This window comes from Giraffa tippelskirchi, chromosome 8 (assembly GCF_054371585.1).
Source record: "Giraffa tippelskirchi isolate mGirTip1 chromosome 8, T2T-mGirTip1v1.2.pri, whole genome shotgun sequence".
Taxonomy (NCBI): domain Eukaryota; kingdom Metazoa; phylum Chordata; class Mammalia; order Artiodactyla; family Giraffidae; genus Giraffa; species Giraffa tippelskirchi.
The window spans coordinates 34,682,734-35,726,787 of NC_137282.1; the positions used below are offsets into that span (position 1 = coordinate 34,682,734).

A 1,044,054-nucleotide genomic window follows, 5' to 3' on the forward strand; every position below is an offset into this window, starting at 1 on the left:
GCAGTGCTCATGAGTGGGTACAGGGAATATAAATTGGTTCAAACATCTGGAAAGCATTCAACAGTCTGCATCAAGAGACTAAAAATGTGCATACAATTTGAATTAATTATTCTAACTCTGATATCTTTCCTAATTACATCATCACATATTTGGATATAAAAATAGGTAAAAATATCTCCATTACAATCTTGTTACAATGATAACAACCTTGTTATAATGTATAGATAGGTCATATCTTCAACAGTTAGAAAATAGTTCACTTAATTAGGACAGATCTATATAAAAGACTACTTCATATAATAAAAATAGGTGTTTGAAAATTTTTAACATCATGAGGAAATTTTCACAATATAATACTTAGTGAGAAAAACACTACATATCCTGTACTTAGAGTCTGATTACAATTTTGAAGTAGAAAAAATATTGAACAGAAATATACAAAATGCAAATATGCTACTGATATGAATCTACCTCGAAGAGTGTGAAGTGGTTTTTATTTCTCTTAATTTGTTCTCTATTTGCTAAAACTGTCATCTATTCCTGAGATAATCACCAATGTCACAGAAGAAAGTAGCTTTTCTGAGTATCCATTGTGCTTTTGCTTGAATCATTTTTCTTATATTCAGATAGTTTGCAGTTATTAAAATGTGACTAAGATGCAGAATTATATTGAATTTCATTTAAATGATAAAGCAAGTATTTTGCCACTACCAACTTTACAAAACAATTGATACTTTATGCTATATTCTCTATTATCAACATAAATGAGTTTTATGAATCATAAGTAATCATTGTAAAGGCTATTAATACATTCACATCTTTAAATATGTCCCTATGCATGCTTAGCCGCTTCAGTCGGGTCCAACTCTTTCCAACCCCATGGACTGTAGACCACCAGTCTCCTCTGTTCATGGGATTTCCCAGGCAAGAATACTGGAGTGGGTTGCCATTTCCTTCTCCATGAAATATGTTCCTAGTTTATATATTCTCCCATTTCTGTCAAATATTAAGTTCAAACAAAATATTATTTATACTTTTTTAATCTTTACATCTCTAAATGTTACCACTTTGCAGGCAACATAGTCAATAAGTTTACGAAGAAACAAATTGTAAGTGAAATTTTTGAGTTTAAAGTACAGGTCTTTATTACAGGCACATAAATCAATATAGGACAAAACCACTTTGTAAGTAGCAATGAGGCGGAACTTGATATTAATTAATTTGCATTTGCTTAAGTTCAAATGCAAATTAAAAGTAAAGGATTTCTTCAGATCATTGTTTCCATTCCATGTAACAAAGCTCACATTGATATGAAATAGGCATCATTTTCCTGGTACGTGATACTACTTACACAGAAACAAATACTGAATGGATAAATTATATAGAACACTTTTTGGTTAAATCATTTAAATGAGGTTATTACCACTCCTGTTCCTATACCATTCCCCTACACCTCCTAAAACATCCAAATATTTTAACCATCTGGCAAGTTCACATATGAAAATGAGGGTAATATTTCATTCAAATCCCCTCCTTTGCCTCATCCGTGAACAGCCTTTTAAACTTTACAGTAGCAAAAGGCATTAAAAGATCATGCATGCTCAGTCTCTCGGTCATGTCTGACTCTGTGACCCCATGGACTATAACCCACCAGGCTCCTCTGTCGATGGAATTTTCCAGGCAAGAACACTAGAGCAGATTGCTATTTCCTACCCCAAGGGATCTTCCCTCTCCAGGGACTGAACCTACATATCTTCAATTGGCACATTGGCAGGCGGATTCTTTACCACTGAGCCACCTGGGAAGCCCCATTCCTTAGGTACTTTGTAAGAATTTGTATTTATGAAACACAATTTTTTAAATGGCATTGACGTATTACAGCCTATGAATGATTGAATCAGCCAACCTTCAAACCCTTTCATTCTCATCTAAGCTATTTTAAAATTGACTCTTGGGGGTTTGTTTATAAATATAAATATAAATATATATATATATACACATAATTTACAGTGTATATTGGTACAAGTTAGATTGTTTTGCACCTTGGTTTTATTCCATATCTATTTTTCCTGAGCAGTCAAAACTGCTACAATATCACATTTATTACTATCTATTTTTTTTATTATTCCTCAACCTTGCAGCTATGCATCACCTCTTTTAATTTCTTTCATTAAAGGTAATATACCTGTATGTTTTCATTTTGTAAATGTTTCATGACATATCCTATTGAACTGACAAAAAATGATATTAATAAATCGATTCATATTTGCAAGACTTCTTTGCACCTCTTTTCTCCCTCTCTCTCTTTGTTTCTCTCACTTAACTCAGCACCAAAGTGTAGAAATGATTGGATTTTCATTAAGTCAGTGAAATAAGTCTTTACACATTACAATGAGCAGCTATCACTTAGGAAATGCCAATAACCTTAGATGTCACCCCGTGCTGATTCGATTCCACTGAAGCATAGAAAAAACTATTCCTCTGGATTTATTAGCTATTCATATGGGAACATTCAAATACAATTAAACTTTTGAATATGAACAAGGGCTATGCTGACCAGCTCTGAGAGCCTTGGCAGACCAGTTATGATTGTACCTCCTGGATCTTAGTTCCATCTCTAAAAGTGGTATTTGGTCATGATTTCAAAATTGTTATTCAGCTATTGTTGGGAGAATACAATTAAAAACAAAATGTATGTATATTTAGAGATAGAGGTAGAGAGAAAGAAAGAGCGATTTATTCTAGGAGTTGACTCACATGATCATGGAAGTTGGCAAGTCCCACCATCCACCAGTTGGGAAGTCCCACCGTCCACCATCTGCAAGATGAACAATGAAGCAAGCTGGCTGCACTGGACTTTAACTGGTGTCATTCAGTCCAAATCTAAAGGCCTGAGAACCAGGAACGCTGATGTCCAAGGGCAGCATAAGACAGATGTTCCAACTCAAACCCAAGAACAAATTCACCCTTCCTCTGACTTTCTGATCTATGCAAACGCTCTCTCAGTGAATTGGATGGTGCCCATCTGTGTTGATGGCAACATCTTTGTTACTCAGCTTACAGATACAAATGATAATCTCTTCCATAAACACCCTCACAGTCACACTCAGAAATGTTTCACCCGATAACTAGAAATTATCTATACCAACTGTATTATACTAGTCAATATGACACATAAAATTAACCATCACATAGTACCCCCCAAAAAAAGTTCTTGCCATGATCTATGATGTTTTAAGAGATGTCTATATGTGTGTCTAAGAGAGAAATTTGTAGAATAGTGATGGGATTTTAAAAAAAAAGTAGGAATCTATCAATGGTGGGCGTATCAAGAAACGTCCACTGTGATGAGGAGACAATCAGGAAGTAAGTGAAAGGGAGGTTAGAAAGAATAAGAGTGTGAGAAGCCACTCCAATCCTAGAAAATTCAGTAATAATTTTAAGGCTCAATAGGACATGAAATTAGAAAATAATATCTTCTTGGTAGGAAAGCTATGACAAAACTAGACAGTGTATTAAAAGGCAAAGACATCATTTTGCCAACAAAGGTCCTTATAGTCAAAGCTATGGTCTTTGCAGTAGTCATGTATGAATGTGAGAGTTGGATCAGAAAGAAGGCTGAGTATCAAAGAATTGATGCTTTTGAACTGTGGTGTTGGGAAAGACTCTTGAGAGTCCCTTGAACATCAAGGAGATCAAACCAGTCAACCCTAAAGGAAATCAACCCTGAATATTCACTGGAAGGGCTGATGCTGAGGGTGGAGCTCTAATAATTTGGCCACCTGATGGGAAAAGCTGACTCATTGGAAAAGACCCTGATGCTAGGAAAGGTTGAGGGCAGGAGGAGAAGGGGTCAGAAGGAGATGTTTGGAAGGCATCACTGATTCAATGGACATGAACTCGGGCAAACTCTGGGAGATGGTGAGGGACAGGGAAGCCTGCCATGCTGCAGTGCATGGGGTCACGAAGAGTCAGACACGACTTGGAGACTGTGCAACAACAACAAGAGCCTTTTAATTAATCCCAGGTCTTCACTGATGTTCCTGGTACTATAATATATTCACTTAAATCTATGTTCCTTCTAAAATCATAGATTCAATAAAAATATTTTTTAACCTGTTACTCATCTTTCTTCGATGAAGTTCAGTTCAGTTCAGTTCAGTCACTCAGTCGTGTCCGACTCTTTACGACCCCATGAGCTGCAGCACACCAGGCCTCCCTGTCCATCACCAACTCCAAGAGTTTACCCAAATTCATGTCCATTGAGTCAGTGATGCCATCCAGCCATCTCATCCTCTGTCGTCCCCTTCTCCTCTGCCCTCAATTTTTCCCAGCATCAGGGTCTTTTCAAATGAGTCAGCTCTTCCCATCAGGTGACTGAAGTATTGGAGTTCCAGCTTCAACATCAGTCCTTCCAATGAACACCCAGGATTGATCACCTTTAGGATGGACTGGTTGGATCTCCTTGCAGTCCAAGGGACTCTCAAGAGTCTTCTCCAACACCACAGTTCAAAAGCATCAATTCTTTGGCGCTCAGCTTTCTTTATAGTCCAGCTCTCACATCCATACATGACTATTGGAAAAACCATAGACTTGACTAGATGGACCTTTGTTGGCAAAGTAATGTTTCTGCTTTTTAATATGCTGTCTAGGTTGGTCATAACTTTCCTTCCAAGGAGTAAGCGTCTTTTAATTTCATGGCTGCAATCACCATCCTCAGTGATTTTGGAGCCCCCAAAAATAAAATCTCTCACTGTTTCCACTGTTTCCCCATCTATTTGCCATGAAGTGTTGGGATCAGATGCCATGATCTTAGTTTTCTGAATGTTGAGGTTTAAGCCAACTTTTTCATTCTCCTCTTTCACTTTCATCAAGAGGCTCTTTAGTTCTTCTTCACTTTCTGCCATAAGAGTGGTGTCATCTGCATATCTGAGGTGATATCATTGGTGAAAGCATTGATGAATGCATATTATTGATGAAAGCATATATTTATTCAGAAGGACAACATGCCAGGGCAGAGAATTAGTATGTAATTTAGACAGAAAATGCTACACAGCCCCTGAACAAGTGTACAGCAACTTCTTTCTAAGATTTGTTTCCCTTTTTTTTTTTTTTTGGCATTACTCTGGGGCCTTCTTTTCAAAATAAAAAGATGGGCTTCTTGCTCAGTCAATAAAGTATACAGCCATGCACTCAATAAATGTTGATTTCTTATAAACTTTTTAAAGTACAGGTATTTTTTATATGTCTTTGCATGTGTGTGTAATTTTACACAATGGAATTCATGTGTCTGTTCTCTACTGTCGTATCTAGTAGTGTCATTTTTACTCCTGTCAAGAGCTGCTTGCAACCTTTGAGAAAGAGAGAAATCATTCAGAGTAGACTGCTTAACATATGTAAAGAAACTTACTTAGTGTAGATTGAGACAGGTTTGATTTAAGCCACATCACTACAACCACAACATCAATATGCACAGTACACAAGCATGCCTGCAACAAGGAAGAAGAAAAAAAGTTGTCAAAGGAAATGCTTTATGACCAGTTTTACCTACTTTATGGTGCTGACTACTAAATAATTCTGCTGCCTTGGAACTAGGTTAAAAACATAAAGTTGTGTAAGTATTACTGATTATTTCTGTTGCTTTTTCATACAATTAACATAAAGATGATCTATGTTGGTAATTTTTAAAAACACACACACTAAGGATCTTAGGCAGCATTAAAAATGCTGATCTGCAACTCACTACCAGGAAAGCAGAAGCTCATTCTTACGTACCCTGAGGGTGAGCACCGTTAGGATATTTTAGTAAACTTACAAGTTATATTCTATAAAAGAGAACCATAACCAGGTTTGATTGTACCACACTAGATCTTAAATGACACGCAAAGGTTTCTTTTTAGGGGAAAAAAGTAGCATAATTTGTGAAACCACTTTCAAATTATAGGCATAGAAAAGAACTACTCACCAAAGAACCCTCTAATTTCAGTTGACCTGCAAACAAAACACAAGGGATTTCTAAAAGACATATCTAAGTAGTGGTTCTCACAATCTATTGCATATAAGATTGTCTAGCTTCTAGAAACTAGTGATGATTATGACTGACTCCCAGAAATTCTAATTTATTGAATGTTATTCTGAGACAGAATAATTCTGTCTGGTCTAAGTAATGATTGGATTATGAGCATCATTGTAAGCCTAGAATATTCAGGCAGGATTATATAGATCCTTCCCATATATCCATACACAAAATAGACCAAGGACAGAGGATAACAGGAAACCAACATTTTCCCAAAGTCTGGTAATAGTATTGTCTAGCCAGAGCCATGGTAGTACAGGCACCTTCATACTAAAATCAAACACTTCTGCTGCTGACCATGTCAGATTCCTAAAACTGAAATAGCCTCTCTGCTATTAATAAACAGAAAATCTAACAAAACATATAAGGAAACTGTTTTCAGATGCTGGGCAGCAAACAGCACTTGACTATAATCCCTAAAAAAAAAAAAAAGAAAATAAACATGATGAGTCCTATACCACCCCCAGGGTTCTACCTAAAGCAAATCAGTGTCCCTTCCTTGAAAAGGAAGAGATCAGAGTTCAGGGAGGCTGAGACAGAACACAGGGCTGAAGAGAGAAAGCTATGCAGAGAGAGAGTTCCAGAAATCGTTCAACGTTCCCCTTAAGTTTGCTGCTGAAAACTAAGATGCACAGGCAAAGAGTGAAATTCCATGAGGCCAGGGGAGAATCTTAGGAAGTTACAAACTAAACTATCCTCAGAGCTCACCAGGGAGACGGAACACTCCGATTCCACACCTCCAGAATAGAAAATCCTCTCTGAAAACAGAGAGTTCGGTAGAGACCACAGACAGCCTCAGGAACCCAGTGCAAAAAGCCCTCAGTGAGGATCACTCTACATTCTTCTATGTAGAAATACTTCTAAGCTGGTCTCTAAGATTCCTGTGTCGTCCATGCTTGGTATAAATCCTTAACTGTGGGCGAAACACACTATCTAAGTAACAAATAAGCTACATTTACTAATAATTTTAAAACACTCAGCAAACTAGGACTAAAAATAAACTTCCACAAAACACAAGAGTAAAACTCAATGAAATAGACAATGAAAAAATAATGAAATGAAGAAAAATGATACCAAAAGGAAATTCTTTGAAAAAAATTGGTAAAATTGATAAAACTCAAACTAGACTGATGAAGAAAAAAAGGGAATATAAAGGATCAAAATAGAGTTTTGCCAAGAGAACACACTGGTCATAGCAAACACACTCTTCCAACAACACAAGAGACAACTCTACACGTGGACATCACCAGAAGGTCAAAACTGAAATCAGATTGATTATGGTCTTTGTGGCTGAAGATGGAGAAACACTATACACTCGGCAAAAACAAAACCTCAGCAAAACTCAGAGCTGACTGTGGCTCAGACCATGAACTCCTTATTGCAAACTTCAGGCTTAAATGAAGACAGTAGGGAAAACCACTAGACCATTCAGGTATGACTTAGATCAAATCCCTTATGGTTATACAGGGGAGGTGATGAATAGATTCAAGGGATTAGGTCTGATAGACAGAGTGCCTGAAGAACTATGGACAAGCTTCATAACATTGTACAGGAAGCAGTGACCAAAACCATCCCAAAGAAAAAGAAATGCAAGAAGGCAAAGTAGTTGTCTGAAGAGGCCTTACAAATAACTTAGAAAAGAAGAGATGTGAAAGCTAAAGGAGAAAGGGAAAGATATATCGAACTGAATGCAGAGTTCCAGCGAATAGCAAGGAGAGATTTGGGGGAAAAAAAAAAAAAAAACTCCTTAAAGTGAACAATGCAAAGACATAGAGGAAAACAGTAGAATGGGAAAGACTAGAGGTCTCTTCAAGAAAATTGAAGATACCAAAGGAATATTTCATGCAAAGATGGGCAAAATAAAGGACAGAAACATCAAGGACCTAACAGAAGCAGATAAGATTGAGAAGACATGGCAAGAATACACGGAATAACTATATATAAGAAACCACTTAATGACCCAGATAACCATGACGGTGTGGTCACTCACCTAGAATCAGACATCTTGGAATGTGAAGTAAGAGGGCCTTAGGAAGCATTACTATGTACAAAGCTAGCGGAGGTTATGGAATTCCAGCTGAGCTATTTCAAATCCTAAAAGATGATGCTGTTAAAGTGTTGCACTCAATATGTCAACAAATTTGTAAAACTCAGCAGTGGCCACAGGACTGGAAAAGGTCAGTTCATTCCAATCCCAAAGAAAGGCAAAGCCAAATCATGTTCAAACTAATGTATAATTGTGCTCATTTCACATGCTAGAAAGGTAATGCTCATATTCCTTTCAAGTTAGGCTTCAACAGTATGTGAATCAAGAACTTCCACAAGTACAAGCTGGATTTAGAAAAGGCAGAGGAACCAGAGATCAAATTTCCAACATCCATTGGATCATAGAGAAACCAAGGGAATTCTAGAAAAACATCTACTTCTGCTTCATTGACAGCCTTTGACTGTGTGGATCACAACAAACTCTAGAAAATTCTTCAAGAAATGGGCTTTCCTGGTAACTCAGTCAGTAAAGAATCCTCCCGCAATGTGGGAGACCTGGGTTTGATCCCTGGGTTGGGAAGATCCCCTGGAGAAGGAAGTGGGAACCCACTCCAGTATTCTTCTGGAGAATCCCATGGACAGAGGAGCCTGGCAGGCTATAAATCATGGGATCACAGAGTCAGGCGTGACTGTGTGACTTTCACTTACCTACTCCTGAGAAATCTGTATGCAGGTCAAAAAAAACTTTTCAAGTCCCAGACAAGCCCCCACAAAACTAAGCAAGTAAACAAAAAAATTTAATAATTTCTCATAAGAGAATAAAATTTAAAACCTCTAGGTTCATATGACTTTATTGATTAAAATAAAAGGAAAACTATCCAACTACCATTCATAATAATAACTCCCAGAAAATTAGGGATAGAAGGGAACTTTTTTAGCTTCATAAGTAATATCTACCAATAACATAGAGCTCACATCACACTAAAAATAGGAAGACTAAGATCAAAAATAAAACAAAAATAACCACTCTAATTTCTTCTACTTGATTGTATTAGAGTGTATAAGGGTGGGGGAGGAGAAATGAAACAAAATTCAGACTGGTTGGGAATAGATTTCATGATCCTGCATAGAGAAAGCCCAAAGAAATATGCAAGAAAGTTACCAGAATTAATAAAAAATTTAGCAAGATGTAGAATGTATAGTTGATATAAAAACATTTATATGTCTATATAAAAGCAGTAACACAAAGCCAGAAACTCAAATTTAAAAACCGATTTATCTCATAATAACATCCAGAAACAAGACAGTCAGAATAAATTTAACAACTTTGAGCAAGACACATACGGTTAAAACTACAAAATACCACCAAAATTAGAGATTTAAATCAATGAAAGAAATATATCATGTTCAAAGATCAAAGAATGAAAATTGGTAAGATGTCAGTTTCTCAAAATTGGTCTTCAGAATCAATGCAATCTCAATCAAGCGCATTATTTCTTCCCATTGTTATTACCATTCATTTGCTTTCACTGTTCCATGGGAAAACCAAGGTTACTGAAGAGTGTTTCTGAGTCTATGGGTCTGGGAAAAAAATTTTTAAAAGGTAAAACAGAAAGAAAACTAGTGATTTACTCCCAAGAAGCATCACTGTTTAGGACATGGGCAAAAAGGAGTGAACAGTGAGTGAGACTGAGGGTAAATTATAAAGGCGTTTGGAGAACAACAAATACGGAGCATTTCAAGAACAAAAGTAAGGACAACTGCCATTTCTGCAAAGAAATCCAGTAGAATGAAGAAGTGAAGAGAGACCATTGAGTTTATTAAGGGGGTTTCACAGTATCCGTAACAGACACCTTCAGAAATATGTGTCCTTTTCCTTTGAGAGTAATTGCTAATCCATCTAACAAGGATGTTTGCTTTCTGTCATATTCATTGTTGGTATTTTTCACCCACTAAGTCGTGCCCAACACTTTGCAACCCCATGAGCTGCAGCATGGACTGTCATCTTCACACAGTATGAATACTCATTTAGCATAATTTGATGTCAGATTGGTGCTGTTTCAATAAGGTTCTCTCCAGACAAGCTGGAGTTGCAGTGCATCAAGTTCAGATACCCAGTGTAGGATTATTTAGAGGATTTAAAATTTTTCACCTAAAAATTGAGCCTGTCAGCAAGTGGGTCAGAAAATAAATAATCAATATCAAAATGTCTCAAACCAGACTTCTAAAACTGACCATAACCTCAAATTTTCTATCTCAGTGAAGATCATTCTATACCCTATAGATTCATTTACCTCTTTCATTTAGCCTCTTTAAAAATGTGTACTATATTTGTAGGGCACAAGATATGGTATATATTAGTTTAACTGCATTGATGATGGTGCTCAAACCTCCAATTTCTTCTTTATTTTTATGTATTTGATAATATTTTAATGAAGACAGTTTGTTAATGATTCTTCCAGTAATTGTGTGGTTATCAATTTACCTTGGGTTTTCGATGGCTTTTGTCATAGATATTTTACTGTTCAATTATTTATCACATAGTTTTATGACTAGATTGTCTTTAACAGGAATTATGGCTGAAGGAGTTATTGCAACTAATGAGACTTCATTCGTGCATACTACACATAGGCAAAAGTGGTGATTACTATCTTAGCAGTAAAACATTACCCTCTTTGTCTCATATTATGGAGAAAGTTTTTCTTAAAGGAACACTGTGCACTTGTCACCGTGTCTGGCCTTGGTGGTAGTCTCTTTCTCCAAAGATTTCACACTTTAGGGAAATAATACACAGCCTTCTAACAGCATGTAATAATTTTTATCAATATAAAATTAATAATTCTATTCTGTTAAATTTTGTCTATCATTAATACTTAAACTCCTGTGTCTTTCCTCTTATTTGCCTAAGAAATATATGCTTATTCTGTCAAAATATTCAGTGTAACTCTGCTTTAGGTTTTTTCCCATTATGGGCAGCACATAATTGAATTTACTTTTGTTTTGTTTTTTGACACAATCTGAGAGCATTTTTGTTTCTGTAGGGGACTTTGTCCTACAATCATTTATAGCAATGACTGATGTTCTTGGTTATATTTCTGTTTTCTTGGTTTATGTTTTGGTTTATTAGATTTCCTTGTTGTTTCATTTATTTCATGCCAGTTTATTATATTTACAGAGCTCTTACACTCTATTCAATGATTTGAAAGTCAAACTTTTAAAAAAATTCCAGTGCTATCTGTCTCTAAGTTTTCCCAAACCTACATGAATCTACATCTTCTAATATAACAGTCCAAAAAGTATACAAAAATATGACACTCTCTCTTGTTGGAGGGAAAAAATGTCTTTGATTTTTCTATCTTCCATCAATTTCTATCTTGTGAATTCAATCTTGAAATTCCAATCCAAATAATTATTTCATTTTTAAGAAATCACAGGTATTTCCCTTTTGTTTTATTTATTCCAATGGGAACTAATTTAAATTTTTCATTTCATATTACTATTTCAGTGATCATGAGTAGTACTTATATATTTTAAACTACGTATTCTTAAATTCTTCATTTGCATTTATCTCAAGGTCAGGTGTTCAGTAGGAGTAAGTCTTTAAGACATTCCCTCTAATCTTTACTTTTCTGAGAAAATCTCCTTTGTTGCATTTACAGGTATTGGATGTTGATATTCTGTTTCAAAACTGTTTTCTCTCAAAATTTTATGGCTGGCTATAAAATTTCCATTGCCTTCTGGAAATTCACATTGTAGATAACTGTTACTGTAAGATTTTTGCAAATAATCCAGGTTTTGTTATTGTTGTTCTGCTTGAAAGCCAGCAGGATTGTTTTTCTTGGGGTTGAAGATATTGCTAATACTTCTCTAGGAAAGTGTCTCTTCTTCAGCCTTGAAAATAGCAATCTCTTTCAGAGTTGAGATTTTATTTTTTCTTCATTAAAGCTATCTTCTTTCATTCTATTTTTTTAATTGCTCTGTTCCATTTTGGTTTCTGATTCAGGGTTTTATTTTCTTATAAGTTTATAGAAAATTTTTCTACTTATTAGCTTTCCTGTCATTATTTTCTCTTTTATCATTTCCTTTGTCTTCTGCAGAAACTTGTGTACCACGACTCACTCAGTCTTCTGTCGATAGCTCTCCACTGTTGACCTGTAGTTCTCACGTACCGTGTTGTATCTTTAAGATGTCTTTCTGCTGCTTCTTATCTCACCCCACGGCTCACCATCTTCCTCCTCTGCTCTGGCCCCAGCGTCATACCAAGCACCGCACGTTTAAAGATAAACACGGCGTAGCTCCTGACCTCAACGAGTTCACGTTCCAAAGAATGAGACAAACACACGACAGCTAACTGAATCACACTCTGACGATAAAGTAACAGAGACGTGTAAAGAACATGACGAGTCCATCAAAACTAGGCCCGGCGGTGACACGAACACTCCTCGGAGACGGGGTGCAAATGGGGTTTCATCACGTGATGTGGAAAGCAGAAGGCTCTCTAGACTCACTGGCATCTGGACAGGTGTCAGTAGTATTTGTGTGAAACACTGTCGATGAAGTACTTGTGAGCCTCAGGGGCCTTGTCGGAAGTAATAAGAAATGAGGCAGGAGACCCACCGAGATGTCCATTCCTGGAGACGCCCGTGGCAGGTAGATTGGATTTCCCTTGCGGGCGGTGGGGAACCTTGTGCGTGGTGGGCAATCATTGTATAATGTTATAAAGTTTTATGCAGGAGATGATTTCAGAGAAATAAAACTAGAATCAGAGAGATGAATTGAGAATCAAATAAGTGTCTCTTTACAGTCCCTGCTCTTGTACTTGGAATCATTTTATAAATACAAACGGGATTATTTATTTTTATTATATCTGATTTCTTATTGGATTTTCACAAATACTTTACTCTGAGATTTCAGAGTAATGGTCCTCATAGAGCAGATTTTCATGGATTTCACATTCATCTGACATATCTTTGCTCGTTTTTGAATGAGATTATTTCTTTTTAGGTTGATTTTTGCTGACAAAGTAATGTTAAAATTTCCCTAATCACTGCACTTCATTTCTAACTCCATTCATATAATAGACAGGAATATTTTTCTCTCAAATCTAAACCAGAAGTGAATTATTGTACTATTATCTTTGGACACAACTTGGTGACTGAGCAACAGCAACAAATCTTCACCCTTATTTCCAATAACTAGTTTAGGATTATTCTAGAGTGACTTTACTATTGATTTATAATTCTAAGAGTCTGAAAAGAAAAACAACACCCCATAATACATGATACATGTGAGAGATGACATATTAATAATTTACTGTCCCATGTGGGGGTTCCTGTTGAGTCATGGAATAAGTTCACATTTTCTAGATTAAACGTCCCCTATGAGCCAAGCTAGAACACAGATAAATAAGAGCCTTCTGTTGCTTATCTTAGTTCCCTACATGTGTGCACAGGCATGGATTATGTTTAGCATTCCAGCCCATCAGTCTTTCCGTTAATTCTTGCATAGGGTGACTACTATTTTTAGGCTTCATTGTCATGGTGTGTAGGGAACCAGGAGATTTTCATGAGCATTTTAGTTTGAATGTGGTGTATGACATATCATATATGGCCAAGCAACAATTCACCCAAGAAGATCTGAAAGATCAATATTCTAAAATAAAATTTTTCATGTCACTTGCCTTGTTAAAATCTTTCAGCAACCCCCAATCACCTACAGAATATAATTAAGACTCCTCAGTGGGGCAAATATGGTCATTCGTGACTGGCTTCTGCATTCTATGCTATTATCACCCGTGCCCACTGCCCCAGACGTACCCTGGCCTCTTACACTTTGGAATGACTATTTCCAAACATCATTTACACTTCTGTGCCATGTGTCTTGGCATCTACTGCCTTTGCTGTTGGAAATAAGGATTATCTACCACTCTCCTCTCCTGTCTGTTCAGCCAACAGGTCATCTTTCCAGAGAGCTAATTTGTAAATCACCAAAAGAAATGGACATTCCAGCTAATATCCATGATTTTATACATGTGTATGATGCTGTGTATACACAGATATCTACACATACATATATACACATGTAATTATATTAGACAAAGTATAACAGAGCTTGAAAAGCATGAAAACATCTTCTTCAAGCAGTTTCTCTTTCTGTCTGTTTCGTATCATGGTACTGTACAGTCCTTAGTCGCTCAGTTGTGTCTGACTTTTTGTGACCCCATGGACTGCAGCCCACCAGGCTCTTCTGTCCATGGGATTCTCCAGGCAAGAATACTGGAGTGGGTTTCCATGCCCTCCTCCAGGTTACTATTTTACGTATTTATTTCCATCCATCTACCTTCTTTTTTTTGTAGACTAGCTTCTTTACTTACCATCTACATTATATATTATCCCAATTTGCAGCTCACACTCTCTGTATCCAGATAATTTGTAAATCTGGAACAGATGATTTGATTTATATTTGTTCATATGCATGACCCAGTAAACTTCAGCAGAAGTAGAGATGGTGAATTTAAGAAAAATACCACCTACCAGACCTTAGTCCATGTACCTTCTCTAAGGTATAAAAAGGGCAGTCAAGGAGGAGAGAAAAGAACTGAGATGTCTGGTGCAGGTGGTAGGTTTAATATTTCTATTCCCTACATTATGTCTTCTCTACTAGACCGATTTTATTGTGATAGAGTTTTTGTCTTTGTCATTTTTATATTGTCAGAGTCTACTATATATCTGAAACCTGCTTCATTATTTGATGAGTTAATGAAGAAATGAAAGGTAAGGTGGCAAACTAAAAGGGAGTAACTGTACATGGAAAATATTTTTAATATGGAAGAGGTAAATATATCTGTAGGCTGAGAGGTTGGCCAATCTACAGATTCAGTGCAGTTCCTTTCAAAATATCAATGGCATTTTTCAAAGAACTAGAACAAAGAACTTTAAAATTTGTATGGAAACACAATAGACCCTGAATAGCCAAAACAATCTTGAGAAAGGAGAGCAAAGCTTGAGGTTTCACACTCCCTGGCTTCAGACTATACTAAAAAGCTATAGTAATCAAAACAGAATGTTGCTGGCACAAAAACAGACACATAGATCAATGGAAAAGAATAGATAGCCCAGTAATAAATTCACACAGTTATGGTCAATTAATTTATGATGAAGGAGGAAAGAGTATACAATGGAGAAAAGACAGTCTTTTCAATAAATGATGCTGGGAAAACTGGACAGCTAAATGTAAAAGAATGAAACTAGGGCGTCTTCTAATACCATATACAAAAATAAACTCAGAATGGATTAATGGCCTAAACATAAGGCCAGAAACCATTAAACTAGAAGAAAACATAAACACTCTTTGACATAAATTGTAGTAATATTTTGGGGGGACCTGTCTCCAAGGAAACAAAAGCAAAATAAATAGATGGGACCTGATTAAACTTAAAAGCTTTTGCACAAAAAGGAAATAATCAACAAAACAAAAAGATAGCCTACTGGAAGGGAGAAAATATTTGCAAGGCATACAAATTTTAAATTTAAATGGCTAAAGACTTTGAAGTACTTTTAGTAATTGAATAGGGTGGGTGGGAAGCAGAAAATAAGATTTTTATATTGTGACTATGTAAGGCATAGTATGTAGATTTTAATACCATCTATGAACTCACTTTAATGATGCTGTATATATATTTAAAAAATAGTTATCAAAGAAAAAAGCACCAAGCCACGGATATAGCTGCTGCTGCTGCTGCTGCTAAGCCGCTTCAGTCGTGTCCGACTCTGTGCGACCCCATAGATGGCAGCCCACCAGGCTCCGCCGTCCCTAGGATTCTCCAGGCAAGAACACTGGAGTGGGTTGCCATTTCCTTCTCCAGAGCATGCAAGGGAAAAGTGAAAGTGAAGTCTCTCAGTCATGTCCGACTCTCAGCGGATATAGCTAATGTACTCCAAATACCATATTATTTACATGTATTAATTAATATTCTGCTTATCCCTCAATGAACTTGTAGTCATAGTAGTAAAATCTGATAAATTAATATTTGAGATAACCTAATCTAAAATGTTTTAAAAATGAGAATCCAAATGATTCCTGATTACTCCAGAAGGACTCCGTGTTATGAAATGCACAGTTTATTTCTATGAAGAAATACGCTAACCCAGTGAATTACAACTCAGTCCTCTCTAACTCTTGAGCTAAAACTCTGTATTCTGTTGCTTTTTCTAAATTGGTTTTTTACAGAATTCCCAGAATCCAAGCCTGTAAACTAGGACTTACCTCTATTTCTTTTTACAATGTAGAAATGGCAGCGTTTTTGTCTATTTTAGCAAAAGCATTAAATCTCTTTGGGGGATTTTTTAAACCACTGCTAACCCAGGGTGTTATTTTAATGTTGAAACTGTTGCTTTGCTATTTTGTAATTAAACAGATTTTTCTTGATGCAAATATTCAGCAACATTCTTCAGGGACATTTTAAAGCAAATGTTCCCACTTTGTGTGGTGCAGCAAATGAAGTCATCTTTGTGTTTTTCCTATTATATTTTGTAAGATTGTAAAAGCACTTTGCTCCTAGAAAGCCCTGTAATGGCCATAAGCACAGCAGTCTGAAGGAAAGCTTGAAGAATACAGAAACACAATTGGAAACAACGTGGAGTTAACTCTCGGCTTCTGGGAAATAACAACAGTCGACAGACCAACCTGGCACAGCAATCAGAAATGAGGTCATTCACATTTCACAAACGCCTTGGGCATTTTAAGGGAAAGGAATAAGCCAAAGACAACCATTTTCCCAAGCCCAAAGATTCTTCTAGTTAAAAAAAAAAACAAAACCTGATTTCATATGGGTTCATGCAAGTACCTTTATGCCCACAGCTAACAACAATGAAATAAGCTTGTCATATTAAGTTCAGATATGGAGTCCACCAATGTGAGTGCAGATTCAATAGATTTCTTTGACCAAGCAATTCAACATTACTCTCTCCATTTTCAGCTGCTGACTTTAGCATTCTTATTTTCTATAGTTATTTCTTCAAGTAATTTTCTATATATTCAGAAAACTGGGGGAAAAAGATTTATTGGAGAATTGTGAATCATATTCAGCTAGCTGGTAATTGAAATGTTTTCTAAGCGCACACTTTTCAGTAGGTTGTTGCTATGGGGGAAATTTACCTCCCATGGATTGTCTTCAAAGCTATAAGAACTCATTTTATTTTCTTTTGCTTGAGGTTGGGGGTGGGGGGTTGATGTTGCATCCTCATTCAGATGAATTGACTTTTATTCCATATGTTCTGTTTGAAGGCCTGTAATTTCACCACTGTTGATGGTGGGAATGAAGTTTTGTGGAGGAAATGATGTGGAAAACCGCATTTGATATTTCTGGGCTGTCCTAGCAAGTTGGAGAGTTAGCAAGCAAACAGATTTTACACACAGCATCTTCCAGGACATTAGAAAGCTAAATGTCCTTTCCTTTTCAAAGAATAATTATTGCAGTTTGATTTATCAATAATGTTTTCAGTGTAATTATAATAGAAATAATGAATGGATCTTCTGTCTACTAAGAGTGATGCTCTCCTCTATGGAGCTTGTTTGGTCGGCTCTACCGATAAGTCAAACAAATTTCACATATTAAGGCTGTTATACACAGTAATTTTCAGCAGAGCAACACAACAGCTCTATTTCCAGGCAGTAGTTTCTTGTAATAAATTGACATCAAAACAAATGAAAAGTTGGAAAGTTATTTCTGCTAATGTAAAAATATGTATTATATAATGAACCTGTTTCCATGTAGGCTTATGGTGAAATCAACGCTTCATCTTGATGCATCATAGTATCAAAATACAGAAACAAACTGGCCTCAAGTAGAATAAACGTGGAAAGTTCTGAGATTTAGGGTAGAACAAAGTATAGGTTTGAAAACCATCCCACCATCTGGGTGGCTTTTCTCTTTTTTCCTTCCTCCCCGCCTCGCTCCCCTCTTTCCTTCCCTCCTTCCTTCCTTTGAGAGACCTTACTGCACAAACAATTTGATGCTTTGGATGAAATAATGTCACATGATTTCTCAATCACTTAGCCTTGTGCTTGGCCATTTGGGGCGGTCACGCCTGTCACCTCCCAGCTATGGGCAATAATGAAAATGGACCTTTTCATTAGTTACATACAACACATAATGGCTGTGAGATTCTAACATCCTTTATGCAAATGATTCTTTAGAGATTATTAATTAGTTTTTGAGGAATATTAATTTCTCCAGCCCTCCAAAATTATTGCTACTGGGAAATAGGCCTGAATTCATTTTAACTATGATAAAATTGCACTCAGTGACAATTAATGGAGCAAAGAGAAAGAGACCTCCATGTCAAATGAGCAGCCTGCTCTTGTGATGGATTCTCGTGGAGACTTTTAGTTTGTATGCACAGACATGATTTTAAGCACAGTGAGTACCACCTCTGGTCAGATAAATGTTTGGGGCACTAGATCTGAAAATAATTTAAATGCAGCCACATTAAGTTAAATTCAGAGGTGTTTTAATAATCGACATGCCTGTATTTCTGTATATTAAAAAATGAAAAGTAAAAAATTCAAAACTTGTTCAAGGGAGCATCTAGCAGGGTTTGCTGGACCACTACTGAGCTATCTACGCTCAACCAATAGGATGCCAGGTAATGCCAGGCATACATCCTTTGACTACAAATGAGGCCCTTGGTTTTAATTAGAAATACCTGGGGGCAAATATAAAAAGAAATATAAAACACTGACAAAGCACAAAGTTAATTTTGTTAAAATTAACAACACGTTTTATTCTACCAGTTTACTGATAGATACCGTACCATAGGCAATCTTAGGAGCAAACCTGTATTCATATTTGTGGGTTAGGAAAGTTGTTCAGTTCCACTTCGTTTTCTACCTTAGGAGTAAATGAATATAGTGTCAGAACTTAAAAATATGTTTTAAAATATTTTCTTGAAAGACTGAAGTTGAAAACTCCATCAAAAATGTTGAAAAAGATAAGTGAAATGAAGCAAACCAAAGTACTGTGAGCAAGCCACAGTTTGTGATTTTGTTTTCTTCCTGCATTAAATGCTAGTTAGAAAGACTAGTGTCTGTGGCCTATTAAGAGGAAAAAACTGATGAGAGAACAACTAAGTTTGGGAAGAAAAACAACTCATGAAATTTTTTGAGATTCTCAAATTAGTGAAAGACAAGATCCTTTCATGAGCAGCAAATGCTTCAAGTCTTCACAAACTATTTATGTAGAGGCACACTGTACTGTTATACAATCTACATCAAGCAGTATAGAGAGTGATTATATCTAGGGTGAGAAAACAACAGCTAACATTGAAATGTGTCTCTTTTGTATTGCAAGCATATTTGTTACCTGTATTCAAAAGTGTTTTTGAAGTTACCAAAAACAGATACAAGTTTTTAATAAGTTGTGAGGTCTCAGACCCCATTGTACTCTCTTTCTAGGAAAAAACAATTAAATATGCGTATACAAATTGTTGCAAGCTCTTTTATTGTTTCAAACTTCACAAACACCTGGTATCCTGAAAGCAATCTTTGAAGCCTCTTATGATTCAAAAATCTAGTCTGAGAAACTATTATTTAACTATGAAAAGCTCTGAAAGTTGCTGAAAAACTAACATGTCTAAAAACATTACTCTTATAAGTCTGCTTTCATGCCTAAAGTGATCTATTATTATTATTAAAATGGTATATCTTGGAAACCACTTGCTAAGCATTGCTAAAGTGTGTTAATCTCCCAGTCATATCCAACTCTTTGCAACTCCATGGACTGTAGCCTGCCAGGCTCCTCTGTCCATGGAAGTTTCCAGGAAACAGTACTGCAGTGAGTTGCTATTTCCTTCTCCAGGGGATCTTCCCAATCTATGGATAGAACTTCAGTCTCCCACATGGCTTGCAGATTCTTTACTATCTAAGCCATGTTGTAAAAACTTACATAATACTGTATCAGCGTATATTCTTGTCAAGTTCATTTTCAGAAAATTGTCTACTCTGGGGTTTAAAACAAAGCAAACAAAAACCCATACCCTTCAGGCCCAGGTAAAGTGCTGCGGGTCCCAAGTGGAGGACTGGTTTCCCGTTCCTCCCAGCGAGGACTGTGGAGCCCCATCACTGGCTGAGATGCAGGATGACCAAGCAGAGGAAGCTGACAGCCAACACTTTCTGTTTCACAGTTTTCTGTACTGAATGTTACTAGCTTGTGATGGAGCAAGTATATTGCATCGTATGCCTAAGAATGATGACCATACAAAACTAGACAAAACCCAAATCTCTAAAATATGCTGGTTTCTGGCTTCCTTTGTGGCTCAGACGGTAAAGCATCTGCCTGCAATCGGGGAGACCTGGGTTCGATCCCTGGGTCGGGAAGACCCTCTGGAGAAGGAAATGGCAACTCACTCCAGTACTCTTGCCTGGAAAATCCCATGGATGGAGGAGCCTGGTCGGCTACAGTCCATGGGGTCGCAAAGAGTCGGACATGACTGAGTGACTTCACTTTCACTTATGAAAAATAACAGACTGTTCATTTTCACCTCGAGAATATAGTATTGGTATTGCAATTTCACAGGAAAGTAACTTTGCTCTTTTTGTTAAGAAGTTATCTCAAAAAAAAAAAAAACAAGAAAAGAAGAAATCTCAGAACATTTCAAGTAATCAGAATGTGGTCTACTGGTGAAACAAGGGTAGAAATCTCAGCCTCATGAAGCACCTGAGTCCATCATGTGTCATTAAACATTTCTTTTCTCATCTTCTACCTAAAAAAAAAAAAAAAGTATTCTGCCCAAATAAGATTTGATCCCTGGGTGGGAAAGATCCCTGGAGGAGGGCATGGCAACCCACTCTAGTATTCTTGCCCGGGAAAACCCATGCACAGAGAAGCCTGGAGGGGTCACAAAGAGTTGGACTTTACTGAAGCGACTTAGCATGCATGCAAGCATTATATAAATATACAGTTATAATATGTAATATTATATATCATAATAACATATTAATAATTATCATATTACAATATAACTATAATACATTGTAGTGAATATGTATATTCACTAGAATTGTTCTGGGAAGAAAAATTTTTGAAAGACATGTGGCTAAGCTACGTCAAGTTGCAAGCTTAACCAAATCTACCACATTCATCCACCAAGGATGTGATCTTGTAACAGGATAGTTTCAAAACCAAATGGCACTTTGAATGCTGAGCTGTAAGAATATTTGCAGGCAGAAAAGCCCGGGACGAGGCGGGGAATCCCACGGTAAAGTCTCTCCTGTCTTTACAGCACAAAGTGCCAAGGAGGGAAGAGAGGGACATAGAACACCCCTGGTCCTTGAAGCCCTGTGAGGAAGCGAGTTCTCTTCCAGAAGCATCCGGAGGATGCCAGAGGTCTCAGCGGGAGTTTCTGAATTGGGGGAGGTCTCCTTGTGCGGCAGCCTGCGTTGGGTGGAGGACAAATCAGGCAGACAAATGTGCATTTCTGCCAGGTTTGGGGCTTTACCAAATGAAACGGAGAGTGATGCTTACCACACAGGAAAGAGAATGTCTGCGCTGATGACCTTAGAATCTTAAGTACACGTGGAAGAACGCTAATGACAGAAGGGGCCATTACAGCGCACAAACATGAAGCGGACAAGAGGTTGACATTTCAAACACAACCAGAAAAGGGACATACTGAGGATAAGAGAGTGAAGAATTGGAAGGATGTTCTTGGACTTTTCTTTCAACGTTAAGTTCTAGAGACTCTTCCATCTCCAACCCCACTTCACCCCCAAATGTTTTGTACATCACACTGTGGATGCTGCTTGTATGCAAATGACATTAAGCATTAAGGTTTTTTTTTTTTCCTTTTCCAGCTGGACTCAGAATCCTTAAAAAATGCCCACTCTTGGTCTCAGTTTCATAGCATCAAGATGCCTGCAAATGTATTTGCTCATAAAATGACTTTAAAGCAAGCCTTATCATACAATATGATTGAAATTCTAGTAGTATATTCTACACAGGAGGCGCAGGCTTCTGTTTATAGTGAAGTGTGAGAGTTTGAGCAATTAACTCTGAATTTGTCAAAAGAATGGGGGGGGATCTCTTTTCAAGTTTTTAATTCTTTTATTAAAGACCTGTTATGTTATACATGATCTATGATGTTAAAGACCTGTTTTGTTGTACATGATCTATGATGAATTAAAAGCAAAGGGCTACTAAAACCCAAGGAGGGCGTGACCTCACCACTGCAGGAATTGCTGTCAAGACACTTGTGGGAGCAAACACTGGAATTAGAGTCTTACTCACTGGACCCTGGAGTGTCTCCATGCCATTTTCATTATTTATGCAAGAAAAAGAAATCCCATCATGTACCTGGACTTTTTTTTCTTTTAGTCTCAATTCACTTTTAGAAAGAATGAAACTTTGGGTTTATATAGTGCATTTTGTCTGAGGAATACAAAGTGCTTTGAAAACACTATTGTAGGTTTTCCAATAGAGTAAGATTAGATGCCTATTTTTATTCTCCTGCTCCGAATAGAAAAATGACTTGGACCAAGTTAGCCAAGTTAGTGACAGAATTCAGAATTCAACTCAGGACTCTACATTCTAAAACAATGCGGTGTCAACAAGGATAAATACTCCAAGATAAAAAGACTCATTCAAAGGAAAGTAGCACATTATTTTTGGCATTAAAATATATGTGCTAGCAGATGTATCTTAAAAAGTTCTTGAAAACAAGAATTAAAGACAGACTAATAATGGAACTCTCACATAGACTACCTAATGAATGACCCAACCATTTCTAATTACATACATAATGCTGAACAAATATAAATTAGCCCGTTTTAATTTTTTTTCTCAGAAATTAAGCTCAGTGAGTTAGGAACCATGAATGCAATACTCTGTTAGATAAGAATACAATATTTTGTTTGTTTTTTGCTTGTCATTGTTTTGAGACTGAAATTGAGAATATTTTGCTTATTGGGTAATTGGAACCTTAATAAAAACAAAAGGTTATGCCTTTGACACTTTTCTTCTAAATAACACACAGTTATTTAGAAGAAAATACACACAAACAACACACAGTAATTCAGTTATTCTAAGCCTAGTCTGGGTCCACATTCTCCCAGATATGCATCCTCTATCACAAATACAGCTTCCAGAAACAAAACTTCTCCCAGCATTCAGCAATGGCATGCTTCTGTCCTTCTATTCCTATTATCTTTTTACATCCTGGTCCTTTCTTTACAATTTCGGAAATATTTCTGTTGCATTATTTTAGCTCAACAGATATATTTAAGCGTCTACTATGTGTTGGGTTCTAAGGACATAAAAATGAGTGAGGAAATGGTCCCTACAGTTAAGCCTAGGGAAGAGGGCAATCATATAAACAAGAAACTATAATAGCATGTAAGAGGTATAATGACAGAAATATTTGTGGAGCCCGCAGAAGTGAGCAGGACAACAGTGAGGGGAGGGGTTACTGCAGGGAACGCATTGCCTCTGTCCTGGGGTCGTGGTGGGAGGGTGGACGCAGTGGGAAGGAGCGTTAGCTGTCTCAAGCAACAAAGAAGTGACGTGGCGCTGATGGGAGGAGTGGAGACCCTGGTTCTCCATAGTAAGGCTTTCCAGCTGGGGTAGCAGACAGAAAAGGAGCATCGGTTAGGAGCAAGCACAGGAGACAGACGAAGGAGACGAAGACAGAGTCCATGAAAAGTCTCTCCTGATTGCTTCATTTTTGTAATGCAGTAGAAAACAAGTCCAGAGGAAGGATTGGGGGAGAGGCATTGGCATATGGAAACAGAAGATATGAAATGATCTTCGTAGAACAGCATGCGGTTACACAGTTGGATCCGGGCAGCCCTCTTGAGGTTCATGGTCGTGAATTCAACGAGGCCTGTCAGCATGATTGTGCTTTCTTCAGCCCCATTATAATGCCGGCATGGCACTGGGTGGAGAATTGGATTCAATCAGGTTATAGGTTTTCCAGGCTAGCACCAAGCAAGGAAGTTACCCCAAAAATCTGAAATTATTTGCAAAGGACTTATAATAGTTATTGACAATGAAATTCGTAGTGGGTATGGAGCAATCACATGAAGCAGGTGAGGGACAGTTGAATGATAGTAACACCAGTGGATTCAGGGATCTTGGTGTTTCTGAAAGGTTTCTGGACTAGAGTGAGCTATCATGATAGGAAGAATAGTAAGAATAGGCTGCAGGAAATTTAGGTTTTAGAAGGGATACAATTATTGACAAAGTCTAGTACCATCCATGGAAGTACGAAAGGCAAGTCTAATACATTCAAGTATAAGGTCTTTCTCTTTAAACTTACAGAGTAGCTTTCTATTATTGGCAATATTAAAGTCACAGCTCCAGGCCTTTGACTGTTTACCTCGCTCTACGTCCCATTCTAATTTGACCTCTCACTCCTCTCTCTAATGCACCTCATACTTCAGAAATTCCAAACTATCCCAGTTTCTCTTAATAATACTTTTACTTTAGTTCATCTTTATATATAAATATTGTTCCTCCTGCCTGCAGTGTTTTTTTCCCTTCCTTGCCTGATTGATAAATTCCATTATGCTGAATCATCTGTGAACTTTTTCTTGATAACTTTCTTTATTTATATACATATATGTATACATACATAGTGTTTATTGTCTTAGGAAAATAGGATTTCCTTGAGAAAAAAAGGTCAGCTTACTCATGTTTGTACATATTGTGCCTAATAGAAATGCCTGATACATAGATATATTTGAGATGAATAAACGGAGAGATGAATATTAATCATTTCAATTCTTGACAAAGTGTCAAGACTTCACATCGCTACACAGTTTAACTCTCATTTATGGCTATTTCCTTATGAAATCAAAGGCTACTAAGTTGATTGAAAGGTACCTGCTACTATTACAGAGAAAAAAATAAGTTTCTATTCTTCATATTCCCCCATGAGCCAAGTATCTTCAGGTTGTCATAACCCAGAAGGTCCAACATTCCTATAGCTTCCCTCCTACATGTGTTAAGGCACACACTTAGAACTCATCTGTACAATATGTTTCAAAAAGCCCTATTTCACAGAAGTCTAAACATACCTTGTTATAATAGAAAGGCTTATATTGAATAGCATTATTAGATTCTTCAACTGAAAAATAGTATTGTTAACCAAATGCTGTAACTTAATTTAAAAATAACCTGGGGATGCAAGAGATTCCTAATGACTTCTGAACTCAGCAATTAATGTGCATCTTGACTTAGTGCAAAGGGAGTATGACTTGTAAGAAATATTACTCTGTCCATTAGCATTAAGTGGGAAAAAATAACTAAAAGTATCTGATACAGGACATGTGAATCAGGTAACATGCTAAGTAATGTAATGGAAGTCTCCCCCAAGCCACTAGAGGCACCTCCAAAGAAGGAATTGTAGCAGAATGGTTATACTGTGGTTCAGGTCTTTTTTCTTACTGAAAAGATAGGAGTGGTGGCTGGTATGTGTCTTATTTGCTGTATTAGTTCTTCCCATGAGTCATTGCAGTGACAGTATGTGACTAGGACATTTACAAGCTGCCCAGAGAATCCAAAGCTTATTTTTTAAAGAATATAGCAACTGTTGCTCCTCTGTCTACAGACTGTGGGCAAAACACTATTTCAGATTTTGTCTTTGAGGGTCCTGGGAACCATAAAAAAGCCACAAGGTGCTCTTGTCTTAAACCACTAGTCCTGGGAGATGACTGCTCCAAACAGAATGGTGAAATCTCATTCACCTATCCTGTGGGGACTACTAGAATCTCTTGACCAAGCAAATAAGCTTCATTCTTTCAATTCTTTTCCCCACTCAAGAGGCAAAAACTTTGGGTAAACCCATGAAGAATTTCCCAACAGAAAACTTTTAGAAATGCATAAAAATAGTAATGTGTGTGTGTGTGTGTGTGAGAGAGAGAGAGAGAGAGAACCGTAAGTAAGGAAAAAACTGATTAGAAAATATGAAGAAAATCCTCAGAGAAAATTTGTGGAGATGCCCATGAACTGAAGCTCTGACTGACTGAGGGATTCAGCTGATCTTAGTTAAGCTCAGGCTTAAGTCAAAACACACATGAAGACGGGCAAAGAGGTCTTGAGAAATTGTTACTGAGAACTCCACTCCGTATATACTTTGGATGAAGACACGATCAAAACATAAAACGGGAAAAAATTCCCCCTGATGGAGGAACACCAAAAATACATTTTGCCTGTCTTAGCGTGGGCTTTGCTCAGAAAACTTTAAAATCTCCTGGAAATTTATTAGCACAATAGGCTGGAGGCCTGAAGTGCAAGTATTAATATAGTCCAGAAATTCCTACTTCAAGAAAACAACATTTAATACAGTCTGAGCTGCTGAGAAACCAGCAGAACCTGGAAAACGCAGATAAAAACAACACGTCTCTTGAGGGCTGTACCCATATGGCCCTAAAGTTTTACTGCAAATAAACTCTCACTAAAGCTTTTCTCCCAAATTCCCAAATCTTACAAATATACTAGAAACCAACCCAATATTAGTGTAAGCCAGCAAACACAACAGGAAGCAGGAGGAAATACTCAAGAACTACAAACTTTATCATAGAACTATCAGATATGAACAATACAGTGAGTTCAAATGACTAAGAAATAAAAGTATTCATCAGAAACATAGAAAGTCCAGATCAACAGACTATAAAAAGGCATATTTAAAGAAAACAGAAGCTTGAGTATTGAAAAATAGTAATTGTAGTCAAAAATTAGTTGAGGCTTGACAGAATACAACAAAATTCTGTAAAGCAATTATCCTTTAACTAAAAAATAAGTAAAATTTAAAAATGCTTATAGAAGAAATGAAAAAAATTAATTAAACAGCTAAGGAGTCAATTAGAGCTAAAAAAAATTGATGTTTGCATATTAATCTGAAAAAATTGCTGAGAATTTAACAGAAAGTTAAAACAGATATGGAAATATGAGAGTGTAATAAGTACAGAAGTTAAAATAAGAAAATCTAATGAAAGGCTAAGATAGTTTTTTTTTTTTAATTGGGGTAGAGTTGCTTTATAATGCTGTGTTAGTTTCTGCCCTACAACAAAGTGAATCAGCTATGTGCATACATATATCCCCTCCCTCTTGGACCTTTCTCCCACAGCCCCCCCATCCCATCCATCTAGGTCTCTTTCTGACTTACTTCACTCTGTATGACAAACTCTAGGTCCACCCACATCTCTACAAATGACCTAACTTCATTTCTTTTTAGGGCCGAGTGATATTCTAGTTCAGGAGCCTCCTGTGATACCATGTTGAACCAGAACCATTCTCCTTCCATTTTAAAACTTTATCTTATTCCATGGCAGGTAAGATAAAATTTTTTAAAATGGAAAGGGAATGGTTCTTGTTCAAGATGGCAACTCAGGAGTTCTCTGAACTCACTTCCTCCCACAGATATATTGAATCCACACCTACACACATAACAATTCCTCTGAAAGAAATCTGGGAGCTAGCTGAGCAATTCCCACACACCAGGTGAGCAAGGAAAAACCCACATTGGGTAAGGAAGGTGAGACACACTCTCGCCCCCAGCATATCCCCAGCGCAGGAGCAAACCATCAGGAGGGAACCCATAAATCCCAGCTTCTCCCTGAGGAATGAAGGGTTTAGACCCCGAATTTTAAGACTTCCGCCTGAAGAATGGGCCCCCAAAGCACCTAGATCGGAAACCCCACAGGGCTTTTGTCCATTAGACCCATGAGACAACAGCCAGCAAAGGAAGAGTCCCCAGAGTCCCCAGGCCTGATGCAGCTGTCCCTGGGGGCCCAGCGCAGCGGTCACAGACAGCAGCGCGCACCTCCTAGTCTTTACCTGAAAGAGGTTACAGTAAGTTCCCTACATAAGAACCTGTAAGCTGTGAACTTTCAAAGATGCAAAGGTACCCAGACATCCCAGGACGGTTTTTCCAGGAGAATAGATGGAACTGAATCCAGCAAGGGACCTGACCCTGTGCCATCAACATCAGGCATGAGTGACATGGCAGCTTGGCCATCTGCAAGCCAAGGAAACAGGCCTCGGAGAAACCACCCCAGCCAACATCCTAGACTTCCAGCCTCCTGGACTATCAGAAAAATAAAAAAAAGAATTATATTGTTTAAGCCACTGAGTTAGTGGTATTTCTTAAAATGACTTCCCTGGTGGTTCAGATGGTAAAGCGTCTGCCTGCAATGCGGGAGACCCGGGTTCGATCCCTGGGTCAGGAAGATCCCCTGGAGAAGGAAATGGCAACCCACTATAGTACTCTTGTCTGGAAAATTCCATGGACAGAGGAGCCTGGTAGGCTACAGTGCATGGGGTCCCAAAGAGTTGGACACGACTGAGCAACTTCACTTTTAAATGACAGCCAGCACAAACCAATATAACCGCATATTGAAGTGTATAAATATTTCACATAAATATTTTATACATTTTATGTAAATATACATAAATATAAACATATAAGTGGATACATAAAAATCTACAAAAGCTGATAAAAGAATCAGTAGATTCTTAAAAATAAAAATCTAGGATAAAATTCAAACTCTCTAAACAACTTTAAAAAGAAAATTATTAGCATAATAGAAACAGATGGATAGTACCTAAAGTGATGATGGTAACTTTCTAAAACCTTGATCAAGCGTGACACATACTGGCAAAACATTAGAGACCTTTCCTTTAAAAGTCAGGGACATCTGAGAGTGCTTACTACTGTAGTTTATAAACAGTGACATAAAAACAGGAAAAGAAATAAAACCATAAATGTTGGAAATGAAAAAGGAAACTCACTATTTACACGTGTTATAATTGTGTAAATGGAAAATCTAAACATATTTACAAGCATTTAGAACAAAAAGGCAAATTCAGCAAGTCTGATGACAAGAACACTGTAAAAAAATCTATATTGCTTCCCTGCAAAATAGCAACAACAGCAATAATAAATCCTTAAAAACTCAACTTTACAATGACAAATAAAACTATAATTTATCTAGCAAAGAAAAACTCTAGCAAAGATATGCAGTCTCTTCATGGAATTTTTAAAACAAGAGTAGGTACATGAATTGAAGACTCAATATTGGAAAAATGTCAATTATGCCAAAATCTCTATAGCCAAAATAATTCCTGTCAATGCTAAAACAAGCAATTTGTATTTTTCTACTATTACTTAGGAGAAACTTAACAAATGGATTCTAAAGTGTATATAAAAATTTTAGTGTCCAAAAATGACCAAAATACTTAAAGAAAAACAACAGTGATACCTAAGAATGTTATTATAAAATAACAATAAATAAAATAGTGTGAATTTGTGCAAGAACAGACAAGCAGAGTAGTGGAATTCAAGAATTCTTGGGCCTGGAGTCCCACATTTTTGGAAACTTGATATAAGATATAATTATCATAGCAGATCAGTGGGAAAGAAAGCCTTTTCTATAATTTGTTCTGGCCAGTTGACTTTTCATGTGGAAAATGAACAAAATGATATTAGATCCTTACTTCAAACCACATACAAAAATAAATGGATAGATTTTTTTGGAATAAAATATGTAAGAGTGTTTTATAATTTCAAGATTAAAAAGGAATTTTTATATAAAACAAAATTGAAAAAATTTAATATAAAAGATTGTCACTTCTGTACAACAAAATTCAATGAAAGAAAGCACAAATCATAAGAACATACATGTAATCTATGTCAACAAAAAAAAAACGGTAAGCATTTAATATATTTAAAGAATCTCTTTAAACTGACAAGAAAAAGAAAAAGAACCCAATAAAAAAATAAGCCAAAGAAAATGACCAATTTGCAGAAAAGCCATATAGATGAAGGACAGGGTTGTCCAATGTGTTGGGAAACCATCTCTGCCTCTAGCTACTTTCTCACTTTACATGTCAAGTTAGGACACTTATAACCTGGTTTTCAGTTCAGACTTTCCAGTTTTTTGGGTGTATCTGTTCGCTCTCCCATGTTTTAGGTAATCTTCTTTCTCCATTGAGAATCAGAGTGATACCTATTGTTTGTGTTGAAGAAATAGAACTAAAACACAAAATCTTCCCGCAACTCAGAAAATTTTCCACTAAAGTAGAAGAGAAAGAAACCAATTTTATTATTGAGTAAGCAATAAACCAGAATGTGATGTGTCTGGCACACAATCCAGCAAAAGAGTGACAAAAACAAAAGGAAATCTTACCTTTCACAGAGCCAAGCAGATAGAGCCCATGGCATACATGTTCTTAAGATCAACAACTAGTCCTCATGTAAGAGGACTTGACAGCATCATATGCCACATACAGTTCACACACGGAGTTCACCCACCCACAAATAGTTGGGGTAGCCATCTGTGTTCACTTTGCTGACAAACATCCGCACAGTCAAAGCTATGGTTTTTCCCATAGTCATGTATGATGCAAGCATTGGACCATAAGGAAAGCTGAGGGTAGAAGAATTGATGCTTTCAACTTGTGGCGCTAGAGAAGACTCTTGAGAGTCCCTTGGACTGCAAGGAGATCAAAGCAGTCTATTCTGGAAGGAAATCAACCCTGAATATTCTTTGGAAGGACTGATGCTGAAGGTGAAGCTCCAATACTTTGGCCACCTGATGCGAAGAGCTGACTCATTTGAAAAGACCCTGATGCTGGGAAAGATTGAAGGTGGGAGGAGAAGGGGACGACAGAGGATGAGCTGGTTGGATGGCATCACTGACTCAATGGATATGAGTTTGGGTAAACTCTGGAAGATAGTGAAGGACAGGGAGGCCTGGTGTGCTGCAGTTCATGGGGTCTGCACGGACTAATGTTGGACACAACTGAGTGACTGAACAATAATAAAAAGAAAAAATAAATAATATCTTTATGAAAGGGAGAACTTTGTGGTTTAGAGGGAGGAAACTGCCAAAGCAGACTTTCACCTTCCCATAGATACTGGGAATTAGAGGTGCTGTCTGATAATTACATTTTAAAGAGATAGTGAAAGAGGAGAGTGAAGAAGTTAGCTTCAAGCTCAACATTCAGAAAACAAAGATCATAGCATCCGGTCCCATCACTTCATGGCAAATAGATGGGGAAACAGTGGAAACAGTGGGAAACATTTTTTTGGGCTACAAAATCACTGCAGATGGTGAATGCAGTCATGAAATTAAAATATGCTTACTCCTTGAAACGTAAGTTATGACCAATCTAGACAGCATATTAAAAAACAGTGACATTACTTTGCCAACAAAAGTCTGTCTAGTCAAAGCTGTGGTTTTCCCAGTAGTCATGTATGGATGTGAGAGTTGGACCATAAAGAAAGCTGCGTGCTGAAGAACTGCTACTTTTGAACTGTGGTGTTGGAGAAGACTCTTGAGAGTCCCTTGAACTGCAAGGAGATCCAACCAGTCCATCCTAAAGGAGATCAGTCCTGGGTGTTCATTGGAAGGAGTGATGTTGAAGCTGAAACTCCAATACTTTGGCCACCTGATGCTAAGAGCTGACTCATTTGAAAAGACCCAGATGCTGGAGAAGATTGAAGGCAGGAGGAGAAGGGGACGACAGAGGATGAGATGGTTGGATGGCATCACCAACTCAATGGACATGGGTTTGGGTGGACTTGGGGAGTTGGTGATGGACAGGGAGGCCTGGTGTGCTGCAATCCATGGGGTCGCAAAGAGTCAGACACGACTGAGTGACTGAACAGAACTGAACTGAAAGAGATAGTCCGAGGGACCTTGAGAAAGATAAACCTGGGTGATAAATGTAGCCAGAGGCTAATTTAACTTTTAAAAATATTTACATACATCTTAAAGAGATAGAGAAAAAACTGAATTACAAGTTTCCTAAAGTAAATGCTTTAAGAAAACAGAAGGGAGAAAGTCTTTTACTTTCAGCAGAGAGAATGAAGTCTCTTATTTAATTTGTATTTGCCCTTACTCTTGCCACTTACAAACCTAATGAATGGACTTCCCTGGTGGCACAGTGGGTAAGAATTCATCTGCCAAAGCAGGGGACACGGGTTCGATCCCTGGTCCAAGAAGATGCCACATGCCACGGAGCAACAATGCCCGTGGCCACAACTATCGGGCCTGTGCTCTGAGCTCGCAAGACGTAACTACTGAGCCTGTCTGCCATAGCTACTGAAGCCTGCAGCCCTCGAGCCACAACTACTGGAGCCTGTGCTCCACAACAAGAGAAGTCACCTCAGTGAGAAGCCTGTGGACCACAACTAGAAGGTAGACCCCTCTCTCTGCAACTAGAGAAGGCCTGCATGCAGCAGTGAAGACCCAGGGCAGCCAAAAATTAATTCAAAATAAACAAGTCAAGCAGTGTGTGCATATAAAAAAAACAAACCTTAATGAATGAAGAGAGAAGCTATCTTTAATAATATATTTGATAGATTTTGAATTTTTTTGTTGTTCCTATAGTATTCATCATGAATATAGGTATTTCAACTTACACATTTATATACATATACATGTAAATTATGGGGCTTCTCCTGTCGCTCAGCAGTAAAGAATCCATCTGCAATGTAGGAGATAGAGACATGAGTTCGATTCCTCGGTTGAGAAGGTCTCCTGGAGGAGGGCATGACAAGCCACTCCAGTATTCTTGCCTGGAGAATCCCACAGACAGAGGAGCCTGGCCGGCTTTAGTCCATAGGGTCGCAAAGAGTCAAACATGACTTACGTGACTGAGTGTGCACGCATACACATGTAAATTATACACTTTTTACAAGAGAGAACTGAAAGAAAAATGACAATCCAGTTCAGACATATGGAAAGTTAAAAAACTGAGTTTAACTGCTCTCCGTGTAATAACTATATAAGTAATCCCAACTAGCTTTCCCATTCACATGGTTATACGGAATCAGACTAAATTCCAAGAGACAATTTAGAGGCAGATTAATCCTTGTTAATTCAACAACGCACTGTAATGAGCTATGAGGATGGGGTCAGATACAGATTCTGATTTGTGGTCACAACAGCACCTCTGACTTGGTCATCACCGTGTTGAAATAGCATTTTAACATTTTGAAACTCAGCAACTCAGTTTAAAAAATACAGTAAGTCTAATTGCCAGCCTCATCAGGGTCTTACTTGGTTGATTAAGCCTTATTGAAAGGTCTAGTGGGGAACCTCCAAGCCGCTCGGTTGTCTAATAAGCTTGTATTAAAGGATTCCCCTCACTCATAGTACAAGCAATTCCGAGACACGAGGGACCTAGTTAGGGGATGGTTTTTAAAAGTGTCTGGTGAGCTCTTTAATTAAAAGAAAGAATCTCTGCTACAATCAGGATATGAATTTTTTTTTTTAAAGGCTGCCATCCTTATTTCACTCCAGAAACCAATAATGTATACCTGAAACATGAATGTTTTATAGCTATGCATCTTGTTAAAAATTATTTTCAAACAAACATAAAATACTCCGTGAAACACAGTTTTTGACTTAATCAAGGGTAGCGTCATATTGTTCTATAATTGTCTTATATTCCAGAATAAATTCCTTGAAGCCTTTTCTTAAACATCTCTTCACAGGTAAACGATTTCAAATTGATGCAGTCCTTTAAACATCACTATGATATTCTTGGTAAACTTATTAAATCCTTACCATTCCTTTCAGGTTTGACTCCCACTGTTCTCAGAAATGCTTCTCTCCTGAATATCAATGGCAATTTCACACATTTTCAAAGTAGGCCCAAACACTAGAGTCATATCTAGCTTTTGAATTTCATCCTGGTTTTACTTGCATTGTTACGTAGCCGTTTATTTTGTTTTCTCCAGGTTTCTATTTGTTCGCTTGCTTTCCTGGTGCAGTTTGTTTTTCTTTCCCAAGAACTCTTGTTCTCAGTGAGCTTCACTCACTTCCTTTACGGTTGTGGTTCCAATTTTCGAGGGTCATTTTATAATCATTCTGTCACTAAAACTGACCATTCACAGTGGCAGAGGGAAGAGTTCAAACTGGTAAACTGGATGAAAGACAAGTCACCGGTATTGGATTAAACACCTTGAAGTCTAAAAGAATTCAAGGGAAAAACAGGGGAAGTGCGAGCAAAATCATAAGCCTTGTCACTGTGAAAGGTGATTGTCGAAGAGTCCTGACCTGCAGGAGAATTGTCAGTCAGGGCCTCACACAGACGGCCACCCCTACAGCAACCGGTAGGATCTGGCCAAGAAGCAGGTCTGTATTCCCTGGCCCTGTGAACTTCAAGGATTTGAATAAAGACTTTTTTTTTTTTCAGGGAACATGTCTTTTGTTAGCTTTAAAATTTCCTGGTGAATTAATCAACAACATGTTTCCCCTTGAATAATTCACTGTGTGTGTGCGAGCTAATTCGCTTCTGTCGTGTCGGACTCTTTGCAACCCCGTGGCCTGGAGCCCACCAGGCTCCACTGTCCATCCAATTCTCCAGGCAAGACTACTGGAGTGGGTTGCCATTTCCTCCTCCAGGGCATCTTTCCCGACACAGGAATCCAATCCACATCCTTTACGGCTCCTTTACTGGCAGGCAGGTTCCTTAATGCTAAGCGCCACTGGGAAGCTCTAATTATTCACTAAGGTATAGGAATTTTTTGAAAAAAATTTTACTGAAGTATAGTTGTTTCACAGTATTGTGTTAGTTTCTTCTGTACAGCAGAGTGAATCAGCTATACGTACACTTATATCCCCTCTTTTCTGGATTCCCTTCCCATTTAAGTCACCACAGAGCGCTGAGTAGAATTCCCTGTGCTATCAAATAGGCCCTCATTGTCATCTGTTATATACCCAGTAGGGTATGGCGTGCCAATGGCACAGACATGGATGGACCTAGAGACTGTCATGCAGAGTGAAATGAGACAGAGAGAAAAACAAACATCATGTATTAATGCACATATGGAGAATCTAGAAAAATGGTACAGATGAACCCATGTGTCTTGCTTCCCTGAGCTCCGTGCCTGAATCTGTCCATCCCTTCACCCCTTGCTCTAAGCGACCCCAGAAAACCAGGTGCCCCTCAGGCTCTCTCTGTGAAGGACTTACACAGACCTTCTCTCGGAAACGTGATACTTCAAGTGGAAAAGTGAGCTCTCCATCAGACCATCATCAGGAGACCACATTCTGCCTCCAAGTTTCCCCCCGCCAGCGCCACCACGCTGCTCGCTACCGGAAAGTGGCTTACACAGGGGCGGTGCAAGCCATCACTGAGATGCTGTTGGTGTCATCTCTTCATAGAGCCCCTGCTACATAAATTTTACTTTAAAAACAGAAATAGAGTCACAGATGTAGAAAACAAACTTACAGTTACTGGGGAAAAAAAAGTGGGGAGAGGTAAGTTGGGTGATTGAGATTGACATATACACACAACTGTATATAAAATAGACAACTAAAAAGGACCTCCTGTATAGCACAGGGAACTTTACTCACTACTCTGTTGTGACCTCTGTGAGATGGTTGGATGGCAGCACCAACTCAATGGATATGAGTTTGAGTAAACTCTGGGAGATAGTGAAGGACAGGGAAGGCTGGCATGTTTCAGTCCATGGGATTGCAGAGAGTCGGACGTGACTGAGCAACTGAACAACCAGATGACCTATATAGGAAAGGAATCTAAAAAAAGTGGATATATGTATAACTGACTCACTTTGCTGTACGGCAGAAACTAACACATTTTAAATCAACCATACTCCAATAAAAATTTTAAAAACATAATGTATCACATCTTTAAACTTCTAGCCACAAATACCCATCAAATCTGTAATAGTTCACACAGAATTTAGCAAATTCATTTACTGTAATTATTCTTGCCTGTCTCTTCTTTGTTTGTTTCATGTGTACTGTTACTTTTTTCTTGTTCTCTTTTGTTTTCTGTGTTGCATAAGACCTATGAGCTTGTTAAAACTCTTCATCACATAGCCAATACTATTTTGGTTTGATGTTTGCTTTTGCTGATGTTATTTTGAGCAAAATAATACTAAGGGCAGTGTCAGTCAGCAAGCATGCAGGTGCAACCAAGAATGATCCTGCCTACAAAGCACTTCACAACCCAGCACAGCCCAGCTGACCAATCCATAGACAAGTCAGTCTAGGTTCCGGGGGCAATGACAATCCCAGCATGGGCAGGGTGATGTGAACAGAGGGGTCTGCCAAACCAAACAGAGAGAGTTAGAGTTTCCTGCAGAAGGTGACAGTTCAGTTGCTCCAAAAACAACAAAATGTAAATAGGGGATGTTGGCTATTTCAGGAAGAAAGGAAAGTGTAAATAAGAGTAGTAATAAGCAGCTCTAAGAATGTTTTGTATCACTGATTAATGCACTGCAGATATATCATGCTTCTCTCTGAACTGTTTTTGTTTACCATCCAATTTCAGTATGAGACACTCCCCCTGCAAAAGGAAACCCACTTATTTAGTAGCCACAAGTAAAGGTATAATTGGTTACAAGACAGATATGTAAATAAGTAGAAAAGATAAAACTTTATGTGTTAACTGTGGAAACATTCTCCACTTAGCACACAGTTAAATTCTACCAGGAAATAACAAAAAAATTATTTGAAAGGTGAATTACATTGTGTCTAAAAACTGGGACCTCATTCAATTTCTTGTCCTACAAAGTTAGTTAAGGATACGTGCTTTGTTGCTTTCTCCTTGTAAGGACATCTTGCTTGAATTTGATTTGTATTTGGATGAGACATTCAACATGCTAATTTACTGGTTAATATTCCCCTTCGGCACGTACAGGCAAAAGATAATTGGCAGTAATGTGATTTAAACTTACTTGAATTTGTAGCTGTAAATTGAACCTTCATTTTTAGTAACTCAGCACCACAGCATAGAAATAACTGTATTCACAAAAGATGTTCCCAAATCTCCTTCTGAAGAGATAACCCTCAGTCTGGGAAAGTTTCTGAATCCACCCTTCCATCTGGAACACAGGGGATCAATTCTAAATAACCTCCAGCATTATCATCTATACTCATGATTTGGTGATAATGGAATGGGCTACTTATCTATTTATCTCTCAAAAAAAGGAGAGCATAGCGCAGGGTGAGGAGGAGTCATTAATCCAAGGAGGGGACTTTGAGCTAATTTCAGTGAGGGATGAATGTAGTCAAGAGGGATTCTAAATTGCAGTGATGAAGAAAGCAATCAGCTGATGCAGATTTTAGATGCTGTACCAGGAACAATAATGAGAAAAGAAGATACTTAATCATATTCACAAAAGAATTATAGGAATACATAATTAAAGCAATGATAATGAGCAATAAAACTCGTGGTGAGATAGCTTTCAAATATCACTAGAAAAGGAGAGTAAGAAGCAAAAGAGACACCTTTGTCTCTATTAGTGATAGAGATTTTGCATAGAGATTCAAGAAGACAGTGGGTAAAGAGAAAATTCTAAAGCCAAGTGGAAATAGCCATTGGGTTTGTGATGAAGGGGTTTATTTGACAAATTTGTAGGGTGTACTCTGTACGCAAACCAAAAGACAAACTACAAGAAGACATTTAGTATTTGGATATATTCTAAGAGTACAGGAGTAGCAACAAGGATTTTATACGTGAAATTTAGGAAAAATTGCAGAAAAAGTAAATGTCTTTCAAAAACACCAATCTTAGCACAGAGAAACAAAACAAAAAATCTTAAAGATTAGAGGAAAAAAATGGAGAGCAGGTAATTTTGTAGATAGAAGTATTAGTACATGGCTAGACAGAATATGACAGTGATTGAAACAGATTCACTGCAGGAAATAAACTTGGCAGTGCATATGTTTTGAATCCTCCTTTGAATTAGTTTTAACATCTTGGTCCCTCACTAATTGATATATCAGATAAAATATCTGACATGTATTCTCTTTTTATATTTGTGTGAGTCATACTCATAACTCTAAAATATTTTATCGTTTAAACATCTACTTGCATGTGTGTATGTATAGAATAAGCATAAACATACAAGGAAAATAACATGCCATGTTTGTATGTATATATGCATGCATGTGGGCTTCCCCAATGGCTCAGCAGGTAAAGAATCGGCCTGTAATGCAGGAGACACTATTTTTGCCTGGAGAATCCCATGGATAAAGGAGCCTGGCGGGGTACAGTCCAAAGAGCCACAGAGAGTCGGACATGACTGAGCGCGTACAAGCGCACGCGCACACACGTACACACACACACACACACACATGCGTGTATACAGAAAATATAATGGTGTATGTGGCAAGATAGATAGCCTGATACACGATACATATAAATATTACATATATAAATGAGAATTAATACTTCTTGTGACCATCAGGTGCCATGTACAGTTTTAAGTGATCTATACATTAACCCCTTTAATCCTTGTAATTACCCTATGAAGTGGATATGAGGTAGTTCCCACTGTGGCTCCATTTTACAGAAACATAACATTCTTGAAAAAACAGTAAGTACATGGTGGATTCATGTCAATGTATGGCAAAACAAATACAATATTGTAAAGTTAAAAAATAGATAAATAAACTAACTTTAAAAAAAAAAGAAAAAAGAAAAAACAGTAAGTAGCAAAGCTGAGGTTCTGAACCCAGGACCCTTAGCTTCACGGTCTTGCACTTAGTTTTACTACTCTCCACCGCTTCCCATGGTACAGAGCTGGCCAGGCATAGGCAGACAAAATTTCCTTCAAAGGAAATTAGCAACATTTTTCAAGAACTGAAAGAGGCAATCCAAAATATCAGACTTTAAACTGTATTTTCTTTCCTCTTCCCAAAAGGCATTAAGTGTGATCACAGCTCTCACATAAATTTCCACGTCGACGGCACAGCAACTGTAAACCGCAGTTCACCAGGTGAGAGACTGCTCAGTCAAGCCACACGTGTTCAAGTGTCCAAGACCTGATGAAACTGACCCTGGGGCACTCAGGAGCTACTGACAGAATCTCAGTGTCTTTACCTATTATATTTAAAGACTCACTGAGGAACGGTGAGATCCTGTATGTCTGAGCAAATGCAGGCATATTGCCCACCTTACAAAAACACATTAAGTACCTAATGTTATCCTCAGGAATTGCAAACTAGTAAACCCAAGGAAGGATCTGAAAAGATTCTGCCACAATAAATGAAGGAATCAATGCACAAGACTCCCACAGTTATGGGGGTGATGGGTGGGAATGAATATAGACTCATCAAGATGGATAACAGCTCCCAACTGTGCTAGCTACCTCCTTCTTTGAAGCAAAAAATTGAGTTTGTGAATGTATTGTGGGGTGTTAAGGAGGATGGGTGGAGAAAATACGAGTGCAGTTTTCAGCTTTATTAAAGTACGTTTTAAACATTTTCCACAAGTCAGTTTCTCTGGCAAGTGTTCTATTTTTACCTTACTGGTCCTTGTATGATAACATAACTGACCCTGAATTTAAGCAACCTACAAGTGTCAGGACCATGCCAATATACACTTCGTGTTCCTGCCATGTCCCATAATCAACATGCGGCTCCTGAGAACAGTACCCAACTGGGCACAGAAGCAGAAAACTGATCTAATAAGCTCCAGCTCCAAGTCCTTCGTGGTGATAACCCCACTCATCCAACATGGACTTCCTTATCTAACTAAACAGTAGAAGTCTTTGCTCATTATTTCATTATTTCAAATAGAACAGTTCTAATTGTTCAGAACCACCTTTTGAACAGCTTAATTGTTCAAAACCACCTTTTTTTCAGTTTACCTCCCAGTTTCTTTTGCCCAAAAATCTCTATTTAACGCCTTATTTTTCTATTGAGAAATAAAGTATGCCCTTGTTAAACAAGATGGTGCAGTTGTGCATTAACTGAAACATCTCAGCAAGTCGTGAAGAGGAAATAGGTCCCAGGAAACTGCCTTTGGGGCAATGTCCAGAGCCGTTTTTGTGTGTGGAGAAGTTGGAGCATGTGGAGAGTGCATGGTCTGAAATGTTTTGAAAGGTTTTGAATGAAAACTCTCTCCATTCTGGGCAAGTGTATTAGAATGAGAGTAACATGGTTTCAGGGCTTCCCAGGCGGTTCAGCGGTAAAGAATCTGCCTGCCAATGCAGAAGACACAAGGGACCCATGTTTGATCGCTGGGTTGGGAAGATCCCTTGGAGTAGGAAATGGCAACCCGCTCCGGTGTTCTTGCCTGCAGCATCCCATGGACAGAGGAGCCTGGCGGGCTGCAGTCCAGGGGGTCACAGAGAGCTGGACATGGCTGAGAATCTGAGCACACAATATGGCTTCCGCATTGGGTGCAGAGAATCGAGGTACTCTTGAGATAGGCATGCGCGTAATTGAACAAGTCAGCCTACTTGTAACTTTATACTGATTATTTGTAATTATAATTTGGAGATCATCTGTAAAAAATAAAACAGCCCATTTAACACTTATACTTAATAATATTCTATTCTTTATGATTTTTATTAGATAATATAGTCACTTGAGTCTTGATGATCCTCCTCCAGAAAAGATGAGAATAAAGTCTTAGCATCGAGTATATGGGATTTCACTATCTGCACAGGGCTTTTCACGTTTTACTTAATTATTCAACAGAATTGTTTACCTGTGATCAGACACCATCCTGCCACAAGCTTGTTGAGAGAAAAGAAGAGAACCCAATTGAATATCCAGTAGGAATGATAATCTGCTAGAACTTTTAGGATCTATATCATGCAACAAAGTTCAAAGAAAAGAGAATTATAGTAAAGTATTTCACTGTCTTCAAAAATAATCATACTTGGATAAAAAAGCTAAGCTAGCTCTCCCTAATTGACAAGACAGCATAATAAAATTCAGGGGCAGAGGAGGGTGATAGTCCATACTTCTGTAACATTCTTATCTTTAGGAGAACTGTTCACTTATTTTTGTCATTCAAAGTTTCTCTGTTTATTAAGGAGGCAGAGTGGTAGGGGTGTGGTGGAGTGGCTTGGAGTAGATCCAAAGAGAGGATAACAAAACATTTGGGAGTTTTGTGAGGTTTAACACCGCTGACAGTCTAACCGTGGCCACAGTGGGAGTGTTTACATCACAGAAAAGCACAGAGGGGGGTTGTCTTTTTTTTTTTTTTAACTTTTTTACTTTTTTACCCTAGTTTACTAGGACATCAGTGTTGCATACTTGACAGCACAAGAATTGGAAGTTTGGTGGATGTAAGCTTGAATCTTTGCTCTGCAACCACTCCCTCTGCGAATTTCAGTACCTCTTTGAACTTCAGTTTAACTTCTCCATAACAAGGATAATGAGCTTCCCACATGGCTCAACAGTAAAGAATCCACCTGCCAATACATGGGAGACACGGGTTTGATCCCTGGATCGGGAAGATCCTCTGGAGGAGGAAATGGCAACCCACTCCAGTATTCTGGCCTGGAGAATCTCATGGCCAAGGAGGCGGGTTGGCCACAGTCCATAGGGTTGCAAGGAGTTGGAAACAACTTAATGACTAAACAACAACAACAACAGGGATAAAGTCACTTATTTTGATAGAATTAACTTTATATAAAACAACTTTTGGTTAAAGCATCTGATCATTTTTAAATGACACCTACTATACCTCGCTGGCCTTGTAAATTTTGCCTCTTGTGTTTTAATATAATTAATATTCTATTGCTTGAAATTTCCATGGTCTTCGTCACCAAGAATTTTTCAGATTTGTAAAAGATAATTCCTTCAAGGCATTGTTCAGAATGTCAGAAATCTGGTAAAATTACAAAGCAAAACATTCTGAAGAAAAATTACTCAAAGAGAAAAGTTTCAATAGAGGCAACACATTTTTTAAATTTGTCTTGAAATACATCAAGGTAAATGATTTTTAAAAAAAATCTAATTCCAGAACTGAGTAACCAAACATAAATACTTACTCTTCATTTCCTCTAAGAAAATGTACTTCTTTTGCTCTATAGTGGGATTGGTGAGCAAGCTGTCCAGTTATTTCACAGGTGACATTACTTTGCCAACAAAGGTCCACCTAGTCAAAGCTATGGTTTTGCCAGTAGTTATACATGGATGTGAGAGTTGGACCATAAAGAAAGCTGAGTGCTGAAAATTGATGCTTTTGAACTGTGGTGTTGGAGAAGACTCTTGAGAGTCCCTTGGACAGCAAGGAGATCCAACCAGTCCATCCTAAAGGAAATCAGTCCTGAATATTCATTGGAAGGACTGATGCTGAAGCTGAAACTCCAATACTTTGGCCACTTGATGTGAAGAACTGACTCACTGGAAAAGACTCTGATGCTGGGAAAGACTGAAGGTGAGAGGAGAAGGGGATGACAGAGGATGAGATGGTTAGATGGCATCACTGACTTTATGGACATGAGTTTGGGTAAACTCTGGGAGTTGGTGATGGACAGGGAGGCCTGGCATGCTGCAGTCCATGGGGTCGCAAGGAGTTGGACTCGACTGAGCGACTGAACTGAACTGAACACTGTAAAAGACAAACTTGATAGCAAGCAGTGGTGAGGATGTTTTTAAATTTGAAGTTTGTGAAAAGGACGCACGTCACAGCTCGCTGCAAGTGGAGCAAAATGCATGATACTAAAAGACTGAGTGCATTCGATACTAGATCACATCATGAAAGAATCAAAGGTATTCAAGACCCCTCCTTCCACACTGGGAAACCAATTAGCAGCAGTTCCCAAGGGAATGCTCTGCAACGATGGGAATGTTTCCAACCTGTGCTGTTCACCCTGGTAGCCAACAGCCACAGACAGCTTCAGAGCACTTGAAAACGTAAACAGTGCAAACCTGGAAGTGAACTTTTTATCAACATTAGATTAAATGTAAGCCTAGATATCTCCATGTGGCTTGTGGCTATCATTGACACAAGTGCAGGACAGATCTTTTAAACGTGTTCATGCGCATGTGTGTGTGTGCATGTATGTGTGTGTCTGTATGTGTGTACAAATGATAGTAAGGATAGACTACTGTAATTGTAGATGTGTATAGTAGGCTAAAAACCTCAAACCTCATGTTTCTTCCTCGTTTTAAAGTTATATGAGAGTCACGTCACTTCTCTTAAAGTGCCTTATTTCATATCCTGTCTGCTGTAAAGCTATGAAAAGAAATGTGTTTTCAGGCTTGGTAAGTGGCTTAATAAGTTTAGCTTCTGCTGTATAATGAATGGCCTTAGGTAAACAGTAAACAAGTAATATAATGTATTTTATCAACAAATATTAAAGAATATTTGTGTTTCCAAAGCATCATTGTGTGTGGTCTATTGAAGGAGCCAGTAATATTTAAAAATTATTTTTAGAAATATCCTTTTTATAATTTCCTTTAATCTAAAAGATATTTCTTTTGCTAGCTCCGTTAGTCTTTTCTCTCCTTCAAGGTTTTCACAACAGACCATATTTACAGCTAAAAATGAATAAAAGTCTGTCATAGAATTTTTAGTCTAGAGATCCCAAGTTTTATTCTTTAAACCTAATGTTGCATCTACGACCTTGAAGAAATGAGTAAAGATGAATGAATAACTTTAAAGGACTTCCCAGATGGCACAGTGTTAAGAATCCACCTGCCAATGCAGGAGATGTAGAAGACACGGGTTCACTTCCTGGGTGGAGAAGATCCCTTGGAGTAGGAAATGGCAATGTGCCCCAGAATTATTGCCTGGAAAATTCCATGGGCAGAGGAGCCTGGCAGGCTACAGACAATGGGGTCACAAAGAGTCGAACACGACTGAGCATGCAAGCACAGCTAGGACCTCAGTTAAATGACTAAAGATGAGTGAATAACTGTAAAGTTGATGACTTACTTCATATTTAAAAATAAAAATATGTTGCCATTACACTATATGCTTTATATCAACATACCCATCTAGTCAAGGCTATGGTTTTTCCAGTAGTCATGTATGGATATGAGAGTTGGACTATAAAGAAAGCTGAGCGCCAAAGAACTGATGCTTTTGAGCTGTGGTGTTGGAGAAGACTCTTGAGAGTCCCTTGGACAGCAAGCAGATCCAACCAGTCCATCCTAAAGGAGATCAGTCCTGGGTGTTCATTGGAAGGACTGATATTGAAGCTGAAATTCCAATACTTTGGCCACCTGATGCGAAGAGCTGACTCATTGGAAAAGACCCTGATGCTGGGAAAGATTGAAGGCAGGAGGAGAAGGGGACGACAGAGGATGAGATGGTTGGATGGCATCACCGACTCAGTGGACATGAGTTTGGGTAAACTCTGAGAGTTGGTGATGGACAGGGAGGCCTGGTGTGTTGCAGTCCATGGGGTCGCAAAGAGTCTGACATGACTGAGCAACTGAACTGAACTGACAAGATACCCAAATAAATGCTTTCTTTTGAAAAAAATCTTTATCTCTGTTAAAAAAACAAAACCTTATTTTAAAGAAATCAAATCTCAATATGTCATTAATATTAAGAAAAATGAGGTTAGGTTCAATATAGGATGAGAGTTTTTTCCTTGACATTTAACCCATCATATTAAAAGCTTGTTCAAAGGAAAGAAATATCAGCTTGTCACCTGGAGATCAAAATTGAGCTGTTCTAAGACAAACTGCTGTTTCTTCCCTATGATGAAATTCATAGGATGGACAAAAATGTCAGGATAAAAATAGACCGCCTGGGAAAAAAAAGTCATCAGGAGAAGAAGGATATTGTTATAATTACAACTAAAAATCTTTTAAAAACCAGTTATGTTTTCCTAGTAACACAGGAAAGAATATCTGTTAAATACTTAGGTGAGAATAAGATGTGATTTGATTTTAGTAAAAGATGGATCATGGATAACATGGCATTTTAAAGGATGAAAAATATTTTAATTTATAGTATGTGAAGAACATACCACAGGCTAGCATTCTAAAACTCCAGTGTAACAAAAAGGAAGATACATATGAATATTAAATACCATGCAAGATATTGGAAGGTTAGAAACAAAATATACATATGTTATAAGGAAAATTTCTGAAAATTCAAGAGTGACAGACAGTAAATAAATCTACTGATAAAGATCAATAACTTGCATTTTCTGGCAATTTAAAATTTATCGTGGATAAATGTCATAGAACAGAAGCAGAGAGCTCAAGATGAAATCTATTACTCCTAAACACATTTCCCCAAAGAGGAGACTGAATGCAATAAAATAACAGGCTTTTCTGTGTGTGTGAAGTGGAAGAATATGAATTTGTGCAGATTTTATGAAAATCAAATACTGTTCGCCACTGGCCACCCCATACTGCTAATTGCTCAGTTTTCTATGTTATATTCTGAGAAAACTATTAGCTACTTTATGAAGAACTTTATCCTGTAGGTTATACTCCATTGTTATCTAATGAGATTTTAATCCTTGGCAAATGAATACAGTTATCAATCATATTTAGATTTTACTTAAGAACTATAATATCACTTTTTGATAACTCATAACTCATTTTCAATTACTTAGGGAAGCATTTTCTAACCTTCTTATCTTTATTTTACACTGCTTTTCTAATCCATATTTCTCCTATACAAGGAATAATGCAAAGAGAAAAGCTCAAGTCAGGTATGGACCAATATTCAGTGTGACTTTAAAGAAAATAAATATCATAGTATGTGATAAATCTGGTACATCAGGTTGGCAAAATATTAATTTTGTAAAAGCATTGGATTTAAAGTTTAACAGTAAGAGAAAAAGGACAGAATGCTTAATGGATTATTTCGGGCTGTGCATAATATATGTTACAAAAGGAATAACTAGTCACCACACCATCAGAACTAAACCTTCAGAACTAAAGAGCCTCTTGATGAAGGTAAAAGAAGAGAGTGAAAAAGCTGGCTTAGAGCACAACATTCAAAAAACAAAGATCATGGCATCTGGTCCTATCATTTCATGGTAAATACATGGGAAAAAAATGTAAACAGTGGCAGATTTTATTTTCCTGGGCTCCAAAACCACTGCGGACAGTGATTGCAGCCAGGAAATTAAAAGATGCTTGCTCTTGGAAGAAAAGCTATGACAAACCTAGACAGTGTTTTAAAAAGCAGAGACATCACTTTGCTGACAAAGGTCCATCTAGTCAAAGCTATGGTTTTTCCAGTAGTCATATATGGATGTGAGAGCTTGACCATAAAGAAGGCTGAGTGCCAAAGAATTGATGCTGTTGAACTCTGATGCTGGAGAAGACTCTTTTTTTTTTTTTTAATTTATTTTTTTTATTAGTTTATTTTCTATTTTTTAACTTTACAATATTGTATTTGTTTTGCCATACATTGACATGAATCCATCATGGGTATACATGTTTTCCCCTTCCAGAACCCCCCTTCTACCTCCCTCCGCATCCCATCCCTCCAGGTCATCCCAGTGCACCAGCCCCAAGCACCCTGTATCATGCATTGAACCTGGACCGGTGGTGATTCGTTTCACATATGATAATTTACATGCTTCCATGCCATTCTCCCAAATCATCCCACCCTTGCCCTCTCCCGTAGAGTCCATAATACTGTTCTATTTACCTGTGTCTCTTTTGATGCTGGAGAAGACTCTTGAGAGTCTACCTTGGACTGCAAGGAAATCAAACCCGTCAATCCCAAATGAAATCAACCCTGAATATTCATTGGAAGGACTGATGCTGAACCTGAGGCTCCAATACTTTGGCCAACTGATGCAAAGAGCCAACGACTCATTGGAAAAGACCCTGATGCTGGGAAAGATTGAAGGCAGGAGGAGCAGGGGGTGACAGAGGATAAGATGGTTGGATAGCATCACCGAATCAATCAATGGACATGAGTTTGAGCAAATTCCAGAAGGGCAGGGAAGCCTGGCACGCTCCAGCTCATGGGTCGCAAAGAGTCAAACATGTCTTAGCGACTGAACAACAACAACAACACCTTCAGAAACAACAACAAAAAAAATAAAGTGTAATCCTGTTAGACCTAAGACTTGGTATGTTTTAGTTTCCCAGAGTGAACATACTGCCTCGTATTAGCAGAGTAGAATGGTAGACGGTGTCAATTCTCCAGTTTATAATGACAGAAGTGTTTTCCGTATCTGTTGTGTGTTTATGGCATCGTGAAGACGTACAAGAAAACTGCCTTAAACAGAAATAATCCACACTAAATTCCAAAATGCATAACAGTTAAAAACTTAATATGCAGCAAGCTCTAAGGTATAATGCTAACTATTCTACTCAGTTTTGTAAAGGGATTCCAAAGAGATTCATAATAGAATAAAATAGGTCTTTATGGACTCGTTTAGTCAGGTCCAGCTCTTTGCAACCCTGTGGACTGCAGCATGCCAGGCTTCCCTCTCCTTCACTACCTACGTTCACTGTCTACATTAAAGTGAAAGTGAAAGTCACTCAGTCGTGTCCAACTCTTTGGGACCCCAAAGACTACACAGTGCATGGAATTCTCCAGGCCAGAATACTGGAGTGGGGGGCCTATCCCTTCTCCAGTGGATTTTCCCAACCCAGGAATCGAACCAGGGTCTCCTGAATTGCAGGTGGATTCTTTACTAACTGAGCTATCAGGGAAAGCCCTTTAAAATATAATTTAACATGGTATTTGATTTTCACCACAGGCGAAAATAACAGAATTAAACATCTACACCAGTTGTTTTTTTCACTTTTTCCAGTTAAAGTTAAATTTTCAAGATCAGCCATGTTAGTTAACTATTCTATAGTATAGGATCAACATGTTTTGCTTTTTTTCACTTTCCTAATAAAAAATACCTAACTTGCCCCCAGTACTCTACTTACACAAACATACTTCAGTCATGTCTCTGCTTGGAACTGAGGGCTAGATTTTCAGGAGTATAATAACAAATATTGAATTGTTGAATAAGACATAAGCATTTGCAAATTCACTACTCTGTATTTCCCTCCAAAAAGGCTGCACCAGACTAAGATCCTACGAAATGTAGATGACAAGTATCATTCCTCCATGCTCTGGTCATCAGTAGGTTGTATCTTTTTGTGAATCCAGTGGGCATGAATTAATATTTTATTTTTGTTTTAATTCTTGTTTATCTGATTATTAAGCGGTTTTACATCTTTAATTAATTTTATGGGCTTCCCTGATGGCTCAGATGGTAAAGAATCCACCTGCAGTGCAGGAGACCTGGGTTCGATCCCTGGGTTGGGAAGATCCCCTGGAGGAGTGCATGGCAACCCACTCCAGTATTCTTACCTGGAGAATCCCCACGGGCTGAGGAGCCTGGCAGACTACCATCCATAGGGTCGCAAAGAGTCGGACATGGCTGAGCGACTAATCACAAGTCATTTTATGGCCAATTTCCTTACTAATTTCTCCACCATTTTTGGTTGGTTAGAAGACACTTTTACAGTTTCATTATTAAGTCCTTTGCAAAATCTCCCAGTCTGTTATTCATCTGTGAATATTTTCTGCAATATTGTCCACTGAACAAAATTCCTGAATTTTTATGTAGATAAATCCATTGAGTTAAAATCATACACATTATGTTTCTAGGATTCTGAAAGGAACTTTCTCCCCATCCCCATATGTAATAGCTTTTCTATTTAAATTAACACAATTAACCTGTAGTTCACCATTACATGTGGTAGGAAATAGGAAGCCAACCATATTTCTTTATTGTGGATTAAATAATGAAATGTAAGACTGGATACTATAAAACTCTAACAGGAAAAGACAGACAGAACACTCTTGACATAAATCACAGCAATATCTCCTAAAGTAAGGAAAATAAAAACAAAAATAAACAAATGGGACCTAATCAGACTCTAAGGCTTTTGCACAGCAAAGGAAGTCATAAACAAAATGAAAAGACAACCCACAGAATGGGAGAAAATATTTGCAAACAGTAGTGTCAACAAGGGATTAATCTCCAAAGTTGATAAACTGTTCATGAAGCTCAGTATCAAAAAACAAACAGAAAACCCAACCCAATCAAAAAATGGACAGAAGACCTAAAAAGACATTTCTCCAAAGAAGACATACAGATGGCCATAAGCACATGAACAAATTTTCAACATCACTAATTATTAGAGAAATACAAATCAAAACTACAATGAGATATCACCTCACACCAGTCAAAATGATTATCATCAAAAAAACCCACAAACAAAAATAAATGCTGGAGAGGGCATAGAGAGAAGGGAACCTTTCTACACTGTTGATGGAAATGTAAATTGGTACAACCATTATGGAGAAAAGTATGTAGGTTCCTTAAAAATCTAATAATAGAACTAGCATATGACCCTGCAATTCCACTTCTGGGCATATATCCAGAGAAAAACATGATCTGAAAGGGTATATGCACCCCAGTATTCACTGGAGCACTGTTTATAATAGCCAAGACATGGAAGTAACCTAAATGTCCATCAGCAGAGGACTGGATAAAGACGTGGTACATATATACAATGGAATACTACTCAACCATTAAAAAGAATGAAATAATGCCATTTGCAGCAACGTGAATGGACCTAGAGATTTCATACTGAGTGAAGTGAGTCAGACAGAGAAGGAGAAATATCCTATGACATCCTTCATATGCAGAATCTAAAAAATGATACAAATGAATTTATATACAAAATGGGAACAGATTCACAGACTTAGAGAATGAAATTATGATTGCTGAGGGAAGATTAGAGGGAAGGGATAATTAGGGAGTTTGGGATGGACATGTATACATTGCTATACGTAAAACTGATAACCAACAAGGACCTACTGCAGAGCACAGGGTACTCTTATCAAGATCATGTAGCAGCCTGGATGGGAGGGGAGAGTGTAAATATGTATGAGAAGATCCCTGGAGAAGGAAATGGCAACACACTCCAGCATTCTTGCCTGGAGAATCCCACAGAGGAGACTGGTGGGCTACAGTCCATGGGGTCACAAGGAGTCGGACACGACTGAAGTAACTTAGCACATGGTTGAATTCCTTTGCTGTCTACCTGAAACATAACATTGTTAATCAGCTTTTTTTTGTTTGTTTGTTGTTTAAGGGATTGAACCTGCATCTCCTGCACTGCAGGTGGATTCTTTATTGCTGAGCCACCAGGGAAGCCCTGTTAATCAGCTATACTCTGATATAAAATAAAAAGTTAAGAAAAGTAAATAAATAAATTTTCAAAAAAAAAAATGAGTAAAGAATAGGCCTTCTTCTGGCCGTGAGGAAATAAAGAAAATTTAAATCAAGAAAATGGGGGAAAAAAATCTGTGTTAACATTTAGATATAGATGTATTAACATCCATTTTCTTTTTCTATGTATACCAGTGTGTGTGTGTGTCTTTATACATTATATATGTGTATATGTATACATACATATGTGAAATAAAGATGAGCTTATATTGTTCATAAAGTGTAAGACATTGGGCTTTTTACTCAAAACTACACCATAAATGTTTTACTAGTTAATAGTATTTGCTAAACTGTATATAACCTTGAAATTGACTGAGCCAGGGTTGGAAGGTTAAAAATAGAAAATAGCTGCATTTATTTTTTAGCTGTTCTTTCCAGTTCTGAATTGTTCTTATTCATTCCTGGATAAAATACTCTTTATCACTCCTAGGTATTAACAAGAACTCCCACTTTCAGGGGCGGGGTGGAGTTATCAAGTCATTTGCAACCTAACATCTAAGCATGAATCTCTCAACCAATTCCCTTTTCTTATTCTTTCCTCCCTAACCCCAATTAGTAACAGACATTATTATGTTCTCTCCCATGGAAGAGGAAATGTTTGTGGATTCCTTGGTGGTCTTCCTCCCTGTCAATCCAGTCAGGGACACATGTTGTCCCCACAATTAGCACATCCCTGCTTAGCCTGCTATTCACTCCTCCAGGAGTGAATTCTAGGCGGTTCCTTTCAAAATCATTGAGCCCCTCAAATCCAGGTCCTTTCTAAGGGCTCTGTGTCTGGCTCCCCCTAGAAATGTGCATTTTTTTTTTTAACTGAAGCATAGTTGACTTACAATATTATATTCTCTTCAGGTATATAACATAGTGATTCCATATTTTTGTAGATTATACACCACACAAATATTATAAATATTGACTGTGTTCCCTGTGCTGTACATTACATCCCTGTGACACATATTTTATCTCGTAACTACTAGTTTGTACCTCTTAATCTCCTTCACCTATTTCACCCTTACCCTATCCCACCCCCGTGGTAACCACTAATTTGCTGTCTCTGTGAGTCTGCTTCTGTTTTGTTTTATTGGTTCCTTCTGTTTTTGAGATTCCACGTTTGAGTGAAAGCACACAGTATCTGACTTTCTCAGTCTGACCTATCTCACTAAGCACAGCACCCGCCAGGTCCATCTGTGGAAAAGTGCCTCTTTGCACCAACATCAGGGGGCGTGCACCATGCTCCCGCTCCAGCTTTCCTCCTGCTCCGCCGGCAATTATAAAGCTTTTCAATTTTTCCTCACACCTGCGCCAGGTAACAACCCCTGTGTCTACAGCATGGAGCATACATGTCAAGATCCCTAAGTGTTTTCCCCAAAGTTCTTCTCACCTGGTTTAGACAGAAAATGTACCTCGCCTCCCTAAAATTTTTTGTCCAAGGAAATTCCCATTGAAAAACATCCCTGTAATGAATTCCCAGGTCTTTTTTTATATACCTGGAGGGTCTAACGATGCAGAAAAAGTTTCAGGCCACCTCCTTTGTAATTCACAGATGACCTAAAACAGCATCTCAGAATATGGGAGGGGGTGGCTTCTATTTTATGTCTGGTTTTGGTGCTTCAGCTAGAGTAAAAAAAAAAAAAAAAAGTACCATTGATCATGCCCCTTAGATGTGATATTCAAAGTTGTATAATGTTAAAGACTTACATGTATCAAGACCTAATTACCTTCTAAGCTCTTGCACAAGGAAGGCTGTCTTCACATTCTTTGTCTTCATTCTCCCATATAACAAATGTGTACAGTAATTGCTTACTATGAGCCAGACACTGCTCTAAGAACTGGAACTGTATTAGAAAATAAATCTATTCTCACGGAATTTACACTGCGAGGAAGACAGCAAGGAAGACAGACATAAATACATAGTTTTATAATAGGTAAATGCCACAGCAAAAATATAGAGTGTAACTAATAGGACCGGGGGCTGCATTCAGTGGTTAGGAAAGTTAATGAGTAGATAATTAAGTAGAAGTTGTGAAGTAGCGGCAGAGGGAGGCACACTTATGCTACAGAACAGCATCCAGGCAGGAAGGAGGGCCCTGAAAAGAGTGAGTACTGTCCTTAGAGGAAAAGCAAGAAGACCATGAGAACTCTGAATATAAGTGGCAACCCTAGATGTAAAGTTCCAGAGTCACAGTCTCCTTTTTCTCATGACCTACTACCCTGATGCTAAATTCACGTTTCAATCTACACTCGGAAAGCAAGTTGACATACATTTTATGGCCTTTCTGTTGTTGTCTACCAGACATTGGCTCAGTGGTAAAGAATCCATCTACCAGTGAAGGAGACCTGGATTCGATCCCTGGGTGGGGAAGATCCTTTGGAGAAGGAAATGGCAACCCATTCCAGTATTCTTGCCTGGAGAATACTATGGACAGAGGAGCCTGGTGGGCTACAGTCCATGGAGTCACAAAGAGTCAGACATGACTGAGTGACTAAATAACAACAGCCAGACATTTATTTGACAGAGCTTTCCTAGAGACCAGTAGGACTGTCCCCTTCCTAAAAGCTCAAGAAAACTCTGAAACAATGTAATACACCAAAAAAAAAAAAAAATACAGACTGTATTCAGGTCAGTTCAGTCACTCAGTTGTGTCCGACTCTTTGCGACCCCATGAATCGCAGCACGCCAGGCCTCCCTGTCCATCACCAATTCCCGGAGTCCACCCAAACCCATGTCCATGGAGTCAGTGATGCCATCCAACCATCTCATCCTCTGTCGTCCCCTTCTCCTCCTGCCCTCAATCTTTCCCAGCATCAGGGTCTTTTCCAATGAGTCAGCTCTTCACATCAGGTGGCCAAAGTATTGGAGTTTCAGCTTCAACATCAGTCCTTCCAATGAACACCCAGGACTTATCTCCTTTAGGACTGTATAACTGATCTGTTTAAGGCTGAAATTTTACTGGACTCATGCCTATCAAGTATTCAAATACAAATGGCCACATTTAAATAAGGGATAAACCATGTATATTTGGTTATCTCCAATTACATAACCCTTTAATTTTCTCTAGGTGAGTTTGTAAACATCAGTCTTGTTTCATTCAATATTTTTAGTAAATTTCAGTTGATATTTTTTTAGAATCTAAAAAGTGTTTCTTTTAATATTAAAAATGCTTGTATTGCATAAACTCATAGCCATCTAGGGGAAAGAGAACAAATAACATGGACCAGAGTCGCAGACAGGCTTTGCAAAAAGTACAGAGAAAGTACTATGGGTATAATGTGCTGGCCTTAAAAGATGGCCCTAGGTTCTTTGACGTGCCTAGTCTTTTAAATCTGGGCATGACTGTGACTGCCTTGACCTACAGATTACAGAGGCAGTGATGCTATGTGACTTTCAAGGTGAGGTCCCAAAAAGTATACAGCTTCCATGAGCTCTGTTGGAAAGCTTGCTCTCTGCAAGAGAGGGCTGGGAAGGGAGAGCTTCCTTCACAGAATACAGCCCTCCTAGCAGCTTGCCTTGCTGGGAAAACCCTGAGCTGCATGGAGTCAGCACATGTAAGTGCCTGATTGACAGTCAACGGAGTCTTCTGGTCAACCCAGCTCAGGAACCCTGACTTGCAGGTGAAGAAAGCTCCAGATGGCTCCAGCCTCAGAAGTGTGTCACCTCCGCCTCCCGAGTCTTCCCAGGAGCAGCCCCAGACATGGAACTGAGACAACCATTCCCGAGATGCTGTTTCTAATCCTGATCCACAGAAAATCAGAGCATAAAGAAATGGCTGACATTTGACAGCCCTAAGTTTGGGGTCGCTTATTATGCTGCAGTAGATAAATGGGATCATCTATTTCAGAATTTTGGATGGCTTTTAGTTCAAACATTCAGTAACTTCAATCCTTCACGATTCTTCAGATTGCCAGATATTGGGCTAGAGTTCTCTTTTGAGAACAGCACACCCTGTATCACTTATTCTGCTTGGGAAAGTTGGGGAAGGCTTCAGAGCACATATACATTTGTCAATATTATCGGAAAATAGCTCGATCTATTTAATGTGTTCTCTGCACCCCTGGTCAGGGCCAGCACCCAAAAGACTTTCATGTTTTGAAAAGCACCTCCAAATCATTTCTCTATTGCATATTACTTGATCCTTGGTTTTGTCATCTGCCTGAACTTGGTACAAACTCTGTGTCACTCTAGAGGTGATTTCCCAAGGCAGGCCAGTCAGTATTGTGACAGAGATGATGGAAAAAAGAAAACTGCCTTCTTTTGTCCCTAAAAGAATAAGAAGGAAGGTGAGAGGGGGAAACATGCAAGGATTCTATTGCCTTTTCATCTTTATATATTATCACTGTCTGTGTCAGCATTGCAATGTAGAGGCATCATTTAATCTTTGCAACTGCAATAAAAACAGGGGCATTTTTCTTCTTTTTTGCTAACCTAATTTTTAAAAATCACTTAATTAGGCCCAGAGGCTGTGCAAAGGGAGTATACAGAGTTTAGAGAAAATAAAACCAAGGAGTGAATCGGGACATTTTGTAGGCTTGAAGCTTTTAGGAGGGTAAGCGCTAATGGAGGACATGTACATTGTTATGATGACTGATTAGTCCTGAACAGCATGATTTCAGAAAGAAAAGGAAGAATCCACTGCAAGCAGCTTACTGTCAGGTCTCCACAAAAAGAATTTGAGACAGAAGACAATGAATGGTACATTCAGGCATTATTAATCTATTGTTCCTCTATATAGACTTCCTATTCATCTGTTCGTTATAAATCTATTCCGCATGTCAGTCTCCTTCTGAGTATTCCTACTTGATTTTGTTCCCCTGCCTTCAGCTCTCTCTCAGCCCCAAAGTCTTGTTCTGATGAATTCAATTCCACAAGGTATCCCTTGCCACAATATCACAACTAATTTTCTCCTTTCAATTAAAGGTCATCGTTTGTTTGAGAAGAGCAAAAAGAACTGCAAGAAGCATATTGACATTGTGTAAATGAGAGTAGAACATCAAGGGGTGTGTGGTTAATGAACAAACGATCACTGCTTAGTGTCTAACTGCAGCAGTAAGTCTTCTGGTTTAACTTCGTGCAAAGGAGATGTGCCAGAGGACAGTCCGCCAGGCCCAAGGGCGCCCCTCCAGGCAGTGGGCGCTCTGGCTTCTTCCTATATATAGTCTGATTCTTCCGACTTAAGCGTCTTTTTTAATTAAGTTTTTTTATGTGGACCATTTTTAAAGTCTGTTTTGAATTTGTTACAATATTGCCTTTGTTTTATGTTTTGGTTTTTTGGCCTCCAGACATGTGGGATCTTGGCTGTCCTACCAGGGATCCAACCTGTAACCCCTGCATCGGAAGGTGAAGTCTTAACCACTGGACCACCAGGGAAATCCCTTAAATGTCTATTAAAGAGAACAAAGTGCATTTTTTTTCTCTTGTGCAGAACTATATAGTGTAGTACTTATAACACATGTGCTGGTTTATATTATTCAGCACAACACCCTGTGTAATGAAATTGCCTCTGTTTTCCTGTGGGCCAGGAAAAAAAACTCAAGGAGGAAAGATCTGAAGCACATATTAGATATTAGGCCTATGATTCAAAGACCAGATAACTGCAAATAACAAATGCAGCTAGAACTGCAGCTTATGATTTAGTCACTAAATAAAGCAAAATGATGAACACTTATTTAAGAGGAAAAGTACAACAGATAAGTTGCTGGAATATATTTTTATATTACATAAGGGTGTCTGTAGTTAGAGTCATACTTTTAAATCACTTATGTTATTCTGAAGTAGTGTGTGCATGCGTGCATGTGTGTGTTCATAAAGAGAATATAAAATATATTTTGACATTTTAAATTTCAGTGTCAACTTTTCATTGGAATGTAACTCCAGTGTTTGCTGATAACTCACTAATACATGATTGTAGAAAAAGAAACATGAGAAGACTAGCAATTTGTTATAAAATTATCTGATGTGAAAGATTTATAATACAAACAGAAATCTTACCTTTAATACAAATTTTGTTTTAATTCCTCATTAAATGTGACTGCCAACTGTCAGTTGTACATTATTACCATCACTATCGTAATTAATTAACACATTTGGAGTTAGTTGAGAAGTAAATCATTCATTTCATATTTTAGATAGCCTAAATTGTCTGTTTTAAGCTTATGTTTAGTCACTCATCTAAAATAAAAAAGGAAATACTATCTCTACATATCCACCAATAAAGATGCTAATAGACAATACGTAAAGTGCACACTGTAGAAAATTGGGACCATTTCAAAAAGGCTAAGAGAACAATTTTTCTATATTATCTTTCAATGCTCATTTCATTTCTATGGATAATTTTCCTTACCTATAAAAATTAAGGTTTAAATTACCATGCCCACCTCTCTAGGGTGCTATTGTTAAAAGTTAATCACTTGCATAAGTATTTTTGCTAAAAATTAGAGATAATCTGTTTAGTAACAAACTCAGTTTCTTCACTACACTGTAATCTTTGGAATGATAGAAGTATAGAAAATATACAAATATAAGATATATCCTCCAGGCAAGAATATAGGAATGGGTAGCCATTCCCTTCTCCAGGGGATCTTCCAGACCCGGGGATCAAACCCAGATCTCCAGCATTGCAAGCAGATTCTTTACCAAGTGTAAGACATACACTCTATTCTAAAAGGATGAGATGATTAAATGGCATCTCCAACCTAATGGACATGAGTCTGAGCAAACTCTAGGAGATAGGGAAGCCTGGCATGCTGCAGTCCACCATGTCACAAAGAGTCAGACAGGACTGAACAACAACTATGCTAAAAAAGTTTATGAATTCAGGAAGCAATCTAACACACATGATATGATCCAAGACAACATAAAATTAGGACAACAGTGTATTATACAAGCTGCAAGAGCTGGGAAAGTTCACAGGCAAAGAGATCAACAAAGCTAGAATACCTGGTCTGCTTTCATGAGGGAAGTTTCCCATTTGACAATACAGGATATCGGATGCTTTCAGCTACCCCAGCCCTTGGTCACTGTGCACCTAAACTTTTACTATAAAAGTGTAACAATATTTAGAAATGGAAGTAAAGGAAATTATTCTTTTTTCATTTTAGGAAATGTTCATTGACACAAATTCAAAAGATTCTCTATGAAATATATGATTTCACTTACAAATTTTTAAAATTTACAATTCACAAAATATAGTAGAATCAGTAAAGAAGGAAACATTAAAAAGAACAATTTTTGGTAGTCTAACAATCACCTAAAAGAAGCTAAGTCTTACTTATTAGTTTTGTATTCAGAAGTTTAGAAAGTAAATTATTCTGGAGAAAGAGGTTCTCCCTGGAAGAATGAAAAGAAAAGTCAAGTCAGAACAATGCACACTGACTGAAGAATAAAAAAATGTTTCTCTCAGCAGAATTCATAAATTAGGTATGGGCCAGCAGTCCTATAATTTGAGTCTGAGTTTAACTGGAAGAAAATTTAAATAATAACTCATTATGCTATCACTAGGAGCAAACACTCAAAAATATTGTTCTTAATTTACCAATGCTAATAATATAAAAAATATATATACAATATTATATTATATATTATAATATAATATTATATATAATTATATTATATTGTATATAATATGTTATAATATATAATATATACAATTATATATTTATATACAATTATATATAATATATATCACATATATTATATAATTATATATAAATATAATCATATATATTATATATTATTATAATTATATATTATATAATAATATATTATATATTATATAATATATGTATAATATAATAATATATAATAATATATAGCAAGCATCTAAGAACCTATAGGATGAGAGTAAATGGGGAATGTAATGGCCACCCTCAAGATCAGAGAGGAGAGATCGCACACTGGAAAAGAGACATTGGGATAAAGAAGATAAGTGAATAGGGAAAGATTTAAGGCATGTAGAGGTAGGGATAAGGCAGATAAACCCACAACAGCTAGAAAGACAACAGGAGAAACTTGCATGGGTGGTTACCCAGTGGCCAGAGATGTTGAATGTACAGTACACGCTTCATAAATAAATCCTCCTTAGTTAATTTCACCTTGCAACACGAGGAAAGTGAATGCATGGTCATGAACACAAAATAAAGAAATACTAGTTGTATCCCACTAGAGTAAACAGTTACATTTTTAAATATATGTTGAAAATATATGAATATTAATAATCATTTATAGATTCACCTTCAAAGAAAAAGATGAAAATGCTTAAGAGTTACATATATTTATATAATCAGATACTTTAAAATGTTCAGATTTTTTCAGTGCCTTTTTCAACCAGAATAGAAGAAACCACCTTGTACAAAATGCTACATCAAATTATATTCTCTTCGTCATTCCCCAAAATGATCTCGGGAATACCAGGAGGGTAAATTTAGCAGTCATGAGTAAGTAAGAATCAGATTAAAGTTGGAAAAGATAAGTCCAGTGAACTATTTATGACTTCAAAGCTGTGAGACATTGAGAAATTTCGGAAAATGAAGGAGGAACATGTACACATAAATTCAATACATTATTTCACTGATAGCGTATGAAACATGAATATTTTGCCTTATTTGAGAAGAAATTTTTATTCCACAAGGAAAAAGACAAAATTGAGCACACCTCTGAAAGAAATGGGCTTCCCAGGTGGCTTAATGGTAAAGAAACTGCCTGCTAATGCAGGAGACATAAGAGATGCAGGTTCAATGCCTGGGTGTGGAGGATCCCCTGGAGAAGGGCATGGCAGCCCACTCCAGTATTGCTGCCTGGAGAATCCCATGGACAGAGGAGCCTGGCGGGCTACAGCCCGTGGGGTCACAGAGTCGGACATGACTGAAGCACTTAGCGCATGTGTCAATTTGAATCTTGAATCTAAAAGAAATAGTAAACTTTCTCTGCATTAATAAAATGGGATTTCTGCTTTGTTTAGTTTTTGCTCTTGTGGGCTGACCAAACATGGCAGGAAGCGACTGTCTTCTGAGCACTGACTGCAGCTGGTGACCGCAATGTACTAGAGCCATCACTGGGAGTGAACACTTAATCTCACTGTTCTTATTAATCCAGCCAGGAGAAAGGACGGAGAGCAAAAAGTCAAAGGAGCGCTGGGAGTGGCTTTAGTAACAGTGAGGACCCTTTAGGCAAAAGAGCCTCAGAAGAGTATTTTAGTCAAAAAAACCATTAGACACTAACTTTTCTACCTTATGACACAGAACGTGGCAGAGGGAGCAGGAGCGCTTCTTGGAACACAAAGCCCCAGGAGCACATTCTCAAGCAGAAGACAAGTGGTTTGTTATCCGTTACCCAACTGCCTTGTCTCCGAGGAGAAAAAAATAACAATCTCTCTGGCTTTCTGTGTTCACATTAAAATAAAGCATACATAGACATCAAACATACTAGACTTCCTAAAAAAAACATGAATATGTATTTATTTTATATCTAAAATTTATTCAAATATAAATAATACAAAACACATTTTAAAAAAGAATTTTAAATAGTCGTATTTGTATAAAGAGGGTAGTAATAACCATGCAATTCATATTTTTGTTCTATCAATACACCTTTGAGTACAATTTTCAAAAAAATACCAAACTGAGTACAATTTGCATAAATTCAATATACTATGTTATCATAAACAATGCAGTAAAAGTCATGTAATACTGACTTTAGAGATAAGGACTAAGATTTATAAAGAATTAATCCTGTTTTTCAGTATGTCTCTAACATGCTGGTGTTCACCCTGGCCTGGATGGCTCCCTGATTTTCCAGTGTGTCTGGATATCTTCCTAATTTGCTGAAGTTTCTACTCTAGGTTGTTTGTTTTACTTATTCCCCAGAATGTGTTTACTTATGTGTCTAGACTCACTGAAGTGGTCACCCTAATTCCCCAAGTATTTTTACACTGACAAGTGATTTTTCCTTAACTTTCCAGGTTTGCCTTCTATAACCCAGGGTGTCTCTCTAACTCGTTTAGGAGTTTCTAAACTATCCTTGGATGTTGCCCTAATTTTGCAGGTTGCAAACACTAACCAAAAAAAAAAAAAAATTGTTTCTAAACCCCTGGGTGTGTCTCCACTGACCTGGGCCGACTCTATAATTCCTAAATTCAATCACGGCCTTTGGAGCTCTGCTCAGTTCTCAGGAGTGTTTTCTAATTTGGGATGCTTCTTGAATTAATCAATGTTTTTACACTAGTCTTGAATATCTCCCCATTTCCTTATTGTTGTCCGTATTAAACTGAGATGGTTCCCTCATTTTCCAAATGTCGTCCACTCTAATCTTGTATGTGTGCAGAATTCCCCTGATGTGTCTACACTGAATTGGGATGGACTCCCAAATTGCCTAGGAATTTCTACACTGACCTTGCATGTATGTACGAGCTCATTTAATTTTATTTTAGGAAATATGATCTAAGTTGGAAGAAGAATCATTGGAAATATTAGAAATACACAATCTTCATAAAATACTTATAAATCTTCTTTATGAAATTGTTTGAATAAAAAAATCATCTTTTGAAAGAAGAGAACTATTAAATTTACAGAATATAACGAAACTTGAAAAGTGAAAGTGTTAGTCATTCAGTCATGTCCAATTCTTTGAGATCCCCTGGACTATAACCCACCAGGCTCCTATGCCCATGGAATTCTCCAGGCAAGAATACTGGGTTGCCATTCCCTTCTCCAGGGGATCTTCCCAACCCAGGGATCAAACCCAGGTCTCCTCCACTGCAAGCATATTCTGAGCCACCAGGGAAGCCCCCAACAAAGCTTCAGGATATCAAAATAAGCATTTTATATATTGATCTACTAAAAAGATAATGTGTGGTAGGCATAATGTACAGTTGGCTAACAGAAGCCTTTTGTTTTAATTATTCAAGAAAAGTTGTTAACATTTTTATTGTCAAAACATGATAATGTTAACATTAGTGATTACATCCCAATGAAATGCCAGATACAAAGTAGAGCTATATATATGTATTGATAGGAATGGTGTTACCATAATAAATTAATTCTGCTGGTGCTGATACCCTTATATCATGCAAATAAATATTCATTTCTTTAAAAGAAGAGTACAGAAAATTGCACTTTAATATTTTTTTCAAATAATTCACTTGACTTTGTAAGAAAAGGAATGTCCTCAGGGAAATTTTCAAGTAAGGATTAAACTCAGACAGATTGCCTCAAAACAGAGATCATCAACTGTACTTGCAAATGAGGCATCAATGCAGAGCATTTGTTAACGTTTCCATTTTAATGACTAGTTAAATTGTACTTATTTGTAATTGTGAAAATCAACACTCTGAAAGCTATTTTTAAAGGTTGCACTGCATAAACCTTATTGTTACCGTGTAACTAAAACCTCATGTACATAAGCAACACCTAGGATTTAGGTTTTGTCTTCTCAATTTGAGGTTACAGGAACTTGAAGTAATCCAATAATTAAATCATCTACCTTCTCGATATTTCAATACTGACAATTATAGACCAGACACAGGGAACTGAGTCAATTATCTGGATATTACTAAATATTTTCCCATTTCCTATCACACAGGGGACACTTCAGCTATTTAGGACAATTTAACTTATTCATAAATTCAGTGTCATATGGATAATTTTATACATGTATTTGTTGGGATTTCTAGACACCTGTTTAAAAATACCTAAATATCTTCCATGATGAGTACAGCATCTAAAAATATTTTATTGATATTTTAACTTTATTCTAATTAAAATGCAAATGGTATTCAAGGCCATTTTTTTAATATAGAATTTTATTTTGAATATATTTTGTATATCCTCCTAACTTTTTGACCTTCAGCAATTGGTAAATTACTGTAATATTTCTAGAGCAGGGATTATGTAAAATCATAATGTCTATTTATATTTTATGTAGTAGTGAAAATATGTACATGTAATATTTTATACATATAAGCCTGATTTGTTTGAGGTTTTGATTCTAAAATACAGAGTTGACTGTTACTCTAAGACGTTGAATATATGTTGCTAAAAATACAGCTATCAGATAATTAAACATTCAAGTACATAAGATATAACTTACAGTTTGAGAGACAATAATATATTATTTTCCCAACACAGAAACCTAACAGTAATAATATTTGTCAAATGCTATTTGAACATACCAATTTTTTAAAAATAATATTAAGAAACTTATTTCACTCTTAAAATTATATTAATGAAATTCTTATATCCATAGTTAAAGAAAAATCTCCAAATTCATACATACATATATACACATGCATAGAGTCAAAACATGCATTTTATTGTAGTAAATGGACTTTGTAATGATCCATTCAGCAAGGAAAAATCGTTTCCCAGCAGGAATTCCAGAGATTTCAAAACTGTCTGAATGCACAATAATGAAGTTACTGGAGCTCAGGTATTGCCTTTTTTATTATTTGTGGCATCTGCCATTCTTCCATGAAAGCACATTCATTCATTTTGTCATCCAATTAGCATCACAGCAAGTTACAACAAATCAAATAGCATGGGTAGGGAATCAAAGATTACATATTTTGTCCAGAGAAATAATTTTATCTGTTTGCCTTCTTTTTCAGACACATCTCAGGCATCTTATTAACTCAGTCTTTCAAAATCAGGCTAAAATCCAGTCACATTGCTGTGGATCATTCTGAATAAAATGTGCATTCTATGGAAAAGCCAGTGATCTGAATATTTGATTATGCTAATAGAAATGGCTTTCTAAATTGGGAGATTTTCAAAACTTTTTTTCTGTATTGTGAAAATACTTCTGAAGTTTAATTTTAATTCTCTTTGTATTTGACTTGTTATTTTTAAAGTAGAGAAGTGCTTTGCAAGAGAGCAGACTTACTTGCTTTAGTAAATGTGACCAGGATTGTGTTTTTGTTAACTTTAAGCTATTACCATGACAAATGAGAAGCCCACACCCCAGCACCACACCCGGAGAGTAGCCCCCACCGGCTGCAACTGGAGAAATGCCTGCACAGCAACAAAGACTCTCTCGCTAGTCCTCAGTCGCTTAATTGCGTCCGAATCTTTGTGACCCTATGGACTGTAGCCTGCCAGGCTCCTCTGTCCATGGAATTCTCCAGCAAGAATACCAGAGCGGGTTGCCATTTCCTACTTCCAGGGGTCTTCCCATCCCGGGGATTGAACCTGTGTCTCCTGCAGCTCCTGAATGGGCAGACAGATTCTTTACCCCTGAGCCACCTGGGAGGCCCACTATGACAAATGTCTTTCATTAATTCATAATTAGTGAATAACCTCATCAAGCAAATTTGTGAAACATTGCTGTGACTTGAGTTGAGAAGTCTACTAGCAGGCACTGTATCATTTACAACGAATTCTAAAACAGTGGGAATTTTTGTTAACATTTCTACTTTTGAAAGCTTAAATCTGTTTATTGAGGTTAACCACAGGCTCAAATTTATCACTGGAAAATACATTCAAATGTCTAAAAAAAAGTCCTTTAGTCATATAATTATGTAAATCATCTTTGACCAGCAGGAGCTGATGTATAATGCTTTTACATAGGGCTTCCGGACTACTTAGAAACAAAATTCCAGAAATTTAGAATAAAATCACATTAGGAGTTGAACTTGCCTCAGGGGAGTTCTGCAGTTTGTGTACACACTTGTCATGAGTCATGGTAAGCATTTTTCAACAACAAACATTTATTGACTGGCGTTTACGTGCCCATCGTTGTGCAGAATGTTAAGAATATGGGGATGAAGTATGTTTAATACCTCAAAGAACTAGCGTTACAATCTATCAGGGAACAAAGACAAGAAAATGAATAACATTTGAATATGATTATAGAGGAACACAGCAGATACAATAGCAGTGAAAGAACATAGAACCAGACTTGAAGGAAATCAAAAGGGGTCCTCTGGCTAAGATGAAGTATGTTAGCCCAAGAAGAAGAAAAGTGATTTCTGTTACTGTTTTTGTGTGTTATGAAGTAACAACAGCAAATACTTTTACAGAAAGACAATATGATATAAGTTCAATGGAACTGGAGCAGAATTTGGTGATGTCTATTGACCAAAATAGCTGATGCTTATTTTAATGGTTTAATAGTTTCTATATGTTCTTCTATATTTTTCACTCCTACATAAAGAAACTCCTTATTATAGAAAAATATAAATTTTTAATAACCTCTAACAACTCCACAATAAAAACATAACCAATATTACTCTTCCTGTGTATTTCTTTTCATTGCTTTTTCAAAAGAACTATATAATTTTTATTAAATTGGAGTAATTGTAGTTTACACTTGTTTTTCTCTTAATGCTGCAAATATTTTCCCATGTTGCTAAATATTTGAAATTCTTTTTTAAAATATTTTTAGCGACTGTAAATACATCATCACCAAAATGTGCCAAAATATACTTACCCAAGCCCCTGGTTTTTGCACTTACGTGTTTGCTATGGTCTAAATTGTGTCTGCCCTTCCTAACCCCCAATGTCATGGTATTTAGAAGCAACACCTTTGGGAGGTAACTAGGCTTAGATAAAATAATGAGGATGGGACCCCTATAAAAGGACTAGTTTCCTTGTGAGAAGAACAGATACAGCTAGAAACCCTTCTGCAAACTAGGGAAATGACCCTCACTGAGAACCAAACTGGTCAGTACCTTGATCTTGAACTTTCCAGACTCCAGAGCTATGAAAAATACATGTCTGTTGTTTAAGCCACCCAGGCTTTGGTATTTTATTATAGCAACCCAAACTGACTAAGACAGTATTTATTTTAACAATAATAATAAAATTAATTTATTAATTAAATTTTTAAAACCAGCATTAAATTTTTAAAAACTGGAAAAAATATCAGTATACAACTACTTGTGATGTTATCCCTGATTATTTCTTTAGGATAGATTTGAGAAGTGGGATCTCTAGAGAAGAGTACACAAACATTTTTAGGGATCTTGATGTGAATTTCTAAACTACTATCCAAAAAGAATGCATTCCTACCAATGAAATATGAGAAATTTTACCTTCTAAGCGTCTCTTATCATATTTTTTTAATCTTTTATTTATCTAGATATTTTTATCTGAGTCTTTTATTATGAATGTGCAAAATAAATTTGAAGGTCCTCTGTCACATTACGTGTACTGATAATTATTAAGCCACTCTGATACTCACTAGAGAAGGGAATGGCAATCCACTCCAGTATTCTTGCCTGGAGAATTCCATGGACAGAGAAGCCTGGCGGGGTGCAGTTCGTGGGATCACAAAGAGTTGGACACAACTGAGCAACTAACACACACACATGATACTCATGGTTAAGTTAAAATTTTAAAAACTTGAGACTTAAAACTTCATTTTTCTCAAATGAGAATATTTTGAAAAGTATACCTTTCCTCGACAGTTGAGGTTTTCGAACACTCCTTATCAGTGACTACCCATGGGCCCTATTAATAAGAGGATATGATGAAGGAATGAAGATGAAACATCAGATTCACCTTCTCTCCTCGACTTTCTCCTCCACAGCTTTTTTCATTATGTTACATATTCAGTCAGTTCAGTTCAGTCTTGTTCGACTCTTTGCGACCCCATGAACCGCAGCACGCCACGCCTCCCTGTCCATCACTAACTCCCTAAGTTCACCCAAACCCATGTCCATCGAGTCAGTGACGCCATCCAAACATCTCATCCTCTGTCATCCCCTTCTCCTCCTGCCCTCAATCTTTCTCAGCATCAGGATCTTTTCCAATGAGTCAGCTCTTCACATCAGGTGGCCAAAGGATTGGAGTTTCAGCTTCAACATCAGCTTTCAATGAACACCCAGGACTGATCTCCTTTAGGATGGACTGGTTGGATCTCCTTGCAGTCCAAGGGACTCTCAAGAGTCTTCTCCAGCACCACAGTTCCAAAGCATCAATTCTTTGGCACTCAGCTTTCTTTATAGTCCAAGTCTTACATCCATACACGACCACAGGAAAAACCATAGCCTTGACTAGACAGACCTTTGTTGGCAAAGTAATGTCTCTGCTTTTTAATATGCTGTCTAGGTTGGTCATAACTTTCCTTCCAAGGAGTAAGCGTCTTTTAATTTCATGGCTGCAATCACCATCAGCAGTGATTTTAGAGCCCAAAAAAATAAGTCTGACACTGTTTCCACTGTTTCCCCATCTATTTGCCATGAAGTGATGGGACCGGATGCCATGATCTTAGTTTTCTGAATGTTGAGCTTTAAACTAACTTTTTCACTCTCCTCTTTCACTTTCTTCAAGAGGCTCTTTAGGTCTTCTTCACTTTCTGCCATTACGGTGGTATCATCTGCATATCGGAGGTTATTGATATTTCTCCCGGCAATCTTGATTCGAGCTTGTGCTTCCTCCAGCCCAGCGTTTCTCATGATGTACTCTGCATATAAGTTAAATAAGCAGGGTGCCAATATACAGCCTTGAAGTATTCCTTTTCCTATTCGGAACCAGTCTGATTCATGTCCAGTTCTAACTGTTGCTTCCTGACCTGCATATAGGTTTCTCAAGAGGCAGGTCAGGTGGTCTGGTATGCCCATCTCTTCCAGAATTTTCCACAGTTTATTGTGATCCACACAGTCAAAGGCTTTGCTGTAGTCAATAAAGCAGAAATAGATGTTTTTCTGGAACTCGCTTGCTTTTTCGATGATCCATCGGATGTTGGCAATTTGATCTCTGGTACCTCTGCCTTTTCTAAAACCAGCTTGAACATCTGGAAGTTCACATTTCACATATTGCTGAAGCAATACATTACATATTGAGACTACATAATGTGGCTCTTGCCCTAGAATTTAGAACGTTTCTGTACATTTTGTCATGCTCCAACATAACCTACAATGGGACAATTTCTTTTTGTTGAATGTATTCTTTTTAAGATCAAAAAAAGAAAATTGAGTAAAATTTCAAACTCACAATTTCTAATCCCCTTGACCAATCACTAGCCAATAGTATTTCCAACTAAGATTACAACCTTTCAGAAGATTCAGAGATGACTGTCAACAATGTTTGATGCCCAGATGAAATCAGAGTCAACATTCACTGTCGCTAAAGAAATCACGAAATGCATACCTCTGTTTCCCATAGGCAGAACAATTTTAGTTCACTTAGAAATAGTTCCTGAGTATGACTCAATGTAGTTCTAGATTGATGTAGGTCTCTGGACTAATATTTAAAATTCTTACAAAACATATATACATATAATTGAAGATTCTGTAGAGCTTATGTACAGTTACTTGTAATCTTGTAGTCCAGAGGATAAAATTAAATTAGCTACTGCAAGAGCTAATTTCAACTAATTTCAACTTCAAAAAGTCTCGAGAGCTTACTACACATATATTTCTTGTCCACCTGAACTTCGACAACCTGAGATCCAATGGTGCCGTCTGGAACAGACACCTCCGACATCAGAAGAGAAGACAGAGAGATTAGGGGAGACCCACCTGCCTTATCTGCCTCAGTTCCTAGTGACCTACCATCTTTGCTCCAGCTCATCAGTCAGAACAGGCTAGGGAATGGAGAGGAGCAGAGGGAGGGTGGATGTTACTGCCTGTTTTTACCTTGTATCCTAACTAATCAATTCTGCTTCTGCTGCTGCTAAGTCGCTCCAGTCGTGTCCGACTCTGTGCAACCCCACGGACAGCAGCTCACCAGGTTCCTCTGTCCACGGGATTCTCTAGGCAAGAATACTGGAGCGGGTTTCCATTTCCTTCTCCAATGCATGCATGCATGCTAAGTCACTTCAGTCGTGTCCAACTCTGTGTGACCCCATGGACAGCAGCCCACCAGGTTCCTCTGTCCACGGGATTCTCTAGGCAAGAATACTGGAGCGGGTTGCCATTTCCTTAACTAATCAATTCTATAGGTCTGTAATATATGGAAGAGTTAACAGACCTCAGATCTCTACTACAAAATGTTTACTGGGTCACAGAGCTTTTCAGGTGTACAATATCCTTCTACTTTTCTGTCTGTTCATTCTGTTCAATTTTCAGAGTTTGATATTGAAACTCCCAACTAAAAACTTAATGTATCTACTTACAAACAATAGTAATATGTAGTGGAACTATATGTAACTTTGTTCTGTATTTTCCAAGTCTACTATAAATGTGTTATCATAATTTCATAATTTAAAAAATAAAAAAAGAAAGAGGATTCCCTAAAATACAGATAAGAAATCAGGATACACTGTATACCACAGGGAATTACAGTCATTATCTTATTGTAACTTTTAATGGAGTATAATCTGCAAAAATACTGAATCACTAAGCTATATACCTAGAACTAATATAATACTGTAAATCACCTATAAATAAATAACAAAAAATGTTTATTGAATGAGTCCTCAACCTTATTTTAGACACTATCAGAAAACATAAGAAATTTTTATGTTTCTCTACCCACAAAAATCTGACATTAAAGAGTTGACAAAAATGTAAAAATAATTTAGGGGCTCTTTTTTGCAGCACAGAAACTGAAAATTTCAATATGAAAGGGGGAGACCCATGAATAATTAGAGTAGGCTTCATAAAGAAGTTAGGGTATTGTCCCCAAAGGACACAATAGTGGGATTTATACAGGAGGGAGGAAAAGGAAAGGGCAATGGAGGCCTGATGGCGGGCTTCAGGGAAGGCAAAGGTGAGAACAAGCATGACAGCCTCAGAGAACCTGGAGGAAATGGATCTAATTAGAGTAGCGAGGGCCTTTTGAGAAATGGTGGGAAATAAAATCAAACAGATGGAGCAGAAACTCTTATAAACCACACAGAGGAACTTAGAATTGATACAGTAGAAAAGTGGAAGACATTTAAAGTTCTTGAGTAAAAGATTGAGATCTATTTGCTTAAGAATTACACTTCACCTATTTCCATGGGGACACGAAGTAGCTTACACAATCAGGCATCACAGGATAAAATCAAAGTCTGCTTGATGAATTTAATGGACTTAATCAATTTAATGCAATAGAAGGAAGAGATGCTGAGCTATATGGCACTTGAAACCTCAGCTGGGCAGTGATTGCTCAGCTGTATCCAGTATAGCTCTTCATTTTCTTCCTTAAAACAAAAAAGGAAAGAGATTAGGTTGTGTATTTTTCACTGGCTGGGCCAAAAGAAAATGACCTTCATTCATATGTTATGGTACCAGCAGTGTTTGAGAAGGGTTTGATTGGTAATGGTCTCCGGGGTGAGTTGGAGTGACTCCTCAACGTGAGAAGGAACAAAACCACCATCCCTAGGGCCCTTCACCATTCTTGGCAATGAATACCCAAAGGACCAAAGTAATATGTTGGTGGCAGTGACTCAGTGGTAGGACAAACTGCCTGGTGTGAGTTTGTCACTGGCATCCCTAAATACTCTCTGAGAAGTAAGTTCTCCTAAAGGAAGGTGTGGGCGTTCTAGAGTTTTCTCATATTAAGACATCAGTGAATCTGAACCCAGGAGCCATGCACTGAGGCTGCCACAAATGCAGCTAGAGCCCCTTTTCTTTCAACTCATCCCTTTTATCTCTGTCAACAGGTGTAATATTGATGCTGCTAAAGCTTCACACATGTTGGCATTGATTATTTAGATGAGATAAGGAGATGGCTTATATGAATACTCTAACTCACCATGACTAATGGTATTGCTTGGGGAACAACCAAACTCCATTCAGAAAAATCACACAGTCTTAAAGCTGTTAAGAAAGCTTTGGCGATCACTCAAAGCACCTTCTCTTTTTCACATAATGCTCCATCTAAATCATTATAATGACTACTATTTTAAGTCTTTTGGAACAGAAGATGGCATACCCTCTAATTGATAGTAGCCTAGACACCATAAAATATATCCAGTTTACAGACTGCTGTTTTTATGGAGAAAGATGACTAACGCTAGACTCTCCATAATACAGAATGAAGAAGCTAATGTAAAAAAAATATGTTTAAAAGTGCAATTATTTTTGTTTTAAAATAAATTAAGTGAAAAAAGTTAAGATAAAATAGTAAATCTTCTAACACCGTTCCTTGAAGTTTTCTATGTTCCTTTTTCAAATGACAAAAACATAGTGATACATCCTGTGTGACCATTTAGAAAAGATTTTTTTATAAAAGTATGTGGTTAAAAATTAATAAAAAATTAAATCAAAAATGTTTTAAAAGCAAGTTTTTAAGAAATATACATGATTTTTACAAGAGGTAATGACAACCGGCTTCATCTCATTTAGCACTATCTACTCCAGTGTTCTTGCCTGGAGAATCCCAGGGATGGGGGAGCCTGGTGGGCTGCCGTCTGTGGGGTCGCACAGAGTCTGACACAACTGAAGCGACTTAGCAGCAGCAGCAGCTATGTAATACAGAAAAAAATAAATTTTAAAATCTGTTCAAGAAAATATGAACAATTACATAATTACAATGATATATCACCATAGTAAATCATCACACTTTCAGTGGCTTCCACCAGTTGTTATGAGTTCTGAGTAATAATTCAATCAGCATCAGTCATGCACAGATATCTGTTGATTTTCTCATCATACCATAGATGATACAGTTTTGCTCCCTGGGTTAACATGTGACAATCCACTAAGTTACTGGTCCTAGACTGTGGATCTCAGAACTTACTGGAGACATTATGACATGCTGGGGCTCCTTTGAAAGAAAAGATACCAGTCTATTCATTCTGCATTCACAGGCTGTGCTATAGTACCAACAGAGAAGGTTTTACAAGCCTGACAACTGCACCAAAGGCCATTCTATAAAAAAAAAAAAAGCTGAATTCAAACAAATATGAACATTATGACTAAAAGCCATGTTTCCTTTCAATCAAATAATAAAATCTAACAATCTTTTGAGACTCTGCAAACAATGAACTAATTCTTTGATTCTGTCAGATTAAATTAAAGATAAATTACAAAGTAAGATTCTCGTTTTAACTTTCTCTTTTTAATGCTTTTTGTTAGCTTGTTTCCTTTGTTTATCAGCTTTGCTCATTTCTTTAGAATGGAGAAACCAGTGGAAAATGCATTAGAAAAGGTAACTTAGATAAATGTATAAATGGATAATTTTGAAATCATTGTTACAGTAGCAATATAGTATATTTAAGAACTTCCCGAAGCCTCCCTGGTAAAATAATTCACCTACAATGCAGGAGACAAGAGTTCAATCCCTGGTTTGGGAAGATCCCCTGAAGAAGAAAATGGCAACCCACTCCAATATTCTTGCCTGGGAAATCCCATGGACAGAGGAGCCTGGCGGGCTACAGTCCCTGGGGTTGCAAAAGAGTCAGACATGACTGCAACTAAACAACAAATAGTATTTATGAATATGTAGCTTGACATCTTTAAAAGCATTTTGTCAAACGTTTTGACCCTATCTGAGTCAAACTGGGACATTACTGACATTCAAGTTAACAAGCATTTAGACATTTTTGAACCATCTTTTGATAACTTATGACTGCTTCTTTGTAAACATCATGATCTAGAATTTTCTAAAAGTATACAGCTATTTTCATTATCTAAAGATTATGAACATAAAAAGCCTAAAATACTTTAAATAAACAAATAATTTATTCCAAAAGAAAGTGCAAGAAGAAAATTTCAAGACTGATGGTAAGACTTTCAATTCCTAATTTTATAAACTGAAGAAATTTCAAACGCTCTAACTTCAGGCCAGTTTAATTTTTTAACAATCCATCTTAACTGAGAGGATTGTATTGACTTTTCTATGATTTACAAATGCTAAAAATGCATCACTTTTGATTTCCAAAACCTCCAGGCTTCTTGGATATTGATGTGGAACAAAGTAAGTTTATAACTAGATTCATGGTGTCAGAATGACTAACATCATTCTCGCATCTCAATGCTGTCCGAATGGCATAAGAAATCATTAATTCTAATCTTATCAAATGGCAGTTTTGTGGGGACTAAAGTTCAGTTCTCAAAACCTTAAGCCAAGAAATTTCCTTCCAGTGAGAGACATAAAACACCAATTCTTCCCTCCAACCAATCAGAAATCTTTACTTGTAAAGATAAGATTTCATTTGCATATTTACTCTACATGCTGTAAGAAAGTGCCTATGGATTTATATTCACAACAAATATATTTGCAACTCTGATTATCCCTGTCATTCATATGTAAATGTATATAAATATACTATTGGTCATATTTAGATTTTAAGTCCTTAATAGGTAAAGAGTCTATACGATACACACTGTAAGTATTTCATGTGTGACATGTAAAAACAGGCAAGTCTCAGAGATGGCTGAGAACAAATAACCTCTGACAATCAATACAGCAGACCTACTGTCACAGTTATGTATTTCATTGGGCACACATATTGATTCTACTTCCGCGTGGTAGACCATAAAGGGGCATCAGGTAGATACATATTTTTAGAACTTACAAGTATTACAATCTCACAGAAATAATGCAACCTGTCAATATTTTTTCTAAGAATAGGCCCCACTGTATTTTATATTTTAATAAACCAGATATTTTTCAACTCATCTCATCTCTCTGCCAGCCCTTATCCTCATAATGTTTCTAATAAAAACTGGCATTTAGGTGCAGACTGTAATTATGCAGAAGATGCCAGATGAGTGCATCAGCTGTTTTACAATTCCAAGGGTAAATTTATTGATAAAACTGTAGGACACGAACTAACCTGACTTCCGTCAGTAACAGCAGATTCTATCAGTTTTCCGCCGAGTTACCTCTTCCTCCTTAAGGCTCAAACAAATGACTTTTGTAACGATAAAACAATGGGCCTTGGTTAAACAGCTCAGAAATTTTCTTTTCCACAAACTTAGAAAAGATTTGTTTAGATTGAGTGTTTTAACCTCATATATATGTTTCTTAAAGCCTTGTCCTTAATAACGTTTGCATCAAAGTGTACTTACTATGCCATCTTCAGGACATTTTTAGATAACAGTTCTAGGCAGCGAGTTAGATTTTAATATCCTTGATGGATATTTTTTGAGAATTATTTTAAAGACATAAAAATTTTTGTACATATACTAACATTTTTAATTAAAAATGTGTTGATTAAAATTCTATTGTAAAGCAAAGTAAATGTAAACTCTCTGTGGCAATAAAAAATTACAAAAAATTTTATATGTACATTCATATTATATTATATTATAACATTTATATTACATATACATACATCTTTAAAGTACTTTACAGTTTCCAAAGCACTTACATATCACCTTATTTCATATTTACAGCATTTCTGTGAGGCAGTTAGAGCAGACACCAGTATAATCCTTTTTCAAATGAGAAAGCTCAGGTAATGGCTCAGCAAGTAAAGAATCTGCCTGCAATACAGGAGCTCCAGGAGACATGGGTTCAATCCCTGGGCTGGGAAGACCCCCTAGAGGAGGAAATGGCAACCTACTCAAGTATTCTTGTCTGAAAAATTCCATGGACAGAGAAGCCTGGGGGGCTACAGTCCATGGGGTTGCAAAAAATCGGACATGACTAGACACACACACATAAATGCTAAAAAACACACAAAAGGCATAAATTAACTTGTCCAAAGTTTAAAATTTTTTGAACCATGTAGCTAAGATTTCAAGCCTACATCATTGTACTTTAAGAAAATTGTTTCCAAAAGCATAGTGATTATAATCTTTACAATCAATGAAAAAAACAGTTGTGCCACCTAATTATTCTTATTCAGTAAGTTCTTAAAATATCTATAATAAAAGTTGGTATAATTCTTACATAGGATGGTCATGTATCACCAATAATCAGACATTAATATTCAGGTCAATTCTTTCATCATTCCTGAACTTTAACAGACATATAGGAAAACAAGGACATATGTGACTAATAGAAAGTTTTAGAAGAATTATACAAATAATTTCACATATTGCTTTTATGATACACCAGAATATAGAAATACAAATTTGCTCTTCTCTCATCTCTAAGATATCCTCAAGAGAACCAACACAATGCATTAATGTCATTTTGGGTAACCATACATCCCAGTTTACCTGGGAGAGTAGTGATTACTAACAGAGTATCTTTTTCATACAAACTCGGACAATATATTAAACCATTAGCTGAAGATGGTTTATGAAGTAGAGCACCACAGCTGATCTGAGGGTTCTAGTTACAACCTAACCTGCCTTGTTAGGAATCCAACCTTCCACAGGCACCCTGGAAGGAGACCTAGACCCAGAAGACATACCTTCTGATTCCAGCATGGAGTGTCATGAAGTTGGTGACTCTGCATGTCTCTGCAATTCTCTAAGCCTCTATTTTCTCGTACTTGGCTAATAATATCTCCTCACAAGGTTTGTGTAAGGATTAAATAAAACAACCATGTGAAAACAACTAGAAATCTGCCCCACACCAGGATGGTAGGAACGGATGTTCGTCGTACATCCGCAGGTCTCTGAGGATGAGAGAGATGACCTGGAAGTGAACAGATGGCTCTATTGGATGGATTTTAAGAGACGGGGAAGCCATTATCTTTACAAGTGGAGATTATTTTTATATTAATATAACCTAATCAAACTCACCTATGTTTTAAATTTTATTGTATATTGGCTCACAGTTGATTAACTATGTTGTGTTGGTTTTGAGTGTGCAGCAAAGTGGTTTACTGATAGATATAAATGCATCCATTCTTTCAAATGAGATGGTTGGATGGAATCACCAATTCCAAAGAACATGATTTTGAGCAAACTCCAGGAGACAGTGAAGGACAGGGAAGCCTGGCATGCTGCCATCCATGGGGCTGCAAAGAGTTGGACATGACTGAGCAACTGAACAACAACAACGAAGCCAACTAAATTGATTTCAGATTTCATAGTCAAATGTAAAGCTATTGCTTGTGGATGTGACTGCAGTGGGCTTAGTACCATGAAGGCAAGATGATGTTAGCTGCTGGTGAGGGACATAAGGAGGACAGACTTTGGAGGGAAAGGGGTAGATGGATGGCACGAAAGAATGAGAAGGAAGTACAGCCGCAGGTGTCTCCCTGCCCGTGAAGAGACCGTCCCTACAAAGTTGCTCTCAGCGTTCATGTGAAGGAGACTATTTAATTTGCATTTGCACAAAAAATGAATGGTGGATGAGGGAAACATGAGCCCTGGACAGTGCTATATGTCCTTGAAATAAAGCAATCTTGACACACTGTATCAAAGGAAACATCTTTTCTTAGCAAAAATCCCAAACAAAATGAATGGGAAATGAAAGCATTTTCAACAGGAAGTGTATACATTTATTTAGATTGACCTTGTTTCCAAAAGAATTTGAGAGGACTTCAAAGGGAGTGGAGGATTTGTTTTTTCATATTAATTTGGAATTCAGTGCATTAATAATGAAACACTGAGAAAGGCAGAAGAGTTGGTTCAATCAGAATACTCTGATATGCACAACAATAATGGATTGCTGAGCTCAAGGTCCTTAGACACAGACAAGCCAGTTCTTGCTGAACACAACCTGTATCAGAGCTATTAACCATTCGAAAGAAAGCCACACTCGGGGTGATCTTTGCTGTTGTTGGTTGTTTTCAGCAAAGACTAATCCCATTAAAATAATACTTGCAGTTAGATTCACATTTCAATTTAGAAACAGACTGGTGAAAACATTAATTGATTCTTGAGTGTGCAGGTTAGAAGGGAAAACAGAATAAACAATTCACATGTAAAATAAGCAATCTGGACCATCTCTTAAAAGGTAATTGGTGCTGCAAGAAAAAACAGACCAGTGAAAGGAAGAGGAGGAAGCAGGGTTGGGGAGAATACAGGTAACACTGTGCACAGGGACACAATAATGATGCAAAACAGATGCAGAGGAAACAGGCTTCTCAAAGGTATGGCCAGCTAGATAATTCAGATCTTTCTGTGTACCTATGTCACCAATTCAGCTGCCTGGTTTTTCTGGCAAATTGTAGTGTGTGATGAGTTTTAAATAAGTGAGCTTACTTTGTTTTAAAAACAACTGTGACGTCTCCATTTCTGTCAAAAAAACCCAAAACCCCCCGGTGAGTATTTTAATGTATCAAAGAATTTGTTGTTGTTGTAAATCACTCAGTTGTGTCTGACTCTTTTACAACCCCATGGACTGTAGCCCACCAGGTTCCGCTGTCCATGGGATTCTCCAAGCAAGAGTACTGGAGTAGGTAGCCATCTACTCTTCCAGGGGATCTTCCCCACCCAGGGATCGAACCCATATCTCCTGCATTGGCAGGTGGATTCTTTACAGCTGAGCCCCCAGGGAAGCCTGTATAAAAGAATTGGCTGTGTTAAAAGCAATTTGAGAGAGTTTATGAATGTTATTTTTGAGAGACCATTAATACCATTTTCTGATAACCTATGATACCAAATGGCTCAGACGGTAAAGCATCTGCCTGCAATGTAGGAGACCCGGGTTCAATCCCTGGGTTGGGAAGATCCCCTGGAGAAGGAAATGGCAACCCACTCCAGTACTCTTGCCTGGAAAATCCCATGGACAGAGGAGCCTGGTAGGTTACAGTCCATGGAGTCGCAAAGAGTCAGACATGACTGAGCAGCTTCACATGGTCATGATACCAAAACATTATGACACAGATGATGGTTTACTAAAAATTGCATAATGCTTAACTTGATTTATCTTAAGCTCCATGCAGCTCTGTGGAAGTATCTAGTCACTAGAAAATGGCTTAAATACATGTCTACAGATATAACAAATGAGTTTGTATCCTGTACTTTAGATTAGGAAATTTAGTAAGTTTTGACTGCCACGTATACTACATATAAAATACTTCTCAACAAAAAGCAGTCCATCATTCTTTCAAAATTAAATAATTTGGATGACTAACCTATCTTGATTGTAAATATTTGGTCCTAATCTTTTTATTTGTTTTGTATAAGCAAATAGGACTATTTGAAGTAGCCCACCAGTTGTAACCTTAAAGGTAGAGAGGACAGTCTCTTTCATTGCTTATATCCATAATTCTCAAAAATGCTCCAATAAGCGCTATATTAAAAGAGGCTAGGATATCATATATATCATAAATACTACAGTTTTGGGGAAAGACATAAAGAATTTTTCATGCAAGTGTTGATTTTGAAAGCAGGAGAGAAGAGGAGAACACAGGATTTGCTGGGCATGTGTACATATGGGTGCACCTAGAACACGGACCTCTTCATCCAATAGATACGAATTTACCATTAGGTTCTTTTTTAAACCATTTTCATTTCATCTATCATAGAAGACTGGTTTCTATCACTTAGCATTCCAGCAGTTTGCATGACTATATGCCTGTAAAATCTCTACAACTAAACACGGTGTTATCTGCAGCATGTCCTTCGCTTGGCTGCTGACCTTGAGTCCTTTTGTTGTTCAGCAGTGTCCAACTCTTTGAGACCCCAGGACTGCAGCACACCAGGCTTCCCTGACCTTCACTGTCTCCCAGAGTCTGCTCAGACTCACATCCATTGAGTCAGCGATGCCATCCAACCACCTTATCTTCTGACCACCTGATACAAAGAGCTGACTCATTGGAAAAGACCCTGGTGCTGGGAAAGACTGAGGGCAGGAAGAGAAGGGGGCGACAGGCTGAGAGTCCTTGTTATCCTTAAGCTCAGCGGTCATCTCCAGACCTAGGCTCAGCCCCAGTCCCACTGTGGGCATCTTGGCTCCCTCAGAGTGTCAGGATCCCAGCCCCTGCCATTGACTCTAAGGTTTACTTCTGTGCTTCTCCTCAATTACAACAAGGTCTGGCACATGGCACATGTCAAGCAGGAAGTGCATACCAACATTCACTCCATGGAAAACCTGTTTCGGGGACTGTGGCAGAGAAAATGCTATTTATTCCCCAAATCGAATTTCCTTTTCCTCTAGGCAAGCAGCTAGATTTTATTTCCAAGCCTCGTTGACAGTTACCTACAGCCATGTGACTGAGCACCAGCCAAAGGAATGTGGGCAGAGATGGTATATGTCATATCCAGGTCACCCAGTTTGCTCCCTGTTCCTTTACCCATGGAAAACTTCAGGCTTTGAGAACCATTAGCTAGACGTACCTGGTCTCTGAATGCTTACACAGAGTAAGGCACTTCTGACACACTCCACTGTGACCTAAATCAACAGCCACAAAGTTCGTGAGAAGCTCACCCTTACTTGACGAGCCCCTGGAACACTGGGTTGTTTGTTTCAGTGTACTTTACCGTGATTAAGACAGTTTCTGAGGCTTGATGGGTTGGGATGCTACTGTACAATGTTTCCACATATTTTAATGAGCCCACTGTCCTCAACAAGAGGGTGAGAGCATGGATATGAGAATTTTATAAACAAGGAACAGCTCATGAGAGAAAAGGGCTCAGAGGACAGGAAAAGATCCTCAGATTATAAAATGTGGGGTATCATACATAAATGCTAGTCCTGAACAAGACCTTTGACTCCTTTCCAAAAATGGATGTCCCATAGCTCCTGTTCATTTTCTTTTTTTGCTTGAAGTATAGTTGATTTACAATATTATATTAGTTTCAGATGTACAGTGTAGTGAGTCAGTATTTTTGCAGATTATATATACTCCATTACAGATTTTTACAAAATAATGGCTACAATTCCCTGTGTGATACACTGTATCCTTGTTGCTTATCTACTTTATACATAGTAATTTCTGTTAACCCCATACCCCTTATTTGTCTCTCCCCTCTTCTCTCTCCCCCTTGGTAATTACTAGTTTGTTTCCTATGTCTCTAAGTCTGTTTCTGCTTTGCATATCCATTCCAAGGTTTTAAATGAATGCCCTAAAGTCACATAAACAGTTGGAGGTGGAGCTAGAATGATAACTTCAATTGATCGTTACACAGTGTTATCCTAGAAGACTACAGAAACTCCTGAACACTTTTGTGCCATTTATTCCTTGAGAAATTTAATGGAACTCAAGCCTGCAAAGAATTGGGGAGGAAGTGAGAATCCAGTAAGAATTCTTAGAGTTTAAAGGACAGACTCAAAACTGCCAGATACAGTTTTGATCTTCTCCTTCAAAAATTCCCCAATGACACCATGTAGGGCAAATCCTGTCAGCAGTGTGTCCATCCTAGGGATGGCGGGAGGGACCTGGACACTTAGAGAATTACACTGCATTGCATCATCCATGAGCAGCTTCATCCACTTATCCAAGCGTGTGATATAAATATCATTCTTTTCTGTGCCTGACACAACAAGCAAAGGAATTGGCGTAGGCACCGCTCTAGGGAAACCCTGATGCCTTGGCAGAACAGCATTTGGAAATGTGAGCTCTGCAAGAACCCTTTCTGATCGGGAGAAAGGAGACGGAAGTAAAGTCAATTTCCTTCGATGGATTCAGTAACCAGCAGCTTGTGTCTCACTAACCAGTGAGGAACCTCAGCCTTGCAAGCAATGACTTATCAACCCAGCGCACTAACATTCATAGCTACTATAAGTGCCAATTCACCCCACGTATACTTTAATCCAAGGTTTGGCAAACTGCACCCCACAAACCAAAGCCAGCTCACTTCTTGTTTGCATAAACAAAATGTTGTTAGGACACACACAGGTCTGTTCATTTATGCGTTGCTGGTGGCAGGTTTCTCACCACTACAGCACAGTTAAGTACTTGGAACACAGACCATATGGCCTGTAAAGCCTGAAGTATATATCAGCTGGCTCTTTATACAAGAAATTTGCCAGCCTCTGTTTTAATCCATTGATATCTAAGTTCTCAATTGTATATTTTTAGGTCATTCCAAATCTAACAGTCTATGTTTGGGGCTTTAGTCTCAACAACAGCACAGGATTAAAATAGAGACAGTATTTTCTAAAGAACAAAACATTTTCCTAGGATGTGGCATGGCATTCTGATCCTTACATTTCAGGACACGTCACTGCTACTGTATTGAACTGGCGGAAACTGATGAAGAGAAGGATATATTAGTTGGAGATTATGAAGAAAGTGACAAATTGGGGCGGGGGAGCGGGCAGGGTTTAACTGCTAGAAATGAATGTCAGTTGAGTCACTGATCTCAACCGACCGAACACTACTTTTTGAAACCCATGTTTGAGGGCTTCCTTGGGGGCCCAATGGTAAAGAATCCACCTGCTAATGCAGGAGACAAGGGTTTGATCCCTGATTCAGGAAGATCCCACATCCTGTGGGGTAATTAAGCCCACGCACCACAGCTATTGAGCCTGTGCTCTAGAGCCCATGAGCCACAACTACTGAAGCCTGAGCACCCGGAGCTCATGCTCCCCAAAGAAAGAAGCCTCTTCAGTGAGAAGGTAGCGCACGGCAACTAGAGAGGAGTCCCCGCTCTCCACAACTAGAAAAAAGCCCGATCAGTGACAAAGACCCAGAGCAGCCAAGAGTAAATAAATACAAGAAAAATTAAAAATAGTATGAACTAAACATATTTAAAAAAAATAAAACTTGCTTTAATGTCTTTTAATGAAAACTAAGGGAAAGGGATTTTTACCCCCTTTTAGACTAAATAATACACTTTCTGAAAGTATTGCCTCAGTTTAATCCCATAAAACAAGATGGAAAACCTACAAAAGTCCAGTTAACTTTCAAAGCAAACCACAGCACATCTTCACATCTTTTTATCTATTGGTGCTAACATCTCAATTAATTTTGTTAGTTTTTTGGTTTTTTTGCTTTTGTTTGTTTGATTCTCAGTTTTACTTGGATGAAGACAATTATGTATTTTTTGCATTTAGAAGTGTTTTAACTCTCTCAGATCACTGGAGTCAGGGAAAGTACAAATCTTTTGTATCACTTGTATTGAATATACTCCTTGGTGTAAAAACAAATGCAATAGAGAACAGAGTTTTGTTGATTGAATGGTTCAATGAATAAATGATTCAAATAATGAGTAAACAGTTATTTTGTACTTTGACCCATAGTTTTTCTGAACTTGCTAATGTTCCATTTTTAAGTTTGTAATTTTTAATGCTGAATTTTTTTGAAAATATTTTTTGATAATGTACAGTAGAGTGTGTTAATAATAGCTTGCTATTCAAAATTGTCAAGTTAGTTATACCAACTTGTATTTTTGTATTGAACTGATTTTCAGATTTTACTAGACTCATATATCTAGTACTGGCACATGAATTTCACTTCAGATATTCTCCTACACATTTAAATATAATATATTCACATATCACTTTTGATTATGAAAAAAAAAAACAAAACCCTGATGAACTACATTTGATACTTTACTAGGATCCAAACAAAACAAAGCAAAACAACCAGATCATCGTATGGAATGGAAGAAAATATCTGCAAATCATATCTGATAAGAGGTTAATATTTAAATATATATAAGAAGCTACAACTCAAAAACCAAAAGAAAAACAAATCTAAAAATGGGCTAAGGAGTTGAAATGACATTTCTCTGGATGCTCAACTTCCAAATCAGCAGAGAAACACAAAACCAAACCACGAAGTATCACCTCATACCTGTAAGGATGGCTGTTATCAAAAAGCAGAAGACAAGAAGGGCCGGCAAAGTTGTGGAGAAATTGTAATCCTTGCACACTGTTGGTAGGAATGCAAACAGGTACACTGCTATTGAAAACAGTATGGAAGCTTCTCAAAAAAATTAGAAATAGAACTACCATATGATGCAACAGTTCTGCTTCTGAGTATTTATCCCAAAGAACTGAAATTAGAATCTCAGAGAGACATTTGCACTTCCATGTTTACTGCCATTATTCACAAAAACCAAGGTTTGGAAACAAACTAAAAGTCCATCAGCAGATGAATGGATAAAGAAAGTGTGGTATGAAAAACAATAGAACACTATTCAGTCTTTAAAAAAAACAAATTATGCAACAGCATGGATGAAACTCGGGGACATAACACTAAGAGAAATGAGCAAATCACAGAAGGACAAAGACTGCATGATTCCACTTTCATGAGACATCTAAAATAGGTAAATTCATAGAATCAGAGTGGGATGGAGGTTATCAGGTACTGGGGGTCGGGGGCAGGGGAGGAGGAAAATGGAAATTACTAGTCAATGGGCATAAAGCTTCAGTTATTTAAGACAACTAAGTTCCATGAATTTTATTCAGTTGAACTGAGGTGGATGAAACTAGAGCCTGTTATACTGAGTGAAGTCAGTCAGAAAGAGAAAAGCAAATACTGTACAATAACACACACACACACACATATATATATATATATATGGAATCTAGAAAAATGGTACTGATGAACCTATTTACGGTCAGGAATAGAGACACAGACATAGAGAACAGACTTGTGGACACAGTGTGGGAAGGAGCTGCTGCTGCTGCTAAGTTGCTTCAGTCGTGTCCGACTCTGTGCGACCCCATAGACGGCAGCCCACCAGGCTCCCCCGTCCCTGGGATTCTCCAGGCAAGAACACTGGAGTGGGTTGCCATTTCCTTCTCCAATGCATAAAGGTGAAAAGTGAAAGTGAAGTCGCTCAGTCGTGTCCGACTCTTAGCGACCCCGTGGACTGCAGCCCACCAGGCTCCTCTGTCCATGGGATTTTCCAGGCAAGATTACTGGAGGGGGTGCCATTGCCTTCTCTGGAGGGTGGGACATATTTAAAGAGTAGCACTGAAACATATACACTATCATGTGCAAAATAGATAGCTAGTGGGAAGTTCGCTCAGCCTGGTGCTCTGTGAGGGCCCTGTGCGAGGTGGGATGGGGGGGGTGGGTGTGGGAGGGAGACTCAAGTGGGAGAGGACATATGTATATACTTATGGTGGATTCATATTGTTGTAGAGCAGAAACCAATGCAACATTGTAAAGCAATTATCCTCCAATTAAAAAAAAAAAAAAGACAACAAAGTTCCAGAGACCACATTGTACCTCAAGTCAACAGTGTATTATACACTTAAAAAGCTAAGGGGGCAGCTCTCATGGGAAACATTTTACCATAATAAAATAAAAATTTTTTTAAAAACTAGACCACTTATTATAATCTACTCCTGAAAGATGAACTCCCCAGGTCAGTAGGTGCTCAATATGCTACTGGAGAAGGCTGGAGAAATAACTTCAGAAAGAATGAAGAAGCTAAGCCAAAGCAAAAACAGTGTCCAGTTGTGGATGTGACTGGTGACAGAAGTAAAGTCTGATGCTGTAAAGAGCAATCTTGCATAGGAACCTGGAATGTTAGGTCCATGAATCAAGGTAAATTGGAAGCAGTCAGACAGGAGAGAGCAAGAGTGAACATCAACACTTTAGGAATCGGTGAACCAGAATGGACTGAAATGGGTGAATTTAATTCAGATGACCACTATATCTACTACTGTGGGTAAGAATCCCTTAGAAGAAATGGAGTAGCCCTCATAGTCAACGAGAGAGTCCAAAATGCAGTGAAAATGAAAGTTGCTCAATCATGTCCAACTCTTTGTGACCCCATGGACTATACAGTCCATGGAATTCTCCAGGCCAGAATACTGGAATGGGTAACTATTTCCTTCTCTGGGGGATCTCACCAACCCAGGGATTGAACCCAGGTCTCTTGCATTGCAGGTGGATTCTTTAACAGCTGAGCTACCTGGGAAGCCCCCAAAATACAGTACTTGGGTGCAATTTCAAAAATGACAGAATGATCTCTGTCTTTTTACAGAGCAAACCATTCATATCACAGTAATCCAAGTCTATGCCCCAATCGCGAATGCCAAAGAAGCTGAAGTTGAACAGTTCTGTGAAGACCTATAAGATTTTCTAGAACTAACACCCCAGAAAGATGTCCTTTTCATTACAGGGAACTAGAATGCACAAGTAGGAAGTCAAGAGATACCTGGAGTAACAAGCAAGTTTGACCTTGGAGTACAAAATGAAGCAGGACAAAGGCTAATAGAGTTTTGTCAAGAGAACGCACTGGTCATAGCAAGCGCCCTCTTCCAACAACACAAGAGAAGACTCTACACATGGACACCACCAGATGATCAACACCAAGATCAGATTGATTATATTCTTTGCAGCCAAAGATGGAGAAGCTCTATACAGTCAGCAAAAATAAGACCAAATTGAAACATGTATATTACCGTATGTGAAACAGATGACCTGTCCAAGTTCAATGCATGAAGCAGGGCACTCAAACCAGTGCGATGGGACAACCCTGAGGGAAGGGATGGAGAGAGAGGTGGGAGGGTGGTTCAGGACAGGGGGAAACATGTACACCTGTGGCTGATCCATGACAATGTATGGTGAAAACCACCACAATATTTTAAAGTAATTAGCCTCCAATTAAAATAAATAAATTAATTTAAAAACTTGAAAGAAAAAAAAAAAAAAACCAACAGTTGACCATGGCTCAGATAATGAACTCCTTACTGACAAAATCAGACTTAAATTGAAGAAAGTAGGGAAAATAACTAGACCATTCAGCTATGACCAAAATCAAATCCCTTATGATTATACAGTGGAAGTAACAAATAGATTCAAGGGACTAGATCTGGTAGACAGAGTGCCTAGAGAACTATGGATGGAGGTTCATAACATTGAACAGAAGGCAGTGATTAAGACCATCCCCAAGAAAAATAAAGGCAAAATGGTTGTCTGAGGAGGACTTACAAATAGCTGTGAAAAGAAGAGGAGTGAAACGCAAAGGAGGTGAGGAAAAATACACTCATCTGAATGCAGAGCTCCAAAGAATAGCAAGCAGAGATAAGAAGGCCTTACTATGTGATCAATGCAAAGAAATAGAGGAAAACAATAGAATGGACAAGACTAGAGATCTCGTCAAGAAAATCAGAGATACCAAGGGAACATTTAATGCAAAGAATGGCACAATAAAGGACAGAAATGGTATGGACCTAATAGAAGCAGAAAATATTAAGAAGAGGTAGCAAGAACACACAGAATAACTGAACAAAACAGATCTTCATGACCCAGATGACCACAATGGTGTGATCACTCACCTAGAGCCAGACATCCTGTAGTGTGAAGTCAAGTAAGCCTTAGGAAGTATCGCTATGAATAAAGCTAGTGGAGGTGATGGGATTCCAGAAGAGTTATTTCAAATCCTAAAAGATGATACTGTGAAAGTGCAGCACTCAATATGCCAGCAAATTTGGAAAATTCAGCAGTGGCCACAGGATTGGAAAAAGTCAGTTTTCATTCCAGCCCAAAAGAAAGGCAATGCCAAAAATGCACAACCTACCACACAATTGCACTCATTTCACATGCTAGCAAAGTAATGCTCAAAACTGTCCAAGCTAGGCTTCAATAAACCATGAACAGAGAACTTCCAGATGTTCTAGCTGGACTTAGAAAAGGCTGAGGAACCAGAGATCAAATTGCCAACATCCACTGGATCATAGAAAAAGAAACAGAATTCCAGAAAAAACATCTGCTTCGTTGACTACGCTACGGCAATTGACTGTGTGGATCACAACAAACTGTGGAAAATTCTTCAAGAGATGGGAATACCAGACCACCTTACCTGCTTCCTGAGAAACCTGTATGCAAGTCAAGAAGAAACAGAACTGGACACAGATCAAAGGACTGGTTCCAAATTGGGAAAGGAGTATGTCAAGGATGTATATTGTTACCCTGTTTATTTAATGTATATGCAGAGCACATCATGCAGAATGCCAAGCTGGATAAATCTCAAGCTGGAATCAAGATTTCCAAGAGAAATATCAATAACCTCAGATATACAGATGACACCACCCTTATGGCAGAAAGCAAAGAACTAAAGAGCCTCTTGATGAAGGTGAAAGAGGAGAGTGAAAAAGCTAGCTTAAAACTCAACATTCAGAAAACTAAGATCATGGCATCTGGTCCCATCACTTCATGGCAAATAGATGGGGAAACAGTGGAAACAGTGGCTGACTTTATTTTGGGGGGCTCCAAAATCACTGCAGACAGTGACTGCAGCCATGAAATCAAAAGATGCTTGCTTCTTGAAAGAAAAGTTATGACAAACCTAGACAGCATATTAAAAGTTAGAGTCATTACTTTGCCTTAAAAGGTCCATCTAGTCAAAGCTATGGTTTTTCCAGTAGTCATGTACGGATGTGGGAGTTAGACTATAAAGAAAACTGAGCGTCGAAGAACTGATGTTTTTGAGCTGTGGTGTTGGAGAAGACTCTTGAGAGTCCCTTGGACTGCAAGGAGATCCAACCAGTCCATCCTAATGGAAATCAGTCCCAAATATTCATTGGAAGAACTGATGCTGAAGCTGAAGCTCCAATATGTTGGCCACCTGATGCGAAGAGCTGACTCATTTGAAAAGACCCTGATGCTGGGAAAGATTGAAGGCGAGAGGAGAAGGGGACGACAGAGGATGAGATGGTTGGATGGCATCACAGACTCAATGGATGTGAGTTTGGGTGGGCTCTGGGAGTTGGTGTTGGACAGGGAGGCCTGGCGTGCTGTAGCTCATGGTGTCACAAAGAGTCAGACACGACTGACTGACTGAACACACTCTTGTTTTTAAAAATTATCTACACCTTTTAAAAAAAGACAAAACTCCTACTAAGTACGATAGTAGATAGATTTGTATAAAGAAGCTAGATTTTTATCTTTTCCCATATTGTTAAAATACTTGATAAGAAAACACCAGCAGTGTTTAGCTTCAGAATTTCTCTAGAAAAATCTTAAAGTCACCAAATATATTTCAATTAGGTTTTACATTTATGTGGGTGACTTGTGGGTAGTTGACAGATATTGCAGAGCAAGAGGAAATGAGCCCCTGGCCTCCATACTCCCCTGGGTATTGCCCTATCGGTAATGAATTATATTTATCCTGTTTCTCCCACTGGAAAAGAATACAAGTGTTTTAGCAATTATAAGTAGACAATAAACACAATTCTTATGTAATAATCATGGTAGAATTCAGATACTGAGAAACTAATTTTGGTGAGTCCTCAGTGACTGGTGAGCACACCCAGCTTTACTGGGCTGAGAGTAGGAATTTTATTTCCAAGGACTGTGATCTCTTTCTTCATCTCTCTCTCTCATTCTCTAAGAAAATTCTATTTGTAAAAGCTAAAGGAGCCCTCTTTTAGTTTTATTGATATCACACCTAAATTATCACAGAGTCACTTTCTTAATTGTGATATTTGATAAATAGGCTGTTTTCCTCCCAGAGAGTCGTCAATAATGTGATGAAAAATGTTTACCCAGCACTGAAGTGTAATATTAAAGGTTGCTTAAAGACAACAGAGAAATATATTCCTTAAATATATATCATAAAGATGCTGATGCAATCAAATTGGAACCTAATTTAATTGAGTTATTGATTGGAAAAGCAATTTTCTATCAGAAACTGCCATTATTCAAAAACAAATTGTATGCCTTTAAGGACCTTCTACCATTTTCTTTCCTAAGATGTTTATGCTTAGGAAAAGCAGAAATGAACTGTCACTACTACTGAGAGTGTATTTGTTCAAACAATGTTTTGTTACATCTGATAAAAGGCTGTAGCTGAAAAGATTTTTATTAACTTCAAAAAGTGTCACTTTTTCCTAACAAAGAGACCAGAACCACCAATTAGTTCTTCCAAATATAGTCAGTGTGCTACAAGGGAGTTCTCTGAGTGTGTAAACAGTGGCAATGGTAACCAGTGGGGGGGCGGTTACAGAAACTACCTGGGAATACTTAGCAGGCAGGTTTCCGACGTCGGGGGGGTTTAGAGTGTGGATAGCAAGCCTGATAGGACAGCGGATCATGGTTTGTAGATGATGTACTCAGCGTGTGATCACTGGCTTTAGCAAAAGAGGGAAAAAAAAGCAGAAGTTTGAAGTTTAGCTGAAGTTTAGAAGAGAAAGTAAGCCAAAGAACTATTCCTGCTGTCAAAAAAGCAAAGCATGCAGCTACCAGGGCGGCAGAGGCTTAGAATCCGTGGGGCCGGATGGAAGATCTGAAGTCTTTTGAACAGCAAATGGCCTTGAGCACATTTGTCTCCCAATGGAAGGTTGGAGAACAATTAATATTGGGCATTTTTCCAAAGATGTGATGAGTTTGCAAAGTTAAAGCTATTTGGCAGGCATAACGATTTGGGGAAGGAATTTGGGGCAACCCTAGGTGCTGTTTTTACCTTGTAAATCCTATTATGAACCACGGAGGCAAGCAAGGAAAGAAAAATGGTCATTTTTCTGATCACAGCTTTTTAAAGAAAAGGGGGATGGGGGCAACTCATTCTTCCAAAGTCCTTTGTCAGAGGAGCAAAGAAAATTTCTGTTGCAATACATTTAGTACAAAAGAATTAGTCCCGGTTGTTTCTGCAGCACAGATCGTGAGTTTGTAACAAAGTCTAAGAAAACTGACCAGTACATTAATATGCTGTTAGTGGAACTTGAGAGTTTAAAAAACATTTTAAATTATGGCCATCCCAAATAGTAAATAACCACTGTTTACTCTGTCCTTGTTATGAAAAACCATGCCAAGACTTAAATAATCCCCAACTAGGCCAAGACCAAACATTGTCCAGAACAGTTAAAGTAGAATTTCAAATGCCATGTATTCTTCAACTTTTGTGTTTTTGAACTTTTCAACCATGGTCCCAATGCGATATTTTCATAGTACAGAAGCATGGAAATATTCACTAAGTCACGGTAGTGGTGTTATTAAATGTTCACAGCATATATTTCCCCAGATCCCTTTGATGCTACTGTTTTAAAGGTCATGGCAGTCCCCCAGATGGATAATGCTAGGATTTTCTGCATTCATTTCATATGCTAAAATAAAAGAATGAAAAAAAAGGAGGAGTGAGATGTTTAAAAAAAAAAAAACCTTAAGTCTAACCTTAGGACCCTTTAAGTGTGTACCAATCATTAAGCACTTTTTTTTTTTTTTACCAACTAAACAGAAAATGACTACTTTATATTCAGCAGCCAAAATTGCAATGCCCTTCCAAGTACAGTATAAATCACACCAGTTACATCCAACTGGTGACTTACATACACACACACACATTTTAAAAATATCTGTGCACATTCTCTAGAAATATTAGGCTCTGTCTTAAATAGCACTTATAAAAGATGAAGAATAAGTATCAAAGTGTAAGTACCCCAGATATGAAATGTATCTAGTGCACCTATGCAGGAGAAAATGTTACTAACTGAAACAGTCCCACTAATAACAGTACACTGTCAGTCTGTCTTGCATAAGAAATGAACAAACAGGGGGATTGCTAAATTAAAAACAAGGCGCCATCAGACTGCGGTAACGCTCCTGCCATGGCAGCCTGTATGAACAAGCCAAAATCTAAACCAGCAAAGGCCTCGAGGTCAGGAAATCAAATCACTAAGGAAAACCAACCACAGACAGCCAACCAGACTTCACACGACAGTCGATCAGCCATTTCTTTGCGTCACCCTTTCTCTGTAGAAGGGTCTCCCAGAGCTCTTGGTGGTGGAGTGCTCCTAACCACTTCTGGTTTGTCTTTGCCTGATCTGAAATAATTTTTTGGCTCAAATAAACTCCTCAAAATTTTAACATGCCTCAGTTTATTTATTTATTTTTTCATGCCTCGGTTTATTAACAGTACATGGTACATCCAGTAATTCTCCAACTTTCTGGAATACATAATGCAGTTTCCAGCCAACTTTTTCTCTCATCTGATTTGCAAGTCCACTAATTTGTTCAGAAAATATTTGATCAGCTAAGCATAGTCCAGGAATCACCAAGATCCTTTTAAAGCAATTTGATTAAAATTCTAGCGGAAAATGAATGACTTAAAACAAATAAAAATGAAGGATCATAAGAAGTGAAACAAGTTTGGGGCAGGTCTTACTTCACATAAGATTCTGGACATGGAGCATTACTTCAATGGAAAAATACTCAACTTTAACTCTTTGTGAACCTGATCTGTACCTATTTTCTTCAGAAATAAAAAGTTATTTCCATTCTCAAACCATACCTCTCCTCTGTTCAAACTCTATTGTTGCTTCATTGCATTTTACATTACATCAAGCCATCATTTTCTGGAGCTTTTTCACTTGCTCCTGTTTTTCAGTTGGTGTTTTTAGATTACTTTATAATTCTTCATTTCCCAGACTTTACTTGATAAATCCAACAAAATTTGCTCCAAGTCCTGTTAGCATGTTTTTATTCCAGAATCTCTCTTTACTTCTTCCATAGTAGTAAAAGATTTAGCTGCACATAGGGACACCACAGAGAATAAAAGCTGTATTTACTAGGTTCCCTTGCATTTATGTATAGTTACATGACTGTGTTCTGGACAAAAAAAAATGTAAGTAAAATTGTTATTTAACATTTTTCTAGATACTTCTGAAAAGAGAAGTGAGGTACAGGTCCTTCTTAATTTCTCCCTCCATACTACTGCCTGGAACCGTCTTAAATCACAAGTCACAGAGAGGTGAGCAACAAGATAAGATCAACTTCAGTCCCTGGCAGTGTGGACTGCTATAGGGACCTTGGGACAGCTACTTGAACTTGTATCTGTGAGGGAGAAATAAACCTCTACCTTGTTTTGAGCCACTTTGTTTTTCCTTTAAGGTTTTTCTGGCAGATGCAGTTCAATGTCATCCAAAGTATTTAGGCAACATTTGAGGGATTTGGCTAATCATTTCTCACTCCCTCTCATCTGTTTCTACAGCTTTGCCCATTTTCACGTAACTTGCCCTGTGCCTCCTGAGGATATAGCTTTATCGGACTCATTGACTTTGAACCTTGAGAGCCTACGGGACACTTTCTATGTCTGAGCAGGAGCTTTCGATGTGAAGACAGTGAGCTCAACCTGGCTTTATTCTTGCTCTCAGCCATGAGACCAGCGTTACACACAAGAAGGCCACTCCACCATCCCAGGTCTCAGACCAGAGAACACATGGACCCAAGCCCAGCAGAAGCAAGTGTTTACTGAAGAAAGCCACTCAGACTTTGATTTTTTTGAAATCTTAGTAAAAACTAATACAGAAATTCTATACCATCTCAAACAGCCATAAAGAATCTTGTAAGAAGCAAAGCTCATAGATGAGTTTTAAAAAAGGATTTTGAAAAAAATGAGGCATAACTGTTAAACTTTGGTGGCAGTAACACTGTATAGCAGTCTTCAAAACTGCACACTTGGTACAACATGAGTAAGTGAATGAATCTTTCTTTGGTGAAAAGACTCAAAATAATCACAATGGTCTTTATGATTTGTTTATTTTAAATGCTTTACTAATCCTTGCACTTCACCTCACAGGTTAAGTGAATTTCCCTTTTTTTTGCTTCTATAAAAATCAGTACAAACCTATTACCCTTTGTATTTGAATGACCATTATCTCTAATAGATCTGTCTGGTTGAAAAATATAAAGTCATGATTTAAAACAAAAATGGGCAAATAGTCACTATATCCTTTCTATATACAAGGCTGGGATAGAGTAGGGGTTATAACTAGTGTATCATTACCAGCCTAGTTAAAGATGTGAACATATGGTAGTGTCGGTAGCCTCTTTGAGACTAACTTACAGGCTAAAATCACAGGAAAACAAGGATCAGAAAAGTACATGATATATTCTCTGTCAGCTGTGATCACTACAACGGTGGTTTTATACAGTAGGAAGAATGTTGGGCATCCAGATCTTGGTTTTCAATATGATTCTGAAATAGGAGCAATGAGGAAGCTTAGGGAAAATGGCTGATTCTAGATTTAGGGCAGGAAACATAAAGAGAGTAAGAGGGACCTGGAGCATCCAATTATTCCAAAAAGTAAGGAAGAACTCAAAAAATTAAAACAAACACACCGCAAGGACGTCAAAGGTATATGGGGGCCAACTGAAAGAGCTCCCAATGGCAATAAAATACAAAGTGATATTGGATTACATACCAAAATAAATATGACTATGCATGCATATTTGGTTCCTTCAGCCTATGCAATTATAAGTGATTAAATAATGAATAAAGGAAGAAATGAGAGGGAGGAAGAGAAGGAAGTAAAGAAGGAAGAGAGAGACGGAAGAGAAAGGACAAGCCTTCTATGCAAAGAACTTCGAAAAATTTACATCCATTCCCCACCTTCAAGGAGGTGTAACACAACCCCCATACCTTAAGTGTGGGCTGCACACAGTGACTTATTTCCAAAGCTTACAGTGTGGAAAGAGGAGGAGAAAAATAACTTTATAGCAGAAAAACCTGTCCCGTACTATTCTCCATCGTGTATTTCTTTGTTGACATCAATTGTTACTTAGCTAGGATGCACTTAGATGTGATAAAACGGCACACAACTTCTGTGGTTTTCCTCCCCAAAACACAGAGTCCAGTTCTAATCATGAGGAGAATGTGAGATAGTCCCAGATGAGGGACAATCTACAAAATGCCTGAATGGTAATTGTCAAAACCATCAGAGGTCATGAAAAGCAAGGCAAGTCTGAGAAACTGTCACAGCCAAGAAAAGCCTAAGAGGATATGATGGTTAAATTTAACACAACATCCTGCATGAGACCTTGGAACAGAAAAAAGACCTTGGGCTTCCCCGGTGGCTCAGCAGTAGAGAATCTTCCTGCAAAGCAGGAGATGCAGGAGATGGAGTTTCGATCCCTGGGTCGGGAAGGTCCCCTGGAGAAGGAAATGGCCCCACTCTTGTATTCTTGCCTTGGAAATCCCATGGACAGAGGAGCCTGGAGGGCTATAGTCCATGGGGTCACAGAGTCAGACACGCTGAGTGACTGGGCACACAAGCACAGGGAAATAGGAATAAAGAATAGACTTCTAAAATAATAAGATATCAATACGGGTTCATTAATTGTAGCAAGTCTACCATATTCATTTAATATATTAATAATAGATAAAACTGTTGGGTACCTGGTAACTCTGTATTATCTTCACAGTTTCACCATAAATGTTCTAAAATGAAAAGTTTATTTTGAAAAGTTAATGTACCTTTAACATTTATTTTTAATAGGCATCTAATCATCTTAATACTTCACATTTTATTGATTAAAATGGAAATTTAAAAAAATTTTTGAGATACATTTATTTTATTGCCCATCCTATAGTATCAAAGTAACTAAAATATTATCTATATTAAACTTCTAAGTTTATGTAATTTCATAATTTGAAGGCTTTACCATTTAAAAATATCTAGAGGTGATTTAAAAGTCATTAAAATTATACAGATTAAAAGCTATTTCAAATGAATTAGAATCTTATTCATATGTTAAGCCTTATTCTATAAATACATAAAGTCTTCTAGGAAATTTAACATTATGCCTTTTAAACATAAAATAGTGGTAAGAGTTATACTGTGACTCAACAAAGAAGAAAAATCCAAATGTAACATTTGGTCAGAATAGTATGAAGACTAGAAAGATGGATGAGAACGAGGTTTCTAGATTTTGCCATCTTTGTTGTTCTTGTTGTATAGTCATTAAGTCTTGATAGCCAACTCTTTGTGACCCCATGGACTGTAGCCTGCCAGGCCCTTCTGTCCATGGAATTTCCCAGGCAAGAATACTAGAGTGGGTTGCCATTTCCTCCTGCAGGGGATCTTCCAAACCCAGGGATTGTACCCATGTCTCCTGCGTTGGCAGGTGGAGCTGAGCCACCAGAGAAGCTCTTTGGCATCTTACAACCATTTTATATCAAAATTGAATTCAAGTAATATAAAATGAGATGAAGCAGTAAGTATGACTACGACCTAAAATACAATCATATATCTAATAAGTATTTGTACTGTGATGCATTCATGTTAATTCCAACTCTGCTTCCAATACAAAGAGAAGCATATAGATGTGTGTGTATATATTAATTTCCCCTGACATATATTAATTTTCTTTACAAATATTACCATAACTTACTTTCCTGGGTAATTATTGATTATTGATTTTCTATTTCCTCTTTGAAGCACCTGGCTTACTTTTCTTGTTGATGTTTTCATTGATTTTCTATTTCCTTTTGGAAATGAGATGAGAGCTTTTAAAGAGGACTTGTTACTTGGCAAGAATAAGATGTTATGCTGTGTGGTGTTTCTAGGGAATTCCACCATTACACTACTACTTTTATTTCCATAGAAAGTAGTGGTTTTTTTTACTCTCGATTGTACACCATTGTGCTCTTTATTTTACACTTAAATGTGTTATTCTACAGTTTAACTTCACAAGAAAAAAATGTGATTTTTAAAAAATGTATCACCATGCCAATTTCTATTACAGTGAATTCTCAAAGGGAATAACCTAAATTTTGAGTCTTTTTCAAGTCTTTAGATAAATAGATATAATCTTGAAAGTTGTGACAATTTAAATTATGACAGAAGGATTAAGTGCTTAAATATCACTTCTGAAACTAAACAGTTATTGGGATAATTCACGTAACTATCATCTTCTTTACCCTAATTGGAGAGAAAAACGTCTCATAATTTACCAGGATATGGATTTTAGCCTTAATGAAATGACTATCTGAGTGAGAAGACAAATTTGGCTTTTAAATTTTCTAAGAGAGTACAATTTTGCTACCTACACAGAGTCAACCATCCAGATGTCATCCAGCACTAGTCAAACATACTGAAGAGATGTGATTTTTTTTAAAAAAGGATCTGTGTAAGGGACATAATACCCAATCATTCCTTTAGAACTGCCCTGTGCAATTCAGTAGCTACTAGTTATCTGCAGCTACTGGACACTTAACATGTTATTAGCATTAATGGAGATGTTCTACAAGTGTAAAACACACTGGGTTATCAAGGAAAAATGTAATATGTCTCACATTCATAATTATATACTTACTTACACTGAAATAATATTTTTAATATATTAGGTCTTCATGGAGAGAGGAGCCTGGTGGGCTACAGTCCATGGAGTCACAAAGGGTCAGACACAACTGAGCGACTAACACTCATTTTCAAACAAAATAAATTATTAAAATTAATTTTACCTGTTTCTTTTTTACTTTTTTTTTTTAGTGCAACCACTAGAAAATCCAGAATTACTTAAGTGGTTTGCATCCTGTTCCTACTGAACTGAGTTGTTCTAGAGTCTCTCAGCTCCGTTTCTATGATACATCTTATGAATGCACCATGTCTGGATATTTTATCTCAGATCCCTATATAAATGATATGATCAAATTAAAATGTAGTGCTCTGTCTTTGATTCTTATGAGATACGATATGAAAAAAAAGTAGATCTTTCAATAGAAAATTATGGGCTTGTGCTATCAAACACTACTACTGAGAGCTGATCCCCAAAAATGTGAGACCCACAGGGATTCTGGCAAAGAAGAGAGGGCTTTTATGAACGAGCCTTTCTAACCTTGCCTCTGATTAGACTGCCTCAGGAGACCTGTCCAGCGATGCTCCTTAAATACCCACAAAGATTTCCCATGCTCTATTGCTTCTCTAGCTGACTTTTTTCTTCCTAATGCTCTTAATGTAATAGAAACATCAAGTCCAAATTTTGTATATGTAATATAAATCACAAAATTTAAAAATCAAATTAAAATAACATTCACATCCTCCACAGAAAAAATTACTATTTATGCCATATGACTTCATGTGGTATATACTGCAAGCTTACTTTGTTAGTTTTCAAACATTTCTCTGAAGACCTTTGCGCTATCACAGAAAAAGTATTACTTTGGAAAATAAAATTTTGTGTGCCATGCATGTCTGAAAAGTAAGAAATGAGAGCTGCGTCTTAAAAGAATATTCAGAATGAACGATTCCAAACAGAGACCTGTTTTGTCAGCTTTTCAGCAGGTGGTAAAAGCAACAGATAGCACTAGTTAGCCATTTAGAAGCGGGACAGAAAGAAAGAAGCATAATTCAGAAGAGGCAGCTGTGACCTAGCAGATGTCAACCTGCCTACAGTCTCCTTAAGGATGAAGCAGCAGGAACCAAGCCAAGGGAAGCCAGCAAAGGACACACCCAACAGGGAGCCATGCTGCCATGTTGTGGGGTTTAACTTGTTTGTTTTTTTGTTTGTTTTATAGGAGGAAGGAGATTATTTGTTTAATTGTGACGGAGAATCTCAAGCTATGTCCCACAAGCCCAGTCACTGCAGTGGTGGAGGGAACTTTGCAACAAGGACACTGAATAAAACCTGCAGAATCATACCAATAAAAGCATGTTTGTTTAAGAGGGAAAAAAATGTTGGTTAACTTCACAGTAGTATAAACCTGTTGTTGTTTAGTCACCAAGTTATGACTCTTTGCAACCCTATGGACTGTAGCCCATCAGGCTCCTCTGTCCATGGGATTTCCCAGGCAAAAACACTAGAATGGGTTGCCATTTCCTCCTCCAGGGGATCTTCCTGACCCAGGGATCAAACCTGTGTCTCCTGCACTGCAGGCAGATTCTTTACCGCTGAGCCACCTGGGAAGCCCCTTTATATACCTGTTACCTGTGGCAAATTCTGAAATCTAAATTCAATCTTGAAATTCTTGCCATTAAAAGGGAAATAGGAAGAAGATGTACTCAAATTTGCATGCCAGTAGCAACATTTGCTGCAAATCTCAAGATTAAGAACCAAGACGTGCTCTTCACCTGGCTGCATACTAAAATCAGCACAACATGGTCTGCAGTATCTCCTGCCAATGACACAATTTGTAGTACAGCTATTAAGGAACAATGCTGCTAAGAGGAGTCTTAGTGGACTGAGGTGCTGAACAATTTTAAAAGGGCTAGAAATAGTGCATGTTGGAAGTCTCATACCAAAGGAAAAAGCAGAAATGTGCCCTCTCTGGATTCCCTCTTAACTGTCAACCCATCCTTGCACTACCATTAGCCTCACATGTCCGTGTCTGATCATTTTGGGGGTATTTCTCTGCCCCACTGATCTCTTATCATTTCTTACAACTTTAGTTGATTCTCTAAAAAGAATTATATGACCCTGTCAGAAAAGCTCTATGATTCTCTGCTGGCAGCAATCTGGTCAACTGGTCAACCAGGGAGTCTTGGTTTGGAAAGACTGACAAGGAAATCAGAGCCAATGGTATCAAGGGGGTTCTTACTGCCATTTGTAAAGATAAATGTTTTGGAGTCTTAATAACCATGAAGAAAAAATTCTACTATATAACCACTTCCACTTTTACACATTGAAAAACTGATACGAAAAAGAATTATATTTTGGCAAAAGTTACAGGCTTCCAAGGTCCAAATGAAAGTTTTATGTTTTGGCTAAAGTTGAAGATACTGCCTTTCCTCAATGGAAGATGTCTTAACAGAATCCGAGGATTCTCTAATGGAAATAGAAGCATTTATTTTTTGGTCCTCCAACCTTTCACATATTCTCTACCTCAAAAATAAGTCTTGAAAATATTCAGAAATGTGAATTATGCCTGAGAGGTAGTGCATAGTGAAAGTGAAGTCACTCAGTTGTGTCCAACTCTTTGCGACCCTGTAGACTGTAGCACACCAGGCTCCTCTGTCCATGGGATTCTCCAGACAAGAATACTGGAGTGGGTTGCCATTTCCTTCTCCAGGGGATCTTCCTGACCCAGGGATTGAACCCAGGTCTCCCGCATTGCAGGCAGACACTTTAACCTCTGAGTTACCAGGGAAGCCCTGGTAGTGCATAGACTTAAGTAAAATCAAAATATCACATATTTACATTTTGTTTCAAATCTTTAATATCCCTACACCTCAGTTCTCCTTACTGAAAATTATCAATCATGGTCATCATCAACATCATTACTGTTAGTAAACCTCCATGCACATAAATGCTAAAGAGGATTGGTTTAAAACACACCATACCTTCACTTCATGTGAGTGATATGAACAAAGAAACCGTATGCTGACTTAAATGAATCAGTCTTAAAACACTGATAACAAAGGAAACATTCAACAGCAGTTTGCTTACCGCTGAACTAACATACACTCAGTTTAAAGGGCCTCTTATTTAATTCCCAAGTCTCTTTTGTATGTAAAAAAAAACTTTCACTTAGACTGTTATAAACGATATTTAGCCAATTTGCTTTACAAATGATTCCTTTAAGATCTTTAGAGATCACACAGGTAGAAAAACTCCCTCCTTTCCTTTTGTTCCATAGCACTCAGCAACTCGTTTTGATATGTCCTCACACCTAACCAAAGCCGTGAAAGTATGTATCTGAAACCAGCTGTCAATCAGAGCAGCTCCAAGTCTCCAAGAGGCAGTCTGTTAGGTCTATATCAGCAATAATCTTCCACCAAAGTGCCTCAAAGTCTAGAGATAGCAAGTGTGCTTGGGAGATGCTAAAACCTACTGTGAAGAGCCAAGACTGAGTTTGTACTCTGACTGGGTCATCCCAGGTTTAAGAGTGGATGTGTTTTGACTCAGCCCATGACTCTCCTGATATTTAAGTTAACTGTTCAGAAACAGAAGGTTTCCTGCCAGTCTCAGTGCTGGAGGAAATGTCACATTTTTTCTTGGCCCTTCCCTCTTAGAAGCATAATATTGTTACACAACCCCAGAAAAGACATTATTGGAAGAAAACCTCCTTTAACACATCTCCCCATTTTCTATATTAGAAAATAAAGGCCAAGAGGCCAAGACATCACAGTTGATGGAAAAGCCAAGATTTCTCATGCGAAATTCATAATATTTTGTCTAAACCATAATGCCACCTGAAGAGAGATTTATTGCAGATTTATTGCTGCATGGCCTAGTTGAAATGGAGACGCAGAAGATTATATGCTTCTTTCACCTTGACTCATGGGTGGTCACGAGGCAAGTCATCCAGATACGGACTCCCTGTTTTTTCCTACCTGAAGCTCTGTTCCTGCACCACTTAAGTCATCATAGTTTTAGCCCACACCACAAAAGACCTGAGAGGTGACATAATTTGAGGTTATATCAATCCATTCGATATTATACTCTTCTCTTTGGCAGGTTTGTTACACATCAAATGAAAAAGATTGGACCGCTTGGTTGTGCTGCCGCTTGGTGGTAGTTGTGTGGCATTTATCAACTGAAGAGCATTTTTTTTTTTTTGTAATATAATTGCTTTACTATGTTGTGTTAGTTTCTGATGTACAACATCATGAATCATCCGCACTTATACATATATTCCCCCCTTTTAAGCCTCCCTCTCCTCCCATTCCACCCCTCTAGGTCATCACAGAGTGCCGAGCTAACAAACTGAGAGGGTAGCATTGACTGTATATACTACCGTGTGTAAAACAGATAGCTAGTGGGAAGCTGTTGTATAGCATTTTGTTTTAAGCACCACCTGGATTAAGATTAGTGATCAGCTGTCTCATGAAACTTGGTTCATTATTCCAAAAATAAGGGGTACAAGTTTGCCTGAGTAAAGGTTATGAAAAATGGCACCACCTACCCTCAGGGATCTTTTAACTGCATAAAGACTAAACAGCTAAATTCACTTTATATTTTCCATGTATTCCTCAAAAATACTGTGTTTAGTAAAATGTAAAGAAGTCTCACAATTATACTCCTTTCTTCAGATCATTATTAGAGATGGTGTAATTAAAAACCAAAATTAAGACTGGACTTAAAGTCAAACAAATTGGCTTCTAGATTTGACTCAGTCATGGTCCATGGTCGTTCAACTTCTTTGACCCTGATTAACTTATATGCAAAGCAACGATGCAAAGTTAGATGATCTCACAGATCACCTCTGCTGCTACAGTATGTAATTGTAAAGTAGTGATGAGTATAATACGTGTATTCATTTATTCGACAATTACAAGTTAAAAAAATCTATTATGTCCTTGGCACCGTCATGGTAGATTAATAAATGAGGGTTTTCAGGGGAAATTCTCCCATGCTGTGGGGAGAGCAAACATCACATCCTGAAATTAAAATGCACTCTATTTATCGTCTCTCTGGGTTTTGATCTCCAAATCAAATAGCAAAGAGCCCTGGTCCATTAAGAAATAACTACCTACAGAATTTGCTCCTATGGCCCTTATTAATGCATCACTACAGGGGATATATTAAGATCTGAATTCTTTTGACATTTACAATAAGGTTTGTGGTTATAAACACAAGACTGAACCATATTAAAACTTATTAGCATATTATAACAGATTAGATGCTCGAAATGTGCAAAGGCAGTTTGGTCTTGCAACCCCCTTGGGGGGGAAAAAAATCTAAGGGTAGTAACAGCAATAATCTCAAATCACACAAATGCCTTTGAAAGTTGGTTTTACAGCACTAATTTGGGAGGAAAACAGATAATAAAAAGAAAACTATTCAATGGAAGGCATTCTTTAGGACATTCATCAGCCCTGGACTACATAGCCCAGTTTGCCTCATTAACTCAACAGGATAGTTCATGACTCACTGACCCAGGTACCCAAACAAAAGGAACACAAGAGCCCCAGGGAACTTGACAATGCCTATGAACGTGTGCTTTCTCTTTGACAACAGAAGTGCTAATAGGTTACTTCTTCTTGGATTAATAAAACTATATATACGTGTGTGTACATAAACACAATAAAGAGATGAATAATTTAGCTTTCTAGTATATTAAGAGTAGGTTTTAAAAGCGATGGGACCTTAAATTTCAGGGCTTAAAATTTGTTTAAAGGTGCTAGAGTTCTATTTAGCAAAGGTAAGTAACTTCAAATAATGTACTAAATGTAAATATCTTCAAACAATTGCTAGAGTTTATTCATTCCTGTGTGCTAAGGACTGTTCTAAGCACTGATATGTTTTTTAAAAGTCATTATTTTTCACAACATCCTTATGAAAAGATCCAATGACTGTCTCCATTTCTCAGGTGAAGAAACTGAGACAAAAGTCAGTCAAGGAACTTGTCCAGGGATATCTAGATAAGAGGAAATAAAACAGGTTGTGGCGGTTGTTTTAGTCACTAAGTCATGTCCAACTCTTTGCGACCCCAGGCACTGTAGCCCGGCAGGACTCTCTGTCTGTGGGATTTCCCAGGCAAGAATCCTGGAGTGGGTTGCCAAAACTGATGGCCACAGCCAGAAAGTCTGGCTGCGGAGCAGTAAATCTGCTCTTAGGCCCTATACACTACCTCTCTGCACTCCCTCAGACAGACTACCAAGCAAATGAGCTCACTGGCTCCTCCCAGAACCCAAATGTAAGGGCAGTTCTGAAGGGAAATAAGTCATGCCATGAGCAGCTGCAGCCAAACCCACCCTTCCATCCCAAACAGATCTTAACTGCCAGGGCTGCTGTGAAATACCACAGATGGGACTTACACAAAAATGTATTTTCTCACAGCTCCAGAGGTTCCGAAGTCAAGGTGTCGGCAGATTTGGTTGCTCAATGGCCTCTCTCCTAGGCTTGTAGATGGTGGTCTTCTTCTGAGTCTTCGCTGTGTTGACCCTCTGTATGTCTGTCTGCTCATCCCTTTTTATAAGGATGCTAGTCCTATCAGATCGGCATCTTACCCTAATAACCTCACTTAATTGCAATTACCTCTTCAAAGACCCCATCTCCAAACACAGGCATGTTCCTGAGATGCCAGGAATTAAGACTGCAACATATTCATTTGGAGAGAATACAGTTCAGCCCATAATGACTGTTTTTGTTCCTTTTTATGAGCATTCACGCAGGTCAGGAAGCTGAGCAAAGCTGCTGCAAAGGTTGGGTTTTTTGAACACACTGCAGTTAGAACAGAAGTAATGTGAGTAATTACCCTAGTACTTATTAAACGTTCACACTGTGCACAGCTCTGTACCAAACACTCATGAAAGGACTGCGAAGTTTAGTGTATGTGAATGTGCTTGTTCCTTGAGAACCTCCGGGTGTGTAACACTCCGCTTGGGGTGATGAGAAATGTGAAGAAATGTAACAGTTCCCTCCTCTGGGTATTGAAACTCTTGTTGGAAAGAAAAGGAAAAGATACATGTAAAACACTAACACAAAAACATAGAAGCAGTATCACATCAGATGCCAAAAAGACTTTATAATCACAATTAGATGGGGGAGGGGAAAATAAAGTCTAAACTCGGAAGAGACAATGTCAGTTCTAAGAAGATATCATGGACTAGAAAGGCTTTGGGGTGAGGGCATGGGGGAATCAAACTTGACTTAGACCTTCAAGATGGACAAGACTGAAGGGACAAAGTGAAAAGAAGGCATTTCAGAGAAGCAAAGCCCAGAGGACTGATCAAAAAATAGCCAGAAGGTAAGTTATACTAAAATGAAGGGACAGACTGAAAGAACTGACAGAGATTGGCTAGAAAGGTAATGTCTGGAAGACATTGGCTAGGAAGGTAATTGGCTAGAAAGGTAGATTGGAAAGATTACAGGCAGACCTCCAAGATATATCAGGTTCAGTTCCAGAACACCACAATACAGCAAATATCATGGTGAAGAGACACACAAAAGTCTGGATTCCCCAACACATTTAAAGGTAGCTCAGATGGTAAAGCGTCTGCCGACAATGCGGGAGACCCAGGTTCAATCCCTGGGTCAGAAAGAACCCCTGGAGAAGGCAATGGCACCCCACTCCAGTACTCTTGCCTGGAAAATCCCATGGATGGAGGAGCCTGGTAGGCTACAGTCCATGGGGTCGCAAAGAGTCAGACATGACTGAGCGACTTCACTTTCACTTTTCACTTTACACAATACTGTAGTCTACATGTGCAACAGCATTGTTGTTGTTCAGTTACTAAATTGTGTTTGACTCTTTGCGACTCCATGAACTGCAGCACACCAGGCTTCCCTGTCCTTCACCATCACCTGGAGTTTGCTCAAACTCATGTCCATTTGAGTCAGTGATGCCATTATAGAACAAAGAAAATGTACCTAAAACTTTCTTTATTGTTAAAAAATGCTAACCATCATCTGAGCCTTCAGCAAATCCCAGTAGTAACATCAAAGATTATTGATTACAAGTCACCACAGCAAATATAGTAATCAGTTCAGTTCAGTTGCTCAGTGGTGTCTGACTCTTTGCGACCCCATGGACTGCAGGGTTCCTTGTCCATCACAAACTCACAGAGCTTACTCAAACTCATGTCCATCAAATTGGTGATGCCATCCAACCATCTCATCCTTTGTCGTCCCCTTCTCCTCCCACCTTCAATCTTTCCAGCATAATAGTAATACAGTAATAATCAAAAAGTTTGAAATATTGTAAGAATTACCAAAATGTGACACAGAAAACACAAAGTGAATAAATGCAGTTGGAAAAATAGCTCTGAAAGAAGCTCAACACAGGGTTGCCACAGACTTTCAATTTGTTAAAAAAAAAAAAAAAAAAAGGTATCTGAATTGCAGTAAAGTTACGCACAGTGTAAAATGAGGCATGTCTGTATATACATCATCTACAATTACCCAATCTTGGAAGGTGAGTATTATAATCATGAAGCTACAGAAGAGGAAAGCAGATGCAAACAGTCTCCTGAATTAGCAACAGTTATGGTGTGATCAGCAGGTTATAAACAGCAGGGTTGGAATTTGGGAGACCTGCATCTTCAAGTTTCAACACGTCTACAGCAAAATTTGGTTATTAGGGAAGATACCCTTGACACATCTTCATGTTTATTTCTGCCCGAATCAAAACCAAAATTTAGTAATAATTTTGTTAAAAGACACCAATTTTTTGGCTCTAGTATACAAAGACTCCACTCAAATGGCAGGAAGAGGTCTTGAGAGCAGGTTCTAAGCACTGCCTTCAGGCTCAGCTTTAACTGGAACAGGAGCGTGGGAGAGTTGATGGGGTGCCAAGAAGTCTATACTTGCCTCCCCTGAAAAGCTTTTCGATACTTCTGAACAGGGACCAATGCCTTCCATCCCCTGGACCGGGTGGCTCTCTTTCATTACCATCCGTGGCATTCACTGTGCCTCTCACTGTCAGGCAGGGACCCAGTTACTTCTCCTTTAGCACTTACAGAATCAATAAATGAAAAAGCAATTATGTTAATCACTTACTAAAGCATTTCAAAACTAGTAATAGATCTAAATAGGTAACTTCCCAATTCCACTCAGCCAGATTCAGTGGGAGACCAGGGAAAGACAGTGGGCTTTGAAATCATGTGTTCCTCGCAGAGAAATTCAACTTCAATTCTCACTATCTGGTTGACATTGTTGGAGAAGTAACTTAACTTTTCTGAGCCAGTTTTCTAATCAATCTTAGGTGGTAAGTAAATACCTAACTCACTGAGTTGTCACAAATATCAAATAACATGCAGAATAAGCATCATGCATGATATAAAGCAGCTGCTCAAGAGATAGCAACTACCTTTCTTTTTCATTTTACTGAGTGCTCTTTGATAAGAAAAAATGAAAACAACAAGTGCACTCGCCACTGAAAAGAGTGAAGATGGAACATGAGATCTCCTCAAGCAGAAGTAGGGCAGTGGTGTACTGGTAAGTCAGATTTTTTATAAAAGCTCCGTTTGCAATGTTTGCCCATTTTTGTAATGTAGATCCACCCTTCTATGGCTAATTCCAAGCTACCAGTAATATAATCACCAGCTCTCAAACTTCCTGAGTTTTTAACAGTCTGTCCTTAGAAGCCATACTAGCTCCATATCAGAGGAAACTGTTAATTGTTAGTTTCCTCACGCAGTATTGGGCTGTTTTGCCCGTTTCCTGTCTTGTCTTCAAAGCATGGGTGTAAGGAGTGGTTAGGCTGAATTCAGAATAAGCCAAAGTAAACACTGATTGCTGGGAGGAAATACTAGTTGCCGAGTAACTATAAGAAGCATACAGGTAAAGGCAGAGACTTCTATTAAAATATTTAGGTAATTGCCTAGTCCCAGAGTTACATCCTCAGCACTTCTGATAGTGCCCAGCACATAGTATTGTCATCTATCATTATTGGTGGAATGTAGTGATTAGATATTTTCTTTTCATCACAACTGAAATCTGAATCAATGTTATATTGCATTTTCAGGTAAGTAGACGTTTCAGCTGTAACTAACTTAGTTAGAGCTTGTGGACACAACATACCAGTCTGAAAATTGGGATAATGATACCTGTTTCCCAGAGTTAAATGCCTCCAGCCTCCTGAATGGCAAAGGTTTTAAGAGTATAGGCTAAAAAGATGTAGAAGCATCTTGGTTCTTCTACCTAGGACCTGTGTAAAATAGTCTAGTGAATTATTCTCTGTGTGCCTCAGTTTTCATGTCTTTAAAATAACTCACAAGATTGGTCTGAGGATTACATAAGCTATATACGCTTCTTAGAATGGTACTTGGTACCTAAGGTAATGTTAAGTGTGACCTGTTACTGTTTGTAATGTATGACCATTAAGTGGATTTATTTTCCTGCCCATCCCTGTTTCTTCTTTCTTATCTTGGTCTTCATGGCCTTCAATGTTTTTGATAACTTGACCCTAGTGGCCAATCTGACCTTTGCTCCTGTACTTCATCACGTACCAAGAGCCTCCTCAAGGACTCACATTTCAAAACCAAGCTTCTAGACCCACCAGAAATAGCTCTCCTTCCTGCTTTCTCCCACTGGTCCACATCTGCCCTAACCCATCTGGACCATATCTTCATCCAGCCTTCAGGTTCTTCCTGCTCTGAAACCCTCGAGCAAGTACACTTCTGCCACAGAGTTAATCAATTAATCATATAGCCCCTTGTATTTTTATTTTTGCTTGAGAAAGGGAATTATGCTATTTATCCTAGCTGTAGAATTGTACAGGAAATGTAGTACCTCTCCCAATAACTATGCGTGGATTTTCTCTTTAGAATTTACTAGACTATGGTATCAATAGCATGCATGCTCAGTCACTTAATGTGTCCGACTCTGCAACCCTACGGACTGTAGTCTGCTGGGCTCCTCTATCCATGGAATTTTCCAGGCAAGAATACTGGAGTGTGTTGGCATCTCCTCCTCCACTGGACTTTTCCCACCGTGGAATCAAACACACGGTGCCTGTAGCCCCTGCATTCTCAGGGGGATTCTTCACCACTGAGCCACCTGGGAAGCCATGGTATTAATTGAGTCTTTAACAAAAGAAGTTTGGTTTGCAGCTGATACCATCTGCTTTAAAATGTCAGCCACATAAAAAAGAACAAAATAATGCCATTTGCAGCATGGATGAACCTAGAGATTATCACACTAAGTGAAGTAAGACAAAGACAAATATCATATGACATATATGTGGAATCCAAAAAGCTGATACAAATGAACTTATTTACAAAGCAGAAATAGACACACAGAAAACAACCTCACATTTACCAAAGGGAAGAGTTGGTGGGGGGAGGGGAGAGTGGGGTGAAAAGGGATAAATTAGGAGCTTAAAAGAGTACATATAAATACTACAATATATAAAATAAACAAGGACCTACTGTATGGCATAGGGAACTATATTCAATCTTATAATAACTTATAATGGAAAAGAATTTGAAAAAGAATATATGTATAACTGAATCACTCCACTGTACACCTGAAACTAACAACACTGTAAATTATCCTTCAATTTAAAAAAGTGTTTTGAAAGCACATCAACCATGTAAGAGAATATAGTTAGGAGATCATATTTAATTGCTTAAAATTATTAATCATTCACTGTTAACAGCATGCCATTTGAATGGTAGCTATTTCTGAAGTCTTAAGTCTGTTGTCATGGAACTGAACTCATTAGATTATGATGAAAAATGTTTATTTTAGTGGAAATTTTACATATCAAAATGCAGTGAAAATATTTACTCTGATCAAAATTGAAATCGCAACGTGAAAAAGAAACAAAGACAGACCCTTAACGGGATGTAACGTGTAGATTTCCCTTCACTATGATGATGATAAATGGAGTGTGGCTGCCGAGGCCTCTAAAGTAGTCAGAACATCGCGTGGGATATCCTGAAATAGCAGAAAAAACAATTAAGACCTCATAACGCCTTCCCAAGGAGCTCCACTCTGCTCTTGAAAGTGAGAGCTTGCGGATGTCAGAGAACCAGAGAAATCCGCCGCCGCACGGTGGGCGCAGGCGCAGTTGCTATGTGCGCCTCACAGTCCTCTCAGGTTATTTGCACTCTAAAAGTTGTTTGTGAATATTTTCTAATTCTACTTGATCCTATGAGACTAGGCTACTGTCTGCATTTGCCCTTCCAAAGAAAGTTTATGACTGCAAAATTAAAGCTATCTGGATCTGCAAATGTCACACGTAATATACAAAAAGTCAATGATTTCAACATTTGAAAAGTTAAACTAAGATCCACCACCACCAAGGCTCCCTGACCAACGATTTCCTGAATTAATTATCTAGGATACAGGATTTTTCTTTTTTCTTTTAATGCCTCTTTGGAATGTATTGCATGTCTTGTTTATACAATCCTACTTTTCCGGGAACTCACTGACAGAAAGCAGGCACTTAAGAAATGTTTTTCTATAAACTGACCTTTAAAACAGAACAATAAAGACTGAAAACAATCACAGTAAACCAGATGTAATGGTATTTATTGGTATGCATGCATGCTCCGTCGCATCCAACTCTGTGATCCCATGGACTGCAGCCTGCCAGGCTCCTCTGTCCATGGGATTCTCCAGTTAAGAATAATGGAGTGGGTTGTCATTTCCTTCTCCAGGGGATCTTCCTGACCTAGGAACTGAACCCGAACCTCCTGCCTTAGCAGGCGGATTCTTTACCATTGAGCCACCTGGGAAGCTCAAAAGGTATATATTGGTATACCTGCAAACTAAACTCTAAATATATACATTTATAAAATGAAACACCCAAACACAAAGAGAAGTTGGAACGGTTGGGCTTAGTTGTAGAACCTCATTAATTTTCATAGGTAATACTTAGCCAATGGGATGATCCTGAGAGGAGAACAGGATCCTGACTGCAGCATGAGGGGTCAGGGTAATTGAAGCCACAGGTCACCCAGAGCGGACCTTGAGTGTTCAATTTCCCTGATAGCCTCAGAGCCAAGTGGGCTCCTGGCTCTCAATAAATGTTCATGAAAAGAATTAGAGTAGTTTAAAAGAAACGAAAAAAAAAAAAAAAAACAGGATTTCCTGAGTGAGTGATGTAGAGAAGATATCCGTTAGCACCAGGCCAATTTTCAAACTAAGTCCAGGAAAGGGACACTCTGGTGGGACGACAGCGGGTAGGGGTGGGAGGGAGAGGGGAAGGAGAGCGTGTTCAGGTTTTGCCTCTTTTCATACCGTTGTCTTTACGCCCCTTCATTTCTCGTTTCCTCCTCAGTTCTTTTTCTTTTCTGCTTTCTTCTTTATTTCAATGTGCTTTGCTTCTTCTATTGTGTCTCATGGCTTCTCTCTATTGATGTTTTTTCCACCTCTAGTCACCGGCACTACTGACTCCCTCCCCTTTAAGTCACTATTAATTATGGTTTGGGCCAACGTCTTCAAGCAAAGTGGCAATGAATTGTTTTTAATGGGCACATTCTGCCACTTTCAACAGATTTCAATAGAGATATACGAAAACAGCAGGCAAGGCCTAAAGCCAATAGAATAAAGAAATAGAGCACGGGTTGTGCGAAAAAGTGCTGTTCTTCATGGTATGAAGGAGCAGTGAAGGGAGGGTGAAGAGGTCTCACTCCTCAGTCAGAACCGATTTTCAAAGGCAATCCTGCTTCCATTTGGCACCGTCCTACTTGAAAACTCCCACAGAAGGGACATTTGTAACTGATGCAATACTTCAGCAGTGGCGAAACCATAGTAATTCCACAATGCTTCTCTAGTTCAGTTCAGTCACTGAGTCGTGCCCGACTCTTTGCGACCCCATGGACTGCAGCACACCAGGCATCCCTGTCCATCACCAATTCCAAGAGCTTGCTCAAACTCACATCTGTTGGGTCAGTGATGCCATCCAACCATCTCATCCTCTGTTGTCCCCTTCTCCTCCTGCTTTCAATCTTTCCCAGCATCAGGGTCTTTTCCAGTGAGTCAGTTCTTCACATCAGGTGGCCAAAAGATTGTAGTTTCAGCTTCAACATCAGTTCTTCCAATGAATATTCAGGACTGATCTCCTTTAGGAGGGACTGGTTGAATCTCCTTGCAGTCCAAGGGACTCTCAAGAGTCTTCTCCAACACCACAGTTCAAAAGCATCAATTCTTTGGTGCTCAGCTTTCTTTATAGTTCAACTCTCACATCCGTACATGACTACTGGAAAAACCATAGCTTTGACCAGACGGACCTTTGTTGGCAAAGTAATGTCTCTGCTTTTTAATATGCTCTCTAGGTTTAATATAGTTTGATATGCTCTATGGTTTAAAGCATGGTTTAAAATACAGTTTAATATGGTTTAATATGCTTCTCTAAAACATAACCAAAATAAGGACAACACTGTCAATGAAATAATCTTTCATTAAACTGTGAAAATAGTTTTACCTTTAAAACAGTTTGCTGAATGGATTTAATAGTCTAGAGAAATACGATTATAATTCCCCATAAGAAAACGTTCAACATGTTCAACGTAAACTTTCTATTGAAACATAAGATACACACAAAAAAGAGTACCCGTCACAGGTATACCTGGCCTCCCTGGTGGCTCAAGTGGTAAAGAACCTGCCTGCAATGCAGAAGACCTGGGCTCAGTCCCTGGGTTGGGAAGATCCCCTGGAGAAGAGAATGGCAACCCACTCCAGTATTCTTGCCTAGAGAATTCCATGGAGACAGGAGCCTGGGGGCTACAATCCATGGGTTGCAAAAAGTTGGACACGACTGTGTGGCTATCATCATACATGACTGTGTATCATAGGTACACAGGTGGATGACTTTTCACCAATCATAAATCTAGTTCCTAAATTTAAAAAAAAGCTTTATCAGATTCCTAGAAACAACCTCTACCCACTTATACCATCACAACCCATGGGTAATCACTGTCCTAATGACAGATATGATAGTTTATTTTTGCCTGATTTTGTTCTTCATACAATATGTAATGTAATATTTCATTTGATATTTATTTTACTATTGATAATGCTTAATATTTTTAAATAATTTCATTTGAGTTAGGTTATTTTTCTTGGAAGTAACATGCATGGAATGGAAAACCTCTATGAATGAAAAATTCACACAAATATTTACCAATGATATAATTAACTTTGATAGATTTAAAACATGTCAAGCATTATGCAGCATAGTTAGGAAACTGTAGCAATGTGTAATTCAAGAAATGTAAGAAACTAAGGAAAAAAAGAAACATTTCTCTAATAAAAATATTAATTTATACATATATACACAAACTTAAGTGTTTAATAAGTTGCCTTACTATGGAATTAATATAAGTAATGTTTACTTGGGCTTCCCTGGTAGCATAGCTGTAAAGAAACTGCCTGCAGTACAGGAAACCCCAGTTCAATTCCTGGGTCAGGAAGATCCCCTGGAGAAGGAACAGGCTACCCACTCCAGTATTCTTGGGCTTCCCTGGTGGCTCAGCTGGTAAAGAACCTGCCTGCAATGCGGGAGACCTGGGTTCAATCCCTGGGTTGGGAAGATCCCCTGGAGAAGGGAACAGCTACCCACTCCAGTGTTCTGGCCTGGAGAATCCCCATAGACAGAGGAGCCTGGCGGGCTACAATCCATGGGGTCCAAAAAAGTCAAACACAACTGAGCACCTTTCACTCAGTTTACTTTACTTTATGTTTACTTTAAAATAATCTAAAATGGTTATTTTAAATAATTTAAATGTTCATTTTTCAAAAATCTGAAAGTATTTTACAAATAAATATAGAGTTCTATGTTATTTTCCAAAATTCCATTATATAATAAAAGGGTAGATGATACTTCAGTTTTATAACAGATCGTAAGGAAAACATTCTGGGAGATTTAGATGATCCAATTCGATGGTTCAACTACTTAAAAAAAAAAAAAAAAATTAATTCAATCCCAGGCTGTAGTAACAGGAGTGTAATACCCAAGAAGAATAATGATTGAATTCTCTGAAATCGCCACACTCTTTCTGGCATGTCACATGTTCTTGCTGTACCTTAAAAGAGACGTTTGTAAACTAGGTTGTCTGGCAGAGAGAGCTCAGTTTCTTCAGAAGGTGTGGTAAGGGTTTCCTGTAATGAGTGGCTGAAGAAACAGAACATTCAGGGCTACAGAACAGAGTTTGGGGGACATGATAGCTGCCTCCAGATATTTTAAGAATTGCCACATGAACAGCAGAATGGATTTAACTGAAACTTTTCTTTAGGGTAGAACTGGCAAAAAATAAGTAGCAAGGAAAAGATTTTGCTAAATATATGTAAAAAATTCTACCTAATGATTATAGTTGTCCAGCAGCAGAATTGGCTGAGTCAGAAGACTATTCCCCATTAGAGAAGAACTTAACCTTCAGGAAAATAATTTTGTCCAAATTTAAGAAAGTTCTGCCTAATGGTTTATAATTCTTAGCAATACGATTTGCTGACTCAAAAAGGCAGTGAGTTCCATAGTCTCCAAATGCCTGCAAAGGGAAGACCACATTTAGGGATGTTTCTACCTACACATGGCTGTCATTACAGAACCCTGTAGTCTCCCTGAATGTTAAACTTCAATGATTTTATATTGCATAATCACTGAATAAGTTTTTACATTATCTATTTTTCTTTCAAAAGGTTTATATTATGTAACTGAATTTTGCAGTATGGTTTTTCTTTTTTTTTGAAGGATAGTTGATATACAAACTTCTGTTTGTCTCAGGTGTACAACAAAGTGATTCAAATATATGTATATGGATTCATTTTCATATTCCTTTCCATTATAGATTATTATAAGATATTGAATATAGTCCCCTGTGCTATGTCCCTGTCCTTGTTGTTTATCCATTTTATATACAGTAGTGTGTACATGTTAATCCCATACTCCAAATTTATCCTCCTCCCCAAATTTTGCAATATGTTTTAAAACTTGGGCACAATATATTTGCTTAAATAACTACATGTATTGAAACTTTCTGCACTAGCAACTAGTGAATTGCCAAACCCTTTTATCAATCCCATACCCCTGTATCAATCAGGATGATCAAAGTAGCGATGTAGAAACCAAAGCCCCCAGTTTCAGTGGCTTTGGAGAACAAAGTTAATTGCTTGCCCTGACTCCGTGCCCACCACAAGCTCCTGGATCTAAGCCCCTGGACCCAAGCAAGTTGCAGAGCAGTCAGTCACTCCCTGCAGCATGGCTGTTACTAAGGCAGAGGAAAAAACAGTGGAGGTCACACAGGCTGTTAAAGCGTCCACTCTGTGGGCATATACATCACATCTGCTCAGATTTCATCAGTTAAAGGAGATTTAATAATTAGGAATTTTAACAGTGGGTGGGAGACCTCTCAATTACACTTCCTCTACTTTGCTCTTTTGCCTAATGTCAGGACTACTACCCAGTGAGAGAAAGCCCATCACAGATGCCTCCAGGAAACACGGCCTTGTTGCAATGGTTTCTCTGTATCCTTAAAAAACAGCACATTTCTGACACTAGTGTAAACTAGATCTGAAGTTGGGGTGAAAGATACTAGAACTTGAAATTGATCTTTGTTTTCTTTCAATGTACTAATGAGAGTTCTCAGTTATTGATTTGGTGTTATTTGGTGATTAGAAGTGATCTTTTTCCTGAGAAAACTGTGAGGCTCATGCACTAATTTCATACTAATACATATGAAAATGTATGAAAAATATTCATTTCACCAAATTCCATTTTTGTGGGGCTTCCCTGATAGCTCAGTGGAATGTGCCTGCAGGGTAGGAGACTCCGGTTCAATTCCTGGGTCAGGAAGATCCCCTGGAGAAGGGATAGGCTATCCACTGCAATATTCTTTGGCTTCCCTTGTGGCTCAGCTGGTACAGAATCCGCCTGCAATGCAGGAGACCTGGGTTCAATCCCTGGGTTGGGAAGATCCCCTGGAGAAGGGAAAGGCTACCCACTCCAGTATTCTGACCTGGAGAATTCCATGGACTGGATGGTACATGGGGTCACAAAGAGTCGGATACAACTGAGCGACTTTCACTTTCACTTTTGTGGGCAAAAGACAAGCTGATGTAACTGTGGGTAGCACTCGCCTATGACAACAGTGAAATATTTATCACACTGAGATATTCTGATCAGTGACCTTAGAAGGAAGTTGCCTGTTATAGGTCAACTTTTCATTCTTCTAAAGTCATTCTTGTATGCCTCCAGCATCTGCCTAGCCCCCTCCTTATTACTTCTGTCATATGTCCGTTTCACTCCCTCCTGCTTGCCTAGAAAAGGGGTCTCTCTTGTTTTAATAATTTAGCATTTTCAGTGGAACTTGCCTTCAGATCTGTCTTGACAGATTCTCTCAAAACCTCATGCCTTGATGAGCGGTAGTTCAGACAGTTCCTATATTAAACAAATCGGTGCCGAGTGTCTCCACGTGTCAGGATGGAGACCAGGTACAGAATTTCAGGGATGAGCAGGGGCCAGCCCCCGACCTCAGAGAAATGACAGTCCCGCAGGAAAGGCTGAAAACCAGATATCAGCTCACGATGGGGTATCTCATAAACAAAAGCGTATTTCTCACCTTCATGCTTTCCTTTCGCTCAGGTATTTAAACCCAAATGGAAAACCACTTAGAAATTATCCCTGAACGCTTGTCTCAGGACTAAGACTGACTAAGCCATCTGAGACTCTCAGTGGGGCTTGTTACAAATGCAGGGATCTTTCCTATAGATCCTTGGATCTTTACCAGGAAATTAGGGTCTGTAAGTCTGGAATGGGTCTCCGGGAATACAGCTTTCCAAAGATTTTGGGTAATGCTTGTATGCAACCAAGTTTTGGAAATTCTGAATCAAAACAAATAATGAGACTGCCTTTCCTCATATATATATACAAATATACACAAAGACAAAAAATATGCAATGAAAAACATTTTAATGACATTTCTAAGAGCATATTGATGTATGCCTACAAACCAGAATACCAAAGGCAATCTAGGTCTATTTTTTTCAAAACAGAAATTGTACGAGTATGTTGTGAGTATGGAGAAAAGCTTGTTTCTAAACATGAAATGGTACAAAACAGAGCATCACTCAGTTTATATTGTAATAATATGAATGACAGATTAGGAATATATAGTAAGAGAGCTAAACTACTGACTCCAACAACTTATTATCAAAGTAACATTAAATGGGTCAAGAATTTACATAAAATAATTTTTGAAAGACTGCAAAGTAGGTGGAATGAAATATATGAAATCAATTAATCAATACAAAACCAAAGGAAATGGGGAATGTTAAAAAGACAATTTACTTGCCTCAGGAAGGAAAACACCCTGAATAAAATGGACCAAAATGGAAAAAGAAGAAATCAAGAAGTAATCAAGTTTGAGAAAGAGGCATTTGGGAGAGCTAAAGATTGCAAGATGAAGTTAAGGAAGTGCAAACAAATCAATACGCATCAGCGATGGGTAAGGAAAGGGAGAGATGCGAGAGTATAAAGTTCGTGCTAACGCACTTTTCAAGCAGCAGAGGAACTGATATGAAAATTTATTGAGCAAAAAGACAGAATGTATACCTCATACATAACCACACAGCTAAGTGCCCTGGCTTATTCCCAGATCTGAGTATGGGAGCTCAACTAGCAAAGTGGGGTTTGGGAGAGGATAGTTTAAATTCTGTTGTATGTCCAGATACCAAGCCCTGGGAATAGAGCATCCATCCACAAAGAAAGGAGTTGCAAATATTCTATACAAATGAGCTGATGGTGCAGAACCAGAAGGCATCAGGCAAAGAAGAGATACAATAAAATCCAGCGACTCATAAATAAACTAGTAAGTGAGGGAAGCCTATATGGTACCAATAAATCTGGAAAGCCACAGAGTTAATACTTAGGTTGGAATCAGCTGAGCTATCTGATAGTTCATGAGGCTATTACATGAAAAAAAATGTGCACATTAATTCATCCACAATCAGAAACACAGTTGGATTCAAAAGAAAGAAATAATATTATGCGCTTTATAAAATTCAATGCAGCCAAAATAATTTAGGGTTTCTTGAGAAATCTGATTGCAATTTCTGGCCTACTTCTCGAAGTAGAACATAATCTTCCAGAAGATATCAAATGCTCTACAAGTCTAAAGACACAGATTAACACCGTGAGCAAGTTTGAGAATGAAGTCTAGCTTTGGACGGTTATGGACCGTTTGGGTCACCTCATTAGGGGATTGGTCACAGTCCATTGCGTGACATCTGACACAAGCTGTTGTGAAGCACAGGTCTGCTTCTTCTATTATTAATTTCTACCCGAGGGCAAATGCCAAGAGAACTTACTTTAGTTTCTGCCTCCTGCTGCCATTTCAACTGTCAGGAACAGCAGGAGTCAAAAATGAAAGCGCCGCCTTAAAGAAAGGCTGCGCCACGGTGTCATTTTGAAAACTGACAGCTTGTCCCGTCCCCAGTCTTAAGGAGAGGGACTGTCATTTGTGCCTCCTGTTGCCATTTTGACAAAGGAAGACATTCTCCCACCTCCAAAGGCAACAGTAATTTTAAAATGGCAAGTGGAAACAGGTTTGCAAGTTGCAAGGGGGAACTCCTTTCCCCCAAAGACTGTAAACTATTATGGGACACGGAATAGCTTAAGAGTCTATTTGTTCAAAAAAAGAAAAATGCAGAAATGGATTTTTCTGTCTGGGCTTTAATAAAGAGGGTAATTTTCAATGTGAGAGAGCCTGCAACAAGCCAAGATGATAAAGCAATGCCAAGATTAGTTAATTTTTTAAAAGATAAAGAGAAACTGTATTAGCTTTGTATTCTGTAGAAAAGGTCATTCAGTGACGGTAGCTCCGAAGGAGACAGGAGACTGGAAAGAACAGAGTGGACAGCTACTTCAAGCCTAATTGTTAAAATCCAGGAGAGGTTTCTGGCTCAGATGGTATGGAATCCTCCTGCAATGCAGGAGACATAGGTTCGATCCTTGGGTCAGGAAGACCCCGTGGAGGAGGGCATGGCAACCCACTCCAGTGTTCTTGCCTGGAGAATCCCTTGGACAGAGGAGCCTCGTGGGCTACAGTCCATGGAGTTGGAAAAGAGATGTGACTGAGTGCCTGTGACTAACTAGGAGAGTTTTTTAAAAAGAAAATTATTTTCAAACATCAAAATTCAATGTTAAGAAAGCAGAACAGTTGTGATAAAGAGGCAAGTTTTTGAAGGTTCAAGAGGGAGGGGACATACATATATCTAGCTAATTCATTGGAAAAGACCCTGATGCTGGGAAAGATTGAAGGCAGAACCTTGAGAGCTAAATGAACTCTCCTTTGCCAAGATGCTTTGAAGGCAGACTGCTAAATCTGAAATTATTTGTGGCCTTTCAAGTGAGACATATCAGAAACAGGTTCTTTTAAAAATCTACCATTTACTAGTAGAATAACCTTGAAAAAAATCTCTGAATATATTTATCGTAACATGAAGATGAGCCAGACCACAAAAAAATGGGAAAAATAAGATCTCGTTAGTATGTGACCCTTCATCACATGATGGTTACTTTACCTAACATGCCTTCACTTAAAATAGCTGATAGGAGAAAACATAATTAATTAGGCTTGAGGAAAGTGAATCTCTTCATATGGGACATTGCTATAAAAATTCCCTGGAAGTAGAGGTCGGGAAGATCCCCTGGAGGAGGGCATGGCAATCTACTCCAGTATCCTTGCCAGAGAAGCCTGGTGGGCTACAGTCCATGGGGTCGCAGAAGAGTCGGACTCGACTTTGTGATTCAGCAACAACAGAGGCTAATTAATGCTTATATTGGAAATCATTTCTGTACCGAGCGCTTGTAGGTGAATCAGGTATCACGTCTCTGTGTCTCTCCTTCACCGGCGTGCATGCCGTCGCTTCAGTCCTGTCTGACTCTTTGTGACCCCATGGGCTATAGCCCACCAGGCTCCTCTGTCCATGGGATTTCCCAGGCAAGAATACTGGAGCGGGTTGCCATGCCCCGCTCCAGGGGAATCTTCCCAACCCAGGGATCAAAACTGTGTCTCTTCTGACTCCTGCATCAGCAGGTGGGTTCTTTACCACTAGTGCCACCTGGGAAGACCTCCACTGGAGACTGAAGTAAATAAAACTGATGAAGATAAAACTCCCTCATGCCCACTCTGAGTCTCCAAGTTTGAGGCCATCCTCTATCAGGTATCAAGTGTTGGCTGTTGCCAGAGTAAGAAACGAATGAGGATTTCTGACCCACAAACTGCACATGGTCTTGGGCTTTTGAGAAATTACGTAGCTTTGGCTTTTCTACAGCTCTGGACCTCTGACTTTCTGATCCACCCTCTTTTCAACCCAGCCCCAAGTTTAAATCTCAACTCACCAGATCGTGCTCTCTGAGTCCCGGTTTCCAGGTCAACTGTTGCCCGTGGAGAAGCCTCCCAGCTGCACTGAATGCTCCTGTAGGATGACAATGTAACGCTGGGGATGAGTGTATTTGTATTCTGATTCCCAGAAGATTTAAATATCCATCACACAGCATGTGTGGTCGGCTTTACAATGAGGGCAGCTTGTTCAATCATGACCACACCATGTATTATGTGTCTCTCATGTGACAAGTTGCAATAAATTCTTTTTTCCACTTTTGCTGGCTGCTATACCCACCCTCTACTTTGGAGATTCTGGGGGAAAAAATATTTATTACATACTTTTTTATTCTGACTATAAATGTAGCAAATCACCCTGTTACTTCTTGCTATTTTTCTGTAACGAAAAATATACAGTATCACTTTCTATTCCTTTTCTAATCTTTGTATTTAGATGACCTATAATGTGATACAAATCAAGAGTTTTTCAGTGTTTCTAATCCCTCCACTCTCCTAAAATTATATTATTCATGATCACCAATGACATTTTAACAGTCCTTTTTATTCCTTATTCATTGCATTCCATGCCAGGCCATAAACGTTGAACAAATCTAAGAGGTAAAGAAAGCACCCAAGACTGGAGCAAACATAGCAAAATTTTAAGGAGCACCAAAGCCTCTGACTGTGTGGATCACAACAAACTGGACAATTCTGAAAGAGATGGGAATACCAGACCACCTGACCTGCCTCCCGAGAAACCTGTATGCAGGTAAGGAAGCAACAGTTACAACTGGACATGGAACAACAGACTGGTTACAAATCGGGAAAGGAGTCAAGGCTGTATATTGTCACCCTGCTTATTTAACTTATATGCAGAGTACATCATGCTAACTGCCAGGCTGGATGAAGCACAAGCTGGAATCAAGATTGCTGGGAGAAATATCAATAACCTCAGATATGCAGATGACACCACCCTTATAGCAGAAAGTTAAGAAGAACTCAAGAGTCTCTTGAAGAAAGTGAAAGAGGAGAGTGAAAAATTTGGCTTAAAACACAACATTCAGAAAACTAAGATCATGGCATCCGATCCCATCACTTCATGGCAAATAGATGGGAAAACCCTGGAAACAGTGAGAGACTTTATTTTGGCGGCTCCAAAATCACTGCAGATGGTGACTGCAGCCATGAAATTAAAAGATGCTTTCTCCTTGGAAGAAAAGCTATGACCAACCTAGGCAGCATATTAAAAAGCAGAGACATTACTTTGCTGACAAATGTCTGTCTAGACAAACCTATGGTTTTTCCAGTAGTCATATATGGATCTGAGAATTGGACTATAAATAAAGCTGAGCACCAAAGAATTGATGCTTTAGAACTGTGCTGTTGGAGAAGACTCTTGAGAGTCCCTTGAACTGCAAGGAGATCCAACCAGTCCATCCTAAAGGAGATCAGTCCTGGGTGTTCATTTGAAGGACTGATGTTGAAGCTGAAACTCCAATACTTTGGCCACTTGATGCAAAAAAATTGACTCCTTGGAAAAGACCCTGATGCTGGGAAAGATTGAAGGCAGGAGGAGAAGGGGTCAACAGAGGATGAAATGGTTAGATGGCATCACAGAATCGATGGACATGAGTTTGAGTAAGCTCCGGGAGCTGGTGAAGGACAGGGAAGCCTGGCGTGCAAAGTCAGACACGACTGAGCAACTGAACTGAACTGAGAGGCTGGATGATGTCAGTTTCAAAGACAGTCCATTCTGAGGGTCAGGCAAACCTACCTGCCTATCAAAAACCATTGGAAGACTTGGCTCCCTGGTTTAGAAACTGCACTGGCTGAGACTTGCTTCTTTGGAAACAGACTAAGTCCCATTCCAGGAGGATTTTCATGCAGAAGGTGCTGCTGCTGCTGCTGCTGCTGCTGCTGCGTCGCTTCAGTCATGTCCGACTCTGTGCGACCCCATAGACGGCAGTCCACCAGGCTCCCCTGTCCCTGGGATTCTCCAAGCAAGAACACTGGAGTGGGTTGCCATTTCCTTCTCCAATGCATGAAAGTGAAAAGTGAAAGTGAAATGTCTCAGTCGTGTCCGACTCTTAGCGACCCCATGGACTGCAGCCTACCAGGCTCCTCCATCCATGGGATTCTCCAGGCAAGAGTACTGGAATGGGGTGCCATTGCCTTCTCGATGCAGAAGGTGAATGGACACCAACTAGAGACTAGAGACACAGAGAACAAGGACCCCTGCCTTGCCCTGTCTCCTGAGTGTGAGAGCAAGTGTGCTTTTGTGGTCAAGTATGGGATATTTGAGTTTTGCTGTGTGAGGTTTCTTTGAAATTGTGCATTTCCACTCAGGAGACAAACAGTTCCATAGGATGCCCAGCACCAAGGTATGTAAATGACTTATGGAAAAATTCTTGACCTTTGTTCTGTCTTATAACATATATAGCTCAAGGCAATACTAGAGCATTGTAATAAAGTGGACTTTTGATGACAAAAAAAAAATTGTAGGTAGGTCACATGTTTAAGTGTCACATTGGCACCAAAGCAAAAGACCACATTTGATTTAGAAAATAATGGCAGTTGAGTCAGAAAAACAGTAGATGGTTGAGTGGATACAAAGTTAAGAATGGGATTGTGAAACAGAGCATCGCTCCCAAGTCCTCACCTTCCTTTTGTCTGTGGAAAAACTACCCAAAGAATAAATTTAATCAGAGAAGTGAGAAAATGCAGAAATAAAGGAAAACAGTCAAAGGAGACCAAATAATAATAACAGTATAGTCATTAAGCATAGTCAAGACCTTTAGTTCCTTCTCACGGGCTATAGCTAATATTTTGAGCCAAGTCTTTCGAGTTGTCTTATAGACACTGAAAGCACACCAGGTGGAGAATTAACTACATGATGAGCAGTTTGTAGCCATCACATGCTAAGCCGCTTCAGTCGTGGCCAACTCTTTGTGACCTTATGCTGCCTCGATTCTGAGAACTGGCCTCAAAGAAATGAGAACAAACTGACCCTGGACCTGAAGACTATTGTACTGAGAGTTTCTCAGTCGTGTCCAACTCTCTGTGACCCCATGGAATAGTCCATGGAATTCTCCAGGCCAGAGTACTGCAATGGGTAGCCTTTCCCTTCTCTAGGGGATCTTCCCAACCCAGAGATCGAACCCAGGTCTCTTGCATTGCGGGCGGATTCTTTACCAGCTGAGCTACAGGGGAAACCCAAGGAACTGAAGACTAGCTGTACCTAAAACAATCAGGAGGATGCTGATTAGACCACCGATGACCGAGTTCAAGATGACTGTCAGAGCTGACTGTGCTGTTTCTGCACGGAGCCCCCTCCCTCTGTCTATAAAAGTTCTTGCCTGCTCGTTGTCAGCCCGGGAAGTCGGCCTTTGACCAGGAGTCAGCTCAGCCCACCCCCTCTTTTCTGAGCCTACTGGCAGGGGCAGGGGTGAGGAGCTAACTAGCATGGAGAGTTAGAGGCTGGGAAATAATGGCCATCCCATCCTGACACCAGCATGGAGGCTGCTAAAGAACTTGACCATCAATTCTATTTTAAAATCTTTCCTTTCTTTTTTTCTAAGACATTCTAGTTTTCCTCTAACCTCTTTCAGTCTCTACTTTCCTTGAAAACTTTCTTCCTCCTCTGAACACTAAATTTACATCATGACTGGGTTCTCTCCATAGATACAGCATTTGTGCTAAGACGCTTCAGTCATGTCTGACTCTTTGCAATCCTTTGAACTAAATACGCTGAACAACACATTGCTACAAGATTGGGGGGCTTCCCAGGTCACTCAGTGGCAAAGAATCCGCCTGTCAAGCAGAAACATGGGTTTGATCCCTGGTTCAGGAAGATTCCCCTGGGAAAAGAAATGGCAACTCGCTCCAGTATTCTTGCCTGGAAAATTCCATAAACAGAGGAGCCTGGAGGGCTACAGTCCAATGGGGTTGCAAAGAGTTGGACACGACTGAGTGACTAAACAGCAGCAACAGCTAAAAGATTGCCTCAGCAACTCAGGCACCGTAATTTTTCCTGCAGCTGTCCTTACCTGCCTTAAATTGTCCCTTTCCAGTTGAATCAAAGTGTCAAGTGTTCGTGGTCTATCTCTTTTGACAATATTTGTCTCTTCCCAGAAAGGCTGCATAAGGCTGAGGAAATGGAATAGACTTTGGCCCTTTAGATGCATTACCTTTAATCAAAAACTACATCATCCGATGTCCAGCCAATGACCAGGTCACAGGACAGACAAACTCCTGGGAATGCAAAGCATGAGTGATTCTCAACCTACGTGCTATGCTTTGGGCTCACAAGGAATAGTCCAGTCCCCAAACACCTTCCCCATTCTCTCTGTTAATCTCCCTCATGCTTAATTCCATTGCCTGAAATACAGAAAGTAGAAACTTATTCATGGTAGTCAGGACCTGGAGACATAAAGAGGCTATTATAATTGAGTATCCTAGAGAGGAGAAGAGAGGGAGAATGCTACTCATGAGCAAGTAATCCTAGCAGGAAAACTTTCTAGTGCTCCCCCACGAGTAACAGGAAGGAGACATCTTGTGTCCACTGAGCAGAGATGAACTAGTAAAGGATGTACCTTCTGTTTCAGGAGCCTCCATGAAAACTGAGCAAGGCAGAGGAATAGGCTTCACCAGAACCCTCCTATGAGAAAAGCATAGAGTAAGAAGGGGCTTCCCTGGTGGCTCCGTGGAAAAGAGCCTGCCTGCAATGCAAAAGATGTGGGTTCAGTCCCTGCGTTGGGAAGATACCCCAGAGAAGGAAATGGCTATCCACTCCAGCATTCTTCCCTAGAGAATTCCATGGACAGAAGAGCCTGACGGGCTATAGTCCATGGGAATCGCAAAGAGCCAGACGCTGCTTGGAGACTAAACAACAGCAATGACATTTAGTAAGAAAGACATTGATCACTGCATTAGAGTTTTCCTCCATTTTACTAGATTTTAGTTTTACTACATTTACTAGATCCATGAATGATGATAAACTCCTTTGAGTCTCAATTTTCTCAAAAGATGACAATCATAATGACAATGTGATGAGATTATGAATATAAAATGAGGTGATATATCATAAGAGGTTAGTACCATGCCCAGTAGAAGCTAAATAGAGGTTAATTCCTCCAACTATTTCTGAAATGGGTTCATAGAAATATTTTGCCAGAGGTTATTGGGGGGATTGAATGAACTAGTAGACACAAAAAAGAGCTTTTCAAAAATGTAAAGTACCCTACTGATATTAATTACTATGACTACTAACGTGAGAATTATGTCTAATCAATTGACAAGGATCTGTGTCTCCAGACTGAGCAATGAAGAAGCTGTAGTTGGTGTCAGGTCCGGGTGGCTGCAGAGTGAAGTAGAAAAATCCCCATCCTAGGAATCCAGAAACCCGGGTTCGACTTATGTCTGGCACCTGCTACCACTTTGAGGAGGTTACCCATCCCCAAGCCTTGGTTTTCCTCTTATAAAATGATTATAATACCTACTCAGCGGTTCTTATGAAATTTAAACAAATTTGGGGGCTTCTCAGGTGGCTCAGAATCTGCTCCCAATGCAGGAGATGTGGGTTCAATCCCTTGGTCGGGAAGATCCCCTGGAGAAGGAAACGGCAACCACTCCAGTAATACCTACTCAGCCATCCTTAGGAGATTTAAACAAATCCAGGGAGGTGGAAGAAGTGGAGAAGGAGAAGAGAAGAGGGCTGCAGAGGATGAGATGATTGATGGCATCACCGACTCAATAGACATGAACCTGGGCAAACTCCAGGAGATGATGAAGAACAGGGAAGACTGGCGTGCTGCAGTCCATGGGGTCACAAAGAGTCAGACACGACCGAGAGACTGAACAACAGCAACAACAATAAGGAGATGACATTCCTTCTCAGATTGCAGGTCAGAGCAGGAGCTGGAGCTGAACTAGATTATCCAAAGCCCACAGATTGCTAGAATTCTCTGAGTCTCCGTTGGTCAGCCCTGCTGGATCAATGTCTCGGGGCCCCTGTGGAGCTATGGGATCCTGAGCTTCTCAAATGTCTCAGCCAGGTCCCTTTAGGAGCAGAAGAGACTGATCTGCCTGCCCATAGGAATCAAGTGGAAGAGTAGAAAGCGCCCCTCTAAGCACAAAATTTCTTTGAGGTCTTTAAACTGATTATTGTATTGGGTCAGCCAAAAGTTCATTTAGGTTTTCCGTAACATCTTACGGATTTTTGCTTTGTTTTAAGCAGCCCTCCAGAAATTTCTGGGAAAAAAAAATTGATATCCTTGAGTATCCCTCTTGCCTTTATGATGCTTCTCATCTCAAGTGTCCTGACAGTTAACTCAGAATGTCAGTGGCAGGAGCTACTTACACAATAATTAATGTTATTCATAATAATTCAGATGTCAGTGTCTTTGGTTTTCTTCACATCTGCCCGGCACACAGCCCTCCGTTAATGCAAAGTCTCTCCCCACTTCCGGGGTCTTGGAGGACATCTTGTGTTAGCGCCTGAGACCCACCCTGACAGTTTCTGCTCTGACTCCCTTTGCTGACGTCCTGGGAGCCGCACTAGGCTGGAGAACTTCTGGATCGCAGGGCGGGTCGAGGGGCGGCAGGCTTACTGGGAAAGAGGCTAGGGGATTTGCCTTGAGGTTAAAATTAGAAGCAGACACACTGTTTCTATGTTGTTCACATGTTACACATCAAAAGCAAGGGCCAAGCCCAAAGATGCCTGCAGGCACATTTTACCTTATGCTCTAAAAGTGTCAATTTCCTTCATCATTTTGCAGGTGCCTTGAGAGCTGATAGGGACATGAGGGAGGGGACTGGGGAGCTCCCTGCCCTGTTCCCAGTCAACAGTGATCTGCCAGGAAATGTAGGAGCTGAGTTGGAAGTCACATGAGTTAGGGTGCACCATATAAAAAAGGTTTATAAAAGTTAGTGAAGAAATGAGGAAAGCAATCACTGGAGTTGACAAATCTAGTGACATTGCTGAAGGGGAGAAATTGAGGGGTGCGGTGAGCATCTACCAGGAGATAAAAGGTCGTTGAGAATTAAGCTAACTTCCGAGGCCATACGAGCAACTATAAAAGTCCAAGCAATATTCTGATTTCAACGGAAGACAATGAAAAGAATTGATGGGTCCGTTCAGCAACATGATTAATCTTTTCACCTTTTTGTAGAGTAATATGCCAGCTTTCTCAAATGTGAGCTTTCCTTTGGAGTTGAGGAGGCTGAGATACTGAGGTGAAAATCAAATTGTATGTACTTCAACACCACTGCCAAATGCATTGCTTTCTCATCATGAAAATTTTAAACTATGGCTTCAGCTGTAGTAGAGTACACCTGTCTTGGATGTATTTATTCATATTATAGGGATTATGGTAGAACACCATAATAATTTATTCTAAAGCTGTACATGCTAAGTTGCTTCAGTTGTGTCTGACTCTTTGCAACCTATGGAGTGTAGCCTGCCAGGCTCCTCTGTCCATGGGATTCTCCAGTATTCAGTGGGTTGCCATGCCCTCCTCCAGGGATCGAACCTGCGTCTCTTATGTCTCCTGCATTGGTAGGCGGGTTCTCTACCACTAGCATCCCCTGGACTAATCAAAACCATTTACACAGAAACTGATGTGGTAACAGTTCCAAACATTCAGAAACGTTAAAGAAATGAAATGTAACAGGTGCTCAGTGTCATTCAGCAGACTATGACATTTACATGAATAAAGAGAACGATCATATCCACAAAAAATTAAGTAGGCAACAGGTGATGAACCCAGTTGAAATGTAGCCAGATTCATACAGTCCATCCCAGGAACCTTCTGGCAGCATCTTTTCAGTGCCAACACGGAGGAATTTTTTTTTAATTAAATCTCAAAGAGGCAATTCAATAGCAAAGCTGCTACTCAATGAATATCTAGGAGAACTAATTTCAACTTTTATTAGCTTGCAATAGAACACAAGGGCTTCCCTGGTGGCTCAGACAGTAAAGAACCTGCCTGCAATGCAGGAGACCAGGGTTCAATCCTTGGGTCTGGAAGATACCCTGGAAAAGCACACGTTAACCCACCCCAGTATTCTTGCCTGGGAAATCCCATGGACAGAGGAGACTGGAGGGCTACAGTCCAATGGGGCCGCAAAGAGTCAGACACAACTGAGCAGTAAAACACACACACACACACACATAATACAAGACTTGTAGTTTGGTGAAGCAGCTACAATGTTGATTCTAAGAAAGCATCTCAACTCAAAACTGTACTTGGCATTTTGAGGACAATGGTCCCTTGACACAAGTGGGCAAGGAGGGCGTCGTTCACTTGCATGTGGCAGGCTCCAGAGCAAACATCAGCACGAGGTCACAGATGTGCAACATCCTGGAAATAAGAACATGCAGCCTCCTTCACTGCTACAACTGCTGATCGTTAAATAAGCTGTCATCACTGTCATAATATATACACACATTTAAAAACATCAAATCCTGGGCATCTGATGAAAAGGTATTAGTAAACACTATTTTTTTCAGTCACAAGTTAATATTTATTTTTAAAATTACGATGAACTCCTTTTTCTGTGTTTCAGCAGGTTTTGTCCTTGAGTAAGTCCATGGCACATTCACACCAGAATTCATAAAATACAAACACTCTTAGAATAAAGTTGTATTTTTCTCGCCGATAACAAAAAACAAAGCCACGTTTTGCTTGAACTGTGGCTATTACCAGGTACCTCAAGGTAAGAGGTGTTTCCCGCCCCCCCTCAAACACCAAAAGGGGAAGAAAGTAAGTTGATACACAGTTCAGTTGCTGTCTTTCCTGTGTGAAGGCTCAGGGAAACAAAGAGAACAATGTCATTGTTTTATGATTTTAACTCTGCTGGGAAGCTGCTCTGGTAAGTTTCTACTGCAGGGGATGTATTTGATGAAAATCTTAAAAGCGATCAGGTGGTATAAACTGTTGACTTTTATCCTTCCCTATCATGAGTCCCCTATTCTTTGAAGGATCTTTACCTGGGAAGCTTTCAACTTCCATTGTCATGCGAACCCTCTTGGATCCAGAGATAAAAACAAAATTAACTTTTCAAGGACACGGTGGTCTGGAAAAAGGAAAGTTGTTTGAGAACTAAACATAAATTCAAAAACTGAATTGGTTCCTCCACTGAATTTAAGTTTCATGAACAACCTATTTTCTCCCTTGCATCTGTAGAGACTGTGGGTAAAACTCTACCCACAAAATTCTGACAATCAGTTTCTGCATCATTTCTTTCTTGGATGACGCCTCTATTCATTTTTACTTTGGTTAACGTGCCACTGAATGAATTCTGAAAGCCAGTTACAGGAGCCACGAATTTTCAAGAAATGTCTTCATGGTAACTGTTTTATGCTGTGCCAATACAGTAGTATAACTACTGTTTTCATCTTGGTGAATATAAACTTCCTCTAGAAAGAGTGGATTTCCTCTTTTCAAAAACTTTTAAGTCTAGTACCACTCAACATTCCCATGTAGTGTAAAATCAACTGAAAATTATTCTCTTCAATCAACAGTTTGAGCTTCTTAGAAACAGGTAAAAACTGAACACCACCAGCCTCTCCATGCACCTATAATCACACAAACACACACACACGTATAATTCTTTGCATGTCAATTACAGATGAGGCTCAGCAAAAGTAGATTGCTCTACTGTAAAAGCAGATACTATTCACATGTGAAGAACATTGATAATAATATAAAACTTTAATACTAATTTAGAGCAAAAAGTAAGCCAAGACCTCAGGCTCTTTCATATACTTATTCAACTTACAAAATGCCTACTCTGTGAAATGCTGTCTAATTACAGTAACCTAGTAACCTGTTTCCATTTCATTTCCTTCTGTCCCTTGAACCCGACTGCTGCATTTTTTTTAACAAGTCTTAACCCTTTAACCTGCTAATGAGATGCCTTAATGGACTGTTAATTGAGTGATAGCCATTCTTTATCCCTATAATCGCTTCAGTGTGAGCAGAGATGGAAATGAAAATCATTCACGCCAGAGCCTTAATTCGTATTATTACATCATTTTATATCAGTCTTGATTGATCAGAGTGTTTTGTGGGCAGTCAGGCCTGAGTCCAGTCCCCAGGTGCTGCTTGTCTTTTCACAGGCATTTTTGAAGAAGACATCAAATATTTTTGAGCCACAGTAAATTATGTCACAAGCCCCATCAGATTATACAAGCCAAAAGATTTCAGCAGGAGGATAACTTTTCTGAAGAGGTTAAAGAGCCCCCATCTCTTATCCAGCCAAGTTTAGGAGAAGATAGAGCCGGGACCCAGGTTTCTGTGTTCCCAGCCCAGTGTGTCTCCTGTCTTCACTCTGACTCTAACGTTTCCACTTAGAACATTTACTGTACCAAATATTTACATACATACTTAAAAAAAAAAAAGGATGAGGGTAGAGATTAGCAGATTTTAAATAAAAAGAAATTTTTCATTATCTAATTAGTTATCTGCTCATCTGTGATCATATTTACCAGTTTCAATTTCTTATCAAATTCTACATTCAAATACATTCAGTTGCCACATGGATGTTTTATTTTCCTTTTCCTTTCACTCATTCTTTCTTTTTCCTTTTATTCCCTTGCCTCTCTGGGTGTGAGATTGTGGACTTTTTTCTACCTTAGCAATTTTCGCCATCAACAGTAAATCAGATGATGTGAATCACTGGTAGGCGTACAGACAAAGGCTTTGTGGGACATGATTATACAAAGTTTAGTCTCCTTTGTCTTTCATATTCAAGTTTCCACCGCAGAGAGTGATATCTCTGTGAATCAGCAGATCTGAAAAAGCCAGGAGAGCATCCACAGTATGCACTAGGTAGATATACTGCTCTTTTGTCCTTCACACTATGAGTTTCAGATTTAGTTGACATAATTTAGCATCACCAACCTCCCTGTTATCCCTATTAAAACCTAAAAGATATATGTATCACCTCCTTCCACTTCCTCATCTCCCAGAATTAACTGATGGTAAAATCCTTCGAATTTTTCGCAAGGAATAATTTTCAAGTTATTCCATCTTTTCCATGTGGTCCTACTATTCCTGCCCGTCTTGTCTCTCACCTAGATGATGGCAATACAATTTAACTGGTCTTTTTTGGCCCCGAAGCCCCACCTCCATACTACTGCTAAGATGAATTCTCTAAATTTGAAATCTGCTGAAAAGCCTTCAATGGCGCTGAAAAATATGTCCTAACTCCTTACTACATACATGATCCTTTGGGATGGTACCTTTTCAATGTCTGCCTTTCTGGTATTTCCATACTGTAGCCCCATGTGAACTTTATAACGGTTTTTAAAACTTTTCTCCAACTGAATTCTGGCATCACGTCCTCTAGGAAGCCTTCCTTTCCTCCAGGAAGCCTTCACTGCTTCCCAGTTTGGAGCTAAGTAACCTGTCTTCTGAATGCTAAGGGACCTCGAACCATGACTCTTATTAACATACAACCAACCACTATATTGGAATTATCTATTTATATGTCTGTTTCTCCTAGAAATTTGCAAGTTCTTCTCACAGAGTGAAAAAGTCTCCTTAAACATGGGTATCACTTAAGAAGTGTCTAATCAGTTAATTAATGAGGTGTCCTGGAAAAAAAAAAAACTGACCCACAATGAAGATGTATGTTTGTGAGGAAAGCTTATCTTCAGACAGAAAAATAGCAAGAAAGATTTCACAGTGGCAGCGGCACGCTATGTGAGCATCACAAGTATGTGAAATCCAATAAGCAGAGTTTCCTGAAAGGACTTGTCAGGAAACAATGTCAAAAACAGAAGTGAGAGACTCGTCAAGAAACAGGATTTAGTCCAGCTTCATAAAAATGGAACGCATGGTTGGTGTAAAATAACGAGTAAAGATTATAACAAAAAGAGAAGGGACTTTTACTGGCAAACTAGGAATACTGACCTACGTTCAATGAAAAAAAAAAAAGAGCTATTATTGATTCAACATACACTTTGTTTCATAGACACACACACATGTATGCTGTATATATACAACCACTTTAAATGCATTCACAATTAACCCATGAGCATGTACTATATCTCCTTTACAAATAGGGAAACCAAGGTAGGTGGAGGTGAGCAGCTTATCCGAGATCACACAGCTGGTCAGTCTAAAACCGGGATTCGATACTAGACACTCTGGCTGGGAAACACACACTCTTGAAAATTGTGAGGGTTTTAAATCAGAGAAAGAGAAACCAAATCTCAGGATTGGTTTAGCTCATCAAGCACCTGCTGAAGTTCTAATTGTCGACTTGATCAGTTGGTTGAAATCTGGATTCAGTCATGGCCCAGGAGGGTGAACTTAAGAGGCCAGCACTTTTTTTTCTGAGTAATGTAAAAAGAATAACAAGAATAGGGAGAATAAATATTAATAATTCTGCTAGATTTTTTAATGAGTGGCCACTTAGCCATCTATTAACTCTGCCCTCTAAGAGTCCCTTTATCAAACACCAAGAAATACATTAGTGAGATGAAGTGTTACCTCTATTCTTGAAAAGTGCTATTATCTGTGGATAAGAGTAAGCCGGCGTGAGCAGAAAAATTCTCACCATTTCTACACGTGTTCTACTGTCTCCTCTCCTTCAAAGAATCTTATGAGAAGTACAATGTCAGATGGGCTTCCCAGGTAGCGCTAGTGGTAAAGAGCCTGCCTGCCAATGTAGGAGACCTAAGAGACACAGATTGGATCCCTGTGTTGGGAAGATCCCCTGGAGGAGGGCATGGCAACCCACTCCAGTATTCTTGCCCGGAGAATCCCATGGACAGAAAAGCCTGGCAGGCGACAGTTCATAGCGTCACAAAGAGTTGGACAGGACTGAAGTGACTTAGCATGCACGTATGCACTCTGCCAGGTGAAGGGGAAGAAAACTTTTGACCTTGGTTTCCTAAAGCAATGCATTACAACTATGCAGACTGATGTAGCATTTCAGGACCACCAGGGGAGCCGTGATGGACAGTAGGAAAGATTCATCCTTCCAGGGGCACCAATTTTGGTGTGGTTGGGAAACTGTCCTTCAGGATGTGATATATGCCTCATTTCATCATCTGATATTTGATGTCAGGTGCCACAGACAAAATACACAGGCCTGGAACTGAAGAGGAAAGTAGCATCTCTCACTGGTATACCTAGTATCCCTCTCAGAATATTTTTGCCTCCCATCCCTGAAACTTTGGTATCTTGATTTTTAGAGGTTTTAGTACCATAGCATAGACTGATAACTTTCCCACCACCAATGATCTCCTTTTGCATGTTAATAAGAGAACACCCTGAATATTTGTTCAGCGAATATCTTCCTAGTTAAACAAGCTCCAGCTTTCTACTGCTTCTATATAGAGTTTTGTGCCATAGTTCTAGCTCATGGGAGGCAAGCAAAAGGATGCATGCAACTTCAAGGTCAAATCCTTTAATGAGGAAAATGCTAGAACTTCCCTTTCTTTGTTCCCACACGTGTGTGGGCTAGAATCCACATGTGTGATGCAGATGAGCCAGTGTTCACTATGCAGATGAGACCCTGAGGTAATTACAGAGCAACAAGACAGAACAAGACTGATAATCTTATTACGCAAAGGTACTTCTGTGCCTAAAATCACTGGCCAACTCATTTGAAAGGGAAATAATCATCTTGTTTGAGCCACTCTGTTTGGGGCTTTCTTCATTACAGCAGGTTAGCCTGCATGGTACCTTAAACGGTACCCAAGGGACGGATGCTCTCAGTGGAGAAAATGAATATGGTCCCTCTGCACTAGCAGGTGGGGTCTGGTCACTTGAGGGTCCACACATCACTAGACTCACCAAGAAAAAAGCAGGAGTTTCTGCATTTACTACGGTGATTCACACAGGTAAAGGGGAAATAGAGTAATCGCTCTATTGGGAAGATAAAAAGCAAATCTCTAGAAAACTGGGGCTCCTCTGGGTTGCCTCCCAAATTCTACTATGACCAGGAAGGGCTGAGTTACCCACAGAGAATAAACCCTGATTCATTTACGTGTCAGGTGGAGTCAACAAACGGGTGTCCTCCTGGACAACTCCCTGATTTGGGCAGATGTGACTTGGTTTTGAAGCCGGAAGGAAGTGGCAGCTTCCTGGCCGTGGCCAAGGCCACCAGCTTTCTCTGATAGCCACTTTGATGGTGAAAGCTTAACTCAAAACTTCAGTTTTCTTGATGCCATAAGAACTGAGGATTTATTTCCCCTTTTAAACAGCCCATTTGGTGGAGTACTCAAGTATAGACAAGCAAGTGGCTTCATAATAGTACTGTGACTTTCCATTACCATCTCCTCTTTTGGACAATTTACTTGAATAAGTAATCAAGATGATAAAGACATTTTTAATGAAAAAAATTCTCTAAAACAAAAGCATAGGGTGTAGAATTCAGGAGAGAGATTTGTTCAGTCACTAAGTCACATCTGACACTTTACCCCACGGGCTGTATCATGCCAGACTCCTCTGTCCTCTACTGTCTCCCAGGGTTTGCTCAAATTCATGTCCATTGCGTCAGTGATGCCATCCAACCATCTCATCCCCCATTACCCTCTTCTCCTCTTACCTTCAACCGGAAATGATTAAAGTTAGGAGAGTGGCGAGAAGACCCAAGAGAAGGCATCAGAAATAGAAAAGATGGCTCAGGGTGGAATTTTTGGAATAACAGAAGGAGGAAAATTAATAGTCACAGATAAAGCAGTCAGCGATAGAAAGAAGACTATCAAATTCTGTTTCAGGAAAGGTAGGGTAACAGTTTTCTGCAAAAGGGATAAGGGGCATTGATTTCAATGTCAGGGGCTTATCAAGAAGGATGGCAACTGGAAAAGAACCATTGTTTATGTCATTATAGAACCACATGTGACCTTCAAGTGTGTTGTTATGGACTCACAGTGGAAAGCAGATTGCTGAGGTTTAACAAAGGAGAGGCTATAGCAGAAGCTGAATGTTTGAGAGTAGAAAAATGTTCTCTTTCCAAAAGTTTTATTTATTTAAAAGGCACATCAGAAGTTAATTCCCCAAGGAAATAGCATGACCAAAGGAAAACTTCTACTCTGTCTTATAGACAAAGGAAAGAGGCCAGTGGGGAGGGAGGAATTGAAGATGAAGTTGAAAAAGAGGATCATTAATCAAGAAGGGTTCAGAACTAATAGGGAAAAACTAGGATGAAAAGTTGAGGTTATGCAGATGGTATGATAAGAGACCAGAGAAATAATTATTTTTTCCAATAATTATTCTTCCTGTATAGGCTTAAAACATTAATTTAACCAAGAAATCTCTAACGACTGAGTTTCTCTACTCTCTCTGTTCATCAGAATAAGTACAGAAGCATAATTTTGTTGTTACAAGGATGTCAGGAGATTGTGCCTTACCATCCACATTCTGGGAGAACAAGAGTTCACTGTCACTAATCACAATTCAGAGCAACTCTGCACCTTTTGGAAACACAAAATTGAAGAATGCTGCAGCTAGAATGGACCTTGCAAGAGAATACTGAATTCTTTGCTCCTCATTTAAATTAAGGTTTTCAAAGAGGTCAGATGCAACATAAGCACAGGAATTCTAACTGAAATACAACCATAAAGAAAAAATTGTCTCTTCCAAATACACTTCAGCAAGAGTTCACACGAAGCCTATGGTTCAAGAAGAATTTTCTAAGTCCACACAACTTGAGCTAATTGGCAACAGAATCTCAATTATGTATGTTTGATGGAGATGATTGGGGTGACAAAGAATATACCTGTATATTTCAGGACCAAATAAAATTGCAGCACCCCTTGTTTTAGAACATTATTTCTCTCTTTTGCCTTGAGTGGTACAGGTTGATTATCTATATTGAATTCAACAAGCAGTTTTCTTACCAACACTTTGTTGTTCATCTTCATGGTTTAATTCTAAGTGAATGATTTAAAACATAATGTAGTTTCTCATAAGGGTAAAAATACTCTATGAATCATCCTTTCGGGGCCTTGAGGACAAGGAAGCCATTATGTTTTGAATGATTTGAATCCAGGCACTATTCTAAGTGCTGTGTGAATACTAACTCACTTAAGCCTTACAAGGATCTATGAGTTAGATTCTGTTGTTATTTATTTATTTCTAGATGAAGAAACAAACCTCAGAGAGATTAAACGCACCTTTCCGACGTTTGGCATTTCGAAAGGCAACATGAGAGTCCACATTTTAACTGCGATGATCTGCCACCTCTGCAAGACAGTGAACGTTTGTCACTTTTGTCACTATTTAAATAGAACCCCCCCCCAATAAAATCCTTGCAACTGAAATATTCTAGTCAAATAAGTAGTTCATGAGTTCCTCAAGCCAAGAATCCTATGTCTATGTCCAGCTTCTACCAAAGTACCAATCACATAGCATATGTTCAGAAAATGTTGGTTGGAAAATGTTGACTTAGGGGATGGGATCGCAGTAGGGTTGTGCAGAGAAGAATTCATCCTATGTGAAATGACACATCCCAGAGCTACATTTACTGCTAATTATATATTCCCTGTAATTATTTCAACCCAGTCTGTAAAAGGAAGTCCAACCATGCATTTGCATAGATGCATTCTTCTAGAAGTTTCTCTTTACTTTCATCTTGTACCAGTTGGAAGTAAAGGTTTATCAGCTGGTCAATGACTAACTAATTTATGAACATTGGAAACTGTGTGGAGACACTGGATGCTCTCCTGGGCATTGGGAGACCTTACTGTGCTGTTAGTGGTCCTGCATTCACATTTAAAGCTAAGTGAATTGGTCCTTGATAAAGCCTTATGAGATTGTTTTATGGTTAATACATAGAATTACTGACAAGTAGAGTGAGCACTGGGGCTTCTCTGGTGGCTCAGATGGTAAAGAATCTGCCTGCAATGCAGGAGACCCAGGTTCAATCCCTGGTTCGGGAAGATCCCCTGGAGGAAGAAATGACAATGCACTCCAGTATTCTTGCCTGGAGAATCCCCACAGACAGGAGAGTGGTGGGCTACAGTCCTTGGGTCACAGAGTCAGACATGACTGAGTGACTAAGCACGCGTGAGAGTGAGCATTACATGGACATGAATAAATTACTGGTTCATTTCTGAGACAAGTCTCCCCACTTATAAATATTTCTTTTTAAAAGAATTAATATATGTAAGTTTGGCTAGAATGGAATACAAAAGTAGGAAGAAAAAATTCAGTAGTGATTAGTTCAGGGAGAAAACACAATGAAACACGAAGCCAAGAAGCCTATGAGCTTAAAACAGTTGAAAAGATGGCCTATTGTTTGGATCTGGGTCTCTATGGTAACTGCAAAGGGACTTGGTCCACAGAATTAAAGGAGCTCATTTGTGATTCCCTACGAAAAGCTGCAGATATGAATTCTTCCCGTCTCAGAGAAAAGAGGGCAATTTCATAGAAACAGAGGAGGGACGAGAGGACCAAGAGCAGAATGAGATCAGATTCCCCATCCCAACCACTTGGTACTATTTGCACACACTGGCATTTGAACTTCAAGTTCCCTTTACCAGAAAAAGCTGAGAGATAAGTTCAGAAATGATTCTTTAATGAACTGAAAAAGAACAATCCAACATTTAGTTAACACTAAAGAAACACTGGAGAAAAATATAGAAATGGAGTGTGTGTTAATGCCAACATAATTACCAGTATATTTTGTGGCTGAAAACACAACAACTATTTTTATTATTGTGAAGTTAAACAGAGTGAAATATTCAAAAGGGCCTTATTAGAGTATATTTTCACTTTCCATATTTACTGGTATATTTTTGCACATATTCAAAACCTTTGTTTATTATCTGATTTTTACTAAAATATAACATAGATTTACTAAAAGACAAATGCATAACACATATGCACTGTTTTATACTAGTAAAAAAAAAAAAACCCAAAGAGGTAGACAATATACAGCAAAAAAGCAGCAGGGAGAGGTTTAGCTGTTAATAGAAGAAATTCTGTGCTTCAAAATTAAATACTGAATTTAGCTGCTAAATACTTTGCTTCTTGTCCATAAAAGCTTTCCTCCACTAGAGCAATATTAAAAAGAACTAATATTTGCAAATAGTCTCATACGTTTTGAAGTGCTTTCATATTTCTTTCATTCCTTACAAAAGCCGTGTGAGGTGTGAACTATAACTATCCCTTTGATGAGGAAAGAAGCTCAAAAGGAAAAGTGCTTTGTCTGTGAATATCAGATTTTTCACTATCAAATCTCATTTGTGTTTCTCAATGCCTCTGTCTATAATTATAGCACTGAGGAATATGCCATGCTCGGGAAGAATCAAATCAAGGTAGCTAGTAGCTAGTCACTAATAGTATATCCTTTCCTTAGAGCAGGTACTCCTGGCATCTAATTCCCACAAAGAAAGTGAAAGTGAAAGTCACTCAGTCGAATCCAACTCCTTGCAACCCCATGGACCATACAGTCCATGAAATTCTCCAGCCCAGAATACTGGAGTTGGTAACCTATCCCTTCTCCAGAGGATCTTCCCGACCCAGAAATTGAACCAGGGTTCTCCTGCATTGCAGGTGGATTCTTTACCAAGTGAGCTATCAGGGAAGCCCAATTCCCATAAAACTGCTATCATATCAAAATATGACCAATAGGTTGAAAAGGAGAGTAATTACACCGACTTCAATACATATGACAAATGTGCGTCTAGATAGCAGAAGAAATATGTTTAAAAGAAATGGGGAAATGTCAGTAGATAAAGAAACCTAATTATGCAATTTCATTCAGAAATAAAAGCACTTATGGCCATTTCCATTTTCAGATAGCAAAAAAAAAAAATGGAAATGCATTTTAATGATTCACTTTCAATTAAGGTTGACACAAATAAGATGACTCGGGAAATCAGGGTAAAAATAATACCTGGGAAAAATGATAGAATATGTTTATAAAATATCCTATACAATAGAATTATAGGAAAATACAGAATGTTTGATTTTTCTCTGTCATCAACAAGGAAGTGGCAGGGGTCACGGCGATGGTGTCATCATGCAGAGCAGACCATGCCTATACATGAGCATACTTTGTTTTTTAACTTTTAATTTTTTTTATTTTTATTTTTTTATTTTTTAATTGATTTATTTATTTTAAATTGGAGCAGAGTCGATTAACAATGTTGTGTTAGTCTCAGGTATTCAGCAAAGTGATTCAATTGTACATATACATGTATCTATTCTGTCTTTTCCCATTTAGGTTGTTATATACCATTTAGCAGAGTTCACTCTACTATACAGTAGGTTCTTATTGGTTACTCATTTTAAATACAGCAGTGTGCACATGTCCATCACAAATTATCCTGTCCCCCAGCCCTTCCCCTCTGGTAACCATAAGTTTGTTCTATATGATCATACTTTTAAACAAGATTTCAACTGTGTTTATTTTAAACATGGTAAATATTACAATGCTAAGATCTTAAAGGAATTTTTAAAAATTATGGCAAATCTACATGGAAGGCACAGAAAGAATACCGTACTGTTGAAAAAAAAAGAAAAGAAAAAAAGCGAATTAAGCAAGTCACTTTAGCCTTGACCTAAATTCAATGACAGGCCTGATATTCTGAACCTGTCTGGGAAAAATATATTCCACAACTGCTTGTAAAAGCTATGGGGCATCATGATTTATAATAGCACTTCTGAAGAAATGAAAACCCCATGTTTTCACAGTTGAACAAAATTGGGCTTGGACAATAGGGAACCTGAAACTCATTTGGATTCACGCGGTGTTTAAAAACACATCCCCAGGACCTCTTCCCATCAACCCGGCCCTAAGCAGCAGCCAGAACCCAGTTCTCCAAGCAGACAGATACACTGACCAGGCTTGCATGATTACACTCTCTGGGGCCGCATACTGTACAAGCTGTCTTGTCTTTGTCCAGTGGGACACCTGCAGGAGACCTGGAGGCAGAGAATGACTGTAATCCAAGCTGGAGATCATAAAAGCATAAATTAAAGTTTCACTGCCCATCTGTGACATTACATTTAAACTCATTCTATTTCTAAACTGATTACGTATGGGTTTTCCCCAACAGACCAAATGTAATTCAGGAAGAACCGCCATCAATTAACGTTCATGCCTGGCACACAGATCAGAGAACAGTGATGGTTTTCGCTTTGTAACAGGAAGAGATGAAAATTTGCAGGCGCTGAGTTTCAGGAGCTTTCGTCTGTATCTTTTTCATATTATCAGAATAATATTTCAGGATGTCTGAGGACCCCAAAGCTCAGCCTCCAACATCCTATGAGATGGAAGCAGGTGTTCAATAGGGAAGATATTCTCTAATAGCTTGGTCAACTTCACCACTGCTCTTATTCTTTTCTTGGTTCATAATATCTATTTATTCCTGAAAAGCTCAGGCACAGATTGAGTCACATTGCTGTAAAAAAAAAGAGAAAGAAAAGAATGGCCAACTTCTGCCCCTGGACCAGGAGGGGTTACAAGAGAACTTAACAGGAACATGACTGGATCAGGGGCAGACAGTCTGATAAAAGACAGTCTGATCCTCCATAGGCAGAGGCTTCTAAGCCCCACGTGGTCCAGAGGATATCAAAGTTTCCAGGCTGGATTTGGGAAATCCAGTTAACGTTACCTTTTAGCCTGAACACACGGTTTGAATACAATAGATGCTTTTCATTTTTGTGTTACAAAGTCGTATGGTATTTTGGGATTTGACCCAACTACTCAGAAAATTTAAATTTTTCCCATAAAAGTAAACTGATAGGCACTTTTTGTTTTCAAGCTTTGCTTTTCTAAAATCGATTAAACATGTCATTTCCTAAATGATGCTGCATAGGTGATGGTTCTTTCCAAATTACCACAAAAAATCTAATTTTATCATCATATCAGAGCAAAAGAAGTTACTATTTCATAAAGGTACAGGCTATCTTGGTGATTGCAGACTGAGCCTTGAAGAATTCTATGTACAAAAAAGATTATTTTATAATACTACAAAAATAAATTTGATAATGATGGATAATGAGTGTGATATAACGCTGATATCTAAGTCTTTGCTCCAAAGTTTTTGCTCTTCTGGCCTCTTTATCAGAAATCCTCAAATTAAAGTTGTGTATATGTATTATTTTTATGTTTCTGTTTTATTAACTCAAATCTTATTTATGAAGTTTTTGAGACATATAAATCTAGTCTAATTTAAACTAGCTACAGTTCTCCATTATATGACTAAATCTAATGTTTCTTTCCAAAATCCCTATTTTTTTAATTGGTGTATTTTTTTAATTGGTGTAACATAACATTTACAAAGTTGTGTTAGTTTCTGCTGTAGAGCAAAGTGAGTCACCTATACATGTACCTATATCCTCTCTTTTTAGGTTTCCTTCTCAATTTAGGTCACCACAGAGCAGAGGAGAGCTCCCTGTACTCTACAGTAGACTCTCATTGTATGCGTGCTCAGTCACCTTCAACTCTTTGCAACTGCATGGGTTGTAGCCCACCAGACTCCTCTGTCCATGGAATTTTCCAGGCAAGAATATTGGAGTGGGTTGCTGTGTCCTACTCCAAGGTTCTCATTCGTTATCCATTTTATACATAGCAGTTGGAAGATGGTGCTTGGGAGTTTTCTGGGATTTGCATTAGGTAAAATGCTGTTTTTACAATGGGGTTTAGTGAGGGATTCAGAGTTGATGGCAGTCAGGACCCTTGGAGCCACTACTACAGATAGTATTTAATGTATGTAATATAGATAACAGTGCTTTTCTTTGGCACCAAATCATATTCGTCTCCTGTCTCTCACATTCTCTCATTGCAGACTGTGGAAAGAACAAGGCTATAATATTTATTTGCTAAAATTTCAAGTCAGAGAGATCTTGAAGCAGACTCTCTAAAATGACATTGGGGATTTTACTACAGCTACTGATATAGATGGGGCTTCCTTGAGTCACATGGGTTCAATCCCTGGGTTGGGAAGATCTCTTGGAGAAGGAAATGGCAACCCACTCCAGTATTCTTGCCTGGAAAATCCCATGGACGGAGGAGCTTTGAGGCTAGAGTCCATGGGGTCAAAGAGAGTCGGACACGACTGAGGGACTTCACTTCACAGTGCAATACATGAGACCTGGGTTTGATTCTTGGGCTGGGAAGATGCCCTGGAGGTCATGGCAATTCACTCCAGTATCCTTGCCTGGAGAATCCTCATGGACAGGGGCGCCTGGTGGGCTACAGTCCATGGGGTCACAAAGAGTCAGACACCACTGAGCGACTAAGCACAGCACAGCACAGTGTATATATGCCAATTAATCCATGACTAGAAAATGGGAATTGTAATCAATGACCAAATTGGGCGAGTGATAACAAGCCTTAGAGATGGATGCTTTGCTCCCTCTGTAATGGGACATTTCCTTCTAACCACCCAGATGAAGGTCTGGACTCCTCACGTTCCCGTTCTTTGGCCAAGACACGGAGAACAGCGCAGCACCACGATGATACACGCTGGCTAACAGAACGTCTCCCCAGCCCAGGAAATTCCGCCAACAGGTCTATGGAGAATGTGCAGCTCACCGCACTTTAAGTACTGATGCTTAATGGGGTTTGGGTGTATTTCATGTGAGAATTGCTGTGAAATTTTATTTTAGTGCTTTACGTTCACTCCACATTGAATCTGAACAGATTTCAAACAACAAAATACACCATGTGAACTTTATTTCAGGCTATCTGCAGTACAGTCTTATTTTAACTTGGGGACTTCCTCCCTTTACTCCCCTATATAATTTTTTCTTTGATACAATGTATCATTCTCTAAAAACATCTCCTATTTGCTGCTTTTGTGGACTGAGTCCTGTCATTCTTTCTACGTAAATTGCTTATCCTCAATCTTTACCCATCACAAGTCTTCCAAGAACCCACTTATCTGCTGACTCCCCAATGATTACCCCACACAGACAGAAATTCCCTTCCGCTCTGGACTCTTAGAGCATCTGGGGCCACGCTTGCAGCACGATTGATTTCCTGTATATGTTTAGAGGGTTCTTCTCAAGCTACTTACAGTAGGTGTGGTGAGAGGAAGCAGAGGGGTGAAAGCAGATTTTCTCATCACCAGTAGGCCCTCAACACACACCTACTAGATAAAATCATTTCCTGACAATCAAGAGCAAGTCTCAGTGTTCACATGTTTTTCTTACCAAATGCCATTTATTAACAATTGCAAATTTTTTCAGGAAAAATTCTAACGGTGACATTTTTATGAAATTATTGTTAAGCGCAAAAGTGGTGTACTGCCTTTAAAATCACTGTTAAACATCTAAAGTTCTGTTAAAACTCTATGAGTACCAGAAACGACTGGCCAAATATGAACATAAAAGGAGAAAAGGCCATGACAAAGAAGAGGAGGAAGCAGATGGAGTAGGACACCAAAGGAAATCCACACCATCACAGGAAATGATGCCTGAGTCCACTGCTCTCAGCAAGCAGTGAGTATTACAACAGTATTGAAGTAACTGATGTTGGCAAAATGAAAGGCAAACCAGTGGAAAAACATTCACACTCAAATGAATGGACTGACTCTCAGTGGTACTTATAAATGGTTTCGTAACTTATAAACCATCAGGACGCACCTATACCCTCCACCAAATACCAAACGTGGCAGGTTTAAGCAAAAAAATTCAGTCATACAAAAATGCACAAGACAGGAGCCAGGTCAGACAGCACAGAGGGAGCTGGATGGCTAATGCTGACCAGAGGAATCCTGCAGAAGAGAATGGATTTGAATTCTTCAAGATAACAGCTAAGTCAAATGTCAGTCTACCCACAGTTTTCTTTCTGAAACATACCTATTTCTGCTGATACTCAGCTGTGCTGTGCAGACATGAATAATGAGTAGTTTTTTCAGATGGATTATTTGCTCTATTAGAATATCCCTATTTAGGACTAATCCAAGATGATTTTCACTTATAAATTTTGCCATTTTGTGATTTCGAACACTTCAAGTGTGTGGTTGCATAGAATAATTATAAAGGGTTTTGTGCTGTGCTTAGTTGCTCAGTCTTGTCTGACTCTTTGTGACCCCATGAACCGTAGCCCACCAGGCTCCTCTGTCCATTGGGATTCTCCAGGCAAGAATAGTGGAGTGGGTTGCCATGCCCTTCTGCAAGGGATCGAACCAGGAATCGAACCGGGGTCTCCTGCATTGCAGGCGGATTCTTTACCAGCTGAGCTACCAGGGAAGCTCATACAGGGCTTTACCTTAGTGCAAATTAAAACCAGACTTTTTATATTCTAGTATTTTGATTTCCTCTCCATTTAAGTTGGGTTTTCTTTCTTTTAATTTTCCTCTCCCCAAATCCGCACCCAGCAGCACCAAGGCTGGAAATTCTCCTCTATGTCAATGAAGAAATTTTATCTGGACATTTGTGAATCTATACCTTCAAGTTTAGCCTACTTGGCTGAGAAAGCTAGTTCTTGGTTCCCTTCTCCATTTCTCAAACTTGTGAGGCCTCCCAGCTGCACTCTAGGGTAGCTGCCTTATTCTTCTTGAGTTGGGATAAACTTCTACATAATAAGACCAAAAAGATCTAACAAAGAAACAGAGCTGTCCAACTAGATGTTATCAAAGTCCAATCAAGAGGAACAGAGTATACCCAGTGACCTAATTCTCAAGGGACCAACTGGCAGAAAAACATCATGTTTTCTGCTAAATACAACCACTTGTAAAATCTTGTATGTTAGCTTTTCAGATGTATTTCCTTCTAAAATAGCTCTCTGTAGAATTTAGCAGCTAAAAAACATATAAATCAAGTCAATATCTCACTTTAGGTTCTGTATATCACCCATTATTTTGCTCCATTTTATGATTATAAAAATTGGGGTTAGGTATCAATGGCAGTAAAGTCTTGCATTTTACAGATCCTTCCAGGAGAAAGTAGACCGTGACTATAAATACTTATTTACAGAACATAGTTCCTAAAGGGAGTTTTGCCCAAGTTCCTAGTACATACTAAATAAATTTTACACTAAACCTCTGGGGTCAAAAGTGGGGCAAGAGACAGTATTTATTGAGTTGTTACAGGAGCTGGGCCTAGAACTTGGGTGCACCATGTATGTTTCAGCACTTGATTCCTTCTGCCCGGAAGGACGAGGTCATGGTCATTGTACAGACACTCAGCCATAGATTTTCCCAGGTCATCCAGCTACGCAGGGACACCACTGAACCCGACGGCTCCAAAGTCGCATGCTTCTCTCCACAAAACACTCTTCTATTCATTAAAGTGGAGGATGAAAAAAATATAAGCTTTGGGAACAAAAGGGCAAGAACAGGTTTTCTCTGCAACATGTATTTTGGCTTAACAGCCCAGGTATCTTCCCAGACCTGAATCAAATACCTCCTCCTCCATCCTCTCCCCTTTCTGTGAGTCACTAACCAGAACTGACCTGTCCCTCCCAACACTCTGCAAATACGCTTTCATCTGACAAACTGTTACTGTACCAAACTGTGACTGTACAAACTCCCTTCTTAGAGTCACTGCTTTTTACACTGGCTTCTCTAGTTTAATGGTCAGAATGTCAACTGATCAAGAGTCCAGGGGAGTCCCCTGGCCAGAGCTTGGTGGGAGTGAGAGCCCAGAATCCTTGGTAATGTCTCTGCACATTCTAACTACTGTCTCTAATCCTCTTCCTCCCTTCAAAAGGAAAAAGAAAAATGGAACTTGGAAGAGTTTGATCAAAACACTAAGAATGATAATTTGATAAATCTCATAGACACTTATGTTTCTGTGCTTCTAAGTTTGTCCCAGAGTTCATCTTAGCTACACATGCAAATTGTCAGATAGCTCTGTGGAGCCAGAGAATGCAGGAAGCCTGGGGTCCACACCCTGGGGAGAGTCCAGGGGGCCAGCAGGGTCAGGAACCAAGGCACAGAGAGTCTGGGCAGACACAGCTGAGACAGCGCTGCAGTTTCTCTGTGACCAGGGCCAAGTGGGAAGTGGGCATATCGGACGTGGATCAGAAGTGAGCTGAATGGGGAAGGCCACGCAGGGGGACGACAGATCTTCTCGGCAGACAAGGGTGTGAGCAAAGACCGAGGGCCAGATTTTTGTCCCCAGCGCCCCTTCCAAAGCCCTGTTATTCTCCAAGTTCCCGGAATATACACTCCACCCTTGGGTACAAGGAGGGAGGAGTTTCTGGTGTGATTGAATATGTCTGCTCGGGAAAGGGATTGGCTCAAAGTATGTATCACTTCTATTGAACAGAAAAATAAAAACCCTGTGTTACATGTGTTGAGTTAAAAATGCTGTATAGGAGTTAACTCAGTCCTCAGAAAAAGTTGTTATTTTAATTGCCAATTTAGTGTAAACAGAGACACTTTACAGAAAGGAAAGAAAAGTCAAATAATTTGCCTAAAGTCACACATTAAATAAGTGGCAACGTTAGGACTTGACTCAGGCAGAGTCACTATTTATTATTAGCATCATTAATAATATAAACTACTTAACTGTCATCTCTTGCAAGTGTTAATTCATGGTGCTATTTACCAAACACTGACCATAAATTCCTAGTTCATAAAACTAAAAACAAAAAAAGAAAGAAAGAAAGAAGAAATGTCACGGAAACATTAGAAAAATTGGCTGATGAGGTCCATTTCCCCCTAAATAAATTAATCTAATTAGAAGCATGCTATATGTCATGCAGCATTCACTAGAAAGCAGCCAATAAAAATGTATATTATGATATATTTAGTAGTATTTTACAATAACTACAATCCATCAGTTTTACTTTTTTAATGAATACAAAAAGGAAGTGTTAGTAATATGCCAATCTTTATTACAGCCTCTCAACCCATTCATGTAAGACAGTATTTAAAGATATGGTTTTATTTTCTTCCAGGACAAGAAAGTAATGTTCTTTAACTGAAGCTCTATTTTTCAGATCAAGATAATTTAGCTCTTTCTTGTCACTGACCAACTGTCTTTTAGAAAGCAACAGAAGAAGTAAGATCCAGAGATTTCAATCTTACATATTTTTTAACTCTCACTTCCCAGTTTTTCTTCCCTAATCTTTCCATAGTTAACGATGCACGAGAATCCTATTCCTTCAGTTCAGTCACTCAGTTGTGTCTGACTCTTTGCGACCCCATAGACTGCAGCACGCCAGGCCTCCCTGTCCATCACCAACTCCTGGAGCTTGATCAAAGTTATATCCATCAAGTCCATGATGCCATCCAACCATCTCATCCTCTGTCATCCCCTTCTCCTCCCACCTTCAATCTTTCCCAGCATTAGGGTCTTTTCAAATGAGTCAGCTCTTCGCATTAGGTGGCCAAAGTATTGGAGTTTCAGCTTCAACATCAGTCCTTCCAATGATCCTATTCCTTACACAAACCAAAATATAAATATGCAAGAATCTCAGTAAAAGCCAATTGGTTGAGCTGTGGATTTGGTTATTATTTAAGTCATATGCTCCATATTGAGTGGGGTGGATACCCCATCCCATTAACTATATCCCAACCCTCTCATATAGGGCCTTGATTTTCTGATGAACACAAGGAGTAAGGTTCTCCAAGGAGGGAAGAAAAGAGAGCAAGAAGGAGGAAGCCAGCTAATAAAAAAACAGCTACACGCTAATGAAAACTATCATATAAAAGGAATATTGGAGGTTAGCAAAGCACGTTTTAAAAACTATTCAATCATCACAAAATAAAACAAAGAGAAAATATATTAAGCTCCTAAATACATAGGGTTTTTCCTAAATGGTGCTATAGTCATAATTAAATGAAGCAAATTAATAAATTGAACATAAACATTTTATGTGTTATTTGAATGATTGTAGTAAAGAAAATGATTATTATATTGGGTAAAATGAGAACTCTGTTGGTATTATGAAAAAGAGGCCTCACATTTTTAAAGAGTTGTATGTTCTTTTTCCTATTTTAACACTTAGAAAACGTTCACCACATGTGAGGTTCTTTGCCGGGTTTTGTGATAATACTAATCCTTAAGGAGCTCACAGTCTTGCCTAATAAGCATTTTTTCTCCAGAATAATACCAATAAGAATTTAGTTTTAGAATTAACTAACAAAATATCAAAAAGGTAACTTGGTTGCTCCAAATTCTTTTGTTCGCAACTCCATAAAGGATTTAAGCTTACTGTCTTTGTATTTCCCCCAATAATCCTCTGAAATGACCTTCTTTTGAAAGCATGCTATTCTACTTCAGTTTCTACTTCATAACTTTTCCCCCACATAAACAAATATTATCTGAATTTAAAGTGTGTTGATTGACATAAGCAGTGCCATTAACATTGGTTAACAGAGTTAGGGAAATTAAGTTGGGTGCATTTCTCAACTTTATACCATTCTGTTGTTTGATGTGATATCATGTGTATATTTTACTTTTGTGATTTTTTAAGTATCTAATGGAGGAAAAACAAAGAGAATCTGTTGAGGCAGGCACAACCAACCTTAACACCTTTCAGATGTACTCAAAATCACCGCACCAAATATGAATTCTGGTAACCTCCACGCTCAGCTGCCTTGTCACTGGCTTTGACAGTGGAAGAACAGAATGTCTTTTGACAGTGAGCTCCCTGCAACTTGCAACATAAATTTTGTTACTCGGCACCTTCAGCATGATGGACAGTCTTTGGTTTGTCTGAGCTAGTACTTACTGACCGCTCCCTCCGTGCAGAAGTTGTTCTAAGAGCTTTATATGCCAGACCTCATTTCATGCTGAGTTTCTACACATGATACATGGCCAAGGTGTTCTTCTGCTGTCTTTGGTGTTTTCCTTTTCCTTTCTCGATCGTTTTCCTGTTCACTGTTGTTCATATGTCACTGAATTCACATTTTGTGTCTTAGAATCATTCTTACCAGAAAAGGATGTTACCAACATATGCTCAGTACATCTCTGTTTTTTCTTACCACTTTCAATTTTTTAAAAAAATTATTGTCCCTGCTTTCTTTGTCATCATACCCATGCTCTTGTGGTGGAGATGGTGGTTTAGTTGCCCAGTCATGTCTGACTCTTTGTGACCCCATGGATTGCAGCCCACCAGGTTCCTCTGTCCATGGAGTTTTCCAGAGAAAAATACTGGAGTGGGTTGCCATTTCCTTCTCCAGGGGATTTTCCTGACCCAGGGATCAAGCCTGCATCTTCTGCATTGATAGGCAAGTTCTTTATCACTGAGCCACCAGGGAAGCCTGATCTATGCTCTTACTAGCACTTAATTTACTATATTAAATACCCTTCTGCTTAAAATAGACAGATTGGGTTCTCTTCACCAACCCAAAAGAAAATCTCTCCTCTCTCTCTGCTTTTTATACATTTTTCATCTTGGTTTTAGAGTTTCTTCAAGTTCCTCTCAGCCTCCTAGCATATTCTATCTCAGCCTTAGAAAAACAAGGTAAAATACAGAGTGCACTGCTCTGTGGTCAAATAACAAGTACAACCTTCAGGCTTCTCTTGACAAGCATCCCTGAAGGCTCTCATTCAAGTTCCAACTCGGAACAGAGACTGGAAGCGTCTGCCTTCGGGCCAGGATGCAGCCAACCTGAGACTCTTTGTGAGCGATCAGTACCCCAGACCCAGGTCAGGGGCTACAGACGCAAGGAAGTTTCCGGCCCCTGTCTGGAGATGCATCCCACTGCGTCGAGGAGGGGACTCTTTCGTCAAAAGGTGAAAAGGGGACACGTGAATAATGACAAAGCGTGGTGATGCCTTCAGCGTAAGAGCAAGGCTTCCCCCCCATAGCATCTCCTAAGAGGAGACGTGGATCCCATGCCTTCAACCGAGGGGAATGGAGCCAAGACTCCCAATCCGCGAGCATCCAACTCACTGCAGAATCCAACCATACAGTCTGTATGTCAGGAAGGAAGTGGAACATAAAAACCAAGCAACACAGTCAGGCAAATATGAGCAATGATCTCCTTGACTATTTCCAGAAGGAAGGTCTAAGGCTGCAAATAGAACAACAGTATAAGCCTTCTGAATAAAGAATTCCACGAGCCACCATTGCCTAGTTGTAGTAACTCTTGATCCCAGAATCCTGATTAATCCTTTTCTTCACTCAAAATGGAGGAATTGGAGAATTACTACCAGGCATAATATATACTAAGGCTTCCCAGGTGGCTCAATAGTAAAAGACTCTGCCTGCAAATGCAACCCACTCCAGACACTTCGGACAGTATTCTTGCCCAAAAAATTCCATGGACAGAGGAGGCAGGCGGGCTACAGTCCATGGGGTCACAAAGGGTCAGACACAATTAAGCATGCATGCATAATATATACCAGGCTTAAGAGATTTTAGTAAATAAGACAGAGTGGCCCTCTTCCTGGAACCTCTTCTCATGAGGAATGTCAGTCATAAACAGGAAAGGAAGAAAACAGCAATTTCCCATAAATGCTGAAAACACACAGGGTAAAGAAATAAGGATGGTTAAGTAGGTTTGTCAAGGAAAACATTTTTGTAAAGTTAACGATGTGAACAGAGATGGAAATCTGTGGAAGAACAGATTAGCTGAAGATCTGAGGGAAGAGCAAACCACGCTTGGAGATAGAAATGAGCTGAAAATGGTTAAAAAAAAAAAACTGCAAGAAGGCACTTGGGGTTGAAGTGCAGAGACAGGGAAAGAGGACCGGGAGGAGGGACCGTAGAGAAGTAGGGTGAACCTGGCACCGCCCAGAGGCTGTCAGACACCACGGACCCAGCTCAGTCAGTATTCTGAACCTTTCCAGGTGGATCTCAACGTGCGGCCAAGTTTGAGATTCCAGAGCTTTCTTGGCCAAAAAGGATTTTGGTCCAAGCCTGATGGGAAGTCAGAGGAAGTTCTTGTTTTGTTTCTGTTCTTTTAACAGTGGAATGTCATTATCTAGTTTATATTTGTAAACAAACAAAAACAAAAACCCAAACAAACAAAAATGCTATTTGCAGCAGGGACAGGAGACTGTAGGAACAGGTCAAAAGCAGCAAAGCCCATGTGGACGCAGAGGTGCCTGAGGGCGGGCTGCTGTGGCCCAGCTGAGGGAGGGGGGCGCTGGGAAGCAGAGAAGTGTTTGCACTTGGACAGCTTTATTAAGACTCAGTAGGATTTGCTGATGATGGATTGGAGATGGACTTGAGGAAAGAAAATCAAGGATGAATTCTAGGTTTCTAGTCTGAGCAGCTGGAGAAAGGTGGTGTCACAGAGTCGGGGTTCAGGGTCTTCTAAATGTTGACCTAGATTAATTCTGAGCCTGAGACCAAACAACAACAAATGTTTCTACCTCATTATGCTCCCAGTGCAATTCCTGAGCTTATGGAGACGTAAGACACTGTGTTTGCTTCCTCTGCCTGCAGATAAAGATCCTGAGACTCAGAACAGAGCTGGGGTCTCTCTCAGTGATCAGGGCTGTTGTACGACAAAGAAGATTTGCACACTGCTTAGGATTTTTTTTGCAGGGAAGGGCTGCAAAAAATTTGCTGCAGGTTATGTCAGAGAGATTCTGAACTGTTTGTATTACATTTTTTGGAGCAGAGTATTTGGGCTGAGCTGGGAGCTTTGTGATTTTTTTTTTTTTTTCATAATCTCTGTCAATGGCATAATACTGATAGTCCTCTTGAGTAAGTCTCATTGGAGACCAGCTCATGGGCCATCTCTACAACTTGGTTTTGCTTTTTTGGTAAGATGGAGGCTTTATTGCGGAGATAAAGTAACATATCAGATGAATGAGGAAATAGAATTCCTACACAAAGAAACTTGAAGTGGATGATTTTCTAATGCTAGTTAATCTCCCTTCAGGCAGATGTCTGTACTGAGAAAGCTACTTCTTTGGCATGCCTTGCTTAAGAGCAATAAAGTCACACTACAGAAATAAGTGCTGAAGTTTACCCGAGAACATATATAAGCATATAGGTTCCAAACTGGGCACAATGTGATCAATTAATGCTACAGTGGGTAAATAAATTGTAGAACAGTATGTTATACACCAGTGGCAAAGAAAGAACCATGGTTCTATGCAATGATGTAAATGAATGTCAAACACATAGCGTTGGGGGAAAAAACAAGCTGGACATAAAAGATACAAACTATATGGTTTCATTTATATAAAGTTCAAGAACAGGCAAACTATTCTACAGTGATAAAGGTCACATTAGGGCTTATTTTTGGAATGGGATGGAAAACAGCTAAGTACAGCTGTTGGAGAAGTTCTGACTCTTGCTCTATGGGTGGTGGTGCTGTGCAAATATTCCTATATGTATAAATCCATCAAGTTATTTAACTAATATTTGTGCACTGACACATATACATGCAAGATATACTTAAATATCTTCACCAGAAATAGCTGTAGATATGGATAGAGTGCATATTATATACCTCAATAAGAGTAAGTAAACTGAAAATAATTATAATGGTCATGAGGAACCAAGTTCTTATTAGAAGAAAAGCTACTTATAAAGCCAGGGCCAGGAAGTTCTGGCTCCATGTACATTTTCCTGATAATATCTCCTCATAGATATATATGAACCAAATCCAAATGCCTACACAATCATCTTCAGCCCCAGGAGTTATACTCAAGCTATTTAATTTTGACGCATCAGCACTTGTTAATCAGAATGGATACCAGGACTATTCAGAAGGGACAGCAGCTATTAACAAGAACTGCCCGCCCCAAGCATCTACTCTGCCTTTCATGAAGATGATAAAAGGATCTGCTAAAAAAGATGGAGCTCATCCCCAGAAGTGCAAACTATCTACAATCAGTAACATGTAGTTTTACATAACAAACCACACAACTTGTATAATGGGTTCGCGCACATGTAGGCTGACTCCACAATGTGAAATCTTGTCCACTCTGCTGTGCTTCTGATGCATCAAGACACCAGGAATAAGAATCTGGGTCACCCTTAGCCTCAGCTGGCACTTGCTCAAAATGGACTTTTTAAGCATGAATCTAAGTCAACAAATATGCACAAAGGCTTTGCGTTTCTAATAGGCCTCGGGTGTGAGCATAGGGTTCTTCAGCTCTGTGTTTCCAGCCTGAGTACTGCATGCCTTCAATTTCTCAAGTGAAAAAGTGTTAGTCGCTCAGTCATGTCCAACTCTTTTGTGACCCGATGGACTGTAGCCCGCCAGGTTCATCTGTTCACGGGATTTTCCAGGCAAAAACACTGGAGTGTAATAAAAGTTAGTTGTTTAATATATTGCTATACTTTATAAAGAAGTTATTCAGCCCTTAATGTCCCTCTCTGATCAAAATGCATATGAAATATCAAACCGCAAATCACTAGTTATATACCTTTTAGCTTGACTTATAATAGTTATATAGAATTTTTTCTATTAAGATTGCTCCTATATTGTGGTATTAACACTTAGTAGAAGCAGCCACATAGTCTTGAAATATAAGAAATCTAAACTAGATTATCACTATTATTATTGAATCAAATTTAGTTTATGAAGTGTGAATTCCCACATAAATATTTAAAAATTATTTTAAAGAACTTTAAAATTCTCTATTCGCTATTCTCTAGTTGTGGTGCACAGGCTTCTCACTGCAGTGGCTTCTCTTGTTACGGAGCACGGGCTCCAGGCATGCAAGTCAGTAGTTGCAGCATGGAGGCTCAGTAGTTGTGGCTCACAGGCCTAGTAGTTTTGTGGCATGTAGTATCCTCCCGGACCAGGGATTAAACCTGTGTCCTCTGCATTGCAGGGTGAGCTTTCAACCACTGGACCACCAGAGAAGCCCTAATTTCCTGAATCTTAAGCTAGAAGAGGCATAGCTATGTCCCACAATGGTTGCTTTGGTTCTGTCATCTGTTGCAGAGATTTTGAGACTGTGTCTGTTCAAGGGCTGGATGCATTTCATTTATTGAACATCTATTACGGATTATTCATTGAGAAAACAAAGATGCACAAAACACATTCTCTGCCCTCAAAGAGGGCATTAACAAATACCCACTTGAAAGATCAGGCTTCCCAGGGGGTGCTAGTTGTCCACCTGCCAATGCAGGAGATAGAAGAAACACTGCTTTGACCTCTGGGTTGGGAAGATCCCCTGGGATAGGAAACGTCAACCTACTCGAGCACTCTCGCCTAGAGAATCCCATGGACAGAGGAGCCTGGCACGTTACAGTCTGTAAGGTTGCAAAGAGTCAAACAGGACTGAAGCAACTTAACTAGCACACAATTGAAAAATCAGGTGATTACCATAAGATTAAACTCCAGAGATCATAGCAATGAGGTATATGTTCTAGTTCTGTTAAGTGTAGGGCCTTTACAAAAAATGAATTATTTTATTTTATTCCCAATTTTTATTTTAATAAATTCTAGCTATTTTCAATAGAACCTTTATACAGTAGCTTTGAAGTTTAGAATTTGGAAGACCTAAGAGGGTTTTCATAGATCTCCTTTAAATTGTATCAGTTAGTTAATAAAATCAAAGCATTTACCATTCAAATATTGGTATTCAGAATCCATATCACTTTAATTACTGTATCCTTGAAAGAGATATGTCTTCTAGAAGAGAAGTAACTTAAAACTTTCTAATAGAAGCAAAATGTATCTGTATAAATTTATATTGTGGTTTCAGAGATTTGTCTTCTATTATTATATAATACGATTGTCTGTTTTCCAGGGTAGATAAACTAATGTAGAATATTTTGTAATCAGGCATAATTAAATGTGTTATTAAGAGAACATCTATCTAAAAAGACTCTGTTTTGAATCTTTCTATTTATTACCTCCATGCTATCCAGTTACTGTATTTTCACTGGGAATTGTATCAATTATTTCTAATAAACTGAATTGATACATTCTCCACAATCAAGATTAAATCTTTTTCACTTTTCCCAAGTTCTTAACTCCTCTCCAGTTCCTTGCAATATTTTTGAAAACTTAAAAAGTTTTTAAACATTGCAAACATACAGACTATAAAATGATACAATGAAAATGTATGTACTGTACATACTATCTTATTTTAATAAAAGTTAGCCTTTTACCAGAGAAGGCAATGGCACCCCACTCCAGTACTCTTGCCTGGAAAATCCCATGGACAGAGGAGCCTGGTAGGCTGCAGTCCATGGAGTCACGAAGAATCAGACATGACTAGTAACTTCACTTTCACTTTTCACTTTCATGCATTGGAGAAGGAAATGGAAACCCACTCCAGTGTTCTTGCCTGGAGAATCCCAGGGACAGTGGAGCCTGGTGGGCTGCCGTCTATGGGATCGCACAGAGTCGGACACAACCGAAGCCACTTAGCAGCAGCAGCAGCAGCAGCCATTTCCTTCTCCAGGGGATCTTCCAGATTCAGGGATTGAACCTGGTCTGCTACACTGCAGGCAGATTCTTCACCATCTGAGCCACCAGGGAAGTCAATTTCTCAAAGGCACTGCACTTTTCTGGGTAGAATGATGGGATATTTAGGCTGTTAAAATCACTGATAGGAAGCGTCACCTACAACTCTTCCCCTGGACAGACTCGGCACGTCATGACACTTCCTATTTGTCATCATTACACAGTCTCTTCCACCCTGGGAATAGATGCCATTTAATTACGTCATGCCCAATATCATACATGTCACCCCTATATTCACGGAATGAGTTTTTAAGGTCATCTTTTCTGTCCCCAAGACTTCTGAAATTATTGCATTTACTTCCTGTCAGATAAATGAGAATGTTTATAGCCAACAGACCAAAGAGGGTAATTTCTATTTTAATATCTAATAACCCTCATTGTCAAGAAATGTCTTATGTTTAAATAACCTAATCCTTAAGGCCTCATCGTAACTGAATTTTCTTTCAATTTATCCTCAATAGTTACTGACCTTGAAATGTCACCAAACCTGTTTAAAGGGTTTCACCCTTTAATGATGGGATGAAATTTACTCGTGACCTAGAATAAATCAGTGAAATAATGAGAACTTTTAAAAAAAATTTGTTAAGACTGAACAAGTTGTATACATGTAAGATCATAACCTGACAGAACATAGATCACAGTGTTGCAAATCCGGATCTTTATATTTTTAAAAAATAAGCAAAATGGGGAACAAAAGTCCTTTATGCTCCTCAGAGCCTTAGTTAACCAATAGTGGAGGTCTCACAACTAGTAGTGGCCTAGAAAATGTGGCTAGTTCTGATAACAGTATTACGATAATTGTTGTTGTGCAGTCACTAAGTCATGCCCAACTCTTATGCAACCCCATGGACTGTAGCCCCCCAGACTTCTCTGTCCATGGGATTTCCCAGGCAAGAATACTAGAGTGGGTAGCCATTTTCTTCTCCAGGGGATCTTCCCAACCCTGGCATCAAATCTGTGTCTCCTGAGTTGCAGGCAGACTTTTCTACCAGTGAGCAACCTGGGAAGCCCAATTATGATGATTATAAGGTTAGTAAAACATATATTGTCACTTCTAAGTTTAATGAATGCTCCCTGAAACTTATTATTGATAGTAAGGTCAAATAACTGTTTAAGATAATTTAGTATTTGCTCCCATAGAAAATTTTCTGTTGTTCTCTTTCCAAAAAACTAAGTCTAATGAAATGATTGCGTGTATTTTGTGTTAAAAATTCTTAGCTTAAAATCTTTCCTTCACAGGAGATTATGTCTTTTCTTGGATTATAATCTTGGTGATTACAACCTTTCCTGGGAAGAATAAGTGTTTTTACTTAACCTAAATGACAAACTTGGCTAGAGGTTTCTAACTCATGAATAACTTAGGCCATAATTAATTAACCCATGTTTGGTTAGCATTTATTGAGTTCACCCCAGATATTAAGTAATTCAAAATGTTTAAAATGTTTAAAAAACACCACCATTGAGCTCTTATAGTTTGGTAATAATACTGTTATTCTTGCATTTTCCCAATAACTATGCAGTAACCTTTAGTTTCTGTTTATATGTATCACAGCCCTTTTCATACTGTTCATGGAGCTCTCGAGGCAAGAATACTGGAGTGGGTTGCCATTTCCTCCTTCAGTGGACCATATTTTGTCAGAATTCTTCACTATGACCCAGCCATTTTGAGTGGCCCTGAACAGTATGTCTCATAGCTTCACTGAGTTACAAAAGCCCCTTTGCCACAACAAGGCTATGCCCTGATGCTGGGAAAGATTAAAAGCAAAAGGAGAAGATGGGGGCAGAGGATGAGACAGTTGGATGGCATCACCAACTCAATGGACATGAGTTTGAGCAAACTCTGGGAGATAGTGAAGGACAGGGGAGCCTGGCATGCTACAGCCCATGGGGTCAGAAAGAGTCAGACACAGCTTCGCAACTGAACAACAGTCACAACCCTTATAACCAAGTTTGGGAGGTGGGAGAGAAATATGGCACTATCCTTGGTCAAGCTCCCAGTTTCCCTCTCAGTCGCTCTCTCCCATTAGGAAGCTTCTTATCTTTATCCATCAGAGGGCCAGCAGAATGAAAAACCACAATCACAGAAAACTAATCAAACTCATCGCACAGATGACAGCCTTGTCTAACTCAATGAAACTATGAGCCATGCCATGTACGGTCACCCCAGACAGACGGGTCATGGTGGACAGTTCTGACAAAATGTGGTCCACTGGAGAAGGGAACGGCAAATCACTTCAGCATTCTTGTCTTGAGAACCCCATGAACAGTACAAAAAGGCAAAAAGATAGGACACTGTAAGATGAAACCCCCTGGTCGGTAGGTGCCCAATATGCTACTGGAGATCAGTGGAGAAATAACTCCAGAAAGAATGAAAAGATGGAGCCAAAGCAAAAACAACACCCAGTTGTGGATGTGACTGGTGATGGAAGTAAAGTCCAATGCTGTAAAAAACAATATTGCATAGGAACCTGGAATGTTAGGTCCATGAATCAAGGCAAATTGGAAGTGGTCAAAAAGGAGATGGCAAAAGTGAATCTCGACATTTTAGGAATCAGTGACTAAAATGGACTGGAATGGGTGAATTTAATTCAGATGACCATTATATCTACTACTGTGGGCAAGAATCCCTTAGAAGAAATGGAGTGGCCATCAAAATCAATAAAAGAGTCCAAAATGTGGTACTTGGGTGCAATCTCAAAAATGACAGAATGATCCCTGTTCATATCCAAGGCAAACCATTCAATATTACAGTAATCCAAGTCTATGCTACAACCAGTAATACTGAAGAAGCTGAAGCTGAACAGTTCTGTGAAGACCTACAAAACCTTCTAGAACTAACATCCAGAAAATATATCCTTTTCATTATAGGGGACTGGAATTCAAAAGTGGGAAGTCAGGAAATACCTGGAGTAACAAGCAAATTTGGCCTTGGAGTACAAAACAAAGCAGGTCACATGCTAACAGAGGTATGCCAAGAGAATGCACTGGTCATAGCAAACACCCTCTTCCAACAACACAAGAGAAGACTCTACACATGGACATTACCAGGTGGTCAGTACAAAATCAGATTGCTTCTATTCTTTGCAGCCAAAGATAGAGAAGCTCTATACAGTTAGCAAAAACAAGACCGTGAGCTGACTGTGGCTCAGATCATGAACTCCTTATTGCCAAATTCAGACTTAAATTGAAGAAAGAAGGGAAAATCACTAGACCATTCAGGTATGTCCTAAATCAAATCCCTTATGATTATACAGTGGAAGTGACAAGTAGATTCAAGGGATTAGATCTGATAGACAGAGTGTCTTTAGAACTATAGATGGAGGTTCATGACACTGTACAGGAGGCAAGGATCAGGACCATCCCCAAGAGAAAGAAATGCAAAAAGGCAAAATGGTTGTCTGAGGAGGCCTTACAAATAGATGAGAAAAGAAGAGAAGCAAAAGGCAAAGGAGAAAAGGAAAGATACACCCATTTGAATGCAGTGTTGCAAAAAATAGCAAGGAGAGATAAGATAGCCTTCCTAAATATCAATGCAAAGAAATAAAGGAAAACAATAGAATGGGAAAGACTAGAGATCTCTTCAAGAAAATTATAGATACCAAGGGAACAATTCATGCAAAGATGGGCACAATTAAGGACAGAAATGGTATTGACCTAACAGAAAGAGAAGATATTAAGAAGAGGTGGCAAGTATACACAGAAGAACTGTACAAAAAAGCTTTTCATGACCCAGATAACCATGATGGTGTGATCACTCACTTAGAGCCAGACATTCTGGAATGTGAAGTCAAGTGGGCCTTAGGAAGAATCACTATGGACAAAGCTAGTGGAAGTGATGGAATTCCAGTTGAGCTGTTTCAAATCCTTAAAGATGATGCTGTGAAAGTGCTGCACTCAATATATCAGCATATTTGGAAAACTCAGCAGTGGCCACAGGATTGGAAAAGGTCAGTTTTCATTCCAATCCCAAAGAAAGGCAACACCAAAGAATGTTCAAACTACCGCACAATTGCACTCATCTCACACGCTAGTAAAGGAGGCTTCCCTGGTGGCTCAGATGGTAAAGCATCTGCCTGCAATGTGGGAGACACGAGTTCCATCCCTGGGTTGGGAAGATCATCTGGAGAAGGAAATGGCAACCCACTCCAGTACCCTTGCATGGAAAATCCCATGGACAGAGGAGCCTCATATGCTACAGTCCATGGGGTCGCAAAAAGTGGAACATGACTGAGCGACTTCACTTCACATGCTAGTAAAGTAGTGCTCAAAATTCTCCAAGTCAGGCTTCATCAATACGTGAACCGTGAAGTTCCAGTTGTTCAAGCTGGTTTTAGAAAAGGCAGAGGAACCAGAGGTTAAATTGCCAACATCCATTGGATCATCAAAAAAGGACGAGAGTTTCAGAAAAACATCTACGTCTGCGTTATTGACTACGCCAAACCTTTGACTGTGTGGATCACAACAAACTATGGAAAATTCTTAAAGAGATGGGAATACCAGACCACCTGACCTGCCTCCTGAGAAATCTGTATCAGGTCAAGAAACAACAGTTAGAACTGGACATGGAACAACACACTGGTTCCATATCGGGAAAAGAGTACGTCAAGGCTGTATATTGTCACCCTGCTTATTTAACTTATATGAAAAGTACATCATGGAAACTGCCAGGCTGGAAGAAGCACAAGCTGGAATCAAGATTGCCGGGAGAAATATCAAAAACCTCAGATATGCAGATGACACCACCCTTATGGCAGAAAGTGAAGAAGAACTAAAGAGCCTCTTGATGAAAGTGAAAGAGGAGAGTGAATAAGCTCGTTTAAAACTCAGCATTGAGAAAACTAAGATCATGGTATCCGGTCCCATCACTTCATGGTAAATAGATGGGGAAACAATGGAAACAGTAAGAGACTTTATTTTGGGGGCTCCAAAATCATTGCAGATGGTGACTGCAGCCATGAAATTGAAAGACACTTGCTCCTTGGAAGAAAAGCTATGACAAACCTAGACTGCATATTAAAAAGCAGAGACATTACTTTGCCAACAAAAGTCTGTCTAGTCAAAGCTATGGTTTTTCCAGTAGTCATGTATGGATGTGCGAGTTGGACTATAAAGAAAGCTTAGCACCAAAGAATTGATGCTTTTGAACTGTGGTGTTAGAGAAGACTCTTGAGAGTCCCTTGGACTGCAAGGAGATCCAACCATTCAATCCTAAAGGAAATCAGTCCTGGATGTTCATTGGAAGAACTGATGCTGTAGCTGAAACTCCAATACACTGGCCACCTGATGCAAAGAACTGACTCCTCGGAAAAGATCCTGATGCTGAGAAAGATTGAAGGCAGGAGGAGAAGAGGACAACAGAGGATAAAATGAGAGGATGAGATGGCATCACTGTCTTGATGGACATGAGTTTGAGTAAGCTCCAGGAGTTGGTGATGGACAGAGAAGACTGCCATGCTGCAGTTCATGGGGTCGCAAAGAGTCAGACACATCTGAAAGACTGAACTGAACTGAACTTGGTCAAGTGCAACAGATCCATTCACAGAGGTGTAAGGAATTTTAGTAATCCAGTAACATATGTACATGAGTCATGATGAGCAGAACCAAGTTAGTCCCTATGGCTTCAGTTTTTTTCAAATCATCTCGGAAAGGTTTATTCATGTCTAATCCAGACCTGCCTCTCTGTGAGCAAAATCCATTTCCTTTTATCCTGTCTTCAGGGTATATAAAGATGTGGAGACTGTCCTTCTTTGTTCAGGAATTGTTTTTAATGTATTTGAGTTTCATTTAGGTTACCTTCCTCCAATCAAAGCCACGTCTGTACTCTGACCTCCATTGCCCATGTTAGTAGCTGAGTGATTGTTATCTTTTTCTTCCAAATTGCTCTCCTCAAATTATTTGCAAAATGTGACAGGGTTTGACTTGAAAGCAACTAGAGAATTCATTAATTTAGCATATTTAACATATTCTAAACAAACATTTCTTTGGTTGGTTGTTTGAGAGGAAAAGTGTGCACACATGTACGTGTTATGCGTGTTGGTACATTGAGTCCTGGTTGTTTACATGATCAAAATCAGATATTATTATATAAAATGCCCTAACACAAGGTTATACTTTGGAGGCAGTATCATCTACCATAAAAGGATGTGGTTTCTGTATGGTTAAGTATGAATTTGGATTCTGGCTTTAGCTTTTACAAGCTTTAAGGATTTAGACAAGTTATTTAACCTCTCTGGTTAAACTCAGAGCTTACCTATACAGTGAGTGGATAATAACAGTGTTGAGAAGATTCAATAAATTAGCACATGAAATATTTAGAACAGTGCTAGGCTAATAGGAAGTGTATAACAAACGGTAGCTGTTGATCATCATGGTGATTTTTGTGTTAATAACGTAACATATCGATATATTTGGGCACCACTGTTATCACAGCTCCTAGTCATTTCCTAACTGGAAACCATTCCTGGTGGCACTTGTGGTAAAGAATCCACCTGCAAATGCAGTAGATGTAAGAGACTTGGGTTCAGTCCCTGGGTTGGGGAGATACCCTGGGGGAGGGCATGAAAACCCACCCCAGTATTCTTGCCTGAAGAATCCCTTGGACAGAGGAAATTGGTGGGCTCCACAGTCCATAGGGTTGCAAAGAGTCGGACACAACTGAGCGACGTAGCACGCAAACACAGGAAAAACTGAAACCACCAGAAATCCCTTCTTTGGTAGAAGATCCGACTTTACAACCCTTCCCTTCATAGAAACATCAGATTTACTTGGGTCATTTTACCAATCCCTATGTTTCACAATATAGCAGAGGGATTATATAAATATCCATTATTATTTCAAGTATTTTTAAAATTCACTGATTAGGAGAAGCCTACCCATCTCTCATTTTCAAAATAAATAATTCACATAAGGTAAAGAGGCAAAGTCACTGACACTGAGTTTCCCTTACACTCTTCCCACCTGTCCGTCATCTTCTTGTTGTAAAGAGAGGACGCTTGCCACCATGGACGGGCAGCCTGGTGACTTTGGTAAAATCAATTTTCTAAGTCAAATAATGGAACTGCTAACACCAAACAGCAGTAATTTTCAGTTTTTTGCTTGTCTACACTTTGAGGTACAAAAGCATGTAATAAAGCTTTTAAGGTATTCAAAATGAAAGGAACAAAAAATGAAATAGTCTAAAATTTAACAACAGTCTGAAGTTTAAATCTGAAAATAAGAGGTGCAGTGCATGTTTCAAACCTGCATAAGTTTTAAAATTTTGTTAACTTCTTTCGTTTTTCCTTGCTGTTTCTTAGTTTTGTCTCGTGACTTCTATGACCTCAGGGCCTGCCCCTTCGTGCTCTATGGAGTTACTCCAACTGTGACCAGAGTCCTGGGACTCGGGTGTAGAATATGGGCACCTATAAAGCATAAGGGATGGACTTCTTTATTTTGTATTCAAAGTATTAGTGGGGTTCTAAAATACATATTTTGGAGAAGTTACAATGCACATATAATGCTGGTATCAACTCTAAAACTCTTTTGTGTTTAAATTCTCTTTCAAACATATGCAGAGAGACTATAAATTGCAATAATACACTCACGAGTTTATTTTAGGCCTCTCAGAAGCTGAGAAACAAGCCCTGAACTTAAACTCATATTAATAAAAGGGAAAGTGTTCCTTAAGAATTTCTGCATTTAGACTCAAAAGGAAAGTAAACCACCCAACTTGAATGCCCTCTGTGGTGGTGAATTCCCTGTGTCACCTTGCCTGGCCTCAGGGATGCCCACATGCTGGTAAAACATCACTTCTGGGCCTTCTGTGCAGGCGTGTCTGGAAGAGACCCACATTTGATTCAGGAGACCCTCACCTATGTGGGCGGTACTGTCCCATCCCTTGAAGGCCCAGATGGAACATAAAGGAGGGGAAGGGCAAATTCTCTCTCTTCTTCAGCTGGGATGTCCAACTTCTCCCGCCTCTGACCTCAGAGCTCCTGGCTTTCACACCTTCAGATGCAGACTGAATTACACCACTGGCCTGTCTCATTCTCCAGCTTTCAGACAACAGACTGTGGGACTTCTCAGCCCCCACAGCCTCATGAGACAATTCCTCCGAAAAGATAATAAAGAAAAGTGTCTTTACTGAATAATTTGTCTGCACATATATTCACTTTTGTGTGTTTAAATTAGCAATTGCAGCTCCCAAAAGAAAGTTCCATCCAGGGATAAAAGGTTAGCTTTTCCAATCAGAAATCACAGAACAAAGTAAATTAATTTTAAAGAAAAAGAAAACTATTTCAATCAGTCAGTGTACTTGACAGCTAACATACACTAATACATAGCATAGCTCTATTCTCAGTAGTTAATACATCCTAGGGCTGTTTGCTGAAGATAAAATTATCTACAGAGTATTACTAAGTGCAACATTGTAATAAGTTACAAAAGTCAGTTCCTTTGAAGATGTTAAAACGTAATAAAGATTAAGTCCATAGTTCCCTATCAGCACAACCTTTGAAAGAATGACACAGCCTGAGGATATGACCTATCCTCCTGATTCGAACCAAACAGATTCAGGTTGACTTCCGCTAGAACTTGAGCCTCAGCCTTCTCTCCCAACACATCAGCACACTAAATGACACACCCATGGTCGCCAGGACAGTTCCGAGGCCAAAAAGTGGGCTGTGGCCCAATTCCAGGAAATCCCCACCCCTTCCCCAAAATAGCTGGACTACTCCTCCCACACATTAGCCTATGAAATGATCTATCCCTAGAAAAACTCACCACCTCATACACTGGGGTCACTCTCGCCTCCTCAGATGGTCCACACTCTGTCTGTGGAGTGTGTTTCTAAATAAAAATCCACTTCTTACCTATCACTTTGTCTCTCACTGAATTTTTTTCTGCAATGAGACATCAAGCGCTTGAGCCTCACTAAGTCCTGAGACCAGGTGTGTGATCTCAGTGAAAAGACTGTGGGTTCAAGTCCAAATCTGAGGTGCATGGTTTCAGTTATGCAACAGAAATGACTGAAAATGCTGAAACTTCAAGCCTAATTTTTCAAGGTCTTTTTCTTCCCGAGGACACCACGATTAGTCACACGTATAAAACCTTAAGGCAGCATTTTCAGATCCTTCCCTTGAAAACATTTGGTATTGAGTGAGAGGCGAGTCTGCTGTCTCACATACCTGCAGACAGAATGATTCTGGAAATCAGGCTAATTACCGCCTTTGCTATTTGAGCCTTTATGGAGCAACTGACTTTTCCTCTCAGAGAGACGAGGGAAGCCAGGCAGTTATACTGCATGTTGCCCCTGTACACAAATAATCTGCAGAAGGACCAAAAAACTTCATTCTCTTTAACTGTTTTGTTTCACACAAAGAAAACAAAATGACCGAACAATTCTCTGTTTGGTTTTATTTTGGCAAATGCTGTCATGTATAGAACCAATCAATGACACCTCTGGTGGAAATTTATTTCTGAGGAATGTCCCTGAGGAGTGATTTCTGAGGAATAATATGCAGTCTTCAATTGACTTTATCACAGCTGGATATGGAGTGAAATGCCCGGCTGGAATTTAACCACCCAGAACCAAGCACCAGATGGCTCATCGGTACCTCAGCCCAGCAGCTGGGCCCTGATGTGCACAGCTGGTCTTCACACTGGAATGACAGTGTTTAAATGATAGTGTTATGTAATGTAGAAAAATGTGTTTGGGTGGCTCAGGTCTTGGAAATGAGATGGCACACTTGCTCTTAGAAGTAAATGCATGGCCTCGATGGCCGATTCCCACATTCCTCCTATTTGTGCTGATGAGTCTTGGCTGCAGATAAGAGTTACTGCCACGTGGAAACCGTCCAGTGCCGTTCCATCGTGCTTTATCTGCCATCATGACTCTCCTGGGAACACACCACGATAGATTTTCTTTCCCATAAAAATAAATGCAACATAGTTTCCATTTTGAAGCTGGAGACTTTTAAGATTTTGCGATAATTAATAGATATTGCATTCTGCCGAGACGGTGGAATTCAGAGGTCCTCGGGAGAAAGCAGCTGCTACAGAAATTCTTCGACAGTTTGGGGATGTTATTATCCATTTCCCAACAGAGTCACAAATACCATCCGACCAAAAACCTAACAAAATTTATACCAAAATTCAGCACTTAAAAAAAAAAAAAAAAAAAACTATGAAAGGCAACTCTCAAAGAAAATATATTTGTATACATTTCAGGCCCGAATGAAAAATTTGACATATTTCAAATGAGAGATGGATGAACGAATGTACAGGGTTTTGACTAATAAAATATATAGTGGAAAGTTTTCTATTTTCATGCTTTTTACAGAGGTTCCCCATGCTGCTGCTCAGACTTTGATGAATGGTGTACATTACCCCCAAGGACTCAAAGAAAACTCACCCTTAATATATGTCCAAAGTCATCATGGATATAAGGGGAAAAAACATTATGTTTAGCAGTGAGGAGACCTAGATACAGCATCTTGCTGCTACTCATAGTAACAGTGAGTTTGGTTGTGTCAATTACCTGCTATAAACTCCAGTCCCTCCACCTGCTCAGCGGGAGCCACGGATGCGCTAACGCGCGTGCAACTGTCTGTAAATCGCGGTGAAAATGGAAGGCGATGTGACCAACGCTGCTGTGTGGTTCCCCAAGGGACTCCACCCTCAGGACTCCTTTCCTCAGCCAGAGTTCTGAGTAAACTGCAAGACAGAATCCAGGAGGGACAAACCGAGGTCTGATGAGCATTTTCAGAATAAACCAAGGTAGAGTCAGCTCTTCACCACCAAGCAGCAGGTCTTTGCCCTGCGAGACCCAGAACTGGCCAGCTCCGCTGGGTCAGGAACACAAGGCGCAGGGCAGGGTGGCGAGCCCGTCCTTGCGGGCAGCTTCGGCTCCAGACGTCAAGGTGAGTCCGCTCAGCTTCATCCTCCCTGACTTATCACACAGAGCCCAGACTGGAAAGGCCAGTTCACTACCAGCCTCAAAGGGAGAAGGAGTCAAAACAGGAGAGAGCCTCTCCCTGCCTTTCGGAGCGGACTCCCCCTTTGAGAAAAAGGCGCTGCAGTCAGCAGGCCAGCAGGCGAGTCTTGTGATGATAAAGGGCGGGGAGGCAGTGCCTCCCTCAAGCCTGGTGACCACTCCTGTGAGCGCCTGGCTGAGGCCACTGCAAGAAACACAGACTCTGCCCTTCTAAGACGCAGGAACCTGTCAGCAGGACACTACTGACGTCAACTACCAGGTCACTCCGTTCCCGAAGCCGAAAATATAGTCTTTGTCCCACGGCTCGTCCTGAGCTGTGTCTGCTCACGTTGTCCCGAGTTGTCACCTACACCTGGGCCTCTTGCCATCTGCGAGTCCACAGGCCTTTCCTTTAAAACCCAGCTAGAATCTGGCCATCTCTCATCACCGTCACCAGAAGCAGCCGCGGCAGGCAGCCCCATCCCGCCGTCTCACTTTCCTCCGTGGCTCCCACTGCTCGTTAATATACTACGTATGTCAGTGGTTTAGATCAGTTCCATCAGGGTAGGAATTTCTCTGATTTGGTCACTGCTGTATCTATACCACATAAAAATACCCCTGACACATAACGAGCAACCAATAAATTACTTTTGAAAAGAAAAAAGGGAAGAAGGAGAGGAGAGGAACAGGAGAGAAGACGGAGGGAAGGAATGAAGAGAAGAAGGGAGGGCGGGAGGAAGGTGGAGGAGGAAGGGACACAGAGAAGAGGTAAAGGGTGAAGAAAGCAAAACGGCTCCGGTGGTTTCTAAGGCGAAGGCCAGCCCACACGGCAAGATGCGTCCTCCTCAATTTGAGGATGGACCCCGAAGCCTAGGAAGCAGCAGTCTTCGTATGTGAGGAGGGCTGTTGCTGTTTATTACAACCTCCTCGCTCTCCGGCGCTCTGTTCACCCGGCCTGTCGACTCTTCATTAAACACACACAGCCTTCAGTCCGGATGTTGCCATTATCAGCAATACCAACATGCTTCCCATCAACCGAGTATAGGATGGTTCTCACTTTTTACATTATAAGTCAGGTCATTTAAAATGATACTGGAGAAAAGCAAAGACTGTGATTATTTAGGATTTGGCAACATCAGGCAACTTGATGTCAAATGGGGATCTGACTTCCTGCTCCACCATCTGTTCTGTTCACTTACTGCCCACCTTTATGATACTTGAAATAATGAATCTTCTAAAATCCCTCACCAGTTTCTAGTCACTGTTTCAAACTCGCTAAAATCTTGGCAGGTGATTTTTATGACTCCCAGAGAAGATCAAGATTATCAGGCACAAAGTCCCCTGTTTTCCTTTAATCTCTTATTCTGAAAAATAATCATCTTTCTATTGCAGAGGGGGAATGGCCCTGTTCCTTTCAACATGAGCACCACAGTCATCACTCTGATTTTGAATCATGTTCTTTTGATCCCTGAGATCTAAATAAGAGGGACTCAGACTCCAAGTTGGAGAAGGCAATGGCATCCCACTCCAGTACTCTTGGCTGGAAAATCCCATGGACGGAGGAGCCTGGTAGGCTGCAGTCCATGGGGTCGCTAAGAGTCGGACATGACTGAGCGACTTCACTTTCACTTTTCCCTTTCATGCACTGGAGAAGGAAATGGCAACCCACTCCAGTATTCTTGCCTGGAGAATCCTGGGGACGGCGGAGCCTGGTGGGCTGCCGTCTATGGGGTTGCACAGAGTCGGACACGACTGAAGCGACTTAGCAGCAGCAGCAGCAGACTCCAAGTTTACACCCTGATGAAGTCCAAAATCTTTCCAACAGACTTCAGAAACTTACAAAAGTCTTGCATTCTCAAGGTCCCCCAGTATCTGACCTCTTCCTGTATGTGTTCTTTCTATTATGCACTACACTGACACAGAAGTGACATCCAGACCCTTCCTTAAAAAGAAGGAAAGAAAAAGAAAATGTTGTGAGGATGGAATGAAGGTTTTTACTGAAAAGGCCAAGTGACACCATTCTGACCAATGAGAATGAAAGTGGTTTTCTGCTGGGTGCGTCCGGGAATGCTTTTGCTTTCCTGATACAAAGGCAAAGACAGCGTGGTTAATACCAGATCTTTCTTCCACCCCGTTATTTGAATGCAGATGCAATATCTCTCTTGTTTGGATGAATGCAGATGCAAGAGAGCAACAGTAGCTCTCTTGTGACTATAAGACAACAAGTAAAGTGCAAGTGAAGTCGCTCAGTCATGTCCGACTCTTTGTGACCCCATGGACTGTAGCTTACCAGGCTCCTCTGCCCATGGGATTTTCCAGGCAAGAGTATTGGAGTCGGTTGCCATTACCTTCTACAGAGGATCTTCCCAACCCAGGGATCGAACCCAGGTCTCCCACACTATAAGCAGATGCTTTACCATTTTCCAGCTACTGAGCCAAGGTCAGCACCTTTTTATTTCTTGTTTTGTGCAAAAAAGTAAATTCCTTTTGCTTTAAATCACCACTGAGTTTTCTGTTATTTGATACTGAGAGCACTTAAAGCCAATACAAAATTTCAAAATCACAGTCATCATAATCCTAAACCTGTGAAATTCAAAGAGTTTAAAGATGTGTGACCTAAACGTTTACTGTTAAGGCTCCCTGGTAATTAGGGCACCTAAACTACTGAATGCCATCAGGGCCTTGGGATATAATTAAAATTATCCAGTTCACAGCTCCCTAAGATGGTGATGAGAGAGATGAGAAAATGATAAAGATGGTAGGTGGGTAGAAAAGCCCTTTCCTCAGAATGAGAGCTCATTTCCTCTAGCCACCTGACTATCTGAATCTGCCCTGAATTTGGAGAGCTGCCTAGTCTCTGAATCTGTCCTGACTCTTCAGAAATCCATTAATAATAAGCGATGCCCACCCACCTGAGCCATGTAAGGGCCCTGAATTCCTGGTGTTGACCTTCACCTATGAGCTAGCATGATACTATTTTAACTGCTACAGTCTATCATATAAATTCAATGTACTACTGGACAGGCTAATTCTGAAAAATGATTTATATACAAATACCTATTAGGTTGAGTTTCCCTGATATCTCAGTTGGTAAAGAATCCACCTGCAACACAGGAGACCCCGGTTCCATTTCTGGGTCAGGGAAATCTACTGGAAAAGGGATAGGCTACCCACTCCAGTATTCTTGGGCTTCCCTGGTGACTCAGCTGGTAAAGTATCTGCCCGCAATGCAGGAGACCTGGGTTTGATTCCTGGGTTGGGAAGACCCCCCCTGGAGAAGGCAATGGCTAGTGACTCCAGGATTCTGGCCTGGAGAATTCCATGGACTGTACAGTCCATGGGGTCGCAAAGAGTCAGACACAACTGAGCGACTTTCACTTTCACCTATTAGGTTGGTCAAAAAGTTTGTTCAGGGTTTTTGCGTGTAGAAAAACCATGAACAAACTTCTTGGCCAAATCTATATATGTAAAAGACAGTAAATTTCTGTTCAGACATAAATGAATGTCATACCTCCAGTAAAAATTACGTTGTATGAATGGTTAAGGGTTTTCTGGGCTGCTCAAAATATTCTGTTTGTTGACATGGGTGGTGATTACATGGGTGTTCATTTTAGGCAAAATTCTTTGTATCTTTTTGCTTTATGTACTCTTCTATATTTGCATTATATTTCACAATAAAAAAGACTAAAATGGTGTAAAGAATATTAGTGACATGCAAAGAAGCTAAAGATATCTCTAAAAGGTAGGTTACACAACAGTGTGTATATTGTCAAGATTTTTCACCAGATATGTACCGAAATGTTTATGCCTTATCTTCAATAAGGGCTACAGTACCGATAACTGACAGATTATTGACCACATATGTGTTTCTAAAAAGTGAACACTAAGTCACATGTATAATAACCATTCCTTTTAAAAGTTTATATGAACCATTGGGAAAGAACAGACTATTTGGATACATTTGTTCATATTAGACTATTTTTCCACTTAAATCATGATCATTGGATGAGTGTTATTTTAAATGGTGAGCATAATCCTGTGAATCACTGATTTTTTTTTATGATTTTGCTTTTATTGTTAAATTTCTTCATTAAAACAAATTGTGACACCAGTTAGTCATGTCAGGTGATGTCTAAACTGATAGGAAGACACCATGAAGTTTGCTCTGCTGTGCCCTTTATTCCTGTAAAGAATCACGTTCATTAAGACATCACAACATTGTAAACAACTGTCATAAAAGTAGATTCCACCATGTCAAGTGGTCTGCTATATCCTTATTATAACTTTATTGTAGCACATTCACATAACTTACCTTGAAATCACTTAATGGGCCATCTTCTACTACACAATCTTGGTCCTGTAAGTCACCAAGATGATTTTTAAAGGTTAAAAAGTTAAAAAAAAAAAAAAAAAAGTTTGGGATTTGAATCTCCTGTGATTTGACAAATGGGTTCAAGGGCATGAACCAGAAAAAATATTTCAGAAAGGAAGAATTCTTTGTTTTCTCATTTAGAGATAATAAGGTAACACATTTCTATATAATAACTAATTACAGCTAGAATATTCAGTCAGGTAGAACCATCAAGTGTCCCAGGATGAGTGTAAAATTGCACAGAAATGAGAAACGTGGTACCACAATGTTCTAACATTAGCAACCGTCATTACTTACAGTCTGCAAAACTGACAAGAGCATATGCCAATCAAATAAATAACCTGTATTTAGATAACCCAGGTAGTAGTTCAGTGGGGAGCTTTTGAAAAACGAAATTATTATTTCAATGCCAAGTCACGCTTACAGCTTTGAACGAGTAGCAAAACACAAGCATGTTTCTCAAATGGATTTCACAGCATCAGTGCAAAAGCCGGAGGGGATGGCTTAGTTTTTTAAGCCTCAGATTTGAAATACCCAGACTCCCTGCAACTACAGCGTTAAATCCTCTGTGGAACCACAGCTTCAAATGCTATCAGGAGAGACTCAAGTCTTCATCCTTCTGAGACTGATAAATTGAAAGCCACAAAGTTTAGAGGAGGTGCCTACAGCCACCTGCACCCCCCTCCTCACCCAACACAGGAAGGCTCTATTTGTAACATCGTTTAAGTTTCCATTTGGGAAGGCTGGAGGATGCTGTTTTTAAGACATTCCAGAAATCTCACAACCCTGCCATGGACCATCTTTTTAAGCATGTAAACCAAATTTTAGAGAATGGAAAACAATCTTTTTAATTCTCATTTAAGACAGTCGAGAAAATCAAAGTGCTTACTTTACAAAATGCCTTATAGGCATCCAGCCACCTCTATTAGTCCCATGGACCATCCCGAATGGTGACATTCCCTTTGCCACTTTGTGTATTTCTGGGCTGCCTCCTCGCTGACATCAATTGCTTGGCAAATGCCAAGTAAACAACTGAATTCTCATAGTACTTTACCATTCTCTCACATCTCCTAACTTATTCCCCAAACTTTCTAAGATAAAGAATAACACTCTTTTTTCTCCATCTTACAGATGAAAACAGTGCCGAGCAAAGATTATATGAATTAATCATGCCGATAGGTTGCCGCCCCATGGTTTAAAAGGGGCTTCCCTGGTTGCTCAGTGGTAAAGAATCCGCCTGTCAATGCAGGAGACGAGGGTTCGATCCCTGGGTCTGAAAGATTCCCCTGGAGGAAGAAACTGGCCACCCACTCCAGGATTCCTGCCTGGGAAATCCTGTAGACAGAGGAGCCTGGTGGGCTATAGCCCATGGGGGTTGCAAAAGAGTCACACAACTGATCAACTAAACAACAACGTTTTAAAATCCAGAACTTGAGAACTCTCCCACAGTATTGCTAGTCACAAGTAAGTTCCATTTAGGAAAATAAGCTTTTGACCAAAGAAAATTGTGTAATGCATTCTAAATTTAAATAAAAATAACGTATAACTGTCTTGACTTATCATAATATTACATAGGGAGATGTGGGTTTGATTCCTGGGTCAGGAAGATTCCGTGGAGGAGGAAATGGCAACCCACTCTAGTATTCTCGACTGGAGAATTCCATGGACAGAGGAGCCTGGTGGGCTACAGTCCATGGGGTTGCAAAGAGCTGGACATGACTGAAGCAACTGAGCATACACAACAAAGCTCAGTTCTTTTAGACAGAAGAACCAGAGATAGCTATAGAGGGCAGTGAGCAGAGAGACATTTTTTCATGTACTGTATCATACAACTTTTTATTTTCCTGAAGGCTTGGCCTGGCCCCCAAGGGTGTATCAAGAACACCAAGGTTCAGTGCAGGTGCTAACAAAAATTAATTGAGAAGAGTGCACGTTTACCTTGCTTTCTCAACCTGTTTCGCCTCTTCTAAATTTCAGCTGGCATTAATTTATCCTGATTACCCCAGCACAAATGACTCATTCCTCCTCCGAAAACCCTGAGCAGAAATTTGTAACACCTCTCTTCAATTACACCTAACTTTTTAATAGTATTTCTTTATCTTAGGATAATTCTTCCAGGCTATCTTAGGCTGTTTAAACTACATTTAATTTCATAGCAGTAAGAGCCGTGAAGTTTCTGTAAACCTTACAACTCCTACCAAGTTAATATTTTTAAAGTCTGGACAGATTTATAGACACCCCTCAAAATCATTTGGTGACATGGCTTCCCTTCGCAATCAGGCAGGCATTCCAGCCCCTGAAGGTTCATGCTCTACCATCTCTCCAGACAACTGAGCTAAACAAGTGAGCCACGCATGTGGTTGAAAATAAGAGGACAGCCCCCAAAATGGAATCGCTAAGCTCCACATCATCAAACTAAGACTTACAAGAATAGTTTTGGTTCCTACAGAAATGGAAAGGTAAACCAGTCAATCAGGAACCATCTGATCAGTACTAGTTAGGTAATCTGCTCACGAAGCCCTCTGTCCTACCCTAAAGCAGGGGTCTCCAAGCTGTGAGTCGCAGACTGCTATCCCCTGCCAGATCAGCGGTGGCATCAGATTAGAAATAAACTGCACAGTAAATCAGAGAAGGCAATGGCAACCCACTCCAGTACTCTTGCCTGGAGAATCCCAGGGACGGCGGAGCCTAGTGGGCTGCCGTCTATGGGGTCGCACAGAGTCAGACACGATTGAAGCGACTTAGCAGCAGCAGCAGCACAGTAAATATAATGCACTTGAGTCATCCCGAAACCACTCCCACCCCTGGTCCGTGGAAAGATTGTCTTGCACAAAAATGGTCCCTGCTGCCCTAAAGGAAAGTAATCTTGAACCAACCAATCTGCTTTTTTATTTGGGGGGGGTGGCTAGTGTAACCACCTTGTTTGCATTCCCTTCTGCCTGTCAAAGTCTCTCATTTTGTACAGCTCTTCCAAGCTGCTACTTTCTAGATTGGCTACTACCTGATTCAAACTGATTTTTGCTCAAATAAATACAATAAATTAATATGACTCAGTTTATCCTTTAACAGTGCCAGCGTCAGAAGAGAGAGTGAAATAAACCCCCATCCCCCACACACAACAGCAAAGAGCAGGCAAACGCAGCAGGTACCTGCTGAGCCCCAAGCTCACGGTTTCTTGCCCGGCTCTGGAGGTCGTGGGTGAGTCCCTCTGGAACCTAGTCTGAGCTTTTAGACTTCAACTGAGCATTCCTTTGTCTGTGCTGGGTCCTGAAACTGGTTGGAGTTGCGCTGGGTCTGGCACAGAAGCCAGACTGGGTCTCGGGTGGATGGGGACGGCTGTGAGCTGGACCGGGCTCTGCCTGGCACCGCAGGTGAATTAAGTTTTGTTATTAGGCTGAACAAGCAGGCTCAACTCACAAAGGAAACCTGAACTACAGAGGCCACGGTGGAGGGCTTTTCACCTCCACTCAGGAGGTGCCCTAGAGAAAAGGGGTCTCAGTCAAGCACTCACCAGAAAGGGTAGAGGGAACATTATCTTTCCTCCTCTACAGTCTCTGGGGACCTGGATGAGACCCACTGGGACAACCCACCTGCTCCAGGGCCTGCAGCCGGGATCCTGGGGAAACTGGCGAAGCTGGCAAAGGTGGGGGTTTTGACCAAAGTCAGCTCTCCCAGATCTCTACTGTGGGGCTTGGCCAAGAGGAAGGAATAGTTTCCAAATCCACCTTGGCAGGAAAAAAACATTTGTGAGAATTAGATCTTCGGGTTGTGACTTGTGACTTAGATTTTTAGATGCTCACTGATGGTGACTATCTCTCCCAGGAACAGCTATGCCTGCTGGTTTGTCTGATTTGTGGACTGAGAACTTGGCTTGACAGTTCTCAGGTTGGGAGTCCACAAATACAGCCTGGAAGACACGTGGGTTGCAACCCACTGAGACTGCCAGATCTCGGGAGAACTCCAAGTCTTTCCTTTGTCTGTCTTGTGGGTGATGCCAGATCTTGGGGGAGTAGGATCTTTTGTAACCTCCTGGGGGAATGCCCCTTGCATCCAAAGTCGCTCAGTCGTGTCCGACTCTTTGCAACCCCATGGACTATACAGTATACGGAATTCTCCAGGCAAGCATACTGGAGTAGGTAGCCTTTCCCTTCTCCGGGAGAGCTTCCCAACCCAGGGATCAAACCCAGGTCTCCCACACTGCAGGCAGATTCTTTACCAGCTGAGCCACCAGGGAAGCCCTTGCATCCACGGGGTTGTTTAATACAGTCAGGAATATTTACTGTCTGTTCCAACTGAAACCTGACAAAGTATTTGAGAGGATTTTTTAAAACTTTATATTAAAGTAGCTCTATTATCAGAAGTTGGCCAAATTGGAAGCTGATTTTAAGAGGCTAAGAGCAATGTTTGTTTAGGTTTTGTCCTCTAAACTAAAAATAAAACTGTACCCAGAAGGAAACAAACACATTATAAAGCCTTTGTGGAAGGATATACTAAAACATGCCAAAGACACAGAACTCTCAATCTGAAACAATGAAATCTTCTGATTTTTACCTTAGTGGAAGATCTTCTCCCTGGCATAAAGAAACAAATTGAGGATAAGCGGTTGGATGGGTGGGTCAGTCTCCTAATATTCAGGTTGCAGTCCAATTATTTGAGGAATTAAAAACATTTGACTTGTATTACAGATGGAGTCTTTACAAGAACAGAAATGTGGCTCCAGAAACAATTCACAGCACACTCATTCCTTTGCTTTTCTTCCTTTTTCTTTTTTTAACCAATCCCCCAACCTCCCCAATTCATCTCAAAATGCTTTCAGATTTCGTAAATTATTTGGACTTACAAACAGGAGTCCTTCTTGGTGGAACTTGCACTCTTTCACTGTCTTTTGAGATGTAACTGTTCTACTTGGTCTTCTCTAGAAACCAAGGTAATTCTTATCAGAAGGAGAGAGAGACAGAGAGAGAAAAGGCTATTTTGCAATCTAGGCCTATGAAAAGTCTCTTGCATAAGTATTAGTAAAAAGCTATCTGAAGAGGTAACCTTAACTTGTTCCATCTGCCAGAAACACAATGATCTTTTATAATCTTTTTATAAGGGTTTTGCATTATCATACCCATCTAATGGCTAAAATTTTAAAACAAAAGCTATAACAACTCTGTTTGCATCTGTCTGTACGTTTATAGTATCTATGTGTGTTATAGTTGTATGATTTTTTAAGCTTCCCAGTAGTATTGGCACTATTAATTTGTAAAGAGCTCTATTTTAATTGGTTTAGGGCAAACAGTAAATAAAGTATATTCACAGAAATATAGAAACTAACCTGTTTTTCAAGTTCATGTGATCTAGGATAATCTTCATAAATAAAACCTAATTTAAGTTTGTTTACTTAATTAGAACAGGTCAATCTTTGAAGCCAATAGCATTAAACAGAGTATTTTTAATTCTACCTCGGTTTACAAAGTCAAAGAAGCTCCTTCTCTCAGAGTTGCAGCATTTGTCAGCAAGAAACATAACTTAAAATGATTAGCTGTTTAATGTTTCATGAAATTTCCAAAAGCAAATCTAATTGTTAAGAACAAGTAAATTAGATACACATAAACAAAAAGTTTTAAATGAACGCTCAACGAGAATTATGTTTTACGGTATGTCTACTTAGAGATAGTTCCCAGAATCTTTAATGCGCTTCAGCTCATCTTTCAACAAGGTAAAGTCTCCATTCTGCCTGCATTCAAACATTTATTAAGCACTTAATGTTGCCAGGCACAAGTGAAAGACACTCAAATGAACAGAGGTAGCTTCTCGCCCTAGAGGTACACCAAAGCACACCTCAGCGGGCTGTGTAGACGGTTCATTTCCGCTTCTCCAGTTTCTCCCATTTCTTTCAGCTCAGGGATTTATAACCAGAGGACGTCCTACAAAAACTGCAGCGGAGAGACGACTGCAGGTAGGGTGGGAGAAATCTAAAATAAACCTGGTTTATAGGCTAGCACGGCTCACCTAACACTCAATAACCACCCCCGCATATGCGTCCAGGAACCGCACCGAGCACACTGTAAATTTCACAAACTGACCAACTTCGACTAACGAAATCAAATTTAAAAGTTCCCAGGATCGTGTAAGCCAAAGCCGAACAATTTCATACTAATTTTTGGTTGAAACAGACCTCAGAAGGACGCTAGCACCAACCCACAGCAGTGTGGTGACCTGTAAACTCCCAGGGGGCCACGGAAACCACGTCTCGCGAGAATTGAAGATCTGGGGGGGGGGGCCCTCGCCCCATGGGAGTGGGCGGGGCGGGCGATGGGCGGGGCGCCGGGACCACGAGTTCCGGGTTCACGGGCCGCGGGTCCGTGGCGGCCGTGACCTTTGGCGGCGGTCTGGGCGCCCAGCCATGGCGCGGAAGCCGGGCCTCCTTCTGCCGTTGCTGCTGTTGCTGCTCGGCCCACCCCCGGCGCGCAGCTTCGGCCAGCTGCCCTTGATCCTCAACACTTGGCCTTTCAGGAATGCAACCGTGGCAGGTGCGGGGCCGGGCCGGGGGCTGCGCTGCGCGAGCTCGCTGGGCGGGCGGGCCGCCGCTGGCCCGGGGTCGGGAGGCGGGGAACGAGCCGACCTTCCGCAGCGCCCGCTCCGGTCTCTCCCGCACCCCTTCGCGCCGCGGCGTCTCCCGCGCCGCACCCTCCTCCCCGCCACAGCTGCATGTTAGGTCTTCAGCGGCGGGGTGACTTCTGTTCGGACGCCAGTCACTATTTTCCACCCTGACCTGCGGCACGGACGGCCTCTCTGCTCAGACTTCAGGGGCCCCTGCACCTTCTTTTGCCTTTTATTGTCTTTTCGGGGCTCGTGTCTCCGGTCTTCTTCACCACCTCTGCTTTCTAAACCCTGACGTATCCGCAATAACTCTCTACTTAAGCTTGGCAAACGACCAAGTTCCCAAATAAAGCATTGTCTGTTCACCTTTACTTTCTGTGCTACATGCTGACATTGCCATATTTGTCACCAGAAATATGAGGTTCCAGTCTTGGTTATACATTATCATCCTCAGAGCGTCTCAAGAAAATATACATGCCTGGGCCCCACTCCTGAGGTTTTCATTCCACTGCTTGAACCGAAACCTTTTTTTTTCAAGCTGCTTAAGTGATGTTGATTTGCAGCCAGCTGGGACTGAGAACGACTGAACTAAGATATCACCTCCTCTAGGAAGCCTTCCCTCATTTAGCACCCTCAGACCCAGTCTGAGTCAGGTGCCTGTCTTATGTGCTTTGGTAACATCCTGTACATATCATGGTTCTGTCATTTTCTTACTATGTTCCATTCATTTCAACTCGTACTGCCTCAGGAGTTTCTTCTACTCCTACTCCTCTCCCCGATTTGAGGCTACTAATAGAATTTTCTGGTGCTGAACTGGCTTTAGCATTTGATGGAGTTAAGTTTGTATGTTACAGGCAGTGCGTATGATTCAGAGAATGCCTAAACAGTCTGCAAGAATTTCCTAGCACAAGGAGACAGAAAAGAAAGTTCAGGGCCCCAGGCAGGAGACAGTTCTCTATGTTGCCTGAATTCAAGGGGGAAGCTTCTCTAAATGTACTTTGAAGCCTGTTCTTTCAGTAGTAATACTTAAATTATTTACAAATAGTAGCACCAACCCGTCAAGGAATTCTGTTTTTATTAGTAAAGAAATTGACTACTGAAGACCTTTTTTCTTCCTCCCCTTTTCCATGTGTGGGGCTCTGGAGAACATAGTTTAGTGTTAAAAGCATGACCACTGGAGCCGAAATAAATATTTAATATGGTATTTCTCCCCTTCGGTTTTAAAACTTACAACTGAAGCTACTAAAAGGCAAATTGAAAATTCATGAAATCATAGCATCATAAGGTTTTTTCTGCATCAGATTATTTAAAATGTACCTGATATTTTAAATAAAAATATACCTACTGAAGTAGCCTCTACCACATCAAGTATTCGTAACAGTACCATAACAGCAGATAATTCCAATGTGGGTTCAGGTGGATTAATTGATTAATTCAGGTACTGTGTAATTAGTATTGCCATTTTAAATAGCAGGAAACAGATCCGGAGAAGGTTAAGTTATTAGCTCAGGGTCACACAGCCCAGAATTATATATATAAGTTTTCTTTTTTCACACACGTAGTAGAAATGAGTACTAATAAGGGAAAAAACCCTCACTTTGTATCGATAGCCAAAGCCTTTGGATTCTTCATGGTTAAGTAGTTGTCTTATATAATTCTGTCTATATCATTCTGACTTCTTTGTAGCACTTGATAAACGAAAATTTCAACTTAACTGGAATAAATGTGCAAACAATTTTTAAAATAGGCGTTTTCGTGCCATTTTTGGTCTGTTGCGTTTGGCACGGAAAAGGAAATCGGTATCGGTATCTACACAAGCACTATTGGATTTGATTCCCAGCGTGGAAGACGTTGGCGGCCGGAGGTTCGGCCCTGGACGCGGTTGAGAGTGGCTGCGCGACCTGTGAGCAGCAGCAGTGCGACGGCAGCGTGGGCTTCGGCGGCAGCCCGGACGAGTCCGCGGAGACCACGCTGGACGCCATGATCATGGACGGGTAGGGACGCCCCGTGCGCGGCCCTGCTGCTGTGGCTGTGCTGCAGGTTGAGTTACGTGGGCAGTTGGTTAGTCCTATACCCAGAGCAAGATGCACAAATATATAAGGCGTTTTTTCTTTTTTTTTAATTGGAGTGTAGTTGATGTGCAATGCAGTGTTAGTTTCAGGTGTGCCGCAAAGCAAATCAGTTACACACATACCCATCCCTCTGTATTTTCCCATTTAGGCCATTGCTGACTACTGAGTAGAGTCCCCTGTGCTATACAGTAGGTCCTTGCTGTTTATTTTATATGTAGTAGTGTGTATATGTCAGTCTCAATCTCCCAATTTATCCCTCCCCCCACAATGTATAAGTTTTGATAGATTTTGATATAACCTATACTTAGTATCTGGTGGGCTGCCGTCCATGGGGTCGCACAGAGTCGGACACGACTGAAGCGACTTAGCAGCAGCAGCAGCATACTTAGTATCTTGTAATAACCTATAATGGAAAAGAATCCAAATCACTTTGCTGTACACCTGAAACTAACACAACATTGTAAATTAACTACACGTCAATTTAAAGTTTTTTTGAAAAGAAAAATCATTATCGTAATAGAAATATCACATGGAGGTAGGTGGTCTCCTTAGAATAGAGAGTACCTTAAAGTATAAAAACACGTACCTGGGAAACCATTGTTTACCTGCCAGCCACGAACCCTGTGGTCTGCCTGACCTGAAGCCTTAAAGGCCCTTTCAAAAGCCAGAGCCCTGGGAAACGGAGAAGGCCAGTGCTTTGGGAGTATATGGCTGATTGATTTTCTGTTTTTTTTCCTTAAATGTCTGAATGTGGGAGTTTGTATGAACTTTGTGAATGTGTTGCCGCTTCTATGGTAAGACTGTGGAGTTTAATCCTACAAAACACTATAGGTTGAAGTAAAAACCTTGTGAACATATAAAAAGACCTGAGTTGATCTTACCACCCTTGTTTCTGGCAGCACTACCATGAACGTGGGAGCAGTAGGAGATCTTAGACGCATTAAAAACGCCATTGGTGTGGCGCGCAAGGTCCTGGAGCACACGACTCACACGCTGTTAGCAGGAGAGGCAGGTATGTTTCAGCTCTGCTCCATGATGATGTCTTGGCTCTAGTCTTCACTCTGAAAAAAGGGCTCAGTATAAGATACTGCATAAAAGCAGACCTAAGTTCAAATTCCAGCTGTTTTACATAACATCTATTTAACTTCGGATAAGTTACTTAACTTCTAAATCGAACTTTCTTCATCTTTAACAGAGGATGTTTAGAAATCAGTTTATTATCAATGAAAGTAATTACTGGAGGGGGACAAGGATTCAGCATCATTTCCCTTCTTGTGTTACGTTTTTATGGGTATAAGACCTGAGAGACATACGATGACAGAAGGTAGGAACAGTTTTGCTACAACAGTGGTACTTCCTTGAACACCTTCCAAGGTATATACTAAAAATCGTACGGTGATCTATAACCAAAAATCACATTTGCTATATCGTTTAATGATGTAGTAAACAACTCCAGGAGGCATCCTTCAGTTTTGTTGACGTTCAGAACGGAAAGCTACCCAACACAGCCAGGAGCTGTTACTCCTCCATGGAATCGGTGGTGCCTTTGTTGAGTGTCCCAGATTTTCTTTACACGCCAGGCATTGCACCCTAGTTAGAGCCACAGAGGCACTGTAGTTTCAGGGTGTCCCTTTCCTTTTGTAAAGCAGAAGGAGCGAGATCTGGAGGGAAAGGACAACTGTCGTCACACACATCACCAGGGTGTCAGTAGATGAGCATCAGGAAGGACGTAGGGAAATGGAGACCTGGAAACCGATGCCCACAGCACTCTTTGAGTCTGAGTACTCCCTGGATGGTCTGTGTTTCCCCCTAGGATCGTTGTGCTCCACAAAGGAGACAGCTGACCCACAGCACTTCCTGTGCATACATTTTATTTAAAAGAAGACATTTAACTCATTTACATTTTTGGTCCGAATCTCCAGCCACCAAGTTTGCTGAAAGCATGGGCTTTATCAATGAGGATTTATCCACCAACGTTTCTCATGCTCTTCATTCAGATTGGCTTGCTCGGAATTGCCAACCAAATTACTGGAAGGTACGTATGCATGATTTTTTAAAGTAAGTTATTTGAAAATATTGAGTGACTCCTTCCGCTCTCAGTCATCCACCTGTTGCCTGCAGTGTGAGTTAGCACCCCTGGTTGCTCGTTGGAACCAGTGATTGAAGCCAGCTGTGGGCACAGGTGGTCTCGAAAGCTCCCTAGCTGCATCCGATCCCCATCCCCATTGGGGAGCTCCTGTCCCCCTGGCAGTGGCTTCAGACTTACAAGGTCTCTGCTGTGGGGTAAGAGGCTGCCTCTGTTTCTCTGTAACTGAAGGTTCCATGTGTTAAAAACCCAAAGTTTGGAAACCATTAATCTAAAGTATTTCTTACAGTTTATCTGTGTGAAGGATACTCAATATTTTGCCCTTATTCACCTTGAGGATTTATGCTATTAGGTGTCTATTACTAGAAAGATAATTTGTCTTTAAATCAATGGGAAAGCAAACAAAGTGTTCATCCTCAGTCGTGTCCGACTCCTACTGACCCCATGGATTGTAGCCCGCCGGGCTCCTCTGTCCATGCAGTTCTCCAGGCAGAATTACTGGAGTGGGGAGCCATTCCCTTCTGTAGGGGATCTTCCCAACCTAGTGATTGAACCTGGGTCTCCTGCATTGCAGGCGGATTCTTTACAGTCTGCAGGACTTTAGCCTAAATCAGTTTTTCTTTCCCAGCAGACTCCTTCACTGGAGTACCTTGATCTCTCATCCGCTTCTTCACCAAATCCTAATTACCTTTGAGTAACCAGGGAGTCTCTTGAAAGAGACCACTGCTTGACACCAGGTCATGGGAGGCACCCTGTGCGCAAATGGATAAGACCTGAGTTGTAGGCTTGCTTTAATACTAATCCAGGTCCACAAGCTGAATTTATGAATTTGGATTATTTTCTTGAGCCTCTAAGATTCATAAAAGAATCTGAGATTACAATTTAGAATATGCTCACATGAACCTAGCTTTGAAAATTGGAAGGTTTTAAAATAGATTTTGCTTTAAATCTCAGAAAAACTCTTCTTTGGCCAGGGAACAGATTCTAAAATTGAAAAAATCAGGTTGTATATCTGATTTCTTTGAGGAATCCAAAAAAAAAAAGAAAATCTAATCTTAAAAATCATATCTAATCTAAGAAAGAAAATCTTTATTTATATTTTCCATTGTGCTGAGAAATTTTGGCATATACAGAGAAAAAGTGGGGATCTCTTCCACTAGCCGTCTAGTCCATATCGGGTAATTCTGAGATTTGAGTAGGTATTTAGCAAATTTATATCCATCTTTTCACATAAGACTTAGCTAACCTTTAGCTTTTAATTCTTCCCCTTCAGTTACCAGATGTCTTTTTGGTTTCTTGCTAATGTTTAGTGATTGTACATAACCACTTGCTGATTTCTAAAGTTACCCTATCTAAAAAAATAAAACTTAAATATTATTTACAGAATGTTATACCAGATTCTTCAAAATACTGTGGACCCTACAAACCACCTACTATCTTAAAACGAGATGGTATCACCTACGAAGATACAGCACACAGTTACAGTCATGATACTATTGGTAATTTGTCTTCTCTACAGTTTTTGTGGTTATAGTCAGCCATTTTTAATTGCTTCCTTGTAGTTTTAAATTTATTTATTCTTATTCATGAACCAGAAGGTGATTTTGATTAACTGCCAATTAAGGAAAAAAAAACATACATATACACATATGCATACACACACATTCTTTTCATATCATCTGTATACATTTTGGTCAATTACCTTGTACAAAAATCTGATGATCATTCACTTGATGACTTTTAAATCTTTGTTTGATAATTAGTTCTTTAATAATTTTATGTTTGCCACATTCAAATGATCTCTCCAGTCATTTCCAGTAATGTTGGAAGTTTCCATTAGTCTCCAGCAGTGATTCTCTTTGGCATAACCGTTGAAGAGGCACTGAAGAGTGAGCAGTCTGAAGTGAGGAAATGGGATGCCTACAAAATGATGCCGTGAAACCAGGCCATTAAAACACACTGATTATATACTACTGGTGTAATTTTCAGAATCCGCAAGATTCTTGTTGTCCTCTACCTGAAATTAATGGAAGAGGATGTTTATATTGCCAATTGCTCAATCATTTGGTTTTCTTTGAAGTAAACTATAGAGCTGATACCTACAATGATAGATTCTTTTTTAAATTTCTAGGCATGGTCGTCATCCATAAGATGGGAAATATTGCTGCTGGTACATCTACAAATGGTATAAAATTCAAAATACCTGGGTTAGTGTTTCTAAAAGAACAGATCTCGAAAATATGTATTGAGGGTCAGCCAATATGTCCTAGGTGCCTTGGGGGTTGAAGAGTGTTAAGAGCACAGCCCCGCCCTCACAGCTGAGTTTACTGTGAAAAAAGATAAATGAGTAGCTGCTAAGTGCAAAGGAGAAGGGGTCTCAGCCAGGGCTGCAGAGTTCAGGGGTGACCAGATTAGGCCGGGATAGTCAGGGGGCCAGAGAGAGAGGCTGGGCACTAACCCTGAGCCTGAACCAGGGAACGGGGACATCCAGGCCAAGGCCAGAGACGACCTGAAGCAGACCTGAACGCTCAGGTTCAGGGCTCAGGATGGCCGGAAGCAAAACTGCACATCTATCAAGTGCAGGGAAGACCAGGGCCAGACTTGAGGCGGTCTTTAAGGATTTCTGGACTTTTACTTCAAAGTAGCAGAAAAGCATGGAAGGTTTATTATTAACACAAGGAAAAGCTTGCTGAAATGTTGGCATGGGAGCTGGAAAACAGGAAAAGATTGTAGATGAGGAAAAGCAGTTGGGACCTGTTGAGACGATCCAGCTGTGAGAGGCCGCAGGGTGGGGCTGGTGGGACAGTCACCCTGAACCTGGGCGGTACCCCTGCATGTGACGGCCTCTGTCTCATCCCCATGTGAGGAGTGCAGGATTGTGAAAACCCAAGTGGAAAAACTAAGGAAAATCTTGATTGTCTGTATTCCAATGAAGAATTTACTTGAAATGATAGTCAGTTACTAAGCAGAAACATCTAAGACAGTTTTCTGCACTTGCCTTCGCGTCCTGAACGACCATGCTGTGCCCTCCCAAAGCCGAATAGGAGACTCCCCGATACCTGGATCCGGGGCCTACGCTGACGACACGGTGGGGGCCGCGGCAGCCACGGGGGACGGTGATATCCTGATGCGCTTCGCCCCCAGGTGTGTCCTCCCCCATCTGTGACTCCAGAGGGTCGGGGGGCAATGCCATCCGTCAGGAGAGAACGTAATCATCTGTGCCACGTGACCCGAACCTGTGTGTGGCAGAACTTTTTAGAAACCCTGCTTGCCAGCTCTTCACACTCTCACTTTAACAGTCATAATCATTCAAATGAAGTAATCATAATCCTCTGAAATGGAATAATACTGCTCATTGTGCTACACAATTGAGAATACTTAGGATCTATTTAAGTAAAGTGTAAGGCCACTGAGAAAACGGGAAAACCGACAACAAAAGTAGAAAATGGAGTCACTACATACAATTAATGACCGAAAGATAACCCTTAAGTCAGGTGTTTTGTTCATGCCTCGTGTTCCTCTCCATTGACGGTAGCCCTGTTTCTTATTTAAAGATCACCTCTATACTTTCTGACTTTAGGCTGTTATTACTAAATAACAGTTACTCAGCCAAAGCCAAATACCTTACTTCTTTTCTGAAATGAGTGGGTGGGTGAGCTGAAAAGACAGAAATGGTATCAAGATTACTTCCTTTTCTGTTGATATTGCCACAGAAGTTAGGGGCCTCTATTCACCTATCTGCACTGTATTATATCAAATGTGACAACTCTGTTAGCTTTACACGTGGAACTTCAAGTAACCAAACTTTGGAGTTTGTTTATTCTGTGATACTAAATAAAACTAAAGCTTTGCCTCTGTTTAAATCAGCTATCAAGCTGTAGAATATATGAGAAGAGGAGAAGATCCAACCACAGCGTGTGAAAAAGTGATCTCAAGAATCCAAAAGTATTTTCCCAACTTCTTTGGGGCTGTGATATGTGCCAACGTGACTGGAAGTTATGGTAGGTTTTATTTGAAATTCATATTTCTGTGGACCTGCAAATGTTGATGAGGACAGAGACTTTTAAATGCTGTGAGGAATTTTATTCCTCTGCAGCAGAAACCGGGGCTATACTGAGTAGATGTTCACTGCTGATGTGTCAAGACCCCCAAAGGGTTAAAAATGCACCTGAAACCCTCCTCGGTTGACTGGCAGTGGTTAGGATCCAGTCTTGGGCTTTTAGCTCTTAGCCTTGACATCTGTCCAAAGGAAAGTTTAGCTTCAGCTCAAGTGCATGCTGAGATGGGCTAATCTAGTCAAATGCCTTTATTCGTTAGAAGTAGGTAGGGATAAATGATCTTCCCCGCTTCTTTTCCATTCATTATTTAAAGGCCTCAGTCATTTAGATCTCAGGGTTCCCAGGTACAAAATGTATTACCAATTAGTAAACTAAAGGCGTTAGCAGAATTAGTTTTGCACTGTATTTGAGGCATATCGTTTTCTTCATTTACTTTCCATGTGAACCTATCACAGTTTCAAAGCACTTCAAGATCAACCACAGGCACTCCTCATTAGTGAGATTTCAGATGGGGAAGATACACAGCCTACTGATCAATACAATTTATTAGGTTAGACTGCTTATTATTGTGCTTTGATCTCTTACTTCCCACAGGTCGGTATTTGAAAACTTGTTGGAGGAATTCCTTACGCTTTTTTAAGTACTAAAATGCAAAAGTCAATATAAGTTACAGGGGAAAAGACTTTATGTCTAAAATAAGTCCATTTCATCGATTCCCTCTTAGGAAATAAACCTTAGAAAGCTCAAAGTTGCATTTAACAGGATGTAAAAATGATAATTATATAATTGTAGATGAATTTAAAATTGACCAGCTCCTTATGCTGAAAGTAATGGCATTAAAAGGATTCCCTCCAGGTGTTTGAGCCAGAGAAGAAGTCACTGTTGTCTGACAGAGACCATCTTGACAAGTTAGCCTCCCCACCTACGGGCATAGACGAGTAGGAACAAACAGGGAGCCTGGGGAGGGGAGGATTATGGATGGATACAGGGAGTGGCCCAGTGACTAGGAAATGCACCTGAAAATTTTCTTCTGCTACGAAAAGGGTATGAAAACTAAAATAATGGTAGCAGTGACCACACATGTATAGGAGCAGAGCATCAGCCTATCTTGTGAGGTCTCGTGGCTGTCAGCTGATGGGCACTAAGGTGGACACGTGTACACTGGCATGGCTGACTGGACAGCAGGTGCACAGTGGCCAGTGGCCGAAGGGGTGTCTGTACTGGTTGTGAGTGCGTGCATTCTCCCTTTAACCAAACGGCTTTCTCTCTCCTTGGCCTCAGGTGCTGCTTGCAACAAACTTTCAACATTTAGTCAGTTTCATTTCATGGTTTATAATCCTCTAAAAAGTGAGCCAACTGAGGAAAAAGTAGACTGCATCTAATCCATCTTTTCTGTCAGCATCTGTATTTAAAGAAGGAACAGAAGCTGAAAAGGCTACTCACTGTCATCGAATAATGTGCCCCGTGTATCCTAAACTCTGTCAAATAAGCACAAAAATAAATTTTATGCTGAAACAGCATTTTCACTTTCTATATATGAAAAAAAAATTTGTTTTTACTTAAGCTTTATATATCCCCTGAAAATGAATATGTGTATATTTTGTATATATTTAATTTTAAGTGATCTCTTGATTTCTGCTCAGTGTTTCAAGAAATTTCTACTTTGGGGATTTATTTCCATAGTAATATAGTAAAGGCACAAAACGTAATTTGTATTTGGATACTTAAATAGGTAGAATAGCCAAGATATTTAGACCCAAAGGAAAAGTAATGATGAGTCCCACCATGATATGCTCTATCTGAATTTTGGTACCTTTACAGTAGTATGTCTCTTAATGACTTATTATCAGTTTTACATAATATGGCCTTCTAGCCTGAAGAGGAAAGCATGCTGTTACTATTAAAGGTGCATTGTGTTTTGCACGTATTAGAAACTGTGGGCACCTTCTGGTGAGCAGCCATGTTGCTTTGCTTGGACTTTTTCCTCGAATGGAGCTCTCAACCTGTGAAGGTTTGTTAGCCACAAAACTCTCTAAAGTTTCAGCTACAAGTATTTAGTACTGATAATTTTTTCTGCAAGTTGATGTAGGGAACTTGATCTGTACTGTGGTTTTATGAATCTCCTGTGCAGAGGCTAGCAGTGAGTCAGTGGCTCTTGTCTGCCTTGTTCTGAGCGCTCGGTCAGCGGCCTGTGGACAGCCATCCTGAGCTGTACATGTGTGTGCTCATTACCATCTTTGCCGTCATGACCTTGCACATCAGGAGTCATTAATAAAACTGTATGTACAATATTGTTCCCCACCTTCAGTGTATCTGCTCTGTTGTTTTCCTACACATCTTAATATTTCGTGGTCTTTGTAAGTTAGGGCTGGAAAGCTACAGTTTTGAGAATGCTGTCAGGTCACCCATGCTCAGACCTCACCACGTATCATGACTGGGGTGCCTCCTCTCAGATGCCCTCCTCTGGCCCATCCAGTCGGTCTTCACAGAGAGGAACTTGAAAGCGGGACTCAGCAGCTGCTGATGCAGGCCTGAAAACCAGTAAGGAAATAATCCTGCAGCCTCACACTCAGAGCAGCAGGGAAAAACTTACTTTTGTGGGTTCCCATGAGGTGTGATGACTTGCTGAAATCTCATACTGGGCCTTGGAACAGGGAGAAAGAAGACAGATTGAAACTCGGAGTATATTTATTTATATCAAGGTGAAATGCCTGTTTTGTGTGTTTGCCATCCATTTTAATATGTTAGGCAACCATATACCACCAGAAAAATAAAATTGAAAATCTTCACAGCCTGTCACTCCCTAGCAAATTAGTTGATCCTGATTTACTCTTTTAGAACTCTGACCTGAAGTTGTTAGACATGTACATGTACACTATATGCACATAAAAAGGGTCTATTTCTAATACCAGCACTCAAATGATTCTTTTTGGTTTCAAAAGGCAAATAATAAGCATAAGACATTTTTAATTGAGATATCATACATAAACTGTAACATATTTTTAAAGCGCATAATTTTTAATTGTTGAAGTTCTTTTTATTAAAGTGTCATTACATCTGATACTTGGTGACTGAATTTGGAGCTGAGGACATAATTGAACTCAGTATCTTAATAGTTTAATTAACTTCATTTGAATAAAAACTGATGACATACCTTAATCAGATGCTAATTATGAAAATAGATTAAGACCTATTTATGTCATTTTATTGGTCTTTTTAAAAATGATTCCTAGACCTTTAAAAGTGCTTCTAAAAAGACACTTAAAAGTTTTGTTTGTTTTCTTGAGGATTATGCTATTTATGTGTATCTATTTGACCCTTAGGAAGTTAAAAAGCTGACAAGGCCCATGAAAATTGCGTGTCTATGAATTGCCTATGCCCCATAGGTGCTCTAAGATAAATCTTTTCTTACACAATCCAGGGTCAGCCAGTAAAGAAGTGCCATATTTCAGTATTTGAAAAAGCATAGCCACTTGAAGGATAAAATCACTGCCACATTCAACTTGGATAGAATGGGGAAAGTTGAAGCTGCCATTATCAACCTATTTGCGTCTGAGTTAAAGGGACAGGAAGTCATACAATTCTAATGCCTGGACAGTGCACTAAAGCATTGGTCAGCTGATTTAAACTTGTGACCTTTCTATGCTGTGCATTAGATGTGGTTGTTCATGTATTCTCTTTAATTAAAATTTGGTTTCTAGAATGTGGATTGCGACATATGATATTATGAGAAAATCAGATATTACAGTAGATGTGGAAAATCAAAGTTCCTTTCAATTGCTAGCAATCTGTCTCCATTTCTTTCTAACTTGTTCAAAATCCTTAAACACCATAAACGTCAAAAGGCTTCTTTCCATTCCTAAATAAAACCATTGTCACTTGTCTTGCTCTCTTGTTCCATTTATTCGAATAAAAGCTGATTCAAAATTAAACCAGAGTTCAGAATAAAAGCAATGTCAAACAATGATTCTAATGATGCTAAAGCAGTGTTGTATTGGAGACCCTTCTACCAGGAAGCCGAACCAATGCCATCAGCAGTATCTGGGAGCTAATTAAAAATGCAGGTTCTCAGACCCCACCCCAGGCCTACTGATTCCGTCAAGACCTTCACTGACTCATATCAATTTAGAATTTAGCAGCACTGAGCCAGAGGATGCCAAGTTTCCTCCTGGAGGAGTTAGCCTCGTGAATCAGAAAATACGACACTGGGATTTGATAGCCCTAAATGTGACTGAACAACAACAAAACTGGAATTGTTTTTCTGCCACCACATTATCTATTGGAGAAATTCCTTGACGAGTCTTTTTCCACATCTGTCAAATTACATCTATCAATACAAGTGCTGTTCATAAATTCCTACCACGGTGTCTGGCATACAACAGAAACGGAACATCTTTTAATTCCTGGCCCTTGCCCACTCTCCAGCAGCACCAATATCCTGTGATTCTATGGATCTCAATTCCTGTCACAGACCTCATTTCTTACTGCCACTGCCCCAAACTGAAGAAAAGAAACATAAATGATCAAATCCTGCAAAGGTAACATCATATACTAGAACTAAATAGTTATCAGTGGCAGCAAATGGAGTTACTCCAAGCTTTGATATGCAATATCCCTCAGAAATAAATAAACTGGAGTCCTCCTCTACTAGAGTCAGTTAGGCTAGAAACAATCAAGCTAACGTTTCTGTTTTTCAAATTATCAAAATGTTGCTGTTGCTTGGGGGCAAGACGTACAGGTCCTTGGGGTGTTGTCTCAAAACAGGGCAACTGTCGACCCAATTACCTATTAAGTGCTTTCCGTCTTTCAAAGTAACCCTGAAGAAATCTGTTTATTCTAAAGAGTTGTTAGGGGAGAGAAATGTCTCCCAAGATATCTTTTTAAATGCTGTTCCATTGTATTTTGAAGTGATATGTTTTGTCTTTTACTGAGTAGGTTATTATTCAGAAATGCTCACTTATCTTTACACTCTTCATTTTGAATTCAACTACACTGTGACTTTGCGGTAAATCTTTTGTGAACAAGGTCTCTGGTGGGTCCTCTTTAATTGGTTAAGGATTATCAGCTGAGAACACTGTCAAAACTCTAGACGGTATTTCTTTTAAAAAATCATGCACAAAACTTTTGCCGGGAAAAGTTGTCTGGATGCAGATAAAAACAAACCATGCTCTTGTGCCCACAAATGCTATTTGAACCAGGCTTGTCAAAACAAGGAGGGCTTTCAAGTGCTCCATTAGCAGTCGTATTCTTGAACAGCTTTGCTTTTTAAAACTGAATAATTTGTGTTATGATTCTGACAAAACTGGTTGAAAGAAGGAAGGAGATTGGAGGACTTTGCTTGTAAAATATTCTTGTAGCTATTCTTTCATGGTAGACCAACAGAAGGCATCAAACACAAAAGCCCCTGGAGGGTTTCCTTCTGTCGTCTTACAGATCTAGACAATTCATTATCATTTCATCAGCCAGTGAGAATGAATAAACATAAACACACACAGATACCCTCTGCCACACAGATACCATCTCCTCCTCCTCTCCCTGTTGGGTTACTGTCTACCCCTAAAGAATCCATGCTTGAGTATGTATTGGCCCAGTTCAAAATCTTCCCTCACCTTCCTTTCTTACTCAAACCTTGTGAAAATCTTCCCAATCCTTTCCCTGTTCATATCACAACATACACAAATGTCTCACAGGCTTTCCTGTGTACATCTTTGCAAAGCCTGACTGGCTAAGATGACTATTACTATATTTGCAATTAAATGTATCAATATTTCTAAATACTATATTCAACTTAAAAGTGGTACTACAGTCAATGTTAGAAAGTTTAATTTTCTACGCATTAGATGAGTTATTCACATCGCTTTGTTAAATCCCTTTAAAATAAAACTAACATTCAAAACCAAGATTAAACTAAAAATTAAAATGGGCAGTTTTCTGCCTGACACCGTAAGCTGAATTCAGGGAAACAAGCTGATTCTAACGTCACTATACGTTGAACATCATTAAGAAGATATAGTTTCTGCCAAGGTGAATCTAATATACTACATGAGCAAATTTTTATTTGATTAAAATTTTATTTGGTTATTATTTTTGGTTTACATTCTATTGGGTATCACTTCCATCTGCTATTAGGAGACATGTAAAATTTTTACCAGCTTTGAGAAGTTGTTTTGCGTTGGCATAATTGACTATTAAAACTAAATTATATTCGTCTTAAAGCCATATTATACCTTATCTTGGCTTTGCAATGAATTTCAAGATGTCCTACTGTCCACTGTTCTTAGATTTTAGAAAACCCTTCCACAGCCATTTGTATATTCAGGAAGTTCATTAATTCCAGCACATCCAGATTTGAGTTTTCCCAAAACCTGCTTTTACTCGAGCTACTCCCAGCCAGCAGTTAATAGGAAGGGCTTTCCCACACTCATGTGGCATCAGAGAGAACTCTTCTGTGGGGCCGGGACCGGAGCTGTCCACCCCAGACACACAGGCCTTCCCAGGGGCCCTTCTCCTCTTCTGAGATTCTGATCTACTTTGGGAGAAGGGCTCAAAGGGTCAGGGGTAGTTGAAAGTACTCATACAGGGCACAATTTTTATATTCTCTCTTTCACCTGGGAGATTTTTCATAAGCCTGCTCAGATCCTCTCTGCTTGGTATGCAATACAGAAATAACAGGGTAAGTCTCTCATAAATTGAATTGAACTGACCATGGATTTGAAGTGACTGCCTTTACCACTGAGTTGAAGCCAAACAGAGTTGCCTCCCCTGGCTAAGCTTTGATCAGCAGTTCAGCACTTCCCTCTCCCTGACTAAAATGAAACCAGTCTCCAGCCCTGGTCTTATTAAATGTTCTTGTTCACTTCCCTGGAAATGCTTTAACCTTGGCACCTGCTGGCTGGAAGAGTGATTGGGATTTCACAGGGCCAGAGCATTTCATTTCTGGTGAGCCACACCACAGCCCATAAATTAATACAGGATTATGCTTCAGCATCGACTCTGCAGGTTTGTTTGAACTGAAAAGGCAATTGAAGGATGGAGAAAAATAGCAAATGATCAGATGAAAAATGAACAGTTGTACAAAACCCAACAGTGTGTGTTAGCATAAGCGCTTTCTTAGGAGGAAACTAAGAAGTGGACACCGTGCTACTCTCTTCCTGCTGATAAGCGTCATCCATCCTCTCAAAGCCTGACTCTCTCCACACATGGAACATGGCTTACCCTCCGCCAGGATGCATACGGCTCGTCTTGAAGCTCTCTGGAAGCCAGTTCAACGATTGCAGTCGCTTTCACAGCTGAGCCCAGGTCTCCCCAGGCATTCCCACCAAGGTGCCAGGTGTCTGAATAAAGCTAAGATCCTCCAGGCCAGCACAGCCAAAGCCAAGTGCTACCAAGCAGCCTTCCTCAACACTGAGAGGGGCAGGAGAATCACCCTGCTGAGGTCTGTCTTAATTCTTTCCTTCTGCAAGTGGAAAAATCAAAGAGGAGCCAGTAGTGCTTAGAGAGCTCTCTGGAATGGAGCTGGGAGCTCCCCGAGAGACTGTGACTCACGCCTCTCAGCCTGGAGGGAATCTGACCTTCTGACCATTTATTATCCTAACGAAGTCATCTAGAACATCTGCCAGGAACTCAAGATACTTAGCGGACCCCTACCCTAAAGTGCCTGCTGATTCCTTAAGGACAAATGTTTCCTGACATGTCAATCATGATTTTTGCCAGGCATCTTTAACAACCCTATGACTTTTGTCTTTATAAGCCCCTGACTCTTCCCTCCCCTGGAAGCCTCTCTTGGTTTTTCCTGAATCAGCGTCTCCTGAACTGCACTTCTTAAGACCCCAACTAAAGCTCCTTGTTCTTGCAGCCTGGCTCCTATTTTTCCACTTCCCCAGAGAAAGATAATATAAATGTTGCTGTTGGCCCTTGGGCCAAATCTAGCCCACTGTCTGTCTTTGTACGGTCTGTGAGCTAAGAAGGGATCTTGCATTATTAAGTTGTGGAAGAAACTTAAAATTACTGTAATATTTTTTGACACAAGAAAATTCTATAATGTTCAGCTGTTGGTGTCCATCAAAAGAGTTGTATGGGGGCACAAATACACTCCCCTGCTTGTGTGCTGTCGATAGCTGCTTTTCTTATCTATTTTCAAGGGCAGAGTGGGGTGATTGCAACAGAGATTTCTAAATTATTTATTACATGACCCTTTACAGAAAAAATTTAACTTCTGTTTTAAGCAGCTAAGTTTTGCGTGGATTCCTTATACAGCAATAGATAAGCAACTGTCACGTAAGTTGAAAGATTCTGCAAATGCAAACTTAAGAAGACACCTTAATGCAATAGTTGATTTCTTAGCCTCATACCATCAGAGTTAAAATCCAAGAGGAAGCTAACAACTGAAGAAAACGAACGTCGAACTTGCTAAATGTTTTGTCACTTACTGCATACAAATGGCAGCATTTTATTCCCACAGGGAATAGGATGAATGAACATGTCTTGAGTTCCTACCATCTACCAGGCACTGTGCTAGGTCAGGGGCATGTGATGGTAAGTCAGAACAGATGAAGGTCCTGCCCTCCCAGAACTTACTGTCAAATGGAGAAGAAAGACAAAGAATCAAAGAACTCCACAACATGACCTGCAATAGGTGTGTCACAGTGATTACATATTGTATTCTGCTAACCATAGCAGGAAGATCTGACGTGCCTCCTGGGAAGCTCCGCTGGGAGGCCCCACAGTCACCTCAGACTCTTCAGGTACAAACAGAACTCACTTTTCCCACTGAACATGTCCCTTCTACCATGTTTCCTGTCTCAAGGGCTGACAACACCATCCACCCAGTTGCTCAAGACCTCGACACTTGTCTGTCATCACACAGAGCCAATCACATTTACCTCTTAAATATTTCCAATCTGTGTATTTCTCTCCATCTGCAGCAGCAGTTCCTTAGCTTGGCCATCACTTTCTTCCACAGAGATTATTCTAACAGGCACTGAACTGATATTCTAAACTGGATTCCAGGCTCTTCTCTAATCCAGTCTCCAAACTCCAGAGCAAACTTTCACAAACCCAAATGGACAGCACGTGTAATTCTCAAGTGATTACTTCAGTGCTAGGATAGAGGGCTAATCTGTACCACGGTCCCTGCTCACACCACCAAGCCCAGGATTCACAAGTCCCCGCTCCTCACATTCTGTCTCCAACCAGACCTTCTTCACCAGGATCCCTCCTCTGCCTCACCTCCTCCTACAGTAAAGGCTGTCACTTCTTACAGGGTGCTTTCCCTCATTGTTGTTGTTCAGTCGCTAAGTCGTGTCTGACTCTGCAATCCCATGGACTGCAGCATGCCAAGCTTCCCTGTCCTTCACTATCACGGAGTTTGCGCAAACTCATGTCCACTGGCTCAGTAACGCTATCTAACCATCTAATCATCTGTCACCTCCTCCTCCTGTCCTCAGTCTTTCTCAGCATCAGGGTCTTTTCCAATGAGTCGGCTCTTCACATCAGGTGGTCAAATTATTGGAGCTTCAGCATCAGTCCTTCCAATGAATATTTAGGACTGATTTCCTTTAGGATGGACTGGTTGGATCTCCTTGCAGTCCAAGGGACTCTCAAGGGTCTTCCCCAGCACTACAGTTCGAAAGCATCAGTTCTTTGGCGCTCAGCCTTCTTTATGGTCCAACTCTCACATCCATACAGGACTGCTGGAAAAACCACAGCTTTGACTGTGTGGACCTTTGTCGGCAAAGGGGTGTTTTTGCTTTTTAATATGCTGTCTAGGTCTGTAGGTTTGTCATAGCTTTCCCTCGCTACTGTAGTCCAGTTATGTGTCCCTCCTAAGGGTTCCTAAACAATCACGCTAACACAAATAATTTCCCTAAATTATTATTGCCTATAATTGTCCCTCCCAGATGATAAGATGGAGAACTATTTCTGTCTTAAGTATTCTCCCCGGTTTCAAGTGTAATGCTTTAATGTTAGTAGGAAATCAATAGATATCTTCATATAAAAGAAAGAAGGTAGGAAGCAATAAAACTCTTCCATGGAACAACTTTAGAATTGATCATAAGAGAATTTTGCAAACATGTAGGATATTCCATTAGCTAAGGTGGCTGATGAGGGCGGTTTAACGTGTAAAGGGCAGGGGAGGGCAGGCTTCTTAGCAGTCTCTGTAGGCACAAAGACCTTGCTCTCTTAAGCCTGAAGTTAGAGCAAAGAATTAATTACACTAAAACCTGCACAATAAAAACATTTTTTAGTAGCAAAAACTGGTTTCTGTTGATATCGGTACATGACAGTTAAATAGTAAGACATGACAGGTTGTGAATGAGTCTGCAATAATCTGTGTTTGGGTGTTTTGCACAAGTGTGATAACAGGGTGTCATCTTGACAGTAGGCAGGATCCTGAACCCAGTCTTCAAAATGTTCAATTTCAAAATTTCATTTAAAAATCTTTTTTTCCTAGATTCTTTCCCTTTTAAGTGCTTCAGAATCAAAGTAGAAAACTAAAATAAAGATATTTGAACATTAAAAAAATTTCAACTTCTGGACTTTGATGAGCCAATTTTAGAATCTAACTACATCCACCCACTTACTTAGCCAGGTCAGAGGCAATTACAGTGGGTGGGACTGACCGAAAGCTCCCAGCAGCTGTTAGTCAGCCCCCACTGTGGCTTTCTGCTGCCTTTCAAGAAGGGCATTGCTTCATACAGTGGCTGCTAGCTAGTGGATATCTGGATATTCTCTTCCCCATGAAAAAATACTCATCAGCTTTTGGGACAGCATGTCAAGCATCTTGGTAAGGTGGGCAGATGTGCCTAAGTCAGAGACTCCTTATCCAGAAAGAGACAGACAGAAGGAGGAAGAAAAAACATCTTGTGAGAACTGTCCTTAGAATAATAATTATACCTTCAAAGATTCACTTTTTTGATATGATATAAACAGGAACAATATATTCATCATCAGGTTTTTCTTTTTTTGTCTTCCACTCAGAGAGGTTTCTGTAATCAGCATGCTTGTTTCTGTGTGATGCTTAGGAATCCTTGCCTTGCCGCATAAGGAGGATGAGGCTGTGTGAATATCACGGGGTTAAGATCTTGACTGCACCCACTTGGCTCCCTGATTAACTCTGTGGCCAAGCAACACAGCTTTCAACTAGATTTATTTGGAAGTCACTGTCCCTTTTTTACACTTGAGATCACTTTCCTGAAACTTTTGCTCTATTAGACCAGAGTACTAGATTTATGCTTTAACTCGGCTGGATTTATTAGATGCTAGACGCGCGTGCAGTGCCTTGCAGCCTTACTTGGAGGTTGGGGCGAGGGGTCTGTCACATCGCTCTTTCCTATGACTTCCATTCAAGTTAGCTGTAAAAGCACATTATGCCACTGAACACCAGCTGTGGCAGGTTCTTACCGCTCTGTGAATAGATTTGCCATTTTTGTTTGGGTTGCTGAGTCAGGGAATTGACATTCCACTGTTGTGCTTTTAAAAGCATTTCCTGTGACTTCATTTTTTTCCCCTCTCTGACAGTTGAAGCAGAAAGGTGGATTAGCTTTCTTGATTCCAATTATCTTCCCTGTAGTATATTGCTGATACACTAGTGTGTCAGATAAGTTATGAGAAGAAAGTGGCACCTGGTAAATGTGACAGTGTTTGAGGGAGGCCTTGAAAGATATTTCCTGTCATTGATGGGTCTCCAAGAACTGTTTTTTTAAGAGAGGTAGAATTCTTCTGAAATAACTAAGTTGGATTTTTTTCTGCCAAATTTGCTGAAAGACTACCATGCAAATGTCAACTTTTGTTTTTAAAAGAGACATAAATTCAGAAAGTCAACGTGATGTCCTACCCAATTTCATTCCACACTTGCGTTATTGGAAGGTTTGCTTCATGACACTTGAACCCTTCTGTTCTTTCTTACTATCAGGCAGTCGATCATGTCTCAGAAAGACCAGGGTCTCTGCCACATTGAGAGAGATTTGAGATAATGACTGGATAATATCTGCAGAAAATGCATGACTTCATGTTTTATTTTTTTGTGTTGTAAATTACTGGATGAAGTCTTAATACCCATGAATCTTTTAGAGTCATCTGGTGAAGTTGAGTTCAGTATTTATTTCATAATAGCTTATTATTTTTAAACATAAAGGTTTCCTGTGTTTCCTGGTAAATCACCTTTATCTTTTTACGACACTGAGAGAATTTGAATCACAGTTAAAATGTAAAATGTTCAAATCTAGTTCAAAGAACAAAAAGTTTTTAAAAGTGTAAAATGCTATCTCTATTTTTGAGGCAAGGATACATCCCTCTAAATTTTGTGAGATAAAGGACCTACTTATGGAGGTAAGATTTAACAGGAAACTTGATGATTATTATAAGGACCAGGCAGAAACGGATGGCTGGGTGTTAAATTTGAGTTCTTTGCCTAATGGATTATATCACCATATCTTTGTATGATGTTGGAATATCATGGTGATATAAAGCCGTGAGACAGGGTGTTGTGGTTTAAGTTGGGCCCTTCCAATTCTTCACAGAATGGAAACTAAAGACAGCAAATGTTTCTGACCTGCTATAGTGGATCCTGAGTTTTCCTAGATAGGACTGCTGGTTGCTAGATTTGTTCATTTTTTTTTTTCATCAGAAATTAAAATTTCTGAATTATTTCCAGCACCATATTGAATGTATTTTTTGCTTTGTTTACAGAGTAATTCCCACAAATATAAATAGTCTTAGGGCCTATTTAGTTGATTACTGGCATTTCAATACAAATGCAACCTTCTCAGCTGAGAATTCCTGTCTTGCCTTCCTCTTGGCATTCACTTGCTCTATAACAATTACCTCCAGGCCTCAATTCCTCGATTTCCTTCAGCACACACCACCCTCCCCCCACCCCACAGTCATTCTCAAGAAGTCTGCCTATTGGCAACCAAGTAGTCTCTTCAATTTAATGAGGCTTTATGAGAGCCAAGAAGAGACCAGACAGTAATCTTACTGCCTTAGGTTTAGTGAACAGAAACAGGGGATGAAACTGATGAGAAGGAAAAGGAAAACAGAGCAGGAAACCACTGGTAACTTCTTTGAGTGTTAGAAACATACCTGTGGGAAAAAACAGCACAGATAAATAAGGAAAAGGAGGAAAGCTCACTGAGCAGTGAAGAAAACTTGCCAGTGCTAAGTAACTGTTTCTGTATGTGGGGCTGACACCTCCCCTAAACACATCCTTCTCTGTCCTTCACAACACACCTCCGGATGTGCAAGATGAATCAGGAAAACCCTGGGGACACAGAGGGAAGCAGACCGTGATCCACAGGGAGATGGGTTCCAGATCCAGTCGCAAAATGCACGACTCCGTCATAGGTCAACTCCTGTGCTAACAGCACTTGCTTGCCCCGTTTTTCCTTCAGGAAATCCACTTCTGCAGAAAATGTGAAAGGAGCAGGAATTTAGCAAGAGTGGAGGGAGACGGATGACCGGGAGTACGATCTGTGCTAGAAATAATACCAGAAACAAACAAAACACATGCATTCTCTGGAGTTCACCATGAGAGGGATGCATATGTATTTTTCCTGACTAGAATTCTGCCCAGGTTCACAAAGACTGACCAATCCAAAACTTGATGTGGCTCAAATAATCTGAGATTCGATACAGCTCAAATTTTATGGGACCTAACCCAAACACTGAATAGAAAAATTTATTTTCTGAAATTGCCCTTATAAATTAATATTTTGCTTTCGAAAAGTGAGAACCCATAGTCCTGCAATCTCTCCATGCCCTTATCACTGTTTTCTATGTACATATCAGATAACAATACGTACAACACATGTTACAGACACAGCATATGAGGGCATGTGTGGAACATGTCTGGGAGCAAACACCACACACAAGTTGCTGGGGGCTGAATGATGGCGGCGGGAGGCGAGGCCGACAGGAAGGCGGTTTGTGAACTGGGTGAACTGCCAAGGTGTCCGAGAGCAGCCAGGAGTGACGCGCTCTACACTCAGGAAAAAGTGAAAACCAAGGAACAAATGAAGAAAAGGAAAATCACGAGAAAGAGGAAACTCCAGTCATTGTGACTGCAAGCGTGAAAGGGCCTTCTTCCCGTTTGGCCAAACCAAGATGTCGCCTGTGGTCTATGGGTTTAGAGAAAATGCCTTCTGCCAGCACACTGCTGAGAAGACTTGACAGCTGCCAAGAATCCTATGGACAGAAAGAGATCTGAAAGCGGAGCCCTAAAGAGTAAAACGAGGGACCCACTCGTCCTTTGGTTATTTCTTTATCTTCCTGTCTGAGACACTAATCCTATGCCCAGGAGATGGAGCTATGAAGGAACCGACATGGCTCCACCCCAGCGACGCTCACGCAGCGTGGGAGGGAGGAGTTATCAATAAACAAACATGTTGGTGAGATCCCTTAGACTGATTGGTAGTGTCTAGTGGCAGGGTTAGGTTGGGGAATCACAGGTCTTCCCCAAGGTGGTAACTTTGAAATGATCTGAATGTTGAGTGAAGCTGGGCATGGAAACTTCAGGGTTTGATATTTTGCAGTGAATATTAATTACTAAAACTGGCCAATAATTATTATAATCATCTCTATACATATAGAGCTGCAAAATGACATGCTATTGAAAGCATTTCTGGGAGTTCTGGCAAGTTCCATGCAAATGTTATATTAAATATAATGCAGTATATGTCCTAGGCATTCTTTGATGGTTTTTAAAAAAAAAAAAAAAATCCATCTAGTTACCTCTCATACTCAGGCATATTTCTCCTGTTAAAAGATAATCATCTTCCTTTTTGGTCTCTACGTAATAATTATGCTTCCTTTCAAACTCTCTTGGCACTCTCAATGTTCATTTGAAAAAAAAAATGTTTGGGGCTATGCAGAAAGTTGTCCTTAGAAAAAGATTATACTAAATGTTTGTCTTGGCAGGAACAAGTATTTTTTTCTTGTCTGTGATTCAAAACTATTTGGTGTTACTTTATACCTGCTTTCAAGTGGAAGAGCTATGGCTTATGTGATGGGCAAAGTGCTGTATTTCTGCTCTTGACTATTTAAATATTAACTAATGTCCCTGTATTATTGGGACTCATTTCCCAAGCTTACTCCTACACACAGGAAGGGCAGATGTTCATCAGTGTAGTGTGAATGTACGATTTCAGGAACAACAGTCAAAATTTCTGTTAATTAGGGTAGCTAGCAATTGCTCACATTTACCCAACTTGTATTTCCTTCTTGTTTAGCTGTCAGTCTCCGATGGGGAACACTAAAGCTGTCATCAGTATTTACACCCTGGTGAAATGAACCTTCTTTGCCTGGGCTCTGGTCTTGATGAAGCTGGGAATAAGAAAGTAGGAGGCACTTTGCTTGTGGCAAGGATTGGATGAAATAGAATTTGGAAGCCCTAAGAGTTAATTATCCCCAAAGAGAAAGCCTAAGTATAATAGGGAGGCTGTATGCTCAACACTGAAATACATACTTGCTGGTTTCCATTCTGCTATCAGCAAGGTAGATTGTTTAAAAATCTAGGGTGTAGACAGAGGAGATTCTTAACACCCTTGCTCTATCACTCCATTTACTCAGAAGGCTGGATGAACTTTCCTCAAGAAACAATGTTTATTCTATTAGAAATATGAATAAGACATTCTTCCTAGGTTATAAGGCCATAATGAACAGACAGAAAGACTTATGAGCAAAATGGAGGAAACTAACATTGGGAGACTATTCCATGAATCAGCCACATTTCTTGGTGTCTGGAGAGCTGAGGTGCTGGCTGCCTTTCCTGGGAGGTTTGCACAGTGAACGGTCTTGGAAGACAGCAGAGAGAGCTGTCTCTGCAGCAAGGGCATATCTGTGTACCGTCCAGTATAATAAAGATAATGTGTTCTTCTGGGCAAACATCAGGCGGGCTTACTGCTCATTATAAAGGATGTGGGTTAGTTTCCATTATGCAACCTATTACCTATGCAGACAACACCTGCCTTCTTCAAGGCACCTGGTGGGATTCAGGGTTCAGAGAAATGATGCACATACAGATAACTCTGGCTACTGCTATATCTGTGGGTAATGAAGCCCTTTGTTTCTGACCCAGGAGCTTCATGTCTTCCAGCAAGTCATGAAACTGCTCAGGCAAACTTGTTAGACTGTATTCAGATAAAATCTCAGATCTTTTACAATTCATGGCAACCAACATATTAAGCATCTTTAATTTCAAACACAGAATATAATGAATGATAAAATACAGTTGACAACAAACCACTGATAAGAAGTATAAACAGATTCCCCTGGAGGTATGTCTGAGGGACATAGAATTCTGGCTGGAGAACATTATGGAAAATTTGGAAATTAGAGTTCAGTGGAGCACTTAGAGAAGTTAGGGCTTTCTCAACTGTTGGAATGTCAGGAAAGTGCATTCCTAGCAGTGGCAATAGTTTGTGTTAAGTCTCAGAGTGTGTTTGGCAGTGAGAGACTGGTTACAGTGGGGGAAGGACCAGCAGGAGAGAAGAAGGAGAAATAAGCCTGGGATATAACAAGCATCCAAATTAGGGGGCCTCTTAATTCCTGTAATTTCGCTTTTCTTCTTCATCAGAATCATGGAGGATTTTATTTTTACAAGAAAGTTTCACACTTTGTACTTTGCATTGAAGAACTAGCTTTGGTACTGGAAAACAGTAACACTTAATAAGATAATTTCTACTCTTCCAAAATGAGAGTTGGCATTGTCTTAAAGATTCTAGACAAAGGGTGATTTTGGCTTTTTTTTCTCTATTGCTTTCAGGAAAAAGGTGGCGAGCACACAAGCAGTATAGATAAACTGCATGATTCACCACTCACACAAATGTAAGACAGCATCACCGCCAGGATGATGAGAAACCGGTGTCTCCTCTTTATCCTGTGTAATCTATGACTCTAGGAAATGGTAAATACCTATAAGGACAGAGAAGCCCAACTTCCCTTGTGACCAGCAGGACTCTGGAGGGTCTTCCTGGGATAGACCATGGCCCCGTATCCTCTGCTGTAGTTCTCTGAAGTACCCAGGTCATAGTATCTCATGTGTATTTCCTGAGTTTTTCAGTTGCTAAAACCTCCATCAAATGGAAGACATTACCTACCTGATGGTCATGAGTACATAGCCCCTAGTCCTTCTGGTACCTAAGGACTGATAATGTTAACCGCCCTGTGACTTCAACATCAGCCAGAGAACTGTGCGTGAGTTGATCACAAACCCTGGGACACCCTTCCTTCACCTGGCCTTTAAAAAGGCTTTGCTGAAGCCCCTTGGGGAGTTCAGGGTTTTGGGGGTGGGGAGTGGAAGGGTGGACACAGGCTCCTTGCTCCATTCTCCCTGCTCAGCCCTGCTGTAAACCTTTTTCTCCTCCAAGCTCTGATGTTCGGGTCTGTTTGGCCTTACTATGTGTTGGACACCCTTTTGAAGCAGCCTTCAGATCCACGAGGCTCATTCCAGGGGGCAACTCAGTGTCTTCACACAGCAAGTCTCCTCCTTATACAGAAAAGGAAGTCTGGCTTGCTCTCTCTACATACATAATTCCCAGAAACCCAGTCTGAAGATTGCAGCTTTTTGTCTCTTGAAAGACCTCAGCAAACGAAAGTACACTCCAATGTCACATCAAGGACCCTGCTTGCGAGAAACAGCTCATTTACATTCCAAGGGAAATAGTCAGAAATAAAGTGTGGGAATGGAGCTTTTCAGATGTCGTAGGAGTTGATTCTCGATAGGATTGATGTTAAAAAGTTCTAGCGTTGATGATATTTATCACAATAGCATGACATGCTAGCATCAAGGTCACTTCCTTCCCGAATGTTGTTTCACTATGTTGTTTTCCAGAAGTGTAAATATGACAGTGGCTGGGAGCTGCCTAACTGTGGTTTTATCATACATTCTGAATGACGAATGACTTTCAGACAGATCCTAAGCATCAGATTCTAAGCATCCCACAATGGGCTCTAATAATACTGAAGGGAATTTTTATGATGAATACAAATCACCCCTAAAACCCATAATACATCATGCAGAGTAATATCACAATAAGAAGAGAGAAGAAATGAAACTCTAAGTAGGCACATGCTTTCATGTACTTTGATTGAGTTTGTATTCGTTCACTCCCTCAATACAACAATAAATATCATTACGGAAAATAGGCAATAGCTTAAATATCTCTCTGAAAATTTGATCTGTAAGAAAAACTAATATCACATCTCTATTATAAGATATTTGCATTATAATTTCCACTTATCGGTTACGTCTAATAGGAGGATAATGCTTCTCATGCCCCCTTCTATAACAATTTCTACATGGATTCTCACTTAAACTTTAGAGCAACTGTAAAGAGATGGACATTTTATAGACAAAGGAACCAAGGCATTAAATGACACTTTGGCTAGATCACAAGTTTAATGAATGATGATATCAACAGCAGGAATTTTTGTAGCTTGAGAATTAGCCTTACCATCTGCTTAAGAGTCACATAAATTAACTTCAGGACTACTACTCCAGCAAATAGTACTGTGTGGAAAATGATCCCAAAGCTTAGTGGCACTTCACTTTCCTTTGCTCAAGGTTATGTGTCAGGGGTCTGGGAAGGGCTTGGCTGGCTGGGCAGGTCTCACCTGGGACTCGGATGCAGCTGCAGTGCAGATGTCATGTGGGACTAGCTGGCCGAGGTGCCACAGAGGGTCGCTCACGTGGCTGCGCTGGAGACGGGCTTTGGCACGGTGTTGCCTCTCCAGTGTGTGTTCTCTCAGGGTAGCAGGACCTCTTCCTTGATGTCTGACTTCCTCCAGAAAGAAAGGGACAGAAAGTATAACCTTTCCTGATGTAGGTAGGAAACCAAAGCATCTTGTCTACTATACTCTATTCATTAGAGCAGTCCCAAGCTCTTTTCAACGTCAGGAATGTCAAGTAATTTGTGGCCTTTTATTGTTAACTACCACTGTCTCTAAGGTCACTTTCCTCCTCTGATTTCATTAAAGGAAAAATTTTTAAAGTTTTTATTGAACTATGATTGACGTGCAACCCTCTGATTTCACTTGAGCCAAATATCACTCATGTATAAGTTTGTGATAAATTTTCTTATAAAACAATCAAAGAACCTCCCGCCCCTCCACTAAACCAATTCATTCCTTTGGAGATAAGATAAATTCTAGATGATTCCATCAAGTAATTTTAAGATGAGACGCCCGCTTAATTTGCTTTTATGTTCAATGTTTATGTCCTTAATTTTGATTAAGAAGAGGCCATTCTAGAAGCAGTCAGGTTCACAACGACTAATAACAGAAGACTGTGATAATTTCTTTAAAACAAGAAAAAAAAAAAATCAGGATCACAAAGCTTGCTCTTAGTAACTCCTGTTGCTCTGTGGTCAACTTAGTGCTGTTTTGTAAGTGAAACATGATTTCTGCATAAATAACAAAAAAGATAATGGAGTAAACATCTGTGAAATTTATACAATAGCTATCAATTTTTTCTTAATGACAGTTCAATACCTTTTTCTAAAATTGAGTAGATAGAAAGTAGTCCATCTACTTGGATTTAAAGCATTCCTTCTACCTACTGGTGCTATGCCATGAATGATGATGTTGCCTATCTCAGGATGGTCTGTAGCTGATTCAACATCTTCCAGACAATGGTACCCACACTTGACAGGTTGCTGCATGTATCAATTATTTCTTAAATTCAGTTGAGCTACTTAGAAATGATAGGTGGGAAAAGCCAAAGCAATTACATTAAAGATAAATAATTTTACCTATGCAACAGTTTTATACCTATGTTCTGTATAAATGTTTTGAAAAGTTTTTGATCAGATTTTGATAATATGATTCTGACAGTTTTGTAAAGTACATAGGATCACCACTTGCAGTCACATTTTGATGCCAACTATTAATTTAAAAGGTTTGTAAATCTGCACACAAACTCCTAAAAGTGGGTGAAGAGAGGATTTGAACTGAGGCCTTATTCACTCTGTACTCTTTCCATCAGGTTCCTAGCAGAGGAGTAACAACCGTGACAACGTGAAAGGGGGATTTGCTGCTTTTATTATTTAGCCAGAATAAGTGTGAACTATTTCAAAAGCCCAGGTCATTTGGAAAACTCAAGGCATTTCAGGGGGGAAAAAAAGACATATGGTGGTAAAATAAATAAATAAACAAGAGTGGAGCGGGCATCAGTCCAATAATTGATGAGCATTTGAATAGTATCATTTCTGTTATTCTCTAGTTTAGAAGATAATCTGCTGCATTAGCATTCATGGGCTCAGAAAAAAAATGGAACAGTCAACAAGGTATGACTGCAAATGCATGAAATTATGCAAGTGAAAGATAGTATGTAAAAATAGATATCGTTGTGGTAGTTAGTACCTGGAAGAAAAGTTATGACCAACGTAGACAGCGTATTAAAAAGCAGAGACATTACTTTGCCAAAAAAAGTCTGTCTAGTCAAGGCTATGGTTTTTCCAGTAGTCATGTATGGATGTGAGAGTTGGACTATGAAGAAAGCTGAGCACCGAAGAACTGATGCTTTTGAGCTATGGAGTTGGAGGAGACTCTTGAGAGTCCCTTGGACTGCAAGGAGATGCAACCAATCCATCCTAAAGGAAATCAGTCCTGAATATTCATCGGAAGGACTGATGCTGAAGCCGAAGCTCCAATACTTTGGCCACCTGCTGCAAAGAACTGACTCATTTGAAAAGATCCTGATGCTGGGAAGGATTGAAGGTGGGAGGAGAAGGGGATGACAGAGGATGAGATGGTTGGATGGCATCACCAACTCAATGGACATGAGTTTGAGTAAACTCAGGGCATTGGTGATGGACAGGGAGGCCAGGCGTGCTGCAGTCTATGGGGTTGCAAAGAGTCGGACACGACTGAGTGACTGAATTGAACTTAACTGAGCTGGTACCCTTGGGAGATATACTGTTGCTTTTTCATGTTGTTAACTTATGGTGTTTTCTATTTAAAAATAAACCCAGTTGATTCTTGAAAGCTTAGCTTTTGAGGGAAATGACGATGTGGAGAAGCTGGGAAGGCATAATACATGCACTGCTTCCCAAATATTTTTACGTTTGGCTGTGCCAGCTCTTAGTTGTGCCCCAGGGATCTTTAGCTGTGGCGTGTGGGATCTAGTTCCCTGACCAGGGATTGAACCTGGGGCCCCTGGTTTGGAGTCTTAGCCACTGGACCACTAGGGAAGTCCCCTAAAGAACTATTTGTGATTTTTTGCTCTACCTGATACTGTTGATGACCTTTTACCAGCAATTGGTGGAGAAGTGAATTGTTTGTGGCTCTAAAGGTGATTCTACTCAAATGAGGATAAGTCTGAATCCACAGACCCCTGCAGGCTAAAAAGTGTTGCTTACTTGAAGATTAGTTAAGTCGCTGAGCCTCATTCTGACCACCTGGTGGCAAATTCCACCTCAAGAACCATTGATGGACTTCTGCTCCAAGGTCCTCAAAATTCCTCAGTATGTGGAGACTCACCCAAAGCTGATCCATGGGGAGGCTCCACCAGTTACCGATCCTGGAGGCCTCTGTTCCTGTCCTACATCCACGTGGTCCCTTAGGGATCAGCTTTGTTGCTTCTGAAGCCCTCAGAGCCTTTGACAGGGCTGTGGACTCTGTGATCATAGCTGGGTCTCTCTACAGCTCTTTCTTTCCCACTCAGAGGCACTGGTCTCCTACCCTGGTACGAATCTCTCAAGGAGCTCAGGATTCTTGAAAACAAATGCCAGCCTTTTAACAATCTTGCTTCTGTCACTTCCCTTAGAACGTTACTTCACTTCTACAAGCTTCAGTTCCTCATCTGGAAAATGGGGATAATAAAATGAGGTTATTGTGAGGCTTAAAGGAGTTAATATGTTAAAAATATTTAGAATGGTCCCTGGTACATAGGAAGTGTATGTGAGTGTTAACTACTTTCAATATTCAAATAAGATAGTTCCTTGCATCTGAAGGCAGTGAAGCAGATCTGTAAGTTTTGAAATCTCTTTGTACAGCATGTGTGTCTGTAATATGTTCAGTGCCTAAATGCATACTTTGTTCCATTAAGCTTAGATGAGTGAATGGAACGAAGCGGCAGTGTTTGAAGCAGCTCTGCACTCATGCCTGGTTTGGGGAGAACCGGCAGAGAAGTGTTTCATCATGTCCTCCTCACTGTCGGTGGAGATGGTAGCAATGAATCTAGGGATATCATTACGTTTCCAGCCTATATTTAAATTGACAGGAAATAATAAGACAGCAAGCAGGTGGCTATTAACCCCTCTTACCCAGTGAGGTATGTATCTGATAATGAGTAACAGGAAATATTTTAGAGAAAAAAGATATTTTTCTCTATAAAAGTGCAGTCTTTTGGGCAGCAAGATAATTCCTCTTTCAGTCAAGATTCTATCTGAAACCCCTTCTCTCCCCAGGAGCAGTAGAGTCACAGAGGTCTTTGTTAGAAAGTCAGTCACAGAAAATGTTATGGAAAAGGGAATCAGATCCATGTTCTTACATTAGAAGGGAAAAATTGGAAAATTAGGACTTTGTCCTAAACTAATGCAGCAAAAGTGAAACAGAATACTGCTTTTGTGTTTCATTGGAATAAAAAAAAATTAATAGAATTAATGAACTAACACTAAGGACATTTGAAATCCCATTTGTAGAAGTTTTTGTGTTTTGTCTTTAATATACAAATCACAAAAAGTGCTACTCAATGTATAAGTAAACAGGATCATTGACTACGTTTTACAGCTTAGGTCTTGAGTTACAGAATCAAAACAGATCCATATTTAAAAGTATTGACCCTTTCTTTAATCACATTCAATTCTCCAGGAAGATCTAGTACAATTTTTTTTCATTTGATTGTTTACCCCAACTATAACATTTCTAATGAAAATGAAGGAAAATTTGTATTAAACAGGATATTGTGAACTCTCTTATTTCCTTACCATTTTCTCGTCCCAAACTTCTTGGCTCCCCTGCAGACTCCAAGCACAGTTAGCTTTTCCCCTTACAATGTGCTTCACATCTCTTTATTTTTATAAATAAAAGTAGAATAGTTGCACTAGTCTAGACCTTTACCATCAACCTCATGACAAAATCATCATTTTTTTCCTGTTTCAATCTGTACAGTACTTTGCTCATAGACTAACCTTTATAAGACACATCTCTCTCTTAAAACTCTTTGGTACTGCTCTGTAGGATTAGATCTAGTTCCCTGAATGACTGGATCTCAACTCACCTCATTTCATAATCAATATCTTACATCAATCTGCTTTCCACTATACAACGTCTTACCATTCTCAAATTATGGCCTCCATCCAATCATGTGGGCTTGCTTCCCACCCTCTGAATATGTGACCTGGAGGCCCCAACTCTGCCTTAGCTTGAGTGGTCCCCCTTGCCTAGAACAACTGCCTCCCCCAAATCTCATTTCTTTGTGTCTCACTAGTATCCTATCCATTGTATGAAAATCATTTGGAAAATTCTAACTAATAGCAATCAATGTCTTCTCTTCTGAATTCCCACAGCATTTTTGGTAATGGATTGTGTTAATACTGGATAATTCTTTACACTGATTTTCTAGTTGCTTCATTAAAAAAAAATATTCTGTATATTGTGAAATATGAGTAATTCTTCCCAGGATGTATCTATACAGTGAAAGCGAGAAGATGATTAGTTCAAATACCCAATGAATTTTAATATACCCCCACAGCCAATCCAGATCTTTTAGAACAAACTGTCTGAGTAGATCAGAGGAGTGGCTGGAGAGGAAAGGAGAAACAAGCTGAAAAGCACATCCTCGTGTCTACCCACCTGTTCTTAACCAGATCTCTGCAGGCAGCTCCCCGTGGATGTAGTTTGGGGCATGTCCGTCTCTCTGAGGTCTTCTGTTGCTGTTCTTGTCTCTTTCCCTATTTTCAACAGTCACGAATGGTCACCAAAGGTACATTTACTCTGACAGTAGCCAAAATAACTTCAGTTATAAAAATCAAGTTTATGTTCGCTACGGTCTATGGTCTTAAACTTGGAAATTCCTGAGTAGTTTTTCATTATAAAAATTTGTACATTTATACCAGAATGACATGATACGCCTTTTTTAAAAATCTGAGATCGATTGATTGATTGATTGAGAGAATCAGAATCACAAGAAATAATCTCTCAGGGTTGCAGGGTAAACAAGAGAGTGAGGTGACCTCCCAATGACAGGAAGAACACAGGTATTCTGGATGCAGCTCACCTTCTAGCTAATGTTTCAGTGTTAGTTAAGGAAGGGAATTCTGAAACAGACGTATGTAATAGAAGGATGACTGGAATTAACAATCATTGTGAAATCTTCAGGATGTGATTTCCCTACCAAAACAAATGTATCAGATGATTATAGAGCAGACACAGGGAACTGTAGCCATTTGGCTGGAAGGATTTCAGTGGCACAGAAAAAAAAAGTACCCCATCGCTGGAGAGGCTAATGGTCCATTCTGGTTAATAGACTGAAGAATCAAATCCAAGACTTCTGACTGGTATTTCTTGAGACAATACTTAATAAATGCAACCCAAGTAAATGCAACCAAAACTTTCAAGGCCTGAATGGCAGAGTAAGTCAGGAAATAAATACATGTGCTCAGTGTACTAATTAAGGAAAGGTCAGGGAGATCCCCTGGGGGAGGGCATGGCAACCCGCTCCAGTATTCCTGCCTGGAGAACTCCATGGACAGAGGAGCCTGGTGGGCTGCAGTGCATGGGGTTGCCGAGTTGGATACAACTAAAGCAACTTGCCACGCACACACATGAACTTCACCCGAAACAAGATTCAAATTAGCTCTGATAAAGTCAACTAAAAATGGACAAGAATTCTTGAATTAAAAATTCTGGGAAGCCAACTTTTTAAAACAAAAAGTAAGACTTTTAGATTCCAAGGCTCAGTTAAGAGTACTGAGGGAACTTTATAGAGTGTTTAAGGAAAATAGGAAGGACTAGATTGTGTAATGTAGTGGTCAGTTGAACTGTGGGAGGAAACAGAACAGTGAAGTCAGGTTGTGTAAATTTTTCAGAATACATGTTAAAAGCCCTGATGAAAACACACAGAAGGATGTTCTACACCAGCAAGTGAACCCTGGGTATAATTTCAATGTCAGATACTTGGAAGATGAAAGAGAATACGGAGCATGTAGGTTACAAAATCTACAGGAAGGATACAGAAGGTGGGAGGAGGCAAGAACGGAAAGCATCCAGGTATTGAAATCTTACTGTAGAAAGTACATACTTGGTGTTAGTTCTTCTAATATATTTTTTTAAGTGGCAATAGAATGTATTACAGAAATTTGACAAGGTACATCACTGTAAGCTGGAAGCATGAGTACTGACAGGGAGAAATGCAAATTTTAAATCATATTGTTGTTTATAATGTAAGACTTTACCCTGCTGCTCTATTGGCAAAGTCTCTCCTTAGGGCAAGAATAATCTAGGGAAGGATAAATGGCTGGGACCTTGAACCTGAGCAATGAGCAGAGGTCCTCCCTGAAGCATCTGTGAATTAAGCCACAATATAATAGGAATCAATGGAGAGCAAACACTTTAAAGAAATCTGTCACTTACTTACTCAACTTTAGGCAACAAACTATGATAAAATATAGGTATTATAAAGCAAAATCAATAATCAGCAGGAAATCTGTACACTACTTAAAAACACCCCAGAGCAAACCCAAGTGTAAGCTATGAATCAAAACAAAATCAAAAACAAACAAACAAACAAAAAAACCCAACTCCCCCTTTACTCCTGCCTGTCTTCCTCCTACCCCTCTGCCAAACTCTCAATTTCTCCAGTAACTACCCCCCTTTACTATCTTCTTACACATAGAAATGTGTACATAGCATAGTTACCTGACAAATAATAGGCCAGTGTTATCAAAACTATATCTTTAAAAAAAACAGTAGTTTTTCCAAATGATAATCAAAATCCCATATATTGTGGCAGGTTAGGAACAAGCCAGAAATCTCAAAGGCCAGAAATAACTCAAGGTATATTAATCTTATCCCAGTCTCTGAGGATGAACATCTTGGAGGTCTTTTCATTCTTATCTCCTTTTTTAACATAATTGCTCCTAATCTAGATTGTAATAATTACAACTTTTGGAGTACTTCCTTTAAATCTAAATGAATGTATTTCCTCTAATGCTCCAAACAATAAGGAAAGGTAATCATTACAGCTTTCCTCTTGGAAGTAAAAGGATTAAGACCCAAAGACCTTCAGTGTTTGCCAAGGCCACAGAGAGGGCTAATGCCAAGAGGGTTCCTTTACTAATCACCTCCACCCCACCCCCGCCCCCTGCCTCCCCCACCCCTGAGCAAGGCCTCATCACCTCTTAATTACGGCAAGAGCTTTGAGACTTTTAGATGTAACTCCCTTTTTAATCCATCTTTCACAGTAGTTCCCAAACAAAGCTTTCATATCAGAAATAATTTGTGAAATCTGTTTGATCTGTACTTTCAGAAGAATACAGTTGATGGGGAAAGAATCCAAAGGAGGGCAATTAGAGACATCAAGAAGAAGTGGAGACAACAGTGCTGACTGAATTACAACTCCGAAAGTCAAAGCTGAGATGAGATATGACAGATGCCAATAATGCAAGAAGAGGGGCAGGGAGTGAACCCAGACGAAGGCAGCAACTTGGAGAGCCGTCGTTAAGCTGAAAGGAGTGATGAACGCAGAACTTTTAGAGGTCTAAAAGGAGGAGCACTTAACGGAGTGAACAACAAACTTCTGAAAATTCTGCTCTGTGAGATGCAAAGTGTAAAAAACACAAATGACTTCAAGATGGCTTTGGATAAATCTACAGATCACAGCCTTGTACAGGACCATTAAGGGACGCTTCTGCTATTTGGAATACATTGTAATTCTTTCGAGGTTAACATCTATGTTAGTTAATAACTAATATTAACTTCCTTTTTTAAAGGACATTCTGTGGCAATGGTTAGAGATAAATTCACAGGTAGAGTGGTTAAGAATCTCATTCTGCAGGGAAAGGCAGCGTAGCTTGAGTACACCCATGACTCTGACACCTACCAAACTCATCAATTCAGGTGTTCTTTCTAAGCTTGAGTTTCAATATCAGCAAACTGGGGGAAGCGATAATTCCTATCTCAGAGTAAGATTGCAAAGAAGACCTGAGACATCGTGTACAGTGAATAATGGTTAGAGATCTATGACCCTTTCCTATAATTTTGAAATAAGGATGAGAATCAAGGAACAGGAAAAGAAGTGGCAGAGAGGGGGAAAAGGGATTATAAAAATGGAAATAAGCCAAGATATTTCAAATAAGACATCTGTAGCATAAGGGAAGTCAAATAAAGTAAACATCAAAATTTCTCAGTTAACACTGAAAGTAGAGGTGAAAAATTAAATTAGTAGAAATGATTGAAACAGATAGTAACCAAAAAATCTGAGAAGTTAATGAATCATTGGGTAATACTCTGCAAGGAAGAAAAGACAACAAGATACAAAATTATATGCAGATAATGGTACTAGGCACTTGGCAGATAAAAGTGTAGGGAGCTCACACTCACCCTGCGTGCAGTCCCATCTCAGAGGTCCCGCAGGAGAACAGAGAGCCTGGGACCACAATCCAAGGTAAACGTGGTCCATGAAGGGAGCATAGGATTTCATATTCCTTCCGTGTTTCATACAAGTTTGATGTACTGATAGTTTCAATAAATAACTTAAATAATTTATTTGAAATAGTGATCATTTAAAGGAGAGTGAAACTAATAATAATAAATAAAAGAAGAGCGAATATTGTTAGGTCAGTGAAACCTCAGGCCTGACCATTTGCTCTTTGTCCACAAGCATCCAGAGAGTTAATTTAGCAAATTTTAATGGAAATGTTACTGGCTTCATGGTCAATAAGGCTGTGAAGCTGTTCCCTGTGGCAGCTCTGAAAGCAACGGTGGAAAACTAGCACAGCTCGAGACATTTATTTCCAGCCATTTCCTTTGCCTGCCTGAAAGTCCTCTCTATGTCATCAATCTCCTGATATACTCTTAAAAAATCATTATCCTCTTCTCCTGACTTGGAGGAATTCTCTCCTTCTCGTTCGGACTCTGACTATCAGTCACTCTTTGGTGGAATATGAGACAGCTTGATAACAGCTCAGAACTACAGTCCATATGAAGGGAGAAAAATAATTTTTCCCCTCCTAGTCTCATCTTAAGTTCCATCTAGTAAAGTGTTCAAATGACATTTTGTGAATAGTTTTACCAACCAGGCTAGAGGGCTAGTGCCCACAGACTGCATCCATGGATTTTTGCCATTAGCTCCCTTGGTGTCACTGGTCAGCTAAGACTTTCTTGGTTTGTTTTATTTTTGAAAGAAAGAAAAAGAAAAGTGTGCTCAGGTGTGGGAGGGTTAGCATAAAAAATGATAAGTTATCTTTAAAAGGATTTTGTATTTTTTCATAGGAAAAAATGTCATAAGCAGAAAACTTATTTTTATACTTCTGCTACCCTTTGCTTTATGGTCTAATATTTATCAGGAAATCGTCTCTTATAGAGAGCTATCACATAATTTATATCAACAGGCTTAATTCTGTCCACTGATGCCAGAATAGTCTATCCAGTGAAATTCAAAATCGAGAAAAGTTCTGTGTATAAGAAGGAATTTAATACATCGCAATATGATTTTCTTGGCTTATCAGTAAATGTAAAAAAAAAACACACCATGTGGATTCTTTACCAAAAACAAGTTCATATAGCAATCAATACTCATTTTAAAATACAAAGAATAGAATTAATTCTCAATAAACCAAATGGCTTCAAGATAAAGTACTGTGATGAACCAAGAAGGAACATTTAAAAATGTATGCATTGTTAGACATGTTTTAAAATTGCACTGATACTTCTCTAGGTCTAGTACAGGGAGGGGATTGCAATCTTTGTGATTCAAATACTTTTACTCTGAGAGAACAGCGTTTTGATCACCATTCCCATTATGGGAGTAATTACAAGAGAATGATTTAAAACTATACCTACTCTAACCTAGTCCCCTGATTATTTTTTAAGAAAAAATGGGAGGTAAGCTTTTTATTTTGATATTTGTCTTTTAATAAAAAGCAATGGAATACAGTAAAAAGAAAAAAAAGGCCAATTAATTGCACAAACTAGGTGATAGTTCATTAATGCTTTATCGTCTTCTTTGTTTAAAGTCTAAAAAGTTGTCTTACAGACTTTAAGATTTGAATGAGATGGAAGAATGGTAAGTATTCTTAGCACATCAAAGAACTTGGGAAAAGCCAGAATAATAAAATTTAAAATAGGAACAAACACTTGAAAACAGGTTCAAATACCACTGAGACCAAAGTTTCTCAACTTTACTGACAGTAGAAACACCTTGAGCCCCACTCTCAAGAGCTGTGATTTAAACGGCCTGACTTGGAACCTGAGCACAAGTATTTAAAAAATCTTTCCATTCTTTTAATGTGCAACCAGCACTGGGCATGCCCTGTATCAGGCCAGCACTTCAGGCATGGCACATGGGCCCTGAGGGTTCCTGAGACAGTCCCACATGGTCCATGAAGTCTTAGCACTTGCCTTTTCCGCTGTGCTGACGCTGGCAATGATGGGTAAAATGGCTCTCATATTAGCATAAACACAGTGGTGCCAAACCACGCAGGTTGTCAACCTATTTTTCACCATCACACACTTGTGGCTAAAGAAAAAAAAAATGCCAGTTTCTCCTAAGAATGCCCTTGATGAGGCAAAAAATAGTATTAATTTTTATTAAATGTCAACCCTTGAATATATGTCGTTTTTTTAACCTAGTCTGACAAAACAGGAATTACCCATAGAGTATGTCAGCTCAATAGTGAAGTGCAATGTTATCATGGGGGAAATACTGTGATTGAGTTTTGAGCTAAAACTGGCCAATGTTTTTGCAATACACCAGTTTTTCCAGTAGTCATGTATGGATGTGAGAGTTGGACTATAAAGAAGGCTGAGCACCGAAGTATTGATGCTTTTGAACTGTGGTGTTGGAGAAGACTCTTGAGAGTCCCCTGGACTGCAAGGAGATCCAACTAGTCAATCCTAAAGGAAATCAGTCCTGAAATTCATTGAAAGGACTGATGCTGAAGCTCCAATACTTTGGCCACCTGATGCAAAGAGCTGACTCATTGGAAAAGATCTCGATGCTGGGAAAGATTGAAGGCAGGAGGAGAAGGGGACGACAGAGGATGAGATGGTTGGATGGCATCACTGACTCAATGAACTTCAGTTTAAGCAAGCTCTGGGAGATAGTGAATGACAAAGAAGCCTGGTGTACTGCAGTCCATGGGGTCGCAAAGAGTTGGACATGACTTAACAACTGAACAGCAACAACAAAAGTTTTATTTCAACAGATGATTAGTAGATAAACTATAGTTACACAGATCTGGGTATTTGGCAGATATTACATTGAAAATGAGTAAAGTAAAAAAAAAAAAACAATTGTCAGTATGAGTTATCAGTGATAACATTTGAGTTTTTACATGAAAATTAAATTTTGGAATACTTACCTTCACAACTATGAGCTTTAACAGCTTCTCACTACTTGACTTTTCTTGTGAAATAAGTAGTTATAACAATAAATATTATTTTTGATATCATTAATGAAATCATCAATATTTGTAAGAGCTGCATAAATCAGTTATTCAGTATTTTCCAGATGACTAACACATAATTTTACAATACTATGCATGGGTAAAAGATTCATCCAACAACGAGATAAGCCAACGGATTTCAGGGTAATAGAGTAAAAGAAGTTCATTGATATGGTTTTAGTTTCTCCATTGCATGCAGCATTTAAGAAATTACCACTTGTCAAGATTTGGTGTTTTATCAAAGAAGAAAATTCATGTCAATGTATGGCAAAACAAATACAATATTGTAAAGTTAAAAAATAGAAAATAAACTATTTAAAAAAAATAAACACCATCAAAAATAAAAAAAAAAAAGAAAATTCAAAATTAGCTGAAGCAAAGCAATTAAAATACTCTTCCCTTTTCCAAGGACATAGCTGTGTGAGGCCACAGTTTCTCTTGGAACATCAATTAAAAGAACATATTGCAACGTGAATTCAGAAGCAGAAATGAGAATCCAACACCCTTTCTCTAAGCCAATAAAGAGCTTTGCAAAAATGTAAAGTGATATATCACTTTTCTCATTATATGCATTTCTGTTTTGAAAAATCTAGTTATTTTTCACAAAATATTTTGTTAGCATGTGATGGCGTAAATATTTTTCACTTAACAAATAGATGGTTGCAATGTCTCCATTTTAAGTTTCAATATGGTAAATATTAATAGATATAACAAACATCTACATTGTGATTCTCAGAAATGTTTAAGAGTGTTTGGGGGTCCTGAGAACAACATATATGAAAACTGCTGCCGTAAACCCCAGAGGCAGCTAACAGAGCGTGGTCAGATGACTGCTCTGACTAAGCAAGGAAGCTGAGCAAACTGCCATGGAACCTGATACAAGTTCGCAGGGAAGCCAGAAGGCTGTTGAGGAACCACGCAACACTGACAGACCAGAGAGATGGTTTTCATGGTGGAGAAAACTGACAGCGATTCAAGCATGAGAAGACTCATATCTGGACCTGAGCTTTGATTAGGATCTGTGGAAAGGAAGATGCAAGCATCTGACTGATCCAGAGGAGATTATTCTGATTTTTAAGGCAAGGAGTCAGAATTTACTCAAAGAGTTGGTCTTGGAGTGACAGCTACTGATCTACACGCCTCATGGTGGTTTATGGAGTAGGGGAAGAAGGACTCCTTAATTAGAAATTAAGTCCTGCTTTGCTCTGGTAGGGTTCTTTCTTGCCTCCAGATTCTGTGTGATAATTCAAAATAGCCTGTCTCATTTTTAGTATTTTACAGCCTGTACGGGGAACTCTGATACCTCCACACAGTTCTGTTTATTGTCTCGGTCTTGAATGTGGTGTATGATGTATGTTCACCGGTTTGACATCTCTGGGAATGGGAAAAAGAAGCCGGTCATGGAGCTCTTGAGTGGAGTTCGAGGGCCCTCAGCATGTCTAAGAGCGTCCAATCATGCTCAGAGAAGGCAAAGACTGCCACTTACGAGCTAAAGATCACAAATAACGAGACAGTTTCCATCTTTGGGGTATGATCGGTTTTGCAGAAAGTTGAGAGGGTTCCCTTACTCTGGGATTCTTCACTGGGTTGGATAAAACACATTTTTGAGAGCTGACTGGTTTGCTGCTTGCTTAGCCATGCTTCCTATGAAGTGCTCCTTGAAAATCAAATTGCCACGTTACATTTGCATCGTGTGGTATGCCTGGAGTGCTGTCCTTTGAAATAGATTGGTCAGGGTTGCTATTCATAGAAGAGCAAAAAGCAATCAGCTTGATATTGCCACTGAAATTTTGCTCTCGTGGAAAGAATGCCAAAGTAATTATCAGAGACGACTCTTGAAGAATGAAGGAGCTGAGTAGGGCATGAAGCGTGCACACACACACACACACACACCTCTCTCCTTGACTACACAATTATTCAGTGTAGTACGCACATTCTCGGGTACAGCTGAAGAGTTCTCCTACAGTCTCAGAATAAAGGCAGAGTCTCCCTGAAACTCATTTATCGTTTTGCTTCCGACCCTTTCGTGCACCAGGTTCATCCATCAGAGTCACCTGTTGTTGGATGAGTACAGGCTGTCCTTGTGGCCTCTACAGAAAGGAGACACACTCTATTTCCAGAGGGTCAGATATAAAAAGTCAGCTTTCAAGACATTTGCTGAGACTTATGGAATTCTTCATATTGGGCTCATTTTGTAATTCCATTAGGGGGAAAATAATTGTAAATTGGCTTCATAGATGCTTCTAGGAAATCACATTGGAAATATATCAACATCTAAGAGGTCAATATTGTCCCTCAAATATTTTTCTGAGGAAGGTAATGCTGAAGGCAATACGTGGACCCAAAAAGCTACTAACAGTTTAACTTTGTGTTCATACAGCATGATGTCTAATGAATTAATCTACCAGAGGTCTCGAGTATCTGAATTAATTGTGCTTATAGTGAAATAATAAAATTTTAGAAAAGGTCTGATCAAAATAAAGGTTTCTCTCCCGACTTACTGGTTATAAGGGATTTTCCGATCATCAGACTTCTCTACAAAATGGAAACATACTGTTAATTAACTGGCATAGAAGAAGAATTTCTCTGGAAGAGGCAAGCTAATAAGACTTAAGCTGCTCAATGAAGGTAGGTGGTCTGATGTGGCAAAGGAAGCTTGTGGAAGTTCTCTTCTGTTTTTCTTTCTTCAGTGCCAAGGGAATAAAGTAATTAGATGACAGGTAGGCTGTGGAAGGAGATGGTCAGAGGTTTGATGTTTGAGGAGAAAAGAGGAGACATCCCGGTTGGAAGAGAAGGGACCATGACTGCTGGAAGGCGTTCAGAGCCCACTTGTTATTAAAGTTAGTTACTGCAGGCTGAAAGTGAGACTTGCAGTGTGACTGAAATCCCATCATATTTAGATTCAGAGAGACTGATGCCTGACAGACAGATGAATTTAACCAGGATTATAATTTAACCAAGCAGGCAAAATGATTATCAGGATTGACCATGAACTCAGTTGGATAAGAACAGCGATATGGGTGCATGAGTGAGCAAAGTGAGAAAGTAGTAAGTTAATTTTAGGTCTTGGTTGACTAGAAACGTTGTCGGAATTGAACTAAAGACTGAGATCTCTACAGATAGGGAGGACCATTTGTCTTCAGCCTTTCTTTCTCAAGACATACTTTTATAAAGAATAGATATGTATTTATGTAAATTTTTCCTTGCTTTTCTTTGTTTATCATGATTAGAAAGATCTTTCCATGACAAGTTTATAAAAATAATTGGGCAAACTTTTAAAATTTAGCTTTAATATATTTATTTTTCAATATTTAAAATCTTTGATCAGTCTGGAATTTAGTTTGGTATGAGGAGTGAAGGAGTTGTGATTTTTTTATCCAAATGGATAATTCCTCCCTTAATTCTTCTTTTTTCCATTCAAAGATATCCTAACTATTCTCATAAGATAAAAAAAAAATGACATATATGTTCAGAATAGGAGAGAATGGCTTGACCCTTTTTATGCAGTCAAAAGCATCCATGGTTAGCTTAGCAAATTTTATTAATGGGTACTTTTGAATAAAACTATAAAATGCAACTGAAGAAAAAAAAATGTAAACTTGATTAAATAGAGAGACATAACAAATACCAAGTTCTTGGAAAGGAAATTTCCCTGTTGTAAATATGTCAATTATTTCTAAATTAAACTAGAATGTCATTTGATACAATCAAAATCTGAAAAGGTTTCTTTGGAGAAAAATCTTAATAAGATAATTCTATAATTTATCTGGGAGAAACAAAATGTAATAACTGTAAGAGATTCAGATTTTTCAATAATAAGTATTTACTACACTCACAAAAAACAAGCTTTAGAACTAACAAATTAAATTCAAAATTTTATTGGAAAAATAAGAACATGTCAATGGTAAAATCATTAACTTTTCTATATTAAAGCATGAATAAATATTAACATCATGAAAATAGAATAAAAACTCCAGAAATATTCTAAAATATGTGGAAATGTATTATGTGGTCACAGTATTTCAATTAAAAAAATGATGAATAAGTGATGCTATGAAAGATCATTATATCAACTGACCTACATAGGAACAGATTCTAAATTGATAAAATACTGGCGTAAGTAATAAAACTGTATTATCTAAAAGGTAAAGCCTTTCTAAATATGACACAAAAGCAAAGGTCATAAAATTTTTTTAAGTATTATATTTAAATATACTAAAATTTCCTGCATGTATAAAAGCATTATATACAATGAAAAAAGAGACATAAAATATTGAAGAATCTTTTTCCAACCCATAACAACACCATGGGCTAACTGAGTTTAGATAAAGCCTGCCCTTAAATCAAAAGTAAATTTCCAAAATTACAAATATAGAAGATGGGTATAAAAACTCACCTAAAAGAAAATATAAATTTCAAACATGAAAATGTGCTGGGCATTACAGATCATAAAAGAAATGCAAATTAAAAGTAAACTCTTCTATCAGTTTGGCAACGATCAACCTGTTTGAAAACTATTTTGATGGGGATGCAGAAGCAGTTGTCATTTTATTTTTTCCAGTAGAGAGGTAAACAGATGTAAGATAGGCTGCATTGGAATACACTTTAGATCTAATAATTCTACCTAAAGAAATTTGTCTTACATGTATTTCCACTTGTATTTATGTGAAAGGTGACTTATTGCAGCCTTCATGTATATTAGTAATAAATGGACTGTACAAAACCCTATCATGGAATATTACGGGCTTCCCAGGTGGCTCGTGGTAAAGAATCCACCTGCCAATGAAGGAGATGCAAGAGACTCAAGTTCGATCCATGGGTTGGGATGATCCTCTGAAGGAGGAAATGGCAACCCACTCCAGTATTCTTGCTTGGAGAATTCCATGGATAGAGAAACAGTCCATGGGGCCACAAAAAGTTGGACACAACTGAGCATCTTCCAATCCTCATCTATCATGAAATATTACAGAGTCTCATCAAAATGTAGGAGCAGAAATAATGCATGTACATTTGCTTATATATTTATAATGTATCTTTTTAAAGATACACACACACAGAACATACACATTCCAAATACATGATGACTGTCCTTGGGAGAAATGATTTGCTGAGAATCAGCAGATTCTAATGCTATATCCTTTTGAATTTGGAATTTTAAACCACATTATTGTACTACATATTTTAAAAAATGAGAAATGGATAAAGGGAAAGGAAAAGAAACCCCTTTGATGAAGATGTATGCTGAATTATCTCCCTCAAATTATGTCTGAAAATGTTTTTAATTTCATTCTCATTATTGAATTTTGCTAGGTACTCAATTGTTAATTGATAGCTATTTCCTCTTGGAAGAATTAATTATACTGTGTCTAGCTTCAATAGTTGCTGTTGAGAGTTAATTCTGTTGTCTAATTTTCCTGACTTTGTGTGCAATTTATTTTCTCAGGAAAGTTTTTGGAACTCTTTATCTTTGGTGTCATTAATTATCCAAATAATGTGTCTATGTGTGGATTTATTTTTACTTATTTGTTCTGCTTGAAATTCACTGTACTTCTAAATCTGACGATTCATAAAGATATGATAAAGATCACCATATATTTAAAATCTTCATCACTATTAAAAATATCTCTTCTCTCTCATTCTCTGTCTTTATCTGTATTAACTTTATTTTGTTAATTGTAAGTTAAAATTTTTTAACATCTAAGCATTTATTAATTTGAAGACTTAAATTGAAGAAAGTGGGGAAAAACACTAGACCATTCAGGTATGACCTAAATCAAGTCCCTTATGATTATACAGTGGAAGTGAGAAATAGATTTAAGAGACTAAATTTGATAGAGTGCCTGATGAACTATGGATGGAGGTTCATGACATTGTACAGGAGACAGGGATCAAGACCATTCCCAAGAAAAAGAAATGCAAAAAAGCAAAATAGCTGTCTGAGGAGGTCTTACAAACAGCTCTGAAAAGAAAGAAGCAAGAAGCAAAGGAGAAAAAGAAAGATATACCCATTTGAATGTGGAGTTCCAGAGAATAGCAAGGAGAGATAAGAAAGCCTTCCTCAGTGATCAGTGCAAAGAAATAGAGGAAAAAATAGAATGGGAAAGACTAGTGATCTCTTCAAGAAAATTAGAGATACCAAGGGAACATTTCATGCAAAGATGGGCTCAATAAAGGACAGAAATGGTATGGACCTAACAGAAGCAGAAGATATTAAGAAGAGGTGGCGAGAATACACAGAAGAATTGTACAAAAAAGATCTTCATGACCCAGATAATCACGATGGTGTGATCACTCACCTACAGCCAGACATCCTGGAATGTGAAGTCAAGTAGGCCTTAGGAAGCATCACTACAAACAAAGCTAGTGGAGATGATGGAATTCCAGTTGAGCTATTTCAAATCTTCAAAGATGATGCTGTGAAAGTGCTGCACTCAATATGCCAGCAAATTTGGAAAACTCAGAAGTGGCCACAGGACTGGAAAAGGTCAGTTTTCATTCCAATCCCAAAGAAAGGCAATGCCAAAGAATGCTCAAACTACCGCACAGTTGCACTCATCTCACACGCTACTAAAGTAATTCTCAAAATTCTCCAAGCCAGGCTTCAGCAATACGTGCACCGTGAACTTCCAGATGTTCAAGCTGGTTTTAGAAAAGGCAGAGGAAGCAGAGATGAAATTGCCAACCTCTGCTGGATCATCGAAAAAGCAAGAGAGTTCCAGAAAAACCTCTATTTCAGCTTTATCACAATAAACTGTGGAAAATTCTTCAAGAGATGGGCATACCAGACCACCTGACCTGCCTCTTGAGAAACCTATATGCAGGTCAGGAAGCAACAGTTAGAACTGGACATGGAACAACAGACTGGTTCCAAATAGGAAAAGGAGTACATCAAGGCTGTACATTGTCACCCTGCTTATTTAACTTTTATGCAGAGTGCATCATGAGAAACGCTAGCTGATGAAGCACAAGCTGGAATCAAGATTGCTGGGAGAAATATCACTAACCTCAGATATGCAGATGACACCACCCTTATGGCAGAAAGTGAAGAAGAACTAAAGAGCCTCTTGATGAAAGTGAAAGAGGAGAGTGAAAAAGTTGGCTTAAAGCTCAACATTCAGAAAACTAAGATCATGGCAAATGGTCCCATCTCTTCATGGCAAATAGATGGGGAAACAGTGGAAACAGTGGCTGACTTTATTTTTGGGGGCTCCAAAAGCACTGCAGATGGTGACTGCAGCCATAAAATTAAAAGACACTTACTCCTTGGAAGGAAAGTTATGACCAACCTAGACAGCATATTAAAAAGCAGAGACATTACTTTGTCAACAAAAGTCTGTCTAGTCAAAGCTATGGTTTTTCCAGTAGTCATGTATGGATGTGAGAGCTGGACTATAAAGAAAGCTGAGTGCCAAACAATTGATGCTTTTGAACTGTGGTGTTGGAGAAGACTCGAGAGTCCCTTGGACTGCAAGGAGATCCAACCAGTCCATTCTAAAGGAGATCAGTTCTGAGTGTTCACTGGAAGGACTAATGTTGAAGCTGAAACTCTGATACTTTGGCCACCTGATGCAAAGGGCTGACTCATTTGAAAAGACCCTGATGTTGGGAAAGATTGAGGTCGGGAGGAGAAGGGGACAATGGAGGATGAGATGGTTGGATGGCATCCACCAACTTGATGGACATGAGTTTGGGTACACTCCAGGAGTTGGTGATGGACAGGGAGGCCTGGTGTTCTGCGATTCATGGGGTCGCAATGAGTCGGACACGACTGAGCGACTGAACTGAAGTATTTCTTAATTGGATTGCAAATTACTGTCAACGGCAAAGCAATAATTTATTGGGCAATATTTTTCACACTTTATCTATATTAAATGTCTCATACTTCATTTCATATTATCCATATATTGTGCTGCACATGTGCTTTCTGTGTTGTATTTGAGTGATTTCTTTTGCTCTGTCTTCCCATTTGTCATCTTCCCTTCTGTCCTGTTAGGCTGTTGAATTTATTCACTCTTTTTTAACTTCATTGATTATATAAATTCTAACGTAGAATTTAGTATTTAAAGACTCTACCCTCAACAGAGCTTCCCAGGTGGTGCTAGCGGTAAAGAAGCCTCTGGTCATTGCAGAAGATGTATGGGACATGGGTTTGATCCCTGTGTTGAGAAGATCCCTTGGATAAGGAAATGGCAACCCAATCCAGTAACCTTGCCTGGAGAATCCCATGGACAGAGGAGCCTGGTGGGCTATAGTCCACAGCGTCGCAGAGTCCGGCATGACTGAAGCAACTTAGCATTCACGCACACCCTCAACAGCCTCCATAGCCATCCTGCAGGCAGACCAGGTAGGCAAGATAACACGTGAAGAGGGAGTCAGCCAGGCTGCACACAGTGGAGATGAATGCAGAACCCAACCTCCTGCCTGGATGATTCACCGAGACTCCCAACCCCTCAACCCCCACCTTCCCTTTAAACACTGTCATGGCTGAGCAGAATCTTTGGAGTTGGTCTCTAGACTTGAGTCTACCTCCTACCCAGATTGCTGGCTTTTCTGATGAAAACACCTTTCATTTCTACTGACACTTGCCTCTTGAATTACTGGCTTTTGAGTGTTCAGCAGCTGAACCTGAGTTTGGTAACATTTTGATGTTTGTGTGAAGGAGAGAAAGAGATGAATTCACACTTCTCAATGATAAGTGCTTTGGTTTTCTTTAGTCTAAAGACACCTTCATTTGTTTAAATATTTTACTTGGAATATTTCAAGTTTTCTGTTAATAAGAATGTCTCAAGCATTATGCTGCATAATGAATCACTTAAATTGCCAGGTTATATTTTAAAACTTTGGTTGCTTGAATATTTATTGTAAAACAACAAGGACAATGATTTCTATTTTTATAATTAATGAGAAGATCTGGAAAAATGATTCCAGTTGGTAAAAGTGACTGCAGTACATCCTCAAAATTTTGTCAAAGTGAATATGGAGTAATTAGAAGGGCAGTAGAAGTGCCCTTATTAAAAGCTGAGTCACCCACACCTGAAGGCTGAGCTGAGCCACCAATAACAAGACGCCGCTTGGGCCATCTTAAAATTACCCTTCTTCTCAATGCACAGCTCCCTTTCTTAATACATTTCTCCGCAATTTTCAAAATATTTCTCACTCTTAAGTCATTAAATACTTAATTCCTTCATTGGAGCAATTAAGCCTGAATTTGGATCTCCCAGTGTAATTGTGATGACAGTATTTACATGATTAATTACATTTAATTATAGCAAATATATATATATATATGTATATAAATATATATGGTCTTAAACCTAGCCTATCAACTTCTTTTATTCTTTAGGTTGAATCTGTCATCTTCTTGAACTTTTATGTCAATTCATTTTTCATTCTTTAAAGAATGCAGTCTCCTTTCTAGTTATGCTAGACAGAAGTTTGGCTTTGCTCTTTTTTCCTCCAAAATTCCTACTTTTATTTTGCTCCCAAGGACCCCCGTAGTTAAGATATCCTTGACTCAAAGCTACCATTTCCTCCTCTGCCTTTCCATCTGTCATGCACCCTTGAACATGTCTAATATACGCCCTTACCAGAGTCCTGCCTACGCTGAGATTCTTATTTATATCTTAATCATTTTCTATATCAAATACTACCTCTGTCTCCTTTACAGCCTTCTTAAATCTTTAATCTGTGGTTTCAGATGATCTAGGATTTTGCTGCTACACTATGTTACCTCTGCATTTTTTAAAGCTCTGTATTCTCAACCTTTTCCTATAAATCTTTAATGGCTTTTCATCCCTTTTTAAACTCAGTTACCAGCTCCCTTGCTTTATCCTTGATATCTCTAAAGTTTCTTATGCTACTCTCTTGAAATGGTCCCATAAAAAATATCACAATACAATATACCTAATCTCCATTGTGTTTCCGTGTTTATTTTCACAGTATTATTCAACATACAGTAGCTGAACTCCTACACTCTATGCTAAAAAATGTGGCGGGCACTGAATATAAAGTATGCTGTGTACATGTCATCTGTTGTTACATGTTTACTGAATTGATTACTCAGTGTCATCATTATGAACCTAGATTCCTATTCTAGGCTATAATAAAGAGATGACTTAAAAATTGAGTGAGACAGGAAGCTCCTTACATTTTGAATTCTTGACCTCTGCTGTTTGTGGTTTCCTGTATGTCTTTGTGTTGTCTTGCTTTTATCAGTGTGGATACCAAGAACCTCTCTCCCTACCTCTTATTTCTGCTTTTTCCTCCCAAAGTCTGGAGCAACACAGTTATAATGAAAACAGCACATAAAGAGTAAATAGGCTGATAATTTTATCCTTTTGTATTAAGGTGGTAGGAGTTCACCCCAAAAATAAGATGTGGAAATTTAGTAGCTGTACTTGGGAAGCTGTATTTTATCTTCCCACATGCATGTTTTGCTTATGCCATGGTGTTCTATACTTCTGCATGGCTGTTGGATACAGAGGTTCAAAATAAAGATGTTTTTAAGTCTATCAGTGAGGTAGCTGGGGCTGTGCTAAGAATTTACTCGTCTCCAAAATGTACATGCCATGGTCACTCATTTAGATGGAGAGAATAATGTGAAGCCTTTTAAGAATGATGATGTTTTGTCAGAAAAGCTACTTTTGAATTTTAAAAATGTGTAGTAATTTGTAGTCCTGTTTTTCCTTTTCAAGTAAATTTTTTTAGGTTATGTGTCAAGAGACTGCATTTTCTGTAGATGAGTGCAGCATGAAGAAATAAAGTTAAAATGAATTTTGTGTACATTTAACCTTATAAACTTGTGACTCTCATTTGTCTTTGCAAGCAATTAGATGTAGACCTGAAGACAGAGCATGGGAAGGAACCTGACTGTATGAATGGAAGAGATATCTGAAATGCTGAAGAACAAGGACTTCCAGGCTATGAAATAATTTAGCAAATCATGCGAGAAATATAAGTCCATTATAACCATCACACACAGACTAAAATAACTTCAGACCCTAAGTAATATTTACAATGAGATTCTTCATACTATATTGAATCTTTTGGAAAAAAATTTTTTTTTTAGACAATACCTTTCTAAACTATATATAATATTTCTGGAGGAATCATAGGGAAGTCTCTGGTTTCTGTGAATACCAAGAGAAATCTCTCCACTGCTCATACAAAGGAAACATTTCTATAAAGTCAAATACACAAATAAACATACCCTACTCCACTGTGTATTGACTTTCTAAAAGAACAAGTCTGCTGAGCCAGATGGCCTCAAACTGTGACATTGCTAAGCCTCTGCCTTTGACCTGGGGTCACCATAGCCAGAAAGCTGGAGGGAGGTGTGTTTGCAACTATTTCCTGATCCCGCTTCACCCTGGAAAAAGTGAGCTTGAATGTAAGTGGTTGGATATAAACTGTGTTGTTGTTTTAAATATGTAACACTGAGCAGTGAGGAACTTCCTGTCATTATTTTTAACAAACTCTCCTCTGCCTGCTCTGCCCCTCCAATATATGCAAGGCAGTGACAGAAAGTTCCATCCAAGGCCTTTGGGTGAAAACTTCATGAAAAGCCCTCTCATGTTTGTTGGGAACTATTTGTAACTCTCCGCCACCACTCGTCTGAGACGAGGAACAGACAGCAGAGGAAGAAAGAGGAGAGTGGTTTGTGGCCTCCACAAGCGCCAAGTTATTTGCCAGGGGTGGCTAGTCCTGGAGAGGGCAGGAGGGTCACCCGGAGGAGTGAGATAAAGTCTTCCACCAAGAATAAACTCAGGAAGATTTAAAATGTAATGGATGAGATTAGTTATCTGTGGAAATGACATACCCTAAGGAACAGCCAAAAAGATTATGTGGTGACACCCTGAGGAATCTGACTGTGGTGGCAGCTTGATAGTATCCCTGTATTTCCAGTAACAATCTAATCAGGGTAAATGGATGAAGCTGTAACACAATCAAGCAAGAACTTAATCTGTGATAGTGAATAGATTAAGTACTCTAATCACAATCAATTGTACTGTAACCCACCTGAAGAGAGAACGTCCCAGCAGATGGTGGGCATGGTGGGGGCGTCTGTGAGAAAGTGGGGAGACCAGGGAGCCAGGATTCGCTTGTGACTCCTGCTCCCTCCAGCGTGAGAAGGGCAGCCTCAGCACTCCACGTCCAAACCCAAACCTCAGGCTGTTTCCATAGTAATTTGTATTTCAAAGGCTTTATTCACATGTCGATTTGCCTACGGGGAGAGAGCACGCTTATTAGCAAGCAGCCTTCCCTGTCAGTTTGGAGGCCAAAGGACTGCATTTTAGAATTAAAATAACAGCCAAAGAGCAGTCAGCAAAATTAATAAAGTAATAGGATCCTGTTAATTCAACAGCTTCTATGGAACAACTACTATATTCAAGCTGCTGGCCTAGGAGGTGGGGATCCTGTGATGAGTAAGAGAAAAGCTGTGCCCAGGTGGAGTGTTCATTTTAAAAAGGAAGACAGACATTAAACAATTAGGTACCCAATATATTATTTTGTTGCAATTGTGATTATTCATAGGAAGAAAATACACAGGATTTACCTGAACAGAAACAAACAAGCAAACAAAAAAACTGCCCCTGAATTGATCTGAGCTTTAAAGAAAGCTCTTAGGAGAGGATCCCTTTGGTTGATCTATGCTTACCTTACAAAAGGGACACTCGTAAAGAGTCGGAAACAACTGAGCAACCATCACTTGCAGTTATAAAGGGGAAAGGGATGGAGGAAAATGAGAATAAATACAAGTGATAGGAACAGAAGGGACAAAGCAGGTGTTTAAATAGGGGATTGTAAGTACAAAAAATATGGGAGTCCCCTGTAAGTTAATGATCACTCGAGATAACCACAAAACCGTGAAACAGGCACGAGACATGCCTCAAGACAGTAAAACAGTGGTGGCATGAGACCCACATCTGCCCAGTGAGCTCAGTTAAGTTAATGACCCCTAGGACATGATCTCTGCACACATGATAAACAATAATTTGTGGACCTAGCTTGACCGTGGAGGGACAAAGATACTCCCCTGCTCAACCTGAAGGAGGAGCTGATGATGGAAGCATTTCTACTTAAGAAAGACAAAGAATATCTTCTTCCCCTCCCCACTTTTCCTTTGATTATAAAACTGTAGCCAGTAAGTTCTCAGGGCATGGCATTTCTCACCCACCTCACAAGAGTTCTATTCTAATAAATCACCACTTTGCTCTCGCTGCATTCTTGTCTGCACTGAGACATAAAGGACTATGGTACCAGAGCTCTTCGGAGTCCCTTTAACGACTCAGAACTATTTCACAAGTTGAGGGAGTAAAATTAGATGAATACTGTGTATATAATGATGACAGTAAGTAGCTCAAAAATGACCCATAACAAAACAATTATCCACAGAGAAACGATTCAGAAAGACTTGGCTAATATTTAAGATTGGCTCCAAGAGAGACTTAGATAGTGACCCACATTCCAGAGATAATGTGCTCTCCCGAAATGAATAACTTCCAGTATTTTTAGAACAGATAGCCTTCACAATTTTATATCCCTGGAGTTGACCAGGGATCAGAATTATCTATGCTCACTCCCAAAACAAAAATGAAGAGTTCTGGAGACAGCTTCTTTTTGTGTTATTGATGCAGTCCCTCTTAAAAGCCGGACAATCAGCAAACAGGAGGTAAGACCCATCTGGGGATTCAAGACTGGCCGGCATAAAGGTGAGAAGACTGCCTGGCGGGCTATAGTCCATAGGGTCACAAAGAGTCAGACACGACTGAAGTGACTTAGCACGCACACTCGACTGCAAAGTGATGCTGAAAAGAGCATTCTGCTCTAATTCCTGTTCGAGACAGAGAAGGGTTATTGAAGTTTTAGAGCAAGCAAGTGCATGCTTTGAGTGGGTCTCAAGGGCGCTTGAGTAGAAGCTGCATCACCCAGACACATGTTAGGAGTGGGGTGATTGCCAAACCCTGCACCATGGAAAAGAAGAGAGAGCCACCATGTCAGCTCCCCAGTCAGAGATCACGTCAGAAAGGGAGTGGGAGCAGGTAAAGCAGCAAATCAAAACGTGAATCAGAAGCTGCACCTCCTTCTGTGTAGTTGCTAAGTCATGTCTGACTCTTTGCGACCCCATGTACTGTAGCCCACCAGGCTCCCCTGTCCAGGATCCCCTGTGGGATCCTCCAGGCAAGAATACTGGAGTGGGTTGCCATTTCTTCCTCCAGGCACCTCCTTACAGAAATACAGAGAAAATATTTTGGAGAGAAGTTCCAAAGACTGTAAAGAAAACCAGTTTACTGTGACTGGTGCTAAGATTATACTGAGACAGAATTTAAAATTGTATACCTTAAGCTTTTATTGAGAAATTATTCGTTTGGAGTGTTATGCTAAACATTATGGGGGCTTAACAAATTCTGGTTTTTAGAAGTCTGCACTTTCATATATGCAAGATTTGGTGCCAAAGCTGCTCAGCAGAAAGAAAATCAGCACAAGAGAAGATGGATGGATGGATGGATGGAAGGAAAGAAAGAAGGAAGGAAAGGTTATTCTAAAGCACCATATACAAAGGGAAGGGTTAAACTTTTTCCCCGGGTCTCCAGCTTGTGAAATCTTAAGTGAAACATTATTTTCTTCTTATTTTCTACCCTCTGTGAATTGTTTGCTTGACATTCAAGACAGAATATTTCACACTCTAAGATGAAGGATATTTGTTTTGTTTTCTTCTGAAAGTCTATTGGGTAGTTTTCATCAAGGAGTCTTCATGGAAGTTTTAATATGTATAAAAGAGGATCTTACTTTAAATAACTGTGGAGTGAACCGACCACTGACCCAAAAGCAGGAAAGAAGAAAGAAAAGGTTTAAAAATGATGGACCAGAAATAGCAGACAGCAAGGGCTGCACTACTTTCAAAAGACACAAGAGGAGAAAACAATTTAAAATCATCTGCAAAGAGATTGACATGATTAAACTTTTTAATAATCCAAATTTGTTGTTGTTTACTCACTGGGTCATGTCCAACTCTTTGCAACCCCATGGACTATAGTCCACAAGGCTCCTCTGTCCATGGGATTCTCCAGGCAAGAGTATTGGAGTGGGTTGCCGTTTCCTTCTGGGGATCTTCCAATCCAGGGATTGTACCCGAATCTCCTGCATTGGCAGGCAGATTCTTTACCTCTAAAGTCACCAGAGAAGCCCAATAACGCAAATAACAAATGCTAAAACTCCTTCAGAACCACATTTTAGACTTGGAAAGGGGTTTTAGAAATCTTCCTATATAACCTCCTTGTTTTTATGGCTGAAAAACCCTGAGGTTCAAGGTAAGTCCAGAATCTTGGCACAGTTGGACATTACTTGGTGGAGATTATTGTTACCATTTAGTGGCAGGGCTGGAATTAGTAAACAGGTGGCCTGACTCCCAGTCCATTAGTCCATTCACTGTTTTTTTCAACCTTACATCCTCATTCCACTTCAAATTAATTTACCTGTTACAACACACTTCAAAAAAAGAGTTTTACGTTTATTCTAATACATTAAGATTAATAAATTTTTCTAAAACATATGCAGATACTCTGCTCAACAGTGGTTCCCAAACTTAACCTTATAGACAGGTTACCTGGAGCACTGTTAAAGCAGACCTAGCTGGGCCTCCATCCAGGAGTGTTGACTAAGTTCTAAGGTGATGGTGATGTTGCAGTCCATTTTTGTTTTAAATAAAGTTTTAAAAATTATTTATTTATTTGGCTACACTGGGTATCAGCTGCAGCACACATCCGTATTTTTATTAGCACTTTTCTGAGCACTGGTCCTAGAAGACAGACAGTAGTTATAGCAAACCATTTGGGAAAGTTGGATGAAAACAACTGACAATTTTCAATGAGAGAACAACATGGGACTAATTGCCAGTTAGTAAAGAATCTGCCTGCAATGCAGGAGGCCTGGGTTTGATCTCTGGGTTGGGAAGATCCCCTGGAGAAGGGAATAGCTACGCACTCCAGTCTTCTTGCCTGGAGAATCCCATGGACAGAGGAGCCTGGTGGATACAGTCCATGGGGTTGCAAAGAGTTGGACGCAACTGAGCAACTACAACTAAGCACAGCACAGCTTAGTGGGTGTTAGTTCTAGTTATCATTCAGATATATAATCAATAGCCTCTTTCCAGGCCAAATAGGCCTTTACAAACACTTCTCTCCACCCACAGCCTCCTCCTACGCCCTGCCCGGCACACTCCCCATCCCCAGCCTTACTCCTGGTGTCTTTCAGATTGTCATGGGAATTGCTTCCCCATCTTCTCCTTGTATCCTGTATCTCTGTCTCACTGAACTGTAACTGTGAGTGATGCTTTGAAGGCTCACTTCCCTTCAAAGACTTTAAACATCTTGAGGCAATATTCTTCATCTACATTTTCAGCACTTTGAGCCTAGCACAGCAACAGGTACAGAAATAACATCTGTTGAATGAATGCTTTTATCGATGAGGATAACTCGAGAGAAAATAAATGTAATATCCATATGATAGAACTAATTCTCTGTGAGTGAAATGCATGGTTCTCAGTTATATGTTAATTATCTATCTATCCATCTATACATCCATTTTATCCTTAGTAGGCCTATAAATACAATGAAAACTTGTGTCAAAAAACAAAAAGCATGTGAACATGTGTAAATGTAATTTCACATGATACAAAACCTTTCATGCAAGTATTCATCAAGTACTACTCAAAAGTTTAGCGCCACTGATGATAATACATTTACTTACTGCTGTATGATCTCCTCTAGAGATGGGATTTTACAATGTACCATCTCCTCTAGTGTCTAGGATTTTACAGTGGGGGGGGACCTTTGATAAAACCTGAGGTCCTTCTAACCACATCCACTCTGGTAGGAATCAGACGCTGAATTTATTTGATGATGCTCCTGGCTAGACCTAAGAACCTAACAGTGTACTCACTTCCATTTTAAGAACTCTAATTTTTGAAATTTTGTCTTTATTAAACATAAGTCTCTTAGTTACGTTTTCTGGACTTGTATGGAATAAACATGATTCTTTTTCATATCAGTACCTCAGATTCCTAAAGATAATCATCATGGTCCATCTAGGATGTTTTCTTTAGTCAAAAAAGGGATAGAAAAAAAAAGAAACTGTGTTTTTTGCATTTTTAAAGAAAGAAATACTTAGCCAGTACATTTACTAATTCAAATGCAACTATATGTTTACTGTATATATCACCATTTAGATACATATCAAAATATAATCTCATCCAGAAGGGATATATGGGAATATGCAAATCAACTCGGAACTAAAAATACAAACAAGTACGAATGATATACACTCATTAAGAGAACTTAACAACTTGATTTCTGTGTTCTCCTATTTCAATTTCCAATTTCACAAGAGCTTTTTGGTTACTGGTAGTGTCCCTGCTTCCACACTTCTCACTTACAGACTATATTCACTTGAACATTAGGAGTAGCAGCAGAAGACAATCTGAAGTGGCCATCTGCCATCCAGCCCTAGAGTCGTCCTTAATTTTGTTTCATGGTGACACTCCTGCCTGGTTCAAGACATAGCTGACAGACCTCCCTTCCACTTGAAGTCTCCATGTCTGATAAAAAATGGGATACTTGAGTTTATGCAGCTGTTCACCAGCTAATTATCTGCAATCATTTCTGATTGCTTAATAGGCCATGGTGGGATGTGTGTTTGCTGCTATGCAGAGTCTACACATTAGGTTTTAATGCGCTGATAGAGTTAATTGTTTTGCTCACTGCTGCCTGTTAATAGACCATTCCTGAAAATGAGACCATATCTCAGTGGAATTTGGTTGTTTATTTTAAATAAGTAATAACTACAAACTCAGATCCTAGATCCAGTGTTTACCATTTTAAGAACACACATTTTAAAAATGCTGTATCATTCCTAATGTGTTCAAATTATTCAAGTTTGGAGAAAACGAGTTATTAAACTAATGAGTCCATAACTGACTCCAATACTTAGATTTAACATTTTTCCTGCTCTGTTCAGTTTCCTAAATTGTTTTCTGCCATTGATAGCAAAATAAATTCTTTTTAAATGGAGCCAAAAACTTAGCGTAATAATATGAGAAAGATATATGCATATTAAAAGCAGATGAATATTTATTAATATGTAAATGAAGATGCCAAGGCTAAGGATTGGAATGAGAGAGATGTGCATTAGGTGTGGAATTGTTCTAATGAGACTGCTCCTTTGTTTTGCAGTTTTGCATTTTATGATAGCATTTAGTACAAAAAGCTAGTGCTCAGTTTTAAAAATTTACAAGGCTCTTCTTTTGTTAACTGTCTATATATTCGTGTTTCTGAAAGCTAAAAATGGAGGCTTAGTGTCCACATAGGTGCTTTGGGCCTTTCTCTTTGTCTTTTCCTTTCTGTTGACAAGATTTTTTCCTACCATTATTGTTTCATTTCATCTCTTTAAACTTCTTGTTATTTTTTTCCCTCCTTCAGCCAACAGTATTTGAATAATAAAAATAAAAATTTTCAATCCTAAAACTCTTGGACTCTTGGAGTTTTTCAACCCTAAAACTCTTGGAGGAGGTCGTTATTAGCCCCTCCATCGAGCCACCAAGCAGATGACCCACAAACTGGAAAACAATTAAACCAAAGAAGTTTTCCCACTGTTACGAAAGTTCTAGGACCAATAACAGATTTCCCAACTTGGGGATCCAGCAAAGGGACTGAGAACACACAGGGAATGTGACTTTGAAGTCCAGTGGGACTTGATTAGAGAACTTGCACAGGACTGGGGAAACAGACTCTTGGCGGGCACAAACTAAACTTTGAGTGCACCAGGACCCAGGAGAAAGGAAGAGTGATCCCACAAGGGACGGAGCCAGACCTGCCTGTGACTGTCCAGGGGTCTCCAATGGCCCACTGTGCAGTTGGGGCACTGAGTACATCAGTCCTGGGAGCAATGGAGTGCTGGCATAAGTCCTTTTCAGGGAGGTTGCCATTACCCCTACCGTCCTTTGGCCTGAGGCCAAACTACAGGGAGGGAACACAGCTCTACCCATCAACAGAAACTTGGATTAAAGATTTACTGAGTAAATTTAAAAATACCTGGAGTAACAGGCAAATTTAGCCTTGGAGTACAGAATGAAGCAGGGCAAAGGCTAATAGAGTTTTGGAAAGAGAATGCACTGGTCATAGCAAACACCTTCTTGCAACAACACAAGAGAAGACTCTACACATGGACATCACCGAATGGTCAATACTGAAATCAGATTGATTATATTCTCTGCAGCCAAAGATGGAGAAGCTCTATACAATCAGCAACAATAAGACTGGGAGCTGACTGTAGCTCAGATTATGAACCCCTTATTGCCAAATTCAGACTGATATTGAAGAAAGTAGGGAAAACCACTAGACCATTCATTTATGACCTAAATCAAATCCCTTATGATTATACAGTGGAAGTGACAAATAGATTCAAGGGATTAGATCTGATAGAGTGCCTGAAGAACTATGGAGGAGGCTTGTAACATTGTATAGGAGGCTGTGATCAAAAATATCCCCAAGAAAAAAAAGGCAAAATGGTTGTCTGAGGAGGTCTTACAAATAGCTGAGAAAAGAAGAGAAGTGAAAGGCAAAGGAGAAAAGGAAAGATATATCCATCTGAATTCAGAGTTCCAAAGAATAGCAAGGAGAGATAAGAAAGCCTTCCTAAGAAATCAATGCAAAGAAATAGAGGAAAACAATAGAATGGGAAAGACTAGAGATCTCTTCAAGAAAATTAGAGATACCAAGGGAAAATTTCATGCAAAGATGGGCACAATAAAGGACAGAAACTGTATGGACCTAACAGAAGCAGAAGCTATTAAGAAGAGGTGGCAAGAATACACAACAGAACTTTACAAAAGACATCTTAGTGACCCAGATAACCATAACAGTGTGATCACTCACCTAGAGCCAGACATGCTGGTGTACGAAGTCAAGTGGGCCTTAGGAAAGCATCACTACAAACAAAGCTAGTGGAGGTGATGGAATTCCAATTGAGCTATTTCAAATCCTGAAAGATGATGCTGTGAAAGTGCTGCACTCAATATGCCAGCAAATTTGGAAAACTCAGCAGTGGCCACAGGACTGGAAAAGGCCAGTTTTCATTCCAGTTCCAAAGTAGGGCAATGCCAAAGAATGTTCAAACTACTGCACAATTGCACTCATCTCACACATTAGCAAAGGAATGCTAAAAATTCTCCAAGCAAGGCTTCAATAGTACAGGAACTGAGAACTTCAGATGTTCAAGCAGGATTTAGAAAAGGCAGAGCAACCAGAGATCAAACTTCCAACATCAACTGCATCACAGAAAAAGCAAGAGAATTCCAGAAAACCATGTATTTCTGCTTCATTGACTATGCTAAAGCCTTTGATGGGATGGATCACAACAAACTGTGGAAAATTCTTAAAGAGATTGGAATACCAGACAACCTTACTTGCCTCCTGAAAAATCTGTATGCAGGTCAAGATACAACAGTTAGAACCAGACACGGAACAATGGACTGGTTCCAAATCAGGAAAGGAGTACATCAAAGCTGTATATTGTTACCCTGCTTATTTAACTTATATGTAGAGTACATTGTGCAAAATGCTGGCTTGACGAGGCGCAAGCTGGAATCAAGATTGCTGGGAGAAATACCAATAACCTCAGATACACAGATGACACCACCCTTATGGCAGAAAGCAAAGAGGAACTAAAGAGCCTCTTGATAAAAGTGAAAGAGGAGAGTGAAAAAGCTGGCTTAAAACTCAACATTCGAAAAACCAGTACCATGGAATCTGATCCCACCACTTCATGGCAAATAGATGGGGAAACAATTGAAACATTGAGAGACTTTATTTTCTTGGACCCCAAAATCACTGCACATGGTGACTGTAGCCATGAAATTCAAAAATGCTTGCTCCTTGGAAGAAAAGCTATGACCAACCTAGACAGCATATTAAAAAGCAGACACATACTTTGCCGACAAAGGTCATCTAGTCAAAGCTATGGTTTTTCCAGTAGTCATGTATGGATGTGAGACTTGAACCATAAAGAAAGCTGTGCACCAAAGAACTGATGCTTTTGAACTGTGGTGTTGGAGAAGACTTTTGAGAATCCTTTGGCGAGCAAGGACATCGAGCCAGTCAACCCTAAAGGAAATCAGTCCTGAATATTCATTGGAAGGACTGATGCTGAAGCTGAAGCTCCAATACTTTGGTCACCTGATGCAAAGAACTGCCTCATTTGAAAAGACCCTGATGCTGAGAAAGATTGAGGGCAGGAGGAGAAGGGACAACAGAGGATAAGATGGTTGGATGGCATCACCAACTCAATGAACTTGAGTTTGAGCAAGCTCCGGGAGTTGGTGATGGAAAGGAAGCCTGGGGTGCTGCAGTCCATGGGGTCGCAAAGCATCAGACACGATTGAGCGACTGAAATGCACTGAACTGAAAACTCTTGGCTTTTATTCTGTGACTTCCAAGGACAATAGGGTTCACCCACTTTCTGTGTTTGGAGGCCTTGTTCTGCCTTGTGAAGCATTGGATTCACCCGTTTAAAAATGGATTTCTGCAACTGGGACCCTCTGTACTGCTTGGACCCATCACTCTGACCTGATTACCTGCTTTTCTAGTGTTTCCATGCACTCAAGGCCATTATCTCTTTGTAGTCAAAGAAAAAGGGAGTGAAGGTGCTGTGAGCTATTTTAATTGATAAGATTTAGACTCACTGCCAGGATATATGACTTCTGTCTAGAATAAAGGATGCCTGCATTACTGAGAACCCTTGGCTCTCTCGATTCTTCATGAATGATGGCTTTTCACAGTTCTTTCACACATTTTAATCCTAAATTTCTGATGTGTCATTGAAAACATAAAACTCAGCCCAGCACCTTCTTCCTGAAACCTTATGAGGTTCCAGACTCCATTTCCAGCACAGCACACCTCCTCCTGATCCCACACTTCCCTTACCCATCTCCCCTCCATCCCGAGTCCTGCTCTGCCAGTGAAACCCACGTCCTTCTCTGAGGCTATTACCCCTGCTACATCCTTCCTCTCTGGGACCTCCCACAATAATAGCTGTGATGGGAGCAGGAGGGGGAAGATTAATGAAGATAGTAAAATGAACTCTCCTGTTCTGATGGCCAGGGACTGTGCTCAACTGTTAACAGGGATATAGCACTTTATCCTTAAAACAGCGTTGGAGACAGCACTGTCATCACCACCACCACCTAACAGGCGAGGTAAGTTAAGAAGACTCAGTACAGTATCCCAATCCTAATCTTACCAGTTCAGTTCAGTCACTCAGTCATTTCCGACTCTTTGTGACCCCATGGACTGCAGCACGCTAGACCTCCCTGTCCATCACCAATTCCCTGAGCTTGCTCAAACTCATGTTCATGGAGTCAGTGATGCCATCCAACCATCTCATCCTCTGTCATCCCCTTCTCCTCCCACCTTCAATCTTTTCCAGCATCAGGGTCTTTTCCAACAAGTCAGCTCTTTGCATCAGGTGGCCAAAGTATTGGAGTTTCAGCTTCAGCCATCAGTCCTTCCAAAGAATATTCTGGACTGATTTCCTTTAGGATTGACTTGTCTGATCTCCTTGCAGTCCAAGGGACTTTCAAGAGTCTTCTCCAACACCATAGTTCAAAAGCATCAATTCTTTAGCACTCAGCTTTCTTTACGGTCCAACTCTGACATCCGTAAGTGACTAATGGAAAAACCATAGCTTTGACCATACAGACCTTTGTCGGCAAAGTAATGTCTCTGCTTTTTAATATGCTGCTTAGGTTTGTCATAGCTCTTCTTCCAAGGAGCAAGGGTCAGCAGTGCGACAGGCCTTTGAACTAGCAGTCTGACTTAAGAACTCAATTGTTTTCTGGCATCTAGCAATTTAAACACTGTACCTACCATATTGCACAATACTGGCAGAATAGACTCCTTTTCTCCTTTGCTCAAAAGGCCCTCTGATTGGATCATTAACCCAGCTGGGTCCTGATGTGCACAGGCTTGCTCCTCTGCTATGGGCTCCCTAAGGGGAAAGAGTGACTTTTTTTTATATCTTTGGAACAAAGAGCTGGCCTATCTTAGGAACTCCATTTGTAGCAGTGAAATGGAGTGAATTCATCTTTTACAGATTTTCCCTGTTTTTGCCTTCATATTCCCTACAATCTAGCCAAACGGGATTCTTTGCTATTCCCCACACTTTCCCTGTGCTCTGGGCTATGTTTACTGAGACGCCTTTGTACATATGCAGATCTGCACCGAAGTGAAATTCCAGCAGCCATCTTCCCTGAAGCTTGTCCACTCCTCAATCAGGTGTGGGCTCCCTGCCTGCTCCCGTCTGTCCACACTTTGCTTGAAGAACTACATCCCTGATCATCTCTACTTCACTTAGGCGTTAGCGAGATCTACTTTAAAAATACATATCATTGAAGTTTTCACATAGTGGGTGCTCAATAGGGATTAACTTAATTAAAAGCTAAGAAATAATTTAAACTGGTTGACTTAGTTTCCTGTAAAAGGAAGAGGTTCAAACTCATGGACACTGTGAGGGGCACTGACATTTTTTTTCATCTCTCTATGTTATGAAGCATGGGATAGCAATAATGCAGCCTTATTTTGATGGCTTCTTTAGTTTTCAACGAATACATGCTCTTTGATCTGATTAGTTTTCACCTGTAAGAAAATTTCTATAAAATGCCAAATTTTTTTCATTTAAATTACTAGAAAGATTTAACAGCTTTTACACACCAAGGAATTTCTCTTTTATAATAAACCAGTGATACTCTTTTCAATGACATTTAAGTGCATTCATGTTTGAACAGTGGTGACAAGGTTAAAAATGTTCCAACAGAGTGACATGATATTAAACCTTCATCTATTAGGTTCAACAAATGTTTACCAAGTTTCTACTGTGTACAGGCACAATCCTTGGTAAGATTCTGTGAAGAACAAAGAAGGATTACACGCAGTCCTTCAGGTGAATATCAGGAAATGCAGACAGGAAAAGTTATACATTCAGTTCAGTTCAGTCGCTCAGTCGTGTCCGACTCTTTGCGACCCCATGAATTGCAGCACAAGGCAAACCCTAGCCTACACTCCAGAAGAAATGTAAAGTGCTGAGAAGATATACAAAGAAAAAGGAGGTTAAATTTTTTGGAAACTCATTAGAACATTTGTTCCTTCATTCCACACACCAACTTGCTAATAATGGTAGTCTACAATATGTGATTGTGTGTACAAATAATGGATTAAAAAATTAATAGAAATTAAATTTTAAAAGTAATGGAAAGTAACAGGTTTAAAATAAATTTATAGAAATTTTTAACATTGCAAATATTAGAGGGAAAAAATGACCATAATTTTATTATCATCCCACAATTATTTTCATTTGTATATGTTAGATATTTGTGTATATCAATGACACACAATTCTGGATACAGCCACTTTAATTCGTGGAGAAGAAAGAAACATATCCATGTGTTTTAGCACTAGGCAAACTTCAAATCACAGCCTGTGTGACGCACATTTCTGAGTTAACCTATAGCAAGCCAGCTTTCTTAAACTGGAAAATTAGAAATAATAGGAACAGATTTCATGGGGCAGTTAAGAGGATTAGATGAAATAATCTATGGAAAGTGACAACAGCTGTCACCACATAAAAGTTCAGAAACAGCAGCTCTTAAAATCATCATTTTACCTTCTATCTCATTTTTGGCTTTCCCTGAATTATGAGAAGCATTTATATTCACAGGATAGTGGTTTGAAATATCAAGAAAAAGGCAGATAAACTCCAAAGAGATTAACAGTAGCAGAGCACACAGCAACTTCCAAAGGCTCAGCACAACGATACATCAATGCAGGATCTGAAGGCTGACTGTCTGGTCCTGGTTCGGGTGCTGTGGGAACCCACGCTACTGATGTGGACAACAAAAATACCAGTTCCCTTCACCCGGTGACATAAGGAGATGCAGGTGCAGTGGCTCCTGCCCTCTCCTCTCTGAACAAGATGTCCTAGAAACACCAGGCAGCCCAGCGGATCACCTTCTGTGCCTGCAGACAGCACCGGGGGGCCCGATGAGGACTCACAGCAAATCCAAATAAAGCAGGCCAGAACTGGACTGCAAGGGCTCTAGAAATTAATCTGCCTCTGGGAATAAAGCCCAAAACGTAAGTCAGAAACTACACACTGAGCTAAGCAAAATGACTGCATGTCCTATTTACAGACGACCGAGTCTCCTAACATAATAACCAAACATTAAAAGAGTCTCCAAACATTAATAACCAAATACTTTTTATACAATTGAAAAATCATCTGTCCTGTTCTGAACTGGAAAACACACATCTGAAGCAGAAAAGACACTCAGCTGATGGAGATATTAGGATAAATCAAGTATTGGAATTATCCAACAAAGATTTGAGTGGACGCCATAAATGTGCTTCTGGAATCAATTATAAATTATCTTGAAACCAATGGAAAAAAAGCTCAAAAAAGAATCAGAAATCATAAAAAGAGAACCAGGCAGAAATTACAAGAATAAAAAAAGATAATTGAAATAAAAATTTTAGCTGAATGATCTCAACAATAAGAGTGAAGATCACAAATAGTCAGTGAACTTGAAGACAGATCAGTAGCATTTACCCAGTTTGAATGACAGTGGGAAAAATAAACAGAGCCCAGGAGTCTGTGGGATAATAATAACCTAATGATCGAATATTTGAATCATCAGAATCTCAGAAATAAGAGTGTGAACTAAAAAAGTACTCAGAGAAACAGTGGTTGAAAATTTCCTAAGTCTGATAATAGATATCACACACACACAAACATACACTTTTCATAATTAGAGTTACTATGGAACCATTTCACACAAAATGTAGAAAACTTGCAACTGAATAGCTCCTTTGATTTTTCTCTTTAGGCTATAGTTGTCATGTCTACATACATTATAAATCTTACAAGATTATATTTTTGCTTTAAAAAATCCCATGTATTATAATGAAACTAAGAGACAAACTAATACTTTTTTATTTAGATATTTGCCATTTCAGAGTTTCTCTATTGCTTCTTGAAGATTTGAATTTCTACTTGGCCTCATATCCATTTAACATTTATTTCACTGAGCCGAGTTATAATAGATCTTGGTGGGTCTAAGATCCTTGGTGGGTAATTCCAACATCTTGGTCATCTTGGAGTAGGTGTTGGGTGCTAAGTCTTTTCTCTGAATCTGGGTCACATCATTCTAGATCTTCTTATGCTGTATAATTCCTGATGGAATAGTGAATGTGAATAAGAGGTGGTGGACTCTGGATTTGGTATATTCCTCTGAAGAGTGTTGACTCTTGTCTAAGGCAATTTATTTCATTGGATTCAAATTGCAAATTCTCGTGGGCGGTAGATAAAATCTTGGTTCAGTTGGTGTATCTTTAGCTGCCCTATACATGAATGTTGTTCACAGTCATTCAAGGTCATGAGCAGTTTAAACACAGAACTTAGGGCTCCTCATCTCAAAACGTCTTCTGAGATTTCCCCTTCTCAGGAGTTGTGGTTGCCCAGACTGCCTGCTGGTTCTTCAAGACAGAAAGATAGTGGGTTGAAACTGACTTTGTCCCACTCTCAGGATAAAAACTGTAAAAAAATGGGAAGTTACCTCCAGCTGGTCTCTTCCTCCAAATTTCACAGCCTTCTAGAAGCTGTCTGCTTTTGTTCTCTCCAGAATGGTTTTTTCCAGAATCTAGAGGTGGGTTCAGTTGGAGCTTACTCCTCAGTGGAAGCAGAAACCTCCTTGAGATTTTGATGGGAAATTTCCTTAAAACTCAAAATAAAGTTTGGAAGAATGATATTTTTTAAACATCCATCCTTTTCAATCAAGATGCTGCTTTGTCTAGACATGTTTCTTTGATGTGTCAGTAAAATTTTCTTCATATAAATCTTGCACATTTCTTAGTAGATAATCTCTAAATTTATTTCATTTGCCTATATTTCCTTATAATTAATTTGCTGATTTTTAAGACTAGAATTTATGGAATCCTGGTTTCCAATAGGCCTTTCCCCTTGTTGTTGTACAATTAACACATAGTTAACTTTCTGAATGCACACCTTGTGTACTTCATATCAGTCACTAACACCATCAATGGCCCAGTTGAGCTCTTTAATTACCCTGTTGAGCGATTAAGATGAAGATCACTGATCTTAGGTTGGTTCTGTGTCTCTTCAGTGTAAAGTTTCAAGCATATGGTGATGAAATATGTTCTTTCCTTGTTGGTAATTTTGTATGCTGTTAACTTCCAGAGTGCTGCAGGGGCTACTTGGTTTTACAAGGGTGGTGAGGTTCCAGCCATCTCCCATGCTATCCTTTAAAATAGATTGAACCAGCTCTGAATGGAATTTTCCATAAACATGCAGGAATGCACTGAGATTAATATTTTTCTTCTTTTGGGAAATAATCACACCTAGACTAAATTTTTTAAAAAGCGGGGAGTTAAAATTAAACTAGAAATTAAAAAATAGTAGCACATAAAGCTTTTGAAATGAACTTAAGCAATTAATTAATAGGTATTAAATCCAAGAGCAGAAAAGTTTAAACCAATTTCTCTTTTAAAGATATACAGATGACTTCTTCTTTTCTTAAATGTTACTTTTATATTCTGAATCCCCATAGCTTTTCACGAAAATGCGTTTGAAGTTATACATGTGTTCGGCATGTCTCTAGCATCTTGAGGAACTTGATGTTTGTTGAATAGAATAAAAAGAAAGAAAATATTTCCTATAAAGAAGATCCCATTTCTTACATTTCACTTAGGAAAACAAGAAGTTCCTTTAATCATATATTATGAGTAGTGGTGATACATGAGAAATTATTCATCATAGACAGAATACTGCATTATTTTGTTGAACTGCACACTCTTCTTCTGAAAGAAAAAATTACTGCTTCCCTGAAGAAGTTAAAACAGACCAAGAGCACATTAAAAATACTTTATTGTCATAACTAAATGGGTTAAACATACATTATAAATGGAATATATTGTATATTTGATGAAACATATAGGATTCATCAAGCAAAAAAAGAAATATACACAGCCATTGAATAGAAAGATGACACATTTAAATGAATAGCTCTCAAATACTACAGAAACTTAGCATCCTGGAATAATGTTTATTCCTGGCCCATTTTGTGCCCACTGGAAAAAATTGCACTGTTTTTCCTTCCCAAGAGGGCACACAAAAAAATTCTTTCCATTATTTGGTCCAATCTTCAACACTGTTCTCATGATGGAGCGTTTGCCATGGTTGCAGAATGGGAAGGACAAATCTGCCCACTGGAGAGAAACAGATTGTAAAGTTTAGATGGAGGTAGACTGATGAGATGTATTTGATTAGCACCTTGTTGTTTCCACTCCTTTTCCTACTAATCTGACATTGTAAGATACATGTAAGTCATTAGTTATTGCCCTTAAAAAACCTTATATCCTATAAGTAGCTTCTCTAACAAATTTGCCTGAACCACACGAGAAACTGTCATAATTCCAAGCGTCCTTCTTCCAAAGGCTTACTTACAGAAGTTCCTTCACTTTACTGAAAATCTCACTGTAAAGCAAGTCAGCAATGTTCCTGCTATAGATCTGTTTCAGTTAAAGCTATTAAGATCAAAGATTTGTTATGACTTTAATACTAAACTTTCTTACTCTCCTAGGAAAAGAATCCAATACAGAATTACCCAGACTAATTATTACCAGATTCCACTGTATTATTCTTATCCTTATTAATTTTGGCCTCAAGAGAGTTACCAAGAAGGCTGTGATATTAATATTGTTAATAATATTTTCTCCAATAAGTCTATACACGCTTCTAGGGGAGATGTGTAAGTTGTGTAGGATGAAGTCACATCTCGGGCAGGGGCTAGGCTCTGAAATCATGATCACATCTTTCCTGGGGAATTCCTTAGGAAAGTACCACATTGAAGACAGATAATTTCTTTCTCAGTAAGCCCAACTAGCAAACTTTTGCTCCAGCACTGAAACATATCCGTACTTTCTTTTCCCAGTTTTTCATCAGGTAAAGCAGTTGGGGAGACTATGTATCTTTAAACCTTAGGATGACAGTCAGCAGTGTGAGGCTCACAATGAGGAAGTAAGGAAGACTGACCTAAAGGACCCAGGTTCCTGTCTTCTGTCTCAGAGTCATTCAGAGGGACAAACTCATAGACTGAAAAGCTGGGGAATCACCTACATCTAAACTGTTACTGTGTCATCACATTTTTTGGCTAAGCCTGTGTAGCAGGATTCGCCAAGCTTTTTGTAAATCCAGGGCATGTAAATTATTTTCCCAGGTACCTCTACTCAATGCATAAACCAAAGGTCTGGATGTCACTCTGAAGTCAGGAAGAGCAAATATCTATCTTGGATTATCAGTCCCTGGTAAGTGACTCCATTACTTTTTTCTCTGTAAACCAAGGGACACTTCTACCCGTACTGGTGGTTACAAATATACTCTAATAATGGAACAGCTGTCATTCGATTAATTTTTCTTTTTGGGATGAGCACCTTTGAATTTTAACAATGAGAGTATAGCTTTTAAATTTAAAGATAAAGCCAGAAACGGACGGATATTTGCTACATTTTAGTGGCCTAAGTATTCAATGACACAATCATTAAGCTTGATGACTCATACACATACTTCAAAAAACCCACACTGTGCTTCTCTCGGTAGAGGACAAGCATAGAAGTGCCTGCCCTTGTTTTCTCCACCCTTCCTCACCACTCTGAGAGCGCAGGGGCGGCCGTGTTTACTGCAGCGGGGACTGCTGGCATTTAACGAACGAGGACCATCTGTCATATTCCTTTGAAGTTCACTGTAATGACAAGTTACAAAATAACTGCAGCACGACAGTGCTAAAAGGGATCATTTACACCACCTCACCTCCACATTAGAATCCCGCCTGTACAGAGAAATGGTGCCAAAAAGGGACCGTGGTCAACTTCATGTAATTACATACACTCCTACGGCTTTCTAATTCTTGGTTTTCCCAGGTAATTCTAATTTACTTCCAAAGGTACCTATTTATGCAAATTTAATTTTAATTTGACATGTAATTCAAATTTCTCAAGAATAAAAATAGCTGACTTGCACATCCAATCTTCTTAGTTTTCATTTGTGACATTTGGTTCTTTTCTTACCCAACATGACTGGGTGGCCACTTTTATTTCCCCTAAAATATTCTCAAGTCCAACAGCCCCCTGACCCCCAAATGAACAAGAGTCACAATCTTCTCTAATTATTTTCTCATGGGTAGCAGACTGTCATCAGTGGCTCTGACAAGGCCAAAGAGATCACTCTTTCTACTGCCCACTCTAAAGATAATTTTCTTTGCTTTGCTTTGATCAAGGCTACATAATAGTTGCAATCATATTTCAGCAGGCTGCCGCCCGAGCAGAAACATGCATTCTGTAAAGCTAGCAAGGAAGCTTTCTTCTTCCCCGTGACTAGATCAAGAGCGGCTGGGGGGTCATCCCTGCACACGGTGCATAAAGCTCAGAAGCTGGCCTTCCACTGTATGCGGAATTTTCTCTTCAAAAAGGGGCTTCATGATTTAATTTTTTATACTTTGCATATTTTTAATAATGCCTTTATAATAGTCTTTTTAATAAACCAATTGAAGAGAAAAAGAGCCCTTATTAAAACCAGAAGCCCTTCCCCTAATAGCCCAATTTTTAATTTTTAAATGATAAAGTTCTTCCTTTCTTTTGTTAATGTCTGAAGAACAAAATACCATTCTCAAGTGATTTTTTAAAAAATACTTATAAATCCTAAACTATATGCTTCACATACTTGTTCCTATAATATCTCAAGGAATCATATCTATTAAAAATGTTCAGAGTGTGAGATATTTTTTCCAGTCTCAATTGAGATATAATTGACATACAAGGGATCTTTTATTTGTGATGAAGTTGGTCTACACTTGTTTATAAAAGACATTTAACTATATTGCTTTAAATGGACTCAGACATCCTGAGGGTTGTTTCTGAAGCTGTTTGTGCAGCGGCATCTATAAGATGAAAGCAGCTGTGGGCATTGTGAAGAAACTGTTATTATTAAATATTCCTCCAGCAGGTATTTTGTTGGCAGCACTTTCAGTGTGGGGGATGGTGGCTTATAATTTAGAATCACAGGGAACACTAACCAGAAATAGAGACGGTAAAGGGCGAAAAACTTTTCTTTTCCATCTCCTTTGGTTTCATCAGTGCCTCCCAAAGAGTAAATATTAAAATGTTAACTCCAAGAGAAGCTAAACCTTCGGATAGTTGTAGAGAAGTTGAGTGATTTCAAAATCAAAGCAAGAGGGTAATAAACAATGCTTACAAAAAATTTAGAGGAGAAAATAAAGTTAAAAATCTTAAGAGAAGGAAATAAACTGATGCTTTCTTTAAAAAAGTACACACGTGCAAACATAATTTTATTATTTGGAAGGCTGGGGTTAACAATCAAACATTTTTGAACCCACTTGCTTCAACCTAGAAATCTCCAGCTTCGCAAATTCAGGGAGAGGTTTAGATTCCCTTATTAGTAAAGCTTTTTTGGAGAGGAGCACCGTGGAAGATAGGATCAAGGTAGGAAGGAAAGACTCCAGTGTCTCCTGTAAGTTCCTCATTTCTGTCTTCCATTCCCTTTCTTCCTTAGTATAAAGATAAATTAAAAAACACCGTATGCTATCTTATCCTGGCCCTCTGAGTGTGGCCCATTGACCAGAAGCATCAGGATTACTGAGCAGCTCCTCAAAATCATCTGCCTCTACTCCAGATTGCTGGCAGAATCAGAACCCCAGAGACTGAATATACACACAGTACGTGTCAAGAGTACCACGTTACTGTGACCAAGCCACTGATGTCACCTATGAACACACAGGCTCCAAAGACAAACAACAAACCTTCATTTCATGATAACAACAATTACCCAGAATAATTAAATGTTCTGATTACTATGGAGAACAGTGTGGAGATTCCTTAAAAAACTGGGAATAGAACTGCTACTTGAGGGCATTTCAGTCTTATGAGACAATTAAATGTTCTGATTAACTGAGGACATTCTAGTTCCTCTTTATTTCCATCATTACTTTAAAAACTTTCAATAATGTAGCAAAGTGTTTTCTTGGGTAAACTTAGCATATGGAAGGAGAAGGCAATGGCACCCCACTCCAGTACTCTTGCTTGGAAAATCCCATGGATGGAGGAGCCTGGTAGGCTACAGTCCATGGGGTCGCTAAGAGTCGGACACGACTGAGCGACTTCACTTTCACTTTTCCCTTTCATGCACTAGAGAAGGAAATGGCAACCCACTCCAGTGTTCTTGCCTGGAGAATCCCAGGGACGGGGGAGCCTGGTGGGCTGCCGTCTGTGGGGTCGCACTGAGTCGGACACGACTGAAGCGACTTAGCAGCAGCAGCAGCATATGGAATAGTTTAACTTATTTTGATAACTAGGACTGTTATACTGAATATTAATATTGGATTACAAATGGTCAGCGGAGGAGGGCATGGCAACCCACTCCATTATTCTTACCTTGAGAATCCCCAAGGAGAGAGGAACCTAGCTAGCCACAGCCCATGTGGTCACAAAGAGTCAGACATAACTCTATGACTAAGCACGGCATAAATGGTCAATATAATAGATCGAGGTTGGTGAATTTTTTCAGAAGGGACATACCTTCAGGCTCATGGGTTTTTTAGTTTCTGTTGCAAAATACTCAAGTCTGCTATTTTATCATGAAAAGTAGCCAGAGAGAATATGTAAACCAACCGGAACGGGATTGTCTCCGTAAAACTTTAGTTATTAAAATTGGGAGTGGGCTGACTTTAGCCCTGCTTGCTGTAGTTTGCTGAGGTAAAAGTCATTAGAATCAAGAGTAATGCTTATAATGCACAATAGGTTCTCAATAAATACTTAATAATAAACACTGAACATGTTCAATAAGCATTGTTCAAATAATATTAAACAGAGATCAGACAAAAGCTATTATCGAGGAGGACATTACCAAGCACAGGTTTTTAATTTTAAAGTGGGTATTTTTTTAATGACCAACTTATCATGATTTAACTTATTATACAGATCAGGTGATTATAATAAAAATATCATCTAATTTTTAAAAATTAATCAGTCTCACTGAATCTATATTTTATAGTTCAGCAGTATTTCAAGGATCACAACAAACAAACAAACAGGTTAAATGACTCATCCTGGATGGTTCCAGGTGGTTCTGACATTCTTGGGGACTGAAAACCCCAAAAGGTGACCCAGAAGCATGTACAAGATGTCAGTGCTTCACTGGTGATTAGAGGTAGAATTTGGCAACCCTGATGGTAGCAGACGTGAGAAAATGTTACTGATTTTACTTCATTTCTCTCATGTACATGAGCCTTTGTATCAGCTCAGGAAAAACTTCAACCTAAAACACATGTACGATTTCTCTGAAGTGGTATCACTGTGTTTTGCTCTGTATTTACAATAATTGGATCAAAGACTTAAAACTGTCTAACAGTCATTCTTAACTGCTTAAAAATTGGTTCAACTATCTAATTTATAATCTAGTAGCTGGATTCAATTCAAGTCTGTCTTAAGACCAATCTGAAAATATGCCCTGTCAACATAGCATGTATCATGTGGTGATGAGATCAGTAATTAAGAGAACAAAAGGCAAATTAATTACCATATAATTATTAAAGAAAAAATGAACTGGCTATCACTTCTCCGAGTGGACCACCTGCTTTAATCCTATTATGTTGTGAGTTTCTGCTCAGCATCTTGTCCACAAGATGAACACTGTAGCTGTCAGACAAGGAGAAAAATGAAATAAATGACAGTAATTTGCAATTTATTCCTTGTAAAGTAGCTGGGTGCAGAAGGGCTGCTGGGTGAATGTATTTCATCACTTGACATTTATTCTGCTAGTTGATCTTGATTGATTTTAGAGTCGCATTCCTGGGGTTCTTATATTCAACACATTCGCATGCAGCAGTGTTTCTAAGTAATGCTGTGTGCTGTGATTAATCATATGACCCTATTACTAATGGCTTATGAAGAAATCATTTAAATTTAAGGTTACATTAATGTTTTTTTAAATCCCTAATTCATTAGTTAAATTGTCTGAGATTTTCTGCAAAGCACTAAAGAAATAAAAATATGCCAAGATACTTCATCTGAGTACAAAAAAAGCCACAATATTTTTAAACAATCACATCTGCTTCTTTCCACTTATGAGACACAACAGAAAAGGCTGTTCAAAAATGATTTTCGTTCAATAAAGCCTCCCAACTCGGACCCTCTTAACTAGCTACTTCATGAACTTTCATAATGAAACATTAATTAGCATTAAGTGAAGAGATGGTGTACTGATCCAGTAGTTAAGTTTCCCCTCCAGAGCTTAACTCAAATGTCTCTATTTTATGAGTACTACAGACAAAAGTCAAATAAGTTATAATAAGCGATTAGGAAGAACAACAAAAAATTAGCCAAGAATAAATTATCAAGATGAACTGATGGTAAATTTAGAATCAGTATGGGGAACTTGAGATTAAAGCATCTATTGACCAGAAATCACCCCAGAATTCTATTATGAAGTAAATTACGAGGATTCCCAGAGGTTGCTCTAGGCGTGTGCACTGGTGGTCCTTCGCCTCACTACCCAGAGGAAGAATCTTTCATCAGCAAAGACACAGCTCATCAGAGGAGAGGGTGGAAACCAGAACCCCTCCTAGGTTATTTCAGGGCCCACCCACAGCAGCTCTTCCCCTGCTCATCTCCCACTGGCAAGAAGACCCACCTTCACTTCATTTAGAATAGTCTTCCTTTCATGTAAAGATGCTGGATACAAAATGTCTGCCTTCTGAAGGAAAAGAAAATTGTGGAGAGAAGTCTCTCTCTGATGGAGATATTACAGTCAGGAGCCCCACATAAAATATTCAATAAGGCTAGAGAAAAACAGTAGGAGGAGCTGCCAATAATCATTAAGAAACAAGGTTGACACCCTGTTTACTAAAGTCTCTGTATCTCTGATGACAGCAATTGGTGTCTTCTCCTGAATGTATAGCTAGTTGTCTCTTAAAAACATATGTGGTCTGGTAGTATTCATTAATTGGAATTACAACCTTTTAATTTCATGTCCAAAAGTAGTACACATGCTCTTCAAGCCTTTTTGGTTGAAACAAGGACCACCACTCTCCCTGGCTGTTTGAAACACAGCCACTTTCTTTAGCAGAAACATCACTAAAATGTCTCAGATCCCTCTCCTTCAGAACAGAGGACATTTACTAAATGAACGGTTTTCCTTTTAGAAGAATTATCTTTCATTGGAAGAAAAGTAAAAAAAATAAAATGTAACAGTGGAGACTGATAAGCAGTATGATTGGGGGGGATTTAATTATTTGTATTCATACTTTCCAATATTTCCAAACATTCTGTACTAAGCATGCATATAGTTAAGTCAGAAAAACCAAAACCAAACTTTCTACAGATGGAGGAAATTCTGTTTTTCATTCCCTTCCCTTCTGTAGAGGAAGAAAGGGATGCAAATTATTGAATACTGTAAAAGTCTTTCTGGGTTTGATTTACATTTTCAAGATCAATTAGGCTTCCTTAGCAATGGATGATTCTTCTGCATCCTTAACACTTAATGCAAATACCTTAAAGACCAAGGTGAGAAGCACCATACCTGTTAGAAGATCCAGGGTTGCAACTTTTAAGATCTGGTGATGAGTAGTGGGTTGTTTTTAATTTTTTATGTGCTGGACTAAATAATTTATACTGAGAGCAGACTATTGGTGATATATTTACTTTGTTAGATGGTTGACTTCTACAGTTTGTTCTCTCCTTGGAGGTGTTCAGTGTATCACTACCACACACGTTAGGAGGAGGACTTGGAAACTCCCCATCTGGTATGTGATTTTGGCTTTCTTCTCTTTCCAAAGCACTGGATTTATTGCTGAGATCCATCAAAACAAGAGTTGTAGTTCCAAATGCAGTCTTCCTGTTGATCTTCACTTTTGCCTTCGGTTTTCCAAAGCTGTTACAAGGGTATTTCACTAAGTTGTTAAAGATAATAGGATTTCCTTCATTCCTGAGTACTGAATCTGGAAGAAGAGACAAGTAATTCTATAGTATTCCTTTAAATATACTGACTATTTGAAACATCTTTTCATTTGATTAAAACATTCAGTTCATTTATGACAGTGACTTACTGTATAGAACTAATAATACAAAGTTAGCTTGAGCAATCCAGAATTAGCCACCTTCTGATTAGGAAATAAAGTATTACATGAAGTGCAAAATTTCAACAACTTCCAGGGACTCAGAGGTGGGTTTAATAAAGATTTATATTTATTATGCCTTATATTGTGTTTTAGCATTTAAAGGTTATTGAGCTATCAATTTTGCAACTATCAGACCAAATATTAATGCAGTATAATTAAGAGGGGACATCCCACAAAGCTTTAGATCAGCAGTTAGAGCCTATATCTAGATCATCAGGAATGTGTCTGTGAATGACAACACCAAGTGAAAGGCTTATTACAAAAAAGTAAAGATGAATTACAAAGATTTACATTTATTAAATATGTTTCAAGAAAGCATCTTAGGATTTTAGAATACGTACTGTAATTTATTCTAAATTGCTCTTGAGATATATGCCTTTCATATTCAGAAAAAATAACAAGAAAATAATTAAGATGTGTAAAGGCATTTCAGAATGTTAAAATAAATGTGGAATCTAAGACTGTGGTTTTCTGAGGGCTCTCTGTTGAATGACACTGAAGAAGGGAGGGCCAGGAATAGGAGACACAGTTCCTTCTGCTCCCAGTGAAGCTGTGGAAGGGGTGATGCTGCCTCTCTGGCCCAGAGAACAAAACACAGTATGACAGCTCACACAATGCGGGGTCCAGAAGTCAAGAATGAACTTTCTCCTCTCTAATTGAAGAGAGAAAGAACACTCTGAGAACACAATAGAAGCCGTCTCAATGAGATGGTGCTTAATCACAGGTTTCCTCTGAGGTTTTACATTCTCTGAACGTATGAAATTGTGAGCTATAAAGAGTTATTTTGAAGGATTTGAATGAAATCAGTACAATTGTCTGGGTAAAGATTTTAATAACAAGGGGTAGGAAGGATAAAGAAAGTAGAAAAAATTCAGCATTTTTCTATTCCACCTGCAAAGATATTCTTACAGAAATCCTCCCTTTCAATTTATGAAACACTTGGACTGAATAACAAACTCAAAAGTTGCTGAAATCTGCATAAAACAAAGCTTTATTGAATAATTCATTAGAAACAGTAGAGAACAGATGTGATCATCTCAGTTTTTTGAGATACAAAGGCACATACCATGCCTTCCCTCCCTGTTTAAAAAAAAATGCTCAACAGAATATTAGCATGGTTTACATGCAAAGGCTGGCAATTCTTTTAAACCTTTCAGAAAGAAGGCATTTTAGTTAGTTGTGAAATATCAAAATGGAATAAGATATATGCTTGACTTTGTATAATTTATCCTCTTTGAAATGGCAGGAACTCAGAATCAAAATTCAGTCTTACCTGCAGGCCTTGAAGTCAGGCAAGCATCACATGTCTTAGAAGACGGCTTATTTATTAGAGTACAGACCTCACATGTCCACTGCTCCTCAGATTTCTGGGCCACACAGTCCATAAGATGACCCTCTCTGCTAGAAGGCCAACTGACTATAGTGTTTCTAACTGGCAGCGTGCTAGAAGAGAATTTTTTCTAAAGTTAATCATTAACACTGTCATTACTGTCTTGTTCTTATACATTCTGAGTACCCCCAGAAACAATGACAGAACCACCAATACTCAAATGCTCCATGCTTACTATTGGTTAGAAGTTCTATGTCTCAGAATGTTTTCACTTGGGTCCTGCAGATTGCTGTTAAAGACAGAACTAACAAAAGACTTACAGTCAAAGAACCGTGTATGTGTGCTTTTAAACCAACTAAAAGCAGTTGATCCAACCACTAGGGAGCATTTCTGAACTAATTTTTAAAGTAAGTGGGACTCTTTCTGAAGCAAAACTATCTTTATTCAACCAAATTAGGGAGGAAAAAAGTTATGTAGAAATTAGAGCAATGATCGTTAAGATGAGAAAAGCTTCACATTTACTTTGTGTGCCTCTGGAATTTCTCAACAATGTCTACTCAGCACTGTGGCAATTACTTGATCTACACTCTATTATGATGAAAAAGGTATCGATACTTAACGTTATTTCCCTTCAGGTAAAACTCTCTCATGCTGATATCTAATTAATAGATTAGTAAGCAAACAGTAAAACCAACCCCGATTTTTGGCCACAGACGTCAACTATAATTCTCTACCCAAAATTCCTAATTGACTCTGCGTTGTTAGAGGAAGTGCCTTTCTAAGCTCTGATATAGTCCTGCTCTGTAGCACGTCTCTGCGTCTACAGAGCACATCACATGGCTTAGCAACCAAGGCATGATTCCAAACATTAATATTGAAAAAAACTCTTTTGGTAAAAGCTTTGTACCTTACATTTCAGAACATGACTTCTTTGACTTTCAAACGTAGTCTTGTCTTCTGTAATATTTTGCTCCCTACATATAACAGGTTTTAAATTCAGACTTGTCTGGTAAAATCATAAATAGCATAAGAAAATCTGAAAGTAAGACACATCTCATTATGGTTCTTTTATCTTTACTTACCTTGACTTTTAATGCTATCCAATATTTCTTATCCCTGTAAATCAACTGTACTTTAATAAATTTTAAAAAATATTTCTTATTCCTATGCAATACCAGACCTAAAGAATTTACTTGACCTAATCCTTGCCCTCTACTGACTTACTATGAGAGGCAGCAGCATCATGCATTTATTCATAATTAAGTAAAGCACAATTTCAATAACCTTCAGATTTTTAATGTGCTCCAACTTTTCACCATTTTCATTTTCTATCCTATAAATTTATGTAAGAGGATATTTATTGTTACATACAGAGCTTTGGAAGCATCTTCTCCTAACTGCTCCACGTCTTAATCCAGTAATAAATACTTTTCAGTCTCCACTTGGACAGTTAACCAGAATTTCAACCTTAACATGTCTGTAGTAGGCTGAATAATGACCTCCAAAAGAAAGCAGGTCACAATACCAGGAACCTGTAAGTGTTACTTTATAAAGAGGATCTTTGCAGATGTAATTAAGGATCTTGACATGGGGAGCTGATTCTGGATTATCAGGGTGATCTCTTAATCCAAACACAAGAATTCTTAAGAGAGAGTGAGACAGAGGGAGATTCGATACATGCAGAAGGGAAAGGCAGAGACTGGGATCATGTAGCTACAAGTGAAGGACATCAGAATCACCAGAAGCTGGAAAAGGCAAGGAGTGGATTCCCTGCTAGAGCCGCTGGGTTAGGGGCGCACAGCCTGCCCACACTGTGACTCCGGCCCAGTGAGAATAATGCTGAACTGCTGGCACTCAGAACCATGAGAGAATAAACTGCTGTTGCTTTAAGCTATCCGGTTGCTGGTAACCTGTTACAGCAGCCACAGGAAACTCGTACGGATAAAAGTCAGGACCCCTGCCCCCAATCTGCAATCCTGCTCGTTTGTCACGTCTCAGTAAATGGCATCACCATGCACTCAGCTGATGAGGCCAGAAACCTGGGAGCTGTCTTTAAAACTTTTCCCTCATGCCCAGTCTGTCAACACATCCTGTAGGCCCTGCTGCAGAGGCAAATCTGCCAGACACTCCTGAAGCTTCCGTGGCTTGCTGTGGTCCTCTGTGGATGGGGATGGGGAGCATGGAGGATGGAGGCAGTCACTCCAGCAGCACAAGGTGAAGGGCACTGTCTGTGGCGTCAGGCCTGGGGTTCTTCCTGGGCAAGGCCCACATGCTGCCAGCACCACCTTGCACCTGCTCAGTGCCCAGGGACCACGTGCCCTGGTGATGTCAGGGAGCAGGTGGACTGTCTCAAATGTCCAATTCAAGAGATGCCGCTCCATTCCTTGCTTAGGGGATGTCATGATCGGGGCCCAACGTCCATTCAAACATGCCCCACCCACCAGCGACCCAGGAACAGCCTGGTAGATGGATAGCTGAGGGAGACCTAAGGGCTGGTGGTCCTCAGAGAAAGGACTGAGCAGCAGCACCATGTGGGACTTGCTAGTCACCCAGTCTCTACTCTATTTCCTCTGTGCTGTCCCAGTACCTGATGTACTGCAGACCCTAATATAGTCAACAGCAAAAAAAATGAAAAAGTGGGAAAGAAATTATAAAGACTCCAGTAAAGTCAAAGAATAACACAGTTTCTCTTCATGGAAACAATACTCACACACACAGATTTTGCTAGTTAGAATATAAAGAAGAGCCAGCAACACACAGTACAGGTATGCAAAGTATGGTGTCACCAACTGACTGGAAAATCTGGGTAGGACCTCAGGAAGGACTGAAGTAAATTTCTAGTGACCGAAGGAACACAAGAGTTTAGATCATTATGATTTGGATTTTTAATATTTCACTTGAATTTGAAATGACTTTAAAATGAAAAAAGTTTAGTCAATATACAAAGTGCTCAAATGCTCATCAGACAATGACTAGAATGTACTTACTTGTAGAAATCTCTAAGAGTGGGGCAAATATTACTTGTTTTCAAATGCTTTATTATGTACACACTTATTCTGCAATAAGTCTTCAGCTGGGTGCCAACATATACAGCAGACCCAAGTAAGGAGGGAGGGGCTGAGGGCCCAGGACGTGTCCAGTGCAGCACGCCTCTACAGCTCACAGGTGACTCCCAAGACTCTTTCAGGGAACCCTTGAGGCTTTGAATCCTACTTTCAAAAGACCTTTGCTTATCTGACAATCTGGAAGAATGTGAATTTTTAAAAATTTCAAAAGCTATCAATTCATAGAAAACAAATACATATGGAATATTAATCACTTATTCAGTAGATGAATATATATTGAATGTCTTCTGCCAGAAACTGTTATACGTTTTTGATCAAATAAATGTAATATTAAAAATAAGAAACCCCAAAATTCGTGTAATATAACATTATCTAAACATATTTCAGATCTCTGATGGTAAAATGGGGTGAGGAAGCTGAAAAAAGGGGGATATGGCGTGGTTTAGAGAAAAGTAATTGTTAACAAAAGGTGATGAAGAAAATAAAACATAGGAACAAGGAAGAAAAAACAAAAGACAGCTGCAGACATATGGAGACGTAATGGGGATCTGGACCACATCACCCCGCCCCAGGGCCCTGAGCTCCCCAGACAAGACGGTGCCTCCGCCCTCCCAGGCCTCCTCACAGACGTGTACTTCCCTGCTTGCCCTCCTGTCTCCAACCACGGCATCCTGTTCCCTCTCTGCCTCTTTCCCTCCTACTGTGTAGTTAGGGATACTCTCCAAAGCTCAGACCTTGCTTCTTTCCTCTATACTTTTCCAGTGAATCAATCCTGTGTTAATACTTCCACCAACAACACAGGTGTAACCATCAAGCCTTCATCATCCACCATACATGATCTGGTCCACATATCCAAAACTTGATTTATCCCTTTCATTCCACCCATCTTTCCCAGTCCTGTAAAGTGAAAACTTCTGTTTTGGGGCTTGGAACTTTTTGCATTACCCTACATATCAAATCTGTCATAATTCTTGCTGGCTTTAGGTGACTATTTTTTCTTCCATTTCCAGTGTCTTGACCTCAGGCCTAGTAACCGTCTCTTGCTCATTATACTACACAAGCTTCATGTGTATTTCTTCATTTTCTATCCTAACATTGCTATAATCAATTAAAAAGTCTTTAATCTATTGATTTAGGTTAGACATGAACCATTCCTAGTACTACTGATTCCAACCAGTTAACCCCACTCTAACTGTAAAACTAGCTTTTCCTATTTAACAGCTTGCAGTCTTCACGTGGCTTGGCCAGTGTTACCATCAATGATTTGAGGTTTGTGGCAATGCTTTTCCAATTAAGTAATGTCTGCTTGCTCATATACTTAGCCAAAATTATATCTCTAAAAGAAACATCAAATTACACTTTTTCTATGAGATTTTCCCAAGCTTTTGTGTACCTATAAAGAGCTAATGCCCCTGCACTCTTGTAGCCTTTGATGTGCTTTATGTCTGTACTGATTATTCTGACTTAAAATCACAAATCCCACAGCTCCTTTATATGGTTAATATTTCACCCAGCCTTCCCCAAAGAGACCTAAGGTGTCTTACCAGGGTAAGCGTACACTGGGGAAGGAGAAATCAGCAAACGTTCTGCAGACTGCAGGACGCTAGTTCTGAACTGACACCTATTTCAAGAGGCCCAAAGTGCCACTGTGCTCCTCGGGTCAGAGCAGGGGCTTGTGCAGGTCAGGAGATCAACACGGTTTTAGCTCAATTCGCGCAGTGGAGCCAGTGGGTCCTTGAACCCACCCAGTGGTGAGTTCCCTGCTCGGGAACACAGAATGGGAACAGACTTATTCAGCCACTGGCTGAATCACCACGTCTATGTTTACTAAGTAGTTGGTTGCTTCACCAGGAAGACAGCAATTCTGTAAAGAGAGTTTGCTAATGTTTTCTACTATTAATTAAGAACTTTGGAAAGTAGTTGCATTTTTCCAATTATTGACAAAACTACACTTCCTGGTAATCATTTTATAAATGAGACAAAAGCCAAAGCCTGGATATTAACATCAAACTTAGAGATTTTCTGCAGAATCAGAAGAGGCTCATAAATCATCTCCAGCTCATTCTGGTTTTTGGATGATATTATTTATTATTTTCTTCCAAGCCTTCAAGTACTTGTGAGTTATGTTCTGTTCTTAATAGCCTGATAGCTCTTCAGCTATGTTCTCTTATTAATAGCCCTTTTGTTAAGAGAATTGGGGCAAACAGTACACTTTAAATTAGATTTCTCACCATATGTCAACATGCTGAGGATTTTCCTTCTGACAGTGAGGACAGAAATATGTCATTCTGTTATTCTCCCCTAAGCGACACGCAGTTATTTTGCAGCAACACTGACCACAATTAGGACGGCTGTAAACCTTATAGTGTTTAGAGAGAGCAGATCTCACTTTGCAGCACTAAAAACAAACAAACAAACATTATGTTATATACAAAATAGTGTTGATATATTCTTGAAAGTCATTTCTAAAAATGACTTGCTAAAAATGTACATATGTTTACACATATGTCCTCATAATCTTTCTTTCATCTGAGAAAAAGGTATTGACAAGATTCAGCAACATTTGTCAAATAAGATTTGTGTGAAGTAATTAAGCCATTAATTTATAACTTATTAGTATTTAAAATTGCTCTTTGCATGGCTTTTTAACCTCTTATCTAAATAGGATACAAAAGTACTATAATTTAAAATGTCTTTCATGCTTTTAAGGTTTTTATAATTAAACATAATTATGCGGTTATAAGAAAAAGACTAGATTAGCTTTAAATCTGATTATTTTTAGAACACTGAAGCCGCTCACTTTGTTTCAATAGCCAAAAAATTTATTTCTACAGGGTAAAGCTTAATAAGATCATCTTCTTTGCTGACCTGAAAAGGGACAATTGTTTTTAATATTACAAGGTCACTGAAAAAGAAAAATTCAAATGCCATCCTAGCAGCAAACATGTTCCATTTGGCATAAGTTCTATTTCAAAAGACATTGATTATTCTCTGTCACAGTTTTATTCTACTCACATACACGTAAAGCTCTTCCAAAGACAATGTTTGGGATTTATACCAGCAGTGTGAAAATTTAAAAACTCAGAAATACAGCGAATAATAGTATAAGCTGCAAATTAAAAAAACAACCCATACTAATGTAAGCCAAGTATTGAAATACACATCTTAATCTGGGCAGGAAATGGGTAGTTATTTGGAATCATCTTTCCCTAAAAGCACAAGTGGGCATATATAATATTAAAGCAGCCACAGATACTTAGGACAGGTATGTAAAGCTAAAGACTCGTGAACACTTTAGGCCAACTAATGAAGAATCCTACAATACCTGACTTTCTAACAATAGCAAAAATAAACATTTTGAATATAGAAAATGGAATGTAGAGAAAAAAAGACATATTTATGATAATTTGTTTAAAGATAAAATATGTTTCTGCTTAGTTGCTCAGTCATGTCTGACTCTTTGCAACCCCCTGGACTGCAGCCCTCCTGGCTCCTCTGTTCATGCGATTTCCCAGGCATTGGGATTGCCATTGCAAAGGGTTGCCATTTCCTTCTCCAGGGGATCTTCCTGACCCAGGAATTGAACCCATGTCTTCTGCATTGTCAGGCAAAGTCTTGACAGGTGAGCTACCATGGAAGCCCATGCCTATATACACAACTTTCAAAATTTACAGTTTAGTTAGGACTTATTCTCAAAACAGCCTCTGTGTTAAGACAAATATTATCCTATTTTATAGATAAACTAAACCTAAATTAAATAACCTAAATAATATTAACCACACAAATGGTAATTGGCAAAATGTGATTGAACCAAAGTCTATATTTACCCCAAAGTACTGACTCTCTCTCTAGGCTACCTATCTTTTACTTTTATATGCCCCAAATTAGAACACGGGTCTAAGTAACATGCCAACATACCTGTCACCCAACTTAGTATAAAGATAATTTAACATAATTATAGTTAGCTTGAACTGACCTTTGATCTAAAGTTTTAAGATGTTAATTATGCCCACAACATGTCACTTCTCTATGCATCTCTATGCCCTTACCCTTAGATGGCTACATAGAGCCTTAACATTTTTGGTGCAATTAAAGGGAAATAAGCAACATTTTGCATAGTTGAAAAATGTTTGCTCTTACCCTGTAAAAAAGAATGCTGAAATCATGTATCATTTTCACAAGGTGATGGATCTGTTCATCTGTTAACTGACAAACCTTAAAATAGAAAAACTACTCAGGACAGTTTCATAATTTGTTCATTACTGTAGACAGTAATACCACTTGCCATTTCTAAGAGTACTATAAATAAATTTGAAATATATGCGTCTCTTCTAAAACTCATATATCTATTTAGTGTTCTTAACAGCGATGACCATTTCAAGCGCAGATAAATAAATACCATTCTTGAACTTATTTACAAAACAGAAATGAACTCACAGACATAGAAAACAAACGAAAGGGGTATAGCAGCAGGGGTGAAAGTGAAAGTGTTAGTCACTCAGTTGTGTCTGACTCTCTGCGATCCCATGGACTGTATCCTGCCAGGCTCCTCTGTCTGTGGGATTTCCCAAGCAGGATACTGGAGTGGGTTGCCATTACTTTCTCCAGGGGATGTTCCTGACCCAGGGATCGAACTGGGGTCTCTTGCACTGCAGGCACTAAGGAAGCCACCAGTGGTAGGGTGGGGGAGATAAATTAGGAGTTTAGGATTAACAGATACACAGTACCATATGTACAACAGACAATAAGGTCCTACTCTACAGCACAGAACTATATTCAGTATCCTGAAATAATCTATTATGCAAAAGATGTTGAAAAAGAATATGTACATATATGTGTGTATAACTGGACGTGGTCAAGCAGGAGATGGTAAGAATAAACATGGACATCCTAGGAATCAGCAAACTAAAATGGACAGGAATGGGCGAATTTAATTCAGATGACCATTATATCTACAACTGTGGGCAAGAATCCCATAGAAGAAACGGAGTAACCATCATAATCAACAAAAGAGTCCGAAACATAGTACTTGGGTGCAACCTCAAAAATGACAGAATGATCTCGGTTCATTTCCAAGGCAAACCATTCAATATCACAGTAATCCAAGTCTATGCTCCAACCACAGATGCCAAAGAAGCTGAAGTTGATCACTGCTATGAAGACATAGAAGATCTCCTAGAACTAAAGCCTATGAAAGATGTTTTATTCATCATCAGGGATTGGAATCCAAAAGTAGGAAGTCAAGATATACCTAGAGTAACAGGCAAATTTGGACTTGGAAAACAAAATGAAACAGAGCAAAGGCTAACTGAATTTTGCCAAGAGAATGCATCAGTCATAGCAAATACCCTTTTTTGACAACACAAGAGACAACTTTACACATGGACATCACCAAATGGTCAATACCGAAATCGGATTGATTACATTCTTTGCAGCTGAAGATGGAGAAACTGTATACAGTCAGCAAAACACGACCTGGAGTTGACTGTGGCTCAGATCATCAGCTTCTCATAGCAAAATTCAGGCTTAAACTAAAGAAAACCAGGAAGAACACTAGGTCAGCCAGGTATGACTTAAATCAAATTCCATATGCATTCACAGTAGAGGTAACGAATACATTTAAGGGACTAGATCTAGAAGAACTAGGGACACATTTCTGTAATATTGTGCAGGAGACGGCAAACAAAACCATCCCAAAGAAAAAGAAAAGCAAGATGGCAAAGTGGTTATCTGAGGAGACTTTACAAATAGCAAAAGAACAAAGAGACATGAAAAGCAAGGGAGAGAGGGACAGGTACATCCAATTAAATGCAGAGTTTCAAAGAATAGCTAGCAGAGACAAGAAGGCCTTCTTCAAGGAACAGTGCTCAATAACAGAACAAAGCAACAAAAGGGGAAAGACTAGAGATCTTTTTAGGAAAACTGGAAACATCAAGGGAACATTCCACCCAAAGACAGGCACAATAAAGGAAAAAAATGGTAAAGACATAGTAGATGCTGAAGAGATCAAGAAGAGATGGAAAGAATACATGGAAGAACTGTATAAAAAAGATCTTAATGAACCAGATTACTGCAATGATGCAGTTAGTCACCCAAAGTCAGATGGTCTAGAGTGTGAAGTGGAATATTACTCAGCCATTAAAAAGAAAACATTCGAATCAGTTCTAATGAGGTGGATGAAACTGGAGCCTATTATACAGAGTGAAGTAAGCCAGAAAGAAAAACACCAATACAGTATACTAACACACATATATGGTATTTAGTTAATCGGTAAAGATAACCCTGTATGCGAGACATCGAAAGAGACACAGATAAATAGAACAGTATTATGGACTCTATGGGAGAGGGCGAGGGCAGGAGGATATGGGAGAATGGCATTGAAGCATGTAAATTATCATACGTGAAATGAATTGCCAGTCCAGGTTCGATGCAAGATACAGGGTGCTCAGGGCTGGTACACCCGGATGACCCAGAGGGATGGGATGGGGAGGGAGGTGGGAGCGGGGTCCTGGAAGGGGAAAACATGTACACCCATGGTGGATTCATGTCAATGTATGGCAAAACAAATACAATATTGTAAAGTTAAAAAACAGATAAATAAACTAATAAAAAAAAAAGAAGCACTGGTGCAATAAAGCTACTAAATGCAATGAAATTCTAGCAGAACTATTCAAATCTCTAAAGGAAGATGCTATCAAGGTTTTGCATTCATTATGTCAGCACATCTGGAAGACCCAGCAGTGGCCACAGGACTGGAAAAGGTCAATCCTCATCTCAATTCCTAAGAAGGGTAGTAACAAAGAATGTGCCAGCCATCGGACAACTGCACTCATCTCCCATGATAGTAAGGTCATGCTTAAAATCTTGCATGCTGGGCTTCAGCATTATGTGAACCAAGAGCTTCCAGATGTCCAAGCTGGGTTTAGAAAAGGAAGAGGAACTAGAGACCAAATTGCCAACATACGCTGGATTATAGAGAAAGCAAGGGAATTTCAGAAAAACATCTATCTTTGTATCATTGACTACGCTAAAGCCTTTGACTGTGTGGATCATGACAAACCATGGAAAGCTCTTAAACAGATGGTAATACCAGACCATCTTACCTGTCTCCTGAGAAACTTGTATGTGGGTCAAGAAGCAATGGTTAGAACCTGTATGGAACAATTGATTGGTTCAAGATCAAGAAAGGACTACGCCAGGGCTGTCTGCTCTCACCCTGCTTGTTTAATCTGTATGCTGAGAACATCATGAGACATGCCAGGCTGGATGAGTTACAAGCTGGAATCAAGATAGGCGGGAGAAACATCAACAACCTCAGATGTGCAGATGACACCATTCTAATGGTAGAAAGCAAAGAGGAACTAAAGAGCCTCTTGATGAGGGTGAAGGAGGAGAGTGAAAGAGCCAGCTTAAGACTAAATACTAAAAAAAACAAGATCATGGCATCCAGCCCCATTACTGCATGGCAAATAGAAAGGGAAAAGGTGGAAATAGTGACAGATTTCCTCTTCTTGGGCTCCAAAATCACTGTGGATGGTGACTGCAGCCATGAAATCAGAAGATGACTGCTTCTTGGCAGGAAAGTGATGACAAACCTAGACAGTATATTGAAAAGCAGAGACATTACTCTGCCGACAAAGGTCTGTAGAGTCAAGGCCATGGTCTTCCCAGTGGTCACGTACTGTTGTGAAATCTGGACCGTAAAGAAAGCAGAATGCCAAAGAATTGATGCCTTCGAACTGTGGTGCTGGAGAAGACTCCTGAAAGTCCCCTGGACAGCAAGGAAATCACACCAGTCAATACTAAAGGAAATCAACCCTGAATATTCACTGGAAGGACTAATGCTGAAGCTGAAGCTTCAGTATTTTGGTCATCTGATGTGAACTGATGACTCATTGGAAAAATCCCTGATGCTGGGAAAGATCGAGGGTAGAAGGAGAAGAGGGTATCAGAGGATGAGATGGCTGAACGGCATCACCGATGCAATGGATATGAACTTGGGCAAACTCCAGGAGGTGGTGAGGGACAGGGAGATTTGGTATGCTGCAGTCCATGGGGTTGCAAAGAGTCAGAAATGACTGGGTGACTGAATAACAACATAACTGAATCACTTTGCTGTACATGTGAGACTAACACAACATTGTAAATTAACTATACCTCAACTCTAGAAAAAGTGAAAATTAAAAGAAAAAAGAAAAAATACCATTCTTATTTATAAACTTTAATCCTAAGTTCAAGTATTTATTGAATATCTACTCTGTACTGGACATCTTCAAAGCCCCAACACTGCCTAGCACAGCCACCTTGAAAAGTTCTGCAGGGTAAAAAGAGGAAAAGAAAAAAAAAAACAAACACCAGAAAGAAAGAGAGGAGGAAAAACAGGCACAGGAGTAGATGACCCCCAAGGTCACTGTCAAGTTCAAAAGATATGAATTCATAGACAGGCATTAATACTACGGTAGTTGTTAATACATGGAAGAACTCAGAAACAGACTTTACTGAGATTTGTTTTGTGCACAGCCTAGTATAAATCTCCAGGTTCCCCTTGTAGAATTAGTTATCATTTGGCACATGTAGTTTCAACAGCAATTCTAGAACAAACTCTTCCTGATAACTTACTTTTGTTGTGTGTAATGAATACATGTTTACACAATGGAAATAAATTTATCAGTGCCTAAAATCTAAAACTGTTTAATCAACAATCCTTCTAAAAGTAAATATTATCTATTTTTTCATTTATTTAAAGTTTAAAACATATGTATTATACTTCTCAAACTCATTTATTTTTTACCACATCTTACATACTATGTTCAGTCATATCTTAAAATGCTAAACTATACTTTTTCAATCATTGTACATTTGCTTTTAGGGGGCTAATAGCTTACCATTAATTTTTAACCTGCAGGCATTATGGGCAAATGATCTCCTACTAGATGAATGGCTGGCTAGACATAGTGCTAAAAAGTAAATTGCCAGTTTATCAAAGGTAATAACAATGCTCTGGGTAATAACACTCAGGTCTTTTTTCAAAAATATTTTCCATAGAGGTCGAGGTGATTTTAAAAAGCTCATAATGTCATTCCTGTTATAATTCTGTTTTGTTATTCTGTATTACAGACAAACTTCCAAGGGTCAAAAAACAAACTGAATCTATAACAATTATTAACTAGTTTCTTTGAAAACTTATTTCCTACTGATTTGGATTGCATAAAACCTACCTGGGAAGAAATCACATAAAATAAATAGTTATCTTGGGAAGTATGTATAAGATAGTTTATACTTGGGTCTGGATAAAAGCCCTAATGTAACTTTCTTCCCTGGAAACTAAAATGTATGTATCCTTCCACCTGGATTTGAGTTCTAACCTCTCTGACCTTCTTACAACTTGGCCCTATTAATCACCATTTTCTTTTTTTTTTTAACCTCTCCCTCTCTGCCAGTTCCTAACCCCCACTCCCCAACATATAAATAAGTTCACATCACTTCAGTTGAAGAACAAGGGAAAAAACACCTAAAGACCCAGCTCTTATCCCAACATCTCCCTCTGGCAGTCGAATATTTTCCCTTTGCTCCAATCTAAGCTAACTTAACAATTACTCTAAATTTTGCTTCCATTTCCTCACCAATCACTTATTCTTAGTCTTTGTATCCTGACTTCTGGTCTTACCATTCCATCAAAACAGCATTTTCTAATGTCACAAATAGCTATACTGAGTGAGTGCAGAGTATGAATTTAATATGCCAGATACTAAGAGAAATTGGTGAGCTTAGTTCCTTTCTACACTCACCAGATATTTCTTTAATGCCTTCCATGTGCCAAACACTGTATCAAGATACTCAGATATATCACTGAACCAGACAGACACTTTCCTCCTAAGAGGCTGTATTCTAGCAGAGGACAGATCTTACATACTATATACGTAACAAGTAAACATCAGGCTGTATTTGAAAGTGATCAGTTGTACGGAGAAACAGAAAAGCAGAGCAAGTTATAGGAGACTCAGGGGATAAAGTGGGCACACCCAGCTTTAAAAAGAGTGGCCCGGGTAGCCTCACAGAGAAGCTGACATGAGCAAAGACCCCCTGAAGTCTGCTGGGAAGAGTTTGCTGCTGCCATTCTCTCCAAATATGTCAGGCCAAATTTAAGTGTTCCTCGTTGAGCCCTTCACAATATTTAAAAATATAGAAATCATTTAAAAAAATATTTAAAACCTACTTTGACAGAGGGATGGAGACCACTGTCAAAGAGAGCTTCATTTTTGATGATGTTTCCCACCCCAGGCAACACTTTCTGATCCATTAACACATCACATAGCATCCGTCCTTTCTGCTTTTTCACTTCACTTTCTGCTCTGGAGAAACTAAATCTAGGTGAACATACATCTAATTCTTCCATCACTCTTATTCTCTGTTGGCTTTCCGCTGAATTTCTAAAGAAAGGAATAGACAACACATTAATCATGTGCCTGGTTACAATCTACAGAGTGTCATTTTAAATGAGCTTTGATATAAACCCTTTATGTTAACCAGCATATAAAAGTTATATAGCCAAACAAAGAAGATCCTATCAAACTATGTTATTTGAAGACTCTTTTAAATAAATTTTTATCAATTATAAACCACTTTTAAAAAATTTGTGTTTATTTTTTCATATCCACATGTGACATCCCAAACCCAACTGTAGAGCCAACTTTGCAGTTTTGCAGCAGAAGCATTTTCTAACTTAAATTTTTACCTGATTTCTACTGATGAGTCAAAGAAACAAATCAGATCTTTGGTGAGCTGTACTTCAAAAACAGGAGAAACTCCATTCTTATTTTTAGACTCAAGTGGATTAATCACGAGGGAGCCTTTCATTCCAAAATGAATCCTGGAACAAAATCAAACCCATCTTTGAGCAGCAGAAAGTACATTGTGCATTAAATTTTTGTTTATTCATTTACTGGAATATAAGCAAACAAACACCAGTCACAATAAATACTCAAGGGCACAAAATGATAGCTAATATCACATTTTTTTTTTTTTTTTTTTGGTTAATGGCTTTGCATCCTTATAAGACAAGATATGGCAATCATTTTTTCAACCCACAAATAAAATAAGTTCCTAGAGAAATAATAAGGCCCTGACAATAATCCCAAGAAAACATCCCCCTGTTCTTTTTTCTTGTCAGATGAAGTATCTTTTATTCACACAACAGTCTACTGTCTTCTCAGCCTTTTCTCAGATTCAAAGGCTTGGGGTGAGATAAGGCTAAATTTAAATTGCCTATAGTTGGTGTTTTTATGAATTCTACAAAGCCACGAACACTCACATTTCTTAGTTCTAGCCACAGTGGATTGGAAATGTACCCATTCCAAAATGAGATCTATAGCTTAAGACACTTATTCTTTTTTACCCCCTCCCCTGCTTTGGGATAACACAATGAAACAATTTTTTACAAAATCTTTCAGATCAAAAGAAAAGAGAACAAGTCAAAATACCATCGTCTTCAATTCTTTTAGTTTCCTTCTACCTTCATATGTATTGGGAAGAGGGGATTTATAAATATTTACAGTTAACTTGAAAGCCACAGTGCAGTGATGAAAAATTCATAGCCTTTCAGTTTTTATAGGATTGATTAGCATGTCCAGTTAAAAAATAAAGAAAAAAAGTGGTTCTATGAGACTTCTGAAGATGAAGATCAGAAATGATTCTCAAGATGAAATATTGTGTTCTGCCTTTCAAATCCTTCTCCTTATAGCTTTGTTGAGTTAATAAATATGGCTTTTTTGGCAGCAAATGTTACTGCTCTATGCTTCTAATTCCAAAGCACCATGTTATAGTATTGTACAAGGTTAACCAGTCTAACTTTAAAAATGTGGGTTTTAAACTCTGGGTGCCCTATTATCAATCATATATGCATTTTACATGCCCCGTAGTTCTTGACAGGAAAAATGTGTGCCTGTAAGTACTCTATAATTTAGCTTATGGAGGTTCAACCCCAGTGAAAGGTGTACAACTGTCATGCCCAGAAGCCATCATACCTAAAATCTTTTCAGCTGCATGGCTCATAAAGTGGATTCTAAATCATTTTCTATAATGAAACTGCATCCACATATAAAATCTCAAAGGTTAAGACCCAACTCAAAGGCAGTAGTAGTCCCAGTAAGAACCCCGGATCAAATCCACATACATAGACCTTTTTTTGGTCTTACGAATCTATTTAGGGAGAAATATGCATAAAAATAACTTCTTATAATTAACAAATTTTAGTTAATTTTTATGAAATAGCAAAATATTGTGATAACCACGCCCCAACAAAACAACAAATTTTGTGTTTATTGTTACATACCCTTTGTCTAAAACTAAGAAAAACATAACAGTATCATGAAAATTTTCAAGGCAGAGTAAATACCTGTACTGTTACTACAATTGTCATACTGATGTCTTATAAACTAGGACATATATCCTTATCGTATTTGCATTTAAGAGTCAGATTTGTTTTCAAGATTCCTCATTGTTATCGACCCAGTTTAGGAAAATTTTGATTAGATCCTTATTTCTTGATATCTCAAGTTCCCTCCGCCCCTAATCCAACTGGTTTCTCGAGCTCATTCACTGTGCATAACATGACTGCCTGCCCATGGTGGGCTTCAGGCCCCACCAGGGGCGGTCTCTGTCCCCTCCTCTGATCCCACACTTTTGACACCGTTGATTCAGGAACGGACACCTGAGTCAAACTGTATTCATCCAAGTTCTCCTGACAATCTTATTTGGGACAGAGAGAGATCAGTTTCTTGTTAGGATTTGGGAGGCCTGGGAGCTGGGAGCTGTCTATGATATTACCGACAGCGCACCGGGCACCAGAAAAGCCAAAGGAGGCCTGTCTGCAGAGACACAGACTGTAGAGGATTTCAGGGGAACAGAATCACGGAATGCAGAGTCCTCATAGCATTTAGTCTTTGCTTCCAGTTCTATCTGAAGGCTGACTCCATTATCTTCAGGTATTAAAAGACACTCATATTCTTATAACAGATAATTATTAAAATTGTTTAAGTTGAGATTCTGCAACTTACAACCAAAATTTTAATATGAAAATTGTGTCTAAACTAAAAGTTGAAGTGATAGTAAGAAAACTGTATATTTTCTCCAGTTACACATAAAACCATTATGGTAACTAAAATAGAAAATAAGTTACTGCTTCAAAACCTTATTTTTCGTGAATTAAGAACTTGCAGATGTACAAGGTGGATTTAGAAAAGGCAGAAGAACTAGAGATCATATTGCCAACATTCGTTGGATCATAGAAAAAGAAAGATAATTTCATAAAATATCTACTTCTGCTTCATTGACTATGCTAAAGCCTCTGACTGTGTGGATCACAACAAACTATGGAAAATTCTTAAAGAGATAAGAATACAAGACCACCTGATCTGCATTCTGAGAAACCTGTATGCAGGTCAAGAAGCAACAGTTAGAACCAGACATGGAACAACAGAATGGTTCAAAATGGGGAAAGGGGTACATGAAGGCTGTATACTGTCATCCTGCTTATTTAACTTACATTCAGAATACATCATGCGAAATGCCAGGCTGTATGACTCACAGGCTGGAATCAAGATTGCTGGGAGAAATATCAACAACTTCAGATATGCAGATGATACCACCCTAACGGCAGAAAGTGAAGAGGAACTAAGAGGCTCTTGATGAAGGTTAAAGAGGAGAGTGAAAAGGCTGGCTTAAAACTAGACAATCAAAAAACTAAGATCATGGAATCTGGTTCTATCACTTCATGGCAAATAGAAAGGGGAATAATGGAAACAGTGGAAAATTTTATTTTTGGGGGGTTCTTAAATCACTCTGGGCAGTGATTTAAGCCCACAGTGATTTAAGAACCCACCTAAAAATAAAATTTTCCACTGTTTCCACTATTCCCCTTTCTATTTGCCATGAAGTGATATCACTGCAGACAGTGACTGCACCATGAAATCAAAAGATGCTTGCTCCTTGGAAGAAAAGCTATGACAAACCTACGCAGCATATTAAAAAGCAGAGACATCACTTTGCCGACTAAGGTCCGTATAGTCAAAGCTATGGTTTTTCCAGTAATTATGTGTATAGACGTGAGAGCTGGACCATAAAGAAGGCTGAGCACCAAAGAATTAATGCTTTCGAATTGCGGTGTTGGAGAAGACTCTTGAGAGTCCCTTGGACTGCAAGGAGATCAAACCAGTCCATCCTAAAGGAAATCAACCCTGAATATTCACTGGAAGGATTGATGCTGAAGCTGAAGCTCCAATACTTTGGCCACCTGATGTGAAGAGCTGATTCACTGGAAAAGACCTTGATGCTGGGGAATACTGAGGGCAGGAGGAGAAGGGGATTAACAGAGGATGAAATGGTTGGATGGCATCACTGACTCAATGCACATGAGTATGAGCAAACTCTGGGAGATAGTGAAGGACAGGGAAGCTTGGCTTGCTGTAAGTCCATGGAATCGCAGAGCTGGACACAACTTGGAAACTGAACAACAACCCATAGATACTTTAATGATCAGGTTTCTTAGATTGCAAGTGACATATACTCAATTCAAAAAGTTTAGGCATTAAGGGATATTTGGTAGCTCATGGGTCTTCCCTGGTGGCTCAGACAGTAAAGCGTATGCCTACAATACGGGAGACCTGGGTTCAATCCCTGGGTCGGGAATATCTCCTAGAGAAGGAAATGGCAACCCACTCTAGTATTCTTGCCTGGAAAATCCCACGGATGGAGGAGCCTGGTAGGCTACAGTCCATGCGGTCACAGAGTCGGACATGACTGAACAACTTTCTTTCACTTTTTACTTTCATGGCTCTTAGGAAGGCTGAAGAATCAAAGTGCAGGAAAGCTGGATCACAGGGACAGAGGGAATAAGGGTCAAAGATGCCTTGGGGACTCTCCCTGTTTTATGGAGACTGGCTGTATTTTCCATCACTTTGTCTTTCTGGACAAGCTAGTGGCCACATACAAGTCCTAAGACCTTGCATCCAAGCTTCCCTCCATCAGAGAGGCTAATTCTCCTCAGCTCCAGCTGAGAAAGTTCACAAAAGTACTCAGACTGAGCCAATCGATTGTGTTAGGAAAAAAATGCTAAATTCAACTTGAACTCTCCAGTTATTGTGACCAGATAACCAGTTTCCAGAAGAAATGCTGTCCCCAAAAGTTAAGAGGGCAGACTGGACAAACAGTAGGTATTTACTACACTAAAGTGTAAAATTTGGAGTCCTTATCACACTCCAACTTTTCCTAACATGTTACATGACAGATTACAAAGCTACGTTTAAGCTGTAAAACCCTCTTATATGCAGCGTATCATGGATTCCTTAAAGATTTTCCAGCAACCTAAAAAAACTGTCACATTATCTTTTGCATTTCTCCAATAAATTACTAAATTACAAAACTGATAAGCGTAATGCTTCACTAAAATGGCAAAACCTCCAAAGTATTTCAGATACAGCTTTTGGTCTCTGAGTATGTATGTAACTGCAAATAATTAGTTATATAAACCACAAGTTAGAAATAGTAAATTCTTTTTGGAAAAGATACTCATTTAAAATTATATTTACATACAGGTTAATCCACAACATAAGCTGTGTCATTTTGATTGAAAATAGCGGCTTGAAGGGTGGGTGTATCTGAGTGAATAGATTTACAGATATACACACACATAGCATCAGCAATATATGTACCCACAGTTAGTAGATATTCTATTCAGTAGTGGGATTGTGAAAGTATACATTTATGCTTATTTGTTCATTATCCTCAGTTTGCTTTAATGAGTATTTGATACATATTTAACAAAAAGTTAAACATGACTTTTTTTGTTACATATTAAAAGCTTCTGTAAAGTGTTTAGAAATAGTATAGGGTATTAATCATACATAACACCACAACTGTGCTCCTAAAATAAATGTATGTTAAATCATTTTTACTATTTTCTGGTACTGTTCCAAGTGCTTGAGCACTTAGATACATCTTTTAGCAATAGAAATAGTCAGTATCTAATTTGTACCTTTCTGAAGCTTGGATATTACATGGCAGGTTCTCCTCCAGAGGGCTAGGCCTGTACTTCACTTTAATAACAAATGAATCCCAGGAAGACTCACAGCCTGACCTATAAGATGCACCAAAATCCAACGGCAATTTTAATTGTGAGATGCTGCCTATGGAGGGAATACTGTAGATGATCATTAAGCACGTTTTCTGACTATGGGCTTTCAAAAGAGCAGGCCAGACCAGTGAGGAGAAAACAGGTCAGAAGTGAAGACAACGTTCCTGTCTCACACTCACAGACCTGCAGCCTCAAACAGGATCCCATTTCTCTGACACAGTCATCCATCCTCCTGAGCAGCTTAGCTCAGGAGAGCATTTTTATAACTTGTATTAAACTGTGAAAGGGAATACAGCTGATTTTAGGTTGTTCACTTCATATTCAAACAGCTGAGCTGCCAATAACCTTGAACTGTTACATCAAATAGTATGTGAGGCTGCAGAAACTGGAAAGAAATAAGGACTATGCTGCTCCTCATCCATACCCTGAGACGCATACCTGCCAGGGGTGGGTGGTACTACGCCACTGAGTTTGAGGAAATAACTGCGCTTGTTGAGAACTTCAGCAAACACCTACTGACAGCCTTTCACTGAGAAATGATTCCCCTTATCAGTTGGTGGAGAAGACATGACAAAAACCTCCCTCTCATTCTTCAGAAATAAATCTGCACCTCACACCAGAGAATCAATAACATATCAATGTTTTCAACTATCTCACATGGATCCCATTGCGTCCTTCTCTGCAAAGAATTTTCGATCACATCAATCAGTCTACTACCACAACAGTGCAGCCTGCTCCTACATGAACCAGGAGGGTATGTGATGTTATCAATTCTAGACTAAGAAAAACCATGAAGGGACAGTGCTCTCCAAGGACAGCAGCTGCTGACAATGAGAGAACACGTCAGAGGAAAAGCAACCAGGTAAACTCTCAAGTACTCGAAACAAGCAAACGATGAGATGTGATAAATAACAGTCACGTAGTCATATTATCTATGACCACTATGCATCTTCACGGGGTCCAATAGCAGAACTTTCAAGAAGGTGAAAACTGTTTAACATCTAAAGGAAAAATCACTATGCATCTTCACGGGGTCCAATAGCAGAACTTTCAAGAAGGTGAAAACTGTTTAACATCTAAAGGAAAAATTTAAAAAGGTTCAAAGTTTACAGTTTGCGATAGCTTAGGCTAAACTCCAAGAAGAAAAAATTGACAGACATGTTATTTCACAGGACTTTTTCATATTTTTGCAAAAAATCAGATAGGTGACTACATACATTTCAACATCTTTATCACTAAGTCAACCTGTAAGTTAGCAACTAATTTCCATAAGCACTGTGAAGCAGCAGAGAACCAGTTACTTACGTGGGAAGTTTTGAAACGTACAGGTAAGCTTCCGTTTCTGCACAAGGCTTTGGAGAAAGAAGGAAGAGAGAAAAATATACAAATCTGGAGAGACATTCAAATCAAACTAGGAGGTGTCATAAAGAAAATGACATCACTAATGCAATAAACATTTGGTAAAAACAAGAGAGGGAAAGGGCACCGCAGGGAGTCTGGAGATGAGCGAAACAGAGATGCGCTGTTCCAACAACCTTTGGGACACCTTACCAGACTATCTGTTTTTTTTTTTTTCCAAGAAATAAACTGACTAGCTCTCCAAGTAATGATGACATCACAATTTATTCTTCTACTTGCTGCTTCCCATGATAATTTCAAAAATTTCAACCTCTTGTAATAGAGCTCTCTTAAAAATGGAGTACTTTCTCTGTGATGAAATGTGACATGCAGCAAACTGCAAGAAAAGCCTTCTGCAGATCTTTAAAGACAGAGACATCAGATGTACTGTACAGGTTTCTCTTACCGTAAAGCCTTAGGCCCAAAGTACATGAAGAGCTCCTTCCCCAAAGTTTCCACACCACTGTAAACATGTCCACTAAACAGTCTCAAGAAATCCTGACTGGAATTTTTATTATGATTCAGTGCAGCAGCCTAGGAGAAAATACACACGTGTCAATACACAAACTTGAAACAAAATCATAATTTAAATCTTAACATTTTTACATTACTCCATGCTCAGGTGCATCACAGTGAGAAGAATCTTCACCAACAAATCGAGTAATGTAAACAGCTGTTTACATACATTTTGTTAAATTACTAGGCAGTTCTTTAAAAAGAGAGAGGCCAAAAGAAAAAAACAATAAGTGGAAAAACAGTCGTTGGCACAGAATCAAAATGAATTTCTCCCAGGACTATACTGCTCTGTGCACGTGAAAAGAAAGCACAGGGAAATGACATGAACGTTTCAAAGTTAAAAACTAGGGCACAGAGTCTTCCGCTTCCAAAGTACAGCCAAGGTCCTTGGAAGAGCATTCAGATAAAAACATCTAAACATGGTAAAGAATAAAACAGGTAAAGAATATACGCAAATAATATATTTTGGTAAAGAATAAATTCTGACCTGTGATGATGAACTTATAAACCAGTAAGGAAGAAAAAGAGGCCAAAAGCCAAGTAAAAGTGAGAGAGAACCCCAAAGGTAAGGAGCCAGATTTTATCAGAAAGGCATTTACTGGACATTAAGACATGAGACCTCTGGTTTTCATGGCTCTGTGGGATACAGGGTCAGAGGCAGAGCCGGGGGTCCCCCTGGGGAGGGGAATCTGGCGGCAGGGCTGCTCCCCTCCCGCTCCCCAACTGTAACGTTCAGAATAAAGGAAAAAGAGACCCAGTACACCTCCCACATCAGCATGGAAAACCAAACAACACATTGGCAGAATTACAACACACATACTGAACATTATAAAAAAGACCAAGATAATTACAGATGTAAAATATCAGGACTTCTGTGGGTGAAGGGAAGGAATGCATTGAGTTTACATACACCTGAGAAACCATGCCAACTAATCATTTTCTTTTTTAAAGAAATAAACTGACTGGCCTTCGAAGTAAAAATGCATAATGACAGAGAATATGATGACAGAGATAAAGCTTTTTTCTGAAGCTGAGCAGTATGTATGCTGTGATAATAAAACTATAAAACTGTTTAGCTATTGTCTAGGAGCAAAAGGAGACAGTATGCCACTAGAGAAGAGTGGAGAAATAACTCCAGAAACAATGAAGAGACAGAGCCAAAGAAAAATAACGCCCAGTTGTGGATGTGACCGGCGACGGAAGTCAAGTCCGATGCTATAAAGAACAATGTTGCATAGGAACCTGGAATGTTAGGTCCATGAATCAAGGTAAATAGAAGTGATCAAACAGAAGATGGCAAGAGTGAACCTGGACATTTTAGGAATTAGTGAACTAAAATGGACTTGAATGGGTGAATTTAATTCAGATGACCAATATATCTACTACGGTAGGCAAGAATCCCTCAGAAGAAATAGAGTAGCCCTCATAGTCAACAAAAGAGTCCAAAATGAAGTACTTGGGTGCAACCTCAAAAAACAACAAAATGATCTGTTTGTTTTCCAAGGCAAACCATTCAATATCACAGGAATCCAAGTCTATGCCCCGATCAGTAACGCTGAAGAAGTTGAAGTTGAACAGTTCTATGATGATCGACAAGGCCTTCTAGAACTAACACCAAAAAAGATGTCCTTTTCATCATAGGGGACTGGAATGTAAAAGTAGGAAGTCAAGAAACACCTGGAGTAACAGGTAAGTTTGGCCTTGGAGTACAGAACGAAGCAGGGCAAAGGCTAATAGAGTTTTGCCAAGAGAACTCAATGGTCATAGCAAACACCCTCTTCCAACAAAACAAGAGACAACTCTACACATGGACATCACCAGATGGTCAATACCAAAATCAGATTGATGATATTCTTTGCAGCCAAAGATGGAGAAGCTCTATACAGTCAGTAAAAATAAGACTGGGAGCTGACTGTGGTTCAGTTCATGAACTCCTTATTGCCAAATTCAGACTGAAATTGAAGAAAGTACGGGAAACCACTAGACCATTCAGGTATGACCTAAATCAAATCCCTTACAATTATACAGTGCAAGTGACAAATAGATTCAAGAGATTAGATCTGATAGACAGAGTGCCTGAAGAACTATGGATGGAGGTTCATGACATTGTACAGAAGGCAGGGATCAAGACCATCCTCAAGAAAAATGAAAAAAGGCAAAATGGTTGACTGAGGAAGCCTTACAAAAATCTGAGAAAAGAAGAGAAGGTAAAGGCAAAGGAGCAAAGGAAAGATACACCCATCTGAATGCAGAGTTCCAAAGAATAGCAGAGCGAGATAAGAAAGCCTTCCTCAGTGATCAATGCAAAGAACTAGAGGAAAACAATAGAATGGGAAAGACTAGAGATCTTTTCAAGAAAATTAGAGATATCAAGGGAACACTTTAAAGGACAGAAACAGTATGGACCTAACAGAAGCACACGATATTAAGAAAAGGTAGAAAGAATACACGGAAGAACTATACAAAAAAGATCTTAATGACCTATATAACCACAATGGTGTGATCACTCACCTAGAGCCAGACATCCCGGAGTCTCACGTCAAGTGGCCTTTAGGAAGCGTCACTATAAACAAAGCTAGTGGAGGTGATGGAATTCCAGCTGAGCTATTTCAACTCCTAAAAGATGGTGCTGTTAAAGTGTTGCACTCAATAATGCCAGCAAATTTGGAAAACTCAGCAGTGGCCACAGGACTGGAAAAGCTCAGTTCTCATTCCAATCCCAAAGAAAGGCAATGCCAAAGAATGCTCAAACTACCCCACAACTGCACTCATCTCATGCGCTAGCAAAGTAATGCTCAAAATTCTCCAAGCCAGGCTTCAGCAATATATGAACCGAGAATTTCCAGATATTCAAACTTCCTTAGAAAAGGAAGAGGAACCAGAGATCAAATTGCCTGCCAACATCCTTTGGATCATAGAAAAAGCAAGAGAGTTCCAGAAAAACATCTATTTCTGCTTTATTGACTATGCCAAGGCCTCTGACTGTGTGGATCATGACAAATTGTGGAAATTCTTAGAGATGGGAATACCAGATCACCTTACCTGACTCCTGAGAAATCTGTAGTAGGTCAAGAAACAACAGTTAGAACCGGACATGGAACAACAGACTGGTTCCAAATTGGGAAATGAGTACGTCAAGGCTGTATATTGTCACCCTGCTTATTTAACTTATATGTAGTGTCCAACTCTGTACGACCCCATAGACGACAGCCCACCAGGCTCCCCCATCCCTGGGATTCTCCAGCAAGAATACTGGAGTGGGTTGCCATTTCCTTCTCCAATGCATGAAAGTGAAAAGTGAAAGTGAAGTCACTCAGTTGTGTCCGACTTTTCGAGACCCCATGGACTGCAGCCTAGCAGGCTCCTCCGTCCATGGGATTTTCCAGGCAAGAGTACCGGAGTGGGGTGCCATTGCCTTCTCCATATATGCAGAGTACATCATGAGAAACGCTGGGCTGGAAGAAGTATAAGCTGGAATCAAGACTGCGGGATAAATATCAATAACCTCAGATATGCAGATGATACCACTCTAGTGGTAGAAAGGGAAGAGGAACTGAAGACCCTCTTGATGAAAGTGAAAGAGGAGAGTGAAAAAGCTGGCTTAAAGCTCAATATTCAGAAAATAAAGATCATGGCATCAGGTTTCATCACTTCATGGAAAATAGACAGGGAAACAGTGACAGAGTTTATTTTCTTGGGCTCCAAAATCACTGCAGACGGTGACTGCGCAATGAAATTAAAAGACACCTGCTCCTTGGAAGAAAAGTTATGAGCAACCTAGACAACATATTTAAAAGCAGAGACATTACTTTGCAACAAAGGTCATCTAGTCAAACCTATCGTTTTTCCAGTAGTCATGTATGGATGTGCGAGTTGGACCAAAAAGAAAGCTGGGGGCTGAAGAATTGATGCTTTTGAACTGTGGTGTAGAAGACTCTTGAGAGTCCCTTGGACTGCAAGGAGATCCAACCAGTCCATCCTAAAGGAGATCAGTCCTGAATATTCATTGGAAGGACTGATGTTAAGCTGAAACTCCAATACTTTGGCCACCTGATGGGAAGAACTGACTCATTTGAAAAGACCCTGATGCTGGCAAAGATTGAGGGCAGGAGGAGAAGGGGACGACAGAGGATGGGATGGTTGGATGGCATCACCGACTCAACAGACGTGAGTCTGAACAAGCTCCAAGAGTTGGTGATGCACAGGGAAGCCTGGGGTGCATCCATGGGCTCGCAAAGAGTTGGATGAACTCTCGCACCAATCAGTGGTCATCAAGCACTGGCAGAGCAAGCCTGAGTACTCAGTGAGGGAAAAACATTCTTTCACATTTGCCGTATTTTTATAAATGAATCAGTCAGAACCCTAAACTGAGAAGCACCAAGAATTTGGTGTTTTTCTACTGAGCAAGACTTTTTGCTGTCTCTTGCATACACTTCAAACCAAGTGTAGATTAAGACAGCAGTTTTGAGATGGGTTTCCATGACAACCAATTAGTAGTTAAAAATTCTCATAAATTAGCCTGGAGACTTTGAAGATGATGATTAATAGAGTAGATATAGATCAGTTCTGAATAACCTTTGCCTCAACATAGACTAGGTTTTATATTTTTTAGGATTTTGGCCATAACGTCTTATGACCTTTAAACCTTCCTTTTCTATATTCCTGGTTCGGGGCCTGTGTCTGTCCCTCTAGTGCCAACAGCCTCTTGTCTCTCCCAGTATTCTTTACCAGCAACTGGTTTTCACCGTGTCCTCTGAGATCCTCTGACTTATGCTAGGGTTCCTAGTGAAGGCTGGGTGGAATCTGGCCCCGTTTCATATGCACAGCCCTGAACACCACAGCAGCATCCCCCACTTCTTGGTTAGGAGGAAACATGCTATGACTGTCACCCCAGCTTTACAAGTTAAATCTAAACCCATCATCTATCCAATATGCAGGAAAAGGTCACCATGCCAGTCTGCACACCCTTCACCCTGGCTTGAACCTAGGACACTTCCTTTCTGGGACAATCAGAACCCTCACAGCCTGTGCTCGATTCCCTTGTGAGGAAGTCTCTCCCTGTTCCAGGTCGAGCACACATCCCTGTTTCCTAAGCACGGGTGTGCACCGCGGCCCCAGGGTTCAGACCTCCTTTTCTCTCCTTGATCTGGCTTTACCAAGTTCTGTAATGGCTCCTGGCAGAGACAGAGAAGATAACCTTGAAATAGACAGTGGTGTCATCATATCTAATAAAATAGTAAATGGGTCCTTAATGTCTCCCAGGAAGTCTGCTCACAGCACTAAATTAACCATTTTGGAAGAACTTAACACCATTTAGTTTAAAATTCTCAGCCAACAGCTACCACAGTTCATGCCACTCACTAGGCTGTGTCTACAACTTTGACATCCTCTAAGGATAAAGCTGGCAGGTGGCATCTGAACACACACCCTCCACATAAAAAGTGTACCATTCAGGGCTATTGAACTGTATTCATTCATTTTAGAAAAGCTTATTGACTTTCTACTATGTGTGAGGCCTTGCTCGGCCTTATCCTAGATGTCTGAAAACCAGATCATTTTCTGGGGAAGTTTCCCACCCTGTAAGGATAACTTCTCACTGTTCAATGACTAGACTGGACCATCTAAAACTGCCCCATTATCAAAATATCCAGATGTAATTCAACAGTAACACATCATTGGGTATTGTTATAATTAGCTAAACAAAATCTCTGAGTACAATTCATATCAACGATTTTTGTGCCACTTATTCTTAAATCACTGTAACATCCATTTCAGAAGGTGTAAATTAAAAGAAACTGTAAAACCCTAGGGGGGAAAAAGTATGAGTTCTTAATGAAAACCTCTACTTTTTCTTGCTCAAAGTTAAATGCCAGGGCTCCTAATAATGTCTATTAGGAAGAAATCCAAACCTAGCTTATCCTGATTTTTATCCTAGATTTTCCCTGTGAAATTTCTAACTCTGTGCTAAATATTCCTATTAGTTCCTTCGGTCCTGAGGAAGTTTGGTTCCATGTGTAGCTAACGGAGAGGACAGCTGAAATGCCCTCTAGACCAAGATTGAGGGGCAGGTTAAAAAAAAAAAAGCTTTTCCATACAGTATTATGTTAAGACACCACAGGCTGTCCTGGAATATGCATCTACATGCTGTCCCATTACTGCCAACCATCAGAGGTTTTAGGAACTCTAATGGATCTGACCATGGGAAATGTCTCTCCAGCCAAAGGAGGATTCAGCAGAAGGCCCTCCCAAACGTTAGGGTTCCTGGACCACTTATTAACAAGACAAAGAGGAGTATGTGCCCTTAGAAATAAATTGCTTGTACATAGGAGGATGAGTCAAAAAACACAAATGCCAATATACTTAAAATGCATGACACCAGTAAGTCTCTTCACACAGCTGTCCACGAGAAGTGAACCATGGTGTCCTGATGGACAGAGCCGCAAAGAACCAGAAGCCAAATCTCCACAGGTGTGCTGGTTCTGTACTCTAGTCTCTATAATCAAAGATAACACAGAATAGGACATCAAAAACAGAATGTGGAAAGGGATGATATTACAGTCTCTACCAATACTGAAAAAGGATGTTTTGGGCCTGATGAAGGTGAAGGTGACTATTACAATACAGACGTCAGCAGAGGGCAGGTGGGGAACAATCACAGGTGGAGAGGCCGGAGCTGTGGAAACACACCGACCTGACACCATCCGATGGCTTCTGTGTGGCACAGCCTGCTCCAGCTACAGATGCCGCGAGCCCTTGCCTCAACTGTGTGTCGGAAGTAGTTTTTTAATCCTTGATGAGGTGCTTGGGAATTAAAACGACATGTTAGCATAGCCCCTTCCTGCTCACATACACGGTTTGTCACTCGCTGTACACTCCAGTACACTCGCTGGGGCTAGAATGTCCCTGCCTGGGAGCAGAATCATCTTGAGGCTTTCTACCTGCCAAACCCAGCACAGGGCTTTCTGCAACCCCTGTGCTGGCACTTACCAACTGAACAAGTGTCTGTGACTCGCGTTTCTCCCTTATTCGTCTGTGAGCTCCTTGTGGACAGCAACTGTGGTGTTTCATTTTCCCTGGGCACTTCACACGATGCCTGGAGCTCAGGAAACATCTGTGGGATGAACTAGATCCCTCCCTCCTGCCCTCTCTGTATTCCCCACCCATCATCCCCATCTTGCTATACCTTTCCCAAGGTTTCTTGGCAAAAACTTCTGGTCCACCAACTGTTTTAGCTCCTTTGAGAATTATTAACATCCTAGTCTCTTATTTCCTAATTATCTGCAAAGAAATGAGGCTTAAATATAGGAGAACCAAGTTCTCCTGACTACCAAAAGCTAGACGGATGTAAAATATTATAGTTAATCAGAATTTCCCATTAAGTAAAAAGAACATTACGAGAAGGTTTAGGATTTCAGCAACCAGTCCCAGCCTGCCCTGGTTTTTATTTGAGATGTTTATTTAGCATTTAAATGGCTGCTTTAAAAACATCTATTCTAATACCTTATTTGGATTTTGAGGGAGATGATACAAAAAGATCTTTTATCGAATTGTCTATCATGTGCGCACTTGACCAAAATCACCTGACCCCCAGTACACTATCATTTCTAAAATAATCTGCTCTAGAGAATATACTCCAGGCAAAATAAAAATTTCAACTTATAATTGACCATCTCAAGCACCTGCATATATTTTTAACTGCTTTTTTCTTTTAAAATGCCATTTGAGGGGAAAATTCTTATATCCCAGTGATGGTTTGTTCCATTTATTTCGAGAGCTCTTATGTACAAACTGGGCAAGGCTTTTGCAATAAACCTAAGAATTACAAGAGATTCACTTGTCCTACTGTAGAACCTGGGGTTATCACCTCTTCATACAAGATTCAGCAGCCCATGCAAGTTCAAAAATTAATTTCCACAAGCCTATTATCTTTGCTGTAACTATACACAATTGTCCAATATATACCTGACTTTCTCATTTTGACCCTTATAAACTTGTTACTGTATTATCTGAACATTTCATTCTTTTTTTTCCCCCCGAAATAAGAGATGAAAATCTCCTTTGACACAATTTTAAGTATGATTGAGCAGGGTTCACCTTCCCATTTTCAAGTGCCTTAATAATAGGAAATCGTCAAAACAACATATATCTTTGGAGACAGCACATGATTTATTGTGCTGATTATCATTTATCCTGCCTATCCATGGGTGAACAAGGAAGATGAACTTTTCAGAACAGAATAAGACTTTTCCACAGATAAATGGTTCAACTCTAGTGCAGTTACATATTTCCCCTAGAGAGGAAAAATATACTGTATTTATATTCACAGTCTCTCCTTTTTGTCCCCCACATGCTTTTTATCCCCCATACAACAGCACTTTTAGTAATCACAAGCCACTTATCTATCAATTTAAACCATCAAAAAAATCCCTAATTTTAAAATGGTCTCTAAGCCCCCAAATGGAGGACTTTACATAAAAATCTGTTCTACAATTTTTTAAGAGCAGAGGCTGTAAGCACTTACTCAGAAGCTAAATGTTTTACACACAACATGATTACACCAAAAGATTACATCCCTTCATAAGGTCATCATCAGATAGGTGGGTCTGGTGAGAAAGCCCTCATCTGGGAGAAAGAGGAACAAACAATTACCAGGACGTTTACTGTAGCTCAGCGAGTCAAGAATCTGCATGTAATGCAGGAGTCTTGGGTTTGATCCCTGGGTTGGGAAGATCCCTGGAGAAGGGAATGGCAACCCACTCCAGTACTCCTGCCTGGAGAATCCCATGGACAGAGGAGCCTGGTGGGCTACAGTCCATGGGGTTGCAAAGAGTTGGACACAACTGAATGACTAACACTATTACAACTTATTTTGCTAGGCACTAAGCTAAGAGTTTTATGTGTCCTGTAATCTAATTCTGACCCAATAGGCAAAGATGTGAGTATGAGCAACAAAGGAGCTGGAATTCAAAATCAAGATGATCAGATGTTTTCTCTACATCATCCCCAACACTTTAGGGTTCATTAAAAGCTGCAATGGCCATGGAGAATCATCTCTCTGAGTTTTCTTAACTGTTCTCTTCTTTCTCCATGACTGCGTGTAATGATGAATGATGGTAGTAATGATCCTGAGTCATTAAGATGAAACCATTACCCATATTCATGGAAGAACATAAGCAAATACTATTATGCATGTTCTATACAAGTTAAAAAACTTTTTAGATTTAAACAAATAAGCTTCATTTAGGTAGAAAATGAATCTCTGTGGATTAGCTCATTCCTTCATATAAAGGCAATAAAATGAATTATGATTTCTACCTCCTCCACTATAAAGAGAAAGGAGGGAGGAAAACTTTTATTATGTGGCTTCATTATTTTAATAGTAATTTCCATTTAATATGCACAACAAAATACACACTCAGAGAAAGATTCCAAACTGAATTTATTTCTAAAACCTTCATCCAAACAATTTTTGCACTATTCAAAACTTTGCTCTTCTCCATCCATTCAAATCTTTACTAAATAACTCTGAGACATCGTGAAGGGCATACCAAGATAAGTAAGAATAACTAGCATATTACATACATATATTAAATCTTAAGGAGAGATAGAGTAGTCAGAGGATCATGTTTCAAATGAAATGAATACTTATAAACCCTGTTTCATATTCTGTTTTGTGAAAGGAAACTGAAAACATATGCAGATCACACATCGATTTCACCAAAATATTGTATCCAACCAACAATTAAAATCGAAGGATTGACTCTTCACAGCTCATTAAGCAGACATGTTCATTTATATTCCAATGTTGTTTCTTACCATAAGGTTCCAAAAGCTCCAGCAGAGTTTTATGCAATGTGCTTACAGAGTTGCATAATTTTATGCTAACAAGACAGTGGATCAAAACTCAGAAGTAATATAGTGCATGCACGACTAGCAAATGCTGGGCTTCTAAGGCCAGGCTTTCTTCTTCAAAATGGGGGTCACTTGTCACAAGGAGACATGCCTTAAAACACGTTCTCCATGAACTTCAAACTTGAGCCAAGAGGAGGACTACAGGCCACAGCAGCTGATTCATTACAACAGTAGTTACACAGGTGGGGTTCTTTTTTTTGGTATGATGATTATCTTGAGTTTAAATCATTTATTTTAAATGCCCACTTAGTATTTATTTAACTCTCCTTTGTACTTTTTCATATTTATTGCAATATAAAGAAGATCATATGCATTTTTCAACTGCTGCCTTATGAAAACTAATGATTTCAAGTCAGTAGCAGAAACCTTTAAATAGCTTTAATGCTCAGGCATAAAGGTCTAGGAAACATGGGATCACCTACTAAAGTAGTGATCATGCCAGAGATCTGTGACAACCTACCATGTTTTGATGAAATTTACTATAGGGCTTCCCTGGTGATTCAGTCAGTAAAGAATCTGCCCACAGTGTGGGGGACCCGGGTTCAATCCCTGGGTCGGGAAGATCCCCTGGAGAAGGGAATGGCTACCCATTCTAGTATTCTCGCCTGGAGAATTCCACAGACAGAGGAGCCTGGCAGGATCTCAAAAGAGTCAGACACGATTGAGCAACTAACACTATGGATTCAATGCCCCTCTAAAATGCAAAGACCCTTCACATTTACAAAGATTATTATTTCTTTAGATCAAGGACCCATAAAGGAAAGCTATGGCAAAATATTTAGAATATTCCCAATGATAAAGAGATTATTAATTCTATATTGATTTTCACAAAGGGTTATTCATTTCATATTGATTTTCAAAGCCAGTTCCCACAGAACAAGATTCTTGATTCCAAATCATAAAGACCTATACCACCTTTTAACACCTCTTTATGTCAAAGTATTAAATATAGTAATGTTCAGGGATTGCTTTGAAGTGATATTATTCATTGCCCAACCACTGATGAAGCATCTACATTATATTATCAGGCTGCACTGTGAATATGGGAATGGAAGCCATTAGCATTACCAAAGTAGTTAAGCCAACTGGTAAACTGAACAAAAGTAAAAATGGTGGCAGATACAGCCAAAAACTTAAGGTCTCACTTCTCTGATTAATAAGTAGTCACTACTATATGCTGAGCAGTATGGTATTCTTTCCAAAATGAATCAGTCATTTTCCTACTGAACCTTTTATAACTGAGGGGAACTATGGTTAAAAGTGTAGGCTTTGGAGTTTGAAAAAAGGGAGATTAAACCTGGTTCAGACCTTCCTAGTCATGTGACACTGCTGCTGCTACTGCTGCTGCTAAGTCGCTTCAGTCGTGTCCGACTCTGTGCGACCCCACAGACGGCAGCCCACCAGGCTCCCCCGTCCCTGGGATTCTCCAGGCAAGAACACTGGAGTGGGTTGCCATTTCCTTCTCCAATGCATGAAACGAAAAGTGAGAGTGAAGTTGCTCAGCTGTGTCTGACTCGTAGCGACCCCATGGACTGCAGCCTACCAGGCTCCTCAGTCCATGGGATTCTCCAGGCAAGAGTACCAGAGTGGGGTGCCATTGCCTTCTCCGCATGTGATATTGGGCAACTTAATTATTTAAACTCACTTCGAGCTTCACATTCCTTATCTGTAGAATCAGGTTAATCCTTTATCATGAGGTTATTATTTTTTATAATGAAATGAAATATAACAGTTCTTCAAAAGCACTTTATGCCTTGGAACTGAAGATAACCATAAATGGAGAGGAAATGTTCATGCTGGTCTGGCCTAAAGACCAATGAGGTAATGTCTATTTAAAACATTAAATGGGATTCTCAAGGAAGTAAGTTTATCTGACTCATCTTGTATCCTTGGGAGCTAGTAATAGCTTAAAACTTAATACAGAATATATTATTGTTTAGTGATGTAAATTATGATATCCATAACATATTCATGCCATATCCATTACCACACCCTATTCCCTTTATTTCCAAAATAGCAATTCTGTTCTCTTCTCTTCATTTTTGTCACCAGCCCCCTCCTCTGTGCTCCAGGCAGCCTTCTTGGATTCCTGCAATCCTCACCTGAGAAGGCAGCATGTACCCTGGCTTTCCGCCAGTCTTATAATTTTCCATTGCAAGGAGAATGATCTTTCAAAGTGTCACTGGATCTTAATACCCTTCAAAGACACCCATTATTCCAGAATGAGTAGAGTCCCTACAAAGTTCTGCAAAGATCCCCAGGATCTGACTCCGACTAGCAATCTCAATTTTGTCTTATTTCAAACCACCTTCCCTGTATCTCATCATCCCCTTTGCAGACACACCAGATTTCTTTCAATCTCTCTTCCTTTGCTATCATTCTGCCTCCAGTGTTCTGCCTGCTAACCTTCAGTTCAGATCTAGGTATCTCCTCACCCTTCACACCTCAGCTTAATTGTTACTTTCTCAGCAAAGCTATCCCTGAACTTCCTGTAAGTTCTCATGGACCCATGTATCTTTACTTAGGGAATTTATCAACTTATATTTTTTTCTGTTCTTACCTAATGAATGTCTTTGTATCTTCCCAACTAAAGAATAGACTCCACAAGGGGAAGTGTTAGTTTCTGTTACCCAGGTTCCTTGAGTATTCGGAATTCTGTTGAATGAGTGATTTTTCTAAACATTAATACTCTTAAGAGACTACTCAGGATTCATCTCTGTGGTATCCTGAAATGATTTTGAAAGAAACACTATAAAAGAACAGGTACAGAGTACTAACTGACTTACAGTCAAAATAAATAAAACATAAGGGCAGTTGGAAGGACATGCAGAAATTACTCTTTGTCCAAGTTTGAAAATGTATTTACTCAGACTTAGAACTTCATTTCTTTCAAGTTGTAAGCATATGCTAATTTCATAGCAGGCAACTTTTTCTTCCAGGACCAAAGGCTATGATGAAGCTTTGCAGGAGAAATTGAAGTACAGCGCAATAATGCATGCATTCATGAAATACAATCATCCGTACATCTGAAGGGCTTTTAAGGCACGAGATTTAATCAGAATATTTTCAGTACAAGTTCTAAGTTCTTACTAAATGAAAATCACACCATCTGCAATGCATGCCTGAGTGGCAAGAAGCTGTGCTACAACTTCCTTTAAAAAGAAAGAAATTCACTTAAGGGAACCAAAATGGTTCTGCCCCTTCATTAGATGGCAATATTAAGTTGAGTGGGCAGGGTGGTGGTAAATCTTCTGTGTGAAATTTTAGGATTATATGTTAGTTGTAATACATTTTCAGTTGCAGAATATTAGGCAGGCGAGAAGCTAGACAAGCTTACTGTCTTTAAAATGAGAAAAACAGAAAAAAAAAAAAACACGTCAAAGGTTGCAGACATCTGATAATATTAACAGCAGAAAATGCGGCTATAGACAGAAGGAAACCATCTCTTGCTAGGTTGTAAAGAGGCTAAGCAAGGCGACATGGACTAAAACACCTTCCATCACTTCCCACCTGGGCATCTCCAAGGCGGCCTCAACCCAGCGGTCCAGCAACCAACCCTCAACCGCGCAGGCGCACTAGTAGGGCAAGGGCATTCTCAGGGGAGGTCACGGTACGTGTTAGGAAATGCGAGGCCCCAGGAAACCTTGACTAGTGGTAAAGCACTTTGGACCCTGGAAACCCGATGGGCTTTTTGTCCTATCTTCCACTGCTGGTCCCCTAACGAGACACGGAAGCTGCTCACCTGTGAGGAGCCTACAGGCCCGGAGGCGGCGGGCGGCGAGCCGGGCCCCCCCAGGCCCTGCAGCGCGCGGCCCCGCATGTCAGTCACCGCCTGGCCCGGGCGCACACGCGCCCGAATCTTCTCTCCATTTAGAGTACAACCCGGGCCTTCCACCATCGCCCCGTCCCGCACTACGCCCCACTAAGCTGCAAATCCAACCGAGAAAACTGCCGCGTAACTTCACCTCAGCGGAGGTACTTAGCTCCTCCGAGAAGTTCAAATCTCGCGCGCTCCTGGCCCCGCGCCGGCCCCGCCCCCGGACTCCGCCCCGCCCCCCACCCGCTCGCGGGCCCGGCTCCTCGGCGCAGGCGCAGTGGCCCAGCCTCCGGGCCCGGACGCAGGGCTGCAATAGAAAGGCGTGAATTGGTGCTGCTCACTCACCACCCTCCCCGGCGGCCGAACTGTATATCTTCAGAAGCTCCAATTTTGTTTTCTTTGCTTTGAGGTTTTGCCCTTGTCCTTGAGCTGCACGGTACACGCACATTTTGTGACCTGATCCTCTTATTCGTCCCAAAGTCCGAGGTGGCCCGGCAGGCCTCGGGTTTCTGCAGGCCCTCCTCGGGCTTGAGTGGGCGCAGAGGGACTCGGGAAGGTTTTTATAGCAAGCAGCTTTTACTTTTCTCCTATAGGTTTAGCATGTCTTAGAAAACGTGGCCTAATATGACAAGTATATCTTAGTGTCTATGTTAAAATCCTCTTCATTTTTTGATACCTGAGCTAAGCAAGAGTCTACAAAAATTCATGCAAATATTCTGTTTTGGGATGTTCGAGATGAGCAGCATTTGAAATTGCTTTGTAAAAAGGCAGGGCTCTATATAAATTTGGGCAATGCATGGTTTTTCGAATTTACACAATGTTGCACGCATGAAAATATATAATGACTCCATACAACTTTTTAAATAATGAAAAATCTATAATCCTCTTTGAAAATTAAAATATAGCATATTGAAATGCAATGTCAATTTATCAATAACTTAGTAAGCATATCATGGCTGTCGTTAAACCAGAAGAATATATACACTAAAGTCTTAAAAAATTGGAAAAGTCATGTCTTTCTCTCTGTAGGGAGAGATCAGTCATCAAAAGTTAGCTGGATCAGGTTCAGGATTCTTTGTACTTCCTTGTTTAATTATTGTTTACGCTTTTAGGTCAAGTTACTAAATAGTCAAGGAAGAATCCTTTTCCCTAAAAATCCAAATTCAGTCATGATTTCTGCCCTGTGATGGAAGACAGTCTTTATACACCTTATTCATGTGTACCTTACTAGTAATTATTATTTTTTTGCTACCTAAAAAATTATTTTGTTTGGTATTTCAAACTTTCTGCAGGTCAAGAATTTGCAGGGTTAGGCTGAGTGGTTCTAGATGAGTGCTTGTCAAGCAGTTTCAGTCTAAAGGCTTGATTGTAGCTAGAAGACCCATATCAGAGATGACTCTCTTGCATAGCTATTGGCAGGAGGCCTTGGTTTCTCACTTTATGGGTCTCTCCATAGGGGTGCTCAGCTGTTTTCCTGACATGGCAGGTGACATCCCAGAGTGTGTGATCCAAGCGAGAAGGCAAGAAGAAAGTTGTAATGGCCTTTACTTCTTGTCTCTGCAGTGGCACACCCATACCCTCAATACTTCTGTTCATTAGAATCCAGTCATTCTGAACAGCCCACAGAGGGTAAGAGGGGAATTAAGCTTTATCCCTAGAAGCGAGGAGAATCAAATAACTTGTGAACATATTTTATAATCGTCACAATTTTCAGTCATCTGACTGATTCATCATGGACTTATTCTCTTTAGCTGTTGTGTACTGGTGCACATTTGGATCAAATAAAATCTTCAATTAGAATTAGGTTTACTGTCCTCCAGAGAGCTGAGTTAAGAGCTGGGGAGTAACACTGAAGACATTGCGAGATGTCACTAATGTGCCCCTCAAGGCCAAGACAGATTTTGTTTCGCGTGACTAGCCTTTGAGTCTTTGGATATTTCTCTGTTATCCCTCCTGACATGCAATTAGGAGCAAACTTGCATGCACTGTGCATCTGCAGTGTTTATAGAGTCATGTCACCATTGCAAGTAAACCTACACTGCTTTAGACTCTATTTCTTCTTAAGCATTATTTATTACTTGATGACTTTATAAAAGTCATTCATTTTCTCTAGAATGCACTTTTTTCTTATGTAAAATAAAACATACTTTTCTTATAAACCTCCACATGATGTTTTTTTACTTTAATTCACAAATAAGGTAAGATATAGGACAGCACTTCAAAACCGTAAAACACTACAAATTCAAGGAATTAGGGTAAATTCTATTTGCTGTCCTCTGTACTTTCTGTTTCTTGGCTCCTGCTGCAATTCTCACATTTTCTTAACCTTGTCTTCATCCCAGTTTCCTGAAATTCTCTTCATCTCAAGTCCTAGCTGAATGCGTATCCTCTAAGAAACTTTACAGATACATTTTACAAATGTAGGAACTGGGGCTCAGAGGGGTTATGTGACATGCTCAAGGTTACAGACTTGGGATCCAACCAGGCCAGCCAAGATCTTAGCCAAATGTTTTCAGCAACACCACTTATATGACACTACCCACAATCAAATATATCTAGCAACAACTTATGAAATGGTGGTTTGGAGGAAAAATACATCTTAGCCTCATATGGGCATTAAAGACAGTCTCAAAAGCTTCCTTTAGCTTATCTGCTGTTGTTGTTTAGTCACTAACTGGTGCCCAACTCTTCCATGACCCAGTGGACTGTAGCCCACCAGGCTCCTCTGTCCATGGGATTTCCCAGGCAAGAATACTGGAATGGGTTGCCATTTCCTTCTCCAGGGGATCTTCCTGACCCAAGGATTGAAGCCACATCTCTTATGGCTCCTGCATTGGCAGGTGGATTCTTTACCACTGAGCCACCTTTAGCATATTAAGCTTTTGACACATTTTGTGTAATGAAACTTTGTTTTTACTCTTCTCCTTACAAGGTCTGTGGGCAGATTTTTAGCTTGAATGATAAAAATATAGTATGGGGGAAATGTCTTTTAATTTCTGTTTTACATAAGTTACCTGAATATATTTAACAGGTCGAGAGAGAACACCCATCCTCTCTGAACACCCTCTTAATTTGAGCTCTGAATAGAGGAAATAGTCATTAGTGAACATTACATGCAGGTGTTTTCAGTGATATTTACTAAAAAGTCTCCAGTTTCTACCCATTAAGAGAAACTTTTAATGTTAGGCTATGAGAAGAAGCATAAAATGCATAGCAACAGAAACCATTTTTGACACGTCTATTATTTGAAGCAAATGCCAAATGCTGAGACTTTGCAAAGCAGCAGATTTCATTTCATTGTGAAGGCTGGAAGTGCCAGGTGACAGTTTTCTTCTTGCAAAGTCAAAATCTAAATTGCAGAACCAACCATAGGCTCCGAGGTGGCCCACGAAACTGCTCTGACACATCTGACCTTTTCACAATGATGTGAAGTCTAGGATTGGGCACTTTAATTTTGCCAGACTCTCCATGAGAAGGATTTTTCTAATTTATTTCTTAATTTAAGCATATTTAGTAAGCAAGGGTAGTTTCTGAGCATGAACTTAATTTGGGACAAACAATAACTAAGCAGTTCATAAACACAAAACAGCACAGATCATCTCTTTGTAAGGGGTTCTTTCTATGAGAAAGGGTAGGATTTATTTTCTGTTCTGGAATAGAAAAGTGTATTATTTTTGTAAATATCTTGAAGCAACATTACTCATCTGTTTCAGATACTGGAAAGCATGCTCAAGTTGAGGCATGAAAGCCACCATTTCCTCATTCATTCGAAAAGCAGTGAAATTATTGGGCCCCTAATTTGTTGCAGGAAGACGGCTAGATCCATGGAAACAGATAAAAGTCAGAGATCTAGACAGCTCACAAACTAGTGCAGAGGAAAGAGGAAATAAACACCAGCATGCAGACGAAGGTAACCTCAGGTACTCCCAGCAGACGCAGGGAGGAGACCTCGGTCCCAGACATCTCAGCTAAATTCTGAGGACACGTAAGTATGAGTTCATTGCATAAAGAAAAAGGAAACGGGGAATTTTAGGCAGATGGGGGAAGCATATTTACAATGCCAGGAGGTATGAGAGAATCTTATATCTGGGGAACTACAAGAATATCTGGAGGACAAGAGGACAGGGAGTGGGAGCAGACGGGGCCAGGAGAAGTCAGAGAAGCCAGGTTACAGAAAATTGAATGGTATGCTAAGTGTGAGGGGTTCTTTCTATGAGAGAGGGTAGGAGATTCTGTTGAAAGGAATAGGGGGACAAACAGGATTCTGTGCAGCAGATTAACATGTTTAGATGTGCTTTATTAAGTGATTCTCAGAAGAGCATGAAGCAGCGCGTCTTGATCCAGAACATTTGGTCACAAGCAGGGGGAAGAGACAGTTCTAGGATCTAATGGGTCCAGGGAAAAGATGCTACTAAATATCCTATAGGGCTCAGGACAAGCCACCACAACAAATAATTAATTATCCATTCGAAAGCGTTAATTGTGCCAAGGTTGAGAAGGCCTGGGGTGCAGGGAGAGGGCTGAATAATGCTCCCCCCACCAATACGTTCATGATCTAATCCATGGAATTTGTGAACGTTTCCTTAAATGGCAAAAGGGATTTGACAGCTGTGATTAAATTGAAGAGTGTGAAATAAGGAGATGATCCTGAATTATCTGAGAGCACCCAAGGTAATCATGAGGGTCTGATAAGAGGAGGCATGAGGGTCCAAGACAAAAAAGGTAGTGTGAGGACAGAGGCAGTCAGTGAAGGGGGCCTGATGGCACCTTTGAAGATGGAGGAGGCAGCCAAGCGCCAGGAACGCGGGTGAACCTGCAGAAGGAGCCAGCCCTGCTGACGCCCTGACTCCTGGCCAGGGAGGCTGATTCTGAGTTCTAACCTTCAGAACAGTTAGAGAATAAACATGTGTCATCTTAAGCCCCTAAACATGTACTACTTACAGCAGCAACAGGAGATTAATATGTCTGTCTTGGAGACTAGGACAGATGGGACGTGAATCCTGAGGCAGAAGAAACGCTAAGGAGGAGGGGTCAGTATTGCCAGGCGCTTATCTGAGCTCTGGGGATACAACAGTGATCAGTGCAGAGAAAAATTTCTGTTCTCTTCAAACATAAAGTGTTTTCCTTTCTTTTATGGATGTATGAGTTCTTATTGTATTCCAGGAAGTAATGACCTTATCATGCTAACCGCCTTGCCCAATTCATCTTACATCGACTAACTTTTCTATCTTCAGTCTTATTTTTTATTTATTTGAACTTATCAGTATTTTACATGATAATTTATACCCCCAAGTCCAACGTATTTTAATGTCATAAAAATATCTCCCCATATTTTTTCTATTAACCTTGTTTATAGTTTTATTGTGATAGATTGGTTGTTATTCACAGTTACCCATTCACTCCTTCACATTATTATTCACATTATTCACTGTTATTAACCCATCCCTGCCACGTGTCCCTATAAGGAATAGACGTCACCACACCATTGACAGGCCCAACCATTGGTCTACCTTTGGCTGACTGAATGCATTCTCTTATCTGATCCTAAACTTGCAAGTAAGAAATAAAATGTCTGTTGTCAGAAGCCAGTGAGACTTTAGGTTGGTTTGTCATGCAGCATACCCTGGATAAATTTATGTTTATATTTAGGCCTCTTAACTGTGATGCCATTGGGCTTTCCCCATGGCTTATCAGTAAAGAATGCCCCTGCAATGCAGGAGCCACAGGAGACGAGGGTTTGGTCCCTGGGTTGGGAAGACCCCTGGAGAAGGGCATGGCAACCCACTCCAGTATTCTTGCCTGGAGAATCCCATGGACAGAGGAGTCTGGTGGGCTTTAGTCCACAGGGTCGCAAACAGTTGCATATGACTGAAGCGACTTAGCACATGCACATCTGTGATGCCATTATTGTTATATGCAGTTATCCTTCATATATAATTCTGCTTGGTCTCTTTATTCTGTTTTGTTGATCTATCTGTTCCTATACCAATTCTATACTGTTTCTTAGTACTGTGATATTATTATGTCTTAATATCTCATGAGTTCCTACTTAAGTCTTCCTTCTCAAAATTATATTAGCTTTGTATGAATTTGTAAATTTTATTATATTTAAAATCAATTTCATCTTCTCCTGAAAATTCTGAGATATTGATTATATATATATATATATATACACACACACACTGAGTTTTAATAAACTTGGGAAACCATCAATAGCTTTAAAAATGTCAACATGCCTTATTTTGTTAAGGTCTCATTTGATTAATTTTAGAAATGTTGTAAATTTCTCTGCGAAGATGTGCTTTCTTTATTGGTCTAATTCCTAGGATTTCATATTTTGGATTGATATTTTAAGTGGAATATTATCTTCTATTTTTAGTTAGTTTTTACTGTTAAAGTGATAGAACCCAATGTAAATTATGTACACTCAATTGAGGAAGAGAAGTAAATATTAGCACATCTGTAAATGCTTATTTTTATTTTATTTTAACATTTTAATTTTAAGGTAAATAGTAACCAATGTATTAATATATTAGTTCTATAATAATAATAGCTAATTTTTATAAGACACCAACTTTGTGCTATCCAAATGCTTTCCAAGTATTAATTCACTTAATCCTCACAATACCCTAAGTGGAAATTTTTTCTTCTCATTTTATAGGCAAGAAAAATGAGGCAGCGTGGTTATATAACTTGCTTAAGTTCACACAGGAGTGTGACCCCAAGGCCATCTTGCTTTTAATCTCTACACTATGTTGTTTGTAAAGTACATAACTGCAGTTTATAAATAAATATTGGGGTCATATCAGGCTCATAAAATTGGTTGGTTTGCTTTTTAAAGATAAGAATTATATGTTTTTTTAAATTTTTATTTATCAACTTTTAGAGAACCAATATTTTGACACTAGAAGTATAGAAAAATGCTATTAATCTTTAATGTGTACCTTATACCTGGCAATTTCATTTATCTCTTTTATAAGATACACTAATTTGTTCATTCTGTTGGGCTTTCTACGTAATCTTATCAGTTACAAATAATGACAGTTTTATCTCTTCCTTTCCAATTCTTATCATTGTTAATTATTTTCCTTGTTTTATTGTGTTAGCTAGGACCTTCAGTACTATACTGAATGGTAGTGGTGATAAAAGATATCTTTGCTTTATTGGATTCAAAATTTCTTCAATAAACACTATCTAACGGAACCTTTTAAATGAATACTTTTATTAAGTTAAAGACATCATATTTGCTCCCAGTTTTCTTAGTTTCTTTAGTTTTACCATTAAATAAGCATAAAATTTATTAAATATTTTTTCTTTATCTACTGAAATTATACTATTTTTTTAGTCCACAGTCTTGATGAATTACACTGATAGAGTTTTGATCAGAAAACCACTATACCATTCCTGAGATGATACCTACAAATTCACACTGTATTGTTCTTAATAGACAGTATTTATTTGGCTAACATTTTATTTAGTATTTTCTTATCTGTGTTCAGAAGTGGACTATTTATTTCCCTGTTTCTTTTGTATTATCCTTATATAATTTTAATATCAAAATATTAAGCTCATAAAATGACTTGTGCAGTCTTTGTTTTTTCTGGAAAAGCTTTTATATGATAAAATGATCTGCTTTTTAAAGTTTCACTTAACCTCTAAAGGACCTTATTTCAGCTAACTTCAAAGTACTTGGTTACCTAAGAAAAAAAAGGATACCAAAACTGTACTATGGCATTTTCTAGAGAAATTTTATTTAGTCAGGTAAATATTTTCTGCAATTCATCATAAGTGAGCTTTAAACTTTCATAGTACAATTTTGAAATAGGTGGTATTTTGCAATTTTGGAAAGGATTAAGAACTTATAGCTCAGTTGGTAAAGAATCTGCCTGCAGTGCAGGAGACCCGGTTCAATCCCTGGGTCTGGAAGATCCCCTGGAGAAGGGATAGGCTACCCACTCCGGTATTCTTGCGGCTTCCCTTTTGGCTCAGCTGGTAAAGAATCTACCTGCAATATGGGAGACCTGGGTTCAACCCCTGGGTTCAACCCCTGGGTTGGGAAGATCCCCTGGATAAGGGAAAGGCTACCCATGTATTCTGGCCTAGAGAAGTCCATGGACTGTATAGTCCATGGGGTTGCAAAGAGTTGGACACGACTGAGCGACTAACTTTCCCTTTTCCCTTTTCAGGAGCCTCAGCACTTTTGTATATTTGCTTCATGGCATTGTCATTCAGTTACCAACCATTTTCCAAGATAGTTTTCCCACAATTCCTGTCAAATTACTTAATGAAAAGAATTAAAATAATTATTTCAACGTAAACAAAGTTTTACTGGGCAAACTGAAAGACAAAAAGGAATCAGTTCTCGGAAGGTAATTGATATAAACATTAGATTTCTGGTAAAGACCATGTTTGTTCTAGTGAGAAATTATATCGAGGATATCCTTCTTCAAAAATGTGGCATTGCACAGTGAGTTGCACTCAATATGTTGTAATCACCTATAAGGTAAAAGAATCTGAAAAAAACATATGTATGAGTATGTGTGTGTGTATGTATATATGATTGACTTTGCTGTACACCTGCAACTAACACGACATTGTAAATCAACAACATTTCAGTTTTAAAAAGGAAAAGAATCGTCACATTGTACGCGTGAAATATTAAAAATGTGGCATTGCCACTTGAGGTACATGGATGGGCAACACTATATTACCTGCCTGACTGGGTCAGAATGTGGGGAAGGGTTTAGTGAGGGACTCTTCTTAAGAAACGAAAGTTGAGAACAGAAATCTTAATAGCTTTCAGGTAGCAACCCAGGCAGGCACTTGGTCATTTTAGACGAAAGATCAAAATTATAAGAGGTTTGAAATCTTCCTACTTGCAGATTCATTGTTTTTATTTTAAATCGCTGCCAGTTTGACATAATGAGTTACTGGAAAATTCTTAGGGCGTCAGCAGCCTGTGTGTTGGGACAGCAGACAACAGGAGCAGAGACTAAGCAAAGGATCTCTGTCCATGACAGAGAGGAAAAGAACACCGGAGATCGTCCTGAAGCTGAGCAGGGACCTGGAGCTGAAAGCAGAGGTGCCTGGATCCTGTCATTATGCCGTGCTGTCTACTTTGTGCACATTCTGAATTTGGCTGGACAGCGCTGAGGCATGATTTGAAGTGAGGTAACATTGAAACTGATGGCTGTGAAATGACAGCAACAGATGGACCTCGCTAGCATGAAGCGACCAAAGGTGTGCACAGTTTACAGAAAAATACTCAATCCTGAGCTTGACAGACCATACAGAAGCAGGTTACATCATCAACTAAAGGTCAGATATAAATATAGTGAGCGTGTTTAAGATAGTTCGGCATGCTCTAGCCTTCTTAATCATATTTATCTACCTGGAGATAACTCATCAGCTCTACGTGTAACCACCTCTGCCTATGTAATAGAACAAACAAAAGTCCCAAGAAGATGGTTTAGTCCAATCTATTGTATTTTGATGTTCTAATAAGAACACAATGGTCATAATAAAGTAAAATAGATTTATATTTCTAGCAGAACAAAGTTCCAGTTCAGCAGACAAATATAAGATCACTTTTGGTCAAACATTTAGCACATATAATTTTAATCAGCTGCCCAAGTCAACAACAACAAAAAACTCAGTCTTAAGTAATTTGTAACTGTCTTGAAACTTACACAAAAAACTAAGAACAATATTTTCACATTGTTCATATCATGCAGACAGGGTTCAGAGTTTATTTGTTAAGCTTCAAGAAGGATTCTTTGACATTTCTGATCTCATTGTTATTGGCTTGGACCCAATTTGGACTAGTGATTAATTCACAATAGGCTCTATTTTCCATCATTAATCTCTTAGTCTTGAAAAGTTTATCAGACTCAAAGCTGTTAGATATCTAGAATTTTGCACTTTTTGCTTATTTGTTAAATATTGACTCCAGGTTTTTTTTTTTTCTGTTCCACTATTTTCATTCATGAAGCAATTGGAAAATTCTAGGGTGTGTGTGTGTGTGTGTGTGTGTGTGTGTGTGTGTGTGTGCATGCACAGATACAAGTTTCACAGTCTTTCAGGAATAAGCACTCAACTTCACAAAATATTCAAATTTAGGTTAGCAGAGCTGAGAAGCACTGCATTCTACTTATGTACTAACTCTCAACCTGGGCCTTCAGAGCCCTATTCTAAATGTCGACTGGAATTGGTATCTTTTTCAGATGTAGAAGTTTGCATCAGTAGATAGTCATGTGACAGCTTGATTGTAAACAGGTCGATTAATTCCCCAGCACAAGCATATAGGAAATTTCATCTGAGGTTCCGTGCTCATGTGAAAGGGATTTGCACTGCACACTGAGAATTCAGCACTCCCAAAAAGAAAAGGATTAAACGTGATGTCAATTCAAGAGAGAAAAGGCCAAGGCAGTTAGAGAAACACATTTGCTGAGGTCCCAGATAAGAAAATAATTTTGTACAAATTTCACCATGTAATGTCTTTCAAACTGTGTAAGAAGTCAAATTGTTCTACAGAAGGGCAGTCAACAATCTTCCTCGGTATGGCCTGGGCTTAATATTTCATTTCAGAAAAAGAAGTGATATTTCAAAGAGAGAGAAAACCACTGTTTGGAGGACTTATGATTACCAAAATGATCCAAAATGGGTGAAAGCCTGCACTGAGTTCTTTGCATAATAACATAGAAAGTTTTGAAATTTACTTTTTATAGAAATTTTTCAAGAAGAGTAGAAAATGTGGAAGGCCAAAGTTTGAACTTGGCTTCTGATAGAGCCACATGTCTCTTAATAAATTTCTCTTTTGGGGTTAGTTAAGGATTAGGTTCAGCTGCATATAAACACAACTATGTTAACCAAATTAGGCTGTTCTTTCCTGTTCTTATATATTAAGTCTGGACATAGGCAGGTGACATTGGTGCAGTAGCCTCATGATAGCATCAACACCCTAGATTTATTTTGTCTTTTCGTTCCTTCATCCTCATGGTTACTGCATGGTCGCAAGATACCACTAGTCTCCCTTCTGCATTCCAAGTAGGAAGAATAAGATATGAGGAGGAAGGGCTGATACCCATGCCAGAAAAATGAAACTACATAGGAATTCCTGGTTAGGTTTCATGTCATCTCAGCGACAAAGCCATGTGCTGTGGGCAGCCTTGGCTGTCATAGAATCTGAAAAATGGTAGGGCTTGTTTGTTTTTGGTTTTTGTTTGTTTTTTGGCTGCATTGCCAATAAAAGCTGAAAACAAGGGTTCTTTTAATAAAAACAAAGGAGAGAATGGATTTTGGCTAGGCGAGCAGCAAGCTGAGACACATGTTGCTTCAAGATATTGACCAGGATCCTTTCGGAGCTGGCACTGCCATGCCATTCTAACTGCTGTTGTGTAGACTGTGCCCTCTTGCCCTTATTTTGCTGGATTAGAAGTAAGTTTTGTTCAACATAGCTTTGGTGCAGAGTGGATGCTCTCAGGGAAGAGTGACATTCTACGAGTTTGTTGTTCGAGTACCTTCCTCCACAGGGCTCCCAAACAACCACAACAACAACCACAACCACCCAACCACCCATCCATGCAGAAAAGCTATGGAGGTATGTTAGACTGTCAACCTGGATATGAAACCAAAAGCAAGCCTGACAGCATTCTTCATGTGGGGCGGCCCTGAGATAAACTATGGGATAAACTATGGGATAAACTAAGGGATAAACTATGTTGATAACAAAACACCCAAAGTAAACACTGGAAGAACAATAGGGCAAATCCAGTGGAGATTTTAGCACCCCTTATCAAGTGCATAGAGTAAAATCTCCAAGATAAACTGTATGTTGGGAAGAAAACATGTTCAATAAACTTAAAAGGCTCGACTTGTAAGGAAGTTAGCTGACAGTAACAGACTTAAATTAGAAATCAGTAACATATCTAGATAAACCCAGACATTTGGAAACTAAAGAACTCCCTTCTAAATATCAAAGAGGTCATAAAAATGTGTGAAAAAAATCACACAAGAAAATGAAAACTTGATTTGAAAAAAATTATAATGAAAATATAGCCTATGAAATTTTATGGGATTTGCTAAAGCAGTACTTAAAGAAAAATTCTTAAATTAGGAAAGAAAAAAGACTTAAGATCACTCTAAATTTCCACCATAAGAACCTAGCAAGACACAAGAAATTTAAACCCAAAATACAAAAGGATAAAAAACAATAGACATAAGAGTAGAGATCAATAAATATAAAACAAACAATAAAGGAAATTAACAAAACTGAAAGTAAGTCCTCTAAAGATTAACAAACTATTTCTTTTGATAAAGACAAGAAAGTTAAAAAGAAAACCAAAACTATTTCTTTCAGGAATAAATGAGAGTTTGGCTTTTCCCATATATTATAGATATTGAAGGAATAATAAGGAAATATTATGAACAAGTATGTGTGTGCGCTCAGTTGTGTCCAACTCTTTGTGACCTCATGGACTGTAGCTTCCAGGCTCCTCTGCCCATGGGATTTTTCAGGCAAGATTACTAGAGTGGGTTGCCATTTCCTCTCTCAGGGGCTCTTCCCGACCCAGGGATCAAACCTGTGTCTCTTGCATCTCCAGCACTGACAGGCGGATTCTTTACCACTGTGTCTCCTGAGAAGCCCATATGAACAAGTATATGGCAACGTACTGACAATTTAGATGAGGTGAACAAATCCCTTATAAAACAAGTTACCAAAACTGACAAAATAAAAAAAAATGTGTAGTCACTTAAAAATGGAATTGAATCTATCATCAGGATCTCCCCACAAGTAAAACTTGAGTCTCAAATGGCTTTAGTGGTGACTTCTATCAAGCTTTTAAAAAGGAAATAACACAAATCCTACAGATAATTTCACATAAAACAGAAAAGGAGTTAACAATTTCCAAGTTTTTTATGAGGCTGTTATCCAGCCTGGCAGTTGATCTAATCTGACTTACAGGCTGATAAATTAACCTGTTTCTGTTTCATAGGTCCTGGCAGAAGACATGAGACTCTTGGGTCAGAGACAAAGGACTTTGCTACTCACAGGCAGCAAAGCAACACAAGAGCTACCATGCTTGCATCTGCTCCTCTTGTTCTCCAGTCCCATGGAGCTGGCACAAAGGGCCCAAATAGACGCTGACACGTGCAGGGAACCTGCGACACGGGAGAGGAGTCCTGAGTCTGGAGAACCCACTGACTTACGTGTCTGCTGACACAGAGCCTGAATGAAAATCAGGAGAGAGGGTTTGGCTGTTAGCTCAGCTACCAACACATTCCCAGCACAGGGCAAATCATCTGTGTTTGGGAGCTCAGCTTCACTATCCATAAAATCATAAGATTCGGACAAAGCGACTTCTCGAGTCCTTCCAACATCATGATTTTAAGTGTTTATGTCCATGAACTAAAGAGGTTTGGAAAACAGAGCCTGAAATTATTCTATGTAATGGAATTAAGAGCATGAAGTTAAAAATACATGGGGAGCTTCTTTGGTCAACTTTTGGCCTGAAAATGTCCATCTCCCTCACCCTACAATTCATTTGTTACCCAGGGATCTATAGTTTCCTAACATTTATATTTAAGATTTCAGATTTGTACTACTCATAATACAGTATTCTTTTCATATCCATTTAAAAATATCTCTTGATTGTTAGAACAAATTAAATAAATATACCAAGCTATTTTATGTAAGTACCTACAAAACATCCAGCTGTATGAATACATAACTATATATACATATGTACATGGGTATATATATGTGTGCAGATATGTATATATGCATGCATGCTTAGTTGCTCAGTCATGTCTGACTCTATGTGACCCTTTGGACTATAGCTCATCAGGCTCCTCCATCCATGGGATTTTTCAGGCAAGACTGCTGGAGTGAGTTGCCATGCCCTCCTCTACGTGATCTTCCCAACCCAGGGATCAAACTCATATCTCCTGTATCCTCTGCACTACTGGTGGATTCTTTACCACTGAGCCATGGGGGAAGCCCAGGTATAACTATATAAAATATATAAATGTGTGTGCATGTGTACACATTGATAAATACAGGCATATCTGAGAGATATTGCCACTTGGTTCCAGACCATAGTAAAAAGGTGAATATCACAATAAAGTGAGTCACACCAGTTTTTTGGTTTCCCCGTCCACATAAAAGTTATATATTTAAAAGCAATTCCACCAATAACACATGCTCTACATAACATTATGTTTGGCTTTGAGCCAGAGAAAACTTGAAACACAATGGCTTAAACACAGAAAGGGCTCATATACAAGACCTTGTGTAGATAGGGAGTCCAAGGCTGCTATGGTTGAAGCCCTGCAAGACCATCAAGGATTCAAACTCCTATTTCCTATTCTGCCCTCCTCAGCATGTGGCCTTCACCCTCATGATTGCATAATGGCTGCTGTCCTTCCAGGCATCACATTCTGATCTCCTGCGGGAAGAAATGGAAAGATCCAGAAGTCTTTCTCATAAGGCTTTGTCTTATCTTGAGAAGGGATGCTATCCCCAGACACGTCTGCCTATATCTTATTGGCCAGAACTAGGTAACAGAGCTTTCCCAAGATGCAAAGTTATTTGGAGGAAGTGAAGATATTTACATATTAAGCAGGAAACACTGATGATCATCTCCAGCAAAACTGGAGTTCTGTCAGCAAGGAGGACGGGAGACCAGACCGTGGCAAGTGATAAGCAGTTTCTGCCATATGCCTACTGTAGAAAAATCAGAAAAAACAAGATGCATTTGTGCATTCTTTTTGTTCCATTTATTTATTCCTTTATTTAGTCTTTCGGCTTCTGTCTCCTGATAAATACCTTATTTGAAAGTAGAGACCGTCATGGTGGCCTTACCTCAGAGAGTTAAAGCACCTTTGAAGCTCTGTCCTTAAATGGACAGCTTTCTGGTACAAGTAACATCCTACCCCCACCCTCCCCACTCCACCTCCCCACCACTGAGATTTAGTATCAGGAAGATAGAACCTTTGGAGAAGGAAATGGCAACCCACTCCAGTGTTCTTGCCTTGGAGAATCCCAGGGACAGAGGAGCCTGGTGGGCTGCTGTCTGTGGGGTCACTCAGAGTTGGACACGACTGACGCGACTTAGCAGCAGCAGCAGCAGCAGCAGATAAAACCTTCAAGGGAAAAAACATGTAAATAAGGTTTCAGGGCAGAAAATAGTTTTGTGACAGACTGTCAGCATTTTATTTGGGTCAGAAAACAGGCCATTTCCTGTCCTTTCAAAGCCCCGCGCCTCTGCAGTCACTGCCCTGTAACCCGGGCAGGCATGTGGAGATGGACTCAATCGAGGCCACAGAGGCAGCAGCCTCCTTTCCTGAGCGGTCAGCGTCTTGCTAATGGCTCTAGAAGCTGACTGCAGGGCCCGGTCCTGTTCATCATTGTCATAATCACCGTGGATTATATTTTTGCGCGCCCACAGGGGGCATGGCCCCACACTGTGCCAAGTGTTTACTGTCCTATTTCTGCTTCCAAATCGTTACATGTTGTGCTCGCAGTGAGCTGAGCTCTGATTGCCAGCAATACTGTCCACTGCTGTCAGCTACCTAAAGTTGAAGCTTTTCATGCTGTGGACGTACCCCAGAGGAATCTGATCAAACAGTCACACTACCAGCTTTTTGGCTAAGTTTCTTCATCATTAACAGATTTTCTCAACAAGTCAATCGGCAGGTACTACTTTCTTTGTTACAGAGCTCAGCGATGGCATTGCTGACTTCAAGGTTGGCCAGAACCTTTGGGATTTGGCAGTAAAAGAGCTAATATTGATCAGTTCTGGGGACAGTCTTACACACTACTACCATACATAGAACAGGTAACTAATAGGGGGGACCTACTGTGTAGCACAAGGAACTCTATTCAGTACTCTGTAACAGCCTAGATGGGACAAGAATCTAAAACAGATTGGATACAGACATAATGTAGAACTGATTTACTTTGCTGTACATCTGAATCTAATACAACATTGTAAATCAACTATACTCTAATAGATTAAAAAAAATAAATACTTTATATTTCATTCTCCAGTTATTCCTCTGAAGGCATAATCAGTACACATTTTGTAGATGAAGCAGGTGACTCTAAGAGTTTAGATGAGTTGTCCAAGGTCATGTAAACTGGTAAAAGATCAAAATGGAACTTGAACCTGGGTCCTAATTTAATTACCTTTCAACTCCAGTATATTGTCCTTTAAGAAGAGTCATAATATTTCACCAAGAGGTCATAAACCCAACCTTCATTAGTGAAGCGCGTTTAACCTAAACTGAAGGGTCCTCATTCGCCCCTTGCTGACGTCAGTGGTTACCCTGCGTGAGGAGGAACAGGTGCTTTTACAAGGTAAGTGAAGCGACTTTAGAAGTCTAAGAGAATTCAGGAATAAGGTATATTCTTTTCTTCAAGGTATATTAGGTACTGTGCACATTTAATGTCGGAGAGGGCAATGGCACCCCACTCCAGTACTCTTGCCTGGAAAATCCCATGGACGGAGGAGCCTGGTAGGCTACAGTCCATGGGGTCGCTAAGAGTCGGACACGACTGAGCGACTTCACTTTCACCTTTCCCTTTCATGCACTGGAGAAGGAAATGGCAACCCACTCCAGTATTCTTGCCTGGAGAATCCTAGGGACGGCGGAGCCTGGTGAGCTGCCGTCTATGGGGTCGCACAGAGTCGGACACGACTGAAGTGACTTAGCATAACATAGCATACATTTAATGTAGCAGAACTAGAATTACTCTCTGTTCCTGTTTATTGTGCATTATTTCCCCTGTACATATTTCAATTTATTCTGCTTCCTGACTTGATGAGCTCTCCATCACAGTGATAGTTTTCCTCATAGTTTATCCTTGCTCTTAACTCTTCTTTCCTTAAGCAGCAGTTTCTGGTGATGCTATATTTGACTCGCGCTTTCTTACTTTTGTTGGAGCACTTTCATAATTTTCATCCTCATTCACATCAGCCTCATTCTCCTCCTGCATTATCTCTGAGTGGTACTAACTGCACATTTATTTCCCGCGTATGTGTTAGAACCTCCCTCTCCCCTCGGTATTTGACAATTGCAGATGGCTTTTCGGTAGCATCCTTCTTTTCCCGGAGTCTGCACTTGTTAGAGCTCGAGGGTCCTGCTCACTTAAATAACGATTCAGTAAGAGCCTGCATCTGCACATTGTGGTTGCTACTGAGTCTAATCATGCCTTCCATTTCAGAGGTATCACGGTTTTCCCTCTATCTAATCATTTCATCTGGGATGATTTTAAGCTGTGTCATAACTTTAAAAGGAATCTTGAAGACCTTTTTTTTGCATGTCTCCTTCTTGACAGATTTTGCTATAAAGATACTGTTCTTTCCTGCAGTTGTTCTCAGTAATGGAAGCTGGTTGTGGTGGTGGTTTAGTTGCTAAGTTGTGTCTGACTCTTTGCAACCCTAGGTAGTATAACCCGCCAGGCTCCTCTGTCCATGGGAGTTTCCAGGCAAGGATACTGGAGTGGGTTGCCATTTCCTTCTCCAGAGGATCTTCCCAACCCAGGGACTGAGGCCAGGTCTCCTGTGTTGTGGGCAGATTCTCTACCATCTGAGCTACTAGGGAAGCCCTAAAGTGTTTGTATCAGAGACCAAACCCGAAAGGTGTAGCATTCAGCTCTCCTGTTTCTTACCGCACACTCTCTGACCTTGAACCCACATCTCTCATCTGACAACATGAGATACACCATGTTTGCAGCTTTTCAGAGCATTTTCGTTAGCCTCATACTGTCTTGATATTCACGCATTGACTTTAACAAACACGATTATATAATAATGTAATATTCTGCCCCATGTACTTTCCTACGATTATATGGTTAGTAGAAGAAAATGATCAGCTATACAATATAAGCCGATAGAGACTAAAATAAAATATAATAGCAGATCTAAATATACTTTTGAAATAAATAGACCAATTACAGGAATGAAGGCTTGCATAAAAACAAACATATACAAAGAACTTTGGAACTAAATGTAAAGGAAATAGTAAAATAGTAACAGCTGTCTACAAAATACTTGAAAATTAAACATCAGGTTTTTGGCATACTTTTAACTCACAGAATCCTAACACAATTTTTAACCCATTTGAAAGAAAATGAGCAGCCATTAGAATTACCCATGGTAATTGAGCAAAATATGAAATTGTTAACATTTTGCTCAATTGAGGTTCAAGCTTAGTTTTCACTATGGTCTGAAATTCTAAGATTTAATTTTGAAAATAGATTCTGTATTATTTATATTCTTTGAAATATAATCTATAAGATTTAAATTAGGTAGAGATATGCAAATCCAAACTGTAATGAGCTACCCACACCAGACAGAATGGCCATCATTAAAAAGTCTACAAACAACAAATGCTGGAGAGGGTGTGGAGAAAAGGGAACCTTGGTAATGTAAATTGGTGCAGCCACTCAGAAAACTAAAAAGAGAATTACCATATAATCCAGCAATCCCTCCCACCCTGGGCAGAGATCAAATGAAAGTATAATTCAAAAAATGATACACGCACCTCTGTATTCATAGCAGCAATATTCACAATAGCCAAGGCATAGTAATAACCTAAATATCTACTGATAAAGGAATGGATAAAGAAGATGTGGTATATATACACAAAGGTATACTACTCAGCCATTAAAAAGAATGAAATAATGCCATTTGCAGCAACATATCATACTAAGTAAGTCAGAAAGAGAAAGACAAATACCATACAATATAACTTGTATGTGGAATCTAAAATATGGCACAAGTGAACCTATCTATGAAACAGAAATGGACTCAGACGTAGAGAACAGATTTGTGATTGCCAAGGGGGAGGGTGTTGGCGAGAGATGGACTTGGAGTTTGGGGTTAGTAGATGCCTACTACATACAGAATGGATAAACAGCAAGGTCTTGTATAGCAGGGGAAGTGTGTTCGGTATCCTGGGATAAACCATAATGGAAAAGACTGTAAAAAAGAATGTGTATATGTGTGTAACTGAGTCTCTCTGCTGTACAGCAGAAATTAACACACTGTAAATCAACCATACTTTAATTAAAATAAAAGATTTAAATTAAGACAAAAATAGCTCTACATGGCTTTAGGAGAGAAACTGTCCTTTTACTGTTTGGTAGAAATATGTAAAATAACATATTTGGTATATCAATACTAAGTTCTGTTAAACTATTTCCTTGAGTTTTTTTTTTTTTAATATAGCATCAGCACTCTAATTTGATGCATACTTGAAATTCAGCACTGGGCTCTTTAAATCACATTTGAATTTCACTGACCGTAAGACCAGGGTCTGGACTGTGGCTTTACAACTGTGTAGTCAGGAGCCCAAACTGAAAGGACCAATCAGACTCTGACAGGAAGAACCAAGTTAATTTCTTTATCATTTCCTAGAAATGTGCTTTACCTGAGGGACCTCATACAATGAAAGAAAACTCTAATCTGGCTGTGCATGTGTTTCTCCTTTAATCAGCCCAGCGTTGAATCAAGATTTTTGTTACAGATTACCAGAAAAGGAATTGGGTATTGCTCTCCACCTCCAATACACTGCATCTTTCTTCTTAGGAGAGTCACTAGCTTGTGTGGATTGCTTTTCAATGTTCAAGATCTTCTCCCGCCCTACAGCAGGACTGGATCCTATGTGTTCCTAGACTCTAGCATAGAGCCTGGCACGTAGTCCCCGACTCAAATAAACATCCACCAAAGGAGAGAAGGAACGAAAGGATGGTCATGTTAGACGCTCACTATCCCCACTAGACAGATGGGGAAAGAAAGGACCAGGCAGCTTAATTAAGGGGCATTTCACAAGGTCACAGGGTGGCCGCACTAAGCCCTAAACCAGACCTAGAGCCAGGATATTTTCAATGGCTCCAGGCTGCTGCTTCTGGCAAATTATTAAAGCTACAAGATTTTAAACCTGACCTATCAAGTCACATTATTTTCAGCAGACTGTATCATGAATATTTCATACTTTGGTCTCTAGCACTCTTGGGGGGTTTGGAATCATGAAACAGCATTACATTTTCTCAGCACAAAAGCACCAGGAAGGCCGGTTGAGAAACTTCGCCACAAACTTTTCATGCGTGTCTGTAGAGGATTAGGTTCCCCATAAACATTCTGGGGCACTCCCCAGGAGTTTTGGGGCGTACTGTTTCCCAAAGCTGTTCACAAGGTCCATGAGGTTAGGAGCATTTTTGCGCCGCTTGGGCAAGTGTGGTGGCTGCAGACTCTGATTTTCTAGGTCCAAGCCAAGAAAGTGTTGGTGATGGAAACTGTCTTTGGGGGCTTTGTCTATAGAAAGCAAGCTCACTTATCACAAACAAACCATTTCTAAGAGATCAACAATTTTGTTGACTGCATTTAAACATAGAACATGCAGTTCCCGAGTGCAATTTCAGTTTTTCAAAGGACAGTTTTATTCTTTTTCAGAAATGCCAGGGTGATTATTTTTTGTTGTTTTGTTTTGCTTAGAAGGGCCGCTTAGCGTGCCTCTTTAGTCAACATGTAAAGGAAAAGAACAAGCAACCGAATGATCCCCTGTCAGCCTCAAGGCAGCAGATTGAGGACTTAAACACAAACAGGTCCTCTAGGTGATGCTGGTAAAGACTTTCAAATCAGGCGAAAATACGCATCGAACTCTGACCCAGTCAAATTGATTCAGATTAAATGTTTTCTTTTTTCCTTGAGAATGTCTGTTTTCTGCAATGTTTTTAAGAAATCTCTTAAAAAATACCGAGATCTCAGTAATATGATGTTAATCTCTTACATTAAGAATTGGATTAAATTTACTTACAGCAGCCAGTCTTGGCTTTTATTACATTTGGTATATGATTTTTTTTTCTTCTGACAACTACTGTTATAAAAATTGCTGATTCTTTTCTAAATTTGTGCTATTAGGTGTTAGTATCTGTATATACAGGTTTCCCAGGCGGGAAAGTGGTAAAGAATACGCCTGCCAATGCAGGAGACACAGGAGGAATGGGTTCAAACCCTGGGTTGAGAAGATACTCTGGGGTAGGAAATGGCAACCCACTCCGGTATTTTTTGCCTTGAAAATTCCATGAACAGAGTAACCTGGTGGGCCACAGTCCCTAGGGTCACAGAGTCAGACACGACTGAGTGGCTGGGCACGCACACACATATGTATATACGTGTAGTGTACTTATTTATTTTTAGGCAAGGAATTTATAAAGGGGCTTCCCAGGTGGTGCTAATGGTAAAGAACCTGTCTGCCAATGCAGGAGACATAAGAGATGTGGGTTTGATCCCTGGGTCGGGAAGATCCCCTGGAGAAGGGCATGGCAACCCATTTGGCACTGGAATCAGCAAAGGCATCAGTATTTGAGGACATCTGTATACAGTTTGGCTATGTAGGGGAGAAACATAGTTTACTTTACCCTTCTGAGCTCTTAGCTGAGACCCCTTTAATAAAAGACAGGCTAATAGAAATAAAACACACAGGCCTTTGATTAATGGGTAGACCTCAGTGTATACACGGGAGATGGCCAGGGGAAAATGAGTGACTCTCAAGGTGGCTTACAGCTCAGGCTTCAATTCCATCTTAATAGGGAGAGAGGATGTACAGACCTCCTAGGGGAGAGGAAGTGATTCTTAGAAAAACGAAGGGTCCTTAGGAGAGTCCACAGGGGGTGTGCTAGTTTGTGGCAAACTGCGTCTGGGTGTGGTGACTACTTCTAGTCCCCTCTCTGGTGACAGAGTCCACTTCCCTGCTTGATGAAACTCCTGGGAGGGGATTTATGATAACTGGTTGCTTTTGGAGCATCTGTCTGGAGGCAGATAAGGGAGTTCAGAGGAAGTCTTTCCTTGCACTGCTGTTTAAGTGCCTACAGCTCCCAGTAACCAACACACCAAAGTGGTGGCCTTTGGGGTGGCCTGTTCTGCAGCTCTCCATCTGCTATGCATCTCTCCTGTATTCCTCATAGGTAAGATATCAATGGTCAAATACGTGTAATCCCTTAGAAACGATACAATTTTCCAAGTTTAGTTAAAAGCTTATAAGTAATGTTGTGATTATTTTTATCTGTCACAGATAAAATTTATACTATATAAAGTTTCAAAAAAATCTTTTCAGGATGATTTTGGTAATATGAAGGATGGGCTTAAATCCAGGTTTACTTCATGTGAGCATCCCACCAGATTAGGAGCTTTGCTAGGGAATACACTCTCTATCGTCATGGCTATATCCTCCACACTTCATCAGATTACCTGTTATATTAAAGATCCAATAAGGTTTTGTTGAAAGGAAGATCATTAAATTATATACTTTATGTGTCCATCCAGGGGTCAGCACACTGGGGTCCAATTTCGCCCATGGCCTGTTTTCATATGTCCTCTAAGCTAAGAATGTTTCTATATTTTTCAGTTCCGTTCAGTCGCTCAGTTGTGTCTGACTCTTTGCGACCCCTTGAACCGCAGCATGCCAGGCCTCCCTGTCTAACACCAACTCCCGGAGTCCACCCAAACTCACGTCCATTGAGTCAGTGATGCCATCCAGCCATCTCATCCTCTGTTGTCCCCTTCTCCTCCTGCCCTCAATCTTTCCCAGCATCAGGGTCTTTTCAAACGAGTCAGCTCTTCGCATCAGGTGGCCAAAGTATTGGAGTTTCAGCTTCAACATCAGACTCTCCAATGAACACCCAGGACTGATCTCCTTTGGGATGGACTGGTTGGATCTCCTTGCAGTCCAAGGGACTCTCAAGAGTCTTCTCCAACACCACAGTTCAAAAGCATCAATTCATCTGCACTCAGCTTTCTTTATAGTCCAACTCTCACATCCATACATGACCACTGGAAAAACCATAGGCTTGACTAGACGGACCTTTGTTGGCAAAGTAATGTCTCTGCTTTTTAATATGCTGTCTAGGTTGGTATAACTTTACTTCCAAGGAGTAAGCGTCTTTTAATTTCATGGCTGCAATCACCATCTGCAGTGATTTTGGAGCCCCCAAAAATAAAGTCTCTCACTGTTTGCACTGTTTCCCCATCTATTTGCCATGAAGTGATGGGACCAGATGCCATGATCTTATTTTTCTGAATGTTGGGCTTTAAGCCAACTTTTTCACTTTCATCAAGAGGCTCTTTAGTTCTTCTTCACTTTTTGCCATAAGGGTGGTGTCATCTGCATATCTGAGGTTATTGATATTTCTCCCAGCAATCTTGATTCCAGCTTGTGCTTCCTCCAGCCTAGCTTTTCTCATGATGTACTCTGCATATAAGTTAAATAAGTAGGGTGACAATATACAGCCTTGACGTACTCCTTTTCCTATTTGGAACCAGTCTGTTGTTCCATGTCCAGTTCTAACTGTTGCTTCCTGACCTGCATACAGGTTTTTCAAGAGGCAGGTCAGGTGGTCTATATTTTTAATGGGTTTTAAAAATAACAAGGAAGAATATGCAATGGAAACTATATGACCCACAAACTCTAAAATATTTATCGCACCTGTCCCTTTACAGAAAAATGTCAGCAGATGAGTCTTTATTCTTAAATATACACCTGGTTTTTAGACATGCTTTGGTGAGGACTCAGACCACTTTGCAGAGTGACATTATCCAGGGAGGGAGACCCTGGTCACTGCCTACTCAAAGTCATTCTCCTTCCTTCTTAGTAACAGAACTCCTATTTTGTACCCACCTCTAGGGACGAAATGCCGCACGTCAAAGCCAGTCTGGGCAATCCCACTCGACTCTACTAGGAACCTGTCTGGGGCAGACGTGTGATTCAGTCCTGGAAGATGAAACAGAAATGGAAATGTTCAGGGAGATATCTGGGAAGGATCTCACTGTGAAAGCAAACATAAAGGAATATACCTGCTTGCTTTCACTCTTTCTTCCTTGGGACACAGTTATGTGCTAATGACACGCTTTGAGTCCTTAGCTGTCTCTTTTTAACCATGACTGGAAGAGCAGACAGCTCACAGTGATGCTGGCCCAACCTTCTCTCACTGCTGGGCTGGCACCTTGACCTCAGAAGTACCCACCTGCAGTTTCCTTGCTCTGTGATAAAACACATTATGGTCCAGGCCATTAACTGTGTGTTCTGATACTTGCTGCCAAAATATCCAGATTCATTCAGGTTGTAAATCTGTTCTATTAATGAGCTAGATTGCATTATTAAAAGGTTGTATGGAATGAGGAGTTTTCTCAAACGACCTTGGAAGTCTTGAATGAAATTATAGGATAACCCAGATAGGGATTAACATAACTTGGTGTTAACATCATCTTGGAAATAACTGTTTGGGCTTGAACTTGGATGAGAAGAAACCTCTTGGACAGCAGAGTGAATTCAACCATGAAGTCAATTTAACTTTCCTATCTGATAAAGAAGCAAGTGTGGTGTGTATTTATGTGTTCTGTGTGAACATAGAAGGTATGGATTACATTTAACTAGATATCGTTCAGAACATATCAGACTAGGAATAAGGAGAGAAACACCTCTGACCTCAGTAAAGACATTACAGATTCATTCTCTAAAGTTCGGGCTTCTGAATTTCATTAAGAACCTCAAGGTCCTCCCTCAATGCTTGTTTCAAAATGGATAAAAATGCAAGGTTATCTTGCAGCTATTTTACCCTATTTCTTTATTTTGACATCCCAGTTTGTGAACCGCATTTTCACTGCCACACAGGAAACTTCTCAGGGCTCCCACGTGCAGAGTGACACTCTTCAGGCTCCCACTGATGTTACATTAGCTTCGTTAACAACTGCAAAGCCTGCCACAAACTAATGTCCTTTAGTTGGACTGTTTATTTTCTGAAAGCTTTCAAGTAATTTTGTGATTGGCATGAACTGAATAACACTTTGGATAGACATTCTACACCCTCATCCATCTCTGACTCGTTATTACTTTCTATTATTAGTTAATCTATGAAATTTCATGCATTATTTTATTTCTGTCCATTCTTGTGAGCTTTTAACTTCCTGGCAGGGGTCTGAACGTCCTGAATTTGTGAGGAGAAAACTCCCTATCCTCCACCAAACTGTTCTCATGTAATGAACTAAGCATAGAAATCTTCTTTGGCTAAAGGGAAAAGGGGGCACTGCCCGAGTGGCACAGTGTATAGGAATCTGCCAGTCAATGTAGAGAACACAGGTTCGATTCCTGGTCCGGGAAGGTTCCACACATGGTGAAGCTGCGCACCACAGCTTCTGAGCCCGTGTGTCTAAAGCCCGTGCTCCTCGACAAGAGAAGCCTGCTCACCGCAACAAAGATCAGCCCCAGCTCGCTGCAACTAGAGTAAGCCCAGGTGCAGCAAGGAGATCTAGCGCTGCTGTTGCTGCTAAGTCGCTTCAGTCATGTCCGACCCTGTGCGACCCCAGAGACGGCAGCCCACCAGGCTCCGCCGTCCCTGGGATTCTCCAGGCAAGAACACTGGAGTGGGTTGCCATTTCCTCCTCCAATGCATGGAAGTGAAAAGTGAAAGTGAAGTCGCTCAGTCGTGTCCGACTCTTTGCGATCCCATGGACTGTAGCCGACCAGGCTCCTCCGTCCACGGGATTGTCCAGACGAGAGTACTGAGTGGGGTGCCATTTCCTTCTCCAAGATGATAAGATAAAATAATAATTTTTTAAAAACATATAAAGGAAACCAGGGGCACATTCCTATAATGACATTCTAGCATGTATGTCATGCTTTACAGTAAAAAGTGCTTTCCTATTTCTTATTTCGTCCTCATAAGAACTTCATAAAGTCAACAAGGTATGGCTTGTTGTATTTGTTTCATATTGAAAAAGCCAATCTCAGAAAGTCTGAGAGCTGCCGAAGTCAATGTCCTTTGAAGAAACGGATTCTGGCTCTAAACCTAGGTCTTCTAATTCTAACCTCTCACAGAACTAGGCCACTTGAACTGATTTTTTTGGTACTGCCACCATCTTTTTGAATGACTTTTGGAAATTATTAATTTTTGAAACAGAATTTTTGTTGGAGGTGCCTAATTAATTAGGTTGACCGACATCTGACTTTTTCACTGAAATCAGGGAGCCTATTTAAAAATGTCTCCATCCATTTGTCTTTTAGAAACATATAGAAGAAATGTTCATTCTTCAATAAAAACACAAAGAAATATTTTGGAAACGTCTGGACACTGTGTGTCAAATCAACTGTAAATTCTGTGCTTGTCATGTGTCAGATGTCAATGTCAATGGAAGATTGTAATGAACGGCGTAAACATGAAGGTCCCCGGTTAATTTACTGTCCTATCTTTCGTCACTTGTATTCTCAGCAGATGACACAATCCTGTGGACCTGCTGCTCAGGTTTTCCTGGCGGTCCACATGTCTGTAGTGTACGTTCCATTTTAATTAACCTCAAGACTCTAGTTCATGTGGCAAAGCTGGCTTCTCTAATTATTTTCATAAAACTTGTGATCTTCTCAGAAACAATGGGTAAGAGATGCAGTAAGCCATCAGAGCCACTGCTAAACCTCACACAAATAGGCAAGGGTACTAGAACACATAAGAAATTACTGCTGTTTTTTAAAGACTCTTATGGTATTTAATTTTTGTTGAATGGTGTTATAGTTAACTCCAGAAATGATTCAGGGGCTAATTCTTTCTCTTTCTGGACATCTGTCTATTTATCTATCTATATATACTTAGAGTATATTAAAGAACATATGCCCAACAGTAATAGTTTTCATCTTCATAACATGTGGAAAATTATTCTTGTTTTATCCTCTCAGGATGGCTGAAATGGAGTTGAATTTACTGTTGCTCACATGCTGGCCTTGACAAAGAAAGGCCAGGATTATCTTCAGAATCAAAGCTTCATTACTGAGATAAAATGAAAAGAGACCTTACTGCTCTTTATGTAATTAAATGCAATCATTATTATGAAAATTTTTCGGCACAGCTGCTATGTTGAAAAAAATCTGCATTAACAGTAATCCCTTTATATCTTTGACATGATTCATAGCTCCTCACGTATTCCCTGGTCTGAAAATGAAAGAGAATTTGAAACCTTCCATAGGTGTATTGCTTATTTGTAGCCTGAATAGCAATTCTATACCTTGTTTTCATTAATTCAGGGAATCATTCAAATGGTTAAGATGCCATGTTCTTACAATTCACCCACTTAGTGGCTTGTAGATAAAGGATCAAGTGGCCAAGCAGGTCATAAAATAGTCAGTTCAGTTTAGCCTCAAACACTGACAACTGAAGTAGTAGCCTCCAATGAGGCTGTTTATTAGGCAACTCTAATGTCATAACATATGTGTGCGGGCAGAGGTCATGTTCTGTTCCAACATAAAGGTCTGGGTAGGTCCATGGTTGGGGGCCTGGGGTGACTGATGTATTACCTAACCTACTTGACCACATCTGAAAAACTTTTTTAGTATATTTATTAGTATTAAAAATATATTTAGATCTCCTTTGACTGTCTAAATCTTGAATGATTCTGAACTCAGGTAGGGAAGATAGAGGTAAAATATACCGGGCTCCTTAAAAACCTATGTATTAATCCAAGCTCCATAATGAGTCTGAAAGGTTTGGGAATTTCCCAGTCCAGTCCCATGATAAATGGTCCTATGTCCTTTTGGGAAAGACCAGAAAGTAAATCAGCAGTCACAGGTCCTTCCTTAAGGGAATCTATCTTACTTATTTCCTCTCACTCCTGGTTTTGAGAAGTGATTTATGCCTAAGAATTAGATGAGGTGGCTTTCTACTCCTTTATGGTCTCAAAGTCAGGCTTTTGATTATGACACTCGAGATTTGTAAGCTGACTCAGACCAAGCTGGACTCTACTTGTCTGCCCAACCATTTCAGGCCAAGGGGGCCCCTGGTACGTCAGAAGCTATAGAGACCTCTCTGGCACAGATTACCCTGATTATCTTTCTGTCCCCGCTGCCTATTTTTGTGATCATGAGCAACTTGTTTCTAGCAGTTCATTGCTGCCACTTGGTCTTTTCCTCTCTGGGATCCAATCCTCCTCATGGAAATCAGTGAGCCTATATCAATGGCTGCATTTCCACCTTCTTATATAAGGCCTGTGGGGGATATCTTTCGAAGTGCTGGATGTGTTTTTAAACTAAAATATATATGAATTTTTAAATTTGGAAATAATTTCAAACTTACAGCAAAGGTGCAAAAATAAGCCTAAATGAAGAACAATACATGCCCCTTTACTGGGTTCACTTATTGTTTATGGTTTGTGCTATTTGCTTTATCAATGGATTCTCCCCTGCAACACTGGGAAGTAAGCTGCCTACCTCTGGATCTTTTGCCACTAAAATCTTATATCCTATACAAAAAGATATATTCTCATGCAACAATTGTTATGTTATCATCTTCAGTAAGTTTAACATAAATTTCATACTTTTGTTTTATCTATCATCCATTTTTCAATTTGGTCTGTTGACCCAGTAATGTCCTGTTGAATCTGTTTGTATAAAATGCAGTCAAGGACTAGATATTACATTCAGGTGTCATGTTTTTTGAGACTCATTTAATTTGGAACATGTCTAAAGCCCTTCTTGTCTTAATATTTCTACCATTTACTACTATCAGCATTCATGCAGAATACAAACCTCCCCTACCTCTCATAAAACAGGAGGAAATGTTCCTGTTTTGTGTTCGTTTGATGTTTCCTCATGATTAAATTTAGGGCATGTATTCCTAGCCAGAACACTGCATAAAGGACACTGTGATTTGACATCCTTCTCAGGGTATCAACTCAAGAGACATACAGTGTCAAGTTACATCTTTATCACCCTGAGAGCGTGTTGACTGATTTCTTCACCATATGTTGCAGTGACTGAACAATCTACAGGGACAATTTAATATCAGACAAATATTTTGCTTCTTATCAAAATCTGTCCCTCTGGTTTCCAGCATCAATTGATGATTCTTGCCTGTATCAATATTTACTATAACCAATATTTACTATAATTCCAGCACTCCCTCACACTTACCGATCAACACTTGGTATTCTCCTAAAGCAAGAGCCCTTGTCCCTTTTTCTTTCTTTCCTTCTTTCTTTTGTATATATTAATATAAATATTTAAGTTTCATAGGTAACAATGCATATTTTCTGTATAAGTCTATACCAAAATATATACATATACATATATATGAAGGTGTATATATATATATATATACACACACACACTTCATTAATTTGGTCTTCCCTGTTGGCTCAGATGGTAAAGAATCCTCCTGCAATGTGGGAGGCCGGGATTTGATCTCTAGGTTGGGAAGATCCCCTGGAGGAGGGCATGGCAACCCACTCCAGTATTCTTGCTTAGAGAATCCCCATAGACAGAGGAGCCTGGTGGGCTTCAGTCCACGGGGTCGCAAAGAGTTGGACACAACTGAACAACTAAGCACATATGCTTAATTTATACATTTAATGTATTTAGGTGTGGACTCATATTTTCCCATTGTTTCCTCCAGTGGTTTATAACCAATTTATTCCTAAATGCTAGGTACGAGGAGACTCCTTTAGGCAACCTCAAGAGAAACTCTTGTAGACTGAGTCACTTGGGGGCACATGTAAGTTTTAGAATCCCTTCTTTTATATCACCCTAATAATTTTAGGCATCTCACCTTCATTTAGTGCAGGCCACCGACCAACCAAGCCAATGCTTAATACCATATTGGGAAATTTGCGTTTGGAACCTTGAGCATATAGCCTCTGGTAGATACACCCATGTTGATATATTGGCCTAATCAATAGTTATATTTCTTTTTCCCATGTTTAGCCCTCTGAGTACCTGTTCTCACGTATAGTCTTTAGATTTCCCTCAATAAATATTAGCAGAGTCATGGATCCATCTGGATGGATCTTGCTGGGACAGCCTGGGAGCCCACTCTTGTCACAGGTGTAGTGTCTACGAGGTACAGGAGAGGCAGAGGTGAAGACAAGGTGCTGCCCTCCCTTTGAGCGGTGAAGTATCAGAGGATCCACACGGTCAGGGCTGTTTTCACTGGGGGCTGCTGCTGGCAGAGGCGTTTCCACTGGTCTTTGGGAACACGGAGTGGTCAAGTGCATCTGGATCCACCCAAATGTCCTTTAGGATTCTACTTTCTCTTAATAAATGTGCCTGCTTTGATGTATGAGCCATAGCAAGGCTTTGCATTCACTTTATGTTGCAGTTTAGCAAATTATTGGAACTGATTCTGTGTCTGATCTCTAGTTATGTCAGTTCTGTGGCTGCAAGAGATTGTGCTAAATGTTCCTTAATTTTCTAACCATGTCTTGGGCTGAGAATTTAAAACTCAGAGAGTGTGTCCTTTTTCTTCTCCGTCTTCTTCTTCTTTAAACTCTCCAGTGTAATGAGAGGTAGCTGGGGTTCTGTGCTCTTTACCCCTCTAAGTGGTCTATCCCAACAGGCATCTGGTCTCTCAAAGCTCTCCCTCCAGTCGGCACTTCATCTCAAGTGACCCAATGTGATAATATGAGTAACTGGGTGCTGTGAGCACGCACGTGTTTTCCATTCGTTAACGGTTTGGGGCATCAACTTTGCTTCACATCCAGACAGGTCTCACAGTTACTCCCGACTGACCACCCTTGAGGACTTCTGCTTGCAACTGCTCCCACTACTAGACACTGGATCAGTCAGAACCCAATGTAAAAACGATCCACCCCAAATATTTCGGTGAGGAAAAGATGAACACAGAGGACCACAGGCTCACCTTAAGGAGGACTGGAGGGACAGATTCAAGTTGAGGCACCAGAAATACTTCCACAATCGAGGGCAGATCCCTGGGGACCAGTTCTCCGGGACAAGCTCTGGATCTGAGGGTGGTCGTGGTGCAGGGACCAGCAATGCCGTCCCTTGAGGCTGACTCCGCACGGCCTCTGATGCAACCTCTGTGCAGACAAAAGAAGCAGGAAAAGGGGCAGTTACCAAGGCAGAAAATCTTCAATTTCCATGACATTGTTTTGTCAGGAAAACACGGTTTTGACCTCATTTTCACTTGACAAATCTCACTCGAGTACATTTAATCTGAGGAACCTGATATGCAGCCAGAACCCTAGATAACATGGATCAATGCTGTTTCCAGTTTTCCCAAATCTCAATCAGAGATAGGGTGGGCTCTAGGCTGAACAAGCCAACCACAGTGTTCATTTAGCGGGGACCACCATCGATTGAGAACCGCCACACTTAGATTTGCAATCAAAACCCATTTATCTATTTTTAATGAGAGTCGTAAACAGGAGATACTTGATTCAATTCTGAGTGTGTACGTATAAACCATATGTCATGAGACTCACAAAACAGATGATGCCAACTCCCCCAGACTGATGTCTATGACACCTCTTTTCCTTGTTTAATATTCCTAAATTATGAAAATAAATGGCACTCAGCTCATGGATAGAGGGATTTTGATTTTGTTTTATCCTTAATGGTAATGCATTTGTATTTTCTAATAAAGCCTTGATTATATTGAAGTCAATCAACCAATAATTGCATTTATTGAAATTAATATATTTGCAATTAATTAACATAAACTGCAATGAATAAATTTGCACTTCCGGCTAAGCAAGACCCACCTTATCTTTCAACAGCATGGTATGGAAGGTCCAGTCCACCCCGAGGTAAGAAGAGTCTTATCCCCTCACAGGGGCAGCTGGGCCAGCCTGGGTGTGCTGACCATGCGATGTCCTCTTGATGCTAACTAAAGGCTCTCCTCACTAAGATGTGTGTGTTGATATAGGTCCGATGTAAACATATCCTGTATGTCATTTTTGCTGTTTTTATCAGTAACTGTATTTTAAACTAAAGTAGAAATTCATAGGGAAAAAAGGAAAAATACAACTGTATGTTAATTGGCTTTGAAGCTCTGGAGGATTCATTTTATTATGGAAGATTCAGCTGAGAGATAAATGCACATACACAGCACGAACAGTATCGACCCCATGGAAACCACAGGAGAAAGCTCAGTTGGCTCCCGAAGCTATCTGATGCAGAGGTGCAGAGACATAAACCAACTTTCATTGTGTTTGTTTTATTTACACTTGTTTATCTCTTTGAAGCAAGGACTTATTATTTGAAAAAGAATTCATTGAAAGGGGAAAAAAAAGACTAAGAGAAGAAACTTTTTAAAAAGTGTCTTTCTGATATCTTGTTTGAAGGTTTTCACTTTGTGGTAAATTATTTTGTTGCATTTTACATTGAACTTGTGCTTGCAAACTTTTACTAGTTAATACATTAACCTTTGTCATTTTTGCCTAAACATATTTATTCCCCAAGCTCTGTTATGAAAAGAATCTACTTTAATACGGTAAGGTGGCTACATATTAGAGTCCAGTTTCATTTATTATCTGGCCTCTTGTGTAGGAGTAGTTGACACTTAAGAACACCTTTCCAAGGCAAAGCCCTCTGACTGCTTTGAAGCAGTCTGTCCACGCTGGGGTTGCAAATACCAGTGGTGTCACAGGGAAAAAACACAATTTTACTTCTGACTGAGTGTCTAGAAGATTCCGTCTGCTCTCCAAACCCCTCTGAGCTATGCAGATGGATCTTTGGAAGAGATAATCTTAAAGCTATATGGTGCAAAATTTTAAACATTCCTTCACATGGTATTGAAAATCAGTATTTTCAGTTGTATCACAAAAATCAAAATTCTGACCCCAACTACAGATACAGAAGATGACATGTACCAAATATCATTCTGCTGAAACAGAAGAGGTAGCTGGGTTTGTCACAGCAGAATTTAGATCCATGTGGCGTGTAAGTATAAATGGCATTCCTAATGGATGGGGCTGGAGGACCATCATATCTCACCCTCGAAATGAGCCATGAGAAGAAATGCTTTGGCTGAGTCAGTGCAGTGATGACACTGGGCTGCATATTTCAAAGGGTGACGTGTACCCAGCAGATGCACGTGTGTGAGGCTTTAATATGTGTAAAGGGTGTGGCAGACAGAAGACTTCACAGGCAACCGCCAATCATGGAGACGCCCTCAGCATCCCTCCTCAGTCCCACAGGATGCGCCACATCTCTGGATGTGAATCACCAAGACACATCTGAGCTATCTCAGCATCAGGGGACTTTGATAACCACACCTCATGCAGAAAAATGGGAGGGATAACGAGCTGAACCAGCTGTGCCCACTTTACAAACCCTGTGAGCACACGTAACCAAGCCCCGCCTCCACCATTCTGGAATTTTCACTTCTCTTGTCTTGTTCCCTAATACACCGGTATCCAAATTCCTGATCGCTCATCTGACTTCTGTTCTTCAAATCACTGACTTCCCTTGACCCCTTTTCCCCATCAGCATTGCTCATCAGCCTGGTGAAGGGCTTGGTAGAGAAAATAAGATCAAGGACATCAAACTTGACAATTTTTCTGTCTGCAAGACTTTTTTATATTAATGATATTTGCTGGTTCATTTGGCGGGTTAAGTTGATAGGAAGGGGATTTGTGGCTGAAGAATTTTAAATGACTTGTTTGGGAGGAAGGCATGAGCCTAATTGTCTTCCATGATATTTAACTACAGGGCATTCAGTGTAAAGTTATCAACTGTATACGGAAAAGGGCTTTCGGTTAGATGGCGTACACTGTGTGATAAGATTCTATCTGCATTTCTCATTTTTATATTAACAATTTTGTGTGTTGGGGGAGACCTAAGAGATCTTCTTAGTAATATGAGAGCTTTTAACTTTAAGTACAGCCAGGCTGAGCCACCATTCACCACACCGAACATGCGCATCCCATTTTCCCATAACGTTGGCGAGGCGGTCTCAGTTGAAACAGGATTCTCCTGTCCCTGTACTGACCCTCAGTGCTCCTGTGGCATGAATGACTGGTTTTTATCTCCTTGTCTTTCTTATGAAGGCTGATTTGACTGTGCCTGCTGACCCACAGCTCCTTTTGAAGTTGCCAGAGTGAACTTAATTGGCATTTGTCAGCATGTTCAATGTCTTGAAGAAGTTTAATATCTCCCCAGTGCATTGTACAGAAATCAATTCCTGGAATAAAGACTCTCTTGGTTCATCAGGAGCCATATCACAATAATAAGAAGAAAACTAACATTAATTCAGAACTATACAAGTTACAATGTATTGACTCATTAATCCTCAGTAATTTTATGAAGCAATAATTGTTATTATCCCCGCTTTACAGATGTGGAAACTGACATACAGATTTGCCCAAGTCTGCCAAGTAGGGAAAGTCTGATCTGGTATTAAACAGATACGTTAGTAAGAAGGTCCCATAGTCAACACAAGATGAAACAGAACAAAGCAAGAAAAGCTACAGTAATGATAATTTTAAAAGTTTTTCAAAAACTACTCTTCTTCATACAAATCTGTCCAAGGATTATGTGTTTGAGTAACAATCATTTCTACAGTGTACACTGAGAAATGCTTCATTAATTTACTTAGAGTTTCCTATGGCCTTTTCTAGAAAAGCCCCAGATCAGCTCTGAGATTCCACAGCTGCTCAAGGAAACCTAAGTAGATAGATCTGGAATTCTCGAGGGTGGGCAAAGAGAGAGAGTACCAAATATTTCATCATATTACTTTAGAAATCCACAGAGAGTTGGAGCTAAACCAGAAGGTTTCCTATGGTGACAGAAGGCATGTTCCATAAAGGAGGAGTTTTTTGTTTCTGTGCTTCTCTTCTATATCCCTGACCGAATAATGCCTACAGCGTAGTAGGTGCTCAAAAAAATACTTTATGAATTAAACAGCTACCATGGATCATAGCCTTTCTATACACCACGTGTGCTTGAAAGCCTGGAGTGTCAAGCAACGGTGAAGTAGAATGGAAAGCGATCTTAATGTCGGTCACACACGTCCTCGCTCCTCTTAGTTCTCATCCTCATTTTTTTCCCCCAAAACACTGAAGAAAATTAAGATCCATGTCCCCGTGAACTGGAAGAGTTCCTTCCTTTGATATATAGTTTTCTACGAGGACAAGAAAAAGATTTTCATTCACTAATTCAGATGGGGAATACTTTTCAACATTATATGTTAGCCATTGGATATAAAGTGAAAAAGAAAGTACTGCATAAGTACTTATATAGTAATTACTATGGGCCTTTAGGGTTCCCAGGTGGTGCTAATGGTAAAAAAAAACCTCCTTGCCAAAGCAGGGGACACAAGAGACATGGGTTTGATCCATGGGTCAGGAAGATCCCCTGGAGGAGGGCATGGCAACCCACTCCAGTATTCTTGCCTGGAGAATCCATGGACAAGGCCTGGCGGTCTACAGTCCAAAGGGCTGCAAAGAGCTGGACGTGACTGAAGTGACTTAACCCGCACACATGCATGGGCCTTTTACTTAATGAATCCTCACCACATTTTACATATGAGAGATGTGGATCACAAAGGTTGTACATGGCAAAGCTGGGATCACAACTGGCTAGCCATGTTGTTAACCAGTAAGTGAAGACCCCTACTCCAACTGTAGCTAAATCTAAAGACACATAATCACACAAAGCCTATCAAAAATTACAAATCTAACAAGTGCCAGGAAGATCGCAGCAGAGGGTGTTGTGGGAGAGCGTGATGGAGCGAGAGGCAGGGTTGGGCTCAGAAAATGACATTCAAGCTGATGTTGGACAGGAGAGTAGCAGTGAGTCAGGCAACGAGCAGGAGGCTTTCTCAATAAGGGGAATTCTAAGTGAGGGGTAAGGCCAAGTGGGCACGCTTGCTGTTCAAAGAAGCGAGAGAAGGGGACAGTGATGTGAGCTTAGGATCTGGGAGCAGGGCAGGTAAGAGGAAGGAGATCGTGTCAGGATTTGGAGCCTAACTTCTGCATTTTTATTTCAACAGGAAGTAACTCTAAGATTTTAGCAGAGATGCGACATGATCCTATTTATGTTTTATAAATATCACTCATTCTTCTTTTATACTTTTATGGCAAAAAGTGTCATGATGATTAATAGAGCATTTATGACACAGTATTTATTCCTTTTAACAGATGTTTTCTCCATGATTTCAGCTAGTTCACTTGTGTCACAGACACCATGTAGAAGATGCTTTTGAAACTGTGTTTAAAACTGTTTCTGAATGAAGATGTGTTTTAACACGATAAATGAGATATATATAAAAAGCAAATTTAGAACATCTCTACATGTTATTATGAAACAGAAGCGATGTAACAGAAATATTAAGTGCTTTATAGATTGTTGATTAAAGTTACAATGAGCTATAGTGCTCCTTGTAGGTTAAGCACATGTTAACATTAATTTATTTAAATATTTAGACAATATTCTCTATACAGAATACTGATGCAATATATAATTATAACGCAATTACAATAATATCATTATAAACCATTATAGTTATTAATACATCATTCTATAATAGGATTAACAGACTCAGGTTTATTATTTAATTCATGGTTTAAATATAACTAATTAAAAGGCAAAAAAATGCCAGCATTTTCTTGGAATTCAGTAAGCAGAATGCCTATACTGGCCTGTATAATGAACTACTAAGACTTTGCAGAGACAATGCAAGTTTTTTTGCAAAACCACCACCTAGAAGAAGAACCTAGCTACCTTTAGGGTGTTGGGTGTTTGTATCTCATGCGTATCAACAAACCGTCTTTCGGAATCAGACGTCAAGACCGCGGCTTACAGCAGTGGTCTTACAGAGCCTTTCCGTTTGTGGCAGGAGACGGGCAGGAACCAGCGCGGCACGAGAGAGCAGGCTCACGGTCCAGCAGCGCCCCCTGGAGGACAATGGCAAAGTAGCAGCCTGTCCGGCCGCCGAAGGAAAGCGAGGAGCCAGGGTCCCCGAGGGGCGGCAGAGAACGGGGCGGCAGAGAACGGGGCGGACGGGCCAGCACGACGGCGGGCGCTGGCGCGTGACTCCGCGGCAAGAGGAGCGCCACGGCCGCATGGAATGGGTCTAGCAGCCCTCCGTCGCCGAGAGTGTCACAGTCGGTAAGGGAAGGTGGCACGTGTGACTTCTCGGTAACAGGGAAGTCCTTCTAAGATTTGAATGCTCTTGCCTATCAGGACATGTGGAAACACTTCGATGGTGATAGCAAAGCATTAAGGCCAGTTTTTTTTTTTTTTTTTTTAAAGGCTGTATTATTGAATCTGCCCCTTGTCAACTTTGAAAATGCCAATGAAAAGAAACCTAGCGATATAGCTCAGGATGTGTGCTGGTGATTCTGCTGTTGTGATGGAAGGTGGGCCTGGTGGTTAATTGACAGTTGATACATTTTTGATACAGCTCAGTGATCACTGGGCTCTCACCAGACTGTACACTTCATATTTTAAGGTGACCTAAAAACGCATAGTACTCAAAAGACAAGAGGGGGAATATTATTAGCCAGAACCTTCTTCTTTCTAGTGATGCATAGATGGAATTATTCTTTTAAGTGGGGTTGGATAAGAGATGCTCCTGAAATACAGCAAATGGGGATTTGAGATGCTGGGGACAACTGTGGTTTATCATCAAGAGGCACGGATAAACAACATTTTCAGGCCATGACAAGGGGATGTAAGGAAGTGTATGGACCCCTCTTGGCCTCAGGACTGCTGAGGGTTTTTGGCTTCCTGCCAATCACTGTGCCAGGGCAGCTTGCTCAGTGCGCCTTGATAACACCACGGCATGTCTTTCAGTTTGAGCTTAAAGCCTCTTGTTTAAAATGTGAGTTAATACTGGTTCAAATACTAGATTCATGTGGTCATAAAAGAATACCAGACCAAGGCCATCTTTTTCACCTACCGACCACATCAGACGTTGAATCCACAGCCTCAGAAGTGTTTTCACTTAGGTAGTTGTACAATTGGACATAAGATCATAACTTCTTAACAGCTCTGAAGACTAGTATTTTATGCAGCACATACCTCTGCATAGTCCAGGACTATGTTGAGAGAAAGCACTGACATACATACATTACCACGGGTAAATAGACAGCTCATGGGAAGCTGCTGTATGACACGGGAGCTCCGCTCAGCGCTCTATGATGACCTGGAGGGGTGTGTGGGGGGTGAGAGGGAGGCTCAAGAGAGAGGGGATGTGTGTACACTTACGGCTGATTCATGACACTGTACAGCAGAAACTGACATAACATTGTGAAGCAATTATCCTCCAATTACAAAAATAAAATAAAATAGACATAAACGTCCCCCTTCATGGAACCCTAGAAGATAATTATTAATCTTATAGTTGTTGATTTGGTTAATTTGTTGCTTGCATTTAAATTTTTTAAAGTTTGGGGTAGGAAGTTAGAGCCCTACAGGTTATTTCAAGCAAGTGCAGAGTGAGGCCCGTATGGCAGTGAGTAGGCTGGAGGCATTCTAGGTAAGGCATTCTAGGTCTGGGTGTGATGTTCAGCCCCCATGGGAATTATCCAATTTGATCCTCATGTTGTTTGATGAAGTAAATATTCTTTCTACCCACCCGATATTCAGGGAATCTGGTGGAGCTACAGTTAATTAACTGCCCAATGTCATACAACTATCAAGTGTGTATTTGGTATTTCTCACCCAATTAAAAATTTAGAAAATGGAAGATTTTTAGAAGAAATAATTAAGATAATTATGCCTCAGTACACACAGATAACTATTAGTAAAACCACAGATTTGCCAGTGACAGACATCGTAATGGACTTAGCAATTGTGAGGCACCACTGTCTCCTACAGACTGCCAACTATTTCCTGCTAATGCTCATTCCAGAAGCAAGACTTCAGAATATTAGAATGATTAGCCAGGAACCTGAATGGTGGAACCGTCTGTCAGGAACCGTCTCCTGGTTTTCAAAAACGAGCTCTTTTAAGCTGTTTGTACACAAATCATTCAGCCAAGAGCAAGACATCAGAAACTCTTAGCAGGAGGCAGATGGGAGGTCAGAGCAGATTATTGCAGCGATGAAAGAAAGCTTATAAAATGAAAAAAACAAAACAAAAAGGCTTTGCCTCCTTTTGTGCATAATAAAATGCTGACACAACTTTAATTATAGTGTTATGAACAGTGCTGTTGGACTCCACCATATGGGACTGAGTACCATAAATATGTTATAGGTTGGTTCTTAGGAAAGGAAAATTTAGAATATACTCTGTAAGAATCATATTTTTATGAGCCTGCTGAAGAGTAGCTGCATGTTGAATCGAGTCAGGAATTCTCAAGACCGTCATAATCAGAGCAGGCAAAGTATATATTTGCTCAGGGAAACATCTGTTGAGGAATTTCTCCCGAGTCTCATCAGTAGTTGGCAAGCTTTACTGCCTTAACTATGTTCTCATTATTGGCCTGTCGGCAGAATAGTTTACACGAGTTGTCCTTCTATCATTAATTCACTGGTAGAGAGACAGCCTTTTTAATGGCTTGTCTTTGTTGAAAATGCTTACAACAAAATTTAAACTAAAAATTCACTTGCTGATTTGTATTTTATTAAATTGTATTCTCAAATTTTATATACATGCAAAGAGCTCTAAAAAGGATATAAATAGCAAGCTATGAAATGAGTGTGAATCAACTGTGGTGTTAAAATCGACAACTCAGCTACTTTTAGAATATTACAGAAGCTGTGTCTTTACCTCTTTACCTGTGGCTTTGTTCATGGAGGTCACACCATCATTTCTGAGGTTCTCAGTGAAATGATCGAAGTTGGCTAAATTACATACATAGAAAAATCTTATTTGCTCCAAATTGAGGTACTTTCCGGCAAAATATACTTTCATCAGACTCTCAAATCAACAACAGGAAGTAAAGCATCTTCTGGAAAAAAAAGAAGAAAGCCAAAAAATCATCATCTTTGATTCATTTATCTCATAGATGTATGCTGCAGGTGGCAATACGTGAACTGCAGGATGGGCTTTGGGGATATGTCTAACATTAGACACATGTGTGACCAGGATGACGGTATTTTCTTTCTGGTTTCCATTTGGTGTTTCTCAAGTGACATCTCGTCAGTAAAAGGCTGTCTTGATAAACTCATTTATATTTTGTTGCATGATGTTACAGTTACTTAAAACCTGTTAAGAACGCTTGGGGGCTTCCCTGGTGGCTCAGTCAGGAAAGAATCTGCCTGCCGTGCAGGAGACCCAGGTTTGATCCCTGGATCGGGAAGATTCCCTGGAGAAGGGAATGGCAACCCACTCCAGTATTCTGACTTGGAAAATTCCACGGACAGGGGAACCTGGTGGGCTACAGTCCATGGGTTCATGGGTTTGCAAAGAGTCAGATACGACTGACTAATACACAAGAACACTTAATATGAAATCTACCTACCCCCTTAAGAAGACACAGTCCAGTGTTGCCACTTACAGGCACCATGTTGTATGGCAGATCTCTGGCTGGCTTAGATGCCCAGTCATGTCCAACTCTTTGCGACTCTATGGACTGTAACCTGCCAGGCTCCTCTGTCTGTGGGATTCTCCAGGCAAGAACACTGGAGTGGGTTGCCATGCCCTCCTCCAGGGAATCTTCCCAATCCAGGGAATCTTCCCAACCCAGGGATCAAACCCACATCTTTTGCTACTCCTGCATTGGCAAGTGGATTCTTTACCACTGCTCCACCTGGGAAGCCCAATCTCTAGAACTTATTTATTTTGTATACATGACACTTCGTATCTGTAGAACAGCAATTCCCCGTGTCCCCTACCCCCAGCCCCTGCTAACCACCATTCTACTCTCTGCTTCCAGGAAAGTGAAAGTGCTAGTCACTCAGTCAAGTCCAGCTCTTTGTGACCCCATGGACTGTAGCCCACCAGGCTCCTCTGTCTGTGGATTTCTCCAGGCAAGAATAGTGGGGTGGGCTGCTATGAGTTTGACTATTTTAGATTCTTTATAGATTCAGAATCACGCAGTCTTTGTCCTTCTGTGACTGGCTTATTTCACTTGGCTTCATGTTCTCCAGGCTCATACATGTTGCATACAGGAGGCTTTCCTTCTTTTTGAAAACTAAATAATATCCCATTGTACAGATCTACCATATTTTCTTTATCCATTCATCTGTCGATGGATATATAGGTTGTTTCCAAGTCTTGGATACTGTAAATAATGCTGCTATGAACATGGAGATGCAGATGTTTCTTCAAGATCTTGATTTTAATTTTAGGATGTGGAGAGACTGCAACCCTTGCACACTCTTGGTGGGAATATAAAGTGGTGCAGTTGCTATGGAAAAAAGTATTGCAGTTCCTCAAAAAATTAAAAATGGCAGTGCCATATGATCCAGCAATCTCACTTCTGGGCATATATGCAAGGGAATTATTTTTGATATGGTACTAGTATCATATCAAAATGTCATATAACTACTAATATAGAATAAGATTCCAATTTCGTTTAACGTTTTCTCTGGTCATAATATTAATATAACCTGGCCAACAATAAGCACAGATGACATTGAATGTACTATTTCTGTTGTAAGTAGTATTAACCTGCAGTTGCTGATGCTATTATTAAGTCTCAGTAAAATAATCGCTTAGGTCATCAATCTCTGCAAGCACCTTTCAGAGTGCTTGATGACAGTGCAAACATCAAGCTGTGCCACATTAAAAAATGATGAATCTCTGTCCAGGTAAAGTTCTGCCCTTTGGCTATCATAATGTATCACCATTTTGTTTACAAATGGGTATTCACTGTGCTAAATGGCAACAGGGTACATGGGATTTTATAAATAGATGGAATGTTGGCACTTGATAATATCAGAACTTATGTGGCTAACAGTGAAACTGGAAATCTAGGGAAAATAAACAATTCCCTGTGAAATAAAAGATTTGTTAAATTAAAATCATGGTGATCATCTGTTTAAGTCCTTAGAGATTATTTGTTTAAAGTATTACGCTCTTCATAGGATAACTCAATTTTTAACTTTAGATTTTCACTCTTAAAAAATGAAGTCCACGTTTCCTACTTAAACATAACTTTACATCACAGACATAATTTTGGTCATTCATAAATTTCAGAGGAATGTGTTTCTGATCTTTGCTGTCAGCCATTAGCCATATTATTTTATTATTTTAGTTTTGGACAAGTGGATTCTATTTTTGACAGGAAATTTATTTCCTGAGCACACAGTGGAAATGGCTGTCTTCGTCTTCTATTTACTGGTCAGTTTATCAGGCGGCTGTGCTTCACTCCTGTGCAACTTTCCCTGTCAGTCAAAGGTGGCGTTTTACAGACACACAAGAGGAAAGGTGTACGGTGCTTGATGTAACTCCTTTCCTTTTCTTTTCTTTCCTCTTCTTTTCTTTTTTAAACTCAAGTATTTTGTCCTGTATCTGTACTTACTATGATAACTATTCTAGTTTTGGCTATATTATCATTCTTTATTCAATGAACATGGTAAAAACTCTATTTTTCAGCATTTTTTTTAAGCACACAGAGAAGTATGGAGACACTACAGTCATCACACAGGAAGACACCACTTAGTTTTATCTAATGTTTACCAATTTGATAAATTCAGATTTTTTAAAGAAATGAGAGATTACAGAAAGAACTGCAGTACTTGGCTACCTTTCCCAGACTGCCTCCCTCCCTCCATTCATATCCTGTTTACTAGGCTGCTTGTCAATTTTGAGTATTCATTTATACTATTACTGCACAAGCATCTATCCTCACACACTATGTCATGTTTTGTACATGTTCTGTCTTTATACAAATAGTTTGAGACTATCATTATTTCAGTTTAGTTCAGTTCAGTCACTCAGTCGTGTCCGACTCTTTGCGACCCCATGAATCGCAGCACGCCAGGCCTCCCTGTCCATCACCAACTCCTGGAGTTTATCCAAACTCATGTCCATTGAGTCGGTGATGCCATCCAGTCATCTGATCCTCTGTCGTCCCCTTCTCCTCCTGCCCCCAATCCTTCCAAAGCATCAGAGTCTTTTCCAATGAGTCAACTCTTTGCATGAGGTGGCCAAAGTATTGGAGTTTCAGCTTCAACATCAGTCCTTCCAATGAACACCCAGGACTGATCTCTTTTAGGATGGACTGGTTGGATCTCCTTGCTGTCTAAGGGACTCTCAAGAGTCTTCTCCAACACCACACTTCAAAAGCATCAATTCTTCAGCACTCAGCTTTCTTTATTGTCCAACTCTCACATCCATACATGACTACTGGAAAAACTGTAGCCTTGACTAGACGGACAACTTGCCTTTATTTTTCAGTATTCTGTTTTTGAATTTTAACCACATTAATACATACATCCCTGAATGATTCATTTTTAGGTCCTGTATGTTATGCTTTTGATGGGGTGCATCACAATTTATCCAATGAGCAGCTAGGCCTGTGCCCAGTCTTTCACTGTGATAAACAGAAATGTGCCACCATATGTATGCTTGACACATGTCCTAGGATTTCTCTGGAAGAGCATCTACTTAAACTTTCAAATGTTTGTATTATATCTACAACTTTACCAGGTCGATGTCCTATTGCCCTCCAGGGTATCTGTATAACTTTACACTTCTGGCAGTACATGAAAGGTCCCTATTTTTCCACAACCTTACCAATGGTTAATATCATCACACAGTTGCAATTTTGTCAGTCTGATGAGTATGAACTCATGTTTTGTGATCTTTTTCATTTCCCTACTTAGAAATGAATTTGAGTATCTTTTCATATATTTATTGGACATCAGATTATCATTGGATTACCTATTAATTTTTTTCTCACTGTTTTGTTGTTGGCCTGTTCTGACTTTCAAAAAGTTAATTTCAATATATTTTCATAATACAACCACAGTAAGTATTATCCATAATAACTATGTTGATTAAGGATTAGAAATACTCTTTTTTGTATTGAGAATTCTTTGATTGTGTGTTATTCCATAAATCTGACAGGAAGTGCTCAATTGCACCATTTATTAATGGTGGTAATATAGTAATCCTCATTTGAGAATATCAAAATAGCAAAGTAAATGGATATTATTCTCCACATAAGTTTGAAACAAAAAATTCAATAAAGTCTTGCAGTTTTGTCCAAAAAAAAAAAAAAAAAAAAAAAAAATGATCTTATAAATACAAGATGCTAGTAGCTATTACATACCTGCATTTACATTGCTTAGTTTGATATAATCTGTCATAAAATATTATAACATCCAATGTAAGTGGAAAAAACCGGGAAAATACATATGGACTCTAAAAATTTAGTTTATTTTATTACTAGACCCACTAAAATTAATAACATAGTATTTATGAAGTCTAAAAACATTAAGGTGACTGAAAAATTAGCATGTTTTGGTGTTAGAGTATATAAAGGTTTATGTCTAAGCATCCTAAAATGCTGACAAAGAAACTTTTTTTCTTTTATGTCAAGGAAAAGTGCTGCATGGTAACTTTTACGTTTAAAAAATGGTGAGTAAGAAGTAAGACCTTTAAAAATTTAAATCTCATTAGACTCGGATAGAAATTTCAACCTCAAAGAGACCTTAGAAATAATCGACTCCAATCCCTTCACTCATAATGACATTGAATTTTAAGGAAGTTGACTAACTTCTCTTAGAAAACACAGCATATTAGCCAGAACCAGAGCTACAGCTGAGGTCTGCTATTCCCTATCAGGTGTGCTTTCCACGGAACCAGGCTGTGTCTTTAGATATTGTGTTCATTGAGAATGCATTTTAAAGAATTTGAGATTGTACTTTTACTACAAATTCATTCCATAGCAAAGTTCATGAATCTTTCGCTTAATTGCAGGACAGAATGGAGTGTATAGTATTTCTACATTACTCTATGAGATAAATGAACTCTTTGCTGCCACTTACCCAAGAGAAAAAGAAGTATTTTCATTAATCTAAATACCTTGTTCTCAACATTTCCCCCACTTCCTACTTTAATGATAATAACCCATTATTAGGACTTACCATGACTGTCATCATCAACTAGTATAGAATTTTTCTTCATGAGAGGGCTTATTCATTCGATGAGATTTTATTAAAGCATCTACTTACTACTAACCATAAACTTGGCTAGGCATGGGAGTGCTCCGTGAAATAAAATGAAGACCCATGACCTGTATGCAAGATACATCCTGTAGTATAAGCAACCCTTCATGTTCTTTTTGTTTGAGTGCTCATATGAGAACTGAAATGAAGCTAAGAGGCAGTTGATGGTTTGAAAGAATCAAGTGACCCAGGGATGGAAGTCTCCCTGTAGATGAAGGCTAGCTGAAGCCACAGTTAGAAAGAGTGTGATCTAGAAATATGACTGGGTCAGAGGGAGGGAGCTATTTGGAGCTTAGATGTTCCAGGAATGATAAGATGTACTAGTGAGATGTATTAGTGAGAGAATAGAGGATATATATATATATATATATATATATATATATATATATATATATATATATATATCTGTATGTATCTGACCGATAGATAAGAAGAGAGTGAACACTATGGACTGAATTGAATTGTGTTCCCCTCCATGCCCCAATTCATATGTTGAAGCCCTAAGCCCCAGTGAAATGATATTTGGAGATGGGGCTTTTGGGAGGTAATTAAGTTTAAATGAGGTCTTAAGGGTAGGACCCTCATGGTGGGATTAGTGCTCTTATAAGAATAAACTCCAGAGAGCTTGCTCTCTCTTCCTTCCCATCATGGGAGTAGTAGATGCCATCACAGCAAGTAGGTGCCATCTGCAACCCAGGAAGAGAGTCTTCACCAGGAATCAACCCTGTTAGGACCTGGATCTTGGACTTCCAGCCTTTAAAACTATGAGAAATAAATTTTTGTTGTTGAAGCCATAGCCTGTGGTATTTTGTTATAGGTGCCTGAGTAGACAGAGAAAGGGTAAGAGAGAGAAAGACAGTGAGAGAGAGAGAAGTAAAGGAATTGACTCAAGCAATTATAAGTCTTGCAAGGCTCAAGTATGTAGTTCAGGCCAGCAGGCTGGACACTAACGTGAGAGGTGGTATCACAGGGTTGAGTTTGAAATTCACAGGGCAGGGAGGCGGGCTAGAAACACAAGCAGGATTTGGATGCTCAGTCTTAAAGTGGGATCAAGGGGTGGGTTGTAGAAGTGAAAACAAAACATCTGCCTTTGGAGTTGACGATAAGCACGTGGACAGCTACACTATTAGGTAATTCATCCACAGAAGTCATCCACTTGATGGTGACATTAGGTGCATGATGCAGTTAATGTACCTTTCTTATTCCCAGAACACATTCAGAGTCTTTCCTGCAGTTAATATCTTCAATGGTCCAAAATGCAACCTGAAGCCTGCATGTGTATGTATGTGCGTGCTCAGTCGCTTTAGTCGTGTCCGATTCTGTGTGACCCACTGGACTGCAGCTCTCCTGGTTCCTCTGTCCATGAGATCCTCCAGGCAAGAATACTAGAGTGGGATGTCATGCCCTCCTCCAGAGGATCTTCCCAACCTAGGGACAGAACCTGTGTCTCTTATGTCTCCTGCATTGGGAGGCAGGTTCTTTACCATTAGCGCCACACAGGAAGCCCCGAAGATTGCATAGCTGGTGATATTTCCAGTGTATCTTCAGCTTAGTCACTTTGGGCTATATTTTTTTCATTCACACTTACAATATTTAATATTTTCATATATCCTTTTCATTGTGGCCTAAACAGTAGATTATTTTCTCAAAAATACATTTACTACTGCGACCACTGTCATTTCGATTTTACTAAGTGGTTAAGAATTATCAAGGTATTAATCAGCCTCATGTTCCAATGACCAACTTCTGATTTTAAAGAGAATTTGGCCTTATTATTTCTATTATTATAAAAACTGAAAGACAAAAGCAATGCACAGATGGTTATGCAGAGGGAGCCCCTGCTTCGTATTTGCAAATCCATAGATGCAGTATACGAATTGATTTTGCAGCTGGAACATCATTAAGCCAGGTGGAAGCCATTTATTTGTACCACAGTAATACTGTTCTACATTTAAATACAGAAAGACTCTGGGCTCTCATTCCAGGTTGCCAGTAGCTTTACTTGTGAAAAATATAATAGTTAATCCAAGGGAACTAAGTGTGTAAATCTTGTCCATCATAAAAATAGAAAGTTAAACTGTTTGCAGAGCAATTGAAGAAATACAGAAGGACTACCAAGATACTGACTCTTTTCCATTGTACATATGTTTTCATAAAAACATGGTGATCCAAGCATACCTTCCCAACAGCTCTATACCCGGAACAATCCAGTTAACCTTCATGCTGCTGCTGCTGCTAAGTTGCTTCAGTCGTCTCCGACTCTGTGCGCCCCCATAGACGGCAGCCCACCGGGCTCCCTCATCCCTGGGATTCTCCAGGCAAGAACACTGGAGTGGGTTTCCATTTCCTTCTCCAATGCATGAAAGGAAAAAGTGAAAGTGAAGTCACTCAGTTGTGTCTGACTCCTAGCGACCCCATGGCCTGCAGCCTACCAGGCTCCTCCGGCTGTGGGATTTTCCAGGCAAGAGTACTGGAGTGGGTTGCCATTGCCTTCTCTGTAACCTTCATGCAGCAGGGACATTTTTACTTTACATATTATCTTATAAAGGCTTCCTTGGTGGCTTAGACGGTAAAGAATCTGCCTGCAATGCAAGAGACCCTATTTTCGATCCCTGGGTTGGGAAGATCGCCTGGAGATAAGAATGGCTACCCACTCTAGTATTTTTGCCTGGAGAATTCCATGGACAGAGGAGCCTGATAGGCTACAGTCCATGGGGTCACAAAGGGTCGAACATGACTGAGCAACTAACACACACACACAGCATCTTATAAATACCCATGTAAAGTTCATGAAACCAGAGGATTTTCTAAAACATGCCTACTAGATATAACACCACAGATTCATACTTTAGCTCAAAGCAAAAGAAAAAGAGAACTTGTGTGTTCTGTGAAGCTCCCATTCTGGAAAGGAAAAAAAAAATTCACAGATTGCTTGATTGTAAATGGATTTTGCAGGGTATAAGGAATTCCTTTCCATCACAACTCTTCAACCTCATCCTGTTTAACCTCTACCTTCTGGGGCTCAGATGCACAAAGTGAAAGAAATGAAGATATGATTCAAGATTCCAACAACAGAAGTCCATTCTGAATATTTCAATGTCATCTCCTTTTTACTGTGGCTCTTTGGATGACCTTACACATGCTGCCTGCACCTTCACACAGTGTGTTAAAGAAAGTACACTCCTCTTCTGCTTGATACACTTTTATAGTGTTATTAATGAGTTAGTCTGCTGGTACTTTAATTGTATTTTAAAAGTTTTAGATGCTTTGCTTATTACAAATCTACTGGTACACTGGAAATGTACATGCCAGGATCGTTATAACCTTCCTTTGAAGTTCCCTCATATCCATCAAGTAAATGACTAAATTAGCAGATAAATACATTATACACGTCGTTACTGCCTCTAAACCTGGAGTCACCAGAGGCGAATGGTCAGGAATGACTGATTCGTGCCCTGGGGCTTCTAATCACCCCGTGATGGATAATCTGAGTCTCTAAATCCAAATTAATCTCAATTGCTTTCTGATAGCATACTTTCTTTCACATTTATGAAATATATTTGTGATAAACAAATGCAGATTAGGAGGATGTATGAAGAAACAACTGGAAACCTGGCTTCATTTTTTCCCCCCACGTACGATTTTGCATTTTGAAAGTATTTGTCTCCTTTACCTCTGTGACCCTTGTCAACATTTGCTGACAGTCGGTGTGCACCGTCATTTCTTCTACTTAATAAGTGTGCTTGTGAGTATTTCAACATTTTCTCATCAAGCAAGTGTAAATGTTAACAGCAGTTCCGCTGCTTCAAATCACTGCTGAGTGGCTATGAGCTGCAGTCTTTATCTGGATGGAAATATCAAAGAGTGTGTAAATGTTGTTGATATTTCCTGCAATGTTTTCCTTGAGAAAACATAAGAAGCTACAGGCACGAGTTCTAATATTTGATTTACTTATGTTTCCAAGTTATTTGCCCAGTAATAGTCATCACATTTATTTGGTCTCACTTTTACATATCTTTCTTTATGAACTGAAAGTGCCACCCCAAATTAATTTCTAATGTCATACCTTTAAGATGAGGTTTCTTTAAAAGGTTTTCTAATATTTGTTCACATTATAAATAGACTGAGATCTACTAATGGACTCAGGATTGATCAAATCAGTTTCTGCCTTATATAGAATTGTGCCATGATAATGATCACCCTTCATTTCTTTTTCATTGTGTTCTTGTTTTTGTGCATATAGTCATTGAAGATTGTTCTTGCATCATAGTGGAAGTGCTGACTGATCTCACATAATAGTAACACTGCAGGAAGAGCTATCCAAGAAGGTAACTTTGAAAGGGAGCCGTGGTTTGGTTTGGGTCATGAGTGAGGACATTGCCAAGTTCTAAAATACTGTCAGAGGTAACACTGTGAGGTGGTTCTTACCAAAACCATTCAGTACAGTAGTACAGGCACTAATTCAAACTAGTTTATATATCAATCAGAACTATTAAGACTATAAGTGTCAAAATTCAACTCAAATCTCCTTAATCAAAAATGGAAAAGGAGTGATTCACATGCCTGGAAAGGCCAGCGGTAGAGAGACATCAGGTGTGACTGGATGCAAGTCAGGCAAGATCAGCAGAATATTTATTCCTATTTCTGACTATTTCTAGACCCTGCTTTGTCTGTGCTGGCTTCATTCCCCGGCTCTGCGTTGGGGTTCCTGGACCACCTGGCTCCCACCGCAATCGGGGCTAGCAGTCGCATTCAAAAACAGCACATTTCTTTCCCCATAGTCCCAGTAAAAACTCCTTAGCTTGACTTTTCATTGGTCCAAGCTAGGTGATCATCTCATTCCTGAATTAGTCTCTGGGGATGGGGACTGTGATAAATTTAATGTTGGTCACATGCTTTGTCTGGTGCTGGTGGTTGGATAGGCCTTGCCTGAAGTATGTGTGGATGGAGGGGGTGAGGTGCCAGGGCTAAATTCTACCCAATGTGACGTGCTGCCCATACGTCTGGAACCAGATGGCCTTGAGTCACCAGATTGCAAGATCCCACCCGCATTCTGCTCTGCAGGGAAGGTCACCTAGTCAAATAGCCCTCCTCCAGGGAGGACTGCCTGCAGTTCCTGCTTATCCCTGAGTCCTGGAGTTCAGTTCCCTACCCGCCTGTGGAATTATTCAAGCTCATCACCTCCTTCCTTGGGAATGAGAGGCACTCCACTGCCTCATTACGACAAAGCCACAAAGCCTGCCTCACACAGTCCCGCTGTTCACTCAGCTCCCAGGCGCAGCCTCCGTGGCCTGCACATCCTCCCCCTGCTGACTGTGTGCACACATGACTAGAATCTGTTCTAAACCTCCTCGGGGAAGTATCCTGTATTTGGCCGTCCCCATAAGGCGAGTGGGGATCCTCCCTCACGAATGTGAATGACAGGTGATTAAAGAAAGACAAGTCCCACAAAAATCAGGGGTTAATTGAATATAAGGATGAATGAATGCTGAGGGTAGGTCCACAAGCCACTAAAGTTAAGTTCGGTTTTGATTCCCAAGTCAACACACCCAGAACTCCTGGTAGGAAGACAGACTAAAACCAACAGATCTCCTGAGGGAACTTGAAACTTTAGAACCTCTTACCTGATGAGGGTCAGGATTATAGCATGAAGGAAACCAAGGCTGATTTTCTCAGCTGATGAAGCACTGCATGTTATCATCTCTTCTATTTCTTTGTTTTTGGAAATTCATTGCATTTAGTAACATGTCAAGGCTCTGATAAGTCCTGTAGTAAAAGCATCTAATCAATATTTTATATCAAGAATTTCCCAGACATATTTGACACAATACATTTGAATATCATCTACTAATACTGAATGAAGATATTTAATAAGATATAACACTTTTAGGGAAAGCTGACATACTCTTCGTCTCTGGAATGTTACATCTTTTAACACTTTGTTTAGAATACCATGGGAATATCTTAAATCTTATAATTCTACTGAATACAGTCATTGCAAAAGAATATTGTGAAAATTATTTATGTGGTCCGATCATCAAAAAAGCAAGAGAGTTCCAGAAAAACATCTATTTCTGCTTTATTGACTGTGCCAAAGCCTTTGACTGTGTGGATCACAATAAACTGTGGAAAATTCTGAAAGAGATGGGAATACCAAACCACCTGAGAAACCTGCCTCTTGAGAAACCTATATGCAGGTCAGGCAGCAACAGTTAGAACTGGACATGGAACAAAAGACTGGTTCCAAATAGGAAAACGAGTATGTCAAGGCTGTATATTGTCACCCTGCTTATTTAACTTATATGCAGAGTACATCATGAGAAACGCTGGGCTGGAGGAAGCACAAGCTGGAATCAAGATTGCCGGGAGAAATATCAATAACCTCAGATATGGAGATAACACCACCCTTATGGCAGAAAGTGAAGAAGAACTAAAGAGCCTCTTGATAAAAGTGAAAGAGGAAAGTGAAAAAGTTGGCTTAAAGTTCAACATTCAGAAAACTAAGATCATGGCATCTGGTCCCATCACCTCATGGCAAATAGATGGGGAAACAGTGGAAACAGTGGCTGACTTTATTTTTTTGGGCTCCAAAATCACTGCTGATGGTGATTTCAGCCATGAAATTAACAGACGCTTACTCCTTGGAAGGAAAGTTATGACTAACCTAGACAGCATATTAAAAAGCAGAGACATTACTTTGCCAACAAAGGTCCGTCTAGTCAAGGCTGTGGTTTTTCCAGTGGTCATGTATGGATGTGAGAGTTGGACTATAAAGAAAGCTGAGCACCAAAGAATTGATGCTTTTGAACTGTGGTGTTGGAGAAGACTCTTGAGAGTCCCTTGGACTGCAAGGAGATCCAACCAGTCCATCCTAAAGGAGATCAGTCCTGAGTGTTCATTGAAGGACTGATGTTGAAGCTGAAACTCCAATATTTTGGCCACCTGATGCAAAGAGCTAACTCATTTGAAAAGACCCCGATGCTGGGAAAGATTGGGGGCAGGAGGAGAAGGGGACAACAGAGGATGAAATGGTTAGATGGCATCACCGACTCAATGGACATGAGTTTGGGTAGACTCTGGGAGTTGGTGATGGACAGGGAGGCCTGGCGTGCTGTGGTTCATGGGGTTGCAAAGAGTCGGCCACGACTGAACGACTGAACTGACTGATCCTTGAGAGCCCTAGTGATTAATAGAAGGAGAATTAGATACTCAACTATTTAAGCTGAATTTCAGTTCTTTAATTCATTTCTCTAGATTAAATCCCCTTAAAAGCTGTTCCCCCCTTAATGTAATTTTAGAATATATATCCAATTGTTATAAAACCAAAAATATTAGCAAAATAGTTATCTCTCTTTTTATCATAAACCCATGGGGGGAAAAGAAGATTAACTTCAGACTTTCTGACCTAAAATACCAGCATATTTTAAAAGGCTAATATTTCAAATACTAATTTCTTTTTTGAGAAAACTATGAAAAAAACCCTGTTTCTAGTATGTGTCTTCTGTGGCCTTCACCACACTCCTGAAAGAATATATTAAAAATAACATGAGATGCAAGTTATGATAAATTGTTCACACAAATTTTCTGCACATATCTTGTTACACAAGGAATCAGTTATGCCAATAAAAACAACAATAACCCACAACCCACAATCAAGTAGTACAGATTGGTTGTGATTTTAAGTGTATTTCATTTTTTATTTGTGCAATCAACTAACAGCTATGTAAATATACTTATCTTTGTTATCTTTAGGGCTTCCGGGATAGCTCAGTTGGTAAAGAATCTGCCTGCAATGCCGGAGACCCTGGTTCGATTCCTGGGTCGGGAAGAACCCCTGGAGAAAGGATAGGCTATCCACTCCAGTATTGTTGGGCTTCCGTTGTGGCTCAGCAAGTAAAGAATCCACCCACAATGCGGGATTTGATCCCTGAGTTGAAAAGGCCCTGGTGGCTCAGACAATAAAGCGTCTGCCTGCAACGCGGGAGACCCAGGTTCAATCCCTGGGTCAGGAAGATCCCCTGGAGAAGGGAATGGCAACCCACTCCAGTACTCTTGCCTGGAAAATTCCATGGACTGAGGAGCCTGGTAGGCTACAGTCCATGGAGTTGCAAAGAGTCAGACACGACTGAGCAACTTCACTTTCACTTTGTTATCTTTAATCTGCACCATATAATTATGCAGAACTTAGGGTAATCTTTTTTTCTGGAAAAATGTGACTGGCTGTCAGTGAGGAAGGTGGTTTTCTTTCTTACAATATAAGCAATCGTGACAGTTCAGATATAACAGGAAAATACCAAGGTAGCTCTTGCTTTTGAAACATTATCTTAAAATAAGAAGGTAAAGAAATGTATTTTCAACTCTTATGGAAGACATAATCATAAATGTTTTGATGATTTAAGAATAAAATATTTTAGATGGGAAGGAGATTAACTGTGTTCATTAGCAAAGTATTCTGACATGGTGGCCAATATTTATGATTTGGGGGATGTTTCAGGTTAAATATGAAAATAGTCCAGCTTTCTAAAATCTCAGATGATTCTACTTGGTCCAGAAAATTTATTTTTGAAATCTCTGTTAGTAATTTCTTTTTTTAGAAAATATGCTTGGATCCTCTCTGGTTCTACCTGGACAATACAGACAGGAACAGGTACAAGTGAAGACTAAGTGGTTTATGCAGATATTCCCATCTTCTTCCATCTCTTCTTGACAATTATTTGTTGGGTTTATAGACATGACACAAAATCAAATCTTGAAGTCTAAACAGATGACCCACTCTGTATCTATAACCTTGGACCACTGGGAAAACTGTATGTGTGTGTGTAAATTTAGTCCCAGGTCTCTTGACAAGGGAAGGCTGGGTGTTAAAGCACAGAAGGCTCTACATCTCAGCACCTACCAGTTATAAATATGTGATGATTTGTGTATGTTTATAATTGTCTCTCTCCTCTAGAGTCTTACTCAAAGGACAGGCAACAGTGTTGGAGGGCTGGCAAATACAATATAGACAAGAATGTGTATCATATACATTTAATGCTTTTTATTGCTGCAGTGACAAATTATCAAAAATGTACTCCTTAAGACAACACAAACTTATAGCTCTATAGGTCAGAAGTGTCACTGGGCTGAAATGAAGGCAGGCTGTGCTCTCTCTGCAGGCTCTCAGGAGGACTTACTTCCCTGTGTTTTTATAGAGGCCTCTTGCTCCCCGGGTTCCTGGCCCTTCCTCCATCTTCAAAATCAGCTGTGTAGCCTCTTCCCATCACCCCTGACTCTGACACTCTTGATTCCCTTCCATAAGGATTCTTGTGATTTCACTGGGTCTGCCCAGATAATTCAGATTATCTCCTGTTTCAAGATCCTTACCTTAACCACATCTGCAAAATCCCTTTTGCTGTAACAGTACCATATTCACTGGGGGTTAGGTTGTCAGCACCATTGGAAGACCACTATTCCATCTGCCACAGGTATAGTATATACCTAAACACCTATGTCTGTATCTAATGGATAGACTTCTCAGCCTACACATTTAGAATGAAAATAAAGATAACTTTTTATTCTTCATAACTCAGTTCAAATTATCTTTTGATCACTGATTTTTTAAGGGTCTCAAACACAATTTCAGCCAGATTGGAACTGCATCCATAAAATGTCAAGGTCTAGGGTGTGGGTATGTGAGGAGTGCCCACGAGGACCCAAGTTCTCTAGTCCACACAGCTTTGCCACTGAGGAGTCCTGCATCCCCATTACAGAAGACGTATTACTTAGAAGCAAGAGGTTGTCTAATTCTCGTTTGCTGTGTATTCATCCATCTGCTCATTCAATAAATGGTCACTGAGTGTGTGTGTGTTGGTCCCTGGTAACCTTGGAATATAAAACATGAATAAGGCATCAAAGCCACTCCCAGATAAACTACTGTCTAATAAGATGAATCCATAAATAAATAGCCATAATACATCTTAGTAAGTGCACTGATGGAAATGTTCATGATATGTTATGAGAGTACTGAGAACAGGGATCCAATCTTGCTGAGAGTGGTGTAAATTTTGATTAGCAAGGGCTCCTTGAGTTGCTGACAGTTGAAACTTAAAAATGAGAAAGAATTAGCTAGGGGTATACAGGAACTGCCAGAGCTGAACCTCCACATTCCGTGAGGACTGAAGATACATTTTCAATTCAGCTCAACAGATACTTATGAACTGGGATGCATGCTAAGGAGAAGCGTGACGACCTAGGAGAACGTTTAATACCGATACTTCCCTTGTCAGGAGGATTAGGGAGAGCCTCTCTGAGGAAGTTACAGACATTAAACACATAATTACAAGTGTGATGAGTGCTATGGAGAAACACTATGGTGATGCAGGGAAAAATAATTTAACCCCGTCAAGAGGGTCAGGGACTGCTGCACGAAGAAATTAATGTTAAAACTGAGACCTGAGTGGTCGGTAGCATTTAACAAAGGAAAGTAGGAAGAGCTGGGAGTTGGAAGAAGAGGAAGCTGCTACAGCATCCAGACAGGGTCCTGAGTTGGGCTGAATGGTGGCAGTGGTCCATCTATTCAAGAAATATTTAGGACACACAATATTTATTAAGATCCTTTTACATTGAAGGCACTGTGCTAAATGCTGGAGCTACTATAATGAATGGCACAATGCTAAATATTTTCAAATTGATTCATGTTTGAGACACAGAGTGAGCAAGACACAAAGACATGGGCTAGATCACAGAAGTTTTATCCCCAAGTGTCATTTTGGTATTTCAAACAAGGGTACTTTGACACTGGAGCATTTGTATTTAGTCATTTAGTGTCTGTTTGGAAGATGAATTTGAGGAGGATGAGGTTCTAGAAGCCAACAGATGTAAAGAGACCACTGAAGTACTTCAAGTAAGTGATGATGGAACCTGAACTAGGAGATAAAAGGAGAAATACTGGTGAAAAGTAGTTGGGAGGTGAAATCAGAACTGATGGTTGAATGAAGTACAGAGAAAGAAAATCAAGAGCCAAATACGAACCACAGCTTCTAATACCAAGGGCAGAGAATGACACGTGAATCCAGGGGCAAACAAGGTTGAGGTGGCAGGCACAGAGTGAGCATCTGGGACTACTTGTCAATGACATGTGATTACATCCTGGATTATCCTGCCGACTTAAACCCAAGTAAAAGTCCTGCTTTAATCTTCACCTGATTTTTCCACATGATGAACCCAGGTTTTTAACTTTTATTTATATCACTGGTGACAGTTGTTGCACTGTCAGTCTTGTTTTGATGCTTTACTGTGATGCAGGGGGAATCCCAGAAAGACAGTGTATTGGGAGACAATTTCTTACTAGTCTACACATTTTTTGGTAGTCAATACACTTTCTCCCTTGAGTATACATGTTCACTTGTCTGAGCACTGGAAGAAGAGCTACTGAAGAGTTGTTTATTTTTACAGGAATAGCTTTCAGACAAACTGTTTGCTGATATTGATCAAATTGCAAAGAAGACCATCCAAGCAAGAACTGCCCCCACAGAGCCACTCTTCTCTGCTGGTCACCACCCAAGCAAAACTATATTCTGGGTAAAAAGGAGGAAATACATGAAACATAACCTCCAGAGACCAACAACAACAAAATAACTTTCAAATCCCAGACTTGGTGCCATGCAACACAGTTCAAGCCCCTTGGGGCTCCAGCACTTGACTAGCTATCGCTGAATGCACTTTGTCACATAGCTTGTGACTCATCAAATGACCTTATTTTATAAAAGAGGTGACTTTAATTTTGCAATAATATATTAAGTATTGCTGTTATTCATATAGAGAAAGAACTGCAAATATGAGTATCAATAATGAAAAAGGAAATGCCCTTCATAGATGTGCATTCTTGTTTCTGAGGCCATTTCTTCTAAAAAATTGTATTTTGTTTGGCTGTAGTTCACTCTTGTCATAACTTTTATAAAACTTGACTTTCTATTCCTCCTACATATTGTATTGACTTCAATTTGATTAACGTATACAATAAATTAGTTATAATTTTTTATAAAGACAGAATTTAAGGCATATACATGTTTATCATAAATGGCTGAGAGACCTAGAGACTGTCCTACAGAGGGGAGTAAGTCAGAAAGACAAAAACAAATAGCATATATTAACGCATGCGTGTGGAATCTAATGAAAATGGTAGAGATGGTCTTATTTGCAAAGCAGAGACAGAAACACAGATGTAGTGAAGACGCATATGGACACCAAGGAGGGCTATGAGATGAACTGGAAGATTGGGATTAGCATATACACACTACTGATACTGTGTGTGCAATAGAGAACTCACGAGAAGTGCTCTGTGGGGATTTAAATGGCAAGAAAATACAAAAAAGGGGACACACACACAAACATATAACTGATTCACTTCACTGTGCACTAGAGACTAACAAAACATTGAGGAGTGACCCCATGGTCCATAGCCCTCCAGGCTCCTCTGACCACGGAATTCTCCAGGCAAGAATACTGGAGTGAGTTGCGATGCCCTTCTCCAGGGGATCTTCCTGACCCAGGGATAGAACCCAGGTCTCAAAGCAACTAACTTCCAATAAAATTTAATTTAAAAAAATGGCTAGGAGAGAATGACAAGCAAAACCTTTTTTATGCAGACCTTTTTAGACCACAAAAAGATAGATATTTTCAGCTTGCCAGCATTGCTAGCCAAGTTAATAACTCATCCTGACCTGTGGGCCCGGCAGACTAATCACACCAGCCTCTGAATTTGGTTAAACAATAGCAACAGAGGCCCACACTGCTCCAGCAAGTCTGAATGGAGCTGTCTTGCTCTTTAACATGAATTTAAAACTGATATGTAAGAAATAATTATGCTCAACTGAAGCCATTTGTTCAAGTAAACTTCTGGGAGTATCTTGTTTCTTTGGAGGTTTTCTGAAAATATCTATGTCTTCTTGATCAGGCAGATACAAAAAAAAAAAACAAAAAACCCCCAGAAAGTCTGGTTTATCATCTGGTAATGACTTAAAAAAAAAAAAAAGAGCCCAGGTTAGTGTCCCTCCCTTTCAGACACAAACCTTCAGGCCACTCATTAGAGTTTTCAAAGTCAAGAGGAGACTCAGGTCCTCCAACTTGAACATTTTTCCACAGCTCTGAAAAGTCAGGGGATTTGCAAAGTGCCCATTGTTTCAGGAAACAGTTTTCCCAGCTGGATTTTAGCATTTTCTTTGCAAGTAAACTGGTTTATTTTAAAGGCTGGGTAGGAAGTGGTCGGAGAAGGAAATGGCAACCCACTCCAGTACTCTTGCCTGGAAAATCCTATGGACAGAGGAGCCTGGTAGGCTGCAGTCCATGGGTTCGCTAAGGGTCGGACACGACTGAGCGACTTCACTTTCACGTTTCACTTTCATGCATTGGAGAAGGAAATGGCAACCCACTCCAGTGTTCTTGCCTGGAGAATCCCAGGGACGGGGGAGCCTGGTGGGCTGCCGTCTGTGGGGTCGCACAGAGTCGGACACGACTGAAGTGACTTAGCAGCAGGAAGTGGTCACATGGTAAAAAAAATCCGCCTGCACTGCAGGAGACCTGGGTTTGATCCTTGGGTTGGGAAGATCCCCTGGAGAAGGGAATGGCTATCTCCTCCAGTATTCTTGCTTGGAGAATCCCATGGACAGAGGAGCCTGGCAGGCTACAGTCCATGGGGTCACACAGAGTTGGACACAACAGAAGCGACTTAGCACGCACGCAGGAACTGAAATACAGTTGAGGTTCTCTAAGACCTATTCTATGAGCAAACAGTCTGTGAACTTACTAACCTAAAGCTTCCTCTGATCTCTCCAGGCAGTAGTCCTGATTACTATTGTTTTATACAATTAGGAACTTCGCTGGTGGCTCAGTGGTAAAGAATCCACCTGCCAATGTAGGAGTCTCAGGTTTGATCCCTGGGGTGGGAAGATCTCCTGAAGGAGGAAATGGCTTCCCACTCCAGTATTCTCACTGGGAGAATCCCATGGACAGAGGAGCCTGGCGGGCTACAGTCCATGGGGTTGCAAAAGAGAGGGACGTGACTTAGAGACTAAACAACATCATACAGTTAGGAAGGCAGGCAGAAAGAGAGGGAGGCAGGGAGAGGAAGACAGAAAAGAAGGAACCTTCCCACTGAGCGGGCTGCTGGTGAGGTGGCTCCTGCCCCCGCGGTGAGGGCTCGCAGGCCTGCAGGACCCTGCGGCAGGGGAGGCAGGGCGGCCCTGGCCTTGTTCTGCAGACTGGTGGGGAGCCGCCTTCCATTGAAGGCCTGGCTGTGGCTCTCAGCAGGGAAGAAGAATGCCTCTTTCCTGGTGTTAGACTGACCATACTGACCCTCCAGGCCAAAAAGACTGGGCTTCCCAGGACTCACTTTTTATGACACCGTGGTTTGAGCTGCTCACAACCATTTCCTATGGTTCAAAATCTGCAGCTCATAGACACGAGTTGGAGCCACAGTCAAGTATGCCACTAACCCAGAAACAGCATCTGTCAGCACCTCAGTCTGGGATTAGGGGCCATCACTCCCACCCTGACTCTGACTTTCACAGGCCTTTATCTTCATCTCGGGAATCTGCTGTCCTTCACTGTCCTTCTCGCCGCCTCCCACCGGGTCCTGGAGAGGCCCTTCTCCATCCATCCAGCTGACCTGAAAACTGGGAGAAGGGAGTTTTGATCCTTTTCAAACCTGTTCCTTCTTCAGTCACCTTTGAGCTCTCATTATTGATGCTTTCTTGGAAAGAATAAAGATCTCTCTTACCAGTGAGAAATGGAGTATTTCCTGCCACATCAGTAAACAAAGAGGCCATAGCTATCAGTGATTCTGGCTTCTAAACATGAGTTTCTGCGCCTGCAGGCTCCCAGGAAGAAGAACAATATCTGCAATCAGGCAGCCGTCAGATTGAGCCACTCCCTACAATGAGCTGCGAGGAGCTCAGACAGTGAAAAACACAGGACACTGCACCCCAGACAGCTGAGGGGCCTTCAAAGAATGATTTCTGTGAGCCCAGACTCTTGCATCTTCCCATATATAGAAAAGCACTAAATTCTTAACTTGAGATATCTGGCTTTCTTTAACTTACAAAAATACTGTGGATGTTCAGACCACCTGCCCTCTGTTGCAAACTTCTATATAACCCGACTCCTCCCCCTGCCTCCTTGGAGCAGTTCTGTCAGGGTTCCTTGAGATGCTGTCTCCCAGGCTTAAGTCCTAAAAATTTCTGCTGAATAAAACATAACCCTCAACTTTTAGGTTGCAACTATTTTTAAAGTTGACATCAGCTATATTTGCTACAACTTTGCTGTTGAAAAACCTTCTACTCAATCTGTATCTGTACCATAGCTGTGTCCCAATCTACTCCATCTCTATTTTTATTTCTCTTTCCATCCTTCATTATATCTCCATCTTTCCCCTTTTCTCTTTATATTTCTTTAACTAACCTGTTAATTTAATTTACCTGTTCCTCTGCTTAGTTCTGTTAAATTTTACTAGCAATAATTCATCGATCGATGAATAAACTGGTGTGTCAGGACCTTGAATAAACCAGTTCTCGGGTTTGAGCTCACATGGTGGCTGGAAAAAGGAATCTGGAGAAGACATGCGGGCATCCTGAGGAGAGGTGTGAGGGCTTGATGAGCGGTGGTGTGAACAATGGAGGAGAGACAGACATTCAAGACGACTCCATGCATAACCACCTGGCTGATTTAAAGAGTGCCGGTGGAATCAACACCATTAGGAAAGTAAAAAGACATGAATCATTCTGTAGGGAAGGCACAGCTTCAATCTGGGAACACACTTAGATATCTAAGAGTGAAAGGCCATCACACTGATGGAACTTCCATGACCAAAGAGGACCACAGTGAAGCATCCTGGTAATATCTTTGTCATTGTTCACAGAGGGTGAAATTAACCCTTGAGTCTCATTTAAAAACAAAAGAGTCACCATCAGTAAAAGTAAATTTTTGCTCTCTTTCAAAATAGAAAACTCTAAGGAATATTAAGGTTCTCATATATTTTACATGAAGCAACCGGACGAGTGTATACTGAGTTTTAGTGGGCTTCTGTGATTCTACTGTTCAGGAGACTCTGCCTGTGAAATATTTTCAGGACCAAGGAAATCTTAGAAGCATACAGAAGGTCTTGGACACATCTCATCAGGCTGGAAAATCTAAACCTGTTGTAAAACACACTGGAAATAACATTTACCAAAGAACTTCATAATTCTGGCCCAAGCCCTAACACTGAAAAAAGGAGGAGAAGGAAAACCTTTTGCAAAAACAAACCCAACACTCTTTCCATCAACCTCCATTGTCTCTTAATGCCTCTGCTTTTTACCTTTGAATTTATGTCCAGTCACATGATTATATTTTTAAGCCAATTAGGATGAAGGACTATAAAAATGGAGAGGGGGAAAGGACAAAGAGTCTTGTATAAAGCCTAGTTTGATGAAATGTTATGAGCCATTAGAAAAAAAGAAAGAAAGTGAAGCTGCTCAGTCATGTCTGACTCTTTGCAACCCCATGGACTGTAGCCTACCAGGCTCCTCTGTCCGTGGAATTTTCCAGGCAAGAGTACTGGAGTGGGTTGCCATTTCCTTCTCTAGGGGATCTCCCCAACCCAGGGATCAAACCCGGGTCTCCCCCACTACAGGCAGACGCTTTACCCTCTGAGCCACCAGGGAAGCCCCATTAGAAAGGCTTTACCAGCTGAGCCATTAGAAGACACAGCTAATGAATAAACTTTTGTGATTCAATTATAAACGAAATACTTCCTCTACTTCTTTTTTCTTGTCTTCTGACGAAACTTCATTAATTACATGTTTAATGCTCATCAAAGAGCTTTAGGACATGTCTTTCTAAACATACAAGATGGTACAAAACTGGGCAGCTAAACACACTGAAGTAGTTAATATAACCTGGCACTTCCAATTTTTGGCTTGAGAGTCAAACTTCTTTTTCTTTCTGCAGTTCTTGATGTGGGTAAACTGGTTAACACCACTCTCTTGTATTTGTAGAATTATTTTTTAACCATTTCAGATAAAGGAAATATAAAGCCAAGGTTCAGAACTTATAAAACATTGTAAGGGAATATATTCCCACAAAACTAAAATGTCAGTTCCTATTGTCTGTAAATAAGCAATTTAAATACAGTCATTTTTTAAAAAACTGAACTGTACATTAGAATGGAGAGTATTCTTGAGAGTCCCTTGGACTGCAAGGAGATCCGATCAATCCATCCTAAAGGAGATCAATCCTGGGTGTTCATTGGAAGGACTGATGCTGAAGCTGAAACTCCAATACTTTGGCCACCTCATGCGAAGAGTTGACTCATTGGAAAAGACCCTAATGCTGGGTAGGACTGGGGGCAGGAGGAGAAGGGGATGACAGAGGATGAGATGGTTGGATGGCATCACTGACTCGATGGACATGGGTTTGGGTGGACTCTGGGAGTTGGTGATGGACAGAGAGGCCTGGCGTGCTGCAGTTCATGGGGTCGCAAAGAGTCAGACATGACTGAGCGACTGAACTGAACTGACTCACAAATTCTAATTTTACAGATAACAAATCAGAGGCCAAAGATGTTAAGACACTTGCCCACTAGCATTGGAAATAATTAGTATTGAATCAGAGATGCCAAAGTCACTAGCTTGGGGGTGTGGATGGGGTGGGGGTGGGATGGAAGTGGGGACGCGATCTTCACAAATGATTTAGTAAAAGCCAAAGAAGATAGGCTATGATCATTTTAACTGAGCTTCACAGTTCTTCAAATATCCTATTTTTTATAAAAGCAAATGAAAAGATGAGCACCGTGTATTTCCATAAGCTTTAAAATATTTTCTTATTTAAAAATCACTTTCAGTAATATCACAACTGAAGTACACTTGGCAATGTTTTTTTTTTTCAGGTTCACACAAGTTCATTATGTTGACCAGAAATCATGTGACAGTTAGTACAAGTTTTGGCAGAAGCTGCTAGGGAAAAAAGTCCCTTTATAGTCAGAAATGACCCTTTCACTCCCTCAATCAGAGACTTAAAGAGCGGGAATATTGGGGAATTAACATTTGGCTCAGAACTCTTATGACTTCTCCAGGCTGGCCGTCACCACAAGGCACTGCTTATCTTCACTCTCGTAAGATTTTCTAGCTCAGTGGGTCAGGAATGCTCAGCACTTTGGCTAAGTACCCACACTAATTTCTTCCTTCCCCATCATTTATAGACTGGAAACTCCCTCTTACTTTTCAATTTATGAATATGAAACAAATGTCAACATTTTAGTTTGAAAAAGATACTATGATTCAACACTCAGAACATATTCAGCAATGACTCAACACTCAGGGCATATTCAGCAAATTTTACCTGTAAAAAAAGCTAATGTTGCTAATAGTGGAAGAAGATACAGTTATTTCATATTCAGCTTTGCTTCTTTTTTCCTCTATTTTTATATGTTGTTTGCTGTAGTGATGGGGACCAAGTATTTTTCCCCTCAGATTCCTCCTTAATGTGTAATGAATAATTGTGTTGAAGCACAACACTAATATAGCAATTATAGGCTGCTTGTATAGAAACCTTCACATGCTACTTCAGAAATTACAGGGACAGGAAATTTAGGATTATTGAGGTTTCTATATACATGGAACAAACCTCCAAATAACACAGTGATGAAACACAAAACATGGTCCGCTAAATGGCCGCCGCTCTGTTGGCATTAATGTTTTCGGCATGGCGCCTCTAGTACTTGATGGGGTTTATAACTGCTAGAGAGGGCCCCAGTGCCCAGACGGGTTGAGGTGTTGTCTCAGCACACCTATGGTATCAGAGTCCTCTGACCAACTCAGCTGAGCGGGCTAATGTGTAGTTCAGTTCAGTTCAGTTCAGTCGCTCAGTCGTGTCCAACTCTTTGCGACCGCATGAACTGCAGCACGCCAGGCCTCCATGTCCATCACCAACTCCCAGAGTTTATTCAAACCCATGTCCATCGAGTCAGTGATGCCATCCAACCATCTCATCCTCTGTCATCCCCTTCTCCTCCTGCCCCCAATCCTTCCCAGCATCAGGGTCTTTTCCAATGAGTCAGCTCTTTGCATGAGGTGGCCAAAGTATTGGAGTTTCAGCTTCAACATCAGTCCTTCCAATGAACACTCAGGACTGATCTCCTTTATGATGGACTGGTTGGATCTCCTTGCAGTCCAAGGGACTCTCAAGAGTCTTCTCCAACACCACAGCTCAAAAGCATCAATTCTTCAGCACTCAGCTTTCTTCACTGTCCAACTCTCACATCTATACATGACCACTGGAAAAACCATAGCCTTGACTAGATGGACCTTTGTTGGCAAAGTAATGTCTCTGCTTTTAAATATGAGCTAAAGGTTGTGACCATTCCCTGCTTCTCAAAGAGAAAAACTACTCTACAACCATAAACCGGAGGCCATTCTCTGTTCATGGATGCCTGCAGCTCTCCATTCCTGGCCGTAGAAAGGGATAAAATGCAAAACCTAGCAATTCCGCTATAGATAAACTTAGAGCTCAGAGATTAAAATATCACATTGCCTCGTGGCCAAGGGCACCGTTTGGAGTTTCATCAGCTTGTGCTGAAGTCACAGTTCAGGATTTAAAAAAAAAAAAAAAATCCCAGTTCAACCTCTGAGTCATGTAATCTTGTGGAAATGATTTGACTGTTTGCAGAGGTCAAATATGGTATTTAACTCATCAGCTTTCTGGGAGATTTAATGTACCTGGCAAATGGGAGTCAATAAACATTAGCTATCTCTATTAATTATTTCATTTTTATGTACACATGGCTGGTTTCATGTCTGTTTCAGTAAAGTGGTTAACATTTATTCGTCTGTTGAGATCATTCTAGAAGCACTTCAGCTGTTGACACCCAAACACAGTTTGCATTATTCAGTGCATTGCTAAATCACTTTTTGAAATGCTCTTCATTAACCTATTCTCTCCACAGTTCTTAACAAAATCGATTTTCCTTGTGATAAATTTTCTTCATATAGATTGGCTAAAAATGCTAAACAAGTGATGAGCACCCTTAAAAAAACTCGTAAACTTACAGAGAAACTGCATATTGTGCAGAGTTTTCATACTCCTCCCTCACCTTCCCCTGAAGCTTACAAACTACATAATCATGGGGTAAAAGTCGTGATATATTATTTTCAACAAAAAGGAATACTTAATGATTGAACTTTAAAAAATAACATTCTAAAAACAATCATTTATCAATAGAGTCACATTTGTAGAGAACAAACTTACGGTTGGTTACCAAGGTGGGGGGAGAGGGGATGGGGTGGGCTGGGAGATTGGGATTGACATATATACTCACTACTATATAAAACAGATAACTGGGCGACCTTACTGTACACAGCACAGAGGACTCAGTGCTCTTTGGTGACCTAAACAGGAAGGAAATCCAAACAAGAGAGGATATATGTATACATACAGCTGATTCAGTTTGCTGTACAGCAGAAACTAACACCACATTGAAAAGCAACTATACTCCAGTAATAGTTACTTTAAAAATAATCAAGTATAGCCTCACTTATTGTGAAGTGTCATATTTTTCCCTGAAAAGTTTGCGTGTGTGCTCAGTCGTCTCTGACTCTGTGCGACCCCATGGACTGTAGCTGCCAGGCTCCTCTGTCCCTGGGATTCTCCAGGCAACAATCCTGGAGTGGGTTGCCATGCCCTCCTCCTCCAGGGGGTCTTCCTGACCCAGGGATCAAATTCACATCTGTGGCTCCTGAATTGCAGGAGGATTCTTTACCACTGAGCCATCCGGAAGCCCTTGAAAAGTTTAATTGAGTGAAAAAGGTGCAGATTAGTCTCTTACTATTGGTAGTTAATATTAACAAAATTGTTACAGACTTGGAACAGTAACTTTCTATAAATATATGAAGAATCCACTCATTAATGGGATCATTCATTCTTCTAGTATATATTTATTGAATTCATAGCATTTGAAGAACTAAAATTAAGTTGCATGTTTTGTATTTACAGAAAAGTAATGTTCCAATTTTTGTTGTGCAAAATAGTTTCATGGTTCCTCTCCATATTATTACAAAGTTTTGTGATCCATTTACAAGTTACAAAAAAAAACTCTACATGAAAGATATCCTGGAATTTTCAGCTTTTAATTAGTTGATTGGAATTTCTTTTATTAATTGGGCCTTGAATGAATTTCCTCTGTGGTACTTTTTCTGTATACCTACCTGGAATCCTGTTAAAATTCCAGGTAAAGAAATAAGCTCATTTGTAGTCACACTTACATTTTTTACCACTAAGATATTAGTTGCTAAATAAATCATTACCAGTGAAATATATTTTTTCTGGTGCATATTCTTTATATTCCTCCCAAAATATTTATTCATGCATTTCAAGATTAATATACATTATATGTTAGCTTAGAAATATTTGGTCTGATTTCCATATTATGAAAAACATTATAAAATTTTGCTTTGGTCCAATTTTGATCCAATTTCCACATTATGAAAAATGTTCTAAAATTTGCTTTTGTCAAATTCCTGACACACTTTCTCTATGCTTTCCACTGGTATTTGAAATGCATTTGAGTTCACTCATATACAGCTATTTTACTGTCGTGGAAACATGTTTCCTCAGCTCTGATAATAAAATGATAAGATGGAGAGTGACCGATACAAGGATGAAAAATAGATTTCAATTCCAGTGCTAACTCTGGTCAGATAGTGCCAACGGGGATTTCTTTGCTGAAGACAGTTTAGAAGGCACACCCAGGACTAGCGGGAGGGTGCTCTGCAGACATGGTGTCATGTCGTGCAGTTTAACTGGAAACAACCAGTGAATAATCAGTATTTTATTAAATAACAGCAGTTAAAATCTACTAATTTCAAGGCTGGGGATTAGAATTGTAAACAATTCATATTTCTTAGCATGTATACAATTTGATGATAAAATAAACCATGTGGCCATAGTCTGGTTGTAATCTAGTTATTATTCCTCATTTTACTGTTTGTATTCTTGCAGCATCTCCAGCTCCACATATTTCTGGGAATATGTGAAAACGGTAGAGGTAGTGATCAGTGCTTGGGAGGAAGTGTGGGAGTAGCGTAGTGCAATCACCACACAACAAACCCCAGTCCTTTGTTTTCTCCTACATTTTCTCTCGTGGTATATTTCAGAGATGTCATTCTAATAGGGTAGCTGCACAACTGACTTAACGAGAAACGTGTCCGACAAACACCTGATCCTTTTTATTATTCATTCAAAAGGCATAAATGGGAACCCAGCCTGTGTCAGCTACCCTGTGACACCATGAGCCACAACAGGGGAGGAACATCAATGTGATCTCATGGAGCTAATAGTCCAATGAGAGACAAGCAACCACTATAAATACAGAAACAAGATACAAGCAACTTGTGATGTGTTATAAAGAAGACATAGAGAAAGGCATAAAGCCTCATATTAGTGATCAGCATTTTAACACATGTACCTGGGCTTTATATTTCATATGCTCCATGAGTATCTTGTGTGTGCTTTATTGCACAGGTGACAGACATCTCTTAAAGAGAAATTTGTAATGGTATTCAATGCACAGAACCATCAGAAAGAGGTTCTAGAACACTGTTCTAGTGAATATCTAACAAGGAATGTATGGGTAAAGAAAAATAATTATTTTTGAAGTCATATTTATTATTATATTGCAAGGCCTGTGTTGTCACTGATTTCTATCTTTATCTAATTTACGTGGATGGGAAAGTAGATAAGGGCTAATCTTTGGGTGGGATCCACTGACATTAAGTTATATCTTGATAATAGTTTTTTACCTCCTAGGAGAAATGGAGTACAATTAGCTTTCATTTGTTGCTTTTCTAGAAATGAAATAGCTTATTCAAACTCAGTTCACTTTTTTTATCTGAAGCCAAATTCAGTGTTAATTAGCTACTGAGATTTTAGAAAAATTTGATTTTAGAAAAACCTCAGTGAAATTTCTCATTGACTCAATGTTTGATAGAAAATTTATGTCACTTAGTTAAAATCAAGAATAAAAGAAATAATTATACTTCTGTACACAATGTGTCTCTCTTCCCCTTTTTATTTATTTATTTGCTTTGTAGCTTTGACAGAACATGTCTGAAATGATGAAATAAGTGAAGATGCTAAGTAAAAATGGAAAATAAAATTGTCAAACTTCAGAAGAATATAGGTTACTACAGACAATGCGCCCATAACTGGGAAATATACATTAGAGCTATCCAACAGGCGCTGTAGATCAATAAACCATTTTAAAAGCTTTCAAAGCTTAAACTCTTTGGAAGCTTTTAAGATGCTGTGAATCTGAAAATGCATGCTTTACAATGACCTGAGAGCACAGGTGGAGATTTAGGAGAATGATTCTTGCAGATGGATGGTGTTTTAAAATCTGTGACAATACTACATGAGTAGATTCTCATACATTTTTAAAAGCACCTGTATAAAATATTGGTTGTCTTTGGTGAGCTGTTTTAAATAACAAAACATAATAGACAAGATAAGCCTTGGGCTGAACTTATGACTTTTTTCTTTTCTTTTTTTTATTCTGAGATGGGTAAAAAAATAACTCATTTCTCAATGGTAATTTAGTCAAAAAATGAAATGCTTGAAATCTTTTTAAAAAATGAAATGCTTGAAATCTTTTTAACATGGACAAAAAAGGAGCTGTAAAAATGGTTTTCATTTAGCATTCAGAGTTGGACAGTTGAATGGAAGAAGTCTTATTTGGGGACCTGAGAATTTATATTATCAGTTTATTTTCACTGAAAGACTGAATCAACAGATTATTTGCTGCTGCTGCTGCTAAGTCACTTCAGTTGTGTCCGACTCTGTGAGACCCCATAGACAGCAGCCCACCAGGCTCTGCTGTCCCTGGGATTCTCCAGGCAAGAACACTGGAGTGGGTAAATTTCAAGACTATTTAAGCAAATAGTCAAAATATCATGAATTTTCAGTAAATTTCAACAAAACTCTTAGGGGATCTTACTTCTTTATTCTGTTGTTGCAATTCATTTTCCCCCAGCTTCACTGAGGTATTAATGATGTACAGCATTGTGTAAGCTTAAGTATAAAACAATGATTTGATATATGTATATGTTGCTAAATGATGATCACAATAAGGTTTGTTAACATCCAACACCTAATAAAGTTACTTTTTTTGTTGCTGTGGTAAAAAAATTAAGGTCTACTACCTTAGCAAATATACGATACAGTATTGGTAATTGTAGTCCCTATTCTGTACATTACATCCCCAGAACTTATTCATCTTATAATTGACTGTTTGTACCCCTGGGCTGGGAAGATCCCTTGGAAAAGGGAATGACAACCCACTCTAGTATTCTTGCCTGGGAAATCCCATGGACTGAGGAGCCTGGCGGGCTACAGTCCATAGGGTCACAACGAGTCAGACGTGACTGAAGCGACTTAGCACACACTTTTGATGACCTTCAACCTATTCCCTTTCACCCTCCCTCCTGCTCCTGGCAACCACCAGTCTGCCCTCTGCTTCTATGAGGGCATTTATTTTTTAGATTCCACATATAAATGAGATCATATGGTATTTATCTTTCTCTAATTTATTTCACTTAGCATAATACCCTGGAGGTATGTTCATGGCAATATTTCTATATTTTTTATATTTAAATAATATTTCATTGTATATATACCACATTATCTAATTCATCATCAGTGATGAAGGATCACTTACGTTATTCCCATGTCTTAGCAGTAACTAACATATACATACTGTGTATGTTGTTAGGAACATGAGGGTGGAAATATATCTTTGAGATACTGATATCATTTCCTTCAGATACATAACCAGAAGCAGGATTGCTGGATCTTGTGGTAGCTTCATTTTTAATTTTTTGAGGAAACTCCATTCTGTTTTCCATAGTGTTTGTACTAGTTTACATTCCCATCAACAACATACAAGAGTTCCCTTCTCTCTACACCCTCATCAGCTGTTATCCTTTGTCTACTTGATGACAATCATTCTGACATATGTGAGGTGATAGCTCACTGTGATTCTGATCTGCATTTCCCTGATGACTATGCTAAGCACCTTTTCATGGACCTACTGGACATCTGGACATCTTCTCTGGAAAAAAAGTCTATCAGGTCCTCTGCCCATTTTTAAATTGGAATATTTGCTTTTTTTGTTGTTGAGTTGTAAGAGTTCCTTACTTTTTTTATATTAACCCGTTATCAGATACGTGGTTTACAAATATTTTCCCCCATCCTATAGGTTACCTTTCTATTTTGTTATCTTGTCTCCTGCACTACAGAAGATTTTCAGTTTGATGAAGTCTAACTTTTTTAATTTTTGCTTTTGTTGCTTGTACTTTTGATGTCATATCTGTAAAACCATGCTATGACCTATGTCAAAGGACTTTTTTCCTGATTGAGGAATTTTAAAACACACTTCTAAGAGGAATTTGAGGCATTGGTACTATACACGGTATGAAATGGTCTCAAATTTTACAAACACTGATTGAGATTCATGGAAACTACAAAATTCACTTTGTTTCCCTTTATAAGTGTGAAAGTTGCTCAGTCATGTTCAACTCTTTGCATCTCCATGGACTGGAGCCCACCAGGCTCCTCTGTCCATGGAATTCTCCAGGCAAGACTACTGGAGTGGGTAGCTGTTCCCTTCTCCAGGGATCTTCCCGACCCAGGGACTGAACCCAGGTCTCCCTCACTGCAGGCAGATTCTTTACTGTCTGAGCCACCAGAGAAGCCCTTTGCTTTAAAACCTCTTGCCTAATAGTTATGGTCCACGGCTCTAGGCTTGGCCGTTCATCTCCGGAGTTTCCATTGCAGCTGTCTAATCACTCTCAGCGCATTAGTTGAATTCTGTGTACACACATGATGTGCTTCCAGGAACAGACACAAGCTTAGCTGGAATATCTGCCATGGACTAGCTCCTTTATCCACTCATGTGAACTGAAGTTCCTTTCTCTATTTGTGGCTCTCTGAAAACCTTCAGCTGTGCTCCTTCTCCCCAGATTTCCCCTCAGATCATTCTTGCCTCAGAGAAGGCGATGGCACCCCACTCCAGTACTCTTGCCTGGCAAATCCCATGGACGGAGGAGCCTGGTAGGCTGCAGTCCATGGGGTCGCTACGAGTCGGACTCGACTGAGGGACTTCACTTTCACTTTTCACTTTCATGCATTGGAGAAGGAAATGGCAACCCATTCCAGTGTTCTTCCCTGAAGAATCCCAGGGACGGGGGAGCCTGGTGGGCTGCCATCTATGAGGTCGCACAGAGTCGGATACGACTGAAGCAACTTAGCTGCAGCAGCTGCATTCTTGCCTTATAATTGACTACGGGAGTCCTCCTGGGTTCTAACCATGGACATTCAGACATGATTTTATAGTTTACCCCTGGCTACTTATGCTTTCAGAAGGAATTCAGAGATGATCTCTCCATCTGATCTTCCTACATTTTTTAAAAATAAAGTTTTGCTCTTGGAATTTCCTGGTACTTTCTACAATTTGGTAAATTTCCAACACTTGGGTGATGTGCAAATTATAAATTCTGAAACTTTCAACAGTCATTTTTTTTTGACAGTTATAATGCCTGATATTTCTTCTACACTAGTCTGTTTGTATTCATTTCCATGGTGGAAAAGTTCAGAGGAAGGCAAGGCTGAGTGGACAGCAATGTTGGGAAATGGATAGTTTTTCCCCAAAGAGGCAACACTGGTGGACTTTTATTGAATTCACCAAAATCCTTTTTCTCTGACCCTTGGGCAGACGAGCTGTTAGCACATCAGAGTGAATCTAGCTTTCAAAAGCAGAGTCACACTAGCCAAACTGCCAGCACTGTCAGAAAACCAGGAGGTCAATGTGTTCACACGAGAAGCAGAACCGTGCTGGTGAATGACAACCCTCACGTCCGCACAACTAGTTCAGCGCTTTTCAATTGACTGAAACTGAATCATGATCAAAAGTTGGCTTGGTGAGAAGAACAAAGGGTGGGAATTATAAGACTAAGTTTTTAGTGAATCAGGCAAAAACAGCTGGACGATACCCACAGAGATTCCTGGAGTTCTTTTGACTATGATGCTCTGTAGGTCAGTGTTATGACAGAAGGATCAGAATTTATGGACAGGCTGTTGGTTAGCTCACAGGGTTATGAGAAGGATGGGGAGTGACGATCAGAGGTGAGCGGGAATGAAGTAAAGCTTGTTGAAGCCACGCTAACAAACTCGGGGAGCAGCATCACGCTGCCCAGGGCTCCAGGTGGCCCTGGTCACGGGGGCCCGCCATGCACCTCCGACGCTGAGGTCCCTCCAGACTCCAGGAGCTGTAGCGGCTCTGTGCCTGGAGCTGTGTCCCCACTGGTTCTGCTTCTCTGTTTCCTCACCTTTGCATTCCAGGCCTGGTGGGTGCCTCAGCTGGTCTGGGCCTCCTGCTAGGACACACACTGCATGAATGTCCCAAGCATAGAGACAGAGTGAGGTAGCGGGCAGACAAAAAAAGAAAAAGGTGGTAAATATTCATCAGAACTCCTCACGGCCACAGTAGGCACCCCATCCATGTAGACAGTGGTAGGATGGGAACTGGGATTCCACTTGTATAGACATTGGGGTCATGCAGGCTTGGTATCGAGTTCCAAGTCTGCCCCTTCCTTACAGTGTTGGAAACCAAAAGAAAAGTGCTTAGTATGCTGCTTGGCACAGGGGATGTGCTCATTAAGGAGAAGTTACTACTGTCACTTCCAGTTCTGCAGAACCCTGAGCTCATTCACGCATCCTCTCTGCACCGGGCTAGTCCTAGGGGCCTGGCAGGTGACTGTGAGTGGTTCTCTACTGTCATCCTTTATGTGCTGGTTTCACAGCAGACTCGTCAAGGGCAATGCAGTCTGCCTTATTTTCAAATTCTAGGAAAAGCTTGACTTAGTATCCATGGACAACATTCATTAGGGTTGTTATAGAAAGAAGAAATAACATGACATATGAGAGAATGCCTCGCCTGTTACACAGCACATGTTAGGAATTCAAAGGTATAAACCTTATATACTTTTCTCTAGAATTTTTTTTAAGCCTTTGCATCTCAAAACAAAAATTACAAATAAAATCAATTAATAAAATTATTGGTTGAGTTATAAGTTTGTTCAGTACCACAACTGTATGTCTTGCCTTCTTGTACCCAGTGGTGTACAATGATCTAGACACTGCCTTCTGACTGGGGGCAGAACGTAAACAAGAGACATGCTTTCTTAGCTTGGTCACAGGTAAGTTTCAGTTTAAATAGATTTAACAAATTATTTCAAATTTACAGCATGAGATTTATTTTCTCCCTCATTTTTGGAAGATATGAACATGTCTTTCCTAACAAGAAAGGTAAAAAAAAGTCTCTGTAGTTTTCTTTTTATAAAGCACATAATATTTACTAAGCATCTATTCTGTTCTAATAAAGCCATTATAAGGTTATACTATCTAATGTGATTCTCAAAACAGCTCTGCAAAGTCAGAGTTATTGTTATCACTGTGAATTTTTTTAAGTAGGCAAATTTATTTCACTTTAAACCTGGTTAAAGAGAAAGATGACTTTTCCTGTGTGTTTTCTTTGACTAACACATAAGACATTTCACCTGTTTTTTTAAGCATGACACCAACAACTCCAAGACTCACTAATAGAGTAACGAGAGCTGGTACCCCGTATGCATCAGAACTAAAAACAGCCAGGGTCACCCCACTTCGCAGGGTGGTGTGTACAGATGTTCATGCAGGCAGCTCAACATTGTGGCTGAGAACCCACAGCAAAGCCAGACTGCCTGAGCTCAAACCTCAGTTCTACCACTGCTCAGCTGTACAGCCTTGGAAAGTCACCTAACTTCTCCGTGCCTTAGTTTTCTCATTAGTAAAAGGGGGGATAATAATAATCACTACCTGGAAAAAAGTAAATGAGGCAAGTACCTCAAGTTTACTCTTTTAACAGGTGAGGAAACAAATTATCAGTTGAGGGGAGAGGCAAAGGAAAACAATATTTTCAAGTCAGAGCCCATATTTCATCCTTACATTTCATCAGCATCTCACAAGGTGTTATTAGCAGGTAAATGTCAGAAAAATGCTTCTCAGATCAACAAATAAGTAAATCACTATAAGTTTATTATGTTGGCTTTTGGGGGGAGGGGAGAAGAAAATAGTGTAAGAGAAAATGGAAGCAATATTCATTTAGAAGTCCCCAAACTTTATAATAAATAAGGCATTGAAACCTTTCTCCTAAATGCTTATAACAGAGGTGAGGAAGTATCTTTCTCTTTAAGGAGACAGAGACCTCTTAGAAACAGTGTGGGATTTTATTTTATTTATTTTTTAAAGTCTATTGAATTTGTTAAAATAATGCTTCTGTTTTACGTTTTGGTTTTTTGGCCACAAGGCACATGGAATCTTAGTTCTTCAACCAGGGACTGGACCCGCATCCTTGCCCTGGGAAGTCTTAACCACTGGACCCCCGGGAAGCCTCGGGATACAGTGTGGTGTTTTAAAGGCAGATCTGCTGCTGCTGCTGCTGCTAAGTCGCTTCAGTCGTGTCCGACTCTGTGCGACCCCATGGACTGCAGCCTACCAGGCTCCTCTGTCCATGGGATTTTCCAGACAAGAGTACTGGAGTGGGGTGCCATAAAGGCAGATCTAGAAGGGCTTAAATAATAGATCCGCTACTTACTCTACTTATGACCTTGGGGAAATAACTACTCAGCCTCGAGTACCACTCTTATCTGTAACACGGAGAAAGGAACACAGAAACAGAAAATCAGACTGTGCATGAAATCACCCGATGCATCTGTGGCACGCAGACATGCGTTCTCTTCCCGTTTTGGTAGATAAGCTCTTTTAAAAGAAGAAGGTAGAAGTGGAATGAAATTTGTGGTGTGACTCTTTGCCACCTTTTAAACAATTAATAGAAGAACTGAAAGAACAGAATAGAAAAAAAAAAAAAACAGAACTTTAATCTTCTGTTCCACTGTGATGACTATGTAGAGGTCAAATCACTTTTTAAAACTGAAGTACGGTTGCTTTAGGATACTGTGTTAAGTTTTGAGTGTACAGCACAGTAATGAGGTATTTTGCACCTTTCATATGTAAGGGCATTGCCACTGACTGTTACCTTGAGTGTCTAGATATACGTTGTCATATTGTGACATGGACAAATGTGAAGCAACCCAAATTTGAAACAGATGGGCCAATCAGATACCAACAGTCAGTAAGAAGTAATTTTTAGTAGAAGATAGAGAAAATGCTAATCTCAGAAACCTAGTAATGAGCTTTCACAGATCAGAGAAAAAGGAAATGTTGAACTAGCTAAACCTAAAATGGAAGAAGAAATATGAGGATCATTTACAAAATAGATAATAAAGCAAAGAGAAAAAAAAATTGGAGGACAATAAATTTCTCTACTAGCTGCCTGGGTTTTTGTTTATGTTCTATTTGTAATCAATACTGCAGACAGAAACAGAGGTGCAAAATGTAACAAAAAGAAACATAAAAATCCAAAACTTGAAAATAACAGGAAGAGAGATAACATCATAAAATTTAGGGCTTTGGGCAAAGATGCTAAAGAAATCAGTTTAAATTCTTGCAGGTAGAAAAGGAAAAAGGTTAGTGGAAAGTACTGAGCCGATTTGTGAGATCTGGAAAAATAATACTGAGAATAAAATTCCTACAGACCGAGAGTATATTTTCTCAGCCAAGATGCTTTACATAACATTATTTACACTGTTACTACAAAAAACTGTATATAAGAAAAGGAAGGTTGAAGGTTTAAGCTTTCCTTGGCAGTAACTAGAACTGAGTTTCAATTAGCATTCAAACTCTTTATCTCAGTATAAAGTATGAAATAAAAAGAATTAATTGACATTATAAAAGTACTATATAAAAAGAACATCAGTTCGTCAACCCCAAGAAATCATTCTTGGATTTTTCATGAACCGGAATAGAGTGTTAAATCTGTGAAATCCCCTGAAAACTGAAATAACCTGATTTATGTTGTTATTCATCTTTGCTCTCAAAAGAATGCAGTGTTTCTTAAGGACAGAACTGTGAAAAATTAAGCTTGTATACACAGTGGGGAGATGTGTGACTACACTGCCTTATTAAAAATAAGGCAGAGAAACAGGAGAAGTAGCTTCCTGGATTGATGCTACAGGCTCCAATGCAGGTACAGTGATAACTGGCAAGATTTTTAATGGTGTGTGTTTAAAATATTGATTCCATTTATTATCTATCTTTTATCCAAGGAAAATATTTCAAAGATAAAAAGGTTACCTGAATGATTATTTTCTCCTCTAAGCTGCTGAAAGTCCCCTTGACACTTTAAAGGCCTAAGCAGTAGAATAGACCTCGTAACTACTCTTATGTCTGGCTGTAAAATCTGCAGTGACTACCCATTTTTTTAAATTATGAATTTAGATGAACCAAATTGACAGCACTGTCTTGAAGTAAAGGTCTGTTCTAACATATCTTCTTTCTTTCTTTTTTACATTTTAGAACTTTTTTTTTATAGGAGTCTAGTTGCTTTATAATGTTGTGTTAGTTTCTGCTATACAGCAAAGTGAATCAGTTACACATATACATCTGACACACTTTCATGAAGCAAAGAATAAATAAAATTTGGATGCAATCTTAAATCTAAATAATTTGGATTCAACTATTAAATTCTTTGAATCTGTAGTTCTAACATATATAACAAGTACCATATATTTTTAAATAAAAAGGCATTCTTTTGGCCGTTATTCTCAACTATACACTTGCATAGTGAAATAAGGAATTTAAACTGTAGATATTGTTAGATCTCCATATTAGGAGAAAAATAAATTAGACTATTAGTATTGTTGTACCTCAATTTCATGGTGAAGTATTAAAAAGAATGTTAAGAAGAATTGTATCAGAAGTTTAAAAATAACCTTGACCACCAAAAATCAGACCAGTAGGAACCTCCCCACTAGTCCAGTGGCTAATACTCTGTGCTACCAGTGCAGGAGACCCAGGTTCGATCCCTGGTCAGGAACTAAATCTCACATGCCACAGCTAACGATCCCTGTGCATCAACTAAGGCCTGGTGCAGCCAAATCAGTAAAAAATACAAATAGAAACAGACCAGTCATCTATGGGCCACCCCTTCCCCATTGTGTGTTTCTGTAAAGAAATTTTATTGGGACTTAGTCACGCTCACGTGTTTACATACTGTATATGGCTGTTCTCATCCTACCATGGCAGAGCTGAGTAGCGGCACCAAAGATTATATGACTTGGAAAACCGAAAATATTTACATCTGTAGAAAAAGATCACTGACTCCTGATCTAAAAGATCATGGGAAACAAATCTTAAAATAATTCTTAGGCCACAGTCAGTTCAGTCGCTCAGTCGTGTCTGACTCTTTGCAACCCCAAGAACCATAGCACGCCAGGCCTCCCTGTCCATCACCAACTCCCAGAGTTTACCCAAACCCATTTCCATTGAGTCGGTGATGCCATCCAACCATCTCATCCTCTGTCGTCCCCTTCTCCTGCCCACAGTCTTTCCCAGCATCAGGGTCTTTTCAAATGAGTCAGCTCTTCGCATCAAGCAGCCAAAGTAGTGGAGTTTCAGCTTCAACATCAGTCCTTCCATTGAACACTCAGGACTGATTTCCTTTAGGATGGACTGTTTGGATCTCCTTGCAGTCCAAGGGACTCTCAAGAGTCTTCTCCAACACCACAGTTCAAAAGCATCAATTCTTCTGTGCTCAGCTTTCTTTAAAGTCCAACTCTCACATCCATACATGACCACTGGAAAAACCATAGCCTTGACTACATGGACCTTTGTTGGCAAAGTAATGTCTCTGCTTTTTAATATGCTGTCTAGGTTGGTCATATCTTTCCTTCCAAGGAGTAAGCGTCTTTTAATTTCATGGCTGCAATCACCATCTACAGTGGTTTTGGAGCCCAGAAAAATAAAGTCACCCACTGTTTCCACTGTTTCCCCCTCCATTTCCCATGAAGTGATGGGACTGGATGCCATGATCTTAGTTTTCTGAATGTTGAGCTTTAAGCCAACTTTTTCACTCTCCTCTTTCACTTTCATCAAGAGGCTCTTTAGTTCTTCTTCACTTTCTGCCATAAGGGTGGTGTCATCTGCATATCTGAGGTTATTGATATTTCTCCCGGCAATCTTGATTCCAGCTTGTGCTCCATCCAGCCCAGCGTTTCTCATGATGTATTCTGCATATAAGTTAAATAAGCAGGGTGACAATATACAGCCTTGACGGACTCCTTTTCCTATTTGGAACCAGTCTGTTGTTCCATGTCCAGTTCTAACTGTTGCTTCCTGACCTGCTTACAGATGTCTCAAGAGGCAAGTCAGGTAGTATGGTATTCCCATCTCTTGAAGAATTTTCCACACTTTATTGTGATCCACACAGTCAAAGGCTTTGGCATAGTCGAGAAAGCAGAAATAGATGTTTTTCTGGAACTCTCTTGCTTTTTCTATGATCCAGCTGATGCTGGCAATTTGATCTCTGGTTCCTCTGCCTTTTCTAAAACCAGCTTGAACATCTGGAAGTTCACGGTTCACATATTGCCGAAGCCTGGCTTGGAGAATCTTGAGCATTACTTTACTAGAGTGTGAGATGAGTCCAATTGTGCGGTAGTTTGAGCATTCTTTGGCATTGCCTTTCTTTGGGATTGGAATGAACACTGACCTTTTCCAGTCCTGTGGCCACTGCTGAGTTTTCCAAAATTGCTGGCATATTGAGTGCAGCACTTTCACAGCATCATCTTTCAGGATTTGAAATAGCTCAACTGGAATTCCATCACCTCCACTAGCTTTGTTCGTCGTGATGCTTTCTAAGGCCCACTTGACTTCACATTCCAGGATATCCGGCTCTAGGTGAGTGATCACAAGCCACAGAAACCTCAAAACTCAAGATTAGGGATGACCGTATGCTTTTATTCAATGATTTATTATTGAATTTCTTCATTATATGGAAAATTTTTTCTCTAATAAACCTCTCTGATTCATTCAAAAGTTAAAAATTTTGTGCAGAATTGGAGATGAGAAAAACTAGCATATTGTCTAAGGACTCTCAATCTAATCAGCTTCAGAGAGTCCATAACCTGTTCAAATACATAGTTTTTTTGTTTGTTATGTCTGAGCATAATTGTGTGAATGTTTGCAGTTTTCCAAGAATGTAATGATAAAGGTTAAAAACTATTTTCATTGCAGTTCAGACTCAAAATATTTAAGAATAACAGATTTAGACAAATCTTACTATTTAAAAATATTGATTATGAGGCCAAGAAAGGTAAATTACGTTTTTCCCCTAAACTATATGACCAGAATTAAAAGCTAGAATATTTTGCTCCCCGATTAGAGGTTTTTATTCATGTTGCTGCCAATTTTCTGGAACAAAAATTACTGTGACAGAAAAATCAGAGAAGTTCAATTTTTTTTTGGAATAAAATACAATAAGCAATCAGACTTTGTATCCTCTCTTAAGATGAATGACTTGTACTTTCATGATTTAAAGACAAAGATGGGGAGGTGAGATTGAGGTATTGGGCCTGGGTCTCTTCAGGTCCTGGTGGTTTATGTGTGCAGCTGATCCAGTTTGCTGTGAAGCAGTTGAGTTTATCGGTCTGAAGCCAAAGATAAAATATAAAATGCAGAGATCACCAGGCAGATCAGTTGACCCCAATACTATAGCCTTCCTAAGATGCCAGAGTTGGAGGCATTGTGGTTTGAACCTTGGACGGTGTTTCCACTTTTCCTGTGTGCTAGCTCTTGCGGTTTTGAGTGGGGAGAAGAAAAAGGGCAACAAGCAAACACCTCTTTATTAATGATCGTCGGCACCTGCAGTTCTCTTGTTGGTGGGCTGCACTGCTTCACAGTCTTGAACATGGATGTCCTACTGGCATCATGCTCCCAAGAGGTCTTACCTCAGTGCAGCTCCTCTGGGTACTGGTGTTTGCATGCGAGATCTGCTCACCACTTCCCACCTGTCCTGCGGGTTGCCTCTTCCCCTCATGCCGTGCCAGTCCTGGAAGAGCCCTCACCCCCCACCCCATCACCAGCTCCAGGTATTGTGCCCGTGCACCCTTCTCTGCATCCCTCAGAACTGGGAATGCCGGGACACTGTCTGGGCTTCCTCTGTCCTCACCGGTGTTTTACCAGGCCACTTCTCTCCAGTTCTCCTTTCCTTTCTTCAAAGTTTAAGGGTAGTTTCACATATGTTGTGGAGGAGAGCATGGCAACCCACTCCAGTATTCTTGCCTGGAGAATCCCAGGGACAGCGGAGCCTGGTGGGCTGCTGTCTATGGGGTCGCACAGAGTCAGACACGACTGGGGCGACTTAGCAGCAGCAGCAGCAGCTAGAGCACAACATTCCAGTTCTCTCTCTTAATAAACATGTTCTATCTTTAAATATGATTCTTCTGGAATCCCCAGAATGAAAAAGTTGGCTTAAAACTCAACATTCAGAAAACTAAGATCATGGCATCCGGTCCCATCACTTCATGGCAAATAGATGGGGAAACAATGGAAACAGTGAGAGATTTTATTTTGGGGGCTCCAAAATCACTGCAGATAGTGACTGCAGCCATGAAATTAAAAGATGCTTGCTCCTTGGAAGGAAAGTTATGACCAATCTAGACAGCATATTAAAAAGCAGAGACATTACTTTGTCCACAAAGGTCCATCTAGTCAAGGTTATGGTTTTTCCAGTAGTCATGTATAGATGTGACAGCTGGACCATAAAGAAAGCTGAGCGCTGAAGAATTGATGCTTTTGAACTGTGGTGTTGGAGAAGACTCTTGGGCGTCTCTTGGACTGCAAGGAGATCCAACAAGTCCATCCTAAAGGAGATCGGTCCTGAGTGTTCATTGGAAGGACTGATGCTGAAGCTGAAACTCCAATATTTTGGCCACCTGATGCAAAGAACTGACTCAGCTGGGTGAGGATATTGATTCCAAAGTGTGATTCCAAAGTGAAGGGAATGATCTTTCTCAAAGGAAAGCAGGGTGTTTGCTTTGATATCCCTACTGCATCAGTAACAAAAGTACAGGAAAAGTAGCATGATTCACGGCGTTGGCAGCTTTCTGTGGCCACGGAGCAACCAGAGCTAGAAGGTTCACGGGAAGGATATCGCAGCTTCCGAGGACAGTGGCCAGGCAATCGAGGCTTCAGGGGACAGCGGGGAAGAAGCAGGAGCTTCAGAGGACAGCGAGCAGGAGGCAACAACAAAAGTAACAGATTCCAAAACAGAGGCCAGAGCGGAGTTTTAATAAAGCATTTGGACAGTAATTTGAAGTAGAGGATTTATTTGGCAAAAACAGAACCATGTTCAGCTATTTGGAACTGAACATTATTTTTCATACAAAATTAAAAGCACATTGTATTTCCTTCCTGACCACTTGCCCAGTCCCCATCTCTTCGAGAGAGAAAAGCTTCATCTAAATTATTTCATCTGATTGATGACTGTCATTTATAACTTTATTGTTACTTCTGTCTTGGGTATTCCTTTGGAAAAGGTGTATGGATTCATTACATATTCTAATGTATTGTCTATAGATTATAAGATAAAGTCAAGCATGTCTCTGCTGATACTTTTTGAGTTGACCTGTCTTTATTCTTAGAAATGTCTCTTCATAGTAGGCTTCCCTTGTGGCTCAGGTGGTAAAGACTCTCTGCAATGCAGGATCCCTGGGTCGGGAAGATCCCCTGGAGAAGGAAATGGCAACCCACTCCAGTAATCTTGCCTGGAGAATCCCATGAACAGAGGAGCCTGGCGGGCTACAGTCCATGGGGTCGCAAAGAGTCAGGCATGACTGAGCACCTATCACTCATCATGCCATTATTGATGGAAATAATAGTAGCTCTGATTTTCTTCTCTTGCAAACAATACACCTAGGTTCATACCTTTATGTGGACATGAATTAATTTTTTACCTAGGGTAAATACTGAGAGGGGAGATTGCTCAGTTATATGAAAATTTGAAATTTTAATATATAATTGACAAGTTATTCTCAAAAGTGAATGACTATTCTAATTTATTTCCCTAAATCTTTAAGAAACATAAACATATGCTCAAACACATTGTGAGTACAAATATGCAATCACAGCCACAATGAGGTATCTCTCAACACCCATTATATTGACAAATGTGAACATTCATACACTGCGAGTAGGAAAGAAAGACAACAGGATTCAGGCAGTGTTCACATCTGTCATTTTTCTCCAAACCTCCATTATTAAAATATGAAACTACTGAAAAGTTGATACTACTATAACAAACACTTGTATCCTCACAATTAACACACAAACGTGCAAACAGATATCTGAACCATTTGCAGACATCATGTCTATATTTCTAAACACATACCTCTTAGCATGCATTATTTTTCTATTAAGTGAAGATAACTATTCATTATATACTATGCTTGTGAAGAAAGAGCAAAATAATATATGTAAAACATCCAACACAGTATCCAGATCATCATGAGAATGTGAGTATGCAAAAATGACACCCTTATTTTCATAACAGAGAAGTATGGAATGAGTATAGTCTGTGCATGTATTTTTAAATGAATATTTATATTTGTTTATACATTGTGTAAATAATCAATTTCTTCCCTGACTGCTGCTTTCTCCTTAAAGAAATAAAATGAGGACTATGGTATGCTGGATGTCTCAGTGCAGATATCTAGTTTAGTTTAGTCAGAATATTAACTGATAGTGGAATAGCAACTTTAGCTTACATGGTCTTTTCCCATTTAAATTTTTTAAAAATTAAAACCCACATGTGAAAGTCACTCAGTCGTGTCTGCCTCTTTGCAACCCCATAGACTATACAGTCCATGGAATTCTCCAGGCCACAATAGTGGAGTGGGTAGCCTTTTCCTTCTCCAGGGGATCTTCCCAACCCAGGGATCGAACCAAGGTCTCCCCCATGGCAGGCAGATTCTTTACCAGCTGAGCCACAAGGGAAGACCAAGAATACTGGAGGGGGTAGCCTATCCCGTCTCCAGTGGGTCTTCCCAACCCAGGAATCGAACTGTGGTCTCCAGCATTGCAGGCAGATTCTTTACCAACTGAGCTATCAGGGAAGCCTAAAACCCACATATGGAATGCTGCTTCATAAAATAGAGACTAGAGAATTTTCAAATGCAGAAAGTTAAACTAATATCTTCCTTTAAAAAATTAAAGAAACAGTTTTCATATTTATTATTAATTTTTACATTTAAATATTTTGTTTCTTCATTTAATCTAATCATAGCATTACTATTTAAAGGTAAGGATGCTGTCCTGAGTATTTTCAAGTAATATTCTTACATGAATACATTTTAGTAATTTAAGTCCGTCTACTCAAGGCTATGGTTTTTCCAGTAGTCATGTATGAATATGAGAGTTGGACTATAAAGAAAGCTGAGCGCCGAAGAAGTGATGTTTTTGAACTGCAGTGCTGGAGAAGACCCTTGAGAAGTCCAGATCCAAGGGATCTTGGACTGCAAGGAGATCCAACCAGTCCATCCTAAAGGAAATCAGTCCTGGGTGTTCATTGGAAGGACTGATGTTGAAGCTGAAACTCCAATACTTTGGCCACCTGATGGGAAGAGCTGACTCATTTGAAAAGACCCTGATGTTGGGAAAGATTGAAGGCAGGAGAAGGGGATGACAGAGGATGAGATGGTTAGATGGCATCACCGACTCAATGGACATGAGTTTGGGTAAACTCCGGGAGTTGGTGATGGACAGGGAGGCCTGGTGTGCTGCGGTTCATGGGGTCGCAAAGAGTCGGACGTGACTGAACTGAACTGAACTGAAAACAAATTAAAAAACCTTATATAGAGTATGTGTTTAGTATATATTAGTTAATTTCAGCTGACTGCAAGTATACATTTTTAAAAATGAATTCATAAGGTTCTTTGTCAGAAAGATAAAGTCTGAATGCAACTCTTCCATAAAAAATGAAACTTTTATTGCAATTATTATAATTTATAAATTTTAGTCTGTCAAAAACCTTCAAACATGCTAACCTTCTGTATTCATTACACAAACAAATCTATTTTTTATGAAGTAGTATACTTCTCATAGTTACAAAACACAAGTTGAATCTAGGTACTTGTTAGAAACAGTTTGCAGGAACTATCTTTTCACCTAAGCTTTGCTGCTAAAGGCTGGAATATGCACAGTGTTGGTTACATACAATAAAGCCTGATTAATTAAACTTTATTTTTAAATAATTCATATGTCATAGAATGCAATTCAATCAGCAAATTATCTTCAATAAAATTTCACTACCATATAATATTATGAAGTCATGAAGAATCCCTACGACAGACACCAAATAACAATCAAGAAACCAATTTTCTTTGCTAACTTGGACTTAAATAAAATCTTCACTTAATCTTTGGAAGAGTAGCTCTTTGTTATTAATTAAATCTACAATTTCTGCTGTTGAAATCACACACTAGTTTAGTTTTATTTTTGCAAAGCTATGGGAAATGTTTTTGCTGCTTCAACACATATAGTACACAGTGCATAAAAGTGTATCTCATGCTTTGTGAATAGAAACAAAAATTCTCAAGCATTAACAATTATATCAGTGGGAGTTTTGCATTAAATTAAGCTTGGGGGGAAGGAAGAAATGCAGGCTGTAAACAAGAAAAATATTTCTCTTAAGACACTTAAATGTTAACTAGGTGTATTAATCACATTGTGATGTAATGCTCTGCAGAGTCAGCTATAAAAATGTTTCCCATTACTTTTCTACCTTCACATTATTTTTTTTGCAGTAAAAACTAACTGCCATATAGAGCAAAAGAAAAGTACCTAACTTGATGTGTAATTTCCTTTTGAACCAAAGAACCTATGAGATTTCTGTGTACTACTACTACTAAGTCACTTCAGTCATGTCCGACTCTGTGCGACCCCATAGACGGCAGCCCACTAGGCTCCGCCGTCCCTGGGATTCTCCAGGCAAGAACACTGTAGTGCGTTGCCATTTCCTTCTCCAATACATGAAAGTGAAAAGTGAAAGTGAGGTGTCCTACTCTTAGCAACCCCATGGACTGCAGCCTACCAGGCTTCGCCGTCCATGGGATTTTCCAGGCAAGAGTACTGGAGTGGGGTGCCATTGCCTTCTATGTAAGGGAATACTAATTGCAACTTCACCTTTTACGGCATAAAACCTTAGCACTTTGGATATCTGCCTGATCTTTTTGAAGGAAAAATTATTTCTCATTCTTTTTTCTTTTGGCAAATTTCTAGTGACAAATGCAGTGCCTGGAACATTTTTATAGGTCACTGTTTGTAGAAGCAAGGAAGGAAGGAACAAAGGAAGGAAGGAAAGAAGGAAGGAATAAATTAATGTTAGATAGTCAATTAGTAAATTCTAGAAATTCTACATATAAAGGTAGAAAGTGTCAAGGCAATGTACTTTGAAGTTCACTATACTTTAGGTTAATATACCCCATGCCCTTTATATAATTAATTTAACAAATGCATTTAATCCATAGAAGTAACTTCTAGTTTTAATCTTGGATAAGTTATGACATTTGCTAGGATAAATTTCCTTATGTGAATGAAAATGGAGTAGTCCAGTTCAGCTCAGTTGGTCAGTTGTGTCTGACTCTTTGCAACTCTATGGACTGCAGCACGCCAGGCTTTCCTGTCCACTACCAGCTCTCGGAGCTTACTCAAACTCATGTCTATCGAGTCAGTGATGCCATCCAACCATCTCATCCTCTGTCATCCCCGTCTCCTCCCACCTTCAATCTTTCCCAGCATCAGGGTCTTTTCAAATGAGTCAGCTCTTCGCATGAGGTGGCCAACGAGTTGGAGTTTCAGCTTCAGCATCAGTCCTTCCAAAGAATATTCAGGACTGATTTCCTTTACGATTGACTGGTTTGATCTCCTTGCAGTCCAACAGACTCTCGCGAGTCTTCTCCAATACCATAGTTTAAAAGCAACAATTTTTCAGTGCTTAGCTTTCTTTATAGTCCAACTCTCAGATCCATACATGACTACTAGAAAAATCATAGCTTTGACTAGATGGATCTTTGTCAGCAAAGTAATATCTTTGCTTTTTAATATGCGGTCTAGGTTTGTCATAGCTTTTCTTCCAAAGAGCAAGTGTCTTTTAATTTCACGGCTGCAATCACCACCTGCAGTGATTTTGGAGAAGTAAGTCAGACAGAGAAGGACAAATACTGTATGATATCACTTATAGGTGTAATCTAAAATATGACAAAAATGAATATATCAGTGAAACAGATTCACAGAGAGAACTGATTGATTGTTGCCAAGGGAGAGAGGTGGGTGGTAAGGGAGGGATGGGCTGGGAGTTTGGGATTAGCAGATGCAATCTGTTATATACAGGCTGGATAAACAACAAGGTCCTACTCTACAGCACAGGGAACTAAATTCAACATCCTGTGATAAACCAGAATGGAAAATAATATGAAAAAAAATAAATAGATGCAAAAAAAAAATGGAATCAGACAATAAAAACATATCACCAAGGAGAAGCTAAAAAAAACAGAAACTTGCATTGTTCTTTTTAAGAAGCTCTGTGTGAACAATAGTTAATTTGTCCACTTTCTTTCCTTTAATGTAAGATCAAGAAAGCTTTGGGAAAAATATTTCATTTCTATGGCTCATGAAAATTAAAAACAAAAAACAACTAACTTGTGCAAAGGATCTAGAGGTTGGAGAAATTAAAAATAGAAACATACATACTGGTCAGTGTTCTTTGGTCAGGAGGCTTTTCAAGGCAGGAGAGAGTAAGTTTCAATTTTACATCAGTGCAATGTATGCTAATTTAAAGATGACAAGAAAGCCCAAACAGTTCTGGATTTCATAGGGACTTGAATTAAAACTCAAGTGAAGAAAGATCATGTACTTATAACTGATTTCAGAAGTGTAATGAAGAACCAGAGTTCGGGTTTACCATTAAATTAGGTAGGAATTCAATAAAATTCTTAAATAATTCTAGGGGGTAACTTACTCACTTATTTTGAAACATCTGATTTGTGAGTTTACTGGATGATTTTGCCTTTTTAAAGAAAGAATATAATCTACAATCAGTGTAAACCTTCTTTTGGAAGAGGTAGATTTTCTAATCAAATGGTTTCAGGGGGCAGATATGGGAGGGCGTGGGGGGTATCAGGGGAAGACTTCCAAGTTAAGTCCCTTGAAGGCAGGCAGATACATCTGAATTTCCCATATGCCCACTAATCAGCCCAGAAATGCTCTCTAAAATTTTTTTGTATTGATTTGCTTAGGAATTTATATGTATAATCTGCAATGATTGCTATTGATACAGAATAAAATGTCCTACATTTTTTCAAAATGAAATTAATTCTCCTTTAAATGAATTCAGAATTCTAGGGCTTCATTTGGAATTTATGTGTTCATGTATCTTTAAAAGACCCTTTTTGAAAAAATATTATAAATATTTTCAGAAGGTCTGTAGTCAATCTCAGATGGAAGTGTGATAGCTCCCAGGAGTTGTAATTTGTTAAATGCCAAAACCTATACAGTGGAATGGAATTCTGCTTTCTGACAGCCTGATGTTTAGAGCATATGGGTCTCATGTCAGAGCATTCAAATATGCATTGAATACGACCCAGGACTTCCTGAAAGCCTATTTGAGATACATGATATTAGGAAACTATCTAGGATCTCTCGATTGTGTGTTTCCTTTGATTTTCTAATATTTGTCACTGGAAAGCATTGTAGCTGGAACTTACTTTCCATGACCTCACAGCTATGTGTAAACTATCTTAAGTTAGCCATGCTGCATAAATTAGCTAAGGGTATGATAAAAAGTTTGTTTCAGTGAACATATTTATCTTCATGGAATTTCCCAAGTCTTCTATTTTAGCTTTTACAGAACCAAGCGAAAAAGATAAAAGAGCTGTCCTTTAAAATAATTCATTCCTTCTCTATACTTCACTTTTCATCAGAAAGGTTAAGCTGATGTAAGATAAGTTTTTCTCCTATTCCACAGGCTCATGCAGAAGACTTGATAACCAAGAACAAAGCTACAGTTTCTGGACATATCTCTCTACTGTCAGCTGATGTTGCCTCAGTGAGCCATCTGGGGTGGGGAACATACTAGCATTTCACTAACCCCATCACGCTCCAACTGCCAAGACATCTTCAACTTCTCTACAGTATCACATGCAGAAATAGCACAACCCAGTTCAAGTAACCTCAGAGTTCTTTCATTGAATCCCTACTGTGTGGAATGCATGAAGTACCTTCTCTTTCTTTTTGAGCCTTCTCTTGACTTTCTTAAGCTAACTGGAAATGGTTTCAACTGTTTTTGGACATTTCTCAAGCCACCAAGACTGGCAAATGTTACAAATGTCAACATTTTTTTTTTCTTACAATAATAATTCATACACAGTTGAGAAAAGTTGAAAAACTTTCCAGGAAAAGGCACTTTGAGGTTGAAACCAAACATGGAACTATAAATCTTTTGGTTAATTTTCAGTTAGTGAAAAAGTATTCAAGTTAAATTTTCCCTCAGGCCACTGTAATAGATACTTCTGTTCACAGAAGTTGAGATTATTCACCAGATAAAATCCTACTTCTAAAAGTCTGTGCACCAATGTGGCACAAGTGAACTTCTGTCATTTATATAATTATTACTTATTATTGCTTTTTATATGATGTCCTCTGAAGTAATAAGCCACACTCTGGAAACATAATTTCATAGAATTCTTTCCTGGTCCTCACCTGCCATAATGCAGATGAGATATTTAAATCAAAGTGACTTTGCATAGAGTTGTTTCTCAATAAATAAGTCAATCTAGAGTCATAGTTAATCACCAAGGTAGGTGATTTATGGAACCTAAAAATTGATATTTAATACGTGTTGAAAAATTGTAGTGTTTCTTATGTTGTCATTTAAAACACGTTTGAAATTATATTCTGAATTCACAGAATTTCAATACTTGTTAAAACTTTGGTTGCGATCAAAATAGTTTCCAAAGATTGGCTTGCCTTTCCTATCAGTATTCAAATCAATCCTTAGGTTGAAACATCACTGAAGGTCAAAACACTCATTCTGTGTTTGCTCATTCATTCATTTATCCATCTACTGAACTTCAAATTTTTATTGAGACAGAAGTATGATTAGCATAGGGAAGATAACCAAACTAAGGCACCCAGTCTCCTGAAGCCCACAGTGTAGAGACAGACATTAATCAAGTCATCACATAAATAAAGTAGAGTTAAGTACAGAGATGACTGTTCTGGAGTAAAAATGTCTGGTTCTCTGACGTCTCATCCAAAACACCCATGACTTTAATGCAGGACTCAGGTGAGATGCAGGAGAGAGAGGCAGGCAGAGCCAGAAAACCTAAGACCTTGAACTGGACCATTAAGGATTTTGATTTTTTTCCCCCAGAAGCAATGGAAAGGTTTTTAAGGAATTTAAGCATCAGGACTAAGATCATGGCATCTGGCCCCACCACTTCCATGGCAAATAGATGAAGAAACAATGGAAACAGTGACAGACTTTATCTTCTTGGGCTCTAAAATCACTGCAGATGGTGACTGAAGCCACAGAATTAATAAAGACACTTGCTCCTTGGAAGAAAAGCTATGACAAACCTAGACAGCATATTAAAAAGCAGAGACATTACTTTGCCAGCAAAGGTCCATCTAGTCAAGGCTATGGTTTTTCCGGTAGTCATGTATGGGTGTGAGAGTTGGACTATAAAGAAAGCTGAGTGCCAAAGAATTGATGCTTTTGAACTGCAGTGTTGGAGAAGACTCTTGAGAGTCCCTTGGACTGCAAGGAGATCAAACCAGTCAATCCTAAAGGAAATCAACCCTGAATATTCATTGGAAGGAGTGATGCTAATGCTGAAGCTCCAATACTTTGGCCACCTGATGCGAAGAACTGACTCATCGGAAAAGACCCTGATGCTGGGAAAGACTGAAGGCGGGAGGAGAAGGGGATGACAGAGGATGAGATGATTGGATGGCATCACTAACTCAATGGACGTGAGTTTGAGTTGGCTCCGGGAGTTAGTGATGGATAGGGAAGTCTGGCGTGCTACTGTCTATGGGGTCACAAAGAGTCGGACACGACTGAGTGACTGGACTGAACTGAACTGAAGCATCAGAACATCATTAGATTTTAGTTTTAAGCTGTGGGTTTTTGCCTGAGGGATGGAGAAGAGATTGGAATGGGCCTAGGTGGAGAGAGACTAGGTCATAGGCTTGTGAATATGGTCCTCGTGAGGATATTGTTAAGCAGCTTGTTTGCTGCAGTAGGCAGCACCCTATCTATGAGGATGGAAAGAAAAGCTGTCCCTCCTGACTCATTCAGTAGTGGAATAGCTGGGCCTAACCTGAGTTACTATTTGTTTTTATCTTATAGACACTTAATAGATATTTATCTTAGGAGTATTTGTTTTATAAACACTAAGGAGATATTTAGAAATAACACAACTTGTTACGCTCTCATTTTCTCACTGGCTTCCAGAAAAGCTAATGCCAAACCTGTGGTTTGGAGAGCACTGGGCTCTAGGGTATTGAATTCTATGTGTCCCTCATTCCTAGTTTTATCTTAATCCTTTAATTTATATTCCTTTGCCTTAATTTTAATATTATTCTGTATCCTTGGAACAAAAAAAATCTTATAATTAAGCAAAACCATGGATGTTTTATGTTAAAAATTTATTTTTATTATATTAAAAATGAAAATTATTACTTTTATTATATTAAAATATATGTGTTGCTACCTTAGAAGAAATGTCTGAAAACAGGAAAATGTATTGACAATATTTCTAGCATACTATTAATGTATAAGGGCAAGACACTAAGGATAGAAATAGGTATGTGTGAAAACAACATTCTTGTGTGTACCGAATTGCCACTTGAAGATTATGAGTGCTAATCTCTCTCCACATTGCTATGAACTGTATTATTTCAAGATGTGTAAAACTGGCAGGACCCTAAATTCCACACATCATTTGCTCTTGGCTTTGGAGCTCACTCATGGTATCTGGTATTGTGCAATGTTCTTTGGAATTCATAGAAGAATTTGACTACTTCTAGCTTGAGATACCAAAAATAAATAAATAAATAAATCTTATCTAATTTAGCAGAATGATAATGCAGTGGTTAAATACATCACAGCTGATGTGAGACACGATACTTCCTTAAACAGTACTATCATGCCGTAGATATGGTGATTTAATAGCAGGCAAAGTCAATAAGAAATAGATATTTAGAATTTGAAATAAAAACTTACAACTTTGCTCTTCTTTCTCAGTAGGAAGGTTTTTTTACATTTATATCAATTTCTAACTAATGACTCTGTTAAGGCTTGAATATAGCAGTCAGTCTTTCAGATGACTTTACGATTAAAGGTAAGAAAGGAGCAAAGAGAGTTACCTATTCATTTGTGGAGTCTTAAAACTCTAAAAGACAGTGATAAGTTCATCAGTCTTTGGGTTGTCAAGCTTAATAATAGAACATGGGCAACAGAAAGCTACTCAACCGAGCAGGTACAAGTGAGGGCTCACCAAAGGAACTTTCTCGGCTGTAATCAGCAGTCTGTATCTCCCATTGCCTCTGGCTTAAGGTGGCTTCCTCTGGTCCACACCTGTCACTTCTCCCACAATAGCGCAGGAAGGGAACTGAAAACTGGGTAGATGGATTTGCTCTGTAACGATGCTCTCGTTCATTATACAGACCTCTTCACAATGCTGATTTCCCAAAGTGCATGTTCTTCTCAACCCATTTTTCCAAAACTGGCTTAAAGATGGTAACTTTTATCTGAACGCTTCACCATCACCACTGCCTGTGGCTTTTCTATTTTGTGTGTACCTTTCATAGCTATATACCTGCACTGTGTTTCTGACTGGGTCAGCTGTTAGGTTTGAATCTTTATAATGCCTTCTCCTGCTGTATATCCAGGCTTGCCGTTTTGACAATTCATCTACATTGACACTTTGCTCTTGGTTTTGTTCTCTTAGGACTCAGGGTAACTGCATTTCTTCCCAGGCATTGCTTTAGGCCAAATCCTTGTTCCTCACCTGATCTCACCTGCTCTACCCAAGCCCCAGGAACATCACAACTAACTGTCAAATAAAGGAAAGAGAAGCAGACTGAGATATTTCCCAAATGGGATCCTGGATATGAGAATTGAGGAACAAGACTGACTCTGCACATTCATTGGTCTAAAGACAAAAGAGTTGATATTCAGCACTATGCACATTACACGTCACCTGATACTTTTTTTTGTGCACAAAATATCCAGCCTGTTGTTCATTCTGTGAAAAACTGTGGGACTAAGGCATTCTTCCAGAGGCTTCTGGTACAATGCAAGACAAAATATATAGACTATAGGATGATCATAAAATTGAACCCTAGTAAATTTGAATAATGAGCCTAATTTCTTTCTACCACCTGCTTCCTGATCCCAGTGTCCCTGCAAAGGCAGTCAGTGGTTCATTGTTTTATTATCTGTTTCTTATCTTAGCATTCACATCTACTTGCATCCATTTATTTGCTTATGATAGTAACCAGGAAGTCCATATCTGTTTCTATATCTAATCCATCACATTCTAATAAAAATATACTTTGTATCCACCTCATTATTTCTTTCTCAACAGTCAGCACCCAGGTCACATTTGTATGTCACACTGTCTTCTCTTACTGGTACTAATATCATTGAATCCTGGCTGACCTTTCTGCTTCCACTTCTATCTATATTAAGTCATCCTGAAACACACAATAGGCAGGATGATAGTGCAAATTACAAAATTTCACTACATTGTTACCCTGCTTAATTCTCTTCAAAGTCTTCTCCTTGCACCTAGGATAAAATCAAGCTTCTCTCACAGTCAGCTCAGCCTGGCATGTGTGGTCCCTGGTGACTACACTAGCTACAGCCTGTGTTCTTCTTCTGTTAATTATGTTCCAATAGCCCTGACTATCTTTCACCCTTTCTCAGCTTTTGAACTTTGCACATGTATTTCTTTCATGGATATATTTTTAACACCTGAATTGCTATTTAGCCTTTCATCTATGTTACTTCTTTAATGAGGTTTTTCTCTGAATCTTGGATTTAAGGTAGTTCTATTACTCTATTTTATGGTATATTGTAACTTTCCCCCCCACAAAGCACTTTTCTCAGTTTCTATTTAGACACTTGTTGTTTCTATGGCTATTTCTATAATGGCAGTTTTCTCAATAGGCTGTGAGCCCCATAAGGGAGGGCACCATGTACCCTTGGCTTCCTACTGTATCCTAAGAGCTAGTAAAGGGACTGGCAGATAGCAGTCATCAATATACTCTAGTGAATGAATGGAAATACCATATCTCATATCTTCTCTGTTCAGTTATCCAATAAGATATGTATCTTGCATAAAGCACTGTCTTCAGCTCACTGGATACAGAAAAGACAAAGAGACAAAAAGAAGAAAAAAGTCCTGCTTGTATGAAGCTTTCTTTCCAGTGTGGGACAACCAGCAATAAACCAGAAATATAATAAATTACATAGTGTTTTAGAAGGCGATATGTGTTAAAGAAAAACAATGGAGCAGGAAAACAGAAATGAAGTGTGCCAGGGGAATGTGATTTGCAATTTTAATAAATGATCACTTTAGACCTTATTTAATAGGCTATATTCAGGGAGAGAATTGAAGCTAGTGATGGTGTTAGTTATTCAGATATATAGAGAAAGAATTTTTCTGCCAAAGAAACAGCAAGAACAAGTCCGATAATATAGGATTTTTTGACCATGGTTATTACTTTGGTTTTTAAAATGACTGAGCTGGGTGATCCATCAAATGGTTTCAGAAGAAGTGTGACAACACCTTACTTTTGCCTTCAGTGGATCAAGGTGGCTACTCCATGTAGAATGGATTGTAGTGAGTCATGGGCAGAAGCAGAGAGATCAGACAAGACTTCTGAAGAATTCAGGCAACAGAAGATTGAATCAGAATACAGCAATGAAGGTAGAAAAAACTGTTGGATTCTGGATGTATTTTGAAAGTAGAACCAAGAGGTTTTGCTGATGCATTGGATGGGAATTGGAAAGGAAGTAAGGAGTTAAAGGTAACTCCAAGGATTCTGGCTTGATTAACTGGAAGATGGAGTTGCAATCAAGTCAGAGAGGGAAGAGGACAGATGAATCTGCTTGGGTGGAGCTGGTGAGATCATGTTTATTTGTAGATGCTGGCAGAGAGGTTAAATGAGGGGGAGCATATAGGACTCAGCAAGGCTATAGGAAGGGGTAAACCTATGGATGGTACTTAAAGGCAAGAGAACAGGTGAAACCACCATGGAGGAGGTAGAGACAGAGAAAAGGACCAAGGTCTGAACCACTGGGCACTTAAGCCTTAAAAGATCTGAAGGAAGAATTTTCTGCATAGCCAATGCTGGATTCATATTACTAAATCTGTTTTAAAACTGTTGCTTTTTTTAAACTTTAATATCAGCCAGAATTTTTCTGATAGGACAATGATTTTTCCCTGTAGAAATATTTTAAAAAGTCCACAAAATCCTCATATCTTACTATTTTTAATAGAAAAGTATTGTCTGATAACAGAGGCCTAAATTCTTTTGTTAAATCTCAATTAATGATACTTAAAATTAATGACAGACAATATATGTTCTTCATGGAATATGACTTTATTGTTAAATAGATTCTAGCATTATTTCTTCAGTGAGATAATCAGATTACTTATGAAATCTTTGCATTTAGAATATGGCAGTAGAATTGGGACAACAAAAGTTATATGTATCTTCTTAATAGTAACCAAAATGCTAGATGTTAGATTTAAAAAAAAATAGCAAAAAGGTAAGACTAAAATTAAACAAACCTTAATTTTAGATTCCAGTTTGTTCCAAACAACTTTAAAGGTCAAACTTCATTCTAGATCATTCACTGATCTGAAGGCATTTGAGGAAGTTGGAGTGGTTTCAGGGTTAACAAAGGAATTCAGGCCTTGGGTTTAGTTCAGTATGTGACCCCACAGAGCCCCTGCAGAATAACTCAGAATCGACTGGGGCTGAGCTGCTGAGGCCGACCTGGTTCACGGCAGTTCAGACTAAAGTCCCCAAACCAAGAGAGCATCTGAGGCACGGCTGCCATCCAACAGCACTCTTTTCTCTCCCACTGTGGACAGCGTTCTGGGCTATGTGGTAAGTCACTTTCCTGTGACACCCCGAGGTCTGGAATTTGTACTACAGCACTTCTTTGTGTTGTGTATTTCTCATGTTTGTGTCAGTTAGGACAGAGCACAAATGTTTAGCAAAGGATTCCAAACTCTTAGCAATACTTAAGCAATACTAAAAGTATGTGGAATGTAATCTTAGTTTCTCAATTGCACACTTATTTCTAAATATAAAATCCTTCTAAGGTTCTTTTTTGTCGAGGGTTCGATTCCTGTCATGAAGGCTGTAGTTTAGAGTCACACTGCTGCAGTGAAGGCTGGGCGCTGCCACACTGCTGGGTGGAATAACAGGCCTGGTGTCTGGCAGCAAAAACTGTCCAGGTATTAGTTTCCTTACCTGCAAAGTGGTATTAATAGTAATACCCTTTGGGTTAATTTAAAAACGTAAAGTAAAATAATGCGTTCCAGGGCTTAGCAGAATGCATGTAGTAAGTCCTAATAAATTGTAGGCATTTTTCTTTGTTACCAATCACTCTTTGTCTCCAGGTCTTGTTTTCATTTGAAACAATTTGATATTTTTATCAGCCTTAAATTGTGACAGTTTTTGTGCTTTCTATTTATCTTAAATCAACTTTAGTGGAATATAATTTACATACAATAAAATGTATCTATTTTGGCATACATTTTGACAGATTTATATACACCTTGGTAACCATTACAACCATTCAGACACAGAACACTTCCATGCCTCCAATCATGGAAGTTTCCCTGAGAATTTTCCAAATAATTTTCCCACTTTAGCCCCAAGCAAAGGCAACCATTGCTACTTTCTGTCACTATAGATCATATTTGCCTTTCTAGAGATTCACACAAATGGAATTCTACAGTGTATACTCTCATGCAACTGGCGTTTTTCACTCAATATGATATTGTTAATATTCATTGTGTTTCTCTGGAGACCTCTGACTAATAAAGTAAGTTTTATTACTTTTAACTGTTCTGGTGTTAGGGTTTTGGGTATCACATGATGGGTTACTTTGCATTTCCCTCACAACTAAAGATACTAAACATCTTTGCATGTGGTTACTGACCATTCGCCTATCTTTTTGGTATATTCAACTATAAGATTATTCACAGATTCTTTCCTCCATATGCTGATGTGTAAAACTTCATTCAGTTTCATTCCTTTGTCAAACATATGTTTGGCAAACATTTTCTTGCTTGTATGTGGCACGAACTTTCTTCATTTTGTCAATACCATATTGACAAACAGAAAATTTTAACTTACCAAGTCCAATTTATCATTTTTTTCCCTTTTATTTTAGACTTTTGGTGTCTCATCTAAGAAACAATAGATACTGAAGAAGTTCCCTATGCTTTGTTATGTAAGTTTTAATATTTTAGATTTTATATTAATGTCTATGGTTAATTTAAAAGGAATTTTGTGTTACAGTATGAGACAATAGTCAAAGTTCATTTCATTTTCCCAAATGGTAACTTAGTTGTTGTAGCTCCATTTGTTAAAAAGTACTTCCTCCTGAAGAACCTTAGCATTTTTGTCGAAAATAAACTGCTACTTACGAGTATATCATCTGTTCCATTAATTTGTATTTCTATCCATATAAAAGTATGATGCTGTCTATACTGCAATAGCTTTACAGTAAGTGCTAGCGTATTAGAACACAATCAATTTTTGTATTAACCTTATCTTCTGCAAACTTGCTAAATTTAGTTTTTATATTCTAGTAGCTTTTTCTAAACTTGCTAGATAATAAAGGATTATTTTCAGCCTTATAATTTTCTGCTTTCTGTATTTTGAAGCTCTGATATTGGATGCATACACATTTAGAATTGGTGCATCTTCTGGGTAAATTGTGCCCTTTATCATTAGGAAGTGTCCTGCCTTTGATTTTAGTACAGCCACTCTTTCTTATGCTTACATTTGTGTGCTACAGTTTTTTCATTGAATTTACTTTACTGTATCTGTAGATTCTAATTAACATAGATTTCTGGTAGACAGCCTATAGCTGCATTTTGCTTTTTTTATATTTTTTAAAAAATTGGTATCTATTTAGACACCAATAATTCCATTTAGACAATGGAATTAGACAATTACATGTTGAAATTTGCTTTATATTTAGCCCAATTTGTTCCTTTTTCTTCCTTTTAAACCTTCTTTTAGAATGACTGATTATTTTGTTTCAGTTCAGTCACTCAGTCATGTCTGAATCTGTGCAACCCCATGGACTGCAGCACACCAGGCCTCCCTGTCCATCACCAACTCCCGGAGTTTACTCAAACTCATGTCCACTGAGTCGGTGATGCCACCCAACCATCTCATCCTCTGTCGTCCCCTTCTCCTCCTGCCTTCAATCTTTCCCAGCATCAGGGTCTTTTCCAGTGAGTCAGTTCTTCACATCAGGTGGCCAAAGTATTGGAGTTTCAGCTTCAGCACCGGTCCTTCCAATGAATATTCAGGACTGACTTCCTTTAGGATGGACTGGTTCGATCTCCTTGCAGTCCAAGGGACTCTCGAGAGTCTTCTCCAACACCACAGTTCAAAAGCATCAATTCTTCAGCACTCAGCTTTCTTTATGGTCCAACTCTCACAGCCATACATGACCACCAGAAAAACCAGAGCTTTGACTAGACAGACCTTTGTTGGCAAAGTAATGGCTCTGCTTTTTAATATACTGTCTAGGTTGGTCATAGCTTTTCTTCCAACGAGCAGTCACCAAGGAGCCATAATTTTATGGCTGCAGTTACCATCTGCCGTGATTTTGGAAGCCCAAAACGTTTTGTTTCGGACCCCGTTCTGTTTGCACTGCTGGCTTGAGCGCCCTCTGTGATTTTCTAAGGGACACCCAGCGGCTCTGGTTCCCGGTCACCTTTTCAGAGATATCCGGAAAGTGAGCAGCCGGCGAGGATTGAGGTGGTGTCTTCCTCTCAAACAGGCTGATTTGTTTGCAAATTAGTATTATTATAATAAAGATAACATCTCCTTCCAGTGCAAATGTTGGGCCCAGTTGCTTGCATTTCATTAAAAAGGGCTGTGGTTTCCTAATCTCATCTGTGATGCAAACCTACTGTATGTACAGCTTCCACCTAGATTTACCTCTGTTTTGCCCCCATGGGATTTGGTGGGCAAAGAAAAATGGATGCAAATGTGAAATCCCATGCAAAGACCAGTCTCAGTCTTTTAAAGTCTCTGTTAGTCCTGTAAAAGAGAGCTAACAAGAGAAAAATCAGGAGACCCTATGAAACTACTGTGACCTTATTTGAAGCTGGGATACCAAACTGATTTTCTACCTTTGTCCACCAACTCTCAATCTACAGAATGCATAAGGTTGGCTTCAACAATAAGAACTTTCTAGGTGCAGAGGAAGGAGACTTATTGTTATCTGAATGTCATGGTGCAATTTCCACAGGATGTAATACAAGAAATGATGAGCATGGGACAAGGAAATCATATGGAGACCGCTAGATGAAGAGAGTCTGGTTTTCAAAAATGTGGAAGACCAGCAGCAGAGCGGTTGGAAAGGTAATTTGGTAGTAAGGCTGGACGAATGTATTCACTTTAAGTGCATTCAGGTGCTAAGTGAAGTGGTTGCTATTATTGATATTTCAGGAGAAAAAAGGAAGGAGAATTTGACTGGAAGGGGTGGGATGGTCCTTCACCATGGTTCTTGATTAGAGTAGGACAAAAGTGGGATGGTAGTGGAGAGGGCTGACAAAACGTGGTCCACTGGAGAAGGGAATGGCAAACCACCTCAGAATTCTTGCCTTGAGAACCCCATGAACAGCACAAAAAGGCAAAAAGATGCGGCACTGAAAGATGAACTCCCCAGGTTGATAGGTGCCCAATAAGCTTCTGGAGAACAGCACAGAAATAGGTCCAGAAGGAATGAAGAGGCTGAGTCAAAGGGGAAACAATGCCCATGTGGATGTGTCTGGTGGTGAAAGAAAAAGTCAGATGCTATAAGAACAACATTGCATAGGAACCTGGAATGTTAGCTCCATGAATCAAGGTAAATTGGAAGTGGTCAAACAGAAGATGGCAAGAGTGAACGTTGACATTTTAGGAATCAGAAAACTAAAATGGACTGGAATGGGCAAACTTCATTCAGATGACCATTATATCTACTACTGTGGGCAAAAATTCTTCAAAGGCAAACCATTTAGTATCACGGTAATCCAAGTCTATGGCCCAACCATTAATGTTGAAGAAGCTGAAATTGAACTGTTCTATGAAGACCTACAAGACTTTCTAGAACTAATACCAAAAAGATGTCCTTTTCATTATAGAGGACTGGATGCAAAGTAGGAAGTCAAGAGATACATGGAGTAACAGGCAAGTTTAGCCTTGGAGTACAAAATGAAGCAGTGCAAAGGCTAACAGAGTTTTGCCAAGAGAACATACTGGTCATAGCAAACACCATCTTCCAACAACATAAGAAATGACTCTACACATGGACATCACTAGATCGTCAATACTGAAATCAGATTGATTATAGTATTTGCAGCTGGAGATGGAGAAGCTCTATACAGTCAGCAAAAACTACACCAGGGCAGACTATGGCTCAGATCCTGAACTACTTATTGCCAAATTCAGACTTAAATTGAAGAAAGTAGGGAAAACCATTAAGCCTTTCAGTTATGACCTAAATCAAATCCCTTATTTTGATACAGTGGAAGTGACAAATAGATTTAAGGGATTAGATCTGATAGAGTGCCTGATGAACTATGGACAGAGGTTCATAACACTGCATAGGAGGCAAGGATCAAAACCATTCTAAAGAAAAAGAAATGCAAAAAGGCAAAATGGTTGTCTGAGGAGACCTTACAAATAGCTAAGTAAAGAAGAGAAGCTAAAGGCAAAGGAGAAAAGGAAAAATATACTCATTTAATGCAGAGCTCCAAAGTATAGCAAGGAGAGATAAGAAAGCCTTCCTAAGTGATAATGCAAAGAAATAGAGGAAAACAACAGAATGTGAAAGACTAGAGATCTCTTTAAGAAAATTAGAGATACCAAGGGAACATTTCATGCAAAGATGGGCAAAATTAAGGACAGAAATGGTATGGACCTAACAGCAGCAGAAGATATTAAGTAGAGGTGGAAAGAATTCACAGAAGAACTATACAAAAAAGATCTTAATGACTTAGATAACCATGATGGTGTGATCACTCATCTAGAGCCAGACATCCTGGAATGTAAAGTCAAGTGGGCCTTAGAAACCATCACTAAGAACAAAGCTAGTGGAGGTGATAGAATTCCAGCTGAGCTATCTCAAATCCTAAAAGATGATGCTGTGAAAGTGCTGCACTCAATATGCCAGCAAATTTGGAAAACTCAGCAGTGGCCACAGGACTGGAAAAGGTCAGTTTTCATTCCAGTCCCAAAGGAGGGCAATGCCAAAGAATGTTCCAACTACCACATAATTGTACTCATTTCACATGCTAGCAAAGTAATGCTCAAAATTCTCCTTGCCAGGCTTCATCAGTACACGAACCAAGAACTTCCAGATGTACAAGCTGGATTTAGAAAGGCAGAGGAACCAGAGATCAAATTTGTAACATCCAATGGATCATAGAAAAAGAAAGAGAATTCCAGAAAAACATCTATTTCTGCTTTCTCGACTATGCCAAAGCCTTTGACTGTGTGGATCACAACAAACTGTGGAATATTCTTAAAAAGATGGGAATACCAGACCACCTTACCTGCCTCCTGTGAAACCTGTATTCAGGTCAAGAAACAAAAGTTAGAATAGGACATGGAACAATGGACTGATTCAAAACTGGTAAAGGAGCAAGTCAAGGCTATATATTATCACACTGCTTATTTACCTTCTATGCAGAGTACATCATGTGAAATGGTGGGCTGGATGAAGCACTAGCTGGAATCAACATTGCTGGGAGAAATATCAATAATCTCAGATATGCAGATGATACCACCCTAATGACAGAAAATGAAGAGAAACTAAAGATCCTCCTAATGAAGGTGAAAGAGGAGAGTGAAAAAGTTGGCTTAAAACTCAACATTCAAAAAACAAAGATCATGGCATCCAGTCCCATCACTTCATGGCAAATAGATGGGGAAACAGTGGAAACAGTGGGTGACTTTATTTTTCTGGGCTCCAAAACCACTGCAGATGGTGACTGCAGCCATGGTATTAAAAGATGCTTGCTCCTTGGAAGAAAAGCTATGACAAACCTAGACAGCTTATTGAAAAGCAGAGACATTACTTGGCTGACAAAGGTCCATCTAGTCAAACCTATGGTTTTTTCAGTAGTCATGAATGGATGTGAGAGTAGGACCATAATGAAGGCTGAGTGCCAAAGAATTGATTCTTCTGAACTGTGGTGTTGGAGAAGACTCTTGAGAGTCCCCTGGACTGCAAGGAGATCAAACCAGTCCATCCTAAAGGAGATCAGTCCTACCTCCCTCTGGGCTTACATCGTCCTCACTCCCAAATGATAGCGTGTACTCTGACTCCTCATGTCACTGGCGGGTGACTGCATGCTTGATCCTTCCATCCCCCTGACTGCTCCTCCTTCCTCAGTTTCTCCTGCAGTTGTGTGAGGACTAATGCTTATAGTTGATCCCTAACCCGGGTCTCACAGAGGTTCTGCTTTGGCAACTGACTTTGAACCCTGACTGATACTTGCTTTTTGAAAGCCCACATTTTATTTAAAATATTGTGCATATTCAAACCAAAGTTATTTGTTTACTTCATGGTGGGAATAACAACTCCTTAAAAATAAGAGTAAACAAAGTTTGATATATTTGTCACATATAAGACATATAGTTTACTAACTGTATTTTTGAACCAAACTGTGTTTAATTGTTGAGAAAAGAGTCATTATCATGCACATTCTTTTTAAAAAAGTGATGCTTACAGTCTAACAAAATGCATTTTTTCAACATGTTTGTCACATGTGTGGCTTAAATGCACTGTGGAATGACATGATACTATGTTTAAAATAAACACTTTTTAAAAGCAATGCAAACATTGTGGTTTACTGGATATGTGAGACTTGAGTACCTCAAGCAGTATTTACTTTATATTGAACTTATCAAAATGGACTTTTAAAATAGACTTTAAAAAACATCCTTTCTTCAGGGATTTTTGCGTCAAGTTGATGCTGTTTTCTTGGTGCTGTTTTTAAACTTGGAAAATGAAGTATTTTATGCAGGATTTCCTTTAAGATGTTTATTTTAAACTCTTGGAATCTAGACCAGGCTTTCCACTGAGAATGAAACTTAACCAAGGGCTTTCCAGACAGGCTCAAAAAGATGCCTCCGGTCATGTGCTCCTTGGCTTCATGGCAGATGTCACTCAGTGTAGATCTGCTGGTTTATGAAAACTCTATCACAGGAATGAAATGCAAGCATGTCACAGAATGACAGCCAGAGAAGGAACACGATCCATCATTAAACACTGTCACTAAAATAATTAGTCTGCCTTTCATGCATATTAACTAACTCACCAATGAAGTTTAAGGACAGTGTCTCAAAGCAGCTTTTCTTATTTGCTTAGCTCCAGGCATTTCTTAAAACCTGGGCCCATCCTCAGTGTCTTGGGAATGTTTAATACACCATCTACAGATGGCACTTCTTATAGTCCAAAGCTACTTGATCTTCATAGACCACCATGAGCACCAGGTTCTGTGGACCAACGACCGCCCCCAGAAATGGACCCAAGAAACTCTCAGCTGAAGGTCATGCTTGAGCGTGGCCATAATTTCAGGACACTGGTCCTTGATGTGCTGAGTGTGACCTCCAGAAAGCTAGGCTCTTTCTTTTAGAGGTTGATGGGAGGCAGGGGCAGAATCCCCAAGTTATAAGCTGAGTCTGAATGTGACTCAGTTTTCTTCTCTCTCCCAGCACTTTATTCAATGAATTCCTAGTTCAATGAACATTTAAGTAATATCTATATTGTTTTAAGTCTGGCTATTCAAAGATGCATAAGACATGGACTCTGTTCTCTAGGATCTCATGATCTTGAGGATACCTGTTTAAATAGAAGTATCCTACAGACAGGCATTTAAACAGAACATAAAGATAAAATCCATTAAGCTCTCTTAAAATACATACAGCTTACAGTGTTACTAGAGAAGAAACAGCAATTTCATCTCTCTGGACGCCTGAAAAGCCTCAAATAAAAGGTAGTACTTGGCCTGTGTCTGAAGGATTTTATGTGTGCAGTGTATTCATGGATTTGCATCATGGTGAGGTGTCTGAGGGGTGAAAGGTTGAGAAGAGGTCAACCCACGAGATGTGGGGGAGTTTTCATGATACAGAAGACTCACTTTCATTTATAAAAAGAGTACTTGAGGTGACTTTCAAGTTACATGTATATTCAGTATTTAATAAATAGCTATTGGGCTCCTAATATATGCTGGGCATTATTATGAAAACTTCTTCACCAGTTTACCTCAGTCAACAAAACAAAGTCCTATTCTTAATGAATCTTAATTTCTAGTTGGAGAGATGCTCAACGGGAATAAACCCAACAAATAAGTCAGTTGTATAGTTTGTTGCCAAGCGACAGGTGCCCTGGAAAATAGTGTAGTGGGTAGGTAGACACCCAGGATGGGAGCAGATGGAAATACGGTGATATTAAATGGGACAGTCAAGGTTGGCTTCGCTGATGAGATACGATTTGACCAAAGACCTGAAGGCATAGTAGGGATGCAGTGGAGGCCGTAAGCAGGTGTAGAGGGCTAAGTCTTCCAGGCTCAGGGGAGAGAATTCAGGTGTGGGGTGCAGAATGAGCCCTGGAGAGCACAGTATGATGACAGGGCAAAGGTGAGGAGAGAGGCTGGCTTGGGGCCTGTGGACGGAAGATCACAAAGGGCACTGTAGAGCTGGAGGGCCATTAGGAGGGTTTCAGCTTTTCATCTAAGTGAAAGCAGCAACGACTGCTGATTTCTTGAGCAAACAGTGACCTTACAGACAGATTTAGAAAGGGTAATTCAGCTGAAAAAACTGCAGAAAGGCAAAGTTGGAAGCAGGGAGACCTGTGAAAAGCTTACTATTACTGAAGTAATTAACCCTCAGGTGGAAATTGCCACTTGAACTAGGGTCCTAGCAGTGGCGATGTTGAGAAAGTGGCCAAATTCTGGACTTAATTTGAAGATAGACCCGGCAATAATTCCTGATGTGTTGGATGGGGGTGTGAGAGAAAGAGAGGAGTCCATCATGACTCCAGGATTCCTGCATGGAACAAATTAGAAGGCGGCGCTGCCATCAACTGAGATGGGTGAGGCTGTATTGGAGAAGAGCACGGAGGCTTCTCAGGAGATTGGTTATGCAGAGATTAGGTATAACACATCTATTAGTCATGCAAGTGAAAATGGCAAGTAGATGGCAGATGCATCACTGATGTTCAGGGGAGAATTCTGGGTTGGAAACACACATTAGGAAGTCATAAGCATAGAAATGGCATTTATAGCCATAGGACAGGTTGAGACTTCCAGGGGAGTGAGTGGCATGAAGAAGAGCTTGGGGCATTTCAGCATCTCTCACACACACACAGACACACACACATGTATATATGTTTACATCCTAAATACTTACACATCATATAGATATCATAAAATACATAGATTCATACACAATAGAAATACATGTATTTATATTTTAAGATTACTATATATTATCAAGGACAAAATGAGATATTATGAAGACATTATGAGATAAAGACATTAGGAAGAAGAAAATTCATGCTTTGAAATGCATGCCTGGCTATGCCATGTAATTACCCAAGTTGGGCCATAAGATGAGCTATGAAGCTCTGTACTTTCCAGGGACCAAAACAAGACTTACTGCACAGTGCTGGAGCACAAGGTGGGTCTGCGGAAGCAGCCCTGCCCCGGGTGGAGGGGAGGCAGGAGTGAGATCGCGCAGCACCTCGTATTCAGGGTGTGTGAGGCTGCCTCATGTCATTACGCTGCACTGGCTGTTTAGAGGCAGCCTGTTTTCTGAATCGACTTGCAATCTGCGGATGGCTCTGTGTCCATCTTGTGCTGTGTGTGTGTTAGTTGCTCAGTCATGTCCAGCTCCGTGCAATCCCACAGACTGTAGCCCGCCAGGTTTCTCTGTCCATGGAATTCTCCAGGCAAGAATACTGGAGTGGGGTGCCATTTCCTTCTCCACCCATTGGGCACTAGGTAAGTTTTCTATCACCCTCTTGTGAGATAGGAAAAATGCATGCATTTTGCCCTTTAGATTCAAGAGACTTGAAGGACTTGAAGAATGACATGAAAGAATTGTTTAACCTCAAACTTTTGTTTATTTACCTATTTACTCAATTGTTTACTTATTTTTTATTTTTAAAATTATAGGGCAGCAGGGTGTAGCATAAACTACAAATGGGAAGTATTAGAAGCAGAAACATCAGCTAGAGGTCAGTTGAAGGACGAAGCCTTGACCTACAGCAGTACAGTGGAAATGCGGACCACAGCAGCCAGACACCAGAGGGATTCAAAAGGCAGAATAAGCAAACTGGACACGCATTAGATGTGGAGTGAGGCATCTATGGCAATGTGCATGGTAGTGTCACTAAGAAGAATAGAAAGTATGGTTAGAAGAAGAGGTTGAGTTTAAAATTTGTGTTTTGTATACTTTGAACTTAAGAGTCTTGTCAGATAACCATTCGATTGTATTTTTATTTTTGCATAGTTAGTGAGTATTAAAGGATTAGCAATAAACATTTGGGAATGATCAGAGTGTGCAGAGTGGTAATTAAAACTGGGAATTCAGAAAACCCTTCTATTGCTACAATTTCAAATACTTTACCAGATTAAATTTTCCTAAAGTACTGCTTCTATCTGTCAGTCCTCTCCTGATCCTGGGTAATACCCATTTCTAGGAAAGTAAACTTGCCTGAATGTATCATAAAAGTCTCTTTCGATCTCATCAAACTCTGTCTTTTCAGCTTTACCTCCCATTATCTGTATCTCTTAGTCTGTTTTAATGAAATTTGACTTTATCTTTTGGAGTCCCTGTGATTTTGTGTTTATTATTTGATTTGCTTAGAATTCTTTGTCCTCCTCTCTCTAAAACTACATATTCCCCTTGCTTAAATTCATGCTACGTCTGACAGCGACATGTTTTGTTGATTTATGTCAAACTGTAATCTGAGAATAACTCTAAAAGAGATCTGAAATATATAGTGAAAATCATTCAAATACTATAAACCAAAATAATTTGCCTTTTCAAATGAAGGTTTTTAAGCTTTACTTAATAAAATATGGTCAAAGCACAAGTCCTGCTAGATTATACAATAGTATTAGGTCCACACTTTCCTGTAAATCTAACAAGTGGATTTTAGGCTTAATTAACTCTTCATCTCACATGCTAGTAAAGTAATGCTTAAAATTCTCCAAGCCAGGCTTCAGCAATACATGAACTGTGAACTTCCAGATGTTCAAGCTGGTTTTAGAAAAGACGGAGGAATCAGAGATCAAATTGCCAACATCCAATGGATCATCGAAAAAGCAAGAGAGTTCCAGAAAAACATCTATTTCTGCTTTATTGACTATGCCAAAGCCTTTAACTGTGTCGATCACAATAAACTGTGGAAAATTCTGAAAGAGATGGGAATACCAGACCACCTGACCTGCCTCTTGAGAAATCTGTATGCAGGTCAGGAAGCAACAGTTAGAACTGGACATGGAACAACAGACTGGTTCCAAATAGGGAAAGGAGTACATCAAGGCTGTATATTGTCACCCTGCTTATTTAACTTATATGCAGAGTACATCATGAGAAACGCTGGGTTGGAGGAAGCACAAGCTGGAATCAAGATTGCCGGGAGAAATATCAATAACCTCAGATATGCAGATGACACCACCCTTATGGCAGAAAGGGAAGGGAACTAAAGAGCCTCTTGATGAAAGTGAAAGAGGAGAGTGAAAAAGTTGGTTTAAAGCTCAGCATTCAGAAAACTAAGATCATGGCATCCAGTCCCATCACTTCATGGCAGATAGATAGCAAAACAGTGGACACAGTGGCTGACTTTATTTTTCTGGGCTCCAAAATCACTGAAGATGGTGACTGCAGCCACAAAATTAAAAGATGCTTACACTTTTGAAGGAAAGTTATGACCAACCTAGACAGCATATTAAAAAGCAGAGACATTACTTTGCCAACAAAGGTCCATCTAGACCAGCCTATGGTTTTTCAAGTAGTCATGTATGGATGTGAGAGTTGGACTATAAAGAAAGCTGAGCACCAAAGAATTGATGCTTTTGAACTGTGGTGTTGGAAAAGACTCTTGAGAGTCCCTTGGACTACAAGGAGATCCAACCAGTCCATCCTAAAGCAGATCAGTCCTGGGTGTTCACTGGAAGGACTGATGTTGAAGCTGAAACTCCAATACTTTGGCCACCTCATGCAAAGAGCTGACTCATTTGAAAAGACCCTGATGCTGGGAAAGATTGAGGGCAGGAGGAGAAGGGGACGACAGAAGATGAGATGGTTAGATGGCATCACCGACTCGATGGACATGGGTTTGGGTGGACTCCAGGAGTTGGTGATGGACAGGGAGGCCTGGCGTGCTGCAGTTCATGGGGTCACAAAGGGTCGGACATGACTGAGCAACTGAACTGAACTCTTCTATTTACAGCTATCCTTTACAAAACAGTATCCCTTTAGGCAGCAAACATCTGCCATGCGATTAATATGTCTGGGAAAATTTGAGTCATAGCTTATTAATTACGGCTTAGCGAGAACTAAGTAGAACTTAACCAAACAAAGGAAAGTCAATACATTTGATTCTGGGAAAGCCAGAAATAGTCATCTGTTTTCAATTAATTCATAATTTGATCACTCAAGCAAATTATGGAAGAATTGAGGCATTTCTTATATCTGACTGGTTGTAAAAAAAAGACTGGTTGAGATACCTTCTTTTGGGGAATCCTATTAAATTGTATTCATAGTGTGTTAGATTTAGAATAAACCTCAAGGAACCATCTATGGTAGCCTGTAGATTATTAATGGTTCACCTATGACTGACTGGTCCAAGCTTAGATCACTGTTATATCTGCCACCTACTGAGAGTAAAGATTTATTCAGTTAAACAGCTGTTTAGTGATGAAAATGGAAATTTTCATTAATTTATTCTCACTGATTCTAATTTTCAAAGTTATCAAACTTCTGGATTCTATTGGGTGTTAATGCATATATTGATGAATATAATGTGTCCATATGAGTATGTTCACAGTATGGACATGAGAGGCCTAATAAAAGTCAATAAAACAATAAATTTTAATTATGAACATTACTTAATAAAAGTTAACCATGATAATGCTGTATTTTTTCAAATTAATGAGATACAGCATAGAATGTGTTGTGTTGTATCTTATTAACTTGAAAAATACAGCTGAAGTTCCAATACTTTGGCCACCTGATTCGAAGAACTGACTTATTTGAAATGACCCTGATGCTAGGAAAGACTGAAGGCAGGAGGAGAAGGGGATGACAGAGGATGAGATGGTTGGATGGCATCACCAACTCGATGGACATGGGTTTGAGCAAGCTCCGGGAGTTGGTAATGGACAGGGAAATCTGGTGTACTGCAGTCCATGGGGTCCCAAAGAGTCAGACATGACTGCAGCTAAGTCACTTCAGTCATGTCCGACTCTGTGTGACCCCACAGACAGCAGCCCCACCAGGCTCCCCCGTCCCTGGGATTCTCCAGGCAAGAATACTGGAGTGGGTTGCCATTTCTTTCTCCAATGCATGAAAGTGAAAAGTGAAAGTGAAGTCGCTCAGTCGTGTCCAACTCTTAGTGACCCCATTGACTGCAGCCTACCAGGCTCCACCGTCCATGGGATCTTCCAAGCAAGAGTACTGGAGTGGGGTGCCATTGCCTTCCCACAGACATGACTAAGTGACTGAATTGAACTGAACTGAACACAGAATGATTAAACTGCTTCTCAAAAATATTCACTGGAATTTATCTAATTTACTAATTAGTTTATAAACTATTTTCAAACTTAGATCTCTTTCATGTGCAGCCACATAGGGCTTATGGTTCAGATTGGGTTGGGTTCTAAATTAAATACTGGTAAGTTAAAATGTAATTCTTTGAGGACAGTTATAAGCTGTCTCATTTTTTTTGAGCCAAATTTTATTACTGAAGTATAAGTGCATAACATGCCTAGATCTAAAAGAAATTAAGTAAATGTACTGCATAACCATCACTCAGCACAACATATAGAAAGTTATCAGCACCACAGAAACTTTCCTTAGGCCCCTTCTTATCATTTCCTTCCTCTCTAAAGTAATCACTATTCTGATTTCCATTGCCCAAGAATATTTTTCTAGGTTTGACATTTATTCAAATGGCTATCATAAATAAAGCTGCCATCAGGATATATACACATCTTTTGGGAGCATTACCAAGAGTAAAATTGTTGCATCATAGTTTAGGGCTACTAGATAACCAAAATCATTTTCTAAGATATTTTATCGACTCAGATTCTCAATAGCAATGCACATTATTTTAGTTGCTCCAAACCCTCACTCTTACTTGTGATTAATCACTTGTATGCTTCATATTAGTGTCCTCAGGAGCTCATTTGCATTTCCTTGATGATTAATGATATCAAGAATACTGGGCCACTTGAGTATATTCTTTTGTGAGTATATTCTTCTGTTCATATATTTTGTCCATTTGTCTATTAGACAATCTTTGTAGATTTTTGTTATATATAATGGATATGCATATATGTAAATGGAACCCACTCCAGTACTCTTGCCTGGAAAATCCCACAGACAGAGGAGCCTGGTGGGCTACAGTCCATGGGGTTGCAAAGAGTCGGACACGACTGAGTGACTTCACTTTCACTTTCATGTATATGCATACTATGTATAAATAAAACGTGTATTTTCCTTTATATCTTTCCACTCTCTTAATGACGTCTTTTGGTGAACCTGGAGGGTCATAATTTTAATAAAATCCAATAGGTAATTTTTTAAATTTATGGTTAGTAGTTTTTGTGTCCTATTTAAAAATCTCCCCGAGTCCAAATTCCAAGCCTCCACAATTCACCTGTTTAATCTTCAGTGCACTCATGTGGTTGTTCTTTGGTTTTTGTCTGGTGCTTTGCTTGTGTGTAGCAGGAGAGATGGACTGTTGTGACCTGACACTTTGTGCTATAACCTCAAATTCCACGTATATAGTATTTTGAAATGGTCAACTGGATGTCATTGCTATCTTGGTGCTCAAACCTATTTTATGGTCTTAAAAATAGCATGAAATATTTGGCTTTGTGTATATTACCAAGTCAATTAAAATATATCCCCACCATCTCATTAAGTAATTCCACATTGTTTTTGAAACTAAACTTATCCTTCCCTTGATCTGAAATATTTTTTTCATGGTGCCCTTTAAATAATTTTATTGTTATTCATTAATTTCTTATCTAAGAGTCATTTAGTTCAGTTCAGTTCAGTCCCTCAGTCGTGTCCGACTCTTTGCGACCCCATGGACTGCAGCACGCCAGGCTTCCCTGTCCATCACCTGGAGCTTGCTCAAACTCACGTCCATCGAGTTGGTGAGGCCATCCAACTTATCTTTCCCTTGATCTGAAATATTTTTGCATGGTGCCTTTAAATAATTTTATTGTTATTCATTAATATCTGATCTAAGAGTCATTTAGTTAGGTGAGGTATTTAGAGGAGACAGGCAGTGTAGATTGTTCTTCAGATTATTCGCTGGCTATGTAAGTCTTCCTAAAATTCCATTTTTAGAAATAAAGAGAAAGAATGGTTCCTATGGACAGATTTAAAGAAACTGCTTCAGGACATCCATTCAGCGATTCTGGGTATAAGGAATACACGATAAGCTGAACAGTCCAGCATTTTCTTCTGTATTAAACTCTGCCCTCATGCCATGGCTGGTTAGTGAGGATTGTGTTCCTTGCTCTGCATTTGGTGATCAGCATTTTTCTTCCCTCTTCTCCTCACTCATATTTTTAGCTCTTTTGCTTCCTGGGATTAAGCAAGTACTCTTGCTGCCTCAAAAGCAAGTGCTAACGTGATAAAAAAAAATGTCTTTCCAGATTTTTGCCGGATATGCATGGCAGAAGGTAGGTTGGTGCTGCATAACAAGCTTCCAGTCAGACACTGCTTTACACAAAAAGCAGATTTTTTCTTTCACAAGGAGTATATATTTCAAAGAAATGCTAGATTTTTTGGAAGAGGAAATCTGGAGATGTTAATACTTGACAACTCTTAAAACCCGGAGTGAGAACTATTTTTCTATTTGGCATAGAAGTTGATGAGTGTAATAAAGAAAGGAATCACTGAAACCATATTTAACATGACATACGCTTTAAATATGTAAGTTTTGTTCATATTTTGTCGATATTTTCTGTAAACTTAATCATTAGTGTAAACTAATCAGAGTAATAAGATAGGTTTAAGAAACATTCAACGGTTCAAGCCAGTAATTTCTGCTGAAGATGAACTTTCTTTGCTAAGCTATAACTTTAATTTTGCCATATTTTGAGAGAAAAGGAAAATTAATCTAGTGCAAAAAAATGCAAGACAATTAACATTAGGATCGTATTCTAAGGAAGATTAAGAAGCAAAGCTGTAGTCTTTTTAATTAATGGTAGTTACTACAGATCAATGACCTATGGTGGACAAGAGGTTATAGAAGCTACCTGGTGAGAAAGAGTGCAAGAAAGCAGAGGTGATGCTAATGTTACTACTACTGATGCCACTATAATTAGATATTAGCCAGTCAGCTTTTCTTCCAGTAAGCTAATTTATAACACTGAAAGTCCATAGTGGGCTGTTTACATTAACAAAATCATTATTATGGAAAAGATTAGGAAGTGTTTTCTCTCTCTCTCATTATTTGGAGGCACAAATTTAGGGATTAGAATGACATTTACACTGCAAATTCAGACAAGGCAATATAAATGTTCAGATAATAAGATGGTATATCAGCAAACATGTTTCAGCTACTAGGTTTTAATTCAGAAATAAAAAATGAATAGAAGTATAGAGGAAAAGCATGCAGAAGAAGAAATACACAATTTACTTCATCTTTAACAAAGGCTCATGCAATTTTGTAATCACAATGGGATCCCAATCTCTATTCTTGCTGGAACCAAGGAATTTAATTCTCTCCCTTCAAATTAAGGGCTATTTTCTCCTTGTCCTCTGGATAATGCTCCTGCTATCCCCACAGATCTTTTGAGGTCAACTAGCAGATTTACTACAAAATATTCACTGTTAAATACTATCCTTTTTTGACACTTGCTCTTATAAATAATGCTGTCAATAGATACCTGCAATAGTTTTTTCAAATTTTATCCAAATAAATGAGATTTTAGTAGTGATTTCTAAATGAGTATAAAACAATAATTTTAAATTATTATTTAAAATTTTGTAAGCATTTACTATGGAAAGGTATGATGTTAAGTACTTTACATATATTTAGTGGTTCACGGCTCAGTTCAGTTCAGTTCAGTTGCTCAGTCGTGTCCGACTCTTTGCGACCCCATGAACCACACAGCATGCCAGGCCTCCCTGTCCATCACCAGCTCCCAGAGTCCACCCAAACCCATGTCCATCGAGTCAGTGATGCCATCCAGCCATCTCATCCTCTCTCGTTCCCTTCTTCTCCTGCCTCCAATCTTTCCCAGCATCAGGGTCTTTTCCAGTGAGTCAACTCTTCGCATGAGGTGGCCAAAGTATTGGAGTTTCAGCTTCAACATTAGTCCTTCCAATGAACACCCAGGACTGATCTCCTCTAGAATGGACTGGTTGGATCTCCTTGCAGTCCAAGGGACTCTCAAGAGTCTTCTCCAACACCACAGTTCAAAAGCATCAATTCTTCAGTGCTCAGCTTTCTTTATAGTCCAACTCTCACATCCATAAATGACCACTGGAAAAACCATAGCCTTGACTAGACAGACCTTTGTTGGCAAAGTAATGTCTCTGCTTTTTAATATGCTGTCTAGGTTGGTCATAACTTTCCTTCCAAGGAGTAAGCGTCTTTTAATTTCATGACTGCAATCACCATTTGCAGTGATTTTGGAGCCCAGAAAAATAAAGTCTGACACTGTTTCCCCATCTATTTGCCATGAAATGATGAGACCAGATGCCATGATCTTAGTTTTCTGAATGTTGAGCTTTAAACCAACTTTTTCACTCTCCTCTTTCACTTTCATCAAGAGGCTATTTAGTTCCTCTTCCCTTTCTGCCATAAGGGTGGTGTCATCTGCATATCTGAGTTTACTGATATTTCTCCTGGCAATCTTGATTCCAGCTTGTGCTTCCTCCAGCCCAGCATTTCTCATGATGTACTCTGCATAGAAGTTAAATAAGCAGGGTGACAATATACAGCCTTGACGGACTCCTTTCCCTATTTGGAACCAGTCTGTTGTTCCATGTCCAGTTCTAACTGTTGCTTCCTGACCTGCATACAGATTTCTCAAGAGGAAGGTCAGGTGGTCTGGTATTCCCATCTCTTTCAGAATTTTCCACAGTTTATTGTGATCGACACAGTTAAAGGCTTTGGCATAGTCAATAAAGCAGAAATAGATGTTTTTCTGGAACTCTCTTGCTTTTTCGATGATCCATTGGATGTTGGCAATTTGATCTCTGGTTCCTCTGCCTTTTCTAAAACCAGCTTGAACATCTGGAAGTTCATGGTTCACGTATTGCTGAAGCCTGGCTTGGAAAATTTTGAGCATTACTTTACTAGCGTGTGAGATGAGTGCAATTGTGACGTAGTTCAAGCATTCTTTGGCATTTCCTTTCTTTGGGATTGGAATGAAAACTGACCTTTTCCAGTCCTGTGGCCTCTGCTGAGTTTCCCAAATTTGCTGGCATATTGTGTGCAGCACTTTCACAGCATCATCTTTCAGGATTTGAAATAGCTCAACTGGAATTCCATCACCTCCACCAGCTTTGTTCGTAGTGATGCTTTCTAAGGCCCCCTTGACTTCACATTCCGGATGTCTGGCTCTAGGTGACTGATCACACCATTGTGATTATCTGGGTCATGAAGATCTTTTTTGACAGTTCTGTGTATTCTTGCCACCTCTTCTTAATATCTTCTGCTTCTGTTAGGTCCCTACCATTTCTGTCCTTTATTGAGCCCATCTTGCATGAAATGTTCCCTTGGTATCTCTAATTTTCTTGAAGAGATCTCTAGTCTTTCCCATTCTGTTGTTTTCCTCTATTTCTTTGCACTGATCACTGAGGAAGGCTTTCTTATCTCTCCTTGCTATTCTTTGCAACTCTGCATTCAGATGGGAATATCTTTCCTTTTCTCCTTTGCTTTTCGCTTCTCTTCTTTTCACAGCTATTTGTAAGGCCTCCTCAGACAGCTATTTTGCTTTTTTCATTTGTTTTCCATGGGGATGGCCTTGATCCCTGTTTCCTGTACAATGTCAGGAACCTCCGTCCATAGATCATCAGGCACTCTGTCTATCAGATCTAGTCCCTTAAATCTATTTCTCACTTCCACTGTATAATCATAAGGGATTTGACTTAGGTCATACCTGAATGGTCTAATGTTTTTCCCTACTTTCTTCAATTTAAGTCTGAATTTGGTAATAAGGAGTTCATGATCTGAGCCACAGTCTGCTCCCAGTCTTGCTTTTTCTGACTTTATAGAGCTTCTCCATCTTTGGCTGCAAAGAATATAATCAATCTGATTTTGGTGTTGACCATCTGGTGATGTCCATGTGCAGAGTCTTCTCGTGTTTTGGAAGAAAGTGTTTGCTATAACCAGTGCGTTCTCTTGGCAAAACTCTATTAGCCTTTGCCCTGCTTCATTCTGTACTCCAAGGCCAACTTTGCCTGTTACTCCAGATGTTTCTTGACCTCCCACTTTTGCATTCCATTCCTCTATAAAGAAACAGACATCTTTTTTGGGTGTTAGTTCTAAAAGGTCTTGTAGGTTCATGGCTCTATTTCTGCTAATTGCCTGACCTTGGATAAGACTCTTCACACTCTATTTTCTCATAAATAAAATGAATATAACAAAATATTATTTTGATATTTTGTTATTCTAATATGTAAGCATTTTAGCCAACTGAATATTATTTAGTTTTTTAGATGTATTCAACTCTTATGATTCATTATGAAAAATAATGTTGAGCACCTTTCCATGTACTTATTTGACATTCAAATGTCATTTGTGAAGTATAATATCTGTCAAATCATCTGCCCATTTTAAAAAATTGGGTTGTTTTCATATTACTGACTTTTGAAAGTTTTTATATATTCTGAATTGGCCCCTTTACCATTATATATAGATCTTATTTTTGTCTTCTACCACATTTTTGACTCAAAGATATTTTTTGTTTGATAAAGGTGTAGCTAACTCTGATTTTCTTCGGTTTTCGTGTGCACAAGGCACCTTTTGCCCATCTTTGCTCTAAGCCTATATGTGTCCTTTAAGCGGAAGTGAGCCTCTTGTTGGCAGCATATAGTTGGCTCTTGGTTTTTTTTATTTGCTTTGTTTTTGTTATTTAATCCATCAATCCACTGTGTCTTTTACTTGGAGAATTCAATTCATTTCTACTAAGAGTAATTATTGAAACATAAGGACTTACTAATGCCATGTTGCTAATTACTTGCTGGATGCTTTGAGGCTCTCTTGTTCTTTTCTTCCTCTCTTGCTGCCTTCCTTTGTGAATTGATTCATTTTTTTATAGTGCTATGCTTTGACTCCCTTCTCTATTTATGTTGTTTTTCCTATGGCTCATTGAATTTCCTTAAAACAGATCTTCTGAAATCCTATCTGGTTAATCACAGATCACCATGTGTTTGGGTTTGGTTACTAGAAGATTATCGTGATCCTTTGTGGTGTCATGTTATCTTGATCATTTTCTTTAAAGTTTTGTGCTGTTGTCTTTGTATTTGAAGTAACAAACTTCAAATATAAATACAAACTTGTATCATTTTTACTAAAAATGTTATTGTATCCAAACTCCTATTTTTTGCTCCAGTGAAACGCTGGCACTCGTTCTGTGGAAACTGGACTCCCATCCAGGCTCTCTCATCCATGAGGAGCTGTCTAATGCGGTGTTCTCCATGGAACACTGCAGAATCCAAAGCCAGGGAAGAGTGCAGACTTGCCACGTAAGCAGTCAGTCTCTCATTTTCCCAAACGCAGGTCTACACTCTTCCCTTTAATGCTGTTCCACTGCTATTCCACTTTGCTGATGCCTCCATTCTACTCTCCCTTTGCTTTCAGTGACCTTTCTCTACTGAGTGACTTTCTTCTCTCCTGTTCATTGTTTCTGTTTAATTTCATGATATATGGATATGCATACTGTTTGCTGTGGATTCTACTATCTCAAGACACCTTCTTATAGCCTCCGCTTCCTGGGTCCTTTGGCTCGGCTCTGATCCCAGTTATAGACTCATTCTTTGATGCATGCAATAAAATTAACTCTCTAGTCTATTTTATTCTGCAGCTATTCAACCCCAGTCAGTTGTTGTTGAATGTTACACAAACCCTTTTTCATAAGAAATATATGTTTTTCAGGAATACTTTTAATTATACAGAAGAATATAATTTTGAAGACCTAATTTCATACACTGGTCTTCCCTTGTGGCTCAGATGGTAAAGAATCCACTCGTAATTTCATACATGAGTTTGTCCAATGCTATAAAATGATTTTATTGAGGAAACAAAAATCCCCACTTTAACATATATGCCAGGACATAAGACACCAAGACACGAGGAAGAAGAAAATGTGAATTTACAGTTGGTGAGACAAGTAAGATATGTAAGGAATTATCATACAGTAATCTAAATGCTAAAATCAATGCACAAACTAACCTCTCAGGGAATAGAAAAGGAGGAGTGATTATGTGTAAAGACGGGGAAAGGATGATTACAAGAGGCAGTGCTTGAGTTTCTGACAATGAATAGAAGGGACAAGGGACATTAGAGGCAGAGACAGTATCTGTTCCTGTAGATTTAGGGACAGTCTCTTTTGTTTTTGCTCCTGCTGGTATAAATCATTACTTCTTTAGGGAATCAACTATCCTTTCACATGATATAAAATGTAAACTATTATGAGGACATACAACGTGGGAAAATAACAGAGAATGGGTAACCTTGTATGCCACCATTTAAAATATTCATTCTTATTTTTCTGAAAAGGCTACAATTATTTTAGGTGACAAAAATATACACTGTCTCCAGATGGAGATGTCAATTAAGAATATCATTTTAACATCCTCATAACCAGCTGGTCATTGAAGCCGCTTGACCATTTCCTAGTTTTATACTAGCACATATGAAGGAAATAATTGTACTTCACAGATGGTTTTATTCTAGGGTATGTGAATTTATGACTTTGTAGAGGGAGGGTCATATGTTTAAAACTTTTCTAAAGCTTCTGATGAGCCAGACTTATTAATGTATTATTGCTGCAATCTACTATTTTCAAAATCTCCTTGTACTAAATGAAGACTTGTTAGTCATTTGTCTTGTTAAAACTTACTGTAATTGAAAAAACAATCATTGAGGGCTTCTCTATGTAGTTGATTTATATAATGATTAGAAGCTTAAATTCTAGAGGTTGGGCTTAGGCACACAATTCCTAAAAATCAAATCTGATTGAAGAAGAAACTTTCCAAAAAACCCCCATAGAATCTTAAAAAAATAGTCCCATGAAGGTACAACAAGTATGTTTGCAATTACCCAACCAGCTTCCTGTCTCATCCTTTTTGGAGGTAAGTTTTTCAAACAATCCAGCTGCTGTCTGTACTATCACAAAAATGTTGGCTGAGTTCTGAAGATGAGAGGAGGCCTTCACCAGATGTGATCTTGCATTGCAAGCAACTCTTAGGTCTTCTGGGTTCTCAGACCTACATCTGGATGCTGCATGTTTAATTGTGCTAGAATTTTAGTCTCTGAAAGGAAAAATGTCCTATTTAGCACAGTGGGAACATTCTTGTATTATTTCAATTAATGTTAACTATCATACTACTTGAACCACTAATTCTCAGTAATTTAAAATGAGATGCACGTGAACTTCATGTTGATGGAATGTCCAAGTGGGCATTCATTTGGATGTTCCATCAACATGAACAGTTGATGGCAGGTGCCTCTTTCCAAGCAGCAATTCTAGGGCCCAGGCTTCCTTCAGTGAGTAGACCCACACTGTTGGGCAGGTGGCTTCCTGGGTTCCCACGCTTTTCTGCATCAAGCCCATGAAGGAGAGAGGACATAGAAATTACAGGGAAGGAGATTTAAGGACTAGTTCTGGAAGCAATGCGCTTTGGTTTCTCCCACATTCTACTGGCTGGGACTCAGTAACATGATCACCATAACAGGCTAGTTCTTAGGAAAAAAATAAGTAAATGGATCTGATAAGTGGTTTGCTAGTATCCTCTATAGCTTCCTTCTAGGATCTTTCCTATGCCAGGGGTCTATTTAACCTGAAGTAATTTGGAAACTTTCTATATTCCCATGTACTTCTTTAGGCTGTCTTCTAAAGTGGTTTTTTTTTTTTTTTAATATTCTTTTTGTGTGTCTCCTGCATTGGTTGGAGCTTTTAAAAAATATTCTTCAGTTTTATTCAAAATAATAAATTGGAATAACTTCAATTCCAAAGGATTTGTTGCCCATTGAGGGTCATTTCCCCTTTTATTGGTAGAGACCAATAGTTTGAGTAAGACTCAGGATGAGTGAGAAATTCACGCATCATTCACTCAGTCATCGACTCAGCACATCTTTATGGTGCCTGTTCTGAAGCAGGAGTTTCTGGAACCCTGAGATATATTGGTGCATAAAAGAGATAAAGACCCTTTAATGTGGAGTTTCCAACTGGAGGAAATGAAAAGCAGGTGAAAAAGATGAAGAACAGATCTAATGAATGAGTTCATTGTAAGGTATGTGAATAAATGACACTGAGATGGAAAAAGGAAAGAGGCCAAAGACCCGTGTGGTGTTGGTGGAGGATGGCCGCACTGTTAAATAAGGTGACAGGCACACTTTACTGAGCGTGACATGTGAACAGATACTTAACAGGGATGCTTCCTAGGGAAGAGCGTTTTAAGCAGAGGAAACAGGCTATGTAAAGACCCTAAGGTATGATCATGTTTAACATGTTGGAGAAACAACCAGAGAGGCAGTGTGGCTGGAGTGAGGAAAATGGAGATGGTAAAAGAAGAGATCGGAGAGTCATCGGGGCAGAATTCAAAGCACACACATTTTGAAAGAGGCTGAGAAATGTAAATTGATCTCTTTAAAAGTGTGTCTTTCAGTTTCAGCTGTGCCTAGTTGAAGAAACCTTATGCTCTACAGAGATAATTCAAATAAAAAAAACTGAGTAATACTTTGTAATATTTTGCTGGCAAAGGTCTGTCTAGTCAAAGCTATGGTTTTTCCAGTAGTCATGTATGGAGGTGAGAGTTGGACTATAAAGAAAGCTGAGCACCGAAGAATTGATACTTTTGAACTGTGGTTTTGGAGAAGACTCTTGAGAGTCCCTTGGACTGCAAGGAGACCCAACCAGTCCATCCTAAAGGAGATCAGGCCTGGGTGTTCACTGGAAGGACGGATGCTGAAGCTGAAACTCCAATACTTTGGCCACCTGATGTGAACAACTGACTCAGTGGAAAAGACCCTGATGCTGGGAAAGACTGAAGGCAGGAGAAGAGGATGACAGAGGATGAGATAGTTGGATGGCATCACTGACTTGATGGACATGAGTTTGAGTAGGCTCCAGGAGTTGGTGATAGAAAGGGAAGCCTGGTATGCTGCAGTCCGTAGGGTCACAAAGAGTCTGACACGACTGAGTGACTGAACTGAACTGACTATGTTCTACACAGAAAATTTGAAAAAGAACTGAGTAATATTTTGTAGCTATATTATCTACGTGTTCAGGATGTGTTGCAAGTAACCAATATTTTAGTGAACTTAGGATATGGTCACATAATTCAATATATATAGAGAAAACTATTCATCTGGAGGATATAGGTGGTATAAAGTTCAGGGAAATTCTATTGATTCTTCAATTATCTGTATTTCTTTCCTTTGTTAATCAGGTAACCAGGTATTTGGCAATTGGTATGTAGAAACAAGATTCCTACTCATCTTTGTATCTTCAATATATTTGCCTTGCACATAGCAACTGTGTATGCGAATTTAAACTTCTAGTTAATATCATGTTGTTTAGACTCCAGACTGTATTGTTTTGTTTTGATGGGGGAGTTTGTAATAGGAAAGATTGATGTGTTTTTATGTTCTAAAATACCATTAAAAAAAAACATATTGTGTAGATAATTTTTCCATATTGAATTCACCCCTCTTTTTTGACAGAGGAATATCCATTTTAATAGTGATGACTAACCAAATAAATTTCCATGAGTACTGTGCCCCAATCTGTCTTCATTTATTTTTATTAAGATGGTGCTCGGTTTCCCATTCCTCTGCATTTTTCCTTCACGACTGTATCTGTTTCCATAATTCAGTTAACTCTACTCTCATTGTTGAAAGATTTGTACTATTCAGGTGAGATATATTTTCAAGGTTTGTTTTTTTCCTGAATGTAATAATATTTCAGATTAGTCAAATTACTTCCAATTACCTTCAAATTACCTTCAATATTTAGGGGCAAAGAGACTTTCCAAGCAATCCGAGAGACAATACATCATTCCCAAAATTTAAAATTAATCCCATTTATCTTTACTGACAGAACAGTTGTGGAAAAACTTAAAATGAGAGAACAGCATTTTGGGATGACTGTGTTAGAAACTTCCCTTTTGTTACTAAAGTTGGAGACATGATGAGTGATATATGGATTCCCATTCAGAGGATCTGGGGTCATCCCCGCAAAGTTACATTTCAGTGGACTTCTGACAAAAAATGATGATGCCATATGAGAAAGGTTAGGGGCTTTGGAGCTTTAGTTTTTAAAGAATTTAATCTTGTCTTTGGTAGGGAGTTAATTATAGAACAAATTGTGGAATTGGTTTTCTTGAAGTCAGAGTTTGACATGTTAGAATTATGACTAACAATTTATCCTAATTTTCTTCTCTCAACCAATAGCTTGACTCTGTTAGATGCTGGCATGCATCTCTGTGTACTTCTCAAATAAAGTAAATTTTTGATTAACATAATTATTCTGATAACACTTTTGCTTTGTATTTTCTCAGTGTTAACTTATTTCTCTACAGGCCACATATGCATTAATTTGTATATATGAGTGGGCATATACACATATATTTATGTGTGTGTGTGCATACATTATCATTGGTTAATATACATGTATATAGAAGATATATATGTAGGAAAAATTTAATGTTAAAATATTAAAGGTATTAAAATGTATTTAACTAATATAGTTCCTTTTAAATAATTTTATTGAGGCAATACTTTAAAGGGGCTAGTGGCTTAGTACTGTTAGAAAAATTGATCCCAGAAGAATTGATTCTGTTCTGTATTAACTTAAATGCTGGAAAAATGCACATTTTATGCTAGACGACAGAAATGAGCAGAATGTTCATCTAAGACAATGAAAAGTTAGAGGAAAAAAACCTTTATTGCAGATATCGTAAAGCAGCAAAAAGAAGACTAAATTACATCAAGAAGCAGTTTGGGGAGAAATAGGATCACTGTGAAAGGTACTAAGCATATAGAAGAAATATAACCAGATGTTTATGAGTTCTTACTCTGAGATAAAGTTTAATAAGTTGCCATAATGAACCCTCCTTTTGAATCCTTTAATCAGATTTTTAATTTGAAATAATTATAAATTCATAGAAAGGTGCAAGGATAGTACCGAGAGGGTACATTTTTATGGAATCACAGTACAACATAAAAACAAGGAGACTGATATTGGACCACTGTGTGTGTTTAGGTCTATTCTGTTGTGTCATATGTAGGTGTGTGTAACCACTGATTTTTGTCTCCCATTGATCAAGATAGCCTGCTTGGTTCCCAACTTGTTCATTCTTTCATAACTGTACATACATGAGTGCCAACATGGTCCATGCCCCAGAGCAAAGAGCAGCAGGTGCCCAGTGGAACCAAAGTGAAGTGCTAGATACTATGTCTGCAATAAGGACTGGAGTGCTGTATGGAGTACATCAAGGCTGTATATTGAGATCCTGCTTATTTAACTTACATGCAGAATACATCATGTAAAACTCTGGGCTGGATGAAGCTCTGCTGGAATTAAGATTGCTGGGAGAAATATCAATAACTTCAGATATGTAGATGATACCACCCTAAATGGCAGAAAGCAAAGAGGAACCAAAGAGCCTCTTGATGAAGTTGAAAGAGAAGAATGAAAAAGCCGGCTTAAAACTCAACATTCAAAAAACTAAGATCGTGGCATCTGGCCCCATCCCTTCATGGCAAATAGATGGGGGAAAAATGGAAACAGTAACAGATTTTATTTTCTTGGGCTCCAAAATCACTGCAGATGGTGGCTGCAGCCATGAAGTTAAAAGACACTTGCTCCTTGGAAGTAAAGCTCTGACAAACCTAGACAGTGTAATAAGAAGCAGAGACATCCCTTTACCGACAAAGGTCCATATAGTCAAAGCTATGGTTTGTCCAATAGTCATGTATGGGTGTGAGAGTTGGACCATAAGGAAGGCTGAGCACCAAAGAATTGATGCTTTCAAACTGTGCCTTTGGAGAAGACTCTTGAGAGTCCCTTGGAAAGTAAGAAGATCAAACCAGTCAATCCTAAAGGAAATCAATCCGGAATATTCATTAGAAGGACTGATGCTGATGCTGAAGCTCCAATACTTTAGCCACCTGATGCAAAGAGCTGACTCACTGGAAAAGACCCTGATGCTGGGAAGATTGAATTGTAGGAGGAAAAGGGGATGACAGAGGATGAGATGGTTGAATGCCATCACTGACTCAATGGACATGAGCTTGAGCAAATTCTGGGAGACAGTGAAGGACGGGGAAGTATGGTGTACTGTAGTCCATGGGGTCACAGAGAGTCAGACCCAAGTGAGCTACTGAACAACAAGCAACACAGAGTGAGAAGTATGTGTTTGGACACAACATATCCCAGCCTAGACACTCTGTTCTCCTAAGGAAAGCTATGGTTTCCAATCCCTCCATGTTAACCTGGCCACTGAGAATTTCTCCAAGGGTTGTAATCTCATAGTAATTATCCTTTAGATCTCAGACATTATTGCTTCCCTGTCCTTTCAAGGAAGTTTATTCTTCTGATCATGATCTGGAAGAGGGCACCTGAGGTCTGCACCCTTGGGTCCTGTCGTCCTCCTCTCTCTCTCTGAGGGTTTACTCCCTCTCTGCTCAGCCCTCTTCCACAGTCTGCACAAAGCCAAGAGCCCATCTCACTCCCTTCCTGGACAGTTTCAGCTTCCTTCTCGTGCGGATTTTTTCGGTGGAAGACTGGGAAATCATTTTTGTATTCCTCCAAGTTTTCTATAGCACTGAGACCAAATTCCAAATCAGTAATAATGTTTTTGAAAGATTTCTCAGGATTAATTTGTTCCCTTGAATGTTGAGTTTTAAAAAGTTTTCAACCTTGTGGAGATAATACTTCACTTGTGAAAACATGGCGCAGGAGTTGCACTGGTGACTGATCGGCAAGGATTTTTCCGACCACATCAAGCAGGGTCCAGAAAAATCTCCTGGCAAGTAACTTTTTTCATGAGGCCGTTTTCAGGTTTGGAAAATTGGTCAAAATTTATAATAGATGAAATTATGAGATCAGAGTTATAGTGAGCATGGAATGCGCTATTTTTAGAGGTAATATAAAAATGTCACTATGACTGAATTCATTCGTCAGCCATCAATACATTTTATCTTTTCATGGATTTATTTACAAAGGGAACATCATCCAGTTCTCTTTTCATTATCTTTAGGGTCAGGGATTTTTCTGGTTTACAGTGCCGCCAGTATAATAATTAAGAGCACTTCCTTTCACACTTAAAAAAGATGCCCTGATTAGAACAATAAATTATATGGTCACTCAAATCATCATTCTTAATTGTCAAATCCAAAGGCTCCGATTGGAATTTTAAAGTGTGCATGTGTGCCCGCATGTGTGAGAGTGCGAATGTATGCGTGTGCTTGTGTGTATGTGAGTGTGTGTGCATGTGCAAAGTCCACATTGTTCATAAAATGTTTGAATGTAACATCTTTGAGAATATTTCTGAGTTCCATTGGAGCTATGTTCTTTTATTTGCCAAGATTTTTCTGGCCCCCTTAAAGTTTTTTTTAATCAAACCAAGAGTGCAGATGGTCAGTTCTTTGCTCAGTGACAAGGGAGTTAAAGCTTGTTTCTACATGACTACAATCTGCTGAAACTTAACTTTGACAGGAAGCTTACCCAAAAGATTGCATTAACAAAATGTTACAGATTCTGAAACTCTCCAAAGATTACAGATGAACTAGGAGAGAATCCTGTTTTATTTATATTTAATTTCTGTGGTATCACTGTTCTACTCATGTACAGGTCAGATTTTTTAATATGGTGAGAAAACATAAAAAAATTATCACTTTCAGCTGACTCCAAAATACTTATCTCAAAGATAGAAATATGCTGATTTGTTTGTATTTAATCAAGAAAGTGGGCTTCTTGTTTAGAGGTATAATTAGAATTTTGTTTAGATATTAATCAAAATTTACTACCTAAATATTTTTTCATGATATGAAGCTTGCCTATATAGTCTAGAAGTTGGTAAATGTGATTAGATGGGGTTTGGAGTAGAAAGTAATGGAGTAAAGTAATTAGTTCTGAAGTTTCTTAAACCCACTATTTCCTTTTAATTAATAAGAAAAATATTTCTAAATAAAATTAAAATCCAATAATACATAACAGCACACTTATTATGTATTATGTAAAAATAAAATAAAAATTAAAAAGTAGCCAATAAAAATTCCCAATGGTTTTATGAATCCAAGAAATATTTACCCTGAAATTTAGAAACTTACAGATTTCTGTTTTGGACTTGTGTGATACGAGAACATAAGTTATGTTGGATAAAATGGATTTTAACTCATGGATGTGTTAGAGAGGACATTTCACAATGAAAGAAAACAACGTTTTTACCCTCTAACTCTCCTGAACTTCTTTGGGAACTTTGAGAGCTGTCGTTATGGAAGAAATCCTAATGTCTAGTTTCTGAAGCAATGATTCTGCCTGGGGCCTCCATTTCCGCAGAGAGTGTGACCGGAAGGAATATATGCTTTGGAGAGAGCGCCACGGGGACAGAGCGGAGGCAGTGAGACAGAGAAGGGGGCTGTCTGCCCTCAGGGGACCTCACCCCCTGCTTCACATGCCGTCCTTTCTGCTGGGCATCATGTCGCTTCAGACAACTGTCAGACTGTAATTTCTCTTACTCCACTGAGCACAGGAGTTCATTGCTGATGCCTAGAGGCTGCACTGTGCCAATCTTTACAGAGTGCTAGGTAAATATGGAGAACGTGTGGGTCTACAGGGATGGAGAATGACTTTTACTCCTTGTCTTTAACACGTCACTTTATTTGTATCTCATTGTTTTAACATTTTAGAGAAATGACTCAGTTTTTAAACAAATCTCTTTCTTCCTCTCCCTTCCTTCCTGACACATACCTGCATCCAGAGGGCGAGTCAAGCTGGTTGACATCACTACAGTTGTAGCCATGGCACAGACAACTGCCCTCCATACATTTACTTTGTTCCTAAGTTAAACTCATAAAACCTCATTCCTTCTCTGGTATGATAATAACTAACTAATCATGCTTATTATGTATCAAGACATCTTTGAGTGATTTCGTGCTAACTAATTATTTTCAGTTCAGTTCAGTTGCTCAGTCGTGTCCAACTCTTTGCAACCCCATGAACTGCAGCACGCCAGGCCTCCCTGTCCATCACCAACTCCCGGAGTCCACCCAAACCCATGTCCATCGAGTCGGTGATGCCATCCAACCATCTCATCCTCTGTCGTCCCCTTCTCCTCCCGCCCCCAATCTTACCCAGCATCAGGGTCTTTTCCAATGAGTCAACTCTTTGCATGAGGTGGCCAAAGTATTGGAATTTCAGCTTCAACATCAGACCTTCCAATGAACACCCAGGATTGATCACTTTTAGGATGGATTGATTGGATCTCCTTGCAGTCCAAGGGACTCTCAAGAGTCTTCTCCAACACTACAGTTCAAAAGCATCAATTCTTCGGCGCTCAGGTTTCTTCACCATCCAACTCTCACATCCATACATGACCACTGGAAAAACCATAGCCTTGACTAGACGGACTTTTGTTGGCAAAGTAATGTCTCTGCTTTTAAATATGCTATCTAGATTGGTCATAACCTTCCTTCCAAGGAGTAAGCGTCTTTTAATTTTATGGCTACAATCACCATCAGCAGTGATTTTGAAGCCCCAAAAAATAAAGTCTGACACTGTTTCCACTGTTTCCTCATCTATTTCCCATGAAGTGATGGGACTGGATGCCATGATCTTAGTTTTCTGAACGTTGAGCTTTAAGCCAACTTTTTCACTCTCCTCTTTCACTTTCATCAAGAGGCTCTTTAGTTCTTCTTCACTTTCTGCCATAAGGGTGGTGTCATCTGCATATCTGAGCTTATTGATATTTCTCCCGGCAATCTTGATTCCAGCTTGTGTTTCTTCCAGCCCAGCGTTTCTCATGATGTACTCTGCATAGAAGTTAAATAAGCAGGGTGACAATATACAGCCTTGACGGACTCCTTTTCCTATTTGGAACCAGTCTGTTGTTCCATGTCCAGTTCTAATTGTTGCTTCCTGACCTGCATACAGGTTTCTCAAGAGACAGGTCAGATGGTCTGGTATTCCCATCTCTTTCAGAATTTTCCACAGTTTATTGTGATCCACACAGTCAAAGGCTTTGGCATAGTCAATAAAGCAGAAATAGATGTTTTTCTGGAACTCTCTTGCTTTTTCGATGATCCAGTGGATATTGGCAATTTGATCTCTGGTTCCTCTGCCTTTTCTAAAACCAGCTTGAACATCTGGAAGTTCATGGTTCACGTATTGCTGAAGCCTGGCTTGGAGAATTTTGAGCATTACTTTACTAGCGTGTGAGATGAGTGCAATTGTGTGGTAGTTTGAGCATTCTTTGGCATTGCCTTTCTTTGGGATTGGAATGAAAACTGACCTTTTCCAGTCCTGTGGCCACTTCTGAGTTTTCCAAATTTGCTGGCATATTGAGTGCAGCACTTTCACAGCATCACCTTTGAGGATTTGAAATAGCTCAACTGGAATTCCGTCACCTCCACTAGCTTTGTTCGTAGTGATGCTTTCTAAGGCCCACTTGACTTCACATTCCAGGATGTCTGGCTCTAGGTGAGTGATCACACCATCGTGATTATCTGGGTCATGAAGATCGTTTTTGTACAGTTCTTCTGTGTATTCTTGCCACCTCTTCTTAATATCTTCTGCTTCTGTTAGGTCCATACCATTTCTGTCCTTTATCGAGCCTATCTTTGCATGAAATGTTCCTTTGGTATCTCTAATTTTCTTGAAGAGATCTCTAGTCTTTCCCAATCTGTTGTTTTCCTCTATTTCTTTGCACTGATTGCTGAGAAAGGCTTTCTTATCTCTCCTTGCTGTTCTTTGGAACTCTGCATTCAGATGGGAATATCTTTCCTTTTTGCCTTTGCTTTTCGCTTCTCTTCTCTTCCCAGCTATCTGTAAGGCCTCCTCAGACAGCCATTTTGCTTTTTTGCATTTCTTTTCCATGGGGATTTTCTTGATCCCTGTCTCCTGTACAATGTCACGAACCTCTGTCCATAATTCATCAGGTACTCTGTCTATCAGGTCTAGTCCCTTAAATCTATTTGTCACTTTCACTGTATACTCATAAAGGATTTGACCTAGGTCATACCTGGACGGTCTAGTGGTTTTCCCTACTTTCTTCAATTTAAGTCTGAATTTGGCAATAAGCAGTTCATGATCTGAGCCACAGTCTGCTCCTGGTCTTGTTTTTGCTGACTGTATAGAGCTTCTCCATCTTTGGCTGCAAAGAATATAATCAATCTGATTTCGGTGTTGACGATCTGGTGATGTCCACATGTAGTCTTCTCTTGTGTTGTTGGAATAGGGTATTTACTATTACCAGAGCGTTCTCATGGCAAAACTCTATTAGCCTTTGCCCTGCTTCATTCTGTACTCCAAGGCCAAACTTGTCTGTTACGCCAGGTGTTTCTTGACTTCCTACTTTTGCATTCCAGTCCCCTATAATGAAAAGGACATCTTTTTTGGGTGTTAGTTCTAGAAGGTCTTGTAGGTCTTCATAGAACCATTCAACTTCAGCTTCTTTGGCGTTACTGGTCGGGGCATAGACTTGGATTACGGTGATATTGAATGGTTTGCCTTAGAAACGAACAGAGATCATTCTATCGTTTTTGAGATTGCATCCAAGTACTGCATTTTGGACTCTTTTGTTGACCATGATGGCTACTCCATTTCTTCTAAGGGATTCTTGCCCACAGTAGAAGATATAATGGTCATGTGAGTTAAATTCACCCATTCCAGTCCATCTTAGTTCGCTGATTCCTAGAATGTCGACGTTCACTCTTGCCAGCTCCTGTTTGACCACTTCCAATTTGCCTTGATTCATGGACCTAACATTCCAGGTTCCTATGCAATATTGCTCTTTACAGCATCGGAGTTTGCGTCTATCACCAGTCATATACACAGTTGGGTATCGTTTTTGCCACACAACAATTAGGTAAGAGCTGATATTATTCTGTTTTTACAGGTGAGGAAACTGAGATAAAACGTTAAGTACAAGATCATGAAATTGGTAAGGGACAGAGCCAGGATACAACCTCAAAGAACCACTCAACTCTGCTTTGAACAGACTTCTGGCTATCCATGTATCACATCAACCCACAGGATGACTTCTAATCTCCTTGATCCCAAGATGCGTGTGTGCTGAGTTGCTTCAGTTGTGTCTGACTCTCTGCGACCCGATATACTATAGCCTGCTAGGCTCCTCTGTCCATGGGATTCTCCAGGTAAGAATACTGGAGTGGGTTGCCATGCCCTCCTCAAAGGGATCTTCCTGATCCAGGGGTCAAACCTGCTTCTCTTACGTCTCCCTCACTGGCAGGAAGGTTCTTTACCACTAGCGCCACCTGGGAAGCCCAAGGTAGGATTTTAAAAATGTAAGCTATGGGTCAGATGACACCTACAGTAGTTTCCATCTCCTCCCTAAGAATATTCATGCTTTCATCACAGTTATTAACGTAATTGACAACACATATTTTGGTAATTTAAAATATTTTATGCAATCACAAAATAATCATTCTTTTTCTTGCAACTTGAACTGTGTCTCAATCTGACATCTACAAGTGTAATTAATTATCTGTATTCAGAATGTTCGCTCAGACCTGTTGATACCATTAAAATATTTTAAACACAAGCAGTTACAAGTTCTTTAAAGAATTTTATATAACTACTTAAAAATTCCAAGAATGAGTTTACGGGGTCATTTAATGCTCATGCACTTTCCAAGACATTTGATTCCCTGCTCCAGGAAAGAAGGATCTGTTCCATTTCATACCCCCATCATTTCCCTTCACCTTCCTGTAGCTATATTTGATAGTTATTATTTGTACTTTGTTTACAGGATAATTTTAAAAAATACATTTAAACCTCTAAATTTTATTTCAATTGATTTAAGTCATGTCTCCCTGTTTCCCCATTCCAGCCATACCCTTCTAACCTCCTCTCTTCTTCCAAAAATACTTACTAGATTCTGTCAGTTATTCCTTTATTTTTACATTACCAACTTGCTGGTATTGTTTGTAGCTATACTTTCTTCGTGTTTTATCTATAGATTGATCTTAACAGTGGAAAATGAATAAAAAACCATTGAAATGGTTGTGGCTGAGTGAATGTTGCTCTCTTGAGAGCTAAGGAACGGCCAGGACTACATTTTCTTTATTTGAATCCAACATGAACATTCCTGGATTGCCTCAAAGAATCTGTCCCGAGATCATGGTCAAAATAATTTTTAATTACAGTCCTTCAATTATTACTGAAATTATGACATGTTTTAATCAGCTTTATATTTGCACCCTGATGTTCTTACATGGCTTTTGATTTCTCTGTTGTTTCTAAGTGTGTGTTGCTGGGGAAGCTGAGGACTCACCCACTGGCTCCGTAGCTCTAAGCTGTGGGGGGCAGGGGTGAAGCTGGCCAAGTTCCTCTTACTCTCTCCAACACATCCAGACTTGTATTTTTTCCTCCGGTGTCATGCCGGAGCCTCTCCTCTGACATCTGGACCTCTCCAGCGGCTCTCTGGTCCACGGGGGTCTGCCCGAGTCAGCCTTCTGCCGGCCCCTGCCGGCTGGCCCAGCGGCCCACACCAGGTCTGTCTGCCTATCCGCCAGGCACACGTGGGCTAGCCTCCTCCCTGTCCCTTGGCATCTGGGGCTCCATCTCTCAACTCCCTCAGAGGCACTTTGGTTAGTGAATGGATGTTGTTAAAGGGGAGGGTGAAAAGAAGGGGCGCCCAGTGCTGCCATGATGCTGACGTCACGTGGCGGCCACGCTTTTCTGCTGAAAACGGACCTGGCAGGCCAGCAGGTTTAGGGGCATTCGAGTTCCAAGTTTCAGACTGCTTCTACTAAGACATTCACATCTCAGTTCTCAGAGTCCCATTCTTTCTCTACGAAGAATCGACTTCGGTGTTAGGAGACTTGCTGGAGTGAAGTACTGAATATTTTGTAAGACCATCATTTTACAGATGGACTGTGTCAGTTCCGTGCTTATCTCTGGGGACATGAGGAAGTAGGGCACTGACTCTTGGCCAGATAAGGTAGTAGGCTAACTCATGATTTATGACGGACTGTTTAAAGTTTGGAACTCCCTGGAGGGACCCGGGCTGGTTTGTTTATTGATGGCTCGCATCTGGCATAACTGGTTATGCAGCTGATTTGGCTAGGTGACTATGCGGGAGTGGTGACTGCTGAACACTTCTAGGAACCAAGCCTGCACAAATCTTGGAGGCTCAGGCCAGAGACAAAGCCAGCCCTGTGTGAATAAGAAGAACCCTCAGTAGCTGAGCTTGGAAGTCTCTTGGGCCCTGATGCTCCTTATACCCTCTCATTCCTTCTGCACTGTGTTTTTTGCCATTATTTAAAATTCATATTACTGAATATGCTCCGCAGAATTTTGTTAGTCCTTTTCCTTCTCTGACCCTGTTGTATATACTGCAGTATCTAAATCTTCTCTGAAACTTCTCTACACCTGTGAGTTAATCTTGAGCCCAGTCCTCCATTCAGTTGGCCCTCCTTTTGCAGGAGACAGGGCTTCCTTAAAATCTGGCAAGGCAGCCCTCTGGCATTCAGATCTTGTCCTTAATTGGTGATTAATCATCTTGGGCTTGTGGTTATCTCCCGACATTGGGTGAATGGCGCTCGGTCACAGACATGCGATTCAACAATCTATTCCCTTCTGCTTCTCAAGTGTAGAAATATTATCCTGCTGATGTAATCCATCCCATCATCACTGCATCCCAGTTCACTAATGATAAACGTTTTAACAACTGCGTTATTATAGCAGTCATGGGCTATCTGTTCTCCATCTACCATTGGTAATGGAGTCCTTCATAATGCCAGATTTCTGGGGACTGATTCATATCCAAAATCTCATTTTAGAATCTGTTTCCTTGTGAGAAACAGCTGTGAGCCAATCAGCAGCAGGTACTTGTGGCAGCTTGAGGATGAAGGGGATTGGCTGTGAAAAAGGAAATCACTACATTTGCTCTTTTTTCTTAACAAATTGTACTTTTTTTTTTCCCCCATTGTACTCTTTTTTTCCCCACACCATGCAGCTTGTGGGATCTTAGTTCCCTGACCAGAGCTCAAACCTTTGTCCCTTTCAGTGGAAGGGCAGAGTCGTAACCACTGGACCACTAGGGAAGTCCCCCAAATTTGCACATTTTTCATAGTCAATTTAATATGTTTTCAGAAGGAAGGTAAGGCAAATGTATGTGTTTATTCTATTATCTAGAAGTGGAAGTGGTTTTTTTTAAATTTAATTTAATACTGACTTGCTAAGGTAAACCGTTATTCTATATTCTAATTAATTTCTCAATTTACCCATGGAAAGGAATTTTTCAGACACAGTAGGCAAAACCGCAATCTAATCAAATAGTCTCACATTCATTCAAATGGAAATCAACATTACTACTCAGGATGTGAAAACACAAATTGCTAAATAAATAATTCAATGTACTTCCTCAAGAATATGAAATTATTCTACCTAGTATACATAAATTCAAATAAGACTTTAAGGCTTCACAAGGTCAGAATTTTTCCTTTTTGAAGCAAGTAGAAAATACTTAAATTAGTTATTTTTAATTTTAACTAATAATCTATTTATTGAATAAGCTGGCAGAGTGGGTCAACTACTAAAAGATATGTTTGATTAGGAAGCTCTATAAAATCAGTCTGGGCTCAGAGAAGGTTGAGTTGTAATCAACATCTGGTTGACCTCAGTGGAGAGCTTACACAATGTCACCTTTAGGTGGCAGGGTGGTCCTATTTGGGACTGAGGGGAATTACAATGTGGAACCTGCTCCCAAGATTCCAAATGACATGGACCCTGCAATTACAACTCAATGAATGTACTCTCTGGGGATAATTAGAAATGCATGCAAAAATGTGTGATTCATGGTCAGAGAGAACACTGAGATCAACAAAATGCCAGATGATTAGATAAATATGTTACATTTCATAATTATGGTAGAATAATGTGGAGGTATTAAATACATTGTAGAAAAGAAAATATTTAACCTATGACTAATTAATAGAAATCAGTTCTGAAAAAACTTATTGACATCTTTGAACCATTTTCTTTGAAAACCCATATTTAGTCTTAACATTCATTTTTGTTTTCTTAACTTCCTTACTAGTTTGTTACTGTTGCCATCACTCCCATTACCATTTCACTCAGCATTTACCAAAAATATTGTTTTTCTGTCTTCGATAATATCAGGAATAGTGCTGGTATACAAAAATGCCTGATAAAAGGCTCAGTTATCTGAAGTCATTGCTAAACAAATCCAGTTATGTTAATTCAGCTAATTTGAAACATGTGAAAATGAGCAGACTTTGCCAATGGCAAGGAACAGGATGAAAAAGGAAATATATTTTGTTTTCGAGATTCTCTCAGTATTTGACAGGTCATGGAAAGTGAAGAAAACAACAAAAATCCACACTTAGGGAAAAATTTATCTGAACATTTTCAAAGTTTTATTTCTTCCAAAGCCAAGCAACTGCTAGGTGTCACATATCTTCCAAACCATAACTGTTAAACATTCCATTTCTCCTTGAATGGAAAATAATGAGAATGTCTTAGTTTTACTAAAATGACTTAATGTTAATTTAGCATTTTGAAAACAAGCATGAGGTAATTATGACTCTTATGTTTTATATAACTAATATATAAAACTGTATGTGATCCTATATTGTAATAGATAATAATTCTTCATATTAGATCCTTCATATCTAGTGAATTCCATAAAAATGAGGTAGAAAAATTTGAGTGTCATTGGCCCTTCCAGTTCTTTCTCAGATTACAAAGACATATTTTCTATTACTTCCAGTCTTTAGTTGAAACTTTGATTACAGCTAGAGAAAATTATGTCAGCATTTGTTTTGGGGTCACCTTACCCTAATTATTTATTCTGGATTCTGTGTAACATATGGATTCTTGGCTTACGTAAGGAAAATAGCAAGTGAATCTTAGTGTTCTTTTCAGTGACCAGGTTTATAATACTGTGTTCCACTGGTCATCAGCCAAATGCTGGAGGTTCCAGCAATGTTAAATTAAGGTAGTTCCTCCCTTGGGTCTCTCCACTAAGAAATTTTATATTCTAATTATACAAGACAGAAGTTTCTAGATATTAAATTCTTTTCATCATGTAGGATATTTATAGTTCACTTTAAATATGTGCTGGATTTATTTTTAAGATTACATGGATTCTATTTTTTAAATTAAATCATCAGATGTAATATGTACAAAACATTATCACTGTGTTGTTTATTGGACATATGGCATAGTGTCCAGAGTGCCAATAAATATTCATTAAATTAATAAATGAAGGGAATAATATACTTAGATAGCAGTATTTTTAAATGTTTTTCAGGAGTTATTACCTTTAATTTCTGTAAGTATATAGGGGATTAATAAACTTCTTTTCCTATTGAGGAGATGGATGTTAATTAACTTGATTGTAGAAATCATTTCACTATGTACATGAGCATCAAATCATCATGCTATATAGCTTAAATATACAATAGAAATAAACTGAAAAAAGTAAGCAATGATACTATTTATGAATTAGTGAGTGAAAAATAGGATATGTGTTCCTTGATGTTGTCAACAGAAAGCAGGATAAAAGAATTTAAACTATGGTTTGAGACTGTTCGTAAACTATTAATCAAAGGGAAATAAAGTCTTTGAGTATTCATTCTTTTCTAGATAGATCAGAAAATTTGTACAGTCAGGAATGGATAGATAGATATGGAGGAAGGGGGAAGGGCAATGGACTGAAGTCCTGAAATTTTTTAAGAAGTAAGTTCATTGGGAATTCCCTGGCGGTCAAGTGGTTAGGACTCTGCACTTTTACTGCAGGGGGCATGGGTTCGATCCTTGGTTGGGGAACTAAGATCTCACATGCTCGGCAGCATGGCCAATAAAAAGAAAAAGGACCTCACTGAGAATGATAAAGCCAGTGATATTTAAAGATTGAAGTTAATGATCAGGTAATAGGAAGTTTGGAGTTTTATTTCACAGGTGGTACATTTCTAAATGATAAGACATTCTGGGATGTACCCATGAGAGGAATAGCTGGAACAGATCATATATTGATATATTGATACAATAACTGACAAGTAACAAAGAAACCAGGATGCTGGAAGAACTGTCTTCATACATCCTGGTGCAGACTTATGGTGGGGGTTGGTATAGAGGGAGATTCTGAACCAAGTGTGAGTATTTTCAATACTGAGGGAGCAGGACCAGAGAGCGGGCTGAGGGCAGAGACAATGGAAAAGAAAGTGGTACAGTCAGCACGCAGAAACCACAAGAAGCAGCTGCTTTTACAATGCGGACACTTGACGATCTGAAAGTAGTGTGAATCCTAGGGATCCGTCTACCTTTTGTTGGAGGCGAGGAGGACAGGGTGGAGGGAGGGAAAGATCATCTTTCCCTGGGTGCTGCAGCAGAAGCAATGGTGCCTCAAGGAAAGTCATGCTTCAATTAAAGCCAAAAGGCATGTGAATGTCTGAAGAAAACGGGAGAGTCTTCATTAGAGATGAGTGAAAAGGAAAGGAGGAGTGAAATGCAGGTTCAGGAAAGAGTGCTGTACTTCCCCAGTGTTTTAAAGGTGGCTATTATTTCATAATTTGAAGAGAGATCATTTGTTTCTAAATGTGCCAAATTAACTCAATCCAGAACTTTAGCTTTGAGACGATCTGGCAAAATGAATGCCACTTTTTTTTTTTTTATAACCTTCCTAATATGGATTTACCCACACTGTCAAATCACAATCATGTGGGGAAGTACTAAGCACATTTGCAATTTTGCCTTTGAACATCCAAGTTCTGGGAGTGCTGCTCTCCAGTCTTGCTTCACACGTTCACGGAAATGCTGCTAAAAAATGATGTGTAAGAAAGATGTTGATACCATCTCCTGTTTAGCAGTATGAATGTATGTCGCCAGGTGAGTTTGCCATGGGTTATTTCACTTTTAATTATTAAAATATTAGATTTTGATCTCTACCAGAAGAAGTTGCCTCTATTATTCTCCTTTGCAAAAATATATAATCAAGAACAAAGATTAGTATTAAAAATTCACTCTTTAGATATGTTCTGTATTGACAAACATTGTGTTGTTATATTTAACTTTATTCATTCCATCTTATTTGTTTTCTATTTAATTTCCTTTTCCCTTTTCATCTCTCCCCACCCCCCAGATTTACCACTTTCTTTTAATTATCTAGGTAATGGCAAGTTCTGCAGCATATTTCTATTCTTATGGTCTCCATTATGTTTTTCAGTTCAGTTCAGTCGCTCAGTCGTGTCCGACTCTTTGCAACCCCATGAATCGTAGCACACCAGGCCTCCCTGTCCATCACCAGCTCCTGGAGTTTACCCAAACCCATGTCCATCGAGTCGGTGATGGCATCCAGCCATCTCATCCTCTGTCGTCCCCTTCTCCTCCTGCCCCCAATCCTTCCCAGCATCAGGGTCTTTTCCAATGAGTCAACTCTTCGCATGAGGTGGCCAAAGTATTGGAGTTTCAGCTTCAACATCAGTCCTTTCAATGAACAGCCAGGACTGATCTCATTTAGGATGGACTGGATGGATCTTCTTGCAGTCCAAGGGACTCTCAAGAGTCTTCTCAAACACCACAGTTCAAAAGCATCAAATCTTCGGCACTCAGGTTTCTTAACCATCCAACTCTCACATCCATACATGACCACTGGAAAAACCATAGCCTTGACTAGATGGACCTTTGTTGGCAAAGTAATGTCTCTGCTTTTAAATATGCTATCTAGGTTGGTCATAACCTTCCTTCCAAAGAGTAAGCGTCTTTTAATTTCATGGCTGCAATCACCATCAGCAGTGATTTTGGAGCCCCAAAAAATAAAGTCTGACACTGTTTGCACTGTTTCCTCATCTATTTTCCAAGAAGTGATGGGACCAGATGCCATGATCTTAGTTTTCTGAACGTTGAGCTTTAAGCCAACTTTTTCACTCTCCTCTTTCACTTTCATCAAGAGGCTCTTTAGTTCTTCTTCACTTTCTGTCATAAGGGTGGTGTCATCTGCATATCTGAGCTTATTGATATTTTGCCCAGCAATCTTGATTCCAGCTTGTGTTTCTTCCAGCCCAGCATTTCTCATGATGTACTCTGCATAGAAGTTAAATAAGCAGGGTGACAATATGCAGCCTTGACGTACTCCTTTTCCTATTTGGAACCAGTCTGTTGTTCCATATCCAGTTTTAACTGTTGCTTCCTGACCTGCATACAGGTTTCTCAAGAGACAGGTCAGATGGTCTGGTATTCCCATCTCTTTCAGAATTTTCCACAGTTTATTGTGATCCACACAGTCAAAGGCTTTGGCATAGTCAATAAAGCAGAAATAGATGTTTTTCTGGAACTCTCTTGCTTTTTCGATGATCCATTGGATGTTGGCAATTTGATCTCTGGTTCCTCTGCCTTTTCTCAAACCAGCTTGAACATCTGGAAGTTCATGGTTCCTGTGTTAGTGAAGCCTGGCTTGGAGAATTTTGAGCATTACTTTACTAGCGTGTGAGAGGACTGCAATTGTGTGGTAGTTCGAGCATTCTTTGGCATTGCCTCTCTTTGGGATTGGAATGAAAACTGAGCTTTTCAAGTCCTGTAGCCACTGCTGAGTTTTCCAAATTTGCTGGCATATCGAGTGCAGCACTTTCACAGCATCACCAAGTATATTTAATCTGCATTTTCTGTCACTGTAGAGAATTATTAAACTCTGTGAATTCTTCTCTAAATAAAATTAGACTCTGCACAGTTTTGCTGCTCTGGATTGATTTCTCCTCTAACTCTAGTGCTTGTTGATATCTTCCAGGATTTTAAATTCAAGATTCTTTTTAAGATTCTTATTTTTATATCATTTCTATTTTCTTAAAATTGTTATTCTTTATAGATGTGTATTCCAGTTAAGTTTAACTTTAAAAAATTATCTCTCACCTAAGAGTGAAATATTCATAATCTCTTGTATCTTAGTTTTCTTGGTGCCTGATCCTGTTTGCATCTCTCTCTTGGTGACCAAACATGTAACTATTCTGTGGTAATCATTCCATTGATTTTTTAAAATGCTTCAGTCAATGAATGCATTATTAAATGATACAGTGTTTAGTTTTGCCTGATTTTCAATATTATATAAAATGTATATTAACTGGCACCTGCTTCTTTCATTAAACGTTCATCACTGTTCATACTGTGGTTCTTTCACTTTTCCTGCCCCAGAGTAATTCATGTTATAAATATGGCACAGGCATTTATCATTCTATTGTGGTATTACTTCTGGTTTAGGGCAATTAGGGCAATTATGAATAATTTTTCTTAAACATATTTGTAACTTTGGCCACCTGATGCAAAGAGCTGACTCATTTGAAAAGACCCTGATGCTGGGAAAGATTGAGGGCAGGAGGAGAAGGGGATGACTGAGGATGAGATGGCTGGATAGCATCACTGACTCAATGGACACGAGTTTGGGTAAACTCTGGGAGTTGGTGATGGACAGAGAGGCCTGGAGTGCTGCAGCCCATGGAGTCGCAAAGAGTTGGACATGACTGAGTGACTGAACTGAACTAATGTTCCTGATGTAATATGTCTATATAGAGAAGCAGAACTGTTTTGACATTCAGTTTGCACTTGTTCAATTTAAGTAGGTAAATACTAAGTATTTTGCTATTGAATTGTACCAGTTTACATCTGGCCACCTCATGCGAAGAGTTGACTCATTGGAAAAGACCTTAAGCCTGGGAAGGATTGGGGGCAGGAGGAGAAGGGGACGACAGAGGATGAGATGGCTGGATGCCATCACCGACTCGATGGACATGGGTTTGGGTGGACTCCGGGAGTTGGTGATGGACAGGGAGGCCTGGCGTGCTGTGATTCATGGGGTTGCAAAGATTCGGACACGACTGAGCAACTGAACTGAACTGAAAATCATTGAGACTGGGTTTGATTCCTGATTCGGGAAATGCCCTGGAAAAGGAAATGGCAACCAACTCCAATATTCTTGCCTAGAGAAACCCATAGACAGAGGAGCCTGGCGGGCTACAGTCCATGGAGTCTCAAGCATTGGACATGACTTAGTGACTAAACCACCACCACCACCAGAAGTCACTGAATGTTTCTTCTGTTCCACATCATCTACAGAATTTTATATTTCCCACTAATTTTTTTCCAAACTGATGGGCATAAGAAGCTATCTGGTTGAAATCTGCATTTCCCTGACTCCTTATAAGGTTCCACATTTTTCAAATACTCTCCTACTGGTTGTTTTTCTTATTGATTCATAGAGTTTAAAATGAATATATTTATCAGTTATATATTTTCCAAACACATTTGAATAATTTATGTTTTATTTTTTCACTTTATGGTGTCATTTAATGAACATAAGTTCTTAATGTTACTGTAGTCAAATTCTTTCCTTTATGGTTTGTACTTTTTATATTTTGTTTAAGAAATTACTCCCTACTTAACCTGTAAGATTACAAAATAATTTTCTTCTAGACAATATTTTGCAGATCTTTCCTTTTACATTTAGGCTTTTAATCTACTTAAAGTTAAATTTGTCATTTTATTTGTTTTTCATGTTATCCAAATGCCCCCACCAGAATTTATTGTCTCATGTCTACCATGCCTGCTCAGTAATATATCAAATGCATGCATATCTGCACGAGTCTATTTCTCAGCTTTTCATCCTGTTTTATTAGTTTTCTGCCTCAGCAAAATGCCAGACCATTTATTTACTATAGATTCATAATACATTTTTGTATCTGTTTAGGCAAATATCCTCATCTTAATATTTGCTTTCACTCATTTCTTTGATATTTTTGGATTTTTTTTATGATTTCACAAAAATTTAAGAATAAGGTTGTTAAGTTTCCTAAGGAAAATTCTATTGCAATTTTGATTGGCTTACATTGTATCAAGAATTCAATTTGGAGAGAAATGTTATCTTTAGAATATATAGTCTCCCATCCAAAATGAGGTATTTTTCCATTTATCTAGGACATCTCCAATTTCTTTCAATAAAGTTTTGTAATTATTTCATTGATGGTTATACACACTATTTTGTTTTTGATACGTTTGCAAACATCTGTTTGAAAATGTTATTTAAAAATGTTATGGTTATATTCAATTTTATTGATATATTTGATTTACTTTGCCATATTGATTTTATTCAGCATAAATAAAATTTACTTGCTAAACTTTTGCTAAGCTGAACATACAGAATATAATTTCTATATTTATTTGTAGGTTCTGGGCTTCCCTAGTAGTGTCTCAGATAGTAAAGAAACTGCCCGCAGGGCAGGAGATCAGGGTGCAATCCCTGGGTCAGGAAGATCCCCTGGAGAAGGAAATGGCTACTTGCTCCAGTATTCTTGCCTGGAGAATTTCATGGACAGAGAAGCCTGGCGAGCTACGTCTGTGGGGTCACAAAGAGTCAGACATGACTGAGCGGCTTTTACTTACAAACATTTTGAATGAATATAACCATGTCATGAAGATGATGGAAGATGAAATTTGCTTTCACATTATATCTTCATATTGCTCTACTCTAGAGGACAGATCCTGAAGTATAATGTGTGAATACAATTGGAGGTAGGGGTCATCCTTGTCTTGTTTCAGATTTTAAAAGAAGTATTTAAATGTTTCACAATGAAATAAGGTGTCTACTATATAAGGATTTTTGTAGATACTTTTAATTAAACTAAAAAGGGTCTTTCTATTGCTAGTTTTGAAACATTAAACAAATCATGATTTGATATTTGATTTTATAACATTCTATTTTAAAATTTAATGCAATAATAATATATATGCTTTAAAAAATCTGTGTGACAAAGCACATACACTTATCTTCCAAAATTATAGGATGTTTGTTTCTATGTTCACGAGATGAGATCAATCTATAGTTTTCCTTCTTCATTTATCCATGTGAAATTTTGTATCAAGGTTACACTTGCCTTATAAAGTGAGGTGAAGATTGTTCTTCATTTTTTGTGCTTTGGAAGAGTTTGTGAAGCATCATGATTATGTATTTCTCATTTGCTAGAATTTGCTAAATAAGTTGCTATGCCTGTTGAAAAGATGCTCCACATTACAAATCATAGGGAAATGCAAATCTGAGTCACAATGAGATGGCTCCTCACACTGTCAGAATGGCTGTCACCAAAAAGACCCCCAACAACAAATGTGAGTGTTGGTGGGAATATAAATTGGCACAGCCATGGTGGAAAACAGCATGGTGTTCCTCAAAAAAACTAAAAATAGAACTACCTTATGATCCAGCAATTTCACTCCCAAGTATATATCCAAACAAAATGAAAACACTAATTCAGAGAGATAAAATATCAATACATGTAGCCCAGTGTTCACAGCAGCATTATTTACAATAGCCGAAATATGGAAACCAACTAAGTGTCCATCAACAGATGAATAGACAAAGAAGATGTGATAGATATGCACAATGCAAATACTACTCAGCCATATAAAAAGGAATGAAATATTGTCATTTGCAACAACATGGATGGAGGTGGAGGGTATTATGCTTAGTGAGAGAAGTCAAAGAAAGACAAATACTGTATGGTATCATTTATATGTGCGATCTAAGAAAAAAAAAAATGAATGAATATAACAAAACATAGACAGGCCTCCAGATAGAGAGAACAAATTAGTGATTACTGGTGGGGAGACAGCAGGAGAAGGGGTAAAATGGAGTAAGGGATTAGATAGTATGGTCTATTATGTATAAAATGAATAAGATACAAAGATATATTGTACAGCACAGGGAATAGAGCCAATATTTTAAAATGACTTTAAATGGACTATAACCTATACAAATATTAAATCACTATTTTGTACATCTGAAACTAATATAATATTGTGAGTCAATTATACTTCAATTTCAAAAAAAGCTGTTTGTGCCTGGAGCTTTAATTGTATGAAGATTGTAAATTACTGTTTCAAATTCCTTGACAATGTAAAAATAGCTTCTTCTTTTTAATAAGTTATATAATTTAAGAAGTCTGTCCATTTCATTGAAATTTTCAATATTATCAACAAAAAGCTATTCCATAATACCCTTTTATCATCCATTTAACGTCTGTAGCACCAGTAGTTGTGTCCTCATTTCTTCATGTCATTTGTGCCTTCTTTCATTTTTAAATTAATGAGTCAAGCCAGAGTTTTGTCAATTTAACTTTTCAAAGAATCAACCTTGTCTTTGTATCCTTCCTAATATATATTTATTTTCTATGTCATTAGTTTTTCTCTTATCTTTATTATTTCCTTGTTTCTTCTTTATTTGAGCTTTTCCTGCTTTTGTTCTCATAACGCCTTTAGATGGTAATTGGCTAATTAGCTTTCAGCCTTCCTTCTCTTCTAATATAAACATTTTGGAAATGAATTTGTCTGTGTGTTCTGCTTTATCTGTATTCCACAAGTTTTTATGTATTTCATCTTTGTTGCTGTTGTTATCATTTCTAAATTCAATCATAAGTTTTTCTTGATTCATATTTTCTTTAGAAATAAATCTCTTAATTACCAAATATTTAGAACTTTCCTAGGGATAATCTTTGGTATTGATTTCTACATTATTTGTATTGTGAGAAAGTATATTAATTCTTCATAATTTTATAAGTCTTGTCTTATATCCCATTTGAAACATATCTAGAAGGACTTGATGTTTCATCACTTGGTCAACTTTTGTTAACATTCTACATGGGCTTAAAAAGAATGTATATATGTGAGTTCTTCAATTGTTGGGTGCAATAGCTGTAAGTTTTATAATTCCTTTATTTTTTTGATCTTTACTGTTTTATTCTATCTCCATGCTTTTCTCTCTTTTAATTATTATGATTGTTTCCCTCTGGAATGTACTAGATTGGCTATCTAACCTAGCTAAGATTGGCTAGGCATTACAGTAGTTTAATCCCTACATGCAAATTTTCATTTCTATTATCTTTTTGTTTCCTTCTTCTTTTATTTTCTTATTAACACTGGAAAATGTGCCCTCTTGAGATCAAACATTGGATATGCCTGTGTCCTACTCAGAGATGGTTAGGATCCCAAAGACAATTTTAGGTCTTAAAAAGTAATAGTCTCTTTTGTTCCAGGATGGTGGTGGTTTTGACAAGAAAATATCCTCAAAAACTTGATTGGCTTCTTAAGTATTTGATTATAGACAGCTTTATGCTTCAAAAAGAATAGTCAATTATTTCCTGGCCATAAATTTGTTAAGACTGACCATAGTCCTTTGTTCTCTTGCCCCCATGGCTTCTCTTGCTCTGAGTCCACCTCTTTCTCTCTATTTGGTTGTTCTTTCTTTGGTTCAACTGGGCTTCAGTGAGAGTCCATGTGTGAATTCTCTGTTCCCTGATCTGTTTTACCCTGCTGAGAACATCTGCTGGCTACCAAACCAGTAGGGGGACTTCTACTCTGAACACCATAAATAATTAATTCTAAGAGGATTATCTTATGAGGGGCCTTATCCTTACCACTTAAGAAACAGATGAAGTCTAACTTAGAGGGTTGTTGTTGTTGCTGTTGTTTATTTGCTCAGTTGTGTCTGACTCTTGGCGATTCCTCAGATGATGCTTCTGTCCATGGGATTTCCCAGGCAAGAATATTGGAGTGAGTTGCCATTTCCTTCTCCAGGGGATCTTCTCAACTCAAGGATGGAACCTGCATCTCCTGCATTAGCAGGTGGATTCTTTACTGCTGAGCCACTAGGGAAACCAATTTAGAGGGTAACATAAAACAAAATAATGGTCTATGATATTTTTCATAATTCAAGGTAGCAAATACAAAAGTTCAATGAACAATTAACAGATCACCAAATGCTTAGCCATCTACTTATAATTTCCTTTCCAATAAAATTTTAAAAGATGTCCATATTTTACTATTTTTTAAAAAAATTTGGAGTATTGAGAAACAATGTAGTTGTAACCATCACAAAATTTTGAAGAACTTTAAATTTTTATGGAAGAAATACTATGAAATTTATTTGGTTCAAATTCACTTGAGATGACTTATATATGTATTAAGAATATTATGAAAAAGTGTTTTATTTGCTGTGTACCAGAGTGAATACTCTGTCATTCTAGTTACTGATATTTTGATGTACTTAATAGGATTCCAAAGGACATCACCCTCTGTGAAAAAAAGCCAAATAATGCTTCAATGTTGTTCTCTTCTAGGTAATATGAAATGAGAACGTACTTGATTTTCCTCAGGCATTTACAAAGTGAAATTAATTAGGAAAGTGTCTGAATAACACAAAGATGAGGATTTTCCTCTGCCCTTTGTGGGCAGGCTCAGTCACTAAATCGTGTCTGACTCTTTGCGACGTCATGGACTGTAGCCCACCAGGCTCCTCTGTCCATGGAATTTTCTAGGCAAGAATACTGGAGCAGGTTGCCATTTCCTGCTCTAGGGGATCTGTCCAACCCAGGGATGACCCGTGTCTCTTGCATTTCCTGTACTGGCAGGTGGATTCTTTACCACTGAGCCACTGCAGAAGCCCCTCTGCCCTTTAACGTCATGCTTTTATCTTTGGTTGTATTTGGGCTATGGATGTTATAACGAAATCTGCTAACACAATGCATACAAATGATGGGTTAAAGGCTTATCGTATGAGACTAAAATTCCTTCAACAAGTCAGCTAGATTTGATACCATACTGTAGAATTTTAATATTCAGAAAACAGAAAAAGACAAATAGTTATGTATATGAGGGGGAAATGTTTTTGCTCAGCTTGAGGAATTCCACGTAGGAAAGTTAGTTCTGTGTAGCTAGGAGTTTATTTCCTGATTCATCCTCGGGCTCACTAGATGCAGTAATTAGAGGTACATTTTCTGAGCTTAAAACTTCCAGCAATTTTCCACACTCTTGCTAAGAATCATTAATATACTATACACATATGATGAGAGAGTGGTATGGCAGGAGGAAGTTGGACATAGCCAGACTCAGACTAGACACCTGCTTTAGCTGTGGAAACAAGAGCAACCAAACCAATTTCTAGGCTAAAATCACCATTTCCTAAAATACCATATTAGTGACAGTAAATAGACATTTAAAAAGAAAATAACATTGTGCTATTAAACTGTTTATGGAATAATTTGGGCTGTGCATTCTCATAAACATCAATTTCATATCTGGCTGAGGAAGCCTGAGTTCCAGCCAAAAAAAATGTTCCTCCAATTTGGCAGAAGTTTCTTTAGAAGACCCAGGGAAGATGAGCACTAAATAAATATTTAGAAGCTGGGCTGAATCAACTTTTCTTGTATCTTGTTTCTGGTGAAGTGCATGAAGAAAATGTTCATGGTCACTTATTTGTGAAGGAAGAGAATTTCCTTTCATTTATCTTCGTGTAGAAATAGTTTAGAGGAATATGTAACAAATTTCAATCACAGCATCATGAGCCCATTTTTTTCTCCTACTTAAATTTATTTTAATCTCTTCTGTAAAGCAGAGATTGAGAATTATTAAAACAGCAAAGCAGGATATCAAATGAGACTTTTTCCCTTATGTGTGCACACGTGCATGTGTGTTTTGCATGTACCAGGACCCAGGATCTTTTCTCAGTTACATATTTCAAGTGATTTTGAGATTCATTAATAGGAACATTTGCACTAAATACAAAGGTGTTGACCTTCTATAAGATCACATCATTAGTCTCAAAAGTCTTTCTATTTCCTGGGATGACTTTTACTCTACATAACATCACTGATAAAAACTGTCTTTCAGTGAACAGCATGTATAATTATCTGAAGTCCAGGTAGCAGCATAGTTTTCCCATACTATTATAGCTGTCTACTATAATAATGGGCAACAGACTACACACTAACAATTGTTTTATTTTTCCTAAAATTGCAAATGAACAACTCAGCGGTTGTCAGTTTGACATTTAGTGCCAGATAGTTTACATTTCTATGACATCTAAGTCTATTCTAACTTTTCACTCCTTGGTTGTATACTCCAACAAAACCAATTTTTCATTGCTCTCCGTAAGATGTAGAATCATTACTGTTGAAGACTTTCCTGTAGTTTATTTTGAAGCAAAACAATCTAATTAAATCTGCTTCATCGACATAATGTTGACAGAAAGTGCTGGAAAAGGCCACAGCTGACTGTGTTGATTTATTTTTAAACTCTAGCAAGTGGTTGCTTTGTGTTCCAAATAGATATCTGGGAGGAAAATGAACTCATTCCGCTCATTTATAAAATTCTTGGGCTTGAGGTGAAACTATCTGAGACAAATTAATAGGTCCCTTCACGGATGTTGTTCTTCATTTCCCTAAAGAAAAACACTGAACATTCCAGAATTGTTAGAAATCTTAAAAATAACACCAGTGAGTTCAAGGCTGTTGGCTCATTCCCTTTACATGTTTCAGTTCAGTTCAGTTCATTTGCTCAGTCATGTCCAAATCTTTGAGACCCCATGAATTGCAGCACGCCAGGCCTCCCTGTCCATCACCAACTCCCGGAGTTTACCCAAACCCATGTCCATCGAGTCGGTGATGTCATCCAACCATCTCATCCTCTGTCGTCCCCTTCTTCTCCTGCCCCCAATCCTTCCCAGCATCAGGGTCTTTTCCAATGAGTCAACTCTTCGCATGAGGTGGCCAAAGTATTGGAGTTCCAGCTTCAACATCAGTCCTTCCAATGAACAACCAGGACTGATCTCCTTTAGGATGGACTGGTTGGATCTTCTTGCAGTCCAAGGGACTCTCAAGAGTCTTCTCAAACACCACAGTTCAAAAGCATCAATTCTTCTGTGCTCAGCTTTCTTCACAGTCCAACTCTCACATCCATACATGACCACTGGAAAAACCATAGCCTTGACTAGATGGACTTTTGTTGGCAAAGTAATGTCTCTGCTTTTAAATATGTTATCTAGGTTGGTCATAACTTTCCTTCCAAGGGGTAAGCATCTTTTAATTTCATGGCTGCAAGCACCATCTGCAGTGGTTTTGGAGCCCCCCAAAATGAAGTCTGACACCGTTTCTACTGTTTCCCCATCTATTTCCCATGAAGTGATGGGACCGGATGCCATGATCTTAGTTTTCTGAGTGTTGAGCTTTAAGCCAAATTTTTCACTCTCCTCTTTCACTTTCTTCAAGAGGCTCTTTGGTTCTTCTTCACTTTCTGGCATAAGGGTGGTGTCATCTGCATATCTGAGGTTATTGATATTTCTCCCAGCAATCTTGATTCCAGCTTGTGTTTCTTCCAGCCCAGCGTTTCTCATGATGTACTCTGCATAGAAGTTAAATAAGCAGGGTGACAATATGCAGCCTTGACATACTCCTTTTCCTATTTGGAACCAGTCTGTTGTTCCATGTCCAGTTTTAACTGTTGCTTCCTGACCTGCATACAGGTTTCTCAAGAGGCAGGTCAGATGGTCTGGTATTCCCATCTCTTTAAGAGTTTTCCACAGTTTATTGTGATCCACACAGTCAAAGGCTTTGTCGTAGTCAATAAAGCAGAAATAGATGTTTTTCTGGTACTCTCTTGCTTTTTCGATGATCCATTGGATGTTGGCAATTTGATCTCTGGTTCCTCTGCCTTTTCTAAAACCAGCTTGAACATCTGGAAGTTCACGGTTCAGGTATTGCTGAAGCCTGGCTTGGAGAATTTTGAGCATTACTTTACTAGCGTGTGAGATGAGTGCAATTGTGTGGTTGTTTGAGCATTCTTTGGCATTGCCTTTCTTTGGGATTGGAATGAAAACTGACCTTTTCCAGTCCTGTGGCCATTGCTGAGTTTTCCAAATTTGCTGGTATATTGAGTGCAGCACTTTCACAGCATCATCTTTCAGGATTTAAAATAGCTCAATTGGAATTAATTTTTTTTTTGGATTTCATGATCATGGACTATCCCCTAGGCCAGCTAGCCATCCCGGAAGGGTGCCTACTACTCAGGTTTAACAACAACAACAACAGTTTTGACAGATAAGTACAGACAGGTTGATCATGGCGGAGTTACATCACTTTTTTCAAGCCTTTAAGAGTGTCCATTATGCTATGGATTATATGCTAGTGTCGGGAGAAGAAAAAAGATAAATCCTAGTCATTGATCAGTAAACTCTAGTTGGTTTATTCGGTCTCATGCACCATAATGCATAGACAGGCTTCACTAAATGCCAAATGAGTAAAGGAGGTAGCGATTACTTCAAGTAGGATCTGCGGCAGTCATCCAAATGTCCAGACAGTAGGAACAGAACGGAAAGTGTCTGGGGAAGAAGATACGAGAGATGAAGTGGTGGTGAGGAGGGGGCAAGGGGCAGGGTTGTGAAGATTAGAAAGGAAATAACACATTTTGGAAGATCCTGACCAGAGAGCTGGAATGAGGCACCAAGGGCGTGGAGGAAGGCTGTGCGTGGTAAGATCTGAGGCGTTCCACAAATCGGACACGGCAGAAGGTGGAGAATGCCGTTTATGAAAATTGTCATTTTATTCTGACGGAACTGAAGAGACATGTAAGCCTTCTGAGTAGGCACTGTGATGCTTGGAAGAGTTGTGAGGGAACACAGAAGAGCCTGCAAGGTGGGTTACCAAGCGACTGCTCACAGTTACATCAGAACATGTTCCTCTGTGATCAGAAATCCTCCAACACTTTGCATTTCAACTGAAGTTCAGCGTGAATTCCTACAAGCCCGACACAGCTGGTCCCCAGCCGCCTTCACACTCGTGTCTTGCTCTGTGCCCTTGTCATCATGCTCCAGCTCCACTGCCCTCCTCCCACCTCCAGACAGGCCGACCTCGGTCTTCCCTCTCATTCTTTGTCCGCATTTCCCAGCCAGGAAGACCTTTCTCCATGTTTGAACTTGTCCCATCATTCAGTGTTCATCTCAACTTGACCTCTGTTCAGAGACTTTCCACAACCCGATTATCTAATTTTGTTTGACAACCTCCTCTCCGCCAACAAGCCACTCTCTGCACACCACCCTGTGTGCATTTGTGAAGACCTAAGATTTTATATTTATTTACTTGTTTACTGTTAGTCCATTGCTTCCTGATAGATTGAAAGCTCCATAAGAAATGGAGCATCTGCCTTTGTTCACTGCTTTATACTTAGCACCTAGGAGAGTGCCTGGAAGACCTCCTGTAGGTATGGGTTAAGTGAATGAATGAATTGGAAGGGTGAGATTATAACTCAAGGTTGAAAGGTCTGTGGTAGATAACGCAGCACCTAAATACACAGTCTTAGTACTGGAGCTTCTCATAGCCCACACTTTCGGTGCCCACATGCTGATAATATACTATGTGATGATTCAGATTCTGTGATCTAACTTCATAGTCAGACGTGAACAATACCTTATTGTTCACAATCCCCTTCAAGAGAAAATGGGATGAATTTGGAAGGCAGAGGAGCCTGGCGGGCTATAGTCCATGGGATCGCAAAGAGTCAGACATGACTAAACAACTAACACGTGCACACAAGCACACACACACACACACACACACAGACACACCCCTTTTGTCATAGAAGTCAAGGCCATGGAAACATGTCTTATACTTGGTTCAAACTATAAAATTAATACTCTAGCTGTAACTTATAGATGGAAAACTTTAGGAAATTCTCTGGTTTCTTAAAATTGGTTATAATCGTTGATTGTCTTCCAATAACACCCTGTTTTATGTTTTAAATATTAATGATACCACACTGGGACTATTTCATGAAACATTTTCCAAAATGTTTGAAGTAGTACTTAGAGTTCTCCCAAACCACCAGCATCCCCACATAAGATAATCAGAAAACAAAATAAAACAAAAATAAACTTGAGAATGCTGACTGAAATTATGTGAACTCAAACCCCATATACTCCCTCAAACTCTTTTTAGGTACATGGAGCCATTAAGACCAATTAAAAATCAACTATGAACAAATGAAGGTTTAGCTTTTCAAAAATTTAATGGAAGTATTTATAAACTTATTTTCAAACATTCTAAGTTAGATAATAAACTGTCTTAACAGACATTCCTGGCTCTTTATAACCCGGGTAACTAAATGTTTATAAAAACAAAGAACGCTTTTGAATATAATGAAGGAAGGTAAGTTTTGGAGAAAATTGTGTAACATTTTAAAGGAATTGGAGGACATTAAAATCACAACTTTCATTGAATTATGTTTGTGTGCAACGCCAACACGTTTCTGTATCGAGACAGGCATTAGTCTTCTCCTCTACATACTAACACAGCTCACTGAGCATGTTTTGTTGTGAGCAGATGAGTCTCAAATTGCCAGTGATAACTGGTTTTACCAAACTTTCCGTAACAGAATTACTACAGCCCAGATTAGTGGTTTGCAAGCTGTATGATAAAATCCCTTAAAAACCCTTAAAAGGTAGTGCAGAAATTGATCCAAAATCTAAAGTGAGAAAGTCTGACTTTTTGTGAGATTTCCAGGCAGCAGAGCAGGAAAAATAGAGTTGTTTATTTTGAGTGACTAATCTCTGGAAACTCACTAATAATAGCTTGTGGGCAGCTGAATGAACAGAGAATGTTACTGCTGCCACAAATGCCAACTCGAATAAGACGTGACACAGTTGGATTCCACCATCCTTTTAGATTTCAACCACAGAAAGAAAGGCCACCCACACTCACAAGCCAGATAGAAAGGGAAGAAAAATCCCAGAAATTCTTACTTAAAAAAAAAAAAAGCTGCATCTGATACCCTGGCTTTGTCTCCAGGTCTCACAATCCTTACCAACAGTGTTCACTTCAACCCGCCGGGTCTTTCTTGGGCTGTGGGACTAAAGGCAAGGATTGGGTAGGGCAAGGACTGGGTGTCTGGTGCAGGGTCAATGGGCAGCGCTCTGGAGAAGTTCTATAGAGACAGATAGGAGCAGTTATGGGCAGTGGTTTTAGTCACAAAGCAACAGATTTGATCTGTGTTAGGAATCTGCCGTGTGCGTAAGTCAGCCTTCCATGCTACAGAGTGGAGCTGCTGCTCTCAGCAGAGGCCCTCCCGGGAGTCAAGGATGCTGAGTAATGACCTCTGTGTGTCCTGTGGGCAGCGGCTGCAGACGGCCAGCTGCCTTTGTCCAATCCTGCAGAGGACAGCATCAACCAGCGACCCCCACGTGTGTCTCCGGGCATCCAGGGAGTCAGGGAAGTTACAGGGTGAAGAACCCGGAGGGTCTGGAGCTTCTGTCATGCACTGAGGTGTTTGTGGCCAGTTGGGTTTTGTCTTGACTTCCATTGACTATCAGCTCTGGACGGGAAAGGCCCACACCTCTCAGCAGTGTATTTCAACTACTTATTGGTAAATAATTCTGCAAAGGAGAATCTTATCTGTGTAACCCTACCTGCCACAGGTTTTAGACAATGTTTCCCCTTTTTCCACCATCAGGAGCACAAACTTCCTCATGATGTCTCACCATTTCAGTGACTGGCACTGAAGTGTCAGCCCATTTGTCATGGTACGTTTGTCCTCAGAATACTAGGCGGCCTGAAATTTAAAATAACTTTTTGCAAGAGACCTGAAGTAATTCTATACAAGATACACTTAAGGAGAGACTTCAAACAAGACAGTGTAGTTTTGGGCATCCTTCAATACTCTATTGGTAAAAATATATACAATTTAGAATTTTATTTAAAACTATTTCTTGCCTGACAGCACGTAGAATGTTCCAGTGAATCCAAAGAAGGTTGGAAAGAAGGAAAATGCTTATATTGTGCTATGCACACCATTTCCACTATTTATGATGACCAGCCCAATTTTGTCATCAAATTCCACACATCCAATAAGATACACCAAAAACCTCAGGGTGCCACCAAATGCTTCACCAGCTTCTCAGTCTCACCCCAAATTGCTGCTCTGTGTCATGAAGCAATAACTGCCCAGAAGATCATTAGTTCAAAACCAACCATACTAAGACTGGAAAATATGGCGCAGAGAAAAAGAGAGGATATAAGCTCAGAAACCCTGAGAAAAACAGTTCTGCCAAAGGGATATACAGATTTGCACAGTCTGCAATCTGCACTTGGGCCCCAGGCTGAACTGGAGATAAGACCACCAGAAAGTCTAACCTATTGCATCTCTCCTTCCCAACATGGATGTACAATAATTTGCTGTGGACAAGCCTAAACATGCCCAAGAGCTAATGCACTCTCTAAAAATGAGCAAATACCTGAAACACCTTGCCCTGCAATTGAGACGATTCTATGTCACAGAACCTATAGCCTCCTGGAAGACCACAGAGGACCTGTGCTCCAGTTATGGTACCAACATAAGAAATCCTCCCTTCTTAGCATCACTTCCTCACTCCCTTACTTATGTTTCTAAAAATCAGCTTCCAAATAAATTACTTGCAATCAAATTTTGTCTTTGAGACTTCTGAGAGAAACCAACCTAAGTTACCAAGCCCAGATCCTGATCGTACAATATTACCGTTCCATATGATGATTCCTGACATTCACCAAAGCAAGTTTGTAGTTTATTTGCAATCCTTTCTTGGAAGCAGAGAGATTTTTATTATATCCATTCTTACTGTCAAAAGGATCACAATTTTAATTATAAATATTATTTAGTAGATATTGCTGTTGTCTGCACAAGTAATAAATAAAATAATACCCTCCATGGTTAAAGTGCATTTTCCATAGAAGCAAAGGTAATGAGTAAGTGCCTCACAGAGGTAGGAGAATTTTGTTTAGTTAGGAAGATAATCAATCTGACCTATCTTAAAGGACATATAGTTTTAGAGATCCAAAGGAAAAAATCTAACAAATCTTTAAATATAGCTTTGAGTTTGCACTTGCAAAGGAAAAGCTAAAAAACTTTGTATATATAGAATTCCTATATACATAAATCATAATTCCTTTATATAGTTTTATGAGATTAATTTTGTAGTAGAAGAGTTGTGGATATTTCAAAAACTCCTGATTATCAAAGCAATTATAAAAATATTTTCCAATATGCTAAATAATTTCCAATCATCCTAAATTCCAAATAGGCATCTTATTATATAGGAAACAACCCTCTAAAAATAGTCAATGCATTTTTTAAAAAGTAAAGGATATTTCTGTATTAAAAGAATCCTGTCATAAAATTTAGCAGCCAGACAAACCTTTGGCAGGGTTGACCATAGAATGGCATTGTGGGGAAACTGAACTGACACTACAAATATGTTTGAATATTGTTTCATTCCAATATTATGTAAATGCTGCAAATCTAAAACAGAAAGTTTATGTAAAAGACGCCAAGTGGGTCTCTGTATGTGCTTCATTCCTTGTTACTTAGGAAATGATGTGCTTTCTGCTTAATGATGCTGAAAATCACTCCAAGGACACAGAGCCAAATATGCAGGGGACCCATTGCCTGGTGTAATTTGCAAACCATCAGTTATTTCTGTCACAGGCATGAACTTTGTTTAAAGTGCTAGTAGCAGAGTGTGAGTGGTGGAGTAACTCTTAAAAATTGTAACACAGGACTCAGAGGGCAAGCAGCTTTTTAACAAACTCCAGTTGGTATGATTGGTGAAACAAGAACCACTTAGATAGTAACCACAACAGTAAGTCTTTGATATAGAGATAACAGGGCCATTTAGACCAATAAACAAGCCAGTGATATTTTCAATCTGTGTGCTGGAAGCCTTTCAGTACAGTCTAAAACAGACTACAAGAACTAATTGGCTAACCAACAAATGTAGTAGTAAGTTAGGGGTGTTCTTTCAAATTTGATCTTACCTTCATTTTATGAATGTTAACATAATCTTTAAGTTACATTTAGGAAAATCATTTTTTTGAAATTTTTAATTGGAGGATAATTGCTTTACAGAATTTTGTGGTTTTCTGTCATATATCAACAAGAATCAGTCACAGGTACACCCACATCCCCTCCCTCCAGTTTACAGTAGCAAAGCTGATTTGACATGTTGGCCATATTCATAATCAATATGTATAAAGACTAAGTCAGAAGTCACTCAGATGATCAGATTTTTTTTTAAAGGAGTATTTTTTTTTCCTTTTTCTCTCCAGAAAGATGCAAAACTAAATATCACCCAATATTCGTTTGGTAATCTAAGCAAATTCCAATGGCTTAGCTATCACTATGTTGGTTTTTATAACAAAATTTATGCAAGTAAATTTATTGATGGTGCTTCAAATTTATTGATGGCTTGGTAGCAATGCATTAATTTTGCGGTTAACTGTCTATTAAGAAGACAGAAACAGCTTTTTTTTTTTGCAAATCATAGAATATTAAGTTTAATCTTTGTGATAATTTCATTTCTGGTATGAATATAGTAAATTTGACCACCTATTGTGGTAAAGTCAATATATTTCTCTTTGGGGGAAATACAAGAGAGAAAAGACAAGGCATAAGCAAGATGTGTCGAATTTTCAAAGTTTTGAAGGAAAGAAAATACGTCTACAGAAAGATAGGAAATTGATTGAGCATATAAATTTTAGATTTTTCATGCTTAAATCACTATTATAGTTATCATGTTATTCTATTTATACATTTCTTGTTTCCATTATTCACATCTTGTATATTATGGCCTAAGTAATTTACATATTTGCTTACCAGTTAGGATGTTGTAATAATGTCAAACTGTTTTCTCAGGGAAATATTGAGCTTGGCTTCAGGTACTCACTTTGACAAATTCTGTAGGGAATTAAAAAGTAATCTGTTCAGATACAAGTCAATCTGTCTTCTTAAATTAAAATAATATATATATATATATGAACTCAAGTCTTTTAAAATCTTACCACTTTTCAAGTTCCATACCAAGGACAATAAATTTGTCCTTAATTAAAACCATAAAAAAGAACTCTATTGTAGGCACTTGTTAAAAAAATATATCCTGAAATTTGCTGCTGCCTAAGTCTTAATAGAAGTTTGATAATACTCATAGAATATCAGTTGCAGAGTATATAAACTATCTTATAGGGTATTTCGTAAATATTAAATTTATCCCTGGATGAAACTGATTCACTTGAGAACCAAGTAGACTACTGCCTTGACTCAACTTGTAATCAATTTTTACTAGAGAATTTCACCTTGACATAATGCCATAAAAAATGACTACATTCGATCATGAAGCTGTGTCTGAGGACACTACTATACAATATAACTTTGGTTGTTTGAGGATCCACAGGAGAAATTTCTCTTAAGATGTAGTGTCACAAGTACCTATTTTCTTCTATGAGAAAAAAGTCTTACAAAAAAGTGCTCAATCTTATATACAATATTCTTTTTTGTGTTACGTGGTAGCTCAGGGCCAGATCTGAATCCTATCTCTAAACACGTATAAATTCATTTTACCTCTTACATTATCAGATTTTCTATTCAAATTTTACTTGTAACATGATAATACCTATTTGTCTTCCCTGACAATATTTATTTTTGTAAACCACTTTTAATTAGACTTTTAATTTTTCTTATGGGTTACTGAGAACTCTTTAAGGGTATTAACTGCTACCTGTTGGGGGTGATATGATAATGTTATAATTCTATTTTTTATCTTTAAAAAATTTTTGTAAATAAAAAAATCTTTAATTTTTATTTTTTTTAGGTGCCCTGTGCTGCATGTGGGATCCTAGTTCCCTGATCTGGGATGGAAATGATGTCCCCCACACTGGAAGTGCAAAGTCTTAACCACTGAACTGCCAGGGAAGTCCAATCATGTTAGAATTTTAGACCAATTACTGGTAGCCCATGGGGTCACAAAGAATTGGACACGACTGAGCGACTGAACTGAAGTGAACTGTTGGGGTAACAAGAGAAATAGGTTGGGGATAAAGGTACTAGAGAAAAGAAGACTGAAGAGAAAATGATAACAAAAGCCAGTGAATTAGAAAATGAATTCAGAGTAAGTGCTGGTAGACAGAGAGAGGAGAAGACAGAAGTTAGAAATGTTCATGGTATAGCAATCAGATGGTTTGGTTGCCAGTTGGATGTGTTTATTCAAGATAGAAGAAATGAAGGAAGGCAACTCTAGTGTCTGCCTTGGAAAATCAAGTGGCTGGCAGATCAGGGACAGAGAGGGATCAGCGTGGGGAGAGCACCTGCAGCTTGAGATGCTCTGAAACAAGTCAGTAAATACATTCATTGGGAAGCCGGATACACAGAATGGGAGGGGGGCGAGGCATCCTGGAGATACAGTCACCGTCCTATGATTAAGAGTCAAAGTTATAACAGTGGATGAGGTTGTCCAGGGAAACAAGTGGAATTAGAATTAGTGGAGGACCGTGTTTAGGGGGAAATTGATATTTAAGGGATTGGCAGACAGAGCTGACTTCATAATGTAACTTAAAAAAAAAAAAAAGACCAAAGAAGGAAAGTCTAGAGAAAATCAAGTTTCAAGAAGAAAAGGGCTCTGAAAAATATCACCCAGTAGACAAAAGTTCAAGCAGGAGGAAAGGTTAATGGGGTCTATTTGATGATTAGAAGGCTGTGCATAACTTAGACCACAGTTGTTCCATGGACTGGTGACAAAAAAAGACTGAATACATGAATGTGAAGATAAATTAGGTACTCAGTGCATTTATTTTCAGACAATTACAAAACTAGACCAAGATCAACTTAAAAAAGAAAACTTTTGACCACTATAACATGAAATCGATACAAAATGCTCCTAATAAGATATTATTTAAGGTCCTTTAAAAGTATAATCTTAAGGTATCTATTACTCAAATACTGCATATAGTGGGCCAAAGGAGAAATATCATAACCACTTTAGTTTCAAGAAGACATTAATGTCACTAAGTTTCTCTCATAAAAATTCTGAGTAAATCTGAATGAACTTAGATTTTAAGGAAAATTCCTTAACATCAAAAGAATAATTCAATCCCAAAGCCCGATAATTCAATATCATATTTAATAGCAAATATAACCTGGTTTTATAATATTAAATCACTGAAATAAAGGAATACATATTAACAGAAAGAAAGCTGAATATAATTCCACTTTCTGGAAACACAACTACTTTCTCAAATAAAGAAGACTGAGCGTTTATTGTCCATGGAGGCTTCATTTGGTTACCATTTGATGTTGGCGTAGATAGTTCTGTTCATGTTTTTCTGGCCAGGGCTGAAAGACTTAATATCATCTCTTCTATTATCATGCCAGCTTTAAGACTCTTTTTCACAAAGAACTTATTTTAATCATTTAACATGTAAATGTTAACTATCTTGGAGAAACTCTCATACTGTAACTTACTCTCACAATATTGAAAATTTTAGGGCCATATTTTGTAATATCTTTTCATGCAAGCAATATACGTACGTGTCGATGAATGGGGCTACCATGTAATTTTAATTTCTGAAATAAAGTTGTCATGCAGAATAACCCTTTCCAATATTGTTTTCATTTCCTTGGTTTTAGCCATATAAGAAAATATCTAAATTTACCCTTTCCTCTTCAACTACTATTTAGTGCACTGCAAATCTATTTAGAGATAATTTGTTTTAGTTATTCTCCCACTTCCTTATATAAAGATTTTCTGATCTCCAGGGGCACACAGTACATAACAAATGACTCTATGAAGTCAGGATATTTTAAAATTAATTTTACTAATTAAGGCCAATATATAATTTGTAGAACAGAAGATAGGATCGATCAGACTGTTATTAATAGCACACTAATGTATTTAAACTTTGTTTACTGACTGAGAAAGTAAAATACATATACATTGTGGTGAGGGGGGTCATTCTGGAAATGCAGACTTGGGTGCTGCCAGGACGTCACTATGAAGTCTGAGAGGCATTTGTTTTGAATTCTGTCACAGTCAATTGAAAGGCCAGATAGAAGGGAGATTTTTGATATAATACTCTTTGCCCTTTGTACAGTATACGTTTTTGAAGACTTTAATACAGCAGAATGTGAGAAAAATACAAGAAATGTGTCTTCTGGGCCCCTAGGTCTAGGAATGTTTTAACAAATGCATACACTTGAATTAGTTAAGATTTTTCTCACTTTCTCAGTGTTAACATTTTTCTATTTGTAAGCTGCTCTGAAGATTCAAGACATGAGGATTTTTGCAAGAACACTGAGACAGGAAGCCAGGTATTTCTGCTGCCTGGATGGAGTGAGAGACACTGCTGAGCTGCATGCCCGAGTACAGCTGCTGAGAGTCTGTGGTCTGGGTGTGCAAATGCCGGTGTCCGGCTGTGTCAGCTGTGAGGGGTCTGACTTTGAGCAAGTTGCTGCAACTTCCTCATCCATAAAATCGGGTGGCAGTATCTATGTTTCAGTATTGCTGTGAAATATGATTTATATATGCATGCTCAGTCGCTTCAGTCATGTCTCTTTCTTTGCGACCCTATGGACTATAGCCCGCCTGGCTCCTGTGTCCATGGGATTCTCCAGGCAAGAATACTAGAGTGAGTTCCATTTTCTTCTCCAGGGAATCTTCCCGAACGAGAGATCAAACCTGTGTCTCCTGCGTCTCCTGCAGGCAGGTGGATTCTTTACCCACTGAGGCACCTGGGAAGCTTCTTGAAACATATAAAGTAATCTACATATTACGTACATAAAATTAATTGATATATATAAGATTAATGTATATGTGTGTGTATACACACACACACACACACACACACACACACATATATAGCTTTAAATATAGTCTTACAATTGTTGTTGTTCAGTCACTAAGTTGTGTCCAACTCTTTGCAACCCCATGGACTGCAGCACCTCAGGCTTCCCTGTGCTTCTCTATCTCCTGGAGTTTGCTCAGATTAATGTTCATTGAGTTGGTGATTCTATCTAACCATTTCATCCTCTGTTGTCCCCTTCTCCTCCTGCCATCAATCTTTCCCAGCGTCAGGGTCTTTTCCAATGAGTCAGTCTTTGCATCAGGTGGCCAAAGTATAGGAACTTCAACTTTAGCATCAGTCCTTCCAATGAATATTCAGGGTTGATTTCCTTTAGGAAGACTGATTGGATCTCCTTGCAGTCCAATGGACTCTCAAGAGTCTTCTCCAGCACCACAATGTGTAAACATCAGTTCTTCAGTGCTCAACCTTCTTTATGGCCTTATAATAAGCACTAATAAATTATCTGTTCTAAATGGTGCTGATTCAGTCTAACTTCAGATATTGGTAAGTGATGGAAAGAAAAAGAGTGAGTAAAATTTCTGGCAATCTAATAAGATAATCTGAATAGTCTAGTGGTTTTCCCCACTTTCTTCAATTTCAGTCTGAATTTGGCAATAAGCAGTTCATGATCTGAGCCACAGTCAGCTCCTGATCTTGTTTTTGCTGACTGCATAGAGCTTCTCCATCTTTGGCTGCAAAGAATATAATCAGTCTGATTTCGGTGTTGACCATCTGGTGATATCATGTGTCGACTCTTCTCTTGTGTTGTTTGAAGAGGGTGTTTGCTATGACCAAACAAAACTTGGCAAAACTCTACTAGCCTTTGTGCTGCTTCATTCTGTACTCCAAGGCCAAATTTGCCTGTTACTCCAGATATCTCTTGACTTCCTACTTTGCATTCCAGTCCCCTACAATGAAAAGGACATCTTTTTTGGGTGTTAGTTCTAGAAGGTTGTAGGTCTTCACAGAATCGTTCAACTTCAGCTTCTTCAGCGTTAATGGTTGGGGCATAGACTTGGATTACTGTGATATTGAATGATTTGCCTTGGAAATGAACAGAGATCATTCTGTCTTTGAGATTGCATCCAAGTACCACATTTCGGACTCTTGTTGACTATGATGGCTACTACACTTCTTCTAAGGGGTTCTTGCCCACAGTAGTAGATATAATGATCATCTGAGTTAAATTCACCCACTCCAGTCCATTTTGGTTCACTGATTCCTAAAATGTTCACGTTCACTCTTGCCATCTCCTGTTTGACCACATCCGATTTGCCTTGATTCATAGACCTAACATTCCAGGTTTTATGCAATGTTGCTCTTTACAGCATCAGACTTTACTTCCATCACCAGTCACATCCACAGCTGGGCATTGTTTTTGCTTTGGCTCTGTCTCTTCATTCTTTCTGGAGTTATTTCTCCACTGATTTCCAGTAGCATATTGGGCACCTACCGACCTGGGGAGTTCATCTTTCAGTGTCCTATCATTTTGCCTTTTCATACAGTTCAAGGGGTTCTCATGGCAAGAATACTGAAGTGGTTTGCCATTCCCTTCTCCAGTGGACCACATTTTGTCAAAACTCTCCACCATGACTCGTCTGTCTTGGGTGGCCCTACACAACATGTCTCATAGTTTCATTGAGTTAGACAAGGCTGTGGTCCATGTGATCAGACTGGTTAGTTTTCTGTGACGGTGGTTTTCATTTTTTTGCCCTCTGATGGAGAAGGATAAGACGCTTATGGAAGCCTCCTGATGGGAGCTTCCTAATGGAAGCTTTCTGATGGGAGAGACTGACTGAGGGGGAAACTGGGTCTTGTTCTGATGGGTGGGGACATGCTCAGTAAATCTTTAATCCAGTTTTCTGTTGATGGGTGGGGCTGTCTTCCCTCCCTGTTATTTACCTGGGGCCAAACTATGGTGGAGGTAATGAAGATAATGGTGACCTCTTTCAAAAGATCCCATGCATGTACTGTTATACTCAGTGCCCCCAGCCCTGCAGCAGGCCACCACCAACCCATGCCTCCACCAGAGACTCCTGAACTCTCAGGCAAGTCTGGGTCAGTCTCTTGTCGGGTCACTGCTCCATTCTCCTGGGTCCTGGTGCATACAAGTTTCTGTTTGTGCCCGCCAAAAGTCTATTTCCCAGTCCCGAGTAAGTTCTGGCAGCTCTATGGTGGGGTTAATGGTGACCTCCTCCAAGAGGGCTTATGCCATATCCAAGTCTGCTGCACCCAAGGCCCCTTCCTCTGCAGCAGTCCACTGCTGACCCACACCTCCACAGGAGATGCTCAAACACAGTTCTGTCTCAGTCTCTGTGGGGAATTATATAGTGGAATTATACAAGCTTATACAGTGGAAGTGACAAATAGATTCAAGGGATTAGATTTGATAGACAGAGTGTCTGAAGAACTAGGGGCAGAAGTTCATGACATTATAAAGGAGACAGGGAGCAAGACCATCTCCAAGAAAAATAAATGCAAAAAAACAAAATGGTTGTCTGAGTAGGCCTTACAAATAGTTGTGAAAAGAAGAGAAGTGAGAAGCAAAGGAGAAAAGGAAATATATTCCCATTTGAATGCAGAGTTCCAAAGAATAGCAAGGAGAGATAAGAAAGCCTTCCTCAGTGATCAATGCAAAGAAATAGAGGAAAACAACAGAATAGTAAAGACTAAAGATTTCTTCAAGAAAATTAGAGATACCAAGGGAACATTTCATGCAAAGATGGGCACAATAAAGGACAGAAATGGTATGGACCTAACAGAAGCAGAAGAAATTAAGAAGAGGTGGCAAGAATACACAGAAGAACTATACAAAAAAGATCTTCATGACCCAGATAATCAAGATGATGTGATCACTCACCTAGAGACAGATATCCTGGAACATGAAGTCAAGTGGGCCTTAGGAAGCATCACTGCAAACAAGGCTAGTGGAGGTGATGGAATTCCAGTTGAGCTATTTCAAATCCTAAAAAATGATGCTGTGAAAGTGCTACACTCAATATGCCAGCAAATTTGGAAAACTCAGCAGAAGCCACAGGACTGGAAAAGGTCAGTTTTAGTTCCAATCCCAAAGAAAGGCAATGCCAAAGAATGCTCAAACTACCACACATTTGCACTCATTTCACATGCTAGTAAAGTAATGCTCAAAATTCTCCAAGCCAGGCTTCAATAGTACGTGAACTGTGAACTTCCAGATGTTCAAGTTGGATTTAGAAAAGGCAGAGGAACCAGAGATCAAATTGCCAACATCCACTGGATCATCATAAAAGCAAGAGAGTTCCAGAAAAACATCTATTTCTGCTTTATTGACTATGCCAAAGCCTTTGACTGTGTGGATCAGAACAAACTGTGGAAAATTCTTCAAGAGATGGGAATACCATACTATCTGACCTGCCTCTTGAGACATCTGTATGCAGGTCAGGAAGCAACAGTTAGAACTGGACATGAAACAACAGACTGGTTCCAAATAGGAAAAGGAGTATGTCAAGGCTGTATATTGTCACCCTGCTTATTTAACTTCTATGCAGAGTACATCATGAGATACATTGGGCTGGATGAAGCACAAGCTGGAATCAAGATTGCCAGGAGAAATTTCAATATCCTCAGATATGCAGATTGCACCACACTTATGGCAGAAAGCGAAGAAGAACTGAACACCTTCTTGATGAAAGTAAAAGAGGAGAATGAAAAATTGGCTTAAAACTCAACATTCAGAAAACTAAGATCATGGCATCTGATCCCATCACTTCATGGCTAATAGATGGGGAAACAGTGGAAACAGTGGCAGATTTTACTTTGGGGAGCTCCAAAATCACTGCAGATGGTGACTGCAGCCATGAAATTAAAAGAAGCTCACTCCTTGGAAGGAAAGTTATGACCAACCTAGACAGCATATTAAAAAGCAGAGACATTACTTTGCCATCAAAGGTCTGTCTAGTCAAAGCTATAGTTTTTCCAGTAGTCATGTATGGATGTGAGAGTTGGACTATAAAGAAAGCTGAGCGCCGAAGAATTGATGCTTTTGAACTGTGGTGTTGGAGAAGACTCTTGAGAGTCCCTTGGACTGCAAGGAGATCCAACCAGTCCATCCTAAAGGAGATCAGTCCTGAATATTCATTGGAGGGGCTGATGCTGAAGCTGAAACTCCAATACTTTGGCCACCTGATGCAAAGAACTGACTCATTTGAAAAGACCCTGATGCTGGGAAAGATCGAAGGCAGGAGGAGAAGGGGATGACAGAGGATGAGACGGTTGGATGGCATCACCGACTCAATGGACAGAGTTTGAGTAACTGTGGGAGTTGGTGTTAGACAAGGAGGCCTGGCGTTGTGCAGTCCATGGGGTCACAAGGAGTCAGACACAACTGAGCAACTGTACTGAACTGAATAAGATAACCAATCTTTTGCCAGCTTCCTCAAGCATTGATTCCTTCATTATCATCCCATAGTAGCTTTCTCATGAAGGGCTTGTGATGCTGGGCATTTTCTTCAGATTTGAGTGTTTACAACTGATTTATGTATATTGATAGTTTCTTGACCACTTGGATGGACACAAAGTCTTAGCACTGCATCTTTTCTAGAGTTCCTCAAAACGTTTGTCTTCTGTGTTCTTCTTTTGTAAGTTACTCTCAAAATAATACCGATCTGACTTTCTGTCTCTTTGAAATGACTTCATGGATGTCTTGAAGCCTAAAGGATATTTATTTCTGCTACATATTTTAAAATCTATTTATTTTACTAAGATTAGTCTTGGAGTTAATGCTTCCAGGTGAATTTTTTCCAAGCGCATATTTTGCCCTTTTAGCATACACACTCTTGTCTGAGATAATTTCTCAGAAATTATCTTAGGCTATAGATTTAAAAGAATCTCCTCACTCTAAAAGGCCCATTGAACCCCTTTGTGGTAAATTGCTCTCCCCATTTCCAGACACAGGAAATGATTTCACTACATATCTGACATTTCTAGAATTTTATATAAATGACATGACAAAGTACATGACATTTTGTATTTGATTTCTCTCATTTAATATAAATATTTTTGAGATTTATTGATTATAGATAACAAAAGAGTGAAACAAAATGGGCAATATAATTTTTAGAAATGTTAAAGGCTACAAAGAAAATAACTCAAAAATTAGAGTATGTCTTTCTCACTGTAAGAAAAGATCAAGGGTTTCTTCAAGTTGAAAATCTGGGGAAACTTTTCTGAGGAAGTGGCATTCAAGTGGAGACAAAAATGTCAAGTAGAGAGTGGAGGACAGAATATTTCAGACACAAGAACAATAAGCACAAAAATCAAAAGTTAAGGAAAAAAATAACAAAGCTGCAATGGCTAGAGTCAGGTATTTATAGAAATAACTGCATTTTCCAAAACAAAAATACTTACAGAGAAGAGAGGCACTATTTTAAATTATGCAAATCTTATTTGGCTAAAATTGAAGAGAGCTGAATTCTTATACTTGTTTCTATATTCAATTTTTATATCTGTTTCCATATTTTCCATATTCATAATTTCACACCTCAAATAGTATGTGAAACACTCCCCAGAGTTTAAGAAAGAGAGTGAAAAAGTTTAAGAAAGAGAGTGAAAAAGGTAAATAATATCCTTATATTTTTATGAATATAGTTTTGATTTTACAGAAGCCTATAGAAATCTCATCAACAGCCAAAGACTCCCAGGGCAATTTGTGTGAACCACTGAACCAACCTGTAGTGAATGTTCACAGTGTTAGATGTGCTTCCTGTGAATTATCTCATGTAAACACGAAGATGGGAAAAGCGTCTGAGAATGGCAAGAGGTCTTTGCAAGAGCTAAGCTCAGTAAGTATGCTCCCAAAGTCCACTCTGGCCACTGCCCCATTTCACTCTTCCTATTTAGATACAAATTTTAAGCGAAAGTTTTCCCTACTTGATATTTTTACCTTTCACTTCCTACATATCTTTGAATACACTGTAGTGTGAAGTGTGCATTTCACCACCACAAACACTAAAAGATGTATAAAATGAATTTAATGCTAAATTTTATGCTAAGTGTAACACCTCTGAGTTTCACAGGCAAGGTTTTACTCATTTTTTGAGTTAATCATTTAAAAATATTTATTATTTAAGCAAACACTTTATATCTCTATGATAACACAATAAGTGGGGTCACAATTTCCACAATGTAAAATATGGGGACATGATAAGATGCAGTTAAGTGGAATACTTTTAGTTAGTATGAACTATGACCAAAACCAAAACTAATGATAGTAACACGCAAATGCGTATGACTTACATGAGAAAGAAGTATTCATACTATGAAAATTAGAAGTGGAAAAACACCTGAGGAGGTTTCAAGGATGATAATCCATTATGTTTTATTCCAACATGATATCAGAACCCAACTCATCATTGATAGTTGTTTCTTTTTAACACTTGTAGGCTTTGCATCATTGCATTCCTAACCAAAAGGTTTATAATGAATTTAGAGGTATAAGATGAATTTTTCATTAAAAAGTAGTGATTTCTGAGAGAACCTAATGAGGACATTTGGGAAACAGAATATGCAGCCTCGGATAAAGAGTGTATTATCATCTTACATGTATGAAACATGTAAACATGTAAGGATGGTTTCCTGGAGCTCATAAAGTTTGTCCACAGTGATGCTGGGACAAGCTCCAGGTCTCTAACCCCTACTCTAATAAATTTTCTATCTACTAAGGTCTGTTTCTATTTTTTTGCACATTCCTTTTCCTATCATGGTTACTGTTGGGTCTTCCTTTCTCTAGATAGATATTAACAGATAGATAGATAGATATAGATATATAACCACACACACATATACACATATGACCCACAACTCTGGGAAACTCACACAAAGGAAGTCTTACTTATTAGAAAATGAAGTTTCAACCTTTCTCAGATTTACAGGGCATGGAACAAATCAGGAAGAGGTCATTTGCCTATGACATAAATATAGTACTAGGGTCCCACAGATTCTGAATATAGTTTGAATTAAAAGCATGCTTGGCAGGCTTCCAAAGTGTGAGAATATCATTTATTTGGTAACTTTCCATACACTTATTTCTTTACTCAATAAATAAAAATCTAAGATAAGATTGTCATTTTAATGCATCAATGACAGCGTAAAAATAGAGGAATCAAGAAGGAAATAATCTTTGTGGCATGATTTTAAGGGGTCTAATAGGAAAGATATTTTGAATCTGCTAGTCAAATGATTGTTTTTTTTTAACTAATGAGAAAATCGAAGTGCAAGTGAAATGCATAAATTAAAAGAATGATAGCTATTTAAAGAGAAACAAATATGCTTTTTCATTACTACTGATATACAACTATATGATAATAGATTTAGATTCCTTATAAATAGTCTGTGAAATAATTTATTTACCTGCTCTTTATGACAATTGACAAGTAACAAGCACTAGTCTCTTCTCAAAGAGAAATTCATATTCTAATTCCAGAACCAATTGTGTTATATGATGCATTGTTATGTATAATTAATAGGGCTTTGTGAAATTACTGTCAAAGCATCCCCTAGGATACCTCAGGTCTAAAAATTCACGACATAAGAGTTCGTTGTGCATAGATAATGTTTCAGTCAGTACTGACAGTGTTTGCTCAGTGGAAATCAAGTATTTGGAGAGATAAGAGAACTACTAGGTCAGTAAGGTATAATTAGGTGCCTCTGGAAACTTTCCTACAAAGTTTATGAGATATTGGCAGCAGTGGTGATGCCTTCAAGAAATATTTAATGTCTTGGCTCCTGAGATTAACGACACCATGAGCATATTTCTACATGGGCAACTGACGTTGACACAGAGAATTCAGCCAAAATGGTTACTATTCACTGGTATCGGTTCTGCCTCCCTAGTATTGATTGACCTAATGTACAGCATTTTACAGTGTTCAACCCAGGTCTTAACTGCCCACAGATGAAATAGGACTTTGTCTAATTCATACTTGCCTTCCTTAAACAATATGCCAAACAAAATCGACATAATCCCAGACAAAGAATAATCCAAATTTATTCACAGCATCCATTGTTGGTGCATGAATTCTTTTGGAAAATTTAGATCATATGTATATACTTCTTTTTTCTACATTAGCTAGAGTTTAATTTGAATGAAAACTTGATATTAAGATGTAAAATATTACATGTTGTATTAAAATGCATACCTAGTTTTGTAATACTACTTTATTTTCATCGTAAGAATATGATATGATTGTTACTCATGACTCAAAAATCAAAAGCATATTGGTACATGATACATTAAGAATAACTGTGATTGGTACATAATCCTCTGTAAATTCTAGGGGATAGGTCAGATTTAATCAAAATATTATATTGCTGGGAAATGTACAGAGAATTTCAAGCCAGTAAAAGAAGACAAACAATGTATTTACTAAAGCTAGTGATTTGAATCATTCTCTTTTCCTTTGCCAAAGATTGGAAAATAGCAATGAATTCTGATCTTGTATTACTTTTCATTTTCTCCTTTGGGAATTACTTTAAAATGGTGATATTAATAATAATATGATATACATTCATGACTGAAATATTGAAAATGCATTTCTGGATACTCATATATTTATATTATTACCAAAATAAAGAGTATATTTCATTTGATTGTATAATACAAACTAACTCATAATGCTCAGGTTTTATTTATCACACTAAATTTTTAATGATGTTCTAGAGTTGTGTTTCCATTCTGGCTGGGTGAGGTTCCATGGGTGTATTAATTTATTCATAAGTAACATTATCCTTTTCACTTTACCCTCATTTATATCTATAAAATCATGTTTTTAGCACTCACTGCATCCATGCCCAAATGTGCAAACCGGCCAGAACTGAATTATCTACATAAAGCATGTCTGACAAACCAGGCATTACTGACATCTGAAAAGTAATAGGACGAACAGCAGGGCTGCAGGGAAGAGATGAGTAGGATGACAAGCTGCTAAATTCCTTGACATTAAAAAGTTTTTTCTTTCACATTGTCTTTCACATCTTTATATTTCATACCTTCTCTTATATCTTCTTCAAGACTGGGATATTGTGACACCATAAATGCTCTGAAAACAGGTTAAGAAGCCAGACTTTATACCCAGAGCCAAACTTCTCAGTCTGTTTATCAAATACCAATATGATTAGAATAGCTTTCTTATGCCTGAGGCCAATTGAATGATCAAACACAAATATTCAAAATTACGAATGTGGTGGACTGAAGCATGGCCATCACTGTCTTTCATCTGGATTTTGTAACCAGTATGATGGTTTCACACTGCAATAACGTGAACAGTTGGAAAGCACAGATTAATTTTCTGTTCTGAAGAGATATTATCTGGGTTGGTGGTCCAGAAGTATCACTTCATGAATTAATTTAAGCAGACGCTTTTTCTGTCAGTACCCAAGGCACTTAATATATACACTGGAATGGGCAACTCTTTATCTGTTGAATGACTGGTGTAATGATAACCATGTGTGTTTGTTTTTTGTCCATCAGCTGGGTGAATACTATTGTTACCATCCTATCCTAGCAACTAATAGCTACTTACTAGTTGGAGACATCTCATTCAAAATTGAAACTCCCACTCAAACTGAACCATTTGTTAGGTAAAAGCCAAATTTAACTGGTGAAAGCAAAAGATGTGAAACATAGTTTAGTCACTAGCCCCTGACTTCACTCCTCTTGACTGGCTACCACTGATACATGCCCTGTATGCTACATGCCACACTGATAAACGCTACCCTGATACTCTTGGCCACTTACCACGATCACAGATCCAGCCATAAGAATAAATATGAATGTCTAAAGAAAAGAAAAAGTCAGTTCCATTTATAGAAGCAGATGCTGGGGAGTCAATACAAGGCAATGAGTAGTTCTGGTTCACCAGGTTAAGAGAATGATGAGCATTTCCAGACTCTTAAGTGTAGATCTTACAGCATTCATTACTGCTGTTTCCAAAACCTAAATATGCAAGAGCTTTTGCAAACAGCTGTGCATATACTAAGTTTTAAGTAAACTTTTAATGGAAGTATACAAAATTGCATGAATCACAACTCCATAGCAGGATGAATTTTGGCAAAATGCACCCATGTAATAAGAACTCAGGTCAAGTAACAAAACTTTACTCTTACTTCAGAAACAGCCTTTAGGACAATTCACTCCCACCTCTCCCTTAAGGGTAACCATAATCCTGATTTCTAAGACCATAGATTGGTCAGTCTTGTGGATGTATTATTTACTAATTCAAGGGTATTTGGTGGGGAGTCCATTGTATTTGATGTTGATGTACGTTAACTAATTTAGGCTTAACTAGTGTGACTAGTGGAGGATATAGATATCCTGTGGGAAAAAAGTGAAAGTGTTAGTCACTCAGTTGTGTCTGACTCTTTACGACTTCAGGGACTGAAGTGGGTAGCTGTTCCCTTCTCCAGGGGTTCTTCCCAATCCAGGGATCGAACCCAGGTACCCCACTTTGCATGCAGATTCTTTACCGTCTGAGCCACCAGGGAAGCCCATAGATATTCTCGTACTTCAGAAAACTGTGGAGTTTAACCAAAACTTATGAGTTCATTAATATGTAATCACATTGTTAGGAACATAATTGGAAAAAAGAAAATCTTCCCATCTTCATTTCAGACAATGTGCCAGATATTAGCACTGTATATATTGAACTGATTAAGAACTAACAAAAAAAAACTTTAAAAGTAAGAATAAATACAGTGCTAAAAACTAAGCACAAAAGAAATGACTTTCAATAGAGTAAGACTGAGGTAACAACAGTTAGCAACAGTTAGAACCAGACATGGAAAAATGGACTAGTTTAAAATTGGGAAAGGAGTACGTCAAGGCTATATATTGTCACTCTGCTATTTTAACTTCTATGCAGAGCACATCATGCAAAATGCCAGGCTGGATGACTCACAAACTGAAATCAAGACTGCCTGGAGAAATATCAATAACCTCAGATATGCAGATGATACTACTCTAAAGTCAGAAAGCGAAGAGGAACTAAAGAGCCTCTTGATGAAGGTGAAAGGGGAGAGTGAAAAAGCTGGATTAAAACTCAACATTCAAAAAACTAAGATCATGGCATCCAGTTCTATCACTTCATGATAAACAGAAGGGGAAAAAGTGAAAACATTGGCAGATTTTATTTTCTTGGGCTCCAAAATCACTGTGGACTATGACTGTAGCCATGAAATTAGGACACTTGCTCCTTGGAAGAAAAGCTATGACAAACCTAGACAGCATATTAAAAAGCAAAGACACCATTTTTCCCACAAAGGTCCATCAAGTCAAAGCTATGGCTTTTCCAGTAGGCATGTGTGGATGTGAGAGTTGGACCACAAAGAAGGCTCACCGCCAAAGTATCAATGCTTTCGAATTATGGTGCTGAAGAAGACTCTCGAGAGCCCCTTGGACTTCAAGGAGATCAAACCAGTCAATCCTAAAGGAAATTACTTCTGAATATTCATTGGAAGGACTGATGCTGAAGCTGAAGCTTCAATACTTTGGCCTCCTGATGTAAAGAGCCAACTCATTGGAAAAAATACCAATGCTGTGAAAAATTGAAGGCAAAAGGAGAAGGGGGCTGCAGAGGATGAGATGGTTGGATAGCATCACTGACTCAGTGGACATGAATCTGAGCAAACTCTGGGAGATAGTGGAGGACAGAAGATCCTGGTGTCCTGTGGTCTATGGGGTTGCAAAGAGTTGAACACGACTGAACAACAATGAAGTAGACTTGAGGCAAGCAACTGTTTTAGATAAAGTAGCACATTTCCATGCACACAAAAAAAGAACTAGCGCTATAAAGTCAGACATGACCTCAACGGTTGTTACCAACATGCTTGCACCTGGTCTTAGAGATTTTGATGTTAATTTCTAACTTTGTGCTCATTTTTAGAAAATGGCCGAACAGAAAATTTTCAGTTGGCTCACTCTTTTAAATCTATGTGAAGGATTTTAATTTTTTATATTTTCCTTTATAGTCCTTCATACTATTTCATCTCTCTTACAACGCTGACAATTTTGTAGTCTAATAGTGGTTTTGTGTTATCAGCTATACATTGAAAGAGTTACACTGAATAACTCCTTAGTTATTCATACTGGTCAAGCACAAAATCCAAAGGTTCATAATTCAAGAGAAAATTATGATTGTTGTTTTTACCAGTGATTCATTCGTTCTTCCAGCAAACACTGAAAGACCATCACTTAATACAAGACTCTGGCCTAAATGGATGGATAAAAACTAAGAAAATCGACATTCTGTCTTAGCAAGCCGAGCCCTGGGCTGTTTTTATATAGGATATAAAATCACTGCTTAGTGATTTAATGAGGCAGCACCTAAGTTACTGTCTAGATGTAAAGGCCTGCCTCCATAGCTGGCCAGAAGGCTATTTGGAGGTCAATCTAGCTATTTCGGTTGTATTAATGAACAACTTAGACACAATTCACTTCTTTGCCACTGCATGTTATGACAAAAACAGAATTAAAATTCCCAAAGCTTGACTCAACGTTCCATATTAGCTTTTCAGGGAAATACTGTAACTATTTCAAGTCAGCCTTGGGGCACTGCTACCATTTACATCTTCTGTAATACGTAATTTTTCTTTCCCTTACTCCAAAATCCTTGACACTAAAGCACATTCTTAGAAAATTTACTTATGTGAATTTTTAAGATAATATGTGTAGCAAACATTTTTACTAAGGTTGTCCTTATGTCAATAACAACATCAATAGAATATGATACCAGATCACTTTTTCAAATAGCAAAAATAGTGTTCTTTTACTTTGATAAATACACTTCCAAGACTTCTGTGTCATTTTAATCAGATAAATTATAACTAAAAGTGACATCTAGATATCCTCCATTAACAATAAAAGACAGAATTCTTAAAAAATGTTACATGTTAACAGATAATTCAAGAGAGAATGGATTACATGATTATAAATGATAAAGCAGAACTTAGGCTTTAGGAGAATCAGCTAATTAAAAGGTTGAATTCTTAGGCTTTTCCCGAAAGCAGAATATAAAATGTCAGTCACTGAACCTTTCAAGTTTAGATATCTTTTTTCTTTCCCTTTTTATTGCAATTTCTTTTTTTTTTTTTTCAATTTGATACATAAAACAGGCTCATCTTCTTTCCACAGGGCTCACCATCTGATTTGGGTGTCACTTTCTGTCTGAGATCATCTTGTAATGATGGTGGGATATTTACCACGGTTTCTGTTCCCTTTTAGAGTATATCTAACTGCTATATCAATTTCCTCTTAATTAAAACAGTGAATTATATGTAAAAAGATTAAATGTGATGGTAACCATGTACACATTCACATGGCATTAAAAATGGCTTAACAGCAGTTAGAGAGCTGAAAAGCAAGAACGATGGAGAGAAATCGCTGTCAGGCAATGCAAGCTGAGGCACTGGAGGCTGAAACGACCATTATTCATCGGCCACTACTCATCTGCGGGATAGTAGCTACATACTGTAGTGGAGAGAGGGGGGCGCGCGCCTGGAGTTTGGTAAGAGCATCACTGGACAGCTGACACACGCAATTTAATCTCTTGGGAGGAAAACTGCAAGAAAGCACGCACTCTGCAAGAGTAGACTTTGCTGATTTTAGAGACAACAGCTGGATTTGCCAACACAGACAGCAATGAATATTCAGAAATAGACTGGGAGAATGAAAAAAGAGGTTTTGGAAGCAAGTCGGCTATTTTCCAGCTATGTGGTATTGGGCTACCTCACGCCTGTTTGTCTGTAGAAGGAGGTGCTGGGTGACTAGGCTCTGTAAGCACCTCCCAGCTCTAGGAGCCTACTGTTATGCATTTCTGGGACATACCTGGGAATCCTATCTAATGACTGGGGCTCATCCTGGGGCTGCTTCCTCCCCCAACATCAGGACAAAATTCAAATACTGTTTTCTGATCTTCCTTCTGCACCTGTTTCCAGGCAGACGGTGACTACACTCACACCCTCATACCACCGCTTTGTGTCTCCTGGGACCCTGATTCACCATGAAGAGTCCTTGGACAAACAAGTCACCACCCTGCCCATGCGCACTGACTTTTCCAGAGATGATCAGCTGGAAAGGCAGTATAAAGGCACTCACGAAGAAGGGAGTAGTCAGTGTCAAAAATTCAGGTGTCAGAGGCAGATGGCAGGGAGATGTTTTTGAGAGGGAACCTCCCAGAGGACCAAGTCAACTACCATATATCCTTTTGCCTCTATCTTTTCTGCTTTTCATCTCAGAGACTGAATCATAGGATCCTCCATTGGTTTATCAGTGACCAATATTTATATAGCCATAATAAAGCAAACAGTAATTTATATATATAATACATACATTAATATATATATTTATACATACATAATAGTGGGAGAATGGGGGAAAGAGTCACTGTCAAAGAGTTGAAGCTTCAACTATTATATAAAAAAGTCACTAGGGGAAGTTTAAATTTGATAAATATAAAATAGCAATACTTGTGAATTAATTTAACAGGTTTATTAAATATCTATCGCATATCTAGCAATTACAGGCATTGGAGTTACAAGTGAATGACACAGATAAAAATCCCTGCCCTCATGAAATATACACATAAGTACAGGAAAGACATTAATCAAAAAATAAAATATACTGGTGTGCTAAGGATGGATAAATGCAGGAAGCATTATCCCAATAAATGCCAGTTGCAATTTTAGCTACAAAGGGAAGTTTTCACTGAGACAGTGAATTTGGAATGAAGACCTTATGGAAGTAAGTTAAGTTTCAAAAGAAACCACACACAAAAAAATTCGTATGTAGCTATCAGCATGGACTAGAATCTGTATGTACAAAACATATGTAGAGACAGAAACTTGAGAAAAAAAGTTCCTGGGAGCATCTCACATTTCATTTATGATACAGAGTAACAAGAAAAGCATTTTATGCCAAGAAGGTGCCTAAAAAAATAAAAAAGACACATAAATTGATTTATTAATGAGAATAGGTATTGAGCTCAAAAACTTTGCAATAAATGTACATTGAGGTCTAATTTGATGACTGATGAAAGAAAAGCTATTTTCAAACTGGAAAGCATAGTTTTTATGTGTAAATAAACACAAAATGACTTCAAGCTGATATTTGCAAATAAAAATATCTAATATTTATCCATATTTTGTCCTATCTTTCATGATATATGGAATAATCACTTTTCTCAGTCATCTTTGCAGGGTGGGCAGTGTATTTTACTAGTTCTAAGTGCTGGTTCATGGGCAAAAACAAAATGTATCATATCATGTCCAGGCTGTAGTACCAAATTGCCTCCTATGTTATTACTCTTTCCCTGCCACCACAATTGGAGACACATAAAAAGATGGAGCCACTATCATCTTATATTATTAAGTGTCCATGATAAATCGATTTCCTTTGGTGTCCTATGTTAGACACATAGCCTGAGAAATAAAAGTAAACCTTTGTTATTTTAGTCTACTAATATTTTGGGGTTACCTGTTCATGCAGTATCCCTGACCTGCTCTAACTGACCCAGCAAACCAAACTGTGTGGGTTTCCATTATTTCTAAACTGTCAATGTAAATACTTTGAGGAAAGGAAAGATTTTTATCCTTTAGGAAATATTCTGCTATAATTTTGGTTGACTGGCAGTAGGCAAATATTAAGATATATCAAAACACCTAATAGCAGAACCAAAACATAGACATCGATGAGTTACTACTACATCAGTAATTTAATATCATACATTGACATTTGTAAATAAATAATTAAAGTGGGCTCTTCAGATGAAACTGTCAAACATACAGTCACTAGTTTCTAAAGAACAGAACATTAAGAATTATCTCAGAAGTAATATTTAATTAAAAAATAAATAAGAAAAAATAAAAATGAAAGAAAGTAATGTAAATATCCCACATAAGTTATTTGTAAAGTCAAAGAAGAGAAAATCCTGTAGAATTTATCATTTTAAAGTTTAGCGTATAAAGCTTTTACTAGTTTTATTTTTAAGACCATTGAATTTATTAATCTGTATGCTTTTTAAAGAAAGAAATGGAAAGTACTATGCCAACTTGAGGACTAAACTCCACATATTTCAAAGATTCAAAAATGCTTATTGGAAAACAAATATTCTTTTTTATTTGGATGGAAATGAGAAATAATGATCTGTAAAACCAACAAAGTCCAAGAGGATTTAATCAGCATAAGTTTTCCTTATTTAATATTGTCTATATTTTAAGCCCTTGTTGATGGTTATTTTCCAACAGTCCATTAATATCCTAGAAAATAATTTTAAGTGGATTTTGTGATTTAGGCCTATGTTTCAGAAATGGACTATTTAATGGAGAAATAAAGTGTTTAAAGATTACTACATGAACTGTGTACTATTTGTCCTTCAGATTATTGAATGTTAAAAGTTTTTGGTTAGAGGTAGACTCTGGTAGCCACAAGAAAGCATTCTTTTTCTTTCTGAATACTAGTTTTATTCAAATGGAAAGACAAGTAGGACAACTCTGGTGGATTTTTATTCCTCCTCTTTCCATACCACAGAACTAACATTCACCTATGAGTGCACTCAATTGTTCTTTCATTTATTTGTTGGAAAAGTGAGAACTATGTGCTAAATGATAAATGATATACCAGGTACAAGGGATACAGAAATAAAAAATGCAGCTCTTGCCCTAAAAGAACTTACTCTTTAGGAAGTCTACATATCAAACAGCAAATATCAAGGTGAATGAGAACAAGGGCTTTAGAATCATATGGACATGACTGGCTTCCAGTCCCTCTCTGATTTGTCCACTACTAGCTATGTGACTTTGGGGAAAATTTCCCTTGTCAATGAAATGTGGTTTACATTATAGTCTATTGTTTGGATTAAATTAGATCATATACATATTTGATCACATAGATTTATGAATTATTACACACTTGAATTTGATATATGGAAGTTATTATGATGGCTTTTTAAAAAATGTTTAAATGTAAGAATTGCTACAAAAAGGGTTGATGAGGAGCTCTTTCTCATTTAGCTGGAAGCTGTGGGAATGGTTCGGTAGGGTCCATACAGACACTAAAAGCTGGACCACAGCTCAAAACACAAGGAAAACTGAGACAGGTAGGCTGTGGAGAGAAGTCAGAGGGTCTGACACACACAGACGTACAGAAAATGGGAGGGTTGAAGGAGCTGTGAGAACTTAGTAAGAGGGTGTTCCTGGCAAATTAGTGGGAGATGAGGCTGGAGAAATGGAAAAGAATTTTGATTTCATTCAGAATGATTCATAATTTATCCTGAAGATGGTAGCCATTCAATCAACAATAATAAAATACTTAGATATTTATCTCTGCTTTATATTACTAGCAGAATCAAGCCCTCTTTGTGGTTCAGAGGTGTTGAAATGAATTAGAACACAGTTTACACTTCAATATCAGAGTGTTTACATCCATGTAGTCTTTATATAAGTGAGTGAGCAATTGAGGATACACTTTTCATTTTAGGAAATAACACGAGAGTTTAAAATATAAGTAAAATATATGATATTTACTCAGCATATATTTAAGAAGATTACTCGGTGACAGGTACTATGCTAGAGTCTTCAGTGATAGACACAAAAGTCTGTTTCCTTCTTGAAAGGACATTACAGTCTGAGTGAGTGAAGCAGATACAAGAGCAATAAGTTTTAAGTTGTGTGTGCATAGAAGTTTATGAAAGGCATGAGTAGTATGGAGAATAAAGTGAAGTGAAAGTTGCTCAGTCATGTCCATCTCTTTGTGACCCCATGGACTATACAGTCCATGGAATCATCCAGGCTGGAATACTGGAGTGAGTAGCCGTTCCCTTCTCCTGGGGATCTTCCCAACCCAGGGATTGAACTGAGGCCTCCCACGTTGCAGGCAGATTCTTGACCAGCTGAGCCACCAGGGAAGCCCAGTAAGGAGAATAGAATGGCTAAAAGCTCTTGGCAAGGCCAGCATCAGGAGGCCCAGCAAGGAGGCTACCTCAGTAGTTCAAGTTAGATTACGACAGCTTGAGGTGTAACAACTGCAGTGTTGATGGGGACAAGGGACCAATACAGGGTCTATAAAATGTTCTGACTGTGACAGTCCATGTTTGAAGTACAATGAAATGATGGGCTTGTCTGTGAAAATGGTGTTACACACGTGGGAACCTAAAGAAATCCAAGTGCTCTGAGAGTCGAAGGATAGAGTATGAGGGTCCTGAACTTGTTCTCTCATAAATGTGGACTCGCCCTCAAGCAGATCTGCTCCATGGCAGGGTTTGGTGGGCACGTCTGCCATCAGAGTTACCTCTGTGGTTGCTGAACCCTCGCTTTGGTGATTTTGTTTTCCTTGCAGAAAGTTTATTTCACTCAAAGACAAACGGGCAGCGGCATCTCTTCCCACTGGAGGTGTGTATGCTCAGTGTGAACAGCTGGTGGGACAACTCTGGGTGGAAATTTTGCTCTGCAGAAAACCTTGGGGAGCCACCGTGGTCACACTGCTCTCAGGACTCAGGCCCCTCCGCGGCGCTGGCCGAGCACCTGGGCACTTGCCGGTCAGAGGTTAGGACATAAAATGTCTCCATCAGCAAGCTCCTCTCCCGCCACACCACTGCCCCCTGGGTGTTGAATGCTCCTGTATCTCAGACAAGCTGCCAGTGGTTGCATCAGATATAAATCCCTCTCCTCACTGGCTCATCAGAAAAAAAAAAATCAAAATATCCCAGAAGGTATATATTGAAGGCCAGGGTATATTAAGCCTGTTATTGACTTGAATTTTTTCTGCTTGTTCTACTCCCTCCAAAGATGAGAGAAGGTTAGTGCAGCATGTCCTGATTGCACATAGGAATCATTGCATGTGGATGCTTATTTGGTTTTCATAAAGAAGAGCTTTAGTACAGATTTCCTTTCTGCACACACATAAAAATCAAATAAAATACAGTATAGGAGTCTGAAAACAATTTTTTCCCTGATTTTTAATTTATTTTCTTACTATTTAAATTTTTTTTCATTTCTTTATTCCTTTATTTCTCTTCCTTCTTTCCCAGGCTTTTTTATTTAACTTTCTGCTCTACTTTTCTCATAACATGAGGATTCTGGCTTACTTTCTCCCTGACCTGTTTTAGTTTCCCCTCAAGTCTTCAACCTCTCCAGACAGTGTCTTCCTCTAATTATTTCCTTCTCCCTTAACTCAGTCTTCCAGTTTGCCTGTCACTGATTCTGTGCATCTTCCAGAAGATGGGATTCTTCACATTCCTTGCCCTTTTGTGAGCTGTCTCATTTTAGTTGACCACTTTCTTCCAATTCTGAGAGCAACTAGGCGATAAGGTCATGTGAGTCTCCTCTTCTGCTCTTCTAGTGAGCTGCCTTCCACTTGACACTCAGACAGCAGAGAGAAAGAGACTCAAAGGGAATATAACTCTAAACAAGGAGATTTCTCTGCAGGACACAGAAACACATCAGTGTTTACATAAACCCATGGGGCTGAGAGGCTGGTCTGCGTAACCCACTGCCACTTGGGGACAAGGAACAATCACAGGAACCTCAGGAAGAGACACACAGCTTTATGAGACTAATAACACGCAAGGTGAAGTGTGACTACAGAGTGAACGTATACTCGATACTGTTCTCTTCTGTCTAACTGTGCCTTTTTCTCTTCCAGCCCATAACCAGGGTGGCAAAATCAAGAGATGGTGGAAATTCTGGGAGAGAGTGAATGTAAGAATGAAACAAAATGTGTCAGCTCCCTACTGTGTCCACACACAAGATATCTGGGTCACCCTGGCTTCACAGAAATCTATGAAGATTGTGTAATTGTCTTTTATTGTTTTGTAATCAAATACATAGTAGCAAATGACACATTCCATTCACTGTTTCTATAACTGTTTATTAAGTGGATCTACTAATGACAGGTTATGTGTCAGAAGATGCAACTAAAGTTATATACATTTTTACTTAACATATTAAATTTTAAACCCCTTAGTCAGAGTAGCATTGAAACATACACATTTACCATGTGTAAAACAGATAGCTAATGGGAAGCTGCTGAATAACACGGGGAACTCAACCTGGTGCTCTGTGATGACCAAAAGCGGAGGAATGGAGTGCAGGGGTGGAAAGGAGCTTCAAGACAGAGGGGATACGCGCAAACTTATGGCTGATTCATGTTGTTGTATAGAAGAAACAAACACAACATTGTAATTATCCTCCAATTAAAAATAAATTTAAAAAATCCCTTAGCCAAATATTGAAAATTTTAATATATATAGAAATAATTAAGCTCTACTAAGAATAAAAATGATCTGTAAAATCATTTTTGAAATAAGATGTAACTGGCATATACAATTATGTAAGTATAAAGTATATGTTATATTGGTTTGATATATTTATATCTTGTAATGTGATTACTGCTGTCAGTTCAGTACAGTCACTCAGTCTTGTCCAACTGTTTGTGACCCCATGGACTGCAGCATGCCAGCCTTCCCTGTCCACCACCAACTCCAGGAGATGCTGAAACTCATGTTCATCGAGTTGGTGATGTCATCCAACTATCTCAGCCTCTGTTGTCCCCTTCTCTTTCCGCCTTCAATCTTTCCCAGCATGAAGGTCTTTCCAAGGAGTCAGTTCTTCACATCAGGTGGTCAAAGTATTGGAGTTTCAGCTTCAGCATCAGTCCTTCCAATGAATATTCAGGACTGATTCCTTTAGGATTGACTGGTTGGATCTCCTTGCAATCCAAGGGACTCTCAAGAGTCTTCTCCAACAATGCAGTTCAAAAGCATCAATTCTTCGGCGCCCAGCTTATAGTCCAGCTCTCACATCCATACATGACTACTGGAAAAACCATAGCTTTGACTAGACAGACCTATGTTGGGAAAGTAATGTCTCTGCTTTTTAATATGTTGTCTAGGCTGTTCATAGCTTTTCTTCCAAGGAGCAGGCGTCATTTAATTTTGTGGCTACAGTCAACATCTTCAGTGATTTGGGAGCCCCAAAAATAAAGTCTATCTCTGTTTCCATTGTTGCCTCATCTGTTTGCCATGAAGTGATGGGACCAGATGACATGATCTTAGTTTTCTGAATGTTGTTTCAAGCCATCTTTTTCACTCTGCTCTTTCACTTTCATCAAGAGGCTCTTCAGTTCTTCTTCGCTTTCTGCCATAAGGGTGGTGTCATCTGCTTATCTGAGGTTATTGATATATCTCTCAGCAATCTTGATTCAGCTTGTGCTTCATCCAGCCTGGCATTTCGCATGATATACCCTGCATATAAGTTAAATAAGCAGGATGACAATATACAACCTTGATGTATTCCTTTCCCAATTTACAACCAGTCTGTTGTTCCATGTCCAGTTCTAACTGTTGCTTCTTAACCTACATACAGATTTCTCAGGAGGCAGGTAAGGTAGTCTGGTATTCCCACCTCTTATAGAATTTTCCACAGATTATTGTGATCCACACAGTCAAAGGCTTTGGCATAGTCAATAAAGCAAAAGTAGCTGTTTTTCTGGAACTCTCTCGCTTTTTTGATGATCCAATGGATGTTGGCAATTTGATCTCTGGTTCCTCTGCCTTTTCTAAATTCAGCTTGAACATGTGGAAATTCTTGGTTCACATACTGTTGAAGCCTGGCTTGGAGAATTTTGAGCAATACTTTGCTACCGTGTGAGATGAGTGCAATTTTGTGGTAGTTTGAGCATTTTTTGGCATCACCTTTCTTTGGGAGTGGAATGAAAACTGACCTTATCCAGTCCTGTGGCCTCTGCTGAGGTTTCCAAATTTGCTGGCAGATTCCATGTAGCACTTTCACAGCATTATCTTTTATAATTTGAAATAGCTCAACTGGAATTCCATCACCTCCACTAGCTTTGTTTGTAGTGATGTTTCCTAAGGCCCACTTGACTTCTCATTCCAGGATGTCTGGCTCTAGGGGAGTGATCACATCATCTTGATTATCTGGGTCATGAAGATCTTTTTTGTACAGTTCTTCTGTGTATTCTTGCCACCTCTTCTTAATATCTTCTGCTTCTGTTAGGTCCATACCATTTTTGTCCTTTATTGTGCCCATCTTTGCATGAAATGTTCCCTTGGCATCTTTAATTTTCTTGAAGAGATCTCTAGTCTTTCCCATTCTATTCTTTTCCTCTATTTCTTTGCATTGACCACTGAGGAAGGCTTTCTTATCTCTCTGTGCTGTTCTTAGGAACTCTGCATTCAAATGGGTATATCTTTCCTTTTCTCCTTTGCCTTTTGCTTCTCTTCTTTTCTCAGCTATTTGTAAGCCTTCCGTAGACAACCATTTTGCCTTTTTCATTTCTTTTTTTAGGGGGATGGTCTTGATCACTGACTCCTGTACAATGTCATGAACCTCCATCCATATTTCTTCAGGCACTGTGTCTAAGAGACCTAATCCCTTGAATCTATTTGTCACTTCCACTGTGGAATCATAATGGATTTGATTTAGGTCATATCTGAATGGTCTAGCGGTTTCTCCTACTTGCTTCAATTTAAGTCTGAATTTGGCAATAAGGAGTTCATGATCCGAGCCACAGTCAGCTCCCATCTTGGGTCTTCATCCTTGGTGAAAGCAATGGCAAACTGCTTCAGTATTCTTGCCTTGAGAAACCCATGAACAGTATGATAAGGCAAAAAGAGGTGACATTGAAAGATGAACTCCCCAGGTTGGTAGGTGCCCAATATGGTACTGGAGAAGAATGAGAAATAACATCAGAAAGAATGAAAAGATGGAGCCAAAGTGAAAACAACACCTAGCGGTGTATGTGACTGGTGATGGAAGTAAAGTTGATGCTGTAAAGAGCAATATTGCATAGGAATCTGGAATGTTAAGTCCATGAATCAAGGTAAATTGGAAGTGGTCCAACAGGAGATGGCAAGAGTGAATATTGACATTTTAGGAACCAGCGAACTAAGATGGACAGGAATGGGCAAATTTAACTCAGATGACCATTATATTATATCTACTACTGTGGACAAAAATACCTAAGGAGAAATGGAGTACCTATCATAGTCAAGAAAAGAGGCCAAAATGCAGTACTTGGGTGCGATCTCAAAGATGATCTCTGTTCGTTTCCAAGGCAAACCATTCAATATCACAGTAATCCAAGTCTATGCCCCAACCACTAATGCCAGAGAAGCTGAAGTTGAACAGTTCTATGAAGACCTACAAGACCTTCTAGAACTAATACCCAAAAAAGATGTCCAAGATGTCCATTTCATTATATGGGACTGGAATGCAAAAGTAGGAATTCAAGAGATACCTGGAGTAACAGGCAAATTTGGCCTTGGAGTACAGAATGAAGCAGGACAAAGGCTAACAGAGTTTTGCCAAGAGAATGCACTGGTCATTGCAAACACCTTCTTCCAACAACACAAGAGAAGACCCTACACATGGACATCACCAGATGATGAATACTGAAATCAGATTGATTACTGCTGTACCTTTAGCTAAATCTCTATCACATCACATAATTATCATTCCTTTTTTGTTGTGGTGAAAACATTTAAGACCTGGCTCACAGTAGTTTTGAAGTTTACTATATAGTATTGTTGATTGTAATCACTGCTTTGTGCATTAGCCCTCTAGAACTTCTCTATCTTCTCTCTGCAAGTTTATACCCTTAGGCAGCATCTCCCTGATCCTCCACCCCTGGCACCTGTTAACCACCATTCTATACTCTGTTTCTACAGGTTTGGCTTTTTTAGATTCCACATGTAATATAATACAATATTTGTCTTTGTCCGACTTATCTCATTAAGCATAATGCCCTCATGTTCCCTCCATGCTGTTGCAGATGAATAATACACTAGTGTGTGTGTGTGTGTGTGTGTGTGTGTGTGTGTGTGTGTGAGAGAGAGAGAGAGAGAGATGGACACTAAGTTTGTTTTCATATCTTGGCTATAGTGAGTAACGCTGTGATAAACATGGAGGTGCAGAAATATCTGAGAGTCTGCTTCCATTTCCTTCTTGTTTATACCCAGAAGCGGGATTGCTGGATCATATGGTAGTTGTATTAACAATGCTTAATATTTGTGAGGGCTAACTATTGGTGCTCTGCTCAGATTAATACAGTGAGGTAGGCTGCTCTTTAATGTAACATTTTGAAAGAGAGGAACTCAGGAAAGTAAGTATTTGCTCACAGCTAATAAGTGGAAGAGCTGGGTTTGAGAATGCTCTACTTGGGGATAGCAGGGGAAAACTGAAAAACTGTGTGTGTGTTTGTGTGTGTGTGTGTGTGCATGTGTGTATAATACATGTATATACACAGCCATATATTTTAAAACCTAGCTTTGACCACTCTTGGTATAGAAAAATCTTTGTGCAAATGTGAACATTAAAGTTTAATTTAAATCACTGTCATTCTAAAGTGGAACTGTCCATTAATCACATTCTGCAGAGTGTTCACTACTCAGTATTCAGCTTAGAAACTGCTGCAGGTATCTTTCTTCCCATTTCAAGTGCCTGTTTTGCAAAAACATGCTACATTCTCTCTCCCATCAGCATTTGGTGTGTTGCAGCAAAGTCAAAAGCATCTTAAATATTTCAGCGAGAATTTCTTTGAGACCTAAATTGAACGTTCGTTCAGACAGAAAGCTGCACTCTATGACAATTCTCATAAAATTATATTAAATGCTATATTTTGAGATATTCTACCTCTTTTTTCAGAATCCGCTGGCATCATTTCTTTTTCTTCATTCTCCATTCACATTGTCCCATATCTAGCAATGAACTAAGAGCTTTGTCTTGTTTATAAACAATCATTTCCATCTATTACCAAAGCAAAATCTGTTAAACCCTTCCAAGATTTGAGCATTATAATAGGAGGCATGATATGTTAAGTCAAATTCAATATCATATATATATATATCATAACTTTATATAAATTGCACTCAGTGCAAAACAACATCCTTCTGCCTCTATTAGGAAGACCTCAAAAATTTACATATAATCAAACACATGTGACATACATGTCTTTTATAATCATATGCATGTATATATGCATTATATGATAATATGTGCATATATGTGCAATAGATGTGAAATTATGTTATTTTCATATTTGTCTTGCTATTGCTGTGGATTTGTTGGTCTTTAGTAAATTATAAAATTTATAGCTGTAAAAGCTATTTTCATAACATTTGCATCTGTAAAGTAATACAAAATTTAATACTTGATCTCTGCAGGGATCTAATGATTTAAATTATATCACTGTAGCCTTCAAATAAAGTAAAACTTTCAAAATAGTGTTTTTTAAAATGCATGGCCTCATCCATTCAAACTTAAAATACTTATGCAGTATTCTCTGTGCATTTGATAAGTTACAGGAAAAATTTATTTGGTGTGCTTTTAACATATACCAAATCAAATAAGGCTATCCTCATATTTTCAAGCTAAAAATTGTTGGACAGTAACTTGCAAAAAGAACAAAACTAGTTTGAGAGAAAGGGTCACTCCGAGGTCATCAGGAAGCCCATCTTAAAAGGTGAGTGACGGATTATACTGTGTTATGTAGAAGAGGAGAGCGAGGTTGATAACATGACTATTAGAAGAAGTAAGATCAAGGCAACAGGTGACCGTGTTTATCTGGAATGTAAAACTTATTTGGAAGCTGTCTAAACAACTGATAGATAAATCAGCCTGAAAACGTTCTTCCCAGGGATATAAAAGTTAGAGTAAGGGGTTTTTACAAGAGGAAATGACAAAGGTCTTTCCAGATAATAAAACTTTCTGCTAAATTTCACTCCATTCAGTTTAGAGTGATTACAGAATTTAGGTATGTGAGATGCTCCCATTCTGAATTTCTTCTGAAAACACAGACTTACGAATGTGTTAAAATATTTTTCAAAAAGCATTCTATCAGTGTTGAATATACATTAAACCAGTTTATTGCCTTAAGAAGCAGTCAGTAAAACAATTTTCATCTTTCTTGTATTTGTTGTTATATAACCAAAGCTTGGTTTCTGAGAACATGTGCTGTAGGCTAAGTCGCTTCAGTCTTAAGACCCTACGGACTGTAGCCCACTAGGCTCCTCTGTCCACGGGATTCTCCAGGCAAGAATAGTGGAGTGGGTTTCCATGCCCCGCTCCAGGGGATCTTCTTAACTCAGGGATCGAACCCATGTCTCTTATGTCTCCTCTATTTGGCAGGCAGGTTCTTTACCAGTAATGCCACCTGTGAAGCCCTTCTGAGAACATACATACATGCAATCATATCTAAGGTTTCTAGACTAAGCACATTCTTAAAAAATCATAAAAATAACTATTTTATAAAAACCATAGGAAGACTGATGATATTCAGGTGTTTAAATTCTTTCAAGCAAAATTCAACTCTACCTCTTAAGCTGTCTACATCTAAGAAGCTCAAAACAAAATGACATCCGGAGACTTTTTTTTCCAATATATTATGAGGGAATAAAATACTATACTTAATCTATGTGTAAGCTCACTAAGTTACAAAATTAGTTTCTAAAATGTATCAACACCTCACTCACTCATTAAATTGTTTGCTTTAAATGTGTTAATCTCAGAGGAGCTTTGGGGGTGGATGTCCATGAAATTTTCGTTGTACTTTCTTTATAAAAACACAACTTGCATGGTATTAATGAACAGCTAGTACATGCTTCTTAACAATCTGTATATAAATGGCGTATTTCTTCCTACAAGGTTTTATCTCAGCCTGTGTTTTTCTGTTACAAGCAGGAAAGATTGGTTGAAGTCAATAGCTCTCATGAACCTGGCTAACAGAAGCCAACTGCTCTCAAGGAACATCACTTCAAGCCAAGCTTGCCCTGCCCAGTGAAGCGTGTAGTGAAGGGCCGGGAACCAGCTGGAAAGCAGCCTGGGGGTGAGCGCAATTACAGGTCTCAGGGTGCCCCTTCCATGATGCTTCCACAGTGAGGGCAGCACCATGGCACTGAGGAAGATGTGTGGGCTTTGGATTTAGGAAATCCTCAGCTTAACAGTGCTTCCCTGGGGGTCAGCTGGTGAAGAATCCGCCTGCAACGCAGGAGACCTGGGATCGATCCCTGGATTGGGAAGATCCCCTGAAGAAGGGAAAGGCTACCCACTCCAGTATTCTGACCTGGAGAATTCCATGGACTGTATAGTCCATGGGGTTGCAAAGAGTCAGACACGACTGAGTGACTTTCACTTTCAGCTTAAAAGTAGGCAAATTAGCCTTTAAGAGCCTCAGTAAATGGGGATGTGGATATCTTGTTCGTGGTGTGCTTTAAATGGATTAAATGAGATAAAGGATGTACAATGGTTGGCGCACTGGTTTTGCTTAAAAACTAGTGGTGAATATCATCACCTTTTTAACATGGATCCTTCGATACAAAATAGAGGTTTGATTTTTGGTTGTATATCTCTGCCTGTCTTTGTAATCATGGAAGGTAAGATCATTATAAAATACTAACTATCCCCAAAACTTAAGCCATAAAATTTGAATTTATTTTATGTAGGATTCCTTCAGGTAGCCAAGCGTGAAAGTGAAAAGGACTTTGATGGTCTTCTTCTCATTTAATTCCTCACATGTAAAAATCAGAAAGATTCACAACCATATTATGTTAATGATCAGTTTCAAATGCCCTAGAACCACAATAAATGACCTCCGATGTCCACAACCATTTTGTGACTCATCGTTCATAACCAAAGGACTTCCCTGACATTTATCTACTCTGTTAAACCATCCATATCTGTGCAAAAAGAAAAAAAAATGGGGGCATGAGCAGGTATATGTTAAAGTAATCTGAACAAGGCCATTCAAGCTTATGACCCAAAGCATATCAGAAGACTCAGTTATTCAATTATGGAGAAACCAGCCTATCATTGCACATTAATTAAATGTAAAATATGAACTGTCCCTATATATCTGCATCCTGACACTGCAAGCAATATTAGCTAAAGTGTTATTTTTACATGCTTTAACAACTTAATATATTTAAGGGTGGCATAAATGTCTCTTGACTATCTTTTATTCTGATAAAGCACTGTCAGGTAATTGCATGCTATGGGTTATGAACTACAATCACCTGGCTCTAACCTTGTGCTCAGGCCTGCAGTGGAAGCATCCGTCAGGAGAAAGCGCAGCCGGCATTCAGAGGGCATTCAGCAAGCATACCAGCTCCATCAAAGCTCCTGCTCCCCAAGAGGGGAGGGACCACTATGCAGGAGAGGCATGGAAGGGCAGGGAATCACATCCCAATGAGATGGTTTTAGACCTTGATTTCTTGAAGTTATGTGGTCCTTTGCATTTATTATTAAAGTACAAATAACTCTGGGAGGGCTAACACCTTAATCCATTATCAGACCACAACTGGAGTGTCATTTACACACACCAGGCCGATCAGAAATATGAACTGTCAAAAAATGGGGCATAACCAGAGAAAAGCGAGAGAAAGACAAAAAACTTCTACTTAATTTCTCAAGTTTCAGTTCAAATTCATGCCAGTTCTACCCTTGTGAGATAACAGAAGAGGAAATAATTCTGTTTATAGATGATCCTTGTATGAATTTTTCTTCCCTCAGAAACTTCAGGTGAATGAAAATAATGTTAACTTTGTGATATTATAAAAACTGCAACTGATTTTAAGTACATCTTGAATGCTGGAATATATTACAGAATCATTAACCCATAGAGGTATTTGTATAATAGCCAACTTAAATTTAACTAGAATTGCATCCTGCTAAACTCTTTGGGATACTATTAACCACTTGATAAGAATAATATCTCTTATAGAAGTCTCTTCAAAAAAGAGAAAGAGATTTTGAACTAAAAACAGTGGACTACTTGTACCAAGTGGAAATTAAAAGCTAATGTCAGGGTACAAAAGATAGGACCATTAATCTAACAGAGGCATAAAGCAAACGCCAGTTTAAAAGACAAAACAGAGGATGACAGGACCCTGCTGGCTCACAGGAGGGAAGGAAGGAGGGAAGGAAGGAGGAAAGGAAGGAAGGAGGGAAGGAAGGAAGGAGGTGATACCTGGAGAAGACGTCTGAGATTGTGGAGTGAAACTGAGGCTTTCAGAGGGCATATGTTTCCTTGACCTTGAATAAAGAGAGAGCTGCCATGGATATAAGCCAGTTTAAATGCAATTTATATAACATCTGTATTTTTAATGAGCATCATGGTCATAATAGAACTTCAAAATGGTAAACTGAGTTTACAGGTATTTTGGCATATTTATTTACATGACACCTTGAAAATGTGCCTTAAGTATGTCTCCAAGATGTGTAGGGAAACAAGGAAGCTGGGGTGAGTGAATATGGCTATCTAGAACATACCACCAAATTAAAAATCACTGAACTTTAGAGTTCACTAAAGGGCCAGTCCCCAGATGTCAATATAAGCCTGTGTGCCTGCATGCTCAGTCACTGCAGTCGCGTCTCTCTGTGTGACCCCATGAACTGCAGCTCACCAGGCTCCTCTGTCTGTGGGATTCTCCAGGCAAGAACACTGGAGTGGGTTGCCATGTTTTCCTCCAGGGAATTTTCCTGACCCAGGGATTGGATTTACGTCTCCTTCATTGCGGGTGGATTCTTTACCTACTGAACCACCTGGGAAGGCCCCAAGATAAGCCTAGGGGGTCACATAGAAATAAACAATCATCCAGAGAACTTGCAAATAAAACTGTTTTAATGAGTCTAATAAGCGATCAAGTAATCACTTTATCTGAAAAGTTCCCTAGAAGATTCTGATGTATAGAGAACCATTAGCCGGTCTTTTCAGAAATGACTGACTACTGTTAGCTTTAGTTGCAGTTAGGTGGTTCTCAGGCTGGTTGTCCAGACTCAGAGCAGACAACCATGGCTGTCCCTTACACTGTGCCCTGTAATGCAGAAAGGGCTGTAAAGCACAAACTCAAAGAACTCCTCAAATTTACCCCAGCTCTCCATCTATTAAAACAGTAGAAGACGTCTCTTTGATCCCATATCTCCCACTTCCTAGTCCTTCAAGAAGCAGGAAAATCAAGTCCATGGTTACTTGGTTTTTGTAATTTGTTCATGTATTGGAATAGATCCTCTGCTCCTGCTTATGACTGTATAAAATTCACTGGTTAGGAAAAGAAAGAAAAGAGAAAAGAAACAGATTTATTTTCAAAGATGTTCCAGGGTTTAGTTAGAGTAGAATGATGATTATAAGTAAAGAAGACCCTAGAACTCTTTGTTCTTGGCAATAAAATAAGATACTCTGATGTTTTTTCTTTTCAGTGCCTTGTAAGGGTTACTGAGGAAATCATGTGTCTTACAACTCATGTCTTACACACCCTGTATGTTGCCTTAATGTTGATAACTCTTAAACAACTGATTTAAGAGATAAGCATGTACCATTTAACTGTGCATATTTCCTCACATAACTGTTCAAATCCAGTTTTATTCTTATTACTTCTTTCACAGGTTTGAGTCTTATTATATTAAATAAACAGACTTACTTAGAAACATACTAAGTGACTAATATCAAGTTGGCTGGGGTAAAAATGTTAAGTAGCAGCTATTAGTAACCAGTAATGACATAATTCAAGGAGCTGAAGTTTGAGAGAAGAAAGTGTTTTATCTTCTACGATCCTCAAAGAAAAAAGAAAAGGTCAAAAAAATTGAGAAAATATGTGATGGAAGGAAATAAACAGAGTCTTTCGAGTCTGGTAATGATTCCTTTGGAATAAATAGATAAGAAAATGTTCTAGGTGACAATGAGAAATAATTTTAAATCTTAGCGATTTGGAAGAAAAGCGGTGACTTATTTCTCTTCTACCACACGTCAATTATGGGGTGAGTTGAAGCACCTCTCGCTGTGGTCCTCACTCAGACCAGTACAGCATTCACCCTGTGGAGTACGACTGGTAATTGCCACAAAAAAACAGGAGTGGTGAACTGTGCCCTGATACATAAAATCTTCCATCCTAAAGTGACAGAAGTCAGCTGATGTTTCATTGGCTACAGCAATTTCAAGTTGGCCAGAAAGTATAATCTGATCCTTATGCCCCAAAGGGAGGAAAACACTATTTGGGGTTCAATCACTACATCATCACTAGTGACTTCTGGTCACTAACTATTTCATTTCCTCTCTCTTGAACAATAAAATATACAGTATGGAATTACTCAGCCATTAAAAAAAAATACATTTGAATCGGTTCTACTGAGATGGATGAAACTGGAGCCCATTATACAGAGTGAAGTAAGCCAGGAAGAAAAACAACAATACAGTATACTAATGCATATATATGGAATTTGAAAGATGGTAACGATAACCCTATATCCAAGACAGAATAAGAGACACAGATGCATAGAACAATTTTATGGACTCTGAGGGAGAAGGTGAGGGTGGGACGTTCTGGGAGAATAGCATTGAAACATGTATATTATCATATGTGAAACAGAACACCATTCCATGTTCGATGCATGAGACAAGGGCTCAGGCCCGGGGCAATGGGATGACCCAGAGGGATGGGATGGGGAGAGAGGTGGGTGGGGGGTCCAGGAAGGGGAACACATGTAAACCCATGGCTGATTCATGTCAATGTATGGCAAAAACTACTACAATATTGTAAAGTAATTAGCCCCCAACTAAAATAAATAAAAAATAAGAATAAAATAAATTTAAATGGGAAAAAAAATAAAATAAAATATACAGTAACTCATTGTCGAAGTAGAGTCCCACAAAGTCATCAAAGTCATGACTCTCCTTGGAAGAAATCTTAGTAATCCCATGACCATTAATAAAACTCGTTGGGATGCTGTGACAAAACAAAATAGAGTCTACAAATTCAAGGACTTGTGGAGGTGGGAAAAATTCCTTTGAACAACAAAAGGCTGATTAAAATTTACTCTTGAAGTGAAGATCAAATCCAGGGTAAAGCCGTTTATTCCCATTATTAAAACTCATGATGGACCCAGTGTCCACGCTCTCCAAGCATCTATTCATGCATATGTATTTCTCTGTCTGGAGATCTCTGTACCAAACAGACAAGTTATCATCCACCACCAACCGCCACCTGCCAATCCCTGTTCCCTGCAGTGGTAGGACAGGGACAGATGCTTCTCATCACCAGGGAGGGTGAGACATGGGAAACATAGTGAAGTTACTGGTCTGTAGAAATCGTGCTAGAAAATGTTGCAAAGCACTTATATTGGGAGAATGGAGCACGTTTTTAGTTTAGACCGTAATTCTGGTTTCTAGAAGGGCCCCTCCTTCTACCTTTTCTCCATAGCTCTTGCCTACTCCTTTTGATTGTTTATTCTTTCTTATTACCCTCCTTGGGCAATAAAATATCCTTAACTGGAAATGAGACTGGGATGCTATTTTCTCTTTGGTTACTAAGCAGCTTTCTCAATTGGCTCTCCAGCCTACCAGAAAGTTAGGGACCAAAAGTCACTTTAATTGTTGCATATATGTATTTGAGTGTGTGTGTGTGTGTGTGTGTGTGTGTGTGTGTGTGTGTGTGTCCATGCACATGTGCAATACACTCTCTTAAAACCTTAATAGTTTTTCAAATGTTTGATTTAGTCAGTTACAAGTGCCAATAGCCACATTCAGAATTCTTTCAAGACACATTTCTTAGATTTACAGTATATCTTTGCTTCTTGCCCTTTGCTTTCTTTATCTCAACTTAATTACAAGCCTTAGGCAATCAGGCCAAGGTGGGTGATCCATACCTTTTATCTCTTTTCCCTGAACTGGTTTATCCAATTGAAAGGATTTACTGTGTGCTACCTTAATCCATTCAAGGTTTGTTTATTTTTTTCTCTTTTTTATTTTTTAAACTATGAAAGTAAGATAATACATTTACAGGAGACTTGAAAAATAGAGAAGAAAGTAACATATAGTTCAACTATATATTACAATTATTTTTTAAGTAGATAAATTAAGATTTTTAGTTGGAATTTCAATATAAAACTCTCAAAAATTAATAGAAAGAATATACAGAAAAGTAGAAGGATATAGTAGAGTTGAAAGGCACTATGAACCAGTTCAACATGATTAAGATTTATACAATTTCCACACAACAGTAGGATACAAATTTTATTCAAGTTCCCATAGACTATAAACTAGGAGACACTGAAACATATCCAGGGACATAAAACAAGGTGCCAAAATTTCATGGTCTAAACGTATTGAAATCAAACAGAGTCTGTTCTCTTATTAATGTAGAATTATTTTAGAAATCAATATCAAAAGATGTATTGTGCTGTGCTTAGTCGCTCAGTCATGTCCGACTCTTTGCGACCCCAGGGACTGTAGCCTGCCAGGCTCCTCTGTCCATGGGATTCTCCAGGCAAGAATACTGGAGTGGGTTGCCACGCCCTGCTCCAGGGGATCTTCCCAACTCAGGGACTGAACCCAGGTCTCCCACATTGCAGGCAGATTTTTAACATCTGAGCCACCAGGGAAGCCTAATCAAAAGGTACTTGAAAATAATCCACATATTTACCAAGAGAGATCTTTGACTTAGCCTTTGAAAGCCTCAATAAAGCTAAAAGGCTGAAAAAAAGGAATACAGAGGAGAGAGCATTTAAATGAGAACTTAAAATCAAAATGAGAACTTAATATCAAAGATACTTTCAAAACCCCAAGTATCTGGGAATTAAATGTTCACTTTTAAACTATGGGTGTATCTAAAAGCCATAACAAGGAAAATTAGAAAATATTTGTTACAGAATAAAAATGAGAAGAGAATTTACCAGAATTTATTGCATGCAGCTTAGGCTGCTCAGTGCAACTAATTACAATGTGGGATCTTGAATAAGGTATGAAAACAAATAACAGACACTAGCATAAAATTTTGTGAAATTTGAAGAAACTCTGTACTTTAGTTAATAATACTGTATCACATGTTAATTTCCTGCTTTTTTTTTTTTTGACAACGTAGTATTTCTTTATATTCTCTGAATTGGATGAACATTTCAAGTCTCATTCAATTCTTTAAAAATCACTAATATAATAAACTTTGAAAACCTTAAGCAGTAATACTAGATGCCAAAATACATGGAACTATATCAAACTTTGTTTCAAGGGGTTTTAATAATGGGAATAAACAGCTTTAGCCTTGATTCACTCTTCACTTCAAGGCTAAATTTTAATCAGCCTTTGTTACTCAAAGGAATTTTTCTCCTACTCGCAGAAGTCCCTGAATTTGAAGACTCTATTTTGTTTTGCCACAGCCTTCCACGGTCATGGGACTGTTAAAAGTTACTCCAAAGAATAGTAGATTTCAGATGTAAAACTCTTTACTCACTTTGTAAAGCAACAGCCAACTTCTTTAACAGAAATAAATCTCTGCCCCTCTGTTCAGAGGTAAGAGAAGTGTTATATGTCTGGGAAGCAATCTTAGCTCCTACGCTGATGAACTATGCTTTTATCCCTTGTAGAAAGGGAAGGAAGCAGATAGTTTGTAAATTCCTTAGCAGGATAATTTTGCACAAAATACTTCAATGGAGAAATCTTTGAAGGGGTCAAGCAATGCTAGCAGAAGCCGTGCAGACAAAGAAAGCAAATTTCTTATATGTGATATGCATCCATTTCCATGAGGACAAATTTGCTGTCCTCATGATGGAAAGGGGGTATAATCAAGGTAATCAACTTGCCACTAGATGAGTGGATAATAACTGATCTCTCCTGATAATCCCCAAGCCTCCCTGGGAAACTCCCAAATACTCAGTCTTAGCCTCTTGTCCCATCACTGCTTCTTTCCCCTGGGTCCTGGTGTGCAGATGGCTCTGTTTGTTCCCTCCCAGAGTCTGTATTTCCCCAGCTCTGTGGAAGTTCTGTAATCAAATCATACTGGACTTCAAAGTGTGAATCACCACACGGTCAATATGGAAACCAGATTGATAAATTCTTTGCAGCCGAACATGAAGAAGCTCTATACAATCAGCAAAGCAAGACCAGGAGCTGACTGTGGCTCAGATCATGAAATCCTTATTGCCAAATTCAGAATTAAATTGAAGAAAGAAGGGAAAACCACTAGCCCATTCAGGTACGACCTAAATCAAATCCCTTATGATTATACAGCAGAAGTGACAAATAGATTCAAGAGATTAGATCTGAAGATAGAATATCTGAAGAACTATGAACAGAGGTTTGTAACATTGTACAGGGGGCACTGATCAAAACCATCTCCAAGAAAAAGAAATGCAAAAAGGCAAAATGGTTGTCTGAAGAAGACTGACAAATAGCTGAGAAAAGAAGAGAAGCAAAAGGCAAAGGAGAAAAGGAAAGATATATCCATATGAAGGCACAGTTTCAAAGAAGAGCAAGGGGAGATCAGAAAGCCTTAAATGAACAATGCAAGGAAACAGGAAAACAATAAAATGGGAAAGACAAGAGATCTCCTCAAGAAAATTAGAGATACCAAGGAAATATTTCATGCAAAGATGGGTACAATCAAGGACAGAAGTGGTATTGACCTAACAGAAGCAGAAGATATTAAGAAGAGGTGGCAAGAATGCACAGAGCAAATATACAAAAAAGATCTTAATGGCCTGGATAATCATGATAGTGTGATCACTCACCTAGAGACAGACATCCTGGAGTGCAAAGCCAGGTGGGCCTTAGGAAGCCTCACTGCGAACAAAGCTAGTGGAGGTGATGGAATTCCAGCTGAGCTATTTCAAATCCTAAAAGATGATGTTGTGAAAGTGCTGCACTTAATACACCAGCAAATTTGGAAAACTCAGCAGTGGCCACAGGACTAGAAAAGGTGTTTTCATTACAATCCCAGAGAAGGACGATGCCAAAGGATGTTCATACTAGTGCACATTTGCACTCATTTCACACGCTAGCAAGTTAATGCTCAAAATCCTTCAACCTTGGCTTCAGCAGCACATGAACTGAGAACTTCCAGATGTACAAGCTAGATTTAGAAAAGGCAGAAGAATCAGAGATCAGATTGCTAACATCCGTTGGATCACAGAAAAAGCTAGAGAAGTCCAAAAAATCATCTGCTTCTGTTTCATTGACTATGCTAAAGCCATTCACTGTACAAATCACAACAAACTGTGAAAAAATCTTCAAGAGATGGGAATACTAAGACACCTTACCTGCCTCCTGAGAAACCTGTATGCAGGTCAAGAAGCAACAGTTAGAACCAGAAATGGAACAACAGACTGATTCAAATTTTGGAAAGGAGTATGTCAACGCTGTATATTGTACCTCTGCTTAAATGCAGAATGCATCATGAGAAATGCTAGACTGACTGGATGAAGCACAAGCTGGAATCAAGATTGCTGGGAGAAATATTAATAACCTCAGATATGCAGACAATACCACCCTATGGCAGAAAGCAAAGAGAAACTAAAAAGCCTCTTGATGAAGTTGAAAGAGGACAGTGAAAAAGCTAGCTTAAAATTCAGTATTCAAAAAACTAAGATCATGGCATCCAGTTCCCTCACTTCATGGCAAACAGATAGGGAAACAATGGAAACAGTGACAGACTTCATTTTCTTGGCCTACAAAATCACTGTGGACAGTGACTGCAGCCGTGAAATTAAAAGACGCTTGCTCCTTGCAAGAAAAGCTGATAAACCTAGACAGCATATTAAAAAGCAGAGACATTACTTTTGCCAACAAAGTTACATATGTCAAAACTATGTTTCTTCCAGTAGTCATGTATGGATGTGGCAGTTGGACCATAAAGAATTCTGAGCACTGAAGAATTGATGCTATCAAACTGTGGTATTGGAGGAGACTCTTGAAAGTCCCTTGGACTGCAAGGAGATCAAACCAGTCAATCCTAAAGGAAATGAACTCTGAATATTCATTGGAAGGACTGATGCTGAAGCTGAGGCCCCAATCCTTGGCCATCTGATGTGAAGAGCTGAGTCATTGAAAAATACCCTGACGCTGGAACAGACTGAAGGCAGGAGGAAGGAGGGGAAGAGCACACTAGAGGATGAGACGGTGGGATGGCATCAGCGACTCAGTGGACGTGAGTGTGAGCAAGCTCCGGGGGATGGTGAAGGACAGGGCAGCCTGGCGAGGGGCAGTCCAACGCACAAAATGTCAGACACAACTGAGGGACTAAACAACAAAGCTGCATCCATATCAGCCCTGAAGAGGGTAATTTTCCACAGGTGGGCCTATTTGCAGCATTCACTGAGCATCACTGTCCTTGGTAGAGAGCGAGGTTCTCTTCATCATCAGACTGTTGGGAGCGTCCTCTGCAGTTGGTGCCCCTTGTGGGCATTCATGTACCACAAAGACTATGGATACACTATGTGACCATCCCAACACCCTTTCAAAAGATCACCTTGTCACCAACCTAATTCTTTGTAACTGGCCAAAAACTTTACCCAATATCCCTTATTTGGTATAAATGCATACCTCATGGAGAAGGCAATGGCACCCCACTCCAGTACTCTTGCCTGGAAAATCCCATGGACGGAGGAGCCTGGTGGGCTGCAGTCCATGGGGTCTCGAAGAGTCGGACACGGGTCCTATGATCTCCTAAGAGTCGGACACGACTGAGCGACTTCACTTTCACTTTTCACCTTCATGCATTGGAGAAGGAAATGGCAACCCACTCCAGTGGTCTTGAATGGAGAATCCCAGGGACAGAGGAGCCTGGTGGGCTGCCGTCTATGGGGTCGCACAGGGTCGCACATGACTGAAGCAACTTAGCAGCAGCAGCAGCATACCTCAAATTATTTTTCTACAAAACAACATGGACTACCAGATATACGCCCATAACGATTACTACTGGGAAACTTTCATTTCACAGACATCTAAAAAAGACATTTTTGAATGGCCTATAAAACATTACACCTACTTCTCGTCAACCACAACTTACCATGCTCAAGAACAGCAACAGAAAACTATGCCTGAACTTTTCCCTCTTTGGATAACTAGTTATATTGGTCCTGAGGAATTTCCCACTAAGTCACAGATGGGAACTGAGGAAAAGACCACAGAGCAGCAAGAGTGGGTCTGGGACACTTGCTCGTGCAATTTTCTAGTATTTTCTGCACCTATTTGGGACAGTCTCATACACAGCACCCCCGTTTAGAAACAGAATATTGATGCTTACAGTTTGCTGGCTTGAATAATATCTAGTAAGCAGCCTAGAAGATTACTGCTTGAGCTGAATCATAGGCAGAGAATCCAGCAGCAGTGGGCAGAAGTCTACCAGGACTGCCATAGTAGTAATTCACAACCTTTCACCCACTTTTTAGAATTGAGCCAGTTCATGGATCCAGAGCCTACTGATTAAAGGATAAACTGTGTTTATGTGAGTTTTATTCAATTATCCCTAAGTGAGACAACCATTTTATTCTGAATTTCACACTATGATTTGGGGACTAAATGCCCTCCATCTTCCCACCTCTTACTTTTCCTGCAGACTTCCATCATGAAGTTTTTAAGACATTTTTTATTATTTTAGATAGCTTGTAGAATAGAAGCCTGCCTGCAATTCCATTTTGGCCCAGATTTTGATTGGAAAAATCTAGTGATATATTGTAATTTTTCTTGAATCTAGCTTCTTTCTCTTCTTGCTTGGACTTAGCAATTACGAAACTAAACTGGTCTTTTCTCTTGAAAAGGAAAATGTAAATACCTATGGAAAGATTCTTGTTGTTTTTTTTCTTCAAACATAGGAGCTATGTCTAATTTATTTAATTTGCTTACTTTTATTATAGCTGAATATCCCTTCTTTTTCAAAGCACTTCTTTATTTTCTGTTTCAGTTGTGTAAGAACAAGCTTGGGACAATAAAATCCTTAAAGCCTTAGTTTCCTTTATATTCACATTCCTTAATATAATTTTTTACTTCAGTGTTCACAGATACAGACGATAAAAGGACTGGGGAATATGCTTTTTCAACGTATTATGTATAAGGACCAAATTGTTAATAAATACTTCTATATCTGTAAAACCACCTCAGAACTTAATTTACTTTAGTATAAATCATATGGAGATAATCTTTACATTTTTGTGATTTACAAGGCAGGGGAAAGAGGTTCATGGCGATGCTTTGGTCAACTGTAATCTCCAGGGTTCTATATTAAATTAAAAACAAATATGTTCCTAGCCAGGAAAACTTAAATTAATCCTGTCATGGGAGCCCACATTCAAGATGTGTCTTGGGAGGAGACTGATTGGAATTAGAGCAGAAGTTATACTTTGGTCAAACTGTGGCTCCCAAGATGCCCAAATGATAAACCTAACAATGTCTACAGAACATTCTGTAGAAGTCAGGTGCTTTACTATGAAGAATAGAGAAAACATTCCAGAGTTTTCCCTTGAGGTTGACCAAAGCTTCCTGGGGCACTGCAAGAACTCAGCATGCCTTTGCTTCTTAGTTAAAAACATCTGGGGTAAGGATTTTGAGAAAAGCTTCTGGTGACAGAGAATGTAACAAAGTGAGAATTAGATCTGAAGTCACAAGATACAGGCTTAAGAGAGGTCTTGCCCTTACCAGCTGTTCTTAAATCTCCAAGCCTTGTTTTCCTATTTGTGCCCTCTGGAAAGAGAACCTGTCTGGCAGTTTTTTTTTTATTTTGGTTATCATCAAAAATAACGAGTTCATTGAGAAATGCATCATAAACTGAATACAATATACAAGTGACGCATGCTTTTGTTTATAAATAAGAAACAAAGGGTCGGATTTTGTGTAGACAACGCTTAGCTTCTACTACAGATGGAGAGACAGAGAGTCAAGAGGCTGATTTCACTGCTTAGGGTTACACAGGAGGAACGAGAATTAAAAACTAAAGTTCTCTGGAAAATCAGCTATCTATAAAACTTAGGGAGATCTGAGAGGACGGTAGGTCAGCATTTGTCAAAACGTGGTCTCTGAAAGGCCTGCCTTAGCATATGTGTTTACTTGTTAAAAATGCAAATTCAGGGGCTTCACCCAAGACTGAGTCAGAGTCACTGGCAATGGACTAGTTCTACCCACACCCACATAGTGACCGTGTGCACGGGGGTCACTGAAGGCGGCTTGTGCACAGAGGGTGCTAGAGCGGACTCTGGTACCTGAATAGCTGCATGTCCGTCCTGCTTTCTGGATCTTCAAAGGAAGGTCAAAGGTTGCTGCCACTTACCAGTCTGTGATGTCATGCAGGTAAAAATGTGATAAAGGGAGTGACACATAATATATATAAAAAAAAAAAGCGCTCACTTGACCACTGTCTCCTGCATAGCAGCGAGCTCACCCGCTCACTCAGCAGAGGCAGAGGGCTTGGCTGTCTCGGCTCCTGCTACAGCCGAGGCCAAGAGCATCTGGGATGCAGTCCCCTAAGCGGGAAGGAGAGACACACGGCTGCAGGGCATTTATTACTGGCTGAAGGAACCACCGTGTTTTTAAAAAATCTTCTTTGGCTGATTTTCCAGAATAAATACTACACTCTTCCTAGGCCTTTTAAAAATTATGCTTGCACTTACAGCCATGCCCGTCACTGGGTGCTGACAGCTCCATCACAAGCCTGTGTTATTTTTACCTCTCCCAGTACCGTATGCCACCGTGCACAATGGACCAGTTTGATTGCATAACTTCCCCATCAAAGGGTTTGGTGGCAAATGGGCAAAGGAAGAATAGAGAAGGGGGAAAGTACACCTACCAGTGTGGTGACTGTCAGCTTGGCTTTGCCGTCAATAAGGACTCAATTTCTATTAAGGGCCTGCTGGCTGTACAACCTTGGGAAAGCCCCTTAACACAATATAGACCAAAGACACATAATATGTCTTTTGTCATCCTAATGTTATTGATCAGAGATATATCGACACATTTTTAGAGAGTAATACAATGAATATTCCTAAATGTTAGTTCTCTTATTAGTTGAATTCAGGACAAAAGCATTGGGTTCAAACAAAATCAGAAAATGCATATAAACTTGCCCGGCACAAAGCAATTTATAAATTAATATTTCTTCCCTTGCAGATGTGTGTCCTTTCTTGCTCTTCACCATATCCCTCTTATTATTAGATTCACTTAATGGCAGGAGTATAGAAACACAGATGCACTAATATATCTCTGCTCTCCAACAACTGCTGAAGAATTTCACCTGGATTTCATGTTGGAACTTCAGCATCAAGGTAATGATGGTAACAACCATAAGTGAGTGAGACACTGTTAGGCTCTTACATGCAGTTTTGGAAAAACTGCTTCTACAAGGAATAAACGATGGTGCTCCTTTTAGAGATGGAATCACTGCTCAGGAAGGTGAAGGGAAGAAGCAAGGCCACAGAGCTCCCACCCCTCAGAACTGGGGCTTGAAGGCAACTGTCTCCCTCCAAATGCACCTGTGCACTGGACCACATCCATGCCCAATCTAAAGCCAGGTTGAAAACCTTCCTCCCTCAAACCTACTCCTTCCTCTCTATTTCCAGTTTCAGAGAGGAGAATCACAGTCAATTCATCATTCCAAAAGGAAATTTGGTACTTTTCCTTGGAACTGCCTTTTTCTTATCTCCCGCTTCTCATCATTAGCTAAGGTTTCTTCACTTATGCTCTTCATATTTTAAAAATTTGCTCTTATTTTCAGACACATAACCTCTACTTTTGGAAGTTTAAGGTCTCATGATCTCAAACTTGGGTGGCAAAAATTAATCATTTCTCTTTGCCCAGTGAGAGATCCCATGACTATCCATGTCAACGCTTCTAGAATGATCCTTCTCTCTCTTTGTCTTTGCCCCGTGGCATATGGGATCTTGGGACTTCTCTGGTGGCTCAGGGAGAAAAGAATTCGTCTGCCAATGCAGGAGAAGCGGGTTTGATTCCCGGGCTGGGAACATCCCCTGGAGAAAGAAATGACAACCCACGCTAGTATTCTTACCTGGGAAATCCCATGGACAGAGGAGCCTGGTGGGCTTCAGTCTATAGGCTCCCAAAGAGTTGGATATGACTGAGCAACAAAGCAACAACAACATGTGAGGTCTTAGTTTCCTGACCAGAGATCAAACACATGCCCCCTGCATTGGAAGCATGGAGTCCTAAGCGCCGGACCGCCAAGTCCTAGAATGACCCTTCTAACATCTAGATTTGAGTTTGATCATGTCCCTGTTTCCTGTGTGTCTATGGCTCCTCATCTCCATCCAAGCAGCCTCAGCTCCTTCCTCACGTGCCATATTCAATTCCCGACTGGGTGGCTTTCTGTGCCTGATGTGAACACTCTTCTCTGTTCCTCTGGCAAACACTGAGGCACACTCAGGACTCACTCAAGCGCCACATCCTCTAAGGACACTTTGCTAATCTCCAACTAGAACCTCCCACCCCTCCTTCCTGTCCTGCTGCACCGCGCAGGGGTTTGTGTAAAGGGTGGCTTGTTAAATGTCCCCCCTCCTGGAACACTGTCCCTTCCCTGGAGTCAGGGACAGGGACTTTTTCGTCTTTGAGTTCTAAGTCAGTTCAACGTGAGCAACTAGTACAGGCACTTCGTAAGTGTTTAGTGAAACAATAACCATGTGAGTGAGTGAAGAGTATTATGCACATATCCTGTTCTGTACTGGATTAGGTAGGTGGGGGGCCAGAGGCTTCATGTGGAGTCTGTAACACTGCAAGGATAAGACTAGGTCTTTGAAACAGCCTGTCTATGTGACTGAACAACAGGTCAAGTTTAATTGGTGAGTTAAGCCTTGTCTTCCTTTTTTCCTCATTATTACTTTGTGGAAATGAGAGAATTTATTTACCTGAATAAATCAAACTTGCTTTGATTCTCCCTTTGACAGTTAAAACTATTAATGGCCAGAGCTCTGAAAGGGACCAAATAATTCTACAAATACTTCTGGAGACAGATTAACCCAGCTTCACAGAGGACCCTGAGGATATCACCCTGAATGTTTACCTTACAAAGCTCTGCCCAGAAAACTGAGGTGGATCCGCTATGTGTTCAATGAGACATCATTCATTATACTCCTTCAATGGGAAGAGCTAATGGGCTTCCCTGGTGGCTCAGATGGTAAAGAATCTACCCACAATGTGGGAGACCTGGGTTTGTTTGATCCCTGGGCTGGGAAGATCCCCTGGAGAAAGGAATAGCAACTCATTCCAGTATTCTTGCCTGGAGAATTCCATGAACAGAAGAGCCTGGTGGGCTAGAGTCCATGGGGTCACAAGGAGTTGGACATGACTGAGGGACTAAACACACACACACAGACACACACACACACACTATTTCAATAAAAAAGGAAAATAAAAAGGAACACCAGAGGGCTCTGTTAAATGGCAAAGAAAACGGCTGGTTTAGTTATGGCTGTTTTCAGCTGAATGTCAAAGAAACCGACTGCAGGGCCTTATTCAAACAAATGCTGATTTTTCTCACAGTAGAGCCACCCTGGCAGGAGACAGAAAGGACTAGTGAGACAGTTTCATTGAGTCAGCAGTGACTCAGCTTCCCTTTTTTCTTTCTCCGTCATCATCATCATCACTGTCGGGGTTTTGTTCCCAGGTCTTATGGTGGCTCCACCTCCAGGCAGTGTGCGCTTTACACACAGGAAGGAGCCTCAAGAGCAGAGAGAACAAAATGTGTGGCTTTATTTTTTCCTGGCTCTTTTTTTCTTTTTGACTCCACCTGGTAGACAGACCTCTTCCTGGCTAGAATACATCACAAGGCCACATAGACTGCAAGGAAATCTGCAAGAAGAAGCATTGTGGGCATTTGGCCTCTCTGAACAAATGATGTTTCTTTTCATGAGAAAGAAGGGAGACAGGAAATTGTCACAAACCTATTTTCCAGTTGTGCATCCAATAAGGAAGGACACCTGACTCTGCTATGACCTCATGGCATATGTTCCTGTCTGGGTGACAGACAAGGACACTGAAAGAAGCGTGTGCCACTCTTTAGGCTGACTGCACAGAGGTCTGGCGCTGCAGGTGCTGGAAGTGACATGCGGGCCTTGGCACAGGCCTGCTCTCTGCCCCTCCTTGCTGGCTGGCTCAGACTGTAGAGACTGTAGCCTGGATCCTCTTACCCAGGCCCCATTTCTCTGCTCCGAGGTTCCTCCCACTGCAATTTCTTCTCTATACTCCTCTGAGAATAAATATTCTAAAATACCAACTAGTTGTGTCACTACGTGAATCTCTCTTATAAAGCTCAGCTCATTAGAGAGCTGGCTCCTCATTCCCAGCTCTCCTCCACAACCTCCCTTTCAGGATGGGGCACCTCGTACATTAGCAAATCTGGCCAGATGGGACAGCTTTCAGATTCAGCACCTTCCTAGTCTTCCTAGTCGGTCACATACTTCCTTCACTTGAACCATTCTTCATCCTTCTCCAGCTTTCTTGCCTGCCTAGTCCCAGAAAGACGTGACTTTCTACAAGAAAATCTCTGCTTCCTGGGCTATGAAACTTTGATACACTTCTTGGACATCCAGGAGTGTGAAGTCAAGTGGGCCTTAGGGAAGTATCACTATGAACAAAGCAAGTGGAGGTGATGGAATTCCAGCTGAGCTATTTCAAATACTAAAACAGGATGCTGCTAAAGCGCTGCACTCAATATGTCAACAAATTTGGAAAATGCAGCAGTGGCCACAGGACTGGAAAAGGTCAGTTTTCATTCCAATCCCAAATAAGGGCAATGCCAAAGAATGCTCAAAATACCATACAACTGTACTCATTTCACATGCTAGCAAGGTAATTCTCAAAATCCTTCAAGCTAGGTTTTAATAGTACATGAAGTGACAACTTTTAGATTTACAAGTTGGATTTAGAAAAGCCAGAGGAAACAGATTAAATTGCCAAAATCCATTGGCTCACAGACAAAACAAGGGGATTTCAGAAAAACACCTACTTCTGCTTCATTGACTACACTAAAGCGTTTGACTATGTGGATCACAACAAGCTGGAAAATTCTGAAAGAGATGGGAATACCAGACTACCTTATCTGCCTCCTGAGACACCTATATGCAGCTCAAGAGGTAACAGTTAGAACAGGCATGGAACAATGGACTGATTCAAATTTGGGAAAGGAGTGCGTCAAGGCTACATATTGTCACCCTGCTTATTTAACTTCTATGTAGAGTACATCTTGCGAAATGCCAGGCTGGATGAAGCATAAGCTGGAATCAAGATTGCCGGGAGAAATACTAATAACCTCAGATATTCAGATGACACCACCCATATGGTAGAAAGCAAAGAGGAACTAAACAGCCTCTTGATGAAGGTGAAAGAAGAGAGTGAAAAAGATGGCTTAAAACTCAACATTCGAAAAATGAAGATGATGGCATCTGGTCCCATCACCTCATGGCAAATAAAAGGGGAAAAAGTTTAAACAGTGACAGATTTTATATTCTTGGGCTCCAAATTCATTGCAGACAGTGACTGCAGCCATGAAATTAAAAGATGCTTGCTCCTTGGAAAAAAAGCTATGACAAACCTAGACAGTGTATTGAAAAGCAGAGACATCACTTTGTCCATAAAGGTGCTTTGACTATAGTTTTTTCAGTAGTTGTGTACAGATGTGAGAGTTGGACTATAAAGAAGGCTGAACGCTGAAGAATTGATGCTTTGGAATTGTTGTCTGAAGACTCTTGAGAGTCCCTTGGACTGCAAGGAGTTCAAGCCAGTCAATCCTAAAATAAGTCAATCCTGTATATTCACTGGAAGGACAGAGGTTGAAGCTGAAATTCCAATACTTTGGCCACCTGATGTGAAGAGCCAACTAATTGGAAAAGACCCTGATGCTGGAAAAGATTGAGGCAGGAGGAGAACAGGGTGACAGAGGATGAGATGGTTGGATGGCATCACCGACTCAATGGACATGAGTTTGGGCAAACTCTGGGAGATAGTGAAGGACAGGGACGCCTGGCATGTTGTTTTCCAGGGGATTGTAAAGAGTTAGACATGTCTTAGCCATTGAATAAAAACAACAAAGCAGCTTATTGTTTTCCAACTAAAATTTAAGCTACTTTAAAAAGCAGAAACTTAGATAGATACCCAATTATTTGTTGATACTGAACATAGGAAAGGCAACATCGTCCAAATGGCACTGAAGTCTGAGCACATGGATTTGGGCCCTGTTCTCAGATCTGTGCCAAATTAGCAGGAAGACGTTGAATTTTACCTTCTCTGTTTGGTTTTCTCATCTACTTAACACATGGTATTACCAATTTCAGTGGATGTCAGGTTTGCATGTCCAGTACCTACTCCCTCTTCTTCTGATGAGAGCGTCCTTATTTCTATCATGACACAAACTCCTCTCAGGTGCTCAGTCATGTTTTTTGAGTGAGCTGGGATATCCAAGCCTTGTAGATCAGTATGTAACTCTATGGCACTGAGGTCTGTTCCAAAATCAACAAGGACCAAGCCAAGTCAATAAAAGTTAATTGTGGGATATTTGGTAAAACTATTGAAATGCACAAATAGCTCTCTTATTGATACACTTCAGGAGGAGGAAACCTGGAATATCTGTGCTCATGAATGGACAGAGCCTGCTTGAGTGAAGCCATAACAGAAAAAAAGAGAGCAGTGAAATGAAAAGACAATGAACTCAGAGGCCCTTGTTTGAGCCATTGGATCTCCTGACACCCAAAGCCAACATTATCCAATCATTATCCAGCTATTCGGGCTTCTATCAATATTCCCATTCCCCTCACCACCACTTATCCCAGTTCGAGTCGGTTTGATGCCAGTCATAATGTAAACAGTCTGGATTTCATGACAACAAGAAATATATTTCTTTCATATATATTTTGGAAGAACTGGTAGACCCTTTTAAGAGTCTTTACTATGTCCAAATGTTTTCCCTCCACATTTGGAAATTCATCCTAAATATGAAAAGGACTTTTTGACAAAGAAGATAGTAAACTCCTTAAAATCAATTTTTGTTTCTTAACAGTCATTGTATACACACAGCACTTGACACAATGTTTAACATAAATTACTTGTTAAATCAATCAACCAACTAGATAATACTAACTAAAATTGTTTATCATAATGTAAAAAACCCAAATGTAAAATCTGTAGGGAAACAGTTAACATACACACAAAAACATACACACATTTTATGGTCTACTCTACTGTCATTAAGATATAAAGGATTTGTAGTACCATGGACAACTAAATATGACATAATGTTAAGAGAAACAAATTTAGAAGCCTGTATTTAAGGCATAAGCATATCTAATAAGCATATCTATTTTATTAAAGGTGGATTCCAGAAGCACAATCCAAAAATGATAATGGAGCAGAATGAATATTTTTTCTTTCTCCCACTTTTCTATGACTACCAAAATATATTAACATGTTAACATATGACAGTTTTAATATTGAAAAAAATAAGCACCTAAAATATCTGATTTCAACCATCTGCTCACCACCTTTACATTCTATGATTCCAAGAACTGCTCAGTTATCATGGTTTGCACAAACCTCATTGTTTTTGTAAGTGGGGAAAATTTAGTACCAAAATTAAAGGACAAAGCTGACAGAGTTATTAGTCTCAAGGAACTTGCATGTCCTTTGCTTCTGCTTTTTTAATGGTTGTTTCTGACGCTTTCCTATTCTTGTGAAATCAAACAGAAATGAAGTTGCTACAGGGACAAGGAAGGGGTCTTGTGTTTGCTCAGAGGGATCCTTTTACTTGACTCAAATGATCACGAATGGTGCCCACCTTCTGCATATTCTCTGGCCTGACCAGAATCCCTCTACATTTCCCTGGTCAGTTTCCTCTCCCCTTCTTTCTAGCAGCCACCTCTTGCCTGCGCTTACTTATCCTTTCTTACCTACACTTCCTATCCTTTCTTACCGTATGTGTCCAACCCCTGCCATGCTGCTCCCTTGCTCCCCTGACTCCGTGATAAACACCTCCTCTGTGACACATCCATGCTGAACTTCATTCACTTTTCCCCAGCTCTATGTCCTCTTGCTTTCAGAGTATTCTTCCTCTGCCTGCTTCCCTGGTAAAATTTATACTTATTATTCTATTTCCAATAGTAGCAGTTCCCAGCCTTTTTGGCACTGGGGACCAGTTTTGTGGGAGACAATTTTTCCATGGATGGGTGGAGGGATGGTTTGGGGATGATTCAAGTACATTACATTTATTGTGCACTTTATTTCTATTATTATTACATCAGCATCCCCTCAAATCATCAGGCATTAGATCCTGAAGGTTGCAGACCCCTGAAGTATAGGATATCTTTCTCTAAAAAGCCTTTCTTGACCCCTGCAATGGCAAGTGTTGCCTTACAATTGTTTCTCTGATCACATGTTATTATTTAATACTAGCAAGTCACCCATGATAGAATGCAACCCTGGTGATCACAGACATAGTCTGTATTTCTGTCTTGCATGTAGTCATAGCACTTGGTGCAGAGCTTGGCACGTATTAATTCCAGCACTTCATAAAATTAGAAAGAAAGGGTGGTTATCATACACTAGTTTAACAGCACAACCATAAATAAAAAACTGACAAGCTAGTCTTCTGGTCCCCAACTTATTCCATTCCGTGTCACTCTGCCTTCCTTGATTTCTCAAGTGGGCTGTTTTCAACTTTTCAAAGTAAGTCATATAACATTATGCCTCTTTTGCTTTAAACTACAGACTTCTGGGATATGCTTCGTTTGTTTCTACAAGTGGAAAAGAAGAGAGAGTAGGAAAAAAATGACAAAGGAGAAAAGGAAGAGAACAATAAAACAATATGTTTAGAAAGGTCATGTCTTTGGAAAATCAGTATTTCCTGTTGATCATATCTCTTTGGTAGCAGAAGGCTATGGTACAAAGCCCCTTTTATTAAAAAAAAAACCTCTAATATACAAACATACTTATTACTGACTTCAAATCACTGGATTGGAAGTTTCAGAGAGGAATTTATGAAAACATTTTGTTTTAAAACCATTTTTGTTATCATGTTAGTAAACTGTGGTCATTTATGAAATTTTGTAGAAAAGAGTAATATTCAGAAACTAAAACAAACAAAAGAAACAGGAAAACTAAAAACTGGAATTCTTTCATGCTCATCCTTTTGGTGCCCTTCATATACACAGATGATAAGACAAGAGCTTCTAGACTGAGGAGTCAACTGTCTCAAAAATTAACAAGGGACTCATGAAAAACAGAAAACAGGTGATATGAAAAATCTCCATAATGATCCAGCATTGAATCATAACAGATGGTAACTCCCCATGAAACTGTAGACTAAAAATAGGAAAACAAAATAAACTTGAACAAGTTTGAGGAAAGCTGAGAATCTTTAAACTCCATTAAAAAAAGTTAACAATAATCAGACTTCAATCCAATGTGAGTTTATTTATAAGAGATTTGGTCATCTCAATAAATAACTTGTTTTAAAGTTTCATTATCATTTGACTGGATCTCTGCTATAGTATTTGTATCTTAGGGAAAGAAAAAATGCACAAGTTGCAAGATATGACAAAACTATTTCACTTCACATTTACTTTCTAAACAACTTGATGAAAATAATGATAAATTTTACTTCAGGGATTTCTGGTGAGCAGTTATGAGGCTGAGCTCAGCAAATCAAATGGTCTGTAATTGGGCCATGACCCTATATGCTCTTGCTTCACTGGAGGGAGGAAAACAAGTTGAGATCAATATTTACACATAGAGAAAATTTCCTAAATACTTGGAGTTTGTTTGTTTGTCTTTTTACAATGGTTAATTTGACCACACAATGCTTTTTTATGTTGTGCAGTTGTAGAAGAAAAACGTTAAGAATCTGCAGATACTTGAAGAGACAAATTAAAAACAACCTGTATCTTAATGACTGATTTTATTGCCCAGATTACATGGTATAATCACTGTCAATAAATGAATAGTAGTCATCATGGAGATCAGCAGGGTACTCAGTCAGACCTTGAGGGAGTTCTTTGAAGATGGTCTCTAGAGAGAAATGGATCACCCTAAAGAACTGGCCAGAAAACCATGTGGGTTGAAACATACCCATCTTAGAGTCAAGTATAAACCATTCTTTAACTTAAATAAAGGATTCTTTTCAATTTTATTGTTTTTATAGGGATGCAGAAATATCTGAACCATTTTTTGAGCATGATATATCAGTGGTCAAACTCATCTAGTCATACCAGATCCCTTAACAATCCAGTTAACAAATATTCATAAGGCATTTTTATGTGTTAGGTGGTATGCTAGAAATAGAAATGTAAGACATGGGTTCTGTTCTCAAAGAAAGTACACTTTAGTTAGGTGAAAGAGAAGAAACAGGTGAAAAGCTAAATAAAGATATGCATTTAGCAATAATATATGAAATTATGACACCTTTGAATTTTTGGCACCACAATGGTTTAACGATAGAATCAAAGACACTTTCTCCTTCCTTCTCAGTGTTTCATCTTCCACAGTGTCGGTTTCTTCCTGAAGTGGTTTCCCCTCATGGTGGCAAGAAGGCTGCAAAAGTACCAAATGTCTCATTTGCTTAGCACATCATCCAAAAGGAGAAAGGGCAATGGTGTCTTCAGGTCTGACCAGGAGAATGAGGAACAGTCTAGTCAAGAAGACCCTCATATACCATTGGTCTGAATCAATTCAAGTTTATTTCTGAAGTCATCACCTTGCCTAGAGTAATATGCACTGATTGGCTTAGACGTAGATTTTCTGAATTTATCTCTTGTGGCAAGGGGGCTGTAATCAGCCTAGAGACAGGAGCTGGCTGAATCCTGTGCCTCATCCTATCCCTAAGACCATGGAGATTTGGATGGAGAAGCTGTTCCAACAATAACCAACACAATGCCTACTTTTTTTTCTCCAACTCTCTCTCTCTCACTCACTGCCCCCCTTCCCCCACACAGAAACACACAATCTTATACACACTTTTAAAAAATCCCTACAACCTACAGGGAAATATTTAACTCTTCCCATAGGACAACACATTTTTGTTTGCTGCATAAAGATCCATTTGCAAGATCTCTTGGTGACATGTCATCCTCTTCCTTGTGCTGTCTTAAACTTTCTAAGGTCCAGTAATCTATGGGTAAGAGAGATTTTTCCATCCCTGGTTTTTCAAATATAATCATGGTGAAAGAATAGGAAATGCCAAAGAAAATTCTCCTTTGAAAAAGGAGAAAATAACATATTTTGGGAAATAACATATTCAATATTCCATGGCACAAAAAATACACTGCTGTCCAGAAAAAGCAAGGATCCCCCTTTCCTTGAAATGAAGTAAGTCTTTTGATCAGACAGTGGCTACTCAAGAAGCTGCTTTCTGGGACAGTCTTCCTTGTCCATGGTCCTACGTGGCCACACCAGGGGACAATGTCCTTTCTAGGTAATGCACCACCTTAGCAGTCCAGTGGAACCAGGTCAGGCTTTGGGGAGACTGGTTAGGTGGATGAAGAAAGCAGTGATTGGGGAAGGAGAACAATATGGAGGAGGAGTTGGTGGATGTGGAGTACATCTCTCCCCATGGATACATCAGGAATACACCTTCAGACACAGAAGTGCAGGCAGAACACCAACTGTGAGCAGACAGGAGTACCTGACCAGTGGAAAAGAATATATAGAACCTCGCAAAACTTGGTAGGTGAAGGAACTAGGGGGAAAAACAGGAGTGTTACTAGGACTGGACCTGCCCTCAGTGGGTAGGGGAACTGAAGCAGCAGTCAAGTGCCCACATCGGGGCAATAGTTTGAGTCAGAGGAGAAACATTTAAGGCTGAGAGTGAAACAGCTGATCTGTGGCAGCCTAACTGGAATGAGAATCAGAGAGTTCTTGCTGCAGCCATACATATGCTGGACAGGAACACAGTCCCCTAGAAGGTGCAGCAGCTGAGAGCTGGAGTTTAGGGATTGTGGAGCAATACCAGCGTGAGGGCTGCTGTTGACCAGGTCCTCACTGAGACAGAAGCAAGTCCTCCAGGGCAGCCTCAAGAGCAAAACCCAAAGGACAACCCACATGCAGAGGTGGAAATAAAACCACAATTGAAACCCAGGGGCAGTGTGGCTAAGGAAGAGGACCCAAAACCTTCCCACCAGCTGTACAAGCTGCAGATTAAACCCATACAATCAACTAGGCAGACTCTGTGTCTATGGAATATATAAAAAGATATTGAGAGCTCCTACAAAAGAAAATGCACTAGTTCTGATAGCTGTGGACATTGGAGGCAAGAATACACAGGGGTAAGACCAGATTAGAATCTGAGCTGCCCCCACAGCAGGTCCAGAGATCAGAACAGCGTTAGAGGGCATCCTAGGAAGGTGAGGTGGACTGTGACTCCAGGCAAGGGAAAGGAATCTTACAGCAGTGACTCAAGAGAAACATTTATTATTCTTATGTTTTGACTTGTTCTGTAGATTCTATTGGATTTTTTTTTCTTTTTTCTTTTTCTTTTTCCTTTTCCTTTTTTCACCCCCTGTGTGTAGTTGTTGGTTTTATTGGCACTATGAAATCTAATTAAGCTCTTGAGATTTTGTTTTCAAGTCACACTTTTTATTGTTGTTATAAAACTCTGCCTCTTCATTGGGCTTTTGCATTTCTGTGGAGTCTTCCTTTTTTCTTTATTCTTCCTTTTTTTTCTCCTTTTTAATTTTAATTTTTTAAACCTATTATTATTTTTTCTACATTTATTCCTTAGCTTGCTTTTTCTACTGTTCTTTTCCCCTTGCAGTTAATCTTTAATGTATATAAATCTTCTTTATCTACCTCTATCTAACTTTGCAAAACTATTCTTTCTTTTCTTTCCTCTCAACATATTTGTTATTTTAGTTTTCATTGCTTTATTCCCCACTTGGTACCTTGTTTTAGTTTTGTTTTCCAATTTGTGCTTTACTTAGTTTTGTTCTTAACTGCTAGATTTAATTTTTGGTTTCCTTTGTTCACTGGGTCAATCTATTGTACTTTATTTTTGTTTGACTGTTTTGATTTTGCTTATGGGTATGTATGTATATGTGTATATTCTATTATTTTAATTATTATTTGCCTGATTTTGTAACTGCCATTTGTCTGGGGTTCATCCTTGGTTTCTCATTTTTGGTATTTGTTTTAATCTCACTTAATGTCATAACAAACCACTTGTGGAATCTTTGTTCCTGACCAGAGATCAAGCTCTGAGCCTTTGGAGTGGGAGCACTAACTCCAAGAACCTAGACTACCAGAGAATTAAGCTTAGGGAGTATCACATAGTGAGAACTCACACAAAGGAAACCACTGGAATACAACACCCACCAGTAGCGCCCTGTGCAGGACGCCTCATCTAAACAACAAACAAAACAAAAATACAAACCCAACCATCAGCAGATAGGATCACCACCTCACTCAGCCCTGCCCATCAGAGGAAAAACAAACAAAAACTCAGCACAAATCTCCCCTTATACGAAGCTTACACAAACCACTGGACCAACATTAGGAGGGCAGAAACCAAAAGGAAGAAAAAATTCAACCTTGAAGTCTGGGAAAAGAAGACCTCAAACACAATAAGTTAAAAAAAAAAATGATGCAAAGGCAGAGAAATACTACACAAATGAAGGAACAAACTAGAAACACAGAAGTTCAAATAAATGAAGAGGAAATATGCAAACTACCTGAAAAAGAATTCAGAATAATGATAGTAAAGATGATCACAAACCTTGAAAACAGATTGGAGAAAATGCAAGAATCAATTAACAAAGGCCTGGACAAATTAAAGGATAAACATACAGAGGCAAACAACACAATTACTGAAATTCAAAACACTCTAGAAGGAATCAATAGCAGAATATCTGAAGCAGAAAAATGAATCAGTGAGCTGGAAGATAAAATGGTGGAAATAACTTCTGAAGAGCAGAATAAAGTAAAACAAATGAAAAGAACTGAGGATAGTCTCAGAGACCTCTGAGACAATATCAAACACACGAAATCTGAATTATAGGGGCCCTGGAAGAAGAGAAAAAGAAAGGGTATGAGAAAAATTTTTAAGAGATTATAGTTGAAAATTTCCTAAACATGGAAAAGGAAATAGTCAATCAAGTCCAAGAGGCACAAAGAGTCCCACACAGGATAAACCCAAGGAGAAACACACCAAGACACATACTAATCAAGCTAAGAAAGACTAAACACAAAAAAAGAACACTAAAAGCAGCAAGGGAGAAGCAAGAAGTAACATACAAGGGAAACCCCATACATTTAACCCCATACATTTTCAGCAGAAATTCTGCAAGCCAGAGGGAATGGCAGGATATATTTAAAGTACTAAAAGGGAAAACTCTACAACCAAGATTACTGTACCTGGCAAGGATCTCATTCAAAATTGATGGAGAAATAGAAAGCTTTTCAGAAAAGCAAAAGTTAAGAGAATTCAGGGCCACCAAACCAGCTTTACAACAAATGTTAAAGGGACTTATATAGTCAAGAAATACAAGAGAAGAAAAAGATCCACAAAGCCAACCCCAAACAATTAAGAAAATGGCAATAGGAACATATATATCAATAATTACTTTAAATGTAAATGGATTAAATGCTCCAACCAAAAGACATAGACTGGCTGAATGGATACAAAAACAAGGCCCATATATATGCTGTCTACAAGAAACTTGCTTTATGCCTAAAGACACATATAGACTGAAAGCAAGAGGATGGAAAAATATTTTCCATGAAAATGGGAAGCAAAATAAAGCTAGAGTCGCAATCCTCATATCAGACAAAATAGACTTTAAAGTAAAGAAGATTACAAGAGATAGGGAAGGACACTACATAATGATCAAGGGATCAATTGAAGAGGAAGACATAACAATTGTAAATATCTATGAACCCAACATAGGAGCACCTCAATACATAAGACAAACAATAACAGACATACAAGGAGAAATTGACAGTAACACAATAATAGTAGGAGACTTTAATACCCCATTCACACCAATGGAGAGATCATCAAAACAGAAAATTAATAAGGAAACACAAGTCTTAAATGATACATTAGATGAGATGGATCTCATTGATATCTTCAGGACATTCCATCCAAATGCAGAAGAATACACCTTCTTCTCAAGTACACATGGAACATTCTCCAGGATAGACCACATCTTGGGTCACAATGAAACCTCAGAAAATTTAAGAAAATTGAAATTGTATCAAGAATCTTCTCTGACCACAGTGCTATGAGACTAGATATCAATTACAAGAAAAAAACTGTAAAAAAACCTCAAACACATGGAGATTAAACAATACTTTCTAAATAATCAACAGGTTACTGAAGAAATCAAATGTGAAATCAAAATTTTCTAGAAACAAATGATAATGAAAATACAACAACTCAAAACCTATGGGTTGCAGCAAAAGCAGTTCAAAGATGGAAGTTTATAGCAATACAATCCTACCTCAAGAAACAAGAAAAACATCGAATAGACAACCTAACTTTACACCTAAAACAACTGGAAAAATAAGAACAAAGCACCCCAAAATTAGTCGAAGGAAAGAAATCATAAAAATCAGAGCAGAAATAACTGAAAAGGCAATGAAAGAAACAATAGTAAAGATTAATAAAACTTGAGAGGATAAACAAAATTGACAAACCTTTAGTCAGACTTATCAAGAAAAAAGAGAAAAGAATCAAAAGACAAAATTAGAAATGAAAAAGAAGAGGTTACAACAGACAACGCAGAAATATAAAGGATTATAAGAGACAATTATGAACAACTATGTGGCAATAAAATGGATAACCTGGAAGAAATGGATAGATTCTTAGAAATGTTCAATCAAGACTGAACCAGGAAGAAACTGAAATTATGAACAACACAATGACAAGCACTGAAATTGAAGCTGTGATCAAAAATTTCCCAAAAAGCAAAAACCCAGGACCAGATGGCTTCACAGGAGAATTCTATCAAACATTTAGTGAACAGCTAATGCCTATCCTTCTAAAACTCTTTCAAAAAATTGCAGAGGAAGGAACACTTCCAAACTCATTCCATGAGGCCACCATCACCCTTATACCAAAACCAGACAAAGACAACACACAAAAAAGAAAACCACAGGACATTATCAATGATAAACATAGATGCAAAAATCCTCAACAAAATTTTAGCAAACAGAATTCAGCAACACATCAAAAAGTTCACACACCATGATCAAGTTGGGTTTATTCCAGGGATGCAAGGATTCTTCAATATACGCAAATCAATGTGATACACCACATTAACAAATTGAAAGGTAAAAACCATATGATAATCTCAATAGATATAGAAAAAGCCTTTGACAAAATTCATCACCCATTCATGATTAAAACTCTTCCAAAAATGGGCACACATGGAACCTACCTCAACATAGGAAAGGCCATATATGATAAGCCTGCAGCAAAGATTATTCTCAATGGTGAAAAACTGAAAGCATTATCCCCAAGATAAGGAACAAGACAATGGTGTCCACTTTCACCACTATTATTCACCAAAGTTTTGGAAGTCCTACCTACAGCAATCAGAGAAGAAAAAGAAATAAAAGGAATCCAGGTTGGAAAAGAAGAAGTAAAGCTCTCACTACTTGCAGATGACATGATACTGTACATAGAAAACCCTAAAGACAGTATCAGAAAACTACTAGAGCTAATCAGTGAATTTAGCAAAGTTGCAGGATACAAAATCAGTACATAGAAATCACTCACATTTCTATATACTAACAGCGAAAAATCAGAAAGAGAAATTAAGGAATCAATTCCATTCACCATTGCAACAAAAAGAATAAAATATCTAGGAATAAACTTACCTAAAGATACAAAAGAACTCTAAACAGAAAATTATGACACTAACGAAAGAAATCAAACACAACATAAAGAGGTGGAGAGATATTCCATGTTCCTGGGTAGGAAGAATCAATATTGTGAAAATGACTATACCACCAAAGGCAATCTACAGACTCAATGTGATCCCTATCAAGTTACCAATGGCATTTTTCACAGAGGTAGAACAAAAAACTTCGCAATTCATATGGAACCATAAAAGACCCTGAATAGCTAAAGCAGTCTTGAGAAATAAGAATGGAGCTAGAGGAATCAACCTGTCTGACTTCAGATTATACTACAAAGCTACAGCCATCAAGACTGTATGGTACTGGCACTAAAACAAAAATATAGACCAATGGAACAATATAGAAAACCCAGAAATAAACCCATGCACCTATGGGTATCTTATTTTTGACAAAGGAGGCAAGAATATATAATGGGTCAAAGACAGCCTCTTCAATAAATGGCGCTGCGAAAACTGGACAGCTACATGTAAAAGAATGAAATTACAACACTTCCTAATACCATACACAATGATAAACTCAAAATGGGTTAAAGACCTAAATGGAAGACCAGAAACTATAAAATTCTTAGAGGAAAACTTAAGTACAACACTCACTGACATAAATCAAAACAAGATCCTCTATGACCCACCTCTTAGAGTAATGGAAATAAAAACAAAAGTAAACAAGTGGGACCTGATTAAATTTTAAAGCTTTTGCACAGCAAAAGAAACTAGATGCAAGGTGAAAAGACATCCCTCATAATGGAAGAAAATAATAGCAAGTGAAACAACTGACAAAGGATTAATTTCCAAAATATACAAGCAGCTCATACAACTCAATATCAAGAAAACAAACAACCCAATCAAAAAGTGGGGAAAAGATCTAAACAGACATTTCTCCAAAGAAAACATACAGATGGCTAAGAAACACATGAAAAGATGCTCAACATCGTTCTTTATTAGAGCAATGCAAATCAAAACTATAATGAGATATCACCTCACACCAGTCAGAATGGCCCTCACCAAAAGTCTGCAAAGAATAAATGCTGGAGAGGGTGTGGAGAAAAGGGAACGCTCCTGCGCTGTTGGTGGGAATGTAAATTGATATAGCCACTATGGAAGACGGTATGGAGATTCCTTAAAACACTAGGAATAAAACCACCATATAACCCAGCAGTCCCACTCTTAGGCATACACGCTGAGGAAACCAGAATTGTAAAAGACACATGTATCCCATTGTTCATTACAGCACTATTTACAATACCTAGAACACGGAAGCAACCTAGATGTCCATTGACGGATGAATGGATAAAGAACTTGTGGTACATATACACAATGGAATATTACTCAAGTCATAAAAAGGAACACATTTGAGTCAGTTCTAATGAGGTGGATGAACATAGAGCCTATTAGAGTGAAATAAGTCAGAAAGAGAAAGATAAATATCATATTCTAATGCATATATACAGAATCTAGAAAAATGGCACTGAAGAATTTATTTGCAGGGCAGCAATGGAGAAACAGACATAGAGAATAGACTTATGGACAAGGGGAGAGGGGAGGAGAGGGTGAGATGTATGGAGAGAGTAACATGCAAACTTACATTACCATATGTAAAATAGATAGCCAATGGGAATTTGCTGTATGGCTCAGGAAACTCAATCAGGGGCTCTGTGTCTAGAGCCTAGAGGAGTGGGATGGGGAGGGAGGTGGGAGGGAGGTTCAAAAGGGGTGGGGTATATATATATATATATATATATATATATATATACACATACATACACACACACACACCTATGGCTGATTCATGTTGAGGTTTGACAGAAAACAACAAAATTCTGTAAAGCAATTATCCTTCAATTAAAAAATAATTTTTTTTTTTTAAAAGGAAAGCACTGATTGGTTTCAGTCAAGTTTGAGGATTCTTTGGTGAATTCAATTCACTTTACAACACTGTCAGCATTGGTCTATTTACTTCTGGTAAAGAGCATGCCCTAGAGACTGAGTTGACCCCCAGCCCACGAGTCTGTGAATTTCTATCCTCTGTGGGGATGCTGTGTGGTAACAGGCATGTGCACAGCCCATTTCCCCTGACTGTCCCTTCAACAGACTTAACCTCATCCTGCAATCTGCCTCAGAATAAATGGAAAAATAGCCTCTCATAGGGAGGTGTTGCTAACTTTCCACTATCTCCATGCTATATCCCAGGCACATCGTCAGGGTGAGATTGAGCTCCACTTTCTTCAGTTATTGGATGCTTTATAAAGGTACCTAAGAGACTGGGGTGTCTACACCGAAATTTTCTTTTTTATAGGATTTCTACCTGTCCACCTCTGCTCACATGGACTCCAGTTTGGGATAAAGCATTTGGCTTTTACACTCTACCAAATTTCAAATTACAGTTCTTCAAGCACTACAGCTGATTGTTTGAAAGCAGTGTGCACTTTTTTTTTTCAGCAGAGCTATGTACGTTTTTGACTCTATCCCTTCAGATTGATCTATTTTAGATTAATCCACTTTCTCCAATCTTTTTACTGAGAGTCAAAAGAAACAGCTACCACTCTAAAATTCTGATTTTTCCTATAAATTATTTTAATGTTACAGCTAAAGCATGTGATCTTAGCCCTGGTATTTCATGGACCACAACTTACCAATGCTGTTTATCTACCACACAACAGGGACTAGAACCCCACTCCTTTCCAGCCACTTCTTCAAGCAGAGGACATCTTCACACTTGAGTTTGTTACATGGCTCACTTCAATATAAACCCATATTTCTAACTTAGCCAATTTACAGAGATTTTACCATGGAAGATAATACAAAAAACAAAGTGTTTCAAAATCCTACCCCTGAAAGGAAAACATAGAGCTTGCATCCAAGACAACAGATCTGTGAGAAAATGAAGAGGAGTCATCAACTAAATCCTGACTGTTCACCTGCAGGTTTGATAAAGTCCTGCTAAGTTAGAGAAAGTAAGCAGGCATGTGAGATTCAAAAAGCAAGCAGACATGGTATCCTGTGCACTAATTTTTTAAATATAGGCATCATACACTTAATATATATAGAATATTTAAATATACTTAATTTACATCATATACAAAGAAATTTCATAGGAAAATAACAATAGTAACATGAGGGAAAAGATATTATAGACAGATAGAAAGCCAGTAGAAGAACAAATTTGCAGGGGAGTGGGAATTTGTAAAAATGCTTGTTCTTAATCTGAAAAAAGGATTGGTAATGATCGACTAGGTTTTAGAACTCATACCGAAAAAAGGTATCCTTTTAATTATTGGGGACTGGAATGCAAAAGTAGGAAGTCAAGAAACACGTGGAGTAACAGGCAAATTTGGCCTTGGAGTACAGAATGAAGCAGGACAAAGGCTCATAGAGTTTTGCCAAGAGAACACACTGATCATAGCAAACACCCTCTTCCAACAACACAAGAGAAGACTCTACACATGGACATCACCAGATGGTCAACACCGAAATCAGACTGATTATATTCAGTAGTCATGTATGGATGTGAGAGTTGGACTATAAAGAAAGCTGAGCTCCGAAGAATTGATGCTTTGAAGTGTGGTGTTGGAGAAGACTCTTGAGAGTCCCTTGGACTGCAAGGAGATCCAACCAGTCCATCCTAAAGGATATCAGTCTTGAGTGTTCATTGGAAGGACTGATGTTGAAGCTGAAACTCCAATACTTTGGCCACCTATGCAAAGAACTGACTCATTGGAAAAGACCTTGATGCTGGGAAAGATTGAAGGCGGGAGGAGAAGGGGATGACAGAGGATGAGATGGTTGGATGGCATCACCGACTCAATGGACATGAGTTTGCATAAACTCTGGGAGGTGGTGATGGATAGGGAGGCCTGGCATGTCGCAGTCCATGGGGTCACAAAGAGTTGGACATGACTGAGTGACTGAACTGAAGTGAACTGAATGATCAAAACTTATGACAACCTAGACAGAATATTAAAAAGCAGAGACATTACTTTACCAATCAAGTCCACATAGGCAAAGCTATGGTTTTTCCAGTAGTCACATATGGTTGTGAGAGTTGGACCATAAAGAAGGCTGAGTGCTGAAGAAGTGATGCTTTTGAACTGTGGTGTTGGAGAAGACTCTTGAAAGTCCCTTGGACTGAAAGGAGATGAAACCAGTCAATCCTAAAGGAAATTAATCCTGAATATGCATTGATTGGAAGGACTGATGTTGAAGCTGAAGCTCCAATACTTTGGCCACCTGATGTGAAGAGCCAACTCACTGGAAAAGACCCTGATGCTGAGAAAGATTGAAGGCGGGAGGAGAAGGGGACGACAGAGGATGAGATGGTTGGATGGCATCACTGACTCATTGGATATGAGTTTGAGCAAGCTCTGGGAGTTGGTGATGGACAGGGAAGCCTGGCGCGCTGCAGTGGTTGGGGTCACAAAGAGTTGGACACGACTGAATGAATGAACAATAAAAATGACCCAAAGGGCTTCCCAGGTGGCAACAGTGGTAAAGAACCCTCCTGGCAATGCAGGAACCATAAGAGAGGCCAGTTTGATCCCTGGGTCTAAAGATCCCCTGGAGGAGGGCATGGCAACCCACTCCAGTATTCTTGCCTGGGAAATCCCATTGACAGAGTAGCCTGGCAGGCTACAGTCCATGGGGTCACAAAGAGTCAGACACAACTGAAGCCACTTAGAACACAAGCACACACTGATGAAAACGGTGCAGTGGGTGAGAGAAGAATACTAAGCATGCCTGTGTCTCAGCTCGTGTCTGGGCCCTGCGGCATGTGGCATGTGAGGAAATGAGTAGCAGACACAGATGAAGTGAAAATGTAAATAAAGGGAAACATAAAAAATAAAAATAAATGAAACAGAACATTTAAATGAAAGATGTATTTTTTAAAAAGTCCTAATAGCCACTGCAACATCTCACAATCTGTTTCTCCCAACATTAACGGTGTAACAAATTCAACACAAGCAGTGAATATGTTGTCAGGAAGTAAATAAATTTAAAAAAATAACCTAATGCAACTGCTGGTCTAAACTTGAAAAGGTATGTGCAAGTTGCTCTCATTCAGGGATAAAATCTTTTGCTGAGTTCTCGGTATATTGTAACACAGAGAACCAGTCTTGGTGAGCTCTATGGAGTTCACAGATGTTTACTGCAGGAACTCTCTGGCACATACAGTCGGGTCTCACTCATTTCCGCATCATTAGACCTGGAAATATCAAAATGACATAAACCCTATCTATCAAGGAAGCGAATAATTAAGGCAAAACTTCAGATAAAAGAACTGTAATTTATTAGAGGCTGGCATAATTTAGGAGACAAAGAAGAGTTATGAGCCCCTAATTATGGAGAACAATGGAAGACAGATGAATATTTTTCAAGAAAGGCATGACTCTAATCCCACACCTTAACTCATTCACCTCAATGCTGATTAAACATCCTTTGTAAAAATTTTCATAACAAATCCAGATAATTTTTAATTATCTACATAGTATTAATATCTGGCATACAGAATGCATCCAATGCACATTATCTGATAATGTGCATCATCCAATGTACATTAACATTATGGGTTATGGTGTTGGTACCAATAATAGAACGTTTATTTTATTTGAATAGATTAGACCAATTAGAAAAACAGTCATCAAAAGAAATCTGATTTGAATAGATGAGGAGAGCCACATAAAGATGCAAGGGAAAGGATAATGAGAAAATGAGGATAATATGGTGAGAAGACAAGTTGTGAGTCAGGCTGGGTAACAACAAGGTTTGGGTTTTCATTGTTTCATGAGCTAGAGAGTGATTCACGGGGAATCCAGCATTCTTTAAAGACCACAGATAGCGTGAACAGTTACTTCTTAATGACTGTATAATTTTTTGGCTAACCCAATATAATGCATATGTATATGTGTGTACACACACGCACACACACACACACACACACACATACATATATATATGAAAACTAGCTCTGTCCTTGAAGATGTGTACATTTAGTTTATTTAAGTAATAATAAAAATTTTTGTTAATATTATTCAATTGGCTGATTGACTTAATAATAAGGAATTTATGTTAAACATTGTGCTAAATGCTGTGTATACAAAGACCAGTAAAAAATAAAAACTGGTTTCAAGGAGTTTGCTATATTGTTTGTTGTAAAGTCTTTTTCATATTTAGAATGATTCTGGTAGGATGGATTTCCAGATGTAAAAAACACAAGTAGGAACACAGCAAAGTCTCTTGATTTCTTAAAAGGATATACCAGTTCACAATTCTTGAAAAATACATGAAATTTATTTTTTCCCATCATTCAATCCAGATTCTTAAATAATTCAATTAACATTTAGTGAACATTTAATCTATGCTATATGTCAGGTCCTGTACAATGAAATAAGAATATAAAAATTAAGAAACAACTGCCTTGCCTAATCTAGTGGGGAGAACTTATATGGAAACTATTACTTAGTGCCATAGTTGAGCTATTTAGAACCATGGAAACAAGAGGAAGAGATGATTAATTCTATCTGACAAGTTATGGTTCATAAAGCTTATGATATTTTGAGTTTGGTCTTTGGGGATTGAGAGGGGTTTTTCTCTGAGTTGGCATGGGGAGAAGAATTTCATGAAAGGGTAGATAAAGTGTGTGAGGTCCAAATTGTGAAAGTTTATGGCATCTTTAAGGCAACTGTGAATTGTCTGTTTTAGGCCAGATTCCAGGAGGAAGAAGGAGCAAGATGATAACAAAACTAAAAGGTGTCCTGGGGCCAGATCCTGGCTGAACTTATAAATATGTTAAGGTAATTGAACTTAAAAAGGGAATTTAGAAAGAGGGTTGATGTAATCAGATGTGTACTTAGTAAGTTAATACTACCTTCAGTGTCGAGGATGGTCAGGAGAGAGTAGAAGGAGTCAAGGATTATTATAAGGCGCCAAGCATAAGCGACAAGGATCAGAGCCACGTAGAAATTCTAGGAGAATCAGGACTACTGAGGCTGAGTTAACTTCTGAGGTGAATTTCAAGACTCGGGTAACAACACTGCAAGTGCATTGAGAAGGAGGAGCCATGGGATTCTGTCCCTCTCATTTGAAACCCCAAAGGGATAGAGGTATGCAACCGTCTTATTAGGAACAGTACCAGAGTACAACAACAAAAACAGTTTTTCATTAGGGGGAATAAGAAGTAAGTTCACATTTGGGTCTCTAGATTGTAAGATCTAGCAGACATTATATAAAGGAAGTTCAGATAAAAATTACGGTCCTGGCATATATGAGAGAAGGATGGAGCCTGACATACAAATTTTCATGCCATCAATGTAGGGGTGATAGTTGACGTTATTGGGAAAAACGGGAACGTTCAGTGAAAGCATGGAATGTGAGACAAGAAAGAAGCCTTAGGCCAGAATTTTGAGACCTTCACATCTTCAAGGGGCTGAGTGAAGGAAGAAGGGGCAACAAGCTTGTGGGGAAAATTACCACAACAGTCTCAGAGTCTCTCAGAGGATGGAGACTTTATGCTCTACGGCAGTTTTCAGTAGTAGCTATATAAACAAGCATAGAATTATTTTTTGGATGCAACAAAAATCTGAATGCTGATTTTAAGGGGAAAGTTCCCATGATGGACATGATTTGGAAGGTCTCCTTGTTAAAGGTGGAGGTACACTAAGTCAACTGATTGAAATGATAAGGACAATTCTTTCAGGAACACCATCCCATGACAAATCGCCAAGGCACTGTGCCCTCAAACACGTCAGCACAGTCTCTGATACAACCTGACCACACTCCCACCCCGTAAGAAAGGCTACCTGTGAGTAAGGACTCGGGGGAAGCTTGGTGTTCCAAGGTGTTTACCTTTGCTGTGTGATGAATGCTCTTATTGTCTGAATCTATCTCCCTTTCAGACAAGTGTGAGGGCTTTCTAGCACTCTTGAGATTGGTGGCTGCTGACACTCCCTGGACAGTCTTCTCAATTTTCCCAAGTTTTCCTCATGAAAATATCTTGGTGTGGACTTGTTGGGGTACCATCCTTCCTTCCACTTACTGACTGTAGGAGTGGTGCAAGAGAGCAACACAGATTATAACTGGTTTAAGTAAACCTCCATTTCTCTGTACTATATCCTCATTACTCTTCAGCTCATCCAGGAGCTGACCTTCTCCCTTCTTAAAAAGATGGGGAGCAGGTAGACCCAGAAGAGATCACCATGCAGAGTAGAAAATATCATGGAATCTGAGACTACCGTTGCCAAAAATGTCTTTAATTTCAGATGTGAGATAAGGGTAAAAATTGGCATCAAAGAAATTGATGAGCAGACTCAGTATGGCATATGGCCAGATGCCTCACCACTCCGTCATCAAGAGAGGCAGTCTGATTGCTTTGCCCTGGCATCCAGGCTGGCCGCAGGCATTTGTCTGGTCAAACAAATGCGGTGGATGTGAAGCCAGGTCAGAAGATGACTTGCGGCTTCTACTTAGGCCTCTTGGGGGACTCATTTCTGAACCCCATCTGCTATGAGGATAGGGAAACCTCAGGGGAAGGCGATGATGCCTTTGCCAGCAAAAGCCCAGTCAGCAGTTAGCACCAACTGCCAGCCATGTTCAGGGCTACCCCGGAAGTGGATCCTTCAGTTCCTGCTGAGTGGCCTTGTTGGGTGACACTGCATGGAACAAAGATATACAATCACCCAGGAGCCCTGTCCCAAATGTGCATCATGAGCAAAACAAGCTAAATTCTTGAATTAATTTACCAAATATATGGATGGTTTGTTACATGGCAGTATATAACCTGGGCCAAATATTTCCAATTGCATAACAATCTTTCAAAAAAATTAGAAGCTAACTGCTAAAGTTATAACTTTTCCAAAGACTAACATAATAAATCTAAAGCCATAATGAAGACTCAGCAATAAAGATGTAAGGTATGAAATATATTCTATTAATACCATTCCTTCCTAACAACTTTCTAGTTAATTTTTCTGAATGTATGTCCTGAAGAGGAAAAATGCAAAGGAGTGCTAGAGATCAGTTATTGTTCCTCTTACAAGAAAGGTCAGTTAGAAGAGTGATGCCTGGGAAGGAAAATTGTTAAACGTTCAGAATAAACGTGGACACATCTAAAACAAATCTCTGTAGGTCAAGTGAAATTTCATTACTGAATAATTTTCCAAACCTTTTTTCAAGTCATACTTACAGGAAAATATTTTATCTTAAATACCAGCTCAAACATCACAGGCATTCCTAATGAAGTTAGATAAAAGAAGTATTTTTTCCTATATAACTACAATGAAAATATTTCCACATTAAATGAGAGGAAGGCACATCAGAAATGTAGCTAATAGATATTTTAAAACATGATTTAATTGTTCTGGCAAAGCTACTCATTATGTTTTTGGTGCTTGACATCATTACAGTTCTCTGTTTACTGTGTTATACTTGAAATTAAATGATAACAAAAATCATTTTAGGATGAGAAATGCTCAATAGAAAAATAAATGAACATCATTTGGAGCACATGAAAGGATAGCAGAAAATGGTCTAGAGAAAATTTAAGGGATTATCATAAAAATAGCTCTAAATTTAAGGCATGCCATTATAAGAATAAAGTCATAAGGAACTAAAGAGCTCAAAAGTGCCTTAACTGTGTCTTTTACTAATTAATGAAGCCTTATCTGTAAGACAGCTCATGTAACACACAGAGCACAAAGCTTGTTAAAGATACAGCGCACACAGCAGGGCAGGATCTATTTGCAATATGTTCTCATACAAAGGCAGGCATCCTGGGAGCATCTGGTAAATACGAATGAGACTGAAATTTATGCTTCTAATATGGATGTGGACAGTTTCTCATCAGTGGAATGCTTTGAGAAACTTACCAGAGTTGAGTCCTCATAGGAAATTCCCATAGCATTGAACAGATAAGACTGTGCATATTTACGGTATAGGGTTGGGGAAAAGAGTCATATATCTTGTCATGTCAGGTTGGCGCTATTTTGAGCACTAACTAGGATTAGTATAGAAAGTTGGGAGTGTGTGTGGTTTGGAACACACCACACTCACACACATACATTATCATTTCTAATTTGAACATGTGAAGTACATAATATATTCTGTGAAAAAGAAAAGACACCAAATAAAGCAAAATTTAAGGTTCCATATTATATAATGCAGTCCCAAACAGTTAACAAAAATACCTGCAACCCTCATAAGCATTTCCACCAGTTCTATCTTTATATTAGCTCTACCCAGGTTTAGAGCTTCCCTGATAGCTCAGTGGTAAAGAACCTGCCTGCCAATGCAGGAGACATAAGAGATGTGGGTTTGATCCCTGGGTGGGGAAGATCCCCTGGAGGAAGACATGGCAACCCACTCCAGTATTCTTGCCTGGAGAATCCCTTGGACAGAGAAGCCTGGAAAGCTACACTCCATAGGGTCACAAAGAGTCGAACATGACTGAAGTTACAGCATGCACACACTACCCAGATTTTCTGACAGCAATCAACTTCAGGTTACTTCTCTGAACAACATGCATCTGCCTAGACTAAATTCTTAAGTATGTAGGAAAACCAGTGGGCCTCACCAAACCTGCCAAGTTCACAATATAAAAAAGATACAAAAGTTATCAAATTTCTCTGCGACTTTCAATCTTTGATTTCCTTTATCCTTACTTGGCCTGGGGGTGAGGGTGGGGGAAGGTACTTTCTGTGGCTCCTGCATGATTCTTCTGAAGCCCTGAGCATATGGTTATTTGCTCATGTGGATGATGTAATTTATGCCCCGTTCAAAAATAACAAAATTCTAAGGCTTCATGCATATTTAGAACAATTAAAAACAATTGAAAGTTTATCATGCCATTTGCAGCCGTCCAAACAACACTTTCTAGCCATTACAAAACATAATAAAAACAATCTCCCATCTCATCTTTGCTTTTAATGCTTTTTCTGAAAAGCTAACTTCAGAAATAATCTTGGTTCCTATAATATACTATTAAGGGGCAATTCAGATCAGAGAACAGGAACAGTAAACTCGGAGCTGAGAACTGGAATTAGAAGGGAGCATTTATCACAAAGAACAAAATGTGCTCTTACACATTAGTGTCAGAGGGAAAGATAAAAACTTTAACCAGAAAAGAAGCAGAGTGAGAAAACTGAAGCCACATTCTGGAGGCTGAGAGAATAGACACGGATAAATGTAGAGATGAAAAACACCGTCAGTAAAGAGATCTTTTAAAGATTTACTTTCTTAAATTGGAGGATCATTGTTTTACAATGTTATATTGGTTTCTGCTGTACAACAAGGCTAATCAGCCATTAGTATTTATTTCTGTTCAACAAATCTAAGTTGTTTTCAACTCTTTACAACCCCATTGACTATAGTGCGCATATATATATATCTTACATATATATATACGTATATATATCTTACATATATATATGTATATATATATATATTATGAGTCTAGCATATTATATAGCACAAAGAAAACCACTGGTAAATGTCACCAATTATTACTGTAATTATCACCATAGCCCTGTTCAGATCATCTCCCTATCTCTACTGTGCCCTCTACTATAATTTCCCATGAGGAAAGTCATTCCTTTTGATATAAAAGACTCACTGTCTATGACTGTGGCTTTCTAGCTTGACAGGTTATCAACTTGCTATTCACTGTGGTGTACGGTAAGTGCAGAAATACCCAAATTCATTGGTTATGCAGAGGTATTTACATTAATGAAATGAGAGAAAAGATGCTACAACATATGTAAGTTCCATTGGATTGATTAAGAGTATATTTGTTCTCTTCTGCTCTGGGTTGGCTCATAATGTTGTGAAACTGGCAGTTGAGCTCTCTTCATGAGTCCTCTTTGGGGCATCAGAAGACATGCTCTCAAGTTTAGAGTCTTAGAAATATAACTCATGATGGTGTGAGAACAAGAGTTCTCTGGTCTTCCCATCTTTAATCTCTCTGAGGCCATGGCACTTTGTGAGAAGTGAAAGAATTTTGGCACACACTGGGGAAGAGTGAAGAAGGTTACAGGAAAGGGTAGTCTTAATGCAAGTGACACTAGGAGGAAAGAGATACTTTCCATGTGTAGGTGTGAGAGCCTAAGTGTGGACAGTTGGGGAATTCTGATCCTCATTCTCCACTGAAAAGCTTTCCAACTTGAAAGGACACTTATATGGGGCTGGTTATCGGAGAAGGCGATGGCGCCCCACTCCAGTACTCTTGCCTGGAAAATCCCATGGATGGAGGAGCCTGGTAGGCTGCAGATCATGGGGTCGCTAAGAGTCGGACACAACTGAGCGACTTCACCTTCACTTTTCCCTTTCATGCACTGGAGAAGGAAATGGCAACCCACTCCAGTATTTTTGCCTGGAGAATCCCAGGGACGGGGGAGCCTGGTGGGCTGCCGTCTATGGGGTCGCACAGAGTCAGACATGACTGAAGCGATTTAGCAGCAGCAGCAGCAGCAGGAGGTACTATACTTCTTTTATTAGAATTTAATTAAATAATTTCTCATATTTCCTTCATGCAGTTATTATACATTGCATGTAAGGAAGAGAAATTTCTGTGTGGATAAAAATGTGTCTATAACCCCAAAGTCACAGTGTTAAGTGGGAGTATAAAATGGAGACTCTTCTTATTTTGTCCCTGTTAAGCTAAGAAGCCAGGAAATCACTTTCTACAATAAAAAGAAACATGGATTTGGACTTCACCTTCTAGTGAGTCCTTGGCCATGGTAATGAGTAACAATATTTTTTCCTCTTAATATATTTCTTAGTAAGCTAAAACATAATACACATTTACCAGAATAAAAGACCCTCTGGTGTATATACTGTAGCTCAGTAGTAAATAATATGAGTCCAAAAGTAAAAAAAAATGAGTTAGAGGATAGATCATGGAATGCTGGAGTCCAGCTCCAGCAGGTCCAGGGGTTCCCTCAGGATGGACGGCGTCGGCGATACGAATGAGAAGACACAGCAAGTCTCGGTGTTTCCAAGTGTCTTCCAAGTGTCTTCCAACTTTATTATTTTTAAGACAGTTTTTATATTTTTTGTGGTACATAGAAACAAATGTAGAGTCATACCATTTCAGCTTAGTGGGCATACCAATTTAGCTTAATGGGCATATGAATTCAGCTTAATGGGCCTATCAATTCAGCTTAATAGGCCAGCAGTTTGACCCTCATCAAAACCGTTTGCATGTTTTTAGTTACCAAAAGCCTCATTTTGTTTACATCATCTTCTGGCCTGGGGGCCTGCTAACATCTTGTGACTCTCCATTGATAAGGGTTGATCAGTCAGAACACTTTTGTATCAGGCACAGCAGGAAAGAATTCATCAATAGAAAGTTTCAAGGTAAAACCTGTTTTCGGTAATTTACTCTATGCCTTGAGCTTAACAGAAAAGAATGTGGTCCCATAAAGTCATAGAAGAGCAAGCTGAAGGTCAGCTCTAAGTAAGAATCATCAGTTAAATCAACAGTTGTCTTATTATTTGTATTAAAGCTAAACTTCTACTTATATAAATCTCTAACTATTATGCTTTCATTATATAGGCTAAATACGTTAAGAGTAAAAAACATAGTGAGTAAATATAGACTAAGTAACAGTTTCATAAAGCAATATTTCTTATATTTCTTAACAAGCCTTTTTTCCTGCTAAGGGTTTTGTGCCCATAGGGGCTTTCTGTGTGGAGGCTCTCAATGTTATTTTATTATTAAGGAACAGTTATGCACATTAGCTCCAAAAGCACAGGTACATTTATTAAACAAACCAATATGTTAGCAAAAGGAATTTAGATCAGCATACTCTATATCCCAGATAATTTTATTTAGGGTGCTACCATTCAGGGGCCTTGTTGATTTGAGGTTTCAGAATGATCTATTTTAGAAGGGAATCAGGAAAGGCCTTTTGCCTAAGTCACAGAAAATAGGAAGAGGTTTATTATAGTAAACATCAGAAAGACAGATATCTTTAAGGTGAGAGCTGAGGCAGCCTTCCGAGAATCCCTGAGGCCTGAGAAGCCGTACTCAGTCATTCCTCTTTCTCATGACTCTGTCATGGGTGGGATCTCGTGGGCTGGCTCCCGGCAATGGAAAATAATTTTAATTCATTGAATGACTTCTTCAATTAGAATGTACCAGAAAAAATATGTGGGTTGTTTCATATCTTAAAATTATTGGAACATAATAATGGAAGAAACATCTTGTTTTATGTTGGAAGTTGCTAATACGTTCATAAGTCCCCAGCAGAATTTTATCAATTTTCATAAATAAGTACTTATGAAACTATGAATCACTTTCAGACCCTCTTTAAGGATGCACAACAAAGATAACAAGCATTCATTTTTCAACTTGCAACTTACGCAAGAGATAAGAACTTGGTGCTGATTATCCAGCTGTTTGCAATTCTAAAGATGAATCTCCTCAGTTACTTCCGTTTAAGTAAAAAAGAAAACGGAAATATTTAGTAACTTTTATCAATCATATTTTTCAAGCATGAAGACGTATGGAAAATATTTTTTGGTAAAAATTTCACATTTCTAAAATATTATTCCAAAGTTATGCAAAATAATATTTATCCAATTTTATGAAAAGTAAATGTGATAACTATTCAGGACTCTCCTACAACCCAAATTAATTTGCTGATGGAATAAACAATGGCCCAAATCTAGTATTTTGTAGAAAATTTTAACTCATGTCACACTTTTGGACCAAAAGCAATTTTACATACCCTCCTTTGGAAGACACTTGTTCTAGAAGCTTGGACCCTCCTCATCACTATAGACTGTCTGCTGTTTTACTATTAGAATTGCCTTACACTGATTTCCTATCCTTGAATATTTTTCAAAAATTATGGCGTCTGGTTGAGTGCCAGACATCTGTTAGTGGAGAAACTCTCAAGAATTAATTGCTTACATTCTTTTCTTCTAAGCGGTCCATGAGCTGTGAATAGACAATGTCAGAAACGACCCCTTTCTGCGCATATTCGTAAGTATGTAGACCGTGGCCTCCTACCTTCTCAGGACAGTGCCTGTTTACTGAATGGTGAGTATCTCCCTTCCTACCTCCCCCAAGTGGTGTGAGTCCTGTTGCATTGTCATTTTATAAATTAATGTCATCCAGCTGCAGAAAGGTTCTTAACGTCACTGAGAAATTATTGTCTGTGTTTCTAAGGTATGTCTTTCTTCCATATTCCATGACTATTTTAAACCTAAACTACGTTTTTAATGCTTTCTACTGATTTTTAACACACTCTTCCAGCTGTTGTATCTCCCCCTCAATTTTGTCATAAAAAAACAGAGTCCAACAGGAATGAATCCCTTTACATCTACCCTACTACTTTCTTATTACTAGTTTTAGAAACAAAGATGTTTCTCCTTTTTTCCCCAAAGGGATGCTTATCCCTCATGTACTCATCTCCTCCTCCCTACTCATGGACCTTTCTCATTTGTAAATTAATTATTAACTGAACAATCCTTTCCAGTGCATATTGTGTGCAAGACATCAAACTAGCAGTTATGAATACAGAGGTGAAAACCATCTGGATGGACAAGGGACAAGCTAACAACTGACTATAAAAAACTTTGGTAGTTTCTAAGCTGAGGAGGATAGATCAGGTATAGTGGAGGCTCAGGCTGCAGAAAGGTTCTGGGCAAGATGGAAAAGGTTTAAGAAGCAGAAGCCAGTATAGAAGTTGAGACTTAAAAAGTCGGTAAGAATTTGCCTGTTGGACAGGCAAGAATATGCTATATTTGTCTTTCTCTAGAAGCCCTCCTGTAAATTAAAGTATTAGCTTTTAAAAATAAAATATTTTCCAACTTAATCTGAGCCCACAGCAGTGATGAGTCAACAGAGAAGCACATGGAGTGATGTCAGCTCTGCTGGGTGAGCCCTGAGGCTCCTCCTAAGATTTCTTGTGAGAACCATACCGATACTAGTATGAACCTTCTGCTTCTAAACTATCTATTATACTCAAAATATTATTATTTTAATAGCACTATTATAAATAATAATAAATTATAATTTATAATAATTATTTAAAATTTAATATCATAATATAAATGTTCTAAATAAACAAAATAATGTATTAAAATAAACAATAAATTATTGATAAGAGATAAATTAAAATAATAAATATAGTATAATAAATAATAATAATATTCTTACTTTGGCCATGCCACAGGGCATGTGGGATCTTCATTCCCTAACCAGGCATCTAACCCATGTCCCCTGCACCAGAAGTGCAGTCTTCCAATGGACTGCCAGGGAAGTCCATTGCCAGGCAAACTGCCAGGCAAAATATTGTTACTTTTAAAGTTTATTTTTTAAATTCCTTGAAAACTTTTTACTTTGTAGTCCTTTCGTTCTCGGGCTAGGTTCATATAGGCCTCTGTTATGTACAGATGCTTAGAGCTCAAGTCCTAGACCAGACTGTCCGTTCTCTCTGGACCATGGTTCAATCCACTTTTAGTTGCCCAAACCAAAGGAATCAACTTCAACTTCATTCAGCAATATAAAACTATCTTTGACATGATAATCTGATATATTAATTTTTTCTCTTTTTATTGAAGTATAGTTGCTTTACAACACTGTGTTAGTTACAGGTGCACAGCATGTGGTTCAGCTATTTTTTCTCATTATATTAAATTATAGGCTATTACACGATATTAAATATAATTCCCTGTGCCATAGAGTAAATCCTTGTTGCTTATCTATTTTATGTACAGTGGTTTTTTAGTCCCCTACTCCTAATTTGTCCCTCCCCTGAAATATTTTTGTTCTGTCTATTACATTATAATTCTTTCCCTGGTCTATTAAAATATTTAAGGTCCTTTCATGAATTCCTTTATCTCAGAAGTATTTCCAAAAGCTCTTCTGAGGCCACTGTTCTTACACTGTGTGTAAGCAGGGTCTCCCAGAGAGAAACACAGGAAGAAGAAAGCCTTGAAAACAGCTGGAGAGAAGAGGAAATGATTTCTCCCAGAAATGGAGAGGTCTAAAGTGAGTAGGGCTCATCTATTGATCTGTGGCAGATGGGAAATGGAAGATGGAAAAATGATTTGAGAGGGTTGTGTGGTGCACCCAGGAGAGCTGGACCGTGGTCCTGAGCAGGTCTTTTGAGCCATTTCAGACTGAGGTGACCCAAGTAGGTCACAGAAGTAGCTAATAGTCACCTGGCTGAAAGGTACCTCAACACTAGTTATAAGATGGCTGTGATTTATTTTGAAATACTTCCTAGCAGACTGTACAATACATATAAGTGTGCTAAGATTCTGACACTTACAGAAATCTGTGAGGCTGGTGTGGTGGGCAGAATTCTAGGGTGGTCCCTAGACCCTGCCAGTTCCCTAAGTAAACATTCTTCCCATTATTCACATATTAGTCTAGATACTGCTGTGAAGGGAGTCTACAGGTGTAACTAACATTCCAGATCAGTTGATTTTACAATAAAGAAATTATATGGGAGGGCCTATAAAAATTGTGCTAGGAGGTTATAAATTAGTTCTCTTTGCCTCAAAACATTAGCATCAAAGACCTAATGATAGACTACTAAGAGTTTTTGGAGATTGTACCAGCATAAATATCAGATTAATTAGAGTACCTATTTATTTACTCACTGGTTCAATAAATTTCTTTAATATCTAGAATCAAATAAAATTAAACACAAAATACCATGAATTCATAAGAAATAAGCAATTCTATTTTTACTTTTAGCACTGCTATGGAATGAAGTTGCTTCTTTATCATTCACTGAATATATGCTTTAAAAGAGGGTAAAATGTCTCAGTAAAATCTATTAAGTTACATTTTATACAATTGTGATTTACCTAAATAGCTGCTTCCATGACTCGTGATGGTCACAAAACATCAGCTTCTTGAGTTTCTGCACATTTTACAAGCAGAAACTGCCCTTTTGTCCCAGATTGTCTTTTCAAAGATGCGTGTAGCGTGAACAACCTTGAAAAATACTGTGTTCCCTCCACTCAGAGCAAAGGGCAGATTTTCCTTCTGTTCAGTATAATAAAGATAATGTCCTCTTCCTGAACAAAAGCCAGGCTTGCTTGTGCCTGTTATAAAAATATTCAGGTTGTCAACGTGCTGCATCCCTGCCTCATGTGTGGCATCCATGTGGACCCGCTGGCATCACACCCACATAACTTGGGGAACTAGGAGAACCTACACAAATATGCCATGTTCATGCTGTTTCCGTGGTATGAATAGTAAGTACTTCATCTCCAATTCAGGAGTCTCGTGTCTTCTGCTGGCGTCAGTGAAACCGGCTGAACACCTGGTTAGCTGCAATTAGCATAAAATCATATCCCTCAACGTTCTTGATACTAATTTGCTTATAAACATAACTGGATCCTAGCACACTCTAGGCATTTTCTAGTTTATAAAATAGGTTTTTGGTAAAAAAATAACCAATGTATCTTTCCTCATTGATTTGTATAAAATAGGTAATGAGATAACTTTTCTTCATGAATTTTAGATGTATGATCTATTTAAAGAAATAAAAATGGACACTTTCATAACCTTCAAACCCCGAAAAAGACCTTATCTTCTTAAGTCATTGGGGGAATTTGGCTTCAATCATTTCTAACTTTATCAACAAAAAGAATAATAGCAAAGGAATGTTCTTTGCTCATTTATTTGTAATTGCCAAAATTTGGGGGTGGAAAAAGAAATACCTTTTCAGAATGTACCTGTTTTGGTTAATTATAGAAATAAAATATTCTTATTAATTCTCCTTTCTAAATGTTCTATCAAATTCCTTGCAAGAATACTATTAATTTTCTTCATTGTTTACTGCAAGAAAGTTATTTCAGAACATTAATGAAAGAGAAACCTATAATAACAACTTTAAATAAAATGACTATAAGCACTTTATTCTATTAAACGTTCCCTCAGCTATAGACTAATTTAGTAAATATAAACTTTTATTTTACATATAAATTAAAAAGAAAACCTTATTTCAGAAATAGATTGTGTAAAGCTGATGGCTCTGCAGACATAATCACTTTGGACCTGTTTAATATCAAGCCTGTACTGGGTGGTCAGCTGACCGTGTGTGTACCTGCAGCCAGTCTTTCTCTGGAACCAATTAACACCATTAAAAAGATGGAGAAAGTTTTAACTGCCTGCTCTTTAACATCCTAGAGTGTTATATAGCTGGCCAGTCCTTTTGTTTTGATTTGCTTTGATTTCATCTTCTGGATGGTTTGTTACTGAGTCCTCTAGCATCTCTAAAGCATAATGGTTTGGGGGAAGTTTTTCAGATCAAGAAAACACAAAAACATGTACAACTTTTCAACTAAGTAAAAAAAAAAAATCTTCATAGTTCAGTGTAGGTTGCATGATATACTCAACATCTGTATAGTCAAAAAGGGTTCATTTTTTGCTTGTTTGTTTGATTTTAAGGAGACAGAATTCTGCAAGAAAGAAAGTAGGGAGACAGAGAACAGAGACAGAGAGGGGCAAAGAGAGAGAGAGAGAGAGACGGGAGGAGGGGAGGAAGATCCTGGATTGTGAAGAACTGCTCAAATATTGAATAAAATAACAAAATGACTTTAAATTCTCTAGATACCATGAATAGCCCATTCTTCCACAACCTGCAGAGGATAGAGATCATAAGCCATAAATCTTCAAGGAAATGGGTGCTCTTTTGGACCAAAAGTTTGAAAAAGGAGTTTTGCCAGCTCTAAAGACTTTAAATCCTTCTGTCTCTTTTTTCAACTGGAGGAGGTGATGAGTTAAACGAACCATCAGCACACAAAGACATATCACTGTATCTTCTGCAGCTCTGAGGCATCTGACCCTTCATCTCTTGCGTTGTTCCACCCATCTTTTACTCCTACAGCTAGGAGGAGAAGGGAGATTTTGTAGCTAAGCTATCAACATATTTGTTTTGTAGGACCTCCAATCCATGATATCTCAATCAATCATTTTGGAGGTGGTGCTAATGAAGTCAAGTTTACAAATTTAGACTCCACCTGAGCCAGTTATTCAGCAGCAGATAACCTCACTGTTATCAAAAACTTTGAAAAATGTGCAAACGTACATTTACTCATATATTAATTTAACTATATTTGTGGCTCCTGACAATACATCCTATGTCACGGCAGGCCATAATGGTACAATAGTGATCAAGGTAACCATAGGGTTTATAGTGAGGGAGATAAAAATAAATGAACATACAAATGAATAATGAGCAACTGGGTTAGAAATAGTTTACTCAACAAACAGAGTGACATGATAGAGAGGGTAATGAAGAGGGATACTTGGACCCACACTGGATAGAATAATTTGACACATTTTTTTGGGGGGGGTGTCTACATTTAAATTGAAGCTTAAAGAATGATTCAGCTATGAGCAGAGCAGGATAAAGTTTGTAGGAAGGAGTATTCCAGACAGGTGGAAAATACTTTGCTGTGTCAGAGAAAATAAAAGGAAGACGAGGTGACTTTCACAGGCTGATCATAAAAGGTACTGAGCTGAAATGAGGCTGGGGAGGGAGGCATGAGCCAAATTATGGTAGCCCTAGTAGGGTGACAAGAGTTTTGGATTTTAAGTTTGGTAAGAAGATGGTGATTGGCTATCAAGCAGAAGACAGGTAAAATCCACTTTGCCCTTTAGGTAGATCACTGGAGATGCTAAAAGGATGAGGACGAAGGGTAGAAATCAGAAGTCAGACAGAGGATTGTGGTGGATATATTTATACTGACCTCCATAGATGCAGTCTCTGCCTTTCCTCCAACCCTCCTGATCCTTCCCTTCCTCACTCCCTTGACGTCTCCTGCTCCAAAGCAGAACAGGAAATGACCTCTTTTTTATTTTTTTAGTTTATGCAACTTAAAAAAATCTAATTGGCTTTTTTTTAACTTTTTTAATATAAATTTATTTATTTTAGTTGGGGGCTAATTACTTTACAATATTGTAATAGTTTTTGCCATACACTGACATGAATCAGCCATGGGTTTACCTAATTGGCTTTTAAGAATGGAGGGCAATTTTCAGAGATAATGAAGAGAACAAAATAGTATCTGTTTGAAAACAATCATTATCATATCAGTTAGAAAATTACAGTACAAACAATGAAAAACACACAGGAATAATGTTCAAAAGCCATTTCCCTCTTCCGCAAGTGCAGCATGACCTCAGAATGGATACACAGTGTTAGAAGAGCTTTACAGGTTGTTCCATGCCCTTCTCTACACTGTCAAACAAATAACAGCAATTGTTCCTCAGTGTTCCAGGGCACACAGAAAACAGCACACATTTTCAATACCTGCATGCTCCTCATTCAAGCTTTCACTATTTCACTTTTCTATTTGCACTGGTTAGCTGTTTTTTTAAGATTTTTTTTTGATGAGGAGCATTTTTAGTCTTCATTGAATCTGTTACAATACTGCTTGTGCTTTATGTTGTGGGGTATTTTTTTTTTTTGGCCACAATGCATGTGGGATCTTAGCTCCCAGACAAGGGATCAAATCCACACTTCCTGCTTAATCTTAACTAATCTTAAGGTGTAATCTTAACTACTGGACCACCAGGCAAGTCCCTGATTAGTTGTTTTGTATTTATGTCTTAGATCATATTTTAATTTTATTTTTAAATGTTTTCCAAAAAACCTGCAAAAGAGCCACCATAATGCAAATATTGTTTGCAACTACTATCTAAGTATCAAAAGAAAAAAATCAGGAAACTTTACTTGATACAAATATTTTGAGCAAAAAACAAACTGGAACAGAGACACTTCAAACCCAGAAGTGGTATGAGGCTCAGAGGCGTGTGTTCCAGGGGGGTGTATACAGAGGGGACCAGGAAGCTGCTTAACTTCTACAATGATTGGTGGTTACTACAGTGGGAGTTTCTAGACAGCAAGGGATTCATTAGAAGTGATTATCTTACACGATTTTAGGAGGACAACTTAAGTTTCATTTATGATCATTAGAAGAATTTATATGAAATAGCCTAGGTTAAATTTTACTTGCATTCCTGAACTAAGCTAGATTAAGTTTGGCTTACATGGCTTAACTGGTTTTGTCTGGTTGGGGAATTTTCATGTCTGATCTCTGTGTTGTTGTATTTTAATGTAAGAAATATGGACAGCAAATATGGCAGGTCTTCTTTGATTTGAGTATTTATAAATTCAAGCTTATTAACATGACCTTAATTGTTTGCTCTAATAGACATTTTGCTAGAATATGGAATTCAAACTTTGTTTTCCAAATGTTTGTTTCCTATAGTATCTTATATCTTTGGAAATATCCACTAGGTTACATAAAATAATCCCAACAAATGTGTTTAAGGAATGGAAATTAAATATCCATTTAAGATGAATGGTGATATACAGATGCAGCTAGATTATATCCTTTGACAAAACAATAGATCATAAAATTATAAAATAATATAACTATTAAGATTATTTTGGTAAATATTTTCTGAAGTCATTTTCCAGAAGCACAGCATAGGAGTGAGAACCAGGCCTGCAGGCAGGTGGTTCAGGCCCTGAATTCCAGTTGTCACATCTATGAATCATATACTACTAATAGATGAGTGGAAATATTCAAATCAAAATATTGTTTAAGTACTGAAAGAAACCATGTAACAATAAAAACCAGCACCATTTTGTTTTCATTTTCTTCACCCTCTATTTCCATATTTCTAGGTTTTTAATTACTTTTTTATTCTGCTAAAAATACAAACAACATGAAATTTGGCATCTTTAAGTGTACAATTAAGCAGAGTTCAGTACATTCACAACATGATGAAACAGGTCTCTGGGACTTTTTCATCCTCCAGATGTGAAATACTGCTCTCATTAAACAAGAAGTGCCTTCCACACACACTCCCAGGTAACCACCACCCTACTTTCAGTGTCTTTGAATTTGACAGCTTAAGCTATCTCATATAAGTGGAAAATTTTTGTGACTGATCTATTTTACTTAGCATAATATGTTCAAAACTCACCCACGTTGTAGCAAGTTACAGGGCTTCCTCCCTTCTTAAGACAGAATGATAATACATTGTATGTGTATCCTCGATTTGTTCATCCATCAAAGGATGTTTGAGTAGCTTCCACCTATTGGCTATTGGGAACAGTGCTATTATGAACACCGATGTGCAACTACCTCTTTGAGATCCTGTTTTTAATTCTTCTGGATACACACACACACACACACACACACACACACACACAGAAGTAAGGACTTCCCTGGTGGCTCAGAGTGTAAGGAATATGCCTGCAATGCAAGAGACCTGGGTTTGATCTCTGAGTTGGGAAGATACCTGGAGAAGGGAATGGCTACCCACTCCAGTATTATTGCCTGGAGAATTCCATTGACAGAGGAGCTTGTGGGCAATAGTCCACGGGGTCACAAAGAGCTGGACATGACTGAAGTAATTTAGTGTGAATGCAACAATGCTGAATTGTATGATTTGTTGTTGTTCAGTCACTCAGTCATGTCCGACTCTTTGCTACCTCATGGACTGCAGCACACCAGACTTCCTTGTGCATCACCATCTTCTGGAGCTTGTTCAAACCCATGTCCATTGAGTCAGTGATGTCATCCAACCATCTCATCCTCTGCCATCTCCTTCTCTTCCGGCTCTCAATCTTTTCCAGCATTAGAATCTTTTCTAATGAGTCGGCTCTTCATATCAGGTGGCCAAATTATTGGAGTTTCAGCTTCAGTATCAGTCCTTCCAATGAATATTCAGTGTTGATTTCCTTTAGGATTGACTGGTTTCATTACTTGCAGTCCAAGGGACCCTCAAGACTCTTCTCCAACACCACAGTTCAAAAGCATCAATTCCTCAGTGCTTAGCCTTCTTAATGGTTCAACTGTCATACCCATACATGACTAGTGGAAAAACCATAGCTTTGACTAGATGGACCTTGGTTGGCAAAGTGATGTCTGTTTTTTAATTCGCTGTCTAGGATTGTCATTGCTTTTCTTCCAAGAAGCAAGTATCTTTTAATTTCATGACTGCAATCACCATCCACAGTGACTTTGGAGCTCAAGAAAATGAGGTCTGTCACTGTTTCCATTCTTTCCCATATATTTTCCATGAAGTGATGGGACCTGATGCCGTGATCTTAGTTTTCTGAATGTTGAGTTTTAGGCCAACATTTTCACTCTCCTCTTTCAACCATCATCAAGAGGCTCTTTAATTCTTCCTCACTTTCTGACATTAGGGACATATCATCTGAGGTTATTGATATTTCTCCCCACAATCTTGATTCCAGTTTATGCTTCATCCAGCCCAGCATTTTGTATGATGTATTCTGCATATAAGTTAAATAAGCAAGGTGACAATATACAGCCTTGACATGCACCTTTCTGAATTTTGAACCAGTCTATTGTTCCATGTCTGGTTTTAACTGTTGTTTCTTGACCTGTGTACAGGTTTCTCAGGAAGTAGATAAGGTGGTCTGGTATTCTCATCTCTTTAAGTATTTTCCACAGTTTGTTTTGAACCACACAGTCAAAGGCTTTAGCATAGACAATGAAGCAGATGTTTTTTATGGAATTCCCTTGCTTTCTCTATGACCCACTGGATGTTGGCAGTTTGATCTCTGGTTCCTCTGCCTTTTCTAAATCCAGCTTGAATATCTGTAAGTTCTTGGTTCACATACTGTTGGAGCCTACCTTGAAGGATTTTGAGCAATACCTTGCTAGCATGTGAAATGAGCGCAATTGTGTGGTAGTTTGAACCTTCTTTGGTATTGTCTTTCTTTGGGATTGGAATGAAACTGACCTTTTCCAGTCCTGTGGCCACTGGGGAGTTTTCCAAGTTTGCTGGCATACTGAGTGCAGCACTTTAATAGCATCATCTTTCAGGATTTGAGATAGCTCAGCTGGAATTCCATCGCTTTCACTATAATGTTTCCTAAGGCCCACATGACTTCATATTCCAGTATGTCTGGCTCTAGCTGAGTGACCACCTCATTGTGGTATTTGAGTCATTAAGACTTTTTTTTTGTAGAGTTCTGTGTTTTCTTGCACCTCTTCTTAATATCTTCTGTTTCTGTTAGGTCCAAACTGCTTCTGTCCTTTATTGAGCCCATCTTTGCACAAAATGTTCTCTTGGTATCTCTAATTTTCTTGAAGAGATCTCTAGTCTTTCCCATTCTATTGTTTTCCTCTATTTTTTTTCCTTTGCAGTGTTCACTTAAGGCTTTCTTATCTCTCCTTGCAATTCTTTGAAACTCTGCACTCAGATGGGTATATCTTTCCTTTTCTCTTTGCCTTATACTAATGAAAGGGTATTTAAGCAAGAAAGAAATTCTCTACCAGTCTTTAGGGTCACTATATTAACAAGCCTCCAGTTAATTTATATAACTACCACATGGAAGCATAGGCATAGATTTTTAAACTTTTACAGACAGTTAAATTCCTAAAATTTGTACCAAGTTTATATAAAATTTATGGCTATAGCTCTCTTCTCAAGACCATCAATGCTCCCAATATCATGTCTTATGTTATTATGTACAAATCAAGCAAGGTAGAATATTAAGTAGCAACCTGATTAGGAACTGAAAGCCAACCAACCCTTATATATTGTTTAGAAATAAGAACTGGAAGTTTTTCTTCAGCTTGTGGGTTACAAATACAGTTTCAAAATTTTTACATCCATCACTTTGTCTGAAATAATTAACAAAGTCATCGCCTCAACAATAATGTGCCAATGGTATGACCACATGGGGGTAATTTACTATCTTACATTATTTTATCATAAATAAGATATTTGCTTATGATTGTAGATACTGTTGAATTTACAAATCCCTTAGCAACAGTCCAGTCAATTGTTTTTACAAAGCTTTGGAAACAAAATCTTAACCAATAGTGAATTTACATTAATTATAAATATATTGTGTCCTTCCCCTTCTAAGATCACTTTCATCTGCCCAAAATTCAGCTCCAGAAAATTTTTATGTTTAATTTTTAGTCATATTTTGGCAAAACAGTGACACTCACATGGTTGCCAAATTGGGCCAGATGGAAAAGTTGATCTGATGGCACTGCCGTTCAATGTCTTCATTTCCAAGTATTTTGCTCTCCTTTCCTATGTCCCAACCTATTCATTCTCAGCACACACAGTCACATCAAAATGGGTGTCCCTCTGCACGAAGGACCCTTGAACTGTAAGAATAAAATCTCCATGTGTCAATGGAGCTTTGCTGCTGAACATCCTCATACAATTTACAGGAATTAGTTTTTTTTAAAAAATAGAAACCAAAAAAGCATGTAAATAATTCACACAACTTATATCTTCTGATAGAGAAACAAAAACACTAAAAACATATTTCAGTAAAATCTTGCATGGATTGTTGTCATTTGATAGATACAATTCAAATATATATAAAGCTTGAACACTCAAATTTGTTTAATGAAAATAAACTGTGTGGGATTTATAATGAATCTTCACAATAATAAGCACTGAGGTAAAAGAAAAACACTTCAGCTGAGTATTACCATCAAATCACATAAACATATCTGTAGAATTTTGCCAAAATTCCTTGGAAAATGGATTGAATAATACTTTACTGTTTTTAGTAAAACAAACTCTAAAAAATATAATTTTCCAATAGTAAAAATTTCCCTTCCTCTGAAATCTTGGAAAGCTTTTAAAAAGTGATTATTCACAGGCACGGTTTAAAGACACATTTTAAAAAATCCATTTTTACTAGATAATCCCCAAAGATTGTATGGACTTTAAAGATTTTCTGAGGACTTGCTTTGAAAATGTGTGCCATTTCAGTAGGCAAATTTAAAAGTTAACACAAATTTGGAATCTTATGTTAGTTGTATAAAATTTGTTTTTATTTTTTCTAGTTAAGAGAAATGCTTTCAGTTTTTACTTTTTTTCCGTTTTCATTATTTGTAACATTGCCAAACTGGTGATTGTCAGAATCCATTCCCCTCTAGTTATCAAAGCTTTAATATTTTATTTATAACTGTCACCACTTCAGGTTCCTCCTAGTAGGTGAGCAAAGTATTTAAGATAAGACAAATCCTTTCGCAGAAACAGTCTTCTCCAATCTGAGGATCTTTCTTCTATCTAGCACAGAAAAAATAAAGATATCTCTGACTCTAATTCCTAGCAAAATAGAGTATATTACAGGATTGTTCAAAACAATGCTTGTTTTCTGTCATTCTTTCAACACAAAGTCCTGCCTTCGACGGGTAGCAAACTACACCTAGCCCATCAGTGAGATTTTAATAACTTATTCATAGGCTAAGGTAACTGTTCATTTGCAAAGTTTTCTTTGTTTGTATCTTTATTGTCTATTCATTTTATGTTACTGTGGCAGGAGATGACAAGAATGCATAGAAGAGCTATACAAAAAAGATCTTAATGACCCAGATAACCACAATGGTGTGATCACTCACCTAGAGCCAGACATCCTGGTGTGTGAAGTCAAGTGGGTATTAGGAAGCATTACTGCAAATAAGTTAGTGGAGGTGATGGAATTCTAGTTGAGCTATTTCAAATCCTAAAAGATGATGCTGTGAAAGTGCTGCACTCAATACACCAGAAAATTTGGAAAACTCAGCAGTGGCCACAAGACTGGAAAAGGTCAGTTTTCATTCCAGTCCCAAAGAAAGGCAATGCCAAAGAATGTTCAAACTACTCAACAATTGCACTCATTTCACATGCTATCTCAAAATCCTTCAAGCTAGCCTTCAACAATATGTGAACTGAGAACTTACAGATGTTCAAGTTGTATTTTAAAAAAGGCAGAGGAACAAAAGATAAAACTGCCAATATCCTGTGGATCATAGAAAACGCTAGAGAATTCCAGAAAAGCATCTACTCTGCTTCATTGTCTACATTAAAGCCTTTGACTGTGTGGATCACAACAAACAGTGGAAAGTTCTTAAAGAGATGGGAATACCAGACCACCTCACCTGCCTCCAAAGAAATCTGTATGCAGGTCAAGAAGCAACACTTGGAACTGGACATGGAACAATGGACTGGTTCAAAATTCGGAAAGGAGTACTTCAAGGCTGTATATTGTCACCCTGCTTATTTAACTTATATGCAGAGTAAAGCATGTGAAATCCCATGCTGGATGAAGCACAAGCTGGAACCGATTGCTGGGAAAAAATATCAATAACCTCAGATATGCAGACAACACCAACCTTATTTCAGAAAGCAAAGAGGAATTAAAGAGCCTCTTGATGAAGGTGAAAGAGGACAGTGAAAAAGCTGGCTTAAAACTCAACATTCAAAAAACTAAGATCATGGTATCTGGTCCCATCCCTTCATGGCAAATAGAAGGGGAAACGATGGAAACAGTGACAGACTTTATTTTCTTGGGCTTCAAAATCACTGTGGATCATGACTGCAGCCATGAAATTAAAAGATGCTTGCTCCATGGAAGAAAAGCAATGAAAACCTAGACCGTGTATTAAAAAGCAGAGACATTACTTTGCCTACAAAAGTCCGTAGAGTCAAAGCTATGGTTTTTCCAGCGGTCATGTATGGATGTGAGAGTCTCAATAAAAAAAAAAAAAAAAAATGGCTGAGCGCCGAAGAATTGATGCCTTTGAAGTGTGGTGCTGGAGAAGACTCTTGAGATTCCCTTGGACTGTAAGGAGATGAAATTAGTAAATCCTAAAGTAAATCAACCCAGAACATTCACTGGAAGGACTGATGCTGAAACTCCAATATTATGATGTGAAGAGCTGACTCATTGGTTAAGACTCTGATGCTGGGAAAGATTGAAGCAAAAGAAGACAGAGACAACAGAGGTTGGGATGGTTGGATATGGCATTACCAACTCAATGGACATGAGTTTGAGCAAACTCTAGGATATCACGAAGGGCAGGGAGGCCTGGCATGCTGCAGTCTGTGGATTGCAAAGAGTCAGACACGACTGAGCAACTGAACAACAATGTCATTGCAAGTTCAGTTAAAATAACATATGTAATCGTACACATAGGAGTGATGAGTATGGAACAATATGTCAGATTGGAAGATGAATTTGGCTTTAACAGGAGAGATTGTTAACATGTTCTCAATAGTGGGACACAGGAAGTAGTGTAGCACTAGACATTTTAGTATTAACACATGAGGATAGTTTATCGTGGACAAAATTTTTGTGAGAGGCTCTAAGTTCAATTTAGAAAGCAGTGAATAAGACCACAGAGGAAACATTTTAAATAACTAAAATTATCAAAGCATATTTATGAGCTACACATTGTTCAGTACCTGAATATAAAATTCATATATACTGTGCTTTGTATTGAAATTGTAATCACTATAGACTGAAAACACTGTAAGCTTACCATCTGTTACACAATCCTGCATGGGAATTTATTCCTTCTAATCTTTCTTCATGATGCTAATTTCTACCTACCATGTCTTAGACTTCAACTCAAATATTCAAATCCAAGGCTGAGCTCACATTTTACTTCTTTCAGCCTCAACAACTACTCCATTCCGCATTACTTTTTCTCCCTCTGTTACCCAATTAAACTTATCTCTGCTATACCACCGGAGAAGGCAATGGCACCCTGCTCCAGTATTCTTGCCTGGAGAATCCCAGGGACGAGGGAGCCTGGGGGGCTGCCGTCTATGGAGTCGCACAGAGTCGGACATGACTGAAGTGACTTGGCAGCAGCAGCAGCTGCTATACCACTGTTAGACTTTGGTGGTAGGTTAACTTGCATACTTCTTGTTTAGCTAAATTGTTTCCATTTCATTGTTGTAAAGCCTGTTTAGTATGCTTCTTACTGTCACAGAATACGAGTTGTTATTGTAGCTAGCACAAGCTTCAGTTCAGTTCAGTTGCTCAGTCGTGTCCGACTCTTTGCAACCCCATGGACTACAGCATGCCAGACTTCCCTGTCCATCACCAACTCCCAGAGCTTACTCAAAACTCATGTCCATTGAGTTGGTGATGTCATCCAACCATCTCATCCTCTGTTGTCTCCTTCTCCTCCCACCTTCAATTTTTCCCAGCATCAGGGTCTTTTCAAATGAGTCAGTTCTGCACATAAGGTGGCTAAAGTATTAGTTTCAGCTTCAGCATCAGTCCTTCCAATGATTACTCAGGACTGATTTCCTTTAGGATGGACTGGCTGAATCTCCATGCAGTCCAAGGGACTCTCAAGAGTCTTCTCCAACACCACAGTTCAAAAGCATCAATTCTTCGGCGCTCAGTCTTTATGGTTCAACTCTCACATCCATACATGACTACTGGAGAAACCATAGCTTTGACAAGACGGACTTCTGTTACAAAGTAATGTCTCTGCTTTTTAACATGCTGCTTAGGTTGGTCACAGCTTTTCTTCCGAGGAGCAAGTGTCTTTTAATTTCATGGCTGCAGTCACCATCTGCAGTGATTTTAGAGCCTAAAAAGATAAAGTCTCTCACTGTTTCTACTATTTCCCCATCTATTTGCAATGAAGTGATGGGACTGGATGCCATAATCTTAGTTTTCTGAAGGCTGAGTTTTAAGCCAACTTTTTCACTCTCCTCTTTCACCTTCATTAAGAGGATCTTTAGTTCCTTTTCCCTTTCTTCCATAAGGGTGGTGTCATCTGCATATCTGAGGTTATTTATCTTTCTCCTTGCAATCTTGATTCCAGCTTGTGCTTCATCCAGCCTGGCATTTCCCATGCTTTACTCTGCATATAACTTAAATAAGCAGGGTGACAATACACAGCCTTCATGTACTCCTTTCCCAATTTGGAACCAGTTTGTCATTCCACGTCCAGTTCTAACTGTTGCTTCTTAATCTGCATACTGATTTCTCAGGAGGTAGGTCAGGTGGTCTGGTATTTACATCTCTTTAAGAACTTGCCACTGTTTGTTATGATCCACACAGTCAAAGGCTTTGGCAGAGTCAATAAAGCAGAAGTAGATGTTTTTCTGGAACTCTGGTGCTTTTTCCATGATCCAATGGATGTTGGAAATTTGATCTCTGGTTCCTCTGCCTTTTCTAAATCCAGGTTAGACATCTGGAAGTTCACAGTTCACATAATATTGAAGTCTGGCTTGGAGAATATTGAGCATTACTTTGCTAGCATGTCAGATGAGTGCAATTGTTGAGTAGTTTGAACATTTTTTGGCATTGCCTTTCTTTGGGATTGGAATCAAAACTGACCTTTTCCAGTCCTGTGGCCTCTGCTGAGTTTTCCAAATTTGCTGGTGTATTGAGTGCAGCACTTTCATAGCATCATCTTTTAGGATTTGAAATAGCTCAACTGGAATTCCATCACCTCCACCAGCTTTGTTCGTAGTGATGCTTCCTAAGGCCCACTTGACTTTGCATTCCAGGATGTCTGGCTCTAGGTGAGTGATCATACCATCGTGGTTATCTGGGTCATGAAATCTTTTTTGTATAGCTCTTCTGTGTATTTTTGCCACCTTTTCTTAATATCTTCTGCTTCTGTTAGGTCCATACCATTTCTGTCCTTTATTGTGCCCATCTTTGCATGAAATGTTCCCTTGGTATCTATAATTTATAATTTTCTTGGTATCTATTATCTAGTCTTTCCCATTCTATTGTTTTTCTCTATTTCTTTGCATTGATCACTGAGGAAGGCTTTCTTATCTCTCCTTGCTATTCTTTGGAACTCTGCATTCAATTGGGAATATCTTTCCTTTTTCCTTTCCATTTGGTTTCTCTTCTTTTCACAGCTATTTGTAAGGTCTCCTCAGACAACTACTTTACCTTTTTGCATTTCTTTTTCTTGGGGATGGTCTTGATCATTGACTCCTGTATAATGTCATGAACCTCCATCCATAGTTCACCAGGCACTCCGTCTATCAGATCTAGTCCCTTGGATCTATTTGTCATTTCCACTGTATAATTGTAAGGGATCTGATTTAGGTCATATATGAATGGTCTAGTGGTTTTCCCTACTTTCTCCAATTTAAGTGTGAATTTTGCAATAAGGAGTTCATGATCTGAGCCACAGTCAGCTCCAGGTCTTGTTTTTGCTGACTGTATAGAGCTTCTCCATCTTTGGCTGCAAAGAATATAATCAATCTGATTTTGGTACTGGCCATCTGGTGATATTCATGTATAGAGTCTTCTCTTGTGTTGTTGGAAGAGGGTGTTTGCTAGGACCAGTGCATTCTCTTGGCAAATGCTGTTAGCCTTTTATCTGCTTCGTTTTATACTCCAAGGCTGAATTTGCCTGTTACCCCAGGTATCTTTTGAGTTCCTACTTTTGTATTCCAGTCCCCTATAATGAAAATGATATCTATTTTGGGTGGTAGTTCTAGAAGGTCTTGTAGGTCTTCTGAGGACCATTCAAATTCAGCTTCTTCAGCATTCCTGGTTGGGGCATAGACTTGGATTACTGTAATATTGAATGGTTTGCCTTGGAAACGAACAGAGATCATTCTGTCATTTTTGAGACTGAATCCAAGTACTGCATTTTGGACTCTTTTGTTGATAATTATGGCTACTCCATTTCTTCTAAAGGATTTCTGTCAACAGTAGTAGATATAATGGTCATCTGAGTTAAATTTACCCATTCCAGTCCATTTGAGCTCACTGATTCCTAAAATTTCGATGTTCACTCTTACCCTCTCCTGTTAAACCACTTCCAATTTGCCTTGATTCATGGACCTAACATTCCAGATTCCTATGCAATATTGTTCTCTACAGCATCAGACTTTACTTCCATCACTGGTCGCATCCACAGCTGGGTGGTGTGGTTGCTTTGGCTCTGTCTCTTCATTCTTTCCAGAGTTATTTCTCCACTGGTCCCAGTAGCATACCGAGCAAAAGCACAAGCTTGACCCTCACTGTATGAAGACATTTAGAAATATACCATGATTTCTATTCCTTAAATTGATGGGGGAAATTTTTTCTTTGGAAAAGAACAATTCTATGTTGAAGAAAACATCCTAATCACGTTTTTTTAAATTGTGAAACCTCAGCACTCTCTGTGTTCTTCCTCCCCAAGACACGCAGAGGAAAATGAAAAATGAAAATGTTACGCATTAGTAATTATAGGTTAAACCTAATCAGCTCAAGGAAGAAAGGCTCAAGTTTAAGGACAGCAAGCAGAGGATCACATAGAAAAGAGCCTATGAAAACAAGCTCAGCCTAGAGACAGTGGACGCATGTTCCTACCTGGGTACCATATATAGCTGATAAGTTACTTCTTACTCTTGGTTTTTGAAACTAGCATACTTCTCACTATATGCATAGCTGCATATACCCAATCCTACAGCTATGTTTTCTTCATAGAGTTTGGGGCACTTGATAATCAGTACCACCTATGAACCCGCCAGTCTATAGCCATGACACTGAAATGACAGAAAATTAGTCATAAAAACTTTGCTTCCTTAAGAAAACTATAATACTTCTATTTGTCAGAAAAGACAGACAGTGGGGGCAAAAAATCACAAGGCACAGAAACATTCAAATAGTGAGTTTATTTCCTGTAAATCTTAGCTAATATTTTGATGTTACAGAGACACGTGTCCAATAAAAGCATGTTTGATCATTTTATCCACTCAACGAGTATTTCATAGCCACATATTTTGTGCCAGGCTTATAAAGTTTGTCTGTAAAAATTTTTATGTTTTGGCTATTTTCAGAAAGATATTCAAAGTGACTTTTTCCACCCATTACACTTCATCACAATCTTACGATATCCATACAATGAAGTTAGCCTACTGCTGGCTCCATTTCTTTCTAAGGGCTTTGTTCTCCAGGAGTGTAGTATATATCAAATATTCTAGTTAGCAAGTTAAAAGAATCTTGTTCACAAATCAACTAATATTTGCTAAGGGCCATAATTTTTTTATTTTTTTATCAATTATTATTGTACACTAAAAAATGACAAAAGAATAAAAGATGTTGTCCTGCTCCTACTACAACTTCTTGCCAGGAGATACACAAACATGCAGAGAAGAAATTTCTGCCCTTGGGGACATGACATTCTCAGGCAACAAGACATCTGTGGAAAACAACTAAAGAGCAACCAGAGATGCTATTGAGCAATACTTCTGGGATTTTAGTGTGGTTAGAATCACCTTGGGATCCTGTTAAAATGTGTATTCAGGCTGAGCAGATCTGGGGTGGAACCTGGGCTTCCACATTTTTAACAAATGCCCAAGTGATGGTGGATCTTGCCAGCTCCCACACCCCCACTCCATACTAGGATTTGCCACTAGCTAAAGGAGCTAGTCACTTCATCTCCTGAAATTTCATATATTATATTTGGAAGAGTTTAATACATAAAACAAACAGATCGTTAATGTTCCTTGTTGCCTTAACACTTCAATCCTCTGTGGCTTTTTTTTTTCTTTCAACACATTTTCTCATGCAAAGATTTATGACTGGAGTCTTCAATATCAGAAGAGGCAGATGAGATAGTCTGCCATCTTGCTTCTAAATTAATGGCTCCTCTGCTTCCCTAATTTATCCCATCTTTTAATGAATTATTAGATGATTTCTTGAACTTCTTCTTCAAATAGTTCAGGTATTCTACACAGATTGTCTTTGAGTTTGCTAATTTTATATTCTCATTTTTTTCTACTCCATCACATTTTCTACAATGAGAATATAAAACTTTGAATGTCTTTATCTGGCACGTAGACCTCTAATGTATTTTTAAATGAGAACTGGCATTCTATAAGGTGCCTAAAAGACAATATTGTGCAGTTTTGAACTCAAAGACAAACGTTTTTAATATTTTACTAGGAATACTATCACATAATCTGGTGCCGAGAATTCTTGGCCAGTGAGGTAGAAATATGTCATTTAAGAAGCTCACAGATTTTCCCTTCAATGTCCTCTCCTTTGGTGCTGCCTCTTGGTCCTTCCTGACTGCCACCAGCAAGCATCTGTGGGCTATCATGTACTGAGAATACACTGAGCAACAAGCAAAGCACTGTCATCTAAGTTTGCACACTATTTAAGAGTTGCACGTGTCTTAACAAAGTTCCATTATAATTGTGAAATTGCCTTTCCCATCTGTTTATATAAATAAAACAGCTAGGGCTGGAAAGTTTTGATTGCCTAATAAAAAGATAAGAGCTTTTTTAAAAAAGAGTTGATCCTCCTAAAATATTTGATGGCCTGTCCTTTAAGACCTTTAATTTTTTTTGTTTTTCTGTAAAAGACTATATAGAGATAGAAAGAGTGTTTATCATCTCCAAGAGCCATATTTCCACTGGCATCAGAAATTGAGTGTGCCTTAAATTCTCTACCAGGAATGATGGTATACTTATAGTTGAAGCACTCTTTAAAACAGAAATACTATCAATATAAATAACTCTGAATAAATGGTGCTGGTTGCTGGCTCGCTGAGAAAAACCGATTGACTATTAGGTAAAATGTCTCACTGGTAGAATTAACTCTTCTCCTGAAACTGACCTTCAACATTATAAAATCGGATATCTAAGTATCAGTACTCACAGCAGATTTGCTTCTAAGCAGAGATCTGTTTCCAGAGCTTACTGGAGCTCAAGAATATAATTGTCCAAAAAGAATGAAATACTTACTCAAAACATAACTATAACTAGTACACTGTTTCTTTCAAGGAAACCATTTGAAAAACATCGTGGTTGGAAAGTTACTCAGTGAGCAGAGCATCACAGCAAGGGGGATTAAGAAATTATTAAATAGTTACTGTGTTCTGCTATTAAATCTTGATGGATCTATCATCACAGTATTAGAGAAGGACCAACGGAGGTAACAAAAACCCCTGAGTGTTGAACAGACATACTCTAATTTGTGGTCACACAAGTAGTGGGAAAGACCGACTAACCAGGAGATGGTGTAAACAAGAGTGGAAGGTTATTAATTTTCCTAGACTAGAGACAGACAAAAGAAGAAATCTGGTTTCTAGAGTCTGTGGGGTCAGCTAGCTAAAACTGGAACCACAACCACAATACAATACCCATGTTCCTTCTTCCTCTCTCTTTCAATCTTCCAGCAAAGCCTCTTACTGGCTGAACCCTCCCACAAGATAGCTTTTAAAATGTTTTTCATTCTATTTTTTCTTTACTTTTTTGGAAGGTATTCAGCTCTACTTCTATACTTTTGGTGGTTTCTCTACAAATTTTACCATGCATACTTATCTAACTTGAAAATCAATATCCCTGCCCTTTTCCAAACTACATAATCATATTCACCACTCCTGGCTTTATTGCTATTATTTTTATTTAAGACCTTTTAAACCTCATACAACATTGCCACTGTTGTTTATACAGGAGTAATAATAATCATATGTAACACATGCTGAATGCCTTTCAGATATCTTTCCAAATATTTTACCCTTTTCATATCCTCCTGATAATAACCCATAAGGGAATAGTATTATTATCACCAATTTACAAAGAATAAGAAAAGGGCAGACTGAGATTAATTAATTTTCACATGATCACACCAACTAAATGACAGAATTAGCTTTTTTTTTTTTTTATAAATTTATTTATTTTAGTTGGGGGCTAATTACTTTACAATATTGTAATAGTTTTTGCCATACATTGACATGAATCAGCCATGGGTTTACATGTGTTCCCCTTCCTGGACCCCCCACCCACCTCCCTCCCCATCCCATCCTTCTGGATCATCCCATTGCCCCGGCCCTGAGCCCTTGTCACATGCATCGAACATGGAATGGTGTTCTGTTTCACATATGATAATATACATGTTTCAATGCTATTCTCCCAGAACGTCCCACCTTCTCCCTCAGAGTCCATAAAATTGTTCCATGCACCACTGCATCAAAAAGAATAAAATACTTAGGAATATATCTACCTAAAGAAACAAAAGACTTATATATAGAAAACTATAAAACACTGATGAAAGAAATCAAAGAGGACACAAACAGATGGAGAAATATACCATGTTCATGGATTGGAAGAATTAATATAGTGAAAATGAGTATACTACCCAAAGCAATCTATAGATTCAATGCAATCCCTATCAAGCTACCAATGGTATTTTTCACAGAACTAGAACAAATCATCTCACAATTTGTATGGAAATATAAGAAACCTCGAATAGCCAAAGCAATCTTGAGGAAGAAGAATGGAACTGGAGGAATCAACCTGCCTGACTTCAGGCTCTACTACAAAGCCACAGTCATCAAGACAGTATGGTACTGGCACAAAGATAGAAATATAGATCAATGGAACAAAATAGAAAGCCCAGAGATAAACCCACGCACATATGGACACCTTATCTTCGACAAAGGAGGCAAGAATATACAATGGAGAAAAGACAATCTCTTTAACAAGTGGTGCTGGGAAAACTGGTCAACCACTTGTAAAAGAATGAAACTAGAACACTTCCTAACACCGTACACAAAAATAAACTCAAAATGGATTAAAGAATTAGCTTTTTAATGCACACAGTTGGCTTCAGAGTCTAAGTTCTTAATATCACATGTTAGAACCTCAGCCTGTGAAGGCTGGCTCCAATTTCCCCATATATTCCTAAATTTCTTAGCTTTGTAATATTTAACGTCTCAGCCCATCTACCTGGAAACATTAGTTTTTCTGTCCACAATTTATTTAATATGGATTTATTGGTGGCATTCACAGCTTGTGATTATTTACAATTGTCTTTATTTTTCCTTCTTTCTTGAAAAAGACTATTCTTACTGACTACAGAATACTAGGTCAATGGTTATATTCATTTAGTGTATTAAAATGTTATTACATTTTGTCTAAACTTTCACTTTTTGTAAAGTCAGAAGACAGCCTAATTATTTCTCTGTTTCAATCATCAGACTTTCTTTTTGACTGATTTAAATGTCTGCCTTTGCTTCTGGTGCTTTTAATTTTACTATCATGCACTTTAGGTAGATTTCCTTTTATTTATTTGTTCTTTAGTTATTTGTTTTTATGTTATATTTATTTTTATAAATCAATGGGGTTCTTGAATTAATACTTGGTGTCTTTCAAATTCTGGGAGGTTCTCAGTCATTATACCTTTAGAAAATATTCCAGTCTTGAATGCTCTTACACTGTTGGTGGGAATGTAAATTGATACAGCCATTATGGAAGAAGGTATGGAGATTCCTTTAAAAAAACACTAGGAATAAAACCACCATATGACCCAGAAATCCCACTCCTAGGCATATACCTTGAAGAAACCAAAATTGAAAAAGACACATGTATCCCATTATTCATTGCAGCACAATTTACAATAGCTAGGACATGGAAGCAACCTAGATGTCAATCGACAGATGAATGGATAAAGAAGCTGTGGTACATATACACAATGGAATATCACTCAGCCATACAAAAGAATGAATTTGAATCAGTTCTGATGAGGTGGATGAATCTAGAGCCTATTATACAGACTGAAGTGAGTCAGAAAGAGAAAGATAAATATCGCATCTTAATATATATATATACGAATCTAGAAGAATGGTACCAAAGAACTCATTTACAGGGCAGCAATGGGAGAAGGAAATGGCAACCCACTCCAGTATTGCTGCCTACAGAATTCCGTGGACAGAGGAGCCTGGTGGGCTGTTGTCTATTGGGTCGCACAGAGTCAGACACGACTGAAGCGACTTAGCAGCAGCAGCAATGGAGAAACAGACATAGAGAATAGACTTATAGACATGGAGAGAGGGAAGAAGAGGGCAAGATGTATGAAAGAGTAATGTGGAAACTTACATTACCATGTGTAAAATTGATAGCCAACGGGAATTTGCTGTATGGCTCAGGAAACTCCAAAGGGGCTCTGTATCAACTTAGAGGGGTGGGATAGGGAGATACCCCCTCAAAAGGGAGGGGATAAATGTGTACCTACGGCTGATTCATGTTGAGGTTTGACAGAAAACAACAGAATTCTGTAAAGCAGTCATCCTTCAATAAAAAAATAAACTATAACAGAAAAAGGAAAGAAAATACCCCTGTCTCGTTCGCTCCTTCATTTCCACTGTGAAATATTAAGTCTTTTAACTTTTCTTTGTGTTTAATCTTTTCATTATACTTTCTATTCTTTTATTATTCTGGGCCAAATTCTAGATATTTTCTTCAGTTTTTAATTTTATTTAATCCAATTTAAAACTTCAAGTGTTACATAAACATTTTTTTTTTAATTTCCAGAAATTTTCTTACCCCCAATCTTCTTGTTCTTTATAATTATTTTAGAGTTATTTCTGCTTTTGTAAAATGCTTATAATTCCCTTGGATGATGTCTTTGCGGGCCCAGATTTTGCTGTTGTAATTTCCTTTGGTGTTGTTTAGAGTACTTTTTTATTTATATGTTTCTGTGATTTTACCTCACTGTGAGGTTCTCAATTTGCTTGAAACTTTATATGTGAAAGTACTTTGAGGCCTGAGATGTTTTTGTCCAGAAGAGATTGGCATTGCTTCTACAGGCATAGTCCAGACTTACTGAGCCAAATGTATAGCTTTAGTTTGTGTGTATATCACTCAGATGGGGTGAATGCAGGTTGCCATCCTCTGAGAAGACAGATTTATCACCGCGTGTTCTCAAGGGAACATTCTTTTTCCTCTCTAGGCCTCAGTTGAGTCTCATCTGTAAAGTGAGTATGACAATAATATTGCCAGTCTTATAAGACCGTGAAATTAAGTCCATTCCCATATATGCACATTACTCAAAACTACCTGGCGATGGTATGAAATTAAGTGATAGATATTAATTATTACACCCACTGAGGCACTGTGTTAACACATTCTCATGTTAACACATTCTCATGGCCACAGTTACTCCATTGAGGGAGGGGCACATGGCCTAAGCTGGGATGTCTGAGTCTTTCTCTGGGCTTTCTGGGTATAAGTCAATCCCTTTGTGCTGGGGTCCACATGAACCTGAGGTTAACAGGTGGTGGAACCAATGTTTCCTGTCATTCTCTAGAAGCTGCACTGCAGCAGGAAAGAATAAAGTCAATATAAGAGATGACAGAGAATTCTTCTTGGTTCTCGTAGCTCCTGATGTCCAGATGTAAGCCTACCCTCCCTTCAATCACAGGAGTGATTTACCCTGCAAAAAATTCCTTTTTCTAACCTCAACTATTTCAGATTACTCGGCTGTCACACTATTTAACGTTACATTTGACTGTCACACACAGCCACTGTATACGGTACTGAACTCTACAGAATGAAGAGAAGTGCTACAGAAGGGAAGAGCAGATTTATCTTTCAACTTTGACTCATCCAGGATAACATTCTTTTAATTACAGAGTTAACAGCAGATTTGCAAACAATGTGCTAAGATAGCACTTCCTGGTTGCATCACAGCTTTCCCAGTTATCTAAATTTTAAGATGTTTCAACCATTAATAAAGTTCAGAGATAAACCTCTGGAACAGAGTCACTAGGGCCTTGCATGGTTAGAATTCTTTTCTACTAGAAGCTTCATTTCAGTTCAGTTCAGTTCAGTTGCTCAGTCATGTCCGACTCTTTGCGACCCCATGAACCACAGCATGCCAGGCCTCCCTGTCCATCACCAACTCCCGGAGTTTACCCAAACTCATGTCCATCGAGTCAGTGATGCCATCCAGCCATCTCATCCTCTGTCGTCACCTTCTCCTCCCGCCCCCAATCCTTCGCAGCATCAGGGTCTTTTCCAATGAGTCAACTCTTCGCATGAGGTGGCCAAAGTATTGGAGTTTCAGCTTCAATATCAGTCCTTCCAATGAATACCCAGGACTGATCTCCTTTAGGATGGACTGGTTGGATCTCCTTGCAGTCCAAGGGACCCTCAAGAGTCTTCTCCAACACCACAGTTCAAAAGCATCAATTCTTCAGTGCTCAGTTTTCTTTATAGTCCAGCTCTCACATCCATACCTGACTACTGGAAAACCCATAGCCTTGACTAGATGGACCTTTGTTAGCAAAGTAATGTCTCTGATTTTTAATATGCTATCTAGGTTGGTCACATCTTTCTTTCCAAGGAGTAAGTGTCTTTTAATTTCATGGCTGCAATCACCATCTGCAGTGATTTTGGAGCCCCCAAAAATAAAGTCTGACACTGTTTCCACTGTTTCCCCATCTATTTCCCATGAAGTGATGGGACCAGATGCCATGATCTTAGTTTTCTGAACATTGAGCTTTAAGCCAACTTTTTCACTCTCCTCTCTCACTTTCATCAAGAGGCTTTTTAGCTCCTCTTCACTTTCTGCCATAAGGGTGGTGTCATCTGTATATCTCAGGTTATTGATATTTCTCCCAGCAATCTTGATTCCAGCTTGTGCTTCGTCCAGCCCAGCATTTCTCATGATGTACTCTGCATATAAGTTAAATAAGCAGGGTGACAATATACAGCCTTGACGTACTCCTTGTCCTATTTGGAACCAGTCTGTTGTTCCATGTCCAGTTCTAAGTGTTGCTTCCTGACCTGCATACAGGTTTCTCAAGAGGCAGGTCAGGTGGTCTGGTATTCCCATCTCTTTAGAATTTTCCATGGTTTAGTGTGATCCACACAGTCAAAGACTTTGACATAACTAGAAGCTTAGTATGTTTTAATGCAGACTAAGGATATCAGTGGGCATGTGACTTTGTGTTAGAGAACAGCAAGATGATATAGCCAACAGGTGACTATATTACATTATACTCGCCAGTATATGATAATATGTGAAACTATATAATTAAAATATATAAATATAATTCATAGGCCTGCACTATGCTGACTTATTTATAAACCAGAGTAGATGGTGAAATTCCCTCGAAAGGAAACAACTAGCATAATATCTGCCATTCAGGAAAGCATGTTGAACCAAAGACATTTCCTACAGACATCCTGGCATCTGTTTCTAAGTGACTAGTTCTCTAGAATCCTCATTAATGAATATGGAGCCCATATGTGACAAATGTTCAGTTTGGTGAGCTTGAAATGATCCTTTTCTCTTTTTCAGCTAGTATGTGCATTCATTTCAGTAGTGTATTTATCTTGGATGAGAAGGTTACTATGAAACAGATAAGAGTTTATTAAATCCTTGGAATAATCACAGTTTGCCCATGAGGTAATAATGTCATTAATCACCATTTTTAAACTTAAAAATTGAGTCAAATTTAAGCTATGCAAAAGGAAGCTACATAAAAACAGTGGTAATATTTTATCACTTTTTGCTCTGTGTTGTTGCTTAGTCATTAAGTTGTGTAGGACTCTTTGAGACTCTGTGGACTGTAGCCCTCCAGGCTCCTCTGTCCATGGCATTTTCCAGACAAGAATACTGGAGTGAGTTGCCATTTCCTCCTCCAAGGGATTTTCCCAACCCAGGGATCAAACCCTGGTCTTCTGCATTGATAGGCGGGTTCTTTATCACTGAGCCACCAGAGAAGCCCCATAGCTACCCATAATTATATTCCCTACTTTCTTATTCAAGTTTCTTTTGAAACCAAACAAATTCAGGTGGTTCAAAGAAATTCAGTGAGGAGTTCACAAATACACTCATGAAACCTGTGACTTGGGTGACACTGCTTTCATTCAGGCAAAAGAAAGGCATTGGGAGAGGAAGTTGTTCAGTTGCTCAATTGTGTCCGACTCTTTGCAACCCCATGGACTGCAGCACACCAGGCCTCCCTGTCCATCACCCACTCCCAGAGTTTACTCAAAATCACGTCCATTGAGTCAGTGATGCCATCCAATGATCTTGTACTCTGCCGTCCCCTTCTCCTCCTACCTTCAATCTTTGCCAGCACCAGGGTCTTTGATAATGAGTCAGCTTTTCGCATCAGGTGACCAAGTATTGGAGCTTCAGGATCAGTCTTTCCAATGAATATTCAGGACTGATTTCCTTCAGTATGGACTAGTTGGGTCTCCTTACAGTCCAAGGGACTCTCAAGAATCTTCTCCAACACCACAGTTTAAAAGCATCAATTCTTTGGTGCTCAGACCTCTTTATGGCACAAAACACACATCCATACATGGCTCCTGGAAAAGCCACAGTTTTGACTAGATGGACCTTTGTTCACAAAGTAATGTCTCTGTTTTTTAATATGCTGTCTAGGTTGATCATAGCTTTTCTTCCAAGGAGCAAGCATCTTTTATTTTCATGGCTGCAGTCATCATCTGCAGTGATTGTGGAGCCCAAGAAAATAAAATCTCTCACTATTTCCATTGTTTCTTCATCTATTTGCCATGAAGTTATGGGACCATTTGCCATGATCTTAGTTTTTTGAATGTTGTGTTTCAAGCCAACTTTTTCACTCTCCTCTTTCACATTCATCAAGAAGCTCTTTAGTCCCTCTTAACTTTCTGCCATAAGTGTGGTGTCATCTGCATATCTGAGGTTATTGATATTTCCCCCAGCAATATTGATTCCAGCCTAGCATTTTGCATGATGTACTCTGCATATAAGTTAAATAAGCAGGGTGACAATATACACCATTGATGTACTCCTTTCCCAGCTTGGAACCAGTCTGTTGTTCCATGTCCCATTCTAACTGTTGCTTCTGATCTGCATACAGGTTTCTCAGGAGGCAAATGGTCTAGTATTCCCATCACTTGAAGAATTTTCCACAGTTTGTTGTGGAAAATCCACACAAAAGCTTTAGCGTAGTCAATGAGGCAAAGATTGATGTTTTTTTTCTGGAATTCTCTATAGCTTTTCCTATGATCCAATGGATGTTGGCAACTTGATCTCTGGTTCTTCTGCCTTTTCTAAATCCAGCTTGAACATCTGGAATTTCTCGGTTCACATACTCTTGAAGCCTAGCTTGGAGAATTTTGAGCATTACTTTGTTAGAGTGTGAAACGAGGACAACTGTGTAGTAGTTTGAACATTCTTTGGCATCGCCATTCTTTGGGATTGGAATGAAAATTGAACTTTTCCATCACTTACCTAGAGCCACACACCCTGGAGTGTGAAGTCAAGTGGCCCTTAAGAAGCATCACTACGAACAAAGCTAGTGGAGGTGATGGAATCCCAGCTGAGCTATTTCAAATCCTAAAAGATGATGCTCTGAAAGTGCTGTACTCAATATGCCAACAAATTTGGAAAACTCACAGTGGCCACAGGACTGGAAAAGTAGTGGAAGTAGTAAGGGGTAATAAGTGAAAGTAGTGGGAGGCAGAGTTTGGGCTTTAAATTCTAACTCCATCACTTATTAGCTGAACTACTGAGTGATTACTTAAACTTGTAAACCTCATTTTTCACAACAATGTGATGTGTAATAATGCTTTCACATAAGATTATTACAGAATTAAATGAAAAAAAAATTACGTGCTTAACACAATGCCTAGTGTATAGCAAGTTTTCAATAAATGTTAGTATCATCCAGAAGAGACCAAAATAACCTGGGAAACAATGAATAAACAAGAAAACAGGAAAAGAGGAAGACTGAAATATGAGAAGTACCATTGGTTTCAGAAATTCCTCTGCAAGGTTATATTTTAACATATTTTAATGATACAAAAACATGAACAAAGTAAATATGTAATGGGAAATCTGCTGCCCACAACATACTGGCAATTGTCCTACTAATTTAAGACAATAACCTTAAAATCAGAGGCCTTTCATTCTATTTACAACATCTATATGCATTCTTCCTTTAGGGACATTCATCCAAATGTCCAGAGCAAAGTCCTTCCTTTGCCAACTAAAAAAATTCGGGAACAGACAAAGCTCATGGGACTGCATTCTCTGATGTTCTTTTCACAACTACAATAATATTCGTTGGTTTTTCTCTTCCTGTATTTCTTTCATTGTGGTGTTTTCTATCAGCCATTCCTCTGGGCAAACACATTGAGCTACAATGCTCTCTGAGGCTGATTATAAGAACAAGGTTCAATTTAAGCAATGCTTGTCTAGTTTTCTGGTGAATTCATTTTCTTTCCTCATTATACTTGGAAGAACTTCTCAGCCTTTCATGGTGCTATGACTGGGAGTCAGCTTTGGATATTATTTTCATAATGTCATTTCAGATGCCACAATATATTAAAACTGTGAATTGATGGAAGACGTTGTAGAGCTAATGTGATATGGTTCACCCTTTTAAGAAACATTTTAAATTATTCTTTCAAAAATAACCTCTGGCCCCACCTTTCCTCTAATTCTCTGCTTTGTAAAATGAGAGCCACAGAAATAATGAGTTGGTGGGGTGATTAAAATTGGAACAGCAAAGGCAAGCTACAGCTATCAGCATGTTTTATTAAACTTCCATACACTAGAGTGAGATAGGATTTTTAAACTGTAGCTGTGCTTGCCAAAACCTAATTAACAGGATTAAGCTTCAGAGTTTCTCTTTTCCCATTGGGCAAACTACAACGACACTAAGAAATATACCCTATATCTAATCTGAAACTAGTTTTATGTTACTATGTTTATGTCTAAACTTCAGAGTTAAGTTTAGAATACATCAACAGAGTTAAAGCAATGACATTCTCCTAAATGATTATTCCAGATTGATAACAAAATAATGAAATGGCAAATAATTTTTAGTTTGAAAGTAACAGAACTAAATACAGATTGTCTTTAGAATAATTTTAAACTTATTATGAGAAATATGTCTGAATTTAACCATTATAACTGAATTTATCATCTTCATAAAAATATTTACTAAGTTGATTCTGTGAAATGTTATTTATGCTAACAGCATATTTTTTAAACTAATAGAAAGATATAAAAACATTTCATAATGTAAATTCTTATTCTATTTATTATGCTAAAACTTTATATATATGGAATCATACAGTATGCACTCTTTCTTCTAGCTTCTTTCACTCAGAGTAATGAGTTTGAAATGTATCTATACTGTTGTGTACATAAATAACCGTTTGTTTTTATTGCAGAGAAGTATTCCGTGGTGTGGATATGCCATTCTCTATTTGTTTATCCATTCTCATGATATATTATAAATAGATATAATGAATGCTTGTGTTATCTGCAGTTTGGGATTTGACAATTACAGCTACTATGAATGTCTGTATACAAATCCTTGGACATGGGAGTTTTGGGTCTCCTGGGTAAATCCCTGAAGGTAGAATGGGTGGATCAGGGGTGTTCGCTGAACTTTCTAAGCAACTGTCAGTTGTCCACTGAGATTGTGCCTGTTTACATTTCCTCCAGGAGTACATGGGAATTTCAGTTGCTCTACATTCTGTAAGGTCATATATATAAACCGTTAAAGAACTCATCACCGACAGCTTTTCACAAGGAGAAATGTTAAAGGAAGTCCTCGAAGTAGAAGGAAATGATACCAACTATAAATAGGGATTTACACAAAGGAATAACGAGCACCAGGGGTGGTTAACCACATTATGATCAGATTATTTTGAAGTACTTCATCAGGAAGCATCCATATCTCAATCACCTGTAAGCCTGTTTCTAAGTTATTTATTTTTAGTTTTGATATTAACTTTGTGCTCCAGCCATTTTTATTAAATGCTAGTTACTCTATAGTAAAACAAATGGAGAGGCTTAGCTGATAATACATTCCTCTGGACAGGACTGTATTTATCTTCGCTACTGTGCTGAAACAACAGAGGCTGAGTGAGAACTGGTCCAAGTCCTGGCTGCACTGCAGCCCTCCTGGCACCGAGTTCGACTTGGACTTGACCCAGAACTTTGCGTATTCTCCTCGGCTCCTCCCCGTTTCAGGCCCTGAACTGTAATTCTTGTCTTGTAAGACAGGTGATAGCTCTGTTACGCTTTTCAGAGGCTTCCCACCTAACTTTTACATCTCTTGCCCCATAGAGCCCAGAATCTGGCAAACTATTTTCAGGGGAAAATTAACCACATGCTTGGGGCTGCCAAGTTCTCTGGTAACTGCGAGTTTTCCTCTGACCTCCAGCAGCACCCTCTGTGGGCTCAAAGCTTAAATTCTAAGCACCTTGTGCTTACCCAGAGCCATCCAACCAAGGAAAAAGGTGGTGCAGAAATTATTTCACTTCTGATTAAAAATGTCTGTGTGCTTTCTTGACCCTGACCATAGGCAATTACCAAGGCTTTCCCTGACAGATCCCAAATTTGGTGCACAGCCAGGACACTGGTCTCTGAAGGGAGCCGCAGTCAAGGACTTGGGTCCCTCTGCCTGGCCATGCACTTCACATATATAAATATCTAGCTCCATCGCCTTCATTCCTCAACCTCTTTATCCGAAGCCTTGGGTAGCTGTGTCAAGGTCTCTTTACGTGTGTGGGTGGGGGATGTTTCTCCTCAGTCTGACTCAGCACCCACTAAATTCCACTCCTGCCCTTTTTCTTCCCCTCCCCACAACTGCATGGGCCATCAGACTGTGGGAGCCTTCTGTTCAGGGCTCCTTCAACTGGGGGACACCCCCACATCTGTGCTGATCCCCCAACCTTCAGCTCAGTTCAGTGACTCAGTCATGTCCAACTCTTTGCAACCCCATGGACTGCAGCATGCCAGGCTTCCCTGTCCATCACCGTCTCCCAGAGCTTGCTCAAACTCACGTCTATCGAGTCGGTGATGCCATCTAACCATCTCATCCTCTGTCGTCTCCTTATCCTCCTGCCTTCAATCTTCCCCAGAATTGGGTTTTTTTTCCAATGAGTCAGTTCTTTGCATCAGGGGGCCAGAGTATTGGAGTTTCAGCTTCTGCATCAGTCCTTCCAATGAATATTCAGGACTGATTTCCTTTAGGATTGACTGGTTTGATCTCCTTCAACAGGTGCCCATTCTGTGGAGGAAATGAAATCAGGGCCGTGGGTCTTTCTTTGGGTTTAGTCTGTTGCTTAACCATCTCAGGAAGTGAAGAAAGGCTTAACCCTTTCATTTTTGGCTTGTGGCTGAATCAGCTTTCTCCCTCCCAGCTCAGCGGAGCTCCTGACCGCTTTGGCTTCAGCTCTTTCCTCATGTCTTGTCCCTCAACTGCTGTTCCTTGTATTTTATCTGGATTACAGCTATTTTTCCACAGAAGAACTATTCTATTACTATTTAATCTATCCTACCCAAAGAGTCATTTCTACCCACTGCTTTCTGATTTAACACCCTGACAGTAGCACATAACACGTCTGATTACATTTCATTAACTACACTTTTTTTTTTGCATTTCTTTTTCCATGGGGATGGTCTTGATTCCTGTCTCCTGTACAATGTCATGAACCTCTGTCCAGAGAAAAGAAATGCAAAAAAGCAAAATGGCTATCTGAGGAGGCCTTACAAATAGCTGAGAAAAGAAGGGAAGCAAAAAGCAAAGGAGAAAAAGAAAGATATTCCCATCTGAATGCAGAGTTCCAAAGAATAGCAAGGAGAGATAAGAAAGCCTTCCTCAGCGATCAATTCAAAGAAATAGAGGAAAACAACAGAATGGGAAAGACTAGAGATCTCTTCAAGAAAATTAGAGATACCAAGGGAACATTTCATGCAAAGATGGACTCAATAAAGGACAGAAATGGTAGGGACCTAACAGAAGCAGAAGATATTAAGAAGAGGTGGCAAGAATACATAGAAGAACTATACAAAAAAGATCTTCATGACCCAGACAATCACAATGGTGTGATCACTCCCCTAGAGCCAGACATCCTGGAATGTGAAGTCAAGTGGGCCTTAGGAAGCATCACTATGAACAAAGCTAGTGGAGGTGATGGAATTCCAGTTGAGCTATTTCAAATCCTCAAAGATGATGCTGTGAAACTGCTGCACTCAACATGCCAGCAAATTTGGAAAACTCGGCAGTGGCCACAGGACTGGAAAAGGTCAGTTTTTATTCCAATCCCAAAGAAAGGCAATGCCAAAGAATGCTCAAACTACCACACAATTGCACTCATCTCACATGCTACTAAAGTAATGCTTAAAATTCTCCAAGCCAGGCTTCAGCAATATGTGAACCGTGAACTTTCAGATGTTCAAGCTGGTTTTAGAAACGGCAGAGGAACCAGAGATCAAATTGCCAACATCCGCTGGATCATCGAAAAAAGCAGGAGAGTTCCAGAAAAACATCTATTTTTGTTTTATTGACGATGCCAAAGCCTTTGACTGTGTGGATCACAATAAACTGTGGAAAATTCTTCAAGAAATGGGAATACCAGACCATCTGACCTGTCTCTTGAGAAACCTGTATGCAGGTCAGGAAGCAACAGTTAGAACAGGACATGGAACAACAGACTGGTTCCAAATAGGAAAAGGAGTAAGTCAAGGCTGTATATTGTCACCCTGCTTATTTAACGTCTATGCAGAGTACATCATGGAAACTGCCAGGCTGAAAGAAGCACAAGCTGGCATCAAGATTGCTGGGAGAAATACTAATAACCTCAGATATGCAGATGACACCACCCTTATGGCAGAAAGTAAAGAAGAACTAAAGAGCCTCTTGATGAAAGTGAAAGAGGAGAGTGAAAAAGTTGGCTTAAAGCTCAACATTCAGAAAACTAAGATCATGGCATCTGGTCCCATCACTTCATGGGAAACAGATGCGGAAACAGTGGAAACAGTGTCAGACTTTATTTTTGGGGGCTTCAAAATCACTGCTGATGGTGATTGCAGCCATGAAATTAAAAGACGCTTATTCCTTGGAAGGAAGTTTATGACCAACGCAGATAGTATATTTAAAAGCAGAGACATTACTTTGCCAACAAAGGTCCATCTAGTCAAGGCTATGGTTTTTCCAGTGGTCATGTATGGATGGTGTTGGATGGTGTAGAAAGCTGACCACCGCAGAATTGATGCTTTTGAACTGTGGTGTTGGAGAAGACTCTCGAGAGTCCCTTGGACTGCAAGGAGATCCAACCAGTCCATCCTAAAGGAGATCAGTCCTGGGTGTTCATTGGAAGGACTGATGTTGAAGCTGAAACTCCAATACTTCGGCCACCTCATGCGAAGAGTTGACTCATTTGAAAAGACCCTGATGCTGGGAAGGATTGGGGGCAGGAGGAGAAGGGGAGGACAGAGGATGAGATGGTTGGATGGCATCACTGACTCAATGGACATGGGTTTGTGTAAACTCCGGGAGTTGGTGATGGACAGGGAGGCCTGGCGTGCTGCGATTCATGGGGTCGCAAAGAGTTGGACACAACTGATTGACTGTACTGAACTGAACTGAACTACACTTAGTTACATCATTAAAAGTAGCTTCTGGTGTGTCTGGGAAATGTGTAGTCCTGTAACTGAGAACACTGTTATCCTCGGTTCTGGTCGTAAGGATGAGGGGCAAGTGGTTATGAAGGCAACTACCCATCTCCACTGCGGACTTCCCTTTTCTGTCCTGGTGCCTTGTTGCCTTTTCTACCTGCTCCTCTTCATGCTCCCTTATGCACCCAACACTGGCTGACTTGACTGCATAAAATGTTGAGTATCTATTCGCAGCAGGTACCTGAAGTTGGTGGCATGGTCAGAAACCAGGCAGGTGATGAATTATCAAAACTGGTGGGAGTTGAAGTGGCTAAAAACAAACAAACAAAAAACCATCTTCACAGTAGGGGAAGGTATATACCTTGCAAATTAGCAGTACACTGGACTAATTTGTGCCTGAACTTTCAACAGTTAACGTATTCTCGAAAATGGTATAATTTTGACTGTTTAGTTTTTTTTCTATATATATGTAGACTGCTTTCAAGATAAAATTATGTGTGATAGTCATCCTAACTTCAGACAGTTAATTTTTGATCGCTGTAACTTCATATGTACTTATTTCTATGCCTTGGTTGTTGATGGAAAAGAAAATAACTAACGTTATACAAATAATTAATGCTTCCCAATGTTTACGACCAAAATGTACAGAATGACTTGTACACTTTACAACCGTATATTTAAATATGACATTGATTTCTGATAATATGTATATGTAATAGACTGGATGAATAAATTGATTAGTAAACTCATTTTGAAAAAAACCTTTTAAACTTTAACTAATACCTAAGTACATCATGAGAAATGCTGGGCTGGAAGAAACACAAGCTGGAATCAAGATTGCCGGGAGAAATATCAATAACCTCAGATATGCAGAAGACACCACCCTTATGGCAGAAAGTGAAGTAGAACTAAAGAGCCTCTTGATGAAAGTGAAAGAGGAGAGTGAAAAAGTTGGCTTAAAGCTCAACATTCAGAAAACGAAGATCATGGCATCTGGTCCCATCACTTCACGGGAAATAGATGGGGAAACAGTGGAAACAGTGTTAGACTTTATTTTTTTGGGCTCCAAAATCACTGCTGATGGTGATTGCAGCCATGAAATTAAAAGACGCTTATTCCTTGGAAGGAAGGTTATGGCCAACCTAGATAGCATATTTAAAAGCAGAGACATTACTTTGCCAACAAAGGTCTGTCTAGTCAAGGCTATGGTTTTTCCAGTGGTCATGTATGGATGTGAGAGTTGGACGGTGAAGAAAGCTGACCGCCGCAGAATTGATGCTTTTGAACTGTGGTGTTGGAGAAGACTCTTGAGAGTCCCTTGGACTGCAAGGAGATCCAATCAATCCATCCTAAAGGAGATCAATCCTGGGTGTTCGTTGGAAGGACTGATGTTTAAGCTGAAACTCCAATACTTTGGCCACCTCATGCGAAGAGTTGACTCATTGGAAAAGACCCTGATGCTGGGTAGGATTGGGGGCAGGAGGAGAAGGGGATGACAGAGGCTGAGATGGTTGGATGGCATCACCGACTCGATGGACATGGGTTTGGGTAGACTCCGGGAGTTGGTGATGGACAGAGAGGTCTGGTGTGCTGCAATTCATGGGATCGCAAAGAGTCGGACACGACTGAGCGACTGAACTGAACTGAACTGAATACTCTTAAAAGACGTACTACAAGTAACTTTCAAACCATGCATCTAGGAGTCTCTGTCACAAAGGCCGTTCCCTTAAAATATATAGTGTTTACTGATAGTTGTATATCACATGTAGGTCTTATGTAGGTTATATGTAGCTGTTACAGTATTTACTCTTCAATGAATGCTGGAGGTTCTCCTCTTACATGAGAACAAAAATGCACTATGCCAGCTTTGAGTCAAGGGGCGGAAAGTGCCCCATTCATTTTTCTAGGAATAATTTGACATAGCGGATTATTAACCAGATATTGAAGAAGACAAATGGCAATAAAGGGAATCCTAGAGTTTCATAGAGAAAATAACTTCAGGAAGGAACTCCCAGAGACTCTGGGACTGTAGGGAAGAGTCTGGAAACATGGAAATCTGCAGGAGCTTGATTCGGACCTTCACAGTGGACACTGCTGGGTTGGTGCTTGTGCCATAGAAGCTCACGAGGAGGCCATGGAGCTGGACTGGAGACCTAGGGAGTGGCTGAACCAGCCCACAGAGGCAGATGCTCCTTACTGAGCACACTGAGGTTCATTGTCCAAGTGTCAGGCGATCTGCCAATCAGCCACAGCCAGGGGAAAGGGCGCTGCTCGGGGACTTATAGGATGGAGGGAAACAGGAAAACAGACCAGCACCGTCTCTCTACCACCACCTTCTGGCACAGCTGGAACCATTTGGCAAAAGGGAAGTGTGGTCTGCAGGGTACCAAGCTTAGCACCCCAGAGAGGAGCAGAAATGCACTTGACATTTCTTGACATTTCCTCTCAAGCCCCAGAGAGGACTTGAAATGGAGAGACAATAGCTTAATAACTGGCACAAAGATCTTATATATGTTACTAAAGGAGATGCAGGACTATACATTGTTGAACTGATGGTCTGATATTCACTCTGTAAGATTTCATTTGGTGGAGGATACTATTAACATAGTTAAATGTGGACAAAATAAAACAAGTCTGAAGTCATGCCCCTAAATTCCAAATAGAAATCTATTCTCATTATGAGAAACTGAAATAAAAAAGAGAAAAGCCAAAGTAGGTTTCAACTATAAAAGTCATTTGTGAACAGATATATTCTTTCTTCCGAGACAGTCTTAATTTCAAAAATGAAGCAAGAGTTTATATTTTTTTCCCCTGTAAATATATGTGTGTTCACAGGTAAGGGCACATGCTCTGCGTTTGTGTGTGTGTGTGTGTCTGTGTGTATGTGTGAAGAATTTTTCATACATATCTAGAAATGTAACATAATCCTGACTGAGACTGAGAGGTTTTAGATTGAGGAAAAGTAGATCATCTTAAATGAGACTCTAGCTTAACTTTTCTCTGGCCTCTGGCACAGAACCTTAACAAGTGAACCACAACTTTTAGTAGAGAGAAGTGAGGGTGACATTTGGCTGATGCAGGAATATATTTTGGTTACATTCCACCTCATTCTGGGAGAAAAAAAATGAATGTTCAAGCAAATAATATAAATGACTTAAATATATAACTTCAGTTGTCATAGGCAACCTTTTTCTTCCAAGGGGAAGAAAGGATAAGGATAAGAAACATATGGGAAAAAAAAACCAAGATCTAAAAGTATGCACAAGAGAAATCTCAGAATAACAAGAACACATATGCTCTATGCAACTAATCAGCAAACTACCAGCCAAAAAGCTGTGTCCCTCCATGGATTCTCATTCACTTCTAAGAGCACTTTCTGTAGACCCATTTACCCTCCAGCTGGCAAGGAACAAGTAAAGTTAAAACTGTTAGGAACACATGATAACATGAATAATTTCAAGTAATTCCAGGGAGGCAACGGCAGTGCTAATCACTCCTCCTGAGTTTTACTTAAACACTCTCTACTGTCAGAGGAAAGAAAACTATTTTGTTGACTCAGTCATAAAATATATGTTAGCATTTATCATGGAAACTGTATATTATACTCACATAATTTTTTTGTGTTCCAACTGGTCACTGTCTGCAGAATTTAAGATAAAAACTATGTATTTATTGACTTTATAAATGCATTTTTTTAAACCTTCCCATTTCCCATTATTGGTTTCAATGATAAATATCCACTGATGCTCTCTATATATTGTTAATTTCCTTAAGTAATTGCCTGAACTCTGCAAGTTTTTGCTTTGCTTTGTTTGACTTTTTTATTCTTTGCCTTTGTTTTGATGTTAGAAATATAAATCCAAACTCAGAGATTTGTAACATTTGGAACTATTTTAATGATACTATAAATTCCAAAGTTCCTATTCTACTACTTAAAATGAAAATCAATAACAGACTTAAAGAGGGAGACTTTGGGTGGGTTAATGGGAAGTAAAGTAATAAAGCAAGCAATACACAAATGACAAAAGGACAGATAAAAATTCTCATCATTTATGAAAAACTGTAATAACTAAAACAGCAACAACAAAAACACAGAAAACAAAAATTAGTAGATTCTGGTGGTTATTACTGCACTGCATTTTCCTTAAGTTCTTTTTTTTACATTTCATTTTATTTTATTTTGTTACTCAGTAGATTAACAGTGTTACAACAGTTTCAGGTGACCAGTGAAGGGACTCAGTCATACATATACACATATCCATTCTCTCCTAAGCTCCCCTTCCACATTTTCCTTAAGTTCTTAGAGCTGAAAAAGCAAAGTTACTTTTCATTATTAAATTCTGACTTGTAAAATCACGTGTATGTTAGTCACTCAGTCACTCCTGACTCTTTGTGACCCCATGGACTGTAGCTCGCCAGGCTCCTCTGTCCTTGGAATTCTTTAGGCAAGAATATTGGAGTAGGTTGCCATTCCCTTCTCCAGGGGATCTTCTCAATCCAAGGATCAAACCCCGGTCTCCCACATTGTAGGCAGATTCTTTACCATCTGAGCCACCAGGGAAGCCCAGCTGTATGATAATCTATTCACTGAAATTTGAGACTCTTTGTTGCTTAGTACTGACCACTTTTTATAAGCATCCAAACAGAGAGAAAACACATAATTAAAAAATTACTGGATGCAGAACTTACGGATCCGGGGGGTCACTCTTGCTAATATCTTTCAGATATTGTATTTTTTTTGCTTGCCTACCTGTCAGTAATTATTAAGAAAAGTGTTTTAATATAATCTCTTAGGGATTTCCTGCTGTAGTTCCATCATTTTTGCTTCATATATTTCCAGGCTTATTTAGATGCATAATCTTTAACATTGCTACATCATCTTAGTTAATAGAATGTATTCTACTCCACAAGTTCTGCTGTTTTTTATTTATTTTACCTGGCTTTGAAATGAACTTCTGAAAGTTCATTTCTCTCTCTTGGAGATTCATGTCTAGATACTAGAACTTAAACTTTAATTCTCCATATCAACCTTTCTATTATATGTTCTATTTCTTTCTTTTTTCCTCTTTCCCTCTAGGAGTTTTCCTAACTGGTTGTCTGATATCTTAATTAATTCTTCTGCTTTTTATATTAAATAAACAGTCTGCTATTTATATTGCACTGTTTACTTACACTATTATTTTTAACTTCATATTTCTAATTTTCATTTGTTTTCTTCTGGATTCTTCTACTGTTCTTCCACATTATTAATGTCTTCCTCTATCTTTCTTGACATGTTTATTTGGAAAAATTTAATTTCTTGGTCTTTCTCTTATAATATTTCGAGTTTGGTTGGGATCTACAGTACAATGGGGCATTTTCCTTCTGAAAAAGTTGTGCTCCTCCATGTTTGAATAGTACTTTTGCCTGTGAGCTCATTTTTCCTATGGAAAGTATTGGTTACTCTGTTGAAATATGCATAAAGGTCAAACACCAATTCAAGTCATTATTTATGAGCTCAGGAAATGCACAGTAAAGGATCCTTAGGTTTTGAGTTCTAGGCACCAGATACCATGGTCAACTTCACAAAGCAACTGCTTAGGTTCTGATCTCTTTTGAAGGAGGGTCTGCATCAGGAAACACTCTTAGATAGTAAGTCACTTGTTCGGTGATGAAGCAGGAGGGCTGGTGGTAGGTGGGGTGAGAAAGTGATAACCTAATGTAAATTAGTTAGTTTCTATCTCATTTCTCATATGGGCTTCGCAGGTGGCTCAACAGTAAAGAGTCTGCCTGCCAAACAGGAGACGTGGGTTTGATCCCTGGGTTGGGAAGGTCCCCTTAAGAAGGAAATGGCAATTTACTCCAGTATTCTTGCCTGGAAAATTCCATGAACAGAGAAGCCTGCTGAACTACAGTCCATGAAGTCGCAAAGAGCTGGACACGACTTAGCGACTGAACACACACACAGTACCCCACTATGCAGGTGAACAAAAATTGATTTCATAGTGGACATTAGAGATATTTCTTCTAGTTGGCCATCACACATGTCACTGCTGAAACCATACTCTTCACATCAATTAGCTTGCATATTTTTAGTTGTATATCAAGCCTGTATTCCTCAATGTTACAGAACTAGATGCTGGTTGAATTTTTTAAAATTCATTTTCAATGAACTTTCACATATGTGTGTACCCTGTGTAACCATCACACTTGTAAAACACATAACATTTCCAGGTGGGTCAGTTTTTGAGGGAAAAAAATCAGTTTAAATTTTCTTTGTGCTTTTCCTCTGTATTTTCTCCAACATTAGTACTTTTCTGCTCAAATTGCACAATTTTGATACCCAAATTTTTAAATAATTATTACAGCTACCGTTCATATAGCAATTGCACTTTAAAGTTACCTCTTTCCTAGAGAAAAAAATAATTGTATAGTTTATCACAATGCTACCTTTCTTCTGGTGAGAACTTATGAATTTGTCTAAATTGCGGGCGGTAGGTAGGTTTCCTTCGAATCAATCCAATAGGACTGAGTTCTTATAGGTGGCAAAAAAAAGGGTAAAAATTCTGGAGATATCTTCCTAAAACATCCAAGAAAGTGATTCACTGGCAACTAAATTTCTGAATGTGAAAATATTAACATCTTTTATCCTTACTAACAAAACTTAAAAAATTCAGTTTTGCATGTCATTTAAAATTATTTGTGGATAATATTGTCACTTTTACAACCACTGAAACAATAAGTCAAAGAAAAACAGGCGAAAGAAAAGAGGTAGCAGAAAGGCCAAAGCTTAAAAGTACAGAACTATTTAATAAGTCATTGCCAAAATAGCAACGCAATTATCTCTACAAGGCAGTGTTAATTCACATCCTTTAAGTATTAAGTTCTGAAGAGCAGCATAAATGGTCACAAAAACAAAATTCTGTTCAACTGGATAGTTGAAGAGTAGCTGCATGTGAGTGAAAGTTGCTCAGTTGTGTCCGATTCTTTGTGACCCCACGCACTATACAGTCCATGGAATTCTCCAGGCCAGAATACTGGTGTGGGTAGCCGTTCTCTCCTCCAGGGGATCTCCCAACCCAGGGAACGAACTCTGGTCTCCCACATTGCAAGCAGATTCTTTACCAGCTGAGCCACCATAAATAAGCTAAAAGCCAAAAGCCCAAGGAAGTGACATTATGATCAAAGCACAAATACATATATGCTCATTTGTATAAAAATTCCAAAGAATACTTGGTCGTGCAAAAGCTCATCTAAATGACAATTCACAAAAACTGAAGCTCAAGTATACTCGATGAGTAAAGATTTCAAAAGGTAAAATGAGATGAGACTGTCTAGAAAATGGAAATAAGAGGTCTAAAGAAGTTCTCTGTCAAATTCAATCGAGATTCTTCGTCTTTGTGTTTATTCTATTTACATAAGAACAGAGACGGACAAATAGTGCATGAGTCCCTGTAAGTTGTACCCAGCACCTTTTCCCCAGATTGTTTTGTTTGCCACTGTGAGCAGGAAGCTGGCCTTGACTTTCTTCACTGTGTTAGAGCTGATGTCTATGGGAGTTAAAGGTTGAAGACAATGTCTCCACACATGAGACTGTAAATATAGAAACAATTGAGTTGCTGTTTGAAAGAAGTTTAGCTTCCCGAACCCAAAAAGAAAAGTCACTCTCTTTCTGAAACCTCAGCTGCTTTGGGGATGTGATGGGATAGGGTCACAGTGAACTGAATCCAGAGAAAGTCATTTTGGAAATTGGCTATCAGCTCCTTAATTTCCACACAAAAGCACTGTGTGTACTTTTTCATATGAAAAGCAGTCTTGGTGCTACAAGCTTCCAGTAAAGAGTCTACTTGTTTTATTTTTCAAGAAAGTACTAAGTATAAGTTTGGCAGTATATTTCAAATGTATCTACAAAGAGCAGAGCTTATAAGAAAAGTGTATTGGAATCCTCTGGAAATCCCAGGAAACACCAGTATTGTTTCTTTTATGTGTCTGTCAAGTTGTAAAGTTAAGTCTGGACTTTTTGCTATTGGCTTTAGTGCCATCAACGGTATAAAGAGGTATTGGGGGCTCTTTCTTTCAGAGCTGTGTTTAACACTCTCCAGAGGACAGCCTTCATGGGAAGTGCTCAATTAATCACCAGGGATGGGAAAGACTTTAGTGACAAGAGCTGATTGCAATCTTGTCAGAAACTAGCAAAGCAGCTGCAATGTCATTTCCCACAAAACTCCAACAGTCACTCTAACTCGGGCTTCGTGTTATCATCGTTTATCTGTATTTCATGTTGTTTTACTGTGAATATGCTGACATTACTGCACGGGGACTAGAGATCACCATTAGGTAGAAAGTCATAGGAAAATTGAGATATATTTAGAGGAATATTGGTGGAATGTTATTAATACAGCATTATTGCTGTACTCAGGTGATTTTTGGAATACATCTGGAATTCATGTGGCTAAATAGAAAGGCCAAGGAGAAAATATTGTTGACAGTTTGAATCTAATTTTGCCTAGATATTCTAGCTCTGATTACATAATATCTAGTTATTCATTGCCACAGTTAATTTTTAACCTAAATTTTGGAGACATGGAATAGATAAACCAATTATTTCTCTGTTAGCAAAAGCAAGCATTATATTTACACTTTGGATATTGGAGAAATCAATCCAAATCTACTTCTGTATCTCATGAAGAAACTATAGAGACTTATGCTCAGATATTATATTCAAAACAATCTTATTTGAAGTATGATAAACAAATGCCTCTATTATTTTACAAGGAGTATACATAATTCAGTGTTCATTAAATTGTTTCATCTTTTTAGTGGGATTTAAGTAAAAAGAAATAACATTAGACAGGAGAGGACAGTCCTTGTCCTTGGATTTAGGTCAGTGAAATGTGAAACTTGTTAAACTATTTTCAGAAATTGAAATAAACCAGTCCAGTGAAGCATGCTTTTTTGTCTCCAGGAAATTGGAGAAACACATACCTCAGACTAATGTGTAATGACAATGTTAACTGCAATTAGCCCCACAAACACACTATTGTCCATACAAAAAAAAATGTAGTAACTATTGATCTTAAACAGAGCATCTGTTTACTTTTATGTCCTCTTTTTTGAGGATGTCAATTAATGTAATATAAATGCTGGAAACACTAAAAGTAGAATGCCCTTGTACTTTGATATTCAAATACAATTATTGCCAAGTATAAGGACAATGCTGGAACATAATTAAAACACATACACAAAAGTTCCTTTTTTTAAGTTTCCATTTAATAATAGTGATTTTCAAAGAAGTTACCAGTAATAATGTTACTGGACCTTCCCTAGTGGCTCAGCAGTAAAGAATCGGCCTGCAGTGCAGGAGATGTGGGTTCAGTCCCTGGGTTGGGAAGATCCCCTGGAGAAGGAAATGATAACCCACTCCAGTATTCTTGCTTAGGAAATCCCATGGACAGAGGAGCCTGGCAGGCTATAGTCCATGGGGTCACAAAAGAGTCAGACATGACTTAGCAACTAAACGACAACAATAATGTTACTGCCCCATAGTACACTGGGTAGGAAGCAACTGCTTGAAAATTTCCGTTTTATATGTGACACATGTTTAAGTAGCCATGAAACAGGTTGACAGTTTAATCAACAGTGTGCTATTGGAGTAGACGTGATATGACAAGAAAATACCATACACAACAGCACAGAAAATAGAAGGGCACTTACTTAGAAGGAATTCTGACATGTGGCAGATGGTAGGCATTCGTATATGACCAACTGCCAGAATAAAAGAGAAGAAACTATGGTGACCTAGAGTGAAAAGAATTGCTTCTTTCTCTTGCTCTTGGTTAAGGAAATGGCTGTGCCAGTGCAAAAATTGCAAGCAATCAAGGAAGCTCTACGTGCAGCTGAAGATGTGTAAGACAGGGCATAGGTCTTGAATGGGGCAGGGATGAAAACAACTCAGGCCCTGGAAATGTGTCTTATTGTTACATTCTGTCCATTTCTATTGCTGCATACTTGGAATCTTCTATACTTATGGGATTTGATGTTTATTCTCTCTATTCAAGAAATTTTACCATACCTCTCAGAGTTGTATTCTTTTTGGCCTTTTAATATTTATGCTGGATTTTTTATGGTTTATTATACTATAATCTGTTTCTCTAAGTTTTCTCTGGTGACAATTCACCCTTTAATGCATCTGTTTCTCTAAGTTTTCTCTGGTGGCAATTCACCCTTTAACGCATCCCAGTATGGATCTTCATTGTCTTGTGTTTTATTCTTTCTTGATTTCTTTTTGTACTTTGACCACTATTAAGGGTATGACAGAGGATGAGATGGTTGGATGGCATCACCGACTCGATGGACATGAGTTTGAGCAACCTCTGGGAGTTGGTGATGGACAGCAAGGCCTGGCATGCTGCAGTCCATGGGGTTGCAAAGAGCTGGACACGACTGAGAGACTGAACTGAACTGAACTGAACTGCCTTCCTTCCAAGCTTCTCTCTGCTTCTCTATTTTACAATGTAGGTATCCTTGCATTTTTATTAAAGGACAACACTCAAATGTTTTCTAATATATTCTCCTAATTTTTAAGCCAAAAGATGATCATAGTATATAGGCATATAAATACTTATACATGTGTCAAAAATATGACTTGTCAAAGTGACCGAAGATTTGTATTATTTGCTAAAGTTTTCAAATAGTATCACATTAGATATATGTCTCCTAGCAAAACCCACTGTCTTTTGGGTAGTATTCACCAGTTTCAAATAGTGTGAAGGTAAAAATAAAGTGATAATTTGCTCCATTGAAAGCCAAGTCAAAACCAACTTATTGCATGTACTTTAGGAAGATGGGCTTCCCTGGTGGCTCAGCAGTAAAGAATACCTGCTGATGCAGGAGATGCAGGAGACATAGGTTCAATAGCTGGGTTGGGCAGATCCCCTGGAGAAGGAAATGGCAACCCATTCCAATATTCTTGCCTGGAAAATCCCATGGACAGAGGAGGTGAGTGGGCTATAGTCCATGGGGTCACAAAAGTCAGACACAATTTAGCAACTATACAACAACACCTCTAGGAAGGCAAGTGAACTTGTGGAGTCTCTTGGCATAAACAGACCCTCCAAAGTAAGGATACAGAGATTGCCTGTTTGAGACTTCCATTGGAGTAATATATTTTGGTCACCACTAGATAAAACTAGAGAATTAAGCTTGAAAATACAAATGTTGGGGGTTTAGTATCCTTTTGTTTCTGTAACAAATTACTTTAAAACTATTTGCTTCAAACAATGCAGATATATCATCTTATAATTCTTGAGATTAGAAGTCAGAACAGATTACATTGTTGTCACTCAATCACTAAGTCATGACTGACTCTTTGCAACCCCACAGACTGTAGCATGCCAGGCTTTTCTGTCTTTCACTACCTCCCTGAGTCTTCTCAAACTCATGTCCACTGAGTCAATGATGCCATCCAATCATTTCATCCTCTGTCATCCCCTTCTCCTGCCCTCAATCTTTCCCAGCATCAGGTCTTTTCCAACTAGTCAGTTCTTTGCATCAACTGGCCAAAGTATTGGAGTTTCAGCTTCAGCATCAGTCCTTCCAATGAATATTCAGGGTTGATTTCCTTTAGGATTAACTGGTTTGATCTCCTTGCAGTCCAAGGGACTCTCAAGAGTCTTCTCCAGCACCAAAGTTCGAAAGCATCAATTCTTTGGTGCTCAGTTTTCACTATGGTCCAATGCTCACCTCTGTACAGGACTACTGGAAAAACCATAGCCTTGATTTATATCATACCTGAATGGCCTAGTGGTTTTCCCTACTTTCTTCAATTTGAGCCTGAATTTTGCAATAAGGAGCTCATGATCTCAGCCACAGTAAGCTCCAGGTCTGATATTTGCCAACTGTATAGATCTTCTCCATTTTTGGCTGCAAATATATAATCAATCTAATTTCAGTAGTGACAATCTGGTGATGTCCATGTATAGAGTTGTCTCTTGTGTTTCGAAGAGGGTGTTTGCTATGACCAGTGTGTTCTCGTGGTAAAACTGTTAGCCTTTGCCCTGCTTCATTCTGTACTCCAAGGCCAAACTTGTCTGTTAATTCAGGTATCCTTTGATTTCCTACTTTTTCATTCCAATCCCCTATGATGAAAAGGACTTCTTTTCTCTTGGAATCAATAAATATTTCAGTCACTAAAAGATATAGGTAGATTTATATCAACTCTTTTTTTGAAAAAATTAGAACTATCTTTTACCCTTCACAAGATAACTTTCAGGGATCCTTCTAGGATGATTATAAGAGGAGACTTGCCATTATAAAATTATCAGAGATCTTCAATGTTCATCACATTTTTCAGAGAGAGAGAATCTGAATTCGTTTACCATCTTGTGAGTTAGTGGCATAAAAGAAGTCAAACTTCCAGTTTCAGATTTACTGTTTCATTACTAGGGACAAGACTGGTTCACCCCTACCCCAAAACTATATTTAGCTACAAACAACTAACCAGATGCCATAATATGTAATCTCATTTGACTATTTGATTTGCAGTATGAGATGAAAGGTTTAATTAAGAGTGAGTTATGTCCTTGAGAATTCTATCTAGGCAAGCTTAATACTGGTAATATAAAATTACACTATAAAGTTATGATTATTCCTCAAGTTATAGGTAATAACCTTGTTGAAGACAAAGAAAACAGAAATAACCACTATTGCCACTCACAGGCACAGACAGAGTAATCTATTTTAAACATAGGAGATGCCAGGAAACTTATATGAACTATAAAATAAGAAGGGAAGAGATGCAGAGATGGTTACTTCATGCTACTAACACATAGATATTCAGATATGTTGGGACACTGCCATTCAAGAAAGAAATTCAAGATTTCAAACATTTGAAAAACTGAAGAACGTTCACAGATTATGTAGATTTAATGCTAAAATTTCATCTTATTTTGTTGCATTATTAGACATGGTAAGCAAAGAAAGTACATAGAAATATATATAGAAATCTTAGTCTTTACCTCTTGGTGTGTAGCAATAGAGAATCGTTTTCCTTTGTAATTTTCATAATCTTAATTTTATGTATTAATATTTTATACTAATTAACTTTAAAATGATCATTAAGCATTAAAGTAGCTTGTAAGGAGTAATTAACTAGGTGATATAAAACACTTTTTAAAAATAACTGTGTTATTTTTTATTTGAAAAGATAGATACATCTCACTGTTGACGTAGCCTTCTTTACAATTGCTAAGATATAGAAGTAATCTAAGCGTCTTTATCCAGATGACTGGATAAAGAAGATGGGGAAAGTACAAATTATTGGGTTCTAAGCAGGCTACAGAGATGTATTGTATAACACAGGGAATATAGCTAATATTTTTAATAACTGTAAAATACAGTGTAATCTTTAAAATTGTATTAAAACATTTTTAAATTAAAAAAAGTGTTAAAGAAAAACCCATTGTGTAAAAGCCTGTATTACTGGGCATTGTAATACTAATTATATATAGCTTATAGACCAATGCAAAAAAGCAAAATGGCTGTCTGAGGAGGCCTTATAGATAGCTTGGAAGAGAAGAGAAGTGAAAAGCAAAGGAGAAAAGGAAAGATATTCCCATCTGAATGCAGAGTTCCAAAAAATAGCAAGGAGAGATAAGAAAGCCTTCCTCAACAATCAGTGCAAAGAAACAGAGGAAAACAACAGATTGGGACAGACTAGAGATCTCTTCAAGAAAATTAGAGATACCAAAGGAACATTTCATGCAAAGATGGGCTCGATAAAGGACAGAAATGGTATGGACCTAACAGAAGCAGAAGATATTAAGAAGAGGTGGCAAGAATACACAGAAGAACTGCACAAAAAAGATCTTCACGACCCAGATAATCATGATGGTGTGATCACTCACCTAGAGCCAGACATCCTGGAATGTGAAATCAAGTGGGCCTTAGAAAGCATCACTATGAACAAAGCTAGTGGAGGTGATGGAATTCCAGTTGAGCTATTTCAAATCCTCAAAGGTGATGCTGTGAAAGTGCTGCACTCGATATGCCAGCAAATCTGGAAAACTCAGCAGTGGCCACAGGACTGGAAGAGGTCAGTCTTTGTTCCAATCCCAAAGAAAGGCAATGCCAAAGAATGCTCAAACTACCACACAATTGCACTCATCTCACATGCTAGTAAAGTAATGCTCAAAATTCTCCAAGCCAGGCTTCAGCAATACGTGAACTGTGAACTTCCAGATGTTCAAGCTGGTTTTAGAAAAGGCAGAGGAACCAGAGATCAAATTGCCAATATCCGCTGGATCATCGAAAAAGCAAGAGAGTTCCAGAAAAACTTCTATTTCTGCTTTATTGACTATGCCAAAGCCTTTGACTGTGTGGATCACAATAAAGTGTGGAAAATTCTGAAAGAGATGGGAATACCAGACCATCTGACCTGTCTCTTGAGAAACCTGTATGCAGGTCAGGAAGCAACAGTTAGAACTGGACATGGAACAACAGACTGGTTCCAAATAGGAAAAGGAGTACGTCAAGGCTGTATATTGTCACCCTGCTTATTTAACTTATATGCAGAGTACATCATGAGAAACGCTGGGCTAGAAGAAACACAAGCTGGAATCAAGATTGCCGGGAGAAATATCAATAACCTCAGATATGTGGATGACACCACCCTTGTGGCAGAAAGTGAAGAAGAACTAAAGAGCCTCTTGATGAACATGAAAGAGGAGAGTGAAAAAGTTGGCTTAAAGCTCAATGTTCAGAAAACTAAGATCATAGCATCTGGTCCCATCACTTCATGGGAAATAGATGGGGAAACAGTGGAAACAGTGTCAGACTTTATTTTGGGGGGCTCCAAAATCACTGCTGATGGTGATTGCAGCCATGAAATTAAAAGACGCTTACTCCTTGGAAGGAAGGTTATGGCCAACCTAGATAGCATATTTAAAAGCAGAGACATTACTTTGCCAACAAAAGTACGTCTAGTCAAAGCTATGGTTTTTCCAGTGGTCATGTATGGATGTGAGAGTTGGACGGTGAAGAAAGCTGAGCGCCGAAGAATTGATGCTTTTGAACTGTGGTGTTGGAGAAGACTCTTGAGAGTCCCTTGGACTGCAAGGAGATCCAATCAATCCATCCTAAAAGAGATCAATCCTGGGTGTTCATTGGAAGGTCTGATGTTGAAGCTGAAACTCCAATACTTTGGGGACCTCATGCGAAGGGTTGACTCATTGGAAAAGACCCTAATGCTGGGTAGGATTGAGGGCGGGAGGAGAAGGGGACAACAGAGGATGAGATGGTTGGATGGCATCACCGACTCGATGCACATGGGTTTGGGTAGACTCCGGGAGTTGGTGATGGACAGAGAGCCCTGGCGTGCTGCAATTCATGGGGTCGCAAAGAGTCGGACACGACTGAGCGACTGAACTGAACTGAACTATAGACCAAGATTATAAGGTGTTTGTGTTTACTTTATAAGCTCTGATAAACAGAATGTAGAGTCTGCAGAAGAAAAGACAAAAAAAACCCTGAAATAAGACACAATGTGAACAACTAAGATTATTCCTGAAACCTTAGCAATATGTAATGGTAATTTATTTTAGCACACATGGATTAATTATAGATTATAAATTAACAAATAAATACACACATACCGTGTATATAATTGGTAAAATACAAAGCATACTATTTATATCATAACGTGAGTTTCACTTTCAGGGTTAACTTTTGTTGTGGATATTAAGGCCAAACTTGAAAGAAGGATCTCAGGCCTTTAGCTGTTGCTAAAGTCAAGCACTACTGTGGTCAAAGCTGAAAGAAAGTAGACCTGTAGACACGTCATCCTCAGCTGAAGAAAGTCCCAGTAAGGATTGTGCTTTGCATGCTCTAGTCCCGAAATTGACAAATAGATGAAAAGAAGATTTAAAATAAATACATTTTGATGTTGCCACTGTTTTGATGCAATCATTGCCAATCAGCCACACCAAAAGAATCAAAGAATTATTCTGTTCCCAAATAATAATCATAGGAGACATTCATTAACTTATCAAATACCTGAGTCCTCCGTTCCTCTCACTGCATCCGAATTTCATTTATTCTCTCATCTTTTCTTTTGCTGTTGTTGAACTGAGAGACTGATAGCAATAGCAACGGACTGAAACAAAATTGGCATTAATAAACTTACTGCAAATCTACTCTTTGTCCTTAATGAGAGATTATGTTAAAAAAAAATAAGTAAGCCTCACTTATCAACAATTTCAGAAGAGCTGGACTATATTCTCAATTTAATCCCTCAAAATTGTAGAACATTTTTCTTGTTTATTGAAGGATGGTTTCACTTTCCTATTACTTTTATGGCCAGTCTTCAAACTTTCACCAAATTATCACCTATTCTAACCTCTATAATGACTTTACTCTTTTGTTTACATTAAACATTTTATAATCTCTATCAAAATCAACCTCATCGGATTATCAACAGTGGATTTCTAAAAGTTAAGATGATCCACTTGAGATTTCATTTGTGAATGATGACATACTTCCACTAAGTAATCCTCTCAGCATTGACAATGACTATTTTCTTATAAAGTAAACAAAAGTGTTTATGATGCATGTCTCTCACACCACATATATTCTTCAAACTCATTTAAATTATTTACATTTTTCTAAGACTATTTTTGAAAAGACATAAAGAATGTGAATATTGCTTGGTATTTTAAGTGTTTTTACATTTTACAAGGCACAGACCCTTTTACAACGGGGTCAAAGATGGAATAATCATCTGGAATGGGGCCAGGGGAGTAATGAGGAGATGGCCATGTATGGGGCAAGTCTGGGGAGGGCGAGTTGAAGATGACACATGGATTAACAGCAGTATCATCTCTTGTCTCCATTACTTTCCAACAAGAAATAATGAGGCAGGGTGCAGGTCAGGGATTGTTCAGAGGCATCGTCATGTAAAATTGCCAGTATGCTTTTATACTGGCAAGGTGAAAATGTAGTTTATTTGTTGATTATGACAAATAGTCCTCAGTGTCAGTATCACAGGCAGTATCAAAATGTTGTGTGAATGTTGTGTGACATATATCAATAATAAAATCGTTTATTTAACTAGGAAAGGCATTAATGTGGTCTAATGTCATGATTTAATTAACTATGTATTGGTGCTTGAAATGTAGAAATTCTCTGGTAAGAACTCCCTTCCAAAAGAAATGTCACATACATTGGTAATCAGGGAATTCTTCAGAATGAAAAAAAGTGGAGGAGGGAGAGGGAAAATAATTAAGTAATTCAAGAATTTTAACCTACATTACTCAGTACTCCTTGGAGGGCAATAGCTGGGTCCAGATCACAAAACAGCATAAGCAGAATGACACCTTGTTCTTCAAAACGTGTCCGAGCCCAAACCCCAGGAATCTATTAATATGATATAAGTTAGTCGGTTTAGTCACTCAGTCATGTCCAATTCTTTGTGACGCTGTGAACTGCAGCACACCAGGCTTCTCTGTTCATCACCAACTCCTGGAGCTTACTCAAACTCATGACCATCAAGTCGGTGATGCCATCCAGCCATCTCATCCTCTATAGATTCCCCTTCTCCTCCTGCCTTCAATCTTTCCCAGCATCAAGGTTTTTTCCAAAGAGTCAGTTCTTCGCATCAGGTGGCCAAAGTGTTGGAGCTTCAGCGTCAGTCCTTCCAATGAATTCAGGACAGATATTCAGGACTGATTTCCTTTAGGATTGATCGGTTTGATCTCCTTGCACTCCAAGGGACTCTCAAGAGTCTTCTCCAACCCCATAGTTCAAAAGCATCAGTTCTTCAGCGCTCAGCTCTCTTTATACTCAACTGTCACATCCATACAAGAGTACTGGAAAAACCATAGCTTTGATTGGATGGACCTTTGTCAGCAAAGTAGCGTCTCTGCTTTTTAAAATGCTATCTAGGTTTGTCATAGCTTTTCTTCCAAGGAGCAAGTGTCTTTTAATTTCAAGGCTGCAGTCATCATCTGCAGTGATTTTGGAGCCCAAGAAAATAAAGTCTCACTATTTCCATTGTTGCCCCATCTATTTGTCATAAAGTGATAGGACCGGATACCGTGATCTTAGTTTTTTGAATGTTGAGTTTTAAGCCAGCATTTTCACTCTCTTCTTTCACTTTCATCAAGAGGCTCTTCAGTTCCCTTTTGCTTTTGGCCATAAGGGTGGTGTCATCTGCATATCTGAGGTTTATTTATATTTCTCCTGGCAATCTTGATTCCAGCTTGTGCTTCATCCAGCCTGGCATTTCACATGATGTAATTTGCATAGGAGTTAAATAAGCAGGGTGACAATATACAGCCTTGAGGTATGCCTTTCCCAACTTGGAACCAGTCCATTATTCCATGTCCAGTTCTAACTGTCGCTTCTTAAGCTGTATACAGGTTTCTCAGGAAGCAGGTAATGTGGTCTGGTATTCCAATCTCTTGAAGAACTTTCCACAGTTTGTTGTGATCCACACAGTCAAAGGCTTTGGTGTAGTCAATGAAGCAGAAGTTGATGTTTTCCTGGAATTCTCTTGCTTTTTCTGTGATCCAACGGATGTTGGAAATTTAATCTCTGGTTTCTCTGCCTTTTCTAAATCCGGCTTGAACATCTGGAAGTTCTTCGTTCACGTACTGTTGAAGCCTGCTTTGGAGAATTTTGAGCATTACTTTGCTAGCATGTGAGATGACTGCAATTGTGTGGTAGTTTGAACATAATTTTGGCATTGCTTTTCTTTGGGATTGGAATGAAAACTGACCTTTACCAGCCCTTTGCCACTGCTGAATTTTCCAAATTTGCTGGCATATTAAGTGTAGCACTTTCACAGCATCATCTTTTAGGATTTGAAATAGCTCAGCTGGGATTCCATCACCTCCACTAGCTTTGTTTGTAGTGATGCTTCCTAAGGCCCACTTGACTTCGCACTCCAGGATGTCTGGCTCTAGGTGAGTGATCACACTATAGTGGTTAGCTGGCTCATTAAGATCTTTTTTGTATGGGGTTCCCTTTTGGCTCAGGTGGTAAAGAATCCTCCTGCAATGTGGGAGACCTGGGTTCGATCCCTGGGTTGGGAAGATTCCTTGGAGAAGGGAAAGGCTACCTACTCCAGTATTCTGGTCTGGAGAATTCCATGGACTCTGTAGTCCATGGGTTCACAAAGAGTCAGACACAACTGAGTGATTTTCACTTTAAGACCTTTTTTTGTATAGTTTGTCTGTGTATTCTTCCCACCTCTTCTTAATATCTTCTGCTTCTGTTAGGTCCGTACCATTTCTATCCTTTATTGAGCCCATCTTTGCATGAAATGTTCCCTTGGTATCTCTAATTTTTTTGAAGAGATCTCTACTCTTTCCCATTCTACTGTTTTCTGCTATTTCTTTGCACTGATCACTGAAGAAGGCTTTCTTATTTCTCCTTGCTATTCTTTGGAACTCTGCATTCAGATGGATATATCTATCCTTTTTTACTTTGCCTTTCACTTCTCTTCTTTTCTCAGATACTTTGTAAGGCCTCCTCAGACAACCATTTGCCTTTTTGCATTTCTTTTTGGAAAGGATGTTTTTGATCACTGCCTCCTATACAGTGTTACCAACCTCTGTCCATAGTTCTTCAGGCACTCTATCAGATCTCATCCCTTGAATCTATTTGTCACTGCCACTGGTATAATCGTAAGGGATTTGATTTAGGTCATACCTGAATGGTCTTGTGGTTTTCCCTACTTTCTCCAATTTAAGTCTGAATATCACAATAAGAAGCTCATGATCTGAGCCCCAGTCAGCTCCCGGTCTTGTTTTTGCTGACTGTATAGAGCTTCTCCATCTTTGGCTGCAAAGAATATAATCAATCTGATTTTAGTGTTGGCCATCTGGTGATGTCCATGTGTAGAGTCACCTTTTTTGTTGCTGGAAGAGGGCATTTGCTATGACCAGTGTGCTTTCTTAGCAAAACTCTGTTAGCCTTTGACTTGCTTCATTTTGTACTCCAAGGCCAAACTTGCCTGTTATTCCAGGTATCTCTTGACTTCCTACTTTTGCATTCCAGTCCCCTATGATGAAAAGGACTTCTTTTTTTGGTGTTAGTTCTAGAAGGTGTTCTAGTTCATCATAAAATGGTTCAACTTCAGCCTCTTCGGCATTAGTGGTTGCGGCACAGACATTGGATTACTGTGCTATTGAGTGGTTTCCCTTGGAAACAAACAGAGATCATTCTGTCATTTTTGAGATTGCACCCAAGTACTGCATTTCAGACTCTTCTGTTGACTATGAGGGCTACTCCATTTCTTTTATGGGATTCTTGCCCACAGTAGTAGATATAATGATCATCTGAATTAAACCTGCCCATTCTGGTCCATTTTAGTTCACCAATTCTTAAAATGTCAATATTCACTCTTGCCATCTCCTGTCTAACCATTTCCAATTTACCTTGATTCATGGACCTAACGTTACAGGTTCCTATGCAATATTATTCTTTACAGCATCGGACTTTACTTCTATCACAAGTCACATCCTCAACTGGGCATTGTTTTCACTTTGGCTCAGCCTCTTCATTCTTTCTGGACCTATTTCTCCACTCTTCTCCAGTAGCGTATTGGGCACCTACCCACTTGGGAGTTCAACTTTTCAGTGTCATATCTTTTTTGCCTTTTCTTATTTTCATGGGTTTCTCAAGGCAGGAATACTGAAGTAAGTGGTTTTCCATTCCTTTCTCCAGTGAACCACATTTTGTCAGAACTCGCCACCATGACCCATCTGTCTTGGGTGGTCTTACATGGCATGGCTCATGGTTTCATTAAGTTAGACAAGGCTGTGATCCATGTGATCAGTTGGTTAGTTTTCTGTAATTGTGGTTTTCATTCTGTCTGCCCTCTGATGGACAAGGATGAGACACTTGTTGAAGCTTTCTAATGGGAGGGACTGGATCTTGCTCTGATCCAGCCATGGTCAGTAAATCTCTAATCCAATTTTCTATTGATGAGTGGGGCTGTGTTTCCTCCCTGTTTGCCTCAGGCCAAAGTATGGTAGGACATAAAAAAAAAAAAAAAGGACTTATGGCTTTTGAAGAAGGTGTTGGCATAAGCTAATATGATATACTTCTTTGCAAAAGGGACTCTGCAGATGTGATTAAGGGTATAGATAAGGCATTGTGGAGAGTATTGTAGATTATTCAAGTGAGGGCTTCCAGCAAGTATTAGCAAGAGGACCAAAGAAGATGGAGGCATCCCCAGGTGACAGGCAGCAAGGAAACAGAGACTTAGTCCTACAATCTCATGGAAGTGAATTCTGCCCACACCTGAAGGAGTAAGAATGTAGATTCATCTGCAGGGTCTGTAGAAAAGAATACAGCTCTGCCCACACCTTGTTTTTAGTCTGGTGATTACACCCAGCACAGTAAAATAATAAACTTGTATTAAGTCACTAAATTTGTGGTCATTTATTATGGCTGGAATAGATGACTAATACACAAGGGCTTCCTAAAATTGTATGCAGTATTTTGTATATTTGTGCGTGGTATTTTTCATATGAAAGAAGCTGTATATTTAATTAGTCTTTTAAGAGTCAATGAGATAAACAAAGACCTATGCATAAACAGGGAAACATATTCAATATCTTGTAGTAACTGCTGGCTCAGGTGATTAAAAAATATGCCTGCAATGCAGAAGACCCAGGTTCACTCCCTGAGTTGGGAAGATCCCCTGGAGAAGGAAATGGTTACCCACTCCAGTATTCTTGCCTGGAGAATTCTAAGGACAGAGGAGACTGGCAGGCTACAGTCCCTGGGGTCACAAAGAGTTGGACACCACTGAGTGACCGACTCTTTCACTTCATATAGCTGAACAGGTTGCTGTATGGCTGAAACATTGTAATCCAACTGTACTTCAATTTTAAAAAGTCAATGATCATGCTGAGTCACTCAGCCATGTCAGACTCTTTGCGATACCACGGACTGTAGGCTTCCAGGCTCCTCTGTCCATGGGGAATCTCCAGGTAAGAATACTGGAGTATTCTTGGCAACATGGGCTGCCATGCCCTCCTCCAGGGGATCTTCCCAACCCAGGTATCAAACCCAGGTCTCCCACATTACAGGTGGATTCTTTATCATCTGAGCCACCAAAGCAAGAATGACTGAACTATTATCCTTCTTCATACTGTAGCAGTAAATACATCTTCATTCACTATGAAAGAATACTTCTCATTTTACAGTTCAACTGGGAAACATGTGTTTTGTGACAAACTGAACAGGAGAGCATGCAGCTTTCTGCTCTTCTCTCCTACCTCACCCTCTGTACCTCCAAACCGAGCAACACCTGGTGCTTATTTGTTATGTTTCCTGTGAACTGTGAGATCTTATGGATCCTCAGCGTGGATTGTGTGTTCCTACCGAATAGCATCTTTTTGTTCTACTCTCTGTTTTCTTTCAGCTCTCCACTGTGCCTGGCAAAGCTATATTCTATTAAAAAATGTCACATGATTGAATCAAAAGGTTAGGTCCCATCTTGAGACAGTGACCTGGATTACCTAACATTTGGAACTCTTTCCAGACCACTGATAAGGTCTATGTATTAGTTTATTCCTTGATATCTATCTCATTATTTCCTGCAAAAAGGGGAGCTCTCATATATTTCTATGGGAAAAATATTTCAGTTCCCTCAGATTAATTTCCAACATGAGAGTCTGGATGGATCATGGGGAAATATTGGAACAGGAACTTTGATATTTACCACTGATAACCTTGACTCTCTCTGGGATGTTCTCTATTTCACTAAGTTCATCTAGGCTCCAGCAGAATATTGCTTAATGTTCAGATATGTAATCAGAAGTGCAGTGCTATTTATTAAACAGACGTTATAGATCTAACTCTATTTGGATAAATCACAAGATATGCAGATACAAAGAAATCTTAGCAGTAAATGAATACATTAAATATTAAATGGGAGAAGGTTAGATGAGAATTTAATAGCCTCATTTTCTCACTAGGTTATTTCAGAATGACTTGAAATTACGGCATGAAAGAGAAGAGGATGATGACTGAAAATGACTGCCTGTGGTAATTTGCTTCACACTCAACCTTAAATATTTTCATAGGATATCTGGAATTGATGAAGTGTTAATAACATGTACACAGGTTTCTCAATAAAGTGTGCAGAGGTGTGTTGAGCCCCCATACAAATAGAAAACGAGAGGGGGGAAAGCCTAGAGAAGTTGGAAATATGGTCACAAATTTAAAACATGAGATTCAACTTGAAATAATGTGAGGAAGTGTGTCTGCAGAAAAATAATCAGAAACAGATATTCAGTGGAAGGGAGACAGCTGGAAAGCAGTCAAACAGAATAGGACAGACAGGAGAGGATACCAAACAGAAAATTAGATGAGACTGAAATACTGTGACAGTTTGGAGAAAAAAGCTGAAAATCACCTCGGTGGCCACAGGACATTACCAAACAAGAAAGTACACCTGAACTAGAATTCACTTTGAGATAGTGCTTTCTCTTTTTCAATGTTGAAGAAATCAGATGAAATGGAGGGCATTCAAAAAAGAACAGCAAATACAATTAAGTGTCTAAAGAGATTGATTTATATAGTGAGAGGGAAGAAATAAAATGCGCAGTCTTTGGCTAAACACTTCTGGAGAGAACTTAATAGTCCAAAGTCTTTAAAGGATTTACATGCTGAGTCAACAGAGAGTGATTTAGTTCAGTAAGAGGGAATTTAGGCAGAAACACAGGGAGATGAATATAAACTCTAATGCTGAAAACATTTTTCTGACTTTGTTAATACCAGAAACTGAAGTGTTTCAACTGCTGCTGACTCAAAGGTCTGCTATTGTTTTTGTTGGTCTTTTTAATCCATTTTCAGATTTATCCTGAGTGACCAAGGAAGATAGTTATTGGAAAATTCTTTATACCCCTGTTATTCTCTAGACCATTCAGGTATGATCTAAATCAAATCCCTTTTGACTATACAGTGGAAGTGAGAAATAGATTTAAGGGACTAGATATGATAGACAGAGTGCCTGAAGACCTATGGACGGAGGTTCGTGACATTGTACAGGAGACAGGAATCAAGATCATCCCCAAGAAAAAGAAATGCAAAAAAGCAAAATAGCTGTCTGAGGAGGCCTTACAAATAGCTGTGAAAAGAAGGGAAGCAAAAAGCAAAGAAGAAAAGGAAAGATATACCCATTTGAATGCAGAGTCCCAAAGAATAGCAAGGAGAGATAAGAAAGCCTTCTTCAGCGATCAATGCAAAGAAATAGAGGAAAACAACAGAATGGGAAAGATTAGAGATCTCTTCAAGAAAATTAGAGATACCAAGGGAATGTTTCATGCAAAGATGGGCTCAATAAAGGACAGAAATGGTAGGGACCTCACAGAAGCAGAAGATATTAAGAAGAGGTGGCAAGAATACACAGAACTATACAAAAAAGATTTTCAAGACCCAGATAAGCACAATGATGTGATCACTCACCTAGAGCCAGACATCCTGGAATGTGAAGTCAAGTGGGCCTTAGGAAGGATCGCTACGAACAAAGCTAGTGGAGGTGATGGAATTCCAGTTGAGCTATTTCAAATTTTGAAAGATGACGCTATGAAAGTTCTATACTCAATATGCCAGCAAATTTGGAAAACTCAGCAGTGGCCACAGGACTGGAAAAGGTCAGTTTTCATTCCAATCCCAAAGAAAGGCAATGCCAATGAATGCTCAAACTACTGCACAATTGTACTCATCTCACACGCTTGTAAAGTAATGCTTAAAATTCTCCAAGCCAGGCTCAGCAATATGTGAACCGTGAACTTTCAGATGTTCAAGCTGGTTTTAGAAAAGGCAGAGGAAGCAGAGATCAAACTGCCAACATCAGTTGTATCATCGAAAAAGCAAAGGAGTTTCAGAAAAACATCTATTTCTGCTTTATTGATTATGCCAAAGCCTTTGACAGTGTGGATCACATAAACTGTGGAAAATTTTGAAAGAGATGGGAATATCAGACCACCTGACCAGCCTCTTGAGAAACATGTATGCAGGTCAGGAAGCAACAGTTAGAACTGGACATGGAACAACAGACTGGTTCCAAATAGGAAAAGGAGTACGTCAAGGGTGTACATTGTCACCCTACTTATTTAACTTATATGCAGAGTACATTATGAGAAACGCTGGGCTGGAAGAAGCACAAGCTGGAATCAAGATTGCCGGGAGAAATATCAATAACCTCAGATATGCAGATGATACCACCCTTATGGCAGAAAGTAAAGAAGAACTAAAAAGCCTCTTGATGAAACTGAAAGAGGAGAATGAAAAAGTTGGCTTAAAGCTCAACATTCAGAAAACTAAGATCATGGCATCCGGTCCCATCACTTCATGGCAAATAGATGGGGAAACAGTGGAAACAGTGGCTCCAAAATCAATGCAGATGGTGATTGCAGCCATGAAATTAAAAGATGCTTGCTCCTTGGAAGGAAAGTTACGACCAACCTAGACAGAATATTAAAAAGTAGAGACATTACTTTGCCAACAAAGGTCTGTCTAGTCAAGGCTATGTTTTTCCAGTGGTCATGTATGGATATGAGAGTTGAAGTATAAAGAAAGCTGAGCACCGAACAATTGATGCTTTTGAACTGTGGTGTTGGAGAAGACTCTTGAGGGTCCCTTGGACTGCAAGGAGATCCAACCATTCCATCCTAAAGGAGATAAGTACCGGGTGTTCATTGGAAGGACTGATGCTGAAGCTGAAACTCTAATACTTTGGCCACCTGATGCGAAGAGCTGACTCATTTGAAAAGACCCTGATGCTGGGAAAGATTGAGGGCAGGAGGAGAAGGGGACGACAGAGGATGAGATGGTTGGATGGCATCACCGACTCGATGGACATGGGTTTGGATGGACTCCGGGAGTTGGTGATGGACAAGGAGGCCTGGTGTGCTGCAGTCTTGGGGTCGCAAAGAGTCGGACACGACTGAGTGACTAAACTTAAGTGAACAGATTGAGACTTTTCTTTTACAGTCATACAAATGACTACTGATTTTATACTCCTAGCTTTACAACATGTCTTGATATCTGGTAGGGCAAGTCCTCTACTATTGTTGTTCTTTAAAAAGAACAACTCTTCTTTTTAATAAATAAACTAGGCTGTTTATTTTGTCTCTGTATATATACTCTGGGTACTCACTGATTTAAATAGATTATTATATTAGACTGTTCAGGCTGCCAAAACAAAAAAAAATACCATCAACTGGGTGGCTTAAACAGAATTGTATTATCTCACAGTTCTGGAGGCTAGAAGTTTCATTATAAAAACTTAAATATATGAGAATATAGAATAACATCATAGAGTATGGCATATTAACTTGAAAGACTAAGCATTAAATCACTATTAAGAAAAATGTAATTGTTTAATAAGACAGTTATAATTTGTTATGTTAAAATAATTGTATTAATGAGAAGGTGCATAACAGATATATACATGCATATATGATATATGGCTACTGTTATTTTCTTTGAATAATAGAAAGTAGAAATCAAAGTATTGATTCCTTTGTTTTCTTTTTCTTAAATACAACATTTTCATAATTTAAAAATACAATCCATAAGAAGAAGAAATGTCTCCACTAATGGCCACAACACAGAGTCTTATAAAAGTGGAAGCTGAGGTTGCCACCTGGCTACTCCTACTGGAGACACACCTACTGGATCAACCAGCAAAGAGGCTAGTCCACTGGCAGGGGTGATGGAACCTGGGTGGGAAGGTGACACAGTTATTAAGACACAATGTAGAGTAGAAATTGGTTGTTACTACACAATGGCAGCCTGGAGGAGTATGTCTGAAATGTAGGAGATCTTTTACGTTCTGACTTAATATTATCCCCATATTGCAAGAAAAAAAATAAAATACTATAAAACATAAAATACTGTAACAACTGATATAACAACTTCATAAAGTACTATAAAGCCCATAACATACTATAACAACTCACACTGGCTTATGAGAAATGAAGGTCTGTTTTACCCTACCAGGTAAAGAACCTAACCTCCAGAGATGTTTGCTGAGATTAACAGCAATATGGAAAAAGAAGTTTATAATCATCAGTTAGGACCATATGACTAATTTCAAATGAGGGTTGCAATAGTTGAGTCTTTCTTATTGTGCTCTGAATATGTGTGTGTGTGTGCATGTACTGACCAATTATTTTTCTTTCTTTCATTTCCATTTCTTCTTCTATTCTCTAGCACTAGATGTGTTAACAGTGCTTAAACATGTATTTTCAGTATTTAAGTTACTGGACAGCAAATGCATGAAAGGACACATTTATATCCTGAGGGAAATTGATATAAAGTAATCAAAATACACTGGCAATATTATCATATGTTTAAACATAAGGAAAAAATATTAGTTAATTAAGAAATATAATCAAGTCAACCAAAAAGTATAATCTCCCCAACAACAGTCAGTGTAAGAAAGCAATCCACAAATAATTCAAGGAAGGACATTCTGATTCATGTTTTATGCCAAGTCAAGCTAACAAACACAATACGTAAAAATTATGCTTCTGGACATAAATAACATAAAATTCCAACTTAAATTGCCTCAAATAACAGAGAAGTATAATTGAAATATTCACCGGTTCAGTTCAGTTCAGTTCAGTCACTCAGTCGTGTCCAACTCTTTGCGACCCCATGAACTGCAGCACGCCAGGCCTCCCTGTCCATCACCAACTCCCTGAGTCCACCCAAACCCAAGTCCATCGAGTCAGTGATGCCATCCAACCATCTTATCCTCTGTCGTCCCCTTCTCCTCCTGCCCTCAATCTTTCCCAGCATCAGGGTCTTTTCAAATGAGTCAGCTCTTCGCATCAGGTGGCCAAAGTATTGGAGTTTCAGCTTCAACATCAGTCCTTCCAATGAACACCCAGGACTGGCCTCCTTTAGGATGGACTGGTTGGATCTCCTTGCAGTCCAAGGGACCCTCAAGAGTCTTCTCCAACACCACAGTTCAAAAGCATCAATTCGTTAGCGCTCAGCTTTCTTTATAGTCCAGCTCTCACATCCATACATGACTACTGGAAAAACCATAGCCTTGACTAGACAGACCTTTGTTGGCAAAGTAACGTCTCTGCTTTTTAATATGCTGTCTAGGTTGGTCATAACTTTCCTTCCAAGGAGTAAGTGTCTTTTAATTTCATGGCTGCAGTCACCATCTGCAGTGATTTTGGAGCCCAGAAAAATAAAGTCTGACACTGTTTCCACTGTTTCCCCATCTATTTCCCATGAAGTGATGGGACCAGATGCCATGATCTTAGTTTTCTGAATGTTGAGCTTTAAGCCAACTTTTTCACTCTCCTCTTTCACTTTCATCAAGAGGCTCTTTAGTTCTTCTTCGCTTTCCGCCATAAGGGTGATGTCATCTGCATATCTGAGGTTATTGATATTTCTCCCGGCAATCTTGATTCCAGCTTGTGCTTCCTCCAGCCCAACGTTTCTCATGATGTACTCTGCATATAAGTTAAATAAGCAGGGTGACAATATACAGCCTTGACGTACTCCTTTTCCTATTTGAAACCAGTCTGTTGTTCCTTGCCCAGTTCTAACTGTTGCTTCCTGACCTGCATACAGATTTCTCAGGAGGCGGGTCAGGTGGTCTGGTATTCCCATCTCTTTAAGAATTTTCCACAGTTTATTGTGATCCACACAGTCAAAGGCTTTGTCATAGTTAATAAACCAGAAATAGATCAGAAATTCACTGGTTGGAAACCATCAATCATGGTTCAGTCAAGTCTCTCAATTTTTTCTTAATTTTTAACTTAATTCCTCTGAGATTTTCTTAGCTCTGCTCTTCTGTGTTGATTAACATCCACAGGCTTTTAGAAGATGGCTATAAAATTTCTATGCCTTATTTCAACACATAAAAAATTTTATAAAAAGAAGAGCAGAAGTTGTTTTTATAGAGGCTCATTATTAAGAACAAACTAATTTATTTCCATAAATCTATATTCATGGATTGGGGCTAAACTCGGAACCATACCCATTCATTTACAGATGCTTCTCCCCAGGGCACTTTCTAAGCATCTGAACCAATTCCAATGTCCAGGTGATTCTATGCACCAACTGGCTTAGGCCTGGGTTCCTGAATCAATGACTGGCAAGCAGGTAAAACTTTTCTTAGACCAATCATCATGACCCCCAAAACCAGGATACTGTAGTAGCAAGCACTGACTTCATAATTCAGAATATTCCATCACTTGTATGACGTATTTGTCTAATTAAAAATTTGATACAGTTCTTCACTCAGTATAATGTATAACATTGAATTTATTAACTTCTAACTAATTAATATTTCAAGCTTTTATAACTTAGAGGAAAGATGAATATATTTTAAATATGCTGAAGAAATTGAGAAAGATACTAACTGAAAAACTACTGAAAAATGTTCCCTTTCTTAAACAGTTTCAAATACTTTTAGTTTATCATCTTCTCCTCTCATACTCAACTATGGAGTGAAAAGTTATGTATGAGAGAAAAATTATTTACAACTCATTTATTGCATAATCTAAAGAAATTTAGGCCTCCAAATTTAAGCCTTTCTTAATAACAGAAGTAGCTAATTGACCATTATTTACAACCAAAACCTAATTATTTGGAAGATGTGACAACAGTATTTTTTTCAGAATTTTATTTTGATATTTTTCTAAGAGATTTTGTAATCTAAATAAAACTTTTATAATGATACAAAGTTACAAATCCAATTTAGCATATGAATCATCGTGTTAGTTATGCTAAATCATTATGGCTAATTCTCCTTTGAAAACTTTCCAGGAAGAGCTTGATCTTTCCTTCTTAGAAGATGATCCTGTATTTAGAGAATTTAAGGGCCCTCTAGTTGAGTAACAAAAACTGAACAGCTGATGTTTTGATGGCAGTTGAACTAAATATTTTGTAGCTATTTCATAAAAAAAGAAACTCTAGGGATTTCCAACTAGTAAGTGAAGGATAAGTAAAATATGAAAACTTTTGGTCTAAGAGGTCAGAAATTATATCTGAAGTTGTCTAAAGCTATGATTGCTTCTCAGATATGAAAACTATGGATATGGGAAGACATTATAATAAATTTCAAAAAACTCATGGTTGTTTGGTAGAAATACTTGAACTTCTTCTTGAGTATAAAGATAGTTATTCTTATAACAAAAGGGTATAAGCTTTGTGTATTTCTTAATGATTTATGCCTTATTAAAAATTTTACAATTTAATATTATTTTACATGCATTTTGAGAAAAGGTGAAACCGAATATGGTAAATTTTCGGGGTGTATTATGAGCAAAATATTCAAAATCTTAGATTCCTAACCTCTGACTAATTAAGCTATGCTGCCTTGGTGAATCAATTTAGAAAGTAAGGAGGAAAACTTGGTTTTAAATTACTTCACTGCTCACTAGATGTGTATTGTGGGGAAAACGTCTTAATTCTTTTAAGTCTCAATTTTCTTAAGTATATAATGGATCTATATATTAAGGCACCAGTAGATCAACTAATTTGTTGATAAGATAGCAGTTATTTTAATCAGCAGAATCATAGGCAGTATCTTAAATGCATTCTTAAAATTAAAAAGTGCTTATTTCTATGAATATCAATTCACCTATAGTGATGTTTCAGAACCTCGGGTGCATATGGGAATTCACTGGGAGCTTTAGAAATCACTGGTGCCTGGGACTCAAACCAGAAATTTGTGTTCAGTTGTCCTGGTTATGATGTGGACATCAGGAGTTTTAGAGACTGACTTAAACAATTAACTATTAGAATTTATCCTTGCATAGTTTTGAGCAAGAGTATGTATTTACTTTTAAACTTGATTTGTAAACATCAGATTTAAACAGCCTGAAGTATAACTAGATACAGTAGTACATCTACATTTATTTATATACCCATATACACATAAAATTAAATATATTTAATATTCTATTAACTAAAAATGCATGATGAATTTTAAGCCAACTTATGATAATCTTTGTAAGAATAGACATGCATTACACTTGAGAAAAAATGTTCTCTGTCATTTTTCTTTAGATATCATTTCCTAGTGATGTTGAATCATTTCATAAGCCCTTTGGGATACACAGTGAAATGCTGAAATTGATACAAATAGTGTAAAATTATACCACGTGAAAAATTAAACTTCTTTTTAAATTTTGGTCTTTAATCACGCTATATTCTCTAGTTAGTGTACTCATGATTTTTTTTTCCTACAGTTCAAATCTCAAAAGAGACACTTTCATTGTAAGTGCCTTAGTATATAAGATACATGGTTTATATTATTAGAGTTGGCCAGATTTGAGGAGAACTATTAATCACAATTGTTCTCACAATGGCAGAAATGGATGAACTTAACTATTTTTCTTTTTGAAAGGAAGAGAAAGGGAGGAATAAAATCTCGTAGAATTTAAAATAGCTTACTGACAAATTTTGTAAAACAGTTATGATAAATATGTATTGTAAATTCTGTCAAGTTAGTTTATTATTGAAAGTCTTTTGACCTTAATATTAATTTCTTTAAAAATGAATTTTACCAAAAAAAAAAAACTAGTGTGATTTTGAGTACATGAATATAATACATACCAAGAATAAGGAAATAGATTTTTTTAAATATCCTATAAAAATCTTTGGTCATTTCTATTAAAAATATATATTCTAAGTAGATATTATTTTCATTAAATATACTAGATTCTTTTAAATTGAAAGAACTACTTCATAACTCTAGAGAATACAAAAGAAGATGCCTCAGTTATGTAGTTTGAATTATTTTCTCTTGCTGTATGAACTGATACAGTTCTATCCCAATATAGTACTTTAGGAGAACCTAGCAGATAATTAGAAGAAACATCCAATTGAATGAATTCTTTTGCCAATAACACGCCAGGCTTGGCTACCCTGAAATCCTTAACTACAACCACCTAAAGATTCTTGATAAAGTATTAAAGTTTAATGAATGGCTTTTGCAAAAGGAAGAAAAATGTCCAGAAATCCTGAACAATCAGGCAAAAGAAGTCAAGCCCTAGGAAGCTGAAAACAATGAAAACTGTACACTCTTCACTAGATTCTTTCAGGTCCTCTACCCTTACTGCAAAAAGCCATTCTAAATTTCACAACAACCCCTTGATGTAGGCACTATTATCCTAGTTAATGATACATAACTTGGCCAAGGTCACACCAGCAGACGTGCACTGGAGTCAGTAAAATTAACCAGCTCATGGATTAGAACAGTCTCAAAATGTTCAAAAAAGATTAAAAAAAAATACACAGGAGTCATAATGAAAGAACAAGATGCTAAATAAGAATAAACATATTTGAAAAAAGATCTAAATAGAACTTGTGGATGTGAAAACAAAAAACTCACTGAAAATAAAACTCATTTTACTTCAGCATTACTTGAGTAAATTATCACGATACCTAGTGGAACAGGTATTACAGGTTAGCTGAAATCTGCTATATGTATTTTCTGTCACCAGTTTGGGAAGTGAAAATGCGCCACATGCTTGTGTATTGTGAATTTTAAAGTTTCGTAGCGTCCTGCTGCCTCAGCATCCCCACAAGCAGGCTGTGGGCACCCCGCCCAGATGGCCGGGAGCAGCAATGTCCACCATGACCCTTTTTTGTCCGAACTGTGACCTAGTGAAATTGCACATGCCGATGAAACCCGTGCATACCTTTGGTTAGGATGCTCCAGCCCGCGCCTAGTAAAGACACTAATCCAAGGGCCCTCCTTCCCCCTACTTCCTCTCCCTGGCCCCCTCAGCTCCCCCTGCTCGTCTGGCATTCTCTCCTAGAGCTCCCTCTAGGGCCCCCTGATGGCGAGCACTGACGGTCTCTCCCCCCCGGACCTGTGAGTACAGGAAACGTTGCTTTCCTGCCTCTTCCGTTTCCCCTCTTGTCACCACACCTGACCTACCATCTCAAGAAAAACACAGAACAGCTGGCTCACGAAAACACTGACCATATCCAACCACACAGGTCAGCAAATTACAGTCCTACGATGTACCCAGGTGGAAGAGAATCAGATTATTGGAAAATATTTATATTATACTGCAAGTATCCTTTGACTAGTATGTGTATATATATATATATATACATATTTTAACTGGGGATGGGCAGGGTGGGATGAAGAAAATGAATTTATTCCCTTTCTTTTTTAGAAATGTGAATCACTTAAATGATGGAATGCGTTTGGATGGGCATGAAAATTTACTGAGGGGAAGATATAATAGGAATAATTTTAAGTTTTTAAATACTGAACTGAAGGATCCAGGTCAGCAGGCTCCAGATGCGGCTCCAAATTCACTTCTGACAAATTCATTTATTATTTCCCTGAGTTTAAGGTTAAAAGAATCTTTAAAAATTTTACAGTGTCATCATTGAATTTTCAAAAGCTTACTTTTCTTATAATTAAAAAAATCTCACCAATAAATCACTGTACATTTTATCCACTCCCTCTCTCTCTAATACAGTGTACAGACACCACAGTCACCATGAAATAATTACAAACAGAAAAATAACCGTAAACTCTAATACCTATGAGAGTAGGATGCTCTTTTCCCTTATTTTGACAAAGAGGCACCTACACACTTAGAGATAATTTTACAAATGAAAATCAAAATGATCACTGAGAACATTTCAAGAGCTCAAAATGTGACATTAAATATTACTACCATTACTGATAATGAATTAGTAATTGAAATAGCATTTATGCAACTTATAGTATTGAAGGAAAACGGAAAAGGCACTGAAGAAAATACTTTCTGTTCTTCTATCAGGTATTAAAATAAAGCCCTGCTGAATTTTGGCAAAGAGACACCAGGACAGACTAGTCTAAACATAGCATGAAGTTCTTAGATCTACATAGCTATCATGTGCAAGCCTCAGTGATTTCACTTAGCTTCATAAAACCCATGCTAAAAGCCTCAGAAGGACTTTAGAAAGCAGATCTTCTAGCCCCCTTTTAGTGTTTTTTAAAGTATTAACAAAATAACATTTATTTATTTTCCTTACCATGAATCCTCAACAAAACATGAGCAAACAGAATCCCACAACACAAAATAAGGATCACGCACCATGATCCAGTTAGATTCATTCCTGGGCCACAAGTATGGTTCAGTATATACAGATCAATCGATGCAATATGTCACATTAACAAAAAGAAAGGCAAAAACCACATGAATATCTCAACAGATGCGAGAAAAGCATTTGATGAAATTCAACATCTATTCATGATAACTCTCAGCAAAGGGGGTGTAGAGGGAACATATCTCAACATATTAAAAGCTATTTATGACAAACTCACAGCCAGCATAGTATTTTTTCCCATAACTTATAATACTAACCTCTGGGGGGGGGGGGTGGTCACTAAACATGACATACCTTTTGAATAATCCTTATTACTTTCTTCAAATTACTCTTTATGTTTTAATAGAGTCAACTGAGTTACTTTTATCTTAGGGAATTCTCTTCGATTTTTCCAAACATTTCTTTCCTAAATCACAAAACATCATTAAATTAATCTTACACTGTATTAAAACAGGCCTCTGAATGATGAATCAATATGAATGAATGACTGATTATGCATCAGACATCTGACACATCCTGCAGTAAGATGTCAGGTCCTTCCTGGGGAGATCAGGAAGTTTGCTGGAGGGTGCTCTAAGGGGTAGGCCTAAGAAACCAGGGTCTGTGTGAAAGCAAGACTCCAACTCCTCTTCAGTCAAGCTTCCTGAGGTCACAAGAGAGGAAGGGAGAGAAGACAGTAGAAGAGGAGAGAGGAGGCATCCAGATGCCGTTTGGACAAAATAACTTTTCCTTTTCAATGCCCAGAGTGCTTGATCTGTAATTATTTAAACCCTCTCATCTCTTCTAACAAACGTTAATTTTAATAAAAATATCTTCCATTTACTTTGCTACCATGTACACGTTACTGAGTGTTGCTTAATTTATACAGCACATTGATGAGGTTGCTTCAGTTATAATTCTCAGCTTATGAATGAAGAAGAAAAAAGATTTAGCAGCCAGCCCTGATCACACCTGACATGTAGCAATAAAGCTGCCATGAGTTCTTGAACAAATCAATGAATAAACAAACACTTGAATGTTTCATTGCTACTGCATTAGAAGCAGGTAAGTCTCCAAATTGCAAGTATGTTTTCTGATATATTTTATATTCTCATATTTTTCTACTTTTTTCAATGTTGACAGCAATACAATTGCTAAGGAAGAGTAAAATTTGTAAAATATATTCTGAAATATGAGCTATTTTAGAATCTTTTCTAAAATATGAGCTCATTTTCTAAAAATGAACTCAGAAGATAACATCAATTCTGATTAGTCACATAAGCACTTTTCATTTAACCTTTTATGTCTTCCTCTTTGTGTCTCATTTATAACCTGATTTTACTCAGCTTCCTTCTCAAATCTCATGAAAAGTCTTGAGTATTTCTTGGTCTCCCACGACACTGTGCATTTGCCCTGGCGATTCTCAGGTGGATGACTGGAGTCCAGGGAGGTCGGCTGACTAGCCAGAGATCACATTCAAGCTACTGAAATTTAGGACTAGAGTCTGAGAATCTTTTGACCCTGAATTTCCTCTCCCCCAGCAACCATTAAGATTAATTACTTCAAAAAAGGTAAAACAACCACAAAAGCTAGTATTACTTCATTCTTCTCATGACTGAGGACCTGCATCGCAGACCAAACAGATTTCAAGGATCACAATTTAACAATCAAAGCAAAGAAAGGCACACAGCACTTTGCCTTGAAAAGGTAGAATTGAAATAGAGGCTTAGATAGGAAAACTAATGGCTTACCTTAGTATCTGCAGTCCTTCCCATCTTGTTCCTCATATTCCAGAGAGATTACTCTTCATTTTGTACTTTTCCTAAAACATGGTATCCTTGAGAGAAAAAATGAAAAAATATGTCGTGATATGTTTCTTTTACTTTAAGTTACTCTAATTTGATGTAGTACATGTAATTAAGCATGTAGGAAGCTTTTCTTTAATACGCAATAGTTAAGTCCCAAATTTTTAAGAATATCTACAAAAAAGCCTCACACCAACTTTCTGGCAAAGAGTAAATAAAAGACCAAAGGGAAAGGGAAAGTGAAAGTCCCTCAGTTGTGTCCAACTCTTTGGGGCCCCATGGACTATACAGTCCATGGAATTCTCCAAGCCAGAATACTGGAGTGGGTAGCCTTTCCCTTCTCCAGGGGATAGTCCCAACCCAGGGATTGAACCCAGGTCTCTGGCATTGTAGGTAGATTCTTTACCAGCTGAGCCACCAGGAAAGCCCAAGAATAGTGGAATGGGTAGCCTATTCCTTCTCCAGGGGATCCTCACTATCCAGGAATTGAACTGGGGTCTCCTGCATTGCAGGTGGATTCTTTACCAACTTAGCTATCAGGGAAGCCCCAAATAAAGGACCAAACCAACTATCGAATACTTAGACAATGGAATACTTGACTGAAAAGACATGCATGTATAAGAAAGAGAAAGGATAACTTCAAATTACTTGGAGCACACATGTCACATGGTTACAGGGGAATTTCACCCACTCACACATCATTAATTAACAAGTGGTCTAGACAAACATTTCACATGTGTTCAATTATGACCCACTGATAGAATTCCAGGGAACCTGATGTTTTTAATTTAGCCTAGAATGGGCATTTTACAATGACAGTGGTACATATATTTTACAGAAATATCAAATTTTGTGTATACATATGTCCATTGTTGTTGTTTAGTCTCTAAGTCATGTCTGACTCTTTAGGACCCCATGGACTGTAACCACCAGGCTACTTTGTCCATGGGATTTCCCAGGCAAGATTACTGGAATGGATTGCCTTTTCTCCTCCACAGAAGGGACAGAACCCACGTTTCCTGAACTGGCAGGTGGATTTTTTTTTACCACTGAGCCAACAGGGAAGCCCTTACACACATATAGACAAAATTTATAATTTACTAACAATTAATTTAAGAATACAAACAAAAACTTTTGAAACCTTAGTTTATAAAGTAAAATGATTGGAATTATCATTTTCATTTCTTTCAAGGAGGACATGGTTTATGGTAAATGTGAGATGTTTTCTGTGAGCCTGATTCCTGCATCACATCAATGCAAACTCTTTTTCAGTCATAAAGGATGTGAATCAGGTATATTAGTATTTTTGTCCTTGTTTTTTCTTGCAGTTGAGGGAAAGGGAGGATAAGATAAGGATTTTCATCAAATACATTAGTTTGAAGGAAAATATAAAGAGAATCTAAATATTCTAGGTATTCAAAAATTTTCCAGCTTGGCATTACAATTTGTTTTAATTTTCTCTCACTTCTCTCCTTTTCCCCCCTTGCTATGTATATTATCTTGTACAAATTGAAAACAATTGTATTGAAAGAATTCCAGTTCCAAAAAAATTTGTGACTGACTTCAGTTGAGAATATACAATAGATTACTGACTTGGTCATATTCCAGGAAGCCTGTCTAAAATGACAGTTTAAAGAAATTTGAATACATTGTTACCACTTTTTTCACTACATCTTGATTAGTGTAGAGAATCTCTATCCCAGTTATCATAAATGCTTCTTAACTTTTTCACCCATATCAAAATATCTTCTCTCATTTCCCTTTCCACAAACAGAAAAACAGGACATAAAAATCAGAAGTTCTTAACATTATACATACATGTTTTTCAAAATAAAGCTTTTAACTATGGTGATGAAGCAGTCAAATAATAAAACTATTAACTCCAATTTTAAAATAAATATTATACCTAGAGCATAAATTTATTATGTCTAAGTAATTAATATAACATTGTTGATTAAATGTGATATTATACTATAAAATTCTGTTTTCATTTTAAAGGATAAACTTTGGGATGTACATTTTTATAGTAAAAATAATTAACATGTTCAAATTTTATTTTTTAATATACTGTCAAATGTAAACTTTATATTAATTTAAACTTTAAAAAGGTACAGTTTTCAAAAGCATATTTAAAGACTGATATTTAGTGTCTGCTTTTATTTCAAGTTGAAACTTTGATTACTTTTCTATAGGCTTCTCCATTTTTTTCTTCATTTTTTAAAAGATATGCACCTTGATAAAACTGCAACATTTTAATGGATGGCCATTTAAAAAGATAAAGTATATGTTTGATAATTATATAAGTTTTAAAATATACTATCATGTCATTTACCTTTCTAAAACTTAAGCTTTTAACCATGTCTAACATACCATTTTTTGACTGTCTTTAAAAGTCCTCATGTCTCTCCTTTATAGTTTAGCCTTTTAAGTACAAGAAATTTCCCTGTATCCTCTCAGCCTGTGGTGGAATATGTGACTCAGCCTGAATTCAATAATTGTTTTGCGGTTGTTGAATAAGTGGAGTCCAAATGGTTTACTATGTACATAAACTACATTGTAGTTATTATTTCTATTCATTCCTTTCAGAACATATTTAATCATGTCTTCAATGTTGTTCATTTGTTAATTTACTCAACAAATATTTCTAAAATATTTGGATAAGGAATCGACTCTTCCTTAATGAAGTAACAACAGCTGTCCAATCTTCTGTGTCTCTGTTCATCTTCCTAAATATGTCTAAGCTCTTGCATTCCTGAATTTTGAGCATATGTCAGCTCCACTCACTGGGATCTGAGCTGTGGTCTTGCTTGAGCTTGTACTATCATCTTGTCATCATGCTCTGGTATGACAAAGTTCATAATGAAGTGGAAAGAAAATTTTATTAATTAAATAATACATAAATGTTGGCTTTCAGAGTGGCTTACTTTATGAGGCAACAGATACCAGAAGCATCTGTCACAGAGCCTGAAGACATGAGTCTCATTTACTTTGATTTGTATGTGCAAGCTGTCTAAGCTCTGTTTTATTCATCTGCAAAAAGCGAATATGTATAGCTAGGTAACCAAGACTGCTGTGCTTAATTCATCTGTGAATATGTGAAAGCACTGAAAAACTATAAAATGATATTCATATATGGACTGGTAAGCTATCACCTGTGGGCCAGTTGCCTGCTGTTATAAATAAAATTTTATTGGATCACAGGCATACCTCTGTTGATTTATATTTTTTTCTACGGTAGACTTCAGTTATAACAGCAGAATTGAGTAGTTGCAATAAAGGCCTTGGGTTTGCAAAACCTAAAATATTTACTGTTTGGTCCTTTATGGAAAAACGTTGACCCCTTAATGATATTAACACTTACACTAATAATAATAGAAACAAAAGTCAATGTGTACAACTCTAATGAAAAATATTTAAAATATTTCAAGTGGTGATGTACTGTTTATTTCTTTAAGAAACTAATATAGTTGATTTTGTTAACTGATCAATAAAATCTAACAGTAAATTTTTATATCAATATGCCCAAGCTTAAATTCAACATTCACATAAATGTTAATCTCTATAATGACGAGTTTATTAAACTGTTAATATCACACTTATGCACTTAATATCTATACTATACCATATAATACTGATTATAAAAATTAGAATGCTGACACTAGTGCACAATCATAAATACATTTATGATATTTAAATTGTGGTACACTGAACAAATATCATCCACATTTACTTAATTAAAAGATGATAGATTAACATTCCCTAGTTTTAAAATAAAATCAATTGGACCACTTGATCTAAGGTAATTAGAGAAACATTCACTTTATTAAATCTTTGGATTAGAGGCAATTTGAAGCCATCAGTGACCAAGCAAGAAACCATACCAAAAACAATCTACTGGACAACAAGAACACTATAAAGTCATCCTTTGTAAAGTGAAGAAGCAGAAGACACTTTACTATACATAAAAGTTAGTCATATAACTGATAAGTACAGAAATGCAATGGACTTATCTGAGCGGGAAAGGAGGCAGCGCAGAACAGCTTAGAAGGTGATGTTCTTGGTCTTGATACTGTTTGTTATTTGAAGAGACTTATTCTTTAAAGGTATTTCATTTGCTGATATATCAGTTGTGATATATCACAGTTTGAATATGGTATTTATTTGAAGAAATTAAAATAATATTTTATTTCCTTTTGGGGCATATGACAAAAAGATAGCCTTTTCAAGATTCTAACAGTAACTATAGCTTATAGTCATTAATTGAAATAATAAAACTAACTCTACATGATGTTTAGAAATAAAACATAACCTATAAAACAGATACCCAAATGACAGGGGACTTAAACATACAGGTTACCTAGTTTTAGAAGCTTATATGTAAATCATCTTGGTCTTTTGATACAACTCAAAAATGGTCCCTCCTTGGATCTGCACTCAGTATAGAATGAATCTACTGTAATTCCAGTCTGTTTTCATGAAGTTGACATATATTGATGAGCTATCAGAAAAAGTCTCCTCAGAAGGAAAAACCATCCATAGTCTTTGATTAGAAATTCAATTGTTTCTTAAGATGCCATGTGACTATACCATGGGGATCTAACTTCTAAACTAGTGTCCTACAGACACAGCCTTAGCATCAAGCCAGGGTAAACAGGTTACTACTTAGTAATGGAGTACCATAGTAGTTGGACACAAAATGTAGTAGTTAGACACAAAAATGACAAAACACTGATTATCTTTGAAGCATATAATATATATATGAGACTACAAAAATCTGTGCTGCAAATCTGTTGAACTGTAATCTTCCGCTTTCTCAGCTATGTGGTTGCTTCAAAATATTAAGCCTACAATTTTCTCTTTCATTTTCCTTTCAGACACTGACTAAGTGTGACAAGTAGCTTTATGTCTCATCTCATTTCATTTCCATGATGTGATCTTCAAAACCACAAATGCACCAAAAGCAGAAATGACTTTATACCACTAATTCTGGTTGTTTTCATAGACCTAATCCTGGGGGCAAGAGCTGCTTGATGGGTAAGTCATGGCCTTAATTTTAGCCCACAGGAATATTTTGCTTAACCAGTAGAGTATTTTAGAAATTGGGAAATTTTGTGAATCATTCCTAATCTTTGATTTCTCTTGAAAATCAAAAAATCCTTCAATATGGGTCCCCAGCTCCATACGGTAACAAGCAATTGGATGTGATTCGTGTCTGCCACAGCCTCGACCAATTCTACTGCTTCACACGCGGGGCTTTTCATTGATTCGAACTGCCTGCAGAGTATCTACATTCTCTGGCTTTCTGAGTTTTTCAGTGACTTGGCCCCTTGAATAGTTAGAACATAGCAATTAACCTTTCCCTGCATATTTGATTGGTATTTCCTATTCACTTTCTTACCAATTTTGAATCGACTAACTAGATTCATACAGCATGTGGTATCAAAGAGTACAGGACTACAAAGGAGGAGAATGAAATCTCACTTGATGAATAACAGAAACTGAAACAGCTAGAGTTTAAGTTAGGATGTGCCCTCTGGTCACTTGTCCCTGAAGCCTGACACTTCCAGTATGCCTCTGGATCAGTCCACGTACAGCCTGACCTATGTAGATAATTTATTGGACAAAACTGATTCAGACTTTTCTGGAATCTTAAATGATAAGTACTAAATCCCTCTGAACTTCTTCAATGTCCAGAGTTTAAGTGGAAATATCATCATTATAAATTACAATAATCAGTTCAAATCTATAATAATACCTTTCAATGGACACTAAATTATTATCTTTAGCTTTTTAAACGCATATAATGCTAAAACTGGCATTTATCTGAAGATGGCAAAATTTCTTATAATAAATATATGCAATATGTGAAAATAACATATGCCTGCCTTTCTTACCTCTACTATCCTTAATCTACCCCTGTTCACCTTTTATATTTCTTATATTACTTGAGATGATAAACAGAAACAGTGCTGTAAGATATTTGTCTAAATTTTATAAAACCAAAGAACTGTAACAAGCTTGATTTCACTCTCCTTAGCATACAGTTTCGTTTCTTTTATCACATGGCGTGATAATTAAATGCATTAAAACATGCTCTTCAGTCTGTGTTTTTTAATTTAGTACTTTAGATTTCTTAGTTGAGCATAAATGAGCTTTATTTCATTTTTAAATTTCATTTCTGACACATTATTCATCATGAAATCATGTTGCGACTGGATGGAAATCATTTCAATAAAGTGTAGATGCAAATCTTAAAGAAAAATTAAAATTTTTAAAGAATTATTAAGATATGTAAATTTATCATAAAAATCCAAACCACACACAATTATGTGTAAGTTGCTTTTCCCCAAATGAACACATAAACAAACACATACTCACATGCAAACTCCATTTTTCAAAGATAATGTTGGTAATTTTTTATATTCTCACTACATATATTAAAGTGTTTTTGTCACTCAATAATATGTGTTATCCATCTCTCTCTCCATACTAAAATATGTAGATCTAGGTTATACTTCATGACTATGGAGCATGCTTAGTAATGATGCTCACATTTGTTTATTTTAGTATGTCCTGTATGAGAGAGAAAAACATACTAAAATCCAAAAAGATTTTATAGATAAAAATACAAATGATACAAATCGGTTGATTAAATAAAGTACGAAAATTTTAAATAATTGATAATACTCAGTGTCCACAAAGGTATGGAGAGACAAACATTCTCTGTTGTTAATGCTGAGATAAAAGTTGTACCTAAGGTAGTATTTTCAGAGGTTTCAATTGCATGATAAACCTAAATTTATAAAACCACCTCTGGCAAAATGTGGGTTATTTGTTGCTTCCTTGTTTTTTTGACTATTACAAAAGTTAAATGAATATACTTTTATATACATCTTTTCACATCTGTATTAGATAAAACAAGGATACATTTTTAGAAGTAGAACGGCTGGATCACACTGTCAGCAAATAAGTAATTTAAAAATGACCTCTGAAAATACTAACTTAGGTACAACTTTTATCTCAGCATTAACAACAGAGAATGTTTGTCTCTCCATACTTTTGTGGACACTGAGTATTATCAATTATTTAAAATTTTTGGACTGTATTTAATCAACCAATTTGTATCATTTGTATTTTTATCTATAAAATCTTTTTAGACTTCAGTATATTTTTCTTTCTCATAAAGGACATACTAAAATAAACAAATGTGAGCATCATTACTAAACACAACGTCTTAAAGAGCAATAAATACTAATCAATAAAGAAAAATGCTACTGTCTAATTTAACCATTCTGACAAAACCATTGACTATTTTATCTCATTTCATAACTCATTCCCCACCACTCTAAACATGATTGTTTAAGTGTCCTTTGAAACACACCCGTTTACACTATTATTTGAAGACCATTTTGAATACACTCAAATGGTGTCAAGGACCTGGGAGAGACTGTCTCCTGTGACGCTGCAAAATATATGGTTAACTTCCATTTTTCAGTTGCTCTCTCGCAATTCACCGGAAATGTTAGTCATTTATGTGTGTGGTTTCCGGTGAAAAAAATGGAATTTCCTTTTTTGTTCATAGATAATTGATTTTCTTACATTTTGGGAGAGGTTTTATCTATTGAATATTATATATCTTTTTATTTATACCAAATCTAAATGAACTAGAACTATATAGTGAATAATATTCTATATTCTTTTTAAGGACTTCACAGTAAAAATCTCTCTTAAATATGGAATCTTGGTAAATCAATTCTCTAGAATTACTTCAGAAGGCTTTCCATACCAAAAATGATGACATTAAAAAATTTTTGATGACATAAAGAAAATAATAACTACAAAACAAAATCAAAAGCTGCTAAACATGGCATTTACCCTTAGAATCAAGATGTGTTAAGTAGCTTCAGGCATCGTGGAAAAAGTGTTTAAGTAGAAAGCACTATTTCACAGAACAACTTCTAGACATGGAAATAATTCAGTGATATAGGAGCCTGAAGAAGAATCAGACAGAGAAACAGAACATGACTTTGTAATAAAGTCAGGGAATTGGTATAGGACTTCTGATCCTCATTTCTCTGAATAGAGATTATGTGTCTTAAATTGGTGTGCATTATTTGATACACCATCCCAAATGTTTTTCATCATATTAATGCAGGTGTTCCTCAAAATTATCTTTGTCTCTTGATTGTTAAGTTAGCATTTGCTCCTAAATATATATCATTGTAAAAAGTCTTTAAGTCACCTTTTAGTAAAAAAAAAATTATTTACAAGTATAACTAATTAGACTTTGCTTCTTTTTTCTAACTTCTGTGAGTTTTTCAAATCTACACTATTTAATAGGAAAAATGAGATATTTCTTGTGAATAATCAAAGGCCAAGTTTTCATAAATTACAAGTTCTTTCAAAAATCACTTTATGACACATTGCATAGAATTTCTGAAGCCACATCAAAAGTGCTAAGAAACAAACAAACAAAAAATACTGTGGAAGAAAAGAAGGGCACTTATTGCCATTAAATACATTTCCATAAAATAGAACAGTTTATTTACTACAGCACAGACAAATTTTTTATTATGCAAAATAATTTCCTAAAAACTTCTCACTTCACCTCATTTTTCAACAAAAACATTTATTTTCAGAAGTAACTATTTTTCCAAATAAAAATGACTGAATAAAAATAGGGGTTCAACATATTCAACAATGGATAAGTTCAGTTAAGTTGCCAGTCATGTCCGACTCTTTGCACCTCCATGGACTGCAGCACGCCAGGCTTCCCAGTCCATCACCAACTCTCGGAGTTTACTCAAACTAATGTCCATTGAGTCACTGATGCCATCCAGCCATTTCATCCTCTGTTGTCCCCTTCTCCTCCTGCCTTCAATCTTTCCCACATCAGGGTCTTTTTAGTTCTTCGCATCAGGTGGCCAAAGTTTTGGAGTTTCAACTTCAACATCAGTCCTTCCAAGAATATTCAGGACTTATTTCCTTTAGGATGGACTGGTTGGATCTCCTTGCTGTCCAAGGGACTCTCAAGAGCCTTCTCCAACACCACAGTTCAAAAGCATCGATTCTTCAGTGCTCAGCTTTCTTTATAGTCCAACTCTCACATCCATACAGGACTACTGGAAAAACCTTAGCTTTGACTAGACAGACCTTTATTGGCAAAGTAATGTCTCTGCTTTTTAATATGCTGTCCAGTTTGGTCAGAGCTTTTCTTCCAAAGAGCAAGTGTCTTTTAATTTCATGGCTGCAGTCACCATCTGCAGTGATTTTGGAGCCCAGGAAAATAAAGTCTCTCAGTGTTTCCCCATCTATTTGCCATGAAGGGATGGGAACAGATGCCATGATCTTAGTTTTCTGAACGTTGAGTTTTAAGCTAACTTTTTCACTCTCCTCTTTTACTTTCAAAAGAGGCTCTTTAGTTCCTCTTCCTTTTCTGTCATAAGGGTGGTGTCATCTGCATATCTGAGGTTATTGATATTTTTCCCAGCAATCTTGATTCCAGCTTCACCCAGCCTGGCATTTCACATGATGTACTCTGCACAGAAGTTAAATAAGCTGTATGATTTCATACAGCCTTGACATACTCCTTTCCCATTTGGAACCAGTCTGTTATTCCATGTACAGTTCTAACTGTTGCTTCTTGACCTGCATAAAGATTTTTCAGGATAGACTTCAATTTTTCCCTATTTTTAAATTAATATTATGTTATTCTTCCCCTGTTGAAAACTCCTGGGGAAATTCTCAACTAATGTTGAATATATGTTCAAACTAAACTTTATGTAAATGCCAGAGCATATCCTTACAAATCAAACTCCAAATCATCAAGATACTGAGTAATGGACACCCCAGGGCTTCCCTGATAGCTCAGATGGTAAAGAATCCGCCTGCAATGCAGGAGACCTTGGTTCGATTCCTGGGTTGGAAGATCCCCTGGAGAAGAGATAGGCTACCCAGTCCAGTATTCTTGGGCTTCCCTTGTGGCTCAGCTGGTAAAGAATCTGCCCTGCAATGTGGGAGACCTGGGCTCGATCCCTGGGTTGGGAAGATCCCCTGGAGAAGGGAAAGGCTACCCACTCCAGTATTCTGGCCTGGAGAATTCCATGGACTATATGTGCAGTCCATAGGGTCGCAGAGAGTCAGATACAACTGAGCGACTTTCACTTTCACAGTACTTTCTGAGTCATCCAAAGAGGGTAATGGATGTTTTCTTGGAACAATATCTACTATGAAGCCACTCCCGTCCAACACTTGGCTTTGCTTCTCTCATTTATACCCTTACTCACTTTAGGTTGGTGTTTATGTTTTGTTTTAGCATTTGATTCTTGGCAAACACTCAGGATTTTAGCTGGAGTTAAATCAATTTCAGTGATACAATCACAGAAAATTCAGCAGGGTGAGTAAAAGCCCAGGCTTAACTCAAACAGATCTAAATTTACATTCTAGCCATGTTATTTACTATACAATCTTTGGCACTATATATAGTTGATCTGAGTAAAGCTTCTTTGTGTAGACTATGTTACATGATAGAATGGTTTTAAAGATTAAATGAGAAACACATGTGAATTGATTGGCTTAGTGCTGAGAATATGTTAAGTGCTCAATAAATATGGCTATTCTATTAGTCTTGTTGTTTTTATGAACCACCCTGTGTAGAATATCTTAATTGTGGCCCCACTGGACCCCATATCTCAGGGTGAGCCCCCTTGCTTGCACAGGACGGTTTCATTCTCTCCCCACTCTCTGAATAAGACAGTGAGACGAGAAGGAATCAGGTCTTACAAACCTTTTGTGTGTCCCACAGATCCAGCACTATTTAAAACACATAATAGGCACTCATCTAATATGTATAAAGTGAGGATGATGATATTCCTTCACTAATTGACTTTGAATGTGTTGTTGCAAGGAATAATAAAAATGATTCCCTTGGCACTTTATTTAGTTCCTTCAAAATCCATACCATTGCATAAATTGTAGGCAGGGTGATTTTTCTCCCATACAAATAAATGGCATGAGTTTGTACAGGAGGCCGTGTTTTCCTTCAAGAATGTCTGCAGTTGACTGTAAACTATGATAGAAGAATATGTCATGAGTGCTAATTCCTGGCTACAAGGACAAAAGAAAATACAGAATGTTTCATACTGCTGCTCGGTAATCTTAAAAGTCATTATCTACACTTCAGAGTAAAGTAAAAAAAGTTAAGCCAACCCAATACATTGACACTAGATAATTTATCTTCCAAAGGATTTGAAAAAAACATTTTAATCTGACTTAATATGGTCAATGACTAACAGTTATTAAAACAGGATCAGAGAGTGACTGTCTTATATTTTCAGAGTTTAGATCACCTTTGACTGACTTCTAAAAACAAATCTTGAACCTTTTGGAAAAAGGAAAAGTTGGATCAATTCCTGACCTCATGTACCACAATAAATTCCAAGTGGATAAAATAACTACATGTAAAAATACAACTTAAAATATACCAGGAGTAACAACATATGTGTAAATCTCTGTAACTTGTGAATGGCCTATCTATGACTCAAAAGTCAACAAAGCATTCTTCGATGCTGTAAAAATGACACTATTTAAAAATCTTGGCATGCCAAATACAACTATACATCAAACAAAAAGACAAACATAAAACTGAAAAAAAATTGCAATGTGTGTAAAAGTCAATGCTAATATGCCTAATACATAAAGATCTTATGATAGAGAAAAAAAATCAACGTCTTTATAACAATGAACCAGAATATAATCAGTTCACAATAAAAATGCAAATGGTTCTAAGACACTAAAAATTATATATGCATGAATCTTTTGACTAAAAGATTCCATTTTTGTAAAACTACTGCAACTATACATTGGGAAATAAGAAGAGATTTATATTTATGACTAGTTACTAAATGAAAAATTTTAATAGCAGAAGATGATAACAATCTAACTATCCATCAGCAGGAGAGTGAATAAACTATGGATTATTTAACCCCAGAAGGAATAATCCTGTGGGATTATTATAAACAGGAAGCAATAGAGAAATAGATATATAATAATAAGCTACCATTTAAATAAGTAAGTGGAAAACATGACTGGATGTGTGTCTGGATTTTTAATTAAACAAATAATGGAAGAATAGATAATAACTTTTAAAAATGTTTAGCTAAAGCCAGAGGCAAAGAATAGAGAAGATACTAGACTTTTTTGACCATATCTGGTTTTATAGATTTGACATTGTAACGATACAAAGTTTTCTACAAAGCCATATGACAATTAAAACAAAAACTCTAAAATAATCTAAAATAAAATGAGACAAAGAAAACTAAATATGTATTTAGTTAATGGCAGATGATAATAAATGATGTTAAAACACATGATCTGACTAGACATTCCCCAAGGTAAATAACCTAAAGACTTAAAAAAAAAAGCGGCGGGTGGGGGTGTAATTTAAACTACTTTAAGTAATCAATTTTTCCAAGTGCTGTTGGTATTGTTTTGATAAGATTTTTGTACATACACTGTAGAATAAAAAAGATGAGTAATTATGTGGTATGATAAGGACAAAATATCAAGTATTATTGAGAACTAGAATTCTCTGAGATAAAAGAAAATGCAAAATAGGAGTTAAGAAAACTCTCATGGTCTTTGTTTTGATTGAAGATATCAATATACACTACAGATGTATTTTATATTAAAATTATATTTCCAAGCTCCCTCCACAGAAAAAAAAAAATCTCGAAACAATGACTCACTTAATATCAAGGAGCCCTGGTAGCACCCATATTTAATTTCAAGCTCTAAGATCTGTTTTTACTAAAAGGAACTAGAGATCCTTAAAATAAAACTGAATGATTCCAGTCATAAATATAAATCTCTTCTTATTTCCCAATGTATAGTTGCAGTAGTTTTACAAAAATGGAATCTTTTAGTCAAAAGATTCATGCATATATAATTTTTAGTGTCTTAGAACCATTTGCATTTTTATTGTGAACTGATTATATTCTGGTTCATTGTTATAAAGACATTGATTTTTTTTCTCTTTCTATCATAAGATCTTTATGTATTAGGCATATTAGCATTGAAATTGATTGAAATGATTAGCATTAGTCAAGAAATAGTTAAGAAAATCCTAGGACAACTTTCAGGACAGTTACGAAGAAAATTATAAAAGTTTGAAAGGGTCATGACAAAAGGCCTCAGCAATTATTTTGAAGAGGTTCCCCTGGCTCATTATGGGAAATTTAAGTATAAAAGCCATGAAATTAAAAGATGCTTGCTCCTTGGAAGAAAAGCTATGACCAACCTAGACAGCACATTAAAAAGCAGAGACATTACTTTGCCAACAAAGGTCTGTCTAGTCAGAGCTGTGATTTTTCCAGTAGTCCTGTATGGATGTGAGAGTTGGACTATAAAGAAAGCTGAGTGCTGAAGAATTGATACTTTTGAACTGTGGTGTTGGAGAAGACTCTTCAGAGTCCCTTGGACAGCAAGGAGATCCAAGCAGTCCATCCTAAAGGAAATCAGTCCTGAATATTCATTGGAAGGACTGATACTGAAGCTGAAGCTCCAATACTTTGGCCACCTGAAACAAAGAACTGACTCCTTTGTAAAGACCCTGATGCTGGGAAAGATTGAAGGCCAGAGGAGAAGGGGATGACAGAGGATGAGATGGTTGGATGGCATCACTGACTTGATGGACATGAGTTTGAGTAAGCTCCATGAGTTGGTGATGGACAGGGAAGCCTGGCGTGCTGCAGTCCATGAGGTCGCAAAGAGTCGGACATGACTGAGTGACTGAACTGAACTGAGCTATGCACTCATTGAACATTCACATTTTAGGGATCAGTGAGCTAAAATGGACTGGAATGGGTGAATTTAACTCAGATGACCGTTATATCTACTACTGTGGGAAAGAATCCCTTAGAAGAAATGGAGTAACCATCATAGTCAACAAAAGAGTCCGAAATGCAGTAAGTACTTGGATACAATCTCAAAAACTACAGAATAATCTGTTTGTTTCCAAGGCAAACCATTCAATATTACAGTAATTCCAGTCTATGCCCCAACCAGGAATGCTGAAGAAGCTAAAGTTGAACAGTTCTATGAAGACCTACAAGAGCTTCTAGAAATAACACCCAAAAAAGATGTCCTTTTCATTATAGGGGACTGGAATGCAAAAGTAGGAAGTCAAGAGATACCTGGAGTTAACAGGCAAATTTGGCCTTGGGGCACAAAACAAAGCAGGTCAAAGGCTAATAGAGTTTTGCCAAGAGAACACAGTAGTCATAGCAAACACCCTCTTCCAACAACACAAGAGAAGACTCTACACATGGACATCACCGGATGGTCAATACTGAAAACAGATTGATTATATTCTTTGCAGCCAAAGATGGAGAAGCTCTATACAGTCAGCAAAAATAAGAACAGGAGCTGACTGTGGCTCAGATCATGAACTCCTTATTGCCAAATTCCAACTTAAATTGAAGAAAGTAGGGAAAATCACTAGACCATTAAGGTATGATCTAAATCAAATCCCTTACCATTATACAGTGGAAGTGACAAATAGATTCAAGAGATTAGATCTGATAGAGTGCTTGAAGAACTATGGACAGAAGTTCATGACATTGTACAGGAGACAGTGATCAAGACCATCCCCAAGAAAAAGAAATGCAAAAAGGCAAAATGGTCGTCTGAGGAGGCCTTACAAATAGCTGAGAAAAGAAGAGAAGCTAAAGGCAAAGGAGAAAAAGAAAGATATATCCATCTGAACTGAACTGAACTGCAGCACAAATTGATCAAAAAAATTAAACACATATTCAAATGTTTATAAGTGACTTACAGCAACATACAACAAACTAAGCTAATTGGTCACCTCCAGATGACAAGGAATAGCTGATACATAAATGTCTGATGTAATCAAACATTTATCCAGCCTTTCCTATACATACTGTGTCACTATATAACCAAACAACAAATTTGGTGAACCTTCTATTTTTAGAAGTATTCCAATTAATAAATGAAGAAAGAACAATAGAATGAAAATAGTTTCACTATACAACATTAATATATATTTAAAGATTTTGGCATTCAACATAAATATTTCTAAGATCACAAAATAAGTAATTTATAAGCATCACGGGATGCTTGAAAAAAATCACATTACCACCTGGCATTATGAAAGAATGGAAAAAACACATCTAAGTGTGATCCCCTCTCTAGATCAGTGGATTGGAAGCCATGATAAACTGTAGCACAGGGATATGACCAGTAACGGGAAGCTTTGCAGGATAACCTACTGGCTTCTTTAGTAATAAACTGCATGTGAATGAGAGAGAAAAAAAGCTGAGAGAGATAGAGAGATGAAAGAGAACTCTACAGATTAAAAGAGACTTCAGAGACATTTGAATCATTATGAAATATCGACAGCATTTGAAACATCCTCCAAACAAATGTAGAAAAATTACTATATTCATGAGGTCATTGGAAATTTGAATGTTGACCTGAAATGTAATAAAAGGTAATTATCACACATTTTAATTAAATCAATTGCATTGTGATAGATGCGAAAATAATATCTTTTAGGACTGCATATGGAAATATTTGTGGGTGATTATATAATCTGGGCTTTGCTTTAAATAATACGGTTGAAGTGATGGGTGGAATAGATTAAACAAGATTGGTTATAAACTGATCATTGTTGAAGCTGGATGAAGAGTACATGTGTCATGGTGAACTGCTGACTAATCTGAGAGCCACAGTTTTATCTTACTAACGCTCCATTAATAATACAGGAGTAGTGGTAAGTGCCTGAAAGAGAGGGTCATCTGGCAACTGTTTCTGGGAACATCACATGGTTCTGCCTCCTGGTGTCTAATTTTAGAGAATTTATATTTGCATTACAAAGCTGTTTTAAGGGGTGAAAATACATACTGTAGTTTATGAAACTGGATATACAAATAATGTCATCATGTCTTTGGTGCATCTATGCATTTGCCATACATGCAGCATGATAAACTGAAAATGAAAATTGCATAACTCAAGTTTTCTTTGAGAGCAAACAAATTACTATGGTAACAATGATCAAAGTTCATCATATTTCAAATAATAATATAACTTGATGAGCTAGTTGAAAATTGTTTAAATACAAATTATAAGTGACAAATTGAAAACAAATCACATTGCACAAAGGAGAAAATTTAATAGAAATAAATATATACTGAAATTATGCACCAACAATATATTACATAAAGTGATCCGAAACCTTTAGGTACCGATTCAAAGCTTTATTTTTTAGGATAAACTTAATTTGAAATGTGATATTTTTTGGCTACTGTGTGAGGAAGGAGTCTGGATGCTTGAAACTTGATCCATGATTATCAGAAGCTGTCAGTCTAATTTAAACTGGTAGATGTGCTTTTATTGCTGAAGCCATATTGAGATCGTCATGTTTGGGCCTTTGGGAGAAACATGGTACATAAAACAGCAAGCACCTTTGTGAAGTTGCTTTGTAGCAAAGACAGATAAAAGTTACAGTATTTTCTTAACACACTTCTAGAATTCACTTCACCTCTTCCCTTAACCCCAATAAACCACACTGATTTTATGAGTGACTATGTCATTAAAGTTAACAAGAAAGGAAATGAAAACCACAGAATTTTTTCACATAGCCTATCTCATGCTATAAGAAATTTTTAAAAATTTACTTTGCAAGTTAACTTTTAAAAGACATTTTAACACAAATTCTCATCTTTAAACACTGAAAGATTTTCTTCAACTCTCATCTTTACAGACTAGGTACCTGGAAGCTATATTAATCAGTGAATGTGAGTACAGTAAATGTATAGATTTAATTAGAAATTTAAAGTTTAAAATGTTAGCTTTATCAACTGGAGTTTGATATTTCATTTTTATGTTTTCTGATCTATTTCTATTGATCACTGTTGACTTTTTAGAAAGTTCATGAGAATCTCTGAGTCATTTCTAAATGATGTACATAGTCCCTTCCCTATGAACATCATTCACAGAAAGTTACAACATGATAAAGCATGCTACTGTCCATCTGTATGAATTAGCACTGCAGTCTCCTGAGATAATACACAGATAACATCCCAAGGTTTGTTTGGAGAAAAGGTGAACTGAGGTCACTTTTAACCTGAAAGGTTAAAGTTTAGGAATTTCCTCGAGAGATTGTGCTTTGTCTAGCATTTCTTTAAAGTTATCAAAGGACTCAATTAGCGATGGTAAAACTGTCTTAATCAAAGATGTTAAAAGGATGTGAGTTTAACAAAATACACTGAGAATTAGAAAGAAAGGAAAAGGAAGACAGCAATTGGGAATCATAAGCAAAAGAAAAATGCTTAGACAGAGAAAGACAAATATCACATGATATTGCTTATATGTGGAAAGTAAAACAAAGGTACAAATGAACTCAACTACAAAACAGAAATAGAGTCACAGATGTAGAAAACAAACTTATGGTTACCACGGGGCAAGGGGAGGGACAAATAAATTGGGAGACTAGGATTGACATATACACATTACTTATATAAAACAGATAACTACCGTATAGCACAGGAAATTCTATTCAATACTCTGTAATGGCGTCTATGAGAAAAGAATCTAAAAAAGTGAATATATGGAATATATGTACATATATAACTGATTCACTTTGCTGTACACATGAAACTACACAAAATTGAAAATCAACTGTACTTCAATAAAAATTGCTTTTTAAAAAGAAAGAAAAATGCTTAGGTTTATGCAAAACAAAAGTCAAGAAGTTTGTGTGGTTCTGTTTATTGTACTGCTTCTTTTTATTTGCGATAATTTATTTTTTAATTATATTAGAATAGCTTTGGGTAAAATACACATAAATGATATGCCCGCCAGAAACTAACACTTTTCTCCTGAATTTACCGTAACTGCACAAAATGGAATCAAGATTGCTGGGAGAAATATCAATAACCTCAGATACGCAGATAACACCACCCTAATGGCAGAAAACGAAGAGGAACTAAAGAGCCTCTTGATGAGGGTGAAAGAGGAGAGTGAAAAAGCTGGCTTAAAACTCAACGTTTAGAAAACTAAGATCATGGCATCACTTCATGGCAAACAGATGGGGAAAAAATGGTAACAGTGACAGACTTTTATTTTTGGAGGCTCCAAAATCACTGCAGATGGTGACTGCAGCCATGAAGTTAAAAGACACTTGCTCCTTGGAAGAAAAGCTATGACCAACCTAGACAGCAGATTAAAAAGCAGAGACATTACTTTGCCAACAAAGGTCCATCTAGTCAAGGCTATGGTATTTCCATCCATACATGTATGGATGTGAGAGTTGGACCATAAAGAAGGCTGAGTGCCAAAGAATTGAGGCTTTTGAACTGTGGTGTTGGAGAAGACTCTTGAGAGTCCCTTGGACTTCAAGGAGATCAAACTAGTCAATCCTAAAGGAAATCAGTCATGAATATTCATTGAAAAGACTGATGCTGAAGCTGAAGCTCCAATACTTTGGCCACCTGATGCGAAGAGTTGATTCCCTTCAACTGGGAGTTGAACTGGGAAAGACTGAGTTCAGGAGGAGAAGGGGCCAACAGAGGATGAGATGGTTGGATGGTATCATCGACTCAATGGACATGAGCTTGAACAAACTCATGAGATAGTGAAGGACAGGGAAGCCTGGCGTGCTACAGTCCATGGGGTCACAACGAGTTGGACATGACTGAGCAACTTAACAGCAACAACATACTGGTAATATCTGTGCTTGGTAAATACTTGTAATACCACATATCAGTTGGTAGTGGTGATTCAGTCGCTAAGTCATGTCCAACTCTTGTTGACACCATGGACTATAGCCAAGCAGGCTCTTCTGTCCATGGGATTCTCCAGGCAAGAATACTGGAGTGGGTTGCCATTTCCATCTCTAGGGGAGCTTCCTGACCCAGGAATCAAACCCAGGTCTCTTGCATTGCAGGCAGATTCTTTACTGACTGAGTTCCAAAGCTTGGTAATACCTGTATATATCACATATCAGTTGAGTGAATTCAAATCCCCCAATCCATTATAATGCCACAGCAGTGCCACAGCAAGGTTTCCACTGCAAGCAGTTTTTTCTTTTTCAGTAGTAATTTCTATGTGTTGAAACAGACCTGCCTGGAGATTACTGTCTGACCAAATTATCTCTTTAGCTCCTTTCTAATCTTACATTTTAATCAATAACTAAACTGTACAATGTGGTATATAAAACATAGTTTTTATTAGCAATTCTATATCAAATATAAGTACTTGAACAAATCATGTGTTCAAAATACATATTCAAATTAAGTCCATTTTCTGCAAACATACTCTAGCAACTGCCCTGAATTTTTCAACTCTGTGTTCCAAAATCTCAGGTGATGGGTCAAACTCATCACTCAAATAAACCATTTGCATAATGAGGACTTTGTTCCAACTGAGCCTCATATTCATGTTACTCTTGGATATATACCATGAAATTTAAGATAATACATACTCCCAGTTTTTATTGTGGTCATGATGAATTTGGCAAGCAATACCACTATGAGTACTTAATCACTGAATTGTATTGTGAAGTTAAAATGCCTGTGAATACACAACAGATGCTCTAAATGGGTGCATCATGATAATAAAGGTCAAGGAATGTCAAGTGGACCGGGTAGAAACAACATCATTATGGCTTTTGGAAGGAGTTAGCTAAATATTCTTGTTTTAAATGCCACATATGCCTAAAAAATATGAATAATTTGCTATAATTTCTAAAAACACAAAGTCAAATACTTTAGTCAAATATGAATTGTACTTACATATTCTGAAAAAATTTAAAACTCCAGTGCTTGAAGAAAAGTGTTCTGGGTCACTTATACGAAAGTCAGGCATGAAGGTAAGGCTATAAATAATAAATCATGTTGCCAGACACTTTAAGGCTTAGTTTTATAGTATTGGATCTATGGTTTTATGTATAAGGGAAATATACTTTCTAAAGAAGGTCTTTTCTCCAGACTCTGTAACAGAGAAATGGGCCAACAAAATGGAAGATGGTCCCAGAGCCTACCTTTGACAAATAACGCCAGAACGCATTATTTGGACGTGAGGACGACGGGGGCAAGGAGGGTGTAAAGAAGTCTTCCACTCTTCCCCTAGAGTGGTCTCTCTTTTTCCTATTTTCCCTCTTCACCAGTACCTGAAGTATGACGAAGACTATAAATCTCATAAACGAGGTTTTCTCTTTGAATGGTTGTTAGGGATGGAACAGAAGCAAAATCATAGCCCAGTTCTATTAAGTACTTAAAGTAGCACTTCTTTTGTACTTGAACACCCACCTCATCTTATTTCCCTACTCAAATCTTCCTGTAACCACTTCATAATCCATCTTAACTTGAAGTACTATTGTATAATTTGTGATAAACTATCTTAAGTCTCCTTTTGAAAGAGGTGCCAGATAAACAGATGAATGAGAAATAGATGGAATATTAATACCTATATCCTCAGGAAGACTATGTAGCATCTAGACTGCATGTAAAGTCAGGATAGGAGGGACAGAAGGAGCAACAGCTATTTTAGGGTGACAGCAAGACCTTCTTCCTTCCATCTCTTCCTTCTTCCTCCCCTTTCTGTGTCTTTGCCGAATCCAACATCGCACAGTGAAAAACAGAGGGGTCTCGAGGTGAAGGAAGATCAACAAACTAACACTGAGAGAAGCTAGGAGAAAAATGCTTAACAGGAGCAGTAAATGTAGGTATATAAGTCAAAAACTGTGTGCATATTACATAGACTTTCCTTGACTATTTATATAAACAACATATAATATATACTGATTATATATTATGTGTAATGCACACACATAAACACTTGAAAAGTTCAGAAAGCAAAATATTTTTATGATGCTAGGACAGGGAAAATAAAGCCAGGAAAAGGCTTTCTGGACATCTTTCAAACCTAATCTTGATTAGTTGGCATATACGTTATAAATAATTTGTATCTCTCCCAAAAGCGTTTGACTCTTAAATTAATTCTGTGCCTTATAGCTAAAAAATAAGGCATATCCAATGATATTCTTTTCCAGCCTCAAGCTCAGATTCTTGTTTGGGTAATTAATAGAAGTTAATATAGAAAAATTTAAACTTTATGATAAAATATGATAAACTTTATGATAAAAATTTAAACTTTATGATAAAATTTAAACTCTATGACAAAATAGAGAAAGGTCTATTGGTAGTAATTATTATATTTTAGCATTAATCTGGAATTTGATACATTATAGACAAACAAATCCACTAGATTTTCCAAGGAAAAAATTTAGGAATGCAATTCTTGGAAATATAGCCTGAATTTAAAGCTATAAAAGTCTCAGTACAAATTACCATCAAATATCACAATTAAAATGATTAAAATCCAATAATTATTTGCCTTAAAAGCAAATAGGCTATTGTTTTATAAATCAAGATTGAAATCATTGATCCAAAGGATGATTTTACTTGAATGCTTTTGGTAAACCACATCATAGAAAAGAGTAGGAAAACCCAGGTTACTCAAAATCAGTTTTCAAAATTATTGTAAAATTAATGACTACAAAGTACAGCTTTCATTTGGATTATTCATTTATTACATCTTTCCAGACTTTGTCTCTAATATTATAAGATCTAATTTAAAGATGTTATCACTTAGTGAACTTTACTAGACTCAGCAAGAATCTTTCAAAAGTCTAGTTTCATGTTGAAAATTATAGGAATACAGAAGAATTAGAAAAAACAACTTCTGCCCTCCTTATGTTTAGTGACAATTATGATGCTTTGAATGCATAGACTAATCCAATATAAGTTGTAATCAAAACAATTTAGGTTAAATAATATGTACTAATCAGCTTTCCTCTGGCAATCATTCTGTAGTTAAATAATCAATTCACACAGACACATATTATTATTAGAATCTCTTCAAACTGAAAGGTAATAAGTCAGGATGGGGAATTTCCATAGAATAAAATAGATAAGTAAGAGGAAGAACTTCAAGTCCAGTGATCTTTTTACTACATTTATATTGGCTTCAAGAGCAGGAAAAAAGATTAATTTACATATAGGTTTAAAGTTAAAAAGAGTTGGCACTGATATATGTAACATAATTTCCTTATTCCTTTGCCTAGGATTGATGGCAATGTTCACAATACTCACTAAGACATAAACACTATTCCTTTTCGGCAAAAGAAAATTTAAGATACTCGCCTCAATATGGGTAGAGATTCCCCAAATGAATTAAATACAAGCAGAGCTTAGAGTGACAGTGACAGAAGTTTCTGACATGACAGTTTGCTGAGGATCTGCACTGCACTTTTCTATTTCCCTATCTTAAAAATACTCTTATTCATAATAATGAAACTTAACTTAATAGAGTAAATATACATCAGGAACTGTTAGTATAGCCCAAATATAATTTTAAACTTGCCTGTATAAACCCATTGATTTATTTTACAAAACAAACGCCATAATTCAAATAAAGCTTTAAAATTAAACTAATATTAAAAAAAAAAAACATACTCAACCAATAAGCAGTTAAGTGTATTCCTTGGGAATGTAAGAATTCAGGCAGGATAACTAATGTTTTCTTAGTGAAGCTAAAGCAGCACCAGGCACAAGCAGGATTTTAAAGGACAGTAACAGAATGGAGGCTTTTCCCAGCCTGACAGCTCTTTTCTGCTGAATGCCAATTGTTTTTGTGGTTTAGATCTAATTCTCTAAGTCTATCTGTCAAAGCCAATATTAAAGATGTGTTAGTTTGTTTTACATGTAAAAAGAGGAAAACCAGGGGACAGGCTGAGTCCTACTCCATTCATCGTTGATCAGAAGAGGGGTCTTTCCACACATCACAAGAATTTGGGGTAATCACAGTAAAACTAATCTTTTTTTACATACTGCATGAAATTGTCCTTTCTCTTAGAATCAGGATCCAAAATGTTCTTACTCCAGGGAACTGAACTAAACAAAATGATGTGCTTTCATCTGGCGTCTCCCATCATGGACACTACTCATTTCTGAAAGCATGAGGCATAATATCTTATTGCATTATTTATATCCTGAAGCACATGGCAGTTAAAATTTTCCACAAGTCATTATTCAGTACACTTCAAAAAAGAGAATTACAATCAATGAGATCATAACAATGAAAATATAACTGTTTAACTTTCTTCCGCTGTGGCTCTTACAAGATTGAAGCATCTTGAGTCTCCAGTAAGGAGAGTTGAGACAGGAAGCTCAGGTTAACAGTGTCTTTTCCTAAATATCCCCAAAGTATGTATGTGCTGCAGCCAATTACCTTTGTGGGATTCTATATGAGCAGCAAGTCTATAGTTGCTGTTGTTGTTCAGTCATTCAGTCGTGTCCGACTCTTTGCAACCCCATGAACTGCAGCATGCCAGGCTTCCCTGCCCATCACCATCTCCCGGAGCTTGTTCAAACTCATATCCATTGAGTCGGTGATGCCACCCAACCATCTCATCCTTTGTTGTCCCCTTCTCTTCCTGCCTTCAATCTTTCCCACATCAGGGTGTTTCTAATGAGTCAACTCTTCACATCAGGTGCCCAAAGTATTGGAGTTTCAGCTTCGGCATCAGTCCTTCAATCTACAGTTAGGGAAATACATTTTCCCATAAATAACCTAAAGTAGATTCTTATGACTTTTGGTGTAAAACTAAATTAATGGGGTGCAAGTCTCAAAAATTTAAGATAAAATGAAAGAAACTATATTGCCTTCCTTTATAGCATTTCTGATTTTCACCTAAGGACTTGTTCAATATCAATTTCCTCCATCTTCCTCTGAATAACTGATTTTTTTGTTTGTTTTTATATCCAATTTTTTAGCAAAGCCTGAAACCTAGACAGTACAAAATTACATTCTGACAAATGACAAATCTCACTTATACTCAATCCTCTGAGTTGTATCTTATTGTAAGACAACTGCCTAAACATGTGACATACATAATACTGTGAAAGCACTGACTGTGGAACTACAAGTCAGATATGACGCTGAGCCTTCCATTCACTCTTGTACTTAGTTTTGCCCAACCATTCTATGAGACCACTGCTATCGTTGCTTCATTTAGTAGATGAGAAGTTAATGGTCTTCTCCAACTCGCAGGGTATATCAGAGCCAATGCTCACACCTAAGTAGGAATCGTCTGAAACCCACTTTTGCTTGAGTAGGAGACAGTCTTTCTATCACCAAAATAAAATTATGTTTGATGTGAAGACCAATTTTACTGCTAACCACCCAATGGCATCAAAGTAGGCAAACTCGACAATCTTTCTCAGAAATTCATTAAATTTGCACACAAATTAAATTATTTAATTACAAAATAACACAAATTAGTTTACAACTTCATAAATCCTCACAAATGATGGACTAGTCTGAGATTTTGGAATCTAAAAGACATAATTCAGAAATTGGAAATTTCTAATGGTAGAGAAATTAGAAACTTCTAATGGCAGGTATCTCACTCAATTTCTGAACACAGAACATTCTGTGAAATAGATGTTATTATTATTACTATTATTATTGTACTTTATGTATGAGACCATATATTATAATCATGAGCACAACCATACAATTATAATTTTCATTTTAGTTAAAGTATGTAGTCATTTTCATGTGATGGTATTTTCCACTTTCAATTCAGATGTGTTCAAAGGATGGTATGAAATAGAAACTGGAGAGAAAATTTACATAATCAGATACTAAATATAGATTCTAGCTCGTGAGGGACGTCAGATTTATTTCTGTATCATGTAACCAAACAAATCTAGGCACCCTACCTCAGTTTCTTGTTGTGTCCTAAACACAATGTTCCTGCTGCAAACAGAGGGCGCACTGGTTTAAATATGCTGGTGAGATTAAGGTTTACAAGGAGCTCTAACTGCCCCGCCCATCACCTGAGGCAGCCCCGAGCACCATGGCCAGCCTTTCTTGCTGTGTCCTTATCCCAGGACACACAAGCTGTGAATATCGCAAGAATCACTCCCTTTGACAGCAGATTAAAAGGAAGTGGAATAATAGTAACTGCTGGATGCATCCATTCAAGGTGCTGTTGTGAAGCTGCCATCTTGCCCTCTTCCACGTCAGAGGACTGTTCACTCTCTCTAAATCATGAAACTCTTAATCACTAAATCATTACATCGTTTGGGTTTGAAAACATTCTAGTTTTTGCTAAACATCATAAATCCTCTTGTAACAACTGTTATAACTTCTCTTGGGGTTTTGAGGAAAGAGATACTCAACTGGAAGAAATTATTCCAAGTGCTATGACTGACTTTTTAACAGACTTGTGTTACAGTGCCATAAATTACATGATTTCATGTAAAGTAAAGTCTTTTCTAAATGTTCTTTTATAGGCTTAGCATTGAAAACATTGACCTAAGTGTGAGATCGTATTACATGCTTTCTTGGTAACAAGTGTTTAGGGTGTCTTCTTGAATAATGTAAAAACTAATTTATACGACATTTCCAAGAAAATAAGCTCATTTCCCATGAATCTGTAAAATAGCCTCCAGTTTATCAACAATTACCGATATTGCACACCTTGCATGTGCCACCCACCCACTGACCCAGCACTGGACTTGACTCAGAATGAATTAATCTTAATTTAAGAAAGGATAAAGTTTGGAGATACTTTCTTCTCTATCTGAATAAATGCTTAATAAGAATCTACAGGACCTTCTTGGAATGCACATAGGAATACCAAAAGGACATCTAAAGAAATATCCGAAGGAACAAGAGGCCTGTTTTAGAAACATAATTTGGCTGGACCCACAAGAGATAAAGTGCTGAAATGCAAGGTACTTACAGACAGAAGAAAAACAACAATATATTATTGCTCTGTCAACCTGAACAGAATAAGCTATGCCTTATTTCCATGTTGATTTTGGCATAATCCACAATACTGTTGAATATTTTGAAAGATAGTAATAGGAGAATTTGTATTGGCAACAAGCCAAATAAAAGCTAAGGATATAAAGCAGTAGCCAGAACTGTTCCCTATTGTCTACAGAGGCTTTGTTATCAGAGAGCAACAGGCAATTCACATTGGAAAAAAATACTCTCTTAACAAGTGGCAAAAGTTAGAAAAATCTAGGGAAAGCATGAAGTGGTAACATAACTTCACACATGAAATTTAAAAGCAAGATTGGAGATAAACCCTGCTGAGTGGTTCCTTCTTTGGCTTCAGGGACACCTGCCATATGGAATCTGCACAGCCTTTGATGACTGGCTTGGGAAGCAAATGCTTTAAAGGATGCTTTCCAAAGGAGTCCAAAAGTGTGGCTTCAAGAGAGGGCTTCTCTCCAAGCTGAGACTTTGCTCTCTTACATCTAAATTCAGGATCCAGTGAAATTGAGACTTTTCTTAGCGATTCAGAGGCCATCATGATTATATTAAGAATAAATATATATTCTCCAGGGCTTCCCTTGTGGCTCAGCTGGTAAAGAATCTGCCTGCAATGTGGGAGACCTGGGTTCGATCTCTGGGTTGTAAAGATCCCCTAGAAAAGGGAAAGGCTACCCACTCAAGTATTCTGGCCTGGACTGTATAGTCCATGGGGTCGCAGAGTCAGACATGACTGAGCGACTTTCACACTCACTCATACATTCTCCTACATGATCATGACTCACAACATTCCATTCCCAAAGGATCACTGCATGAGTGCATGCTAAGTCACTTCAGTCGTGTCTGACTCTTTGCAACCCCATGGACTGTAGCCTACCAGGCTCCTCTGTCCATGGAATTCTCCAGGCAAGAATACTGGAGTGGGTTGCTGTGTCCTCCTCCATGGGATCTTCCCAACCCAGGAATCGAATCCTAGGTCTCTTACATCTCCTGCATTGGTAGGTGAGTTCTTTACCACTAGCACCAACTGTGAAGCTCAAAGTATCATTACATAATACTTATAACACCTAAAGAAACCAGTAACCCCCCAAACAGACAGACCTCTCTATCACTCCCTGACAAACCTCTCAAGTGGCCTGCCTCTGTGAGAAAGTGGCCTGTTGGACATAATCATTACCAATCTGAAGAAAACTGCCAACCACCAACGGAATTTTCAATTCTCTGTCAAAATATAAGAAAAACAAAAACAATTACAGTAAGCTTTATTAAAGCTACATTTATTCAATATAATGAATAAACTCAATTTGAAAATACATCATTCCATTTTTTGTGTTAAAACAACTTTTTATTTAAAAAGAATGGTAAAAGTCATTTTTTTAAAAAATAATTTGCATTTTATGTCTCAACTTACAATCTTTTTGTCAATTCTCATTTTTACAGTTGATTGACCTTAAAACTAAAAAGCCTAGTAATTATTTCTAATGGTAGACATAGTGACAAAAATTTGGCCATTCAGTTTCCAAAGTAAGCACAAGAAAGAGTGTACGAAGAAGAATGAATGATACTGTACATCAGCTATACTCCAATTTTAAAAAGGAAGAATGAGTGAACCCTTGCAAACTGGAGAAGTTACATACGTATATGCAGGAAAGCTTTGAAAAGTAAGCATTATGGGAATAAAAACAGTGAGATGTCATTTTCTTGTAAAATCTGGTCAGAGTAGAAAGGGATAATGATACTGGGTGTGGAGTGCACAGGTGTACGGATGAAGCACTGTGACACCACCGACAGCAGTGGGACTGACACTACCATGTAGACTCGCACTTGTTAGTGGGCATCAGAAGACGTGCGAGTGTGCACTGCTGTGCTGTGCTCAGTCACTCAGTCTTGTCCAGTGCTTTGCGACTCTGTGGACTGTAACCCGCCACGCTCCTCTGTCCATGGGGATTCTCCAGGCAAGACTACTGGAGTGAGTTGCCATGCCCTCCTCCAGGGGATCTTCCCAACCCAGGGATCGAACCCAGGTTCCCACATTGCAGGCAGATTCTGAGCCACCAGGGAAGCCAAGCGTGCATTAGTGCCGTGCAAAATTTCTCCACATAGGAATTTACTTCAAAAAATAGTTTATATCCAAAGACTGAGATACTAGGAAACTCTCCTCAGAAGTGCTTATATTAATAAAAGAGATTAGAAATTTCCTCAGTGTACAAGACTAAGAAATTAGCTAAAAAATTATGTAATCCCTAACATGGAATGTTATATAGCACTAATGTAATGCCAAATATATGATAATTTTGACAGATCTTTAAAATGCATTAAGTGAAAAAAAATCATGTGTATAGTATGATCTATGAATAGATACATATATAGAGAGAGACAAACCTGAAAGTGAATATAGTAAAATTAACAGCTATGTGGTGAGATTAAAACTTTTTCTTTTCTTTTTTTGAATGAGTGTTATGGGTTAAATGGTATCCCCCCCCAAAAGGTATGTTGATGTCCTAACCCCAAGCATCTCAGAATGTGACCTGAAATGACATCATAGTAGAATATGGACAGTGCCCTGATGAGAAGACAATGTGAAGATAGACACACAAACAAAAAACTCCATGTGACGGCAGAGGCAGAAGCTAGAGTGATGCAGCTGCAAGCCAAGGAACATCAAGGATCAACAGCCACAATCAGAAGCTAGGAAGAGGACAGGGAGGATTCAATCCAGAGCCCCAGAAGGAACACAGCTCTGTGGACAACCTCTAGAGCTCAGATTTCCACCCTCCAGACCTTCAGAGAGCAAATTTCTGTTGTTTTGAAAGTGAAAGTGAAAGTCGCTCAGTTGTGTCTGACTCTTTGTGACCACAAGGACTATATAATTCCTCAGGCCAGAATACTGGAGTGGGTAGCCTTTTCCTTTTCCAGGGGATCTTCCCAACCCAGGGATCAAACCCAGGTCTTCTACATTGCAGGTAGAGTATTTACCAGCTGAGCCACAAGGGAAGCCTAAGAATACTGGAGTGGGTAGCCTATCCCTTCTCCAGGGGATCTTGAAACCCGGGAATCAAACCGAGGTCTCCTGCATTGCAGGCAGATTCTTTATCAGCTGAGCTATCAGGGAGTTACCTTGTTATGACCGCCCTCGGAAACTTACACATTCACAAAAGCACAAAAAGCATCAATGTACAGCTCAGTGCATTAGTGAAGAGCAGGTACCTATATGAATACACTACAAATGGCCCATATTGGGTGGGAGGCTTCCCAGGTGGCTCTAATGGTAAAGAATCCGCCTGTCAATATAGGAGGCATGGGTTCAATCCCTGGGTTGGGAAGATCCCTCGGAAGAGGAAATGGCAACCTCCTCCAGTATTCTTGCCTGGGAAACTCCACGGACAGAGTAGCCTGCTGCAGTCCATTGGGTTGCAAACAGTTGGATAGGACTGAGCACACACACACTTAATCCCCAACTCTTCCTTCTTTCCCAAAGGCAACTACTATCAAGGCTTCCAACTCTCTAGCTTCTGTTGAAAATACGTCCATAAATAGACCCATTCAGTATGCACTCTCGTGTGTATGGCTCCTTTCATTCAATATTATGTTTCTAAATTTTAATCAAGTCTATACCAGTACTCTTGCTTGGAAAATCCCATGGACGGAGGAGCCTGGTAGGCTACGGTCCATGGGGTCGCTAAGAGTCGGACACGACTGAGCGACTTCACTTTCACTTTTCCCTTTCATGCACTGGAGAAGGAAATGGCAACCCACTCCAGTATTCTTGCCTGGAGAATCCCAGGGATGGCGGAGCCTGGTGGGCTGCCGTCTATGGGGTCGCACAGAGTCGGACATGACTGAAGCGACTTAGCAGCAGCAGCAGCAGCAGCATACCACATTTTATGCATCCACTGATCCTTGATATTTGGCAGTGCTTGCAAACAATGCTCCAATAACCTGCTGGTGTATGTCTTTGGTGTATATGCACCCACTGCTGGTTATTGAACTGGGAGTGAATTGCTGAGTCACAAAGTAGGCATGTTCACAGCTTTCCCAAACAAGCACAAGCGACTTTATAAAATATTTCCACCAATATGAGGCTTGCACCAAACAAGTGGTTTCCCTCAAATAAGGGGCTTCCCTTGTGCTCAGTGGTAAAGAGCCTGCCTGCCAGTGTAGGAGATGTGGGTTCAATCTCTGGGTTGGGAGGATCCCCTGGAGAAGGAAATAGCAACCTACTCCAGGATTCTTGCCTGGCAAATCCCAAGGACAGAGGAGCCTTGTGGGCTACAGTACAGGGGGTCACAAAAAAGTCAGACATGACATAGCAACTAAACAACAACAAACACCAAGAAGCAGTAAGTGAAAATTCATATACCTGGTCCTGACAGTCTTTTTGAATCATTATCGTTCTTGAGAGAGTGTAGTAGTATCTTATTGTATTTTCTTTTGCACTTCCTTGATCAGTAATCAGTACTTTTTCATGTGTTTATTGGCCATTTTTATATCTATTTTGTCAGTGCACAGTGGTAAAACTACACAGGTAAAGAATTTGAAAGAATAAGTAATTTGACAATAACAAGAAAAGTATAAAATATTATATTATTAGAAAATAATATCACTGGTAACACACATTAGTAAATGGTTTGTGCAATATTTATTGAGATTAATAAAATGTATTGTTATGTATAAGCAAAATAAATCTTTAGAAATGAGATGAAACTCATACTACCTCATTTGTCTATAAGAGTTATGAAGCACATTTTTTCAAAATATGTAAAGGCCCATTGAAAATAGGTTGTTTAAAAAATAGGCTGTTTATTGCCTAATATAACAATTTCAGAGTAGCATGATTCCAGTACCCATTAAGTCAGTGTTCACTGAACATTACTGGACCATTCTCTACCTTCAGCTCTACAACAAAATAACTCAGCAGAGTGATGGGAGTGGCTCTCTGTGGGTACAGACAGTAAGGAGGTCTCTTTCAAATTTATAGGGAAAAGTTGGTACAATAACATTGGCTATTCTCTCTTGTCTAATAATCTAACTGATTTTTTATCTGATGATATGCTTTTACAGTTGGAAAACTAAGTCAATGTCCTGAACCAAATTTCATGGTTACGGTGTAATAGGTGGGGGGAAAATCAAAATAATAAGCATCTTGAATTAATGCCCAATTAAACGAAAATTCCAAGTTTAAATTCCAGATGTAACAGTGAGCAAGTTTTCCTCAAACCCAAGTACGGGTTACACAAATCCGTAATCGAGCAATCATGCTTAAAATGTTATTCTATACCTTAATGTATGACACTGATTAATGCTATAGTCACACAGGGACGATCTTATTTCAAACTAGAAATACTCCTTGAAACGAGAATTCAATTCAGTATGAGAAAAATTCCAAGATGACAGAAAGGTTTATCAAAATATTTTTGGTGAAAGCTTATCTAGAAACAGACTTTTTCACTAGAATTTAACATTTCTTTATAAGATGCAAAATAAAGCCTTCACTTGCAAAGATTTTTTGTGCAAGAAGTCACTCTCAGGTAAAGTTCCCCCTGGGCTCACAAATATTAATTATCACCCACACCAGGATTTTAGACCCCCACTTGGCAGCTTCTGTGAACACACCCAAACACACTAAGAAAATAAGTAAAAGCATGTATAACACACACAGACACACACACACACACACACATCACACTCTTACAGAAACAATCTCCCCAGAGATTTGCTTGGCAGCTGAACTTCCCTTCTCTCTTCAAGTTAGCTTGATGAATGCTTCATCTCCCTGACTTCATCTCTTGCTTTCCTTAAATCTAGTTATTCCTCTAGTTTGGATGTTCCACTCAACTCCTGTCTCACTGGGAGCATCTTTCCTCTCCTGGTGATTCTCTGGACCTCACTTGGGCAGCAGGATCTCCCCCACCCCCTATTTGGAAGGAGAAGGGAGTGAGAAAGCACGGATGCAAGCAACAGCACATCAGAACCAGGGCTTAGGAGAGAATTTCCCTCACCTTTTAAGACTGCCTCATGCTCTTCTTTCTCCCGGAAGTAAGACGGCAACTCAAAGACGTGGCTGCGTCATCCACCCTGGTCGGAGAAGGCAATGGCACCCCACTCCAGTACTCTTGCTTAGAAAAGCCAATGGACGGAGGAGCCTGGTAGGCTGCAGTCCATGTGGTCGCTACGAGTCAGACATGACTGAGCGACTTCACTTTCCCTTTTCACTTTTCTGCATTGGAGAAGGAAATGGCAACCCACTACAGTGTTCTTGCCTGGAGAGTCCCAGGAACCGGGGAGCCTGGTGGGCTGCCGTCTGTGGGGTCGCACAGAGTTGGACACAACTGAAGCGACTTAGCAGCAGCAGCAGCAGCATCCACCCTGGTCCTGTTACTCAGTCACAGATGAAGATTCGCTCAGTTAACTGGAGGTTAAGACTGACTGGCAGTTAACATCTCACTGGCAGCCCAGAAATGATCCATCCTAAACTAAACAGGTATGTTTCACCACCTCTATCTACGACGTTTATCACATGGCCAAAACAGCGGCTTTAGATCCATGAGAAATAAGACTGATAAGAGCTCGTGTGTGGGGAAGAAGGCACTTCATAAATCTTAGCTCTGGGCCAAACAGCCCATGTCTACCTCGATATTTGCTGTGCGGCACTGAAGAAGCCAGTCCCATCATCACTCCTCCTTCACAAAGAAGCAGGACTCTGTCGAGTGTGTTTGCGTAAATTTAGGATTCAAATTCTCTTGTGCTTGTGGGGTCTGCCTCTAACAGTTTTACAGATGCAGGTGAAGAATACAAGTGAAGGTTCACATACCATACATCTAAATATTTAACAAATTAAGTTAATCAATTTTAAATGAAGTTACTCTTACTCTAACAAATACTGCTTCAGCAGAACCTAGAAGATCAGGTTCAAATTTGGATCTCTAGATACCTGAATACCCTTGGGGACAAAGCCCACCTCTTCTCACCGCTGACTCTGTCCTGTGTCACAAGCAGTCACACGCATCCATTCCTGGGGGTCTCAGCTGTCACCTCCACCACACTGTCTACACACACCACAATCACCCTTGGCTAGTTCAGAGCTTGAAGAGCTCACAGCAGTGGTGTGACCCATGCTGAAAGGACTGGTTTGGAGAAGAAACCAAATTGGGTCCCAGCAGCAGGCTAAGGGCTGTTAGAGTACAGAATTTGGGGTCCAGGTATACAAAGTCAGAGAGGGCTTGGCTCCTTCCTTGAAGCTAGGGCCACCTTGCCTACAGGAAGTATCTCAGCCCCTGGGGAGCATCTAAGAGGACCAGAGTGGGACTTTCTAAAGCAGTGCTTCTCATACTTTAATTTTATTTGGATCACAAAAGCCTGTGGCCCTGAGCAGAGAGCCTATTCCTGATGTCTGACAGCAGTGATCCCTGCCAGATTCTAAAGGTTAAACTTCTATCTCTACTGCTACTCGCTGCCCAAGGAAGTTCAGAAGGAAAATAATACAGAAAAGATAAACTAATTAAGGCTCTACAAGCATACTTAGAAAAAACAATACATATAGAAGTTTCCTGGGAAGAAGCTCAAATTATGGGGTCAATCTAAGAGAGTTTGTTTCTTTCTCCAAAACTATCCAAGCCCAGTTTTCTCTCTGCAGAATACACTGCTTTATCGCCTTATGTAAATCATTATTTGTTGGCTCTCAATGACATGGAGTGAGTGGAAATACTAAAAATACTTTGCAACTTGGCTCTAAGGAGTTGCGGAGAAAATTCTGGCTTGTAAGCTGGGTTTTGGCTCAAGTTCTATTGCTAAGAAGCCACTGTGGGTAAGTCACTCAACCTCCCAATTGATTGTCCTTGTCTAGAAGAGCATGGCAACAGGGAAGGCACTGCAGATCCCCCAAAATGAAATATGAATCAAATATAACAATAAATATAAAATATGTATTTTGGAAAGCATACAATGGATTTATCTAGAAATCTACGCATATGTAAGATGATAAAATTTACTGTTCATGTAAAGAAAACAATCTTTTTAACTTTTAATACTGCAAATATTATGTTTGAGGGCATTATTTACAAAAAACATTTCCAGGATTTATGAAGTAGGAAACAAAGAGAAGCACTTTTAGAAAAACCATTTTTTTTAGGGAAACATTAATGTTAGTTTCTGTCTTGCAAAGTTTTATGCTAAAGCCAATACATGAAATAACTAGGTAATGTTACAAGAGGCAAATTCACAACTGAATTACAGGCAACTTCTACCACGGATAATTCAAAACAGTTATTTGCAAAATTTCGTTCAATAGGAAAAGCACACTATGTGTGAGAGAACTGAAAGTAACTCGCTTATCACAAACATGTCCAGAAATGTATTTTTAAAAGTCAACATACAAGATACCATATATTAAGGATTTGATTATATATTTTCCCAGTTTAAAGGCAGAATGAAATATTTTCCCTTTTAACAAAGTTAATCATTAATCAAACAGCTTCTTACTTCTAAATAAAACAATATAAATATAAATGTACAATTTTACATTTAAGACATCATCTTTTACTGTTCCCTTGAAGTTAGTCCCTCCCGCCAAAAAATTAAACAGCTGTAGACCTTCTGAATAATTATGTCAAATAATTCACATTCTCTACAATTTTCTTTTGTAGAGAAGATATACATTGCTTCACTATCACCTGACATTTTTCACCTATATTAACATCTTCTGCATCAAGTCTATGGGCAGTATGTCTTAAAGTAATGAAATTTATACAAAATTAAAATATTTCTTTAAAAATGTAAATGATTTTGTACAGAAACAGTAATGCTTCATTCACTCAACTGTGAGCATATGACAGGTCCTTTATAAATATATCTAATTCTTCCAACCTTGAATTCTTGTTATTGATATTGCATTTTTACTTGGGCTTTAGAATCTCACCCAGACATGCATATGGGACAGCACCTTCCAATCCTGTAACCACTAGCTGCATGTGCCAAGTGAGCTGATGAAATGTGGGTGGGACAACTAAACAGATCATGAACTGAACAGCTCAGATCATGAACTCCTTATTGCCAAATTCAGATTTAAATTGAAGAAAGTAGGGAAAACCACCAGACCATTCAGGTACGACCTAAATCAAATCCCTTACTATTATATAATGGAAGCGACAAATAGAATCAAGGGATTAGATCTGATACACAGAGTGCCTGAAGAACTATGGATGGAGGTTCGCGACATTGTACAGGAGGCAGTGATCAAGACCATCCACAAGAAAAAGAAATGCAAAAAGGCAAAATGGTTGTCTGAGGAGGCCTTACAAATAGCTGAAAAAAGAAGAGAACCTCAAGGCAAAGGATAAAAGGAAAGATATACCCATCTGAATGCAGAGTTCCAAAGAATAGCAAGGAGAGATAAGAAAGCCTTCCTCAGTGATCAGTGCAAAGAAATAGAGGAAAACAATAGAATGGGAAAGACTGGAGATCTCTTCAAGAAAATTAGAGATACCAAGGGAACATTTTATGCAAAGATGGGCACAATAAAGGACAGAAATGGTAGGGACCTAACAGAAGCAGAAGATATTAAGAAGAGGTGGCAAGAAAACACAGAACTATACAAAAAGGATCTTCATGACCCAGATAAGCACAATGATGTGATCACTCACCTACAGCCAGACATCCTATAATGAGAACTCAAGTGGCCCTTAGGAAACATCACTACGAACAAAGCTAGTGGAGGTGATGGAATTCCAGTTGAGCTATTAAAATCTTAAAAGATAATGCTGTGAAAGTGCTGCACTCTATATGCCAGCAAATTTGGAAAACTCAGCAGAGGCCACAGGACTGGAAAAGGTCAGTTTTCATTCCAATCCCAAAGAAAAGCAATGCAAAGAATGTTCAAACTACTGCACAATTGCACTCATCTCACACACTAGCAAACGAATGCTCAAAATCCTCCACGCCAGGCTTCAACAGTACATGAATCGTGAACTTCCAGATATTTAAGCTGGATTTACAAAAGGCAGCCAGAGATCAAACTGTCAACATCCCTTGGATCATGGAAAAAGCACCAGAGTTCCAGAAAAACATCTACTTCTGCTTTATTGACTACGCCAAAGCCTTTGACTGTGTGGATCACAACAAACGAAAATTCTTAAAGAGATGGGAATACCACACCACCTGCCTCCTGAGAAATCTGTATGCAGGTCAAGAAGCAACAGTAAGAACTGAAAATGGAACAACAGACTGGTTCCAAATCGGGAAAGGAGTACATCAAAGTTGTATATAGTCACCCTGCTTATTTAACTTATATGCAGAGTACATCATGTGAAATGTCAGGCTGGATAAAGCTCAAGCTGGAATCAACATTGCTGGGAGAAATATATAACCTCAGATATTCAGATAACACCACGCTTTGGAAGAAAGCGAAGAAGAACTAAAGTCTCTTGATGAAAGTAAAAGAGGAGATTGAAAAGGTTGGCCCAAAACTCAACATTCAGAAAACTAAGATCATGGCATCTGGTCCCATCACTTCATGGCAAATAGATGGTGAAACAGTGGAAACAGTGACAGACTTTATTTTGGGGGGGCTCCAAAATCACTGCAGATGGTGATTGCAGCCATGAAATTAAAAGACACTTGCTCCTTGGAAGAAAAGCTATGACAAACCTGGACAGCATATTAAAAAGCAGAGACATAACTTTGCCAACAGTGGTCCATCTAGTCAAAGCTATCGTTTTTCCAGTAGTCCTATATGGATGTGAGAGTTAGACCAAAAAGGAAGTTGAGCGACGAAGAATTGATGCTTTTGAACTGTGGAGTTGGAGAAGACTCTTGAGAGTCCCTTGGACTGCAAGGAGATCCAACCAGTCTATCCTAAATGAAATCAGTCCTGAATATTCATTGAAAGGACTGATGCTGAAGCTGAAACTCCAATACTTTGGCTACCTGATGCGAAGAACTGACTTACTAGAAAAGACCCTGATTCTGGGAAAGATTGAAGGCAGGAGGAGAAGGGGATGACTGAGGATGAGATGGTTGGATGGCATCACTGACTCAATGGACATGAGTTTGAGAAAGCCCCAGGAGTTGGTGATGGATAGGGAAGACTGGTGTGCTGCAGTCCATGGGGTCACAAAGAGTCAGACATGAGTGAGCAACTGAACTGAACCGATATATCGAAATGATAGCATTTTGGATATATACACTAAATAAAATTTATTACTGAAAGTAATTTCACTTATTTTATTGTATTTATTTTAATGTGACTACCAGAACCTTTTAAATTACATACATGCTTACACTGTTTTACACAGCACTGACATGAAATATATATGGCTGACCTTAGAGAAAATCTAATCTATCTGTCTATCAAGTTGGCTATTTGCATTAAGGATAGGCTGATTCTCAGTACACGAATCATTTGTATTAATTACTTCTCTTTGGCTTAAATAGAAACACTGACTATAATTAAATTTTAGTGTGAACCAAGAACATCTCTGTGGCATATATTTTTATTCTGTGCTATTTTCAGTGCCATTAGCATGTTTTTAAGCTTTATTAAGTAGTCCGAAACTGTTTTGGTTTTGTGGTTCTTAGATGTATTTCTTGCTTTTTATAAATTTTTTTCTCATTTTTCTCCTTGTTCTCAGGCTATGAATTTTTCTCCCTTCCCCAGCCCCACTATAGACATGTTTCTCTAGCAGACCCTTTCCCTAATCTCCTTAAATGCCTTTGGAGTTCATTTTCTGTGGACTAGGAGGTCAACTGAAGGGATCCCTTAGCATCAGTTATAAAGTATGATCCATTCGGCACCTGCAAAACATGTGCTGTTATACAAACCATTTGTTCAAAAGATTCTCACAGAAAAGCAGGAAGATGCAGTATAATGGCTTTCTAATGAATATTTTGTCTGCTTAGAGAATTTTTATTTTTTTTCTGCTTAACTTCCATTTTTGGCATTGTTCTAAATATCTCATTTGGCTAAATAAGTGAATATAGGTGGTATTATTTCCACATTTCCATTTCAAGTGTTATTTGGCTCAAAGGTGAGTGCACATTAATTAATTCCATAGCTGCCACTCTCTACTAAAAATGGTAAAGAAATCATAGCAACAAAAATTCTGAAATATGGTATACTAAATAAAGAATGAAAATATTCCATCTGCCGAATCATTTACTTCTGAATGAAAATCCATTAGAGAACATTCAGAAAAAGACCTCTGAGGGCTCATTATTATAAATGACTTCAAGACAGTACTCAGGTGGGTGAATTTCTTTTTCATGTATTTCTATTTTGTAAGACTGTTGATCATATTACAAAACAAGTTAGCTTTAGATTATAGCACGCATTCCAAGGCCCACTTAAAGGGTTAACCTGTGGTTCTCACACTGGTTATTAGTAGTCAAGATTAAGACACTATTTTAATTTATCAATGATATTTGTTCTTTAAGTATTTTAAGTTCTTTGGATTCTATGTATGTGTTTACTTCCATGTCAGAATATCCATGAATCCCGATGGTTAAGAAACAGAATTTCCTCAGATAAATTTATTCATGAAGTTTTGAGTTTTAAAGGCCTTAGATTATAAAGAAATGAAAATACAATAAAAATTTTAGAGAACTTTCAAAGAGTATAGTCAAATTTAGTGCTTAAAAAAAACCCTGGATTGTTAAAAGTGACTAATTTTATAAAAGACTGAAAACACAGAGGTCTTCAAAGACAGCATCTCAAGTCTGTGTACTGAAGCAGCTAGCTTATCGTTATGAAATCTAGTAAGCAGCAGGCTCAGGAGTCACGTTGTGCTGCTGTGACAAATACAAGTTCCAGGGCTCTAGTCACTGGGTTCAAACAGAGATTTCTAAAACTGGAAATTCTTTTTAAAATGAGGTAAAGTCAGGCATAACTGTCTTCCAAAAGAGCAAATTAGCCATAAAGTTAGAATGTGTTTTCCAAAAAGAATAACTATTTGAAGTTGTGCTTACCATGTGCAATTTTTGATGAAATTCTGAAAACACTGGCAATAAATATCTACATAGCAGAAGACTCCCTTGAGTGCAAAGCACATAACAAATATCCATGTTAATGCAGGATGGACCAATCATCAGAGATACAGGCATTTTATTTCTGTCCTATCCACTTTTTGATCTCTTGGTCAGGACTTAAACTCTCCATTCAAGCTCAAGCTGTCCCCCTACCCTGCAATGTGGGCACTGTTAAGACGAATCAAGCAATGTTTTTTAGACCCTGGAGCATTTTGTAAAGTTTATTATTTTGCAAAACAATTTCTCACCTTCTACCATATTTACTGGGGATGCTCTCCTAAAATCAACTAAAGAAAAACTTAAGCCCTTTTTCAAAAAGAAAAAATGAAAAACAAAGTGGTAACACACAAAATACCAGGACTGACGTTGTGCTCACCTTCACGTGGAATCTAATCTTTTATTCCCCACGCTTCTTTCAGAACATATCTGCTGCTGAAATTCAGGAAGGATTGAATTCTTAGCCTTTTTTAACCCTTATCCTCAATGTCTACTGAATATAAAACTGACTTTCTAAAGCTTTCAGGGGCCTACACTTGGAAGAAACGTAGAATTTAAAATGGCTTATAGTGTTTTAGAGTTTAGGGTTTTCTTTAAGAGTATGAAGAAGCTATGTACCCCTTCTCTGCTGAAAAAATGCCATCAAACACAAAATATTGCACACAATTTCAATGAATTCATGGATTTATTGAAAAGGGCCTGCCTATGGTGGTAGATTTCAGGTCAAAAAATCATGAGTTGTATTATTCTCATGAGTATACTTCGCTAGTACTGCACAACTTTCACCTACTGTGTAAAGTGTATCAGTCGGGAATGGACCATCGGTGTCTGCATGGAAATCTACTTTATGCACAATATTTTTCCCCAATATTGAAGATTTAGAATTTCCCCCTCAAATTTACCTACTTTATAAAGATTAAGTCACATATTTCAATTTAATTATATCATTAACAGTTATTGGAAAAGAAATTTTAAAAATCATGGGATGACTCAGAGGGATGGGATGGGGAGGGAGGTGGGAGGGGGTTTCTGGAAGGGGAAAACATGTACACCCATGGTGGATTCATGTCAATGTATGGCAAAACAAATATAATATTGTAAAGTTAAAAAATAGATAAATAAACTAATTAAAAAATTAAAAAAATAAATAAATAAATAAACAGAAGGCAATTAATTCCTATATAAATTCAAGGATGATTCATTCTGATTACCAATTAGGAAGTTGAAGAAAGACATCAACAGAGATAATACCCAGAAATTCACCATATCCATGATGAGAGAGAAAATAAGCGATATCAATAAGTCAGTCAAGAGAGATAAGGAAATAATGTCTGTGTACCTTACCCCTCATCTTTCCAAATTCTGGACAGTGGAGTACCCCAGGATTGATTTCTTACCTCCTCTCTTATCCATCCATATTTAGGCTCTAGGTAACTGTATCCAATTTCAGTTTCAAATGCTACCTGTACATTTGGTACCTCATAAATTGTTACCTGAAGTCCTTATATCTCTTCTGAATTCCAGAATCATATAAATATCTACTAGACTTCTCCACTTAAAAGTCTAAAAGACATCTCCTGTCTGAAATCCAAATCTTATTTTCTCTCTCAAACCCTGTTGCTCCCAAGGTTTTCTCCATCTCAGTAAAAAGGCATTTCCAGTTGCTCAGACCAAGAGCCCTGCTGTTCCACTACACTTCTCCTAGAACATATATACTCACTCGGACAAGTTGTTTCCCTACCACATTAGCCAGGTACTCCAAACTACCATCACCTCTCATCTGGATTACGGCCTGATGTGTTACCCTTTCCCTTTATTCTTCATACAGCACTCCACTCTCTACTCTCCATTTTGTAAAGTCAAAATGTGTTACAATGACTTACAAGAGCCCACATGACGTGTCCCCCGAATCCTTCTCTGAGTCTGTCTTCTGCTGCAGCTACTGTGCCCTCTGCCCACTCTGCTCCAACCGCAACACCTCCTCAGTCAACTCACCCAGCCGCTTCCACCTCCCGGCCTCTGCTCTGGATGCTCTTCTGCCTGGATGGCTCGTTCCCCAAGTATTTGCATAACTTACTCCTCCTATTCTTTCAGGATAAAATATAACCTCGTGAATAAATCCTTTCTTCATTTTCCTGGATAAAATAATAGGCTTTTATTCCACTTCACCCTCACACACTTAATTTTCTTTGTCTTACTTTATTTTTAATCACCATCTGAAATACTACACCTCTATTTGTATGTCTGTTCACTATCTGAGCTCTGCAAAAGATAACTGGGAAGAGAGCAGAGATTTGGGACTCATTTTGTTCTGTTTGCTGCTTTCTCTGCAGTGCTTAGGGCAGTGCCTAAGGCCTGGTAAATTCTTGATAAATAGTTGTTTAGTGATGGAGTCTTTGTCTTTAGTTTGAAGAACATAATTCAGGGAGGTGAAAGCACAAGAAATGACTGAGGAAGCGCTCGTGGTGATGGATAACAGCCGCTTGGACTGGTGTGGCAGAAGGGAAGATTGGAATTTCCAATAATTAAGATGCATATTTGAAGTAGAATCAATTGCATTTTCTGGTAGATTAGATTTAGAAGTAGAAGGAAGAAAGGGAATCTCAGCTGATTCCCAGATTTATGACTAGAATAAGTGTGTCAATGATGATCCATAGACAGAGCTGAGTAATTAACAGAAGAAGAAGCATTTGTCAGCAGTTGGTGGGATCACAACCCCTGTTTTGGCTATTTTAGATGTCGGTCACACATTGAAATGGAAGTGTCAACTACACAGTCTGATATCTAAGCCTGGACTTGAAGTAGTACTGAGGGCTGGAGATTTCACTGGGTATAAATCCAAACACACTGATTTTAAAGCCATGGATGAAATTTTCTAAGAAATAAGGTTATCTAGAGAAAGAGGACCAAGAACGTACCATGGGACCATCCAATATTTATCACTAGGTTCAGTGGAAAAGAAGGCAACCCAATGGATGAAGCGTGAGGGAGGGAGGAGGTGATTTTACAAAAGCTAAGAGAACACTGTCTCAAGAAGAAGATGAAACTGTCAAAAAAAAAACAAAACAGAATTAATGTCTCTAACTTCATAAAGTTGAAGGCAGATGCAGGCTGATTAGTGGATTTGGTGTTGGGGATGTTAGAAAATAATTGTCTGATAGCTTCTATTTTCCTAAGAAAACATGAACTGTGATCATCAGCTAGGACTTGGGGGTGAATAGAAGCTATTGGGGGAGACAAAGAAAACATTCTTATTACAGGAAATGAAAAAGAAAGTGTACTAGCAAAATAAAAAATGTCATATCTCTTCCAGTTCTAGAATTTAATTTACTCATTTTCCAAGGAATTCCATAAACACTAAATCACATAAAAGATGAACAAAGGGCACAGAGGATTTTTAGGGCAGTGAACATTCTCTGTATGATATTATAATGATGGATATATGCAATTATAAATTTATTCAAACCATAGACCATACAACTCCAACAGTGAACCCTAAGGCAAGCTACAGACTTTGAGTGAGTGTGGTGTGTCAATGTAGGTTCATCCTTGTTGAAAAAAAAAAAAGAAAGTACCATCTGGGGAGTGATGGTGATAATGGAGGAGGTTGCGTTTGTATGGGGGCAGGGAGTACATGGAAAATCTCTGTTTCTTCCTCTCAATTCTGTTATAAATCCAAGACAACTGTCAAAAAGTAAAAACTCTAAAAAGAGATTAATAAAAGGAGGAAACGCTTTGAGGTGACTAGGGAAATCTTTATGATAGAGTGAGGATCCAAGGGGAGTCTTTGTGGTTTAGTTAGGATTTGAGAGAGAGGAAATGAGAAAAGAATATGCATGGAATAGAGACATGGGTGTCTACAAAGAGGCAGAGGTAGAAACAACGTGTCAATGTTTGAGTCTCCTGCTGAAATATTTCACAAGCTACAAAACCACTTTATAGAAATATACCAATTGCCAAACTTTTCATATGCATCATTCTACCACTTGCTCTTTCTAACAAGATGTCTTACTAACTCAAAGGATTATATCTCAAAGCAGATTCACTTTCCCTCCATAAATCAGCTTCTGTCCCCTACATTCCCCTAAATTCTAGAAATGAGACCATGATTCACTTCATCCCTCAGGGTCATAACGTGTGTGGCCTCAGGACTGTCCTTCATCTACCACAGGCGGCCTCGGGCTCTGGGGCTCATCTGCTCCTTCTTTCTCCCTCTCCTGTCATCATCCATCATCTAAAGCTCACACGACAACAAACATCTTCCACCTCATCTAGATTTCTCAAGTGTCTCACAGTTCAGATGGATCTTATTAGTACTCCTGAATCACAACTCTCATCATACTCTCCCCTCAAATCTAAAACCTCTGATTTCTCCTTAGTATCTCTTAATTAAAATCTAAACTCTTCCACCTTGTATTTAAGGCACTGTGAAATCTAAAACAAATTTTTCTTTAAAACTCAATTCCCTAATACAAGCTCAGTATTACCTAGTACAAGCTGTAGATTGTGTCTCTGCATATTTGCCACATCTATTTCCCATGCACTTGCTCATGTTGTTCCTTTTAGTTTGAGTGTGCGTCCATCAAAAAAAAAAAAAAAAGACACACACACACATGCACACATACACACTATTCTTGCCACTTGAAATCCTATTCATCAATTTAAATAGTGCCATTTTCTTCACAAAATCCCCTCATAGATACATCACAAAATGTTCTCTTGCTTCTCTGAAGTCAAACAACACTCCCTTATTATTCCCACGTTACTCTAAACTTACAGTGAGAAAATCCAGGCTTACATGCAATCCCTGTTCGTTAATAATTACATGAACTTGGACAACTCATTTGACCTCTCTGTGCCTGTTTTCACATCTGTAAAATGTAAGAGCTTTAAAATTAGTAAAATATGGCACAAGGTAAGTCTCCATTCATGTAATTGGTATTTGTTGAAGACCTTGGTGAATCATTGTTAATATATAAAATAAAGTATTTCTCTATAAGAGGTAGAAGACTCAGACTTTATTTATTTAGGAATCTGGAAAGCAATTTTAACATATATAATCCAGCATTTTAAAGTTTATAATGGATAAAAGCACCAAAAAGGCATATCATTATTACCTTAATAAATAGTAAGTATCTATTATGTGCTAAGCTATTTGAAAACAAATAGTTATAAGAAATAGAAACACTACAAGCACATTGTACAACATCTAAAGAAATTTTGTAAAAGCTAGAACATTGCTACATTGCTTAAAATGTCTTTTGTTATAGCAAAAGTAAACATTACACCATCTTTGATATAAACATTACACCCAGCATCTTGACTAAAAAGTGAAAAGGCCCGTCAATAAATTATTTTGTCTTCATGACATGAACAAATCCATCAGAGGGATTCTTTAATGGATTGACCAGTTGGTTGGCAACGTGAAAACACAGGCTTGCCGAGATCATAAAATAATTTGCCAAATCAATCAACTTAGTAGAAACAAAATCAAAAACAACACTAGCAAAAATTTCCAAATGGATGGGTGGAACTCCCACTTTTCAATCTGTTGTTTTGGAACTACAGGCGCATACTGTAAAACTTTTAATATTCTGAAGGATTTCTTACTTCCACTTAATTAGGGAATCCTTTAGAGAAGACAGATTTTACTTTTATGATGAAATTTTCTCTGATGTACTATACTTAGAGGAAAAGAAAAGTGTGCAGCAGATATGAGGATGACTAGAAAACTGTAGAGACAGAAAGGAGTTGAAGGAAATAATTTTTTGCTGTAAAGTTTACCTAGTTGATATTCAGTGGGAGCAGAAGAAGAAGCTAATCATATAAGCATAAACCAAGGATGGAAAGAGAGTTTGAGATGAGATTGTTAGGTTTATTGTGTAGGCTGATCATGGATCAAGGAAGAGTCCTGAGGGGAGAGAGGTGGTCAGATTTTTCAATAATGATTCAATCTACTGCTGCTGCTGCTGCTGCTAAGTCGCTTCAGTCGTGTCCGACTCTATGCGACCCCATTGACGGCAGCCCACCAGACTCCCCCGTCCGTGGGATTTTCCAGGCAAGAGTACTGGAGTGGGTTGCCATTTCCTTCTCCAATGCATGAAAGTGAAAAGTGAAAGTGAAGTCGCTCATTCGTGTCCAACTCTTAGCGACCCCATGGACTGCAGCTCACCAGGCTCCTCCGTCCATGGGATTTTTCCAGGCAAGAGTACTGGAGTGGGGTGCCATTGCCTTCTCCATTCAATCTACTGGACAAGCCTAATTCATGCTCAGAAGTTAATTTTCTACCCCTTTCTTAGCTTAGTATCTAAAAAGTGCCACTTCTTAAGTTATAAGCTTTGCCAATTCTTTTTTACACTGTTGCTGAAAATCGTACAAACAACAACAAAAAGAAGTTTGGTTAAAATGGATTTATTACAGTTTAAGTTCCAATTATTTAGATAAAAAAAAAAATCAAAGTAGAGACTAGTGAAGAGAGTGCAAGACAAACATAACCTGAACTGTCAGTAATTCTAGAAAAACTCATGAGGAGAGACCAAACAAAAGAGATTAAAAGAAACTAGATCTCCCTGTGAAAAGGTCTTTCTCTTTTAACTAATAAAAATAGTCTTACAAACAACCTTGTTTAAAACTTGAGCTTCCAGGGCTAAGCAGTTTGCGTTTACATCACCTTACATTCATTAACTTTATAAGATCTGGGGAAAGACATGCCAAGGAAACAATTAGTTTACACACCACTAAACAGAAGGTGGATGAGCTAATGCAATCTCTTGTCACTGAAAATGGATCCTGGGCTAAAGTTGATTGTTGTTTTCTTCTGTTTTTCCTTATAAACATTTTTTTTTCCTGAAAAAAAATTCATAAAAAGTAGGAATTTAATATTTTTATTAAATCTACAGACTTGGCATGTTCATGAAGGACAATGGATTTGTTTCCCTGTTAAAACTAACAGTAAATAGTGATTTCAAAATCTCAAGGAATTAGGATCTTTCTCTAAAGTACTGAATGAATCTACCAAGGGAGACTGCAATTTCAAGCCAATTTCAGTTTACTTTTTGCCTCTGCTAATTTTTCTATACTTATAAGCATGGTTGACTTCATACAAGACACAAGTTTTTTGACAGTGTTTGAAGATTTATGAAAAGTGATCTGGCATCATTATACAGAACACCCTTTCAAAATACACTTGTGGAAACAAGCTGTGATTCCTAATCAGGAGGTTCACTTAATTTAAGATGAACTAAAACCCAGGATTCCACATCTGCTTACGGTAATTCACTGACACATGCCTTAGAACTCAGTTACTGAGACACCATTCCTGATCCCAGGGGAATGCTAAACCTATTCCTGTAGCCACCGTAAACAGAATTCCTGGTACCTGAGGGAAAATAAACTACTACTTCTTTAAGACACAGTAATTTAACTTTTACAGATAGCTGGGAAGAGAAGAGAAGCAAAAAGCAAAGGAGAAAAAGAAAGATATTCCCATCTGAATGCAGAGTTCCAAAGAATAGCAAAGAGAGATAAGAAAGCCTTCCTCAGCGATCAGTGCAAAGAAATAGAGGAAAACAACAGAATGGGAAAGACTAGAGATCTCTTCAAGAAAATTAGAGATACCAAAGGAACATTTCATGCAAAGATAGGCTCGATAAAGGACAGAAATGGTATGGACCTAACAGAAGCAGAAGATATTAAGAAGAGGTGGCAAGAATACACAGAAGAACTGTACAAAAAAGATCTTCACGACCCAGATAATCATGGTGGTGTGATCACTCACCTAGAGCCAGACATCCTGGAATGTGAAGTCAAGTGGGCCTTAGAAAGCATCACTACGAATAAAGCTAGTGGAGGTGATGGAATTCCAGTTGAGCTATTTCAAATCCTCAAAGGTGATGCTGTGAAAGTGCTGCAATCAATATGCCAGCAAATTTGGAAAACTCAGCAGTGGCCACAGGACTGGAAGAGGTCAGTCTTCATTCCAATCCCAAAGAAAGGCAATGCCAAAGAATGCTCAAACTACCACACAATTGCACTCATCTCACATGCTAGTAAAGTAATGCTCAAAATTCTCCAAGCCAGGCTTCAGCAATATGTGAACTGTGAACTTCCAGATGTTCAAGCTGGTTTTAGAAAAGGCAGAGGAACCAGAGATCAAATTGCCAATATCCACTGGATCATCGAAAAAGCAAGAGAGTTCCAGAAAAACTTCTATTTCTGCTTTATTGACTATGCCAAAGCCTTTGACTGTGTGGATCACAATAAACTATGGAAAATGCTGAAAGAGATGGGAATACCAGACCATCTGACCTATCTCTTGAGAAACCTGTATGCAGGTCAGGAAGCAACAGTTAGAACTGGACATGGAACAACAGACTGGTTCCAAATAGGAAAAGGAGTACGTCAAGGCTGTATATTGTCACCCTGCTTATTTAACTTATATGCAGAGTACATCATGAGAAATGCTGGGCTGGAAGAAACACAAGCTGGAATCAAGATTGCCGGGAGAAATATCAATAACCTCAGATATGCGGATGACACCACCCTTATGGCAGAAAGTGAGGAAGAACTAAAGAGCCTCTTGATGAAGGTGAAAGAGGAGAGTGAAAAAGTTGGCTTAAAGCTCAATGTTCAGAAAACTAAGATCATGGCATCTGGTCCCATCACTTCATGGGAAATAGATGGGGAAACAGTGGAAACAGTGTCAGACTTTATTTTTGGGGGCTCCAAAATTACTGCTGATGGTGATTGCAGCCATGAAATTAAAAAACGCTTACTCCTTGGAAGGAAGGTTATGACCAACCTAGATAGCATATTTAAAAGCAGAGACATTACTTTGCCAACAAAAGTCTGTCTAGTCAAGGCTATGGTTTTTCCAGTGGTCATGTATGGATGTGAGAGTTGGACGGTGAAGAAAGCTGAGCGCCGAAGAATTGATGCTTTTGAACTGTGGTGTTGGAGAAGACTCTTGAGAGTCCCTTGGACTGCAAGGAGATCCAATCAATCCATCCTAAAAGAGATCAATCCTGGGTGTTCATTGGAAGGTCTGATGTTGAAGCTGAAACTCCAATACTTTGGGGACCTCATGCGAAGGGTTGACTCATTGGAAAAGACCCTAATGCTGGGTAGGATTGGGGGCGGAAGGAGAAGGGGACGACAGAGGATGAGATGGTTGGATGGCATAACCGACTCGATGGACATGGGTTTGGGTGGACTCCGGGAGTTGGCGATGGACAGAGAGGCCTGGCGTGCTGCAATTCATGGGGTCGCAAAGATTCGGACACGACTGAGCGACTGAACTGAACTGAATTTAACTTTTTGTTACCTGAAGAAGAAATCATCTAACTGATATTTCTTACCTGAGGAATGAACTATGTTATATAAATAAACAAAACAAATAGAAGAAAAATAAGCCATCTGCTTAAATAGTTGTCACAATAGACATATCATGTTACTCCAGGTCATTTAGAAATTTCTCATTTTGAGAGAGAGATGAGAAAGAAACCCAATGACCCCCTCAGGTCACTTGGGTGCTTGATACAGCCCAGCAGTCCTGGTTCTCCTCTTCTCAGCATGTTTTCAGGTCTCCAGAAGGTCTATTTCCAACCTCCATTCTGTTAAGCCCATCACTTAGTAATTTCCCTTCCTAATGTGTACAGAAAACAGAAGATTTCAGTCTCTTAGCTGCCACAGTCCATCTGCTGTTCCTGCCGCTCTGTCCATCCCAAACTCACCAACCATGTTTATGGACTCTTCTTCTTTGACCTTCATAAAGTTCCTCAAGTCCTCCTTTTTCACATTTTCTTCACCCTCTCCTCCCTTAATCTCAGAGTCCTTTTCCAGAACACTCCTCAAAGTCTCCACATCCTGTGTTTACCCCATTTAATGTCAGTATTTTCCAGGAGTCTGTCATTTGCCCTCTATGTACTCACTCTTCCACCCAGATTTTTCTTTGCATCTGTATCTGACTGCTTACTAGAAAATCCCACTTTGATGTCTCAAAGACAACATGTTCAAATTTGAAATCATGTCTTTTTGCCCCCAAACCTCCTACTGTGTTTCCTGTCTCGGTCATCAGTAGTAACTCAGGCCAGAGATCTGGCAGCATCATCTGTCCCTTTACCTCCTGCAAACTTCACATGGACTCCATTATCGTCTAACCTTATCTGTTCTACCACCAGATAGGTTCCAGACACTTTTCTCTGAACTCCTTGACACTTTTCTCCAATGCAACCTCATCTGTCTCCTAGAATATGACCACAGACTCTTAACTGGGCATCATCCCTACTCTGCTCACCTCCACCCCCACCTCCCACCATCCAATCTCCTCTGGCAACCAGCCATTTGTTCTCTGTATCGGTAAGTCTGTTTTCATTTTGCTTTTCTTGCCCCCTTGTTTGTTTTTGGATTTCACATATATGTGAAATCACACCGCATTTGTTTTTCCTTGACTTGTTTCACTTAGCATAATACCCTCCAAGTCCATCCATGTTATAAATTTTGATAGTTTTTAGTTGCTATATAGTAAGATTTATTATCTCATTTAGATACCATGCATGATGTAAGAGATCCAACATTAAGATTTAAGCACTAAAACAGTGTGAAAGAGAGCGAAGTATTTGCACAAACTTAAAAAGTAATAAATCTGGAGTCTACCACTGCCCCCAGCCCCCCTCCTCACCTACTCCTCAGGTTTAAATCATTCAAAGAGATTCTAAACATCTATGTATCAGAAAGCTTGATTCGTTATCCCTTGTATTTTCACATTTTGAGCTTAGGAAGAAAGGTTAGAAAACAGGAGACAATATACAATTTCTCAAAAATACCAACCACAGTCACTTTCAAAATGAGAAATTTCTAAATGACCTGGAGTAACATGATATAATGTCATTTAAGGCAGAAAATGTGAAGCCTTGGAGCTATGCTTTAATGCATTCAGCTGCATTCTATTATCTCATGCGTGAGAGTCAGCCCTATGGACTCCTCCGTTATATTCTTCATTAAATCTATCATTAAAGCCTTGAAAAGAAGCATCCTTGGTATGCTTTTAAATGAATACATTAAATATGTTCAGTGACCCAGGGAAAGTGTTCAGGAATGTCTGGAATAGAATGGAATTAAATCTTTCACTTAAATAGCACTAGCAACTCTTCAAAGTATCTGTATGTTTCAGTAGAGGCTGATTCATTGGTTATAGGTTTATATACTAAATAAATCAATAAGTAGGTCTTGACTGATGTATGCTCAGCACTATTTGGCACAGGAAACTATACCAGAGAAGAAATCAATATAGTGCCTAGTTTTGGAGAAAGAATGAGACTCATATGACACTACTAGAGAATGACCTCAGGCCACATATATTTAAGTGCAAAATGATCCAAGATTACAAATATTTATAGCGCTTCTCTGAAAACCTCAGAGAGGGGAGAGGTCATTCAACGTATATGCACAGAATCAGAAAACCTTAGGGCTTAGAGATAATCTATTAATAATTTGACTTGCTTGTTTTACAGATAAATAAAATGAGGCCAACAGAAATAAAAGAGAAGAAAAGAAAGGAAATAGCTGTTTTCCAAAAAATTTTACATATTCTTGGTATATGTTATTTCAGTTACTCCTGGCACCAAGTCTACAAATTTGGTGCTACTGTATCCATTTCATAGGAAGTTTATGATGTTGAGAGATGAATTTTTTGTGTGTGTAACTTTTCAAAACTCAATTCATATTCAGTTTCCTTAATTCTAAATCTTATTTTTCATAGCATGAAAAATAAGCACATATTATGTTCAAGGTGCATTCATATATTTTACTGGAATTAATTTTAAAACAATATAATACCTCCAATAGTATAAAATCCCCTCCTGCCCCCTTCTGTGATGACTTTTGGGTGAAATTTTATGCAAGTCAGAAAGATCTAAAATAAATATTAAGTAGTTCCGCAATAGTAAATAGTTTTTATCACCCATTTTCTAGTTGTTTTGCATATATTTACTCATTTAATTAGCCATCATAACAATGCTGGGAAGCCTGTCACTTGAGCCCAGGTAGGCAGTCACTGTGTACTGCTACCACTCACTGAAAAGGAAGGGAATAAGAGATTTAGCAAGAGAGTCAAGGGATTTGGCTGCTCCACCAGCAATAATAAAGGGTGCCCTAGTGAGCAAAAGGACTGAGATTCTGGAAGAAAGAAACAGCAGAAGAAGAGCAGGCATGAGCAGCTTGACAAGGATCAGGCATCCGTAAGGACAGAGCAGAGCTCTTGGTAATTTTCTGTTTGAGGAATTTCCCTTTCTCTTCACAAGAACAGTGACTAATACAGACTTATTTCTGTTCTAATTCCGTTGAAGCTGAAGATTGGGCTAATAACACAATTCCTCTTTAGCAATACCACACACCGAAGCTTTCTGCCCTGTTTGAAGAAAAGTCTTTTAAAATATTTTCAGCAGAAAATTTAAGATTATCACCTTCCTTGGATTGCTTATTTTTATCTTACTCTCTTCTTGAATTTCCTATTTCACACAATCACTTGGGAAAAAATTACCAATAAATCTTGGATACAGGAATAGAGCAAAGGAATAATTAAACTGGATCTTATGGTTAAAAACTGAATTTCTATCCATATTTCCCTTCACTATATACCAGTTAACTGCCAATGTATTTTGCTATTTATTTGACTATTTGAATAATTAATTTAATAATTAAATAATATTTAATTATTAAAATAACTTAATAATTAAAGTTCTTAATAATTATTTTGTATATAAAATTAGCAGCTTTCATAATCATTACTTACTGTGGACGTTACTTCTTCAATAACATTTATGCATATATCACTTAAAATTCCAATATATAAGCTGATCTTAAGATACATTTAGAATGAGTACCTAAATTTGAAAGTGTGTAGTCATATATTAATGATAAATCTGAATGACATGCCTTGTTCTTGTTTCTGAGATTTAATCTAATGGCACCTATAATAGCTCACAATCATTGATCCTGTGGAGTAAGTTCAGATAAATAAGGGGAAAAAGGACACTTAAAAAGGCATTCGGCTTATCAGTTCCAAATGTCAAGCGAAAGTCAAAGGCAAATAGTTTTCACCTCTTAACTAGACTAAGCCACATTTTGGTACAGACCAAGCTATTATATTTGTTTTTACTCTGAAGAGTCTAAAAATTTGTTCAGGAGAAAGAAAAATAGAAAAGCCAGGGGTTGAACCAAAAAAGTATTATTTTTATGAACAATGTTTTAAAGTTAAAATTGAAATGCAATCAATGGCATCTGTTAGGTGTACGATATGACACATTAGTATAAATATATGACCACGAGGAAAATGAGCCACATGTCACTTAGCAAATCTTCCTGTGCCTCATGAATTCATACCTCCTGCCCATCTCCACTCCACCACCACCCCTCTCTGGCCCCAGAAAACCTCTAATCTGTTGTTTCTCACTATATGTTACCTTGCATTTCCTAGGATTTAATATTAATTAAATTTTAAAATGTGTACTTCTTGTGGACTAGGTTCTTTCACTCAGGATAATTATTTTGAGATTAATTTGCTAGAGGGGTTTATCAGCAGTTCATTCTTTTTGTTGCTAAGAAGTAATCTGTTATGGAGTGATAACTGTGGATTTAAGCATTCACAAGGTGATGGACATTTGGGTTGCATCCAGTTTGAGGTTATTACATAAAGTTGCTATAAACATTCATGTGCAATTCTTACTAAGAAGATATGCTTTCCTTTGTCTCCAGTATATACTTAGGGATGGAATTGTTGGATCACATAATAGCTGAATGTATCACTGTCAGTTCAGTTCAGTTCAGTTACTCAGTCGTGTGCAACTCTTTGCAACCCCATAGACTGCAGTATGCCAGGCTTCCCTGTCTATCACCAACTCCTGGAGCTTCCTCAAACTCATGTCCATTGAGTCTGTGATGCCATCCAACCATCTCATCCTCGGTCATCCCCTTCTCCTCCTGCCTTCAATCTTTCCCAGCATCAGGGTCTTTTCCAGTGAGTCAGTTCTTCCCATCAGGTGGCCAAAGTATTGGAGTTTCAGCTTCAGCATTAGTCCTTCCCATGAATACTCAGGACTGATTTCCTTTAGGATGGACTGGTTGTATCTCCTTGCAGTCCAAAGGACTCTCAAGAGTCTTCTCCAACACCACAGTTCAAAAGCATCAATTCTTCAGTTCTCAGTTTTCTTTATAGTCCAACTCTCACATCTATACATGACTACTGGAAAAACCAAAGCTTTGACTAGATGGCCTTTGTTGGCAAAGTAATGTCTCTGCTTTTTAATATGCTTTCTAGGTTAGTCATAGCTTTTCTTCCAAAGACCAAGTGTCTTTTAATTTCATGGCTGCAGTCATCATCCATAGTGATTTTGGAGCCCCCCAAAATAAAGTCTGTCACTGTTTCCATTGTTTCCTCATCTATTTGCTATGACGTGATGGGACCAGATGCCATGATCCTAGTTTTCTGAATGTTGAGTTTTAAGCCAACTTTTAATGTTGAGTTTTAAGCCAACTTTTAAGTATCACTGTAAAGTGTTTCACAAACATGCCATACCATTTCACATTCTCACCAATGGTATATAAGAGTATCAACTGTTGTTTGAAAAATACTATTTCTTGAAGCTGTAGAATTGAAGACAGTCCTCCGGCTATTTTTCAGCTAGAAAATTCTCAACTCATGGAGAATACCACTAGGTCTCTGTCACATGGCCCCCTCCATTGACTCTCTCACCACCACATGTCAACCTACCCTCCCAAGGCCAGCAGTGGAATCCTTCTCATGTTTTGAATCTTAGACTAAGGTTGGACTAAGGTTGGACTATTGTTTTTAAGTCTCACCTGATTAGGTCACACCCACCCAGGGTAATCTCCTTATGATTACCTCAAAGTCACCTGATTTGAGATCTTAACTACATCTGTAAAATCTCTTCACCTATGTCACATAATGCAAACTAGTTCCCTGGTGGCTCAGATGGTAAAGCATCTGTCTGTTGTGTGGGAGACCCGGGTTCAATCCTTGGGTTGGGAAGATCCCCTGGAGAAGGAAATGGCAACCCACTCCAGTACTCTTGCCTGGAAAACCCCATGGACTGAGGAGCCTGGTAGGCTACAGTCCATGGCATGGACTGAGGAGCCTGGTAGGCTACAGTCCATGGGATCGCAAAGAGTCGGACACAACTGATTTCACTTTCACTAAAAGGAGGGAAATAAATCACATTCTTCTCTGTCCCCTCAGAAAAGAGAAAATCATTGGAGCTAAAAGTTTTTTGACAAGATCAATAAAATTGATAAAACTCTAATCAGATTGATCAGTATAAAAGACATGTAAGAGACAAAATTACAAATGTCCGGAATGAGAGAGATGATATCATTGCATAGCCTACCTATAATACAGCATTAGAATGGTAGAGAAATATTATGAATAATAGGTCTAGCTTTTTAATCCAATCTGACAAATTCTGACTTTGATTTGTAGTATTAGACCAATTGTATTCAATGTGATTATTAATATGATTAAATTTAAATCTATTATCTTGCTATCTTCTTTCTATCTGTCCTTTATTCCTTCTTCCTATCTTTCCTGCCTTCTTTCAGGTTAAATATTTGTTTTATGATACCATTTTATCCCTTGTGTTTGGTTACTTTAGGGATCCTTTTAGGATTTATAGTGTACAACTGTAACATATCATAGTCTACCTTCATCAGATATTATACCACTTCACATTTAGCCTAAAGATCTTAGTATTTTCTCCTTTAACTTTTGTGCTATTGTAGGCGTATGTTTTAATTCTTTGTGTATATCAGTATTTTTATCCATTCATTTGTTGACAGATACTTAGAGTGTTTCCATATCTTGGCTATTATGAATAATGCTGCAGCAAACATGGAAATGATGATATTTCTTTCAGATGTTGATTTCTTTTTGACACATACCCAAGAGTGAGACTGCAAGATCATATGGTAGCTCTGTTTTTATGAAGGACTTCCAAACTATTTTCCATACTTGGGGCTAAGCCAAATTCTTGGGTATATGAGTTTATAGTTTTATCAAATTTGGAAAATTTTCAACCAGTAATTCTTCAAATAGTTTTTCGCCCCACACTCTTCTTTAGGAACTCTAATCATGTGTATATGGAATTGTCCTACAGCTTACTGATGCTGTTTTTTGGTTTTGGGTTTTTTTAGCTCTCTTTCTCTATGTATTTGTTTTGGGTACTTTCTATAGCTATGCCTTCAAGTTTACGAATCTTTCATTCTGAAAAGTTTAATCTGCCCTTAATCCTCTTCAGAGTAATTCTGATCTTACTGTAGCTTTCTGTATCTTCTATTTCTATACTTCACTTTCAAATACAGTATATATGAATATACTGTACAAATATAAACATAACTGCTTGATATCCTTGTGCTAATTATATAACATCTCTGTCAGTTCTCAGTCATTTTTGATCAAGTGATTCTTCTCTTGTGTTACACTTTCCTACATTTAACACACTAGGTAATTTTTTTATTGCCAGAGATTGTGATTTTATCTTACTGGGATCTGGACACTTTTGTAATCCTATAAATATACTTGTGCTTTGTTATGGAACACAGCTAGTTACTTGGAAACAGTTTGATCGTTTTAGGTTTTCAAGACTTTTTTCTAGTGGAATAGAGCTGTGCTTAGTCCAGGAGTAAATTATTCACCACACAGGTGCAAGGCTCCTTACTCTTCCCGTGCCCCCATGAAGTTTTCAGTTTGCCTGGCGCACCAGCTACTATTCCAGCCCTTTTAGTTCTTCCTTCTCCCAGACTCCAGAAGTCTGGTCACATGGAGGCACACTCGGATCAGCAGTCTGTTGAATACTCAAGGGAGAACTTCCCAGGTTTCCAGATTTCTTTATTATTATTTATTATTTATTATTATTTATTATTTATTAAATACTAATTATTTAATAATTATTAAATTATAATATTATATTTAATTATTAATTAATTATTTAATTATTAAATTATAATTATTTATTATTATTATTATTTATGCTTAGTTCTCTCCTCCCTACAAATACTCTGTCTGGAAACCCAAGTTGCCTTGGTTTCCATGGTGTCTCAGCTTGGTCTCCTCAATGCAGGGGCTCCACAGTGTTCCACCTGGGTTTCCCCTCTCTGCACTGCAGCTAGAAACTCAGTCAGAGCTATACACTGAGTTAATTGCAAGACTGTCTTGTTTGTTTCCTGTCTCTCAGAAACTGCTGTTTCTTGTCTGATGGCCAGTAACTTGCAAAGCATTTTTTCATACATTTTCCCCATTTAATGGCTGTTTTTGGTCATTTCCCAGGAGGGAAAATTCAGTCCTTGCTATTACATCTTGGCCAGATGTGGACCTTAACAGATTTACAAGTGTTATTGTTTTTAAAGACATGAGCATCCCAGTAAGAACCAAGCAAAATGGTCCATCATCAACCATTTTCCTCAAATAGAAAAAGGAGTATATGGTGTCTAATTTAGTTTTAATTTCTATAGACTGCATCTAGAAGGAATGAAAAATATGTATGTGTATGCATTTATTAATTTTATATCCCCAGTGTCATATAAATATGTTCTACATATTCTAACTCCCCAGGGAAATCTCTGGGAAATGTAATAATTGGCAGGATACAATTTAATTATCCTGAAACCCTGGCCACCACTGTTTAAATGCCTTTGAAAGCCCATTTCACAAACCTTAAATTATAACATACATTTTTTTTAATTTTTATTTTTATTTATTTTTTTATTAATTTATTTTTGTTGGGGACTAATTACTTTACAATATTGTAGTGGTTTTTGCCATACACTGACATAAATCAGCCATGGGTTTACGTGTGTTCCCCATCCTGAACCCCCCTCCCACCTCCCTCCCCATCCCATCCCTCTGGGTCATCCCATTGCCCCAGCCCTGAGCACTTGTCTCATGCATCGAACCTGGAATGGCGTTCTGTTTCACATATGATAATATACATGTTTCAATGCTATTCTCTCAGATCGTCCCATCCCCACCTTCTCCCATAGAGTCCATAAGACTGTTCTATGCATCTGTGTCTCTTTTTCTGTCTTGCATATAGGATTATTGTTACCATCTTTAAAATTCCATATATATGCATAAGTATACTGTATTCATGCTTTTCTTTCTGGCTTACTTCATCTGTATAATGGGCTCCAGTTTTATCCATCTCAACAGAACTGATTCAAATGTGTTCTTTTTAGTGTCTGAGTAATATTCCATTGTGTATATGTACCACAGCTTCCTTATCCATTTGTCTGATGATGGGCATCTAGGTTGCTTCCATGTCCTGGCTATTATAAACAGTGCTGCAATGAACATTGGGGTATACGTGTCTCTTTCAATTCTGGTTTCCTCGGTGTGTATGCCCAGTGGGATTGCTGGGTCATATGGCAGTTCTATTTCCAGTTTTTTGAGGAATCTCCACACTGTTCTCCATAGTGGCTGTACTAGTTTGCATTCCCACCAACAGTGTAAGAGGGTTCTCTTTTCTCCACACCCTCTCCAGCATTTATTGCTTGTAGACTTTTGGATAGCAGCCATTTTGACTGGCGTGAAATGGTACCTCATTGTGGTTTTGATTTGCATTTCTCTAATAATGAGTGATGTTGAGCATCTTTTCATGTGTTTGTTAGCCATTTGTATGTCTTCTTTGGAGAAATGTCTGTTTAGTTCTTTGGCCCATTTTTTGATTGGGTCATTTATTTTCCTGGAATTCATCTGCAGGAGTTGCTTGTATAATTTTGAGATTAACTGTTTGTCTGTTGCTTCGTTTGCTATTATTTTCTCCCATTCTGAAGGCTGTCTTTTCACCTTGCTTATAGTTTCCTTTGTTGTGCAAAAGCTTTTAAGTTTAATTAGGTCTCATTTGTTTATTTTTGCTTTTATTTCCAATATTCTGGGAGGTGGGTTATAGAGGATCCTGCTGTGGTTTATGTCAGAGAGTGTTTTGCCTATGTTTTCCTCTAGGAGTTTTATAGTTTCTGGTCTTACATTTAGATCTTTAATCCATTTTGAGTTTATTTTTTTGTATGGTGTTAGAAAGTGTTCTAGTTTCATTCTTTTACAAATGGTTGACCTGTTTTCCCAGCACCACTTGTTAAAGAGATTGTCTTTTCTCCATTGTATATTCTTGCCTCCTTTGTCAAAAATAAGGTGTCCATAGGTGCGTGGATTTATCTCTGGGCTTTCTATTTTGTTCCATTGATCTATATTTCTATCTTTGTGCCAGTACCATACTGTCTTGATGACTGTGGCTTTGTAGTAGAGCCTAAAGTCAGGCAGGTTGATTCCTCCAGTTCCATTCTTCTTTCTCAAGATTGCTTTGGCTATTCGAGGATTTTTATATTTCCATACAAATTGTGAAATTATTTCTTCTACTTCTGTGAAAAATACCGTTGGTAGCTTGATAGGGATTGCATTGAATCTATAGATTGCTTTGGGTAGTATACTCATTTTCACTATATTGATTCGTCCAATCCATGAACACGGTATATTTCTCCATCTATTTGTGTCCTCTTTGATTTCTTTCATCAGTGTTTTATAGTTTTCTGTGTATAAGTCTTTTGTTTCTTTAGGTAGATATATTCCTAAGTATTTATTCTTTTCGTTGCAATGGTGAATGGTATTGTTTCCTTAATTTCTCTGTCTTCTCATTGTTAGTGTATAGGAATGCAAGGGATTTCTGTGTGTTCATTTTATATCCTGCAACTTTACTATATTCATTGATTAGCTCTAGTAATTTTCTGGTAGAATCTTTAGGGTTTTCTATGTAGAGGATCATGTCATCTGCAAACAGTGAGAGTTTTACTTCTTCTTTTCATATCTGGATTCCTTTTATTTCTTTTTCTGCTCTGATTGCTGTGGTCAAAACTTCCAAAACTATGTTGAATAGTAGTGGTAAGACGGGGCACCCTTGTCTTGTTCCTGACATTAGGGGAAATGCTTGCAGTTTTTCAGCATTGAGGATAATGTTTGCTGTGAGTTTGCCATATATAGCTTTTATTATGTTGAGGTAATAACATACATTTTTTTATCCCTCCTAATTATTCTTAGTGGAAGAATGAAGAGAAGTGAAAAGTAAGGGAGAGAGGGAAAGATACATCCAATTAAATGCAGAGTTCTGAAGAATAGCTAGAAGAGATAAGAAGGCCTTCTTCAATGCACAGTGCTTAATAATAGAAGAAAACAACAAAAGGGGAAAGACTAGAGATCTCTTCTGGAAAATTGGAAACATCAAGGGAACATTCCACCCAAAGATGGGCACAATAAAGGATAAAAATGGTAGAGACCTAGTAGATTCTGAAGAGATCAAGAAGAGACAGAAAGAATACATGGAAGAACTGTATAAAAAAATATCTTAATGAACCGGATTACTACAATGGTGTAGTTAGTCACCCAGAACCAGACATTCTGGAGTGCGAAGTCAAGTGGGCCTTAAGAAGCATTGCTGTTAATAAAGCTAGTGGATGAGATGAAACACCAGCAGAACTATTCAAATAGTTCATTATCCCTAAAGGATGATGCCATCAAGGTTTTGCATTCATTATGTCAGCAAAACAGGAAGACTCAGCAGTGCCCACAGGACTGGAAAAGGTCAATCATCATCTCAATTCCCAAGAAGGGCAGTACCAAAGAATGTGCTAACCACTGAACAGTCACACTCATCTCCCATGCTAGTAAGGTCATCCTTAAAGTCTTGCATTGTAGGCTTCAGTATTATGTGAACCAAGAACTTCAAGATGTCCAAGCTGGGTTTAGAAAAGGAAGAGGAACTAGAGACCAAACTGCCAACATTCACTGGATTATAGAGAAAGCAATGGAATTTCAGAAAAACATTTATCTTTGCTTCATCACTATGCTAAAGCCTTTGACTGTGTATGACAAACTGTGGAAAGCTCTTAGAGAGATGGGAATACCAGACCATCTTACCTGTCTTCTGAGAAACCTGTATGTGGGTCAAGAAGTAACAGTTAGAACCCTGTATGGAACCGACTGGCTCAAGATTGAGAAAGGACTACGACAGGGCTGTCTGCTCTCACCCTGTTTGTTTAACCTATACACTGAGCACATGATGAGACATGCCAGGCTGGATGAGTTACAAGCTGGAATCAAGATAGGCGGGAGAAACATCAACAACCTCAGACATGCGGATGATACCACTCTAATGGCAGAAAGCAAAGAGGAATTAAAGAGCCTCTTGATGAGGGTGAAGGAGGACAGTGAAAGAGCCAGCTTAAAACTAAATATTAAAAACACTAAGATCATGGCATCCAGCCCCATTACTGCATGGCAAATAAAAGTGGAAAAGGTAGAAGTAGTGACAGATTTCCTCTTCCTGGGCTCCAAAATCACTGTGGATGGTGACTGCAGCCATGAAATCAGAAGATGACTGCTTCTTGGCAGGAAAGTGATGACAAACCTAGACTGTGTGTTGAAAAGCAGAGACATTACTCTGCTGACAAAGGTCCATATAGTAAAAACTGTAGTCTTCCCAGTGGTCATGTAGAGTTGTGAGAGCTGGATCATAAGGAAGGCAGAAGGCCAAAGAATCGATGCCTTCAAACTGTGGTGCTGGAGAAGACTCCTGAAAGTCCCTTGGACAGCAAGGAAATCAAACCATTCAGTCTCAAGGGAGATCAACCCTGAATATTCACTAGAAGGACTGATGCTGATGCTAAAGCTGAAACTTCAGTATTTTAGTCACCTGATGCAAACAGACAACTCTTTGGAAAAGTCCCTGATGCTGGGAAAGATTGAAGGAAGAAGGAGAAGAGGGCATCAGTGGATGAGATGGCTGGACGGCATCACAGATGCAATGAACATGAACTTAGGCAAACTCCGAGAGATGGTGAAGGACAGGGAGGCCTTGCGTGCTGTGGTCCATGGGGTTGCAAAGAGTCAGATATGACTGGGTGACCGAACAACAACAACAATTATTCTGAGAGTTTGAATTCCACCTTTACACTTATGTATACAAGATATTTGACATGTTTCTTAATCTCTTTAATTCTCACTTCACTCACTTATAAAAAATAGAAAAAACATAGCAGTATAATATGTTACACATTCAATGATATATGTAAAATATTACATACATTGTGTGAAATTGATATGATAACTATTTAATACTATTATTTCCTGCTTGTAATTTATCCCAAGAACAAACTCTTAATATTAGCAGAAGTCACAATATTTATGCCTATTTTGTTCCCTATACCAGGAAAGCTTTTCGATTCAATTTTATTAAGGTTTCACAGCCTTGCTTTTGTCAATTTTCAATATAACTTATGATGGTTTCTGGTTTGCTGCATGCAACTCAAACAATGTTACATGGAGATTCAGCTTAATTATCTTTTAGGGTAATTAGAAAAGACATATAAAATAAAACTATGTGTGCATAGCATTTTAAATAAATTACATCCTAAATAAGAAGATGGGATAATCTATGTTTAACACAACTGATAACAACTAGATCATAAAATTCTGATGGCATGCTTCTAACAAATACATATTTCACTTTGCAAATAAACTCCTGAGAAGATTCTATAAGGCAAAGTAGCTCCATGTTGACTTCAACATTTCTAAGTATCTGATTATTAATATTTATATTCCTCTCATACTAGACTACAATTAGGATAAAGCCTTCATATGATACTTAGGTCCTGATTGGTTAAAATCTGATTCACTGGCATGGTCTCTGATTAATATCTTAATGGGAATTAAAACTTATGCCCTGAGAACACTTTATCTCTTGTTCTCTCAAGTAAGAAGTCTTTTTCTCTCATATCCACATATCATAGGATCTGAAAGTGTAGAAGATGCCTCCTGGCTGCTTGTTGCCCTGCAGACTATCTAGTATCCTTCATGTTTTAAAAGTCTCAATGGTTTTGCAGCAATTCTGCCAGCCTTTCCATGGATAGCTGCAGATATTTATCATCACTGTCTCTGCTTTATCATATCATTGATAACTTCAGTTTGGGGAATGTCAATACACGTAGATGATTCAGCAAAAACTCTAGCCTCTGACTCGCATGACTTCCTCAGTTTTGAAGAGCACTTTCCCAGTTGATATTTTACAGACCACTATAATTATTTATATGCATAACCACCAAATTTTACCTTATCACCCTCAGTCACAATCATCTAGAAAACTGCTACCTTGCACAAATTCAAAACACTTCTCCACTTGTTCTGTGCCTAGATCCAAAACCCAAAACCAAATGTACTGACTGATCCACTTTATATTAATGATCACAGATCTTAACTGGATTCAGCACTGTCTGAAATTCACTTTCCTTAGTTAATTCATTCTTTCACTCTCTAAGATGACCCTATCATACCTTCTCTTTTTCCCCTCAAACTTTCAATAACCCTCCTCATACCAATGGTTGTGGATCTTCATCCTTGAACAAACAGCACTATTTATAAAGTAAGTGCTTTGGCTTCATACTAACTCTTTCTGTAATCAGTCTCCAAATTCTCTCCTGTTACACTACCTGGCAAAATATACTCTGGCAACATGTAATGCTTATATAGCATTTAATGCATATTAATACTGATCCTAGTATTTTACATACATTCCTTTACTTAAGCCTACAACAATACTATGAGCTGATTGTTATAATTATACTTATTGTACAGACAAGGAAACGGAGGAACATAGGGATTAACTAACTTGCCCAAGGTTACACAGCTAGTGAGCCAAGGAACTGGAATTTAAAATAATTAACAATTTTTAGAGCAATTTTAGGCTTATAGAAAATTAAGCAGAAAATACAGAAAGCACCCACATCCCCCCTTCCCCTCTAACACACTCTCTCTCTCTCTCTCTCTCTCACACACACACACACACAGTCCCCTATTAACTTTCATTCAAACTTATGAGCCAATATTGATATATTATTATCAACTGTGCAGTGGATAGACAAACTCTATAGTTCAGAGTTCACTGTGTTATACATTTCTATGTGTGTGCCTGCTAAGTCACTTCAGTTGTGTTTGACTCTGCAACCCTGTGGACTATAGCCCACCAGGCTCCTCTGTCCATGGGATTCTCCAGGCAAGAATACTGGAGTGGGTTGCCATGCCCCTCCTCCAGGGGATCTTCCTAACCCACAGATCGAACCCACATTTCTTATGTCTCCTGCATTGAAAGGAGGGTTCTTTACCACTAGTGCCACCTGGGAAACCCATATACAGTTGTATAGGTTTTGACAGATGAATAATGACATATATGTACTATTACTGTATCCCACAGAACAGTTTCACTACCCTAAAACTTCGTTATACTTCACCTATTCTTTCCTCCCTCCCCCTGCCCCAAATCCCCATCATCTCTGTAGTTTTGCCTTCTCCAGAATGTCATATAGTTGCAATCACCGTATATAGACTTTCAAACTGGCTTCTCTGACTTAATAATATGCTTTCAAGGTTCTGCTATATCTTTTCATGGCTTGGTAGTTCAAGACCTTCTTTGTGAAATAATATTCAATATTGCACTGTATAAGTGGCACAGTTTATTTACTCATTCAGCTACTGAAGAGTGTCTTGGTTGCTTCCAAGTTTTGGCAACTGAATAAAACTACCATAAAAATCTGTGTACATAAAATTTTTGCTTTTACGTGGACATAAGCTTTCAACTCCTTTGGGTAAATACTAAGGACTCTGACTTCAAGACTGCACATCAAGAGTTCACTTAGCTTTGTAAGAAATTACCAGACTGTCCTTCAAAGTGGCTGTACCATTTTGCCTTCCCACCAACAATGAAGGAGATGGTCCACGTCCTCGTCAGCATTTGGTATTGTCAGTGCTTTGGATTTTAGCCATTCTAGTAGGAATGTACTGGTACCTCATTGCTGTCTTAAGAAACTGGGATTTTAAAGTAGGCCATCTGATACCAGAATCTGTGGTTTTTAGCTATTCTCTACCATTCCCAGTTAAGATCCAATCCCTAACCTGTGGACTAGATCCCACACTTTCCTATCAAATCAAGGACTTTGCTCCATCCTGCAGCATCATTTTCTCCCTTTTTATTGGAACAGTCCCTTCTGCATATAAACCTGCCTTAACTTATTTTAAAAAGAAAACCCTTAGGCTCATTATCTTCATGGCAACCATCTCAAAATATTTACTCATTCTTACTATTTATATCTCTTCACTCAATTCTCTTGATATTCTGTATCCCATTTGTATCATTTCTCTGTTAATGCTCTTTATTTCCATTTAAGTCCCAACATAATCTGACATAATGGATTCCCCATATATTCTGTAACACTTTTCCATTTGCTTTTTGGGATGCCATACTTTATAATTCATCCCCACTATGTTGGTCTATTGCAACAAAATTTTTAAAAAATGTATGTATTTAATTATTTGACTGAGCTGGGTCTTATTTGCAGCAGGTAGGTCATACTGTCTTTGTGGCAGGACACGGGATCTTTAGTTGGGGCGTGGGAATTCTTAGTTGGGGCTTGTGGGATCAAATTCCCTGACCAGGGATTGAACCTGGGCCCCCAGCACTGGGAGCACAGAGTCTTAGCCACTGGACCACCTGGGAAGTCCTAACTTGCTTTTATTAATTTTTCTCATATCCTAATATTTAACTGTTTGAGAGTCCTCAGCCATGACCCTTGGCTCAGTCTTCATTTGTATGCTTTACCCCCTAGGTGATGATATCCATTTCCATGGCTTTAAATACTTACTACCTGTAATCTGATGATTCACAAGTATATTTTTCCAACCTTTCCACAGGCCCTCAGATCAGAGTCTTACATCAAACTGAACAGTTGACATGTTTACCTGGACTGAATCTAACACTTGCTAAGCCCCAAACTGAATTTTATTTCCTGTCCCTGTCAAAACTTGCTTCTCGTATAGTGTTCCTCATTTCAATGCATGAACCGCCTTTCACCCTGATGCTTCTGCCAAACATACATCATCCTTTATTCCTTCCTTTCTTTTTCTCACATTCAGAATCCAAGTTGAAACAAATTCTATTGGCTTAGCCTTCAAAATATGTCTTAATGTCTCACCATACCCACTACTATTGCCTCAGATGTGCCATGTGCCATGACTTTCAGGACACCATTCACCTGGAATACAATGAGAATTTTGCCCTAGCGTTTACCCAATGCAATGGCATTGGCAGTTCATGCCACCCTCATCTCTTGGGTTGATAGTGCAATAGCTTCTCCATAGTGTTTGCTTCTTGAGGGAATTACATTGCAGAGTAAGAAGAAATGGCAACCCCCTCCAGTATTCTTTCCTGGAGAATTCTTTAATCTATATTATTGGGCTTCTCAGGTGTCTCTATTGGTAAAGAACCCACCTGCCAACACAGGAGACGAGATGTGAGTTCGATCCCTGGGTCAGGAAGATCCCCTGGAGGAGGGCATGGCAACCCACTATCCTTGCCTGGAGAAGCCTGTGGACAGATGAGCCTGCTGGGCTACAGTCCACAGGGTCACAAAGAGTCGGACACAACTTACACAACTTAGAGACTGAACAACAAGAAGCTTAGGAAATATTGTTGTTATAGTATTACACTTAATACTCTAGTATCAGATATTACATTTCATCTTAAATTTAATTCACTATTTATTACTTTTCTCTGACATGTTAACATTTAAACTCTCTCTCAATTCAAAGAAGAAAATGATGTATTCCTGATTAAAAGACTCTCAAGCAGTTTGGTATAATGGATAAGAGGATGAAAGCCAGAGCATGGAATTTAAACAATATTGCCAAAAACACAGGTATGAAGCATTCATGCTAGTTCTGATTTCAAACATATCTTAGTGCTTAGGAGCTAGTGATATTTTTGTAGCATCCTGGGGGAGAAGAGAGAACATGATAAATTGTACTCACCCCAAAGATTATCATTAACAACAACAACAAAAAAATCCTTCACCTAAGTAATATGCAATCAACATAAATTCCTGTACACATCTATTTAGAAAATTGTTTATTAGATCATTAAAATGGCATTTGGAGTTGTAAGTGTGGAATATTACAGTCAATTCTATTTTCATTCTGAAATTTTCAAGTATGCCTTTAAATATAAGGCTGAAGACATAAACCTTCATGTCTTCTTCCTGCCCCAAACTGAAAGACCTACACCATTTAAGATACTACTTTCTTTTCTGCTCTAGAGAAAGAAGTTTAGTCATTAGCAGTACAAGCGAACCAAGTTGTATAAATTATTTGCTGCTTAAAATACCTGCATTTTAAAAATAATAATTACCTTAAATTATTCTCTTTCCTCCTGCTATGTTAGTTATAGTATCTTTGTTGTAATTCTTGGTTGAATCAAGTAATGTAGTCCTCATGTGATTTTCTCAGACCTTCTAACAAGATCCCGTTAGTCCGTACTTTCAGATATCCTGGGACTCTGAGTAACAGAGAGTTTGGTTGCACCCAGCCCTACCTTTCCCATTCATTCACTGTGCAACTTCTAGTAAGCCATCACAAATCTAGTTGGGTCAATGGGTTCATCAATAAAATTGAAATACTACTCTCTCATAATGTCTTATGAGATATTTAGGTGTCACAGGTTAATTGAGGAATGTGTGTGAGATTAGATGCTGAACATAGTAGCTTCTTTTCCTTTTTCACTTTCCTGCCCCCCTCATCAAATGCTACATTAAAATAAAGTATACATTTCTCTTGATTGTTCCTTGATGGACTCACCCTATCTTTTTCTAAGTCTTCTCTTTTGATGACAAAACAACAATAAAGGAAACACTTTTTTCTAATAGTTTTCTTTTCCTTTACATCAATAATTCACCCATTATAAGTTGAAAGAATATTATTAGTTTCCATTCAATTAAAATTTGAAAAAGACACGTGTACCCCAATATTTATCACAGCACTGTTTACAACAGCTAGGATATGGAAGCAACCTAGATGTCCATCGGCCGATGAATGGATAAGAAAGCCGTGGTACATATACACAATGGAATATTACTCAGCTATTAAAAAGAACACATTTGAATCAGTTCTAATGAGGTGGGTGAAACTGGAGCCTATTATACAGAGTGAAGTAAGTCAGAAAGAAAAACACCAATACAGTATAATAACACATATATATGGAATTTAGAAAGATGGTAACAATAACCCTATATGCGAGATAGCAAAAGAGACACAGATGTAAAGAACAGACGTTTGGACTCTGTGGGAGAAGGCGAGGGTGGGATGATTTGAGAGAATAGCACTGAAATATGTATATTATCATATGAGAAACAGATTGCCAGTCCAGGTTCGAGGCATGAAACAAGGTGTTCGGGGCTGGTGCATTGGATGACCCTGAGGGGTGGGATGGGGAGGGGGGTGGGGGGGGTTCAGGATGGGGAACACATGTACACCCATGGCTGATTCATGTGAATGTACGGCAAAAACCACTACAATATTGCAAAGTAATTAGCCTCCAATTAAAATAAATAAATTAATTTACCAAAAAAATTAAAAAATAATAAAAAATAAATACAATTTTAAAAAGTATAGCAGATTGATACTGAATTTTAAGCATAATATTTCTGGTGATTTTATCACTGAGATTTGTATATTGACTGCATTTTAATAAAATGGCTCTTAAATTAGAAAAAGAACATGAAAACAGGAATTTCACTAAAATATTTTTGGTGTTCTTTGTGCTATGGTTTTAACACAAGAGATATAGATGACTTCTCAAGCATTATCTGAACTGGTAAATAAAGTTTCCCTTAAAGTTCAATTCACATTTAAATTAAACCCAGAACAACATCACCTTACCTTATTTGTAAGGTCTGGTAGGACCTTTAAAGCTTTTGGTGTCTATAGCATCTCCTCCGGAGAAGGCAATGGCACCCCACTCCAGTACTTTTGCCTGGAAAATCCCATGGACAGAGGAGCCTGGTAGGCTGCAGTCCATGGGGTCATGAAGAGTCGGACACGACTGAGTGACTTCACTTTCACTTTTCACTTTCATGCATTGGAGAAGGAAATGGCAACCCACTCCAGTGTTTTTGCCTGGAGAATCCCAGGGACGGGGGAGCCTGGTGGGCTGGTGTCTATGGGGTCGCACAGAGTCGGACACGACTGAAGCGACTTAGCAGCAGCAGCAGCAGCATCTCCTCTGTAAGTCATTTGCCTGAAGGAGTTATCTATTGCCTGGAAGACAAAGGCCCTTGAGGCCTCCTGAACCAGAAAAAAAGAAATATTTTCCCCAAGAAATAATCTAATGCTCACATGATCAATTAATGTACACAAAGGAAGCAAGAATATACAATGGGAGAAAGATAATCTCTTCAATAAATAATGTTGGAAAACTGGACAGCTACATGCAAAAGAATCCAACTAGATCACTTTCTCCATCATACACAAAAATTAACTCAAAATGGATTAAAGATTTATATGTAAGACCTGAAACCATAAAACTCTTAGGAGAAAATAGAGGCAGTAATTTATCTGCCATTGGTCTTAGCAATATTTTGGAGGATATGTCTCCTTGGGCAAAGGCAACAAAAGCAAAAATGAACAAGCAAGACAACATCAAGCTAAAAACCTTTTGCACAGCAGAGGAAACGATCAACAAAATGGGAAGGCAAACTACTTAATGGGAGAAGATATTTATACTTGGTATATCCAATAAAAGGTTCATATCCAAAATATATAGCAAATATATACAACGTGATATAAAAAAAGTGATTAAAAAAGGACTTAAAAAAGGAGGAACAAACTATACATTTTTCCAAAGAAGACATAGAGATGGTCAACAGACGCTTGAAAAGATGTTCAACATCACAAATCATCAGAGAAATGCAAGTTAAAAGCACAATGAAATAACAACTCACACTTGTCAGAAGGACTATTATCAAAGAGACAGGAAACAAGTGTTGGTGAAGATGTGGAAAAAAGGGAAGCCTTATACACTATTGGTAGGAATGTAAACTGTCAGAGCCACTATGGAGAACAGTATGAAGTTCCCCACAAAATTACAAATAGAATTATACAATCCAGCAATTCCACTTCAGAGTATTTATTCAAAGAACATGAAAACACTAATTCAAAAAGATATCCATACCCCTAGGTTCATTGCAACACTATTTACAGTAGTCAAGGCATGGAAACAAGCTAAATGCCCACCAATAGATGAATGGATAAGCAAAATGTGGTATATACATACAATGGAATATTAGCCACAAAAATGAAGGAAATTTCCATTTTAGAAATATGGATGTGCCTGGACATTATGCTCAGTGTAATAAGTTAGAGAAAAACAAATATCGTATGATTTACCTTATATGTGTGACCCATAAAACAAAACAAAATGGGAACAGACTCACAGATACAGAACAAACACAAACGGTTGCCAGAGGGGAGAGTGGGGGGGACAGACAAAATAGGTGAAGGGGATTAAGAGGTACAGACTTTCAGCTGTAAAATAAATATGTCATTGGACTGTAATGTACAACATGGGAATACAGTCAATAATACTGTAACAACTTTGTATGGTGACAGACAGTAACAAGACTGATCGTGGTAATTCTGTCATAATGCATAGAATTATAGAATCACTATATTGTAACCTGAAACTAATATAATATTGTGTGCTCATTATACTTTAATAAAAAATAAATGTTTTCTATTACATAAAATGTGGTATCAATAAATTTTAATAATAAAATAATGATTTCAGCTATTACTATGTTTTATTTCATATATTCTTGATTTTTTTCTTCCTCTTAAAATATCTTGGTTGTTTTTTCTGTTAAATCAAAATATTCAACTTTGAAGATTTAATGCCAGAGATTTAGCAGTAAATACAATATTTTTGGTTTAAGATTTGGAATTCCTTCACCAAAAGAAAATTTTCCTTATCTAAGTTTGGCTAGTGTACATAGAAACATGAGGAAAAAGTGGCTGGGAAAGTTTTAATCAAATTAGGACTGAATTTGAAGGCAACTAATGCTGGAGGAATATATAAGGAAAGAGAATGAACAGGAAATGATGAAGCCATTTCATTAAGTTATTGGCTGGTGTATATCTTAAGATAAATGAATGTGCTTGTTATTATCAATTTAGTCATACTAAGTAAAGTACTCTCCATTAAGAAGACATTTTCTAAGAAAAAGGGAATACTGCCATTGTTGAAATGATTAACAGTTTTGCAGCTGACAAGAATAATGTTTTGGTATATATTCACATATATATGTGCACATGTGTGCTCAATCGCGTCCGACTCTTTGTGACCTCACGGGCTGTAGCCCGCCAGGTTCCACTCTCCATGGGATTTCCTAAACAATAATACTGGAGCGGGCTGCCATTCCCTCCTTCAGGAGATCTTCCCGACCCAGGGATCAAACCTGCATCTCCTGCATTGGCAGGCAGATTCTTCACTTGCTGAGCCATCAGGAAGGCCATATATATGTTTATATATATTAACATTATGTATTAGAATATCTGTGGACACATGGTATGTGACCACTGCAGAGATTACACAAAATGTACTCTACTCATTAGTATACACAAGTGATCTTTGTTTAGCTCCAGTGTTGTCCACTTGTTTCAAATATTAAAAATCTAGAGCTTTTTTGTAATGAAATAGAAAGCAAGATAAAGTTATGATGATTAAGTTTTAATTTAATAATCTTGAGCTACATTTCAAGCACCCTGAATCAGGAAAAAAAATAATAACAAGTGAATAAAACAAAATAAAGATCAGAAAAAGAAGTCCAGCACAAGTCAGTGTGATGTCAGTGTCTGAACGGAGGATTAAAAGTAGATGCAGCAGACAAACCTGTACCAGAATGACATTACAGGCAAAGGAATCAGTCTCAAACAAGAGTGGACAGAAGGCAAAAGAGGGAGCCAAGAAGCACAGGCATTTTGCCTTAAAGATGACATAGACTTGTGCCCATGACAGATGCCTCCACGGAGTTCACTAGCCTTGCATCCACTGATCTTAAATACAGATGTAAAACTAGCAAATTACAGTAATTAGGGTAAGAAACTAGGTTAAAAGCTACTGTTATTAAGTACTGATCACATATCTTATCTCATCAGTCCTCACAACCACACCTTGAGAGAGATGCCATTAGCCGCATTTTATAGACGAGGAAACTGAGACTCAACGTGAACAACCAGTCACCTTAGTTTACCCAAATGGAAAGCAGCACCATGCAATTCAAACCCAGACTCATTCAATTTCAAAACTTTCTCACATGCTCATATATAGAGCAATGCCAAGAAAGGCAGCCTATACGGTATTTTATGATTTGTGTTACACTCTAAAGAGCTGCTGCTGCTGCAGTCAAGCTAAATAGAAGACTTTTGGAAACTGCTGCTAAGTCGCTTCAGTCGTGTCCGACTCTGTGCGACCCCATAGACACCAGCCCACCAGGCTCTACCATCCCTGGGATTCTCTAGGCAAGAACACTGGAGTGGGTTGCCATTTCCTTCTCCAATGCATGAAAGTGAAAAGTGAAAGTGAAGTCGCTCAGTCGTGTCCGACTCTTAGCGACCCCATGGACTGCAGCCCACCAGGCTCCTCCGTCCATGGGATTCTCCAGGCAAGAGTATTGGAGTGGGGTGCCATTGCCTTCAGGCTACTTGAAAAAACGTGTTTCCCTCTACTTTGCCTAGAACTAATTATAACAATGTTTACATCATTCGGATGCTGGGCCAGTGCAATGCTACATACTGCACTGACTGTTTCATTTTCTTCTAGATGTTTGGCATTATATACATACAACCAGGGACTTGAGTTTCCAGTTTCTGTCTCCATTTAAAAAAGAGCAAATTTAACTAAAGAAAGTTTCTGTATTTGGCAGATGAATTTTAATTGAACAAGCCCTGGATAATCATATTCAGTCATCAGAATGAGTAATACATCAACCTCTTTTTATCTAGATCTCTGTAGCACAGCACCACTGACTCAGTGGACATGAAAGTGAGCAAATTCCGGGAGACAGTGGAGGAGAGAGGAGCCTGGTGTGCTACGCTACACCATCCATGAGGTTACAAAAGAGTTGGACACAACTTGGTGACTGAACAATTGCTTTTTCAATACAAAGTATTAATCTACAATTATACAAGACTGAGAATGGTTCAACAGTCAGGCATTTGAATTCTGTCTATACGTTTCCCAAATAGGACACATAATACAGTGATTGTAAGTGATATGAGCCAGGGTTCTCCAGGAGAAACAGAATTAAAGAATTGGCTCATGGCATGGGATCATGAGGGCTTCCTTGCAGAAGTGAAATCTGTAGGGCAAGACAATAGGCTGGAAACTCAGGCAAGAGCTATTGCTACAGGACTGAGGTAGAATTTCTTCTTCCTGAAAGAAAGTTCAATTTTTACCCTCAAGGCTTTCAACTGTTTGAATGAAGCTTTCCCAAATGATCTAGTCATCTTCTTTACCTAAAGTCACCTGCTAGTAGATGCTAATCACATGGACAAAATACTTTTGGAGCAACACCTAGATGAGCATCTGATTTAATCACTGAGCACCACGGTCGAGCCAAGTAGACACATAAAACTAACCATCACACTGACACAGCACAAGATTTCTCAAAAGTACATGTTAAGACATTCCTAGGAGGCTATAGAGAAACTTTTTAGGAGTCTCCAAGTTAAGGAAATGATGGGTATTAATTACAGCTTTTTTTTTCTTTGTAAAATCTCTCTTCAGATAGACTGATGTCCTCTATTCTGCTCTCTTGTGTTGATTTATTCCCACAAACATTTGACTTTCATTCTCTTTTTATACCAGCCCAATATCCTCATAAACAACCATGTACTCCATGTTTTCCACTCTCTAGCATGATACAGTAAGATGTGCTGACAAGAAAGGAAAAATTCAGAGCACAGGTAGTGATATTCTTTCCCAGGATATAAAATACCTTTGTCCAATTTTCACCTTATTCAGTTGAGTTCAGTTCGGTTCAGTCGCTCAGTCATGTCTGACTCTTTGTGACCCATGAACCGCAGCACGCCAGGCCTCCCTGTCCATCACCAACTCCCGGAGTTTACCCAAACCCATGTCCACTGAGTCAGTGATGCCATCAAACCATCTCATCCTCTGTCGTCCCCTTCTTCTCCTGCCCTCAATCTTTCCCAGCATCAGGGTCTTTTCAAATAAGTCAGCTCTTCGCATCAGGTGGCCAAAGTACTGGAGTTTCAACTTCAACATCAGTCCTTCCAATGAACACCCAGGACTCATCTCCTTTAGGATGGACTGGCTGGATCTCCTTGCTGTCCAAGGGACTCTCAAGAGTCTTCTCCAACACCACAGTTCAAAAGCATCAATTCTTCGGCGCTCAGCTTTCTTTATAGTCCAAATCTCACATCCATACATGACCACTGGAAAAACAATAGCCTTGACTAGATGGACCTTTGTTGACAAAGTAACATCTCTGCTTTTTAATATCCTGTCTAGGTTGGTCATAACTTTCCTTCCAAGGAGTAAGTGTCTTTTAATTTCATGACTGCAATCACCATCTGCAGTGATTTTGGAGCCCCCAAAATTTCCTTATTAGAATTTGTTAATATTCCTCTGGTTGAATTATTTGTTCAAGTCAATGTTGCTAAAAGAGAGAGAGATCTATTTACACTTGACTATAATCCTCAATGAAAGTCTCATGTATCAAACATAATATTTCATCTCCTCTCTGGGGAAAGATAACAAATCTACATGCCCCATTTCTTGACTATGAATTTTTCTACATTGATTCTCTGGTCCTCTTCTTGACATGTTTGTTGGCCAAACACTAATACTACTGACATGATTGCTATATTCCATAGTGTATCTGGAGATACAGACTTCTCAGAAAATACTTTTATGTTTCCTTGCTAAGTTTATCTGTACATTTTTAACCTATCACTCAGTAACTCCATTGATGAAGCAAACATTGCTCACTAACTGCTATTACTCCTTCATTATGTATCTTCAGAAAAACTGGTTCTGATTTCAGCATTTAGAGCCTCATATGAATAAGGCAATAGCCAAGATACACTTGGAAAATGGTCACTTTTGAAAACAAAATGATAAATGGTCTTATTGTCATTTTGAACTGGTAGATTAGAATAACACTTCTTTAAGGGTATTCACTCTAGTACTAAGGAGTCTTCTTACTGATCTTGGTTTAGATGTTTTCCAAATACATGTCCTTTGCCTATTCTCTTTATTCATTTTTAAAAATCAAACAGACAGCTGAAATATTTAGACTTTCCTTCTAAATAATTTCTTCTATTTTTACTGGGGTTTTTTTTGGAATTATTTCCAGTTATTTCCCACTGGTCTTCCTATATACATTGGTCAAAATACATGGCATATCCTGGGTATCCAGTAAGGCAAGGCAGCAAGAAATCATCCCTGGCATAAACATTTTTTTAATTTATTTTTAATTAGGGGATAATTGCTTTACAATGTTGTGCTGGCTTCTGCTGTATGGCAATGTATATCAGCTCTAAGTATCCATATATCCTCTCCTTCTGGAACCTCCCTCCCACCCTCCCTTCATCCTACCCCTTTAGGTTGTCACAGAGCACTGGGCTGAGTGCTCTGTGTTATATATACAGCAACTACCCATTAGCTATCTATTTCACACATGGTACTGTATTAATATATGTTTCAATGCTACTCTCAATTTGTCCTATACAGACATAAAGTTTTTAAAAATTATAATATTGTGGTAGAAACATTCCAAAATTAATGACTATAGTTCCTTTGCTACATTTTACAGATATGAACTGGAATTATCCTTTTGTAATGACGTCATCACAATTTTATTGGAGGGATAAGGAGATAAATGAATTGTCTCATGTGAATGTGGAGAAGGAAATGGCAACCCACTCCAGTGTTCTTGCCTGGAGAATCTCAGGGATGGCGGAGCCTGGTGGGCTGCCGTCTACGGGGTCGCACAGAGTCGGACACGACTGAAGCGACTTAGCAGCAGCAGCATGTGAATGTAATTTTTCAGAGGATATGTTTCTGTGAAGGAACAGGGGAAAGTATCTGTAGCATACCTACTCTGTCCAGGCACTATTAATCAATATTCATTGGGCTTTTTAACTCTGCATATCAACACATACAGTTGTTATTGCAAGTCCATAATCCTTTATAATGAAGTCATTCAGGCTAAATATGTCTCAAAATTAAGAGTTATTCAAGTTTTAGAGTCTGAGGTATCTCCTAGCAATCAATAATATTAATTTTACCTCAGTGAAATGTATAAATTACTGCACAGAGTGAAATAAGGAAGGACCATAAATAACCTCTTGTCAGTTCTGGTCAGATTTGCTGAAAATAGGCTCAGGTCAGGCCTGGTTTTGCTGCCAGAAAAAAAATTTGTTTCAATGATGTTTGGATTCCAGAATTATGAATAAGGTCTACCTGTATATGGGCTTCACAGGTGGCACTAGTGGTAAAGAACCCACCTGTCAGTGGAGGAGACCTAAGAGACTGGGGTTCAATCCCTGGGTCAGGAAGATCTCCTGGAGAAGGGCATGGCAACCCACTCCAGTATTCTTGCCTGGAGAAATACATGGACAGAGAAGCCTGCCAGGCTACAGAAGATCTCTTTTGTATAGTTCTTCTGTGTATTCTTGCCACCTCCTCTTAATATCTTCTGCTTCTGTTAGGTCCATACCATTTCTATACTTTGTTGTACCCATTTGTACGAAATATTCCTTTGGTATCTCTAATTTTCTGGAAGAGATCCCTACTCTTTCCCAATCTATTGTTTTCCTCTATTTCTTTGCATTGATCACTGAGGAAGGCTTTCTTATCTTTCCTTGCTATTCTTTGGAACTCTCCATTCAGATGGATATATCTTTCCTTTTCTCCTTTGCCATTCACTTCTCTTCTTTTCTCAGCTACTAGTAAGGCCTCCACAGACAACCATTTCGCCTTTTTGCATTTCTTCTTCTTGGGGATGGTTTTCATCATGGCCTCCTATACAATGTTACGAACCTCAATCCTTAGTTCTTCATGCACTTGTCTTTCAGATCTAATTCCTTGAATATATTTGTCACTTCCACTGTCTAGTCATAAGGGATTTGATTTAGATCATACCTGAATGGTCTAGTGGTTTTCCCTACTTTCTTCAATTTAAGGCTGAATTTGGCAATGAGTTCATGATCTGAGCCACAGTCACCTCCCAGTCTTGTTTTTGCTGAGTGTATAGAGCTTCCCCATCTTTGGCTGCAAAAAATATAATCAATCTGATTTCAGTATTGGCCATCTAGTAATGTCCATGTGTAGAATCTTCTCTTGTATTGTTGGAAGAGGGTGTTTGCTATGACCAGTGCATTCTCTTGGCAAAACTCTGTTAGCCTTTTCCCTGCTTCATTTTGTACTCCAAGGCCAAACTTGCCTGTTACTCCAGGTATCTCTTGACTTCCTACTTTAGGATTCCAGTCCCCTACAATGAAAAGGACATCTTTTTTGGTGCTAGGTCTAGAAGGTCTTGTAGGTCTTCATAGAACCATTCAACTTCAGCTTCTTCGGCATTAGTGGTTGGGGTATAGACTTGGATTACTGTGATACTGAATGGTTTGCCTTGGAAATAAACAGAGATCATTATTCTTTTGTTTTTTAAGACTGCACCCAGGTACTGCATTCTGGAGTCTTTTGTTGACTGTGAGGGCTACTCCATTTCTTCTAAGGGATTCTTGCTCACAGTATTAGATATAATGGTCATCTGAATTAAATTTGCCCATTCCAGTCCATTTTAGTTCACTGATTCCTAAAATGTTGATGTTTACTCTTGCCATCTCCTGTTTGATCACTTCCAATTTATCTCTTCATGGACCTATCATTACAGGTTTCTATGCAATATTGTCCTTACAGCACTAGACTTTACTTCTATCAACAGTCACATCCACAGCTGGGCATTGTGTTCACTTTGGCTCAGCCTTTTCATTTTTTCTGGAGCTATTTCTCCACTCTTCTCCAGTAGCATATTGGGCACCTACCAACCTGGAGAATTCATCTTTCAGTGTCATATCTTTTTGCCTTTTCATAGTGTTCATGGGGTTCTCAAGGGAAGAATACTGAAGTGGTTTGTCATTCCCTTCTCCAGGGGACCACATTTTGTCAGAACTCTCCACCATGACCCATCCTATCTTGTGTGGCCCTACACCACATGGCTCATAATTTCATTGAGTTAGACAAGGCTGTGACCCAAGTGATCAGTTTGGCTAGTTTTCTGTAATTATGGCTTCCATTCTGTCTGCCCTCTGATGGATAAGGGTAAGAGGTGTGTGGAAGCTTCCTGATGGGTGGCACTGGCTCTGGGGTAATCTAGGTCTTGCTCTGATGAGCAGGGCCATGCTCAGTAAAGTCAGGGATACAGAATTTAAACATAGACCTGTCTTGATTCAGAGAACATTTTTGTTGTTTTTCCTGTTGCTGAGCCTAAATTAATGATTTACATATGTATATTCTTTAAGAATCAGTGCAAAATTGGATTCTCCAAGGGGCACAAAAAATAAAGCTTTCAAAGATTATCTATCACTGAAGCAGTATTTTAAATATGTGTGAACAGTTTTCCATTGTGATCACCAATCACAAGACCATGGTGAAAGTTATTTTTTCCAAGATTTAGAAGTTAATTTGTATTCAATAAAAGGAAAGCTTATGTGTGCTCCTTACTCACCTAATTTCAAATTAACTCAGGGGTTATCAAGAGCTTGTTCTGATGCTGAAACTTTGATGTTAGATTAGATTTGAAGGACCCATGAAGCTATTATTTTCATGGCAATACATGTGAGTGTTTAATTAATTATGGTTTATGTTCACATCTATTCCCAAGCTGGACTTCCCTGATGGCTCAGACGGCAAAGCATCTGTCTACACTGTGGGAGACCAGGGTTCAATCCCTGGGTCGGGAAGATCTTCTGGAGAAGGAAATGGAAAACCACTCCAATGTTCTTGCCTAGAAAATCCCATGGACGGAGAAGCCTATTAGACTACAGTCCATGGGGTCACAAAGAGTCGGACATGACTGAGCGACTTAACTTTTTTTTCACTCTATTCCCAAGCTACAAAAAAGTTCTCACTTTTTCAAGCCTACAAGAGTGTGTAGGCTATGAACAGGTATTAACTGGATATCACTGGTGTGATGACTGCAGATTTGCCTGGGCAAGAAAAGCTGGCAGTGTACTGCAAATACTCTAGGGTGCTACTCAGCCAGAACTTTGACAAGGGTTTTTAGAAAAACATGATGTTATCCTGAATACCAGATGCTGCGTGCTAAAACTTTTGGACCAAGTAATCCTTTATTGGAAGGCCAAATGTTGTCCCCAAGTGTTGCAATCAGCCAGAATTTTCTACACTTACCACTCTACCTTAGGTGAACTTCCCATGATTACACCACAAACAAAGAAACAGAGTAATTCTAGTGGAATGTGTTAAGCTGGAAATAAGCGACACGATTATTACTGTATTAAGTGAAAGCTTAGGTGCAATTCATAAGCTCTAAGACATGGGTTCTAAAAATCACTGTCATTGCTGTTGTTCTCGGTCACGGGAAGCCATATTACAAGATAATCCTTCATAACAAAATTTTACATTATGGTCAAGTTAATTAGAGATTTGGCAAGCAAATTTTTATTGCATCCACAATTTTGATATTAGTATTTTAATGATTGCAAAAACAAACTTTAATCAACTATATCTAAATCTTTACTAATAAATTTTGGAAAGTCAAGAAATAAAGCAATTAGAAATGCAACAGTGTGACTGACATTCAGAAAGGTAGAGTTATTACGAAAAGATGTCAAGTGTATCCGGCCTATTTTCTTTTTTTTCTGATGTAGACAGTTACAATTACCAATGATGCAAAGGTAATCTAAAACCGAATTGAATTTATCTACATGAGAGAACTGGCAAATAAAAAAATAAAGCAGTCAATAATAGAGATTTACTTTTGATCTCTTTTTGAGCCATTTGTAATATACATAGTATGGTGTACTAAAATTATCACACTTTGGTATACTTAAGCTTGCAAAATTCCACAATGAGTTTGAAATGAAAATAAACAATCTTCTCTTTATATTGATGATTCAAGCTTCTAAAATGATATCATTCCTGAGATCCAATGGATTTTTTTTTTAATGCACTGGAAAAATTTCCTTAGTCACAAATTATTGGAAGCCTTCTCTCATGAACAATGCAATTCTATTCAATCTACTCAGCATAGCTTACCTTTGACTACTTTTCTAAAATCTGGAATAATCTATATTTCTACTATTGTTAAACAATCCCTGATATTCTCCAAAAAGGTGTTCAGTATCTTTAACACTATGTTTTCATGGCCATTTATGGATACTTACATAAATACCTGTAGTCTGTTTAGAACATTCTCTCACTAAGCAACAATAATTTCATTTATAATATCACAAAATGCATTCACAGGGAAACTATTTCATTTACTTTAGATATGAATGCTCTTCAAACTGCTCATGTTTATAGCTGAGATAGAAAATACATAATTATATTGTCCACTATGATAGTTACTCAGGTAGAGGAATCAAAATATTCCCAGAAAAGACATCAAAATACACAAAAAGAAATTGGAAAATGACAACTGTCTTTTTTTGTTTGTTTCTGGCTAAAGATAAAAATACAGAGAACTGAATAAAATAAAAACAGATTAACTATACTGGCATTTCATTTCCTTTCAATTTAATCATGACATAAAACAATTGGCTAGCCCAGAAAAGGGAATCTCAACATACAGTAAAATATGATCAAAGTAGATTGAGATAAAGATTTGTTGTGCTCTTTACTGAGTCATATCTTGACTACAAAACCAAATTAGAGAGATAAGAAAGGACATGTAGAAAGGAGGAAGAATTAGCCCCTTTTTAATACCATTCCAGTGTTTTGTGGCACATTTACACCTATTCTTCCAAAGTATATATAAATTCATAAAATGGCTCTGTCCTCTATGTTTGACTCATTATTTATTGAAACAGCAATCTGAAAGCCTCAAATATCAAAGATCCAAGGGCCAGGTTGTAAAACAGATAAGCATTATACATTAGCAATAGTTATGAACTAACAAGCATAATACTTGCATTAATATGTTAGTCAAGGTTCTCCATTGAAACAGAACCAATAAGGTAAATTTCCATATTTACTTATTATACACATTGGCTGAAGCCTGGCTGCTGCAGTCCATGGGGTCACGAACAGTCAGACACGACTGAGCGACTGAAGAACAACAAAAATACACGTATTATGGAGGCTGAGGAGTCCCAGCATCTGCTGGCTGCAGCTGGAGACCCAGGGCAGCCAGTGCTGCGATTCAGCCTGAGCTTTAAGACCTGGGAACTAGGAGCTCCTCCGTTTGAGGGCAGTAGATGGACTTCCCAGCTCAAGGAGAGAGAGAAAGAAATTTGCTCTTCCTCTGCCTTTTTGCTCTACTGGAGTCCTCAGTTGGTTGGATGATGCCCACCCAGATTGGTGAGGGCAAGATCCTCTTTATCCATTCTACAGATTCAAACACTAATATCACATGGAAACACCCTCAAACGACACCTATAAATAATGTTTTACCAGCTGCATGCACACCTCTTAGCCCAGTCAAGTAGATACATAAAATTAATCATTAGTATTGTAAGAAAAAAATCTGGTTGGAAATATCTCCATTAGAGGACTTGTTAATTATTATAGAGAAGATAGAGGAATTTCAATTCACTATTTTTGGAGTATTTACATCTTGGCAAGTTAACATGGAGCCAGTATCCAGTCCTTGGTTTTGCAGGGTGAGAACCTGATTACTTGAGTTACTCTGGTTTGACAGGAGGAGGGGATCCAGCGCTGGAAAAGCTATTTACACTATTCAAACAATCTCACTCCAAAGAGAAGACAGAGACCAGAAGTCCAATTTGTTATTTTTCCAAAGGAAAATTACAGAGAGACTAGCTCTAATTGACCAATTATACATCAGACTATCATTTCCTTAGTCAGTAATTCTCTATACCCCTAAATGAACTTATTCATGACCTGCCTCTTGAGAAACCGGTATGCAGGTCAGGAAGCAACAGTTAGAACTGGACATGAAACAACAGATTGGTTCCAAATAGGTAAAGGAGTATGTCAAGGCTGTATATTGTCACCCTGCTTACTTAACTTATATGCAGAGTACATCATGAGAAACACTGGGCTGGAGGAAGCACAAGCTGCAATCAAGACTGCCAGGAGAAATATCAATAACATCACATATGCAGATGACACCACCCTTATGGCAGAAAGTGAAGAAGAACTAAAGCCTCTTGATGAAAGTGAAAGAGGAGAGTGAAAAAGTTGGCTTAAAGCTCAACATTCAGAAAACTAAGATCATGGCATCTGATCCCATCACTTCATGGCAATTAGATGGGGAAACAGTGGCTGACTTTATTTTTCTGGGCTCCAAAATCACTGCTGATGGTGACTGCAGCCATGAAATTAAAAGACACTTACTCCTTGGAAGGAAAGTTATGACCAACCTAGATAGCATATTAAAAAGCAGAGACATTACTTTGTCAACAAAAGTCCGTCTAGTTAAGGCTATGGTTTTTCCAGTGGTCATGTATGGATGTGAGAGTCGGACTATAAAGAAAGCTGAGCACTGAAGAATTGATGCTTTTGAACTGTGGTGTTGGAGAAGACTCTTGAGAGTTCCTTGGACTGCAAGGAGATCCAACCAGTCCATCCTAAAGGAAATCAGTCCTGAATATTCATTGGAAGGACTGATGCTGAAGCTGAAACTCCAATACTTTGGCCACCTGATGCGAAGAGCTGACTCATTTGAAAAGGTCCTGATGCTGGGAAAGATTGAGGGCAGGAGGAAAAGGGGACGACAGAGGATGAGATGGTTGGATGGTATCACCAACTCAATGGACATGAGTTTGGGTGGACTCCAGGAGTTGGTGATGGACAGGGAGGCCTGGCGTGCTGCAGTTCATGGGGTCGCAAAGAGTCGGACACGACTGAGCAACTGAACTGAACTGAACTGAATGTCTCTATCATCACTAACTTATTTAAGGCTAGACAACACATTATACTTCCTTATCAGGGGCTGAAACCCTTGAAAATGACTCAAACATCTTTGTTCACTGGATTCACAAAATCCAAATTACTCTTTCCTATCTGGTTAACTCTATTGTCTGGGGCATATGCTTGTTGAGTAAGAAGTTTGACACAATATAGTCTATGCTTAATTTAAATGATTTCTATCTTGGGCATTTTCCTGCAGTTTAATTCAAATAAATTAAATATGTTTGTTGCAACTCCATTATACACAGCAAAAGAATATAATCTGGTGTGTCATTCCTAAATGTGATAAGTGGAAAGAGGAGTGAGTTTTTAAATGAGCCTTTCTAGGCTGTTTCTACCCCTCAGTGTCTGTCAGACATTGCACAGTTTACTCACTCTCTACGTCTTTTATTCAGCTACACATTGGACAGTTATATAATTACATATGTTACAGATTTTTTTTAAATGTGCATTCACACATTTATAGATATGTTGCAACTAAAGGTAAATCACCTTATTAAAATATAATGGGAAGCTTCAGCGTAATTCCTGGAACTCATTAGGTGATGAATGAAGTTCAACTCATTCTTCTTATCCTCAATTTTTTCAATTAAAATTTTTTTTAATTGGAGGATAATTGCTTGAGAAAACAATAATTCAAAAAGACACATGTCCAACAACGTTCACTGCAGCACTGTTTACAACAGCCAGGACATGGAAGCGAGCTAGACGTCTGTCAACAGAGGAATGGATAAAGAAGTCGTGGTACCTATATACAGATGTGTTTTAGGGATTAAGTCACATGATAAAATTGCATTCAAATGCTTTTTAAAATATAAATTGTGTCAATGAAAGATACTGTAAGAAAAGACACAGGCAGAGCTTGATCTGAACATCTATCTAAGGGACTCTGAGCATCTCCCAGAGGCAGTTTTTTTCTGGATGTCCTGAGCCCCTCCTCGGAATGGTCATAGGAAATGGAGATCTGCTAATCACACATCATATAGCCAGCTGTGCTCATCAGTGGGAAGTCAGCTCATCAAACATGAAACTAGGGAATTAGAGGCTCCCTTCTTATAGTAAAATAGGAAAGTGGAAAAATGAAAAAATGATTTCAATTTCTTTAATGGTAAATTATGAGCACTATATTAGTTTGCTAGGGCTGTCAAAACAAAATACCACAGACTGCGTAGCATAAGCAACAGGAATGTACTGTCATAGTTCTGGAGGCTGGAAGTCCAAGATCAAGGTGACAGCAGGTTCGGTTTCTCCTGCAGCCTCTCCCCTTGGCTTGCAGACAGCCCTCTTCTCACCATTTCCTCACACAGCCTTTTCTTTTGGTATGTGCTTCCCTGATGTCTCCTTCTCTTTTTATAAGGATACCTGTCACACTGGATTAGATCAATATGGTCTCATGATCTCATTTAAACTTAAATAACTCTTTAAATATCTTACTTCCAAATGTAGTCACATTGGGAATTAGAGCTTTAACATACAGATTTTGTGGAGACAAAATTCAGTTTATAACAAGGATCTATACAAATAAAGTGGTGATGGAAATAAAGTAAAATAACATCTGAAAGACATTTCTGAGATAGAATCAAAAGCATCATTTGATCAGCTGAATGTAGGAAGTGGGAAGAATAAGAAAAGAGTTAAAAAGGCTTCACCGGGCATTTGGTCCATGTCAGATGTTTTGCTAATGTGCTGAAGTTACAAGGATAAACACGAAAGACACAATCCTGTCTTCAAAAAACATCCTAATTTTGAAGTGGCAAAATGAAATCCTACATTCTAGTACTACCTTAGCTACTCTGCTTCATATATAAGCCTCAAAATACATAAATTCAAAGATTTATGTTTGAGAGAATATAGGCATTGGGATTTGGTAGGCCCTGTTTTAATTTATGAAATTATAATTCACCAGCTTTGTAATCCTGAAGAAGCTAATCTGTCTGAACCACAGTTTCTTTGTGTGCAACATGGAAATAACAATATACACCTTACATGGTTTATATAAGAATAAAAGGAAATGATGTATGTAGCACGTGTAGTACATGGCCAGGTCTACTACAGACATTCTGTAAATATTTTAGTAAAAAATTCTGGTAACTTTCAATAGATAAAAATAATGTTTGTGTATTTTCCGTGTGGGAGAAGGAAGATAGACAAGGAGTAGGGGTCTGACAGATGAGGACAGAAGCTGAGGTGAATGAGAAATCAAAGAAGTTCTGCTTCTTCACAATTATGATTAGGATCAGTCCCTTCCTTCTCCTCAAATTTATTTGCAGCCCCGAGACCCCAACCATGATTTAGTACAGTGGATTCCAGCATCTTTTTGGTATGAACATTCCTACTTAAAATCAAAAAAGGATCCAAATAGTCTGGCAATTATTTTATCTTTAGTAATTACTTTTTAGGAAATTCATAATAATACAAATGTACTTTAAATCCAATAAAATTTTAAAATAAATTTGTATTTTATTTATCATATTGAAAAATACTCATAAAGATATTGTTGTAATACGTATTTAATTTACAGATATGTATTTGTGGACATGAACCTCTTTGAAATAAGTTTAAAGGACTCCAAACGTCTGTGGCCCATAAAATTGCATCTACTGGCTATTCATAGATCACAAACAGCAAAATCAGCAGATATCTACAACTAACTTAGTAAACTTGATCAAGTAATTCATTTAACCTCTTAGAAACTCCATTGAAATTTCACTGATATTACCTGCTATACCTCTATCATTAAGCAATTGTGAAGTACAAATGAGAAGCATTTTAAAAGTTCACAAGGAAATGTCTGCTTCTCTTTCGTTACCACACTGGAAGTAACAGAAGCTATGGAAAGAGAAACTGCCATGAAAATGTGACATTATACTAGCAGTAGTGGTAGCAGTGGTATTTAATAGTAGGAGCAATCTTCCAGGGAGATTACCAAGTTATTTTTCTATACTCTAGTTTCTTTAGGACCTACACCCTGCACAGCATATGTGGTATCTCCAAAATTCATGTATTCTTCAGCTATTAAATGGAAAAAAAATTCTTAAATTAGTTAAAAACTTCTATCATACTACATGGTATTTTTTACTAGAGGAAATCACACAATAATATTGGCTAAATCAAGTTTTATATACACTTTCTCACCTTCTTACAGAAAAATAAAACCCACAAGTGTTTTCTAGAGGAAGATCGTCTGATAATGTGGAGTTACTGCTAATACTGCCCCTTTGGTAGCATCAGGAAAACAACCCAACATTTGATGGTGGCAAAGGATAGAAAGGAATAGATATGAGAAATAAATTTAGAGGATTGCTTAGAATGAACCAGTGAATCTATTTGGAATGGGAATTCCACTTGCATTTATGCATAAGCTAATGATCAGTAAGTAATTCATGTCCTCTCAAGGAGTTGAAGAATATAGAAAAGAGAGAGCCAAGAGATTTAAAGTCTGATAAGAAGATACAGGAAAATAAACAAGACTTGTCACTTATTTTCTATTATAAATTTTACCCTAAGCAAAAAAATTCTATCTTGGATAAATGTATTCTCCAAGGACAAAAATCAATGCTCAGTAAGGCACAGCCTTGCAAAGCTTTCCAATAATGAAGACTATTTATTCAAAAGTTGGTGGCTTTTCAAATTAAAGGATTTAAAGCAGCTACAGAAGCTATTTGAAACTGTCCACAGGAAGTGCCAGAAGATTAAAAGACTACAAACTATTAGACAACTTATAACAGAAGAGCAGGGGAACAGACAGCCTGACTGATTCCAAAGAGAGATAAGAGGACCTGAGAAGCACTCCCAGCAGGACAGAAGAGTTGGGGGTAGGGGGGTGAGGGTGGGAGGGAGGCAATGATAATACTGCAAGGGGAGAGGGAACCGCAGAAGATCCCATAAACGCAAACATCTTTCTCAGTACCTTCACTTGCTCTGCCCAAAGCCCAAGCTGACACATCCAAGTGAATTTCATACCTGATTTGCCTGCTTTCTAGCTTGATATTATATTTCGTTTACAACATCTCATCAAAGTTATCTTTTCAATCAATCTAGAGAGCTTCGTTTTCTAAAGATTTACTCAGTATTTTCCTCAGAGACACATTTCCAGACGACCTGTTTCTCATTAGCTGGTATAAATGGGAGTGTGTTTACAGCACAGCACCAGACTTAAAAGAGTTCTTGCCTGGGGAAGCTGGTCAGGGATCAGCAGCTCTGTCACCTAAAGGAGCTAATTTCAGTGCTCAGCTATAACATAAAACAGAGTATTGGTTCATTAACATAGTCTTCAAAAAGCAAACTGCAAAACTCTTTGTGATATACAGTTTTGCTTTGAACACGATTTTAAGCAGTTCTAACGTATAAAAATCTATTTATGCCAAACAGACATAATATGTAGTGATTATAAAATATTTAACCTGTGTTCAGCAAATAGTGATGGCCCACTGAGGGCAACATGGAGACTATGAAGGTAAGTTAAGGCATTCTTAAATTGTTTACATTGTGGTAAGTAATCCAACTTTCCGTATAAATAAAATCTTTAGAAATCAATCTTTGATACTATGGGCATGCTGAGAAAAAAATGTCAGTTTAGTCAATTACAAATAATAGGGATTTTTCAGTGGAAGTCAACAACATTATCAGAAGATGTAATTAAGAATATTTACAACTATATTGATGAGAATATTTGCACATATTTTTTTCATTGTAAACTATTTCTCAAATGTCTTAGCCAGCAAAACTAATAATCGTAAGCAAGATAAAACCCACTTACAAGAAGTCACACTGTATTATCTGACCTATCTTCTTGTCGTGGAGCTAATTTCACTGCCATGGTGGTCCAGGTTTACTAGGACCATCAGTACAGTGAGAGTGAGAAACTCAGGCCAAAGACAATGTAGATAATTTACACATAAGTAATCGCAAGTGTGGTATCTGATAAAGAGCCAACAGAATACTATTCAGAACTGAATACATATATTTTGCTCTCTTTGGGTTCACACGTAACTGTTTAATGTAATATTCCTATAACAGCAGTAGTAAGAATAGAATATTAGAAATAAGCATGCAATTCAGTCCTTTAAATAAAAAACATATACAGGGAATTTCTTTTAAGAATGTAGTTTCATTACTATGTTTAATATTAAGCAAAAGTTTAGCCCCAGATGTTTTCAGCTATATTCTGGGATGCTTCTCCTTCAGTTATTAAAAGGTGATATTAAATTAATACCAGAAGAGAATATTCAGTTTAAAGACATTCTTTATTTCTCAAAAAGCTCATTAATTACTTGACTACAGGCCAGTAGCCATATGACATTCAAATATATAGTCACATGACATTTAATTTTGTTATTCTTACTATAACAATATAAATTAAACTTCAAAAAAATGTTTTCATAAAATTATTTTTTAAAGAAATTTACATTAACACTATATTTTTGTTGGTAAGGTAAAGGAAGTCCAAGTTCAATTTTATAAAATATAACCTGATTCTTGAGGTCTCAATAAATTTCTTTGTTGAATATAATACATAATATACTTTTTAAGAGGACTATATGTAGGGTAAAAATAATTCCCATGGCTGTTTGGTATACAGAGAAAAAATTATGTATATGGTGATCAAAATATTTTGCACTAATTATTATAATCATTACTTCTTCTAACTATTGAGAAAAATATATTATGAATCTACACTATTCATAAATTTCTACTTCAGTTCAGTTCAGTTCAGTTCAGTCGCTCAGTCGTGTCTGACTCTTTGCAACCCCATGAATTGCAGCATGCCAGGCCTCTCTGTCCATCACCAACTCCCGGAGGCTACCCAAAACCATGTTCATCGAGTCGGTGATGCCATCCAACCATCTCATCCTCTGTCGTCCCCTTCTCCTCCCGCCCCCAATCCTACCCAGCATCAGGGTCTTTTCCAATGAGTCAACCCTTCGCATGAGGTGGCCAAAGTATTGGAGTTTCAGCTTCAACATCAGTCCTTCCAATGAACACCCAGGATTGATCTCTTTTAGAATGGATTGATTGGATCTCCTTGCAGTCCAAGGGACTCTCAAGAGTCTTCTCCAACACCACAGTTCAAAAGCATCAATTCTTCGGCACTCAGCTTTCTTTATAGTCCAACCCTCACATCCATACATGACCACTGGAAAAACCATAGCCTTGACTAGACGGACTTTTGTTGGCAAAGTAATGTCTCTGCTTTTAAATATGCTATCTAGGTTGGCCATAACCTTCCTTCCAAGGAGTAAGCGTCTTTTAATTTCATGGCTGCAATCACCATCAGCAGTGATTCTGGAGCCCAAAAAAATAAAGTCTGACACTGTTTCCACTGTTTCCCCATCTATTTCCCATGGAGTGATGGGACCAGATGCCATGATCTTAGTTTTCTGAACGTTGAGCTTTAAGCCAACTTTTTCACTCTCCTCCTTCACCTTCATCAAGAGGCTCTTTAGTTCTTCTTCACTTTCTGCCATGAGGGTGGTGTCATCCGCATATCTGAGGTTATTGATATTTCTCCCAGCAATCTTGATTCTAGCTTGTGTTTCTTCCAGCCCAGCGTTTCTCATGATGTACTCTACATATAAGTTAAATAAGCAGGGTGACAATATACAGCCTTGACGGACTCCTTTTCCTATTTGGAATCAGTCTGTTGTTCCATGTCCAGTTCTAACTGTTGCTTCCTGACCTGCATACAGGTTTCTCAAGAGATAGGTCAGATGGTCTGGTATTCCCATCTCTTTCAGAATTTTCCATAGTTCATTGTGATCCACACAGTCAAAGGCTTTGGCATAGTCAATAAAGCAGAAATAGATGTTTTTCTGGAACTCTCTTGCTTTTTCGATGATCCAGCAGATATTGGAAATTTGATCTCTGGTTCCTCTGCCTTTTCTAAAACCAGCTTGAACATCTGGAAGTTCACGGTTCACGTATTGCTGAAGCCTGGCTTGGAGAATTTTGAGCATTACTTTACTAGCATGTGAGATGAGTGCAATTGTGCGGTAGTTTGAGCATTCTTTGGCATTGCCTTTCTTTGGGATTGGAACGAAAACTGACATTTTCCAGTCCTGTGGCCACTGCTGAGTTTTCCAGATTTGCTGGCATATCGAGTGCAGCACTTTCACAGCATCACCTTTGAGGATTTGAAATAGTTCAACTGGAATTCCATCACCTCCACTAGCTTTGTTCGTAGTGATGCTTTCTAAGGCCCACTTGACTTCACATTCCAGGATGTCTGGCTCTAGGTGAGTGATCACACCATCGTGATTATCTGGGTCATGAAGATCTTTTTTGTACAGTTCTTCTGTGTATTCTTGCCACCTCTTCTTAATATCTTCTGCTTCTGTTAGGTCCATACCATTTCTGTCCTTTATTGAGCCTATCTTTGCATGAAATGTTCCTTTGGTATCTCTAATTTTCTTGAAGAGATCTCTAGTCTTTCCCAATCTGTTGTTTTCCTCTATTTCTTTGCACTGATCGCTGAGGAAGGCTTTCTTATCTCTCCTTGCTATTCTTTGGAACTCTGCATTGAGATGGGAATATCTTTCCTTTTCTCCTTTGCTTTTCATTTCTCTTCTCTTCACAGCTATCTGTAAGGCCTCCTCAGACAGCCATTTTGCTTTTTTGCATTTCTTTTCCATGGGGATTTTCTTGATCCCTGTCTCCTGTACAATGTCACGAACCTCTGTCCATAGTTCATCAGGCATTCTGTCTATCAGGTCTAGTCCCTTAAATCTATTTGTCACTTCCACTGTATACTCATAAGGGATTTGATCTAGGTCATATCTGAATGGTCTAGTGGTTTTCCCTACTTTCTTCAATTTAAGTCTGAATTTGGCAATAAGCAGTTCATGATCTGAGCCACAGTCTGCTCCTGGTCTTGTTTTTGCTGACTGTATAGAGCTTCTCCATCTTTGGCTGCAAAGAATATAATCAATCTGATTTCGGTGTTGACCATCTGGTGATGTCCACGTGTAGAGTCTTCTCTTGTGTTGTTGGAAGAGGGTGTTTGCTATTACCAGTGCGTTCTCATGGCAAAACTCTATTAGCCTTTGCCCTGCTTCATTCTGTACTCCAAGGCCAAACTTGCCTGTTATGCCAGGTGTTTCTTGACTTCCTACTTTTGCATTCCAGTCCCCTATAATGAAAAGGACATCTTTTTTGGGTGTTAGTTCTAGAAGGTCTTGTAGGTCTTCATAGAACCGTTCAACTTCATCTTCTTCGGCGTTACTGGTCGGGGCATAGACTTCGATTACCGTGATATTGAATGGTTTGCCTTGGAAACGAACAGAGATCATTCTGTCGTTTTTGAGATTGCATCCAAGTACTGCATTTTGGAGTCTTTTGTTGACCATAATGGCTACTCCATTTCTTCTAAGGGATTCTTGCCCACAGTAGTAGATATAATGGTCATCTGAGTTAAATTCACCCATTCCGGTCCATCTTAGTTCACTGATTCCTAGAATGTCGACATTCACTCTTGCCATCTCCTGTTTGACCACTTCCATTCATGGACCTAACATTCCAGGTTCCTATGCAATATTGCTCTTTACAGCATCGGACTTTGCGTCTATCACCAGTCACATCCACAGTTGGGTATCGTTTTTGCTTTGGCTCCATCCCATCATTCTTTCTGGAGTTATTTCTCCACTGATCTCCATTAGCATATTGGGCACCTACTGACCTGGGGAGTTCATCTTTCAGTGTCCTATCCTTTTGCCTTTTCATACTGTTCATGGGGTTCTCAAGGCAAGAATACTGAAGTGGTTTTATTTCTACTTCAAATAGTGTTAATTGTGTCTCAAGAAAGAAAAAATTCTGCAGAATATTTTGGCGTATTCCCAAGAGGGTGTAAAGAGACTAGATAAATAGAAGTGAGAAGGGAAAGATTCACATAGTAATTCACTCCATTAGAATGGGAGCTAAACCAGATTCAGCTCAGTGAACTGGAGATATGACCGTCTGAAAGGCACCCAGGGTAAACTGCTCAGACAGCCACAGTGAAGCCACAGAGCAGTTTCTACTGTGGCCATCCCTGGGAATATAGCTTCTGCCTAGAGCCCCCAGAGGATGACAAGATCCCATTGACACCGCAGAGGAAGGTGTTCTGGAGAAGGCACCAACACGCTCATTTTGTGAATGTTTGTCAAATGAAGTCCTTGGATCAGAAATTGGAAACAAAATTTTTTTCTTTTTTTTTTTTACTAAAAGAAACTTTGAGCTTTTGATGCAGAACTGGCTAGTCTGGCAACTTCCACAAAGGCAATTTATACTGATCCAAATTTAGTTCATGATTTTCCCTGCACTTAGCTAACAATGGGCTCCCCTGGTGGCTCAGCTGGTAAAGAATCCGCCTGCAATGTGGGAGACCTGGGTTTGATCCCTGGGTTGGGAAGATGCCCTGGAGAAGGGAAAGGCTACCCACTCCAGTATTCTGGCCTGGAGAATTCCATAGACTACAGTCCATGGGGTTGCAAAGAGTCGGACATGACTGAGCGACTTTCACTTTCACTTTTCACTTAACCAACAATAAGGTCATTATTTTATAGCTATTTTTTCAGAATTATTCAAATTTACTTCATTTTCACAAATTGTACCTCAAACCGATGCAAAGAAAAACAGGAAACCTATTCCCTTGAATTTTAGCAGAATGACTTATGGAAAAAGAATTTGTCTCTCAGAAGTTATTCATAGGAAAATGTAAAATATTGAGAGGAGGAGTCTCGGGGGGCCTTGAACCTAGAAAGAAGATGGAACGCCTTAAGTAAAGATTTTTTTTCCAAGCAACCTAGATGTCCACTGGCAGGCGAATGGATAAGAAAGCTGTGGTACATATACACAATGGAATATTACTCAGCTATTAAAAAGAATGCATTTGAATCAGTTCTAGTGAGATGGATGAAACTGGAGCCTATTATACAGAGTGAAGTAAGTCAGAAAGAAAAGCACCAATACAGTATATTAATGCATATATATGGAATTTAGAAAGATGGTAACAATGACCTTATATGCAAGACAGCAAAAGAGACACAGATGCAAAGAACAGACGTTTGGACTCTGTGGGAGAAGGCTAGGGTGGGATGATTTGAGAGAATAGCATTGAAACATGTATATTATCATATGTGAAACAGATCACCAGTCCAGGTTCGACACATGACAGGGTGCTCAGGGCCGGTGCATTGGGATGACCCTGAGGGATGGGATGGGGAGGGAGGTGGGAGGGGGGTTCAGGATGGGGACACATGTACACCCACGGCTGATTCATGTGAATGTACAGCAAAAATCACCACAATATTGTAAAGTAACTAGCCTCCAATTAAAATTAAAAAAAAAATTTCAAAATTAAAAAAAACAGGTTTTTCTTCCAAGCAGAATAGTTTAGTTTTGTTTTATTTTTAAATTGAGATAAAATTCACATATCTTAAACTCACCATTTTAACCATTTTAAAGCATACCATTTCAGCAGCTTATAGAGTATATTCAAAATGTTGTGCAACCATCACCACTATCCAATTCTGGATAATTACCATCATCCAAAAAAGAAACCACGTATCGATTAAGCTGCCATTCCTCATTCCCTCCTCCCCTGGCACTGAGCAACTACTTTTTGTCTCTTGACTTCCTTGTCTCTAAATTTCCTCATTCTGGATGTTTCACACAAACAAAATCTAACAACATGAGGTCTGATGTAGCTGTCTTCTTTCACTCATTAAAAGTAAAAGCTTTCAACGTTTGTCCATATTTTATCATGTAGTAGTAATTCAATCTTTTTTGATGGCTAAATATATTCCATTGCATAGATATACCACATTTTTTGATCCATTCATCAACTGATAAAATTTGGGTTATTTCTACCTTTTGGAGATCGTTAGTAATGTTGCTATAAATCCTCCTATATAACTATTTGCTTGAACATGTTTTCACTTCTCTTGGATATATACCTAGTTTTGAGGAACAGCCAAATTGTTCCCCACCATGGCAGCATTTTACATTCCCACCAGAAATATATGAGGGCTCCAAATTCTCAATATCCTCAACAATACTTATTAATTTTTCTTACTACATCCATCATATTGGTGTGAAATAGTACCTCAATGTGGGTTTGATTTGTATTACATAAAGACTACTAAAGACAGTAAAGCATCTGCCTACAATGCAGGAGACCAGGGTTTGAACCCTGGGTTGGAGAAGGAAACGGCAACCCACTCCAGTACTCTTGCCTGGAAAATCCCATGGATGGAGGATCCTGGTAGGCTACCGTCCATGGGGTTGCAAAGAATCAGAAATGACTGAGCGACTTCACTTTCTTTCTTTTCTTTAAAGACTACTAATATTAAGTATCTTTCATATGCTATTGGCTATTTGTAAAACTTCTTGAGAGAAATGTCTGTTCGAGTCCTTTGCTCGTTTTGTAATTTTTTTGTTGAGTTGTAAGAGTTCTTTAAGTAGTTTGGATACTAAACCCTTAGAAGATATGCTTCAGTCCAGCCATTACATGATAATGGCCGTGGGCCTTTCAGGAATTCCCTTTGTCAGGTTGAGGAGGTTCAGTCTGAAGGACTTTTTCTTTTTTCACTTTTTGTAGGGTAGGCCTACTAGCAATGAACTCTTGTCATTTTGTTGTTGTTGTTGTTTTTATGTATCTGGAAATGTCTTACTTTCTCCTTCAATTTAAAAGGCAATTTTTTCCTTTAAGAACTTCAAATATGTCATCCCACTATCTTCTGGCCTCACAGTTTCCAAGGCAATACCAGATATTATTCTCTTATTGAGGATTCCTTCCTTGTATATGACAAGATGCTCCTGCTGTTTGCAGGATTGCCTTTGGTTTTTGAGAATTTTACTATGATGTGTCTTTGCTTTCATTACCTCTTCAAATATTTATTCTGCCCCCTTTCTCTCCCCTCTTCTGAGCCTCCCGTTATACCTATGTTAATAAGCTTGATGGTACCTCAGATGACGTTTAGTCTCTGTTCATTTTTCTTCTTTTTTTATATTTCTGTTATTCAAACTTGACAGTCTCAACTGACCTATTGTCAGGCTCACTGATTCTTTCCTCTCATATTCAATTCTGCAGTTGAGCCCTTCTATTGAATTTTTCATTCCAGTTATTGTAGTTTTCAAAGGCAGAATTTCTGTTTGGTTTCATTTTATAATTTTAATCTCTTCATTGATACTCTTTATTTGGTAAAACATAATTCTCATGTTCTCCTTTAGTTCTTTGGCCATGGTTTCCTTTATCTGTTTGAGCCAATTTTAAATAGCTGATTTAAAGTCTTTAGGTGTTAAACTCCATATCCTGGCTTCCACAGAGACAGTTTTTATTAACTATACTGTGTATTGGCAATATCTTCTTACTTCTATAGATGTCTCTCTTTTTAAAATTGGACATTTAAAATATTATAACATGGCTACTCTAGAAATCTATTCTTTCCCTTTCCCAGGGTTTGTTTTCTGCTACTTAGATTTGTTTGCTCAGCTGTTTTTCTGAATTTATTTTGTAAAATCTGTATTCTCTCATATTTAGCCACTAAAATCTCTCTTCTGTTAGCTTATTGTCAGCTAGTGATTGGATGGTGTTTGTAGACCCACACTGTGTGTTTGAGGCATGCCTTTACCACTCAACTAATTTGAACTCTGCCTTAGCTTTCACTTCCTGCTTGTGCAAAACTTGAAGGTCAGCCTGAGGTGAAAGTTTAGGGCCTTCTCATGTCTTTCCTGAACAAGTGCACAGCCCTGGGTATCCCCATGACCATGAAGATATCCAGAAATATGTCAGAGATTTTTAAAGTTCTTATTCCCTCAAAAATCTCAATCCCCAGACTTTCCTCCTAAGCCTTTGGCTTAGTCTATTTTTTGATCCAACCTTCATCCACTGCCCCAGGCAGCAGCAACTAATACATTGCCTGTAAATGCTTTTAACAAACAGTACCCTTTTGGCCAGGTACTATGCTAATCAAAAACAAACAACAACAATCCTTTGCAAATGAGATCCAATCTGCTGCCTCCAGAACTGGCATCTGTAGAGTGAATGTGGGCTATTATCTTCAAGGTCACTATCAAGGTGGTGAGTAGGAAATGGGACCTGACTAAGTTAAAACACCATCACACTCTGTGGTCTTACTGAGATTCAGCTTCACACCCCCCTGCTTTTTTAAATAAAAGCATTTCACTGGTTGCTGCAATCTATTAGTTAGATTCCAGATTTTCAACAATGCTGATTCTGACAGTTTTTGCCAGGATTGTGTTGCTTTTATGGAAGGATTGATTTAAAGGTTTCACTGAGCTAGTTAAGGCTCTTTTCTTCCCTTTTTTCCTTTTTTCGGATAACATTATATTATTTTGTTTACTTATTATTTAATCAGGAGAGGATGTTGAAATCATTTTATAGAACACTTTACAGAAAATAAAAATTGGTAGAGCAATTCACCTGTTTTTTCTAAAATCACTCACCTACATATTCTGAAAATTATTAAAAATATATGATGTAAAATACATTTTTCTAGTATTAATGCATGTGAAGTATGCAACTGACTCTCGTCTCAAAAAACATGCCAAAGATAGTTACTGGACCAGTTACATTACTGATCAGACTGCTGACTACAGTAGCTCATCATGGACAAACTCTTATGGATAGAAAATAAATGCAATATGTTGGTATGAAAGTATAAAAGTGATTTTCAAGTCAAAGAAAATTGGAATTTTCTTTGAAATTTAGAATTCCAATAATTCAGTTCTTATTTTTCCATTATTTCATTATATAGTAAGCTATAAAATTATTTGTAATGAAGGAGTTAAAACTATGATCAGACCCAGTATTAGAGGTATTCTTTTTTTCATTTTTTGAAAATTGTGCATTGTGAAACTTACTTAAGTGGTTCTCTGCCTCTGGGTGTTTGGTTCACATCTTGGACTATAAGCATTTTTGGTAAAGATTTAAGCACATTTTGTTATGGAATTTGACAAAATTAAAAACACTAAATTCACAATAACATACACTAAGTGAGTTTCCTTAAGGCTAAAACAATTATTTCATTGCATTTGCACTATGTACTTGGTCCATTGTATAAGTGTCTTTTGACCCAATAATTATAATCTATTGCCTTCTATAACCTATACTCATGAAACAACTGTTTACACTTTCTAGTAAGAATTACTTTTCCTTTATGAGAGCTTGAACAGTCAAATTAACTATGTCTCATACCTGTAGCTAGATAAAACTTAGTCTAGACATTGTTATAGAATCTGAAGTCTCACCTTCTGTTGATATTCTCCTGGCTAAATATCACACTAAAATTATACACATATATAATTTATATATACAATGTTTATAATAGAAAACATATCCTATACACATATTGATCAAGATGCATGTGTTGATGCCTTTGGCAGAATGCACCTTGAAAAACATTACCCTCCTATGCCTGTAGAACTGGCAGAATTTTGCCATTTTTTCCAAGTCCTGAGCCTGATTTCTAGAGCTCTAACAAACCCACTGACTTTCAATATCGTCTTTCAAGTCTAGAAATTCCTTAATTACACAGAAATTGGCCTACTTTTCCTCTTGTTTCTTTTCAAACTAAGCTACCAGACCAAAGCTTCACCAGAATTTGAGCTCATTTCACATGCCAGAAAGATGTTGCTGAAAATCCTTTAAGCTAGGCTTCAGCAATACATGAACTGAGAACTTTCAGATGTGTAAGCTGGATGTAAAATCAGAGGAATCAGAGATTAGATTGCTAACATATGCTGCATCATAGAAAAAGCTAAGGAATTCCAAAAATTATCAACTTCTTTTTCACTGACTATGCTAAAGACTTTGACTGTGTGGATCACAACAAGCTGTGTAATATTTTTATAAAGATGGTAATACCAGACCATCTTACCTGCCTCCTGAGAAACCTGTATGCAGGTCAACAAGCAACAGTTAGAACCAGACATGGAACAATGGACTGGTTCCAAATTGGGAAAGGAGTACATCAAGGCTGTATATTGTCACCCTGCTTATTTAACTTATATGCAGAGTTCAGTCCAGTCACTCAGTCATGTCCGACTCTTTGTGACACCATGAAATGCAGCACACCCGGCTTCCCTGTCCATTACCAACTCCCAGAGCTTACTCAAACTCATGTTCATCTAGTTGGTGATGCCATCCAACCATCTCATCCTCTGCCATCCCCTCCTCCTCCTGCTTTCAATTTTTCCCAGCGTCAGGGTCTTTTCTAGTGAGTCCGTTCTTCACATCAGGTGGCCAAAGTATTGGAGCTTCAGCTTCAGCATAAGTCATTACAATGAATATTCAGGACTGATTCCCTTTAGGATTGACAGGTTTGATCACCTTGCTGTCCAAGGGACTCTCAAGAGTCTTCTCCAACACCACAGTTCAAAAGCATCAATTCTTCAGCCCTTACCTTTCTTTATGGTCCAGTTCTCACATCCAACATGACTACTGGAAAAACCATAGCTTTGACTAGACAGACCTTTGTTGGTAAAGTAATGTCTTTTTTTTTTTCTAATATGCTATCTAGGTTTGTCAAAGCTTTTCTCCCAAGGAGCAAGTGTCTTTTAATTTCATGGCTGCAGTCACCATCTGCAGTGATTTTGGAGCCCCCCAAAATAAAGTCTGTCACTGTTTCCATTGTTTCCCCATCTATTTGCCATGAAGTAATGGGACCAGATGCAGATGCATCCTAAGTACATCATGTGAAATGCCAGGCTAATGAGTCACAAGCTGGAATTAAGACTGCCACAAAAAATATCAACAACCTCAGATATGCAGATGATACCACTTTAATGGCAGAAAGTGAAGAGGAACTAAAGAGCCTCTTGATGAAAGTGAAAGAAGCGAGTGAAAAAGGTGAGTTAAAACTCAACATTCACAAAACTAAGATCACAGCATCCAGTCCTATCACTTCATGGCAAATAGGTGGGAAAAATGTGAAACAGTGTTAGATTTCATTTTCTTGGGCTCCAAAATCACTACAAACAGTGACTGCAGCCACAAAATTAAAAGACATTTCTTTCCTGGAAGAACAGCTATGTCAAACCTAGACAGTGTTTTGAAAAGAGACATCACATTGCCAACAAAGGTCCATATAGTCAAAGCTATGTCTTTTACAGTAGTCATGTATGGATGTGAGAGCTGGACCATAAAGAAGGCTGAGTGCCAAAGAAGTGATGCTTTGAACTGTGGTGCTGGAGAAGACTCTTGAGAGTCCCTTGGACAACAAGGAGATCAAACTAGTCAATTATAAAGGAAAGTCAACCCTGAAGATTCATTGGAAGGACTGATGCTGAAGCTCCAATACTCTGACCACCTGATGCGAAGAGCTGACTCATCAGAAAAGACTGTTGCTGGGAAATATTGAGGGCAGGAGGAGAAGGGGACGACAGACAATGAGATAGCTGGATGGCATCACTGACTCAATGGAAATGAATTTGAGGAAATTCATGGAGATAGTGATGGACAGAGAAGTCTGGCGTGCTGCAGTACATGTGGCCACAAAGAATCAGACACAGCTTTGCGACTGAACAGGGGCAACAACCTTCTTCACTGTAAGTTTAATTTGTAATCTGTTTACTCCTAAAGAGAGAGAACACGTGGGAACCTTAAGAGATGCTAGAAGCAACTGAGAGGGGAAGTACTAACTTAATCTATTCTCTGAACGCTGCAAACTCTGCTTTGTTTTTCGTTAGTGGGAAAGAAACATGAATACCGCTCTCTCCCCATAAACATTCACATTCAATAAGGAGCACATATACACCACGGCACTCTCACCATACAGCCTTTCGAAAGAAGAAGGGTGTAAACTTTCAGTGGCATTAAAGAAGGAAGAAAGTTCTGCAAATTCATTTTCTCACTAAGGTTATAACTTTATGTTTTCACCCCAGACCTCTAATTTATCCATATACCTTCAATCTAAGCCCCTAAATTGTTTTTCCTCCTTTATATAAGTGTATATTTTACTTTCTATTATTTTAGTTAACTTATATTGAATAAAGTACATCTAATTCTGAAAGTTATTATTTCTCTGAGAATAAGTTGTTTCTAAAAGTTCAAGGCAGCTAGTCTTCAAAAGACTTTCCTTGTAGTTTTAGCCTTTAAAGACAGTAATTATCTGTAAATCAGCATATGATACTGTATATAGGATACCCCCAGATAACACTGACAAACCTAATACCTACTAAAATAAGAAATATTCTACAGGTGGTCTACTTGGTACATGATAAGTTACTTAGCTTTCTATGTCTCAGGCTAATCCCCTGCAAAATAGAGTGGTGTAGGGGCAGAGTGTTAATTTTCTAACCCAGAACTTATTTCACCTTATGCCTGAGTAACAGAAACAGTTTTATTTGGATTAGTTGTGCACCCAAGTACAGATTACTGTTCCAAGTCTCTTGGCAACAGCTGACTCCTCAAACATCACTGACACACAAATCAAAGATACAGAGAGCAATGTGAGTCTGTTGCTGATGTGGTGAGGGGGAATACCACCTCAGTGAGCTCTGGCGGTGAGGGCTGAAAGTTTAATTTAAGGCAGGGCTTTAAAAACAGGAGTTTGATTAAGACTGGTTACAAATCAAGACACAATCATCCAGGATTGGAGAAAACAATAAAGCTAGGATTTTTAAAGAGAAAGACCCAAATAATCTTAAGGTGTAAACTGTCTCTGGATGCTTCCACTGAACAACTGAAAGGTTTTTAGGAAAGTCCCTGTAAAAACAATCAAGCTATTTGTTTGAGGAATTCTAGGAAAGTAAAGAAGTGCTAATGAAGACAATAGCATAGAAAAATCCTGTTAACATAGTCAGCAAAATAATTTCTCTTGCCATTATTCAAGCTGAGTGTGTGAATAGATTTGATTCTCATTCCTTTGTGACCAGCTATGGTGTTATAACCATTCTTTTGTATAACAGAGGTACTCAAAGTGCTCTATGGACCTTGGGAGAATTTTCTTTAAATGGAGAAGTCACTGTATCTTCCTACCAGATGCCTGGAATTCAGCTGTTATGTCTGAAACTGGAGCAGCCATCTTGGTCTGCACGGTGAAGTACAATGGGAAGAATATGTTCTCCACACAACAGTTACTCACTCTCCCAGTTTTGGATGACCTACCTCTGCATCTTCCATATGAAAAAATAAACTCTCATACGTATAGGTCATTCTTCTTACTGTTAATTAGTTTTGCTTTAATTTTTTGATGTATATATCAAATCTGATGGTAACTGATACAGGGGTAGTAACATACTTATATCATTCACAGTTGTGATGATTAACGGATGGATACATGTGGGGCCCTTAGAATGGCATCTGATTTTCAGTAAGTGTAACACTATTGTGTTATCTAGTTCCCTCCTTAGTTTCAGAGTTTAGGAGTTAGGGAACAAGTTAGATTTCACTCCTAAGAAACCTAGAAGAGAAAGGAGAAGTCAGAAAGAGAGGCAATTATTAATAGATATAAATAAGAAAAAACCATTAAATATTGAACTCATTTTTTCAGAAACTCAGAGATTTTTAATTGTATTGTTGTTTGAATTGCCAAACTGTGTCCTACTCTTTGCAACCCCATGGACTGTAGCCCACCAGACTCCTCTGTCCATGCGATTTCCCAGGCAAGAATACTGGAGTGTGTTGCCATTTCCTTCTCCAGGGGATCATCTCAGCACAGGGATTGAACCCACATGTACCCACATCTCCTGCATTGCATGTAGATTCTTTCCTGCTGAGCCACTGGGCAAGTACATCATGTGAAATGCCAGGCTGGATGAACTACAAGCTGGAATCAAGATTACAGAGAAAAGTAAAAACCTCAGATATGCAGATGATACCCACTCTATCCTCTATCAGGACAGTGTGATTTCCTTGGTTCCGTCTTGCTGCAACAAAGATTTGAAAGAGTGGATCAGTGTTACAGTTTGGTTACAGCTTGGTTACAAGGCATGAGGGCAGGCTGATCCCAAAGGAGAGGCCCCAACCGATCTTGGCTCCCTCTTTTTATAAGTTTTGTCTCTTCCCCACTGAGCCTATCCTATGCAAATTAGGGCTGGCCAGGAAGGGGCATGTTTGTTTCACCTGAGTTTCTCACTCCAGTGTGCAGATTTTTCCTTTGTTCCTTTTTCTTGGGCTTTTCCCTTTCTTTGTCTTTTAGCCACTGCCATTTTGGATTCCTTTTTCCTATTCTAACTGCCTAACAACTCTAATGGCAGAAAATGAAGAGCAACTAGAGTCTCTTGAAAGTGAAAGAGGAGAGTGAAAAAGCTGGCTTAAAACTCAACATTAAAGAAACTAAGAAATAGCATCAGGTCCCATCACTTCATGGCAAATAGAAGAGAAAAAGTGGAAGCAGTGACAGATTTTATTTTCGTGGGCTCCAAAATCACTATGGACAGTGACGGCAGCCATGAAACTAAAAGAGGCTTGTTCCTTGGAAGGAAAGCTATGATAAACCTAGATGGCATATTAAAAAGGCAAAGACCTCACTTTGCTGACAAAAGTCCTTATAGTCAAAGCTATGGCTTTTCCAGTAGTTCTATATGGATGTGAGAGTCGGATTATAAAGGCTGAGTGCTTAAAAATTGATGCTTTTGAATTGTGGGACTGGAGAAGACTCCTGAGAATCCCTTGAACTGCAAGGAGATCAAACCAGTCAATCCTAAAGGAAATCAGCTCTGAGTATTCATTGGGAGGACTGGTGCTGACGCTGAAACTCCAATACTTTGGTCCCCCTGATGTGAAGAACTGACTCATTTGAAAAGCCCCTGATGCTGGGAAAGACTGAAGGCAAATTTGAGTGACTGGGCAGGCAGACAGACAGACAGACACACAAACACATACCACACACACGCATGCAGACACACTGTGATTTCAACCTCACAGGGGAAGGGAGGAAGGGTGGAGACTGATTCCATCAGTCATGTCCAGGTAAGGAAGCCCCAGTAGGAGCTGTGGGTGCTGAGCTTAGATGAACAGCCCTGTCACCAGCTGACAGGAGGTTATGTCACTGGGCCCCACAGAGAGATGTGGAGGCTTCATGTTTGCCCACCCCCACCTCCCAGATTTCACCCTGTGACTCTCTCCCTTCGGCTGGCTCTGATTTGTAATTTTGCTCTAATAAAACTGTAATAGTAAGTACAGCATTTTCCCAAGTTCTATGAGTCATTCTAGTGAATCATTAAGTCTAAAAAGCCAGTGGAAACTCCCAAATTGTCATCTTCTTAGAAGTGAAGACAGTGTGGTGGCTGGTGTCCAAAGTGAGAGCGGCTCTGTGGAGGGCTGTGTCCTTAACCTGTGGAGTGTGACTCAGAAGTCACTGCAAAGACAGAGGAAGCTGAACTGTCCGTCAGTCTTTGGGAGGATGAGTTTTGCTCTGGACTTGAGTCCTTCCTGTCTTCAGCCCCACTGCGCCCAGCTGGCCCCATACCTGTGTGTCTCTTCATCTCTCAGGCATTGCGGAGTCACACTAAACAAGACAATTGTAATAAATACCAAGCATTTAACATTTAAAACTGAAGAGGAAACACAGCAGTACTTAATGTGACTTGGGATTATACTACTTTACAGAAGATAAAGAGAATAAGCTCCTTATTTTAAAGAGCAAACATCTAAAACAGTAATGTGAATTATCAATGAAAATTCTTAATCAGAATGGAAATTGTGCCAATTTTGAAAATAGTTCTTTTTGCAACATAGTTCAAAACATCTGATTCAAGAGTAATTTAAACCAAAGAAAAAAAGTAACTTGTATTACTTTTTAACCAAATAACGGCTAAGGGCTTAATTTAGGTCTACTTTACTGGAAAACAAAATCCTTATAAGGAACTGAGACACTTGTTTGTGGGTTTTAGTTTTGACTCACTAAATAGCAATCAGCTAAGTTATTTTTCACAGATGATCATTTTAATTAATTATATTTTCCATTTTCATGTATCCATTTTCTCTGACAGTATATCTCCATGAGAACTTTCTGTGACTTTCAGAAAATAAAATTATTTACATAGGAATTTAGCAAATATTTATTAAACTGATGGCGAAAAATAACTAAGCAGTGTGTCTCCCAGCATGTCAGTATTTATATACTCTACTCCAGACAGCCTGCTCATCAGCCATCCTATTTATTTCCAAATATTCTCAAACATGCTTAACACAAAAACTCGTTGTTCTGACAAAATTTTGGCAAAAGTAAAATAGACAAGTTCTTTAGAGGTGAGGTGTCATTAGCGATGGGGAGCAGGCATAGCCGGAACTCTCTAATCCAAGAAACTTGGGATTCTTAAATTTTCCCTTATCCCATGGGTCCAGGCCGGCACACTTGATAGTGTAGTTGGTGTCCGAACCACAGGCAAGCGTCCGTTTAAATTAAACAGGAAATCCCAGGAGTGAGGAGCAGGGTGTGAAGTGTGAGCTGCAGACTAACTCAGCCCAAAGGCAATGGCTCCTGAGCTGTGATGGGACTTTCTCCCTGCTCCCTTAACCTAGGCTCAGATGATGGTCAGCAGTACGCATGGTCCACAAAACCACCTGGTGAACGTTATACACTCTTTCCCTTCCTTGGATTCAAGTCGTATCACTCAGCATCTTTCCTGATCCTGAGTTTCTCACTGATCAGCTCAAAACTGATCTGAAACTGTCAGCTCAAAACTGTCCATAAAACCGACCGTACCTCTCTACAGTACACTCAGAGTTTGGGGTTAACCCACCTATAACACTGCTCTGATCACAATCGTATCATTTCAGCCAGAGTTAGTGCTAAAACAGCATCAGTAAGATTCAAATGTACTACTTGGCTGATTTCTAGACACTCTCAAGTTGAATTTTTTTTTTTTTTTTGGTTTTTATCTAACACTTATAAAGTTCCTTCTATGTGCCAGGCACTATATTAAGTGTTTTACAATTAATAACACATAAGATTATTTTCACATAATCATTCTTAATTTACAGATGAGACAACTGAGGCACAAAAATGGTTAAATACTTGTTCCATGTGACCCAGCAGTAAATGGTAGAGTAAGAATTCAAACCCAGCTTCCAAGTCCCAGACATCCAAGTTGGTTTCTTCTGCTATGTAATCATCCTAGACTTGAACAGATTGGGGTTTTTTAAGGCAAGGAATTTAGGTCTACTAGTTATCATGGTAACAGTAACTTCAGTTCAATTCAGTTCAGTTGCTCAGTTGTGTCTGACTCTTTGCAACCCCATGAACTGCAGCACATCAGGCCTCCCTTTCCATCACCAATCCCTGGAGTTCACCCAAACTCATGTCCATTCAGTCAGTGATGCCATCCAACCATCTGATCCTCTGTCATCCCCTTCTCCTCCTGCCCTCAATCTTTCCCAGCATCAGGGTCTTTTCAAATGAGTCAGCTCTTCACATGAGGTGGCCAAAGTATTGCAGTTTCAGCTTCAACATCAGTCCTTCCAATGAACACCCAGGACTCATCTCCTTTAGGATGGACTGGTTGGATCTCCTTGCAGTCCAAGGGACTCTCAAGAGTCTTCTCCAACACTACAGTTCAAAAGCATCAATTCTTCAGCGCTCAGCTTTCTTTATAGTCCAACTCTCACATCTATACATGACTACTGGAAAAACCATAGCCTTGACTAGACGGACCTTTGTTGACAAAGTAATGACTCTGCTTTTTAATATGCTGTCTAGGTTGGTCATAACTTTCCTTCCAAGGAGTAAGGGTCTTTTAATTTCATGGCTGCAATCACTATCTGCAGTGATTGACAATCTTTAAACTTACACAAACTATTTTTAAACAATAGTTATAGTTTTATAAACTACAGCATTATTATGCCAAGTAAAATGTTTTATCTGACAGAGTATTATTAACTATTTTAATGTTGAAAAAAATAACAACAGCACACTGGAATTGCACATGATCACTGGTCAACAGTGATTGATGTCTGATTCTCTATCTTTGGAGAAATAAGTAGATTTTTTTCTTGTGGGATTTATTTGGTAAGAAATAATAGAACTATAAATGAGTTATTTCATAAATGATGAAAGTGAAAGAGGAGAGTGAAAAAGTTGGCTTAAAGCTCAATGTTCAGAAAACTAAGATCATGGCATCTGGTCCCATCACTTCATGGGAAATAGATCGGGAAACAGTGGAAACAGTGTCAGACTTTATTTTTTGGGGCTCCAGAATCACTGCTGATGGTGATTGCAGCCATGAAATTAAAAGACACTTACTCCTCGGAAGCAAGGTTATGACCAACCTAGATAGCATATTTAAAAGCAAAGACATTACTTTGCACACAAAGGTCCATCTAGTCAAGGCTATGGTTTTTCCAGTGGTTATGTATGGATGTGAGAGTTGGACGGTGAAGAAAGCTGAGCACCGAAGAATTGATGCTTTTGAACTGTGGTGTTGGAGAAGACACTTGAGAGTCCCTTGGACTGCAAGGAGATCCAACCAGTCCATCCTAAAGGAGATGAGTCTTGGGTGTTCATTGGAAGGACTGATGTTGAAGCTGAAACTCCAATACTTTGGCCACCTCATGCGAAGAGTTGACTCATTGGAAAAGACTCTAATGCTGAGAAGGATTGGGGGCAGGAGGAGAAGGGGACGACAGAGGATGAGATGGTTGGATGGCATCACTGACTCGATGGATATGGGTTTGGGTAAACTCTGGGAGTTGGTGATGGACAGGGAGGCCTGGCGTGCTGCTGTTCATGGGGTCACAAAGAGTCAGACACGACTGAGCGACTGAACTGACTGAAATGAGTTCTTAAAACCATATTTTTCTTATATTTCACAATGTATGTGTATTCCTATATATTCCTATACTGAAATGTAATCTATGTATAAATATATTCTCAAGCTCACTTTACTTTTTGGTCTCTTAAAATTTCACACACATTGTACTGTCACTAGAAGAATATCAATACCTAGCCTCAAAACTTAAATCTTGCTTCATAAAAGCATTTTTCTGGTTAACTCAGCCTCAAATGTATGTCCTCTATAACATTATGTTCTGCCCATTTACTCTGATTTCAAGGCAGGTAGCAAAACCATAATTTGAAATTTAATTTTTCATTTAAATTTTTATACTTTTGATACTATTGTTGTTGACTTCTTCATTATATTGCAAATTTCTGAACTCAGGAACCTTATGGTAGAGTTTTCTACTTCCCAAACCAACACTGCATTTTGTTCATAGTAGATAGTCAATCAGTGACATGCGAGAAAAGGATCTACCTTTACTGAGGACCAACCTTGCATGTGGCACCGCCAGGCACCTGAGCACATACCGTTTGATTTAAAAAGTCCCTGCCCTCACAGAGGTTAATAGGTGCCAAATATGCTACTGATTCAGTGGAGAAAAACTCCAGAAAGAATGAAGAGATGGAGCCAAAGCAACAACAACACCCAGTTGTGGATGTGACTGGTCATGGAAGTAAAGTCCGATGTTGTAAAGAGCAATATTGCATAGGAACCTGGAATGTTAGGTCCATGAATCAAGGCAAATTGGAAGTGGTCAAACAGGAGATGGCAAGAGTGAACATCGACATCATAGGAATCAGCGAACGAAAATGGACTAGAATGGGTGAATTTAAATCAGATGACCATTTTATCTACTACTGTGCGCAAGAATCCCTTAGAAGAAATGGAGTAGCCATCATAGTCAACAAAAGAGTCTGAAATGCAGTCTGAAATCTCTGAAATTTCAGAGTCTGAAGTCTCAAAAACAACAGAATGATCTCTGTTCATTTTCAAGGCAAAGCATTCAATATCACAGTAATCAAGTCTGTGCCCGACCAATAAATGCTGAAGAAGCTGAAGTTGAAGGGTTCTATGAAGACCTACAAGACCTTCTAGAACTAACACCCAAAAAAGGTGTCCTTTTCATTATAGTGGACTGGAATGCAAAAGTAGGAAGTCAAGAAACACCTGGAGTAACAGGCAAATTTGGCCTTGAGTACAGAATGAAGCAGGGCAAAGGCTAATAGAGTTTTGTCAAGAGAACGCGTACTGGCTATAGCAAACACCCTCTTCCAACAACACAAGAGAAGACTCTACACATGGACATCACCAGATGGTCTATACAGAAATCAGATTGATTATATTCTTTGCAGCCAAAGATGGAGAAGCTCTATACAGTCAGCAAAAATAATACCGGGAGCTGACTGTGGCTCAGATCATGAACTCCTTATTGCCCAATTCAGACTTAAACTGTAGAGTGTAGGGAAAGCCACTAAATCAAATCCCTTACCATTATAAAGCGGAAGTGAGAAATAGATTCAAGGGATTAGATATGATAGACAGAGTGCCTGAAGAAGTATGGATGGAGGTTCCTGGCATTGTATAGGAGGCAGGGATCAAGACCATCCCCAAGAAAAAGAAATGCAAAAAGGCAAAATGGTTGTCTGAGGAGGCCTTAAAAAGAGTTCAGAAAAAAAGAGAAGTGAAAGGCAAAGGAGAAAAGGAAAGATAAACCCATTGGAATGCAGAGTTCCAAAGAATAGCAAGGAGAGATAAGCAAGCCTTCCTCAATGATCAATACAAAAAAATAGAGGAAAACAATAGAATGGGAAAGACTAGAGACCTCTTCAAGAAAATCAGAGATAACAAGGGAGAATTTCATGCAAAGATGGGCTCAATAAAGGACAGAAATGGTATGCCTTAACAGAAGCAGAAGATATTAAGAAGAGGTGGCAAGAATACACAGAAGGACTATACAAAAAAGATCTTCATGACGCAGATAACCACAGTGGTGTGATCATTCACCTAGGGCCAGACATCCTGGAATGGGAAGTCAAATAGGCCTTAGGAAGCATGACTAGGAACAAAGCTAGTGCAGGTGATGAATTCCAGATGAGCTATTTCAAATCCTAAAAGATGATGCTGTGAAAGTGCTGCACTCAATATGCCAGCAAATTTGGAAAACTCAGCAGTGGCCATAGGACTGGAAAAGGTCAATTTTCATTCCAATCCCAAAGAAAGGCAATGCCAAAGAATGTTCAAACTACTGCACAATTGCACTCATCTCACACGCTAGCAAAGTAATGCTCAAAATTCTCCAAGCCAGGCTTCAACAGTACATGAACCGTGATCTTCCAGATGTTCAAGCTGGATTTAGAAAAGGCAGAGGAACCAGAGATTAAATTTTCAACATCCATTGGATCATAGAAAAAGCAAGAGAGTACCAGAAAAACATCTACTTTTGCTTTATTGACTATGCCAAAGCCTTTGACTGTGTGGATCACAACAAACTGGAAAATTCTTAAAGAGACTGGAATACCAGACCATCTGACCTGCCTCCTGAGAAATCTATATGCAGTTTAAGAAGCAACAGTTAGAATCGAACCTGGAACAATAGATTGGTTCCACATCAGGAAAGGAGTACGTAAAGGCTGTATATAGTCACCCTGCTTATTTAACTTATATGCAGATTACATTATGAGAAATGCTGGGCTGGATGAAGCACAAGATGGAATCAAGATTGCTGGGAGAAATATCAATAACCTCAGATATGCAGATGACACCACTCCTATGGCAGAAAGCAAAGAAGAACTAAAAAGCCTCTTGATGAAAGTGAAAGAGGAGAGTGAAAAAGTTGGCTTAAAACTCAACATTCAGAAAAGTAAGATCATGGCATCTGGTCCCATCACTTCATGGCAAATAGATGGGGAAGCAATGGAAACAGTAACAGACTTTATTTTGGGGGGCTCCAAAATCACTGCAGATGGTGGCTGCAGCCATGAAATTAAAAGACGCTTGGCCTTTGGAAGAAAAGTTATGACAAACCTAGACAGCATATTAAAAAGCAGAGACATTAGTTTGTCAGCAAAGGTCCATCTAGTCAAAGCTATGATTTTTCCAGTAGTCATGTATGGATGTGAGAGTTGGACTATAAAGAAAGCTGAGCGCTGAAGAATTGATGCTTTTGAACTGTGGTGTTGGAGAAGACTCTTGAGAGTTCCTTGGACTGCAAGGAGATCCAACCAGTTCATCCTAAAGGAAATCAGTCCTGAATACTCATTGGAAGGACTGATGCTGAAGCTGAAACTCCAATACTTTGGCCACCTGATTCGAAGAACTGACTCATTTGAAGAGACCCTGACGCTGGGAAAGATTGAAGGCAGGAGGAAAAGGGGATGACAGAGGATGAGATGGTTGAATGACATCACCAACTCAATGGACATGAGTCCGGGAGTTGGTGATGGACAGGAACGCCTGGCATGTTGCAGTCCATGGGGTCGCAAAGAGTCACACACGACTGAGCTACTGAACTGAACTGAGCCCTCACACAGGCTTTCCTGGTGGCTCAGCAGTAAAGAAGTCACCTGCAAGGCAGGAGATGTGGGTTCGATCACTGGGTTGGGAAGATCCCCTGGAGGAGGGCATGGCAACCCACTCCAGTATTCTTGCCTGTAAAATCCCATGGACAGAGGAGCCTGGTGGTTACAGTCCATGCATGGGCTCACAAAAAGCTGGACATGACTGAAGTGACTGAGTATGCAGGTTCTCACACAGCTTACATTTGAGTGGCAAGGGACAGTTACTGATCTTTGCGTTAATCCTATAGTTGAAACTGAATTTCAACTAGACAGTGCAGGTAGTGTTGCCATGGAGATCCCAGTTGATTTAGCTGCCATTGTGGCCCCAGAAGGGCACCAGGAGGATTTGAGAAGTAGAACACAAGAAGGCAGCAGACACACAGGAAGCCTACGAAGGGAGCTCCTCAACCAGGCAAGGCGGCATGGGCCTCGTTCAGCTGCTGAGTGATGGAAAGAGGTCAGAAATCCAGGGCCTGATCCCTGAGAGGCAGAGGGATGGACAAGGAGTCTAGATGGTACTGAGTCAGATTGGAGGGCTCTGGGGATCCAGAAAGGGTTTAAATATTTTCTAAGTGTGATGGGGTATTTTAAACAAGCCAATACCAATCTCATTTTCCTTATAAATGCACCTTGTCGAAAATCTTGCATGTGGTTTTCTTAGACCTGGTGGGCTACCATCACAAAATGCCACTTCCTGAAAGAGTGGCTTATAAATAAGTTCCAGCGACTGGAAAGTCCAGGATGCAGGCACAGTATCTGGTGAGGGACACCTTCCTAGTTCACAGGTGGCTTCTCCTCTCTGTGTCCTCACATGGAGGAAGAGGCCAGATCTCTGTGGGGTCTCTTTTATAAGAACACTCATCTCACTCACAAGGGCTTCACCCTCATGACCTAATCACCTCCCCCAACATCACCTCCCCATCATCACCCTGAGGAACAGAATCCCAACACACAATCTTTGAGGGCGGACATTCAGTCCACACCAGTGGTCATTTAAAGTCGCTTCAAAGTGTAGTGTTTTCCTTCCGTTCTCTCAAGAGAGGAAACAAATAACACCCTTAAATTCACAGAACTAGTGACAGGCAGAGATCTGATTCAAGTTCAGTGATGTATAATCCAAAGCATCTGATCTTTGATGAAAGAGGTCTCAATACTCTCTTAAACTGATTACTTACCTCCACGTTATCAGTCAACTTTAAGGGAAAATGGAGTTTATTTTTAAAATGCTCTTAATCCACACTGTGTAGACAGACACAGGGCTCAGAGGAGAAAATGTAGCTCTGTAAAGTGTGAGCTCCAGGCTGGGCTAACTGACCTTTCAGAAGCCTCTTGGCAGGTAGGTACGTGGCAGCACAGAGGCAGAAGCCCCCAACCTATGACCCCCAGCCAGCAATGAGGTGCTTACCCCTGGATCATATATTTAACTGCAAGGAAAAGTGAGCCGAAACTAAATTTCAGTGGAGCATCTCTAATGCTTCTAAAAGAAAAGACTACATTTCCTATTTTATTCTTGATATATCTTATCGTATTTCCATTTAACATGGCTGTTTTGTGATAATTCCTATAGATAAAATATCAGTGAGTTTGTCACTAAAATTATGTGCCTTAGGCCACTTGGGGGAAAGACATTCAGGGCATGCTGTGTAGTGTTAAACTTATCTCAACTTCTGAACACAATTACTGTGACACTGATGTATTCGAGACTATTGTGTCTGTATCACTGAAGAGTCACTTTAAAATACAATTTTCTCTTTAAGAGACTCTCAGGCAAAATGGGAAGTAAAGATTCTCAGGAAAATGAGAGCTAAGTGTCTAGAAAACAAGATTAGCCATCCTCACGTAATCTTCAGTGAAGAGAACTGAGCTGTTATGGTGCTGACAGGTTTAGGGAATTCCACTTTTTCTTTGCTTTTACAACAAACTCGAGGATCACAGTCTACCAGGATTTCTTCTCCTTCCTTGTCTTATGGTTCCATTGTATTTCTGTGGGAAGTGACCTAATGTGACTGTAACTGGTAAACCCAGCATCACTAATCTTGATCAAGGTTCAGGGGGAACTGTCCTATATTCTTTCCTGGAGCCATTAGATAAAATTCATCCTTATGATGAACCTCAGGTAACATTTTATTCAATTCTTCAATGTACATAAGCATGAAAAGTAAAATATAATAGTCATTTAGAAGGCAAGTACATCACACTGACATATTTTGCTGTTTGAATTATCCCATGGCATGGGTACTAGCAGCTGGTGCAACGTGTCCAAACAATTACAGGAAGGTTTAGGGGCCAACGTTAAAACTATTACTGCTTTAGCAGTCCCACGTTTACTCTGAAAGGCAAGGTGTAGTTGATGCTTTTGTTAGGATTCATTTTCTGTAAGATAAGACCTCATTTCTTATTTTAGAATATTTATTTAAGATCAAAATGAAAACCAAAAGTGAAAGTATTAGTCTCTCAGTCGTGTCAGACTCTTTGCGACCCCATGGACTGTAGCCCACCAGACTCCTCTGTCCATGGAATTCTCCAGGCCAGAATACTGGAATGGGTAGCCATTCCCGTCTCCAGGGGATCTTCCTGACCCAGGGATTGAACAGGGGTCTCTTGCATTGCAGCCTGATTCTTTACCTTCTGAGACACCAGAGAAGCCCAAGAAAAACCAAATGTCGTACTTAATACTCAAACTTTTTTAACAGAAAAGCACTGCCCACCTACAGACTAAAAAGTATATACCATATAGTACATAGTCTCCAAGCACGGTGTGTCAATTAACTATTTTAATCAGTTGCAGTTAAAAGAACATTGTTAGATAAATAATTTTCTGAACTTCCTATATCATTCCCTAATCATTAATAAAATTTATCCTTAAACATGATATAGACTTAATTATTAATCATATTTGTCAACTCAAGTTTGGATTTAATTTGTCTATGTAAATGAAAAAGTACATCTGGTCTTTCTCTTTAGCACATCCAACTGGGTCAAGCATGTTCGCTCTTCTTGGATAAATTCATAATAAACATCATGGCCCCACACAAGGATAAAGCCCATATTATAAGAACATGTGCATAAACCTTTATGTTCTGCTTTATTACATGGAAGGCCAAAAAGATCATAATTCTTTCACTGATGAAAATAATCTGATTGCACTTTCTTGGATAATCCCACTAACTTGGGTGTGTTCATCATACAATTCGGACACCGTTGCTCCTGAATTAGAAGCGTTAGAATTCAGGAACACCACGTTGATGCTGGAGGACATTATGGAACCATCAGATGCTGGTTGGTTACTTTGGATCAGATACTGCCAAACTAGACACCCGAAGATGATTGTTGCCACGTCCAGGTTTAGGTACCACTTACTCACAGCAAGGAAGCCTTCGGGAGCTCCTGACATTGCCACAGAAACCTGATGCACCGGGCAGTCCTCAGGAGAAAGATCTGGAGAAAGAGTCACCATTGCAGTACCAGGTATTGCATGTGGACACCCCGCAGTGCTCTGCGGTTACGATCATCTCCCTGCTAGTCTAGAAAGACCTCTGAAAGGAAACTCTGGGAGAAGAGAGAGGTAAGTGGATCTCCTTGCTCTGCCCCTTCCAAAGTTACATTTAGCGATGATCATGCTATACTTTTAGACATCCGGACTACTAGCTTTATATTAAAAAAAAAATAATTTGTTCATGGCTGTTAAACACGAAGTAAACTCTTAACATCAGGCAGGTAAATTAAGACTGGACCGAGAGAGATTTCTGGATTCAGGACTACTGATTCCACAATCTGCCCTTCCCCACAACAATCTAGGTCTTGACTCTGTGCCAGCTTGCCAGGTTCAACTCCCTCTCTATCAGGCTGGGATCGCCAATGAGAAAAATCAAAGCACTCTTTCCTGTCTACTAGTCTCTGTGGCTATTTCCTTAAAAGCAAGAAGAAATAGGATCTTGATTGCTTTTTTCCACAGGTAGTTCCTTGCCCTTTTGCAAAGTTGCCCAGCTCTTTCCCAGTAAATATTGAGTTGCTGTATTTCAAGGAATGGAACAGTCAGTAATCTCTGCCAATACCCAAAGTTTGCTTCTTTGGGTTGACTGATTATAGCTATTGCAACAACAATAAAATAACTTTCAAATAAAGTGACATTATTTTAAATTTTTTCAATTAAATACCAGGAGAAAAGCAAGTATTTCTTTCAGAAAATCTACTCCTATTCTTTTATCACCTGTGTTTTGCCAAGATTATTTCACAAGAAACTCTTCTCTAAATAATTCTACATCCATACTCTTAGGTTTTCCTTAAATAAACATATTGACCACAACTGAAACTGTCAGGGAGAATCAATGAACTCAATTTAAAAATTAGCATGAGTTTCCAAAATAAATGCCAATATTTAAAATATGAAAATGTCTATAACTTGGCCCCACATTTGTAATCTTTTACAGAAAAACAGTTTCTTTAAATTTTATTTTAGAGTATGTACTTAGACTCTAAATTTTTATTAGAAAAGATTTTTTATTTGGATATTTCCTTTTTAATGGCTATAATTCTGAAACTTTGAAGCTTTCTAATTCTAATATTGTCTACCTTCACCATTGCTGAGGACATTTTGATAGTTCAGTCAATGAAAACAAAATCAAGCCATTCAGGAAAAAAAAATTTGAAAAACAGTACCGACAGATATAATCATATTAAAATTTTAAGACTATGACTTTTCTTCTCCATGTAAGTTTAGAATAGATGTTTCTCAAAATCTTTTCAAATAATAAACAAACCTGAAATACTCTTAGACTATGAGGAGATAAAATAATTTCAATATTTACTAAAAATAAGTATGAATTATTTTTTAAAAAGTTTATCATTACACATGTTTCATCAATTCTTTCCTAGGATAGCAGGATGGCCTCCTGAGGGTGGGGTCAGAATTCCTTCAGGATCTGCTTCTTACAGGGTAAGCTTTCATAGCCCTCTTAGCTCCCAGCAGTTCATTTAGGAGAGTCATATTTTCCTTTTAAACCAAAAAATTACAGAAGACCTAAAATTACATGTTATCTCCAGGAAAAGTAGGCTCAGTTGTCCTGCATTCATCCCTCTGAGTGAAATTTCCTTCATTGATTCTAGGGTTCCTGTATTTCCCTCTTTCCAAAGCATCAGTGAAAGTTTTCAGTGAATTACAGTCATTTTCAGGTACAATCCTTCTGAAAAAAATGGGGCAAGTCTAGATTCTCACAAATGCAGTCTCTCATGAGGCTCCTTGATAAATTTAGTTTCCTTTGTATATTGAGTATAACTGCTAATTTTATTTCTAAAAATGTTTCTAAAAGTTGTTCTACTTTAAAATAATGCCTGTGAAAATTTGACATAGGCAATGGAGAGCTAATAAACTGTTTCCAGCATGAGGATAACACAATCAGTTTTACAATTTACAAAGAGATGTATTCACAACAGCCTGGCAGGTGGTCTGCCACCTGGACCCACAACAATCAATACTGATGTTATTTGTAATAGTCTACAGGTCAGGACCCCAAACCAAGCCACTGACTATGAATGGAGAGAACAGAGGAGAAATTCAAGAGAGGTTTCTGAAGTAGAAGTACCAGAACTTGATGACTGATAGGCCACTTTATTTAAGAGCTGTCTTATTGTTGTCATAGCTGTAATCTGCCCACAGGAGCAAACTGTGGGTGTTGACAGAGGTTGCTGGCTGCCTACTCTTTGGTATCCAGAGCAAGTTGACATTTTCTGGGAAAGAGCTGGGACACTCTGCAAAAGAGCAAGGAGCTGCCTGTGAAAGAAACAATCAAGATTCTATTTCCTCTTCCTTTAGAGGAAATCCCCAGAGATGAGTAGGCAGGACCAAGCACTGAGATTTCCTCTTGGGAGATCCCAGACTGAAAGTCAGAGAGTTGAAACTAGCAAGGAGGCATAAGATCAAGGGTAAAAGGACAGTGGTCAAAGGATAACTCCCAGTTTTCTATTTGGGGAGCCTGATAGGAAAGACATTAAGCCAGAGAGAAAATGCAAGACAAGGATCAGAGAGAAAGTAATAATAACTGGAAAAATCAAGGAGGACACAAAACTATGTGGGTTAAAGAGGTAAGACCGGACTGGAAACAATGACACTCGAGCTAGCAGAAAGTGTAATATTTAAAACCTTGCGGCTGATGAAATCACCCCGAAAGGGTTATGGAGGCATGTGGCAGCTTGAAAGGAAGCTGAGCTAATCCTAGCATGTGGAGATATCTGAGCACCTCTGAAGTAAAACAGTGTGGACAGGTCTATTAAGGGTCTGTCAGTAAAGAGGAAATGAGAGAAGACGGGCAAAGCACACATCCTGAGGGAATCCCACATTAGGAGAGGCAATTCTGAGTCCTTCGAGACATCTGTTCCGTAGACCATCCTCAGACCTGGCTCTTTGAACTTGGACCACCCAGGCTCAGTAAATAAATGTGATGAGGCAGAAGAGAGGGACTAAAAGGAGGAACTGGAGGGTTTGAGGGGCTGTATTCTTCATGTGGTCAAAGAACAAAGACAAGGCACCAGCCAAGTGGAAAAGATGGGCCCGAGAAGAGCATAGCCAAGCGTGACCTCAGAGGAGTGAAGTTCCAGTGAATGCAGTCCACCGTGCGGCCCTCAGGGGGAACGGTAAAAGCTGAGGAGAGATGAAATGAGTGGATTTGAAGAAACCAAGGAACTGAAAATGGGAATATGAGTTGCTCAAGAACAGAAACATTGAAATCTTGTAGCTACTTCGGAGTTAGAGTGAGGGATGAGAAATGTGAATTGGGTTATGGGAGCCAGGTGGCTACTGAAGGCTTGAAATGTAGCCAGTCCAAACTGAGATATGCTGTAACTGTAAATACACACCAGATGCTGAAGACTTAATATGATAAAAAGGCTATAAAATAAGCGTCCAATTCATAATTTTCTACAGATTTCAGGGTGAAATGAGAATATTTTAGATGTGTTGAGTAAAGTAAAATATATTTTATATAAAATACACAAAATAAAATAAAAATATATTATTAAAATTAATTTCACTTACTCTTGCTCATAATAAGACAGCTATGAGACAGTCTAAAATTATCCTTGTGGCTTACATTATATTTCTAAGGACAAGGGTTGATATAGAATTTTAATGACTGCAGGTAATCATTGTATTTTTTATTCTCACTGAGTGCTGATACATGAAAAAGCTAGGGTTAGTTTATTTACATAGTTTTGATATGTAGCCTTATAATTTATTAAGAAAATAAAAAGTTATTAAAAATAAATAAGGGCTGGCTAGAACAGCATGTTGGGGATAAATTTCAGGCCCACTCTGTCCCAGATTCGGGGTTTGGATTGGGGTAGTAGTATAAAATCAGAGAGTGAAACTATAATTAACATTATTCTACCGATTACTGTTCTTGCTTCTCCATCCCCAAATAAGTTCCTACTTCGATTATTCCTTACCTAGGAAGAGGATGTCAACCTAGGTCATACAACATGTTACAGATAATTTTAATATTGAGATATCCATTTTAAAAAACTAAACTTTTAAATACTATATATTACTAAGTATACAGCCCCTAATTAATCTGATGCAATAGAATTCATGTGTCTGATTTGTGATATAAGCTGATTTTTAAGTTTGCTACCTCCAATACAACCCGTGTTTTAAAACAACTCCTACAATTACTGTGCTGTGCTGTGCTGAGTCGCTCAGTTGTGTCTGAATCTTTGCAACCCCATGGATTGCAGCCCATCAGGCTCCTCTGTCCATGAGGATTCTCCAGGCAAGAATACTGGAGTGGGTTGCCATGCCCTCCTCCAAGGGATCTTCCCAACCCAGGGGTCGAACTGTGGAATTGAATCCATATTGCAGACGGATTCTTTACCGTCTGAGCCACCCAAGTCACAAAGGATAGAAGCTGTTCCTTTTTCAACTGCACAAACTTGTTTTTTTGTTGCATGTCTTTTTCCATTTTATAAACACAAGTACAGTTTGTAAAAATAATAATTTCACAGAATATTTTCTTAGAAGCAGTCACATTTTTTTTTTTACTTTTAGACATAATTTCTCTTTAGAGACAAATATTGATAAAAATAAGACATGGTAAAAATCTAAAGTAACATACAGCATGACTTTGAGAGCAGGTCAAGAAGGACCAGTGGCCACAGAGAAAACAATAATAATGAAATAAGATGCAGTTAAGGAAAAGCTGGGTCAATACTACTTAATTTGCTTCATCATTGCAGGAGGTAGGCCAAACATTTGGCAATGAGCTTTATGGCAGACAGAGAAAAGTGAGAAAGATAATCTGATGAAATATTCATAGAGACGAAAGGATAAGAATAAGCCAGTTACTTTGGCAAATTATGTCTTTTAGTAAGAGTGAGCTTGAAGAAAACTTCAGGCTGTGGTTCTCTAAAAGGAACATACTATGTGATATTGTTTATTGAGTCCAAGAGGAAATTTAGTTTTAAAAAAATGTGTAATGGAATCTCTGTATTTATGTGTACACACGGATACACACATGTCTCCCTTAACCTTTTCCTCATCCTTACCTGGCCCCATAGATAATTCTCTGATGGTTCAGGTTTCTCTACTACATATCAGAGTTGGGCTGGTCTTATTATGGTTTTTCCTATTAAAAATTAACTTTCTAAACTAATTTTTCAGCACCCTGATCTCTCTAAGAGGTGAATCTGAAAAACTGAATATTTCCTGGAAGCAATAAGAGATAATAGGTTAATATGTTACCTCTCCTGAGAACTATATGTAATTTAATAGCTTTTGGTTATGTGACACACTAGAGATTTTTTAACTTTTTCCTTTATTTAGCAGAAACTCGTATTTTTCCCCCAAAGAAAGCATAAGTAGAACTCTAATATATCAGATGGGCACAGAAGGAGCTGCCCAGGGTGAAGCAGGGAGCCGCCTGCCTCAGCTGTGCCTGTGACCCTCAGTAGGATACCAGCACCTACAGAGCACGGTTTCAACACCGCTGCTTAAATAAAAGGGATGCCAGACTCCTCTAACGGTAGTGGGGACATGTGGGCTTACTGCCCCCTCAATCCCCTCCACTTGGAGAGCTGTTACTCTGCCTCTGACTAGAAGCACCCCTAGTTCCCATGCTGTATAAAGTGTCTCAGACATATGAACTCAGTGCCATCACTGGGAGGTATCATGTTGGTGAGGATACATAAGGATGATGAAGGGGAGAGAGGAGTGTGCTTCATAGGGGAGCCAGGCAACTCATCAAGAGCTCTCATGATTCTCTGCTGCTGCTGCTGCTAAGTCACTTCAGTCGTGTCCGACTCTGTGTGACCCCAGAGACAGCAGCCCATCAGGCTCCCCCATCCCTGGGATTATCCAGGCAAGAACACTGGAGTGGGTTGCCATTTCCTTCTCCAACGCATGAAACTGAAAAGTGAAAGTGAAGTCGCTCAGTCGTGTACAATTACTAGCGACCCCATGATTCTCTAGGGGGCTTTTAAGAAACAGTTAACATGGTATGAATCACCTGGGGAATCTGGCTAAAGTGCAGATTAAGGCTGAGTGAGTCTGTGGTTGGGCACTGGGCCCCAAAATTCTAATAAGTTTCTCAGTGATGCTCAGGTTATTGGTTGGAAGACCACCCTTTGACTAGCAAGGCACCTCCTGATAATGCCTCATCTAGGGGTAAGAAGTTCACCAAAACATACTCTTATAATACAATCTATAATCACATCTCTTGGTATTTACCCAAAGGAGCTGAAAACTTATGTCTACACAGATATTTGCACACAGATCTTCATAGTACCTTTATTCATAATTTCCAAACCTGGGAAGCAACTAAGATGCCCTTCAGTAGGTGACTGAATAAACAAACTGTGGTCCATCCAGGCAGTGGAATATTATTCAGTGTGAAAAAGAAGTGGGCTATCAAGCTAAGAAGATGTGGAAGCATTTTAAATACATAACATGAAATGAAGGAAACCAATCTGAGAAGGCAACATACTGTATGATTCCAGCTATATGACACTCTGGGAAAGTGCAAAGCTAAGAAGACAGTAAAAAGTTCAGTGGTTGTCAGGAGTAGGGAGGGGATAAGGATGAACAGACAGAGCACAGAGGGTTTTTAAGTCAGTGAAAATACTCTGTATGGTATTACAATGATGGACATATGCTATTATAAATTCTGCCTATACCCATAAAGTGTACAACACCAAAAGTAAACCCTAAAGTAAACTATGGACTTTGGGTGACTATGATGTGTCAATTGGGTTCATTCATCCTTAGTGAAAAAAAAAAAAAAAATTACCACTCTGATGAATGAGGTTAATAATGGGAGATGCTGTACATGCGTGGGGGCAGAATGTATATGGGGAATATATCTATCTACTTCCTCTCAATTTTACTACATACCCCAGAATACTCTTTTTTAAAAATAAAGTACTTTTTCAAAAAGAAAAAGTTTATTAAAGGCTACTGCAACCCACAGAGGCAGAACCAAAAAGGGCTCAGGATTTGCAGGAGTAAAAGTTTAGGTTATAAAGATTGAAGGTGGGAGGAAAACGGGATTACAGAGGATGAAATGGTTGGGTGGCATCACCAACTTAATGGACATGAGTTTGAGGAAACTCCAGGAGTTGGTGATGGACAGGGAGGCCTGGTGTGCTGCAGTTCATGGGGTCGCAAAGAGTCAGACATGATTGAGAGACTGAACTGAACTGAACAAATTCTGACCAGGTGGCATGCTACCTGAAGGCAAAAGAAATACAAAATGCAGAGAAAAGGGGAAAGTGACAAATAATGATCATGACTCATGAAATGAGCACCCACTGGTCTTTCCTGGTATTACTGGTACTATTTCATGCCAATTTTTTGATTCCATCCAGTGCCTAAGGTGGGTCATTGACAGGTAACTTTACAATTCAGTTCCTGAGTTATAAGGTATCAAATAGTGATTGTGGCTAAAGCAAATCAAAAACCATAAAACATACTCTCAAATTCTGCAAACAGAAACTATAGATTCAATTTTACATGATCTTTAATAGAATTATATACTGGGCAGCAATCATTATAAATTGTGAGGAACAAGAAAGTCAGTGTAATCTAATTTACTTTTATAATAGAATGAAGCCCCCAGAGGGGCTTGACTGATGGAGATAAATTTAGTAATTCTTACATAACCATTCACAATGGTTACATTTCTGTATCATATACTAGTCTCCACAAAATGGGAAAAAATGTAATAAAAAGTTTACTCCAGAACATCCCCCAGGATCAGATTAACTTTATAAAATGTTGAGTGAAGCAAAGATGGATCTATATACAATATGTATGTGGTCTATTCTGGACTATATCAACATAATAATTAAGGATAGCTAATCCTTAGGTTATTAATTTTATTTTTTATTATTACCATTGAGATTTTTACTTCAAATCCCTAGCAACAAAACAGCTTCCTGAAACAAAACAGAAAAATATTCACAGAAGAAATTTAGAGGAAAAGGACCATTAATGTTTCCTTGTGTTGATTTTGAGAATACCTTTCTCATGATCTAATTACTGAATGGTGTTCAAAACATCTGAGATGGTCACTGTTTATGTTTTCTCTTACTTTTAATTACAGAAAATATCATATGCATACAAAAAAATGTAGTGAATTTCCATCTTCCATTACTCAGCTTCAATAATTATAGAAGTTCTGTCTTTCTTACATCTGTACCTTGATTGATTTCCTACTTTCCACTCATAATATTAACAATTAACAAAAAAAATAATAATGACAATCACTTTATGGGTATGAATAAGGATTATTCATATTCATATTATTATTATAGGTCTAATTTGGGTATAAGATACATGAAAAGGCACTGGAATCTTAGCAGTAAGATTTGACAAATGAATACAGCTGTGCAACCCAGACCCAACATGATACAGAACAGTCCATCTGCCAATAAAATGTTCTTATTTCCTTGCCCCCACCACCAAGGACATTGTTCTAAAATTTTTCTGCTTAAATTAGTTTTACTTGTTCTAGAATTTCATATAAATGAAGCATAATTTTTTGCAAAATTATTTCACACTAGCTTCTTTCATTCAAAGAGTGCTCAAGATAATGATTCATACTGTTCCATTTATCAGTAGTTCATTTTTAATAAGCAGAATCTTATCATACAAACATACTAAAAAATTTTTTATCCATTCTCCTAACAACAAATAATTTCCTAATTATTCCTTTAATTTCCTATTTGATCCACAAGTTATTCTGAAATGTATTCCTTTTAAAATAACCAAATAGTTTGGGTTTTTATACTTTAATACTTTATACTTTAAGATACCAGACTGTTAATGATTTCTAATCTAATTCTATCACAGCCAAAGAATATACCCTGGAAGGTTTCAATTTTTGAAAATTTATTGAAATGTATTAGGGCAATTTTTAGGGCTCAGCATATATATATATATATACATATGTATGTATATATATATATATATATATATATATATATATACACACATACACACACACATATATGATTAATAAACATGATTAGTAGCGTCAATTAGGCCAATATGAGTAATGGTGTCATTCACATCCTATAATCATTATGGAATTTTTTTGTCTCCTTGTTCTACTGAAAAGGTGGTGTTGGAGTTCCCAACAATAACTGTGGATTTATCTATTTGTATTTCATCTTGTTAGTTTTTCCTTTATGAATCTCTATTATTAGTATCACACATACATATAACTTATATGTTTTCCTGATACATCAATAATTTTATCAATATCCCTCTTTACCTTTGGCAAAACTTATTGTTTAGAAGTGTATTTTCTCCCACATTTAATACAATCACTCCGGATTTCTTATTACTAGATTCCGCATGGCATTTTTTCTTTCAAATTCTAATTTTAACCTGTTTGTGTTTTTATAATTAAAGTATGTCTCTTATAGACAATGTATAGTTGGGTCTTGATTCTTTAATCAGCCTGAAAATTGTTGCCTTTTAGCTGGAATATTTAATCATTTACTTTTAATATAATTATTATTGTGATTTGATTTAGCTCTGCCATTTTACCATTTGTTTTCTTTTGGTCTTATTTGATTTCTGCTCCTCAGTTCCTCATTTTCTGGCTTCTTTTGTGATAATAAAATTATTTTTTAGTATTTAATTTTGACTTCTACATTGGCATTTCAGTGCACCTTTGCCTTTTTAAAAGCAGTTGCTCTAGAGTTTACAGTATGCATCTTTAAATGAACACAATCCACCTAGCGTTAATATTGTCCCACTTCATATAAAATAAAGGAAGCCTGCTACAGTACAGTTACCTTTACACTTGCTCTTTGTGTTCTCCTTGTTAAATACTCTACAACTCTCCACATTATAAATGCCTCAATGTGTTACAATTATTGCTTTGTCTAAGAATATAAAATATGGGTGAGCATTTACAGATTTGTAATTTTTAAAAAATATTTAATTACATATTCCTAGTTCTGGTGATTGCCATTTGTTCCTAGAGCCAAGTTCTATCTGTTGTTTAATTTCCTTCTAGCCTAACAAGCTTCTATTAGCATTTCTTATACTGTAGGTTCGTTTCATTTTGTCTTTGGAAAGTAGATACTCCTCCAGTTTCCGCTTGATTTTGGCAGCGCGCTCAGTGACTTCAAACAGTTGGAGGTTTTGAGGGAGTACGGGAATGAGACAGATTGTATAATTGTTATCTGCAGCTGGCTTAGCCCATAGTTACCAGAAGCTAAAACCACCAATGTTTATATTGTAACACACTAAATGGTGGCCTTACTCATTCATTAAAGAAATACCCATTAGAACTAAAAAATGGGCTATACATTATCAAAGGCAAAGCTTATTCAAAGAATTCCAAGTGATTTAATATCCTTAGAAGATTGGCCATGCTGGAGATCAATCTATGGAAAAACAGCTACACGGATACACGTGCATTTTTATCTCCAATGAAGAACTGCTGACGGGATTTAAGCAAAACAGAAACATAAGACCATATGAATTTTTGAAAGATTAATAGTATGGATAAAGGAATTTATAGAGTAAAACCTATGGGTAAAAAGATAAGCAGGAATAGAATTCATATGGGTTTGGAGAGGAGAAGAGGAAATCAGAGAAGTAGGAGGTAGAATCTGGGGACTGATTTGGGTATTGAAAGCAAAAGTGATCTGATGACAGGTACTGATCCCAAAGTGATCATTAAAAATTAACAGGTTCTGAGTACTTATTCCTTCTAAGCTTTACTGTTTCAACTGTCTGAACATGTTAGTACATTTCCTTGACCTAAAGAACAAGAGCTCCTGTCATCTGCTGGGTACAGAGGATACTGAGCAAATAGGAACAAAGATATATCATATGATCAGAAGCACAGTATCTCAGACTTAGGGAATTACTTCCTGGAGTAATAGTTCTTAATCAAACTGGCATATAAATGACAAGGGAGTATTTTAAGGAACAGTGATATTCAATCCCCACCCCTAGCGTTTCTGATGTAACTGGTCTGGGGTTCATCTTGAATGTTGGGATTTTTAAATCAGTGGTTCCCAAACTTCACTGTCCATCAGATTCAGCTCTGAGATTTGTTCAAGACTGCTGGGCCCCACTCCAGGAGTTTCTGATTTAGTAGACTTCTGGAGCTGGGCTGAGAGCATCTTCTTCTAAGAAGAAATCTATCTTAAGAAGATTTCAGGTGATGCTGTTGCTGTTGGTCTGGGGACTCTACTTTGAGATCCACTGTCCTAGAGAGACTTAAAAGTCTCAACAGAGTTAAAATTAAATAATGCTATAGTTACTGTCCTATTAGAAATAAAAATTGCTTTGGCCAATTTGAAAATAGTAGGATCAGTTTTGAATTAACTTGTAAAACTTTAAGTGATATAAGCCGTAAATACAAAAAATAAAAAATAAAGGCCCAATAAAGATATAGAAGGATCAACTAAAATAATACATTCAAGAGACTATAATTAACAAGAAGCTGAATATAAGCTATCCCGGCGATTAAGAGTAAGTTGAGTAAACTTTCTTTAAAGGAGTGTCTATAGGTGAGGATTCAAGGTGAAATTTACTTTGAGATGTTGATGAACTATTTAGACAAATGTAAGAAACAATTCTTCTCAAAGATGGTGATGAAAAAGCTTATCAAGGTTGTTTCTGAGGCAAAGTATTTATGTATCTTAATTTCAAAATGATTTGAATATAGGCTTTCCCAGACTCTGTGCCTGTGACATCTGCAGTTTCCACCTGTACTTCTATCCACAACCTGTCCTTTCGTTCTATCTGGATGAATTTAGGAGCTCGGATTATACATGGAAAAGAAGTGAAAAGGCACAAGCTTAAAAAATTAATTCAAAATTAAGAAACTCATGCCATGTTTTCTGCCAATCAATAATCTCAAAGGGATTTTCATTTGCTATTATGACTTTTGCGTAAACTAGTTTATAGATATTCAGAATTCAGAATTCAGAATTATTAATGTCTTCTTAGATACGATCATTTTTAAACATGACAATGTTATGTGAATTTCTCTCAAAATAAATGTTATTTTACTAAACAATAGATTACTGTAGGAAAAATAAAGTACACTGTAATTGTTCATGTATGCTGTCAACTCTAAAGGACCTATTCAACGCAAATGGCAAGTGATGTTATCTGGAGTATTTTACAGTGTTCGTTCAGAAAAGAGGCATTTCCTGTTATTTCTTTTGCAGCTTATCTTTATCCTAAAGCATAACAACTATGGATGAAATCATTCCAATTCTAAATCAACTATATGTTTGTGTGCATGCCATTTTGTTATATTGAAGTTCCTAAAATATCTTGTTTTCTTTAAAACAAAACCTCAAAAATAACCTGTGGAAAAAATGAATGGTTAAATATATTCTGTCATGAATTTAAGGTTGTATTTAAACATAAACAGCCACTTGACTATTTGACTGACTACAAATAATGATCACTGACAAAGTAATTTAGCTATATATGTGACACTTAATTCACATATTTTTATTCTTTACCCTTTAGTCCTTCTTCATTATATTTTCCTAAGCTTATTATCCTGTTAATTGACTTTAACTTATATACTGTTGCAATACTACAAACTGGCATAAATTCTGTAGCAAAAAGGTGAAAAATTAAAATAAATTTTTTTTATATTGGAGCAAAGTTGATTAACAATGTTGTTTCAGTTGCAGGTCTACAGCAAAGTGACTCACTTATACATATATATGTTTCCTTCCTTTTTAAAATTTTTTTCCCATTCAGGTTATTATGGAATATAGAGCAGAGTTCCCTGTATTATACAGTAGGTCCTTGTTGATTATCTATTTTCAATACTGTATATTAGTATGCACATATCAACCCCAAACTCCCAATCTATCCCCTACCCTTTCCCCTGGGAGAAAAATAGATAATAGATGGATAGATGAATGTGTATCTAAATGTGTGGCATACAGAGATAGATAAGAGATGAGTTATAGAAGAAAGAAGATAAGAAGGAGGGAGGAAGGGAAAAGGAAAGATGAAAAGAAAGAAGGAATTTTCATTAATAATTTTGGGTAATGAAATCTTGGGGCTGGATTCAAGAAATGCCATTTAAAAATTACAGTCATCCCTGAGTATCTGAAGGAGACTGGTTCCAGGAAGCTGAAGGTCACCAAAATCCGTGGGTGTTCCAGACCCTTATATAGTAAATAAAGGAACTTTGTATTTGTACACAGCCTACACACACCTTCCCGTATACTTTAAGTCATCTCCACGTTACTTACACAGTCCTAACCCTTGAACGATGTGGCGGTTGGGATGCTGGCCCTCAGAGCAGCCCTATAACTTTACGGTCAGCCCTTCCTCTCTGAGGTTCCTCTGCATGTGAGGTCCTGCCTCTTTAGACTCAACAAACTGTTGATCGTGTGGCATATGATTGTATATATAAGAGTCTTCTTATTTTATTTCTATTTTATCCTGAAAATTTTGTCCATGAAAATTCCAGGTTCATTGACAACATGATTCTAACACATACATAATATTTAATTAAAGACTAATGTAGCAAAATTTGACCTTAGTTCCCACTCTGGTTACCCCTGAGCTCTCTCTTACCCTTCCTCTGCACATTTTTCAAAACATTTTCTACACTCACTGTGTCTATCTCCTTGTTTCCTTTTGTCTTCTCAACCTACTGGAACAAGCCTCGTACTTCCAGCTTTACACCAAAATGTTCCCATCATCAGCAGAGCATTCCAGTACACGACGCTCAGAGCCCACCTTACTCTCCTGCCAATCTTTGACTGCCAGTGGATACCTCTTATCTTAATACACTCTCTTCTCTTGACCTCTGTGACAACCCCATCTCCTAGCTCTCCGTCTAACTCAGAGGCCACTCCCTGTGCTCCTTTGTAGGCTCATCCTCCTCTTCTTGACTTTTTACAATAGCATCCACCTGTACTCGGTCAGAGGAGCCAGGTAAGCTGCAGTCCATGGGGTCGATGAGCGACTTCACTTTCACTTTTCACTTTCATGCATTGCAGAAGGAAATGGCAACCCACTCCAGTGTTCTTGCCTGGAGAATCTCAGGGACGGCGGAGCCTGGTGGGCTGCCATCTATGGGGTCGCACAGAGGCAGACACGACTGAAGCGACTTAGCAGCAGCAGCAGCAGTACTCGGTCACAGACTTTTCCATTCACACGTAATACTTTCTCTGGAGGTGGTCACCTTCACCTCCCAGTGTTCTAATGATAACACACTGATGACTCACAAATGTCTATTTTCAGCTCAAGCTTCTCTTCTGGGATCTCGTCTAGTATTCTCACTAATATTCATCATTTCCACGTGGATGAATCACTGGTAACCAAAATTCCATGGATCCAACATGGAACTTGTAATCTTCCTGCATATACCAGGCCCTATTCAGCTTTCATATTTTGCTGTATGTACCATCATCAATCCAATGGTAAAAGCCCAAACCTGAGATTTAGCTCTAAAACTTTCTTGTTGCTCATTCTTATGTCCAAGAAAACACAAAGTTCTATAAACTTTAACCTTTTTGAATGAATCCAGCTATTTCCATTTCTGTTTCTACCATCAAGGTTCGACTTATGTCCTATCTTGACTGAACTCTCATTATCGTATTCTGACTCATATTTGCTCATAATCTCTTCCATTCCATTTTCAGCACTGTAGTAAGGCACTGATTTAAAAGCAGAAATCTAATGCTGTTATTGCATCACTGTGAATTCCTACAGGGCATTATGGGATCTGGCTAAGAACTAAGTTAAAGCTCTCAGCTGGAAAGGTAATGAATTCATGCAGTTCAGGCAAACTTCAGGTGTAACACCTGCATCGGTGCAAGGGATTTGCTCTGCACATCGGCCAAGCTCAGAGAATACTGCAGGTAGGCTATCAGGCTAGTAAAAGTCAACAGCTGATTTTCTTCCTTCGCTCCCCATACCCCTCTTCTCTTTTCCTTTCCCTTTCCCTATCTTGACTTCAAAGTATCAAAAACTGCAGCTAGCAAGACAGGGGCTGAGGAGCAGCAACAAAGAGCAACTCTATCCACCCCTTTCCTGCCGCTGGCAGTGAGACTGCAACAGGACCAGTAGCGGGGAAAGGCTGCAATTTTAACAAAGACAGGAACTCTTTTTCAGATATGATTATGAAACTGAATTAGAGTAATAAATTGCAAAATTCAGACTGTTTCTATGTCTAGAAGAAACTAGAAGACTATTGTCTAACAATGATCAGAAAACTCGTTGAGACTGGCTTAATTTTCATGCAACTGCCAGCAATAAGTTAAAGCAGGTACTAGTGAAAAAAGTAATAGGGATTTCTAATTATACACTGTGAATCTTTCTTGTTGAGTGCACTAGTTTAGGTAAAGAAAATATGCAGAACTTTGTAATTTAATGACCAGTGAGAATGAGAAATCTAGAGCTTTGAGCATGAAATTCAAGCTCTTATCTTACGAGCAATAGGACAACCTTGAGATAGGAGCCTTGAGACAGACAGCAAAGCAGAGAGACAGAGCGGCTCTGACCTTGGTGAAGTGCAGCCACCACACGAGTCCAGTACTTCTCACCTACAGACTCATATTACATCAGAAAAAAACAGATCTCTGCCACTTTTTAAGTAGATTGAATAAATGAACCCGTATTCCCAGGACAATTGAGATTTATGTCTACTGTTACAGTGTAATTATTATCAGAGCCCCTTTTCACTCTCAAAAAGATCTTTTTTAAAATAAAATATAACATACACAAGAGAGACTAAAAATATATGAAAAAATTGATGCAACTGCAAAGAAGAAATGGACAAACCCATCTGGAGGTACTAGTTCTCCTCTCTCAATAACTGATAGAATGCATAGCCCAAAATTCAGAAGTGATACAGAACAACACTATCAATCAACTTGACTGAATTGACATTTATAGAAAATTCCACCATACCACAAAAAATTATATATGTATTTTTTTCAAGTGCATATGGAGCATTTACCTAAGTAGATCACATTCTGAGCCAGAGAAACAAGGCTTAATAAATTTAAAAAGATTCAAGTCATAGTATGTTCTCTGTTCATAATGTAAATCAGATATAATAGAAGGAACTCTAAAACATCTGAAAATATTTGGAACTTATAAAACACAATTATAAATAACATGTATCAAAAAAGAAATCAAAATACAAATTAGAAAGTAACTTTCACTGTATGAAAATTAAAGCACTACCTATTAAAATTTGTGGTAGATGGTTAACATAGTACTTAGAAAATTATAGCACTAAAATTTTATATTATGAAAGACAAAAAAATCTCAAATCAAGGACATCTTTTACCTTAGGAAATGTTTTTAAAAATGCATTAAACCCAACCTAGATGGAAGAAAATAATGAAGAGTAGTTATCTATAGAATAGAATACAAAAAATTGAGAGAAATCAATTAAATAAAAGGTTGGTTCTTTGAAACAATCAATGAAATTGATTAGCCTCTAGCCAGCCTGATCAGGAAAAAGAAAAGAAAAGCATAAGCTATTAATATCAGGAATGAGTCCATCATGATAGACCATACATATTTAAAAAGGAAAAATATCAGATGAAAAATGTTATGTCAGTGAATGTGTGACAACTTAAGTGAAATGAAAGAAATCCTTGAAAGGTAAAAACTAACAAAACTCATTCAAAAACAAATCAATACTCTGAATAGACCTACATCTACTAAAGAAATTGAATTTATAGTTAAAAAATATTACCACAAAGAACACTCGAGGTCCAGATGCTTCAACTGTGAATTCTACCAAACATCGAAGAAAGAAAAAAAAAATACCAATTCTATACAAACTCTTGGGGTTATTCCAGCAGCAAAAAGTGAGTTTAACACCTAAAAACTAATCAGTGTTACTCACCATATTAAGCAGCTAAAAAAGAAAAACCATATTGATCATCTCATGAGAGCTTTGTCCTCTTGTCTTGCTAAGATCTGAATATGAATGTTCGTAAACACTTAGCTTGTAACAGCCAAAAACTGGAACACAAATGTTCATCAGCAGGTGAAGGGACAAAGGAGTGGTGTCTCTGTCCACACCACAGAATACTAATCAGCAATGAAAGGAGTGAACTTTACATGTATTCAACAACATGGATGAATCTCAAAATAACCATGCTGAGGAGATCAGACCCCAGAGAGGACATACTGCATGGTTTCCATTATGTGCATAGTTTAGATGTGCCATTTATAGTATGTTACTTATATTTCAAAAAACCTGTCAAAATAATAAATGAATGAATCAATCAATCAATAGATAGATGAATAAATAAATAAGTTTTTGGTTCAAATTACTTGCTCACTTTTAATTACATTCAACACACCACTACACTAATGCTACGAGGAATAAAATGATAAGTGAGATTCGGTTCCTACATTCAAACTGGTTATAGTTAAACACAAGGACTAAGTAAGACAGGGGCAAATATAATTTTTATCAGATCGTGATTTGGAGAAGAAGGTGGAGAATAATGATGGGAAGGAGGAGGAGCAAAGAAGGAAGACAATGAAAAGAAACAACCGTGCTTTTGTTAATCAGAGAAATAAGAGACATACTCATTGTTCAAGCATTTATGAAATGTTTATAATAGCCCAGGCCATATGCTCATCAGTGAGAAAATACCCCTAAGAAGTAAGCACACAAGAGATAAACATACATGTAGGAGACGAAATACAAAAGTTAAGATTTATATTTGAGTGCTCAGAGACAAAAGGAGAAAAGAATTCATTGATGGATTAAAAAGGAACATTTGACCATGACCTTAACAAAAGTATTTCAATGAACATTAAGGCTGGAAAGAATTGTTCCTACCATGGAAATGGCATAAAAAAAATTCCCAGATATGAGACAGTTTATCTATTGTGATTGGAGAATGAAAATTCTTAAAGCAGTGTTGGCAAATAGGACACATAAAAGGAAAGTAGCTGAAAATAAAGCTTGAAAGGTGGGGCAGTGATAATATTGTGAAAGAAACTGCCTCCCACAGGAAGCAGTTTGAAACCAATTACATAAGAACATGGATATTTTAAAACAGTAGCATGACCAACAATTGTTCTAATCAGTTATGAGATGGGCCCCAATAATTTGCTAATTATAATGATCACATCACTCATGCTTATAAATCATGTTTTTAAAAAGTCAATCAAAATGTTCTCTATCATAACATCATACTCAATAACTGATTTTCCAATATTCGCTTGTGAGTATGAAAGTAGGATATATATAATCACAATTTGTGAGAGGTGGAATTTCAAAAATCTTTTAATAAGCACAGAAAACTGTCAAAAGAGTGAAATATAAAACATGTATATTATGGCAGAAAAATTATATATGTATATATACATAGAAACAGAAGAATCTATGATATAAACAATGGGAGGTATTTCAAATCAAATGAAAAGTTCTAGAATGCATGAGGACAGGATGAATAGATGGAATGAATACAAGAAAAGTTAACACATATGAAAATAAAGGTAAAACGTCAATATCTATAGGCAATTAAGTTCAAGAAAAATATAAGGAGACAATATATCAGTTTGCATGAGGTATTTGAAGACATGTGACCCATAATTTCACAAATATATCACACACAATACTTTGGCCATCTGATGCAAAGAGCCAACTCATTGAAAAAAACGGATGCTGGGCAAGACTGAAGGCAGGAGGAGAAGGGGACAACAGAGAATAAGATGGTTGGATGGCATCAAACTCAACAAACATGAGTTTGAGCAAGCTCTGGGAGACGGTGAAGGACAGGGAAACCTGGCGTGCTGCAGTCCATAGGGTCAAAAAGAGTTGGACATGACTAAGTGACTGAATAACAACAACAATCACACACAAACACACATAAGCAAACATGAACTCATACTGAAAGATCCCAAAGTGTGCAAAGAAGTGATAAATAAATCACAATGGATATATTATTGCAAAATTTTAGTCACATCAACCCCATGAACAGTATGAAAAGGCAAAAAGATATGACACTAAAAGATGAACTCCTCAGGTCGGTAGGTGCCCACTCTGCTACTGAAGAGTGGAGAAATACCTCCAGAAAGAATGAAGAGATGGAGTCAAAGCAAAAACAATGCCTATTGTGGATGTGACTGGTGATGGAAGTAAAGTCCGATGCTGTAAAGAACAATGCTGCATAGGAACCTGGAATGTTAGGTCCATTAATCAAGGTAAACTGGAAGTGGTCAAACAGGAGATGGCAAGAGTGAACATCCACAATTTAGGAATCAGTGAATTAAAATGAACCGGAATGGGTGAATTTAATTCAGATGACCATTATATCTACTACTATGGGCAAGAATCTCTTTGAAGAAATGGAGAAGGCCTCGTAGTCAACAAAAGAGTCTGAAATGCAGTACTTGGGTGCAATCTCAAAAACAACAGAATGATCTCTGTTCATTTCCAAGGCAAACCAATCAATATCACAGAAATTCATGTCTATGCCCAATGTCTACACATGGACATCACTGCTGCTGCTGCTGCTAACTTGCTTCAGTCGTGTCCGACTCTGTGCAACCCCATAGACGGCAGCCAACCAGGCTTCCCCGTCCCTGGGATTCTTCAGGCAAGAACACTGGAGTGGGTTGCCATTTCCTTCTCCAATACATGAAAGGAAAAGTGAAAGAGAAGTCGCTCAGTCGTGTCAGACTATTAGCGACCCCCTGGACTGCAGCCCACCAGGCCCCTCCGTCCATGAGATTTTCCAGGCAAGAGTACTAGAGTGGGGTGCCATTGCCTTCTCCGATGGACATCACTAGATGGTCACTATTGAAATCAGACTGATTATATTCTTTGCAGCCAAAGATGGAGAAGCACTATATAGTCAGCAAAAAGAAAACCAGGGGCTGACTGTGGCTCAGATCATGACCTCCTTCTTGCAAAATTCAGACTTAAATGGAAGAAAGAAGAGAAAACCACTAGACCATTCAATTCAGTTCAGTTCAGTCGCTCACTCGTGTCCGACTGTTTGCGACCCCGTGAAGCGCAGCACACCAGGCCTCCCTGTCCATCACCAACTCCCAGAGCCCAGCCAAACTCATGTCCATTGAGTCGGTGATGCCATCCAACCATCTCATCCTCTGTCGTCCACTTCTCCTCCTGCCCTCAATCTTTCCCAACATCAGGGTCTTTGCAAATGAGTCAGCTCTTCACATCAAGTGGCCAAAGTATTGGAGTATCAACTTCAACATCAGTCCTTCCAATGAACACGCAGGACTGATTTCCTTTAGGATGGACTGGTTGGATCTCCTTGCAGTCCAAGGGACCCTCAAGAGTCTTCTCCAACACCACAGTTCAAAAGCATCAATTCTTCGGCGCTCAGCTTTCTTCACCGTCCAACTCTCACATCCATACATGACTACGGGAAAAACCATAGCCTTGACTAGATGGACCTTTGCTGACAAAGTAATGTCTCTGCTTCTTAATATGCTATCTAGGTTGGTCATAACTTTCCTTCCAAGGAGAAAGCGTCCTTTAATTTCATGGCTGTAATCACCATCTGCAGTGATTTTGGAGCCCAGAAAAATAAAGTCAGCCACTGTTTCCCCATCTAATTGCCATGAAGTGATGGATACCATGATCTTAGTTTTCTGAATGTTGAGCTTTAAGCCAACTTTTTCACTCTCTTCTTTCACTTTCATCACGAGGCTCTTTAGCTCTTCTTCACTTTCTGCCATAAGGGTGGTATCATCTGCATATTTGAGGTTCTTGATATTTCTCCCAGCAATCTTGATTCCAGCTTCCTCCAGCCTAGCGTTTCTCATGATGTACTCTGCATATAAGTTAAATAAGCAGAGTGACAATATACAGCCTTGAGGTACTCCTTTTGCTATTTGGAACCAGTCTGTTGTTCCATGTCCAGTTCTAACTGTTGCTTCCTGACATTCAGGTATGACCAAATCAAATCCCTTATGACTATATAGTAGAAGTGAGAAATAGATTCAAGGGATTAGATATGATAGACAGAGTAACTGAAGAACTATGGATGGAGGTTTGTGACACTGTACAGGAGGCAGTGATCAAGATCATCCCCAGGAAAAAGAAATGCAAAAAGGCAAAATGGTTGTCTGAGGAGGCCTTACAAATAGCTGAGAAAAGAAAAGAAGCTAAAGGCAACGAAGAAAAGGAAAGATATATCCATCTGAATGCAGAGTTCCAAAGAATAGCAAGAGGAGATAAGAAAGCCTTCCTCAGTGATCAATGCAAAGAAATAGAGGAAAACAATAGAATGGGAAAGACTAGAGATCTCTTCAAGGAAATAAGCGATGCCAAGGGAACATTTCATGCAAAGATGGGCACAATAACGGGCAGAAATGGTATGGACCTAACAGAAGCAGAAGGTATTAAGAAGAGGTGGCAAGAATACACAGAAGAACTGTACAAAAAAGATCTTCATGACCCAGATAACCACGATGGTGTGATCACTCACATAGAGCCAGACACCCTGGGATGGGAAGTCAAGTGGGCCTTTGGAAGCATGACGATGAACAATGCTAGTGGAGGTGATGGAATTCCAGATGAGCTGTTTCAAATCCTAAAAGATGATCTTGTTAAAGTGCTGCACTCAATATGCCAGCAAGTTTGGAAAACTCAGCAGTGGCCACAGGACTGGAAAAGGTCAGTTTTCATTCCAATCCCAAAGAAAGGCAATGCCAAAGAACGTTCAAACTACTGCACAATTGCACTCATCTCACGCACTAGCAACGTAGCACTCAAAATTCTCCAAGCCAGGCTTCAACAATATGTGAACTGAGAACTTCCAGATATTCAAGTTGGATTTAGAAAAGGCAGAGGAACCAGAGATCAAATTGCCAGCAACTATTGGATCATGGAAAAAGTAAGAGAGTTCTGGAAAAACATCTACTTATGCTTTATTGACTGTGCCAAAGGCTTCGATTTTGTGGATTACAACAAACTGTGGAAAATTCTTAGAGATGGGAATACCAGACCACCTGACCTACCTCTTGAGAAATCTGTATGCAGGTCAAGAAGCAACAGTTAGAACCAAACATGGAAGAACAGACTGGTTCCAAATTGGGAAAGGAGTATGTCAAGGCTATATATTGTCACCCTGCTTATTTAACTTACATGCAGAGTACATTATACAAAATGCTGGGCTGGAGGAAGCACAAGCTGGAATCAAGATTGCTGGGAGAAATATCAATAACCTTAGATATGCAGATGACACCACCCTTACGGGAGAAAGTGAAGAGCAACTAAAGAGCCTCTTGTTCAACGTTAAAGAGGAGAGTGAAAAAGCTGGCTTAAAACTCAACATTCAAAAAGCGAAAATCATGGCATCCGGTCCCATCACTTCATGGCAAACAGATGAGGAAACAATGGAACCAGTGAGATTTTATTTTCTTGGGCTCCAAAATCACTGCAGATGGTGACTGCAGCCATGAAATTAAAAGATGCTTGCCCCCTGGAAGAAAAGCTATGAGCAATCTAGAGAGCATATTAAGAAGCAGAGACATTACTTTGCTGACAAGGGTCTGTCCAGTAAAAGCTATGGTTTTTCCACTAGTCATGTACGGATATGAGAGTTGGACTATATATAAAGCAAGCTGAGTGCTGAAGAAATGATTCTTTTGAACTATGGTGTTCGAGAAGACTCTTGAGAGTTCCTTCAACTGAAAGGAGATCCATCCAGTCCATCCTAAAGGAAATCAGTCCTGAATATTCATTGGAAGGACTAATACTGAAGCTGAAGCTTCAATACTTTAGCCACCTGATGTGAAGAACTTAGGCTCATTGGAAAAGACCCTGATGCTGGGAAAGATTGAAGGAGGGAAGAGAAGGGGATGACAGAGGATGAGATGGTTGAATGGCATTACCAACTCGATTGACATGAGTTTGAGCAAGCTCTAGGAGTTGATGATGGACAGGGAAGGCTGATGTGCTCAGTCCATGGGCTTGCAGAGAGTCAGACACAACTGAGCGACAAACTGAACTAAATTGAGCCACATCAAAGACAAAGGAAGCATTTTAAACGTTCACAACAATAAATGGCAGATCATGTTACCAGTCAAAACATCATAACATTCTTTAGGAGGCAGTAGTATGTAGTGCTTGATATCCTAGATGCTAGAGCCACAGGTCTTTGAATCCAGGGTCTGGCCAACACTAGCTCTAGCTCTAAAATCAGACAAGATATGTAACTTCTCCACAGCTCAGTTTCCTCATTTATATAAATATCATAATAATAATTTCTATGTAATAAGATTATTAGAAGTACTAAATATACTAAAATATGTGAAACACATAAAAATACAGTCAGGCATGTTAGTAGGCATTTTACAGCTATAAAAAATTATTATTCTCAGACTTCTTGGTAGCAATATTTGATGGAGGAGTACCACAGAAGAACATTTTCAAATTGCTTAAGAAACAATGGTACTTGTTAGAATTATATATCTATTTTAACAATCATTTAAACACATGAGTGGAAGAACAGAAAAAATATAATAAATATAAATAGAAATCAAGATAAATATATCAGACATGACATTAATAATTTACACATTAATTTGTAACTATTATTCATGCTCCATCCAAAATTTAGTGAGGGATTATTAAATGCCAACTATTATTAAGTTCTTTATGCATACATGCATGCTAAGTTGCTTCAGTCATGTCTGACTCATCTCATGTCTACTGCATTGGTCAGTGGAGTCCTTACCATTAGTGCCACCTGGGAAGCCCCTCTTTATCTATGTATTAACTAATATACTATTCATATTAGCCCCATGTGGAAAAGAGAGATTCACCAAGGGTCACTCAGGGTAGACTGACAGGCAGTCAAGGGTTACCTCCACAGTAAGCTTTCTGTGTAAGATCTGTAAACGTGAGGCAGGTCTTAAATATAAAACATCTGTTCCTGATTCCTTTCTGAGTCTTTCTTCCATGAAAGTTTGTTTATAGACGTTATCTCTGAGAAATGGTCCCTGAGCGTGCTTGCAATGGAGGCAGAAACCTCTCTCTCTAAGGAGTTTTTAATTTTGGTTACCTGTGTTGTAGTGTTCGCTTTCATACAAAAAGCCAATTTGTGGTTGAGTACAATTATGGATAAAACCAAATACTTCCTAACAAAAGATTGCCACTAGCTGGTTAGCCCTCACAGGGAAATGTTTGCAAAGCACAGAGCTTTAATAACTAATAAGGACTTACTTTATAGCACCAGGAACTCTACTCAATACTCTGTAATAGCCTAAATGGAAAAAGAAAGTTCAAAAGAGTAAATATATGTATAACTGATTCACTTTGTCGTCCAGCAGAAACTAACACAACATTATAAATCAACTATGTTGTTGCTTAGTCATGTCCAACTCTTTGCAACTCCATGGACTGTAGCCTGCCAGGCTTCTCTTTTCATGGGATTTCCCAGGCAAGAATACTGGAGCGGGTTGCCATTTCCTTCTCCAGGGGATCTTCCTGACCTAGGGATTGAACTCAGACCTCCTGCATTACAGGCAGATTCTTTACTGTTGAGCCACCAGAAAAGTTTTTTAAAAAACATAGAATTTTATTGTTTTGTTTGTTTTGGACAAAACATGCACACACGCTCTCCAGTATGTGAGTCATAGCAAGGAAGGACTAAAGAGAGAGCAAATAATATTAAAGTCAGAGACTCTGATATTCCACTGGTCATCCACATTGCAGGCAGATTCTTCACCATCTGAGCCACCAGGCAAGGCCTAAGAAATAAATAACTATGGCTGGTTAACTACTCAGAACCTTAAGGCTACAGTCATGTAAGAAAATAGCTAAGGAAAAACAGGTTAAGAAAGAAAGCATGCAGACGCAAGCAGGGCCACAATCAACTAATTCTAATTCTATAGGTCTTGGGTGGAAGCTGGTCATATCTTGCAAACTCCACCTTGACACAAACCTCGCTGGTGGAAGTTCTTTCTATCCAAAGACCACCTGTCTCTAAAAAATGCTTAAGAATTTCTCATTTTAAATGTCCTGCTACTACTACTACTACTAAGTCGCTTCAGTCGTGTCTGACTCTGTGCGACCCCATAGACGGCAGCCCACCAGGCTCCACCGTCCTTGGGATTCTCCAGGCAAGAACACTGGAGTGGGTTGCCATTTCCTTCTCCAATGCGTGAAAGTCAAAAGTAAAAGTGAAGTCACTCAGTCATGTCCAACTCTTCGCGACCCCATGGACTGCAGCCTACCAGGCTCCTCCGTCCGTGGGATTGTCCAGGCAAGAGTACTGGAGAGGGGTGCCATTGCCTTCTCCGTTAAATGTCCTAAAGGTATGTCAATTCCGTTGTCAGTGGGTTAAACCCCGTGTCTTTTTTCGCTGGGACACACGAATCTAGGTTTTCACTTTCCCAAGTTTATCTACTATTGTAGCAGTCAAAATTACCTGACAGTTCCCTTCCATTGTGGTTCCTAGGCCTTTTTTTTTTTCATGGTGTCTTTTCCAGATGACAAATTCTCTGTTTTTTAGGGCATGTAGAAGCTACTTTGAGAATATGAAGAAAATGCAACTCAAACCTGATGGTGATAAAACTAGTTATACTGCAGGAACCCCTTACAGAGTTTTGTCACATCTGCAAGGTAGAGCCCGAAATCTGGGGGAGAAATATGCAACCTTAAACAAAGACCTGTGCTTTTATGATGAGAGTCAGTGAGTCCTCATTTGAGCTTAAAAATACCACTGACTTTCTCTGCTTTTCATGAGGATTGGAACTGATAAGGACGATATGACTTCAGAGTAAACATCAAGGATGCACAAAGTCCCCCCAAAACTATCCCAGGACAATGAGTGCCTTCGTTCATGGAAAGGGAGGGTGAAATTCTCCAGGTTGGAAACACAAAGTCGTGCAACTTTTTGCTACTGTCCTGCTGTTCATTCCCAACTATGCCAATTGCCTAGCTGTATTTCACTGTGCACACTGTTCGCTGAACCCAGGACAGACAAGCAGGCAAGCTGGAATAAGATGCAGAGAGCAGTAAAAACGCAAACATTCTTTATTCACAGCAGCAAGGCAGACATGCTTTACACTCTAATGGCTGACACAGCAGCAACGATGACTATGCAACTCAACCCAACCCATCTCGGCTGGATAGGACTGGACTGGACTCGACCCCCACCCCACTGCCAAGAACTTTTCAGGTGATGCTTATATAGGGAAATTTTCTCAACAATGCTGATAAAGCACAGTGTTCAGTTTGTCCTCCTTGGGGTGGAACACAGAGTCTGAACATGAACTTCCTGCTATCAACCAACACCAGGAAATAATGAAGAGCAGTGACAAACAGCAATGTCGCTTGTAACAGGCAGCTTCCCACCAGGGATACACTGTTTTCAAATTTGATCAAATAATCAAAGCATTCCTGAAAAGGGATCTTAAGGGACACAATACACTTAGCATCTGGAAGCCTAATGAAGAGAAACTGGAGCTGAGATTCACTGTGAGACTCACCCCATTACCGAAGGCCTCAGTTGTTGTCCCTGTCTCTGAATTGAAGGTCCTGGGCTTCAGCAGCCAGGGAGGCATCAACAGGATCTTGGTAGGACATCCAGGTTGTCTTCTCAAAATATCATCAGCAAACCTTTAAACAAACAAAAGCTACACTTCATTTAGCAGAACTTAGAGCAGTAAGAGAGGATACTATCGGACAGAGCCTAAAAAGGTGTCTCAAGAGAGTTAAGTCAGAAATAGAATAATTGTAGGATTTGGGGGTCTGGACTCAAGTAGGATTAAGTAGGTCTGCAAAAGTGGAGAACTGAGTAGGGCTGGGCAAAGTTCATGAGGCAGTAGTTTAGGGTTGGCTGAAATAGGGGAGTGAGGGTCTTGATAAGCAAAATGTCATTGATAAGCAGGCTGTTTGGCAGCGTGAGATTACTGTCTTCAATATATAGATTTGTGGCCATTTCCTGAAGTAAGAGTGGACTCACTTATTAGTTTACAATCTTATCTTGTCCAGGTTAAAGCTTTAAAGCTTTCTAGAAGGAACAATTAAATTACACTGATATAAATCCATCATTTTACCTGTCATAATCACAGATGGTCTCAATTCTCAAAGACTAAGATTTTAATATTAGAGAAAGCAGAATTTCAAATAAAATCATTAGAAGTTACAAAACTGGACATCACACACTAGTAAAAGGGAAATTAGATGAAAAAAATATGTCATCATGAACATCTCAGAGTAGCAATACAGCATCAAATTATATAAAGAAATAACTGAAAGAATTAGTTAGAAACAGAAAATAAAGTCAATAATTGTAACTGGAGATTTTAACAACTCACTTCCAACCAAGATTTGAATACTAAAATTAATAAGCTCAAACCTGATATCCAACAAAAAGAGAGCACACGGAGAATCAGCTCCAGGAAGCAACCATGTACAAAGTCACAAAGAAAGCTTAAGTGAGTTTCTAAAATCAATATCATTCATAGTACAATTAAATATAATAAAATTAAAATTAATGAGAAAAACTCCAAAAGCCTATAAATTACAAAACGAAATAATTTTTCAGGTAAAGAAAAAGGGTCATAGGGTAATTAAGATAATTTACAACTGCTCAACAAAGAAAGCACAACAAAAGTGGTAAACGCATGTCAAGCAAAATTTAGACGGAAATGTTTTTTAAATAAGTTCATTAGAAAATAGACAAAAGACAAACCATCTAAGCATTCAACTGAAGACGTCTGAAATACAGCAACAAAGTAAAATTAAAGAAGCAAAAAGGAAGAAAAACTGAAATCAGAAATAAACTAAAGATGGTCAGAATGGATACTGGAGAACACAGAAGGAAGGAAGATACTATAATCATTATGTGCCTTCAAACAATACAGAAACCCAATACTTAGAGCAGACAAGAGGTGTCACTCCAGCTGGGGTCTGGGGAGAGGGCAACAGGAACACTGCTCCCTAACTCCTCCCCTTCTCAATTTCTCCCCCCTGGCGGAAGGGGAGGGGCACTTTTTGAAAAATCATTGTTCAGAAGCCCCGTTATTAAACAGGTGCTATCTGAAGCTAGTGAAGGAGTCACAAACCAGGGAAAAAGTCCTTACACTTCCAAGTGGGCTGGTGGTAGAAAGTATTTTCCATATGGTAAGCAAGCAAAACCAAAACATACAAACAGGGAAACAGATAAGCCCTGAAACAACTAATGCGAGATTGTTTTCTGAGATCATCGATTTTTTTTCTTTTTCACTCAAGTATACATTTTGCCAGCATTTCCTGTACTTAATAACCATAGCAGGAAGATAGCCTTTTCGAGGGGGAAAAAAATCCGTGTGATTACTGTTCTATTTCAAATAGAACAAATAATATACTTATTATGATACATTTCAGTTCTGTTGAATTCACAGTCCTTAGGGGTAAGCCGGGCTCCAGCTGGAGATGCCACAGATTCTCAACTTGGTTGCCCAACAGGATCCTGAGGCTCACATCTTAACTCAGCCCAATTCAGTACAGTCTCATGATGGTGCATACAAGCGCAAACACACTCAGGTGTGGTTTTGAAATCTTTTGGTATTCCAGGGGCAGTCAAAGTTGAGACTCACTAGAATGGTTAAAAGGAAGCTCCAGTATCTACTTAAATCCCACCCAGGTCTGTCCTTAGCTCTTCCCTTTCAGATATTTTATCTGAGGACAAACATAGCAAATTAATCAAAAAGGCAAAGAGCAGGAAGATAATGAAAGAGCTACTACCCCGGCGGCCTCAGGTTTCCCAAACATCTCAACAAGCTACAACGATGGACTAACTCTGAGAGGACAGCCTCTAAGAGAAACAACAAAGCTCAAATCTTGGGCCCCGTCCACCGACTTCACAAATGTAGAGAACCATGAACATGACTAAACAGCAGTACACGGGTAAAAAAAAATTTGAGAAATTTAGTTTGTTTTCAGTGTAACGTGAGTCAACACTGACTTGACTGCCAGAAAATAAACTCCATCCGAGGCGACATCAACACATGTATGATATCTGGACAAGGAAGGCCCTTTTCTCAAGCTTGCTGGAACACTTTTAAGTACTGAGTCACGTTCCGGGGAGTATACTAGCTGAAGAACACGCAAAATGAGGTTACGGTTGAAGAGGGAACTTTGAGGGGTCTTTAAAAAAAGGTGCGTGGTGGGGGGTTACTATGACAGACATTTATAAATGGTTTGAAGAGCTCACATAAGAAGTTAGATTTGATTTACGGAGTCAAGTCCAGAAGTCAAAAGCAATGGATAGGTGGAAGAAAACACTTTTCCATGACGCTGACCATCAAAAATGTTAACGACCACGGGCGGCCACGCAGGGCGGCGTGGGGATGGGATGGGTCGCTCCTGGTCACTGAGGAGATTTGAAGCTTCAAGTAAATCAGGGGTTTACTCGAGAGGAGTTTCAGGACTTGTGAGTGGACTCAAAGTCTCATCACCTGAGTGTTTATGATCTGTGTATTGAAAAGTCGCTCCAGGTAAAAGTGGAGCTTTCCCACTTTCGGGGAGCTAAGGAAACCCGAGGAGGGGGCGTCTTCACCCAGACCACCCGAGCCAAGGTGAGCGCCGGCCAGCAGGGCAGGCTGCCCGTGACTTTTCCGACCCCGGGAAGCCCTGGGCTTCCGCAGACTTCATGTCCGACCACATGCTTCACACGTGTCTCCCTGGTCCTTGCTTCCTCCTTCAAACCCACTCCCCACAGGCGCTGCTTCTGAGGCGCCCGGCCCGGCGGCCTCAGCAGCCAGAGGCCCGGGCTTCCAGCGGCTCCAGAGCCTTCGCCCCACGGTCCGCCCGCATCCCCATCCCCCGGGGGGAACCCCGAGTCGCCTGCCGAGGGGAGACAGGGGGCCCGGCGGGCTCTCCGCCCCGGGCCGACTTTCTCGCACCTTCTAGAATCTGGAGCTCCCCTGCCCCTCGAGCGGGGTCGCCGAGGGTCAGTCTGAGGGAGACTCGGGCCGGAGCCGGGGCCCCCGCGCGCCCGGAACCCGGCGCCTCGGAGCCCGTGCGCCGGCCGGGCCCCCCCACCCCGCTGGGGGCTCGCGCCGCGGGGGGCGGGGGAGGGGCCGCGCGGGCGCCGGGAGACGCCGCCAAGGCAGGCGCGCGGGGTGGGCGGCCGGGCTCGGCACGCGCCCTCCCTCGGCCGCTTTCTCTCACATAAGCGCAGGCAGAGGGCGCGTCAGCCATGCCCTGCCCCTGCGCCCGCCGCCGCCGCCGCCGCCGCCGCCGCCGCCGCCGCCGCTCAGCCCCGCGCTCCCTGGCCTCGCCGCCCGGCGCCGCCGCCGCTCTCGCCGCCCGGCCACCCGGCTCGCCCCGCCGCGGGGAGGGGGAGGCGGGGGCTCGCGGGCCCCGGGGGCGCCGCAGGGCGCGAGCCTCGCGGGGCGTCTGGGCTCGGCTACCCCTCGCTCCCCGAGCCGCCGAGCGGGGCGCCGTCCTCCCGCGCCCTCGCCTCACCTCGCGGGCCGCGGTCGCGGGCGCTCGGATGTCCGGTTTCCTGTGAGGCGCTGCCCTGACCCCTCGGCTCGCGGGCGCCGGCGGTAGAGCGGCTCGCAGCGTCGCGAGCACCGAGCCCGGACCCGCTGCCGCCGCCCCGGCTCCGCGGGGTCCCGGGCGGCCCTCGGGGACAGGGCCGAGCCGCGAGGCAGCCTCGCCGGGGCGCCCGGCCCCCGCGCCCGCGGCCCGGCCACCATGCACTTGCTGGGCTTCTGCTCTCTGGCGTGTTCCCTGCTGGCCGCTGCGCTGCTCCCCGGTCCGCGCCGGGCGCCCGCCGCCGCCGCCGCCTTCGAGTCGGGACTGGGCTTCTCGGACACGGAGCCGGACGCGGGCGAGGCCAAGGTGGGTGCGCGCTGCGGGGACCATGGGGGCCTCGGGGACCGTGGGGACCCGGGGCGGGTCGCAGAGGACCCAGAACCTGTGCAAAGGATGGGCTTGTGTTTCACCTTGTGTGCGTTGGATCCAAAGTTGCTGAGCTGAGTGTAGAGTTGCTGAGAGAAAAGTTTTCTTTTTTTCACAGAAAGTTGTTACTAAATAGGAAAGCAATTTACGCCGAGTGCAGGGCTCGGAAGGTGGCTGGTGACAGCGCTTCTATAACCTACCGGCTGGAGAGCGGTCCCCGCCGGTGAGTGGAGCTGTGCTGGAGCCTCGGTTAACCCGCGGGGAGGGTTCTTTTCTTCCCTAGCAAGTGAGTTGGGACCCCAACAGCTCCCAGGGCTTGGATAAGCAGTCATCGGAGGCTGCTTTTTCTGGAGTGTTCCTCTTCTGTGAAATTAGTAACGGGGCTTGAGGGCATCAGACTTCAGATTCACTTGGAGAAGTTGGTCAAACTTGAAATGCAACAGGATCTCAAATCACCATCAGGCGTGGCTTTTCGACTTAGTAAATGCTGCATTTCTGAAATGTGGTCAAGAACTGTGAAAGTAAGGTGGATTTTCTTATTTGTTTTTTCAATGAGATGTTTAACTCTGCCTGAAAAATGTTGCCAAGATGCTTTGGAGACTTTCTGATTCCCAAATGTCAAATGTTATTTGTGTCTGCTCTTCTAAAAGAATGTATGTTTACCTTAAAAGCTCAGATCTGACATAAGAATGGAGAATATGCTTAATAAAGTTCTTAAATTCATGAAAAAGTTTCATATTCCATATAAGATGGGAAATCTCGCTTCACACACTTGCAGTACCCCCTGGCTGGAACTAGATCGCAGCACTTTATTTCATCTGATGGCAAGAGTAATGCCGGAGTGTGTAACTGCTAACCTTGAGTTGACTTTACTGATTAGCATATATTGAATGTGTACAAATTAAATTGCCTTCCCAGTTTTATTTTGAAATACACTTTTAAGATTGAGAAGACTGATTTAAAAAAAAATACCTATGTGCTTAAAATTGGGGGAAAAACTTAAATGTTGGAATTTGTCATTCAGTGGGGTCAAGGAAAAAAACTATGGAGTAAAAACATACACTAAAGTGAAGAAAAGAGTGTTTTATGTGACTTGTAAAATAACTTTAAACACAGATATTTACATTGGTAAAATTACTGCCGTAAGAATGTCTTCCTGTCCTCAAATGCCACAAAAAAATGTAGTCTTAGACTCACTAACACTTCTGCAGCTTAAATGCCTTGAATTTCATGATATTGATTCACTTTCTGTTTTCTCAGAGTTAAACTGTTTCTTAAAAGTATGACTTAGGAAGAGAACTCCTCTCTACTGCCTAGGATAACTTACTTTGGTTTACAGTTAAGAAACTGTGAAATAGCAGGTACAGTGAGAAGCCTATCCTGATAAGCCAAGAGCCTGTGTAAGAGTCACTCACTCTCTGTTGGATGGATCCTGAATGGAGAGGACCATATGTGTGCATGTGCGTGTGTTTGTATACTTCTCTGTGTGGTTGGAGTTAATTTATTCTTGATTTTCAAAACTGTCTTCATTGGTGATTTAATTAAAATTTTCCTTTGCTGTGAAAACCTTTATGAATTTTGTTGGGTTTTCGTGGCTGACCATCCACAAAGCAGAGTATTCTTCCCTCCCTGAAGTGTTCCGCAGCGGTTGAGTGGAAACTTGAGAGGGCGTGTCATTACTGCTTTCCGCGGAGCTGCTGTGTCCTTGCGGTGAAAATGCCAAGAGACATGGTCCAGAGACTCCATGTCTCTCCCTAGTGGACAAAACAAGTGCCTTGTTTGGATGTAAGCCCTGATAACAATCAGGAGCTAATTGTTAATTTTCTGTGCTCTACATAAACCTTAAGAAGAGATTTCAGAAGGTTAATAGAAGACACTACATATACATAATCCCCAAGAAATGCAAATTTTTGTTAAGTTACACTTCAGAATTATTTTTTTAATATTAAAATAGAAGACAGCTCACAAGGTGTGAATCATGGCTAACTATCCCATCCTTTACCCCACCCCCAAATACTGGAGTGGGTAGCTGTTCCCTTCTCCAGGGCATCTTCCCAACCCAGGGATCAAATCCAGGTCTCCCGCTCTGCAGGCAAATTTCTTTACCAGCTGGGCCACAAGGGAAGCCCATTTATGGTTGTATGATTTACTGAAAACTTCTAAATTGTTTTTCCCAAGGATGTGAGTACAAGCAAGTCAACATCAGAAAAGTAAGGCAGATAGTTTTACCTAATTATGTAATTTAAATTAACTAGACATGTTGGGGTAAAAAGAGGAAATATTTAAAATTATGAGCAAACTAAAAAAAAAAAAAAAACTGCAAAACCTAAAAAAAGCACTAGATTACTAACTATAATTATTTGCCAACATGAGATTAGATAAGAGTTCACTGTGGTTGAAGTTGAGTTTGTTTTTAAAAGTTGATTTATGATTAACAAAAGGAAGAATTACTTCATTTCATGAAATACACCTTCATTCCAAAAAATAGAAGTATTTTAGACAGAGTTTAAATACCTAGATCCTAATATATTTTTTAAGTTCAATAAATGCAGGTGTGAGGGAATGAGGACTCTCTGTGTCTCAGCACTGCTGTCATCTTTGGTGACTATAGGGGTCTTCTCAAGTTCAGATCACCCCCTGGACACCATGCACAGCTACACTGAGAGCAGGTGTTTAAATAGCCCGTGTTTAGGGCATATCTGCAATGTTCTGGTTCAGTTCAGTTCAGTCGCTCAGTCGTGTCCGACTCTTTGCGACCCCATGAATTGCAGCACGCCAGGCCTCTCTGTCCATCACCAACTCCCGGAGTCTACCCAAACCCATGTTCATCGAGTCGGTGATGCCATCCAACCATCTCATCCTCTGTCGTCCCCTTCTCCTCCCGCCCCCAATCCTTCCCAGCATTAGGGTATTTTCCAATGAGTCAACCCTTCACATGAGGTGGCCAAAGTATTGGAGTTTCAGCTTCAACATCAAACCTTCCAATGAACACCCAGGATTGATCTCTTTTAGGATGGATTGATTGGATCTCCTTGCAGTCCAAGGGACTCTCAAGAGTCTTCTCCAACACCACAGTTCAAAAGCATCAATTCTGCGGCGCTCAGCTTTCTTCACCGTCCAACTCTCACATCCATACATGACCACTGGAAAAACCATAGCCTTGACTAGACGGACCTTTGTTGGCAAAGTAATGTCTCTGCTTTTAAACAGGCTATCTAGGTTGGCCATAACCTTCCTTCCAAGGAGTAAGCGTCTTTTAATTTCATGGCTGCAGTCACCATCAGCAGTGATTCTGGAGCCCAAAAAAGTAAAGTCTGACACTGTTTCCACTGTTTCCCCATCTATTTCCCATGGAGTGATGGGACCAGATGCCATGATCTTAGTTTTCTGAACGTTGAGCTTTAAGCCAACTTTTTCACTCTCCTCCTTCACCTTCATCAAGAGGCTCTTTAGTTCTTCTTCACTTTCTGCCATAAGGGTGGTGTCATCCGCATATCTGAGGTTATTGATATTTCTCCCGGCAATCTTGATTCCAGTTTGTGTTTCTTCCAGACCAGCGTTTCTCATGATGTACTCTGCATATAAGTTAAATAAGCAGGGTGACAATATACAGCCTTGACGTACTCCTTTTCCTATTTGGAACCAATCTGTTGTTCCATGTCCAGTTCTAACTGTTGCTTCCTGACCTGCATACAGGTTCTGGTTACTTGTACATTAATTTCATTTTGTTTTCCACTACATCTTCGTGAGATAGGTGTTATACTTTTTATTAAAGATGATGAATCTAAGACTCAAATGATTTAACCAAGAGCAGGAATAGAGCTTTTTCCTTTAAAAAAAAAAAAAAAAAAAAAAACTTTGGCAGCATATAGTTTAGAAAAGCATGATAATGGGTTAGAGCCTTCAGGGTTGCTAAAGGCCTGTTACTCTCTTCCTCTTGTAAGTGGACCAGTACACAAGGAGACAGAGGGAAGTAGTGCTCTGCAGCCAGGGTCCCCTCTTACATTCCTCACAATGGAACAATCCGGAAGAAACTGAGACTTTCCTCCAGGGTTCACCCCAAGATGCTCTCTGATTAAAGGTGGATCATAACTGGCCTAATCCATAGTACTGTTACAAGAATGGCTGCAGAGCTAGAGACCTAACAACAGTTTCTTACAATTACTGTTTCTAAGTTGCACTAACTGTACAACTTAGAAACAATTCCTGTTTCTAAGTTCACTAATATAATTTTAGTGAAACACAGTGATCTTACCTATGTCATATGACCTTTCAGGAATAATTGGGTTTGAAAGAACAGACTTTAGTTGCAGAGGAATGATATCTTCTCCAACTGCTCAACATTACATTGTAGCCCCTTTCACCTGTTACATTATTCCTGCTGCATTCTCTGAATACTTCAAAGGTCTACTTTTTGTTGCAAAACACCAATTTGTCACCTCAGATTTGTAATAGTTGTGAATTAAGGTATAATTGATTTTTCACATTGGAAATATTAATGTAGCAGAGAACTTTAAACAATAAGAGATAACGATTGATTTATATTATAATGCTAAAATTTACTGTAAATATTTTAATTTGTCAGTGTCATCCTTTCTTCTGAAATTTACTCATGCAAATTATTCAGGAGGCTCCTATCCACAAATGATTTACTTAATCTGTAATTTATCTGTTAGAGAAAAATTGCATTCATTTAATTTGCTTTGTTGGGCATCCATCACAGAATCAAATAGGTGCCTTAAAATACCTTTTGCTGGTGGGGTCTCACCCTTTCCCGTTACTGATAGCACTCCAGTAGCTGTCAAGTGTTAGAAGGATCCCTGATGATTCCTTTTCTGCATTTCTGAAACCCCAGAGCTGAATTTCATACCTTTATTTGGTTCTATAACCTTGACCTGATCTGACATAAAGCTACGTATAGTCTTTAGTTACCCTCTGTTTGAATATATCTAAGCTTCATTGAAGAAATAGTAATATATTTATTTATGAGATGCTGGCACAGACCCTGCTGGGTGTGGAGGGAGAATTAAAATGCATATGTACTGGGTTTCTTGAAAAATTCTGGAATCTGCGTTTATGCAATCCACAGGGCTTGTGGTAAGAGATTGGAATAGAGAACTATTCTCGTCCAAAGGGCTTTCTTCCTCAGTCACCTGTTGCCTCATTAACAGCCTGGAAGGAAAATTGAAAGACTCAAGAAGAAGCCCCTGTGGACACCCCTATCTCTTACTTTACCCATTAGAACCAGGTTTATATATTTTTTACTCCAAATTCTCATATTTAAATCTACTTCAATTCAGGGATGTTTTAATTAATCCTCACTAGCGGCAGCTTCGGTTCTAAACAGGAAATTACCATGCAGTGAGTGATGCAAAAAACATAGAGTGAGTGATTCCTGTCTATAACAAGTATATCATCGCTTTTAAGAAACAAGAAACTTACTCATTAAAAATACCAGAAATGAGTTAATCTATAAATGCAGACAATTATAAGACATTTTGTAAGAGTCTCTAGCTTTACCAGAAGTTGTTGGCTAGGCTTCTGGGGGATGCATTGGCAGTCACGAGAACGGTGGGGTGATGTTGAGTCAGCTGTGAAAGATGGTTAAATGCTGGTTACAGAAAGGAGGGTGGGACGGATATTTTGGATATGAAGTGTGAGAGCGGAGTACAGAGGCCAGTAATGCCAGTGCAGTCAGGGGGTGTTTGGGTAACCAGGAGCAGACCCATTTGGCTGGAAAGTCCAGAACTTCATGAGAAACAGAGAAATATTGTAGAAACTTCAGACTTCCTCAAAGTGCCTGGCAGTGCCTGCTCTCCTCACTTGCTGACCACCCATACGTGTTGTCTGAGCTCCTCTATATGCTCTGGACTTCTGATGATGATAGTAATGACCACTTAACTTATGTAAGCACCCATCACTGCTCCACTCAGACGCATTTATAAAATATACTAATAACAGTCATCTGGCTCTTCTGGCTTGAATTCCAAACAGAGCAAGCAATGTAAACAGTGGTCATGCTTAGATACACACACACACACAGAGACACACACAGACGTACACATTTATCTCTCAATGGTTCTTCAAGCTGCCATCAATGGCTTACATGTTCTTTCTTACCAAGTTAAATGTTTTTAGACAATCTGTTGAAATAATATATAAAAAACATATATAAGATTGGATTTTCCATTGTTTATACACTTATTCTCAAATAAGCTAGCAATTAAAAGAGAGGCAGATAATCCTAAAATGTCCTAGCAATTCCTTCATTTCAAACCTGCTTACAAGTATTCCTATTAAAAGTAAGACCAGAATGGGGGCAGAAATGAACTATCAAGTAAATAAGACAATTACTTTGTACTTGCTGTTTTAATTTTTTAATGCAGCAGGAAATTTACTCAAACCCAAAAGTCAATTATTATAAAATGGTTGTAATGCAAGAGGAGGTATTCAGATGCATACCCTTGTGTAAATAGCGATGCTTCAGAGTTTAAAAGTCAGACTTCTCAGCAAGGTCAACTTCAGTACTGTCCTGGTTTGGACAGATCAGGAGGAGATGAATATTTTAGAGTAAACCAGGAAGATGTAATTTACCATTTCTATACTTGTAAAGATTGTAATTGGCCATGTATTTTGTAATTTATTTCACCTTAAAACTTGGTCCTCAAAATACCTTGGCATATGAACAAACAGTGATTTTCTTCAGAGTGATTCTTCAGCTCTTTCCCGCCTAATTTATTACATTTTTTTTCTATAAGCTTACCAGAAATTGTCCTGATTTCTGTAGTGTGGGAACAGGATGTTATATGGATGTTTGATTTTGAGACAGTTGGGGGAAATCCAAAGTATTTGATCATTCAGTGTAGGAAGGCTATGTATTGTAGCTCTGCTTATAAACACTTCCACCTGTCCTGTGTGCCAAGTTTGTCTGTCCCTGGAGGAGACATTTCTAGCCATAGACCACCAAGGCATGATGGTCATTCCCTAAACGCCATACCTAAGTCACTAGGTAAAAAGGACTTTGGTACACAGGGCATTATAATGCCATATAATATCACATGAACTCATCCTGAATACTTTCAAAGCTCAAATACTTTGATGTTTAAATCTCTATTAAAGAAACAGACTACTGTTGCTACTTTAATGTGTAAATATCTCAAGTCTTTATGTTATTGATTTGCACAAGATAGAAATATGCATTCTACATGATAGTGAAATCATCCCAGAATAGCTAAAAGATGAAAATATACTTTCACCAAATTAATGAAAAGACAATGGTAGAAGCTTATATGCCAAAATTAAGGGACTTCTATGGTGGTCCAGTGGTTAAGACTTCACCTCCCAATGTATGGGATGCAGATTTGATCCCTGGTCAAGGAGCTAAGAACCTTCATACGTCACAGCTAAAACAAGCAAACACCCCGCAGAAGCAACACTGCAACAAATTCAATAAAGACTTTAAAAATTGTACACATAAAAAAGTATTAAAAAGAGTTAAATTTGTGTAAATTTGTTCAGAAAGTATGACTGTCTTGCCTCTTTGGGGGTACTTTTCTGAAATGACAACCACAAAGCATCCAGTCTGTGCTGTCCCTGAGATGAATCTTGGAGTGAATACCTTCCTTCTCCTAGAGTAAGGCTGGTTATCTCGGTTCCCTCATTGGCTCAAGAGAGTGGATTTTGTCTGATGGTTCTGTCTGCCAGTTTGCCAGACACTGAGGAAACACTATGAATTTCTTGGCACTGAACACTTGATGGTGATGCGGATGCCACTGGAAGTGGTAAGCAGACGGAAAGAGGAAATTCAGAGTAAGTGGTGGATACAGCTCCCAGCTCTTCGAAAGATAGTAACATATTTTTACTTAATAACATCTTGAAAGTATCCACTTCCTTAGGATTCCAGTACAGATGTTAGTTGGAATATTTTAGGAACTTTTGATCAGATACCATATTTCTAAACAGAGGAAGTTTTGCTGACTAAATCTGGAAGGAAGGATTTAACAGTAAATAGATACTCAGCCAATATGTACATGAATAAAGAATTAGAGAATATATTATCTGAACACATTTACACATATCCAGGTACATTATCCATCCAAATCTACATGCAGGTACTGAGAGGATCTGTTTTTAAAGTGATTTTCATATTTCTGTCTCAGGACTAGAAAAACTGTAATTATAGAAAATGAAGCTTTATATTTAAGTGCTGATATATTTCTTCAGTTATAGGATGCAATTTTAAATTTTAATGTAATTTTCTTCACAGCAGTTTTCCGTTCTCATTCTAATTTATTTTTCTAGTAAAAGTGCTATGCTTGTTTTAGGGGGTCAGAAAGAAGATTAAAATAACATTACTTTTTAGATATTCTTTTATAAGGAGAGGCAGTGTTCATGAAATTAATAATATTTTTGCTTCTAATCTGCTTAAATACTTGAAATGGGTGAAAATTTTCTAAAAAAAAGCAGACACCAACGTGGTGGTTTGGAAAGATTCTCCAATATGAGTTGGTGCCACTTGGAGACATGCAGTGCTTACTCCCTCCTGGGACCGACTGGGAGAAGGAGAAGTAGGCCATTTATCACCTCTTCAGCCAACTGGCGCTCAGAGGTTTAATACCTTTTTTGGAGATGACAAAAATAATTACCTTATTTAAAAAGAAGTGTTGGTGATAGCCCTGTAACCTTTCCTCAAGAAAATAGTGCATTTTTCTCTTCCTTGTTTACGCTTAAATGGAGTCTTTTCTTCCCCCCAGTATTGAACCATCCCCTCCACATGTCCAGACAAAAATGGGTAAGATCGGCAAATTACGTTAGACCAAAATAGTAAGGAAAAAGATCTTGATTTTCTTTTAATTGGAGTGACCACCCAGGTGCTTTGAATTCAATGATTAAATTCCTATAATCTGTAAAAGAGATTATTTCCTCTTAGTCAAATTTTCTTGGAAATAGTTAATATCAAATACCAAATGTGAAGCTGTTTCAAACCACTGTGGTTTATTTTACTACAATAGCATTGCCCACATGGAATATTTTTAATTCCTTCTTTTTTGTTTGTGTCTGTTGTGTGTATTTAGTTACTTTATCCTTTTGAAAGTCTTCTTCTCAGTTTATGTTTGGAAAAATGGAGCACTTATTTAGATACATGTTTGCTTATGGGTCATGACATTAATGACTTCCCTAAAAAACAAACTAATTCTTGTGTCTCAGTGCCAAAATTTTAGTTTTGGGCTGATAGTGATTCACTGTTTGTTCTCTTTGAATCCTAAGTCTTTTAATTTTGAGGTCCATCCATTCCAAATTAGAATTTTATCAAGGTCAAGATTATTCATGAGTCATAACCACTACACTTAAAGTTGGGTAATTGGAAGCTGTTTTAGATACACAGATTAAGCAAATAATGATGTCATAAATTAGTGCAAATGATTTTTCCCCCTAAACATTGGTAGCAGTGAGGCCTACTTGTTGGAGACCTATTCAGTGCTGCTTTAGGAAAACAGGCTCTTGGGTCACAGCCACGTGAGCATAGCATACAGTAAGACCCCTGCATCTGATGCCTGGCATCTGAATCACCATTGGAGGATTCAGTCCCACCAGGTGGTTGGATACAGGAGGGCCGGCAGTTCTGTGCTGTTTATAGAATAAGGACTTGAGCACCCGTGGATTTTGGTGTTTGTGGGGGTGTTGTGGGGGTGCTAGAACCATGCTCCTGCATACCAGGGGACAGCTATAGGTAGTTACACTGCTGTCACATAGCATACCATGGCACATAACTTACTGGATTCAAGATGAAGGCATTTAGAATCAGGGTTACCTTTTGGTGTCATGCTTCTTGACAGTACAGGCTCTTCTTTAATCAGTGGGGATAGTCTCACTAGGTACCCTCAAGCTTCCTGTAGCAGAAAACACCCGAGATTTTAATTTTGCTTTCATATGTCAGTTTTTTAAAATTACAGTTTCCCTTAATGTGGATGTTTACTTTTTGACACCTCTGTAGTGACAGGAGGGAGGAGACCACATGTACCTGATTTGCTCTCCTCCTCTTAGGGCTGGATGTGGGTTTCCTCCTCCCAGGACTGAAACTCACACTGGCATAAATTTAATTTTCTCTTCAACATTGGAATGGTAACTCATACACTTAAGAGATCTGTTAGTGAAGTGAAAGGCGCTCAGTCATGGCTGACTCTTTGCAACCCCATGGACTCTAGAGTCCATGGAATTCACCAGGTCAGAATAGTGGAGTGGGTAGCCTTTCCTTTCTCCAGGGGATCTTCCCAACCCAGGGATTGAACCCAGGTCTCCTGTATGGCAGATGGATTCTTTACTGTCTGAGCCACAAGAGAAACCCAAGAACACTGGAGTGGGTAGCCTGTTCCTTCGCCAGCAGATCTTCCTGACCCAGGCGAACCGGGGTCTCCTGCATTGCAGGTGGATTCTTTACTAACTGCGCTATCAGCAAAACCAAGGGATGTGCTAACGTGATACTAAGTCAAACATTAATTCTGTGATACTCAGATGAACTGTATGCTCCACCATGCGCATTGTGTGTGGCATATGCTTAGTGACTGGGTTCTAATTGAGTTTTAATAGGTAGCTCTGAAAAATGCCAGCCTGTCAGGTGCCATTAGTCTGCACATCAAGAGTTCCCATTAAATATACTTATGTTTAAAACTTTTCAGTTTTTAGTAAATTATCACCATGACATCATAAATATGGATTTCAGCATGTGCTACTATGAATTTCATTGGGACCTAATGGTGTATAAATCTCTGAAACTATGATTTTTACCATAATTCACTGGAACATTGCAATCTATTCATATTTAGGTTCAGTCTTTTTTCAGAAGTTTCTATTTTGCTAAGACTAAACTATTATCACTTTTGTTCATTAAATCCATTTTTTAAAACCATCTAGGTGCTTTGCTTTCCCAAGGATGTGATCTGGTGTGTCCTATGGGCAGTAGAAAAAAATGTACAGTAACTCCAGGATCGTGATCTTGAAGGTCAAAAAGACGCCTGATCTAGAAATCAGTATTCACTCCAAGGCATCCAGTTTGATGACATGTCCTTGGGTGCCGAAAGATATGGTAACACTGAAGTTTCAGACTTGCGTTACATACCCTTCTATGTAAATTACACATTCTTTTCTTTCCATTTCTTCCATGTTTTTACTCATATGATATTTTGCAGGTAAATATTTTTGAACACGCTATAAACAACTATTGCTTATTACCAAAATAAATGCCCACCACTGCCAGGAGTTACTCACTGTTCACACCGCTTCGTGGTGGTGGTGGTGGTGGTGTCCAGTCACCAAGTCGTGTCTGACTCTTTGTGATCCCATTTACTGCACCTCGCCAGGCTTCCCTGTCCCTCACCGCCTCCCAGAGTTTGCCCAAGTTCATGTCCATTGAATGCCATCCAACCATCCCATCCTCTGTGATATATCCATCTTGTGGTACAGTATATAAATTTCATGCTACAAAGAACAGTGACATCAGATTTTCTTAGAGTAGACTTAAATTTTTTTTTCAAAATCACATTCCACGGTCTCTGTTGTCATTTTACCTCAATACATTTTCCCACTATTTTGATGCATAAATTATGCTTTTACATTATGGTGACTTCAATTTTAATATAATATTGTTAGTTTATGGTGTGATAAACATATTGCATCCATAAATATAGAAGTTCACAGTGTGTGTGTGTGTGTGTGTGTGTGTATACCTATGGCATTTAGTGTGAAGAACCAGAATTTTTTCCAAACTCTCATCAGTTTTTTTATGTTTCTGGTGGTAGGGAAGGAAGTTAGTCTTTGGCAACATGTAAAATGAATAATAATTTTGTCAAGCTAACTCATTTCATTGCTACAATTTGAAATCAGAAGGCTGTGGGGGATCTATCTAGAGTTTATGAGAAGAAAGAATATTTGAAAATGAGGCACTCTCGGGGAATTGATAAGGTGAGTTACTGTGTGTGTAGAGAAGAGGGTGTTTTGGATCAGAGCAAATTTTTGCAGCAAGGAGTTGAAGCATGGTTAAAATACATCTGGGTTATGTTTAGTTATCAAAACCTGACTTCAATGACACTGATAATTAAAAGATGCACATAGTTTATAATAGCCCTTGTAAATCTTTAGATGTTCAACAAAATAACTTGCTCTTAAGGCCAGATGACTTAATGAAAATTATTTAATTAGGTAATTCCTACTTAATCAACATTTGATTATAATAGATGTCATAGGGCTAAATAATTTGAGATTGCAGGCTCTTATTGTTGGAGAAAGAATACATTTTTTCTTTTATTAGGGCATCTTAAGGAACACTTTTCCCTCCAGTAGCATTTTTGTCTATTGAATAATAGAATAACAGAAGAGGGTTGTCTTATTTTATTTTTCTCTAAATATGTTTTTTCTTTACTTTTGGCATTGTCTTTATTGCTTCCAATTATGATTGTGAGCAAATAGCAATAGAAATGCTTTGTAACTTCTAGCTTGGTTTAGTCATCAAAGCTCACCAGCAAATGCGCGTATTGTGAGAAAATTGAGTTAGCCACAACTAGACCATCAACATGCGAAGTCACATTGTCTTCTGTTCCCCAGTTGCCATTTTGTGCCTATTCATGCATTATTCTGATTAAAGTTCAATATTTTGCTGATTATAATTGTAGGCAAAGTGAAAATCTATTTCATTTTGAATTACAGATAGAAAAGACATCAAGTTCTTAGATCTAAAGACTTATTTAGACTATGATTATAATTTAAAGCAAGATGAGCTAAAGAACTAGATTTCTGGGCACATTTTGACTATAAAATATACATATTTTGTGTATACCAAGAGTAGCTTTTATATCTATGTCACTTTCTAAGATTCATTAATTTGTTCATCAAGCAGTTATTGCTTTCTGTGTACCAGTGTTTAAGGTATTAAATAAAGTCTAAGGAAAACAATTCTGTAAAATTCCAAAGTATAAACTATTTCATATCATTACAAGTTTCATGTGTGTATAAAAGTGACTTGTTTTTTGACAAATATAGATAAGAACTTAGACTTATGTGAAAAGTGACAACTAGTTATCTACTACAATGCCCGTACAGTGCCTTTTAAAACTCAGTGAATTTAAAATACCTCCTGTCCAGTAATGCCAAATAATAAGTAGCAAAGTATGTCATATTTTTTAATGAAATGAACAATACTGTGTTGTCCATAGTTAAAGAGACTAATTAAAGTACATAATCTGATAATTCCAAGTAGTAATACTTTATGAAACTTCTATAGCTTAACAAATCCAAGTTGTTCATTTTGATATATAACAAAAAGACAAAGTCAAACAAAATATAATAAAACCCAGATAAAAATAACCTAATGACAGTACTAATCGCTGGATCATAGCATCGAGTTTTACTTACTACCAGCACTTTAGCCGGGCTTGGTCCAGAGGCTCAGGATCAGGCAGGGGTGATCTCTGCCTTGCTCGTTTCCTTCCCCTCTTGCTGCAGCTCTTGGAAGACTGGTCTGTACGTGGCCTCCACAATGTCTATGAAGCATGGCAGGGGGCAGAAGCAGCTCTTTTCTCCTCTCGGACTTGATCATTTATGCCTAGGCCCTGCTGCTTCTTATTCATTTTCTTTGTGTCATTCAAATGCTTAATTGGAAATTTTAAATGTAGTTGTGACCCAACTGCGTTTGAGGTCTCCTGTATCCAGTATAAAAAAGTTTTTTTTCCCAGCTCTCTTTGCAGCTCGCACACCCTAGCCAATCGGCCAATGAAATTCAGAAGACAAAAGCTAGTGAGGATTTAAGGGAAAACTTATGCTTTTGTGATAAGGTATCTTCCTGTTTTATTTTCTCCCCTGGAAATCAGAAAATCCCTTATAATTAAAAAATTACTTTATCAAAAGAACACTTTCAAGTGGACTGAAATTTTTATAATTATTAATATGAGCTTGCAACTATGGAGGGACTGTAAATTTCTTGTTGCTTAGTTGCTGTTATCAGCTTGTGTTCTTAATCTGTTGAGTTTTAGATTCAAAGTAATCTGTATTTTGTATCTAACAATCTTTGCCTTGCTGATGGATTCTCTTACAATGTTATGCTTATATTTTGTAAATAGTTTAAGAAGCCATATTCATTAGCCACATTCCAAATCAAAAAATGTTCTGTTAAGACGGTTTTATCTTTTGTCCCTTCTTGCTATTAAATGGAGAAGGAAATGGCAACCCACTCCAGTACTCTTGCCTGGAAAATCGCATGGACAGAGGAGCCTGGAGGGCTACAGTCCATGGGGTCGCAAAGAGTCGGACACGACTGAGCGACTTCACTTTCACTTTTCACTTTCATGCATTGGAGAAGGAAATGGCAACCCACTCCAGTGTTCTTGCCAGGAGAATCCCAGGCTCAGAGGAGCCTGGTGGGCTGCCGTCTATGGGGTCACACAGAGTTGGACACGACTGAAGCGACTTAGCAGCAGCAGCAGCAGCTGTTAAAAGTGTAATACATTGAGAATGACCACGGGCCAACACTAAGTGTTTGGATAGTGGTAACTGGAAGGAACACAGAGAGAGAGAGAGGATTCTCAAAGGATCTAGAGAGAGAGGAAGTTAGAGATGAGAAGTGTCAGAACTGACAGAAAAAAATGTGCAAACAAGAATATATTTTCCTGTCTTCAGATTAATGAATAAACACCTAGACTATTTAAAAGTTGTATTTAATTCTAGGCTTTTACAAGCCTGAATTTGTCATCATAGCATCAAGATGGGAAATTAGGAAAGAATGCTAATTTAAATTTAAAACAGCTGGAAATACAATACATAGTATATATGATAATCTTCTCATCTATCAACAAGTGCTTACAGATGCCACATGAGCTATTTTAACTGCAATTATAAATCTCAGTGGAATGTGTAGAGGTGATTGGCTAACAGAGTACTGGTTCTTAAATTCGAGAAGGAAATGGCAACCCACGCCAGTACCAACACAAACTTTAATTGATGCAGCTGCTTTAATACTAATGAAGTTTCACGTTAACCTTTGGGGGGAAAATTCACCATCAAATAATAAATAAAGGATATATAACCTTATTTTAAGTTGCTTATCTTAATAGTTTATTTATACACACACTTTTCTTTCAGTTAGATATATCTTTTTTTCTCAGCTGCAAGATTTTAGAGCTGTAGTAATCTGGAATGATTAAAGATTTTATACTTGACAAGTCTGCTCCCTGAGGGTTACTTGCTTCCCCTCAGAGCTGTGGATTTATCTGCTCAACCCCAAGATAAATGTCTTAAATTCCCTTCTGCCACGTTATTTTCCATCTGGTGGATTATTAGACTATCTGTTAGTGAACAGTATTCCTACAGTACACTCCCTCTGCCCAAGGCTCTTTGACCATCAGTCAGTTCACTCGCTCAGTCGTGTCCAACTCTTTGCAACCCCATAGACTGCAGCACTCCAGGCCTCCCTGTCGATCGCCAGCTCCCGAAATTTACTCAAACTCATGTCCATTGATTTGGTGATGCCGTCCAACCATCTCATCCTCTGTCATCCCCTTCTCCTCCTGCCTTCAATCTTTCCCAGCATCAGGGTCTTCTCCAGTGAGCCAGCTCTTTGCATCAGGTGGCCAAAGTATTGGAGTTTCAGCTTCAGCATCAGTCCTTCCAGTGAACACCCAGGACTGATTTCCTTTAGGATGGACTGGTTGGATCTCCTTGCAGTCCAAGGGACTCTCAAGAGTCTTCTCCAATACCACAGTTCAAAAGCATCAATTCTTCGGTGCTCAGCTTTTTTTATGATGCAACTCTCACATCCATACATGGCTGCTGGAAAAACCGTAGCTTTGAGTAGATGGGCCTTTGTTGGCAAAGTAGTATCTCTGCTTTTTAATATGCTGTCTAGGTTTGTCATAACTTTTCTTCCAAAGACCAAGCATCTTTTAATTTCATGGCTACAGTCACCATCTGCAGTGATTTTGGAGCCCAAAAAAATAAAGTCTGTCACTGTTTCCATTGTTTCCCATCTATTTGCCATGAAGTGATGGGACCAGATGCCATGATCTTAGTTTTCTGAATGTTGAGTTTTAAGCCAGCTTTTTTACTCTCCTCTTTCACTTTCATCAAGAGGCTCTTTAGTTCTTCTTCACTTTCTACCATAAGAGTGGTGTCATCTGCGTATCTGAGGTTATCTTTGACCATATCAGTTATTGAAACCTGATCAATCGTGGTTTGGTACTGAGGCTGGACCAGTTGATTTGTAGGATATTCTCACTGAGCAATCTAGAAAATACAGACAAGGACATGTCATGTGCAAGAAGCAATATTAAGTAAAGCATGTGTTCTAATTATTCCTTCAAGACATAATCTGGACCATGAAGTATATATATTTTTATATACAGCATTTATGTGAGATCATTTTGATTTCTAGAATTGGTCATATTTTTTTCATTTTTGGAGTCTTTGATATTTAAATTTTCTGTTTCATATTGTGTTTTACATGCTGTAGCCATTTTATATAAGCAAAGATAATTTTTTTGCAGTTAAGTGTTCCATAAACTCCTCACATGTAGACTACTGGGTATAACCAAATACAGTTAAGTCATAAGCACTCTTCTGAAATAAAAATTCTTTGACTTCAGCTTCTGAAGTTATTAGTACCTATGTATAATTGTCTATCATATTTAAAAATCTAACACACACACACATATATATACAATGAAATATTACTCAGCGATAAAAAGAATGACATAATGCCATTTGCAGCAACATGGATGTACCTAGAGATTATGAAATGAAGTAAGCCAGAGAAAGACAAATAGCGTGATATAACTTACATGTGGAATCTAAAAAGATGATATAAATTAACTGATTTACAAAACAGAAACGGACTCACAGACTTTGAAAACAAACTTATGGTTACCAAATGGGAAAGGTGGTGGAGGGGAAGGATAAATTAGGAATTTGGGATTAGTATATACACACTCCTAGATATAAAACAGATAAACAACAAGGACCTACTGTTTAGCAGAGGGAAGTCAATATTCTAATAACCTATATGGGAAAAAAATCTGAAAAATAATGGATATATATGTGTGTATATAACTGAACCACTTTGTTGTACATCTGAAACTAATACAACATTGTAAATCAACTATACCTGAATATAAAATTTAAAAATTAAAACATAAAATCTATCATACATTGAGCTAATTTTTCACATTTATTGCTATTTGATAATTCAAAATATCAGAATTGTTACTTAGTATGCAGTTTCATTCTATTCAAACTTATATGCTAAATTGTCCAAGAATTGCAAGTAATGGCATGTCTTAAATCAGCTGTATGTAATATGTATTATCAATTTTATTTTAAAAGGCACTAGACATTTATTCAATAGTCCAAATAAATGATGTCTTCATAAGTGAATTTTTGGACCCCTGAAAGTTAGCATTTATAAGTATAGTAAGTCAAGTTTATTGTGTTGATAAAATTATACATAACTTCATCTTAATGACTCATTTATAATCAAACAAAATTCATTGCCTGTTGCCTCTGCTCTTCCTGTCAGCACTGTTTACCACCTCTGCTATGTGCAATTGCTCTTGCACTTTTTAAAAATTTGCATTTATTCTTCTCTCTTTTGTCCCCTCTTCCCGAGGCTTCTCCTATACTTCTGTCCTTTGATGCTAGAGAAGTGTTTTTGTTTTTTATGGCTATGGCCTCACCATTAAAGAATTTCATTTCAGCCTTGGTGATCTCACTAACTACTTAGAGAATATCATTTAAAATGGGATTTAACTGTATGAAACAAGAATCTAACCTCAGTGCTTAAGCAAACTTGAGTTTCTTTTCCGTGCCAGTGGGCAGTTAAGGGCTGGTGCCACGTGGAACTCCGTTAGGTTATCAGTGTGCCAGGCTCTCCCACATTTTCTCCCCTAAAGTTGAAACAAGGCTGATTGCTCTACCACATTATGTCAGATCTTGAGGAAGGAGGAACTAGGAGATAGAAGTCTGGTGCCTTAATAGGAATGCTTTCTTGAAATCTCTAGAAGATTTGCACTTACTCTTATTGGACAAAACTGCCTTTTGGGCATCCCTAGCTGCAAGAGAAACCGAGAAGTAAAACATAGGCAACTTCAAACAAGATTGAAATCCCGTTTTATGGAAGAGAAGGAAAATGGATTTTGAGTAGCATTGTTTGGTTTGTAACATTGTATCAACATGATTTCTAATTTTGATTTCTTTTTCCCATAATATCTCATTTTTTTTCTCATGCTTGCAAACTCGGTGGCTTCCTTGTATATACTCATGTGAATGATTACTGTTATTGAAGGATTGAATTTTTAAGTTATATGAGTGTTACCATATAAGACCTTTTGACTGTGCAAAAGATTAAAAGTTTAATTTGGAGAGACAGTTCTTACATGAAACATTTATAGAAAAAGAGAATTTAAACTTGCTAATTTTCTTGTATCAAAAGTAGATGTAGTAACAGAAGGGGAAAACTTGAGAAAATTAGCAAGTTTAAAATTTCTTCACATGATCAATAAAACACCAGGTACAGATCCAGCTGTGTTGTCCTCACGAAGGAACAACAGGGGTCACTTCTCCCTGGTGCAGTGTCCACAGTGTCACGACCAGATGCAAGAATCTTCGTGTGTGCTCTGGTTTCTGCCTGCCCTTCCTCATGTGTCTCACACATTTACTGAGAAGGAGAACAGGAAACACGAGCTCACAAGCACGTATTTAGTGCGTTGCTGATGCTAATGGAAACGTTGGGCACATTTCTCTGATTTTTCTCTTTACCTGTAATATTTCACCCCACTGATTTTGTTATTCAAATTTGTAATTCTTTAAGTGTTAAACACATTTTTTTTTTCAGTAAGCAGACCATGTATCAAATGTAATGGGAATTTGACATGAAAAGACATTTGAAACAGAGAAGAAAACAACTATTATAAGAATGTTTGAAGTTTGAGTATTTACCTTGTTTAATTTCCATAGATCATCATCTGATACACCAATAAGATTGGACCAGTTCATATTATTTTAAACTTTTCCCCCTGCAACTGGATTATTTATCCTTAATGTTTTGAATTATTCTTCTTAATCTACCTTAGGGGCAATCATCATACATGATGATGTTTCAAAGTAGTCCACATTAGAATTTTAATGATTTCATTACAAGCACTGATTCTTGTTTTTTGGTTTTTGGGTTTTTTTTTTAATAAATTTCCTTGAGAGAAGTAAGTTTTGCAAGTTCATTGGTTATTTGCACTTTCATTTGGATGAAAGATGAGAGTGTGTGGCACTAGGGCAGAGGGCATGGAGGAATGGGTATTCTCATGGGTCCTCAGAGGCCCGTCCCCCTCAGCCACTCTGAGGGTGGAGGAGGGGCGTGGAGAAGATGGTCATCATTTGAAAAAGCCAGACCGTCATGTGCGCCAGCTGCCAGGGAGCGCTCAGAGCGTTTACTGAACTCCGTATCCTAATCACTTTAAACCAACTCAGGGAGCATCTGTTGCTGAAAGAGGAGCTCAGTTATTTTTCAGGGGCCGTGGGCCAGAGAGCACGATAATAGAAATAGATAATGTCAACGTTGACTATATATTAGATATATTAGATACGATTTTATTCTCTTTTTGGGAAGTCTGCATTGAGACTTTATTCCATTCTGCTTCCTCAGGGAAATAGCCTGTTCAGGTCACTGGAAATAACATGTCAGATTTGAAAAGAGACTTCATAGGTAGCCAAAAACTGCTAAATATATTTAGAAAATCTAGTGACTAATATTTTTAACTGTTTCCACAATAACAGTGTTGGTCATGTTAGGATTTACCATTTTGCATTGGAAATGATTTGTCAAGTCTGAAAAGAGACTTTATGGGCAGCCAAATGTACTTGTTAAGTGTGTTTAGAAAAGATTTTTACTAATATAAAGTTTTTTTAAACATAGCGTATTAATTTTAAGCAATACTACTGATTGAAATCATTAGGTAACTTTGGTAGCTATAAGAGAAGTTAATTTGGTGTTTTTCATTTTAACATTTCTAACCATTTCCAGTTTAATGGCAGGAGAGGAATAAGATTCATCTGCAAATATTGGAACTTTCAATATAGGGTTATCATGAAACAGTATTTCCAGGGAGTGTAGGGCCCATATTTTTTTCCCAGATGGTATGCCTGCTTTGATTATCCTATTTTATTTTATCTTTAGAGAGAGCATAGGGTAGTTGAACCAGCATGGACTTTGGGGTCGGTACAGGATTTGAATTAGCACTGTACTAGGAGGTGTATGATCCTAATACTTCTGAGTCAGTTTCTCACCTATAAACTGGGGGAAAGAGTGTATACCATCTAGCTTTGTAAACTCATGTGAAACACTGCCTCATATTAGCTACTGGTAAAGTATTAGTTCTCTGTCCAGGGCCTGTCAAAATTATTAAATCCATCAGTGTGATCCCCACTCTTACCTTCAGGGACTTTAACTGAGGTTTGGTGAATCAGATCCACAGATGGAATAAAGTTTATCTGAATATCCAGTACACTTATTAATGTACTATCTGCTAGCTCAATACATATTAATTGCATATGACTAACACATTGTTCTTTTCAACATAGCACTGACCTCCTCATTGCCGAAGCCAGCGTACAATGATCAGAACTCCACATTCCATGGGCGTTTATGCAGTGGTCCGTCAGGTGTGGGGCCACAAGATGAGTCACATGAGATGCAGAGGAAAACAAAGTCTATCCTACCCATAGGAAGGGGCCCTGGGGAGGTTCCAGTGAAGAGGCAGAAAGCAGGGGTGAAGGTAAAGCTGAGACCGCAGCCTTTACTGGGACAGAAATACCATTTTTTCTTCAAATATTTCTTCTGCCCCCCAGTCTCCACCCTCCAGCTGGGTGTACGTTAGTCCCCTCTGTGCCCTGTGCTGCGTGGTCTGTGTCTGCTGTGCTTTTTCTCTAGTTTTCTCAGGATGTTTTCTACTGATCTACATTCCAGTTCACTAATCCTCTCTTTTCCCCTAATACTATCAATCCAATCTGCTGAGATCTACCTTCAGTTATTACATCTTACAGATTTCAGTTTTTTCCGTAAATTCAGTTTCTTTGATAACATTCTTCATCTTGTCTTCCATTTTCTTAAGTATACTAGTCACCATGTTTTACAGTACCTGTTTCAATATCTGGCTTATCTGTGTTTTAATTTGTACTGTCTTTTTTTTTTCTTAGGTTGCTTTCCTCTTAGTCTTATTTGTAGTGTGGTTGAAATTGTTACTGAGTGTCTCACATTGTACATGAAAAGTTTTAATTGTCATAAAAGAGTGTTGTTTTTCCCACAGAGGGTTTACTGCATCCTCTGATCATCAGGTGGGCTTCCCTGGTGGCTCAGCTGGTAAAGAACCCACCTGCAATGCGCGAGACCTGGGTTCGATCCCTGGGTTGGGAAGATCCCCTGGAGAAGGGAACGGCTACCCACTCCAGTGTTCTGGCCTGAAGAATCCCATGGACTGTAGAGTCCATGGGGTCGCAAAGAGCCAGATACGACTGAGCGACTTTCATTTGGCTTCACTGATATCAGGTAGGTTAGGGACAGATGACTCCAGTCAGAATGATGTGGCTGGAGGCTCATCTCTAATCTTTGCAGGGGTCATTCTGCTCCCGTTTCCCCACGTCCTAGGGAGCTGTCATGCAGAAGAACCACGTGCGAGCCTGTGGGTTTATGCACTCCCTCTTCCTGGCCAAGTCCTAAGCTTCAATTTTGGTTTCCTCATCACAGTGATGAAAACATTCTTGTTCTTTTCAGATTTTTACCTGGCTACTTTGCTTCTTTCCCCCAGGCAGTTCGAAAATTAAGCCAGTGCCTCAAGAGCAAAACCGTAAGTTTCAGACTTAGGTCTCTTATCTCACTTTCTCTCCAGGATCTGAGCCCCTGAAGTCCTGAATACCTCTGCAGCCTCAAATGTCACTTTTCTGTCTCTCTAGTCAGAGTAGATAGCGTGCCAGACAGACAGAATGCCACAAGTCTTACTTTTTTTTTTTTTTTATAACATCTTTGTTCTTTGCCTGGATTCTCAAGCTTTTTCCCATTCATGGACTGCATGTTACCTGAGGGAGAAAGTAGCCCTTAAAATGTCAGTTCACCTCTCTCAGCTATTTTTTCCCCTCTGAAGATCTTGGCCACTGAAGCTCGAGTGCTGTCACAGTTTTATCTTCAAGTAGGTGTATGTAGTTTTTAATTGTATCTCACATTTTCTAGTTTTCAACAGGAGTGTCATTTTGTCACAAGCTGTTCCACCATGGTTAGAAGTGGAATTCACTCAGTAAGCCATCTTAATAATTATCATGAGGTTAGTATGACTTAATGACTAAGGGAACAAGGGTTTTGGTAGGTTCATGGTTTAAATTCCACTTACTGTGTTTGAGATGTTTACCCATTGAAAGTTCAGTTTAATCATTTGTAATTTAAAAAATCCGACCTTTTTAGTAAGATTTTTGTGAGACTAAATTGGAAAAAAATGGACATAATTTGTTGCCCAAGATGAGTACAACTTGCGTGCTTATGTAGTCTCTGATTTCCCTCTTTGATTTCAATTTTTGCTTCCTAGAATCACTCACTTTCTTACTAGATCTTCACTATTTAAGGAGACACATATACACACATATATGTATACGTGTGTATATGTGAAGATAGGTAGATAGAAAAATGGATGGATCTACTTTTTCAGAAAGAATCTGTTCTACCAAACTGTCAGAAACATAAGTAACCAACTTACAAGAGATTTTAGGATTGTTCCTATGATCTGCTGACTTGAAGACTCAGAGTCTGCCTCTGACATCAAGTGTAGTGTGCAGATGCCAGCTGCACAGCTTTAAGCATCTTTAATCGTAGAGACAGTGTGAAATACAAGATTATCACTTTCTCTCTGAGCCTGGTTGGTCCAAATGCACAGGAAATATGGGAGATTGCTTAGTTGTGGTGAATAAATTTATGCTAAATAAAACTAATAAACAGGTCAGAGACAGCTGAGTCTTCTCCCTATCACTTTCTCAACTTTATCTTCCTCTGACCAGATTTTCTTCCCAGGCAATGATTTCTTCCAATTCGGACTGAATTCTAGTACCCACAGTCATCTCATTTTATACTCCATGCCCTTCTGCTTCGATCTTCTCATCTGTCTGAGAGGAGCCTGCAAGTTCTTCCTTTTGTGTCCTATACTAGATAAGTAACATTGGTGCTAAGTATATGTTGATTTTTCTACTGATACATATGCTGTATATAATGTTCATGGGAGAGCTGATTGACCAAGGCAGAGACTGCACACACACACACAGAAATTTTCATTATTGTCCTTGATTGTTCCTGAAATCTTCATAAATCTATGAGACTTTTGGGGGTTGCTTTTTCATTTTTTAGTTAATACCTGTAGAAACTGTATATTTGTTTCCTAGAAAATTAACATATGCATCTGTTACTAAAGAGTTATATGATGTCATCATATTCACTGACAGTAGGTTAAAGATACTTATGTTAGAATGTCCATTGACATTTGAGGGAAAAGGTATAACAAGAAGAGGTAAATATGTTTGCTTATCAATTGTATTAATTTTCAAGAAATTATAGGACAGTTCCACAGGTCAGTAATCATAATACTTCTTTCTTTATTGTTTTTAATTGTCATTTGCTTTTGTTACATCAATGGCAGGATACTTTCACTTTAGGGAACAAATCACCCTAAATTCCTAGGATCCCTGACCTTGCTCATTCAGCTGGACTTAGTGGATTCCAACCTTGTTTATACTGACCTTGAGTGATTTTTGCCATATGCAAACCACTGGTACTGATCCTGGTCCTGTGAGTAATATTAAGCTTATATGACGTCTCAACCAAGATGGATGCTGCTTGCAGCTGCCTCAATGTGGCATTTGTTCAATGCTTTAAAATATAATTCTTTGTTTTGGAATCAGCAGATTACTAATGAATGGCATGTTTCTTTTTGAAAGCTCATGCAGGGGGAAAATGTTGTCCACAGAAAGGACTGTTTCTTTCATTCCATGTTCATCCAGAAACTTTAGGTTATATGAAAAAACTTCTGGAGTAGACTTGTTTTCAAGTGCTGGATAAGAAAAGGACTCAGTAAAACTTGCTGTAGAGTGGAATTCTCGTTACAGCTCTTTCTGACCCACTACTCTGAGTACCCTTTAAAAGTGTGTTGGCTTATGCTGCCGCTGCTGCTGCTAAGTTGCTTCAGTCGTGTCCGACTCTGTGCGACCCCATAGACGGCAGCCCACCAGGCTCCCCCGTCCCTGGGATTCTGCAAGCAAGAACACTGGAGTGGGTTGCCATTTCCTTCTCCAATGCATGAAAGGGAAAAGGGAAAGTGAAGTCTCTCAGTCATGTCCGACTCTTAGCGACCCCATGGACTGCAGCCTATCAGGCTCCTCCATCCGTGGGATTTTCCAGGCGAGAGTACTGGAGTGGGTTGCCATTGCCTTCTCCAGTGTTGGCTTATAAATGTTTATTAAAAATGTATAGACAGTGTAGCCTAAAATTATCAGAAGACAGTCTAGCTAGTTTTAGTCAGATTAATCCTACCAAGCATTAAAAATGGTTTTGTCTGGAGAAATTTTTTATTCTTTGGAAGTAGCTATTGGAAAAAAGCCCAGTACTTAGTAACCTAGTTAAAATGTCAGCATATAATTCAATTAAAAATAGCCTTCACTTTAAATTGTTTTCCTAAATACAGAAAATATATAAGGTCTTTGTAGGTAATTTTTTAAAAGCAGAAATATATTAAAATAGTTACCTGTAACATTACCATTAGAGCCTACATATTCTCAAGCTATGTTCAGAGAAAATGAATTCATACTCAAGATATTATTTCATAGCCCAATTTTAAAGTATAATATTCACTAGTGTTCATATCCTGAACTATTCCTTAAGAGTAAGAATTTTAATGACTGCATTACCTCATTTCTACTTAAGTGTTTTGTTTATGATATTATTATTATCTTTAATATTAGTTCCTCAAGTGATGCCTATTCTCTAGCTCCTCTTTTTCTATGGAATTCTCAATTCTCCTAGAATAGTTTTTAATATTTCTATTTTTTTTCTTATTTTTATAATCTCACCATTTTCCTCTGAATTCTGAAAGACTTTGCAAGGATTATTTTTACTTCACTGATTTTTTTTTTTTCACAGAATGCCTCTTTAGTAATTTTGAGTTAAGCAGTTCAATAATTACCTTAATTTCAGCTTTCCTCTTATGAAGGGTTTTTTGGGCCCTTTTTGTGGAGACAGTGTGATATTTTGAAATAGTCTCCTGTGTTGTATAGCTTTATAAAAAAGTCATTTATTCTAATTTTCAAAGTGAATTTTTTGAAGCTGTTTTGTAATTTCACAACTGATCATTTTCTCTAATCTCCAGCCTATAAATGAATGAAAATTAACCCATAATGGAAGTTGAGGTGGGTTTTGTTAGAGGATGTATGAGTTCCTGTTAAACAGAACATTTTAGGCCCAAGAACATAGCTGTAAGAGCTTTAAATTCTTTCAGCTTCTGTCACTTGTTTTATGCAATTAAAACTCCTTCACTCTATATTTACATTCAGTGAGAATCTTAGAGGAATGGAGTTAAAAATATGTACTCAAGTCACCATCTATATGTGTCATATATAAGATTATAACATGAAAATAAACAAAGAAAACATATCTATGTGTATGAACTGTTTCAAATGCTTCACTCATTTTAAAATAAAATATCCTAACGGTTAGATTTTTCCACAAATATCTTTTATTCCCTTACTTACTAAATGAATTGGCTCAACCCCCAAAATACCAGATGTAATAAATCTTTCCAAAAAGAAACCTATTAAATTTAATACCTAAATATCAATTGAGAAATAGTTATCCTGACAATTCTAAAATTCAAAAAAACATTATAGTTATTGAGGTTTTACTTTGATGAGACATTATTTTAGCTTTTCTGTATTTATAAATTTTTGCAGTTCAGTTGTAAACTATGAACTGGCTTTCTCTTTCAGAAAGGTGGATAATTTTCATAACAATGAAAATTGTCCTATAAGAGGGAGTTTCTTAGCATTTCAGAAAGCCTCTTAATCATTTCAATAGGAAATTCTTCTAGTGAATTTAAAATATAATTCAGTAACAATGAATTTGAACATGAGTCATCTTGGCTCTCCTGTCACTGGGTTTGGACAGCTGTGGGCCAGCACCCAGAAAATGCAGTCAAGACTAATACCTGAAACACCTGGGGTCTCTTGTAGCGATGGCCATGTGATAGTGCCAAGACATAGAATACATAATTTCAGATTTATGAAATGCAGACAGTGTCCAGGGAAATTAAGCTTTCACTTTTATGGATATTTCATAGTTACATTAGTATGAATATGTGTGTATCCATGGAATCACATTATCTCTAACTGTCTTAATTTGGGCTTCCAGAGAAGTAGACTTTGAGATGGGATTTGAAGCAAGGAGTTTATTTGGGAGGTCATCCCAGGGCACACTGATAAGGAAATGATAAGAAGAGACAGGATAGGGGAGGGTCCAATAAGTGGCCCTTTATCAACGAAGCTACCCCTGTGAGCGTCTGGGGTTTAACTCCATTGGGGAACTCTGGGAAACAGTAGAACATGCACTAAAACGGGCAGTGATTTACTCCAGCAGCAACGGGAAAATCACGTGCTACCTAAGCTAACACATGGCTGCTTGAGTAAAGAAAATTTGACCTGCATTTCAAAAATCAGATCAATTTCCAAATATATCTGTGGTGGTAAATACTGTGTTTTGAACATTGGAAAGAATTTGGATTTTAAGAAAGCAGAACTGGTTTGGAATTCGGCCTAATTACTCTCTTATTTGATCTCCATTAATGTTTAATATCTCTTCGCTTTAAGTTCCATCATCTGGAAACTGGTGACAATAATATTCTTGCTTCTCTCAGGAGTTTGTGGTAAGAATCACTGTAGACAATTGACGTGAAAGTACATGCTAGACCACAAAACAGTACATGCAGTCTCAATTGTCTTTACTCCAAATGGTAGTGCCAAAGAGAATCTCAGAAATCAAAAATGCAAAAGATATAAGTTAAGATACATGATTTTAGTGTTTCTGAACAAATATGGCAAGTATATGTTACATTTACATTGAATAAGCAATGACTATGTTAAAAGATTGGCTATTCAAGGAGAGTGAAAAATCTCATTGTATTTTTTCTATCATACATTTTAGAATTGCATTTTTTCTGTCCCTTCATTAGAAACGTTTCAGACCAATTCATTAACGTAGGAATAAAAGCATCTCAGCAGTCTATCGGACACTGAGCTCTGCATCGTCTACTTTGGAGGGGTTATAAGACTGGGTTCTGATTCGTAGCTTTTCTAAAACTTTGGTAAAATCAGATTCTGAGTCTTCCTTTACATCTGTCTTGATATTAGCAGAGATTCTTTGGGGGCACAGAAAAAACAAACTGTCTTTGATGAAAGGGTCATCCTCGCTGCCAGACCAAAAGAGCTGCCTGCTGGGCAGCTTTGCACAGACTCCAGACAGACAGGGACTCTGGTGAGGAGCACACACACCTACGAGCCACAGAGGGGCGGTTGCCGGCGTCTCTCTTCTTAAGTCCTAGACAGAGAGCACTGACGCTCAGGGTTTCTCATCCTGTAGGCTACACATCATTATTCTTCGACATGTCCTGCCTTTCCCCACTCCTACCAAAAGTATGCCTGAAACAAAACAATAATAAACAATTTGCTGTTTGATTTTTAGACAGCAGGACCATCAAACAGCCCTTAATGACGCCACAGCTTCAAACTTGTCACTTAGTGTTGCAGCAGGATCAGCTGGAGGCAGCAGCAAGAGGCAGAGAAGGCCAGAGGATGTAAAAAATTCTCCTTCTTACAGATTTGAGTTCATTGCAGTCAGTATCAGTGAGCTCTGTTGGACCTGTTTCCATGTGTTTAGTCCCTGCCCCTCATCAATAAATTGTAACTAACCCATTCACTGAACAGGCTGGCAGAAAGTGTTTGAAGGAAGACTGGGTTATGATGTTTCTTTAAAAAATGGTGGATTTGTTTTTACCTAATTTATCTCTCCTTTTATTTTTGCTATCATTAATTATTGAAAATAAGACTGGTGTCCTCATTCCTGTGTACATCACTCAAATCAGTCTATTTTAGATCCTATTCAATTCAAAACTCCAATTTGTATCCATCTTGATTAGTTTTTAAAAAGTGCACCACACGTCCCTATGCTTCCACTTTCAAAGCATACACAACCATGGTGTTAAATTTCGCACATACTGTCACAGGATACAGTCCCATGACACATTTTCATGATGCCAAAGCCTTGAATTATGAACCGGGAACCACGAAGCGGCAGCATATGCCTTACCCTGCATGCAGTGCTGTGTGTCCCGCATCTACATGTTCTGAAAGTGCACGTCTCCCCGGAAGCTGAGCGCTCAAGCAGAGAGTAAATATCTGCGTCTGGTTCATAAATTAAGCAAACAGGAGCTTGTCAGCATCTGGTGTCTGCCTTCCGTTAGTGACTTTATATGAATAACTGATGCCTGGTGACCTTTAATAATTGAGGGGCTGCTCAAAATTTCAGTAGTGGGTTCATAGTGTTGGTGTGCTGTTGTGGATTTTGATATTGTAATCAGCATCCTCTTGGTACTTTACTCGTGCTGGAAATCACAGCATCTTCCAGTCAAAGTCTGTGAAGCCTTCAGTTTTAACACAGATACTCCACCTTGCACAGCTTTCCAAAATATTAGCACCGTGAGGAAAACAAGTCAATGAAATAATGATGATGAGTAGAGAGAGGTTTTCAAAAGGATATTATTCAACAAGTAACAGAACTGAATCTTACTAACTGCTAACTTAAAACTTAGTTAAAATGGATTTTTTTTTCCCCCTTAAAAAACCTGTTACTGGTGTACTCCAGAGAACCAAGTAAAAACTGCACGGTCAAGATTCTGGAAGGTTCCTGCCTGCTTTTGGGTCTCAGCAGTAGAATGTCATGTCTTTCTCTGACATATTTACATTCCAGTTGTTCAGTTCCAAAGACTATCCTCCTCCATATTTTCTTTATAAATTTGGAATTCCTAGAAGGGTGAACTTACGGGTAGATCATGGGTTAGCTGACCTCAGTTGCTCTGATGTCAGTATCACTGCTGTCTCAAATTAGGAGACATTCTCCACCTGCCATTTCTAGCACCTGGCCCCATTCTTGCCAAATAAATATTTATTGGAACAAATTTTAATGTTGGCCCTTCACATCTTGGTGGCTCAGAGGGTAAAGCATCTGCTTGCAATACGGGAGACCTGGGTTCGATCCCTGGGTCAGGAAGATCCCCTGGAGAAGGAAATGGCAACCCACTCCAGTACTCTTGCCTGGAAAATCCCATGTACAGAGAAGCCTGGTAGGCTACAGTCCATGGGGTCACAAAGAGTCAGACACGACTGAGCGACTTCACCTCACTTCACTTCACATCTTTATAGGCAAAACTTATACTACCCATCATGGAAGAATTTGAATAGAACTTCCTAAGAGTAGAGTTTTTTTTAGAATTTTGCAACCATAATCAGTGCCAAGAAAATGCATGAAGATGATGATGTGCAGTTATGGAACACAGTGAGCATTTAATCTTCAGACAAGAGTTATTATGAAACATTTAGACATAATAAAACTGTAAGACTCAGGATGGTTATTAATAGTGATTTGGAGATAAATCAGAAAGTAAGTGGGAAAACTGGGATTTGAACTGAGATATAAGATATATCTGATCCCAAACTCATGATCTCCCCCTAAATCATGTGCTTAAAGATAAGGAAGAAAGAGAAGAAGACAGAAGAACACTTTGCTAAATAAGAGAATCAACTTAATCCTACATCATTTATAGCTTTTCTTCCTAAATATGGTGGTTTTAGGTCAAGACAAAAACATGATGATTACTCTGGCTCACCTTTTTTTCCCCATTATGGAGATCTTGAGTACAGTCCATAATTTTTTTCCTCTAATGAACAGCATGATCAGGAACAGTTGCACCAAACATTTCAGTTTAAAATACACATTGAACAACTTTTCAAGTAAAGGTTACACTTTATCTTTTTTATTCTTCACAGCATAGTGTGTTTTAAGATGGCTGGGACAGTGCACATTCTTATTAGTTTAAAATTAGGAGCTAGAGGTCTAAGTCATCACACGCACAGCATAATTCAGTAGCAGTTTGGCAGTTTCCCAATTTCTGTGATACTAAAGATAACCATGCCAGATAAATCAAACCCCAGAGTAGACAGTCCGGATTTCTCACATTTTAATGTGCCTGCAGAGTGTCCCAGTATGATCTTCATCAACACTGATTGTTCAACTGGTGCAGTCCTGGGCACTAAAGTGATTTACATAAACTAAGTCATCATTCCAACAATTAAAACAGCTAGAATTAGTATAAGAATTTTTTCTGTTTCTTATATTAAGAATGCTTTCATGCTACAGATTTAGGATTGAAGTCAAATGAATACATCCTTCTCTATGCTCTATAACTTTCCAATTTACTGTAAGATGATGATTTGACATAAATAGTACAACAAATGGAGATTCTGGTCTAAAAATGAATACTTAAGACTTTTCCATGTGCCAAAAACAAGATCCAAATTATGAAAGATATTCCATGGATAGTGACATTGAGAAATTAAGAATGTAAAGCAAAATATTTATTAGGTCTTTGTATGTTTTTGGTTTATCTGCCAAATTCAGGGAGTCCTGATTGAGATTAATTAATGGGTTAATAACTTTATACAGCAAACATTTGTTGAAACTTTATACAGCAAACATTTGTTGAGCACTTGCTGTTCATTTATCAGTCACTGAGTTATTCATTTAAATGAATAAGTCCTACCCGATTGAGGTCCTACTGTATATAAAGAACTATTTAAGGGGCAGTGAAAAAATTACCTGAAATTGAAACAAATGAGAAGTGTTCTTTTGCTTAAGGCATTTTTGGAACTTTTGTTCCAAAAAAAAAAGTAACTTTGTTTACTTTTGAAAATGTCTCCAATAGCTATAGCAGTTTATTTCTTTTCAATAATCTAAATGATGCCAAATACAATAATAGCCAGGTTATTTGAAGCCAAGGGTGATAAATACTGTGAGTATGCCAGTTACTACTGGTTTGATCAAAGTATCTCTGTAACTATAAAATGATGAGATAATTTTTTCATTTGCATTCTGAAAACACTTTCAAATCAATGGTTGGGGCTTGTTCCTAGCTCTTTTCAGACTCTGAGGGCAAATCCCCCAGACAGATTATAAGAGCAGGAACACTCAGTTCAGTTCAGTCACTCATCATGTCTGACTCTTTGTGACCCCATGAACCACAGCACACCAGGCCTCCGTGTCCATCACCAACTCCCGGAGTTTACTCAAACTCATGTCCATCGAGTCAGTGATGCCATCCAACCATCTCATCCTCTGTCGTCCCCTTCCCCTCCAGCCTTCGATCTTTCCTAGCATCAGGGTCTTTTCTAATGAGTCAGTTCTTCACGTCAGGTGGCCAAAGTATTGGAGTTTCAGCTTCAGCATCAGTCCTTACAGTAAACACTCAGAACTGATCTCCTTTAGGATGGACTGGTTAGATCTCCTTGCAGTCCAAGGGACTCTCAAAAGTCTTCTCCAACACCACAGCTCAAGAGCATCAATTCTTCAGTGCTCAGCTTTCTTTGTGGTCCAGCTCTCACATCCATACATGACTACTGAAAAACCATATAGCGTTGACTAGACAAACCTTTGTCAGCAAAGTAACATCTCTGCTTTTTAATATGTTGTCTAGATTGGTCATAGCTTTTCTTCCAAGGAGCAAGTGTCTTTTAATTTCATGGCTGCAGTCACCATCTGCAGTGATTTGGGAGGCCAAGAAAATAAAAGTCTGTCACTGTTTCCATTGTTTCCTCATCTATTTGCCATGAAGTTATGAGATCAGATGCCATGATCTTCGTTTTTTGAATGTTGACTTTTAAGCCATCTTTCTCACTCTCCTCTTTCACTTTCATTAAGAGGCTGTTTAGTTCTTCTTCACTTTCTGCCATAAGGGTGGTGTCATCTGCATATCTGAGGTTATTGATATTTCTCCTGGAAAACTTGATTCCAGCTTATGCTTCATCCAGCCCAGTATTTTGCATGATGTGCTCTGCATATAAGTTAAATAAGCAGGATGACAATATACAACCTTGACGTACTCCTTTCTCAATTTGGAACCAGTCCATTGTTCCATGTCTGGTTCTAACTGTTGCTTCTTGACCTACATACTGATTTCTCAGGAGGCAGGTCAGGTGGTGTGGTATTCCCATCTCTTTGAGAATTTTCCACAGTTTGTTGTGATCCACACAGTCAAAGGCTTTACAGTAGTCAATGAAGCAAAAGTAGATGTTTTTCTGGAACTCTCTTGCTTTTTATGATCCAACAGATGTTGGCAATTTGATCTCTGGTTCCTCTGCCTTTTCTAAATCCAGCTTGGACATCTGGAAATTCTTGGTTCACTTACTGTTGAAGCCTAACTTGGACAATTTTGAGCATTACTTTGATAGCATGTGAGATGAGTGCAATTGTGCACTAGTTTGAACATTCTTTGGCATTGCCTTTCTTTGGGATTGGAACGAAAACTGACCTTTTCCAGTCCTGTGGCCACTGCTGAGTTTTCCAAATTTGCTGGCATATTGAGTGCAGCACTTTCACAGCATCATCTTTTGGGAGTTGAAATAGCTCAACTGGAATTCCATCACCTCCACTAGCTTTGTTCATAGAGATGCTTCCTAAAGCCCACTTAACTTTGGCCTCCAGGATGTCTGGCTCTATGTGAGTGATCACACCATCGTGGTTATCTGGGTCATGAAGATCTTTTTTTAGTTCTTCTTTGTATTCTTGTCACCTCTTCTTAATATCTTCTGCTTCTGTTAGGTCCATATCATTTCTATCCTTTATTGAGCCCATCTTTGCATGAAATGCTCCCTTGTTATCTCTAATTTTCTTGAAGAGATCTCTAGTCTTTCCCATTCTATTGTTTTCCTCTATTTCTTTGCACTGATCACTGAGGAAGCCTTTCTTATCTTTCTGTGCTGTTCTTTGGAACTCTGCATTCAAATGGGTATAATTTTCCTTTTCTCCTTTGGCTTTAGCTCCTTTTCTTTTCTCAGCTATTTGTAAGGCCTCCTCAGGCAACCATTTTGCCTCTCTGCGTTTCTTTTTCTTGGGGATGGTCTTGATCACTGCCTCCTGTACAATGTCACGAACCTCCATCTGTAGTTCTTCAGGCACTCTATCAGATCTAATCCCTTGAATCTATTTTCACTTCCACTGTATAATCATAAGGGATTTGATTTAGGTCTTATATATATCAACTAATATCTTGTTTGTTTTTCTTTTCCTTTCTGTATTATAATATGTAAAAAATAGAACTGGGTCGAATACCTATGAGTCAGAATTCTCTTTTTATCCCCAAAATGTGGACAGTTTTACACTGTTCTGAATAATGTAAGTTATTTTATAATGTTGAAATTTAAATTGTTAAAATAAAACATGCAATCACCTATTTTACCAAGGTTCTTTTATATTTTGGAAGCAAGTTTTAGCAGGTATGTTTTAAGTTAGCTGTTCATGCCTTTTTCATCCACTTTCATGGATTCCGCTAAAAGGCAAGATGGTTTTGAAATCTATTTTCAATAACTGGAGAGTCTCAGATCTTGGATTTTGTGATTGTTGTTAGTCATTGGCTCCCTTGAAAACCTCCTGCTGGTGTGTTTTTAGTAGTCTCTTTCTAGTCAGGATTCCTCAAACCTATGTCTTTGAGACTCCCAAACCCAAGTTCTTTCTTCTGGCAAATGAGCAAGAACTGGTTAGGAAAGCCCTCGTTCTCTGGTAAGTCACCCGTCAGTGAGTCACCACCCTCCCGTTACCTGGCTGCACCCTCCTGGGTCAGTCACTGCCCTTGCTCAAGTGCCCAGTGACCAGACTTCCCAGTTTCATTTTACAGGGTGTGCAGAAGAAGTAGACTTCAAACCGCTCCTTCCTTTCAGAAACACTCTGTTACCTGTAGATTTCATGACCGTACCTCTTTCTGCCTCTCCTTTGGCTATTTCGCTGGTTCATCCCCTGGACTCGAGTGTCAGGTTTTACGGTTCCCCAGCCTCGGTTCTGTGCCGCCCTCTGCTCACGCTGTACCTTCTTAACTGCACACATGGCTTCATTTTCCAACCAGACACAGACAACTGTCATATAGGTTTTTCCTGATCAATAGAATCACATATCCTACTTCCTCACTTCCACATGGATGCCTTAAATGCCCCCAACTCACATGTCTAAAGTAAATGATTTACCCAGTCAAAACACGATCCCTCGTAGTGTTCCCTAGTCACCCTTTGTCACGCACACCAGAAACTGGTATTCACAGGGACATTTTCCCCTTGTCCTCACTGGGCAAATGTAAGCCAAATACTCTAGGCTTTAGGACCCAGTAGCTCTCAAACATTTTTGAGGTTTACCAGAGTTTACCAGACTCCATGTCCACACAAGAACAGTCCCTCACACACAAGGAGACATTAAGTACTTGTTGAATGATGATGACTACAATTTGATCCCTTGTTAAAAGTGAATAAGCAAGAGCCAAGTGATGAATTTAAAAATATTGCTTAAATAGCTAGAGAAAACAAAAATGCCTCTAAGAAATTGCTTGTATGTGTTTATCTCACTTTGGTATCAGTAATAATGGCCTCATCGAATAACGTGGGTCATGTATTTTCCTGCTATATTTTTTAAAAATTAAAAAAAAAATTACTATTTGTTCAAAGTGTTTGTGTAAGTTTGGTATTATTTCTTCTGATGTTAGTGTTTCATAAATGTAATATCTTCTCTAATAATATCTGAAAATATTGTAGGGTTTTTCTCTAAGAGTTTCACTTCCCATATTTCCTGTTTTTGTTAGAGTCCGTTTGTTTGATTTCTCTCTCGCTTTTACTTTAGAGATTTTCCTCAAATTTCTTATCATCCTTTGTTGTTGTTTTTGTTTATACTTAAGGTTGAATCACTGAAAAAAAATCAATAAAAGTTCATTCTGGGTTGTAGAACTAGTCAATAGATAGAATTTAATACATAGCGAGTGGATAGAGATCTGGTGTTTGTTTGTTTTTTTATTTTCCTGCTAGGGGAAACATCTCTGTATGCAGCTATATATCTTTTCCCTGTGGCCACAAAGACTCTTCAGAGAAAAAGCCTTCTGTGACTGGGGGAGGGAGGTAGGTGTCCTCAAGTAGTGGTGGAGGGCTGTTGAGGTCCCAGCTAGCATGGTACCAAGCAAAGTAAGAAACTTGAAAATTTACTGTTTTCAGTGTAGGCTTTTTCTTCATCCTCTCGTACTTTCAGTAAGTCTTGTGCTGCTCTTTGCTGTACTTGGTGACCCTGGAAAGAGCCTCTGGATCAGGCTAGGGTTTCAAAGATTTAGTTGCTTGTCTGGATAGAGATGATAAATGGAGAATCTGAGGGTTAAATTTGGTCTTTATGTTTACTTCAACCTCTCTGTCCGTTTTATCTGTTTCTTCACCTCTATTTTGCAGAGTACCCGTGAGTAACTATATATGAGGATCTGAGGCATCAAATGACTTGCTTCTAGCCATTCCCAGCTATTCCCAGCTATTCCCAGCATGGTTTCATCTCTGTCTCCTCTGATAGATAACACCTCTATGTATTTCTTTAAAAAAAAAAAAAGCAAAAAACAGTATCTTTCTTTCATCTCTCATTCTCTCCTATCCTGTTCTTTTTACCTCTGTGGCAATCATACATTACCCCTATTTTAGCCAAGTTCTGGGAGGAAGCAGAGCTATACACTGGATTTAAATCTGCCAAATTTAACTGAAGTTGAAAGATTAATTTTTCATTCATGACTGACTTGGTTTCAGCTCTGTTTCCAATGAATATTCTTAATAAACTGAAAAAATGCATGTAGAAGCATCTCTTCTATAGGGAAAAGCAAAACCAACCAGACACCTGGGTTTTATATTATTAGTACCTCGTCATACATTTGTCATGACCCATGATTGCTTTTGCTCATCAACTGATCTAAAAATTGACACACTAGAAATGTTATTTCAGTGATGTTGTATCATCACAAGGGGAAGGATGATAAATTAAATATTTAATTATGATACTGAACTCATGCTTGTTACCCCTACATTTTCTGTGAACTCTGTGGTTGTTGATTTTGCTTTCTCATTTGGTACCCTTTTGCTTTGAGTCTTTTGTAACCACCTCTATCTTTATGTCCTTTTCACCTTTATTTTGTGGTGTGGCAAGACTTCCATTCTGATGAAATGGGGATAGTTCTAAAACTACTGTTACTTTTTCTAGCTAATAAGAGGTTGGGGCCAGACAGGAAATGTGACAGTCCAGTCAGGCTCTGTGTACTAGAGACACCGAGGCAGTGAAAGGAAATGATTCTCCAAGATTCTTTTAATTCCTGAGTTTGAGGAAAATGCAATAAATCAATGGTAGTCTTACAGAGTCTGCAATGCATTTGATAACCTTTATGATGTGGGGGGAAAAAGGAGCTAAAGGTATAATGTTTCAGTTGCAACATAATTCTGTCTTTCCTATTCATGCCCCAAGCTACTGACTTCAGAATGTATTTTTGAGGTTTTGTGGTTTAATTCACCTTACATTACCTCAAGGGAGAAATGCAATTAAGTGCTAAAAAACTTTCCACTTAAAATATGAAATGAATGGGATCTTCATTAATCCAGATTTTCACTTATTAATCTTTGAATGAATAATGACTTCTTTTGTAACTTTTTATGAGATCTGTATGGATCAGACTTTCTTTTTTCCTTCTTTCTGTCTTCCTTTTTTTTTATTTCTGGATTTTTAAATCTTTTCCTAAGCACTGACTGTCCGTTTTGATTTTTGAATGTGAAAATAAAATAGAGGAAAATAATTTAGATTAAAAGCATATGAATTTCTTATGTTTACTATCTACCATTGACTTAACCTTGTCAGCATGTTTAAATAGTTAAAATTAAGATGTACTGTTTTTCAATATTATTTTTAAAAAGAAAATTGTGTTTTTTTCCTTATTCCTTGATTTAGACTAAACAGGAACATTTTCCTAAATGATACCTTAGTCACTTAAGAAAAAAAATACATCATTGTCAATAATTACTTTGGGACTATTTAATAAGATTTGAATTGAATTACCTGTAAATATTTTTCTAATGTTTCTTTTTGGTTTTAGGAAAGCCTTATTTATAGAGTTCTTCCATGACATGAAAAATGATAGGAAACTGCTTTTATTCCATCCTCCTCTTTCATTTATTCTTTTTGACTAAATCATATGCCAGATATTCTGCAAAAGGTAGGCAATAAAATAGGCACGCTGGGGAGTAAATAAGAGTAAATAGGCTAGTGTTTACAGTGTCTCAAATAAATATGAAGGAAACAAAAAGGTGCTGAAATAGCTTATGTCAATCAGGTTATTTAACTACATTGGATAGAAAGCTGCAGTGATTATGTGACCTTTCAGCTGATGCCTTAACGAAGAGAAAGCACCAGCTGTGTACAGTGCCGGGACATACAATTCTAGGAATGGAATAAAATTTTCTAAGGTTTTAAACTTGAAAACATCATGAGATTGTGGAGATATCAATGTTCTATGACTTAAGGTGGCAATGGTATAAGACTGGAGCATTGATGGGAGTCAGATCACTCATCGCCTTAGACTGGATTTTATCTGAAGGAGAGTTGGATTTTATTTGAAGTCTAAGCCAGTGAAACACAGGTGAGTGGGATCATTCGATCAATAGGTGTTTATCGAGGATTCTTGTGATTTGTGGGTGAAGAGTCAATTGGAGGAGTAAATAGAGCAGCTGAAAGGATCAGTTATGAAAGTAATGCAATAAATCAGGTGAGAGATATTGGCAGCTTAAATCTGGAGGTCAGCAGTGAACATGGAGAAAAACTGCTGTATTTTAGAGGACAGATTATTAGTACTTGCTGATACATCATATTTAATATGATCTAAGTAAGGGAAGGAATAAAAATAAGGGTTAATTCCCAGACTCCTAAGTAAGCAACAGGTTAGTAAGTTTTAATGAACTGGGAAAAGCCCAAGAGGAAATGCATTTGGAGAGGAAATTCATCAGTTCCGTTTTGCGTGTGTGCTCACTCAGTCCTGTCCAACTCTTTGTGACGCTATGGACTGTACCCTGCCAGGCTGCTCTGTCCATTGGATTTTCCCAGCAAGAATACTGGAGTGAGTTGCCATTTCCTCCTCCACAGGATCTTCCCGATTCAGGGATCAAACCCACGCCTCCTGCCTTGGCAGGCAGATTCTTTACCACTGAGCCACCAGGGAAGCTCAGTTCCATTTTACTTATGTTAAGAATGAGACCTTGAGAAATCTGATCATTTTTTTCAGGGTTGGGGAGAGAGGAGGATACTTAGAAAGAAGTATAAGAAGAATATGGAAAACTATTTCTGAGCCCTGAGAATTCAGACATTCAGGATGATGTATAAGATAAGTCAGCCAAGGTCACCGATAATAACTGCCACTAAGGGAGAAGGAATAGCAGGAGAGCATGGCTCAGGGAGGAGAAGAGCACATTTGATGGAGAGCAGGGTGATCCCTAGGACAGAGGTGAAGGGTGACAGGTCACGAGAGCTCCCACAGAAGTTGTGGAGACTCAGTTCCAGTGGACTGACGGTGGGAGCCTTGACAGGTGAGAAACACTGGGCTGCATGAAGCAAAAGATGGAATCAAGATTGCCAGGAGAAATAGCAATAACCTCAGATATGCAGATGACACCACCCTTATGGCAGAAATTGAAGAAGAACTAAAGAGCCTCTTGATGAAAGTGAAAGAGGAGAGTGGAAAAGTTGGCTTAAAAATCAACATTCAGAAAACTAAGATCATGGCAGCCGGTCCCATCATTTCATGGCAGATAGATGGGGAAACAGTGGCTGACTTTACTTTGGGGGGCTCCAAAATCACTGCAGATGGTGACTGAAGCCATGAAATTAAAAGATGCTTACTCCTCAGAAGGAAAGTTATGACCAACCTAGACAGCATATTAAAAAGCAGAGACATTACTTTGCCAACAAAGGTCCATCTAGTCGAGGCTATGGTTTTTCCAGTAGTCACGTATGGATGTGAAAGTTGGACTATAAAGAAAGCTGAGCACATAAGCATTGATGCTTTTGAGCTGTGGTGTTGGAGAAGACTCTTGAGAGTCCCTTGGACTGCAAGGAGATCCAACCAGTCCATCCTAAAGGAGCTCAGTCATGGGTGTTCATTGGAAGGACTGATGTTGAAGCTGAAACTCCAATATTCTGGCCACCTGATGCGAAGAGCTGATTCATTGGAAAAGACCCTGATGCTGGGAAAGATTGAGGGCAGGAGGAGAAGGGGACGAGAGAGGATGAGATGGCTGGATGATGCCACCGACTCAATGGACCTGAGTTTGAGTAAACTCCGGAGTTGGTGATGGACAGGGAGGCCTGGCGTGCTGCGGTTCATGGGGTCGCAGAGAGTCGGACACGACTGAGCGACTGAACTGAGCTGACAGGTGAGACAAAGAATGTCACAGATGGAGACGGCGCTCTCCACCGTGGAGGCCGTGCGGGAAAGCGGGAAAAGGGCAGCAGCTAGGCAGGGATGTGGGCCTACAAAGCATTTTCTTCTACTTTTGATCGTTTTCTTTGTACACAGTTGCCTAAGCTAATAGGAACACTACAGGAGAGAGAGACAGAGGAAGACTTAACAAGAGGAGATGCGTTCCTAGACAAAGACGAACCCAAGGCCCTGTAGAGTTACTTGCTTTGCAGAGGATGAGGAGAAGCGCTTTATTCATTTTGTATGTGAATTGCTGTTTGTCCACTGGATGCGAGATTGAGAAAATGGTTTGAAATTAGCATGGAAATAAATTGGCATATGATAAATGGACGTGTGGTGAGCATTGATAAAGAAAAAAATATTCTCACACTTGTTAAAACGCATAGGAAGGAAGGTTATTCTTCAGGACTTGATCAGGGTCGAGCCAAGCTGTTTCTAAACTAAGCAGCGAGGGGTCTGTAAGTCTTGATAAGGAAGTGGCTGTGGTTTCCCCAAAGCTCACAGATACTGCCCTCAGAAAAATTCCAAATCCTAATATTGCATTAGATTTGGCAACAAACTGTCATCATTTCTCTAGCTTGGTAATTTACTGAGTGTATATCCTTAGCATACTCTAACCACCCACCACACACATACACATACCCCCTTCCAGAGCCGGAATTCAACTGTGGTCCAAAATCAGTACCAAAGGAGGTAAGTAGTTGAGTGAATTTATAAATAAAAGAATGCATAGAATTTTAAAAGAATGCATAGAATTTATGCTTTTGCTATTTAAAATAAAAAATCCTTGAATAGGTTTTAATTATAAAGAGGAATTTAGCAGCTCAAAGGTTAGTGAAAATGCAAAATGAAATTTTTGTGTTTTCAGACACAGTGCTTCTGGTTAAATAATTCAACTTTACTTTACTCAACATTGTTTCATAGCAACAAATTCCCCTCCCTGACACTTTGGTAAATAATCTGGAATCTTTTAGACATAGAAGTACGTAAGGAACAAGAAATTCGTTTGGAATTAATTGTAACGTACAAAATAGGTACGCTTTAACATTAGCAAATTCTTTGGAAAAAAAACAAATTTGAGGATCTTACAATTAATATGCTCATCTCTTAAAAATTATATATAATCTCTAGCATGTAGACTCAAAAAAAGGAGAAATATTGGTTATAAATAGCATGCCTAGAACAGTTCTTTGGCACATAGGAGTCGTTCAATAAAAGTTTTAAAAATCATAAAAATTTTCCCTTCTTTACTATTTATTTAAAATATTTTCTTAGGTACAAGCAATTGCTTAGTATACCAGCCTTCTTCCTGCTTTGCCTTTCTAAGTACTGTCTTCTGAACACAGAGAAGCTTTGCACAACACATTTTTTTATCTACATTTATAAATGGGAAACCACAGGCTTGGGATATTATTAATATCATTTTCTACACTTATTAAAAAATTACTGTAAACAAACACTGGCCTATTTACCAAAACCCAAAGATATCTGCAGGCTTTGCCTAATAAACTGGGGTGAGGGAGATCATTCCTGGCGGAAAGCTACTCTCTATAGTATGTATATGGGAATATTTGAATAGGGTGTGTGCTCAGTCACTTGAGTCATGTCCAACTCTTTGTGATCCACTGGACCGTAACCTGCCAGGCTCCTCTGTCCATGGGATTCTCCAGGCAAGAATACCAGAATGGGTTGCCATGACCTCCTCCTTGGGATCTTCCCAACCCAGGGATTGAATTCATGTCTCCTGTGTCTCCTGCATTGCAGGTGGATTCTTTACCACTGAGCCACCAGGGAAATCCTATTCGAATAGTAACTTTTAGTTTTTTGGCATTTCTTTAGTAGTCAGTAAATGCATTCACTATTTATGGCTTCACGTGAACTACCTGTTGCTATTTTTATAATCATATCTGGAAAAGGGTTGGAATTAATATTTTTGCAATCTTTTCACCATCCTAAGGGGAAAAAAAAGTCAATTTCATTCGAGAACAAAAGACAAGCAAGAGGTTTTCAGTGTTCAGTGCAAGGCATCTGTGTACAGAGTATCATGTCCATTGCACTGATAATGCAGACATGTCAGATGGTCTATGCTGCCATGAGAAACTTGTCTCAAAAATAACGTGATTAAAAATGAATGTTTAAAATATTAAGAGTCTAACTTAGATTTTAATGAAACAAATATTTGACTTTTTATTTAATTCATATATTTGGCAAACCAGAAAATTAACTTTTATTTTTTAAAAAAGCTTATGCTACTTGTAATGGATTTTAAAGAATCCATTCTTTATTATTGGAGAAGGAAATGGCAACCCACTCCAGTATTCTTGCCTGGAAAACTCCATGGACAGAGGAACCTGGCAGGCTACAGTCCGTGGAGTTTCAAAAGAGTCAGACATGACTGAGCAGGCACACATGCATTCTTTTTATGGCACTATTTTTCAGCACTTACAATAAAAAGGTCAGAGGATTAGGCAAAAGTTAAAACTTCCAATTAGCAACTTCCAATATTAAACTCAAACTTAAATATCTGCTTCCAGGGTTACCTATCTGTGGCACATCATGTTGGTGTAGATTTGGATGATGGGTGACCCGTGGGTGAGAGAATCCCGACCCTGACACCTTCACTGAGACATTAGGTAACATGATTTGCTAAGGTTATGTAAAACATCTACAAACTTTTATTCCTTAGAAGGATGCCATTTGATTTTCCAGAATTATTTGTAACTTTTACCAAAGGATTTTAAAAGTGATTTATATAACTATGTATTGGACAATTTCTCAAATCTAAACCCTCTCCAGGATGCCATTTAGCCAAAATGTTGTTTTTAAAGCCTTTAAATAATTAGAACATACTTTTACAATTTATAAATTTGGCCAGAATGGGTGGTTACCTGAAGAAAACAGAATGATCCACAGGTTCATCTGTCCTAATAAATGCCATAATTAGATAAGAAAGATTGCATAAGCAAGTTCCTTTGCTATTTTAGGGGCAGAATAAATAACTTCAATAACCTATTATTCTAGAGCTTCCCAGGTGGCACTAGTCCTAAAGAACCCGCCTGCCACTGCAGGAGATGTAAGAGGCTCCGGTTTGATCCCTGGGTCAGGAGGATCCCTGGAGGAAAGCATGGCCACCCCCTCTAGTATTCTTGCCTGGAGAATTCCATGGACAGAGGAGCCTGGCAGGCTATAGTCCTTGGGGTCCCAAAGAGTTGGACACAGCTGAAACGACATAGCATGCACCATGCAAGTACTTATTCTACTGATTCAATTATACCCTGTTTTCAAAGAAGAAAGGAAGAAAACCGAATAATAGTGTAAAGCTATTTATCTTTATAACTGCTTAATGTTAGTTTGCTATTTTGGTTTCATAGTACGAAGAGATGATGTATATGATTACTAATATGACAAATAATTCCTTTCTAAACTTTCAGTTGCTTTCTTATTAAACTGATAATTTAATTACATCATCTTCCCTTTGCTTTATCTTCTGAATTTGTCCATGAAAATATCCATTTATTTCAAATATAAAATTTTACTTGAGCCAGACTTTTTAAAATGGCATATGGACATTAAGAAAAAATATAAACGTCCCTTGTTTTCTAACTGTGGAAAATTCTGAGAGATGGGAATACCAGACCATCTGACCTGTCTCTTGAGAAACCTGTATGCAGGTCAGGAAGCAACAGTTAGAACTGGACTGGACTGGTTCCAAATAGGAAAAGGAGTACGTCAAGGCTGTATATTGTCACCCTGCTTATTTAACTTTTATGCAGAGTACATCATGAGAAACGCTGGGCTGGAAGAAGCACAAGCTGGAATCAAGATTGCCGGGAGAAATATCAATAACCTCAGATATGCAGATGACACCACCCTTATGGCAGAAAATGAAGAAGAACTAAAGAGCCTCTTGATGAAAGTGAAAGAAGAGAGTGAAAAAGTTGGCTTAAAGCTCAACGTTCAGAAAACTAAGATCATGGCATCTGGTCCCATCACTTCATGAGAAATAGATGGGGAAACAGTGGAAACAGTGTCAGACTTTATTTTTTGGGGCTCCAAAATCACTGCTGATGGTGATTGCAGCCATGAAATTAAAAGACACTTACTCCTTGGAAGGAAGGTTATGACCAACCTAGAAAGCATATTTAAAAGCAGAGACATTACTTTGCCAACAAAGGTCCGTCTAGTCAAGGCTATGGTTTTACCAGTGGTCATGTATGGATGTGAGAGTTGGATGGTGAAGAAAGCTGAGCACCGCAGAATTGATGCTTTTGAACTGTGGTGTTGGAGAAGACTCTTGAGAGTCCCTTGGACTGCAAGGAGATCCAACCAGTCCATCCTAAAGGAAATCAGTCCTGAATATTCATTGGAAGGACTGATGTTGAAGCTGAAACTCCAATACTTTGGCCACCTGATTCAAAGAGTTGACTCATTGGAAAAGACCCTAATGCTGGGAAGGATTGGGGGCAGGAGGAGAAGGGGACGACAGAGGATGAAATGGTTGGATTGCATCACTGACTCAATGGACATGGGTTTGGGTAAACTCCGGGAGTTGGTGATGGACAAGGAGGCCTGGCGTGGTGCGATTCATGGGGTCGCAAAGAGTCGGACACAACTGAGCGACTGAACTGAACTGACTGATTTTCTAATTTGAACATTAAGTGATTTTTCTCCCTCTCTTCCCAGTATAGATATGTTAAACAACTAATCAGATTTGCCTGTTTTGGTCACTTCATGAAAATCCAGTAGTATGGTCAAACCTTTCTTTAATGGACTCTTGCCATTCTTTTGATTCCGAATGTGAATATTTGATAAGAGTATATGCTTTTAGGTGAAAGGAAATTTTCCATAATTTAATTATGTGCATTGCCCCGTGAATCTTTAACTTCATAAAATTATTAAATGAATGCCAACTTTATATACAGCATAGTAATTAACTTAAGATTGCTGTTCAAAGGGACTGTACTTTTATTAACAGCTAATTTCTACTCACTGGCAAATCTAGGACCCCTGCCAACAATCCCAGATGAATGCTATAGCTTTCACCTCTCATTGACTCTCTGGATTCACTCGGGTCTTGGAGGAAGGACAACCTACGTGCACTTGTGTCTTCCTCCTGCCTCTGAGCAGCTAGTGAGCGCAGAGCAGCAAGACGAAAACTAGTTTTTGCCAACTGTGTGCAGAGTTGATCAGAGCCTGCTTTCAGTATCATCTCAGCTGTCCACTTCATGTTATGATTCTTATGTTACAGAGAATTGTGGAGCGTGGGTAAAAATCCCAAAGCACTTTCTCATCATATAACTTCTAGAATCAGAGATCATGCTTCATCTGGCTCTTGGCAGAGTAAGAAGGAGGTGTGTTTTAGCTGTAGGAATCACCAAAGAAGGAGTTTATGCTTGGTTGTAGCTCTCTGCTTTCAACACTGCACTCTCAGCTTTAACTGCCACAGCATCTCAAAATCTTCCAGTGACTGTGACACTGTGACTGTCACATGGGTTATTGTTGCAAATGTATACTTGCTGACGATATATAGGAGTAATTACAGTAATCTCCTAATTGATCCCTCCAAGACAGAATGCAAAATTGGATTCATTCTTAGATTATGTTAGGCTCTCCATTACAGTTGAATATCCATTTGTAAGACACTATTTTAAGACACACCAAATCCCTTTGGAAAATAAAAGGAATATATTAATATTAAAGAAAATGACCTCAGCATTCTGGAAGACATTGGTGAACATAAAGACTCAAGAAAGCATTGACAAAGGACCAGGTTTCATATTGATAGAACTTCTGCTTGAAGGAGTTTAGCGTTTCCTTGGTTCAGAACTTATACTAGGTTGCTGGGGCCTCTTTTACTTCTTGAAAAGAAACTATCAATGTGAATGTACCATGGTTAGCAAGTAATATCTGTTTTCAAGATTTTGTTCTTCCTGGATTCACAGAAAGCACTATAATGCTTAACAACTCAGTTTCTAGGTCACTGCTCATTTAGAACAAAATTGCAGAAGGCAGATCTAAAGAAGTTCTGCCCTAGAGCTGGCACAATACTCAGAGTTACAGTTTGAGACTCAGTTTATCTAAAATCATAGTCTCTGTACTGTGCTTCTGCTCCCCAAAGATGGTAAAATGACAAGTAATCCCACTCCCAACTATAAAATGTATAATATACATTCATATTAAAGGTCTATTTGAATCATCACAAAAACTCCATGAGGAAGATATAATTATTGGCATTTACAGAGTAAAATGAGGTTCAGAGGAATAAAATCTGATGTAACTCAATTAAAATAAAGTCTGTAGACTATACTACACAGCTACAATCATCAAGACAATATGGTACTGAAATAAAAACAGAAGCATAGACCAATGGAACAAGATAGAAATGCCAAAGATAAACCCACACACTATGGGCACCTTATCTGTGACAAAGGAGCAAGAATATATAATGGGTAAAAGATAGCCTCTTCAATGAGTGATGCTGGAAGAACTGGACAACTACATGTAAAAGAATGAAATTAGAACACTTCCTAACGTCATACACAAAGATAAACCCAAAATGGACTAAAGAGCTAACTGTAAGACCAGGAAATATAAAACTCTTTTAGAAGAAAACATAGGCAGAACACTACGACATAAATCATAGCAAGATCCTTTATGACCCACCTCCTAGAATAATGTAAATAAAAACAAAAATAAGTAAGTGGGACCTAATTAAACTTAAAAGCTTTTGCAAAGCAAAGGAAAATATGAACAAGATGAAAAGACTACCTTCAGAATGGGAGAAAAGAATAGTAAATGAAACAACTGACAAAGAATTAATTTCCAAAATATACAAGCAGCTCATATAACTCAACAGTGAAAAACAAGCAACCCAGTCAAAAAGTGGGCAAAAGACCTAAACAGACATTTCTCCAAGGAAAACATATTGACGGCTAATAAACACATGAAGAGATGATCAACATCACTCATTATTAGAGAAATGCAAATCAAAACTACAATGAGATATCACTTCACACAGGTCAGAATGGCCATCATCAAAAAATCTACAAACAATAAATGCTGGAGAGGGTGTGGAGAACAGGGAACACTCTTGCACTGTTGGTAGGAATGTAAATTGATATAGTCACTATGGAAAACAGTATGGAGATTCCTTTAAAAAACTAGGAATAAAACCACCATATGACCCAGCAATCCCACTCCTAGGCATATACACCCTGAGGAAACCAAAACTGAAAAAGACACATGTATCCCACTGTTCATTGCAGCACCATTTACAATAGCTAGGACATGGGAGCAACCTGGATGTCCATTGACAGATGAATGGATAAAGAAGCTGTGGTGCATATACACAATGGAATACTACTCAGCCAAAAAAAGGAACACATTTGAGGCAGTTCTAATGAGGTGGATGAACCTAGAACCTATTATACAGAATGACATAAGTCAGAAAGAGAAAAACAAATACCGTATATTAATGCATACATATGAAATCTAGAAAGATGGTACTGATGAACCTATTTGCAGAACAGCAGTGGAGATGCAGACATAGGGAACCAACTGATGGGCAATGGTGGGGGAGAGGAGGGAGAGGGTAAGATGAATGGAGAGAGCAGCATGGAAGCATTATACGCTAACATATGTAAAGAGGTAGCCAATATAAATTTACTGTATGACTCAGGGAACTCAAACCAGGGCTCTGTAATAACCCAGAGAGGTGGGGAAGGGCAGGAGGTGGGAGGGAGATTCAAGAAGGAGGGGACATATGTACACCTATGGTTAATTTATGTTGATGTGTGACAGAAAGCAAACCAATATTGTAAAGCAGTCATCAATCGACTATATATATATATATATATATATATATATTATTTTAATATATATATTATTTTTTTTAAAAACTTAAAAAAAAACAAGGTCTGAAGCCAATATGAATATCTGGATCTTTTGATACTACAACTTATTTTTCTTCCATGCAAATATGGTAACTAAAGTCTAGTGGGAATAAGTAAGTAAATTACTCAGTATCAAGTTCTTTTATAACATTTGCCTGTGATAGCTTCTGCTTTTGCCAATGGTTTTTTTGTCTTATTAAGTTATATTATTTTTTGAGGGGCTCTAGTCCCAAAAGTGGATTTGTTTTAAATCAAATAGTATATCAAAGGCATGTTCTGTGCAGATATAAGAATAATGAAGTAAATGAAAGGCTGAAATGAGAGCAAATACTATATAGCCTTCCAACATGCTTAGAAATGATTACTGTTACAGTTTTATTCTGATAATAAAGCTTTACATTTAAAACTTAAATTTTAAGATATAGAAATATTTTTGTTGTTGCTTAGTCGCTAAATCATATCTGACTCTTTGTGACCCCACAGAGTAGCCCCCAGACTCCTCTGTCCATGAGATTTCCCAGGCAAGAATACTGGAGTGGATTGACGTTTTCTACTTTAGGGGATCTTCCTGACCCAGGGATTGAACTCATGTCTCTTGCGTGCAACTGCATTGCACTGAGCCACCTGGGAAGCCATAGAAATATATAGAGAACATAATAATTAACTTAATCTTACAACTTGAAGAAGATAACTTTTTTGCCACATATATTTTACTCTTGAGAACATACACACACATGCACGCAATCTGTCTAGATATATTGTTTTCTGAAATAAAAATTGTACATATATGTACATATATGAACAATGTGTATGGGGTAAATTATATATAATTTGTGTTTTCTCCATTTTCATAGACTGTATTATGAACCTCTGTTCACATCTAAATTATATATCCATATCATCATTTTATAGTGACAGAACTTTCTCTGCTAGTTTCTGTTTGTATTGTACATTATTTAATCAATTCCTAATTATTGTCTGTAAAGCTGCTTTTTATATTCTCTATCATAGACAGCCTCATGATAAATATGTACATATTTTTGGCATAATTATATTATCACTCCTGTTAGATAGGGAATTTAATTCCAAATGCATTAGCTGTCTAAAATGGAGCTTGTTTTTAAGGCCTTTCAAGTTGAAATAGCACATTTTCCTTGAATAGCTGTACAAATTTATACTCTCGCCAGGACTGAAAGGGACGCTAGTTTCCTTCATTTCTGCTGTCACCAAGTACATATTAATTGTATTTCCTCTCTGTGAGTATGCAGTTCAAGTACTTTGTCCATTTTTCTGTTGAAGTGTCTGCTTATATTTTCTTAATAACATGTTCATATAATATTTTAAGAATATTAGCCATTTTCTATCTGTCATGTGTATTGCCAATGATTTTTCTACTTTGTTGTCTGTCTTTTGTTTACAGCGTTTTCTACCATAAAAATGGTTTACATTTTATTTTCGTATTCACTTCTAGAAAAGCCTTTTTTCAATCTAAGAGTATAAATAGAGTAAATAGGGTAACTTTTATTTTCTAGTGTCTTTTTCATCTTTTATACTGCATTTTCTGTATTGTGAATTATATGCTTACATTTTTCTTCCGTTTCTCTATTGGGTAATCAATTGTTTTCTCTTACAGATGTAATTATTGTTAGAGTTATTTTTCTTTTTAAATTTTAAAGTACAAAAGTGATTTGCCATGAAACTTCACATAATACTTAATTGAAAGCCTTCTTCACCAATATCCTTCTCAAGCAATAGTTTGTTGTGTACCTTTCACCATGCCACATAATGTTGGTATTGTATTCCAGCTCCTTTTGGTAAAGAGAACCTTCCTGCCTGTTTCTTGTGAGACTCATATGATCAGGTTAGGTCACAACCTGGCTTTGATTCCAGCTGAGTCATAGGGGAAAGTACCCCAGGGCCCAGGGACCCACCAGTTACACTGTCTCACATTGCTCTGGGTGTTCAAGGGATAGTCATGCAAACAGGCAAACAGAACCCCACCCATGACATGTTCCTCCCGGCGGCAGTGACCACAGACATACCCGTGTGCACGTGCCTATGCGCATATACATATAAAACAAGCCCGAAGGGTTTCTAGTGCATCTGTTTCCTTAATCTGAGAAGTACTGTGTTGCATTCTTCTTCCACAGGCTTATGCAGGCAAAGAGATGGAGGAGCAGCTGCGGTCAGTGTCCAGTGTGGATGAACTCATGACTGTGCTCTACCCCGAATATTGGAAAATGTACAAGTGTCAGTTAAGGAAAGGAGGCTGGCAACATAGTAAAGAACAGGCTAACACCAACACAAGGACAGGAGAGACTCTAAAATTTGCTGCAGCACATTATAATACAGAGATCTTAAGAAGTAAGTATGGGAAAAGAAAATATATAATAAGCTTTATATGTCAGCCCAGTGTAAATTGCCATTCTGATCCTTTAATTTCAGCGTTTGTAATACAATTGAATACCTTTAAGGCCAAAAGTAAAACAGAAACTAAAGAATTATTTTCCAAATACAGAATTTTAAGATTTCACCATGAGTGGTTAAAATGGTTTCTTGAAAAATAAAGACAGGTGCATGCATATCAACACACTGTAATTTTTTTAAAAATTGAGATGATACCCTATCAGAAAAATTTTAAAACATACAATCAAATTTTATACACTATAACACTTCAATCACTGAAACATTCTGTATCACAAAAAATAATTGCACATAACTTTTCTTTTGATTTGAATATAGAAATATTTACTTTCTACATCATCCAAAATCATCTTGTCAACTGCTATTTGTTTCTTGTTGCTTTAGATGGAACTTAACTTGAGAGCTGGACTTTGGTAAATTTAGTGAGAGATCTCTAAGCAGCAGTCACAAAAAATTATGGTGTTGCACAAAATGGCACAGTATAAATTGCTCTAAAAACTATCTCCTTTCAGTTGTTAGATATTAACTGCTATAAAGGTTCAAATTATTTTGAGAACAAAAGCAAACAAAATGGTTTCATGATTGAATAACCAGTAGTTTATATCTTTTTTTCTAGAAACTTTATTTTAGGGGAAATAGGAGAAAAATAAACTAGAACATTTAAGAAGTACCTCATCTGTAATGCGGTCTTTAGAGTCACCAGTGCCATAGGTAAAGCACCAACTCACTGGGAACGGAATTCCAAAAGGAAGCATGAGAGGAATAGGCAGTTTTGACTTTTCCTGAAAAAAACTTTGTTCAGGATACGTGTCCCAGTCGCTAGAAAATAACTTCTCACTTCAAGTAGCTATTACCAAGATATGGTCACCAGCTTAAAAATGAGTTTTGACTTGAATCCAAAACCAAAGCCATCATCTCATTCACATTTCAGTTTAAAAAGAGAAATTAAACACGTTGTTTATATTTGCTTTGCAACATCAAAAATACTACATATAATAGCAAATGAGCATGATTCTATGTCCATGGGTTTTATAAACATCTATACGTTAAATTTTCAGGGATTTCCCAGGTGACTCAGTGGTAAAGAATCCGCCTGCCAATGCAGGAGACAAGGGTTCGATCCCTGAGTTCAGAGGACCCCTGGAGGAGGAAATGGCAACCCACTCCAGTATTCTTGCCTGAAAAAACCCCATGGACAGAGGAGCCTGGAGGCTAAGTCCGTGGATCCACAGAGTCGGACATGACTGAGCACACATGGACAAGTAAAGTACTTTAGAATCTGTTCTAATTGTAAGGAAGCATAACACTAATGTAGCTTGTTACATGGTACTAGACACTAGGATTTTTTTGTTGTTTTTTTTTTTTAAATAGAAAATACCTTTAGCTGCTCTGTTAAAGACCATATCATATTCCAGTTCACAGGGCAATGTAGGATCCCGTCAAGTATTTCTTTCAAGTATTATATCTAAATCTTAACTCTGCAATCCACTGTGAGTGACTTCCAACTGCTGTGGGTTTTTCCACCTTGGCATCTGTGTAACTTACGACCTTCCCTGTGACCCGACAGGTATTGATAATGAGTGGAGAAAGACTCAATGCATGCCACGGGAGGTGTGTATAGATGTGGGGAAGGAGTTTGGAGCAGCAACAAACACCTTCTTTAAACCTCCATGTGTGTCCGTCTACAGATGTGGGGGCTGCTGCAACAGCGAGGGGCAACAGTGCATGAACACCAGCACAAGTTACCTCAGCAAGACGGTAGGTGTGCGGCCCCGGCAGAGCCCTTCCCCCGGGGGCCTGGCTTCTCCTCTGCTCCCTTTCAAGGGGCTTAGTTCAGGGACATCCTGGGAGTCCAGTGGCTGGGACTCCACCCTCCAATCCAGGGGTGCGGGTTCTATCCCTGGTCGAGGAGCTAAGACCCTACATGCCTTGCAGCCAAAAAACTAAAACATAAAAAAAGAAGCAATATTGTAACAACCTCAATAAAGACTTTAAAAATGGTCCACATCAAAACAAAAACATTTTAAAAATAAAGTAGCTCAGTTCAGAGCTGCTTCTATTGTCTGTGAGGAATGAAGTTAATTTTTCAATAGTTGTGTTTTTGATGAGAGACTATCACCAAAAAAGTAACTGATACTTTATGAACTCTGTTTATATAGTGGCATCAAAGCCACTTTTTAAAATCAAATGGAAATACTTAATGACAGTAGGATATTCTCCAAAAGGTAGTATTGATTTTTAAAAGATATTAAGATTAAAAATAATGCTGTTTTTATATTCAAGTTAAACTCTTTAAAAGGAATTTTGGTTTAAGTTTAGTGAAAAAAAATGTTGACTTTTTTTAAAGTTAGTGAAAATAAACGAGGGATTTAGGAATTATTGTAAAATTCATTTTTGGAATTATTGGAATTCCAAATTTGGAATTCCAAATTCCAATTATAGGAATTATTGTAAAATTCATATTTGTAAAATTCATTTTTGTAAAAATTATTGTAAAATACTTCTTTGGAATACCTTTATTTGTGTATATTCTAAAATAATTCAGTCAAGTGGTATGATACATATTCTAGACAATATTGTTTATTACTATGGTGCTTGGTTTAAGTGAAATATCAATTTGCATTGATTTTTTTTTTAAAGGCCCAGATATACCAGTTGAGTTTTCCAAAGAACAAAGGGCTATGTCTCTTTTAAGATTGGGATAATATGCAATAAACTCAAACAATAGATTTTTGAAGAATTATTTTATCAAGTAAAACAAAATGTATCTATTAAGAGCTCCTAATTTATCATTTTAGAACTGCCTTATTGGATAGATAAAATTTTATTTTTTAAGTGCTCATATCATATAGATTTGAATGGCAGCCATTGTAGTATTAGAATTTGTTGTTCATTTCTGGATATTCCTGTTGTTTCAATAGTTCATTTATTTACTTGGTGAAAATAAGTTACCAGTTGACAACATCCAAAGCTATTTTTCATTATTCAGTTCAGTTCAGTTGCTCAGTTGTGTCCGACTCTTTGCGACCCTATGGACTGCAGCACTCCAGGCTTCCCTGTCCATCACCAACTCCCAGAGCTTACTCAAACTCATGTCCATCGAGTCAGTGATGCCATCCAACCATCTCATCCTCTGCCGTCCCCTTCTCCCACCTTCAATCTTTCCCAGCATCAGAGTCTTTTCCAATGAGTCAATTCTTTGCATCAGGTGGCCAAAGTAATGGAGTTTCAGCTTCAGCATCAGCCCTTCCAATGAATATTCAGGACTTATTTCCTTTAGAATTCATTGGTTGGATCTCCTTACAGTCCAAGGGACTCTCAAGAGTCTTCAATGTCACAGTTCAAAAGCATCAATTCTTCGGCACTCAGCTTTATTTATAGTCCAACTCTCACATTCATATGTGACTACTGGAAAAACCATAGCTTTGACTAGATGGACCTTTGTCAGCAAAGTAATGTCTCTGCTTTTTAATATGCTGTCTAGGTTTGTCATAGCTTTTCTTCCAAGGAGCAAGCGTCTTTTAACTTCATGGCTGCAATCATCATCTGCAGTGATTTTGGAGCCCAAAAAAATAAAGCCTCTCACTATTTCCTCATGTATTTGCCATGAAGTGATGGGACCGGATGCCATGATCTTAGTTTTCTGAATGTTGAGCTTTAAGCCAACTTTTTCACTCTCCTCTTTCACTTTCATCAAGAGGCTCTTTAGTTCCTCTTCACTTTCTGCCATAAGGGTGGTGTCATCTGCATATCTGAGGTTACTGATATTTCTCCTGGCAATCTTGATTCCAGCTTGTGCTTCATCCAGCCTGGCATTTCTCATGATGTATTCTGCATATAAATTAAATAAGCAGGATGATAATATACAGCCTTGACGGACTCCTTTCCCAATTTGGAACCAGTCTGTTGTTCCATGTTGTTGTTTCATTACTAATCCCCCACAATTCTTCTACTTAACTGCCTTTAATTAGAGACAGTGTTTTAAAATGAATCTGGCTTTACAATGTCTCAAGCTTTATAGAGTAACATTAGTGATTACTTTACTGTTTACATTAAATAGTGCAAAATATATCTCCTTTAGATACCGATGCCCAACGTTTTACGTAAAGCTCCTCAGTCAGGCTTTTTCTCTGCGACACCAGACTCACCCCAAACAACGACAGCGCCATGAAAAGCACCTGGTCTTCTAGTTTCCCTCTCACTGCATGACGTCATCTCTAGTCAGAAAGAAGGAGATCGTCTCTGACGGGACTGTCACCAAATCAGATGTTAATTTGTTAATTCTATCCCCTAAGTGTCTTGAGTCCTCATGCCCAGCACCGTGTCTGTCATCCGAGGTACTTCTGATGCTCTTTCCAAGTTAGGAAACACCATCCTCCTTGCTCTCCCTGCTTCCCCGTCCCTGCTTCGTATCCATCCTCTACACCGCCCCCGAGGATATCTTTAAACACACAAGACTGATGCCATTGGTCTCCAGAGGAAGAGGCCTCAGCGATTCCCAGTTGTTCCTAGAATGAGACCCAATTCTCTGTCACAGCCTCTGCCTTCCTCCACGGCATGCTCTAACATGACTCTCCCTTGACCTCCCACTTTGTGGTCCCCGTGTTCTCAGCTTCCTTCGGTTCCCCCTCCGCCCCAGACCTTGCACACACCTCTGAGCCGTCCTGGCCTTCTCGTCTCCTCCCGCTAAGATACCAGCTCCTCAGACCTCAACTCAAGTATCACGTGGCTCCAGGAAGTCCTGGGGGAGATTTTTCTGACTTGGTTGCACTCACTGTTCTTGAAAATTCTTTGTGATTTCGAAGAGTTTTCTTTCAAAGCAACAACTATAACTTATATAGTTTAGGATATAGGGTCATTATTATTTGATTAATGTCTGTCACCTCCACAAGGGGAAGAACAGGTCTGTTTCATGCACTGATCATCCAAGTGCCCACCACAGAGGGGGTGCACACCCCCTTATAGGGCCCCCCAAAACCGTGGACCCTCTCACCAGAAAAGAAATGAAAATACAGACACATCCACAGCATTTGCCCTACAGTTTCAGGGAGTTGGTTTTCTGACCCTTAATCCTTAAATGTTCAATCAGACTTTAAAACAATTTCTTAATGATTAATAATATTAAAACAGTTGATTAACTCACTTGTGTAATTTTTAAAGATTCTTTTACCAACCAAAAGTGTATACTATAAATTGCAGCTCCATCTTTTTTTTTTTTACAGCCCCATCTTTTAAAAAGATCTATTTCTTAAACAAATAGGAGAGAAAATTCTCCTTTTTATCCCATTTATATTTAATACAAGCAAAAGTCAACACTCTATTTCTCTTACTATCAGCTTACTAAATATGTGTTTACATGTGTGCCAAGTTGGAGTCCCTTAGGTAAAAGTCTGAATTTGGGAAACAGAAAATCAGTTCTTTGTTAGTAAGCAAAACAAATATATTTAGTCTTCAACAAACTATTAGTAGTTTTCTGTGACCACTGCATATTTATTCTCTAATTAGGTCACTGGTCTAATTAGTTCACATATTCACCTAATTGGTGTCAGAGTGAAGGTATTTATGTATGGACAAGTATGTATATACACAGCATACAAACTGCTCTGCCACATTGGAGGCCTTAAAGGGGTTTAGGCTTCAGAAATTCTAAGTCTCCAGGGCTAAGAGCATTTAGTGCTAAGTTTAAGTGCTATGTGTAAGTCAAACAAAACATGATCCTGTAGCCTGGAAAATCCCATGGATGGAGGAGCCTGGTAGGCTGCAGTCCATGGGGTCGCTAAGAGTCGGACATGACTGAGAGACTTCACTTTCACTTTTGACTTCCGTGCATTGGAGAAGGAAATGGCAACCCACTCCAGAGTTCTTGCCTGGAGAATCAGAATCCCAGAATCGGCGGAGCCTGGTGGGCTGCCATCTGTGGGGTCGCACAGAGTCAGACACGACTGAAGTGACTTAGCAGCAGCAGCAGCCTCAGTACTTAAACATCAAATATGCTATCTTTTTCCTGGAAGAAAATTAAGTCTACTTTATATCATATTGAAATAGTTCTGGCTGTATTTCACCTTCTTTCACTTCCAAACTTCACAGAATTTAGGATTATTTTATAATACATTTATGATGTTGCTACTATTCAATTTACCTGCTTCCTCCCTATTATCTGCCCACAAGAAAAACAATCGGAATTTGCTATACCATTTTTTAAGTCTGTCTGGTTTATTGTTATTGGTTTATGTTGTTTTCCCATTTTGTTTGGATCCTTTTCAATAGACTTGATACTTACAATAATCACTTTTTACAATTCTTATAAATTTTGATCTGCAAAGCAGCAGTTTTTAACTGTGTAACTGTAAATAGTGGGGTAGTTTTCATTTTAGCACTTCAATTTTTAAAAGATTTGCAGAATTTTGGAATTAAAACTTTGCAGTCAGTTGGGAAAGAGGTACTTAGTCTCCTGGGTTCTGTCCAGGGGCACCCTCCTCTGACTGCACAAGCTCTCCTTCCTCACCTTCTCTCTCTGCTCTTCTGGGGATCTCTCCCCCAGATCTTCATCTCCACCTCAGACTTCTCTCGTGGTTTCCCCACAATCCACTCACCCTTGTGACTGGGCTTCCCTCAGACAGTCAGAGTCAGTCTGTGTCACACCAGATCCCATCCCTCACACACCGGATCCCATCCTATCCCTGCCCCCAATCCCATCCTCACAAATAAACAAGTCAATAAATCTATTTCTTTCTTCAGTATTCTCTGCCTTAGTAAATGATGCCATCCTTTTATTGGTCGGTTGATCTGATTTTTCTTCCTTTCACTAAAAGCCCAATCAGTGCTTCCTATTAAATCTACCTTTCCAACATCTCTGGGACGTGTCAGTTCCTTTAATATGCTGACCTCACTCTGGTCTGGACCACATCCATGGACTAGCTGCAAACTGATGTCAAAGCCCCCTTCCCGCTTCCCCTCAATCCCTTTGCCACATTGCACCAGTGTTTCTTCTTTCTAAATGATAAACCTGACGCTGCTCAAAACTCTCCAGTAACACTGCTTATTGACACTGAGCCAGCATACAGCAAATGTATAGGGAAACTGATCTTTGTGTTTGAAACATCTCCTTACATGCCACTCCATATCTGCACTTATCTAGCTAATTTCTGCTCATCCTCAGGCCTGGACATAAATGTCATCTTCACAGAATCCTCTCTTATGCTTCAGTAGCAGCCTTTATCACTCCCAACATACCATCATCACCTTATCAGTCAGATCATTTTATTCCCCATGCTCTAAACCCTAAGAAAGCAAAGACTGTGTTTGGTTATCACTATGGGGCATAACAGTGCAGAAGTTGGTACGCAATAAACACTGGGCACTAAATAGAATAAATCCTTAGATAAAAGGGAACAGATTTGAGGCCAAAGGTAGAGTTTTAAATAGGCTGATTTTGAAGCATCTGAGTGGTAAGTAGGTGGAGATATCAGAGGAAGATTGGGCATGTAATTTTAGAATCCTACAGCAGTGACTGGATCTTCAGCTATAGATCTGGGAAGAAACCTCACACTGATGAGTGATTTTTGGAGCCTTGATGTGGTTGTTACTGCTGAGAGAATTCTTGTATCAGGAGGGAAGATTGAAAGCCAATGCTGAGGGATAGCCAGTATTCAGTCGTTGATAGGCCCATCTGTTTCTCTCTTTGGTTTTGTAACTTCATGCCCTTCTCCAACCTGAAGAATCCACTCAGATTTTTGTTTACAGTAAAAGGGAGAATTTGAATTGTAATTCAATTAAGCAAGTGTGGTGAAGCACCTACTATGTGGTGCCTATCAAGAAAGTTCACAAACCAAGGAGAGCAAGACATGAAACTGCTGAAGCCACTGTTTCTGTCTTTGACATTTTTACTAATATCATTATCTGTTTTATTATATTTTCAGAGTAGTATAAATGGGAGCATGTGATGATTGTTTTCAAACATAAAAGGAAGTTTCTTACTGAAGTTTTTTTCTGAAGAAAAAAAAAGTTTTTGTTTCGTTACAGAAATTCCAGACATCTTTTGGCACCAAATCACCAACTAAAATCATAAAAACTGTAAGGACAATTTACCTTAAGTAATGTAAAACCCAAGTTTTTAGTAGGAACTAGATAGAGCATTTTTATGGTGCTTCACGAAGGGCAGGTTATCAGCATGTGTTAGGAAGCCAGCCATGAGCTGAAAAGTAAAACCACATGCACCAAGCATTCCAGAGTCAGCTAATCGGTAACAACTGCTTCAAAGTCCTTCCCCAACAAAATCTAAGCAACTCTGAAAAGTTACGCAGATCGGATGTCCTCTTGACCTTGTTCCTAAACATATGCTTCAAGTGTATTTTCTCATGAGAAGCTGTATGTTTAAGACACATAACCAAAAAGTAGAAAGCAGATTTTGCAGAATGTAAATTGTTTGATGGCAAAAGCAGAAGCAGAAGGCATCTGCTTTTGAGCCAACATTTGGATAAAAAGTTATTTAAATGTTGGTATTGTCATTAAGCAGCTTCACTGAAGATAGGAATGAAAAAGAATTGCTAAATCCATGGGTTTCCCGTGGACATCTTGGAGTTAGAACCAAAGAAACAACGCATGTTCATTTGTGCCGACAAAAGAAGCGGCTCAGTCAGGGCGCTGAACTTCCTTTCCTCATTCTCATGTACAAGAACCACATTATTTAAAATTCCATATTGCCATCTTAAAAAGAAACAGCCATTCTATTTTTTTTTATTATTTTTAAAGAAATTAAGCATATAGATTAGCAAAACCGCTACAGATATGTCGGAGTTAAAGTAAAAGTTTCCTAAAATTGTCTTTTGCTACAAAAGGCACTTAATCCTGAGGAAGCTGCAGCAGTGGAGTGAAACTTAGAGGGATTATTTTGCACTGCTGACAGGGATAGTTCTTCCATTAATTAAACAGAACACTAGCAGTCTGAAGGATTAATTTATTACATTCATATGTATTTAACAAGTGGAACGCAATTTGTTTTGAATCTTTAGCTAAGTAGTATTTGGCAAGAACAGTTGTTGGAAATCAGGTTTTATCCAGATGTGGGAAAAGAACTCTAGATCAATACCAGTTATCAGAAGTTTCTTTAAGAATAACATTTGGCTTCAGCAGAACATTAATGCATCTGTTAGATGTAACACTTCTTTCAACTTGAGGTACTGATCATGTCCATAGGTTTTATTCAGTAATTCTAAAACTCCTGAATTGGCATTTTTATTTTAACTGTATTACTGTACGTTCATTTTATGTATAAAAACATGTAAAATGAATTCAATATCAGATGTCAATCTATTAGGACCTGCTGTCTTCCCAGACCTAACTCAAGTTCCATAGCCTCTTGATGCTTGTCCATATGGTTAGTATACTCAGTTGAAAGGTTAAAAATAAACCCTCAATTTTCCTCTTTCCCATTTGGAGGATGATTTGTTCAAATGTTGTGTAGTTTTTCTACTGGATTTTTCAGTTATTAGTCTTTAAGCTGTATTGGTGGCTCAGGCAGTAAAGCATCTGCCTACAATGCAGGAGACCTAAGTTCGATCCCTGGGTTGGGAAGATCCCCTGGAGAAGGAAATGGCAACCCACTCCAATACTCTTGCCTGGAAAATCCCATGGACGGAGGAGCCTGGTAGGCTACAGTTCATGGGTCACAAAGAGACGGACTTCACTTCACTTTCTTTGCAGTTATTAGCCATGCTTTCTGGGGCTACAGATTGTGTCTATACTTAATTAACGGGCTCAAAGTTGAAATATTTAAATAAATACGGTAGTGAGATACTAGTCTCCGAAGAGAAACTGGTCATATTTGGGGATAAAAAGATGTTGTAAAGGAAGGCATTTTTTGTGTTTGTCAAATTTGTAGCCAAATATTCAAACATTCTTTAGAATTTGGTACTAACCTGTAATCCAGGATCTTCTCAAAAAAGGAAATTCTATACCTTTTTCTTACATAGACTGCAAGAGAAGTAGAAATAGGAATTGTTGCTTTACAACTGTTGCTATGTGGGGTAAACAACCTATTGTTTCAAGCTTTATTTGAAGTCCATCCTTGTTGGTGGGAATCGACAATTAAATATTCTTATTAAAGAATTCCAGTTGATAGCAAATGAGGACCTCTCAGTTGGAAATGTTTGTCATTTCCTCTTGTTGATTACAGTTTTACTGAATACACAATCAAAAAAGTTTTTTTTCAATTTCCATCCATGTTTAAATGCCGTCTTTATGTAAATTCTTTTGATCTTCTGAAACCAGTGACTCAATGAAAGGCATATGCTGATAGTATAGCATCAATCCCCATGGTGAGTTTTATTATTATTTAGATGCCAAATTATATACAAGCTAAACATCCATTGTTCAAGAACAATTCACTGTATCACATCAAACTATTTTTGGAAACTCATGTTCAAAATATCAAGTTATAATTATCATCAACTAGTATTTACTAGGTATATGTATATTCATAGAATTATTAGATAAAACTGAACATAGTGCATAAACTTTGCACTCTATGAGTTTAAATTTAAAATAGAAAGTACTGTTGTGCACACAAAACAATCTGACAATAGTACAAAGATTTTTATTGTATTAAAGTATAAAGAATCTTGTTTCAAACACTAATGTGTTTGGATACACCTTAACTCTTTTGAAAGAAAATTATAGTCACTGTGTTGGCTTCAGCCATTATATAAATAGCAGGCAAAGACTCCATAAAGTCTGTCCCCTTTGGAGGTCATGCCAGGGTGGAACCCGGTTTTGCAACCATCGTTGAATGAAGGAAGGATGCGGCTGAGGTCTAGGGGTGGGAAACCATCACTCACTCTTCTGCAGTAGCTGTTATCTCAAATGGTGCCTCATCCGTCACTATCAGGCTTTGTTCTGCCTTGTGTCACTTGAGATAATGCCAAATCTTGCAGTGTTTTTTATATGCATTTTCTAAGCAGAAATGCCCTTGTGGTTCCTCCCTCCCCAATCATATGAGGCAATCTTGATTGTTTCTCCATCCCCACCTGCTCCTGCCCTTTGACCCTTGCCCGCTGCAGCCCTCAGAGCTGCCTTGGCACCCAGTTATCTCCCCTCAGTCCTTGTCACCCTTGAGGACATTTGACCCCGTGACCACACAGGGTCCCCTCTCTTTCTTTTACTTCCCTCCACTCAACAGTACCCCCTCCTGGTGCTCCACGTCAGGTCATACTTCTTCCCAGGCATGTTTACTAGATCGTGTATCTTTTTTCATCTTTTACATGTTCCCTGTTGCCCAGGTTTCTATAATTAGACATGTTCTGTTTTCATTCAGAATGATCTCATCAAGTAATATCATCAATGCCCAAGACTTTAATTCCAATGTTAATACCAATGGCCTTTAAGTGGCTCTCATAAGCTCTGGGTACATAAGAATTAGACATAAATACTTAGGTTTTTGTGAGCTGACCTATACATCTTCCTATCATTTCCACTATGACAGGGTTTAATTAATTTAAATATAATATATTAAATAAAAAATTAAATATTAAATATAAAAATTAAGTAAAATTAAATGAGTTTACAAAATGCTTATTTTCTAAACCACTTTATATTTTTTATATAATGCTGGTTCCTAATGTAGGGTCCAGAGATGTTATAAGAAGTAGAAAAACTATAGTATATATAGATAGTACAGAATTATCTTCTCTTAATTAAGCATAGTGCAAAAGATTTCTGCCAATGTGGTATTTTACCTAAAAAAATGGTTTCCTCCAAAGTGCATAAACAGATGTCTTTTTAGAGAGGAAACTGGTCAAAATTATGATACTGGGATATGTTGAGATCGTATGTTGAGATTATCTATGCAGAATAGAAAGTACTCTGGAAAATATCTAAATTCTTGAGAATGTATGCAAATAACTCACATCTACAGAGCAATCAAAATACATATCACAATCATATACATGAGCTTATATAATTTTTAAAACAGTCCCATGAACTAATGGGTGAAATGTTGTCCTGAATTGACTGATTTTAAAAGAAATATTCAGCTTCGAGAAGCTTGAATGACTTTTCCAAGATCGCACAACTTATAAGTGTGGTTGCTGATAAAGTGCCCTCTCTGGATGTGAGCCTGTGCCCAAACTCCTCCCAAGGCGCTGATGCTAAGAAAGTAGCTGAAGTTTTACATGAATATGTAGTAAGTACATTTCAAGTGAAGAAAATATACATTTATTATTTAGGTATTTCCATATTTCATTCTTCAAACTTCATTTCAATAAATCTCCCTCTAGCCATGAACAAAATGGACAACTAATTCTCTTCCCTAAATATTTGCCACGATCTTTAATGGTTGCCATGAAATTATAGCAGAAGATGGATTCACAAGGCTCTAGAGTGTGTTGTCTTTTTTAGCACTACTCAAACGTCCATAAAAATACCAAATAACACGTGGTGGAGCTGTAGTTAAATTACTATGAACTGATATTTTCAAGCAGGTAATGAATGGCCAGAATTTCGCTTTTACCGTTACTATTGATCACAATTTAAAATTTCTCAATTTTAAGAAACTTTGGGATTTAAATCCTTAGTTTTACTTAATCACTAATTTACTTGTATATTCAACTTAAAACATTGTTTTTGTGGAAGGAAGAGAAAAACTGAATTTCTCCATTAATAAGGCATTCAGAATAAGATTTTAAACAAAATTTGAGACTCTAATCTACCCTCATGTATGATGTCCTACCCTATTCTATGCTTATATTTTCATAATACTTTTGTCAAAACAGCAGAAATGATGCTTTATCTATTAATGAATTTATCTTTCTTTTAAACAGAATAAACTCATAAGATATATCAGAAAATATAAAGCTACTTTGAAGTTGAAATTTCATTTGTAATGAAAATCAATTTTACATCTAGGTATTTTGTGTCTATGTACTCGGGTTATAGAAAATAAGACTTAACCAAACATTTCCAGGTTTTGTGGCCAAAAGCTTTGCTCTTATATCACAAAGATATTTATATCTGTGCCATTTTTTAACCCCCTGAAGTAATCTAAGACCGAAACAATCCTTTATTCCTTGAACACATTGGTCTGTCACATCTCTGTAATCATCAGTTGGTTATCAAAATTCTAATATGCTTAATAATGGTGGCATGAGATGAGCACAGGGACTGTTTACTGTTCTGATAAAGGATATTGATTCAACACAAAACAGCTTTTACTTCTAACCATATAAAACTTTAGCATCCTACATACATGGATGGCACTCCCTAATCGTGAACAGTTAAGCTCGCTCTTTTTGGGCTCCAGCATTTACCACAAAAATGCTTTATAGTATCTATATAATTTTTCTTCTTTTTGTCCCTTCTTTGTAGTTGTTTGAAATTACAGTGCCTCTCTCTCAAGGCCCCAAACCAGTAACAATCAGTTTTGCCAATCACACCTCCTGCCGATGCATGTCTAAGCTGGATGTTTACAGACAAGTCCATTCAATTATTAGACGTTCCCTGCCAGCAGCACTGCCACAGTGAGTATGACTTTGATCTGCTTTTCTCTGCATCCTCTACTAACATAAAATTATTTCCAAGTAAACACAGTTGATTAAAAGAATTTTTGTGAAATGTGCTATATTTCTCTATCAAATAAAACAGAAGACAAGTTTGAAAATGCACCGTAAACATAAAATTAAACTGAAACAGGAAAACCTATGTTATAGACAAAATAGCTTACCATATACAGTAAGTATTTCTGTGGAAAGGCACACATGCCACCAACATTTAACACTCACACAATCAGGTGTGCAAATTCATAGATGGATGTTAAAACTAAAAACATTTGCGTCTTAAGATTTTTGGCCCAAAACAAAAAGTAAACATGAATATATTATTTTATATCTTTTAAACATTCAGTTGCCTTTCTTCCATCTCAATTAGTTTTTCTCAACATATCAATTCCTAATTTTTATTTCAGCAAGGATTGAATATTGGAATATTAATACTTTTAATAATTTTTCTTAATATTATTTCATATTCACTCTCAAAGCAACATTTGTTATTCAACATTATCTCCCATCCTATTTTTTAGTTGGTTTTATGGTTTAGCATACACGGCACCATATGCTTCATTAGATCTCATAAAGAGCCTGGATAGAGCATAACAGATTGACTCTGTGATCGGTTTATAACGAATCGTTAAGCATTGCCACCTGAGGTCTAGGAACTTTCTATCCCCAAATGAGAATGCAGCACTTTGTTCTTTAGGATGGCCAGGGCATATAGAATGGGCATGTAAATAAACCTTGTATAACCCGTATAACAGAAGTATAAATAAATTGATGAGTAAACATATGCATTACCAAAAACTTTTTTAGGAACCTTTCCTTCTGGGGACTCGACCATAAGCGTGGGGTGCTGATGGCAGTTTCCCCTGTTGCTTCTCTTTGTGCTGCTTTACTTAGTGTGAGAGGTGGGAGTGCTTACCTTTCCAGAGACACTTTAGGTAAAACTCTTGGGTAGCCTACTTGACTGACAGAAAGAAAAAGATCTTACAGGCATCTGTGAATAAATTCACGCTGATGCAAGCACAGACAATGGCTCCCGGAAGTTGTAGAGAGACTTCATTCATGCAGTCCTGGGAATTCTAGTCACTTGTATCCCTTGGCAAGTCATCTAATCTAAGCACTTCAGTCATTATCTCTGTGCTAATGGTTTCCAGAATTACCATGCAAGATCTGAGCATTTTGCTGACTTATAATTAATATTTTATCAAAGTCCCTTTTATATGCATGCATGAATGCTAAGTCACTTTAGTCCTGTCTGACTCTGCAACCCCATGGACTGTAGTCCACCAGGCCCCTCTGTCCATGGGATTCTCCAGGCAAGAATACTAGAGTGGGTTGCCATTTCCTCCTCTGGGGATCTTCCCCACCCAAGGATTGACCCCACATCTCTTACACCTCCTGCACTGGCAGGCGGGTTCTTTACCACTAGTGCCACCCTTTTATATAACTGTGTTTATTTATAATCATATTAGATGTAAGAGGTACAGAATGAAAGATTTATTAAGTCTTTTTATTTACCTCTGCATTATTCATAGGAATGATCTTTCACATTCTTTGAGGCCTTGAAATCACACAGTTGTCACTAATTACTTCCTTTCCTTGTATCGTACCCAAATGCTATTGATTATTTTGGGGGAGAGGGGAGACAGCCACTCCAGCCTAAACTGACCGTGTCATTTCCATCAGTGCCATCCCCATCCACTTCATTCTGCGTGGATTTCTGATTTAATGCAGTGGTTTCAGTACTGTCTTTCTTGTACCAAATATGTCTCCAGTTCCTGAGTAATGTCACAAGTAAGCTTTAAAAGGCATCATTTCATTCACGTGACCAGAAACCGTCAGTGACTTTCAACTTCTCAAAGAACTGGACACCGATTTTCCACCTCTGTCATCTGGCATCAGTCTTCCTTTCTGGTTTTGCTTCCCATTCTTCTCCAAGTCTGTGTTTCACAAAGTCTGATTCCCTAAAGACCAAGCTCATTTCCTGCTCTGTATCTTGTTTCTATTCTGGCCTGGCTTAAAATAAATTTCCTTTATTTTCTGCCTTTCCAAAGTCCTGTCCATTTCTCAGAGTTCAGGTGGAGGTCTTTCTCCTGCTCTTGTCTTGTCCAAGCATCACAGGCACCTTTTGCTTCTTGAATACCCACAGCAATGACTATATTTACTCTGTCCTTGTACAAATTTTTAGGGCTCTGTAAAAGTTGCATGTGAAACTGGATTGTGAGAGTGTTTTAGGCAGGTTTATGTGTTCTATAATGTCCAGCTCATAACACTTAAGAATCACTGAGCCATTCCTGCTTCAGGTCCGAGCACACACTGTCTCGCTTAATACTCACAAAAACATCTATGAAGCTGGTGGTAGGATTAGCCTTATTTTACCGATGAAGCAGCTAATCACATTCCAAACTTGGGAACTGTGAACACATACATACTACACTCATCAACAAAGGCTTGCTAACTAACTACTCATCTGTATGTGTCTCATAGCATCTGTGTATGTTACTCATGTTTTCGTCATTACGTTCACACTGCATGCTGTTCGAGGTCAAGAAGAGACAAAAAGAGCAAAAAGATCTTAGGTCTTGGGGTAAGCCAGAGCCGAATGAGGTCTGCCACTAATTAGTGTTTTAAGATTGGGCATTTCATGTCTCTGAACCTCAGTTTGCTTATATATAAAATGTAAAGATATAAAAAGGGTAGAAGGAAATATGGCATACTTCTACTGTGCTGAGAATGGTGCCCAGCATCTGAGAGACAGTCATTAAAGGGCAGATTTATTATCATCATGAAGATTCATGTTGAATTCATTTCCTTGTCTCTGTGTTCTTCAGTGTGTTTCACTGCATACAATGAAGAATTATATTTTATATTACAAGCCAGTACACACATAACTATGTGTATAGTACTATCTAACTATGTATATGGCATCACCGACTCAATGGACATGAGTGTGAGCAAGCTCCAGGATTTGGTGATAGACAGGGAGGCCTGGCGTGCTGCAGTCCATGGGGTCGCAAAGAGTCAGACACGACTGAGAGACTGAACTGAACTGAACTATGCATATACATTTGTGATATTCATTATATATATATATAAAATTTTAAAGTAGGTATCTATATTACTTTGCATGTAGTTATGCAGCCATATAAAACTATAAAAATGAAACAAAGTATTGTTTTAAATTATTTCCTTTATTATTCAACCTTTTTTTTTTTCATTGTCATCCCTTAAGTATCCTTTTATAGATGTTTTTTCCTAATCACCTACCCCATGAAATTTTAATGCCACAGACATATTTACATCTCTTTATATATCTTAAATATGTCTTGGCTTTATACATTAAAGAGGAAATATAAAGCTTTGTTTTTTATTCAGTATAGGATTAAAAAGGACAAAATAAAAATTTTATTGTGAAAAGTTAAATAACAATGTAAAATCTGTTAATACTGAATATAACTTTATAACTACATGTTGGGAAACATATAAAGTAATATATTTACTTATAAATGATAATATATCAAATTACATATGAAAAGTAGCAACTGATATAAATGTATAACAATACAAATAAAAATTTTCAAACATTTAAAATAATCATTTTCCAGCAAAAGTAAAATATTTTTAAAAGTAATTTTTAAAAAAATTTTTAGAGAAATTAACTCTTTTGAACTTCTGCTCTCTATGAGAAAACAATAATTAACCTGTATAGCTACTGGATATTCATGTAGAGGGTGTCAACAATTTTTCTTCTAGGCGTCTGACATGCTAATGTTTTGATTAACTTTTGTAGATTAACTAATAAATGTAAACTCGGTAATTCTCAAAGCCCAGGTTTCACACAAAGGGGATCAAGCAGAAGCCACAGGGCCGCCAGCCCTCAGGCCCCGCTCAGTGTGTGACACTGAGATCAGGCCCTTGGTCAAGAGGAGTTCTTTCAATCACAGCCATTTACTCACTGTACTTTTATAGCCTTATTTTGTATACACTTTAGATATTTTTTTCATGCCAAGGCTTGTGTGGTAGCCAATAAAACCTCATAGAAATTAAGTAATAAGGAATGAGACTTTGTTGGTTTTGGAGAGCCAGAAACTATTGTCAGATCCAAGATTCTTCCTCCTCAATACCTAATTTTTACTCTCCTACAGATGATATTTTTCTCATTATGAATGCAGGCCTATTACATGTGGTGCACTTAAATACTTTTTCCCTATTCTCTTTTTTTTAAATGTTGGTCTCAACCTATTATGACTTGTGACCCACAATTCAACTGGAAAACTACCACAGTGATCATGGATATATGATGAATACATAACTATATTTTGAAATCATTACCTTTGTTAACAAGAGTTAAGAGGAACCGCCACCACAATGGCTAAAATAAAAAGGCAGAGAAAACCAAGTGTTTGAGTTGATGTAGTACAATGGGAATCACAGATGGGAATGTAAAGTTGTGCAACTGCTTTGTGAAATATATTGGCTGATGCTTATGAGCTTAAATACACACTTACAATATGATTGATAACTTCCCCTTCTAGGTATTTACCCAAGAGAAATATAAACATATTTCCATATCATAACTTGTAGACAAATGTTCATATAAGCTCTGTAACCAATAACTGAGAACAAACCAACATCAATCAAAGGTGAATGAACAAACAAGTTGCATTATATCCATACAGTAGAATATTACTGAGCAGTCTAAAAAGAATGAACTGTTGATGCACATAACAACCTAAATGGATCTCAAAAACACTAAGCTGAGTGAAAGAACCTAGGCTAACAAGAATGCATACTATGATTCATTTTACACGAAACCCTAGAAAAAATGAGTATAATCTAGACTCAGAGGAAGGAATATCATTGTTTAGTCACTAAGTCATGTCCAACACTTTGCAACCCCACGGAATGCAGCCTGCCAGGCTCCTCTTCCATGGGATTTCCCAGGCAAGAATACTGGAGCGGGTTGCCATTTCTTTCTCCAGGGGATCTTTCTAGGGATCAAACCCACGTCTCCTATGTCTCCTGCATTGGCAGGCAGATTCTTTACCACTGAGCCACCAGGAAACCCTAGTGAGAGTTACACAGTTGTATAAATTTGGGAAAAGGCAATGAATTTAAAATAGGAGCATTTTATTGTAGGCAAATTATTCCTCAGTAAAACTGATTCTTTCTAATGCCAAGTGAAAAAGACCCTTTCATTAACTATAATTTTGAAATTAGTGGTAGATGTCTTCAAACCTTTCTGGTGACACTTTAAGTCAAGATTATCTGATTCCTTACAGGGAGGGCGTCCCAGCAGTCCTTTCTACAGAGACTGAAATTTCACTCAGATGCAACAATGTCCCATTTCTGCTCCACCCTTGCTCCCACCCACCACTGCCAGCAGGATGACAAGTCTTGTCTTTCCTAAATGTTTGGTGTTACATTTACATTATTATGATTTTAACTAAGTAGCAGATCATTTGTTTTACATTATTTATGAACAAGTATAACTAATTCAAAGAATCTTTTGCAAAATGAGTCATACACATAATTATGGAGTCTCTGGAATGGACAAAGAATGTTTCTTCTGAGGACTGTGAGAGAGAGATAAAGATGAGCTTGACTGCCTCTAACCTCTGAGCATTCAGAGTCAAAGGCAATGCATGTTACATTGATATTTTTTAAATTTTACTAAATGTTAGCATGCACCATGTATCTGCCACCTGTGGCCCATGCTCATAACTGATGCCAGATGGCTACTGTGGGCAGACACCAAAGAAGAGGGTGCTTCCTGCAGGTGGCTTCCTGGTTTGAAAATTCATTCTCTGCTCACTAACTCTCTGAGTTTTGCTAAATTCTGTAAACTTTTGTGACAGATTTTCCTCACTTTTAAAATTAAATATAAATTAAAATGTTCATATAGCATAACATTTATGATCAAATCCTCATAATCTATTCAATAACGTGATACTATATTGCATGTTAATCTAAGATTATAATAGCATAGCATACTAGAATAACAATGATGATAATGATGACAGGTCTACCTCATAGATGTGTAGTGATGTTTATAATCAGTATTCGTATTAAATATTAGCCCAATTCCTGACATACACTAAGCATTCAATAAACACTGGCTTCTATTTTTACTAACATTTTACAAGTGGAAAAATCAAGTCTTGAAAATGTTAATTAGCATATGCAAAGCTAAACAGCTTAAAAAAAAGTGCCAGAGAGAGATAAAAAGCCAAGTGTCTCTTTCTCTTAACTCTATGCTTTCGTCAATAGTGTGCAGCATTTCTAGTATTTACAAGAAGATTTCAAGTCTCAATATCAGCAGCACCAAAAAATATCATAAATTCCACAGGTAGAAAAGATTATCTCTAACAGAAATGGTAAATATCAATATTTATATTGATGTTTTCATAGATTATTCTTTTTTCCAATTATTTCCTCATATTTTCCTTCAGGATGAATTCCATGAATTTCTAGGGTCCCTTTAATGATAGACACTCTCTTTTAATGGAGGGAGCCATTTATGATTAAAAAGTGATACTGTAGATTTTTCTACTTGGTGTTTATTCCTTTAGGAGTATTTATGTTGAGTCTTCTATGTGCATAGCATTGTGCTAGGAAATGTAGGATATTTTTAATGGATTATATAATTTCTCAACTAAAGAAAGTCACGTACCAGAGTGCAAATAAAGACATGTATATCTAGTATAAAAAGCATATAATACACCATGCTCTGCTTCATTCAGTCATTTAATGAAAAGTTTTTGTGTGCCTTCCAGGTACCACTGTAATGCTAGGCTATGGAGGTAGAAAGAACAACCTGGTGCCAATATAGTAGGTGGATCAGAGAAGCAAACAGAAGTTGGAAAAAGTGGAGAGGAAGCTTCTGAAAAAATCCAAGAGAGAAATCATGAGTGGGCACCAAAACAGTAGAAATGGGTGTGGAAAGATATTTTAAGAAATATAAGAAAGCATGTGACTTGGGGTCTGTGTGTGGGATGACAGAGGGGGAGAAGCTGAGGGTGAAACTGCATGGATGACATTCAGAAAGGGAATACCTGTTTACAGGTAACAGTAAAAACCATGATCTGTGATTCCTTTCTGTGGAGTGTGGAGTGGGAACTCTGTGTTAATGGACCCTTTACAGTGATGGGCGTCTCTGCTTCAGAAATAAGTCAGTAAAGTGCATGTATAAGGATGTTTCCTGTAGGATTGTTTGGAAACCCAAAATCTGGAAGAAACTCCAATGACTGCCAATAGGAGATGAATAAGCAATAGTATACCCATGTGTGGACTATTATGCAGCCGATAAAGATAATGGAGCAAATTTTGTGAGATGACATATGAAGATATCCATAATAGATCATTCAATGGAAAAAGGAAATTTCAGAATGGTATGAAAGGCTTTATGCCATTTTCGCATCAACTAAAACTATATGTAATCATACAAATAAAGGCATTTGCCTTAAAAAGAGGAATCTGAAACAATATAGGACCATTAGGATTGGACAGCACCTGTGGGTAGGAGTAGTTTGAGAGGGAATGTTTGCATTTCATTTTATGTATTCTTATATCATCCTAATGCTTTTTCATAAGCATCACTGATTCTGTAATACACAGGTAAGAAAAGAGATGATCCCTTCCACATGCCACTTATTCTTTGGTTTAACCTGTCTCTCCACAGGTGCCAGGCTGCAAACAAGACTTGCCCCGCAGATTACATTTGGAATAACCACCTCTGCAGATGCCTGGCTCAGCAGGATTTTATTTTTTCCCCCAGTGCTGGAGATGGTAAGCTAAATGATGTTTTAAGACTAAATGCCAAAGGTCTCTATGTTGATTAACAAATACCTAATATTAAAGTCCCATGTACAATATTCATCCTCAAGCTTTGAAATCAGTCACTACAAAATAGGACACTTTCTGCTTCATTTTCTGCTTCTGGTATTGTTTTGAACTTCTCTGTAAAGGAACCTACCTGTGGAAAGGAAGACACTTCTAAGTGCTCTTCATTGTTTCACTCCACACCCAGAACCGAGGGAGGGATAGTAAAGCTGTCCTGACTGTGTTTGTCTAGACTCTGCAGACGGATTCCATGACATCTGTGGGCCCGACAAGGAGCTGGATGAAGAGACCTGTCAATGCGTCTGCAGAGGGGGGCTTCGGGCTTCCAGCTGTGGACCCCACAAGGAACTAGACAGAGACTCATGCCAGTGTGTCTGTAAAAACAAACTTTTCCCCAACTCCTGTGGGGCCAACAGAGAATTTGATGAAAACACATGCCAGTGCGTATGTAAAAGAACCTGCCCAAGAAATCAGCCCTTAAACCCTGGAAAATGTGCCTGTGAATGTACAGAAAATCCACAGAAATGCTTCTTAAAAGGAAAGAAGTTTCAGCATCAAACATGCAGGTGAGAAACCTTCATGAAGAGTATTAATTTCTCTCATATTGGAAATAGTTTTCTCAATCCAAAGCAATTTTCTCAGCCAAAATACTGGTTTGTTAGAATGGGGCCAGTTAAGTTCTGTAAGATGAATTCTGATATTTTGTAAACAATGCTTAATTTTGGGAGACTGTTTGCTCCTGAAAAAGCAAAATGAGATCCCTGGAAACCAAAACGAGATCCAAGCTCAGACTGCACCAAGACCTTGTCCCAGAGAGCAGCTCGCAACACGAGTTAGATGCCAGATGCATAGGACAGTCATTTCTGGAGCATCTTCAACATACACTCAGGCAGTGCACACCTGCCCCCACCAAAAATGACAGTGCAGTCAGGTGTAATTTTGGACAGCTGTTCTAAGTGCAGAAAATGTTGTGCGAAGTTCACAAAGGGTAGGATAATACCGTTTACTGTGGAATTGTATCTAAAAATGAAAATAGTGAAGCTAAGTATTTAATGAGAATTAGAGAAATATATTAACACATTGTTAAAGTTTACTCAAGGCATTCCTTAAACCTGATTTGGCTTCCTTCATCACAGAAAAAAAAAGTCTCCTGGACTCGAACACTCTGTGTTAATTCCTGACCTTCTTCCTCTGATCCGAGAAAAGCCAGCTCTGGGTGTTTGACAAGGCCTCCCACTTTGCTTCAGCATCGCTCCACCAATCACGCCCCTTCTCTTCTGCACCTTTAATGTCCTCAACTCGGTTGTTCTCTCCCTCCAATTTAAAAAAGTTCCCAAATTTCTTCTATTTTATTGGCATCTTACTGCAGTGTTGAACTTTCTTTAGCAACAAGCTCTGTCCTTGTCTTCTGAGTTGCTCCATGATCGGTCATTTTGCATTTATCTGTTCACCTCTTTCATCTCTCATTTATTCACCCAGCTGTAATCCTGTTATGCCCTGAGGACTCCATGAGTAAGCTCTGTTTAAGGTTTCAGTAGCCCTTTCATTGTCAAATTTCACAAACAATTCCGTCTTTCTGCAGTTTCTCTTGGGGCTTTCTGTTTGGGCCCAGAGAACACTGTGCTTTCCTGATCGTCTTTTAGTTTCCTGTCCACCTGTTCTCCATCACTATCCCTGGGTTCTCCCACCAACTCTTTACAGACAGTGATAACACCCACATGACTTAAAGCTTACCTTCCATTATTTACAATATAGTGTCTATATGAATGTTAATCATTACTTTTGTCTTCAGTAAATAAAGTGTCCTTCTTTTGATTCTCAAGAGCTTGTGTTACCGTTTCAATTCATCTTTCTGATGATCCATCCACACTAACACGTTAGCTACTGCATGAAGAGACGTCCATGAATCTAGATATCTCTTCTTCCATTACCATTTCGCGAAACCTTATAGGAATCCTTATGTTTCCTCTTTAGAATATTTTTTAGCAATGATATTCCAATTTTACTTTCATATCCTATTCTAATTACCAAAAGGATATACCAAAACTATAGAAAAGTATAAATACTAAATCTTTTTAAAGATTATTAAACCATTTTGCACATTAAATTTAAGTGAACCCAGTTTACAGTGAAAAGCCTGAAATTTTTGTTTACATAAAACTAACCAGTTATTATATTTTTCTACACAATTCTTACATTAACTTAGACAAAAGGTTTCTATCATTGTATTTCTCCCCACAGAATACATTGTTTCTTTTTTTTTTTTTTTATAAATTTATTTATTTTAGTTGGGGGCTAATTACAATATTGTAATAGTTTTTGCCATACATTGACGTGAATCAGCCATGGGTTTCTTAATGGCTTTCTATTTACTGAATTTCTTTCCATGTTCATTTTTCTAAGCATATAATTCCAGATTTTATGCATATAGTGAAACAAAAAAAATAGTTTGATATTTAAAAAAAATACATACTCCTCACTTTCTCATCATATTTATTCTAAAAGTGTGGTGGGCAGAGTATCTATTCAGTGATTCATTACCTTAGTCAGCAACTTTCCTTGATTACTGAAAATCATATCTTTTTAGTAAAGGATTACCAGTATCCCTATACTAATGCATTTGTATTTAGAAATGAAAATAAATAAATAAAATTTTAACTAGATATGCTTTCCTGGAGCAAAAGAAATGATATTTCAAAATCCTGTTTGTAGTTTTTCTGTGGTACATTTCTGATTTCCAGGTGGCCTTGCATTTTTCTCTATGGCCACATTATGTGTACTCATCCTTCGAAAAGTCTTTCAAAGATGTTCTGTTCACTGGAGCAACAGGGCTGTGGATGTTACTGACTGCTGAGTCATTTGTCCTTTCACCACCGCTAGAAACTGGACATCTAGGGCGGGAGGAGAGGAACCTCCCCCGCAGTGAAGACTGTCCCTCCCTGCCCCTTCTCCCGGCCCGCACTGTTTTCGCGTGGAGTCCAGGTGGACGAGGGAGGCTGCCCACACTTGTGCAGCAGCCAGCTGCCAGCCCAAGTCAAGAGTAAGGGTGGGGTCCTCCTGTGGACCACAGCCCTGCCAGAATGGCTGGGTTTAATCTCCCTGCAGTCTGGGTTCCAACCGAGTCCCAGATTCTTGAGAATTCTGCCACACTCATGTGATCACGCTAAATCGGCAGACCGTAAATATTCACTTCCAAAATTTCTGTTTTATGTTCCTTTCATCTACAAAGCACAGAGCACTTCAAAAGAATGAATGCTAACACCACCTCATTCTTCCATTTGTTATTTCTGCAAGCAAGACTTTTTTTTTTTTTTTTAGGTTTTTTCCATCCCTCTTAAATTTGGAAATTCCGGGCACAAACTTTAGCAATTTATAAACTGGACGTCCGTTTTATGATAAAATGAGTAATTTTGTTCCAGTCTGAAACTTAGAAAAACACGAAAGTGCGTTTGTAGCATAACAAGTTCATCTCTTGGTCTTTAACAGAAGTCTGTCCTTCTCTGTTCCTCTAGTTGTTACAGACGACCATGTACAAATCGAGTGAAGCATTGTGAACAGGGACTTTCATTTAGTGAAGAAGTATGTCGCTGTGTCCCTTCATATTGGAAAAGACCACATGTGAACTAAGGTGGTATCTTTTCTAGTTCATCATTGTTCTATCATGGGAAACCATGCTGCCATGTTAGAACTATGAACACAGAGACTTTGTGGACCGGGTGACAAAGACAAAAGTCAGTTTTCTGAATCACGTGGAGAATGTTACAGAAATGGACTGGAGCTCATCTGCAAAAGACCTCTTTAAAAGACTGGTTTTCTGCCAGTGACCAAACAGCTGAGGTTTTTCTCTTGTGATTGTTTTTTAAAAAGAATAATGACTATATAATTTATTTCCACTAAAAATATTGTTTCTGCATTCATTTTTATAGCAATAACAACTGGTAAAGCTCACTGTGATCAATATTTTTATATCATCCAAAATATGTTTAAAATAAAATGAAAACTGTATTATAAGGTACTAAGTTGAATCCGTTACCATCTTATGCTATCAGCAAAACCTGATATTGTGAAAAGTCATCTCCTCCGCCCTCCCTGTTTTTTTTGTCTCTGGGTATCAGATTATGATTGCTAAGAAAAAGTATGCTCTTGTAAAAGAAAGTTTCAGATGGATAGCAGTTGCTATTACATTTTATTTTTAATCTCAATATATTTAATGAGTATAAGTGTTTTAGCACACAGTACTTTTGAATTTATAGCCAAATGAAACAGAAAACTTATCATCTTATTAGATAGTCTGCTTAGCATGGTTAGATCACTGAAAGTTATTCAGTGCCCTGGGAGCATTCAGACTCAACCTGATATAATAGTTCTCAGTATGTATTAATATTAAAATGGCTTTAAAATATTTTACTCAAAAATAATCTTTTTCAAATATTTAATTTCTTCTTACTAGCTAAATACTTTTTATAAGCTGAAGTGCTTCTATCCAACATGTATAAATTGGAAGTGACATTTAAATGCTCATATGTTAAAAAGCAACAGTCACACACAATACTCATTTCATTTTCTTTAAAGGCAACACACTGAGATATTTTTTTCTGAGAACAAATATTTGCCTACATAAATACAACCACATAAGTGGTTTGCCTGTTGACAGAGAATTGATTATTTGCTTGTATGACATGGTTCCTAGCAAAAATAAAAAAACACATAGCTACTAGCAAATACATAAAAATAAGTAGTCCTAAAAAGAGAAAAAAGAATCTATAGAGTTATGTAAACATAAAAATAAGTCTCTTAAAACCTGCAAATATAACAAAAACATTTTCAATGGTATAGGTGACTACTCAGTACAATAAAAATATTAGTATCTATATTTTTGCTACAAAATAATTTATTTTTTATAATACTTTATTAGAAAGTTGATGTCCTAAATATATTGAAACACTATTTTCAATACTGACTTTTAAAACACTATTATATGCAAAGTTTATTGAATTACAGGTATATATTCTGGACAATTTTAACATCTTGTTCATAAAGTCAAATCTTTTTTTTACCTATTTGGAAGAAGAAGCAGTCTTCTGAAATTCTCTTATTATATACTTATGGATCATCTTTATATTTTTTTAAGTAAAGATGGATCTGAAGACTGTAGGCAGAAAATATGTACTGTGTACATCTGTGAAGCAACTAAAATCTAGGTAATTTTCAAAGGTAAGAACAGCAACAAAACTAATAGTAAAACCAAAGTAAAATATAAGTAAATTTGACAACAGCTATAGTTTTATCAAAACTTCCCCAAGAGAACAAATTCAGGGGCCGTTACCAAACGGAAATATGGAATCACAATAAATAACATCCTTCCACCTGATAGGGAGCCACCCTCCCTTGATACATAGGATGGTCACTGTCTATACAATTCAGCTGAAATTCAGTTTCAGTAATTTTTCATCACATTTCAGCCAAGAATATAAGCAAACAAACATGATATAATCTGTTATGTTGATGTGGTATTCATCACTTTTAGTCCTGATACATTTAAATATGTTAATTTATTTAGCTAATTAAAAAAAAAAAAAAAACCTATTCTAAGTTTCCAATGAATCCCTTGAAGCCATGGAGAGAATCTTAGAATCTGATATAATGACCCTTACAAGCTATCAGCTTAAAAAAATCTAAACTATGTGTTGACAATTAGTTTCTCAGAATGTATGAGTATGCCAAAAAGAAAATATCACTATACCAAAATATAAAGCATAAGGCATGCCAGAAAAAATAACATTTAATTTGTCCCTGGAGATGTAATAATTTTGATGAAAAGCAAAAACAACATCAACAGGACAATACTTTGCCAGAGATTCTTGCAAACAATTTTATGTAGACCATAAAAATCTCACTTCATTACATTATAATAATTGAGATTTTGTGGCGATGGTTAAGTGGACTAGAGATCAAGCTAAACAGTCATTTAAAATATTAATATTAGCAAACAGTATTCAGTAAGAAGCTAAAATATACAGTGAAGATGTTTGTAAATTCTACAAGAGTCTCCCAACTACCACTCAGTCAACTCTTAAGAATAAAGATGAGTGAACACTGGAAGCTTGCAGCAACAATTACTATATCCAAATCTTGGGAAGTTTATAAACAGAATTTCATGTCTAGAAACCTAACACTGTATATACTCTGTTTGGAAGACACAGAACAAAGTATCTTGGTGAGCAGTTAAAAGATGTAGCTTCTAGATATTTTTTTTTTTAGAAGGAGGTTCTGACCTTTTGACATTTGCTAACTTCTTGAGGGAAACAGATTCCATTACTAGGATTTCTGCAAATCAACTCTGTCCTCTATCTCCATACTGCTCAAAGCAGAAGTGAGCATTAGTGGTACACCCTGTCTGCACTTCCTTAAGAGAAGGGAGAAAATCACTCACTGACCACACGGTCCAGGCTTCCTCCAGGGGCACCCTGCTCAGCAGGAATTTTACTCAGTGAGAGAGAGAGAAGGAGATTCAACAGGTGAGGGAGGTCAAATTGCAGCACTTGTTTTGGTATTTTGATAAAGTTTACGCATCTCCTTAAGTAATCGAATTTCTATATTCACCTTCCCAGGAAGTGCTGGGGCAAAGAACTGAACCAAGCTCCCTGACTCCACTTCATCTACATTTCTATGCCATCCCCCAAGGCTTGAGCTCCCAATAGCAGATTTTTCAAAGGATGCTTTTTATGGATTTTACCTTTTGAACTGAAAATGAGAAGAACATAAAAATAGTATTTCCCTCCACTGAGTGTGTTGATGTGTCTGATCTCTTAGATGAACTGTAGAAAGTTGTGAATAAATGCAATGTTTGTATCCTAAAGAAGCATAGAGTCCACCCAGAAAACTGCTTAGGGAAGTCCATGGCACGTATGTTATAAAGTAAGTACTGCTTTATCTGTTTGTGTTTGAATTCTTAAGATATTGGCTATTTTTTAGGCAGAGAATAGCTATCTGTTAACTTATGGACATGTACTAATAAGTAGAGATTGATGGTTTGAAAAAAAAAAACAAAGTTTCACATGCTCTTTTTTCTTCATTCTATAGCCAACAACCCATTGCTTTAAAGAAAAAAAAAAAAATGTCGTACTATAACAGAAAGAGCACTGGACTGGGAATGGTGAGCCAGGTTTTTAATCCTGATTTTCTGCTTTGTCCTTGAGCAAATCACCAAAATATGAGTCTCAGCCTCTTAATCTGTGAAAGTAGTAAGTTGAATGAAATTGTGCATGATGTCGAACTTTAGAGTTACAAACACTGTACTAAACTGCCTTCAGAGGGGAGGTAAGAACAATTTTAGGAACTTCAGGGAAGCACCACGCCTGTGATTAGTGAGACGATCGTTGTCTCTGTAGACGGTCCATGGGCAGCACCAAGTGTTTTGACTTCTGGACTTACGAACATGTAGATGCTAGATCCTGACGCTACAGGCCCAGTTCCTGACCAAATCCTATCATCAGAATCCCAGACAGAAACACTGTCAGAAGTCAATTTCTGCTTCAACAGCCTTGCCTGGATGAAATACAGTGTGTGTGCCTCTGAGGTTTAGAAGCAGTGCACAGGAAATCTCAATTTTTGCTGTCTTGTGAAAGTTGCTTGGTTTTGTTTTGTTTTGTTTTTGAGATATTTACTTTTCCAACAGTTGACAGAAAATTTCCAGAGTCTCCATGTGTGATCCCCTTTGATATGAAGAAATCAGGAAAAATGATGCTTTAAATTATCTAAAGTAGTTGAGGTTTAAGAATTAGAATGGTAGTATAAGAGACATTTGCATTTACAATTTCTTACATGAAACATTTCAGAAGATCACGTGAGAATTTTGTTGTGATTTTCTTAAAGATTAATAGTTCCTCTTAATGAGTCACTAATCAGAGGAATGGGGCTTCCCTGAAGTTTTTTAATTAAGAAAAAAAATACATTTGGCTGGAAATAACTTCCATCTCTGTTTATGGGCATGGATGCTGAAAGTCACATCATTCACCAGCAATCATATCATGGTGAATTTGCTTTCAAGAAGACAGTGAAGAAACAGAAAGAATCTCTTCATCTCTGGATTTAAAGCAGATGGTTTTGCACATAATGTCCTATCACATGAGAATTCCATCGTGATTTTTTCATAACAAGTTACATGATAGGTTTGTGCTGTGTGAGGAAATGACAAGCTTTGTGACCCCTGTCAAGGACCCACATCCCCTGTGCTGGGGGTACTCAGAGCTTCAAGGAGCTGAGGAGGTCCTAGAGGTTGCAGAGTTCTCTTGAGTCCATATGAAAGCACAGGGCAAGTGATCATTAGTGTAACGTTTTTCTCACTTCTACGGTGGCAATCAGTGTGTGCTCCCCAAAGTCGTAGGCTGGACACCAGACCCCCAGGCCTCATTGCACAAAGCAGCTCTGCTTCTATCTGTTTTATGTCAAGACATTTGGGGGAGGGAATTTTAATTTTAATAAAAGTCCTTGCAAATTCTTTCTTCAAATTACTGCTCTGAAATATGACATTTACCTTCTTGAATTACTTTAACAACCTCTTGCTCTCGGCAAAAGACATCACCTTCCAGAGGAGGAGCTGTGGCCAAAGTTTTGGTCAAAACCCTGTAGCTCTGAATACCCTCTTCCTGATCAGAGAACCAACGGATTGCTGACACCAAGCAAGGTCACTGTGCTCTTATCAGGAGAGGAAAAGTGTTCGTAACACCCCTGCAAAGTGCCCCAGCTTGAATAAAGCTTACAAGAGAGAACTTATGAGAAAAACTAGGTAGGCTTTCATTCAGGTTTTTAAAATAATTACACCTATTGGACAGCCTTTGACCAAAGCATGAATCAACGTGAGCTAGGCTGGAGCATCCCCGGGTTGGATTTATAATTAATGCCCCCCGCCACACACACACACCTTCAACCATGCGGCATTATTCTTTGACCAAATCCACATGCCTGATTCTCTCTTACCTTATGAAGAGTTGTTGTACCAAGGACTTTGTAAACAAAAATATGGAGCATCCCTCCTCTGACATGCTCAATTTTTGTCAGAAGGCTGGCATGAACTCAGCTCATTTTTTACACTTTGCCCTCTCTTAATCTGGTCAGCTCCCATAACAGAATACCACAGGCTAGGTGGCTTAAACAACAGAAAGTTATTTCTCACCATTCTGGAGGCTAGAAGTCCAAGATGAAGGGGCCAGCAGAGTTGGTTCCTGGTGAAATCTCTCCCTCGCTCCTAACTGCCACTCTGTGTCCTCCCTGTATTCCTCTGTGGTCTTTCCTCTGGGCACCTGTGGAAGGCATGAACTCTCTGGTCTCTTCACATAAGGACACCAAACCAAGCACATCAGAACTCCAGCCTTAGGGTCTCATTTAACCCTGATTTCCTCCCTCACAGCCCTATTTTCTGATGTAATCACACTGGGGCTTAGGATTTTGACATAGGAATCTGGAGGGGACACAGTGCAGCCCATAGCAGCCTCTCTTGAAAATTTTAATTGGCAAGAAAAAGTTGGATGTGAATCAAACATTTTGACATCAAAGAAATTTATTTCAAGGCACATAGAGTGCCTTAATAGTGTTGGGAGCTGGTGTGAGAGCAAAGGAGATCGGCAGAGAAAATAACTAATTCAAGAACACTCAAGCTACCCCTGAAACTCAACCCGAGAGAGTTTGTGAAAAATAGCCTCACTGAGGTGTAAGTAAAAATAATGAAATAAGCTGGATTTTGCTCCCAACTTGGGTCTTAAATTGACCTGCCTCTGTAGTTGATAACGTCAAGATACCTTGTATTGTAATGGGCTTGTTCTGAGCAACTGTGTGCTGCTTTCAGGAATCACCATGCATTCTTAATTTGTGAGATGAAATCTGGAGATAACTGTGGCAAATCTAGAAAAGGTGTTTCCAAACAAGACACAAGCTGATGATCGCACTCAGCATTGGGAGTCAATGGGTGACCAAGAATCAAAGCCACTCTTGTTGATTTCAAAGGGAAATTCTTTCATTCCTTGGTTGCAGTTGGTTGCAAAATTGTCCGATATGTTTGTGTTTAGAATAGCACAGTAAGCCCTCAATAAGTAATTTATATAGTCTTTGGTAGTTTCCAATGTCAAATTCTCTTTTTAACCAGTATTAAAATATCCAGAATTCAACCTTATTTTAAAATTGCAGCAAAGTTTCGAGAGAGCAAAAACTTGGGAGAATGTCAAGATTCAGCCAAGTATAAAATTTTAGGATCTGAATTTATCACCACTTGTGACTATGACAAAAGAATGTTGTAATACAGAATTCAATCATATATTTTGTCAAATTAGGTTATTAAACTTTGTACTTTAAATATATCAATTCCAACTCTTCACTCTTTAATATGTAAAAGAGTTTACTGGAGGCTAGCTTTGAGAGATCAAGATAAATGTTCTGGGAAACGGTCACTTTTTATTTAAAAATATGGGAGTTTTTGTAAAACATACAGATAGAAAGAAAAAGGAAACAAATGAGAAGAAATAATTCAAAGTCATCTGAATATTAATGACATTACATTGGAAATAAATTTTATACTTTGTCTACTTGATTAAGCATTTCTCGTATCATTGAGATAGGAATTTCCTTCATTTTTAATAAAATGCACTTTAGTGAAAGGAGAATGAAAAAACTGGCTTGAAACTCAACATTAAAAAACTAAGATCATGACATCCAGTCATATCACTTCATAGCAAATAGAAGGGGAAAAGTGGAAGCAGTTACAGAGATTTTATTTTCTTGGGCTCCAAAGTCACTCCAGACCATGACTGCAGACATGAAATTAAAAGTTGTCTGCTCCTTGGAAGAAAAGCTATGACAAACCTAGACAGCGTGTTAAAAAGCAGAGACATCACTTTGCCAACAAAGGTCCACATGGTCAAAGCTATGGTTTTCCTGTTAGTCATGTACAGATATGAGAATTGGACCATAAAGAAGGCTGAGCACCAAAGAATCAGAGGCTTTCAAATTGGAGTGCTGGAGAAGACTCTACAGAGTCCCTTGGACTGCAAAGAGATCAAACCAGCCAATCCTAAGGGAAATCAACCCTGAATATTCATTGGAAGGACTGATGCTGAAGCTACAATTCTTTGGCCACCTGATGCGAAGAGTTGACTCACTGGAAAAGACCCTGATGCTGGGACAGATTGAAGGCAAAAGGAGAAGGGGGAAGCAGAGGATGAGATAGTTAGACAGCATCATCAATTCAATGGTCATGAAACTGAGCAAACTCTGGGCGATAGTGGGTGACAGAGGAACCTGAAGTGCTGCAGTCCATGGGGTCGCAAACAGTTAGGCATGACTTAGTGAGTGAACAACAACAACCTTAGTCATAAACCTTAGAAATTCAGTTTAAATCAGCACTTCACAAACATTAACTAGAGAATTCTTACTGCATTGTTAAAGGGAACAAGATCTGGAAAATGTCACTGAGAAATGCATAATATTCCTGTCCTTTAAACTGAACAAAGGAGACAAAACTGTGTCCTTAATGTATAACTTGCTTATAAGATTGGATGTAACTATTAAGCAGTTGTTGGAGAAAAAAGATCCATAACTCAGAAATAGCTATATTGGGATTTCTCATCCATTTCTAGCAGATTGGAATTTTTTTTACTCTTTCCTTCCTCAAAAGAAAATAAGTTTATAGAGATCTATGGAAATCCCAAGTACCTTTTCTAAAAGATGAACAACAGAAGTCTCAATCAAATTTGTTGAAAGCATAGTTTGCTGAAAAGGGTGAAAGGTTAAAGTGTAGAATTATGAGAGCTTGGAGGAAGGGAGATAATAATTTTAAAATAAAACTATAAAGCTCACCAGACCAAAAAGAGTGTGTGATATATAATTTTAAAATACTAGTAGGCAAATTAAAAGGTAAAATAGGACTCTACCATAATGTTAATAAAAAATATAGATCATCCTCCATGTATTCAATACTGCAAATCCTCAGAAAACTTAAATGTTGTCAATAAGATTCAACTTTTGGATGATACTTTTATTTTACTGTAGCCATATAAAACTATTCTATAATGACTCAGTCTGCACACATCAGGGAACTAACCTGGTCTTGAAATAAAACACTCATCTAAAAAATTTTGATTAGACAACCACAAAAACTTGCAGATAATATTTCAAAGTTTGAAGGTGGCTGGGTAATGGTGAGATGGGATATACTTTCCTATGTTAACAAATAATTTCTCTGTGACAATTCTCTTCAGTCTTCATCAGTTTTTATCAGGTTGCTCTACTTATCAAATTGTATGAACATTTAAAGAGTTCAGTTCAGTCACTCAGTCGTGTCCGACTCTTTGCGACCACATGAATCGCAGCACGCCAGGCATCCCTGTCCATCACCAACTCCCGGAGTTCACCCATGTCCATTGAGTCGGTGATGCCATCCAACCATCTCATCCTCTGTCGTCCCCTTCTCCTCCTGCCCCCAATCCTTCCCAGCGTTAGGGTCTTTTCCAATGAGTCAACTCTTCGCATCAGGTGGCCAAAGTATTGGAGTTTCAGCTTCAACATCAGTCCTTCTAGTGAACACTCAGGACTCATCTCCTTTAGGATGGACTGGTTGGATCTCCTTGCAGTCCAAGGGACTCTCAAGAGTCTTCTCCAACACCACAGTCAAAAGCATCAATTCTTTGGCGCTCAGCTTTCTTCACAGTCCAACTCTCACATCTATCCGTGACTATTGGAAAAACCATAGGCTTGACTAGACGGACGTTTGTTGGCAAAGTAATGTCTCTGCTTTTAAATATGCTATCTAGGTTGGTCATAACCTTCCTTCCAAGGAGTAAGCGTCTTTTAATTTCATGGCTGCAATCACCATCTGCAGTGATTTTGGAGCCCCCAAAAATAAAGTCTGATACTGTTTCCACTGTTTCCCCATCTATTTCCAATGAAGTGATGGGACCAGATTGCTATCATCTTAGTTTTCTGAACGTTGAGCCTTAAGCCAACTTTTTCACTCTCTTCTTTCACTTTCATCAAGAGGCTCTTTAGTTCTTCTTCACTTTCTGCCATAAGGGTGGTGTCATCTGCATATCTGAGGTTATTGATATTTATCCCGGCAATCTTGATTCCAGCTTGTGCTTCTTCCAGCCCAGCGTTTCTCATGATGTACTCTGCATAGAAGTTAAATAAGCAGGGTGACAATATACAGCCTTGAGGTACTCCTTTTGCTATTTGGAACCAGTCTGTTGTTCCATGTCCAGTTCTAACTGTTGCTTCCTGACCTGCATACAGGTTTCTCAAGAGACAGGTCAGATGGTCTAGTATTCCCATCTCTTTCAGAATTTTCAACAGTTTATTGTGATCCACACAGTCAAAGGCTTTGGCATAGTCAATAAAGCAGAAATTGATGTTTTTCTGGAACTCTCTTGCTTTTCGATGATCCAGCAGATGTTGGCAATTTGATCTCTGGTTCCTCTGCCTTTTCTAAAACCAGCTTGAACATCTGGAAGTTCACGGTTCACGTATTGCTGAAGCCTGGCTTGGAGAATTTTTAACATTACTTTACTAGCGTGTGAGATGAGTGCAATTGTGCAGTAGTTTTAGCATTCTTTGGCATTGCCTTTCTTTGGGATTGGAACGAAAACTGACCTTTTCCAGTCCTGTGGCCATTGCTGAGTTTTCCAAATTTGCTGGCATATCGAGTGCAGCACTTCCACAGCATCATCTTTGAGGATTTGAAATAGCTCAACTGGAATTCCATCACCTCCACTAGCTTTGTTTGTAGTGATGCTTCCTAAGGCCCACTTGACTTCACATTCCAGGATATCTGGCTCTAGGTGAGTGACCACACCATCATGATTATCTGGGTCGTGAAGATCTTTTTTGTACAATTCTTCTGTGTATTCTTGTCACCTCTTCTTAATATCTTCTGCTTCTGTTAGGTCCATACCATTTCTGTCCTTTGTCGAGCCCATCTTTGCATGAAATATTCCCTTGGCATCTCTAATTTTCTTGAAGAGATCTCTAGTCTTTCCCATTCTGTTTTTTCCTCTATTTCTTTGCATTGATCACTGAGGAAGGCTTTCTTATCTCTCCTTGCTGTTCTTTGGAACTCTGCATTCAGATGGGAATATCTTTCCTTTTCTCCTTTGCTTTTTGCTTCTCTTCTTTTCCTAGCTATTTGTAAGGAATCCTCAGACAGCCATTTTGCTTTTTTGCATTTCTTTTCCATGGAGATGGTCTTGATCCTTGTCTCCTGTACAATGTCATGAACCTCCATCCATAGTTTATCAGGCACTTTGTCTATCAGGTCTAGTCCCTTAAATCTATTTCTCACTTCCACTGTATACTCATAAGGGATTTGATTTAGGTCATACCTGAATGGTCTAGTGGTTTTCCCTAGTTTCTTCAATTTAAGTCTGAATTTGGCAATAAGGAGTTCATGATCTGAGCCACAGTCTGCTCCCGGTCTTGTTTTTGCTGATTGTATAGAGCTTCTCCATCTTTGGTTGCAAAGAATATAATCAGTCTGATTTTGGTGTTGACCATCTGGTGATGTCCATGTGTAGAGTCTAAAGAGTAATACTATTTAAATTTTGATGTTTCTACTTCTTCATGTATATCTCTTCCTGCTTGCTGTTGGCCTGGTCATGGAGTTTATGTTGTCTCTCTGTACAAAAATATTATGGAGTCAAACCGTTTTTCCATCTGCTCTTTTCATTTCATTTATGTTAAGCCTCCTTCCCTTTACAGTAGTCAGAAGATATTTCAGGATTAGGAAAATGATGGAGAAAATGGTATCACTAAGGAACATCTACAACAATGAACCTGGGACATGAACTAGGTCAGTACTTCTTCTCAGAGAGGGGAAACCCGCTACAGGCAAGTCTAACTTCAAGTCTCTTTTCCTTCCATGGTTTTACAGGAAAGGCATTTGACGGTTCTGGTCAAGCAATCAGATGCTTCTTCGAATTGTAATCTCAATGATAATTTCATTGGACCTCCTTTGTTCCTAAGATATAAAATCCCTAGAGCTGTAGAATATCTGTATAAGGAAATGAAACTATTCAAAGGAGAAAACCATCTTACAAATAAATTTGCCATAGAATCTGTGACATAAAATGTTAATTATTTCATCTCAGGAAAAAGAAAGTCCTATAAAAAACTAAATGGTTCCTTAATGGTAGCATTTGCAAAATTTAATTTTTTAAATCATCAGAAACTTATTTTACTGTATGGCTTAATTTAACTTTTGCCCCAATTATTTAGTCAACTCCCCTACTGATATTTTTGAATAATTATTTCCTCAGGTGGAGTGAATGAGTGTGTGTGTATGTGTTCTTATTCTATGTATCTGTCATTTATTTATTTATTTTTTGGCTGTCTCATGCAGCATGTGGGAGCCTAGTTCCCCAACCAGGGATGGAACCCAACCGCCTGCATTGAAAGCACAGTGTCTTAACCACTGGATTGCCAGGGAAGTCCTTGTATTGTTTTCTTGTGTACTCTTGGTTGCTTCCAAGGCTGTCTACTTTTTTACCCACTTGTTTTTGATTCTTTCATCAGTGCTGTGAAATTTTAGCCCGAAACATTTTTAATCTCTGTTAGGTACAACAAGTGTTCCTTCTTTCTCTTCTTTTGCCTAATTTTCTTAGTTCCTAAAACGCACAGGGATTCTGTCTCCTAAGACCTACTATCAGTCATCCCACAACCTCCCTCACTGGCATTTCTTGGAAATTATAATCTCAGAAGGATGTATAAAGATGGACAAAATTAGCATCAAGATGGAAGAGAGCTACCTGGTGCGTTGGCAACCTCTCAAACCAGCTGTCACTCTGTGGAGGAATTACAGCATGACTTTCTATTTTACTTAGGTCCACCTGCCTGTGTTATCTCAGAAGGCAAAAGACTGGGCCCATCACCAGCTTTTAAAAAAATCTAACTACTCAACCCTCTAGTTGGGGTAACTTCTTCCCAGACACTACCTATCATGTGTCATTCATTAGTGGTCTTCATAGGAACTATATTATAAAGTTGAGAGGAGTGATGGACTCCGAGAGGACAGGTGATACTTAGACCCCAAGTCCCACTGCCTCTTCAGGCCATGTTTATGGAACACGATTATTGGAAGAAGTCACATCTTACAATCTGTCTTCTTGTCATGCTGAGGATGAGCACACTTGAACTTGGAGATGGCCTTACAACTTCTGAATGGGAGGGAGGGAGGGACGCTCAGAGATGGTTACAGGACTGGTACCAGCACTTGTCATCACCAACCAGGGAACAGTCAAGGAATCCTTGTGAACACATGTTCTCCTAAGAAATGTGTAATATTACTTCGTCCCCTCTAATGGCATTTTGGGTTGTCAATCTTTAGATAAATATATAAAACCTCAATGCTAAAGCAAAAAATAATTTGAGCGGGAGAAGAGTTAGAGTGAGAAAAATGGCACCCTCTGGATGAAAAGGGCTTCCCTCATGGCTCAGCTGGTAAAGAATCCGCCTGCAATGAGGGAGACCTGGGTTCAATCCCTGGGTTTAGAAGATCCCCTGGAGAAGGGAAAGGCGGTAGTATTCTGGCCTGCAGAATTCCATGGACTGTATAGTCTATGGGGTCGCAAAGAGTCAGACACAACTGAATGAATTTCACTTCACTGGATGAAAATGTTAACAGAATCTCAACGGAGACTTTTTTGTCAAGTTACACACCCTCCCTGGTATTAACTTTAGCAATAGGTATGGAATGCGTGAAGTGCTTAATTTTTATTATACAAATTAAAGACATTAAAATAGGAAGATTTTTTTAGATTCTGCTTGTGGTGTAATTTGTACCTCAAGGTTGAAATCTATTGGAAGGGAAGGATCTGACCATAGATAATCATAACTCATAGTTGTTGGTTGGCTAACGTACAAAGTTAAAATGAGGATAACTAAATATAATATAATTGTGCCTTAAATATAATTTTATTTTTTATATGCATGTACACGGATTCACTAGGTATTTGGTGTAGAAACAAGACCTTGTCTTTGGAGTTGGATATCAGCTTTATATACAAATCCTTAAATGCTTTGTATGTTTTGCAGTTTTTATTTCATTAAAAGGAATTGAGAAGGTCACTTGCAAACCAATCTGAAAAAAAAATTCCTCTGTTACATTTGCCCTAAACATTGACAGTTGTTGGCATTCCCAGACTAAATGGACACCTTGTTTTTTTACTGACTCTCCTTGGCTGAGCCTTTCCAAAGCATTCAGTTTTTTTATAATTCATAACAATTTTTCCCTATGTTATGGTTTTTAATTGGAAACACTGAATAAACATTCATTCATTTCATGGAGTAGTTCACAGTGAGGAGATGACGAAGTTTAGATCATATAATTCCATAAAATTGAGAAAAGCCATTCGTTTTATAACTAAAATAGACACTTGTATGATTAAAAGCTTTCAAACTATGGACTATGAAGCTTCAAATAATTACTCTTTCAGTCTTCAAAAAGATTGCCCCTAAGGAAATACAAACAAAAACATCAAGTCAAGCACCTGTAAACAGAGAACATAAAACTAACATTTTAAATTTGAAAGTGCTAGTGGCCTTTCTGTATTTTCTCACTTTATACCTTTCTGGTGACTTACTAGTGCCCGGAGCATGCTCTGGATTAACATGTTTACTTTCTCTGAAACCTCTAGTCGCCAAGTCTTTTATGTCATGCACCCCTACTCTCTCACCTGGACTCCTACGTGGCAGCTCTAAGCTTTTCAAACCTAGGAGACTTCAAAATAATGTGCCTGCTTAAAAGCTGAGTGATGCCTGTTAAAAGCTAATGCTACTCTGGATAAAAAATAATAAAGGAACAGGAATGTAACCTCTGACCTCTCTGAACCATGAAATGGTTTTTCCAGTAACAGTGAATTTACCTTTTCCAAACAGAGGTCAGATAAGTTGTAGGTAACAGAGTAAATTTGAAACATTATACCTGGTAGACTGACATGTGTTTTTCTTCACATAATGTTGTAAACAATGGTCATGTTTGAAAGGAAGAAACTTAGCACAAATCACCTCAAATTTTAATTTTCTCTCTTGCCCTCCTGTCTTCCTCTTTTTGTATTTTCACCTTCTGAGAAAAATTCAGAAGCAGCCACCTCAGAGCGCGTCCTTTTGCTGGGGCGCCATTGCTTAAAGTAGTCTTGAGCAGACAAGCTTGATTTCAGATACAATTTTTAATGAATCTCTAACCATTATTTCATTTTTATGCTTGTCCTATAAACTGAAATATTCAAAGGTTAATTTATCTATTCAATTTAAAAATATTTAGTGCAATTTGCCAATTTTTCCTTTACACCAAAGGAATCTAATCATTCATTCTGTCTATAAGTTTATTGCAGATGAAATGTCACTTCAGTATTTCCGAGAGCACCTCTTCCATCCTGTGTCCTGTCAGGCCCAGCAAGGATATTTCCAGATTGTCAATCCTCACATCTTCCTGGCTGACTTGTTCTTTCCTGTGTGCAGCCTGACCAAGCCTGCTTTTCTAGAATAATAACTTTCAGCCCCCACGGTCTCATGAGATTTAGTGTCACAAAGGTCTATTTATATTAAACCACACATTTCCATGTAACTGCATATTCTCTGTAATGTTTCCTCCATAGCCAAGTAAACTCAATAAGTTAACTTTTGAGATAATATCTAAAAAGAAAATCTCAGCTGTTTGACTAAAGGATGGATTTCATTGAAATGTTTCACATTTTCAGTACATTGCTTGATAGAAGAACTATTGCATGTAACAGATTCTGAATCAGCTAGAAATGAAATTCTCACAACTGAATATCAGCTCAAGCCACAGAAGAAATATAATAAAGTTCACCTATTGGAAAAAGAGAGTGGATACCATTCTTCTTTGGAAGGTGCAAATATCTTGCATGGATGTGCAGCATCTTTTATCAGTGGAGTGACAAGTTAGTTTCAGAATTACAGATAATTTAACGCAATATTGTTTATTTATTGTATTTTCACCATTTTACATTTTCTTCTTTACAATTCCTATTAGTCACATGTTTGGCTCCATAAATTTATCCTTTCAAGTCCTTATCTTTTCTATCATGATTTTCAACTTTTTAATATTTTTTTTTCTTCTGGGTCTTGAAATATTTTTGCACTTGATCTTCCAGTCAAAGAATTCAATCTTCAGAGGTGATTGTCCTCTCTTGCAGTTTTGTCTACTGAGTTGTTTAATTGGGAAATCTCAAAATGGGAACAATTATAACTAAAATGTTAGGAATTGGAAGAAATTTTTTTTTTAATTTTGTAAAATACCTAGTGTAATGCCTAGGATGTAACAGGTGCCTCATTTTTAAAAAAAGCTAAAAAGAACTTTATTGAAATGCAAAGGTCTCTGGATTGAGTATTTTCCATATCATGGAATTTATATGAAATAATTGATTGCCCCTTACTTATTAGGTTTTGAAAAGCCAACAAAATTCCAGTTTTAATCTCTAATTCGGAATTGCTTTCAGCAGGAATTAGACTGCTATCCTTTATGTGGAGATTCTGTAATACCAATAGGTTAGTGCCTTTTGCTGAGCAATATTTTGCATATTTTATAACTTTCTATTTCCAAGATTGAAGGGTCAGATTTTTTTTTTCTCTAAGACTTAGCTGCAAAATTGATCTAAAATCACTCTTCTCTGACTGTTTCTAACTCCAAGTTCTTTGCCTCTACTGAACTAAAAACATAGTGGTCTACGTGAAATAGAATGGAATTAAGGCTTTGGCTCTTTGGACATTCTGGCAGAGAGAAATGGTGGAGGGGTGGGGTTCTCACTTAGCTACTCATGAAATTGGAGAGTAGCATCCTACTTTGGAGACAAATACTGAAAAACAGAGTGTGTGGAGAATAGCCTGGATTTCTGGGCTCTGTGGATGCCTGTGGGGAAGTCTGTCTGAGGCCCACATTACTGATCTGACCCAAAGTTAAAACAAAAAAAAAAAAGCTGAATCTTTCTTGAGTCCAGGGAAGGTAGAATTCCTCCAGGTGTTTTTATAGAAACAGACAACTTCCTACCTACCAATGATGTGCCATAGAAATGGAAAAAAAAAAAAAATGAGGCAATTTCTTGAAGCTCAGAAATATGGATACCTTTTTACATTTCCACACATTTACCTACTTTGAGTGCAAGAACACTCTAAAATCAAGATGACAAAGCAGTATTTTGCTCAAAAGGGGCTTTTTTTTTCTTCTAATCATTTTAAAACCAGTTCAAGAACCTGCCAAATCCAAAATAATTATGTGAGAGATCTAATCTTCCTCCCATGCTGTTATAAATCATGAAAAACTATGTTCCATTTCAGCTCCATGGCATTTTGGCCGCAAAGTACATGAACAGCGTTTTGAGGGTCACATACCACCCAGCGGAACTAGGGCTATCAGGATACTCAGACATGTCAACAGAAGAAAACAAACCAAGATGCTGAGAGAGAGACTGGCTGCATGAAGAAAGCACACAGGTGAAACAACCACATGACCTGCTGGGAGAGCGATGCCAGCGGAAATAAAGGTGTGACAAGCGCAAAAGCTTGAGGCCAGCTTCCTATGAAATGAAAAATTTAATCTAAGTCTTCAGAGAGTGTAAAGCTTTGCATTTGGAAATTCTGAGAATAGCTGTTCCCAATATTTCCCACTCTGTATTTTTTTCTTCAATTCCATATATAATAGTTTTCACAGTATCATAATTTTCACTCTGTTATCAGAGTGGTTGTCAGCTTTGTTCTAGTTTGATTCCATGATAAGAGTATTCCTTCCTATTTGCAAAGAGAAACAATATGCCAAGTGATGGAAGAAGCCCCTCTTCTCTCCGCCAGCAACTACTCACAGGGGAAATAAAGACAGAGGACACTATCCAAACCCTCTCTAAAAGTTGCAATTGAAAAACACCAGGTTGAAATAATTCTACTCATCAAAGTCATCAAAAAGTTGACCCGGAGGAATAAATGATGTGGGAGGAATTCTTCCAGGCATCCTGGGGAGTTGTTTCGGCCTCCCAAACAGTCCAGCTTCCAGAGAATTATTGAGACAAAAAATAAAAAGTACTTATGACTCAGGTATTTTTAAAATATTTCCTTTTTGTTCCTCAGTGGCTTTTCAAGTCACCCTCTTATGAATGCTCAGCCCTCACACATTTCTATGTGGCAGCACCAAGCTATTCCTCAGATCTTTGTTTCATAAGGAATTGATGAGACAATGATTCAAGATTTGACAAACGGTGTGTGTGTGGATGTGTGTCTTCTTAGCCATGGAGTAGGTGAGTTTAAACTTGAGTTAATAATATAACCTGTGTAGTCAGTACTTGCTATTTCTTATTTTGACCTGTGTGCCTTTTTCACAGATGGCCGCAGGGATCTCTCTCCTCTCACGTGCTCCATACCATGCTGTGCGATCGCCCCCGTTGAGGGTCCCACCCGCTTCTGCTTGGATGGGCCGTGACTGTGTTGAAATCAGTGGAGCACAGTGAGCTGAACAGCTCCTCAGGGCTCTCACACTGGGGGAAGCCTGAGCGACACGGAGAAGCCACGCACGTGTGATCAGTCCGCTTCCCCGCTGAGCCCGCCTTCACTGCGTCCAGCCCAGCGGCAGACACACTCCTGATTCCAAATGGCAGTCCTTCTGACCAACCCCAGCAGAGGCCCCAGATACCATGGAGCAGAAATAAGGCGTCTCTTGGGAATTTTTTTGGGGGGGGTGAGGTGCAGAGTCCTAGGTGCTATGTTTAGTCAATAATAGTAATTTAAATAGAACTGGATACCATGAAATGAAACACTGTCAAAAACCAACACTAAAGTGAAAGTGAAGTCACTCTGTTGGTATCCGACTCTTTGCAACCCCATGGACTGTAGCCCGCCAGGCTCCTCCATCCATGGGATTTTCCAGGCAAGAGTACTGGAGTGGGTTGCCATCGCCTTCTCCAAGAAGTCTGAAAAGCCTGTGGTAAACTAAAAAAGGAGCACCAAGAGACACCCACATCCTCATTCTTGAGGAGACACCTGTCAACATAACCTTGTTTAATCTTGCAGAAGAAAAGATGGAAGATCTTGTGATGGGGCATTTACAGCTTATCCAGGGCTATCATAGTGTCCTATAGGAGGGAGGCGGAGGGAGGCTGGACGCAGAGAGGAGGCCGTGTGAAGCCAGAGGCAGAGATGCGAGTGAGGCAGGCAGGACCACAGAAGATAGAGAGCCAAAGAGGAGGTTCTCCACGAGAGATTTCAGAGGGAACTAAGCCCCACTGACACCTTGGTTTTGCCAGTAAAATCCAATTTTAGATTGGTTCTCCAGAACCGTGAGAGAATGGATCTCTGTTGTTTTAAATACTCCATTTGTGGTACTTTGTTAGCACAGTCGTAGGAATGCAGGTGGCCTTCAGACAATCCATGAAGGCCGAAAGCAACTGGGGAGATTGCTGGAAGCTGGAAGAAAGGAAACCGTCCTGGGGGAAATCAGGAAAACACTGACGAACTCAGCAAGCTGGGGAACAAGGCTTTAAAAGAGGAGCTAGTGCCCGTGGCTTCTCTGGCTGGTTGTGGTAGAAGGTGACAGCAAAGCAATGACCTGAAAAACTAACTATATTCGGTTTTCAAGAGCAACTATACAGACCGTGGGGAAGCAATATACGGCAGAAAAACCTTAAAAAAGAAAGGATCTTCGGTTCACATATCAAACACAGAGAGCTAACAGAAAAAGACTGTCACAGAGTCACGATGTCGAGATGAAACTTTAGGTATGACTGGGAAGCCTTCATGAAGGCCTCAGGAAGATTTACGCTCATGATCTGCCCACATTCAGATGCGCAAACAGCTTCCTAGCGCTCTTCAAGGTCTGCCTCCATTACAGGGAAAAGTAGGATTTTTTTTTTTTTTTTTAAGTCTTAAGAATTCCGCAGAAGTTGCACAAGTGGCCCAATGCAGAAATGGGCTTATTTATAAGAGGTGTGTGAATATAGATTTTTGTCTAAAGGGTTAGGTTCGTAAGTTGACATATAACCAACCCACAAGGGTGTTAAGGAAATGTGTTCACTGACACTGAAAGCAACCGAGATACTACAAAATGAAGAGTCTTTGACTCCCCAAACTCCTACAGACAAAATACAGGATAAAAACAAAATAAATAAAAATCTGCTCAGCTATAAATGTGGGCTACAGCGTATGAAAAAGAAGAATGTCCTGGGAGAGGAAGGAAGGGCCCAGGATGGATCCAAAAGCCTCAGAGAGCATCTCCCAGGCGATTTAAATTCACATCATCCCAGGTTGTGGGTCTGAGCCTTCATCAAAGAACCGGTAACACGGTCCTGCTGGATTTCAGAATTGCTGTGGACAGGAGATTCTGTTTTTGAATAGGCGAGTCTATCAGTGTTATCCTAAGTCTGTTTAACCATCACATGTTTGCTCTCTGGAGTCAGATAACCTGACTCTCTTGCTCTCAGATCAGATTGAGAGAAACCACACTTGAGGAATTGCATCCAAGGTGTCTTATCTACCTGTCGCCTGATTTAGACAACAAGAATCTGGAGCTTGAGCCTGAGATAGAAGCCAAAATAGAGTGAGGCTTTTGGAGTCTCAGAAGAGAGTGACTGTATTTTGCAGACTGTGAGATTTGAACTCTTGTAGCCTGACGGTGAATTTGGCATATTCTATTTCCTGAAGATGGGCACCAAATGTATCCCACACAGAATGTGCTTCTGAAATGTGCTTTGTGACTCTCCCATAAAGAAATGCAGTCTAAGTACGTCCCTAGTGGTCCAATGGCTAAGACTCCAAACTCCCAACACAGGGACCCAGGTCCCATCCCAGGCTGGCACTAGACCCCACATGCCACAACTAAAGATTCCACGTGCATAACTAAGCCAAGTCAACAGAGAAAAGGAAAACAGAAGTGCAACCTATTCTTCTTCCTTCAGTCTGCACAGGCTTGTGCTGGTTTCAGTCCATCGAGTGCAGGGCAGGTGCGGCCACCTGACCTCGAGGCTGGGTCATTCACCCAGCTTCTCTGGTGGTCCAGGTCATTTGAGACTCACTCTCTGGACTCTGCCTCTGTGGTGTCCTCCCCCAGAGCCTCCCCACTGTGCCGTGTGTCTCCCACCCCGCATGGAGGAGGCGCAAGTGGATGCCCCTCATCAAGAGTCCCAGCTGAGTCCAGCCTTTGAGTCACCCCAGGCCAGACACCAGACATGTGAGTGAGGAACCCTCCAGATGACTCTGTACCTCAGATATTTGAAACTCCCTCAGCGGAGGCCCCAAACATTATGTGGCAGTCACAAGCCATCCCTGCTATGCCCCGTCTGAATTCCTGACCGGTAGAATCAGTGGCCATAATACAACTATTGCAGTTTCACAGTAATAAATACGGATATTTTATTACACAGCAACCAAAAGAAGAATAGATCAAAGAGGACAAAATCATGGCAGAAGTGACTAAAGTAATGCGGAGAGGTAAACAAATATTACTACTACAACTGAGTTTGTTTACATGCCTCAGCAACATCAGCAATCGGGCTTTTGTGACACACAAAGGCCCTGGAAATGGATAAATGAGGCCATTAGTGCTCCATGTAATATACACAGTTCATGATTAACATGCGAAAACCAAACACGTGCACAACAGCGGCACGGAGGAGGCATGCCCTTCAATATGTTTCTGTGTCATTATTAGAGAGATGCTTGGCAAGATGTTAAGCAAGTTTGTTTTTCAGTCTGCCTGATTTGCCAAAATACCAGTGATTTTTAAGAGAGAGGATTGGAGGCGGGGAGAGGGGAGAATGGAAAGGAATCTTAAACTATCAAAGAAACCATTTTAATGAAAACAAGACTTCATAGCAAAGTTGCCAGATATTCCAGTGGACTCACAGCATTTTTAATTCCTAACAGCACACAAGATGCTTTTTCTGTGATAATTTGTTTCCTTCACAAACACATGGATGCCCTTTGCAGACAGCGTGCTACTACTGACTAGGTCTTCGCATCTCTTGTTGCAAACATGGTGCAGTGTTCGTGCGTAAGAAATACAAGGTCTTAGACCGAACTATATCCTCTTTATAAACAACATTTTAAAAGGCAACAGAATCAGTGTATTGTTCTGATTTGACACACATTTACCTGCTCAGATTAAGGGGAACAAGATTTCCAGGTGAGCAAGTCTCCTTATCCTAAGGAATAATAACAAATGGATGCAGTTATCCAAGGAGGTAGCCAGGTTCATAATGAAGAATTGTATCGAGAGTGATGCTAGCATGTCACCAAGTGCAGAAAGTGGGAATTGGACCATTTACTCAATACACTGGGTCTCTGTTACTGCAAGACAAATTACCAGAATGCAAACAGCTTCAAACAACACCCACTTATTAACTTACACTCCAAAGGCCAGAAGTCCAGAGGGGCTGAGTCCCCTGTCCAGAGTCCCACAGGTTGGGTGCCTGAGGCTGGCTGGGCTGGACTCCATCGTGGCTCCTGGGGAAGAATCGGCTTCTAAGCCTGTTCATGTTGCTAGCAGCATTTGCTTCCTTCTAGAGGACTGTCCTCTAAGGGGTGGCGAACTCCCCTCACACAGCATCTTTCTCATGCTGAGAATCACTGTGACTTTCTCTTCTACAACCAGTTGGAGAAGTTTAGAAAGTTTATGTGACTATTCAGCCACCTTCACCCTCTCCCTATCTCCAGGTGAACTGATTAGTCATCCTAACATCAGTGGAACCACATTGCTGAAAAAAGGAAGAGGTCTCAAAGTGACTTTCAGCCCTCCCTATACAATGATCAATTTCAGCTCTTAGGCGCTGTGGCCTGTCAACAGGCTCTGAGTTTCAGAATCACAAAGCATACTTTGAGTTCAACTTCTGTCTCTGACCAACTCTGCAGTGGCAGATGTATCCATTTATCACACTCCATTTGGGGGGGGGGGAGAAGGAAATGCTACATATTCCATAGGGTTTGTGTGAGAATTAAGTGAGCTGATAAGTGTAAAATGGATCTCATCCTATGCTTTTTCCCTAACGAGCACTCAAAAGAAATAGCCAGGACATGGAAGCAACCTAGATGTCCATCAGCAGACGAATGGATAAAGAAGCTGTGGTACATATACACAATGGAATATTACTCAGCCATTAAAAAAAATACATTTGAATCGGTACTACTGAGATGGATGAAACTGGAGCCCATTATACAGAGTGAAGTAAGCCAGAAAGAAAAACAACAATACAGTATACTAATGCATATATATGGAATTTGAAAGATGGTAACAATAACCCTATATGCGAGACAGAATAAGAGACACAGATGCATAGAACAATTTTATGGACTCTGAGGGAGAAGGTGAGGGTGGGACATTCTGGGAGAATAGCATTGAAACATGTATATTATCATATGTGAAACAGAACACCATTCCATGTTCGATGCATGAGACAAGGGCTCAGGGCTGGGGCAATGGGATGACCCAGAGGGATGGGATGGGGAGGGAGGTGGGTGGGGGGTCCAGGAAGGGGAACACATGTAAACCCATGGCTGATTCATGTCAATGTATGGCAAAAACTATTACAATATTGTAAAGTAATTAGCCCCCAACTAAAATAAATAAATTTATTTAAAAAAATTAATAAATAAATTAAAAAAAAAAAAAGAAATCCCCAAGCTCTGTCTGCCCTTCTATAAAACTACACGTGAGCTATGAATATACTTACAGAACAATCTTATTTTGGGGGGAAGTAGATTCTGGTTTTAATCATAAAGTGTTTTCACTCAGTTGTGTCTGACTCTTTGCAACCCCATGGACTGGAGCCAACCAGGCTCCTCTGTCCATGTGATTCTTCAGGCAAGAATACTGGAGTGGGTGGCCGTTCCTTCACCAGGTATCTTCCTGACATAGGGATCGAACCCGGGTCTCCTGCTTGGCAAGCAGATTCTTTACCATCTGAGCCACCAAGTAAGTTACTAATTCCTATATTTGTCACAGTTCAGAAAATTTAAATGATGTAGATAAGTCTACTTACTCACATTTTGTTGATGAAATTAAGAGAATGATTTAAGTAGCTTCTCCAGGATTACTAAATATGTTAATGGCAGGATCTGGAAAATTCCAGAAGAGTCATCTCCTATTGCAGAGCAAGCCCCAAGGCATACACAAACCCAGGGGCCATAATGCTACCTTCAGGGTCATTCTCACCTCTTCCAAAATTTTCTACCCTAAAATGCATGGAGATTCTGTTGAAACGAGATAGGAGCCAAACAAATTCAAATAGCAAGTTAACCTAGATCACAATTTGGTTTAAGAACGGAGAACTACTTGCCAATCCAAAGTGCATATCTTATGGGTTCAGAAATATTACCTTCCTAAGTTTATTTATTCCTGTTTTTCTGTACAGAGCATCCTAGAGAAATCACCCACTTTACACTGAGTTGTTGGTAATAACTAAGGAATGGACATAGGAAGTCACAGAGATTTGAAGGAAAACAGATGTTTCTAGGTTGGTTTTTTTTTCCACAGATACTGAAAAAAAAAAAAAGCTTAGAGAAACATGCCTTGCTTGAGTGCAGTTTTCTCAAAAAAAAAAAAAAAAAAGGCAAAAAAAGCTACATTTCTCCTATAAATGGTTTCAAAAACACCAGCTATGAAAAACTACCACCAAAATCATATTAGACCAGACCAGAAAGTTGGCATTTATAGTGACTCATCTGCAACTATTCCAGAAATTTGGAAGCACGAGCTGGTTTCTATCATTGGAGTTTGGAAAGGAAAAAAAAAAAAAAAAAAAGCTGAAGGGATTTTGGAAGTAGATTACTGAGGAAAACTAAAATGTGATTTCCCACTTAGTTTTTTTTTTTAATTTTTGGAAACTTTCTAACTTATGGAAATGTAGGTGAATTAAAATATTAGAGTTATGATTATGAATAAATAAATGATTGAGGATTCACATATGTTAAGATAAAATTTAACATCAGCTTTTAAGAGATAAATGCAAATTATTTTCCTATTTAGATGTTTTGTCTAAATTCTCTTCGATTCTTTGCTCATTCCTTTCCGTTGGCCAGTCCAGTAAAAGAACTCAAGCTACATAAGACCTGCTGGTCTGAGAGCTGTATTTCAATTTCCAAATCACTAGTAATCCAAAGTAACAGTCACAAATGCTTTGTCAATTAAAAAGTTAAGCTGGAAGTTTTACTAGTTTTTTATACCTAGTCTACCTAACAAAGACTTGATTAAGGAAAACCGAGAGTATAGAAACTAACTCCTATGTAAGTGAGGCGGTTTCCATAGCGTCTAGAGAAAAACAGATATGGGCTTCCCAGGTGGCTCAGCGGTAAAGAACCTGCCTGCCAGTGCAGGAGCCACAAGAGACAGAGGTTTGATCCCTGGGTCAGGAAGATTCCCTGGAAGAGGAAATGGCAACCCACTCCAGTATTCTTGCTGGGATGATTCCATGAACAGAGAAGCCTGGCGGGCTACAGTCTATAGGGCCTCAGAGTCGGACATGACTGAGCACACACGTGCACACACAGAAACAGGCAAGTCTCTAAGGAAGAATATAGTATGATTACATGTTACATGTTATATCGTTTTTCTTCCTTACCCTCCTTACTTCTGCTTCATTGACTACACTAAAGCCTTTGTGTGAATGACAACAAACTGTGGAAAATTCTTCAAGAGATGGGAATACCAGACCACCCTACCTGCCTCCTGAGAAACCCGTATGCAGGTCAAGAACCAACAGTTAGAACTGGACATGTAACAATGGACTGGTTCTAAACTGGGAAAAAAGTACATCAAGGCTGTATACTGTCATCCTGCTTATTTAACTTATATGAAGAGTACATCACGAGAAAAGGCAGGATGGATGAACCACAAGCCAGAATCAACATTACCAGGAGAAATATCAATAACTCAGATATGCAGATGAGACCACCCTTATGACAGAAAGTGAAGAGGAATTAAAGAGTGTCTTGATGAAGGTGAAAGAGGAAAGTGAAAAAGTTGGCTTAAAACTCAACGTTCAGAAAATGAAGATCGTGGCATCTGGTCCCATCACTTCATGGCAAATAGATGGGGAAACAATGGAAACAGTGACAGACTTTATTTTCCTGGGCTCAAAAGTCACTGCAGATGGTGACTGCAGCCACAAAATTAAAAGATCCTTGATACTCGGAAGAAAAGCTATGACAGAACTAGACAGCATATTAAAAAGCAGAGATGTTACTTTGCTGACAAAGGTATATATAGTCAAAGCTATGGCTTTTCCAGTGGTCATGTATGGATGTGATATTTGGACTATAAAGAAGGCTGAACTCTCAAGAATTGATGCTTTTGAGCTGTGGTGTTGGGGAAAACCCTTAAGAGTCCCTTGGACTGCAAGGAGATCAAACCAGTCAATCTAAAGGAAATCAATCCTGACTATTCATTGGAAGGACTGATGCTGAAGCTGAAACTCCAACACTTTGGCCACCTGATGGGAATAACCGACTCATCAGAAAAGACCCTGATGCTGGGAAAGATTGAAGGCAGGAGGAGAAGGGGACTAAAGAGAATGAGATAGCTGGATGGCACCAGTGAGTGGATGGACATGAGTTTGAGCAAGCTCTGGGAGTTGGTGATGGACAGGGAAGCCTGATGTTCTGCCCTTGGACACAACAAAGCAACTGAACACAATAAGTTCAGTTCAGTTCAGTCGCTCAGTCGTGTCCGACTCTCTGCGACCCCATGAACTGCAGCATGCCAGGCCTCCCTGTCCATCACCAAAATCCTGGAGTTTACCCAAACCCATGTCCATCGAGTCGGTGATGCCATCCAGCCATCTCATCCTCTGTCACCCCCTTCTCCTCCTGCCCCTAATCCTTCCCAGCATTAGGGTCTTTTCCAATGAGTCAACTCTTCGCATGAGGTGGCCAAAGTATTGGAGTTTCAGCTTCAACATCAGTCCTTCCAATGAACACCCAGGTCTGATCTCTTTTAGGATGGTCTGGTTGGATCTCCTTGCAGTCCAAGGGACTCTCAAGAGTCTTCTCCAACACCACAGTTCAAAAGCATCAATTCTTCGGCGCTCAGCTTTCTTCACCGTCCAACTCTCACATCCATACATGACCACTGGAAGAACCATAGCCTTGACTAGACGGACCTTTGTTGGCAAAGTAATGTCTCTGCTTTTAAATATGCTATCTAGGTTGGTCATAACCTTCCTTCCAAGGAGTAAGTGTCTTTTAATTTCATGGCTGCAATCACCATCAGTAGGGATTTTGGAGCCCCCAAAAAATAAAGTCTGACACTGTTTCCACTGTTTCCCCATCTATTAAACCCTCCATAAAACTGGTCTGACTCTCAAATTAGTTGTTGCACATAATTAAATATCTTTTCTCCTTATAAATGAAGAACAAATAACTTAGCATCATTTGATCCGGTCTCCTCTCCCACATTTTTCACTGTATTTCATATTATGCTTTAGGACTGATATTCCTAAAACCCAACTCTGAATATAATACCTGCTAAGCATTTACAGTGTTGCCTACCAGATTAGAAGCAGAATCCTTTCTTTAGCATTCAGAGTGCTCCACAGAAATCCCCAGAGCATTTTTCCACTACTTTCCAGATTTTGATAAGTTTGGACTGGACCTCAACTCCCCCCAGTATCCTTCACTTTTTCCACCATTACACATTCCAGTTTGGGGATTCTTGCTCACTTTACTGATAGCTTATCTTTCCTAGCAACACCACAACTTCTCAAAAACTATTTTCACATCAAACCAGATTATAACAAGAATATAACTGCATTCTAAAACACTCAAAAATAAATGAACATGGGAATAAAATTTAAATTCATTCTAAACCTGTCATCATGAGATATTCGTGCTTAATATTTTGATGTAACATACTTGACAGACTAAATTTTGCTGTGGTATACACTTTGAAAATAAATCATGATATACATAATATATCATAAGCTTTATTTTCATTAGAGACCACATTATAGACAAACTAATACATATCTTTTGACATTCATTCCTTGACTATCGCTGTGTATCATTCATTTTTGTGTTCCCTTCAGCACTCAACAAGGAGTGCCACATGCAGTCACAGACATCAATCTACACTCAGCAATATACTTTGGTTTTGCAACTTTTGTCTGTTTACAGCTATTGGAATAAAAACAAATTCACTTGATGTTCAGTGACTTAGTTAAATCTTATATGATATTTTGTTCTGTATAATACAAATAGATAAGAAAATCTGTCACCTAAATCATGTGTTTAACAATTAATAAAATATTTTATTAATTACAGTATTATTATATAATTAGTTTCAGTTCAGTACAGTTCAGTTCAGTTGCTCAGTCGTGTCCAGCTCTCTGCAACCCCATGAACTACAGCATGCCAGGCCTCCCTGTCCATCACCAACTCCCAGAGTTTACCCAAACTAATGTCCATTGAGTCGGTGATGCCATCCAACCATCTCATCCTCTGTCATCCCCTTCTCCTCCTGCCCCCAATCTCTCCCAGCATCAGGGTCTTTTCCAATGAGTCAGCTCTTCCCATCATATGGCCAAAGTACTGGAGTTTCAGCTTCAACATCAGTTCCTCCAATGAACACCCAGGACTCATCTCCTTTAGGACAGACTTGAATCTCCTTGAAGTCCAAGGGACTCTCAAGAGTCTTCTCCAACACCACAGTTCAAAAGCATCAATTCTTTGGCGCTCAGCTTTCTTTATAGTCCAACTCTCACATCCATACATGACCACTGGAAAAACTATAGCCTTGGCTAGATGGACCTTGCTGACAAACTAATGTCTCTGCTTTTTAATATGCTGTCTAGGTTGGTCATAACTTTCCTTCCAAGGAGTAAGTGTCTTTTAATTTCATGGCTGCAATCACCATCTGCAGTGATTTTGGAGCCCCCCCAAAAAATAAAGCCAGCCACTGTTTCCACTGTTTCCCTATCTATTTGCCATGAAGTGGTGGGACCGGATGCCATAGTTTTCTGAATGTTGAGCTTTAAGCCAACTTTTTCATTCTCCTCTTTTACTTTCATCAAGAGGCTCTTTAGTTCTTCTTCCCTTTCTGCCATAAGGGTGGTGTCATCGGCATATCTGAGGTTATTAATATTTCTCCCAGCAATCTTGATTCCAGCTTGTGTTTCTTCTAGCCCAGCGTTTCTCAAGATGTACTCTTCATATAAGTTAAATAGCAGGGTGACAATATACAGCCTTGATGGACTCCTTTTCCTATTTGGAACCAGTCTGTTGTTCCATGTCCAGTTCTAACTGTTGCTTCCTGACCTGCATACATGTTTCTCAAGAGGCAGGTCAGGTGGTCTGGTATTCCCATCTCTTTCAGAATTTTCCACAGTTTATTGGGATCCACACAGTCAAAGGCTTTGGCATAGTCAATAAAGCAGAAATAGATGTTTTTCTGGAACTCTCTTGCTTTTTCGATGATCCAGCAGATGTTGGCAATTTGATCTCTGGTTCCTCTGCTTTTTCTAAAACCAGCTTGAACATCTGCAAGTTCACAGTTCACATATTGCTGAAGCCTGGCTTGGAGAATTTTGAGCAGTATTTTACTAGCGTGTGAGATGAGTGCAACTGTGTGGTAGTTTGAGCATTCTTTGGCATTGCCTTTCTTTGGGATTGGAATGAACACTGACCTTTTCCAGTCCTGTGGCCACTGCTGAGTTTTCCAAATTTGCTGACATAGTGAGTACAGCACTTTCACAGCATCATCTTTAGGATTTGAAATAGCTCAACTGGAATTCCATCACCTCCACTAGCTTTGTTCATAGTGATTAGGGTTAGGGTCTTTACAATTAATAATTAGCAAATAAGAACATATTTATCTTATAATAATAAAAATACTCAAATATTTTTTAAAAGACACTGAATCAGAAAAGACTCTAAAAAGGAAGATAGTTTGAGAGAGAGAAGTTTCTCTAAAACTAAACCAATTCTCATAACATCTTTAAAAGGATCCATATGACCCCAAAAATGGGGGCAAGACATCAAAGCTAGAATTTTGGCTTCATGGAAAAAAATCTCTGAATGGGCACTGACTAGCACATTTCAAACCTGAGCAGCAGATGGATCCACATTAAAGAAGCGCATGGAGGACTTTCCTGGTGGCGCAGTGGATAAGAATCCGCCTGCCAATGCAAGAGACATGGATTCGATCCCTGCCCTGGGACAATCCCACAAGCCTTGGATCAACCAAGCCCATGTGTTACAGCTATTGAGGCTGTGTTCTACAGCCGGGAACCCCAACTACTGAGCCCACATGCTGCAACTATTGAAGTCCACGCACCCTAGAGCCTGTGCTCCTGAGCAAGAGAAGCCCCTGCCAGGAGAAGGCCCACCACTGCCCCTAGGGCAGCCTTTGCTCGCTGCAACCAGAGAAAGCCTGTACAGCCACGAAGACCCAGCACAGAAAAAAATTAATTGAAAAATTTTTAAAGGATATGGGAATCCCTTGGGCATGAAGCTGCACGTATGGATTCATGGCCTCTGCTTCAAAGTTCGGGAAGCTGGCTTTGGTTTTTAAATGTGCATCCACAAAGCAGGAACCTATCAGAAGCACCTGGTGTGTTCTTGCCACCAGCTTCTTCTAGAGCAACGATTATACACACACATGATTAAATTATTTAGACCCTTTTTGCATGATGGAACTGTGTGATTTCTAGGTCACCTGGGAATAAAAATGACTTCTCCATTGCAGGGGGACGGAGATGCGACAATGCCACGTGGTATTTGCAAGGATGGCCCCAGGCTAGACCGTAATTTAAACTGGAGATGACATGACTGTACACAGGTGGCTGCTATGTTCACCATGAATAGAGAACCCAAATCTCCTTCCTTTCCCTTCTAATCTTAGGCTTCATTTACCAGTTCCCTCAACAAAATTCCTTCCCCGTTCTCTGCCTCTGGCACTCTTCTATTTCAATCTCATGGAGACCATTGTGCTGGGGGAGAGGGGCAAAAACTGTAAATCTATTCAATAAATTGTAACTCAATTATTACAAGTCTGTAGATATTAATTCACATGTTTTGCTTTCTCTAGGTTTCCACGTTAACATTGCTAGGTAATATAAAACATTAATAATTCAAGAAAAATAGCCACATACATAACAAAGATGGGCTTCCCATGTGGTTCAGTGGTAAAGAATCTGCCTGCAGTGCGGGAGGAGATGCAAGTTCTATCCTAGGTTTGGGAAGCTCCCCTGGAGAAGGAATTGGCAACCCGTTCCAGTATTCTTGCCTGGAGAATCCCATGGACAGAGGAGGCTGGCGGGCTACAGTCCATGGGGCTGCAAAAGAGCTAGACATGACTTAGCGACTAAACAACAACAAAATATACGATAATGAGATTATTCCCAATGTTATGGGATAATAATTCATACATTTTAATTCTGAGACTGAATTAAATGTTTATATAGTTTTCTCACTATGGAAGTTATGGAATGGATTCTTAACAAATCAGGAAAATCTATTCTTATCTTTAACCTATTCCAGTTAGTTTATTTAACATTAGGCTCACTAAGACATTGATATATCCACTTTAGTTTTACTCAGAATTCTTCACTTTAATTAATTCTGCATAGATTTATTTATTTTCTTAATTCAAATTTTTATTCAAAGCTCAGTTTCTCAACCTAAGGCTAAACCACCAAAGGCTACTCTGGACACGGACCCTACACAGATGCATTTCCTGGGCTCCTCCTCTCTCTCCAATTTTTCTTCCTTTTTCCAGCACATGGAATCTTAAATATGATTGAGGTGGTTGGGGGGAAAATACCCAGCTCTTATTACATATTCTTTGCTATTGTTTAGATAGGAAATCTTGGCTCTTGCTATTCAATGGATACAGATTGAGAAGTGAAGTTGCTCAGTCGTATATGACTCTTTGTGACTCCATGGACTGCAGCCCACCAGGCTCCTCTGTCCATGGGGTTTTCCAGGCAAGAATACTGGAGTATTTCTGCCATTTCCTTCTCCAGGAGATCTTCCCGACCCAGGGATTGAACCTGGGTCTCCTGCATTGTAGGCAGACACGTTACCATCTGAGACACCAGGGAAGCCACTAGGGAAGCCCAAATTAATACAGATTAAAACCCAAAAAAAAAAAAAAGCCTTTTCTCAAGGACATGTACTCTACCTTGAGGTTCCAAAGTCTATTTAAAAGAAAAAAAAAAAAAAAGACAGAAAAGTTAATCAGATAGCTTGTATCACTACTATAAGAATTTCTACCCAAGGGCAGTGAGATAAATCACCATTTCTCCGTTGCTCCCTGAATTTGAGAAGGAGGTGGGGAAGGGTGGAGATAGCTAGACATACCAGAACTGAAGACCACATTGTTGTTGCTGTTGAGTCACTAAGTTGTGTCCACCTCTTTGCGACCCCATGGACTACAGCACGCCAGTCTCCTCTGCCTTCCACAATCTCCCAGAGTTTGCTTAAATCCATGTCCATTGAGTCTCAGTGATGCTGTCTAATTTTCTCATCCTCTGCGCCCCCTTCTCCTCGTGCCTTCAGTCTTTGCCAGCATCAGGGTCTTTTCCAACGAGTCGACTCTTCATGTCAGGTGACCAAAGTATTGGAGCTTCAGCTAAATCTTTCAAATGTCAATCTACCACTTACGTAAAGTGCTCAGAACAGTACCAACTATATAAGCACTGACATATTTCATATCTGCAGATGAGCAAAGCACACGTTATCAGGTCTACAAGATAAAGAAACTGAAACACAAAGGTCTCCTTAACACCTACCAGTCTCAGGCAAGTGGGAGAGGCCTGAGCCTTTTCTGTCTTCCCTCCAGGATGCTGTATGGGCTCAGAGAGTTGGTTAAAAGTAAGATATGCTAAATAAACTTGTTCTTCATACGTGCCAAGGCAGCAGTTCATAAATCTGTCTTCTTTAAAATAACAATTTAACAAGTCTAAGATCAAAATATAGTTTTCGAGATATTTTGCAAGTTATAATCCTTTCACTAATACTATTTCAATTTTTTAAAGTGGATTTCTCTGCTAACAGAACATGTACATTCCATGAAGGCTCAAGAATTTGAACTCAATGTTTCAGCGGGCTGAAGAGGAGTAATGCTTTGGGAATCTTTTGTACACATTACATATATACATAACTCCATAAGTTTAAGAAAATAGGGCTTGAAAAGAGTATAAGTTTGTTAAGTGCATGAATGTGAAAAAATGTGTGCCTTCACCTCACAATCAACTTTAAGGATGAGGAATAAAGTAATTAAAGAAACACTACAATAATATTTTTGCTAGACAAAATTGTGAGGGCAAACTTTGGACATTTTTGTTAGCTCTGTGAACTTTCCTCATATTATTTACAAAGGGTCAAGAAAAAATATACTAAGTAAGGATAATAGGTAGATTTTACACAGATTCACACTGATTTTTCTAGAGCATAAAGGAATGTTTGATTCAACTTGGGCAAAGTAGATGGCAAAAACTTCAACTCCTCAACTTCCCAGAAATTTTGTCAATATATGTGTTACACTTGTACAATTCATTTTCACAAGGAGGGATGAAAAATGTCAGTGGTGAGAACAATGGAAAATTAATTTAATGATGTACTTTTGTCCAAAAAAATGCCACTCACCTCATCTCTTTTTCTTTCCTTCCCATCTCACGGTTACTGGAATGACTTATTTTGTGAAAAAGAGAGAGAGGTAGTGGTGGTGGGGAGGGCTTCTTTAAGAAATTAAATATTAAATATTTTCATCTATAATGTATTTAATATAACTAACTGCTGACTGATAAGAGATCTCCACAGACACACTCATGTAAAATAATCATTTTCTCTGTAGTTACATTTAAACTGCTGAATACTAAAAGATTTTCTGAAATTGCTACTTGTCAGCATCATGAGAAAATCTTGTCTTGGATCCTGAGCAAATAATATATCATAATATGTTAGATGTTCTATAACAGCTTGAGGAGCCACAACATTAAATTTTATACATAGTGCCCTTAAAAGAAAAGGCTTCAAATAAACTTTGGAAACACGGTAATGATTCAGGAGCAAATGTGTTTTGTTAAACCCAGCAGATGTGGCCAAACAGATGAGCAGCCACTTTGTTCTGTTTTGTCACATGTGGCTTTTACTTAAATTTTTTTTTTTTTGAGGAAAAAATAGAGATACTCTTGGAGTTCGTTTATATATAAACAATAGAAGGGAAAGACTAGAGATCTGTTCAAGAAAATTAGAGATACCAAGAGAACATTTCATGCAAAGATGGGCTCAGTAAAGGACAAAAATGCTGTGAACCTAACAGAAGCAGAAGATATTAAGAAGAGGTGGCAAGAATACACAGAAGAACTGTACAAAATAGATCTTCATGACTCAGATAATCACATGGTGTGATCACTCACCTAGAACCAGACATCCTGGAAGGTGAAGTCAAGTGGGCCTTAGAAAGCATCACTGCAAACAAAGCTAGTGGAGGTGATGGAATTCCAGTTGAGCTATTTCAGATCCAAAAGATGATGCTATGAAAGTGCTACACTCAATATGTCAGCAAATTTGGAAAACTCAGCAGTGGCCACAGGACTGGAAAAGGTCAGTTTTCATTCCAATCCCAAAGAAAGGCAATGGCCAAAGAATGCTCAAACTACCACACAATTGCACTCATCTCACACGCTAGTAAAATACTGCTCAAAATTCTCCAAGCCAGGCTTCAGCAATATGTGAACTGTGAACTTGCAGATGTTCAAGCTGGTTTTAGAAAAGGCAGAGGAACCAGAGATCAAATTGCCAACACCCGCTGGATCATCAAAAAAGCAACAGAGTTCCAGAAAAACATCAATTTCTACTTTATTGACTATGCCAAAGACTTTGACTATGTGGATCCCAATAAACTGTGGAAAATTCTGAAAGAGATAGGAATACCAGACCACCTGACCTGCCTCTTGAGAAATCTCTATGGAGGTCAGGATGTAACAGTTAGAACGGGACATGGAACAACAGACTGGTTCCAAATAGGAAAAGGAGTACGTCAAGACTGTATATTGTCACTCTGCTTATGTAACTTATATGCAGAGTACATCATGAGAAACGCTGGGCTGGATGAATCACAAGCTGAAATCAAGATTGCCAGGAGAAATATGCATAACCTCAGAAATGCAGGTGACACCACCCTTATGGCAGAAAGTGAAGAAGAACTAAAGAGCCTCTTGAAAGTGAAAGAGGAGAGTGAAAAAGTTGGCTTAAAGCTCAACATTCAGAAAGCAGTTCACAGCATCCGGTCTCATCACTTCATGGCAAATAGATGGGGAAACAGTGGAAACAGTGGCTGACTTTATTTCTGGGGGCTCCAAAATCACTGCAGATGGTGACTGAAGCCATGAAATTAAAGGACACTTACTCCTTGGAAGGAAAGTTATGACAAACCTAGACAGCTTATTAAAAAGCAGAGATACTACTTTGCCAACAAAGGTCTGTCTAGTCAAGGCTATGGTTTTTCCAGTAGTCATGTATGGATGTGAGAGTTGGACAGTGAAGAAAGCTGAGCACCGCAGAATTGATGCTTTTGAACTGTGGTGTTGGAGAAGACTCTTGAGAGTCCCTTGGACTGCAAGGAGATCCAACCAGTCCATCCTAAAGGAGATGAGTCCTGGGTGTTCATTGGAAGGACTGATGTTGAAGCTGAAACTCCAATACTTTGGCCACCTCATGCGAAGAACTGACTCATTTGAAAAGACCTTGCTGCTGGGAATAATTGAAGGCAGGAGGAGAAGGGGACGACAGAGGATGAGATGGTTGGATGACATCACTGACTCGATGGACATGAGTTTGGGTAAACTCCGGGAGTTGGTTATGGACAGGCAGGCCTGGCTTGATGCACTCCATGAGGTTGAAAAGAGTTGGACACGACTGAGCGACTGAACTGAACTAAACTGATGGCGTATGTATATGTGATGTGACTATTGAGACTATGCTTTGAGTATCAAATCTAAGATTTCTTTACTTAGACTATATCCCAAAGCCTTTCTCTGTTTTTTTTTCTAAAAGTTGTACAGTTTTATCTGTTACCCTCAAGTCCTTGTTTCACTCTGAGTTAATTTTGTACACTGTGTGAGGTTTGGACGGAGACCTTTTTTTTTTCCCTTTGGCTCCAGTACCATTTGTTGGGAAGTCTAACCTTGCCCTATTGACTTGCTTTTGCATTATAACTTCTTCAGATGTCTCTTGGGCTTATTTGCTTGGATCTGTTTCTGAAATTGCTTTTCTGTTGCAGTGATAAGCACAGCTTCGATTGCTGTAACCACACAGTGCTTCTTGAAATTGAGCAGTGTAATCCAACTTATTATTTGCATGCTTTGCTATATTAAATGTTTTAAGCTATTATCTGTTCAAGTTCTTTTCAGTCCCACCCTCCTTTCTCCTGTCTTCCCAAGACTTCTATAACACCAGTGTTAAATATTTTGTTATAGTCTCAAGAATCGTTTAGGCGGCATTCATTTTTTTGTCACGTCTATTTACTCTCTGATTTTCAGATTAGCTAATTTCTTTTATTCTATTTTCTGGTTCACTGATTTTTCCTCTGTCTTCTCTACTCTGTTCTCAATCCCATCCACTGGCCTTTTTGTTCTACGTTTAATATTATTCAGTTCCAAAATTTCTATTTTGTTCTTTATATGTTCTATTTGTTGATACATTGTATTCATGGCAAGGCTTTCTTTTTCATTTATTTCAAATGTGTTCATCATTTAGTACAGCATTTTTATTGTGGCTGGGTTAAAATACTTGTCAGAGTATTCTACTACATCTGCTGTCTTGGTGGTAGTGTCTATTGTTTTTTAATTCAAATTGTAGTTTTCCTGGATGATATGTGATTTTTAATTAACACCTGAACAATTTGTATTAAGTTATAAGGCTCTGGATCTTATTTAAACCTGTGTTAGCTATTTTGGGGAAGTGAGGATTGTAGCCAGGTGGGGTAGAAACCTACTTGGCTTTTGTTGGTGACAGGGGAACAGGGAGATGGCAGGAGTGATGGTCCTTGGTACCTCTGCGTAGGTGGCGGCTGTATCTTCCCTTTGGGTCTCCACTGATACCACTCTGGTGGGCGAGGGGGGGTGGGTAGGAATTCCTCTTTGTGCGTGCATGCCCAGTAGATTCGGTCATGTCTGACTCTTTGTGACCCTGTGGACTGTAGCCCGCCAAACTCCCCTGTCCATGGGATTCTCCAGGCAAGAATACTGAAGTGCGTTGTCATGCTTGTAGGGGATCTTCCAAACCCAGGGAGCAAACCCACTTCTCCAGAGTCTACTGCATTGCAGACAGATTCTTTACTTCTGAGCCACCAGGGAAGCAGGAATTCCTCCTTACTGCTCCCTCTTTGACCTCCACTGACACCACGCAATGGGTCTCATTGCCCCTGGCTGGGGTGAAAATCCACTGACATCACCTCAGCAGGAAATGGGAGAATGCCTCATTACTGACTGGTGAGACTGGAATTCCTGGATCCTCAAATTTCTTCATCTACACTGAGAGGGGAAAGGGTGCATCACATCTGCCTGGAAGAGATGAATGTTCTAGCTCATAACCTGACCTTCTCTGACATCACCTTGGCAGGTGGGTGGGCTCCTTTATTACAGTCCAACAAGAGTGGAGGTCTGCCCTACCCACTCCCCTTCACTGGCATGAGTAGGACTGGGGCCACAATTGCCTCTGTGGCTTTTGGCTGGAGTATAGTGGTTATTCGGAGAAGGCAATGGCACCCCACTCCAGTACTCTTGCCTGGAAAATCCCATGGACGGAGGAGCCTGGTAGGCTACAGTCCATGGGGTCGCTAAGAGTCAGACACAACTGAGCGACTTCACTTTCACTTTTCCCTTGCATGCACTGGACAAGGAAATGGCAACCCACTCCAGTATTCTTGCCTGGAGAATCCCAGGGACGGCGGAGCCTGGTGGGCTGCCGTCTATGGGGTCGCACAGAGTCGGACACGACTGAAGCAATTTAGCAGCAACAGCAGCAGCATAGTGGTTATTGCCTGAAAGTTTTCTTGCTAAGCTGCCTTCCTCCTGTTCTTTGACTAGAGAGAGTAGGCTTTCACTGGGGCTCTTTTTGTCTGCACCTGTTGGTGGGTCTGGATCTTTGTACCTACTTCTTCATCTCCAAGTCCAGGATTTATGAGACTGAAAGAAAACCACTGCGGATGGTGCGGGGGAGGGGGAGGGGCAGTGCATCCCTGTTTTAATCCTTCCCAAGGTTCCTAGCTAGTCCTCTTCTCTTCACTTTTAGAGTTTGTTTTGTATGTAATAGTTGTGGTTTTTAGTTATCCTTAGAGGGAAAAACAGGGAAAAGTTTTCTTACTCCTTCTTCCCAGAAGCAAAGTCTTTTGGTGTGATTTTTAAATGATGCTGTCTCAAAGGCATGAGTGGAAAAATTCACATTATCAGTGATTTTATGAAACACCATTAGCCCCAAATTGAAACCACTATTGGAGACTCTTCATGAGGACTTACTATTGGAAACCCATGTATAGAAAATACTATTAAAGAGTATTCTTATGATTAAAGGCATGCTAACATATATGGCAATCCCATATGTCAGTGTATTTCCAATTACCTAACATTTACTTGAAGAACAGAACATTGTTGGCAGAATACTCAAAAATGACAATTCTCTCTTATCTTTTTGATGGGAAAGAGGAAAACCATATAACATGAGAAATGCCTTTGTATCATTGACCAGAACTAAGTGACTTTTCCCACAGTTTGTTCAGGTTGTGAATATCATTATCATCTGACTTCATCAACTCAGTCATCAAGGTGAAAGTCATCTAGAAAACTACCTTCAGGGAATAAAGATGCTAAGCAGAGCACTGAGGCTCATAAAGAACAACTTGAATCCCAGATGGGAAAATCATTTTAATCCGTGTTATTTTTCACTTAGGCAGTTATCACATCATAAAAGCAATAGATGCAGAAAACTCAATGAGAAATGGCCATAAGAATACAAATGTTCTGAAGGTGAGTACTTCATTGTAGAGGCTCTGCTATTTAGTGTAAGTCTGAAAAGGCATAATCTATCTCAAAGTCTCTTTTTGCATTGTATTTATTAGAGTCCAAGGTCTGAAAGAAAAATAATTGTACAATCAATCATGTGGTTGTTTTTAATTATCATGATTTTGACTTTATAGAAGAATGATCTTGAGTTTAGCATTAATTTTTTGGTATGTTCAGTTCAGTTCAGTTCAGTCGCTCAGTCGTGTCCGACTCTTCGTGACCCCATGAATTGAAGCACGCCAGGCCTCCCTGTCCATCACCAACTCCCAGAGTTCACCCATGTCCATCGAGTTGGTGATGTCTTCCAACCATCTCATCCTCTGTCATCCCCTTCTCCTCCAACCCCCAATCCTTCCCAGCATCAGGGTCTTTTCCAATGAGTCAGCTCTTCCCATGAGATGGCCAAAGTATTGGGGTTTCAGCTTCAACATCAGTCCTTCCAGTGAACACCCAGGGCTGCTCTCCTTTAGGATGGACTGGTTGGATCTCCTTGCAATCCAAGGGACTCTCAAGAGTCTTCTCCAACACCACAGTTCAAAAGCATCAATTCTTCAGTGCTCAGCTTTCTTCACTGTCCAACTCTCACATCCATACATGACTACTGGAAAAACAATAGCCTTGACTAGACGGACTTTTGTTGACAAAGTAATGTCTCTGCTTTTAAATATGCTATCTAGGTTGGTCATAACTTTCCTTCCAAGGAGTAAGCATCTTTTAATTTCATGGCTGCAGTCACCATCTGCAGTGATTTTGGAGCCCCAAAAAATAAAGTCTGACACTGTTTCCACTGTTTCCCCATCTATTTGCCATGAAGTGATGGGACAAGATGCCATGATCTTAGTTTTCTGAATGTTGAGCTTTAAACCAACTTTTTCACTCTCTTCTTTCACTTTCGTCAAGAGGCTCTTTAGTTCTTCTTCACTTTCTGCCATAAGGGTGGTGTCATCTGCATATCTGAGGTTATTGATATTTCTCCCGGCAATCTTGATTCCAGCTTGTGTTTCTTCCAGCCCAGCATTTCTCATGATGTACTCTGCATAAGTTAAATAAGCAGAGTGACAATATACAGCCTTGCCGTACTCTTTTTCCTACTTGGAACCAGTCTGTTGTTCCAAGTCCAGTTCTAACTGTTGCTTCCTGACCTGCATACAGGTTTCTCAAGAGACAGGTCAGATGGTCTGGCATTCCCATCTCTTTAAGAATTTTCCACAGTTTATTGTGATCCACACAGTCAAAGGCTTTGACATAGTCAATAAAGCAGAAATAGATGTTTTACTGGAACTCTCTTGCTTTTTCAATGATCCAGCGGATGTTGTTTTGGTATGTAACACAGTGTAAAGAAAATGCATACTAAAGAGGAAACTAGAGACTGGTGAGGGGAAGGGATGATATTCAAAGAGCTCAAGTGTTTTCTAAAATATGAACTTATTTTTAGAAATAAGTCTGAAGAGGACTCAGTATGCTTTGGTTCCAACTATGAACAAGGGTGTTCTCATGCTTTTAGCACCATCTGTTTGCGGTCACAAATTCAATTGTGAGAAAAATTCCACTCTTACGACATCTTTATATTAATTCATTTGTGCCCTTTTTTGCAGTAGTTTGACATTTCAGGGTCAAAAAAGGGGGTACTTTAATCAAGATACAGAGAGGAAGACATAATGGGTCTTCGGGTGATGTTGATATCCTAACAATCTAAGCAAACATGCAGGTTCTTAGTATATACTTACTCAGTTAGAAACTGTTCCTAATAACTTAATAAGCTTCATAAATGGCATTACTGAGTTTCTTCTAATAAAGGTTCACTGTGGATTCTCCCCCAATGTGTTGACTGTGTAGAGTTCTTAATAGTATCAAACATTGCCTGCCAACTGAAGCCTTTCCTGACATGTTCAAATAAAGTTCACTCTTTCACACTCTGTGCTCTCCTGACTTCTTACATAAATCTACATAAGTGATTCTCTACCGGAGGTGATTTTGTCCCCCAAAGAACACCCGACAATGTGTAGAGACATCATCAGTTATCACGAGCTAGGGAGTGCTGCTGGAAACGAGTGGTTAGAGATGCTGCTAAATATTCTACAACTCACAGAAAAGCCCCCAAAACAGAAAGCTACTCAGCGAAAAAAGTCAGTCATGACAAGATGGAGAAGCCGTGGTCTAGGTTAAGTGACTTTGATTCCACACATGACCCTGGATGTTCAGTTAATGAGGATGTGACTTTATGTGAAATCCCACCTTGTCCACCCTACATCGCAACAACCAGTTCATCCACTCATTTCCAGCCACGGCGGCTGAGTTCAGAGGAAACCAGAGAGCTCTTTTTCTGATCCCAGAAAATTTGGTATGTTTTCTTAACTCACGTCTTAGATCGAGTTCTTTTCTCAGGTTGTGGCTGCAGCACGTTTCCATTTATAAACAAGAGTGAGTGAGCAAGGGAATGACTATCAAAGACGCCCTCATAGATAACTGAGGTATCAGAAATAGTCTCTCTGCCCACCTGGTTTAACAGCAGCCTTAACTCCACCTAATAAAGAGAGTCAGCTGCCAAAGCCTGGATGGTGACTCCTTCTCTCCTTTTTGCTTCTCTCTGGCATGAGAAACCCAAAAGTCACCAAGAAATAGCCATAACATAATTAAATCCTTGGGCTTATAACTGTCTGGTTTTTAGTGCCCTGTGGATGCAGGAGGTGAAGGTCTCTTTATTTGCAGCCAAAGAGCCTTTTTGACTCTCAAACTTCCGTTTCAATTTATTTTCTTTCTCTAGTTCATCATGGTCCTCATCCAATGTCACTGTTCTTGTATCACTACTTGTCCCACTCTCGAAATCCCTGTGGTTTGGGACCACTCTGTCCACGTTCCATCACAGTTCACCAGGAGTGAAGTCTTAACAACTGCAGTGGTGCAACAGGCAATTACCCCTGCACCTACTAACTGGATGGAGTACTCATTGCCTGCAACCAGTTAGTGGTGAGTAATCAAGTTCCACATTGCACGTGACAGACTTTCTGCTAGAGGGCTAAGCTAGCCACACTACAGCACAAGATGCAACTGTACACATCTTTTCCCAATTCTGCATTTGGTAAGCTCTCCCAAGATGGGCTTATTTATACCACGGAAATTGGCAAGAGCCATAAATCAAGACATATTTCTTCCCAGAGACCCAGTGCTCTAACAGTAACCAACACACCACGGGTTTCCTCTCCAGTCCCCTTCTGGCACCAACTGTCTTAGGCTGGGTTCTTGGATAACAGATTTTGAGATAGAGATTTGCCTGCAGGAAGCGTATTGGGCTGCTAAGAACAATACCTGTATGGAGATGAAGGAAACAGCATAGGCCAGAGGAGAAGTGAAAATATAATGCAGTCTTATAAAAGGTCCCAGACAATCTCATGAGGGGCTCCAGGAGGGATTTCCCAGCAGAGTGACTCAGAATTGAGACAGGCAGCTGTGCCTTTGTACACCTGTACTGATGAGTCAGCCCCCCAGCAGGGTGTGGACCTCAGGGAGAACCCAGATGTGAGCCATAAATGGCCAGAAACATTACTGAAACACCTGGGGACTGGTCCTCAAAGTGAGATGCTGAGCCACTGTGAGGACCCTTCTGTACCAATAAAGATTCATTTCACCTATTTCTAAAGTACATCATTTACTAAAGAAACCTACTTTCTTTATTAAGATTGTCTAGAGAACCTTCTTGTAGATAGATATTTGTATACATGGATATTTATTTTAAAATAAAATTCCTAAGAAATATGGTTTTCTAATGAGCTGTGTTAATTTACGCTTCCATCAGCCAGGAGTTCCCTTTCCTTGCACTTTTGCCGACAGCATGTATTATAAATATTTGCAAATGTAACAACTGAAGAATGCATTTAAGTTTTGGTTACATTGGCATTCTTTATTGCTAATGAAATTAAACATGTCTCATATACTTGACTTTTTCTAAAATTGAGAAGATGTTTAATCTTCTCATGTTCTACTCCCTTTTCCACTGTGCCTATTTTTTGCTATTGATTTGAAAGGCTTTTAAAACTATAATTAGGGTTTTAGCTTTTTCACTGTCACACGTTGAGAACATTTTCACCAATGGCTTTGTTAATTTTTTTGCAATTAGAAATTGTTTTTATTGCATATATAACTCATTCATCATGTTGTTACACTTAAAAATATATCTACTTCTTTTGATGAGCAAGTATAATGATAAATATATAGGAGACTTTCAACAAATGTCATCAGTTGATGGATATACCAAAAAGGACTGTAAGGAAGAGAAGCACTCTGATTTATATAAAATTGGGCATAAAACTAAATTATCATGAAAGCAAAGTCGATAAATCGATGGGAGCAGACTATAAAACCTCATCCTTAAATAGCTAACAGTTATCCATATTAAACATCATCATTTGAGGAATATGCTGGCTCATTAATTAATTTTAAGTATTGAACTTTTCATTGCAGTTAACTAGCATATATTCATTTAAAATCTGTATTATAATAATTTATCAAATTGAAATGAATAAATGAATGCCATGCTGAATTAATGATTCCTTAAATCTCATGTAATATCAAACTTTTTGGAATTTCCTAATTTTCACATCTTTACATCCTTGTCATTTATCTACTTGTCTTATTCACTGTATACTCATTGAAGGCAAGACTTAGATCTTATTCAACTTTCTATACACACTGAGTTATTTAACCAAGTTATTTATCTTCTTGCACATTACTATTATCATCACATTCAATATGGTTAAATGTATTGAATAAATGTGCACTGTTCTGAAAGTGAAAGTCACTCAGTCATGTCCAACTCTTTGCCACCCCATGGACTGTACAGTCCATGGAATTCTCCAGGCCAGAATACTGGAGTGAGTAGCCATTTCCTTCCCCAGGGGATCTTCCCAGCCCAGTGATTGAACCCAGGTCTCCCACATTGCAGGTAGATTCTTTACCAGCTGAGCCATCAGAGAAGCCCAAGAATACTGGAGTGGGTAGCCTATCCCTTCTCCAGCAGATCTTTCTGACCCAGGAATCAAACTGGGGTCTCTGCATTGTAGGTGGATTCTTTACCAGCTGAGCTACCAGGGAAGCCCAGTGCATTATTCTAAGTGCTTTCAGCTTTTAAGTCACATAATACTTACAATAACCTTATGAAGTATGTGTACTACTAGTCACATTTTATCAGTTGGAAAAATAATTTGTTGTGATTGACAAAACCAATAGTTTGACTCAGGGAGTCTAACTCTAAACCCTGCATCCAGAATAAATTATATATGTAAATTATCCCTAATAATCTCACATCAGATACACTTAATGAGCTAAGGCTATGCCATTGCTACACTGTAGTGAATATAAGTAGAATTTAAAACAATTGAACTAGAGTTTATTTTCATGATAAATTTATAGCGTGATGGTATTGGGTTGAAATTTCAGGATATTTCACTTTTCTAATTTATCTATATTTTCTAGAAAATCTAGAATATTCTTGAATGATTTGGTAATGGAAAAGGAATAAAATAGCAATTGGTTTGGAGTGAAAAGAGGGGAAATATGGCATTTACCAAGCGGTCAATTCTTTAATATCTAAATCAGCTCAAATTTTGAACAGGAAAGGAATAGGAAGAAACCTTTTTTTTTCCTAGCCCTTTCTTTTGCTGTTCCTCTCTTATGAAAATAGTTTATAAATTCATATTAATAATTCCAGTAATGCTACTGTTTTAGATGGACCCACTGAATTCTCAAGATTGTTTATACTTGTTTTCTTGTGCTATTTCGATCATTTTTTAATTATATGATTAAATAACTGGAATTAGGGTGTTAGGAAAGTTTAGTGAAGTACTGGGACTGACGATTTGGGGTTCCTTTACAAAATGAGCAGGGCATGATTATTGAAAGCAATATCAATTTAAATGACTGTCAAATTAAGCTCCTTCTTTCAGGCCTGGAAGCAATTGAGTCTTGAACATTCCACACTTCTGAGGAATCTTCTTTTGCATAATCACTTAATCATTTTGAGCGGGCAGCAGGACAGCTTTTAGATCTTTGCTCATTTGTTTTTCATATGCATTTGAATCTAATTGTAATGCATATCACCGAAGAGAGGCAATCATCTTTCAGAAACCTCCCTTATCTTGGCAAGACTTATTTGATGAAGAGCTGATGAAGAGCTGCCGGCCTGTGTCAGGCAGGACTCTGCACTTTGTGCTGGATATCACGTCACCCTCATGCTCTTCAGAGGTAACCAGGCCTTTCTAATCTTCTGCAGATGACACCACGCGAGGCATGTCTTCCAAAAGAGCATCTGAACAGGTTTTAAGCCTCTTTGACCATTTTCTGTAGTAACTTGATTTGGCGGTTTCTTTATCTTCAGAACAATTCCAATACAGACACTCCCAGCTCTGAAGCTGATATTATAAGTGACCTTCCCTGGGTTTTCTATGTGACAGCACCGTAAAGCAATGACGCAGTGGTCATTCAGTCATTATAAGAGGGCCTGGAGTATCCCTGGGGAGCTTTTTGAACAATCTGCCCCTCCTTCAGGAAATGAGAGGAAGTGCCAACCCAGTGGAAATTTATTTATTACCTGTTTGAAGGTTGCTGAAATAACAAAACCTCCTTAAGAGACGAGCCAGGGCTGCACAAAGGACCTGAGGATGTTCTCACGTTGGGCTGTGAACGTCATTCAGGCCAGTGATTGGAGTATTTTGTTAGGGGCACTCCCAAAGAAGGAAGAAGGCAGCATGGTCGTATAAAAAAAATCAAAAATAAATCAAGCATCAGTGAAAAGCTTTCCTTGACCCAACTCATTGCAGGAAATCTGCTTGAAGCAGATCTTGGGGCCACGCAGGTCAACAGCTCCTGCGTCATAGCTCCACTGGGCTGGGAACCCCCCTATGATCAGGTTCAAGGAGTTGAAACCAGGCCTGCTTCCGGAGTGGCCGCTCCCCAAGTCAGGGGAGATGGCTTTATTCTTGAGCATGCAGGAACCCTCAAGATTGAAAATGGAAGTCATTCTTTCTGGCTTCTGGAGGCAGAGCCCTGTATTCTAGAGACTGTGTGCAGGCCCTGGGGCCTGCCCTCACCGATGCTTTCAGTTGGGTCGAGTGTGCGAGCACTGACCTCTCCCTCCGATCTTTCTGAGTCACTCTGCAGGTGGCCCCTCTGCATTGTAAACCTCTGTCAACCCCTGAAAAGGAGGGTCTCTTCTCCCAGTTTCCTCTGGCTGTACTTTTGTGCGAGAGAATGTCTTCTTGATCCTCTTTAGAAAATCTGCCTCCTCTCCAGTACACAGAAGTAAAATTACACATGAAAAATAGGAAAAAGGAGTTCAAAGACTGTAACCTAGAAATCTTGTTCAGCTCACCATCCTGCCTGGCCTGCTCTATAGATTTCAGACTCAAGGCTGTCAACTCAACTCTTATTCAAATTTCCAGCCTGTCCACTTGCCAGTCTGCACAATCATCACTAACTCCAAGCCATGAGCTGGTGGTTCCCCATGACGATGTGAGGAACAGACCTTGGGCCCTGCAGGCCCCTCGCAGCAGCTGCAGCTCCAGGCATCCTGAAACTCTGTACCCGACACCCCGTGGTCTGGCTGCTGGAAGGCCCTGGAAGAGGAGCATCTGGCATTTCTGGGCAACCTCCTCTCCAGCTGGGCCGACCGCATCCTTTCCTGGGCCTCTTTTCCTGTCAGCATTGGGACGAGTCAGTGAGACCAGGAAACCCATCCAGTGCACATTCGAGACTACAGTAGCTGGTAGTCACATTCCATCGAGGAAGAGCTGGGCCGTGAACCCTGCCCTGACACTCAGAGGCAGCTTTCTGACCCAGAAGAGAACACGGCCAGAGAGTCTTGGAAGCAGTCCTGGGGACCAGTCATTCATAACAGAGCCCGGGAAGGGGCTCTGAGCCTGAATCTGGAGGAGGAGATTTGAAGAAATAGAAGTTGGCAAATTTAGCCCAAAGAAGGGCCTACTCTCTGCACAGAGGCGCATTCCTGAAATGACTCAGGAACTGGAGACCTTTCCCAGGGCCAGCTCGGGAGGCACGTGAAGATGGAAGAGCCACGGGGAAGAGGGAGCCTGGGTCCCTGAGCTCCCCCGGAGGAGCATCACCCCGTCCAGGAACGGCAGGACTGAACGGGAACAAACGAGCTCCACCGAAAACCTGTAAAAGGTCAAGACCGTCCAGCTGATCTCACCTGAGCTCTTGTGAGTGCAAAGTCTCTCAGTCTGGTGGCACTTGTGAGTCCCCTGAGTGACAAGCACAAAGGAGAGCAGGTATCTGCAGGGGAGGAAGAGCCCTGTGACCTTTCAGGGAGAAGCCGGCTTCCCTGCTGCATAAGGAAACTAAATCGAGGGACTGAGCCTCGCCAGGGAGGGACATGGGGTCAGGGGTCCTCAGGGCAGCCCTCTGTGGAGCCTGGACACACCCACGTGCGGGAAGTAGATGGCGCAGGGCAGGGCTTGTATCCTCCGGGTTGGCCATGGGGCCCGGTGGGGCCTCGAGTGGCCCGAGTTCCAGGCTGGTCTCTGGCTGTGCTCAGTCAGACCCATCTGGAACAGCATTCTCCGGGGTGTAGCCCGCCGCAGAGGAGACGCCTGTTTTACAGAAACTGGCTGCCTCTCCTCTGCCAGCCCAACTGATCATCTGTCCTGCTTGCCAGGCACTTGTTTTCTTTAGAGACAGGGCATCTCACAGGCCTCTGTGCATCCATGGGTGCCCTCTGGAGCCAGGGAAGGTTGCTGACCTTCCAGGAATGTCCTCCCCACCCCCTGGCCCTGGGGCAGCTGTGGGGTCTCCGCTGAAGCTGACCATATGCCTGAGACAAGGCCCAGGCCCCGCTGGGTGTCCCCAGGAGATCCTGGTTATATACACCCATGGCTATTTTCACAATAAAAAGCCCACAGGCTTTAAGGAGAGGAAGAGTCAGCCGAAAGATTATCTGCCTGGTTGAAGAATGTCACAGAGTTCATGGCACAAGCCTGCAAAACCCTCAAGTCCCCAGGGGTGGAGGCCAGTCCTCTCCAGCTACATGCTCCAGAGTTTGGCCCCACTTAATAATAGCCGGCACAGGGCTGTGCCTGAGGACATAGTGTACATTCTCAGACAAGAACAGCAAAGAGAGCCCCCAGGTCATCTGAGCAGCTGCTCTCACCACCTCCATGGGCCCCCAGGAGCCTCCCCACCCCACACTCTGGGCCTCATGTCACCCAGAGTTTGTGCTCCACAAAGACACCCCACAAGCCATCACCCATGTCCCGGGGCCCACAGTCTGCAGGACCAGACGCCCACCCTGAAGGACGCGGGTCCACGCTCATCAGCTCGGGGCCGGCCCACTCTCCCCCACAGCCTCGATCTCAGTCCCTGTGAGTCACCCTGAGGAGGCTCGGCTTAACAAGACCCCAGGCACCCCAACTCCAGCCCTGCTGTCCCCTAAGCCAAGAGACTGGCCAGGGGGACCAGTGACCTGGGTAAAGAGGGAGGCGGGGGCCCCTCATCCAGAAAATCCTAGCTTCCTAGAGATGGCTGCTCAAAGCCTCTCCAGGTGAGTGGCCCCCAAGGCCTCGGCATCCCCATGGCCCCAGCCCATCAACCTGCCAGAGACGGACGAGAAGCTCAGGCACTCCTGTGCACTCTGCTCGTCCCCAGAAGCCCGGGCCAGCACAAGCCATGGGGTTGCTGGATGCTGCTGGCCAGCGAGCAGGGTGATTTCCACCTTCCATCCAGGGTGACAGATGGGTGGTGCCAGCAGAGGCAGGTCAGCACTGGGCACCAGGCACCAAGTGCTAGATGGCAACAGAACCACGTCTGTGCAGGGAGGACTTCCTGGCCAGCGAGGTGAAGTTCCACCCGGGCCCTACACCCACCCTCTGCCCCAGAATCTGCCACTGTCCTGAGACTCACCTGCGTCAGAAATGCACCAGGCACTCTCTTGGCCAACAAAGTAAACACTAAATAATTCATGGGCTGACGGTGATGGCTCACCTTCAACAACAGACACAGTCACTCCAAGAGGCACGAATATCCTTCCAATTCCCAGTGACTAATGCAGAAGGATGGCTTAGCCCCTCAGAAGTAAGCAGAGTGACTTCAGAAGAAAACAATGCATGATTTGAAAGAAAACGCTCAGCTTCAGGAGAGTCTAAAACTGCTTGCCTAAGAAACTGCAGCATGAAAGCAAAGAGTACCTGCAAGCTGAAAGAACAGAAAAATGTGCTTGAAAACTCAAAGACACAGAGGAAACAGGTTGTGAAGGATAAAGAGAGCCAATTAAGATCTCCACCTGAAACTGTACTGAAGGTTGTAAATTTGATCGGAGAAGATTACAGGAACAACAGCATCTTGGAACTTGAGGAAAAGAGTGAATTAGAAAAGGGAGATCAACTAGTCTATCAGTCAGAAGTTGATGTGAAAAAAACTCTTTGATGTTATTAATGTAAATGCTACTTTCAAAAGGCTTGAAGGAGAAAAGTAAGAAATACTTAAAAAATTGAAGGCAAGACAATCAAATGAATGAAGAATTTACAGGACAAGTTAAACAACAACAAAAAATTCTTCAAACTGAGTGGGCATTTTTGCAGACTGAAACTTCAAATACTGCCTCAAGTAGATGGAGAATGTGTAACGCAACTCCAGAGAGCATCGACAGAGGAAATGTGCTACTTAGCGAATGCACTCCCCAAGATGTATGGAAACATAAACGGTGCATATCAGGACTCAACTTCCACAGGGGGAATGTGAAGATGTGGACAAAGAATTGGAAAGAACTACTTTCTTCTATCAAAACTAGATTCTCCGCTGTGGGAAAATAACTTATGAAAGCTGAATGGCAGCTCTGTCAACCTAGAGAAAGGCCAAACAAGCTAAGAAAAATGACCACAGCAGACGAAGAGAAGCTAAAATGCAGTTCAAGTTCCAGACTTCCCTGTGCAGGAGCCCTTTGCTTCCTGCTGCTCCACCTGCAGCCACAAAGGTCTTCAAGTTTCAGGGGGTCTCCTTGCATCACCAGGTCGCCAAGGAAACAGGAAGTTTAAGTTGTGAGGGCTCAGAAATGCTGAGTCACATACAGGCTTGCTTCAGCGTTCCCAGCAGCAAACCCCTGAACATTCACAACCACAGCAAAACAATTGCCTGTGGTTTCTCTCTTTGAAAGTAATTTTGACTAAGCTCTTTTTAGTTTAAATGTTGGTATTTAATTGACACTACAGTTAAATTTATAGCATTATAAATTTTAGGATAATATTTTTCAAATATGGATTTAATATAACTCTCATGAGTACAATTTCCACTTCGCTGGACCATCCAGAATTAGATAGTAGACACATAACATTGAATTTTGATTTTAAATAAAAAGGCCACTATTGCTTAAAGCGTCTTTGAAGTTTGGTATGAATAGAGATGTCAGAAACAATAAAGATTGTTTCTGTATGCTATAAGTATAGTCTAGGAATTTCCCTGCTGGCTCAGTGGTAGAGATCTGCCTGCCAGTGCAGGAGACACGGGTTGGATTTCCGGTCCAGGAAGATCCCACATGCCACAGAGCAACCATGCAGGTGCACCATGACTACTGAGCCTGTGCTTTAGAGCCTGGGAGCCGCAACTACTGAAGCCCACGCACCCTAGAGCCTGTGTCCCACAACATAAGAGGCCACTACAATGAGAGATCTGCACCCCACAACTAGAGCAAAGTCCTCACAGCAACGAGGACCCAGCACACCCAAAATAAATAAAATACAATTACTAAAAAGATAAAAAAATATAGTCTATATTTTACACAAAATGTGGTTGGAGTTTTGATACATCCCATCTACCTCTACCTTCAAAAGCTTTTTTAATATTCTGAGCTTTTGGTCCACACTTAACTGAATTTTATTGAGAAAAGGAGAGGTATGATAAGAATTCACCTCTGCTGAAAGAAACACAACCGAGGAAGGAAAAAGAAGACCATTTTTGTTTTCCACACAAGTTAAGCATTTAGTAATTGATTTTAGGGTTCCCAGATGACTTGGTGGTAAAGAATCTGCCTGCGTTACAAGAGATAATGGGCTCAATTCCTGGGTTGTGAAGATCCCCCGGAGGAGCCTGGCAGGCTACAGTCAGTCCATGGGGTTGCAAAAGAGTCGGACACGACTTAGCAACTGAACAACAGCAATAATTGTTTCTAACCCATCTGCTGTTCCACATGCACTGACTGGGCAGCTTGGGCTCATCAGACCCTCCGCTGGGGATACGGGGCTAAAGGCACCACTGCTCCTAGTCCACGTGCTCTGGGGGTCTCCGCGGGCAGAGAGAGGCCAAGAAAGCAGTATTGGGGGATGACAGGATGCAAATCCTTCCCCAGATGGAGAAGGTGCTACCTGAGGGAGAGCAGGAATTGGTCAGCGAGGCAGACGGAAGAGCAGGCTACCTGCAGGAAAGAGGAAGGGCAGATACAAGAACAAGAGCCACCGGGACAGGCAGAGCAAGACCGCGGTGTACCTATGGCCAGAGTGCGTGAGGGGCGGGAGCAAAGCTGGTCTACTAGAAAATGTCTGAGCTCCCACCCTAAGGGGTCTGGCTTTACCTCACACTCTCACGAGAGGATCTGAGTGGGGCATGGTACAGAATTTCACGTTAGAGGGAAAACGATGGCCACTCTTTAGAAAGCAAGCCTAACCTCGGAAACAGGAAGCAAGCACAGCTCACTTCCTGACAATAAGGTGAAGAAGGATGGGTGACTTCAGGAGACATCTAGAAGGTGGAACTCAAAGAATACAGAACAGACACGAGGAAGAGGGAAACGGAGCGACAAAGGAGTGTAAAGCCAATTTGTTTGTTTTGTTAAGATTTTCCAAAGAGTGGCTCCTCTAACTCTGATAAGATGCTCAGAAAAATAGACAGGAAAAACAAGCTACCTTTCTAGCTCTGGTCCCCAACACACACCCCAGATAACCAGATAAACTTAGAAAGAGACTTTGCCTAGTGTTGCAAGGAAAGGCTTTTAGACCTTTTTTTTTTTTAACTTGGGAACATAAATCAGGTTTATCATTATTGATATACACAGGGCCCCTTTGCCCTCCTTCCCTCTCTCCTTTCCTTCTTCCTTTTTTTCTAATAATGTAATTAACACCTACAAATCTCTGCTGTGCACAGCTAAAAGGATGCCAGTAATTTACATCCAAACTTGTGGTTCCTCTGTCTCCATCCCATCACTGCCTCCACACAGCCTAATGTCATCACCACGCGGATCCCTTCCTTTCAGTTTTATGTGGCTTCACGGTGTATATATATATCCCCAAAGCAGAACACAAACATTGTACCTGTTTCCTTTAACATGATATTGCCACAGTTCGGCCTTAGTGTCACATGCCACTCTGTGCCTTGCTGTGTGCTGTAGAATTCTCTGCTATGTGAACCTGCCTTTGTTCATTTATCTCCTCTCCTGCTGAAGTGCTCTGGGGGGTTTCCAGGTCTGAGCCTCTGTTTCCACTTTTGCACATGCTTCTTTTCCAGTTTACAGGATGATAACAGGCTAAGCTTCCTCATTTTTTTCAGATGTGGAGGATACCCTGAACCCTCTTTACGTATTTCGTCCCACACAGGGTTTCAAACCCTTGTTTCAGCCTAAGTGATCTATCTTTTTACACTGACTATCGATCGTGAATCCATGAAGTCTCTGTTGACGTAGCACCAAAATGACAAGCTATGTGGCTTAATTTCGGCTATTGGTTAACTCGGTGGAAAATAAATCATTCACACAAGTTATCTGAACTAACCAGTTCAGTGAGTGCAAACAGGCCCCATAAATCCTCAGCGATGGAGGTTTGATTGTTTTCTCTAATTGGCAGATAAAAAGTTGGAATGAAATGCACTCCTAACCCTTAAGACTCCTGCTCTCAATCGAAGTGGAGCCCGGTCACTGGGTAGATAGGCGGCCAAAGCAGCGTCCAAGATGCGTGAGAGGGCAGAGAGCAAAACACCCGTCGCGTCACTGCTTTGCCGTCGGGCCGCTCCTCCCTCGCGCCTCCCCAGGTCCTGGCCGCGGGGCCTCGCGCCGCCCTGTAGCTCATTCTAGGCTAATAATGCAGGGTCAAAGGCTGTTGTACTATAAGGACATTTATATTTTGGCCTGACTTCCCCACCCAACCTTTCTAGAACTTTTGTCTCAACCAAGTTTGAACATATTCAGAAAAGTTTCTTGCTCTCTACTCTTTTTCATTTCCCATAATTTCTCTGGAAATTGGAACTTTTTCTCACTTTCCTAACAGAGTACATAGCACTTACTCATTTCCTTCACTCATTCAACAAATATGTGTGGAGTTAGAATTATGAGCCATATATACTGCTGGAACCCAGAGATTATAATATTGAAAAAGAAAAAAAAAAAGAGAAAAATTGCCCATAAGAATTAACTAATTGCACTCTGACCTGCGAAAATTGCAACAGGGAGGTGGCGGTGGTCCCTGATCTATTCTGGGCAGCATGTGAGTGAAAAATCCTTCTTAAGGGAGTGAAATTGGGTGAAGCTGGGGTCTGATGGACCAGCCGGGAGCTAGAGAAAATGCAGTTACCATTGCTGCATCTGTCTGTCCCTTCTTCCTCCACTCTCATCTGAGCCACAACCGCCCCCAACTCCCCCACCCCTGCCAACCACCGCACCAGTAAGACACTGGCCTTCCCATTTCCATCCTGCCCAGACTAATCAGCTCTTCTGTCTGTAGCCTAGAAAATTCTTTAAATACATGAACTAGGCCATGTTAATCCATTGCTTAAAGTCCTTGCACAAGGCTACATTGATCTCTTTACCGTGGTCCCTACCCCCTCCCAACCTCCCCACCACCTTCTTTCTGACTTCACCCCTTGCTGTCTCCACTGAGACCGCAGTGACTCACCAGAACACTTCCTTTCCACCTCCATAACATGTCGACATCCCTGCTGGGTTTTCAAGAGGCTCTCTGTCTGTAATTCCCCTCCTGTTGACGTGTATATGATTAAAACTTTCTCCAATTCCAGCTTAGCTGACAGCTCCTCAGAAGACTACAGCCGGTAAAAATCATACCTTTGACTTATTACTTCTACGTTGTTTCTCTCTAATACCAGCCTATCTCCATTAGGATAAGAACCATTTTCTAACTTATGTACCAGAGACAAGCACAGTGCCTGGTACATAATACACCCTACAAGCATTTTCACTGAACAGATGAATGGATGGTGTTAGATACACATTTTTATTTTTGTCAAATAAAATCTATTAGAAAGATTAATTCCACAAGGAAGAAACAAGAATTAATTGGAAAAATTTAAATAATATTAAACTGTTCAATTCTGTATTATATTAGTCAAGCTTCTCTAAAAAAACAAACTCAACAGAGTATAATGTGCAAAAACAAAACATACACACACATACCCAATTCACTCATGCAGTGATACAGGTTGACAAGCCCCAAGATCTTCAAGGTGAGCAGGAAGCTGGATCCAAGAGAGCTGATTATTTAGTCCAAATCCAAAGGCCATGACCCAAAAGAGCCAATGCTATATTTCTAGTCTGAAGGTCCACAGCCTCAAGAGCCAATGTTTCAGTTTGAGTACAAAGGCAAGAAAAAAACCAATGTCCAGTTTGTAAGTAGTCAGGCAGGAGGAATTGCCTCGTAAGAGTCCTTTCAGTTCTATTCAGGCCTTCATCTGATTGAATGAGAACCACCCATCACACAGAGTGCAATCTGCTTTACTCAGTTGATGGAATCAAATTTTGATCTCACCCAGGAACACTCATAGACACACTCAGAATAATGTTTGACCAAATGTCTGAGCACCTTATGGCCCAGTCAACTTACAATTAACCATCAGTTACAATTGATGCTTACGATTAACCCTCACAATCTCCCAGTAACACCACAACGGTGTTTCCTCTGCATGTTATTGACCTTCAAGGTATCCAACTGAACTCAAGTTCCATGGTCAGGGGCTCCAGAATACATTATATGTGATTTCAAGGTAGAAGACCTAGTAACTCTTGTCTCTTGCTGGACCTGTTGTCCCTCTTAAGCTGGGATCCTCCATTACAGGTGAAAACAAGTAAATGTAACTAAAGTCAAAGCAAGAACCCAGAACCACAAAGTTACCATCGCCACCAAGTGACAGAAGAAGAGAAATGGAATTCCTAATGCTTATTTATAATAATAAATATTTGTCATGCTACTAAATAAGCATCATTTATTTACTGCTTGCCAAATACTATTCTAAGTACTTTACCTACAATAACTCATTTAATCATCATAATGACCCTACTTATTGCTGATTCTCCTCTTATACAGGAAAGCAAACTGAGGACAGAGAAGTTAAGAAACTCATCTAAGGACAGAGATAATGAAGCAGATCCAGGATCTACACCCAGGCATTTCTGCTCCAGAATCTGCACTCTTAGCTAGTGCACTTGACAGCCCCTGAGAGGCATAATTGCGCACCAGGTGTTTACATATGTTATCTCTATAATCCTAACATCAACTCTGAGGAGACAAAGATTACTTACAATAAAGAAACTAAGGTTAATTGATGAAGTGACAGGCCCAAGCCTGCAATGCAAGTTAGTGGAAGAAACAATTTTTCAAACTACATCTGTTTGACTCTAAAACCAGGTTTCCTTCCAATATTTCTCAACTATTGCCTTTCTGTGGATTGAATCCAAAGTGGATCCATTCATTTCCAAAGCAAAGTTCCCAATCACACGTGAAACATAATCTCATATTTATAGCATAATCAGGATCATGGAATTTTAGTTAGGTCACATTTTTTTCTATTCAAATTGTATATATACAATGAAACTGAGTTAAGTATCATTTTATGAAAAAATCATTTTATATTTCTGACTTTCCTTTGCTTTGATTATTTTTGACCGTAAGAATCCATCAGTTGGAATGACTAATGCCAGCCCCTTATTTATAGTTCAGAACACTCACATGGTGTTTTGATGAATAAAATATATGTCTAACTCTATTATATAGGATACTAGACAGTGCAAGAAGAGGCCTGGGCCACTTACTGCTGAGATTCCAGCTTTAGCTAGGTAAGGACTGAGGAGGCACCTAGACAGCTTGACAAGGTTTATCATTAGCTAAAATCCATCCCACTGTTCTCTGTACTTCCAGAATTTTGCTTTTGTGAATGGAAAGGTAATAATCTCATGAGCCTGGATAAGCAATCAAGAGTTCTGAGTCCACCCATACATGCTTCAAGGCAACTTGAACAGGAATAACATCTCCTCTGGTGCATGCTGCCTAAAGTACTATGAGATCATGGGCTTGATCCACCTGGATTAGCAAAATGAAGCAATGCCAACAGTCTTTCCAGCCAAGCCCCATGCTTTGAGCAGGATACCTACAAACACTGGCCCTACCCACCTGCCCACCATTTTCACTTTGTACTGCTGTTGCTGCTAAGTCGCTTCAGTCGTGTCCAACTCTGTGCGACCCCATAGACGGCAGCCCACCAGGCTCCCCTGTCCCTGGGATTCTCCAGGCAAGAATACTGGAGTGGGTTGCCATTTCCTTCTCCAATGCATGAAAGTGAAAAGTGAAAGTGAAGTCGCTCAGTCATGTCCGACTCTTCGCAACCCCATGGACTGCAGCCTACCAAGCCCCTCCGTCCATGGGATTTTCCAGGCAAGAGGACTGGAGTGGGTTGCCATTGCCTTCTCCCTATAAAAACCCCTGCCTCAAAACTTTCACTTCTTAAGGTCTGTTTTTGGATACAACAATATTGGTCTTGCCTCTTAAAATTAACTCATATTCTGTAGGTCGCTTTGATAATAAATTCTAAATATCCCAACCCACTGTTCAAATGTTTGAAAATACATGCACTTCATTGTTTTGAAAATAGTTCCTTAATAGTGCTTGTTTACTTTAAAAATGTTTCTTCCAGATAACTGTATGTAATCATGATGATGGGCTTGTGTTTAGATACTGTCTATGCGAATAATATTCAATACATTAAAAATGACATTACGAACAGACCACATTAGCTAAATGGGCAACTGAGAAGTGTGTTCCTAGCAGATACTTCTTAATAACCTAGATTCTCATCTGCCCAGCATGTTTGCTTAGAAGCTGACTAGATGAAAAAAAAAAAAAAAGAAACACTTTTCCCCCTGAAGTGTATTTCTTCTGTTTTGCATAGTCTACTAGGACAGATGGATGTTTTCCCCATTTTTTTGCTTTCATGAGCAAAGTAAAGGCTGAGACAGCTATGGCAAGGGGAAACACTGCTGATTTTCTAAATGTAAGTTTTCACTTGAAAGTCTCGGGCAGCTTGAGGTTTGGCTGACAAATCTCTGAGGCTCCGTGTCAGGGGAAGCTCTCATCCTCTACCTGCTGGTGCACACAGACTGAAACCTTGTATGATCAATTCAGAAATAACCAGCCCACATCCTAGGACAAGCTGTAAAGTGTGCCACTGACATACTAAATATGTGCATCGGAAATACCCTTGAGGGACAGGTCTTGACTGTCGGCACAACCCACAGTCCATTAGCGGCCAAAGGAAAAGGTCAGGCAGTGTTATTTACAGCCACAATTTGCTGTTGTGTTCACTTAGGGGTGCCCATACGAGCTCAAAGAAAACAATTCATTCAAGGGTGAGTCCCAACAGTCTTCTGATCTCTGACAGCACTGACTGACCAACAGTCTTCTAATCTCTCACAGTACTGACTGACCAGATACAAGCCTTTCTACTAAAATGTGCTTTCACTTTCAGGCCCATCATCTTTACAGAGGTTCTATAAAAAGATACAACACAGTGTGCCAAGGGATATAGCTCAGTGATTGTAACTCAACAAGGCATTTTCTCCATTTCCCTGCGGGACGTTCTGCAAATCTTTCTCTCCCTTAAGAAACTGATGTAGTTGTACCTGTCAAGAACAACATGCTGCGAGTCTTGGCATTTCCCCAAGTTGTGTTAGGAAGATCTTGAACTTGACTTTGTTATCTTAGCTTGAAATATTTCAACCCTACCATGAAATGGGACAAACCAGCCAAAGGGGTGGGGAGAGAAGTGTTACAGGTTTTGGAAGAAAAACGGCGTCTTATCTTCTGCAATGTATCACTGGCTAAGGTTTTTAACTTAAATGTACAAGTTCAAGTTCACACCAGACTTAACTTCTTAAAAGTATGACTTGCTGAGGTATGGGAAATGAAGATAGCTTATAGAAATAAAATTGCTTTTTTTCTTTTTGGCTCTCTCCTGAGTTTTCTAGTTAGACACATTATGTTTCCAAATTCCCCCATCACATATGTTACTAAACTATACCCAGATTCCTTCCCAGGTCATTAAAAGAAGTATATTATAAAAATAAAAGTCAATTCCCTCATTAAATGATAAAGACATCTTTTCAATGTTTTCTCAATTTAAGTGTGTATGCAAGAGTTGTGTTTTTAAGAAAATGCTTACCTGAAATGACTGCTGAAAGAGTTGCTTCTCACTGCATGGAACAGTGCATGATAGTCAGCTGTTTTTGAAGAGCCACTCAGAGGTTTATTTATTGTGAGCAGCAATCCCAGCTGTATACCAATGGCCAACATGCTGTAACTGACAGGGCCTCAGAGCATTCTGGAGCAGACTGAATACAGCAAACTTAAATGTAACCAAGTAAGATTTAATTGCCAACTGGTGGGTCAGCAAATATTAAATTATAACAGTCAGAATGAAGGATTAAAGTAGATAGTTTGGGGGAAGTTCTGGAGGAAGTTTAGCATAGGATGAATTAAAATCAAGCAGTACAGTCAATGACTAGATTGAGAATATCAGGTCAACCCCATGAAAAATATTTCAAATCATTTTACATTCAAATTCAGTTTAAACTTGGATTTTCAAACAGCAAATAAATTATGTGCATGCTTTGCAGCAAATTGAACTTTGATACTAATTAGAATTACAGTTGGCAGTTTTCAATTGCCATCTGTTCCTCTTTCCTGAAACATCTTTGGATTCTACACAGCACTTACATCTGAGATTTGTTTTTGTGTTTTTATGTCAAGTCGTGTTTGGACTTTCTGGATATCCTATAACATGCCTGAACTTTAAGTCTGACAGTAAAATATGTAGGTGCACATAGGTATACACGCATTATACCCTTAAAATATATACTTAAAAATTAAAGCTTTTGTGTTATCTTGAAATATTGAGGTTTCTCATGAAACTACTGTCCTCATTTAAAACGCATCATTCACATTTTATACCATTTTTCACTCCTACGTTATTAGCCCTAGACCTTAGCTTGGAAAAAAGCCTGCCATTGCTGTTTTTGATGAGGTGTTGTTCAGAAGCAACTTTCTCATCATCGTCCTTCACATCTCACAGAAAACTAAGAAAAACAGAAGGCACTGGGTTGATAGTCATCTTCAGAACAGCCACACAACTGCCACGTACAGTGGCCAGACAGAGGAAGGTAGCCCTTTGCTGACGGGCACTGGCTTCCTCAAGCTTCATGGCCACTCAGAGTTCAGCAGACTCTGGACGATGCTTTTTCTGAGTCCTCGTTCTCAGCACCCTCCAAACAAGGGCTGCAGAGGAAGGTAAAGGACTGGGTGCTCCCCCAGGAGGAGGAGCTTAAGGCTGCTGTCAGGACAGAGGATGTGACAAGTCATCAAACCCCAGGCGCACAAAGACGACAGGGAAAAAGGCAACAACTGAGGAAGCTGGGATCAGTGAGGCCGGCAGGGAGCTGGGAAACTTCTCTGAATTCAAGTAGAGTTGACTGATAATTCATAAATCAGCACTGCATCCAACTTTTTGTATCCTCACACCATTTTTCTTTCTATCCCTTTCTCCCTCTCTACATAAACCTGCTCTGGGTACCAAGTTACTTGAGTTGCCAAAACGAGATCTGATTGTTCTGAATAAACTGGTCATCTCTGGAGCCTTTTGAAGAACCGAACTGTGAATTGAGCTGATGCTTGGTTAGCATGTGATAAGCCACATGTGGTGAGCTGTTTTATTCAGTCCTCATAAATAACCCTAGTGAGACATGTCCCATGACCCTATTTTCACCATAATAAAGGATAAGAAAGATTAAGCAATTGGCCCAAAGACACACAACCATTAATTCTCAAAATGTGTGGCTCCAAATCTCTTTCTTTCTTCTCCTCTTTCCATCGTGGAAATTCAGAAGGAATCCCCAGGCAAACTCAATCTCTTCTGAATTTCTATTTGCCTTCAGTGGTTCCAAACTAGTCAGCCCTGAAATCTGCTAAGATCGCAGAATGACTGTGTGTGAATTATGCTGTAGCTACAAATATAAAAGTAGTTACAAATAACTAAAACTAGGGACATATCTGGCACCCCACTCCAGTCCTCTTGCCTGGAAAATCCCATGGACGGAGGAGCCTGGTAGGCTGCAGTCCATGGGGCCGCTAAGAGTCAGGCACGACTGAGAGACTTCACTTTCACTTTTCACTTTCATGCACTGGAGAAGGAAATGGCAACCCACTCCAGTGTTCTTGCCTGGAGAATCCCAGGGATGGGGGGAGCCTGGTGGGTTGCCGTCTATGGGGTCGCACAGAGTCGGACACGACTGAAGCGACTTAGCAGCAGCAGCAGCAACAGGGACATATCACATCAAAGCATCATTTCTAGCTTATCTTGAAAAACTCCTATACTTACTCACAGACTGTAAATTAAGCCTTTATTGGAAGTCCACATATCTGAGGATGTGCCTACATCAATCACTCAGTCATGTCGACTTTTTGCAACCCCACAGCCTGTAGCCCTCCAGACTCCTCTGTCCATGGGATTTCCCAGGCAAGAATACTAGAGTGGGTTGCCATTTCCTCCTCCAGGGGATCTTTCTGACCCAGGGATCAAACCCACATCTCCTGTGTCTCCTGCATTGCAGGCGGATTGTTTACCTGTTGAGCCAAATAAGCTCCATCTAATACCATGTTGTAAATATGAAATCAAATTATTTAGAAATATGTAGCTGCCTAGACAGAGAAGGCAATGGCACCCCACTCCAGTACTCTTGCCTGGAAAATCCCATGGACGGAGGGGCCTGGTAGGCTGCAGTCCAGGGGGTCACAAAGAGTCAGACACGACTGAGCGACTTCACTTTCACTTTTCACTTTCATGCATTGGAGAAGGAAATGGCAACCCACTCCAGTGTTCTTGGCTGGAGAATCCCAGGGACGGGGGAGCCTGGTGGGCTGCCATCTATGGGGTCACACAGAGTTGGACACGACTGAAGCAACTTAGCAGCAGCAGCAGCTGCCCAGAGGAGAAATTATACTAACTAAACAAATGCTCATGATTTTCCCTTCCATTGTCATTTTTACCACCATTCTTGGGAGACCATGTACACTATGTACAGAGGGAGAGTAGACCTGACATTCGTTAAATGCAACTCAAACTTGGAAGTGGCTTAGGATCCACTTCATCTTTACCTGACAGATACTAGCTGAAGCGGTTAACTACAGCTAAGCAGTTGTTGCTGAAGGATGCTCTTTAGAGGCTCTGCGTAATAGCTTTCATTACTTCTTCTGCCTTGGCAAGAAAATCCACCTGCGTCTCAAAGGTCTTTTCTATCCAAGATCTATAAGCCAAGATCTCAGCTTCTTACTGAGACAAAATGCCCACCAAGCACTCCCGCACTCAGCAGAAGCTTTGAAATGCAATTCCCTGGTCCCCAAAATGTCCAAATGCTAGAATTATCAGATGATTAAGAAGCTTGTCTCCCTGTCAAAGGAAGGTTCATTTTCCACAAGTAAACTCTTGGTGGGCAACAGGGTATCATTTATAATCCTACATTTAAACACACAAAATTGAATAGACGTTGTGGGAGTTTCTGTTTAACTAAAAATAAAGATGTTTCCTTTAATCTGATAAGTGTTAGGAGTTGTCTATAAACCTGCCTCTGGTCCCACACTTCACCCCTTTTCCCTTGTTTATTTCTTATGTTTTTCATATCCTGAACCTGACTTTCTTCAAGAACCCTTCCCATTACACTTCACAAAGTCCTCACTTCCTCCAATAGGATGCTATCCTCTGGGGTCCACGCATTTTCTTTCTCCTCTTCCACTTAGTTATCAGAAGCAGCATGATGTCCTGTGTAAGAGCAATGGGTCTGACAAAGCAGAGCTGCAACTGTTTACTCTTAGTTGGATAAATGTGTATCCATAGCTTCAATATACCTGAGATTCCTGAATCTGTAAAATGGGATAGCGCTTACTTCAGGCATTCCTTGAGAAAATCAAATGAGATAACACAGAGAAACCACTTACCATGGTGCCTGGCAACCAGTACTCAGTATATTTTCTTTGTAGAACTATCAAGGAGAGATGGTGACTTCTCCAATTTGAGATGATAAAGACTAAAAATTATCTTTGTTACTTATCATGCATCAAAAATGTTCTCATTTCCTGTCTGTGTACAATAATGCTAAAAATACACCTCAGAAAAAAGTACATATTTTGGAACATGATATTTAGTCTTGTATACTATGTTTCGGCCTTTTTTCCCCAAGCCATAAACTTTTTTTAAGTAGGATGGAAATTGAGGCTTACCTTGACGACTCTTTAAGAATCCAAGTTAAATAAAATATATTGTGGATTAACATATTTAATTCAATGGGATTTTTTTTTCTAATATCACAGGAAAGCCTTTGGTGAAAGAGTCTATATTTGAGAAAATATCTGAAAAAGAAAAAAGAAGTTAACATTGCATGTTCTATGTGCTCTGATTGAATAATTGAACCAAATGAGAAGGAAATGACTCACAAACAATCCTTTGAGGATCATAATTTCCAGAAGCAGAAAGGAAGGGTGAAGAGGTTAAGTAACTTGCCTGAGGCCACACAATTAGCAGTCTGTCAGAGTAAGCAGTTGAGGCTGGTTTAGAATCCAATTCTGTCAGCTCACACGTAAGTTAACGTTTTTTCTACTATAACAGGTTGTTCAGTAATTTCGATCAGATTTTCAAGGCCCTTTTCTTCAACATCACAAACCTGAAATTTGAAGCAAATGCACAAAATACAATTATTATCAAATCCTAATATGCTGAAAATGTTTTCAAAAATCTTTATTTCAAAATATTAATACTACAGGGCAGTGGTTGTAAACTAAAGACAATTTTTCTCCCTCAGGGATATCTGGCAATGTCTGCGGACACTTTGATTGTCATGACTAAAAGAAGCAGGGGTGTTGTTACTGACATCTAGTTCATAGAAATTAATGACATTGCTGAGCAACTTACAAAACACAGGACCATGCCCTCCAGAAAAGAATCATCCACCAAAGAAGATCAATAGAGCTAAGACTGAAAACCCTTGATCAGGGGCTTCTGCTTTATAGCAAGTGAAATACTTTGACTCAACTTCGGACTAAGGACAAATTTTATCAATCAATAAAATGTAAGTTAATATTTTTAAAAACCTCAAAAAGAAAGTGAAGAATTATGGGATCAAAATCTGAAGAAAAAAAAACACCATATGCCAGAGAGGTAATCCTAGGGCACAAAACTGGTTTTGCTCTGAGAGCATTTACTCATTGGAAGGAGCAGTTACCAAGCCAAGGTCCAGTTTGGGTGGCTCTTCAGGAAGAGGAGAGCAAATCCCAGGGACCGCTCACCCTGGAGAATCACTTTGCATCTTCCTCCAATTGAATCTTGGATCCAAGCACTGTACACACCTATGGTTGTTCTGAACTAGAAATCAGTTAGCCTCTGTGAAGACTAGCAGTCCAAATTTGTGTCTTCCCAAGCGTTAAGTTTTATTTACTACCAGACACGTAGTGGCCAGAGGTGCTTGGCCGAAGTGAACGAAAAGTTTCTCTGGGGTGTGATACAGTGGTGTCAGTTCTCAAAGCTTCTTAGAAAGAATTTTTCAACAACCACCATCACACCATTAAAAAATAACCTGGTATATAAGTAAACAAATCCCCATGATTCGATGCTCTCAAAATACCAGAACAGAAACTCAACCTGTTAGGACAACTAGACCCATATTATAAACTAACTGTGCTCACGATGAGCAGTGGGCATCTCTCCAGGGCACCAGTATCTGGCTCCGCCCTGCTCCAGCCCATGAGAGAATTCACTTCCTCACCTTGTGAAATTAGGAATGGCCACCTGACCTTTCTGTCACCTCTCTTGATGGTGCAACTTGGCTCTAATTGTATCTAAAGATTATAGGCTTAATTCCACTTCATTCCAAAAACTACTGTGGTTGCCTGAAATAATTCCAGTTTTTCATTAATGTGCAAGACGGGGTCACCAGGCCATAAAGCAGAGTGACTCTACAGATAGAGAGACTCTTGTTCTCAAATTGCCAGAAAGTTGAATCTCCAGAAGTCACTTTCAGCCTCAGACTAGTCTGTCTTCACACACTCAAATCGTCTTCCTCACTGGCTCTCTGAACAAGCCGCTGTGTCTGAATCATCAGGGAGCCTGGAGCCCTTATACCAATTAAGTGGCTGCTTAGATAGTCATGTTTGCTTTTATCCTTTTGAATAGCCTATAACTCCTTGAGGGAGGAATGGACTCTTGGTCCAGGCTATTTACCTTATAATTCCTGGCCTGAGGCATGGCACATAGTAGGCAATATACGTTACAGGTGGGGGTCGAGGATGAGGAAAGAAATATTCCAAAAGAAGTCATCACATAATGTTCCCAATGGTGATAGTAATTTACTCTTTGGATAAATATTTATAAGGTGTTCCCTTGTGATTGAAACCAAAAATACAATCTTCGGACCTCAAATACATCTGCAGGGATTAAGGAAAGCATACTTGTTACATAACCTCAGAAAAGTTTAGTCCTCTGTTATTTAGTGGAAGGTCTTTGCTACTAAGGACGTCATTCAAATGGCAAAGTTCTCTAAGAAGTAGCTTTACCCCAAGCCTAGCTTAGATCTCTATAGGAAAGAGAATTCCATAAACAGAGCTGCAAATGGTATCTGCTTTATGTGACCAGGTTTGTCCAGTCACTCGGTGTCGTGAGAAGAAACCCGGCACCACTTAGGGGAGAAAACATATGTCTCTTGAGATCTTGTAATTGTGATCGTCCACTTCAGAAATGTTAGCTTGCTGGCGAGTCTTTCCTTTTGAAATGTAAATTATTTTAAGAGACTTGTGTATCTGATCTCTTTAATGTGAATTCTTTTTTCTGACTTAAAGGTGATTTATTATGCAGTTGAATGCACTAAATGTATTATTTAAGGTTTAGTTCTTCTTGAACCACAGATGGCCACCATGCTTGAGTAACTAATGCTTCACAGCAAATATTATGAGTTTACCTTAGATTCTATGTAATTAATGTCTAGATTGATTTGCAAAAAGAGAAGATGGTAGAGGAAGAGATGGTTAGATAGCATCACCAACTCAATAGACATGCATTTGAGCAAATTCTGGGAGATAGTTCAGGACAGAGGAGCCTGGTGGGCTAGAGTCCATGAGGTCGCAAAGAGTCAAACATGCCTTAGCAACTGAACAAGGACAATGTGTAGCAACACAAATATTGTTAAGTATATGGAATGTTTGACTCCCTTTTCCTTTAACAGACAGGGAAGTGCTTCACCATTTGTACAAGGGAGATTTATCCTTCAGAGCATATGTGGGAACAAGGTTTGAATACTCATGTAGCTTTAGGAAAGGAGAACTCCTTGCTAGGAGCATCCTCAAGGGCTACCTGCTTCCAAGCCTGCCAGTGTAGACAGCAACTGGCAAGGAGGTAGAGTCATTTTACCTGCTCTGTTGTCTTTTTTAAAAGGAATATGTACCTAGAACAATGTAAAAATCAGAGCCGAACTTGGATTTCTAGAGTCCTTGAATAATGGAGGTTTGGAAAAGGTCAATAGTATCTGTTTTATTTTGTTTTGTTTTTTTCACTTAAATTCATCTAAAATACCCTTGAATGCATTTTCTCTGACTACTGTAACATAGGACCACAAGCTGGATGGCTTAAAACAATGAAAATTATTTTCCCACAGTTCTGGAGACTCAAAGTCCAAAATCAAGGTGCTAGCCATGTTTTCTCCAATGCTTCCAAAGGAGGGTCATATATAATCTACCGAGGGATTGAATCCAGGTCTCCCACATTGCAGGCAGATTCTTTACCAGCTGAGCCACCAGCGAAGCTATATAGGATCAAGGACCTACATACTCCAGTCTATCCTCATTCTAACTGAACTAATTACATCTACAAAGACTCATTCTTAAATAAATTCACACTCTGCAGCACCTGGACTAGGAGTTCAGCATCTTCTGAGGAAACACAATGCAACCTGTAACAACTTCCAACCAGTCACAGGGCAGTGACTCAGGCTGAACCACGTGGGTTCTGGCTTCTGTTCTTTGCATTATGTGAACATCAAGGAGTCTCTCTTTGGTTTGCTTGTAGAACCGGCTCATGCCCAGCTGCAACAAGACAAGGATGTACAGTTCAGCGAGGCTACCAGGGCCAACAGGAAAGCACTTCTGTCCTCTCTCAACTTGAGAGGGAAAGGTTTCTGCAGAAGACAACCGCCTGAAAGGAAAAGAGGAGAGAGAAATCCCACGGAGGATGGCGTCTCTGATCGTGAGAGGTCACAAACAGATGGGACCCCGCCATGCAAGCAAAACCAGTTTCATTTCAGCCCTGGCCATTCCCAAGTGCAAACTCACCCCTCCACACTCCTTAACTGCCTCACCTTATCCAGTTCTACATCATCTGGAGTTTCTTCTGGGACTGCACCACCAGAAGCTGCTCAAAGGCTCCGGAGTCACAGGGCTGCCTAACTCTTAACGAGGCATAACAGGTATGCCTACGCATGCCTCGTTGTGAGGGAGGTAGCCGTGATGCTAAAACTGGTGGGGAGAATCTTCCATTCAAAGCCAAGCAAAAATCAAAGAGGTGCAAAGGGAAATTCTTTCCCCGATGCTCTCATAGGTGATGTTATGGCATTGAATCCTCACGGTGAGGATGTTTGCTTTAGGGTTATATAGTTTGAGTCATGTAATGGCCCTGGTACACATTGCAACATCAAGAATTATTACGCAGCTATTCGCCGCCATTCCTCTCTCCACTGAAGCAGAGCAGACGGCGGGTGGGACGGAAGGAATATTACACTCAATAAATCTGCTCCATTAAAGAGGACATAGGAAACTGGTTTCAGAGACTTTCTGAAGCTGATATAAAAATCCTTCACTACTTGGGCCAGTCACTATGCAAGACATGTGACAGCTTCCTTTCAAGGTCCACACCAGTCACTTGCATCCATTTATGGCTCTTTCTATAGTTCTTTTAAACTTCATTTGCATATACTTTTCTTTTTATTTTGAAAACGCTGTTGCTTTTTCCTTACTGGAGAATCATTTCAAATCCACCTCTCCTCTCTCTGTCTGGGACCATTTATGTGGAATTTTCCTCCTCGGAGCCATGTACAAAGTACATGTGTGCTATTTGAGTTCTGAAGGGAAGATGTATCTGTCTTTTTCTAAAACAAAAAAGCATAGGAAAAAAGTGAGTGAATGTGGTACAGTGTATTTTAACTTATCATGAATTAGAAATATTGCAAATACTTTTAAGTTAAAGAGGATGGAATGAATATGTTACTTGCCAGGTCACATTTAAACAGTTAGTTCATACCTGGGGGATTATCCAAGTTCTCATTGACCTTGGCAATGAAACAAGAGCAACATTTTTTAAAGGATAAAATGTTCTCGAAAAACATCCCTAAGGAATCTGATGTGGCCTCATTTTGCTTTCATCACTATCCATGTTTCTTTTCCTATTTTTCTTCCTCAGCCAAGAAATAAGGAGTCTTTTAAAATAAAGGTAGGAAAAATGTCATCTCTAATTCTAATTCCATGTCTTGGATTACTGCTGGTCCTTAATAGAGTCATCATGGAAAGAATCTTCTGAGATCGTGCACAAATTTGACTCCTCTTGAGGTTAAACAACAGCAAAAGGGCATAAATCGAGAACAGAGCAACCCACAAAATTCTGAGCTGAATCCACTGGGAAGAATTTGTCTTGTTTATTTATGTTTGTTTTTCTTAATGTCAGTGATCCCACCAGCCAGTTCTTGTTCACAAGAAAAGATTTCATGGAATGAAATGAATGAATGAAGGGTTGAATCCATTAATCAATGAATGAGTAAGTAAATAAGATATATTAAAAAAACAAAAATGTTTGTAATGCTGTAATTTTTGTCTTCTTTGCAGATTATGTCTTATGTCTTAAAGGTTCAAATATAATATTTTAAATGAATTCATGGCAATCTTGAATTGTAGAAGCATTCTAAAATATCAATTGCAACAAAATAAAAATTTAGACATATGATCCACATAGATGTCTTTAAGGTGAAAAGATATTTTCAAAATTTAGGAACTCCATGACTCTTATCGATGAGTTGATTTCTCTTGATCTTTACAAGTAGTCACTTTCATTTGAAAACATTTTTAAAATTTTTTCTTATGTTTTGCTTGAGCAGATTAAATAAATAAATAGCAAAGCAATAAATAGCAAAGCAAATTGGTGACCACCAAATTGGTAACGACAGGAAAACCCACTCAATTATTCAAAATGAATAATTTCAAAATGATTAAATGAAGCCAGTCCCCTGTCCATGGGAAAATTGTCTTCCACAAAACCAGTCCCTGGTGCCAAGAAGGTTAGGGACTGCTGTTCTAGTATATTAGCAAATCTCTAGGTGGGTTTACCAGCTATGTTCAAATCCAAGAGAAGAAAGCACATTAATATCTCCTCTCTTCTTTCTTTCCTGGTCTGAAGAAATGCCTGAAAACTCCTTACAGATGCTTTAGAGCATGGCATGTTCATCTAAGCACAAGATCTGCTGTTCCTGGCACGTACAGCAATCCCCAGAATGTAATAGGTCTTTCACCCAAGTGTTAACTGAAGAAATTTCATGTCTTTTCTTTCTTACTCAGGGTATATTGGGATAATAATATTTACTATGTGCACAAATAGAGTTTTGAGTATGTGTGTATATCTGCATATGTATTCAAACATCAGAAGGAAAAATACATTAAAAACAATAAACTAAGGTTCAATTCAAAAAGTTAAACTATAAGCACAGAATAAACAAAAAGAAAAAAGGAAACAATAAAAAGAAAGCCAGAAACAGTATTTTGGACTCTAGGGAGAGGGTGAGGGCGGGATGATATGGGAGAATGGCATTGAAGCATGTAAATTATCATATGTGAAATGAATCGCCGGTCCAGGTTCGATGCATGATACAGGGCACTCGGGGCTGGTGCACCGGAATGACCCAGAGGGATGGGATGGGGAGGGAGGTGGGAGGGGGGTTCTGGAAGGGGAAAGCATGTACACCCATGGTGGATTCATGGCAATGTATGGCAAAACAAACACAATATTGTAAAGTTAAAAAATAGATAAATAAATTTTAAAAAAAAGAAAGCCAGAAAGAAATGAAATTAAATAAGAAAAATTATAAAACTGAATCTTGATTTTCTGAAAAGAGTGTTAATAGACTAAATCCAAATAAGACAGATTAATAAATAATTGCAAACTTTAAAAGTTTGTGGAATGAAAACAAGGATATAACTAGAGATAAAACAAATGTTAAAGTAATACTATGCACAATTATACTCCAACAAATAAGATATATAAGATAAATTTTTAGTACAATTTACAAAATTAATTGGCAAAACTAGCTAATAAAAAATACAAGATTTTTGCAGATAATAACTTTTATAGAATCAAAAATGGCAGTTAATATTTCCCCTAAAATAACTACAAAGGCAGATGACTTAAAATATGACTTCTAACAAACTTCAAATAAAATAAAATCCTTAAACAAATTTTTCTCCAGAAGAAAATAATTAAAGATAGAAAATCTGTGAAAGTACTTATTTATGTATTAGTTCAATATCTGCTAAGACTAGTACAAAATAAGAAGTGATATACCTCCAAATTAAAATAGTATTTTGTATGATTAAAAATTATATACTATTTAACATTATATAAATCTGTTAATTAAAACATTAGATAATTTAATTCAACTATGTATTAGAAATATAATCCATCATGATCAAATAGGATTTATTTTAGAGTTATAAATGATTCAACATAAGTAAATCATCATAGGTCTTAAAGAAAAATCATTGATAATTTCAGTAGATGCAGAAAATGTCTTTGAAGTTAAATCTTTGTAGATCTAGAAAAAACAGGCATGTCTTTACATAGAGTATGTAATAAAACATTCACCACCATTACACTCAAGGACAAATGTTAGATATATTCCTTTTTAGTTCTGGGCCAGAGTAATAAGCCTAGAATCTTTTGATGCATAGTCAGATTCATTATTCATTGCACCACTATCGTCTTAAGAGAAATATGCCCAATGGCGAGTATATAAAATATGTCTAGGGAACACATTTATTACCTACAGAGGACAGGAAATTCTGTCTAATGTAGTAAAACAAGAGAAAGAAGAAAGAAGCACATACATTAACAAAAAGAAAAAAGTCATTTTTTGTTAAGTAATGATTCTGTGAGAATTAGCAGAGAAACTATAGAATTGATGAGCATTTAGAAATTTGCAAGACGCATGATCAAAATGGAAGTCCCTTTTTCTGAGTCTCTTGATTATTCCTCCTTTCCTCCCAGATTTCATAATGGTGGAGCATATCAAGAATTAATTATTGTCTTTTGCTTCTTTAAACACTCTGGAAAATCTCACATAGTCTCTTGGTTGAAGATACTATCTTTGCATTGATGGTTTCCAGATTGAATCTCCATCCTATCACCCCCTAAAGGCCAGATTAGTATTTCCAGCTCCTAACTCCACATTTCCACTTGATGTTTATGAGTTATCCCAAACTCAGGATGTTCAAAACTTAACTCCAAGATTTCTGCCCTAAACTTGCTGTGCCAGCAACTTTTCCCATCTTGGTTAAGTGCAATTGCATCTTCAAAGTTGCTCAAGGAAACAAATGTTTGGAACCCTCATTTTCTCCTTTTCCCCTCACACCCTATATCCAATCCATCCATATAACCTATTGTCTCTAAATACATCTTTACAATACATTCAGAATCTGATCACTTTGAGCCGCCTCCACCACGCTGGTCCAGGTATTACCACACGGCCCTGGAATGAATGAAATGGCTTCCAAATAGGTTTGCCTCTTAGCCCTTCATAGTGTCTTCTCATCACTGCAGCAGGGATCATGTATCCTTGTAAACTAACTCTCCCCTTACCAGCATGTTTCCCTAGGCCTTGATGAAGGGAAAATCTTCTGTGCCCTCTTAATGATACATATTTGAAGATCAGGTAGGTTCTTCATATCTAGTAAATTCACTTTAATATTCATGTATCCCAGAGTATTAGGATGCTTTCCTGACACTGACTAGGTAACTCTGGTATCTCCACTTCATTTGCAGTGGACCAACACTGAATAGACACTTCTATCAGCCAGCTGAATAAACAGTTGGAAAGAGATCCAGCACACAGAATCCAGCTCCTCCTCCTACTCTGGGATGTTGTCTTTAGACCCGCTTTGGGTACTTGTTTTTATATTAGGCAGAGTTCTCATCATGAGCAAAAGAAAATGACTCTCGCCCATTTAAGCAAAATGTTAATTACTGGCATCCTAGAAGATACTTGTATAATTGTAAGGGATTTGATTTAGGTCATATCTGAATGGTCTAGTGAATTTCCCTACTTTCTTAAGTCTGAATTTTGCAATAAGAAGGTCATGATCTGAGCCACAGTCAGATCCCAGTCTTGTTTTTGCTGACTGTATAGAGCTTCTCCATCTTTGGCTGCAAAGAATATAATCAATCTGATTTCAGTATTGCCCATCTGGTGATGTCCATGTGTAGAGTCATCTCTTGTTTTGTTAGAAGAGAGTGTTTGCTATGACCAGTGCTTTCTCTTGGCAAAACTCTGTTAGCCATTGCCCTGCTTCATTCTGTACTCCAAGGCCAAGCTTGCCTGTTACTCCAGGTATCTCTTGACTTCCTACTTTTGCATTCCAGTCCCCTATGATGAAAAAGACATCTTTTTTTGGTGTTAGTTCTAGAAGGTCTTGCAGGTCATCATAGAACTGTTTAACTTCAGCTTCTTCAGCGTTACTGGTTGGGGCATAGACTTGGATTACTGTGATATTGAATGGTTTGCCTTGGAAATGAACGAGATCATTCTGTCATTTTTGAGATTACACCCAAGTACTGCATTCTGGACTCTTTTTTTTTTGACTATGAAGGCTACTCCATTTCTTCTAAGGAGCTTTGTCCACAATAGTAGATATACTTGTCATCTGAGTTAAATTCACCCATTCCAGTCCATTTCATTTCATTGATTCCTAGAATGTCAATGTTCACTCTTATCATCTCCTGTTTGATCATTTCCAATTTACCTTGATTCATGGACCTAACATTCCAGGTTTCTATGCAATTTTGTTCTTTACAGCATCGGACTTCACTTCCGTCACCAGTCACATCCACAACTCGGCATTACTTTTGCTTTGGCTCCATCCTTTCATTCTTCCTGGAGTTATTTCTCCACTGATCTCCAGTAGCATACTGGGCACCTACCAACCCAGGGAGTTCATCTTTCAGTGTCCTATCTTTTTGCTTTTCATACTGTTCATGGGGTTCTCAAGGCAAGAATACTGAAGTGGTTTGCCATTCCCACTTCCAGTGAACCATGTTTTATCTGCTGCTGACGAAACAGATTCAAGGGATTAGATATGATAAACAGAGTGACTGAAGAACTATGGACAAAGGTTTGTGACCTTGTACAGGAGGTGGTGATCAAGATCATCCCCAAGAAAAAGAAATGCAAAAAGGCAAAATGGTTTGTCTGAAGAGATCTTACAATAGTTGAGAAAAGAAGAGAGGCTGAAGACAAAGGAGAAAAGGAAAGATATACCCATCTGAATGCAGAGTTCCAAAGAATAGCAAGGAGAGATAAGAAAGCCTTCCTCAGTGATCAACGCAAAAAAATAGAGGAAAACAATAGAATGGGAAAGACTAGAGGTCTTTTCAAGAAAATCAGAGATACCAAAGGAATATTTCATGCAAAGATGGGTAAAAAAAGGACAGAAATGGTATGGACCTAACAGAAGCAGAAGATACTAAGAAGAGGTAGCAAGAATACACAGAACTATACAAAAAAAGATGTTAATAACTCATATAACCACGATGGTGTGATAACTCACCTAGAGCCAGACATCCTGGATGAGAAGTCAAGTGGGCCTTAGGGAGCATCACTACAAACAAAGCCAATGGAGGTGATGGAATTCCTGTTGAGCTATTTCAAATCCTAAAAGATGATGCTGTGAAAGTGCTGCACTCAATATGTCAGCAAATTTGGAAAACTCAGCAGTGGCCACAGGACTGGAAAAGGTCAGTTTTCATTTCAATTCCAAAGAAGGTCAATGCCAAATAATGTTCCAACTACCACACGATTGCACTCATCTCACACACTAGCAAAGTAATGCTCAAAATTCTCCAAGCCAGGTTTCAACAAGACATGAACCCAGAACTTCCAGATGTTCAAGCTGGATTTAGAAAAGGCAGAGGAACCAGAGATCAAATTGCCACCATCCATTGTATCATAGAAAACCAAGGGAGTTCCAGAAAAATATCTACTTCTGCTTTATTGAATACACCAAAGTCTTTGACTGTGTGGATCACAACAAACTGTGGAAAATTCTTCAAGAGATGGGAATACCAGACCTTATCTGTCTCCTGAAAAATCTGTATGCAGGTCAGGAAGCAACAGTTAGAACTGGATATGGAACAATGGACTGGTTCCAAATTGGGAAAGGAATACTTCAAGGCTGTATATTGTTAACCTGCTATTAAACTTCTATGAAGACTACATCATGTGAAATGCCAGGCTGGATGAAGCACAAACTAGAATCAAGATTGCCGGGAGAAATATCAATAACCTCAGATATGCAGATGACACCACCCTTATGACAGGAAACCAAGAGGAACTAAGGAGTTTCTTGATGAAAGTGAAAGAGGAGAGTGAAAAAGTTGGCTTAAAACTCAACATTCAGAAAACTAAGATCATGGCATCCGGTCCCATCACTTCATGGCAAATAGATGGTGAAACAATGGGAACAGTGACAGACTTTATTTTCTTGGGCTCCAAAATCACTGCAGATGATGACTGCAGCCATGAAATTAAAAGACACTTGAAAGCAGAGACATTACTTTGCCGATAAATGTTCGTCTAGTCAAAGCTATTGTTCTTCCAGTAGTCATGTATGGATGTGAGAGTTGGACTATAAGGAAAGCTGAGCGCCGAAGAATTGATGCTTTTGAACTGTGGTGTTGGAGAAGACTCTTGAGAGCTTCTGGACTGCAAGGAGATCTAAGCAGTCCATCCTAAAGGAAATCAGTCCTGAATATTCATTGGAAGGACTGATGTTGAAGCTGAAACTCCAGTACTTTTGCCACCTAATGTGAAGAATGGACTCATTGGAAAAGACCCTGATGCTGGAAAACATTTAAGGCAGGAGGAGAAGGGGATGAAAGAAGATGAAATGGTTGGATAGCATCACTGACTCAATGGACATGAGTTTGGGTAGGCTCCGGGAGTTGGTGATGGACAGGGAGGCTTGGTGTGCTGCAGTTCATGGGGTCGCAAGAGCCGGACACAACTAAGAGACTGAACTGAACTGAACTGATGGAAAGACTCAAAGCCAAGGTCACGCCACATGAGTAGTTTGATTAGAAAGGTACTCTTGGACACTAGATTGAATAGCTCCCATTTTGCTCTTATTGTTCCCTTCATGTCATTATCCCCTTGTTTTGGTAACTGAACAGAAGGAGATAGTTGCTCTCTCTTCTCAGTTTCTGTCGAATGTTGATGGACCCTGCTTCCACTTTCTATGCCATCCAAACAATTATTCTGATCACAGAGTACACTTCCCTATAGCAAAATTGTCCAAATTTCTAGCTGACATTTTGAGCCCTTATACTGCCTAGCAGTACATCTTTGCAACCAACCAGCTCCTTCCACCCTACTGGTTTTCAGTCTCACTCTTCTGTGATCGTCCTGTGGTCTCCACACCCCTGGGGATTGGATAATCCTGTTTTCTCCACCTAAAATTCCCTGTCCTTTCTCTTCTCTTCCCTCTATTCACTGGAATACCCAATTTGAAATTGCTCTAAGCCCTGTCCCTGGACTGCCCTCATAATTCACGATTCCCCACATCTCACTATCTTTTTTAAGATTTCAGCATGAGTCTGCATTTCCAGCACAGCTTTGCAACATATGTCATCATGTGTCTGTCCCTGAAATTCTGTGAAGGAAGCAGTCTCAAGATTTCAACCCAGCTGCATTTTTATAACAAAATTTGCCATAGCTCCACTCCTAATGTGCTGACTTGACATCCTTTCAGCAAAAGATTAGAGAATAAAACCCCACTGATTTTAGAGCATTTTCTGAGCCAGGGTCATACATCTTCACATGGTGTTAGAGACATCTCTGGTCCAAGACAAGCCACAAACCACAAATCGAAAGGATAAAACCATTTCCTGGCCCAAACCTCACCCTGAGAAGAAAGCCCTTTTTAATGGAGATCACACACAGTTCCTTCCTTAGAATTTTTAGTCTAATAACCCTTATGGAAATTGAGGAATAAACTCCATTAGGAACATTGGGATCTAGGCCTAGATTTGTCTTCATGGGGGATTCAAGGTTTTCATCTAAAGAAAGGAGGTTAATAATATTCTCTGCTTGCCTCCATGTGTAATTCCTTTGAGAAAATATTTACCTTATATATGAAAGGCTTTTTAATGTATATATGGGTACTATAATGCATTGATTCAAATATAAGAGGAATTATATTTAATGTCTATGTCTGATATACCAAAATCAGTCACACACTCATAAATCTTCAAGAAATTATGCAAAACTCCTCTAATCAATCATAAATCTTAAGGCCAATCGTTGATCTTAAAATTAATCCATAAGGGTACACGTGTCATATGAGTATTGAAGATTTTTGAGAGGTAACATATACTTTCACTCGGTAATTTCAAAAAAAGTTTAAATGCAACTAACCTGGAAACAATAGTTTATTAACTTCATGCTAACTTATATGGTGGGTCTTGGTTTCTCTCAGAGGACATATATTAATACAGAAAGACAGAGGTAGGAGAAGTTTGGCCCTTTGATCTGGGTAGAGGATATCACATGGAAGGGAAGCTAGAAAAGTATACTTTTATCCAACGACCTAGCCAGTGGTTTTACCCACAGCAGCATAAACTCTAGCTATAGGAAAGAAAAGATTCTGGTGTGTCCCAGATTTTGACCACATCACTTCTATATGATAAGCTGAGACCTTGTGAATAAGTAGTGCCTTCCTCATTCAGAGACTTAATTGTGTTCATAACTCTTCATATATGTCTAATATCACTCTGGAACTCCATAACTCCATAACAGCATTCACACAGCACTGGGATCGCTAAATGAATTCCAAGTGGTTAGAGCTAATTTAAACAAGTAACCATAACCTCCAAGAAAGAAAAACAGTCCAGTCTTTTAAGTGTTTCATCATATTACATCATTTTAACCAAAAATTACATCCTGATTCACTTATGACTCAGTTACTCTCAGCTTGAACAATTTTTTTTTTTTCTCAAAGTTCCAATTTTGGAACTCTAAACCAGTAGGTTTCCCAAAGTATCTTCTTTGGTCCTAAAGGGGTGCATCTAATGTTAAAATGTAGTGTTTGTATGGTAACTCATAGTCCATGAGAAAGCTAACTTTTGTTGCCTCAGGATTTAATTGGAACCCTAAAGGCTACCCACTCCAGTATTCTGGCCTGGAGAATTCCATGGACTGTATAGTCCATGGGGTCGCAAAGATTTGGACATGACTGAACAATTTTCACGTCACTAAAGGCTCCTAGAGACTTAAAACAAGGGATTCATGTTTGATTATCAGTCACTCCTCTCCTGCAGTTAATTGATCCACAGTTATTTTGGAAGCACTAAGGCAATTTGCAAATCAGAGGGCATCAAATTATTAAGTTGGCTAAAATTTCAAAGCAGGCAATCTTCACAATGTTCAACATGGACCTGTTGGTGGAATCAATGTTCAAAAATTTTTTTGTCTCTGCATTGTACTTATTTACCCTCATTCAGTTCAATTCAGTTCAGTTGCTCAGTTGTGTCCAACTCTTTGCGACCCCATGAATCGCAGCACGCCAGGCTTACCCTCATTATCTTATGTTAAATAAGGAAAGCAAAGAAGACTTGAACTTGATAAAAAAAAATGTTTCCTGAATGATCAAAACACACTTAACTTAAATATTAATAGTAAGAGTTCCTATCCTATAAGGGTAAAGTCTATGCAGGTGTATCTGTACATATTGGCTGGGATGAAACCTAAACAATATCTTTGTTTAGGGTATAATTGAGGTTAATCCACTCCTTCATCTCCCACTTCATCAACACAGTTGAATTGTAACTGGTATTTCATAGATTCAAATATATATTCATCTATTTCATATATTCTATGATGCTTTGTTAATCATATGCAAACATCTGAATGATCAAGTAACTTTTTCCATCTTTTGGGGATAGTCCTAAAAATTGCGTGGCTCATTTATTTTCCTAAACACTAAATATTCCAAAGAACTGTCATCCAATATATTTCCACTTAATAATATTAATATATTCTCAATTGAGAAATTCAAAGTGATTCTATAACTTTGAAGTAAGAACTATAAAAGCAGAATGAATCAACAGAATGTTATTTTTCCCTTTTTTATACAATCACAAAGGAAAAAGTTTTCCAAGAACTGAAACCAATGCATAATTTCTGAAGAGAAACACTTTTACACAAATCACTGAAAATTAGAAGTTCACAGGTTCATCAGTTCAACTCAGTTCAGTTCAGTCGCTCAATCAGGTCTGACTCTCTGCAACCCCATGGACTGCAGCACACCAGGCCTCCCTGTCCATCACCAACTCCTGGAGTTTACCCAACTCATGTCCATTGAGTTGGTGATGCCATCCAACCCTCTCATCTTCTGTCATCCCTTTCTCCTCCTGCCTTCAATCTTTCCCAGCATCAGGGTCTTTTCAAATGAGTCAGCTCTTCGCATCAGGTGGCCAAAGTATTGGAGTTTCAGCTTCAACATCAGTCCTTCCAATGAATATTCAGGACTGATTTTCCTTAGGATGGACTGGTTGAATCTCCTTGCAGTCCAAGGGACTCAAGAATCTTCTCCAACACCACAGTTCAAAAGCATCAATTCTTCAGCACTCAGCTTTCTTTATAGTCCAACTCTCACATCCATACATGACTACTGGAAAAACCATAGCTTTGACTACATGGAACTTTGTCAGCAAAGTAATGTCTCTGCTTTTTAATATGTGGTCTAGGTTGGTCATAACTTTAATGCTAAACATCTGTCTATCCTTTTTTGAGCATCTCTCCAAATTCCAATTCCAAGGCCACATGCTCTCAGCCCTGTATTTCTACCATAACCCAAAGGATTCACAATCCTTTGCTGCCTGTTGTAACATAATATGAAGAATAAGACACTTTCATGATTACTGGGTAATCATTTTCTCCAAACATTTTCTTTTTCCATCAGCTATCTGTTGAGCTACTTCATCTGATCACCTGAATAACCATTGACTAACCACTCAAGTGGACAGATTGTGGTCCACTGGAGAAGGGCATGGCAAACCACTTCAGTATTCTTGCCTTGAGAACCCCATGAACAGTATGAAAAGGCAAACGATAGGACACTGAAAGATGAACTCCCCAGGTCAGTAGGTGCCCAATATGCTAATGGAGATCAGTGGAGAAATAACTCCAGAAAGAATGATGGGATGGAGCCAAAGCAAAAATGATACCCAACTGTGGATGTGACTGGTGATAGACGCAAAGTCCGATGCTGTAAAGAGCAATATTGCATAGGAACCTGGAATGTTAGGTCCATGAATCAAGGCAAACTGGAAATGGTCAAACAGGAGATGGCAAGAGTGAACGTTGACATTCTAGGAATCAGCGAACTAAGATGGACTGGAATGGGTGAATTTAACTCAGATGACCATTATATCTACTACTGTGGGCAAGAATCCCTTAGAAGAAATGGAGTAGCCATCATGGTCAACAAAAGAGTCCGAAATGAAGTACTTGGATGCAATCTCAAAAACGATAGAATGATCTCTGTTCGTTTCCAAGGCAAACCATTCAATATCACGGTAATCCAAGTCTATGCCCCGACCAGTAACGCCGAAGAAGCTGAAGTTGAACGGTTCTATGAAGACCTACAAGACCTTCTAGAACTAACACCCAAAAAAGATGTCCTTTTCATTACAGGGGACTGGAATGCAAAAGTAGGAAGTCAAGAAACACCTGGCATAACAGGCAAGTTTGGCCTTGGAGCACAGAATGAAGCAGGGCAAAGGCTAATAGAGTTTTGCCACGAGAACGCACTGGTAATAGCAAACACCCTCTTCCAACAACACAAGAGAAGACTCTACATGTGGACATCACCAGATGGTCAACACCGAAATCAGATTGATTATATTCTTTGCAGCCAAAGATGGAGAAGCTCTATACAGTCAGCAAAAACAACACCAGGAGCAGACTGTGGCTCACATCATGAACTGCTTATTGCAAAATTCAGACTTAAATTGAAGAAAGTAGGGAAAACCACTAGACCATTCAGGTATGACTTAGATCAAATCCCTTATGAGTATACAGTGGAGGTGACAAATAGATTTAAGGGACTAGACCTGATAGACAGAGTGCCTGATGAACTATGGACAGAGGTTCGTGACATTGTACAGGAGACAGGGATCAAGAAAATCCCCATGGAAAAGAAATGCAAAAAAGCAAAATGGCTGTCTGAGGAGGCCTTACAGATAGCTGGGAAGAGAAGAGAAGCGAAAAGCAAAGGAGAAAAGGAAAGATATTCTCATCTGAATGCAGCGTTCCAAAGAATAGCAAGGAGAGATAAGAAAGCCTTCCTCAGCGATCAGTGCAAACAAATACAGGAAAACAACAGATTGGGAAAGACTAGAGATCTCTTCAAGAAAATTAGAGATACCAAAGGAATATTTCATGCAAAGATAGGCTCGATAAAGGACAGAAATGGTATGGACCTAACAGAAGCAGAAGATATTAAGAAGAGGTGGCAAGAATACACAGAAGAACTGTACAAAAAAGATCTTCACGACCCAGATAATCACGATGGTGTGATCACTCACCTAGAGCCAGACATCCTGGAATGTGAAGTCAAGTGGGCCTTAGAAAGCATCACTACGAACAAAGCTAGTGGAGGTGATGGAATTCCAGTTGAGCTATTTCAAATCCTCAAAGGTGATGCTGTGAAAGTGCTGCACTCGATATGCCAGCAAATTTGGAAAACTCAGCAGTGGCCACAGGACTGGAAAATGTCAGTTTTCATTCCAATCCCAAAGAAAGGCAATGCCAAAGAATGCTCAAACTACCGCACAATTGCACTCATCTCACACGCTGGCAAAGTAATGCTCAAAATTCTCCAAGCCAGGCTTCAGCAATACGTGAACCGTGAACTTCCAGATGTTCAAGCTGGTTTTAGAAAAGGCAGAGGAACCAGAGATCAAATTGCCAATATCTGCTGGATCATCGAAAAAGCAAGAGAGTTCCAGAAAAACATCAATTTCTGCTTTATTGACTATGCCAAAGCCTTTGACTGTGTGGATCACAATAAACTGTGGAAAATTCTGAAAGAGACTGGAATACTAGACCATCTGACCTGTCTCTTGAGAAACCTGTATGCAGGTCAGGAAGCAACAGTTAGAACTGGACATGGAACAACAGACTGGTTCCAAATAGGAAAAGGAGTACATCAAGGCTGTATATTGTCACCCTGCTTATTTAACTTATATGCAGAGTACATCATGAGAAATGCTGGGCTGGAAGAAACACAAGCTGGAATCAAGATTGCCGGGAGAAATATCAATAACCTCAGATATGCGGATGACACCACCCTTATGGCAGAAAGTGAAGAAGAGCTAAAGAGCCTCTTGATGAAGGTGAAGGAGGAGAGTGAAAAAGTTGGCTTAAAGCTCAACGTTCAGAAAACTAAGATCATGGCATCTGGTCCCATCACTCCATGGGAAATAGATGGGGAAACAGTGGAAACAGTGTCAGACTTTACTTTTTGGGGCTCCAGAATCACTGCTGATGGTGACTGCAGCCATGAAATTAAAAGACGCTTACTCCTTGGAAGGAAGGTTATGGCCAACCTAGATAGCATGTTTAAAAGCAGAGACATTACTTTGCCAACAAAAGTCCGTCTAGTCAAGGCTATGGTTTTTCCAGTGGTCATGTATGGATGTGAGAGTTGGACGGTGAAGAAAGCTGAGCGCCGCAGAATTGATGCTTTTGAACTGTGGTGTTGGAGAAGACTCTTGAGAGTCCCTTGGACTGCAAGGAGATCCAATCAATCCATCCTAAAAGAGATCAATCCTTTTTGTTCATTGGAAGGTCTGATGTTGAAGATGAAGCTCCAATACTTTGGCCACCTCATGCGAAGGGTTGACTCATTGGAAAAGACCCTGGTGCTGGGTAGGATTGGGGGTGGGAGGAGAAGGGGACGACAGAGGATGAGATGGTTGGAGGGCATCACCGACTCGATGAACATGGGTTTGGGTGGACTCCGGGAGTTGGTGATGGACAGAGAGGCCTGGCGTGCTGCAATTCATGGGGTCGCAGAGAGTCGGACACGACTGAGCGACTGAACTGAACTGTACTGAACTGAACCACTCAAGATGACTGACTCATCACAGACCTAGTCAATGGCTAATAATAGAATTGGTCCATAACAAGTTAGAATAGTATTAGAGTAACCCAAACTCAGCAGAGAAACAAGACTCGGGTTCCAGTGGATTTCTCACTAACTACCTGAATGACTTCTGATAAACCATTTAAATTCTCTGGGTCTCATCATAAAATGAGGAGTTAAGCCTAATAAGTAATTCTATGATCATGTGTATTACTCATGGATATCTTAAATATATCCATATCCAAAAATAAACAAACACATCAATGGAATAAATAGAGAAACGTGAACAGACCCAAATAACTGTATGTATTTATTTTTATGGAAAAAGTGGCATCACATAACTATATTAACAAGACTGCATTTAATAAATTGTTTAGATGATTGACACCCCCTTAAAAATAACTTAATTGCATCCCTAGCTTACTTATTAAGCCAAAATAAATTTTAAGCGGTCCACAAATGTAAATACAAAAAAGCCAAAACCACAAAATTTTAAAAGAAAGCATAGTGAATGGTTTTATCATGTCTGTATGGGGAAACCTTTTTTAAGTATGTCACAAAACTTCTATGGAAGGATATATTGATGTATTTGATACATTCTAATTTAGAAATACCTGAATAAAACCAAAGATAAAGTGAGAAGACAAACAGAAAACTGTGATAAATATTTGTAGTACTTAACACATGGGGTTGATTTCTTTAATATGTAAAGATGTCTGACAAATCAATAAGTAAAAGGCAAACATAGTATTTCGAAGTAGTTAAATATGAAAATGCAGTACACAAAAAAGGATATTAAAAGGGCTTTTAACATATGAACTATACACAATCTCATGCAAATGTTTGAATGTCCCTTCTAGAGTTAAGAGTTGAAGGATGCCATTTGATTTTTTAAAATTTTTAAAATTTTTTCATTGATTGACTCTAGAGTAGAAACCACTGATCTAGATAATGCTTAAGATACACTAACCTCTGAAGTTATGTCTTTGTCTATCTGTAATCCAATCTATTTTACTATTCTGTCTCCACTACCTGACCCACAAATATCCAATACAGGATCAACCCTGCAAGCTGCCCTCCTCACATCTTTAATGGAGGGGCTAGATCTGTTGCTGCTGCTGCTGCTGCTGCTAAGTCACTTCAGTCATGGCCGACTCTGTGCGACCCCATAGACGGAAGCCCACCAGGCTCCCCCGTCCCTGGGATTCTCCAGGCAAGAACACTGGAGTGGGTTGCCATTTCCTTCTCCAATGCATGAAAGTCAAAAGTGAAAGTGAAGTTTACTTGTTCAAATTCATGCCTGTGGCATCAGTTGCATTCCCTAAGATATCTAAAATATGGGGCCTTTTCCTTTTGCATTCACTTCAGCTTTATCATCCTGAATGATTCCACTTCCTCACACCTTCTCCTTAGCTTGTGTTGCTTGTTCATTTCTATCAGATGACCTCACTTCCTTAACTCACAGAGGGAACAGAAATCATTTTGATTTTCTGACCACTGTCCCATCCCCAAGTGCAAATTTCCTCGCATCCCTATCCTCTTTTTCTCCCTCATTTTGGTATCAGAGGAAAATACATCTCTTCTGTACAAAGGAGGCACCTTTATTGAAGTTCTACATCCCAGAGAGTCCTTCTACCTGAGTCCAGTCTGCATTAGCTTTTCTCTTCTCTCTCTTTGTGAGTAGTCTTTTCCACTGCCTTCTCTTCCGCGCCAGTGGTCCTCATCCAGGAACAACTTGCCTCTCTCCCCAGAGTATTTGGCAATGTCTGGAGACATCTTTGATTGTCACAGTGGGGGCTACTGTACTGGCAGCCAGTCAGGGTGCTACTAGCTAGCAGCACACCAGGGCCACAGATGCAGCTAAACCTCCTACAGGGCACACTCCATCACTCCAACATGCCTGCACGTGTACCTGGCCCCCAAGGCTGCCAGGCTTACAGATCCTGCAGCCTATAAACATATTCCATCCTTCCTTCCCTCCCCCCTTCCTTTCTCTTTCTCTCTTTCTCTCTCTCTGACACACACAGAGAAACACACACATAAATTACATTTTAAACACATTTTTCCCTTGACACTTCAACTCTTTGTCGCTGTTCTTATCTTTATCTTCCTTTTTTCTTAGCCAAGCTTTTTTGGGGGGGAAAAATATGACTAAACCCATTGTTCTTGCATCTAACTACTTAAGGCAATCTGGCTTCACTGAAATCCTTCCAGCAAAGGTCACTAAGGACTCGATGTTGCCAAATCCTAAAACAAGTCTCAGTCTTATCACAGAAAAATTCTCTGAGGCATTTTGTCTTGTCAGGATTTCTTTCTTTTTTGACAGATCCTCCTTTAAAATTCTCTTGCTCTGTATCTTCTCACCTTCCATTCCTAGATCTTGGCATACAGACTTTCTCATCCGCCACTCCAGCGTTCTGTGGGCGCTGTTCTTAGTCACTCGACCATGCACTGTATCCCGCCGGGCTCCTCTGTCCGTGGGGTTTCCCACGCAAGAATACTGGAGTGGCTTGTCATTTCCTTCTCTAAGGGATCTTCCTGACTCATGGATCGAACCCACACACAATGATATTCCTTATTCCTTCAAAGCTTTTAGTCTTCTCTTCTAAAACTGTATTTTTAATTGCAAGCATTTTATATCCACCACCTGAAGGCTGATGGCATGTAAATATATAACTTTTAACAAAATAATTCCATGGGAGTCAAGGCAAATATAACCCATCATCTGTGAGGGTCTCATCCTATATATCCCCAAAGCACTTCAAATTTTATATATGAAGAAATGAACTTATATTTTTACACTTGAAAATAATGTCCACTCTTCTGTATTTTCTATCTCATTACAAACATCATTATCTAACCAATCTCCCAAGAAAGAAACCATACACCTCGAAGTTCATCCATTCCCTATTATCCCATACAATCTAATCATTTTTGTTGTTGTTTAGTTGCTCAATCACGTCCAACTCTTTGTGACCCCCATGGGCTATAGCCCACCAGACTCCTCTGGCTCATGGAATTCTCCAGGCAAGAATACTGGAGCAGTTTGCCATTCCCTTCTCCAGAGGACCTTCCCAACCCAGGGATTGAATTCGCATCTCTTACATTGCAGGTGGGATTCTTTACCACTGAGCTACCAAGAAAGTCCACCCTAATCATTGAAAGTGAAAGTGAAAGTCACTCAGTCACGTCTGACTCTGCCACCCCATGGACTATACAGTCCATGGAATTCTACAGGCCAGAATACTGGAGTGGGTAGCCTTTCCCTTCTCCAGGGCATCTTCCCAACCCAGGGATCGAATCCAGGTCTCCCGCATTGCACACGGATTCTTTACCAACTGAGCTATGAGGGAAGCTCAAGTATAAAATCTACACCATTAATACCTCAAAGATGCCCCATTCAAGTGGGTCACTGCTCGTGCCTTGATTTATGTATCCAGCACCTCTCAATGGGATAACTGTTCAGTTCAGGTCAGTTCAGTCGTTCAGTCGTGTCGGACTTTTTGCGACCCCATGGACTGCAGCACGCCAGGCCTCCCTGTCCATCACCAACTCCCAGAGCTTGCTCACACTCATGTCCATTGAGTCGGTGATGCCATCCAACCATCTTATCCTCTGTCATCCCCTTCTCCTCCTGCCTTCAATCTTTCCCAGCATCAGGGTCTTTTCCAATGAGACAATTCTCATGGATAATTGTTAACACCTACAAATTGATTTCCCCACCTATAGCCTCTCTAGCATCACTGACTCAATGGACATGAGTTTGAACAATGGTGAAGGATAGGGAAGCCTGGTGTGCTGCAGTCCATGGGGTCACAAAGAATCCAACACGACAACAAGCCTCTCTACACTGCTTCAGAGGTCAGCTTTGCTTCATCATAATCTCCCCTCTCTAAAAGCCCCTCTTAGTTCTTCATCTCCTGATTCTGATTCTGAGAAATTTTTGAAGCACAGAAATCTCTGTACTCAGATCTTTGCCAAGCTCTGAAGCTTTACAGCTTCTACTTGGCTTATTCTCCTTCATGTTCCAATAACACCAACTGCCTTACCCTTTCCCAATCTCACCGAATTGTTTCCATCTCCTTGCGTTTGACATTTTTAATCTTGATACTAGAACTGACTGGCATGTTCCGTTGAGCAAACTTCTGTTCTGCTTTCCAGACTAAAGCAGGCATCTCTCTAGAGAACATTCTTCTGCATTCTTTGAGAATTAATTGCTCTCTCTCCTCCTCATTGCCGTTCTGCTTTGGACTTGCTTTAAAAGTTACATCTGTCACCTTGATCCCAATTGTAAAATATACTCTTCCTTCTCCTACAAAATATCACTTGTTGAGGAAAGATTAGTCCCATGGGAGGTCAATGACATAGCATGACAGCTTAGAAAAATACTCAGGACAAAGTGCTCAGTGAATGTTTGCTGAAGGAAGAAAAGAGGTAAAAAATAAGGCAACCATAAAAATTTTACTACTAACCTAATAAACAGTCTAACAGTTTTTAAACTTTGGCATCCAGTGCAGTTATGAAATCTCTGCACACCCTTGGTGGTGTACTGAGCTCCATGCAAGGCAAACTAATTTAACTGGTGAGGTGAGTTTTACGTAAATATAAAACTATAATCCTTAGTATTAATCAATTTGACGCAATTCTGTTCTCTCAGTCACATACACTAGTGAACTACCATAGCCCTAAAGTATCCCTTTCTTTAGAGTCTCAGTGGATATTCACTTGCCTCAGTTAATTTGGGCTCCTTAGAAACAAGAACCAAATTTCTTCAACTAGATTCCAAGGAATCTAGTTCTATGAGACTTTCTCGAATAAAATGGTCTCACAGTCAATCATGCTTGTGCAACATAAATGTCCTATATCTCCACTGGACAAGCAGAATGTCCTTGAGCATCTTCAAAGTTCTGAGAAAGTTATATAGTAAGGAAATCTTGTTTATATTTGTTGAGTGTAATGTTTCACAAACTCATTTAATCGTGGAACCTCTTTCATGCCTAATCTATAAAATCTCACAAAACTACTGTTCTGTGAAACAAGCTTCAGGATGTTGGTCAGAAGGGTGGTTTGAAAACTATCAATACTTCACTTCCTTCCCTTCATCAATCCTCCCTGCTCCACTGGCCCATGTGGGGGATGGGCCTGGGAGAATGGCTGGAGGGATGTATACTCATTCCCAGAATCTCTTTACCTAAAGTTGTTTAACTAAAGTGGAAACAGTCCTGCACTTTAAATGAATTTGATTTTTCATAATATATCATAGAACAAATATCATATGATTATTTTGCTGTAATAATCAGCAGGCAAAGGGATATGCCTTAAAGTCATTTTAAAGACATATAAAGGATCATCAAGACAATGAAATGAATAAAAAGCTGAAGGATCCTAGTTCATAAATAGATAATAGTATAACTTCAAGCTTTTCCATTTCACCAGGAGTCTGTCCAGTAGCTACAAAGAGTATAGAGCTGAAAGGAATTCCGGGATCATTGAACTCAGCCACTTCATTTTAGTGAGGATTTCAAGGCCCAGAGAAGATAAGGCACTTATCAAATATTAGTCAGGTACTTAGACAGGTTGACAACATGGAGCCTGTGATTTCCATTTCAGTGCTTTTCCTACATTCTACTTCCTGCTAATGAATTTAAGTCAAGAGGTAGAGTTCAGGGTTGGAATCAAATAAAACCTATGTTGATATAAAACTGATACATATTCAGTGTCATGCTGCTTATAAAACACTATCACAGGCATTATTCATTACACCCATCTGCCCAGCAAGGTGAGTCAGGTCGTTTGTACTTTTTTCCCCAAAGTGAACAGTTCCCCAAGCCTGTGAGATGATGCCTCGTTAAAATGCTTTTTTTAAGCTGTGCTTTCTCGGGATATATCGAGGAATAATCTACGCAAATCAAAGAGGAGGTGCATACACTTCAGTGGAAACTGTGGTTCTGAGAAAATCATGACAGATCGGAGGTTCTATTAATCTATTTTCTGCTGCTGGACAGTGCAGGCAAAATTCTGAACTCTTAATGGCTCAAAATACACATTTTCAGAAATCCAAAGTGTTTCATTTAAATCAAATCTAACAGAAAAGACAAGCAGTCTGATACAGGGGAGCTCATCTGACACCACTCTCTCGAAGACAAGAGAAAACAAGATTGGTATTGAAGTGGAGCCATTCTCCAAACAGTTCCCATCTGCTGGAACCGAGACCTCACTAAATGCAAATGATAGAGCTTCACGGAAGATTAGAGAACATTCTAGTGCAAACAGTCCTCCAAGACCCGCAGAACCAGGTCACTGCTATGTAAATACTTTGCACCACTTCGTAAACAGATAAAAACATCAAGTTAGTTTGGTGTAAACACATCTACAGTAGGAGAAGCCAGCATCCTTCTCACACAGGGCCCTGTGGACCAGTGGAGACTCAGTGTGAAGACTTGGAATAGCATTTGACTTTTCCCATCAAAGTGATGACTTTCCTAAAATTGGGCCATTTGTTGAGAAGATAGTGATGGGATTACAAGAAATTCAGGGTGGCCCATAGCACATTTTAGATATTACTTGGTAACTTCTAGCTCTGCCCCACACCACTTCTGAGACAAACAACTATTTTCAGGCTATAATTTAAAATAGGAGCTGAAAAGGGTGGATCTAAAAATAAATGACTGAGGCTGTTGGGCAGACTTTGGGGATCATGAAACAGGAAGTCTCAGGGAGAAGAACAAAGATTGAGCATGAGTTCATACCATCCAAGATTCATGAAGCATTTGGCGTATTTGGCAGAGGATTTAATTCTCTCCCACTCTACCACAATATCCGCTCACCCAGCCTAGCATCCACCCCTCTCTGCCTTCACATTACCCGAAGGAAAAGGAATATAGATAATGAATAGGGAAGGGATTCACCTCATACAACCTGTGTGTATGCAACAACCGAATGGGAGTCACCTTGTTTTTTTGTTTGACAATTTTTCAAACTAAAGTATAGCTGATGTGTTATACAAATTACAAGTGTTCAATATAGTGATTAACAATTTTAAGAAGTTATACCCTATTTATAATTATTGTAAAATATTTACAGTATTCTCCATGTTGTATAATATATCCTTATAGATTTTTTAAATACATATGTACCAGTAAATTATTTGCATTTATCTTCATGGACTGTTACATATTTTGTGCGTGAGCTTATTTTGTTGTGGTAGTGGGTTTGGGCCAGGCAGCATGCAGGATCTTAGTTCTTGACCAGGGATTGAACTTGTGCCCCCTGTATTTGGAGTAGGAGCCTTAACCACCGGACCTCCAGGGAAGTCTCTCTTGTAGCTTATTTTAAACCTAGTAATTCGTATTTCTTAAGCCCCTACCCATGTATTGCCCCTCCTCCCTTCCCTCTCCCAACCAATAACCACTAGTTTGTTCTCTGTACTGATTCAAAAAGATGCATATCCAAAGTTCATAGCAGCATTATTTATAATAGTCATGAGATGGAAACCACCTAAATGTTAGATAAATGGAATAAGATGTCATCTTTTTTGTCCCTTTAAGAAGCCCATAAGTGGACCATACATTATATTCTACAAATTCAATTTTTCACTTGCTATTCTTGAAAACTTTACACATCTACTTTGTCCTCTTACAAAGCAGGATAAATATTCCATAGAGTCATGATGCTATATTTTACTTGGTCATTTTTCTACTGAAGGATATTTCAGGCTCTGGATGCACATCAGACTGACTTATTTCTCAGAAAGTTACTAGGGTTGGCTTGGTAAACAAAGGAGGATAAGCCTGCACCTATAAATGTTAATGTCTTCATGTGAAAAGATTGCTAGTCATCAGGGAAGTATAAATCAGAACCACAGTGAGAGATGACCTCACACCTGTCAGAATAGCTATCATCAAAAGACAACAAATAACAAGTCTTGGTGAGGATGGGGAGAAAAGGAATCCTCATGCACTACTGGTGGGAATGTAAATTGGTGGAGAATGTAATCTGTGGAAACAGTGACAGACTTTATTTTCTTGGGCTCCAAAATCACTGCAAATCATTTCAAAATGACTGAAATTAAAAGATGCTTGCTCCTTGGAAGAAAAGCTATGACCAACCTAGACAGCATATTAAAAAGCAGAGACATTACTTTGCTGACAAAGGTCCATCTAATCAAAGCTATGGTTTTTCCAGTGGTCATGTATGGATGTGAGAGTTGGACTATAAAGAAAGCTGAGCGCCAAAGAATTGATGCTTTTGAACTGTGGTGTTGGAGAAGACTCTTGAGAGCCTCTGGACTGCAAGGAGATCCAACCAATCCATCCTAAAGGAGATCAGTCCTGAGTATTCATTGAAAGGACTGATGTTGAAGCTGAAACTCTAATACTTTGGCCATCTGATGCGAAGGGTTGACTCATTTGAAAAGACCCTGATGCTGGGAAAGACTGAAGGCAGGAGGAGAAGGGGACGACAGAGGATGAGATGGTTGGATGGTATCTCCAAATCGATGGACATGAGTTTGGGTAAACTCCGGGAGTTAGTGATGGACAGGGAGGCCTGGTGTGCTGCAGTCCATGGGGTCGCAAAGAGTCAGACATGACTGAGCGTCTGAACTGAACTGAACTGAACTGAAAATGCCCATCAATGGATGGTTAAGTGGATAAAGAAGAGGTGCTTGTTTATATTTATACAATATGTGTGTGGACACACTATATATATATGTGTGTGTGTGTGTGTGTGTGTATATATATATATATATATAATAGAATATTAGTCATAAAAATAAATGAAATCTTGCCACTTATGACAACATGGATGGTGTCATTTATTTGTGAAAAATGAAAACAAAACAAACAAAACAGAACAGACTCAGATAAAGAGAATAAAGTGCTCGTCACAGAGGGGAGCGGGGTGAAGGGGTTACACAAAATAGATGAAGGAGATTAAGAGATACAATTCTGCTTCCTTCACTGACTACACTAAAACCTCTGTGTGGATCACAGCAAACTGTGGAAAATTCTTAACGAGATGGGAATACCAGATCACTTTACCTGCCTCCTGAGAAATCTGTGTGCAGGTCAAGAAGCAACAGTAAGAACTGGACCCAACTGAGCGAATGAACAGCAACAAAGAGATACAAACTTTCAACTATAATATAAACACGGGCAGTTATAAAATGAATAGGTCCCAGCATAGGGAAAAGAGTCGATAACACTGGAATAATTTTTTATGGGTGGCAGATGTGACTGAGCTTGCCTCATGAACATTTCATAACATATTTGATTGTCAAGTCACTGTGCTATACACCTGCAACTAACATGATACTGTATGTCAACTATACTTCAATAAAGAATCTAATGTCTTAGAAAGAGAATACATTTATACATTGCTTGAGAAACTAAAAGTAATTTTTAAAAGCTCTGCTTCCTTAGTTTACTTGAAAGGCAGGCTGACAGGCTATACAGGAAAATGTCCTTCCCACCTTTACAAACTCCACTGATCACTCCCCGTGCTTTGGTAACAACTCTCCCCTGTCTGTGCTTCCCTTTATAACCAATCTTTGTGTCTTGTCTTTGATGTTAATGATCATCTGATTTTATGAGGATAAAACATTAACCAAGCAGAACACCCTGACTCTGTTGGGCCCTGGTGCTGTTCATTCACCCCTTGTCTCTAGTTTCACCCCCAACCCCCATTGTCTGCGCTGGGTTCCGGTGTTCTGCAGACTAGGTTCCCCACACTCCCTTCCCTGGTCATTCAGCTCCCTGTTCAGTTCTGTCATTTGAAAGCATGGTCAAGAGATCAGAAGGCAGGAGGGACAGAGAAGTTTCCTGCTCTGGTTCCCACAGCAGTGGACGCTGCTGGCAGCTGGGGACTTCTGTTGTCGGGGTGGTGGGGATGGGCTGCGGTGCCTGCGGCTCTTGGAAACTCCAGGAAGCTGCAAGTTCTGGGGGTCGAGCTAGGAGCCCTGGCAGGATCCTGATCTCTGCACATCACTCCTTCCTTTTTACTCCCTTGGCTCCTTCTCTTCCTCCCATTTGCCCCGCCAGTCCTCATAAGTCCTTTGTATCCAATCCCTCACGCTTGAAATACATAACATGATATTTTTTTCTTAACTGGACACTGATTGACACATTACTTTTAGCCCTAACAACATCCAAGGTTGGCTTCTGGTACCGAAATAGTTACCCAAACTACAATAATTTCTCTCTTATACCCCACTTCAAGCCTCGATGTAGGCAAAGAACAACACATCCAATATAAGCTGTTACATGTGGAGTTGACTGGCGCTTAGAAAGTAATAATCTGGCCGCAAAGCAGAGAATCTCATTTCATAAATGCAAGCAGTGAGCCTGACAGCAAAATACAAAGCCATTAGGATGTTAATCAGAAGCTCAGGTCCACCATCCAGATGTCTTATGTCCATGAAGCAAAGCAACCCAAATGACTGGCTGAAACTTCACAGGTAGCTTGACACTATGGGTTCAAGCTCCAAAAGTCACTCAGAACAATTGCAACATTTTATCAGTTGTGCTTTTAGCATTTTGGACCAAAGCGCCTAAAATACAGCATCATATTCTCATCGTGTGGATCTCCATGGCAATCAGCCCATTACAAGCTTCTAGGGAAGACATTGATGAGTCCTCTGTGGTTCCAGAGACAAGAGGTCAGCAGCTCATACTGTCAGAATCACATGGCATCAATGGTAGACAAACAAAAAGTGCTCAGAATACATATATTAATGTGCCACAGTTAATATTTCTGCACAGTTTGTTTTTTCAGCAGTATTTTGCTATCTAGGGACCCCAAAAATGTGATTTGCTTTACAAGTAAGACATGATTGATGCTTTACTAGGAGAGACTGTTCATAACAGAAAAGATGTCTCCTGACAAGAAAGTTATTGGTACAAGTGAACTATATTATTGCAATAATGCTAAGGTTCAGACTTAAGCAAAAGATAGTAAGAGTGTGGGAGAGGGCAGTGGAGAGAGAGAGAGTAAATTGAGAGAGTGAGATACAGTTTGGTCTGAGTCCACATCTGAGGCTACCACATCGACTTACTCTGGGATATACCTATGCTGTCCAGCCCTAAACTAATATGTCCCAGTTTCAAACATCAATGTCTGGGTAATTCATTTGTCAATATCTTAACATCAAGCACCTATTTTCCCAAAATCCTTTGTGCATATGAAAATGTCTTCTGTGCAAATTAAAGGTGCAATTTCCCTCATTCCATCATGGCAGATTCATAGCATCATGCAATGTACAGGATTTTGTATCACTTAGAATTTTATCCTGGTGTTCACTACGATGTTTTTTCATTATTGTCAAATTGTACAAAACAATTTAAATTATATTAAATCTAATAGAATTAAGAGGTCAGTTTTCAGAATTAACAGGATTTCTGTTCTCATTGTTCAATTGCTCAGCTGTGATGAACTCTTTGCAACCCCATAGACTGTAGCACCCCAGGCTTCCCGGTCCTTCACCAGCTCCCAGATTTTGCTCAAACTCATGTCCATCATGTCGGTGATGCCATCTAACCAACTCATCCTCTGTCATCCCCTTCTCCCACCTTCAATCTTTCCCAGCAACAGGGTCTTTTCAAATGAGTCAGTTCTTCATATCAGGAGGCCAAAGTATTGGAGCTTCAGCTTCTACATCAGTCCTTCCAATGAATATTCAGGACTGATTTCCTTTAGGATTGACTGGTTTGATCTCCTTGCAGTCCAAGAGACTCTCAAGAGTCTTCTCCAACACCACAGTTCAAAAGCATCAATTCTTTGGCACTCAGCTTTCTTTATGGTCCAAATCTCACATCCGTACATAACTACTGGTAAAACTATATAGCTTTGACTAGACAAAACTTAGTCAGCAAAGGTGTGTCTCTGCTTTTTAATATGCTGTCTAGGTTGGTCATAGTTTTTCTTGCAAGGAGCAAGCGTCTTTTAATTTCATGGCTGCAGTAACCATCTGTAGTGATTTTGGAGCCTAAGAACATAGTCTGTTCACCATTTCCATTGTTTCCCCATCTATTTGCCATGAAGTGATGGGACCGGATGCCATAATCTTAGCTTTCTGAATGTTGAGTTTTAAGCCAACTTTTTCACTCTCCTCTTTCACTTTCATCAAGAGGCTCTTTAGTTCTTCTTCACTTTTTGCCATAAGTGTGGTGTCATTTGCGTATCTGAGGTCATTGATATTTCTCCTGATAATCTTGATTCTGGCTTATACTTCATACAGCCTGGCATTTCACATTATGTACTCTGCATATAAATTAAATAAGCAGGGTGACAATATACAGCCTTGACATACTCTTTTCCCAACTTGGAACCAGTCCATTGTTCCATGTCTGGTTCTAACTGTTGCTTCTTGACCTGTATACAGTTTTCTCAGAAGGCACGTAAGGTGTTCTGGTATTCCCATATCTTGAAGAATTTTCCAGTTTGTTATGATCCACCCAGTCAAAGGCTTTAGTGTAATCAATAAAGCAGAAGTAGATGTTTTTCTGAAACTCTCTTGCTTTTTCGATGATCCAGCGAATGTAGGCAATTTGATCTCTGGTTCCTCTGCCTTTTCTAAATCCAGCTTGAACATCTGGAGGTTCTCCATTTATGTGTTGTTGAAGCCTCACTTGGAGAATTTTGAGCATTACTTTGCTAGCATGTGAGATGAGTGCAATTGTGTGGTAGTTTGAACATTGCCTTTCTTTGGGATTGGAATGAAAACTGACCTTTTCCAGTCCTGTGGCCACTGCCGAGTTTTCCAAATCTGCTGGCATATTGATTGCAGCCCTTTAACAGCATCATCTTTTAGGATTTGAAATAGCTCAACTGGAATTCCATCACCTCCACTAGCTTTGTTCCTAGTGATGCTTCCTAAGGCCTGCTTGACTTCGTATTCCAGGATGTCTGGCTCTAGGTAAGTGACCACACCATCGTGGTTTTCTGGGTCGTTCTGTTCAGTTCAGTCACTCAGTCGTGTCTGACTCTTTGCAACCACATGGACTGTAGCACGCCAGGCTTCCCTGTCCATCACCAACTCCTGGAGCTTACTCAAATTCATGTCCATCAAGTTGGTGATGCCATCCAACCATCACATCCTCTGGGTCATTAAGATCTTTTTAAGATCTTTTTTTGTATAGTTCTTCTGTTTATTCTTGCTACCTCTTCTTAATATCTTCTGCTTCTGTTAGGTTCATACTGTTTTTGTCATTTATTGAGCCCATCTTTGCATGAAATGTTCCCTTGGTATCTAAAATTTTCTTGTAGAGAATTGAGAATTAAAATTAAGAAGACAGGTTTTAGAATTAATGGGCTTTCTAGAGAAAGGTAAATAAGGTGTTTACAGCTAAGTATCTCCATAGGAGACAGAAGCTTTACACATGAAAAAAAAAAAAGTGTTTAGAGTTTTGGGTGTAAGTGAAAAGTAACAGACCCAAATGACATTTACTTCAAAAATTTGATTAGATTCATAAAATATGCTTCATTAAACTTGCCAGATCAATTATTAATATTCTTAATATACAGCAATAAATCCTATTTAATTATGTCACTATAGGTATGTATAGTTCCTGTAGGAAAGATACATGGTGTCTTCCATTATATATAAATTAATGCATTCCTTGGGCTGTAAACTGCTCTCAGAATATTTTTCAACTATCTAACCTTGTTTGCACATTTATCTTAGATTCAGGTTGACTGGTACATGCTACTGTTCTTTCTTAGAGATTCATCCCCCTTTCAGTATTGTTGAGGTTGTATTTTAGAGAAGCTTGAAGGCATTTCTCCTCCATACCCTCCTTGCAACCATCCCATTTCTTAACACACAGCAGTGTTTCAGAATAGCCTACTGGTCATCATCTTCTGCAGGTGTCTTGCCAAACCAGAAAGCACATTTCAAAGATGGCTACAGTGATGCTCGCATGATTCTTTCTTGCAATGCAATACTTGTTGACAACCATTTCTGCCAAACCAAATAAAACCACTTCCAGAAATGTTTAATTAGGATTTCTGTCAATCAAAGCTATGCAGTCATTTAATGACTTAAATATGTTCACTATTAACAGAACTCCAGTTGTCTGGGAAATCACTGCCAATGACTTAAGAACTTTCAATAAGGCATTTGAAATCCATGATGTGTCTTCTACTTCCTAATTTATTAAAAAAAAAAAGATTTTAACAGACTTTGATGATGAATTTGGATTTGGTTTCTCTTGTGACAAACCAGTCTTGTGACTGCTTTCGCTAATGAATAAGTTAGTTTTTAAATTTTTTGTTATCTTCTTGGACATAAAATATATAACAGATTATGAAAATTTCTCAAGAAATTTTGATGAGAGTCATAGCGTATAGAATCTGAAGTTTTTTTTTTCCCAGAAGAATGTAAACATGCTATACACTGAATTATATAGAGACTGAAGACTAGGCAATGCTGTTCCTTCTAGATGTCTTCCTGTGAATGGGAGGTTGGAAGCTGCTTGTGAATATATAGAAGAAAACAAACTGAAATAACAACAAATCCCCTGTACATTTAAAACTTGGAAGCATCAACAGAGTGTGCTGAATTAATCAGGTCCCAAAGCCAAACATTGTTCTTGTAATTCATATGATAACAAAGTTTAGCTTAGGGTATAATCCTAACCCTCACCATAATGAGCAAGAATTTCAGAAAAAACAGTGTAAAAATACAAACGAGTATTTCCCTGAACCATTGCTACCAAGAGGGATGTTAAATTGTGTAAAATGAAAAGAATTTTAATATGGTTGCATTTATTATTTACAAATTGTACTTCAAGCCAAGAGGGAACTCTTCTCATGAGAAAATGTGGACGATAACCTTCCTCTTTGCTGCAGAGAAGCAGGCAGTTCAGAGAGAGCTGAAAACAGAGCTCATGGAGGCAGAGACCTTGGAAACCAGCCATTCCCATGCTAACATCCCAACTTGGCAACCAGCATTCTCCCGGGCACTTTAAACACTGATAAAAAGTGAGTAATAAACATTTAATATTTGAGGCAAACTAAGCAATTGCATCAACAGAAATGTAGAATCTGAAAGTAGTTTTAAGAGTGCTGGTTGCTAGGAGTTCTCTACATCACTTGTTGGGCACACACCAGGATCAGAATGGAAGAGGCAGCAGGCCTGGAAAGGGTCATTCTCTTAATCACAATGACACAGTGTTAGCATGATTCCTGGTGAAGAGGAAATGGAGATGGATTCTCCTATCAGAATTATTTGATGTCCATTTGGTTCTCTTTCTAGGGTATAGAGTCATTCTCAATAAATCTCTTTAACTGTTTTCCTATAGTTCTTTGGGTCAGTAACCTAGAACTACCTGCCCAGATGGATCTTAATCTCCAGAAGTTTCACATTAAAAAAAAAAAAAAGCTAATATAAAAAGTCATCATCAGATTAGGAGCTCTCACAGAGAAGAAACTATGAGCTGGTTATCGAAAACAGAACCAGTAAAAACTGGACTTTAGCCTTCTCATGGGGAGAACAGAAGATTGCTGTTACTAAAACGAAGACACAAGGTCTTAGCAGGCAGATGCAGTGCCGACTGAGAAGTCTAGATCTTTGTTAATCTATGAAGCCCTTGAAGATGGTGGGTTGGAGGGATGGGGAGAGAGGTGCTGCAGTTCGGGCTCTGATAATTGGAAGACACATCAGGGAGGTCAAGGGGCACCTTATTTACAACTGAGAATCTGAATGCCCTTACTGATTAAGCCAGAAACACAAACACAGCCAATGTATTGTCACTCAGTCGTGTCCTTGACTCTTTGCGACCCCGTGTACTGTAGCCTGTCAGTCTCCTCTGCGCATGGGGATTCTCCAGTGAAGAAGATTGGAGTGGGTTGCCATGCCCTCCTCCAGGGGATCTTCCCAACCCAGGGATCAAACCCAGGTCTCCTGCATTGCAGGCTGATTTTTTTTTTACCATCTGAGCCACCAGGGAAGCCCAATATAGCCAAAGGGATCATTTAATTCACAATCTCAAAAAAGACAGCAAATTATGAGTGAAGGATCAAATGCTCTAGTCACCCAGACTTTGACTTTATTTCAAAGTTTAGAAATATTGGAAAGGAAATGAACAAATGTCTAAAATATCGACTGCTTATAATTGTGGAAATTCTAATATTGAGCAGCATCTACAGCTTAACCTGTATTTCCCTGACATTCTATATTCTTTACACATGCAAAAGGAAAACTATTATAACTGAAAAGAAATTGAAGTATGTGTCAACTACAAATTGGCACTTACCAAGGGCATTGCCAATGAGTGAACAACAAAGGCATTTGCCATCTGCATCTACTGAGATTGAACCCCATGCTGCTCTAGCTGTTGACTTTCAACACCCCCGGAGGGAGCTCAGGGTGGAGGGAGGCACTCTGTGCTCCAGGGAATCTGGTGGGACAGGTCTTTAGACAGTTGGATGCTTTTAGGAACTGATTTTATTATCTCAATCCTTGCAGCACCTCATACCTAGAGAAGCACCAAATCCCTTCATGGTGACATAGATCCTGATGACTAACAAAAAACTTTTTGTAAAATGAGTGCTTCATGATACTGAACTCCCCCTTCACCAAAACCTTATATGTTGACCTTCTTCCACTGCCGCTTTGGAGCAGTCTCCCCGAGCTCTCTGAGATGCTGCCTCTAGAGCTGCAGGCCTCATTTTGCCCCAAATAAAACTGAACTCACAACTCTCAAGTTGTACATTTTTTTCAGTCGACCAATGTAAATGCAAACCAGAACAGCATCCATCAGGTAGAAGCGCCCTGAACTTGAAGCCAGGAGGCCTGGGCTTTTGTGTAATTATCTAAAAAGAGACCGTCTGACTCTGATGAAAAGAAGAAAATAAATATAAACCGGCTCTAAGCAGGCTGCTGTGTATATGCCATGCTATTTAATCATCTTAAAACCTCTGTGAGGTACATAAATTACTGCCGTTTTATAGCTGAAAAAAGTTCACACCCTATTGTCTATGTCAGAAGAGAATCAATGAAAGGATTTCTCAACATGTATAATAAGTCATTTTTGGTGAGCAGCAAAGATTTTCATCTGGATCCTACTATATCACAGGCTCAATATTGTCACTTTCAGATAATTTCTGATATCTTAATTCCCATCTTGATCAGATAGTCACTAAAATATTCAAAGACAAATGCATTTTGCTGTTTAGGTTGAAGCAAAAAATCTAAACTGGGAATCCTAGATCCCTCAGAGAGTGGCTTCAAACCCACTGTTTTAGTTGTTTGAGACAGTGATTCTGTGTGTCAGCCAACAACAAAAAAAAACACAACCCAAAAGAATGTTTTAAAATGAGAAAATATGTAAATACTACTTAGGCTATACACAAAGAAAGCTGTTATTAATATTATGGATCATTTCTTTCCCAGGCAATTAATCGTTGTTCTCGAATGGTCAAAAAAAAAAAAGAAATTCATTTCATAATTCTTTTAATCCTTCCTTGCATGCACATCTGTGAGTACCAGTTACATTCAAGATGTAGTACTTTATGGAAAAGTTGATAAAGGAACAGGAAGGAGACAAAATTGCATTAAAATTGTCCATGTTTTCCAGGAGTTGACAAGATAGTAAGTATACAATTAACACAAGGCAGGGATGATATGCACAAGAAAAATACAAGAAGGAGTTACAGAAATTCAAAGTAAAAAAATGAATAACTGAAGCAATCAGGAACAGCTTCCTGGAAGGCTTACCATTTGACTTGATCTTGGAGAACAAGCAAGACATTGTTAGAAACAGGTGATGGAGTCACCCCATAGGAGCGGAAAAAAACGTGAGGGACAAGCAGCTGGGAAGATGTAAGCCACGTCCAGGAAAATCTGATGGGAATCTTGTGTGTTTTTAAGAAAGATCCAAGAGGTGCTCACCTCAGCAGCACATATTCTAAAATTGGAACGACACAGAGAAAATTAGCATGGCCCCTGCACAAGGATGAAACACGAATTCGTGAAGCATTCCATGATTATAAAACTAGGAATAAAACCACCATGTGACCCAGCAATCTCACTCCTAGGCATATACCCTGAGGAAACTGAGATTGAAAAAGACACATGTATACCATTGTTTACTGCAGCACCATTTACAATAGCTAGGACATGGAAGCAACCTAGATGTCCATCGACAGATGAATGGATAAAGAAGTTGAGGTACATATACACAATGGAATATTACTCAGCCATAAAAAGAATGCATTTGAGTCAGTTCTGATGAGGTGGATGAGCCTAGAACCTATTATACAGAGTGAAGTGAGTCAGAAAGAGAAAGATAAATATCATATTCTAACGCATATACATGGAATCTAGAACAATGGTACTGAAGAACTTATTTACAGGGCAGCAGTGGAGAAACAGACATAGAGAATAGACTTATGGACATGGGGAGAGGGGAGGAGAGGGCGAGATGTATGGAAAGAGCAACATGGAAACTTACATTACCATATGTAAAATAGATAGCTAACAGGAATTTGCTGTCTGGCTCAGGAAACTCAAACAGGGGCTCTGTATCAACCTAGAGGGGTGGGATAGGGAGGGAGATGGGAGGGAGGTTCAAAAGGGAGGGGATATATGTGTACCTATGGCTGATTCATGTTTAGGTTTGACAGAAAACAGCAAAATTCTGTAAAGCAATTATCCTTCAATAAAAAAAATAAATCAAAAAAAAAAAAAGAAAAAAGAAAGAAAGACCCAGGAGATAAAATTAGGCAAAACCAGAACAGTTGCCCCATCCTGAACGCACATGTATGTTCCCATTCATGCACATGCACATCTTTGTTAAAACAAGGTTGTGCTAAGGCAACACTTCAGCAAGTCATTTCTGAGTAAAATACAAATGCTGTGAAAGTGAATTATATAATCTTATATTAGGGTATCCTGGTGGAAGACAAAATCCAACAGGCACCCTGCACATGATTTCTTTTATTCTAGCTTATTCTAACCAGCACTGCTGTCAGGATAACAGCACCATCTAGTGTGTTCTCATCTTAAGTCCAGGACTTCTTGTCTGCTTCTAATGTTACTGGAATAATCACAAAGATACCAGAACAAACAAATAAACAAAACCTCTCATCCATTTTTTTGCTTTAAAACTTGCAATTTAGTAGATGAAAATTTGCTGGCATTTAAAGCATTCTAAAGAATCCCCCTAAAAGAAAACTGCCTTGTCTCTGGCAACCCAGATGAGAAAAATTTAAAAGGTGTTTATCAACACCTCTACCTTTGTGCACAATCAGTAATCAGATGATGCAAGGTTATCAAAGATACTGTGTCTGTTTACATTCACCAGACACTACACAGACATTTGGTTTAGAAGTAATAACAATACTGATAGAGTTTTAAAATGCACACATATGCTGCAGTTTCTATTTTAACATGGGAAATTTAAATCAGCAGAATAGAAAAGTATAACTGTTTGCACATTACATTTTGTCAAAGATAAAACTACTACCATTTCTTAGTTTCAGAATTGGATTATACTATAGCAGGGACAATGTGGACTCCATCATTTCTTTATCACTGACACCCTATAACTGCAAATAAAAACATACATCTGAAATGAAGATGTTTCCTATATATATATATATATATACACACACACACATATTAGTGGAACGGAAAAATATGCTATAAACAGCAGTGGAATTCACAAGAATTTATGCTGAACAATCATGGTAGAGCATAAATTTATCAATGCTAATAAACTCGAAGCATAAAAAAATAAAGTTAGTAATTTCATGATGAATATGTTTATCATATTTTCATTATTACCCTTTTGATGTCACTAAAGGAAACTCATGGTAAAAATGTTAACATTTAGGATATGTAGCCTATAAAAGTAGTTGGCGTAAAAGATTTTTCATCTATTTTTTTAATTCTTCTTGACTGTGAACACATTGGAAAAATGTTCTACTTATGAAAGAAGGAGAAAGATTTGAAAATATTTCCTTGAACACAAAGTGTATAAATGATACATATTTCAGAAATTGAGAATCACAACTCAATAGCTGAAAAGCACTATAGAGCAGTAGGACCAATGATTAAAAGTTTTATAGATACTATAATATTTTATAATTTACATATATATTTTGTATAGTTATCTATGTATATATTTATAGGCATATCTAAATCTTATATATCTATATACTATACAACTACATCAACACATATTTTATAGATATAGATATATCTATAATATTTTTAATCATTGGTCTAATTACTTTATAACTTTCAGCTATTGAATTGAGACTTTAATTTTATTTATATACAATTTTACATTTTATATACAATTTTATATTTTATACCCAATTTTATATACAAGTTTATATTTATACAAGTCATTCACTTGCCTTTTTATGAGACACACTACTTAAGTTCCTACTTGTATGCATGGCTATACAATATTTATTTATTTATGCAATCCCAGTGGACTTTAATTTTCTGATGTCTAGGGTGTCAATGTTATCTGCAGTCAAGCACAGATGTCTAGGTTAGGACTGGATGAAAATACACAGCACATTGGTCCACAGGGCCCTGGGGCTCCACAAATGCCCCATTCCCAGTCCATGTGATCTGTCTTTAAAATCAACTGGATTCTAGTGTGTACACCATTTTAGTTTCTCCATAAAACCTTAAAAGTATAGTCCTTGTTTGTAAGAGTTCACAAGGTTTAATGTGGAGTTTGTTCATAAGAGCACTGGCTTCAGACTGATCTTCAGAAAAAGAATTGCTTGTTGTAGGCGATTATTTTTATTTTTAAAATGAAGGAGGAGAGAAAGTGGGAGGAGAGTGAGAGACAGTAAGTCAAAATGGGAAAATCAGTGATTTATCTTACTGAGCTCTGAGTTCTCATTTGATGAGTGAAGGACCTTAATCAGGTCATGATTTATTGCTTTACTTCTGTTATTGTATTAATATGTCCAGAGCTATATATCAATGCCTAATCTGTTAGTAATATAGCATGGATTTCACTACCTGGTAAGTAATTTAACCTATATGGAGGATTATTTACATAAGATACAGTTATAATAATTAATAAAATATTTAGAAGTATTTTTCCAAATGTGTTAAATAAATTTTATTGTAAAAAATACCCCATCACTAAGTATCTTCCACAAGTTAGTTACCTTATCCTTCATTTTTAAAGTAAAAATATTATATTAATATCTGCCAGCAAGTATGAAAAGCAGCAAATTAGACTGATGGAAAATAGCCCCAAAGAGCTTTATAATCAAAACTGAAAGGGATCCCATTTTTTATCCCAGATAAATTATATGCAGGGACTTGAGCTTCAAGAATGCATTCCTAAGAAAAGACAAAAGAGTCCTGATACAGACATTTAGTACAAAATCACACTTAAAATCAGTATCTTCTGATATCCAGAGTTGAAGAGAATGTAAATCTTTAAGGAAGTTGGCCTTCCTATTTATGTGACAGCAAATGGCTCAAATTCAAAATTGCCTGCAGCTCTTCATTCCAAGGAGCATTTGGCAACTCACAAGCCTGACAGTTTCCAAGTGCACTGTATTATAATGGATCTTTTCAGCCCAAATTGAAGCAAATTTTCCCACGTAAACTTAAATTTCTGCTCTTCACCCTGATCTCATTTTCAGAGAACAACTGTCTGAGCTGAAATTAATACATCCACTTTCTAAAAGACATTCACTGGCAGAGGTTTCTGGGAGCGGAGAGTCATGATGGCGTCTGTATGATCTCCGGAGGCAGCGGCGTCGGAGCTCGGCCAAACATAAAAGATGACAACAGCAGCTCGGCCAACTTTTGAACCTGCAAGAGGTGGAAGAGGAAAAGGTGAGGGTGATTTGAGCCAACTCTCAAAGCAGTATTCAAGCAGAGATCTACCTTCTCATACAAAGATAAAATATAGACAGACCACTCAGGATGCCCCTGAAGAGGTTCGAAACCGTGACTTCAGGAGAGAGTTGGAAGAGAGAGAGAGAGCTGCTGCAAGAGAGAAAAACAGAGATCGGCCAACCCGGCAACACACAACCTCCTCTTCAGTGTCGAAGAAGCCCCGATTGGACCAGATTCCTGCTGCCAACCTTGATGCAGATGACCCCCTAACAGATGAGGAAGATGAAGATGAAGATTTTGAAGAGGAGAGTAATGATGACGATACTGCAGCTCTTCTTGCAGAGCTTGAAAAAATTAAAAAAGAAAGAGCTGAAGAGCAGGCCAGGAAGGAACAAGAACAAAAGGCTGAAGAAGAAAGGATTCGCATGGAAAACATTCTGAGTGGAAACCCTCTTCTTAATCTCACTGGCCCATCCCAGCCTCAGGCCAACTTCAAAGTTAAAAGAAGGTGGGATGATGACGTTGTCTTCAAGAACTGTGCAAAAGGTGTAGATGATCAGAAGAAAGACAAAAGATTTGTAAATGATACGCTTCGATCTGAATTTCACAAAAAGTTCATGGAGAAATACATTAAATAGTACAGTTTTATGTGCTGAATCGAAGGCTATAAAATGTAAACGATCTGACTTCATTTTGATTTATTTTTCCCTCCCCACCCCTATCTAAATTGTGTATAGGCTTCCCTAATTTTTAGTTTCAAAGTATCTTTTCCTTTATTGATTAATTACTTGATAAGGACTTGGGAATTGGTTTAACCCAGTTTCCAGCTCAATATTTCCAGTCATGTGTTTTCTCATAAATATGGGAAAAGAAACCTGCTTGTAATAAATATTTTTAATAATCTAAACAGCCAAAAAAAAAAAAAAAGACATTCACTGTATTATATACATGAAAGTTGCTGAGAATAGATCGTAAACATTCTTACCATCAAAAAAATGTAATTATATGAGGGAATTAATGTTTTAACTAATGCCGTGGTAACAATGCAGTAACAGATATGTGCATCTTATCATCATATTATATACCTGAAATTTACACAATGTTGTATGTCAGTAATATCTCACTAAAGCTGTGGGGGGAAAAGACATTTACACATGATAAAACGTAATCTTTCACAGAAATCAATCATGTGAGGGTGCATGCTCAGTTGCTCAGGCATGTCCAGCTCTGAGTGACTATATGGACTGTAGTCCGCCGGCTCCTCTGTCCACGAGACTCTCCAGGCAAGAATGCCAGAGTGGGGTGCCATGCTCTCCTCCAGGGGATCTTCCTGACTGAGGGATCAAACCTACAGTTTCTGTGTCTCCTGCATTGCTGATGTTTACCGTACCTCTCTGACAGAGATTTATTTTTATCCATACTTCATTTGGTACAATTTTGAACCAATTTCCTAGTAGAACTTGGATTAAAGGAGAATGTGGATCAAAGTGGTTAGGTTGAGGAGTTGGAAACACAAAATGATGTAAGTTACTGCACAGCACTTGATAAGAACAAAGATTCATTACTTGTTAAAATAAAGATCTCTCCTTTAGGAAACTATGCCTTTAACTTTAAAGATCAGTTTTCATTCCAATCCCAAAGAAGGAAAATGCCAAAGAATGTTCCAACTACCACACAATTGCACTCATCTCATACACCAGCGAAGTAATGCTCAAATTTCTGCAAGCAAGTCTTCAACAGTACATGCACCATGAACTTCCAGATGTTCAAGCTGGATTTAGGAAAGGCAGAGGAACCAGAGATCAAATTGCTGGATCATCAAAAAAGCTAGAGAGTTTCGGAAAGAAATCTACTTCTGCTTTATTGACTGTGCCAAAGCCTTTGACAGTGTGGATCACAACAAACTGTGGAAAATTCTGAAAGAGATGGGAATACCAGACCACCTGACCTGCCTCCTGAGAAACCTGTATGCAGGTCAAGAAGCAACAGTTAGAACTGGACATGGAACAACAGACTGGTTCCAAATTGAGAAAGGAGTATGTCAAGGCTGTATATTGTCACCCTGTTTACTTAACTTATATGCATAATACATCATGCGAAATGCTGGGCTGGAAGAAGCACAAGCTGGAATCAAGATTATCAGGAGACATATCAATAACCTCAGATATGCAGATGACACTACCCTTATGGCAGAAAGTGAAGAAGAACTAAAGAGCCTCTTGATGAAGGTGAAAAAGGAGAGTGAAAAAGGTGGCTTAAAACTCAACATTCAGAAAACTAAGATCATGACATCCGGTCCCATCACTTCATGGCAAATAGATGGGGAAATGATGGAAATAGTGAGAAACTTTATTTTCTTGAGCTCCAAAATCACTGCAGATGGTGACTGCAGCCATGAAATTACAAGACGCTTGCTCCTTGCAAGAAAAGCTATGACCAACCTAGATAGCATACTTAAAAGCTGAGACATTACTTTGCTGACAAAGGTCCATCTAGTCAAAGCTATGGTTTTACCAGTGGTCATGTATAGATGTGAGAGTTGGACTATAAAGAAAGCTGAGCACTGAAGAATTGATGCTTTTAAACTGTGGTATTGAAGAATACTCTTGAGAGCCCCTTGGACTGCAAGGAGATCCAACCAGTCTATCTTTAAGGAAATCTGTCCTGAATATTCATTGGAAGGACTGATGTTGAAACTGAAATTCTAATACTTTGGCCACCTGATGCGAAGAACTGACTCATTTGAAAAGACCCTGATGCTGGGAAAGATTGAAGGCGGGAGGAGAAGGGGACGACAGAGGATGAGATGGTTGGATGGCATCACTGACTGGATGGACATGAGTTTGAGCAAGCTCTGAGAGTTGGTGATGGACAGGGAAGCCTGGTGTGCTGCAGTCAGACACAACTGAGCAACTGAACTGAACTGAACTGAACTGATGCCTTTAACTTAGAGATGAATAGGATATGTTCAAATATCCAGGTCATTTGACATTTCAAGGTAATCGGCTTTCTGGAAGTAAACATGAATTTTGTAGATAATGTACTGAGCAGTAACTTTCAGTGAGCAACATGCTAGGATTAGAGGTATACCAAAGTGAGTAAAACAAAACTTCTCTCAATTTTTTTTCATCTCAAACATTTCAAAATATAACACATTTTATAAATTCAACACAAATCTGTAACACACCATTTTAGTGTTTAACAATGTTTAAATATTTTTTACATTTTAAATACTTTACTGAGTTATAAATTATATACAAGGAAGTTTACACGTTACAAGGTGTTTGGGTTGATGACTTTTAACCAGTAACCATATAATTACTACCCCATTCAAGATAGAAAACATTTGCATCAACAACAGTTTCCTTCATGCCCCTTTGCAATCAATTCACATCACTCCCTGTCCCAGGCAACCACTGCCCTGATTTGCCTCTATAGTTTTGTCTATTCTAGAATATTATAGAATGGAATCATATAATATGTACCCTTTTTTCTGCCTTTTTTGTTTATAATAATATTTTGGGGAAGCAAGAATGAATATATTTCAGAAAAAATCAAAAACATCTAGTCTCTACAATGTATTAATTGAAAAGTCCAGTATTTCCTTTAAATAATCAAAAGACATTCAAAGAAACAAAACATTTTAATCCATAGTAAAGAAAAAAGGTAATTGATAGAAACCAAATCTCAGATGAAAGAGAAAGAACTTGAAGCAATATTACATATTTATCTTAAAAAGACAAACTTAATCTTAATGAGTACAGTGGTAGGGAATTTCAGCAGAAAAAAAAAAATGGAAACTGTAAAAAAAAAAAAATGCTAGGATGGAAAAGAACCAAAATTGAAATTTTAAAATTTACTCATAGGCTTAGAAAAGTTAGTAAATTTGATTTCAGCAACAGAAAGATAAAACGGTGAAGAAAAATAAACAAACCCTCAGGTATATATGGAAAAAAATCCATACTAGTCTAGTTTATGTTTAACTGGAGTCCTAAAAAGAGAAGAGAATGAGACTGGGAAAGAAAATTATATTTGAAAAACAATGTACAAGAATTTTCAAGTTTGAGAAAAACACTGACTTACAAACAGAAAAAGACTCAGTAAATTACAAATAGTAAGGGCTGTTGCTGAACCTGAAATTCCAATACTTTGGCCACCTGATGTGACTCACTGAAAAAGACTCTGATGCTGGGAAAGATTGAAGACAAACAGAGAAAGAGGTGAGAGAGAACGAAATGATTGGATGACATCTCCAACTCAATGGACGTGAGTTTGGGCAAACTCCAGGAGACAGTGAAGAAAAGGGAAGCCTAGAATGCTGCAATCCATGGGGTCACAAATAGTCAGACATGACTTAGTGGCTGAACAACAAAAAAAAAAATATCAGAGAACTCTACCTATGCACATCATAGTCATGTTGTTGAAAGTAAAGGAAAAGAAAATCTTGAAGGAAGCCACAGAAAAAGAGAAATTGTGTACAAGAGAAAAGGGATAATGAACAAATTTGGCCAGTTGAGAGACTTTCTCAAAAATTATCTTACATTCTCCCACTCTAAAGTATTCCCTTTTCTTTCCATATAGTCCCAGTGTTTTATCTGGTGTCTTAGTGTCCCTGTTGACACCTACATTGTATCATGGTACTTTAAGTAAATTCTTATCTGCCTATAAATTTCATAAAAGAACAATTTTTATCTGTTCCTCTTCATAACCCTTGTAGCACTTTTTAATGTTGAGTATTCAATAACCTTGGAAGAAATTAGTATCTCTAATAAAAACACAAAGTAAGGGAAAATGACTTTTAAAAACTGCTAAAGTATCATATTCTTATTTAGGGGCTCTATAAATATTAGTGATGAAAATGTGTTATTAAGAACTCCATGGGAAACTTTAATTTTTCTGTTTTTGCTGATTTACTTTTATCTCTTCTATTTTCCCTACCTGAAAATAGTTTCATTTCATCCTTATTTTGAAGAATGGGCTTCCCTGATAGCTCAGTTGATAAAGAATCCACCTGCAATGCAGGAGACCCCAGTTCGATTCCTGGGTTAGGAAGATCCCCTGGAGAAGGGATAGGCTACCCACTCCAGTATTCTTGCACTTCTCTTGTGGCTCAGCTGGTAAAGAATCCACCTGCAATGTCAGAGACCTGGGTTCAATCCCTGGGTTAGGAAGATCCTCTGGAGAAGGGAAAGGCTATCCACTCCAGTATTCTGGCCTGGAGAATACAGTCCATGGTGTCGCAAAGAGTCAGACGCAACTTTCACTTTCACCCATCCATATGAAATTTTCACCGACAGTCTTATTTTGTTTTACTACTTTAAATTGCCATTCTGTTGTCTTACTGCTCACATTGTTTCTGATGAGCAATCAGCAATCTCTGTTATGAAAATCTAGCCAAAGGAAATTTCAGCCCACTGATACCAAAAGAAAATTCACACCAAAATTCAAAGGGAAAAGCTACAAACAAAATATATTTACTCATTTGTAAACTTAATCACTATCCTGACATATGAAAAAAATTAGATGAATTATCATTTCTCTTCCAGGGATCAAACTCAAGATTTGATGACTATATGTATGCAAAGTGGTTTTCCTTCAAAGGAAAGGCACAGTGATTAAAATAGGAAAGCTGGCCTCCAATCTGGTCTCTGCTTTTAAAAAGTGTATCTTAGTCTGTGTAAATAAAGGAGTTGGACTGGATATTTTCTGAGGTTCCTTGTGGCTCTAAAATTCTGAACCCTAGAAAAGTACTTGCTAATGTCTTCGCAAAAATTTCTAAGTAATTTTCCTAATTACTGAAAAGTGATATGAGTTAGGAAGAATCTCTAGCCATCCTAACACTATTGAAATTCTTTTTTTAAAATCCATTTGTTGGTATTTAACAAATTTTTATTGAGCACTGATTCTGTGTAAAGCACTACACTGGACACTTGAAATGTACTGTTGACCAAGACACGTGAGAAGTTTGATAGTCCCTATCAAAATACATGGGAATCAATGAAGTTGCTATGGCAAACTTTATATCACAAGCCTCTCCCCTGAAGGACAGGACAATTGGGGATATAGAGAACAGAATCTCAGGGCTTATGGACTTGTTAGTACCTTCCAGGCTTCTTAGAAAGATGCTTCTACAATGCATCAGTTCTATACTGTTTTGCTCTTCCTGAAAACTTAAGGGACTCAACCAGACTTCAAATACACACTGTTTCCAAAAATGTTTACTTAGTCTTTTAGTAGAAAGTAGAAGAAAATAGCAAGGAATTCTAATGACTGAGTTTCTGAATTTTTTAACTTACTGACATACAGGTTTAAAATAATAAAATTTTTCATAATTAATTGCCTCTTTACCACCCACATTATTCCACTTTAACGCATACCCTCCACTGACAAACAGAACAATAGTGAGCTATTTATATGCCAGAGAAGCAATGTTTAAAAATTTTAAACACAACCAATTCTATATGAAGGAAAGTCATTAGTAAACTTACAGGCAATAGAAGCAATAGAAATAAACAGGTGAATCATTTCTTGACAATAAAATATAACCAACACTTAAAATTGAGAATATTCAGTTTTGACAAGGATGCAGTAAAAGGGACTCCCTTAATAAATGTTATGGAAATACAATTTGATATAAGACTTTGGAAGACAATTTCTTGATCTAGCTTTGTAATATGTCCTGAAGGACTCCTTAATATATGTAATATGTCCATGAGGACTCCTGCTTTGTTCTTTCTCAAGATTGTTTGGTCTATTCAGATTCCATTGTGGTTCCATATGAATTTTAAGATTATATATTCTATTTCTATAAAAAGTACCATTGGAATTTTGATAAGAACTGCACTGAATCTATAGATGGCTTTAGATAGTAGAGACATTTTAACAATATTAAGTCTTCCAAACCGTGAACACAGAATGCCTTTCTATTTCTTTGTAACTTCTTTAATTTCTTTCCTTAATATCTTATAGTTTCTAGTGTATAAATTGTTTTGCCTCCTTGATTAAGTTTATTCCTAAGTATTAAATATTACTCACTCAGTCGTGTCCGACTCTTTGTAACGCCATGGACCATAACCCACCAGGCTCTTCTGTCCATGGGATTCTCTAGGCAAGAATACTGGAGTGGGTTGCCAGTTCCTTCTCCAGGCGATCTTTCCAACGCAGGAATCAAACCTGGCTCTCCCACATTGCAGGCAGACTCTTTACTGTCTGAGCCATCAGGGAAAACATTATTTCTAAGTATTTTATTTCTTTTGATGCTACTGTAAATGGGATTATTTTATTAATTTCCTTTTCAGATTGTTTACTATTAGCATATAGATATGCAACTGATTTTTGTATGTTGATTTTGTATCTTGCATCTTATGAATTCATTTATTAGTTCTAACAACTTTTTGTAGAATCTTTAGGATTTTCTATATATAAGATTATATCATCTGCAAACTGATAATTTTATTTCTTCTTTCCCTATTTGAATGCCTTTCATTTCTTGTCTTGTTTAGTGCTCTGGCTAGAGTTTCCAGTATGATGAATAGAAGTTGTGAGGAGGAGCATCCTTAGTTCATTCCTGACCACATAAGAAAAGTTTTCAGTTTTTCAATATTATGCATGTTAGTGTGGGCCTTCCAAATTATGGTCTTTATTATGTCGAGGAAATTTCATTCTATTCCTAATTTGCTGAGTGCTTTTTAATCAGCTGAGTGCTTATAAATGCTTCTTCTGCATCTGTTGAGATGATCATGTGATTTTATCTTCTGTGGTAAAATGTCACATTGACTGATTTTTGCACGTTGAACCATCCTTGCATCCCAGGGATAAATCCCACTTGGTCATGGTATCCGATCCTTTTAATGTTCTGTGAGTTTGATTTGATTCACTAGTATGTTGGTGAAGATTTTTTGTACCTATATCTATCAGGGTACTGGCCTATAGTTTTCTTGTAGTGGCTTTTTCTGTCTTTGGTATCATGGCAATTCTTGCCTCATAAAATATGTTTGGAAGTATTCCTCACTCCTCAATTTTTGGGAAGAATTTAAGGAGAACTGGCATTAATTCTTCAAATGGTGGAATTCACCAGTGATGCCACCTGGTCCTGAGCTTTTCTTTGTTGGGAGTTTTTTGATTACTGATTCAATCTCCTTATTAATTTTAGTCCTGTTGAAATATTCTCTTTCTTCATCATTCAATCTTGGTAACTTATATTTTTTCCAGGAATTTATTCATTTCTTCTAGATTATTCAATGTGTTGCATAAAGTTGTTCATAGTAGTCTCATAATCCTCTGTATTTGTGTGGTAAGAGTGGTTATGTCTCCTTTTCTGATTTTATTTATTTAAGTCCTTTATTTATTTTCTTGGTTTGTCAATTTTATTTATCTTTTAGATGCTTTGGCAACCTTAAAGTTTTGTCAATTTTATCTTCCTTAAAAAATCAACTTTTAGTTTTACTGATTCTTTTTTCCTTTTTTCTATTCTATATTTCATTCATTTCTTCTCTAATCTTTAATTTTCTTCCCTCAGCTAAGTTTGGGTTTAGTTTGCTCTTCATCTTTTAGTTCCTTGATGTGTATCGCTAGGTCACTTATTTGAGATAATTTTTCTTTTCATAATGTAGGTGTTTAGTGGTATAAACTTTCCTTTCAATACTGCTTCTGTTGCATCCCACTTCTGGTGTGTTTTGTTTTCATTTGTCTCAAGATATATTCTAATTTTCCTTTTCAATTCTTCTTTGAGCCATTGGTTGTTCAAGAGTGTTGTATAATTTCCACATATTTGTGACTTTTCAAGTTTTCCTTTTCTGTTAACTTCTAGCTTCATCCAACTGTGGTTAGAGAAGATACTTAATATGGTTGCAACTTTAAATTTATTAAGATTTGTTTTTTGATCTAACAAACTCCACTCCTAAAAAAGGTCTAAGTGCACTTGAGGAAAAAATATGTATTCTGGGGCTGTTGGGTTGGAATATTCTATATATGGTTTAAATGATATTATTCAAAGTTCTTTTTCCCCCATCATCCAGGCAGATTTCCTCCTAACAACAAGAAAAGCTGCCTACCAGGTTAGTAGCCTGAGTAAAAGCCCAACCCAAGAAGTCCTTTAAGAATCTCTGATTATCCTGGCCTGCATCATATGCCTTTCTCTGAACCAATCATAGTTTCCAGGAAATGAGGCAGTGTTCTGAAGACCACGGCCACACATCTATTGCATGGCTGACAAGAAGATAGTGTAATGTATTTCCCATAGGAACTGGCTTTCTGTTTCTAGAAATGGGAAGAACTATAGGTTTCAAAGACAGTTGATTTTCTGCCTATCATAACCATGAAGAAACATTTTATGATACAAACTGTTCAGAGCAACATTATTTATAAAGACTAAAAGCATAAAGCACACTAAAATACTTATGCTTTCTCCTATTAATAAGATAATGGTTAATAAATGATGATATATTAATATGGCCATTAAATTTTATATACAAATATTTTAATTAATGTGGGAAATGTGTTAAATGTTAAATGACAGAATAAGAACATAACTCTACAAGTCTCTATCTAGCAGATCACAACTATATAAAATGCAAAACATATAAGAAAATATCTAAAATGTTACAATACAAAGAGTAGTTATATTTGGATGGTAAAACAATTTTTTTCCCTTTTTTTGTATTTTCTTGTTTTCTATGGCAAATATGGATTTTATATTTAGGAAGAAATCAATATTTTACTTAAAAGAGTGACAAAAAAACTTATATTTGCTAGCATTTATGTTGAAGGTAGGTCTTAAAATTAGGACAGTAGAATCACAGGAGGAATTATGCGGGGTAATAAATGTTTAAAAGCAGAAACTTAAATAAATTGTGTTTCAGCCAAGTGAATGGAGTTTTCATTTATTTTGAAAATAAAAAGACTGTATTAGCAGGCATTTGAGGACTTAGAATGGTTCTACTACAAGACACTGAGGTAGGTGCCTTCCTTAATTTTCTCTAAAAATGGGTCAGGGCATATTGGGACCTTGTTTAAGAAGCTGAGGTGTGTTCACTGTGAAACAGCCTATAGTCAAGGTTTTAGTAGAGACATAAAAGAATGCTTTTGTTCATTAACTCCACAAGGCTCATATTTGTCCTGGAACTTCAAAAAACCAAGAAATAAATGGAAATGTGAAATAAAACTACATGAACACTGGAAAAGTATCTGTTGATTATGTGGTACAAAATAAAGCAGTATTTCTTTTAACTGTACCTGTTTCTAAGTAAAGTTAGAATGGATGATTCTCAGGGTGTGAGAGACTAGACAGTAATTCCAGGAAACACCTTCCATCTGGATTCTTGTCGCTGCTATTCTCGCTATTTTAATTAAAAATCTTCTCTTAATCTGTTTATTTATGATCGCTAGCAGTTATATCTCAGATTTAATGTTTAACACCTTACTTATGCCACTGTGGACATCCCACCTCCCACTGTGCCTCTGCTATTCGTGGCCAGGCTAGCACAGGGCAGGCCACGGGCCATGCTCATCCTTCCTCAGGGCCATCGAAAGAATGAAGAGGCAAACAGTGATCAAAGCACAAGCAAACCCATCTAGCGAAGAAGCAGAATTCACAGTTATGATATTCTAACTAAGAATGTTTACTAGAGTTACAAATTCATTCACATTAGTGTTTTCTAATCGTCTGCCACATTGAGCTCGCTGTTGGGACCCTGTCCAAAGAACTGGATAGGATCCCTGCTCTGGAGGAGCTTACAACGCTATCGCAGAAATGAACACACAGACCACTGTGATGAGGTTAAAAATGGGGAGGACCATAAGAGGGAAGTCTGCTAACAGAGCAGAAAGGAAAGGAATGTGAGCTCATATCTGAAGGGTGAACAGGATAGAGAATTTCAGGCTGGGGCTGCAGGATCTTTTTTTTTTCTTTGGTAAAAAAGTCACGGGCTTATGAAAATGCACTCAGGAACAGTGGAGTCCAGTGTGGCTACAGCCCAAAGTGTGTGATGAGGAAAGCAAGTTGTAAGCAGATTACTGAGAGCCTGGATGCCGTACTAGGGCCTGAATGTTATCCTGCAGACCACAGGGAGCCACTGGAGCATTAAAGCAGCAGAGTGTGGCATGAATAGGTCTGGGCTTTAGTAGGAGAAAGCCTGTGACAGTATGAATGGTGGATTTAAAGGGTGAGAAGCTATAAACAAGGAGGCTAGTCAGATGCAATAATCCCCATGAGAAAAGAAAAGGAAATAAACAAAGGCAGTGACAGCGGAAGTATAAAAAGGGAATGCAATCAAAAGATAGTCCAGAGTCAGAACCCACACGCCAACAGTAGTAAAATATACACGGGCCGATTTCTCTGCATCCATCACTGTACTAAGGGCACCACACACTTTTGTCTCATTAAATCTTCATAACAGTCCCATGAGGCATGTTTTGTTCCTCATACATGCTTTACAGATTCAGGAAATGGGGATTAGAGAAGTGAAGTAGCTTGCTCAAGATCACAGAGCTATGAAACAGGAGAGCTGGGACTGAGCTCAGCATGACAAATGCCTATGATAAATACCCTCCAGCCTGCCTAGATGAGCCAGACAAACGAGGAAAATGAGGAAAGGAAAGATGATCATCTTGTTTATGATCTGCATGACTTGAAAAATGTGAATTCCATTGACTGAAGAAGGAATGGGCTTCCCAGGTGGTGCTAGTGGTAAAGAACCTGCCTGCCAGTGCAGGTAGACTTAAGAGACACAGGTTCGATCCCTGGGTCGGGAAGATCCCCCGGAGGAGGGCATGGTAACCCACTCCAGTATTCTTGTCTGGAGAATCCCATGGACAGAGGAGCCTGGCAGGCTGCAGCCCATAGGGTCACATAGAGTCGGACACGACTGAAGTGACTTAGCATCCATGCATTAGGTAAGGAATATATGAGGGAAAGCAGGTTTCAGGGAAAACATTTTGTAAATAAATAAATAAATAAATAAATATATATATATATATATATATATATATATATATATATAGTACTGAACACCTTAACTTTAAACGTTGAAACTACAAGGAAGTTTGACTTAGGGTTAACGTGCTCCAACTCACTGTCATGGAGGTTGTTGGAGACGTCACACCAGAGAGGGTGTTGCCTCAGCGGAGCACAGTGTTAGAAGACACCAGAGCTGGAAGCAGATACCTGGGGTGTTCCTGCCTTTAAGGAAGGCTCAAAGGACAAGGACTCTGAGAAGGAGGATGGGAAGGAATCTTCAGAGAGGTGGTCAAAGACTCTGGAGAATTCAGTGTTAAGAAAGTCAAGGCAGAAGAAGGTTTTGAACAAGAGATACTGAAAAATAAAACATACCATTTCCGAAAGCATAGTCTCAAATATCAAAGAGGTCACATTGAAAGAGGACTGAGGAATGTTTGTTGGATTTGGCATTTGGGGGATCACTGCTGATGTTTTAAGCAGGATGGTTCAAGGGGGAAATGCATCTAACACCATGATACACAGGATGAAGGGCCCCTGAGGAAGAGGGTGGCTTCCTCTGGCACAACTGATTCTTTCCTAGTGAATGTGGTCACCGCTTCCTCAAATTCCATAGTGGAGGGATGATAGTGTCACAAAGAAACAGCTATGCTTTACAAGAAAGCTAAACATGCTCCGAGGGAAAGTTCAGTTCAGTTCAGTCGCTCAGTCGTGTCCGACTCTTTGAAGCCCCAAGGACTGCAGCACGCCAGGCCTCCCTGTCCATCACCAACTCCTGGAGCTTGCTCAAACTCATGTCCATAGAGTTGGAGAAACCATCCAACCATCTCATCCTCTGGTTTCCCCTTCTCCTCCCGCCTTCAATCTTTCCCAGCATCAGGGTCTTTTCCAATGAGTCAGTTCTTCGCATCAGGTGGCCAAAGTATTGGAGTTTCAGCTTTAGCATCAGTCCTTCCAATGAATATTCAGGACTGATTTCCTTTAGGATGGACTGGTTGGATCTCCTTGCAATTCAAGGGACTCTCAAGAGTCTTCTCCAATTTCACAGTCCAAAAGCATCTCTCCTTGAGTCTGTGTTATGTCTGAGAGACTTTCAATCATTTCATTAAAGCAGAGAGTTTCCCCTCTCAGTCCTGATGTCCTCTTCCTCTGGAGGACACTCAATCAGTGTAACCTGCTCCTAGCTGGTTTCTGCCCCTTTTCTGACTCAAACACAGCTTAAATGAACTATTTATCCAGTTGGTAATTTGGAAAATAAACTAGACATGCTGAGCTCCTTTTCACTGATCTCTTTGGGAACCAGCCTCTGGGCAGGAAGAGCACAGTCACAGCTGCTTTTTCCAGGCAGGTCTCCTATATTTCTAGTGTGCAGGCGTGGGGGCGGCAGTGCTGGAGTTTTGAAGGGTAACCTGAAAGACACAAGCATTTGGTGTACTGGCTGAAAACACTGTGAAACAAGGTGAAAGAACAAAGCTGAGTAGAGAAAGAAAATAAATGCATGAGACTTTTAACTGGGGCTAAAACATATGGTTTGGAGTCTTCACCATATTTTACAGCAAAGACTTTGTCTGTAACAGCTTATATTGAACCGATTTTCAGTCACTGTGGCATGGTCCAGCACTTTTAAGACTAAAAAGCACATGATATTCTATTCTGGATCTATGGATGAAGATTATGACATATTTCTCTACAGGAGAGCAACTTTTCATGGAAGTAAGTCCGGTGGCTCAGACAGTAAAGAATCTGCCTGCAATGCAGGAGACCTTGGCTCCATCACTGGGTCAGGAAGATTCCCTGGAGAAGGGAATGGCTACCCACTCCAGTATTCTTGCCTGGGGAACGCCGTGGAGAGAGGACCCTGGCAGGCTATGAGATCCATGAGATCACAAAGAGAGTCGGACATGACTGAGCAACTAACAAGTCTAGAAGGGCCTTGACAAAGATCCTTGAGACAGTGAAAGCCCTTGGCAGGCTCAGGGCTACAGTTGTTGCTTCTTGACTAGAAATATCCTTGCCATGTGCTACATACAAGAAACCACAAGAGAGGTCAGTGGCTGCAGAGGTCTTAGTGCTGAAGGGCAGCTGAGGCAAGAGTTAAGTTATAGAAAGAACTGCAGCTTTCCTATAAATTTGTAGACCCTGACATAGTTGCTTTTAAACTACAAGGCAACCGAATCTCCAGTGTGCTGGGAAAGTGTTTCTGGGGTTCTACCTTTAAATTGTTGTCACTAAGCTTTGATAAGCAGCAAGGCACCAATGATCAACTGCCTCAAATTATTTTCTCTATTCACAGTCAAGAAAAGGAGTGTGGATTTATGAGGTTAAAATGAAAACTCCTCAAAGAAATATAGAATAGTTTTTGAAGTGATATACAGATTATTGTGGGGGGGGGCTTTCACTGGCTTCATAATATTATGAGGGAATCTGCCTGAGAAGCTTAAGGAATTTCCAAGCAGAGGATGGATAATGTCTTGAGAAGCACATGACAGAGACTTTGGTTTGCATCAGAGCCCAAGGGGCACAAGTGTCAGAAACAACCACAGTAGTTTTGTTTTAGAAAAACGCTGAAATAAATACAGGCACAAGATGAAAAACATCACTAAAAAGCAAACTTCTTGGGCTCAGTCAATTTCAGAACAAGAGACAGAGGCTAAGCCACTATGGCACAGGGTTAAACATGTCTTTCTGCAAGATACGTGGTAGCCATATGACCAGACAGAGCTAACTGTCTACATAGACCAAAGTGCTCAGAACACAGAACTCAAGGAGGAAATGGAAATTAAGAAACTGCACATCAGCAGAGTTCTCTTCCAGAAATGATAGGTGCATTGTGCTAAACCCTTTTACTGGAGAAAAAGTGAAATGAAAGTGAAGTCGTGTCCGACTCTTTGCGACCCCATGGACGGTAGCCTACCATGCTCCTCTGTCCATGCGATTTCCCAGGCAAGAGTACTGGAGTGGATTGCCGTTTCCTTCTCCAGAGGATCTTCCTGACCCAGGGATTGAACCTGGGTCTCCTGCATTGTAGGCAGACAGTTTACCATCTGAGCCACCAGGGAAGTCATTTTTACTGGAGATTGACCCCTATTAAATATAAACTGACAAGTCAGATATCAACTGACCAGTGGTATCTTGGTAAAGATAAACATTAAGATTTTTCCCATCATCTTTTATGGGAAGAGCCAGTCCCCAACGTTCCCTGTATTCTAGTATTTAAACCTTAGTGTAATACCCTCTGCTGAGGGTATTACTGGACATATTGACTCATTTCTAAGAAACAGAATAAGACAGAAGATACTGTACATGACTCAAAAGTTAGGACATAAATGAAAGTGCTGTGTCACTGCCTTGCTTTCCCTTTCGCAAATCACGGGCTCCAAGGGAAGTCAACCGCGTGTGTGGAGGGCACTCAGGCAGCCTATGACAAGGCTCAGCTTGTAAGAAACGGGGCTTTGACCAACAGCCAGTGAGAGATGAGTTCGTAAATGAGTCTTCAGTAATTGGAAATGATGACCACAGCCTTACTGACAGTCAGACTCAACCAGATTGTCTGGTTCAGACAATCTGAACCAGAACCAACCGGAAAATTTCCCCTGAGTCCCAAACCACGGAATCTGTGAGATAATAATATAGGCTTGTTGTTTTAAGTTGCTAGGTTTTGGGGGTGATTAGTCACACAGCAATCGATAAATTGGTACCCTGCCTTTCTTTTATAGATAACTGAGTTGTAACCACAGTTTTAACTGACGTTTAATGAGTTCAAGGGAATTTTACCCAGGAAAACTGTTCAAGGGCCTGAGGATTGCCTATTTTTCTTACAGGACCAGTATGGTAATAATCTTATGTCCTATTTATCTTTGGACACTAGTAATACAGGTGTACCCAATATCTTGCATTAAATTAGTTAAATGTAGAAATGAAGAAATAACCTCCACTCTCAAAGATTCAGATAAATTGAGAAAAACCTCTAATACAGATTGGGCATAATAAACAAATGGGAATTACTTTATTTTCTAACTTTTAACTCATATTGTCAAGAAAATTAAATTTTAAATATTAATTTCTTAATCAATGGGTGTGGCCTTTAGTTTTCCCCTTCAAATTTGACTGCACAAGAGGGCTTCGATTGACATTTTCTGGCCTTTTACTATTGCAGCATTTATTAATCCTGTTATTAAATCTCTTGCAGAACCAGTGGCATGTCACCTTGGAAAGCGTGGTTGGACATAATTGGGGATGGGAAACAAACAGGGAGTATATCTTCAGCCTTAAATAGAGACGCCCTGGAGTAGCTTAGTTGATGGAGCAGAAAACTCATTCTGGAGCTTTTTCAGGACAAAATGTATCTTTCCTATGAGTGGTTCCAAGAGGACTACAAAGGAGCCATGATCCATCTTTCAGAGGGAGGTAAGTAACAGCCTTAGAGTGTAATCTCCCAGGTGAAGAGACCCTTGTCTAACCAGCTGGGCTGAGGAGCATCCTGTAAAGTGGAGGGAACAGAACAAAACAGAACATAGCAGACCCCACTGGAGGATGTGAGAGGGGAGTGCCCACGCTCTCTTCCTGTGAAGTGTCATTACCATAAAACTCACTCCTTTTTCTGCCCCTTTACTCTGCTCTGAGTGGGTGGCGTGGTTCATCTGATTGACGACTTTTTAAAAACTCTTTATTTTAAATTGGAGTATAGCTGATTAACAATGTTGTGATAGTTTCAGGAGGACAGCAAAGGGATTCAGTCATACTTATACACGTATCCATTCTTCCCCAAACTCTCCTCCCATCCAGGCTGCCACATAATATTGAGCAGAGTTCTCTGTGCTGTACAGTAGGACCTTGTTGGTTCTGATTTATAACTTAAAAAAAAAAAAAAACTAGGCTTGCAGAGCCAGCCCAAGCATTTTCCCTCTTAATAGCTATGGACTCCCTGCTGCTCACGTTTGTTCTCCATGCTCCCAGGGGCAGCTAGTCGCTCAGTCGTGTTCGACTCTTTGTGACCCAATGGCCAGGCTCCTCTGTCCATGGGATTCTCTAGGCAAGAATACTGGGGTGGGTTGCCATTTCTTTCTTCAGGGGATCTTCCCTACCCAGGGATCGAACCCGGGTCTCCTGCAATCAGTGTCTTTACCATCTGAGCCTCCTGGGTGCAGGCTCTTCCCCAAAACCAGTGCCCACATACACACTTTGATTGGGTGGGTAAGTCTGACTAATCTGGGTTCATTTTTGAGGCCCATTTGGCCCTGACAACTAAACCTTTATCAGTTTTATTTTAAAGCAACATTTTGATTTTCCATATACTTACTCTATTCTTCATCTCATTCAATTTGTTTTGAATCTGAAAAGGAAGAAGAGGGTTATATTCCCACTGAGGACACCAACACTTCTGTCAAAATTCTAGTAACTGAGAGGATTTGGCCTGAATAAGGTAATGATACAAAATGTCCTTTTGACTGTATGCTTTTTATCACAATCAACCTAAATATGATTGAAGTGTTCATAGGATGCCCCATTGGAATATATATTTTCCTTGTTTATATAACAACAAATAACATAGGAAATGGTATCATTAATTGCCATATTTATCCTGTGCTCAAAAATGGAGTTTGGGGACCAAGCACATATGAATTCTAATCCCAGGTCTGGCAAATCACATAACCTCATTGAAGTGTTTCTTTGTGTCTTCATCTTTATCTCTACAATACGAAATAGCAGCTACTCTGCATGGTTAACGAAAAGATGAAATGAGATAATACACGCATAGCACAGTGTCTAATATACAATGGGCACCAAATATATGACAGCTGTGATTTTCAGATGCTAATGTCTATTTAGTTTGATTTTATAATAATTCACTAGGTATAAAATCCTCTCACACCAGAGGATTTTTCCTTCATAAGAAAATTTCCTGAAATTGTAATTGCCTTAAGATATTCTCATTATCACAGACAATTTTCTCTTAAGCTTGCAATTAGTAAATATGTTACTTTAAACAAATGTAGGTTATCTTCCCTCCTTCTGCTTTAAATTCATAGTGTGCCATTTTGAGGTAATTCAAGCATTGAGGTAATTCAAGCAGTCTTCAAGTTGGAGAAGACTCTTGAGAGTGCCTTGGACTGCAAGGAGATCCGACCAGTCCATCCTAAAGGAGATCAGTCCTGCGTGTTCATTGGAAGGACTGATGTTGAAGCTGAAACTCTAATACTTTGGCTACCTGATGCGAAGAGCTGACTCACTGGAAAAGACCCTAATGATGGGAAGGATTGGGGGCAGGAGGAGAAGGGGATGACAGAGGATGAGATGGTTGGATGGCATCACTGACTCGATGGACATGGGTTTGGGTAAACTCCGGGAGTTGGTGATGGACAGGGAGGCCTGGCGTGCTGCGATTCATGGGGTCGTAAAGAGTCAGACACGACTGAGTGACTGAACTGAACTGAAGCATTTTTTTCAGCTTTCACCACTTAATTTGTATGAATTTTGAATCTTGGGGCAAACTGAGGTCAAGGAAAAAAGGTCCCTGTGGATATTGCTGTAAAAGATCTTTTAATACTTTTAATATTAGATCTACTTGTAGAGTGTCCATAGTACAATTTAATAAATTCTGGTTTTGTTGCCTTTAGTAAATAGTTTTTTATATCAGTCCATAAGGAATTAGTTTGAATAAATTCCTTTCTTGGTTAAATTATCCCATTAACTGCACTGACTACTGCTGAGAGTCTATTGTGAAAATGAGACTTTAGTAACTTTAAGTGTCTAAAATTGATCTCTTTCCCAGCATATAGATTTACTACTGCCAAGCTATAAAAGAAACTTTATCTCATATCTTGTGCCCAAGGGGAATCTTTTAGGCTCAGCTTTCCAAATTGGCTCAGAGATGCTCTGTAAGATACTTGCCTTGCGCTCATGTGTTTGCATTCTCTGATTTTATAGACTTAAATTTTTCGACATTTCCAAGCTTCCAGCTTACTCTCTCCCTACCCTCAAATCTCCATTTCCCTTTGTTCCATGCCCCCAAATCCTCAGGCAACTCAAATCACCCCCAGCTTTTACCTAGTTCCCCAAGACCACACTCAATGTAGGGAAAGAATGGCTTGTAGAAACCATACAACCAGTTATTTAATGAAAGAAGACTGTAATTTCAGTATAATGTCATTAAAAATGATAAATAATAGTATTCAAACACAGACTCTATGCTACTGGTGTGGCTTATCTGTTCTTGTACTTTTTCTTCAATTGTAAAAACCATTTTTACATGGGAGAAAACAATATTTAAATGTATAGTTTAGGAGACGAACATTCTCCTTTTAAAGAAGGAAAATCAAACAAAAAATTTCTTCATTAAACATTAAAGAGAATATATAGAAGAAACACAGCTGAGTGCTACACTCTTAACACGTCTTAAACGCTTTAAGTAACTATAACATAGAACAGAGTTTATATTTCTCCAGAAAAATAAACAAAATCTTTTCAGACATTGAGAACAACTCATGCCAGAGACAAGCTTACTCATTATTGGGAACTGGGTACACAATTATGTCTACTAATAAATTATTTTTAATTTTTTGAACATACCTGGTGATTCCAGGCCATCAGAGGGTGATTTAGAGTGAGTCCTGGGTCCAGTCTTGCCTTTCTGTTTAATAACTGTATGACCACAGACAACTTCTCCATTTTATTACTGATAGAGAATTAAAAATAGTTTCTACTTCATTACATTGCTGTGAAAATTAAATGAGAAAATGTGTAATGTAATTCATACAGTAGCTGAAATATAGTAAATGCTCAATAAACATTAGCTCTTATCATCAGGGGCTTCCCTGGTAGCTCAGCTGGTAAAAAATCTGCCTGCAATGCGGGAGACCCCGGTTTGATAGGGATAGGATACCCAGTAGGAGATAGGATAGGATAGGAAGGGATAGGACACCCACTCCAGTATTCTTGGGCTTCCCTGGTGGCTCAGCTGGTAAAGAATCCACCTGCAATGTGGGAGACCTGGATTTGATCCCTGGATTGGAAAGATTCCCCTGGAGAAGGGAACTGGCTACCCACTCCAGTAATCTGCCCTAGAGAATTCCATATTTTTGTCGGCTCATTGGAAAGGGAGTCTGTACTTATTTGTAAGAGTTTATCTAATTTAGTCATGCATTGGCTATATTGAAACAATTTTTTCTCAGTTTAATTTCCTTTGAACACAATTGTTCTACAAGCTCAAACATGTACATTAAATTTTTCTTGACATTTCATTACTTTTACATTCCTTGGGCTAACAGCAGGTTTTTAATCTCAGACAGATTTTCGTGCCTTGATCATCTTAAAATATTTGCTTAAATTAGTATTCAAAGAAATTAATGTAGTGACACTAACATGCTTTAGAAAGATGTTTTCATTCCACACAGTATGGGGGAAGAATTGACAGGACTATTTTCAACCTAAGGTAAATTTGGAATCATATTGATTTATTTTGGAGCTCCCTTAACAGCTTCCTTGATAACAAATTTATGCTTAGTGCTTAAAGTTAATCAGAAGCAATAACATTTTTCCAAAAGTACTTAGTTTTTTCTACAGTTCTTACTGTTTAATATCTTAGGCCTCACAGGAAATAAACAAAAACAAAACAAACAAAAAAACTCCATAACTTATTCCATTTCAACCACGTACTCTTTATTCCTTGTGGACGAGACATCTCATTTTAACTTCCATATTCTTCTCTGCTATCTTCATACTAGAATCATTTAATGTTATAAAAGATGTCATTTTTATGTACTTTCCTTGCAGCTGGTAAACAAACCCACCATTCTTGTCACTGTTCCCAGAAGAATCATTCACAAGTCTGTTCTTTTACTTCCAAGAAAACATGAATCATCCTGTGAAGTACTGTCACTGACATTTTAATCTTTGCTACTGGAGAAGTCGATCCTTTCCTCTTAGATTATTCCCTCCATGTGTTCTTCAATCTTCCAGTTAATTCCCCAATTAATCCTCAGTGGGAAATCATTGCTATTGCTTTATATTTCTAGAGTACTTTATTTTAATCTTTAATTATGCTCCTAATGCATATGATCTGGTATTATAATGGGCTTGATTCAAGTTTACCTGGCTTTCAGTGTAGGGACATTACTAGAATCATTACATTTCTTATAGCCCTTGCACACAATTTGAATATAATAGGAACTTATTGAATGTTAATCAAATTGATTGTTTTCTTTGAAACATCTGTTACTGATGCAGCCACTTCGATTTCTTGGTCATCGACTATGCGCCAACCGCACTGAGGTAAAATTGTGCCCTATATATCTAGTACTTTAACAATAGTATATTACGTTGCTCTTTCTTGAATCTCATTCTCCTTTTGCAGAAGGAAAAGTTAAATAATGAATAAAGTTGACTTTCATACAAACCTCTATTCAAGTGTTTGTATAAAATTTACTAGACAATAAACTTAGCAGCCTGAAACTTTGTATACATCTATACTGACTGTAACATTTTGTAGCCAAAGGGTACCCAGTTACTGATTACCCAGTTTTAACCTTTGAACATTCCATGTTTAGTATTATTAAAATTTGTTTCTTACTAATTTTTGAATAATATGGTTAAGCAAGGAGAGCCTGAAATACTTTTTTTCATCTTATATACTGTTTATTCTACTTAAAAGCATATTAGAAACTTGAACAAATAATGCAAAATTTGGGTGCAGGCCAGGAAACTTCCCTTCAAAATGACAGAAACCAGTGTCATAACACAATGGGTGGACATAGCCCCCATTGATAAGGTTCTGCTACACAAAATGCTATGTATACATTTATCTGTAGCCAAAATGTTGGTTTTCCCTCATGAAAATACTTCTTCCAAATTTCACTCTTTCTGAAAAACAATTAACCTGTCAAGGTTAAAGTTTTTCGTTCATAATTTGGACTGTATCCTGCCATTGATATTTATTTTAATCTCCTATTGATTTCTGTGGGAATTCTTCTTGTAGAATTAAGGCAGGATATAGCCTCAAAGGAATTTCGGTAAAGAAGTTTCCCACTTTCATCTCTTTGTGTTGGATTTTTATTAAGTTCAGGTCATGACGTTGTATGTCTAAAAATAGGCCTACAGGCTAAAGCTATGATAAAGTCTTCTATTTTTGTGTCAGGCTGAAAGGTCAATGAGAAGTCTCACAGGGAAGAACAACATTATAAATGATTTCTAACGTGTTTTGGTCCAGTTTCTAAACAATAGAAAGGTATTTATATTAAAATGTTTTTTACTTTGTATATCCCCAAAAGTCTATCTTCCATGAGATTTGTCTTTAAAATATCCTTTCAAACTATGTTTAAAACATTTTAAAACACTAGATATAATATTAGATAGTCATTTAAAATTACAGTAATGGTGACTATAGAATTATGGATCTTGGGAAATCCTTTGGAATGATTTTAAGTTTGAAAAAAGGAAAAGTAGACAATTATATATATATATAAATATTTATAGTAATGTAAAAATGCACATAAATAAAGATGGGTAGCTAACAGAAATTTAAAATTTGTGTTGTAATTAGTGGATTTTATGTCTTATCAAATTTCTTAATGCTCTGTATTTTATATGTTAATATTAAAATTCAAATGCAAATAAATAATATAACTTTGCTTTTTAAAATTTATTTATTTATTTTAATTGGAGGCTAATTACTTTACAATATCATGGTGTTTTTGCCATACATTGACGTGAATCAGCCACAGGTATATATGTGTCCCCCATCCCGATCCCCCTCCCACTTCCCTCCCCATCCCATCCCTCAGGATCATCCCAGTGCACCGGCTTTGAGTTCCCTGTTTCATGCATTGAACTTGGACTGGTGATTTTTTCACATACAGTAACATACATGTATCAATGCTATCCTCTCAAGTCATCCCACCTTTGCCTTCGGGCACAGAGTCCAGAAGTCTGGGCTTTATATCTGTATCTCTTTTGCTGTCTCACGTATAGGATCATCGTTACCATCTTTCTAAATTCCATATATACGCATTAAAACACCGTATTGGTGTTTTTCTTTCTGACTTACCTCACTCTGTATAATAGGCTCCAGTTTCATCCACCTCATTAGAACTGATTCAAATGTGTTCTTTTTAATAGCTTAGTAATATTCCATTGGGTATATGTACCACAGCTTTTTTATCCATTTGTCTGCCGATGGACATCTAGGTTGTTCCATGTCCTGGCTATTGTAAATAGTGCTGTGGTGAACATTGTGGTACACATGTCTCTTTCAGTTCTGATTTCCTCAGTGTGTATGCCCAGCAGTGGGATTGCTGGGTCGTATGGCAGTTCTATTTTCATTTTTTTAAGGAATCTCCACACTGTTCTCTATAGTGGCTGTACTAGTTTGCATCCCCATCAACAGTGTAAGAGGGTTCCTTTTTCTCTGCACCTTCTCCAGCATTTATTTTTTTGTAGACTTTTTGATAGCAGCCATTCTGACCGGTGTGAGGTGGTACCACAGTGTGGTTTTCATTTGCATTTCTCTGATAATGAGTGATGTTGAGCATCTTTTCGTGTGTTTGTTAGCCACCTGAAGGTCTTCTTTGGAGATATGTTTGTTTAGTTCTTTGGCCCATTTTTTGATTTGATCATTTGTTTTTCTGGTTTTGAGCTGCATGAGCTGTTTGTATATTTTTGAGATTAATCCTTTGTCAGTTGCTTCATTTGCTGTTATTTTTTCCCACTATGAAGGCTGTCTTTTCACCTGGCTTATAGTTTCCTTCGTCGTGCAAAAGCTTTTAAGTTTAATTAGGTCCCATTTGTTTATTTTTGCCTTTATTTCCATTACCCTGGGAGGTGAGTCATAGGGGATCTTGCTGTGATTTATGTCAGAGAGTGTTTTGCCTATGTTTTCTTCTAGGAGTTTTATAGTTTCTTCTTACATTTAGATCTTTAATCCATTTTGAGTTTATTTTTGTGTATGGTATTAGAAAATAATGGTGTTTCATTATTTTAAAGGTGGTTGACCAGTTTTCCCAGCAGCACTTATTAAAGAGATTGTGTTTTCTCCATTGTATATTTTTTCCTCCTTTGTCAAAAATAAGGTGTCCATAGGTGCGTGGGTTCATCTCTGGGCTTTCTATTTTGTTCCATTGATCTGTATTTCTGTCTTTCTACAAGTACCATACTGTCTTGATGACTGCAGCTTTGTAGTATAGTCTAAAGTCAGGCAGGTTGATTCCTCCAGTTCCATTCTTCTTTCTCAAGATTGTTTTGGCTATTCAAGGTTTTTTGTATTTCCATACAAAGTGTGAAATTATTTGTTCTAGTTCTGTGAAAAATATCGTTGGTAGCTTGATAAGGATTGCATTGAATCTATAGATTGCTTTGGGTAATATACACACTTTCACTATATTGATTCTTCCGATCCATGAACATGGTATATTTCTCCATCTATCTGTGTCATCTTTGATTTCTTTCATCAGTGTTTTACAGTTTTCTATATATAGGTCATTTGTTTCTTTAGGTAGATTTATTCCTAAGTATTTTATTCTTTTCATTTCAGTGGTGAATGAGATTGTTTCCTTAATTCTTTCTGTTTTCTCATTGTTAGTGTATAGGAATGCAAGGGATTTCAGTGTATTAATTTTATATCCTGCAACTTTACTATATTCATTGATTAGCTCTAGTAATTTTCTGGTGATGTCTTTAGGATTTTCTATGTAGAGGATCATGTCATCTTTTTGCCATTGAGGATAATGTTTGCTGTGGGTTTATCATATATGGCTTTTATTATGTTGAGGTATGTTTCTTCTATGCCTGCTTTCCAGAGAGTTTTTATCATAAATGGGTGTTGAATTTTGTCAAAGGCTTTCTCTGCATCTATTGAGATAATCATGTGTTTTTTATCCTTCATTTTGTTAACGTGGTGTATTACATTGATTGATTTGTGAATATTGAAGAATCCTTGCATCACTGGGATAAAGCCCACTTGGTCATGAGGTATGATCTTTTTAATATATTGTTGGTTTCTGTTTGCTAGAATTTTGTTGAGGAATTTGCATCTTTGTTCACCAGTGATGTTACCCTGTAGTTTTCTTTTTTTGTGGTATCTTTGTCTGGTTTTGGTATTAGGGTGATGATGGCCTCATAGAATGAGTCTGGGAGTTTACCTTCCTCTGCAATTTTCCAGAAGAGTATGAGTAGGATAGTTGTTAGTTCTTCCCTAAACTTTTGGTAGAATTCACCTATGAAGCCATCTGGCCCTGTGCTTTTGTTTGTTGGAAGATTTTTGATTACAGTTTCTATTTCTGTGCTGTGATGGGTCTGTTAAGAGTTTCTATTTCTTCCTGGTTCAGTTTTGGAAGGTTAGACTTTTCTAAGAATTTGTCCATTTCTTCTAAGTTGTCCATTTTATTGGCATATAGTTGCTGATAGTAGTCTCTTATGATCCTTTGTATTTCTGTGTTGTCTGTTGTGATTTCTCCATTTTCATTCCTAATTTTGTTGATTTGATACTTCTCTCTTTTTTTCTTGATTAGTCTGGCTAATGGTTTGTATATTTTCTTTATCTTCTCAAAGAACCAGCTTTTAGTTTTGTTGATTTTTGCTATAGTCTCTTTTGTTTCTTTCTCTTTATTTCAGCCCTAATTTTTAGGATTGCTTTCCTTCTACTAATGCTGGGGTTCTTCATTTCTTCTTTTTCTAGTTTCTTTAGGTGTAAAGTTAGGTTATTTATTTGATTGTTCTCTTGTTTCTTGAGGTAAGCTTGTAATGCTGTGAACCTTCCCCTCAGCACTGCTTTTACTGAATCCCATAGGTTTTGGGGTTTTGTCGTGTTTTCATTTTCATTTGTTTCTATGCATATTTTTATTTCCTTTTTCATTTCTTCCATCATTTGTTGGTTATTCAGAAGTGTGTTATTTAACCTCCATATGTTTGTATTTTTAATAGTTTTTTTCCTATAGTTGACATTATAATCTTACCACACTGTGATCAGAAAACATGCTTGAAATGATTTCAATTTTTTTGAATTTGTTAAGGCTAGATTTATGGCCCAGGATGTGATCTATCCTGGAGAATGTTCCATGTCCACTGGAGAAAAAAAGTGAAATTCATTGTTTTGGGGTGAAATGTCCTGTAGATATCAATTAGGTCTAACTGGTCCGTTGTATCATTTAAAGTTTGTGTTTCCTTGCTAATTTTCTGTTTAGTTGACCTATCCATAGGTGTGAGTGGGGTATTAAAGTCTCCCACTATTATTGGGTTACTATTTCCTCTTTCATACTTGTTAGCATTTGCCTTACGTATTGAGGTGCTCTTATGTTCAGTGCATATATATTTATAATTGTATCTTCTTATCGGACTGATCCTTAGATCATTATGTAGTGTCCTTCTTTGTCTTTTTTCACAGCCTTTATTTCAAAGTCTATTTTATCTGATGAGTATTGCTACTCCTCTTTCTTTTGGTCTCCATTTGCATGAAATAACTTTTTCCAGCTGTTCACTTTCAATTTGTATGTGTCTCTTGGTTTGAGGTGGGTCTCTTGTAAACAGCATACATAGGCGTCTTGTCTTTATATCCATTCAGCCAGTCTTTGTCATTTGGTTGAGGAATTCAACCCATTTACATTTAAGGTAATTACTGATAAGTATGATCCTCTAGCCATTTACTTTGGCATTTGATGTTTTGGGTTCAAGTTTATAAACCTTTTCTGTGTTTCCTGTCTAGAGAAGATCCTTTAGCATTTGTTGAAGAGCTGGTTTGGCAGTGCTGAATTCTCTCAGCTTTTGCTTGTCTGTAAAGCTTTTGATTTTTCCTTCATATTTGAATGAGATCCTTGGTGGGTACAGTAATCTGGGTTGTAGGTTTTTTTCTTTCATCAATTTAAGTATGTCCTGCCATTCCCTTCTGGCCTGAAGAGTTCCTATTGAAAGAGCAGCTGTTATCCTTACAGGGATCCCCTTGTGTGAAATTTGTTGCTTTTCCCTTGCTGCTTTTAATATTTGCTCTTTGTGTTTGATCTTTGTTAGTTTGATTAATATGTGTCTTGCGGTGTTTTGCCTTGGGTTTATCCTGTTTGAGACTCTCTGAGTTTCTTGGACTTGGGTGGCTATTTCCTTCCCCATTTTAGGGAAGTTTTCAATGATTATCTTCTCAGGTATTTTCTCATGGCCTTTCTTTTTGTCTTCTTCCTCTGGGACTCCTATGATTTGAATGTTGGGGCATTTAACATTGTCCCAGAGGTCTCTGAAGTTGTCCTCATTTCTTTTCATTCTTTTTTCTTTTTTCCTCTCTGCTTCATTTATTTCTTCCATTCTATCTTCCACCTCACTTATCCTATCTTCCACCTCAGTTATTCCACTATTGGTTCCCTCCAGAGTGCTTTTGACTTCAGTTATTGCATTATTCATTATATATTGACTCTTCCTTATTTCTTCTAGGTCCTTGTTAAACATTTCTAGCATCTTCTCAATCCTCATCTCTAATCTGTTTATCTGTAACTCCATTTTGTTTTCAAGATTTTGGATCATCTTTACTATCATTATTCTGAATTCTTTTTCAGTAGGCTCCTTATCTTCTCTTTTGTTTGGTTTGGTGGGCATTAATCATGTTCCTTTACCTGCTGAATATTTCTCTGCCTTTTCATTTTGTTTAGATTGCTGTGTTTGGGGTGCCCTTTCTGTAGGCTGGAAGTTTGTGGCTCCTCTTTATTGTGGAGCCTGCTCCCTGTGGGTGGAGCCGGATGAGTGGCTTGTCAAGGTTTCCTGGTTAGGGGAGCTTATGTCTGTGTCCTGGTGGGTGCAGCTGGATCTCTTCTCTCTGGAGTGCAGTGAAGTGTCCTGAAGTGAGTTTTGGGGTGTCTATGGGTTTGGTATGGCTTTGGGCAGTTTGTCTTTTAATGCCCAGGACTGTGTTCCTGCTTTGCTGGAGAATTAGCATGGTATGTCTTCCTCTGGAACTTGTTGGCTCTTGGGTGGAGCTTGGTTTCAGTGGAGTTATGGAGGCTTTTGGATGAGCTCTTGTCTATTAATGTTATCAGGAGTTCTCTGATGTTCTTAAGTTTTGGAGTTAAGCCTCCTGCCTCTGGCTTTCAGTCTCATTCTACAGTACACTCAAGACTTCTCCATCCATACAGCACAGATGATAAAACATCTAGGTTAATGGTGAAACAACTCTCCACAGTGAGGGAAACCTAGAGAGGTTCACAGAATTACACAGAGAAGAGAAGAGGGAGGAGGGAGATAGAGGTTACCAGGAGGAGAAGAGTGGGAGGGAGTCAAAAGGGGAGAGACTGATCTAGCCAGTAATTGTTCCCTAAGTGTTCTCCACAGCCTGGAACACCCAGAAAGATTCACAGACTTAAGTAGAGAAGAGAAGGGGGAGGGAGGAGATAAAGGCGACCTAGGAGAGAAACAGGAGAGTCAAAAGGGGAGAGAGCAATCAAGCCAGTAATCACACCCCTAAATGAAAATGGACACTGAAGAGTAGATTCTTAAAGGTATAAAATTGATATCAAATACCAAAAAGCAAAGATTAAAAATCTAGAGTAGGGGTTAGACTCTCAAAAATACAATATTAAAAAATACAAAACAAAATCACAAAAACTATAAAAAAAATATATATATATGAGATTTGCTTTAAAAATAGAGTCTTTTTTGCAAGGTAATAGTAGGTTATAAAAATGAAAATGAAAGTAGTAATAAAGAACTTAAATTAAAAAAATTAAAAAGTGATAATAGTAAAAAATATCTAGGAATTTCTCTAGAGCTGTTGTGGGCAGTGCGGGGTCAGTTCAGTTTCAGATAGTTCCTTGTTCCAGCTTGTACTTTTCTCAAGGACTATAGGCCCCCTCAAATGCTTAGTCAATGTTAACTACAGGGTTTTAATATGTTGCACCTGTCACTTCCAGAGCAGTTTCCTCTTTGTTTATTTTAGCTTCCTCTGTTTGCAAGTCTCTTCAGTGTCTAATTTCTGCCCAGACACAAGGGGACAAAGGTGGTCACTTATTTAGGCTCACTTGTTCAGTTGTGTTGTGGGGAGGGAGGAACACTGCAAACAAATATTGCTGGTGTGTGTGGGGAGTGCTCACAGTGTATGGACCACACTGGGTTTGCCCCAGATCACAGCTGCATGTGCTTTCTGAGTCTACACTGCTCAGGCTCCAGGGTGCTCTTCAGGGCACTGTCCTAAGCAGACTCTGTGTTTCATGCACTTATCAGGTCTAAGCTGCTTGGGTTCAGGCTCTCAGGCGCTCTGCAAGGGCACACACTCGGTTGGGCGTGTGTTTTGTGCCCTTTCCAGTTCTGAGCAGCTCAGGCGACCAGGTGCTTGGCAAGTGAGCTGTCCCAGGTGAGCTGTGCATCTTAATCCCCTCCCTGGTCCTGGCCGCTAGGTTTCCCAGGGGCACCACGAGAGCACCATCTCAGGTGTGCCATGTGTCTCCTCTGAGGAGCTGATCTCAGGCTGTGACCCTCCCAGTGGATGTCAACCATCCAGGATCCCAGGAAGATGTGGTTAGCAACTGGGAGCCTGCTCGCAGTTTGGTGGAGGATGCTGTCTCTGAGGCTGAGATTGTCCCTCACCTTCTGGCTCTGGCTGTTGCCTGCCTGCCTCTCTGCCTCTGGTGCGGGGAGGGGCCTGTAAGCAGCCAGCTAGTTCTCCTTTGGTGTAGCTCAATCCTTTGTTCTGTGAGCAGGCCAGGCTCTGCATTAGAGCCTTTCACGGAAAAGTTCTCTTCTATTTTTTTTTCCCCTCTCTGGCAATCCCACAGTTTGGGTTGCTGTCTCATGTTAGCTCCCTCAGACTGTTCTCAGGGCCTTCAGGCCTGGTCCTTACCCTAAGGACTGATGATGCTGCTCAAGCTTCCCTGCCAGCTCCCACTTGCTGGTGGCAGATGCAAGCATCTGGGCTACTTCTCTGCTGGGAATTGCAGTTAGGTGCCTATTCTGTGGGTTGTTTTTGTTTTTCCTCCTGGTTATGTTGCCCTCTGAGATCCCAAAACTCCCCACAGGCCTGCCTGTGAGAGAGTTTCCTACTGTTTGCAAACTTCTCCTTCATGACTCCTTCTCTGGGACAGAACTCCCTCCCCAGCACGGATCTCCATCCCTAACTCTTTTGTCTTTCACATTTTGTCCTACCCCTTTTCAAAGAGAATGGGCTGCAATGGGCTGCCTTTCTGGGTGCCTGGTGTCCTCCGCCAGCATTCAGAAGTTGTTTTCTGGAAGTTGCTCAGGATTCAAATGATCTTTTGATGAATTTGTGGGGGAGAAAGTGGTCCCCGTCCTATACCTCTGCCATCTTGGGACTGCCATAACTTAGCTTTTAAATTCATCAGATTCACATGAACTTAAAGTCAGACAAAAACTGAAGTAAGTGAAATTATTAAGAATATGCTGGTATTTCAGTGTTCAATTTAGTGGTCCTTGGATTTAAGCTTTCTGGTATCATGAAAGTCTCTTAGAACTTATGGAATAAATAATAATAAAAATCTGACCAAGAGAATTTGTGATGCTGCTCTGCCCAATTGACAGATTGGGTTATTGTCTGAACCAAACGAGATGTTTATATAAGTACTTTTTAAAAATACATGTGAAAAGCAGCATAATAATTCTCAATGTTACTCTGAATATCTTCCAGATTAAATCTCTAATTTGGTCTCAATTATATGATAAAGAATAGTCATTAATATCTGAAGTTTCATTGTAAAGTGGAGTCACATTGTTCTCTGTCCCTCAGGAAGACACTGATTCTGAAACGAACTATTTATTATTTTAAAGCAAATAGTCTTGGAAAGTTCTCCTGCTGAGGAGGAAATGTTCTGGTTCCATTATGAAAACCATAGATTAACCTCATCACTGTATGTAACTACAGTAGTTCCCCCTTATCTGTGAGGGATACCATCCAAGACCCTTTGTAGATGCCTGAAATGGCAGCAGCACCAAACACTATATATGTTTCTTCCTATACACACATAACTATGACAATGTTTAATTAATAAGTTGGGCAAAGTATGAGTTTAACAACAATAATAAAATTGAATAATTATAATAATATACTGTAACAAAAGTTTTAAGAATGTGGTTCTGTCACCGACTATGCCAGTCCATGTGAGTGATGCACAGTAAGGCCAAACAATACTAAAACATTGGCATTTGGAACAGAGAAAGGCTTATTACAGAACCATGCAAGTACATGGGTGGCTCATGCCCTAAGAAGCCCGAAGCTTCTTACTGAAATCTTTCTTACTGAAAGCTCTCATCAAAACCCTTTTCAGAGCAAAAGGTGAGGGAGGGGTGCAGTTAGTTGTTGCAAACTGCTTGGTGTCAGAGCCTTTGAAGTCAGGTCATGGTCAAGCAAAAACATCCCTATAACTCTCTAGCAAATGAATATTATTTTCTGTCCTGACAAGAAAGGGCAAAGTCCTAAGGTACAACTGTCACCCTCTGAGGTCCCTGCTCTGGTTAAGAGAAAGGCAAAGCTCAGCTGGGGGCTCCCTCAGGGCCAGGTTCCCAGACCTTGCCCAGCCGTCACCTCTGAAGGAGCTGGGCAACAAGGACCCAACTGGCCATCAGGCTCCTCAGGCCACCCAAAGCAGAGGAGACGAGGTCCCACAGATGGTGACCCAGACAGACTGCTGCTGCTATTAGGTCGCAGAGACAGGGATGGGGGAAAGGCTCACCATAGCCTCAAGGCCTGGGCCAAGGCAAGTGGGTGGCCTTTGTGAGGGCTCTGGAGCCCTGCAGGGCACAGCCCTCCAGCAGTTCTCTGGGCCCCCCAGCTCACAAGGCTGGGTGAACTGGAGGGCCTGAGGGAGAAGGCCAGGATCCAACCCTTACCTCACTCTCCACCTCAGGACCACCATTCCATTGTTGTCTGAACCCCCTCATTAGCTGCCCTTTCTTGACTGTTACTTGCTGTGGGCAGGGCCCACTAGGGCACTGACCAATGACCGACCAGGACCCATTGCCTGGCAACAGGGTATGGAGAAATGACGCTCAGCAATGTCTGCCAGCTTCCCACTGGGCTCACTGCACTGTTACAGTCTCTCTCTCTCTCTCAAAATATCTTATTGTGTAAGTCTAACATCTTACCTAACATCCGTCTTAACTAGGCACTTACATATTTGAGGTCTGAGGCAACACAACAAAACTAGCAAGAGCTTCTCTTTTCTTTGCAATTTCACGGATTGACAGTCATTCTTAACTACAGATCTCAGCAACCTCAGCATACCATTTCTTTCTTTCTGCATTACTTGCTGACTTTGTCCTTTTTACATAAAGGAAGCACTTTCAGGCTTCTCTTGGGCATCTCTCAATTGCCAGTACCACTCCACTTATTTTGCGGTCGCCATTAAGGTGAAGGTCACGTGAAGACAGGTATCGCGATATTGAGACTCTGGCTCTGATAACACAGCGGCCCCTAGGTGAACAATGGCGGGATTTGCTGGACAAAGCGGTGATTCCTGCAACCCAGGCAGCTGACCTCGGGAGATTTCATAGAGGTACTCAGCCACATGGGATTTGAAACCTCAGAAAGGAAAACCTCAGAAAGTGAAAATTTCAGAACAGAGGGACTATCCTATCTGAATACATTGTAAACATGTGTGGATGAAGTAGAACTATGTAGCTCAAATTCTTTCTCTGTACAGAATTCAGTCTGAAGTGCGCGGTCAGCCGACACGTTCAGAGCCAAGGTCACACTTTCCAGAAGGACGATGACAAGCAAGGCTGAATTGCAAAGGCCTGGCCACTTCCTCCCCGTTCAGAGCCTCTCCACCACAGGGACCTTGCTCTGGAGCTGCCCACGGCCTGGCAGAGACAGCGTCAGGTCTGCAGCTTCTGCATCCTAGCCTGACAACTCCGCTCGCGCAATCCAACTTCCTCCTTTTTTTGCACAACTTTTCTGCAGTCCTGTCTCCATCCCAGTGTCTGCTTCCTAGAGAACCCAGCCGACTCCAAGAGCAGTTCAAGAAAGCCAGAAGGAAAGACGTGGTCCCAGGACTGGCTCACTGGCCACCATTTGGGGCTAAGGACACCATACCCATCGCTCTGTGAGCCAAGAGTAGGCCCTGGCACAAGGAGGCAGCCCAGCTGCTTAGAAGTTGCTGGGAGCCAGCTCACGAGATCCCACCCATGACAGAGTCATGAGAAAGAGGACTGATTTGAGCACGGCTTCTCAGGCCTCGGGGATTCTCGAGAGGCTGCCTCAGCACTCACCTTAAAAATTAGATCTCTCTTTCTGACGCTTGCTATAATAGACCTCTTCTTGTCTTCTGTGACTTGGACAAAAGGCTTTTCCTGATTCTCTTCTGAAATAGATCAGTCTGAAACCTCAATCAACAAGACCCCTGAACAGTAGCACCCTAAATAAAATTATCTGGGATATAGAGTATGCTGATCTAAATTCCTTTTGCTAACATATTGGTTTGTTTAATAAATGTACCTGTGCTTTTGGAGCTAATGTGCATGACTGTTCCTTAATAATAAAACAGCATTGAGAGCCTCCACACAGAAAGCCCCTATGGGCACAAAACCCTTCGCAGGAAAAAAGGCTTGTTGGGAAATATAGGAAATGTTGCTTTGTGAAACTGTTGCTTAGTCTATATTTACTCGCTATGTTTTTACTCTTAACGTATTTAGCCTACATAATAAAAGCATAATAGTTGAAGATTTATATAAATAGAAGTTTAGCTGTAATACAAATAGTGAGACAATTGTTGATTTAACTGAAGATTCTTACTTAGAGCTGACCTTCAGCTTGCTGTTCTATGACTTTATGGGACCACATTCTTTTCTGTTAAGCTCAAGGCGTAGAGTAAATTACTGAAAACAGGTTTTACCTTGAAACTTTCTATTGACGAATTCTTTCCTGCTGTGCCTGATACAAAAGTGTTCTGACTGATCAACCCTTATCAATAGGAGAGTCACAAGATGTTGGCAGGCCCCCAGGCCAGAAGATGATGTAAACAAAATGAACTAAGATATGCAAACGATGTCGGTAAAGGTCAACACTGTTGACCCATTAAGCTGATTTGATATGACTCTATACATTTGTTTCTATGTACCACTAAAGATATAAAAGCTGTCTTAAAAAACAATAAAGGCGGAAGACACTTGGGAGACACTTGGAAACACCGAGACTCGAGACTCGCTGTGTCTTCTCATTCGCATCGCCGACACCGTCCATCCTGAGGGAACCCCTGGACCAGCTGGAGCAGGACTCCGGCAAGAAGTTAACAACTGGTGACTTGGGAGCCACTTCTTTTGGAAGGAATTGTCATGACTGGAGGAAACAGCGCATAGGACTGCAGACTTAGTGAGCTGTCATTAAGTCATGGCACTTTCCTGTCTGATGAAAAGCTAATAGTATTGAACAAATAATTGAAAATCGAATGTGAAGATCTGAGCACTTCCTTGGTAGCCTAAATGAGGCCAATTTCCTCTCAAGGAAGAGAAGAAAAGCTTAAGACAAAACTGAAGATTTAAACTATTGTCCCTGATCTTCACAGACAACTGAAAGTTCTTCTGAAGCAAGTTTGTTACACCAAGCTCAGGGCCCTGAGATGAGGATATATGAGTAGATCCCTCTTGAGATTTTAATTCCTCAGAATTTAAAAATTTTTTACTCACACACTTTTGTTTGTCTGTTTTTAGAGCACTAGATTCACAGCAAAATTAAATGGAAAGTACGGATAGTTTCCACGTATGCTCAGCCTCCCTGCCCAGTACACCCAGACTCTTTTGAACCTCAGAGCCCACAGAGATGAACCCCCCCACCCCCCCATCAAGAATGGGCCACCCTCAGTAAGGAGGAGAGTGCAGCACTCTCCCCTCAAGCCCACAGGGGTTGTCTCAGAATGTGTCCCCCACTCCCTGTGGCTGCCGGTCCTTAGCCATAGTTAAGTCACAGCATCACCCAAATGGGGACTTATTAACCTGCTAGAGAATTACAGGCCGAGGCCACAGAGAAACCACAGGAATTAGTGGACATAACCATACTGGATGGCAGGAGGCAAGGACGGCCAGAATGGCAGAGAGGGATGGACATGACCATTCAGGACGGCAGGTGGAAGGTTTCCTGAGCCAGGGGACTGAAAAATAAGACATGACCAAGAAGAGTTTATTGACTTGGCACATTTTCTTGTGATACGGAACTTACCTGCCACAGACTCCAGGAAAGGATGTAGGGATGGCTCCTAGCAGCCTGGAGAAAGCAATGATCCATGTTGAACAGAACTGAAATTCCCAAATTGCTATGGCCAATTGTAGAGAACTGATTAAATGGCTCAGAGAAGTAATATTCTTGTGAGGCCGAAAGACCATTCAGATTGTTTTCCCTTCCACAGAAAGACTCAGGGGACATTGGAGACTCAAGCTCATGAATTAGTTGGTAAGAGGGCATTGGTGTCACTAAGAGTCAGCGGTGACAGTCATGTGCAGACCAGGACAGAGGGTAAGAGAAGCTGTCATAGCACTTTCCTCCCCGATGGCAACAGAGATACTAGGCCTGAAGCAATGAAGCTAGTTACTTCATTTAAACATCAGAACTTGGATGCGGGGGCAGGGTTCACAATGATCACGGCCATCAAGATCAGAGTATTAGAGTACAGTCAATGGGATTTGATGCATGGAGAGGTATGGAGACAGCCCATTCCAGGCCTAGGATTACTGCTCTGACATATACTGGGAGAATGAGCATCCTGGAATTAACATCCAAAGGCACAGTAAAGCACTGGCTCAGAAGCAATACTCTGAAGATGGGGTCCAAACTCCCAGTGTACATGCTGTACACTGAATTAGAAAGTTGTATGAGATGCTTTCCTGGTGGCTCAGATGGTGAAGCATCTGCCTGCACTGCGGGAGACCTGGATTCAATCTTTGGGTTGGGACGATCCCCTGGAGAAGGAAATGGCAACCTACTCCAGTACTCTTGCTTGGAAAATCCCATGAATGGAGCAGCCTGGTAGGCTACAGTCCATGGGGTCGCAAAGAGTCGGACACAACTGAGCAAATTCACTGTATCACTGTATGGGATGCTTTGGTCCCCAAAAGGAAGAGTATGTTGGTTTGGGTGCAGGAATAACGAGTAGCCAAATGACCCAACCTTACACCTCTGGGCTCTATGGGGTTACAGGTCCTAGTCCTCAAAGGAGAACAAGAACCACAACAGTTAACACTGAATAAGCCCCTACTATTTGCCAGACAGTATTATAAGTGGTCTACTTGTTGATGCATTTAATCCTATCAAAACATTGTCAGTTATTTACTATCATTGAGTGAGTGAGTGAAGTCACTCAGTCGTGTCCGACTCTTTGCGACCCCATGGACTATAGCCTACCAGGCTCCTCCGTCCATGGGATTCTCCAGGCAAGAATACTGGAGTGGGTTGCCATTTCCTTCTCCAGGGGATCTTCCCGACCCAGGGATCGAACCCGGGTCTCCTGCATTGGAGGCAGACGCTTTAACCTCTGAGCCACCAGGGAAGTCATTTACTATCATTAACCTCTGGTTAATTTGGAAGCCAAAGTACAAAAAGGAAACTTGTCCAGGTTCACGTATTTACTAAGTATAAAACTTAACTACAATGAATACCAAAATTTATGATACAGTCAGACAACATTCAGCTGATATCAAGCAGCCAAGATCTAACAGTCACAAGAGATCTTACCCTCAGGGCTTCATAATCTTCTAGTGCTCAGTGGCAAGTCTGTTCACTTAAAGAGAAGCCATAATTTTTATTTATAGAGAAGAAATAATTTTTCTCCCAAATCATCAGAGCCCCTGCCATGTCTATCACCAAAAGGTCTATTCAGTATCCATAGGATCCACTGAACCACAAAGACCAAAAATAAGAGTCACTTGCATTGCACCAGTGGGAAAGTATCCTTGTTCTTTGAGTCAAACTGGCTATTATTTTGGGCCACTGCATATGGGTCAGTGCAGCTCACAGATATGCAATTTATTTTTTTATTTTTTTTCAAAACCAAAGAGTTGCTTTTTTTTTTGGAAGAGCAGATACTTTAGATCATAGGACATTCCTAAATCGTATGGAAGTGGAAGGTCCCTGTACTTCTGCAGTATTTATTTTCCAGGCTGTGGCACTTATGCCCTTCATCTTACCAAGGTAATAGGGACCCTGCTCTGTTTTCTATCCTCATGATAGGGTAATGGGCAGTGTGATGTCCAGACATTGATGAGGTAATTACTCATCCCTGAAGAATGACTTGAGGTGCAGAACTAGAAAGTTGATATAATCCTGTGGAGAGACAGTGAAGATGCATGGCTGTCTCGGTCACATGGAAACAAATTTCTGCTATTTACTGCTTTTGGGGATAGAGAAAAAAAGCATCTGTCAAATCATTGGGTGGTTAGAAAGGACTATATTGATGTGTTCCAATGAAGAGACCTCATCACATATAAAACTGCAATGTTGAATACCCACTTAATTAAATACCTGATAATCTATTGTCATTCTCTGGAATGAGTCTGTCTTTTTCACTAGTCAAACTGGACAGCTAACCATGAAAGTGCTGTAATCTCCACTCCTACATCTTTCAAGCCTTTAATAATCTTGCAAATTTCCATAATTCTAACAGGTCGGGGGTACTGTCTTTGATTTATTCCTATTGTGGTTAGGAAAAACCTCTGGAAACTTTCACTTAGCCATTTCTAACAATGATATTAATCACAAGAAAAACTTATATGACTTTTACTACTGTCCAGACACTATTTTGAGAACTTTACATCTATTAATCCATCTGACTTCCTAACAACCCTAAGAAATACATGGTATTTTCATCCAGCTTTACAATAGGAATCATCACAGGTCAAGGAGACTTGCCTGCAGGGAATCAGAGTTAGATGGATCATTCTTATCTTTTCATCGAGAAGATCTGGGAATCTCCCTCTCCCGTTTTATGGTTATTCTTTTTTTTTTTTTTTTTGAAGCATAGTTGACTTACAATCATGGAAAACGCTGGGCTGGAGGAAGCACGAGCTGAAATCAAGATTGCCAGGAGAACTGTCAATAACCTCAGATATGCAGATGACACCACCCTTATGGCAGAAAGTGAAGAAGAACTAATAGAGCCTCTTGATGAAAGTGAAAGAGGAGAGTGAAAAAGTTGGCTTAAAGCTCAACATTCAGAAAACTAAGATCATGGCAGCCGGTCCCATCACTTCATGGCAAATAGATGGGGAAACAGTGGCTAACTTTATTTTTCTGGGCTCCAAAATCACTGCAGATGGTGATTGCAGCCATGAAATTAAAAGATACTTACTCCTTGGAAGGAAAGTTATGACCAATGTAGACAGCATATTAAAAAGCAGAGACATTGCTTTGTCAACAAAGGTCCGTTTAGTCAAGGCTATGGTTTTTCCAGTAGTCATGTATGGATGTGAGAGTTGGACTATAAAGAAAGCTGAGCGTGGAAGAACTGATGCTTTTGAACTGTAGTGTTGCAGAAGACTCTTGAGAGTCCCTTGGAATTCAGTCCTGAGTGTTCATTGGAAGGACTGATATTGAAGCTGAAACTCCAACACTTTGGCCACTTGTTGCAAAGAGCTGACTCATTTGAAAAGACCTTGATGCTGGGAAAGATTGAGGGTGGGAGGAGAAGGGGATGACAGAAAATGAGATGGCTGGATGGCATCACCGACTCAATGGACATGAGTTTGGGTAAACTCCGGGAGTTGGTGATGGACAGGGAGGCCTGGTGTGCTGCGGTTCATGGGGTTGCAGAGTCGGACACGACCAAGCAACTGAACTGAACTGAACTGAACTGACTTACAATATTATAGTAGTTTCAGGTGTACACACAATGATTTGATGTTTTTATAGATTATACTCCATTTAAAATTATTATACAACCTTGTCTATATGTCTTGTGCTGTACATTCCATCCTCATAACTTATTTATTTTGTACCAAGTGGTTCATTCCTCTCAGCACCCTTCCCCACTCTTGCCCCATTCCCAAGCCATCTCCTCACTGGTAACCACTGGTTTGTTTTCTAGAGTCTGTTTCTGTTTTGTTATATTCATTTGTTTGTTTTTATGGTTATTCTTCAAATGACTTCAGAGTCTTTTGAGGAATGCTAATAAGGAGATTCACATTCCAAGATGTCTGGCTCTAGGTGAGTGATCACACCATCGTGATTATCTGTGTCGTGAAGATCTTTTTTGTACAGTTCTTCTGTGTATTCTTGCCACCTCTTCTTAATATCTTCTGCTTCTGTTAGGTCCATACCATTTCTGTCCTTTATCGAGCCTATCTTTGCGTGAAATGTTCCCTTGGTATCTCTAATTTTCTTGAAAAGGTCTCTAGTCTTTCCCAATCTGTTGTTTTCCTCTATTTGTTTGCACTGATCGCTGAGGAAGGCTTTCTTATCTCTCCTTGCTATTCTTTGGAACTCTGCATTGAGATGGGAATATCTTTCCTTTTCTCCTTTGCTTTTCGCTTCTCTTCTCTTCCCAGCTATCTGTAAGGCCTCCTCAGACAGCCATTTTGCTTTTTTGCATTTCTTTTCCGTGGGGATTTTCTTGATCCCTGTCTCCTGTACAATGTCACGAACCTCTGTCCATAGTTCATCAGGCATTCTGTCTATCAGGTCTAGTCCCTTAAATCTATTTTTCACTTCCACTGTATACTCATAAGGGATTTGATCTAGGTCATACCTGAATGGTCTAGTGGTTTTCCCTACTTTCTTCAATTTAAGTCTGAATTTGGCAATAAGCAGTTCATGATCTGAGCCACAGTCTGCTCCCGGTCTTCTTTTTGCTGACTGTATAGAGCTTCTCCATCTTTGGCTGCAAAGAATATAATCAATCTGATTTCGGTATTGACCATCTGGTGATGTCCACGTGTAGAGTCTTCTCTTGTGTTGTTGGAATAGGGTGTTTGCTATTACCAGTGCGTTCTCATGGCAAAACTCTATTAGCCTTTGCCCTGCTTCATTCTGTACTCCAAGGCCAAACCTGCCTGTTACGCCAAGTGTTTCTTGACTTCCTACTTTTGCATTCCAGTCCCCTATAATGAAAAGGACATCTTTTTTGGGTGTTAGTTCTAGAAGGTCTTGTAGGTCTTCATAGAATCGTTCAACTTCAGCTTCTTCGGCGTTACTGGTCGGGGCATAGACTTGGATTACCGTGATATTGAACGGTTTGCCTTGGAAGCGAACAGAGATCATTCTGTCGTTTTTGAGATTGCATCCAAGTACTGCATTTTGGATTCTTCTGTTGACCATGATGGCTACTCCATTTCTTCTAAGGGATTCTTGCCCACAGTAGTAGATGTAATGGTCATCTGAGTTAAATTCACCCATTCCAGTCCATCTTAGTTCACTGATTCCTAGAATGTCAATGTTCACTCTTGCCATCTCCTGTTTGACCACTTCCAGTTTGCCTTGATTCATGGACCTAACATTCCAGGTTCCTATGCAATACTGCTCTTGGAAGGAAGGTTATGGCCAACCTAGATAGCATGTTTAAAAGCAGAGACATTACTTTGCCAACAAAAGTCCATCTAGTCAAGACTATGGTTTTTCCAGTGGTCATGTATGGATGTGAGAGTTGGACGGTGAAGAAAGCTGAGCGCTGCAGAATTGATGCTTTTGAACTGTGGTGTTGGAGAAGACTCTTGAGAGTTTCTTGGACTGCAAGGAGATCCAATCAATCCATCCTAAAAGAGATCAATCCTGGGTGTTCATTGGAAGGACTGATGTTGAAGCTGAAGCTCCAATACTTTGGCCACCTCATGCGAAGGGTTGACTCATTGGAAAAGACCCTAATGCTGGGTAGGATTGGGGGCGGGAGGAGAAGGGGACGACAGAGGATGAGATGGTTGGATGGCATCACCGACTCGATGAACATGGGTTTGGGTAGACTCCGGGAGTTGGTGATGGACAGAGAAGCCTGGCGTGCTGCAATTCATGGGGTCGCAGAGAGTCGGACACGACTGAGCGACTGAACTGAACTGAACTGAATAAGGAGATTCAGAGAATATTATTGGGCTGCTATTGCACAGATTTTCTCATGTATTCCTGACTCCTCCTTCAGTCAAAGGGCGCTGAGGGTACAAATCAAAGGAAGGATTGCCATCACCCCTGTGTCTGAGGCTGACCTCTATTCAGCTGACCTATCCTTGCTCAGAGGCACAAATCAAGTAGGACCTTAGTGGGCTCACCATCTGTCTTCATCCTAGGACCCCAAATTATCCAGCCACCATCACTGATCTTGGAGACGGACTGACTACCACACAGTGCAGGATGCCTACTGCAGTAACCGCATCCATCACGCTTTTGGTGATTAAGTGTGACCTTGTGACTTCCCTCACCCCAGGAATTTCCCTTGCCCACTGAAATCAAGGAGTCATTTCCATTTCAACATCTTCTTCTGTCAGCCATGGCCTGAACACAGCCAGGAAAGATATCTGACCCTCTGGCATAGCTCTCAGAAGGCACTGATGAATGCTGTCTCTTCAAAGCCCTCTCTGGGTCAACGTGAGGTGGAGAGAAGCCAGCCACACATGTTAAATTTACTCCAACATATTTTACATCTCAATATCTTTGAATTTCTTTACTTCATTATTCCAGAATTTTTCTGCCCTCTCAGTTTAATTTAGCAATAACCACCCAAGACCTTACTTTAGTCACTCAATGAAACAATTATCATTATTTCCAGCTGTTGAAGTTCCACTGAATCCAGAATTACAGCACTTATATAGAGAAATTTAGCCCAGTCCAAACCTGGGCTTTCTCTCCTTGCTCAAGCAAGCACAGACATATTCCCCGGATTTTTCCTGATATGAATTTGAAAATTGCTTCAATTCTTTGGGTGGGGAAATTACATCCTATGGCTTTGTAATCTCCCTTTCTCTGTCCTAGTGTGAAGAGACTAATTTAGTTGTAGATTTAGGTATCAGGGTGGTGATGAAATGTAATTCCTTCCACTGAAATGTAATTCCTTCCAAGCAATGAGATTCTGAGTCTTTAAACAAGTCAGGAACAAACTCTCTGATATGGAAAGATAATTGGAGTTAGATCCCTTTTCTTTACTTAGAAGTCATACTAGATAATCCAGTTCCAATGCCAGAAATTCCATTATTACTAGCTATAGCCCTAACTGTCTCACAAGATTCTGCTAAGGTTGTAAAGTCAACTGGTGTGGAAACCCACAATATGAAGAAATATACAGCGCATTTGCCATTCAGCTATTTCAGTTCTGCTCATGATAAGAAATTATCTAGCACTCCTGGGAATTAGTCCCTTGGATTTAGTCTATACCTTGAGAGTTTTAAAAACTGGCTAATCATTTTCTGTTTTTAATCTTTAATCTTTTAATTTTCCATAGAATCAGCTATCAAACCCATAACATAAATGCTATTTCTTGGCAATGGTAACTTAACCCCTCACCTCCTTGCCTTTGATGGATACTTCTGATTGTATCTGGTTTAGCTGTTTACCACTGCATGCCATGAGCAAACACATTTCCATACCTTAACACTATCTAGATGCCACACTGCCTTCAAGCTCAGATGACTAAATAACCCATTTCAGATACCTTTCAATTCCCTGGGGCTTCTGACTGCAACCACTCCTAATCAATTTCTAAGTCTATGAAAATATTTGTATTTAGGGGAGAAAATAGAAACCCCTCCAACACTAGTGCAAATACTCTAGGATCTCACATAAAAGGAAATCCATAAGGAGTACAGCCTTCAGAATCACTTAATCCTCTGAAGCAGGAATGTCAGCCAGGTCTTGGATTATTTGTTTCTTCTCTCTGCTTTGCAGAGTTCTGAATTCCTCCTAAAGCTATCTCACTCGAGGTGCTGGGAAGTATCAGTGCAGGTTCTGCTAGAGAAAGAGGGACTTTCTTTGGCTCCGTGCTGTGAATAAGATCTTGGGTGGAAGCCTCTAGCAGACTTTCCTCCTGTCGTTTTGCCATGTGAATAAGTTAAATCCTTTAATGTACATCCATCATTGTGAGTTCTGCTTGTAAAAAATCTTTTCTATTTGAAACAACACACTGGAGTAGGAATTTCTCTTTTCTCTCTGGACTCTTTATTTTTTGTTATAACCATGTAGACAGGTTAGGGTATGTTCTATTAAGACATGCACCATGTAATGTTTTCACTGTGATAATTCCTAGTGTTCAAAAGATACTCAATAAATAAATGTGGAATGAGTGACAAAGACTGCTTTTTGAGAAATCTTCCCTGTAGCACCCAGAGATGCCAGGATATGGACAATCCTGCTGTGCTCTGGATTTTAGAGTATAAAATATCTTTTTCCCTTGGTGTAATTTTTGTGAGGTTTGTTTTCCTTTGCCTCTTGTAATCTAAGCTGTCTATCTGGTGGCCGAGGTTTGGATGTGTATAAAAAGGAAGGAGTAAATAAAGCCTATTTTTAGCCTAGACTCCTTCACTCTGTGTAGTCTATACAAATGAAGTCACCTTGGCTCTTAGCTTTCCAGAAAATGAGAGGGTGATCTTAGACAGGAGTCTCATTGAGATGGGGCTTCAAGAACCCTGAGATCCCCTGATCCCTGCCTTGGCTAGCCAACTTCCTCCTCTAAAGGCTCCGTGTGCACGATCATGGCAATATGGGAAATACAGTACTTTCTGCAAGCTAGGATTTTGTGCCAAAGTAGAACCCCAGTGAGTCAGGCTGAATCCAACGGGAGCATTTTATTTTTCTTACGCTGGTTTGGGTAAATATTACTGAAACAAGGAGGCTGTAATGCCTGTTCTCTTTCTCCCAAAGCTCTAATAAGAATCTCAGAACTCACCGTAACAGTGGATGCAAACCCCCACCTGCCCAAATCAGAAACAAATGTAGACACCATATCTCCATTACCTACAAGTCACCACTCCAGCAAAAGAACTCTAAAATCGGAACAATTCAAAACCTTGCCTTGCCTCTTAAGAAAGCGATGAGAGTAGAAAGAAGAATGAGGTTTCCTTCTTCCAGAAGCTGACACTCATAAGAGCCCACTACTCAGTTAGGATTTGAGGCCAAAGACTTGACATAATTAACAGGATAATTTTTTTGGAGTGTCTCTTCTCCATATCTTTTTTGGGTACCCGAACAACAGGGGAAGCTGGTGGAAAATTCAAGGTTCAGAATTCCAGCCACACATCTACTTCCTTTCTCCTATTTTAGCATCTCGTAGGAGAGAGAAATCCTCATTAAAATCCTTGTGTGTAAAAACATATTGTCACATATTTGTAAAGAGAATGACATGGCTTAAACTAGTTCTTGAATGCCATACAATCTCTCTTCCTGACCCTCAGAGAACACTCCTCAAGTCACTTTAAAAAATGTGTTATGTATCATTTGCTTAGCACTCTTTAATAGAGGGGAATTTGAGATTCTGCTGGAAGCAGATGGAGTTAAGGATTAAAGAGAGAGTTTGGGAGGTAATGTCTGGAAGGAAAGGGGATGATGTGGACACGGAGTGTGTCAGGAGCAGATTACTGCTCAGCGCTTTGGGGAGATGCTGTGGGAATTACTTTTACGCTTCCCCCTCAGAGGCCAGGAAGCTGGCCTACTTATCCCCAGACTCAAGCCATCACACCCCCGGGGACATCAACTCCTCAGAATAGCCCTTGGGCAGAGGTTTCCAGGAGCCTCTAAAAGGAATGCTTTGGTCCACAGGGGAAGGTGGGTGTCCAGCATGTGCAAGGAGCACCAAGAGCTCCTACATGTAAACTAGCTTTGGGTAAAGTTATCTTAGGTGGATGCCCCTAACCAGAGCACCCTCCTTGTTGATGTCTTTGTGAGGCTAAGAAATAACAGTGATGATTTTCAGTCTTCGTCAGTACAAAGAGTAACATTTCTTTAAGGGCAGTTCTTATAGATTATGATCTCTCCTTTATGAAAAGGATTTATAAAATTTTCATGTGTCCTGTTTGTCATGAACCTATATTATTTTTTACAATTTATGGTGCTGCACAACACTTCTGTCCCCTCTTCTGAAAGAGGAATATTAGATGCTATTGTTTTGAAAGTTTACTATGTCCCAGGCATTGCTTTAAGGTGCACCGAAGATTTAGGATTTAAACCACTGTGGTGGTGGTTTCGTCGCTAAGTCATGTCTGACTCTTGTGACCCCATGGACTGTAACCTGCCAGGCTCCTCGGTGCATGGGATTCTCCAGGCAAGAATACTGGAGTGGGTTGCCATTTCCTTCTCCAGGGGATCTTCTGGACCCAGGAATAGAATCCGGGTCTCCTGCATTGCAGGAGGATTCCTTCATTACAGGTGGATTCCTTACCGACTAAGCTACTAGAGAAGCCCTAAAATTATTATATATATATATATATTTTGGCTGCACCTGGCCATAGTTGCGGCACACAAGGTCTTCAGCTGCAGCATGTGGGATCTAGTTCCCTGACCAGGGATCGAACCCTGGCTCCCTGCACTGAGAGCTTGGAGTTTTAGCCACTGGACCACAGGTGAAGTCCCTCAAGAATAAAGTGAAAGTTGCTCAGTCGTATCCAACTTTTTGCGACCCCATGGAATAGTCCATGGAATTCTCCAGGCCAGAATACTGGAGTGGGTAGCCATTCCCTTCTCCAGGGGATCTTCCCAACCCAGGGATCTAACCCAGGTCTCCCGAATTGCAAGCAGATTCTTTACCAGCTGAGCCACCAGGGAAGCCCAGGTGAATTTAAATCACTAAATCCTCACATAAACCTGTGAAGGAGGGGCTACAGATGAGGAAAACAAGGAACTGAGTGGCCAGTTCACTTGCCCAAGGTCACAGAGCAGGAAAGGAGACGATCCACCCAGCAGGCTGGCATCTGAACCTGCATGTGACTGCCATCTGGTTGATACGCCAAGGAAGCCTAGTACATCAGAGTCAGTATTCTGTTCTTCATGGCGAATGTTCTGGTTTGATTCTTAGACTTCTGCGAGTTCCATACTGCAGTTCAGTCTGCCTGAGACAGGAGACCTTCCTCTGAGCCTGATAAGTCAGCTTTGTCTCCTAGCATGTTTGTGCAGCTCGGTTTACAGTAAGAGACCTCCCATTTGGTCCTTACCATCAACATCTCTTCTAGATAGTTTTGGCAATTTTTTGTTTTTGTATTTTAAACCTGTTACACATCAGAGCTTAGTGCTTTGTGATAATAAGAATTAACAAAAGGATTAGAGAGTCCTCTCCCACTGGATTAAGTGCTCTTGGAATGCCTGGGGTTGCTATCTTTGTCCACTTCCTTCAGATGATAAGAGGAGTAGAATATTTACCAAGTCGGTGTTTAGTTCTTATGGATAAATCTCTGGGATTAGGAATGGATTAAGAGGTTTGTGGGAAATAATAAGCATTCTGAATCCCCACATTCAAAGGAAGATAATTGACACTAGAAGTAATAACATGATAATAAAAGTTTTTGAACTATTTCACATAAACAGAATACCACTAATTAAGTACATCAGGAAAAAAAAAACACTCAATATATTTCATAAACTGTATTAATTTTTCCCTTGATTGCATTTTTATACTACACTGAAACACAGAGTTGGGTATTGGGTGTTTGAAAAGTCAGGTTTAATTTGAACTGTAAGTGAGCCTATCTACTACTATATTTCTGTATTCTGATAAAAGAATGTATAAACATTTTGGGAGGCTCCAGGGATTTTAAAATTTCAAACCTGTTTGCTGGGTTGTTTTGCAACATTTTAAAAATAACAAACACTATCAGGATCCTTTTGGTTCCAAATTGTTTTGATTTATTCCCACATTTAGACCAAAGAAACTGATTAAAACCTGGCAATTTACTTTTGAGTTTTTAAAACAAAAATTTTAAACTCTCCTAGGTTAATAAAAAGAGGAGCAGTAAGGCACTTTACATTTTGTGGCCATTTTCTAAATATAACTAGATTCAAAGTTCTTTCATTATAAACGAGACAATGTGTCAAAAAAACAGTTGCTGTTTATCTTGGGGAAAAATCAAGTAAAAAATTCTTAAAATATGGCAGCATCTGTATTTTCATAAGGAACAGTCCAATTTCTAGTCAGTTTCATTCCGAAATCTCCCAAGAAATTTTCTGGAGTTTTATTTCACTTTATGAAATAAGTAAAAGAAAACTAGGTTTGTATACTAAGGTGATTGATTCTCCAAGTTGCGACCTTCCAGCAGATCAATTTATGTAGCATGTTTGTTTCTGACACAGCTGTCTTTGGAGCAATTCACCTCCTTTAAATCACCAGCAACTCTTCTGCAACTCTTCCAGCTGCTCACAACTATATAATCCGTTCAATTTAAAATACCATCATTGTCCTTTGTTCTGCTTCTAGTCAATATTTTCCCTGTTTCATTTCTTGTTTTGTCACTCACTCGAACAATCTGTAACAATTAAAATGACAAACCCTTTCTGACTTACTTCACTCTCAAGATTGTTTTGGCTACTTGCGGTCTTTTGTGTTTCCATACAAATTATAAAATTTTTTGTCCTTGTTCTATTTAAAATGCCATTAGTAATTTGACAGGGACTGCATTGAATCTGTAGATTGCTTTGGGTAGTATAGTCATTTTGACAACATTGATCCTTCCAATCCAAGAACATGGTATGTCTCTGCATCTGTTCGTGTCGTCTTTGATTTCTTCCATCAGTGCCTTACAGTTTTCTGCGTACAGGTTTTGTGATGAACTAGAGGGGTGAGATGGAGGGCGTGGGAGGGAGGCTCAAGAGAGAGCAGACATATGTGTACTTATAGCTGATTCATGTTGTTGTATGGCAGATACTAACACAACATTGTAAAGTAATTATCCTCCAATTTAAAAAAAAATTAAAATTAACACTGCAATAAAAAAAAATGACAAACCCATTTAAAACAGTCATGCTGATAGTTGTTTCTATAAGGCAGGCAAAGTCTAGAAGGAAAGTCTGGACAATCAGGAATCACCCTCCAAGTCCCAAGATCAGGAGTCAAGGAGTAGTTCTCAATCCATCTGGAAACAAATCGCGAGGACCTCCACCTCCTAGTACACAACAGCCATGAACTAATACGCACACCATCAGGCAGAGGGGAAACCCGCCAAGGTCTGCTTTCTTTCAAACCTGTGAAATCAGATGAAACAATGGATTTTATAACCCTAACAGGCAAGAAACTGTAGAGGTCAGTGGAGGGGAGACAGACAGGAACAGGAACCCCTCCCCGCTCCACTTTGATCATCCAGTGAATATTTGGTCTAATTTCCATGTGTTGTTGAGTTTCTCTCTGTACCCAGAGGACAAGAAGACATTTTGCGATATTAGATCTTGTTCACGGCAAATATCAAAACCTCAGTAATTGATTTAGAATTTAATGACATATGGAGAAAAGGCTAACTTTCTCCTCTGATAATTCTTCTCAATAAAAATAAATTGGCTCATCTATCTAACTGTCTGCACTGTTTAGCACTTTATTGCCATATGATTATTAAGATCTGTTTCCAACTAACATTTTTTTAGTTTTGGATTCACTTGGTGTGGAAGAACAACTGTTTATTTCTCTTTGGTTTTATTATTTTGTAAGACATCGCATCTTTCTAAAGTTAAAGTAAAAAATAAAAATGTTCAGACTACATTAGCTTCCAAGCCTACTTCCTCCTGTATCCTTCCTCTCCAGATAGGTGAATATTTTCATTAGTTTTTGAATTAACCTCCCATTGTTTCTTTCCAAAAATATAAACAAGCGTACATACTCACAAGCTTACACAAATATATAAGCACATACACAAATTGTTTGTATCATAAACACTACTATGAACTTTGCTTTTTTTTTTTCCATTTAAAAAACATCCTGGGATAACATATCATAATGCATAAGGATATTCTTCATTCTATTTTACAATTGTATCCACACCCCTGTGTGGATGCCTCATAATTTAGCCAACCATTCCTGTAAATGGTAGATATCTGGGTTGTTTCTTATATTTTGCTGTTACAAATAATGCTGCAATAACCTGTGCATACATCATATTTTTGTTAATTTTCTGCTGATTCTAACCTACTCATTTCAAAGGAAAAACCACAATTCATAAATAATACATATGATTTGCAATTTATCAATCAGATGATCTATGCAGACCTAGTGGAATCATTTTAGAATTCAAAGCAGAGATTTCATGTCAAGCTTCAGAAAGCTTATCTCATGTGAGAAAAATACCAAAAGTGAACCAAGTACAGAAAAGTCACCAAATTCTTCATGATTTTCCTTTGAGGGAAACATAACTCATGAAACACGTGCCATCCCTAGCAGGCTGGCTTGTATGATGACCGAATAAGCATTAGATAATAGTTACAAAACACATAAATTAGAAAGCTTTGTTGTATTATGATCCTTTGTTATCCACCACCAGCAAAAATTGAGAGGCAAAATGGTGGTTTGCTGAATTAATAAAAACTAGACTGAAATAGTGTGTTTAGGGAAAACTCTGGTGATTTTTAGGACAGATTTATAGTAGATCTGTGTCATCATCATTTTTCATTTTTATTCATTCAGTTCAGTTTATGTGCTCAGTCCTGTCTGATTCTTTGTGACCCCATGGACTTGCACCATGCCAGGCCTCCCTGTTCGTCACCAACTCCCGGAGTTTACTCAAACTCATGTCCATCAAGTCGGTGATGCCATCCAACCATCTCATCCTCTGTCATTACCTTCTCCTCCTGCCTTCAATCTTTCCCAGCATCAGGGTCTTTTCAAATGAGTCAGTTCTTCACATCAGGTGGCCAAAGTATTGGAGTTTCAGCTTCACCATCAGTCCTTCCACTGAATATTCAGTACTGATTTCCTTTAGGATGGACTGGTGGATCTCCTTGCAGTCCAAGAGACTCTCAAGAGTCTCCTCCAACACCACAGTTCAAAAACATCAATTCTTCAGGGCTCAGCCTCCTTTATAGTCCAACTCTCACATCCATACATGACTACTGGAAAAACTGTAGGCTTGACTATGGACCTTTGTCAGCAAAGCAATGTCTCTGCTTTTTAATATGCTGTCTAGGTTGGTCATAACTTTTCTTCCAAGGAGCAAGCATTTTTTAATTTAATGGCTGCAATCACAATATGCAGTGATTTTGGAGCCCCCCCCCAAAATAGTCTGTCACCATTTCCACTGTTCCCCCATCTATTTGCCATGAAGTGATGGGACCAGATGCCATGGTCTTAGTTTTCTGAATGTTGAGCTGTAAGCCAACTTTTTCACTCTCCTCTTTCACTTTTATCAAGAGACTCTTTAGTTCTTCTTCACTTTCTGCCATAAGGGTGGTGTCATCTGCATATCTGAGGTTATTGATATTTCTCCTGGCAATCTTGATTCCAGCTTGTGCTCCATCCAGCCCAGCGTTTCTCATGATGTACTCTGCATAGAAGTTAAATAAGCAGGGTGACAATATACAGCCTTGACAGACTCCTTTTCCTATTTGGAACCAGTCGGTTGTTCCATGTCCAGTTCTAACTGTTGCTTCCTGACCTGCATACAGATGTCTCAAGAGGCAGGTCAGGTGGTCTGGTATGCCCATCTCTTTAAGAATTTTCCACAGTTTATTGTGATCCACACAGTCAAAGGCTTTGGCATAGTCAGTAAAGCAGAAATAGATGTTTTTCTGGAACTCTTTTGCTTTTTCAATGATCCAGTGGATGTTGGCAATTTGCTCTCTGGTTCCTCTGCCTTTTCTAAAACCAGCTTGAATATCTGGAAGTTCGCGGTTCACATACTGTTGAAGCCTGGCTTGGAGAATTTTGAGCATTACTTTACTAGCATGTGAGATAAGTGCGATTGTGTGGTGGTTTGAACATTCTTTGGTACTGCTTTTCTTTGAGATTGAAATGAAAACTGACCTTTTCCAGTCCTATGGCCACTGCTGAGTTTTACAAATTTGCTGGTATATTGAATGCAGCACTTTCACAGCATCATCTTTTAGGATTTGAAATAGCTCAACTGGAATTCCATCACTTCTACTAGCTTTGTTCGTAGTGATGCTTCCTAAGGCCCGCTTGACTTCACATTCCAGGATGTCTGTCTCTAGGTGAGTGATCACACCATCGTGATTGTCTGGGTTATGAAGATCTTTTCTGTGTAGTTCTTCTGTGTATTCTTGCCACCTCTTCTTAATATCAACTGCTTCTGTTAGGTCCCTACCATTTCTGTCCTTTATTGAGCCCATCTTTGCATGAAATATTCCCTTAATATCTCTAATTTTCTTGAAGAGATCTCTAGTCTTTCCATTCTATTGTTTTCCTCTATTTCTTTGCACTGATTGCTGAGGAAGGCTTTCTTATCACTCCTTGCTATTCTTTGGAATTCTGCATTCAAATGGATATATCTTTCCTTTTCTCCTTTGCTTTTTGCTTCTCTTCTCTTCCCAGCTATCTATAAGGCCTCCTCAGCCATTTTGCTTTTTTGTATTTCTTTTTCTTGAGGATGGTCTTGCTCCCTGTCTCCTGTACAATGTCACAAACCTCAGTCCATAGTTCATCAGGTACTCTGTCTATCAGATCTAATCCCTTGAATCTATTTCTCACTTCCACTGTATAATCATAAGGGACCTGATTTAGGTCATACGTGAATGGTCTAGTGGTTTTCGCTACTTTCTTCAATTTAAGTCTGAATTTGGCAACAAGGAGTTCATGATCTGAGCCACAGTCAGCTCCCGGTCTTGTTTTTGCTGACTGTATAGAGCTTCTCCATCTTTGGCTGCAAAGAATATAATCAATCTGATTTTGGTGTTGGCCATCTGGTGATATCCATGTGTAGAGTCCTCTCTTGTGTTGTTGGAAGAGGGTGTTTGCTATGACCAGTGTGTTCTCATGGCAAAACTCTATTAGCCTTTGCCCTGCTTCATTCTGTACTCCATTTACTCACTACCACATAAAATAAAATTTCTAATTAAATAACATGAACCCAAATGTTGATGATGGTTCCATGTTTGGTGCTAAGAATAAAGCTCCTAATTTAATTTCAAGACTTTTGTGTATTAAAGGGACTATGACTTTAAAATATTTAACTACATTAGTAACTTGCTTTTAAACCCAATAGCAGACCCTGTAAGTTGTTCTTTCCATTCCATTTCCCTCTTCCCTTGATTTTTAATGTCACATGCTTGTCATTCAAGACAATGTACTCTTTTTAAAACCATCATAGACTACTAGGCAAGCTGAGGAACTATGAGAGAAGGCAAGGGAATTAAATTCAGTTTATAGATCACCAAACTGCCCCATAATTTTTGTGACTTGGTGCCATGGAAAAGTTAGGAATGTGAAGTCATAAGGCCGTGGTTCCCATCTCAGTTTATGTAATCTTTAGCAAGTCATTCAATTTTGGGGTACCTTCGTTTCCTCATCTGTAAAATGAAAGTAAGTGTAGTGCCCATCTCAGCTATATGTTATAACAGTTAATATTGAAAGGATTTGCTCTTGGAACATAGTAAGTGCTCAATAAGCTGTAGCTAATGTGAGGTCTAGATGTTGATTACATGTAGACCCATATAGGAAGAGAAACCATGGGCTCAACTGTAAACTCTCTCACTTCCCATCTGTCAGCAAAGTGGAGTGGGAACGATCTTCCATATTAATGTAGGCACCCGGATATCGAACGACAAAGCCAGAAACTTCCCCAGGAAATAGTATCAGAACACAACAATGTATGGAAAAAAAAAAAAAAAGGTGCTGTAGAACCTCCTAAATTCTCCAACTTTCAAGATGGCCAAAATTATTTTGAGCTACAAAATCATTAAACAGTGGTTTGAGTAACAGAGAATTCAAATGAAACTGCCATAATAAATTAATTTTAAAGCTTCCAGATTAGCTATCCTCGAGTAATGTCTTTTCTCCCATCTCTCTACACAATCCCTCTACAAATCTAATCTAAGTTTTCCTTTTATATCTTTCATCATCAATGTATTTATGATGCTTATGCTGTTTACACTGATGTTTTCGTGATACTCTTATTTTTATTTCTGCTTTTCTGTGTTAAATAAGCCATGAGGGCAAGAATATTTATTCTGTTCACCACTATTTTCCTCATTCCTATTACCAAAGGCAGCTTTTGAGAAAAATATCTTCAGTTTCACTAGTTATTTTGCCCTCAATTCCCAATCTTTTATTAAGCCCATCCATTTAAAATTTCATGTTAAATGTTGCATTTTTCTTTTCCAGATTTCCATTTTTTTAAAAAACTGTATGTTCCACTTTTCCTATTATTTGGATCATATTTTTCTCTAAATCCTTGAGCATATGTGTAATAACCTTTTTAAAGTCCCTGTTTTCACTGTCATCTCCAGACCTATTTCTACTGATTCATTAGTTCTACAGGTTATGATTCCTATTTCTCTTCTTCCCATTTTTAATTGCAAAATTTTTCTTCTTGGAAATTTTTTTGTTGGAGGGTAGACAGCATTAATAAAGTGACATTGATGTTATGAATATGCCTTTGTTGTTTTCCTTTAGAGTGTAGAATTTTGTTTTCCTTGCAGACAAGTGCTTTTCAGCAGAAAGAGGCAATTATAGGGCTCATCTGATGTGTTCCTGTGTTGTCAGGAATCACAGTCCCGTGCTGCCCATTGACCAATATCCGAAAGCAGATTTTTTCTATATTTTCTCTACTTCTCTAATAACTTATGGTGAGAGAGCAAATCCTGTACCAGTTACTCCACCATGACTGGAAGCAAAATTCCTAAATACATGATTGAGTTATGATCTGGCTAAATAAAACCAATCCAGTAGTCTTGAAGATATTGTTTCATGACTATTTTTCATCTATGTAGCCATAAGAAGTTGCACTGGTTCTTTCTTGTGAGTTTTTATTTAGCCAGCTCTTTGGCAACTGGGCCATAATGGTTACAGACATCTCTTTGAAGTCAGAGTACTTTGGAGAACACACTGCAAAGTTATATGACAAAGGGCATGGACATGACAAGTGTGAAGGATAAAACCATTATGGCCATCAGCCTGCCGCAGCAGAGCTCGGCTCACTGAAGGAAGAAGAGGGCGCATCGTGAACTGGCGAAAATCGAATAAAATTCTGCCAGGAAGAAAAAAGAAATACAAGTGAACGTTTAGTTGTTACAGAAAAATAAAATTAATTTCTTGGACATTTTGATATGAAAATTATGAAAGATATACCTGTTCCTATTGGATGTGTATAACTATGTCTATGGAGTAAGTCAGTAAAGAGCATGGGCTGTAAGATCAGACTGCCTGGTTTCAAATTCAAGATCAGCAACTTATTGCTTGTGTAGCATGGAGAACTTAACATATTTAATCTTTTAAACTACAGTCTTATTACCTACAAGGGATAATAGGGTAGTTATCTGAATGGACAGTGGTGAGAAGTAACTTCAAGAAAGTTTATAAAGTGTTTATTTCCATGTATATGACATTATAGCCCAGGATTCAGCAAACTTTTCATATAAAGGAGCAGAGAGTATATATTTTAGACTTTGACAGCCATATGGTCTCTGTTGCAACTATTTAATTCTACTGCTGCAATGTGAAAATACTCATGGATAAAATACAAGTGAATGGGCATGACTGTTTTCCAATAAAGCTTTATTTACAAAAATAGGTACTGGTCCATATTTGGCCTATGGCCCATCATTTGCCAGCCGCTGCAAATTATAATAAGTGGATCTATCATCTTAAACTCCATTTTAAATTCTTGGAGGTCAGGAACCACATCCTTATTTTGTTGTATTTTTATATCTCCTAGCCAGTGCCTGACATAACATAGGTGCGTATTCAATTATTTTTTAAAAAATATAATTATTTATTGAACTACTACCAAGCACCAATGCATCAGTAAAATGCCTGCTCATATTCTGAGCTTTTCTATCCAAGGAAGCAAGATGGAAACTCTACCTGAAGAGTTAGAAAGGACGGAGTCCATTCTAATATAAACAATCCTGTGAACAGGCTTTATTTTCTTCCAGCGTTTAGATCACTTAATGTTTCCTTTGCACCTTGCAGAAGTAGTTAACCTATTCCCAGTGCCACCAGGCCATGTTTTAAATCCTCATTATCTGGCCCCATTCTCTAGACAGGACGTTGCAAGTTTCCTTGTGTGATCATTTCACTTTGAACCTAATGGAAGGGTGGGTTCAGTTTCTGATCCTCCAAGGGTTTGAGCCAGGACACTTTGTGTAACTCTGCTGTGTTGGTGATGAGGGAAGCAATACATAATGTTTGATGAGGAGGATATCCTGTCCCCACCCTGCCCCCTGTCCCTGCCTTCACACGCAGCTCTTTTCACCTCAACAAATACACCCTGCTGAGGTTTATATCCTGAGGTTCATCCTTTATCTCCGGGTTCTATTAACTTCACCACAATATTTTAGAGAGCATAGTAGAAAGTCATTTTCATCTCTAACCCTCTTTACAGATAAAATAAAGCAATTATAGCATTATAAAATGTTCCGTTTTTAGTCCCATTAAGAGACACAGGGAGTCATTGCAAAACATCAAATTAATTCCATTGTATCCTTGCCAATAAAGCAAAGATATTTAGACTCATAAATTTGTTGTGCATGTCCCTTTGGGGAAAAAAAGTAAATAGCTACATCACAAACACTGAAAGCCCAATCCCAGCATCTCTAAGTGTGTTTGTGTATGTGCTTGTGCATGAAAGAGAGAGAAACTATTGCCTAAACACACTTAAAAACCACTACATCTTAACTCAGGCAGGGTTGGCACCACTTAACTGGCTTTGGTCATGCAGTTAAAATGACTACTTAGCCGTGTTTAAAATCAGAGCTTCCTATGTTGGCTGCTCATGCATATTCCACCTAGAGAAGCAAAAACAATGACCTGATAGCTGAGACAAGACGTTAGGGATGGGTGTTGATGAAAAGATTTCCTTGTATTATTTTCATTAGGTTTCCTGCTTGCCTCATCAATGCTTGATAGACGTGGGTGCCAAAAAGTAGAGATTACTTTTATGGCGCATCTTGTGAAATTATTTCCTGTAAAATCTGATGATCTTCACCTTAGTGATATAACAGAGCATGGTCTTTTCTGCAATTAGAAACAAATGAGCCAGGATGTGCGTAATCACAGAATGCCCTAGGGACACTCACTTGAGGCATGCTTAGATAAGCTCATGTCCATCTGTGCTCATTGCCTTTCAAGTTCAAGCATGATGCCACCCACCACTATGTTGATAGTCCTGCTATCAGTGTTCCAAAAGATAGTCATCTTTGCTTCGCTATGTGAATAGGATGTATCTCTATATTAGTAGCCCCTGTCATCAAGTTCTGTGTGTTTCTCCTTTAGCCTCATCCTGACACCCAAGTGGCCCCATTTTACTCTATCATGAGTTTTCTCAAAGACAGCATTTTTGACATTTTGAGCTGGATAACTCTTTGTTAAAGAACCCTTTGCTAAAGAAAGCTGAGTGCTGAAGAATTGACGCTTTTGAACTGTGGTATTGGAGAAGACTTGAGAGTCCCTTGGACTTCAAGGAGATCCAACCAGTCCATCCTAAAGGAAATCAGCCCTGAATGTTCCTTGGAAGGACTGATGCTGAAGCTGAAACTCCAATACTTTGGCCACCTGATGGCAGAGAACTGACTCATTGGAAAAGACCCCGATGCTGGGAAAGATTGAAGGCAGGAGGAGAGGGGGTGACAGAGGATGAGATGGCTAGATGACATCACCGACTCAATGGACCTGAGTTTGAGCAAGCTCTGGAAGTTGGTTATGGACAGGGAGGTCTGGCGTGCTGTAGTCCATGGGACCAGAAAGAGTCAGGCATGATTGACGGACTGAAATGAACTGAACTGAACTCCTTGCTGGGAGTAGCAGTAGTTATCCTGTGCCTCGTAGAATCTTTAGCAGCATCCCTGGCTTCCAACCACTAAGTGCCCATAGCTCATCCCCACTCCCATTCCAAGCTGTGACAATCAAAAATATCTCCAAGTATTACCAAAGTTCCCCTGGGCATGCTGGGCACAAAATTATCCCCGTTTGAGAAGTTATCACTATATACTGAGTTGATTTTTCTACCAGTGGTTTCTATACCCACATAAATTCTGACACAGTTTATCCTTTATTCTTTCCCTAAATAAGCATTTATCTCAATAAACATCTTAAAGATAAGGGATGGAGATCCAAAGCGATGAATTCAATTAGCCAAGATGTCATCGCTCACAGATGATAAAGCCAAAGCTGGACCCAATCATCACGATGCTGCTTCTCACAGCTCCTGTTCCTGTGGGCTCCATCACAGAAGGCAGTCGTTAAACAGGCATGACATCTGCTCTGTGCTACAGCAAAAGTCAATTGGTTACCCATTCATTCACTAATTCTAGCTAGCTCTGACTAATCTATTGTTAAAACTGTATTGGTTTCTTAGTTTTGCTATTATTGGTCTTTTTTTTTGAAGTGAAAGTGAAAGTCCCACAGTCGTGTCCAACTCTTTGCAACCCCATGGACTATACAGTCCATGGAATTCTCCAGGCCAGAATACTGGAGTGTGTAGTCTTTCCATTTCCCCAGGGATCTTCCCAATCCAGGGATCGAACCCAGATCTCCCACATTTCAGGAAGATTCTTTACCAGCTGCTTTATCTTCTTTTATATTTTTCACTTATCTGTCCAACTTCTTCACCTTGTCTTTTATTTACTGGGACACAAGAAGTAAAATAATTTTAAATTCCCTGTGGATCTCTTTCTACTGCCGTTTAAATCTGCTTTCAAACATATGACATGGTGAGATATATGAGACGACAGTGGGGTTGCAGCTAATCAGACTGTCAGCACTCGAGTGGAGTCAAAAGAAGCAGAATGTGATCAAATCAATCCATTAATCTTAGAATTAATCAACTATTATTTATTTCCAAATGTCAAACCTGGTCACACTGTTGCTGGAAATCCTTTAGACTACTCCTCCCAACCTCCAAATTGGTTTCCAGGATAAAATTGAACCTCAGGAGGTTGGCATGGGCTTCTCTTCATCATCTGATTTCTTCTTATTTCTTCAACATTAGCAATAACTACCTTTGCCCCCACCATTCCTAGGCTATTAACTCCTAGCAAAGCACATCTTAGATTGCTATTCTTTCTGAAATATAACCCTTCAACCACACCCCATCAACCTGACCTTAGACATAAGATCTGAGTTTAAATACTTATGTTGAAACTGCATAATTAATGGCTTCTCACGAATGGGAAGCTCTTTGAAGACATGAGCTACCCACCCGATGAGGGAGTCAGCAACCCTCATTCCCCACTACCACTTTCATTTTTGTGGATTAATTTAATTACTAAGTGAATGAGTAAATAAATGAATTAACAAATGTGCAGCTACTTGAAGCAGAAACCAAGTTAACAATTTAGCCTTGAGACTAGGTAGAAATAGACATACAGTTCTTCCTGACAAGGAGAAGTCTCTGGGAAGAAAAACAGACAGTTGTAGGAAGAATCTAACTCATGAATGCAGCCCAATTCTTAAGACCATAGTAAGTAATATGTTAGTATCCAGTAACTCAGTGGATGTTTATGAGTTACTCCCCAAAAGTAAGGTACCATTCAGGTTAAAATAGAAACTAGAAATGGTTCAGTATAGTCCCTGGGTTGGGAAGATCCCCTGGAGGAGGGCATGGCAACCCACTCCAGTATATATAAAATAAGTCATTAAAGTTCTGTAAGAAACTAGAAACAATGACACTAACTCTACCTTTATTTAAATTATGTTAGCATCTTTGGTTTCTATGTTCAACTGTTTATTGGTATCTAGGTAGTTATTTAATTAGCTGTTTGTTTAATGAAGCCATTTATTACTGCCCAGATAGCCATAATCAAGGGTATAATGCAAGTAAAGTATGAAAAGGATTAAAATAAATTAATTAGCCACATACGAGCTCCTCCTATACAATGGAGAGATTTATTATTTCAGGTGTGGTATTGAGGTTAGCCTGATTGACTTTTTGGCTCTGAATCAACAATCTATTATTTCATTTTGAGATAAAATCTGGTGTGTGAGAGCCATATCATTTGTTTTGCATAATCAAGGAGAGGTATATTCATTTACCTGCCATGGCATCTGGCAAAACAAATTACTGCAGCAATATGCAACATACTGTAGTTTTTACTCATTAAACTTTATACTAATTTTCTGTGCTGTTCCAGGTTTTAAGGAGAACTAGAGTTTTGGATTGTTTGTTATTTAGACAGAAAGTGATTTCTTTTACATTATGACTTACCCCAACAAACCACAGCGTTTTGGAAAACACCTATGAATTGCAGGAGAAAAAGAATTACTGTCTTCTCTTTGCTTTTTCCCAAAATAATTTTTAGAAGGAGAAATACAGATAAGAATATTTAAAATATTACACAGTTTTAGAAAACTCAAACATATGACCAAAATATGGACATTTAAATAATGTACTCATTAACAAATGATTTTAAAATTAATGCCAAGTTATTTCTGCTTCTTTGGCTCCTTGTTCCTACAAGATAAAGTCTGCATCCTATCCATGGCTTATCTGCCTGAGTTTCTTGTTACCAACTCTTCTCAATATGTTCACCCCCAAGGCATGCAAACCAGTCTGAACTCTCCATGTCGTGTCATATTACTTCCGTGATGGGACTGGATCACTGCTCCCACTCAAAATCTGAGTGAATTTCATTAAGAAGATGTTTTTTCCTAAAGAAGAAAAGAGTCAACACGGAGGTGCAAGGAATTAGAAAGTAGAAAGGCATTTGATGGAAGGATGAGGATGCACTTAGTTTGCAATCCAAAAAGCAAAACTTCAAAGAATTTAATTCGATTTTAGCATATTTTATTGCATGTGGTTTAACTAATCAGAAGCATTTGATACCTAGAAATATGGTGTTATATAAACCAAATTATATACTATAACAAAGGCTCTATACACTCCAAGTAATTTTTTTCACATATAAAACTTTAGTCTTTTTATAGTTGGAAATATAGGTCGGTCATTAAATGTTCACATCATAATATCACTAAATCAGTTGGCACAGTGAAGTATAAATAATGTCATTCATAGGAGATGACTGAGCTTTCCCTGTAGTAATTTTCAGTAAACTATTAGACTAAGGTATTAGAAAGCCAAGGGATTGAGCTGACAGTTTTCAGTCACAGGCTTTTATCTTCAAGTCATGGATTTAGAAATGAAGCATATGCAAAAATTCTGTCAGGAAAATGATGTAACAGATTGATACCTTCACATGACATATTTTTATAACTATAGTCATGCACTGAACTTAGTTCCTGTAAAAACACAATAGCTCTCCATTTTATATCTCTCTAGCCAACTAAAACTACTTTCAAAATTCAAGTAGCTGAATTTCACTCAAAATATATAGCATATTACTACACCATCTCATTGTTCTATTCAGATATCTTTTTGTATGACAACTTAGCTGTTGAGAATGAGCAAGTCTTCTTTTGTCCTTAAAAACTCGAACAAAATTGGAAACTAGGAAACATTATTGTCATTTTTTTAAATTATTATCAACCTCTGTTTTATTTTTTTTTTTTAATTTAATTTAAGATAATTTCTTTCACAATCACTTAAGCTCTCATTTACACTTACAAGCTGAGGAAGCTGCTCCCAGGTAAATCCTGCAAAGCTCTGATACAGAAGTATTTCACTTCAGTTCAACTAGGATTTCCTGATTCCATGGCTGGAGACTCCAGAAAATCACAGGAGAATTATGAGCATGGCTCCTTTTCTCAAAGGTTAATCTAAATGGAAAGACATAGCATATACATGCATGGTTCTTTCATACAGGTTTATGTGTTGAGTATCCTGCGTGGTGCTGGAATGTAAACTAATGTAATGGTATGCTTGAATTCCTGTTCAATGGACAGGAATTTATTTAAATCTTGGGGAAATCTTAATAGAAAAAGAATGAGAGTTATGAGTATTGAAACTATAAAGCATAAAGTAAGATGTTCTACTACTCAAAATCATAAGAGATTAGATATCAAAGTCAAAACAAAGTCAAGGAAATGGCACAATGGCTCAAAAATTCGAGAACTTTCTACTAAAATGAATTTGCAAATATCAACAAAGATCAACTGTATCAATTTACATTCCCACCAACAGTGCAAGAGTGTTCCCTTTTCTCCACATCCTTTCCAGCATTTATTGTTTGTAGACTTTTTGATGAGGACTTTTTGATGAGGGCCATTCTGACTGGTGTGAGGTGATATCTCATTGTAGTTCTGATTTGCATTTCTCTAACAATGAGCGATGTTGAGCATCTTTTCATGTGTTTGTTATCCATCTGTATGTCTTCTTTGGAGAAATGTCTGTTTAGGTCTTTTTCCCACTTTTTGATTGGGTTGTTTGTTTTTCTGGTATTGAGTTGTATGAGCTGCTTGCATATTTTGGAAATTAATCCTTTGTCAGTTGTTGCATTTGCTATTATTTTCTCCCATTCTGAGGGTTGTCTTTTCACCTTGCTTATAGTTTCCTTTGCTGTGCAAAAGCTTTTAAGTTTAATCAGGTCCCATTTGTTTACTTTTGTTTTTATTTCCATTACTCTAGGAGGTGAGTCATAGAGAATATTGCTTTGACTTATGTCATTGAGGGTTCTGCCTATTTATTCCTCTAAGAGTTTCATACTTTCTGGTCTTACATTTAGGTCTTTAATCCATTCTGACTTTATCTTGATGTATTACCTGAAGATGTAATTTTAAGGACTGAATGGTTTATATATATTAAACCCTTAATATTATTATAGTAACATACATTAATATATTTCTTTGTTTAGATTAATTCATTCATACTATATATACTATATGAGTGTGTATATAATATATTTTATGTATATATATATATAATATATATATATTATATATATATTATATATATATATATATATATATCTAGAGCCAGACATCCTGGAATGTGAAGTCAAGTGGGCCTTAGACAGCATCACTATGAACAAGGTTAGTGGAGGTGATGGAATTCCAGTTGAGCTATTTCAAATCCTGAAAGATGATGCTGTGAAAGTGCTGCACTCAATATGCCAGTAAATTTGGAAAACTCAGCAGTGGCCACAGGACTGGAAGAGGTCAGTTTTCATTCCAATCCCAAGGAAAGGCAATGCCAAAGAATGCTCAAACTACCTCACAATTGCACTCATCTCACACGCTAGTAAAGTAATGCTTAAAGTTCTCCAAGCCAGGCTTCAGCAATACATGAACCGTGAACTTCCAGATGTTCAAGCTGATTTTAGAAAAGGCAGAGGAACCAGAGATCAAATTGTCAACATCCACTGGATCATCAAAAAAGCAAGAGAGTTCCAGAAAAACATCTATTTCTGCTTTACTGACTATGCCAAAGCCTTTGACTGTGTGGATAACAATAAACTATGGAAAATTCTTAAAGAGATGGGAATATCAGACCACCTGATCTGCCTCTTGAGAAACCTGTATGTAGGTCAGGAAGCAACAGTTAGAACTGGACATGGAACAACAGACTGGTTCCAAATAGGGAAAGGAGTACGTCAAGGCTGTATATTGTCACCCTGCTTATTTAACTAATATGCAGAGTACATCATGAGAAACGCTGGGCTAGAAGAAGCACAAGCTGGAATCACAATTGCTAGGATAAATATCAATAACCTCAGATATGCAGATGACACCACCCTTATGGCAGAAAGTGAAGAAGAATTAAAGAACCTCTTGATGAAAGTGAAAGAAAAGAGTGAAAAAGTTGGATTACAGCTCAACATTCAGAAAACTAAGACCATGGCATCTGGTCCCATCACTTCATGGCAAATAGATGGGGAAACAGTGGAAACAGTGGCTGACTTTATTTTGGGGGGCTCCAAAATCACTGCAGATGGTGACTGCAGCCATGAAATTAAAAGACACTTACTCCTTGGAAGAAAAGTTATGACCAACCTAGACAGCATATTAAAAAGCAAAGACATTACTTTGCCGACAAAGGTCCATCTAGTCAAGGCTATGGGTTTTCCAGTGGTCATGTATGGATGTGAGAGTTGGACTATAAAGAAAGCTGAGCACCGAAGAATTGATGCTTTTGAACTGTGGTGTTGGAGAAGACTCTTGAGAGCCTCTGGACTGCAAGGAGATCCGATCAGTCCATCCTAAAGGAAATCAGTCCTGGGTGTTCATTGGAAGGACTGATGCTGAAGCTGAAACTCCAGTACTTTGGCCACTTGATGTAAAGAGCTGACTCATTTGAAAAGACCCTGATGCTGGGAAAGATTGAAGGCAGGAGGAGAAGGGGACGACAGAGGATGAGATGGTTGGATGGCATCACCAACTCAATGGACATGTGTTTGAGTAAACTCCAGGAGTTGGTGATGGACAGGGAGGCCTGGAGTGCTGCTGTTCATGGGGCAGCAAAGAGTCGGACATGACTGAGCGACTGAACTGAACTGAACTGAACTGAATCCTTAAAGCAAATCTCTGACTTCCAGACTGTGATTATCCCCTGTGCAGAGAATAAAATAGGCCTACCAATGGTAACGAAGTGCCTAGACCACACAGTCAGTAGGGATCAGAGCTGGGGATTCTAATACAGTTGACCTTCCATATCTGTAGTTTCTCCATCTATGGAGGATTCAACCAACCTCAGATGGAGAATAGTTTTAAAAAATGTTCCAGAAAGTTCTAAAATCAAAACCTGAATTTTCCAAGAGCAGGTGACATAACATTTACCTAGTAGTAACAACTAGTTACTATTTATGACTAGTACTACAACAACTAGCACTTCACAGTAATAACAACAGGGTAGGAGATGTGTTGGTTCCATGCAAATATTATCCCATTTTATATAAAGAACTTGAGCGTTCTGGAATTTTGGTACCCAGAGGGGTCATGGAACCAGTCTCCTCCAGATTCTGGAGGACAACTGTACAGGCAATCTGACTCTAGACTATGTGCTTTTCAAAGTATATTCCCTCTCCCTACATAGCAAATTATCTCTGAAAAAACTTATTATTTTCACTAGCATGGGCTCACCTATATTCCTGATTGTCCCTATAACAGAAAAGTGTGTCCCACTGGCCTTTTACCACTACTCAGTACCTAAGCATTTTTCAGATTTCAGATCAAGCATTCCCTGAATTTATTGTCTGATTCTGTTCTCTCTGTTATAGCTCCTATCACTGTGTATGAGCTCATATAGCCAATTATTTTCCTCAAAACATAACAGTTCATAGTAAATAATGTGATAATTTGCTTAAAATCTGTCTCCACCAGAAATTTGCCTGATCCTTTAGTGTAGCACCTACCACTGTATCTGGAACATAGTAGGAATTCAAAAATATGTGTTGAATAAATGAGTAGAGAAAGGAGGAAGGAAGCAGGAAAGAAAGAGTCACCCATTCTTTGAAAGCTGAGTAACTTCGACATGAAGTCGTCTCCAGCTTCCCCAGGTGGGAGCGGTCACGCCTTCCCTGGCGAGCTAACTTCCCTTGTACCTCCCTGTGTGTTGTTATTTGCGTCTGCTTTCTATTACCTTTAATTCATGCATTCCCCCTTCCTCACTGTCACATAAACCTCTGGAAATCGTGTGACCTATTTTCCTTTCCATTTTCTTCAATATATTGAACAGCAAAGTGACTGGGGGAATGGAGTTTTTTACTGAACTGAATTAGAGAAGATGAAGGTAGCTTTCATGCATAATTTATCCTTTCTGGGGCTCCAAATTTGGAAAGAACCATGCTGGAAGGCCTAGAAAGAATTGCATGCTTTGTTACAGCTAATTCAGAAATATGAAGTTCCATATGTTCCTTGCCTACACATGCTGTTCTCCCATTGCAAAATTCCCATTTAGCAGGACAAATCTCTAAGGAAGAAAACATTCAAATACACCAACCAAATACATTGTCTTCTGTCTTTAAAATATAAACCACATGCTTTTTACATTTTCACAAACTCTGGACTCCATCAGCAATACAGTGAACTTAGCATACTCCCAGTTTTGGAATTTCAAACGCTGTGTTGGTCATATACATGTGTTGACCCATCCTAGGAATTCTGTTTTCCCAGGGGTAGTGATGGACTCTCACAATTAGTCCACACCCCTTTGTGGGCCAAAGCATCTGGGAAATAGATAACTGCTAAGCTAGGTCTGCAGCCTGGGTCAGGGAACAAATCACCATCCACCATGCTCTGTGGAGGCAGAAACCAAACCGGTCAACTGGGTCTCATTAGCTCCATGTCCTTCCCGGTTGGGCCAACCCACCCACTGAATTCAGTCAACTGTCCACAGGAAGTGTCATATTAGAAAGTAAGCTCACCAAATTCCCAAAGAGGGAGTGAAACATTGGGATATTTTTCAGTTCAGTTCGGTCACTCAGTCGCATCCGACTCTTTGTGACCCCGTGGACTCTAATTTAAAATCAGAATTTGAAATTATGGAATTAAGATAGCAAATGCTACACTATGTGCTGTCAGGAGTAACATTTTCAAAAGACAACTTCTTTATCTTATTACTATCTAATTTCACAAAGGTCAGAAATAAGACACTTTACCATTAAATGCTAGCTGTCCAAGGAGCCAAGGACAAAAAGGTGGTTGGTCCACAGCTTGCACTACATCCTTAGAACCTTCAGGCAATGATGGGTTGTCCTTCAAGGACCGTGACTGAGAATATTCCATCCTGTTCTTTCTATTATGGCCTGTGCTCCCTTACTTTTATTTCCATCTAAAGGTCTAAAAGACAGAAGTCTACTGGACAAGGGGACAGTTAACCTCTAAAAAATATCATCCCTCGCTGCTCAAACGTGACTCCCCTTCCACCCGGAAGTCCCCATGAACTCCCTGCCTTGCCTGCTCTCTGTGGAGGCTAAAGAGGTTTGATTATCAAATGGTAAAAACAGAACATTCTAATCCTGCTTCTACTCCAAAAAATAAGTAAGTATCCACTCCCTGGCATCTTAAAAAAAATAGAGTTAAAGATCCTCCAAAGCTCTGATGGATATTACGTGTGAGTTGATAGATGGATTATATAAGCTAGCACTGGCATTTTGGAAAGACATACCAGCCGGTCCAATCTCTTCAGTTAACACACTAAGAAATCAGGTTTCCACAGCTAGCTATGGAACACGGCCTAAACTCCAGACAAGAGAGATGCTCACCCCAGACTCCGTCCTCAGCCTTCGACTACGACATTCTTTAATAGGCTCTGAAGGAAGCAAACAGTGGGCTCAGTCTATCGGCAGATAATGAGTACATCACTGTGCCCATGTGAAAAGGGCCTCAGGAAATGAGACGCAGAAGAAGGCCAAGTGACACACGCAGAGCACGAGGTCATTTGTAGCAAAGCTGCGACTAAAACCTGAGCCTGTGAATTCTTGCTGTCTTTGTAGGGTGCTGAGTTAAAGAGCCCCTCCTGATAGATTTAGAGATAGACACGTGGATCTCAACTGAAAATTGTGATCCAATCTCTAAAGCCCAGAATAGACTGCAACCCAGAACAGACAGCCACTCAGGTAAGCAGCAAGTCTTACACAATGAAGTTTTTAAAAGGCAGTGCCTTTCTGCTTAGCTTGACACAGGCTATGCCAAGTCTTTTCATCCCAGATCTCCGAGTCTAGAGTCTGATGTCCTACAGATAACTGTTCTCCTTTGATGCACAATAGATGACTCCCTACTCAGGTTTATCTACAGATGGCAATGGGTGTGCTTCTTCCTGCTTTGCACGATGAATTGCGAGTCCTCCCCAGCAATCTAATAGACCTACAGGATGAAGAAATCGCACCATGTGATTATAATAAATAAGAAGTAGTGCTACCTCCTCAGGTTTCTTTCCAATCAAATATGAGAACCTTGCTTTTCAACATGAATGATATTCTGAAGCCCAAATTGTGTTGAGTTGCTTCATTTCCTGGTCCTCAGAGTGCTGATAAAGATTGCTGACTGTACTATGGTGTGATTTATCTATGTTTGATGTCATAAACAAAATTTTCTCTAGGAGAAAAAATAATTGTGCATAATGGCCATATCATTCATATTACAAATGCCTAATTTATAATAAATATATTCTATGAGCAATTCCAGATAATGTTAACTAAAAAACAAAGTAAAAAATTTAAAGGGTGTTTTGTCCTTCCCACTTTGGCAATATTAGCACAACTTGCTGAAAGTGACTATTTCAGTCATGTTATACCTGTAACACAACTATATGTGTCATTATTTCTAACCCAACTAACCAGTGAATTTGCTTGTGTTTCCCATTATTTTTCTCTAGGTCATAGTTTACATATTAAGCTATCATTACATTAAAATGTTGAACTAGCTTTTTCATCATATTACTCCTCTGAGGGTTGACTTTACCTTTGCTTGTCTACATAATTTCTCTCTTCCTGTCTTACATTGCTATCTCAAAACGTAACCCTATGTATAACAACAAATATATTTGACAAATTTCACTATAGCCAATCAGGCAAAAATATATCTGAGTGCATGAATATGCGAATAATTGATGTCTGTCTGTGATCCATTCTGGGAAGAAAAAAAATCATTTAAAGGAAATTGTTAGGTATTATCATTTTCACATAAAAGTCACCTAACTGAGAAATTGCTTCTCTATCATAATAGTTGCTTAAGCCTATTAGTTCAGTTCGTTACAAGAAAATATCTTATTATAAAACATTGAGCATATGAACATGCTTTTTCTTTTGAGCCTTAAGAAAGACAAAAGTAATCACACTGCTTTGAATTTCAAAAAAAGAAAACTCTGTGAATTCAGATAGTGAATGTAATTAGTCACAAATTTTAACTCTGCAGTAGGGCATGAAGATGAGACATGAAATGGACTTTATAAACACTTTGAAACTTTCCAAGCTTCTCTGATTGCATTGCCATTTCAAATAAATCTGCCCTTAATGCTGACTCAGAGATCTTTTTTTTTAAAAAAATAAAAGGAGACAATTTTTCATAACGTCATATCATCCTTCCTTTTAAAACAAAATAATCTGCTATTATAATTTGTTCTTAGGCAATGTGAGTAGAGATAACACTGAAAATTTTTTTTCCAAAGAAATGACATTTCCTCTTATTGTGAAGATGAAACACTCCCTCTTAGTCACAGTGAGCTGAGGGGGAAATCGGTCATTTGTTCCTTGGTTTTAGGTGTGCCTTCTAAATCAGATGGCATTCTCAGACACTTGGGGTACATAACAAGGACTTTCCCTAAACAGTAGCTAAATACTAAAATAATGTAGACCAGAATCTAGATTTGCTCCTATTGAGTGAAAAGTTGGGTGATAAAGAGAAAATAACATAAAATAGCTCCCGAAGGCTCAAAACCAATATCAGCTGATAAAATTAATCCTAAAGAACCAAAATGAAGTTGAGTATTTTCAGCTAGGTGACATTGTCATTGAACTAGGATTTGGTTTTAAAATAAGATAGAGAAAATGAATTTAAAAATGAAAAAATAAATAAGATAGAAGGTATATTTGCAGAAGAAGGGAATTCATTTCTACAGCACAAATAAGCATTCTAACGGCAATGGAGAATTGTATCAATTTTAAAGAATAAATGTCCTAAGTATAATACTCTAATTTTCTGAAACCTGCTTTAAGGTGTACTACTGATTCTGGAAATTGTTTCGTATGCTCTTGAGGAGAATGTGTACTTTGCTGTTGTTGGGTGTAGTGTTCTACATATGGATGTGTATTAAGTCTGAGCAACTTCTCTGCATCCATGCATGCCTGTTCATGCTTAGTTGCACCAGTCATGTCCAACTCTTTGCAACCCCATGGACTGTAGCCCCCCAGATTCCTCTGTCCGTGGTATTTTCCCGGCAAGAAATACTGGAGTGGGTTAACATTGCCTTCTCCAGGGGAATCTTCCCGACCCAGGAGTTGAACCCACATCTCTTGCGTCTCCTCTTGAGTCTCCTGCATTGGCAGGCAGATTCTTTACCACTTGGGTAACCTGGGAAGCCCCATATACACTATTGATACTATGTATAAAATAGGGAACTAATTAGGACTTACCTGTAGCTCAGAGAACTCTACCTGGTGCTCTGCGGTGACTTAAATGGGAAGGAAATCCAAAACAAAGAGGGGATACCTGTATATGTACACATAAACAGCTGATTCACTTTGCTGTACAGCACAAACTAACGCAACATTGTAAGGCAACTATACTCCAGTAGAAATTAATTTTTTTTAATTTGAAAAATTATGACTAGGAAAGTATTTGCTTATATCGATACTCCTGAATGCATGGTGTATACTATACATTGACTCAGTGCCTGTTTAAATACACTCTGGTAGAATTCTTGAACTACCAAGGTCAGACAGCTAAAAGCTATGTTTTCTATGCTTGTATAGCAGCCAGAGTTCTGTATGGGACCTTGCTTCTGCCAAACAGACATACTACAGGAGACTCGGAGGTAAGTGGTAGAGAGACTGGCTTGTGGCAGTGACGGTATGGTTCTTCTGGGGAAGCTGAGGCAGGTGGCAGAGCATCAGGTCCCAAGAGACCTGGACACTGAGCACCTGGACTACAGCACCGCTGCCTTGCGGCCGGTCATTTCTCCTGCTGATCTCTTCCCGATGATGCAGGCTCCAAGCCCAGGTATCTGACTTCCTTGCAGATAATATGTCCTACTAAACCCTCTTCTGCTTAAATTAGCTAGAAGAGAATCTATGGTCTGCCACAGAGAATCACAAATGATCTAGCTGTAAACCCAAAACTTCAGCAAGCCTCATAATTAACGGAGGAATATTAGCATTAGCCTATTTTAAAATCAGATGCATCCTAAGCAAGATCAAAAAATGCAGTGCTGAATGAAAAACGTAAAAAATGTTAGGGAGCAATTTAAATGCAGAGAACATGACATCATAGGTATAGAAAGGAAAGGAGAGAGAGATAAGGGGGAGAGAAAGGATTGTCAGTCACTTCTCTAGCGACATTTCAGACCCTCTCAGCCTCATCCGCTGGGTTTCGGCACGTGGCTCGCCGCGTGTGCTGCTGCTGCAGAGTCGTCACACGGGCTGGGCCAGCCGCCCACCCGCACAGCTGCTGTCACGTCCGCTAGACACGCCGGCTGCCTCCCCGGAGCTGCCCCACTGATACGCCCCTACTGCCCACAAGGCAGTACAGAGTAGCTGCCGCATTAAGCGAGGGCCGGTCACCACTCGCTTTGACCAGTAGGAAGCGGGAGCCAGCGGCTCAGTTCTCTCCTCTCTTCCCCACAAGGACGGTTCTGAGAAACAGCCATTTATACGGTTTCTTGGAAGATACTGGAGAAGGCAATGGCACCCCACTCCAGTACTCTTGCCTGGAGAATCCCATGGACAGAGGAGCCTAGTGGGCTGCAGTCCATGGGTCATGAAGAATCGGACACGACTGAGCGACTTCACTTTCACTTTTCACTCTCATGCATTGGAGACAGAAATGGCAACCCACTCCAGTGTTCTTGCCTGGAGAGTCCCAGGGACGGGGGACCCTGGTGGGCTGCCGTCTATGGGGTCGCACAGAGTTGGACACGACTGAAGTGACTTATTGGAAAAGACCCTAATGCTGGGAAGGATTGGGGGCAGGAGGAGAAGGGGACGACAGAGGATGAGATGGTTGGATGGCATCACCGACTCAATGGACATGGGTTTGCGTAAACTCCGGGAATTGGTGATGGACAGGGAGGCTGGCATGCTGCGATTTATGGGGTCGCAAAGAGTCGGACACGACTGAGCAACTGAACTGAACTGAACTGAAGTGACTTAGCAGCAGCAGCAGCAGCAGCTTGGAAGATATATTCCTCAAAACCAAGCAGCCGTATTTCCTTAATGCCTCCTATCCACTCTTCCTCCCACCCTGCCCTGTTCTCCTTTATCCTCACCTCTGTCCCCTGAGACTGCATCTCTTAATAATAGGTTACCACCAACACCTTTTCCTCAGGCTCTGTTTTCTGGAGAACCAGGCTCAGATAGGCAGACAAGCAAGGGAAACTTGTCTGACTCCGTGCTCATACATACACTGACCCCAGAAACATGATTAATTTAAATCTCATTCTGAGGTTCAAGAAAGATAAAGGAAATGGGGGGAAAGGGTGACAAAAAAGGCATTAAGGAATGAAATAGAATATAGCTACAAAATACTGGCGAAACAAAGTCTTGATCTTTAAAAAGACAGGACAAATCAAAAAGGAAAAAAGATTTAAGTTGTAATGGAATAAATAGCAACATATAAAACATTTAAATTTAAATAATTGTGCATAACTATATATAAATTGGAAAGTTTAGATAAGATGCGTGTATAATTTATAGAAACAAATAATATAGAGGGAAAATGTTTCATATCTCAATATATAAAGCAAACATAACTTTGGTAACCAACCCAGCTACAGACAGTATACACACAAAATATTATATAACAGTGTATCTTATATGTACGGAATCAAAATCCTAAATAAGTCCTGAGTTACATAACTCACATAATATTCTAGGTGAAATATATCCATCTTGAGTTTATTACTAGAAAACAAAGATGATTTAATAGCAGAAATCTTACCAATGTGATTCACCACATTGTCTGTGTGAGAACAATTGTTACCATCCAAATAGTTGAAGGAAAATCATAAGAATTTTAATTCAACACCCACTTATAATGAAAATTCTATTATAAATAGAAATAAATGAAAATTTTCTTTACTTGATATAGACTACCTGGGCTTCCAGGTGGCACAGAGGTAAAGAATCCACCAGCCAGTGCTGGAGATGTGGGTTCGATCCCTGGGTCAAGAAGATCCCCAGGAGAAGGAAATGGCAACCCACTCTAGTATTCTTGTCTGGAAAATTCCATGAACAGAGGAGCCTGTAGCCCATGGGGTTGCAGAGTCTAATACAACTGAGCCACTGAGCACACACGTGCACATACACATGCAAAACAAGTGATAAGATATCACCATATTGAATGGAAACATCTGAATGATTTTCCCTTAAAGTCAAGTCAGAAATACCAGTTATCACTGTGTTGTTGCTGAAGACATTGCTGGATATCTTTAAAAATGCTTGAGGACCAGGAAAAGATAGAAATGTGGTTTAATTTAGATACGAAGAGATCAAAATGCCCTTGTTTCAAGATGACGTGGTCATTACCAGGAAACTTCTGTGAAACTCGACTGGTGGTAAAGTGCCCAGGTGAAAACCCAGGCCTCACCCAAGCTCCAGCCAAGGCCATTAACTGCTTTGCTCCCTCATTTCCTCCCATCTACATCTCAACATTTCCTGCCCAAAATGCAGGAAATCACTTCGGCTTCCTGAATTGAATATACTCCCCTCAAAGCCTGCCAGCTCATCCCTAGCATCTGTCACCGTGAACCTCACAGCTTAGAGAAGCGGATCTGAGCCTACAAAGAAAGGTTGCAGAGACGCTTCAGTATTTCTTGGATATTTACCCAGGCTTTTGTCTGAGGGAAGGGAGAAGACAGAAGGAGAGAAACAAATAAATACACATTGAAGGACCACATGTTTTTCAATTTATTCATTTTCAATTGAAGGTTAGTTGCTCCACAATACTGCGTTGACTTCCACCATCAGTTCAGTTCAGTTCAGTCGCTCAGTTGTGTCCAACTCTTTGCGACCCCATGAATCGCTGCACACCAGGCCTCCCTGTCTATCACCAACTCCCGGAGTCCACTCAAACCCATGTCCATCGAGTCAGTGATGCCATCCAACCATCTCATCCTCTGTGGTCCCCTTCTCCTCCTGCCCCCAATCATTCCCAGCATTAGGGTCTTTTCCAATGAGTCAACTCTTTACATGAGGTGGCCAAAGTATTGGAGTTTCAGCTTCAACATCAGTCCTTCCAATGAACAACCAGGACTTATCTCCTTTAGGATGGACTGGTTGGATCTCCTTGCAGTCAAAGGGACTCTCAAGAGTCTTCTCCAACACCACAGTTCAAAAGCATCATACATCAACTCAAACCAGCCTTTTGAAAATGTATTTTGTCAAGAAAAAGTAGTTGTTAATATAAGTTTTGAGAAATACAAACTTACATTAAGCTTCCATGGAAGAGGTGTTAATTAAAACATTTAAGCATTTTTCAATTTATGGATCAAATAATCCAAAGTACAAAAGAATGGACACCTCTATCTTATGTTGATTGAAAAAAGAGAATCTGATTTCATTTGAGCACATGACAGTTGGCTTTATATGGGCTTGAAGGACTGGAAAGAATGCGAAAATAATCTAGATGAAGAAGACTGATCTGGAATCCACCAGATGATGAGATGGTGGATGAACAAGAATGGTAGTATGTAGGTGTCCGCTGACCAGAGCAGGCGAAGCACATAGATTCACAAGCCAAGGAGAATGAAAAATACCAGAAATGAAAAGAGGAATGCTGACCTCTTTAGGGTGTGAGGAAAGAAAGAGAACAGCACTGTAGTATTTCATAACTGAGGGAATTCCTGAGTTAAGAGCTCTAAAGACAGTATTTCTGTTCAAAATAGTTAATTTTGAACTATTTTTTTCTTAAATGGCTCTGCCCTAGGCTTGTGTGTAGTTTTATATTGGGTAGTCTTACATCATCTGAGGCAATAACTCAGATATACATGAGCAGTTTTCATTTTTCCATGAAGCCCTTGTAGAAGAGGCAGTGGAAACAGCCATTGCAATTAATAAAAATATTTTACTTAAGTGTTTTCATAGTACAGATGCTGACATATTATGAAGCCTTTAACATAGAGTAAACAGATAAAAAGCTCTTTTCCCCTTTTTTGATTGGGATAAGAATTAATTTGAGACTTTAGTACTTAAAATCAAATAGCTGGAACAAAATGTTTGATCAAAGGAAACCTTAAACTCTTAACTGCTGCAATTCTATAATGTCTTGAGATTGTTTCACTAAAGTTTATTTTTATTTCTTCTTGCTTTACTTCAGTGACTACTTGTCCATGAGCTAAAACCAGTAAATGTCCTAAACTAGACAGCTTTGATGTCTATAAGCTGGGTATCAAGTAATACAAACATGTCTTAAGTTTTCATACTTCTTTGCTTGAAAAGTGGATAGAAAGGAGATACAATAAACATTACTAGACAGGGAGCAATTAGAAGGATAGGAAAGGAGATTAAGCAAGAAACAGGGATGAAACAATGGACATCACAACTTAAAATAAAGTTCAGGAAGATTAAAGAAAATGGCCAAAGGATATAAACAGGGAAGTCTAGTCCCATCACTTTATGGCAAACAGATGGGGAAACAATGGAAACAGTGAGAGACTGTTTTCTTGAGCTCCAAAATCAGTCCAGATGGTGACTGCAGCCATGAAATCAAAAGATGCTTGCTCCTTGGAAGAAAAGCTATGACCAACATAGACAGCATATTCAAAAGCAGAGACATCACTTTGCCAACAAAGGTCCATAGAGTCAAAGCTATAGTTTTTCCAGTAGTCATGTATGGATGTGAGAGTTGGACCATAAAGAAAGCTGAGTGCCAAAAAATTGATGCTTTTGAACTGTGTTGTTGGAGAAGACTCTTGAGAGTCCCTCCAATTGTGTTGTTGGAGATCCAACCAGTCAATCCTAAAAGAAATTAGTCCTGAATATTCATTGGAAGGACTGATGTTGAAGCTGAAACTCCAATACTTTGGTCACTTGGTGGCAAAGAACTGACTCATTGGAAAAGACCCTGATGCAGGAAAGATTGAAGGCAGGAGGAGAAGGGGACGACAGAGGATGAGATGGTTGGATGGTGTCACAGACTCGATGAACATAACTTTGATCAAGCTCCGGGAGTTGGTGATGGACAGGGAGGCCTGGAGTGCTACAGTCAATGGGGTCGCAGAGTCAGACACGACTGAGCGACTGAACTGAACTGAGAAAAGGAAACCCAAATGGTCAATACACATGCAATGCTCACTAGTTTTTGGAGAAATTCAAAGTAAGACCACATTAATACCTTATTTTTCACTCATCAAATTGGTAAAAACTTAAATTCAGAAAATAGTAAATCCCAGCAAAGAAAGGGAAAAAGTATTCACAGGCAGTTGGTGAAGGGTGATTGATACAGCTACTCTGGGAGGTCCATTTGGATATTCTTAATTTCAGTTTTTAAATTTGCATCCATTAAAGTTGAAGATACCCTCTAGAACAGAGAAATTATATTTCTAGTATAAACTCTAAAGAAGCAACATATGTGCCCAAGTAAACATATATAAATGCCCAATGCAGCATTATTTTCATGGGAAAAATTGGGGAAAAAAATACTCATCAATGGGAAAATGGGTAAAAACAGACATATATGTGTCGGATAAAAACGGACACAATGCTAATTTATATAGCTACAAAAATTAATAAACTAATCTTTAGAAATCAATATAATTAAATCTCTTTAGAATAAAAAAAGACAAGATGCAGAATGAAATATAAAATGTAATACCTTTGATTAAAAATTTTTAATCTGCAAACAATAATTCTTTTATATAGATAAAAATCATGAACTATTAAAATATAAACATGAAGTTTATTAATTTTTGACTAGTTATCTCTGGTGAAGGAGAGCTCAAAACATAATTGGAGAAAGTGCAAAGAAGGTTTCATCTAGTGAGTGAGGCAGTATTTTTTAAAAGGTAAATTTAGAATAAACAAGATAAAAGATTAATAATTAAGTATAGGTGGTAAATATATGTATGTTTATTATATAATCTCATTGTCTGTGTATTAAAAAAGTTTTCATACCAAAAAAATGTCACATTGAATTCCTAATAATCCTATTGTGCTTTAATCTTAATGGAAAAAAACAGGATGTTGAGTGCAGCCCACAATCTCAGCAACCTAAATGAGCAATGGTAAATTGGGACCCCTGGGTCTGATGAGGTCCTTGCCCCTGTTTTGACTGGCTATGCCTTAATATTGGCCCTCACAGTGTTTTTTAAAAAATGTAAAGGATATGCCAACATTTTAAAATTTAGTTCAGTTCAGTCGCTCAGTCATGTCTGACTGTTTGTGACCCCATGGACTGCAGCATGCCAGGCCTCCCTGGCCATCACCAACTTCCAGAGCTTACTCAAACTTAGGTCCATCGAGTCGGTGATGCCATCCAACCATCTCATCCTCTGTCGTCCCCTTCTCCTCCCGCCTTCAATCTTTCACAGCATCAGGGTCTTTTCCAATGAGTCAGCTCTTTACATCAGGTGGCCGAAGTATTGGAGTTTCAGCTTCAACATCAGTCCTTCCAATGAATATCCAGGACTGATTTTCTTTAGGATTGACTGGTTTGATCTCCTCGCAATCCAAGGGACATCCAAGGTCATAGCTTTTCTTCCAAGGAGCAAGCATCTTTTAATTTTATGGCTGCAGTCACCATCTGGACTGATTTTGGAGCCCAACAATTAACCTCTCACTGTTTCCATTGTTTCCCCATCTATTTGCCATGAGGAGATGGGACCAGATTCCATGATCTTCGTTTTCTGAATGTTGAGTTTTAAGACAAATTTTTCACTCTCCTCTTTCACTTTCATCAAGAGACTCTTTAGTTCTTCACTTTCTGCCATAAGGGTGGTATCATCTGCTTATCTGAGGTTATTAATATTTCTCCCAGCAATCTTTATTCCAGCTTGTGCTTCATCCAGCCTGGCATTTCACCTGATACACTCTGCATATAATTTAAATAAGGGTAACAATAAACAACCTTGACATACTCCTTTCCCTATTTGGAACCAGTCTGTTCCATGTCCAGTTCTAACTATTGCTTCTTAACCTGCATACAGATATCTCAGAAGGCAGGTCAGGTGGTCTGGTATTCCATCTTTTTAAGAATTTTCCACAGTTTGTTGTGATTCACACACAGTCAAAGGCTTTGGCATAGTCAGTAAAGCAGTAGACATCTTTCTGGAACTCTCTTGCTTTTTCGATAATCCGACGGATGTTGGCAATTTGATCTCTGGTTCCTCTACCTTTTCTAAATCCAGCTTGAACATCTGGAAGCTCCTAATTTTAAAATTAGGAGATAAAAAAGTCTGACTTTTGCCCTTTTTTTTTTTTTGTGAGATCAGGCAATGCAAGCCATAGTCCAATAGGGCAAGGTGGGTGGAGTTGGGTGAGTGCTGGCTCCTTTCAGGTCCGGAGCAGTCCAGGAACTGGCCTCAGCCCTGTCCCCTCTGAAACCACATCTGAGTCCCACTTGTCACCTAGCACCACACTTGCCCTTTTCTCCTGTATCAAGGAAAAAAGCCAAATATTTCACCTGGCCATCTTCATTACCTGTCTCCTCCTCAAAGGCATCTAGGTTAGTAACTCCTATTTAAAAAAAAAAAAAAAATCATTGAACAAGGATTGGAGAGAAGTAAAACAAATTATTTTTCACTGCTGTCTCTGTGTTATTGGACAGCATTTTCAAGGATGATAAAGAACTGTGAAAACAGCCAAGCCCAAAGATTCGTTAATATTCCTACTTCAGGTCCCAGCACAGTGCAGAATCACTCTTCTGGGATTATTTTCTGTTCCAGATTTTCTTCACTTTCCTGCCACAGGTTCTGTGGTTTCTAGTTTAATATACTTGGTCAGAATCACCTATTTAGCAAACATATTCACGAAACAATTCACTGGGGCACAAAAATTATGGGCCTGGGCCACAAAAATTATCTAAAAGCCAAGAGAATGATGTTCCTGGAGTGTTCAGGAGATGGTAATGATTTAGAGTGACATTCTGGCACTAGACTCCCTGGTTTCACATTCTGGCTCTAAAGCTTCTGCTTAACTGCACAGTCTTAAGAGAGCTGTGATTTGATTTTCTCATTTGAAGAATAGTACCAATCTCAGAAGGCTACTAAGAAAGAATACTACAATAACAAAACTAACAAATGTTTAATTGAATGTCTGTAAAAATATCAACTAATTTTTTTCTTTTAAATGTAAATGTTATTAGATTTAAAAAACATTTAAAAGAGCAATTTGAGAGTTAGTTTTCTCCACTTATAAGTTTTAGTATATGATAATTTCTAATAAGCAACCATAAATTTTCTCAAAGTTATTAACTGGTTAAATTATTTGGTGGTGGGACTTCCCTGGTGGTCTAGTGGCTAAGATTCTGAGCTCCCAATGCAAGGGGCCTGGGTTCGATCCCTGGTAGGGAGCTAGATCCCACATGCTGCAACTAAGACCCAGCACAGCCAAATAAATAAATATTTGAAAAACAAATTATCTGGTGGTTATTAAAAGCTTACTATCAAATAATTTCATAAACAAATTTTAAAACTATTCATAAAGCAAAATATTGTTTTTGATGTGAGATGTGGGAATATTTTAACATAGCTGATAGGATGAGGATTACAGATTCTAAAATTAAGCATGCCTAGAGTTTACATCCTGAAATGTGAAGTCAGACATCCTGGAATGCAAAGTGGGCCTTAGGAAGCATCACTACAAACAAAGCTAGTGGAGGTAATGGAATTCCAGTTGAGCTAATTCAAATCCTAAAGATGATGCTGTGAAAGTGCTGCACTCCATATGCCAACAAAATTGGAAAACTCAGAGGTGGCCACAGAACTGGAAAAAGTCAGTTTTCATTCCAATCCCAAAGAAAGAGAAGGCCAAGGAATGTTCAAACTACCACACAATTGCACTCATCTCACATGCTAGCAAAGTAATGCTCTAAATTCTCCAAGCCAGGCCTCAACAGTACGTGAACCGTGAACTTCCAGATATTCAAGCTGGATTCAGAAAAGGCAGAGGAACCAGAGATCAAATTGCCAACATCCATTGGATCATCAAAAAGCAAGAGAGTTCCAGAAAAACATCTATTTCTGCTTTACTGACTACACCAAAGTCTTTGACTGTGTGGATCACAACAAACTGTGGAAAATTCTTAGAGATGGGAATACCAGATGAATTGACTTGCCTCCTGAGAAATCTGTGTGCAGATCAAGAAGCAACAGTTAGAACTAGACATGGAACAACAGGCTGGTTCCAAATAGGGAAAAGAATACATCAAAGCTGTATATTATCACCCTGCTTATTTAACTTATATAGAGAGTACATCATGTGAAATCACAACCTGGAATCAAGATTGCCAGGAGAAATATCAATAGCCTCACATATGCAGATGACACCATTATGGCAGAAAGTGAAGAACTAAAGAGTCTCTTGATGAAAGTGAAAGAGGAGAGTGAAAAGTTTGGTTTAAAACTCAACCTTCAGAAAATGAAGATCATGGCATCCAGTCCCATCACTTCATGGCAAATAGATGGGGAAACAGTGGAAACAGTGAGAGACTACTTTGGGGGGCTCCAAAATCACTGCAGATGGTGACTGCAGCCAAGAAATCAAAAGATACTTACTCCTTGGAAGAAAAGCTGCGACCAACATTCAGTTCAGTTCAGTCGCTCAGTCGTGTCCGACTCTCTGCGACCCCATGAATTGCAGCACGCCAGGCCTCTCTGTCCATCACCAACTCCCGGAGTCCACCCAAACCCATGTTCATCGAGTCGGTGATGCCATCCAACCATCTCATCCTCTGTCGTCCCCTTCTCCTCCTGCCCCCAATCCCACCCAGCATCAGGGTCTTCTCCAATGAGTCAACCCTTCGCATGAGGTGGCCAAAGTATTGGAGCTTCAGCTTCAACATCAGAACTTCCAATGAACACCCAGGATTGATCTCTTTTAGGATGGATTGATTGGATCTCCTTGCAGTCCAAGAAACTCTCAAGAGTCTTCTCCAACACCACAGTTCAAAAGCATCAATTCTGCGGCGCTCAGCTTTCTTCACCATCCAACTCTCACATCCATACATGACCACTGGAAAAACCATAGTCTTGACTAGACAGACTTTTGTTGGCAAAGTAATGTCTCTGCTTTTAAACATGCTATCTAGGTTGGCCATAACCTTCCTTCCAAGTAGTAAGCGTCTTTTAATTTCATGGCTGCAGTCACCATCAGCAGTGATTCTGGAGCCCAAAAAAGTAAAGTCTGACACTGTTTCCACTGTTTCCCCATCTATTTCCCATGGAGTGATGGGACCAGATGCCATGATCTTAGTTTTCTGAATGTTGAGCTTTAAACCAACTTTTTCACTCTCCTCCTTCACCTTCATCAAGAGGCTCTTTAGTTCTTCTTCACTTTCTGCCGTAAGGGTGGTGTCATCCGCATATCTGAGGTTATTGATATTTCTCCCGGCAATCTTGATTCCATAGACAGCATATTAAAAAGCAGAGACATTACTTTGCCAGCAAAGATCCATAAAGTCAAAGCTGTTTTTTTCCAGTAGTCATGTATGGATGTGAGAGTTGGACTATAAAGAAAGCTGAGCACTGAAGAATTGATGCTTTTGAACTGTGGTGTTGGAGAAGACTCTTGAGAGTCCCTTGGACTGCAAGGAGATTCAACCAGTCCATCCTAAAGGAAATCAGTCCTAAATATTCATTGGAAGGACTGATGCTGAAGCTGAAACTCCAATACTTTGGCCACCTGATGTGAAGAACTGACTCATTGGAAAACACCTTGATGCTGGGAAAGATTGAGGGCAAGAGGAGAAGGGGATGACAGAGAATGAGATGGTTGGATGACATCATGGACTTGGTGGACATGAGTTTGAGCAAGCTCCTGGAGTTGGTGATGAACAGGAAGACTGGCGTGCTGCAGTCCATGAGGTCACAAAGAGTTGGGCACAACTGAGCAACTGAACTGAGAGTTTACAAATATCTTAAATGGTTCAGGAACTGATTTGTTAGAAAACAATACAGCAATCCATGTGAGAATGATGATCTTTTGGCTGAAGATGAAGATAACTTACAAAATCCTTCATCCATTTACTTAACTGTTCATTTCTAGTATACATGCATAATAGCATCTGAATTGTTAAGCCCAACCGCCTAGCAAACCAACTTTACCAACTAAAGTGCTTGTGTGCAGTTGCTGTTTTGCTGTTAGTTTTACATACTATTCATTTCCGAAGTACTTTGGTCAACAACTTTTCCCTATCCCTTCAGTAAGGCTGTTTCACACATATATTCATACAAAATACAGATTATGTTGTCACATTCTGCATTTCATCCTGAGAGTTCCCAGCTTCCAAAATGATTTTTTAGAATTTGCATTCTTCAAGGTTTGTTCTCTGTGGTAAAGTTCTGTAAATTTTGCCAAATGTGTAGAGTTACATAATCAGAGTGAAAGTGTTACACAGAATTTTTTCCATCCTAAAGACAAACCCTGTGCTTTACCTGTTCAAGCTCACTCACTTCTCCATGAACCTCTGGCAGCACTGATCTTTTTATGTCCGTAATGAGAAGGTTTTCCTTTTACAGAATTTCATGTAATTAGAATCATACAGTGAATAGACTGGCTTCTTTCAGATAGTAATATGCATTTAAGTTATTCATGTCTTTTTCATGACTTAATAGCTCATTTGTTTTTATTGCAGAATAATATTCCATGGCATGGATATACCACAATTGTTTATTCAGTTTATTCTAAGAGATGTCTCAGTTTCCAGATTTTGCCAGGTAAGAATTAAGCTGTTATAAGCATTTGCATGCAGATTTCTGTGAGGTTGTACATTTTCAACTCAGTCAGGAACATGCTTATTGGATCTTATAAGGCTACATTTACCTTTGTATGAAATGACCAGACTGTCTCCCAGACTGTTACCACTCTGTCTTCCTGCCAGCACTGAATAATTGTTGTTGCTGCTCCACAATCTCATCAGCAATTGGTGTTGTCAGGTTTTTGGATTTTAGCTATACTAAATAGGTGTGTAGGAGCATCTCACTGTTATTTTAATTCGTAATTCTCTAGTGAGAAACGATTTTAGCATTTTTCATGTGTTTAATTTTCATTCATCTGTTTTCTTTGGTAAGATGTCTTTTCAGATGATTTGCCCATTTTTTGATTGGGTTGTTTGTTTTCTTATTGTTCAGTTTTAAGAGTTCTTTGTATGTTTTGGAGGCAAGTTATCAGATATGTGTTTTGCAAATATTTCTCCCCAGTCTCTGGCTTGTCTTTTTATTCTCTTAACAGGTTTTTTCACAGAGAAAAGGGGTTTTGTATTTTAGCAAAGTCCAACATATTCACTTTTTTCTTTCAAGGATCATGCTTGAAAGAATGTCCTCAGATGCTTGGCCGTGCTGTTATGTCTTCTTACAGAAGTTTTATTGTCTGGTATTTTTTTATTTAGGTTTATGATATATTTTCAGTTAATTTTTGTGAAACCTCTATGGTTTCTATCTAGGTTCGTTTTCTTTTTGGACAAGCAATTTTTTTTGCTGTTGTTATAAGTTCTGTCTTTCATTGACTTTCATTGACTTCATTGTCTTCTTTAACGTCACTGTCCTTCATTGACTTTGCTCCTTTGTCAAAGAGCCAATTGATTGTATTTCATCAATCAATGCTCAGGTCCCCAAGCGAAGGAGTAACAAGAAAACATAAAATACATTACTTTTGGCTTTCATTTTAATTTCTTTTAATAATGAATGTAAATTCCAAATTAAAAGGCGGTATCCTGTATATATGTTCAGTTTGTGAAGTTATCCTGCCTCAACAGTGCAGCAAATAATTTTGACAGTGCAATTTGGCTTTACATAAATTCATCCTAACACCAGGCAAGATAATATGGTTTCCAAAGATGTAACTGAAGAGTAGACTTATCTGGTTCTAAAAAGGCAAAGAAGGCACTCAATGATTTTTTGTTTTTGTCTATTTTTTCGCTTTTCTAAAAAACAAAGACTTAGTTTCATCTATCCATAGAGGAGAGTAAGCTAACAATTACAAATCTGATGTTTTAGGCATCTCTCATGCTGTCTGCTTGGAGAAGGCAATGGCACCCCACTCCAGTACTCTTGCCTGGAAAATCCCATGGACGGAGGAGCCTGGTAGGCTGCAGTCCATGGGGTCGCTAAGAGTTGGACACGACTGAGCAACTTCACTTTCACTTTTCCCTTGCATGCACTGGACAAGGAAATGGCAACCCACTCCAATATTCTTGCCTGGAGAATCCCAGGGACAGCGCAGCCTGGGGGGCTGCTGTCTATGGGGTCACACAGAGTCAGACACGACTGAAGCGACTTAGCAGCAACAGCAGCAGCAGCATGCTGTCTGCTACACGAATACAATTAGCAATAAAACAGCAAGATAAAAGATTACTTTTTAATTTTGTACCACTGTGAAAATTATTGTACTTATTTTCAAGGCTGATTGGATGGCACTGCTGAGAGAAGGTAAAAAAAGAAAAAGCTTACTTGTGAGCATTAAATTAATATAACTTTTATTAAAAAGAACATTATGGTGGCGGTATCAAATCCCCAACTGCTCTCTGTCATCTCTGGCAGATGAAAAGGAAGAGAAGCCCCACTGTTTGCGAGGAGAAGGTCCTGTGGCTAGTCCATCACTATTTCACTTTTGCTCCCTATTTCACATTACCACCCCACTTCCTAACAGTAGTCTCTGAAAGATGAAAGTGCACTCTCACTGAGAATTTCACACAAATGGATTAATTTGTGTCGCCATTTTTGGCACGTCGCCATGGATACAGCCATCTGACAGCCTCAGTGCCGCTGGGAGTTTATTGAGGGTCCATTCACAGTTCAAGGCTTTACAAAACCCATAACAAGAAAGAACGCTCATTAGTGGACAAAGACCCTGCTTACACATGTGGATGATGCCTCAGAGAGTGAATGCTCCCTCTCAGTAAATCTGATCTTCAGAGCAGTATCACCAATGAAAGTTAGAATTACACCATGAAAGAGCATATTTAAAAACATAGAGTTAGACTATATACACATATTTATGTACACACACACATATATATACATACAAATGTATAGTATATACTCTATATATATATAGAGAGAGATAGATACAGACATGTACAGACACTAGACATATATATATACATTTGATACCTTGCTTTACTTTCTTTTCATTGAAATCTAGGTAACTAAGAGTGAAATGGAAACACAAACCAGGGAGTATGTGTGTTGTATATCCTATTTTTTTTTAAAAAAAGGAAAATCAAAGAACAAAAAGCCATCGCTTGTTATAAACTTACAGACTGGTATTAGATTAATAAAGGAATAGCTTCTGTCACTATGAAAAGGAAAATCTGCCTTCTGCACGTGTAGCACATTGTGAAGTATAATATTGACATTTTAGATGGTCACACACCCATGTGTACAGAAACGTGTCTTTATCTCTCTGTGATTAAACTCAGCTCATGAGACTCCAGTGCTGCTTAGCGGTGAAACACCTTCTCCTCAAGGTGTAACTCACACACTCCAGGGTGTAAACCCATCAGTTCAGGAAGCGCCCTCCTTGCGGCCCTAATTCCGGGGTGACGTCTGGGTGGCTGGCGCGGCGTGTCCATTGCCCTGTAACCAAGGCGGGGAGGTCGTCCTGCCTGGCCGTGCCCTCATGGGCCTCACAAGGCCTACCCCTCTGGCGTTGAACCCTGACCCCTGGCCTGCAGCCTAGTCTTCTGGCGTTTGACATTCACGCATGGCCTCCAGTCATCAGATCCCTGTTCCAACGTGCTCCTCAGCCTTGACGCCAGCCCTCTGTCTGTCTGTCTGTTCAGCCACTTCTGCAGACTTCTGGCGGGGGGGGGGTGGGGGTGGAGATGTTGGCCTGCTTTTCCCAGGCTGCAGGGAGATGCCTGAGACTATGAGGCTGAGCTTGGACCTCACTGCACAGGCACCCCAAGTACCTGAGACACAGAAAAAGCCTTTCAGCTAACAGGACACAGAAACTGTGTCAAACTCCGCTGAATCACGACCAGCTCTCACGCTCACAGTATGTGTCATCAGGAGAGTAATCTACATGTGAAGCTGCTCTTGACACTTTGATGTTCTTTAGCCATGAGTCTCCCTTTATTTCTATCAAAAGGCCAGAAATAACAACTCCTTCAGGACTTCCAGGGCCCCAGATCCCTGCTGTTTTCCTTGGAATCAGAATCAAAAGACATCATTTGGCACATAACACATGTATAATATAAGCTAATCCATCAACGTGACAACCTAAATGAACTTGAGATGCTACTGTCCTCTTCTCTGACAGAGTCAAAAGGATTTACTCTTCCACGTCCTCTCTGTTTCTGTTACATTGGGCAGAAACACCAAATTAGAACAAATGTTTTGGAACTGCTTACTTCAAAATATTTCATGTGACTTAAAATTTTAGCACCAAATGAATCAGAGCGCTGATCAGCTGTGGAATGTGAGAGTACTTGCCCAGATTGTACAGGTGCATCTTAAATTGAAATGTTCTTTGTTTTTTAAAAAAAAAGTCTGGTGACACTAGCCTAAAGCAGTGGAAATGGTTAAAAATAATGCGCGTCATCTATGGGAATAAGTCGTGTAGGTAAAACGTGGAGCTGGATGAGATATAAAAGATTTACATACTATGTCTTTTTTTCTATGTCATTGTTTATAAATTATCCAAGTTCATTACAGAATTTGAAGGCTCAGAAAGACATCAGGGAGGAAGAGGGAAGCAGCTGGGGGGAATCTAATCCATGTGATGAAAAGGAAAGGCAATTAATGAGAAGAAAAGAACTCAGGAGAGAAAAACTCATACAGCCAGATAAAAAGTATAATGTACATTTCCAAAAGAGACTGAGTAGTAGGCAGTATAGAGAAATTAATTTTCAATTTTCTTGTTTGTATCTGTTGTAAAGGCTGTTTTCTACCTCTTCTTAGATAATGATAATATCAGATCTTTTCTTTTTCTTACAGTTGTGTCCGGAATCCAGTGGTAGTTAACTTTGGGATGATATTTCGATAAAGAAATAATAGAAGATCCTTTTTACTCGGTTTTCTGTGAAGCCTCAATCCAAAATCTTTTGAAAATGAAATGTGGCCAGATAAAGGTCAAAAGTCCCAGCCCTTAAAAATATTAAATAATAATAAATAAAGGAAAGAATGAATAGCTGCCCATTTGGAAAAAAGTTATTTCATTTATAACAACCATTGTTATAAATGGAGAGACAGCTGACATAGTGTTTTGGGGGACTGATTTTTCAAATATGTGCAATTAGAGAACAGAAATGAATGGGGAAATTGCTCCAAAAAGAGAAGTAAGCAGTATTTCATCTTAGAAAATCCGTAGTTGGAAATCTCAGTGTGTATCTTTTGAAAAGTCTTAGTTGATTTTTTTTTTTATGTATGAAACCTCTTGAGTGTCAAAAAGATTTCAAGCAAAATCAAAATCAAGAAACATAAAGCTCTGAAAAGAAAGTTACAAATTAAATATAGAGGCATGTTGATCTGGATTATTATAAGCATGTGGGTAAATAGCTATTAATTTTCTGAGTGTTTTCACTCTTAGTACAGAAGCATTTTAGTTATTTTAAAGATTCATATCTGTTTGATCTGGACAGTGGAAGTCATGACACTTCTGTTTTCTAAGATCTTGCATGTCATTTATCAAAATAAGACATATTGGTGTCTGCCTGTTACATCAGTATCGACTCCTTTAGGAATGAATATAACTATACTATTGGCTGAAATGATCATTTTAGAGATGATTATAAGAAAAATCTCAGCACTGGTTAATGGTGACACATTCAGCAGTAAAGCTTAAATATTTGTGTCAATAAACCGATAAAATAGAAACAAATTATACAACTTGATTATGACCTATATTTATGAAAATATTTTAAGTTAAAACTTAAAAATAGGGATTTAAAAACATTTTGCAGAAATGAAGGCTTGTGGAGAAGAAGTCTGTTTACAAGCCCAGAAAAAGCAATGATGAAGAAGAGGAATTGCAAGCACGTGGTTCCAGCATTCCTGCTGCAGCCGAGCCAGGCCTGGGCAGTGACCACGAGAGCTGTCAGCGGGAGCTGGCCTCGGTGGGCCTTGCTGCCTTTCACTTTAAAAGACGGAAAGCAACAAAATTTGTCAGAAGTGCCAAATTTATATTTCAGACAATAATACACACATCATGCATATGAGTATAAAATTTGACCTTGATTTTTAAATGTCATTATCTGCAAAGAGTCGGACATGACCTAGCAAGTAAGCAACAACAAAACATAAATAATGTGAACTCTTATTTTAGAGTTTATGTTCTCTAATTCTATTCTCTGACCACCGTTTACTCTTAATGAGATATTTGGTCTGATAACTTTGAATTTCACAGTTTATTTTTTTCTGTCAATCTCATTTAGTTCTCACTGATATATTTTTAAAAAACAACAGCAACTATATTTAATCCAGATAGAGTAACATGAACTGACTTTTCCAGAGTAGATAACAGGGTCCAGCAGTTTACTGCATGCTTTATGTTTTTTATCTCATTGAAACCTCAGTGCACATCCATACCAGGCACTGTTAGTGTCATTTTATAAATAAGCGAGTTGACGCACAAAGAGGTTAAGAAATGTGCCCAAAGTCTCAAAGCTAATAAATGGCAGAGCAGAGACAAGAATCCAGTTCTGATTATACTCACCACTTGCAGATAAAATTCTTCAAATTTCTTGAATCTTTGTTGTACACCTTATATTATTAGCATATCTGTCACTTTGTTGATGAGGAAGTTTCCATAAGTTTGCATTAAGCTAAACTAAATGTGACATATTTAGGCTTAACTAAATATGAAAGTTTTGTTTTGATTGATTAAGATCCAAAGGCAGCAAGGGAAATTTTTTTAGAGAGGCTGTCAAGTATCTGGGAGCTGAAATTTAAAGTACAAAGCACAACACTTGGGCTGAGAGTGAAGTAAATGTCAGCAAAGGCCACGCTGCCTCGAGAGCACACAGTCCTTCAGCCCTCATCCTTCGTAAAGGGGGCTCGGAGGGTGGAACGATTTCATGATCCCATAGTTACCACTTGTTTCAGTTTTCCATCCTCGTGAAAGCCGGATTCCATTCACATCATGCCAGCCCTGGTATCTTTTCCACTCCACTGACCCAAAGAAGGAACACAATTTTTTTTCTCTTTACTTCTCCAAGCGATCAATACTGAAGGTCATTGTGTGTGATAGACTGCAAGCTGAGTCTCTGAGAGGATCAGAGAGGGTTAGCAGGTACACAAACACGTAAAATTACAGAATATGATGCATCATCTGGTTACTATGATAACAGGTCAGACCTAACAACACAGTAAGGAGGGTAACTTTTCAGCTATTACACAGAACATCTAAAGACAGATGTATACATCTAAAAAGACTGAAAATCTCTAAACCAGGATGGTTAGAGTGGCAAAAGATCTTAGCAATGTTTTCTTTTTTATATATATTCTTAAAAATTTATATGATAAATAAAATTTTTATATGTGAACATAAAAAATTAATCATGAATAAAGATAGATACAGATGAAACACTTTCTCATAGTCCATGTTCACAAAACATATTCAGAGTATTCTGAGTAGTGAAACAGCTACAAACTTTATTTTAGCAATTTATATAATATTTTATTTATATATAAATTTTATTAAAAATATAGAATACTACTGCTTATCCGATTTTTTAAAAAAATTCCATAGAATTTCATGGTTTTTTAAAAAAATCCTTGGTTCAGGTAGGTGCTAGAAGAAATTAGATTGGTCTCTGTTGAGTTATTTGTTCACTTTATTTTTATTGATTTTTTTATTTTTATAAATGTTTTGAATTCATTTCTTTGAAATTACATGAAGATATAGACATTGGAACAAACCTTTTACAAATTAGAATAGATTCCAGATTAGTATTTATTTCTACTATCTTTGACCAATGTTATAAGCCCATTTATGTATTTTTTCCTTCAAAATATGGAAAATCAAACATATTACCATGTAAGTAAAAAGATGATTTTTAATTGGGTAGCTTAATACCTACCTAAACTGCTGTATTTTAAGGATTTTCACTGAGTAACCTTAAAATCAATTTAACTATCAACACATATTTTTTATAATTCACTTAAAATAATTAAACATTCTGCATCTGAAAAATATCCCTCTTACAAATATTGTGTTTTAATGCCTTTCAAATGGTGTAATTAAATGATCATTTTAAAAGATGATGAATTACTTAGAATTTCACGTTATACTAATACCTCTTCAAATATAATCTCCTATTAAATATCCCATGAGGCTTCCAAATAAATTCAGTGGGTAAAATCCTAGACACAATAGAGTTCAAATAAATTTTAGCATTAGAGATGCATGGACCCACATAAGTTCTGCTTCGAAGGATTGTTCTTCAGAGCAGTAATTGGCAAGTGGTTTGAAGCAATCAATTAGAAGTTTCCATGAGTTAGTAGGAGCCAAAGTATTGTGGTCTTGGCTCAAGGATACCCCTGTGGAATGACGGTTCAAATCCATCATGAGCAGAGTCCACTTTGTTTTACATTGCCTTTGTGTACTTCATCAAGGGCTCATCAACATTCAAGAGCTCTTATTCCAACTTGTAAAGCTTATAAAGAATAAGTCATAGTGGCTCTTCCAGACGATCTCCAAGACAGGAGAGAGACGCCAGAATAAGCAACACAAGCCTGTTGCCCCGCCAGTGACCTTTATCTTGAGCTTGAGTTACTTCCTGATGTAGATGTTGGAGACGGTTCATTTTGTATGTGACTTCAATCCAAACCAGCTCCCTAAAATGAGGTGAAAATGAAACTTTTGATCCTTTGGGCCCAAAGGAGGGGTAAGATATGATGCGTGCAACTGCTAAATGAGGGTCACTGGTACTTTTGGCAGGATTTTCCCTTTCTCCTCGTGTATAATGTGGGCTCACCTTCTGAGAGTCAAAGTAGAGGAAAAGTCAATGTGACATTTACATCCAAATTCAAATACCTTCAATTCACATCTGCTGAACAAGGATCATCTATTTCAAGAGACAAGAGAGCTCTTTAATGACAGACTTGCTGCCAGCAGTTTTCCTGTCAGGTCTGGAACGATGTGTGTCTAGAATCTTTGTGCTAAATGGGATAAGGGAAGGAGCTGGTGAGATGAGGTCATGAGAACAGAAGAACTTGCTTGGCATGTTATTAAACTTATTAATGTCTTAGTTTGACTCTATGATGTAGAATTCAGCTAGCTTATCTCAGATGGTTTCCAATTCAACAGATACTTGAATGGTCCCAAACTATAGCTTGTACCTCATCTACCTCCAGCTTCCCAGGAAACCCAGAAATTCAGCACAGACCCTTCTTCAACCACAAAGCTTCATACAGGGTGTGCACAAAAATAATCACTGCATAGGTATTTGATCAGTAAATTGGGGCCCAAGGTGACCTTGTTCTATTTTTTATTTCCTCAAAGTTTTGATGGAAAAAGAATGGAAATAAGAAGAATATCTCTAGGGGTATTATTCATTTCAATCATCAAAATAGTTAGACAACGGAGACAAAATGAAAATTGTAAATATATCTCAATCTCATTTTTCTGAAAAGGAAGGGCTTATCAGAGTTGATTTATGGAGTGTCAGATTTAAAGAAGTTATATTCTGGGAGAATTTGCAGTTTCTCTTTCCATTGCACAGCAATAGAAAAATGCCTGTAGAGGATATTGAAGGAAGAAAAAGACTTTACAATATGGTAAACAAGACTTTGTAAGCCTGAGAGAAGGTTTAGGTTTAGAAAGTGGGTGCTTTCAAAAGAGAGTCAGTGCGTGAGTTTTAGTTGAGGTGGGAGATAGACAAGATGTGGACAGGAGTGGTCATATTGTACAGAGAGCTTAAGGAAAATGTAGAAAGAATGAGAGGCCCCTTAATAAGTAATGTATTAGGAAGCAACAGTAGTGTTTTGAGGGATTTGAACATCAATATATTCTCTTAAAGACACCTGAGGAATAGAACTAGGCTCATGTTTACTGATCACTTTCTATATGCCAGTTTCTCTGCTAGCAATATCCATCCTCATGAGGTTTATTTAATCACATATAGTATATATTATATGTCATATACTTATTATACATCCATCCTGTGAGGTATGGATTTATGGGGAGAGACTGATATTCAAAGTCAATATCTTGCTAAAACTCACACTGCTATTGCAGACCAGGTTGACCACAATGGCAGTAGTGGCCAGTTATGCAAGTGTGGATCAAGAGAAGCAGAAACAGCAGAGTTTGAGTAAAACTTAGGAATTTGGCTTCATCTCAGATCACAGGTACTGCTTCTCCCAGGAGTTCTCTCCCACTCTCCCTGAGCTCAACACAATCACTATACTTCCTGGCCCATATCTTGATGTCTTTTAATATGTCAGTTGACCCCTCTTGGCATTGAGCTCCCTAGGAGCAAATGCAGGGTTAGAATGTATATATATGTATATATACATACATATAGTTTAAATTTGATACCTTGCTTTACTTTCTTTTCATTTAAATCTAGGTAACTAATAGTGAAATGTAAACACAAACCAAAGAGTGTATGTGTTTGCTTGAAAGACTAGCTGTGTCTTTTTCTGCAGAGAGCGTCCATTACACCCGAAATTATTTGAGCTTCTTACAATCCCACCCTGGCCCTGCATGAACCTGTCTCTCCAGCTGCATCCCCTGTTTCTGTTCCTCTATTACCTTTATTCCAAACCCGTGGTTTTCTGTCTGTTCTGGCACATGCCAAGTGTATTCCTACATGGCGTCTTTGCAGGGCTGGTTCCATTTTAACATTCAAATTGTCACTTCTTCCAGGAAGCTTTCAACAATGACCATCTATGAAATGCCTCCCCTAACCGCAAGCACTATTACACTCTTTCCATGAATACTGACCTCTGAATTTATTTATTTGTTTGATGATTAACTTGTTTTTCTTTCATCTTAGCACTGGAATTTCAAGCTACATGAAAGTAGCTTTTCATTTCACTTTTGCATCTCCAAAGCCTGGTGCATAATAAGTGCTTAATAAATATTTATGAATAAGTGAATGAATTGATCACCCATCTCGCCATCTTGCTGGGTAGCATTATCAGTTAGAATGGATATACCTGAAAATAATAGCTAATAATTGTTAACTTATTATTACTGTATTAGTATATTCTGGGCACTGTTCTAAGTGCTTTATGTGGATTAACACATTGAAATTTCAGAGAAACCTAAGTGAAAGTCACTCAGTCGTGTCTGACTCTTTGCAACCCCATGGAATATGCAGTCCATGAAATTCTCCAGGCCAGAATACTGGAATGAGTAGCTGTTCCCTTCTCCAGGGGATCTTCCCAACCCAGGGAGTGAACCCAAGTCTTCCACATTGCAGGTGGATTCTTTACCAGCTGAGCCACCAGGGAAGCCCTAACATGGTCCCAATTTTGCACATGAAAAACTAAGACCCTTAGAGTATATCGTTTTTAGCATAGAACATGGTACAATGTATGTACAAGAGAATAAATTACACAAAATGAATGACAGCATCTGGTTTTCTAACCTATCACCTGGCCTGTGATATAGTTCCTAAAACTCATTGCCTGATATAGTTCCTAAAACTCATTTCAACACCACCCCCCCCACCATGGCAGAAATTTGTGCTTTACCTCCGGGATTTTGCAACCACTGTGTAGTTTAAGGCATCACCTGCAGCATTAAGTGTGTCAACCCCTTTGTTCTCACAGAGCCCTCTCTGTAATTGTGTTAAAGCTCATAGCACATTCACAGTGAAAACGTGTGTTTACTTGTCTGTCTCTCTGATGAGATGGAGTCTTTCAGAGCAGGGACACTGTTTTCTCACCCAGCTATCGTCCATAACTGTCATAGCCCAAACACAGGGCAGATTCTCAGAAAGTGTTCGTTGGACACCACTGTGCATAAACTGAAAAAGAAATTAATTGCTTGTTCCTCCAAATATAAAAATCAAATTTTCACTAGTAAAATGTGTTTTTTAAGTAATCTCAAAATGACTAGTATGATAAAAATAGTAATTTTGGCTTTTCTTATGGAATAATCAGGTTAGTTCAGTTGTATATTTCATATTTACTCATGTCAGAGACCGGCATCTTGCAAAGTATTTATTAGCCTTAGAAATGTACATGAACATGACTTTTTTTGGCCACGTTATTGAAAGTGTCACTATGAGGTTTTGTATTCCCTTCATATATAAGTCACAGTTCATTAGGTTACTCCCCTAATACACAGTTCATTCTATTGATAGATAAGAAAACCTCTAGCCCTTCAGCATTGGGATTTGGTTAAGCAGATCATCTAAAACAGTGGATGTTTCTCTAACGCTTATCTGATTAATCCAAACCTCTAGAGTCTACTATACTGGGCTAGAAATTTTAGAAGGAGAGGTACTCTCATAATATTTTTCAACACAATTTGTTTCTGGCTTTAGCCAAAAATAACGTAAAAGAGATCTGTCGACACATTAAGGTTCAAAATTAGATTAAAAAAAAAAAAGAGGTGGAGGAAAAAATAGTCTTTGAAATTTAAAAAAAGTTCCAGTCTGTCGCAGTTCAGACAATAATAAAGCCACAGCACAAGGGTAAGTGCATCAGACAGTCATCCTTTATTTTAACAGGTTAAGAGGTGTGGTTCCCTCTCAGGTAAGAACTGAGTCCATCTGGTCTTTCTCTGCCTCTGGCGAATTCATCTCAGCGAAAAGGTCTAGGAGATGATGAAAAGATAAGAGTTTGGAGGAGGGCAGCCTGTAATAAGAAACACAATGACAGGAAGTAGGTGGTAGACACACAGCATTAAAATGGGCCTTAAGTGTGAACTCCAGGGGGTGGGGAAGAAAAGTGAAAACAAATCAGTGGTCGAGGCCAAGGAGCAGAGCAATTCTGCCTTGTGGAGGAAAGCTTTGCCTGCATATTTGGAGAATGCTGATTTTCCTCTGTCAGGCAACTTTAATTGAATCCACCCTCCTAGGAGTGACCAAAACAATGTAAGGAACCTTCTTGAACAAAGTATCTAGTTTGCACACCTACAGATAATTTAACATTTCCCAAAGCATTTAAAATGGTTTTGGCAATATAGGAATTATTTTGCTTTTAGTGTGCTGCAAAGCAAATGCACAATTCAGTTATCTTAATTTGGTATATTAAACACTTGTTTGAAGTGGACTAGAATTCCAGGAAGCTTGTAAGACTAAGCTCCAGCAGCATTACCTAGGGACATAATTCCATGCAAATTGGAACATAAATAAAACCACAATACACAGAGCCTGTATGAGAAGTGGGGGTGGAGGGGGGGCGGAAAGCTTACCAGTCTAGAGTCAGTCTCTTAAAAAAGGCATTTGGTAAGGTTACAGTATTTGCCCGCAGATGCTATAGTGTAAAAAACTAAATGGAGAAAACCTTTTCAGTTTTCTTTTTTTATTTTTAAAACTGAATTGGTATCACGTACCATGAACATTCACCTTATTCATTGGGCTTGTTCTATATTTTGTTTCCTTAAAGCACAAACGACAAATTCTAGTCACCATTTGCTGAAAAAAAGACACTTGAAGTGATTTGCTTGAATGGAGCCCAACATCATGTGAGTGGAGCAAAATGCATCATATTTCAAGGCAAGAAGAGAGAGCCGAATAGCATGAATCTTGGTGGTGGTGGTGTTTTTAATTTTTCCTACGACTGAGCAGCTGAACTGAACTGAATCCCCCATATTCTCGTGACACTTGTAAGGTTCCGTTTACCCCTGATTTTTAAATAAAACACTCTTTTCCCATAGTTCCTAAAATGATTTCAAGCAAAACGAAGTACAGGAATATAACGTGCGTGTGTACAACCCACCGGCCCATTTGTGAAACGTGGTGCTCATTACTGATAGTGGAGCGAGCAGGGAATTTGAAACCCCTTTAGAAATGTTGGGAATTATCTCAGGAGGAGTAAGAGCCTTATTTGGACCGAAGCAGCCTGGAAAAATATGAAAAGAAAGACTCCAAGGCTAGACTGCTATTTGTGCGTCTTCATACACGGACCACAGGCACAGCTGGGTAGAGCTGTCTCGTTCTCCTCTGGAGGGGCACCGGGCAGAGGTGATGGAGAGCAGTCGTCCACCAGCCGCTCGCCCCTCCTCACCAGGGGCAGCACAGAAGGTTAAAGAACCGTTTGTGGCTGAACAGTTTCTTCCTATTCACACTACACTGAACCCCACAGCAAGGTTGGTTGCCATTTTCTTTTTTATGTTCTTCCAAATCTCAGGAGAGTTGGAGCCAAGAGTGAAAGACAGAGAACTACCACATGGAAGGCAGGAAGGACTTTCAAGGGGCTGCTGCTGCCCAGAGTATCTTTCAAAATGGAAACCATCATAACAGCCTGGGCGTGGGGGCGGCCTTGGAGCCCTGGACGCCATCTTGCACTCCAAACCCATGGAAACTGGATGCGTCTCTACGGGGAGTGGAATCTGGGCCACACATGGGGGCAGGTCAGGCAGGAGGACACGGGCAGCCTGTCCCAGCCACACCAGAAGGGGAGACATCCACGACTTTCTGATTCTAACCACAGGTTGGGGATTCCCAGATAGAGAAGTGTATCATGACAGCTTTGTGGTATAGACAGAGGTTTAGGCTGACGTGGCGAATCCCTGGCAATTTTTCGACTTTCCCACTGGATCTGAAGCACCTCTGAGAAGGCTTCCCTGAGGTCCGCAGCGGGCAGCCAGCACAACTCATAGCAGCGCTTTTCCCTCTGAATTTCTGGATTCACGGTTCTCCCCTTGGGATGAGCTGGTAACTAAAGTCCAGCAAGGACCCTGTACCAAAGGGATGATGCAGCCTGAAGACAAGATGTTAAACAAATAATATCCAGATAAATCTTGCATGACAATTACGATAAAGGCTGTGAGGAAGTGCAGGATACTGAGAAAGCAGAGCTCATAAATTCTATACACTGATTCATCACTCAGCATTGAACACTAACTGCTTTTTACCGGGAATGAATTTTCCTGCTCCCGAAAGGTCCCTAACCTTTCTGGGTGGACTGTTAATTCATGATTATCGAAAGGGACTTGCCCTGAGAGAGTATTACTTTGCAGAGATCTTTGATTAGAGCCACACAAAAATACATGACGGTTTAGTTTGAACTGAATCGTGTTAAAGAAACGCAGCTCTGGAACAAAGAGAATGGAGGGGATGTGATTAGAGCCGAGCTCATTGTAGTCACTGCACTGTAGCCTAGGGCGGGGCTGCGGAGGAAGGGAAGTTCCTCTGGAGGCACGAGTGTCTACACCCCTCTCAGTTCCTATCTGAAATGTGTGGGAAAGGAAAGCAGGAAGAATGACTTTAAAATCCTGCCCTTTCTATACCTCTAAAGGCGGAGACCCTTAGCCCATGGTTTAGCAGAGCTCCATCATGAGCCGTCAGAGACACACAGTTAGCAGTGGAACCAAGGAGCAGGTAGAAAGTTACATACATTTTCTGAAAAAAATAAGCGAGGAGAATTGAGTCGGGGTGAGGGAATGCTGGGGGTACAGAGAAAGGAGACCTAACAAAGCCCCGCCAACTCTTTGTGCTAAACACCAGGCGTTCAGTGATGAGGAGAATTCAGGAAAACAGGATGTGCTCAGCTCCGTAGGATAATGTGACGGACGACGGAAGCGGGGGATTTGCCCACGAAGCCTCCTTCCTCTTCTCGGGACACAGCACCCGGGCCCACCCTGCTCCAGAGCGGGCAAGTGCCAGCTCGGCTTCCCTCCTTCACCGGAACTCTGCGCTGACTTTCCAGGGTTCACGCCAGGCACGTCGGCCGAGCCCCGAGCCCCCTTCCCGCGGCTGGAGAGGGTGCTCCTCCTGTCCTGCGGCAAAAAGGTGACTCCGCTCAGGCCCTGCCAGTGGATACGAAGACTTCACGCAGACCAGCCACATCGCTGCTGAGCTTTGTCCTTCATCAAAAACACCACCACCACCACAAGAATTGCCCATAATTGTGGCTGCATGGCTCTCCAGAAATAGAGAGTCTATGAAGCTGGCTTTCAGACTGTACTATTAGAAAGATCGAGTCTCTTTAAAACCACAGAGAGTGTGGAGTTGCCGAGTTCGGTGCTGTCAGGGCAGAATTCCAGGCTCCCTGCAGGTCCAGCCCTGCGGTGACAATTGTTCCACTTTCCAACTTGGCTCATAACTACTGAGACCTTTGCTGCACGCTTAATGGGCAGCGTTTCTCTCCCCCACTGTTACTGGTGATTGAAACAGCTCTAGAAGGCAGGTGTGGGAAATGAAATATTATTGGAATAGAAGGTGATGATCACCATTAGATCTCAAGCTAAATTTTCTAGCTAGGACTTAAATGATTTAAATTTCATGTAATTTCAGAGACTACCTTCTCTTCTTAAGAGAAAAACACCTTACCCATTATTGGGTGAATTCAAATAGAAGGAACCCGAGGAAATTATCTTTGACTGGCAGCGAAGACAAGTAGTTTTATATTTTAGCTGTCAAATGTAACTATTCCTATAAATCCTGAGTGGCAACTGCTTTTCTTCTGCCCCTCCTTTTCTGGCCTTTTTTTCCCCTTTTTTTTTTATACCCAGGTAAGAAATTAGAATATATTTCAGCTCTGCCTTAACTTACTCAAGTACCAAACAGGATATACAAGGTCTCCTCGAAAGGGAACCATTACTTGTTAAAACTGGAACATATGGTTAAGAATCCTTTAATAGTCTTGCAAAAAAAAAAGGTAGATCATGGGCCATTAGTGACCTCTGTAGTGAAATAAAAATGAACTTCAGCACTGAAAGCAGAAAATGGAGAGGCAAAATCTCATTAAAATAAAATCAGCTGCTATGGAGAACAGTATGGAGATTTCTTAAGATGCTAGGAATAAATCTACCATATGACCCAGCAATCCCACAACTGGGCATATATGCTGAGAAAAACTATAATTCAAAAAGACACATGTACCCCAGTGTTCATTGCAGCACCATTTACAATAGCCAGGACATGGAAGCAATCTAAATCTCCATCAGCAAGTGAATGGATAAAGATGTGGCCCACATACACAATGGAATATTACTCACCCATCAAAAGGAGTGAAACTGAGTCAGTTGTAGTGATGTGGATAAACCTAGAGCCTGTCATACAGAGCGAAGTAAGTCAGAAAAAGAAAAACAAATATTGTGCATTAACACATATATATGGAATCTAGAAAAATGGTACCTATGAACCTATTTGTAGGACAAAAATAGAAACACAGATGTAGAGAACGGACTTGTGGACACAGCAGGGGGACAGCTGGGGTAGGGACAAATTGAGAAAGTTACATTAACATATACACACTACCACGTGTAAAATAGATAGTTAGTGGGAATCTGCTGTATAGCACAGGGAGCTCGGTTCAGTGATCTGTGATGACCTAGAGGCGTGGGATGGCAGAGGGAATGGGAGTGAGGCTCAAGAGAAAGGGGATGTACGTATACTTATGGCTGGTTCATGTTGCGCAGCAGAAACTAATACAGCATTGTAAAGCAATTATCCTCCAGTAAAAAAATAAAATAAAATAAAAATGTGAGTCTTTTGCCTCTTTCTCTTTAAAGTAGGGTACCACCTAGAAAGGAAATGTCAGTTCCAATAGGATGATTCACTACACCAAGAACTTGACTGCAACAATCTGGGTGCATTTGTGGTGGCAACTGCAGTGGCTAATGAATGTGCACCCTCTGTTTGTGGAACCAGAGATTATTAGAAGGATAAGGGAGATCTCCATGATCTTCAGACTGTGCTCCAGTAAAACTAGGATTCAGAGAAGAACGTTCTGGGCCACTGCCAGACTCAGGGGGTGACAGGGAGGTCATCCAAGAAGACAAGATCCTTGCTCCTCAGCTCTGTATCTACCTCATCATCTCTACTTCATTGGTCATGCTCCAGCCCCCTGAACAGTGCCCAACACATAGTTGGTACTCAATAAGTATTTGTCAAATGACAGAATGAATAGATATTTGAAGAAACTGAAATTCTGCTTAAGATCACATAGTTAAAGGACCACAGCTAAAAGGAAAGAAGGAAGAAAAGATTGAGTTCAGTACCCTGAAACATCTAGCCTGGGGCGTGAAATATCCAGCCCAAAGTGACAACACATTATTGGCTGCATCTACTCCCAACCATCTGATCTTCCTTATAACACACTTGCATCTTCTCTTCACAGATTTATAGCTCATGGAACTATGGTGCTGTCACCCTTGTTCTGCTTGCAAAGCTCCAGACTTACCTCTGTCTAAATCTTCTAATCCTTGACTCAAGCACTTTGTAATGGAATTATAGTCAGCGATGTGTTGTTAGAAAGCAAAGAAAGCACCTAAATACTGTTCTATATATAATGGCTGGTTGAAGACCACAATCCATCAATCTTTCTCTTTAAACAGAGAGAGAAAAATCAAAACCATGGTGTGTCTGCCTTTCTCTTGTTTCTTTAATCTCTTGGTTCTCTTCCTTATGGAAGCAAAGGGCTACATCCCTAAAACAGAGCCCATTTGGGATGTTTCCACCATGGCTCATACAGGAAACACCAGAAAGATCGTGAGGGGGCTGAGTCCTGAGAGAGTTCTAGCCCAAGTTACACACTCCAGAGAGTGAAGTCAGATAACCTTCAGAAGAAAAATAACACTAAATTATAGGGGGTTGCTCAAATAAATCCCTTCCTAGTAATCTCTTACTAATACTTGAATTTCAGTTAAAAGCTATTTACTGTGAATCTATCATCTTTCATATAATCTTTCTTAAGCTATATTCTTGTCTTGATTAGTAATTAGATATTATTTATTGATCTGAAAATGGTTACCTTTACCCAATGCAATATTAGTCATTGATTTGCCTAAATTGCTAATTGTGCGATTGGTAATCCATATGGAACATAGATTTGGTCATACCTCAAGCCGGCACAATGCCAATTCAATTATTAGCATACAATTGACTTGAATGACCCTTGAAGAGTCTGGAAGTATTAAAAAGGAAAAGTTGTCGTCACTTTCTTAAAACTAAAAATTAAGCATGTTTTTTTTAGATTCTAGAAGCTTTAAATACATCCTTATTTCTTCACAATCAGGTGTAATTGTTAAAATTTTATTCATGCAAGAAATATTACATTTAAATGGGTATTTCTAAATATTCTTAACTCCCCAGATTTCTAAATATTCTTAATAAAATAAATTAGACTAGTTTGCAGTTTAAAATACATGAGAATAATATAAAATAAAAATAATAGCAAATATAAATGGCAACCTGAAGGAAGAAAGTGTTGGTATTTTAGAACATGGGAAAAACAAGTATTTATCCAGGTATACACTTTTATTCTCACCAAATTACTCTTGTTCATGGATTGTGTATCTTGGCTAAACAACTTCTAAGAAAAGAAAACTCCACTTTACTTCTGGATCCAATTTTCCAGTATAATGCGTTAGTTCAAAGTACACCAACATTGACTTCATCCAGTGCCAAGAAGTTAAAATTATGCTGTTAAGATTACAGCAGAAACATTTGAAATTGCTTGGTAGATGGTTCACTTACTTCCCTTTTACTCTCAGCAGGAATCAGTACCGCCTTTTGCATGCTGTTCTCTGAGTTTTATTAAATATCAACAAAAGTACAACAATACGATCACTGCTGTTTGCTAGGATAACAGCAACCCAGAAACCTAGACCATGATTTCTACACTGGATCTTCAAGTCATATTGATGCAGAGCAGACTGCATAGAAATCAAGATTTCCATTTCACTGAAAATCAGCATAGTTTACCTCTCCAAGACCACCCCCACCACACATATTCCACTTGGTTTTCAAAGGGTTACGTGCGTGGAAGGAGTTGTAAATCCATCTGTAAAGACAAGTTTGATTAACTTAGCATTCGTCAAACATCTTCCTGACGTTACAGGTTGTAACAGTGACCTCAGCAGTGTCCAACCCTCCGACAGCCTCACCACGTGTGGATAAAGTGAACCTGGAGGATAGGATGCAAATTTAAGAGTGAATGGGCAATTCCAATAAAAGATAAAAGGGATCTGGTTCTGGTTCTGAGGAAAGGGAAGGGGTAAATGGAGCATTCCTTGGGAAAGTAACAGGATAAGAGAAGGTCAAGGTTAAGAGAGAGCTGAGAACTGAAAGTGGTTTGAAAGACTCTAGATAGAATAGTGTGTTGTGTGTTCTGTGGCGGAGGGAGGCAGAGGAAAGGCAGGAAGAGAGGAGAGGATGCAAACACTGAGGTGGAATCAGGGAGCCATAGTAGTGACGGCCTTGGAAGTTACATCTGGAGGGTGTTGGCTTTGTCTTTAGGACAATGAGATCATTGAAAGGATTTGAGCAGGAAAAGGTAGCCACATCTACATTTGGAAAGATATTTCTAGAGGCAGTGTAAGGAATGATTTCTCTTGGTTGAGAGACCATTAGAAAACAGCAGAAGAGAGAGAACGGCTCAGCCAGAGAAAGGCGGTGATGGGGGATGATACAAAGCATGAGCCGATTTAAGATAAAGATGGATGGAACGTTGTCTGGACATCAGGGCAACAAGGAAGGAAGATTCAAGGATGGAACTTCATAGTATTTCCTGGGCTACCAAGCAGATGGTGGTGCCATCCAGGGAGATAGTGAATACTTGAAACAGAGCAAATTTCTGCAGCAGAAAGTTGGTCAAATGATCAAAAAAGCAGTACAAAGTGAGACATTAGAAGTACCTTTGGAAAAATATAGATAGGATTTAGAGAAATTGCCAAGTCTTTATTATTGTTAGAGACAGACACATTAATAATTAATTATTATGGTAATTATAGCCAATTTCATAAGAATAAAGTTTTCCCATAGTAAATAGTATTTCCCTGATCCCCACTTTTTGCTTGTTTCTCAAAGTCTCAATAATAATCATTTGGTCATAATGATCTCTTCATCATTCTATCAGACCTTCAGATCCTACAATCTGCAGCAAAATTATAATTACCTGTTCAGATATGAAGATAAACATCATACATTTTGGCATCTGAAGTACTTTTAAAGGAGTAAATTCATGTAATTTAAATGGACTAATCAACAAATTTCTTGCTTCATGTCTTAGTATCCTATGGAGTGTTCTTGCCTTGGTAGTTAACACCAGACTACGGGTGACAGAGGCTGAGCATCTATAGAGTGAGGTTTCAGGAAGAAAGCAAGTCCTGAGAACGTCAGGCGCTCCTGGCACTGCATATAAGCATGGGGCTAGGTTCTGGAGGGAAAGCGAGCTGTGAGAAATGACCCCTAAATCATCAGAGTCCACAGCCTTCCTCTGGATCAGGAGATTAGATAGACAGACAGACTTCCCTGGTGGCTCAGTGGTAAAGAATCCGGCTGTCAATGTAAGAAATGCGGGTTCAATCCTTGGGTTGGGAAGATCCCCTGGAGAAGGAACTGGCAACCCATTCTAGTATTCTTGCCTGGAAAATCCCATGGAGAGAGGAGCCTGGTGGGCTACAGTCCATGGGTTCGTAAAAGAGTCAGACTTGACTTAGCAACTAAACAACAATTTAATCTGTCAATAAACAGACAATGTAAGTTGGAGTTTTTTTGGTTGTCTAAAATTGCATAGTGATATGGAACATGTTGCTGAATTAGAGAGGAATGAACTCTCTCTTTATGGGAGAATTTTTTCACTCTGTCACCCACACTAAGAAATTTTAAAATATATATAAAAAATATAGTCAACTTAAATGATACACATATACAGGCTGCTTGGTATATAAAAAGAGCTGCCTCCAGGGAGTAAGATAGAAAAGAGAAGAAGCATAATTCCAATGCCCATTACAAATTCAATTCAGCTGATAATAAATAATACCCAGCAACAGCTTGTGATTTCCTGAAAACACGTCCAAATGTAGGAGAGGGTGTGTGCTTAGGAGTAAATCCCAGTTGAAGTTTCAAATCCTCAGTGAATCTTTCCTACCCTTACCCCAACATCATGGCCCCTTGTTGGTGACATTCAGACTTATTGCTAATTGTGGTTACTGTACTTATTTTTTGATTTTCTTAATTTCCATCTGACTCTATTGCTAGAACATAAGACCAATAAAAACAGGAACCAGGTCTGTCTTGTTTACCTATACCCCTGAAAACTGGCACAGAGTACAACAAACATTTGGTGACATATATCTTTGTCGAAAAATATTAATTGCATAGAATTTTGACACTAAAATAAAGATTTGACATTCTTTCACATGGAATCATGATTATTCCATATTAATCACTATGCTTTCAACTTCTTATAAATTAATTATAAGGCAATTCTATCTTCAACAAAGTAACAAATCTACCATTCCTAAGGTTTTTCTTCAGCCTTCCTGAACTCTAGGATCTTCAATGACATAAAACTGCATTTTATTTGTCTTATTTCAAACATTGACACAACATCTAACACATAATAGAAATGCAATAAATATTTATTTTAAAAAGGAGACAAAAAGGAAAGACAGCTAGGGAAGCTTTTAGTTGTTCTTCATTTAATAGGGGCATTTTCTTAGAGAAAAAGTACTTTTCATTGCAATGGTCTATTGATTATTTAAAAATTAATCATCAGAAATAACATTTAATAGTGATTGGTCATTATTAAATATTTATTATTTATGCATTTATTATATGTTTTATATATATTATTATATATTTAATAATGATTGGTCCTTATACCTAAGCTTTTGTTTGTGGTGGGTTTTTAACTACCAACATGTGTTTGGAAAAATATGTATGTTTAGGGATTATGAAAAAGACTGCTGATCCGTCTCATAGTCAAATAAAAGGGTACAATATGGAAAAGAGGAATATGTCAAGGCTGTATATTGTCACCCTGCTTATTTAACTTCTATGCAGAGTACATCATGAGAAACGCTGGGCTGGAAGAGGCACAAGCTGAAATCAAGATTGCCAGGAGAAATATCAATAACCTCAGATATGCAGATGACACCATCCTTATCGCAGAAAGTGAAGAAGAACTAAAGAGTCTCTTGATGAAAGTGAAAGAGGAGAGTGAAAAAGTTGGCTTAAAGCTCAACATTCAGAAAACTAAGATCATGACATCTGGTCCCATCACTTCATGGGAAATAGATGGGGAAACAATGGAAACAGTGTCAGACTTTATTTTGGGGGGGTCCAAAATCACTGCAGATGGTGATTGCAGCCATGAAATTAAAAGACGCTTACTCCTTGGAAGGAAAGCTATGACCAACCTAGACAGCATATTAAAAAGCAGACATTACTTTGCCAACAAAGGTCCGTCTAGTCAAGGCTATGGTTTTTCCAGTGGTCATGTATGGATGTGAGAGCTGGACTATAAAGAAAGCTGAGCACCGAAGAATTGATGCTTTTGAACTGTGGTGTTGGAGAAGACTCTTGAGAGTCCCCTGGACTGCAAGGAGATCCAACCAGTCCATCCTAAAGGAGATCAGTCCTGGGTGTTCATTGGAAGGACTGATGTTGAAGCTGAAACTCCAATATTTTGGCCACCTGATGCGAAGAGCTGACTCATTGGAAAAGACCCTGATACTGGGAAAGATTGGGGGCAGGAGGAGAAGGGGACGACAGAGGATGAGATGGCTGGATGGCATCACCAACTCAATGGACATGGGTTTGGGTAAACTCCGGGAGTTGGTGATGGACAGGGAGGCCTGGCGTGCCGTGGTTCATGGGGTTGCAAAGAGTCAGACACAACTGAGCGACTGAACTGAACTGAACTGAATGGAAAAGAGTGTTCAGCTTTCTCTTCTTTTATCCTGAAAGAAGTGACACTTCTTGGTATCTAAATGACTTCCACATTATTCCCAGGGCCAATTTTAGCTACTTTTTTTTTTTTACAATGTTTATCCTCAACCCTTTATCACCTTTTGTCACTAAGCTATTTAAAACCGTGTTAGATGCTGAGAGTAATCTGGCACTCTTATTCCAAAGCCTACAGTGTCCCATATATCCTGAAAGAGAGATATTGAAAAAGGATACAGTCTGAAGTCTTGTCACGTTGGTAGATTGGTACCTCAGTGTCTGCACCTTTTGTCAACTCAGATTGAACATGTTGAACTTAACATATGTAGCAGGACGGAATTCTAGAGAAACAGCAATTTTCTTAACTGAAACCCTCAGAACACCAACACACAGGAACAATTACGAAGTAATTATCCTAGACACATCTATGGCATAATAAATATCAATAAAACCACTTTTATGATGCTTTAAATGAAGGATCTCAAAGGTATTTACAAAGTCTACAATAAAAGTCAGTTTACAAAGCATATCATTTTAAAATTGAAAGTTGCATAGACTTCATATTTTTTAAAAGACAAATAACCTGATTTTATTTTATTTTATTTGTTTATTTTTGTGTGGCCGTGGCTCACTGCATGTAAGATCTCAGCTCCCCACCAGAGATCAAACCCACACCCCTGCAGGGGAGGCACAGAGCTGCAACCGCTGGACTGCCAGGGAAGCCCCAGACTTCTTATTTTAATGAACTCATGTGGGTGATGAGCTTTGTAAATTTGTAAACCAGTGTATCTTTATTTTTAGCATTCTTCTTTGAATTTAAAGATAAAGTTAAGTATGTACATCTTTATATACCTGCAGCAGAAAGTTAGTTTATAGTATACTACAATCTCAAGCAGTATTCTAGAAGCCAACTAACTCAAGACAATATAGTCTAACTGTAATGAATAGAAGTTCATTACAATTTTCCTTTGGAGAAATATGTGAATCATATTTCCTTTGGAGAAATATGTGAATCATCTTTCCTTTGGAGAAATATGTGAATCATCCAATATATTAATGATCGGTTATTTTTACCTAAGAATATATGTCTCTGGCAACTGTATTAGTATCAGTCTAGTGTATGGTAGCTTAAATTAAGTGAAATTAATTCAGTTGGCATAAGTTGGACTAGTATAAGAATGTTCTAATGATGTGAACATTTGTCTCCTGGGTAAAGGAGGAGACTTCTTCCTATATAATGGTTTGGGCTCAGTGTTAACAGAAAAGAGTAAGTCATGTGCTAACCCACATGAGATACGATATATCAGAAAACACTAGACCATTTGACAAAGAGCAAACAGAAACATGGAAATGAAACTATTTCCTCAAAGCCAGACCTATGGGAAGCGAACTTCTGAGCTGCTTGCCTCTGCTCGCTTTTTCTTAGCGGTACCCAGAGAAGAGGGGTCCTTCTGAGAAGCGGGGGAGGGGAAGCCTGGTGGATTTTATCTAGTGCTTTCTGCTAGGGTGGCATATGTCAACTTTGGGGTCACGTGGGATCTTGTCATTGTGCAGATTCAAATTCACTGGGTCTTAGGTGAGGCCCTAGATTCTGCATTTTGAGAAATCTTTCAAATGATGCAGATGACCCTTGTCTGTGAAACTCATTTTAATGGCTATATTCTAGGTGAAAGGAAGAGGAAATTCTCTTTCTTTTTTACATGTTTTCTTATTTCCTCAACTCACTTAACCTCAGGGCAGCAGGTCAGTAAAGACACAACTTCAGAACAGTGTGAATACAGAACACTTTTGAAAGGAGGAATTCAATTGACTTCAGAGAATGAACATTTAGTTAAAAAAAAAAAAAGTAGATTCATTCAGATTAAAACAAAGGGATAGCCAGCCTTTCCAGTGAAATTGTCTGTCTGGAGGAATAACCATCACATCTTTGAGGACAAATAAGATTGTACACCAGGTTTAGACTCAATCTTCCTAAGTTTCTACAGAGTCCATTTGGGAGGAATATTGTAAAGAAACTTGGAACCTGAACTTTCCTCCTCCACTCCCTTCCTTAAGTGTCTAATGTTTGCATTACGTACAAAAAGGAATTTTTGTACTCTATGATCTGCCAAGATTAAAAATTTGCTCAAGCCAGAAACATGCTAAGATGAAACACAGTTATAACTGAACAAATCCTACCCCAAAGCTGCTTCCAAGTAGGAATGAATATCAGAATTGTTTAATTCCCATATTTTCCATTGGATGGCCTTTTCAGATTCTTGCTACTTAAAATACAAAGGTAATATTCACGGGGATACACTATTTTTAAAACATTGTCCTTACAATCAATTGTCAAATGCTCTTCAAGCTTGTATAGAGGCATTGGGCTCCTAGAATCTAAATGGCTATATAGTAAAGCATTAAGCTAGATAATTTAACTTTGGACTAATAAAATGTGTATCTTTCCTCAAACAAGTTAAAAATATGATGTTCTATTAAGAATTATATGGACATATCTTTATGTAGCTAACTATAGCAGAAATAACTTGTTTGCAGTGTAAAAAGAAATTATAGATTCAAACTTTGCATGAATTTTATTTAAAAATTGTATTGTTACTCCATTTTCCTGTCAAGTCTATAATTCTAAGAGGGAGAAAGTTACAGAAATGTCTCTATACATTGACCTTTCCAATTTACATAAGCAGTATCCAAAATTCAGAAGAATAGCAGGAAATCCTAATAGATTTAGCATTTGGTGTCTAGGAAACCAGACACATTTGGTAATCACTCCTGTATACCCTAATGTCGAAGCAAACCTTAGAAGGTGTTTACTTTTGCAGTTAGGTAATTAGAAATCTATTATTTGGACATTTTGGAAATGGGAAATTAAGAATCATTTTCTTTGTAAAAAAAGAAAGGTGTTAAAAGGTGTTAAATGTGTTAAAAGGCAAAGAGTTGATTGCTGTTGATTAAAGAATCCATATTGAAAAGTAGTTTTTCCCTTCTTCCAAAAAGTTGCATTTTTCTCAGAGATAACTGCAGGTAACAAAATCCAAAAAAAAAAAAAAAAATGCCACTTTGGTAGCCTCTAACTGGAGACATGAAACTAATACATTTACAGCCAACAGCTTTAAAAGTCACATGCATTCCCATAAAGACAACACCAATTTCATTAACTTTGACATAAATGTCAAACTTGATAAGCCCAAGTTCAAAAGATGTATACCAAAGATATGCATCTATTCAGTCATCTCCCCTACTTATTTGCAGTTTTGCTTCCCAACATTTCAGTTACCTGAAGTCAGCTGAGGTCCAAAAATCTTAAATGGAAAATCCCAGAATTAAACAATGAGTAAGTTTTCAATTGCACGTCTGTTCTGAGTCACATGATAAAAGTTCTCCCCATCCAGCTCTGACCTGACTGGGATCCCAACCATCGACATTGTCTGCTCCTGATATCCGACCATCCGCTTCATCACAGCTGACGATCCAGGATCACTGGAAGCAGATAATTCTCCTGACGTGTCATCGAAGGTCAATAGCAGCCCAAGGCTACATCACGGCGCCTGCGTCATTCACCTCACTTCCTCTCCCATCATCACAAGAAGAAGGGTGAGTATAGAGCAATTAGATGTTTTGAGAGAGGTGACATTCACATAAGTTTCATTATAGTATTTGTTATAACTGTTGTAATTTACTATTAGTTACTGCTAACCTCTCACTGTGCCTAATTTGTAAATTAGACTTGATTGTAGATGTGCGTGTGTCGGAAAACATACAGTATATATAGGGCTCCGTGCTACCTGTGGTTTCAGGCATCCACGGGGCCGGGGGTGTCTTGGAATGTTTCCCCTGTGGATAAGGAGGGACTACTGTGCCCAGAAGTATACAAAAAATATATATCAATACAAAAGATCAGAAAATCTGTACTTCCTTATTTTTTTATTTTATGTATGTTTTTATTTTGGGCTGTGCTGGGTCTCCGTTGCTGTGCGGGGCTTTTCTCTAGCTGTGGCAAGCAGGGACTACACTCTCGTGGTGGTATACAGGTTTCTCACTGCAGTAGCTTCTGAAGCTACTGGAACATGGGCTCTGGGGTGCAAGGGCTTCAGTGGCTGTGGCTCCTGGGCTCCAGAGCACAGGCTTAATAGTTGCAGCGCACAGGCTTACTTGCTCTGTGGCATGTGCAACTTTCCCAGACCAGGGATCGAATCTGTATCTTCTGCATTGGCAAGCAGATTCTTTACCAATGAGCCACAAAGAAGCCCTGTACTGTCTGATATGAATATGCTTTAAATTTTGGAGTAAAGATTACCATAGTGTCTATTTTAAGATTTCCTGTTCAGGCATAATTATTTACAAAGAAAATTTAAAGTGAATATGATATATTGTCTTGATTATCAGTCACTATATAACACACCACTGCAAATTAAGTGGCTTAAAGTAACAATTGTTTTATTTGCTTAGAATTGTGTAGGTCAGATATTTGGCCTAGATCAACTAGGAGGATTTCCTCCCCTCCCCCACCTGGTTTTATTGAGATATAATTGACATACAGCATTTTTGCTTGCAAAACTCCTGAACTTCAGATAAAAACAATAGAACTTTGTGGCATCAGCAACCAGGGAAAAAAAAAACACAGAACTTAAGGGCCTCCCATCATACCACACACAAAAATCACCTCTAATATGAATCAGAGACCTAAATGTAAGAGCTTAAAAAAATGTTTTTTAAATAATTAAAAGATGAAAAGAAGGAAAAGGCAAACCACATACTGGGGGAAAAAATTTGAAAATCACATATTTGATAAAGGACATACCAGAATATATAAAAAGCCCTAAAAGTTCAATAATAAGAAAGCAAATTAAAAATGAGAAAAAGATTTGAACAGACACTAAAAAAAAAGAAAGAGAAAATAAGAGATCAGATATGTGGTTACCAGAAATGGGTGGTGGAGGGAGGGGAAACTGGGTGAAAGCAGTCAAAGGTCCTGCAAACTGCAAGTTATAAGATAAATAAATAATAGGGATATAATAATGTACATGATAAATGTAATTAACACTTCTGTTCATTATATATGAAAATTGTTCAGAGAGTAAATCAAAGAGTTCTCATCACAAAATTTTTTTCTATTTCTTTAATATGTGAGATGATGGATGTTCACTAAGCTTACTATGGTCATCATTTCATGATGTATATAAATCAAATCATTATGCCCTACACCTTAAACTTATACAGTGCTGTATATCAGCTATATCTCAATAATACCGAAAGAGAAAAACTATAAAATTTCAAGAATAAAATGCAGAAGACAATCTCCATGTCCTTTGCTTGAGCAAAGAATTCTTAGACATAATGCCAAAAGCTCAATCCATTATTTAAAAAAATATGATAAACTGAAATTCATCAAAAAATTTAAAAGATACTTAAAATAGTCAAAAGACACTATCAAGAAAGGCAATTCAAACTAGGAGAAAATATTTGCAAATCCTATATCTGGCAAAGGAGTAGAATGTGAAATATGTAAACATACAACTCAATAATGACAAGGAACAAATATGAGCAAAAGATTTGAATGGACATTTTGTCAAACAACATATACAAATGGCCAAGCACATGAAACACATAATAGCCAAAAAAACTGGAAATACTCCAGAATTACAATCACCTGATGAATGGATAAACAAAATGTGGTCTATCCATACAATGGAAAACCGTCTAACACCATTCTGGTTTCAAGGAAATATAGAAGATCTTTAGAAGAAAATATGAGTTTCAAGAGATGGAAGAGGACACAGGTCATCACTGATGGTGGAAAAGGGAGATTAAGAAAGAAAGAAAGCAGAGTGTAATGTCTTGCTGTCCTGTCAGGGTTGCTTTCAGAGTCTGGGCTTATGAAGATTTAGGTAGAATCCACACCAGGCTCTGTGAATCAGGAGTGGCTGTGGATGCTGCCAGCCACTCACAATCACCATAAGAAGCAGGAGGGGACTCGACATAGGACAGTCCACGGGATGCTGTTGGGAGAGTCCTGGGCAACCTTGGAGGAAAGTGAAGGAAGTGCTTAGAAACGGTAGAGTGGGAATCGAGCCAGAGTGAGAGGTCACTAGGTTACCATGGAAACCCTGTCATACTCCACAGGTGGAAGGGACTTGGAGTGGGGTATCGGATGAGGGGGCAGGGCTAATCATTCTCTCTGATAGTTAATACTGTGAAGGATGAAAAGCCGTTTGTATTCTTCCCATTTTACAGTCAAGAAAATTAATCAGCAGAAGGTGATAAGTCATGAGGCTGGAAGACAGAGGCTACGCCTTTTGGTATTTGGTTTGGTTCGATTGGACTGTGACATATTGCCTCACTTTTAGTAGACAGTTATTTTTTTTAATGGTTTGTTATTTTAATCTTACTATTACTTCTAAACATAAATACTGAATGTTTACCATCTTACCCATGATGATCCAATCTATGGTGCTGCTATCTGATTTTCCAACCTAAATTAAATGGAATTTGAGAAATTATGTGTCTTGTGAGATTACAAAGTCACCTTATTCAGCTTCACCAACTTAGAAGAGAAACACCTTACAAAGAAAGCCATATTTTTCTAATTACTAGTTTTTCCAAATCTGAATTCTAAAAGATTTTCTTAACTTAGACGATTCTCCCTCCTGGTTCTAAATTTCAATTAAATTGTGCCAATGTCTATACTATGAACAACCTATTAAGGTGCCATCATTGAAAAAGTTGACATATTCCAGAAGAATTAGAAGTTCATTTTTATCACTACTTAAATATTCAATTCAATATCCAAAACCCTGGAAGGACTGTTTAAGGAAGATACTATAACTTGAAACTCAGAGTTTGCTTTGAATATTGTTTATCTGCTGAGAAGGAATTTTCATTAAGCTCTAAGGATACTTAAATCAGCAAATACTTAGCAGCTATGGTAACTGTGGTAACCCCATCCGGCTCCTTTAATTGCCATTACTAACAGACCAGTGCTGCTACTCACTGTCTTTCCCCAAAATCACACTCTGTAGCAAAAATAGCACAGGATCTCTTGCAAAGACCTTTTAAAATTCCCTCAGGAAGTGGTTATGAGCGCAAGTGTTCATTAAATTTGGTTGTCAATTTGCTTGTCATTTATCCATGGAGCTTATTTTCACTGTCTTCGTTTCTCAGGCTCACAGAAAAATGACTAATGACTATTCATGTGGTCCCAGGGGACATTTCTTCTGAATGAAATAGCCAGCAACCTCCAATGTCATAACGCAACAGCATAATAACCTCCACCAGGTGGGGAAAAACACCATCAAGTCTTCAAATCTGGAAGAATCAGCTCTTGAAACCCAGAATCAATTCTTGAAATCCAAAATGGCTGAACAGCTTAATTTAAATCTTTATTTTTGAGTGTAAATTTCACTATAAGCCAATCACTTTAAAGTTTTTGGAAAATCACTTTGCCTAGTTTAGAGAATTATTTCGAAGAGGAAAAATGTTTAAGGTCTTGTAGGGTCAGTCCTTTTTAGCATATTTACAAGTCTCCCATGAAAATACCTTTAACTACATCCTCTTCAGGCTTGCCAATAATCACAGTATTTTTAAACTGCAAGAAAATTCTTATAAACATTTACGTATTCCAGAAAATATCTGGTGTTATTTCTATCCAAATATCCAATAAGTAAATTGTTTGCTGTCTAGTCCATAAATCATCTGCATATTTGATTTAATGTTTTTTTTTAAGTAAAAAACAAAACTGTATGTGTATACAAGCCAGCCATTGCCAAGCTCTTTCAATTGCTAAACCAATAGAAATAATGTCAAAACAAGGTTTTGCTTATTCTTAAATATCATGGTGTATTCCTCTGATAAATAATACTAGAAAAAAGGAACTTCAGGTCTGAAAAATATTAATCAAAACTATTGGTTGTCTAATGTTAGATTCAAAAGTAACATTAAATAAAATATAAAATAAAAGTGAGTCGCTCAGTCGTGCCCGACTCTTTGCTACCCCATGGACTGTAGCCTACCACACTCCTCCATCCATGGGATTTTCCAGGGAAGAGTCCTGGAGTGGGTTGCCATTTCCTTCTCCAAAAAGTGAGGGCTTTATCAGGACAAAGAAGCAAACAAACTATAACATGGAATGCAGTTAAGGAAGCCTTAGGTAAATTTAATTTCTTTTTCTTTTTTGCTGACTTATCCAACAGTATTATGGCCACAATGGTAGCCTTCACAAACTGAAAATAGCTGATATATTGTACTATCAATGGGAAATTTAGCCAGGTAAACACATTCTTTGGTTGCACTTAATACTTTCACAGACAGCAAACAAATGTTTTTGAATTTCAAGAGCTGATGGGGAGTTTCATGGGCTGAAGCCCTTCTGTGTTGCTTTATGAATGTTGTCTGGTGTGGCCTTTCAAGCACTGACATGATATGGTAGGCTCACAAGTATTAGACCTGGCTCCTTGGGGGCATTGCCTGGAAAGTTTTAATTTCTAAATCATGAAACCATGAAAAGCTTCAAGGATTAGTTGTATATCAGTCCTCTAAAAATAACAATTACATTCAATTCTAATAATGGGACCCCAAGAGCAAATATCATGTCTGTTACGGTGATGCATTTCCTTATTTCAGTCCATTGTTTAAGAAAGCTAGTAATGCATATTTTCATAGACATAACTTGGTCTGGATCACCCAGTGTTATAACCCAGGCACTGACAAAAAGTTGAGAGTAACTGATTTATGGCAAACTCTTCTTCACAAAAACCAAATGACATAATTACCTTCCAATAATGGTAGTAATTTCAATGAACTACATCAGTTGCATTATATTATTTGATGTCTTCCTTCAAAAATATCATTTGCATAGAAACTTTTTCAAAAAGGAATTTGAGTGCTTAAGAAATAATCCTAAGGTCACACATACACAGTGAGCAATAACAAAATCTCCTCTAGAGCCCAGATTATCAGACCATGTCAAGTTCTCAGGAAATTTCTGGCACAGCAAATATTAAAATATATATTAAAATTCTTCATGTTATTTTTTGATAAGCATTGTGAAGATTATAATCTTTTCATTCTCATTTGGATGGTCTAGTTTAAGTGATAAACTTTGTCTCAAGTCATATCATATTTTTCTTTGTCTTTTAATAAATTCCTGTTTACCAATGGCAAATGGATCATTTTCCGACTTCATTTTGTTACACTGAATGCTGTAAAATCAATGATATATTCTCTAGCACGTGTTTTGTCTTGTAAAAGTCAAAGAGTAGCGACATGAAAACAGGCTGCCCTTATTATAGTCCATCTGCAAGTCTCTTTACCGAGTCACATTACTAGGCTTTCATAAAGATTTAAATGATGAATACTTAAAAATTATACTGTATGAGTTTGCAGTTTTCACTTAATGAGCTTCCACGGTGGTTCAGCAGTAAAGAATCGCCTGCAATGCGGGAGATGCAAGTTCAATCCCTGAGTCGGGAAGATTCCCTGGAAAAGGGAATGATATCCCACTCCAGTATTCTTGCCTGGAAAATCCCATGGACAAAGGAGCCTGGCGGGCTGCAGTCACTGGGGTTGCAAAACAGTCAGACATGACTTAGCAACTAAACAACAACTGTATATATATATACATATACATATATATATATGTATATATATATATACATGATAGAATTCAGAGCAGCCAGGTGGTCGAGCTGGTATAAGGAAAGGACACCCTTCCCCAGGCATCCACTCTCCTTGAATCCTCACGTTTTCAGTATTTTGATCACCTTGAGAAACTAACTGCAGAGCATTCAACCAAAATTACTACTCTTGTCTTATCTTCCCCAAGAAGCAGCTTATAATTCTGAGAAGAAGCTAATGATGTTGAAAAAGAGAGGAAATTAACTGGAATAGGTAATAGAACATCTGTGTCTCCTACATTTCTTATAAAACTGAGAAACTGGTAGCTGACACATTTCAAGGTAATAAGCATTATATTTATTTTTTATACCCTCATAAATGCAGTGCCCATTTTCAATTTGCCTATCAACATAATGGGCTATATTCTTCACATAAAGATGGTGTCATCACTAAGCAGAAATACCGAATCTCTAAGAGTTTTGTAGTGGGTTGAATAAGGAAAATATTTAAATTGGGCCTTTTCTTCATCCTTGACCTTCGAAAAGTTACAGATATTCTGTGGGCTTCAGCTTAGCCACTAGATTATATTGAATAAAAGAAATTTATAAGGTGTTTATAATTTTGGGGGATAATAATGTAGAATAAGTTGAAGGCAAATAAGCCAATAACATCTTAATTTTCTGTTATGAAGTGTGGATAATTTAATTTTTGTGAATTAAGTACATTCTTTCAGAAGCCTATCATTTTCCAAGCATTGTTCCAGGACTTGAGGGTATAATAATGAGCAAAACACAGCTTCTTCCCTTGGGAAGCTTACATCTTGTTTGGGGAGACAGATAAAGAAAAGAATATGTGATTTTCCAGGTGCTAGAAAGGGCTGTGGAGAAGAACAAAGCAGGGAGAGAACTGACGGCATGAGCGCAGGACAGAGGGTTCACGTGCAAAGGCCCTGCGGTATCCTTAGCTCAGAGGGATAAACAGAGCAAAGAGGCCAACGATGGGCAACGAGGTCAGACAGCTCTGCTTGAGAGGGAGCCCTCGAGGTCTTTTTGTAGAGTAGTGTCATGATCTGACTTAGGTTTTTAAAGGATCCTCCTGGTTGTGTGTGACGTGCACACCATAAAGAGGCCAGTTCAGATGCTAGGATAACAAGAAGTGATTGGGAAAGTCCAAGTGAGAATTTATGATGAATTGAAAACCTGTCATAGTACTGGGAGTTGTCAGAGGTGGTCAGATTGTTTGAATCATAGGTCAAAGGAAGAACTGTCAGAATGTACTGAAGGTTTGGACCTCGGTGTGATGAGTCAAGAATAACTGAGGATTTGGGCCTGAGAAGCTGGAAGAAGATTCTACCTTTCCAAAAGGTGGGAGATTGTGAATGTTACATTTTGGGAAGCCTGGTAAACATCCAGGTGGAGATGTTAAATAGGATATTGAGTATATAAGATCTGAGCTGGGCAAGAGTCCTTGGAAAATGAGTTCACCTAGGAAGCAGAAGTAGCTGGAGAAAAAAAATAGCTTCATGCCTGTGGAGTCCACAAAAATTAAGGTGAGGAGAGCAAAGGAGACTGAAAAGAAGCGACAAAGGATACAGGAGAAGAGAGAGCGAGCCGCATTCTGGAAGCAGGTGAAGGAGACGTGAAGGAGGACATGAGCTGTGTTGAAGACAGCCTATGGGCTGAGGAAGGAGAGAACTCAAAACTTGACCACTGGGTTGGTAAACATCTATGAAAGCCTTCAGCTGTCTCGATTCAGCAGAGGGACAAGAACTTGATTGGAGTTGGTTCAAGAGAGGAGAAAAGTAAAGGATGTGGAGATGGTAAGTATAATTATCACTTCTGAGATTTGCTGCAAAGAAAAGCAAGGTCAGAGGTAGAAGGAATTGGGGCATTGAGGCAGGGCTCTTTTAAGATAGAAAATATTAAATGTGGTTGTGCAGAAAAGAAATAGTAAAGCAGGAGCAAGGGGAGGGATTTGAAGAGAATGTTCCTAGAGCAGATTATAGGGGCTGAGTGCCGTGCCCAAGAAGGGCTTCCACAGCCAAGAGGACAGACTGAGCGGGAATGGTCTAAGAGGGAGCACTTCAGGGTACAGAGAGAGATGGTTCAGTAGATGGGATGCTGACAACACATGGAAGGTCTCTGCTGACTGCTTGAGTTTTCCCAAGGAAATACCTAGCAAGATCATCAGATGAGAACTATTGAGAAGGAAGTTTGGGCCTTTGGTGGAAAGTTGTAGAACAATGGCCTAACGTAATAGGAGAACAAAGGCAGTTGTTGTTTAGTTGCTAAGTCATGTCTGACTCCTCGCGACTCCACAGACTATAGCCCGCCAGGCTCCTCTGTCCATGGAATTTCCCAGGCAAGAATACTGGAGTGGATTGCCATTTCCTTCTCCTGGGAATCTTCCTGACCCAGAGACTAAACCCAGCTTTCCTGGCCTGGCAGGCAGATTCTTTACTGCTGAGCCACCAGGGGAGCTCAAGGCAGTAGAGAGAAGTAATGTGTTTCCCGGCAATGCTAAGACTCCACTTGAGATTAGTGGTCATTAATTTATTTTTTTTCTTTAAAGTTGTCACAATTGTGTGCTTCTCTCCAACCTTGGTCTGCTACCTAGATGAGAATAGTCACAGCAAGATTTAAGGAAAGATTGAGCGGTTTCTGGGACAGCACCAGGGTCAGTCGGAGTTCCCTGTGAGGTTAACGAGTTCTTGGTGCCTTAGACATTTGGGGGAAATGAATGGGAAGCACAAGATACAGTTTTCAGAGAATGAGACTCTTGAAGTTAAGCTTTTAATAAAGAGTGACAGAGATATTGGTAATAGGTTCTGGAGGATGATCATGAAAGTGGGATTGAGGAAGGATGGAGAAATAGCTGATGATCAAGGAAAGGAGGGTGCATTTCTCTTCTGTGATACGTAGGGCAGTGCTGAGGCTGCAGAGTGGAATCTGAGAGGAAGAGCAGGATGCAGCTGCGGAATCCTTTGGCTGCCCCCCTCACCACGGGAAGACTCACAGAGAAGGCTGCTATGGGAGCCGGTACAACTCCGCGGGTCCCCTCTTCTGCCATGTCGATGGCAGATTCATACACGTGGAATCCTGTGCACAGCTCCCGGCAGCTATGACAGTAGGAGTAAATCTATATTTTTTAAAAAAAGAAAAGAAAACTATACTATACCCTCATATTAGGACAATTTTTTACTCTGAAGATGGTACAAAAAATTACCTCCTCTGACTCATTTAGTGTCTTTCTCAGAGAAGAATCGTGGCGTGTAGCTCTGGTCACTAAGGACGCACAACAGCATCAGAAGAGGATTCACACCTTCCTCTACGGCCCGATAGGTTACGTGCTTGTGCTCTTTAGAAAATAAAGTGGGTTGGAGCATTGCGTCAGTTCTGTAAGCCCTCATTTCCAGAACTCCCAATGGAGCTAGGGTGGAATGTGGAAGAAAAATGAGAAATGGACTGCTTAGCGAAAACTATACTCTATGCTTTAAGGAATAGGGACAAAAATGTTTTGCCTGTGCAACCTAGCTCACAGGATAGGTAAGCTGGTTAAAGTTAAAACTGATACCATTTTTAATGTCTTCCATATCCTCTTGTTTTACTAATATCACACTGTGAGTTATTTTGTCAAGGCAAAAGAAGTTGTAAGAATATATTTTTAATTATGTCACAGTGTTAGTTGCTCAGTCGTGTCCTACTCCTTGCAAACCCATGGACTGTAGCCCACCAAGCTCCTCTGTCCATGAGACTGCTCAGGCGAGAATATTGGAGTGAGTTCCCCTTCTCCAGCGGATCTTTCCAACCCAGGGATCGAACCCAGGTCTCCCACACTGCAGGCAGATTCTTTACTGCCTGAGCCACCAGAGAAGCCGCTATTTTTAGTTATAGTAGGCTGTTATATTGCAATGGTATAACCCATTATCTTGTCACTGACTGTTTGTTATAATTTCAAAATTATAAATGACACTAAAGAGAAAAATAGTTTTTACAAATATCTGTGTCTGCATCTTTCATAATTTGCTTTGGATAAATTCTGGAAATGAAGTATATTAACAATTTTAATAAATGTGATACATAGTATAGATAAGATACAGATACTGATACAGATATATAGAGAGATCTCCAGTAAGATATCATTTTTTAAAAATGTCATCAGCAATATAGAAACAGATCCTCACTATCTTGATATGACTTCATTGGAACTAAATACTGGGTAGGCCAAAAAGTTCATTTGGCTTTTCCCATCAGATGTTACAAAAAACTCAAATGAACTTTTTGGCCAACTCAATATTAAATTTAAAGAATTTCTCATGGTTTTAAAAGTACAGAATTTTTTTTGAAGATATATTGTGTTCAGTGAGAGAGGATGCCAATTAGAAAGTGATAAACTTTTGGGAGAAGGTAAATTATTAAAGTACATTTGGATAAAGCTAAAGAAGGGAGACAGACAGTAAAGCTGACATGGAATTAATATATAGCAGTGATGGGAAACTGCATCCATTCAGAGAGCTGACAGTGACTCATTGTTCAAAGTGGAACACCTGTCAAGGTCTGACCTTGCTGCTATTGTCATTGATCTGAAGTCAGAAGCATGGAGGGAGACTGTCACAACAGAATTCATCCCAACCATCAGAGAGAAATGTATTGGCAATGGGAAAATTATCATGGAAAACAAAACAGGTAAGTGGTTTGAGAGGAATGGAGAAAGCTTCCTTTGTGCAGTTGTTTGGGACAAACCTCAAATACAAAGGGAAGAATTTGATTCTTTGTTCTGGGTCTTTTTTAAGAAAGATGGATTAAGAGGGTTTGAAAGCTCTAAAACTGTAATCATCTAGGCAATAACTAATTATTCTGATGAGGTAGAAAAGTGACAGGTAAATGAGAAACTATTTGAATTTCACAGACTGTTCTCAGTTAGTTCAGGTCATAATAGATGTGTACAACGGCAGGAAGATTAAGCACATAGCCAAGGACAAATGTAAGATTATGGCTCAACCAAGTCAAGAAGGTGAATTCCTCAAGCCAGCTAAGGACTTACACTATTAAATGCTAAGGAAAAAACAAAGAAAATGATACATCCTACCTGAGATGATTGTTTGAGTGTCAAAAATAATAGAAAGAAATAAAAACACTTCCTAGATCTTTATTTTATTCAGTTGTCCTCTCACTGGCATAATGGCATTCAGAGTACAAAGAACAAAAAAATTCAGTAAAAATAATCAACAGTTAATATTGATCAATGATTTAGTCAAACAATGCATATTTAAGCCATTAGATTGAGAGAAACTGGAGAATAGGATATTGCAAAGTGCTAAGTATCAGCCCAATGGCATACTCTGAAATTGCACTCTTTTAAAATAATTTCCTTTCCTCATTCTTAGGCCCTTTTGCTTTCTCTAAAGATGCTCTTAAACCTCACACAACCATAAGTTCTTCAGTGCTTTCCTGTTCTCTTAAGACGTTCACTTCTAGTCATCATTCCATTATTTTCAGTCTAGAAACCATAGCCTATTATTTCAAATATACACACAAATAACTCTTGAATGAGCCGTAGTCTTTCAATATGATCAAATCAATATTTCACCATATTATTTACATGAAATATCTTTTTTCTTTATACAGAAAATAACACTTAACCTTTGAAGTTTAATCAACTCATGTAAAGTATTATTTTACTGTAGGTATACGATCTCTTAAAAGCTTAGTTTTAACTAAATTTTGACTAATGAGTCTAAGATGCCAGAAGAAAAATCTAAATGAGCTGTATGCCGCCTTTTACTTGCCTTTCTATTTAACTGTTTTGAGAATTTTTTAGGGGTAATTTAATACGTTTGACTGTAAATATAATCTACCATTCTCTATTCATTTTTATGAAGAAAGAGTTGATCGGCATAATCACAGAAAAAAAAGATTTTTTTTTAAGGCATGATAAGAAACTTACCCCCCTGGTTGGGTGAATTAATCTGGAAGATTAAAATTAAAACAACCCTAAGTGGACTCCATCTTAAGCAAAAGCATCTGCTTTTATCAATGTTTATTGAGTATGTCCTTGGGTAAAGTGGCAATCAAATCTTAATCTTGGCATAGCGATTGTTTCTTACATTATTCATATAAATTTATGGCATCAATGGTTTTTATTTGCCAGTAGGAGAAAATGTGTATGAATACAACATATTTCAGAGGGCACAGGTCACACTAGAAACCAAAATAAAGGATTGAAATTTCCCCTTTTGGTTGGTGGTTCTACAACTTAGATTATTCATATGGAGTATTAGGTCATGTGCGCAAACCTAATTTAAAGATTACAGAAAAGTAATAAGGCTCTGTTTTTGGTAGCTGCACAAAAACACTGAAACAAATTCTGCTAAAAGGATTTGATAAATTAATTAAAGCCGATTTGAGGATTACAAAACCTCAAGACTGCTGAATTTCACAAACAACTTAAAATAAAATCTAACCTTTAAAGTCTTAGTAATAATAGTTTTTCACATGATTTTGACCAAAATATAATCTTTTCTTATTCAATCAAATAATTAAAATTTAGAAGTGACTCTTTGCAAATCAGGCATTGCCTTTTATGTAAGCTTAATGTAATCTGCATCTTCTCTCTGGGTTTTCTATGTTACAACATCCAAAGGGGGAAGATAAAGCTTATTTTTTCTCTGCAGAAATAACATGAAATTATATCTCTAGAATCATGACTAACCAGTTCACCATCACAGGGACATATCAACAACAGAAGTAGTATCATTCGTGGACATCTTTCACAGTCACTAACTGGGTATCAGCCAAGTTAATTAACCAGTCTGCATCTCATATGTAAAATCAAAAGTAGATCATAAATTGTTGTGCAGATTTAAGGAGTTAAAATATTGAAAAGTGTTAAAATCCTACCTGGCATGTAAGTTTTTCTGTAAATGTTAGCTAAAGGAAAAGACAGACACAAGGAAGAATACATCAGATCACAAGCATGGGACTTAATCTCCATTGTTGAGAATAGTTGCTGTTTGGTGAAACACTCATAGGTTCAAATGTTCATCCTGCCACTTCCTGACTGTGTGACCTTGAACATGACGCTTAATCTTTATAAGCAACGTTTTCCTCATGGATCTTAAAACATAGCAATTTCTCAATGTATTGTATGTATTAGTCGTTCAGTCATGTCCAGCTGTTTGTGACCCCATGGACTGTAGCCAGCTAGGCTCTTCTGTCCATGGAATTCTCCAGGCAAAAATACTGGAGTGGGTTGCTATGCCCTTCTCCAGGGGATCTTCCCGACTCGGGGATCGAACTCAGGTCTCCTGCATCTCAGGCGGATTCTTAACTGTCTGAGCAACCAGTTCAGTTCAGTTCAGTTCAGTTCAGTCATGTCCGACTCTTTGCAGCCCCATGAACCGCAGCATGCCAGGCCTCCCTGTCCATCACCAACTCCCGGAGTCCACCCAAACCCATATCCATTGAGTCGGTGATGACATCCAACCATCTCATCCTCTGTCTTCCCCTTCTCTTCCTGCCCTCAATCTTTCCCAACATCAGGGTCTTTTCAAATGAGTCAGCTCTCCACATCAGGTGCAACCAGGGAAGCCCCAATTTCTCAATAAATAATAGTAATAGTTGTAGTGTCATTATTATTACTACAGTACCAGAAAGAAGCCATCAGCTTGATCAACTGCTTTTTTAAATTTTACTTTATTTAGTTGGTACACAATGTTGTATTAATTTCTGCTGCAGAGCAAAGTAATTCATTTATATATATATATATATATATATATATACACACACTCATTTTTATATTCTTTTCCACTATAGTTTATTAACTGCTTTTAATAAGACAGTCACTGGCTATTTCTAAACTGTAAACTGGTTAAGTCTTTCTTAGGTTTTAATCAAGTCACATATCCCTAAGACTTGTAAAGTGTACCTGCAAACAAGACCCTGCAAGTGGTCTTGCTGGAAAAGTAAGGGGATATGATGACTAAGGGGATTACTAAGAAATTACCTCATATAATCACTAGATTTGGGTCTTAGCTATAGCACTGATAAGAAGATACTCAGAAGTCCATCTGGCAGAAGGAAAATTGTGTAGTAGCACCCTATTAGGATGATTTTAATATAGGGCTTTCATTGTCTCCACCCTGAACACGAAGTATAAAAATATATTGCAAGAGTTTATTCATGACACTACGATAATTAGTCAACAAAATTAACTCCGTTAAAGAATAATGGACTTCATAAAGAAGGCCAATCCAACTGCCTAGAACAATTCAGTCAAAATTGCTAAACCAATATTTCCACCCCATTCTACCATGGTCATGCATATAAATGAATCCTGTGCATACGTACTGACATTACATATGTTTAATATTTGAAGCCCACAAATTTAGATCTTTATTTTGATTTCAGTGAGAATTCTCACATATAGAACAATTTTAAATCATTCTATGATATACTAAGGTTTCTGGAATACAGTATTCTAAGAGTCAAAACATGGTCTTTAAAAACAGTAGCACTACACAGACTCTGCCAAAATGCTCATGTTATGATACATACCCTTAGGGAAATAGTTGGACCAGCCTTACGCTGTTATACTAATCCATCATATCCACTCATAATTGTTAGATAAACAACTTAGCTTTACATTAGACATGGGAGATGGGGGAAGAAATATATATTTGGAAAGACTGGGAAATTATTTTACAGAATTATTACAAGAAAAAGTCTGAGTTAAGGATGAAATAGAGTATACAGAATCCATTTGAATTATAAAAATTGTGTAATTATATGAAGTGGTTACTTAACTTACAGCTTTTTGTATCTTTTTTCCCTGCACACAACTTATCATACTAACTTGCACTTAAAATACCCTCAGAAATAATTGAGAAATATGTTACACCAAGAAATGCATTCTTGTCTACTTGGAGGAAGTCCATTGTAAGAATTACTTGAAATTTATTTTAATCTCTTTCAATATGGGAAAGGGTAGAAATCCAACCAGCGATCAACATGGAAGTTCACCTTCAGGATCCCATCAGCGTTGGGGGATTGCAATAAAGAAAAGAAACCACGTATTAGGATATAATACTCAGGCAGCAGAAAGAAAAACATGCCACACTTTCATTATAGCCCCTGGATCAAAGGAGATGCAACCTTCACGTCGGCTGGAGTCTCTGCTTTTCTGCTAGTGGAAGGTTGACTTCTGGACTGCAGTCACTGCCCTCAACATTTAGAGTTAAATGGGTCCCCTATGTATGAGCTGTGGATCATTAAATTTTCCTTTCATCATCAATAGCAGACTATCACATTAGCCAGAAGTTACCCAATATCCCCAGGGTTTAAGTTTGTCCATCTACCCTCTCCTCCATCTCTTGCACAGTCAAACCCCAATTCCTTAGTTTGGTTTATGGGGTCCCCACAGTTCAGCCCCCATGTCCTGCTACTCCCTACCATTCTCTCAAGTCCTGGTGGTCTTTCAACACTCCCCTTTCCTTCTCCTGACCCACTGCATTTAGTTTGCTCTGTCTGAAAGCTTGGTCTATCCATCCTCCATCAAGACTTACCCAGTACTTCTGATGTACCTTTCCTGACTCCTCTTGTATTGTTCAATTATGATAATTATGATATGATGTACTTAGCTCTTACCTCGGATCAGGAAATGCACTTTTCCTTAGAAGGAAAAATGAGATCACGATAAAAATTAAGAGACTGGACAAAGACTTGTCTTGTCATCATGGCTCCATTATTTACCAGCTATGCAAACTTTGATGCCTTAAAACCTCTCCTTGCTTCACTTTCCTCCTCTGAAATGTGAAGATGGAGTATCCACACCTGTGCAGCTGTCTCGGGTGGGAGACAAAGCTGAGGATGGAGAAAGAAATGCCTGGTCATGAGCCAGAGGTCAGCTGGAACCCCTGCCATTGGTCTCCACCCCAGAACTTGCAGTGGTCCAAGACGTTTCATTCAGACTTGCATGTCCAAGCTATAATGAAGGTAAATTTGTTAAGACAGGATAATAGAAAATATTTAACATGCTATTAGTTTGATTTATAATTTCTAGATAGTTAGCCAATTATGTAGACCTACCTTTGTACTTTTGCCCCAGACCCAGCCAATGGTAGAGTCAGGCCTGCAAGCAGGAACATTCCTACAGCTAAAGCTAGAGTCGTTTCTCTCTTCTTCTTAAAACAACCACATTGCTTCGTAAGAATGAGAAACAGTAGTGATGCTTTATCCGGAGAAGGTGATGGCACCCCACTCCAGTACTCTTGCCTGGAAAATCCCATGGATGGAGGAGCCTGGTAGGCTGCAGTCCATGGGGTCGCTCAGAGTCGGACACGACTGAGCGACTTCACTTTCACTTTTCACTTTCATGCACTGGAGAAGGAAATGGCAACCCACTCCAGTGTTCCTGCCTGGAGAATCTCAGGGACGAGGGAGCCTGGTAGGCTGATGTCTATGGTGTCGCACAGAGTTGGACACGACTGCAGTGAAGTAGCAGCAGTGATGCTTTATCAGGAAAATGGCAGATCCATCTGTTCCTTGTTGATGGTAGATTTAGCCAACAAAGAAGGGCAGGCCTGCTCATACGTCTTTATAATCACTACTAAATGACCAACATGAGAAAGATAATTTTTCAAAACTCTACTTTTTAGCATGACAACTATCGTATTTATTTGAAAATAAATGTCTCCAATGCTGTGCTTCTCCCTAACAAGATCCATATGCAGAAAGGTTAGCCACAGAAAAAACAAATCTACTTGTCAGGTAGATTTCTACTTGTCAGGGTCAGGTTCTCAAGGAGACAAAGCCCACTTTCGTTTTTCAGTGCAAGGAAATTCTCCCTTTATCATCTGTAGCAATGCTTGTTAGTGAGGCCACACTTGCAGAGATTCCTGGTGGAGAACCCTGAAGAGTGCAGCTGCATTTCCACACCAACCAGGAAATGCCACTTGCCAGTGTAAACTGGGGCTACATTGTTGTAAGCGGGGCAGCCTCTCTTATCAGGCGCAGGCCAGCCAAAAAGGAAAGTGGAAATCTCAGAAGCGCACCTCTGTAGAGCAAAGCAAGCGCCGTATCAGTGTGGTTTGTGTTAGAAGGATGGACATTCCGACTGATAACGAATCTGAGGGGTCCTTTTGCTCTTTAAAAAAAAGGAAAAGGAACTGCAGGGCCTTGTAGGGAAGGAAACTGCCAGTGCGCCCAATCTACACAGAAATCAATTTCACACGGCCATAATTCAAGGAAATGGGGCGGCAGGTATGACGTGGACGTTCATTTTGCTTTTTAAAATCTGAACTTTCTTCTTGGCTACTCTAATATTTTTAAAAACAACTAGGATTTTTTTTTTTTTTCCTCTCATCTCCCTCGACAAAGCACTTTTGCTAACATGGGAATCCATGAAACCCAGATTCACACTGTGACTCAGAACTATTGTTTCCTTTAACTGTTCTCACCATCGCATCCTGCATCGCTTCCCTTTTCTCAAGAATAAAAGGCAGTAATGAGAAAAGCCAGTGCTTGAAAATGTACACTGAACACACAGTGAGAAATACACTAAGATAAATTCACTAATTTTGCTTTGACTTTTTTATTAAGGCATATTTTGAAGTTCATACATAACTGATTTCAAGTATAGAATTACATGACTCACATAATAAGATGATTAATACATTTTCATTTCTTTTCCCCCTCTTATAGGGTTTGTGGATAGAGCTTTAGATTTTTCCCTTATGTCTGCTTTTACTGAACATATATTCCTGAATCTTTTTGTAGATCTGCTATGAAGATAGGACTTCCCTGGTGGCTCGGACGGTAAAGAATCCATCTGCAATGCGGGAGACCTGGGTTCAATCCCTGGGTTGGGAAAACCCCCTGTTGGAGCGCATGGCAACCCACTCCAGTATTCTTCCCTGGAGAATCCCCATGGACAGAGGAGCCTGGTGGGCTACAGTCCGTGGGGTCACAAAGAGTCGGACATGACTGAGCAACTAACCACAGCTATGAAGATAATGTTTGAATACTTCTTAAATCACAGTGGCAGTGATAGCATTGGTATATTTTAAGAAGTGTCCAGAACCTGAAGAAATAGGTAGTTCCCTATTACTTGTTTATTTGACTCCCAAATTCCGATGGCTATGACTTTAAGAATGATCAATAAACAAACAGTGATGCTTGGGTTAACACCAAAAATACAGACACCTATACCTTAATGGCTCCTTGTAAGAGAGGCAAAAAGGTATCATTTTAAGTCTTATGACGGAAAAGTAGAAATCAAAGTGTCATTCTAGTTGTCAAATCAAAATCTCTGTAACAGAAGGAAGATACCACAATAGGATATAGATACACAAGGTCATGGTGAGGAGGAAGGCCTGCCAGCCCCTCCCAGCTCCTTCCCTGGAACCATACCCAGCATCTCAGCATCAAGCTTTGACTTGCGTGAGCATCTATGCTTTACCTCCATTTATTCTGTGCATCGTTAGCAACGTGTGTCCTAAAGTCATTGCTTCATGCCTTGACTTAAAGTCTTGATGTTATGTCTTGTTGGCTTAAAAAAGGTTTCCTAGGAACACTCTAGTTTCAGATAGAGGGGAAAACCTGTAATCCCATAATGAGGTGATGGGTAGCCTTTAGTAGGATGATAGTAGAGAGTCCAGCTTCTGACCGGAAACCTATCTCCACTTTCAAGCCCAATTATGAGTGATTGGCAGGTGGTAGAGAGAAATACTAATAAACTGTCAAATGTAGACAAGACCCTGGTTCTGATTGCCATTCTTGTTTTAGGCATCTATCCTACATTTTCAGCCACCTGAAATAGAAACTGAATTTGCAAAACATTTGGAGAAAGCATAGTAATATACACAATTTTACTTTCAATTAATTCTGTAAACAACAATCATCAGAGTATTTCAAATGAAAGATAACTGTCACATTTATATACAATATATTTCACGGCGAGGACTCATTTGAACAAAACTTTCATATAACTAGCCTTTATAGTGTAATTCAAATTCAAGAGATCTCTATTGCATTTTGAAAACGGTCCTGAAAAATAATAAACTACAGGGACCTAAAGCCTCCTGCAGCTGAGACGTCTCTTTAAAAGTGCAGATGTGGGAATCTGGGAGGGAGACAGTTTATTCACCTCCATTATACCCATCTCTGGCACTGAATATTCAAGTTCATGCAAAAAGTAGTGTGTGTATTTTGCTGGGCATTGATACTGTGATAGCAGTTGTGATTTTTCATGGGAACACGGCTGCAGAGCAACTGCCAGAAAGCTCATTAGTGTATCCTGGATGCTAGCAGCTCATTAGTGCAAGGTTCACCCAGGAGCACGCGTCTCCCCATCCCCCGCTTCATTCTGTAGTTTGCGTCTTGTCCCGGACCTTCATTATCATTTCCATGATATTCTCTTGCTTCTCCCTTTGTTATCAGCTGTTCCCTTTCCCACATGGATGGCCTAGGTTAGAGAACCGTGTACCTGGTCACTTCCGAGCTATGGGAGGTCCCTGGATGTCCAGTGGTTAGGACTCCGAGCTTTCACTGCCCAGGGCGCAGGTTGGATCCCTGGTCTTCCTCACAAGCCACGCCACATGGCAAAAATAAATAAAGAAACTTAAAAAATAAAAATTTTTAAAATGTTTTACATCTTTAAAAACCTGAATGAAGTGTGAGTCCAGGAGACGGGAGAAGACTGTTCTCGTCAATTCTGATGTATGCATCAGTAATGTAACATTTAGGGTATCACTGGGGCCCATGAGGAAATGTCTAGTACAAAGATCTTTGCTATCTATTCTGGATACTACTGTTATGTTGTAAAACTTTGCATATCAGATTTTCAAAATTGAATAGTAGCCTATTTTCCTACTCAAATTACTAAACTGTACTATTTTTTCCATAAAGTTATTGAATAGTTGTTCAGTATCCAACTCGGTTTCCTCTTTCCTGAATTTTATTAGTTTGACATCTCTTTGTCACTGATTGTTTCCATGTTTCCTTATGAATAGCTGCTGTTTTATAGACACTTTAAAACTGGCTTTTTGTATTTAAAAACTGCATAAATTATATCTGAAGCCAAAAATTTCTAAACAAGTAAAATGAAGAGAAATTGAGTATTTTTTGTGCTTCTGGTTGCAAATGGCCTGCAGACAAGGAGCTGCACCAGGAACAGAAGCAGGTTAAGCTGAGCCCCCACCTCCCACCTGGCAAAGCACCCCTCCTCAGGACCCCTCCGTCAGGAAGCACCATCAGCTAAGAACATAAACGCCTGCACTGAAGTGTAGCATCCAGTCCAACTGTTTCAACAGACTAATTGGAACTACAAGAGTCAAAAACAGGCTTGCAGAGAGAAGATCTCTTCTCCCATAATAAATTCAGCATTTGCTGACAAAGAAAGCCTGGCAATGTCTTTCCCTTTAATGAAGATACTCGGAGGATCACCCGCTAATCCCTATTAAAAGGAAAAAGTAGATTTAAAACACAGAGGTAGCTGGAGAAACAGCTTGCAATAAGTATTTTTTCAAGAGGCACTTCCTTACTCTTATAAACTGAAGAAAACTTACCTCTTATACGTTAAGCTTGTGTTACTCCAGTTTTATAAAATCGGCTCCAGCTACCAAGCCCAAAGCCAGCGTGAATAGAATGATTATTTGTTATTGCAGCAGGAATGATTAAAAAGCACATTATTTCACACATCTGCACAGACACACACTATGAACTGCATAACCATGTTTTTTATTCTAAACTCTAGAATAAAATCACAACCTTACACTGGCATCAACGATGGATTCGTCCTCTCTCATGAACCTACAAAGTATTTTACCACAAAGGTAAATTTGAATTCCCTACATGTCTTCCCTGTTTTTTTTTTTTCTTCATTTATTTCCCAGTTACACATTTTGGAGCCTGTTATAGATATTTTCTTTTTAATTAAATGAGAAAATAAAAGTTCATCACTGCTTGAGTACGGTGATGCCTCAAGTCCCTGACAGACTAATGGGGAGAAGGATTATTATTCCAGTTCAACAAACATGTCACTTTGACATAATAACTAAAGGTGATTTCTCTTCAGCTGGTCCTAGGCAGGTGAGACAAAACATGGACCTACTACAGATAATGAGTGACATCTGCTGGATAATAAGAGAAATGAAAAGAAAAAAAGTCAGCTATGTAAATACTTTTCAGCATCCTAGAACCCAGTGATGTCTGCCATCTGTAACAACATAACAATGTTGGCATAAATCCCTGGGAACAATGGGGTGCAATGAGAGGAAATACGAGGCGTAATTTTGTGCTGTTATATTATTGTGGGTACAATCAAGGTAGCTTCAGCCCCAGAGCAACTGTTATAAACACGGTGCTTCTGTTGCCTGTGGTTTGCTACATCTCATCATTGATTTCTGTCATCTGCAGCTTTCCATCAGCTTGACTCTGGCTGGATCTGTGTAAGCAATCAAATGAGCCTTGAAAATCTAGGACCAAGAAATTCATCCGAACCATCATGAGAAGGGTCAAAACATAGCTCAGCCCCTAAATGGACAGATCCATGAAGTCAGACATTGCTCATTCATCCCTTAAGTTCAACTTTTTGTTTCCATTTAAAAAACTATTTCTGAATGAGGTAACAGGATATCTCTTTATTAAGAGCCTATCATGTTATTTCATTTAGGCTGTCCTTCACCTCCATACTGTAGCTGTTTTTCACTCCTGTTATAGAGAAGCTGGGGGCTTCGCAGGTAGCTCAGCAACAATGGAGGAGCCACAGGAGATGCAGGTTCAATCCCTGGATCAGGAAGATCCCCTGGAGAAGGAAATGGCAACACACGCCAGTATTTTTCTGGAGAATTCCATGGAGTAACTAAAGATAATGGACTGGTGGGCTACAGTCCATGGGGTCACAAGAGTGAGACGTGACTGAGCGCACACACACACACACACACACACACACACACACAGCGATGCTCAGTGTCCGAGGCTACACAGGCTGTAAGGGGAGAATCTGTCATTCCTCAGTCGTAGCCGACTCCTAGGTCTGCCCTTTTCACTATACAAGCTGATTCTGGAGACGCAGTATTTTTTGTAAATTCCAGGGCCAGTGCCATTTCATGCATTAACTGTACAACTTTCATTAAAGACAACAGAAAATGGTCCATATACACTGACCAAAGACCTTGATTCTTTACTCATAACTTGGTCTTGCCTTTGAACACTGTCTACAAGCAAGTGTTTCGTAAAGACCTGAAGGCCAGTCAAGTTGTACTCAGCATCTTTCCTGTCTTTCTAAGTGCATTTTTAAATGTGGTCTGGATTATCAGTTTCTTTATTTGTAAAGCAATGGACGTGGATTAGGTAATTCCGAAGGTCTCTCCCGGTTGCGTATTCACAGAACAGAAACCCAAACCAAGTTGCTGGTTTCCTTCCTTTTCTGCAATCAAACACGCACAGAAGCAGTAATCAAAATTACTATTCATTCAGTCATTGAAAGAAGTGCTATTTCTTTTTTCGAACTTTTATTTTTGTTTACAATGACAACTCAAGTGAAACTATGCGCTCAAAGGTAGTCTATTTTTACTCACAAGCCCAGGCTTTCAAGATATTTTCTTGCCAGATAAAATGAAAACTTCATTTTGCCCAAAGAGGAAAATAGCTATGATCAGAACTCACAACACATGTAAAAATGACCCTAAAGCTACATTTTTTAATACAAGGATCATTTCTATGAATTACAGTAAAAATATCAGATATCATCCTAGCTTCTTAAGAAATTAACAGGGTTTTCAAATTTCCTGAGACTACAATTGTGATTATTTTACTTCTACAATGAATAAAATTGGTCTTACTACTTCTTTTATTGTGAAAGGGGAAAGTAACATAATATAAATATCTTCTATAATTAGTTCAATTATTGCGTTAAAAGATACGGCAGGTTGACTCATAAACTCACTAGCTCCACCTAGTGGAAATAAACCAGAAATGCTTGTTTTCTTTTGCGGTTCCTCCCAGGTTCCAGCAACGACTAAGCCAGCCTCATCTGCAAAGGATGGTGGGAGCCCTCCTGCAACAGGTATTTCTTTGCAAAAAAATGTTATTTGCTTGAGAATAACTTAAATTCCCATTTATGGAATATAGCAAAGAACTTACCTGGATATTATAAAAACATAAATATCTAACTATGAGCTTATTCTTAATAACCAGTCTCTCATCATATCAGATGATGCTAAGTCACCCCCAAGGACTATGGTTCTATGGTTTATCTCTCCTGCCTAAATGCAGGATGTCACAGGGAGCCATTGAAAGCCAGTCTTGGTTTTTCTGTCTTCATATAACTCCACGTAAGGTCAGAGATGTAAACTGAGAAAGGCATGGATGATAAGGTTTGCCAGTTCATTCAGGGCCTGTCTGATCCCATATAATCCCTTCACTTAAATGCCTGAGAGGTGCGATGACTTGACGCTTAGGAGATCAGACAAAACTTATTTTGATTTGCCTCTCAAGTTTCATGATTACTGGCATCTCAGGGCCTAAGAATGAGCCAAGAATTATTCTCAGAACAATATTTACTTTCTGAAGAGAGCATGGCTTTGCCCCAAAACCCTAAGGGCATTTGCTCTGATTCACCCGTCAGAGCCCTAGTTGGGCTCCCCAGCACCCAGTCAGGTGCAGACTCAGGAAGCACCACTGGGCCCACTAGGACTTCGGCAGAACTGCTCAGAAAGCAAACGGGGTGAACGGAAGCCTCTTCTTTTATTCTGGGCCTCATTCAAGTCTATAAGCCTTTGACTTACCAGGTTACTCAGCGTTTGGGTTGGAGCAGACACCACAATAGAGTACATGCTGCCTCCTGAATCCAAAATGACAACATATGAAATGTTTAAAAATAAAAGATGGACCTTAATAAAGGAGCAAGCGACTTGAAAAGAGGATCAAGGAAATTATAAAAGGACAAAGTAGAACTTTTACAGTGGTAGGAGGCACAGGGGGTCACCATTCACCTTTAAAAGTGAAATTCTATCTCCACCCCAAATTTCTGATCTCTAGACACTTCACAGTAGGGTGGCAGGTCCCTGAAATCCATAGAAAAGAGACCCCCATCCTGTGGTATGCATGTATGTTAACAGATACCCTGCTCATAGAAGTCTGTCAACATGATGGCCCCAAAGTTCTAAGCCAGCGTTACATTTTGTGAGATGGAATAGAATTAGGCTCCCTGCTCATTAAATTATAGCAGAAAACAAACCACTGATGGCCTGGAGACAAGACAGTAAAATCTACCTGAGCATAAAAGCAAACTTCTGGTGTTCTCTTATTAGGAAAAAGAGAGAGAAAAAAAAAACATGTGTTTACCAAATCGATCGCTGCTAAGGACTGTTTTCTTCACCAGCAAAAAGATGCCTCAGCAAAAAGATGCCTCAGCTTCCATGTTGGCATCATCTTGCACTTGAGACTCTAGGACGTTCCTGCAGCCATTCAACCAGCCCCCAGATGAAGTGAACACATGCAGTGTCACCATGCCCAGCTCTTAGGAACGTATATGAAAGCTCCAAGGGAAGGAGGAAAAGACCAGTGAGTTAAAACCTAAATCTGAGCAGTAATCAAAACCAAAATTCAGAATTTTCTGGAAGGCAGAGGTCCATAGACATAGCAACACTATGTAGCATGAACTGCGGGAGACCTATTACTTGTTTTTCTCAGTTCTGCTACCAGGGGGCACCAAAGCTCCACTAATCAGCAAAAGAGGCACATTTGAGAAAGACACCACGACTGTAGAACCGTTTTCTACAGCTTTTCCTAAGAACACATCTGGCCAGGGGGAAGATCTTCCAATTCAGGAAGGTAAAATAGTTGGACACAAAAGCTTCTTACTGTAAAAAAATAAAATTTAAAATCAGGCAACTAGGAAAACTGTATTGATGAAAATTACTTCCCTCTCTAGCGACTGATTTATTTACTTACATTAGAGCTTCCCTGGTAGTTCAGCTGGTAAAGAATCCGCCTGCAATGAAAGACACCCAGCTTCGATTCCTGGGTCGGGAAGATCCACTGGAGAAGGGATAGGCTACCCACTCCAGTATTCTTGGGCTTCCCTAATGGCCCAGACAGTAAAGAATCTGCCTGCAATGCGGGAGACCCGGGTTAGATCCCTAGGTTGGGAAGATGCCCTGGAGAAGGAAACGGCTACACACTCCAGTATTCTGGCCTGGAGAAGTCCATGGACTACAGTCCATGGGATCACAAAGAGTCTGACACGACAGAGCGACATTCACTTTCAGTTCTTTTAGTGATTTTATAGGTTCCACTGAACTTAAAATACATCATGTAGAATATGAATATTTATATAGAAAATTTCATGACTAGATTGTATTAAATTCTACATGAAAATATACATATGAATATATAGAGAAAACAATTCTCCTGTGCCATCTCACTAAATAAGTAAAACAGTGATGCAATGGATATATATTTGCTGCTTTCCCTTATTCATCTTAAAGCTTGTTGGGCCTGAGTGTCTTTCTTCTATTAATAAGTGTTTTACTTTATGTGATTTCTAGCCAGGGGTACCAGACTCCTGCAGTTCACCAGAAAATGTGAGGTGAGCGTCACATAGTTAGGATGGGTAACACATAGTTCAGTTCAGTTCAGTCACTCGGTCGAGTCCAACTCTTTGCGACCCCATGAATCGCAGCATGCCAGGCCTCCCTGTCCATCACCAACTCCCGGAGTCTACCCAAACTCATGCTCATCAAGTCGGTGATGCCATCCAGCCATCTCATCCTCTGTCGTCCCCTTCTCCTCCTGCCCCCAATCCTTCCCAGCATTAGGGTCTTTTCTAATGAGTCAACTCTTCGCATGAGGTGGCCGAAGTATTGGAGTTTCAGCTTCAACATCAATCCTTCCAATGAACACCCAGGACTGATCTCTTTTAGGATGGACTGGTTGGATCTCCTTGCAGTCCAAGGGACTCTCAAGAGTCTTCTCCAACACCACAGTGCAAAAGCATCAATTCTTCAGCACTCAGCTTTCTTCACTGTCCAACTCTCACGTCCATACATGACCACTGGATAAACCATAGCCTTGACTAGATGGACCTTTGTTGGCAAAGCAATGTCTCTGCTTTTTAATATGCTATTTAGGTTGGTCATAACTTTCCTTCCAAGGAGTAGGCATCTTTTAATTTCATGGCTGCAATCACCATCTGCAGTGATTTTGGACCCCCAAAAAATAAAGTCTGACACTGTTTCCACATCCATTTTCCATGAAGTGGTGGGACCAGATGCCATGATCTTAGTTTTGTTAATGTTGAGCTAGGTGAGCAGTAACTAGCATCTGTCCAGGTGGTGGACATTGTATTGGACTTTGGAACCAGCCTGTCTTCATAGTCCAAAGTATTACTTTGTGAAACTTCATCCGCAATTTTACGTGTGTGTGACAGGAAGGTGTCATAAAAGCACAGGTACTGATAGAGAATGAATTCATTGCAGAATAAAACAGGGCAAAGGCTAATAGAGTTTTGCCAAGAGAACGCACTGGTCATAGCAAACACTCTCTTCCAACAGCACAAGAGAAGACTCTACACATGGACATCACAAGATGGCCAACACTGAAATCAGATTGATGATATTCTTTGCAGCCAAAGATGGAGAAGCTCTATACAGTCAGCAAAAATAAGACCGGGAGCTGACTGTGGCTCAGATCATGAACTCCTTATAGCCAAATTCAGACTTAAATTGAAAAAAGTGGGGAAAACCACTAGACCATTCAGATATGACCTAAATCAAATCCCTTAGGATTATACAGTGGAAGTGATAAATAGATTTAAGGGACTAGATCTGATAGACAGAGTGCCTGGTGAACTATGGACAGAGGTTCGTGACATTGTACAGGAGACAGGGATCAAGACCATCCTCAAAAAAGAAATTCAAAAACGCAAAATGGCTGTCTGAGGAGGCCTTACAAATAGCTGTGAAAAGAAGGGAAGCGAAAAGCAAAGGAGAAAAGGAAAGATATACCCATTTGAATGCAGAGTTCCAAAGAATAGCAAGGAGAGATAAGAAAGCCTTCCTCAGTGATCAGTGCAAAGAAATAGAGGAAAACAATAGAGTGGGAAAGACTAGAGATCTCTTCAAGAAAATTAGAGATACCAAGGGAACATTTCATGCAAAGATGGGCTCAATAAAGGACAGAAATGGTATGGACCTAACAGAAGCAGAAGATATTAAGAAGAGGTGGCAAGAATACACAAAAGAACTGTGCAAAAAAGATCTTCATGATCCAGATAATCACGATGGTGTGATCACTCACCTAGAGCCAGACATCCTGGAATGTGAAGTCAAGTGGGCCTTAGAAAGCATCACTACGAACAAAGCTAGTGGAGGTGATGGAATTCTAGTTGAGCTATTTCAAATCCTGAAAGATGATGCTGTGAAAGTGCTGCACTCGATATGCCAGCAAATTTGGAAAACTCAGCAGTGGCCACAGGACTGGAAAAGATCAGTTTTCATTCCAATCCCAAAGAAAGGCAATGCCAAAGAATGCTCAAACTACTGCAAAATTGCACTCATCTCACACGCTAGTAAAGTAATGCTCAAAATTCTCCAAGCCAGGCTTCACCAATATGTGAACCATGAACTTGCAGATGTTCAAGCTGGTTTTAGAAAAGGCAGAGGAACCAGAGATCAAATTGCCAACATCCACTGGATCATCAAAAAAGCAAGAGAGTTCCAGAAAAATATCTATTTTTGCTTTATTGACTATACCAAAGCCTTTGATTGTGTGGATCACAACAAACTGGAAAATTCTGAAAGAGATGGGAATACCAGATCACCTGACCTGCCTCTTGAGAAACCTGTATGCAGGTCAGGAAGCAACAGTTCGAACTGGACATGGAACAACAGACTGGTTCCAAATAGGAAAAGGAGTCCATCAAGGCTGTATATTGTCACCCTGCTTATTTAACTTATATGCAGAGTATATCATGAGAAACGCTGGGCTGGAAGAAACACAAGCTGGAATCAAGATTGCCGGGAGAAATATCAATAACCTCAGATAGGCAGATGACACCAATCTTATGGCAGAAAGTGAAGAACTAAAGAGCCTCTTGATGAAAGTGAAAGAAGAGAGTGAAAAAGTTGGCTTAAAGCTCAACATTCAGAAAACTAAGATCATGACATCTGGTCCCATCACTTCATGGCAAATAGATGGGGAAACAGTGGAAACAGTGGCTGACTTAGTTTTGGGGGGCTCCAAAATCACTGCAGATGGTGATTGCAGCCATAAAATTAAAAGACGCCTACTCCTTGGAAGGAAAGTTATGAGTAACCTAGATAGCATATTAAAAAGCAGAGAAATTACTTTGCCAACAAAGGTCCATCT

General features: G+C 38.9%; 5 protein-coding genes, 5 long non-coding RNA genes, 2 other non-coding genes and 1 pseudogene across 26 annotated transcripts; 6 read left to right on the forward strand and 7 right to left on the reverse strand.

Moving 5' to 3' along the window:
* Nucleotides 1-2,753: 2,753 nt before the first annotated feature.
* Nucleotides 2,754-145,526, reverse strand: LOC145518944 (uncharacterized). The gene is made up of 7 exons (XM_081524215.1): nucleotides 145,388-145,526; nucleotides 139,316-139,445; nucleotides 133,094-133,195; nucleotides 116,976-117,052; nucleotides 5,966-5,991; nucleotides 5,411-5,489; nucleotides 2,754-2,818 (listed from the first exon to the last, which is right to left on the reverse strand). The coding sequence occupies exons 1-7, from the start codon at nucleotides 145,524-145,526 to the stop codon at nucleotides 2,754-2,756; spliced, it is 618 nt and encodes a 205-aa protein (XP_081380341.1).
* On the forward strand, nucleotides 12,392-39,777 carry LOC145518179 (uncharacterized). Its single transcript, XR_014062721.1, has 3 exons — nucleotides 12,392-12,712; nucleotides 14,777-14,835; nucleotides 38,749-39,777. It is a non-coding gene; the product is annotated as an uncharacterized LOC145518179 (long non-coding RNA).
* A 16,069-nt stretch (nucleotides 145,527-161,595) lies between the features above and the next one.
* LOC145518180 (uncharacterized) lies at nucleotides 161,596-173,767 on the reverse strand. Its single transcript, XR_014062722.1, has 2 exons — nucleotides 173,714-173,767; nucleotides 161,596-165,120 (listed from the first exon to the last, which is right to left on the reverse strand). It is a non-coding gene; the product is annotated as an uncharacterized LOC145518180 (long non-coding RNA).
* Nucleotides 173,768-173,879: 112 nt separating this feature from the next.
* On the forward strand, nucleotides 173,880-186,237 carry AGA (aspartylglucosaminidase). 2 transcript variants are annotated; one of them, XM_081521996.1, is made up of 9 exons: nucleotides 173,880-174,068; nucleotides 175,979-176,132; nucleotides 177,110-177,222; nucleotides 178,133-178,245; nucleotides 179,681-179,795; nucleotides 180,428-180,503; nucleotides 181,333-181,440; nucleotides 182,164-182,297; nucleotides 183,636-186,237. In XM_081521996.1, the coding sequence occupies exons 1-9, from the start codon at nucleotides 173,942-173,944 to the stop codon at nucleotides 183,734-183,736; spliced, it is 1,041 nt and encodes a 346-aa protein (XP_081378122.1). In that variant the 5' UTR covers nucleotides 173,880-173,941; the 3' UTR covers nucleotides 183,737-186,237. The 2 variants fall into 2 exon arrangements, with proteins under 2 accessions (XP_081378122.1, XP_081378123.1); XM_081521997.1 differs by having other exon boundaries at nucleotides 180,428-180,481; nucleotides 181,341-181,440.
* NEIL3 (nei like DNA glycosylase 3) lies at nucleotides 184,760-285,606 on the reverse strand. 9 transcript variants are annotated; one of them, XR_014062719.1, is made up of 16 exons: nucleotides 285,359-285,606; nucleotides 271,595-271,722; nucleotides 264,397-264,531; nucleotides 263,878-264,091; nucleotides 257,802-257,876; nucleotides 255,893-256,059; nucleotides 250,540-250,709; nucleotides 248,669-249,086; nucleotides 242,645-242,819; nucleotides 235,879-235,999; nucleotides 224,978-225,182; nucleotides 206,148-206,245; nucleotides 203,832-204,153; nucleotides 200,967-201,130; nucleotides 195,585-195,756; nucleotides 184,760-184,998 (listed from the first exon to the last, which is right to left on the reverse strand). XR_014062719.1 is itself a non-coding variant. In XM_081521991.1 (10 exons), exons 1-10 carry the CDS (start codon nucleotides 285,512-285,514, stop codon nucleotides 241,105-241,107), a joined length of 1,740 nt encoding a protein of 579 aa, XP_081378117.1. In that variant the 5' UTR covers nucleotides 285,515-285,606; the 3' UTR covers nucleotides 240,930-241,104. The 9 variants fall into 9 exon arrangements, 7 of the variants coding, with proteins under 7 accessions (XP_081378117.1, XP_081378115.1, XP_081378120.1 ...); XR_014062720.1 differs by lacking the exons at nucleotides 184,760-184,998; nucleotides 195,585-195,756; nucleotides 200,967-201,130; ... (2 more) ...; nucleotides 224,978-225,182; nucleotides 235,879-235,999 and adding exons at nucleotides 240,930-241,287; nucleotides 246,668-246,786; XM_081521991.1 differs by lacking the exons at nucleotides 184,760-184,998; nucleotides 195,585-195,756; nucleotides 200,967-201,130; ... (2 more) ...; nucleotides 224,978-225,182; nucleotides 235,879-235,999 and adding an exon at nucleotides 240,930-241,287 and having other exon boundaries at nucleotides 242,726-242,819.
* A 13,966-nt stretch (nucleotides 285,607-299,572) lies between these two features.
* LOC145518182 (uncharacterized) lies at nucleotides 299,573-729,146 on the reverse strand. Of its 4 annotated transcripts, XM_081522001.1 has the most exons (11): nucleotides 616,420-616,576; nucleotides 613,184-613,280; nucleotides 586,131-586,216; nucleotides 439,722-439,802; nucleotides 335,904-336,045; nucleotides 324,937-325,109; nucleotides 316,110-316,287; nucleotides 309,116-309,208; nucleotides 300,466-300,577; nucleotides 300,047-300,158; nucleotides 299,573-299,880 (listed from the first exon to the last, which is right to left on the reverse strand). In XM_081522001.1, the coding sequence occupies exons 6-8, from the start codon at nucleotides 325,070-325,072 to the stop codon at nucleotides 309,139-309,141; spliced, it is 384 nt and encodes a 127-aa protein (XP_081378127.1). In that variant the 5' UTR covers nucleotides 325,073-325,109; nucleotides 335,904-336,045; nucleotides 439,722-439,802; nucleotides 586,131-586,216; nucleotides 613,184-613,280; nucleotides 616,420-616,576; the 3' UTR covers nucleotides 299,573-299,880; nucleotides 300,047-300,158; nucleotides 300,466-300,577; nucleotides 309,116-309,138. The 4 variants fall into 4 exon arrangements, 1 of the variants encoding a protein (XP_081378127.1); XR_014062723.1 differs by lacking the exons at nucleotides 300,047-300,158; nucleotides 335,904-336,045; nucleotides 613,184-613,280; nucleotides 616,420-616,576 and adding exons at nucleotides 316,972-317,197; nucleotides 725,378-725,507; nucleotides 728,780-729,146 and having other exon boundaries at nucleotides 299,722-299,880; nucleotides 324,929-325,109; XR_014062724.1 differs by lacking the exons at nucleotides 299,573-299,880; nucleotides 300,047-300,158; nucleotides 300,466-300,577; ... (5 more) ...; nucleotides 613,184-613,280; nucleotides 616,420-616,576 and adding exons at nucleotides 584,695-584,806; nucleotides 725,378-725,507; nucleotides 728,780-728,946.
* Nucleotides 380,299-441,492, forward strand: LOC145518183 (uncharacterized). The gene is made up of 4 exons (XR_014062726.1): nucleotides 380,299-380,457; nucleotides 381,755-381,814; nucleotides 414,151-414,409; nucleotides 440,713-441,492. It is a non-coding gene; the product is annotated as an uncharacterized LOC145518183 (long non-coding RNA).
* Nucleotides 728,980-807,845, forward strand: VEGFC (vascular endothelial growth factor C). Of its 2 annotated transcripts, XM_081521999.1 has the most exons (8): nucleotides 729,348-729,725; nucleotides 779,490-779,703; nucleotides 781,331-781,521; nucleotides 793,123-793,274; nucleotides 800,989-801,095; nucleotides 801,382-801,715; nucleotides 804,662-804,777; nucleotides 807,761-807,845. In XM_081521999.1, the coding sequence occupies exons 1-7, from the start codon at nucleotides 729,579-729,581 to the stop codon at nucleotides 804,774-804,776; spliced, it is 1,260 nt and encodes a 419-aa protein (XP_081378125.1). In that variant the 5' UTR covers nucleotides 729,348-729,578; the 3' UTR covers nucleotide 804,777; nucleotides 807,761-807,845. The 2 variants fall into 2 exon arrangements, with proteins under 2 accessions (XP_081378124.1, XP_081378125.1); XM_081521998.1 differs by lacking the exon at nucleotides 807,761-807,845 and having other exon boundaries at nucleotides 728,980-729,725; nucleotides 804,662-805,164.
* On the reverse strand, nucleotides 807,598-829,875 carry LOC145518184 (uncharacterized). Its single transcript, XR_014062727.1, has 3 exons — nucleotides 829,836-829,875; nucleotides 828,162-828,350; nucleotides 807,598-810,451 (listed from the first exon to the last, which is right to left on the reverse strand). It is a non-coding gene; the product is annotated as an uncharacterized LOC145518184 (long non-coding RNA).
* Nucleotides 829,876-901,010: 71,135 nt separating this feature from the next.
* LOC145516608 (uncharacterized) lies at nucleotides 901,011-939,604 on the reverse strand. Its single transcript, XR_014061540.1, has 4 exons — nucleotides 939,495-939,604; nucleotides 927,267-927,412; nucleotides 924,997-925,029; nucleotides 901,011-903,824 (listed from the first exon to the last, which is right to left on the reverse strand). It is a non-coding gene; the product is annotated as an uncharacterized LOC145516608 (long non-coding RNA).
* LOC145519244 (U6 spliceosomal RNA) lies at nucleotides 903,801-903,907 on the forward strand. Its single transcript, XR_014063661.1, has one exon. It is a non-coding gene; the product is annotated as a U6 spliceosomal RNA (small nuclear RNA).
* On the forward strand, nucleotides 907,140-908,422 carry LOC145516607 (spliceosome-associated protein CWC15 homolog pseudogene; annotated as a pseudogene). The gene has a single exon (XR_014061539.1). The product of XR_014061539.1 is annotated as a spliceosome-associated protein CWC15 homolog pseudogene (transcript).
* Nucleotides 939,605-944,068: 4,464 nt separating the features above from the next.
* Nucleotides 944,069-944,140, reverse strand: TRNAW-CCA (transfer RNA tryptophan (anticodon CCA)). Its single transcript has one exon. It is a non-coding gene; the product is annotated as a tRNA-Trp (tRNA).
* Between the last annotated feature and the right edge of the window lie 99,914 nt (nucleotides 944,141-1,044,054).

Bases quoted from the DNA above. Each gene is read 5' to 3' on its own strand.
- LOC145518944 (XM_081524215.1), bottom strand. From the start codon at position 145,526: ATGCTGAAGGTGCCGAGTAACAAAATTTATGTTGCAAGTTGCAGGGAG. The intron at 139,446-145,387 runs GTGATTTTGAGT...CATTCTCCATAG, and splicing joins CAGAATTCATATTTGGTGCG to ACCTGTTGGCGGAATTTCCT. The intron at 5,992-116,975 runs GTGAGTTGAGAT...TTTTGTTTGCAG, and splicing joins GACTCAGAGAGCACGATCTG to GTCAACTGAAATTAGAGGGT.
- AGA (XM_081521996.1), top strand. From the start codon at position 173,942: ATGGCGCGGAAGCCGGGCCTCCTTCTGCCGTTGCTGCTGTTGCTGCTC. The intron at 174,069-175,978 runs GTGCGGGGCCGG...TTTGATTCCCAG, and splicing joins CAGGAATGCAACCGTGGCAG to CGTGGAAGACGTTGGCGGCC. The intron at 180,504-181,332 runs GTTAGTGTTTCT...GCCCTCCCAAAG, and splicing joins ATAAAATTCAAAATACCTGG to CCGAATAGGAGACTCCCCGA.
- NEIL3 (XM_081521989.1), bottom strand. From the start codon at position 285,514: ATGGTGGAAGGCCCGGGTTGTACTCTAAATGGAGAGAAGATTCGGGCG. The intron at 242,820-248,668 runs GTATGGTGCTTC...TTGTCATTACAG, and splicing joins AACCCTGGATCTTCTAACAG to TGAACTTCAAAGGAATATGA. The intron at 241,288-242,644 runs GTATGTGTATGA...GTTTCTCTCCAG, and splicing joins CACAGTGTGGGTTTTTTGAA to TGGGCAGATTTGTCCTTCCC.
- LOC145518182 (XM_081522001.1), bottom strand. From the start codon at position 325,072: ATGAAAGTATATTTTGCCGGAAAGTACCTCAATTTGGAGCAAATAAGA. The intron at 316,288-324,936 runs GTAAAGAGGTAA...TTGTCTGCACAG, and splicing joins CTCCATGAACAAAGCCACAG to AGGTTGCATCAGAGGCCGTG. The intron at 309,209-316,109 runs GTGAGCCTGTGG...TTCATCTTCCAG, and splicing joins TCCCTCCAGTCCTCCTTAAG to GACTGAATCACACGTCTGCC.
- VEGFC (XM_081521998.1), top strand. From the start codon at position 729,579: ATGCACTTGCTGGGCTTCTGCTCTCTGGCGTGTTCCCTGCTGGCCGCT. The intron at 779,704-781,330 runs GTAAGTATGGGA...GTGACCCGACAG, and splicing joins TAATACAGAGATCTTAAGAA to GTATTGATAATGAGTGGAGA. The intron at 801,096-801,381 runs GTAAGCTAAATG...GTGTTTGTCTAG, and splicing joins TTCCCCCAGTGCTGGAGATG to ACTCTGCAGACGGATTCCAT.